The sequence below is a fragment of the Calypte anna genome, chromosome 1 (assembly GCF_003957555.1).
Source record: "Calypte anna isolate BGI_N300 chromosome 1, bCalAnn1_v1.p, whole genome shotgun sequence".
Taxonomy (NCBI): domain Eukaryota; kingdom Metazoa; phylum Chordata; class Aves; order Apodiformes; family Trochilidae; genus Calypte; species Calypte anna.
In genome coordinates this window covers 98,301,528-99,435,411 of record NC_044244.1, presented here as the reverse complement: position 1 = coordinate 99,435,411, position 1,133,884 = coordinate 98,301,528, and the positions used below count along the sequence as shown (strand labels likewise).

Here is a 1,133,884-nt window from a genome sequence, read left to right as displayed (position 1 = left end):
CTGTCAACAGGATAACCTGTCTTTCTGTTGAAAACTGAGGTAAAGAAGGTGTTAAATACCTCAGCCTTTTCCTCATCTTTGATAACTATATTCCCACCCATGTCCAGTACAGAATGAATGTTTTCCTTGCCTCTTCTTTTGCTATTGATGTATCTGTAGAAGCATTTCTTATTGTCCTTCACAGAGGTAGCAAGATTCAGTTCATGTTATGCTTTTGTCTCTCTGATTTTCTTTCTACATGACCTGACTATATTCCTAAATTCCTCTTGAGAAGTTAGCCCTTTTTTCCATAATTGATAGGCCCTCTTCTTAATCCTAATTTCTTTCAGAGTCTCCCAGTTCAGCCAGACTGGTTGCCTTCCCCGCCGGCTCGCCTTCCGGGACTCTGGGACAGCCTGTTCCTGTGCCTTCAGAATATGCTCTTTGAAGTATGTCCATCGCTCCTGGACCCCTGATCAGTAGTGTAAAGTGTGAGAGAGAAATAAAAAAAAAAGTAAATAAAAAACAACTTACAAAGTCTTCCAGAAAGAGAGACAAAATAATGACAAAAAGAAGCTCTTGAGAGTCAAAATGGCAACAGGGAGATAGGTTGAAGACATTGTTACATTCCAGGCTGAGCCAGATGGGGCTCATCCTAGTTCAGATGAGTGGGCTTGAAAGTCAGAGCTGGATCCTGAACTGTCTGTCAGCTGAACAAGTGCTGCCTTCAGAAGTGCTGCTCTCCATCCTGGTACGCTCTTCACTGGGATCCATGCCACCCAAACTTGGCTCAGTGGGCAGCTCCTCCTTCCCCTGCCCACTCAAGCACAGAACAAGAAGTTCTCATCCCCAGAACTGCCTGGGAGTCTGGCAGCTCACCCGTTCTTGCACCTCCCTCCAGAAGAGAATTTTCCTCCCAGCAAATACAACCCACAGGACCACAAATGCTTATTTACAGCTTGGTTCTTAAAGTGGTGCTTTAAGCATGACATGATAAGCTTTGAGCTTAAAAAAAATAGAAGTGTCCATCTCACAAAAACAATTCCAGTGAGCAATAGCATTATTGACATTTTTCAGTGGGCAAAGGCTGGAATGAAAAAAAATGAAGCATTAAAATAGCTACTCCTGAACAGCTTTCAGGTCACTGCTGGAGCAGTGTGAGAGCTTGTGGCAATACTTATTACTCTGTGCCTTCTATGTATATTATGCATAATAATATAGCTCTGCAAGTTTGTTATGTTGCAAGGTACTGTAATTTTTTTGAAATCAGCCTTGAAGCATTCGGCAGAGCCAGGGGAAAGACTCAAATGGGCTTGGATCAGCTGTGACCCAACCCTCTCCAAAAAAACACAAAAAGCCCAAACCAAAGCAAACCAAACCCAAACCAAACCAAACCAAAACTAAACTAAAAAACAAAACAAAACAAAACAAAAAAACACACACACAAAAAACCCCAACCAAAGGAAAAAAAAAAAAAAGAAAAGAAATACTATATCAATGTTGAATGTAAAGCTGATGAAGGAGGAAAAAATCTGTAAACACGAACCTACATCAGGTACAACATTAATGCAACTTTGAAAATGCCATCTATTTAAAAAAATAAACATACCTAGAGCTCTTTCAGTAGTTTTAGCCTATTATCTACAGGGCCATAAACATTGCACTTGTTTTTTGTCTCATGCCAGAATTTGAAGAAGAGATCCTTTGCAGCATACAAATCACTATAAAGAAGAAGAGGGATGGAATAAAGTAAGCTTGAAATTATTCTCTAGATGGAGATGCAGCTTTTTCCTACAGCATTAATATATTACAGTTTGGCATCTCTAAAATATAGCTGTGAAAAATGCTGTGAACCTGCTAATTAATAAGAAGCTTTTCCTCAGACATTTCATTAACCTAAACTTTATAGTTTTCTGTAGATTGAATGCATGAATGCCTGTTTTTAACCTTTATACAATGGCTCCTAATGTAATAATTAATTTATTCCCAGTAGCACAAAGAGAATATTGGCTTATAGAAATAATTCAAAATGAGTCATGCATAATATATACTGATCAATATTGTCAAGTTATTTTATTTTATGTTATGTTATTTTATGTTATGTTATTTTATTTTCTCTGATGGCTTTTCATTTTATAGAAATAATGCATTGTCAAAAATACAGAAATCTAACATTTAATTTATCATTTAGCTTTAAACAATACACAGGCGAAATTTAGAAAGGTCAAGAGGAGATGTGACCATAAAGAGTTAAAAATACCTTGCTTGCCCCAGTAAGATCTCTAATTATCCAGCTATGTTCAGTATCTACTATTAGCAGCCTAGGTAGATGCCTTTTTATCTGTGCAGAATAAAAACTGAGGCTGGGGTTTTCTGCAGAGAGGTCACTTCTGAATCCTTCTGCTGCATGTGTGCCTGGAAGGTGAGAAAAATCAGCTGTGGGTATTATCCAAGAGCTGAAAAAAAGTCACATCATGTGCCTGCTGGGCATGGAGTGATGACTACATGTGGTTCTTTTGACCCCGACACTCCATCACTACCAAAGGCCAGTTTCAGTCCTTCCTTTCCTCACCTAATGGATCAGAAGAGGACATGTTGAGTGACCCACCCTGAGGACTGCTGAACTCTGTGGGAGATCAAAAGGAAGCATGGGGGAAATCTCTCCACACAATACTGGACAGTCAAGTTTCTTTCTTCTATTCTACTTTGATTTTCTCCAGCTGTCTCCATGGTAAAGGAAGATCTAACAGGTTTGGTTCTCTAACAGGTTAGAAACAGGTTGGCAGGAAGAGGGTGGAGGGAATAAAAAAAAATACTTTGTGTGAAGCCGCAGAGTAACAAAAAAGAGTCATTGCCTCTCATTTTTATCCAAGGAGGGACTGAAGAACTGCTACCATGTCACTGGATTGATAAGCATCCTCTGAAATAGGCTGGGGCAGTCATGGGAGCAACAATTTACAGCTGAGAAATGATCCCATATTTAATGAAGCCTGCAGCTTAATTAAACTATGTCCCTTATATCTTGTCCTTCTTCCCTTATTTTCTTCCTTCTTGGTGTAACTGCTGATGCCATCACTTTGCAGAGCTCCAGGAGGGCAATTTGCTAGTTTGTTGGCCACTTGCATTCACAGGCATCCAAAGGTTGTATGTCAGGTTGCAACACTGATGCTAGTTGAAATGGAAGCAGTTTGTTCTGTATTACTGTTCTGTAAATAACTCACCTGTGAAAAGCCATCAGTTAATTCACATGTTTGTCTTCAATGGTTAAGATTTTATTTCCTGTGGCAGATGCAATGCTAAATATAACTAGCCGGGTACTTTTTCAGCACAGATACAAATTGATGTGAATTTTACTACTGCTTTCATTCCTTGTGATACAAATTTTAAGTCCTCAAAAGAATGTAGAACTTTATTTAACAAGGAGGCAAGAGCACTCCATGTCTGAGAAAATAAAAAAATACTTCTGTAGAAGGTAATTGGTTTAGATATGGTAGTAGGGAACTTATTATGTTAATAAAAAGGAATGTGAAGGAAGTGTCTTGATAATGGTCAGAAAGAAGGTGCAATAACTGCTATTGATGTAGGCTGTTTCAAGGTTTTTTATGTCTGATCAGATAAGCCACAGAAAAGACACTCAGAAAACCTCTGCAAGCAGAATAAATGCTATTTTTCTTGTTATGTAGTAGGTTAATGTATTTGTTTTCAAACTTGGCAGTGGGAAAAACTGAATTTCTTATTTTAAGCAATTGATGGTAGGGTTGTTTTTTGTTTGTTTGTTTGTTTTTTAATGTGGCATCTTTTCTGACTGAGTTTAGTATGTAGTGTCTGTGTATTAATGTCATCACAGCTGAAGAATTTTGTAACAAGAATTTTCTTATGGCATCTTTTCCTTTTTTTTTTTTTTGCCCATTTTGGTAATAAATAGTTTTTCCAGGTATTCAGTTATGCACGGTCTGTTCTGAATTAATGCTATTTTTCATTGTGCAGATGGTTTGGTTTTCCTGCTTTAGTATTCATTTTGTTATTCCCCTCGTGATTGTTCTGGCTTAATTGGTGTTTATTATATAGCACTTTCCTAATTATATGCTTCTGTATTGTGAAGTTAGGGGGGAGGGAATGTCTGTTATGTGCCTATTTTGCAGCTCTTCATAAGTTTTTTTTCAATATGCTTTGACACTGTAGTCTTTCTACAGAATATCACTAAAACTGTTTTAAATCTCTTTTTTTGTGTTAAGGATGGCACTTCAAGTTTGTTTTCTTTGTCATTCATATTCCAGCTATTCTTGCCTAGCACTTTGGCAAAGTGAAATGAAAATTGCAGAACAGCAAGAAGACTTAGCAAGACAATCATTACCTACTTTGTATGCTTAAGTTGTGAAATGTCACATCCTCTTTTGAAGATTTATGAATGCCTGCATGTTCAGATGTGTGTAGGGTTACAAAATTTCTTCTCAAAAAATGGTCACGTGCCTGCATCAATCTGCTCAGTTAAGATCTTGCCTCACCTATTTTTATTTGAGTAACTAAAAAGGAAAGAAACTGGAAAACTCCTAAGTGCTTCTCAAACTCTGGTTTCACAACATGGTTAAACTGAGTTGGGATACAGATGAACAGATTGGCTTGAAAACAACCAGCAACAAAACCAAAGAAGAGCTTTTGGAGACCCAGCTTAATTCCCAGATACAGTTTGTAGGGTACCCTCAAAACCAGTCATTCTAACTTAGTTGAGCCCCCCAGCTGCTGTAGCTGCAGTTACCTGCCCCAAAAGCAAGATGGTTTCTTTCAAGGCCACCACAGCTGCTGAATGCACTCTGGGTTTTCTTCTAGTTAAGAATCCCTGCTGTGGTTAGAGCAGTTTGCAATCTTACCAAAGGAGTTGGGATTTCTGTGGATCAGTCTCTTCAGCCCCTCCTTAAGCTTTCTTGTCCAGCTGCTTTTCTTAAATTGAGAAGCTGATCTAAATCATTCCTTTTTTCACCTTTCTTCTTTGAAACACTGCTTTCTAATTTTTTGTCAGCATACTACTGAAAGGCTGATCTGATCAATGGGAGGATGTGTGTGGTAAAAATAACCTAAAAGATATCTCTGAAACATTTTTAACCCATTGAATTACAGAAATCAGTCTAATTGGGCTGACTTCCAACCAGCTGTATGGCATAATTTGGGGAAGGTGAAATGAAGCAGGAGAATAAGGATAGTTTAATTTTACTGCAAGAAAGAAACATGTTTTAAAGCACACCTTTAGTTCATATTTTAGGGGTATTTTTGTGTATGTGTTTTCGTTTAGATCATTACAGATAGATGGAAAATTTTAGGAGTTCTGTGAATCAATACAAAGATGCCTGAGTAGGTGCCTGTTGCAGTGTTTTCATTACAGCAGACACAAGACATATTCCCAAAGAACATAATTGATCTCCCTGTCTTCTGAAGTGTCTATACTGAATATTTTCACATTCATTTTTTCCCCATCTGAAGCTAACATTCTCTCAGAAAGAGAATATGAGTACCAGAATATTTCAGATATTATGATATTCTAGTAGGAGTTACTGTTACTTGCATGTCACATAGCAATAAGAGTATAAAATAAAAGAGAAAAAATTACAAAATTTTAATTTTAGTCTACTATGATATTTTAGCATTTTGTGGAGCATATTAGAAAATTTACCAATAACAAACTTCGATTAAAAAAAAAAACGAAATGACAAAAAAAACCTTTGGGGTTCTTACTAAAGCCAACATAATTGCACATATATATGTGTTTACTTTAGCCAGTTTTTCAGTCAGAGAACTAGGATAGTATAGCTATATGTAGAGGTAAACAAATGCATTCAACAGTGGTCTCAGAATTTTCCTATTCTTCATTTCTCATTGTGCAGGTGTCTATGACCAGCTGTGTATCTATAGGAATGATCTAGTTACCTGTATAATTTATGGTCTCATAACATTTTTCAAAACCCAGGGCATTGCAGTTAGTAGAGATGAGACTATTTGTACTTCTTCTTGAATTTCAGTCTTTCTAGTTGTACTTCTTATTAGGTGATTTAGTCGTTAAATAAATAGCCTCTATTCCCATGTCCATGATTTCCGTATGTGAAATCTTTCAGAATCAAAGCACTCTACCCTTATGCAAATTTCTACTAAAAAGAGTAGGGATTCCCTCTCTAACTGTAAAGAACTGGGAAGGACATTATTTGAATGCTGCATAACAACTTTTCCTATCTTTCAGACTTACCAGATTAAATTGCTCTAAAAGAGTTTTCTTTTTCTAAGTGAAAAATAAGTGCATAATTTTATTTTTTTTAGTTATATGTACTACATTAGGGACCTTTTAGTTTCTGACAGAGGAAGAATGCAACAATATTGTTTTTTTTTCAAGTAGGCTTTCCTTTTGTTTTATCAGAGACATGCAGAATGTTAAAAGGATCTAAAAATATAAAGAAAATTCCAAGAGACTGATCATTATAATCAACTTTTCTGAAGATGAAATGCTAAAACAGTCAATGCAACTGCTGACAAGCCCTGATTACATCTACTAGTATTAATAATTCATAACAAGTATAGGTTTAAAATGAACAGTTTAACTGAAAAAGCTCCCATCAGAAGTAATGTAGTTGATTTCTTAAATGTATATACTTTTGGTTTATCCAGTAGAAAGACTTTTTAAAAAGAAAATATTTTAATTCACAAACAAGGAGAATAGCTAATAAAGAATGCATTAGAACTGGAGAAGAGTTCAGAATTTGGAAGTATGGGAAAAATGTGATCTATGCAGATATACTACAAATATGCACATGTAGAGAACACCATTCAACAGAAAATGTTACAGGAAAAGTCAGTGGAAAAATCAGCAACTTTTCATTGGTGTTATCTTCCTGTATTATTATCTTCTATAGAGGAAAATAATTCTCCTGCATTCTGGAATGAAGTTTTGTGTGTTTGGGACAAGGAAGGAGTTCAGGAGCCCTTGGAGGTCAGACCAAAAAAAAAAATAGGAGCATTTTGGAAACATATTCTGATTCTCCCTACTGCTTGTGCCAAGTGTCTTTTGATACTGGTGGCTTAAGTCAGTAAGGCATGGAAACCATAAGTCGTTAAGGGTTTGTAGCGTTGTCTTTCAGGGTGCTGAATCTGTTGACTCTGTTCCTTCATTGTGGTGACACCTGCTGGCAGCCAACAAATGATGTGATTTAGAGGTGCTGGGACACCTGCAGCAAGAACTGACATCTTATGGGATCAGGATGACTGCATAGAAAAGAGGCATGACACTGAGGATGTTTGCTCATGAGCACATAGTGTATATGTATATAGCTTAATGTAAGAAGCTGTAAGATGTTATTCTCTTTTTGTGAAGGAATTAATCTGCTCACTGGACTGACTAAGTCAAGATCCGGGCCACGTGTCCCTTCAATGGGAAAAGTGCAGTCTCAATGGATATTTTTTCTGTTTGCCTTGCAAAAGGGCTGTTGTGGTTTATAATATTAGTGCCAGAGAGTCTATGTGCCACCTCCCACTACCTTCATATTATCCATTACACATTACAATAGAAGCTACATGCCTTTGGTAAGAGTATGAAATCATCTTGATTCCAGATCCTTGTCCTACTTTCATATAATAGTTTTTATACCACGAGTAGCTTTATTTCATCAAGATAATAATACCCCTAGAAATATCAGATGTATATATAATACCCCTATGTATCAGCAAAAGAGTCTGTAGAAGTACAGTCACCAGCAAAACTAAAATTTATTCTGCAAATGTGTGAATGACAGGCTTCAATGTGTCAGCCTAAGTTAAAGCATAGGACAATCCGTAACTGGTCCAATAAAAATATGGTAGTGGTAGAAAACGTTGCCCAGTATTGGAGTGGTAGCCCAGGAATCCAGAAATGAAGATTCAAAGTTATGACCGTGGACAAAGCATTCGCCTTCCTCAGCCTGAGCTCTACATAAGTAAAATGAAAAACTGTGGTATACCTCTACCTCCCTGGAATCTTATAAATACATTAAGGCTTGGGAAGCGCATGTTATTTAGTAATGGGGAACGCAAAAGTATAGAAGATAGAGTTTCTTGTCAAGAAAGCTTTTTGCTATTAGGGAATTCTCTGTAGCATTTATTTTACTCCTAACAATGTTTTAGCTGACGGTGTTTAAGTAGTAGAGCTTTCAGACACATCTGCATTTTTTTTTTCCAATTACATTTGCTATCAACATTTCCAAGTTAAACCAAGCTGTGCTAGGCTATAAGTCAAATTAAAACTATTAGGTTATAAGATGCCTTTGTGTTATCTGCCTTTCGAAGTGATAAAATTCGTAACTGGACCTACTGTTAACATAGATGACTTGTCCCAATGTGAGGCTTGTGAAGGGAAGGATGTCTTCTTCCCATAAGCTTGCCAGCTTTCTTGTTTGATCATTCACATCTTATGAGGAAATATTTTCTTGGCTTTACTAGGAGGAAGTTAATCAGCACTGGAAATAGGTGAAATGGGGCCTGGTGCCATTGCCACCTCAGAGGAGAGAGTGTCTGGACTCAAACCAGCCCTGAGCTGGCAGGAGAGCTCTGCAGTTCCTTACCTCTTCTGCTAATTGAGTGCTGTGTTGGCAGTGACAGTGTTCTTAAGCTGTCTCGGACAATACAGAACCAAAGTTTTAAAAGCTTCATGAAATATTATATATTAACTGGTTTCACTTGGGCCAAACTGTAGCGGGAGGAGCCATTCTTGCTCCTGAAGCTCGACGAGCTGCTGGTCTCTTCCAGGACTCCAGCCACCACACAGCGCTTCCAGGGTAGAAGTGTAGCGGGAAGAGCCTTTCTTGCTCCAGAGGCTCGACGAGCTGCTGGCCTCTCCATCCCTCGCACCAGAGTGAGCTGAGGTTTTCTCTGTGGGTGTGTGTCCCACCTTTATTGGCCCCCTGGTCTTGCTCATGCCCAATAGGGGCCTGTCCTAATCAGGCACAGGTGGACTCACACCCACTCACTGGCAATTCAAGGCACCTGGTTGACAATGTCTCTCTACATTTCCCCCCTTTTTTTTTTTTTTTTTTTAACACTGATTACAGGATACAAACATTTTACAAACATTTTAACACGATTTAACATGATTTTTACTAACATTTACACTTATACACAGGATTTTTCTTCGGGCCCCACGGGACACTCAGCTAAGAGCATCGAGGGGGCACTGAGGGGCAGTACAGAACACACTTATACAGGATTTAGACATAGACATACAGGATTTTTTTACAAAAATACACTTATAACTTACGGGATTTTAACCCTAGCTTAGGCAACCGAATGTCAGCCCAGGCACTTTTTCACAAAGTCTCTACCTTTTGTTCTTCTCCCTCCTGTTTCTGCTCTTCTCTTGGTTTCCCTCCGCTCACGGGCTTCCAAAGAGAGAATCCTTCTCTTGGCTTTCCTTTGCTCAGGGGTTTCCAAAGAGATTTCTGGTTCCTCATGGGTTTCTGGTTCCTCCGTGGGATTCCATACTTTTACTTTTATTTACTTTCACTTTTTTTTTTTTTTTTTTCTCCGGGGGATTTCATACCATGGGATTCCATCCTCCTGGCTTCCCTCTGCTCAGGGGTTTCCAAAGAGAGAATCCTTATCTTGGCTTCCCTCTGTTCAGGGGTTTCCAATCCAAGAGCTTGCTGGTCATACCTTTCAGGGAGAGTGTTAGCCCAGGCACTTTTTTCAAATCAGGGATAACGTTCCTGTTGCCAGCTCCTCACACTGCTGCTTCTTTAGACATCTGTATGTTGCCCGCATTCTCCACCAAATGTAGCGGGAGGAGCCATTCTTGCTCCAGAGCTGCTGGTCTCTTCCAGGACTCCAGCCACCACACAGCGCTTCCAGAGTAGAAGTGTAGCAGGAGGAGCCTTTCTTGCTCCAGAGGCTCGACGAGCTGCTGGCCTCTCCATGCCTCACACCAGAGTGAGCTGAAGTTTTCTCTGTGGGTGTGTGTCCCACCTTTATTGGCCCCCTGGTCTTGCTCATGCCCAATAGGGGCCTGTCCTAATCAGTGGACTCACACCCACTCACTGGCAATTTGAGGCACCTGGTTGACAATGTCTCTCTACACCAAACACCATTGGGGAGGCCTGGAGTGCCCTGAGGTCTTCTATCAGCCCTGCCCCAGCCTCTCCCTGGGCCTTACCAGTTTGGTAATTTAAGAAGGATATATTAATCCTGCTTGCTTCTTATGTGGCAGTGCCTTGGTTTTGGGCTTGTTTGTTTTTTTTTTTTAATAATGTATTTCCAAACAGAGGGGAGAGACAACTGGCAGCTTCCTCTGCCCCTTGAGCAGCTTCTGCCAGGGAACAGCACAGCTAGCACAGCTCTGGCAGGGCCTTCACAGCTGTGGGGGAGGCCATCTCAGGTACTTGCCATGAGGGCGCTTTGTGGCATGTTCATCTTCCTAATCCTTTTGTGAAGAAATATTCTCCACACAGGTTACGGACTGGAAGTGGGAATGTTTCTGTGCACCCACACAATTGGAGAGATTCTGGAAAGAGGTGTCACGGAAACACCCTTTCTGACCCTTGCAGGATCTGATGGCCTCACAGCCAAAAACTCTGTGAGGAGACATTCTCCATCAGGGACATGGAATAGGTAAATTTGTCAGGGTATAGCCTGGTACCTGTGGGTTTAAAAGTGGAGTAGTACAATCAAATAATGGCTTCTGGCAGGAGAAATTGTTTTGTGAGAGATTGTTTTGGGCTTCGAGCCTCGTTTATTTTTGTCTCATGGTTTACAATTGTTTTGTAAACTGTTTCACACATGCAAGACTTTGTACTGCAACGGGCACTTAGTTCACTGTTTACACGATTAAATAAATAGATCCCGACATTCTGAAATGCTGCTGCAAACAATATGCAGTCCAATACTACCTACGGAAATAAGTAAATGTAAATATATGGAAATCTCTTGACTTTAATGATACAATTGCAAGACTTTCCTAGAGCTGCAAAGCACACGACTAATCTACTGAGTCTTTGAAGTGCAAATTGTACATTTCCCACCAAGCACTTGAAGTAAAAGATGGGAAACATCAATTCACACTACTGACAAAAAAGGCTCCAGTTTTTTATGAGAAGAAAGGTTTTAAGTTTGCAATTTTCATCTACAAGATAAGGTGTTAATTAATTTTATATTTTATCCAGATAGATATGTAAATTTGTTCTGAACTTTGTTACAAGGCATGTATTGTGAAACTAGGGAAAAGGGTGGAGACTGTAGTTAGTTGAAGGGGAGAACATCTAATCCAATGCTGTAATTGAAATCAGTGGAAATTTTTATTTTATTGTATGTATGGATATATTTATTTGAAATAAGTTTAAGGTAAGGCTAGTGTTTGAACAGACAGAAAATCTCATTTTGAGTTTAGACATAGTAGGCAATGTCCAATACTAATACCTGTTTGGTTTTCTTTAGAGAATAAACCATATTCAGTAAATTAAAAGACTTTTTGGGGGAAAGAGGTGGAGGGTTCCATAAAATGACCTTGATCCTGTGATATGGCAGACAGTGAGTGTTCATCTACTTCCTCTGCAGAAGAAAAGTGAGAGCTGTAGATGGATCTATTTTAACAAGAACAAAAAAAATCCCAAACTGTTGAACTATGATGTACAAAAGATTTAGTTATGAGGTCCAACTTAGGTATAAATTGAAAAGCTGCTTTACATCAAGAACAGCAGAGGAATTTGCAGCAATCCAATAGAAATAAACTAACTTTAGTTAGAGGATTCCACTTACTTTTAAGTGGAATATCCTCTATTTCAATTGGTGAGGTCCTACTGTCTCTCTTTTTCATGTCACTGGACACCTGAAAGGAGAGTCTGGCTCTGTGTTCTTTACACTGTGTAATTATGATGGAAGCTTTTTAATTATATTAAAGTAAGGTGTCCCACAGATTTTTTTCTGGTTTTATTCAATTTCCTTCTGCAGCTCTCCCTTAGGTTATAGCTTTTGCTTTGGTGCATGAAGTTGCACTACAGATACAGGAATTATAGTTGAAGCCTTTATTAAAATATGAGGAGTGATCAGCTTTACAGAACTTCCCCTATAGTTAAACCCTAAGAAGTATTTCATATCTGAAATGTGCACACTTTTAAGTCATAGGTGGCTGCACACATCTGGCTCTTCCTAGTAATGCAATCCCTGAAATATTTAAGTTTTTTTGCATTGGAAACACTCCTCAACTATGAATTCTGTCTCCAATTGCTAGGAATTTTTCAACTACAGACCATTTTCTAAGTGCGGAACAGAATCCAACTTAGATCTCACCTATGGAATAAATCACTGGAATGAATTTCATGCTTGGCTACAGCAGTGTAAATGTAAAGTAGATTTATTGAAGTCAACTGGGTAACTGCAGATTTATGCTGCCATTAGAGAGAAGTGATTTGCTAGAAATATTTTCTTTTTCACTCTCTCTTTGCTGCAGCCTCTATACCAGTAAAATTTGTAATAGTTATTCCTGGGTTTCAGTAGTATTCTCATGATTACATAGCAAAGAGGTAAAACTTGCCCAAACCAGGCATAAACAGTAGTTTTAAGTGCTTACTTCTTGTAGGTAGTAGGAAATGCAGGTTTCCTAGAAGGATGTAGGCTATGGTGTCATGCTGTTTCTTTTTCCAACTACTCTTTTGAAATTTAACTCTTCTCTTAATGAAGATCCATTGATCTTAGACAGTAGATTCTGCATTTTGTGACAGTAGGGGCCACAGAAGAGACAGATACAATTTTCTCACCCCGAGGGAAAGATAGGCTGTGGGGTCAAGTGAATCCTTACTAAGTACCAGAAAAGCCATTAGAGAGAAAGATGTCACTGATGCCTCATTCACAGGAAGACTTCTTCCAGAATTCAGATGTAGTTGTTACACATCTGAGAGCTCAAATATGAAATAAGATCAAACAACTCTTGGTTTAGTGAGCTTCACTGTTCTGTAAATCATCAGATGAGTTAATGATATTTTCTTTCTGTACCTGGAGAAAAACAAGAACATATCAGAGAGGCAGAGAATCAATGCTAATTACAAAAGGACTGTTTGGGTAATCCATTCTTGCAAAATTATTCTCTCCATGCTAGTAATATGCACAGACAATAAGTACCCTCCTTGCCTGTAACACCTGATTTGGTGGTCTATTTCAAGATGAGGAAGTGGGAGAAGAAACTTTAGAACCTTCAGCCTTCACCTCTTCTTCAGCCTCACATTTGTGGCAGTGGCCATCAATAACAACGTTCATCAGAATTAAAGGGCAATGGGAAAATATTTTTCAGGCCCACCTGAAATAAGTTAGATTTCTAACTTTGACATGAACATCTCAGGAATGGCCTTGTCCATTAGTATTTATCACTGTAATAGTTATCAAGCCTGGAAATGCTATATTTTTCCCGTGACAGCTGCTATCTCTATGACATCAAATACAATGGATCAACCCCCATGCATTAATTCAGCAGATTGATAGTGTACTTTAGATTATTGCAATCTTACCAGTCTGCAGTGTATATCTGCCCTTGTGACTACCTCCTCTTCTTTGGAAAAACACTTCCAATCTAACAATTTATTGCCCAACACACTTCTTAAAAATGTCACATAAAATTGAATTTTAATAGACCAAGCTGGTAATAACCAACGACCTTTTAAAACATATTGTGCTAATCAGTGATTAGAGGCTATCTTGCCTGAAATACCTGCAAAGATCCTATATTTTTCCAAGTGTTTGAACAATTCTTTCATGAATTAAATGAAAACTTCACAGGCTAGTAGATGGGGTAAGCAGTCTCTCTTGCCTTGTGATTGTGCTACCTGAAAATAAGTGGGTTTTGTCTTGTTTTGGTTATGTTTGGTTTTTTTTTTTTTGGGGGGGGGAAGGGGCTTGCTTGTTTGTTTGTTTTGGTGGTTTCTTTTTCAAACAAAGCAAATATGTAGATTAAACTGCATAGTTTTGTATTGTGGGAGAATGATATACAGAGTCATTACATCTAATTGGTCGTGGCTGCACTGAAATTTTTAATGTGAAATTTCCCATACCTCAACCATTTTGTGGTGGGTTTGTCTGACTACACTGAACAGAGCTACAGGTTTACCTGGCTGAGCACCTCTACTGAGGTCCCAGCTGAGATAATGTATCTAGAGCTTAACTCTCTACTGCTATAGTTATATTGTTAAAAATACCCACATTAACTGGTTACATATGGTGCAATTACTGTTTGTTTTGTGTTTCAGGCAGACACTGAAAGAAGAATTCAGCTATGGGTGTCCCTACTGGAAATTTCAGCTTGTGTAAGTGGAACCAATTATTTGAATTTAGCAGTGGGTGACTGCCTTTCTCAGGGAAACAATTCCATTAGTTTGAAAACTGTTTACTTAAAAGGTGACACTAGGATCAGCTTATATCATAAGCTGCCAGCAGCAAAATTTTAAGCTTCATTAAAAGCTTGGTGTCCTGTGTAACACATTTGACTTTTTGAATTGTTTACTGTGAGACAACTTAGGACAGAATTGTTCTACTTATAAATGTCCTTGAATTTTGTCCCTAAGCAAAGTCCTTGGCTAAGCCTGGGAACAGGTTACTAGTCAGGCAAGAAAGGATACAGGAAAAGATAAGTACATGGAACAATTTAGCAGGTGTCGTGAGTTGACCCTAGCCAGCAGCCAAGCACCTGTATTGCTGCTCACTATTCTTCTTCCCTGTGATGGCATAGAGGAGAGAATGGGAAGAGGAAACAGTGAGAAAACTCATGAGTCAACATAAAGACAATAGGTGAAGGAAAGAGGAGAGGGGAAACAAAGACTCAAAAAGGGGTGACAAAGTAGTCATGAACAATCCTCCTGCTAGCGGACTGATGCCCAGAAAATCTCTGAGCAATGACTACCTTGAAAATATACTCTCCACACCCTTCTCCTCCCTCCCAGCTCTGGCCCCTTCTTCCTGTATGCCATGATGTTCTATGGCATGGAATATCCCTTTGGCCAATTTGGTTCAGTTGTCCCAGCTGTGTTCCCTCTCCTAGCTTGCCCATCTGCAGCTTACTCACTCTGGGTATGGAGCAGGGAAAAAGAGAATCTCTCTTCCACAGAGATTCTGTGGAAGCCCTGGCCAACAATAATCAAAATACTGTATGTTATTAACACAGTTTTAAACACAAGTCCAAAACAGCCTCCATGGCCCCCTGCAGTCTCATGTGAAGGAAGTTCACATCTGGCTCCATTGTAGCCAGACCCAGTACAGAGAGAAAGTATTGTCAGGGGCAAAAGAAAAGATGGGTAAAGTGAGTCTTTAATGTTCCTAAAGCAGGAGAAAATAGGCAATATTTGTCCCTATTGAGTCCTGTATAAATATAAGAGAAGTTCAATGCCCAGATCCTGATCTTTTGTGACTCAAATGTATGAAGCAGACAGAATTTTACTTGTCAAATGAAGTGAAGAAGACTTATTGAAATGCAAGGTGCTTTTGGAAAGAGGTTTCTAATTTTTTAGGTTTTTGTCTGTGGAGATCATGCTTCATGTTCAATATAAAGTAAAATATTAGTTCCAGATGTAAACTGTTAAGTATGGCTTATCCTGCCTATGGGGGTGAAGAGTTTTGGCTTTGAAGGAAACAACCAGAATTATAACAGTGTGCAACTCCAGAAAACCCTGCATAAAATCTTTTGTACATAGGTCATGTAAGTTATCTATTTAGGATTATGCAAAAAAATTCCTCAGTGGGGAGGGTAGTATCTTTTGCTCTTTAGTTATAAAAATGTGTTTATAGTGCTACATCCTCTAATCCACTACTTATGACGGTCTAGCACAAATGATGTTGTTATAATTAATGACTTGCCAAAAGAGAGGGTTTTTTTGTTGTTTTTTTTGTTTGTTTGTTTTTTTTAATTATTCAAGGAGAATTTAAAGCAAGCACTTCCAAAGCTCAATGGAAAGTATTATCTTGAAAGACAGTATTTATCTGCCCCACTGTCTCAAATATAATGGACAAAGTTTCATACGCTGCGGAGAGAGAATTTTTCAATTCTCTCTTTTCAGGAAGTGCAAAACACTAAATGGAAGTATCCAAATGCACTGAACTCAGTAAAATACATTGAAACACCTCATATTTCCAGTAAAATGACAGTAGAAGCAGGGTTTCCTATACAAGCAGCATAGCATTTGTAGGCAATGGAATACAGATTTTCAGTTGAACGTAACCATGAGAGATAACAATCCAAACAAGACTATCTTTTCTAACTATCATAGACAGTTCTGAATAAGGAGGAGTTGTCTAAATGTACTCTAAATGTTTAGCCCTTGCAGACATTTTTATGAATTTGCATCTTGCTGTTGAGTTGAGGTTCATTTATTTATTTATTTGTTTATTTTTAGGATTAAAACCACAGAAGCTTAGGGGCTCTTACAAGTTACATTTGATATAAATGGTAGCCATCTCCTGACAGGAATGGTTTAGTCCTGAAGCCCACTGAGTAAACTGATTTTTCTTAGTTTAATTATGATGACAGATGAAAAAATTAGCAGAACCAATTCTGTCTACCTCTTTGCTTATGTAGATATAAACTTCTATGCCTCTAATTTCTGGACGAATATAATTCCTACAGTGACTGACAACTGGGGAACATCCTTTGTTATTTCATTTTAATTCAGGTTAATCACTGTTTTTCAAGTGGCAGATGAGCTATCAGAAATTATATGTTCTATGACAGCTTTATCTGTGTTATTTTTTTTCTTTGTTTTGGGGTATTTTTTTTTTTGAGTTTTTTGTTTGTTTAACATTCACTGTAACTCTGACCTAAAAGCTTTTCTTAATTCATCCATACCAGCTCTCTATAGCTCTGTTTCCTAATTCAAGGTGTGGATTCCTCATTGTTTGGATGATGATTCTGTGTTTGGAAAGAGCTCGGGCAGTCTGTATCTGAACTTCATGTATATGAAACTGAAATATCAGAGGAACTGAAAGTACTAGACAAGTAGTTGAACATCTCTCTGCGATCTCTGCTATTAAGCTGGGCAGGCGACACTGAGGTGAAAGGCAAAGTGTTGCTAAGAGTGCAAAACTTTACTTGCACAGCTCCTTAGGAAAAGAAGCAAAAGCTGTAACACTATTTGTCAACTATAAATAATAGTAGTAAGTTTCCTTTTCCCAGCATATAGTGAGAGGATAGATAAAAAATAATTAAAAGCAACAGTTACTTCCACCACCACTGCAGGCTTGATTTATTTTTTCATTAATAGATTAATGTGCATGAGCAGTGTGGACACTGCCATAATTACTGAAGTAAGTGATGAGCACTTGCTGAACTGCAATTAACTTGTACCATCTCATTCAGTTGCATTTGCAGCCAAAGCTTTTACCTTGTTTCTCTTACTAGCTCTAGTATAGGGACATGTGTTCCTTGAATGACTTTCACTCTACTTTTTCAAACTAGGCTGATGACTTACAAAAGAATGACTCCTTGTAAATATTTGCCTCTAAAGCCCATATCCTTTTAATTTTTTTGTTTGTTTTTTTTGGTTGTTTTTGGTTTTTTTGTTAAATATAGGCAGTGAGAGTTAGAAACATAATTAGGTGAACCTGAGTTAAAATTGCTTCACAAGAGGCAGAAGTTCATAGAGAGTTCTCTGTCTGTAAAATCCTTGTTTCTACACTAGAAATGTAGCATTATGACAAGCCTTGCATTTAAATGATAGCTTACTTGAAACTGAAAAATTTGTTCCTTCAGTATACTATCTTTAATAATTTCCATAATGTCAATAGTAGTTCTCCTTCTGTAAGGCTGTACCTAGGGTAATGTTGAATTAATAGTGTTTTGGATACAGCCTTTATAAAGGCTTGTGTGTCATACATCTATTTGTGCTACAAAACCAAATGTGTCCCTCTTCAGCTTCTGCTTTGTACTGTTTTCATACTTCCATTTGTATTGGAAATAGCCATGTCCATCCATACACACTTTCTATCACTTCTATTTATACAATGCAATAAGAATTTGGGCATGTTTCTGGACACAAATATCAAAATTACTGTAGCAGCTGTAGGAGTTTCATGAGCCTGTCTAATCTAATTTTAGAGTTCCAGCTGCTCTGAGGTCAAGGATGATGAGTGAGATGGAAACAGCAGTAGATGGAAACAACGACAGAAACAACAGAAAGTAGGAAACCATTAACTAATTGGATGGCAGGGGTGTCCATCCTTTGATCAGAGAGCCCAAAGTTAAATTCAAATATGTCAAGGGTACAGCTGAGAAGCTGTTGAGAAGAGGAAAGTAAAATGTCTTCTCAAACACTGATGTGAAAGGGAAGGTTAGAATAATTGCCTGAGGAAGTACAGAATTATTTTTGATACAAGGGGAAGGTAATATTTTAGGCTTATATAAAACAGGTGAACACTAGCTATGGATACTAATGTTAGTATAGGTGTAGGCCAGTTTTAGAAGATGAAACTGTGAGAGTAGCTTACCTAGTGGACTAGAGGACTGGGGAAATCATATTTGTATTTTCAGTCTGGAAATCTGTGGCTATTTTCACAAGGTTCCCATAAATACTCTTTCAGCTTTAATATTTCATAGGAATATACTCACAAGAAAGAAGGGTAAAGTCTAAAGACCCTATGGTTCTTCTCTTTGATTGCCTGGAACCTTTTCTTCATGAAAAGTGTGTGAAAAACCTCTCAAAAATATGCTGAGTGGATTGTGAGTTACTGAATGGTTCAGACCTAAGTGACTGCTGGGTAGGGGTGAAGATTTCAGCACCAGATAAATGCAGTATATTTGTTCTTTGGTTCATTCTCAGAATTGTTTGAAAATGGGTATGTTTTCCCGTTTCTGAGAGCAAAATTTGAACTTCCAATTCTTTTTCCTTCTAAAAGAGATGGAAGCAAGAAAAAGGCCAGAAAAAGAAAAGGAAAATTCAAGAAGAGGTAAATAAAACTATCATGTGTATAAATCATGTGTCCTTTACACTGGAATTTTTGAAAAAGCGATGTTAGATCCAGAAAATTATAGATATTGCCAAGCATGTGGTTCCATGGTGAATATGGTCTCATTATTCCTTTTTGTGTCTTCCTTGCCCAATGTTATTTAAATGGCTCAAATTACAATGTACAGCCCCTGAAAGCTATGTCAGGCAAGGACTGTTGTACAACAGTTTGTTCTAGACTAAAAGTTTTTAGATGCAACATCAGTACCTGGGGAATGCCCAGTAAATGTTTATATTTGTGGATGTCCGGCTCATCTATCTCTATACAGGGATGGAGGATAAGTGCTATGGACAAAATCCAGCTCAGGACAGTCTTGTTCAGGTCACCTGTCCAGTAGTCTAAGTCACACCTGTCCTGACAGCGGGCTAGTTCAGAGCAAGAGCATAAGTTCTCAAGAGTGCATAAAAGAGGCACCAAAGTAAACTGTACCCATCTGTCTCTTAAGAACAAAGTAAAGCAGAAGGACACACACACACACAAGTAAACCAATAAGACCCCAAACCAAACAAAAAAAGTACCACCCCCCAATGAATCTGACCAGCCCATGCTATCTCATTTCATTCCATTAGAAGAATATGTTCCCTGGAACTCTAATCCATATAAAACTTTTTTACCAACACGTGGAATTTCCTTTTTCATATGAGCTGTATCGTTTGGGAAATGTGAGTCCTATAAAACACAAACGTAATCAGGAACAGGAATAAAATGATGGGAAACTCTTCATTACATAATAGTAATTTGTTCCTGGAGCTCTTTCTCTTAACCTAGAAATGGGAGGTACTCTGCTTGGTCTGTTCTAAGCAGAGGATATGAACTGGTCTCCCTTTAATTCTAAGATCCCTAACCAGTATAGAGATGCTTGGTAGTAGAAATTTCCCTTGGAATTTGAAGAAGTTATAAAGCATTCTGGAAAGCTGCATAAAAAGTTTGAATCATTATTTTCAAGTCAGAAAGTGTGTTTTGGTTGCTTTTGTACCAATTCCATCACAATATGTTTTCAATTATGCATTTCTATGGTAAAATGTAGTTAACAAATATGAATATTATAGTATTTATTGCTGTCTCCCTTAGATTCAGATGGATGCAGGTTTTTAAGTTATGAGCAGTTTGTAGGTAATAAGCTATATTGAATGTCCAGGATAAAGTAAATGCTATTGAAGGTGAACAAATCCTATGTAATTAAGAGAGATGTAACTACTCTGCAGCCAGTTTCTTCCTATCAAGGTTATTACAAAGTGTTATGGGATGTGATGTTATTTTCCATTTCATGATGACTGGTTCCATTGGCTCTGTCTACCATGCACAAAACATTAATCTTTCTGGAGTATATGTTCATCTATTCCTATGGTACCTTCTTCAAAGCTTTCTATTGATTTATGCTTTTCATCTGTCTTTTAAAAGTAACTGTTCCAGGCCTTGTGATTTTTTTAAGCCCTTGATTCCTGTTGCTATTGATTTTTTTTCTACTTCTGTGTGCTGTTTTCTAAAATAAATCCTTTTTGCAGCTTTTCTTTTTCAATATGTATAATAGGAAAACCTTGAACAATCACTTGTCTTTCTAATAAAGGACATGTGGTGCTATATGCCCAACTCTCCATCATTCAGAAAGATATTAATGATTTTTTTAAGACATCTATTACAGAACAGTAGCAAGAGAGATGAAGTTTCTTTGCATATACTAGCTCTTTCTCTTTGTTGCCTTGGCCTAAAAATATAAAAATAATTTAAAATCTAGTTTCATTTTGGGATGGAGAGGGAATTATCCCTCCACAGTTATATCCCCTTTCTCCTATTCATTGTCCTTTAAAATACCTATACCTTATATATTGGTTCTTTTTTAACTTAGTAATCTGAGAAAAAAGAATTATAAGTTTTACTTTCCAATAAAGCTCAGGCGACGCTGAAGTAGGGAACTGCACACTACTCTAAAATACAACTGGAAGTTTGTTCACAGAAAATTAAGAGATATGAGGGTCTTTCATTTTCTTTTGGGCTTTTTTATTTCTGGGGTTGGATGGGAGGGGTAGGAGGGATGTGGGATAATCTGTGAGGCATACAGACCTTCCCTTCCCTTCCCTTCCCTTCCCTTCCCTTCCCTTCCCTTCCCTTCCCTTCCCTTCCCTTCCCTTCCCTTCCCTTCCCTTCCCTTCCCTTCCCTTCCCTTCCCTTCCCTTCCCTTCCCTTCCCTTCCCTTCCCTTCCCTTCCCTTCCCTTCCCTTCCCCTTCCCTTCCTTCCCTTCCCTTCCCTTCCCTTCCCTCCCTTCCCTTCCCTTCCCTTCCCTTCCCTTCCCTTCCCTTCCCTTCCCTTCCCTTCCCTTCCCTTCCCTTCCCTTCCCTTCCCTTCCCTTCCCTTCCCTTCCCTCAAAATGAAATAGCTACCATATAGGTACATGAAATTACTTGCCCTTCTCTGAAAGAAGAAAGTGAACTCCCCCAGCCAAAACTAAACAACCCTCCATCTCCTAGGAATGTACATCCCAGTTGTTATATTTGGGGTGATTTCCACACACACTCCCTGACATCCATTTCAAACTAAGCTACCATATATCCAATGAATAATTACTTTCACTGAGCAATATAGAACAACCCCAATGTAATATAAAAAAATAAAAATGTATATAAAATATATATATTTTTAATGTATAAAACCCCATAGCTTCCTTGCTTTCCTTTTTTGATGCATCTTTGTATTAGCATACTCCATTTCAAGTGTGCGACCATTTTATTAGGAATGATCATCAGTCTTTTCAGTTGTTATTTTCCCACCTGCTCATCTGTTCCATAAATGTGTTTTCCAAGCACAACGTGACCTCAGCCACTGGGATCAGCCCTGAGGTTCTCTGCCTTGCAGGGCAGTGGCCACTTGCATTTGCTGCAACGTTGTGCTCTGTCGTGCCACCTGCAATGGCCAGGCCAGAGTCAGTCATGCTTGAAGAAGGAATGAAGAGGTGTTCTTTTAAAATCAACGAATCAAAGGCTCACTTGCTGCTTTGTGGCTCAATTTTTTTTTTGCCCCTGAGGCAGTAGAGGATGTGTGTGAGATCTGGCAGTGGTTTTTTTTGTTTGTTTATTTGTTTGTTATTTTTACAGAAAAAGTATCCAAATATTCATTTAGTCACTGTGTAATTTTAGGGTCAGATTACTGCCTGATACAAAAGCAGCACTGAGCTGTGATTATTTTCAAAAGGAATTCTGCTACTTAAGAACTGAAAAGATCAACAAAGGGTATCAGTTCTTTTGGCAGAATGCTCAGGGATGCTCAGGCAGAATGCTTTCAGGGAATGGGAAATAAGAAAAGGTTTATTTATGAATGCTACTGGTCAAAAGACATAAAACTAAACCTTTGTTATTAGTAAATTCTAAAAGAATATTTTTCTGATGACTCACTGTTTTTTTTTTTAAGTTATGAACAACATGTTCAGCAGCAACAGAAGACAGGTAGATGCTCTCATATCCCCCTGGAAATAAGATTCCTTCCAGCATCAAAATGCTTTTAATCCCCATCAGTGGGTTAGGGAGTCAGGGAGGTGTTGTGGAAAGTGTTTTATTCATGGGGAAAAAAACACCACCACAGTCTCAACTTCACATTTAGCAGCCTTCTTTTTGGTATGAAAGACATTTGACAAGTGAACCCATTACAGTAATCAGGAGAGCTGCTTTAACAACTGCTGTCAGGCAAAGAGCTTACTGTTCTCTCTCTGTCTCTCTCTCTCTCTGCTCTCTTCCTGCTCCTTTACAGCTAAATTCAGTGTACAGGCTCAAGCTGTAAATAAATAACTTTTAAACAAACTTGGCTTTCAGCTTCTACCCTTTTCTGTCCCTTCTGATATAAAAGAAAAAAATAATTTCCTTTTAGATTCTGATTTTCCATTACAAGATGTAGCTACGGAAATAAAAGAGGCATTACTGCAAAACATAAGTTTACTGCTTTAAAATCCAGCACACAGTAGGGTGGAAAATATTCAATCAATGTGAATGTAGCTCTATCATTCATAGCTTAATCTTACATAGTAATGAAATAACCTGTAAGGTGCTGTGTGTGTGTATTCATTATACCTGTGCAAGAAAAGGAGTATGCTAGTATAACTATTTTGGTAAGAAAACAATGATCTTGACAAAATAGATGGGTAGCTCTAATAAGTCTGTACAGATCCACTTATGTGTTTGAACTCTGTCCATTTACATGGGTTATTCAACATGTGGTTTTTGGTTAAGCACAGATTCCAAAATTGGTATCTGTGAGAGTAATTAAGATCATTGTCTTACTATTGAACATTTTCAAAACAATGTAATTGAGACCAAAATTTGATTTCCCTGTTCCCTGCAGTTTCTTCTGTGGTTTTACTTTCCATTTGGAAGTGGAGCCAAGGTCACAGAATATTTCAATATCCTACAGTCAATGGCTGCTAAATGTCATTCCCTTGAATACAATTACAACTTTTAAAAAAGAGCATTGTCCATTTGCTCTAAAAGCATCTTTGATGGATGCTTCTGTATCTCTGTGATAGATTTTTTTTAAATCCCCTCTCTTATATAATACAATTGGATGAAGTCCTACATTGTTGTAATAATCAATGGTGATATAAAATCAATTAGAAACTGGCCTAGCATTATAAATCTGAGATTCTGGGAAAGGTTCTTGATACAAAGTAATCAAAGTGCTTAACCTTTTACACTGCAAGGGTTTTAGAAGTTAATTTTCACTCAAAAGCATGATTATATTTGTGATTATGCAGTACTGTTAATAATAGTGTAACTGCTTTTTACACAACTCAAATCAAATGATCATTAAAAGTTTCAGTTGATAATCTGAGTAATTGGGAAAAGGTAAATGAGCTCTTAGTTCATTCTGGTATAATCCAGTGCTTTATTTTATGATGTGTCACTGTTATTACTGATATCACAATGAGTGCTTTGCTCTGATTTGCTCTATCAGATGTGTCAGATGCCCTTCAAAATGGGTGTTACCTTTGGACAAGTAGAATGTATATGTAGCTGAGCTGAGGCTAACTGTTGGCAAAGAAAGGAGTTAGTAGGCATGCTTCTGAAAACAAAATGGGAATCACAACACTGATGGTAGTGATTTGCATATATATTTTTATAGGTTTATTTCGTGAGGTTGTAATGAGCCTACTTGCCATTCTCTAACTCTGTTGACCCATCCCTACCTCATGCCTACTAAAAACGGTTTGATAAAATTCTGATCCTGCTGAAATAGCTGCAATTTGTAGCAATTTGATTCAATGTGCCAAATGTTCATATGAGAAGGTTTTATGAAATTTATACAGATAGGTATGGATTAGTTCATTGAGAGGAAAGACACACTTGCTCTATCTAAGCTTCCTATTTTAACTTCAGAAGGTAATTTTCTGCTCTTTTTCTGCCTATCAGTAGTATTAATATCTTAAAAAAACAAACAAACAAAACCCAGAATAGGAAAGGGAAAAAACAAACAAAACATACAACCCCCCAAAAAAAACCCCACAGCAAAATCTCCACAACCTATTCAGAAAGATATGCTTTAAAGCAGAACTAGGATGTCTTTTTCAAGAATGTTCTTAAATAAACTTTATGTGTTTAAAAACCAGACTGCATAGCACACAGTTGGCACATGAAAGTGAACATTTCCTTTGTGCTCTGAGCAGTCAGCTGTCGATACTGATCATGTTTAGACCCTTACCATCTGAGAAGACCTGAGTCTGAGTGGCTGGGCCACAGTGATAGTTATTGCCCGGATTTTATTCTCCTTTCTTTCTTTCATGTATTTCCAATTCTATTTTGTTTCAGCACAGATTGATGGATAAAAAAGAAAAAGGGGAAGAAGGGTATGGGGGGTGGGGAGAGGGAGATGCAAGCTCCATTTACACTGTTTAGGTGAAATAGAAATGTAGATTTTCTGTGTAGTTGGTGAAGTTTTTCCTAGGCAATAATCCAGATGACTCAGTTAGAAGGCATGACTTGGAGGTTTACATTTTCATTAGATAGTTTATACTCCATTACTGCAACACCTAGAAAAGGAAATTCATTATGCCCTACAGTAACTGGTATTTTTGAGCTTGGATTACCACTAAAACATCCCATAATGTTGATGTTGTTTGCAGTATATTTTTAGGAGGGCAGCTGATAAGTTTTCATACACGTACTAATAGCTGCATTGCTTTGGTATATTTCTACCTCCATCTTTTCCTTTGCTTGTGTCATCCACATTAAATCTTTTCTACTTCTTATATCAGTCCAAAGCCAGTTCAAAGCCAAGACTGATTATGAGTTTTATTCTTGGCTGTCCTACCAATCTGTTTAACCATTTATTAAGTGTTTATCACAGCAGTCTCTTTCCTACCCTGTACACATATTAGGAATCATTAGCTTTGTCACTAGAGGATAAGCATCCACAAGGAAAAGCCCCATAATGCACACAAGGTGCAGCCTATTGATGTTACATCATATGCCTTGTTATATTACTAAAACAATTAAGTTATCTGAGTATCAACACTGCATGTACACATCCCACCCCTTTAAGTCAAAGCACTTAGAAACAAAGAAATGAATAATTAAGAATACATAAAACTCATGTTGCCCACACACTGAGTACATTATTATTATCAAGACATTTATCTTACTAGACTATATGCTCTTCAATGAAGGAAGATTTTAGCTGTTGGTGTTCCAGACTTGTCTACTGTCCAATCTAATAGGACTCTGTCTGCTCTAGAGCAAAAGCAGAGGAAACTAAGGAAGATCCTTTGTATAAAAAACAATATGCAAATCATGTAGTAACTTTAATTCTTGTCTAAGATGATAATTATTCAATCTCTTTTAATTTCTGAGTATACTTGCTTAACCATTGTTTGATTTCTATTACTTGAGCAAAAATTTTCTCCTGTGGAAACTGCACTGAGCCCCTATGTGGCAAGAACTAAGTTGCCATATTAGAGCAATCTTACCCCTACTCCCCTGTATTAACCACAGGGATATTTTCAGCTGTCCTGTAAGATAAGCACACCAAAGAGGGCAAGGCCCTAAATAAGCCTCCTGACTGGGAATTAGTGGTTAGCATGGAGGAGCAAAGAAACTCTTCTCTGCCTCAGCAGGATATGTTATACATTGCTTTCTGCAGTCGGTTCCATTCAGTTCATGATTTCTGCCACCAGCATTTTAGCTTTTTCTTCCATGCTTCATCTCTCAGACCATCTGTATAGCAAGGTGACTTACGAGTCTGAAGCCATAGCAGCCTGATTTTGACACGGTTATATCCATAGTCATGTACTAGCACTGGATATGCTCCAAGACACTTTCACTAAAGAGGCCTGTGCCTCCACTGCACAATCTGTGATGAGCCTAATTGGCACACCTGCTTTCAGGCTGTTGTTGGGAAAACTTGCATGACATGATTTTACATGTGTTACTGCTCTGAAAACCTTGTTCTGAGCTTATGTTACTGTTTAGATCTCATATCCTGAGATTTCAAAGTCGATCTTTCCCCTGGTTTTTCTTCATTTTGCAAAATGCTGTAGATGTCTGACATTAGGTTTTGTCACATGTGTGCAAGTATGTGTATATATATGTATATAATTTCCTAGCTAACAAAAAGAAACTCAGTAGAAAAGCAAGACATATTAGAAAACTATTTAAACAGTAGTTGGGAAGGCTGTGAGGAATTACATGCAAAGTAATAAATTTTCATAAAACAATTATAGTTATTATAATGTATTATAATAGCTATTCAATAAAAATGATGTAAAAATCAGGTCAGTCTCTCAGTTCTTTTATAGCCCTTTTAAATTAAGATTAGGCAGAAAGTGCATGAGCTGTCACATTTTAGTAGTTATTTCAAAATCTGAGGGTGTCCTCAGAGGACTTCCAACTGTTAAACCTTCCACAGTCCCCTCCATTTCACAACTGTAATTTGTTTTGTCATATTATACATATATTTAGAAAAGGCATACACATAAATAGATCATATGAACTCTGATGGGCTGAAAAGCCATGCAGTACCTGTTTAAGATTCACCTTACCTACCATTTGTCTGTTTTATCACTGATGAACTTTCCCCAAGACCACCTTCACTTTTTTCCAATCTCAGTTGTTTTTCTCAACAACCAGCAAGAAGTGGGTTCTGTTTTTTTAAGTCTTCATATGAATTATTAGTAAGAAACATTTCCTTTCTCACTATATTATACCAATATTTTTTCCCCAGAACAACATAGCTCTGTTCCTATAGCAATGCTTATTCTACAAGGCTGAAACAAAGCTTGTTTGTTGACTTGGAACACTCACTTAATATCTCATGAACTCTGGAGGTAATAAGATGTATTCAATTTAAAAAAAAAATTGTTTGATGAGGTTTAGAAAGGTGAATTTTCTCCCTCCTGTCTGTGAGATGCTAAAATGGGGATTTTCATCCCACTTTTAAAAAACTCATCTCTGTGGAGCTGAAATGTTGAGTTCCATTCTCATGCTTCTTACAGTCTGTCCTTCACAAAATCACACTTCATTGTTTTGGGGTATTACGTTCACAACAGTGAATGTGGAGGACTTCAAATCACTGGGTGAGGTCTGTAAAAGCTTCTAGAGTTTATGGTGAAGTTACTGCTTGTAGTGCCATTGGGAAACTATGCTTACACCCAAGGAGGAAGGAGGAAGAAAAGAAATGATCTGAGAAGGAATAGGACCCCATAGGTTAGGTACCCTCAGATCTGGAGTCGTAGGTGTTTGACTCTATGTATGTAACCTTGATTATTTCTTAAGCTCTCAGTCCTACTGTCCTCAGAGGCAGAATAAGATCAATCATATTTATCAGCCAGTGGTAGTGAATCAGGAATCAGTCAGAATCTGCACAGTAAAAATTAATTTACATGTATTGGTAGAATATCAGTAATTCTTTGGGCAACCGTGACCTGATGCCTATTTCCAGCTGGTGATGGCAGAAGTCACTCGGCACATTCCCACGCAGCCTTCAGAGGGTGATGTCAATTAACCATTGCAATAGTTAGCCTGGGAACACGGTAGCTTTTCCATCATTCCAACTCTTTCCTTCCATTATCGCGTTTTTGCTGCGTGTTTGCTGGGTTCTCCGAACCCCGAACTCTTCCCCACGCCCCGGGTCTCCCCGCCCCCAAGCCGGGCCGGCTGCCTCTGTCCGTGGTGCTGAACCGCGGTGCGCGCTTGCCCCGCAACTTTCCCGCCGGTGACCGCGTCCCTTCGGGCGCGTTTCCCGGGAGCACGGCCTGTAATTAAACCAGCTCCTCCCTTCAGATCCGATAATTGCTCCACCGGAAAAGCGCGCAGGAGCGGGTGCTTCCCTGCGAGCCCCCTCCATTCCTCCCCCCCCCCCCCCCCATTTTTTTTTTTTTTTTTAATTTACTCTTTCCTAAGTAATCTTGCTCTGTCTGGACTGTGCAAACTACCGGCCGTGCGTTCCGGGGGCATTAATGCCAGCGGGGTTTGCCCGACTCCCTTCCCGGACAAAATTCGGGTATCCCTCCCGCATCTCCTGGGACGGAATTTCAAGGCTCCAGGTGCACCCTTTCCGCCGCCCAGGTAAGAGCCGGGAGTCTGCGGCAGAGAGAAAATATAAATAAATAAACAAACAAATAAATAAAAGGTGCAGTCCCGAGGTCTACCCTCCCCTCGAGGCAGGGGGCCGGAGCATTCCCCGGGAGGCCGGGCTGGGCTGGGCGGGGCGGGGCGGGGCGGGGCGGGGCGGCCGCCTCCTTCCGTGCCGCCTCCCCGCGGTTCCTTCCCGGGCTCGGAGGTGCTGCCGCTCCTAGCGCTTCGCACGGCTACTCCCGGGGTAGGTGCCTCCCGCCAGGTAACTTCCGAAGTTTTGCCGGGGATGGTGGGGGGAGTGGCTGGATGCAGCGCCTGCCTGGGCGGAGGGGGTGGTGCGGAGCCCAGGGGTGAAATACAGCCTGGGGTAGTGAGGGTAAAAACCCGGTGTGAAACCCAGTTAGGCTGTTCTGGGCATCCTTCAAAATGTCAATGCTAAAGCTAAATGAGGAATCGGTAAAAAGCTGGTGGGATGAAAAGGCATAGGAGTTTTGCTAATTTATTCTCTTTTATGTACAGTTTAATTCATGAAAATGCCCAAGCCTTTTATTTCAAAGTATGGATTACAATAGGCAAAAGCATTTTAGATCATAAAAGGCATTAGAGTGTAGTATGAAAACTGGAAACTGAAGACTTCCTTTATTAATTTGGAACTAGCATAATGTATTCCATTTTGCTGATGTTAATAGTAAGACAAAGTTAGGCAACAAAAATAGCTCTAATTAGCTGTAGAAGAAGTAATACAAATGCAAATGAATCTGATGTTACTTCAATTTAGGCAAGATTTTCCAAAAAAACACCCAACAACAAATAATTCCAGCCTTATAAATTTAAGCTGTCTGCAACCAGCACATCAGGAGGCCTCTCTTTTGCAGTTTTTGTAACTTTAGGTAAGAGGAAATATGTCCTTTGCATACATATTTGTATACAGAAAGAATTTACACCTAAGAAGAAATATTACTTAAGATGGCCTTTGGGACTGTAGATCTAGTCTCCAGTTATATTGCAAAACAAACAAACAAACAACAAAACCAACAACAATAAAACCCAAACAAAACCAACTCAAAACTTGGGCCAAAAATAGCCAGGGTACCAGCTGTAAATCAGGAGCAATAGCTATCCTGATTGCCAAAGATATAGCTCATTATTTAAAGTTGATGAGACTGGGTCACTTATTTGAGATTTCACCTACTACTGCATAAACTTAAATACTTGTGGAAAATCAACCCTAATTTTATTCCTAATGCAACAGGAAATTAATAATGGAAACTAATTGTGAAGTTATGTATAGCATTTTAGGCACTTTGCAGATGGCAAGTGTAACGTTATTTCTCTGGCATTTTTTACAGCTGGAGAGAGAAAATGCATAACTGGTTGCTTTAGGTCCCTACACAAAGTGAAAGCCAGGATTCCAATTTTTTTTTTTTTAAGGATCAATTCTTTTACCTCGTGTCTCATGCTGGTCTGTGAGGACTAAATGTCTTCTATTGCATTGCAAATCTGATGCAAGTACAAGCTATTTACTTGCATTTGCCCATTCAAAACTCAGTGAACCAGCAAGTTGGAGAAATTAGAATTATATAAATTATAAAAATATATTAAAAATATAAAAATATATAAAATATATAAAACATATTTTATATAAATAAAATATATTTTGTAAAAACATATAAAAATATAAATTTTATAAGGATATTAATACGACTAACAGTTACAATGTACATTCAGTTGTTTGTCTGACTTGGTAAAGTTAATTACCCCTGTGCAATCAGATTTTGAATTGCTTTTATTATTAAAAGATCCTCAAAGCAACACATTATTTGTTTTCTAGTTCGTATGTAGAAATGGGTGTAAATGTGTGTTTTTCCTCTCTTAAATGACCTTTATCTGTATGCAGAGGACTGGCACCTGATCTACATGTTGCTCAAGTTCATGATAGATTACTTACTATGTCTTGTTTGTCTGAGTAGTTACAATTTTCAGTTGCCTGTTTCTCTCTGACTCCAGGATGAATACAAAATATCTCTGCTGACAGCAGTAGAGCTCTTGAAATCAAAACAGATTTTTTTTTTTATGCTGAAGACTTCTTTATTCCAAAATTCCTAATTGAGCAAGTTACAAATAAGCATCAGAATACATAAGAAAAAAAAAAAAAAGATCAGCAATCCTATATCCAACCATACAAAAATAAAAGGAAAAGATAAAACTTGATGGATAAATCTGATTTCTGAATATGTTTTTAATAAACTACAGTTGGATTAGATTTAGTTTTCTGTTGTCATTTTTTATGTAGGTTCAAGTACTTAGGTGGGTGTTATTACCTTCCTTTGCCCTTCATTTACTACTTCCTTTTTGTTCTTCTAAAATTAAGAGTTTCCCAACTGCCAGAGGTCACCAGGCTTTTCCACAAGTAGTCATTAAAATTGCATAACATGCCTACAAAACTGGAAGAGTCATCTGTTTAAAGAATGTTTTGAACTGGTGTTTCTCTTTGTTGGTTATCTGAGCAGTGGACAAGCAGATTATCTGACATCAATTCCCTTGGAATATGTGTTTTTTTCTGTGAAATAACTGATCTTAATGAACATGGGGAATTGGCATCAGATTAAATCTTTATCTGTAGTTCAGATCATTGAAAAAACTTAGGAGTGCCTTCAGCTCAAGGGCTTTGCCTTTAGACTTTGAACGTGGAGAATCTTTTACAGGGTCAGCTAGAAATGGTAAGGAACAACAAACGACCCTTTATGAAGTCTATACTGATGAAATATTTTGTGAGAAGGAGAAAGCAGGCTGCACCTTTAGGGAGGGGGGGAAAAAAAGCCCTGGAGCCCCAATACCTGTTTATCTGAGTATCACAGTCACGATATTTAATTAGTGTCTGATATCCTACTAATGCACATTTGGCTTCCTATGAGCACAAGAAAAGTCTTTGCAGAAAACAGGGTATTAGAAGCCTTCATAAAAAAGGAGAAACAGGCAACATGGCTCCAATTGGAGCTAAGGCAGAAGTCACCCATACTGGACAACATGGAAAAGTGTAACTTGACATCAGAGGTTAAACTTAGGTGAAAGTGGAAAAAATAATGGTAGTCTTCGTCCAAGAAAACCACCTCGGTCAAGGTGTCAAAATGAGATATTGGTTTTATTACATCGTACTGATGGTCAGGCATTGATTTTTCTTTTATCTGCTGGCTCGCTTCTCAGTCAGCTGAATTTCTTCATCAGCTCTACTTGGCACCTCACAACTTCATGGGGTTTGATTGGGAATTGTGGCTGGGCCTCCGGAAGGCAACATGTTCTTGGCTATGGGAAAAAACAGTATTACAGTCACAGTAGACTATGCTGATTTTTCACAGTGCAATAGTCTCCTTCTTGTACTGTTTTAAAACATCACATGGAAAGTAGCTTTGCTTCCTTTATTAAGACACCTTCTAACTTGGAAAGACTGTAAGCATGCTAAATTTTTTTTATATTTTTTTTTTATACTTACAGCAATAAATCCAAAGAAAGAGTTGCAGAAGAATTTCCTTCCCTATTCATGCCATAAACAAGACATTTCTGTCACAGAAATACACTAGTGGAACATGGAACATAAAATATTAGATGAATGATGGATTTAAGGAGACTTGTTCTTTGGAAGCTTGGTCAGAATAAAGACCTTTTCAGGTGGCATAGAGCAAGTGTCTGCCATCAAAGGTAGCCTTGTTTGATCAGGTCTTTTAGATCTTTTAAATAGGAAAATTATTAAAAGAATTTCTCAAGAATTTTAAAATTTACTAGCTAGCATGCTTTTTATCCTATAGAAGCCAGACAGCTAAACTCTGGAGAAAACCTTTAAAAGAGGTAAAGTGTAATTCAATAAATATTAAAAACTGCCAGACCACTCAGAACACTTTTTGGTAAATTATGCACTCTTTGAATATATGAAGATATGATTTCTGGTAGTGGTGGAACAGTAACTATCTCATTCTCCTGGGTTTTCTGGCTACTTGCATTTTACATACTCAATGTAAAAGGGGAAAAAAAAACTAACCAACTGGTCCTATTTCTTTTGGAACTCCCACTCAGAAAACTATGTGAATTTTTGACCTTCCCAATTCTTCAGAGTTATTCTGCTCTGGTGATTTTCTTCAGTTCCATCAAGACTGTTAGTTTTGGCAGGGGGGATTTACAAGAATAACTATGTCAATATTAATTGATAGTGGTAATAATGTAAAAATGTTATATATAAACAACCCTGTAGTTTAGTAAGTTATTAAATCATAAGCATGTCTCTCTATGTGATGCCTCATTGGAATGTTTTCACTAGATCAACTTCCTGCTAATTCAGTTTTTCTAAACAGTCCTGTACAATATTACTATGTACATTTGTAACCAGACAGAAAAAGGCAAAGCCAGTAGGGACTAAAATTACTCTTAGGCAAATTTGGAAATGCTACCCATATCAAATAGCACTACTGGGATGTATTTATTCATATGTTGGGGGTTAGGAGAGGTGGCAATCTTAGACTTAGTCAGCCTTTACCATGCTGCTTGCGTGCACCTGAGCTGCTCCACAAATCAGACTGCCATCTCCCATCCCTTAGCTGCTCTCCCATTAAGACTTGCAAGTTTGTTGACTGCTGCAAGAGACTGAATAATTAATTCCTTCAGCTGTGCTCCCAGGCTGGGGAAGCTGGAGTGTGGTTTTGCTTCTGCACTCCCAGGAGTGCCTTGGGCCACGCAAGTTCCTGAGCAAGTTACAGCAGTGATTTCCCATTCCCGCTTCTGTATGACACATCCCCACATTTCGGAGTGGTTTCCAGTCATTAAGTATACATTATGATGCTCGGGCAGATAGTTATGCTGGCTCTTCTGATGGAAGGAGTCGGAGCAAAAAGGAGCACTCAGAGAATTCCTGACTTTCCCCTGCTAAATTACACCTCTGAAGAGATAAGTTAGGGTTAGCCATAGCAACTGCCTTCCGTCTCCTAGGCAGCGGGCTAAAACGCTCACACTGAAACATCTTTACACTGAAAGATCTTCCCATTGTTTTTGTCACCTCCAGGGGCTTGGAAGTCCCCACTCCTATTCTCACAAGACCTAAAGGCACCACTGGAGTGTCTTTGTGCTAATTTTGCTTTTTCTCCCCACTAAAATCAAACAGGTGCTTTAGCCAAAATCTTTAAGGACCCAAGGGGTAAGAAACCTAAGTTAAATCAACCTCTGTGTGCTTCTGATTTGTACTAGAGACAAAACAGACCACAGAGGCATGTTCAAGATGTGAGAGGCAGGCAGGTGGCATACCCATTACCTTTTATTCCTTACTTTTACAGAAGTTTAACTGCTTGCATATAGTATTTCCTCTTCTCTTTCAAAGTGTGGCAAAATAAAACACATCTTAAACCTCACCTCTTTCTAATGTAAATGTAGATTGGAAAAGAAAGGAAAAGAAATCTCAAGAGTGGATGCTTCAGAAAGATACTTGTGTTCATAGAATCATAGAATCATAGAACTGGCTGGGTTGGAAGGGACCTCAGAGATCATCGAGTCCAACCCTTGAACCACCGTTGCGGTTGCTAGACCATGGCACTGTGTGCCACATCCAGTCTTTTTTTAAATATCTCCAGGGACGGAGAATCCACCACTTCAGTGGGCAGCCCATTCCAATGACGGATCACTCTTTCCGTAAAGAAATTCTTTCTAATATCCAACCTAAACTTCCCCGGCACAACTTAAGTCCATGCCATGTTCGAGCAGCATAATTTAATTTCTATCCCTTTTTCTCTTTTTTTCTTGTGAACACTTGTCTTAAAAATGAGTATTTCTCACAGGTTTTTTTTTCCAATCTCTCAGTATTCTCTCCATGTGTTTCTGAGATTAAACTTGCCATCATCTGAATTTAGTTTAGTATACCTTTCTCTGTGCAATGGGCTGCTATTTCAGAGGGTACAATGCCACTATTAATCATCATAAAGAAACTGCATGAAAACAGTCCAAAATACATGTCAAGCACTTCAGTGTGATGAATGCACAATAGATGGTACCATTATTATCACTCAGCAACTTGAAAACTTTTGGTCCTCACATTTTCTGCCTTGCAAACATCATTAACTTGTTCATGGGATCCAATACTTGGTGAAAAACATATTACTCTTCTACTTTTTTCCTCATCCCTCATGCTGTATTGACAGAGCCTGTTATCTGAAATTTCTTAATGTGTTGTAAGTTTACTTATTACTGTATGAAATAGCAAAGAAAATCAAAACAAATGGCTTTATGGAGCAAAAGTCGATTCTATTGATTTTGATCTGTTAATGCAAAAGCAGATTGTATGAAAGATTGTAATTATCTAACTTTTGGTTTTTGGTCTCAGTTTTATTTGCTTCTTGGTTTTGTTTTCTTTGGTAAATCAGAAAGATTTAGACTAAAATGCCAAAACATCAACTGATTGTGAATAATCTTCTTTTTCTTCCATGTTTTTTACAATACTGTTGTACTGTCCAGTGCTTAGAGCACTTGGAATAGAATGGACTTGATCTTGTTTGATGGGAGGCATGTTAGAAGTGCTGAAAAATGTTTCTGTACCTGCACAAACTAGATATGCTCAGGTGTAAACTTACAGTATTTCAAGTATCTGCTGGCAAATGGTGTCACCTGATTATGGATGCTGTTCTCTGGTACTAGGTAATCATAGCTGTATTCCTCTTTTAGTAGAGGGCAGCAGGGCTGGATGCAGTTCAGGGCAGAGTGAGGAGGTCTGTGATTTTTGAAGTCCTTCTCTCATGTACCATCCAATATGAACAGTATCAGGTGCTGCTGATGGTTGTAGGAAGGAAGACCTTCTCTTTTTCTAAACAGGGGTATATCTGTCCCTAGGGTAAGTTGTATGAATAATAGGAAATATGTGGAAGGTGTAGCAAGAAGGATGCTTGCTTTCTGCCTCTAGGAAGCCAGATGCAACAGTCTTGTTGGAAGACCTATGAGCTGCCCATTGCTGGAGCCTTTGAAAGATGCAGTGTTGTACTGCTTACCATCATGATACCCCAGCTCCTTCCTGTTCGTGCAACACAGTCCGCACAAGAGCAGCAACTGTCCCTGCCTGGTGTGCAAATCTAGTGAGGCAGACCACTCCAGACTGCACTTGAATATATTCAAGAGATATATTCTAACCATAACTTGCAGGAGACTGTATGTAGGGCTGTGTTTTGAATGTGGAAATTGAGGGCTTTAAGTATATAGGGTTGCAAGAAAGACTTCTGCAAGTTTGTTGTAGTTGGCTATTTCAAATTTATCAAAAGGCTATTGATATTATGAAACATGGAATACAAATATGTTTGAGAGATTATTTTTTTTTTTTGTCTGGGGAAAAAATAAAAGAAGCTAAGTCAGAGGTTCATTTTTCACCATGCTCCATTTAATTTTCTTGTAAGAAAGAACATACCTGATTCAAGAGGTTTCTTTTTGTTTCTTTGAGATCTTTGATACTTTGAATTTTTCTAAAGCCTTGGTTTTTGGACATAAGCCTTGCACAGAAACCTTGGCTTTTGAGATTGAACCCTGAAGGAAGCAACACTAGAAGACAGACAAAAAATTATTTTTCTTTGGTAATTTCTGAAGTAAAACAATATTTGTGAGTGGTGGGTGGCAACAGAACTTCTTTCAATGACTTCTTATTGCAAACCTATCTTCTGGTCTCTATTGTGATACAGCCAATTCCTGTACCAGATCCTAACCTCTGAACAACTATAAGAAAAATCTTAAAAGCTAGTCTTGTGACATTTAAACTTACTATTGTAAAGGAATTTTTAAAATTTTGGAAAAAAAAAAAAAGCCTTTTCAGTCTTAATGAAACTGCCAGAAGATACACAGTATTCTATGAAAGTGACAGAATTAAGTTGCAATATACAAAAGAGCAGAAAAAAACTCTTTCTAAAAGCTGAATGCCTAGGTTAAAATGTATTTGCCTTCATTAAGGTAGCATTAATTCAGTTAGAGTATTCCTGTAGATAATTTTTGTTTTTCTTATCACTGCAAATGTTGTTTTCTTTATAACATCAATCTGATGTTAAAAAAAAGTCAGTCTCAAAAAGCTTGCAACTCTTGCATTTTCCAATTTAAATTTAATCAAAGAGTATGGGAGAATCAATAGTTGCTTAAATTTTGAAAGGTTCTGAAATCAAACTTGGTTGTAAGTTAGTGAATTAATGATTTAGTACATTACTGAATAATCAATAATTACTAGCTGATGTTCTGAATTAGTCTTACTAAAAAGGTTTTGGAAAGTTTTTGATTACATCTTGCAGTTTTTTGGTGAGCGGCTTAACTGAAGAAGTCATTCTGATACAAAGAGCCCCATGTTCTGATGTAATGAGAAGCTGCATTCCAGCAATGGATATCAGAACATGTTCTGGTGGAGAGTTGGAAAGGAAAAGGGTCCATATGAGTGCGAATACACATGTTAGACTATTTAATGCTTCATCCAGGGGAAAGTGCTCTGACCTCCTCCAGTAGCTAGTGGAAGACCCAAGGGCCTACCCTGCAGCTAATATAATCTAATTTTGGTGCTCTCCAGTGCCCTCTCAGAGGGTCCTCTTTCTCTTCACTGGCTAGGGAGGAGGAATAGGAAATCTTGTCTCCTAAATTAAGGGCCTAGTGTTAATGGGAATGTTTGCTCCAGCCTTCCCAGTCCCTTAAGAAGTATTTCTTTGTCTTCATAAACCTATTGTGGTGTTAGGAAGGTGGAGGAACCTCTGGCATTGTCTCTTGTATTCCAAGCCCACTCTGGCAGAAAGAGAGGAAGGTGACTTTCTGTCTTGTAGCACAGTGCAGAAGAAAAGCCTGAAAGTTAGGTGGCTTGTGAACTCTTTGATATCTAACTTGAGCCACATCTATCTCCAGCCTAAGGGGTATATGGGGCTATCTGTTCTATTTTCTTCTACCTGGGCTCTTGGAGTTCACAGGTGAGAGTTCATGACTTCTCATCTTCTGGCTACCAGCTAGAAGTGAGAACCAAGAGTGCTCTGGTCCACTAGACAGTAACACTGAAAACCTGGTGGCATATGGACATTATTATGCTGCTCTTGTATCTCTTCTATGTTTAAATAGGAAAAACCTTATCACTACTGTTCATTACACTGCATAAACAATCCTGATACTGCAGGGAGGTCCTCATCGGATAATATCTGGTTCCACAGATGGCCCTCTAAGGGATCTTGTGTTTATAATGTCTTTGGTAATGCACTAACAGAAATGAGGTTACAAAATACAAGAGGCAAAGTAAGACATCAGTGATAAATTCAATTATTTTAACTGCGTCAGACCAGGTTCTGATTTCAGTGACATGGATATAAACAGGCTTGCTTGTACCACAGGTTTTTGTGTGTGTGTGTGTGTACAATCAGAATCTGGCTTCAGGCTTGTAGATTCTCATTCAGTAAAATGGATAAGGTTTAAACTTTGCAAGATGTAGTAGCAAAAGTTTTAGTCTGTCCTTGGCATTTTCTTAGGCACCAGTGATTCTCAATGATAATAATGTTTAAAATATTTTAAAGGATGTTTTTGGTTTTTTTTGTTTTGTTTTGTTTTTTTCCCCTTGGCTATACAACATACCTGATAAAAAGATACAGCTGATGGGACACACAACCTATCAATTCATTATTACCAATCACTAAGAAAATAGTTTCTGGTGGGGCTTTTTTCATTTTTTTATCTACCTCAAACCTATTTTTGATAGCAGGTTAATTTGATATACCCAGCATATTGTTGAATGTCAAAAGGTTTTTCTTTTTTTAAGCTATATATTTGGAATTACTGTCTCAATTTTATTAGGCACAGTTAGAAATTTCAAATAAATAAGAATTCTTGAAGGAGAGAAGAGTGGGATTACTTTCTGAACCAAAGCATGTGTGAAATTCCAGTAAGGCAAAATACAGGTCTCAACATCGAGCATACATGTGAGTCTTCAGTTTTCAGACTGTGGTCTGGGCTAAGAATGACTATCCCACATAGTGTAGCAATTTTTATCACTTTATCTGATGTAACATTTTTCTGAAGATGATGGCTTGGAGAATGCATTTTTAGCCATCTAAGGTATAGTCTGTAATGTCTGCGTCTTGCTGCTATCAATCTGTGGCTATGATTATTTCAAAATTTTTTTATAAATAAATGGATACCTTTTTAATGCATGGAGGAAAGGTATGTACAGGCAGGCTATGTTAACAATGTCCTGGGAAGCCATTTCTCTTTCCATTGGCCATATAGAGAAGAAAACTGTTTTAAATATAGAGTTAAATGACAAAGTTCTACTTCATCTGCAATGGCAGCTTTCACTTTTATGAGGCAATAGGGACATTCCCATCATTTACCTGAAAGCTGGCATATTTTTTGTCATTTACCATTAACCAAGCCTATGATTGCACAGACTAAGCATTGTAATTAAAAAAATAGAACTTTGTAATGAAATTTATAAACTTACTATACTAAAAAGGGTACTTAAGCCTAGATAGTTGATGTACTTGGTAATTTAGGAAAAAAAAAAAAGCATACAAAATAATACAAGGAGTAATAGGGGAAAACAAACTAGATGTAAGCTACCACCACCCTCAAATCAAATTCTGTAAAGCCTATGGATTTTAATGGATCATCCCACTGAGACAGCAACAAATCTCTGGTAGTGCAACTGAGAGCCTCCTAGCTTTTCATGCCAACACTGCTTCAGCAGAAGTCTCATTTAAAACAAACTTCCAACTTTGTTAGAGTCCTTGATATGACAGCTGTATCCATGTTAGCTGGTTTCCTGCCAACTGACTGCACCTGGTTCACTCTCAATTAGTTAGAGCTAATTGTCAACACATGGGAAGAAGTTCCCCTCGCCATTTTCTCTTCCCTGTGAGGCTGGCAAGTGTTTTTCTTGTATGCGTTGTTATGTGCATAAGTTGAGAGGAGAAAAAAAGGGTAAATAGCAGTGGAGACTGATCTTTTCTCTATGTGCTCAGGTGATGGAAATTTTTTCTGAGCACAGTGGAATTAAGTTATGCTGATGTGCTTGTTAAGTCAGGTGAGCCTGGTTGGAGAAACAAAAAGAGGCATGGCAGGTGCCTTCCTTTTCTCTCTAGTGAAAGGAGAGAAAGGTCTATTCAGTAGAGTAAAGGAAGCTCTATAGGTAAGATTTTATATTTATGTCACTCTGGTAGTTTTGTTTACTTTTGATACTTTTCTTCTAACAGGTTTATGGGGGAAAATGAAAAGAGATTCTCCCCTAAGAGTTAGAATGAAGTTTTTGTCCTTTAGATGCAGTTTTAAAGCCTTGAAACAACAAAAATATTTAAATATGCTTTTAAAATCTGTTTGCTTTCTTTTCTTTTTTTTTTTTTTTTTTTTTAATCTAATTTCTTGTCACCTCTTTCACAAGTTAACCAAAGGAAAAAGTGGAAAAAAAGACTTTCTTTTCCCCTCCTGACCTGTTGTACCTGTTGTTCCTACTGACTAAGCATAATAACAACTTTGTCCTTTCTTTTGGTCATTTTATGCCTGCATTAGAAGGGCTGAAGCAGTGCTGGTGTAAACCCAAGTGATACAAAGGTTGTCCTAAACTTTGCAGCTAAGCTTTTTTACAGCCATGTAGTCTGTCTTAGAACAATTATTCTTTTAAAAAATGTGTTTTCTTGAGACAAACCTGTTTCTCTGCACTTACTTGTTGTGTTGAAAGCAAGGTTCAGGATTCAAAGATTTATGGTTTTGATTCTGAGATTCTGAGTCTATTTTCTGCTCCAATGACAGCCTCCTCATAAATTTTCCTTGACAAATGGAAGCTCTAATTTGAATTTTCTGTTCCATAAGTGGCAGTGGCTTTTCTCTGCTGCTTTTACTTTACAAACTGTGAAGTAGAAGACAAGAAATATCCTGTGTTGTTGTGAAGTGTGCAGCTTCATCCCATCCCTTGGATCTCTGCCTGCCTCACTCTGTCTTTCTCTCATGGATGCTTCAATGTGAAGTATCAGAACCAAAGTGAAAATTCAGTTTTTATTTCTTCTCTTCTTGAATACCAGATATGTTGACCTCTTGGTTTCTTCCTAGAAAGACGACTGTCATCTTCCTCTAGTTATGAACATTTAAGCCAAGACACTTTCTTTAAAGTTAGATCTTTTCTTCTGCGGTTCAGATAAGGCTTGTTAATGCTTTCTTAGTTGTGATATTTATATTACAGCTAGCAGGGATGTAGATACCAATGGCAGATTTTTAATGAATTCCAACTTTCTGAAGACAGAGTGAAAACAAAAATTATATTGGAGGTTTTAATTGATAGTAGTAAAGTAGGTAAATAACTAATTGAAAACCATCTGTTTGCTTACACTGAGGATCAAAAAAGTGTCTATTAGTTTGGGGAAGGAATATTCATGAAACAGAAGATGTCTTTTTTCCAAGGTACTGTTTTTACAAAATTATTTTTTTTGGCCTTGCAGTTGTAATATACATATTTGTAGGGCATTTATTCACATTCATTGTTCTAACCTTTTGCTTTGGAACTACCATTTTCAGTTGTTTGCTTCCCCTTTTCTCTTGGGGTTAAAGAGCTCAAAAAAGGCAAAGCAAAACAAATACAAAAAAAGTGTTGATAGCATCCATCTTTCTCTTCCCTCCATATGCCTGTGTGAGAGGGGTCTGGGAGGAACTGTTGAGTGAACTGTTTTGCTGAAATAACAGCTGCTCTGCTGGAGCTTACAGCAAACTCCAAATGAGAAAATCAAGGTGCATACAACACTGAGGAGGCTTTTCTGTGCAAAAGGGTTAGCTTCCATATACAGTTTTGAAGCAAAAGCCAGTTTTCCTCTGAACTCTGGGAGTTTTCTAGTGGTCCAAACCAGTAGTCGGAGCAATTAATAGCTGCAAAAGTCAAAGATGTCACAGTGAACAGGAGAAATTAACCCTCTCACCTATCCCAACCTACCAAGCAAAAAAAAAAAAATTAAAAAAAATAATTAAAAAAAATGTAATTTCTCTTGCCTTCCATGGTTTCTGCATCGATGGATTTGTATAATTGTTTTTTTGTTTGTTTGTTTTTTAATGACTGTAATAGCAATGTAAAAATTACGCTTAATCAACCAATATGTAAACATTCCCCCCTGATAAGATCTTTCCTGTTTTGTGGTTTGCTTTTTTTAAAAAAGTTGCTTTTTTAAATTCCAATAACATCGTTGAAGACAATGTAATGGTAGTTTCTGATGGAAAAGCACAAGAAGTTTTATTGTTGCAAGATACCTTTTGTAATGATAAACTCTTTCTATCTGTTCATATACCAATTTCTGTGGTATTTGCCTGTGCTTTAGGCTAGAAATTACATCTTGATTTTTTTTTTTTTCATCTAGGGTCCAGCCAGTCCTGTGTAATTACTGCTGTTCTGACAAATCAGTATCTGCTTTAAACAGATTTCTGAAGAAGCAGACTTGAGTCAGAGTACTAAAAATAATGGGGTGGAGATATAATAGTGGAAAGATAGGGTGGAGAATAATGGAAAACAGATAATTGTTGCATATGTCACTAATGAGAAAAGAGTTACAACTTGAAGTTGTACTTGTTCCAGGAAAGTCCACACTGAAATGCAACTAGTAGCAGAGCTCCATGTTGTGAAAAAACCCAAACTTTTAAAAAAATCAAGGTAGTGGCTGACATGGCCTCATAAGAATTTCTGTACTATAAGGCAAAACTGTCAAGTGACTCAATTACGTGTAGTTTGCTCAGAACTCCTGGCTGGACTGGAACCTGTTTTTGTAATGAACTTGCATGAAAAGTCAAGAATTTTCAAAGCAACTTGCTTCTGTTTTGTAGTGGCCTGTGAGATAACAGTCTTGAGCAAACAGAGGGAGCTTCTGAAAGAAAAGACATTTTTACTACTATTTGTTAAAGCAGAGCAATAGATGTGTACTGAGGAAATTTGTTTTCTTCAGCCAAAGGTACATTTTCCAAGAGTTCTGATTGAAGCACTCAATATTTTTTTGTACAGCATTCAATAATGCAATGTCTGGAAGACGAGGAACTGGTGGAGTAACTGGGAGGACGCACTGGATATTATCAATAATTCTGATGCTGTGGAGTCACCAGATCAGTGGCCAAGGACAAGGTAAGTGAAGATCTTTTAGTAAAGTTTTCTGGTTGCTTACTATTGTGTAGCATTGGTTGGAGAAGTAAAGGTGTGTGATGAAGTGCTGAACTTGTGTGAACTGATGGCAGGAACTAAGAATGGCAAAATCTGAAGTACCTGAGTTGATAAGTCAAATGTTGTTTGGAAAATGATGTCTTGATGCCTTATGAAGTTTTCCAGAGGTCTGAATGTTTTTTCATACTCTTTGGGGTCTTTCTTGAAAAAAATCTCCCATTGTCATTTGTTGTTGGCTTTCTAGGTGCGGAGAAGTAATTTTTTTAAGAGAACACAGATATGAACATGTTGCATTACTTAGCTGTGATTCCTGCAATGAACATGGAATGTTCAGAAAGTATTTGGTTGTGGTGCTATAAGCATTTTCCATTTTTGTTTCTGTCTCAGTGCTGGTACATGATAACAGCTAAAAGAATGCAGATGGAGGGATGGGAAGAGAGAAGTGCAGAGTCTTGAATTTTTATCTTTGAAAAATGGGTAATGATAGTTGGTTTCTGTGCTGAAGATTGTCTAGGGGCTGGTAACAAGAGAGATACTAATAGGCAGTTGTTTTAAAGATGCTCACGTGTTGTGTCATATTGAATAGGAAAATTTGTGATAATTTTAAGGCATTAGAATGAAAGGGAGGTGTGGATATAAGGATTCCTTTTTGAGGTAAGTCAGGGCAACTTTAGGAAATACATGTTACAAGTGAGCTGAGAGGTCTACCTCTGTAGTTTGGTTTCTCAAGTGGGGAAAATGCTGTACCTTTTCCAACTCAAGCTGTCTACTCAATACTGCTCTAACCAGTGGCTCCAAGAATGATGCTGCCTAGTGTCTGTAGCCTGTGCTAGGTCCATTCCACTGTGCACTTTGGGATCAAGTAGTGATTCTTGGCTATTGGAATAATAAAGGTGTTTGCAGGTGTAGAAATGGGATGTAAGCTGTGTGCTGCATTTCTGTACAACTTAGTGTTACTTTGGCAGATACTGAAAGCCCATAGAGTGCTTATGTAGGTCATAAACACTTTGCAGCTAATTACCAGACATGCAGAGGAGGTTTTCTGTGATATAAACTGTCTGCAAAAGAAGGTGAGTTGTTTTTTTTAAAGTTTTTCTTTTTTTTTTAATGCTTCTGTTTTGACATTATATTCATTCACTGGGAAAAAACATATGTGAAGGCTTTTTGTAGCATTCTGATAAAATGAATAGGTATGGTAAATTTGTGTTTTATGAAATATTGTATTGGACATAATGGGATACTGAAAGAAACAGCAACTCAGGTTTTTATTCAAGCTGGACAATGTGAGGCCATAACACTTTCCACTGTTCTAAACCTACTTTGATTTTCTGGTTGATGAGGTATTGAAGACTGCAGTCTTCAGCTCTGAGTTGATCTTTTGGTCGTGTTGTTTTATATGTTTTTTTTCCAATTATTACCTAAACATAACTTGGAGAAATGAAACCTTAATAGTGTGAAATTATGTTCTCTTTGAATGTAAAATATCTTCCTAAAATTGGCAATAACTTTTACAGGAAAAAGGATATGAACTTCCTCTCTGTTATATTGCTTTAATTTTAAATACTTTCGCTAGGGTGCTTTGCAGCTTGTGAATATTAAGAAATATATTTAGGAAGGCCTGGTGTAATAAAGCTGGCTGTGGTTTTTGTGTTGATAGTCTGTACTCTGCTGTAATGGAAGTTTAGCACAGTCTTCTGGGAATACATTCTTCTGGCAATTATTGACCTTAAACCTGCTTAAATTGTTACTTGAGAGGCGAATTTTTAATCCTCTGGCAATGAAGTAGTAAATAAAAGCAAGGAACAAATATATATTTTTTTAATATAATTACATTCACAGGGCATTTGGAAAACGAGATCTCTATGTTGACAGCTGTATCCCTATTTTTTTGTGGATTTCTATTTAACGTTTTCTCTTAAAAAACAAAACCTTTTGGACTTGTCTTGCAAGAACCTGTGAAATGTAAAGGAGAAATTGAGTAATTTGACTTATACAATTTGAGTATTCAGGGTCTATAAGGACAGTAAAATGAAGCAATAATTATTCTGTGTCTGGGCATCTAACCAAAAGGGTTTTAAAGCCATATGGCTGCATTTAAGGAAAACAGCTTTTGAGTCACAAAACTTCAGTGTGAGTGGGTTGCTATGGAAGTTAGAAGGAAACCAACATTTGTTTCACTTCCATTTCCAATTTGAATATTAAGGTTGAATTAAAACCCCTTTGTTTTTCAACGGTTATTCCTCTCTCTCTTTGTACATTAACCCAAGTCTTTCTCTGTCTTTTGACCTCCTTGGAGCTCAACTTAGCTTTCTTTGTGTTGCTTGCAATGACTTACTTCAGTTTACTCAGTATGTTGAGGCTGGTGTGTGGAAAAAAACCATCTCATTTTATTCTCATCTCTTGCACATTAGTCTAATATGTAATTTTTAGAGTTTTGCAGCCATTCTGCTATTCTCATTTACCTGCATTACTACAGTTTCACTCCCCTGTCTCCAGAAGCACCCCAGCCTAAATTAATTTTCATAAGTTACTTTTAAAAAATATTGTTTATCTCTTTAACAATGAGCCATGATTGATATGAAGAATGTTTCAAATCAGTTCCGCTTGGTACTCTTGGTACTTGGCCAGCTTAGAGAAATAATACAGTCGAAAGTCTTGGGCTACTTGAACAGTGAGCAGACAATTACTGTTCTATGGTATTCTCAAACAGTATTAACATGGATGTTTAATTTTAGGATGGAAGAGGAATAAGGAGTCCTGGAATCTAGTAGTTTTTAGTAGATGTTTTATACTATGTGGAATTTTATTGCTGTATAGCATAAGCAGGTGCTCTCTTTGAAGCTCTGGAGATGCTGGGTAAAACAGCATCTGTTTTCTGAAGAACGTGGCAGCAATGCTGGCATTCTTGGATGCATGCTTCCTATACAAGAAGATACTTTCAAATCTACTTTTTTTTCCGAGCTGTCAGTTTACAGTGTTGACAGGGTGCTCTCCTTAATGATGAAGCATAAAAAGGCTATGCATTGTGCTACAGCCAAGAGGCTTCAGAGCTCAAGCTGAATGTGCTAGAAAGCCCTGGGTGTTTCTGGCTGGCTCAACTCTGACTGCCCCACCTGCAGGAGCCTTCTCCCCTCAAGAGACCTATTTGGAGAAAATAATATAAACTTTTGAATTGACACAACATTTTAGGTGATACTTTTTGTATTTGGTAACTTTAGCCAATGGTAAAGCAGGCTATGTACAGCCAGAATTACAGCTGACTCGGAATATATGGGAGTATATATATCAATGTACCTTCAGAAAAGGTAAAGGAGTATTTGCTGGGCTTTAGAGACTCTCAAGGTTGATGCTTATAGCTGAACATTCAAATTACCTCACTGCCACTTTTTTATTGTTTGTTTTACTGAGGAAAGTGTTCCAAAACCAATGAATAACAATGTCTTTTCTCAGCCCTGTAATCCTGAGATTGCTGTGGTTTGTTAGCAGTGAAAAGGAAGGCAGATTGAGGAGACCTGAGTTGTTTTTCACAAATCTAACCTTAGCAACTTCTTTTGTCTATGGATAGGATGCTGAAATGTGACAATTCTAACCACTTGGAAATAGGACTAAGCATTGCTATCTTATTTCTAGCCACTGCACATTGCTGTGGGCTAAAGCAGCAGTGTCAAAACTTCCTCTTGCTCAGCTGTTTGCATGTCTGACAAGATAAGGAAAGAAATACATTATTTGGAGTGTGTACATGTATACATGCACTGTTGTATAACACTTGGGCTAAATTGCTAGGGTTTTTTTGTTGAAAAATTAAACATAAGACACCAGAGAAGTCAAATCTCTACATAAAGAGGGAGAATCTAAGCACTGGTTCCAATTTCACACCCCAGCTAATCCTAATGCCTTGCAGTGCAGTGCATTTGCCTCCTGCATGGCCACAGCTGCCAAGTCCCCACGTGTGACTTGGCTTGTGTCTCCTGATGGGAAGATAAGCAGCTCTGTGGTATCAGGGACTAGGACCCAGGTGGCAGTCCTGCCACAGGCCTGGGGGGGGAATGCTGCCCACAGCAGCCTCCTGCTTGGGGACTTCAGCTACCTGAAAAGTCACTCAGCCCCTCTGAAGCCTGTAGCATAACCTACCAGCATTAGCTAGTCTTGCATGTTCAGAGGAAGAAACTTGATCTGTTCCAGGTGCCTGAAGTGAGGTGACTTGCAGGCTTTTGTTTGAATGTTACCTTCTACTATACAAAAATCAGTCTTCTTAAGTCTATCTTGCAAACTAGTCTTCTAAAAATACATACCTACAAAGCCACAGGTAATCTATAGTTGCTTTTTAGAAGTGTTTAATTTACCTATAATGCAGATCTCTAGAAAAGGTCATGGATATCTTGGTGGACAGTCTCAACAGTGACTTGGCATCATGCACAGGAGCTCATGAAAATGAACCACATTGTGTGTGATATTTGCAGAGTACAGTAGGCAGGTTGAGGGTAATGGCTGTGCTCCTATATTTGGCACTTATGGGGCTGCATCAGCTCTGTTGGGGTTTTGGACCCTCAGTGTTAGAGAAGTGTTGGCAAAGTGGGGCAAGCACAGCTGAGGACACTGGGGGCTGGATTACAGATGTGCAGAGAGGTGGAGTGAGACTTTTTCCTCAAAGATTCATAAGAGTAACAAGGTGCAGCAAGGAAAATCCCAGAAACGAGGTGATGATTATTCATTCTGAGTGTGGTCAAGCACACATCTGGGTTACACAAGGGAAGTTCAGGAATCACCATCCTCGAGTTTCAGGATTTGATAGAATACAGCCTTGGACAACCTGATCTAAATTGGAAGTTGGTCTGGCTTTGAGCAGGAGGTTGGATCTCTGTGCCTTCAGTGGTCCCTTCTAACCTGGTCCTTTTCTATGGTTATATGAAAATGTTTATCTACAGAATAATTGCTTTTTTAATAATGAGCAATTATATGCTCCCAAACAAACCAGCAATATAATGCAACTTCTAGCATTACAAAATCTAGCAATTACAAAATAACTAGTATCAGTAAAATCTTATCCCAATAACCGGAAGAAGTTACATTTTCATCTCTGTTTAAGCAGCAACATATTAAGCAACTTTTTTCCAATTTACAAGAGGGTCATAAGATTAGTGAATTTAGAGCATCAAGTGCTAGGTTAGTTTACACTTAACATTGTTCACCATGTTGCTTCAAAAGGATTGTCACATCTTGATTGTTTCTAGCAGACCTTTGATATTTCATGTTTCCTCAGACTGCACCACAGTGTGTATGTCCTGGATGAAATCCCATTCAGAACATGATGGGATTAAAAGTTTGAAATTTTTGCTGTCAGCAGGTGTGAATCAGCAGTAGATTGCACCTGGCACACAGCAGATTTCCTTGGAGGTTGGTCTGCTGATCCCTCCCCGCTAGTGCAGTGAGAAGGCAATGCACCAACTGTGGTTGGGCAAGAGAGGGGAAAGAAAAAAAGCTCTGTAATTCCCCTTGAATCTCTGGATAGCCTCACTTCCTCTCATCAGAAGTAGCATATACAGCATAAACATCTTGATGTAGGCTGAGGTGGAAGGCAAAAAAAGATTTCCTGAACTGGGTCAATTTGAATTACTGTTCCTAGTTAGAGTCTCTCTGTATGCTGCTGCTCTGAAGTGTGAAACTTCTCCTTTTGGTTGACAATATAAATGGATAAAATTGCAATTATTCCTTATAAGTAATACATTTGCTTGCAGACATTTTAGGACGTCTTCTATGCATATGTAATATATATTTTAGAAATTTATTGCATTTTGGGGAATACATGTGCTAGAGTAGGCTTCATGTGATCTGGTATTAATGGGACTATCACAAGAAAGCAAAATTTATGGGGAAAAAAGTGCCCATAAAAGCAACACTAAAGCAGGAGTCCTACCACTATGTTCTGTGTTACTTATACTGGAAAAAAAAATCTGGAAAGCAAACACAAACACTTGGGATAGAACCGGGGAGAGAAGTATTGCCTGCAGGAACTCCTGTACCGACTTCTGAATCACTTTGCAGTCCCAGCTTGCACCCCAAATTCTATTTAAATATACTGTAGAACTTTCATTTAAAGGGAATCATTACCTACTGTATCTCCTTTTAGATAAGTATGTGGTAATGAGATACATATGTACTTCTAATGTCTCTCCAAAGATTATAAAGATGTGTTGCAGAATGTATTAATTTCTTTTAAGGGAATAAGTTCATATCCTTTAAATGAAGCTGAGGGTTGTTCTAGCAAAATAGAACTTATCTGTATGGCTCTCCTGTGAAACATTCTAATGCAGAGAGCAGGTGAGCACTCACTTGGGATTATGCATTGAGTCTCTGATAGACCTGCTCTTTGATCCAAATTAAAACCAGATGATAAGCTTTAAGAATCTTTGTGCACTGCCACCTGTTCTATTTTCAGGTCTTACAGTAAGAATAGCGGGGGTAGGACAAGCAAAGCTCTCCATGTGTGCTGTTCCTTCTTTCTTACTGCTTCCTCACTGTGGAGTACTAGTAGATGTTGAAATTAAATTGTAATGCAGGAACTATGTGATGATGGGGATAGTTCTGTCTTGTGTATCCTCACAGTGGCTGGATACAACCTTTAGAGACTTCTGAGTGATTTCAGTAGAAGCAATCTGAAAACTTTTGTTCCCAAGATCAAGATGCACTATGGTGGAAAGAATTGGAGCCATGTGTGTGAGTGATACACCTGCATGTGCAAATATTAAGTTGCTTCTTATAGAAGGAAGGGAACAGTGGTTCATCTGTATCTTTGTATAAAATTAAAAAAGCCTCAACTGCACAGAGAAGTTATTTCTGGTTCAACAGTCTATATTGGAGAGATGGGGGGACCTAGCTTTAACAAAATAAGCTTTAGACTTAATACAAAGCAGCTGCTGTATGTCTCATAAATTTCTCCAAATACATTTGAAAACACACTATCAGCATGAACCTTTACTCAATCAAAGTACCAGTAGTTTTTAAAGCAATTTAACATGATTCAATACTTAACCTGTATCTCTTGTACATTATGCAGCTTTGTTAATGGATAACAACTCTGTATTTTGATGGGAGGATTTGTTTTGTTTGTGTTTGATGGAATGGTTAATCGTAGCCACTTTAAAATTGGCAAGTAGCCTGTGGAGAGAGAGAGAAAACAAAACACACACACAAAAGACCTTTCATGTTACATTTTTTAAGAGAGGTTTAGTTGTCTTCATTTGTCTAGACAACTCTCTTTGCAGTCATTCTTGATGGAAGAAATAAACAATAGTGTCAATAGAGTTTCTTTAACATAATCTTTTTGTGTGTTCCTGTTACAGGTATTGGTTAATTGAAAAGTGAAATGTTTGCTGCCTGCTCTAATTTATCTAGAGTATTTATTTATTGAAAAGGAGGGGGAGGCAATTGTACAATGCAGTTTGTAATGCAGCTGAACTTTTACATGAGCTGTGGAATGTAAATTTTATCAAAAAGCACGTTTTTCTTTCAATCGTTTTTATTTCTATTTGCCATAAATCCTCCTTGGAGGCACACATCAAAGTTAACGCAATTTACAAATATTGTATTTTTCTTTGGAATTATTCTTCATTGACTTCCACAAAAAATATAGATATTAAACATGCAGACATTTCATCTTGTGGCCAATAATCAGACAATATTTCAAGTTATGCCTGTTTCAGAGAGATTAAAGAGAAGTCAATCATAACACATCATCATTAAAGATTCTACTACAATGTAATTTTCAGAAATCATATAACAGAATATAAGAATACTTTAAGCATTAAGTATAGAAGGACATAAGTTGGGCAGATTCCCTATTTTTATGAGGTTTGTGAAACTAACAGGTGTCAACTAAGCAGCTGAGGACAGAAGAGTTCTTGTTACTGAAATAATAAAAGCATGGTAGCTTTTTTATGAGGTAATAAGAGGACTTAAATTCCCATGAAAACTGTGTGAACCAAGTAAATTTAGGTTTTTCTTATGAGCAATTTTGCTCCTGTGTTTTACAGCCTGAAAAGTATCTGCCTCTCTGTGGACTACATTTCCAGCAGCTCTTTTCCTCAGGATGGCTTTGAGGAGTGAAAAAGCTGCTATTCCTGAAGGGCTTTATGAGAAACAAGAAATGGATTGTTGTTGCATACTGGGCAGCAATATATAGGAAATTAGACCTGATGCATGAAATGAGTCCTTTTTATCTTCAGGTGTTATCTTATGTTACATACACAAAGGGTGCAGGTATTCTGCTTGTATTTGGTTCCCCCAGTTTAGCATACAAAAACCAGATGAAAGATGAGGGAGAGGAGAGCAGGTACTGGGTGTATTTTTACATTTCTAGTATCATGTGTTGCAAATGTAGACATTATATTTTTATTATATGAAAAATTAAGAGAAAGAGACAATCATACTGCTAAACTATTAATTAATGGTCTAATGCAATTCAAGATCTAGGAAATTTAACATGAAGGATACTAGAAGGTTAGTTGCATGCCATAAGTAGCGTTATAGGAAGAATGCTCCTAATAGGAGGTGTGTGGCTTGAGTGGGGTGTTTGGTGGTTCATTTTATATCAAGGTTTTAGTGTTTGCTATCAACAGCAGGCTATATTCTCAAGAGTTGATTTCCAGGAATCTTTGCTTTTTTAATGATGTCAACATTCTAATGAATGTATGTGGAATTAAGAACCTCAGATGTCATCATTTGGAAACAAGCATTGATGATGCATGGAACTTGATGCTCCTCTGGCACCCATTGCTCTAAATGGGTCAGAACTCTCCCCCCTGCCATGTGGGATTTAAAATGATCCTATGATCCTACCACTAAATTCAAACAATTTTTTTTATTCCTTTACAAAAGGTGAATTCAGTTATCAGAAAACAATATAAATAAAACCACCACTTGATACAATTAAAAAAATACTTTCACTTGATACCATTTAAATTAAATCTTTCAGTTTTTGAAAATATGGTGTTCTTGATGTTTTAACAGAATGTATGAGGTTCCGAAAATGTTCTTGGCAGTGACTGGGGTAGTAAGCTTCATAAAAAATAATGAAAATTGGCAGTAAAGAGAATGATACAATGCATGTAGTATAAAGCACTTAATCCTGGAACCTGTACAAGTACTAAGTGTCCTAATGTATATTTATTGAGATGCAGCTTGGAGTTTTATGTTGCATTTTAAATTAAAGTAATTCAGGATTCATCTGTCTGTCCCTTTTGTATACACTTTAGTTTAAAAGTTACCATACCCATAAAGTCTCAGATCTTGGTGAGCTGAAATGAACATCTAAAGGAATTTTCTGGCAAGAACCTCACAGTTCAAACAAGCTTGTTGAATACTTTGGGTAACTGAAATAGGTTTGTTTTTAAGCAAAGTTTTCTTTCCTTTTCAGCTGCTGTTTGGGATTAATTTCTTCCCACATTAAAAACCAACGAATCAACCCAACAGCAAAGTAATTTTAGCATCTTTAAAACAGAAAAAGCTTCATTAGAGTGAAAATACCATGCCTGGGCTTCAGCAACCTTGCTACAAGCTCATTGTTTGCCCAATTAGATTTTTCATTTTTCCTTGTGAAGATCCAAACAAAGGACAGTAACTGGTACTTCTTCTTGAGGAAAGCAGCCTGTAAAAGTTTTAGAATTGTAAACCTTGAGTCCAAAAAACAGCAAAAGTATCTCGAGTTGTCTTGAATAGGGGTAACACCAAATATCAACTTGCAAAAAAAGAAATCTGGGGGAAACTGTCAAAATGTTTTCACAGAACTAATGGTCTGTGAGTTGTGTGAAGATACAGAAGGAGCAGGTAGAGGACGGAGGACTGGCAAATGACATTCTTGAGATACAAAGACTGAATAAAGTTAAAAGGACATCAGTAGCCTCCTAGCTTTGCTTTGAATATAACTGAGAAGAACTGGAGAAAACTTAACTGTAGGCATGTGGTAAGATAAAGGCAGGATGTCCAATGCAGGATCTTGCATGTAAATCAGGTAATTGAAATTTCCACTGCATTCTATTTAGGCTGGTTCAGAGCTTGCTCTGGCTTTGAATTAGTTCTTGAAGGTCTTGAATCCTTCTGTATCTCAATACCAGTTATGGAATCCACCCCATGATGGACAATTAAGAGATTTAGGGTCTTTTTTTTTTTTTAAAGAGTATTATATTACTTGGTTATACTTATTAGGTGACATTTTATTTAAGTGAGGAGCTTCTCATTAACACTCTGTTCAGGGAATGTGGTCTTCAAAGGATTATCTCAAAGATACTAGATGAAAGTGTGCAATGATTTGCAATTTCACTACAGTCTTTCGTTCATAGTTTAAAAATTACCAGCAAATGCACTATTAATTGCGTAACAATTTAACTGACAGCTCATTTCTGGATCAGATAATATGAGTCACAGCTTTCTCATCTTGTTAAATGATGTTTCAGTGCTTTGTGACCATGCTTCATAGATGTAGGGCCATATAATTAAAAATACATGGGAAAGAATGTTGTTTCCATTATCCTAATATGTTGTAAAAAATGCAGATTCTTTCTTGGCTGTTTGAATCTATTACCGTGAAAGTTAATGTTTTCAATTTTCTCTGTCTGCATTAAAGGTAGAGAATAAATAGGATCTTCCAGCTGGCTTCCTTTTTTATTGCTAAAGTTCAGGCAAATAGTATCAGACATGTCTTTCAACTGTATAAAGTAAAAAGAAAAGCTTACTGTGATGAACTGAAATTTTATTTTGCTAAGAAATACTGTATTGATAAAGTCCAAAGCATGCTATCCTCCTTATCTTCTGTCTGCAATCTCTTTTTAAATAACCCTGGCATTGATCACTACCAGGAATGAGCTATATGATGATTCTTTATTTATGGAAAACTAGCCTAGGGGAATTTTATTATGCATATTTTAATAGTGCAGATCCATATGTGTACAGCAGCCAAACGCTTTCCCTTTACTACCTGCTGGTTTGATTTGCTACAACAGTTTATTATTTCTTAATTTGAAATGCATGAATAATCTGGTGTACATGAGATGTCTGTTCTTTAAGTGGGTGTTCGAAATTTAACAGACTCATAAATCCGGTATAAAACTTTTAGAGGTTTTTGCTTTAGAGTTGTTTAAAGTTCCAAAAGAATTTTGTGAGAAATGTGAGGCTTCAGGTTTCACATTGTTTGTACTTTGCACCATCCACTTTAAATTAAAGGTTTATGCATAATTGTGTGAGAGGTATTTCACACTTTTTCCTTAAAATATCAGTTGAAGCTAAATACATAAGATATTTTGTTGCATATAGAAAGGTGTCAGGCATTTTCAGAATGGCTGAGGTGTGTGCCAACCTCCCCATCTTGGAGATGCAGAATTATTATTGCTCTCTAGTCTATCTTAAAAAGATGAGGGAGAGAGCATTTGGAAGTCTACATATAGTTTTGCATATTAATTTATGGACATTTGTGACAGGCAAGTTCAGTCTGCATAAATTGTTTGACTGGGCTGTCTGTCAGCTGAAGGATGAATTTAACAAATATGTTCACTCTTGTACAAATCAGAAAGCAGATGCTGTGCTTAAAGTGTCACTGCACACAACATGAGCTTATACATGTCTGTTAAGAAAAATATACACAAGTGTGACAGGTTTTCATGTGAAACCACTGATTTCATCTGGCAGGTCACATAATCATTATCTCTAACTTGAAATGCAGTGGCAGCCTTGTTGTCTCTCTGCTCCTCCAAATGTTTCTCCTTTTTATAGACCCTCCATGTTGTAGCAGATACTTGTGAGGAATCCTTTGTTTTGGCTTCCAATGTGCTTAAGCATGCTGAATTTTTGTAGCACATAGAGCCTGCCCCTGGTCAGCAAAGCAGGGGAGCTAAGTCCTCTAGCTCTATGCAGATCTATGACAGTTAAGACTTCTGCAATAAGTGTAAGAAAATATTGCTGAATTTTTCATACCTGATGGAGGTTTAGATTTGTCATAAAAGCTCTATAACTGCAGAATGAAAACTGGAAATTGTATGTAAAAAGTCTCTTTTTCGCATGTGGTTTTATGTTGAGTTCCAATTTTTCATGGCACAAGTAGTAAATCCAGCTTCAATAGCAATTAACATTGCCGTGCAGTTGATTGCACCTTCTGTGGAGAACAGAGAAACAAGATATTCTACTTTCGTCTAAACCTTTTTAAATAGCTAATTTCATGATTCTGTGTTTCCAAGTTGAAAAGGAATGACATGCAGAGTAAATACAATGAGGGGTATCATGCACACAGGCCACGTGTTACTAAACACTAAGTTTTAGCCTTTTTGTGAGCTCTCAAGTAACATGGCCAACTTTGTTTTCATTAAAAAAGAAATCATCAAACTAATTCTAAATGTTTAAAAATATAATCCATTAGAGAAACAGTTGACTACCTTTGTCCCTTCTCTGTTATATGCAAGGTTTTTCTTCATGCCAGCTTAGAGTCTACAGAGTGTTGTGATTTATGCTCTCTAACACAGCTGGCTTATAAATCTTACCATTCTTGAATCTTGTCTAATAGATTCTTTGGTCCTTTACAAGGGCAGCCACTGAGAAGGCCTGTGGCTTTCTGACGACAGATTACATCTCTTTCAAGTATTTTTTTTTTTCCTTCAAAAAAGAAACTGCATATTCCTCTGTATTTTCTAGATCTGATAAGTAAAAGGCTGTGTTAATTCTCAGACTTAGAGAATTGACATTAGTAATATTTAGCACATTCTTTCAGGATTATATAAATCCAAAAATGTATGTAACTTTAAGTCTTTTTGGGGTAAGTCAGATACAAATAGTCTAAATACCTTGCTATGGTGACAATGTTATTAAGCAGCTGTAAGAAGAGGTGCTTCTTGCTGAGATGATTCTGGGAAGTAGTGCATTCTAATTTAATGCCACAGAAAAATCCAGAAGGCATTTCTGTGAGCACAATTTACAAGCTAGTTGAAGGCAGCAGTTTCCTTTCACTATAAAAGCATGAAAACAAATAGTTCTAATTTTTCTCATTTTCACAGTAGTAACTGTCATAGGTTAAACCAGACATTTCCATTAGAACCCTTGTATTAGGTTAGTTTAGCTTATTGAGAGGTAATAATCACTTTCTTCCAAGGGTGTGGAGAGAAAATGTTAATATAAAAAGAAGCTGCAAATATTCTGTAAGTAAACAAAACCAAGTTAGACCAGTTGTGTTAGAACTTTGTATATTAAGGGTAGTAGTTTGTTTTTTAAACTTTTTCAGCTTATCAATGCATAGAAGCTTTATTGCGGAAGTGCAAAGTTTCACATCCATAAATTCCTGTGTACAGTTCATATAGAACACATAAAATATATTGAAGTTTAAACTTTTTCCAGTAATCCCTCTGAATTAACACTTCTTTCTAATCTCCAGTTAGTCTTCACAGATGGATTTAAAAAGAACGTAGATCTCTGACAGCATCTTTGTTTTCCAGAGCTGATGTTACTTTTAATTACTATCTAGCATTGTCCTTTTTCAAAGCAGCAGTGAGAAGGCCTTGAAGAGGCCTTTGGGAGGAATGAGGCATGATATGGATTTATTACCCTTCCATCAGTCAGATACAATTCCAGCCTTCCTTTCTGACTTGGTGCCAACACATCCTAGACTTTTTAGCTCTAGGTTCCTATAATGAGTTTTAATGAAATCTACTATGTTACCTACTAACCTGTGTGTCAGTGGATGGATGCAACTCCTGAGTTATGCTAACTGGTGCTATCATCCCTATGTGCTGTATAAGGAACTGCTTGATGGTTTCTTTATATCCCTTAGAGGACAAAAGGGTTCTCTAGATATGATAACAAAGCTGAACACTATCTTTCTGCCTTAGGTGTAGTGTTTGGGTTATAAACTGAAATACGTAGTAGCACTTAGTGTTTGGAGACTGGCTGCAGGCATCTTCAGAGAAACCTTGTGCTGAGAAGTCCCACGCACAATAAAACACTGGTATTTTATTGAATTGCACACATGCTGTAAATGCTATTGATAGATCTAGGCAACAGGAAGAGTTTAATTTACAAATTTATATAAAGGTTATTTAAATAGTTCTACATATCTCAGTCAATGTGTAATGTAGAGGAACATGGTGTGAAGAATTCACCCATCTCCTGAAATAATATGCATGGCATGTTCCCTTTTTTAATGAAGTTAAGGTAATAAGAATACTAGTAATGATCTTGATAGCATTTCTGGGAAGATATTAAATGGCTGAACTGTGTCTTGAAAATGCAGAATCTTGATAAAGACTACAGACATGCCATTGTCTAAGCAAGCATGCGGTGCCTACTGTAACAACTTGCCCATGCTGCGGGTAAGGAACGGCATTTTTATGTCCCTCCAGCTTTGAAACCAAAATAGTCTTAAGTAGTGGCTTCTGGCCTTGGGTGCCTAGGACTAGGTTCAAGGGTTGGACCTGATGATCTCTGAGGTCCCTTCCAACCCATCTGATTCTATGACTGTCTCCTTAAGCAGAAGTGTATTGCTTGCTGTCTTTCCTTGACTGCCATGTCACTGTTGCTCCATACATCCAGCACCTCCATCCATTATGTCTGGCTCCTCTCCTTTCCTGGCAGCATGGGCTTCTTGCTTTTTCATTTTTAGGGAAAACAGGTGTGCAAAGTTATTGAAGTGGGTTTTTGTGTGTGTTTTGTTTTTTGTTTTTTTCTCCCTCAACTTACAGCAGCATTGCTCTGGCAGTACTCTGAAGCTGCCTCTCAAAGCAGCATTGCAGTGGTTTGTCTCCTGCTGCAGCTGCCAGTGCATCCACCCTCCCAACACGAACTTTCATGGCTTTAAAGTAGAAGAGGGTAGTTTTCCATTGTACATAAGGAAGAAATTTTTTACGGTGAGGGTGGTGAAGCTCCAGAACAGGTTGCGCGAAGAAGTGGTAGAAGCCCCATCCCTGGAATCATTCAAGGTCAGTTTGGATAGGGCTCTGAGCAGCCTGATGTCATTGAAAATGTCCCTGCTCACTTCAGAGAAACTGGGCTACATGACCTTTAAAGGTCCCTTCCAACTCGGACTATGTGTACTGGTTTTCCCCTGGGATAGCATGGTGGCTGCCAACACTGTGAGGGTGATGTTATCTGGCATGCATCTGGAACACCCTCAACCCCCCTGGAGCTTCACTAATCTCACTTTTGCTCACGTACAAGTGCCTTGAAAATGTGTCTTGATGTTTAATTCATAACAAGAAACTTGTGATTAGAGAAGAGTAGCTGCCTCAGATTTGGAGCTGGAGGATTGGCTATATCAATTTATATACTTAAGTAAGGCAGAGACTCAACATCAAGCATTTTGGCAGAGGACCAGCAAAGCATTACTGTCACATTTGATTCTTTATTAGGCACTGTGAATGGATATTGGAGTTCAGAGAAAATAAGATCTAGCATAAATGCTGCCTTAATTTGGGTATGTAGAATGGGTTTACACCAAGCTTTAGCTTGTTTACTTTCTATTAGATACATTATAGAAAAAAGATTTATGTGATAATCCATGCAAAAGGACCAGTTACTAATGAAAGACATTGGTAATTCTATGAGTAATTAAATTTCATCTGAGCTAATTACCAAAATATTGTATTTCAAAAGCCTCTAGCCCACGAATATTGAAAATCCTTTTATTTCACTCAGCTTTTACTTAGTTTGTCACACTAGTTGATAATACATGTTAAATTCTAAAGCATTTCTCCAGGGTTGCCTCTTCTTCCCTTCTTGCTGTGGGTGTTTGTCCATAGATACTTGCTTTCTATTCAAAATACAGTAAACTTCCATATATCCAAGCCTGCAACAAAATGAGCCAGAAAGCAGAGGTTGTTTTATCTTTGACCAGTACAAAAACTGGTTTTGAGGACAACTGAATTCACATATTGTGAATTCTGTATTCATTTCCCAGTCACTGTTTACACACATTGTCACATCATACAACATACGTGAAGCTTGTTCCAGTAGCGAAAACATGGTCTTACATGACTGAAGCTGATAGCAGAACCTGATGAGAAAGGAAACTCAACTCATAATCAATTCAGAGTGAACTTAATACATTTTAAATAGCTAAGGACTAGTTCCTACTTGTCTTTGAGCAAAAACTTAGTTTTTATTGATGACAGAATTAACATGATAATTTTTTCCCCATTTTTCCTTTTGCAAATTGAAGCTTTACATACTTATGGGAGCAAAAGGGAGAACATGCCTTTTGTGCTACCTTTCATTCCTAGATAAAGAGCCGTATCCCAGATTCTTTTAACTTCTCTATGGGGGGTTATATTTACACACTAGTATCTGCAACTGTTTTTCTGATTGCTTATTATTAGAATAGTGGTTGTTTTCAATGTTGTTTTCAGTGTTTGATTAAAAATAGCTTGCTATATGTTCTAGAAATGGCAGTATTTTCATACAACACTCACTGGAGAACAGTTGTTTCCATTTTAAAAAAAACCTACAAACCTTCAAATTATTTGTCAGCTGATACAAGTAGTAGGTGTTTAACTTGGCAAGTTAGCTATTTCGGTAGAATATTTAAATACGTATAATTTCACAACTTTATTCTGACAGAGATTTTCTGTGATCAAGGTTTGCCTTGAAAACTGACAGTTGACTCCTGACAGAACTGAAAAGGATTTTTGTAATCTGTTTGCAGAGTAATATTGACCCAAACATATTGTCGTTTAACAATTTACCCTTCCCTTTGTCAGGCACAATTTGCCCTTAGTGAGACCATGTTGGCTGTCACAAATCACCTCCTTATTTTCCCTGTGCCTTAGCAAAGCATTCAGGAAGATCTGCTCCATGACCTTGGTGGGTGAAGTGATACTGACTGGCCTGTAGTTCCCTGGGTCTTCAGATTTTTGCTCCTTTTTGAAAAATGGGGGTTGTGTTTCTCCTTTTGCCGTAAGTGAGAACTTTACCAGGCTGCCATGACTTCTCAAATATGACGGGCAGTGGCTTAGCAACTTCATCTCTCAGTCACCTCAGGTCCCACAGACTTGCACACCATTGTGTTCCTTAGATGGTTTTAACATCATGTACCCCCGCAGTGGGTGTTTTTGTTATTCTTCCAGTCAATGCATTTGCTTTCTGTGACTTGGCAGTGTGGCTTGAGCACTTGCCTGTGAAGACTGAGGTGAAATGGTCATTGAGTACCTCAGCCTTCTTCATATCCCAGGTAACTGGGTCTCTTGTTTAGTTCTGCAGAGGGCCCACATTTTCCCTAATCTTCCTTTTATCATTGATATACCTATAGAAGCCTAGCATCTCTCCTCATTGGCTCCTCTGTCTCTTGGAGAAAGAAGTTATAATCAATGTATTCCAGGAACCTTTTGGCCTGCTTAAGCCCTGCAGTATTGTCCCAGGAACAGAAATCAGGATGGTCGAAATCCCCCATGGGGAGCAGGACTGTGAGGTTTCTCCTATCTGCCTAGAAAGGACCTTGTTACTATCCACCCTGTGGTTGATGTCACTTATTGTTTGGATCCTGCAAGAGCAAAGTCCAGCCACGAAGGGTCAGGTGGAGGGGGTTTGTTCGCAGCCCCAGAGTGTTGACTTGCCTCCATTCACTCATTCAAGATACTGTAGTGGGGGTAGGATACAGGATCCCCTTGATCTTGGTTTGTGGCTGGTGGTTGGTTCTACTTTAGGGAGGCCAGAACATAGCTCTACCCATCTCTCTCTTTCACAGACTCCCTGATGCTCCCTTTTTACTTCCTCTCACAGCTCTGCCACCAGGCTCGGCAGCAATTCCACCCCATACAGCTGTCCCACTGCTGCCATCTGTTACCATTTAAAGGCTGTGAGACTCCCTGCAGCCAGAGACCTGGACAGCTGTGTGTTTTCCTAGGACCTCTGTCTGGGTTGTCATGTTCACCTTGGCAAGGGATCAGAGCTTTCTGCTGAGTGGGTACCACAGCTGAGCTCCTGCATGGAGTGTGGTGCCCACCAGTAAAACTCTCCTCTTGAGCTGGTGTGGTTCATACACCCTGCCTGCCCTTCCAGTCATGACTGCTGGCCCCCACTCTGTTTGTTCACTCTGGCAACACTTCTTGTCATTGCAGCATCCTGGATAGGTTGTTATAGGTGTGGTCATGGGCATCATAGACCTGGCAATGCCCAAGTCTCATCAGTGTCTCCAGCGAGAGCTGCTAGCTCCTGCTCTGGGTCTTTCTGCACCCCTGGTGTTTCTCTGCCTGAGGAAAAACTGTGGTTTGCTGAGATCTGCTGCAGGTCAGACTCACACTGGAGCAGTTTCTTGTGGTGACTGAAAGAAATCTTATCAGTTTAAACTAATACTTTATTTTTAATTGGTTTTGCTACCACATTGGGAAACTGGATATTCAGTCAGCTTGGAAGAGTGGGGACAGATCCTTTACCAGCATGACTCTGGGATATATTGCTGCTGAGGAAGTAGAGTGTATGTCAGGATGTTTGATATTGTTTTGCTGGTATGAGATGATCTTTTATTTTGAATAGTTATATAAGGCTTCCAGGTATTTCAGAAGTATGCCAAAGCTTGGAAATAGGAGATGAAACATTGTTAAACTGAGTAAACAAGATCAGTATTAAAACAGTGAAATAAGAACCTAAGTATGGCAATAAAATTTTTCTTGAAGAAATACTGAGAGCAGTGTTACACAGGATATTATGTTTTAAGCAAAGCCTATGTTCTCCTCAAAATAGTAACAGTAGTGTAGGTAGTACGTTGCTTGAAAATATTTTCCCATAAAGGTGATGCATAAGAAGTAGTACTACTTTGTTATGTGCCAGTCTTCTACCTTGTCAGTCCCAGCTGGAAGGTTATCTGTTTTCAAAAACTATAAATTCTCAAGATCCAATTTTTGAAATCAATTGAAATGATTCCTAGCACTATTGATCAGTAATTCTGGCAGTACAATTGGAGGCCCTGAAAGCTCTGCCAGCAGTTACTGGACCTGATATAATCCCCAGGGATTTCCAAGGTATCCATCTTCCCCAGCAGTCTGATACCTCGTTCCTTCAGCAGCTGTGAAACGGAGGCCTCCTGTTGCCCCTGTTGTGATATTGGGATCTCTCAAGAAATTGTATCCAGCTCTAATGCCAAATGAAAGGATGTGTTTTTAGAGTTCCATACGGTATTTTGTTTGATGTTAGAGCTGTGGGAAATTTATGTGTGGGAAGTTTCTTTGTTGGAAAGGTAGGCTTGAACTTGGATTATGAAAATTGCTGACAACGTTCATGTCACAAGTTAAAAAGAAATTATACTCAACTTGTTTGGTATGCTACTTTTCATTAATAATTCAGAAACTGGAATTTCATCTTTCAGGCTTCTCTAAAACATTTACTGGTTTATTCACCTTTCTTCCCCTTTAAAAATCCAATCAGGTTAAGAGCATTTAAAGCACTTCTAATATGTGCATTACTCTGAATTTTAGATTAAAGTAGAAAATGAGTCCTTGTGACTGTTCTAAGTGGTGTTCAAGGGTTACTTTAGAAATGGTAAAACTTGTTCCACTTAGTGTGCGTTGTGATTGTACCAATTTCTAATTTAAAAATGCATCCTTGGGTGCTAGAAAATTTATATAGTCCTAGCTTCAACCTGCTCTGGAGACACTGAAGTCAAGCTAAATTGTTTTACTACTAGTAATCATGACTACCACAGCTCAGTGCCTTTGAACAGAAGGTTGGTTCATAATAGTTGTGCAGTGAATATGGCTGTGTGATCCCTGTAGTTCTCAGATGTTGTTGATTTATATGGGGCAGGTGCTTAGACACAGAAGTGATGGGCAGCCATGTAAAGGTTTGAAGAGAATTAGTTGCATACATGTGAACGTGCATACTAATTCACTGTAAAATGGCTTCTGCTAGTTTGAATTTGTCCTCCTGCTATCAATAAGTATTTCTTTTCTTGGAGAATGGAAACTAAAATGATCTGTAGCAGCAGATTGATCAATGTTATGGGGCACTGGTTGCTCCTAAAGTTGAAAAAAGGCAGTTTCTTGCTTTCTTTGCAGAAAAAGGGAAAAACAGCTGAGTGTTGGCTGGCCAATTTGTGGTCCAGATAATTTACAAAATGAAAAGTGGCTGTAAATTTGAAAAGGTGATTCATTATTATTTGCTGTGTTTGGATATTGAATTAGATATCGGTTGCTGATAAGAATTAAGCAAGTGCAAGTGGAGTTATAATAAGGAGGATGGAAAAAGGTTTCACTAAGAAAAATTGCCTTAATATTTTGGATTATTAGTTAAATAGCTTCTAAATTCTTTTGAAGTTAGGTCTTCTCTAAGTATCCTGTAACCATGGCTGTTACTAGAAGGTAATACTAGAAGACATATTTGTTTCACTTTATTTTTTATTGTAAGAATTGTATGTGTGCAAGTGCTTGGCAAGTCCAAATAATATTATGGAAATGATCTATAACAAAGTAGTAAAGAATTGGATGTAAACTTCACAAATCTATGTTTTAATGAGAAAATGTTTATCTGTGAGTTTTTCTTCAATTAACTTGATAATTTTTTTTTAATATATAATTCTAAAATGAACTGGAAGTGGCTGGATCATCTTCATTTTAAAGATCTGTTTCCAAAGGGGAAAAATAAGAGGTAAACACTTTAATGGTAAGATCCTAAAAATTGTCTCCCAGTCATAGAGATGACGAAATTAATTAAAAAACCTATGAAATTAGGTAGAGCATTTTTGTTGTCTTCACTGGGACCTTCTCATTTTATATTACCTTACAGTCACTGTTACTATCCTGAAAACTGAAAAGTGAGGCTACCTTTGTGACCCTAGTTTGAATGATTTTTGATTGCCAAAATTACTTCCCTTGCCTCTAGTGTATGTGATCGAACATATTACAGGTTTATCAGCATAAAATACACTCAAGTCACAGACTTATAAATGAAATACAGCAAGTATAGCTTTCTGATCAACTAAGTCAGTGGTACTGAAGCATGTGCCCTTTGATAGCATCAGCATTCCTTATGTGCTGTATCTTTTTAAAGGGTATTTAATTTATATGCTTTGTGGAATTCAAAGCCAGTTACTAGATATATACTTCATACAGGAAAATATTGTTGTGAGAAGTATTTACAGTTGACCTTTGTGCTTTTTGCCCTGAGACACTATGTTAGGAGTAAAAGGAATGTTACGGTGCATCTGTCTTTGTGGAGATGTGGAGCTCTATTGCAGTGCATACTTCAATTTATAGTAAAAAGCAAGCTGTAATTCACTAACTGAAAAAAAAGAACAGCATTCTTCTGTGCTTGTAAGCTTGTCTCCTACATGTTTTTAATATCTTCCCAGCAGCTAGTGACTTGCAATTTTTTTTTTCCTCTCTTCCTCCTAATGCAGAACAGAAGAAATTTCAGCTTTGATTCAAATTACAATTGGGTTAGATATGACTGTACTGCCAGACTGCAGTTGAGTAATTTTCTCATTCTTCTACTTTTTGTCCTAAAATGTCTGCAACATTTCACGAAAGCTTGAGGGTGAGGAAAGGCTTTTTCCCTACTTCATTAGTGAGAACTCTGTTTTTCTCTACTGTAATAAATGCAATATGCATGGGTGACTAGTGTGGGTGAGGTACTAGAAATATTTTAATAGAATTGTCTTAAGTATTGACAAAATACTGCAGAAATTCCCATTTTGGAGTCTAATTTGATTTGAAAATTTAGCTGGTTCTATTTTAATTCTTTCCAATGCACAGGGAATAGAAAATGTCATTGAAAGCAAAGCCTGTTTTCTTGAACTAATATGCATTAACACTAACAGATAGCAAATAAGTATCAGATGAGTTGTAGCAAGCTGAAAACAAAACAATTCAGTAATGTAAGTTAATACACTCCTAAAAACAATAGATCTTGGAACAAACTTGGGTCTCATGTCCCTTCTACTGGGATGGCTGTGAGGAGAAAGGCCTCTCACTGCCTCCTTCAACACTCATTCAGCGCAGAGCTACTAAGATGATTAAGGGAGTGGAACATCTCCCTTATGAGGAAAGGCTGAGGGAGCTGGGTCTCTTTAGTTTGGAGAAAAGGAGACTGGGACCTCATCAATGTTTTCAAATATGTAAGGAGTGAGTGTCAGGGAGATGGAGTTAGGCTTTTCTCAGTGGTGACCAGTGATAGGACAAGGGGTAATGGGTGTAAATTGGAGCATAGGAGGTTCAAGTTGAATATTCGAAAACATTTTTTTACTGTAAGGGTGACAGAGCCCTGGAACAGGCTGCCCAGGGAGGTTGTGGAGTCTCCTTCACTGGAGACATTCAAAACCCGCTTGGACACGTTCCTGCGCGATGTACTCTAGGTGGCCCTGCTCTGGCAGGGGGGGGTTGGACTAGATGATCTTTCGAGGTCCCTTCTAACCCCTAGGATTCTATGATTCTATGACTCATGTCTTTATAATTTAAAACGTAACATTTCAGTCAAACTGAAACTGATATGGTTCACTTTGAATTCTTGAGGTATAAGGAAATGTGAAAATGTGAGGGCTGTGTCATGAGCCATTTCTCTATTTCTTCAGTGAAGAGAGGGGAACACTGGGAGGATTCACCCCATCAATCATCTCAATCATATAGCCCCTACTGGCAAGCGAGAGCCTTTGCTTTCCTTAAATATTTAGCTTTTGCAAATGTACTATGACCACTGTTCAAAGCTCAGAAGAGGCCAAGAAATTAAGGATCCAGCTGCATTTAACCCTTGAGAGCAACGTAATTCCAGTTTATATCTTTTTTTTTTTTTAAAAAAAAGGCTTTATAGATACAATTAATCTGGTTCTGTTGCTTCTATTAAAAATGATTAAAATGTATACGAATACATACCTCCAAAAATCTGCTGGACAGTTGTGTTTGTTTTACATGTATTTCACAACTAGCTGAAAATCCTCTATAAAAGCTGCATTATTAAAATAAGAGCCTTAATACACAAATCCATGGTCTAGTTGAATGGTGGGAAGGTAATAATCACATTAGTCAAGATACTCACGCAACCATAACTTTTTTGGTCTGTTTTATGACATTTTTCTTTGGCTTTCATCACTAATTCCCAAAGATTAGTTGTAACAGACGTAAAGCTGTGAAAACAAAATACTTCCCCCTATATTTTGCATTTATACAAGAAGCTTAAGATACTTACATTGTACATATTATTATACTAGCAGAATCTGTCACAGATCCTTATGGTCTTTGTTTTACTTGGCTCCAATAAGGTGACGAAGTGTAGTGCCAACCTAAGGCAAGTGGTTGATACCCATTATAGCCACACTGTAGGCCTTAACTTGTTCTGCCTTTGAAGGGATGTCTTGAGACTTTTATTAGAGGCTTTCCATTAGGCAATGCATTTTGAGGTTTCCATATACTGTTGAACATTGAAACTGATACTAAGCCAAAAGCTGAGTGTGCATCATGGTCTTTTAGAGAGTCTTTTTTTTTTGTTTGTTTGTTAGTTTTTTGTTTTTGTTTTTTTTTTTTTTAGTCCAAAGCTCCCTCTGTCAATGTCAAGATGGCTATCTTAGAAATGATGGGACTACTTCAAAATTGATTTTACTTTTTACTTTATAATTTAATTGTAATAAGTTTTCTCCTACTGTAGAGTCTGTTGCTTTATGCTATGCATTTGTTTAGTCTCTAAATATAGAACTTGAAATCTTTAAAACTTCTGTTTCTACTTAATTTAGGTACAGTTCTTTTGCTTCAGTTTGCTTCAGTTTGATTCCAGCTTACACAGGTCAAGGGCTATGTTATTGAACAAATGTTTAGGAATATACTGAGAATACATTAAAAAACATTACAGCTGTGCTTTTTTGGGGGGTTTTTTTAGTACATGAGAAGATTCCTAGGTTGCTTGTAAAATGTCTTTTGTACTTGCAACTCTTTTGGCTTGTTTCTTGCCTTCTGTAAAATCCTTTGCTTACCAATGTGGACTGAAGCTGAAGTCTAAAGGTGTTTCTCACATATGTAGTCCCAAGACAGAAAGCATGTGAAGATACTTTTGAATTGGTGGGTTTTGTTTGTTTTTTATAAATATATATATATAAAGGCTTATGTGAAATAGGTAGGCTCTGAGTTAAAATCAATGAAGTCAGGTGTTGACCTTTGGACCTTTTTTGCTGCCAGTTATCTATTTCTTTTTCCCATTCCACTTCAGTGCCATCAATAGCAGGAATGTTCTGTCTTAAGTATGCAGTTTTTCTTGCGTGAAAAAAATATAAGGATTTTTCTCTCCGTGGTGCATGTTAAAAACACTCATAGCTAATAATGTGGTTTGTGCTGAGGACGAGTTCAAACTCATGTAAAAGGAGGAAGTGCAGCTTCCTATGCTGACACTTTTGAAGAAATAAATTTGTATGAAATATCTTAACACCTTTTCTTTAAGGAACAGACACAAGCAAGTTGAGATAGCTATGTTCCTTGCACTTGCCTTTGTATAAGAGGTGAGATTTACTTAAAAAACAGAATAATTTAATTTCTATGTAAAAATGTTTGTTATTTATACGTCGCATAATATGAAGATAAATTAAAATGGGAGTAAATATTTAAAATTCTGTAACCTGCTTTTTGTACTACATAATTTCAATTTTTTTGTACATAATTGCTACTTTTTGTTTAAATTTCAGTGAGTTTACAAAGCATCTACAATGAATCATTCCCTTTTGAATTTCATATGGCATCCAAGCTTGGTAACAGAAGGTACAAGGGATTAATATTTCACTGCAAAACAACAGTTTGAGCAGGTGGTACTTGATGCTATTACACATACAGGTCACTTGGGAGAGTGCTTAATCACTGAACTGAATATTAATTAGTATTAATTAGGACAGCTTTCTCAGTCAATTTTTTTAAAAGGAATACTTCTTAAAGAGGGGGGAAAAATCCATAAAACCTACCAAATTAGTGAGTTGTGAAAATAAACATTGTTATTTTAAAAACTTGCTATACAAGTTGGGATTTTTAATCTTTTTGGTAGATCGATTTTGTGATAAGTAGAAGACACTGTGAACTTCAAGTATAATCTGGGTATGAGCCTAGTCTTTTTTCTTAATTTCTCTTCCTGAACATTTCCCTACTTATCTGACTGGATTTCAGGATACCATGTTGCCTGTTTGGCCAAAAATCCTTTTTGATTTTTGGTTTACACATGTAGAAAATGACTTTTAATGAACCCTTGGGCTTGGAATCCTGAACAGAAACCTGGGATTAGTGTACCTGAGTCGAAAAGCTAAACTGCTGATGGAAGGAGAAGAGAGAAACAGTTGATTTCTGTGAAGTGCAGAATATAAAACCCACTTTCTTTGGCTTGGTTTTCTGCACCAAATCACACTTGAACTTCTGAGTTATTCTGGATCTTGTTTTAAAAGGTGTGAGGTGAGTTTGTAAGATGCTTACATACTCAAGATTGATCTCTTTTGGCCAGGCCTCACATTGCCCTCTGGAATTCAGAAACCCACCAGAGGAGCTGATGGAGTTTCCTGAGCTTAATGCTGGTTATTGCCTCTGCCCTGCCCACAGTTTGGCAGCTGGTTTTGATGTGCTTTATCAGCACATCTCTGCTGCATGGTCTGAAACTCATTGAGGTGCTCTGATTCTTTTTTACCAAGGCTTTCTTGAGGAGCTGCTGATTGTCACAGCTGTGCAATGCTGATGCTCAACAGGATTTTTCCTGTGCCCCAGGCTGTGAGGCAGAGGGAGTGTATGGAGCAGGCACTCTAGAGGCTCTTTCACTTGAGGGAAGAGGCATTTCACTCAGAAAATGGGCTTAGAAATAAAAAGGGAGCAGGAGGAGGAGGGTGGCCCTGGGGAGTGCAGGAGTACCTGCTGTAGAGCTGGGACCTCCTGGGGGGCAGCTGCCCTGCTTCACTTTGCCTCCCAGCACAGGGCAAAAACATCTCCTTTCAGGAGAGGCAATCCACTGCCTTCTGAGTTCAAAGCCCTACTTCTGTATCCCTGCTGGCCCCCAGCAGCTGTTAGCATTGCTCTTTCTATCCTCTCATGAATGGCCCTGGTGCAGTATCTTGCTTCTGTATTTTCAGGCTGCTTCTGGTGTTCAGGCAGTGAGTGAGTGATTTCAGCTGGGGATGGACATTCACATTAACTATCTGGAGATGTCTTTCAGCACGTTGGGCATTCAGTGAAAGTGCCTTTTTGTTTGTTTTTTGGTTTTACAGCATCTTCCTTCCGAGGCCTGGTTTAGCATCATCAAGTAGTGCTGTGAATACAACTGCTTTGACTTATTTCCAGCTGCATTTAGGATAAAGTAAGATCTGATGTTATGGCTATTAGCATGCAAACGGATGCTCAACTTTCTTGGATAGCAGGCCATTCCCCGAGTCTTAGTGTATGCTCATTCAAAGCTATCAGTGAAATTCAGGTTCTATGTGTATTGGTAATATTTGAATATGAACATTTTCATTTTGGAAGCTTATTTTGTATTCTTGGTTATGTTTGGGGAAGGAGAATTTTTTTTCAGTTCAAAGATTAAGTTCAATTGAATTAACTATTGCAGATAAAAATTAGTTAATAGTTGACTTCAATATTTAGCTGGAGGTGGTTTCTCTTTAATTGCTGCTGTAAGATATTCCTAATTGCTGTGTGAGATATCCCTAGCTGAATCCAGACTAGAGGAAACATAGGTGTAGGGGAATGAGTCAAAAAAAACTGGTGTAGAAATGAATTTGAAACTGGCACTAAATTGGCCCCTCCCCTTGCATAAAGGATGTAGGTCGCAGGTAACTGGTATAAGATAATGCAGTGGCACAGATGTTGGGGAAAAAAAGAAATAATGAGTTTCAAGGTAGACCTGGGTAAATGGGAGTCTGAGGCTAGGAGATTCTCAGAGTAAATGCCAAAGTTGGTTAATGCCTAGGAAAAGAGTGTAGGTATCATTGGAGGTTAAAATGATGGATGTAAGGAGGTTTGCCTGGAGAATGCATGACAGAGAGCTTAAATACTAATAGAAGAACTAGCTGACATAGGACCAATATAAGTTTGAGTTATGGGGTAGAAGACAAAGTTTATTGGGGAGAGTTAAATGGTTTGAAAAGTCTGTTGCAAAAAAAAACATGTCCCCTTGCAGAGCCTGGAGTGACAATCTACATTCTTGACTCTCATTGTCAGCAGATACACAAAAACTTTCTGGCCAGTTCAATCCACAAAACCCTGCAGAGTAACAACTGCTACTATTTACTCCCCCAGCTCAAGCGTAAGAGATCTGTTTGTTGTACATGAGTTTCAAACCTTATTAATGAATAAAGGATGTAGGATTTGGTTTGAATTCTAAAGAAGCAGCCAAGAACATTGCAAGCAATAAAAAAAAAACCCCTAAACTGAGACTATAGTCAAATATGGTTAATGACTCTTGCAGTCATTATGTAGTAGTCCTCAAATACATTGTCTCACACTGTTTTTTCCAAAGTATTCTTGCCTTATTTGGTTTGTGAGATGGACAACATTTGCTTAATTAACAGATGTTCACTATTTAGTACAACGTGTGGCCTCAGGCCTTATTTCCTAAGTTTTATTCCAAATCTGATGTCAAAATGATTTTTTTCCACAGAGGCTTTTCACAGTGCTTATCACTGTAATATCTGAATGGCTTCTCCAAAAATAATTAATTTACCTTCAAAACACCCTTGAGGTGTGCAAGTTTTATGTGTCTTTTACAAGAAAGCAATAAAGGCAGAATGAGATAGAGATAAAATGTCTTTATTTTCAGAGTGCTGAATGAGATAACCAAGACACTGTTAAGATGGGCACTTTTTAGGCATAAACCAGCTGCTTTTTAGGCATAAAACATTAAACTTCGGGACTTTGTTTTTAATGCACATCAAGTTGTTTCATGGGACATCAAGCTGGGGAATGTGAAAAAGAACCAGATTTTCTCTCTCAACATTAAGTTTGTGGGATTCGCTTAGCATCCCAAGCATCCTCTCAAAGGGTTGGAATTTGGGTCTTAAAGTTGGATTTATCATGACACAACTTGCTGTTTTTTCCTTCGTTTCACACTGTTAAATGTGCAAGACATTGGACAGGGGTCCCAGAAACGAGTGTTTATCATTAGTCATTCCTTATCAGGAATGACTGTGGGCTGGCTCTGTGCAGCAAAGAAAGCATCTTCTAGGATAGGAATCATAACTAACTACCTCAGTTTTTACACAGAAAGGGAGGATAAACTCCAGGTGTCTTTGGTCCAATATTGTTTGATGTTTTTTTTTTCCTTTTAGCGTTAGTCTGTGAATCTTTAAAGTCTTGCAAAGCTCTCCCTTGTATTGTTTTTTGTAATACATGTACTTCTTTAAAATTGATGAAAACCTTGAAAACTTGCAATTATAAAGGAACAAAGAATGCTCCCCAGTCTCTTAAATGTTATGAATTTGCAAATATTTTTTACATTACAATGAATTCTCATGCAATGCATTGTCAGTTTCTAATAATTTTTGGACTTTCCACTCAAGTTTTGCTATAAAAGAGAAAAATAATTAGTGGAACTTGTAATTTCTCTCTGAAGCAGTTAAATTAACCAATTAAGAATGATATCAAATACCACTATGGACAGAAGCTAACTTTGAATGTCATAGAGCAACTATCCAGAAATGGCTTGACAGAAGGATTTTGTTATTACTCTAAGGAAACAGAGGAGTGAAATTCTGATGCTTGTTACTGAAAGGTTAACTACTCCAATCACTGTATTACAAGAGCATCTTGGAATACCTGCTCTGTCCTTGATAGGATAGCACCTTCCTGTACTGTGTGAAGCTCATTACCTGATAAATTGGAACTTTGTGCCTTAATTACTAACGAATCGATGAAAGTCATATTTGGAGGCCTTTGGGAAGCAATCCTTTTATGCTTCTGTGAAAACATGCAAAGTTACATTTCAAATGAAAGCGTCAACATTTATATATGACATTACAAGTGGTGAAATTTCAAGCTTGGCTGACAGAAGAGGTATTGATCGTCTCAAATTAATGGGAGACCAGAGTTTGCTGCCCCCAGCTTATGTGCACCAAAAATGATACCTCTCATGGGATGTTGTTCCAGGAAGGCTCTGCAACCACCCCATGTGTAGGCCTCTCAAAGCTATTTTACTTCATGTGAAGTAAGGAAAAATATTCATTAACCTGTGAGACTGAGTAAAGAGAAGATACTGTGTAGCTTGGTTCTTTCTGGTAAGGAAATCTCATGTTTTGGTTCCTGTTTCAAGGATCAGTCTGTTCACTTTACTGTATTTCATCCAGTGCTAGTAGTACTCATTAAGTTCACCATCCTCCTCCTCACTCTGCTTATGCTTTTTTTTTTTTTTTTTTTTTAACCTTTTGGAGTAAGTGTTTATACACCTAATTTCAGAGATGGGTCCATAGTTACGGGTTTAAGTTCATTCCTGTAGGACAAAGTTGAAATTTGGTCCTTAATATCTGCGGGGTTAAAAATTGCTTATCTTTTACTATACATTCTTATTAGCTGTATCTGGTAGCATCCTACTCGGGTGGTTCCTGATGGCTTTGTCTCTATTGCTTTTTAACTGTCTCATTCTGGAACTTTGTGCAGGCTGCAAGGTGCCCAGATGCTAAGGCTTGTCAACACGAAGGACTTTAATAATGTGACCTTTATGGATCTAGCTTTAAGGTCTCTGTGAGCCATTCTCCTCTCAGCAGAGATCTTTCTGTTGTGTGTAGCTGAGAGATGGTAGGATGCCCAGATGGTAGTCTGAGGATGTGGAGTCATAAGAAATGCAGAGTGCTTGTGGAGCAACCGTGGTTCTTGCCATTTGCAGAGATACCCTTTATCCCAGAGCTGTGGGGGCCTTGGGGTCAAGAAACAGGTTTGTGTCACAGCCACTCCTCCTACAAGGATGTGCTACTGACAGATAATCTCGGTCCTGAAGGGATCCTCCTTCAATTCTGAAATACAAGATATGTTATTCCCTCTGCTGGTTAGTTGATAGGGCTTTGGAATATAGGTCTTTGTGTAAGTTCAAATCCCAGTTAAGCTGCTCCCCCAGGAGAAGTGAATAGCCAGTAATTCTTTTAATGGCTTTTGTGGGACAGTTTTGTTTCTTCAGCAGTTCAGCCTTTCACCTCCCTGCTGCAAAATCCTACACCGACACACTCCTCCCAGTGGCTGAGCTTGGGAAACCTTACTCGTACCTAAAAAGTAGCACTGAACTCTGTTACGATACCTTTTTTTTTTTTTTTTTTTTTTTTTTCTGTACCTGCTAGTGTAAGATATAGAATTGTGACTAGCCTCTGGGGCAAAGTTTGCAGTTAGTGGCAGACTGGGCTGTTCCTTGGGTTATCTTCTGAAAGAAATAACTGCAGATTTTTTATAAGCCATGGAGAAGCTGTCGCTTGAAAGTTGAGTTGCTGGTATAAAAGCAGCAGTGCTAGCATCATTATACTCCTTGAGAAACTTTGCTTGCTAATTTTTGAATAGGGAAATTTCCTTTAAGGTGTGTGGCAGGGTTTGTAGGGAGAAATAAGTGTGAAGACACTTTCTTCTTAATTCATTCTGTGCTTGCATCTTATGAATTTCAACTTGAAATGGCACAAGAAAAAGGGAGGAGAGGGAGTAAAGATGAATGGCACCATATGGGTTGCTGGAATAGAGAAAAGCAGTCGTGGGTGGAGAGCATTATGTCTATTTAATAACAAAGACACTGTCTGTGCTAGTACATAGGGAACATGAAAATAGCAGTTCATGTTCTGCTTTTTCCCTAACTGAAGGTGTCTTTTGAATGACTGGATTTGACAAGGTCAAGATCTATGTGTCTTGTGAATCTGACTGATCTTAATGACCTGAAACAGGGCAAGCAGAAGCTGTCACTGTCAGAGGAAGGTTATCGAGAACACCAGCAAGAGTTAACAGCATCTAATATTTATGAATGCAGTGGCAAAAGTTGCTGACATGACATAAAAACGTACTGTGCTCTACCTAAGCCTGTAGAAGGTGGCATAGCTGCTGTGGCTTGTCATCCATTCCTCCTCTGCATTTCTAATTTGTGAGCAATGTGGAAAAAAACATTTTTTTTCCTTTCCTGTGACCATTGTCTGTGTATGTGTATGCATTTGAGAATATATATCTCTTTCATTTAACATGCTCAACATGCTACATTGAAATATTTGGGGTTTTTTCCAAGTGCTGAAGGAACTGTGGGTCAGAGTGGTGGTGGTATTTTTCCCCAGCTGTATCTGTGCCACAGAAGTTGTTGTCAGTCATGTGTGACCAATACATCTGGAGTTGACGCTTTGAGCTGAAACATTTGGGGGACATAAACAATGCTGAAAGCTCCTAGGAGAGAGTCTCTTTGTCTGTGCTTCTGTATTTTTTAGCATAGTAAGCTCTGCATTGGATCCTCTGTATGCAGCACAGTAGGAAAGAAAAGACAACTTTTTAAAACTGAATTTGCTTGTAATCTCACACTATTGATGTATTAACTTTTATACTAAATGATTAAGAAATTTCATTTTTATTTGGTCCTATGATTTCAAAATGTTAGCAGCTGGTACATGTGCTTTCAATTATATGTATTGCACAAATAGAGGTGTTATAATTGTGATCTGGCCATACTAATAAATTATTAAGCACTTACCATGTGAATTCAAGCCAGCGACTTCTGCTCTTTCCCATGCTCTTAGGTCTTTTTTACAATTAGTTCAGTGCAAAGATTGGGGTATTTTTTTTTTCTGATCTTAGATCTGCAATGCTTAAGATGACCACTGGATGGAACCATTACATTTCACTTAATTTGGTGTTGCAAGACTTCCTGTATCTGACTGAAATACCTGTTCCTAAGAAAAATGCTTTTATTAAATAACGGTGTTACTATTAATGTCTGACTAAAAAAGTATAAGCAAAAATAAAGGAGATTTCAAGTGGTGCATCTGGAATGATTAAGAGGATATTTTCTCTTTTGCAGTCTGCAGTTATTTTTAATCTCTTAATACAAATAAGTTAAATTACATTTTTAATTCACCTAGTTTATAATTAAGACCCTGTATACACTGTACAGTATACAGTGTACAGTGTACAGTAGTATTAGCCAACAGATTACGCAACCAGAATTTTTTCAAGAAATAACGTTATTTTGCAATGCTTGCAAAAACCTTCCTCTGTGGGAGATGTTAGGAAAGGGGCTTTTAAGAAGTCATGCTTCAGTTATTCTGGTTAATTAAAAAGAAACTCAGTGTGTAATTATGGGAGTAGTTGTTAATTTAAAAAAAAAACACAAAGAAGTTCAAAGTTAATTTATAGCTAAAATTATGGGGTCTATATTCTCTTGCCTTTCAATTTGAGTGGCTGAACATGATGGTTGATGTCATAACACTGTGTGCGACATGTGGGAACTCCAGAGATGAACTGTTGAGTTGAGCAGTTTGAATTTAAAGAACCAGCTCCTATATTTGGAAACTTTTAACAGATTCATGTAATTTCAAATCCAGTCCAACTCTTTTCATGGTGATAAATATATGATAGGAGAAAATGTCAGCTGATTTGCTGACATTTTGGTTTATTATGTACAATAAACTCTGTATAGTGGTGATAAAACAAACCCTTTCTTGCCTCTGTTGAAGATGAAAAAATAATAAAAGCAACTCTTTTTGGTATCATCATCTAGGTAGTGGACAGCAAGCAACTCTCATTTGAATACAAGCTCTATGTACTCACAGTAGAGTCCTGAAATCTTAATCTTGCGTGTATTGGCAGGAGGTTAGGAGGTGTTGTGAATGGAGACTGTGTTCATGGGAGTTTAACAATTGGCATGGGGTAGGATAACAACAGGCAGAAATTTCTTAATCTTTTTCTGTCCTGTGTTGCAATGGTGAGATTAAAAAAAAAAAAAGAGGAACCAAACCTCTGAATGTCTGTAGTATCTTGTAAATATTGTGATAATTAGCTTTTTATTCAAGAAAAGAAACAGACACATTAAATATACAATCTGATTTTACCTTTTTTTTTTTTTCTCCTCCTGAATAGGTTATACCTGTTTAAGGCTATACAGCACTGGCAAAACTGACTCAAAGTTTAATTTCAGTGTGCTCCTATCTTTTCTACCAATACACTAAGGATACACAGAGGTAGTTCCGATAGATGACTGCAGTCCTATTTAATCTGAGAATCCTTTGGGGATGGTGCTGAGGTTTGTTAGTATACTGTTTCTAAGGATCTGCACATCAATTATTGAAATTCTGCTTGTATTGCAAAGTAAGTTACTAAATCTGTAAAATGATACTGAAGTGAGGTTAAAAATTGAGAGAAGAAAACAGCACCTTAGGGGCAGCCTTCATTTGTTAGGAATTTGGAGAAAATCTAGTCCTTGTGGGGAAAAGGAGATGACACATCTAAATTGGAGCATGAAGCAAAGGAATGATAAGTTAGAGAAAACTATTTACTTTTGTGTTTTTCAGCCTTATTTTCCAGCTTGCTAAAACCCAGCAGGCAACAGCTGTGTTTCCCAAGCTAGACTGACTAAACTTGCTGCTTTGTCTCCTTTGCTGTGATTTGTGTGTGAAATGGTGGCAGAGATCTTTTCCTCCACTCTCCCTAGTGGTTATCTGTAAATGAATTTAAAAAACAAAATAGGTTTCACAAACCAAAAAGCACCTTGTTTTTTGAATACTTGACACAAATGACTATTCAAGTCATAAATAAAAATATCTGATTTGTCTGACAATTAGCTTTTCCATGATGTTTGTCACTTGCCTTTATTTAGCCTTACTCTAACTTCTGCTTCAAAAATTGTATACCACCTTAAACAGATCACTATAGATACTTATCATTTGGTGAGATCTTCAGCTTGATAACACTACCTAGTTCTACTTCTGATAGTGAAGAATTTTCTTATGTGACTGGCTTAGCTTGTTTTTGAGATGTCTGCTAGTTTAACAAATATAAAAAATCACGGAACAAAGCTGAGGGGTAAACCTGGGTGGAGCTTTTCTTTAAGGAAAGTGAAAATTAATTCTGTTGTGTTATTATCAATAATAGTGTCAACATCTGTCTTGTTGCATAGCACCTTGCAGATGCCTAAGTTCCAATCTGCTCTGCTTCCTATCTCCTCATCTACTTGGTCCTTGCAACTAGGCTACCCGAGTGTAATTGAGAATTTCAGGCTGCACAAGCATCAGATGATGATGAGATTTTTTTTTTTTGTCTAAGGCCAATTAACTGTTAACTCGTTAATTGGTGATAATTCCTACATCAGAGATCAGAAGTTTGTGCTGTTAATTATCATGATCTGGTATGTGCAACTGGGCTGACACTGGCAATATTGGCAGCCTTGAATAAACAGAAGCAGAGAGAAGCAAAACCAGTGTTCCTATACATAATTTAATGATTTAATGGGATATTTAACTTTTCATCGTTCCCCATTGCCTCAACAAAAAAAGAATACTGTATGAGTTGTATTAGAAGCTTGATTAGTATCTCAGTATATTAATTTGTTGAGGGGTTTTTGTTTGTCTGGTTTTGCTTCAAGCTGGAAACATGTCCTTGTAGGGATAATATTGCTGAGCCTGTTATCTTTGTCTGGTTTGAGTTCCCTTTCTGTTTTGTTCTTCATATTCACCATTACTAATTTTTCTTATTTTGGTGTTTTGCTTGGTAAAGTAGCATCTCCTTTGCATCAAAAATGACAGGAGGGGGGAGTTTGCTGCTGCTGGCACCTGCCCACTTAGTTGGCACAGTGTTGGGGGTCACATTGTGAGCAAAGTGGAAATGTTGCAACAGCACTTTGTAGGACAGGGGGATGCTAGCACCTGAATGGTAGTCATGATCTTTTTGATCTTCTGCTGGGAACATAAAAAATTAAAGCTGAAGTTTGAGAGAGAAAGGTTGGCCGGATGTGTGCAGCACTGGGTTAGATCAAAGGGGATAAAGCAATGTACAGGAGGAAAATGAAAAGTGTTGAGATGAGGTAACAGCTGCCCACAGGTGATGTGAGTCATATAGCAATAAATACAGTATGATAGAAGGAGCAAAAAAAGGCCAGCATGGATGAACAAGAAAGGAAAAAAAGCAGTAGCAGATAAGAGGGGAAAAGAAATTCTGAAAAGTAGAAACCCAAGAAGAGGATGGGGAGAATACAGCAAGATGATGTGGGAATATAAAAGCTGATGAGAAAAGTAAAGGTGAATAATAAAAAGAAGATTGCCCTTATTTAAAAAAGAAGAATTTAAGATAAAATGGCTCTTCTTATACAGATAGGAAAGGTGTGACTCTCACCTGAGAAACCCTTGAAGTAGTAGAAGAGAGTAAGAAAGATGTTTGTGGGGTTTTTTTGTTGTTGTTTTTTGTTTATTTGTTTGGTTTTTTAAAGCAGATCAGCTCAGAAACAGCTTAAAATTTAGTTAAAATTAAGTCAGTCACCATGCCAGCCTGCAGCTGCTATGCAATGCCTGGTAGGTCAGGAGACGGACTGGCTGGCAGAGTGCAGAGCTGGGCAGCCCCCAACCATCACAGCACCCAGGCACAGGGTGCCCACCTGTAGCCAGGAAGAAGCCAGGGAAGAAGCTGGGGGTACCCAGCGAGGACAACCCTGGTTGCTGGGATCCTTGATGTGCAGCCAGGGGTGGAAGCCGTGTTGACAGAGGTAAGAACAACAGGGCCTGTTTTCCAGGCTCACCTTCACCTCTCAGCTCTCAGAGCAGTTATCTGCCCTCACCTTGCAGCTGGCAGTGTCTCAGCAGGGTTTGATTTTAAGTTCACTGCTTTGTCAGGAGCATTGCCAGTCAGGCATTATTTAACCTTACAGGAAAAAGTGGCCACTACTCTTCAAATGATGGCCTCTGATTAAAGAGGATTTTCTGCTTCCTCAGGAGAGAAACACCATGATTTTTCTCCTTTCTTCTGTGGTTCAAATTGTCTTCCTGATTGTAGGTACTAGAGTTCCTTGGATTTGAGACTAGATGAAGTGTACACCTGAGCTCAGTCTTTTACCTTCCCCCAAGTCTCCACTGCTCCTTCAGGTCTGAGCCCTAACCAAGCAGGCCCTCTCAGATCCTCCTAAACCTGTGCTTGTTTTAACATTCAAATCAAACCCTACAAATCAAGAACCTAATTCAAACACACCTAAGCACCACCCCTAGTCCCTTCTCCCCCAGAAACCTCCACAACTGGGTTTTTAAAGCATGATAGAAAATGCAAGGGTTTAATAAGGAGAATTCTTTTGATAAATTACTATTTATCAAAATAGTATACTATTAATATACAAAATATTATATACAGATTAAATACTATATATTTATATATTTATGACTATAAATACTATTTATGACTATTTGTTTGCGAGTTAGGTTTTTTTGCAGAAAACATTGGAGGGGAGAGAAGAGGGGAGAAGAACCATACAGCAGTCAGTAGCTTGACAACTGTGGGACATACTGAGACAGTGATGCTGCAATACCCAATTTGGGCTACAGTTATCTGGTGTGTGGATGTGTTTCTGATTACACAAAAAATCCCAATCAAATGATGTTTCAAGTGACCCTGTATCCATTAAACAGTTCTTGTTATACCTCAAAGTTTATAAAGAATGTATTTGGTATGGATAAATCTTTTTATTTTATGTGTACCCTTTGAAAAGATCTTTAAGACTTGTACTTGTATGTTATTTAAAACTTCCTAGTGGTCCAACAAAAAAACCCATCTAAAATTGATGGGCTGGATCATGACCATGTCATCTCTCACTTGTTCAAGGTTTTTCTCTTGGAGAGAGAGAGAAGTTTATTTTTCAGCATGTGCATTGGTAGCTTTGGCTGCATGCTTTATATCGTGTGGATCCTAGTTCCTGTGTATAGTGAAGTGCCCTCTTCTCAGGCTTTAGGTCTCTAGGTAAATGACTGCCATGGGGTGATGAACAAGGACATTTCAGTAACATCTTCCAAAGTAAAACTGACAGGTTAGAGTCATTCTGTTATTTTACTGTCACAAAACACCCAGAGACCACATAGTCAGGTCAAGCAATAGCTGAAGATGAGCTAATAGAAATGAAAGTCTGTACAAGCTTTACTTCAATTTTTGGAGAATTAGTGGGATTTCTACCAGCATGTCAAGGGGGTGTGCAGCATAAAAATGTAGTGGGCAGTTCTGGAACAGCCTGCCTTAGTTTCCTAAGACATTATGAAAGACATGGAATATAAATATGCATTCTAGAATTTGATTTTAATGTGTTTGTTAAGGGAATCACTACTATAGTGATGGTGGCTTTATTCTGTTGCATCTTGCTCTGTCTCCATGTTTAGCGTGGGGTCCACTTTCTACAGAAAAGGGTTGCTGGGGTGTGGTGCCTGAGACTATCAGAAACTGAAACAGTTAAGTAGGAGGCCCAAAAAATTAACATGAATGTTGCTTTAAGCTTCTCCTGAAGCTTAATGTGTTCCTACCTTTAGCTCAAGGTAAGATGTAATGGTGGCATTGTTTAAACCATCACACTGTCCATGTGACAAAGAGTGTATAAAGCATAGCTACTTGATATTTCATTACAGAAGTTAAATCTTAAAAGCTTCTTGAAAAAGTCAGTAAGCTTTTCTTTAGCAGCATAATGAAATTGCAAGGTAGAATTTATGGAATTACCTGACATATTTTAACTCAGCGAGTGTGTGCAATAGAACAAGCAAAGCAAATTTTCAGTGTTTTAAAAGTATCTTGAGTACTTTATAATAAAGGCAAGACACTAACAACATATGCAGGTTTTAAGTATTTCTATATATTTTGTCAGAAAATAGTAAAACTCTTTCTAATAAATAGAAGCCATAAAACAGTTTACTATAAAAGGGCTACTTATTGTACACTTGGTAATGCAGGATGCAGTAGAGTAACCCTAAATAAAATCTAATGCAGTGAATTTGGCAGGGCACTAACTGTACATTTAGATGGTTGCACTACTAACCTTGTCCATGTATCATGTCTAGTTTGTGGGCTACTTTTTATTACAATGATCAGTAAAAAGGAGTACTGTTAGCATTACAAGATGAATAGCTCCTCCCAAATTCAATTTTTTTCATGCAAAACGTTATGACAATGGCTTAAGTAATTCTCAGGATTAAATTAATTTTGGTTTAAAGGGTCAGCATATGGTTTTTGAGTCTTTCAGCTCCTACTTAGGTCTTTCTTTGACATGTTATTTAATATAGCTTGTGTAACAATTAAGGTCAGGCTTAAATAATTAAAGTATTACAGCTCTTCCCTCTTTGTTTTCTGAAGTGCTGTTCTTTCCTTAAAAGCAGTTGTTCAAAGAACATTATACAGTTTGGTGACCACAAGGCTTCAGCTGCTGCAGCTGGAGGTGCCCATTGCAGTTCTCAACTGCTCTTTCAGATATGTGTATTTAGATTTATGGTCATGTCTTCTGTCATAAAATGTTTGTGCAGTCCAAATAAATTTTTGCAGAATATGGCATAGAACGCACTTTTTTATTCCCCTGTCAATTTCATTAATAAAACTCGGTTTGATTTTAAAGTCTATGGTTAAGTTTAGTTGATCTGGATAGTGGTAGAACACTCAAACCAAAAGCTACAAGTTCTGTGAAAAAAGTATTTTGTAAAAGAGATTTAGGTTTCTCAATGTAAAGCTTCAGCTTAAGCTCAGTTTGTACTGAACCCCACAGAATTTGCCAAGTAAGATTTTATGACTTTACCAGAGCACAGAAAAGTTTTCAATAGTGTACCCTATTTACCAAAAAATCTACTCCTTCACCAAGGTTTCTGCCATTGATGCTAGTGATTATGGAGACAAAAAAAAGTGAAAATAATATGAACAATATGAATAATATGAACAATTTTAAACATGGAAAACTAGGTCATGTTCTCCTGTAAGTTAATGCATGCTTCTCTTTCATGTATAAAATCATGAGTGAAAGTCTTTCATTTCATACTTGTTTTCACTATTTTCCCCCCTTTGATATACTTGGTCCTTCATTTGAACGCATGAAGAGCTTCTTAATCTTGGTTAGATCAAGTTTAGATAGATAATGAATTTCAATTTCTTCTCCCCTCACTCTTTCCCCCACTCCCTCAGGTGTTTCAAGATTGCCTCTGATTCTGTGTTACTAGATCTGTGGTGGTCCAGCCTTTTTGTATGTCTTTTTGTTCAGTTCCATGGCCAATGAAGCAAATCAAATTGACTTTTCTCTGCATTCTGTACAAGAATTGATACCTGTGCAAAGATAAAAGTCCAAAAAGCAGCCATAGTCTGGATTAATTCTTTCAAATGATGCAGGAGGAACGTGTTCCTCTGTAACATTTCTTATTCCTCTTTTCTTGCCCATCGAGCCCTGAAAACTGAAATAAATTGAAAAAATTCTGTGCTTTTGAAGGAAAAGAGTGTGGGCAATAGCATAGATCAAAATCCAAATTCCAAATGCATAACTTAGTCTTAGAAATTCATTTTAGGAAAATATGGTGCAGACTAATCCTAAATTCAGTCATAGGTCGCATGAGACTGTTCTGACATTTAGAATGGTCCTCAGCATGGTAAGCTTTCAGGGTGACATTTAGATGGAACTTTTTAGAAATATATCACGTTCTCAGGAAAGTGCTGTGGAGTAGAGCAGATTTATAGAGCAGGGAGCCTATTATGCAGAACTGTAGATCACTGCTGTCTACCAGTAAAGCTAGCTTTTTTGCTAATATTCACCAAGTGTCCTTTGCCTTTCTCCTCTCCTTGTTGAAGTAACAATTCAATTTGATAGCATTCTTTTAAAATATTTTTGCTGGGAACACTAAAATTCTGTCTCTTGTCTAATCAATCCTCTCAATGCACCATCTGCTTTTCCTTTAACTGTTTCTTCCATTTCACTTTAAGCTGCCCCTCGTTACTCTGAAGTCAGACAGATCAATGCATTGTACATATAATCATACAGCTGGGTTCTGGATAGGACCTCCACTGTGTTCTTGTATACAATTGCAATAAATTAATGAAAAGAAATGGGAATATTACTACATCTTGTATACTGTTTCCCTGAGACAAATGTACTGTTCAGAGAGTAGGAAAAACATTAAAAAAAAGGGGGAAAGGGAACATAAAATGACTGCAGTTACCTTGTGTCAAATTTTGTGAAATTATTATTATAGCACACTTTTGAGTTCTGTAAATGACATGGCATTTTCTATAACCTAGGTAAAAATATTTCCTAGAAATCTATAACCATAGTGCATCAAGCATGTCTATTTTTTTAATAAATCTATGAATACTGAGCACTTCTCTCTCAACACTCTGTCATGCTGCTTAATCTACTGGCACCATAACTGAATTTGGATTATCTGCTTTCGGAGGCCCAAACCTCTGAAGCTTTTACCCATGCATCCTCTTTTTTTTTGTTTGTTTATTCAATTCATTCAGTTACACAGTGGAGGCTTTGCTGGCTGTGAATGTGGATTCAGCAGCCTGTTAACCAGCATTATGTGATAGGTACTCTATATAGAAATAGTGAATGCCTTGTATGAATGAATAGAATGTGCTAAATGAACTGATGCCCCGTGTGAGTTAGAGAACCAGAATGCTTTTTACTGAGGACGTAACAAATGGGAATTTTATAGATGTGATATTGTTACAATGAGAGGGGTTGTTTCTGTGTTTTTTAGGTCAGTTAATTAATAATTAAAGTCCTTTTTTACTAGTCTACTGTCATGTCAGCTTTTTCTCTGTTATCATTTCTATTATTTTTGTGTTTTACTGCTATGGAAGTATATTCTGATTAGCTTTTTCACAACTAGCATAATTGAAGTTATAGCTTGGTAAAACTGAGGGTCAGTGCACCTTCATGATGACTGGGGGATTAGGAAAATATTAAAAAACTTACATCTGGTAAAAATGCATGAGAGGAAAACCAGTCATTAACCTGATTTCAGCTAGAAAGAAATCTGCTTTTGTTTTTGTGATGTTTGTCCTGGTTTGTGACAAGGTTGCTTAATTCTTCTATGTATATCTCCTAAAATTATGTGAACTCCTGATGCTGCAAAAGGTAGAATGCTCAACTCATCTAGCTGTGTAGAGTGAATTAGGTATTCCTGTGTTAAGAAAGGGAAGTCTCTGAAATGTCATTGTTTCATTCAGTGGTCTACATCTTCACAGAGATTTAAAAATTAAATGTAGAAAACTATCATTCATTTAACTCTATAAAACTAGTAGAGATAGAGCTAGCAGAGAATATTTGTGGAGAGTTTCTTTCAAGCTGTATGAGTAATTCACTCTTCAGTTCTGTGAGTAGACTGAAGACTCTAAAAATTATCAGATAAGCCAGACTGGAATTAAATATATTTGTGTACAGTATGTGTATATCAGCTATGCTTTCCAAACTCCCAAAATGCATTGTTCTAAAACTGTTATTCTGTTAATGAAGAATTTTAGAGACTACTAAAGGAAATTAAAGCGTGGATGAAAATTACTTTATTTCAATTTTATTTGGCAAGGGAATAAAGCATTTAGAGAACTGGTGCAGCGACGTGCACTACAGGCTCAGTGATCGCCTTGTCTAAATCTCCCATTCGACAAGTGAATACTCTTATCATTGGTCTGAAAGGTATTTTAGGGTTGCTTCTGTCTGGGGAAACACAGTCCTCCCACTTTAAGAGGAGTGTACTGGCTATCAGTTCACTCATTTAGAAAATGACTAGACATTAAGAATCTTCTAAAAGAGCAAAATAAAGTTATTGAAATGAGTTTTCTGTGTTAGGGAGATCTAGAGGGTAGATAGCATGTTACTGCTTTTATTTGTTCCTGGCAGCTACAAAGCTATTGGAGGGAAATTTATATGTCAGCTTTTGTTATTTATTTTGTTTGTTTGTTTAATCTCCTTCCTGTTGTAAAGTATCTCACAGTAAAACTTGAAAAAGAAAGATTAACTGTAATAACAGTAAATAACTTCATAGGAACTGGTATAAAGATTAATCTTAATTGGGTACATTTTTTTTGTGCCAAAGAAAATAATGCCTAGCCATAGCTCTTAAATGAATACTCCTTCTTCACTAGGTTTTTACAAAATATATAATTAGACTTGGTTAGAAGTTGAGAGTTGTTTCTTTTTAATTTATTTTTGAATTATTGAAGACAAGATTGAATTTGTCAATGTCCTTTGCATATAGAAAGGGAGAGAAGTGTGACCATAGAGAATTCATGTCCCAAAGTATGTATTAGGAATTTTATAGTTTAGAAGACTGGAAGACATTATAGGGTCAAGATCGTTTTTTTGTCATTGGGATACTGGAAGCGAAGTAAAAACCAAAATTATGAATTAGTCTTTACCTATAATGAGGTTGTGGTGATGGCAAAACTGACACAAGTAAAGCAAAGAACTTTATGCTAGGTGTAGTGTTCCTGTGAATAACTGGCCTGTAGGGTCAGATGTTGCTTCAACAAAGATTAAGGAACAGAAGACTCACCTGATGGAAGTAAATTTATAAGATTAATGCAGAACTCTAGAAATTAAATGGCTGTTCTCAAATTGTGGGATTACCCACATAAATTTATCAAACACTTTGTTTTCCAGACACCTAAAATATAAAGGGTTGCTGTTAGAATTGCCAACGTATTTCCCCTAAAATTTTGTGTGGAGAGCACTTTTGTCTTTTCGATGAATGACCACAGGGTGGCAACATAAAAAATGAAATCCCAAAGCATAAACACTAGATAAACAAAATATAGAGATGAGGGGTGGGTCTTGAGTTGGTTTTAGGTTCTGCAGTGAGAAAGCAAGTAAAAGTGGGTCTTGAGGATGTGGCCCAACCTTAAGTTTTCATATCCATTTCTGTAGCTGACTGGTGGTGTGATTCACAAGCATATGCTACACTGTTACGATGATAGAGAAATGGGATGGAAAGCCAACCTGCTGTTAATATTAATACTCTCAGAAATTTTAGTTAGTAAAATTGAGTACACGCAACAAATAAATCATTTTTAGAATTATCAACTGCATATTGAAATGCATATGTCTTGGTTTATTTTCCCTTTCTTGTAGATCTAATTCTTTTTAAATATTTTTTAAAAGCATATTTTGTCTCATGTAGTACCATATCACAACTCATTATGCTTTTTCTGAATGCTTGTTTTTAATTTAGCTAAAGTCCTGGAGACTTCAAGGAGTTATATCTTGAGCTATCTACACCTGTTTGAGTATCGCAGAGTGCTTACAAATACACTTACAACTTTCATTCTAGAAATTGGTTCACAAAGGTATAATAGTTTGCTATTGTTGTATTCTAATGAAGTGAACAAGTGTGAGAAGACCTTTAGATAATCAAGTCCAACTGTTAACACAGAACGTGGCCAAGTCCACCCTAAGCCATGTCCCTAAGTGCCATGTCTGCTTGTCTTTTAAATAGCTCCAGGGACAGGGACTCCAGCACTTCCCTGGGCTGTGTGTTGCAGGGCTTAGCAACCCTTTCAGTGAAGAAATTTTCCCACTCAGCCTCCCCTGGCACACCTTGAGGCTATCTTATCACTTTTTACTTGGGACAAAGACTGATGCCCACCTTGCAACAACTTCCTTTCAGGTAATTGCAGAGAGTAATATGTTCTCCCCTCAGTCTCTTTTTCTTCAGGCTAAACAACCCCAATTTCCTTACCTGATCCTCAGACCTGTTCTATAGACCCTTCACTAGCTCTGCTCCCCTTCAGCCACCAGCATCTCCATGTCCTTCTTGTAGTGAGGGGCCCAAAACTGACCATGGTGTTTGTGGTGTGGCCTCACCAGTGTCAAAACAGGGGGACAATCACTTCCCTAGTCCTGCTTGCCACACTATTTCTGATACAAGCCAGGATGCTGTTGGCTGTCTTGGCCACCTGGGCGTGCTGCTGGCTCATACTCTTCTGGCTGTTGACCAACACCTCCAAGTCCTTTTCCTCTGGACAGCTTTTCAGGCAATCTTCACCAAGCTTCTAGGGATGCATGGGGTTGTTGTGACCCAAGTGCAGGACATGACACTTGGTGTGTTGAACCTCATAGAGTTGTCCTTGGCTCATTGACCCAGCCTGTCCAGGTCTGTCTGCAGAGCCTTCCTACCCTCAGGTAGATCAACACTCTCTCCTAGCCTGGCATTGTCTACAAACGTACTGAGGGTGCTTGATCCCCTTATCCAAATCACTGATAAAGAGAACTTCCCTCAACACTGAGCTCTGGGGAACACTGCTTGTAACTGGCTGCCAGGTGGATTTAACTTCATTCAAAACGAATCTTTCAGCCACTTTTTTATCCAGCGAAGCGTTACGCCGGTCTAAGCCATAAGCTGCCAGTTTCCACCAGAAGAGTGCTGAGGGAAATGTGTCAAAGGCTTTTCTAAAATATAGACTGACAGCATCCATAGCCTTTCCCTCATCCACTAAGCAATTCACCTTGTCATAGAAGGAGATAAGGTTAGTCAAAAAGGGCCTGCTTTTCATGAACCCATGCTGACTGGGTAGCATGTGTCCTGCATGTGTAGCATGATGACACTCAAGATTATCTGCCCCATAAACTTCCCTGGCTTTGAGGTCAGGCTGACAGGTCTGTAGATCCTCCGGATCCTCCCTCCTGCTCTTCCTGTAGATGGGCATTGCTTATGTCAATTTTCACTCAGCTGGGACTTCCCTGGTCAGCCAGGACTGCTGCTAAATGGTGGAAAAGGGCTTGATGAGCACTTCCCTCATTACTCTTGAGTGGTTCCTGTCTAACCCTATAGACTTGTGTGTATCTAAGTGGTACAGAAGAACCCTAACCATTTTCCTTTGGATTATGGGAGCTCCATCCTGCTCCCCATCCCTGTCTTCCAGCTCAGGGGTCTGGGCACCCCAAGAACAACTGGTCTTACTACTAAGACTAAGGCAAAGAAGGCACTAAGTACCTCATCCTTTTTCTTATCCTTTGTTGCTATAGAATAGAATCATAGAATCATAGAATTGGCTGGGTTGGAAGGGACCTCAGAGATCATCAAGTCCAACCCTTGAACCACTGTTGCGGTTGCTAGACCATGGCACTGAGTGCCACATCCAATCTCTTTTTAAATATCTCCAGGGATGGAGAATCCACCACTTCAGTGGGCAGCCCATTCCAATGCCGGATCACTCTCTCCGTAAAGAAATTCTTTCTAATATCAAACCTAAACTTCCCCTGGCACAACTTAAGACTGTGCCCTCTTGTCTTGTTGAAAGTCATTTGGCAAAAGAGCCCAACCCCCACCCGGCTACACCCTCCTTTCAGATAGTTGTAGACAGCGATGAGGTCTCCCCTGAGCCGCCTCTTCTTTAGGCTGAACAACCCCAGCTCCCTCAGCCTCTCCTGAGGGTCTGTGCTCGAGTCCCTTCACCAGCCTGGTTGCCCTCCTCTGGACCTGCTCCAGGACCTTGATATCCTTTCTGAACTGAGGGGCCCAGAACTGGACACAGGACTCAAGCTGTGGCCTCACCAGGGCTGAGTACAGGGGCAGAATCCCTTCCCTGGACCTGCTGGCCACACTGCTCCGGATACAGGCCAGGATGCCATTGGCTTTCTTGGCCACCTGGGCACACTGCTGGCTCATGTTCAGCTTCCTGTCGATCCAGACTCCCAGGTCCCTTTCTGTCTGGCTGCTCTCCAGTCACTCTGTCCCCAGCCTGTAGCGCTATATGGGGTTGTGGCCAAAGTGCAGGACCCGGCACTTGGCTGTGTTAAACCTCATCGTGTTGGAATCAGCCCAACTCTCCAGTCTGTCCAGGTCCCTCTGCAGAACCCTCCTGCCTTCCAGTTGATCGACACTTCCCCCCAGCTTAGTGTCGTCTGCGAATTTGCTGATGATGGACTCAATCCCCTCATCTAAATCATCAATGAAGATATTGAACAGAACCGGGCCCAACACTGATCCCTGGGGGACACCACTAGTGACCGGCTGCCAACTGGATGCAGCCCCGTTCAGCACCACTCTCTGGGCCCGGCCCTCCAGCCAGTTCCTAACCCAGCACAGGGTGCTCCTGTCCAAGCTGTGGGCTGATAGTTTTTTCAGGAGGATGCTGTGGGAGATGGTGTCAAACGCTTTGCTGAAGTCCAGGTAGACTGGTATGTTTCCCCCACAACCAATAAAGGATGGCCATTCTAGTTAGCTTTCCTTTCATTGATAATGTATGTATAGAAACATTTTTTTTATTATGTACTAATTCACCTGGTTTGCTTGCTGCTTCTTTTTTGGATGGCTTGATTTTAATAAGTAGGAAGAGATTCTGTATGAATCACTAGAACTTTTAACACCTCTAGGAGACAATTAGGAGAATGTTTAATTATAATAGATTTAGTACTGAGGCTTGAATAATGGTATGATCTACTAAATCTTCTCTTCCATTTATGAAAGTATTTCTGTAGCTCTGTGAGACACAGTCTACCTTAATGGTCATACAAAACTGAGAGGAAAAAAGTAACCAGCTGCATGTTAGACTTGATGTTAGCTTATTGTTAACCACACCTGCAGCAAGCAATTGTGTTTGCAAGTGCATACATCTCCAAAAAGAGAAGCTAGCCCCATCAGTAGTTCTTAGCATCCATCACACATAGTGATTTCTTTCTAGACTTTTAAGTAAATGCTGTAGCATCCTTTTTAACATGCTTGTTTTGGTTGTTTTCCAGTCTTTTATTTAAATTTATTTAATTTTTTATTATTTTTATTCTTTTTTTATGGGCATGACAAAGATAAGTGACTAGCTTTTCCAGAAGTTGTGTTGATTCTATCTGGCAGGAAAAAAATAAGAAACAATAGTACTAGAAAAATATTTTCCTCAAAAAATGGCTAAATTAAATCTGTAATTTGAAGTCTGTTAAACTAAGAAGGAAATGAAGGCAATAAATCTGTAAATATACCCTACACTGCACAATATTCTTATGTTTGGATTCACAATAGATGGCATCCAGGCAGGACTGGTATGCATTACAAGAGGAAGGACTAATGTGGAGCTACATATTTAGTATTTTCTGTTGTGCTTCTTCTGTCTAGTAGCTGAAAGTCAAGATTTAGGCTATTGCTTGTGCTTAGAGAATGTGCAGACTTTTCCTTTTAAGGTGGTGACAATCACTGCAGATGTCACAATTTATCACTTTGTTTTAGCATAAATGTGATGTGGTCTCAATAAATTTCTGCCACAAGATTTTATTGCTTTAACAATTAGTTGCAATATTTATAGAATACTATGATAAATTGTATTGAATTTATCATATTATCCAATAAATAACATGACAGAACAATAAATCAATCACATTTCACAAAGTGTTAAAATTACATTGTCTGAATTTCTAGATCCAAGCATAAAGAGGGCTCCTCTGAAGATAAAAGGGAACTTTGTTAACTTGAAGTCTTTCATAATAAACTGATTAGTTGGAGTCTTGATCAAAAATAAGTTATTGTGTGGTAGCTGGCAACTTAAATTCTGAAAGCAGAGCAATGTGGCAATGAGTATTACATTCTCCTGGAATACGTACGTAGATTGAATGGAGTGAAGGATAAATGGTCACTTGAGGCTTTCATCTGAAATTGTTCATGTCTAGTGCTTTTAATTAGGTTGAATAGTAGTGACACCATCACTAGAGCTAAAGGAGCAGGGAAGAGCAGGGTAGTCTATAAAGACCCCTTCTTTTTGCTTTAAACACCTGAAGGAAATAGAGTAGTTGATACAGAGTATCTGTGAAGCCCTGAAGAGAGCTGGGCTGCATGAAATACAGGTTTTCCTGGGTACATGTAATTAAACAGCTGCTAAATAATAATAAGGTTAATGCCATATGCAGTGAAGAAAGATGGAATAAAAAGTAAAATTTATGGCAAAAGCAGTCACAGGTTATTATTTAATCCTTCAAATTATTTTTTTTTTACATAAGGTATGCTCTGTATATGTCCTTTCCTCAACCCACACACACCCTATTATTCAATGTAGATTGACACTGTGGTTATTTCTAAAATTTCGGTCACTACTTGTATCACTTTGTAATCCAAAGAATCTAACATAGGGAGCAGGACACCAGCATGATGAGAATGATGTGACTACACAGAGAAATGCTCCAAACATCACCCTGATCCTTGACCTATGTTGTCTGCTAAGTATACAACAGGAATCAGGAAGGAAGCAGACAGATGGAGAAGTACAAAGAAATAATGAAACAGTAATATCTATTTGATCATAGATGTAGCCCATCATCAGCTACATCATATTAAAATATCTTACATGCAGAAGTAGACTTTTAAGAATCAGAAGAATTTGTATTAGGATTCATTTTGTGATTGCATACTGTATGTCATCCAAGCATAATACAATTTATTTGACTTGTTTTCTAATAAAAAAAAAAAAAACACAACACAAAGATGGACCAAAACTGGAGTATTCCTTAAAGAGAGGAGAAATTTAAAAGGCAAAAAAGCAGTAGCTGATATTTCTTTGGCATCGAGGGTATGAAAATCATAGAAATAATAGAAAACAATCCCACCTCTTCCTATTAAAACAAATATTTTTCAACACTTTCATGCAAGTCAAACTTTTTGCATTGAGTGAAACTTTTCATCTTTTGTGTATAGAACTTCAGGGGAAGCATCTTACTGCAGTTAAGTTCTGGTAGAAGGGTGCAGCTTTTTTCCTTTGCACTTCTGTTTTTTTATTTTTGGCAGGTACTCTGTTATTAATACATGCAGGCATGTAACTTCTATGAAGTACTGCTTTATGCAGCTTGAAAAGTCATCAAAGGAAATATAAACCTGAAGCATAGCCTAGACAGAACAGAGATGGGAACTCTTACTGTCCCTTTCTAAAAACAAATTGAACACACCAAAAGATATCAAGTTAACAGGGAGTTTCCAGAAAAATTATATGACTTTTCACTTAGTAGGCTAATATATGAACTGTTCCAATTCAGTTTTGCCCATCTTGAAGGAGAGTTTCTTATTTTTCCTTTCCCAAGTTATAAGTGGAATAATTTTGCCATTTTTGGTTTTACTCTCTATCATTGTTTTCATCTAGGTAGACACTTAGCAGTTTCTTTCAAAGCTTAGTGGTAAGCAGATTGACAGTGCAAGGTCAAACAAGAGAGCTTTAAATAAAACCATTCCAATAGGTGTTACTGGACAATGGGAAGTTTGATCTGAATCCAGAGGAATGACCATAAAGTTTGGTACCCTGTGTCATGTACAGTACAGTAGAGTTGGTCTCTGGTGCAGGCTCAGTTTCCTCCTTCTGTGGACTGTGGAAGTTTTTACATTTCATTTGATACCTGGGACACAGAAGCATTCTTACTTGATCTTATTACATGAAGAGAATTGCTCAAAGCTGTTCTTTTTATTGTATTTGTGCAGCTTTCTCTTAAGTTAACTTGTCACCAGCATGAACAGCTGACTCCCAGAAAAGAGAGAAAACACCCCAGGAAAACAGAAGAACACATGGGGCACAGCTGATTTTCTTATCCATTGACTGTCCTAGAGGAGGCACAAATATTACAAGTAACCAGTTATTGCTGCAAACATCTTTTGACTGAACAGTTTATTGGTGTATTTTGGATGACTGCTTTTAAATTTTCAGGATGTTTCATTTCTTTCAAACTATCCCCTAACCTCAGCAAAACCTCATTATTTTAGACAGCAGCTACTTTCTTGCATTATTGTATCACATGACAGTCTTTATAAACTTATCTTCAAAAGTAGAACAGTGACTTGATTTAGCTAGTTACTAGTGTTTTAGAAATGGTCTTACTTAAGACCATTAAAGCTGTATCAGGATGTTGAATATTCTTACTTGAGGAATTGCCTTATTTCCTATAACAACTCATGGAAGCATCAGTCAAGAAGTTTCTTTCCTATGGTTCATGTTCTACTTTGCTCTGGCTTTTATTTTGTCTGGATTTAAAAAATAAAATAATTGGGTATTTCTAAGAACAAAAGAAAGGAAAATTAAGAGGTCAATAGGGCATCTTTTGAGCCTGACTCAGCACTCAGTGAGGTGTGTGAGTTCAGACAGTTGCTTTCAGCTGGGCTGGTGTGGCACTGACAGTGGTTCAGAGACCCAGCTGCTGAGCCTCTTCCTTGCTGCTCTTCTCAGCCTTTCCCACACAGATGCTTGGGAAGCAAGGAGGAAGATTTGACATGAGGGCTGCTTCAAATGGATGTGATGGAGAAGCAGCAGAGAAAACAAACCTTCAACTTAGTTGACAGTTGAAAGGCTTTGATAATCTTAACTTAACAATTTATCGTTGTATTTTTTTTTTAATTCTATTCTTTTTAATCAATGAAATAAGACAGTATTTTCAGTACTTTCATAAAAATATCTGACAAAATAACGAGTGCTCAATCCTTTCAAAAACTGCAGCAGACTTAAGGGTTTGCTTTGGCTTTGGGTGTTCAAGCTCTGTAGCTGTTATTGTAAGACTGTATCATACTTCTCCAAACTATGGATACATTTCCTCCTTTAGGACATACCCTGTTTCTTTGGGTTGGCCAGAGAAGGTTAATACGCTTGGTGCCCTTTGTTGCTGCTGCTTTTTCTTTCTGAAATTGTTATGCATCTGACCTTAAAAGTACTTACTTAAAAGTAAGGTTTCTTACAGTTGCTAAGAATTTATTTTATTTACTTGGCAGGGTTTTGGTTTCCTTTTACTCCATTTTGAAGATCAAATAGATCATAACTTGGGGATTCCTTCTAATGCAATGGGCAATTGTGATTTGCACCCATTTTCTTAGATTAAATAAGACATGGTAGCACTAATTTTATTAGAGGCATAAGAATTCTTAGTTCTAGGGTTTACCATCAGGAGTGTTTTTTTTCTCTTCCCTCATCCTCCTCCCTTCCCCCCCCCCCCCCCCAAGGCTCTACACTCAGACAGACATTCAGTGCTGCATGATATACATGTACTTTATGTATGTTTTTATATTTTCAGAAAATATTTCAGTTCTACTGGAAATTTGTTTGAACAAATAATATTTATATGCTTAAAATTGTCTTGGGGTTTTCTGAGTGTTTTGGGGTTTTTTGTTTGTTTTGATTGCTTATTTGTGGGTTTTTTCATGTACGATTAAAGTTTAAATTGACTAATGAATTTTGATATTTTGATTTGAGTGTTATGTTTACAAAGTATGAGGGCAGTGGTTCCCAAATGGATCTCGTCTCCCTAAAGGACTTAGCAAGGGAAATAGCTGTGCCAGCTTCCATGCCATACCATTGTAAGCACTACAACCTGGAGTTTGTATGTGCACATTTTAGAAATTATCTGCTTCTGTCTTTCAAGGAGGACCTTTTAGTGGTTGTAAAAGGAACTGCAGTAAGGAAATAAGTTTTCTTGCATTAAACTGATATCTACTTGAAAAGCCATTGAAAATATCTGAATGCTTTGATTTTTAAGAATGGTAAGTTTTACAAATATTTAAATTACCTAAGCACACAGATTTTTGTGTGGTGAGCTTTATTGTTTTTCATAAAGTGATCATTTTAGAGACAAATTATTCTAGAAGACCTTGAAACAAAAAGGTCACTTCATGTAGAATGTGCATCTGCACAATTTATACTCCAATTAATATCCTGAACCATGGCAGGCAACTAAGTTAAAAAATTACTATGGTTTCATGCCAGAAATCCATAACATAACATTCATTTTGCTCTGCATGACATAATTTTATTTGAAGATCATATTTGACTAGATGAAGACCTCAGAGTGTCTTGGTTGAGACTCTGGCAGTAATCCCATATTTGTGCCATCATTACATTATATGTTTGTCACTGTGTCTAGGATTGAAAAAATCCCTTTCTTTTGGAAGGTTTCCTTTGCTTTCTTGTGCCTTCCCTGGTGAGCATTTAATGGTTCAGGAAGGATATAAGTGTAGTTAAGAAAAAAAATACATACACAAGTTTGGAACTGTTCAGGCAGGTTCCTTAAGGATTTAATTTTTTTCCCAGACTGAGGAGCCCTGGGGCTTCACACAATTGGACCTGGGGTACAGTGGACATTGAGTATTAAGGGAAATGATAAAACTCTTTCAAACTTCAGTCTTTAAATTGTTGCTGTACATAACAGCAATAATCAAAGCATTAAACACATTGTATATCAAGGCATATAGCACATTGACTCTTCCCTTTACAGATTATAAGAACATTTTCTTCTAGCCTTAAAAAAAAAAAAGTATATATGTAATATAAAACATGGGACAAAAATTAATCATGCAAATAAGCAGTTTACATGTTTTTAAGAAATAGTAATTTGAATTCCCACACAGTTTAAACAATTTATGTCACTAAATCACCAAAGAATTTCTGAAAATCCTAATCCAAACTGCATAAATTTATCACTATTTTATGCATCTTTTGATCCCTTAAAAAGAAAGCTGCCCAGACTGATCAGTAGTTAATGCATTTACCCTTGGGAATCCTAGAGTATCACTTTAAGTGATAAAGTAATGAGGAAAGAGCTTCATCTCTTGCAGCTTGTCTACATGCAAGGAAGATCAAAGACAGAGTGATCAGGTTTGCCATCTTTGCTCTTTTGAGACTAGGAAATTAAAACTAAACTGAGGTTTGTAGTCCCATCCCGAAAAAGTTCATAAATATTTTGAAGAATATTTGAATATTTCTTCTGTTTGAAGAACAGAAGAATTTTTCAGATTTTGAGAGAAAACTATTCTTCCTTCTTCCTTCTCTATATCAGTTTACAAAAGGTCTATGAGCTCTAGGGTAACACTGGATGGAATTTCTCACCAGGAGTTCTGTTTGAGCACTCATATCTGCTGAAGAGGCGGCATACAGACAGACTCTGCCATGTGCTTCTGTGGCTCTAAGCCCACCTTGTAGCTCTGGGCTCTCCATCTCTGGAAAGTACGTTTGAAAATACCTCTCTTAGATCTGTAGTGGCTACTCAAGGAAACTGATAACCTTGCCATGCTCACTGGTGATGAAAACAGATCTTCTCATAGGTTTTCCAGTTTCCCAAACTTTAGTTCTAGTTCATCTGACTCCTGAAGCAAATTTCATGAAAAGTGAAATGTGAAATTAGTTCAGGCCTGGTGGTAGGTGGGGTCCTCACTGCAGGAGCCACCTGGTCATTTTAATGCTAAATATTACATGCTTTATGCTTTGATTTTTCTTCCATTTGATCTGCAATGCTTTTGCAACCAGCTGTACTGTTTATGGTATCTTTTTATGCACATTAGATAATAGGTCTTGGTTTTCTTTGCTACCCTGGAAAACCAGTTCTGCCCATCAAAAGTAAAACTAATCAGCTGTAGCCAGGACCAGCTGTATATAGTGAAAACAGAGCTCCACACAAGACAAGGCAAATTTAAACAAAGCAAGCTTGGCAAGCCTCTCTCAGGAGCCCTTGGGAGCACCATACGAAGCATGTGGTCTGATACTAGCAGTGGCAGTATTCAGGCAATATCAGGGTTATCTGTGCCAGGATTACACAGCCTAAAGTCCTTCATGGCTTTTTGTAGTACTGCACTGACAGGAAAACCTACTTGGGGAAGTGCTAAAAGGAGTTTAACCTTGCAAGAAAACTTACATCAAGACTCATCATGGTGTCTGTGATTGCCAGTGACATTATGTTGATATCCAAAAGCTCTGTTGTGTTGCTTTGTGCAGGGAGCTTACTACATCTACAAATCTGAGCCATGCTGGTTTGGGAGAATGTGGTGCTAGCTCAGGTGCTCTGTTACCATGTTGTGCTGTGTACACATAGCTGAAAGGGAGGCAGAAAAATATACCGGTGGGGAAGAGCTGGAATAAATTCTCACTTTCTCAGAGGCAGAGCAAGTGACTGTGTCTGGGAACAGAGCATCACGGTCCCAACCCCCCGGGATCTGACCCAGTGCTCCACACAAGAGAATCGAGGCATTGACTGCTGGCCCAACCCAGATGTTCACTGATCCGATACAACCAAACCATCATGAGCTTCTCTGAAGCTATCACCAGGTGGTGCTGGTGTCCACAGCCACTGCTCTTCAGTCTGTCATTTCTGATTCTTGGTGAGGCTTGCTGTAGTAGTGTTATCTTCAGGTGCTGTGTTATTCTGAGTGTAATAAAGGGTAGGATGTGTTGCTTGTGTGAAATACAAAGCAATTTTTCAGAGCATGGGGCTGGCCTTTTTTTCAAACTAGAGACTCCAGGCAGAGCTGGCTGGAGAGAAAGCATTCAGCAAAGGTCCTTTGCAAGTCTCCAGAGGGTATAATTTCTACAGGAATATAGGTGAAATCAAGAAAAATTGCTCTTCAAATATAATTAGATTCATATTCATTGCTTCACCCTCCACTTTGAAGTTGACTTGTAAGGTCTTGGAATGTTTTTGTTAGGAAAAGTGGTGACAATGGCTTCAGAAAAAAGGGTATTTTCAGTTGGGGCAGGCCTCCCCTTTATGCTTGTGGGCATCTGTGGCTCATATACAAATACCATTAACAGGACTGAGACTGTAACTGAGTAACTATATTAACTGAGACAGTTAATATAGAGGTTGTGAACCTCTACTTCAGAAATAATTTCAAATGTCATTGTTTTGGAAAACAGTCAATGTTTATCATAATGTTTTCATAATACTAGCTATTGTAGTCACTAGGAAAAATAAGCCTGCTTGCAAAAAGACATTATATTACAGAATTATTTTGTGGGATTAAACAGGATAAAGGAGCAAAAATAATTTTACAGTAAGCAAGACAGAAATTGGTGTACTGCCTAAAAATAATTTCCATATCTAAGTGTTACTGAACTCAAACTATGCTTACTTTAAGAAAGAACTTTATGGAGAGAAAGCTTGCAGATGATTAACAATGTCCAAAATACATTTTACACTGTAAATCTTGCACCTGTGAAATTCCATTTGATGGATAAATTATTCTGGGCAAGGGACCAAAAGGAAGTAGCCAAATGACAGCGATTTGCTAAGGGAATGAGAATGTGTTGTAGTCAAGAGGATGTGGGTGCAGTTTTTTTAAATCCTTCGAATGAATAACAATTTTGTTAGACTTATTAAATATGATATTTAGAAGCAATTTTTGAAATACATGTTGAGTTTGAAAAAAATAATGAAATCATCTAAGACTGCTATTTTTCAAATAGCTAATAATGTCTGTGCTGGCCATGGCAGCAAAATTTTGATTAGTTTGTAACTTAGTAATTTAGTTAGAATTCACAACCATGACCACAAACTTGTGTATTTGACTTTGGTTTAATTTAAATGATTGAGAAGCCAGCCAAAAGAAGAAGAGCTCAGAAAATGACCCTGATGTATAAAAAAAACCTGGAAGGTGCTATGTATTCCTAATAAAATGGAGCACAAATTTGTATTAGGTCAAAGTAATCAATAATTTGAGATTATGAGAAAAATGCACTGCTTTTACATGACATTTAAGTAATTGTTTTTGAGTTCTAAGAAGAGTAGTATAAATAGTTAAAGGTAGAGGAAAATAAAGCTTGGCCTTATTCTATTTAAAAAATGCAGAGACCCTAACAAACACTTCTGCTCATATGCTGCCTGTTTGAGATATTTCTGTCAGGTATATTTTCTAGAACTGGATTTTTCAGAATTTCCATCCATATGGGTAGATCTTAGAGCACATATATTTCTCACTGTATTCTACTGCTAGTGTCTCATGGATGCAGAGCTAAAATACTCATTATTTCATAGAATCATAGAATCATAGAATTGGCTGGGTTGGAAGGGACCTCAGAGATCATCGAGTCCAACCCTTGAACCACCGTTGCGGTTGCTAGACCATGGCACTGAGTGCCACATCCAGTCTCTTTTTAAATATCTCCAGGGATGGAGAATCCACTACTTCCCTGGGCAGCCCATTCCAATGCCGGATCACTCTCTCCGTAAAGAAATTCTTTCTAATATCTAACCTAAATTTCCCCTGGCACAACTTAAGACCATGCCCTCTTGTCTTGTTGAAAGTTGTCTGGCAAAAGAGCCCAACCCCCACCCGGTTACACCCTCCTTTCAGGTAGTTGTAGACAGCGATGAGGTCTCCCCTGAGCCTCCTCTTCTCCAGGCTGAACAACCCCAGCTCCCTCAGCCTCTCCTCATAGGGTCTGTGCTCGAGTCCCTTCACCAGCCTGGTTGCCCTCCTTTGGACCTGCTCCAGGACCACGATATCCTTCCTAAACTGAGGGGCCCAGAACTGGACACAGTACTCGAGGTGTGGCCTCACCAGGGCTGAGTACAGGGGCAGAATCCCTTCCTTGGACCTGCTGGCCACACTGCTCCTGATACAGGCCAGGATGCCATTGGCTTTCTTGGCCACCTGGGCACACTGCTGGCTCATGTTCAGCTTCCTGTCAATCCAGACTCCCAGGTTTCATTGCTTTTCTGCATGCATACCCAGGTACCAAAACACAGTATATGTGTTGAACATGTCATATGGACTGTTTCTCTCTGCCTTCTTCCTCCATCACATCTACATTACAGCCCAGCAAGGATTTGGAGGTCAGATGCCCAAATGGCTTTGAACTGGACAGTTCTCTTTAACTGGTTTTCAGCTCTTTATTGTTACTATGCTTTCCATTGTGTTAGTATATTGCTGTCTCTGGAGAGAGACCATGACTTTTTTTCCCAAACCAGGACAGGCAAATAGTGCAGAAGCTAGAAACCTTTAATATGATTTGACTCTGTTTGACTTCAAAATGAAGGAATTGCATTACTGGCTATAATGCAAGATGTTGCAGCATTTGCTGCAGCAAAATCACACCTCCTGGATGCTGTAAAAGAAACATTGTTTGCTTTGTTTAAAAGCTAAAGTACACTTAGAAAGCAAGCAATACTATAGAAGATGCTTGCATCAACTTTTCCAGTTGTAGAATATTATCCATTCACTTAGTAAATTGTTAGATTAACTAAGTCTGGGGCCACAAAAAGCAATTATTTGCAAACCTTTCTTTAATAAAAATAATTTCTATTTACAAAGGTATTTTTTATTGGCACAATCCAGTTCAGTTCATTTAAAATGTCAAATTTAATCTCACTTTGAACTATGAAACCCCAGTTAATGTATAGGAATACTGTTTTCATAAATCAGCTGGTCAAACAATATATGTTGAGCTGGAGGCATAAACCAAAATACCCTAGAAAAAGTATGTATGTTGAATTAACCTATAAATCCATAGTAAAAGTTCCAGGACCTACCTTTTTGCTGTTCAATGGCACCTACTGAATTAAAACTTGGTTATTGGTTTTGGAGGGTCAGGAACTGACTTAAAAAAATGTAACAAAAAACAAACGACATCCCCCAAGAAAACAAAGCCATGAAAATTTTAGTCCTGTTTCAAGAAAAATTTTCTTGAGGGAGAACTATTTTTTCTCTCATAAAAAATGCCCCATCCTTTCGTCTATACAATCTTCTGTTGTGAGGCATTTAATAAGGGACTTTGCACCATTTATGAGACTTAATTGTTCCAAGTCCTGTCAACACCAAGCTAAACAATCCAAGGTGTGGAGGATCCTTGAATTTCTGGTTTTGAATGGAATGATGTATTCATTAGTGTTTTGTCTCACATTTCAGAAGAATTTCATAACTATTGGGATAAAACCATCCTCATGTTTTCTTTCATATGCAAACTAAGAAAACACGAGTTTAATAGTCAAAGATGGCTACACTAATAAGAGGGGTGATCTGTCTGAACTTCTGCTATGCTGATGATTTGATACATCAAATACTATTTGCTATTTATAGGAAACAAACCAGGATTTACAAATAACTGCCAAAATATTTTCCACTTTAAAACATTGTATACCAGGCTGTTCAGACAGACTGTGGAGTCTCCATCCTTAAAAATGCCCCCAGCCTAACTGGGCATGTCCCTGAGCAACCAGGTCCACTATCAGATCCAGTTTTCCCAGACTGCACAGCCAGGCAGTTTTCTTTCCTCTGCCTCCTTCCCCTTAGTCTTGCTCAAGAGACTTATGTAGACTTTAACACTGATGGCCACTTACTGTATTACAGTATAACATATATAAGGCATGTCTTAAAGAATTGTAAAGGCATTTCACAGTGTAGGCATTTGTTTTATAGAGGAATACTCCATTTATACATTCAATTGAACAAAATTTAGGAAGTAATTAAAAGTGTTTAACCCACATAAAAATTTTATGTGGGCTATACAATTAATTTTATTACAGAAATTGCATTTAACTTAAGGACTGATGACCTTATCTTAATGCACTAATGTATTTTTCATTAAAATGAAACATCGTGTTAGCCAGGCAATAACCAGCATGAAAGGAGGAGATGGAAAAGGTCCACAATATACCATGTACAACATCTATCTTAAAGAAAAAAATAGCCAGTAATGCAGCATTTTTCAATTTATTACTGTGTCAGACTGGAAAGTTTAAACTGTAATTAAATGGATGGGAACTACTAATACACTGTCATTTTACAACTTGGATGACTTCTACTGCTGAGCTGTCCTACCTCCTTCAGTAAATTACAGCTGTTGCTTGGTCTTTTATCCAGGCTTTTACATGGGGAATAGATTAATCATTAAGGAAGATTATTGAATGCATTTCCAGACATAAGAAAAGCCAGTATTTCTTCTGTCAAATGCAGTTTCACCTGCTTGCTACGATTTAGGGGTGTCTTGTTTTCATGTTATATGCAAATGGAGTATATGCATCTGGCAGATGGAGTTACCTACACGATTTAAGATGATAACTCTGTGGAAGAGTGCATATATGAAAAGCCACTATTTTTACTGTAATGAAATGTAATGTAATGTGTAATGGTTTCTGATATACAGCAAATATAAGTGGTTTTGGGAGGAAATAATACTTTTAGCAACATTATACTACAAATAGGGGAATTTTTTAATATGTAACAAGTGCTATCATATTTAATATATGTTTTGAATAGAACCCTACTCAATCAAGGCTGTGAACTAGGAGTAGACTACAAGCACAGGTTAATGGACTTCAGATTATATTTCATTTTATCTCAAATCAGATTTTAAACTGTTTTTTGATGGGAAGTAAAAGTACTTAATTTTTTTTTTTAAATCACATGTTTAGATGCTGAGTCTTGTAAACAGGTCAGGGTGGGTATAGCTTGTTGTTTAAGAAAGAATTTCCTAAGGTCTGTTCATTCCTTGTACTTGTGGAGAAATACTATTTTGGATCAACTTTTGATTCATAATAGTAACATATTCATGGATCTGATTGCAGTAAACTGAAGAAAAATTGTGCTGCTTCTGTTAAGAAATAGAGAAAATACCCTGTATATCTACAGCTTTTCAAAAAAATATGAACCACAGAAGACTATTCCATGCAAATGATTGTGGGATTAATCATCTTGGTGCAGTAAATTCTTTCAACAAAAAAAAATATTCATGTTTTAGGTAAGAATTCTTGAACCCCACTTTTAGGAAGGCGTTTGCATTTTTTTGTGTGGTGCAGTGTGTGTGCACATGTATTCATTTTCCTTTAGTTGATGAGTATTGTCAGGATGCTAGAAAGAGGGTAAATTGAATTAGCCATTCAGTGTTTGCTTTTTGAGGCAGAAAGGCACCTCTAGAGATCATCCAATCTGACCTCCTGTTCAGAGTCTGTGTCCAGTTGGGTTTTGACTGTTTCCAGGGATGGAAACTCCACAATTTGTGGAGTGTCTGACCACCTTCACAGAAAAAAAGTACTTACGTTTAGGTGGAATTTCCTGTATTTCACCCAGTGCCCATTGCTTCTCATTGTCCTGTCACTGGGCACCACTAACAGAAGCCTGGTTCCCCCTTCTTTAAGGAAGATTATTGAACATACACATGGATCAGATCCCTTGAGCCTTTTCTGCCCTAGGCTGGCCAGTCCCAGGTCTTTCAGCTCTCCTCATATGATAGGTGCTTATCTTTCTGGCCTTACTGTAGTCTTGCTCTGGCATTTCCCTGTTTTATAGTGAGAAGCCTAGCACTGGATTGGACCTCACATTCCCAGGTATCTCTCACCCCTGCTGAGCAGAGGGGAAGGATTAGCCATTTCATCCTGTTGGCTACTGTCTGCCTAATGCTAATAAGAAGGATGTTGGGCTTTTTTGCTCCAGTTCATTGCTTGAGTTGGTTTCCAACTTGATGTTGTGTCTCTTATGGATACAATGCTGAAGATGCTTCAACTGTAAAAGACATTAAGTGGGGAGGAATCTGTCCAGGTGTTTACTGTGAAACAGTGTGTGAAATGGGTTTACTGGCTGAGATGGCAGGTGATAAAGGAGAGTAACAGGTAAAAGCCTTGGTGGTAGAAGGCGGCTTTTTGTGCAGTGGTGAGTAGAACTTGAGGGGCTCTGAGGTGTCACAGAGGGATGCAGAACATAACTGGGCATTTAACAGCCTCGGTACCCAACATAGAATCATAGAATTTTCAGGGTTGGAAGGGACCTTTAAGATCATCCAATTCTAACCCCCCTGCCAAGGGCAGGAATACCTACCACTAGATCAGGTTGCTCAGAGCTCTCTTCAGCCTGGTCTTAAAAACTTCCTCTAGTTTGTATCCATTCCCCCTAGTCCTATCACTACCTGACATCCTAAAAAGTCCCTTCCCAGCTTTCTTGCAGGTCCCTTCAGATATTGGAAGGCTACAATAAGGTCTCCTCAGAGCCTTCTCCTCTCCAGACTGAATAACCCCAACACTCTGTCTGACTTTATAGGAAAGGTGCATGTGGCAGATTTCTTAGAAAGAGGTACTTAGGATAGGGCTGAGGTTATATTGGGAGGTAATCCAGAGATGCCTCCAAAGTTCCACTCCTGCTGCCATCTTGGGAAGGAGAGAGGAGCTTGAGCGATCTCTGTTTCTCCTCTTTGGTGCATCTCCAGTTTAGTTTTTGGCTTCTCACCGAGACACAGTAATTTGGTGGGTGAGTACTTTTAAGACCCTCCAACTAAAAAACTAAGGAAGCTATTTCAAAGGCCTAATCACTTTGTCTTTCCTCTGGAGGGAATTAAAAGCATTCTCACCATGGGCTCTCATCAGGGAGTATGCTGTTACTCACAGATATCAGGAGCTGTTTCTTGCACCTTTTCCTGTCAGCTGTCTCTAACTGAGCAGGTGCTTTCAGATTGCCTTGGAGTGAAGGCAAACAACTTTGCTTGAGCCTGTCAGAAGGGATTTAACCTGTTATATGTGACTTTGCATAAAGTGGACTAGAAGCATTCATGCTGTAGAGGGAAGGTGAAATGTGAATGAGGAAACTTTCTCCACTGTTTCTCACAGTCTTCTGTCCCTCTGTACATTCCTCCCTGCAAGCATAGCGGGGGTGTGCACATGCAAATTCATCACTTCTAGTCCCATGCCTCACATGCTAGTGAAAGAAACCTGAAGTGCAGAGGTGAGGAACATGCATGTGGATGGGAAACTCATCACTCCAGAACATCTTACTCAAAGGCAGGTTATTCTGCAGTTTTTTGAATTTCAGACAGCGTTTTAGAACCTCGGTCACTCTTAGCAGACAAATAGCTTTGTAGCAGAGGAAACACCTGGTTTACAGTCGCCAGATGGTAGTTTTGAGGATCCTGGCCTGGGACAGATTTAGATACAACTGGGGTGATAGACATCCATGTAGAGAAAAAATTCATAAGGGAGGTGCAAATAGTGTCTTATCTACTTTGTGAAAAGACATGCGAAAAATAAACTAAGGGAAAGGGAACAAAAGGTATGTACTGCTTATTAATTAAGGTTTATGATATCAACAAAATATTCATGAGACTATGGTGAAAGAAGAATTAATCTGAAATATTAATGTGAGAAGCAAGACTGGATCAAAGTTACTAAGTATAAATTCTATCTTTGATAACTTTTTGTTGTATACTTTTGATTATTTTTAGCAACTTCACTACCTCTGAAGCAGTAATTGTGGTAAGACCTCAGTAAACAGTAATAGTAACTGGAAGGCAACAGAGAGATTATTCAGGAATGGCTGCTCTTGTTTATTATATCATAAAGCAACAAGAATTTAAATTAAAGCTGTAGTGGTCAGAACAGGCAATGTTGGTTGCTAGACTGCAACTATAGAGGGAGCCTGTACTCCATCAAGGGAAACGTGCCCTGTTGTGCACTGAATTTAGAAGAAATATCTGTACATCCACTAGCATGACAACCTGAACCCCCTGGGTGACATCCAAACTTATGTAATTGCAAGACCTAGATGACATTAATCATTCAACCACAAATTGAGTTTCAGGCTAAAGAAGTATTTGTCTTTCTTTCAGCAAATACACTATTCTTGAACACATAATCATTTCAAATGTTTGCTGGGCTGTGGAAGAAAATAAGAGCACAATATAGAAAAAAGAATATACTGAGAGAAAAATAAAAACCTTCCTAACCGTTTTTTATTTCTGATGTAGAAAATAATTTTATTTTTCCTGTGTGACTGTTTAACTTGAATGATTTTCCTGTTTACAGATGTACAAATCCCAAAATAGATCTTTATATAGTGAAAAGACCCAAATTTTTAATGTTTTACTTGAATTCAAACTTATAAGAAAGTCCATAGCATACCCAGGAAGCTGTATGCAGAAGAAATATAAAACTTTATCCTTGTTCTGTTTAGACTACATGTAAAGGTGTTTCTTTTAAAAAATGAGCAGCAACCTTCTTATACAACTTCTCTGCCTGCCTCAGTCTGGGATCACAGAAATGGAGATAAAGAGAAACAGATTCATGTGTGAAAGAGGACTAAAAGCTTTCAATAAATGCTTATCTTGGAGGATTTATCACTCTGGTAGAAAAAAATTATTGAGAAAAGGTGCTTTGATTTTGAATAATTCCTAATAACATTGTGGTGGAATGGTAACTGGCATGCAAAACTGTTCTGAAAGTGGTGCAAGCTTGCCTGCTCCCCTTGTGAGACAGCAAGCTCCTTTTTTTATCTTACTGATTGCATATCAACATTCATTGTATTTCCTCAGCTCTGCAGTTATATTCAGAAACTTGAAGATAAATCTTCCTCCAGTGTTAGAATACTTGAGAATAATTTTGGTGGTGGAAGTATATTTTAGGGTTTTAGAGCAGCATTTACCTAGTGACATGATTTTGTGAAGCATCGAAGTACTAGCTGTTTTCTCAATATCTCTGTAATCTCTATTTCTTGCATAGAAATTGATACTCTTATTTGCTTCCAAGATGCCAAACTAATAACAGCAGTTCATTAGTAACAAACTAATGAAGCAGGGGGACCTAAACTTCATTGATGCCTGTAAAGTAGCAGCTCTGAGCTTGTGCAGAGTTCTGTGGACTTAGTTGTGAAACTGTTCAAATTGCAATACTACTCAGTAACTGAGATAATAGGTTTTAAATTGGCAACACTCAATCCATTTCTTAGCTTTTGTGTGTCCTCATGTGGCCTTGAAGTGGTATATTTTATTATGTATACCAGCTTGACTTTTAGATTGTAGTTCTGAATAGGCATTGGTATAATCTGGTTATTGTAAATTAGCAGAGGCCAAAGCAAACCACCTAATTTTTATTATTTTTCCAGCCAGCTATTCTTTATTTTCAACTTCCTGAAACAGTTGTTATGAAAAGTGCAACAGCTTGCTTTTATTTTGAAGTTTGTTCTGCTTATTTTTTTACATCATATATTTGCATATATTGCAGACTGTTCAAGATTCCCACACTCTTCTGCCTTTATTTTAAAATTATTTTCCAATTTGAATTCCTCAGCTTTTCATAAAATTCTGGCAAACAGCAGTTTAGTGAGTTTCAGGTCTTTTTACTTTCCAACTAGATCTGGCCTCCTGGTGAAGTTTCATGAAACTGTAGGAATCAGCAAAACTTGGGAGTAAAGATCTTTTGTAGGGCTAATAGAAAGTTTACGTACCAAAGGCATGTGAAGATAAGGCAGAGAGAGGGTTGTTGGCAGATACAGCTAAGGAGCAAGCCATTTAGTTAGATGGAAAATACAGTAGCTAATACAATGTTTTAATCCCCTGATAAAACATTGCTAGCCCCTTGGTAGCCCCTAATTAAACTCTTATCTGGTAGATGCAGAGATTGCAGAAGGGAACAGAAAGAGCTGCATCACCACTGTAAGAGGAGTGCTTTGTGGGAGAGGTGTTGTGAGCATAGACATTTGGAAGACAGTGGAGGATGAACTCTGAAACACATTAATTTAAATGTACTGCTTCTGCTGAAAAGAGGAGTGGGATTGAAATCAGCAAGCCTAATCAACATGCAAAAAAATTAAATTGCAGGTGGTGTTATGTGCCGATTCAGTCCATACATTAAAATAATCTGGGGGAGGAACTGACTCTCTTTGAATGTTCTTTTCAAAAGGGATCCCAACTTCTTGACACTGCTGTAGCTCAGATGGTAATTAAAGTAAGTCTCAAAGCAGGAAGGAGATAAAGCATGCAGTGCATTTCTGTTCTATTTCTGATGCACATATAAATCTCATAGCTTTCTCCAAGTTACTGAATAAAATCTCTCACTAGCAAGATGGAACAAATGTGGTTTTCTAGAGTAACTTGCCAAGCCACAGTGATCTTCCAAAAGATTTATTACAAACAAAGAAAAATATCTAGCTGTGCTATGATGTTGTGGGACTTCATCTAGTAAAAATCACTTTGTGCTTTAAGAGAATCAAGCATAACAGATTTTGCTGTGAAGCTGAATAACAAATGTCAGTTGTGTAGGGCTGCATCACTTTGCTACACAAGTTCTTCACGAGATTCTTGCTGGAGAGAAACAGATTTTCAATGCCTATTTTCATAAAAAATCTATTCATAATGGATTAAATGTTAATCAGTTAGAGGGATCCACTTAGGCCTTCTTGCTATCATTCATTTTGTGGGATGTCACTCAATGTATGAAAAGTTTTTTTTATAGTTCACTCTACAGTGGGGGCGAGGACCCTGGCAAATTCAGATCTAAACTATCCCTGGAAGGTGAAATTACTAAAATATCAGTGCGTTAGTCAGTCCTTGTGTGAGATTTTGAACAGTCTAAGGAGTAGGAAGGCCTTTCTAGAGAGAAAGCAATGAAATAGATATTTTATGTGTGCCACTTCACTGGCTCTTTGTTTAGCTGGAATAAATCTGTATGAAATGGCATCATTTAAAGGACTACATAATCCGTAGGAGTTGATGATGAATTTTTAATTTGAGAAAGACTGGCTTTTTACAAAATAAGCCTTGTGATCTAAGGTGTAATGACTACAAATTGCTGTTTTAAATGCCAAGGCTGTGGCTTCATTAGTTTTTGCACATTAAATAATGATTTTAATAAAAGTCTAGAGTTCATGTTCTCTTCTGAAAGCTATTACCTCTCAGCTACTGGCATATACCTCTTTGTCTAGGGGGCAAAGTGAACAACATCTCATATTTTTCTTAGGCACTATATGAAAACATTAATTTCCTTCTGATGTTTTGATGGAACTCCAGTGCTTTGGTGTAAGTTAATGCAAAATGATCACATTTTCACTCATAATCAATATAGCTGTATGACAGTGGTTACCTATTTTTCATTTCAGCATTCAGTGAAGCTGAATGATGTGTGGATTTTCTACAAAAGGATCTTTTTTGAAAAGCAGGGATGGAGATAGCATTTTTAGCAGGAGGCTCTGTCACCTGGTTATTATTGCGGTTGCCTCCAAGCGAAGAAAGATCTCTGTGTTTCATTACATACACACTCTTTCCCTTATCGTTTACCTGTCACATTTGAATAAATCAGATACTTGCCATTTAACTTAAGAAAATAAAACAACTAGCTATTGATTTCTTGTTGAGTTTTTGGTGGAATTTTTTCCATTGTCATTGCTCCTTCCGATATTTGTCTTCTTACACCAGGGTGATAGAATGAAAAGCTTCTGAAGTCCCACAGAAGCCATGTGCATTATTGAGAGGAGAATGACAGCAGAAAGAAAATTGTGTTTTTAAGAAAAAAAAACCTTGAGTTAAATCTGTTTGTGTGCGTCTAACATTTTAAAGTGACAAGCTGAATATTTGCATATTAATACAGAAAGCAGTTTTTTTACTTACAAGGAAACTTGTAGTAATGTGCTATAACAATTTCTGCTGTTCCACAGGCAAAAAAATATATGGTTAATACTTGCATTATCAAATGCTGTACTTGTGATGAAGAGAAACTAACTTTAATTTAATGTTAATTTGAATACTTCTCCAAAGTTTGAAGAGACACAAAAAACCAAAACAAAACCCAAACCCACACATCAACCTGTGTAGTGTTCTTTTGTGAAATATTTTGAAACAGCTTCTAGGCACAGGAAACTAGAGAAAATCTGTTATGAAAAAGAGCAGCACTGGGGTTGTGTGGCAAGGTTTTTGGTAGCAGGGGGTTACAGGAGTGGCTCCTGTGAGAAGCTGCTGGAAACTTCCTTTGTGACCCGCAGAGTCCATGCCAGCTGGCTCCAAGACAGACCTGCCTCTGGCCAAATTTTCAGCTTACAGTAACTTAACATTAATGGGAGGCTGATTTCCTGGAGGTCTGTATCAAAAATATGTAAATTTCATAATGAAATAGATATTTGGTTTATAAAAACACAAATTATTTTCCCATTTTTTCCCAAGGATATGGAACTTCTGCCTCAGCCTTGATTAAGCTGCATTGATATGACAACTGGACACCAAGAACAGCAGTGAACTGACTGTGGGTTTAAGCTTCTTTTTTAAGGCAGTGATAATTACCCTTTTTTAGCTCTGTCAGGGTAGTCACTTTAAAAAAAAAAAGGAGTACAGTGTTTAACTGTCAAATTATTTTAGTAGAAGATAATTTTTGATTCCATCAGTAAAAGGTTATAAATGGAAAATATAAACCTAACTTTAAGAAGTCAAAAAACAGCAGGTGCCAGAAATCATGTAATTATAATCCTCTGATGAGAACATTGTGAAGTACAGTATGGAAGATTAGCTTAACTTTAAAAGTTCTGTTGCTGGCAAGAAACTGACAGTGCAGAAATTCTCAGGATTCTTGTTTTTTCACACCATTAGTGTATAACGTAATTCTAAATTGCAGTAAGATACAAAGATATATGGGAACGGGGAGCTGAGTGAAAAAGAAGAAAAATAAAAAAACAAAAGCAACAGCTTTCTTCAACTTTGGCTTTCTGGGAAAGCTAGCATGCTCATGTGAAAAAGGAGGTACCAAGAAAGCCCCTTTTTTACTTACTGTGTAACTGGGACCTTGCAACTTCCCTGTTGCACAGCTGCAGCTGTCTGTGAGGTGGCTGCTTCTTTCACTGTCCTGGAGTTCTGGGCAGGTTTTATGGATTGTTCCAAATATTCCTGTCATGGTTTGAGCCCAGACATCAGCAAAGAACCAGATGGCCTTTTGCTCACTCTTACTGTTGGATGGGGAGGAGAAAAATATAAGGAAAAGCTCATGTATTGAGACAAGGACAGGGAGGGAACACACACCAGTTATGGTCACTGGCAAAACACTCAACTCAGGGTGGGGGGGGAAATCAGTTTAATTTGTCACCAATCAAAGTGGGACAATGAGAAACCAGATCTCAAAAACACCTTCCTGACCCCTCTCTTCTTCTCAGGGCCAAATTACTTTGCTCCCTATTTTTCTACCTCCTCCCCCCACAGTGGCACAGGGGACGAGGAAGGGGGCTTATAGTCAATGTGTCACACATCATTTGCTGCTGCTCCTTGCTTCTCAGGAGGAAGACTTCTTGCACTCTTCCCTTACTCTAAGATGGGATCACTCCCGTGAGAGATAGTCCTTCACAAACTCATCTGACATGAGTTCTAGTCCCTCAGGAACAAATTGCTCCAGTGCAGGCTGCCCACAGACCCATGGCCTGCTCTGGGTGCTGTCACCTCCTCTGGTGTGGGATTCTTCATGGGCTGCAGGTCCACATATTCCCCACTGTGCCCCTCCAAGGGCTTCAGAGAACTGCTGCTGTCACACTATGGCTGCAGGGGAGCCTCTGCTTGGGCATCTCCCTGACCTGCCTCACCAACCTTGGTGTTTCTCTTGCACATATTGCTTGCACCCCTCCCTCCTCTCCCCTGCAGGTCTTTTAGCTGCTGCCTTTTTCCCTTCTTAAATACATTTAATCTTGGAGGTACTACCACCCTTGCTGATGTGCTCTGGTACGGACAGAGATGGGTCCAGTTTTGAAGCTGGGGGAACTTCCAGCAGCATCCAAAACCTGCTACCAAAGGTACCTGCTACCAAAACCCCCACTCACAGCCCATGTACAACACCACAGCTGATTACTTTTGAAGCAACACGTGATATTTTTGCCTTGTGAAAGTGCTGTAGAATTTTTTATTTACCTGACTTTGGGCTGCAAGTAAGAGACCAGGAGAACCAAGTCTGATCTGACAGGCCCAGAGATGCATGTTGCTTTACCAATGGACTGGCTGATGCTTTTAGATGAAGAACTGATGTTTGTAAATTCTGCCCCTTCAGAATGCTTCTACCTGCTAAAATAGCATGACCCTCCTGTTATCTGGACTGTGGGTCAGCCAGCTGTCTTCTCTTCTGGCATCTCTTTCTGCAAGAATAACGAGGTGGCTTCTTTTGAAAGAAAAGATCTTAAAAACTCATTCTTGACAGAATATTCATGGTTTTCTAGCCTACATTATAATGTGCTCTTCATTTGTTTGCTTCATTTAACTATTAAAAAAAAGTGATGTGATGAGCTTTCAGCCTCATGAAATACAACAGATTAGGAATCCTCACATTTAAAAATGAATATGTAAATAGATTTAAATAATCTTGACAGCGAGATGTGAAATTCTTTTTTGTTTGGTAAGTTTTTTCCTGTTTTATTTTTATTTTGAGCTATCTCTAGGTCTATTGCTCATATCAAATGCAGATGACCACTGATTCATTGTCCTGGAAGCAGTTATGTATTGTGTGCCATCTGAAAGTATGGCTAAACCTTTGAATGACTGTTAGACACATCTAACTCTTGCTAACTAAATTTTGAAGAATATGAGAACACTTAGGTGTTAAAGGTTGCTTTTCATGTTCTCAATTACATTTATCTTTCTAGTAGATTCACAAATTAAAGAGACAAAATGATTCTTAAATCAGAAGGGAAGGAGCTGAAACATTACATACTGAATTTTTTGGTAATTGTTTTTTTTGCTTGTTTCTGCAAGTAATACTAAGAAATCCTTCAGTGGTATTCTCCAAAATCCACCATGTAACAAAAAAGTTCATCTTTTTTTTTTCTAGAACCTATATGTTGGGAATATGAAATCAGCCAAGTGATGATCACTGGTTACTGTAACTGAGAGAAGACTGGTTGTGAAAACTGTGGAAAGAAGTTAGGGTTGGTGAGAGGCTGATATAAAAAAAAGCATGTTTTGAGTGATCATGTACAGAATGAGCAGTCTGGATGCTAAGGTACATGAAGGCAATGTCATCCATGGGAAATCACTGGGAAACTCCTTTTGCTATGAGCTGGCTGCTGCCTTCATATTTTGAAGGCCTGCACTCGTGTTGAAAGATTTTTTTTTTTTTTTTTTTTTTTCTGGACACCTCTACCTTTGTTCTACAGAGCTCTCAGCCTCCTTGCAGCCAGCGTGAGAGGGAAGCCAGTGGTAGGTGTCTAGGGTGAGGAGAGGTAAAAGGCCTTTGGTCATTATGATAATGTTACTGCTCTTCTAAATATGGTTTACAGCACAAGTAAACGGGTGCATTAATGCTGCCATTGTTTAGTTCAAATTCCTACTGTGAAGAAGCTGCAATCCTACTTCTGGTCCAGCTGGACTACACTGCTACGCTTTTCACATAAGAGGAATTTGCATTAGAGTCTGTTGGCCAATGTTTGTGGAATAATTAGATCTAGATGAATTTTGCATGTCCTTCTGCTTCTGTATGGTGGGTCTCTTTGTATGTAGTCTTGTTCTGCATGCCCAGAATGGGCAGTCCTCTCAAAATGGCCAGAAGGCAGATTAGTAAGAGCCTTATTCTCATGACATGCTCTTTCCTATTATTACTCATCAGTGGCTTAAAGTACTGCTAGTCAGTAGTTGTGCCCACCTGACCACCACAAATTTCCTGCACTAATGTCACTCCTTGTTTCTATTTGCGTGTGCTTTTGGCCTCAGTATGTTGCAGTTAAGAAATGTGTTCTACCTTACAGATGGGTAAATTTGGCAGCTGCTTGTGGCAGTAGACTGCTGAGGATAGGGAAAACATGCTGGATCAGGAAAGAGCCTGGGACTGGTGTTAGCTGTATCTTTTATTCTTTGCTCAGTTATTGAAGAACCAAAACCCAGCTCCCTGGTCCTCTGCAAGGTCCTCTACCAGCAGAGTTTGGTCTCCACTCCAGGCAATGCTATAGCTTCACTCCAGCAGTGCTGATGGGTTTGGCTTGTGTCACTTTCAGCAGTGATGACTAACCCTGCAAGGCATGCTTTGCGTATTGTGAAGAAGTTAAATTTAGCATTTATTTAATTTACCTCTGGATAAAGGATTGTTTTTATTCTTAACCCTGTATTGCCCCTGTTTGGGCTACATGTTGTGCATACCTTGAAGTGCAGGGATCTGTTTCATTGCAGCAATGGCTTAACTGGTTTTCCACTAGATATCAATGTACTTAGGTAGAAAAGATATAGAAGCCAGTTAGGGGCTCATTCTGGTTCTGTTCTTAAACCCCTCAAAAAAAATTGCAGCACTCTGAAGTGAAGTTTCTTTGACTGTTAAATGAGGACAGTATTTATTTCATTTATAGCATAAAATGACAGTTGGAACTGGTTACATTTTATTATTGACATGAATGTTTTTCCTGTAAAAGGACTTTTGAGTTATTGAATGTATAGTAGCTGACAGGATTGCACTGGTATAATGAAGACCATGAAAGCAGATGAAATTGTAACATCATTAATGTGTAGAAAAAGCCTTAAGCATCCTCTGGATTCTGATACTGTTGTTCCCTACAGCAGAATTCATTAATGAACTTGACCTTAAAATCCATTATGTTCTTCCTAGTTCTTAGTTTAACTTCTTGTTCATGCATGTTTGTACACTGGTCATGATTTGAAACAGCTTTTTGGGATTTACGTGAACTTTTATCTTTTGGAGAGCTCACAAAGGTTCTCCTCTGTTCTCCTTTTCAGTCTTTTCTCTCATTCTCTCCCCACATGACTCTTCCTTTTTACAAGTAGTGAAGCACACTGCCCCCAACCCTTTCTCAGTTCCTTAGGACCAGTAAAACCCTCATACCTGGGTCTCGTATCCTATCCATAACCTTGACTTGTGGACATTTCCTGAGAGCTATAAATCACACTTTTAAAGTTTTATCTACCACTACCCACAGATCTCTTCATTCTGCACTGTGTTATTACTGAATCTATAAATAAGGGAGTAAATCATTGGTTTCTGACTTGTGAAGAATGTGCCAAGGCATATGAAAATATATCAAATTTTAATTCATTTCTGAAGGTGACCCAGAAGCAAATGATCATGATGTGAGTAAAAGAGGAATATGCATATAATACAACCCCTGATGATAATTATATTTTAAGTGCATCTTCGGGATTTATGATTTCATATTTATAATTTGCATATGTTCCATATTTGTTTTGAATGTAATATGCTGTAATTTCATAGTCATGCAAATAAATTCAATGGGTACTGCTGCCATCTCCTGGTCAATATCTAAATAAAACACTGATCTCAAAAATTAAACCTAATGTTAAAGTGATTTTTTTTTCAAGTTCTACTTCGCTAAAGCTGAATTTAATTCCCAGATATGTCAGTTTTCAGAACAGAATCCTTAGATGTTGGCCCAACTGGCGTTTCTCATCAGATTCACTTAAATTTAACCTTAAAGACTGGCATTGCTTAATTATTATTCTTTAACTATGACAAACTTCAGTAGTAGAGTTGCTAAGGCACATTTACCTGAAAGTGCACTACTAGATTTTGAAATTAGATTTTTTTATTGTCCTTTGCATTTTTGAAAATTAAGGCCTTGTGGTGCCTGGTGGGACCTTTGCTAAGTGAGTTTATAATCTATAGTTACTTATCTTTTTTCTTCCTTCCCCAACCCTTACTCCCTTTAATTCCTCCTATCTACATTTGCTTAGGAAAAGTCAGCAGGGAAAGATCTATTTAATCACTGAGCTAAAGCTTGAGTATGAGCTGGTTGAACTTCATTGTTAATATGTTCATAGTCATTGTCTTAATGAAGTGAATTTCAGCTTTTCCACCACTCCAAATGAATGTCATAAAAAGCTGTTTCTTAGCTGTGTGCTTCTGAGTGTGCCCAAAAGATGTTAAAGCTCAGGAAACTTGTATGAAAAAGATCATTTGTGCTGGTCTACTCAAAGCCTATAGTGGTACAATATTGTGCAAAACTGAGATACTACCCGTCTCTTTCTCTGTGTCTTTTTATTAGGTTTACTTCATTTTTAATACAGAATGTGAAAAAAACTCATAAAATAATAAAGTGACAGTTTTTATGCTGATTCCACATACACATAACCTTTTTTAGCAGTGTTCTAAGCAGGTAGGTGTGTGCAGGTTCTCAAAACTAGCACTGCTATCAATCTTTCATGTCTTGTTCCTGTGAACTTTAACAAGTTCATTTTTAACACTTATTGTTGCGCTGGTATTTAACATCTTCCTTTGCTACATAGACTGGCTAATTTTTAATGTTAAGTGATTTTTTGACTCATTCATGAAATGAGAAGAAAAGCTCTTTTTTTTTTTGCCTTTGTAGTATCACTTTCAAATTCAGTGGATTCATTGAGCTCTGTTTTGATTGCAATTTTTTGTATGACATTAAATTCTTTCTGGTCACTATGAAATGTCTGAAAGAGGCTTTCTGTACAGGGAGAAGCAACCAAAGGAAATTCAAACTCCTTTATAATTCTTAGTTGCTTCTCTAGGTGCTAGAGCAAAGGCACACATGTAGCCAATGTGATTATATCTCATCCAAAAACTGAACTAGTCAGAAAGCTTTTACCTTCAATAGTTATCTTTTTAAGTTTAGTGATATGACTGGAAAAATAGTGGTAGAAATATATGTATAGGTAATGAATTTTATTAAATGCAGAACTGAACTTAATCTCATTGGTGGCTCATGCTTTGGCTTCATTATAACATACTGCCACAGACAATGAACCACAACATTGTTTTAAAACTCGTACAATTTTGAGTAGTAGGAGCAACAGAGAAGGTTAAGAGATACTTATATAAATGTAGGTGGAAAATACAGCCTTTTTTTCCACTTGCAAGATTCTGCAAGTGCTGTGGAGATCTTTTCAAGCTCTCCATTTCTGCCTTTTTTGTGATGGTGGGCACATAAAATTACCACAGAAATTTCCTCTCCTCAAAGTAACATGCTTTAGAAGAGGTGCTATGCTAATAGAAGAGGTGCACAGAGTGGCAGGTATTCAGACCCACTCAGAACAGCTCTTCATACTCCACATTACCTTAATGTGTACTAGGAGAGAACATTTATGTATCTCTTCAGGCAAAAAAAAAGAAAATAAGTGTGTTTGTAAATATTACCTCTCTGACTCTGAATAAGGTAGACTTCTTGTTTAGCAGAGTCTGGAATGTTTTGGGTGGACCTTGGAAGCTGCTATCAGCAGGACTTCTATCGATCTCCAAGAAATGAATGCATTTACATCTCTAGCTCCTAGTAGCACAGATTATCTTCCTTTGCTGAGATTGTGTGGAGGAGCCAGCTGAGACATTTTGGGTACTGCCAAAATCTGGTGCGTTCACCTAAAATTTGTGGGAAAAGTTCAGTTTCAGGTTGAGGAAATGCAGGGTGTAGTGGCTAGCTGTTGACAAGCTACACATTATTTGTAGCATGTTTATTTCTTACTGGTATCAACTGCATTGAAGTATGGCTTCAACCTTTCATTTTGACAGCCTGCAAGTCTATCCTTTGAAGAGGAGATGGTAGCAAGCCTGTTCCTTAGATGAACCAGGAAGTTTGTAACTAAAAAAACTCATCAGACCCAGTATAAATCTTGATTTTAAAATATTGCTTGCTTGGTTATTAAAGCCATAAAGCATGTTCCTGAAACTACACCTTAAATAAGAAATAGGCATGGATAAATAGGCTTTGAAAATAATGTGGGAAGACTGATTTAAGAGCGGAAGTTGAGCATAAAGCTCTGAAGTCAAGAAGTACTGATGTGGGATGATGATTTATAGTCATACTTCTGGAAGGGTAGGGAAGATGGAAGGAACATGAATTGAGCTTCCCCACTATGCAGTTCCCCATGAAGAGGTCCAGTCCAGCAAAACAGCCTCTTGATGCATTTGTTGGGGATAATTAGATACTTCATTGAAGAATTTAGGGAGAACAGTTTAAGATGTGAGGGGATGAAGGGGGGGAAGGGAGTTAAAAAACAGAGTCTAGAGAATGAGTTAAGCCAGAATGGCCTCATGATGTTTTGAACTTAACCTCATTGAATAACTGAAGATGATTTCCATGAGGACAAGTAATGATTTGAGGAGCAACTGAAGGGAGATTTTTCTCAAACACAGACCTCTATTTCTCTAGACAGCATAAGACACATGAGTATGTTGCTTAATAGAGGCATAATGGCTTTTATTATTAAAGTATTGATGTAAACAGCTAAATGAAAAATATGAAGAATGAGCATTGCCTCATTTAATTAGAATTTAAATTTTCTGAGCCAGTATCTACCTGACTTTGACACATGAGTTGATTGTGTCTGGATTCAGCATCTTTCTCGTGGTACTGCTGTTTTGTTCACTAAAAGACAAAAAAGATTTTACTCCATTTTTGTGAAGATGAGGATGATGGAACAAAGGCCAAATATGAAAAAAAAGAAAAAGAATAATATTAAGAAATTAATGTAGTCTAAATTCTTCAGTCTCATTTAGTTCCTAATCATACTTCACTCTCTACCATCATCTCATTTTGTACGATGCTGTACAGCTTTTGTTTGGTTAGGTTTTTCTGCAGAGGTTGATTGTTTTTCCTAGCTTGTGAGCTTGTCTTTGTATATGAGAGGCTTCATGAAGCTCTCTACATCCTTGCCATTCACATGCTTTTAGGAGAGCCAGACTGTCCTCATGTAAGAGATGCACAAAGTAGGGTGTTGCCCTCTCAGAAGAGGCGCTACGGGGCGTCCTTCCCAGGCTGGCACATATGCAGCTGGATGCAGAAATAAATAAGTTGGCTGCAACAAATTTAGCTTCAGAAGCAGTATAGCTGTATCAGCATGAGGCTGTGCTGGAGCCAAGTCGCCTTGGTTTTGGGCTCTGTTGAAGTATTGCTACACCATGCTGTTACCATCCCACGTAGCTATACCAACCTACTCCAAATCTGACAAACAGTTTCAGCACTTATCAGCATCCCCCAAAATCCCCTCCTTACCTTGTGATGTAATAAAATAAATTACTGACCTCATTTGGCCAATGATATATGGTGCAGTACAGCATTTCTAGTTAATGTAACTATGCAGCAGAAGTCGAAAGTGTCTTTACTTGTGTACATAACTTTCAAATTTAATGCTGTAGTAACCAAACTCCTTATAATTATTTCCTTTAGATAAAGATTTTAATTATACATATCTAAATGTGAGTTCTTAGCTCTACTGGATATCTTAAAGAATCTGTTTTCTGAACCAACTTTCTCCAGATAAATGCTGTTGTACTAAAACGTTCAGCAAGTGAAAGAACAATCATTTAATCAAATAGAGCTAAGGCTTCTGTTGCCCAAACCCCCCAAACAATCTTAAGTTGAGGAGCTAATCATGTTTACAATACAGTCTACAAACAGACTGGATCTGTAAGAAACAAAATGATTAAAAATCTTACAGGTAAGTGGGTAAATTTTGATATCATTCCACCAGAGAACAATCCAATATTCTTAAAGAAATTTCATGTATTTGTAAGAAGTATAACTTTTCCTCATGGTTTTTAATGCTCTTTTCAGTAACACTTGAGGACATCTTATATGATTGTAGTCTTGCATTTGCATGCCCTGTGGTGGTAGGCATAATTGACTAATGATGCCTGTAATTTGCCAATGTGGTTAATTTTTTTCATGCTATAAATATTCTATATCAAATTCTGCAGAAAGTTAGCAAGTTCTTAAACAATTTAATAAAATTTAAAAATGTCTGTTTTTTCATTAAACAAATGAACTAAATTTTCATAGGAAAAAACTTACAGCAACAGCAAATAATATCGGTGCATAGTTTTCCTGTATTATGAGTGGAAGAAGAAGGGAGTTTGGTTTTATTACTGTTTTGGAAAAAGTTATCTTACTAAAATTTTTACAAAATAATCCATTTAGCTTCTGTTGAAGTCTGCTATGAACTGAACAGAGAACAAGAGAGTTGTGGAATTTGTTTTGAAAGTTTTCATTAGTTATGTATGAAACAAGCAAGATACCTTTTGTCTTTTCTTTTACAAGAAATTAAATACTTTCTTCTTCAGAATAAAAAAAAATCTGCAAAATACTAACTAAGTTCTTAGAATTTTTTTCATGAAACAATTTTTTTCATTGTTTATTTAGTTATTTTATTTTTTGTGTGATTTAACTTGAGTTTTCCAAAGCAAATTACTGTCATGTAGTGAGTAAAGTTTAGTTCAATTACTTTATTTTATATATGGTCAATGATTATGGGACAGTTTGATCTAGCAAATCCTATGAGTATTCCAAATCTGAGGGCTAGGAGGAGGGAGAGAAAAAGAAAAATAATTCCTAATACGTTTGTTCGTCAAAGAAATACCGGTTAAGAAAAATCCTCTTGTGACAGCTTTGTACAGATTAATAAACTAGTATCAGGAAGAAAAAGATGGCCTGATTAAATCTTGAGGAATATTTTCCTGCTATTTTCCTGCCCTTCCTCACTAAGTGCTCAGTCACACAGTGTATGGTCCTGGAAATGCATTCAGACAGGGCCATTGATAGTTGTGCTGACTTAGCTCCAGGAAATTTGAAGCTATCTTACTAATACAGCCAAAAGGGAGCAATTCTTTTGTAATTTGTATCATGAGCTTCATTTCCATGCACAGGAACATGCAGACCATGATCAGGAGTCAAGACTGGGCTCTCATGTGTTTCAGTTCCTCTTCAATAACTTTCTGAAGAACTCCATGTTTCCGCGGGAGTGAGATTTTTACACTCAATAAATAGAACCTTATCATTTGTGACCTTGACCATATTTTGATATTTAGTATCTATTGGTTTGGAATTCCTGAAGGACAAAAAATTGTGAAAGCAATAGTAAAGTTGAGAATACAGATGTTTAGAGTGGCAATTCCTAGGTATTTTGTTTGTGTGATGAAAAAGTCATCTTCCAAGGCACAGGGCCTTGGAAGTGTTCTTGTAACCAAACCATAAAACTACTGGTGCTGACTGCCAGCAGTTTATACAGCTGGAGATGTATAAACAGTCTTCACATGAGCCTCACAAAAAACCCCAGGAATAAGCAGATAATTCCAATATCTGAAAGGCAAAGAAGTGAAGAGCAGCAATACAGATGTGAGTTTTTTCCCTTCTGCTTTGGGGAATTCCCTGTATTATGGCTGGGTATTGAAGGATAATTCAGCTGTGGGAGGTTTCTGTCTGTCTACTTAAGTAAGATGCTATATTTGAACATGCAGTTTATGGAAGGATCAGATAATTTTCAGTAAATCTTCAGAAAAGATAATCTTCAAACTGGAACACTGAGCTACTTCAAACCTCATGATGTTTGCCATAAAGCTCTCAGGTTAAGCTCATGTCCTCACTAACATGAATGGCACTATTAGGAGCTGCAAGAGTAGGACATTAGAAAAATTACAGTGCTGGTTGGGAATGCTTTCACAGACCTTAATATTGGTACTTTTAAGTTCTCATTGTTCTCTTACAGTTACAGTACAAATCTCCTGATGAATAGCTTTTTCTACAGATTTGTCAGATTCAGCTTTGACAACTAATTTTATTTAATGGGTGTGTAATTCAGATAGGCTAACTCCAGTATGAAAGAGTCATCCTGAGAGTGTCTGCAGCTGAAAACAAAGGAATACCTTGCATCTTTGACAAAATCAGTCAGAAGAGTGTTCATATCTAAGTATACTTAATCAAGAAAAGCATATGTTAACTGTAGGATTTAGATCATATGTATTGCTCATTAAATATAGGAATAACTTCTTTAAGATACAAGTAGTCATGGTTACACAGTAAATTAAAAAGTACATTGTAGGTATATTAGTCTTAAAAATATTGCATTTCCAAAAACATTGGAAATCCTAGTTTAAATTTTGTTTTGGTAGAGTAGATATTTGATTAACTAGCACATAATTCCTGTTGTATTCCTACTACTATATAACCCAATAGATGATGATGATACTAAATCCACAAATGAGTCTTTTATGCATTTAATGACAATACTGTAGAGTGTGGTTCCAATGTAAACTAAAGCAAACATGATACTCTGAGTGTCAAATCAACCTACAATGGAAAAATCAAATAACCTTTTTTTTTTTTTTTTAATGACAGAGTAGCAATTCGTAAACTAGCTACAGTAACCTTATCCTCTGTCCTAAAATATAGTGTTTCACAGATGTTTAACATCAAATGTGGATATAATACTGCAGTGCATTGGGAAATGAGTGGGAAGATGTTAATGCTGTGAATATTTTACCTGGCACAAAAAAACGTGACAACAGGATGCTGAATCCACCCCCTGCCTGCAGGGGAAAGCATCCTCTCTTTCCAGGCTCATTTCTGAAAGCAGAAATGGGTTCAGCTGCAGTGATATTGTCTTAACAGGTTTAGTTTATTGTCCTCTTTTAATCTTCAGTGATGGAGTACTGGCCTGCTACATGTATTCCCAGACAACTCCAATTACAGGGACATTTACACACATTATTATGTTTCTTCCTATTCCTTCATGCTTTCTTTCTCCTATTCCACTGTCTTTACCCCACTCTTCTCCCAGATAACATATCAATAATTATTTCCCCCTGTTGCTGCCAGTTTTGCTAAATTCACACCCAAACTGGATATTTCTGACATAATTACCTTGGTAATCTTGGTTTTGTGGGATCACTGAAGTGGTGACCTGGGTACTGTTGGTCATTCAGGACAACCTCCAAATGCTCTCCAGTTCTATGATCTTTGTGCAGTTTGACTGTTCCTCGTGTAAGAGCCCCTTTAACATCTGCAAAGGCCAGCAACCCCTCCTGTTGTCTGTAACTTTTGTCAACTCACATCATGATTTGTCACATCTTTGAATTTCTTTTTGCCACGTCCAGCAATATCTCACACCCTGCTTAATAGTCTCATTCATCATCAGCAGAGTCATCTGCACACAGCTCAGACATGATGTGTGACAATACCTATTGCATAACATGGTGGCTTTGATAGGTCATGAAGGATCAACTTAGTTTTATTTCTTTTAAGTTCACTTTGATTTTAGAACTACTTAGTGGATGAGTGTATGATTATTAGATGTAAAATTTATACATATGTACTAGGATTTGCTAGAAAGAGTTTGAGCGAGGCTGAAGCATTTATTTTGCATGGTCAAAGCACTTCATGTGCAATGGGACCAAATCCTGCAGGTGAAGCCAGTGTGTTCTGCAGCACTGATGTCTGCATTTTGCAGCTATTTTCTATACTTTTCTCTCCACTCGTGGGCTCCTCAGTGCAATTTGAGCTTTGGCTCCATCCCAGCCTGGCTCTGTGAGGTGGAGATGTTTATTGAAGGGAGACAGGACCAAGTATCCAAAGGGCAAGTTCTACTTGGACAAAAAGACAGAAAAGCCAAAATGTCAGTAGTCCAGATCAGAGATTTTGTTCTTAAAAGGTGACAAGCTCACCAGCAGTGGAATTTGATTTGTATTTTAGGCAGCTCACTGTATTTATTTCATCTCCAGTGCTAGGAGATGCAGTGCTAGGTTTATGCTAGATTCCAACTTTCCCACTTACATGTGCTTCTGAACTTTACTCCAAAGAGTAAAACTAATAAAGAAATATATACAATATAAGATCTTATGCATGTGATGATTCTGAACTTAAATGCAATGAATTATTAGTGTTAAGTTCAGAATAAAATTAAAGGAATTAATATGTAACCATAGGACTAATCTCATGTACTCTGCATCTCAGAATGAACTAAATGATAGGCTGATATTTTTGGTCTTTTAAGTGTGTGCCTGCTTAGGAATAGCTATTAGATTTTTAAGTTACAGGAGGTTTTAGAAACACTTGAGTTGGATGGAATTTAAATGTTAGTTGATGATCTGAAATTTCTATGCTGTCTTCAAGAGATCTTTTATGAAGCCTGAAAAGGAACAGTGTTTCTGAGAAGTGCTGTAAATTCAGACTCCAGAAGGAATACAGAATTAGGTCATCACTAAAAATTATCATACATCATTAAGAACAGTTTTTTGTAAAAATATGTCTTCAGAGGAACCAAAAAAGTTCTGTGAATTCATACTTGCCTTTACTTTTTTTTATTTCAGAAGGAAAACTTTGAAGATGTTTTATTTTTAAGTGAATGTCCTTTCTGTCATGATTGGACTTTATATAGACCTCTGTATTCATGCATATATATAAATGCAACTTAGTATGTCTGCTAGAAGTATTACTAATGGTAATTAACAATAAAATGTGCTGAATAGGTCAATGTAGGGTCAAAGCAAAGGAAACAATTTATAAGACCAAGCAGATTAGAAAATGCTTGTTCATTTTTTAAAGTGTAGAGAAGTTTCTTCAGGTTCATGCAGAGAGTTTCGTGGTATTGCAATTCTTGGTATTATCTTCATAGGAATTTTTGTTGAGACAATTTTAATATACAATTTAAAAAAAAAAAGTTGATATATCAGCACTATTTTTAAAGAATATTTTCTTGGTCATTTAAAAAATAAACAAAAACTTACACAAGAAAAAAGGAGAAATAAAGAAATAACAAAAAATAACAGCACAAAAACTCACTTATTGGGAAAAATGTAGATATTGTAGATAAATCTTTGATGTTAAATAAAAGTCAATATAGATAATGAGAAGAATGGTTTTTCATTCTACTGAGCAAATTCAGGCTAAACTAGAAATTCTGAGGGACTTAATTTTTTAAGGATGCTGTCTCTATTGCTGTTAAAAACACGTCATCCCCAATGAAAACTCACCAGTTAAAACATCTCTGTGAAAAAAAGACACTGAAACCTAAATGCAAATGTCATAAGGAATTCATTGAATAAAATCTCATCATAGAGAAGTAAGCACCTATTTCATGGTGCCACTTAAGTAACCACTTAAGCTTTGTCTTTTTTAAGCCTTTTTTTTCCAAGAAAACCTGTCCTTTGACTTCAAATACATGAGTGAATTCTTGATTCTCCTATGGAATACATAAGGAGTAATTCCTTTTATTGACACAAAAATAAAAATAACAGTATTTTAGAACTGTGTTGGACTGGCCCATTTCTTTTGTTGATACATCACAGTGTATATGTACATATATATTATATGTACATGTATATGTGTATATGTACAAATATACTTAGTTTCTTGAGAATCTAATTCAGAACTTAAGTGGGGCATATTGGGCTAATTGTTTGTTTTCTGCTTATGATTATATCTCTTAGAAAAAATAAACATGGATTTAAAGAAACAAACTAGCAAAGACTAGGAAATGCATGCACTGGAACGTTATCTGAGAAAAAGGTGACAACAGATTTAAGGACGAGAAAGTCAGTGTAAGAATGTACCCTTAATGTTCTAAGTCATACTAAAGTCTAATATAAGATAATTGAGAATGATGGAAATACAGGAATTTAACTTTACCATTTACTAGTGATGTGTGGTAACCCTACATCTTGATGTCTCTGATTTTAGATCAGACTGTTTTGAGAAAAATGCAACTTGCTTCTCAAAGGATATTCCTTATGATTGGTCTTTTTGTTACATGTATTTTCCTACTGAAATGGCTTATAGGGCTTGAAAAAGTACAAATAATTAATAACTAGCATTACTAAAATATGGCACATTGGAAAGCCTGTCATATAGTTAATTCTGTGCAAACTATAATTACAGGATTTTAACTCTGATTGTAATTACTTGAACATATGGCGTGGAATAGGTAATAAAACTGTTTTTTAATTGTGGTATAATGAGTTTCTGGACGATCTATACTATTTTCATTGGGATACCAGAAATTTGAGAAGTAAGAATAGGACAAAGAAAAACCATATAGAAATCTTCTCTAGTTTGGAGATATTTGTACCATCCAAATGAAAGAAAACAGAATTTGAGAATACTTAATGATTAATTAAATTAAAAAAAATCTTCATATCATCTGTAGTTAGCATTGTTCATGTACAGGTTGAATATGTTTAGCCATTTGTTTATTTTTTCTTTATTTTGTAAGACAAGTTATGGAGTTAGCAGATTTAATTCTGTTTTGAATATATTTAAATACAGGAAGATTTGCCTCTTGTATTTGGCTATGATAATGAATTATGCTACAGATAAGCCTCAGCTGAACCCTTGACTCTTGCTTTAGGTTCTCCTGCAGTTTGTCTAAACCCATAACAGTCCCAGTAAATATTTTTCATAAGGCTGTTAAAGGCTTCTGTGCTCCACGAAGACCTCTCTACTGCCCTGCATCAGTAGCAATTACCCAGTGTTGTTACTGAAGGGCTGTGAGCATATGGGCTTATGGCTGGCTGTTCTTTACAAAGGTGCAACATATAGAACAGAAATAGATGTGCTCCAGCCCTGTCTTTTTTATCTTCTTTTCTTTATTTTGGAAGAAATAAGACATTTTTTTCAGTTTTAGCCAAAATAAGAAGAGACGTAAAGGATACATACACTGATGTATGTTTCTTCCCAAACTCTAAAATTTCCTGGTGCCTTTTATCTGAACTCTGATTTAGAAATGTGTATTTCTAAAACAGAAAAGTAAATGGCTTTTTCTTTTAGTGTGTATCCATAACCAGCTCATTACAGTTCAAAGTGGTTTGTCAACATACCACTGCCATGCTTGTCACAGCCTCTCTAAAGCTGTTAGAGTGAGTCAGAGAGTGATTTTTCTGCCAGAGGAGCCTGGCAGTGATTACAAGCCTAGTGATACTTCTGCTGTGCAGAAAATTATTATTGATGGTGGTAAGGATAAGCCTGATGAGGGAAAAGATGTTGAGCTGAGCAATCATAGGGGGAGGTGAGGGTTTAGAGTTTTGTTATCACTGAACTGACCTGGTCATGTCCAGTAAAAAATAATGGCTTTTTATAGGATACCTGGTGCTAGGATTGACAGTCCTAATGCTATCCTTGCTTTTCCCCTACTGTTTTAAATTATTTTCTGAAGAGCATCTTAATTCAATTAGAGGGTGTTGATAAGATGGTATCAAAAGAGAAACATCACACTGGTTGTAAAGTTTCCCAAGAACCATGATTTAGAGCATTAATCTAATGAGGACAGTCAATACTTATGATTAAAAATTCCTAATATTTTTCCACATGTATGTAGTCTACTAATAATATTTTGTTTGGTTAATTTTTGTAGTGGCTCTACTATAATGTTCATTTTTAAGTTCCCTTTAAATTACAAATAACTCTTGCTTTCTCCTCAACAAAGTTATCTGTAGGGCAACCAGCTCCTGAAGTGTTTTTTTCATATCGATCTCTGTTATCAGCAAAGAAGGCTCTAAAATTTCTGTAGATTTGATCTGTTATACACGTGGTAGTATGAATATGTCCAGTAGGAAATCAAAACCAACAATAATTGTGAAACTCAAATGTGTTGCTTCACAGTATGTACTTGAAAGTAGCTATTGGTTTACTCTTAAATGTTGGCAATAATATTCACTCAGTGAATCTTGGTTCCTGAAATTATTGCTGAGTGCTACAGGAGCTTAGAATGTTTTGATGAGACATTAGTGGTTTTCCACACTTCTTATAAAAGCCTTGGATGTGCTGCATGTAAGAGCATCAGATTCAGTCCCACTGTTTTCCCTTGGTTTTGTGCCAGCTCTCCCTGAATTAATTGGAATGAATTAAGTAAAATATGGAGGGTAATTAACTAGGTACTCCTTAGTTGTATTTAACTTGGATATCTGTAGCTTTTAATGTCAGGCTTTGAAGACAGCAGGAAGCAAAAATAAAAGTTTAGTTTTTAAAAAATAAAAAAAATTGACAAAATGGAGTTTGCTTAGTGTGCAGGCATCAAGGCTGTGTCTTGAACAGCAGACGGAACAGGGTTGAAGTATAATGTGAGCACAGGTGTGTGATTTGCTCATATTGTGAAATTATTAGGATAATCCATGGCATGATTTTGGTCCGGGCCTAGTTATGCTTTTCCAGAGACTGCCCGGGGCATATTTTGGGGGACAGTACAGCCTGGAGCTGCTCCCATGGGCAGTGTGGCTAATGGTCCCATGGGGCCATGGAGAGAGGAGAGGGTCAGGGACCTTTGCACAGTTGACATGAGTGATGCTGGGCTGGTTGACATCAGGGCTAGAGAGCATACCCAAGCCTCTTTATTTATATTAGCATGGGTGTAACCCACATGTATTTAGTTCTGATCCTTTAGTGAAGTGCTGCCCTTTGGGATGCTGTGAAGTAACACTGGATGTCTTCAGACCTTTCGCTGGGGTTATGGAAGAAGTCTGAAGCAGCTCACTTTTATTAGGTTTTCAAAATAATTTTTCATGCAGAAACCTCAAGCAAAAGCATAGCTGAGGAGCAGCAGTGTCAGAGTGCACGATGTCACATCTGCTGTGCCATGGGCTTCTCCCAAGCCATTTCACCTGCAGCCAATTGCACTATCTCAGGATAGACCCATCAACCCACAAATGGCAGAAGCCAGAATAAATGCTGACTTTCAGTGCAACCTGTGCTCCTTGCACTCTGGTCTTGTCTTTTGACCTTGAATATACCATTTCAGTTCACCAAGTGGGCAGAAAGCTCACCTAAACTAATATTTTTGTGTTAGCTGTTTGGCTTATCAAATTGAAAGAGCTTGTCAGAGAAGATGACAAGTAGAAGGGATGGAAAGACAGGACTGTAGCAGTGGCTGTGAACACACCTGCAGCTGCCAAAGAATCACAGCTTGGAAAGAAGCAGTAATGTCTTCCTCTCCCTATCTCTTAGAAAATCTGGGTCTTCACATGGTGTGTGTTTTTTTTTTTTTTAAGTTATTTGTGGTACATTTCTCAGTCCCTCTCTGATATATATACCGTGGAAAAATTTTCACCCCCTACCCCCTTAACTGCATAAAAATGAGGATTTCAGTGACCTGGTTCCTGATCTTGCAGAGCATTTGGCAGTCAGTTTTAAACTTGCTCAGCAAGAACAATACATATTTAGTTGATATATGGGTATAGATGTACTTACTAGACTGTGCTTTCTTGAAAGCATCATCTGTAAGAGACTGAGATCTTATTTTAAAAATTCCTCTGCATCTTTAGACAGTAAGTGGTATAAACTATGCGAATGATGTGAAACAAATAAAGTGCTACTTAGGATTGCATCCATTGGAGATAATAGATAGAACTTGCTCTCAGCCCCATGACATTATTTCAATTTCATAGTAAACATATTTTCAATTTCAAAATGAACTTCAGGGGGATGTCTAGCAAATACAGCTTCTTAGCTGCTTTAAGGATCCAATCAACGAAATAGTATGTCTTAAGAAAAGCTGATTCCCAAATTTACTCTTCCAGGAAGAGAGGGAGAACATTTATAAAGATATGAATGGCAAATATTTATCTGTTTTATTCCATTTTAACATGTCTATGGCATCAGTTTCATTTGTGAACAGTTATGCACCACTAACACACAGCCGTATTTATTTCAGTGGGGTAACCATCGCTGTTCTTTTGATATTGTTTTGGGGAGTGGGGGGCTTTCACAGCTCCTCTAGGAAGAAAGTTATTGAGAAAGCTAATTCCAGAATTTGAGTGACTGAATCCATTTCTTAAGAGTCACTGATAAGTGTGTAGTACATCTTTTTATTGTCACATACATAACTGAAAAGGTATCTTGTAAGTGTTTGTTGGAGTTCCTTTTTTGTGATATGATCTTAGAGGGTGTTCAACTGTGTATTTCATGCAGTGGTTGACTTTGCTCTGGGTTCAGCAAAATCTATTTGTGTGGGAAAGTGACAGAGGTCTTTAATTTAGGTATTTCCGTTTCCCCATTGGTAATGATAGGAGTTTACTTTAGAAACTGACCAAGAAAGTTAAATTTACAAACATTTCTTTTTATCAAGTACAGAGAATCATAGTAGAGAGTATGTGATGTTATAGTGAATATAGAAGAATATAGCAGAGGAAGAGTACTGGATTTTTGAGGACAACAGAAATGAAACTCAGATCTGATTAGCGTTGATTTCATTAGGCTTAATCTGATAGTAAGGAAATACTCCTATATATGCTAATGTATATTAAGAGTTATTACCTTTAAAATCCCTCTATCTTCCTTTTCTGTCAACATGACCTGTTACACAAAAGAAATGTTTACCTGAGGAATATCCACAGAAAAAGAAATTTCTAAATGACTGCTTAATGAAAAAGGTGTGCAGATGGAAGACATCTGAAAACTTGTCTTCTTTTGCCCTTGCAAGTTTTCAGCAGGAAGCTGGCCCATAGGATGAAGTCAGCTCTACCAGCTCTGCTGTCAGATCCAGCTCAGCATCCTGGCTCCAGTTATCTCCCCCCTTCCCCACCTGTTTGTAGAGCTGGCTGTGTGCCTGCACCTCTTCTGCTGCAGTGCAGATTTCTGAGTTTTAAGTTGCTCATGAAAGGCTGTCGGAGCTAACTCCAGGTTTGGCACCCTTGTAGGCAAGGCAAGCAATGTGTTCCCTTCCACTGGCTTACACTGTGGGGGCAGCAACCTGGAGCAGAAGTGGAGGGGGGGAAGACAGCTGAAGGTGATGATGTCTTTCACTAGCACAGCTAAACTTGCAGTGTGTCATCGTTCAGCACCCTCCTTGCCAAAGTACACCGTGCATTTCAGAACTCTGCTGTGAAACAGAAGATTCCTTTTTGTATGAAAAACAGGCTCCGCAGGCTCAGCCAAACAGCAGATATGGTTTGGGGGGATGTTTGAGCTCAGAATTTCATACTTCTAATAGGATAGAGTAGCCTCGTTGCTGCTCCGTGAAATAGTATCTACAAAATATTTCTCCATAGTAGAAAATCAATTCTGACTTGAGCTGAAGAGTATTTTGCTAATTTTTTTTTTAGTTTTCATGCCACACGAGGAAAAATGTAAATTATGCAGAAGCTGAAGTCTGATTTTGATGGCTGTTAGGGTGCCTTGCTTCAGGTAGAGCAAAATTGCTTCTTTTCATTTATGTGCTTGTAGGCTTAGGTTGCTGAGAGTCAGACACATCCAAAAAGATGATATTCTGGGGAATTTTTAAGAGTAATTTCTAAATTGGAATATCAATAATATCTTATCCCTACAGAAAAAAAAACACCCATACTAACCTACATACACTGAAATTACATTAGAGGTCTTAGCCAAATCTAAGTTGAAATTTACAAAGTTGAAATATTTTTATTGGCTAAAAGGGTCTTTGTATATCAGTCTTTCTAAACATAACAATATGTTTGAAGGTAATCCTTTCAAATTTGACAGATTGAGGTGGAATGGTGCATGCTGCTCCATCAGAGTGTGTTGTTTCAACCTCAGTGAAGAAAAAATCAGCTGTCATTTCAAGTGTAAGGTGATTCCCTGCTGAGTCAGAGCAGTTTGGTACATGATTCCTTCCTCTTCAAAAGCCAGTCATGAAAGATATAATTTTTTAAAAAAATTTTTAAGTTTTTTTTTAACTTTGAGGATTTCTAAGGATTTCTCTAGGGGTAAGGCAAACTAATTTTTGAAGTCATGAAAATTTAAATTACATTGTTTGCAGCCCACTTAGCCTTTGGAAACGGTCCAAGTCAATGAGATTATTCCTGATGTTTCTAAATGTTTTAATTTGATTTTGAAAAAGTTTTTTTTTAACAAACACTTTAACAGTAAGAATAATATAACAGTGTAAGACTACTGAGAGAAACCTTGCTGTTAAATGAAGGACATAATTTGATGATTGAAGAGGTCATAAAGCTCCTCAAAGAACACTTTATAGCTCTGATTAATATAATTCATTTAATTAAAAAATATAATAGTAAAGGCTCTGAAAAAATACTTTAAAAAATAAACTGGCTCTGAAAGAGTTCTTCAAAGTGTTAGCAGGAAATATGTCAAGGAATCCAGAGGTGTTTAGCCTGGTAAATGAGAATTACCAGGAGGTCTGTTTAGACTGCAGAAAAAGTTGAAAATAACAGGAAGTATCCTAGTACCGAGCCTGCTTTTCAGAAACAGATTAAAATCATCCAAATTGAGGCCAGGATGCAAGCATTTCTGAGCATGCTGTTTCTGAGATAGCTGCTTCTGAATGTTTCCTTCACTGTTGTTGGAGTTTTATTTTGTTCTGTTTGGTAGGTGGGTGAGGATGGATTCAGAGATCCAGCTTCTGATTAATATCATGACAGGATGGGATGGTACACAAACAACACAAAACCAAACAGAGCCACCACCAACAAATTCCTGCCCCCCCCTCCATCCCCCAAACTGTATTTTGGGTTTTTTTTAATTTATATTTTAGTTAAGCAAGACTGAGTAGGGAAGTGGATGGTTCAAACTATAATTATAAGATGTCTGGGGTTTTAATTAAATGAAATATTCTTGGAAGAATATCAGTTTCAGCCCATTTATTAGAAGAGCAGACTGAGTTCACAAACCTGTTGTGTCACTGCTGTTTTCTGCCATAGTCTGGAAATGAGCATGCTCAGTGAGAATGGGAGAAAGCAAATTCCATCAGCTTCTCTGCTGCTGGGATCCTGCATCCTTCTTGTTTCTAAAGAGCATACTGAAATCATCAGGCTATTTGTTATTCTGATTGCTTGTCATTTCCCTTTGCGTACTAAGTGAATATTATAGCAGTGGCTGGAATCAATTTCTCAGGTGACTATCCTGAAAATGCACTCTGAATAACCAAAATGTTAGGGATTAGGAAATTTTCCAATGTGTGATACCCAAGTTAAAATGCACTTTGCCTTCACTAAAAGCAGGACTGTGAAACGACTTTCAAAGCACTGATTACAGCACTCAGACACAGGATATTTTTCAACACATTGGTGTAAGATTATCTTTGTGAAAAGAGTTTTGTATTTAGGTCTTTAAAGATTCAGATGTAGACAGAGTCCAAGCCTATAATGACACCAGCTCAATTTGAATTGCAGTAACCTGAATTTTCCTTTAAGAGAGCATAGCATAGCATATTTTTTGCCTCGCTCCTCCCTCACGGAATAAAATAATTACTTACCTCAGCTCGTAATATGACTTGCACTGGGAGCATGAAAGCCATCTCACTATTGTTTATCTGGAAGTAGTGTCCTCATTAAAGTATGCTGGCAAGAATTCTCAGACTAATTCTGGTTGTAGCTGTTACTTTTTCTAAAGACCCCAAATGCCAGCTCCTATATGCGCCCGTGTAATTTCATGGTGCAACGAAATCTTTAAACATATTGGCATAAAAATCAGTAAATAAACACAATGTAATATACAGTAAGAGATTATTTTGTAAAAATTCTGGTTATCTAGACTAGCAACTGAAGATCCCTCTTTGTCATTATAGGTACAGGTAGAACCATGGCAAATCTATAGCACTTTGTCCGCTGGGTGGAAACTGGTTTATAAGATGTATTAGCTAAAGATACACTAAAAGTAATTAATTACTTCCTGGTGTCATAGTTGTAGAATTTCTTTTCAGCAGGCAGGAGAAGCTGAAAATTAGAGTCCCATTTCCATCTATGCTGCCTCTTGGTATGATTTAGGAGTTGGCATGGATCCACATGTCGGGAGGCTTGTATTATTTTCAAGTTTAGTACATACATCATTTGGTTGTACTCTGAAGTTCCCAGTGTTCAGTCCATTTACATTGCTAATCTTTCCACTGGCTAGAATTGGCTTAGAAAATTTTTTAATTTGCCTTTATAATTACTGTGTAAGAAACTTGGTGCTTCCTCTGAAGTTGTTTTGATTTTTAAGCCCTTGACTGTAGCAATATTTCCAATTTTATCCACATCAGAGGCCTAAATAGTGCCTTAGAACTTCATAATCTAGGTTGTTGGTGCAAACCTGCACCTGTTTGGGAAAATGATAAGTCCAATAAAAAAAAATAAATTTGCTTCTAAGGGAATCCTCTAATTGATTAATAGCCTTTTCTTGTTACGCCTTGGTAAACAGATTTACTCATTCAGCTGGAATAAGCATCACACATGAACCATGGGAGAATGTTTTGGCAAGAAATGAGGCCTGTCATCTGATCTCCAATAAAGATTTGAGATGAAACATTGTATGATCACTTAATCTTGTTAAACATAGCACAAAACACCGAGTGTATCAGAGCGTGTATTTAAACGATAACAAATCCTGCTGTTAGACCTAAAAGAAACCAGTCCTTTCTCCTCCCAGCTGCTACACTTAGAAGGGATTCCTTTACATACTGGAGCTATTTACTCTGCCCTTTTGTTGTTGGCAAATGTCTTGATGCATACTTTTAATTATTTGCTTTTAAATGTTTGCATTTTTGTCTTGGTTTGACCCCAGCTGGTAAATAAGCGCCCTGTAGCCACTCACACCCTCCCTGATGGTGGAATAGGGGAGAAAACCACAAGGGCAAAAGTGAGAAAACTCATGAGCCGAGATGAACAAAGTTTAATAAGTAAAGAAAAAGCTGAGCAGGCAACCAAAGCAAGATAAGGAATTCCTTCACTGCTTCCCATGGGCAATCACCAGCAATAGCAGGGCTCCAACACCTGTAATGATGACTTTGGAAGAAAAATGCCCTCACTCCAAAAACATCCTCCTTCCTTCTTTTTCCCAAGCTTTATATGCTTAGCATGATGTCATATGGTATGGGATACCCTTTTGGTGAGTTGGGGTCAGCTGTCCTGGCTGTGTCCCCTCCCAGCTTCTTGCACACCTGCAAACTAGCAAAACATAGGAAGCTGGAAAGCTCTTGATTTCTTAGGAGTAATTAAAACATCACTGTATTATCAGTATTCTTCTCTTACCATATCCCGTACTAAAGCCAAAACACAGAACAATTCTAGCTTTTAAGTCCCAGCTGAAACCAGGAAAATTTATTAGAATATATATTTAAAAATATAAATCTTTGTGAAGTAAATACATTACATGATTATGCTATATAATTAATAAAATGTGTATTGTTTTAAAAATGATGTAATAATACAAAATATACAATACACATGTCATTGTGTATTACAGATATATTCAGGATCTGTGTATACAGCTCAGAGGTGATAATAGAAGTGTTAAAATATCCATACCCACTATAGGAAGAATCTCCCACCCCTTTTATTTATTATCTTATTTATTTATTCTTTTACTCATTTGTTCTCGGAACCAGTTTGGGTTTTTTTGGTAAGTGTTTTACAAAGTAAAATCATTTTTGTTAGAAAAGACCTTTAGGACCATCAAGTCCAGCCATTAACCTAGCACTGCCAGCTCCACCACTAAACCATGTCCACTGTGTCTATGGGTTTTTTAGGTACCTCCAAAGATGTGTGATCATGCATGTCAGTGAAAAGGGGTGGTGGAAAGTTAAAAAAAAACAACCAAAAAAACAAACAAAAAAAAGAAAGCAAAAATAAAAACCCAACCCAAAAGTGCTCTGCAATTATGCAGGAATCACAGGTAGTTTCTTAAATAGATATTACTATATTTAAAAAGCAGTGTTTCAGAAATTCTGTGTAAACTTATTGTAATAGCTTATAATAAACTATGCAACTTTATTCTGCAAGCCAAATACATTTGTTGCCTAATGGATGATTTTTCAGATTTTCTTATGATATTGAGGGTCACTGTGTTATATCTACTCCAGCCTTGAAGCTGAAACACTTTTTGTTCCCCTGGCTGTCTGCTCTTACAGGTGTTGGAGCTTTATGTGATGCACTGGAGCAGAACCACAAAGGTTATCCATTTTTATAATTATACTAGTTTTCCACTCTCAGTTACTTGTCTGTTCATTGCTACCTGGCACAAAGAAAAGGTCACAGTTATGCAGGTTGCAATCTGACCTAGGTCTCAGCGACTGGCGGTTTTCAATACATTAGCATCAAAGTTGTTGCCTCATATTGGCCATATACACAATATGTCAGTATTTCAGTGTGGAAATGCAGCAAATGTAAAATGCTTTCCTTGACACAGAGCTGAAATTTCTTCAAGATGTACAGGAGTCTCATGACTACAGACTAAGGAAATCTTGTGCACTGAAAACTCTGTGCGTTTGTCAGACTTTCAGCTTATGAGTATGAACTCCCCCCAATGCTTAAATATTATGGCTTTGTGTTGATACAAGATTTATCACCCAGGTATGAATTAAAGTTGATATCTTCTGACTCAAATAGAGATGTAGCGGCCTGAAATAAAATTAGCCTTCCATAATTCCTGAATATCAGACACATTGAAATTTGACACTGAAATATTAATATATAAAATTGATTCTGTGCTTCTGATTGAGAATTTTGCTTAAAGGTTTCATAGGCTGGCTTTGTGTGTTTACTTCTAATGTTAAGCTGTGACTGTAAAATATACATATATATATTAGTGGATGTGTCTGCACATTCATTTGTCAAGGGTTCATAAAGTACAGAATTACAAAACTATGCACATCCCAGCTGCTGCATATTCTCTGGGTATTATCAGTTGTCCTTGTTCATGTCAAGTAGCTCTGCGTACACGTGTCATCTCTATAATTTTCATCACATTAATGTGATTCATTAGCTGTTTAGGAGGAAGAGACATGTCAGATGTAGAAGTAGATTAACTTTGAAGTTTTATGGAAAATGGAGAATTAGTGTTCTGCAAATTCTCCATGAAGGTGTGCCTAAAATGTGTGTACAAAGTAAATATAAGTGATGGTGACGAATGGCAGAACTGCCATGGCTGGGCACACACTTATCTTTGCCCACTAGCAAAATAAAGTATCTGGCAAATCATTTAAGAATCTGTATCTGTCACATTTGCTGGTATGATCACAACCTGTAAGTCAAAGCACAGTAATGAGGGACAGGCATTACACAGGGCAAATTCATGTCATAGTGAGTTTCTGTTCTGTGGATGTAACCCCAGAAGTGCAGGGAATGTCCTGCTGCCCATACTGCCGTGTTCTGCCTGCCTGCACTCCACCCAGTCCAACCAGTTTCCTCCTCACATGAGCCCAAATGGAACTGCTTGGAGCAGTTTCTGTCCATCAGGATAACCAACTGCTGATACTGTGATAGCTGCAAATATGGAAAAACCCCTATAAAGAAAGTGCTCATATTGGCAAATTGGTCTGTGTGGTGCTGGGAGGGGAGAAAAAAAAGAAAATAGGTTACAGTGTCTAATAATGGAATCACAAAAGGTGATTTGAATTTGATTGTCTGCAAGAAATGCTGATAAGGGTAAGTCTCTGTGCACTTGGAGATCTGAGTGCTGAGGACAGATTAAGTCTCTGCAGATTTAAATGAAAAACCATGACCTCCTTCTCTCTCCCACTAGTCTCCTGCCTTGTAAAAGCAGGACAGAGCTTGGACTGCATTTTATAAATGCAAAAATGACCAAGTACTTTTCAGGTATGGCTGAAAGAAGTTCATTTACTTCTGCTCATCCTTTGTGGGAACAGATTAAAAAAGAAAAAAGCCTAGGGAATCCATTTAATAAAAGCAAGTACAGTGAAGGTAAACACATGCTCCCCATTTAAGCTTTTGTCTCGTATAAACACCATGCCAAGATCTGGTTATGCTTCAGCATCCAAAAGAAGGGAAAAAAAAAGAAAAGTGTTCAAAAGAAGATAAGCTGTTGTCGGTAAAAAAAAAATTCCTTTATATCCTAGCAGTCCAAAAGAAGCTGTAAATTCTGATATTAATTCTTCACTTTATACTTTAATACACTGTGTCAGTGAGAGCAGTTTGTGATGAATTTTGTGGCCACAGAAGAGCCTTGTTTGCTTTTTTTTTTTTTTTTTTTTTCCCCCAGTAACATTTCTGATATGACAGGAACAAGCTTAAGTTGTATAAAAGGAAATCACTTCAAGGTCTTCTATAGAATCACAGGGCACTGGGCATGACATTTGTTTAAAGGCATTGCTCACATGCTCTAGCATTTCAGCCTATGTTGATTTCAGCTTTTTGTGGGGGTTATTACCTAGTACAAGTTATAAGGCAAGTGCTTGGAAAGCTTTCTAATAGACGGTTTGCTCTGCTTTTACATCCCACTCATTCTTTATATTCCATATCTGTCTTTGGCATCTCTAATTCTAGTTTATCTTGATGATAGAAATACCAGGCCAAGTGGCTTAATATCTTCTGAACTCACATGTTCATTTGTCTTTTATTGGAAAGGGAATATACTGGGTTATCTCATTGTATCTGGAAGTGTTTGTGGCTCTCTAGGATCCAAAGGCTGAACGGAAATAAAAGGCACATTGTTTCTTTGGGGAGTGTTTTCAGTCATAGAGTTTATACATAAAATAGGTGAGGGGCCGTAGTAAAAGATACTGGAGAATACACAAAATTTTCTCTGGATCAGCAGTTACTATCTGCTCCTGATAAAAGACCAGACTGATACCTGCTCTGAGCACAAACCTATATAGAAGTAAGATACCTTACGCTATACACAAAGTTGTTGTAGCTCTTGTAGAGGAGAGCTCTCCATTTACTAAGTAGAAAAATAGGATGCTAATGGCTGACTTCTGATTGACTGGCATGAAATTCTCCTGAGAGTTTTTGATATTTAAAAAAAAAGAAAACAAAAACAACAAACAGAAAAATCATTTTTTCTATCTGGCAAAGCAGTTATTTTGTGCAGGAGTTATCCTTTTCTTGAAGAATGCTCCGGTTCCCTGCTTGTTTTAGGTAATTTCCTTCTTGTTGATAAAGGACAAGACCTGAAAAATTTTCATCTACTGTGCTAATGGTGTTAAGCTGCTTTCTATTAAAAATTGTAAGCATTTTTAGGTATATCCTGTAGTAGAACTCATCACTTACTGTAAATAACACTAATGGTCTGGCAGCTTTAACTAGATCATGTAGTTAGTCAGTCTTGATGTCAGAGAGGGCTTATTTAAACTGTTATACTTAAATTTTAAGCAGTGGCACGATCTACACTGTGCTTTTTTATTCCTGACATTGGCAACAGTAATAATCCTCATAAAGAAACAGTTTTCAAGTTGATTTTTTCCGGAAAAAATAACGTGTGCATTAAAAATGGCAGAAAACTTGTCACAACATAACAAAGCATGAGCAAATTTATAGGGTAGAAAAATACAAACAATACTTATAACAGCACTTAAGGACTTGTCAGTTGTTATGAGATGAAATATGGCACAAAGGGAAGAAGATGTGTGTTTTTCAAGTATTTCTTTCTTGTGTACAAGGTACTGGGTAAAGTATAGGTTTTAATAAATACTATCTCCCAAAAATACAGTTTGTAATGCAGACCAGAAGTTAATATCAAATTTTAATAATTCTTTTGGCAATAGCTTGGCACAAGTAAATCGGAAATATTGTGAGATAAGAAAAAGCAACTATTTTAGCAGCATTTTAAAATTGGACAATGTAAAATGTGTCTCAGTTACAAAAAGAGGATGAGCACCACTAAAATAGTTCTTTCAGAAAAAAAAATGTGCTTTTGCCATAGTTACTAAAAATGGAGTTTAAAAATAAAATCTCTAATAGATTTAATTTTCATCTGATTGCCAGTTCATGTCACAGCAAAACTATGAAAAGTGATGGATGTTCTTATGTTATAGGGCCAGCCCCCTATGACATACACATCATTTAACATTACATTTAATGAAAGAGAAGCAGGTGACGTTGACAGATTATTTTTTACTCTTTAACCAACTCCTCAATGAACTGCATTTTTTATTTCTTTTTATCTTTAAACCCTTTATACACTGAACTTTGTGCAAATCTTAATTAAGTGTGAGAAAAGCCTTGCCGTGTATCCTGTGTGGGCATCTTACTGGTGGGGACTACTCCAGCCACTGAAATCACATGGCTGATTTTTTTATGAGGTTCAAATGAGGTTGTTCAGTGGGCAAGAGCATTGGTAGGAAGGTTATGTTCTGTCTTTTTTTTTTTTCCCCCCAATTTGTCAGCTCCTCTGTAATTTTTCATGAGGCAAAGTTTCATAGATCGAATACAATCAGCAAATACATTCTGACTCTGTTTTGATTTCTAGTGGTCAAATTTTCTTTCCAGGAATAGGCTATTTAAAAAAAAAAAAAAAAAAAAAAAAAAAGAGATGAATGGAGAGGATGAGGCTCTGGGGAGACTTTACTTTACCCTTCCCGTACCTGAAGGGGGGACTGCAGGAAGGCTGGAGAGGAGCTTCTTATGAGGACATGTAGAGACAGGAGAGGAGGTAATGGCTTTAAACTTGAAGAGATGGGATTTAGATGAGATCTGAGGAAGAAATTCTTTACTGTGAGGCTGGTGAAACCGTGGAACAGCTTGCCCAGAGGACTTCAGGATGAAAGTGTTTAAGGCCAAGTTGGATGAGGTTTTGAGCAACCTGATCTAGTGGGAAGTGTCCTTACCCATGGCAGGGGAGTTATAAGTAGATGATATTTAAGGTCCTGTCCAACCGAAACTATTCTGTGGTTCTATGAAATCAAATGGCTTATGGTTCATCAAATGGAGTTTAAGCTGGACTGAAGTGCAGTAGCTGTGGGTGTATAAGTTGTTACTCTGTACATCTACTGTGTGCAAACTTGAAGTTGCAATGCTATCATCTAAGTAATGTTCATGAGCAACAAAGTGTAGATTAAATTAGAAATTTTTATACTGTTAGAAAGTTTTTGGGTTTCATTTAAACTTGTAGTGTGATAATTTTCACACGAGTACTCCTCTCCTTAATGCATCTCTTACATTATGATGGGTTATTTTTCAGATTCGTAGGCTAATGCAACAGGGTAACCCTATAGTGAAATACTCTGTACTTCTTATGTTCTGCAGGTAATTAGCTATTGCACTTTAGTTCATTACCTCATAGGTGATAAATTACTTTGGGGAAAAAATGCTTTTAAAGAATTTGACAACTTTAATTAATCTATTAAAACTTTGACTCTTGGATGAATTTACAAGAAACATTCTTCAGTTTCAAGGGCAGCTTAACTACCACCACATCATAATGGCACCAAGTTAAGGAGCACAAACAAGACTAGTGAGATAAAGGAAAAAGGTAGCCCTGTACTTGGACACCTGGAGTACAGACAATTACACATTTCACTGAACATACAGCAGAAGAAAATGCTGGTTCTGTACTGTCCTTGTAAAGTGGTGGCAGGTAATTAGTACCCAAAGCAAAAGAAATTCATGTAGTCAGACTCCATGCCTTTTCTTCTGGGAATACTTTTATTAAATCACAAAACCAAGGGAAAGAATATTAATATTATACTCAGAATGCAAGTTTGACTGCTAAACAGGCAAAGCAAGACTTAAGGCTTATGTTTTGAAATCCATGGGTCTTTTTTCTACTTCATTTAATGTACAAAATCACTTTAAGAAACAGCTATTTTGCATTCTTGGGTTTTTTTACTAGTTCCAAAACTTTTTTTTTTTTTTTCCCTACTCTGCTGTTTAAACGCTCCTCTGAATGTGGAATTCCAAATTTGTTCAGGATTTTTTCTCTGACACTCAGTATTTCACCACTTTAAAAATATTATTTTTTTTACAGCAACTTAAGACAAAGTAGTATCATTATTTGGTTTTTGGTGCCAGTTAAGTGAGGCAGTAAGAGTGAAAGCCACTGTATGTAATTATATGGGCACCCATTTTGAATCCCTGAAAATGTAACCACATCTCAATGTACTCTGCATTGTGAAACACCCGATACGTCAATCAGAACTCAGCTGGCATTAACATAACTTTCTAGTAAGAGCATCTAGCAAGGACATCAAGGTTCTTGCTACAAAGAAAATGAAAAATAGAGACCATTTTTTTTCTGGTTTATTTTACATAGAAACCTCTAAGTAAGACACAATAGACAGAGTTCAAAAGTATCCTTCAACTGTTTTAACTGCAGTAATAATTTTCTTTCTTCCTTCAATTTACAATTTCTCTTTGCTTGTAATCATCATTCTTAAGAGGAATAGCCATCACTCTTAATAGGAAAGAAGGTTATTAGTGATATGGGTTTATTGTTAAACAGCTCTGATTTTTTTCAATTTTATTCTCATTGGAAAATGGGTTGTCAGTTAAAAAATAATTCTGTAATTGCATAGTTAAAGACTGTAGTATCAGAAGCACAGACAAGAGATGAAGCTGCAGAAGAAAGCCTCTTTTATATATTTGACAGCAACTTTTGTCCCACAACAAAAGTGCCTCAATAAGAGCATGTATAAAAATAACCAGAGCTGGAGAGTGGAACGTGTCCATGAATTTAATGTGTGTTTTATCAAGTAGCTTTGTCTGTTTATAGATAAAACAGAATAAGAGCTCAACCAAGACCTAAATTCTCATCTTCTTTTCCTCCTCCTTCTCCCTTCATGGAGCTGGTGTATACTAGTCAAGGTGAAATATCTCTACCCATTCAACCTTATGCATCAATGTACATATTGACAAGAGTGTTGTGACTATATCTAAATGGATTAACAGACATAGAACGTTTCTGGTTATTATATTACTTGAAACAAAATGAATAATGAACCACTTGATAGTTGTGGGGTTCCTAATGCGTCACCTATTCTTGAAACCTTTTCTAGTAGGACACAATAATCTTGGCCTAGTCCTGTAGTGCTAAGTGTGAGAACACAAATGCATGTGTGTGCAGGGGGTTTACTGGTTAGGAAGCTTTTCCATCATGGCACTATAATGCCACGAATGCAGGTCATCAGCAGAGATTTCTGTCCATCCCATGGACATTTGCTGGTTTTGCTCATGAAAAAGCAGGTAGAACAGAAGAGTGCCTAAGAGGATTTGTTCTGTTTGCAGTTCATAAAGGACCATTTGTTCTAATTTGAGAAGTAAAGGAAAGTTAGCAGCAACATTGGGGCCTGCATACACCTCATGGCAAAATGCTTTTTCCCAGCTCTGTGTCCTCACTTTTAATTCTGACTATGAAAAATGTTTACCACTTCTTTTATATTGTGCTTCTGTATTAGCTGTGTTCTGGAAGAAAGAGTAACCCAGGCAACCCGAAAGTCTAGCCCTAAGGCAGCCCACAGGCAGTCAGCCTTTACAGAATAATAATAGGGAAAGACCCCCTGTGGTGCTAGCAGCAAATTCAACAGCACTTTTGAAAGGTGAAAGTCTGTACCTCTAAGGTAAAGCAGAGGGGAAAAATGCATAGCACTGCCAAGTGCTCATTCTGCTAGGCTCATGACGAGTGCCCTTGGAAATTTAGTCAAATAATATTTTAGAACATTTTAGAAACAGACTGAACCACATAAAAATGCTGCTCTGAGATGGAGGGCCAGGGCAAGAACTGCAGGAGAAAAAATTCTGTGTGCTCTGCACAAGCAGGGTGAGTTATTTATATCTTACTCTGCAGCATCAGTAGAGCTGAAGACAGCAGTCCCTTCACCCTGTATGGTCTTACTAAAAGATGGGAGAGGCTGACTTGGTTGTGCATCACCTATTTACAGTCTTCAGCTTGTTCTCACATTCCATCAAAAAGATCACTGCCTGGAGCAGGCTGTGAACTAGATGGATAGCCCTTAATAGGCTCAGGCAGAGAATCTCTCCTCAGCAGGATAACATTACTAATTTTAGCATCAAGACCTTCTTGGATAAATTTAGATTCATGGACTGTGGAACTGAGTGCACCTTAGGAAGTTTGCTGTTGACATCAAGCTGTGTGTATGGTCAACGTGCTGCAGGGAAGGGAAGGCCATCCAGAGGGACCTTTACAGGCTTGAGAGGTGGACCCATTTCAACCTCATGAAGTTCAATTAGGCCAAGTGCAAGGCTTGCACCTGGATCAGGGTAATCCCTATCATGATTACATGCTGGGCAGAGAATGTACTGAGAGCAGCTCTAAAGGGAAAGACTAGGGGGTGCTGGTTTCTGAGAAGCTCAACATGAGATGGCAATGTGTACTTGCAGCCCAGAAAGCCAACCATATCCTGGGCTGCATCAAAAGAAGTGTGGCCAGCAGGTCAAGGGAGGTGATTGTCCCCCTCTACTTCACTTCTGGTGAGCCCCCACCTGGAGTACAGTGCCCAGCTCTGGAGCTCCCAACATGAGAAGGACATGAGCTGTTGAAGTGAGACTAGAGGAGAGCCACAAAGATGATCTGAGGGCTGTAGCACCTCTATGAAGACAGTCTGGGAGAGTTGGAGTTGTTCACCCTCAGGAAGAGAAGGTTCTGGGGATACTAGGGAGCAACCATACAGTACCACAAGGGAGCCCATAGTAAAGCTAGGGAGGGACTTTTTACAAGGGTACATAGCTACAGGACAAGAGGACATGGCTTTAAACTGGAAGAGAGTAGATTTAGGTCAGATATTAGGAAGAAATTCTTTACTGTGGGGGTGGTGAGTGCAGAAAGGTGTGAGGAGCAGACTCTCAGGCCACAGAGGGAGATTGCAAGACATTTGTATAGACCAGAAGTGCCTAGGCAGAGTTTGCTAAAACTCAGAGAAGATTTGTTTAGAAACAAGCACCCTGGTTCTGTGAGTTCTTCTTCATTAAAATGGTAAATATTTTAGTTAAGAGTCCACTAAGCCCCTGTTTGTTCTTTAAATTTAATTTTAAAATCTTTTAGATATGTTTTAGTTAGCTTAGTCTAGGAGAAATGCTAGAGCTTAAAGCTTCAGTCTTCTGGTGATATGGTTTTACCAAACAGCTGCATAATATACGGGGTCTAGAACTGCAGAAACATACTGCAATTAAAGTAAATAATGGTTATAACTTCATTTTGGCTGGCTATACTTCTTTCAGCCTTATACTTCTTTCAGTTCTTTAAATTTAATTTTAAAATCTTTTAGATATGTTTTAGTTAGCTTAGTCTAGGAGAAATGCTAGAGCTTAAAGCTTCAGTCTTCTGGTGATATGGTTTTACCAAACAGCTGCATAATATACGGGGTCTAGAACTGCAGAAACATACTGCAATTAAAGTAAATAATGGTTATAACTTCATTTTGGCTGGCTATACTTCTTTCAGCCTTACCGTGGTGTATAATGTACATGGAAGACTTGAGAACTGCAGTAGAGACCCTGTGATTGTAGGCATACTTCTGTAGAAATGATAATTTTTTTTCAGAGACATGAAGCTTTGCACAATCTTCATAAATATGATCAATTTAGTTTGAGTAGCTGAGGGATTTTGTTAGGAGCTTAGTAATTTGTTTTCACAACTTGTGATTCCCATGTTTAACAGTGTTCACTTCTCCCCTTATAGTTTTCTGATGCCATTCATTATATACAATAAGGTAGTAGAGAAGTAATATAAATTACTATGGACTATTTGAGTAAAAAAAAAATAATATTACTCTAATCAAGTTTTCATCAAGATTTTCTGTTATTTCTTTTGTTATGATGGAAAGGAGAGATGCTTGCTGGGAGATCAAGATAAATTAATGTGTGTATTAGATACTTAAATATAGTTAATGAGTTGCAACTATACCACATCTCAAAGAGAAAAAATTAAAAAGCTTGGTAAAAGTTGTTAATAATTAAACTTACCTTATTGGAGATATGCTGCTATACAATAATGAAATAAAAACTTCTACATTATTGTTGCAATATGGGATCTATTGCAATATGGGGTCTATCTGTTGGGAGAGACCTTATCAAGATGCACCAACATCCGTTTCTCATTATTCAGCTTCTATAGTTGCATTTGGGTTTATTTTTCCCTTTTATTAACAAACCTTACATCCAAGTGGTGATAGTGTATGCATGCTCTTTAGTTAGAATATTACATTTCCATATACTGGAGGAGTGGGGTGAATACAGTGGAATCAAACTGAACTCCCTAGTCCCTACTACATAAAGTCACACATGCTATTTGCTTTTTATATAAACCACTGAATTTTTTTGTCCTTTACTATATGAAAGACATCTTCATCTATATGTCCATATCATCTGCATTTTGTGGCTTCTCCTAGGGGGTTAAATTAAGTTTACATAACTCTGTCTTCAATCTATTAGTAAGAATATTCAAAGTACAGACATGTCAGCGTGAGTATGTATATGGGAGTGTGTGTGCACGTGCATTGCACTCATGTGTAAAAGCGAGGGAAAAGATGGGAAGCTCTTAAGATATAAAAAGAAATCTGAAATTTGCAAGGTATATTATTTTTGATGCATACGTGTAGTAGGTAATATTTTAGGGTAAATATAAGTAAATTATTAGTAGCTAAATATTTTTACATGTAGCAGGGTAATATTTTTTAAAGGCTGCTGTAGTGCACATGAGCGCACAGGGCTCTGTGGGAGCATTTCTTAGGAGACCTTGAAAAATGAAGAAGCCCTTTGGACCCCTATGTGGGTGCATCAACTGTTTATCTTAATCCCTTGGTTTTTCATTGTAATTGAAGTATGTAATAGCTCAAGTGAAGTTAATGAGCTGCATCTGGCACATTGTATTTTTTTTTACAGTATATGTTTTTCTCTGCAAGCATTTTTTTAACTGCTTTAGCTAAATGTGTAGCAAGTGTAAATCTCTCTAGCTGTAATTCAGTAAAATACTTTATATTGGATGATTGTTCTACTGGTGTTTTGTACTGGATACACTAAATAGACAAAACTTGTATGAATCTGTGCTCAGCAATGTTGGTATACTATGGCCTTTGTGAACTGGTATATTATTTTTTTATTATTTTTTGAGAAACTGTGATTTTGAAATAATCAGACTTGTAATTCAAAGAGGAGATCAAATAAAGTGTTAAAATATCTATGAAATCTGAAAGAGACTTGTTGAATGATATGGATTTCATCCCACTTACTCCCTGCTTTAAGCTGATCTACATGCCAAACAAATGTAAATTATTAAAAATCTCTGTGGATGTCAGTTTGTGTCTGCATTTAAAAAAGTAAAGAACTGCAAATTACAGCAGATCATGAAAACAAGAAATTCTTATAGAACCAGGCTCTTGCACTTAGAAAACATTGCCACTATCTAGTCTTCGTGTCTAAAAATATATTTTTTTAATATGATTTCTAAAATAGTGATTTTAATATGCTGGGATATAGAGCTGCATTTAAGCAAAAGAAATGGCTTCTTGATTTTACTAGTAAAGCTGGACTATACTCATTTTCCACCACTAGCTTGTTAGTACTTTGAGATTCTAAATTTCATACGTGATGATTTTTCATGGCTGTATTGTGCATTTTTTTCTATCCTGTAAGTCCTTTAGGATTACTTCTTCCAAAAGTGAACCATATCAAATATTCCCAGAAGTGAAGATCTACTTGTTCTGAGACAAGGGGCATCCATGCAGTCCATGTAGTAAAAGCCTATAAGTGTAGGTAATAGCATTCAGGAGCTCTATAAAGTGCAAACCATAAGACACTGTAACAGGGCGATGAATTGTGCAAGTCAGTCAGTGATTTTGTGGAGTTTAAAATTATATGAATCAAGGAGTTTTAAATGAAATTTATCTAAGGAGTGTGCTACCCTAGCGGCAGAAGAGACAGTTTAATACTAGACTTTAATAAAAATGACCCATAATAAAAATACTTTGAATAGTTCTGTCTTGTCTCTTGGTTGAAATGCTGTTCCAGTTAATCATCAGAATGAGGGAAACTAACCAGAGTCTCCTCAAGAATGGCAGTAATATATCCTATGCCTTCCTGATGTTTGCCACTGAGTGGTTAAACTGAGTGTATATTTTTAAGAGCATTGCTTTTAGTAAATCAGATCTCAATAATTTACTAACGAAAGAAATGGAATCTGAGTGTTAAATGACCTGATTTGATATTCATGAGCCCTGTTCCTTAGCTTGTCACAAAACTAGAAAATCCCTGAGATCTTGATTCTCTTGTCTTTTTCAAGTAAACCAAGGAACCAGAATTCAAGTCAGTTGTTCCTGAGGTCTGCCTGACTGCATTACAAATAAAGTTGGGTTTTTTTTTAGTGTATACCAGTTGACAGTTTTGTTATCTTTACAGACCACAATTTTATGTCAAATAGTACATCATAACTAAGCAATCAACTCTTGGTTTTATTTCAAGCTTCTTTCAAACTGCTTATCTGTGAACATTCCTTTCCTTGCCACTGTTGCTGGGGGGTCTGTTTTCATTTTTGATTAGTTACTCACTTTACTTGTGCAGACACCTGGGTAGAAACCATTACAGCACAATAAGGAGGGGGATAAAACTCCTTCCCAGACCTGATGAAAAGCCAGTGGCTGAAACCACCATTCTTTTATTTTGGATGCTTTCTATTCCTAAGTCAAACCCTGTGAATGGCAGAAGTTACTAAGCCCTTATTAGCCTCCTATCTGGGCATCTTGTCTCTTAGAATAGATACTATGAGTTAAATTTCTTAATTTGAGATTAACACTGTTTGGAGTAACATCATATACAGACCTGCCGTAAAGTGCTGCACCATACATTTACAAATAACCTGAAATAAATTATTCATTATTAGCTATTTATTTAAATTGATAGTTTAGAAATCTAACATATCCTTTCAGAAAAATCAAGAAATAATACCTTGTTGTAGAAGTTACTATGGATGTAATATACATGTGTCTTCATACCAGTGCTGTGATTTTTAACCATGCTGTCCCCTGCATGAATTTATGGTACAAACCCAATCAGACAAGCAGCATCATTGTGTGTGTGCTGGCATGCAAGGATAGGACTGTGTTTCTGTCAAATGCATTGATGTTAAGAGATGCCAAAAAAAAAAAAAAAAAAAGGCATTTGCTTTTTAGGGAGTGTTACTTAATTATCTTGAGAAGTGATTGCAGCTATGGGCACACCTGATAACCTCAAACCCTCTTTTGATAAAGTTTCTATTGATCAGGCATAGCTAAAAGTCTGCAGCATTTTATCGTTTGTAGGTTGCATTGATTTTACACTTGCTGAGAATTTGTCTGTTTTTGATACAAAGAAGGCCCTTGGTGCAGAGCAGAAACAGGGAGAGCATCTGAAGTGAATCTGTATAAAGATGTGCCAAATTATCTGTTGTGGGTACAAAAGGCGGAGGTGAGAGATTAATAGCATGTTGTCTGATCAAAACTTGCTTTCAGTATGTTTTCAGCCAACACCTAGACAAAAGCTAGGTATAGAAGCCTTCCCCCAAGTTAAGTCACTGAGAAGTGTGCACAGTTGTACACAAATTCTTGAATATGTACTAAAAGAAAAAAGATACTTTAAACATAAAAACAGTTGAAATTTCTTTTAGCGAGGTTACGCAAAAACTTAAATAATTTTGTGAGTACATCAGAAAGGTTGTTTTACTGAAGCTAAATATGATTTAAAATTATGAAAGCTCAGGCCTGATACATAGCAACACTCTGAGGTGATTTTGAAAAAGCAGTCAAGACTCTTGGAAAAAAGTCCTAATAAATAAATGAAAGAGACAAATAACATTTAGAGTTTGACAGGTCATTTATGTTACTTCAGAATTCAAATAACAGTACAGTGACTACTAACGAAATGTATTATAAATGGAAAAGTTCACTTCTAGGGCTAGTAAAAATGCGCAGAATAAAATAGCTGAAGAAATGGTGTTAGCTCATATTACAGATCCATTGTGAACATTTTCAGATTGCCAGAATATTATCTAAGAAAAATCAACAAAAAATGGTAATAATTTCCTTCAGTTACCCCAACTTCTTGCCTTCCCTCCTTAGTTTTTTCAATAATGAGAATTAGAAAAACTATATAACATAGATTGCTACAGAAATACTCCAAGCAGCTCATAAGTCCTGAGCTGAAATGATATACACATATAGGTTTTTGCTTTCTTTCCATTGAGTGCTATTAACCACTTTTTTGTCCCCTGGGGATCTAGTCAGGTTTTCATAATACATGACAAAATCTTTTAGATGATAACCTAGAAATGTGTATGACTTTCTTGTGCAGACATTAAATATCCAGAAGTGTTTACTCTAAAAACAAAATCTGTCTTAAATTTCTTATCAAAACAAACTTTGAGTGGGCGACTGACCCATCGAAATCCCCATTTTAGTTGTGTTTTAACTGTTCTTTTGAGTTTTGGACCTCTGCATGCTGTTCCTGATAGGTATCAGCTGGTAGTTGGCTCTATTAATCATCCAACAAGCAGTTGTTTTCATCAAGAATAGCTTGTGCTTGACCTCCAAACTGGCTGCTCCCTTTCATGGAAGGAAATCACATGAGTCTTCATCAGTAGAAATTTAGACCAAAAAATCCTTAAAAATCTGCCTGCCCATGAGGAAAGCAATTTTTGGGGCTTCCTAGCCAACCTGAAATAATTTGTAACTCTAGCAAACAATAAACTTGCAATGAGCCAAATTTATTCAAGGACAAAGCTGTTCTGAAAAAATAAAAAAATATAAAGGTAAGAATTTTTATGAATGCTCTTTAGGACTTATATACTTAATGTGTTGACTTTGCAAGGAAGCTATTTTAAAAGATGCTTCCAACTATGCCCTATGGATTCTTGTTCTCTCCTTTCAATTTCCTCCAAATATTACATTCTGAAATTATAAGTATGAAAAGGTAATTTTTTTTTTTTTTTTTGAGATGGTGTATGAAAGGAGAAGATCACTGTAAACTAATTTAGACTGTGCAGTGATCTGAGGATCAGTATTTCCATGGACCATGCTACTGCCAGTGAACTGGATCATGAGAATGGGTAGGGCAGGGGTTTAAACAGCAGCCTACCCTGCAAATAGGCTTGTTCTCTTTGATGTTAGCATAGCTCCTCTGAGCCATCAGCTCATGCCATGAGCCATTCAGGCACCTCTCATCCTTTAAACAGCTTCTGTCCTTTCAGGTTTAAAGAGAGAAATACTAGTCTTGGGCAAAGATCTCTGTCAAAGGCTTCTCTCAAAAGCTGCAGATGTCTTCTTTAAGGGATTCTTGTGAACTTCCAGCCCAAGTACTCAAAAATACTTATTTCTACCTGAGACCTTAAACGTCTGAGACAGTTTGGTGGCTGCTGCTGCATTAGGATGCCCATAGCCCCAGGTGAGGGCAAACTCTGACTGCAAGTAAACCCATTCAGGCAACATGGACAAGTCAATAACAGAGACTTGTGTCAACTCTGGTGTTACACACTCTGGTGTTTTGTATGGGAAACCTAAATTCCTAGATTTTCCTTAATCAAAAGAAATGGTTTGTGCATACTTTGACAGGGTTATGCTGGAAGTATCTCAGTCATATTGCAAATAAAATAGCAGCTGATTTTTTCACTGGCTGTTAATATAGCCTTTTCACTGGCAAGTCTCATCCTGCCTACTTTCAGCTGAGCAAGTAATTTCCATATTTCTCAGATCCGACACCATACTTTTATCTAGGTAGATTAATTTGATCAGTGCTAGGTTTTTTTAATGTCTTTAGCATGTGATAGTATTTTGATACCTGTCATTGAGTCAGTTGCTTTTATTCAGTAGACTGGTTTCTAATTTTCTTCTCTCTGTTGCCATTCCCCTTTCCCAAATTCTTGGGTGGCTGCAGTGTGTGCCAGTTCATACACCTGAGTCTGGATTCGGGAAAATTAGTATCTAACTGGGTATATGAGACAATCTGGAAAAATACTAATGAAATGCAAATATTTGGTTAAAAAGAGATATGACATAAAAATCTAAACAAATTACATATATACTTAATATACATATATTATCTATATAAATGTCAAGTCACTGTAATCAGAAGAATTGTCAAATAAGAGTTAAAAATAGTGAAGGAAGAATTATCAGCCTTGTGGCACAAAAATCAGCTCGTGATGAACACAGAATTGTGTGACAGGTGAACCTCTATACAGACCAGATAAGGCTTGCTTTGTGATTGTATAACTACTAAAGGCCCTTGGTGAGTGTCTGCAAGAAAGTTTATTACGTGTCTTTTGGAAGCAGAATATATAATTTCCTTTTTTCATTTGCTCATTGACTCCATCAGATTTGCAAAGCATGACTTCCCTTTACAGGAGATACTTAGGCTCTTCGTTAATTATCATATTCATCTGTATTAGTTTATTTAGGGCATTCCTCATTACTGGATCTTCCCTAAAGCCATTAAAAACTGCTACATGTTTGCCATCAAGGTAATATAAGTAGTAGGTTAGAATTAATAGTTTGGATATTTTATCCCTGAGTTCTTTTAAAACTTAGGTAAATAATGGTAATTAGTCACTTTCCAACCTGTCAGTTTGGTCTGTAAGTATTGGTATTTTAATTTCCAACAGTTTCTGCAATATATTCTTAGTTAAAAAAAAAAAAAAAAGCACATTATCAGCCTGTATGGTAAACTCAGATATCAGAAAATCCTGTAGCTTTATTGCTGTGTCCTTTCCTTTTCCCTTTCTCTTTCTTCATTATGTTTGCCCTCTCTAGAAAGGGAAGCTTGTGTTCCTGAGCAAAATGTTTTTTTATTAATTTCCCTGTCTTCTTCAAGTTTGTTTCTGAGTCCCTCTGGGCATGCCTAGTGTTTACAATTAAGCTATCAATATTTATAATCATCTCCATTCCTTGATTTAGGCATAAATTATTCTTCTGCAATATATCCTTCTTACTTCCAAAAGCTTTCTTACCTGGCTTTGGAAAACTTTCTGGACAAGTGAAATCACAGAATGTCAGGGGTTGGAAGTTACCTTTGAAGGTCATCGAGTCTAACCCCACTGGGCCTACAGTAGAGGGTCTATGAAAAGACTGTTTTGTGTCTGGATATATTAATCTTTTATATGGATTTTGGTTTTGGAAGAAAGATGTTACAGTTGTAAGCATCATTAAAGTGTGTTTTCTGTCTTTCTGCTCTTGTAAAACACAGCTTTCTGCTCTTGTGGCTACCGACTGGCTCTGCAGGTATGTTTCAAGCCAGGTCCTGCTCACTGCTTCAGACCAGCACTCAGAGGTGTTTCTCTTCTCATGGTTCCCCAAACTGCTTCCTTTGTGTAATTCTCAACAGCAGCTAGCAATTCAGCCTCAGCATCACAATTGAGTGCAGCAATTGCATAGCCCAGATGGGGGGTAACTGAGGTTTCCTGCTGCTGTTGCATTTCCTGGCTTTGTTAGACCCTGGCTTGATCATTGCCACATTCCTATCTGGCTGTAAGTAAGACTGATGCTTTCTACACTACTAACTAGAGAATATACTCATACCAGTAGTGTATACATATACAGTATGTGTGTCTATCTGTCTCTATAGATTTAAATATACACACAATATCAGACACAGAAGTAAATCTGACACAGGCATATCCTAGAGTTTGCTTAATGAGCATTTCCCTTTCATTTTTGAGAGCAAAACTGCATGTTAGTGCTGAGAAGTATCAGCAGGTCTAAAATTACTATTGCTATAAAAGTCCTTTTCCTGGATTCCTGACTTTGTGAACAGCAGCGTCCTTGCCATACTTTTAAGCAAGTGACCTTTTATGCTTTCAAGAATAAAGAATAGCAAACCTCAAAAAGAAACTATTTTATCTTATCCAATATGCAAAAGAAGTATTTGCTTCTCATATCACTCTCCTGACAAATTTCCTATGCTCTGATCTTAAAGATAATCTCTTAACAGCATTCGTTGAGAAAAATTTTGCTTGTTGGGAATTTGTTCTGTTTTGGTTTAATTTGATATTTAATAATATTTTAACCCCTTTAAAAACAGTTATGTGTATGACTCAGTTCATACTCATATAAATGATTTCTTAACCAGCTAATGATTTCCCTGAATTCAGTTGTTCCTGCCATAATTCTTAGAAGTTTTGCTAGTGTTTGGAAAGATCTTTCACAACAGGGAATGATCAAAACTCAAAGTCACTCTGTAAGAAATAGCACAACAAGTAGAAATGTGCCAAATTACCCAGAAGCAATTTGGATGGCTGGCAAACAGAGTAGCCTGCTGGTTTGTGAACAGTGTAGGTAATTTGCCACTCAACTCTCCTCTGTTTGCTTCAATAAATCGTAGGGTACTTAGCACCCTACTACCCGTTATCTCTCTGTTTCTTTGCACTGTCAGTGTCTGACAGGAATTCTGCTTCATTTTGTCTGTGTCTGTCTTTCACTCTCAGCTTGATGGAAAGACTTTAAAAAGAGAGGTGTATGGTGTTTCGGGGGCTGGGATCCCACAGTTTATACATCAGAGTGCATCTATGTAGTCTAATTTACTCTTGAAAAGGAATAAAAACGATTAGTTTAATGCATCTAAAACATATTTCAGCAACACTATATGAAAATAAATCACCAATAAATTCTCATAATGCAACTACGAAGAGTGCTCAAGTCTATTTTCAACCGAGTCTCATAAACAGGTGTCATAAAATATCAACCACATGTATGTAATACATATTGCTTAAAATAGTCAATCATTTGCCTTAAACCAGAACTGCAGTTCCATTTAAACAGAGGGAAATGGGGATTTTTGGATTTTTTTTTTGGTGTTTGAAAAAGAGAGAATAGAAATTAATAACATAGTGTGTAAGTTGGAGAAAAAAAGGAAAGAGAAATCCTTAGGTTGTTTGTTTATTGATTACTATGTAACTGTGGTGTATTTTGCTATGATTACATTAAAGCTGTTTTTTAAATTGATAAATAATTTATTGACTGCCCATAAAAAGTTGACTGAGTTAACATGACTTCATATTTTACAGTACATTTAGGTTGTTGGGAATATTTCTTTACTGAATTATTAGACTTTGAACAAAAAGGTGTCACTTTATTATTTTTTTCCCTATCCACTTCCCACCTACCTAGTTAATGATTCTGTGTTAAAAACAAGAAATTATTTGTGTGAGAAACTACAAAAAATACTTTAGCGCTTGGCTAGGAATAAGTTGTGCTTCTTGATCTTAATTAAGCAGTCAAGGTGCTGCTACAAAACATTACTAGTAAAATAATAGCAGAAAACTCTAGACAAAAATCTGTATCTGCCTTCTTTCCAGAAAATGAGAAAATACAGAGAGTATAGTTTTATTCAGGTAAAAATAGACAGTAAATACACACATAGGTGTGTTGGAAATGCACCAAAAAATGGCATTACATCAGGAAAATAACTTGTTTGATGTGGACTGTTCATTCCAAGAAAGGTAGCTTAGGCTGTGACAAAACTGTATGTGACAGGAGATGAGCTAATAGAGCATGGTCTGAACAGGGGGTGGGACCAGGTGAGCTCCTGCCAATCCTTCTGTGTGAGTCTGAAAAATATGTTTCATGTGGCTGCATGAGTACTTCTTGGCTGTAAGTTATGAATAATAGTGGCTGTGAGATTTTTCCACCTGATTTGTTCTAGCTGACATGGTAGACACCCAGGAAAATTTAGAAGGGGGGTATTGTTTTGAAGGTGTTATTATGTATGTCAGTAGTTCATAAGTTGTGGTTGGAAGAACAAAGAGAAAGCAGATATGAAAAAGCCTTTCTGGGACCTGGAAAAGCCTTAGGTCTTCAACCAACCTATGCAGTCTGATTTCTTAAACATTGTTTAGGGAAACCTAAATCAGCACTGCTGACACTAAGTGAAGAATGTCATTGCAATGGCAGGGGTGTCTAACTCTTATGTCTGCACATGGGCATGAGGTTAGTTTTTACAGCACTTACAGCTGACAGACCAAAAATACTGTCCAATATCACACTTGGTCAGATGAACAGTGTTAGGTTGGTGCTTGGACTCAGTGGTCTTCTCATGGTAAAAGTCTTTTCCAACCTAAATGATTGTATGATTGCTCGCAAGAATACCTGTGGACTTTGAATTTGTAGCTGGCACTTTGTCTGCCATCACATGAACTCACACGGACAGCAGCAATGGCAAAAGCTGCTGGACCAACACTTAGGAAACATCTTAGTAAACGCTTAGAACAACATCTTAGTAAAAAGAGACAGTAGAAGTGAATGTTCTACTATAAGCAAAAGATTATGATTTATTGATGCAAACATTGCTAAATTAAATAACAAGGATAGGCTCCATGAGCAGATACCCTGGATACTCGCTGTCTGTACCTGTTAGCTGAACTCCCTCATTGATCTCAGAGCAGTCCAATTACCTCTCTCAGAAATGAAACCTTAGAGCAGTTCAAGAGAATGACTGATCAGGGACTTTTCAATTGCCACGTGCATATGACTAATAAGGACCAATATTAATGGCTACAGAGAGCTCCTCTTGCTATTCCAGACGATTTTTGGGAAAGGACAGACTCCAGAGGGACAAACTGAATGTGTACAGGTTGACCCTGCATTGCATAATCTGTGGCTCAAACACATCTGTGACACAGGGAGTTCAGTCTGTGGACACAGAAATATTTATAAGCCTAGAGTGGCTAAATTTCTGGCACCCAGCAGCCAGAAAAGATGAAGAAACTTTGCAGAACACTGTTCCATGCAGGAAGGTGGCAGTGTCCAGTCAGAAGAGAAGCCTGGTACTCTCTTACCAGGCTAAATGGACAGGTCTGTAGATGGGATCTTAAAGGAAGATGTTTGTGTACACAGAGAATAGTGGGTGATTCTCACTGGTAGTGGGCATGAGCATTTCACCTTATCAATTAAATTCAGTTGCTTAAAGCCACGTAACAATCTTTTAAACCCTCTGCCTAGCTTCTGCTTTAGTAAATACACTGATGTCACTAGGAAATCCATATGAGAAACAGAGGTTTCTATTTCCTATACTATCCTCCATTTTAATGAGGTATAAAACTCAAGAAGATACTAGCATAATTTTGTTCATGGGCTCGGTGTTTTGTTTGTTTGTTTTCTTTTTCCGTGGAACAGCAAATCATTAGTGAAAAATACTGTCACAGGATAATTAGAAACCATTTTCTCTTTCAAACAGTGCTTCTGCTTCCCTTCAGTATTTCTGTGAGTAACAGACCATTATCTCAATGCAACATCCCATGTCATTGCTGGGGCTCTCCTAATGAAACTAGAATTTCTGCAGGAATCCAGGATATGACTAACAAGATATTCACTGAGCAATAAGGTTTCCAATTTCTGAGTTCTGGACACCTCTTCAAGGACTCTCTTGACAACTGTAAACGTCTTTTTAATAAATATTGATAGATCAGTTTGAAAAATAATGAAGTCTCTTTTCCTGCAATTTGGAGCAGTAAAAAAAAATGTGTGGGTGGTTTTGAGTTACTTTGATGGCTGGAATTGAAGCTAAAACAATAGCTAGCTTGATTATACAAGAATTCTAAAATGAATTATGTAGCTATTATTGCCATCTTGCAGTCTAGGTGTAGAGTTTTCTAGAGCTGTACATTATATAAAATCAATATGTCGATACTTTGGTATGTTTTTAATATGGGACTAGACCTTTTTTATTGGTCTGGGAGATATAGCTATTTAGAAGATATTTACAGATTATCATAATATTACTAGCATATTTATATTACTGAATATTGTAAATGACAGTGGCCCAGCATTATATCTATTTTTTAAATTTTCTACATGTATACATGCTGCAAACAACTGGAACAGGTTCTGCTGTAGAGTCACATGTAGGCTCCTTTTGGTATACAAAAGCAGGGTTGGAGTCTTTGTAAGAAATTGAATACAAGAATAGCATGGCATGTGTATAAATGCATTTATTTATGGATATTGGATTATTGTTCTCAAAACAGAAGGGTCCTCAAGAAGTTGAATTATTGTTCTCCAAATGTTTTTGAACTGGATTTTCTATTTAAAAGATTGTATTTTTGAAAAATTTAAGTGTATCATCTGAACTACAGATATCTATGTGTTTTAACCTGTTGGTTTAGATTAATTGAAAGCTAAGTTTTGCTCTGAAAAAAATACAACTGAAGAGAAATTCCAGGCAAATCTCATTCTTAGTGTTTCCTCCTACAGCTTTTTATAGCATGTCAGTGCAATGAGGTTACTGGACTTATATTTCAGTTGATAGTTGCAAGAATTGTGCTCTTGTTTTATCAGGGGAGAAAATATTGGAAAACGTGATAATTTTCTACATTGCTTTTCAGTACTAAAGGGATGGACTTGACAATGTTATAATTTAGGAGTATTAATGCCACTCAATGTTGATGACAAATATATTTCCTAACAGCAGTTGCACATATTCTGACTTTATATCTATTCTTGGAATTGCTTTAGAGTGGGAGAGGCTGCTCTCCTACAAGTCTGACAGTAGCGGGCTCTGCTTCCGACAGAGAACACCTCCTCATGATTTCTTCAGATGGTCACTTTTACTTTTAGGGAGGTGTCTCAAATCTATTTTTGTTCTTCCTCAAGTAGAATAAACTTCAGATAAATAGAACTCCCTGTATTGCCTTCTTCTGCACGGTCCTTTATCTTATTGTTATTTAAAGTGATAGAGAAATGCATAGCTGGGAATAATTAATAAATAAGCAAATGGAGTGGTTTTAATTGTGTTTAACCAATAAATCTGAGAACTGTCTTGCTGGTTAGTTCTGAATTTTGGAGGAATCTTTATTTCCTAAATGAACATTCTTCAGTATTTTATCTAGAGAGAGTTTATCCTTAAAACCCAAATGTTCTGACTGCTGTAAAAAAAAAGAATAAAAAATTTAAAAATGGCCAGCAATATATGGGTAGAGAATGCAGAAACATTTCTTTGTTTGTTTTGTTGTTGTTAATAGTAATTGAGAAATTACTTGGCTTTTATATTGGAGCATAAGTTTCTTCTGTTTCTCATTCTCAATTTGGCAAATTTATGCTTGGAGATAGTGGTGGCTTTATTTTTTTTAATTGAAAATAATAATGGAAAATAAGCACGTGTATAATCTGCCATTCTATATTTTTTCTGTTTTAAAAAAGGTGAATTTTTGTATTTCATCAAAGGAATTTTTAAAGTAGTTATTTCTGCTGCATTTCCCTCTATTTCTATATAAGGACCAGAATATTGACAGGAATTTCACAGATGTGTTCACCGCATGTTTAAACTTTTAATATTGCACTACTGTATGTGTAATCATAGCTACATACCTAAAGTTACTAATCTCTCTCTGAAATTTTAAGAGGGCATTTGCCCTAAAGATTGGTGATGTGACCACATTAAATCCCCACTTGTAGTCCACTCATTCAGAGAGCACAATTCTACAAAAGCTCATTAACTTTAGAAGCCAGTATTGGTTTCTAGAGGGAATGAGATGATGTGTGGAGGAGAGGGCCAGGGGCGAGCGTAACTGGGTTGGAAGATGTGTCTCATGAGATTGTCAGCACTTTTTCAATCTTGCAGGCATATACTACATTTTTTTTCTAGCCAACTACATCAAAACTGCTTGATGGCAGAAGTGGGAAGTATGGTTGTAGCAGTAATTTTCTGTAAACAGTGCAAAGGTTTAGGAGAATTTTTTTTTCATAAAAGCAAGGGAGAAGCAGAACTTCAGTGGAGGACTCATAATTCATGTGCTAGTCAAAGCCCAGAGAACAGAAGCAAATGTCCAGAATGAAAAAAAAAAAAAGATAGATTTTCTCTTCACACAATTGGTCTGCTCTTTCTTTCTGTAGTTTTGTTGTTGAAGCACTAGTGCATTACTCCTCATAGTGGTAGGAGATTGGTGTTGGACTCCAGCAGAAGGCACTGTGAGTGCCCACCACCATTCTACCCTACAATAAGAGCAACAGCTTGTCATGTTTACAGACTTCAAATGATGAAAAAAATAAAATTAATGCAAGATTAGACATTTCCAGTTCTAACTGTTCACTTGGTGATATGTGGGAATGAGGGAATGCTGACCTCCCAATAGATTATTGAAAAAATGGACAATTTTATTCTTGAAACTGAGCTCCTGCTCTAAGCATTCACCCAAAATCTGCATTGTAATTATTCTAAAGTTTCAAAATGAAATCACATCAATATTCAGTTCATAACTCTCTTTAAGCATATAGCTTTTTTCATTAAATTGATTTTTTTCTACTAAGGTAAAATACAGTTCATTTCACTTTAGATTTCTTCCAAGTAGAGCTATACAAAATATAGCATGGGATGGTTTTATGAGCTCTACATTGAGAGCAATTAACACTGGAATTGAATCTACATCAAGGTAACAACAGGCTATTATACTATTTAACAACTGTTAAATGGTGTTAATGGCTAACTGTAGACCACAAACCCAACAGATTAGGACACAGTGAAATTCAGCAGACATAAAAAATTAACAAAAATGAAATGGCTAATTTAGAAATATATTCACCACTGAAAAGCTGCAAATTATTTTAGAATGCACTAATTGCCTACATTTTTTTGTAAGTGAAAACACTGATAGGTTACCATAAAGGTCATTTTGCTGCAGGTTTTTTCAGTTGATTAAAGTGAATTTCAGAGTCAATTTCTTGTGCATCATATCCCTATTCTGTTTTATGTTCCAGTTTTCCGGATCAATAGCTTCTCTTTTCATGTATAATACAGAATATGGAGACTCTAGATGGACAAAAGAACCTAGAGAAAAATAGTAGGCTGTCATATGTACCTAAGTGACAATGTAATTCTAGAATAGAAGCAGTCTGGGTTTCCCAGGATTTTGGAAAAAAAACGTTTTAGTTCAGTTCAGCAAACTAGACGTGTTTATTGAAGTCGACCTACCTTAATGGGGTATATTTTATTTCTATTGTGATATAAAAGAATTCAAATCTAAAAATTTGAATTTTTTTCTGTAGGATCTGTTTCACCACTCTAAAAACCACGTGCACAATTTTATGATAGCATTCAAATTTGACATGTTTTCTACTTGTTTTGTCAGTTTTCTTTTCCAGATTTCCATAGACATCCAGACACGGTAAACCAATACATTCCTCAAATCCCTTTCTGAAGGCACACTAAATCACTCAGTGGGAACAGGAAAAATTAAACTGGTTGGTTGAAATTCATCTGGGTGAATGCGGGGAGATAGTCCCAGTCTTTCAGCTGTTACACTGAGGAAAAGTTCATGTGTGGGTCTGGGAGGAATGGCCACGTGCTTCTTGCTACTGACCTGTGCTGTGTGTAGGCTCTTTCTGCTATGGCAGCCTTACACACAGCTCCAGTCCCGAGGATTAAAGCTCTTCCTTTATCATTGAAGACTTTGTGCCATGGAAGCAGTAGTAAATACAGAAGAAAACACTGAAGGCTTTTGTGAGATCTTTGTTTTTATTAAAAACCAACAACAAAAAAAAGATGTTTCCCTTCAGTTTTTCTTATGATGCAGGTAGATCTGAAAATATTTCTTTGGAAGTACAGTTGTAACATACTGACATATTAGGCTATTTAATAATTTTTTTTTGCCCCCACCCCTGATTTTGAACTCTTGCTAAAATCTCTGTGTAATTAGTTTTATAATTTCACCATAGGGAATTAGCTGGAATTAGCTTCAGGCAGCATTCTTGATATTTAAGCATTCGTTTAGTTTGGGCCAAATCTTAAAAGATCTTCAATTGCCTTTGAATGGCAAGTCCCATAAGGAGTAAGTGAATGCTGATGGGTTATCACTCGAGATATATAGGAGCAGAATAATGGAGGATGTGAATGATTCATTAAAAATACCACTTTTTAGGTTAACTTGAAGCATGCAGTAACCTGCTCAGAGTCTAGGTCTTGCTTTCCATCTGTTAATTCCACATTATTAAGATTTTGATTTCTTGAGAAAACAGATGGCTACCAACTTAAACAGTTGCTCATGTTGCACTTTTTAAAGTTTAAATGCTGTACAGGTATAACTTGAAGTTTGCTTTGGTACAAAGGGAATTAGTGCTTTGAAAGATATGTGAGTAGAGAATAATTTGGCGGGAGGAGAGTCAAGTAATTAACTGAAAATAGAGCTACACACACTTACCTATGAACCTTTGCCATTATAGAATGCAAGGAAAGATGACAGCAGAAGATTTAAAGGAACACAGTTCTTTTTTAACCCATGTTCTGTATCTCCTTTTTATTATGGGCACAATGAAAATGTAACCCCAATGCATTATTTTATGTGAAAGGGGGGGGGAGGTAGGAAAGCATTTGCTGTTCAGTGAGTCTTCCAGACCTTTTGGGTAGCTCAGCACATTGTACACATGGTACTAGCAAACATGGAACAGTGGAGTGTTATTTACAATGTACTCTTTCATACAAAACCTTGTGTATAATCTTATGTATCTATTGTACCTTATGTTTGACCATGCATATCTAAGATTAAAGGAATGTTAAGTGTTAATATCTAGTTAAGGCATTGAATATTTGTAGGATTGATCTACTATTAGAACTTCTCCTCTAGGCTTTTAACATCATAAATTTTTACACTTTAATTGGTATACCAGTGAATGAAGATGAGTGTGTCCACATTAGCAGTTTGGTTTGTTGAAGTGTGAAGATTGTATCTAGACTCAAAGCTTTGCATCCCTCAGCTGAACACAATCTGTGTGCACTTAAGGAATGTTTCCTTTCAGCTGGGGAAAGGACGGATGCTGCCTCCAGCAGCTAGCACTCTGTGCATGCTGATGGATACCAAGGCTGATTTGTAGCCTGCAGAGGCTTAATTTGCAATAAAGACAAAAAATGGGCCTGTGGTCTTGGAACAGGGGCACACTGGAGGAAACTGAACAGCTCTTCTTGCTTCTTTACACCAAAATATAGACATTCCCCAGATATGCTGACATAATCTCTTTGTAGACTTGGCTCATTTCTGAGGGAAGGATTCCAAAAGTGTGTGGGGGAAAGAAATATACGACGTGTTTATGTTATATTAAAGCCAAAAGGCTCCTCCCCTCCCCACTCCAAATGCTTCTTTAAAGTATCGAATGAGGTTATAGGAAAAAATATTAGAGCCAAAGACCTGACAAAGACTTCCAAGGCAGCCCTTAGAAAACTCTGTATGAAATTGTATGTATTCCATAGCTTGTATATGAATTTTATATAGATTACAATAGATATAGTTTCTTGTTTGTCATCTTTTGCTTTCAAAAGTGGAATAAATATGAATTTAATATTGTAGATACTGCTATGTAGTAATAAGATAGCACTAAAGAAAAACAGAATTTTTTTTAATTATTATGCTCTACTTATTTTCCAAATGAGTTGTTTTCTTGTGAGATACCTTAATAGTTATATATGAGGGGAAGGGAACATAAAAAATCTATTACCCCTACAGTCAACTGAACAATAGGATCATGTACACAGGAGTAAATGCCCTTCCATTGTTGAGTGATGCAGCGGATGGTTCCTATTAAGAACACAAAAGACTTAGTTTGAGACTCCAATGCACTTTTTTATATGTCAAAGGAACTTTCCGATAGCAGAATCAAGGAAAATATATATTTCAAAAGGACTTAGAGTCATACTAAGAAAAGCATTTCTTGATGTGATTCTGTGACATGAACCAAGAATAACTTGACAGGGAGTGGAATGACTAATTCTGTACAATTCTGAGTCAAATCTCTAGTTGGTATAAAAAAGGCCATCTTCTTTGACACAAAACTTCCCTATTGACCTTCAGTGCTTGAGGAGATGTGGTCTGCTATACTGGAAAGGCCCTCATCTCTTCTGCCATTGGGTGTCTGCTGTGCTAATACAGTGTCAAATGAATGTCAGACAGGCTTTTAATTGGACAGGGTGATGAAGGATGCAAACAAAGATATGAGTATAATCTTTAGTGATAGTCAAACACATGCAGACTGCTTAGTTTTTGATACAGTATTTCTTATTGTTGCACTGATGAGCACTACAGGGTAGGTGTTACTAAGTCTACTGGGATGTTTCAGGGTTGATTGTTTCTTGAATATAATATTCATAAAAACAATACGTAAGATTATATTTAGCACTTATGCTGTTCCACAAGCATCATGCTTTCAACAGCTGCCATTGCACGTTATGCCTGGCACAGAATTACCTAAAACAGGTGAAAAGTTGTGATGTATGCCACCCACTGTGCTTGCTGACTGCTCTTGTTGAGTCTGGGGTGACAAGGAACCCGAGTGGGACAGGGAGTTGGCTGAACAGGCTGCCCTGGCAGGCTGCTGGATCCCAATCTCCTCCGGCACAGCAGGCGTCTGCAACATGACCTCTACAGCTGCTGGCCATGCTGCTCTTTTCTTGCTTTCTCACTTTTCAGGAATTTAAGTATTTATTTCTTCTTCCTATTTATTATTTTTGATCATTATCTTCTGTGCATTACTTTAAAACTTGCTTACTTGTACAGCAAATAAGGCAGAAATAGGTATCGATTTGGTTTTTAGGTATTTGGGTAGTTATTTGGGGTAGTCCTGAAGATAACGCTAGTTAAAAGTTTGAGGGACTTGGGCTATATCAGTCCTTGGCACAATGTTTTCACTCTGCATGCAAACTGAAATGCATTCAGATGACTCAAGGCCACAGTTCTTAAATACAGTGACAAGAAAGTGAGAAGGAGAGATGAAGTTAGGAGAAGCAACAGAAACCAAACCTAAAGGCAATTTAGAGCCCTAAACAACTGCTAGGCTTCACTTGTGCTAATAGAAATATGGTTGAATTTCATACCATATCCCAATTTTGCTGTGGTCTGAAGTATTTTTTACAGTTTAGCTCTTTGATTACCCTTTGATGTTACCAAGCAAAGTGGATACATAAGAAGCGTGGATGAAAAGTCTCTTCTCTAAAAATCAGAGATGGTCTGTCATTACCATAATTTGTTTGACAGCTTCACGGTGTATGCCTGTCTTAAAATATATTGATGATTATTAACTTTTTATGTTTAATTTTCACTTTATTCCACTTACAATATATGCTAAATTGACAGCACTGAAGACGCCTTTACATTAGACATTTTCATATATGTCATGTACTGGTGTAAAAACCCTTGCACTATCAATCCAAAATTGGTTCAGGCATTGTGAGGGGAGCAGTCCACTTATCTTTTTTCTTTTCCTCAGAAAAGGACTGTGTGACACAGAGAAAATTGTATATAGGGATGTGGAATCCAAGCAGTGTAAACACAGAAATGTTCCTGTTAATTTATGTGAGTGGTTTCTCTGAAATAAATACAGTTCACAGGCTTTTTAACATTTGACTACAATTTGTTGGAATAATGCCATATATATTATCAAATGTATTGTTTCTACGGTGAAGTGGCCTTATGAGTCCTTGACTAATGTTCTGCATTTTTTTTTTAATAAAATAAAACAGGGATTTAGTTTTGATGGTAAAGATAATGAACTGCCTTAAATAAATTGCCTTCATGCTAGGGGAAGTAGTGGGTTGGGGCTCCTACTATAAAAATGTAATATAGGTCAATTAAAATGAGATTTTTTCCCCTATTGGACTTATGATTCATTCTAAAAGTAGAGTTTAGGAAGGAAGGAGTGTAATTTTTGTTTCATATGTTCTGCTGCCAGTTAAGTGTAACATGCCAGTTCAGTTTTTTTCTCCTTTAGGAAACTAAATAACATTTTGTGTTCTTACATCTCTAGAGTTAATTAACTTGATACAGCATCATGTGAGAATAGCATAATAAATAGTCAGAAATATGTAGTTATTTATTTTGTAAAATTTCAAGATTTAGTAAGTCTCTAGGTTATGATAAAGTGAAGGACATGGAAATGATACCCAAGGTTCATATAATGAGTCGAAGACTAAGGATAATAGAAAAAAAATTATAAAATCTTGCTGTTGCAGATGTAGCATCTTAAATGTTTATTGGAAGATTCGTGAGGATAAGAGATTTGTCAGCTTTTAAGAGAGGATTTTTAAATGAAGTTTTAAATTTTAAATATCAATTTTATCTATAGCTTATTATGCAGCATTTAAAGATTGCTGGTTTAAAATATATGCATATTCCTAAGCTTTCACAGTACTCTTAGGAAAGCTATACAGATTCAAAGATGACCCAAATCTAAATGTGTAGGTTAATTTTACCAGCTCTATATTTTGATCTGGAAGTGATTCTGAAATGCAGTGCTTGACAGGAGAATCCCATTTTTAACAAAAGCAGTTTCAAGATAACCCTTATAAGTACTAAAAATGAGCATTCTTAAATGGTAGAAGGAAGATGTTACTTCCAATTTTTACAAGTAATGGAGTAGCAAATATTGAATCCTCCAGGCAGATCCATATTTTTATGTGTATGTAGGAAGTCATAAGTTGCTTATTAGCAGCTTCGATTGTCTGAGAAAGTGTGAGGATAACATGGAGTATATAAGCTCTTGCAAAGACATGAACAGGTATTTAATTTCATGCATTGTGACAAGTTCCCTGAAATCCATTAAGATTATTCTATGCTGACATATAAGTATTGATGTAAGTATATAGACATGAAGATGCCTAGCATTGCAAAGTAAATAATATATTATCTCCAAATGTTCTGGGCCCCTCAGTTCAGGAAGGAGATTGAGGTGCTGGAGCAGGTCCAGAGAAGAGCAAGGAGGCTGTGAAGGGATCCAGCACAAGTCCTGTGAGGAAGGGCTGAGGGAGCTGGGGGTGTTCAGTCTGGAGAAGAGGAGGCTCAGGGGAGACCTCATCACTCTCTACAACTACCTGAAAGGAGGACATGGTCTTAAACTCTGTCAGGGGAGGTTTAGGTTGGATATTAAGAAGAAATTCTTTACAGAGAGGGTGATCAGGCATTGGAATGGGCTGCCCAGGGAGGTGGTGGATTCTCCCTCCCTGTGGTTTTTTAAGGAGACTGATGTGGGACTCAGTGCCATGGGCTGGGAATCACAGTGGTAGTGGATTTAAGGGTTGGACTTGATGATCTCAGAGGTCCTTTCCAACCCAGCTGATTCTGTGATTCTATGTTAAGTGTAGGATTCATCAGGTTTTGACACTTTTTTGTTCTCTTTAAATAATCGCTTTAGTTCTGGATTAAATTAATGCCTTCATATCTTTTTTTAAACATAATAGTTTGGTGTCAAACTTTGTCCAAAGGTCTTTCAGGTCATGATGCTTCTGACCAGTATGTTCAGGTCAAAAAAAGACATTCACTCTTACGTTACTTGTTACAAGGTAATTAAATAATTATTTTTTCTCCATACCAGGTTTGCATACATAAGATCAGTCTCTTTACACAAATAGTCCCTTGATTTAATCATAATTACTTAATGAAACAACAAAAACAAGAGACACAGACACATGACTAACCAAAATGTCAGTCACTCTTTTCAATAATTTCCTGAGTGAATAAAATGACTAGCATAGTACTCTGTTACCAAGTGCATATTTTATGAAGATAAAACAAAACAAAGAAGGATATTCCTTGTCTCAACTGTAACACTTAAGAAGGGACAAAAAGATGGCAACACAAGAACTGGTACCTACTCATCATAATTCGTTTCAGCAAACTGACAACAAATGCAAGAAATTATAATAAAGTGTGTATATTTTTCATTCTTTAGACATTAGAATGACTATAAGACAGAATTGCATGGAAAATTTTCATGTTGAGACACTTAATGTACCCATGAGGGTAATCTTAATAAATGCCTATTTTGACCAAGCTGTATAATAGCAAAATGTCATGTAAATTTAACCATCATATCTATAGTACTGATTCTGGTAAGGTAGATTTTTACTCTTAGAATTTGATTCCTAAGGGGTAGTATTAAAAAAATTAACTTATTTTTTCTGAAGATAAGTCTTAAATAAGAAATCTACAACAAGAAATTAATGTGCAATCAAAGTTCCAACCAATTTGTAAGATTTCCAAAAAAAAAAATACACTGAAAATTTTTGGTAAAGGAGGGGAAGAAGCTTTATAGTTTCATATAATGATGTTTACAAATGAGCTTTCCCATATGAAAAATAAATCAAATTATTTTTATTATTATTTAATTTTATGCTTTGTCTATGCTTGTATAGCGGTTATAATCTAAAACATCTGTTTTTCCAAAGCAGTGATTATACTCCTAGTATAATCAAAGCCATCATAATTTCTTTCTTTATTTTTATTAAAAATAAAGTGATGGTTACCTATGCTACACTAAAATTTTGCATTATAGTTACCATTTCAAGATAAAAAGAATTATTAATTTAATTATAAGAATGAACTTCTGAGCATCTTCTTCCTCCTTTTTCTTTCTTCATAAAAATGCCAAGAAAAACCAAAGAACTGATGTGGAAGGAACTCTGATTCATTGCCCTGGCTTCATGAAACTTTTACACTAGACCAATTAGAAAGAAGGAACTATTCTATTATATCATGCTTAACTCTACCATTCAACAATCTACGTTCAAATGTCCACTTTATTAGCCTGGAGTATACATGTCAGGAACATTTGAAATTTTTACCAAAAATTAAATAAAATAAATCACACATTTGCCTGGTTTTTACTGCACTCACACAAAGACAGAAAATCAGAATAGAAATTGTATAGATATATCTATGAACTAAGCACTATTAGAAGAGTTTAGCATTTAGATGAGCAATACTACTAATAAAATAATTTTGCTCCTCTACCTTATGTATGAACTCATGCAACAGAAACCAAATTAAGTATATTATCTTGTAAGTACGAATACAACCAATTATTTGTATTTTAAGTATAATACTATTACTTGTGGTGGGTTAATTAGATATTAACTAGAAACAAATTCTCAGAATCATGTTAAAATTGCATGGGATTTTGTTTTGAAGCTGCCCCACTAATAAAAATGGAAACTAGCAAAAGCTAGTCCTTGCAGATAAAAGTGATTACTGAATTAGTGAACCAAATCTTATCCTTATTTGAATCATCCATTTCAAAGATTCATTTATTTGACTTAGTCTTAAGAGTATTTCCTGTTGTATATGTCTGTGCTTATTAGTGTAGCAGTAATAAAAAAAATAAAATACATATTTGATGATGGTAAGAATAATTCTTTAAAATAATGACTGACTGGGAAACAAATGTCTCAGGGTGCACCAAGAGAGTGAAATGTCTTTAACTTGCCAGTATGGCCACTTTGTGTTTCTTCTTCTGTAAGAGGCAGTGAAAAATATTAGGATATTTTACACATACTTACAGTGATAAATTTTGTGCAGCAATATTCCTTTCAGCCTGCAGCCTTTCTTGCAACCCTTATGCCAGATTCTTTTCTACTGACAAAAATGATGTTTTATGGTATTTTACAACAGTTGCAGAGACCTCATGGGATTGTGGGATTGCTGGTGATTTCCAATATCCATTTGGTTTCCAATATCCATATAGTTTGATGCACAGTGAACTCAAACAATGTGTTTAATGTCCACAGGCGTCCTCTTAAGTTGCAAAAAGTGTAAGAAGTCATTCAAAACCTCTCAAAAATGAACAAAATATCACTGTTAACTTTGTAAGTTGAAATGTAATTGACAGGCCTATATAAAGTGTAACCCTAAATTAAAAAAAAAAATTCACAAATTTTTGACTTCACAAAAAAGTCTGCCAAACATTTATAAAATATTGTACATGGGCAATTTGATATTATTTTTTAATTTAAAGGTGTTCTCATGATTTACTTTCAAAATAGCATAGTTTTATATGTAAAGCTAAATCACAGGAACTAACATGCAATCAATGGGAATACTTAGGAAAAAAAAATCCCCAGTCCTTTAACAGCTGCTCTTAAGGGTTAAGCTACAATGTTTTGCTGCTTTGATATCTTATCAAATTAACTATATCCTGTAAACAATTGTGTAGCCTCATTATTACAATTAATGAATTGATCTTACTGTTAAGTTACTCAATGCAACCTACAAATAACATTGTGAATATTTAATCAACAATTGATCTCAGACAACAGATCCCAACATCAGTCAAGCATAACAGATCAATCTTCATAGTTTCTTTGTATGGTCTCAGCTACTTCTTGAGTTATTTTGCCATTTTAAGAAATCATAGCAACTCTTCTGTAGGAGGAAGAGCTCCCATCTCACCTCTTCGACAACACTGACATCCACATCTGTCTCTTCTTGTTTTAGTTCCTTTCAATATATTTTGCCTTTGAAGAGGAAGGAGCTGGGGGCTCAGTTTTATAGATTTTCAGATTCCTCTATCACAGTGTTACCGCTCCTAACTGCCCCTGTAGCACAGGTCTCTTAGAGGCTTCACTTCAGAATTAGTTCTTCTGACAGTTCAACAGTTTTGCCCATTGCAAAGCAAATGAATTCTGATATTCAGTCCATCAGTCTACTCCACATTTTTCATCTTCCAGTCCAGAGCACATACATTATACTATGGAAGAGATGAGCTTTTTCAACAAACACATTATCTGCTTGCTGCCTGATAGCAATGTTAATGACTGCTGATTCTTTGAATTTGGAGAACTGGAAAGCCAGCATCCCTTCAGATCCAGATATATCAACACAGCTGTTCTGGTCTCTTAAGGACCCATCTTTCTTACCCAATTCATGAATAAGAGATCATAGAAAGACAGACCATGAGAGTCTTGCCCTATTCTGTAACCTAACGTTATTAAATTTTTAACAGAACAACAGAAAACAAAATTCTTTACATGCCAGTATTCCTTGGAAACATCTTTAAAATACCAAGAGGTGCTTGGTCAGGTGCATTATACCTGGTGATTACAATTTACTTACTCATTGCACATAGGGAGAGAAAGACATATTGAAAACTCACTGAATACTAAGTCAGATATGAAGATATTTTATTAAATGCGGCAGTAGGAGTACTTAGGACATTGTATCATAGTGTTATACCAAATATAATGGTGTTTGTTACCACTACACTAACATGAGAGACAGGCAATTTTGTTTTAAGCTGTTACTCTGGTGTAGACTGAAACAGAAATTGATTGACTCTTTACATATTTTTAGCAAGTACCAAAAAGCAATGTCTCAGGATATTGTGAGCCTTTTTCTGAATAGCCTTGTTTAGTAACTAATCATAGAAATTCTTGAACACTGCTGATATTTGCTAATATTTTTCTTTTTCTGCTCATCTGAATCACTTAGCAAATTGACTGTAAATTATACTTCTTCAGGATATCAAACAGTTTTAAAGGGGTGATGAGGAACTTTTGAAAGATCATCTAAATCGTACCCCCTTGCCATGGCCAGGGAGACTTCCCATTAATGTAGTGCTCAAAGCCCCATCCAACCTGGTCTTGAACACTTCCAGGGATGGGGCAAACACAGCTTTGCTGGGCACCCTGTTCCAGTGTCTCATTTGAAGTAAAGAATTTCTTCCTGAAATCTAATCCAATTCTACCCTGCAGCAGCTTAAAGCTGTTCCCCCTCATCCTATTGCTACATATCCTTGGAAAACAACCTTCCCTAGTTTTCCTGTAGGCTCTCTTCAAGTACTGGAAGGCGGCTATAAGGTCTCCATGAAGCCTTCTCCAGACTGAACAAACCCAGAAGGTCCCCATGGAACCTTCTCCAGAGTGAACAACCCCAGCTCTCTCAGCCTGTTTTCATAAGAGATCTGCTCCAGCTGTTTTCTTTACTACTTGACAGTTCTGATAAAACCATTATATATTAAAAAAAATAAAATCTGATAATGATCATCTTTATTGACATATAGATTGAGTATATAATCAGCCTAAATATTTAACATAGGTGCAGATATAAAAGTGTGGCTTAATAAATTAATTAGTTTGTTTTCAATAATATTGAACTAGCCTTAAAAAAAAAAAAAAAAAGCAAGAAAAGATTTGTTTATCCATGAAGTAACTGGATCTATCTTAATTTTATTAGTTTTTAGTTAGGGGGTCTTTAAAATGTAATACTTTTCGTTAAAACATGTTTAAAAGTGGTGAAATACATGTAGTTTTGAGATTTGGGACTTTGATTTATTCTGGGCTTTATGTTATTTACCTTGAACATAGCTTTTGTATTTGGCTTCTCTTCAGAATAAAATTAGTGCTAAATAAGCAGAATGGGCACTGGACAATCATTTATTTTAAGAAAATGGAACTATTTTTCAAGTGATTTCAACACAATTATAGGATAAATATTTTCACAGTCCTCCTTTTGCTGTCATTTCAAACAGTATTTTGAAATGTATTTCTAAGTATTTTCTTCAGGAAGAGTATAGAATTCTACTTTTCTTGCAAAATAGAAGACTGCAATTTGTCTGACCTTCTTTCTGTTTTCCATGTGCATACATTAAATGAATGACTCTCCATTTTGCAGCTGAGGGAAGCACGACTTTGAATGAAAAATGTTGCCATTAGAAAAGAAGTAACAAATTGCATAAATTATAAATGACCTGCAGAAGCTGAAATGTACTACCATGTTATCCTGATTATACATGCATGGGGTTTTTGTCATTAATCCAACAGAATAGCATGGCAACCTATGGAACTTGTGCAGATACAGATCTTCTGGTAAACAATGAGAACTTCAGTGGATTTAAATTTATAGCATTGCATTATGCTTCACAATGAGAAAAGAAAAAAGCTGACTCGGTTCCTGCTAATACTGTTATTGTTATACATTCATATGCTTTTTTTTTGCTTTATACTTTTTTAAAGTTTGGATTTTTTTGAAATATGTAGAAAGCAAGCTATTGATGCTTCTGTTGATCTCTGAGCTAGCGTTTGAGATTGCAATAGAGTATTAAGATTTCTACAGAAAAAAATCTCTTTATTGCAGCCTCAGTGTGTCAAAGATTTGGCTAATCTTAAGCTTGTGAGATTTTAAATGCTGCCTTTCATGCTTAGGCATTTTACAGTTTCACATCACTGAATATTGATGCAACAATAAATCTCATGAATAAATTAACCCATAGTTATTGTTAAGTACATTTCATTTATGAGAATTGTTAGGATTATTATAAGAACACAGAGAATACTAGGTCAGGCCACAGATTCATCTGTCATGTTGTCCTGTTCCTAGTATAGTCTGGTAACAGCGGGTAGAAAAATACCTTTCCAGAATTTTCTCACCCTATCACTTTACAGCTCAGGAATTATATACCTATTTTCTGACGTATTTTTCTTCAAAGAATGTCTTCAGTTACTTTTAAAAATTACACAAAATGCAGTACTACTGCTTAGCTGTACAGGGCACAGCTGAGCTCTCCCATGTGCAAAGAGTTGTATCATTGGATTTAAACTTGTTTTATGGTAGTTTCATCTAATGCCACTTATTCTTTCCCCGTTGAAGAAAGGACTCAGTGAACAGTTGCTGTTCTTTTCCTTGCCATTCATGGATTAAATTGATTGCCATCAACTCTATACCTCATAATCTATTTTCCAACCTAAAGATTCCCAGGATTATTTTTTTCTTTTCATTCTTCACATTGTAGTTGTTTGATCATTAAGGACTGGGTTTCACTTTTTTGTATTACCCTCCCTAAATATCTTTCTTGATGCATGCTCCTAAGATAGAGAGAAACGTGCCCTGCATCCAAGACATGGCTGCATTCTGGCAAACACTGTCATAACAGCAGCTCCTCTGCTGTCCTTTGGGCATTCCTAGCAAATCCTAACATCTGAAATGCTTTCTTTCATCAAAGACTGATGAAATAAAGGAACAAAGTCAGGATCCTCCACTGCTGTTTTCCTTAAATGCCTAAATTTGGGCATTAATCTACAGTGATTATCATCTGCTACATTAATGCTGATTTATATGGCAACTTGGGAACTTTCTGCTATGATTGCCAGGTAGCCCTTGACTGTACTGATACTGAATATAATTAGGTAGCCAAAAGTAACTTCCTAGTCTGACTTTTGCCCTGCTCTTGCAGGTAATATTTGAACATTTTCAACAGCATATTAACAGGCTTGTATGTACAATTCAGTGAATGTTATTGAACGGTAATTCATACTAAAGGAGAGGTTTTTTTCTTTTCACTATGTATTTTAACAGATGAAGCATCTCACATTCTGTAAGAAATAGGCACTTGGTCTTATTTCAGGTCTATCTTTCAACAACAACTTACTCCATCATGGTGCTTTTAACTAGTTGCATTTTTTTGCACTCTTTGTTTTACACACTTTTTACACATTTCTTTTGAGAATATCTCTTTGAACGCTTGACAGTTGGATAAAAGAAAAAATCTCTGTCCTCTTTGCCTGCTAAAATAGCACAGCTGAGACCATTAAACTCAGATATTTTTCACACTGTCCCCAAGCTCTTTATGTCAGACCAAGATTCAAGAGTCCATGAAAATTATGTTTGGTCAGTTGTTTTCTACCAACGTTATGGCTCTCACTGGGCTAAGTGCAGACTCCTTGAGCTACTACTCTAGTGGACTACTAGAACTTCTCCAGTTTTAGTAATACCTCCACCATTTCAAGTTTCACTACTAAGGTATTTCTATTTCACATTAACAGGACAGTAGCTGTCAGCTCATGTGTAACTGGAAGATAGCAAGGTATTTCATAATCATTAGGTGGAAAAAAAAAGTGTGTTTATAGGCCTAGGAAAGGCTTACACTTTAAAGCCTTAAGTTTCTCTTATAACTAAACTGCTTATGTTTATATTACAACTTCAGTAGAATCAGTGCCACATCCTACTCTGATATGTCAGTATAATGGCAAATGGTAACCTCATGGTAGGTGATATAAAGTTAACCTTGGGTTTTTAATATGCCTACATAACAGGAATCCTCATTTGATTTTTTTTTTAAGTCCCTTTGTCATGTTAGAAGAAAATGAAGGTGTCTGGGAAGGGTGAATTATGGAGCATGAAATCTGAGTTACTAATGAAAACTGAAGGATGTGAAATGTACTCCTGTGTTCATGAACAATTTAATATGTTCATAAAAGTGAAATTCATCCAAGTGAAGATGCTTAATTTTTACCTGGTATATGTGTGTGAGTCTTAATTCTCTCTACCCCCACCCTTTCCTGCATATATAAAAGAACCTTTGGAAAAAAAAATAAACAGAATCTGCCCAAACTTGTGGCTGGGAAATAGTTCCTGTTTTTAATTAATGGCATTAATCTTGTATTCGTTGAGTCCAGATATCTCTTGGGAAATAGGAGATGAGAGCTAAAATACTGTGTTCATTCCATAAAAAAAATCCTGAAATTACTTCTCTGCCACTTCAAACTTAATACTGTGTCATTTTTCTTAAGCTTTATAAAGGTAACATTTATAAAATAGCATTATAGCATTTTAAACTTCAAACAGTTTCAAAGATAATGGTGGATTTTAATGAATTTTCTTAATTAAAGGAATGGTTAGTTGTGCCTGTTTTCAGTAAATTAATTAAACTTTTAGTCATTAAGCAAAAAGTTAATTCATAATTGAAGGATATAGTAAATGTACAAAAACCTGGCATTTGAGATGGATACCAGACCTTAATCTATCACTGATATTATGGCATTACATGCTTAAAAATGTTCTCGATAATATAAAATATTATAGAAAGTGCCTACTGACTAAATAGGGGCATTTAAAGCAATTTAGTTTGAATCATCATCTCAGACACCAGAATCTTATAACCGGTATTGGAAAAACGAATTTTCCATGTGATATGTTAGTGGACAACTTCTTAAGAAGAAAAAACGAGTGAAAATCATGTTCTCATTTAGTGTTCACTCATAAACGTTGATAAATTATTTTCCTATGAAGAAGAAAATGTCAAGAGTATTAGCAGTATGTATGTGCCTTTTTTTTAACTGTACAAATGAGTAGTTTCTTTTTTTTTTTTTTTTTTTCCTGCTGGACTTTCTCTGACTCACCCTGCTTTGTCATAAAGTTGCTCTGTTTCTCTTTGTGTAACTCTGTATAAAATACCTTTATCCAGATTTCTAATAATGTAGTGCACAGTGACTCTGCACAAAAGTTCTCTACCAAATGTCCTACTCTAATCTATTATCAGAGGCATGTGAATGTCCCATACTCTGAATATTAGTTTTAATAATCAGTAGAGCAGCTTTAAACCTGGGTTCTTGTTGCACTAAGATTCTTACAGTCAGGTATATATATAAAAAATATTTATTAGGGATACTTCAGAGTAATCATCTGCACTTTCTGCCTTATTTCCCTGCTTTAGAGAGAAACATATATAGAGGCAAACAGTGCAGTTTTATGACACTTTTTCCTTCTTATGTGGAGTATTGCTGTGCCTTGGCTGGATGCTCCTGCATGCAGCTGCCACTCTTGCAGTTCCTCCTGGCCTGGGCTGCTGCAGGTGTTTGGGCAGGGGGAGGCAGGAGGGCTCTGATCCTCCCTGCTGAGAGCTGCTCTGCAGCTGGGCTGTCACAGCTTGGCCATTGCAGGGCGGGTGTGCATCAGGAGAGAAAATTCGGCTGACAGCTTTGTTTACTTGAAGAATACCATTCTTTAGCTTTTGTGCGTTTTCTTTTTTTCTTTTAATGATGATTTCTCTTAGAAAACCCATGCAAATCGGCTTCTGCTCACAGCGTATAATCTGAACCCGTTTTTTTCACTACCCTTTCTTCTATATGCCTAAGATAAGGAGAAAAGGTGTTTTTTCCTTAGCTGCCGGAAAGTGGAATGTGACAGGATTAAAGGACAAAACCTGTCCCATATATCAGTGCTATAACATCAGGCAATCCTAATGTCAAAGAATGCCATGTGCATGTATGAATGTGCACATGCACAGTTACCTTTCCTAATATCTACCCATCATGTTCATTTACCACTTCACTTTGGGTTTGGTCAGGATATGAAAGTCATTATAAAAATCTTTTAATCCATTTTATTGGTGTATTTTGTTTAAAGTGGTTTCATTGGTCAAAATATCACTTTTAAGGAGAGAAGGTTAGGTCTGAAATAAAAATAGGGACTTTTGTAACCATTGCTTTCTGCACTTTGCAATCACAATAAATACTGAGGGATCCTCATCAAAGAGGATCTTAACAAAGTGGATTCTATCATAAAATACAACTCTCCAAACAGACCAGACTCTGAATTACCTGCTAACTTGTTTCTGGTGGCAGCAGATACTTGTAAGATTGGACGTTTACATGATCAGCTGCAATTTTAACCTCTGCATATTTAATTGCATGATTTTACGTGAAGTGACTGCTTTCTGTTCACTGTCAGATTTAAAAATAATGAGGAAAAAAAAATTAAGGTTGCCTGAAACTGATCTTGTAAAATGTAATGGTTTTTCCTTTTATAATATTGTAATATTGGCTGTAGTAGATTAGGATAACTTTGATAGAGAAATTGCACGTAATTAAATTTTCATGTGTGTTTCAAAGTTCAAAAAGATTAGAAGGCTATTGAAAAGGTGCTGGAACTGCCCCACCTTATCAGTAGAGTCTGCAAAATAGTACAGAAGTACTGATTAAGTGCAGCATGTCACATTACTGTAGAAATTATACAAGGAAGATTCCATGGTTGAGTGGATGTTTATGCCCATGAATAATTTTAAAGATATTGCAGAATCCATTTTTTATCTTAAAATGAAAAAATGTATCCAGAATGTGCATTTGAAAATTGTGGTTTAATAATCTCTTTATTCAAATAGGTTACTAAGTAACTTTTGGCTTGGCTTTATTTTCTCTAAGCTTATTAACACCTTTGTTTCATGGACATTTATGAAATATTAGTATACTTTGAGAAGTTTCACATTTTGATGATTTCTGATTTGTTGGCTTGTGGCCATATTTGCCAGTTCAGTGGTGGGAGGCTTGAGCCCATGCAGCTTCAGAAGTGCAGGGTCATTCCTTTTAGTTCCAACCCAGGATCTCCTGACAGTAATTTAACTCACAGAATCACAGGTAGGGCCATATCATGGTAGCTGCTTTTCTGTCATACACTGTCTGTATTTCCCTTGCAGAGATTAGCTGATATTTAAAGATAGAACGTTGGTATGAACCCACTGAAAATTGCTTTATATTTATTTTGGGGGAAAAAAAGGTATTGTCGTTCAGTGTGTTGACTTTTCAAATATGATTTAGTAGTCCTGTTCTATAGAAAGAAAATTCTGACTTAGATCCTATGCAGTATTTTCAGGAATGTATGTAGCACTCAGGAGAATACAAATCAGCATCTAAGAGAATAGAATCAGTGCAAAAAACCCCAAACACAAAACCCCCTGGTTTTCTTTCTGTGAACGATTGGATTGGATCTAAGTGATAGGAAGGCAGAGCATCAAAATATATTCTAGTAATAACCCACGTATGTTGGAATAATCTGCAGCTGTCATAATTTGGCTCTTTCCAAAGGGCACTAGTGAGTTTTGGCTTTCTCTTTCATGCTTGAAATCAGAGGCACACCTTCTAACAGCTGTGAAGCAGCAAATGAAATATTGACCATATTATTGTGTCATTTAATTTGTAATGATCTTGAATACTTTTGAAGTGCTGGACAAGACATGTGGCCAAATCCAATTGTGTCATTTGTTGTAATCTTGGGAAATTAGACAAATAACAATATAATGAGCCTATAAAAGGTTAATGTAGTTTTCCAAAACTAATCAACAAGCACATATTGTGCTATAAGACTCCTGTCTCACAGCCTAGAATTTTATTCTTTTTTTTTAATGTGTAGCTGGGGCTCATATATATGTCCAACATTAAATGATTTATGAGACTTTTATTACATTTTGCCTTTGTAGGATGGATTTAACTTAATTTCAGAAACACATATCAAGTTATAAAAGTTATTAAAAAAATCCCAAACAACTTGCCAGTTGGCTAGGACCCAGATGTTTCTCCAATATGCAAAAATTATGGGTTCAAGGTCACACTTAGGAATTTAATTTCCTTGGTCAGAAATTCAAGTAGAAAGAGTAATCTTGTTGCATTGTTCAGCTTCCACCAAAACCAGTGTGAATTTTGCTACACAACTTTTGGGGAACAGAAGCGGGGAAAGTATCTAAATCAAAGAAGCATAAATAAGAGAGGCACTCACTCATCCATGTACTCAGCCCTGCTCTAAGGAAGGTTTTGCATTTTGCATGAAACAAAGTATTTGCCCATGTTTCACATCTGGAAATGAAGAGCAGAAAAAACAGCAAAAATGAGAGCGTGAGGGAAATACCTTTTACTGTCTCCTCACCTCAAAGGACAGAGAGATCCTGATCTTTATTTATGTATTTTTAATTTTTGCCCTTTTATGTGGCATTTATACTAGAAAACCAGTAAAAGGCAAATCAGATTCTGAAGCTGTAGTATCAAGAGTAGAATCAAAATATGGAAGAGTAAGGAGCAAGGAATTAAATGACAGTTTGGGGATTCAAGAGACTTCTTAAAGTGTCTTTCTTGTCTGTGCCCTAGAAATAAAATAAAAGTTTGTTATGGTTTCACATACTACATAGAAGTGGCATTGAAGTAGTTCCTAAAAAAGTTAAAAGCAGTACAGTAATAACTTATAGGTCCATTTATGTATGTTGTTCAGAAATGTTTTAAATGCAGGGATTCCTACCAATAATACTTTGAGGAAAACCTCATGAATGTAGAGTTGGATTATCATTTACGATAGGTGCAGAAGTTTTAAAATTGTATTAAAATGCACGGAGAAGGTTATAATATTTGAGTTTGATTTTTGCCTCTGTTATAGACTGACTGCCTATGACATAGGGATGACAACCATAGAACTTGTGCTTACCTTTTGGCCTCTATTTTTCATGTGCATCCTCTGAGAAGATGTCCACTTTTGATTTATAATCAATGTCCAAAAGCAGAGACTAGTCTAGTTTAATGTTGGTTCTTTTTATGTGCTGTATTCACAGATAAGGTAGTGTAAGGATGAATGAATGAAGTCGGTAATGAAGCTTGTGATCCTAAGGAAGATGTTATTATGGAGTGCTTACACTGTACAGACAGTTTACCTTGTTTCACAAGGCTGCATAGATTCTGGCAGTAGTTTTCATCTCAGTTATGGATGTCTACAGTGAAGATATCTGTTTGAATTAGTCCATGGGAAGAAATAGGTGCATGCACACCAGCTAAGAGGTAGTTTTTCGAACTGTATGTTGATGTTCCTGTAGGTCTGGGCTTAGTTGCATTAACCCAGCCTCCTCTTCCCTCTCAATACCCCAAATGATGAAGGGTTTATCACTTTACATGATGAATGTATATAAGGTTACCTCCATGAAAACTTACACACTCACAAACACTTTTGTAGCCACAAAAAGTTGGTCTTTCCTGACCCTCTCCAAGCATGTCTAGTTTTTCATGCTCACTTGTGAAATCCAGAAAAATAGAATTCTGTTATTTCTGTATTGGTTTGTTATCTGGCGATTTGGGTTACAAGGTTGTAATTTATATCATGTAGGTTCTGCATGGTGCTTGAAAATATATCTTGTGCATTTGTATATCAATAATGAGAAGAAAAGGCACTCCTGTCCATGCTTCCAGATGCACTTGTAATAAATTGCAAAAGCAAATAATCTTGGCAGCAAACCAGAAGTTGAACCAAAGCTGGTTCATGATTTCCTTTTCTTGAACCCATGCAAAAAAAAAAAAAAAAAAAAAAAAAAAGAAAAGAAAAGAAAATACATTTTACTGGTCTAAAAGCCTGCAAAAGGAGCACTCAACTCCATTCTTCTTCTTCCTCTGTTTTTTTCATGAGATAAATGACTTCTCTTCCTGTTTTTCTTTCCCCTGATAGGAAAAGCTTTTAACAGATCTTATGGGGCAGATGCCTTTTTGCTGCACACTAATCTCCCACTCTGTTTATCAAGTGGGGAGCATTATGTAGAGCCAGGGCTTACCAGCTTCCTTGTTCACCTCAGAGAATGTTGTTTTTTAGGTTGGGATTTTTTTTTTTTTTTACCTGTTAAAGGAAGAATCACAGTTACCTTTCTGCCATCTGAATGATGGCTTAAAGGTCAGACATGGCTTTCCTTCTCCCACTCTCCAGTACCATTTAATTAAAATCTTTTAGTCAAGGAGACTGATGTTTGAATGTTTGTATAAATGTAGTCCTGTTCTTCACTTTGAACTATGCTGCTCAGCAAGGAGCAGGTCACACAGATGTCCTTTTTCTCTTACAGTTACCATAAACTTTCAGTAGTAACAGCTAAACCAAACACCTCTCACTACCAAAAAATGCTGCATCTGACTATAATATGTGGTGCTTAAGAATATGGTTTAGCTCTGGACTTGGTAGAATTAGATTAATGGCTAGACTAAATTATCTTAAAGGTCTTTTCCAACCAGAAGGATTCTGTGATTTTACTCTTCTACTCTGTTTTCAAATATTTTACATTCCTTCATGCAGTAACAGGTGGTGCATTCAGACAGGCTGCTGCTTCTAATGACTTTTGGATAATGATGCCAATTTACTCCAAACTTAGATTTGGCCTACGACTAGCATTTAAAGGCTCTGTGTTATTTTGGTGTTTGGTTTTGTTTGTTTGGGGTTTTTTGTGGTGTTTGTTTTTTATAAATAGTTCAACAGTTCCTTTTTTTTGTTTTGCTATTTGAACCTTTAATACAAGAGTACAGCGAAACCTATGCAGCAAGAAATTCTCTTGTTCCTTGACAGTATGTCCTTGGAACATTGCATTTCCACAGGGAAAATGCTGCAAGGCATTTTCATTGCTTTTTGAAATGACTGGGTACTATGGCAACTAGTCTACCAACTCTGATGATACCCCAATATCCATTACACTATAGGCATGTTTCTGGGTTAATTTTGGGATAGTTAGGTGATACAACAAGAAATCTTTAATCTAGTTCATTCACATTTATCAGGAAATTATTTTCAGCTCAGTCTTGTTTTTATCATAACCCTGCCCGTTTTGAACAGCTCAACTGTATTGCTATAAATCTAAAATAAATCTGAGATTCATATGCTTTTTCCATCCTGGAGCACTTTATGTCATTCTTACATGGATTCATTTAGTGCATTACTGTTGTTGTTACTGCTCTTGTTATATTAGCTGCCAGGTTATTTTTTATATTCCTGCAGGCAGTCAGGCAGCCCTGGAAGGAGCTGTGAGGAGAGCATGTGGCCAGCAGCAGCCAGCCAGCAGTGAGATCCATATTCCCTGAGTAGAGAAAAATAAGGGTAATTTTCTGAGACCACATCTAGGTGAGAAGAAGCCATGAGATAACAAGGCAGTGGGCCAGAACCAGCAGGTTGAAAGCAGGCTACAGAGGGATGATTGATTAGGAGGACGTTGCCAAAAGATGGTTACGCTCACCTCATCACTGCTGCTACAACAACAGTAGCTGTAATATGAAGCACATGTAAAGCAATGATCAGTGGCTGACATTATTACTTGTCAGGGGCAGAGCTGGGGTTCTGCTGGGTGAACAGGCACTCTGCCTTGGCTAACACCAAGTAGGAGGAAAATGGCAGGGCTTGTGTAGAAATGTGTGCACATTGGAGGTGTGTGGAGTTACAAGGATGCTGGAAGGGCAGGTATCACAGGGTGCCTCTAGCACTGGCCATGTTCCCTCCTAAACTTACATCACAGGGTATATTGCCAGATGTCTAAGTGGCAGCAGATATGCCATAATGGACATTACTTCTAATCTCCTTTAACCTGGTCCAGCTTTTCTGACTCAAACAGCTGAAGTTTTGGCTTTCAGAAATTGAACGCTGATCTTTTTCCAAAAATTAATTTTGAAATTGCGGATGCAATATGTATGCTGCTGACCTGAACATATGTTATAACCTGATAATAACAGAATCAACAGAATCATCACTCAGCATCACTTCACAAATGAATGTGCTGCTTAATCTTTCTGAGCCAAATTATGACTTCTTTTGGGCTGCCTTATCACTCTGAGGCATTGCCTCTTCTTCTGTTACCATTAACTGTCCTGGGAGATTGCATTCCCAGAAAAACAGCTACAGATTCACCTAGGTGGGAGGATGAAGCTGGATGTGCAGAAGAGCCACGTGTATTGCCTCTTTTCTAGACTAGATTCTAAGTGAATGTGACACATTCCCTTCCGAGAGTCCTTCATGAAATAGCATACCGATAAGTAAGTAAAAGAATAAAATTAAATCAATCATAATTGTTTCTCCTGTGGATGGGAAATGAAAGAGAGAGGGTGCTTATTAGTATCATTTCAACTGCAAATGCTTCTCAAACGTGGGTATCACTGACCTAAAAGTACAAGTAAAGTGTAATTCAGGCAATTTCAACTGCAGAAACAGCCATCTCATTCTGGGTTTGTGACTTTTTTACCATTTGCTAATGACATTAATAAAAGCTACATGGTAGTAGAACATTTTAATTGGTTGCTCATGCAAAGGATTTGAGTTTTAAGGTAAAATAACTTTACTCCAGTACAAATCACAGTCAGCACATCTGCACAGCCTTGTAAATAGGCACAGCACTTCATCAGCAGAACAGAAAATCTCCCTGTCTTGGGAACTGTGAGTATAGACCATAGCCAGAAGCACAAGCCCTTCCTAGATGCTTCCTCAACTTGTCTGTTGGGTTGATTACTAAAGCCTGATCTGAAGCTTATCTCATTTTGTTGGACTCTTCCCTGGTGCAGAAGCACCAAGTGCTTTGCACAGAAATACTTGTCAGTAGGGTTTAATTTATGTAGTTATAATGGAATCTATCCTATTTGGCTTCTTTTTTTCCAGCAAAGGTTCACTGCCAATATACTGGGGGATCTAACATAGGTTGCTACAGAGTCTAAGTTGTAGTCATGGCAGTGATAATATCCAAAGCTAACTTTAAGTTAGCTAGCTCAAGTATAAGTAGTAGTCTGTGGCAGCAGAGCTCAGGGAAGAACAGTTTCCTTACTTACTGGACAGAAACAAATGCATTTTTCTGAACTGGTAATTATTATCATGCTGAAAATTATTTCTTTCCCTTAACAAAGATGGGAGTTGCCCATTCATTTGCCACAAACTTGCACAGAGCTTTGTACTCTGGCTAAGTACGAACTCAAGATTCATAATTTGTAATGTGGGAGATTATTTCAAGCTAAATTTAGATGTATCTTTAAAGCTTCAATTCAAAAATATACTAATTATACGTGTGGATTTTTATGAGGGAAAAATCCTGGATGTTGACTGATCTGTTTGTGACTTAAATCTCTCAAACCACTAAGCCTCACATAATCTTAAGAGCAATAGCTCTGCATTCAATTTGCTACTTCACAAGTCAGCATCTTCTCTGAGTATTTGAGCAGGAATTATTTTAGTGTCAGCTAACATGGGATTGCTCTGCTTGTAATCCCCAACCAGTAAAAACCACACATCTAAACATGTGCGCAGCTCACATGCATTAGTGACAGATCGTGATGGATATAAAGTTCACTAGATTTTTCAGCCGTATTCTAACAGGTTGTTGTAATCTTTGGATCATCTCATTCTTACAATATCTATTAGTTTGCCTGATGCTCACCTTGTGATGCGCTATTAGTCAAAACATCTCTTTCCTCATATATTCAAATGAGCTGTAGAGGTTATTACCTTGCCCTTGGCAAAAAAGATTTAGTTTTCTAGGGCAAATGCTTTTATAAATTCTGTGTGTGACAGTTTTATTACACATAGTAAATAGAATACCCTGCCAGATTTTTATGACAGCCATCACTAAGTCATTCAGACCTTATTACTTTTCAACCCTCCACATACCTTGAATATTTCTTTTTTTTTTTTTTTTTTTTTTTAATGTTTAATAAGTCTTCTTTGGCCACTGTACACTTCTTACTTCCATGTTATTTACTAACATGACTCCTTAAAATATTTTCCATGCAGGTAAACATTTTCTCTTGCAGAAAATCAAGGCTGTATTTTAATTTGGCTCACACGCATATTAATTTGCACATTCTGCATTTATAGCAGTAGACTCATTTAAGCTTATACAATCCCTGCTAGCAGTTAATATAATAGTTTCTGTGCTCAGCTGCATACCTATCTTGGGTCCCACTATCTCTAACTGAATGATTATTCTGTTAAAGGCCTGCTGCTATTGACTTAATTTTACATTTTGTATTTCAAAACAATGTACGTGTTGTGAAAAGGAAAGAAAAAGCACAGGAACCATGCTAGTGTTAAGACCATACCCAATTATTCCATATTTTATCAAGTCATTTCTCTGGTCCTAAGGATGCTTTCAAAGAATGAGAGTTATTGAGGAGATTTTATTTAGATGTGTAGTTTATTAGCAATGGAAATCTCATGCATGCTGGGCTTTGTGAACACGGGCAATAAAAACAACATTTCCTATTTTAGTTGTTTCCCATTATGATGGCAAACATAGAAGGAGAAGACATAAGACTGACTTTGGTAAAGGTATGGTAAAAGTGAAGAGTAATGATTTTCAAAAGTTCCTAACATTTATAATCCGTTTTGACACTTCTGAAATGTTACCTTCAGTAGTAATTTAAAATATACCAAAGCTCACTTACAAGAGATTCCACTGGCAAGGGGGCTGAGATGCCTGGAAGGGGAGGTTTTGCTGCTGTCAGTGCTGAGGCTGAGTGTGGGAGCCCTTCACTGCCCTCCCTCCTTCCCCCCAGCTGTAGGCACTGGGACAAACCTCTTCTCTCATGCCATGACAAACCAACCCTTAACCCTCCCTGGGGATGTCACACGAGGACAGATTGGAGGTATGGCTCATGCAGTCATTAATTAGGCAAAACTGTGGGCACTTTGATGGAGCTTCCACTTCCTGAAGGTGATAGGAAAGTGGTGCGGTGAGCTGGAAAAGCAGAAAGAATTCAAGTCCTTTCTGTTTTGCTGCTGCTGCTGCCAGGCAGGACACATCTTCTCACAACCTGCAGTTCTGATGAATCAGAAAAAAATTCCTTTAAGAGATAATTTTGAATTGGCTATAATGAGGACTCATTTGGAAATTCACTGCATGTCACTTCTTTCTATGTTTCTGCAAGTATCTGTACTCAGATTCTTAGAAAGGATAGAATAAGGTGATTTGCAGTTTCAAAATTGTATATTTTACTGTCTTGGCAATTTACAGTTGTTAAGTCCCATTCTGCTAACTAACCTATCTATGAGTTAGCTAACAGAGTCCTTTGTTTTAAGCACTATAAATTCTAAAATTAGTGAATGAAACTAGAAGCCCGTTTTCAGATCCATTTAGATGGAAGGTGCTATATAATTTTAAAGCTATTATAAATGATTGAAAGATGTTTTCACAACTGCTGCTGGATTGCATGGGAATGTGGAATAGCATTTCAAAAGATTTCAAAATTAATGTGGTTGTGGGTGCGCTCCAGAGAATTGCTGAACTTTCACTACAGCTTCCTTTCTGCCTGCTGCTGACTATCACAGGTTTTTAGTAATCATACACTCATTTTCAGGCTTACCTCCTTCCCTTTCAGTTCTGAATCTCCTGGCTCTGAAAAAAAGGCATTGCATGTTTTCTTTTTACTGTTTAAGTATATATATATATATAAAATCAATATGCACTTTTTCCCTCTCTTATTTGATAGCAACTGATTCTAAGTCATCTTTATGGTTAAGGGTGGGGATCCAGATGGATTTTTTTAAAAGTGAAAGGTTTCATGGATAATGGGATTTTGAAATTGCTCCTGAAAAAAAAGCAAAATACAACAGACATTAGGATATGCTAGTCATATTGTCATGGTAAAAGTTATGGTGTTCATTGCATTAAAAACAGTGATTCAGTCTCCTCATTTATGCACGAACTACACAGCATGTTCTTCTGATAATGGTGATATTAGATTTTTAAAAAGTTGCTAAGGATGCATTTGCTACTGAATCTCTTAATTATATTGACCTAACATTTACTTTTAAATAACTGCTTTAAGAGATTTTGCCATCTGTCAGATTCTATTTTTTTTTAGTTATTTTTGAAATGTTCTCACTTGTTGAGAGAGATGCAGGTTCTTTAATGTCTCCTCGCAGTTAAAGCTAATGGAAATCCTACATGCATGCTTAATGCAAAGTACTGGCTTTAAATAATTAACTCTCTTTGGATGTTTTGTAGGTGTCTGTCTCTTCTGCCTAGAATGTTCTCTCAAACCTGCTAAAAAACAAACAAACAAAAAAACTCAACAAAAAAAGAAAATTTCAAAAGATATTCTAAGACTAGGGAACAGATTTCAGCAAGAATTCCCCCTCTAGTTACCCAGGTGTCTTATTTGTTTAAGAAACCTTTTTTTTGAAAACAGTAATTAGCAGAAAATTTCTCGAATTAAGAAAAATATCTTGTACTTAGTCCTCCAGTTCTCATCAGCTTTTCTTTCTGGTGTGTTTCTCCTACTCTGTGTCATTCTTATATCAAGGAAAGAATGGAAGAATGAGATCAAAGAATAAGTACCAAGAACTAAATTAATTATATAACCTACTCTTTGAAAGATGGTTAACCAAAAAGGTTTTTTAAAAAGTTTTATTTCATTAACTTTTCCACTGAGCATATTTTTCTTTCCTTTCTGTTTCTAGTATTCTGATACCTCAGGGTGAACTCAATAGAATTGTTACATCATTTAATATAATAGGATGTGACATGATGCAACTTGATACAGTGCCTGAAAATAATAAGGTACAATATATTGCAGAGGGCATTTGAAAATTCTGAGCACTGCAGGTAGAAAATAGCCAATTTGAAACCTGGCATGCACATATCTTAATTTTTTGCTCTCTAATTATGCTGTAAACATCCTTAATTCATTATAGCACTTTGAAGTAGATGACAATATTTTTTTTCAGAATTAAGCATTACCTTAGGCAGCAGGAACTCTTCTCTTCTCTTCTCCATACATCAACATGTTACTGTGTTCATGTCACTATTATTGTACCATTTTGATTGACAATGCTAATTACAATTGTTCTTGAACTTAATGTGATTCTCTGACAGTGACCATTTAATAAATAGGAACATCTTTACTACAAGACCTATAATATTTAAAAGTGAACTTCTCTCCTTTTTCACAAAATCCTCACATTTCTCTGGAAGTAAGTTGTACCTCACTGTACATTTAATGCCATTCTGGAGATATGGTTATCTTTAAATACTCACACTGGTAGACACTTAAAGGCAATCTATTATAACAAAAACATGAAAGAAAGTGGAAAAGCTCATAGATAACATGTATTGTGGATCAGAGTAGAAGGTCTTAAGATTTCTTGAAGACTCACTGACATAGGTATTATGAAATGGTGATTTTTATACAGATTTATGAAAGCACAACTTAACAGCATATGATGGCAAGTTTCACTCTATTACTAAGTGGAAGGGATGTGCAGGGATTGGAATCAGAGTGGAGTGACTTACAACAGAGGATCAGAGAAAATTATTTATTCGAGGATGGGGGAGAGGGCTTCAGGATCAGGTTGGAGTGATTTGCACAGGAATCAGGGAAAAGAATAAAGAAGGACGTCCCATTTAGTCATGAGGTTCAGAACGGGACTCTACTTTCTCAGATCCTTCTCAGAGAATAGTCTGGATGCAGCTGGATGCACTCCTACTCTCAGGGCAATGGTATAGGTAAAGGGATTTCAGTGTGTTGCTTTAACACAATTATGGCTGTGGTGTGATTTGGAATAGTAGCAAATTGAAGTTGATTGACATTATTATAGCAAATCACAAAATTGGATTGATATGATTTTCTAACAACACTTAATCAATAATCAACAACTTGCTATAATCAAATACCGATGTTTGATTAAAGATTTAAAATTATTCTAAACTAAATTGCTCACATACAACTGTACAGATGCAAATGTTTTCCTCTGTTGAAATGTTAATAAAATCTGATACCTAATGACCACCAAACTGTATGAAAAGATGTTGCAAAGAAATATCTCCCTGATGTCTCTGTGAGACAGAGTTATAGTAAATTACTATAATTTGATTTATTTGTTGCAAAATGTGAAGTAGCAGACTACTTTTTCCTACTGAATAGACCCAACTGCCTTCTTGAGGCAAGGGGTAGCAACCTGCTGCTATCCCAGAAAACTCCAAAGGACCTCATTTCAGGACTGATATTTACAGAGTCATAAAATGATAGATTTTGGTCAGTATTTTTCCATTGTAGCCACAATTCAAGTCAGGTGATCTTGGACAATTCAGAGTGGGCTTGTGATCTGAGCAGGAGGGATCCTGGGTCCATTTCCCAAGCAGCAAAGTTCCAGGTCTGGTTAGGGAGTATCTGATCATCCCAACTCAGTATATTCACACTAGAAGGTACCCAGTTGTTTAACTCATTGCTCCAGTAGGCAAGGTCAGAAAGTGCCAGATTGTCTCAGCCCACTGCCGGTGCTATTGAAACAAGAACGGTGTTGGGCCCAATGCCCTCGTAACTAAAGTCAGAACAATGTTGGCTGGTGCTGACTTTGCAATGTGGCTCACTAAGCATGGGTCTGCACCACCGCAACACATCATGACACATATTTAAAACTCTTTCTTTGGAATCTGATGATTTGAATGTAAAATAAATAAATTTTAAAAAAAATATTTCAATTGCAGTAAATGATGTGCTGAAAATTTGTATAATTCATGCATATCTGAATTTTTCTCTTCTACTGAATAAAAGTATTCACCAATTCAAAAGAAAGAAAGAGCAGTTGATAATCCAAACTATCTAGAAGCAAAAATAATGAGCATCTGTGTAAAATCTATGTAGACAAGTAATACCTTTGTAAGAGAAAGATTCAAAATGTGAACTTATTTGCTGTTGCTATTTATGAAGTTAAATCTGTGCTTAGGCCATTGTCGAGAAAGTCATCATTAATGTTTGTATTAATTATTTTGCTATGGCAGATTAAATTATGGCATTTGACCTTTGTGAGGGTAGGAAGGGTCCTCTGGAGTTATGTTGTGCTGCTTGAAATTGGAAAGATACTGCCCTAATTAAACTTTCAGGAAGTATCTTTCCAATCTTATGTAGCATTATTATTTCCATGTTCCCCTTAACCCATAGGATAATTAATTAGCTTTAGAAGCCATATGCTCACATTGTTTGTTCAGCCTCATGAACAACTCCTGTGCTTTATTGTAGGGCTCAGCAGCATTGTACCATATTCAAGTGTCTGGAGAAACCTTTCTGGGCTCCTGCAGACAACCGTGCCACCCCTCCAAAAATCTGTGGGTCCCCAGAGGGATGTGGTGGGGATGCCTGCTGGAGGGATGCTGGGGTAAATAGTTACAATGAGAAATGCAGTTATAACCCCTTGTGGGTAAGAAGACATAGGAAGGCAGACGAAGGAGACACAGGGGAAAAAAAAAAAGCAAGCTTTTTTGGGTGGACAGGAACCACCCATAGAAACCAACCTGGTATGAGCCTGGCATTGGAAAGACAGTGCTGAGCAAGGAGTTTGTCAGAAAACAGAGCTGAAAGGGAGTTTGGAAACATAAGGCAATGGTACTAGAGTAGAGAAGGCAAAAAGTATGCTGTCCTGCTAAAAACAGCTCAGGAGCTGCTACCTTGTGATCAAAGAGATTTGCACGGATCAGTTCAGCCTGCTGGAGATCTGAGCAGTGCCCCAGCAGGGTCCTCCTCTTGTTGATTACAAAAGGAAATGTGGGCTACCAGGGTCCTAATTTAAACCACTCAAATCCGCCAGGGATTTGGGGTAGAGTCTTGTTCTTTCTGGTTTCATTGCTGCTTTGCACAATATAGTCTGGCTATATACAGTCTGGGCTGCTAAACTGTGATTACTGTTGCAAGTGTAAAGATTAATACGAATTATACCTGCTGTTATTTAAAATATATCACAAAGTAAGGGTTCTAGTCTTTTTCTTGATAGGAAAACATGCACATTAAAGTAATACCCTGCGTTGGAACAGAAAGCAAAACAAAAATTGGAAAATAAATTCATCTGCATTTAAAATGATCTAGTCTGTACACCAGCAAGTTTTTGCTAACTACAGAAGCAACTTCTCAGGAGACTTGTGATATAGTTTTAATTTTACTTTATTAGAAATGTTCAGTTTAATAATGAGTATCAGTGCTAAGTAAATGCTGTGTTATTTGGTCTTGGTTATATTTGTTATTAGCTGCATTTATTGCTACTGTTCCTTTCAGATTTGGTTGTGAGTTGGTACCTCCTGGGACAGATGGCTTGGTGTCAGCTAGTGCTGACCCCAGAGGAATTCAGGATTTCCAAATGTCACCCAGTGAAAGCTTTTGCTTTTCTTTGACTTGCTTAAAATTTGTGCTCATATTTATGCCTGGGATTCTTGTAATGGGCAAGTGCTTAGATCAGCAGCCAGAACTTGCCCTCAGCACCTTCTCCTATGGCCCTTTCTCTGTCACATTGGGTTGTTCTCTGTTGCTGCTGCCCACAAGCACAGCCCTGGCAGGGTCAGCCGGGAGCACATCCAAGCCTGGTGTGGCTCATTGCCCTGGGTACTGTTCTGCTGGAAGGGAAGGGATGGAGTGGGACAGCTCTTAGCTTCCTAGCATCACCATATTCAAAGTTTATGAACCCCACTTTCTGTTCTTCCTTTATAACACAGAAGATTAACATTAAATTAGGAAATTAAGGCCTGGTGTTCTTGTGGAACTTTGAGGAATATTCACTTCAAAATGTGTTCATTTTCAGACATACAGTGAAGTCATGTATTAGTGTGTATCACTACACATAAGTACATTTAAAGGGCTCCAGGGAGGTGAAGGAGTTCATGCACTTTATTGTTATTTCCTTAATTTTTTTTCTAGAGGCCTATCAACAGCCTTGTTCTTTTCAGCATTGCTGTCTTGGAGAAGGTGATAGAAAACATTGATGTATTTGGAAGGGGTCATGTAGGGAATCCCACACATGCACAGAGTAATCCATGCCACAGCTGACTCAGTGATGGGTTTACTCTGCCATCATCATAATTTCCTTCTAACTGTAAATTGCTGTCATACCCAATTTCAGACAGCAAAAGGGTGATGTAAACATGATCAGGTAGTACCAAAGTTAAGCTTGTGGATGAAATACAAAAGTAGGACCTACAATATGGCTTTCTACAATCACACTGTGCCGCTCACTCATCTGTACTGTGTGCATATCTGCACTGACTGTGCATATCCTTCCATATTAACAAAACAAAACAAAACAAAAAACCAAAAAAAGAACAAAAAAAAAAAAAAAAAACTTGCACATTACAGTTTTCCCTTTCTAGGTGCTTTACTCCAAGACCCTTACTCCAGCTTTGTCAGACCAAGTGAATGCTTTTTAATCTAAAGAAAAATTTTATTGTGCTCTTTGTTGAGAGGTGGATCTAGACCTAGGAAGATTCAGGTCTTTGTCTGATGGTAGCTGTAAAAGTAGGACAATTCTGAAACTGATAAATGTGATAAAACACATAGGAATAATACATAATAGTAATATTAGGCATTAGTCAGGAATGCTTGTGACATTTTAAACACATACTTTTTAAGCTGGAGTATTTCCTAGATTTAGGTATTGTCTCATGCTCTTTGCTAGAATAATTCTTCAAATTATAATAGGAATTAAGGTAGTATGATTTTAGAAATGGAGATCTAAGATCTTAAATTACTTTTTTTTCCATGAGAAAAGTTTAATTCACAGTTGAAGGGATGGTAAGTTTGGTTCAGCATAAAAGGAACATTATGTTGCCACATGCCATCACAATCTTCCCCAGCTAAATCTTAACCTACTATTTACATAGAGGAGGATTTGCTGCCATTTCTAAAAAGCCTTTCTTATTTCTGGGTTATGATGAACCATAAGGTATTAATTCAAAGGTGACCATTTGAGCAGGGCACCAGCTCTTCTGCCCCATCCCTGCAACTGCCTGGCTGTGGGGTGACGATGGGCTCACCCATCCTTGCTGCCTCCTACTTCCCCTTCTTGCAGGTCTTGAGGGTTTCTGGAGAGAAGCCCTGATGTTGCACAACTAATTGTGGTAGCTTCCTTGTGTGAGAAAGTGCAGATGCAGAAAATAAGAAAATGCATGCTGTGCACTCCTGGTATATCTGTAAACAGAGAAGGTTTTTTCCTGCTAAACCTAACTCCTGTGTGATTTAAATTTTCTAATTTACACAAAAAACAAACCCTAAAATGGAAACTCTATGAACTACCAATAAAAAGAAGTACTTTTATATTATTTTCTTGGAAAATTTGAACCAAGTACCAGTTATTTCTTATGTGTCTGATATTTTAAGTGATCATCTCCTCATGAATAACCACAAGTGCTACAAGGAATTATGATTTGAAAAGTCCTTTTTGCCTTGGAATCTATTCATTGAAATAATCAGTATAGGGGCCCTTATAAGCCTGTAGTATTGATGCAGCAATTTGTATATTTAAAAAATTTTGATAATTTGTGCTGTAGTACGATGATACCAAAGAATTGGCTTCACCCTTTTAAAAGGAGTTGCATGGTTTGAACATTGCAAGCTTCTCTTATGTATTTCTGGAATTAAAGCACCCTACTGTGTGGGACAAGGTGGCAACATCATTATATCCCACGTTTTGGATTGAACTAAAGTGTTTATCCTAACAGGTCACCTCCAACAGTGAAGATAAACTAACTCTTAAATTGTTCAGTATAGATCTGACAGTCTGATTTGTGTGTAACATGTACTTGTTAATCTTTGTCCTTAAATAAAAGCTGTATTTGGCTTTGAGTAAAATGCATTACAGCTAATGAGGGGGATTGATTTCTAAAAATCCTTCTCTAAATCATGTGTTCAGCAACAAACTGCCCAAAGTCCCCAAGCTCAGTTTGTGTCTCTTCTGATTGTTGATGAACTGCCTGTTCTGTCACCTGTTGTGAGAATGAAACCTTAAGAGATTAAAAATTGTGCAGGTACCTTAGTGGTAAAAGCTGTATAAGTATGTAGATAGATTAACATGTAGAGTGAAACAACATCTGTTGTGACAATGATAGGAGTTAACAGCCAAAATCTGACAAGGTTTTTGTACTTATTAAAGTATTTCTACCATTATCTTAATACAAAACCTACAGGAAACATCTGCTTACAGTTTGTGTTTTTATTCAGTCTACATTGGTCTCTGCTTTCTGGAGCAGCCACATGGTAGTGTTGTTTTATTTACATACAGGTTATCAATACTTTGTGTCTGAAATGTGAAAAATAAGAGTTTGTTTGTTATTATCTGGCTGGCATGCTGTCTGCTCTGCAATGATATGTGGGTTTGTTGGGTTTTGTTTTTTCCATGGAAAGAGCAATCACAGTTTAAAAATTCGATCCTGTCATTTTACAGTGCTGTCCATACTTTGATGTATAGTAATAATCTCTTGTAAAGGATTATCACTAATGCTGACAATTTAGCAGAATGCCACATTGTAACTATAAATTCTGGCTGGCTTGGGTATTGATCAAGGTTTCTGCTAATTTAGCTTGTGCTTTTGCATCAAAAATGAGAAGCCTAGGGAAATAGCTAAAATTGCCTGCTTGTGGCCACATACTTGATCAGTAAAATCCTCTTCCTCACAGAAAATACTTTAATGGGTTTTTATAATGCATCACAAAGAGCACAGGAACACAGATGAAAATATCTACAGTCTGTGGGTCTCCCAGTTCAATTAGATGCTTCCAGAGGTGCCACCCATGGACACGTCTGAAACTGTGCCAAGCCATGCATCTGGCTGCTGATGCAAGAGAACACATTCCTTTCTTCTCCTCAGTCTAAGACTGATGCCTGAGTTGACTTCCATGTGCACACCTGAGTTAGAAGGTACTGTGGCAGAAGGAGCTCTCTTACATCTGGACTTCAGATTCTGTGTGCACTCTTCAACGAAGAAGCTTATGATGATGTTAAAAGTATTAGATCAAGAAACCTCCTGGAGATGTGATCTGCTCATGAATAGTCCATGAACCAGATAAAGCCCAGTTCTCCACTGCAATTCATTTTCTGAACTCTATAAATCATAAACTTAATTTCAGTTTATAATTTAACGATCTGATTTGCTCTAGATTATTAGGGTTTGAAGGTCAAGCCAGATGTCATTTGAAAGTAGTTTTCCCTTGATTTGCAATCGGATTTCTAAATTGACCTGCAACCTTACTGACATATAATGTTAATGAACTACACATGGCTTGCATATTGAAAGATGCAAATACAGAAGTTTTTAAAATTTTGCTAGAATCGGTATTTTATCTTTAATTCTTTTTGACATTTAACTTCAATGATTCTTGCATGCATGTACCTGTGGGGGAAATTTTTTCATTTAGACATATCAAATCATGGAAAATCTCTCATTTAGGAAAATGATAAAATAACAGAGGAACAAGTATAGAACTGAAGCAGTCTGAGAAATGTGCTACCTGCATTTTCTTAGAGCTCTGCCAGCTCCTTGAGGTAGATAGCATTGGGTCTCTGCCATTTGATGTTGTTATAGTGGAGGGAGGTATTTTAGTAAAGAAATGCATTGCATGATTAGAAACATCTTCGCACTCTGTCTGCTTATAGAAATGAATTCAGTAAATAGTTGCTTTTTAAAAAACTAAATATCAGTACCACTCATGGGGATCACAGGAGCAGTTATGAAATCACACGTTCATTCAAAGAGGTGTAAAAGGAACAGAAGTTATTAAGAAATGGTACCATAAATCAAACTTATTGCATGTAATCATTATCTATATGTTAATTCTCCAAGTCTGTAAGTGGGTGAGGAATTATTGGCAAAGCTAATAATTGTTTCCTATAGTTTTATACTATACTTTTCTACTTTTAAAAATTAATTAAAGTTGCAGAAGATGTGTTAAAATAAAACCCACCCTCTGCCAGCTGCTCAGAGAGGTCAGAAATAGTATATAATTATTGCTGAGTTAATTGCTGGCTGCTAACATGCATACAGACATACAGTATTCAGCTCAGACATTACCACAATAGTGGACAATTAGGGCAAGTGCAATGACAGAAAAAATGCAAATAGAATTTTTAAGCCTAGTACTCAACTGTTTAATTTTTTAATAAGCTTAGAAAAATTGTCACTTTTATGTTTAGACTTACAAATGTGTTTTAAAAGAGTGGCTAGGTCAGACTAACAGTTGCAAATTAATTTTCAAAGACTATGCTTAAACTCAAAACTATTTATTGTAAAATTAGAGACTGTATTTTTATTCCAGTATTTCTGAAGGTATAAAATGAAAACTTCATCCACAACAAATATACATTTTATAGATAATGCTACCTACATTGCACTTTATTTCTCAGTATCAGCCTAGTTTAGTCCCCACTGAATTTTATTGAATCAGTCCACTGTAGGATTTCTTAAGTGTTCTTAGGTAAATAATTTTTTTGTCCCCTACTGTTTAGGGATTTTTTGCAAAGCACCAAGATGAGCTTAGCAGAAGTTTGTTTTGGAGAATGTGTTCTGCTGTTTATTCCCTGACTTCAAACAATCTTCTTAAAATACCAATTTTGGTAAAACATAGGATCCTTTAATAAAAATTATGTTTTATAGTTTGGGAAAAGAAGTTTTATTTCAGAATTATTTTTTTGTACTCATACCCTAAAAGATGGATAGGAGGCTATATAAGAAGATAACATAATTAGAAGAAATCTATAGCAACAGACTGTGCACTTCATGAAGCTTAAGGAAATGATGTCTCCTCTCAAACTTTACTAATACTGTAGCAACACAACAGTAGTATGAAATGCTGATAGTCTGACTGTACTTTTTATTTGTCAGTGGTAAGGAAATGTCAGCAGGATAGAAAATAATTCACTCTGTTTGTATTTAGATAGGGGTTTCTGGTGGTCTCATGTTCCAAAGGATCTAAAACTGGGAGTCACAGCTTCAGAGTTTTGATGCAGGAGAAACACTGACCATTTACACTTAAGATTAAAGGACATTACTGCTCTCCAGATATATTCCATTTTGGAGATTAGTTATGAATATTGGAGTTTATGTAGAGCTTTAGAAGCTAAAGGAACTCACGGGCAGCTAAAATCACCCTGACTCTTTCCACTGTGTTAAGGAGTTAGAATGTTAAGGAGTAAGAATACGTTTGATTTTCATTTGTAGAGAAGAAACAGAGAAGTCAGAAAAAGTAAAAGCTGAGGTTATATTTAAAAGTTGAAGGAAAGTAAGGACAGACCTTGACGTCTTGTGACACATCTGCATGTGTATTTGAACACAGCAACCCTACTGGGATCGGTTTGAAGAGCCCTGTGATGGCACACCTGGACACCAGCCCCTTTCCAGTACTTCATTTTGCTTTACTTTAGAAATCAGAGACAATACCCCTTAAAAACCTTACAAAGTTCTGGTTATTTTTCAAAGTTTATGATTTATTTTTCACTCAATACCCTGGATGTGATTTATTGCCTGTTTCACAGAGGGAATGAGACTTAAATTGCTAAAGGCAGATATGGGGAAAGCAAGGAGCAAGCATATGACGATTGATTTCAGGGATATCGGGAAGCTTTATGGGGGCCATATGTGATAGGGCTAACTCTACTTGGACAAGAAAAACCTCTTTTTTTCAATATGAGTGTAGATGGATGGACTTTGAATTGTTAAATTAGTAGTGAAAGTGACACTGAGTTTTAAGCTGAAGGTTGTGAGATTGATGTAAATTTCATGGAAGTCAGTGAGCGTATGGCATTTGCTTTCATAGTTTTCTTGTGGTTTTCAAGGCTGTCAGCCAGGACAATGATTTGGGGCTTCTGGCAGAGGGGAGGGAGAGGTTGAAGGAACAGAATCAATAGGTGTAATTTGTCCAGCCTCTCAGAGGGAGAGCAGGGCCTGCCTCTGTTTAAATCTGAGATCAGATTACCTGTAAAGCTGTTCCCATTAAATGCTCACACAGGTATGACCTGATGGTTTTGACTGACTAGAAACTTGAGACAAGTTTTAGCTCAGCAGTTTTTATAGTTTTTATAGTTTTTACCACTGTCTGTAATACAATGTAAAAGGGAGAGGTGTGTTGGCATGGTTTTGTAGGGTCTGGTGCCAAACCAGAGCATTTTTTTCATCCTGTTGCTCAAAGAACAGCTTGTATGGATTTCAGGATTCAGCTCCAATTCCCCTCAATGCATGTGTGATGAGAGGTCTGCTGGTGTCAGCAACCATGTGTTTTTGTGGGTTTTGGTTGGTGGCTGTTGTGATTGGCTTGTACTGCAAAAAGCACACGGCTTGGGTCATAACCTTGGTCTTGTAACTTTGAGAAGCCTCTGTTACTCAGGAATAGGTCTGTAGTGACAGGTCACTCCTCAGGTACAAAAATTATGCTTCTAGTCTCTTGCTCTGCATGTCTTAGGGCAGCGAATCCCTAATCTTGAGGTATTTTCTTCATGTCAGGTATGTCTGTAGTGCCTTATTTGAAGACAGAAAGACCACCTCTGAGTAGGGCAGAATTTTGTGTGTTGAGTGAAAGAGCAGAATTATTACCTGTTAACCATATAGGTGATGAGTTTATTAAAATCAGTGTACCAAGAAAATGGACTGAAGTGCATTGAATTATTCATGCAATTTAGGTTTCTTAAGAAAAATATTTACATGTGTATGGCAATTCCCAGTTGTTTCATTCAATGTCCAGCCAAGGCGTGTTCAGCACACTCTTGGCGCACACTGTTGTACATGTGGAAATGTAGGCACACTTGTTGGAACACCTGGTCCTTGAAGACCTACTTGTTCTGCTTTCTTGGGTGGTGGTCTGCTGCTGGGCCAGCTTGTCTTAGGAAGCTGCCATGTGCTACAGTGCCATGATAAATTATAGCCCTTGCTGATTATCCACTGTCATCTGGGCCCTGGTCACTGGAGTGAAACCAATAAAAGATCACATTTCTTCCTACTGTGTTGCTTTAAGACACCCTTATAATGCTGTAGGCAAAAACCTTATTATAAATTGTTTTCTTCAGCCATCCTTATAAACCACCTCTACTGAGCCCACAGCACAGGATGACCAGGTAGAGAGGAATTTTGGGAGGAATGTTTAGCAACTTGAATTTTGCTCCCCCTATTTGATCCTTTAAGAATAACAACAATGTTTTGCCTCTGTATTTGATTTTTTTGTTGCTCAACAGTTGCTGGGTTTGTGTGACTCATCTGAAAGCCTCTTTCAGTTGAACGTTTGACTAGTTGTTTAGGAATGCTAATTGTTTAAACTGAAAATCATTCTTATGAGCTGAATGAGAGTGGAAGGCAGTTAAATATAATGATAGAAGCCATCATAAGAAGAGATTATGCTCTTTTTACAAAATGATACTTGAAGTGTGGCCCCGGTCCAAAGAGGGATACTCTGACAATGGTGTGGAAGTGTGGGGTTGGACATAAGCTTATCTTGAAAGGACATACATATACATTTTTCTCAATTCATGAATAATAAATTATATTTTCTAACAGAACAGAACATACTGGGGCTAGGATTATAGACTTGCTGAAGTATTTTGCTTTGTCAATCAGCACCATTAATAAAGATTTTTGTAGGTCAAATGATATCTTCCTTTATACCTGTGGAACATCATTGTGTATACTCTCTGGCCTTGATTATAGTCCAGTGGAGTTGGCCCTGGCATTGTAATGTAATTATGAAACAGCACCTGATGTGTGAGCTACATTTGAATGTAGTCTGGTTTGTTTTGTTAGCATGGGCTCTGCATGCTAGCATTTAATCGATGAACATTTGATCCAGTTCTGCTGCCTGGTGCAAAAGCTCCCTGCATGGCAGGCTGTCTCCCAACAAAAGCAAGAATGGACCCGGCATAAAGAGGTATCATGGATTGTCAGTCACTTTTGCTTTGTCTCCTGGTGTTGCACAGCTGGGCAGATGAAGAATATGAATGTGGAAGTGTAAATATTTTGTAACGCTTGAACACTGTGAAAAATGCTTTTCATCCATATTTTAAAGAATAGATATTTTTCTCAGTATCTCTATAAAAAATGGAAAAGAAAGAATGAACACACACTCAAACACACCCTTGCTCAGCAATTGGTTGTGCACTGTTGTAAACAAAAATAGTTGGAAAAGACAAACTGCAATTAAACCCATATGCATTTTAGATGCAACAGCGGATATTTGGTTAGCAGGAGTCTGTAGCGTTTGCCTCAGTATTTCAGACAAACACTGATTACACAATTCTTGCTGTCTCTGCAAGACACTCATAGATTCTTAAGTTAGAGAAATTTTCTGTTTTGGCATTATGTTCAGAAAATTTTACAAAGGATGGAAGCACGTCTGTCACAGTTGCCATTTGCTGCCATGTAGATATTTGTTCTTAACTGGAATGTGGAAAGCAAATACCCCAACCAAGCCACCCAAACCTTCTTCCTTCTTTTACAAATGGATTGCAAATATGGAATGCATTTGAAGAAAAATTATTCTAGCATGAAAAGCTACAGGTTTATGAGCACTGAGGCATTTTGGCATGGCTTTGGTATTGACACATTACACCCTTGCCAGGATACTGTACTTTTGATTTTTATCTGGAATCCCAGCTGACAAGTGACATTCTGCACTTGTTCACTTCAGAAGTCGAAGGAAGAAGTTTAGAGTCACTGCTTTAACTTTTGTCTTGAATGTGTCCTCAGGGAAACTTCAATACTGCATATAAGGGAAAAGCAAGCTAATATTTTTAATAGCTGTAATTATCAGGGTTTCATTGTTTCAAGTCATCTGAAACATGACACATTCAGCAATACTGGTGGTGTCCCAAACATAGTCTATTGGATCAATATTTGTCCAGAGGAAGCAGATTTATCTCTTGTTAGCAGCAGTAATTCTTGAAGAATCTCTGCTATGTCTTGGTCCTCCTTTCTTTCTGATCTGTAACTCCAGATCCTAACTAATTCTGTTTCAAATAAAACTTTTCTTCTCCTGGAGTATTTATTAGATGGAGATACTGAATAGCTTGTGTTTTAATTTGTATTTCCCATGTTTAATTTCTGTAGATTACATCCAGAGATACTTGACTGACTGATGTTAGTCGACTCTTCCTAATGGGGCTACTGGGCATTGCAGTGCCAAAGTGCTTCAAAAATTAATTGGAAGCAGGAGGAGAGGAACAGCTCAGTACTTTGTGGCTTCAAAGTTGTGCATAGTAAAATTTAAAGTGAATTTGTATAAAATAATCACAAAGAAGGCAAAAAAATGAGAAAGGCTTTGAGCTTCTTGCATTTAAAGATCTATTTTAAAGTGAGCCTGACTTATTTTTTCCTGTGAGTGATAAACAGAATTTGGTTTTTGACAAATCAAAGGCTCTAAGTCCTGAGAAGCAGGTTATGATTCCCTTAAGAATGAACTGGTACTTTTCAGTTTTGCTATCTTCTTTTCATAGCTGTTAGAAACAGGCCCTCAAAAAACAAAACAAAACAACCCAGTAGTTTTGGTATGGTAGATCAAGCATTTTCAAAGTATAAATACTGCTCTACTTACACTTTGTGAAAATATATCCTGGTATCTTCTCTAGTTGCAAGTTCTTTTGCCCTCAGTTACTATTTTTTCTTGTTTTCCCTCCTTCTGGAGTGTGTGCCAAGTTTTGTTCCAGATAATTTCATGGTTGTCTTCTGGATATATGTTCTGTTTCTGCATAGGAAACACAACAAAATAGGATACAGTAAGATAACAAATATATCATGATTTTTCCATACTGGAAATATGGCCAAAATTGTTAGCTTTTTTTTCTTCCCCACCTTGTCACAAACACAGAAAAGTTTTTTCACTGTGTAGTACAAAACACAATGTCTCTTTTTGTGCTTTTACCTCCTTTTGTGATTTATGACTTCAGATAGAATTATTCTTATCAAAGCTGCTTGTCGGGAAACAACTCTAGTGTTAGCAGTCCCTAAAGGTCCTTTTGTTATTGTTAAATACATATTTATTACATATTGTTTCAGATAATATGTATCTTAACATCTTAGAGTTTAATTCAAGGTATTGTTTGTTATCTAGAGAGAACAATAAAATTATTAGATAGATGCAATTTAGAAATTACTTTTCAAAGTAAAAGTATAGCATTTCATGCAATGGTTTGGTAGAATGGGAACTTTAAGGGTCATCTACTCCAACCTTCCTTCAGTGGGCAGGGGCATCTTCAACTTGATCAGGTTGCTCAGAGCCTAGTCCAACCTGACCTTCAATGTTGCTTAGGGATGGGACTTGTCCTGGTTTGAGGCAGGACAGAATGAATTTCCAGTTGAGTAATTTTCTTTACAGTTATTTTTCTTCCAAGGAAGAAACTTCTGAAATTAACAGCACTTTTTGAAATTAACAGCATGTTTTTCATATAGTGTCTTCTTCTAGGACTGATAACATTTTTATAGTTACTACAGGTGTAACAGTATGACTGATATGCAGAAGGACTCTTGCTTATACTTATTTTTATAGGAATCATGGCATTGCTTAGTTCTGGTCACCTTCTTATGTGCTGGAAATAAAAGGGAGGAAAAGAGGTCCCCACCCTTCTGTGGGGGAAAGTGGGCCAGCCACATGACCCAAAGCTAAACAAATAAAGTGTTACATCTCATATCTGTCATATTCATTATAAATCTGAGGGATCATGAGGGTCAAGCTCTCTTCATCCACCACCATTATCCTGGGACTACTCTGTTTGCTCTTCTGCCTCTGATCCCGATCCATGCATTCCTTAGTACAAGTTGCAGAATCCAGTCTGGGACTTTCCTAGTGCCTTCTCTGTAGCAAAAGTAGTAGTGTGGTCTTAGTTGTTGAGGTGTGTGTGTGTGAGAGCACCATATTGGGTTTTGTACATATTTGTATATATTTCATTATTTTCCCTATTATTACTGTTACACTTTTTTTGGTTTATTGTTACTGTTTCATTAAAGCTCTTTTGGTTTCTCCCAGTCCATAAGTGTCTCTACCTTTTCTCTCTCTCTTCTCCTCCAAGAAGGGAAAAGTGCTAATGGAGAGCATCTGTCATCCATTTAGTAGCCAGCCCAGCCTTAAACCATGACAGAGCTTCTACCACCTCTCTAGCCAACTTGCTTCAGTGTCTCATCACCCTCACAGTGAGGAATTTCTTCCCAATATCTAACCTAAATTTACCCTTTTGCAGTTTTAAGCCATACCTCCTTGTGACAAGTTCCTCCCCACCTTCTCTCTAGGCCCCCTTCAGATACTGAAGGGCTGTTCCAGGGTCTCCCCAGAGTCTCCTCTTTCCCAGGCTGAACAATCCTAATTCCCTCAGCCTGTCTTCCTAGAGGTGCTACAGCCCTCTGATCACTTTTGTGGCCCTCCTCTGGACTCACTCCAATAGCTTCATCCCCTTTTTTATGTTGGGAGCTCCAGAGCTGGACACAGTCCTCCAGCTGGGGTCTCGTGACAGAGGAGCAGAGGGGAGAAATCACTTTCCTTGACCTGAGGGCCACACTTCTTTTGGTGCAGCCCTGGATTTGGTTGGCTTTCTGGGCTGTTAGAGCACATTGCTGGCTTGCATTCAGGTTTTTACTCACCAGGACCCCAAATCCTTCTCCTCAGGGCTGCTCTCAGTCTCTTCATCCCCCAGCCTATATTGACACTGGGGATTGCCCTGATGCAGGTTGGGGGACCTTAGTGAATCTTATGAAGGTCATATAAGCCCACTTCTTGGGGTTGTCCATGTCCTTCTGAATGGTATCCTGTTCCTTCACCACGTCAACTGCAACACTCAGGCTGGTGTCATCTGCAGATCTTTCCCTCAATCCCACTGTCATTGGGAAGATATTAAACAATAGTGCTAGTACTAACTAAAAGTAAACTAGTCCCAGCACAGAGCCCTGAGGGGACACCACTTGTCACCGATCTCTATCTAGACTTTGAGTAATTTTTCACTATCCTGTGGATGTGACCATCCAACTAATTCCTCATCTACCGAACAGCACACTCATGAGATCGATATCTCTCTGATTTAGAGAGAAAGATGTGGTGGGGGACCATGTCAAAAACCTTAAGAAAGTCTAAACCATATTATTACTGCTAAAATAATTTAGAAGCATTATTTGTGTTGTAGTAGATGAGATTTTTCAAGTTAATTATTTTAATACAAATACCCAAAAAAAGAAAATTTGGTTTTCTCACAGGGTATATCAAATAATTAAGCTGTTTATGGTTGCCTATGAACTCCATCAAGCAAATGCATACTTTTTGAACTGAAACAATATGTGATTAAAGTTTGGAATAGTTGTTATATTGAAAGTGAACTATTGATATTCTTACTGTGTTTAAATGTAACCCTCAGATAAGTCCTGATTGATGAGTGTGAAATACTCATTACTTTCATGCACTTTTTTATTCTACATAATATAATCTTCAGAGTATCAGAAAGACCATAGACTTCTAAGCATGAACAAGAAAAAAAAAAACCACCTTGATATAGAAAGTTGAATCTGGGACTCATTGTCTTTATTTTATTTTTGCTATATATCAAGCTTTCATGTTGTCATAAAAAAAAAAAAAGATCTACTACTTAGTTATGATAAAAAGAGACCCTTTTGAGAGTCTCTATTACTAGTGAAAGCCAAAATGAACATAATATTTGGGGATGGGCATGCAAAGATTGTCAGAACTTCATCTTGTTTGGTTATATTTGTGAAGGGGAAATATAAAGATTGTTTCAGAATACATGGAAGTGCAGATTTCTCACTGGGCGAGCACTGCTCTCTTAATGCTTGGAATTCACACAAACTGGAAGGAGTTTCAAATGGATTTTTGATGCAAGAAGTCTTATGTATTTATTTGGCAACGTGTTGTATTTCAAGTATCAAAAAATGCTGTTCTTTTTGGTGTCTGTGGCTAAGAGAAATCCCCAGGAGTTTCCACAGATATTTAGAATGCCTTAAGCTGAAAGTATTTAAAATCAAAACAGTTTTCATGCCTAAAAAGAACTGAATTAATTATAGCTTACAGCAACTTGGGCTGTAAATGGTGAGGTAGACAGTGGAAAAATATTTTTCATGCCTTCAGTGCATGATGCAAGATTTCCATCTTGTAGTGTTGAGAGCTGATTATATTCCTTTTGCAAAGGAAACTTGTAATACGTTCCAATAGCCATTGCTTTCATTAGTGCTGAAAATAAAAGGTGTCCAGGCTGAAGGAGTTGAATTCCTCTGCAATATAAGAACCAAGGAGGCAGTTTTAGGGATGCCTGTCACCACTGGAAACAGGTTTCCCCATAGCATCTGGCTTCTGCATGGGTAGTGGTAGAAAATAGGGTGGCAAACTTTCAGGGGTTTATAAAATTTGAAAGAAAGACAAAGATGGAAGAAAGGATACAGGTTGCATAAGTGATGCAAGGCTGTACAGCTGCCTAAGAGAATGATTTTTGAAGCTGTGGTTAATATCTTACTTGTATTGGACATTGGAGGTGTTTGCGTTCTGATTCAAAACTCTTAATGTAGTGAATTTGCATATTGTTACCTAGGGATTGTTGTGGTGGTTGTCTTAATGTAAGGTCATTTCATTATCTGGACATAAAATTTCGAAACATAGTAATATAAACTCATAAATTTTTGTTATGCTCCAGCTTGGCCGTATGGTGCTAGTTTCAGAGGAGTGTTATGGAAGCAATCACAATGAACACAAGTGTCTGCATCATTTCAGTAACAGTTGGGAGAGAAAAAGAAGAAATGGTGTTTTAATTATTAGCAATGAGACTGGTGATTAAGAATGGCTTGATGGAGAAGTTTAACATAAGAAGCCACAGCTTAGTGAATCTACATGATAGATGCTGACCTAATTTTTTGCCAACTAAGAGCCATAAACATCAACCTTGATATATCAGACCCAGCATCTGGTAAGCTGTCTTATAACTTTTAAAAATTAATGTGCAGAGGATTGAAAAACTACTGTACATCACCATGCATTTTTCCTTCTAAATGCAAATGTTACATCCTCTAAGCAGCCCATAAATATATTTTAGAACTTAAAAAGCAAAGAACTTCCTTAGTTGATGTGGTGGTGGCAGAGTCCAAATATTTCCTTGTTTGTGATGTTAAATGCTGCTTGGTTAAAAAATCCTTGTACATACATCAGATGTTCATGATGGTCTCCACCAGTTAAAATATCTTTCTTTATTCAGATGAATAAATAAAGTTTCAGATTTATTAATATCATCTTTTAGTGTTGCACTGGAAAGGGCATCGTGTCCCTGGTTGCAAACATGATAACTGCAGGGAATTTGTGACCATTGTTGCTTTGTTGCTCTAAGGACATTGATTTTTTTATTTATGTAAATCTACAGCACAAGGTTTGTGGCTCATTGATTTGAGTACTGAAAGCTTATATGGAAACAACTAAATACCACGCAGTAGATGAATTTCAGCTACTGGGCATACTTAAGTAACCACTGGGCATCTTAAGACTGTTTACTATGAGCAGAATGAATGTCATGAATCTTTCCCTGAGCACTCTTTGTGAAAATCCAAAATTCTGAGCAGAAAGTCTTGCTTTTACTGATAGAGCTTTGGCATTCCTAAATACAGACATTTGGAGATTTTGGGAGCAGTATTATTTTGGTGGCAGTATCAGCAACTATTAAATGAAAAGCTGTGACTCCAATCTATTATTTTGAAAATATCAGTACTGAACATTTCCCTTATCATTCCCTCTCTCTCCACCCCCTATTCCCACCCCTTGGATTTAGGAGAACCTGAGGATAGACTGTGTGAAAATATAAAATGCATAGCTGCTCTGTGCAGTGAAGAGATTACTGCTACTGCTGAGGATTTGTTCTTCCTGTTTGCTACTTAAAAAAAAAAAAAAAAAAGCAAGCAAAAGCATGCAGATTTTTTTCCCATATAGTAATTACTTCAGAAATGCTCTGAGTAATTAGTGTGTCAAAGCTTGAATTTTAGTATAAAGAAGGAAGTAAAGCCTTAATAAAATGCAGTCAAAAGTCCTGAGCAGTTGCACACTATAAAGCAGGAAATCTCCTCCACACAATAGAGATTAAATGCTCCCGGTGCATACTGTATTCTGCTCAGCCCTCTGCATTCAGAGCTGGGACCGTGGCAGTCGTTATCTCTAGCAGGTTCCTTGGTGATTTTCAAGCCCTGCACTACCTACCCAAGTGGCAGTGACACCAGCTTTCACTGAAGCCTTATTACTCTTAAAAGAGCAATTTGGTTGGTTGCACGGCTATTAGGATCAGACAGTCAGGCTTAAAGCTGTCAGTACAACTGCTTCTCATCTTTTTTCACAATCCTGACATCTTTTCTCTTTTCTGCTGGACACAAGCATTACTGTTTTTATCATTTTCAATCAAGCTCACGCTGCAAGCTGAGGAATATATTCCCACAGAAACCAAAGTGAGGAGCAGAAATTATTTTATAGCTACTGTAGTAGCAGCGGTGCTGGCTGCATGTTGTGTGGGAGAAACCGGATCAGTGAGAAATGTGGCTTTCCTCAGGGCTACATCATTGAGATATTACTTCAACATCTCAGCAGAGCAAAGCTACTCCTTCCTCTGATTTTTCAACGATTAATCACTCCTCCTTAAACAAACAGAAGGTGGTGAAGAAGATGTAAGATTTTTTTTTTTCTTTTTTTTAATAACTTGTGGAAATGTTATCATCGGTGAAACGGGGGAAAATCACTATGCTTGAACTTCTTTTCATTTTGATGTTGCTCTTCTCTGGACCAACCCTCAGCAAGCTTAGCAGGACCAAAGGCAAGCACTGGAAGGGGGGTAAGTGGAAAGAAAAAGTTTTGTAATGGATGTTTGGGTAAGATTCTACAAAGCTGTGTTAAGGGTGAGCTAGAGAGAATGCTTATGCTGCTTTGAGTTACCATGTGGTCTTGCAATAGGATGCTGAAAAGAGAGCAAAGAGTTTAATTTGTTTTCTTGTTAGTTTGCTTGACTGGCTCTGTAAGGCATATATTTCTTGCAAGAACTTACTTTGCATTGTGTTATCAGCAGAATAGCATTTAAGGCCTTTATACAAATAAGTGTGTGCCATTTAGACACTACTGCGTTTTTTGTGGTTTTTTGGTTTGGTTTTTTTTTTGAGCTGTGAGAATTCAGATTGTTCCTTTCACTATGGAGACTCTGGGACAGATGCTTGTGGCTTTATTGGAAGAGATGTTGCCCCCATCAGGTGGGGTTATAGTGTTGGAAAACAAGAGGAAGAAAGAAGAGAAAAAGAAAGCAAGCAGCCTGTTTTGAGTGCAGAATTGTTAGTGTATGTGGTAAAAATGACTAGACAGACATTTTCTTAGAGTACATGAATGTTGTGAAATGCACTGCCAGCAGCACTAATTGGCTGACTGGCTGTGTCAGTGTTGATGTGTTAATAAAGATAAATTGCATTAACTTTATCGAAAAAAATGCTGTGCGGAGAAAACATTTATGATTTCTGAAGGCAGCAATCCATTTTCTTCTTCCGTTAAAAACTGCTGAGAAGATTTACCCTATCTGTGCTGTGAACAGTTCACTAAATGTGCCTTTTCATAAAGTTCACTTTGTTTTGCCTCCTTGCATGACATTTGTTTCTGGAAACCATGGGTTATCAAGGTCTCATAATCAAATAGTTCAATGAACATCAATGGTATCTTATAAATATTTGGACTGTGGATTTTAGATAGCTTTATATTTTCTCCCTGGTTGTTTCCTGGTGTTACTAATTGGAGGAACCCCAGGATTTTTTTAAATTTTTTTTCTCCTTACAAGTGTTGCCACAGCATGATGTGTTTATCACAGCTTTAATAGCACTTTCAGTTTTCCTTTGCTGTCGGTATTGTGATCTGAGGTTAAAGAGGAGCATCAACATTAAAAAAGAAGTTTTAATAATTTATCACAACATCTCAGCAGGAGACTCCTCCCTCCACCCTCTGTATTTCCTTTTGTTGCATTTAAAGATCTCACAAATCTTCCAGCTCCAGTACCTTCAAGGGAAAAGTTACAGCACATGTTTAACCTGGACTGTTAATGCAGCACACTATATCTGAAAATTATTTCCTGGTTCTGTAAATCACTTTATCACATGTATCTCACAGTGCTGCTGCTGGGTATCCTCATTGCAAATTACAAGCTGTTATTTACTCTGGGTAGCAAGACCTCTTCTCAGAGGCACGTGTGTTAGGAATATATGTCACTGTCAAGTTCCTGGAATTTAAAAAATGCTGTTAACTTTTTTCCCTTACTCCCGTTTTCAATTAAATCTGGTAAATGAGGGGAGTATTGCTTTGGTCTCTTACCTACTCAGAGGCAGAGCTGAAGAATTTTTATCATGGGTAGAAAATAATCCCTGAATCTAACTGCATAAAAGAGAACCTTAATACAGGGTTTTGCTGTTCTTACAAGCTTTCTTTGCAGATGAAACAAAACACGAGGAAGGCACCTTTTCCAGTGGCACTAAGCAGCAATTTGTCTTGTTTACTCACAGCTCCTATACTAGCCAAAAGTAGACATACGTCCTGTACAGCAGTCTTTTTGTACATGGGTGTCATTGTGAGAGTTGTATAACCTGAAGATGATACATGCTTTCCAGTGAAGGTTTCCAGTTCAGGATCTGTCAGGATTGGTGTGTTGTAGTGTCTTGTTGTCTGAGCATTTTTGTATAAGCACTTCCCTTTCCATTAAACATTAGGGATCAGTTTTTTCTTATATATTAATGATACGAGTTCTTTTTGCTGATGTGCACATGGAAGTCATAATGTCACTGGGTGAAATTTGCAGATGCAAACTTCTCCTCTGGAGCACACTGCAAAACCCATCCCAAAATGGAAACAGAGATTTTATTACTTTTTCTAGGAGCTCTAGAAGGCACCTGCATATAATCTTCCAGCTACGTTGTTCAGAGGGGAAAGGTGATTCTGGATTCATGCATCTGCAAATGCATTGTATGAATCATAGTATAGGTACACTTGAAGTCAGTTTTCATGGTGAGTAGTAAGTGCTGATTCAGACCATCCTCTTAAGATTTTCTGGACCATATTTTGTTTCAAGAGTGCTGTGAAGTATAAATATCTTCGAAAAGTGCTGTTCTTCTCTGTCTGCATAGGCCCTGATCATGATTAGTCCAAGTGTAGGCTAATGAATTTTCTGGTATAATTAAAAAACCTTTTTTTAATTGCAGTGAAAAAATAATTTCTTGTGGTTTTGATGTGCAACTTCTCTATAATATGAACGAGAAACCAGCTCTGTTTACCTCTACTTTGTCCTTTGACTTTATTTCTAAAAAATAACCACTCACATACAAATGAAATAAATAGCATTATGGGTAGAAATCAGCTCCTGCATTACTTTCAGTGTCAGGTGTCAGGGAGTGAAATGAGTCTCATACTTGGAACTGGAGAAATGGAAAGATTACATTAACTTTTCTAGCTGTTTTTAAGTAAGCACTCTAGAAAACCTTTCAAAATAATTCCTTGGGATGCAAGTTCTAAATGTGCCTTAAACTGGGATTTATAAAATAATGATCAAGATGAACTGGAGTTTAAAAGCAGAATCTGAAAGTACAAATAACCTGGATTTTCTTTGTCCCTTTGAGCCAAAATAACACACTGCAGTACAAGTTTTTAAGAAGGATTTATAATATGGAGAACAAAAAACTGGGAAAAGAAGATTAAGTACTCTCTTGAGTTTACCTTAAATCAGAAAGCAGATTTCAAGCATTGCTAATGCCTATCCCCTCCTGAATTTGTTTCCACGGTGTTTTCACTCCCTCACATATTGTGGAGATGGGGAGAAAAATAAGTTTTGAGTGTATCCATCCATACGTATGTGAATGTGCTGTGTTCAGCAGAGAATTTGAAGATTGGGAAGAAAGCTGTCCACTTGTGTCGTGCTTGGGAACTTTCCCAACAACTTTGCTCGTACTAATAATGTGGTAATAGTAATTTCTGAACGAGGAAAATTGTTGTCTGGGATCAGGGAATATGATTGTCTGGGCTGTTGCTGAAGGACCTGTTGCTGCTGGGACCTCAGTCTTGTTCAGGAGCTGGTAAGGACAAGTTACCACCCTCATGCAGCAACCCCCATGTCTCATGGATATAAAATGTGTGGGGAGAAGAAAAAAATGCAAGATGCTTTTCTTCTTTTAGAAATCAGGATATTTTAAAAACTCTATGTGAAGGCTGTGTGACAGAAAGGGTTCAGAGGAGAAGAGGGAGCTCATTAGGACAATCACTGTGCTTGGTGGACAATAACCTTTTACTCATCTTGGAAACAACTCGTGTTCAGTCTGGGGGATAGCTGTGCCCACCCAGACCATCATTAACTTTTGAACTGACCCTTTACACAGTGGACTCTCTAACAGGACCAGGCTCATCACCTGGGCCATCACCCAGGCCAGCCAAGAGGCTGCAGGCTGAGCTGTTGTGGTATGTTCCTCAAGGGTGAGAGGGGTTCCTCAAGGGTGAGAGGGGTTCCTCAAGGGTGAGACTCTGCATATGCTCTAGGATGCCTTGGCGTAAGAATAACAAGAGGTTGACTGTGCTAGCAGCACTTCATAAGGAAAGAAAATGCCTCCAGGGTCAGGAAGTGGAGTCAAAGGAAAAGACTTCAGAGGGAATGACCAGACCAGGGGCTGGGAAATGGGAATTAAGTATGCGTTTTTCCCCAGGAGTTGGTTGTTCAGGTCTCCCTTGTGCTTCACCAGATGAATTTCGGTTTTCAGAACTAAATGTATAATTTGATTTACTTCTGATCAAATTGGAGAAATAAAAATAAAATGCAACCACAGTGCAACACCCTGCAGAACAAGATGAGGACAGTGCCTGCCCTTTCTGCCTACATGGAAGTGAAGCAATAATCTCTTTAATGACTAAATCAAAGTTTATTATGCAAGTGATCCAGCCATCTATTTCAGTTCCAATTTCAGCTGTATGGCAGTTTAATCACTTTTATGGCAAAAGACACCAGCATGAGAAATCTTAAGTGTCACTGGCTAGGCATTACTGGTAAGGGGTTTACAGAGCTGTATGAATGAAATTCTTTCAGTGTTCCTGCAGGCTGATCAGCCCATGTATTAGTTAGCATGCATGTAATCCATCAACTCTAGTTTAAATGTTTTTAAAAGCATAATTCAAATACTAGCTCAGGAGAGAAAATTTCTATAAACTTCCTTCCATTCAGAAAGCAACCATCCCTAAGACTTTCCAATGGTTGAGGTAAAGTGTTAGATTGTAAGAGCAATGGCTTGAATCTTAGAGTTGAAGGTGTGTTACAGGACTTCTTCTAGATGCTTGGTAGCTCTGGATGCTCAGACATCTCAGGTGTGGTCATTTGCATGCAGAACCACAATTTTGCAGTGCATACACACTGAGATTAGTGAAAATAGGGCCTTGAGATTTTCTGCATTTGTAACTCATAGCCTTTGCATGGTGACTGAGTCCCACAAATCAAGAGCACTGTGAATTCTTACAGATGTTTGGATGCCTTCTTGGCAGCCACTCAGCAGTGCTATTCACTACCCTTGTGGGGAAACTCACAAAGCTATTTTCACCAGCAGGAACTCATTTTCATTGGTCTTGTGGCTGTGGGGTGGTGAGGATAATAGCATGGAGACTGGGATCCTTGAAGAAGGGGAAGTAGAGAGGAGGCATTTCCAGGGACAAGGGTAGCCTGGATTTCAAGTTACCATGAGGCACAAGGGCTCTGTATGGTTGGATGGGATGAGTTGACACCTTTGGTATGGTGGCTGAGTTGCAGCACTTGGAAAGCATATTCATTTGTGCTACTTTGATTCACTGTGTTTATGAGATTTGGGGGGTAACACTGTATAGTTTGCCGTTTATCTAATTTAAGTAAATTATTTTATGGAACTTCAAGGATAAAGTACATGAATTATTGTTTAATGAAGTATGGTGTTATGTGATTAACAGTAATTCTTAAATCATGAGATATTAAATATGCTGCTGTGTATTTGTACATTACAAAATGCTCACCAAATATTTCAAACTCAGGTTTCTAAAAATATTTCTGTGCCTTTCACAGGAGCAACCTGATTTTGAGTAGTATTGAAAATTCACATTTTTCATAACTCCAGAGGAACCTCAATGTATTCAAGGAGATGGCTTGCACATAAAGATCTAAAAACCTAATTTTAGAAACTGAGGACTGCAAGTGTGGATCTGCAGTTTTAGTCTGACTGCAAGTATATAAAGTGTGTGACTTCATGTACGGAAGATGTTCTAATAGTTTTGCTTTAAATATACTTAAAGGGGAAAAGAATGTTTATTTGGATACCAAGTAAATGTGAAATTAACTGGATTTATTCATTTTTTTGTGTTCTCTAAAGTCTAGATTTATCCCCTGTCCCACAAAAACAAGCAAATGTTTGCTCTTTCTTTTATACCATCTTCTTCAGAGTGAAATGTGAATTCAAAAGGACTTTGGTAATGTGTGAAGATTACTGTACATATTTTCTTGGAGCATACAGCCTTTGCTTGTCTATTTTTCTTCTCTTGGAAGACACTTGGAATACTATATAGAAGTGTGGTAACCTGTATCTCTCATGTGGGAAAGATGTAACATCTATTTAAGAGCAGACCAGTGCTGGTACAAAACGGAAGAGTAACAAATAAATGTATGTTGAAAGCCTGCAGAGTGATTCCAACCATCACTGAGAAGGGGATGCCATTTTTTGGCAGATGAAGTCATCCTGAACCAGGTTTCCATAGTCTCCTTCAACCTTCCCCATTTCTGGATGCAGGGACTCTCATCTGCTGGCAGCCCTGTTCAGGGAGCTGATACAGCTAGCAATCAGCCTTATAAAAGGGAAGGTGGCATTAATTTATATAATGGGACCCCTTAATTTGGATGCTCTCAAGTCACAGGATAACCTGGTACATATACTAGAGAGCTATAGCCACAAGGGAAGAGAAGAAGTTGCAATATTGGCTAGATTTGGACAGGTTCAAGGTGATACATAACTTCAGCCTGCAGCTTTGGTTCACCCAGAAGAAAAAGAAAAAAATATTTAATAAGGTGGTGCCTTCCTTGGAATCCTATGTCCTCATCCTGTAATTGGAGCCTTGCTTGAAATGTTTGCTAGCATATTAAAAAGTATGTTGATCAGATAGTTATAAAACAGAAGGAATATTTAAATATTGTTCACCCACACACATGCATACACATCTCTGTCCTTCAGTTATTTACATTTGTGTTTTCTTAAAACAGACTTTGAAAACATCTTAAAGCATCAGCAACATTAGAAAACTAGCAAACACAAATAAACCTTCTTGCTTAGGTCCAGTGAAATGAACTCATTCAACTCACTCAAAATGAACTCAAATTACCTTTTAAGTGTTGAAAGAACATATCTCAAAACTATGAACAGGCTTAGACACATACCAGAGTGTCTGAGAAAAACAGTGTTTTGGCTTTCTCTTTCTGGCAATTTTGACAGACAATGACGTTCATCAGTTAAATGCTATTGATTTTTTATTTCAGAGCATGAGCTTAAAGAGTACTTAGACTTTGCTCCTTTCAAGAGCCCTTACTAAATACCTCCAGAAAACTTATTGGTTTATTATGTTAAAAATGGAGGGAGGGCTATATGATGCTTCTATAATTGGCTTTGTTTTGGGGTTTTTTTTCGTAACTGATACTTGAATTGACAGCAAAGGAGAGCTTTTGATGTTTTAGAGCTTCTATTCAGTAATGACAGCACCTCTAATTGAAATTACTTTTTTTATCATTTATAACTGAATCATAAAGTCTTGTTCTTGGGTAAATTGTGTCATGTTAGTTTTCATCCTAGCACTGATTTCATCACACTTATTTTGAAATGTCATCCTCTTGCACTGGGGGACTAGTAAAACAATTCATGGCTGCAGATGTGTGTTGCACAAAGAAGTGAACTGCAATAGTTCAGAAAGATCAAAAATTTTCTCACTTTTCTAAGGTTTACCCTCAAATCCTTTCTTTTCATTACTTTGTTTCATAGAATCATAGAATCATAGAATAGGCTGGGTTGGAAGGGACCTCAGAGATCATCGAGTCCAACCCTTGATCAGCTACCGCCACAGTCACTAGACCATGGCACTGAGTGCCATATCGAGTCGCTAATGTTTCCTTGCATAAAGAAATTTAAATTAGATAATGGGGAGCAAAGAGGAGACAAAATCAAGTTCTGTTTCCAGAGATGGTGACCACTCAGCTGAAGCTGCCAGGGTTCTCAGCCTTGACAAAAATCTAAGTTTTGATATTAGTCTGTAGCTCTTTCCTCCCCCTATGTTCTCTGAAAACCAAATCTCTTTGCAGCCTCTTTCTTTCCTTTCAGGTGTGGGCAGTTTCTGTGCTGGTGTAATTTGCAAGGAAACTTCACCAATACAATTCCAGAGCACCAGCATGGCTCCAGTGGTGCAGAGGAGCATTAAAATCTCACTCTTTACTCTCTTTCCCATGCAGAATGATGGATAACGATAAATTACAGTGCTGGAGCTAGCACATCATATAATTTTAGCTTAAGATGAACTTACTTGGCAGCTGTTTGGGTTTTTTTGTTTCTTGTGTTTTCTTGTTCTGCTTTATTTTTTGTTTTTGCTTTGTTTTTTGGTGTACTTTATAAATTTATTTGGTCAGTTTTGAAAGTGGAGAGAGAGATCTTACGTTTTCCACATTGCTGAAGGTTTTTGCCTCAATAATTTAACTTAGCTGTAGGTCCATTGTACTGAGAGTGGAAAACAGACAAAAGGGATCCTTAGCTCTGTAAAGAGGAGTGAAGGAGCAAATGGCTCTTTCCCTTCATACTGCCTTATTAAGAGAAGAAATGGAAGAATCCATAATACTTAATATAGAAAAATTGTAGAAAATAACAAAAAAGCCACAAAATTATTCTGAAAACTGAAGAAAATATTTTTGAGAGCCATAGAAGAAATTTAGTCTGCTAAATTACAGACAATTTGAGAGACAGCTTTCATGCAATTTCAGTGTGTCACCAAATTTCTTCTCCCACAAAAGTAAAAGTATTTGACAGTAGAATTGCAGGAATGGATTAGTGAAAGCCCATATCAGAAACATCATAATAAAGACAATTAACAAGTTCTAGATTGAGCATTTCAAACAGCATTCTTCAATTATATTTTAAAATCTTACTGACCTTTTGGAAATTTGCTTGCCATTGCTATACTTTGTGCTTGCTTTCAGAAACCACAGATTCTGTTCTGAGTCTCTTTTATACCTTGAGAAGGGAGAGTCTGCTCTTCAGTCATTACATGCAACATTCCTTCTGAAAAGTTGTATACCAAACCTGCCAGTTCTGATTTTAAAATTAACATTTTATACAGAAGACCTTAGGGAATGCCCCTGCTTAACTGACTTCTTCAAATGTAAAAATGTGTCTTATTTCTTGTACTTGCTTCAGCAGAACTGCTGTATTGTGCCATGTATTGGGATGTGCCTGGTAGACTGAAACATACTCATCATCTCTCTGGTACTTGTTATAAGCAGGAGTAACTTCACGGAAATTTATGCAGTTATGTCATTTTAAATGAGAAGGCAATCCACTTTTGAGTCTTAGCTGTAGTATCATATATTTGATAATTAATCATGGCAGTTCTCAGCAGGTAATGCTTGTCTAATAAGAGATCTAGGCAGCTGGGGAAAGGCTGATCTGAAGATACGAGCAAGGAAAAGTCCTGAGGCTGATGAAGACAGAGAAAAAATTGTGACACTGATGCAGTTCCCACTGCTGTAGGGTAGTTCCCATTAGATAAGGTGGTTTCATACTGCTTGTGATTCTGATAAAGCTTGAGAATTTGTCTACAGTCCTTATTTGCTATCCATCATTCTGTGATGGGTCTATATGAGCTATTGTTATCCTTCCATTTGGTTATCGATGGAATTTTTATTGGTTCATACACCAGGAAAGAACATACTTTAATGAATTACTGTTCTGATGTCAAGAATTGCTTAATTCAATAGTGTTCAATTTATGTGTAGACTCACTTCAAAGATACCATAAGACTCAGATTTTTAATGCAAGTTTAATTAAAAAAGAATGAATGCATTCTTAAATAATTTAAAGTTACAGAGCTTGATGAAGGTTAAAAAGTTCATTAAAAACCTGTAAAAAAGTAAGTTTTTTAATTTTTCATTTTTATTTTCTCTACTGCTAGACTCTTTGGCTCCTGCTATCAAAAGATGACAGTCTTGAACTGTGAGTAATGTTCTTGCTCTTGTTAGTCACAGGGGAAGAAAATGAAGAATTACTCTGTGCTTTGCAGAAGTTTTATAGTTTTTGTTTGTTTGGTTGGTTGTTTTTTTAAGTTAGAACTTAAGTTGGAAGCTTCTTTAACATCTGATTGTTGAGCAGCAGAAAGGAAATAGGAAGAGAAACAAATCAACCTTGCTCAATTAATTCCATGATGCTACTGAATTTTGTATTTTGAAGGAAAAATGCCTTTTTAAAGAGAAGAGTTGTGGGAGTTAAGAACAGAGTTGCAGTAGAGTTACAAAGGTAGTGGGTCTGAAGTTCCTGGGGGAGCCTGCTGGGGCAGTGTCTGAAGACAGAGACACTGCAAAGACAGCCTTTTGTACTCTGAGGAAAAAATTTAGATAATATTTTAATAGAACTTAATTTTAATCTCTTCTTGTTTTAGGTAGCTCCCTACTTTCATTTTTTTAAAATATGATGAGTTGCATAGATTTTATTATTATGAGGAGGAGAAATTCTGTTTAACGTGGCATCAAGTTACACTTTCTACAGCAACCTGGCATAGGTTATATTTCAAAATCCAGATTAATAGAATCTCCCTGTTTGAGCTGTTTTAAAAGACTAATCTGCATTGCAGCTCCTGGGCACCTGTGACTGTCATTTTCAAATCTGTATCTTGGTTATGCTGTCTCTTATCTTTCATCTTCAGGTTCAGTGCATAGTTTCTTCCATTTGTGATTGCTCTTCTTTTTTTTTTAAAAGGCCTTTTACAAATGGCAAACTACAGAGAATATTTATCAGAGAGTTCTTAACTTTTCTTCAATCAGCTTTAATAGCTTTTTCACTGTATTTAAATAGAAAAATGTTACTATTAAGAAATGTTACCCTAAATTATTCCTGTAAAGATACAGTATTGAAGACTACGAGGATCACATAGACACATTTTTTTCCTGGTAACATGCTTTTTAAAATTTATATTCTCTGGAAAATATAGCTCAGCATCTTGACTAGTTTCCCTTCTGGTGCCCTTTGATGGAAAATTATTGCTCTCTAATCAGAAGGGAACACAGTTATTGGTTTCATAACATTCAAATTCCAAAAGATGCATGGTCTTTTAGGTATTTTCTGGTGCTCATGGCTACTTCATAAACTTGATTAAAGCCTAGTTTAAACAAAAGCTATGTTAGAAAACTTTTATGTTCTCTGAAAAACTGCAGCTCATGTAGAGGAAGTGGCATATGTTGAGAACACAGGGAAATATAATGTATTATGCATGGAAATTTACTTGATCTGTATTGGTCTTTTCAATTCCCTTTCCAAACAATGAACAAGGTAATTTCATTTTACAGATAATGTAGTTTGAGGCCCTAAATCAGTTTAGCAGTACACATTTTTGATTCATGGCAAGAGCAGTTGCTAGCTCTAAATGTATTTGTTCATAATCTCTTCAGCAGAAATACAACAATAACTGATAGGTTTCATGACACATATGTTGTCTTAGCACATTGAGGAAGATCACGAGATAATCTATATGATTCATCAATCATCAGAAATGCTGTAGATAGTCACTACAGGGTGAAATTTTGCTGTGCATTTATACAGAAAAAAAATTGAAGAATACTTAACTGAGATTTGATGACCACTATTTTCCACAGATGTTGTGATTTGGGGTTACATTCTTCTATTATCTCTATATTATTTTTATGTGGATATGTGCGCTTATATATTGCTATGTTGAGTTCCAATTTTACATTAGGGTATAAACAATGCCTGGAAGCAAAAATCTTCCTATGAACATTCCTGATTTATTCCCATTCCCCTGTACATATAAGGTGTGCATAGACTGATGACAAACTTGGAGATTGGTCCTTTTTGCTGCTTCATCTGCAGGATGAATTTACAGCAATCCACACAACTGCTAATAAGCAGCCTGTCATCCTTTAGCAAATTATTCTGTTAGTTTTCAAAAAACCCTGTAGATAGAGGCTTTTATAACAGTGTGAAAAGGTGCAGCAAGAACAGTCAGCTAACCTGCTCAAAATGCAAAGGAGATACCATTTGTATTGATTACTATGGATTTTTGTCTTGTCTAATGGGATTTATATTTTTTCTATGAACTTGTATTGAGAAAAGTGAAAACAAATAATGGCTAGACAGAGCTAAGACATTCTGAGTTCAAAAGCAACTCAAACTTCAAATTTCTCATGCATAACATTGCATCCCTGGTTTCTAAGGCATCCAATCATGTCTGTCTTTTTTTTGCCGAGACAGGGACACTAAAATGGGCTGAAAACAGCACCCTTTCCCTTTGCATTAAAGCACACCAACCAGCACTCAGCTTTTTGTGTTTTGAACTTACTGCAATAAAAGTTTTAAGAGATAAGAAGCTTTTTCTATTTCAGGGTTGCCATTAGCCTGAATAATGCATAAACATGGGAAAAGGTCTGAAGTCCTTTTGAGGATCACAGTATAGCTTCAATTAAATTATACATCATTATCACAGCTGGCAAGCCTGGTGTGGGATTTTAGCCCCCCTATCTCACTAAATGTTCTATGTAGCTGTCTTGTCCAATTCTTTCTTCTTTTTTTTTTTTTTTTTTTTTTTTTTTTCTCTAAGCAACAGTAGCACTCATTGAAAAACCTAGTTTAAGGAACATATTGGAGGAAGAGGTTTGGTTAATCAAGGAAGAACATTGAGATGTCAACAGTCAAGCACCAAGGGAGGAGGGAGGTCAACTCTCTAGCCTCAGAAAACACTAGGGAGAAATCAAACACTATTAAGTCATGGCATATTAAGTTCCTTTTGAACCAGGCCTCTGTGCACTCCCTCTGTCTGCTGAGTGGTTTGCAGTGTAGCTCTGAGTTGATCATGAAACCCTTTGTTAGAGCAGAATTTCTAGGGCTAGTCACTGGGGATGCTTTCAGTAAACATCCACATGGCTGGCAGTGACTTTGAAATGCAATCTGGGCAGACAGATTCTTTGCCTGTTTGTCTATCTGTGGTTCTTTCAGGCTTTATGGCCCAAAATTTTCATGATAGCTTTTAGTATTGTAGATGAGTGTTTTCTTGGATCTCAGTATGATGTAGAATTATTCAGTCATCATAATAGATGTCAGCTAGTTATTACTTCGGAGGTGCCTTTGGCATAAATCTAGGATATACAGAACTATTACAGTATACTTAGGAGAATCATAATGGCTTGTCTTTTTTATTTATTCCTATAATATCCTCTAAAAATGTTAGAAGTATTTTGATTAATTAATTACACTGTTCACACTCCCTATGCCACTGCACTTTCCATTAATTTTATCAGTTTGCTTGTCTTCTTTGTACTGGTATTTCATTAATAAATATTCTGTCTTGAGTAGCCACATATGAAAGACTGAAATCAAGATGCAGTGCAAAGAATACTTATTTAGGATTACAAACTACCAAAGATTTTTGCACTGAACATGTTCATTTCAACAGAGACTTAAAGTCCAGATCAGTGACACATAGTGCTTAAATGGTGACATCTAATATTTCAAACTGAATAGTCCAGGGGTATCACTGAATTTGGACTCTGCAAGACTGAAAAAATCTCATAAAAATCCAAACTTTCTTAAAATTTCAGACAATTGCACGATGCTGTTCAGGAGAAACAGCTGTCAATCATTGTATGAGAAATTATGTTAAAAATGCAAAATGAGAATTGGTAAGCAAGCATCTGGCTTGAAAGGTGGTTTTAATATTTATTAGTTGCACAGTAGCCCCAGGACTGACTTTGCAAACCTTTGTGTGTTGACTCACAGTGTTCCACAGCTTGTGCCAGTGCCTTACTCTAGCACAGCTTTCTGTCAACATGCATCACCCATAGATGTTTTTTGGCTTTGAAATGTTCTGTGTCCGAGTGCTTTCCTGGTACAGTAACAGGTTGCAGAGTGGCAATAGAACGTTTACTTTATACTGGAGAGAAATTAGGCCATATAACTCATTATCCAAGCATCCTGAGTTTACAGAATGTAGTTGGAAATCCCTTAAGACAGTTTATATTAAATTTTACATGAACCATGTACTTTCTGGTCCTGCTTTTTTGAGGTGCAAGGAGAGATGTTTCACTAGGAAATGGATTATAGATAATTGCAATGAGACTTCATTTGCTGAATCCCCCACCCAGCCCAATTTTGTTCTCAACTGGACTGTATTTGCAGCTTTCAGAAATTTTTCTTAAGCCCTTTTTGTGATTTCTACCTCATTTTATTGCTAGAAGCACATCTAGTTGGAGGATGAAGTGTCCATTCTGGTGTTTGGTGCAGTGTTTGATTAAACCTCAGACTATTTTTTTAATATCAGCTCTGTTTTGGTACAGATTTTAAAGAGAAATGCAGACCCTCTAAGGCTGTGCAGGCTATCAGACCAAATATATGGAGTTAATATTTTCTGTACTGTTGCAGAACTATTTTATAAGCATTTCTGCTGATATTGAAAGAGAAGAAGTACCTTCCTCAATCACTTTAAAATGACTTGGAAAATCTGTTCTCCAGCATGTAACATATGCCCTTTAAAGCTGTTACTGTGCTGCTGCCTTCTCTTATCAGTGTGGGCCATAAATTTTGCATGAGTATAGAACTGCAGCTTGAGTACTTGAAAGAGTTAGCAAGATGCTGCTAAAGTATATGGACAGAGTATATTGGCAAATGGGTCTTTGTAGACAGGCATCATTACCAAGATCCATGTGTGGTGAGTTGTGTAAGCCTGAGGAGCACTGAGGGCAGCACTTGCAGGAACCTAATTTTGGGTGAATAGAGCCCTTAGATTCAGTGTGATACCACACATAAATGAAAATACCAAATGTCATTGACTTGTCAGTGAAAAAGTAGCCTAGGCTTTGTAACAAATGGATCAGCAATGTATATTTGGAAGCTCCATGACATATTAAAGTAGTTTATGAGGCACAATTTGTTTTGGTGGTCTGCTCTGATTGATGGTGTGCTATCTGCCACCGCTTCAGCTTTTGTAGTATGTTTGTAATAAATGTTCATTGTGAGACAGTGCTAAATGTGTTCTATCTAAATCGTTCGTTACTTATAACAAGTTTCAGTGTATATGAATCAAAGGTTGTTTATTCTTTCCTTCAAAGGAATTTATCGTGCTGAAGCAGCTCTATTACCTCACATGGGGCAACTGCATGCCTAAGTGCTCAGCCCCTTTCAGCAGTGCCCATTGGAAACAGTACAGAAAGTTAGGCAGCAAGCAGAGTTACATCAAACAGTACTTTGAGAAGTACCTTATCTTTTCCAGTCTGGCACTTCTATTTGTTTGGTTTTTTTTTTTCCCTCTTTTTGGTTTTGTAAACAGACTAACAAAAAATATCAGAAAAAAAGCACTGAGGGGGAGGAAGGTGATGTCTGTGGGACATGTCAGAGGAAGTACATCAGTGGGTGGGAATTTTGCTGATGTTTTATACTCATGTATCACTAGTTCATCAGAAAACAATAAAAAATGTATGCTCTACTCCCAGGGGATTTTCTCTTTCTTGAAAATGCTGGATACACTGTCCTTAAGCAAACAACGTACTTTGTTTCCTCTTGATTGGTAGGAGGTGGGATACTTTTTCCCTGTAGGCCTCATCTGTGTCCTTCCTTCAAAATTCAAGTGAAAGAGGAGAAACCCTAAGGAATAGCCTTTCAAGGCGATGTGTGTAGAAATACTACTTCACTTTTTATTGTATAAACACTGATTTCCAGTTCTGGGTGGCATCTGAAAGGAAGAGAGATTATTTTTTCTCTTTCAATAGCCAGTAGGAAGTAAGAAGTATAGAACACTGTAGCAAAAGTGACACAGAGGTATTTAAAGTAATCTTGAATTCTTAACAGAACAAAAAATTTGAATATTAAAAATTTTAACCAGAACAAAAATTTGGGTACCTATTCATTCAAAATTTGTGAGCTCTTGAATTTTGACTATTCTTTAAAGAGAATTTTTTCACATATTTTAGCAATGTACACTAGAATGTAGGTTGAGAGAATAGGACGTGGCTTTTTAAATAATTTTATTTATTAGCAGTTGTATTTGAATCATAAAAAATGTGTGAATCTCTAAATGAGGTAATTTCTCTAATACCGTTGGTCCCTTATAACATTAAAAGAACAAGACTTTGGTAACAAAAATAGAGAAACTTGTAAAATAGAGAAACAAGTTTGACAAAGGTTGGAAATGGGAAAAAGAGTAAAATAACTTGCCCAAGCAGTCAAATTCTGATGCAAGGAAAATAGCTCTAACTCCTGATTGTCAATATTTTATTCTTTTTTGATTTTTTAATACATGCAAATTATATGCTGGCATTTGGAAAAAAGCACCTGGGTATTTTTTTCATATTTTCAGAAAGAAACAAGCATGTTATTAGAGAATGAAGGTTGTTGTAACTGTGAGCAGAGGCTGTACAGATGCAGCAACATCAAACAGTGGAAGGCAACTGCATAGTATAAGGTATTCTCTTTGTTACCCAAGCAGTTCATAATTTATTGGGTTTTTTGCTCATGTTTTGAGGTTTGTTTGTTTGTTTGAACATAACATGGTTTTAGCTATGGATTAATCCTATTTCTTTATTTCTGTTATTGCTTTCCTTCCAGAAGTTGTTTAAGTGTTACTAATCTCTTGTAAGTACAGCGTTCAGGAGTGTTTGTCAAAATCTGAAAAGTTTTATAACTAGTCTCTGAGGAAAAAAAAAAGATCAGATACAGGAAACCATATAGAAATTTGTGGCATCAGCAACTCATAAGATAAATCTACTAAAAATTCATTGTTTCCTAAAGTTAATGAACAAATATGTAGCAATAGATGGAAATTAGATCTTCACTTTGTTTAGGCTCTGTCTTATTTACCTCTAACCACTCTTCTACCTTTTTAATTGCAAATCTTTTCATCTGCATATATTCACATCTTCTCCTTCATGGGTATCTTTGTCACTTCATAAGCAACTGATTGTTGAACTCTATGAAGTCTCGTACACAGGCTTGATGGAAAACATGGCATTCTTGGGTATGTTTCTTTATAAAACTGATTATCCTATCAGTTCATAGGAACTAAACCTATCCAGGGGCAAAACGTGGCTTTTACAGATTGCCTACTTGTCTCACTTTGATATGTTAAGAGATAGTCTATACTTATGTATGACATATATGCAGTGTATTCATATGCCATACGTATACATACATCTCAAGATGTGAGGTTCTAAATGTTTTGTATATATATATGTCTTATAACTGAAAAAATTACACATGCTTACCTTAAAACAGCAAACAACAAAACAAACCGGAGGGAGGTACTTGCATCATTTGATTAAATCATTGCTCAGACTTCAGCAGTGTTAACTACTGTTCCTGGCTGTGAAAACTGGTGGTGAGAAGCTTCAATTTCCCCTTTCTTGCTTTCAGAAAGTAGTAAAGATCTAAGAGGAAGACAAGATGCAAACACCAAGTTCTCTTTGTGATTTTTGGTTTTGCTCTTTACCTTTTGATTAAAATGAGAAGAGAGAAAGAAAAAGGAAAAAAGGAGGCAATGGGGATTGCTTTGATACATCAGAGGCTGGTAGCTCCAGCAGTTATTTTGCTTCGTCATCCTGCTTCTTCCTTACCTACTGTTTCCACTATTCCACAGTTACAAAAAGTGAAGTACAGCTGCTACCTCCTGTGTCAAAGCCAGTTCATTTTCAAGATTGCTGACAATAGCTGTTGTTGCTGTGTAACCAGACATTGTTTATATAGCAACTTTCCACACAAGTTTTTCACCCAAGAACTTTATGAGCACAGTAGAGACACAGGGGATTTATACTATGAAGCCAAGGTCTTTTATTCAGGTTTTTTTGACAACTAACTATGCATAATGCTCTCTGTCTGGGAGGAAGCAACACCTTTGTCTTTTTATCCAGTTCAATAACCCCTACTGCCTGTGCTTGCTACTACAGAGGGAAGACTAAGCTGGGGATCAAGGCTTTAATTTTAACTCCGACTTCCTTGTGGAATCTGTTCAACCATGCCTTTTATAAATTTAGCTTTGTAAAAAGGCACCAAAAACCACCAATCTTGCAAACTTTTCTACCAGCTTTGAAGGACCCCTCTGTCCAGACTCATCTGTGATATTTTTCACTTGTCCTACTTCCAAGGGGGTCTGCCCTTCTCAGCAGCTATCAGTATAATCTCTTTTTTTTCCCTCCTCTACAAAAGTAAGTTCAAATTTACAGCTCTCTTGCCAGGGTTGAGTTTTATCTAGTAACCACATAGAGATCTGAGAAATACAAGTATTAAATGACCTGCCAAATTGCACTGCCTTCATCTGTTTCAGCACAATAATAATAATATCTTTTCTATAATGGATCTTCATTGACAATTCCATAGTTGTTCTTCACCGAAGTAGATCATAAACCTCTGGAAATAGACTACAAGGGGGGAAAATTAATTTCCCACCCAAGCTGTGCTCTCATTTTGCATTCTGAGGTTTTGATATTTGCATCATTGTGTTCCTCCCCATGATAATTTCTTAAATTTTCTCTGTCTTCCTTGATACTTCCTTGATACTTTCCTTGATACTTCTGTCATTATCTGTTTGTTGTTGATGAGCAGGTTAAAAATGGTGAAGGAGTTGTTTGCAGGTGGTCTGCAGTGTCAGCTCCAGGTTCCAATGCCCTCTTTTAAAATGACAGGTCTCCCTTCTCAGCTTACTTTAGAGGGCTTAATTTGCTTGCATAATATAGATTTTTATTATCATTGTGCTTTAATTCAGAGATAAAGGATAAAATAATGAGCTGAGCTTGTAAATGCTTAGGGACTGCTGAAAATAGGCTGTAATGCTACTGTCCTTAATGGTTTATTAGGGAAAAGACACAGTTTGCCAATATTTTCTTTAAATTTATGTGAACTCAATCATTCAGAAGTTGTAAAAATCAATTTTACTAGTAATTAGAATTATAGAATTTTCTGCCAGTAAATATGCTAAATATAAGTAGGGATTGGACTCCGCAAGATCAATATGTTTGCCTTCAAAATTTCTCCTAATATCTGCTAATGTAATCCACCAATTAAAAAGTCTATAAATAATTATTTACTCAATAGATTATAATGTCTCCAAAGGGAGCAATTAGGCTTTTAAGGAGAACTCTTAAACATACCCATGAAGGTTTTAGTATTTTCTTTAATGCATTGTCTTACACAAATACACATTTCAGAAATCATGTAATCATGTAGTTCAGAAAACTAGTAATTCATGGTAAACTTGTACTTTGTGCTCTGTTGATAAATGGCCCTCAAATGAGTGTTGAAAATGTAAGTGTAATAATATTTATTTCAGTATGTAAATTACAAAAATTAGGAGTCCGGTTTTCTTTCCTGCTCTGTTTTTGTATATTGCATACTGCAACCTTTGGTGTAATTAGCCATCAAATAGGAACAGCTTTTGTTCCATAAAACCCTTTTAATGTATTTTATATACTGGAGATAAAGGGATTTAAAATACCGAGGCAAAATCTTAACTTGACGTAAATATCAGTGAGCTGGGCTGATTTAAATTAGCTGAGCATCTGGCCCATTCTCTTTGAAAACAGATAATCTACTTCAGTAATTGACTGAGATTTGTGGGTTTCATTTCTTTCATTTTATATTTAATTGTATAAAATAGTGGCATGCAAATGTAGCCAAGGCTATTAAAATTATTGATCACTTATGCTATCCAATCAGCTGCAAACTATGCACAGTTATAAGCCATTAGTTTTAGGTTATATTAGAAATTCATCCAATTAGAAAAAATAATAATAATTAAAAAGATCAGGGATGTGTGTCAAAATATAATTGCACATTCCAGAGCTAGAAAATTGTAATAGTAGGACTGGCAGTCATTCTTATAAAAGGAGGGCAAGGGCAAATGGTGAAAAATTCAAATATGAGTGAAATGCCAGTAAATGTCATACTAATAACAGTATACATTAAAACCTGCTGTGATTTTTCTGTCCCCTGGGCCATATCTTTTTCCTTTTTTCTTCCAAGGTACCACGACCATGGAACAAAGCTCTTTCTCTAATCCTTGCCTCTGTATTTTTTCTTTTTAGTAATTGATCAAATTCATAGTTTCTATAATTAATCTAGAGGTTTCTGTGAGACCTATGAGTCACAGACATGCAAAAATAAAATAAATCCACTTGCTTTTACATCACATTATGTGTTACATAATGCCCTTTAGAAAGCATGAGGAAGAAGAGAAAACATAGGGAACAAGCAGATCAAGATTCACTATGTTTTCTCTGCTGACTATGAAAATGACACTGTACATGTACATTTATATCAGTATAGCAGACTGTAGATTGTACTTAATTACATTTTAAGCACTGGTAAAGCTGACAAAAAGTGGCTTGCATCAGTGGTTATAAACAAAACCCCAAGCTGATTAACAAAGTGATTTCCTCAAAGTGTATCTGACAGTATCATCCCTAAGATGCCACTTAGAATTGCAACTTGTAGCAGCCTCAACTTGTTTTTTTGTCAGGAACTTCTCATTCCCTCAATGAGATTTTTTTTCTTATTCCTGGAAGTTGTCAAAATTTTGGCTAATTTTGAAGGAACATCTCAGATTCTCAGCAGTATGGGGAGTCCTCTTCATGCTTAGGCACTGCTTCACATTCACCTGCTCTCTTCCTAAAAACGTTTTGCTATTGTGTGGTTGCTACACTGAGAAGTGTCTGAATAATTTGGGATTGATAGAAAATAAGATGCTACATGAGAGTTGTTAAATAAATAAAAATAAAGAGACTTTTGGTGGGTGTTTTAAATACAAAAGTAAGAAGGGGTCAGAAAACTGCTGTCCTAAGATTACTGAGCTGCAACCCCTGTTTCTTCTCTAGGCAAGGACCACATTCACAACCAAAACCATTAGCAGAGCATTTGGAAGAATTATAACAGCCAAAGAACGCCTTTTAGTGCTGAGTACTTTCAGTGACTGAACTTACTGGAAAGGGTCCATTTCCCTTAAGTTATTTAAGTGCCCAAAGTGGCAAATAGGTGCAATTTTCAGAAATATATAGATGAATAATTCTCATTGATCCGAATCACAAAGGAATGACCAGGTTCACCTATGAAATCCCACTTTGCACTCATCTGCATCTCTAGGCATCTGCATAATGCTAATATTTCCTTTGGGCATGAAATCAAGAAATCATCTTTGTTTATTTAAGCTCCTGCTTTACTGTGAGTACATGCTTAAAATTAAGCATATTCTTGTGTGCATTTCTCAGTACACATAGCTCAAACGTGAGAGTCCTCTTGATCCAAAATACATGACAGGGGTAGAGGTGATTGCTAACTAAGCAATTGCATTGCATCCTCCTAACTTCAGCAGTTGTAAAACATGAACATTGTGAATTGAGATGTACTGTCTTTTTGTCTTGAACCCAAAGGGAATAAAAGAATCTAATCTGTTAATATGGAATATAAAATAGATGTGGTAGAGGCCGAGGGTGCTCACTGAAAGAAGAAAATGAAGACTTAGAAAAATAATCCTCATTTAAATCCCTTAGGCAGCATTTTGAAAATCTCTGCCTCGAGTATCAACTGTGCTGGGAACTGATACCAAACAATGGGAGGGAAAAAGTACTGTTGATAATCAGAAAGTATTTGGTTCTTAAGTAAATAAAAAGGTCCACAGATTGCTGCCTTAGTAGCTGTGCATAGTTATTTATTTTTAAAAAGATCTATTCATTGAAAACAAAGATAAAAGATGGCATACCCTCAAAGGCTTTCAGTGACTATTTACATTACTGAAGCCTTAATTCATGTAAATAAAGAAGAATAAGAAATATATAACTCACAGTCTTTCGAAATAATTAAAGAAAAACACGTAGATGGATTATTATCCTGTCTGTCATTTTTTTATAGCAAGGCTCTCCAGTCTTAGTTAAGAAAATAAAAATTCCAATTTATGATCTATACATTGTGAAAATACATAAGTACATAAGAGGGCAGAATAAATTAGTAAACATAATGCTTACTTGAGTTGCACGTTTTTCTTCTGTGGGAGGGGGCAGGCTGAAATTGGTATTTTTGCACCATCCTAGTTGGTTTGGAATTATAAATTTCCTAGTTTATGTTGGTCACGAGAGAAACAGCAAATTGATTTACAGGCTCTAAAGACTGGAGAAAGCAGGAGTAGCATCCAGATACTGCCTTGTTTCATTTCTACTCTTCTCTCAAGCTGGATCCCAATGGTACTGCCCACTGGGCTAGTGGATTTGATGTTAGGGTGGTCCATATCAGGAATATTTTATAACAATATTTTTGAGGGCAGGGAGGTGATGCAGACTGAGATTTCATCCTGACTGGACTTTAAGGAGGCAAGGAGAAGGGGGCTGTAAAAAAGAGGGGCACAGGTAAGAGAGAAGAGCTGCTCTTGGGCAGGTTTTCTTGGACAATTATCTGTGGTTTCTCATTGCCCAATATAGAATCATAGAATTGGCTGGGTTGGAAGGGATCTCAGAGATCATCAAGTCCAACCCTTGAACCACTACCACTGTGGTTCCCAGATCATGGCACTGAGTGCCACATCCAGTTTCTTTTTAAATAGCTCCAGGGACACAGAATCCACCACTTCAGTGGGCAGCCCATTCCAAAGCTTGATCACCTTCTCTGTAAAGAAATTCTTTCTAATATCCAACCTAAACCTCCCCTGGCAAAACTTGAGATCGTGCCCTCTTGTCTTGCTGAGAGTTGCCTGGGAAAAGAGACCAACCCCCACCCGGCTACACCTTCCTTTCAGGGAGTTGTAGAGAGTGATGAGGTCTCCCCTGAGCCTCCTCTTCAGGCTGAACAGCCCCAGCTCCCTCAGCCCTTTCTCACAGGACCTGTGCTGGATCCCTTCACAGCCTCCTTGCTCTTCTCTGGACCTGCTCCAGGACCTCAATCTCCTTCCTGAACTGAGGGGCCCAGAACTGGACACAGTACTCGAGGTGTGGCCTCACCAGCGCTGAGTACAGGGGCAGAATCCCTTCGCTGGACCTGCTGGCCACGCTGTTCCTGATAGAGGCCAGGATGCCATTGGCCTTCTTGGCCACCTAGGCACACTGCTGGCTCATGTTCAGCTTCCTGTAGATCCAGACTCCCAGGTCCCTTTCTGCCTGGCTGCTCTCCAGCCACTCTGTGCCCAGCCTGGAGCTCCCCATGGGGTTGTTGTGGCCAAAGTGCAGGACCCGACACTTGGCCGTGTTGAACCTCATCCCATTGGAATCAGCCCAACTCTCCAGTCTGTCCAGGTCCCTCTGCAGAACCCTCCTGCCTTCCAGCTGATCCACACTCCCCCCAGCTTAGTGTCATCTGCAAATTTGCAAATGGTGGACTCAATTCCCTTATCTAAATCATTGATAAAGATATTAAACAGAACTGGGCCCAACACTGATCCCTGGAGGACACCACTGGTGACCTGCCACCAAATGGATCAGCACCGTTCAGCACCACTCTCTGGGGGCCTCCAGCAGTTCCTAACCCAGCACAAAGTGCTTCTGTCTGAGCTGTGGGCTGCCAGCTTTTTCAGGAGGATGCTGTGGGAGACGGTGTCAAAGGCCTTGCTGAAGTCCGGGTAGACTCCATCCACAGCCTTCCCCTCATCCACCAGTCGGAGATGATCTCTTACCTGATGATAAAAGGAGATCAGGTTGGTCAGATAGGACCTGCCCTTCCAAAACCCGTGCCTCTAACTTAGCCCCATATCCAAGAGGGGATGGTGGGGGGGGTGCTTCAGGGGAGTGCTTCTATTTTTCTTGGAAGTCTTGCCCATAGGAGAGAGAAAATACAGCAGAAATAAGCTCTGGAGAACAGGCTGCCTTCCAGTGAGCAGGTGGAGGAGGATGGAGACCCAAGGTCCTTGCAGGCTGAGGTATCCTGTGGCCTTCTTTCCCATGGCAGGCAGTATCTGTCATATTCAGACAGGAGCCCAGCCTTTAGGTCAAATACTCTTTAATTTGAAATAATCATTGTGAGCGGGGAGGCTACTAGCTTGCATGTGGTTCAAATTGGGTGTCTGCTAACTAGACAAAGGAGACCCACTGTGGATTTTAAATCCCTCTCCACATCTTCCTTTGGCCCACGTGTCCTAACCCACAGCCTTTTGCTTTTTTACTGGTAATTATTGTACGACATTTTAAAGTACTCCAGCAAAGCATCAAGACTGAAGGAGTCCAGAAGCTCATGTTTTGGCATGGTTTCTGAAGAGATAATAGGTCTTAATATACTTTTACGCTGTAAAAGAATGTTTATACACAGCAGTTACCTCTTACAGCAAGTGAGGAAATATAATTAGTGGAAATTGAATCTGTAGAATAAACTGAATGTGTTTCAGATGAAAGAAAAAATAAGATTGGGCTTTTACTATAGAGTGGGTTACTTTATACTGAAGTACATTATTGCTGGCTTCACTTACTGAAGTAGAAAATCCCCTGCCTGAAAGGCAGCTACAGCATCACCTCTTTATTTCTTTGTTACTTTAGGAAAACAATAAATTGTATAAAACCACACCACCATTTCAACATAATTTTTTGTGAAATGTTTGCCACTGATTTCAAAGTACATATCATTATTTTGTGAAATGCCAGGTACTTCAGTCTATGTTTAAAGTTATGACAGTATTTAGTAACAATTTTTTAAAAATATCTCAATGCACTTATGCTGCTAGATTAATTTATATGTGGATATTTCCTATAGTTTATTGAAGGCTCATGTAATTTCTTAACTTTCAAAAGTGCAACTATACTCATATTAATAGGAGAGTAAAAAATTCAATATATTCAATGTATTATCTGGAATTGATCCAACTTACCTAACTCATGCTAAGGTTTATCGATCCAAATTAGCTAGCCATGTTGCAGTTTCTGTAAAGCATATGTTATATTTTTTGCATGTATACCATCTATTTTAAAGAACTTGATCCTAGTAGCCTCATATTTTCCAACTTTTCTCAAGCTAGTTAAACACAAAGGTTAGTGAGTCAAGTAATGATGCCTATTTTAAGCTGAACTTCAATTGAACATCATTTACATGTGTTAAACTTTAAATAATAATAAAAACCTTCCTTGCTCCGTATTTACTCCTCTAAAAAGAGGTGACAGCTTGACTTTTTTTACTGTGTTACCTATACATCCCTGAACTGGAGATATTACCTCAACTTAAGCATGAGGTTTTAGAGCAAGAAACCAACCTTCAGTTAATCAGTCTGAAAAACTGGGATACAAACTGGGATACAATTTGTCCTCTCTAAGTGGCGTAGCTTGCTTTTACATTGCTTTTCTATGGGATCACATGTTTCTTCACAATGTGTCTTATGTGTATATATTATATACCTTACTTGGTTCCATTGCACACACTACAGTCAAGGACATAACCCAGATCTGGAACAAACCCCAAAAGATTTCCATCCCTAAAATAACAAGATTTTGTCAGACTGTTCCATAGATAATCTTGCTTCCTTAAATTAAGAAGTATTCAACAGGAAACTTTCCAGATTTCTACACCATTCTTAACTTTAAAAGGGCATGTATCAGTCCGAGTAAGTATGGAAATTTAAGATACCTTTTCAATTTACTAGTCTGCCTGATTATTTTCAATCTGCATGTTATTGTTGCTAATATCAGGTGATTTTTTTTCACAGCTGATATTTGGCTTTCAGTAAAGGAAAAGCAATCCATCAAAGCATTTTGCTTAAAAGTCTCACCAAATAAATGGCGAGTCTATTATAAATTCCATCATCTGAAACAAGGTTGTAAATATATGATATCTCTGGGTCTCTCGGTGTAAGTTTTTCCTGCAGGGTGATTGACTTAGTCCATAGTGGAAGGATTTTTTACTAGTAAATCGATGCAGTTATTCTCCTGCTCTGCAAATAGATGTTGCTTACTGTGTTCTGTCTTGCTGCTGCAAGATTAGAAGGCTGGCATCAAAGAGGATGAAGGGAGAGCTTTATTTATTGGTTTTAGCTTGAGTTTTCAAAAACATAGTAGTAATGGGAAGCATAAGATGCTCATGAAAAACGGTGGTGCTGAAAATAATATGAAACCTGACAGGAATAAAATGAAAAAATAGCAAAGAAAAGGTTGCAGTTATCAGTTATCAGCCCTTTTTCAAGTGTATATATTTCTGAGGTAGGAGCATTAGATGAACAAATTGTAAAATCTCAGTGGTGTTGTGTACAAACCTTGCCTTCTCTGAAGCTCCAGGAGGCAGGAATTAACTGCTGACTCTGTGTGCACAGGGGATGCAGCCTCCCTTTGTTCACAAGAGCAGGTAAATAGTGTAGATGCTGGTACTTGTGATTCTGTCTGCCTTTCAGGATGTGCATGTACGGGGCAGAGGTGACACTTCTTCCTGGAAGAGTGCAGAATTCATGCAGGTTGGAAAAAGGGTTTTTTCCTTTCTGCACATTTAATGAGTTTTAAATAATGTATATCAGAAATATGTTTGGTTTGAGATGGAAGCTCCTTGAGTGAAAGGTTAAAATATCAACAGCCTTACAACCTTTCTGATCTGTGCCTACTATTTGTACCCTTATAATAAAGAAGCCATAGAATCCTACCTCCAAAATTCTGAGTGACAACAAAGCAAATACAGTTTCCTGAGACCGTACAGGGGACTGCTCTTGGGTCTTTCATTTCCAGTTTTGGTGTAGTATTGCCCCTGGACCTTTGCTTGATTAATTTCTCTTAACTTGTGTTTCCCACTCACCTGAGTTCTTCAGTTTCCCATAAAGGATTGTTGATAGTAAGGGTCGTTGCCCTGTGGGTTAAACTCCTAAGGAGAACAATAGACTTTCTGTCACCTAGACAGAGCAAAAAATTAAAAATTGGTACACACACCATGGATGATCAGGTCATATTTTGCAATCTTTTGTTTTTGTGAAGGAGTCCTTGTAATAAGGAAATCAATTTCTTCTGAGTAAGATGAAATAATAGAACAAACTGTTTCCTGTTTTGTCTGACTCATGTACAGAAATTATTTAGTAGATCTAGTGCTGCATGATTAATGATGATGATGTGTTTTAAATTACTGGATCCATTTTTAAGTTTGTGGCTTGTCTAAAATAAGATTAACTCTTTCAACATACTGTATGAATAATAAGAACAAAGTGAATTATTCCTGTCCACAGCATCTTGAAATATTCAGGTGCACACAGTTTAAGTCTCTTTCAAATACACTTTTTTAGAGAATCAAGACTTTATTACTTTTTATGTCATTTTAATTGGAAATAAAGTCACCTGGAGACATTGATAGCACTTATTTACTACATAAAGGGAGTTAATACTTTGGTTGATGTTCGTTTATTTTTAGAAACTTATTGTATGCAATAGACTGAAGAGATTTATATACACACGTGACTTACATATTCCATAGAATGATTTGCATTTTAAGTACATTGATGGTGAGATAATTAATAGGGGTGGAAAATCTGTACACAATTTTAAAAGAATAATTGTAAATTTTAACCTAAATAGTAGTGTTTCAGTTTCCTTGTGCTAGTCTTTGTGTAGGTGAAAACAAGATGAAAAAGCTGGGAAGGTTATCCTGCAGCATCTTTCTGCAGATTTCAGAAACCTGTTCACATGATCTCAGTTTGGCAGGCTGTCATTGATATATGTGAGGTGGTTTCTGTAGAGCTAGGCTGGTTTTTTCAGGTGGATGAGCAATGCATTCCTGCTTTCTGCTGCTTTTTTCCCTCACCTGGCTCATCTAGAGCCTAATTGCAAGTTGCTGCAAAGCAAAGTGCAAAAATAGCACATAGCTGAAGCTATGACAATGCAGAAAATTGAAAGGAGGGATTATCCCATGTAATTATCTGTGTAAAACTCTCAGCTTTTCTACTGGCAGACCAAGAGCAGTTCTGTGATGAAAGCCCAGGTGAACTAAAGCAAGAATGAGAATTTAAGCATTGGCTTAGGTGGGGCAGGTGTGGGTCTCTGGCCCATATTTCAATGAAAAGTACCTCAGATGAACAGTAACCAGTGGTAAAAAATGTAAAGGTAAGATATAAAATTATGATTTGTAAGTTCTGGTAAAATTAATTAGGTGCATATTTCTTCTTTTTATAAAGAACATACTTTTGTTATACCTTAGATACACATGTGATCTAAATGTTGTATCTCAGGTATATATCTCGGGTATATCACTTCTGTCTTTGGGGTTTAGCTCCCTTAATACCTTGTTAGTCACTGGATCAGATTCTGATTCCCTTCTCCACATTAAACATGGTTGGGAATCCCACTGTACTTCCTTCATTATTGTGCTACTCAACATAAAAGGTAGTAATGGAATCTTGTCCTTCACAAGTTAAGATTTTCCAGCTTGATATTGCAACAACAACGATTTATTTTACAGTGCACTGAGGTGTCCTCTGCAATCTTTATAGTCTATTTTACAAAACTCTGTAGCAGTTTTTGGTCAGTACTATTTACTTTTGATGAAGATTGGACAGAAGGAGTACTTACATAGTGGAAAAAGCATGAAGTGACTTGAGAAATATGTTTCACTGTAAATAAAACAACTTTTGTATATCTAGTTTAGAATCTACAGAAGGCTTTTCTGTGAAAGATGGTGCCAGATATTCTCATGTGAAGAACAGCACATGAAGTTGAATTAATTTTCAAAAATTTTTTTATAACTTCATTTCTCCTCTTAACAACTTGTATTTCTCTCCTTTTGTATTTCTTGTATTTCTTCCTTTTTCTATCTTGTAAGGTTTACTTTACAGCTATATTTTTTTAATATATATATATATACCTCCCTATCAACAGTACATTTTTAGCATTTTCTCTCACCACATTCTTTTCCTTTTTATTAATTCCAGGAATGTATTTATAAACATAATTTATGGTGACATTTCTCTTCAGTTCAGTCTTCTGCATTGTTGTTTAATATTGTGTTTGATTCTAGTATAGATTGTTTAAATGTCTTGCAGTAGATATGGTACAACAGAAACTGAGAAAACAAGTTGAAAACAATCAGTGCTGTTCAGAAAGAAAGAACACACCAAAACAGAGAGTCTGTTCACTTGAATGTGAATTTTTCTTCTTGTTCCTACATTTCATGATAGCGGTTCATAACACGGAATTCTGATTCTTCTTAAGGACCTTGCATCACCCTACCCTTTCCCAAACTAAAAACTCCACTTAAAGGAAAAAAAAATATAAAAAAGGTTGCCTGGAGGAAAGTGATGTCAATACATATCTCATAAGCCATATATTTGCAATTTTTGTAGAATTTTCATGTTAATAGGTTGTGCTTTCATAGGGGATTTCAAAAAGTGAATAGGCAGACCACTGACCTAATTTTTTTCAGGTTTTCATGCTAAGGTACAAGAACCTAGATTTAAGTTGTACCTCACAAATCAGTTTGCTCTGATTATTCTGGTATAAAGGCATCTATTTTGCAGGCAGTTTTATAACTTGCCCCAAGTTGCAAGTAGTTTGCTCTTATGAGTGTTGTCTGCAAGAGCAGCTCCAGAGACAGGAACTTCCAAGCTTATAGATCAAATTAATTCCCTAATTTCAATGAAGAGAAAGGTTTTTTGTTAAGGATGAACTTAAGACAGTGAGTATATGACATATTTCTACAGCAATGTTCTTCAAGAAACACATAAAAGTCCAAACAAGGCCATTTCAAAAGGCATTGAAAGAGGAAACTCTATATAAGTGAGTCTTGTAAGCTTCAACATTTGGCAAAAATGACACTTGCCAGCATGGTCTATCATTATCTTCTAAATTTCTGCTATTGCTTTCTCATTTAAAAACTATTAAACTAATTTAAGAAGTATTATTCTAAACCATCTGTAGACAGTGATTTTATAAAATTCATTAAATTATTAATTTTTGTCTACACAAAGCCATGAGTGGCTTTTTTTTAAACATGAGTGTATTTAATATTTGATTGGGATAGCCACTTCAAGATCCCTGAAACCTTTGAGAGATATTTTGTTCCAGGTTTAATAATTTTAGAGTGTGCCATATAGGTTAATTGAGAAAATCCTTCTTCTGTGGCCAAATATGACAATTACTTCCATCTGCATGGAATTTCCAGCTGTACTATTTTCTGGTATAAACATTATCAATTAGCTGAAAATATTGGTGACATAAAAGTGTGGGGTTTATTTCATGTTTATTGAGAGGATTACAAATGTTGAATGCAATATAGAAATGTTAATAAATGGCATAATCTCTTCTGTCTTCTGTAATAGAGGAAAATTCTATAGCTTTTAGTAAAGGGCACATCACTTAACCTGTTTCATACTGCAATCCATCCTCTTTATTCTATTTGTAAATACAGATTGAAACACCTGACATGTGGGATTTCTGCCTTTGGTATCCACAGCTGAGATGCCCACATCTGAACTCATAGCTCTGGATTCCCTTTTGAGCCACGGGGAAGCACTGGGCATTTTTTAACACATTTGACAGAACAGGTGGATGAATTGCACCTTAGATAGGCCTGTTCCCCTCTGATGACCATAGTCTAAAGTTAGGTAAGATAAATCTGTATTGAAATTTTTTAAATCCATAAAATGCTCTTTAATATGGGCCAATATTTCCTTTGCTTGAAATCTACCCAAGGCTAAGCATGAGACTCAGAATGAGAATTTGCAGATTTCGACATTGTACTTCAGGAGCAACATTTAACAAAGTGAAAGAGAATAAATTTCTTCTTGATTTTTTCTCCCCCCAATATTTTGTGGTGGTTGGTTTGTTCATTCATGTCTTGGGTCTGGGACGCCCTTGCAGTCCCAGACTGCTAATTTTATTTTTAGCCATCTAATACTTTAAAGACCTTTTATTTTAGATGAAAAAGTTCCCCTTTTTTTCCTTGTGGTGATGCTTACATAAGTGTTTGGGATACATAAGGGACCTTTTTGTGAGCAGATGATTCCAGCATTGATAATGAATGCTTTCTCTTAAAAAACCTTGAATGTAAGCAGATGCTCATATCACAGGTCTCCCTTTGTCTTAGTGGAATTTCATCTCACCCCAAAATGGATGAATTTTACTGATTCTGTTTGAGTTTTGCACTAACCAGTCTGATGAACTCAGTGGCCACTGCCTAATGCTGTCTGCCACTTTCCACAAGCTGTAGGTGGCAGGAAAAAAGCCCAAACAAGGCAGCACGAGGGGTTGTTTTGGGTCCTCCTATTGCTCTGGGGAGTGGAGAGGCCCCTCCTCCTGAAGCAAACACTCAGGCAGTGCCCATCCATCCTTTCCAAGGGATTAACATATGTATTTACAAAGCTATGCACATCTGGAAACAGTACCAGTGAGGTACCAGTACACCCACTGGCATGTGCAGCAGTCAGAGTTATTACTAGACGGCCTTAAAATGACTCTCATCTTTGAAATTCATGGACTGTAGAAAGCACTACTAAGCAGTATGAAAATTATCTTTTATCTTTTCTCTCCTTTCTTTCTCTTTTGGTATGCAATCTTCTCTTTATGGATTTTTGAAAAGGAAATCCTGGATCTGTTCTTTAACATATAATTTTGGTATCTAAAAACAGCAGTTGAGATTAGCAGGCTTGTCAGAAAAACAAGAATTTAGATGTTCAAAAAACTCAACAATCCACCCCCAGCTTTTCAACTATGTCAGGCATTATTTGGCTGTACACAGCTGCTGTACGATGAAGAAAGAGATAATAGAATGAAAGAAAAAGGTGTTATTTTAAGGACATGATCTGAAAATAATGGAATCTGCTTCATATAAAGTAGTTTACATGCTCAACAAAGAGATGAAAATGGACACTGATCGCACATTTGGGCACATGTTAATTGCACGCTCACAGGAAGATCAAGTCTCTTTGAACTTCTGTGTTTTATTTTTCTCTAGAAAAACAAAGAAACTATGACTTGTACTCATCATATTCTCCTCTCCTCTCCTTTCCTCTCCTCTCACACATACTAGACTGCTTTGTAAATCTGGAATGAAATGAATTACAGCCCTTTGACACCAATAAATTATTTCATGAAGGCATGAGCACTGTTATCATTGTTCCTGACAACAGATACAAAGTTTTCTTCTCCCAGTTCCATTCTTCCAGAAGTATTCCTGTCTGCCCATACTTACTAGTCTTGTCAGATGTAGCTCTTGGGTCAGATTTTTTTGCTATTCTCCCCTGTTATTTGGTGTTCAAACTCTGGTAACTTTTTTCTCCTATGGAACTACAAAACCAGATTTTTATAACTTGACATACTTTATTATCATGTCATGCAGATTTACTCCAAGTGCTTTCTTTATGAGCATACAAACACCCTTTAATAATGCTGGCAAGTTATTAAATAGCTGCTGATCATCAATGCTTCATTTTAAAACAGCTCAAGAGAAATAACATACATAATAAAAAATTGCAAAACTGACCTCTAGTTCTAGTACTTTAGTTTTCCAAGCAAAATTTCCTTGTTGACCTACTTCTTCTCATAGTTCTGTACTTGCCCTTCTAGTTTTATCCGTAGAAGAGTTTTCCTTGTCTTCCATTGAGCTCTCTTCCACAGAAGAGCATCATTGGTCTTCTTCAGCCACAGTCATCTTGGATGTGCTCACCTTCTAGTTCAGGTTCAACTGTCAGCCATAGGATACTCCCTAATCCTAGAGTCTCCTGGAATCTCCTTAATGACAAACTATCTTAATTTTCATGTAGACATCAGCCAAGACTCTAGATAAATGACTCTCTTATACCTCCCAAACTCTCTTCTTGTTTCCTCTGTGGAAACTACTTTATCTGTTACTTTGATGTACAATACTACAGTACTGATTTTTCCATCCTTCATTTCTAGATGTACAGCTAAACTGGATATGAATGCACATAAATAAACACAAGCATTAAATAGAGGGTTGGGGAGGCTTATGGGAATAGAAAACTAAGGAACATTAGTCTCTGAAAGATATTTAACTTTCAAAATCAAACACTGAGGAGCTGAGTTGGAATTAAGTGCTTATACATATGTCATCATGCAAACTTGTATATTTCCACACTGCACGTGGGTTTCATTGCATTTGCAACATGAGACTTGCTCAGAAAATCAATGCAGGGTTCATCCTTTCTTCTCTTTTCCCCAAAGAAATAATATTGTAAATCTCTGTTATCACTCCACTCAAAACTTTCCAGCATTTCATAAATAAAAGCAAAATACTTTGCTGGAGGAGTGTCAAGCTTTCAAATACGCATGCTCACCAAGCACCTAAAGCAGTTTTTCAGAGAATCTGTCCCTCCTTCTTGTACATGTGATGACTGACCACATCATTCTATTCTTCATCAGAACTCACCCTATTCAGTGAATGGTTCAGTTAATGAATGATAGATTACAGGAAGAGTAGAGAATATTGTCTTGAGCATTGGAATAGAGAAGAAGGTGGAGATTTCTACTGGAGGCACGTACTGTGTGAGGTTATCCTAAAATGAGCATATTAAATCTCTAGGCCACACTAATTATATCATCCTCTGTGTTTCTCTGGAACCCCCTCTGTTTCTGTTGCTGTGCACATGATGTGTATCAAAGGAGAATTCCACAAGGACACCTTGTGTCTTTGGGAGATACCACACCTTGCTGCAGGTAAGCAGCAGTGCCTCTCATCTCTTTGCTAGCATACTCCACAAGACAGTTGAAGAAATACATGGGAATATGTGGCTTACTGAGGAGGACACTGGCAATCCTCCAAGGAAAAATGTGCTTGTGAAATGGGCTCCTTGTGCTTTGGTGGCAAATGAGGAGAGGCTGGGGAGGAGACAGGAGTCTTCCAAGTCCACACACTTCAGCCTTCTAGGCATTCCCACCACTGAGTCAGTTTGGAGTACATTTTTAATTTTACTTTTGTCATGTTGAGTAATATAATCCAGTCTTGAGGTGTCTGAAGTGAAATAGATTGGTGATAACTTGACAACTTTTTCTTCTTCTGAATGGAGCCCATAATTCTAGGTGTAATACCTAAGTTAAATACTTATACAGAATCTGCACCTGATATAAAATAATTGTTTAAATAAATAAAACAATTCTAATGCATATACAGTAGCAAAATGTAATGTTTGAATCTCAAAATTTCAAATTTGTCATGAAAATTCACAATAGGATTAAATTGGGAAAAAATGCTGACATTTTTTCTTTAGTATTTTACATACAAATGTCCTTTTCATGACAACAATCCTTTTCCTCAGATACTTTGCTAATTACTGTTCAGTGAGTTTCATGTGCTGTAACAACTCTGTGATACTGAAGTTGTTCAAATATCGTTCAGTAACAGAGCAGAATTATTTTATTCTACAAGAAAAGAACTGGTGTAACAGTATTTAAAACACAAAATAATTCACTCTAAAATTGAAAATTCCTTCCATTCACTTTCCAAATGGCAGAAACAAAGGGATATTTGCAGTGTTTTGCTCATGAAAATGAGAAATATGCAACATAATGAAGCAACAAAATTAAATCATGTGGTTTGATGTATTTGCATTTCATTTTTCTGTGTGAAAATGCAAAATGAATGCTACATCTGCCTTAACCACTTACAGATGATCTCTTTCATTTGTTGCAAAACTTGTCAAATAGAGAAAAGTACCCAGGCTTCTGATGATGCTCATGTTTTGATTAGTTTTTGACCTTTTAGAATTCATGCCTGTCTAATCTTCTAAGAGTACCATAGTCAGGTCAAATACTGCCTCACAATGTTAGATATTTCAGAACTGCATTTATGTAGGAAGTAGTAGCTGGTAAATTGCTGGCATTTCTACTGCTTGGAAACATCATGGGGTTTGCTCCCCTGAATATTAAAGCCTTTCCTTGTATCTGCAGCTTTGTGGAGCCAAGTGTGTGCCATAAGAACACCATGTTAGGTGGCTGAGATACATTTCTATAAACTGCAGCAATGCAGAAAAACAGATGCACTGCAGAAACCCATCACATATACATTTGCAGTATAAGCAGGGGTGAAGACAGAAGTCTCATAAAATTTATAATTTAAAAAAAACATGAGTTTGTATTGTGTCTTTGGAGATTATCATACTGTGCTCTTTAATTTCTGGAAAGTGAAAAACTGGAACATCCAACTATTAACTTTGCATTTTGATATCAAAGTTTGGAGTTACATTTGTGGGCAAAACTAACTAATGGCATAGAGTAACATGAAAGCAAAAAAGCAACATAAGTCATGATAAAGAAGGTTTTTAGAAACAGAAGAACTTAGTAAGTCATGATAAAGGATTTTTTTTTTTTTAAAGGAAGGAAGTTTATGGCCTTGGAAATGGAGAGATTCTGTATATACTTATTTCTCTTTCTTATCAGAGAAAGTGTGCACTTTATTATGCTTTAACATGTTGGGTATGATGGGTATGTTGTAGCTGTGGTCTGACAGGTTTGTTCATCATAGTTCATTTCACAGCTTAAGAGCACCATTTGTTTTTCTTTCTCTCCTTAGATGAAGTTGTTGAGATACAGGGCAGGTATTATTTTAAGACAACAGCAGCTGAAACCATCGCATTATCTATTGCTAATAACTAGTGCTAAACCAAATTTGTGACCTGCTTGCTTTTAAGTGGATTTAGTTTATTTGAAAGCTGCCAAGGCTGGTGCAAGTTTGCTCACAGAAAGCTTAAGAATCCAAGGCAAGATAAAGAAATGCTGAGGGTTGCTGGTACTGCCAGTGCTAGCAAGGCAGCAGCAGCGGATGGCACAGGCTGCCCCAGCAGGAGCTGTGCTGCCCCCAGTCCACCCTCACTTTATTATGGACCAGCTCTCACCTGGGGAGTGTTTGGTAGGAAAATCTCATTTCCAGTCCTGAATTTTATTAATTAATATGTGCTGTAGGCCTTACAGGAACTCAGCGATATGGAAAAGACTGTATGTGACTCTAGGCTTGTTCTGACTCTGAAAAGATTTTTTACATCTTGGACATATATGGTCTTAGGATTTTTCCAAATTTTTTTCTAGCTGTTCCAAATCCCATCAGATTTGAAAGTAATAGGTGTATTTTTTCCTTTCTATTTTCAACCTTTTCTTTATTTTCCTTTGTAACATTTCAGTCCACAAACTACAATGTGTGGAACAATATGAGAGGTGATTTGTTATCTCTATGAATATATAAATCCCAATTGCAGGCAAAGCTGCAAAAGAAGGCAGGAAATCCAAGCGATAAAAATTAAATAATTTCAAGAAGAATGGTTCGTATTTGGGTGATTAGAGATAATGTACTACCCATAAAGAAAAGAAAGGAATATATAACAATTGGTTTTGAAGTTATTTAAATTTAGTTTAAATTCTACTGCAGTTCTGCTCTCAGAACAGTTGTATTTCCTAAAATACAGTATGTCTTATGACTATTTTTGATTGTAGCACTGCAGATAAAGGAATCTGTTCTTGAATAAAAAGTACTACAGGGATTTTTTGAGTGTTGACATGTGTTTATGTACTTTAAAATTGGGAATTATTGTGAAAAGTCTTTGTGAGCTCTCTAGAGCTGTTTCCTGAGTCCATGTTTGCTGTAGCAAGTGTGGCATGGCATAAAATGGGTAACCCAAGGCACAGTGATTTCTACTGGGACTTCCAACATTAAGTCAACTGTGTAGTTGTGAACACCAAGTTGCTGTCCTTCCATTTCTTGCAAGACATCAGGCAATGCTTATCACTGTTGAAAAGCTTCTCTGTAGCAGAGTAAAATCTTAAAGGCCTGTTGCTATGCATTTCTTTATTTCAAGAAATCTCCTTGAAACAGATAAGAAACGTACACAAGGGAATCTGTTCAGAGAGATCTTCAATAACTTCCTGTTGTTAATCAAACAGCCACATGAGTGGTTTCAAGTGCATAAGTTTCCTTCCCTGAAGTATTTTTTCCTTTTACTATTAATACTGGTGCTGTGACAATTGAGGTTTTTTTAAGACAAGTATCACTTTCAGAGCTGGAGTGGTGCAGACATAAGGAGAGCATAAAGCATCAAATGTATCAAATGACTATTGAGTGCTATCTTGGGAAATTTAGCACAGTCTAAGAGGGATAATGAACTGAAGGAATTTTAACACAAGTCATTTTTGTTCATAATCCCCACTCTTCTTGTCCTGTTGCTTCCCTGGCACTTAAGTTCTTTTTATTTTGTTTTCACTGTGAAGTTTGTTCTTCTGGACCACAGCAGGGAACAGATAAGCTAAGTCAAATGTTGCTGTTGATTTTACTGGGATATAGGTCAGGATCTACATTTATTGTTGTTAAAGAACCCCAACAGGAAGCAGAAATGTCTGTCAAAGCAAACATGCTGAAACTCCCTGTATCTCTAATTTACCAGAATATCAACTTTAAGGGTGGTTGTGCACGTGCACATGTTTCTGAAGATGTTTAAATGTACTGATATGCCACTAGTAATTGTTGGCTGCATGCAGTTTAGGATCTGCCAGCTGATGTGTTTCTGCAAGCCCCCATGTCTGAATTGAGTAGATATTAATTTGAAGTTGCATTTGATTTTATTTTTGTTACAGCTAGAAAAAAAAAATCAGAGTTGCAACTACAAGCCTGGCATAAATGTCACTAACAAATGAGAGAGGAACCAAAATCATAATGGAAGATGGAAGCAAGATGTGGTAGAGACATAGATATAAATTTAATTTCCCATATGGATAGCTTAATATGTCTACTTGATTTCTTATTTAAATTAATTCAGAGTTGCAACTGTAAGAAAACAATATTGATTGGCCGTGCTGAGAAATTACTTGCATATAAGCTTGATTTAAAGATAGTTGAGACCCCAGGCTTCAAAGTAGCAAATCTCTGATTGTGGGAGCCGCAGAGTCACTGGTGAGAGAGTCTCTTGGTGAGCACCGGGCTGCAGTGTGGGTTCTAGAGAATGGTCCTTAGTGCAGTTTAGTTTGTGTATCCTTCTCTTTTGTCTTGCAGTGTTGCATTTTGCAAGGGGGTCACATGTTAAAAATTTCTGGACTGTCAAATGGTTTTCTAATGCAATCTTATGAAAATTGCAAACAGAAGGTATTTGTTTAATTATAAAAGAAAATGGGTGAGGTGTTAGGTGTAAGGAGACACATTACCCACATGTAATTCACTGTTCCAAACAAAAGAAAAAACATTGGACTGATATTTGCATCTGCAACAGAGAACCGAGCACTTAAATTATATCTTGTAATTACTATCTTTTCCTTTTCAGAGGTTTTGCCTATGCTTTAGCATTTTGCAAAATAGGAAAATTTTGATTTAATATTCCACTTCACATTTTAAGGGTTTTTTCAATTAGGCCAATATCTGAGAAACACAGATCCTTCTAGAACTCAAGAAAGTATGTACTGCTAAGTGAGAGTTACGTCTTATGAGGCCTGTATTAAAAATGACTTGAATGAAAAATAAATGCTACAAAATGTTTTTAGAAAATAAGATCCATATGAAAAAAATCATTATATGAAGTTATGAAATTCTGATTTCTGCGGTACTGAAAACTGCTTTAACTATAACAAGTCAGAAGGTTTCAGTTTCATTGAAGAGACTTAAATTTTTTCATAGAAAATGTAGTGAATATGAATAGGATTTAATAAATTATACTATTGAATTAATTCAGAATTTTTGGAAAATCCTGATTTTTCATTGAATATGTTCTCATAATGAACATAATGAACATGTTCTCATAATGAACATGTTCATGTTCTCATAATTATTTTTTAAAAACAGTGCTGCATGTCATTGACTGACATATTTTCTGTTTTAACTGTGATTGTAGAATATTTTATGAGACATAAATATAACTATTTGTAGATCTATAGTGCGTTATGCACCACACTAAAAGTTTCCAAAATAGAATTGGTTTACCTTATTCATGACTTGTACTGTTGGTTACTGCTCTTTAAAAGACTAAATTTTTAAAGCTGGAAACAGTTCATTAGTGACTCTCAGAAGAATCGTGTCTAAAAGCTCTGTTTATACAAGAAATTTACTCATGTTTATTTTGGCATTTTTCATTAGAGATGAATAAGTAGTATACTTGTATGTCTCCAGTAATCCTACATTAATAGCCCATGGGGAGCTGAGTAACATTCCTGCCTTTATTTGAGTTGGGCTAATTTTCTCAGGCTTATCAGTGTTGTACAGCACCATATAACTTCAAATCTCAGTGTTTTCTTTTTCACTTTTAAACTGTCAGATATTATCTTTTTACTTCATTTCAACCTACTGTTCCCAGCAGAAGAATCTACTACTGATTTTAATTTTATAAACTTATTAGCTTGCTGAGTGCCTTTTATCAGTTATCCAAATGTTCCTTTACCCAGTAAAGTTAAAGCAAAGGACTGGTGCAGAACAGTACGTAGAAGACTTTGAGCACAGAAATACCTGTGCTTAGCCAACGTTTCTGTTGGGAGCTTCATTTTGATCAGGGAATGATTCTTCTAGGTGAGCCCTCAGTGCTTGCTGTCTGTATGTGTCTTCATATTTACCTCTGTTCTTTTTGGTTTATTTCCTTTCAATTTTTAGGTGAACAATTCAAATTTTTCAGTATTTGAGGTTAGACATTTAAATACTTGCTCAGGCATATATGAGTGCATTACATTTCTAAGCAGTTTCAGGTGCTGTGGTTGCTAACTATGGTTGAAAGTGATTTTTTAGTCCCTAAATCAGCTCATTTCTATTCTGAAGGCTAAAAGTTTAGGCAGTTGAGTCTCCAGATGGAAATTTTTGGCTGAGAGAAATTATCTTATGATATATATAAAGCTCAAAGTTTTCTGTAGCATTCATTTGCCTTATGCACATAATGACAGTGATATTTATCCTTGCAATAAAGCCTGTGCATATTGTTCCTTGCTGAACCAAACTGAGTTCCTGGGATCTGGTCCTGCACCCTCAAAATTCATAAGGAAGTCTTTCCTCATGACTGCAGGAGTAGATCATGGCATCACCAACCCCTCAAAAAAGTGTTTTTGTCATTTGCTCTGAGAAACTTGTTCAGCACCAGATACAAATTTATCAGTAACAGCAATAACATGATGTGCTTAGCATCAGGATCACTGTGCCTTGATTCAACAGCATTTCATATTGAGGTCTGAAGGTATATGTATATTTTAAGCATACAAAGACCTCAGGATGTGTTTGTATTTTACTTGGAACTGGGAATATCTTCTTACAACTCATATTATCATAGAGCCAGAGCATCATGCAATAAAATTAAGCCCCAGGTCTTCTTTCTCTGCAACCAAGGTGACAATAGCATAAATGCACCCAAACTGGATTCCGTTTGGATGAAAATAAGCAGGAATATTTGTTATAGAATATTTGTGTATATATTTGCAATCTCTTTCAGCCACTGATGATCATTCAGTCCACGGAACCAGACTAGAGCTATTTGGATTAAACACCCCAAAATGGTTATAATGTAAACACAGGAGCCTGAACATGAATGCTGTTCATTTGCAAGTCAGCTCCTACTGAAATTCATGATTTACTGGTACAGTTGTAACCTCAGAACTGTTTCACAGGAGCTGAGGCAGAAAAGGCTATAAGTCAAATTAAATTTTTACAGGCCTCTCTCTCTTCCCTTACTAGCAAAAAGCTAATTAATTTTTATAATTTGCCTCTAAATGATTTAGTCCAAGCTACATGGGAATTTGATGTTCAGTGTCCAAATCCATGCTGGACTCATCTTCTTTCTCTCAAAACTGCAATAAGTGAACCAGCACTTCCCCCCACTTGCGTCCGAACTCTAAAATGATTAGTTCAGATGTGATTAATCATCACAAATAATCCCTTTGTGTCTGGGACCTACAGCTCACTCATCCTATGTACTTCCACAACAATAATATATACCATAGTGTTAAAATCTGGTGCTTTTAGTAGCTAATTTATTTTGGTTGACCTGAGCAGAGATGGTTTACGTAACCTCAGCCCCACTCCTGCTCTGCAGAAGCAGCTGATGGATGTACTGAAGTGATGTTCCAAACATCTTCCTTTGAATTCCAATCTTCCTTTGAATTCCAGATAGAAGACACTCAGTGGTGGAGAAATTGCTCAGTAAATCCTCCATTCTCTGTGCTGGGGTTCAAACTCCCATGTTCTGCAGCTTGTCATGGTTAAGGAAGGCATAAGAAAATTAGTTTTGCAGTTCTGTTGCTTTTCTTTTTTTTTTTTTTTTTTTTTTTTTTTTTTTTTTTTTTTTGGTTTTCCTGTAGGTCCAGGTATTTGCTGAATGAAGGATGGCTAGGTCATTTGCCAGTATGTTCACTCCAGAAAAGAATAGTTGCTCAAATCTGGTTTGTTGGTATAGGAGTGGGAATTAACTGAATTAGCTGTGTTAGCTGAAAATGTGGTTTATAGGACAGACATCACCTAGAAAGCAAGCTACCCAAGTTATAGAAATTTTACTACAATAAAAACATTATCTATGCTGTAAATAAGAAAAAATTACTCCCATGTTGTGCTTCACATACTCTCTGTATGTATTTTCACTAGAGAATATGAGTTGTAAGATCCTGAGATTTTTCAGGGCTATTCTCAGAAGGGGCAGGGATTTAAACTTAGAATTGATGTTTCTATTAACCATAGCAGACTGGGCAGATCCAGACATTTGGTGAACCAGGCCAAGGTGAAATGCAGTTTTAAGACATGGAACAACATTTATTTATCGACAAACTGGTTAGAAACAAGTGTCATTAATCTAATCCATGTACATACATTTTCTATTTAGTGCCTTATATTCACTTGCACTCAAGAGGAATCCATTTAAAGTAAAAAACGCTGAACTTTCCTGATCAAGATTGTTAGAGTCTAATGAAATACAGTACAAAGTTTTTTTTAAAAAAGGGGCAAAATAATTACCCAGAAGGCTTCCTGATCTCTGCAAAATGCCTTTTTTGCTACTCAGGAAAATCGTATCTGCTCATTGGTTTACAGGGTGTATGTTAGACTATGCTCAGCCCAGGAAAATCATGTGTACAAGTCCTCAGGGAGAATGATGGCAGAACATACTGGCTAAAAATGCAAGCAAATATGAAGTGTATGATATATAATAGGTGAAGAATAAATCTCTAAAGTACAGTACAGTTACAGTAGAAAAAGAACTGTTTCATTCAATCGTAATATAGTTGAGATTGTGCAGGCATTGAAATTAAAGATCTGTTCCACAGACAAATACTTGTTCATGACTCTAAGGTAGTAAGCAAAAATGTTCATTTTTGCCTAAAATCAAGAAATTGACTTAATCTCACAATTGTTTCAAAATAAAAGATTACACCAGATTTCTTGCTCAGGTATCTTCACCTTTTGAAAGGGAAGCAAGCCTCTAAAAGATTAGGGACAATTGTTCCAAATTTAAATAGATTATATCAGTCACTTGGAAAATCTTAGAAGAAAGGAAGTTTACAAGATACAGAGCAGAGAAAGATGTTAGTTTCAAAATTGAGCAAAGCTTTTAAACTTTAGCAACACAAAGGAGAGTAACTGTTATTCCCAGAGGTATTCTGGAATTTGTTAGGAGAAGGATGTGATGAAAATTGCAATGTACCACTGTCCCTCTTGGATCCATAAATCCTTGTGTCTAGCAGACTTATGGATTTGCAAACTTTCCTATGGGACCAGAGTTTAAAGGTCAGAAAATGCTTTTTCCAAGATTGTATTGCCTTGAATAGGTGTGGGATTAAACCATGGATGTATTGTGCCAGATGTCCAAATGGCTCTAGGTGCCTGTGCTTAGCCAACTGAATTCCACTTTAGTTCATTTGAGTATAGAGAGGTGAGGGTTTTTTTATCTATTTATTTCATCTGTAAACAACCTTTGAAGCTCCATGGTGCTCTTGCAACCCAGCAGTGCACCTGTGCAGCATCCCAGCTTTCTGCAGGTCAGCATGGTGAGAAGGGCAGAAAGAGGAATTCAACAAGAGAGTTGAAAAAGAGAACAGTGAGGTTTTCTCTTTCTTACTATGGTCCAGTCTCCTGCAACTTGGGAAGTTGTTGGAAGGCTGGGCTGTTTCTTGTTAAATGTGATCTTTCCAGAGAGGCTGTCTGCTTAGTGACTTTCGGCATAGCTTTCACTTTGTGGTATATGGCCAGTGAAAGCCTTGTTTTTCTATTGTGCTGCGTTTGTTCAAGACACTGAAGTTGTTCTGCTTAAGATGAAACTATTTCTTCCATGGCAGGTCCTCACTAGACAAACATTGTCTTCACACTTCACTTTCAGGTGAAGAAGGTGCTCAACTCAACTTCTAAAATTAAAGGCAGTAGTATCCTAGGCTGTTTCATACTACAAACTCCTCATGGAATAAGTTGCTGAAGGTAGATGTGTTGCATAATAGTGCTCAGTAATGTGCAAGTTTTGTGATGAACATGGGGATTGAATGATCTGATATGAATGCAGTGCCTTTCCAATGACAATTTAGTGAAGGATAATGGTTACATTTGGAGGGAAAGACGTGTGGAATTCCCAATATTTAACCTAAAAAAACCCCGTAATATCTGTGTATGTCAGCACTGTGTGGGTCTGGGGTGGAGTTTCTTCTTATTTCTTCTCTAATTTACCTTACTGAAATGCTGACACATTGCAGGGTTAACTTGGTACACACACCTGTTCCAGTGATATGGAAAAGCACTGTTTAATTGAAGTGCTAAGTATGCTTCTCTGTCAAATTGATTACCAAAACAATTATTGCCAATCAGTATTTAGATGCAAATTTTCTTGTTGGAAGAAGGTCTATGTAAAAACAAAAGCTTGTCTGTTTTTTCACACTGAAGCATGAAACATCTTATTCCACCAGACATAATATGATATTTTATGTAATAAAACTCATTACTTCTTTCTATAAACTGCTAGACTTTTTTTTCTTCTTTTTAACATCAAATCAAAAAGGCCTTTACCTCTGCAAAAACACCAAAGTGAGTGTGTGAAGTCAATTAATGCAATCTGAGTATCACTGTAGATGGTAAGTACACGTGGCCACAAAGGCTTTTTCATTACCATTGCAGGGAAACATCCCTGGCAACAGCCAAGGCTGGAATTTCCAAGTTAAGGATCAGGATCACTTAGCTGTGTTGGTGACAGGGACTTTTGCTGTCTTTTGTAGAAAGAAGAAGCAGTGAGAGCTGAGATATACTCTTTAATAAAGTATGCAAATGCCTTCTAGCATTGAGATAAAGATGTTTGTTCTGCAAAAGGTTGCTTTTTCAAGCATGGTATTTCCAATATCTTTTTCCAAGTTTTGTTCAGCTAGCAAACACAATCATTAACTGGGCATGAATCAAATGTTGCAGCTTTCCAGTGACATTTTCTTCCAACGGTGATAAAATGGGATTCTTTTTTGTGCTTAGAAGTGGATATTAATATAACTGGAGAAAGATTGTATCATGGAGAATACTTATTCTTTAAGATTATTGTTTTTTACTGTGATGTTTCTTACTATCTGTTCCATAAATCCAGTGTAGTTGCTTTTGAATCTTCATTTTATGTTGCTGTAGATAAAATTTAAACCAATATCACTTTGTTTTTCTTTATATTCATCCTATTTACCAAAGTAATAAATTTTTTTTTAAGTCAGGGGTACTTTTGGTTTTGAAGTCTCTGAAGGCATGAACAAATAGAAATGTTAGAGTATTCTTTCACAGAGAAGCCTGGTCATTAATCTCTTTTTCCTTTAATCTCTGTCACTAGATATTTGTATTAAAATAGATGTACTTAGACGGTATCAGGAGAATAAGAAACTGTGTGCAAGATCTACTTTCATTTTGCAATGGTTTAAGTTTAAAAGAAAATGTCCCCTGTGCTTCAAAACATTCTTTGTCTTTTCAGGACACTTGCAGAGGACTGAGTTTTTGTGAAACTTCTTTTAGTTTGTAGAAAATATTTTATTGCATGAGTAGCTGTTACCTGGAAATATCACCTGCTTAATTTGAATCCTTTCACCACAGGACAAAGTTTGCCTCTCTAGGGGAAGGACTGACTGAAGTGTGCTGGACCACTCTGCAAAATAACCATCTCTTGTTCCTCTTTATGGCTCTGAGTGTCTTTGATGTTATTCTGTATTGTGGCACAATGTTAGGAAGGGTGAGTAGTGACTTTGCAGTGCTGCCCAGAGCCTGAGTAATGCCTCACCAGACTGCAAAATTGGTTTTGAGCCTGCTGAGGAGAATAGGAACCTGTTTCTCTTGACTTCTTCTGTAGCCTCTAGTGATAAGCATGAAGATAATGAAGGAACTAAATATTATAACATTATAGATACCTACTTCAATGGCTTGGTGCTTCAGTCTAGAAGGAGGCCAAAATGGGCCACCATATTCTTTTTGAGTACCAAAGAAAGAAATTATGCCTACATATCTGTATGTGGGTATAGCTCATCTAAACATATAGTTTATCTATATATACATGATTGTGTAAGATGCCTTGTGATTCTTCTCTCACGGTTTGTAACCAGTAAAGTAGCCCTGATCTTTAGACAGGCAAAGAACAGCCTGCGTTCTTTAAACAGGCTTTTTCTGTAGGGTTTTATTCTACAATAGAATGAAAATATGTAATAAACTTTAAACCCCTTTTATGTTGAAACAATTAACCACAACCTTACCCTATGCTTACTTTCTCTCTTACTTAGTTTTGGGGGATGGAACATATGAGATGCTTTGTTAAATTCTGCATTCATTTAACCTTTGGACAGCGAATTTCTCATTGTTTGTGTGCCTGTGCACGTCCCTTGAAAAACTTAAGAGATATGGTAAATCAGAAGTGGGGGGAATATCTGCAATTTCCAAGCATACAAAGGCTTTTTCCAAAACCAAGGGTAAAGTTTCGTTTGCTTCAGCTTCTTTCATTACCACTGAAAGAGTGGTACAGTGTAGATTTAAAAGCTTGGGTTTGAATTCAGCATTTTGGTGTCTGGCTTAAGAAGGTCAACGGGACCAAATGCTGGAGTGAGTCAAAGGTGGGTAAACTATTTGCTTGCATTCAGCCTCAACTGGGAATGACATTAACCAGCCTTAATTTGCCTAGACCAACAATGTGGTGAAGCAAATTATGTTCCAGAAGAGATTTCAACACACTTTATTTTTTAATGGACTAGATTGTTACCTAGTTTGAAAGGCATGCTGTGTTGAGCATAGGGTGGAAGTTAAGCATAGCAGTCTGCAGCAGCTGCATTCAGAAACCATCAGCTTATAAGTGCTAATGATTAAAATTGGCTGTCTGAGATAGTTAGCTCAGCATTCCTCTTATCTATAGTTGTATTAGAAAGACTTAGAAATGACAGCATTGTCATTAAATGTTGTTGGCTTAAAAAGAAAATTGCATATATTTAGACAGAATTTGCAAGAATATCCATTGAATTAATAATGCAAATCTTAATTACTTGTTAGAAAATTGATGTTACCCCTCCGAGCTACATTATTGCACAAGCTTTCTCCTGAGTAGGAATATTTGGATAACAGTCTCCTGAGGTTCTCAGGTTTTGTGTCTTGTCAAATTTTTTGCAGTTATGTGGCTTACAAACTCATTTTCTCTGCACAGCAAGGGTGAATAATAGTCTTGACTGGTTTATTAGTAATCTTGTTTAGACACCTGTACAAATCTTATTGTTTGAAGTAGTGATTGGGCTTCTGTGTATTAATAAGTTTGAAAATAAATTTCTCAACTATTATACATTGACAAATGGTTCAGTCTCCCTCTCCATTTCTCATTAAATGTATAAAAACTTGTCTACCTATAAATTAACTGAGCATAAGAACAATGAAAACTTTTTTGTCATTTTTAGAGTTTTGTACTCTGAATTTTCTCATGGCATTCTCAAAGCATAAAAAAGTTTTGTAAAAAAGTATTCTCAAGTATAAAAATCTGTGGGAAAACTTAGAATTAAACTATATTGTGACATTATGAATGGCTATTTTTAAGGCATCTAACGCAGTAGTATCTTGGAACTTCTGTTACTTGTCTGAAAATACTTCATAGTAAAAGTGCAAGGATAAAGCTTCTTGAAAACAAATCTTGTACAAGTTATTGAGTCACAGGGCCTGCCAATCCTCAATCTTTTTGTTTTTAAAGGCAGATGTGTTCTACAAGTTTATTTAGTCCTCAGTGGATGTGACACTATAAAGTGATATTAGATGTTTGACACCACCAGCAATATTAGTTCTGTTTGGGATATCTTTATAATTGATGCCCTTTAGGAGAATTTCTTGGTTGGCAAAGTGGCATTTAGTGATGTCATGAGTATACAGTTGGAAATATGACTTCAGACTGGAAATGGACCTGCTTGGCTTCTGAGTGTATGTCAGTCAGCTCATTAAAAAATTTCTGATTAACTTTGAAAAATTATTACTGTCAGGAAATACCCTACTGTATCCCCAAAGACTGGAATGACAGCAGACTAGGACTGGTTGAATTCCCTGCAGAACACATTTCTGTGAGGTCCCATGGGAGTACTTTTCAGTAGTTGACTGCATAGTTCATGATCTTCCTTTCAAGTTCACTCCAGCCTCTTCTGTTTAAAAAAAACAAACCCAAAAAACCAACAACCTAAAGCCAGCTTAAGATTTATCTCATTCATGATTGAAATGTCATGCCAAAAATAGTTGTAAATAAAAACTTAATCATAATATATTTGTACAGCCCAATTATTCATGATTTTGAGTTTACATTTTAGAATATCATTAATTTCTGATGTAATGTAGGGTATTCATTATGTTCTGATTAAATGTAAATTAATCTCAGAATGTTGTTGGAATCAACATTGAAACAGATCTTTTTTAAGTTTATAATTTATTTTCTTTTAATATCTGGAAATTCATGAAATGTTAATTTTCATGTGAACACACTCACTAAATGCATTTTCCGATGATCATTGTTCGGTTTTTATTTCAAAAAATAACACTAAAGGAGTACATAGATGTTCACAGAATCATACAATTCTTATCATAAGATATATCTTGTCATATAACATGTTATCTGTTCATTATGAGAATCCAGAAGAATACAGCAATTTGCTGTACTTTTAGAAGTGGTGTGCAGTGTGGTGTTCCAGTAGCTTTTTATGTTATTCATCGTATTTATATATGTTCAGAGGAACCACAGCTAGCTTCATCTAAACTTATTGTGCCTTTTATGCACTCGCTTTCTTTATCCTCACAGTAACTCTTCCAAGTTGTCATGGGTCACCATGTTTTGATGCACTGGGACAGGGAGGCAGGACAATCAGATATGGGACAGATATCCACTTCATTCTTCCACCCTCTCAGCTGCCATGGCCACCACTGCAACAGCTCTTGGGATTACCATGACAAACACTTGCTCAGAGGAAAGCAAGGCCACTGGTGCCAACACTTTCCTGGGCCTGGGAATGTTGGAGCTTAAAGAGAACATGGTTTCAGTGCACTGATCTATATCTCTGATAGAAAAAACAAGGGTAGGTGATGAGCCTTAGGTGGCAGAATGAGCTTTTGCTGACAATTCAAAGCAGGCTTTTGAAGAAAGATCTCTCTGCTCGCCTTCAAATTTCACTTCACTGGCAACACAATGATTAGAGTACTAAAATGGGTCAAAAATTCAGTGCAAATGCAAAAAAAAAAATATGGTAATGATGTATGAATAAGTGAAAATAAAGTAGAACCAAATAATCTGTGTTTGAGAAATAACATTTTAAAGAAGCTGTAAACATTTGCAGTTTATTTTTGGAGTGGTGGGAAATTCGCTTTCTTTTGTTTCATCTTTAAAGTGCCAGACGTATAACGTTGTGGTGAGGTAATATGAGATAATAATGATTTTCCTACTAGAAATTTAATGAAATTTTGCTGGCAAAATGTCAAATCTCCATTTAACATGAACTACTGAAATATGTAAAGCTTAGAAATTTAGAACTACAAGGATTTCTTATTAGCAGGATATTGATTTAGCTTAATTCAGTTTAATTAATTTGTAATATTTTAAAACTTTAAAGGGATGAGTTTAGAAGAGTACAAAGTATTATTCAGCAGTAAAAATACAACTTTTTTTAAAGTAGACCTATTAATGTCACTCACTATTCATGACCTTAAGCTTTGGCTTCACTGTGCTGTGTTTATAGGCCTTTTATTTTTTCTTTTAGTGCTATGGATTTTTGGAGAACAAGAGTATATAACGAATGACTTTATTTTTATCAAGGAAATAAAATAATGTGGTAAAAAGCTGTTTAATGCTGTTAAAGTCAGGGAACTAATAGTAAGAGAAATTATGTGCCTAAATGATTAAACTGTTCTAAATAAAACTAAGCACCAACTTGTATGCAGACAATATGGAAATATACAGCTTTTGAAGGCTTAAATTTAGACTTGTACAAGCATGGTCTGTTTCAATCTACTTGGCTGATTTTTCTGAGTTTTAGTGAGTGTGATAACTCATAACTCGTCTTTGGCTTACATACAGGAAGGGTGTTTACTTACAAAGGCCAGAAATTAATACATTAATAAATAAGTGCTGGCAAATATGCTTTATTCCTTCAGTAGCTGATTAGAAATGGGGGAGGGCAAAGTCAAATGTTTTGTTTGCACATCCTAAACTTTGTTGTGTTTGATTTATTAACCATGGAAATGCACATTTAGATGAGCAGATGGGATTGCAAAAGTATCCTGGGCTGGCAAAAGTATCTTCATAGCAACAGGAAACACTATGTCTTGGAGTATCTATTCTTTTTACTGATCAAACCTATATCATTCAAATTTCAAGATTTTGTAGTTTTTGAATTTTCTACTCTAGAAAATAAACAAGATGGTTTAGGTTAAAAGATGTGATGGTGACCTGGAAATCACTACATAAATAGGCAGAGCAAGTAGTTTTAGAGCAGGGAATTGTCTTCAACCTTCAATTTTTGGTATTTAGGATATTTTTGTATGTTACGATTATTGTGCATAGAAAGAGAAGTGCCAAATTATGGCAATTTTCTTGCAGATCTATTAGATGACTTAGGAAGATCTTGACTACCAAGTGAGAAAGTATGAAATGAAATCTGGCTTTATAGAAGTGCTAAGAACTTTGATAAAATTTCTTCGGTGTCTGTCTGAGTAGAGTCCCAAAACTGGCTCTACCAGGGGTGCCAGCTGCCTAGCAATACTCTTCATCTCAAACTCTCCCATTCATCCCCTGCAGGGACTGCAGAACAAAGAGCCAGCCTGTCTCAAACACATTACCCAAATAAGCTCAGCAACCTGTGGTGCTGAGCTAGATTCAAAAATTTGCTTAAGAAAAGTCTAGGGAGATTTTTGCTTTTGTGGAGAGATCTCTGTAGCAGATGGGTCAGGGCCTCAGAAGCTCAGAACTGCCATTTTCAGTTTGACAGAGCGTGTTTTCAGCTGAGACTCACTTAATGGAGGACTTTGGTTTAAATTGGTGCCTTTAGATCATCTGGAAGAAAATGACAATTTTCTACTTTTCTTCTTTTTCTTCTTCTTTTAGGAAAATAGATTTTATCCAAACACAATAATTCAACTTCTACATAGATGAATCTCCCTCTCTGGAGAAGACCTGCAGGCAAAGAATTACCTACAGAAATCACTTTGAGGTCAAAGTCCTGGAACTACAGTTACCTTTTCTATAATATGTGAAAATATATAATGTCCCACTGGGCATTCTTTTAGCCTGAGGAGGTACAGATAAATTAATTTCTCAATAGCACAGAGCTTCCCTCCTTGTATTATGCCTCTGGTAGTCATATGCACCTACATTTGCAATTTGGGAGAACACTGAAGAGCCAGAGTTTGAATTTTTTAAAGTTCCTGCCAGGTGACCATGCTAGTGACAGCTTTTTCTTGTTATGTAGGCCAACAGCCACTTACTTCAATAGCTACCCTTTCAACATAGCCCTGCATCAGATCATGTTCTTTCATTTAGGTATAGATAGATAAAATAGTGTGTGATTGTTCCTTTAGAGCTACTTCTCACTTGCAGGCTGATCTCGGCTACCAGAAGAATAATTTCGGACAGTAGTTTGGGGTAGAGGCAAGAATGAATATGAAACAATATCTGTACATCAAGTCTTCCACAATGTCTGTGCAGCTATAACTGCATCAGTACATTCGTGCTGCTAGAAATTTAAGGATGGCATCATTCATATATAAAGCTTTGTCAGTATATGTGCAAGTTAGTAGATAAAATTGCATTAAAAGTGGATTCATCCTGAAAGGTATTACAGTCCTTTACTTACAGTAACATAACATGTATTCCATGTAGAAAATGTGAAGATTCTTCAAAAAAATGCCCCAAACCAAGCTTATTGCATCAAGCTAAACCTTAAATATCAAAATAATTAAAATGTTGGCAGCAAGTAAATGTACTGTTGCCAATAAAAGTTTCTATATATAACCCTCACTTGGAAGTGGTGAGTTTTCTCCGATACATTAAGAATCCTGTGGTTAATTTATTACATTTTCTTCTCCATGGACTTAAACTATCAATAGCCCAGTGATTTCAATTAGCTTTTTACCTTCCTTTTGCAAAGCCAAATTGGGCCAGAGTCTGACCTGCCATTTTATTCGTTCATCGTGCAGTAAATAGCTGTGTTCCAAGATAAAAAAAAAAAAAAAAAAAAAAAAAAAAAATTGTACTTCTTTTTATCTTTGAAACAGGGAACAACTGAGGAAGCTGACAAAGCAATAGAGTTATTGTGATAATGGGCTTCCAGACTGGAGGTTTCTGCACTCTGTTTGGAACACTGCAAGTAGGGGAGACCAGAGAGCAATTGATGCAGTGCTTTGGAGAAAACCAAACCCACCCAAACCCCTTTCTTACAATTTCAGTGATTGTCAGGTGATTGTCTTAAACTGCTGAGTCACTCACTGATGCTGTGCTACACAGGGTGTGCTGCCTTGCATCTAAATGTTTTGCTCTCATCTAGCAGCAGTCTTATCTGGAAGACACTTGAAGAAATTCTCTTCCTTATCCCCAGTGATTATCTTCTGATAATGCACAAGGCTTTGGTTTTCTTTCTTGTGTATCACAGTTGTATTTACGCTGATGCTGTTGCAGAGGGTTTCTTTCTTAAATCCTTTATGCAAAAGGTTTTGTGTGCTTGAGAAAGAAGATTAGTTTGATATAAAAAAAAAATGCTTGCCTGGACAATTATTTTAGTAGGTCACAGCCTTTCAGGAGATGAATTCACAGGAGATAGTCTGGTTTTCTTCTTTTTCAGGAGACCTGCTTTACAATCCTATTGAGTTGTAAGGTAATAGATACAGTTTGTTTTCCTCCCGTTAGGGAAAAAGAAAACAAACCACAGTGATGGGAAGATGGGATGAAATGTCATAATGTGAACTTGTATACCTCCTCTCCCAATTTGATTTCAAATAGAAACACTTGCTGAGAGCTCAGATTGTGTCCTAAATCATGTTGCTTTTGGTACATAAAAATTGAAAGGATTAACATATTAATTCTTGTGTAGTCTTAAAGAAGTTTGATTAGTGAGAACTGTTTCTCAGATTTTGAAAAAGATGTGTTTATAACCGAGAATGTGTTTGGATGTGTAAGCTGAGTCAGCTGGCTTTCAGGACTAGAGGATGGTTGATACCAGCCCAAAATTAACATTGTGTCATTGGTTTAGGTTGGCTTATTTTTTTGTTTTCATTTGGTTGGTTGTTTTTGTTTTACTATTGAGATTTTTTAATTTTAAAATATATTTCATTGCTTTTTGAGAATCCTGTAAAGCTGAGAGCCTCAGATTCAGTGTACTTTTTTCTCTTTTTTTTTTTAGAAAGATGAAGGATAAAAAATATAGTTCTGTGTGCTATATACAGTTGACAATGATAGATTGTAGTGTGGCACATTGAAGGAATATCTTATTGGAAAGCTTTATGAATCACTCTGACTGCATCTGTGGTGAGTGACTGGCACCAGGCTGATTCCCCAGAGGAAAGGGATTGAGGTACTCTCAGCACTCATCTTATTTTGGACAGTTGGCATGAAGTAATGTAGCCACTGCTAATGTAAACTTCATCAACTATGTTAGGTCTTGGGTTGACCATTTGGGTTTGTCACACATTATAATAAGCATTCTACATAAAAGTGCAGTGCAACAGCACTATTCAGTGAGGTGTATGGCACACAGCATACTCACATATGTTTTATGATATGTGTAAATTTCCCTTCAGGGTGGTGGAAGAAGAAGGGTGATCTTTGTTAAAAAAAAAAAAAAGTTCCTTGCTTTCACATTTTCCTGCTAAAAGTGAAGAATGTAGAAAGCAGTGTAGCTGCCAGTGCTCAAAATTTAGGAGGAAAATTAAATTCTTCTATACCTGGCACAAAGTCTCTTTGTGAAACAATTCCTATCTGGGAAAGCTGACATGAAAATTGCAGTACTGAGATCGCAGTAGGCAAATCCTGCATGGCATCTGCTATGAAATATATTTAACACCAGGCCCCTATCAGTTGAAGTACTTTATATTCACTCTGTCCTTCCTAGCTCATAAGATTTTTCTATGGTTTTCATCTCCTTTTTTGTTTTCCTGGCTAATATGGGAATATGTATTGAGAAACAATTTGAGGGCCATAAAACACAGTGTGCAGGGGCTTTGATGATGGAGGTGAAGAAGTGCAAGTGTCACTTCCTTTCTTCCTGACAATATTAGCTGTTGTGTCAGCTGTTCCTGTGTTGCTGTGGCATAGCCACATATTACTACAGCTTATTACTTATTACTACAGCCACACATTACTGCCAATGTGTTCTGGCAGGCGTCACTATAGCTGTGGTCTTTTCTTGTGGACATTTATTTCAGGCTGCTTTTCCAAAAAGGGATATTAGGCTATGTGGGTCTTTGTTTTGGACTGCTACGTCCTATTTTTATATGTTATACTATTATAACTTTCTTGGTAGAAAGGGACTGGGAGTGTTGGTCAACATCTGGCTAAATGGGAGCCAGAATGTGCCCAGGTGGTCAAGAAGGCCAAGAGCATCCTGGCTTGTGTCAGAAAGCATGGCCAGCAGGACTAGGGAAGTGATTGTTCCCCTGTAGGCCACACTGGTGAGATCATACCTCAAATTCTGTGCTCAGTTTTGGGCTCCTCACTCCAAGAAGGACATGGAGTTGCTGAAACAAGTTCAGAGAAGAACATTGAAATTGCAGAGAGTCAGGAGAGCAGGTCTAACATAGACTGTCTGATGGAACGGTGGGGTTTTTGTCTGGAGAAAAGGAGGCTGAGGGGAAACCACATAGCTCTCTACAGCTGTCTGGGATTGTTACAAGGTGGCCAGTCTCTTTTCCTGAGTAATAAGCAATAGGATAAGAGGAAAGTTATGCCAGGGGAGGTTTGGATTGGGAAAATCGCTTCACTGAAAGTTTTTAAGCCTTGGAACAGTCCAGGGAAATGGTGGAATCACTCTCTGTGGTGGTATTTAAAAGACCTGTAGATGTACTACTAAGGGACACAGTTTAGTGGTGGTCTTGGCTGGGTTAATGGTTGGACTTGATGATCTTAAAGGTCTTTTCCAACCAAAAAAATAGATTCCATATTTTATTTTTATGGTATTTAGGAACAATTCTTGATAGGGGAGAGGGAGCAGGATGGGCTGAATCTTTTACTGAGATGACATAATTTTGGAAATATAAGAATTTACCTTATTTTTAGATACAAGATTAAGGTATCACAACTCTTACTGTTTGTTGTTCCTGGGTAAGGAGAAAGGATGACAAGCTCTGGCTCAATTCTGGCTTTCATGTTGGCTAAATAACCAAAGGGCTTGCAAAGCTGTCTGACCCCTGGAAGGACTTGATGTGTCTCTCAAGTCTCTGGGTCATAATCAGGGTACAAAAAGAAGAGTGCTACAGGCCTTGGAGATAAGGCAGAGATACTCTGCCTTAGACATTTCTATGTCAAAGGAGGAGAAGGCAGGACAACAGAAGAGGGCAAGGCCTTAATTAGAGTTATTCTCAGAGACACTTCAGCCTATTCCTTCTCTAGAGACATTTAAAAGCTGCCTGGATGCATTCCTGTGTGGCCTGCCCTAGGTTATCCTGCTTTGGCAGGGTGGTTGGACTAGATGTTCTCTAGAGGTCCCTTCCAAGCCCCTACATTCTGTGATTCTATGATTTGTTCATTTTCTGCTCTGACAATTGCTGTACTGTGGTGATTTAGACACAGGTATGGTAGTGCGTCCCTGCAAGGCAGTGTATCTTCAACAGAGGCTTTCTTTAGCCTGCAGGATTCTACTGAGTGCTAGATAGTTGTCTTCCAAAGGGAAATATATTATAGAATTGTAAAAATTTCTGTTTCAGTGATGTAACTGAAATGTGGCAGTATTTTTGTCCTTTAGTCCTTCTCCATTGTACATATTTACTATTAAATGAAATAGAGGAATAAATAAGAAATTATTTTTATATCACGAATCAGTGAAGTAAGGAAATAAAATGGATACAAGTATATAATCTAATGATTTCTTGGTCATTACTGGGATAATTTGTCTTCTCTCACAATTGAATTCAGGAATATTTTTTGACAAAGATATGCTTAATTTCTCTGAAAAAGTATGTATCTGTGTTTGTGCTATTAGTGTGTATAGTGGTAGGAATTACAGCAGTATAATTAAAAGGCTCCAATGGGGGGCTTTTTTGCATAATTTGGCAATGTGTAAACTACTGCAATCCTGGGCAGCAGAGGCTTAATATGCATCATTATACATCATTATTTTTCTCGGTAGAAAGTGAAAAGGTTAAAATATAATATTACTAAATCTTCACTGATACAACTTCCTATTGTTTTCCTCGAGGTTTTGCTTACTGTTTTAATGAGAATTTTAAAAATGTTATATATATATATATATATATATAGTGGTGTACAATTGCATTGTTACCAAACAATGTCAGTATAAGAACAGACAAGAAAGAGTTTCTTAAAATAGATATGAATATTTTTACTTGGAGCAACACAAGCATCAATTTTATCTAACCTGGGGAAGTGGTGTATCTTTGCAAAGAACTCCACTGGTATGTCATGTAACACTTTTTCAGAGAGAGACTTGTATACCTAAGGTACTTGTGGAAACAGTTTGATGCTGAGCTCACTGTATTTTTACTCAGTGCAGGATTTTATTTCAAATATGTTTAAGTGGCATGTTGATACCAAACTAATGTGTATACAAAGATTCAAAAACAGGCAATGAGGCTAATGTAAGGCTCCCTCTCATAGAACTACTCTTTAACCTCTTTCGTTTGGTGAAGGGGTCAGAGTGATTTGAATATAGATATCATCAAAAGTGTATTTACTTTGTATTTTGCTTTATAACCACAAGTCTGACACTACAGTTAGGCAAATACTTGCTGTTTTCATTAAAGCACGAAGCTAGTGTGTTTTGCCTCTGTGTGATCTGAGCATCTGAGAATGATGACCATCCCCTCATGGAGTCTGAAGCCTCACTGTTACCAGAAACAGGGACAAACCTTGGAAACATCTCTTGAAAATAACCAGGGTGTGCTGATATTTTACTTTGGCAAGTCATTTAGCCTACTCCCGTTTTCCTATCTATAGCACATATTTTATATCCATATGTTGTTCTTCTTTTTAATACAAGCAGCTAGTGAAAGCTCAGGGTCTGCAAAGTTATTTCTGTTAGGAGAGAAGATGTGACAAGTTGGATGTGTTTGATGCCAGCATGCTTTTTTTTTTTTTTTTTTTTTTTTTTAAGAAATTACAAACTTGTGAGGAATCTGTGTTTCAATGGAGAAGAGACCGCCTTGAGGGGCAGCTTTCTGGCTCATAGCCCTCTTAGTTTTGAAACAAAACTTGCTCAAAGTACTTTTCTCCTCCATGATCACTTTTCAGTGGCTTTTTTTAGTTCAGACTGAAGCCTGGCCAGCTACCTGGCTGTGGTGCCAGCTCCAGTGGCAGGGCTTCTCACTGGCACAGGTAACCTCTCTCCCCATCCTGTCAGACCTTCTCAGTGACCTTGCAGACACTTCTGTTTGAAATCGTTCACTAATTTCATTCATGCATTAATTTTGGTTAACTGGCAGCTTTTTGATTAAATTTGCCCCAACTAACTTGTATAAATGTTTTAACACTGTGCATTTCTTAAGCTTGCTTGGTTTATTTCCAGGGGCAGAGGGGCATGTTATACCATTTGTCTACAAATTACAGGGATCGAGTTAGGGTTGAACATCTCGGTTGTATTAAACAGCCCACGTTAAAATTTCCTACAAAAGAAGACAGTACTTTTTAAGTGTCTCAAATTCAGATCAGTAATCTGGGTTCTTTCTTCAACATTTATTATTTAATGTCTTTTTATTATGCCTCTGCACATTAAATATAACTAATATCTAAACAAAAGTATCCCAGATTTGTCTTTTATTCCTTGTAGGAGAGTTCATGCATGCCCTGGACTATTCCTGCTGCCTCCTCTCAGCCATTCTCTACCTGAGCCAGGCATGGTGGGGGTCACACTTTGCTCCAGTTGGGCTTCAGCAGCTGATAGCAGCTTGCAGTGCTATCTCTGGTATTCACCACAGGGACATTGATGCAAGTTTTTTCCAACTTCATAGTTAGTAGACCTTATCCTTGAGTTCACCAGAGCAGAAATACTTCACTTTTCTTCCCAGGAAAGTTGAACTCTTTCAAGGTTTTTGGTTTTTGAAAGTAGAACCTTCAGGCTTCTACCTCAGCTTTTAGTCTCCATAAATATTTCCACTGTTCATCACCATTTCATATTAGATTATGTTTTGTTGATTTATATTTGTGGCCAGATGACATAATTACCATATCTAACATAGTAAGAAGAGACTTCAGCAACCTGCAACTTTTCTCAAAATATGAAGGAAGAAGTCTAAGAGAAAAGTTTCCACATGACTCAGATCTTTCTTTTTTAATTGTCATTAAAGTGGATAGAAATTACCATGAAGTCATAGTGAATGAAGATGTTCTTCCAACCTTAGATAAATAAATTTAAAAAATCCTAAATTAGAGTAGTAGTTGATATTTTCCATATTGGTTTTTGTGGGTTGTTTATAACAAAATGCTAGCAAACATTAACTAAAAAACTACCTGAAACTTTGCAACATATACTGATATACTTATCTGGTAAAAACAAAAAATATCTTTAAATAATTAGAGCAAAATGCATTTACTTTAAATAGTAGAATTAAAGTATGGTATATATATATATATATATAGTAAAAAATGGTATTTTCTCTTAAAGGCTATGTTTTTCTTCCTGTTTGTGAAGCAGTTTTAGATAATTTCAAATAATTAGTTCTGTTCTCCAGCAGCTTATGTTTTCAGGGACTCTGTCAAATGGATTTGGAAGTCCAAATAAATTATGTCAAATAGTTCTCTTTTATCCATTTTACCCATTACCATGTTCATGCAGTATGACCCACTTTGAGAAGGGTATCAGATGAGAAGGAGCTACATAAAGTGCTATAATACAGACCAAACCACTGTCAAAATGTATCTTCAAGCACCATAACTGAAAGTGGGACTTTTCAGATCACTTTAAATTAAATTGATTAATAATACATCATGTTAAAATGAATTTTTCATGGTTTGGGAGCTAATGTTCTCAATTATTCAGCAATGCAAAATGTAGGAAACCTACATATAAACAGCATGCAAGAGCTGATCCATGAAACCTCTATTTAAAAAAGATGTATTTATTTTTTTAATATGCTAGAACATTTTTTCCTAAAAATATTGTTTACATTTGGTGGCAAAAATAAAGTCTGAAATTAAATTTGCCATATACATAAAGCATAACTATCCTCTATATTACAGCAACTGCACACACTTCAAATTCATCATTCTATATACAAAATTTTCCTATATTTTACCTCTTCAGTGCCATGAAATAAAACTCTTGTTTCATAGCTAATGTAATAGTTTCTGGAAGGTATTCACTGAGCTGAAACAGGTAGTTGTATTGCCTTTCAAAAAGCTAAAGGGATTTTTGGAGTGTTCCATTTATTGATGTTACACTCCTTGCATCTTTCTTGGACCATGAATCCAAGTGATAATCCTGTGTACTTAAACCTTGCAATGTTTTAGAAATTGTAAATCCTTGAAAATATGTCCAAAAAGGATATTTTGTGTTTAAGAGGGATATTTGATCAGTTGACTTTAGCACCTAGCTACAATTAGAATTAAATTTTTTCACAGATATTCTAAATATGATGAACTGTAGTACCGCACCATAAAGTATTAGCAGTATAGTCTTTTACATTGTAATTTTTGAGATCATTTATTTTCCCTCCTTGTTGATGGACACAGGTACAGACACTAATAATGCTGAGCACCCATAATGCCCCAGGATATTCAGTATTTCTCAGGATTTGTCTTGTAGAAATGAGAGATGGGGAACACTTTTGTGATTGTCTAAATCATCTTAGGCAGTTTCCAAGGGTGAATTTTTTTAAGAACAGATGCCATGATCACCTCCTGTGTGGAATATCCTTTAACCCTGGGGGGGGGAGGTGTAAAAATGTAGAGTGATTGTATTATTCAACCTGTACTGTGTCTGTACTGTGTCTAGTGTCATGTTAAATGACACAAGATTAGGGCTTCCATATACAATAGTAATGTTGAGTAATTTTTCTAAATTATTCTTTATTCATACTTTGCCCAAATTGGGGGCCTTGATCCTTCTTTTCCAGATTGATAGCTAAATTGTGCAGTGTAGTAAGTTATCACTCAATATCCTTAGCCCTAAAATCATATTTTCCAAGTTGATATCTTTGCACCAGAAGAAAGCTTCATTAAATCTGTAAATATGCCCATGGGCAGAGAGGTGAACTCACGCATAATATGTTAAAAAAAGTGCAAGAAATAAAGGAATTGAAGCAGACGTGCTCCTACAAGAGCACTTCTCAACATAAACAAAGCTAATTCTCCATTTTTCCTTCTCCCTTAAAATTGCTGCTTTTGACCTCATTAAGATATTTGCTGTGAACCTCTGAGACCTTTTTCAGTCAGAAATTATGATGTTCCAGACACACAACACTGTAATTGTCTAGAGTTTTTTGGCCCGGTTGGTAGTTTTTTCACCTCTGGGAATCCTAAAATGGTGAAGAGCAACTGGAGAAACATCTAGTAGAATTCTAGGAATCATGCTTATATTTTTCAGCACATTATAGTAGAGACAGAAGAAATGGGTTTGGGAAAAAAGTGTCTTTTTCTGAGATGAGGAAAGGGAACTTATCCTGCATGACCCTTACTCAGCACCAAAGGTTGATGAAAAAATAACTGCTGATGGCATAATATCTACTTTAGTCAATTAGTTAATTTGCATCAAAAGAGTTTTGTTGCACATAACTAACAATCACCATGTTCCTGAGCACAGGATGATTACAAGCAGCATTACTGGGTTTGCCATATGCTTCTTGCATGGTTGGAAGGAATCACAATAGCTTTCAGTGTTTCTATTTTCCTCTTTACAAGAATGATCACCAGGGTCTTGGGAAGAAAAAAAAGAAAAAGTCATGTTTCCCATGAACATGAGTGAGATGTTTTCTGGAGAAACAAGAGGCATCCATTTTTTTAATGATAATTTCCTGTGAGCCAGGGTAAGCAGGGGAGACCTAGTACCTCCCCTGACTTAGCCTGTTGGGATCTCTGTTAGTGGACATTCTGAACTAGAAAATATTTTTAGTGAGTAATGAGATATTAAAAAATATAATTTAGAAATGTAGGAATTTTGTTTATCACAAAATGATGAAAACTATTTCCCTTTTCTGATGTACCTATTTCACAAACAAATTGTGGATGCATAGATAGACAGAGACCCATGTTTCTGGGCTGCAGGAGCCCACCCCATTCCAAAGAGGAGAATATGTTCAGAAATGGCATTGAACCCACAACTCTTAGCCCTCAAATCCAGACACCAAGTCATTCTTGACTTTGTTATCATCAATCCTTCTATCATGCTTCACTATCAAATCCCTTTTCTCTTGATATATTCCATTGCAAAACTCTTCCTAGGGCTGATCCTCAAGCATAAATTTAAAATTGAGATGGCGTGAGAACCAGCCAGAGTATCCACTGGTACCTATTTATCTTGGGCAAGATCTGTTAGCTTTGTAAGATTTGTCAAAGCTCTGTTGGCGAGGTAATCTAGAGCAATCATTTTTCTTTGTCACTGCAAATTCTGTCTGGGTAACTGCAACCCTAAAGCAGCCTTCTTGGAGAGCTGTGCAAGGGTGAAAACTGAAAGACTGGGAACTGCTGAATGTTCAGCAAAGATTACACAGTCGTTTCTCATGTGGCTTTGACAGGCTTGCCACTCACACAGGAGCCAGGGGTGAGGGAGAAATGCAGAAAGGGGATCCAAAGATGGGGAGAACAAGGGAATGCACCATCAATCAGGGGCGTGCTGGCAGCACGTAAGAAAGCTCCATGTTTCAAAATGGGGTTGACCTTTAGGAAATATCTAAGTTAAGCAACATAAGCAATGTAATTAATGTTCTATGTTCATAGCTTCATCAGTTGAATTACTTATTGCAAATAAATAAAAAACAAAGTTAAAAGGAGCAGTGTTTTAAAGGCGTAATTGGAGTGGTTCTGTCCACCTGCTATTTCTTAGATTTCAGACTGCGAATGGCCACCTCACAGAATTTCAGAGTAAACTTTTTGATAATGCTGATAGGCACTGTGTACACAGCAAGATTGTATGAAATTGCTCAAAAAGAGGGTGATACATGTTATTGCCCTATTGATTCATGAGATGTTTTATAGTATAAACTGTAAAGTCACTGAACCTCAGGTTAAGTATTAAGTGTGATTTGGGGTGTTTTAGTAATGGAAATACTATTAGGAAAGAAAAAGATCGTACAGCTAAGCCCCTGTAAATGGTACTGAACAGTTACCTCTAGTGTTCTGTAATGTTTTTAATAATGGAGAAGTCATTTGATATTCATTGTTGAGCCATTGATCATAATGGATTAATTCATTATTAATGTGGCTATAGCATGGTGTTGAAAACCCTGTTGCAAAGTGAGCAGGAAGATTACTTTGACAGAGGAAGTCTTGAGGTAGCTTGAGATCAACACTTACCTGCAGCACCAGCAGTGTTGCTAGAGAGGAAGTTCATGGGTATCAGTGGTTAACACTTAATTATACTCACAGAAAAAGAAAAATGAAATAGCTAGAATAAGATAATGGAGCTGAATCAGGAACCTGAATTCTCAAATATTAAATTGACACAGATTACTACCCATCATCATCACTGGTTGGTTACAGGAGGAGGCAGCTAGATACCAAAGAGACCCTTTCTGTCTTTTGAGACAGAAAGTTACCCTTGGGTCAAGTAACATTCCTTTTAACTCAAAGGGACATTACTAATTGAAAGCTGTAACTACCTATTCCAGATGATTTTCCTGTATACCAGTTACAATTATTCAGTTTCAAGCATTTGCACTCTACTTGGCTTTCTAATTATTCTTACTTGGCTGTATCATCTTCAATTGGCATGAAGAAATACTGAAATGTACTACTTCCTAGAGTGACTCTGTAACTTGAAGTGTCTTCAAAATAGCTGTAAAATGCAGTAAGTCAGTATTCCCTTTCTAGTTATCCTCCCTCCCCTCTCCCCCCCCCCCTTTTTTTTTTTTTTTTGGCATACCTGGATTTACTCCTCGAGCAGGTGAACTAGGATGAAAATAGATTTGGGTTTGAAAGTGGCACATGGGTGGCATTTTACCATATCATCCTCAGAGAGAAAATGTGGTGGTTTTTTAATTTTTTTTTTTTTTTCTTAACAGAAGAAAGCAGTGTTCCTTTCTTCACTATTTCTTCTCTTGAATACTAATCAGTCAGGATTTGCTGGTTACCTCCAGTTTTCAAGACTACTGAACTACATTTTCTCAGCACGGAGCTCCAACCTTTGTATTTCTGCCTGTATTTCTGTAGGATCACATTACCTTCAAATGCATACTGTTCATCCTAATGCTAAGCTTCTGTGATTTGTGTAGCTTAAGAATGTAAAATATTATTAAGGCAAAGAAATACCGTCAGTCTTCATGGGCAGTCAATGTAGATCTTCAGTAAATTAAGCAAAGTTCATAGGAAATGGTGCCTTTTCAGCTGAACTCAAACACACCTTGCTGTTGAGATGCTGTAAGTGTTCTTTAGAGGAAATGTGCATAAGTATTTTTATAACTCTTTCTTCTCTGAATATGCTCCTGATTTTTTGGCACTTGGGTCTTACTTATGATGCATCAAGTATTATTCCTTTCAGCAGCTTCTCCTTTTCTGATCAAAGAAAGTAATTAAATCATCCTTGATATGGTCAGAAAACATGTTCCAAGCTCATTTCAGAGAAACTTGGGTGTTTTCCCCCTCTATGAGCAGAGATAGTTGTGAAAAAAAGAGCAATAAAGCATCTGTCTAGCAAGCAGGATTTTAAGACTGCAGATCAGCAAAGCTGAAGAGGATTGCCAAAGGCAATTCCTACCTTAAATATTAAAACAAATGAAAATTTTCTTCATATTGTGATAAATGGTTAACTGATAGAGTGGCTTAATCTTAATGCAGAAGTACTGGGTGGGAGACAGTAAAGCCATCTCTTGATTTATTCCCTTCTTTGTTTCAGGAGTATACAGCAACATTTTATAGCCCAGCCTAACTAGACAAAATATACTGTTTTAAAAATATGTTCACCTCTGAAATGCCATAGAAATAAGTGAAAATTAATTGATTCTCATTTAAAGCATTCCAATATACAGGTAGAAACCTAGTGAGTGGTGTTTAAACATAAATACCTGAAAATAATAAAGAGCAAATATAATAATAGACTGCCAAAATACAACTTTTCTTTAACTCAAATTAATATTGGTCTGTGACATCTCTAGGTGACTGTCTAAATGTCTAAAAACAAAAATGTCTTTCAAGAAATAAAATCCGTACATATTTTAAGCAAGCTTACAGCTAGTCTCACAATGAGAGTTCTGTAAGCTTAGGAGCTGATACATTTCTCCAAAAGCTGCTGTTTCAACATTCCTGGACAGAAAATATACCCATGCATCAATTCACAAACTTGTTCTCTTGCATGCCTGCACTTCTGCCATCTGTTAGGGTGGCATTTTGCCCATTCTAGGAAGTATTCTTTCATTTTCTACTGTTTACAAATATCAACCTGCTTTCTAGAGAAATCCTGAAAAAATACAGCCAATATTTCTGGTTTTTTCTTCTCACATATTTCCTCTTTTCAAGCACTATTGCTGTCTAAGTCTTTTTCCCATTTATCAAAACCTCTTCTGAGCATCCACTTTTCAGCTGCCTCTGGATCAGCAAGAATTTCACAAGTTCAACGGTACAAACTGTTCAGCTAGTATTTTCAGAGAAAAAACAAAGCTTGGCTTGTGCTTTACCTGGCCATAGAATTATGAGAAGCAACCACTGTCCCTGTCCTTCCTGAAAGTCATCTTAAAACCTGTCCATTGTAATGTGCCCATCAATGTATCCAAAACACAACAGTGCATGAACTTTCTCTTGTACAAGCTCCCAGACAGGTCTTGTAATCTTTGGGATGACAATGAGGAATATTCATGCTATTTTGCTGCTTAACCTTGTAATTCAACTTCCCAAGGCTGTAATGCCTGTGAAACATGAATGCTCTGTTTTGCTCTCAACTCAAAACATATTCCTGCATTCTTCAAGTGACTGGTTCCACATTCAGTAGCAAATTGCATCATTTCACATCAAATAATTTTCAGGCTTCTACTATTAAGTTTAAAAAGGTGGCAGCTAAACAGGTAACATGCATATGGCTCACATGAGGTCTCTTCACCACAGTGCTGAACTTGGATTTACATAAAGAAATGCCAAGAGGGACAGTAACACCCCCTGTAGAAAAGCAACATGTACAGGAATAATTGCGGGATGTGTACAGTGCATGCTAAATGTGGGCAGTAAAATGGAGGTTTCACAAGTGCCTGAGTGATGTCTGAGTGCCAGAGGAACTGAGAGGCTCCAGCACAAATGGGCTCACAGGGAAATGTCAGTCAGCTAAAGAGCAGCTTTTGTTGTTAATTTCAAGTCTCAGTGGCGTATTGTGCTTGTTTATATTAGAGGATCAAATTTGATGACTTATGGAGGTTTCCTTGGGGTGACCCTTGAGATCACTGACAAGTATTTTTAATTAGCCAAAGATGCCCTGGAAGCCTAGTTAGGAGCTGTGATTCCCTTTGTTTCAGTGGAATTCCTGTGTTTATACCAGTTGCATTGCACAAAGGGATTGTGAGGGGAATTTTATTAGAGAAAACTCCTAGCTGTGTTGGAAGCCTCTTAGTTTTTATGTCCGTTCCCATGTAAATGTTACCAAGGAGTGTCAAACAACAAGGACTGAAAAAATAGACTTAATTGAAACAAAACAGAAAAAATATGGGGGTTACTGCAGACTAAGGAGTGGTTCGTGCACATACATACATGCATACATACTGGACTAGGAAAAATCATAGAAACAATCATTCAGGTTGGAAAAAAACTGTAAGATCATCCATTCCAACCTTTAACCTAACTCGGCTAACCCTGCTCTACCAGCCCACTGCTAAACCATGTTCCTAAACATAGTATCTATGTGATTTTTAAATGCATTCAGGGGTGGTGCTTCCCTGGGCAACTTGTTACAGTGCTTGATAACCCTTTCCATAAAGAAGTTTTTCATTGCATCCAGCCTAAACTTCCCCTGGAGCAACTTGAAGCCATTTCCTCATGTCCTATTGCTAGTGAGTGAGAAGAGACCTATTTTCCCTTCCCTAAAACCTCCTTTCAGGTAGTTCTGGAAAGCAATAAGGTCTCTCCCCAATCTTCTCTTTTTCAGAGTACACAACCCCAGATCCCTCAGCCTCTCCTCCTAAGACTTTCTCCAGACCCTTCACCAGCTTCATTGCTCTTCTCTGAACTCACTCCAGCAACTCCATGTCCTTCTTGTAGTGAGGACCCCAAAACTGAACACAGTATGTAAGGTGTGTGGCCTCACCAGTGTGAACTACAGGGGGACAATCACTTTCCTAGTCCTGCTGGCCACACTTTCTGATACAAGCCAGGAAGCTCTTGGCTACCTGTGCACGCTTCTGGCTCATACTTAGCTGACTGTCTATCCATATGCCCAGATTCCTTTCCTGTGGGCAGCTTTCCATCCACTCTTCCCCAAGCTTGTAGCAATGCATGGGGTTGTTGTGGCTCAAGTGAAGGACCCAACATTTGCTCTTGTTGAACCTCATACAGCTGACCCCAGCCCATGGGTTTTTTTTGGTACTGCATGGAATAAAAGTTTATGCAGGTGAAAAGGAGTCTGCTAACCTGAGTAGCCAAGAGAAGTATCCCTAGGAGAAGGACCTCCTTTGCAGGGTCTTCTCTCCCCTGAAGATCCTAACACTTCTTTCCCACATTAAAGCTGCATGTCCACTCCACCTGCCATCAGTCATTCTGCTATACTTGCTTGTTTTTGCTTTTTCCAGATCCAGACTCATTCTGTCTGTCATTCCCATACTAATTAACCAGAGGTATAGCATCTGCACAGAGGGATTCTTATTGGCAGTTACTAATACAAAATGCAAAAAAAGAAGTTGGTTCGATAATATATAACAGAAAAGCCCTTTAAAATTGGCTGGTTGCTGTAGCTATTTACAGGAGACTTTGCACTAACTGTGGGAAAGTTCAATATTTAATTTATACCTGGTAAGAAGTTTGGCAGACAAGTGCGGTAACTATATTTCTTGTAAATGTAACTGAGAAATGTTTGGCAACAGCACAGTATTGTGCAGGGAGTTGGACTTCATGATATTTATGGTTCCCTTCCAACTTGAGATATTCTGTGATTTAACGTCATATTGCATATATCTATATACACATATATGCACTGTATCTAAACACATGCATGAAAATCATCTTGTGTTTCCTAGAGGTACACAAACAATCTACAGAGTATAAGTCAGTTGATGCCGCATTATGACCTCTTAAAATAACTGTAATTGCACTTGGAGCGGGTTATGGAAGGAGATTTCACATAGGATACAATGTAAATATTTTCTGTTCCTTAAACAGAAATATTTGGTATGTATTCTTATGTTTATGCATATGTAGACACGTGTGCATGTATATATTTATATCATTAATTACACGTACTCTTCCAAAGAACCAGGCTCTAAAATCCCTGTCAGTTTCCTTTTGCCATTTGGCAGGAGCACACATTCATCCATGACCACTGTATACATAAAGGCAGGAAATAATGCTTATGACAATGGCAGGAAATAATTGTACTCCAGTGTGCAAGGACAGACTCTTTATTTTGGAAAACAGGTACCATAGGTAAATTTTCAACGATAATTTTTGTGGAGGTGACTCAAAGTAGACATTTCAAAGTTCTAGCCCCCTGGTTTCATGTAGTGCACAGCAGGAACAGGAGTTTGACTGAGCAATGAACAGGTCTTTTCAAATACATCTGTTGTCCCAAACACATCCAAGTGTTTTTCTTGTGCTTACACAGCATGAAGTTGCAGTCATGAAGTAATGCCAACAATTTGTTTTTCCCCTTCCAACTACACTTCATTTATAGATACCCGTAAAAAATCCTGCAAAAAAATACTGAGACTAGCGAACATAGCTTCCTGAGATCCACTCTTTTCTCTTGTTTTGTTTCTGTTCTGTCCACTGGGACTGTCAGTGTTGAAAATGAAATCCTTACTTACATGTCAATGAAATGTCACACTAGTGACTGTTTTGCAAGCAACAGTAATGGTAATAAAGTGATAAAGTTCATGAACTGAGAAGACCATGAATTGAAAACTGACAACTTGAGAGGGAACAACTAGATAAAAGAGAAACATGAGATGTATTGTGATCAGACTATCAGTCTGTCATTGGTGTAGCTAATGAAGTGGAGGACCAGGTTCAGGAAGAGGGTAGAAAACTATAGATGTAGCCAAATGAATGCCTTGAACAGTGGCTGTATGAAGAAAAGGAATTTCCTAACTGGACTGCAATGAAGCTAGAAAATAATTTTCAGTTTGGATGACAATAGCTCTCAATATAGTTTATTTTAATGGTTCATCATTGGTCCCAATGTAGATTTTTTTTGAGACAAGTTTTTACTATTTTGAGGTACAAAGCAAATAGAAAGTTGTCTTCATCCAAGTGACTGAATATATACTTTCATTTTGCTGTCTTGGCAACAGTGAAAGCTACTAACCTATGAGAGCTATGTCTGTTTCTGCTGAAAAGATTTTCATACTTTAATAATAGAAATAATAAATAGTTTTTATAGAAGTGTCCTAGGAATGTTGGCCCTTTCCGGCATATCAAAACAAAAAATTAACAGTTACTATAGAAAATTATAATTGTACCATGTAAACTGTTAGAGGATGATTTCACATTAAATTTTCTTATGCTTTAAATCACATGGCCTTCGATGTTCTGCTTTGAGTTGAAATGGTGATATTGTATTAATATAACTCTGCTAACCAAGAGAAAAGAACACCTAACAATATTTACCGAGGTATTACTGAGTAAATTCTTTAAGTAGCTTTTCTGACACAATTTTTAAAAATAAATTCAGATTACATTAAAGTACTAGGCTTTCTCTGAGAAATAGCTTGTTTGGTTGCACTGACATATTTTCAGTCTATGGACAGGTTATGGAGATGTAAAAATCAGGGGATTATGACATAGATTTACAAAGGATTTCTTTTGGGAGGGAACTTACACTGCTGTTACTTGCTAAATGTGGTTTTGCAAAGTCAAGACAAGTACTGAATATCTTCCAGCATGGTCGTTTTGAAATAAGTGCATATATAGTGAATTTAAATCATTTGGATACATAGTCTTTGTAAAGTCCAAAGGAATAATAAACAAGAGTGTGTTAATGGTGTGCACTGTATGGTAGGGCCTGATAATCTTTAGAGTGAGCACAAAAATTTTCATGATGAAATACTCAAGCATACTGCCCAATGTGCTCATTAAAATAGCTCATGGTCCTCCTTAACTCACAATTTTGTTTAGACCTTATAAACTGGAAATATTTCTGAATATATTAGTCTACGAATTAATCACTATGTCTTTAAACACAAGTATTTCCAGGGTTGATATTGACGGTATCATTGCCAGACTCAGGGGTGCTTACATAGAAATTAAAAAAAAAAAAATATCTGAATCTGTATGTGCTAGGCTAATATATATGTAGAATAACAACTTTAAAGTTATATCACCTTAACTTGACAAACCAGAATTAACCTCATAGGATTTTTTCTATAAAATGCTGCTAAATCTTTTTTACTGGGGGAGTAAGAACATGAGGATAAAGGAAAACGAAACCAAACAAAAGAAGATTGGCTGGCTTTCACCAGCAACAATTTATTTCTTGTGTAAAAAACAGGAAATATTTTGAAAGTTCCACTGTTCCAGGTTTCAGAGCCACCAAGTAACACAGAGGTTTAATTTTGACCTCAAATATTGTAAATCTTTTGCCATTAGGATATCATGTGTTCAAGCCTAGATGGCTGGGTAGAGACTCTATCAAGGGTTAGATAAATATCTGAGCATTCTAAAGGTTGCTGTATCCATACTGAATCCCAATGCATTTTTGTTCCTGGACAATATTAGTAGCACATTATTATAAAAGAAGCTTCATATAGAATACTTTTTCAAACCACATAAGGCATATTGAACATGGCAAAAATTTTTGCAGTTTTCACTCAACACAATTGCATGGGATCAAACCTATGAGCAAGAGTGGAGATGAAGACTGCAAACATTTTGACTCTAATGTACTCCTTTATCACCAGTATACTGGAACAAAACTAAGTCTGACACTGTTGTATGGTAATTGCTAGAAAATGATTGAGCTCTTGTAACATTATAAAATAGCTCTTGTTCACATTTTTACTGCAGGCTTTTCTTTATAATTTTTTAGACAATGTAGATGTGAAATTGACAGTAGCTATAGAGCAGTAGTTTGCATACCTTGGTATGCTTTAAGACATGAACCTGAGTGTTCCCTGGGGCTTAGGGGAGGACAGGATTATCCTTTCACTTGATATTTGTTGGCTTTATTTTCACAAGTACAGCACAGTTTTATTGCTCATTTTTCATTTTGTTTTCAATCTTATCTGAAAGGCAGTATTTCAAGATGCCAGATGTCAGTATACACAGTGGCAATTATCTAGAAAAACAATGTCTTCTGTTCGGCCTTTCACATACCTGAACTGGATGACCCAGAAAAAAAATTGGTATAGATTGAATTATATTGACATCTATTTCAGCTGAAATTCTGAAATCACAATTTTTCCAGAAAATTGGTATTGATTAAATTTATGTGACTGTAAATGTAATTATATTGAGAGTTTATATAATTTAAAATCATAACCAAGGCAATAATCTGTAATTAAGCTCTCAATAATAGCATGCTGAGAATGTACATAAGGTAATCTTGACACTGCATAACTGATTTTATGGAGTTCATATATATTACACTTTAAGCACTCATTGTGTACCCTAACTCAAATATTTTTATTATTTTTATGTATTGAGAGAGCCACTGTACATTTTTCCCCTGTCTTCTTTATTTTCCTAATAAAATGTTACTTTTGTTCTGTTCCAATGGAAATTTTGAGGTTTAATACCCTTGTATATAGCTATATATAAATACTTTCCTTGTAAAGGAAAGGAGTACTTTGATGATGTGCAATGTTATCTGTAGACTAAAAAGGCAAACTGAAAGTAGCATGAAGGGAAGGGCTGGTACAAGTCAGCACAGTGCAAGCAAAGGTTGCAGCTCTCTAAGAAATTTATCATGACAGCCAGGTTGAATCCAAACACTGCAGAATTCATACCCTGGATCTGATTCTCAAAGCTCTGAGTCAAGGCAGTGTTTTAAGGAATTTTAATATTCATTATAAAGTACAAATGTAAGCATTGTACTACAAACATCCACAACAGATAAATTAGACATAAACTAGTGATGCTACTGAGATTTAATAGTCCAGGTGCTGTAATCACACGTAAGCTTTTTGATTTTTTTCCCAGAAAAACCACCCACTGTGAATTACTTAAGAGACTGCCCTGCCTTGAAAGATAATGACTTATATCCATTTCCACACTTTCATTACAGAGCTGAACTATTGCAATGTTCAGCTGCATAGAAAACTTATTATTAAAACTTGGGAAAATCGCACATTTCAGTTGAGTACAGAACATTGTAGCATATTATTTCAACTTCACGATTCTTCTATGTAGACTTTGCACTGAATATCAAATCAGGGCATAGCATTCAATGTGCTTTTCTTAGAAATACCTTTTTCAGAACAAATTTTCAGAATATTCTTCAGTGAACATGTGTTTCACACAGTGTGTACACGGGTTGGGTGTGTGCATATAAAGTCTACTTGTACTGTTGTATCATTATCGGTGTCCTTAGCTGTAGGATCAGAACCTCTAGGAATTTGCTAAACACATACAAATATCATACACTATATGTACTTGCAAATTCTTTTACCAATAGCCACTCTTATCCACATGGATATTATTTCTCCAGCTTCAAAGTCCTGTAAGTTTCATTTTTTTAGCAGCCCAGGTGGTAGCTCCAAATTGCACATGCAACATTTCAGTCTCTGTGTTCAAATTAAAATGGGTACACTCCTGATCTCTTTTCTCTAGATCAAACTTCAAAAACATGTAAATATTTCAGACCAAATATTTTAATTTCTTTCTTTAAATAAAAACCACTATGTCTCTGTCAGAAACTTGTGGCTAGTTTGACTAATCCTGAATAGTAGCACACATACACTCTTTAATTAGGAACTTTTGCATTTTGGTGTGAATATGCAAATGATTGTATGTAATTTCCCATGACATGTGCAGTTATTTTTTAATAATACTGAGTTCAGTTGGAAATCAAATGAAATAACTGACAAGGCCAAAGGTTGCAGTTGTGCCATTTTCCTTTTGCACAGGTCCAGTTTCCTTTCTATTCCTATTTTTTGCTTCAGCAAAACATACATAATTTAGCTTGCTAAAATCTTTGAGGCACACTGTGAAACTACTTACTCATGAGGGAAAAGATTCTTCTAATGGAAAGCAAAAGCTCGCAGCTCGAGCATGATACGGCTCTGCCTCTTGAGTCATAAAAAGCAAGAAACAGTAAATGATGCATAACTTTTTAATGAGGAAATCCTAAGAACAATCTCTCATATTTGACAAAGAAGGACAAATTTTGCTTTAAATCATTTATGCTCTTTATTCTATAGTAGTGATTTTCAGTATAGCAATTAAAGATTTTAAAATTTGCAAAATGCAATTTTATGAATTTAATTGTGTACGTAGACCATTCTAATGTTATGTAAAACAAAACATCAAACAACATCTCCCCTCAAAAATTTTGTCCACATGAAGGATTTTTATTTTAGTAGTGTTTCCAATGAGATGTAACAGATAGAGCTCGCAAACTTAAAACTAGAGTTCTCAACCAGGTTATTTTCCCTATTTAGTACTATGTGTAATACATTCTTTTCAGCCACCATCTTAAATGCAGCTGAATTCACCAAAGAAAGTCAGATGCTACATCTAAGAAGGATATGTTTTGAAATTATAAAAAATATTTCTCTCATGTAAAACATTCGGGCCTTCCATACAATTTTTAATATAAAAGATTAATACTATAATCACAGCTTTGAGAAATTGTATTCCTGGTATCTGTTCTATTGCTCAGCAATAATTATTGAAAATATTATATGCTTCTGAAGAAGCTCATTCGAACACTTAAAAGTAGTATGCATTACCCAAGATGATATGTCCACATAATTTTAGATAAAAGGCTATTGTATTAGTATATATGAAGTAGCTTTTGTATTTCAGAAAAAGTTTGGGAAAAAGTAAAAACATTCAATGAACATAAAAACATTTTGCATACTTGCTACACTGTCTTGGAAGGATATTATCTTTTTTAATATTTGAAAAGCTGGAACAAAGATGACAAAAGATAATTTTTAAAATTAACTGGATATATTTAACTTGATGTGCTTACTAAACTGCTTTAGTCAACAAGTAATGGGTTGACTTAAGTGATCTTCAGGTATTCAAGAGACTGGAGTCCAAAGTTCCTTTTCCACCAATATACTGGGAAATACTATTTGAGGTGCTTTATGCTGGTAGAATTTTGCAGCTCATGCATCATCCTTTGCAAAGGAAACATGGATATATCTGTGTCAATTAACCAAGTGGACTCCTCAAGGCATCATTAATTCCTCAAGCCTGGAGGAGAGCAAGGAATTTGTGAAAGAGTTGGAATCAAGTTTCTGAAGGAATGTATATGCTTTCTATTTTACTGCATGGATAGATTGGAGCTAACTCTCTGAAATTTATTTAAATTGTGTCCTCTTTTAAATAAAATAAATTATTCTGATAAATGAAAAATTATCTGTTCTCACTTATACAGAGATGTTGCTAAAAATTAACAAAGTATTTCTTCAGGTGAAACATCTCTTATGTAATTGAAAAGCAGAAAGTTAACTGGCTGGGATAAAAGCGTTTGAATGTATTCACAGATTCAAAAATTTTTTGGCTACTTTAAGTGGGAATTTTAATATAATAATCTGGACTAGTTTTCAGTTAATTATCTTAAGTAGTACTAGGAACTGAAGGAAGATTTATGATGTGTGTAGCAGATGACATCAGTTTCCTTTGCTTATGTGCAGGCAGCTGTAGTTGCATTTCTTTAAGGGTGGCAGGTTGCGGAGCCAGGAGGTAAGCAGGTTGTTCTCCTGGTCCTGGCTGATTTGTGCTACATCAGGTGAATTCATACACAGGGAAAGAGATTTTTCACCTCTCCTGGGAGAGCACAGAGAGTGCTCCAGAGAGCAAGACAGCAAAGGGTGTGGGAACTCCCCAAGCAGCACCAAAACCTCTGCTCCTCAGAAGCTACAGGGCAAAGAATTCTAGATGAGCATTTGCAAATTAGACATTTGTTGACTTGTGGACTAAGATGAAAGCCCATCTTAAACAATCTCTCCTGCATGGCTGTGGTGGGTAGGGAATATTCATATATAATTAAAAATTCTGTTATTTCTCTTCCTAATCTGTATTTTATCTGTTTTAGAAAGTTCCCTGTTGCAGTTTAATTTCAAGTAAATCCTTGCCTTTGCTCTTGAAGCCTTTGAGTGTATTCTGTTGAACACTCAAAGCCCCAGTCAAATTGTGTCACATCCTGGGTGGCCTTTCAGAGCACCTGTTTTGCTCACTGTTCAAATGGGAGATGAGGTTCCTGGGAGGTTGAGAGGTAAGGAGACAAATCTCTAAAAAGCAGATCAGCAATACTGATCACACTTTCTACTTAAGTAATGCGTATTTCTGCTATCATGGTCTTTTCCAAACAGTTGTGCTCAAGATGTGTGGTAGAGAAACAAACTGTTTCCAGATAAAGAGAACTGGTACCTACAGACCAAAAGCAATACCATACCATTTGCTGTTGGAGTGGGAAGCTGATGCATCACAGCAACCCCTTGCTTAAATACACTGGGATGTGCCATTTGGGCCATACAAGCATACCCATCACTTCCTGCTTTGTGATTAGCACAACCCCTCTGTGTGCTGATATTCAGAGCTGCTGGTTTCCAAACTGACAGCTACAGATGATTGGAAGAAAGGTAACTGTACCTTAGAATTCTCTAACCTTCTCTTGTCTTTCCAACTTCTAGAATCTTCTTTTTTTTTTCTTAAAGATTCTGTGTAAGAAATAATGAAAAATGAAAAATGAAAAAGATGTTTTTGTTGCAAGACTGAAATTATGATTATAAAGCAAAACTAAACAAAAAAGACAAATCCCCCCAACAAAAAAAAAAAAAAAAACAACAAACAACAAAGCTAAGTAGTAACAAAAAAAAATCATGTTTTATACTTGACTGCTATATACCAGCTAGCTTGAGGGATTTCAGTACTGCATTGCTCCATTATGTAGCTGGGTTGTTAAATGTGCCTTATTAAAACAATAAATAAAGGGTTGAAATAACATCCAGTATTATATTAACATGCACCATTACATACTGCTAGTTGACTTAAAAACATAAATTAGGTTTAAAAAATAAAAACTTTAAAAAAACACCTATATTTTTTGGGCAAAAAATTCCAAGTGGCTCTGAAATATTGGCTCTTATGCGAGAAGACATTTCTTAGTCCTTGACGTGTCTTTCATGTTCTCATCAATACGTTTCTTAAATAGATATCACAGCATCCTTCCCCTATAATGAATGATATTAGCTATTTGGACTGTAGGAAACAATCCCCCAGCATCCTGCAGGCTTTCCCTGTATTGAAATGTTTTGTGCAACAACCAGGTTCAAATACCTTGTTACTAAAGCTTGTTATCAAAAAGATATTGACAAACTGAAAGATCACAGCAGTGTGACCGATGACAGAACTAATGGGATTCACATTTTGGACAAGAGGTGACAAAGCTTGATAACAGCATACACCTGCCTGACGTGTGCTAACATGAGAGGAAATTTCATGTCATAGTGACTAGTTAATAGTAATAATGACATGCAATACTGCCTGCATCATAGGAAGTACCTTTAAATAACTAGATTTAGTGCCTTGTGTAGCTCCTTCTGAAGGGGAGTGTGGGTGGTGCTGCAAGGCTGACATCTGGTATCGTGTGGTGCTGGGGGATGGCAGTGGTAGAAGCTCATTGCTGGAAGGGAGGTGGACAGGACGTCCCATTTTCCCCCCTCCAGCTCCAGCCCTGGGGAGTCTGTGCTTCTGAAGCATTCATCATAGTTAGATCAGGAACAACTTCAGCCTATGGAGTTTATTAAAAAATGCACTGAAAATAACCACGGATGTTGTACGTGAGGAAGATGAAGACGGAGGATACTTCAAAGGGCAGCTGTGTGGTTTTGCTCAAAAAGTCATTGAGAAGTATTTGTGTTTCTGTTTGTTTAATATAGCAGATTTGTAAAGTACATTGCATGCTATGCTGATGGTTATGTGGGCTGATGGATGACTGACATTATTCATTATGCACATAATGGATGAGATTGCTAGACAGACTTTATTAATACAACAAATTTTACAAAGACTTTCTGAGAATGATCATGGTACAAGTTTTGTAAATCTGTTTATGTTACTAGCCACAGACAGCTACAACTACAAAAAAAATACAAAAAAATATTACTGGCTTCTCATATTTCACCATTAAATTTCACAAGTTTTTTGGAAGTTTTTAATTTCTTATCTGCAGAGCTTTTGCTGTCGTTTCTATTAGGTTTTTCTAGGTTGGTGGTGAAGGTGGAGTTTATTAGATCTATTGAAAAGCCCAGTCCATGCAGTGCATACAGGTTTTACTGGAAGATCACAGAATTTGCACAATTGGAAAAGACCTCCACATTCAACTGTCAACATCCCCCATAATAAAACAAGCAAATTATATTAATCAATGTCTGTATCACCATGCCCACTAGAACATGTCCTAAAGTGCCTCATCTACAAGGTTTTTAAATCTTTTCAGGGATAGTGATTCCACCACCTCCCTGAGTATTCTGTTCCAATGCCCAACTACTCTCTCATTAAAGAAATTCTTCCTAATATCTAGTCTAAATCTTCCCTGGTTCAACTTCAGGTCATTTCCTCTAGTCCTGTCATTATTCACTTGAGAGAAGGGGCCAGCACCCATCTCCCTACAACCTCCTTCCAGGTAGCTGTAGGAAGCTATAATGTCCCCCCTCAGCCTCCTCTTCTCCAAAGTGAACATTCCCAATCCCCTCTCCTCACAGGACTTGTTCTCCAGACCCTTCAACAGCTTGGTTGCTCTTCTTTGAACTCACTCCAGCACCTCAGTGTCCTTCAACAGGGCTGGGATCTGGGGCCCAGAACCAAACACAGTACTTGAGGTGGGGCCTCACCAATGCTGAGTACAGGGGCACCATCACTTCCCTTCTCCAGCTGGCCACACTGTTCCTGACACAGCCCAGGATGCTGTTGGCCGCCTTGGCCACTTGCACACACTGCTGGCTCACATTCACCTGGCTGTCACCCAGCACCCCCAGGTCCTCTTCTGCCTGGCAGCTTTCCAGCCACTCATCCCCACTCCTGTAGCATTGCATGGGGTTGTTGTGACCAAAGTGCAAGACTTGGCACTTGGCATTGTTAAACCTCATATTACTGACCTTAGCACACTGATTCAACCTGTCCAGGTTCCTCTGCAGAGTGCTCCTATGCTTGAACACTCCTACCCAACTCGGTGTTGTCTGCAAACTTACCAAGAAAGCACTCAATCCCAGCATGTAGATCATTGATGAAGATAATGAACAGGACTGGCCCCAAAATGGAGCCCTGGGGAACACCACTGGTGACCAGAAGCCAACTGGATTTAAATAGATTGACTGCAACTCTCTTGGCTGGTCATGCAGCCAGTTTTTAACCCAATGAATAGTATGCCTTTCTTTGCCATGAGCTTCAAGTTTCTGGAGGAGAATTCTCTGGGAGATGGTGTCAAAGGCTTAACTAAAGTCCATATTTGCTTCACTTCAAGCAAAATCAGACCCTCATGTTAGTAACTCACAGAAGCCCAGAAGAGCTGTTAGCTCCTTGCTCCATGATGCTGACCCTGGGGAATGCACAGGTGATGGAAAGGAGAGCAGAGGGGTACTAGAGGCTTGACATTTTACACTAGTTGGAATTAGGGTACGTGTGGACCCACAGTATTTTTATTTCATTCAGGTGTCTCAGTATCTTATATTTTCTGGTTTCACCAGTTGCTTCTGTTGTGGATTTTTTTGAAGGGGCATGGGGCTTTTTCATGGAAGGTTTTGACTGCATTTAATTTTTTATATCAGCAGTGAAGTGTATGTCCATGAGACTCAAATGAGAAAATAGCATCAGAAAGTAAAATTTAATTTGAATCTTAAATGTTAAAGGTGACAGTAGATTTTTTCCTAATTATGGGTTGGATTGGGAGTCATCTTTCTAATGAAGAGATGTTAAGTGCCCATATATTAAAATGCATTTCCATAGATTATAAACCTGATTTTTCCTGAACAAAGCCATGTTATTCAGTTTCTTTTGCCCACATACTGAAGAGGAAAATATCCTTCTTACTATGTACTATCTCATGACAATTTTAATTTACTTAGGAACAGGTGCATAAACTTTCTGAGGTAAACATTTTTCAGAAATTAGGGTAAGGTTGCTATTCATTTCTGTCCAAACTAGGAAAGTTGAATGTATCTTCTCAGAAGTACAGTTTATTCTGATAAATTAATAAGTTTACCAAAAAAAATTACTCTAGCCGAGGATGCAGAATAACTACATTTTTTTTGGTCTATCAAAGATCGGGTCAAAAATAAGCAACTGAAATTAAAAAGAAAAAATAGAAAACTGCCATAGAGCTATGAATGCTTACACATGGCTTAATATTTTGTTAGAGGACATATGGTATTATATAACCTGGAGATTTGAAATAGGATATGTGTTTGAGAGGTCCAAGAAACCTTGTTTCTGAAGGATCTCAGGTACAATGTTACTACCCCTACAGTGTCAATAAAAGAGCAAAATTAGATCTGAATGATTTACTTGACCTTAAGTGTGACACTACCAGTGAGGAGCTTAAAAAAGCACACTACAAACACAGCTTCAGTTCAGTTGTATCCTCAGTGACTGCCAGAATTCCTTTTGATTTTGTTTTGTTTTATTTTAATCTGCTGTGAAGATGTGGAAGGGTACATTCTAGGCAGCAATAGTCAGAAATAAACTGAGCATGCATGAGAGCTACTGTTTCTCTGTGATCTTATTATAGGTGATGGGCAGGAATCTGCTGCTTCAGGAGGCAGCAGTCCACAGCTCTTGGCCTCTCCCTGAAGCTCATTGTGACAGAGCCCAAGTGAGCAAAGTACCTGCTGCTGAGGAGGTGTGCTAAATGGCATAAGAGATGAGAGCTTGGTGTGGAGCTCTGCTACATAGAAGTAGGCTTGGTTGAAGAACAGTGAGGTTTTAGAACAAGCTGGAAAAGTGGCTGTCAAGCAAATGAAGAGTCAGGTGTATGGCCTTGCAGAGAGCATCTTGGGTCATTGGCAAATTGTACAGACTCCACATTTTTCCTGTTCAAATTGCTTTTTCTACCCAGTGTCTGGTGTTTTGAACTACAGCAGGTCAAAATGAAATTAAATGATAAATTCCGGCAAGTCAAGCTATTTCATCAGTAAACTCAAAATAGGTTACCTTGTCACTGATACAGATTTGCAATGTATTGCATAGATTGTATTAAACATAATTATATAAAACTGTTTCAAAATAGAAGCGATTGCTTCTGTTCATGCAATTCAACAACTACCTTTCCAATGAAAAATTTTAATTTTTAAGGTCTTCAAGTAGTGCTAACTGAACTGAAGAGAGAGAAGTCAGAACTAAGATAAAACTGGGAGATTTCTGATATTTTGCAGTTGTCCACCTACAGTGTTTTGTTTACTGTTCCAGTGAATACAAGGGCATGTCAAATCATATGAACAGATAAGAGAAGGCAAAGATGACTAGAGGTGATTCCTCCTTTCAACCAGTGCAGGAAAATCCAGGTACCAGTTTAATGATGCCATAAGGATGGTATAAAAAATTCAATTACACAAGGAAAAGGCAATATTCACAAAGGGGAACATTCAATAATCACATAAGTGGGTATCATGGATTATAATTTTTGTTAACCCTTGGTGGCAGATTTCTATATAAGGAAATATAAGGTAGTAAAGAACATAACAGTAATAAGTCTCCTGTAATTGGTTTATGTAATATTCTCTCTTACAAATTGACTTGTCTGTCTGTCTAATCTGTGTTACAATGGCTGCTGGTTGTGGTCTGTAAGTTTGTGGTTTGCCAGACACTGGAAGGAACAAAGATGTTACTTAGCCTCTTTGATCTGTTTCTTCAGATCAGTGGAAAGTTATTGTGCTTGAAAGTTTGTCTATTTACACCAGATAAGGAAACCTCAGAGGTCAGCCATTTATCTAGTTTATCAATTCAACTTTATCTGGCATCGCATTTCCTATCTCAGCTGCTGTATCCCACAAATTAGATTGTCCCTTTACAAGCATTGTACTTAGTGAAGAAAACAAGTTTGACTCATATGCTTCTCATTTATTCTATAGCCTGTTTGAATTCAATGTGATTTCTATTTTAGATTTCTATTACAAGTTTTTTTTAAGTGCTTTTTCTGTGGCAGACTTGTGGGCTAGTACAGCTGTTGAAACTTTGTGATTCACTAAATGGAGCATGGCAAGAGATTGGTCTCGTTTGTCACTTCACCTCATTTTGAAAGCCTAAAATGAATTATTTAAGTGATGAGCTACGGCAGACTTTGCAGCAGTGCTGATTAACGCCCATTCTGGATGTTTGCCTTGTTTTTTCCATCACATGTGAATGGTGCATTAATCAGAACTAATGCACAGGCTAATGTTTTTTATTAAGATTTCACATTATTCTTTCTCTTGATAAAAATAGAATTTAAGGGCATTTTTGATTGGTGAGAGAAATGCTATATTTCCAAGATGTGCAATGATAAAAACACATTCAAAACCAAATGTTATTCAGTGGGTTGTTTGTTTTTTGTTGTTGTTTTTTTTGTTTTTGTTTTTTTTAAGGAAGTCCCTCTCTTATCTTACTAATTAGAGATCTAAAGCACTTTCCTGGAATTCACATTGGCAGTTCAAATTGTCTTTTTCTTTTTTTTTTTCACTGACAGATTCATGCAGATTTTCACTGAGGCATAGCTAACATGAATATTTTTCTGGGACATCAGGTCCTGCTGCAACCCAGCAGAAATTCCTGCTAGAAGAGTTCTTTCTAGGCTGCACTGATGTGTGAAGCATCTCAGTTTGGAGCAGGAGTTTGCTTTGAGTTGTTTTGGGTTTTTTTTCTGGGATCTGATAGGAGCCTACAGAAAAGCTGAGGAGGGACTTTTTGCAAAGTCATGTAGTGACTGGAGAAGGAGGAGAGGTTTCAAACTGGAAGAGGGTAGATTTTGTTTAAATACTGGGAAGAAATTCTTTAATGTGAGGATGGTGAGAGATTAGAACAGGTTGCTTAGAGAAGTTTTGGATGCCCCTTCCCGGCTACTGTTCAAGGCCAGGCTGGATGGGGCTTTGAGCAACCTTGTCTGATGAGAGGTATCTCTGCCCATGGCACAGGGTGGAACTAAATGATCTTTAAGATCTCTTCCAACCAAAACTGTTCTCTGATTCTCTCTGACTTCCCAGTTATTGCTTTGCATTATACAGTTGTCTTTAAGGCAGGTAAACTAGATTCCTTTTGGATGAAAAGGAACCAGATAATGCACTTCTGGGGCACACCTGAATTTGGTCCAGTGACAAGGTAGCACTTATTTTGTGTGATTACTAGAGGTAGTCTTGCCATGCCCTACTCCCGGTCCTTCTCTGCAAATCTGCTTCTATTACTTCGCATCACTTGATAATGTTAACATAGCCTGTGCTGCTCTGACAAGGCTTAAGGTGGATCCACCTGTATTTTTTTTCCCTAACAAAACCATTCTTAAAACACTAAAAGATCTTTAAAATTCTGTGTTAAGATTAATTTAAAGAGCTTTTAAATTCTGTGTTAAGACTTTCTTTAAACACAAACCTGTGAATTTTTGCAGACAGGGAAATCCAGATCTGCATGAAACAGAATAAATTCAAATCAAAGTTATCAGCAAACAGATCTGCTCTGGCTTGCTTACTCTTTTCAGGGGAAATCCTTTCCTTCAGCTTTAGTTTCTGTTCTGTAACTTTTAGTATATTTTTGGACTGCAAAAACCTGTTTGGCCTGTTCTGCATCCCTCAAAGCAGTCTTTCATTGTCTCTGCACCATGTCTTTCCATTCTCCTGGATACATATGATCACTAACATCTAGGAAGGAGGAATTTTCTTTGGCAGCATGTAAAGGGGGACGCATGGGACGATATGTTAGAACGGGAAAATAAAAAGATAGTGTTGTCTGTCTCTCACTAAGACAATGCATGCACAATAAAATGTGGATATATAGACCACATAAGTTATGCAAATAACCATGCTTGGGGAAAAATAATTTATTAAATTTAGTTTATTTCATACAATAAAAAAAAAGAATTATAAAAAAGAAAAATGTGCTTCAATTTGTAGTAGCTCAGAACTGGCTTTGGGTTTTTTGCTTCTCTATTTACTCCTAGTGATGGTCAGAGAGAAGGGAAAGGGTCATCTGAATGGGTTTAGAGCTGGGGGCACAGTGTGCACTTTTTCTGTACCACTCATGTTGTGCTGTACTTCCCAGTGTAAAACCTTGTTATTTCTAAACACCCCAAGCACCTTCTGATCTGATGTTTGGGGACATCAGATCTTTTATGCAGTGGCCTTTGGGCTTGCTTAATGGAGTGCTTTAGAAAGGCTTTATGTTATCATCATCAAATAGGGGCTAAACCACAGTAAATGTTAGAATTTACTTGCTGGGAGGAAAGGAAACAAAGCTTGATATACATTGGCCTAGGAACACTAATCTGTGAGTGATCAAGCCCTGGGGTGTCAATACACAAATGATCAATTCCTTTTCACTTTCTGTTCCTTCTGGTCTCTGAAAATTAGCTATGGATATTTTGTGGCTCCTTTTTTGTGTGTGTGCTGAAAGATGCCCATTTTTTTTTTTAAGTATAACTTTCTAATTTCTAAGTGTAAAATCAATAATGAAATAAAATTAAGCAGTCTGATGACTATTGCTCACTAGTAGCTTCAGCTAAAAATGTAGGTTTTTTGCTTGCTTTATCACAACCTCCTGTCATTTTTCCACTCTTGTCTGCAAATACTCATTCTTTTATATCTTTGCTGCTGAAATCTCAGCATTTTTTACAGTAGATTTTCATTTCATCTTTAAACATTCTCCCTTCCTGCACATCCAAAATGTTGGCATCATTATAATTTGCATTGCTCTAATCACATTTCCCTCCTTTCTAAGTTATTGAGAGGGTTTTTCTCTTTCACATACAGTTCAAGTTTCTACTTATACTTCATGTATTTAGTCTAAACTGTTATCTGGCTAATCCACTCTGTGCTGATGCTCCCTTCTCTCCCCTCCTCCTTTCCCCTCTAGTGCTTGGAATATGTTGGAGTCTACAACATTGCTAAGCACATCCGTCCTCCACTTTGGAAACACTTTTAATAATCTATGTTTGCAAAGCCTGTAAGCATAGGCACCCCTTGGAGAGACCATTTCCAATGTACAATGGAGGTCTTACTCTGCTTCCCTTCAGCACCTGATAACAAAAGCTGAGGCTGGGAAAAAAAAAAAAAAAAAAAAAAAAGCTGCTTCTACCTAGCTGTTAATCCTGCTTTTACAACATATAGGCTACCTTCTTTTGTGAAACACCATGTAAAGTTCCTAGGTTTGTGTTACAGCTTTGAAGGTGCTCTTTTTTTATTGCATTTCATTTTAAGATCTAAAATTCATCTCTGTGTTTCTGTGTTTCCTCAGTTGATTTCTTATCCAACACTGGAACCAAACTCTGCTTTGGGCCATTTCCAGATAATTATAATGCAAATGTCCCAGGCACTGTTGGATTAGAATAGTAGCACCCTGCATGTCTGGTTGGAAGTGGCTCCTGCTACTGTGTCCAGCAGCAGCACTGTTTTCCAGCTGCCCACAAATATCCATGCTTAAAAATATTTTCTTGTGCAGTAGAATACTTTTGAGAGCTATTTTGAATAACATGGGCTTCTCTCCTCTTAAAACCATCAGCTAATGCATTTCTTTGGAAATAAAGAAAATTGTTTGGCATTTTGTTGATAGCCAGGGTTTTGATTTTTTTAGTAGAAAATTTTTGTCTACTTTTTGATTTATACATTCACATTTGGACCTCCACCTCATTTTCTACAATGTGAGCAGCAGCGTCTTTAGATATTTAGTATAAGAATTTATCAGTCAACAGGTATAATGGTGTTTTATTGTAAAAATTACAAAAAATGAGCGAGCCTCTCCATTGAGAGAGCATAATTTCATTTTTACTTATTTTGGAAGATGCAGCTACTGTAACTATGCAGTAACAGGAGGACAAAGTAGCAGCTATGTCCTTTCTCAGTTACATATATGGAGAGCTGTAATGAAAGTGAAGATGCATTGGAATAAACAAAATCACAAAGTAAAGTTTTCTCTCAACAGTGCAACGCTAAGGCTTCTTGAAGCTCCTGAAAAAAACTTGGACTTTTTAGATAGTTGTAGAGAAACAAGATAAACCAGGTGCCTCGAGTTGCTAAAGAGTGGGTGTGAGTCCACCTGTGCCTGATTAGGGTAGGCCCCCTATTACCAGGGGGCCAATAAAGATGGGACACACACCCACAAGGAGGAAGCTCACTCTTGTGTGAGACAATGGAGAGGCCAGCAGCTCGTCGAGCTTCAGGAGCAAGAAAGGCTCTTGCCGCTACAGATAGTAGAAAAGGTATTCGTAGAGGAGCAAAATATACTTTTTAGAATGGCTAATTGATCTTAAAATATCTCTGATTCCATTAAGTACAGAAAAATTGTGCAAAGTTGGGATCTCAGTGAAGACTATCTTGCAGTAATATTATTTAATTTAAGTATAAGTTTCATTTGCTAATAGCATTTTTTAAAGGATTATGACATTACAGGGCAACTTATTTCTTTAAAATTCAAGCTTGAACAACTGCATCATTCTTGATGCAAGAATTCAAATTTTTCTTACTCTGGGTTCTTATCTTAACAGATCCTACAGCTAAGCTATAGTCAAGTTCACAAACAGAAAAATCTATATCTAAGAGTGTGTGTAGAGGAATATAGCAGTTATTGAGACAATGTATAGATAGATATTTCTAATTGTAATGGTGCCCGTGAGCAAGTAACATTTCCACTGTCCATCAGATTGAAGGGCCATCATTTTAATATAGTCTTCTGTATGCTATCACATTCTTTCCAATCCATTTCACAGGGAAATCGTTCATTGTTAGAAAGATATTGTTTGCATGGTTTGGTACATCTCTGTCACGCTATTAACCTTCAAATATTATGCACACAATTGACATATACTAAAAGAAGCAAATCAAGATATTTCCACTTATTTTTGCTGTCTAGTGGATGTGCATTAAATAATGTGCTCTAAATTTGACTGACAACAAACCATGAACATGATAGTTTTATATTACAGAAATAAATTCTAAAAAGAACTTCGAAGATGTCATTGTTAGAAGTGTGGGTTTTTTCCTCTTTAAGGACCATAACAAATGAATGGCCAGACCTGAGCACTGACCAGGATGCCAGCCAGACTTCTATGGGGAGAAAAAATATATTTAGGTGTCCTGACTGAAGTACATATTCATGTCCAAGAAGATAATTATTTGCCTTGATAAATTCTGTAGGCTTCGTTATTTCCCTGACATACTATTATAATCTAAGTTAAGTAAAAATTAAAGCACTAAATACATATTCAGCACTGGAAATATGTTTGATACATTGAAATTATTGACTACTATTGTCAAGCTCATCAAACTTTTAAAGTATATATATATATTCTTTGCCTTACATAGAAGCTGTATGAGTCTGGTCTCCTAAAAGAACTGAGTGACTTGTTTTGCATTAATTTAGATATATGTAATTTTTAGAGAAGAAATTCCATATTATTGAAACTAAAACATGCATAAGAACCAAATATTTTCTTCACAGATGATTTACAAAAATTTAATGTCATTTGAAGTGAAAGATGACTTTACCTTTTAGTTTCCCAGTTATTTCACAGATTACTCTTAGAGGGCTAAATCTGTAACAGTCTTTGTGCTCCCATAAGAGTCTTATTCCTTATTCTTCTGCACTGATGTCACAAATTAATTTCTTCTATTTTAAACTACTTCTCTGTCTTTTCACCCCAAACAAAATGGCCTTCCTACAAATACCCATCTCCCCTGGACTTCCACAGGTGTTCTGAGGTCTGCTCTTGAAGTGGGAGGGATTCTGCTACTCTTCCAAATTTGTGGCAGCAAAAAATAGTTTCTCTGCCCCTTTAATATTACTCGTTAACTGTGTTAGCTCACTGTGAAAATCCAGGTTCTTCTTTTGTGCTGTGCCAGTTTGGATGTAGATAAGGAAGGGCAAGGGAAGAAGAAATGGAAAGAAACCAGATCTGAAATGATTCACTCTCGCCAGGAGTGGGTCTGGAGTGCTTATTCTACACATTTACTCCCAACCCATAAATCGCCTTCTCAAGCCATTCTCAACAGTGCTTCCCAAAGGAGTCCCAAATATAAGTATTTATTTTCCAAATGGTTGAAAAAAACCTGCTGGTTTTCTTTTCACAAACTGAGTATGATTTCCAACTGGAAGTCACATCACATATTAGATAAAGCAGTTTCCTAGATGTGTGTAAGTGATACTAAATGTCAATATGTTGTTTGGTGAGAAAAATACCTCGTATGAAGGTATATGGTGCTCATATGAGGTACGTAGAGCAATTGTTTTCCTCTAAAAGGTTTTCAATTTTATATGTACTGCTGGTCAGTGTGTGGCTAATAGGGCTGATAATGTTCTCACTGCAAAGCATTTTTAATTATTTTCATTATTTTTAAAAAATGTAAGGACATACTGTAGATTAGGTTTCTGTTGTGCTCAAGTACCAAACTTCTACTAAAATCTGAGATTATTCCACTGAGCTAATAGCCTCACCTTATTCCAATTAGTTTCCTATTTAGTACTTAGAGAAAATGAGTGGTTTTGCTTTCTGGGTTTTTTTAAGACTAGCAGCGGGGAAAGTCTTTCCTTTGTTTCAGAAATTCATAACATCTGTTTGCCAATATTTTGCACGAGGAACAGAGAAAGACATAAAATATTAAAGGTGTGCCAAATCTCATCCTTTCTGCAAGCATGCCTTTGATTTCAGCAGTTCTGTTTAGTCTGGGTTATTTATACTTTTCCAATGAGGACTAATTTAAACATTCATATTCCTAGATCTCAGTTAAATATTTATCTAAGTTTGTAAAGCTGCTTCTGCTGATTAGTGAGCTACCTGTTATGGAAGAACAAAGAAACTCAGAAGGCAGCAAATTAAGGTCACAGGTCAGTGTTCAGGCAAAATAGAGCTGGGCTACCAAATGATTTCCTGTTATTAAGCCAATAAATCAGGCAGATGTTGATAGATGCAAGCACTGGGGCAGTGTGTCAGGCTCATGAAAAAATTGTTTAACAGATTCAGGTGATCAATGCTGTCAGAATCTTGCATGTGAAAAATAAGATGACAAATTAAGCTCTAAGTCTCTGACAGCAGGGATTATTATGTGGCCCTTCACCCCACTACCGCCACCATCATTTTACATCTAGTCTAAAAGCAAAAGCACAGCAACTAAATAAATAAATAAATGAAATTAGGTGTCTATCCATTTGTGTCCCTTGGAAGCTCACAAGTCAGGTGGAAGGCTAATGGATTTTCAAAGCAAATGCAACCTGCTGCATAAGCCCTGATTGAAGAGCTCTGAAAGGGAAGAAAATAGATAAAGGGGTTATTGAATTATGAATAAGCTCTATGATAGTGGTCTAATTAGAGCTAAAGAGGTATCACTTTTTACTAATGGTACAATGAAAACAAAAATAACTATCAAAAGTCATCACAAGAGAAATTATGCTAAAAATTAATACCTTTTCATAGCAAAAAGCACTGTATTGTATCTACCTCTAGGAATTTCCAGGGTTTGTATATCATGAAACATGTAGCAGGGAAGTCTGCCATTCATTTTCTCTGAATGACACCAGCACAGTAATCCAGTAATTTGCTGTTGAAGTCTTGGCTCTTCTTGTTTCCTCAGTTTTAAGGCATTTGAAACTGAAAAAAATGAGTTGTATCTTTTAAAAAGGAACACCTTTTCAGATATTGTGTCTGTGCTATTTTTTGTTGTTTGTTGGGAGGTTTTTGGTTTTGGTTGGTTTTGTTTTGTTTTTTTGTAAAAATAGAGATGTTCAATTAGATGTTCTTCTTGGAAACTAGGGCCCAAGAGATCCTTAATTTGGCTTTCCTCAGAAGGTCACTCTTGGGAGATAATGCCCCCCATCTGGGGACATTACTAAGTACCAGAGATCAAAACTGTTGGCCACAGTGAAGTGGAAAGGACTCAGCAAAGTATTATATGAGTGAGGGACTTAGATACTTTCCTCCTGAGCCAAACACAAGTTCTTTCCTGATTTCCCTGGTGTGATGTGTGAGACAGGCCATTGCCTCCAACAAGTGCTGAGAAAGCACTTATGCAACATGAAATACAAATTCTCAAACATTGAACTAATTTGCAAACTTAAATATTATAAGGCCACAAGAAAGATGACTTTATGAGAAAAGCTAAAAGAGAAAGACGGGAAAAAATATTCATGCCTACCTTAGGAGATACCTGGAACTGTCTTCAGGTCATAGAAGATTTTTTCAACAGTTACTGTCAGAGATATCAGATTACTGCTGTTACCTGTCTCATAGATGGACAGGAAAGTGCTGTGCTTGGAATTTTTTTGCAGACAAACTCGCCCAGAGAAAAAGAAATTATTCTTTGAATGACACCAATTCCTTGTTTGTTTCTCTGTCTCTGATTTTTATTTTTTCTAATGGTATGGCCTATGCCCTGGCCTCAGCACACTTTGATGGTGGCTGGAGTCTCTCAGTAGAAGCCTGGAAACAACATTCTTTCTCAGAGAGAAATAAGTTGTTGGATGGAAAATATATATGCCAAAAGATATTTTTTTTTATAAATCCCCCTTAGATCTTTGATTCATTCAGTTCATAATGACAGGGTCATGGTAAATGATAATCCAAAGGAAGCGAATAAGTAGAAAGATCCAAGTTCAATTCAGATTTTTTAGCAGGAAAGAATAAACAAGCAAAGTAAACCAATAGAATTGAAGAGGTTTGCTGAATTAGATTGATTCTGACAATTTGTGAGAAACTGAGTTGAAGACAAAATTTTGCAAGGCTTATACTGGTTTTCAGCCCAAGGCCTAAGTGGTGCAGATACTGAGATTCAAGGGAGGTGTTGTCAACCTGGCAAATAAAATCCCTGAGCCAGTGAGATCCACAGCAAGGCCATGTCCATTTAGAGGAGGCTCTGGGTGTGTACTGCTTGGGGTGGTACACACAACAGCTGCTGAGATGGTCCTTGTCCCTGCTACCAAACACATCCTGCCCTCCTGGCTCAGGGGTTTTTACTGATTTTTAGTTCAGTTTATTTTGACTTTTACAGTATTACTTGTATTCAGAAGTTTGAACTATTGGTAATAGGCAAGCCTGGATCACTTTAACTGACCCAGGCTGGAAGTAAACTCTGCAAGTTGATGTTCTGCTTCTGTGAAGGGATCATCACTTCCATTTCAGGGCTAGAGAGATTTCATCTTGTTCAGTTGCACTAAGTTCAAGACAGACAAATGCAGCCCAGTAGTGTCAAATATACGTGAGACAGTTGAAACTCACTGAAGAGTGCCTTTTTATCTCTTCTGTATCCAATTATTTTTAAGAGTCTAAGTAATGCATACCTTCCTGAAAAGTGTCCAGGGTGAGAAATAAGGGAGTACTGACAAACAGAAACAAAAAAGCTCTGCTTGTCACCCATGTGCACAATCACCCAGAACATTCTGCTGTCACCAAAGTAGGTCTGCCATACATGAGTGTCTGGGTGACACATCTGGCTTGGGGTACACTGTTTGCTACAGCTTATGACAAATGTGTTGTCCCCAAATATCACCTTTTTATTTCTCACATAGGCCACAAATAGAACATATGCAAGCATTATTCACGTAAGAAATGTTGCTGAGGTTGTGGCAGTGTCAACAGAACACTTCTGGCCCATGATGTACAAGTTGCTCCATCATATGGCTGTCACAAAGCTGTCTCTTGTATTTTCTGGGTGATGCTTTTGGGTTATTTCAGGCAGTTCTATTTCTTCTTGTCTTGTGTAGGGAAAAAAACCCAAAACAACAACAACAAAAAAATAAGATGGAAGAGAAAGCAACGATTTATTAATATCATACAGACTCATAAAATATTGCTTTCTTTGCAATGTACGAGCAACATAGATCAGTTTGTGAAGGTAATTTCTTTCAAGAAATTCGTTGTGTTGCAGGAAACTGCATAAATACTCCATAGTGCTGCCATTTGCTACAGTGAAGCAATAACCATTTATTTTTCTGAGTTCCAGAGTTATTGTGTGACAGTCTTATATTAACCCCAGTGGTCTCTGGGTTGCTTTCATCTTTGTGGAAATGTGCAAAACTTGCTTTACCAACTTTTAATTTTTATACATTGAGAGAATTGAAATGAGCCTGGTGGGTACCCTAGTGACCAAGGTGTTGCATGTGATGTATATTGTCCTTTCAATGAAGACACATCAACAGTTTCTGAATACACATATGCATATTAATGCAGGACATTAAAAATTGCCTTGAAATTTGGGTTAGAAAAGAAAAATGTAAGTCCTTCATTTATCAAGTGTATAACAAAGTTTCAGAAGAAAATATGTGGTTATATAATTAAAGCCCACTGTTCATCACTATGTAACAGTGCTGTTGATGAGTTAACTCTATTGAGGGTCTTCTCAGATATAACTTAGGGTGCTCTATGCAATAATTTTTAAATAGCGTGAGTGCAATGGCAATTTATTACAATACTGTTAACTCTCTCAATACAACCATGAGGCTAATTAAATAAAACAAGTTTGCTTCTGGGACTGGCTGCAGAGTCTGCAGGCTGTTCCTTCTCTAGATCCTTTGGGGTTTCCCATCTGTGTGGGAGACCAAGAGCAGCCCCATGCCACTCAATTTTCAGCACTTGGAAAGGTTTGTAATTCCCTGTCAGAGAGGTGAAAATTACATTAAGGTCTTGATTGCCTCCAAGATTTAGAGGCAAAAACTTGATCTAAAAGTTTTTCTTAATGCTGTAAAAGTTCTTACCTCTTAATATTAGGGCTGTGTTTATACTTCAAAGTTAAACTTCAAAGTTGAGAAACATAACCCTCCCTGGTTTAACTCTCTTTAGCTGCAAGAGGCTGGCTGCATGCAAACTCTCTGTTGAGCTCTGCATGTCCCCTGTTAACTCCTGACTTGTATACAAGAGCTGTCTGGAGAGTATTGGTTGTACTGGGCCAAAAGCACACCAGAGGTGCTCTAATAATGAAGGGCTATAAACAGTCTTGTCTCAGATCCTGAAAATTTCTCAATGTACTTTTAAATTTCCTGGTAACCTGCGAGTGCTGTCACAGTGAAAAAATACTCAGTTAACATAATCAGATCATTACCAAAGTGGTTTATTGATTTATTCATGACACATAATTAACCAGTAATGAGGAAACTATAAGTATCAACATCCCCAATGTAACCAATGAACCACAATTTTCATTCACACAATATTAATTAACACCTACAAATTTCTGGGCATCCCTTCTATGTAGCAAATCTCTGGAAGCTCTCATCACATTTGCACTAAGTTAGGATCACTGCACATGCTTGTGGGAACTGTGTTGTTCCAGCTTTGTGTGCACTTGTGCTGCTTTCCACAACCCGGTAAGTCACAGCCTGTTGAGAAAGAACCCCAAGGGTTTTTATGTCCACAGCCAAGCAGTGGGTCAGGCTGGTGTCCCAGGATGCTCAGTGCCCCAACTTCAGTGCAAAGGCTCCTTCCTGTATTCAGAACCTAATAGGGAGCCTATAAAGTCTGGCCAAGGCAGAAGCCCCCATGTCATGGGGGTGATCAGGAGTATTGGCAGTATCAAACCCAAGCTTAATGCTGCTCTCTCTGCTCCCAGGTCTCTACCAAACAGATTTTCATGCCTTCTTTGTACTTGTTTCAGGCTGATTCCTGTGTTTCAGGATTCTCTTTGTAGTTCCTCAGTTACTGCTCATGCCAGCTGATTGTTGGCTTTTCCTGTAGTGTTATCTTCAGACACCCTTTTAGGCAGTTCTAGGTAATCACTTCTGTTATGCCACTTACACTATCATGCCTTTCTTAGCAGCAGTTGTACAATCCATTTTGGCAAGGGTGAGCTGTGGGATACAGCCCCAAATTGTAATTTCCATCTTCTGCAGACAGGTGATTGTATGTTCAACTGGGCTACAAACCATCAAATCTGCAAAAATCTAACTTTTCTTTAAAAAAAAATCAATTAATAATAACTCCAATATGATGGACTCGTATTTTAAATGTTTTTATTGCTAAGTAACAATAAAACTTTGAAAGGCTCTATAATAAATCCCTCTTTATCAAGAAGCTTGATAGCCTTTCTTTCAACTAATTGTACAGGAACTGAAGTACATCACGAAATGAAGTGAATACAGGCCATGAACACTCCTGGGACTGGATTTACACAAATGAGATTGTGGTCAGATAAAAATGTATTGATTTTATTTGCATATGTATTTTTGTATTTTCTGTACACTCCACTGACTTCTTTGAATTAGCATGTTGTTTCCATCAAAGCTATTGGAATTTTTTTTTTTTCTTTTTTTTTTTTTTTTTTTTCAAGATCAAAGGCTGGAAATAATAAGTAGAGATAGTGGTAAGGTGCACTTCCTGAACTAGAAAATTTTAAAAGGCCAGCTGAAAGTCCAATTTTTAAAATAGGAGTTGTCAGGATTATTTTTACAATAGAAGTGGCGTACTTGATCTAACACTTTTACAGGTAAGAGAAAAAGATTTGGATCCGAGACTTCGGAAAAACTATTATCTCTTGGACCATTTTTTTCTTCTATTTCCCTTTATTACTAAGCAGTAATAAAGGTGTGTCACACATTTATGAATATTTTGACCTTTGATCAAGGCATAGGTATAACAAATAGCCAGTAAGTAGAGCACACTAGAATAAATTGTGTGACTTCCTTTCAGATTACCCCATAATCTCCAGGCAGTGTTTCTTACTTTTAGTACTAATTATCCTGCAACTTAACTCAGCCATGAATTACCCATAATTATCTATTTTCATGGTAAAACAAAACCATGTAATTATGCTCTCTTCATCATCTTGAATTAATACATGGATTGAACAGAATTTAGGTCAATGTGTACTGGGCTAACAGCAAGAGTGGGTTTATCCTTTTAGTCCCGAATTTCTTCATAGTAATATAATTTGATTTCAAGAGGGTCAGAGATGTCACCCAGAGACGAGAAAACCTATGTGGGGACATGAATTGTGAGGGTGGAGTCTTAAATATCTCTTTAATTGTCCTGATCACTGCAGATTAAGCTAGGATTTGGGTTAAGGTGTGTGGAGATTCATGGTCGTAGTGCATTAAAGTAGTACAGCTGTTGGAGATGTGAAATGCTTTGGCACTTCATTTGTTTACAGCAGGCAGACAGGGCTCTGAACAGCTCCAAGACGAAGTGACCTTTGAAGGTGCTTAAACTTATCCATCTCTGTCTGAATTGCAGTAATTGAGTCTCAAGCCCAGCTTTGCCTGAATTAAATCATTAGGTAACGAAAAACAAACCTCAGAGTTTATTCCCTGGAGTAGAGTAGATACAAATCTTTAGAATAATACAGTCCTAAACTTTATATCCTGAGATTTGGCATCTCATTTTACAAAAGCCAATAGATGACATGCTCTAATACAAATACAATGCAGGTGAGTCAAATACCAGATAAAAGGTATTGAATCATGTCATTCTTTGGTGTGTATCTCTGTTATGTGTCCCATGATGGAGCACCTGCACCAAGGCTTTCTAGAAATGACATATCACAAAAAGGTCAGATATCATGCAATTCCTCTGCTGAGGCATCTGTCAGGTCATGTTTGCCATCAAAACAAGGTAATGTCCTGAAAGCAAGCAGCATGTTTTGCAACAATCTGCAGCATATGGCACTGGAACTGCATGTCAGTAAAGTAAAAGTCATGCCACATACCTGCTTTTCCACTATAACATGTTATTTGTCATAAAGAGCTGCAGTTGTTTAATTTTTTATAGACAGTGTCTGTTTTTTTCACATATTGCTGCACGTACCAGATTAAAAACAAAGAGCACAAAGCCTCTTTGTTCAGTATAGAAGACTGAAATGTCAGAATATAATGTGTAATAAATACATCATTAGAAAAAATATGAGGCTGATTCTGATTTACTCAAAGGCCCGCTTACACTGCTTAAGCAGTGCAAAGTCATGGGAGTTGAAATCACTCATTTGAAGTGAAATTGAGAATTGGGCTCAAATACGCGATTTTAAATCCAATTAACTATGACTCTTCTTTTGAAAATCCTTTGCAAAAATCTCAAACAGTTACAGTTGCTGCTAAGGAGAAAGAGAGTAAGGTTATATCTAGGACTAAATTGTTCAGCCATCGTTTGAAAGCAATGCAATGTCGTTGAATGCTAATATTTGCAGTGGGGAATGTACATGATGCAATGTGTTTTAAAATATGCATGTATACCACAGTGATAGTAGCACAAGAAATATATATGTTGAATAAAAGATGAAAGGCTTGACTTCCTTTTTAGTGGCTCCACACAAAAAAAGGTTGCAGCGTTACAGTTAAAGGCTGAAGCACCTTCATTCTTTACCAGTTTTAAATAGCTGCCAGACAGAAGGAATTTAACTTAATTTCTTATTTTATCTCATTGCAGCAGAGAAGTTATGTGGATTGTTTTATAGGTCAGTGCAAGCAAAACTTGCCTTTATGTATGACTTTTTTCACTGAGGCCACCTCTAATATGTTCCTCAGCCTTGCTCCTAAGAGCCAGAGAGAAAGATTTAAGTCAAGGTCAAAACTTATGTATGAGAAAGCCCTAGATGCTCCTCACTTCTCTAAGAAAATCTACACTTGCTTAGGCCTTGGGATAAGCTCTTAAAAGGTAACAAGCAGGTGCAATTTCTACTGAGCATGTCCTTTAAACATTGACTGCTTTGATTTGGGAAGATATTTCCCATCATTTTCCCCTATCATTGAAGTGTACACACTTCAATGCCTCCCGTGGCTACTGCTTTATAAAAGAACTTGCACTAGATGGACCATTAGTTCCTGTCACTTCATGCCTTTTTCCCTGTTTGGGAAACAAGTAATTTGATTGCTGCATAAAAAATGAAGTCGTAAAGCCCCAGTGTCAGCAAATTTCTCTTCTTGCCTTTTACCAGTTCATTGCTATTCAAGAGTAGATTCTTAGTACAGCAGTGTATTACAGCCTGTGAAGGAAGAGATCTCTGGTAGAAATCAGAACAGCCTAGCTTTGGTATTACAGTCATCTTTTTAACCAAAGTACATTTACATGCATTATTGTGAATATATGCATTAGAAAATATGCAGTGGGATAAGGGTTACTCAGTACCTTATGAAAGCAGAAACTGGAGGAACTCTGTCCCTGTGTGGGTCCAAGGCTAGCGTAACCCCTGAAAATAATCACGGTAAATGTTGAACCCACAAAGTTTGTGAAATGTGCAGCCTTTTTTTGTGCAAGTGCCAGAAATATAATTTCTTTTGCAAAGTACACCAGTATATCGATTTTGTGAACTTGGCAAATCTTTTCTGTAGTAAGATCTGCTAAAAAAATTAGCAAACTTCCCAACCCCAAGGTTCTAGACATAAATTGAGAAAGCTTGTTGTAGAATGTTATAGTTAATACAGGGGAAAAGATCGTTTCACTCAACAGTTTTAGAAACTATATTAAGCAGCAGTTGTCTTCTTATTTAAGATGATTTTTTTTGGTCCTTCAAAGTTATCAAGAACATTTAAAATGAACTGCTGAAAATGTTAAAATCCCAATGAATTATGAATATAGTGAGAAATCTATAAAGCTATTTACTTGGATAAATCTAGACAGAATATTTAGTTTTGAGTCCTCACTTCTTTAGCATTATGGTGAAAATACTTTTCACCAAACTTTGCTTTGGTTCAAGTTTCTTTTGGAGAACAGAAACAGGCTTGCAGTTTGCTCAGCTGCTTGGCTTTCTGCCTTTCATGTATAAGCACAGCTCTTCTTACAGCTGATTTCTTTAAAGTTTACATTCTCAATCCATGAATTCTCCATCATTTGGATTGATTTTTCTATCATTTCCCAGACTTCATAGTCTTTTAAGCTTTTAAGACTTTCCTATCTGTAACCACTTGATTCAAGAGTATTTTAAGTATACTTAATCATAGGAAATACAAGGCGATGGTAAATCTGCTATGCTCTTCAAAAGATATAATGTATTACATTGTGAGAAATCTTTCCAGACTCTACATCTGACAGTGTGTAAAATATAGATCGATACACAGAACGAGCATGTCTGATATATATCACTCATATATGCTATGTGTTCAGATCCAGCACAGAAGAACTTCTATCTTTGAAGAATTCAGCTTGGAATTCGTTATGGATTTGAGCAGTTTTTGCTCAAACTGATATCTATGTGAGAGTCACTCTCCCGACCCTGCTATGCTTTCCCTGCCCTTCCTTGGGCACGTAGTGCTGTCTCAGTACATGGTCTTTCTTCTCTTGTGCTATTGATTCCCCCAGTGACAGATGCCAGTGCTGCCAAACACAGATCCACAATCAATCAGTGTCTGGCATGAAGACCAATAGACTGAGGCACCTTCAGGCTATGGCAGTGCTTCAGCCAGGATATGCTTCATCCAGGGTTTCTGTTGGAATACTGTTGGAAAAAATAACTCCAGGCAGAGAAACACAGCCATCCTTTTAACATGAAGGGAACAGGTATCACCAGGCACTGTGGCAGATGACCTGATGTCTTGCTTGTTGACCACGAGGCAGTGAAGAGTTCTGTGAGAAAGTTGGATGCTAGCTATCAGCATGAATACATCACAGAAAACAAGTTTGTGTATTTCTCATCAGTGTTATCCGTGGAACTGATGAAAGCCTTCTAGGGTTAGTCCTCATTCATCAGCCTTTAAAATGATAAAGTAGAAATCCTTGTTTTCTCCTAGGAATGTCTGCACTTCCTATCTGGAGGAGGGAGCTGGAAGTGGTCCTCTCTCTGACCTTGCTGTTTCCTATGTTGTTCATTCCTCTGTGTCACGGTTTAACACTGGCCCAGCAATTAAACCGAATAACAGACACTCCCTATTAGTCTCTCTCTCCTCCTTTCTTTATCAAGGAGGAGAGAGACATTAACAGAGAGCGTCTGTTATTCGGTTTAATTGCCGGGCCAGTGTTAAACCGTGACAGATTTATTGGCGCCCAACGTGGGGCCTGAGCTAATTGGCTCGTGTCCAGTTCAAATTTTGACCAATTTGCCTGAATAGTTTGAATTCCAACTCCAGTGGAAGAATGGCTTCGCTGAGTGGGAATCAGACTTTTTCCTTTGGAAATTTCACAGGGTTGGAGATTAAACCAATCACCTTTATCCTGGCCCAAACCAGGACACTGTCAATTTTCTGTCCTTCCTTACCCAGGTTTTCCCCAGGTGCCACCATGGTGTCTGTGGGACTCAGCTGAGGGTTGATTGGAAGTGGCTGGAACTGGCTGTGTCTGGCACAGGGCAGCTCCAGACTCTTCTTGCAGGAGCCCTGCAGCTCCTGACAGCACCGAGGCACCTGCACCCCATACAGACACATAATGACATGGATAGGAAATGGAGAACTGTCTCACTCTCAGCACAGTTTTCTCCCAGGTAACTGTACAGAACTGTAACCATGTGCCCCACTGAAGCCCCTTGACTCTTTTACTGATGGAAATGCAGCTACTGTTATCAAAGTCTCCATATACTACTTTGTTTCATTGGAGTTCACTATAAGTTTCCTTGTTTTCCTTCATAATTTCTCCAAGATGGGTAGAGTGAACATGTCTTTGCATAATTATAGAGAAATGAAGTGATAAAAAATAGCCTTGCCCTCTCATTTACTGATATTTTGAAATACTTAATCTGAGATATGTTATGTCCATTTCATTCACAAATATTTCTTCCTCTCCAAAGCTGCATTTTGAGTTTAAGATGAAAACGAGATTTCCTCATCGTCAAAGAGCTGTTCATGAGTTTAGAACTCCCTGAATTGTTTATAAATCTTTTTGTATTTAATACTCATATCTTTCAAAATTACCTGATCCACAAGGATATTAAAAAAGTATATTGAAAAGCATTTTTTCTTCAGTTTTTGATCTTGAGAATGTTTGCAGATGCCAAAAATAGACCTGTTACACTGTCTAACAATTCAAAAATATGGTCTACATCAGAACAAATGCAACATAAGGACAGTATGGATATTAACCTCAGCTAAATGGCCAGTCACAAGAAGCTACTAGGTACATACCAAAATCTTTATTTGAATGTGAGCGCTCAGATACAGCGAAAAAATTATGGGCAACCCAAAAGGAATGGGCTTGATGTTGTCTCCCAAGGCTTCCTGCCCTGTCCTCTCCAAATGATTGGCAGCCATCAAGCTGGTTTTGTCAGCAGCTGGGTTTTGTCACTCCTCCAGAATTGCTCAGCCACACTGCCATACCAGTGGATGTGTATTTTTCTAGGGAGAAAGTAGTCTTGGCAAATTGAATGAATTGACAGCATCACCGAGATCATGCAGAACTGTTTAATACTGAGGAATTGATCACAATGGCAAGGAATTTAGGAAAACCCTGGAAATGGAAGGATTGGACATACTGTCTGTTGATAGGGCATCAGGAGATGACTTCCTGAAGTTAAATATGTTAAATAGGCACAGAACAGTGAATTTAAATGCAGATATTTTCAAAACACAAGATTTGAAATTACAATGTATTTTTACGTTGCATCCTTTCATGTCTATATCTTAACTAGTTTTATGCCGTGTATCTGTTTAACTGTAGGATCCCTATTAATAATTTTTTGTTTTGAAAAAAACCAACAACATAGGAATCAGGTCAACCAGTGAAAATAAAATCTGGCTACATGTGAAAAACCACTAGGTGGGTTAAACTTTTTTAACTTCTAATTTATTTTCTGCATGAATACAGCAAGATACTAATTAAGACATTCAGCTTAGCGTTTTTTAAAGTGATTAGGTAAATATTTTTTTTTCTCAGCATTTCTCTACAAATGAGCTCCTTGCTTTGTCCCACAGGACAGAAGTCTTTCTGATAGTGAAGATGTGTAGCCTTAACTATAGCCTTCTTGGGGCATGGAGCTTGTCTTATGTTAACCCATAAAGTTTATTGATTTTAATAAATACTGATTCAGTAATGCTAAGAATTATCTTTTGAAACTAAATACTTAGTACAAAATATTTCAAAATTAATGAATGGGATTTTTTAAGCAGAAAGAGTAAGTTAAAAACACGTCTTAAATATGTACGGAGATAAATTATGTTGTATTTTATGCATTGAAGAGAAACATAGGATGTAAGTTGCACGTGCTGGAAGCAATGAGATTTTCTGTAGCCAATATAAATGTGATTAACAGCTTTATATTTTACTACACATGAAAATGGAAATATTTTCCCAGCAAAGAGTACCTATCTTATTATTAACTTGCTTATATGATTTCCTGCTGTTCTCCCAAGTGTTTCATGGATTTCTCATTATTCTGCAGTGCACACAATAGGCTAAATTCAGCCCTTAAATCTTTTCTGTGGTCACTAAACTCATCTTTCTTGCTTTTTGCCAGGACAAGGGTGATCCATGTGATCTCTGGAGAGTTCTCTGGTAGCCTGTGAATTTTCCTGGTGATACAATTCGCTTCTTTAATTCTCTTCTTTAAATTTGATTAAAAAGAAACTTAAAGTAGTTTGAATACTTTCTCTTTTCTGTTTTCCAGATAATGAATTGCTGTGGTTAGTCCTGTTATCAGTCACTAATGGGAAGAGAGGTGATCTGTGCAGAAAAGTACTTTGTTTCACACAACAGTGTCTGAAAATGGTGGTTCACACTCTTGAGTCTACTTTTGGCTGGTCTAGGCAGTTGCTTTTCCTGAGACCTGGCATAATAATCTTTTTGCATTTTTGAGTTGCTCAGGATCCAGGAAAACCTTAGAATTGGTGGTAAAAAATACTTAAGTTAACGTGTTTCACGTATTTTTCAGTTGTTGTGTAGATCATGGCATATAATTCTTTTATTCTATATAGTGCTGTTGTAGCTACTAAGTCGCAAGACCTCATGTTATGGATAAAATATGAAGGCATTCATCTCTTGAATGCCCCTTTCTTAATACATTTAGAGGAAGAGGAGTGCCATTATCTCTTTTTTTACGTCTGCTTTTTCACAATTTGCTCTGAAATCCTGTTCCGTGTGGCATAGTGTGGAACAATCTTTGATAAATTCGTCTTGTTTATTTTAGTCAGGAGCTAGCAGTCTGAGAGGGATGGGGATGCCTTTCTAAGGCATACTAAGGAACTGTGCAAAATATTTTGGGTAGGTATTATGTACTAATGCATTTTAGGTCCTTGTACTTTGTATATTCTAATACTATGGGAGAAAGGAAATGATATAATCATCATGAAGGCTTTTGATAGTTTAGTCAGTGGAAGAAAAATATCTGTAAACATGCTATCAAATTTACAGTTCATTGAAAGTGGCAGAGAGATAAAAGAGTGGCTAAAATGATCTAATAGAATATGGAACCTTACATGAATGTATAGCATTTAATCTTGTATACACAGCTGCGTGTAACATTTCTGCACAGTTAATGATCCAGTGCTTAAGCTTGAGTGATAATGTGGCATTGTTAGGCACATCTATGAATGCAGAAGATAGCATTGCCTAATTAGTTTTGCAGTGTTTTGATTTTTTTTGTTGAAATCAGTGATGGAAATGTTTTCTACCTCTTACTCTTTTTTTTAAAAAATGTGGTTTTCATGAAATGACATGCATCTAATTTTTTTTGCTATTACAGAAAACATTCTGCTTATTGCTCCTTTTATCTAGTTTCATAAATATAGTGGGTATTTCTCTTCCTTTATTCCTTTTATCCCTCCTCCTTCCCCCTGGAAAAAAGAAGGAGGTAGGAGCTGAAAGTATTGTGAAATTGACTTGAAAGTTAAAATCTTTCAAATAACTGGTGCTGTCATTGACAAATCTTTTTCTTTGACTCTGATGTGTTTCGTGGTAATTTAGAACAAGTTCCAGAAATTTTGCAATAATAAATATAGTTCTGCTAAAAGCATACATTATACAAGCAATAATTTAAATCTGCTCATGACATCAATTATATTTTGTCATGGTGAAATATAGAACACATTAGATTTTATCATCACAATGAAGAGATACATTCCAGAATCATAAAGGTGGAAATCAAAATGGTTTTTCCTTTGCCTAATGGCTTTAATTGCAGGATACGATAGAACAAGGTGGCTCCTTTATTTAAAATTTCATTTTATCAACTGCCTATAACCTGTCACAGTATGCCCAGTGCATGACGATTATACCATTCCATTCAGTTCCACCTCAACAGACTTGTGACAATATGCCAGCTGATTGTTCTCTTCTCTCTCTGCAGAAATGTGCAGGTTCTGCATACTGCAGATTTATTAAAATGCTGTCTAAGCTCCATCATGGGTGACTGTTATCCATTATCTGTCCATCTGTAGACTCATCATCCATCCATCCATCCATCTTCCACCATAACCATTTGGAATCACTTAGCAGAGTTCATAAAGTAAACAAAACTTTTGAAACGTAAGCATTATGACAGTGCTTTTTGCATGGTCTGGCAGATACAGTGTGTGTTTTTGTCTCCATTCTGTGCCCATATAGATAAGTTTTGTAGTGGTTATTTTGAAAAGAATGCCTTTGGCAAAGCTTTGGCATAGACTTAAGACAGTTCTTCTGTATAAACATATGCAATTGCTTTTGTAGTCATGTCAGATGCATATAAATAAAGTATATATAAAAATCTAAGTAAATTCAATAGTGGGCCAAATTACTCAATAGCCATACTGCCCAGAGGTGACATGGAATGGAAAGCAAATGTTCCCCCTGCACCTGCATGCAATTAAAAATAAAGAGAAGGTTGCATTCACTGTATGAAAATCAAGGTACCAGTGTGCAAATCATAAAAAAGCTGCAGGGTTCCCATTCCCTTTTCAAATGTTTCTTAATCAAAACCAAATCCCACTATATTTTTGAAGTGAGGGAGTACTGAGGACCTTAAGCACATCAACATTGTTATGGACTGACCTTTGGGGGTTTGGAAGGGTTGTCCCAGAACAGAGACTGGTAGGAGAAACTATATCCTTCTAGTGCCTTCAGAGCTCCCATATGCTGCCCTGTGGTAATACAACCTCCTCATTTTAGCTCACTCTGCTTCGGTGGGCATGAGACTGTTAAAACTATAAAACAAACAAATGTCTTTGTTCAATATCCTTCCTATCACACAAATGTCTTGAATCTATTTAATTCACCAGTGTGGCTATTTCAGCATAGCCTTAGAAAAAAACCCAGCACTTTAAAGAGGTTTTTTTCATGGCAATATAAAAAAAAGGGGGGGGAATAAAAGGGATTTTAAAATATAGAAAAGGGAACATATAGGTGTGTTTCAGTAAGGAAGCAGGTATCAAAAAAACCTCCAATGCTTACTTTAGCTTTCCTCTGAAGAGTATTTTTATTTAATGATATTTATGAACACCAAACTAAGGTAAATATAATTTCTTCCAAGTGTTCCCCATATCCAAGATTCAGAGTAGCCTGTTCTTGACGTATAGCTACTTATCAGCTTTAACCTTGTGGCTCTCAATGTCTCCATCACTTTCAGCACAAGGCAGCATCAGAATTTCCAATGAGACATAACACCGTAGGGTATACTGAAACAGAAAAAACCAAAACAAACATAGAGCAAGCAGTAAATAATTACCTACCATGGAAAAAAACAACCAGTTCCCTTGTGGGACACATGATGGAACTAGAAAAAGGAGGAAAATCATTGGCTATATAACTACTAAAGAATAAAAATATAACAGTACAAACTTAGAATCTGTGGTCTTTACTATAAGAGAGATATCATAGAATCATAGAATTAGCCGGGTTGGAAGGGACCTTAGAGATCGTCTAGTCCAACCCTTGACCCAGCGCAGCAGTTGCTAGACCATGGCACTGAGTGCCACATCCAGTCTTTTTTTAAATGTCTCCAGGGACGGAGAATCTACCACCTCACCGGGCAGTCCATTCCATAGCCTAATCACCCTCTCCGTGAAGAAATTCTTTCTAATATCTAACCTAAACCTCCCCTGGCACAACTTAAGACTGTGTCCTCTTGTCTTGTTGAAGGTCGTCTGTGAAAAGAGTCCAGTTCCCACCTCGCTACAGCCTCCTTTCAGGTAGTTGTAGACAGCAATGAGGTCTCCCCTGAGCCTCCTCTTCTTCAGGCTGAACAGCCCCAGCTCTCTCAGCCTCTCCTCATAGGGCATGTGCTCGAGTCCCTTCACCAGCCTGATTGCCCTCCTTTGGACCTGTTCCAGGACCTCTACATCCTTCTTAAACTGAGGGGCCCAGAACTGGACACAGTACTCGAGGTGTGGCCTCACCAGCGCTGAGTACAGGGGAAGAATCACCTCCCTGGACCTGCTGGTGACGCTGTTTCTGATACAGGCCAGGATGCCATTGGCCTTCTTGGCCACCTGGGCACACTGCTGGCTCATGTTCAGTTTCTTGTCGATGCAGACTCCCAGGTCCCTTTCTGCCTGGCTGCTCTCCAGCCACTCTGTCCCCAGCCTGTAGCGCTGCATGGGGTTGTTGTGGCCAAAGTGCAGGACCCGGCACTTGGCCTTGTTGAACCTCATCCCGTTGGAATCGGCCCAGCTCTCTAGTCTGTCCAGGTCCCTCTGCAGAGCCCTCCTGCCTTCGAGTTGGTCCACACTTCCTCCCAGCTTGGTGTCATCTGCGAATTTGCTGATGATGGACTCAATCCCTTCGTCTAAGTCGTCGATAAAGATATTAAACAGAACTGGGCCCAATACTGATCCCTGGGGGACACCGCTAGTGACCGGCCGCCAACTGGATGCAGCCCCGTTCACCACCACTCTCTGGGCCCGGCCCTCCAGCCAGTTCCTAACCCAGCACAGGGTGCTCCTGTCCAAGCTGTGGGCTGACAGCTTTTTCAGGAGAATGCTATGGGGGACGGTGTCAAAGGCTTTGCTAAAGTCCAGGTAGACCACATCCACAGCCTTCCCCTCATCCACCAGACGGGTCACCTGATCATAAAAGGAGATCAGGTTGGTCAGACAGGACCTGCCCTTTCTAAACTCGTGCTGGCTGGGTCTGATCCCTTGCCCATCCTGCAGGTGCTGTGTGATTGCACTGAGGATGATCTGCTTAAGAGAGTTAAAACAGTGACTGAAAAAATCTTTGAAAGGTACTTTGCTCTTTGGACACAGTGGTGTATCATAACATGTTGTGCAAATGAAATATAAACTAAAGCCAACAAATAAAAATGCAAACAGCTTAGCTGGAACAAAAATAATGCAAGATGAGAGCTCTGGCAAGTATAGGCCTTTGATCTCTCTAAGCAACAAAGATGTCTGCATTCCACTTTTAAAACTGTAAAAATAGGGAAAAAAGCCATAGCACCTTCCTTTTGTATTACTGGAAATAACAATTCATTACCAGGTTTTGGCATTACCTTTTTGAGTGAAAAAGAGCAGGTTCAACCAGTTAGTAAAAACTGACTTTATATAGCTTCATCCTAGTAAATAACTTTGGTCAATCAGTCCATTCTATGTAATCCAGGTTGAAATTTCAATAGTCAAGAATATTATATATGTATATAAATAAATATATATGTAATATATTATATATATTATATACTCGGAAATGCCAAAAGTGCTGCACTAATTACTTGTAAACACAAAAGAACAATATTGTAAGGAAGCCTACTGACTAGAAGACAGTATGGACTTGGCACTTTTGTCTTTGCACCATGTTCCAGAACAAAAGACTCTGAGATTGTTTTTTGATAGCTATAGTAATCAACAGTATTCTAGAATACAAACAAGGCTTTTAAAATGCATTTTAAGATTACTCCTTCAGAGGAGGATTTTTTATTATTAATAAAATTATATTTTTCATACAATATTTAATTTTTAGTTGCTATTGTCTTTTATAATAACCAAATTATAGCTTGGGGATATAACATACTATTTTCTTTTTTCATGGCTTGTGAAAAATTGGTTACATCACTATCTCTGAGATAATATGGATTAACATGATGCCCAGTGTTGACTTTACTGTTCAGCACTGCAAATGGTTAGACACAACTGAAAAGATAATGAATTAAAACCCTAGGCTGAGAATGACACAAGAAGGCTGGAATCAACATGGATAGCAGCAGCCTTTTAATTTGAGATTGCCCCCAGAAACAGATGGTGTATGTTTACCCTCACACATCCACAAGTGTGCCCAATAAACTTCTGACCCTGCAGCTCTGTGGGTTTAACTTAAGTCTCATTCTGTGACGTGTTTGTGTGGGAAGGGCCTTTAAAGCTCATCTTTTCCACTACATCTTCTGCTACACCAGGTTTCTCAAAGCTGTGTACAACCTGACCTTGAACACTTCTAGGCATAGGGCTACCACAGCTTCCCTGGGCAACAGCTTCTAGTGTCTCACCACCTTCATCATAAAACATTTCCTCCTGCTATCTAAAACCTCTGATGAAACTCCATAGTCTTGTCTATTACCTTGGTTTTCCAGTATTGTTTGCACCTATCAGTGCCTGTGTAGAACAGCCTAGTGGGCAGGGTCCAGTAAGCCCAGTGCCAATCTCCCCCCGGAGCCCTGTTGAGCTGTGGGCAGGTGGAGGCTGTGACTGCCCCTGATCCCTTGGCACCTTTGACTTCATTAGGATAAATTCTGTCTCTTATGAATGAAACAATTTGTATCATTTGCAATACAGATCAGCTGGTACTGTCACTTATGGGCAGCACTTGAGTGACATGAGAATGCAGTTTACTTGGAGTAATGCCCAGGTAGGCAGATATTATAGAAAGGTCTGTGAGTTCCTGCAGCTAATTTGCTGGCTCTCGCATTCCTGAATCATTGTCAAATCCAAATTCTGCATCACTTCTTCTGAAATATGATGATGCAGTAATGAGTTTTAATATAAATAGAGGAGCAAAATGGCGGTAGTTTTATATGCTAATTACTCTGAATCCTGTGCATTCTGCAGCAGACTCACTGAATATAATCCACAAAGAAAATTGATGATGATAATTCTATTTAAATATTATGGATCGTCAATGTCAATTTAGGGAATGGGCCTATATCTCCATATTTATAAGAGTTACTTAAGCATGACAAAATAGATATTGACAGTCTTACAGAAATAGTACCAAGGAAAGTACTAGACCAGTAACAAATGCTGTGTCAAAAATGTTTTGCAAAAATAGTTCTAGACAGATTACAAATTATGAAGATGATTTCTGACATCAAGGCAGTGTGGAATACCAAATTGCAGTGGTTAAAACATTTGCACCTTTTTCTGTTCTCAAGCACAAAAAGAAAATCTGTTACTATATGAAGAGAAAGAAAATGTATTTTAAAAATAGATTTATAAGGATGGAAAAGTAAGAATGGCTTTTACCATTTTGCAGTTAATAAAATATTCATTTTGAGTTGCTAAGGATTCTTCAAAGAACACCTTATTTGAATACACAGGGTGTGTAAATCTGTAAGATGCTAAACATGCATTGTTTCTCAGTGTTAAATCAAGGCTGATTCAATACAACCTATGCAAGAACATTTTTATTATTATTTGGAATAATAACATGCTTTAGCACTTTCTGTCTTCAAAAGGCTTTGCATTCAAACTGTTCTGAAAACTTTAATTAATACTTGTAACACATTCTCTGTAAGACTTTCTGTGCTTTATCCAAGAGACCATTCATCATGATTGTCAAGACTGAGAGTAAAAAATATGCATCCATCTTTATTGTGACTTTTTCTTCCTCAGGAAAACTAGTTGTATGTTATTATATGGCTGGAGCCTGGCAGTACTGAACATCTCAGGTGTTACCTCAGTGTATGACCATCATTCTTTCAGGCCCCACCTCTTTTTTTCTTGAAAAGCACAATGCTGCAGACATTCATTTACCTCTGTCTGAAGTGGCAGAGTGGGAACAGTAGGATAATTTAAAAAACTGTACAGAACAGGAAGTCAGAATCTGTTTCCAAAGTCATTTGATACCAGCAGTTGCAGACACATTTTCTTTGCCTTTTTTTTTTTTTTTTTTTTTTTTTTAAAGCATGTATATCTGAAGTTTATTGCATTAGTTTTCATTTAAGCGATGCTGACGTGTAATTCTTCAGTAATTTACCTTTAAATTGCACTGGTGAACTTACAGATAAAACATTTAGCTGTATCCAAGAAAACCTGACTGACCCAGCTTCAAGAAACACAGTTGCTTTCAGAAGGTTATGTTTTTCTCTCTTCATTTTGGAGAGAAATTTCCAGTTCATCTGGATAACTGGCCTTCTGATAACTTCAGGGAACCTTTGTGAGACTAACAGGGACTGTTATCCTGAATGTAACACTTGAAGGGTTGAGTATGGACATAGTGAATGAGATTAAATTGTTACCAAAAGTTTGAAATTAAATTGAGCTTGCAGACTATATATTTGAATGATAAAGAGAGGGACAGGTTGGGATCCAGTGAGTACTTCAGCAGTATGATGAAGTTTCTTGTCACTTCCTCTCACAGTTAATTTGCAAACTGAAAAAAACAGCTGAAGGTTCAGAGTACTTGAGGAATAGGAGGTTTCTAGGGTTGTATTCTTTCCTGTATCAGCTCAGTTCTCAACTCAAGTGGCTGGGAATAAGTACATTGAAAAAGTGAGCCATCAGACTATCATGCGGAAGGAAAAAAAAATACATTTTGAACCATTCTGTTATTGAACATGTTCCATTTCCGTGCTTTTCAGTTATTTCTCTTTGATGTTCACAACCTTCTCAAAGAGGGTTTCATTATAATTTTCTTTATGCATCTGTAGCATTTGTTTGTGTATCCCTGCATAGCCACTGGCTTGGTGAAGATGGATGGTTTTTTACCTAGTTCTGCAAATAATTGTATTTATTTCTTGCAGGGGATGAAAATTACATCATCTAGAATTGTTAGCACAGTATGTAATGATAATTAAGTTGGCCTCAGTTATTCTTTTATATTTGCTGTCATTACTGCCTGCAGGAATTGAACTGGTTAGTACTCCGTTGTCATAAGTTCTAGGCCAGGGACAAACACCTAACAGGAATTTAGGTAGTGTCACACTTCCTGAAATTATACTGACTGTAACGATGCCAGACAACCACTTTACAGTCATGCTTTTCTTCTGCTGTAATTCTGACAGCAAGCAAAGATCATGCACTTGAGAATTTTGCCTTCTCCTCTCTACCTTGTGTAGTCAAAGGTGGCTGTCATTCTTTGTGGATGCAGACTTCTAGGACTGGCTGTGTACCAGCCTGGAGCAAAGCTGTTGACTGCACTGGGGTGTAAACTGCTGGGGAGAAGATCTGTAAAGAAGTACAAAGCATCTAAACAGGGCTCTTCATACAAATGATCTTTACTTTTAGGTACCTTTAAAAATCAAGTAGGTGATATCCATTAAGACAGACAGACAGAGGCTAGTGCTAGCACACAGACATTTTAACTTGACCCACATTAAGACTAGAGCCTGAGTCTGAAATATTTGTGGACCTTATCTGAATTGATTTTACTTGCATTTTTCAATACATTTTCTTATTTCTTCTCCCTCTCTGCCCTCTTGAAATGCTTCTAAAAGGTCAAAATATGCAGTTCTTCAGTTGTATAAATTGGTGGGAAGTTCTCTATGCTTAAAAATTCAGCTAAGATGTGAGCACTATTTATTGCTAGCAGTTAGTCCAAATTAATCCCTTGCCTACTTTTAGGTATTTTATTGAGTTGCCTAAAGTGGAGCACAGTCACCTTAAATCTGTTCTGTAGTCTATGGAGATCAACAGGCATGGATAGCTGTTACAGGAAAATCTGTGTCACCCCTGGAAATCTAATGGGTATAAAAACAGCCCAGCAGTTTCCATCTGAACTCACACACCAGAGGTAAACTCACAGAGTTAGTCAAGGTGAATCTAGACTTTCCTTCTCATCCTGCCCTTCATCCCTGTATTCTTAAACTCTCCAGCCTGCTCTTTCAGATTAATGTCTGGGTGTCGATTCATGTTTATACAGAGCCCAGCTGGCTTTGACAGGGTAGAGATTAGCCCTGTACAGGGCTGATTACAGGGACTGGATATATATATACAGGTATCTGCTTCTGCATATCAGAACTCATGCAAGTAGCTGCTCATATAAATGGTGTAAATAGGGATCAAGTTCTATGTTAGAAGGTGCTTCCAGTGTTTTTCCAGCCAATTTGTCCTTCCTGTCTCTGCTATTTTAAGAACTTGCTGTAGAAGGAGCACTTGATTTCTCTTATCTCTTCCATACAGGCTATAATTAGGATTAGCAGAAGTGTTTTACTTAATGTTGCAGTAGTTCTTGTGTACAGCACTCATATCTTAAGTATAATTAACACTGTATAGCTCCCATTAGTGTTTTTAAGCGCTTAAAAGGTACCATAATGGCCAAAGCTAAAGTTGTCATTAAAGGGCCATTGCTATTTATTATGCTCATAAAGTAGACACTTTGCTACAGAAAAATATATCGTTGCATTCCATTTAGAAAGCAGTAACAGACAGCAGCGTTAGTGATGGCACCCTTGGGATTAAAGGACTGCTTTAAATTGATCCCATTCTTATTCCACGCAGGAGTCAATAGGGAAATCTAAAAGCAGGTGACAAATCATTGTAGTGCACAGCATAACTCTGATTAGTTGAGTTATGCTGGGAGCAGGTTTGTTGTTTTTTACGAACATTCCTTTCAGTAAATGTTTGATTTTCTTTTTTTTTTTTTTTTTTTTTTTGGTAGTCAGTATTTTCCGTGTAATTGCATGTATATTTCATAATTCAGTTTTATCACGTTCCAGTTTATATGCTACATTGCTTCAAGCATTTTATACCCTCTTCATCATATTTTGGGAAAGGAGCCAGCTACATTATTAACACAAGGATCCTGAAAATTTTTTCCCTATCACTTGATCACATGCACACTGTGAACACGTAAGGTTTCTTATTGCCACTACTTCACTTGGTCCACTTGATGATGCAGTTACACAGTTTTTATAAGTAATATTTTCTCATACTCACTAATAAGATGATCCTCTACTTTCATAGCTTCTTCTCTCTGAAGAAGTTAATCTTCATTGACAACACTGCTCTGAGGATACATTTTAGTCACAGTCCAACTGTTGGAACAAAACATGAACCATTTATAGCAGTAAACAATTATCACTGAAATGAGATAACAATTTAATGGTCTTGCATGATTAATGTCCTACATAAATTCTTTATGACATAGAATTGAAAGATGGTGTTATGAATGTATAATAGAAAGTCAACAGAACATGTCACCTTTTTGATTGGTTTCTAAGGAAACAGGCCATGCAGTCAGTGTTTTCATAATAATCAGAGGTTCAGAACAAAACCATCATATATTGTCCTTACTAAATTAAATTTCCAAAGGTACAGTTGTTGACATTTTTGGCCTTAGTGCCAATTATGTGCACAAGAGGTCAATTCAGTTAATGGCATCCCTAGAGTCTTTTTCATGCTTGTGATCCAGGGCCAACCTTTTCAAATGTTGGTACCTACATTAAATTTAAATTGCCATCTATTGCTAGGCATATAAATATGTGGTCTTTTCTTCATAAATGCTTATTATTCATAGCTGATTCTGACTTTGCCCTTTGCATCCAAGATGAATAAACATGTGTTTAGTATCTTTGCTTAACAGAACAACAGACTTTAGAAGTTCACATAGGTTTTTGATGCAAAGTTTTTTCAAAATAAGAAGTCTAATACGTTATATTAATGTAACTTAAAGAATGTCTAAAATATGGAAAAAATAATTACATTTAATAGTAGTAAAAGCTGTGAAGCACTTAGCATGTTTTAAATCAAAGCTTTTTTTTTTCATCTTAATGCATTTCTGAGATTCAGTTTAAACTTAAATTAATGCAAAATCAAGTCTGATATCAGAAGCATCATAAATCATTGTCTGTGCTTCACAATTCTTAGTATTTCTCTTCTTCTTTCCTTTCTTACATACACAAACACACACACACACACATAAAATAAACTGTTACTACAGTAAAAATTTGGAAGTGTTACTGTGACCACTTTCCATCTGTCATCTACTGAGGCAGTAGAGAGCCCTCTGCTGACTTTACTGGAGGCCTTCCACTGTCATGTATGAAAGGAGCTAATAAGTCTTTCATTTCACTGAAAATTCTTCCTCCGTGCAATGGTTGCTCATATTTAGGAAAAACTGTCTGCTTTTCCTTCCAAAATGTTGCCATTGGAAAGTGAGGGTAAAAAGTATGATTTCCTCTCCTGACTCTTTTTAACCACGGTACCTACTAAGCATTTGAAAATTCTGTCAGTTTTACATGTATTTATCTATAAAACTCCCATTCCTACTGTTTCATCAAACCTGTAGCATCTTAAGATAATAAAGATTGATTTAAACCACCTGAGGATTCCTTAATCCTTAGGTAGGTCCTTGAGTGAAAGGACAAGAGGAGGCAAAACCAGAGTGCTATTTCATTACAGATATTCCTAAGATGTCTAATGGACATTTAGGGCCATAGCAAGAAGATAAATATGGAGTTAGTGCTCTGAAGTTAAGGAAGATGAAAAACACAGTATACTATGAAAGAGAAAATGGTATAATTTTATTAGGAGGCTAGGTAATAGGCACATAGAGCTACAGCAAAACGAAAATAGAAAAAATTAATACATACTCAATTTGTTCCCAGACCTTGAGTGAGTCTGTCAGCTAAAACATATTCCATAATTTTCAACTGGAGTTAGTCCAGCAAAGAATGTTCACTGAGTTAATGTCTTTTGATAGATAGATCAAGGATTGTTTTCCTTTGGTATGTACAGAGTTCAGGTCTTAAATTTACTAAACAAATCACTATGATTAGTTTGATACTTTAATACATATCCAGCCCTAAAGAGATTTTCAATTAATGTGTTACAAATCTGAAAACAGCTGCAATAGTAGTGAAGGGAGCTATTTATTTTTTTATGTCTCTGCTTCGGTATTTTCCAGTGATTCCTCAGATTTCAGTTAGCAAGCAGTGAACAAAACAAGTAACCATGTGAAGCTATTCTTCCTCAAAAAAGAGGAGAGTTAGAGATATTTACTGTATTTGTAGTATGTCACTAAGATATAAAAATCACCAATAAACTTTGTTATATTGTCCCATTAGAAACTGTGACAGTATAAAATGGTCAGTAGCATACCTCTCTGCTAGGATGCTGGTATACATCTGTGATGAAGGAATAGTGAGGCATATTCATTTACAGATTATTTATATCGTTAGTAAAGCTAACCAGGACTTGTGTTTTTCTTCTATGCATATGTCATTTCTTTTTTAAGTTGACACTTTCTATGGAAAAATGTCAATTTTGACCGTTTTGTTTTCTTTTGTGTGAAGTTAAAGTTCTGCGTGAGTCAGTTTTGCTTGCTATTTCAACTTTAAGCTGCCAGAATGTCTCCAGTGAGCTGTGATTTAGGAGCCTCATGTCCAGATGATTCTCCATAAGGTTTCTGACTATGCTACATCTGTCCTCTGGCTGAGGGAAATTAATCTGCCATTAGATGTTGCAGCCTAGGAGATGTTATTTGATCAAAGAGCCTAACATATGAAGAAACATATGAGCACCAAACTCTTGGTATTCAATAAGTGGTATTAAACTGTTTCAGAACTAAGTGTTGTAATACACAAGTTATCTGAATTTTTTTTTTTTTTAAAGCCTTTCTATTGGGACTTTTTACCCCAAATTGGGAGTATAAGGGAGAAATACTTGACTTTGGTCAGTTGGTCTTTAAGAGAAATATAGAATCGTCCAGTTATCTCTGAGACAGAGGATGAAAGTGATAATGTTCGGTTAGCCAGGGTTTTGGTTTTAGTTACTTTTGGCAAATGGGAAGATGATACCTCAGTAGTGCATAAAAAGTTTACACAGTGTTGCACTAGGGATCTGTGCAAGCAAGTTCCTAGTGCATTTAGAATGCTCTTAAGTTCCAGATGGGTCAAATTGCAGATATGTATTATGTAAAAATTACTTAGTCTAACTCAACCCATTTTGTTTGGGAAAGGTTATTGGACTCTGAAATGAGGTTAAGATACTAGGAGGTGCATGGGTTTGTTGATTATGTTGCATATTTTAAAAAATGTGATGATAATGGTTAATTAACAGAAAATTTGTTTACTGCATACTATCAGCCACTATAAGGCTTCATGTATAGGCTTTCCGTCATTCAGTCTTCTCCTTACATCTCTGTTACAGATGTGGAGGGTACCTACCTAATCACTATACAGCCTGTCAGCAAAGGAGTGAGCAGGCCCAGCTTTGCTGCAGTATGAGTGCTGTCTTCCTTTGGGAACTGGCAGTTTCTAGAAGCTTTCACAGTTTTTAGATGCCCCTTACACCCTTATAAAACTTATTTTTATCAATCCTGTATTATGCTGATAGAAAACCTACTTTATGCACACAGTTCTCTTTTCAGTGACAGATTATCACAGCATTAACAACTTTCTGATAAAGTGATAACATCACCTCACACTCACTATTCCTGCCCAAAGATCTCTCCAGGGCTACTACATTTCTGGGTTTCCTAGAGATCAACAGCCTGTGTTAGTGGGGTTGTCTGTAAGTCCTGGCCTGCTGGAATCCCTCCTTTGCCAGCTACCCCTGGGAACCAGCTCCTTGGCAAGTGGTTCCATCATACCTGAACCTGGGTGACTTGGAAAATCAGAGGCTGACTCTCTGTGGGGTAGACAAATTTCTTCCCCTAGGGAGCATCTTACCTTCAAGGAAAATCTATAAATTTAAATGTGGAGTAGGATGTTTTTTTCTCCAGGCTTAGATTCCTTTTTTCCAAAAGTGTGTTTTCCAGGTAGTCCCATGTATAATCCTCATTTTCAGCAATGCCTTCTGCTCTGTTGCTTAGTTGTATTATCAGTCCTTTACTGGCAGTGTTCAGCAAAAGTTTTTTCAGTCAAACAGCCAATAGTGAAATATTCCTGAAGTGGTCCTCATTATTCTCATCACATCCCATGTTGTAACAGTTTTGTTCAGACAGCCTGAGCCTATCTGCAATCCCTGTCTGCTGAAAGACTAGAATTAACCTGCAGTCCCTGTCTGTTGAGAGACCAGAATTAAAACAGTCTGTGAATCAACCATTCAAATGTTTCTCCTCAAATATTGTTTTTCCCAAGCAAAAAAACCAAAAACTCAAAAAAAAAAGAAAAAAAGACACAAAAACCAGAAACCAATAAAAAAATGAAGTTGGAAAAAAGGTAACACATCTATTTTTTTAAATAACTTGATTCAGTAACATATCCAGTTTCCAATACTTTTTGCCCTTATTTTATCAGTCTCTCTGAAAAAAAAAAAAAAAGCAGTGAGTAAGCAGAATTCCAGTTTTCTTGTATTTGTCTCATTATTTCCCTTGACATAAATGGACTATGGTAGAGTCCATTTTATCTCTGCTGAAGGCAGTAACAAAGTTCCCACAGCATTATGTATGGCAGGGGTTTCATCCCCTGTCTGTTCCCATGAGAAGGTAGAAAAAAGTCATGTAAATTGCATATTTTTAAAAGATTTGGTCTAACTTCTTCTGAAGTGATTTATTCTGATAGGCCACTGCTGAATCTTTTTAAAATGCCATCCAAATAATATATTACTTATTTATTGTTTTTCTATTATTATATGAAATAGGATTCTAATGAGAACTGTGTTTTCTATTATGTCAAGTGTTCATACAGTGGCAGAATATCAATATTGCTGAAAAACTAAAAATCTGATTCCTCCCATTCAATGGATGAATTCTTTTCATTAATTCAGAGATCCTGAAGAGGCCGAAAAACATGTTGATCCTTTCTTTTTATCTTTCATATCTATATATGTATATCTCATAAGTGCTATTTAGCGGAAGCCCTGAGATTCTTATGCTGTACTGTGTCTTCTCTGTCAATAATCTCAAAAAAAAAAAAAAATGGGAAAGAATTCACAGATGATTCTTCAGTTGGGAAACCCTTCAAAAAATTCTCAGAGTTAGAAGGAAAATGTGTTTATAAATGTACATAGATCTAAGTTACTATCAGCGAACACATTACCAGTAGGTACTCAAAAGCAAGTAAGGGATGTGTGACAAGATTTTCATATGTCTTAATTGATTACATTGGAAAACTTGTTCTATTCTTGAGATAATTGGTGATTTTTAATTTAAGACACAGAAAATGTTTTAGGGGCTTTCATTATAAAATAGGCAATTTTTTTCAGTGAATAAGAGTTTAAAAATAAAATTTTATTCTTGTCCTACAAATGTCCTATAAATTGCTGAACCACCTCATATGGCATTTATTTTGTCCACATTGGCACATCAAAGGAAGATAATTCAAGCATTTTGGAGACCTAGTTACTTGTTTCTTTGATGATCCTGTCATCTGCCCTCCTGGTTGATTTTCTTTAAGAAAGAAAGTTAACCTTAGAAATTGAGATTCTCTTTTGATCACTGCATGTGTGAAAAAGTGAGACTAAAGAAACATATGTGCTGGGTGTCCCATTAGGGATAAAATTAACATTTTGGCATGTACTTAGTAGCTGCTGTCGTTTGCTGATGGTGGAAGAGGCTGGAGAGCATAAGGATCTTGTATGGTGGTCCTCTTCTAACAGCAAGTCAAACATCTGCAGAAAGGATGAACTAGAAAAGAGAATTAAAAAATGGAGTAAATAATAATGAAATCATGCATATGGTGTGAAGGTGACACAGACAAATGTATTTCCAGCTCCAGTGCTACTATTTCTGACCCATCCTTTTGCTTACTAATTCAAGTGACAAGATACTGAACAAGAGCATATGTGATTATTATGCACCATGTAGAGTTCAGAACAAAGCATAAATAATTGCCTTGCAATATCAGGGGGTTTTTGATCTAGGAATAAAATCAGCAGATTTTTCTAATGCCTGAGTGTAACTTTGAACAGCTTTGTTAGTACAAACTAAGTAAAAAAAGCCTCATCTGTCCAAAAGGTTAGCCCTGGGTGGTGCAAAGCTGAAGCAGTGAAGGTTACTTACTGCAGGATGCAGCAGCATATAGAAATAAGTGATTTGGCTAGTATTTGTAAGGATAGACTAAAAGTGCAGCTGAAGTTATTCCTTTATGTTTCATCTCTCTTTCTGTAATGATGTGAAACTTCTATTCTCTCAGTATGAATTAGCTCCATTTGAGGAACCTGTTCAATTCAAACTTGAATTGAAATTGGACTTAAATTGAAATTATTCCCCATATGTAGAAGCTTCAGATATTTTATCATCTGCTCTATGTATTTATTGAAAATTGAACTAGCTGTCTTGAAAAAATTATCAACTTTGTTTGCTGGGTTCTCTTGACAGGCTTTTAACCCATCCATTTCATCTGTATGAATGAAATTTCTTAGAAATAAAACACTTAACAGTTTACCAGCTTGTGTTAGTTTGGCAGTAAGAAAAACAGAAGATAAACATGAAAAGTAATATGACTGGTTAATTTTTATCATCAGTTATATTATTGCAGAGGTGTTTTCTATGGTTTCTTGTCCCATTTTTTCACCTACATTTACTCCTGTCCTACTTTTTCACCTACATTTACTTTGCTTTCACTCTACTGCTAGGGTAAAGTGATGTGTTCTCTTACAGACCATCTACTGCAAACACTAATGCTACTTGAGTATTGACCTGTCAGCACTTCACTGATCAACCAACAAAAAACCAGTTACAGTGTCGTGCTCATTCAGGACATACACACAGATTAGAGATGGCTTTTCCAAAATTTCTTCTGATTTCTTTTTATTTATGAATTTTTATTTATGCTGCTTGTCAGCAGCATTTGTTTGGGGCACAAGCATATTTTCTGGGACAGAATAGTCTCAGGAATGACTTGATAATAAAAACTACACTGAAAATACTGAGCACTGCTCCATATAGCATTCAGTTGAAATGCAAGAGTCTGCCTGAAGCCAAAGTAGACATGCATTCATGTTCTTCTCACAAAATTTATTTATTCTGTCAGTCATGGTGAATCTCTCATTCCTGTCAAATTAGACAGTCCCTCTGGCAGGTCACAATAGCCATGGCAGCATTATCAATATTTTTTAAAGGTCATCTATCAGAGAATGTGTGTTGTAGGTAATGAAGAGGGAGAAAAGACAACCGCTTTGTATTCCCGGACAAGTAAAAATGCTACATAGAGACAGTATACTTCAAGAACAAGAATTTGATTTATTTGTATTTTACAAAACATATCAACCTCTTCACAATTCTAATCTTGCCAAACAGGACAGGTATTCTCTGTCTTATTTAGATCGAGGACCCTTTCAGAGTTACAGGACTTCTGTGGGGCATGAACTAGTCCCCACATGCAGGGAGAGGGAGTATCCAAAGCATTTGTTTAAACAAACAGACAAGCAAAATCCTTTTTGGTATTTAAAAGCTTTTTATTCAAATGTATCTGTTTTGTTATGAGAGCATGAACTTTGTTATCTGGAAGCCATTCAGTTATTCTAACTTGCATTTATCTTAAGCTGATAAAGGGAAAAATAAACATTCTAGTAAGTTCTCCAAAAGATCCCATTGCTACTTTGGTGTATATAGAATGTTGGAAATATGTCTGGTGCTTTACAGATAAAGGTGATAATTTCTTGGATTGAAGGAGATTATACTTCAAATCTTGGAATTTGGCTTTTTGTATGATCTTTTATTTGTATGTATTAAGAATCAAAACTGAAATTTTGAAATGTTCCTCTTAAACTGAATAACTCTTCTAGCAGATATAAATGTTTTGCCTTTTTTGTTGTTTTGTTTGGATTTTTCTCGCCTTAGGAAATGGAAAAATAAGACAGACAAAGCCCAAAGTTTGGGTTGGGTTTTTGGGGGTTTTTTTTGCTTGTTTGTTTCATTTTTCATACCCAGGAAATGGAATCTAAGTTAAACACTGTGATTTTTTTTTTTTTTTTCGATACATGAAAGCATAGATTAAGGTATTGCCCTTTTCACTGAAAATTTCACATTTAGCATCAACAGTTGCTACCTGTTCTGTGTGTGACCATTGTGAAGATGTGTAGGGCGTTCCATGATGTTGTGAAGCAAATGTGGTAAATTTCTGTACGATGATGCAAAATCTCACCATACGACCACTTTGATAAAAAAAAGACTCCTGTCTAAAATACATATGAATTAATAACCCCCTGGTTGCTCTGTTGAGGCTCCTTGCACGACCCAAAAAGACAGGACCCAGAAAAATGTGAAATTTCAAATGTGGCCTGGCTCTGTGGCATGGCAGCATAGGCTCCAATAGTTTCAATAGTCACTTGGCACAGCAGGAGGAAAGCACCACGGGGGACTTTGGCTGGTGGCTCAGGTTCACTCAGGCAGTAGTTCCAGGGCATTGCTGCTGATTGTGTAATTTCACTACAGAAGTTTGTGTTTTAAGCTACAGAGATGGTTCGTTAGCAACACACATAACTCCAGCTCACAGTGTGCTTCTTGCTTTCTCAATAGAAAGAAAATCAGAAGACTTTGACACTGCTTTCTTTTTTTTACACTGAGATTCCCTGCTGACAGGCAAAATGCTGCTGTCCCTGTTTTCTGGTCACTGGTGCATATTTAGGTCTTGACTTAATGTCTGCTAAAGTTTATGGAGAGGCTTCGCAGCATTCGCTGGGCTTTACATTAGAGAAAAGAGCCAACACTGGATCTTCATGAACTAACAGAAAATCAATTTTAATTCCACAGGATGAAATTATTGGGGTAGAAATAGAAGTCATTAAATAGCCTTGCTTGCTCTAAGGCTAGCAGTATGGAAGAACCAGAAAGAAAAATTTAAACTTTGGATTGTGGTAATTGCTATACTCACCTACTTTATGTTGGATTCCCTTGTTAACTTAATAGCCAGCTGGCATTTGTAAGTATCTATATTTTCTCATGAAAGGAATGTGGCTATTATTCTGTAGATAAATGATTCTGCTACTCTCCTTCTCTAATTAAAATTAGTTGACATAAAAGAAGGCAATAAGATACCACAGCACTGTCTTTTAAAATCTGCTGTGAAATACAAGCTTGTAAACTTTATGTAACAACAATAAATGCATGTGAAATAAACACTAAAGTACAACTATAAGGTAGGAAAGAAAAAACAGGGTAAGCTAACCTAGAGTCTGGGCTGGGATTGGGGATGGGGCCCAGCTTGGCTATGGCTGAGGCCCTGACATCCTCCCTGGGCCATGGTCACCAAAGCTATGGTTTTGTAGCAGGGCTGCCCAGGGGTGCCACATGAACCCCTTCCATCTCTTTCTCCAGGGGCTCCAAGGCTGGCTGAGGTGCCTCCAATGGTCTTTTCACAAGCACCAGTACCCTCACCAGCTGTTGTGCTGCAGTACCTGACAGCAACAAAATGCTAGATTTAATGTAAGGCAATTATAGGACACATGAACAAATTTCATTCAAGATAGTTTATTACTTTGCACCTGTCTATGTATCTTGTACTTCAGTATTTGAAACTTTGAATTTGGGCTCCAGAGGTCTTTCTTGTATTTCTGCTATCGATACCCTTGCCATTTATGTCTAGCATCTTCTAGCAAAGGACTTCTCTAACTTCTCATACAAAGTTAGATCCATTCATACAAAGATTTCTCATTATAAAATTTTCAGTGGTGCTCAAAAGTGTCTAACTCAAGGTGTAACAAACACCTTATACAACATTTATACATGGCTCTTCTAAACTAACTTCTCACTGCAGAAGTTTAGCTCAAAATCTGAGGACTCCTTGAGCTAGACTAAAGTCATGCATGATTGTTCCTTAGCCTTTTTAATGCACATATTTACCAAAGGAAACTAGTGAACACCTCTGATCTTCTTTTACTATGGTTTAAAGAGAGGTGAACTATTAAAACATAAAGTAAATTTCTAGATACCATGTCAGTTTCATACCTCTTACATTGTTCAGTTTGTGTACACTCTCTGTATTAACCACAGTGGGTTATGAAAGGACCAGTTATCAATAAGACAGCTCATTATTACTTATAATTATACTGATGCTAGTGCTAATGCCTCGGTTTAACCAAAGCATATTAAAAAAAATGTCCTAACAGGACATCTCATTATCACCTTTATTTTTGCTGTGGAGTTTATTAGAAAATCATGCTACTCATCTCAACTGCCACAACAACAGCATTATCCCTAGGGCGTTTTTTCATATCAAGGTTAATTTAAAGTGATTAGCATAAGCGCTACAGATGTTGCTATGGGGATAGGAACCTCACATATATTGTGATGGACATCACATGATTACTGTTACAGCTCCAGTATGATTGGATTATTTGTTTTAATGTCATGCGAAATAAGTCACATGATGAAGATCAGAATCTCTTTAATAGCATTTCATATTCTAGAAATCAATCACCTTTTCTCCATTTCTCAAAGTGCCTGAAGAGCACATAAAACAGATGTCTTTGAGTTTTGCCACTTGTATCTGACTGTTTCTCTGTAAAACCTACCAGTAGTGACCAAAATACACACCTATTTGAAAACAGAAAAAAAAAATTATATTTTACCATAATCACAACATTTTTTATAAACTGGAATAACACCCTAGCATTAACTCATTTAAATCACATTTTGTTACATGGAATGCATGCAAAGTCATGTATTAATGGACATTTCTAATGCCAATAAAGTCATTGAGAAGCACCTTAGTTGCCTCATTAGGCATTCTGAGTTCTCCTCTCAGAGGAGAGGAGAGTATCTTAGTAGACTTAGTATACAGTATTGCACTAGAGGAAAAGAGCAAAACATATCCTAGGGGCTCAAGAAGGATAACAGTAAACATCTGGAAAGGTGGCATATTTAAAATATGAATTTTAATATTTTTCCTAATAGCCCCTTATTCTCATAACTGGGGACAAAAAGCTATGATTAATGGAGTCTTTAGAAATATCACTTTGTCATCCACAGGATACTTTAGAGTCTTCCAGGTGCCTCTTGGAGACACCTTTCTCTCATCAGTGACTGTACAGGAAATGAAAGCTCCTAAATTTGGTCTTCTAAATTACATGTAAGCACACTCTAAAGTAATTTCACATACAGCATATTATCTTTTCATCCACTTTTGTCTCTTTTAATTGTTGCTATAGCCGATGTTTGGATTTTATATCTAGAATTTTCTTGTTTCCAATAAAATAGAAGTAGTTTATTGGGAAAGTACTCTGAATGATGGATTTAGTTTCTAGGTAATTTTATGTCTTTGTTACATAATTTGGTTTGAAGCATGCTAACGTTACCCTATACAAAATGATGACGAACTGAAACTCAGTAGGAAAAAGGAACGAGTAAAGAGGATTTTTTAATATAGTGAGAATTACAAAGAATAACCTAAACTCATACATCGTTTGCTTGAACACAGACTTACAGAATTCTCACTTTTGCTTTTAAGGCGAAATAAATTTGTAGTTTAGATAGCACCTTGTGTCAGAAAGTAATTAGAGATTGATACTACACTGATGATGGGTAATGGTAACCATGACATTAGCTGTTCTTTGAGCTGATACTAACAATGGCACTGGCTTGTGTAATAGTATTTGTTTGTCATGTCTGCTGAAATACTGTGGTATTACTGACCTTTATTCACAACAGATATTCTGATCTTGAATTGTCACTTGGGAGCAGCAAGGATTCAATTTTGTGATCACTGGGAGGGCAGAAACATCACTGGCTCAGTACTCGGAACCACCCCCTGCAGTCAAATAAGCAATGGATTTCAAAGCTCATATCACAGCAAAAGTTTAGCAGTTCAGTTCCTTGTTGTACAACATTTGGCTACACATTGAGTAAATGCACAATAAACAGAATTATAGACAAATTTAACAGTTCCTCCACAGTTCTGTCCCTTTCCATTCACTCAAGTCTATGCAAGGAGACTTAATACTCAGTTCTTCCCTCTTATTGATATTACTGTTAGTTTTTAAAGTGTAAATGAATACACCATGCAGTGATCTTCTTAAGAGAAGGGAAACCTGTGGCTATAACTGTAGTGAAGTAAAAGAATTATTCTTGACTGGAGTCTGAAACAATTTCTCTCACTGCAAAATGGAGAATGACTTTAGGCTACTTGATCCACATATCCACATACAATCCCACTCTTCTGCATATAAGTGGCAAGGATGTGTGTCCAAGCTTTTCTCCATTAGTAAACATTTCTGTAGTATCTGAAGTTGCTGGAAACAATCTAGAAGTGCTGATGTGGGAAATCCATTTTATTTTGCTGAACGCTACGTCTAAGATGTAAATCAACTTCCCCTCCTTATTTCTCCTCAAACCTTTGATAAGTCCTTGATATGTAGGACTCTTCAGCATTATAGTTCGTATGAGTTGGTAGGTATTAGGTCATTAATTTCACTACACTAGAAATAAATAATGCAGAAGTAATACAGGGGCTTGTTTTCATTCCTTTATTTCCAAGTTGTTCATTCATTCTTCCCCAGGGCTCAGTACTGGAGCCAGTTCTGTTTATCATCTTTATCAGTGACCTGGATGACGGGTTCAAGTGCACCCTCAGTAAGTTTGCAGATGACAACAAATGGTGTCATAGTGAGGGAGTGTTGATCTGCCAGAGGCTAGGGAGGCTCTGCAGAGGAACCTGGACAGGAGGGATTGAAGGGCCCAGGACAGTTACACGAGGCCAAGTTCCAAGGCCAGGTCCTACATCTGGGTCACAAAAACCCCGTGCAATCTACAGGCTTGGGTAAGAGTGGCTGGAAAAGTAGGGTCAGCCTGGGGGAAAATGGGTGCCCAGAGGAAAGGGATGGAGGCATGCTGGTTGATAGCTATATGACTGTGAGCAAGCAGTGGCCGAGAAGGCCAACAATGTCCTGGCCCGTGTCAGAAAAGCTGTGTCCAGGAAGACCAGGGAAGAGGTTCAAGCCTGGTACTCGGCATTGGTGAGCTTGCACCTTGAATACTGTGTTCAGTTTTGGACCTCTCACCAAGGTCAGGAAGGACATTAAGGTGATGGAATGTGTCCTGAGAAGAGTAACAAAGCTGGAGAAGGGTCTGGAGAACAGGTCTTGTGAGGAACAGCTGAGGGAACTGGAATTGTTTAATATGAAGAAGAGGAGGCTCAGGAGAGACCTTACCTCTATCTACCACTACCTGAAAGGAGGTTGTAGTAGGGTGAGTGTTGGTCTCTTCCCCCTAGTGACAAGCAGCAGGACAAGAGGAAATGGTTTCAAGTTGTGCCAGAATGGCTTTCTGTGGTTACTAAAATGATAGATCACACCCAAAGTATTTCTGATTAAAAATTAGTAATTCTTTTAAAAATATAATCTCATCCCTTCAGGCAAAGCTAGACACTTAAGATGCTAATTTTCATTTAGAGCAAAGGCATTTCAGAACAATTCTAAACAAGAAATTTGAAGATATTCAAAGACATTCATTATTCAAAGGCATTAAGTTTTATCATTAAAATGTTTAATGAATAAAAACATGAGCTCAATTTTTTAAATATTAAAATATTTTTTTTCTAATTTGAATGTTTTTATACTTACAGCCACATAGAGAGAATACATGTGTTATAAAAATTAATGGTTAGGAAGACTGCTCCTGAATCATTTCACACTCTACAGATTAACAGAAGCAAAAATAGTATGATTTCAGCCTCTTGAGCAAAGAAACAACTTTGGGAAGTGTTACAACCTTTGACTAAGCTTTTAGATTTATTTTATATTCTCACCAAGTTTCCAGAAATTCACCTGTCAGTACTTAAAGCTGCACTATATGTTGACAACAATAGCCCTTAAAATCACTTTCACTCTCCTGCAGCTCAATTTCCTATGCTCCACTTTGCTGCCCTACATACATTTTGTGTCCATGAACGAGTGCTTTTTTTTCAGTATAGATATGTAAGCACGGGATTTTTGCCTCAGACTTTCTAAGGAAATACTTTGACTTTTTGTTATAATTATTTAACAGTCGACTAAGCTAGGACTGGTTATCTTCCTGTGTTAACAAGAGCAACATGTTTAATACATGGATTAAAACAAAGCAGAACAATTTCCACTGAACGTGACAGTCCCCTAAAACTGGGCAGCTTATTGCAAATTATATCTGCTGTTCCTTGTAATTGTGTAGTTGCACCCTAGTTCCATTAAGAAGCATCCTTGAATAATATTGTAATACAGAACTTTTATATTTAGGTACATTTTAAAGCATTTTTACAGGATTGTGAACTTGCAACTGTAAGGTCAGTACTTCTCCAGAATACCCATGTGGTCCCACTTCAATTTTAGCACTGCCAGTGAGATGCAGTTGTCGTTACCAGAGATCTCCCTGTGTAACTCTTAAACCAGAAAATGCCAGCATCCCAGCTGCTGTGAATCAGCATAGCTCTGACAAGGTCAGAATTTAAAATATATGCTAGGAAGGGCTAGGAACTGGTATTTGACATTCGTTTAGCATCATCCTTCTCAAATGAGAAAACTTCAGTTGATTTTAGTGTAGCTAAGTTTTCATCCATGACATGATTGTACTCTGATAGAATGCAGCTTCATGAAATTATTCTGTTCAAGCATACAGAATTAATTTGTGAATATTATTTGTAAAAATCCTCAGTGCTGGACTGTGTTGAAACTAAAGAAATGGGAACCAGAGTGTTAATGTCAGTAGACTTAGGGCTCTGCTCACACCCACTCTAAACACATAAGTGCCAGTCAATAAGCTTGCAATTTATGAAGTCCAACACCTCTTTGCAGGAAGTCTATTTTCTTATGCATCATCTGTTTTTGTGATGTGCATCAACTGCTCAAGAGTTAGGAGTTCAAACTGGAATAATAAAAAAATTGTAAGGATACAAGCCTCTGCTTCTATCCTTAAACATATTGAGGAGTAGAGGTTATGGAAATGATAGCAAATATTGTGTGTCATGGGATATGTATGTTTTCAAAGGTGAAGGAAGGAAAGGAACAGTTTATAGGTTTTCTGCTTTATTTTTTCAAATGCATGGTCAGGCACAATTCTTCTGTTATATTCTGTATATATACAGAATTTTTCTGTATATATAAGGATCCTGCCTTTCTTGCCCATAGGCCTGATTCTCAAAGATTAACTCCACAGCTGTCCTCATTAAGTGTTGTCCATGCTCGTGACAAAAAAATTCTTTCCACTCTACAGTCAGCATGAGAAGAGAGGGCAAGGAGTTCAGACTCTCTTTTTATTCATCATCTGTACCAGATTTTTAGCCATAATAAGAGCTTCTACATGAAAAGAGGAGCAGTTTACTTTTTCAAAGAGAGGGAGAGAACGATGGAGCAGATATACTCCTCTACCTATGAGTGGTCAACCTTTTTCAGGACTCACAAGAGTAAAGGCACTAGGATTTAAGGTCAGTTCTGCTTATTAATATTAACCTCTAAAATGAAGCTCTTAATGGCCTATTTCATCCCACTTGTGAAAGAGATGAGATTAACAGCTCCCTCTCTCTAAATTTCCCATTACTAAATTAAGCATGGAAGTGCGGTTTTCTTTTTCCTCAGATACCATTTGTTTCCCAAAAGTAATTACAATATCAGCTTGATAAACGCTGCTAGTAATTTTGTTAAGAAATTTTCTGAAAAGGAGCAGGGAAACTTAACAACCTAAGAGAATTGCCTGTGGAATGGGGTGGGCTCCGGAGGCCTCCCTCGTACCCATTAGGAATTCTAACCACTGTAATTAGCAGCAAATTTCCCTATCTCTGTATGTTAAACAGGGAATTCATCTTCAGTTTGTTACTGCCTGGGGCAGAGAGAGGCTGAAGGAAGGGAAATGTAGGCTTGTGCCTGCTTGGTAAGCAGCATTAGCTGCAATGCAAGGAAACAAATCCACAAATTACACTGGCCTCTGATTTATAACCTGTGCAGTTCTGGTAAAGTCAGGGGTCTGACTTCAGTTATAATCCAGTGAAAACTGCAAATGCACAGGTCGATAGGAAACATCCAGGTAGAGGGTTATATATGTGGTTGTTTAAAAAGTAATGAATAAAAGATGAATATTCCCATTGTGGAGTTACCATGCTGAGAAAACAAGTAACTTTTTGTGAGCTCTTTTACTGCCTATGCAGTTATCACACCTTATCTGAGTAAATATTTTCTGTACCAGAACAGTGAGAAATAGGGAAGATGATTACTATGTAACAACAAGATTGATAATGTCTTATATTTGTCATCCATCCTTTATGACCCTTGTGCAGTTTTTTGTTGCTAAATGGTAATCCTACATGGATAAGAGGGCTGAAAAAATAAAAGACAAATGCATTGGTATAATGAATAACAAAGCTAAAGGAAAAAAAAGGTTACCTTGCCTTGTAGATTATATTTATTTGTTTGTATATCCACTTTATGACTGTTCACATAGTCACTAGTTGAGATGCTACCTTTGAGCATCCCTCACAAATAGCACTTAAGCAAATGGCTGCTAATCTGTGTTCATAATACTCCTAAAGTCTGCACAAAAGTCAGTAGAAAGACTTCCTAACGTTCTAAGGATCTCACAGTATTTTATGTTATTATTTCTGTTTGATTTAGAATGTAGATGACAAATCTAGTTGCTTTGTTTGAAAACATTTTAGCTTTTCTAATAAATATTTACAGAAACTGATTTATGTATACTTTAAAATTGTCCTGGATCTCAATTTTATCATTTAATTCTATTTCTCTGGTTGTCATAAACTAATTGTGTGCTCTGAGTTTTCATTTAGGCAAAAAGAACTGATGACAACCTTTGCCATTTAGATGCTTTTTTACTTTTCTGGTTCAGTCAGTGCTAAAGATAAAAAATGATCTAAATTGCATTTTGACTAATCAAAAATATTATTATTTTAAAACTTACACTCTTTAATGTTTAATGCTATCAGGAATGACAGAATAGAGAAAGAAAAGTGATCAGTGAATTACATAGAATATTGTCATATGTACCTGGGGCAAACAAAAGACTATTAGGTCTGGTTTTGCACTTTCACATTTAAAGAACAAAAAACAAAAGCAGAAAAAAAAGCAGCATTTAATTACTTTGGTGTCAAAAGCTTTGCTAATACAAAACTAATTTGCACATTTTTTGTTGTTCACCTAAGATAATTTTGTTCTGTGTTAAAACACTTATCTAAAAAAAACCCCTTGACTGTCTTTAGAGAAGAACAGGTTAGAAAAACAATCAGCCCTATTTCTTGCATTCAGAAGAGGAAAACTGAAAATATCTGATCTTCAGTAAAGTGTTCTTCAGATTCCAGTTTACCAGATGACCTTTTTTCTCCCCGCACTATTTATGCTGCTCATACATTTTAAAACTAAACTTCAGCCCAGCCTGGGGATGGAGCAGGTCCAGAGGAGGGCTATGAAAATGATCAGGGGACTGGAACAGCTCCCCCTGTGAACACAGACTGAAGGAGCTGGGGTTGTTCAGCCTGGAGAAGAATTGGGGGAGACCCAACAGTGACCTTTGGGTGTCTGAAGGGGCTACAGGAAAGCTGGAGAGGGACTGCTTGCAAGGACCTGTAGTGATAGGATGAGGGGCAATGGCTTTAAGTTAGAGAAGAGTAGATTTAGATTGGATTTTAGGAAAAAGTTGTTTACCATGAGGGTAGTGGAAAAATGGAACAGGTTGCCCAGGGAGGTAGTTGAGGCCTCATCTAGTTGAGGATGTCCCTGCTTACTGCACGATAATTGGACTAGATGACCTTTAGAGGTCCCTTCCAACCCAAATCATTCTATGATTCTATGATAAGCAACTGTTAATTCAGAGAAACAACAACTGGTAAGAAAAAAAACGCTGAAGAATACGGAAATTTTGAAAAATAACATGATAAGAAATAATGTAATTCTTATAATGAGACTTAAAAATTCTTTTCTTACCTTTCTTATGTCATATTTATGATATAAGATGATAATGTTATACTTATGACAATGTCATGTTTCATATTATCTTAAGTATTCTTCCAATGCAAGTATTGTCACAAATTCTAAATTTCTGACTGGGGCCTATGTGTTTCATCAGTGGAAAAGGCTGAGGATACAGAGAGGTCGGATGGAGTTTGCTGCATGAGGTTGTTATTGCCTTGTTAGAAAATGGTGAAAATCAGACTATTTTGGAGGAAAAATCTGCAGTGTACTTTGTGTACCATTAATAGGTTGTGTTAATTACACCTCTAGAAGCCAGAAAGTTTTTTCTTTTCCTTTATTTTATGATGAATAGTGGAGGGAAAAATCAAACAGGTAGAGGTGAAGAATTGGAACATCAGAGATGCAGTTGGAGTTGGAGACAACATATATTGCCCTTCAAAATTCTTTATTTTTTTTAGACAGTGAGTGTTAAATGCAAGGATAGCAAATGATGCTACTCTGCCTTAATTTGTGTGTAATGATATTTATCCTCTGCTTATGTTAACAGTTTTCTTCCTGTACACAAATACTGTAGAATTTTAAAGCCACCACAGTCCACGCCAGATATCCCACAAGAGCCTGGACCTCCTCTTGCTGGGAGAGAGAGGGCCTGCCTGTCAGAGAGATCCCATTGTGGGAGTGTTCAGGGATGTCCTGAGTGAAGATGGTAGCAATGATGGGCCAAATATGTGCCCTTGAAAAACTAAAGGAAACTAAAATCATTGATAGTACAGCCTGGGTGTTACATTTCTTATACAACTTCAGAGCAATATATTGGTCATGACACAGAAGGTAGGTCAAGTGTGACAGATGGGTAGAAAAATCTGGAGTATCTGGAGTGCACTTTTCAACTTTATGCCTTTTTGCTACAGGCAGCAGAGAGATGTGTCAGGAGATTGCTAGTGGGGAAGAGAAATCACATTCAGGAAAAAAATATCTTCTGTTTCTTGGAAAGAAACTGATATAACTGTGAAGGCATTGTGCCCTGTTAAATGCCCTGGCAAGGGATATCTTTTTCCTATAGAATTTAAAGCAAAGAGAGAATAATTTATATGTTTGCACACACTTCTAGAATTACCCATTTGATATAAATAAGCATTGCTGTAATAAAACTATTGCTTCCAGAGAGCTGACTACACTTAGAATCATCCCATAGTGTTTTCATGCTTATATATGAATAATATTTATCACTATCTGGTCTTGAGTATTTAATAATGATTTTCCATTTCTATACTGTTACATTCATTATTTACCAAAAAAAGTGGTATTGACAAAAATATCACAACTGAACTCTGATGAAACACTTTATGTTGGTAGACCTTGTACATCATACTACATCCCAATTATTTCATGGCTCAGATTTCTAGCTATTCATCATTCAATTGCAGATATATATAAGTGTCTTAAATTTGATTGTTGAAGAAAATCTGAATAACTTGATAATTCTGAATGCAAAGCCATGTATGATTAAACTTTTCTCTGTTTTTTTCTCAGGAAAAAAAAACACTCTAGGAGTTTTCTATAGGGGTTTTGGTTTATAGCTTTCTCTGATATTTTACAGTATATTACAATACTGAAAAAAACCAATGTCAGTACTAAAATAGGTATATTTTTTCCCTTTTTTCTCTTCTTTTTCTTTGGTTGGTTACAGTTCTTCATGGACCCTTGTGTTACAGTTTTCAATTTTTAAATGCTGGTGGAGCATAGATGCAGACTGCCAACATCAGTTAGTTCATCACTAGAGTATGTTGTCTGTAGATCAGCTTGAGCATAAATATTATATATCTAAGCCCCCATACTATTTGTTTTTCCACATGAATGGCTTTATTTTCACCGCAGAAAGAACAGTAATGAGGCCATTAAGTGACACAGAACATGCTTCTGTTTAACCAAAAGGAAGCTTACAACTAACTCTATGGTACCTCAGTGTGTTTCACACTGAATGCACTCAAATCTGTGAACTTCAGACAAAAACATTCAAGACCATACTTTTTTCTCTTTCTCTGCTTTTGTTGCAATATTTAAAAACACTTCTCCTGTGCCACCTTATAACAGTCATTAATTTCTGTGTAGAATACTTGTGGCACCCTTGCTTCTCTCTCAAGGACAAACACCCATGAAAGCTAGTTGTTCATAGAGACATTAAAGTCAAGAAGCTATGATTATTTATCCCAGATGGGCATTCAGCTTCTTGTATCTGTTTTGTTTATAGCACTGTTGTTGTTGAAAACATTGTTTTCTGTGAGTTTTCTAAGTATGGATTGAGCATCTGCCACATGAAGCTGTTTGACTAAGAAAGCTTTCAGACCTGAATTGCTTGCTTTTCTTTGACCATGTAAATCCCCATTGAAATAGAACCTAGATTTCTATATACTTCTTTGTGTCAAGCTTTTATTGATCTAGATGCACATAACATTCCTATAGGTAAAAACAGCAAAAACCTTTACAAAAATTATGACCAGATATAGATTTTCCGATGTGAAAAGCTTTCTTTCTGAGAGAATTACTGTATTTCCCAGATGAAATTTATTTCTAAGCTCTGAACAACTTAGAATCAAAGCAATCAAACCAGCAAGGCAACATTGTTTCCTCAGATTTTCAAGAAATAAATCCTTAGTGTGCTAAATGTATATCTTCAGGGCAGCAATATGGGAAGAAAAAATTTATTCCAGCACTTTTAAAAATATTTTACTAAAGTACTTGGCGTCTTCCACAGCAGGTAGAAAATCATGAAACATTGAAACCCAGCTATCTTAATAGCAATTTGTTAAACCAGTTGTATCTTCATATATACTGAAGGGAAAATTAAATCAAATACCTTTTTAAAATGTATTAAACTAATTTATTTTACTGCTCCTCAGCAGGAGGAAAAAAAATAAGCTGAGGACAAATCTGCCACCAATAATGAATAAAAACAGTCCACAGCAGGAAAGAAAAGAAACAGAAGGATGAAAGAATAAAACCTAAGATGGAAGGCAGTTCATCATAAAGAGTACCATGTTGAACATGACAGCTGTTGTCAAAATAGGTGCACCTTTGTAACTGCATGCTGCTATTCATCCAGATATGACAATCTCGTTTCCTTACTAGCATTATCTTGCAAAATTTCTCTTTTTGTACATTAAAAGAAGCTAAAAAGTCAGCCTACCATGACAGCTTATGGAAGTTAAAAATTATTTTAAAAACCCATACTAAATATCACCCTAAATTCTGCTCGGTGTAACACTGTTATTTCCATCAGGGTGGAAGACAGGGAAAATACAGCCATATTGGGAATACCATCCTTCAGGACTCAGAGGGTCCTTTTGTCTCTGTTTGGGCTATATCCCCACTGTTTTCAGAAAGAGGTTTGCATTTCTGTACTGGAAGTTCAAACCTGTGAAGCAGCTGCTAGAGCATTCCCAAAGGGTGAGGTCAGTCAATGACCATTCGTCAGAGGGTGCTTACGGGTGTGCTTACACAGCAACCCACCAGTTTCTTGTTTCTGGAAAATCTTTCTCTTTGAGAGATAAGAAAGAAAGGGAATGTCGGAAATGTACAACTATTAACAGAGTATTCTTTAAAATATTGAAAATATGTGTGACTGTATGTGAGCAGAGATCTTTAACTGCAGTAAAGAAGATACAGAAAGGTAAAATGTGTATTTCACAGTTTTTTTTCTGTAGACATACTAATTTCATTCATTTCTAGTTAATTCAGGTATCTCTGTTGTGTGTAGAAGTACATATTTACCGATTTACTAACTTAATCACAGCAACTCTTGCTCAAATGTTGTCAGCTGTCACACGTTACTGTAGTGTTAAAGTTGTAACATGGACAACATATGTGCACATGTACCACACAGCCACGGAAGTGCATATTCCTTCTCCACAGGAAGGGTGCTAGCACTTTTATGGTAGTACCAGTGGTGAAGAGCAAGCATCTGGATAGGAGTGGTGACATTGACATAGACAGCCAGTAGCACATCTGGCCTTGTTTTGGGAAGATCCTTGAAGAACTTAGAGAACTAAGCCTGCATGGAAGCTTCACTGAGGTGGCCTTTTTTAACATTACTTGTGCCAAAAGGGCTAACACAATGAAGTCAAGATACAAAAGCAAGTTGTGTCTGGGTGAGCATCACTTGGTGTCCAGGGAAGAGCACTTGGGTATTTTGTTACGGGAGTTTTAAATGTGGAATGACCAGTCAGTTTTATGTCATCCAGTGTCAAGATTACCTGTTGATTGTTACAAATACTCTACCTTTTCCAGCTCTGTTATCTTTCCTCCTGTCCTGGAACCTAGCATGGGACTTGGTCCAGTTTTCCAGCCTCTTCTTGTCTTCAGGACTGTTCAAACACTGCTTTCATTGCTAGCAGTCAAATATACAGAACAGCATAAATTTGAGGGAGTTAAGGGAGTTTGCTAATATAAAATTTAAGAGAGACCTCTATGTCATCTTCTAACATACTAACCTTAGAAATGTCCATTTGCTGTAAGTGGAGGAAGAGGGAGCTGATGACAAAGCCTTAAGGCTACCCAAGGGAGGTGCAATGATAAAACTGTATGAAATCCATTCTGTTTCAAAATAAATTCTGGCAAAATTAAGATTTTTTTAAAGAAGACTGAAGTTATTTTTCCTTGATGTGTAATTTTGTATTGGCTTCTTTACATCAAGTGGCTATAATATTTTTGATGCACCTCTGAAAACTATCTCATGGCAAAATGGGGAAAGAGCAACATCAAACCTTCTTATTGGAAGGTCAACACACAAGAACAGTGGGCAAAGTTGCAGGTTGCCGTTAATTAATTTCCAAAGAATTGTTCTCACACATAGCTGTAGTTCTAAAAGAAGCCAATACAAATTGCCTCAATGTGACAGAATACTTGTATCCACATACAGTCCTACTGACTTCAGAATATTTCCATGCAGTCATAAAGATTATGGAATTAGAGCTAAATGCTACCAGGAAAATAAATAAATAAATACAGACAGACAGACAGACAGACAGACATGTGTAGGCCCTTCCTTCTTATTGCCACAAACATTTTTCAGTAAGGGAATTCCCTAGTAAGAGGTTGAGGATGCATGTAACGAACAATTTACTGGAGATAATTCTGGAGAAGAGGTGTGACTAAAAATAAGTCAATTGGCAGTTTTACTTGGTTCAGTGTCCAAAAAAAAAGAGATTAAAATTGTTTATGATGAAAACATATAAAAGTGGAGACTATCAGTCTTCCCACCCAAAAAAAGCTATTTTTAATATCCACTGTATTTCAGAGTTTGCAGGTGACAATATTTATGTCTTCCCAAGGAATCCTCAGTGTTAGCAGAGATGTTTGGAAACCATTTTAGGATTAAACAGAAAATCAAGGTCCGTGGTAAAAATGGAAGCAGAATGTTAAGAATAATGAAGTATTCTCAAATAAGAAAAATATGAGTAGCCAAACTGCAAGGATTAGTTTTAGGTCCACTCTCATTTCTTAGCAATGACTCGTTAGATGTGATGGAGAGTAGAATATAAATTTGCTTATGTTATAAAATGAATTCAAGATCAGACAATTCAAATTACATTGGTAGAATTCAATAGGATTTGTACAGATTAGAGTGTAGGGACATTAGGGGGAGAGAGAAAAAAAATGTTACTCAATAGAAATTTAGATTATTAGAATGTGGACTTTATTAAATGCATTGCAGTTACAGAACTGCAGCATCTTATCCCATGTCCTTCTTAATGTGTGCAAACAGGAATCTGCTTCTCAAAAGCTGTCTCCTGTTAATGTACTTCTGCAGAGAATGAAAAATTAAAGAGATCTCAAGACCCATCTTGATGTGAGCCCAGTCAGCCATGGTGAGGGACATGAAATAATGCTGGGGAGGACCAGTTATTTCTGGTTTTGGATCTGAAATGCAGGCTTGTGCTTTCTTTTCCTTTATGTAGATGTTATTAAAGTCTTCAGAGAGCATATGCTGGCATTTGCTGATCAAGATATGAGAAAGAACATACTTCTTTAAACATATTGAAGATCTTTCTTGTCTCCATTTTCAAGGAAGCCTCTCTCTTTCTTTAATGTTCACCTTCTTTCTTGAACTTCCAAAGATAAGAGGGGACACATGCTTTCAAGATCTTCCTTTTACTAAAGGCTGTAATTTTTTTCCTTCTACCCCACCTCATTTTGGTGACTTCCTCACTTGTTTTTTCCTAGATCACTGATGTGACTGTGGGGATGAAACAGCTAATGATGCACAGGCAAAACTAATATGGAGCCCCTTGTAAGCTTAAAAAACTTGATTTTCAGGCTTTCCTCAATCCAGGAAAAAACTGTAAATGGGGATTATTGGATGATGGCAACCTAGTTGTGGTCCTGATGATAGAGAATTGGTGTGTGTACTGTTTTTCCTAGTGTATGCAGATATATTTTGAAAAGATGGAGTAACTCTGAGCCAGTCACTGTGAAAAACGTGATCCAGTAGATAAAAGCTCAGTTATCTTTGGTTGTAAGTGCAGGGGCAGTAACACTTTGAAGAAAAAAAAATTATGTGACATATTTGATGTGAATGAACACTTAAACTGTTCTGAAAATCTTTCTCTCTAATACAGAGCAAGTAGGCAATGTGGTGCCTGCAATTATCTTCAAGAGCTTTGCTCTGAGTAAAAGGAGCAGTGAGTCTATCTTGAGACTATCTGCCAATTTGTAGTTTATAGCACTCCCACTCCCTTTGTGCTTTCTGGGTATTTCTAGGTTGTGAAGTTGCATACAGGATCTGATATAAAGTCTTCTGAGCCTTTCTTAATCCTATAACACTTTGGTAGTTGGTTATTATATTCCACTTTTGTTTCCTTGCTATTCATGAACTTTCTATTCTGTGGACTAACATTTGATGCTTGTAGTCCCTTTTGCCCCCACTTCTCTACTGATGCTCTTCATGTCAGCCTTTCTTAAGTCTATATTATTCCCATAGAGCAGCTGCAGAAAGAGGGATGAAGCCTCTAGATCTGTTCAAAATCTGTTTGCTTCATTCCTGCAGGCTCTGCATGTGGCAGCCAGACAGCTCATGAGCTGCAAGAGGGTGAGAAGGAAGCATGGAGCCACTCTGAATGTTTTGGTCTTATGTTGGGGGGGAAGGCAAATGTGTGCACTCAGAGTCTGTTTAGTTCTGCATAAATGATCTGCTATTTCTAGTCTTTTTTATTATTATTATTATTTTTATTTGGAGCAGAAAAGCTGGGCATACTGGATGAAGGTGCTGGTGCCCTGTGGCCAAGATAAGGACCATAGATGTAGCCGGCAAAGCAATTGTGTATGTTATTGTGAGTGAACTCAAAATGAGAACCAAATATAACCTCTCATATCAGGAGGAATACAGATCCATCAGAATTGTATATAGAGGGTAGGAAGATACATGTCCATCAGTTATTTTGCGCTGCTACTGACATAACAAAATACTTGTTCTTCTCTTACAAGTACAAGTACTGTACAAAAGTACAGTGATCATGCTTCACATTTAATGTACACAAAATGGTATTTGAGTGAAAGAAAAATGTATCATTGTTATAAGTCTGCTAATGCAAGATAAATGCAAAGAGATTAAAAAATGTGATCAGATATACACTTGAAATGTAATTGAAATATTATTTTTAATCTTATTTTAGTGGCTATCTGAAGCATCTCTGCATATTGCTTCAGAAAGCATGCACTATCAATATGGGAATGTGCTGAAGTTTTATTAGAATGCATTTTCATATGTAGTCATGAAAGAAGAGGCCAAGATGAATCAGTTTAACTATGGTACCATGTGATGCTCTGCCATGAGTCTCATAAAACCCTTAAGCGGTTTTATGTTGTTCAGGATTTTACTAAAGATTAGAAGGAGAGAGGGGGATCTATCATTAAGAGAAAAGTGATGAGTTTTATTCATGTCTGGTTTTCTTATTGAGATAGATGTTGCATTGGATTTTTCCTTTATGTGTTGTATTTGATCTGCAAAACAAATTAGGCCCGTTCCATCTGAGTGGAAAAATATGTGGATTGATTTAAAGCTCAAAAACAATATACTTTACAAATAACTAGAAGCAAGAAAAACAAATAATACTTTTTGCAGTTAGAGGTAAGCTATGTGATTCGTAACAAGTTTCCTAATGTATTGTAAATTTACTGTGGCATTACATCTGTACTTAATAATGAAAAGTAGCATTCTAATATTTCTGGGGAAATATTCAACTTCTATGCATTTAAGAGGAAAGTCTAGTACAAGGAGGGCAAAGAAACCTGTCCAGACATAAAATCTCAAAATGCAGCAAGTATCACTACACCGTATCCTTGTTCTGGAGAGCAGAGCTGGTCAGGAAGCAGCAGCTTAATGCTCAGCTGGCAAAAGGACCCATGAAGATAGGCTGGTAAACACCTACTTGTCACGGTCCCATCTGTGCCTTACTTGCAGTAAACCGAAGGCTATTTTTTAGGGGCTGGAGTCATGGTTACTTTATGGGCTGAAAGTTCTCCAATGTGTCCTAAAATATGTGAGAACTAGTTTCTCAGTAACAGAAGAATGATTCTGACAATATTCAATGTTAATTATTGGTTGTAGGACTTCTAGAATGAAAATTATTGAGTTTCCCAGATGCACCTTTGTTTTTAATTTATTTCAGTGCTACATATAACTACATAAGGGTGTATATTTGTTTTAAAACTTAGCTGAGAATTTAATATTAATTGTTTGGGAAAGCTGCTTTTGACTAGTAGTCAGCTGAAGTTTAAACTTGTTTTGAAACTTGTTGGAAATGTGAAATTAAGTCTTGAAGATGAGGGAGATCTGATCTGAGAAAAGTTACTCTTCACTTAGTTTATACAACTGAAAGACTGAAAGTCTCCTCCTCTGATAAAAACATTTTTTTAAAGCAATCCAAATTCTTAATGCTTAAAATTTTGAAATGTCTGAGCTGTTCAGAAAACTGGAAAACCATCAGTGCCTCTGAGAGAGAATTATATGTTATAGGAGGGTAACATTGTATAACTATACACATTAGACACTGTAGTCAATAACCAGAACATTGTTTTTCAGGGGTCTGGACAAACACAGATCAAAAGGTGGCATGCATTCTTAGCAGGGTTGAAAGGAAAGGTAGGACAACACATAAAGGAAGTAATCAGAGGGAACCAAGGGAAACAATGGGATAATATTAGTCAGGATGATAGGCAGTTGCAACAGTGGTCATGATGTATTCAAGGCAAGGCACAATTATAAGGGAGAATTTTAATGAAGCAATTAAAAAGTTTGTGGAGTGCTTCCCTTATAGACAATGAAACAGCCCCTGAAAGTGGACCTCAAAAAATTATTACCTTAATCTTTTTTTATTCCATTTTTCTTTGTTCTTATTTTACAGTTTCAGTTAATCTGCAGAGTATGCATACAGCCACAGCAGGCTGTATTTTAAACCAGACATCTTATACTAGCATTTGGCTTGGTCTGTGGAGTTCTTCTCATCATGTTAAAAAAATAATAATTCAAAAAGCAAAAAAACATCTTCCTTGTTTTTCTGGCACCATTGTGTAATACTACAATGGTTCAACTCTTATCTGCTCTGGAAAGCAGCTGATAAAGATTACTGATGGAACAATTTTTCCTGCCAATGCTAACACTACCTGGAATGATAAACTCTGACTAGTGGATAACTAAGTGAGTAACTTCAATGGATTCACTGTTACATTACTGTACAGAACATTGGAAAATGCAGTGAGATAAATGATCTAATAAATATTTTCCATCTGTAATTTCTTGCATTTCTCTTTCCAAGCTTTTCCTTTCTTTCCAGCTGTGTTTTGGTTTTCCTAAAATTAAACCAGCAGTAAATCTTGTTTTCCTGAAGATGAAAGACTTTTTCTTGCATGAAGTAAATCTCAACTGCAGTTTTTCCTGGGAGGCTTTTTTCTGAGAGAAAGCTCTTACATGCTTGCTATAGCAACTGGATGGATGGGAGGAAAGGAATTGGCAATGCTGATGAGAGCCCTGCAGGAATGTTTTCTGTTTTTCAGGATAAAAACATTTATAGCAGGTTTTGTATTGCCTGGGATTCAATTTCTTTTCTAAATCAAGTAGACTGTTCTAAAACAGTTTAGAGTCAGTTTAAAAGTGTTCTCTCAGGTCAATTATGGTCCCAATAGAAGAATTCTAACAAGTGTTTCTATTAGTCTTTTCTGTTGTTGAGGACATTTTCTCTTCTGAGTCTGTCCTTTGGTGAGCTTCCCCTCCACCCCTTCCCTTCTGATCTTGACATGCAAACACTATTTGAGTAGTGATTTACAGCTAAAATCATAGGGAGAAAATTGAACTACTTTGCATTAAGTTAAAAAAAAGGGTATATTTTCTTACATTTTCACTAGTTCTATGCAAAAGATAACAAAGGACCTGAACAAAAAAATAATAAATCTACAGAGGGCACCTGATGAATCTGTAGTAGAACCTTTCCATGGCCTTGCCATGGAAAACATACTTCGCAGCTGCAAAAGGAATTCCTTTTAATACTGTTCCCAAGACTGGAAGATAGCTGAGGTCACTGGTGCTGTTTTGTTGCTGCTCCTAATATATTTTTTCTCCTGAGTATGTACAAGAAAACATGTTTTGTTAGTATAAAGTAAATTGAGTATGTAAATATCCCCGTCAGAAGTGTTTAAAAATGCTTTTGGGAACAATATTCAGTAAAATAGATAAACAAAAACATGGTAAATCTAGTCCAGTCCATTTATTGACAAGTGTAGTTAGTCTTTCACATTTCTGTGGAGAGAGAACTGTCAACATAAAAGTCATTTGAGATATGCTGGCAGGCAAATAGCATTGTGGTTGTAAAAATGAAAGAAACCGATACAAAAACACAAGTCAGACACAGATCCATTAAGACTGTCTTTCTGCTTCACACTCAAGGCTGCCTCCTGCATGTGTATGTTTATGCATAGTTATGTGTGTACATATGTATAAGCACAAGACCATGTGCATACTTTTTCCCCCTGGGAAGATGATGCACTCTCCCTCCTTCTTGATAAATTCAGATCTGAGAGCAGAACCTGAAAATTGGTAGCTGTGGAACCTCTGGCTATGGGATACAGCTTTAACCCTTAACTGCAGCTGCACAGAGTTTGTCCACTTTAAGACTATTGAATAGGCTTTTTTTTGTTTTCTTTTGGTTTGTTTTTTTCCTCCCCACTATCACTACTTGGTTCTGGTGTGTAATTAGACATTTTGTCTTTTGATATACAACTACTCTTCCAACCTTGTTTATCTTCCTCTCCTGCAGTCGAGGTTTTTGTCTCAAAACACCTGTGCAATCTGATTTAACTGTTGGGTTTTTTTCTGTATCTAGGAACTAAAAGGTAAAACCAGGGGCATAACAGTTAATGTACAGCTAAACAAAAGCCTACAGCCTGTAGGGGTTATGAACAGGGGACAAAGTAAAGTCAAACATTCATGTGTAGTCAGGCAAGAACTTATGTCAATATGGCTACAATCTCTTGTTTCAAAATGATAAGTGTGAAGCAGGAAGATCACTTTGGCATCATGATGGCTGCTGCAATGATTCATTCACCTGTGTATGGTATGCTCATGCAGTACTTCCCAGATTATCAGGAAGAATATAGAATCAAGTTAAGGGCTAGAAAGAACCTCAAAACTATAGTCCAACCCCCTGCCAGAGCAGGGTTACCTACAGGAGGTCACACAGGAACACATCCAGGTGGGCTTTGAATGTCTCCAGGGAAGGAGACTCCACACCCTCCCTGGGCAGCTGTTCCAGTGCCCTGTCACCCTCACAGGGAAAAAATTCTTCCTAAAATTTATACGGAACCGCCTGTGCTCCAGTTTATACTCATTGCTCATTGTCCTATTGTTATTCACCTCTGAGAGAAGCTTGACTCCATCCTCCTGGCACTCACTCCTTACATATTTATAAACATTGATGAGATCAGCCCTCATTCTCCTCTTCTTCAAGCTGAAGAGCCCCAGCTCCCTCAGCCTTTCCTCATAAGAGAGATGTTCCACTCCCTTCATCATAGCAGGTATCAATACCACATGCTTCTTCAAGGGCAATAGAAGACCACATTTAGGACTACAAGAAATCAAGCACTTTTAGAAATGCCTTCTAGATGGATGGGAAATTAACTCAGGCAGACGGTAATGTGTTTGAAGGTTTTACCCTAAAAGACAGCATGGCAAGGCTATGCAAAGAGCTAACTGGTTTATAGGCCCTGGAGGGGTAATGCTGGTAACATAAAACAAATGTAATGAAATACCGAAAGCACAAATTGTGAGCCAGCCTCATGTGAAAGGAGTGGCATGGCTGATAGTCAGGTTGCCTGCTGCAGAAAATTGCTAATTTGTTAATTATCTGTGCTCTGTGTTAACCTGGGGTTAATCCTGCACTTGCTTAGGATTTGGTATGGGGTTTAAATTGAATAAGTCTTGGATGCAAATCAAAGAGAAGTGATGGAGTGGCTGTGTGTCAACAAAAAGAAGATGAGAGGGTTATCATGTTGGTGTCCTGCAGCAATGACTACATGTGTCCATTGAATCTTATTTAATAATTCTGGTCTTTATTCTTTTTTTTTTACTAGGTCAACTCAGTCATTCACAGGTGATTTATAACATGGTTTATATGCTGGTTTTTGTGGCTCTTTGTGGAATTTGTGAGAAGCTTTCTGTGTTTTTACTGTTTTGGTTTTGATCACTCCTCTGATTTTAGCTGAGAAATAATTCAAATGGATCCTAAATAAATCTCTTGGAATAGAATGCTTCCTAAGGTAGAACAATTCCAGTTCAAATCTATCCCTCAAAGTCAAAATACTTCTTATCCAGACCCAAAGATAGTGCTTATTCTGAAAAGTTTTCCAATTTGTTGAAGTTCAGGTCATACAAATGTCTCAGGACTACCTCTAGTATAGACCTAGGTGCTGAGCCAATTTCAAAAGTTTTCGTTCTTTCATCACCCAGATATTTTGAATTAGTCCCTATTTCTTCTAGAAACAAAATCTTAGATCTTCAGTGAAAGTACTTTTATTCCCTTCTGGAGCACTTGCATCATTAGATAGGTTACTTGGGCAGTACATTCTATTTCTGTTTCTCTTAGGCCTAGTTTCTCTCTCTCGTACTGTTCTTTCAGTCTACATAAAGATAGTTGATTAATTGATGGTAAGACAGGAGACCAATTAGAATTTTCTTCCCTTGCCCACCTGCTCATTAGAAGACAAAATTCAAGAAGCAGGGGCAAATGTAGAACTGATTTTCAGAGTGGCCTTGTGAATGGGAATCAGCTGACTTAGTTTGAATTAGGCTCTGACTCATGATTTATAAGGAATAGTGAAACATTGCCAGAGGTATAAAAATATCATTTTTACTCTGCTGGATTTTAATTTAGGACAAAAATGAAGAAGTGCTTCTCATCAATAATGTAGATTCCAATTTGCTTTCACAAATGAAGTGGAACTCGAATACGAAGTTTTCTTTAGGACTTCATATTCCTGAGAGCTATGAGACAAGGGAAACCCCAAATCAAGTGAAGTATGAATATTTTTAATACAGTGTTCCAATCTCTATTTATTGCTTATCCAGGGCAACAGGTGACTGATCCTTTTGGATGACACTCTGACTGTGTGTGGTACCTCCCTGAAATGACCTCTTGCAATATTTGAGAATGCTTAACATCACAATACCAAGCAATTTTTATAGCTTTAAGTTTGGGGGTTTTTTACTGTCTTAAATGTTTGCAGATACTACTTTCCCTGTCAGTGTTTCCCTTTGTTTTTACCAAGTCATAACCTTTTCTACAGTTTCTCCTTTCCGAACGGGCTTTTTGATGCCCTCTTTTCTTTTTGTTCACATACCTCCCATACTTCTCTAACTGATAACTGAGAATAATAGTCAGTTTCTGCTCTTTCCATACCAACTTCTACCAATTTCTGATTATAAAGTAATCAGAAATTAAAACCTAATTAATTTAAACATTAATTTTGTCTGCTGGGTAGAGTTTGAGTTTAGCTTCTGTATGTGCACACACTGATTTTTATTTATCTAAAGAAATGTGATTTACTTAACAAAAACTATTTCCCTTCATTCTCTACATACATATAGAATGTAGAGAATACCTACACATATTTTAATGTATACATAAACATTTAATCAAAATGTTCTGTAATTGTATAAGCACTTATATGTGTGATATGTGATATGCACAAGTTGCAGGCTCTGTTTTGTCTCTATGGAATGGGAGGGGGTTCCATCTCCTACTGCAGCACCAGTCTGGGAACACAATGTGTGGCTTTCTGCAGCTCTCCTTTGTGTCCCACCAGTGCTGCTTGGAGCCCTCAAGGTACAGGGGCTGCATAGCCCTATTTCTGGCAATGCTAAAAGCCCATAGAGAACCACTATATTATAAATCGTTGCAGGATTACGGATCCCTGAAAAACTAGGAACATAGAGTTATTATTAAGTGCCCTCCCAAACTGCTGACTTAGGGTTGTATTTCTTGTAGGTTTTATCTTGAAGGGTTGAAATAGTCCAGCAGACTTCAAGAGTCAGTAGAGGTTCATTCCAGAATGTCCATTGCACAAGAGAAAGCAAGAGCAATGGTGAGAGTCACTGAAGATGGAGCATTTAAAAAAAAAAAACAGTCCTGGAATTTTTTCATCTTGACTAGCTTCAATGATCACCCTTTGGTGGGTCATTTTTGTGAGGCTTTAAACAGAGCACCCTGAAAAACTGACACTGACTCATCTGTGTATGCATGAGTAAATTCTTTCTTCCAAGTTTCCAGTTTCAAAAAAGGACTTTGCTAATGACCAATAGTTACAAAAAAATGTAAAATGATAACCCAACATTGCAAACCAGTGAGGAACAAATATGGAAAAAAGTTCTACCCTGCCCTTTCTGCTTGGTCTCATCCTCACCCCTCAAGCTGATTGTATAGTACAGTAAATATTTTGCAACACTCTGATGAATCTTCTCTGGTTTATTTGCTGCAGCCTTGGCTGGCTCTGTCTTAATACAAAAGTGGTTATGCTTATGAGAAGGAGAGTTTGCAGGCAGGCACTTAAATGTGGAATTATTTTACTGCCTTTAAAAAAAAAGCATTTAGAAATCTTCCTGCTGTGAAGGGACAGAGTAAGCAGTGACCCACAATCATGCTAGTAATTATATACTATGGAGGTGAGGAGCAGTCTGTCAGTTGTATGTATTTGGCTTTTACTTCTGACTCTCTCTTCATGGTGGCAAGGTTGCTGAGAAGTAAATTAGGCATACAAGTAAGTAGTATGATTGTTATTCCTACCCAGGGGAGAAGTCTTATCCAAAGCTATGGAAACTGACTGGAATTACGTTCCTATTGTACAGTGTGAAGTAAGACTGTTACTGTGATCTGATTGTGCTACCGGTGACTACAGCAGAAATCAAGTAAAAATTTTATACAGCTAGAAAACAGTAGGCAAATATTAACAGTCAGTATTCCCTGGCTTTCAACAGTGGTTGGACAAGCTGCAATCTGACTAGTTGCTTGACTCTTGTGTGATTTACAGAAAGCCTGGGTATGATTCTTCGCTTCCTGGCATTTTACACAGTGGTTTGTGTCTCTGTGGCTGAGAAGCCTGATGAGTCTGTAAAGAATCAAGAACCCTTTTAAGTCATGTTTTAGGCCTGGTTTCAAGTTTGGCAGTTTTAAATAACATCTGAATGATAAAATCAGCAACAGAAATGTTGCTTAGCTGCAGCAATACATTTAAAGCTTTAATTGTTAATACAGTGGTTGAGGGTATCCTTGGGCAGTATAGAGAGGGAATAGCTTTATGAGAATGACTCTGATAGACTGTTTCCAGCCTGATGTTTAGATACATTGCAAAAGCATCCTTTAGATGCAGGAACTTTACCTGAAATCACTGTCCTAAAAATCTTTCAGGTGTCTCTGGATGTGTAAGCCATCTTGGTGAGAACACGTGGCAGGACATGCAGGCTAAAAGCTAAAAAGCAGGACCAGATCTGGAGCTGGTGTCACTGAATGTTGTTGTAATGGCTGTAGGGTTAGCTGATTTAGTTCAGCTGTGTATTGTGTATGTGTGGTACAAGAGCATGAAGGGGACTGGGGTAACAGTTACGCCTGTTTGCTATCAGGTGACAATATCTGGTAATGTTTTTTTTTAGTTCATTAAGGTATCCCATCTGACCAAGCTAACCAAAGAATTAGTAAGATAATGACAAAAAAAAAAAAAAAAAAAAAAAAAAAAAAATGGTTACAAAACAATGTGGGCGGGATATTATATTGCCTGCATATGCAGCAGGAGAAGGATCACATACAAGTCATTTGAGAAGATTTCTTCTTTCCAGACTTTCCCAATCATGGCTTAGCTAAAGAACAATTTAGGAAACTGTAAGGCAGAGGACTTCTGTCAAGAAGAAAAAGGAAGTGAGCCTGTTTACTCGACTACCATGCTTTCCCCTCAGGGTTACACTTAGTAAGCAGTCCCCTCTGGTTTTCTAAAAGGGTCTTTTATAAAATGAAGAGGCCAAAAGGAAAGGTTCCTGTGCTTCCCTGGTACTTTCATACTAGAGCAAGTGTTGCTGTCTCACTGTAAGTTATGAAGAATTTCTTCCTACTTGATTGCTGTTTTGTAGCACAGCATATGTGGCCATTATATTTTGGAACTTTACCTTCTCTTGACAGGTTACATTGTGCATTGCTTTCCATACTATGTGTGTTCCTTCTTTTTCCATGCTTAAAAATTTATATTCATTACTTTGAATTAGTCTTGAAATGAATAAAGATGAAACTAAGGCATTGGTCGCAATCACAAAAATTAAGGTCGAAACAATGTTGCATTTGTAGTGAATAATGTAAGAAGTTGTTTTAATGGAATTCTAAAGGTTATTGTAAGGCAAAATCAGAATGCTATCTGGACACAAATGTTTTACCTAAATATACGATATGTGGAAAATCCCTCAAGCATCATGACTGCAGATGATATATATTTTTAACTCTAAGATTAATATCCACGATAATGCTGACATTAAATCTATTTTGTACCATTATTTCCAGTGGTCAGGCTGATTCACTCAGAGTGAAAAATTAATTACTTATTCTCTCCATGCCTGAGTTGTTAAGTTTTGAAATTAAAACACTAAGTTGGTAAGCCTGCTGCTTCTACCACTTTTGTTGCAACCTGCTGCTTTTCAAAATAGATGTCCAGTGATTTAGCAGCAATATTTGTGAGACATTCATTTGGCAGTTTCTGACAAATATTGAATATATGTGCATAGGATGACTATTTTGTCTGTGAAGCACTTAAGTAATTGATGAAAACAAAAATGTTGGCAGATGTTAGTGCAATCCTTTGTCTGACTTGTCTATTTAAACTAGTTTTCCATAGCTGTGGCTTATTATGTTTGCATAACATATAGCACACTGGGGTCTTTAGACAGCACTGAGGTAAAGCTGGTAAAGAGTGATATGGTGGAGGTTTTTTTCCCTAGATTCAAATCCACTTCATTTTGTGAGAGAAGAAGTACCCAAAAGAAAGTTGCAATAAAACAGATAAAATGGTTCTTCAGGTTCTTTGATGACTGTAGTCTAAATGCCACTGGTGCCACATTTACTAGAAGTAATTATTTGTTCAGTTGCTACCTTCTTGCCTCTAAAAATATAGCATGGGTCTGGACAGATCAGCCAACATCAAAGCTTTTCTGAATCTCCAGCATGATGTCTGGTTACAGATTGTAGATATTAGCTGTGTAGAAATGATAGCTGGAACCTTTCCAGCCACCAACCTCATGCAAAATCCCGAACCTTCCGAATCCTTAGTGGATATTATATACTGACATTCTATCCAGGTACTGAGTTTGACAGAGCTAATAATACTATTTATATGTATAATTATTGAAATTACCCATACTCTTTTGGTTTAATAGTGTTCAGTAAATTGGCATGCATAATTTATATATCATTGCTGTCAACAATCAATCCAACTGTGAGACAGCAACATATAAACTGAATGACAGAATAAAGTGTTTATGAGTTTATTCAGGACCAGATCACCATAACTATGAGACTGGAAATTCTCATATCATTTTTTCAGTATTTGTGTGAAATAGGATGCCGTCTATGGTATTTCATTTGTTGCATTAGTATAAAACCTCTTCAGTAAACAATTTAGGAGACAACTACAGCACTCTGCAAAAAGACCCTGGAGACAGGATTTATTCTGAAAGTAAATGTTACCATTTCTATTTCAATTTTTGCTATGGCTTAATTTCAACCTCTTATTGAAATGTCAGTCATTTAATAATGAAATAGAATCCTAAAAATTTACAAATGGGTACACCTTTGAGGCTCAGTCAAGAGATACACTAAGCTAACCAAATTCAACTATTGTGATGCTAATTTAGACTAATAATTAAGACATTCCAACTATAAATTTGAAAAAGAAATGCTTAAAATAACCCTTGTCTTCACACATGTGAATAGGCATCTATGTGCATGTATTGCCATAGCTTGAAATCATTTTAACAATCATGATAGCAATCAAAATGACAGAGTACATTACAGATTATTCATGTGCACCAGTCTCATTACACAGAACTTGCTACACAGTGATATTAGTGTAATGTTTTAATTTTTATTTTGAGGATGCAGTAAAAAAACTAATAATTTGAGATGTTCTAAATTTCTTTTGCAAGGTGCAGTGCTGAAAGTGATTAACATGAAATGAGGAAGTCTATGAATAGAAGCGAAAGAGAAAATGCTGAGGCTTTTTGGCACCCTCTAATGAATAAATGGATTGTTTTCAATGTTCTGTCAATGATTGCAAGACTGTGAGTTGAAGCATACTGCCTCACTTTGAGTAGTTTTGAACGAAGTTTATTAGAAGAAATATCAACCACGAATTTTCTAAAGACTTAATATTTAATGCTCTTATTACCATAGATGCTAAAATTCACACTTCTCATAGAAATCAAGGCTCTAGTTGCACTTACTCATTTAAACAGATTTTCATTTAAATATGTTTTGATCTCATATGTGAATTTCTGTGACTGAACACCAGGTCATAGCTACTGGGTACTTATCAAGTTCAACATTAGCAGAATTTTTCCATTACTTTAAAATAGCTCTTTGGCCACAAGTTATGCTAGAGAAATAGCTTTCCTTTCATGACATTTGATTTAAATAATTGAGAGAACCCCCCAGAATGGTTACTAACCTGGGGAAGAACACTCAAAGGATGTCTAAAAAGTAAAGACATTGGTCAAATATGAAAGTAGTCATGGTACTAATGCATTTAGGGTCAAGGCTGTGACAGCATATCCAGTAAATATGGTGTCAATAATGTTTACCTAATAATTCTACCTGGATTAAACATTTCATTTCATGTCATTGCCAGCATCTCACTTTGAACAGGAGTTTGGACTACAAGACTTCCCGAAGTTGCTTTCACTCTGAGTTATCCTGTCATCCTAACCTTGAAAAATATAAATGCTGTTAATGGATTAAAAGTGACAATACTAATGACTACATTATGAATGCTTTTCAGAAACTTACTATGTCTAGTTTCTTAAGTAATTCCATTCTTACTTGATAAAATTTAATGTACTGGGCCACATCAGATGTAAAAAAAAAAAGAGGATTGTACTTAAATGATGCTTAATCATCTAAAGATTATGATATCATGCTCAGTCATGACTGAAAAAAACCCAACAGATAAAAAATATGAAAGTAATTAAAAACTATAACTTGCAACTTTTATCTTTATACATAATCCTGACTGAACTTTGTTATGAACCCTAGTTATAAATTCCTAGTACAATACTTTGTACTGACCATCCTCTGCTGCTTTTCTAGTCAGGAGAGGGTAAAAGTCACTTTCATTTCATGGAATATCTGACCACTTGCTGATATAGGTCCTCTTCTCTGGGAACAGGCACTTCAGACATGCCTGTTTCTCTCCACTGAATCTGAAGTAGGTTTAGATGACCATCTTGTGTGCTGAGTCCCACAATATGGACCCTTTGGGCCACTCTTAGCCTGGAACACCAGGCACAAAACATCACACACAAAAGCATGACGTCTCTGGGAAAAGAAACCAGTGATATCAAAAGAATATTTTAGCATCACCTTCTAACCTTTTATTGTGTCTCTAAGGTATTTCATACAGTTCGTGTGAGTGACAGGGAAAGGGACAGATTTGTGTGCTAATTAGCTACTAGTAAGAGAAAGGCCATAGTTTTATCTGGATCCTAATGAAACTCATATTTAAATGTACCACAGTGTCCATCTATGTCATGTATGAGTAAAACTCTGAGACAAAGGCCATGAAATCCAAATATGTCAACCAGATTCTACATGTGATGACCCTTCAGATGAACCCATTACAAAAATAGGATTTAAAGTGTGTCTGATGTCAGCAGACAACAACATGAGGACAAAGCAAAAACTTTGTGACATTGACATATTATATCTAAAGATGCACTTAAAACACTTTTGAGAGTAACTTAAACAGGACATAAAACCTTATTCAGAGACATTAAATGAGAAAGACTGTTGGTCAGATGAGCTTTCTGATAAGCTTTTTGGCACTCCTTTGTGTTTAATTTTTAAAAAATAAATCTGATCATGGCTGAAAAAATTTTATATTGGAGGGTAAAATACATAAAAATGGGAACACAGTCTTTCACCGGATATATTCTTAGAGTTTCTTCCACTTCTTTTCCCCCACTGTTGCCCTCCATAGTGCTCTGAGGCAGGCTTTAGGAAAGATGTACATTTCTGCTGAAAAACAGCTGTAAATGTGGGCAGTGTTGATTCTCCAAGGTACGCTGAAACCTCCAGCAGAATCTTTGCTGGGTTTTAATGTCTGCATAAAAATGAGACTAAACTAGAGTAGGAGGATAATACATTTCATTTTTAATGACTACTTTCCTCTGCTCTTTCTGTTGCTCATATTCTCCTTTCAGCAGCCACTGGAGTGTCAATGTCAAAGCCACGCTGACAAGACCTCTGGTCCCTGTTGCCCTTCAGAAGGCAAAGGGTTCACCCAGTGTGTGGCACTTGGTATGCTGGATCCCTCCCTTATATTAGAAAAGCAAGAAATTTTCTTGTCCTTTTAAATTTCTTTTGTTACTTCCACCTTTTACCTCTCTCGGGGAATGGAAGCATCACGCCCTTGTAGAATCTCTCTTAAATAAGCAAAGGGAGCACTGCCCTCTAAAGGTTGAAGGTGAGATAGAAGCCAGCTTTTTGTATACCATAAGAGGTCTTTGCAGAGTTATCCTTGTAAAGGTGTTCTGTGTCATAGCCCACACTTAATAACTTCTGTCAGCATGGTGAAAAGCAGTGGTGTAGTCTTCCCAGGTTTACCATCAGATTAAGTAATAATAGTACAAAAAACCACACAAATTAAGTAGTGTTAAAAACCTGACATAGTTTTAGGCATATAATCTATAGGCACATTGAAGTGCATAGAAAAAATAAAATAAAATACTCGAGAGATATTATCCATTGATGATACACCATTGGGTGTTGTTGTTTTTTTTTAATTAATGCCAATCTGCAATTTTAGATCTTAAAAAAAACAAACACCAGGTTACAACAAGCAAATGAAAGGAGAAGTGAAAATAGATTGGTAAGACACTTAAAGGTTAACACATGACATTGAGGTAAAAACAATCTACGAGACCCTAAAATGCAAACCACTACATTTTTAATGTTTTAATAGCAATTTATAGTATGACAGGTAGGCCTGCAAGGCTTTCCTACACCGATGTAATATATTATGCACTGGAAAGCCTTATTCTATATAGAATATAATATTCTATATAATAAAACAGATTTTTGTTATTTTACCTGCAAAGTCAGAAATAAAATTGCTCTGAGTTCAAATCACCTGCCCAAAAGATAAACCCACATTTTCTAGGAAAACATTTTTCTTCTTAAACTATGGATATAGTCTTGAATGTGAACCAAGTCATCTGAACAAAAGAAAATAGATAGAATCTCAAATTGCTTTGGAATGATGGGCTCAGCAAAGTATAAATATAATAAAGAAAAAAAATTAGTCTACCAAGACTTGAAGACAACTGGTAACACTTCCATACCTACAATAAAATACAGCAAAGCAGATTTCTCATGTGACAAAAATAAGAGCTATGTGGCTTATTTGCTGAGTTAAATTCAAATTCCATGAGGCATAACTGGGGAATTTAAAAAACAAAGTTAAAAAATATCTTGCTTGCACCATTCTAAAGCCACCAAAATGAACTTTAGCATTAAAGCTGCACTAATTTTCACACTTCTCCAACATGTCTTTCTCTCAACATATTTTCCTGCTACTTCTAATCCAGAATAGAAAAATCTTGCAGCAGCTACTAACCCTCAGGAAGGTCGTATGTATTCAAGCCTCTGGTCCTGACACCATGCTGGGAGTGAGAAGGGGCAGGGAGAGGAGCACATCTCCTTCTACCATGGAGATAACACTGCACAAAATGCAGTGGGGAGGGCATATTTGGCAGGGATAGAGAAGTAGGAGAGAAAGATGGTTTGGTCTGCAGAGAGGCCAGGACCAGCAGCAAATGGGACCGGTGTCACCAATGTAGGACATCAGTCTCCACTGGTGTTCTATCAGGTGGTACTGGTGTGATTTAAAAATTTAGAAATCAGTGTGATTTAAAAATAATATTATAACCACAGTGTTGGTATGCTGAATATGACTAGGAGAGTAGCTCAGATTCATCTGAGGATTTCTCTGAGGAAGAAGTTCCCACAGGAAGTCAAAAAGTATTTAGAGAAAATGTGCTGATAGAATTAGATAAAATCATCTCAGTAGGATCTAGTAGAAGGATCCAGTCCAAAGAATCATATTCTCCTCAGGTTCTGCCTTTTGGAAGCATCAACAAATGCCACTTGGGTCAATGGGTTAATAAACAAGGAGGAATAGTTTTTCTTAGGAGAAAAATAAGCTCATAGTAGCCAAGGTCTTTTCAAAGTTAGATTCATCTACAGTGGAATTTTCATATCCCCTTCAATAGTAGTAAATCTAATATTTTTCTCCCAGTCTGATCACGGTTTTTGAGGACGTCAGAGGTTTTCACACCTGCCATCATTATTACAGCATATGAAACTATCAGGCCCCATTTTTTTGCCCATAAAAGAAGTATTTAAAATCACATTTGAAATGAAGCCATGCACGGTTTATTAATGTTCTACCAGACAGCCCTGTGCAATTCTTTAGTTACAAGTGCTGTGTATATGGAAGAGGAAAAATTACATTTGTATTTTAATTTGATTTGAAAAAGTCTGTGTATGCTGTCTGAAGAAGATTCTGGAATGAGAAAAAGAGGAATTTTTAGGGAAATTACAATAGCTGTGCCACAGGTTACATATGGCTACTACCAGAAAATATGAATATCTGTTTTGTTTTTCACCAATTTACTACTACCAACATTTTCTATTATTAATTATTTTCTATTATTTTCAAATTATTTTGTATTAGTAAATATTGATGACCTTTGTGTTGCCTTTTTTTGAGCTCTAGGCTTTTTTCTTTTTTTCCAATTACTAAGTCAAACAAATATATATTCTGCCTTATTGTGCAGAGAATATGTATCTTCACGTAAAATTAACTTGAGTTGAGACAGTAAAAGAGTCAAATTAAGCTCCTGAATTATTAACTGTACTCCTGGTATATTGTGTTACTAGAACCTCCCTTATATTTTTCAACTTCTGTGAAACAATTAAAAAAAAAAAAAGAAACCCATACAAGCATGGTACAATTGGTGGAAATTTTGGAGTATTTTTTCACAAAACTTTCTTTTTTTTTTTTTTTAAAGTATTAAACCTGTGAGGAGGGCTAGAAATAATTCCTACTTTTCTTTCTGTTCTATGTGATATTTACATTCTCAAAGAGTGTACATTGTCTGCTGAACTGCCCATAGGTTTCTAAAAAACTAAAAACGTCTGTCTCTATAGTAGTGTTCTGCATTGCATTAGATTTAATAAATAAGGATAGAATGGCACAGATTTCCTGGCAGCTATATGCAAGAAAACAGGGATTTGAGATAATCCCTGAGAAATACCTAACACAGAAATCCAATTCTCGCTTGAGGAATAGTGATAGTAGGGCAGGGCTTTCTGTCATCTTGGTTTGTGTAAAGAATATTTCTTTCAGTAACCTTCATCCATTTTCATTTGACTTGCATATTAATAATATATTCATAACCTCAAACATTTGCTCACATCTTCCTGGAAAGGAAAGCTCATCATTGTGGCAAAGATCTCCAAATGGTGCAAGTTCACATAGCTTCACTAAAATCAATAAATTACACTGTCAATAGAGCTACCCTTTTTCAAATTTTCAGAATAGTATTTAGTTTTCTTTAGTGGTCTTGGGAATACCTATTTGACTGTAGGACCTTGCTCTGCCCAAGTGATTTACAGGGATTTTCCTATAGTAAGCAATGCTTCTTAGGAGCCTGCCTCCAGCTAATTTTAACGAGAACTGTGACTAAATCAATGTGCTCTGTTTCAAACGTGCCTGTCCATTGAGTCTTTCAATGTGTTCTGGATTTTTTTGATATGGCTTTCTAACAGTATGAAACGTGTGTCTTCACTAACTATCCCTCAATTATGTTTAAAGCAGGATAAATGCCAGGAAATCAAAGGTTAGTTCTCTTTTCAGTCTAAGAACCAATTACTTAATCTAAAGACCAGCACAATAAGCAGTCTCCCAGGTAATCTTATGTAGCCCAGATGTTGTTCTGGAATTTGAGATACTGGACCAGAAATTCTTATATGTCTTCCTTAGCTTATATCCAAGCATGTTTACTGTACACTGCTATAGCCTTTAAGCCATTTCAAAGGCTTACAGAAATCTGCACATGAAGAAGGGCTAGTTTATTTGCTTTTTCAGTAAATGCTTTTTCAGATGAAAAAGCTAAAAGAAGAAATTTAAAATACAGTTGTGGAAATACCTCTAAAAATTTAAGCCAACATGCTTTCAGTCCTGTTGCAATATTGGATCACATTCTGCTAGTCAGCAGTTTGACAGCTGTCTTAGAAATAGTCGCAGAATTATAGTTCCTACTGTTAAAGCTTTGCATATTTAACTGACTGTACTGCTGTACTGCCTCAGATTGTGCTTGGTATATTTGTTTTTTTAAAGGAACCATACTTAGAACACATCTGGCAATGGAAAATTCCTTTTTCTTCTGTAGTAAAACTCATTTCTTGTTCATTCATACTCGTATTATTTCTCAACTAAAAAATTGAACTGGGTAAACCTGCTATATAACTCAATACTTTTATTGAGTAGAATAACTGGGTACTATTTCTATAACTACTGTGTCTTCAAAAAAAACCAATTTGTTCCTGGCTCAGAGACTGTCCAATTTCCCAATGGAAGTACGTTTTTTTTTGGTTTTTAATAGAGTTAATATATTTAATAATCATGGTAGCAAATAGTTTACATGCAATAAACTCCCAGTGTACATTCCTCAGCTTATGCCTGCTGTTACCCATTTCATTTTTGTTATTTTTTTATTCTTCAACTTTATATCCTTTGTAAGCTTAATGTGCTATGAGAGATTCCTACTCATTGTCCCAGAGTGACAAGAAAATACACCCAAAATTTTGAGAGCAGGGTATTAATTTTGAAGACCTCTTTTAATTTTTTTTAAATGCCCATAATACCACCAATTCCTTATCTGGACCCACCTGAACAAGCAGTTTTGTGTCTCTTTTGCGCAATTCTACAGCTTCACATGAAACATAATGGGTAGCCAGACCTAGGACATCAGGTAGCCTTGTGGATTAGGGTCAAAAGCAATGGATGTGGAACTTAATCTCTTCAGGATGATAAAAGCAAACAGACTGGAAAACCATGTTTCCTGAGCAGCTGTGGCAAGCCCAGGGCTGTCAGACAACCCTGGGTAGCATCACCATGTCCAGGAAGCAGGAGCTTCCATTATGTTCAGCGCTCCATGTTTCAGCCTCTTTCTCCTCCACCTGCCCTTTAAAAAAAATTCTTTTGTAAAGAATCTGCCGACCTGACTTTGCACTTGTAGCTTTTTCTCTGGTTGTAAAAGCCAAAATAACATGTTTACCACAGCACCTAGCTTGTAAGAAGGTAAGTTTGCTGGCATTGAATACACAGTAATTTGCCTCTCCTCAAACTCCTGTTTCAGAGGCTTAATGCTGATCTCTCCCTGAAAAGTCATGAGGTCACTGACTGTCTTCATTCTGTCTGAATCCTGTGGGCATAAATAATTTTCAGCATTTTGCAGGTCTCTCTTCTTAATGAGTGGGCATTTACAGAGACAGAGTTCACTCCAGCTGAAAACAGTGGCAAAATTCAAGTCATATAATGGTGCAGAATGAAACCAAAGGAGATACTCCATTCTCTATTCATGAATTTCAGCACTCTAATTGCTGCAGAGGTCATTTTGCTTGTTACTACATTCTTTTTCCCATTGTAAGACAGATGCCACAGCAGCTAATGTGGTCTTTGGTTTATTAGCTCTCCTGAGACTTTTTTTTCTTTACACTTTTAGTTATATCTCATTGTTTACTTCAAGAAAGAATTAGCAAGGAGACAACATCCCAGTAATTTTTTTTACATGCTTTCCCACCTTCTTTATGCAAAAGGTTTTTCAAAGACATTTATTAGATATCCTAAATAGCAATCTAAGGAAGCATTTGGATGATTTCAGTAAGTAATGTTTATTTTGATAAGCCATAGTTTAATTTGACACTTTGCATAATGTCTGCAATAAGGATGCCATATCTGATGGATAAATATCTACAAAAAATATATTGCCTAATAAATAATGTTGGATTTAGATAACCCACCTATTTAAAGCAAACTTGCCACAGTTTATTACCTGTACTAACTAGTGGCCTGTTTATATCTGCATATAAATAACATGAATCTTTCTTGAAGTATGTCCCTTTAATACTACACAATATTACCCCTTTTTTGTCACAGATTTTTAATGTCCCCCTCTGGCAAATTGTGAGCGAAGCCTAAACATGTATTAAAACACATTCATAGACTGAACCTTTGCCTTGTCTCTTGGGATGAAAATTATTGAGACTGAGTTAGTCCTGTGTAGTAATTAGTAGAGCAGAATATTTGTAAAAAAAGCAATTTTGAATTTTTGTAGACAGCACTCCTGCTCTCAGGGTTATCCATGGAGCAATGACTTTGAACTTGCTTGTGTCTCTGGATTGCCTCCCTCACTCTGCAGAGCACCCAGCATGGTATCACAAGATCTGTTCTTCCACACAGTTTCTGTGGATGGTTGCTAATCAGGACTGCATCAGCAGGCTTAATTATATTTAACACCTGCCTTATTCTTCCCTCTGTGACCAGCAGTTGATACCTTACTTTACCACAGGTTACTTGGGCACTACGCTATTTATTTAGACAAAGCATGCTTTTAATAACATGTGTTTAAAACAGACTTTACAGCTGGGATATTCATAGTGGTGAAGCACATATAGATTTATTTTATTCCCACCTCTCAGAAGCTTTTAACATTTGCAGGACACAGTTCATTAAAATTTCCAGCTATCCCTGCCTCAGGTAGAATATCTTTTAAAGGGTTTTTCCCTCTGCACTCCTCCCCACTGCTTTTATATCTCAGTTGCTTTCAGACTAAACTCATCTGTAGGGTCTGCAATAAACTGTTGAAGTTTAGTGGACAATTTTTTACCTAGGTTAAATGTGATACTCCACTGTTTCATTTTCTAGTGCTGTCTTTCAAATCTAGTTTTATTAGGCCATCCTTAGGAAAACAGATCAGTATAACCGGGCTGTGACTTATCCTTAATGAAAACATGCTTCTTAATAAAGGTGTGTTCTTAATTATGTCTTTGTTACTTTATATCTAAGAATTTCAGATTGCATATATACAATTTAGCAAAAGCTTTTTAGTATTCATTGTTTGGGTTTACAACCTTCGCTATGTTAAATTCAGCATTTCCCTCTTTCAGATTCTTTCATTTGCTCTCTCTTTTCCTCTACATACCGTTTCTCATTCACTTCAGACAGTTCTCATATTTCTGTCCTCCTTTCTTTGAATCTTCCTTTTAGCTTCAAACTGGCTCTTTTTTGTGTTCACTCTGCAGCCTGTTAACATTGCTACCTGGTTAAGGTATTCTATCCAAATGAGACTACCATAATACCTCCTACACTGCTTCCTTCCCCCTCTCTGCTTTCAACACCAATCCCTATACAAAGGCCACTGGCCTTAACATAATGATGATTATAGAGCAACACGGCTAGACTGGCATATTATGTAGCTCTGCTCAATGATCCACTTTGATAGCTTTTTGTTGCAATGATATAGTGGGAATGAGTAGAGGATGGCAAAGGAAAGGGAATGTGGATTTTAAAGAGTTCTGATTTATAGAAGGGTATGTGTCTCCTCTACCTGAAACCTTCTCAGTGGGGAAAAATTCAGCCATGCTGAGTTTTGGGACTCTGCTAGTGTGGAAAGAGACATTATGGTCTGCAGCAGACAGGATAGCTGGGAAAAAGTTTGTTTCACGTCCTCAATTCCACAGTTTGAACCACGAGTGCAAAGGTGTAGTCATTATCACTCACTCTCTGACTGTGTCATCACTGCCCCCCAGGCTACGCCAAAAATACAAATTCCTGCATTCACAGGGACAGTATATAGAAAAAAGGTCAACATGTGTTCCCTTTTCCTCTGGTCTACAACCCATGCTAGGGCTCACTTGTTTTGTATTGATGCTGTTAATTAATAATTAACACTAGGTTAATTATTTCCCACTCTTGGTAACTCCTTCAGATTATATCTTTGTGCAGCATTGTCTATTTACACCCTCGTTATGATTTTAATAATGCATTTCATTACAGTTGGCAATTGATGGTTTTCATTACTGAAAAAACTGTTAATTTACTTCTAATGCTATTTTAATTGTTGATTTAGCTTGACTTCCTGGGTCTAACTCTTTTCATCTGCAAGAGAAACAGACTTAATCTCTATTTGTGGAAATGCAAAATTTAGCTTAAATTGTAAATTGTTGTCGGGAGGCTTTTAAGAAAATGATTGGTAATTTTCTTAGTAAAAGTTTCTGACCTGCTTTTTTTTAGCATATGTTTGTCAAAAAAATCTTATGGCTCACTGAAGACCTCAGGAAAGGGCAATAGTTCTGGTAACACTGTGAGCATAAACATAGGGTTTCAAGCATTACTCCTACCCTGTGTACAAGTCTAACTTGAAGATACTGAATATGATACTTATGTATTATATACTGCAGAGTTCATCTTTCTGGAAAGGTTAAAGTTCATAGAGACTACATAGCATTTACCATGGAATATGGCTCCAGTAATTATTAATTTTTTTAGTTGTCAATAGCAATGTCTTTTTTCAGTCCTGTCTTCCATGGTTTTTATTGAAGGGGAACTGGAAGACAGAATATTAATTTAGAACATCTTTCAGATGGCTGCCAGAGTTTTAAGATGTGATTCCAGAGGATGCAATCAGTTGTTCTACATGTGATGTTAAGTGGCTGTAAAAAGATTAATTCAAACTTTGCCCTTCCTAAACCCTGAAAGGCTGCAATATTCAGATGTAGTTGTTGCTGTTGATTTAGTTTTCAACCTGCTTCTAGTCTATCATATGATAACTCACGCTTGTTCATGGCTTTTGATTTTCCATTGCTCCATGCCAATTTTATGTCAGTGTATTAGTCTTTATTTCTGGCAACTTGCGTATGTTTTATTCCTCTCAGTAAATCACATGTGTAGAGGTAAAAAAGGGAGGTGCTCTTTGAGACTTGAGAATAAATTATCTATTTTGGAAAAATCTGTGGACCAAAGCCTTGATCTAAATCATGCAGGTGCTTATCAGCCCCAGAATCTAGTCCATGATGCTGTAACGACTCTACCATGTGAAAGTATTTTTCTGTGAGTTGTATTTATTACATCAAAATACAAACCAATACACAAAAATATGGAGGGGAAAAAAAACAAACAAAAACCAGAAGTGCCATTCCTTACTCAAAAATTGTAAAAGCATTATACCTGTTTCAATGGATAGAAACGAATGCACAATACAGAAATGTCCTTACATAAATATGCTCAAAACATAGCTTAGTTCTAATGTGAATAGGTTGTAAGTGTGCTAACCCAATCAGACATGTTCTAGCATCCCTGGTGGCTTGTAAAAATAAAAAATCAGAACTGTAATATAGGTTTATGTGCTGCCAAACAGCTAACTTTGCCCTTCTTATTCAGTCCCACTGTGTCTAAGCTGCCTAAGCTGTCCCAGCTTCTGTCTTACTTTTCTGGCTGCAGAAGTTCATTTATGCCAAAGTATCAGGAGGGTGGAGCAGTGTTTTACTCTTGGAGTTCTTCTGACTGGCAGGATGAAATATGAGAGCTAAGTTATTCACAGGCTAGGAGGAGGAATTAGGTGTGTCCTGAAACTAAAAGGCTCTTTCTTCCCTGTCTTTCCTTGATGTGATTATGTTCCTTCCATGGAAATTATGGAAGTGCTCTGCCACCTTAACTGGTTGGCTGCTCACCTCCAGGGTTGGGGAGCATCAGGTAGTGAAGTTCATGTGCCCAGTAGACTCCTACAGAAGAGGTGAAAGCAGGAGGGAAAAGAACATCTTTGACTTACTAACTAAAGTTGCCCTGGCCAACTGCTCTTTCTGTAGAAGTGGTCAAGAAAGGAGGTTGGGTGGCCAGAGGTTTACCTCACGTTTTCCATGAGCATTAAAAATACGCACCTCTCAGTGGCTCAGTTTGCTTGCTAGAAAAGCTAATTGCCATCACCCTGGAGAAGGCATCCTTTCAGTCATCATTTTTGCACTAAGGCTAATGACTGCTATCACTCCTGTATGAATGTCCATCTAATCTTACAATTCTGTGAAAAGTCATTGTGCCCTTCAAGTACATATTGACTCTGAACTGATGGAGAAAAAGACTGAACGTCAGTTCTGCTCAAGAAAAACTGAAAGTGCATTGAGACAGTGACTATATTTCAGAGAGCATCAGAACAACACTGAAATTTTGCAAAACAGATCTTCTTCTGGTGATGTGCATTAAAACAGGTAGTGGGAGGAAACAAGATAAGATATGAAATTCTTTACCAATCTCTAATTTAGAAGGTACTTGCTTTCATTAATGAAAGCTTATATGCAAGGAGTGTGATATAGTTTGTACAGGACTGCTTATAATGTCTTAAAATCTCCAGAACCTGTCAAAATTAATTTGCATTCAGTCTCAGCAGTGATAGTTCTTCAGAATTAATATGAAGTGTTTAAACCATGTATCTCATCCACTGATTATTGCATTTTGATAAATTTTATAAAATCAGCTATTTAGATACTGAAATCCCCTTTAAAGTGATTTTCCTAAGTAGTTTAGAGTAAATAGTGGAGAATATTTCTGATGAAATGATGTGGTTATACAAAAGGTAGACCAAAATCAGGAGAAAAAAATAGTTGAGGTAGATTTTATTTGCTTCTTGCTTCTGTGGGTTTCTAAATTAATTTTGACATTACTGAACTTCTGGAAAAAATAATGCTATTATATGCCATTATATTTCATTGGAATCACCTGTGCAAAACGGTGCCATTCTTGGCATCATAATTTAAATCGTGTTATTAAATTCTGAAGAGTTAATATATAGAAATTGAATCATATGCAGCTATTATATAACAGTAATTCCTGATAAACTATGCTCAGTTTGCAAGTAATACTACTGTTTTTCTAACCTTCAGCCTTGAGGCAGTCTTAAGGTTATATCTAGCTCAGACTTCATTCTCAAGTCTATTTGGAAGTTTTAGAGGAGGCTGCATGAAGAGTACTACAGTACACAGAACTTTTGAACCTCTTACTTGATTTCATGTATTTGCAGGAAAGAAAATGAAATTTAAAGTGAATTTCTTGTCGGTAAAAGGGATTCACTTTAAAAAGAACGAAAATCTTTTTTTTTTTGTTGGGTAGGGTTTCACGTGGATTTTTTTCTGACTTTTACTATACTTAAGTAGTTAGTTTATGATATGGACTATGTTTAAATCAGAAAGATTAAAAAGATAAAAAGAAGAATAAATAAAAGTAAGGATGGAATTGACATTGATGAATATACATTGACGATGCTGTATATATACATATGCATGAATCTTTCTTCTGTAGACTATCTTCTCCATCACCTTGGAAGGCTTATGCCCTCTCACTTTAATTTTATTTTTCTGTTTGAAGACTCTTTCTGCCTTTTGATGAATACCTACAGACTAAAGGGCTGCTAACAGAGGTCATGGACAAGAGTTGTAATGTTTTGAGTATAGCCTCCTCAGTGGGGTTGTGATATTAAAGTTATAGTCTATCTCCAAGAAGACCATTATCATTATAAAGTAACACACATCATTAAAGAGAAGCTCCATGAAGACCATTATCATTAAGTGGTAACACATCATTAGTCAGTATCTTTAGCTGTGCAGCCCATTGAGGATGTACAGTCATAACATGACGGCTCTCTAGAGTGACATAAGTCAGTCTGGTCATTCATTTCAGCAAGGGTTATTTATGTCTCAGTGATTCCTCTTGGCATCCTTTGTCAGCTACCAGTTGTTAATTAGAAACAGTTGCTCTAGGAGAAACCCCAGGGCTCTTTGAAAAAGAAAATTCCCTCTGGAGTCTGAGTACTTCTTTCAGTGGAATCCATACTCAGTTGCAAAGGGTTCAGACCTGTTGTCTCTGCAAAAGTGACCAGTCAGAAAGGGGAATACTTTCACAAGGGGCATGGACTGTGATGGAAACCAGGTAGGCACTGAACGTGTGAACCTATAGCTTAAAAGCAAAGCTACTACTCAGTGCAGTAGATACACTTGGCTGCCTTTTTTATGCCATCAGGTAATCAACAATTATCCAAACTTACACTAGTCTGGGGGGAAAATTAGACAAATGCTACCTGTACAAGTTGTATAGTCATGCTGAAATAGGAAAGTGTAGAAACTTCACACTAACACTTCAGGAATCAAATTTAGATGCTCCAACGCATCTACTTTTATCTTTTGACAATGTAATCCTCTTCTCTCTTTAGGTTCTTCTTTAGATAAGGTTTTATCTGTCAGATACAAATAGCATTGCTCTTGTCAATCTATATTCGTGACCATTTTCATCTTGTATCTATAATAAGTTATTTTTTATGTATTATTTTATTGCAATATGCTGTTCTCCATTAAAGAGATGTACATTAATGTATGCTATATTCTTAAATATATTCTTCTGGGTTTTGCCCTTTAAGAAATTCTAATATGTAAAACCTTGTTAACTACTTCTTTAAAAGAAAATATTTTTATAAGTGAAGTCATTAATTCTCTGCCTCCTTTCTGGATAAGGAATTAAAAGACTGATAATGAAATGCACATGTTTTCAGAAAAGAAAATTTAGAAGGGTCCCAAATACATGTTCCGTGACATGTTTTTAGAGCCAGTAGAGGGTGCATTTTCCACAGTGTTTTTCCACAGTACAGTTTAATTGAAATTCTAATTAAGTGTGCTGTAGAACTAGTTTGTAGTGAATATATTTCTTTGGATTTAAGTTTCAGGAAAGCAAACCAATGTCTGTTGATCAGGCCATCCCTGTTGATAAGGTGATTAGGCCATCCCTTTTTAATCATTTGGTAATAATTTTCAATAATAAGATGACATTTGAGATATTTTCTGTTCTTCTTTATTCTTCTTGCAGCCAATGGCTTAAGATGTCTTTCACAATGTAACCTAAATACTCAAGCACAATATTTTTAATATCATTAATTTATCAACTATGCCCTATATGTGAATATTGAAGGGGACAGAATAAAAGCCTTCCTTATTTAGCAAGAATGACTCGGTAACAAGTGGTGTGCAGGTTAAAACACAAACGTCTTACCTTTAAATATAATGTGACAATTTTCTCCCCTTTAGAATGTCAAAATTGAGAAGCAATTCATAGTCAAGTCGTGATAGTTATGCTAGAACATATATTGGGGTATGGAAGAGTGTGTGAAAAATACAAGTTGCATGGTCTTCATACCAACCCAGATACCACAGTGTATGTAGAACCTGTAATGGCAAGCCTAGTGAGGAACAAATTTCTGACTACTGTTACACTTCATGGGAGTCGTATGGTCTATGGAGCTACTGTTCAGTTCCAAAATATATCAAACAAACATATTTCATCTTTAAATTTCAGAATTCTTTTCCATTTTTTTACTGTCTGCATAACTATAGGAAGTATTTAGTACTCTTACTTCACTATGTCTTCAAAGACAGTGGCATACTTCAGGAGTTGGTATACATATTCCTCTTTCATAGCAGATTAAAATAAGGTCATAATAGCTGTACAACATAATGTGTCACTGCAAATCCTGTGGTCTGGAAACACAAGCATCTTTAAATGAGACAGTGCTGAAACAGCTCACTTTTCTTTTCTCAAAAGATACCTAGCAGAATAACTCTGCTGCATGAATCACTGCTGCTAAGGAGCCCCTGAGAAGGTCAGTGAAAAGTTGGTGCAGTTGATAAGGATGTCTTTACAGAAGCCATTCCTACATCCATGCAGTAAAAGAGAGGTCCTTGATTCACTTATCAAAGATGAGGCAGGTTTACTTTGCATGGGAGATCTTCTCACCTCTGAAGCTATAAATAGGGGTGTAATATTAACAGATAATATGCACCTGTCTCACTGTATTTATGTTTTCCTATGATGGTTCCATTTACTAGATGACATTTACATAACAGTTTTGAGTAGAAAACATGCTCCAGAGGTCATTCAGAAAGTTACTTTCAGAAACTGTCACCATTAATATGTTTTCTTCTGAAGATTTGCTTCTACCATATCTGAGTTTTCTATTTCTTCTTATTAATTTGAGAGATTTTAAGAGCATCATCTTTTGGTATTACTGTTTTTCTCAACATAGAAATATAGTGTTCAGGACTCACGATGTCATTTAACACAATTTGTAATATAATTAATTCTCACTGGTAAATCCCAATGGCACTTTCTACATGATAGTTCTTTTAATCTCCGATTAAACCGATAATTTCTGGTGAATTTTTGAAGATTTAGCATTACTACCAAATTCTATGATATTGATAAGAGCTTTAATTTAAGGAATGAGAGGAGAAACTCAGCAGTGATGGCATGATCTCTGCATCTAGTTTAGGATACAAAATGGAAAAATGGGTGTAAGATAGATAAATTAAAGAAGTAAATGCTATGTTGACTAGCTCTGTAGCTGGATAAATAAAATTGAGAATTGAAGTGCTCTATTTTCTCTAAAAAAGCTGGGTCAGAAAAAATTATTAGAAATATGTTCTGATCAAAGCCTGAAAAACAAAAGACCAAAACTGGAACTTCAGAGCACAGAATCATAGAATAGAAAGGACCTTTAGAATCATTGAGTCCAACTGTCACTTCTACACTACTTTAACCACTACATCATCTTCCAAAGCACATAATCTAGCCATTTTTTTTAATTCCTCCAGGGATGGCAACTCTACCACCTCCCTGGGCAACCTGTTCCAATGCTTCACCACTCTTTCAGTGAAGAAATTTTTCCTAGTGTCTGATAGAACCTCCTCTGGACAACTTGAACTAATTACATCTTGTCCTATCACTAGTCACTCAGGAGAATGCAGATGCAGGATTTCAGATGGGATCAGAAGGATGAGGTCAATTTTGTGTTGGAGGACTGTTATGTCCATACACTGAGAGAACTAATGCTTTGAAAGCAGTGGGTATGTGGCTAAGTTTTGCTAATTTATCTCTGCCTTTCTGGGATCACTACTTTTTTAGTTGGTTTCTGGTCCTTAGGAGGTAGGCAGTAAGTGAAGGGCGGCAAAATAAAAGACAAAAATCCTTAAGTAATGGGGCTTCATTAATTCAGCTTCCCAGGGGGCAATTTTATTTTTCCTTGGTAAAAAAAGCCAAGGGGTTGTCATCTGGCTGAGTTGTGTTTATAAGTGACTCAAGAAGAGGTTTTATCTCTGAAACCTAGGAAACATCATATTTGCCTCAGTTGTTTTGTGTGGTAGTAGTATGTTTAGGGAAAATAAAGAAACGGTTCATGATGTGCTGTTAAGGAAGATAGTATAAAAAAATGTGTTGGAGTAAAAATTTAGATTATTACTGATCATGAAATAGTGGGAAGGATTAATAAAAAAATCTCTTTAACATTGAGATTGCTCTGAGGAAGCATAGTGGGAGGAAAGCTGTTTCTCACAGGACAGATCTGAATAGACATGAATCATCAGTAGTGTTATTAATAATAAAAAAATAATTGTGAACTGTTTAATTCCAATATATCAGCGGAAGATCTTTACTTTCCTGAAATATATTGTATACTACTGCTGTTAAAAGTAATGATAACCAGTTATGCTTGCAAATGACAGCCAACAGATTTCTTCACAAAATTATTAATCCGTTCCATAGGTTTTTAAATATATTCCATATTTTTAAAATATTTTTTCTATGAATGTTTCCATGATAGTGTCTAATTGAGCAGTTGTTAATTCATTCATCCAAAATTAAATGGAAGGATAAATATTTTCAGAGACACAAATTTGAAAAATGAAAGAAATTCACTTCTGCAAGCACATGAGCCATTAAGAACCAAGACCTCAATACGAGAGACATGAAAGTAAACAGGTCTGCTGATTACATCTCAACACTCTTACAGTTCTAGAACAAATATAGATTAAAAAATGTGAAACAGAAAACACCAGGGGGAAATTATGATAAAAGTTATGTGGAGTTATTGCACATAATGATTTTATAAATGGAGTTCTATTGCATGCTTGCATCCGTTATTTGGATACACTGAATTATTTGATAAAATGTAATTAAGGAAGCTAGAAAAGACAGGGATTTAGTAGAGCAATTGAGAAGCAGTTGGAAACTGAATGAAAAGCAAATATTAATGGATAAATTAGAAGTATCATATGTTCATTAGTGGGTTTCTTCAGGAATTAGGATCATCATTAGTTCAAATTCTAATATTTTCAGTATTAAAAATGGGAATATACTGTCAAAAGTTGCTCTTGACAGAGGTATTACATGGGAAGACCTGTATGATGTAAGAAAATAGATGAGGAAGAGAAGTCTCTGGTTTCTCCGAGCAACGCCAGGATGTCTGTGCTACCCATAATGATGTAGACCTTAGAACTGAAACTGTGATTTTCGAATATGGCCAGTTATTATATTAGTAGAGGGCTATTTCTGCAATTGTACAGGGCACTGGTAGTCTCTCACTGGAACACAACATAATGTCTTCTTCATCCAGTTTCAAAAAAAGGAGAAAACCCAGAGTAGGCAAGTATGCAGAGTAAGTTGCTTAGAGTGACTAGAGACAGAAAATATAGAGAGGAAAATTATGAATATGGTCTAGAATAAAAGGGAAAAAATCTGAGGCCTAGTATTGATGCCTGTAACTGCCACAGCAGGGAGAACAAAATGGGAAAAGAGCTAAGGGAAAATATCGCTAGGGAAGTTGTTTGGTATAAAATGGCTGCAAATAAAAGTATTTGCAAATAAAGACGTGTTTAAACTGGCAGTCAAGAGATGCTGAAATACAGAGTGTCCCATATGGGAGTCACAGGGCAAATAGTTAATTAGTTTTAATATGGACATTAAGCCTATTTTTGAACATATTCCATGATATGGCCACCTGAAATGAGTAGGAATTGGGCTTTGTTCTACAAGTTTCCTTTACAAGCCAGGCTCCAGCAGTTCACTCACATGTCTTGAAGAACCTGGTATTTTCCTCAAATCTTGAAGGGCCTGTAGCAAAGTGAAAATCTATTCTTTCAGTAACTACCTACTTCTAATGATTACAGTGAACTTGAAAATGTGAACTTCAAGGGTGCTGTAGCTATGAAGAAAATAAGGCCACATTTACATATATTTTAATACTTGCAAGATTTATTGCACTAATATCTAGGAGCTGGAGACAGTGAATTGCAGAATCTGATTGCTAATCCTTTATTGACTATCAAAGACTGTCTATGACATCTTATGTCAATTCCTATATATACTTCAGGCTAGGTATTTCATAGCTTGACCTTCATTAGCCCTCTTCTAATTTTTATGTAGACTCAGCTTATCCTTAACCTTAAACTCCTGCCAAAAAGGAAACGTATCCTTCTGCTAACTATTTACAACTTGATCTTGCTCCTGCAAAAACCTACATGGGTCATGCCTGGTTTGTGCCAGTGAAAAATCTGTCCATGAACAATCAATTATTTCAGTAGGGTTGCTGAAAGAAAAATTAGCATTTTTGAATGTGTACACAGAATTATGACCCTGATTTGGAAGCTTGTGTGACCTCTAGGTGATGTGCAGGCTCAGGGAAGAACCTTTCATGAAGGATAGAACCATTCCAAGGAGACGGCTGTGAATCAGATCAATGATCCTCTTTCTCCCAGCTGAAAAAATGTAGTTGCATATGCAATGAAATACCTTTTTACAGTCTGTGTGATACATTCTTGGCTTGCTACATGGGAAATGCTGTGCTCCAGTGCATTTCAAGCCTCCTAGGTGTTCTGCAATAGTACCATATGGAAATGCCTCTTTAAAATCAAATCAAATTAATTGATTTTTCATAGTCAGGGCTCAGATTGTCATCAGGTTATGTTCCTCACAAATCCCTCAGAAATTTAGCCTGCCAATAAAATATACAGAATGATTATATAGCCACTATCAGTTTTTGTTGTGATGTTTGCTCTTGCCATTTTATGTTATAATGTTTTATTTTCTTCCGAGAATATTATTTTATTCAGCCCTCTAGCCCCCCCCCAAAACACATGGATATAATTCCAGGCTTTAGTGAATACCTTTTTCTAACTATGAATCATTTACGAATATTGATAAAACATTAAGATGTATTTCTGGGCAAAGATATTATAATAGAAAATTTATTCTAACAGACCATGTATTGTTACGCAAATCCAGCCTTATCATAAACTTCAAAACCAGCATTTATATTTTTAAAGATAAGCAGATTTAAGGTAAAGTAGTAATTGTTCTTTCAGTTGCTTGAGCAGCATGTCTTTGATTTGGATTTTGTTGTGGGTTTTTAAAAATATTTCAGCTTTAAAAGACAGAAAGGCAGATGAATAACAGAAGTTTTGTGTATACTAAGGAATGGATACACAGCATATGAAAATTATTGTAGCTCTACTGAAACAAAGGGGACGTTTCAAGCTCCAAAAATCAGACAGAACAAAAATTTGATCTATTTATTTTTATGGTTTTTTAAAATGGGCTTTCACAGACTGCTCAATTTTCCCTTTTTTTTTTTTTTTCTTTTTTTTTTAATAGCCCCCATCAACTCACAGATGGTTGGCAGACATGATAGATAATAAAAGAAGTTTATTTTTTATAAGTGAGTGTGGCCATAATAATGGTATTCACTGTGATTTTAACATTGAAAACCTAAGTCTTACAGTCTGAACTAACCAGCAATGAACATCCTTATGTGTCACTTTGCTCAGAACCTTCCTGATTTTGTGGTTCTCAAAACAGACACACAAGATTCTGTTGTGTGGACTAAGTTGCAAGATTAATGCCAAATATGAAAGCGCATTATAAAAATGATTAAATACTGTTTTCTGAATACAGAGCATCTGCACTTCGTTGTTCATTTAATATCAAAATCTGCTTTTTTTATATTCATGTGAAATATCCTTATCTATAGAAGGTATTAGAAGTGTGATCAGCGTGCCTGTATGCTTTGTGGTGTGAGTGGATGAATGCCAATGCAACATTATATTACATGTGGATTTTTATAAATTTAAAACAGAAAAATGAGAGTTCAGTCCCATAACATGGAATCACAGAACTTTTCTGGTTGGAAAGGACCTATAAGACCACTAGGACCAACAATTAACCTAACTCTACCAGGTCCAGTGCTAAACCATGTCCCTAAGCACCACATCTATGTGTCTTTTAAACACACTTGAAGGATGGTGATTCAACCACTTCCCTGGGCAATCTGTTCCAGTGCCTGCAAACCTTTCAGTTTCAGTGAAAGAAACCTTTCTTTCAGTGAAGAAATTTTCCTAATATCCAATATAGGCCTCCCTGGTGCAACTTGAGGCAATTTCCTCTTGTTCTGTCTCTTGTTATGAGTAAGAAGAACCTTCCACCCACCTCCCTGCAGCCTCCTCTCAGGTAGTTGTAAGGAGAAATAAGGTCTCCTCTCAGCCTCCTTTTCTCCAGACTAAACAGTCCTAGTTCTCTCACACACTCCTCACAGGACTTTTTCTCCAGATACTTCACCATCTTGGTTGCTCTTCTCTGGACACACTTCACCACCTCAATGTCCTGCTTGTAGTGAGGGTCCAAAAACTGAACACAGTATTCAAGGTGCAGCCTCCCCAGTGCTGAGTACAGGGGCACCATCACTTCCCTTCTCCCAATGGCTGCACTATTTCTAATACAAGCCAGGGTGCTGCTGGCCTTCTTGGCCACCTGGACACACTGCTGGCTCCTATTCAGCATTCCATTGATCTACACTTTTTCCTCTGTGCAAATTATTTTTCTTAATTATCATTTATAGGTGCTTTGGTACATGAGAAGTATTTTAGGAATTTTTGAGTAATTGATAAGTTTGAATACTTATTCTTTGTTCCCTTCAAAGAAAAAAAATAAAAAAGAAACCCCACCAAAATACAAAGGAAGACTAATTGAATTATTTAAAACAGTGAAAGAGGTTTATATTAGCTGCAAAATCACCTGAAAAATATGGTGACATATGTAAGCTCGAGCCATTGATAATCCGTATTTGTTTTAAAATCAGATGAAGTTAAAAAGAGTACAGACTCAGATATAATTCTGGATGCAGTGAGACCAGCACAGTCACAGGCATGAGAATGTGGTTGCAAAATCTGAGTAAGAACACAAAAATAAACATAAGGGATAGACATTTGAAATATTTTTCATCTTAAATGCTGGATATGCTTTTTTTTATCACACAAAGCAGAGGTTACCATTAGATTTAAAAAAAAATGAAAACAAAGAAACAAAAACCAAAAAAAGAAAAAGTTTTTAAAGCTAGTATCAAATCCTGCGTTTAATGACAGGGTTAGTACCCAAGAATTTAGGTGTGCCCCTCTTTGAGCTGTGTCCCATGTGGCTAACCCCTATCCACTCTTTCACCTTCTTTCTGCCACAACTGTTTTGGTTTGTGTTCTAAGATGCTCTGAAAGCTGAAGAACAAAAGCAGAATTTGAGTCTAGGAAGGATACTGTGCTTTGTAAGATTTTAATCATCCATCTCACTGGCATGTGTTCCAGTGAAAGAACATACAAATGAAGCTTGCTGAATAATGTCTAGGATCAGCTGCCCTTTTCCATTAGGAATTGACTTAGAATGTAGACATTCACATGTAGACATTCATGCATTTTTGACATAAAGTTTATATTCACGATGACAATGTCATTGTCATTTTGCTTCATTCTTTTGTCTCATCTTATTTCTAGTTGATAATAACACAAGAGAGGGTAAGGAATTTGCTGAAGAATTACAGTTAAAAAAAATAAAATAAATTGAATCGAGTTACAAAAGGATTGTGTGTCCCATGAGACAGTCCTTCTCCTGCCTGGTTCTATTAATTACTTCCTCTGTAAGAAATGCCAAACCATTACCATAAAAACACAATCAGTCCCTCTATTTTGATTGGGATATAGCAATTTCAGGAGGAAGTTTTCATACCTATTTTTTATTTGTAAAAGCTGGCAGTCATTCCAGGCATTGCCAGTACAGTACACAAACACTTGCAAGAATCACTGGTAGATATTATCTGTGTGTATTGAATGCTTCATTGCATATGCTTGAGAGTCTCATGAGAAAAATCTCAGTGTATGCACAGAAATGACATGTGTTGCCACCACAGCTGCTAGAGTATTTTCACACTTTAGCATGCTGTCTCATGGCAATCAGGAAACTATTATTTAGTACAAGAAATAAAGAAAACTTGAAATGGTGGGTTTTGTTAGCCCTCTGCACTTTGTAAAGAAAAAAAAAAAAAAAAAAAAAAAAGAAAAGAGAAAAATGAACCCAATGCTCTAAACCCTGCAGTCTAACTCCAAAAAAATCAGCAGCTATGCATTCTCTGCCGTCTGTCTCCCAACATATCATTCCTTCTCACTTGAAAATAACAGTGCCTTTAGCTTTTTGTAAGAGCAGGGTGTAAGATGTTGTGAAATCTGGGATCCAAACGATAGAGAACCAGATTTGTCAGCCCACTGCCAAGTTATTGCATTTAACAAACATGCTTAGAATATGTTTTCACAAATAAACTTAGAGAAATTCCCAAGCAAAAGGTGCTTTAGTTGTTTCTCAGTTGCAGCTAAGGTGGCCTGAAACCACAAAGACTGATATAATGAAATTGCTAAGATTCTTTTACCAACCCCTAAATACATTACAAGGTACATTTGCATATTTTAGTTTCATAACAGTAAGTGTCATGAATGCATATACCAAACAGCCCAAAACTCAGATGCTACAGTAAGAATAGAAACTGAGCCAATAAGCTTGAGGCACAGCATCCTCTCCATACAGGAGTGACAAAATTTCACTCTGTTACTTCTTTTCAGCCTTGTGGAATCATAGCTGTTAATCTTTACATGGCAACTTCCCAAGTAGGAAGCTAAATTAATCTATGTTAGTACTGCTCTTGCTCTTAGAAGCTGGTTTTCCTTCAGCCTCCAAGAGCACCCAGAAGGAGTTTGGGAATTTACTTGTTGTTACAAGCTATGAATTTTCTGTTTGAATCTTGAAAAAGTCTGCCTAGTATTCTGCTGCACACAGCACCAGTAAACTTTGCTTCAATCAGTTCTGCAGCTCCTCACTATGGTGCAGCTACCAGTGTGACCTAGAAAGGCTATGAAGCTTGCTATGTAAGAGTTAAAAAGGAGTGGAAAACCATCACTGCCTCTGGGCAGACAGAAGTAAAGTTACAAACAACATATTTTTACCCAGAAGAAAGTAGCAGATGTTCCTGAGATGGCACAGAGAGTGTCTGGAGTGCCTGTAGTGATAGTAGCATAGTACTGCATTTCTGACTTTATCTTAGGTGATTTAGTGTAAGGAGTTAAAATCTTGGCATGACTTTCATCAGTGAGAAGACATAAAGTCGTATTTTTAACAAGCTATCTTTAAACAAAAGATTGCCAAGTTTAAGGTTTTTGTCTTGGTTGATGTTTGGAACATGTTGGTTTTCCTCTCTGAACCCTCCGATCTATAACAACAGATGACTCCATTACCAAAATGGAAATACTAATGCCCAGAGGGTTTATGTTTTTCAGATTTTGTGTGAAAATATGTGCCCACAGTCACCTAAAAGTTTATTGGGACCATTCGTTATTTCTTTTCCTTTATTGTTTATAGACACAAAGCTTGATCTTACCACTGCAATGTTTTAGTCCTTTGTGTCATGACTCCACTGAAATAAAAAGGATGACACCTGGGTTATGGCAAGCACGAATCAGCCCCCTGCACCTGAAGTGGTCATTGCTTTGCCCCCAGGGCCAGACCTGCCAAGTGACAAACATCAAGAGAGACAGTGCGACTAAGAACCAGTGAAACCAGCAAGGGAAGGAGGCAGCCAGGGGCTGATTTCCACCCTACCAATCTCTTAAGAAAGAAAAGTGCCACTGCTGGCAGGAGCAGAAGGGTGTGCTGAGCCTGGCTGACTGCTGCCAGCCCCAGAGTGCAGCTCCAGGGAGAGGTTTCCTTCCAGTAACACTGTGTGGTCCTTTTGTCTTGGGAAAGGGCTCAATCTGCCTTCTGCTCCAGTGGGGATGAGGTGACGCATCAGCCTCAGGCAGATGATCCGGAGCCACGGAAGGGCAGGCAGATACACTGTCATGGTTAATTACCCTGTAGAACCAGCAAAATGTACACGATTAAGAAATATATACTTCTCCCCATAACTATGGGAAACTCCTAGTGTCTGAGTGTGAACAAAGAAATGATTGCCAAGAAATGGGGAAGCAGAGCAGTACAGGATATTCCACATATCCCACTAGTATTGCCCAGTCCTTCTTAAAATTTACAGGTTGGAGTAGTGTAGTAAACACTATTGTTTCAGCGTTTAGACAAAATGAGATAGCAGCCCAACTTTTTCACAGAGATAGCTCTTACTGTAGTGTTAAAATTATGCAGCTATGCATGCTGTATAGGCTATTAGGAAAGCAGAACCACAAATGATACCATGATAGTAGTATATAAATGTCAATGAAAAAAAAAAACATTAGAAAAGGCAAAGTCCGAATAATAGGATGTTGAGAGTAGTCTTTGGGAGTAGTTTGGATCTTCAACAGATACTTATTCCAGAAACTCTGAGGAAACATAGATGCTAGATTTCTGCAAGATAAAACCATCTTTGTTTAGCACACACAAGCCAATCAAATCCCATTGAGGATTTTTTAGCTAATTTTCCAGAAATTTCTGTCTTCTGTTGATCTGCTCTGTCACTGTGAAGGCCTCAGGTTTTTTTTTACAATAATTTCTAAAATTAATGCATTTAATTTGCAGACAAATCACCTTCTCTCATTCAACTGACAGTTCTTACACTATGACAGGAAAGAGAACTTAAGTATTTTTGACAGGTGTACTTGAATCTGGAAAGAGATCCAACAATACTTTGCTGGTTTTCAGCTGGTTCTGCTCATTCCAGGGGCTCATAAGATGGAGTTTTTGTAAAAAGTCTCAACCACCCTGTCTGTTAAGACTTCTACAGGTGCAAACTTCTTTTCATGGCATATTCTGCAAAAAATTTGGAGTAACTTTAAGATATTGACAACATAAGTGGAGGTGGAGGGTGTGGGAGGCTCAGATAGATGGATGTAGGTGAGGTCTGAGGGGGCTGTATTGCAGCATTTGAGTTCCCATAGACTTACACTGATGTCCTTTGTCTTCATCTATCCTGTACAGCATTATATCTGTGATGCTGTGTGATTAAACCAACAGAAACTTTAATTAAACAATATGAAACCCACGGATCATTTCAGTGATACGAGATTTATTAGGTATAAGCATGTTATTACTGCTGCTGCTTCTTCCTCTCAGTATTTTTCCTACAAATATTTTCAGGAAAAAAATTATTTTCCATCCACATTGCACTGTGACAGTTTTTTGTTTGGTAAATTCTCATCCATAGTGGCTACCTATTGACTTAGTAACCAATTATGTGAAATCATGTAAAAGCACTGAACCACTGACAACACTCAACCAACTGCTTTTAAGTTTTGATATTTCTATTCCACTATCTTGTAAACATACAGTAGAATTGCTTATTGTAGCAGAGGATCAAGGAGAAGGTTATTATTAGTCCTGTCAAGATGCCAGTTGCATTAATTATCCATTGGTTTTGTTGATCGTTTCATTTTTTCATATGAATAATTTAAAACTTTAATACATACAGTAATTTTCATGAAAGACCTTCATATTGGTCAGCTTGTCAACTGCACATAGAAGACTAAAATCCCAAATTAAGTATGAAGTGTCCTTTGTAATCTTCAGGAAGTTAATTGAAACACTGTTGCTTTCACCATTTCTAATTTGGCCATAATGGTCTAAAATAAATTAACTTAATAAAATGTCTTATCATAAGCAAAATTTTAATTGGTTTTTTATTTTATTTCATTGCTACTAAATTTTTGTGACACAAATAATGTTTCCTTCCATATGCTATTTCCCATTTATTCCTTATGGCAAAGAAACTTTGAGAACTAAGAGCAAAGCACTAAGGGACAAGTGACAAATGAGATTAATAAAGCGTTATCTGTTCGGAAGTAGATTTATATTCCCAGTCCTTAAAAGAAACAGAAACAAGTCCAATATAATTTTATTAGTATGTCTATGATATGGAATTTCTGAGGATCAATTTTAAATGAGATATCAAACGTGAGCTATAGTTTTGAGTTACTGCCTTTGAACAGCGTAAATATGTATCTGTTGCTTTTATTTTGGAATCATGGAAAGCAGATCTTGCTTGACAAACCTGATCTGGTTCTATGACAAGGTGACCTACTTAGTGGAGGAGAGGAAGGCTGTTGATGTATCTACCTGGACTTCAGTAAGGCCTCTGACACTTTGTCCCCCATAACATCCTCCTGGAAAAGCTGGCTGCCCATGGCTTGGATGGGCCTATACTCTGCTGAGTTAAACACTGGCTGGATGAAGCCACCAGGACATTTAAATACATCTCCATCTTTCCAGTACTTGTCTTTGAAGTATATTCTGTTTCGTTGTTTGGTTTTTTTTTTTGGTGAGGGCTAGTACATCCCAACTCAAAGACACAATACTGAGTAAAAAAAAAATCTGTCATACTAAATTTGCAGTGTATTTATGATAACAGATTGTTTTCAAAAGCTGATAGAAAGAAACTGAATTCTCCAAATATGCCTCCTAGACAAATTAAGCATAATAAACATGTATCTAAGGAAATAATGAAATGCACTGGTATTATGAGATGGTCCATTCAAAATGTAAATGAATATTCATATACTAAGCATGCAAACTGGATGTTTTCCACAAAAGTAATTCCTTAACTGGGTATAGATGTGATAAATTAAATAGAATATTTGATCTCCAGTTGATCGGCTGCTTTATGTTAAAGTCCTGCATTATTACTCTGTGGGCGAGCAGGAAGCCAGGGTTTATGACAAGTATCTTTTAACTAGCAAGAGAAAGTACTTTTTTGCAGGGCTGCTTCCTAACACCTTATCCCCCAGCCTGTACCAATAGGGCAGATCATTCCACATTGTAAACTCAGATTTTCTGTTTCAGAGAATTACATCTCTTTAGAGAGAGAATATTTTAAGGGACAACCCACAGACACACATATAGCTGAGATGTTTATTCTAGTTGTTCTTCAAGTAACCCTTTTCTTCACAGATCATGTATACTGTTAGGAGAGGTTGTATACTACTCAGGTGTGAGTGAACCTTCATGTAATGAAGCTATTGGCCCACCCTGTTGAATCACAGCCTGTGATTTTCATAGAATCATAGGATGTATGTTTAGGCCTTTGTGCTTTGGGTTGTTATGTGTGTCAGTGGAATTGGATCTTTTGACAGGCTCAATTCACCTCCAGAAGTAAATAAGTACAAAGCTCTACTAGCTCAATGTGCTCAACTCAGTAAATATTTTTAGTGTTGAGAATATTGATTGACTGGTGAAGCTTATATGGTTGGATCAATTTCTTCCCTGGGAAAGAGGCTGCAGAATTTGAATTTTCCTTTTCAGTTCCTATTTAATATTTTGCCCTTTTTCTTTTTGTTCTTTTTCTTACAAAATCTGTGCTTCCAGAGTCACTTACCATTTTATTCTCTCTGATAACAAGACTTATGCGACTTGTACGGGAGGTGCATGGAAAAACATGCCTACTGGACTTTCCTTTTCCTTCCTTTTACTCTTAGCCTAACAAAAAACTTTGCCTTTAGTAATACCATTTACTATTCAGTTAAGCAATCTGATGACAATCATTATCCTTCCTTTTACTTGATCAACCACTAACACTTAGATGTCAGGAAATCTACTGCTGTCCCTCTTAAAGAATGCAGTGCAGCTGTGCCACTGTTCTAGGGTGGGAATTCATCATTAGTTATCCAGGTGCTAATTAATTTAACTTTTAATCTCATAGTGCATATGCAGGAGAGTGTTAGGCTGCTTGTTGATAATTACTTTGAGCAAGATAAGGTGCAAAAGGAAATGTCTTCTACTAGTGTGAAATACGTTATTGAAGCATATCCAGTTATATACATAATACAATACACGTGTAGGGATGTTACAAATGTGATGTGTGACTTCATACAATATGGTTCTCAGTATGAGATTCAAAATAATCCATTCCAAAGCTACAGCAAATCCAAACTTTAGATTTTCAGGTCTTAGACCTCAGTGAACTTTAACTTCTTGATAACGTACACATCTTACATCGTTTTCGAGGTTGGAGAGGAAGCAAAACTATACTGATCTTAGCATATCATGCATATAGAACAATTTGATTCCAAGTAAAAGTAGCTTTTCTACATCTTCCAGGTTAATGGAAAAAAATTAGAACTTTCCAGTTGTGGATATCAGCTACAGTTTCAATGGCTCATACTGCCTTTGTCTGTGGTTTCTTTTTGTTTTTCTTATTAAATTATAGAGATGCAGCCAGATACTAGGAACTATGCAGTTGAGCTGATCAAGATTAGGTAATGAATAAAAGAAGAAATAATCAAAGCAAATTGTTTATAAACAAATGAAAAACAATGATTATGAAAAGTAAAATGTACACTGAGCAAAGTAGACATATCACTGCAGTAAGCTCCTTTATTCGGTTATTTAAAACATAAGCTGAAAAAAAGAATCCAAGAAAAAAGTGAAAAAAAGTATTACCCAATTAAAATTAGGTAAAAAGGCTAATAAAAAATGCTAGACCTAAGCATTCTGAAAATATTTTTTAGTATTAAAAAAATAAAATTCTATGAGTCTGAAGTGTTGCTATTCCAAAATAAAAAGGTTTTAATTAAACAAACAAAAAAATGATCATCCTAAGTATATGTAATCAACTAAAAAAAGGAAAAATATATTTATCAACTTTTTTTTCATTTCATCTTTTAAATACTGTAACAACAGCCAAAAAAGCAAAATCACCACAAGCCTGAGGACAATTATTCCATTCCATGGTATTTCACACCTCCTTTCTAGTTCCCAGCACAGGAAGTCTGGATAAAATAGGATAAAGCAGTGATCCTGACAAGAAGCAGGCATTGCTGAGTAGCATTTCTGTGCCTGGTTCAACCAATTAGGCCTGCAGTAAACTTCAGCCAAATTAATATCCTTATCAAGGCAGCAGCAACCCCAGGTGCAGTACTTCAAAGTCCTCACAGTACTAAGGTAGCACTCCAGTTCAACTACTTTAAGGCTGTGATATGCTGTCCTGGAAAAGGAACTTAATAATTTGAAATGCTGATATCTTTGTGGAATAATTCAGAATAGGGAGGAAAAAAATTATAATTTTCAGAAGAGCATTACCAGTAAATGTCAGATTTGAAATTTGTGCAAGAAGGGATAATGAATGCTGTATTTTTCTCTTCTAGTATTCAGAACGTGGCTTGTTTTGATGGATGGGTGTATTGATGTATAGGAATGTGTATATATAGATGCATATATGTAATATATATGTATAGGTACATATATATGTATTTATATATATAATTTCTAGCATGAATAGCTTCTTCAGAAAACTCCAGGACAGGAGAGCTTTGTTCTTCAAGTTGTTTTAACTTGGGCACACTCAAATTCCTCAAACTCCCATTAAAATAATGCTTAACACCAAACAGCATTCTGCAGTCCCAGGCAGCCAAAGAAAAGATGTAAAATGATGAAAAGCTAATTGCTTGAGTTTGCAATGGGAGAATGAACTCCTGAGACCAAGTCCTACATAACAAGAACCTTTGAAAGGAAAAAAAAAAAGGGCAACAAACCACTGTGACAAACAGCCATTAAAGCAAAAAAGCTATCAGAATGACATAAAAATTTCAGTACATTAGGCAGCCTTAAAGTGTATGATAAATACATTTAGCATAAATAGTAGAGTGGACAGCTGTAAGAAAGTGGTCATTTTTTAAAACATTTGTTTAAGGAACAAATTTCCTGAAAACACCAGAATGTAAATTGTCTGTATCCAAGTTTACAGATGGCCTGCAAGTAGGGCTACCTAGAAAAATCACGCCTCAGTATTAAACCTATCATTTTGCTGAATGGAATTAGGACTTTTTTTGCAAAACATGAAAATTCTGTGGCCTTGAGTCATGCCATATGGGCTGGAGTTGCAAAATGTCAAAAAAAGTATGACAGACCAGTAGATATGAACACCAGATACATGGAATCATGGGGAGAGTTTGAGTGGTTGGGGAAGAGGCATTTTTTTACATAATATTCATAAATTAATTGTATGACCCACAGAAAGTGATCCTGGGAAACTGCTAATTGCCAGCCTTTCCTCACATCCGTCATCACCCATTTCTTTTCACATGTTCCATTCACTCATTTGCACCTACTCCTCATTTCTTAATGCAGGTCTTAGAATTTCACTGCACTCCCTGGTACTTCTCTGTTACCATGTTCCTGGTGGCCCACTTTTGATCTGCTTTGCTCACATCCTCATTCTCTTTTTTTTCTCAAAATTTTGGTACACCAGAGGGCTGACTCCCCCAACACTTCTTTTACCCCAATGGTTCCTAAAGGAAAAAAAGGCAGTCCTTTACTGTATATCATTGCCATGTTTCTTCCTTCCTGTTATTGATTCTTAAGTGCCTAAATTTGAGTATGAATCCTGAAAATACTTATCCTCTTGCCTGGCTACTCACCTCAGTGATGATGTTGAATCTAACAGGAGTTCCATGTGATTAGGGATAGTGAAAGCTAGATAGTCCTTCAAGTTGTAGAGAACACTTTCAAAATAAAAGTGTTGAGGAGGAAAAATATCTAGCAGCAACCATTTTTGATCTGCTGATTTTAAAAAATAAATGAAATTTATTCCCATCTAGGCCTGATTAAACTTCAATTTGAACTTGTCCTGACCAGAAAATAAATGGCCTATGGAATCTGGATTTTTGCCTACTTGAAAAAGCTTGTGTGTGTGTGAATATGTGTGTGTGTGTAGAAATATGATTTATGATAGTATTGATTTTTTTGTTAAATAATGAATTAGATGTCCTACCATAATATTATTTATCAAACTTTTTTGTCATATAATTAAATTGTCACATAATGGATTGCAGCCATACAGATTCATTAAATATTAAAGCCTACATATGACAAAGTTCACTTTTGATAACAACACATTTCCCCCGTTCTTTTCCATTAAGGTCAACAGTAGCTGTTTTTCAGCCTTACCATAGAAGTTGCAGTGTCTGTTTTCTAAGCTTATTAAATAAATTGCAGTCAAAGCTGTGAGACTTTTGAGTTCACTTACTTTCAGTTTGGAAGGTAATACTTCTTGGTGATCCTAAGTCTGCTCAGTAAACTTTAATTGTAATAGCTAATGGAGGTTTTTGCCATGGAAACATCCCACCAGTTTTCTCCAGGTGTGAAATGAGCAAGTCTGCACAACTACAATAGTAATAGTCAAATCTGAGTTCTTATTTTGGAAAGAAATGTTGACTGAAGTATGGGTGTGACTAAATTCTCAGCCTGTAAGCAGGGAGGAGGAAAAGAACTCAGGAAAAATATTATCTCACAGTATAGTATTTAAATTGGAAGCTCATGGCATAGATAGGTAAACTCATTGATGGGTAAAAAACTGGCTGCATGGCCAAGCACAATGACTTGTGTGAATGGGGTTAAATCCACTTGGCAGCTGGTGACTCCTAGGACCCAGTTTTGGGGCTGGTCCTGTCCCATATCTTTATCAATGATCTAAGTGATGGGAATGAGTGGTTCCTCAGTAAGTTTGCAGATGACACTAAGTTGGGTGGGAGTGTTGATCTGCTCAAAGATAGGAAGGCTCTGCAGGGGGACCCGGACATGTTGGATCAGTGGGCAGAGGCCAATTGTTTGAGATTCAATATGGCCAAGTGCTGGGTCCTGCACTTTGATCACAACAACCCCAGGCAATGCTAGAGGGTTGGGGAGGAAGGGTAGCTGGAAAGCTGCCAGGCAGAATAGGACCTGGAGGTATTGGTCACCACCCAGATGAATATGAGCCAGCAGTGTGCCCAGGTGGCCAAGAAGGCCAACAGCATCCTGGCTTGTGTCAGAAATAACGTGGCCAACAGGACTAGAGAAGTGACTATTGGTACTCAGCACTGGTGGGGCCACACTTTGAGTACTGTGTTCAGTTCTGGGATGCTCACTGCAAGAACACTGAGGTGCTGGAGTGTGTCCAGAGAAGAGCAACAAGGTTAGGGTATAGAGAACAAGTTCTATGAGGAGTGTGTGAGGAAACTGTCATCTTTTAGTCTGGAGAAAAGGAGTCTGAGAGGAGACCTCATTGCTCCCTACACTTACTCCAAAGACGTATTTAGGGAGGTTCATGTTGGACTCTTCTGCCAGGTCAATATTGATAGGACTAAAGGAAAAGGCCTAAAGTTGCACCAGGGGAGATATGGACTACATATTAGGAAGAATTTCTTTACTGAAAGAGTAGACACTGAAACAGGCTGTCCAGGGAAGTAGTTAAGTCACCATCCCTGGAGGTATTAAAAAAATGTGTAGACATGGCACTTCAGGACATGCTCTAGTGAGCATGGTCATTTTTTTTTTCTGGGCTTAGTGATCTTAGATGTCTTTTCCAGCAGTAACAATTCTGTGATTCTGTGAATAATACAAGGTGAAGAGGAAAAAAAAACAACAGTGCAAATGGATCTCTTAATGTAGTTAAAATATCTTGAAAATCAAAGTGTTTTAATAAAAAAAAAATCAAAGTGTGTTAATACATACTAGAAGTATGTAGATAAACTTTAAAGTAGCAGTAACCAGAAACTGTGTTTGAGAAAGAGGAAGTTGATCTCAAATCAGATTTAATATCATCAAATGAAAGGCAATAACACCCTTTTCAAGAATGAGTTCTAATTAAAAGAAGAAATCAAGATGCTTTAACTGAAGAGAAAGTTTTGAGAATATGTTCTTTGCAGATATAAAGTACAATGCATTACTTCAGTTGAGTGCACAATTATTTTCAACTAAAGATAACCCTAGTGACCTCCCATCTGGCAATATTGCTGACTCCCCAATAGTGCTTCTGAGCGATCACTAAAAGAAAACAAGCAAACAAAGAAATAAAACAAAACCCAAAACAGAAAAAAAAAGAAACCCCACTCTAGACATTTTCCAACTTTTTTTTTTTTAACTTCTTCCCTGGATACTTTGTAACAATAAAAAATTATCTGTGCACTGCACTGTGCAGGTATACTTACTATGTTCAGTTCACATACCTGTGTGATTTCTTGTTCAGTGTTGCATGATGTAAGAATTAAAAACACAGCTTTCTTCTTTCTCTCTCTCCCCACATTAGTTGCAATATTTCTAATTTTTTTTAACCCTTGATACCACAATGTGGCCTTTCCTTTTCCATGTCACAGATTTTATAAGCAGTCTGATTATTGCATTCTCAATATTGCTTAATTTTCTTCTGCCCTCAAAGTTCATTATCATTTATGAGATTGTAATGTGAACTTTAATTACTTGTAACTGGAGTCTCACTAGGGATTTAAAACAAACTAATTTTGCTCTCTACCTTTAGGGAAAGGAGCATGACCAAACTTTAATATATACACTGTGGAGTAGGAAACGTATATGTTAAAGCCAACTATATCTGTCTTGGGTGAGATTCCTCTTGCCTACTTTTACAAGTCTATTTCTGATCTAGTTACCTGAAGCTGACTGCTATTCAACAGGGATAAGTAGGCATTTCTAGAGGCATGAGATGAGTTTAGTTGTCCCCTCTTAAATGCCTCCCTCGATTTTAAAAGGAATCTAGACTACTATGTACCCAGAAGTATTTTGTAGTTATGGGTAACATTTTCCTCTGTATCATCCATATCATTTGCTGTGGAAGACAATATAGTGCTCTGACCCAATGGTCAAGTTATAGACAAGTCTGAAGATTGCTTACTAAATGCTGGGCAGTGCAACATACACAAATACTTCCTTTTTTATGCTTAACAAACTAATTATATAGAGAAGATCCTTTACTTGACATACATGCAAGTATAAGCATGGATGTCCTGATACACTCAGTGAAGAATGAGATCACAACATTTGCCTAAACCTAAAATTAAAAAAAACTAAAATAAAAAAAATTTAAAAAGCACATGTTTTATCATATCTGCCATCTTAGCCAAAGTAAAATAATAGGAAACAGAAGCAGATATGACGAACCAGGCTTGGATACAGTGTCTCTCTGACTAGTTTAGTGACAAATCTACCAGTTTCATAAATAAAGATTTTTAGTCGTCAGACTTAAAATATGGATGATTACTAGATTATGTAAATATTGGTTTTGGTTTTAGTTTTGTTTTGCTTTTTCTTTCTGAAAATCTAGGACAGTTTTTTTCATTACTTCAATGATTCTTCAAAATGCATCATTAAAATAGTTATTGCCTCCAGAACAGAAATCATGGGATTTTGTAGGTGTGTGGATTTTGAATGTCTATGGCTTAGCTCACAGAAAGGCCATCATCTTGGGGCCAGAGTTAGAGTTCACAAGGTTTTTCTTAGTTGTAAGAGTCAAGTCTTTATAATTTTATTTTGTTGAGGGTGTTTTATTGTCTTCTATAAAGAAGTGACTATTATAACTAAGCCAGTTTCAGAATTTAAGATTAAAACTAACTGTAACCTTGTGATGCACAATATATAAAAAAGCCTAAATTTTCTGATACCTCAAATCTGCACTTCATATGTTTTCCTCAGCAAACTATCAGTCTCCCTTGTGCCTTTTTTGTAATGCTGTTTAAATGCTTTTATCCTACATAACATATTCTCAGTGAGCTTTTGCAAAATCTTGAATCTAGTCTTCAAGTCTGACAGTTTTCCAGTTAATGGCTATTCAGATGAGATGACATATAATCAATCTTTAACATAAAGAGCTAACAGTTTTCAGAAAGAATTCATAGAATTCCATTCCTCTTTCTTTTCAGTCACCAATTTTGAGGATTTTGCTGATGCCCATCATGGTGTCACTACAAAAGTCTTATGTATATTTTATTTTCTGTCTCTTTTTTTTTTTTCCTCAGCTGCTATATATAAACCTTTTTGCCTGTATCTTTTGCCTGTACCTTGCTCTTCCCATGGTAAAGAAGTGAAGAGGAATGGACAAGCTGCTGGAAGAAAAATTCTCCTGAATCATCGTTCTTACATTATACAATCTTTATTTTTTTTTTTTTCCCCCAACTATTTCCACTTCTAGTCTTCTAAAAGTGATTCTTTCTCACTTCAAGTCCCTCTAACTTCTGACCTGGTCTATACCACCCTCAAAACACTGCCAGATATTTTTTTCTAATTTTGCAGTGACTCCCATTTTTACAAAAGGCTTTCTAGCACCTGTAGCAACTTTTCTCCTCTGAAATGTAAAACTGTGTAGAGTATGAAGGGTGTGCTGCCTTATACATACCAACACAGGTGAAATTTTAATTTTTTGGGGTGAATGCCCTACAGAATGAAGTCATCGAAAGAGGTACTGTTCAATAAACTTAACTAAGGCAGGGTGGGAGAGGTTTAAGGAATTAAAATATATATTTAAAGGTCACCTGCCCTTCATCTTGGTGCCACAGCTCTGGGGAGAGAAGTGCCAGTCCTGCTGCAGGCATGGAAGGGGAAAAGGAGAAGGCTGAGGGCATGGGGTTGGGGCAGGTGGAGCACAGGTTTCCTCCAACCCACTGGGAGAGCCAGGGCAGAGCCTCAAGCTGCTCTCCAATGGGTTTCCTTGCAGCACCCCTGAAAACCAGTGCTCATGGCAAATCAGCCAAGCTGCTGAACTGGGAACTGTAATTAGTAAATGTTCTTCCAGGCAACCAGCATGAGAAGTGGGGTTAAAAAAACCTTATAATCTGTTGTGGTACCTCTAAAGAGTAAATGAGTTTTCCCAGTTAATACACAAGCTATTGATGTGTGGTCCATGTTCTCACTTTTTAATTTAATCTTTAATTTTAATCTTATTTACTTCTGTTCTCTTGAAATACACAACCCAAAAATGCAATTTGTTTTGAGTAGATTTTTCATGACATTGTACTGCTAGCTTTTTCTCCAGTAAATAGATCTTAGAACTAACTTTTTGATATGTTTACTGCTAAATCATTAAAGATCACACCATACCTATTAGATACCTGGCAAGCATGGCGTTAGTTACATGTAAGTAGAAAAGACTATTTTTCATAATAAATAAAAGTAAAGTAAAAGTAAAGTGTAAAGTGTAAAACCAGCCTGTATCTATTGCTTCACAGAAGCTGCTGTAGTAGGTGATGAGGTAGATACTTTTATCCTTATTTTCTGTTGGATTTTTCATCCAGTCACTTTCAATTGATGCCATGTATTGTGAAGTACATAACCATCAATTCTTAAGATATCAGAAAGAATCCAAAGTTTAAATTGCACATGGAGCAAAATAAGTAACTTTCTTGCATATTTTGCTACAATTTATAAATGCATTTAAAATACTACCAAATGCTGATTTGAGATGGTTTTGGAGATATCATTTGCATGTTGTTTATTATCTACTGATATTAAATGATGTGGAAAAATCATTTGATGGATTATACACATGTAAGAATTACTAGAGATGGTTTACTAGACTAGAGCTTGTTTGCCCTTGGCTTATTGTTTCAGAGATGATGGGAAAACATATGGACATGTATCAGTATGTGCATGGGTAATTTCAAGTGTTGCTTCACACTGGAAGTGTGAGTCAATCTATTATGCAAAAAAAAATTACACTTCTGATGAGGCTAGAAATGCCAGTGGGAGAATAGTGATATTTTATTAATAATTCTTTTTTTAATTATTCTTTTAATAAACAAAATCAGGAGAACATAATCTTATCCAGAAAAACTTGGGTGCATAAGATTAAGATTCATTTATGATTTTTAATTTTAAAAGAGTTTCAAAAGTAATGTGAAAAACCCAAGAGCTTGAGTACTTAAATACCCTTTAAATGCCATCAACATCATGTATACATAATTTCAGCACACACTTACCCCCCCACACATATGCCTATAGTATCTCTTTCATTTAACTGAAACTGGTAAAAGAACCTGCACTGCATTCAAATAAAGATAACAGGCAAACTTCTGTTTTGGTCAGAAGATAAAGTTTTGTTTATGAGCACTATTTCATAAAGGTATTTAAGCCACACTTTGAGAGTTCATTTCTACTTTTGTGCTTCAGGTATTAGATTCCAAGCTTCAGATACCACAAGGATGATTTCCAGATGTCTCAAAAAGCATTAGAAACTTCAAACAGAGGGATGTAGGACTGCATTCTAATTACTACAGATTTCTGTGCTATTTCTCAAGTTGTTCTCCATTTCTTGCATTTTAAGTTTAATTTTGAAACCCTTTTGCTTATAAATTTATTTGATCCCATAATGATTTTGATTTCTGATATGATAACCAACAGCAGACCACTTCAAACTTCCAAAGTGATTCGAAATTTACTTCACCATAAATGACTAGCTCTTGCATTTTGATGAGGTGGTATTAGAAGGCATTAATGCAAAGTCATACAGATGGAAAATACTTTAAAAGCTGTAATATTTAAGTTTGGTAGAAGTATTACTTGTAGTTTTATTATCAATATACATTCTCAAGCTGTACCTTAAATAGGTTCGAATTCACAGTACACAGAAATAGAAGCTGTTGCAGAACTCAGTGTTGAAATTTATACTTTTAAACATTGACTACTGAATCATTAAAAACCTACTAAAGGTATTCAGGAATCTAAGTTGGAATTACTTCATTATCTAAGCTGTTCTCAATATTGAAAATTGGATTCCTAAACCATATCATGTGGTTTCTGTTGAAAATTTTGCCCAGAGTCCTTCCACAGTCAAAGTGATAAGGGGAAAGTTAGATGGGGAGATATCTAATTTCCTCTACCTTTAAGATGGTTTTGGTAGCAATCTACCTTTTTCATGACCACTCTGTTGCATTCTGAGGGGAGGAGAACCAGTTTTTGACTGCATTTTGGAGAGGAACAGAATATTTATCTTTCATGACAAGCAAGCTTTTGGCTCTTTTGCCATACTGCAGGCCTTTACTTTCTTTAGTCCATCAGGATATAAACACATTAATTTCATAGTTGGTATTTAAAGTGTGCATATAAATTTTCATGCAGCTGCTCTATGATTCTGGAATGATGATAGAATCTCATTTGTATATGCTGGTGACTTCTTCAAGAAATAATATTTTTATTAGAGAGACACAAATGCTATTTTTAAAAATATGTTTACATATACAAGGAGTGGAGGGCTGGCTGCTTGCTCTTTGTTGTTTTCTGTGTTTGGAATAATGAGGTCAAAATAGCTGAGATTATTAAGAGTTCGCTAAAATTACTTCTTTTCTAACCTAATCAATTCAAACAATAGTACGAGTAAAAAAATTATATTGCTTGTTTGGTGAAGTGACTAAAGCAATTTCTCTGTTATTCCAAGGCAGCTCTAGAATGACACTTCTTCTAATTATTAGTGGCATAGAGGAAGAGAATACACATCTGCAATTTTCTTCTTGAATTGTGTGGGTTTTCAACACATCACAAAGATGATCGGTGAAAATGCTGGTGTGCAGTAATTATATTCAATACTTCCAGGAGTTTGCACAGATATGTTAATAATCCTATTAATCTTCTTCCTTTATATGTAAATCTGCAGCCCAAATGTTGCATCATTTGCAAACCTTGCAATTAAAACATTTTATAACTTACAGTTATGCAGAGGGGCAGTAGACTGGAAAATGGGCAAAATTGCTTGGCTAGGACATTACCATGGTAACCACTGACCTCCGTTCAATTAGTTGCAACTGAAGATCCAGCTATTAATTATAATGGTCAGAAAAGGATATAATCTGAATCTCCTTTTACCTTTTTAATGTGGACATTTCTTACCTGCCATAAATCTCTGACTTTAAGAGACAAAGCTCCAGACCTGATGCATTAAAAATGTTAGCTCTTAAATACTGATGGAAAGTGGAGGACAGTAAAGGAATCTCATTTATCAGCTATATTCAAGGTACTTCTTTAACTTTTTATAGTCTAAGCACTCTGTCAGGCAAGCTTCAAAGTGAATATTCGTTATTGCTCATTTTAGCTATTGAAATCTGCATTATGTGTGCCAGCAATTATCTCTCACTTTAGAAAGCTACTGTTAATTAGGGCCAAACTAATCACCATGGGACTTGTGGAAACAGATAGATGTCTCCCTTTGACAGAGTTTTACATTTAACTGTAGCAAAGTTATTTTTTTTTTTTGGCATGTTATCAAAGAAAAGTTATCTGTTAATTAAAGAAGACACTCCACTTTCTGATACTGGAACAGTCCCCCCATTCATACAGCAACATTCTGGCTGGACAGTAAATACTCTGGTGTAGCATCGGGTTTTGGGAGGCTGTGCAAGGTGCACTGCGTCACCCCATCCCTTCCCATTCACTCAGGAAAAAGTGCACATCTTGAGCATGTAATGTATTGAAATACTCAGGGCTGTAGTGTCCTTATTAAGTTATTTATGCTGTGGTTATCTTCACATTACAATAATCAGTAGACAGAAGAAGGCCAGCCACTTAGCTTAGTGACTTGTTTTACCTTCCCCCTTGAAGTGCAATATGTTCAATATTAATGCAATCAATGCTGTATTTATACTCTCTAGTTTATTCTTAGGATGTAGGTTGTCGTGGGGGTTTTCTGGTGGTGATGCCTGGTGGAATTGTTGAGGTTTTGTATTTGTAGAGAGCTTTTTTTCTTAATTTGTTTTAAACACTTTGGCCTTATAATTACTGGTGAGTGAGCAGAATGACCTGTCTGGGAACAGAGTCCCAAAATCACTGGACTGGGCAAAAGTTTAAGTAAATGTAAGGGCTTGGCAAAATACACCATTTCTCTTTAACTGACTTCCTGCAGTTTTGGAATAAACCCATATAGATTAATGTGTGCGTTTAAATATGTATCTCTTATGTAATAATCACCAAGAAATCTCACCCCAGAAGGTGCTTATACATTTTTTATGATAGTCATACCCTGCACAGATGGCAAGTGTATAAATCGTATCCTGTTTTTGCAGCCCTATGCAGGACTCTGGTAGGAAACAGAAAGCACAGAGCAGTGTGATACCAAATACTCAATGAAATTATTTTGAGGTGATCTTTATGCAAGATGCAAATTTGCACCACTTAGACACAAAAAAATGCCAGTGAAATTGTCATCTTAATGATGGACAATTACATCAAGTTCAAAACTCCTTGGAGCACATAGAGTACATAGCTGCAGCTGTACTGTTGTGATTCTTGACCCCTGTGCCTCTCAGGCTCTTTTCTTCAAGCCTGCAAAGAATTTACTAGTGCAAGCAAGCTCATTGCCTTAGTTCATTTTGCTGTTACTTAAGGAAATGCAATAAACCTGTAGCTTGAAGACAGAGCCTGATAAATTACCATGTTTATTGCAGGAGTTCCCCTCTGCATATGACAGCCCATGGTAGTTGTGTCGTGGATGGTTCAAAGCTGCAAATCCAGCATACTTAATTTCTAAACAATCTTCAGGGTATTTGTGGTCTGGGATTGAATACAGAAAATGTAAATTTTAAAATATGTTTTTTCCCAAGGAGATTTTGTTGTGGTTTTTTTGTTGTTGTTGGTTTTAACTCCCTGTTCTGCAGCAAGAGTTGGTGTACACCCTATATCAGTCAGGGTATCTGAGGAAAACTCTCTCTTTGAGCTTCTTAGAATTCTTTTGGTAACATGCTCTTTCTTATTTTATTTTTTTTAGATGAGATAAATAGTAAACAAAGAAATAGTAATTCAAGTAAGAATTTGCAGTTTCTCTGGGAGAAAGACACATAGATATTTCATACTCCAAGTTAACCAGATAATTGAGACATTCACACAGAACAAGAGATTCACAGAGTCCAAGGGGGGACAAAAAAGGTTGAGAACAGGAAGAACATAATTGTAAAAAAAAAAAAATTTCAACTACAGAACTGCCCATTTCTCTCTGCTTTCCAGCATAAACCTCAGATTTTCTTTGCAAATGTACATTTGTACAATTTTCTTTCCACTGTCCAGACTTCTTTCTATTGCCATTTGACTGCACATACAAAAGAATTTGTATTCTGTCTCAGAGCAATAGATTTCAGAGGGTGGTGTCTGGCAGTAGTCAAATTTACTATTATTAAATTCCACCAAATCAGCAAATTTCCCATAACATGTAAGATATTTCTGCCTACTTCTATGGGAACTGAGTTTAATGTTTCTCATTCTTTCCATCAGATATATATTCTGATTGAATTTATTTTCCCTACGTTCCCTAAAAAAATCAGTCTGGGCTATTCAAACATTTTAAAAAATATATACATTTTACATTTAATCAATAACCTTTTGAGCATTTAAATGTTTTCATGATGTCCCTTTTAGCCCTCTGTTCAAAGTCAATAAACCAACTCAACTGTTTCTTATCAGATGGATCATTTTGTAAGCCTCGCCTTATAGCTGCCAAAACATGTGAGGTTCAGAACTGGATCATCAAAATAAGGTACATTTGGCATCCAGGAGCAAAATAATTACTAGATGCTATAACTTTCTCACATATCTGGTTCTTATTTCTTTCCTTTGGCATAGCTATATGAGTACTCATTTGATGAATTGTTTCAAATAATGTATTTTTGAGGAAGCAGATTGTTGTACTGCTGAATCTTCATATTCTTCATACTTTGACTTAAGTGGTTTGTCAGAGTCAGGAAAGTAGACCTCAGAGGCTATTGCCTATTCTAGGAAATAGATGAAGAAAATCCTGCCATCTGGCCCTGTAGATAAAAGGCATAGCACAGCTTTTTCAATGTGGTTGATTTCCCTCCTTTTTCCTCTTGTCCCCTTCCTCCCAAAACAAAGTGGCTTGGTCTCTTCTGCCTGCTGAGAGTGGTTTTTGATCTGTGATAGTCCCTCGGAGTATCCCTGAGTATTTTCTGGATGAAACTAGTTGATACAGGCCAAACGTACATCAAGAGAGTGCCAACAATGTGCATAACCACGTCCTCGTGCTGGCCTTTTTGGTTTTCTGTCGTGGGTGTAGCTAAACAGTTTTATGGTCTGTATCCATATGGGAGACTGCAAGGATTCACAGCCTCAGCTCTAGCCACAGATGGAGTGTCAGGACACAATAAAAGCTGTGTGGCAATCCTGGTGCAGTCAAAATTCCTATATTGTGAATATCCCAAAGGCTTGTTATTTCAGACTCAGGACGGCACTTAAATTTTCACAGGACTTCTGGTTTCAAGTTGGCTCATGTTCTATTAGCTGAGGAGGCATAGCTCTCTTGCATCTGCCTGGAGAATACCATCTGCTTATATCTTTTCATTAGAGATCTACTAACAGTAGCCATGTGTGCTTTTGCACAGAGTAAAATCCTTGCCCCCACTTTTTTGAGTGCCTGATCAATTTGATGCCAGCATAGGTGAATGAGCCTCAGAGACTGAGTGCCATTGGTCAGTGAAAACATGTCATAAAATAATAAAGTGGGGTTTCTTTATTTTTTATCACAGGTTTATAGTAAGAAAAAATGTCTGCATGCAGCAACTACACATACATATGTATACATGCACACATGACTACAAACGTGTATAAATGTTAGATATGCATATTGTAGATCATATATATTTTGTAAGTCCAAACTGTACCATTTTCAGAAAAGCTGGTTTCTTAGGAGAGTGGTGAAACCACTTTTTCCCGAACAGAAGGTTTTTGAAAGAACAAATTCCTTGTGGCTTATGGTGGGTGAGCATTGTAATATATACAAGGATAATATAGATTGTCCCATGACTAACCATAATTAGAGTGTGGGAAATATTCAGCGTTGATCCATTTCTCAGAAATATATCAGAACAATTTTTGCTTTCAAGGCAATAGGAGCAAGAACATTAGTTTCCATTTTAACAAGCCCTTGGACCATCTATACAGAGATTAGGGGATTTTCTTAAAAGGCTGTCTTATATTGCTCTCTTATGGACTCTGTAAGTCTTCAGTTTCAGGTGGTATCTATAGTTAAGCAGTACACTGAACATATGCAAGTAGAATCAGACATACATAGAGAGGGGAAAAAAGCATTATTAAATTATACAGTATTTAATGCTATACCATATGGAGGCACTCAATGGTTTTGGCTTTTTTTTTTTTCCTCCCTCAAACAAATTGAATTTATGATCTAAAACTTATGTTATGACAATGCTAAAATCAGATGAAAGAAGTCCAACTTTGTCAGGAAGGGTTGGCACAGTGTGACCCAAATGTCTGACCCAATATTACTCTTCTTTCTAGTAATCACCCTACAGGCATTATCAAAGTGATTTAAACTACTGTGCATTTAATTCACAGTGACATAACTAGAACATCAGTAAACTTGGCCATTGCAAGTCACCAGGTGCATATGTGATGAAGTTATAGCAGTATGAAGTGTCTGCCATTTTAAGGAGTGACAAGTTACAAGTTAGTTTTTTAGTACACAGAAACATAGAAAAAAAATCCCTTCTCTCTTCTTTTGTTTTCAAAGGCATATTGCAGACATCCCTACAGTGTGATCCCATGTTTGCTGAAGCTTTGACATTGAAACATTGTAAAGCAAACCAAGAAGACAGAGAAGAGAGTTGTGTTTGGCATACAAAACAGCCCTCTTGCTAGATCAAACTACCACACATCTTCCCCTGAACACGAGTAGACATAGCTTAGTCCCATCAATAGTTTACTGACCTGTGCTGTGATAACATTTCCATCTCTGGAGTGTGCAGTATGTCACACTTTGCAAGTCCATTTAATGGGGAATGGGGGAAGGGGAGACGATGCTCATCCTCCTTGTTGGTTCATACTGGATGGGGCTGGGGGTATTGATTGTACAGAAAACTCTCCTCTGCTGACTGCCATCCCTTGCATGTGTATGGTCTTTGAACTTTGTTATGTCTGGATGAAAGAAGCCCCTGGCAATGCCTCAGTGAGGTAGGTTGCCACAGACAGGCTAAATTCTGTAGCAGGCTACTTAACTAAGAATGTAGATGACTGAGACAATAAAAATTTTAAGATCTTGTCATACACTTACTTCCAGAATGAGTGTCCTTCCTGCTAGCCTCAGGTCAGCACTAGAAGTGAAAGGTCAGAATACCAATTAACTTATGTGCCCAACAAAGACTGCACAGTTCAGGGATATTATTTAGCTCAATATTTTATTAATGTAGGATGGCTTTGATCTACGTTTACTTTATGAACTGACACCATTTAAAAAAAATTGATCTATCAATTATTCATATAATTGAAAATCAATTTTAAGCTTGCATAAAATTTTTAATTTTTTTTTGCCACATCTTCATTTTTGTGTAAAAGATGAGCCAAAACAACATGAACTGTTAGCCATTAAAGTCAGTCTGCTTTTTTTAAGTTTCTATCTAGTAACTGAAAAAATATTATATTGTATACTAACAATTTTTTTAAGCTAAATATTATGCATATTAAATATTACACATATTTAAATAAATATATAGTGACATGTTCTGAGAGTAACTTTTCTAATTAATAATTAATATACAAGTTTCCTAAAAAGTCCGCAGGAAGACTAAGAGCTAGAGTTGTGCAAAAACAGTTTGACTAAAGCAGTAAAGAATTTGAATTTTCTCTGCTCCTCATCTGGAAGTTTTCCAGATGGTCCTAAAAGAAACTTGCACATAATATAAAAAATTATTCTGCTGTGATTTTCCTCAGTGTACACCTCTTCCTGTATTTTTTATGTCTTCTACAGACATCCAAGGCCTGCTGTAGGTCCCCGCTGTAGTCTATGAATTTAGTAATTCACTTGCATTCTTAAGCCATATACATTCTTGGACATATTCCTGATCTGGAGAATTGTGTGTGTGTGTGTGTGCTTATTGGCTAATGTTTTTAGGATTAAGAAATGTATTAACCACAACCACTTCGTGTTTTACAAGGAAAATACTGCTGTCAGAAAAGATTTTTCCTGGTTCTCTTCCATGCAACACAGGATACCCACACCCATCTTTCTGCAAACCTACAACTTTGCCAGTAGGGAAGTGCTTTCTTCCTTCTCTGGCAGAAAGTAGTGCCTGGATATAGAATCACAGAATTGCTTTTGTTGGAAAAAACCTTTAAGATCATCAAGTCCAACTGTTAACCTAGTAATGTACAGACAACCACCACTTCCTAAAAAACATTATCCAGTACTCCATTCAGCATGGTAGACTTAGAGTCTTAATTTCTTTCCTCAAATAGTTTTTTCTTCTGTATGGGTTTTGCCGTTCATGTGAATAAACTAACAGGCGAGGTGCAGCTGAAGCTGATGGCTCTAGGATGCTCTGCATTGGTTTGTCAGGCATAGACATTCAGCTGGGTGTAAGGCCTCAAGTATAAAATCTTAAAATGTCTTTAATATCAAGTGCAGTATCTTAACCACAGAAGAAAAAAAAGAAAAAGACTAAAATTCTAGAATTATGTTGTTCTTTGTTCACTTCATCTGACATCTACCCCTCCCCAGAAGACACAAGTACAAGGGGAAGTTTCTGTCTTGCACATGATCTATTTGGCAATGTTTTGTGGGTACGTGTATGCAAAAACTCTCCACTCAGTTCCTTATGGCCACATACTCATTGAAGCTTGTCCATATTTTGCCACGGCTGACCTCTTCTTATGCAGTTTCTCAGCTACAAGCTGTTTCTTGGCCTTCCAAAAAGATGACTTAACTGTGTGACCTCTTTTGGACCTTAAACTGTTTTGATGAGAATGCTAAAACTTTTGAGGAAGGACTTTAAATACTGTCTCAGAAATGACTCTTACACAAACAAGCTGCATCCAGGTAAATATTTGAACTAAGATACGAAGGCTGAAATGGCTGAGCTGGAACAGGAAATCCAAGATTGCCTCCCCAAAGAGGCCACTCTGTATCATTTGAAGTAGAATTTTGTTTCCCCAGTCCCACTCATTTGAATGTCTCCACTGCTAAAACATTGCTACAAAGAAATGAAATTCTATTTTTCTCTGCTTAGAGGACCCTTGAACTACCTAAGACATTTAACCTGATGTTTAAGAGTTTGGGACTGTGTTGGAATATCAAATGAAGTTCCACTCCATTTACAGAAACATTAATGTTTAATTAAAATTCATAGATAGCCAGAAACATGCAAATATTAACTATCCACAGCGCTCAAAGTGTTAGGGATTTAAGGCTGTGTTTAATCCTGTTTGAACCTCCCGCAGTCTTCTTTCTCTGCAAAATAATTAATGCTATCCTTTTTGTTTGTTCATTCTCTAGGAAGTATCTTAGTACATCTAGTGTTATATCATGTTTTATCAAAACTGATTTTGTAACATCATACACTGATGTAGATAAAGTTGGTTTGTGAGAGTTTATATAATCCAAACAGACAAGAACAAAGGCGAAGTATTTTGTCTCACCAGTGAAATATAATGTGCTCTTTGCCCTTCTAGTGGAACCAGTTACTGTTATATATCATGCAAGTTTCCTCCTTTTATTTTATTTTTTTCATCAAACTGACATTTATTAACAAAGCTTCATCTCTCTGCAGCTTGCTTTCTAGGGAATTCACACTATTTTTTATACTCAGTTTTCAAGAAGACATAAAATATGCATACAATCCCTGGCAAAGCAGTGCTCAATTGCTAAAGCTTTCTTAGTAACCAAGTGATGGATTAGTTCCATGAATAACCATATCAGATAAAATGACAAGAATTCATGCAAATTTCTTAAAAATAAAGAGGCTTTTTCTGAAATAATAATAAAACCTTTATCTGAAAATATAATGTGCCCTTAGGACTTGATAGTGGAGATGTTACATGAATTAACTTTTTGAATGACAGGATAATTAATATAATAATTCCTTCCTCATAAACAGCTCCAAAGGTATGAGGAGGTGTTTGTGTGAAAAATGTATTTCCATCAACTTTTAGTCCTGTAGGGCAAAACCAGGATTAATATATTTAGGAAGACTATGTTTTTTTGCTGCCACCAGAAGGGTAGCACACTAATTACTAGCATTTCCTTGTTACTTGTAATGAGAACTATACCTGTTGGTACAGTCGGACAGTGTTAGGAGAAAAAAAAATAAAGCTGAAACTTGTTTTAGTGTTCTGTCTCACTTCTGTTTAATTATGATCTATCCTAGACACCAAGTCATCACTGAGGACCCCATGTTGTTGTACTTAGTGCTCTGAAATAGCTACAGCAACAACTGTTGGCTTAAGCAAGCACCCTCCACCACTGGGGCAGGGGAAAGTAATTCATTTACTAAACAGGAAATAGTTTCTTGTTTGGAAAAGGGAAAAACCTGTCTTCCAGCTCTGGCTACATTCATTGGGTACATTATGTAGCCAGCAGATGTAATAGGTTAGAAAAAAACATGCGACACATTTAATTTCACTTTTCCTTAGATAAAATTGCTCAAGGACTTGTGCTTATTTGCTTGTTACGTATTCTGGTCTTGAAAATGATCAAAATACAATCTCCCAGCCTTCAAATGAGGGCAGTGGGAAAGGAGGAAATCCAGATATGTTTGCATCATTTGCCTTTGAAATGAACTCGCAAGGGCTGTACTGATAGGAGTAGTGTATATTCCCAAGTTCAAGCAGAAGTAAGCAGATTTTGAGTTGTGGGTGTGAGTTCTAGTTCTTTGGGTTTGAGTTTTTAGGGTTTTCTTTGTTGTTTTTATTGTGGGGTTTTGTTTGGTTGGTTTTGTTTGGTTTTGTTTCGGTTTTTTTATTTTTAATTGCCTTCGGGATTTCAAAACACTATCCCAATATAAACTTCTTAGCAAGGCCAAAACAGGAAGATGGAAGCTCCTATTCCCACATGGCTGTCTGCAGCTGCCACTGCTTACCTTCCTCCTGCCTGCCTCAGAGCAAACTTGTTTTAAGGTTTTTAAGGACTCCACACCTGCGATTGCAGAGATGCAGTACCAGCAATGCACACTAGTGGTAGCAGAGGTGTGACTGATTCCTCTGAGCAGGGAAGGCAGAGCCTGCTGGACAGGACATTCCCATAGATTCTCTGCCATATCATACACTTGCTGTACATCTGCCAACGCACTGGAGCCCCTCAGAATCTGGCAACCCAGATATGAGCAAAAAAGTATATTTCTTTATGCCTTTTGGAGAGGAAAGAGGAATTTCAAATTCCAGCTAGAGCTTTTGGGATGGCTGACTGCCTAGAAAATACTCTAAATCAGTGCATATGTTGTGTGCTTTGGCCTGGTCTTCTCTCTGGATGCCCCTCAAAGCTCTTGTGGGTCCAGAGTGGATGTGACAGATGGTTTAAACTGTGGTACCCAGCTCACTCCAGGCAAACCTTTTTTGCCAAGGACCAGTAGGCTCAGTTCTCCAGGTAGACACTGTCTGTCTTTGGAAACATGTAAGGAATTCATAAATTAGGAAACTGAATATTATACCCGCATCTGCCTTGCAAAAATTTTCTGGTTTTTATTTTAATTTATAGATTGTGCCAATACGCATCAAATAAAATATTGCGATTTATACAAGACATTAATTCTGCTCTCTTAAGATGATATTTGTTCAAGGAAGCTCAGATTGGATGCATCAGCATCTGTTTTTCAGTTCTTCTTTCATCTAATTTTACAGCTGGATTGTCTGAGCCACAAGAAGGTCAAATGATTTGCCCTGACTGCCTATGAATTTATGGCATATGTTTGACTATCAGACCCCATATGTTTGCCAGAAGTGTGTTACACATTTTAAATGTTTAGTTTAAAATAAAACCTTTTTTTACTAGGGAAAAGTATTGCTAGTAAAGCTTGGACTTGGGTTTTTGTGTGTGTGCTAAATTAACAAGAATAAATTAATAAAACTAATTTGTCGCTAGACTTTTACTGACAGTAAATATTTTCCTGATTTGTTTTTATTTCCTCCTGGAATATAAGGAAAAAAATCAATTATAATTTGTGGCAAATGGCAAATTTTACAGGACAGCACACATACAAAAAATCAATTTACTTCATTTTTAACTGTTGCATTTTGAATCCAAACCCAAATTTTTCAACATGGACAAAACAACTGTGAAATATTTTATGTTTCACAGCATTGCTCTTTGGGAACCTTCTTAGCCACATAAAGTTTTCAAGATGGCCAAATGTTTTATTAACAATTTCATTTGTTTTTTTTTTTCCTTCCCAGTGGACTAGGAAAGTGATAAAAAGTGTTTCAAGATGTCAAAATTGAGATCTGAGAATTAGCTGTGACAGTCCTGGTGCTAAGCTTTACCTTCTCATAGATATCACTGGCTCATAATTTTACGCTTTATACTCAATTATGTATACACAGGCATATCCAAATATAAGGAGTCATAGAATCATAGAAAGTTAGGGGTTGGAAGGGACCTCAAAAGATCATGTAGTCCAACCCCCCCTGCCACAGCAGGGTCACCTACAGGAGGTCACACAGGAACACATCCAGGAGGGCTTTGAATGTCTCCAGGGAAGGAGACTCCACAACCTCCCTGGGCAGCTGTTCCAGTGCTCTGTCACCCTCACAGGGAAAAAATTCTTCCTAATATTTATACAGAACTGGCTATGTTCTAGTTTATACCCATTGCCCCTTGTCCTATTGTTATTCACCCCTGAGAAAAGCTTGACTCCACCCTCCTGGCACTCACCCCTTACATATTTATAAACATTGATGAGGTCACCCCTCATTCTCCTTTTCTCCAAGCTGAAAAGCCCCAGCTCCCTCAGCCTTTCCTCAGAAGGGAGGTGTTCCAATCCCTTCATCATCTTGGTTGCTCTGTGCTGGACTCTCTCAAGCAGTTCCCAGTCCTTCTGCAACTGAGGGGCCCAGAACTGGACAAAATATTCCAGATGTGGCCTCACCAGGGTAGAGTAGAGGGGGGAGGAGAATCTCTCTGGACCTACTAACCACCCCCCTTCTAATGCACCCCAGGATGCTTCTTGGCCACAGGGGCACATTGCTGGCTCAGGGTCATCCTTCCATCCACCAGTACCCCCAGGTCCTTTTCCCCTGCGCTGCTCTCCAACAGCTCAGTCCCCAACCTATACTGGTACCTGGGATTGTTCTTTCTCAGATGCAAGACTAAACTTGCCCTTGTTGTAATACATTAAGTTTTCCCTGCCCCACTCTCCAGTCCGTCTAGGTCCCTCTGAATGGCTTTCAACTTACTGCAGATCTGTACCATTGATTGCTCTTAAGATTTTTTCCATCTTATTAAAAAAAAAAATCTAAAACCAGATGAACATTTTAACTTTTGAAACAACTTGTTTTGCAGCAAGTACAATGTGACAAATTCACCAGAGTTCAGTAGATGTCAGTTCTAGCCATGCTTTCCATTTCCCATGAACCTGAAGAGCAATGGCTTTGAGAGGGTATTTTGAAATGCTCTCAACATGTTCAGTACCACTGAGAAGTGCTTCACTGTATCCATATTCAGGTAGACACACTGGTCAATGGGGCGTAATGTAAAGCTTTCACTTAAAAAACAAGACAAAACAAAACCACACATAAAAAAACCCACTACAAACAAACAAGAAAACCCCAAACAAATAAAACAAAAAAATCAACAAAACAAAACCCACAACAAAAAATCCCAAGCAGAAAACCCCAGCTAAGTCCCCCTGTCTACATCATTATATAGAGGAATATCTCCTGTCCCTCAAAGGTTTACTTTTTAAGGGCCTACTGCCATCATCCCTACATATTAAATTATATGCTGCTGTGTTGGTTTTTAACACCTATGCCAACATTAAAGGGATAGTCTATCACAGTTAATCTTCCTCTGCTCTGTACTTTCTATCTGACTGCAAATGGATGTGCAAGGTGGCTTGACTCCAATATCATCTGTTTAGCTTGTTGTCTTATTTGTGTCTTTGTAGAGCTGATTGGTATTGCTGGCACACTGTAATTTTAAATTTATCTCAGTACATAGAAATACATTCTAAGCAGCTCCCAAAGAGGCAACAATCTGACAGTAGAGCTGTAAAGGACAATGAGCAGTAGTTATCCAAAGGTGTGAGTGGACTGGAGCTCCTCTTGATGGAGTTCTTTAGGAGAGCCTTTGCTGAAACAGGTTTAGCATGCCTCACTGAAAAACACAAATCTGTAAGCTTCTAATCAGATGTATAAACCCAAGATTTTCTTTGTGGCAGGACCATCAAATGGTGATTTTTAAATTTTTATTTTCAATACGAGTTGAGACTTTTAACTTCTGCCCTTTTCTAGAAAAAAGAACTATTTTTCAACAAAAAAGGACACATTTTTTTCAACAGCATTCTAAATAAATGATAAGGTTACATGTATTTTCTTCATGGTGTATACTTCAGAGACCCTCAAGTTTTCTTAGAGTAATAGATACTTAGTTTGATACTTTGGCTTTTAATGGACGAAGTGTGATACTTTCTCCTTAATCAGTAAGAACACAGAATATTTCACTTGGCTCAGTTATCATGCAATCCATTCCCATTTCAGTGGTGATTAAAAAAAACAAAACAAAACAAAACAAAACAAAACAACCTACCTGTAGAGAACTTTCTTGGTTTGTTTTCAAAGATCTTAGCATGCTTGGTAATCTTAAAATCTCTATTTTTTTTTTAACTAAAGGTTTTTCAGTAAAAACAATGAAGTAAAATCCTGTTATATGTAGGACTAGCCATATGCTATTGAACTATACTAAATGTAAATGTAATTGCAAACCCTTTGAAGAGAAATGCTGTACATAGACTCGTCTTTCAAAGGAAGCTGTTGAAGTTGCTGAGAGCATACTTTTAAAGGCTCCCCAGGAAGAGCATTTTATGGCAAGCTTACAAAAAAAATTTTTTTTGAAAGTGATTTTGGGCCACTTGGTGAGACTGGAGCTATTTTCAGGTATTTGGCTTTTAACCTGCTTGACATAAAGATGTGGAGTGTGGCATTGCTTTGATAACAGGGCAGAAGAATATCTCCATAATACCTGCTGATTTCTCACTGTTCCCCTCAGCTATCTTGATGTATTTAAAATAGTGTTATTCAAAGAGCAGGATTTATTTCTTAGTAACATTTACCCTATGATTTTAAAAACAGTTATACTACACAACAGATCTAACATTTTTTTATGCACATCCTCACAGACTGTTCAAATTACAAGGCCAATACTGAATCTTTCAAGCAGTTTAGGGAAAAAAATTACTAATGTGTTGAATGCTTCTTTTCAGATCTCATTATAAAATAAAGGGCTGTGTTATTGTTTTAAAATTATAATTTTAAATGTTATAAACTTAAGTATATTAAGCAAATTAAATGGTTTCGATTTTGAGGTGAGGGAATAGTTTATCATATATGCTGCAATTCTTTAATTCCGAAAACCAGAGCAATTAAGATACGGTCTCCATTTAATCAAGAGTTATGAGGGATAAAATTAGAAGAATGAAGGGATTTCATTTTCACTTATCCCCTTCTGATAATACATATGTTGACAGCAAAATGTAAAAAAAAATGTAGTAAATTTTAAAAAAATTAGTAAATTTAGTAAAATTTAAGTAAATATCTTAAATAGTTAATATCCCATGTAAATTCCATCTTATTTATGTGGTCTTTTCCTGCTGCATTGAGGACCCTCTGAAATGTCTTGTAGAACAAGGATAAATGCTTGATTTAATCAAGATCAAAATGGAAAATTCATTTTAATACTCTTGTAAGAAGATCTATAACAATATTCTTCCCCATCAGACCCCATGAGCTTTCCTTTAAACTGCTGTCCTCCCAATTTGTCAAATATTTTCTCTGAAAGACCCAAAGTGCTAGTCTCAAACTAGAGATCTCCCACCTTACTTACTAGAGATCTCCTCATATGAAGGAAAGCTATGCAGGAATTCTTATGGTGGAATTTAATTTTTCCTGGAAACGTAATTTCTGATTTATTTTCTAAAATATACCCTGTGGATTTAGAAAGTGCCTGAGCACTGTCAAAACCTGCCAATATCTTACCAGTAGCACCTCAGCAAATGCTCCTTACAACAGAGCAGTCAGTATCTGTGGGCATAATATAAGAAACAACTCCTAATCCAGTAGATAATATTCCTGTGTAACTACATGCTGGACACAAAGACAACTTGTGTGCCAGGAGCTCCACAGGAATCTCAGATGCATGCAAGTGCTTAGCTTCCAATAGTGAACATCTGTGAAATCAGCTTTTATCTCCGATATATGATCCTAAAGGGAAATGTGAAAAACTTCTTACTTGGAAGTTTACCCCACAACATCAAAAAAAATCATGGATTCAATGATAGAGCTTTCATGTGGGGCTTTGAGGGGGAGTTATGTTTTTGGGATTTTTGGTTTGGTTTGGTTGTTTTGGGGTTTTTTGTTGGTTTTGGTTTGGTTGTGTTTGTTGGGAGTTGGGGTTTTTTTTTGGTTGTTTGAGGGTTTTTTACTGGATATTTAAAGGTTTTACTTGTTCCCTCCCAAAATTTTGTATCTGTTTTTTTATTCTTTACTTTCCCTTATATTCTCCTTGCCCATTTCTTGACAAATCCCTTTCATAAAACACCTATTCTTCCATCAGACCTTTTCTGTTCAAGGATAGGATAACCAGTCTATATTTAACTAAATCCTAAGCAGTTCCTGTCAGAGAGCAAAGCTTTCTCTTAAGGACAGAGCAAAAATGAAGGACAGAAAAATCTGCTGTTGGATGCTACTCTAGCCATGAAGAATATTTCTAGCACATGGAGCATTGCACAGATTACACAGAGTTCTTTTTAAAAATCCAGATTATCGGTCTGATTTAAGAGGATGACATGATGAACATGTGCATTCAATGTGATTTTACTGCTGGCAAACTCTTTAACTCTTTAAATAGAGTGGGAATGTATATCTAGAATACATGCATTGGAGGGACATCTGTCCTGTCACAGAAATCCATTGTGGAACAACTTTCAGGCTAAGAGAAACTACCTAAAAATACACAAACCAAAACATATTCCTGGTGATGTGAATTATCCCCTTTCAGCCTAATACTTGGACTCACTGCTTTTACACCACAGTTACTTGAGTTCTGGTGGTGTTACCATGTAACTTCTTCATAGAAAACATAAGAATGGGCCTGTTTTCTCAGGGAGAAGGCCACAAAACGTATTCCAGGGCTCTCCAAGGAGTCTCTGTGACTTATTTGCAGAACACTTAAGTACTTCTGCCTTGACAGTCTCTGAAAATGAGTGGTAATTAGCCTTCTGGGTAGGCAGGAAATTGCCATATTGATCATCTCTGCAAACATTGTGTACAGAAATAAAGACAAATCCATAGAAATAAATGGTCACTTAGGTTGTTTGTGTTTGAGGGGGTTAGTTTCTGGTTCTTATCTTAAAGAATTGCTAATACTGGGGCAAACACAGAAGAACAAAAAATATTGCCACTGATTTAGATATTTAGAAATAGTTTTCTCTACCACTACTCAAATCCAATGAAATCACCTTAAATAAGATAAGATTGCTTTTAAGTAAGACCACTTAAGATTGGTTGTTAAAAAATATTGCTCTTTTAAAATGTTAAACAAACCCTCCTAACAGGATTTTTCAAGCTAAGCTATCTATAAGTAAAATATGATGAGATATTTAAAGAGTTCCTGAGTTCACACTAAGGGCGTAATTCAGGACAGAATATTGAAAAAGGAGTAAAAATATAGAAGGCTTTAACACTGCATCTATGCAATTTTATATGGTTTGTCTGGAAGGTTTAATCAGCACCGAGGAGCTGAAATGTAACTGGCAAAATAGTTTGGATTATACTGATTGTAAGGTCTTTAAAAATTGCCATCTTTTCAGAAACGCTTCCAGTATATAACAGACCCTATTTCAGGATTTTCTACCTTGTGATATCTATGAAAGATTATAGCAGTGTGAGCTAAGGCAGCTGATACTTTGCAATGGCCATTCTTGGTGTTACTGCATAATTCCATAAGCCTGACTTACTGTTAACTTTTAAAAATCAAATAACCGTGGAAGACATCCTAGACATCTTCCAGGCTTATGTTGCATATATACCCATATCAGTCTCTGAAATGCAAGCATATATTGAGGAACACCTTGTAAAAACCCTGGCTATGTGATTAATGGTGAGATGTATCTAGATGTTTGAGACCAGAGCTGGGCCCATCATTCCTAATGCTTCAGACTGTGAGAGAATGAATGCTGTTCACATTTATCACCTCTTACTTGAATGCAGAACTCTCATAATGAGGAAGATGAAAATTCTCTTACCTTGAAAAAGAGCAGGAAAGAATAATTAAAAAACATAATTAATTAGTGTTTTTGTTACCTAAGGTTGCTTTTCTAAGCACTTCAGTATTTCACCATCTTGTAGTAGGGGGAGCCTTCAAGCAATATGTTCTTTTTTAGGGTATGAGATATGTAATATACAAATATCTTAAAGGAATATTTTTTGCTTCTACAGAACTGCAATAAGCACAATTTGTGTTGCATTCTTGTGGCTGTGGAAATTCTCAGAATCTCATCAAGGACACTAACCATTAGGACTGTAGTTCAGTAAATTTGCTTGGATACGATTTGCTAGAAAATTACCATCTCTGTAGACAGAATGCATACCAATGAGCATCTAGCACTTGTATTTTATGCTGACTAGGTTGTGCTCCTACTCTTCCTCTTTTACTGCTTGCATGAAGCTACATCTGTCACCATACCTACTGCTGTCCTGCAGTTTTTATGTTGTTACTGGATCTGTTCCATCCAGTATTGAGGCAAGCTAAGCAAAAACAAAGTATCAATGAAATTAAAATGAAGACATTTCCAAGATACTGGTAAGAAATGTGTTAATTTCAAAAAACTGAAACACAACTGCACTGACACCAATATTTTTAGCCAATATTTTCTTCTTCTATTTGAATGCATATTTAAAAATATAATCATCAAAGTATTATGTTGCTTTTTACTGTCAATAATATTTCAGTTATCAATGGACGGAGGTTATTAGATAGAAGTGTAGTGATTTGCGATGTCCATGGAAAGGATAGGCACTACAGTCTAAATGGTATATAGGAGATGCTTTTTTCTGAGAAATCATGAAACTTTAATACAAATGATGCATTATACTGATGTATTATAAAACCCACTTTAATAAAAGAGGGAGATGGGAGGTCATTATCTGTTATGAATGTAGTAAAATTGCTTGTTTATGGAAAATTAATGAGACCCCCTGTAGCCAAAGAATTGGGACTTAGTATAGTTTAACCTTCCTTTCAGCTTCTACACAGATAAATAATTCTCTGAGTTGTGTAGTTCTAAATTAATGTTACTTTTCAGCATATGCTTTAGTCTTTATCTGAGTTATTTTAATATTTTATAATAGAACTGTATAAATGCAGCCAAGCATTATGTAATTTGCATTAAAGATACCTCTTTACTTAGCCTTTGAAATCTTGAACAAAAATGTGGGTGGGAAAGGGCAAACCACGAGATTGTCTTCCTATGAGAACAGCAGTGGCTTACAAGGGAGAGAAATCTGACTTTGAAGACTGACCTTGAGGGGGGGGAGGTGATGTGGACTGCACCTTTTTTAAAAACAGTACATGAATTAATGATTAAGGTTCTTGAGGAATTAAATTGATGCCAGTTTTTCTATACCTGGACTCTCCCCATCCTAGACATACTATAGTAAGTTTTTCCTTAAGCTTTTGGAGCCTGAGTTGGCATTTATTTTAGTCCTGTTGCTCTTGGAAATCTTCTAGAGTTCTATTAGTTTCACACAATGAAACAGTATATAGGAGCTTATTTAAATTACCTATTCCTAATATCTGTTCTTTTTGGTAGAAAGATGGAACTCGCTCAACAGCACATTTTGCAAGGTTCTCTTTTAGAAAATTGTAAACTGTCTAACAACTGTTGTTCTGTTCTGGAAGAAAAAACTTGCAAAAAGCAGTGGCAGAGATGTTGAACAGATTTTTCAGAGGATGTAAAGGCTTAGGAAATTGAAATTTATGGTACATTTACAGATGTGCATATTATGCCACGTGTAGATTACTGATTTTTCCTCCGTCCGACTTTGAGATTGAAACTGCCTGTGTAATAGCACATTCCAAAGCTTCTGTGGAATCCAGTGCTAAAGACAGCCTTAAATTTGGAAAGAATTAGCTTTTGTTGCTATGGGAACATATACTTTATTTAGTCCTGAAAGAAAAAGAATATACAAATTCATGATAAAAAATAACACTATTAGTCCACTTGGTGGGGCAGGAGGCACTAGAAATAACCATGTAATCTGGGCATATAATATTTCCCTTTTATATACAGCATGATTACACTGAAAAAAATCTCCTAGTTAGTTTACTGCTCCGTCATGATCTTTTTTTCCCCTCTAAGTTCACATTTGTTTGCATTGTAAGATCACCAACTGAACATAAATAAGTGGTTTAGTCATCATTTTGCTTTGTAATGTATTCACTGGGGACTTCTGTTAATTCTCAGATTATTCTTTTTTTTTTTTTTTTGCCTTTCATAAAGTTTTGTATGAAGCCTACATCTCAGCATGTTTTTATTCAGCTATCAAGGAATAAAGGAGAGAAATTTGATGTTGCAATTGAATTTATTCCTAGATACAATTAATATGAATATGAAAGTGAGTTCTGCTGCTGACTCCTGGGTTTACATCTTTGCTTAAGAGGCAAGTTTTGCTGACTGTGATGGAAGTGGTGGCAAATGTGTCACAATTAGACTTTCTTTCCTTAGAGTGATAGATCTTACATCTCCATTTTTTGTGGATAGCCTCAGCTTGCAAATTTATCTGTGGATCATTATCAAAAAAATGCTTTTTTAAATCCAGAAAAGTTCTAAAATGAAATGAAGTGCATTTTTTATATGAAAGCTCTGATATAGTTTTTTCTTATTTTTGGGGTGCTATGACCACAATCCTATAGCGGGAGGAGCCCTTCTTGCTCCTAGGGCTGATCCTGAGGCCTCGGGGCTTAGCCCATTCCTGGACGATGTCCTAGGGCTGTTCCTGGGGCTCCAGGATCTACCCCTTCTTGCCTGCTCCTGGGGCTCCTTGAGCTGTGGGCTTCTCCATCCTTACTGAAGAGTGAGAGCTCTCTCTGTGGGTGTCAGCTGTTCTCTTATTGGCCCCGTGCTCCTGCACATGCTCAGGAGGGAGGCCAGACACAGGTGAACCCACACCCACTCATCAATAACTCAGGGCACCTGGTCCTGTCTCACTACACAATCCTGCCGTCTGTGTGGTAAAACTCACATGAATTTGTTTGCAAATGCAAGTAATGCAAATTTATGCTACCTTTCATGTGCAGTATTTGTGCAGTTAGATGCAGATATTTATTTTTCTGTTTCTCTGAAACTTGATTTGATCTTCAGGTTCAAAGGGACATGCAAATGTAAAGTGAAATGCAAGAGAAGCTACAACTATCTCCCAGTGAAATCCTCTGAGGGTGCAATTTTTTCCAATGAATTGATGTAAAAATGCTCTTTAACATTGTGTTGGCTCTGTTGGGCATGCTGTTATTAATACTGTGAACATCTACTTTTTAACAAGTCCCCAGTAACATCTGCCCTTTCGAAGAGATGCATCTAAAAGGAGACAGAAAGAAACAACAAAATCAATAAGAGGTAAGGACAAAATTTAGCATGAAAGAGGAAAGACACAGAGGCTAAGTGATCTCTCACTTCATCTCTGTGATGAAGTATAAGCAAAATGCTTTTCAACTTTTGGGAATCCCTTACATGATCCAGCATGCTCTCCACTTTTCTCACATGACTTCTGATTTTGCAGTAAGTTGTGAATGTTGCTTTTGTTGAAGTCCTGCCATTATCATTTAATCATCAATTCTGTGATATGTTGTGCCCACTCACTGCATGGATTGTTCCTTGGCCTAGTGAAAAAAACATTTAATTTGTGGTTACATTTCATTCTTTCAAATAAAATTCTTTTCTAAGAAATGAACTGGTGAAATGTTTCACTTAGGAAAAAAAGTCTCGTGGCATTTTATTTTGTCTCTCTGAAAGCTCATCTACTGAACCACTGTGCTCAGGTTGCAGTCAGCTCTTCACCCAAGGAAAACGCAATAGTTTAGTATTGTAGAGTGAGATATGTCTAAGTTGCATTTTGTTAGCACTACATCAACTAAATATGCATGATTGAAATTGAAAGAATGTGGCAGTGGTTGTCTGAAAAACCTATAAAAAACCTCCATCATCACTGTGCAAAAGAGATGAACATCTGCTATTTCTGATCCATGTAGCACTCCAGAACACAGAGCAATGTGTCTACAGTAATATTTTAGTTCCCAGCAGTGTCTTCCTCTTGGGGAAAAAAAAAAATCTCCCTATTTTCTCACTTACTGTCTTTCATCTTGCTTTGCAAAGCAGTGTTGGAGCACATGAGCTGAGCTCCTTCCAGGAGTCCCAAAAGGTCCAGAGGACCATACAAGAAGGCACCTTAGTAAAATGCCCTGTAATGCTTGTGGTGTGTTTTTTGGGGCCTCAGGTAAAATCTGCTGGCTGCACGAATCCTTTCCCTGCTAACCACCTTGCTTGCTGTTGCAGGAATCCCTTATGTCAGCTGGGGTCTACTGTACCTTTAATCTCTCCATTTGATCTTTATACCTTTTATAACTAATTTACAGTTATTAGATTCACCTCCTTTTTGTTAGGTTATTCCATATCTACTTGTAGTGCATCTGTGTGTGCATAAGTGGATACAAGAACCTGTGGATACATGGACAACCTTGTTAGTGGCCCATCATGCACAGACATTGCCTTTTGCAGTTCATGGATGCAATGTGCTCTTTCCATTGGCATTATACAGAATCCTAGTGCATGTTTGCAGTTCCTAAAGGGGGACAGCTGGACAAGGGCAGCAGATATGTCTCCTCATTTCTGAGGAAAAGCTTGATCCCTGACAGTTCTTACCAATCTGTATTAAAGAATAAATCTCTCACCATTTGATGATCCTGCTTGTATTATATGCCTTATTTTAGCTCTTGGATAGAAAGCTCTTGCCTCTGCCAAAATATAGAGTGCAGAATAAAGGAGATATTACAGTTGGCAATAGGAGAGACTAAAATGATAAATATGATTAGTTTCTGGTGCTTTTCTATCAAATAAGTGTGTTTTTAGCAAAACGTTCAGAGCTATTTGCCCTGGCAATTTGTAGGCATATTTAAAGGAAATCATTGCCCTTTTCATAACTAAAGTGGGGTTTTGCCTACACTTAAGTTTCTTTTTCAATTCAAAAGCTCCTTTTTTTGTCTGTCCTTTTTTTTCAATTGATTGTTTTAGTAAACTTTATTATATTCAGCTCAACAAGAAAAATTTCGTGTTTATGCCGCAGGGTGTGTGAGATTATCCATAGGCTCTTGCAAACAGAAGGAAGCCTAGCATTTTTGAAAAGTACATGTGTAGGTTCTATTTTTTAAAAAAAAAAATGTAGTAGGGATGGAGAACTTTCCAATTAAACAATGAAATGCTTTGTAAAATCTGTCCTGATTTTAATGGTGAAAATACTGCTTCTTACAAAGTCAGACATTTAAAAATTACACTATTTTATAATAGTGCTTTTTAAAAAATCAATATCTTGTGTTCATATGTGTAAAAATTGAAAATCCACTTGTGTGGTAATGTTTTCTCTGTGGTCCCCAACATTTTGATCAGAATGTCCATGTTCATTTGTATTATTCATGGGCCATTGAGTCAACACTGTTGCCAGCCTTGCTTTCTGGATGCTCATAAAACACAAAGGAAGCTTCACTTCAAACCACTTCACAGTCACCTTTAAGGAGCAGGAATAAATCTTTTTATCTCTATTAGGTAACGAATTGGCTGTTTGCAAACTCTTTTCATGTATTCAGAAACATCAGAAATTATCTCCAGGTAAAAGTGGTGCTTCATCAGAATGAACAAGTAACACCAAAATTGTATTGTATGGAGATACCTCCATACCTCCTGCTCTCATATGCTTCCTAGTGTCCTCAGAAGTACTGAAAACTGTGCCAAACATCCCTTCCCTCAGAAATGGTGATTTGCTTCCATTGCAATTCATTCTATATAGACCGTGTTGTACTTTTTCTCAAGTCAAAGTGGAATAAACTTACTGACCCTAGCTCTGTGGCAGAGAGACACACTGTAAATAAAATGGGAGGGCGGGGAGTGTTAAACTTTGGCTTCCTATATTTGTGGCTCATCAAGCAAGTATTTTAAATTATTTTACTCATAGTTTTCCACCCGTATTGAACAGTTCTGGAACTGGGGAATGGAAGGGAAGAAGGAACAGTAGTGGCAGAATTTTTTTTTTTTATTCTGTAGTCTATCTTAGACAAAAAAAATCCTACCTAGTAAACTGGAACTTTCTGAAAAAAGTAATGACGTATCAGATTAAGTGAAATAATTCTGAATGTTTCACTTAGGAGTCTCTGACCTTTTCAGAGTAACTGCAGATGAAGCATGTACTTGTATATGCATCTGAACATTCACTTACACACATTTACAATAAATAATAATGTAGGGGAAAAATTTTTGGGTCCCTTTCTTATATGTATGCTACGAAATAATAAAGAAGAAAACTCGAATTTCAGCTTTGTAAAATATTTTCCTCTATCAAATAGATTAAAAGTACCAGGATGGATCAGCATTCCTAAAATGCTTTTCAGCACTCTCATTCACTTTATTTTCCTGGAAAAAAAATTTTTTTTTTTCCTTTTTTAACTTGATCTTTATTCTGAAAAAAAATATTGAACACATATATGGTCAAAGCACTCAGGGTTTCAGTAGGAAGAATAAAGAACCAAAGAGTACCTTGATGTCCTTTGCTGACGTACTCCTCTTTGCTGAGCTGAGCAAAAATTTGTCTTTATTAACAATTAGAACTCCTATTGGTTTGATTTGTTTTGATGTTTTCTTTGTCTTTGCTGTAAGTCCATTTTTACTGGCTGCTATCTGGAGTCCAGACAGCTGTGTAGGCTCAGGAATTTCTGATCTATACAACATATTTCTAGGACTCAGTGAAGTTAATTATCAAGGGAATTAGAGAAATCTTAATTATGAAGGCATCAGCTAATATATTATTGAAATTAATTGAGCAAGGATTTTGCTTTGTTTATAAAGGAAGAGAGTATGTTTGATAAACAGCAATGCAAGTAAAACCATGGGTGTAGGTTATATAAATCAATCAGCTTCTTTCTTCAGAGGTCATAAAATCAGGAAGTTTTTTTCATGCTTGAAAATGTTCAGCTTCAGTTTTCTTCATGTACCCAACAACATTTCCAACCAAGCTTCTAAAGATAAAATATCCTACATTTTATGTATGCTTTTGTTTGCAGTAACAAATAATCTCTTCACAATACTGAGCCAGAATTTCAGATGGTTTAAATCAACACAGACTTCAATAAAACTGTGTTGATTTACTTTTTTACTATTAGATGTTTATGTAGTGGAAGCCAAGGAAAATTACTGGCCTACAGAAATTTAACTCATTACGAAGTTACCAATATGTTAGAGTGTTTCTTTGGAGCAGATCTGTCTGAGCAGCGATGGGATCTAATTAATTTTGTAGTTTCATTTTGTGGTAAATAAAGAGAAAATGACCACTTAGTGTAACATTTCTCAAAACTTTTTTGTGTGACTGACATATTTAAAAGAAATCATGCAATGACGAGATTTTTACTCAAATCCTGATGTATTTATATAAAGGATATGCCGATGCAATCTAAGTTTTTGTTTATTTCTACTTTAGGTTTATAGTCTCACTCGCCTGAGATTAGTCAATTGTTATTGTGCTCTGCCTCTTCATATCATGCATGTTTTTTTACAATCACTAAATGTGAAACTTTCTTAGTAAAGGGTGGGTTTGTTTCTCTGAGAAAAGGAGATAATCACCATCTTAGAAATATATAAACAGTGTCAAAATGGATGGGACCTTAATGTTCTCAACTTGTTTCATAGGAAGAAAAATATAAGCATTTGAATTCTCTCACTGAGTTCTTTGGGTGCATGAGATCACATGTACATGCTCCAAGTTTAGCTACTAAAAGCAGTTCAGTAGGTATAGAACCTTTCATGCTGCTGTAAATGATTGACTTAATTCACAGTTTATTTGTACTTACTGCTCTGCCATTCTTTGGAGATCTCAATTTTATTTATGCTTTTTTTTTTTCTTTTTGAGCTTAAAATTTGTCTTGCTTAGGAATTGAAGTATTAGCAGGGCTGTCATGGTTGATACTGCTTTTTCAATCATTCTGCATGGGCATTCAGGAGACCTGTGCTATTTTCTGCCTTTTGCCACAACCATCCTGGGTAGCTCTAAGGAGGTCTTTCAATCATCTTGCTTTGGTGATGAATATGTCTGTCTCCATCTCTGCTCCTTAGAGCTTACAGTCTTTCATCATATGCATGTATAATGTGGCTATGAAACAAGTTGTTCCCTAAATGCTATTTAATTTACATAAAAATATATCTTATACACCTAAACAATTGCATTAATGATTTCCTATTTCATCCATTTCTTTAATGAATCAGGTTGTCTTTTTTTTCAGTTCTGGACAGAGAAGCAGTGTTTTGTAAGAAAGACAGACAAAATACTAGTTAGATCTGGCATTCTTCATTTGTGGATATGAATATAGGTGAAATCTGATTTTTAAATTTCTCTGCTGTTTTACTTTCCCAAGTTGTTTCACAACCAGTGTTCAGACTTCTGCACATAAAATTATTTTCTTGTCTTTTCACTGCATAAATGCTGTTCCATGTCATGTAGGAGTGTTCAGGTATTTAGTGAGGCAGGTTATCTGTCCCACCAACCTGCTGCCTCCCCAGACCAATTAGGTTTAGGGAAAATGAAGTACATTGAGAGACCTGTAATTACAGAAGCTGGAATCTGGCCAGGTCACTCAAATTAACGTGCCAAAATGTCCTCAGTGATCATAAGTGGCCATTAGTTTAGTATTTCTTCTTATCTGAAAGGCATAGCCTCCTGTAGCACAGTGCCCTCTGCTATCAAACTCAATGTTTAGTCTAAATTTTGTCCTATCTCTTTGTGGTCTAAATAGAAGTTTGTTTTATGAAGCAGTTTTGAATTATTTATCTTGCAGTGGCACTAATTACATAACTATTACTAATGTTTTCTCATATGGAAGATGAAGTCTAATGAAGTCTATAGAAAAGAATGTTGGCAAATTTCAGATATTTCCTGTTTAAGAAGCTCTGTGCAAAAGAGCTCATTCAGTTTTCATTCCCTCTTCCTAGGATTATATTAAACAGGCAATGAAATTGTTTTTAGAATTGACTTCAAGACTAATTCAAATAGTAATAATTATAGGTTTCATTTAGCTGTGTAGTGTCATCTAGTTGAGATCAAATGTTTTCTGTTAACTGCAAACTGACAAATACAGTATCTCTCTGAAACTAAGCTGGAGAGGTTTTTTCTGCTTCCTTTCATTTTCCTAATGACTGGGATGTGGAGTGAGTTCATGTCACTTCATTTTTCCTACTGCTGTAACTTTGCCATCCTAAATGAAGAACTCTACATCTTCCACTTCCATGTGGTTTGTGAAGGGACTGTAAATATGCTGGACTCTGCTGACCTTTTCAATACACCAGGAGTTGATTGGGTAGCCGTCCCACCTCTCGCCTACAGGTTAATGAAGCTATAAAAAGGAAGAACTGAAATGGCAAGCCAATCAAAAATGTCAAAGTAGTATAGCACACCACTACAACTGACAAAATAAATGAGGCATTAAAAATTGGCTACCTCATTCTTAGTGACAAAGATCGTAATGCAAGTAGAAGGGAAAGCTCCATGAATCCCATCGCGTCATACAGAATGTAATGGGGATGGGAAGCGATGCAAGCTTGCATCCAAGATTAAGATCCAAGATTAAGGTTTTATATCTTGTGATATAATTCAGGGACACTATTATAGCAAAGTTAAAAAATATGTTCCCTAATGTAGGAATATACTCTTCAATGTTCTTGTTATGACATTCACAAAATCTACAAATGCACCCTTTCATTTTAACATTATTTTACAAAGGAGAATGTAGCATGATGGGTGTGAAGGAGAAAAAGGGACTAGAAAGCTGCTTAGGGTTTATTAGAAAGAATATATGACTCTGAGAGTGTCAAAGTGGACTGTCACATGAAATAAGTAAATAAGCTCCTTCTTACTATGTTGATACAGTGATCATACTGCTCCAGTAACATTCGTAGCTATTTCAAATGAGAAAAAATCTTGTAAAATGCACAAGGATACAGCAGCTAACCACTGTTTAGCTGAAGGGCTTGCTTTAGTAAAATTTAAACCATTATTTAAAATATACTCAAATTTTGTCCCTGTGAGGTAGCACCCAGCAAAGAAGTCAGCAAAGAGATCATGGTTGAAAATTTTATTTCCTTTAATCGCCAAAGTACAAACTAAACATTGCTGTTATTTACCCATATCTGAAGTAGACATTTCATGTTGGTGTGTTACCCACCTACTGTATGTTCTGAAACATTTCCCTATAACTTTGGCTACCCATGTTGCTTCAGGAGCATTGGACTACTAAGTGTATTTCCCAGGTAGTTTAAAGGAAATCTATACAAAATACATGCTCTGAGTGAAGCTGGTGAAAGTCCTACTTAAAAAAGTATGAACTGCAACTTTGTGGATTGTAAAACAGCTTTTGGTTTGTGAAAATTTCTCTTTTCTGCAAAGAGTGACAGAGAATTTGTCCAGGGGGGAGTAACACACAGTAGCTTAACCTGGTGCTGGTATGTTAGATGTATTATGTTGTGCTTGCAGTATAAGCATGTGGAGTTATGTGCAGCTTTGACAAATGGCACAGCTTCTCTGGACTCAGGAGGAGCTTCCAGCCCCAGCCTGGCGGACACCACTCCTCCACTGGATTTCCAGGCTGGAGGGATGAGTTACAGGGGCCCGTGCCAAGAGGTGCCTTCTGCTGCACTTTATCACTGACTCTAATCCAGCTGTCTGAAACGGTGCCAAGCTAATTAGCTAGTTCAGCTCCTGTTATATCAAGAGCCCAAATAAACCCAAAGAGGTCATGTTTTGAACAGAAAAGAAGCCTTTTCATTTGTGTATGGTTTCTGCAGGCCCAGGTCAATTCCCATATGGAACAAATCCCAATTAATGCCTTCTTGTCCTGATGTATTTTAGAATGTTCACCAATTAACAGTAGCATGAAGTTATCAGCTACTTTAGGTGAGGGTGCTAGGGGGGATAAAGAGCCCTTGTTTTTGTGAAGAACATCTAATCTTATCTTGACTTGGTTAATACAGGAAAACCAAAGAAAAGATCTACATCACAGCGTTATTAATCTGTAGGACCTGTTATTGCCCAGACTCACTGGATATAAACACAGTCACCATCCTAAGGGTTCCCCTATTTTCTAATCCCAAGTTCACCAAGTGAGTCAAAGCAGGCAGAAAAGACAGATGATATTATGGTGATAAATAAAAGGAAAAAGAACAGTGAAAATAAGTATTATTATATGTGAATAGCTGCTTCCTCAGTTTTGTAAGCTTAACCTTAACAGCAAGGTGCCTGTCTCACACACATGAGACTGCAGACAATGAAATTACAATGTCTGTCAAGATTTCCATAATAACTGTCTTAAATGACTGCAAGAATGAAAACCACAGCATGATATTTTTAGTGCTCTAATTTCATGAACTTAGATCTTTACTTGACTATGAAAGCCAAGTTCATTTCTTCAGTTTCTTCAAATTAGTTTTATGCTGCCAGTATACTTAGTGTAATTCAACTCTTTTGTGAAACTACCAAGGAAGAGCAGTCAGGCAGATCTTGGATCTTGGTGTTGTCAGTGAAGCAAAGAAAGCTCAGAGAATAATGATATTCACAGAAGCATGCATCACCAGCCATCCCATTTAATGAATTATACACTTTCAGGAGTATGCTACTGAAGAATGAGCACAAAAGCAAACCAGGACACTTTCTGTTTCTTTGGGGTATAGGCCTTTTAACCACACACTGCCATTTTTATCAGCACACTGTATTATTAGTTGTCTCTTAGAATGACAATATAAGTGGTCATTTTAACATTGGCTATTTTCACTCTGATGCCTTCAAAAAATCTCTGTAACAATGGACCACACCATTGGAGCAATACTTGGTGGGTCATCAGACAGGTGTGATAATTAAAGCAATTCAGAATATTGACTGAAAGAATTTAAAATGTACATATTTGAGAGGTTTTTCTCTTTTTGTTGAGAATTCCATGGGTCTTTTGGATTAACAGTTTTACCAGGGTAAGCCAGTTTTTGTCAAGACATGCTTATTTCAGAATACAGATAGGTGAAAAGTTTTGGTGAGAACAAGCAACTGGCGCTGGCACTTCCTAACGCTTTCTTTGTGAGAGGGAAATAAAAGAAGTTATTGGAGGCACAACTAAATAATAGGAAAGAAAACCGAAAAAAATTTCTGATTCATAAGTATTTCAAAATCCTGCTCTTCCTTTTTTTTTCTTTTTTAATCTTTTTTTTTCTTTTGTTTTTTTTGTTTTTTCAGTAAATACTCATGTATGTGTGGTTTTGATTACCAGCTCTTCTTTTTGAAATCTTAAAACTTGAAATGCAGCCACTGTGATTCGTTTGGTACCAATATTCTAGTTTATGGTTTTTGTAATTGCTTTCAATATCCTTGTATTTTAGCTAAAGTATTAGTTTGGATACCTTGCATCAATTTCTGAATACTCAGGAGGCTTAGCAGGAATCCAGGTGGAACAAAGCAGCCTATTCTTGACTACTTAGAGCAAAAATCATGATAGGAGACATTTGGAAGGCAGCATTTTCAGTTAATGAAATTGGTTTTAGTGAGTAAAGTACTGAATTGAGAACTAAGAGGATGAAGACAGGAATGTAGGATTCTCAGTTCTGCCACTAGCTGTTTCTGAAAAAGTCACTTGAAGCATCTTGCATGACAAGACATGCATTACTTTCTTTATATGCCAATTGGGGTAATGATACTGTGAAAAACTGTGTTTATCACCCATAAGTTATGTAAGCCATCATATACAGGAACCAAGGCAAAATAATAGTATAATAGGTTATGAAAAGTCTGTCCAGGTCTGTGAAGATGTGAAGCCAGCCTGATGTGGGTTTTTTTCTTGGCAAAGTATGCATTATGGTCTGTTATTGATACTGGATAGCTGAAAGAGCTGCTTTGGATGCTCTGAAAGAGGGAATCAGAAATTTTGATCTAGGAGTTGTGTTTGCTGTGCCAGCAGCTGTTGGTGTGCTCTGCCCTTCCTGCTCCTCTCTCTTAGGAGCTCCAATTTCTTGCTTCCTCTCTGTGAACTTGACTGGCATTAGGAGTGTGTCATCTAAGGATGAACTTATCTGCATCCTTTTCCAAGCCTTGAGTGAGCCCAAGGTCTCTTATTTAACATTGGAAATAAATATCTTTCAAAACTCTATGCCCATAATTAATGAGTCTTATGGGGAGAGGAAAGACCTATAGATCTCTATACCTGAATGCTACTATGAGTTTAATATCATTCTTTATGATGATATGCAATATGACGCCTTGTTCCCAGCTCAGAACAACTTTTGGGGGCCTAAGATAAATGTTGTAACTGAATGTCACTAGTTTCACCTGTATGACAAAACTGATGAACTAAATACAAAACTTGTCAATTAGCAAAATAATAAGTAGGTGCTTTAAAAGAATCAGTTGTCATACGTAAGTTTGAAAATTCAGTAGAAGAAATTATTAGATATCACAACTCAGATGGAAAAAAATTATCCCATCCTTGGAGAGGTTTTACTGCTTCAGTCAGGTGTAATATTACAGAATGTTACCAGCACAGCAAGTCAGACTGCACTGAGTCAGCAACACAGAAAAAAAAATGGTAAATCAGAGCACTGTGGGCATTGCTGAAGCCAGGTAAGCACAAACACGGTTTGGACCACAACCACAGAAAAACATTATTATTGCAAATATGAGGCCAGGAAGTCAGACTGAAACTCTGCCATCAGACATGATGCAAATAACTGCAGACTTCACTGAGATTTTGCAAGCAAGCTAACAGGAAAATGAACCTTTTCCCCAGGGCTTTAGCAACATTCCGTGAAAACAGTTAGAACCAGAAGTTACTTTCACAGAGCAGCTCATTTTGCCTGTGGATAAGAATGCAATGAGCTTGCTAAAATGTATCCTATTTCTGTTTCTGATACACCAGCAGAACAGCCAAATACTGTTATACCAACATACCTCTATATTACCTGTATCTGTTCTTTTAAATTTTTGAGATTTTTTTTGCTGAGCCCAAGTTACATCTGGTGAGCTAGTTAGAGGGAGCATTTGTATTTGGCATTGCCTATATGCAAGCACCAATATGATTATTGTGCGTATGTGTTGAGATCTGTATTGTGAATATTACTACTTCTGCAGGCATCGATATCAGTCTGCTGCAATAAGAGTTCATACACTTAAAGGGTGCACTACTTCAGTGCCATGAGTGGTTACTAAAAGCCAACCCTTCATTTGGGTTTTTGCAAGAACTGCAATCAAGGGAGTCCATGATTCAGTAAAAAGATTTGACCATAAAATTTAAATTTTATTTTGTACAACAGAAATTACTTCACTCACTTTCATTGTGAAATGATTTAAAACTCAAGCTTAGAGAAGTACTTCATAATTAAATTAGGGAAGATGCTGAATGATTTTGTGGCTCTAATGCAAATAATGACATTACTGATGACTATTTTTCAGCTGAATTTAACAGACAGCTGAACTTAACAGAGCAAAAGAGCATCATGGCATTTATAAACTATCCGCTCAAGTGTCTAAATATTTGTAGGAGTTTATGGTAAAAAAGCATATTAAATTAAAAGTTACAATAATAAAGGACACAGAAGCGCAAGTTAATGATAATGATAAGCTCTTACACTTGAAGTTTTGCTATAGAGAATCACTCTCACCTACTGTTTTGGGAGAACAGGGTTCATAGTTCTTCAGTAACCAGAGGTTATCCAAATAGTGGTGCTCTGTTTTAGGTAGCTCACCAGATACATCTGATATTGCCAGTGGAAAGCAGGAAATAAGTTATTGTCTCATTAGATGAGCTTTATAGCATGTTTAAGATCAGATCCACCAGGTCAATTCAGTTACCAAAGATCTTTCTCAAGGAGTTGTTCATAGAATCATAGAATTGGCTGGGTTGGAAGGGACCTCAGAGATCATCAAGTCCAACCCTGAACCACTACCACTGTGGTTCCCAGATCATGGCACTGAGTGCCACATCCAGTCTCTGTTTAAATATCTCCAGTAATGGAGAATCCACTACTTTCCTGGGCAGCCCATGCCAATGCCTGATCACTCTCTCCATAAAGAAATTCTTTCTAATGTCCAACCTAAACTTCCCCCGGCACAACTTGAGACCATGCCCTCTTGTCTTGCTGAGAGTTGCCTGGAAAAAGAGACCAACCCCCACCTGGCTACACCCTCCTTTCAGGGAGTTGTAGAGAGTGATGAGGTCTCCCCTGAGCCTCCTCTTTCCAGGCTGAACACCCCCAGCTCCCTCAGCTTCTCCTCATAGGACTTGTACTTGTTCAAATTATGCAGGAATTTTTTCTCATCATGGTGCAAATAATATTTTCCTAGCTAAGTACAATCTTTGTAGCTTATGGATTGAATTGCTTCGTCCATGAGGAGAATGAGACCCCAGATGCTGCTAATTTGGAAGCTGATTAATGCTTTCTCATATACTCATGGACCCTGTATTACCAGTGGCTGTTATTGATAGCTCATGTTTGGAGTTCTAGCACCCCAAGTCTTTGGAGAACCAATTTGCATAAAATTGGCATCAGCACACTTACTGAAAGTAAGAGAAAAAGAAATATTTGCTTCTGTACAAAGTGCAAGCATAATGGAGTACTTTCTGGTGCAACTTTATGTATGTTTCACCAGCATTTGATAACACTATTACGGAAGGACTTGGTCTAGCGGAAATTAAAATACCTAATGCTTTACAGGATAATTTTCTTTTATATATGAAAAGGAGTACAAACTGCACCCTGAAAGCGTAATAGTCGACAAGGTGATAATGTCACTAGCAATTCACATGGAGGCAGCTGAACAGGTCACAAGTGCACTGCTGAGCTTTACATGTGACAAATGCGAGGCTGCTTGCTTCTATGTCTTTTTAAAAAATAAATAAATAAATCACTTGGCTTTCTGACAGACTAAAAACCCCAAACACTGTGTTCAGTCAGCTAATGTCAGACTTTCAGGCTTATGTCATATATCATTAACTGTACTCAGCAATCTATTATTACAGAGGAAACACGAATTAAAAACAAGTTCCTGGCTCACAGTAAACATCAAGGACATCCTGGTAGTGGCCAATACTGAACATTAAATCTTTGGGTGCTCCGTATTTTTGTACAGCTTCCCAGGTTTGCAGTACAGCAGCATTGTCCCATAAATTGCAATACAGACTGTTAATTTACTGGATGCAGCATGAGATAAGCTCAGTATTGACAGTCTTGTCTACTTGTTCTGGACTGTTATTGTGCTTAGTGAGCTGACACCTTCCTTCTTTTATCATATGGGTAGAAATAGCATTTAGGAAATTTTTGAAATTCTTCAAAAGTCAATTTTCTGATGAAGAGAAAATGTGTGTGTGTAAGTTCATCAGTATGTTACCCACAAGCTTACATAGCAAGCAGTAAAAGAAATAGCAAAAATATTAAATACGTGCAGTTTATGAAGATCTTATCTCTGAATGTGACTCACCTGTAAGGAGAAAACAAAACCTGTGATTTTTCAAAAAGGAGAATCAAGTCCCTATTTTCTTCTGCAACTGTACATGTAAGGTCCTTTTGCTGTCTTGTGGACTATTAGAAGATGCTACCTATTTTGAACCTGCTTACTAAGGGCAATATGAGCTTTCTTACAGATTAATAAGCCCTGGTAGCATAGTAATGTTTTGTCCTCACAGTCAACATATGGACTGAGAATAGAGCATGACATTGCTGAATTCATTATATTCCTAGATCCAGCTGTTATAAAAGTACTGAATTAAACTTGTGTTATTTAATTATACTCAACTATTAGTTTATTTTCTACCTTTTTACTCATTATGTAAATTAAGTACCTGCAAACCACCCTTTACTGCTGTGCCCCGTAACCACGTTATATGTTTGTTTGTTTGCTTGTTTAAGGGTGAGGGGCAATGCAGAATCTGTGTTGGGTGGGAGTTCTGGTGTTCATGTTCTGAGTCAAACAGGGAAGAAGCGAAGACCCTCCTGACGAGATGTTCTTCTTTTGGTTTTGCTGTGCTGTTTTTCTGTGCCAGAGCCAAGCTGATCTTTTATGCTTAAAGAATACACTTCTCAAAGCTTGTACTTGTGAAAAGTAGCACTAGCTTCATCACTAGCACTAGCTGAAGCTGGAAGGGGATCTGTATGATTTCAAATATTCCTATGAGACACCCTTTTCCTCTACCCTTTTCCTCTGAGCTTCCTGATGCTGATCTCCAGGATGTTCCTATGCTCACACTGTATAAAGCTGACCATCTGCTAGGAGAGGCATAAAAAAGCTGCTAAAAGCAATAAAAATATAATCAAACAGAACTCAAATCACTGCAGAAGAATCTTTGGATTTATCAGTCTGTCTTGAATTTTCCTCTAGGTGTGTTTGTTGATAAATAGCCACATAACCTTTACTCCCTTGTCACTTTTTCTCCACACTTTCTGGCCACACCAACAGCTGACTTGATGTGCTCAAAGGAAGTTGAAAGGAAATGTGATGGAGAGACCAGGAGGCAGGACTTGAGGGCAAGTTTTAGTATGGGTTTAAACTGACCTTGAACTGGCTTAGCTGACCTTGAAACTACCCTCAATCTTTTCTGAGAAAATTTTGCGAGGAATATCTCAAAGGACATCTTTATTATTCTCTTATGAGTGATAGATTTCAGAGGCTCACAGGCTGGTTAGTGCTATATATGTTGTGTGCATATGAATGTGTGTCTGTTGAGCAGATTATCTTTCTAGTTATGGGAGAGAAAGGATTGCCAATCAACATGTCTGCTAAAAGATATGGAGTTGTATCTTCTAAAGCCTCATGTCTACAAAACTAAGATAAATGCAGCTCAGTCAATTAACAATTCAAAGTGAAACATACATGTTTTGCACTCTCTCTGCATGGTGTGGGTTGAGGCTTTTTCTTCTTTTTAGTAATATTATTTAAGTTCTGTAGAAGCCTGACTCTACTGAGTCAACAGCACACTAATTTGGTTATTAGCATGTGCATGAAGCGATCCCACTCCACTCATTCAGAAAATAGGAATTAAGGTGACTTGACAGCCCTCCAATTTTGCTTTCAATACTATCGATTCCTTTCATCAAGGCTGTGCTGCTCTGTGCTTGATCTTGCAAAAGGGACTGATGGCACACTTGCTCTAATCACATTTCATTGTATATTCACTGCATATAATAATAAATTTGGCTATCCAGACCAATGTGGGCCCTATTTCCTCTCGCACAATGCTATTCAATGATTGTTTTTTTTAATTTTTTCTTTAAGGACCATAGTCTGATCAATATAGGGTTCTTTTTTTTTTAATCCCCAAAATATTAGCAGTAGTATTCCACACTTATGTTTACAATCACTTTGGTAAAAGGCCTACGCTTGATTTTACTAGGTCTGAAGTTATATAATGAGAGATTTTCAGAATGGCTTCCAAAGCACTCAGTATGTTCATAGAGCCTTTCTGAGTGAACTGTTTGAATACAAATACCTCCATAAGTATATTGTTCAATGTAACTCAGAAAAGCAAAGACCTTATTGCATAATTTTGCAAGCAATATTGCATTATATCTCAATATTTTCTGTAATGATCTTATAACAGGATCATTATTTGACAGAGAACATTGTAGATGAGGTTAATGTACTTTTGTATTTTTTCCCATGGAAATTAGAAATGAAAAAGATCTCATAGGTCAACTAATTCATTCTCTGGCAGTAATTTTATTATGTCTGGTCATCAGTTTGAAAAGCCACTTTACTGTTGCAAATCTGTACTAGGGAAAAGGCAATACTGGACTGGCCTATAAGCAGATTTTGCTGGTGAAATTGAAATGAGCAATAAAGTTTTCTATAAAAGCAAAACAAATAAAGCATCTGAAGTCCCTTGGAAGTGAGGAAGGTGAAGAATTAAAGGAAACGACTGCTAGGTATGTATTGTGATCCTAACAGAAAATAATGTGAATAACACCTCTGTGGAGCTGGTAGAGTTTATCTTGGATTAAAGATCTGAGGTTTGCAATTAAGCTTCATTTAGCATCTCATGAAATGGCAGTTACCTGACTGACAAATGTTTAGCAGATAAGTCCCTTATTACAGTTGTTAAGTGAAATCCAGTTAAGCATATGGATTGTAAATACATGAGTATAGAAAAGGAATCTCTTAAGGCATCTGTTCTCAGTGCACCATATTACATCTAAAGCCCAGTTAACTATGATTAGGAAAATATGATTGAAAATGTGCACACTGGGATGCACAAAGGTTTATGTGAGCAGAACCTGTGGTCTTCCTTATCCTCATCATTATGATACAATCAGAGAAAAAATAGAGAAAAGCAGAAAACGTGCTTCCTTACTTCCAACTGGCCTGAATAAAGTTAAGTCAAAATAGATCTGTCCAGCATGACACAAAATCTTTCATAAAGACATCTTGAAGCCTTTGAGGGGTTATGTTGTCTTCTGTAGAATCAGAACTGAAAGTTTTTAAGACAGTTCTCATAAAAAGTGTAATAGGCAGAGATTAAAGGTTTTCTTTTTTTAATGTCAAATTTTAATAATATGTTAAAAAAGAATAAAAAGTTAATTTTTAAATACAGTGTAAAAGTCTATCAGGGTTTCTGTTTTAATTTTCCTTCTTTCTCTATAATAAAGTATTTGATAAGCATTCCTATTAATTTTTACCTTTTTTATTTCAACCAATTACTTTTTTTTTTTCTAATTATGTTATAAACTTGATTTGGTCTTTTGGCTTGAAATAGAGCTAGCTGACTAATAAAATACGTATTAAGTAAATAGATAGGAAGCTAAAATAATACATTTTAAATGAACAGATACAAAAAATTACATTATATCTTTAAAAAAGTCTTCTAACTTTGATTTTCATTTTGATTTTTCTTATCAAAGAAATTAAGACACTATAATTATTAAATAATTAAATATTATTTAATAAAAAATTAAATAATTATTTGTTCTAGAAATTCAAGAAGTTATCATTTTGGATGCAGGAAGACCTTCCAGGACATATGTCCACAGTAATGAGTATGAATTAACATTCTATGAGGTAACATTACCAGAAACATAGGAACTTGTAAGACCCATAATTTTGTGCCCTCAAAACAAATGAAAAAGGTGTTGCTGAATAAATGATACATCTTAAGGAATAATATGTTTTAAGAATCACCTCCTTAAGAAATAATGAAAATTATGACTGGACAGAAAAGATAGAGATTAAAAATACTCCTTGATGTTTTGGATTAGAAAATACATTCTAAGAAAACTTGGATATTTTTTTATAGTACCTTTATTTTTTACACAAAAAACCCCCCCAAAAAACCAAGTTCAAGTATGAGCAGTGTAAGCATAGGGTGTTGCAGAGCTACTTGTCTGGAAAAGTAAGTTTATTTTGACAAGAGACTTAACAGCATTCACTAAACTATAATGAAAGCTATAAGCTATAATGAAACAGGCTTGGCAAGTCTATCTGAGGATGAGCTTCCTTCTCTGGGCTTAGCTCTATTTCAGTGTTCCTATTTATCTCTCCAGAGAATGCATACCCCCCTCATGGTCTGACAGATACTCTGTCCTTGCCAGGTAGCTGCTGCTTTTAGGCGTTAGCTGCCAAAACAGTTCAGATATTAATGGGAAAATATCCATAAATTATAGTACAACCTCTCCAGTTTCACAGAAAATGTAAGATCTTTGGGATGTTTAAATGCTGTAAAATGTCTTAATCTGTTCAGACACTTGCACAGTTATTAGTACAGACAGATGCGGAGTGCACAGACAACAAGAATCTAAATTAGCTTTGAGGGGAATTAATACAAGAAGCTAGAAAAATACTTCCAGAGAATAAATTAGTGTGACATATTATTATTATTTCAACACAAGATTACCAAGTGCGTATCTTAAACACTAGTCTCAAAGACCTGCCAACGAAAGCTAGTATCAAATAATGCAGCAAGGGAAAGTGGAACAGAAAGCTGACACCTATTAGACTCATAGACATTCCCAAGGTAAGACAACACTTGTCACCCTGAATAAACCATAAAAGGCATTGTTTTTTTCAAATCTTTAATTACAGCTGGCATTTCCAAGTCTAGCGCTGGAGGCAGACATCATGTTGAAGAACAATAACCTTTGTGACACTGATGTAGGAGAAAACAGTAGCAGAGACCATACCAAGTTTCCAAAGGGCTTCTAAAACACGTTAGTAGAAAAAAACCCAACTTTTTAATGTTTCCTGATTTACACATCAAGGTCCAGCCTCAGCTGAACATGATGCTCTGTGGGCTTTTAACAACCCTCCAGAGCCAGAGCATTTGTGGGATTCAGTCTTTGCTCCTGTCACCAGCACCTCATCGCACAACAGACCTCTGCAAAACTGACTCTGTAGGGCTCAAATGGAAATTTCCTAATAATGTCATAACCTGTAGCTTCTTAGCTACAAAGGGATTATAATAACAGTTGTCCAAACAGTAACATCTGATGACTCTAGTACAGACAATCACAGAAGCTAATGATGTCCTGTCAAATTCCAAGATGTCATTGCAGTCACCTAGGCTTGATTTCAGAGCTTGCTGCTGCTAATAAGAAAAGTTCTGGTTTCTCCATTATATCTGTCTCTCCAGCTCTTCCTTCATCATGTGTTTGGATTTCCCTGTATTTCTTCTACCCCTGCACCCACAACTCCCATAACCTTTGCTGCTGGCTTTTGGCAGGCACTTGAGTTACTTTATCTCAACAAGCAGGAGAAAACCAGGATGCTGTAACACACTTCTGGCAGCAATTTATGATGAAATATACAAGGTCTTATTTGAATTTTTGTGGTTAAGCCTCTTCTCTAGTTGAACTTTGTCACAGTACCCTTCAAAGACTGAATTAGCTTACGCTCAAGCACATTAATGCACCAAGTGACTTATTCACCTCCTTGCCTGCACTCAGACCACATCTGCCAGCCATGTGACTGTGTAACATCTGTAATTTGTATATGCTTAGGTACAAGATCATAGCTGTGATGTGAAAAAGCCTGTTTTGGAAACAATGGTGCTGTATTGCCTCTTTAGCTGGTCCCTTAGCCTCAGGAGAGACAAACTCATTCCAGCCTGGCCAAGCCCAGTTTTGCATCCAGTTCCTTTTTCTTGGGCTGGTGGTCATCCTTGCTTTTCCAAAAAAAAACAAAAACTAGCCACTAGTGAGGTGAGAGAACTGATCAGATCTCTTCCTGAATGTTAAAGGAGACAGATCAGGAAATACGGGAATAGCAGAGCAGGGATGCAAGGAGATTTGGACCTGAGAGGAAACCATGGGGAATCCCAAGAAGGAAGGGTGTAAAAAAGCTGCCATAACAGCATTTGTAGAAAATGTTACCCTCTGTGAGTTCATCTTGTGGAAAAGATATGCTGTGAGGATGAGTCCCATACTGAGTGGATTAAATAAGTGACATAGATGAGACATTCTGGGGTTTGAGATGGGATAAAACATGGTTTTCTTCCTTTTGTCATCTCTGTCTGGAAAGACACCAAAAGACATTATAATTGGATAGTTTATGTTTTATTTTGTTGAAAAGAAAATGATAATACTTTATTTTTGTTTATGTCTTCAATCTAGTTTATGCTAAGCATAAAGTGTTTTTGGACTAAGCAAGGGATGTGGGCATGGTGAGCCTTAGAAGGGCATTTAGGTGAACTTTTGAATGATGCCCAACATCCTGATACCTTTCTTCAGAATATCCTGAAGCAAATGGAATACTTCTGCTGAGTTTTATAGTCCAGTTTTGAAAGTGAAAAGAACAGCATGCATAAGTTACATCTGCTCAGTATCAGTAGGTTTTTTGAGTTAGTTCCTGCCAAGATGCTTCTGGGAGTGTTGCATTCCTGCTGACAGTCCACTGACCCAGGCTAAGGTTACTGCATGAAGTGACAGTGGGATATGGCTTGTGCTTGTAGCAGCCAAGCTAAAATCTGGTACAGATAGCTGGTCCTTAGGGTGCAGCTCTCCTTCACGCAGCCTGGAACATGGCATCGAAACCCTTCCCTAGCACTGACAACAGCATCTCTTTTCATGGTGATGACTTTGAAATACCATTTAGCTGTGTAGTTCTCAACTTTATTGAGAAAAGTGGGTTGAGTTTCCCAAAACCTAGAGTGCTTCCAGACCAAAAGAGAGAAAAAAAATAATTGTGTAATTAATTACCTTGTTGAGTACTCCAGCATGATCTGTAGGAGAAATACCTTTTGAAGGCAGTTTCATATACAGCAGGGCAAAAAAAGGCCAGAGTTGTAGGGGTTTTAATATCCAGACTTCCACCTCCAGTTCCTTTTAAATGAGATATGTTTCACTGAATATTGTAGCTTTATTTTCTCAAATAGTATCTTAGCACAATTAATTGATATGGTTCATGTTGGTGAGATTCTTAATCAATAAGGATGTCTGTTCTTGCTCTTGCTCAATTTTTTTTTATTTTTTTTATGGCATACTTAATTTTAGATCCATGACCTATGATCTTTGATAGATTTTCTGACAATAATGATTAGGATAGTGGATGTGCAGTATCAAATTATCAATAAACTCCTTCTGTGAGATAGCATTAACAAATCATCATCCAATAGCGATATTCTGCTTAAAGCATTGATCATGAACTGATTCACATTTTACACAGTAAAACCCACTTTTACCTTTCTGCCATCATTCTTAGAAATATTTTGAAATATGTATTGTTGATTGCTTTTTAGCTCGGGGGCAAGACAGGGTTTCATGCAGTTCTGTTTTCTCCTTTTTCTGAAAGCTACAACTGAAAATCAGATGGCCTCTACAGTCCCTTATTTCTTGTACACAGTTTTTTGGAACCAAAGTTTTCATATGAAATATTTAAAATGTAGCCTAGGTAAGCAATAAATGAAACCCTCATAATGAACTCTGCCTGAAAATGCATGAGATTTGTACAATTCTCATTATATTCTGAAAATAAATGGACCTTAAGATCACATTCAAAACCTTAATTTAAAAAAATCTGACTTAGATAGTCTTTTTAAGGATTATTGACATTTAATTTAGTATTTGGTATTAATTATCTAAACCCACAACAGGAGAAACCAAATATTGCTTTATTCTCAGTAGCTGTCAGAGAAAGAGGAGATTTCACAGTTGAAACTTTTGTCATTCAGAACATCTCAATTAGCATATCTTGACAGTCTTTTATGCCTTGAAACATAATCAAATTGTACTAAAATATTCTGCTTTGAGTGCTGAGTAAAATACAGGCAAACCCATTTTAATTTTGTTGTCTTTGCCACTGTCAGAGATTTGAGAAAATCTCATTTTAAATAAGTGTATTCTATGTTTCAAACCTGCACAGTATGCATATTAGGGATACTAAGTTTCTCAAAAGAAAAAAACCAAAACAAGATAAGCACATTCCCTGCTGGCATTTACTTAAACCTTTCATTTGTTGGAGCAAGATACTGTCAGTAGAACTTCTGTTCTTGCAGATTCAGGGAAAAAAAGCTTTGCCTGCAAATCATAGAAGAGTTTACTCGGCCAGACTCACTCCCTTTTGGCTGCATATTTCTTTGCGCATGTTTTTCGGGACTGTGCATCCACATAGTTCCTTTGAAACCATCTAAAAGCCACTTCCTTTATGGCTAAGAATTTGATGAGTACCACAAAACAATTACTGTCAGTTGCCACCCATTTGTGTTTCCCATTGAAGAAATGTTTTTAAAATATGTCATGTGGTGAGCCTGGAGTCAAGCAGAACAAAGGAAGAGAGCGGATGTACTTGTGGCCACTTCTGCTGCCAGTGATTCCCTGTCATAAAAACTTTATAAACCCTACCAAAACTGTGGGATGGTATTATCACAAGGAAAGAAATTATCAATAATCTTGCTTGCCTGATGCTCTTGCCCTGTCTCCCAGGAAGAAAGCTTCATGAAGCTCTCAATCAAGCAACATTTTTTCTTCCAGGAGACTGTGAGCAAAGGCTCCATTGGTTAGCTCACCTACTAAATCTTCCCCTAATAAATGCATTTGTTTCTGTTAGCTACTAATGAGAAAGATCCACAGAGCCCTAGTGAAACTCATGCTCAGTGCAAAACATGTACCTTCAGGTTTAAAAAGTAAATGTCTTTAGGTCTGTATTGGAAAAAGTTAACTACATGGGACTTTTAGAAACAAATCTTCCTTTCTTAGGCTGTGTTCAGCATCATTTTGATGCTGTCCTCAGCACTGCAAGGGTGGATGTTGCATCAGAAAATGAGAGCCTTTACATAAATCAGGTTTAAAAAAAACCAAAAAACAAACCCCCAAACTTCTCTAGAAACTACAACTCTGAAACAAGATATTCGCAAGTGGCATATTGGGAAGTACAAATATAACAGTTTTTTCTCCAAGCCATATGGAAGGATTTTCAATCCATGTACACAGCTGAGGATGGGAAATCACATAGAACACTCCAACAGGCTAAGTAAAGCAAAGTAAATCCCTTGCATTGAAACACTATTAGCAAACACTTGATGCTAGATCACCAGTTTGAGGTGTAAAGGTGGACTACGTGCTGGCATAGGTGATAAATGACATAAAGCATTTTAAGAGTGATGAGATTAATAATATAATAGCTGAATTCAGAAAGCTTATCAGCTTTACCTGAGGGGATACTTGTCCCAGATATCGAACCAAGTCAACATAGTGACTCCATTATTTTTATCATTATTTATACTATTGAAAGAAGCTTTTGTTAAAACAAATCTATATTTACAGAAGAGAGATTGGTTTTAACTAGAAAGGTACTTACATTTTCTCCTAAGTTTATCCCAGCATGTGAGAGGGTAAGACCTGTGGGCTTGATTATGCACTCTGAAAGGGAGGAAGCCATCTTCAGCATATTGGTTCTGTATAAATACCATTCTGCCCAATTTGTGTGTCCTGCTGTCCTGCCCCAGAAAAAAAAAAAAAAAAAAAAAAAAAAAAAAAAAAAAAAAAAAAAAAGAGAAGAAAGCAGAAAGAAAGTAATAAAAATTAGTATAGTTTGCTGCATTTCCTTTATATTGCTTACAACTAAACCATACATGCAGTAAAACCATTTTTATTCTGTTGTTTCCAGTCTCAAAGTGCAATACTGTATAACTGAACAAATAGGAGGAAAGAGTTTTACTCCTCCTTTTGGAACCTTCCCTTTGACCAAGACACTTCCAAGAAATATTTAGCCTCAAGAATGCAAGCTGAAACTATCAACCACAGTAGATATCAAACTCCACTCTAGTTCTAGCCTTAAATGGGATCCCTTTTAAGCTAGTGGTTTTCAGCAAGTCACTGTTCTTGTGAAGAAAGCGTAAAAGATGTATAGAAAATGAATTTCAATTATAAAATAAGATTTTTTTATGGTTTTAGGCAAATACTTAATTTCAGGTTAAATAGAATTGCAATTTACTCAAATAGTAAAAGAAAAAATGTCATGAAGACAGAATGAAAAATTCCCAAAAGATCACTTAATAATAACACTTCACTTTTTATAGCAGACCTATATCCTAAGTAGAATTTTAAATAAGTGGATTTCATTGTAACTGAAAAATGAAAAAGCCAAGCTACATAGCCATTGTTAGACCCATACAATATTCCTGAGAGACGTGTATATGTGTGCACAGCTGCAGAGACACGGATACCATATGCCTGTGTATAAACAGCAGATATCTGTACATGTGTGTATGCTCATGTCAATATTTTATAACCATATTGGCAGGTATGCAGGAAAACCTGAATATAAATTAGACTTTTTCCTTTATACTGGCTGAAGAGCTTTGTGGTTTGGATTACAAATGAAATAAGGCAGCTTGGGCCTCTTAGAGACAAGTGGATTAAAGCTGAGTCTTAAACTAAAGTAGGTTCAGAGCAGCTTTTTTTCCAAACTGCAGTCTCTGCCTATGAGACAGATTGCTACTGAGCATGCCAAGCTGACCTCATTCCCTACTATGCTTTTCAAACTTTAAATATTCTGACTTTATAGCAGAAGTCCTTAGATGAAGTATTACAAGTTTCCAGGACATCAACTATGTACAACTCAAGATGCTTTGGTATTTTTCTCTATCATTCTACAAAACAGTTGAAAAATCTATTAAAAGTTGTCCTGCCCTTCTTTCCCTTCCATTACCTATTGCGATTCACTTCTGCTTCTTTTTGTAGATTTAGAAATGTTGCTTGTTGAAGGGACATTGTTCTCCCAGCTATATTCTTTGCTACACTCATTTCTACATCATCCATTTCTGTTGCTAACTTAAGTCATCCATGTGGTTCTTTACTAAAGCTTTTTAATTCAGACCCCAGGGAGCTACAGACAGCTCTCAGGCAGGACAGTAACTGTGAATATTTGAGCAGCATGATACAATAGGAGATAGCTCCCAGTCTGGGGAGTGGAATACATGTTCTTTCCAGGTCCCTTCCAACTCCTAACTTTCTATGATTCTATGATTACAGGATGTCTACAGGCAACAGGCATGTAGAGAATTCCTGGGCAAAACATTGGCTCCCTGAATCCAGGAGTAAGGGCAACCATCTGAGCCACCTGAATAGTTTAGGAAGTTGAGTTATTGATTTGCTTTTTTTTCCAAGTGTCCATGTTATTTTATTTGTATTGTAGAAATGTAGAGAGGTCCTAATGAGAGACTTAGTCCTACTTGAACCCTTCATTCAAGCAAAAGCATTAAAAAAAAAGTAATCCTTGCGATTCAAACCCCTTAAATTCAAATTCTCAGTTTCCTGTTTTTTAATGGCAATGCCCTTCTTCAAATCAGTATGAAAAACGTTTGGATTAAACACAAAGCACTTGTCCTCCCTTTGTCATCTGTGGTTCCTATTCAAGGTTGTCCAGAAAGTGCCTGTGGATCTCAGGTCTCTCCTGGTGTGGGCAGCTTCTGCTGCTCATGGCAAGAGCATGGCTGGCAAGGAGCAAACCAGCTCCAGCCTCTGCCCCTGATGAGATATTCCTGAAGCTGAATGGATGTGCAGCAAAGAGGATGGGAGGCTGGTGGAATGTTAACTACCAGTTCATTAGGCTGTGGTTTGAACAGCCAGTTTGACCAATGTAAATTGTATGTACTCCAGCAGAGTGCTCAATTAAGTTCTGAAAATGTCAACCTAAGTATCAGAGTACCTTTTGTTAGAAGTTGAATTTATTATGAACTTGAAAATGTGAGAGACTTTCTTCTAAGCTGATGCTTATCTCAATTAAATCAGAAGCTTCAGGAAAATGTGTGAAAGACTATCAGATTATGAACCTTTAGTGTTATGCTTTAGAAATCCATGAATTTAACTGCATATAAGACTTCAGGAAATATTTGATAATTTATTTTAGTTATAACTTGTTGTTTCATGGTAATTATTTTTTTTAATTATTCCTTCTTTGTTCTTCAAGTGCCTATAACTTTATTGGACTGAAAAGAAAGGTATCCATCTCTTTCAAAACATAATTAGGACAAATAAAGGAGAATAGATTTAATTAAACCACATCTAATATGTGCTAAACCACACCATCTTCATAAGAACTTTGACGATATACATTAGTCACTTTAACAAGACAAGATGAAAATTTGTTTTCCAGCTGTATCTCAGAAGTGGACCTGTTTAATTCACCAATCTTGAAGCCATAAGGCTGGTTTCTAGGCTATCATTTAAATCTAGGATTATAATCTCAAATTAATCAACCCTTTGTTTTTTTTCTCTGATAAATGAGATTTAAAGTTTGTAGTGCAACTGTTGTCTTTGAAAGTAAGCATTTGCTAAGGTGTTTCTGTGGGTTAGACTAATGTCCCTTGTGTTCAGCTGAGGTTTTCAATAATATATGTTCCATTACATGAAAATTCAGATCCCTTTCTATAGCATTTGTTTCTATAGCATTTATGGTAACTAATTACTGCTCTTCTGCTTAGTGAGGAGTTACATTTGTTATCTTATCCATGTTTTTCTTGTGGCTACTATTTTAGTGATCATCCATGTTATAGGCCGTGTGTCTCAGTCTCCCTATACATTTTGCTGGTGCTTGGAAACAGCTCCCACCTTCTCCTCCAAACACAGCCATAGAACCTGATCACCTTCTGGAAAGAAGGCAAAATGCAATACCCCAGCCACTTTAGTCAGACCCAAAGCTGCAGTCATCCTTGACAACAGGCAGAATTTTTTTTTTCTGTGCAATGAGGATTTTTTTTATATTCCTCCAGTATGCCCCCTCTGACACCAGCGTGAACCACTGGATACCTAAAATATGCAAACAAGGACACCTGTACTCCAAATAAGCTCTGGGTGAGCAGCTGCTGGTTTGTTTCCAAAGCAGGCTGGCAGGTTGATTGAGCTAGGGTGAATTAGGAGGACAGTATTTTACAGAAAGTGGACACTGTATAATTAAGAAACATTTTTTTCTCCATGCTATCTCTTCTTTTACATTTAATTCTGCATTTCGCTTTAATTTTCTATGTCTGCTTTGAATGAGAAATGTTCAGTCCACCTGGTGCCATCAGTTGCAAATAATGTCTGTTTACTACATACATTAAATTATGCAATTAACTATTTGAATGTATTTGTACAGATAGCCAAGAAAAATTTTATTATAATACCTGGCTGACTCTAAAAGGGCTTGATTTACTTGGATTAAAGTTTCTCTGCTTCTATATAATTATTATCCTACATTTGCTGATATGGAAATCTCTTGGAAAAAAACCAGAACAACTTGTTGTGGATTGGTGAGCTATAAAGGGAATGTTTATGGGAAATCATAAAGCAAAGCTCCTGGAAACCCTCTTAAGTGCTTGCCTCTAATGTTTCTGGCTTTGGTCCTTTTAGATTGAGAATTGCTCAAATTCAACTGCAGGCAGCCCTAACAAACTGAAACCTCATGTAATGTAAATCTGCAAACATTTAAGAACAGGTGCTAAGGCTCAAGTCAGGTTAGGCTGATTGTGTTAATAATTTCTAACTTAAAAGTTGCTTGTTACACTTAGCCAGTGCCAGAGCTAGAGAGACACATGATGTGGAGGAGGATGAAACCTCAAGAAACACTCTGGGCCAGATTTGCTGCTGTCACAAGTGGCAGATTTCCCTTAGTCTCATCTCCCTTTGAAAATGGGGGGAGTGGGAAAGAGTGTGTTTCAAGACACTTCACAAGACTGTGTAAAATCTGCCATGACACAAGGTTCATTGATTTTATAGCACAATAATCAAAGCTATTCTATTTATATCACCCAAATAACTTAAAATATATGCCTCTTTAAAGTGCTTTGCAGAGGAAGATTTAAACACAGAAGTGCAATATTTTTAATTCTCCCCTGGAAGTTGGAAAGATAGCTCTCTAATAATTAAGCATCTTCAGAAATTAACTAGTAATATAAATTTAATATGGTTAATTTTTAAATAAAGCAGATGTGTTCTGACATTCACTGGAACCATTGTACTTTTGCAGAGCATTTATTAACAGCATTTTACTTATGATTAATACACACATGTGCCAACAACATTTTTATGTTTCTAAAGAAAGAAAATCACACCTGAATCCCAGCACATGCTTCATATTTTTCTGGGTTTTTTCCTTTTCTTCTATTCTGGGCTTTATTATTTTTAGTTAACTGTTTCCAGGAGGCCTTTAAATATTTCAGCCATTTTAATGAATATCCCCCAGAAAAGCAAAATCTGGAGGAGGAAGGTGGGTTTGCCAGAATCAGACCCTTGTGAACAAGCCACTTCCTCATCCAAGTTCACAGCCAATTATTTCACATTATGAGGCCTGAATTTTGGTCTTGCCTGCAGCTGTATGCAGTGCAGTGGAATAGCTTGGTGTCTGTGCTGGCTAACAAAGCTCAGGGTGGGATGCTGAAGAAGCAGCCCCATCCTCTCCAAACAATGCAGATTTGGCAGCCAACATTCCTCTTATTCCTCCACACTGATTCCTCTTATTCAAGTTGTCCTTTCCAACCCTTCAGCAAAAAAACCTAATACTGGTGCAAATAAATACAGCTATCCATTAGAGAATCAAAGGAAAGAAACGCTAGATATTCAGCAATCAGTAATGCAATGCTCTGTGAGGCCAGTCAGGAGCCGTGCTCATATCTTCTCTCATAGGTTGATATGACACTGACCTTTGCTCCTAAAGTCTTCAAAGATTCTTACACCTTTCTTTGGCATCCGTTTCCTGGAGATACAGCTAAGCAATATTCTTACTTTTAGTGTAGATCAAGCCAATTGTTTCATGTCTTGCTCCTTGTGAATATGGAAAATTATTTTGGTTGTTTCAGGACTGCTATGTTTTCTCTCTAAATATACTGCTTCCTAGACTAAACAAGCCCATCTTTCAGCTTTTTTGTGTGTCATGTTTTCTAAACATTTTATCATTTTTATTGCTGTTCTCTGGACTAGCTCCAGTTTGCCTTGGGTAATGCTGGAAGCTAAACACTCTTCTCCTGCTGGGGTCTCACCAGTGGAATCACTCCCTCTGCCTCTTCAGAAAAGCACTTCTGTCAATAGGTTCTAATATAAAATCTACTTTTTTTTTTTTTTTTTTTTTTTTTCTTCCCCAAAACATTACATTGTGGGTTCCTAATGGATCTGCCATTTCTTCAGATTTTTTTCTGCAACAGTGCTCCATGCTTCCATTCAACTCCTTTTGTATTTGTGCATTTAATACACTCGATGCATTTGCTATTACTGAATTCCACCTTATTGATTTTGGTTTTCCAGAATGCTTGCAACCTAGGGATATCCACAGATATCCCAATTGTAGAGGAAAATATAGAATAGAGCTGCATTTAGGACAGATGTCTGTAGAATCCCCATTGAATTTCCTTTCAGTTTTCCAGTAAAATAATGAAAAATCTTCTCAAAACATGATTTTGGTTCTAAGTTCATATATTTTTGTAAACTAAGTTCATATATTTTTTCTAATACTGTTCTCCTCAAAAATGAAAAACAGGGAACTTAGTAACATTATTTTTCATAGAAATTGCATGGTTGATATCTCAGCTGTGTTCAGTTAGAGTAAAATTATTGTTGCATTTTTTAAGTTAAAATTCCTTGACTTTTTGAGTGTTGCTTTCCCAGATAAGATTCAGAATATTTGAGCAGGTTTTAAAAGTTCATATACCACTGCCTCTAGTGCCTACAGGATTTCAGGATTAATAAAAGTAGACGTGGTTAGTAATGCAGGACAATTTCTTGGCTTGGAAAACATTATAGACTGTAATCTGAGCTGGTTTGATGATTATTTTCACTGCTGTATCAAACAGATTGAGCTCTTAGGCTGCATAGCCTGTGCAATGTCTGTCTTTTCACTTTTAGATTGGAAAATTCAGATCTTGCCGAAATTTGTTGTAACAAGAACTTGACTTCACCAAAGCTGTAAAAGAAATTGATTTTCTTCTCATGAACTTAGGCATTCTTAAACTGGCTTTAGAAGCACTTTTCCATACAGTCCTCTGAAAGTTTAGGATTTCTCCTTCAGCTGACAAGTGTAGCTGGTCCAAGCCATCCCTTTACTTTTTCTCTTTCTTTCATTCTAGAAAATTTCATTTGATTATGCTATGTGGAACACAGCAAGCTGAGTGTTAAGGGATAGGCGTTTGTACTTTTGCTTTCTCAAATAAAAGAACAGGGCAAATTAAAGGATTAGGTTGCAGGATGTAGTTCTATTGGGACATTAGACCCCAAAATGTCAATTTACAAAAGGGTATTCAAACACATGTCAGTCGGGCCACTATTGACTTTTCCCTTGGTTGCAGCCATTTTTGGTTTGTTTGTTGTCTGCAATGAGGTCAGAAATTCCAGAAAACATTTAAGTAGATCATAATGTTTTTCTGTATTGTTTGATTTGTTATAATGAATAAGATATTTTCAAAATGGCTTTTGTAACCCCTCTTGTTGTAATTGAACAAAGCACTACTTTTAAGAAATGGATGGGGTTTGGGTTGGGAATGGATGGCAGGGTTTCCACTTGACACTACAAGAAGAAGATTTGAAGCTTTTCGCCAGGATACTGCCTGCTTTGAGAGTTTGTAGACTCTGGAAAAAAATCTGAAAAACCCAGCCCCTAACTAAGCTAAAATCAGCTATGATTACTTTGATTGCTCTGTTCATCTCACACCAGTGATTTTTTCCTTCTTACATACTCCATTCTAAAACTTACAGACTTTCAAGTTAGGTTTGAAGTTACTGATATGTTGGATTTTTTCCCCATATTTACCAGCTTTTGAAGGTGGCTGTGGTTTAAACAAGGCTTGCTCCTCATCTTCCTGTTTATCTCTGCTTGAATTCCACTTTACAGTTTTGAAGTGCTGAATCTGCAGCAGTCATTTTACTGGCCAGATAGATGTCAGGAACACAGGAGTTTAGCTTTTATGCAGGATGAAGCCAAATTAAATGCTTGACTGTAATGAAAAAGCCATATTATTCAAACATAACCGCTTGCAATGACAGCAAAAGGATAAAGCAAGCTAGCTGGGATTTCCATTTGGAGTAGTATAAGAGGATTGTTGAAATTAATGACACTGAATTAATAGGTTACAGAAAAGACTTCTTGTAACTTTGCAAAACTCTCTTACATTTCTGCTTTCTCCTCCCATAAAGCTAAGCTGTTAAAGCAGTTAAGGTGCCCTGTTACAAGTGCAATTTAACTACACTTGGGGAAATGTTGAGTCAACCAGCTGATATTTTGGGTTGTAACACTGGTATATCCCGCAGTGGTTTTCTCCAGGTAGTTGCCAAGTACCCACACAACCAGACACTCCTAGTGGGACATGGGAGAAAATAGGAGGAATGAGAGCCAGAAAACTCATGGTTTGAAAGAAAGACTGGGAAATCACCAGTGAAGTGCTGCAGCAGGCAAAACAGACTTAACTTGGGGGATTTAACTTTTTTTTTTTTTTTTTTTTTTTTTCTGATTAGCATCAGTATTTAACTACTGATTTGGGTACTGGGAAATAAAGAAATAAAGAAGACAAACCTATAAACACCTTCCTCCCACTTTCCACTTTCACACCCTCAACTTCAGTCCAGATTCCTTTCTTCTTCCATTCCAGCCTCTACTTCACTAAAGTCCTATCACCTCTCCTTTCCCCTTGTTAAGGTCACAGATTGCTCCCAGTCCCTTCAGTGAGCCTACAAGCAGTCCCAACAGATCTGGGTCAGTGTATGGTGGTTTCTATTTACTGCTTCTCATTTCTGACTCTTTTCATGAGAGTTGGTATGGGTCCTCCACATTGTGGACTGTACCTGCTCCAGCATAGTCCCATCCACCAGCCACAGTCCCTGCAGGGACTTCTTCATCATGGCATCTTGATGAGCTGCCTTCACCTCATTATTCCCTCATTTCACTTGCGAATCCCTCTGCTCCCTTCTCTATTCTCTCTGTCCTTAAATACTTTTTCTTGGAGGTGGCCCCACCACTGCCAATGGTGTCAGAGGTGTCCTGTGGATCTGTTGTGAGTCTGTGGTGGAGCTGACTGGAATCAGCTGTGTCAGGCATGGGACAGCCCCTCATCTCTTCCCATAGAGGTCATCCCTGCATCCTCCCTGCTGCCAAAAGCTCGGCAGGTACACCCCATAGAATCATAGAATCATAGAAAGTTAGGGGTTGGAAGGGACCTCTAAAGATCATGGAGTCCAACCCAGCCTGCCAGAGCAGGGTCACCTACAGGATGTCACACAGGAACACATCCAGGTGGGCTTTGAATGTCTTCAGAGAAGGAGACTCCACACCCTCCCTGGGCAGCTGTGCCAGTGCTCTGTCACCCTCACTCTAGAAAAATTCTTCCTAATATTTATACAGAACTATGCATATGCCTATGCTCCAGTTTATAACCATTGCCACCACCTGGGGTTATTCTTTCCCAGATGTAAGACTTAACACTTGCCCTTGTTGTAATACATTAAATTTCTCCCTGCCCAACTCTCCATCCTGTCCAGGTCCCTCTTAACGTCATCAAGGCATTCTGGGGTGTCAGTCACCTTGCCCAGTTTTGTGTCATCAGCAAACTTGCTGATAGTGCACTCTACTCCCTCATGCAGATCATCAATAAATATATTGAGTAGTACTGGTACCATATTTTCCCCTTGTGAGAAGCTGCTACTGAATTTTGTATTCCTCATCCTTCCTTGTCTTATGTGCCCGTGAGGCTTTCAACCTATCTCTGATCTTATGTTCAACCTTCCACTGATAACATATTGAAGTTATTCATACATTTTCAGACCAATGTTGAGAAAGAAAATTACATGATGGAATTTTAACTGGTGAAAAGTCATGGATACAAATATTTGCCTTTGGTTTTGCTTCACAGGGAACATTTCAAACATAGTTCTTTTGCTAGTAATTTTATATTTTGAAGGAAAAGCCCAAATGTCTGTAGTGCTGTAGTTGACACATGAAATGCTACATCCTAGAGACATTCTCTTGTACTACAAAGCAGTCATTAGTGCCTGGTGTGACATTCCCACTGCAGTGAGCAGAAGGGACTCAAGCTGTTTTTGTCTACTGAGAATGTAAGAACTGGGATTTTTTTTTCTATTTCCAGAACAGTTTTCTTCATACTTCCTTTTGAGACTTCTCGTTCAACATCTTTTTTATTTAACTACTACTCTGCTGGACTGAAAAATTTATAGGTGAGGAGGGTAGGGGTAAGTGTGGAAAGAGATGTGGAAATCTGTTTCTGCATTTGTCCTTTTACATTTATGCTCAAGTTTTATGAAAGAGGGGGAACTGAAGTACAACATCTAAATCTTTGTGGCTTTGTAGAAATCTCCTGATCAGCAATTGCAACCCCCTGTTTCTGGCCAGGATGTTTTTGTCATCAGAAGCCATGGTATGTTTTTGGAACAACTTTTTCTTCTGTACTTGTGCTCATGTATTGTTTCTAAGATATTTCTCTTGTGTGGGAAAAGTCATAGTAGTTCATTCACTTTTATCCCAAGTTCCTATGCTTTGGGCCTCATTAAAGGCAACTTGTTCTCTGTCAAGTAATACTATGTCTCCTGTTCTCCTCTTATAGACATGCTTATATTTTAGGATTAGAAATACATGGTTTGTGCATTATTTAGGGAAACTTTGAGGCTTGACTCATCCTGCAGCCAAATACTAACTTTCGGACTCGTGTGACATACTAAGAAATTCCTAATGAAAGACATTGAGCTACGGTAAAAATTAGAAGCACTATCTCCTGTTTTAAAAAGGATTTTGTTTTTATTCAGCTTTTCTTGGCCTTCTATAACTTCTGAGACTAGTATTCATTATATAAATTCTATATAATTTGCTCGCCCACCAAGACCTAGGCACTTGCCATGGCTTTATTGACAGCATGAAGAGCACTTCCTTTCCCTACACAGCCATTCATCTTCTAGCCAAAGGAACCTAAGGAGTCTAAAAGATAACTGGAGAAGCAAGATCAGCCTATTAAATCATCCCATTGGGATTTTCTTGAATCTTTGGCCATCTCCTCTTCATTTTTAAGAAAGGAGCCTGCCATCCAGCTGGTACCCCAGCTTTGTTATAGTCAAACAAGAAAAAGATAGGGGGAGAGGAAGAGAGGAAAGTAAAGTAAAATAAAAGTTGATCCTATTATTATCATAAAATTCAAAGAATTGTTCATGTGCAAACAGCAGGAGGTGGACAGATTAAGGTTTTAGAGCTGTAACAACATCTTTTTTTGTGCTGTCTAGTTCAGTAAAGTGAACCGGGGAACATTTGACATCCATCACAACATTTCCTGCAGTTACCAGTCTCTTCCTTAGACCGAATTCCTGATTCTGGCTCGCAGACTATAATTTGGAGGCTTTAAGTGAATATAATGTGGAAAGTATCTGATGATGTATTGTGCTTTTGAATAATAAAACTACTAAAACTGCAGCTTGGAGAACAAAATCAAATATATAATTATCTGTTTGTAGGATTTCCTCTAAGACTGTTATGTTGTTTAAGCCATGCTTCTTTCTCTTCTGTTAATACTCCGTGTTCTTAGAAAGAGGATCATGTTTTTAAAGATGTTCTTGGCAATTAGCCCTACTTCCACCTCTTTTCCTTCCTTCTTGCTGACCCATTACAAATCTGGCTTTGATTTCACTTCACATGCAAAAGCAATGACACAGGCCTTAATGAAAAAAACTTAATCCAAGTGCTCCATTTTATTAGCTGCAATTTTCACTCTTGGAGAGTGTCTCAGTGCCAAAATTCTTTCCTTTTCTTTTTTTTTCCTTAGTCTTTATTTTTAGATGAGTGCTATCTGGTATTAGGAATAAGCATAGTGACTGAATGTTCAGAAGCTTGTGACTTTATTAGTGAGCTTGCCAACATACAGTAGTATTTTTTCCTTAATAGCAGAAGTATTTTGCACGTTTGGAATCACTGTAGTTATTTTCTACTCTACAGACATTTTATCCCTCCTTTTCATTACCTTCAGCTCACTGTCATACTCTATTTGTTGCTTCCCTAGAACATTCCAAAAAGCATTTCTTCAGTATTGCAAATAATTCTCCCTTCTTTCCCTTAGTTATGGTTGACCACCCTGCCTGCTCTCTCTCCAGGCAAGGGACCCTTGAGACCAGTGATGAATGAACCTTGAAAGCCTGAAAGCTTGTAAATACCTGAGGTCATCAGTCAGCACTGTTTTCTGAATTTACTGATTCTGTAAAATTGTCCTGGAAATCTCAGGAAGTGACATTTAAGTAGGAGTGTGCTACGTGTGCTTCTCCTAGCCCCATCTGGGAATGAAGAGATCTTGCACTCTGTTGCCCAAACCTTGATGACTACCCTAAAGTTTGAATGAACAGTGTAGGGCCAGGAGATATGAATAAAGTGAGGAATTATTTGAATGAGGTGAATGATGGTATTTTATCCATCCTAACTTACATGTAGTCAGGATAAAAATTGAAGCCATGTGATTAAATTAACACAACCAATTAGTGTCTGCACTGTGCAAAACTGATCTAACATTAATTCATGTTTTACCAGAAGCTACAAGTGCTATATTCTTTAGTAACTGGAGTGTTTTTTAATTTTCAGGGAAAAAAAAAAAAAGCAAAAAGGCATGTAGGTTTTTGGGTTTCTTTTATATTCTACAGAAAGTATTATTAACTCAGTAAGAATGTATAAGTCCCTATATCAATGTTGTTTAAAAAAAAAGAAAAACAAAAAAAAGGAAACAAAAAGAAAACCAACAAAAAACAAACAACACAGCAACTAAGTAAAGTCTATATTGTTCACCATCAGAAATGGAAATACTTCTGCCCACCCTGGATTGGGTCATAGCATTGCTAGCTTTTCTGTAAGGTAGTAGGAGTATTCCATATCTCTTAGGTAGAGGAGAGGAAGCTGGATCAACATGCTATAAGAGAGACTATTTTGGGAAACATCAGATGGAAAGAAAATTTAGGTTGACAAGTATAGCAGCAAAGCCACAAAATTCATACTGTATAGTTCAGCTTTATCTAAGAGCTAAAAGAGACTGCCTTGTGCATCATCCTATCATCAGACTGCATCCACAACAATCTATTTTTATATTATACTAAGTAGAAAATTTGACTTAACTTCAAAGGACTCAGGCAAGCATGATCAGATTCCTGAAACATGATGAAATAATTCTGCAACCATTAGTTGAAATATTTCTGTTATCACAGTAAGGATTAAGACAACAAGTAGTTGACATTTTTAATTGTCTTTTTCATTATTTAACATTTTTTACATGAGGTATCAAGACAAGTCCATATGAGGTGGTGGTAATAGTGGATTTGTCCCTTGATCCTAACCAGAATGAATTTAAGAAAAAGCAAGGAATAGCTCATTCCAGACAAAGCTTCCTATAGCCTTAGAAGGAAAAACTGAAAAGCTTAACATAGAGAAAACTGTAGATATCATACAAATTTCACTTTTGTTCAGCGACAAACAAGTATTACAGTGATGAACAGTTGTCTGTGTTAAGTTTTTTATAGTTTATATTTTATTTCCAAATACCCAGTATGAATTTTAACAGAGAATCCTTGACAATTCTGAACAAATGTGCATTAAAGTGCATTCAGCCTTTTCCACTGCCATAAAATGATATTATAGGGCTACATTGGAGTGTTTGAGTACTACAGATTAAATCACGGGTGTGTGGGGAGTGTTACACAGCTCTCAAAAATATTTCTATTCTTGCCCTTTGGCTGGTCTATCCTTTCTCCGAGAAAGAGGAAGAACAGTAACAGCCATTTCTATTTTGTAACTGGGAAGCAATCCTGCAGCTAGAGGCAATGGTTTAGCAGTTGGCTCTCAGCTTCTGGGAAATGTGTGCCAATATATGGTTCCCCAGCCTGAAAGCCTTTTTTTCTACATGGAAACATAGCAGTTGTTCTAAGTTTGTTCCTTAAAAGACATGAAGGAGGAATAATGGCTGCTATGCACTGCAATTTTTCTAGTCCTGTTACTTAGCTTTGGCTTTAATATTTAAAAAAATAATAATTGATTTAACAGAGGTTATCCAAGTTCAATTTACAGTATTTCCTACTACTACTCCTTGCACTGGGAGGTTTATTTCAACAAGTAGATTCTAGATGTTGAAGTATCTCAGGTTCCTCAAGACTTAACATCTGGTAGAGACCTCTGTGAAAAAAATGCCATTGAAATATAAGACTCTTTCTCTTTTATGTGCTTGTAGATAATGTGCCTGATACAAAAGTGTCTCAATCACAAAAAAATCCACCCTCTGATTTGGTTCAGGGAAGTGGAGGAGTCATCATCCCTGGAGATATTAAAAAAACATGCAGATGTGGCACTTAGGACAGGCTCTAGTAGGCATGGTGTTTTTTTCTATGTTGATGGTTGGATTTGGTAATCTTAGAGGTCTTTTGCAACAGTGACAGTTCTGTGGTTCTGTAAACCTCTCTGTCCTGTAGACCAGTGACTGAGGCTCTTAGAGATCTTAGTCAGTCAGTGCAATTTTTGATTATTAGTTAAATTTCAGGCCAAAGTCATATATCAGTTTGTAGCCAAATCCATGTGCCATTTTGTTGATAAGATCTAGCCTATTGAACTAAACCTGATAAATAGGTATTTTCAGGATCAGATGAAAATAAATACAAAAGATTGGTTCAGCTGAGAGTGTCTGAGTTTGAAGCTTGCTAATGAATTCTCTTTAAACCATGCTGGTAGCACAAAGAGGCTGAGGATACAGGTTTATAATGGTAAATGAGAGGCTGGGTCCTTAAGTGTTCAGGGGCAGCTTGTAACCCTTGCTGGCAGTAAAATCTTGGAAATGCATATGTAGTAAGAGAACTCAGAATGAGTAAAAAGGAATCTAGCCTGAAATTTTCATCATGCATAATTGCATCCTTTCTCATTAAAATCCCACTCTGATTCTAATTAAATTCATAATTGTTCTGCATTTGATGCTATAAACTCTTGTGTAGTGTTGCTGGGTGCTATTTAACAGATGTCATACTCCCCCAAAGCGGCAATGATATTTCATTGTGGTGTGAATTGATCCTTCAATGTGATATCTGAACAGGTCCCTAGATAGTCAAGCAGGAAGGGGGACGTGAACTAGCAAGAATGAATAAATGAGGTAACTGAAGAGTGTCTCAGAATGTATGAGACATAATTCCATGTATTTTTAAAAGCTAAATCAAATTTTCTCCTTATTTCTTCTGTTCTAATGAGGTTACAAATCAATAATGATACTTTAACATGGAAGTCTCAAGCTCAGTCTTACAGACACAGACCAATTTTTAGACATTTGCATTAATTTTCAGGACATGTCTTCATAATAACTACTAGTCTGATTCATGTACACACATACACAGTGCTGAGAAACTAAAGCCATGGCTTTTTTCAGAACATCATTTTTTTTTTCATTCACCGCCACTTCCCCACCGTCTCTGGCAGATACACATATGTTCTTACTGCACTTCATCCAGTTTGTTTCAAAACTGTTTGGCTGTTTTGGAATTTATTCTACCAGGATTTCCTGCCATCATGCTCAATGTCTACCTGGGGGCTCACCCATGTCCTTCTCTTTTTAGTTACTTCCCTTTTAGTTACTTCTAGTACAAATTCCCATTTTGGCAAATCCCGCAGAAGCCTATTGATTAGCAATAGGATCAGAATTACTAATTTTCCAATTCATATACCTCAGACTCAGTATTATCATCACTTTAATATCCCATTAATAGGCAAACTCAAGAATCCGAATAAGAGAATAAGGTTGTGAATGTTCTCCTTAGATATTAAACTTGTTCCCTATCCCTTGTTCGCATTAGTCAAAACCAGATCTGCACAAGAAAATCTTTCCAAATGGTACATAGAATTGACTCAAAAAATTCAGATAACATTCTTAGCCTTAGGTTGCTTATCATGAGTTGTGGATATTAGGGGTTACTAATATTATTCAGAATCCTCATCTTATTTGAATTACAAATACTGCCCTACTGTTTATGACTGCTGCTGTTATGGTCTGAGGTAACATTAAAATTTATTTTTGCTTTGGATCTGCGAAACCCAGTCCAACTGTAGAAGGGTTGAGTGCAAGCAGATTTTATTTGACAATTGACACAGGCAAAATGATAGAGCCAGGCAAAAAAAGGAGAGAGGAAAAGAAGATATAAGAGAGAAAGAGAGAAGTGAGAGAAAAGGGTAAGAAAGTGGGAAGAAAGAATGGGAAAGAGGGAGAGAGAGTCACCACCAGGGGCCCAGCTGCCCAGCAAGTTTCTTCAATATGGCGCTGATCCTGGACAGCGCCTGATGCAAGATGGCAGTGGGTCAAGAGATGACAAAACAGCCACAGCATAGACAGCCATATATACCCCCGAATTCCTTTTGTTCTGAAGGGGCAGCTGTCAGTCAGCTGCCACAGCAGCCAGGGCCATTGGCATCAGAGCCATTGCAGACAGGCTGCCTGGAGGGGGGGGAGCGTCAGCAGAAGGGTGCAGTCCCCCACCCACTCATCAGTTCTTATCTCCTTACAGGCGTCACCCCTGTTCTGCTTCAGCCAGGTCAGGTTCATTAGCATCAGAGCTATTGCAGACAGGCTGCCTGGTGGGGGAGCTTCCAGCACACAGCTCTTATCTCTTTCCAGGCACCACTCCCCGCTCCGTTCCAGCCCCCTCAGCCAGGTACATCAACATCAGTACAATCCAGGTGGCTTCCTCCACCCTGGCCGGGGTAATCGTGCCTGGAGTGACGTCCCAGCATTGCAGGCCCTCAGAAAAAGGGAGCAGTCTCCACCCAGCTGTTCTTAGTTCTTACCTCTTTCTGGGTGTCACCCCCTGCTCAGCTCTGGCCAGTTCAGGTGGGTTACTCACTTTAAAATTGTTCTTTTGAGACAATTTCAAATCGATGAGATCAGACTCTCACAGCTGCCATGGTTATTGTTTCTTTAATATGAAATGCATTTTTTAAAAACAAAGGGAATATGTGAGGCCTGAGGTCTCCTTGCCTTTCTCTGATAGGACATCTAACCATCTCCTAATTTTGATGTCTGTCTCTTGAAATTTCTATTCTTCTCTCAATTTAATTTGGCTAAGATTCAGACAGAGGTAATTTTGAGATGCAGTGGAGATAGATGTGTCTTGTTCACTTAGAAGACCAGGCAAAATGCACACTGAGGAATAAAAGTTCAGTGATGGTTTGCTTTACTTAGCCTGACAAGGACAAAGGTGTTCAGTGGACCACTAACTCATTATTTACTGTCATTTTTTGGGTAACTAGCCATGATAGCTGCTCCAAGGCCTGTTTCTGTTGGCAACTAGAGGAAATGGAAATAACCACAGGGACATTTCTGTGTCATTTCTTCAACACATGCAGAGTCAGGCTAGCAGGCTCTTCTAAAGTAAAGGCTTGTCCTAGTTATAGCTTGATACAAAACAGGAATTTACAGACTTCCCGTAGAGGTGCCAGGAATAAGAGTTTCTCACACAGCAATCCATTTCTTCTAGGATTTATTGAGCTCACTGCCTTACCTCCTAACCATGAATTGATAGATTAACTACTACAAATTGGTGTAATTCAGATACAGTAATGGTCTGTGTTGATTTGTGTCTGTGCCTGTTATGGAGTTCTGTTCTTCTGAATGGTATTTTTTTTTCTCTTTAAGGGCATAGAAGTTATTTTTTTGTATTCAGATTTGACGACTAGCTTTCTTTGATGTCACATTTTAGTCAGTGAGATATTCTTGGCAAATTTTCCTTAAACTCTAAAAGAAACTATTGTATCATTGTGGAATTGTATGAAACAGGAATGATAAATAGGAACAAAACTAGTTTGTTTACACCAAAAGTTTCCCTGTTTACCCTACCCCCATGTAAATATCCATGTAAGTGAGTAGCAGAAATATACATGCCACAGTAAGTTGACAGGGGAATATAAGATTCAAATAATCAATAAATAAATATCCATCCTGCTTTGAAAAGATCTTATAATTATACAAGACATGTATGACAGTAACATTAAAATAGCTTGTCAAACATTAAAATTCAGACAGTTCTGATTCACAGAAACAATTATCTATTTCGCATCAGATAAACAATTTTAAAAGAAAGCCCAGTTACACACAGTGAGGAACATAGCATGAGAGACTATTGTCCTGTGATAACTTAGTCTAGTTGAAACTCTTTGCATGGCTGAAATGACCACCTGGGGGATCAATGTGCATTCAGGAACTTATCATCAAAAGAACTGGTGTCATTACTCTAAAAAAAAAAAAAAAAAAACAAACAGAAAAGAAAAAAAGAAAAAGAAAAAAAAAAAAAAGAGACAAAGGAAAAAAAAAGGAAAACATAAAAGCCCCATAACACTAAGAAGACAAGATTATCTAAACTATGATTAGATATACTAAAAAAGTATTTCATGTGGTTTTAAGGTAGTCCCCATATCTAGAAGGAAAAAAAAATACTGCCAGGTAGAACTCTTGCAAAACAGTGTAATCCAAATTTAATTTCATGATCCAGAAACAGCAGAATACGCCAGCTTGAGTGCTTAAATTGAAGTTTAGAAAATAAATGTTGCTTTGTTCTTGTCCACTTGGTGTATTTCAGACATACGTTCTAAACTTGTATTTTCTATGCCTAAAATAGTTTGAGAATCACAGAACAAATGAGAGTAGAGAGGACTTGCGGGAGGTCTTCTGGTGCAAACCCCACTGAAGGCCAGTTTGCTCAAGGCCTTGTCCAGTGATTTAATGAGTGAATGGACACTCTGCAGCTGCTCTGGACAGTAGTCCCAGTGCCTTCTACCCTTATTGTTAGAATTTTTTTTCTACAATATCTCATTAAAAATTTGCTTGATTCAACATGAGTCCACTGCCTCTTATCCTGTCACTTTTCACAGTGGCTCCAAGTGGATAGTTACCTGATGGCAGGGAGAAGACAGAGTCAGACTCTAGACAGTAGTGCCCCATGACAGGAAAAGAGGTTGTGAATGCAAACTGAGATGCAAGAAGTTCCACTAAAATTTAAGAAAATACTTTTCTTACTGTATGACTTAATACTTAAATATGCAGTCCTCAGAGGCTGTGGAGTCTCCATCCTTAAGGATATTCGAAGTCCAACTAGAGATGGCCCTGAGCAACCTGCTGTAGGTGATCCCAAAGGGTGCCTTCTGCCCAAGCCATTCTGTGTGTGCCAGTGGATTTAAAATCAGTCTTTTACAGTATAAACAAATTTGACAGTTACTGGAATGTGATAGTGATTATCAGCTGGGGTGGGAGGCTCAAGTTTTCTTCTTTGTGTTCGTGATGTGCAACATCACTAATAGAGACATTCTCTCCATCTGTTTTTTTTTTGGTTTTTTTAATTGAGTTTGCATATGTAAGGCTCAAATGCCCAGACTAAGCTTTCCTAAAGTATCTGCCTCAGGCAATTTGTTTAGTGGAATACAAGAAACCTTACTTAAATAATTAGAAAACTGAAATTTCACAAATGTTATGCAATTACACAACTGTGATACATGCTGTGAAACAAGTGGCTGAAGTCTAGTTAAGGGTTGGCTCTGATTGCAAATATATCACTGTTGTGTTAACCTGGTTTTTGCCATGGGGAAAATAACAACTGCCTTTGACAAGCTAAAGCTTGAAAAATATTGATTTGGATATGCTCAACAGAAACTCATTGAGAACTAAAGTTTAGCAGATGTGCTATAAAGGTACTTGTATTTAATACAGGTGTCTTTTCTGCTGAGTGTGCTCTGGATCAAAGATTTGGGGAGGTTATGAGGAGCACTCTTTGAAACTGGTGCTGCAGACTGAAGTGGCAGATGCCCAAATAAACTTAGTGGGGAGAATATTTCTTCTGTCTCTTCCATACCTGCATTCAGAAAATCTGGAGGAGTAGGAAGCCACAGGCTGAGAGAGATGACCTTATTCCTTCTGCCTTGTTAAGATGACTGTTCTTGTAGTTTTCAGTGTTTCTGTGTGATTTGTCATTATGTCACAATAAGAAATGCTCTCATGAGGTAAACATCGTTCCCTATTATGTCTTCAGCCTTGTTTCCTATAATTATTATCTCAATTTTGTCAATCCAATTTTTATTTGAAATGCCTTCCGAAAAAATTTTGGTTATTCTCTTTATTTCTTACAGGTTTTTCTAGGTCATTTTTAAAGTTGTAACTTCTCTTCATCCCGATGGGATGAAACCACAGCAGGAGCCCCTGTCTGATCGTCTTCTTTTATCAAAACTGATGCCCAAACCTCCTTTAGCAAAGTTAAAGGCTTTATCCCCGCACACTGCAAATATTCTATATCCCTTTATTTTTCATCAGAAACCCTGTGGTTGAACTCAGAGTTCACATCCAAACATGGTGAATACCTGGGTGTATTTCTCTGGCCCTTGGACACTCTTCTATGAGGCTATAAAGGAGTCTAACAATCGTTGGAGTCAGGAAATGGATCTCTTTTCTCTACAAAATTTCTGATGGAAAAAATACTCAAGCTGGCTGCTAAAAATTCCTTTATTCACCCATTCTCTTCCTTCCTCATGCATTCACTTGTGCAGGAATAGAGTACTGAGGAAAATCTGAGAGCAGTAGCTTTCTTCTTAAAATTTTGATGTTACATATTGGTCATCATACACACCAAAAAAAAGCACTACTGTGACCCCAGTTACTTTTTGAAATTTCAAATTTCAGCTTTTAAATTTTTTTTTGTAACTCTGTGTTTTTTGCCCCAGAGTATGAGGTGGCCTAAATCTTATCTATTTTCTGTATAAATATGTATATATATATATATAAATATATATATTTATGCTCAGGACATCCATCATATCCAATGACAAGAAGATGCAGTACTTGATTGTAAAATAATATCTACATATATACTGAGAAGATATATTAAAACTGAAACATTTCTGGAATTCAGAGAAACTGTCTTTGTTTCAATTAATGTATGAATGCAGAAATAAAGATAGGGTATACCAATATAAACATAAAATTCTGAGGTTGACACTTCCAGCTCTGGAGTGTGTGACTTGGTTTCTTGCATCTGCATGAAGTGTTTTGATTGCAGTACCATTTTTTGTGACCACATAAGTCCACAGACTTTGTGGTTTGTAAAACTAGGGGCTTATTTTCTATTTTCAAGGTGTGCATTACTTTCCACTGTTGTGTCTTTTTTATGAGATGCAGAACAAGGAGCACATGCATTTCCACCACAGCACTGAAGTTTAATTTTCAGAATTAATTGTATGTTTTTGCAGTATAGGATCCTGGTTCATTTCTTCATTTTTGACCTGGCATTCTCCTAATGACTGAAGTGTTTTGTCAAAAGAAAGTTTTCTTTAAATTCCACAAGATATTTCCTCATAATTTTCTCCTTTGACCCTTTTTCAGCACTTTCTCATTCCTAATATTCCTTAAAGTGCCTAGACAGAACAAAAAACTCATCAAATCATTTCAAGTTATCTTTCACCTTAGTGCTCATCATTCATCTTAAATTGTGCATGCAGGTAAATCTTGGTTTCCTTGGTCTTCAATATTCCTTATATTTTATGATACACAGAACTGTGTGATAGCAGCTCGAGAATGTAATCAAAATAATATATTCATGTGCATTGAGCTGTCTTTGCTGCCTATTAATCTTTTAAATGCTCACTCTTCCTACAGCTGATTAGATCCCTTTTTCATTATTTTATGTCCATTATTTAATGTTAAATATCCTTTTCACTTGATTAGCATAGTACTTGCTGTTTTGCTGTCTTTTCTTTTTTCAAGCAGATCTCTGAGGGTACTTTGACTATCATACTGTAAGTTATGAGGGTTAATTTCAGACAGGAAATCTTGTTTTCAAAAACTTTAGCTAAAGTTTATCATGCACAACTGTTTGGCTTTTTTCATTAGGTTGGGTTTTCCTTTACTGTCTGCTTGCATTTATGAACATGATTGATGGGTCTAAGAATAAAACATGGGTGCTGATATTAATTTCCATCTTGCAGAAACTCAGCAAGATCTGTCTTTTATCTTGCTAAGGATATTTATTCGTAACAGGCATTTTTGAGTGTACGTTTGAAGGTGCTTTATGCAAAAAATGTGCTGTACTGTTTTGTCTTTAAAGAAAAAAAAAAAAGCTAAGCAGCAGAGTTATGTTTTCATCAAGCAATCCCTAGAAACAGCAGTTTTTAGTTTGTGCAGAAATTTGGTCCAAGTATCAATGCTGTCTCCATATTTAAGCAACCAATAACAAGAAGATGCTATTATTTCTTGTACTTATGCCAGCTGAAGTAAAATACTGAAATTACTATTCAAGGAAGCTATGGCTTTTTACACTGCAGGTAAATTGAGCATATATAAGACTAATAATACCTACCAAAAATTAAGACTTAATCAGAAGTAAAAACAAGGGATTATGAGGTAAGCTAAGCAAAGCCTTTCTCTAGTGAGCAAAAGGCTTACTGTCTGAGACATTTCAAACAAGATTGTAAGGACAGGCTTTGGTTTAGAAGCCCTGGTTTGGGAGACCACCTCTGGTATGGCCAGCAAAGTAGGGGCCAGCCAGGCAGCAGCTGCTGCACCTTTCCTTGACACTGCCGCCCAGTGAGAAGCCACACTGGAGGAGATAGAACCCATCCTCACACTCCAAACAGCAGCAAATCCTCAAAGGAGCCTGGGAGCTTGCATGGGATTGAGAAAATAGGATCTACTAGCAGATGGATGAAAGCCAGGGCAGTAATGTTATAACTTCAGTAGCTGTCTTGGAAATATAATATAACTGTAGCTTGCGTCTTAAGAGCAGTGACCATGCTGCCCTTTTGCCAGAACCTTTTGTTCTTCTTCCCACACTTATATTTAAATCCTGAAAGTCAGATCCCTAAAAAATAAAATAGGCTTCCAAGACCTGGTATCGAGTTAAGTTTTAACTTTTCCTGTTTGAATCAGTGAGCTTATCACACTAGAATTTAAATTATAAACCACTGGGATCCTTGAAGTTGGATAATCATTATTGCAGACTCCCAACGACTTTGGATTATCTGTAACACAGCTGATGCTTAGCATGGGGATAGATTGAAATGCATTAGAATTAAATAGTCATTGAATCCAGGTGACAGATATGAATTAAAATCTGGTATTCCATAATGTTTCAGGAACTCCGAGCTGCTCTGCTGACTCTATTCATACATATATGTCCACATCTCCATTTAGAAATGTTCAAATGCTGGACAGGCATTGAAATATTTGTTATGCCAGATAAACTCCTAGATACAATTTTTTTCTTATGGGACGTATTCTCAGCTGATGTAAGCAGATCTTTTGGTTCCACATCATCAAATAATGAAAAAACAGAGCAGAAACATTCCGTTTTCTAGCTCTCTTGAATAATCTACAATTATTTCTTTCAAAGTTAATTTCAAAAAGAAGAAATGTGCAGAAAAAAAGAACCATAAAATCAGACTATCCATCTGGATGATTTTTCACACTGTTTATATTTTAAATAAATTTTTTGATGTCTTTTTCCATATTTTCGGCTATTCACGCTGCTTCATTATAGTAGTTTGTTGGTTTTTTTTAATATATTGACTATTTCATGAGACTCATAAATTATTTTGTACACAAGACTAGACAAGTATTTTTTCTTAGTCACCCTGCTCTAATTAGCGAAATGATGTTGTCAGGGTTGTGAACATTGTAACATAGGAAAAAATGGCTACTGACACAATGCCTAGATGCATATATTCAAATGCTCTTGTGTTGCTGTCCTCTAATTAAATACAGTCCTCGGGTCAGAACATGATTAGTTGTCAAGTGACAATTTGAGAGGTTAGAAGTACATGTTTGTGCTGAAACTAGACCAGGACTTCTTTAGCATTACTTGTAGTGCATGAGCAGTGCTTTTGATGACTTTTTGACAAGACTTTTGCTGCAATTCAACAGCTCCATTGGTGAATATAACAACAGAAATTTCATACTGCAGACTTCGCATGTTATAAATTTGGTTTTAGTTTATTGAAGCAGAAATGGATGTACACATTGCCTAATTACCCACAGACAAACAAGTAAGGATAGTAAAAAGATAAGTAAAATTACCAGGAGGTATGTAGTTTTGCCTTGCTTGCATATGATAGAGCTTGATGAAAAGAGGAAAAAACCCAAACCATTTTGTTCTTTTGCTGTTGTGTGTGTTTTAAAAATATGATAAATTTGTGTCTTCTATAAAAAATTAGTACATTTTGTGTTTGTTTTCTCCTTTAAAAAGTGCTTTCATTAGCAAGAAGACTTATAACACTAATTTTAAGGGAAACAAACATAGTGACCTTCTCACTTCTAGGAATCCATTGTTTTACTTCTGCATAATCCAGGCTTTACCAGGCTGAAATTTAGACTGTGATGTTAAAGCAGGTTATATTATATAGATATGTGAAAGAAAAAGAGAAACTCCAGTCTCTCAGCATAGATTTTGTATGATTATACAGTATCTGACATTGTCAGGACTACAGAGTTTCACATAGGAAAATTTGCTGCTGGATTTTTGGTTTGGTCAATATGTTTTGTACTAACTATGTACTTAGGGGGGTATTGATTGGTTGTTTTTTGTTTAGGTTTTTTTTGTTTGTTTGTTGTTTGGTTGGGGGTTTTTTTGGGGGGGGTGGGGAAGAGTGAAGATAATTGACAAGGTGTATGAATTATATTTCTTTTTTACTTTGTTTCCTGAAATGCTTTATGACTGTCACAGAATTAATCAATACCAATGACTAGATAAAGAATGTTTTCTTCTAACCTGCAAGAATATATGCTTTACTGGTTTGTTTTCTGCAAAACATGAGAGATTTCCTTTGCACCAGTTTTAAAACCCCACTACACAAATCTTTGAAACAATAAGGTGGTTTTTTAAATCAATCACTGGAAAGAAAAAAAGAACTTTACATTTCAAAGACTCTTGCGTGATTACATCCTGAAATTAAAAAGACTATGACTTCCCAAAACCAGATGCATCTGTTCCAATTTATAGATTACAATAATTATAAGGTAAAGCTTCAATTTGCATAGACATACTATGCAAAAAAAAAAAAAAAAAAAAAAAGCTCCAACATGGCCATTTTATGTGTATATACTCAAGGATTCTGATCTCAAGTTTATTTACATTGTCAGAACCATGAAAACAATGGCAATGGGCAAAAACAGTTGAAGTGTTCCTAACAGGATACAAAAATGGGTTTTAATTCTAACCTTTGTGGACAAGTTTGTAAGGTATCAGTGGAGAGGTTGTGAATGACATTGTCCCAAAGACCCCACATCTCTGCCATGCTTCCCTCATCCAGGGTGTGAAACTTTGTCCTCAGGACTGGAGCAAAAGATACACAAGAATCATAGAATCATAGAATCGACTGGGTTGGAAGGGACCTCAGAGATCATCAAGTCCAACCCTTGATCCACTACCGCCGCGGTTACCAGACCATGGCACTGAGTGCCACATCCAGTCTCTTTTTGAATATCTCCAGGGACGGAGAATCCACTACTTCCCTGGGCACTACTTCCCTTCCACTACTTCCCTGGGCAGCCTATTCCAATGTGTACTCCAATGCTGGAGTACACCTTCTGCCTCTTTGCCCCCTTAGCACTCCTGAACCCCCACAGGGACCCTGACACAGGCACAGGGAGGAAGCAGCTCTGCTTTGTTGAGACACACACTCAAGAGGGCAGAGCTGAATGGCAGGATATGGGTCCACTTTCAAATTCTCCCTCTGCTCCCTTTGCTCAGAGAAGCCTTACTCTTTTCTGAAGAGAAGGCAAAGCATTTGGGTGGCAGGGACACACAGTCTGAGCAGTTCAGGAGGTTATGGGATGCAGATGAGAATACCCAAGAGGCATGAGCACCCACTTTTTTGTTAGACTGTTATGGTTACATTAATTTAAAGTTAAAATTCCCTCATTATCCTGGAATTTTGCTTGCTAATAGTCTACAGTAAATTTAAAATGAAGCTAAAATCTAGAAAAATTTCTTTATATTTTTCCTTAGCACTCTATGCACAAGAAAAAATAAAGCTACCGTGCAGGAGTCAATGGATTTATACTTGCTCTGGGTACTCATGACAGAACCTTTTACAGTTCTGATAAACAGTTTAAGCTAGACATGAAAATATTTTTATTCTGAGGTTGTTATAAATTTAGGCTTTTTCTTAAAGTACAAAGTTCCTTTTCTGTGAGGGAATAAAAATCAGTATGTTAGTACCCAGTAGCTGCTATTTAGATATGTTCATTTCTTAGTTTCCCTTTTTCAAAATTAGTTTGTTCTCTCTATTATCTGTGCAATCTTTTGGATAGAATTTAATTGAACTTAATGTGCTTCCATACGCCGAGAGCTGTTTAGCAGATTCAACAATAACAGTTGAGTAACCTTCTCACTTTACTGGGGACAAGATGATACATGCTGGTTTTCCCCAAGGATATTCACTGATCTCTGGCCTGACTCCCTATCTAAAAGGTGAGACAGCAGAGAAAGGGCCCTCAGGCTCTGAGGAGAAGTTATTCCCAAAGTGATGCTAATGCCTAACTCTGACTATATTGTCACCACCATAGGGTTAGGTGAGGAGAGCTCCTTCAAATTGGAGTTGAGAAGTATGGTGAAAGGGTGTTTTAGAAGCTGGTGTTATTTTATAGGATCTGGGTGTGTGTCCTATATTCATAGAAGGTTAATTTGCAAAACCCAGCTGAGGTTCCAGTTTTCCTAAACCTCAGGGCTTGGGCTGTGTCTAGGAAAGTTAGTGGCCAATCAATCAGAAAAACAGAGGGTTTTCTTTTATTTTTTTTATTTTTTTTATTTTCTTCCATAGCTGTAGAAATTAGCTGTGCCAGAGGAACTCTTGTGTTCACAGGTCCTGAAAGTCATAGAGAAATTTTTATTCATTCCATGTTATACCGATTGCATCTGCAACTAATATATGAAACTGGATATATATTTTTGTATATATATGCAAGCAGAGATAAAGTAATATCGGAAAAATTAAAGAGCAAAGGAAAGCAGAGATGAGATAATGTATTGTTTACTATATAGGACAAATTTGTAGAATAAGAATTCAGTCCTTAGTACTTCATAGTGGCGTATTATTCAACAGTGCTTCTAGACATTAAAGGCTAATCTAAAATCTGTGAGACAGAAACAAGAAGTAATATTTCACAGTTACAGCCCACTCCATCCTTGCTTTATGTGCCTTTATAGACTTGCATGTACCAACTTTCGTAATACAAGTGGGATTCTGAATTTTTGCTGAGGAATAACAGGTCAATGATTTATCTGAAAAAATGGGAAGAATTCAAGTTTTCATACAGTCCTAATTAAAACAACCTTTTATTTTTTATATATGGAATATATGTAACCAAATTTTATAAACTGAATTGGGGTAATACATCAAAGAAAAGGTTTTTCATGTCTAAGGAGCACCATTTGAATTGTTGTACAACTATTTTCTTATTTCATAATAACAGATATGCCTGACTGTCTCATCATCTGAAATAGTGCTCTACCTTCACTTCAGGCAACTAAGCTGTGCTATTTTTGAATCAGGGAGTATCTGGCCCAGAATACAGTCTTTCTTTTCCTGTAAGTTATAAAGAGAATGAAGCTTCTAATCCACCATTCAGCATGGAGAAGAGAAAAATGGAATATAGTATTGCCTTGACCTTTATAGCACTCTGGTAATATAATTTCCTGAGCACTTACCGTCTTTCAGGAACTCAGCAACCTGCCTGATAGCAAAAAAACCAGAGTGTGTTCAAAGAATACAGCATACACAACATCACCTAGTGTATTTCATAGCCACTTCTGGATTTAAAGCTTGTGAGTTTGCATTACCCTCATAGCCATAACAGATACAGGGTACAGTACCACATTAATCCATTCCCATGGACCTAAAAAGAATTGGAAACAGTAAAACTTAAACCCTGTTATTGGTTTTCACTGAGACTTGACCCCAAACACAGAAAAATTGCTGGTTTTTTTCAGCAGAGCAATACCTGCTTGTACACTCAGTTGAAACACTGTTTCTTGTAAGATGTATGAATTTTTCAGAGGAGCTCAGTATTTTAATTTTTTTAGTGCTGTCTACCACATCAAGGGGTTCAGATATGTTTTTCAAAAGGTCGGTGTGATTTATTTTCAAAATGTTGCTTACATATCAAAGTTGAGTAATTACTGTGCTGACTGTAAGAAAGACCTAGGACCTTGAATTGAGGATATTAAATATAAGATTACAGGACACATCTGAACTCCAAATGCTTTTCCTCTTGTTTATTCCTGAACTTGGAAAGGATTCACCATAGTATAACTGATTTGGTCACTCAAAAGTAAAAAACAATAGGACATAGATATAAGTAAAGAATAATTTTAGGGTACTAATATTCTGGTGAGGAAAATTTTAGTACAAAACTACTTGTCTATGTTGTTTATGTAAAATAAGATACACTATTTCTCAGCCCATTTTAGATGCTTTACCTCGTAAGAAAGAAGTCTAGATAGCCTTAACTGATCATTAATATTGCAAAATGGAAGATGGTGGTGAAGGTTCTTCTTGTGAATCAAGTTGTCATCCTTCTTGGGAGGCTGATATATGTTGCCATAGCTCTGCTGAAGTCAATCTGTGCCCTGAATTTGCTACTTAATGATGCACAGGCTATGCCTTGAAGCACCTGAATGGAAGAGTGATGAGTGACTCATTCAAAGTTGATTTCTTTACCTGAAATACAAATTTAAAAGCTTACTTCCCCTTGGAGTTTACTGAGGAATTATTTAATCATAGAACAACAGGGAGAACAAAAGCCAGTTAAGATGCCTGACATCTATTTCATAAAATATTTAGGCAAAGTACATTAAGGAACAGATGACTTTGAAATGAATTGGACCAGTGCACTAATGCAGCTGACTGCCTTTAGCACAGTTTGCTCACTGAGGATATTCTAAGAAGAAATTGCAGTGCAGTGGAGTTCTGTTACATATAGAATGTAACATAGTTTTCTGCAGACAAAGGAACAGCATCTAATTTTAATGTTAGGGTGTTTAAATGCTGGTAATGAACTACACAGTATTCCATGTTGCATATCCTGAGTTGAAAATTTCAAGTCAATAAGCAGAAAAATGCTTAACAGCTTTTGCATAAAGTGAATGGCATTTAGTTTTTAAAAAATACAAGCCTACAGAAGATGTAAAAAATACATCCTGTATAGGATTTTGACAAATTATTACATCTCATTATTTCACCTGAATTCCCTGAGTTGGTAACTGAGCTTGACTTATCTAGAAAGATTAACTAAAGGAAAAGAAAACCCAGAAGCTCAGAGAAATCCCAATTAGCTAATGCTACAACATACATTAAAAAGAAAATAAAGATTTTAAAACAAAACCAGAATTTAAAGATTTAAGAACAAAAGGTGGTGTGGGATCCTACCTATATCATAAGAGTGGTAATTTAATTATACTACTTTATACTTATCTACTTGTTGACCTTAGCTGGAGTTTTACACTGCAGATTGCTTAACTTCTTAAACATAGACTTGGTTCACATTTTGGTTCTCTTTTGGTTTTTTTCACTTTTGAGTTTGATTTGAATCCAGGGCAAGAAGGATTGTAGTAATCAGAGCTGTCTAACATTGTTGCTAATAGGAACAGACACTTTTATAAAAAATAAACAAACAAACAAAGTAGAAATGGGGAATGCCAGCATGCATATTGAGAATGCCAGTAAATGTGTTTAACAAGGTTAAAAGATTTAAAAAAATATATTTAATAAATTAAATTAGACTGAGGAAAACACCAGCTTTTTACAGATTCAGTCTGACCCTGACTGGAAGAGAAATGAGAGGAAAAACACTGTCATGACCCAAAGAAAAATGTGAGAGTTCAGCATGTATTTTAAATGTCCAAAGATCTAATACTGCAGTAGTACTTTTTCTTGCAGTAGTATTCTATGATTAAGAAGGAGAATTTAGTTCTGTTGACTGTTTCAGATGCAGGACTGAAGTCCTGTCCATAGTCACCTTTGTTGTTTTATCTTGTGATGCACATTTAGAAGATATCATCCATGTATTATGGAGGGATTTTTAGTTTGTTCCCTTTTTTAAATTTTAACTTGGCTGCTTGTTCTCTACCTTTGAAATTTTATTAGTTTTTTAAAGAGTGTCTCGATATTTCTATCTCAAATCAGATTGCATTGAATTTCTTCAAAACTTAGTAATTTATAAAAATACCTGAAGGTTTAGTGCAAAGAGAAGAGGTCCAGCTCTTTTCAGTGATGCCCAGTGACAGGACCAGAGGCAGTGAGCACAAAACGAAGCACAGGAGGGTCTCTCTGAACATCAAGGAATGTTTTCTTACTATGAGGGTGTGTATTTGGTTTGTGTGGCAAGGTTTTGGTAGCAGGGGGGGGCTACAGAAGTGGCTTCTGTGAGAAGCTACTAGAAGCTTCCCCAGCTAGTGTCATAGAAACAGTTGGAATATCATCAAGCTCATTGACATGAGTTAAGGATTCTGACTGGGCTTTCTTCTTTTCTGGGTTTGCCTCTCTTCTTTCCAACCATCTTACATGATACTCATAACAAGTATAGGATATGGACTTTTCTTTTTCCCTACAGAGAGTTTGCTGAAACCAAAATATTATTATCCTTCAGCCTTTGTCCTGTTTAAAACAGGGGAGAGGACTCAGATATTTCAGAACTGAGTGCCTCTACGTATATGTGTGTCTGGTAAGGGGCAGTCTCTTCTTATTTGTACCCTATCTGCCTTCTTCCATGTGGAAAGAGAGTGACATGCTCATCCAAAGGCCATGTTACTATAGCTGATGATTAATTTTCCCTTTCTACAATTGAGGATTGTGTCAACTACTTTTCCAGACAGTAACTGATGCCTGAGTACAGTTTTCAGGTTTAAAAGTCTCATTTGGTTTGAGCTGTAGGAATAATGGAATTTTACAGAATACAAACCTCTCTGAAGAGGGAGTCAAACTCATACATTGATCTAATTTGTAGGTCGGGCAGTTTAGGACATCAGTGCCCTAAGCAGTGTTTTCCAGCTTTATGTGCAAAACAAGCAATTCAGAAATGCTGAGAATACACAATGCTTATTTCAGCCCCATCAGACAGGGACTTTCAGTCCCTTTGAAATTCCCTGGAAACCTGAGAGCAAACTTGAACATATTGCCTCCAAATGTTTTCCTCACTAGACTACAGGGTTAAAAAAGCTCCTTGTTCTTAATGTTTGCCATATATTGCAATGCAGTGGGTTTTTTTACTATGTCAGAAGTTTTAAAAAGCCCTCACTTTTAAAATTTGATGACTCCCCAACTTTTTCTCCCTTCTTTCTCTTCCCCACCATGACCTCTCACTACCATTTTATTTTTTCCTTTCATGCCTAATTAGAATTTGTGAATTTGATGGTCAGCTGACAAGGTTTTTGAAAAAGATTACCTGCTCAGCTGTCAGGAGGATCATGTTTTTGCACAAATCAGTGTCTCAGCATACTCTTATACTCCCGTCCTTCTAATGAGGCACATTCTTCTGAGCTGGCAAGTTGCAATTCCACCATCCAGAGCCTCAGTCTGAGGTATTTTTATAATGTCACAGTTTTTTTTATAATCCTTGCTAGTTGGTACCGTTTGGCGCATGCTTCCCTGCAGGCTATTTCTAATCCCATTACTGTGGAAGTGACTCAGTTTGTAGCTTTTTTAACACATTTGAGGGAACATCTGAGAAACACTTTGGTCTCCATCAGAAATGTCTGTGTTTATCTAGAGTTTCCAGCTGTGTTTAGCTGAAATCCAGTGAGAAAATGCTGCTTTAAAGGTAAAGAGTAGATAAAGCAAATTTAAAGTGTTCACCTTGATAATTAAGAATGCAATGATGGATGGAAAGCTGCCAGAAGAGTTTCATAGTTTTCAAATAGATGTATAGATCAATATTACTCAATTGTTTGGCTTTTTAAATTCCCACTGGTTCTTCAGAAAAAAAAAAAAAAAAAGGACTGCAATTTACATCTTACATCCCCTGCTGCTACTAATTGAAGGTTTTGATTTCTTTAGAAATAAATAAAGTGTGCTTGTTACCACTGAATTGCTATTATTCTTTATTCTCTGCAGTCTTCAAGCTAATTCATAATGAACCATTATGAGAACTTTGGAATTGGGATGTTACAGGATTTTGAACTTTAGGAAAATGGTTCATTCCTAGTTTTAAAGAATATGAGAACAGTGCTTCAGTTAGACTGGCCTGTTTTACGTGTGGCCATTAGCAGATGGTTAGGGGGAAAGTATAAAACCATAATACTTCCTGTGGTATAATCTTCTTATTTTCATATTTACAGTCTTTGTGAAGCGAAAGTTCACATTTAAAGTGGAGATATCCATATTTGTGCCTTATACTGTTCACAAACCTTTATTTGAATTCCTTTAACTGCTTTTGAACATGTAAAGTTTCTGAAAGCCAGACAGACAGTTTGTTATCCAAGGAGTGGTCCATCCATCGAATCTGTATTGTTCCAGTTTAGAGATCAGAATGTCATGTGGGACAGTGTCAAATGCTTTGCACAGTTCCAGGTAGATGACATCTGTTGCTCTGCCTTTGTCCACTGAGGCTGTGACTCCATTATAAAAGGCCACCAAATTAGTCAGGCATCTCCTTATCCACTCTCCCTTCCAGATTGTTTATGGACATGCTGAACATTAAGATGCCTTTATACAAGAGCCCAGAGAGGCTCTTCCAATAGCAAACTTCTTTTTGAAGTAAATATTGGCTATTTAGTTTCTTGTGCTTAAACCTCTATTAATTCATGACCTGGCCATTACTCTTGTCTCTTCTGTCAGCTTATTTTCTAGAGGAATTTTTAGTGAGGGACTTTGTCAAAGGTGATGTGGAAATCCATGTGCTCTATATAGCCCTCACAACACTCATCTATCCACAGTTACTTCCCCAAAAAAATTCTAGTAGGTTTTCAAAGATTTATTTCTTTCCATAAAAGCTGGTGGTTATTGCTTCCCTAATATATTAATCTTTTCATTCAGTAAGTCTAATGTTTTGTAATGCTTTTTATTGATTTGTCTGGTAGAGAAATAGGACATGTACTTCCACAAATGTTGCTGAATCCCTCCTCAACATCTGCTCTCGCATCCCCATTCTTCTTCACTCTTGCACAGGGGCTAAGCAGAGAGGCTGTGAAATGAAGATGATAAGGAGACAGACTGAGTTTTCTCTGAGACTGATAGAAGGTTCTCAGAAGCCTCAGTCCCTGGGTCTACCCAAGAGGGAGCAGGCAAGATTTGTACTTAGGGCACCACCTAATGGGCATCTGATCCTGACAGCAGGGATTTGGCTTTAGGACCCTCTTTCAGGCTCAAGGACTAGGAACCACTGACATGGATTCATAGAGAGGAAATCGTGCCTCACCAACCTTAGACCTTTCTACGGTGAGGTAACTGAGTTGGTGGATGAGAGTGGCAGAGAAATCAATGTTGTTTATCTTGACTTTACTACAGCTTTTGACACAGTCTCTGGTAACATCCTCATACACAAACTGATGGCCTAAATAAATAGCCAGTGAAGTGGACTGAAAACTGTCTGAACTATCATGCTCAAAGGATTGTGATCAGGAGCACAAAGTCTTTGTGGACACTGGTACCTAATGGTGCACCTAGGGGATTGAGCTAGAGCCAATACTGTTTAACTTCACCCTCAGTAATTTCACAGTTGTTACAGCTGGGAGGAGCTGTTGATAGACCAGAGGGTTGTGCTGTGCTTCAGAGGAACATTAACAGGCTAGAGGACTTAATGTAGTTCAACAAAGAAAGAGCAAACTACTGCACCTGAAGAGAAATAACCCCCAACACCTGTACAGGCTGGGCGCCTACCAGCTAGAAATCAGCTCTACAGAGAAGGAGATGTCCTTATTGACACTGAGTTGAACATGAGCCAGCAATATCCCCTGGTAGCAAAGAAGACCAACAGCATCCTGTGCTGCATTTGGAAGAGCACTACCATCAGGCTGAGGGAGGTGATCTTTCCCTTCTGCTCCACATTGGTAAGACAAATCTAGAGTGCTGGGATCAGGGCTAGAGTCCCCAGTACAAGAGAACGAGAACATACTGGAGTAATTCCAGGCAAAGGCCACAGAGATGATTAAAGAGCTGTGAGGTTGAGAGAGCTGGGATCGTTCAGTGTGGACCAGGAGAAGGCTCAGGGTTATATGATTCATGTGCACAAGCAGCTCATGGGGGGAGTAACGTAGATTTAAGCAGTATCTTCTCCACAGGGCAAGAGGCAATGGGTACAACCTGAAATACAGGAAATTCCATTTAAACATAAGGAAACACTTCTGTACTGTGTGGGTGGTTGAACACTGGAACTGGTTGCCCAAGGCAGTCGTGGAGTCTCTATTCTGGAAATAATCAAAAACCAACTAGACATGTCCCTGAGCAAGCTGCTCTGGCTGACCTTGCTCTGAGCAGGGCGATGGACTAAATAATCGTGAGGGGGGACTTCCTCATTTATCTATTATATGTGATTCTGTGATTTAAAAATAGATTAAATCCAGCACATGGAAGTATTAAAATCCTATTTTAAAGTTCCCTCAGAAATGACCAGTACTGCTGAATCTGTAATAACTGGAAGTTTTGTTCATTTCATCTAAAACAACTTCTGTATTGCCTTCAGTTCAAAGGCATTTCTTCAATTCTTCCTATAAAAAGAAAGTCGTAATTGGGCAAATCTCTCTGTTTTTCTGTGGTCATGACCACAAAGAGGTTATTTAACTTCTCTCAACCTTACAGATAGTTGCCTGATTCCTGCTTCTAACATATGAGAACATGGCTGGGTTTACTGACATATTTTATGAGCTAAGCAAATTGTTTCTCAAAACCTTTTTGTTCTTCCCAGTAGTTTAAATCTAACTTGCCACTATGCATTCTATTGCATTCATACTATTGCATGCATACTATGCATTCATTGTTTCCTTGCTTTTGACAATCACCAGTTTCTGTGGGGTGATTTTTCTCAATATTGCCATGAGACTGAGGCACAGTTGTACACATGGTCCCACATGTGTCAGTAGAAGCAGGGTCAGAGAATGCCATCATGTATGTCCAAACAGCTACCATCTTACTTAACAGCTCAGATGCTGCCTTTCTGTAAAACTAATGCAAATTTTAAAGCCTGATAAAAGATATCTTTTCACCTTAAAATTATGGAGAATGTACTTATTTTTAATGAGCTCCATTTTACACCAGATTGTGGATTATCCCTTTAATTCTGCTATCACATTACTTGAGCAGGGACAAGTGCCACTTTGAAGTGTCACTGTGCTGTGGAAAATCTGACATTCAGATCTGAATGCAAGATGTAGCGCTAAGAAAGTAGAAGATGTAGATTCCCAGACAAGGATGTTCCTCTGAATTTTAATACACACCTGTATGTATTCTTCCAGTCCCTCTGAATCACAAACATCACAGTATCTGTTTTGCATCAGATAAATTAAGTCTTCTTCCAATTATAAGTTATACAGGAAAAGTCAAATGTAGGTTAGAAGAGAGCATAATGTTGTGTTGGTTTTCCTCCCATAAAAATGGGATGAAACAACCACCTATTATGATCAATATGGTGCTGTTCCCTTTTGTGCTAAAAGCTGTTGCATTGTGTCAACTCCAAGCACAGGCTGTTTGGTTACTTTAAAAACCAAAAATTCAATTACTGGATGGAAGCCCTGAGAAGTTACTGTGACATGCATTGCTTGAGACTTGTTTAAGGATGGAAGAAGTGAAAATTGTGGTTTTAAAGAAAGAATAAGAATAAACAGACTTCTAGGTCATGCATGGGCCATGATACACTAATTCTCAATTGTATACTAATAAATAATGCAGAGACATCAAATAAATGGAGCAGAAGTGGCCTTCTTTTGCACAGACTAGTAAATGACCTTAAAGGAATAATTTTTTTAAAAATGCCATTGCAATGGAAAAGTTCCTGCTGCATAGGAAAATTTCTGTGTAACTAATACATACTGAAGGGGACATTGTTGAAAACTAATTAAACCTAATTGTTAAAACTCTGGAGTCTAGCAACTGAGGTTTATAGTGTTAGTATGATTTATAGAGCCTTTTAATTATAGTAAGTGAAAGAATTGCACACTGTTGCAAAAGTTTTCAAGAGGAGTGAAACAGTACAGTTTTGCAGTAGCATTTTCCTGGTGTGGTTGTTTGCAGCATTTTGGCATGAATCAGAATGAGAGGTTCAGAATTGCAAACTGAGATTACTGATCAGTGCATACCTTGTTCTCACAGGGCCATTAATAAAAACTTCCAAATTTTCTGTTTAAGCTTGAGCAATCTGAGTGATATCAAAGAGAATAAAGAATGCTTGCAGGAAGTGTGAGATTTATCCGTTCCCTTAGAGATTATCCAGTTCTGCACTAGCTTCAGTTGTAGTCTCCTCTTAAGTGTTCTCTTAATAGATATATCATAGTTTTTAAAATACATTTTAATATAGTTATCACTTTAAATTACCAAGACAGGCAGTATGATAATTTACAGCTACAGGATCACTCCACCCTCAGCTGTCATTTTTTCAAGATAAAATAAAAGCCAACATCATACCACACCATGAGTCAGAAAATGGAGAACGTAACATTAATTTTCATTCATTCTGGTAATTTATGTAGACAGCATGGAAAGGTCTGTTCACTGACTACAGACCTGGTCTTTCACTGGTATTAATTATTCCACTTATGTCGTTATCATTTATGAATCTAAACTTGATATCTAATGGCACATATCATCATTTCTTGCTGTCTAAATTTGATACTTAATGGCAGCAAGACCCAAATTTGGGGGATTTAATTCCAGCTCCTAATTCATAAACTTGGCAGTTGTCACTATGATTTGTTGCACTTGGTGATGCCAATTATGGAGACCTAAAGCTCCCTTCTCCCTCTGGAAATTCATGCACGAATACTCTAGCCATTCTTTCGTGTTTGTAAGCAACAACTGAAACTGCCTTCACAGGACTCTTTTATTGACACAGGGGGCATTAGATTAATTCCCCCTTCTATTTTCTTAAATCCTTATCTGTGTTTGTGTGCATTATTTTGGGGAATATTAAATTATTGACATAAGGAGTAATGTGCATTACTATAGTTTACCTAATGACTACAGTTAACTGCCATGAGGCAAGAACCCATTTACTTAATGGTGCTTTGTTTGTATTTTTATTTTAGTATTGTTGTCTAGAAAATAGCTTTTTAAATTATTATCCTGAAGTGCTTAACATGCATGGAGACTGCAGTGTATAAACATTCTTTGAAGAAACCCATTGGTAATTAATACACTTCATAGCTTAGAATTTTCCTTTCCAAGATACTTAGCCTAATGACTATAGAGATCAGGCAAAAAACTATACTGTAATTTTTCACTGTCTTCTGTTTTGTGTTTTAAATTGTTTACCTGTACTGTATATAGGGAGATGAGGTGACATTGTGTTCGAGGTGCGTATAAGTGTGTGACAATGTATATTTTTTTAAGGTTATCAGTGTCTTTTTTCAGTCTCATCTACAGGAAATAGAATGAATTTTGTTCAGCAAACAATGTTTCTGGCTTTCAAATGGGTTTCCTGTATGAGTGATGGGGCCAGGTCTCTTACCTGTAAAATAAAAATAAAAGATTAAAAAATTACCCTCCTTTTCTAGAAGTCATGGCTTCAAATACACCATTGTCCTTCAGATGCATTTGTATTCAGCAACCATTCTCTTCGTATTTCCAGCAGAAAAAATATCAAATTGACAATCTATTTTAATAGGAAGTATTTTAATAATCATAGAATCCTAGAATGTGTTGGAATGGGCTGGGAAGGATGTTTAAAGTTCATCTAGTCCAACCCTGCATGTTCAGAAAATCATACATTCATAGTTTTATCCAATGTATTTGACTATTTTAAATTATATTGAAAGTGGCAGACCTGATACGCTACCATACTTCGTTCATCATTAGATAAAAGCTTGAGTAACAAAAGTTAACTAGAAAATAACTCTCAATCTCTACATACGAAATACTTCAGGAGGCTCTTATTTCAGTATTGCCCAGGCTTCAGTTCAGGGGTCTACCTGTGTTGTGAACAAGAATCTAAGCAGAAATATTCATGCTACCTTGGTTACGAAAGCTGGTTAATGGTTGCAGTTTATCTGGCTCAGTGTTATTTTTCACTACATTAATTTCAGATTTATAAATGCTAAATCCTGCTTGCTTTAAAAATTTATTTTGTGATATTTTCAGAAAAGGGATGGGCCTCTGCATGATATTTAAATTTGGGAAATATGACTGACATTTCTACTTTATCAGGAAATTATTTTTTCCAAGTCCTGTGAAAGAGAGGGTTAGCGGAAAAGGTGCAAAATGAATTTCAGCTGTGAATATGCTGATGAATGTTGTTTACAGGTTTACAAGCTTATCACAAGTACATGCAGAGATAACTTGAATTTAATAAGAACTGTTGAAAGCATGCATGCCCTAGTTCCCATTAATGTAAGCAGGAAGATATATTCAGATTTTCTGCTTGTAGGAAATTATTGCAAGAAGTATGGACTTCACTCTTCCATTTTGGATATGAGTATGAGAAAACTTGCCAATCAATATTACACCCAACTCAGACACCGATAAAACTCCTACAAAGGTTATAATTCTGCTTCATAGGTTTCTACCAAATGATACTCACTTTGTTTACTTTAACCATTTAAAATTTGTAAACAAGTCTGTTTTCCTTTGCCCTCCAACATTGGTTTATGTGATTACTGTTGCAGGAGGGAAGAAGGGATTAGAAAAAAGATACATTATTAAGGGGCATGATTCCTCTTGTTCCAAGAGAGTTCTAAGAGTGAGACTGTAGAAAACAATGAGTTAAGAATCCTGTGTGTGACTAATTTTTATTTAAAACATCCATTCCCAGTGCATATACATGATGTTGGTATGTAGTTTACTATAAAATCTAAACAAAGCTGTGTGCAAAATGCAGTTCACATATGTTTTTCTCAAGAAAAACAATAGAGGTAAAAAAGTGTATTTTATACTATATGTAGGCTATTAATTATTAACGTGACCTGAATATATAATATGTTAATTTGATATAAAGACAGATCACATTAGTATTTTTGCCTAAAGTCTCATGCTATGTAGATGCAAGAAAGGTTTTCAAGATGCTTGTTCTTTAATGTTTACCTGGGGAAGACTGAGGCTGTTGGTACCAAGTGATTTGTTACTGCAGAAGAAAGGGAACCAAACTCTCTGAGTAAGTCATAGCAGGTTTTTGGAATCCAGGTTTTCAGGAATCAGAAGGAACTATTTCACCATCAACTTAAAGATGTGTGAGGAAATATTCTGAAATATTATTTTGTGTACAATAGAGGAACAGACTCTGCACTATACTATTCATAGAGGAGAGCAAGGAAATGTAAACAGTTAAATAGGAAACATGAGCTGGGGATATGACATCTGAAGTGAAAAATATGGTCAAAAACCCTGCTCAGATGTTCCAATTAAATGTTTAGAGTTGTTTAATCTTACTAAGAATCTCTCTTTTAAGTTTTTTTAAACTCCTTTTCAGTTAATAAATTAAATCTTTTGTGGCAGGCTTAAAAATGACCCAGTCTCTTCCTGCAAAACTAAGTTAGAAACTGCACATATTTGTACTTAAACACTCATCAGATATGTAAGCTTTGAACATTTCTGTAACATGTCAGGTGAAAATGGCTTCTTAGAAAATGCCTATAAAATATTTTTCTTTGGTAAATTGGTGGTACTTTGTTTTAAAATTATGTTCAAATGTTTTTCAAGTCAAGCCACTCTTAACAGTCCTTAAGTTCTGTATTGGTAGCTTAATTGTTTGGCTGCCTTACTAGGAAGTGGAACACAGAGGTTGAATTTTTCTTTCAGTTAAAACTTGTCTACAGCTTCTGCAAATGTGCTCTGGCCAGAGAAATAGGGTTTAAGCAGGATGCTCTCCAAAATAAGAGAAAAAAGGGCTCTCAGGAGTCACATGCCTTGAAGGAAATCAGGTGAAAAAGAGGTGATTCTTTAGCTTACCAGATATTTCATGTTCATGATAGGTTATATATTTCAGTTCTGGGGTTTGAGATTTCTTCCATTTTCATCAGTTTAAAATGTATAGCAGTCCAGAATGCCTTAAAGGCAAGTGTCTCCTCTTGTATATATTTCATGTAGCCAACAGGTAAATAATGTCTCTTCCTGTCTTACAGAGCATCTTCCATTCCCTAGCCTTCTCCAAAGGGAAGTCTGACTTTGCTTTAGAAAGTCCAAAACACTCATGTTCTGGGGAACAAAGAGAGAGAATTACCACAAAGGACAGAGTTGCTGAACTTTGGGGAAGGATGAGATTCCTTTGGGGAAGGATGAGAGTGCTAGACAGTAGCGCTCCATTTCTTCTGCTAGGTCTTTGGTTCTTACCCCTGAGGTGTCACCTCCCCAGAGTGTCCATGGTGGGATGGAGGAAGCCAGTCACAATGGGGAGAAGTGGAAGTACTCAGCAGTTACAAGCTGTAGGACAGAGAAATATATGCCCATGCAATGAATCAAATTTACAGGGTTTTCACAGCCTCCCACATTTTCCTTGTGAACCTGTGCCCCATAAGCAGTGGCTGGGTGTCTGAGATTTGACTTTATATTGAGTAGCAGGCACTTAAAGTTTTGGTTGTTGCAGCAACCTAAATCTTGATTTTCTGAAGAGAAGTCTTTAGTACTATACAGAGCTACAACTACAACCTTCTGAGACCTAGCGAGGTGTTCTGGCAAGTAGGTTACCCCATTTACTGTGACTGTGTTATTCTTTAGAGGCTGTATTTCCATTTCTGTGTGACTACATCTTGACTTTGTACTGAAGGTATGTCTTAAATTTTTCATAGACTAGATGGATTCACTTCTCTTTGATGAGTATTTAAAGAATACAGCTGTCCTAGATATGTCTTAAGTAAGAGAATGGTTCAGAGGAAATACAATACAGCCACTGCCAGTAGGAGAGATCTTAATGTCAGGCATGAACCAGTTAATGTGGACTTAAATATATCTGAAAGCAAATACACTTAATGATGATGACAAGTACTTATGCAAATGAACTGCTAATACTCATTCAGCCAGAGGTGATTAAGTCTTTTAGGCCAACTGGAGATTTCACCCAGCAGGGACTTATTTAGAAGCTGGTAGAAGACAAAGACTTAAATAACTTCAGGGGTTACAGCTCTGTGCTTCACTTAAGCCACATTTCTCTGAATTATCTTTTCTTTCATGCCCCTTCCCTTCACCTAAGAAAGAGGTCGAAACTTCAGTTACCTTGTAAATCTTTTAACCTATACATTTTAAGGCCTATAAGAGCACAGTAACCTATCCCAGAGTGATATGCTGCTATTAAATAGACTGGAATAATGAGCAGACCTAAGGGATTGTCTAGTCTGATACTTAATTATGTAGACTAGGATCAAGGGAGAAAATGGAGGAATTACATCTGTCTCTGACTCCTATAGCGTATGTATACAGAAAACAGATATTGATAAATTTTTATTAAAAGCCTTGCTTTGATGAAAGAAGGCAATATGGACATCAGTGAAATGGAAGGTCTACTTAAAATGGCAAAAAGAGATCTCTAAGCAAAACGGGCTACTCAATCTGAAACAGAGAAAAGAGAAATATTTGCCATTGGAATGGCATTGTAATAGTTCCTTTTTTATTCCCCAATAGTGCAGTTAGTGCATAATTTTTATGCACTGTTATATCATTTGATACTTTTGGAAATCTGAATTGCAGTTCTCCCTTTGTATTGTAGTTGACTGATGAAACAAGCTATGCTTTCATGAGGAGAAAGGCACAAAAAGGCATCTGTAAAGCAAAAAAATAAACAAAGAAGTAAGCAGATGAGGTTGGTCTAAGAAAAGAGGATGGCTCTTTTTGCAGCTGTGGAAGACACAAAAGGTTTGTAACATCCATGCATAGTCTTCAGATGTACGTACACACACATATATATGTATTTTAGAACAAATCATGCAACTTGTAATTGGCATATTAAAGGTTGTCTTACTAAACACATTTTCCAGTCAAGCAGAAGATGGACTGTTTGATACATACAGTTGAGTAAAAGGAAATTTGTTACTGAGAATTATTAGTATCTGTTTTGTCCTGTTGTGTCTAGTATTCCAGAAAAAAACAGTTGTACAGGCTTATGACTCAACAGCTTCAGGAAGAAGCCAGTACTTAACAGGTGTTACCAATCACTCTTCAATCTGGTCTTCATAGCTGGGAGAAGAGGATCCAGCTGTCTGAGGTTTTCTGATTAAAAATTCCTTCTTAATAATCTCCCAGTCTTTTGTTTGTGCCCACACATGTTTTATACTTTTCTGTGGGCTTGGGGAAATGGATGGATTAGTAGTATCATGCCTCCGAGTCAGTAAGTTAATTAAAGGCTGCATGTATAAAACGAAAGAATGAATTATTTAGTGGATAATAAACATGATCTAAAATTCTATTTGCTCACATTTCAAACCAATTTTTCGTTTCAGAATTCATATATCAAAATCTAATATTTCTTTGCATATTGCCAGAAGCAAATGCTTACAAATAACATGTTTGCTAATGTTTCAAGTGGAATTCTTTTGAGTGCTTTGTGACTTTACACTTGGGACATTTGGTTTCCTTAATATTCTCTGTCCCCAGTGAAATTTCACACAGTGGTGGGATGGTACAGAATTGTTTGTCTGAAAGTCAGCACTGAATATAATGGGCAGTGTAGATTTGGAACCAAATTCCATATCCTTTCTTGTTTGGAGAATCTCTGCTCAGATTTGGCTATGACTTTATAATGATCCATCTGAAACTTCAGAGATCAAAAACTTCCAAATTAAGATCTGAGTATTACAACACAAAATGCATAAACACTCGCTCACCACATCCATGTGCTTGTTTTTCATATGTCTAATTAAGGAAAACTGTTGTTTAATTTGTTTTATGTTTTGTTTTGTTGGGTTTTCTTTTTCTTCCTGTGCAGAGCAAATATTTCTGTTGATTTCATTAGGAAGTGAATGGCTAGACAGAATATTTTTCTTAAAAACAGCCTTATTTCTTGCCATTTAAAAAGCTCTTGTTACTGTCTTTACTGTGACAGAGACTTTTCCGCATCTTTATCATCACTCTCAGCATGGAAGGCCCTGTAAATCTGCAAGGCTGACTGTCAACAGTGCATTTAACTTATGGTGTTCTAATTAGAAACAACTCCAGGACATTTCTTTTATTCAAAGCCAAAAGAGGCCGTTGATCTATTGTTCATAATGACTGACATCCATTTGGCATAGGAAAATGAAATATCCTTCTGAATCTGTTTTATGCGATGCACTATTTATTTTAATAACTGAAATCAGTGGTAAATATTTATAAAGTATCTCACTGATATAAGCATTAAACTACGACAGATTTTCAGCAAGAGCTGGAACTGAGCCCCCTTTGACTGAAGAGAGGACCACGTATTCCTGCTGCACTGCAGATGCTTTCACCACCAGAGGCCTTGGGTCCAAACAGGCTTAGATAGTCCTTGTGTGAGAATAAAGACTGATAAGTCCTGCTCCTTTTTAAAATTATTAAAAATTAAAATTAAAATTTAAAAAAAGGTAAAATAAACTCATCCATCAGCACTTTGTAAGAACATACAGACTTCTGCTAAGTTATTGGAAAGGGAATAGTTGAGGAACTCTGTCCTCAGATGGAAACTAGCAAGCATGATGAGTTCAGGCATCTCTGAGGCAGTGTCACAGAGAGATATTCTGAAGTTAAGTATTTCTTTGCTCATCACAATCACATTCTCATTCTGATCTCAGTGTAACAATGTTTAGGAAATGTGCTCAGACATACATATTCCACATGTAATTTGGGAGCCCATATTTACATTCAACTATTTTCCAAAAATCTTGAATTACAAAGACTGGAGAGGCCAAAATGATTTCTTTTTTCTTGTTGACCACAGTTCTTCCTAAGAATTGAAAAAGATTTGCCAGGGTTTCTAAATAGAAGCTTTATTTCTTCAAGAAATTTGAAGTTCTGTTCTCACTTCTGAAAACCAAGAATGGCCAAGAGACTGTAGAGCTCTCTGAGGCCATCCCCAGCATGCTTGATTTTGAAAAGAGACTGGGAGGCAGAGTTACATCTTGAAAGGAGCTTTTAGCTTTGTAAGGAGTCACTGAAGGATTTTGCACAACTTGCAGCATAATTTTCTGTTATGATGTGAGAGGTAATCCATTATAAGTCTGGGACACCAACATATAAAAGGTACTTCTAGACTTCATAGTTCTTCCACCTGAATGAAACACACAATCCTCTTATTCTTAAATAATTGAATGCATTAGATCCTTTTCAGTATATGCCTTCCAATGTTGCCTTCTGATCATGATGCTCATTAGTTGTTAGAAAACAACTGAACAGGGAGTTAATTTCATTTTTTCTGCTTGCATCTAAGAAATTTTTAAAAATAGAATAGAAACATGCATAAAGTGCACATTCCATAGCTACACAATTCTTTGCCTAAAGAAGGCAAAGAGAAAAAAAATCATTTTGTAAGAGGGGGGTAACTACACTATTAATCAACAGTAGTATGACTGTGACATAGGTACTTCCAATGTTATAAAATACTTTATTTAATGGTAGAACCTTTCAGCAGAGTATCTTTGTGGCCATGCTAAATAAAGTTCACAATTCTTAACCATCAGTATTTTTGCAGAGGAAGCATTTCACCCAAAAGTGTGTATCTGTAAGATATTAAAAGTTTCCTCCCCTCCACCTTCAACCCTTTTTTGCTGTGAGACTTGACACTGTATTGGACTGGTAGTATTAGCTATACAATTTTATATGAGTACACATGTACTGTCTTTGCTTGGGCATGCATATACACCATATGTATGGGTCCAAAGCCAAACCTAAAATTTGAGGTTGTTTACATTGCTATTATAACCTTACTATAAGGAAGCTAGTAAAATTTGATTCAGAATTCAGTTGCTAACCCCAATTGAGAATGCTATGCAAATTAATGTGCATCTTCCTAATTTTTCTCTCCTATTAATGATACATCAGCCTTGGACAGAAAATGACAGAATTTGACATCTCTGTCATTTGACACTGAAGGAGGAGCAAGATATAAAATATTCTTACAAGTGTAGTGGTATCTTCTTTCCTTCCAGTGTTTCCCCTACTAAACAGCTGCAGAAATGGGTAATTTTTGCCTAAACAGATAATTACCTACATTTTGTGTTTTATTGCTAATGATCCACCATTGACTCATTTAACTATCATATTATGAAAACAATTCAGAACCTTAGAAATAGTGGTAGTAAGCATGAAAATCCCTTATTCTTTTAAATTAAAAATGTTTCTGTAAATTTTTTCAAGCCTCTGTAATAAGAGACTAGTTCATAGGCAATAAACATGTGAATCTCAAACCATTTAAAAAAAAAAAAAAAAAGAATTTATAAGCCTTATCCAGCAGGAAAAATAAGTGTAGGCTGAAACGAAGTTTCATAAGAAGGTGGAGTTTTTGCCAGCTTTTATTCCTCCAGAGGAAGTATCTGGGGAAAATGGATAATTACAGTGCCAATTTTTATTATCAAAATAATGTGCAAAATTTATGACCTGATAAATCTGTCCTTGGATGGAGATTCTCATTTTGATAATCCCCCTAAAATGAGTAATAAAGCACCTCTGATAGTAATAAACCATTTTTCTTTGACATTTCATGATAAGTGTAACAACAAATAAAGAAGGAACTTCAAAGAGTGCTTACTTCAAAAGCTCTATAAAGTCCATTTGAATAAAATCCACAACTTTCATAAAACTGGTGTTGAAAATGTCATGAATTAAATTAATGGTCTACATCTCTTTGCTTCATATTGTCTGTATTTTAATCATAATTTATTCTTCAGCACATCTTGCATGTTGTTGATTGAAGGAAATATTAAATCCAGCTGAGCTTTAAGCAATTTTAAAAGGAATGAATGAATATAATTATGCATGTTAATAGTCCTGAATCTGCTTTTTTTATTTGTTGCTGCCTGTCATATAACAGATCAGTAAGCTTTGCTTTTTATAACTATCATTAATCTTTTGCAAAGATTGAAAACAATATCCTTTCTATAGTTACATTCTTTTAGTTTTCTTGCTATAACCTTGTTTTTATGCTGCTGTAGTGCTGGGAAAGTGAAACACTGATTATTTGATCAACTTCTGGGAAAAAAAGGAATCAACTTTTCCTAATAAAAATGTAAAGCTTTAAATGCCCCAGTTACAAAGAAAATGTGATCTGAGAACAGGTAGAAGTGACCCAACAATAGTATTGGTATTGATAGTTTTGAAGAATTAAGACAATATAGACTTCAGGATTCAGATAATTAGTGTTATTTTATACCAAATCATTCATGATGGGACTTTGTTATGATCAGAGGAAATATAGGGTAGCCCGAGTTCTATCCTCATTCTGACTCTGGTCAATGGTAACTTCAAAAGGATATGCTAACTTCTTTAGCATAGTTTGTATACACTGCCTTTTAGCATAGAGGAACAAATAATTCTGTCATTGGTGCCAAATAAGAACCAGAATAACTGAAACAGTTAATACTTCATAAGAACTGCACAACTGAAGAATACCTCTTGAGTGCTTCTTTAATGTTGTACAAAAAGTATAGATCTTCTCTACAATTTATATGGTTATAATGATGTATATGGTTATATTATCATTTTATTTTCTCTGAAAAAAATATGTTGTTCAGTGGAATATACTCTAAAAGTTTGCTGCTTACATGAAGAACCAAGTTCATGAGCACACTGACTGGATTTGTGTATTTTTTTCAACTGTCATGTTTACGGCTAGGAACCAAATAGGAAGTATCCTTTTCCTTAATATTTAGCATTGCAAATACAGAGCATAGGTAACAGCAGTCAGAGGATTAGACTCTCAGATCTGTATATCATATTTCTCCACCTTTGATTGTTTCAAGACTAGTGGAGCTCATCTTCTGTGAATAGAAACTCTCTGTAGGAGTAAACCCTTGCTCTGAGGAGCAAAAGATTGTGTGGTTTATAAAGAAGGTGTGCAAAGTTCCTCAGCTCTGCCAGCCAAGTTCGTATTTTTGGGTTTTGTGAAGTTTGAAATTTCAGTCAAATTTGATAGGGAGAAAGATCTTCAAGAAATATGTTTTGAAATTCAGTGTGTTCACACATGTCAGTGTGGTTAAAACCATATCTAAATAAAGAAATGAACTTCTGAAAGAAAGCATCAGAGCAAAGGACAGGCCCCAGTGAAGAGAGACAATAGTGGGAGCACTTGTTTGTTGTTCACCTGGGGGAAAAAAGGATGAAATGTACCTTGCCTGCGATGGGAGACCCTTCCCTTGGGGTACTTGCTCTGTCATACACTGGAGAATCTCATTATGAACTGTGAATACCACAGAATCAATCTTCTCTAGTCATAAAACTTCCAGTTCTAGCCTTGTCATTCATTTTTTTCTCTTCCTTTCTATGAAAGTAATGGCTAGAGGCACAAAGGATCTGAGAGATACCAGGGAGCTCCACCAGGACATAGGAGCAAATAATGGTAGGACCAACAAAAGGGTGAAGGGGCCACCCCTCAGGTTATGTTTTGTAGCACCTTTGGAAGAGAACCACCAGGACTGACTCACTGAATTACAAGGATTGCTGGTTTACTGCTGCTAATGAAAGGCAAATTTGCTGATGCTGGTGCTACATGACTTCCTGAAGCTGGTGTGAATGGTACTCCAGTATATATCTACTATAATAAAAAGGCAAACCCTTTCTTTTTTTTTTTTTTTTTTTTTTTTTTTCTTTATTAGTGTAGGATATGCAAGCCTAAGCAGAATTCAGGATCTGTTCCTGTATATGTCACTATTAGTCATAATCTTCCACCGTCCAAAACTGTCCTATTTTTTTCATGTATTTTTTCTCTTGTATGTCATTGCTGGTAGTTTTTCTTTTCTGATATTTTTCTTTTCAAGTCTTAATTTTATCTGATAAAAATGGAAAGAAAACCTCAATTACATAAGAATGCTGGGTCACACTGCATCAAATCTAGGTCTGTGGGGTTTTTTTCAATTGCAGATACATTTTCTTACTAAGACTGGTCTTGTCACTTATCCACTGGGGAGCTAGATAATACAACTGCACCCTTTGAGATTATAATTATTACTGAAGTAATGTTAGACAGATATTTATCTGTGAACATTTATGTTAAGTAGCTTGATATTATCAGCCTTTCCCAGAAGGAATCAATATTTTAATAAAGTATTCCCAGGCTATATTTCAATTAACGAAATAAGTTTACACAAATTTCTGCAGAAGATGAATTCAGCAACAAAAGTTCCCTTAAGAAATCTAAACTGTATAAATGTGGAAACTGAATCCTTGCGTATTTGAGCTATGGAATAGTAATATAACAATACCTGGATATTTCTTTGAGATCACGTTTGTTTCCTCTTGGGATAGCTGAAAAAGGTCAAGAAGCATAAAGTCAAAAAGGGAATAACAATTAAGGAAGCTAATCCTGCATGTTATATGCTAATCCTGCATATAACCTTTTCTATTTGTATGTAACTCCTTTAAATTTACACAGTCAGATGTGAACATAAAAATGCCCATGCATTTCTATTAAGGCTGACAATTTAGAGTAAGGTTTGTAACACTGTAGGTACCCTTTTTGTCTGTGAACTCTGTAAGTACTAAATATTGCTTTGGCTGCTAGGCAAAAACCCTGTCAGCCTTTTTGTTTAGCTCAAGGTGTATTCCAAACATATTGGGGATGTGATAGAGGAGGGAAGAATAGAGTGAAGGATGTTGATTTCCAGCATACACAAGGATGCATACACAAGAAGGAAGTTTCAGGTTTCTGAGGCAGTTCTTGGCAAATATCTCAACCTTTGTCTCTCACAAAACCTTAAAAACATGATAATCTAAAGAAAATATTTCAGTTTATAAAATAACAATGCTAAATAACTGTACATATTGTTGTTTCGGTTTGGGTTTTGGTTTGTTGTTGTTTTAAAATACGATATTTCAGTTATGAGTTCTTTAATTTTTTGTATATACAGTTTGTCTCCATTAATTTTATTTGTTTTTATTTTGCACAAACCACGTAGGTATAAATGGGAATGGGAAACACAGACTCTAGGGTGAAAAAGGTAATTGTAAAGTAATTCCTAAGTTATTTTTTGTGGTTTTCCTTTTACATTTATATTTGTGTTTTGTAGATGCAAGGAACATTTATGCAAAAAGTAAGGTATTTAGTATAGGCAGGTGTTTCAAGTTAATGATGTCTCCAGTTGATGTAATGTAAGCTTCCTACTTCATACTATCCTACCACCATCATTTTTTATTTGATGGTCCTTTAAAATCACTTAAAGAAACACTGAAATCAGCTAATGAAGAGTGTACTTTAAAATGCCAAGGGTATCTTTTTGATAAGTAGCTGTGTTATACAAGGTACTGACTGACTTTTTATAAAGCAGAAAGGAATTACTAAATAGTTCATTTCTTTTTATACTTTATTGTTAAAAATAAGGTGTATTTTAGATAACTGATGTTGATTTTTCAAGTTGGAACCTTCGGCTTACGTTTGCTTCTTATGAGCTCTTATGGAGAGAAAGTGAGAAGAAACAAAAAAGAAAAAAATTCAGGGGAAAAGATATAGGTTTTGCTATATGGAAAACAAAGAATCCACAAAATGTTGCAAGAGAAGAGTATTCTCATATCATTGCAGCCAGGCAAGCCATGATTTTGATGTTGCATTGACATGTACTGGGAGGTTTACAATCACTTAAATGTGAGTGTATTTCTGTGCAAAGACAGCGTGAGGACTGAATTTTTCACAGGAATAAGCTGCCTGGTTGGTTACTTAAATAAGGGAGAAATGTAGATACTACTCTTGAAAATAACCTTGCATATAGGCAAAATGTAATTTTGGTATAGCTCTGCTACAGTCTTCCTTAAAGAAAAATTCCAGTTGCTTGTTTATTTGGTTTTTTGGGTTGGATGGGGCTTTTGGCATATGCTAACCATATCTAACAACAAAAAGCCATTGGTTTTCACTCAGGAGAAAGTAGGCCTACAGATGACTGTGAACCAAAAAGTCAATGACCATTTTAGATTTCTTTTTCTTTGTGATAATCACTGCATGGTTTTAGGTTGAACTTTTTCTTTAATGTATTGTTTAATATTGGCCAGATGCTAAAGTTTCTTTCTTTTTTTTTCACAGTTTTAAATCCTGCATAATTACATTTACTCAGCTTTGCAATTTAATTCTCCACAACCCCAAGAAAATCATAAGCATGTTAGATCTGTGACAGATCTGTTAGATCTCTTTGTTGTCACTTAAGTAGATTTTTACCTTGTGGAGTTAAGCATAAAGTTTAGGTCCTTAGAGTTGTGCTCTGATGGTAGCTTTGTCTTCCCACTGCCTACATCAAGATATTGTACTCCTAGCCACATGCTTGGAATTGCATTTCTAGCAAATGTAAAGTAATTTTAAATCTTTGACAATCTAATGTACTTAGGTCTAATTGCAAGATCAGTGTGTCCAGTACTCCTTCAGGTATGTTTTTGTTGGTTTTTTTTTAATTGAGTGAATTCAGGTTTACACCTACTGAGATGTGATCTGTAAGTACTCGTGGGTGAAAGGAGGGCAAAGGGTTTCAGTTCTCAGAAGAGGCCATAAGAGCAGGACTCTGTGAGGCGTCTTGATACCCAGGCAAGCAGATTTTATGCATGTGCATCCTGTTAACTGATGCTTCATGATAAATAAATTAAAAAAAAATAATTATTTTCAAATTCATGGGCCTGTGGCATCCCCTTTCTGCTAACAGAACAACTATGGTTGGGGAGTGGTCCCTTTCTGCTGTGTCTTATTTGACACAGAACCTTCTCTCCCAAAACCACTGTTAGAAACCACTGTTTCCCTGTTAGAAATACAAAAGATCTGCTTTCTTTTGCAAAATGACATAACTAATCAGATTCTGAGGGGAAAAAATAGAGACAGCTAACACACATTCATTACCGTGAGTGTTGTGCAGGCTGCTTTTTTTCCTCACAAGATTGATTAATTAAATATTTATGAAAGAGAAACACCTGGCACACTTCCACAAACAAATAGGTCTCCTGTGGGTTTGCAACAGCTGAGGAGAGTTTTGAGGGACCACAGGGATCTCAGGGTAAAGACTTCCTCACAGCTTGAGTTCTTACACGTTGCTGTTTCTCATAAATATGCACCAACAGACAAATGATTTTTATTTTGGAGACAGAAAGTGCAATATCAACAGATGAGTTAAGCAAAAGACAGCCAAAGAGAAAGGTAAAGATTATGAAGAACAGATATACTATATGTGGGTATAAATGGCCCAGTTTCATTTCTCTGAGTCTAATGCTAAGGAGGCTCAAACAACTGAGGCTCTTCTTTTCAAGGTATTTGTCTAGGGCTGCTAGTTAAATTGTGAAAGCCATGGACTGAAGAGATCTGTTGAAATCTAAGGGCATGGGTTACAAAATTATGCAAGACACCTAAATGTGGGAAATTCATTCTGTTCACTATTTCAGCTGCTCTTCCAGATGGATCCACTTTATAGACATATCCCTGACGCTTCATCTTCAGTGAAATGTTTTCACTGGCATGTCACTGCTTTAAAAATAAAAATAATTGTGCCACTGGCTTCAGCTACAATTTAGGTGGCATGATTGCTTTTATCGATCACTGCTTTACTGTGGCCAGTTTCCTACAACTGATTGTTTTAGTTCTTGGGAGTGGAAGTAATGTAGCTGTTAGTGTCAAATTCTTGTGCAATATCTTTTTACACACACTAACATGCCACGTGGGTTCTGTGTGTTGTATTACACTTCATCATACTCCTATAGTTTGTTCTTTTTTTTTAGTTGGGCAATATTAGAAAGCAGAAAACTGTGCTAAGGTTTCGAGCTTGGGAAATAATCAAGACATACAAACTGTCTTGTGTTTCTAAGGCCAAATTCTGAAATCAAGTATTCTGACGAGAGTTTCTGAAACTGGTCAGATGTTAACTTGTTTCTCAAGTTCAGACACAGCAAACTAGATAGGTACACAAATTTTTTTAAATCAGTTTTTTAAAAAAACATTTGAATACTGTTTTATTCTTCAGCAAAGCTGGGAAAACATTAGGAAAAAGATCCTTTGCCATTTGGCATTTTTAAATTCTGAAACAGGAAAAGGTGTTTTTGGAAGATCCAGGGCTTAATCATTAAAGTAATAATGATCAAACTTTGGTTGTTTTTTTGCTTGTTTGTTTTTCTTTGGTCAAGGTTTTGGGTTTTTTTCTGATTTGTATATGGTGTTTGAATGAAGTATTTCTGAGCTGTGAACCATTTTAAGCATTAAAATTTAGAGGATCATAACCATACCAGTATATCTTAAAAAAAACAAGTGAAGTATCTGTGATGAAATTCTGGAGAAACAACTGGTTCATAGTGATAAAGTCAAGTGATATGTATAATAACAATAATGTGGTCATAAAGCTGCATTCTGTTTAGTACTAAGAGCAGGTAGTGCTTTTTCTTCTACCTAACCTCTGTAAGGTGAAATAGAATTGTTAATTGTATGAAATTTGATCAGAGCACTAATGAAATAAACAGATGCTTTTTCATGACCTACAATATATCAGAGATGAGGTTTAGCATGCTTTTATTGTGCATACTTTCACTGTGTGAAGCTTTGGGGAAGACTTACACAGAATGCTGAATCAGTTTTTACATGCCCCTACTTTTTCCATTTTATTTTTTTTTAATGAGTTTTGCATGTTTTTCCATAACATATATATGAAGTATATCTCAATGTAATACATTTTCAAAAGGTGGCTGCAAAGACATATTTAATCTAGATCAGAATTCTTATGTGCCAACAGCTTCCTTTGACTTTACCTGGTTATCTAAAATACATTCCATGTTTAACCTGTGTCTTTAATAAAGAAAAAAATCTGTAAAAACCTATAATCACTCTGAAAATAATGTGAATGCTAGATGTTGAAGGATTGGACCATTCAACACCAAACCATTAAAGATGTATTGTGGATGTCCTGAATGTCCTGGCTACGAAGAATATTAATTCTGAATGGTAGCAGATAGATCTTGATTTAATAAATGCCTTTATTTCCTGCTAACTGAAAATGATCACAAGATTGTTTAAAAAGGATGAACCATTGAAATCGCCTTGTTAGATATAAATACTTAATAGCATCCATTATAATGAGATAAAAGTGATGGTTGTAAGGTCAAGTGTGAGGAGAGAGTTCAAAGACAATGTACACCCTTCAACATAATATAACCTAGCTTTAAAAGGGAGAGTGGGAATGAATTGCTTGATGAGAAGAAAAGCCTCACGTAAGCTTGATAAATATTCAGGGTTTGTGTGTAATGAGAAATGGAATCTGATGAATGAAATGTCACAGTAAAATCATTTTAATCAATAATGGAATGTGACATTATTCACACTACAGTAATATATCTTCCCCTTTTTATTATTTTCCTGTGGTCTGCTTTCTTTCCATTCTCTTTTTTTGTTTTTTAAGTAATTTGGGGGGTGGGTGGTTTTTATTTTGTTTGGGTGGTTTTTGTTAACTTGAGATTGGTTATGCTAAGGTAGTGTTTTTGCAACTTTTCTTCTGCAGCTAAAAGATTGAATGTGTAATGTCACAATTCTAGAGCTAGGAAAGCAGATGTAGTAAATGAAAGCACAGCATTTTCAAGGAATATTTATGCATTCAAATATCATTTTCCTTTTGCCCTCCCCCCCTAAATTGATAATTTTAAATATGAAATTGGACCTGGATTACAATATGTGTCATGTGTATAGGGAGTGCTTGTTCAGACTCCTGAGTAATGTAACAATGGCCCCAGTGCAAATAACTAAATAAATCATGTACTATTGCATGCTAGCCATCATTTATTTTGTTACAATGTTTACTTTAGCATAATAAAATGAGATCTTTATTTTTCATAGAAGTCTTGCATTACAGAAGGAAAAAAAATTATAGAATAATTTTTATAAGTCCTTTTGTAGATAATGATTTGTCATCCATATGGGTCCTTTTATGCAAAAAATTCTGAAGTTCATTTGGAATAGTAAGGAGATAGTCTGTCAGTTTACCTTCATAATTTCATGGAGAGATTAATTGAGAGACATCATTGTAACTTAAGGTGTGTTTCTAATAAAATTAGCACTAAGTTCTCTTGACTCCTACTTTTGGTCCCAAGACAATCTTACTGTGGATCTTTGTGAACATCCCAGCTCAGATTTTGGAGCGTGCAAGAGAAAAGATCTGCATATCACGTTCCTCTTAAACTATTTGTAACCTTTCTTGAAGACTTGGTGATGTGCAATAGCAGCTAACCAGGAAGCACTGCAAAGTGAATGAGCCTACTGGGAAAAAAAAACATGTTAATTTTGAAATCTTACCATGCCTCTAGAATACCTTGTATTTTGATTTTAGAAAACTACAGTAAGACAAAATCTTTCAATAAATTTAACTGTTGTAATATTACAAGAGTCTGACCCTGAAACTAATGTGGGTGAAATGATACACAGAAATTCTAGAGCAGAACAGGGAAAATCTTATAAGCCTTGTTACTGTGTTGGGTTCCTAAAACTTTATCTTCCATTAATTTTCTATGAACTACATATTTCTACATGCTTCTTAAATTTTGAAAAAAATAGATATGATATTTCTGCATGGTATTTCAACAAAGCAAACCATTGATAGAGGACATTTTACACATATGTATTTATCTTTCCTTCTTTGATTGTTAGAAGCTTATTATTTGGCAATGCTTGAATTGAGTTTTTTCCTTTACTATAGCAACAGCACAGACTGAATATAGTCCATATATTAATATAAGGTGTTTATTTTTGTTTCATCAATTTGGCCTAATGTCCTTCATATCATTAACATTTTGCAGGACTAATATTGATGGAACTAATTGATGCCTCTTGCAGAAGCCATTGCATCTATTGTGCTGAAGCCTTACAATTGTTTGATCCTACATTAGGCACTAGGATTGCTTGATACAGTTATAGGGTCAACATAGCCAAATCCAAGTAATCATTGATTGATACACTGGAGAATAAAATCCACACCCAGGAATGCCTTTTTAAAGACCAGGCTTCAGTAAGCAGTCTGCTGACGTCCTCAGACATTGTGCTTCTTTTCTACATTGATTTTGCTGTAGAGGGCACAAAATGATAATGTTAGCCCAGCTCCACATTGGGAGCTATTTTGGTAGCTAAGGTTTTTACCTTTGTACAAACCCTTCTCTCTTCCTGGGCTTTTAGAAATGGCAGCAAAGGAAGCATGGTTCTCCTGCATCTCCTCTTTCTGCCCTTGCCAGTGTAAAATAATTCCCTACTCTGCAGTGTCAGGAAAGAGGAGCAGCAATGGTAGAGTGTTCCAGCAGGAGGAAGAGAGATGAACAAGATGACACAGCCTCCCCTCCCTGGTGCTGCCCAGGGGTCTGGGGGAGCAGGAGCACCTTTCCCTTAGCTACCTCCTCTCCTGTCCCTTAGGCTCTGGGTGCCAGGTATAAAGGAAGGGCAACCCAGAGCTGACTTCTTTCCTGCCCTGCAATCCTTTTGGATTGCAAATCTCCTTTCCCCTCCCACTCAATAAAAGTTCTCTTTCTGCCCTCCTTGCTGTTAATGAGTTAGAAGCAGGAGAGCTGCATTTGTGTGTGTCCATGTTTTAAATGTTGTCTGAATACATCATTTTATGTAAACACTAGCACAGCAAAAGTAAAATACCACTTTTAGAGAGGTATACAACACTGCATAGGGCCCCAAAGGGATATAATAATATTGTTAGCTGACTAACACAGAAATCACAGTGTCCATGCGGTGGCAAATTCACGTTATTCATGCCTTAAGGATCCTAGAAATCTCACTAAAATTTTTCTTTGTATTTTCCTATCTTGGCCAAATATCTTAAGGATATTTATAATTGCATGCATTTGATAGATTAATACTGTAATGAAGTTTTTAAGGTTGGATATTGACATCCACATAGCTTGAAGATTCCTGTCACATCCGATTAATTTGTTAAACTTAGAAATGCTTTTCATATTATTCATGCTTTTCCTTTTTCAGATATCACAGTTTTAGTGAGCACTGCAAATAAATGATAAATTACAGGCTAGGATTTCCATCTAAAGTCTGCATGAGACCTAGGAGGTATTTGAGAAGAGGAGATGTACAGTATAAATACAGCTTCTAAATACTTGTTTCTGTAGGCATTGACAAGTGCTATTTTTTCCTTTTGTTTTTTTTTTTTAATTTGAAGTCAAAACTCTTACATGGGTTCCTGCAGAAATATAAGTAAGTACATGTTTTAAAGAGAAGGAAAAAATATATTAAATGTTTCTCTATGTACTTCAATGTCAGAATGTTAGGTTTGTAGCATGATTAATTGTAGAGTTCATGTCTATTTTCTAACCAAACAAATCCTTTCTTAAAGCTGTGGATGAGTTTAGATAGACAGTATGTTCATGACTGATAATCAACCATCAGCTGCTAAAGATTACAGAAGCGTTTAATTTGAAAATTTGCTTGCCTTGGTCAAGTTGCATCAGTCCCTCAGGTTCTTTTGTTGTAATAAAGCATTTTCTAGCCTTACAAAAAATCCTTTAACTGGAAAGTTGTATTGTAACTGTATTCTTTTTTGAAGTAAACACAAAGTAAGTTAGTATGGCATTGGGACTTCTAATGGAAATTGATGGCAGTTTTAGCATAACAAAACTCTGTTGGCTGAGCAATGTGAAAAGAATTCTAATGTGTGCTTAACTGTTGGATGTTAGTTTCCATGAGTATGAAATAACCCTTCATAAAGGACATAATAGTTATATACAGGAATGGGAAAGTGTTCCAATTCACCGTCTGATATCAAAAGCCTACTGATTTAGGGGATCTTATGGAGCACAGTAATTGCTAACCAAGGGTATTAGATATATTTTTGAGATAAGTAATAACTCTAACCCCTAATCCTTGTGTGAACAGCATTAATTTTAAAATACTTGTCTGCATGTAGGTACTTCTTGATTAAGCTATCAGAAATAACATTTCCAATTTTGAAGCTGAAAATGAACCTGAACATGACTTCACATACTTTTTAGTACACCATGGACAAAGCTGTTATCTAAATTTCAAACACATTTGAGTGTGAGGATGTGTATCATGTGTAACATTGCTGTTAAAAAAAATCAGAGTTGAAATCTGTCACCACAACTTCCTTGACATCAAGAATGTCCCAATAGATATCCCAAATAGCTAACATCTATTCAAGCAAGCTAGGCTGGATTAGTCCTAGGAAGAGCCCCTAGTTTTCCATGTTGATGACAGTTGTGTCGTGCAAATTTCTCTCTCTACTTACTTCAGATATTAAGGAACGACATCAAGGCAGAAATGTTTGATTCAATTTCCCTTTCGTACAGTAGATTTTGAGATGAAGAAGTGGCTTGAGAAATGTAAATGTGCTTAAGTTTTTGAGGATTAACTGGAGTTGTATGACAGGTTCTTATGAAATAAATTAATTTTTTATTATAATGACTTTGGTGTTAAAATTAGGGTGTTCTGTTCTTAGTTCTTCGAAACACGAAAATTTCATACGACGTGGTGTGATAACATCACCTAGTTATACTCCTGAAAAAGAAACCTTCAGCTGGCTTCACAGGACTGTGACAAAACTGCCTTTCACCTAAAGAGACCAACTTTTAATCAGTTGTTCTCAGTGACAATCTCATAATAAAAGAGCTCATTTTAGTTTCTTTAATTTTCAAGTATGTTCATGTTGAGATTAAAATATTGAAGATCAGCCAACAAGTGTCAGTGTCTAAGGTACTAAAAGCAGTGCTAAAACATGATGGGTATCTAGTAATGTAACTGCTGTCTATTAGCTGCCCCTGGTTAGATGAATGATTTATTCTTGGCTTCAAAACAAATAATGCAGAGGATTCAAAGAGGCCATCTCACAGTTCCTGAATTCAACTTGAAACTGTGATGAACATAGATATAACTCGTTGTTGTTCTTTTTTAAGCAACAAAGAATAGGGCAGTAGTAGAATTTGGTGACTCTTTTTGTTGAAAGTTTTTTGGGGGAATAAAAATTAGTTCCTCACTTAGAAGAGCCTAATTAAAGTGTGTTTTCAGGCTAGTATTATGGTATGTGTTGAAAATCAAATTAACTCCTTCTTCCAAGGCTTTCTATTATTTTTTATAACAAACAATAAATAAATTGCTTTGAGCAGAATATAGTTTCTTTTCATGTGACTATTGAAAATCAGTTATTTGCACTGTTTTATATGATCCTTCTTTTTTCTCTCTCATATTCCTGAATATCTCTTTTGACTTATACCCTTAGTTAGCACTGGCAATATGACAGAAACTTTCAGAGGAGGTTTACTATTTTGTCAGTCTACAAATTGATGACATATGATATGCAGGTGTATTAACGACTACCTATATGATAGCTTTTTGATTAAAGAGTGGGACTTGCAAATAATATAGGCTGCTAGTTAAAGATTAACCAAACTCTGTATAGAAAATGAAGTTGCTTGTCTTAGTTTCACCTGACCTTCAGTATCTGCTTACAGATAGGAAAGAAATCACAGTATCATAGGTTATGGAAAGAACATCAAAACAAAAAACTTTCTATAGTACTTTCTTCTCCCAGCCCTACCCCTGTATTTCTCTGTGGTTTTTGCCCAATAAATTTCTCCACAAAATATTTGCCTTTTTTTGATGGGGGGTTTTAAGGCATAAGAGGGCAATTTGCCTTAAAGAGTAGCAAAATACTTTATCCAGTAATTTCCAGAGACAATTTATGGTGTTAAGCAATTTTAAATATGTATCACTCATTTTGATTATGAATGTGTATCTTTTAAAAGGGCCAAATATTCAATATCATCCCTTTGCATCTTAATGACACTCCAAATTACCCTTCAGAAGTAAGAAAGGAGGTCCAGCTTAGCTAAAACTATATGCTTAACCTAAATAAAAGCTGTTCAAGATTAGTAAGTCAATGCCTTTTACAAGCTAGAACCAAGTGGTTGTTAATGTACAAAATGTAAAATAAATAAATGAATTCTGTTACACCTAGCACAAATAGTGAATGGCAGTTCCAGCCTTAGGAGTTCTTCTTGGATTTTAGTAAGTGGTAGCATGCTCTCCCTAGAACTGAATGGAACTGGAAGACCTCTTTATATACAGGATGTATATAGACACTGCTTGCTTTTTTCTGTTCTGTTTCTTTAGTGTATGTAATACAGATACTGTAATTAGTTCACTATGGGTCTGATAAAACTAGATCAATGTGAGAGCTCATTTGCTGTTTTTCTGAAGAAAATCTCAAATTTGGGAAACTTCAGAGAGAGTTTAGGGTGGAGAGGAGAACATGGGCCAGGGGCAACCTGTATTTCAAAGTAACTCTACAAATAGGAATGAATACAACTCATGATTAATAGGAGGGTAAGGGAGATAATGTATCATACAGTTCTGAGAATCTTGCAGCAGTCTCTGGAAAATGTTACTTTTCTTAGCAAATTTTTGAAAAGTTAATGCCCTAAAACCTTTCAGCCACTTTTAGTATGAACCATATGTGCTCCTTTTGTGTTCACTTTGAAAAATGAATTTGAAGCTGGATCCACTAAGCTTATGTGGACTCGCACACATGTGGAGCTGTTGAAATGAAACATCACTTTCTGAATGAGACTGCCACATTCTGAAATAATTTGTATTGTGGAAGAGAGTCAGAAACTGGCAGTAGTTTTAGGGGAATTAAATAAAGGTTGTAGAAATAATAATAAAAAAAATATCACATATATAGGTTTGGATATAGCTTGAGTTTAAGTGCACAGAGGACAGGCAAAGGCACTTTGTTAAGCTCTCCCACACCCCAAGCATAGAAGTAGTACTGATGTGTTACCACCACCTTCCTACAGCCTTACCTGTGTTATTTATTTTAATATGTAGGAGTGAAGATTCTTGGTTCATGACACCTGATTCCTTGTCAGTGTGTTTTTTAGACTCAATTTCCATTTTCAGAAAAAAAATTGAAAGCTGTTCATCCTCCTTTAGTCTCAGAAAACCTTCTTAATTAATGGTATTTAAATCCTGTCTTTTCAGAGGTCACATATATGTACAGAAAATAATGTCCTGAAGAGGGATTAAAAAAAAAAAAAAGATAAAAGAAAAAAGAAAAAATTGTTAGAAGTAGAAATGCAAAGTACATCATTCTCATTGCTCAATTTCTTCTCACTTTTTCTCTCAACTGGTGGAGCTTCCAAATGCAGGATAATTCTTGTAACAAATATTTTACAAATGTGTGTTATTAACTTTACATTTTAAAAAAAAGGAAGTAATAGCACTGTGGAATCAGTTTTCTCTCTCTTTCTGCCCAGCAGAAATTTGGTAGATTTAATTTTCATGTTTGCAGTCTGTTTCCTTTCTCAACAAATTTTACAGAAGTTTCTTATGGGAATAATTGACTAAAATAAAATTATTTTTACTGGAGCTCCCAAGACTCATTATGATTTTTGCTTTAATTCAATGGAATAGTGGACGCCCATGCATTTCTTTGTCATGGGTTAGGGTAAGGGAAGAGTTGTGGCTGGCCCCACCTCTGATACACCATAATGCTTATGTAGAGTCCTTATCTCAAAATGATGTCAATAGCAGGGATAACATTCTGTGTTCTGAGGAAATAGATTGTGCAATCTGTCTGTTGGCTGATTTCCTTGCTTACAGCACAACTTTCTACATGGCACTGAAAAGTCTTGTTTTTGTGATAGCAGAACTTTTAAATGAAGTATTTTACACCACAGCACAAAGTAAGGGAAAGTCTGTTCCTCATAAAATTCAGAAAAACATACGCAATTCAGCTGAACTGTTTCTGTAGAATCATAGATTTATTATTCATGTCAGAGTGAGCAATTTGATAATGTTGACAACTTCCTGCAATGCAGAGGCTATATAATTTCACAGCGGAATTTTTTCATCAGGCCAATAACTTCCTGTGTAGTCCAAGTATATCTACAAGAAGATAATGACTCTGGGGATTTCAGTTTCTGTCATGCCCCTAGAAAATTGTTTACTGTGATTTTAACTGTTTTAGAAACTGAGCTTATCTAATTTTTCAGCTTGCAGCTGTTGGATCTCTGCTAACTTTATAGCTTAGTTTGAAAACCTTTGTGCTATCAGGATGACTTTATTCTCTCTCCCCACCAGTGATAACAGGGAAAGAATGAGTCTGGATTTAGGGATTTAATCTCTGCCACTAGTGTAAACATGGGAGGTCATGAAGGACTGCTCAGTAAGGCTGAGTGGTTTGTTGACCTTGCATACCTTTGGTATAAGTTTGATTCTCTGTCAGGGAATGGGTGATATGCAATTTGCTGGCATGCTTATGAAAGATTTTCAAAGATATGCTGAACAGATGCTCTTTGTTAACATTCAAAGAAGGTAGGTAGAAGGTATAAGAAGGGTTTTTCGTGTGTGTTATTGACTTAAAATTCATTATCACTTTCTCACATACACAAGGTGATAGAGAATTTTTCTGCCTGAAAATTAGAACAAATTTTGGCTGATGTTCTGATGTAACGGTAAACAGTAATGATGGAAGAATTACTGGTGTTTATATCTTCTCTGAAGGTAAACCAAGTATTTTTCCCCAAAATCATATCACATTAATAATGAAAATAGAGAACTTGTGCTGCAGCCATTATTATAATAACATCCATCTGTAAAGCTTCTTCTCTGTTGTTATAACATTATCTTGATTCAGAAGACTGCAAAATATCACACACTCAAAGTAAGTAATAAGGTTATCAGAAGATGGGAAGAGATGCTTCTTGTAAGGAAACACTTAGAGGAGCTAACCCAATGCCAATGCATCTGTTCAAAATGTTTTTAATTTTAGATAAACACTTATAGGAAAGCAAGGAAAATAATTTCAGCAGGTGGTATAGGTTTTTGGGTTTTTTGAGCACTTTTTCTCACAACTTTGTTAAATTGTATTATTTAGGGAAGCACTTCCTTAAAATTATTGTTCTGAGGCTTTGCCTCTTCCATATATGTTCCCAAATAAGAAAAAGTAAAATTAATATAATTTGCAGTTAGCATTTCAGCAAGGGACAAAAATGCATGCGTCCATGTTTTATTTTGGAAACTGCCCAGTTTTATTCCTGTGTTCTTGGCAATATCTGCAGAAACTAATCAGCAATTTCTCATCTATGGGCAAAGTGGATCTGTAAGCTTTGCAGCAGGCAACCACTCCTCTGCTTCTCTTACAAGCTGCATTTTAGCACTGAGCTGCACAGATTAACATTCAAGTTGGATGTCTTCCCAGACTGGTGCAGTAAGCTTTTTAAAGGAAAACCTTGTTGCAGTATTCACAGGAGTACTTGTATGAAAGAGCTTGAATGTATGCATGAGCACATGGTTTTGGAAGCTTGCATGGGCTGCAAAGAAGCAAGTGCTTTTTTCTCATTTTTACAGGTGAGGAATTAGTGAGTCTACTACACAGAAGTTTTGAGAGAGTATCAATATTTTATAATAGAATAGGCTCAAGATAGCTTAACTTCTTTATTATTAGTGTCTCGCAGATATCTGTCAAGTCAAACTTTCCAGGAAGCCCAGGAGTGGAGTTTGGCTTTTAATAGCAGCTACTACTCTGATTTCTTAGCATTGGCTTTAATCATTTTTTAAGACCTGTACAGCAATCTGAAATGTCATCCTAATGCAATATTTTCATATAACTGGCCTATATGTTAACTCCTAGTTGCAGACAAGAACTGACCTTAAAAAAAGCCTCGAACAAAACCCAGAAAATGACAACAAAAAAACCCCAAACACAGAACAGTGAGGAAATAATAAAAAACATTAGCATCTGTTCTTGTAGCACTTTCAGCTTTGTTTCAAGGATGCTTTCTGTTTATTTCTCTCTTGTTGAGGTTTCTAGAAATAAATGATGCATGTATTTGAGTCTTGAGAATAAAGTAAAGTGGTTTTCATAGTTTCCCATAAGCATTTAACATCTCTGCAAAACATGTTTTAGTAATGGAGAATTATTAATGTAATGTAAAAGGCCTGAAGGCTGAATGCATGTGCATCTTTATTTACTATAGTTTCATGTACCCTGACTCCAAACACTTGGATTGTGCCTTTGAACCTATTTCTAATTTGAAATTACAAAAAAATTTAACATAAATAATAATCTTGAATAACCTTTCCATATAAGATGACCATTACTACTTGTAAAATGATGTATACAGTTATTCCCTATGAAAAAGCCAGATACAAATGAAAAAAACATACATTCATTCTTGCATGGAGTGATGAGTGTAACTTAATGAGCATCTTGCATTTATTCTGCAATATGTTTGGTCACTGAATATGCTGTGAATATGTACATTCATATATTGCAAGAACTTCTATCAGTGTGATGGATGTGTAAGCATATACAAGTGAGTGAAAGTGAAATGCATTGCAAAATACATTTTTGGGGGGGAGGAGGGTGATGTGGTTAGGCCAATAAAAACAGTATTTTCAAGTCATCTAGCTCATTTCTCCAGTGAAGATGAGGGAGATGCCTTTTAGCTGCTACGAAAACTGATTTCTACTCTTGGTTCTCTTCACCACAGGCTTCTGCTGAAAATTAGTTCTTACATGTAATGTTTTCAACCCCAGCTGTGTTCACCCTTGAAATCAGCCTACTATATACAAGGATTTTGGATTGAAATACATACATTTCTTCTCTCAATTTTAATGAAACATTTCAGCCCTCTTGGTTTATTGATAGGCCACCATGTGGGCTACATAGCTGTGGTCATTGATAAGAATACCTAGTGATAAATTTTTTTAACTTCCCACTTTGAATTCCTATTAAATAATTAAAACAGTTAGATTACAACATTTATTAAAACTGTGTATTTTAAACTTTTCTCTTAGTTCCTGCTGATGCTGATTTCATTGCTGTTTTTATTGATTGTTGTATGTGTAGCATTTTGTCCAAGTCTGCTGAGACAGACCACTACTTGGATCCTGACCAGCAAATCTTCTACAGACAGTCTCATACTAGCTGTCAGTTTTGTTTGTAGTCTTTTGATGATGTAATTAATTTAGACTTCAGTATTTCAGGAAAGCTTAGAATGTGTTCACATCTCAATCAGCGTTATTTTCTATGAATATCTCAATTCAGGCCAAATATTTTCTCTCCACTCCACAGCCACAATAGCAACAGCATCACAGTCTTGGTCATTCATAAACATGAAATTGATCTGGGTAAGGCAACAGTGTTTAGATTCAAGTTAATATATGGACTTGTCTGGAAGGTTTCTGCATTTATATATTTCCATTTCTCAAACTTGTATTAATGTTAGGCTACATTGCCAAGAATATACACCTTAGGATTGCTCTCTCCTCCTGTGGAGAACAATAACTAAACACACACGTAGGCAGCTTTTGGGTCTGAAGGAGCTAGACATGAAAGGCCTTCCCCTTTTCTTGAAAATTCATCAAATCTGGGCTTCAGCCTGTTCAGACCTTTCTCTAGCAGTTAGAGAAATAGGAAAATTTACTCTTATCTCCTTAGACTAAAATTCACAAGGAATTTAAATTGTTCTTCAAAGTCTTTATAAAACTTTGTCATTATTATTTAGAACAACTGCTCTATTACAGGAGAAACATATACTAGTACCAAGTCAAAAAGAGTGAATGACACCTGTTTATCACTTGGTCTCTACTTACTAGATATATAACAATATGAACCTACTAAAAACATCCTTATTATTTGGTCTCTTTTATGTAAAATTCTAATCTCGGTTGCATTATGTATGAAAGATGTCTGGTCTAATCACAGCATATTTTTCTTAAAATGGATTCCTTGAAACACATCCTCTGATGTAGTATTGCTTTCAAAGGTGAGGGAGAGAATCTTCAAATAAACAACTGCTAAAATATAGTGGAATACGTGAGATTAAACTATTGTGGAACACGAGATGTCTAGTGTTATTTAGAAAACAATGACATGAATATTAAGTGATGCATAATATTGTATAGAGAACTTGGCAATGTTGTATGTTCCCAGACTTTTCCTTAAAATAATCTTCATCTTTGATTAGGCTTTTCAAAGGCTTGGATATAAAAATCTTTAATCACTAAGCTCTTATATGGAGTCTGAGGGTCATGAATTCCGATATATAGGTGTGTTGGATAGAATATATTTAGAATACTTTTGTTAAAACATCCTTGATATCTCCTTGCTCTGCCTTAGTTTATTTTTTTTCCTTTGGAAGCTAGCTATCATAGTTCAAACTAGTCTCACTTTCAGTTTCTTTTTCAGAAATTAAATCAGTCTTTCAAATTTAATATGGCAAACAGGGTCTGGGGAAAAAAGATCCATCTCATCAATGTACCTGTACACATATACGCAAAATGTCTGGAGATGTACAGCAGGAAACAATTTTTTCCCAACTGTGCTTAAAATGAAATATTGCTCTTAGGCTCAGGTTCAGTTTGCTAACTTCTAACCTAGACCTCATTTCATTTTTTTTTAGCTTATAAACCTGTGAAATCAGGGACTGGGAATGAAAATGATAAGTTACTTCACTGTAGCAGCACAACCAGACACCACTGTAATATTTTATTATGATAACCCATGAAGAAATTTCACTGTTAACTTGGGACCATACCTAATAAAATACAAACACAGATAATGGCTTTAACTCCTTTGCTTTATAGGGTGGAGAATATAGCAGCAAAGAAAGGTCAGACTGGACTGATTTTCAAAAAAATGTTCTTTCCAAATCACCTGGTGACCCATCAATTTAATTTTATTTTGTTTAAATTATATGTATTGAGATTCCAGCCATGAAATTGATTGCCTAATGGCACTCCCCCTGAACCCATGGGAGTCCTACTGAAGCAGGGATGCTGGATTATGCCCAGGCTTTTGTGGGTGTGGAACCATAAATACCAGCAGAGCTCACAGCAGTCCCTGCTGCCAAGGAATTTCTGCATCTTGTTCCTACATCTCAGGTTATTTATTGATATTTTATTTCTGGGGATTGCTTCTTAGGAAGCATGAATCTTAGTCAAAGATGATCTTTAAGGTAGAATAGGCCAGCTTCAGTGAGCCTTTATTGATTTAGTGGTTATTGGGGAGGCAATATAGCGCATGGTGTCATCAGGTGATGAAATAGAAAGGCTGTGTGCTTCTAAGTAATGAGCTGTAACGAACTAGAGCTCTTTCTAAGTCTCCTTTTGTCTTCTCATGTGTTATAATTCAGTACTTAAGTACAGAGAAGATAAGTACATGGATTAGATTGACTAGATCTACAGTGATTAAAGAAGTATATATTCCCTGGGCCAATAGCAGGTGGAAGAACAAAACATGATAGGTATGAGGTATTTAGTGCTGTGCATCTTAAAAAATCCCCTTAGCTGGGTCTATATTTCATCACCTTTTAGGTTCAAAAGTAATGCATTTTCCCATTTGCTAAGAAAGCTGAAAGATTTAAACCAAGATATACTGCTTATATCTGACCTGGGAGGGAAAGCAGAATCCAGTATATGAAATCACTGATCTGTCTCCCTTAGAAAGGAGTGCTGGAGGAGGAATATTATTTCTTTTCATGAAAATTTGTGGTTAATCTGACTTTTCTTCTCTGTAATCTTTTGTTTCGCATGTTTTGGTTATGAAAAACTGTGTCACTCTCCAGGTGAATCAGCAAAGTCTATCTGAAGAGACAGAAATTGGTACTTTTTTACCATTCATTGCATTATATATTTTCCAACCACATGTTTAAGAGAGTAAATATATTTCATAAGTCAGCATAGGAGACTAGGAGCAGTTTCAGAAATTTCTTCACAGAAAAACTACAAATTCAGATTAACAACAACACTGATGTCCTTTAAATACAAACATACAGTGTATTTTTTGAAACTTGCAGATAAAACTTGATGCTTTCCAGCTGTCCAGGAAGAATTTCAGACAAGAGGGCAAGAAGCTGATTCTCAAAGAGCCTGCTGAAACTCGGTGGCTCAAGTGTTTAGTAAGATTTATCTAGGTCATTAGTTCAAATCCGATTCATGTTGTCCTCTTAAAGCTCTTTCTGGCTGTGTTATATTAAATGAAGTATTGTCCTATGTAGTTCCTACTGGAAAAAACCTATTCATATCACCAAAAGAACCAACCCAACCCAAAACAACAAAAAAATCAAATCCCAAAAAACACCAAGCCATTTGATGTTGTCTGCTGGGGAAATTCAATGCACTTTTAAACTCAGATTTTAATTTTCCTTCTCACCCACTTCCTCTTCATTGCTGTTTGAGTCATTTTTCTGGTATTCTCTCTGTCTTCCTGAATGATAAAAAAAAAACCCGTGGTGTTGAAATGCTTTATGGTACTGTACTCTTTTACCTGCCAGTAAAGCCTTGGCAAGGCCATAAAATAAAATCTGATAAAAAAACAAAACAAAACAAAAAACCACATACATACACAATTGAAAGGGTTTAAGATTATCAAAAATTATCATTCTCATTGTAAGGGTGAAATTATTGAGAATCAGGTGAAGAATAGGCAGTTTAGTTTTTCAGTTTGAGTTTGGGATTTTTACTGTTTAGTATATCTACACTATGCAATGTAGCAAGTGGGTGTTACTTCCACCATCCCAACTGGTAAAGAAAATACCCTCTATCTGCTTGAGAATTAGTGTCACACATGGTTGCTTGTACCCATCAATTCAAGGGTGAGCAAAATTCTGTAGAAGAATGAAGTTATCTGAGATGAGTACTGAGGAATCTAAGCCCTATTGCTTTGTGCCACTTTCTGTGGTGTATTGTTACAACTTTGAGCCAGAATCAGACAGAACAATTTTCTTTCAGTGTCAGAGGTCTACCTTGATGAGGTTTCTTCTGCAACAGCCACTTCCCCTTCCTTATAACTTCTGTATCAGTTTCTTTGTTTTCCATTAATTTAGTCTGGTGAATCAGAACTTCTGTGAAGGATTTTAGCAATGCAGTTGTTGAGGTACTCAGTCTAGCTTTTTGCATCTATTGAAATAAATAAAAAAACAACTCTTCTAACTTGACACAGTACAAATACACAGACCATATGGGATCTTGTTGAAGTAACTAGATTTATTTGATTTTGCAAATGCTAACTTGAATATTAAATGCCAGCACTTTTTCTTGATGCAACTGTACTTTGGTGATGAGGAAAAAAAAATAAAAATTCTCCTTCTGCATTATAAGCTTCCTTTTGATCTCTAGTGGGGTTGGCAAATGGATAAGTCTTTGCTCAGTTTGTCCCATACTGGGGAACAGATTTATCTGTCTTTCCCTTCTATTTTCCCCTTCGAAAGAACTTCAGATTTCCTGGAAAATTTTATACATAGTGTGATTTTTCTATTTGATTTGGACTGGTATCAATTTTAACTCCTATTTTACATTTAAATAAGAAAAAAAATAAAGAAATCCTGATTTTAAGCAAACTTGTAAGTGAAAATTGCATATGAAGCAGTCACAGTGGATCTTCTCATACATATGGTTGATCACCTGACTTTTATACCATCCTTTTTTTTCCTGTTCCTGGATAGCCTAAAGTATCAGAGGCTGTACTTGCCAGTCAGCTACACAGTTATTATCATACCCAGCGCCACAGTTATCAAGGTATTCCTTGTGAATAATAGAAAAAACTACTGTGTGGAATAATTCTGCAGAGAATTATTTAAGCACCATGTGACTACAAGTATATGTACTAATTTTTCCTTCCAGTAGTACTCTTGAGCAACTGTTTCTCATGTTTAAAAGTGTAGATGTAGATTCTTAGACATAAGGATACAGTTTGGTGCTTAAGGTGTTGTAGATAACTCATTTGACAATCCATAAAGCAAATAAGGAAATTTTCTTATTATTAGTCTAGTTTCTATTTTGATTTCACTAATTTCTCAAATATTAGCAATCACCTGCGTAAGAAATCTGAGGAACAAGTTGAACCAGAGGCACCCAACTTTGACAAGCAAGTGAATGCTGTTGGCTTTTTGCAGAGATTCAGTTAGGGCTGAAACTTTGAAAAGGCCAGATTAAAAATAAACGTCAAGGTAATATTGACAACTGACCTCCCAATACTAAATTAGTTTGAATCCTAAAGCTCACTTTTAGATGACCAAGAATTCCTATGAAAAAGATATCAATTTTCTCTCGAACATATCCGTTTCAAAAACCATTGTAATGAGATGCTGGTGAGAAGGAAGAGCTTCTCTTGTTCTTGATTTTTCTGTGTATCAAGATGATTATAATCTTGTAGGGCCTTTTTCAATGACAAAGCTTCAAAGACAGTATCCACAGCTTTCTATTATGCATGCAAGCTTGTGAGTCCTGACCATCTTATCCCAAGTTGCCTATTTACAGTCTTGAAACACTGATTAGCTCTGATTAGCTAATGGATCTCTGATTAAAACGTCTAATTAAGAAAGTAAGTTATTTTATTCATGCAGTCAAATTAACTTCCTCCCACAAAACCAACATGAAATTGTTGTTCATGCTGTGTAAATACTTGATTCTGGATTGTGCACAGGGTTTCCCAAGCAGTGAGAATTTAGAGTATCTAAGTTCATTTTATTAGGTATTGCAAGTTCTGCAAGCTTATGCCACTTCAATGAAAAGTATTTCTGCAAGTGTTTTCTCAAAAACATGGGTTTATTTTATAATATCTTGTTACTGAAGTTTAATTGCGTATAGATTTAACCAAATTTAAAATATATATCATAAAACCATTAGGGTTGTATAAGACCTCTAAGATCACCAAGTCCATCCATCCACTCACGACCATACCAACTAAACAATGTCTTAAAGTGCCACAGCTGCGTGTTTTTTTGAACACCACCAGGGATGGTAACTCTACCACTTCCCTGGGAAGCCTGAAAACCCATTTTTTTTCTTAATGTCCAGTTTATATGTCCTCTGGCACAACATGAGGCCAGTTCCTCTTGTCCTGTCACTGGATACCAGGGAGAAAAGGCTGACTCCCACCTCACTTCAAGTATCTTTCAGCTAGTTGTAGAGAGTGATAAGACCTTCCCTGAACCCCCTCCTCTTCAGACTAAGCAATCCCATTTCACACAGCCATTCCTCATAACACTTGTGCTCAAGACCCTTCACAAGCATATCATTGGGTATTAATCTTCTGAAGTAGATTTACTTCAGAATTTTTATTACCAAAGCAGAAACTTAGAAATATTTCTCATATGATTATTCAGTAACTTTTAGAAATAATGATTTTTAATAGTCTGCTTACCTTTAGTGATGATATTGTGTGATGAATGGAAATGCGGTTTTCCAAAGTTTTAATAACTTTTCTTATTAATTTATTTTGACTGCCCAGCAGTAATATTGAACAAAGTGGACTGGTTATGCTAAAATATAGTTGAAGCAAATTAATCTAGTGCAAGATTTAATAAATCACTGGGACAAGTCTGCCCACAAACTGATGCGTCAAACATCTGGGTCAGTATTTTATAAAGCTTGCTATGTATCAGCTCAGCCAAACTAGAATCTGTATACAGATACTGATTTTTTTTAAAATTGATCCTCACTAATCATACACATTGAGTGCAAAAGTTGTAAACGGATTCAAGTTCCCAACAACTGAGTGTGCTTTTAAACAAATTTCAAGAGTTGTATCCTCATTTCCACAAGGACGATGGGAAATAATGGGTTCTGTGGGAGATGGAAACAAATCAAGTACTTTTCTTAAGAAATGCACAGTTAATTGCACTGAAGAAATGGACTGTGCAAATTTAATGAAGGCTTTAAGGATGTGGATTTACTGTGCAAGTGTGGCAGCCAAATTATCTACCCATGGATTTAGGAGTCCCTTAATACTCATAGAAGCGATAGGCCATAATGGCTCTGAGGAACTATTAAATCCATCAGGTCAAAAGCAACTTCTCATGACAACTTTTACACCTAGATTAAAAACTGTCAGACATCCTCCCAACATCCCAGCTGCTAGAACAGTTGCTTTTGTTCCTAGTCAAACTGCAATGTTCACAAAGTATGCTCTTGCTCATTTTTTGACATATGCTTCATCATCTGAATTTAAGTTCAATAAAAATATCTTCTGATATGATGACAAAAAGAATTCATTGGGAGTTCTCTAAGCCACTGAAAACTTTGATTTGACTTTGTAAAAGAGAAAATAAAATGGAGGAAAAAATATAGGGCCATTAGGAGTCAAGTTCTCTGAAAAGATATTGGAGCCTAAGGAAAATTAAACCTGATAACCATGGCACAATAAATTTCCAATCTCTAAAATTTCTTCTGGAAATGAAGAGAAAGAAATGAAAATTCCTGTTGCGATACCATATTCACTTTTTTTCTATTATGTACCTACTATATATCACTCCTTAGAGACCCATCTACTGCTACTTCATCTGTCTTTCTAGTAACCCTTGTGCAGAGTAATGTCACAGAAAGAAATAAAGGGGCAAAGTGGAACACCGCTGATAGTGCTGCCCAGGGGTAATTTAGTGGGCCGTGACAATATTCTTAAAAGAAATATATGGATGTCTATTGTGGAGAGGGTATAAAGAGAAACAAATCACTTCTACATGAGCTGTTGGTGTGGGAAGTTTCCAATTCTCCCTCATTACAGATGTTATTAGAAAGCTGAGGCAGGATCAGAATGATCATGAGCCTTGTTTGGGGTGCTAGTCAAATCATTTAACCTTGTCACCTCCCCTTGACCTTCTATCTCAACTCAAGAGCATTGACAACATCAAGGAACATAAAACACTTCATATCCTCTTGATGGTGGAGGGTGATACAGCAGCAAGAGAATAGTGTTTGCTATAATTCCGTTCTTTTGTTTCAACTGGGTGCAATATAATTAGCAACCTGTAGGGTTTGTTTTAAAAAGCCCACAGTAAATTAAAACTGCTCTAAGATTTTGAAGCAAGGAAGGATATGTACCCATGTGTGGGAATAGCTGCTATTGGAAGAATGAGAAATATCTACCACGCTGGAAAAGCAGAACTAAACAAGCATGGTACATTGCTAAAAGAAGTCTGTGAAGAAGGAGATTCCAGAAAAACAAAAGAAAATAAAAAAACAATTTCTAAGAAAAAGCAATGCCATATTAAAGAAGAGAGAAAGAGAGTACTTACAAATAATTGTATGATTTAAGAAAAAAACAGGTTGACAAACATAGCCTTTGCTGGACTGAGAGTACTAAGTGTGAGAGGAAGTACTTATTGTCTCTGTTAAGTGTCCATAAGACTCATCCAAATCACACAGGGAAAAGAGGCTTGAAAACAAGTCATGAAGGACTTGTTTTGAGGAGACTCACATCTTAATGCTGCAAATCTATCAGGCGCTCTTGTGTCAGAAAAAAAATACTGTATTAGAATTGACTTTGTCCAGCAGTTGGAAGTGCCTGCTCAAACAAATCACTGGTTCTTGTATAATTTCTTATGCGAGATAAGGTTTCATCTTTATTCCACAAACCAATCCTAGCTGCTTCCAAAAAAACCACAAAAATGAGGCGGACAATTATGGTTCTTACTAAGCAGTAGTTCTTGCTGTGCTGAGGAGTTCTTTCAAATTGTACAGTACATTTTACACTCTTTAAGTGTACTGGCAAGAATGATAGAAGTATATCTGTCAGAAGATGAGTGGGGATTTTGGCTTTTTTTTTTTTTTTTTTTGTCTGATTCACAGCTTTTAAAAACTTACGAATACACAGCAACAGTTCAAAAAGAAGGCTGATCATATATAAAAAGGGCTTATTAATTTTTCAGTGTTACCACTCCAAGGTTCTGGTTTAACACTAAAAAAAAATAATCATTTTTTCTCTACTGTGACATTTCTACCTCTATTCAAAAATGTATTTTTCAGAGCAGTATATTTTATCTTGAGAACTGCAGCATGACCAGGACTGCATTCCCTCAGCTCTGGCAGCTGCTGCAAGGTACATGGAACACTCTCACATTGCTTCTCAGCAGTGTTGTGTCTCAGAATGCAGGTGTGCTCAGTGTGTCCACTAAAAGTCATATTATGAATGATAAGGCACTCCAAGGAGCTGCTGTAGAAGCAGCTATTGAGGTTTTGGGTTTTTGCTGTTGAAGGTAGCATGAGGCAAAGGACACTCAGACCCAAAGGCACTTTCTCACTTTCTCCTAGATTTTTCGGGAAGGCTCATTCACCTCTGCTGTCAGTTTGCTTGTTGAATAGAATAGGAAATAATAGATAGATTATTTTTATTTTAAATAGTTTGAATTTCTATGCTTTGTCCCTTTCATAACCATGTCTGCTTTAGCAATGTGCATCCTTAACTACTGTTAAGTAGTACTGTAGTTTGATTTTTATAAGACTTCAATTAAATCAGTAACTATATAGAGTGAGAGATCTACCAGTATCAGCAATGTCTCTTTTTTTTATCTTTTCCTCCTTCATATCCAGAATTTTATTTTCTCCTTTGCTGTCAAAATAATCTACCACTCCTCTTGCAGAAGAATTTCATGATCTGTTGAGCAAAACCAAAAGAGAAAGAAATTATGCTCCGTGGGTAATAAACATGTTTTCCTGGAGGATTTATAAGATACTGTGTTGCAGAACTGTGTCTGGGAAAGATCTGTAAGTGGTGCTTCAACTGTGTTGTATTGCAAGCCAAAAAAACAATCTGCATCAGCCTTTTCCATTTTGCATTAGAAGTGCAAAGAAGTCAATATTTAAAAGCTAAATACCACCGCAGGCTTCATATCTCTTTTTGTAATCACTTAACCACACAAGTAATGACCCATAAGAAAAAAATCTATCATGATATTTACCACTTCAGCTGGGTACAATTAAATTATATAAGTTAATGAGTTTTCTTAGTGACTGTGACTGCAAAAAGAATTCCTGTTTTCTTTTGTTTTCTTGAGCTTCCCCTCTGTATCTGCCCTCCCTCACCATCACCACCACCCCCCAGTTTGATGGCTCTCTGTACAATCACTGTTCTGAAAATATCAGCTTTGATTCAAAAAGAATACAGATGTTAAGACTCCTTTCCTCAATGGAAGTATACATGCAGTTTTTTACCACTGTAGAATAAAGGTAGAGATCTCTGTTCCCATCTAGTGATATTTTGTGATGCTAGTATCTCCTCGAGATCCTCTGTAATGGTGAGATGATATCCAGCCCGACTTACAGGGCCAAAATAAGCAAGGTTTACTTAAAACAAATCAAATTATTTTCAGTTCAGTATGTCTCATAATTTGAGAGAAACAGAGACCCATTAAGGAGCTGACACCTATTCAAATACAGCTATGACAGCTTTCAGTAAGCCCTGGTGCTTTGCTGTGTTCTGGTGTAAACTGCTCCCTTTTTCTTCTTCCTCAATGCCTGCCTCAGGGCCTTCCCTTTGCCCTCACAGAGCTTTCCTGGAAGCAAGATTACCTGAGCCAATCCCTAGGGTCTGCCTGCTTCACAAATATAGATATATACTATCCTTTACAAAATGGATTTGTGCTGCAGACAGACAATTGTCTTTTCATGACAGTGAAGTATGGGTAAAGGGCTGATATTTAATAATAAAGATACACGGTATATGAAAACAGTAATTTTTTAATTTCTTTGAATAAAAGTCTTTCTCAAACTGAAAAAAAGCAGGATCTTGGAACACATCAGTCAATTAAATCAACAAATCCAAGGAAATTGTGTCTGGAAAAAAAAGTCCTGGGGAGCTTGCAAGGCAAAAAAAAACCTCTTTAGTAAAATCTCAACAATCTGCTGTTCCCTCTGCTATCACACAAGCAGGGATGAAACACTTCTGCTTTTTAAGTGCATTGCTGTGATGTTGTGTGGTATATCATCTGCCTGCAGGAGCCTGGGCTTCTGGCCTTGGGTTTTCAATTGCCAAACCCTGCATTCTGTCTATGTGCTCCCTCTCTCTCTCCCCTTTTAAGGTGAAGATGGGCCTCAATGAAATAAATAACAATAAATAAATATACTGAGAGAGCTTCTGTTTCTCTATGTGTTATATTTGTGTTTATGTGTAATTATGGAAAGTCGAAAGCCTTCTGGGCAGGTACAGAACCTCCAAAACCATTTTTATTTTTTTTTAACTGAGTAACATTCTTCTCCAAAAGTGATATGGATGAGATTGGACTATCATAAAATGTTAAAGGATGAAGGATACTTTATAACATCAGTGCATTTTCTAAGAAATCAGCAGTAATGCATCTGAACTGTACTATATTTCACCAGGTTTGTTCAACTGCATTTAAGCAACAGAAAAAAAAAAGAATATTCTACCTGGAAAATATATAGAGAGGGGAAGGCAACCTCTAGTGCTTGGAGACTGCCATATACTGAACTGGGACTATGCCCTGAAGAGTTCTTAAAGAGTTGGTTATTCCATGACTTTTGTCTCAGGGGACTTTTGTTGAATTAGAAGCTTCTTGAGGAGATCTGCAACAGAGAAATGTGTCTTATGGTCTGCTTTTTAATAGAAATATCTTGGTAAAATACTGTAAATTATTAGCTTCAGATTTGTTTCTGGAGATTATCAAACTGCTTGTAGAGGTTTATCCTGGCTTCACTGTAAAGAAAAGAAGGAAGTAATAGCAGCAGTGTGGTATTAATGGTTAGCTTACAAAAACTGAAGGGCAGTGAGATCTGAGGCTTTAAACTTGGCTCCACAAATGACACAGCAAACTAAGTACACATATCTTACAGTTTGGGATGTTGTAGGATGGATAAAATACTTTCTGTGGAAACCCACAAGTTCTGGACTCATAGCTGAAATAGTTAGATGTCTTTATAAATTTATAGAGGCATTCAACTTTTCTATTCCACCAGCCTTCCAGCATGGAAACATGTTGCAACACTTACTCAGGGTTTTGTTTAGTTCAGTATTAGTTTCAGTTGTCAGATGAATTTTGTCTTTTGGCTTTACTTGAGGCCAGTTTTCCACCTGGTTCATTTAATACCTTTATTTCTTCCCCCAGAACCTCACTTTTCTTCCTCTCATCTTGTACTTTCTCCAAAACTTATCAAAAACAATCAGGGCTTTTTTTTTTTTTTTTTTTTTTTTTTAATGCCTGTTGTTAAATGAATTCATTTGGAAGAGAACTGAAAAAAGTATAAAACTGTCACAACATTAGAAGAGCTTTATGTATTTATGAAGGGACAATAAACTTGGTATGCATGATAGCTGGCATTCAGTGGAGATCTGTATTGTAAATGAATTCGGCTACGGTTTATTAGCACTGAACAGTCACTACTGGTCTTTACTCTGTCTTTGGGGATAGCAAGCAATGTTCAGTATTAGTATTCTTGCTCTCCAGCTTGATTCTTTGCATGTATTATTATCCCTTCTGGAGTTATTTAATTGGATCTTCTATGATTGTGAACTTGACTAGTGTTGTAGAGGTTAAACAAAAGTAGAACTTATATTTCAGGATGGTAACAGTTGTGTGATACCTGTTTTAACCTGGTGGGGTTTTTATTGATGAAATTTTCCTGTGCAAAGCGTGCTACATTTCATAAACTTTAGCACTTTGACACACACAACAAATCTCTTGACAATAAGTAACAGAAACATATATAGCAAATGAAGAGTGTGAAAGATTAACCCTTTTCTATAAGCTAAATACTGTGAAGCTAATAGATGAAAATTACATTTTTCCACATGTACAAAGACCATTTTTCCTATTTGTGCAGGGTGGGAAAAGATTTGATAGATGTTCAGCAGGAGGTAGGAAATCTCCCTTGAGCTTTTGGTATCACCTCTGGGTGAACCAAAGAGCTCCCGTTTCAGCCACCCTCTCAGTGCTTCACCACCAAGTCTCTCACATCTGTAACCTATCTTATTCAAATTGCACCAGCATCAAAATATTGCAGTTGAGCCTATTGACTTGACCTGAAGTCAAGTGGGGTTACGTATCTGTGGTTTTGCCTTGCAGGAGTTCATGCTAATTCCTTAAGTACTTTGGATGTAAGCACATTTGTAACAGCTAAACTTCACCTGAAGACTTGAGTCAACAGTGCACACTGAGCTGAGAACTTTCCTCTCATCTGCAGTAAATTCTGAATCTAGAAGTTCTCAACAAGCACTTGTTTGAAAATGAGAATAGGCTCCATTTGTCCATGAGGTTTCTCAGCAAGATTAGATTCCCTATTCAAAACGGAGTTTTTCATGGATTTTAATTTTAATGTACAAGTTTGTACATCAATTTTTCTGTGCTCAGAATGACTGACTGCAGTGCAGGATTTCAAGTTATTTTAAGAAGTAAAACATGAGTTATTTCTTTCAGATTTCATAATAATTGGATAGGAGCAACAGAAGCAGCAGCATATTTCCCTCCTCCTCCCCCACTTCTAATCTTACCCCTATTAATTAAATTATTCCATAGCTAATTTTGCTAGGGAATAGTTACATTTCTGTCCATAGAAAAAAAACAAAACAAAACAAAAAAAACCTTTACTATGATGTGGCTCTAGACTTATTGCCATGTAGGAATTTGCATTTATGTGTTAAAAATCCTGTTATTTAATCTCTTCATAATCGTGGCCACAGATGTGTATTTGCAGATCTCTATTAGAACACTTTGCATAGATACAGGTGACTCTCTCTATATATATTTTCTATCCTTTTAAGACCTTATTAGTTTTATAATAGTCTTAGATACAGCCTTCTGCTATTACTTTTATAATTTACTTTTCCAGTTAATTCAGAGACCATGAAGTATGTATTTTTCTTGGCCATGCACTTAATTGTTTGGTAGCGATAATTAATTCACAAACAAGATTTGCCTGTGTATTGAGAAATGACATCAGTCTGACATTTTCTGAGTGATTTAAATCATCGTTCAGGAGTTTACTAACCTCAGCCTAAGGTCAAGAGGAAAATGCAGTTCTATACTTCCACACATGGTGTTATTCACTGTGCAACTTGCAAAGATCTGGTCCAGGCTGACACCATCTCACTGCATCTAAAATTAATTTAAACTCAGCCAATCCTCTAGTTCAGCATATGTATCTGTAACTAATACCTTCTCTTCATGCTTGTACATGTATGTACAGATTCTGTGAGCATGAAGGAGTGAAACAGATGGCTTTCACAGCAAGATTTTCCACTGACTTCTATTAAATGAAATGTTTTCACAGGAAAATAATCCCTCACATGATTTATGAGGTATTTCTTGAACAGGAAACATATTAAGTATCCAAGTCATCTTCATTTCTTCCCCAAATATGTGCTATATCATCCAAATACAACACTTCATAATGATCTGAGGAAATAACTTTTTTTGTAGTTGTTGCCTTAATAAGCGTATTGCTTTTACTCTTTAGCTACTTCATTGGGAGCTTACATAGGCATGTAATACAGAAATTTCTTTGTGTATTGTCACCAGACTTGCACAGAACAGTGATCTAGTCTAACCAAGAAGAGTTTGCCTACAGCAGTTTCAAAGGAGCAGTGTTCATTGAGGATGATCCCACTCTTATGTCCTTTTCTCTTCTTCCTCATATAGTTGTGTTTGAGTGAAGGAATGACTGAGCACACATGATTTATAACACTGGTTTTATTAAGAAGCATGGAATAGGCACTGCTAACTCCTGCTAATGATTTCTAAAGCTGGAGTAATTCTGGAGTAATTCTGGAGTAAAAGTAATTCTGGAGTGTGCGCCCATTGATTTAAGACAGTAATTCTTATTGATTTAAGACAGTATTCTTATCTTTGCTTTTCTGGGTGGTGGAAGAAGCCAATCTTCCACATTAAAAGAGAAACATCAGCCCCGTAGAAACTCCTTTCCCAGAGGACTGAAGAAGCCTGGCACACACAGCTGATGGAAGCAGCTCTAGCGATTAGCACAAGTGTTACTTCAAAAAATCACATTTCTGTCATGTTTCTGTAGTCTACCTGGGGAAGTGTTCAACCACAGTTAATTCCTTCCCCAATAACCATTGAACATCTAAAGATGTAGTAGATATTTACTATCAGTAGAGTGGTTACTCCAGTCCATAGAGAAAGAGGCATGACATATCATATATGAGAACCTCAGCAGTTCAAAGACTTTCAAGGTGATGTTATCCTTGATACAAACACTTCCTTTCATTTCCAACAGCAGCAGGAAGAATCACAACTTAATTTGTATGAGTGTGATAAAGCATTTTAATAGTAAAGGCTAAAAGAAAACTGTTTAAAGGGCAAAGTTCCACCAGGGTAACTCATTTGGAATAGTCCAGTTCATACCAGCAGTATCACTGTTGGGAATAATATACATATAAGAGATGAACAGCTAAATATTAGGCTACTTTTTTAGGCTGACAGGACATTGCTGAGGAATTTTTGTAGGGACCTGTGATCTTTAGCATTTGATTTTTTTCTTTGTTTTGTTTTGTTATCTCATGTGAATTGAAATAAGAACCTAGAATAAGCACTGTTTAATTTTAATGACATAGTTAAACAAATGCATTTTATCATTTCATTGGGCTTATGGATTTTTTTCACCATTATTGAGCTGTAAAATACAAATATTGGTTTTACAGATAAGGAATTCAGTTAGCATTTCAAAGGGGTCAAATTCACTCTCTCTCATTGCAAGTTCTTATTAGCTTATTTGGGATAACTGGGAACCTTTATGAATTAGAGAGCCCAACAAAATTGAGGGGCATACAGAAGAAAAGGGAAGCTAATGTTTTATTTTGATATAATAGAAAAAGCCTTCCTAAAAATAATTCCAGAGTCTTCTGAAAATTTGGAGAGAGCATTCATAAGAATCAATAGTGATACCTTACCTAGTGGAGGTAAGCAAATGCATTGATATATATAATTTTCAGATTTATGGACAAGTTTAGAACTGGAAAACTATATGTGTATGCTTTAACTTTTAGGCTGCTAATTCAAAGTAGAATTTTATTTGCAATGCATTTGTTTCCTGCAGGAGAGACGAGTTTGAAAAAATGGAGCTTATTCTCTTTCAAATACAGAATGTTTAAAGATGTCTGAGTTTTGTTTAGCCATGATTATTCCAGACCATATTTTTAAAGCAGTAAGAAGATGCAGGACAAATGGCATTACGAGAGTTTACTTTGAAGAACTACCATGTTTTCCAGAGGCAAAGGATCAGTGTTCTTCTGCTGTTTAGCCCTACTCTGCCAATGTGGGAGCACCAAGGGAGTGTGCTGATCAAGAATAAAACAGGGTGCTGCTGTAGTTATCTGTCCCAAGGCTGAGATGCAGATATATCTGTAGCTGAATCTCACCTAGCACAGCCTGACAGGAATTGCATAACTTCCACTGTGCTCATCTGCCTTCTAGCTCCCAGCTGAGAATACATCTCCAGAGCACTGAGCATCTGGCCCTCCTCCTTCTGTAGTGAAACACAGGCTTGAAATTGCCAGCACTGGGATTTCTAGGTGTTGCAGTAGAACAAGCTTCCATTTTTATCTACTCTCTCAGAAAGATAAAGGGGACCCAAAATTGCCATTTTAAAGCTGTCAAAGCTGTGCTTTAAGAAGTTAATCCATCCTCACAGGCAAGGCAAATACAGATTTTTTTCTTTTATTTAGATCTTCTGGTTTTTTGTTTAAAGCTGCTTTTTATAATAAGGAGGATAGGGAGGGGAGCAGTTTCTACAGAGTTTTCTGAAAACATGAATATATAAAAAAAATGAGTGATAGTGCTGCTCAGAGTAGCATAAAATAATATAGGAGGCAGTAACTGCAATGGCTGGAGAGCAAACTCAGGCACTTTTGACAATTTATGCCTGTATAGGTGGAGATTAGAAACTGTGGCAGCACAGACAGTTCTCCCAGTCCTCTTTCCCAATTTATCTTCTCATTTTCTAAATGTATATTTTTAATATAGTTAATAGATGCCTGACTTCCTCCCCATCCATACCCAGTAATATAAATTGATACTCTGTGAAACATCTCGCAGAGCTCTGATGTCTGTGTCAAAGATTTCTTTTGGTTGCTGCTCAGTATTATCTGCTAAATGAGAACCTTCTTATGAAAAAAAACCAAATAATGTGTAGTTTAAACCTTTCTTATACTTAATGACTTTCAGGGATTTTGACTTTGCTTAAAATTTGTGCAAAATATGCAGAAATGCATGGCACAAAGATGTAACTATTACCTTTGCATGCGTGAGGTTTTGCTTCATTTGGTATTTGCCTTGGTGCTGACCTATCTTTCTGGCCTTGCATTTTGTTAGTACCAGCATGATAACCCTGTTTAAAAGCAAAATATTGCAGCCTGTCTTTGATGCTGACTACAGATTTTATTCAACTGCTGTGTAGGAAGATCCAACTCTTACAGACTACAAAGTGTAGTCCTACTGGTTCTTGACTGCTCTATAATAGGAGAAATGCCCCAAGTTTGCTTCAGAAGTTCTGCCTTGAAGACAGCAGATGTGTTGCTAAAGCCATCTGGCTCTTTTTTGAATATAATTTGTATGCCTATAAATAATCACCATGCATATGGGCTGCATTTCCACCGTGTGTTCTTCAAACTAAGCAAGTTAAAATAATTTATTTCTTCTAGTCTTACAAAAAGTTTTTGCCATACATTCCTGTCCTCCTGTTAATATTCTTGCAAACTATCAGAGTAAAAAAATAACTTACATCTGCTAAGGAGCCAGAAAAGTTGATTAGACCAGGAAAACTAAAATACCCCTTCAGGCTTAAGCAATCACTGACTTTTTTTGGTATTTCCCAGCATTTAAAGTAGCAATTTAGAGTCCCAGAGCTGATTCCAATCTCAAGTCTGCACATGTGTGGCATTAAAAAGAAAAGTGTTAGAGAAGAGATGCAAACAACCTCAGTCAGAGATATTATGCTTTTGAAATTACTTCTGCATAGTGTGCAAAAATCTGATGTGTGAACTCTTGCTCACCTCTCCTTTTGGGATCCTCTAACTGATCAGCTGAACGGTTATGACTAAAATGCATAGATAATTTCCTAAGCCAGCATTAAATTTAGTTTTGCTCTGAATGAAAAAAATTTAAAAAACTTGTAACATAAATATGTAAATCACTCCCCATTACTTGTGGTCTTCTTTATTACCTAGTGTAACTTAACTATAGAACTTTCCAGTCTATATTCTTTAGCAACAACAATCAAAAAAAGGCAATTTAAATATCATTTGTTCATATACAGGGTTGCCTTTCTGAGTATTATGAACAAGGAAGTAAAAAAAAAGAATGTCATTCCATCTGAAGTGAAATAAACTCAGTTTTATACTTGGTAGCATCTGCAGAATAAGGAATTCACACAACCTTTTTAGAAGATGGTTTGAAAATGCTTGCTATTTATTGGAAATAGCAGAAGGCATTGTGGCATGACTACTTCTGAATGCACAAATGACTTTTTATATTGCTTAGGTCCCTATAATCAACAGCTAATTGTTTTTTTTTTTTAATTGGTGAAAGATATATCTGGCATTGTAGTCCTGCTCAGGTTCTCTGTGAGGAAGGATAGAAGATTCTTATTTTAGAAAGCATCTTCAGTTCTGTTTGAGTGCTCCAACTGAACATCAATTTATGTGGATTCTTAGATGAAGCATGTGAGCAGTCTTTTGATTTCAAAAAAATGTATATTTAAACCAATAGTATCACTTACGCCTAAATAAATTGTGGAATTGGAAGTGGAAATAGTATTTTAGAGATGGTTTAGATGTTTAGCTCAAGAACTTCAAACACATTATTTCAGTTTGCTTGATACAGTAACTAACACCTTCTTATAAGTGAAGTCAGAAAGTCAAAGAAAAAGGTTTTTTTCAATAGAAGTGCTATGTAAATATGCACTGAAGGCTCATACATGTAATGCAAAATAAAGTAATAGTTCACGTTATGTTTATTTTTTCTCATAGAATACTAATTTTGATCAATTAAGGCTGCTCAAAAGCATTCAGATCAAATGCTTACAAACTGAAATACGTTGATTAAATGGAAGGGAAACATTTTTGCGTGTGTGCAGGTATAAATTTCTTTCTCTGTGTAAGGCTTTTGAAAATAAAAGATTCTGAAAGGTACAAAGGGATGATAACTCCGGATAACCACTTAAACGTTCTTCTGGTTATGAGCTTTGTTTTCCCACAGTGGTGCTGGGGCTGCTGGACTTCTGGCCACCCTAGAGTGCTTATGCTGTCAAAGAAACATTTATTTTAATGTCCCTATGGTACTTTCACAGTCAGTCACCTAAAGACTCACGCTTGCTGCTCTTTTTAGACCTACAATCATGCAAATAATTGGGTGGGATACTATCCCTGCAAATGCAGTGTTAGGCCATGAGTCAGTCTTATACCTTCTTAAGCTTGCATATCATCTTGATCCCTCTGACTGAAACTGAGGATGACTGAAGACTAGAAGATGCTAAATAAGATTTTTCATACATTTTGTATAGTCAACTCTATTTTGCAGTTCCTGTCAGTAACTGGCATGAGTATGCATCAATTGTCGTGGAAGATATTTAAAAGAAAGTGGTTTGGGTTGATGTGGGGAAATAAGCCAAAACCTCCAGAATTTTGTGAAAAAATATTAGTTTTTACTCTGTTAGAAAAGTATTATTTGGAGATTTATTTAATCTCAAAAATCTGATATGCACTCTGGTTTCAAATTTGATCCAAACTAACATGTTTTCTATAGCTTTGTTGCCTTTAGAGCCTAAGGTTCAGAAGCCATTCTGAAAAATAAAGTTTGAAGTAATGTCCAAATCACAGTAACTTGTCTTTAACCTTAACTTATGCTCAAGAGATATTTAAAACATTTGGCTTTTTTAAGGTTTCTGAAATTCTACTTGAGCCAAATGAAATTTCTGATGAGTTATGGAGACTGTCATTTACAAGCTTGCTGTGTTGCCATCTTTGCTAGCTTCCCATGATATATAGATGAGCAGGGAAGCCATGGAAAACTGTCCTAGCATCCTCCACAGTTTGAATGGGACTCTCAGAGGCTGAGATGGGAAGTTGTTCAGTTCTACTGCAGGGAATGTGACCACTCAAAGAGCAAAGGGCACTTGTGGGACAGTGCCTGACAGAAGTGCAAGTTACTGCTGCAGCTAAGGATTGGAGTCTCTTAATACAATGGTCTTTCCTTTTGGCCACTGAAACTTTCCTCAGCTTATTTTAGGGTAACAATGCTGTAAAGAAAAAGGTCTGGGAAATTGTGTATACAATTATACATAAATTATTTTTAAAATGCCATTTCCAAGAATTTTTACCTGTGATTAAAATACCAGAAAGAGCCATACTCTGCTGTATGATGCTGTTAAAAGTCTGAGAGAATGCTGGAATTGCTTGGTTAAGGCTTGCACCTTTAGCTAGGATGTTGAATTCTGATAGAGGGGTAGTATTCAAGTGTCACATATTCATTCACAAGATCCATCTGGTTTCCTCTGTAGCTTGTTTTCTATATTCCTACAAAAACTGGTGCCCGCATCCTATAAGGCATGAGAATGATATGGGCCAGAATATATACATTGCTCAAAAAGGTAAAGGTAGAAGAAAGATAGGGTGTGAATCTACTCTTCCAGTGACCTGTGTTACATGTTGATATGTCAGTTTAAAAATAAAAAAAAGTCATAAATGCATGGTAGAACCTGGAACTAATACTTTCATCCTTAACATGAAATGCATGTGAACAAACCTTTGTAAAAGTACAGTCCTTCCAATCAAAGTTATATACAGGAACTTTTGAAACTTTTTCTGTAATCTGTGTTTTCTTGATACTAACTTCATGATCAAAGCAAGAATTGCCATCTCCTTCTACTTTCTTCCCATGACTATAAACTGCCTGAATATGTTTGTTTGATTAGACTTTGTGGTTTCATTTACTAAGCATCTGTACAACACTTGTGTCTAAAATGCTTTGAAACCTTCTTGCATCCCTCTCAAATTTCTGTCTTGCTTGAATTGCCTTGATTTTGTTCTGTTGTTGATTTTTGTTTGGAGCAAATAGCAATAAGGTTTTTGAAAACCATAAAATGGTGGGTAGGAGTGTGACCATATATTTAGCTACATCTCTCATCCTCCATTTCTCTTACTCAGGATGCAAATGTGGTGAAACCTGACTATCAATATCATATGGTGTGGTACTGTAAAACATCACTCAGACAATAGCTAGTGATGCTACCAAGGAGAATGAGCATAAATACCAGAAAACAAGGAGTGACTCCAACAAAAGTGTATCTTATGTGGCTCTAGTATTACCTTACTCTAGCTCTGAGTATTTTTTGCTAAGGCCCCTCCATATTGTAATCACTGAGCTTCCGCTCCAGGGAGAATACAAAGCTGACTGTGTGGATTATGGAAGTATTCTTCAAGCTCAATAGATTATTAGTTATCAATAAATTTCCTTATAGGACTCAAAATATTAATCTATACAGAAGCAGCATTTCTAAGTTCAATTAAGGAGCAGCATAACTAAGCTATGCCCTTCCTCTGGTTTTCACTTCACTGTTACTGTCTAAAATACCTCAGTACACTAATTAGCTATGAAATAAACAGCATATTTAGTAGAGCCTTGTGATCTTTCTAAGGACTTAACAGCACAGAAAATGTATATATGGTGTTTGTTGTGACTTGCAGCAGCTAGTGCTAGGTAAATGGTAGAGACATATCACATCACCTTGAACCTTGGAGGTTGCTCCATTAATCTCTAGGGCTGTGCTTGCCCAGTCGCTTCACCTCTCACCTGTGAGATGCAGTTCCTGTGATGGGAAGAGTGGTGATGTTGTTTCAGAGCATATAAATTCACAGAAGCCATTAGGACTTTGGCCAGTTTGTGGTTTACCTCCTGATGTTTTAAATCACTGGAATGGCCATGCCATAACCTTCATTTCATTCTGCAATTGAAAGAACTCTGTTACTTTCCTATTTTTATCACTTGTTCTCTTGGTTTTGATTCAGCCCTTCTTATTCCTGTCACTTCCCAGTTCAATGAACACTTAATAGACCACTTTTCTTACTGAAGAAGCACATACAAAGCTCTTCCCATGTGGCACAATCTTATTTTTTCAAACTGTAAGACAGTATCTTTTGCTTTCTTAAGTTGCATGAAAAAGTCAAGCTTCAGAAAGTTATGGCAAGGAATTAACATTATGTGCCTTTGTAGTGCACTGAGTTCAGTAACTGATCTTTTTGTCTTCACAAATTGAGGAGCTTAGTAACACATTTTAATAATCATAAGAGATCTATAAGCCAGCTTGTGAAGTGACATTAGCACAAAGACCATATGGATGATTGTGAAATATCTTGTTGAATTTTTAGGAGTGTGAATTTGTCTAGAGTCATGTCTCCCTGAATACAAAAATAATTCCTCTTCTGTTCATTGTGAAGTCTTAGTTTCTAGCAACACAAAGCTTTGCAAACTCTGTTTTGTAGATTTTTAATTCTCTCAAGATCAACTTTAATTATGACTGTGGATTTTTCTGAATACCCATAGTAATCTAAATGCTGAATGTTTTATTGTTGTGTGAAAAAAAAGCAAAAAATTGGCCAGAATATAAAGTCTTTGCAATAGAAAAAGTATTGAAGAGCAACTCCTTCAGATGCTGTTTCTAAAGTTATTTTATCTGCAGTCCAGCTATCTACCTCTCAGACTTTCTTTACAAGCATACAAATTTCCACTTTTATGTACACATGCCCTTTTCACTATGTGCCACTTTCAGCTCTTGATGAATTATTGATTTCTGCTGTCACAATTCTCTTGAGTTATAGTACTCATGTTGAAAAAGGAACAAGGTTCATTATTTTATTTTTTGAAATGTGTTCCACTCTCTTTAAATTTTCTTATTTTTTCTGTAAGGCTATATGGAAAAGGTGTTGAAATGACCACAAGGATAGGACATCAACCTGCACTCAAATGCACTGGCACTTTGGAAATATCAAATAGATTGATGAAGATGGCAACAGAATTTAGAAGCAAATGTTTTATTAGAAGCCAGTTCTCATTGTCACTGAGGGAGTAATCAGAAACTAAATGTGCACTAAGAAGATAATTTTTCTGGTTATGCTATGAGTTTTCAGTCAACCTTTTGAAGCATAATCATGTTTTATAAACCTGCTGTGAGCTAATTCAGTGTGTTTAACTTTCTTTTACAGATATTATACCTTTAATTCAAGCTGAGTGAGGCTAAGAATATAAACCAAAAATTTAAAAAAAACCAAACCAACAAAAAAAACTCCAAACAAATAAACAAAACCAAGCTAGTGATTTCAACTCTCATTATTAAATATAGGTGGTTTTATTTAGACTTCCAAGACCAAGAATTTTGCCTGAAGGAACTTCTTCTTTTGCTGTTGTGGGTTCATTCATCATACAAAATCATTGCCTGCTCTGGGACCAGTGCTTCTGCTCAGAAGCTCCAGCAATGGCCAAGCCAATGGTGGCTGCGTGGCTGCAATGGGAGCACTTGGCCAGCTCTGCATCCCACTCTTTCTGGCATCCTGACTTTGACCAGAGTAGTAGTAGACTAGTCAGAGAAACATGGGAGACCGTACCAGGATGCAGGTGTGAGATGCACATGGTCTTTTTCTGTATCTGTTGAAAGCTGGCTTAAGGCCCAGAGCATGTAATTTGATTTAAGCTCTGTATTTGTAGTACCAGTACAATAGATACGACACTTGGTATCCAAATACTAAGTTTTTAAAATATTTACATCTTGCTTCTAATACTCTGCATCATGGAGTTCCATGGTCTATTTGCAGGCTGTGGAAAAACACAGATTTGTTTTTTCTATTAGTTCTGTTACTTTAAATGGAGTTGAATGTTCACTGGTCCCTTTGGCTGTGAAGGTTTGATAGAAGTGCTATTTTTTAAGACTTCCATGAATTGCTTTAAGCCTATGTTAATTCATATCAAAGCTAGACAAAGTAAATACACTTTTCCTAAAAGGAGTAATATAATGCAAACAATTGTAATGCATGTACTGATAAGTGGGTTGAATGATGGATACATTAGAAAACAAAAGAATGAATTGATTATTATATGTGAATCAAATGCTGAACTTTCAACCCAGAAATTTTTTCTGACAAAATTTTAAAGATCCTGTTTCCAGAGAATAGTAGATGCCATGCAATATCTGTGAGGAGAATATGATTTTCCTCCATAAATATCTTGCCAGAGAAGTAAATTGTTTGACAGTCAAATGCAGAATGTGTAGGAGACTTTATTCCAAGTTTATTGTTTATGCAATTTGCAAATCAAATGATTCCTGGCATATTAGGGGAAGAAATTTCAATTAAAAACACAGTTATGAGTAGATGACATATGTTTGTGTTAGTAATCATGCATTCTTGCAGATTATCTTCTAAATAATTCATTTTTCTAATCAGAAACAATGGAATAAAATATAGTGGCATTCTTCTTTCCCTCTTCTCTGAATCAAACACAAATTTATCATGATTTAGAGAGTATTCTCATTTCTTGTTCTTAGACCATTTCTATCACTGTATTGCAAAGCCTATTTTGAAACAGATTTTTATATATTTTAGGATACATAGAAAGTAGGACCTCAAGAGAAAGGAAACTACTAGTCCTTCCCTTGTCCCAAAATAGTCATGACTGTTAAACCCATTCTTTAAAACTTTTCCAGAAAATTCTGTTCCAGTGCTTAACTGTTCTCTCAACCAGACAGGTTTTCCTAACTTCAATGTTTTTCTAACCTTAAATTTACCACATTTCAGTTAAACTCTATTGATTCTTTTATTGTCTGCTATAAATCTTTAAAAGCAGCATATAAACATCCTCTTCAATATTAAGCCTGTTTTTTAAAAAGCTTATTAACCCCTTGCAGCCTGATGTAAATTTAAAGTCTGTTTTCCCTTCTGTGAAGAAGCAAGCAGTGAGAGATTGGGGTGGAGTACATCTTGATTCTGTTTCTTTCTCATTTAAAGTGAAATCTTGAGAATTACTCACTTGAATAGATCTTTTTCTGTAGACTTACTATGTTGTGCAACTTTTTCCTAGTGGTTTCATGTAGACCAAGTTTTGTAGCTTGTTTACAGAAAGAGGCATGTGAGATACCGCTTTACTATACTCAAGGCATATGGTGTTTACTGCTTCTTCCCCAAGGAAATCATATTTTTGTGTTGTAAAAGGAAAAGGGATTGTCTCTGACAAAACTCATTCTTGACAAATACCTGTTGCCATTGCTCACTTATTTTCTTAATTTGTAGATCATCTTTTTATTAGTACAGCCAATTTATTTCTAATGTTATGTGACTAGGTATAACTAATATTTTATATATCTGTTTCAAAGACGTTTTCTTGTCCAGATGCAGGAAAGACTAATACAACATATTTGCTTTGTTCCCAAAGTTTTAGGCAAACTCAATATGTGGTTTGTAAAGGATAGCTGACACTGACATTCAGCCCTCTTCACTAAATGAGCCAGATGTTGTGTGTTTGGAGTGAAAAGTTCCATCCTAGGTACGCTGAGTTCAGGCAGCAGGGTGTTTATATTGGCCATCTCCTGGAATCGTTTTAAACACAGTCTTTGTTTAATTTAAGTCCACCCGGAATTTGCCCCTCTTTAGTTATTTATTTTCTCCTCTGTGCAAGGCTTTCTAGAATCCATAATTCTGCACTGAGTTGGTCAGATTCCCTGGCCTACTTTCGTAGAAGCAGATTAATTTTTCTCTGCTGATTATTTCTAGAAATATCATCTGAATTTGACAGGTTGCAAACAATGAACAAGGATGAACAGAAACCACAAACACATGGCTTCTGTGGGAGATAGTCCTTTTTAATGATTTTTTCTTTTTCTTTTTTTGGAGGAGATTTTTATAGTAATTTTAAAATTGAAGACCTGTCCTGTTTTGAGTAAAGTCTTTTTGATAAGAATGGAAGTTATATCCACAAATATTCCTTATCTAGCCCTAAATAGAAGGGGAGCAAGTATCTCAGGCCTCTTTCTTTGTTTGGGCAACAGCTCCTTTATCTCTTTTTCCTTCTCATAGCTTTGAAAAGGAATATGATACAAGCAAACGGAACGTCAGCATCATGATGAAGAGCTTGTAAGCTGCAGAAATGTTTGGGGGTTTTAAAACAGGAGTGTTTGGAATATTTGATTTGGATAGCATGATTTATTGCAGTAGCACCTTTTCTGGAGAATTCCTTTGTAAAGTTTTAGATAAAATTCATAAAATTTTATGGCTCTAGCCATAAGAAGTGGATCCGTATCTAAATCAAGAAACATAGCAAAATCAACTGAGGTCTGAATCTATTATATTATTTATGTATTGAAACAAAAGTGGCACAGTACACTTGGTAAGTTCAGCATGAACAATGGGGAGGAAATCCCAGCTCTTTCATTAGTATGTGCAACTAGTGCAGTCGTTTCACTCTTTCACTTGCCTCCATCCTTCAGTGTTGTTCTACTGGTCTTGTACTTGATATTATACAAAAAACCTTTTCACCTTTGAATGATCAATTTTGCCCTGGGCAAATAAATAATTTATTTTGCTATTGGTAAAACTGAGCAACAGGGAAATCCAACAGCAATCTTCTCTATTCTACAAGCAAATGGCATGATAAAACTAAAAATGTTTTGTTATACAGTAACTGAGATTCTTTGTCTACGAATGTCCAAGAGCCAGGTTTTCTGTTGCTGTATATTATCATAACAGCTTTTCCCTTCCTTCTCCTTTCTCCAGCTATACTACTTGAATTTTGAGGCTTTGTTCACTTAATCACAAGGGAACCTTTTCCTTCCCTTTCCCCACTTATAATTATTATTTTTGTCTGTGTTGATGTTTGAGTCTCGTTACAACTGCACACAGGACCTGTGACAGCTGTGGCAGGTGCTTCTTTGAAGCCTGGGAAGCAAATAGTCCTAATAAAAGGGCTTAGTTACTCTCTGTAAATGTGTTTCTGGATCAATTCTAACAATTTCATATCTCTCCCATCCCTGCACTACCCAGTTTTTCTCTTAAGCTTAATTTGCCTTAGTTGCTGTACTTCCTTTCCTGAAGAGATCCTGGCTCATGCAGAGGTCAAAGTCATCCTTTATGAGGGGAATGTTTCAGACCTGCCATGCCTGTTATTCAGTTTTTGACAGACTTCAAATGCAACCTCTCTGGAACAATTCTCGCTTTCTGGAAATGTCCTGGCATCAGAGCTTTCTCAGGTAATGAGAACAATAGAAATTGCCTGTTGGTTTGCCAAGCTAAATTACAATTTTTTTTTTCCCTCCGCCTTGATTTATGGAATCTCAAATTCTTTTGGCAAGTGAGGTACATATTTTAAGGGTCTAGAAAAACTGTGAAAGGCTTGAATCCACCATTGATGGTGCCTTGTTTATTAGCAGGATTTCTTAAATATTTCTATATAGTTCTTATAATTGCATAATCAGTCTTTGTCAAAGTGAAGAGCACTCTGCTCCTCCCACATGTCTCAGTCCTTTTTACTCTATTCATTGCTTTCTGCTGCTGGTTCAGGCTGATGGCACCTGAAGCTGAAAGAAGCCTTGAACCCATTAGTTTTGTTCCTTTCAAGGCCTGCATAGGTTCAATTATCTCTTCCCAGCTAACAGCAGCAGCTCAACTGATAATTATTTATGGATCTTGTCTCTTCTTGGTAGTTGGGAATTATTATACCCATTTGGGAAATTAAAATTGTGTTAAGCATTTGGGCAAGTCAAGAGAGCAGCCAAAGAGAAAGTACACTTTGATTATTTTTTATTTTGGACTGTTTATAAACTACTGCTACATCCTGTCTGCCATGCCTGAACAAGGAGTTTTGTATGTGTTGATGGTTTTTATTTGGATACTTGTGTGTGAGGAAAATGACACTTAAAATTGCATCTATTCTTCATTCTCTTGCTGTCTGTCTTGTATAATGAGGCATAAAAGTCATTAAGCATCTTTCTTGTTTAATAGTTAAATTATTATTACTCATTGCAAGCGTGCTATGTCTTCCCCCCTCTTAGATTGTTTTATGCGTGGTTTTGCATTCTAGAGAATTCTGAAATGTTTTAAAATCAGTATCCCTATGAATATCTGAGACTACAGAGCTTACCCTCAAAATTACTGTGCAATGCTTTTTCTTTATGTGTAGTGTATGTATGTTTTTGTGCGTATGTATATTAAGTAAAAACATTTTCATGTTCACGTTCAGAGAATTAACTGCCACCCCCAGAGAGGGGAGTATTTTAAGATTAGCATCTGTTGGCTTTCATTCCTGGTTTGGTCTTAAAATTCTAATAAAATATACAACCACAGTGTTTTTACTACTCTATACTCTACAGCAGTGTTGTTGCATGAACAAACTTTATTGAAGATGTCACTTTCCACCCATGGAAACAGCTCCAATAGCAGCATGCCAGCACAAGCTCAGTGGAGAGGGCATTTTATCCCAAAGTACACTTTTTTGTTGCATATTGTTGCAGTTGTTTTTATCAGTTAGTAATACACCAGATAATTCCAAGCTACATACTTTCATTTCCTCTTTTTTAACATTAATTTGTTATGATTTTTGCTAATCACTAAGACTCACTCAATTTCTTATATTTATTGAAAACTGCATACCTACAAATGGTAAATAGAGGATGGAATGCAAAATGGAAGAGAAACTAAAAGAACAGGTTGCAATGTATAATGAAGTGTATAAAGCCGTTTCCCAGGAAGCAAACAAGGGTTTTTAAAAAAACTTTAATGCTAACACCTCTTTACCAAAATAATAAACTTGATACAACCCAAGGAAATGCATTCTTACTGGAATAGATTTAGTCATCTTATGAAAGCAGGAGAAACCTATGGCAGATGAAGCAGTGACAAAGACTGTGCCTTAGCTTCTCAATTGGGTAAATATCATAAATCATTTCCTAGCAGAGTGAAATAGGCACATGACCTGTCAATGAACATTTTTTTTTTCCCACAAGCTAGATTGCTTTGCTCAGTAAGATCTTATTCAAGCTTGAAAGCAGGTGAAAATGACTTCTGGTGAAACTGGCAAATTCTTTCATATTATGAAGTTTGCTTCAGCCTTTTCAAGAACTCAGGAGAAAAATGTAACTTGTCAAATTTAATCTACCACTGCAGAACCCAGGTTCATCAGTTCCCTGAGCCTCAAATCCAATGGAAACAGCAAAATAATTTAGGTTACAGTTACTGCTCAGTTCAAATACCATTAAAGAAAGCCCTTATTGAAGAAGATGTAGTCTGGTCTGAAGTAAAGCTGTCTTGAAAAGTATCAGTTGATTTGTATCAAAACCTTGATATAAGCTTGCAGTGATTGAAACTGAATCTAGAAGTTCATAAAAGGATATAGATGTAATTAACCCTATTAATTCTAGAATGTGAAGAGTTCAATAAATATGTTTAATCAAAAGTGATGAATTCATTTGTATGTAATCAGTTTGCTGGCACTAAGTGAAACCTGTGGGTAACAATTGTATGGCTCCCACATTAATTCAACAAAAAAGCTTTACTCTTTTGAGTTGGGTTTATGTTTCATGCATAGAGATATAGGATGAGGAAATCTTGTTCTACAGAATACACAAATCTTCTGTATATTCTTACTATTTTATTTATTTTTAGCCTGGGATGCCAGCCAACATACACTGTGGAGAAAATATGCTATTTTTAAAAGCTTTAATAACTATAAAAATCTATATATCTGGTCTTTTAAAATATTTTCAGGTTCTTTTATAGGTAGATGCATGCTTGAGGTGATCAAAATACTTAAGTTGTGAAGTGTATGACATGCAACACCATATAGTGTGGTAGTGAAATGCAGTATGCATATTGTAGTAGTGTAGCCTTGGATGATGCACACAATAAAATTTACTCTGCATGTTTACAGACTTAAATTCTGAAAATTCACAGAACAGGATTTTCACATCTATCCCTTTTTTTCACAGATAGTTGCAAATTATTATCTGTATCTGTAAAATAGTTGCAAAGTAGGGTAAGAGTTAGAAAGGTAGAAAGGGAGTTCTACCACCCCAAAATATTGGTTTCTCTTTGGTTACAGAATGCACACATTCGTAATCTGTGTGTTCAATTAATTTGCCTTTCATAAATTTTACATTCCTATACATTAAAAATTTGCAGCATTATGGGCCTTAGGATTTACCTTGCCTTTATTTTTTAAGGGAGATTATCGTATGTCCAGATAGCCATTTTTCTTCTCTGAACCTTCAATGTGAAATCTGTATTCATGGTGAAAAGCAGTGAGAGAGTTTTCAGTCACAAAGTTACTTGGAAAAAATCCAACAAAACACATTAAAAAAGATTTTTGATCACTTCCCTGTTGAAGGCAAATAGTACTTAAACCTGAATAACAACTGAAGTAGTAACAACTGAAGATTAACACCTGGCAATGCCAGTTTGATCTACTCTCTTCAGAAGCATTGCATTTAAACCAGGGTTGACTGATGAAAGAAATGCATAAAGCTACTATTCCTGCTTCAAAATATGGTCCAACAGGAACAAACCAGATAGAATTATTGGGACAAATAATTCTATTTTGAGCCCAAAATACACTTTTCAGTTTCATTTGTGATACACAGAATGTGAGAAATCTGGATTTCACCCAAGAGAGAAAAATGGAGACACCACTTAAATTGCAACAATTTTTTACTTTATCTCTTTCCATGGAATAATTTTAAGGGTCTTGTGCTTATACACCAGCAAACTTTGGCCACTTAATAGGAGTAACTTTGCTCTAGACTGAGAGACTCGTTTCAAGACTACAAAGGAAGAAAAGGAAGTGTTTAGATTATAATGATCAGACTGAAAATTCTAGTGTAGTTTAGATGTAGCTGGTGTATTTCAAGTGAGTGAGGTTAATTGGAAAGTTCCACAAATGCTTCTTGAGTCTTCATGTTAGTGCAAGTATAAATTCCAAAAATTTCCTTGTTCAAAAATCCTTTTTTTTTCCTCAGTTTTGCCTCTGTCAGAAGGTTTAACAGGGCCTCTGAAAGACTTTTGTTCAGCAGCCAAAAACTGAATCTGCTCTTAAGACAATTAATCTTTTCCCTTGCATGGCACAGGCAATACGATTTTATTTGCTCTAGTACTACTTTTTTAATTTATAAAATTATTATTATTTCTTTTTATGATTCCATTTTAGAAGCTACACCTTTACCCCTTAGAAGATTTAGAAGTATGTATGAGAAGGATATACTTTACTTATATAGGGCATATATCCTTTGGACTATATTTAGAAAAACACATCTTGTCCTGGATCTCCAAGACACTGTGCTGTATTTAGATTGGATTTCTTAGTAACTGTAATAAAATTTTTCAGTCATCTAATCAAACTGATAACTCACCTGAAATGAAAATGACTGGACTTGAGAATGAGACGGATGGTTTTCATATATTAGCATAAAACTCGAAGCATAATACAGAAATGTAAACAGAAGTTTGGATTATTACTTGGAAGCTCCATCCAAGGAACAGAGGCAGAATTTATGCACCTGGTAGCCTATTTATACATTTGACATACAACAAAATAAATTTAGGAAAGGATGAACTGCATTTTCAACCTAAAATAAGAAATAACTATTTTGTTTCATCCACACTCAGACTGAATTTCCAGTGCCTAAGAGTACATTTTTTTAAGTGTTCAGGCAAAACTTTTCATCCAGGTGTTACCTATTTTTATAATGCCTTGAGCTCAGAAAAAGATGTTGTCATTGTACCAACAGAAATAATTTTTTTAATATAACTACTGTATAAGGTATGACTGACATGTCAGAGTCCTGAATAGTTTTAAATTCATTTCTTTCTCCATTAAAAATGAGAATTTTCTCCATTAAGAATGTTCATTAAATGTTATTGGCAATATTTTCTCTCTCCTCTGGAAAACTTACATGAACCATACCATGAGTTTTCACTGCATCTGCCTCTTTGCCTCTTACTTTAGTGTCACTGTTGTAAAGCAGCTCCAGTCATTAAAAGGTCAATGTAATCTTTAGCAGCCCTGATCATATGATGACCAGATTCTGAAATAAATTTGTAGTGAAGTGCTACTAAATGACATTTTCATTAAAAAATTGCATATTTAGAAAGAGCAGATAACAACGAATTGTAGTAAATATCCATTTCTAATAGTTCTTTTTTTGTTTCTTCAAAAATAGTTATATTTTTGTTTGTACACATTTAGTGCTTTTTACTAGATGTGAAAAGGCTATAGCAATGTAACAGTACAAAATTCATATTCTATGGAAGATAATCAACATTTTGTGCCTCTATCTTCACATAAATAAAAAGGATGTGGCAAGGCTGATTCATGGAGTTATCACAGAGGAGGAAGAAAAAAAAAATATTGAGCCTTTTTGGCCCACTGACATCTGCACAGCTCAAAGGTATACAACTCCAACATCTGATATAAAAGACTGAGGACTGGTAAGAAGATCAAAACCTGCACATCAAAGAACATCCAAAGCTGGAGCAGCTAATTGCTGCATATGCCATACACATTGCAATTAGCTGCAGTATCAGTATCAGGAGCAGTGGCTCTCTCTACCAGTCTCCAGCCTCATCAGAGTTGGTTGATGCAACCCATCACACAGCCAAGGTCGAGCTGGAGAGAGGAAGGTACTGGACAATGCCCTTGCAGGGAACTGTGGTTCTTAGTGGATTATTTGGACTTCCTAAATAATTCTAGTTCATCCACTGTAGGGTTTAAATGGTAAATGCAAATCTGTCTACAGCTGCTGCTTTTATTTTGCAAGCTTCAGCGTGACATAGTTGCAGTTTAAAATGGCATTTATTAAGATATTTCTGACACAAACTTTACCTTTTGCAATGCTAAATATTGGTCTTTACCTCTCAGGGAAAAATGTGTTTTTAGAGATTAGTGTGAATATTTATTTATGTCATTAAGATTGAACCTAGTGGGAGTCTTCTGGAAACAATCATTGTTTCCAAGGCTGATTTTTTACTTTAACCACTACAAGGAGCAAGCAATGATAGCAACATTTGCCATCACAACTGCTGAGAAAGGGTGTCTATAAGTTTCACTTGCACACCATTTGCAATGCACCCAAGGAGAGCTTTCCAGGAGACCTCCCCAGTCATCCTTTTCAGGAGCAGACAGGCCCTTTGTGTGTATTGGGTGGGCAAGGGCTGGTGCTGGTGGATGACTGTGGGGCGGGGGCAGGCAGGATGTCCCTATAGGGGTGGTGACAAGGAGTGTGAAGGTTCATTCCCTCTTCTGAACATAGCCAGGACAGAGTGGCCAACAACTTCTCCTGTCCTGCACTATTCAGAGATTTGAATAATTCACAAGAAAAATACATTAACAGTGCTTAATCTGGATGTGAGGATGCAGGTGAAGTTCTAGGGCCCTGCTATGCATGACTTAGATCACCCCCAGGGTGTGAGGATGAGCCAAGAACTACATGTAAATTCAAGGAGCCATTTGCAGAGTAGGGATGATCTCCTTGCGTTTGAATTGCCTTGGTACAACACTGTAGAGTCCTAACCACCTAACCATTGGTGCTGTAGGTATGGAAATTCATTTCTTTTATAGAGGCCTTCAAAATAAATGGGCAGACTATGCTGCTGAGAAATTATTCTTTAGGAAAAGGCATCCTTAGGTTTTCAAGTGGACTGTGGGCACATGCTTAGCTCTAGTCAGTGGTAATAATTCTTAAAAACAGTGTGAATAGCTCCAACCTACTGCACCTCTGGCCACCTCCAGCCAATTCTTTGAACAAATGCAGAAAAAGCCTTGCCCCTCTCATCGACATCTTAACACTTTTGTCCCTCCTGTCTCCATTGTGTTTCTGCAGTTCTTGGTAGCAGCAGTTGGGATCCATTTTTTAGGAAGGAAACAGTCTCACAATTATTGTTCATGTAACTCATGCCTCTAGCTTGAGGATTACTGCAATACATGTTAAAGACAGGATCAGACTCAAGTAAACTTGATGTGCATATGTTGGAATTTACAGGCCTTTTCCTGATAGTAAGCTTCATCCACTTAGTCAGGCAAAATCACCTATATTCTGTCATGTCATCTGCACTACATGGAACATAGCCAATGCATATCAGAAATTTAAATAACTGATACAGACAGAACACTATTTGACAAACAAAAATGACTTTTTGTTGAGAAATGGGAAGCTGCGTATTTGCCGTGTTTAGATAACAAAGCAGCAGTTCAAATCTATCACCCTTATAGCAACATTCTCCCTTTGGCAGAAAGCTCGGTTACATGGCAAGTATTTATGTGTATTTTAATGTTATTCTTGGACTACAGCTATCAGTTCTGCTCCTGTAGGTGGATAATCTCTTGAATCCTCAAAATTAATCCTATGGCAACAACTGAGAGAACCATAGTGCATCAAGATTGCTACCACTGAGCAGCTTATTTGTGTGGCCCTTGACTTTTCCAAATATGTCATTGCTATGGCTAGCCAGATCACTCTCAAACATTATAGAGTCTTTGCAGAATCTATACCTTTTATGACTAGCTAATCACATCAATCCCGTAGCTCTTCAGAGCAGCTGTCAAGTATTTCTTTCTGTTGCTCTAATGACCATTTTCTAATCTGTTGTTATTGCTATTAGCATTTAATTTCTTTTATTTCTTCATAACTGGGAGCAAGATATGCATATGTGTTAAGACATACAATGATTTCACACTTAAGTAACATAGTTATTTGGAATACATGCTGTTATAACAACTTTAAATGTTTTGTAAACATATTCTAGTACACTAGAATATCTTTGCTGATGCAAAAAACAGGCTAGTAACCTCCTTAGAAGAACATGCTAAAATGTATTTTAGCTTAATAGTTAGTAGTTGAAGGGCAATGGAAAAGTGGTGTTCTTAAAATATATTTCTGTTGTGTTATAGGAAGTCATGGTGCCCCAGTACTCAGCACTGGTGAGGCCATACCTCAAGTACTGTGTTCAGTTCTGGGCCCCTCACTACAAGAAGGACATTGAAGTGCTGGAGTGAGTTCATAGAAGAGCAACCAAACTGGTGAATGGTCTGGAGAACCCTATGAGGAGATTGGGAATTGGGAATGTTTACTTTGGAGAAGAGGAGGCTCAGAGGGGTCGTTATTGCCCTCTACAACTACCTGAGAGGAGGTTGTATGGAGCTGGGTTCTGGCCTCTTTCCTCTCAAGTGAGCAATGACGGGATGAGAGGAAATGACCTGAAGTTGCACCAGGGGAAGTTTAGACTAGATCTGAGGAAGAATTTCTTTACCAAGAAAGTAGTTAGTTGTTGAAACAGACTGCCCAGGGAGGTGATGGAGCTGCCATCCCTGGAAGTATTTAAAAATCACATAAATGAGGCACTTAAGGACATGCCCTATTGGGTGATACAGCTATTAATAAATATATATGTTACTAGGGGGAGGGGGTATGTTGACTGTTGAACAGGGTGAACTGAGAGGTTTTTTCCAACTGAGACAATTCTGTAATTCTATGAGTCCATGATTGTCTTTTTGTTGTTTAACAGCAAGAGAGATCTTAAATGTGTGTCTCAGTGCAATGTATTTGAATTTCAAAAGTAATGGGACTAATACTCCAAACAGATGTAAGCAGTGCTCTGCTAGACCTTCCTGAAATATGGGATTTCCTCACTATTCTTCATTTCACAGAATAGAAGTGCAAAGGCACAAGCAGATTGTATCAAAGAGCTAAACCCTGGCACTTTTCAGTGTCAATGATGTACTTTATTTACAAGACTATCCTGCTTCAATAACAGTATGTTTGTTATAATCATCTCTGCGAGTGTTCACAACTACTTGGGTACTTATCATGCATTTTTCTTGAGTCAATACACAATTTCTCTTGTGTGCTCCTTAAATCGTAGTGAAATATTGCAGTGGGGTATTTATAACAAGTCATTGGTCATTTACTTAACAGATAAATATTTGGACGGACTACAGTCTAGAAAAGAGTTATACTGAAAGTGTATAAAGACTTCATTTGGCTATGTGATTACGATTTTTTTACTTCTAAGATGGAGGTTATATACAGTGAAGTATCTATGAAGAAAATGGAAAAACATATTTAAAAAATAATACTACTAACAAGTATTTATTTTATTCCCCTCCCATTATATAATTGACTATTCACCCAAAATAGACTAGAAATAAGTATATGTTCTCAGTGAAAAATAAAAACCATTTATATTAGACTTATTCAGATGAATTCTGGAGGAGACAGAGAAGTACAGTTTCCTCTTGTCTGTAGCTGTCTTGGGGTTTTCTAGGCATACATAGCATCATAGTCAGACATTTTCACTACCCCTGGGTGTATGAGAATAATGTTCTCTGCTGCTTATAATATTTATTGTTCACTGATTAGCTGCTATAGAAATAACAGTGATACTGAACATGTTCCTTTAGAAAAATTTCCCTGGAGCCTATTGCTCTATGCTTTATATTCCCCAACTTTACCTCCATCTGCAAATGCTTTCCTTGATGACCAACATATCTCTGCATGCATTCCTGCCTTGAGTCTCCTTTTCTGTAATGAAATGTCATCATTCAGCACAAATAACTATTCCTTTTCCCTATCTTGATTACTTTCAAGCTTCTTCGAACCTGCAACTAAATTCCTGCTTTCTAAAAAAATTCAGTTAAAAATGTAGATTGCTTATTTGGATGAAAAAAAATAAAAATCACTGGGGTTTGGTTTTTTATGTATATAGTAAGTAAATTTTTTTAAAGACAAGATACTAAGACAATGTTTTTGCAAACATAAATTTGGGGAGGAAGAAGGATAAATTTTCTTTTGCTTTTAGAAAATATGAAGACAAGTTTCCATCTATGTTACTTAAGGACACAAAGCCAATTGGAATAAGCTACTATAGCTGGATAGAAAAAATGTAGTCTGTTCTCATTATTCAGTTACTGTCTTGCTTTTCTGTTTTTCTTTAACCATACTATAGTCTGTGAGCAAGTGGTTCTTTAATACACTTGTTTTACTGAGCTAAGATATGAGTTTATTCATTTTTCATCTATTGGTGTGACATCATTTCATAATGTTAATATCCTAAAGTAGATTTGATATAAATTTGATTGTGTATGTACAGGTTGATTCTATTGCTAAGAAAATACATTGCAAACTTTCTGCAAGCTATAAAACCATAGAAACTTGTAAGAATGTCATGTGCTTTGCCTTTTTAAAGTGAACTTGTAGAAAGTGTGGGTGGTGTTAGAGCTTTCTAGCAACCTTTTTTCCATGAGGGCATGCCAGATACACACTGACACATTATGTAAATTTGTCATTGTGATTTATACTCCTTAATGACCTCAAGATGTTCCGGACTTAGTTTTAGATGAACACAGACAATAAATGAAGAACAGTAAGATGGATGAAATTGGGCCAAAAAGTCAAGATATGTCAAAGCAATGTGAGTGGCAAACATGAAACAGTCAGGCAACATCATTCTTCCTGGATGTCCAGCTATGCTGAACCAATATAAATATTTGATGTGATAGAAAAAAGAAATGCCCATCAGCAGCAAAATTTTCCTTAGGGAGGTAATGTCCAGCTGTTGTTTCCTCCTGTCTCTCAAGCATAGTGTGCAATAGATTGGTGGGGTCAGGATGAAAGAAAGCATAGAAATATCCACACTTCAGAGGAAAGAAGGAAGAAGTTTCAACTCATTAAAATAGGAGTTTTTATAGGAGTTATTATTTTTACCCTCTGATCAGAATAACTTGCTGTTTCAGATTTAAATAGATTTATTCTACCTGTAATGACTAGTCACTGAGGTGGTCATAAGGTAGGAGACAACTTATAAACCTTATAGATATCAAATAATTGTCTGACTATCATGCTTTTACCAATGTTATGATTTAAATGCTTAAAAATGGGTATTCTGGGATAAAAACCTCCATAACCATATTTGGAGAGGTTAACAAAATGATGGAGAAGGTTCTATATACCTCTGTTACTTATTTCATAGAATCATTAAATGATTTGGGTTTGAAGAGCCCTTAAAGATCACCTCTTTCTGTCCCCTATGACATGAATAGAGACATCTTCCACTAGATCAGGTTGTTTAAAACCCTATCTGACCTGGCCTTGAACACTTCTATTGGAGGAGCATCCACAAGTTCTCTGAGCCACCTATTCCAATGTCCCTTGAAGTCATGGGCTACTTTTCAGGTCAAATCTTTTGAAGCAGAATATAGTTCCCCATTCATTTACATCTTCTTTTTGTTAAATTGGGCAATTCAGACAGAAACTACTGCTGTAGTAGAAAGCCCTGCAACCTGGATCATTCTCAGGTCCTGTTGAGGTGAACTGGAGCTGGCCCATAACATAGAGGAGGGACAGTGAGAGAAAGAGAAAGTACCCTCAGCTCAAGAGGCTTTCATATTTACCTGAGCAGAAATATTCAGTTTCCAAGTAGCCATTGTAGAAACAAAAGCTCAAACGAGAAGGTGAGGACTGTAAATGACTGTAAAAATTGATCTTTGCTTTCCTGTAATTGTTCCTCTATATTAGATTTGACTTATAAGTAGAGCAGTGTGAGGAAGTTACTATTCATATAGCATCTGTTTTCTGGCTAGAAGACATCAGTTTTCGCAGTTAACCATCAAGATCCTTTTGACAGCTCTAGATTCACTTGGTATTCCCCATTAAGCCTCAATTTAATTACAAAGCTTCCCTGATATCCTGTGACCCTAGGACTGTCCTTATACAAATAACTCAACTAAGACTGAGTTTCAAGATATGAAGCAGGAGCTGACAAGGTAGCTCCTGGTTTTCCTTCTATGCTATACATGTGGGCATTAACCAAAACTTCTCTATGAAAAACTGTTGCTACCTTTTCCTCTAATGGGGCTGTGAAAATACAATTACATCATTTGATTTCTACTCAGAGGTCCTCAAAATAGGACCTCTGACGCCTTATCTGAATAGCCTTAGACTTGACCTCCCATTTTAGAGCTGATTTCCCTTGGTCAGGCCAAGAAAAAAATTTTAATTTTTCCTTTGATCTTTCCATCCATATGAATTTGTGTCATAGAGGAACTGAGAACATTTAAGACAAAACTGTAACTGTTAATAGAAGGATGAGGGGCAAATTTGTCCAGACTTTTTATGGTGGAACTACTAGTATATAGTTTGAGAAATAATTTTTCAGACATGATTCAGTGAAAATTATCTTACTCATTTTCCACATCACTTTAAACAGCTTCTGTCAACATTAATTTTCCTATACAAAGACCAATTCAAAATTTTATTTGTTTGCTGGAATATTTAGTGAGCTTTCATCCAAAACCATTACCTTCTGTCTTTTTAGCAATAGCTTCTCCAAAGCAAAATATTGAAAGCTGGGTAAAAGTTTCCATCCTCTTTCTGGGGAAAGTACGCTTATGAAAAAAGAGCAGCATGCCCACCCACTGCCTCTCAACACGGGAATAGGATTTACTTTTTGAGTCACATATGCTGGGCTTGAATGCAGACCATGCACACTTTATAGACTCTGTACTTCAATCCCTACCTTTATGTGTGTGCGTGTGTCAAAGGAGTCAGACTGACTGTACCAGGAATACTTTTTATCATGTATCATGATGAAGATGATGAGTGAACAACAGTCATGAAAAGAAGATATATGGATCATGGCTTATTGAAATATCAAAACACTTCCTTTGGGGAACCATTGTAGAAAATGGTGAGAACATTACCTTTGAAATTCCTGAGTTGTTACATCCATCATAACAGCACATTTCTAAGAAATAGAAATTAAAACAATTTTGTTTGTTTGTTTGTAATGCTGTTCAGCATTACACAACTAACTTATTTAGGAGAGGTGAGTGATTTATCGTATCTTGAAATAGCAGCATCTTTTCAAGTCTATTTTTAAAATTTGCATACCCATCTATAACATAATGCATCTGAAAATCATCAAGACTATGAATGGTATGGAAATAGACCTTTAATGAGATGTGTCAGAGCTGTTGTCATGTAGCTTGATTAGAAAATGATCACATTCAGCATACATACAATTACACACCATATTGTTCTGCAGTAATGCTTTATCCATGTGTCTCTGCATGATAGGGTTTTTCAGCTCTGGAAAAAAAGTTTCAGGAATGGTATCCTGTTTCTTTTTTAAAACTGTCAAGTGCACATTTGGTGTATTTTAGAAAATGACAAGAGAGCCTAAAAAAATAATAAAAAAGGTCTCCATAGATTTTTTGAAGTAACTTAATTTAGCTGTATTAAACAAAAAAGCCAAAACATGTACAAACTTCTATGCTATGACTTAACCAGAACACATTTCGTGCTAAAAGCTATTGGCTATTTTAATAAACCTGCTCTTTTAATAAATGTAATATACTGAGAGAGAAATTATTCTGCAGACCATTACATGAGTTTTTATTTAATTATTTTTATCAGAAAGCTTTGGGGATAGGCTGGAATATGCAAGAACTGAGTTTAATTTCTGGCTTTTTGACAGTCTTGAATAATAATGGGAAGAATAATTAGAATAAGAACCTAAAGTGAATGAAAATATTGTCAGTGATTACAATAGGACCAAAAACGGTCTGTTTCCCTTTCACAAAATGAAGATATAATAGTGCTTACCCACCTCACATAGGATTCCTAAGAATGAAAATATTACTATAAAAATAAGGTGGGTCAAGTTCTTACTACAGAAAAATGTAATAATTAACTAGTTATGAAGGATGGGAATTCAGTGGTCCGATCAGGTTACCAAAATCTTTCATCTGTGAGAAAAATGGTGGAAAGATCTGGGCTTCTACCTCAAAATATTATGTAAAGATTGCATAAAGTGAGTGCTCACTAAGGGTCAAAATACAGTCACAAAAGAAACTTTTTACAGAAACTACTGCAAAATTAGAGCATGCGGTACAGGCTCTAGCATAAAAATTTAGGTCATGTAAGGCATGTAAAATTATTTTTTTTTCCTTCCTCAGATTTGATATTCCTTTGGCATTTTCAAGCAATAGTAATTTATCTTTTTTCTATACACATTACTTAAAACTCCTGTAATGAAGAAACTAAGAAAACGTTACCCTGCTACAATGGCTTCCCGATTAAAACTCCAAACACAAAAACTGAGATAATGACCGAGATTAAAAAGAATCCCTCTGCTCTCCTTCAAATAAATGTGAAAGGAGAAAGAAGACATCAGCACTGTTAATTTGGAGAAATGAAATATGAACATGAATGCTTTTACCAGAACTGCCATTTGTTGAGGGGCAGGGGGAAGTTACAGTATCTGGGACTCAGTGTTTTAACTTAATAACTCTTTTAACTGAAACACTTTTCTTTTAAATTTACTATGCGTTCCCTTATATTTTTTCAAATAATTAATTTTTGTTATAATTAATTCCTAATTACAGAGGAAGCAACTATTCTAATTTCTGTAACTCCTTTGAAAAAGCCTATGTATTTATTGCCTGAAGGAAACAAGCATGGAGTCTATGGATAAAGTAGAATTCCAACACAGCAAGTTGTTAATATGTCTACAGAAATTTTTTTTTAAAAAAAATCAACCATATTTCCCTCTCTCAATTAATATCTGCTTAAGGGAATAGGTTTTACTATCTGTTTAGTTTCATTGTGGTTTTTCCTTGCAAATGCAAGTTCAGCAAATTTCTCACAAGAGGGATATAAGATTTTTTAAATATTTGCACAAAATTAAGACGTAACAAATTCGAGTTCTTCAGTATCTTCTAGTTCTGTAGATGATATCTATAATTGCAGGCTTTACTTTTGGCTTTCTCAGAATGAAATACTTAGTTTTTCAAGAATGTCTGTATTTCCTGTATTTTACAAAGTTTACATTTTGTGAACTACTGAATGTTACTGGATTGTTGAGATCATACTCTGGCTTTAGTGGGAACCCACCTGGGAGTAAAGTGGGTTCTTAGAAAACAGCTTGAAAGGTTAGTAGGGAAAAGGTACATAATAATTAGTTAATCTTGCTATAACATCGTGAAGACACCTAGTAAAATTACCAAGGAGCATGTTTAAAACAGACGGAAATTATTTTCTTACTTTTTAATTTAAATTATGTAAATTATTGCTTCAGGATGTTGTTGACAGCAAATGCATAAATGGGATCAAAAAGAGATTAGGAAAAAATCTGTCATGGAAGGTAGCACCTTAGGATACAGCTCAAATTTCTGTTTGCCAAAAAAAAAAAAATGCAAAGACTACTTTAAGATCACACCACATTTGGCTTGTATGAACACTATGCAAGATCACACAGAGTTTCCACAGTCTACAAGCTGGTCAGCTCATTTTGGTCCCTTTTTAGTCCCTCTGACTAAATCTTTCCAGAAAACGTCTTGTTTTCCCCCCAGTGAGGATTTAGATTATTTAGGGGAAGAGGAAGTGTACTTCACCCTAATTTCTCTGTTAGCCAGGTATGTTAACTTGAGTCTCTCTTAGCTTTTTTGTGATGCTTTGTTTAGCATGCCTTATTAAAATGAGCTTCTTCAAGACAGTGTGGTCTTTCATGCACAGATATAGATAAATGTTTGAAGCAAGAAAAAAAAAATCTGAAAAACTTTTCCCTGGAAAGACCAAAGCTTCCTTTGTGAAACTTCCATGTTTTCAAACCTACTCCACTCTTTGGATTTGGTCCCTGTTTTATAGCACTTTGTAAATTGTTTTTATTTATTTTTCTTTTTCCTTTCTCAAATACAATTCTTGTTATGATGCCCACTTGAACTTCCTTTTTACCTAAACTAATTAATTTGTTATAATTACATTTATTTCTATTCCTGGGTTATTCCCCATTCTGTACTCCTCTCAAACCAGGACATGTAGCTTCCCCTTTGTTATTTCATTAAAAACTGTTGTTATGGTCCGTTATCTCATTTAATGTGTTTACTTCTGATTTTATCTTTATGAAGCTATGTCACACAGTACCACACAAATCCCAACAAAGTCTTCTGTGATACAAAGTACTTTTCTTACATACTTTTTAACAAGCTTTAGATCATGACGCTTCCTCAGCATAAATCATTAAAATAGTGCTTTAACTCACTGACATTGTTTAATCCATCAATAAAATATTGAATTAGTTTATTTGCCTCTAACCTGTATGCTATGTTTTGCTTTTAAATTGAACTAATCAGTTATCCTTTGTATTCATCATTTTCCCCGTCTGTAAAGTGGGACTAATGCTTTCCTCTTAAAAATCCTGAGACTTAATATATTAAAAGCAATTTCAGATCCTCAGGCTGAAAGCACTCTAGCAGTGCTACGCATTTTTATTATTAGAATATTTATAATCAAAACCGTTATCCTGGGTGAAAAAATGCTCTTCTGTTAATGGAGATTTCCTCTTTTGTTAAAACAGTTTAGGAAAATAGCAGTCAGCATAGCAGTCAAAATTCTCAAAGAATTACCATTACATGTATTTCTGCCACAAGGTGGTGATTAGATAGCTGTGCACATCGTTTCACATAAACCAGGACTACTCTTTGGTGAACATTGTCTGATGATAGAGTTAAATGCTAAGACCTTGACAATCTGCATATATAAACCAAATGTTTTCATAATATGAAAAATAAAACCATTCTTTCCTTGCAAGATTGCATAATTCCAAGATAATCATCCATCTGTGTACATCTTTTTTTTTCTTCTTGCTTACTTTAATAGCTTTATTTTGCAACTTAATGTTTTTCCACCAGCAGGTGAAAGCATTCATAAATCTGTCACGAACAGTTGCCAATGAATATTCATTTCTGAACTGTCTGATTGCAGCACTTTGACATTTTTATTTGATTTTAGCAGGAGAGCAAACTTAGACATGCTTCTTATTTCCTAATGTATTCTAATTGATACCTCAGCATTGTACTGCTGAGTAACTTAATGTAATTGGTGACATCAAACTGCTAATTTGGAATATAAGCATTCATGAAACAGACAGTTTAAAAATAAAATAAGATGCCTGACTACATGATAAAGGTGCAATACAAACTTTTACTCTCACTATTTCTGTAGTTGGCAAATAACTAAGACCTTTTAAAGCCAAAAGCTCCTACTACTAGTAGGAAATAAAAAAAGCTAACCCAAATATTTGCCGGTTTATCTGTAACATAAAGGGTGTTCAGTTTGTATTATTTGTCATGCCAGTATTTTTTTACTCTCCACTGGCTTTGTCATTTAGTCATCAGGAGTTAAATGAGGGTTTGTAGTAGTTCCTTCTAAACTACTATTTTGGCTTCTGTGTTTACAAGGTACCACTTCTGTACTTAAAATTTCTTGTGCCAGTGACCTAATATGTTGGTTTTGCTTTTTATAGCTAATGTTCTTCTATGAGCTCAGTGACAAGAAAGGACTGTGGATTTTTTTTTTCCTTATTTTTCTCCCCAGCAACAATTTTTCAACTGTGCTAACTTAGAGGGCATAAAAAATCTTAATTTTTCAGACTTTCCTCTCGGTTAGTTTACACACTAATGCCATTTCCACTGTTTTTTTCTGATCAAACCTTAGGCAAAGAGTCAAGGGAGAATATATCAGAAAATTTTCATACATAAATACTATAGAAATCAATGAAATTTGAACACCTACCTTCTAAGAAGGTATCTTTGGGAATTGAAGCTTCCATATTTTCTCTTAATTCAGAAGAAAACCAAAGTTACAGTAAAGGCAGGCAAGGAAGGTATTCTAGTGCTGTTTTTCATCAAGCAGTCATGAAAAAGAGCCATTAAAATGCATAGTGCCATTAATCTATGGAGAGATAAGATCAAAATGATTGCTCTGACCCACATGAGTGAAAGACAAGGTTTGTAAGCGGTTCAGTGTGTTTGACTGTGGTCTGAGTTCCTCACAGAGAAAACACTCTACAGCAACAGCCACAGGATTTACATCAGTGATGAAAACAAAGGGTTCAGATTAGTCTTTTAATAAGAATAGTACCTTTCACAGTAAAAATGGTTGGCAGCCTATCAAGATCATCAGTTGTGAGTTATTGCTACAAAACCATGAAATACTGAAGTTGATGCAATCCAAGTAACAGTTGTATCTTTCAGGGAAGCCTTTAATCAATCACAGGATGTGCTAGCCCTACTTAAAGAGCTATGACATGACTTACACCTTGAATATTCAAGTATCACTTGCCAAATGTCAGAATTTAGCAGTCACGGGCAATTTAGAGACTATGAATCATTTATTGGCTTTACACATTATGAGTAATATAAAACAACACTTAGATTTAAGTAAGTTTGAAATTATTTTTTTAAAAGTTTTCTTTCTGGATCACTGGCAGCTCCTCATCCACTTGAAGAATCTGTCAGCTGCTGAATGAATGAAACTAATGTTATTTATTACCTGTTTGGAAGGCTAAATCAGTTTTAAAAACAGGATTAGAGCTACTGAGTCACTTAAGCATTGCTGAATGCTTAGATCACAGATTAGATCTGAGAAATCAAAACTATATTCTTGAAGGAAAAAAATGGGATTCAAAAGCTTCCAGCACCATAAAGAAGCAAACTGATTCAGCTGATATTATATATACTCAGTTTTGAGTGACCGTGAAGACATCTATGTGTATGCATTTTATTTCAGGTTTCAATTATCAAGAATAACGATGTGTTTTCTAAGAAAAAAGGTTTATGAGTCACTGCAAAATTTTCAGTTCTGCTTATCCATAGCTTGGGGAATATTTAGCTTACACAGAACTGGAAGCATAAGGTTAGTGAAAAAGAACACCAGCATCTATTTTGATGAATCTTTTTTGAAAAGAAAGGTATCTAGTGCTGATACTTATATACAAGTGCCCAGAATCATAGGAAAAGTCAAGATGATTAGGAGAAGTTTATCTGAATAACAGAGATTTTAGGGTTCTAAGATACATTTATAAATAAATGTAATTTGATCCCAACTGAGCACTGTATGTGATGAAGTTATTCTCTGCAAATAATTTTTGCTGAGGTGTGTGAATGGAATGGATTATGGTGGAAGATGATATTTTAGGAGGGATGAAATCTTTGCTTATTTCTACATAGGTTTGATAGGCAGTTGGAAGTGTGTGTTGTCTTAGTGAAGAAATACAGGTTTTTGTTTAAAAATCCAATTTCTACAATCAACAGGATGGAGATATATATATATTTTTTTAATAGTCACAAACTGAATGAGTGCCAGTTTTGCTCCAGAAAAGTTTTGGGTCAAAGAAGGTGTGTTGGCAATTAATTCTGGTTTTCCTACAAGAATCTCAGATATTTTTCTTTGTGTCCTTGTTCTCTCTAGGAGATTCGGTTAGAAGTTATTTCCTGGATTCATGGAAAACCCTTTCAGCTGTTAGATTTTCTATAGAATTAAAGCATATTTCATTGACTCTCAGGTTAACTGTGAAAGTAAAGCTGTATTGATTATTTGCTGATTCATAAATTTTTTCAGGAGTAATGGACCAAATTTATGCTTTCTATATCACAATGTTGACTTGAGGCCATTTTCTCCTTTATGAAATACACTTCTTAGCATGAAAAAATACTTTTGCTGTTATCAGTTTTCCCTGCACACCGTACTCATCTGCTGTTTATTTGTACTCATGTCTACAGCCAGAAAGCAGGAGCTGCAACACTTGAGGTGTACTGACTCATAACAGACACACAAGTTGTCCTACTGTAGAGTAGCAGTGGGCTGTACATTTAAAGAGGCATAGGCCAAGAAAGACAGTGTTACCTACATATAGCTGTGTATGATTCCTTAGAACTATTCAAATTATAACGTATAGAGCAAAAAAAAAAAAAAAAAATATCTACAGGAAAGCAGGGAAAAGCACTGTGATTTCCAATACAAACTTCTACAGTGTGCCAAATTCCAGTGAATTCCTGTGCAGCTCTTTTGTCCTGTGTCTAATTCTTATGTGGAAAGTTGGGATCCTACACTTGATTGAGTAATTGCTAGTCATATATTAAGCCCATTTTTCTGTAACAAAATAATCAGAGCATAGCAAACACAGAGTACAGTGAGGAATATTTGTATAAATACATTTCTAAGGTTTTTCTCTTGTGTAGCTATTTGGAACTCTGCCATTTCATTCAATAAAATGTTTGCAAATCCTAGACATTTACTGAATGATTATCCATGTAGAGCAGCAAAATTCTAGCAAATTAAAGATGAGACAAAAAAGAAATTAGAGGAGAGATACCAGCTATGAAAATGCTTATTTTATAATGAATACATACATAGAAGCCAGAACTTTTTTATGAACCAAAACAAAGTATAGATTTAACTTGTAATTCCATTCTGAAAAACAGTATATACAGATCTACTCCTTTTAAAAACAAACAAAAACCAAGAAACCCAAACATTTTGAGTCTAATCCAAGGTAGTGTTATGCACAATGAAAGGCTAGCTCTAATCCCAGAATAGTTTCATAGGCAGATGTATGTCTCTTGAACCTTACCAGTAGAGCTTGTATTTTTTCAGTAAAAAACATTTGAATTAATGGGACAAATCTACTTGAATTTCAGTTTTATTAATGTTTTCTCTTCTATGTGGTTTGCAAAATACACAGTAACTTTTTAGCAGATCCATTCTGTTCAGCTTCACCAAGTAAATTGTACTGTAATAGCCTCTATTTGATCTTTCAGTACCTAAAAACTGCCTAGAGGTTACATGTTTCACTTCATTTCATTGGATCAAAGAGAGGGAAGTCTAGGGTTTTCAAAGCACATCCAAACGCCAAGTGGTGAAAAGCTTTCTTTTGATTTCAACCATCCAGAACAAGCAGCACAGATTTATTTTGAACCCCATTAGTCACTGCACTCTCTTCCATTTAATAATGAAGGATTTCTTCCAAAGTAGCATGACTATAACTTTGTCACAGACAGTTCACTGTTAAATTCTGTAGATGTTTAACAACATTCATACAAATAAAGATTCAAGCATATTTGATTTGAATAACATCCTGGGTTTATGCACAAATTTTTCCTAATGAACAAACGGACCTCAGCGAGTAGAAGACCTATTCATGACTGACTCTCTTCCTAATGCTGTTAATCTGAGAAACTCACCTGTGATTTTTCAATCTAGTAAAAGTCCAACTTGAATATTATCATGGAATGGTTTTGTAATAGTGGTAAAAGTAGTAGTGACTACCATCTGTCCTCTAGTGTCTCTGCATATTTTTAGAAACTATGCTCGCATGACTGGGAGAAGCCCATCAACTGTGGTGATTCTAGGAACAGTCATATTTGAATCTGAACCTGAAAGAAAAGAAATCTTTTTAACCCAATACCACTTTTTGGAGTGAGAAGGATTAAGATACATAGAAGGAGGATGTAATAAAAAAGAACATAGAAAATGGGCTCTCCTCTGTTTTACTATAACCTTCTAAGAAGTTTTTTAAATATAGAAGAGGTGGCTTTTCAGTGGTAAGAAGCTATGGTGATTTTCAAGCTGTAAAATATTTTGAATTTTATCTGCTGGAAAGATCTGTCAGTAGTACTGGTTTTAGATTCTAGGATAAAATTTGTGTTCAGATACCTTTCGTTCTGAGTCCTTTAAGAAACTGAACAGACCATGAGAAATTAAATTTCAGGAAACAACTCTGCTTTGTCAAAAAGGGGATCTGGATGACCTAGTGACACTCATTCCAGCACAATTATGTCTGCTACTGTTCATCTCTGAGTACATTTGGTTGGCCTTTATGGTTACTGTATCACGCATTACTTTTTAGCTGCTTAAACTGCATGATATTTAAAAAAACTATCAAGAGCTTTTAGGAAAATAAGTATCTGATTTTTATGAGAGAGGTCAAAAAATATTAATACAATGTTGTAAATATCAACAAGCTTTCATTCAAATTGATTTGAAATAACTACTCTTTTTTTTGTCTTTTTTTTTTTTTTTTGCTTTGAGTGTTTGCTGAAGTGCATCTGTGGCACAATTATTTTGAGCTGTATGCTGGATTTCCTTTATAGGTTTAATCTATTTCTATTCAACAAGTATTTGGGCCACACATCCAATATATCCCTTACAACAATTTACTTTGAAAAATTATTTATGTATAAGAAAAGTAATAGAATTTTGCATATGTAATTATATTGAATTAAATAGCTGCCAGAAGTGGATAATTTCCAGAACTGAATAGTAGCACCTGCACATCTGAATGACTACTCTTCATCCTGTGAATTTCTCAAGAGTCTGATCTAGTTCAGTCATTTAGCAAATGAGTTAATCACTCAGCCATTCCTACTGGTTTTACAAGAGAGGGTGACTTAAATGACCTCAGTTATGTAGCTAGAGCAACATCTCATTAACAACTTGTTTCATTGTGAACTGTGTTCCCTTTGCTTCCTTTTAATCTGTCAGTCCAATGCTCTGAATTCTCTAGGAATTAAAAACTGATGATGCAAAATCATTAAAAAATACGTTTGAATATAATTATTTCTCTAAAACAAAACACAAAACCCCCAAACAAATAAACAAAAAGAAGACACAAACCAAAACACCTGTGCTTCACTATCTCACACTTCATCTTAGCAGTTTCTCCCTGAAATGCAGCTATGGTACCATGCAATGTATAAACACAAGTTGGTCTCCAATCCAGGCATGGAATTCTGATAAAATCTTCCCCTGTGTCTTTCTAGTTTTATGTATGCTCAGCTCTCTTCCTCTTGAGACAGGGCATATCTGTTTACCTATCTGAACACAGTGTTATGTATTTGTTAGACATTTATATATGATAAACAGCTCCCATAAGGTATGTAAGCAGATGTTAAGGCTTTAAGTCCAAATGTTGAGGTATAAATAGTTCATGGATGTCCCCATCAGACCAATTTTTTTCCCAGATGCTTGTAGTGGCTTATTTTGAGGTGTTAAAAATCTGAGATGTAATGAGTTGAACTTCAGTATTTATTCTTTGCAGACTGCCTGGCTTAACCTAAAATGCCACTGGAATTTTTTCTTGGAATAATAGACTAAGTAAACTTCTCCCCTCTACTCTACTCAACGTATCAATACTGAAATAAAAATAATGTTGATTTTTTTTTTTTTTGGTTGGTTGTATCCAGGACACCTTTTTTGACCTCTGTTTTTTAATAGCTTTGTCCACTGGATATATGTTACAAAAGCCTGCCTTTACTATAATAACCATATACAAAAAGGTTTGAAGGTTGAAAGAACCACAAAAATAATTATATACAATATTAGGTTTCAAGAAAAAGTGTGACAGGTAGTATCTCTGTCTTTATCACACTGCAGTCTCACGTTAAACGAAAGCAGATGTACTCTCATAGTCCAAATTAAAGATCAGTAAGGTCAGCAGGGCATTTTAGGTAGTTTCTGCAAATTTTTGTTCATATTCTCACAATGAAACAATCTCTAATGGGCTAAGGCTAGGGACCTGGAAAACATTTTGGACTAGAGAATTAGAAAATATATTTTATACCTGAAATTATAAACAAATTGTGAAATCATTTGACTACTCGACCCTACAGTTGTGTAGTAACTTAAGCAAGTATTCTTACCATCACTATGACACTTCATCAGCAACTACTAAGGTTGCTGTTCCTTCCAGTCCTAGATTCCAACATCTCCTTCAGACATTCTGGCCTACGCTAATAATAAATTTATATCCAAAAAGCTTATATTGTAATTAGAGTTAGGGTCTGTGACAGGTGGGTGTTCCACAAGCTGATATGATGCACTGTTTTATCAAACAGCACACTTTCTGATAATCATAACTTTGAACTCTTAGGCCAAGGCAGATAAAAATAGAAACCAATATTAGAAAACAAAATAGATGGATGCAGGTCCAGAGGAATGGACATACCATGTGGCCCTGGATCGTAACTGGAGACAGGATCAGAAAAGGCAAATAGTATAGTCAAAATTGCAGCTGACAGAAAGTATTTCCAACACTGAAAATATGAAAGACGAGGCGAAACGGTGCAGTATGAACTTGTGACAGATAATTTAGTATTATAATCTTAGTATTAGTCACACATTGCAGAATCACAGAATCATCCAGGTTGGAAAGGACCTTTGAGACCATCAAGTCCAACCCTTAATCCACCCCCACTGTGGTTCCCAGATCATGGCACTGAGTGCCACATCAGTCTCTTCTTAAAAACCTCCAGGGACAGAGAATCCACCACCTCCTTGGTCAGCCCATTCCAATGCCTGATCACCCTCTCTGTAAAGAATTCTTCCTAATATCCAACCTAAACCTGCCCTGGCAGAGCTTAAGTCCATGCCCTCTTGTCTTACTGATGGCTGCTTGGGAGAAGAGACCGACCCCCCCCTGGCGACACCCTCCTTTCAGGTAGTTGTAGAGAATGATGAGGTCTCCCCTGAGCCTCCTCTTCTCCAGACTGAACACCCCGAGCTCCCTCAGCCCTTCCTCACAGGAAGGATCCCTTCACAGCCTCCTTGTTCTTCTCTGGATCTGCTCCAGCACCTCAATCTCCTTCCTGAGCTGAGGGGCCCAGAACTGGACACAGGACTCAAGCTGTGGCCTCACCAGGGCTGAGTACAGGGGCAGAATCCCTTCCCTGGACCTGCTGGCCACGCTGTTCCTGATACATGCCAGGATGCCATTGGCCTTCTTGGCCACCTGGGCACACTGCTAGCTCATGTTCAGCTTCCTGTCAATCCAGACTCCCAGGTCCCTTTCTGCCTGGCTGCTCTCAGCCACTCTGTCCCCAGCCTGGAGCTCCCCATGGGGTTGTTGTGACCAAAGTGCAGGACCCGGCACTTGGCCGTGTTGAACCTCATCCCATTGATATCAGCCCAACTCCCCAGGCTGTCCAGGTCCCTCTGCAGAGCCCTCCTGCCTTCCAGCTGATCCAAAGTGTCTCAACTTAGTTTTGTCTGAGAATTTGCTAATGGTGGACTCAGTCCCCTTACCTAAATCACCAATGAAGATATTAAACAGAACTGGGCTCAGCACTGATCCTTGGGGACACCACAGGTGAACGGCTGCCAATTGGATCAGCACCGTTCAGCACCACTCTCTGGGGGCCTCCAGCCAGTTCCTAATCCAGCACGGAGTGCTCCTGTCTGAGCCCTGGGCTGGCAGCTTTTCCAGGAGAATGCTGTGGGAGAGGGTGTCAAAGGTCTTGCTGAAGTTCAGGTAGACCACATCCACAGCCTTTTCCTCATCCACCAGTCGGGTCACCTGAGCATAAAAGGAGATCAGGTTGGTCAGACAGGACCTACCCTTCCTACCGCGTGCTGGCTGGGTCTGATCCCTTGCCCATCCTGTAGGTGCTGTGTGATTGCCCCCAGAATGATCTGCTCCAGAACCCTGCCAGGCACTGAGGTCAGGCTGACAAGCCTGGAGTTTCCTGGGTCCTAGAAGCATCCCAGACATCTAGAAAATGCTTATGAGAGTGCAGTATTAAACAAAGATACCTTGTGGTTCACATTAAATGTTACAAAAGTTAATTAATATCCATTAGTGCTGATTGACTTAATAATTTGTTAAGCCTTTGCTGAGTCTAAGGTTGTGCCTCCCAGGACAATGAAAACCACTTTATAAATATTTCACTTTTTTCAAATCTTGCCCCAAGCTACAGAATGTTTAGGTTTCAATCAAAAGAAAGCACTTGATCTTTGAGACACATTTAGGTATTTTTACTTTACTAAACCTTGCTATAGTTGAAAGAGAAAACGTGTGATAAAGTTTACTTCATAATTTGGATGCATTTTCTGGGGACCTATGAAAAAGATAGAGTTTATCCAAACAGATATTTGTACAAGTTATCTTGTTTGCCAACATCAGTTTCTAAAGCTCTATAAACTTTAATTGTTAAAGGTCTAACCCCATATATTGTTGTTAGGAATAAGTATTCTTTTAAGTTTATAAGTCTGATTTATAATGTTTTTACAGATTGCACATTCTTGGCACAAAAAGGCTACAATTATTAGCTGGCAATTTAACAATATAATATAATGTTATGATCACCTTCCTGATTTCTTATTTTTGTTTGTTGAAGTTGGGTTTGATGTGGGACAGCAAAACAAACCCATGTTAAAATACTAAGGCAGTTTTCTGTATATCCTTTGTAGAGGGTAAGAGAGAGTTTACTTACTATTTCCTCTGTTAATATGCATAGTACGTTAGTAGAAAAATGTTAGGATACAGCCAGAGGAAAATGGCACATAAAATACTGTTAGACAGGTATCGTCTTTTCCCAATACTTGTTTAATTATGTTTTGGTTAGTTGTGTATAGCTCTCAAAATAGTTTCTCACAGATTGTGACTGATATTATTGCCTCTTCTAAAGCTCACCTAGTGGATTATGTCCTATTTGTTTGACTGCCTTGTCAGAAGGCTTGTAACAGACAGGTAGATTCTTCCTAGATTTTTTATTGCCTTTCACAGGGCGTAGGCTCTGAGTTCTTTATGGTTCAGACTAAATGAGTGGTCACCAGCAAAGTAATCTCAGAGACATTTGTTTAATATAAATGATAGCAGTGGTAATGACAGAATTCCTGAAAAAGCAGACATCTTTACAGTCGCTCGGATCCCCTGTTACTTCACCTTTCTTAAACTATATACTGTATGAAACAATAATTCCATTGGCAACATAAAAACAAGCAAATCAGAGAAGAGTATCTTGTGGAGCATAAGATATTCCCAATCAAATTAGATTAAAAACTTCCTACGGGTTTTCTCTAAGGAAAGGTTTCAGATGTCTCTTACATTTTTAATGTTTCTTCTTTACATTTATCCCCAATTTAGAGAAAAATCCTAGCAATTCTGTGCTGCCTTGGGCTGAGGACTAATACCACATTCAAGTCTTGCTACTTTTGTGTGGTCCTGGATAAACCAGTAATTCTCCCTTTCACCTATAACTCAGTTTCTCATGAGGTTAGGATTGGAAGGGACTTGGGAACAAAGAACTTAGGTGCTAAAGTTTTCAGGAAAGTAAACATATAAAAGTGCTTTCTGGAAAACATCCACAGTTCCACAATGCACAGAGCAATTTGTACCACGTATCCACATTGTATTTTTAAACAAAGCCAAATGACAGAGTTCCACTAAGACTGGAAATATCTCTACTGCGGACTGTAACCATCCGTCATCCTGAGGGAAGTAGGAGACCAAATCCCACCCCCACGAATCTCACTACATCATATCCTCTCCTTCAAACCTCCAGCAAGGTGGGGAGCATGTGAAATCACTTACACAGGCCGCTGGCTTCAGTTAACTTGCTCCAGCCTCGTAACCCTAATACAAGTCAGATTTTTGGGTTCAAGAGATCATTATTCCTCCCTTTTGTTTCATATCGTTCGTCCCGTTTTACTAGGTAGTTATATATCTGTAGTGTTTTACTTTCTCAGTACTCAGTGTTTTACTTTCTCTCATCTACATTTCAGGGGAAATTACATTTACCCTTATAAATCCTAAAATCTTAAAATCTTATAGACTATGTAACAATAGATTACTTCTTTTGCAATTGCTTTTCTCTCTGCTCAACACCTACGAGGAGGTGCTGGGGCTCTTCTGCTGTTCTACTTTAATTCAGATAGTACATAATTGTAAACAAGAATGCTATGGCTTACTAACAAGCACTGTAAAGAAATTTGTGGAGATAAATTATTTTGTCAATACAGACAGACCTTAGCAGCCATTTCTGTATACATCTCATATGTATCTCTGTGAATTCATATGTCCTTTTTCTCTTTGTTTATAACTTAGTTTTAAATGCAAAATGCTTACACTAAGGGATATTTATATATAAATTATATTGCTTATATTTTGGCTTTCACTCTGGAATACACAATGAAGATACATTGCACACACGAATGTTGCTTATTAAATTAACATTAAAGGCAATTATCTCTGGTATTTCTCTGAAGACTTTGGAACACAATGTAATAGCTTATTTTCTGTTAAATTCACTGTGGAACACTTAATACGACAATGTAAAGAGCAAAAATGAGCAAGTTATGTGAAAAAGATGACTCAGCCCTCTCAAAGAGACCTTTCAGCCAGGTTGTGAGTGCATTTGGGCATGTCACTATGCTGGAAATTGTAGGTAAAATTATCTGGAAATTTAGTGCAAGAAAATTGGATAGGTTTACTGTCAGCTAATATGATTAAATTGAAAGCTGAAAGCAAGTCTCCTTCCTTCTTTCTGGTATTTTAGAATGTTTCTAATTAGATTAATTGAAAACTTATTCAAGAAAATACGCATTGAGCTGGGAGAATGCAGATTGGTGTGGTATATTTTGTAAGAAGCAAGAAGAATATATATGGCAAAAATGGCTTTGCAGTTGAGGGAGACATGCCTACCAGGGCTTCTTACTACTTTGGAGAAGTGTATTCTTTGCGTAGACATCTGCTCTGATACTTTATTCTGACTTATTTTGCATCTGAAATAGAGGCCAGCATGTGGGCAGGGTAGCTGGCATGCCTGAGTTAGTAGCCCTAAGGCTGCATGGGACAAGGATAAGATGAGGAGATTTCCTCACCCTTTTTCACTAAGAAGGGGGTGGAGGGAAGTGCCTCATGTTGGTAGGATTCAGTGGTTGCATTATGGTTTGGTTTGTTTGGGGCCTCTTTTTTATTTATATTTTTTGTTTGGTTTGGTTTGGGTTTTGAGTCTTAATGTGTTTTGCTCATTAATTCAGACTCTTTTCAGCCCCAAATATGTATGCACTCTATAAAGCCTTCTTCTGACCAGAAAACTGAAGAAGCATTAGATAAATTGGATACCTGTTTTCAGGTCAAAATCAGGTGAAGAATAGGAATACGAGGGAAGATTGAAGTTATTTATTCATTAGAAGTCAAGGAAAAGTAGCAGGAAACGTTTTTAAACTGAATTTTTAAGGCCACACTTTGTATATTTCCCAGGGACCCTTAAGCCTATAAATAATTCATGCCCTTCTCTTTCTATAATGTTGTTGATTTCTTTCTCTGAACATGTTTTTTATGACCAGGTCACATGGGCAGAGTTATCATTTAATGTCCTTTAATGTATTTTTTCACTTTATCATTTTTCCATTTTGCTGAGGAATACATTAGCCTTTGCTACTTAGCCTTGAAACATCTACTTTAACAGCAGGTTTGAAGAGAAAATGGATAGTGAAACATCAGTTGTATCATATATAGTTGAGGGAGAAATTTTACCTGAAAGACTGAACATGTCCAGGCAAAAAATTATCTCTTCTGGCTTGCATGTAATACCTTCATATGACAACTATTTTAACTTTATATATAAAAATAAAAATTCAGGCTTCTTCTAAAAATTCTAGTATCAGCTCTTTCTTTCTTTCAAGAATGAGTGTTTAAGCTGTTAAAAAGGAATTGTAGGTTTCAGAATATATCAGGACAGCTGAGTATTAGAGTGGCCACCAAACAGGACTCTTCAATCTCCTTCCTCTTCTTCTGTAAAGCCTAACCAGCACTTAAGCCGTCCAGTAAGCAATGCATCTCAGATCATTCATATTTCTGCAGGTTAAGACTTGTAAAATTTTTCTTCAATAGTCTCTCCCATGTCTGAACTTTGACATATTTCTTACACTATTTAAAATGGCATAAAAATCCCTCTGACATTGATTTGAAGTTTCCAAAGCAAAGCTTCAAAGTCATAAAATTATAGAATCATAGAAGGGTTAGGAATGAAAGGGACCTTAAACATCATCAAGATCCAACCCCCCTGCATGGGCAGGGACAACTCCCACTAGACTAAGTTTCACAAGGCTTCATCCAACCTGGCCTTAAACACTTCCAGGGAAGAGTCATCAACAACATCTCTAGGCAACTTATACCAGTATCTTACTAACTTCATGGTGAAGAATTTTTTACTAATATCTAACCTTAATCTACCCTCTTTCAGTTTAAAACCACTGCCCCTTGTCCTGTTATTGTCTTCTCTGGTAAAAAGCCCTACCCCACCTTTCTTGTAAGCCAATGTTTTCTTTAAACAGCATCATGCAGTACGTGAAATATGTTCCTGTACTCTGGGCAGGCACAGCATCCCAGAAGGTCACTCAGCCTGTAGATGTACACGTGCCTCCATAGCCAGCTGTTGTGATAGAAAGTGAGAGATTGGTCATTGCTTCTCTTTCCTATACAAAATCCGCTAATGAATTTTGTAAATGACCAGTCTGTACAGCCTGGAGAAAGTCAGATGTTTTCTTTAGGAAGCAGCTCTGATCTTTATTTGACAATTGGTCTGAAAAGCAGGTGTGCATACCATGTCAGTACTGATGCTTTGTGACGGAAGATGCGAAGGCACAAACCCCAATTGCTGTGCACGATCAGAATCGTTTATTGTGTGATTTGTTACACTTATATAGTATCCTGATATCTATTGATTGATCTACAGTTTGCACCTCAGAGTGTTCTTTCTACTAACTTAAAACCTTATCTATCCATTCCCACCAGAGGCACCTGGTACCAAGACATAACATTGTCCGGATGGCAAATTCCTTAAGTTATTTACAGCTCTTTGTTCTTCTTCTGGGTCATTGAGTGCCAGGGAATCTGCAGCACTCCTCTATCCTATGCAGGCCTGCTCCTCTGCTGGTCTCCTACAGCTTTGCACTAGAACATAGTTACCTGCCTTTCTCAGTGGCATATAAAATTAAAAGATGAAATTTTGAAGCAAGCTTCCAAGTCAGGGGTCCATAACCAAACCTTCAGAAACCAAATATCAACCCATCTCAAATACGTACCCAAATCAAGCATTAACCTTTTCAGGCTACTAAATTTTTGAAAATGAATCAATATCTTTATTCCAGCTCTTTTTCTAGGACAAGACTCCTATTGACATGGAAGGATGCCTCAATGGTGACTTTGTTGGTCACTCTATTGAGCTGGAGTATTTAGAGGAATTGGAAGTATTTCTTTTTATGTATGCATACATACACATTTATTTATATATTTAAACATTGCTGCCTTTCCAACCTCAGGAGAGTTTTCCTATATTAATTGCCTCTGTGCTTAGATGCCTCCAATTATTAACCTGCAGGTGTCTCTAATCACTGCATATTCCCTTTGGGCTTGGGTTGAGGGCTATTAGCTATGGTGGTTAAATACAACACGCATTATGTGGTTTTTGTTTACTGTTTTATCCCTGAATTTGGCCTCAAAGACTTCAGAAAACAGTCATCAGCAATCACTTCTTTTCATTAACTGTAGAGTCTTGGATCACATTTTCCCCCTTCCCTTTTTTCTCTAGGGAAATCTTTAAAGACAGTGTACAGGCTAAAGATAGAGGAGTTTTTCAAACACTATACAGTTTAGCAATCCAACACTTCTGCTGTCCAAAGCCATAAAAATCCCATCTGGGAAATATACATACTTTTGCTAAAACTACCAAGCTGGGATATTTGAAAATATAAGGAAAGAGTGGACTCTGTCTTCATTTGTATGGGGTTATCATGGCTTACTCAACAGTAAAATTGTATCTAATTATGTTGGTACTAGACTGAATCTCTTTTAATTGATTAATTATTATTCACGTGTAGATTAACAGCTTTTAAAGGTCAAAACCTTTCCAATTGCACAGAGTACTTGTTTATCTCTCCCTGTGCTGTGTAAACCTGGTACTCTGTTACGGTCTGAAAGCGACACCGTAATTACGGATTTAGAGGATGACTAAAATTGATTAGCAACCAATGCTGGTTAGGAACAAAGGAACTGGGTCTGGTTATTCCTCTGTCCTCCCTCCTTAAAAGCATGAGCCTTGATAATATTTTTGAGCATGAGATTTTGACAGCCTATGATGTGAGCACTGTTGAAATAAAAGGTATTAGTGATTATGAATCAGGCACATTACCATCAGCCACATAGTCTTCTTTTAAATTCTGAATAGCATAGAATCCTGGTATTGTTATTATTTAAACAAGAATCATATTTATGCAAAATTAGTTAAACAGTCTTTAATACTCCATCATACTTCGTTCTTCTCCCTCAGGTATTAACACAGAACACTGCTTTGTATGAATGTCACCCCAAGGGCCTCAATGTGGCTGAACAGAACATGTTATTTTCACCTGCTGGAAATATCTCCAGTGTTTTCTGTACTCTACAAGCAGCATATGATTGTTATCACAATTTTTAAAATGCTCTAACTGACAGCCACAAATGAAAAATATCAAAGTTTTCTTTTGAGGTGGAAATGAAAATACATTTTTCACAACATGAAATTTGCCCTTACTTCTGAGGAGGACTACTTATACCTTAAAGGTTCCTTCCATGCTACTTCCCTTTTTTAAACTGAACATTACTGAAAAAAGTTTATAAGGCTGTTCTAGTTTGGAAATATGACCATGGAACACCTTAAATATAGATTTATATGTGTTTCTGTTTACACACTCTGTAAATCAAGCAAAATATTTAAGGACAGGAGATAAAAAGTTATCAAGATTTCTCTCTTAACTCAGATTCAAATGCTAAAAAGCACTTTCTGATTAAATCTTAGCCTCACTGAGCCTGATGCCAGTTTTTCTGAGAAGTGGATTTTGTCCTTTTTAAAAAAATCAGGAGCAATATTACTTAGAGGGAAGGTGGACCAGAAAGTATGCATACATCTCACAAGAGCAAGGATTAGGAGAGTCTAGGCAAGAACACAAGAGCTGTGAAGCTAGTAAAAGCTATTGTGAGACTAATCTCTCAGAAATTGAGAGAAGATAGAATATTAAAACCAGAGGAAGTAATATCAAAGTGAATTTTTGCACGGTTAGTAGATTTAACAAAGTCAGAAGGGTGTTATTTGGAAAGTATTTGAAACAGTAGAAAAAATAAACTTCACTTCTTAGCATTCACTCCACAGGGAGAGCAAAAGACAGGTATGAACCATGAGTCACAAGATTTTATTCCATTTGTTCTGTGTGTTAATAGAGCAGTCAGCAGTGCATTGTTGGCCCACATTCTGGAGGGAGAATGAAGAGCCAAATCACAAAAAAAACACACCAGTAACAAACATAGAAAGAGGCTGATGTGTCTAGCAAAGAGAAAACTCCTGGCCTGCCCATGACCCTCTCTTGGGCAGCGGTGCCAAGGCAGATCCTGTGGGACCAGCTCTCTCTGCAAGCCCCATGGATGCTCCCTTGCAGTTTCAAGGTCTTTTCCGTGATGCTTCCCCTCTGTGAGCAAAACAAAAAATTGATGCCAGTACTCCATAAAGATGGAATTTTTACAAGCATTTCAGACCCATTTCCATCACCCAGTGCTAAACACTGCATTGCTTTCTGAATGGACTGAATTCAATTTCCATCCTGCCTGGAAATATAGTAAATTGAGACATGGAACACACTGTATACTGAGGGAAAGGAGACACCATTATTTCTGATAGTGGTGCTGATTATATAGTAAGTAAATCCAGTTTTCATTCATCTGACTGTTGTAACAATGAAATCAAAAGTCACAATTGTCAGCAACTTGGCAGAAGAACAGTAAACAATCTAACAAGGATTGGCAAGGGAACTTTGAGATAGTAAGAAAATGTGCATTTAAACATTAATCCTCACTTTCTTTATAAGCCCTTCCTTTTCTAGGATCCTTGGAATTTAATTTGGCTCTGGCTCAAAGGAGTTATGGATGGAAGTAATTTAAAGATGGATGGCTGTTAATTTAAAGATGCCGTCATTTTCTGATAGAGCCGGGTTCTAAAGTGTAAGAAAATGTATATAGAAGATAGTGTATAATCAGAAAATGCCAGTCAGGCAACAATTTGATAAGCTGATGAGAAAGACACATGATGTTTCTAATAGCCTTTAGTCTACCAAATACAACACATTTGATGACTTAATTTCTGCAATGGTACACAAAGCAGGTTGCCTGAATTGTATTGCACAATTGTGTATGTTTATATTACAAATGGAGGGTTTTTTAAAATAAGAGTAATATCAAAATTACTTCCACCAAGCACTAATGTAAATTGTTTAATATATAAACATTAGCATGAATTGGAAAATTAATTAAAAGAACAAGTCACTATAATTATGATAAATAAAGCTTATCTTTATTGCTAGCATGCTTCTCCAAGCAATCTGTCTAAATGAGAGGAAATTATATACCATCAACTTTCCCAAGAGCTGAAGTCTCATTTTAAGAATTAGCTATGCTGCACTGAAATGAGAAAAATATCTGCTTACTCAATATTGTGTAGATGGAGAGGCTGAACCTGTTTTGCCACCTGTTCTGCACATGCAGGATACAATTCTTGTCCCATATAAGTTAGTGGGTTTTGTCACTGAATTTCACTTATTTGTGGATAATTTAGGCAGATTTCTCTGCCAGGAAAGCTACTCATTATACTCTAATGATAATCTACATGTACAGGATTCATCCAATACATTAAATATGCAACACCTTTCCAATTGGGCTATTTGAATTTGTTTGCTGCTGAGGCATTTTTTTAACTTACACATTCTCAAATAATATCTAGTTTAAATTCATGTTCACCAGACTAGTCACAACTTTAAGAGAAAAAAACAAGTCAACAGAATGTTCTTACAGCTTTGCTATTAGAGCTATTAGAAAATCTGGCACCTATCTGACCTCCCATTTCTGGGGCAATGAAATATTTCATTGTTCATATTATCACTGAACAAAGAAACATTGTGTATGCTGTATATTGAGTTCTTCATTTTTGCTTTAACCCAACAACTCTTTCATTATTTCTGAAGAAAACCATCTCCTGAGTTCAGGTGTAGAGAAAAAGCATATAATTCAGATGTTCGGAGCTATGTGGAACAAGAAGAAAGGAAATAGATGTAAGCAAACCCAGTTTCTGGCCTCTTTTTGGTACTGCCTTGGGCAACTCCTCCTCCTCCTGAACCTGGCACTAAACCAGCCTGGATTGTGCTTGGTCAAGATAGCAATTTGTTCTTTTGGTCTAACATCATGGTACACAAATACTGCTGCTGGGGGAATTAGGAATATATGCAAATGAGATTCAAATCGTTACTTCCTATGTCATCTCAGTTGCATAGTCATATAGTAAAGTCACGTGTCGTGTTGAACCAGAACATGTGCTTGCAGTTATCATTCCATACCAGAAGAGTTGCGTTAGCTGGGTTACAGTTGAGTTTTCCAAATGACATCATGTTCTTTATAGTTTATAAATCACCATCTGGAAGCACCCTCTAGAAAAATGGTTTTATCTCATGTTGCTGGGAAAAACTTGGCTTCAAATTTTAGTCGCTGCCATAAATAGAGGAGGATGCTGGTGTAGATGTTGTCTGCTAATTGTCTGGTGTAGATGTTCACACATGCACATGTGGCATGTTCAAAATCTTGCCAGTGCTGTCCTTTGGAAGCCTTCAAGCTGATTTTTTCCAATGTTTATCTTCTCACATACTAAAAAAAATCACATTAATTGGAAGATATATTCCCAACCAGCTTCAACAGGAAAAGTGTGAACTTCCTCCTGAAACCACTTGCAGACCATACAGTACAAAATTGTGTACATTTTACTTCTTGCTTCATTTCATTATGCAACCAACATACTGAACATCTATAAAATTCTTATATTAGTGCCTGCATAGATTTCTTTTACAGAGATTGAACTACTGGTTTCAAGACAATGTCTCTTTCTTAGTCTTCTTTACAGCAGCACTGAAGTTGGTTAGCCAAGATTTGCAAATTATCTGTGTAAAACCTACCATGCTTAAATAGATGAGGTGCCATAGTGTAAAGGAGCACTGTGTCTGAGAGAATTTTTACCACGTAATGGATTTATGCTGACTTCTGCTAACTGTTGTATTCTCACTAAAAAAATAGTGGGGGGACACAGCATCTCTCTCTACAAAAAACTTTTACTATAAATAAATTCTAATCAGTAAGCAAAGTTTTTACACAGAATGCTTACTGTACTCAAAGTATTTCTTCACCCTATTCCTTCTGAAGATTTTTATGATTTTAAGTATATTTTAAGTTCTGGAGGAGAATTTTTAAAAAAACAGATTATTTTTAACTTTCCTAAAAAAATTAATAAACCTCTCTGAGATTCATAGATATGTTTGTCTTGATTGGATCTTGCAATGAATTCCCAGTAAAACATTCAGGAACAAATTTTGTTTACCACCAATTTCTACATAAGTCTTTTGATTCTGTTAAGTTAATGAAATAAAACCCAAAGGCCAAATTCCCACCTGAACTAATAAGGAATCAGCCTCTTACCATATTTTTCCACAGGGGAACGAATCATTTAAAAGGGAGGTGTAATCTGAGGTCCTCATAAAATTTGTGGTCATTTAAAATTCCTCCATGTGCCAAGTTATAGGTGTTAGCCTTAGCATCTTGGTGAAATTCCAAATTAAATATTTGTGTTCTGTGTACCTGAGATCTCTATTTAACTTCATTTAAATATTCTTTCTCTCCCGATGGCACCCATCCAGTATAGTTGCTGTATATCCCTGGTGCTTTTATGCTTCCTGATGCCAGTCTAAATATTGTGAACATACAGAATATGTAAGCACAGCGCATTTAAAGGAAATAAGAAATTTCTGTCTCCTTTGGCAAGTTCTTTGCATCTAGTTAAACTGTTAAATAAAGGAACAAAGACAAGTCAGAAAGGAGATAAGAATGGTATTTCACAGAGAAATTAGTATCTTGCCTCCCTTCAAGTACTGCCACCAGCACAGGCAGTGGCAGCAAGCCATTCATTAAGATTTCTTGGGAAAAAATCCTAAGACTGGGGCTACATCCCAGCAAGCTGACGGGAACTAATGGCACTGTGAAATGTGAGGGTTTTTTGCTACATCCTGCCAGACAAGTGGGGAGGGTGCCCAGTGGCAGCTTTTGCCTGTCACAAGGACTGTACAGGTTGGGAGGTACAGGAGAAAACACAGTGTGTTACATTTCCACTGACATAGGACATGGTAGGTTTTGTCATATTCCCCTGGAGACCAGCGTTCAGTTTAAGCTCTGGTGGATGAACATTTCCACTATCCTAATATGTTTTTAGACTCCCAGATCATACACTGGAAACCTGCAGCTGTACTGCAGGGTTGGGAAAGAGCATTTTCACATCCTGATCCCAGCTCCAGCAGTATCTTGGCAATGTCATCAGATGGGTTATTTAGGTACTTACCTTTGGGTTTTACCACCTTTAAAAGAAAAGTAATAATACCTTCCTTCATGAAGAACACTATAAAGTCTACTACTAACTGCCCGTGGCATTGCGGATATACCTGATGCTGATTTACTGAAATAAAACTATTTTCATCTCATTTTAAACTTCCAAATGACTCAGATATAGAACTCTACTATAAAAAACAATACATCCAAGTCTTTTGGTGTCCAAGAATAATGATTTTCACTTGTGGTTGCAGTTGGAATTTTCTGAGCAATGGTAGTAAAATATATATGTATGGATCATTTATGAATCATTCCTCTAGGCTAAACATGGCAAATAACAAGATATTTTATCTTTTAGAAATACATACCTAAAGAACCTGGATCTATTCTTTCTGGCCTTATGTGGAGAACCATTATAAGTCTCTCTCTGGCTTTCCTGTAGGCCTCCTTCAACTACAGGAGGGCTTCTAAGAGATCTCCCAAGAGCATTCTCTTCTCCAGGATGAACAACACCAACTCCTGTAGGAGAGGTGGTTCAGCTCTCTGATCACCGTCATGGTCCTCCTCTGGACTTGCTCCAACAGCTCCATGTCCTTCTTGTGTTGGGAGCTCCAGACCTGTACACAAGTACTCCAGATGAGGTCTCCCAAGAGCAGAGTAGAGAGAGAGAATCACCTCCCTTGACTCGGTGGCCACACTTCTTTAGATGCAGCCCAGGATTTGGTTGGCTTTCTAGCTGGTTTTTTTGGGTTTTTTTGTTTGTTTGTTTGTTTTCTTTTCTTTTCTTTTCTTTTTATTATTTTATTTTATTTCTTGCTCAAGTTGAGCTTCTCATCAACCAATACCCCCAAGTCCTTTTTCTCAGGACTGCTCACAATACATTCTCCACACAGCTGTATTTGTGTTGGGATTGCCCTGACCCAGGTGCAGGAGCTTGCACTACTTGGCCTAATTGAACTTCACTAGGTTGGCACTGGCCAACCTCTCCAGCCTGTCAAGGTCCCTCTGTATGGTCTCTCTTCCCTCCAGTGTGTCAGCTGCACCACCCAGCTTGGGGTCATCAGCAAACTTGCTGAGGGTGCACTCAATTCCACCATCTGTATATGTTTCTTCTACAAAGCTCAAAATAGTTTTCAGCATCCCTAGTTTTTCTACAGTTCACATGGAAGCAGTCAGTAAAAAGCTAATAATGAGTCACCTCCTTGTTTTCCTTATACACTGAATAAAATCTGCTATAATTCTGACAGTGGAGTCAATGTCTTAAGTATAGATTTGTATCAGTTTATCTATAGGGGAAGTTTTTATGCTGCTGAGACTATTCAGTCAGATGAGCAAGAAGGCAAATAATAGGCATGTACTTTATAAAAATAATTTATCTGTTTTTCTAATGAGAAGCTCATTGGGAGGAATGTTTGCAACACACTGCTGGCTTGTTATGGTTCAATCCAAAACAGATGACAATGAGACAGATAAAAATAATCATTAGACTGAAAAGCCAGTTTCTAATTGTGCAGTAATTGTTTGGAATATGGAGTTTTACTATTTTTTAATTATATTTAGTAATATGAATATACATGACTGTCAATAGCTACGGAAATTCATTTCTATAAATAAATAATTTTGAATGATAGGAGACTTCAAAAATCGTTTAGATTCAAATATGCAGAAGTACATTCAGGAATCATTTTTAATCAACATATAACAATTTTTTACTTTACTGTATTTTAGATGTAATTTTCAAATTATCTAGCACAGTAAAAGAATCTCTAAAATATTCACAGGCTGTTGTGTAAATTGTCCTACAAATATGGACACAAGAGTAGGAAAGACAAAGACCTCATTGCTTCCTGTTCTCTCCTCTGACTTCCTTATGCTGATGTGGCTCATCTGCCTCTCACAGCAATGTGGTATTAGTGGTTTATAAACAGCCCAAATAATTACTTTCTTGCCACATTACTGTTTTTTTTTTCTCTGCACTGACCATTTTATACAGTGTTTATAAGGTATACAGCTGGAATGTGATGCCAGCCCCACTATACTTTAGGTGGCAAAAGATTCTTCAGGAGAGTGCTATTGCATGTAATCTGTGGGTTTGTGCCAGAAACTCTGGAAACTTTAAAACAGAGCTTTTTGCCTTCATGTGTTATTTCCACTGCCTAGAAGAACACAACTCATAGTAATTCTAAAAAGGGCAACAGGGATAATTGGGTTCCTGCTGCTACACATGTTCATAAGTACACTACTGCCAGATGTAGGACATATGCTACAAAATGGTCTTCCTATTCCCAAAAGGAAAAAAAAAAACCACCCAAACCAAAACCCCTCAGCTTTCCCCACCTCCTTACAGACATACCAGTATAGCACTGGGACTAAAGCCAGCAAGTTTGGTTTTTTTAGCTTTGATACCCAGACCTCTTAGATTAATGCTTTCATTCAAATGATAGTTGCAGATGAGGGATTGTTTTAATTTTGAACATGGAAGAAAAAGTCATAGCTTTGAATGAGAAATTTAGAAACTCAGTGTTGTGTTTAGATTTGTACACAAAAGTTTATGCAGCTCATGCTTTGTATGTGGCTAATGCAGACTGGATTACAGCTCAAAGATCAGAATTAGATATTTTTACATTTGGAGGTGTTCTTTCACTGGAGGCTTTTGCTCAACATGCAAAAAACAAAGCTTAATTTTGACTTGGGTCAAAATGGAAATAGCTGAAGAGAGAAAAAATCATGTTTAATTCCAAATTATATTAGTTGAGAGTTTCATTGGAATCAGGTGAAAAAGAAAAAAACAAACAAAACAGAAAAAAACCCACTAATTTCAGTAAACTTTAAATTTAACTTTTAAATTATTAAAAATTAGTGAAATGCTTCAATTCCTTTTAAAAAATTACATTTAGGAATCATTATCTGTAAGTAAGTCACTGAGGTAGAACCCAGAATCTCTGCCAATCCAACTACATTTTAATATTATTGTGCAACTCTATCAAAGTAATTTAATCTTAGCATGTACCTTCCTTCTTCATTTGAAGAAGCAAAAATCCTCTTTTGCAGTGAAGTAGTCCAACATTATTTCAAGACTTTCAAAACAGATACAAAACACAAGATAGGAAAAAGGAAATTTACAGCTTGGTGTGTGCGGATAGCATGAGCCCTGCTTGATATTCTCCCTGGTAACAGAATGTAGACTACTCAACTACTATCTGAAAAAAAGCAGTTGATAATAATACTTTGTTTAGTATACACCTCTTGTACCAGTTGAAGGCCAGGAGAATGTGGGAGATAGACTCTTCATTGCTCCAGGGCCGTAGGATAATGCAAAAATATTGTTTCATTTTTTGTTTCATTGTTATTTCACTTTAGATGATGTTATGGGTAGATGGTTGGTTACTCAAGTGCACTGAGATACTTTTTGTTAACACAAATGATAGGCAAAATAATGCTTTGAAAATGTCAAACCAATTTAGAATGGTACACACTGTAGGGACAAAATTTCTCTCTCAAAATGCATGCAATTTATAAATATGGATCTGATTCATATCTATATCAAGAGGTCCACAAATCTATCTTTAAAGACCAAAGAAAGCTTATTTATATTTTATTCAGTGCAATATCTGTTCAATAACTGACATATATTTACATTTAATATTTTAGAATTCTGTTTTTAAAACAATGTAAAGATTTTCTTATCTAATTAAAGAATAACATGTACATTCACCACTCTGATATCAATGTCAGCAAGAGGAACAGAAATATTTATCAAATGAAAATGAGGATAGTTTAACAAAGAAAGTTGAAAACCCCAAAATAAATGTTTTCTCCCAAAAGCCTATTTAGCTGATGGTTGCATATCAATTCTTTTTACATCAGAAAGAGTCTTGGGAGAGTGCTTTTTAAAGCTTTGAAGTCATAGAATTAATCTGGCTAAAAGGGAAAATAATGTTACTGTAAGGGATGTTCCCCTTTAATTTTCCTGCTGCCAAGACTTATGACCAGAGCTATGTGGAGACCTTGTCAACAGCTTGAACTGTGTCCAGAAGTGACTCGGAAGTCAGTGTTCCTGGAAAAACGATATATCCTGCAGGTAACATCACTCTCCAAGCAGAAAAAAGTGTACCTGGCACAAAGTAATAGCTTCTTTTCTTTTGGGCAAACAAAGTGAGTCAATACATATCCTGGGTTGTTGTTATTTCAGCATGAAGCAGTTGATTGGAAATCAAGAGTGAGGCAGGTTGATGCTTCAGAAAACCCATCCTTCTAGGTCTTAAATAAAACATGGCATAAATAAAACATGATACGAAGTCATATCACTATAGCTGTGAGATAAAATGTTGAAGATATTTTACAAATCTATAATTAGTTCAGAAAAAGTTATTGGCCATGCTTTGTCATTATTGTGCATGGGTAGCAGATCTTATGTTATTCCCAAGATTCTTCTTAACCTTTTTATCTTGTCTTTATGCTGTCCGAATTACTGACATTCAGGGTGTTATGTTGTGTATGTTGGGCTGTTTCCCTGGTGCCCCTCTCAGGAATATGTATTCTTTTAAACACAGGTCTCATTATTTCTGTAAGGGGAAAAAAAATGCAGCTGAGGCACAGAAGCTGAGACCTGTATGTAATCTGCATCTAAGATGAAAAAAAAAAAAACCTTGAACCTTGGATTTAAGTCTGTTGTTTTGAGATCAATGAGGCCAACCTCACTGCTTCTTTGGGAAGATTAGATAAGACTCCCTCAAAAGAAAAGGCACTCTATGGGTCTGGTGAAGTGAGACAAGGCCAAATGCTCCCTGTATAGGTAGCAGTGCCTTTTTGTTCTATTCAAAATCACTACTAGTGGGAGAGGATATAGGTTACTAGCAGTGATAAAAATTCTTTGAAGAAGGAGCATGTCTCTTTGCACAAACACCCCAAAGGTTCAGTGTGGAGAACGTTCAGATTATTTGAACAGATTATTTGAACATAATTTGATTATTTAATTCTTGGAAACTTTGCATCATGAAGCTTAGAAAAGGAACTGATGAGGTCAACAACCCTAAATATAAAGATTGGCTTGTTTTCACCAAGAATTCTGCATTTCACTATACACTTTAGTTTCAAGGTCTTTCTACTGGCTGGAACTAGAACTTGCAATTACTTTTCTCATCTGCATATTTAGTATGGCAAGAGTATTTTGGTATTTATTATCTATACAAAAAATTGTCACCATCTTTACATAAAGAAGCAAATGGTATTTTTGAAAGAAAAAAGTTCTGTTGAGTTTAAACAATTTTTTTTAAAAAGGCTGTAAGGCGAAAATTCTGTTTGAAGTTATTTGTATTTTGAGAACAGTATATACAACTTAAGACCAAGAAATACTGTGCAGATTTTTTCCTTGGCACATCACAATTTCCATCTCCATAGTTTGACCCTGCTTCTAAAAGAAATGGCTAGTAAATACATTCACTATTCTACATGTGAGTTAATTCTAGAGCAGTGCTTTGATTTTTAATCCATAATGCTCTATTGATAATATCTTTTTCAACTGCCCAAGAAGGACCACCCTGCCTAAAATGCAAGACAGTTGCTGGAATCCACATTTGTTACCTCCCCTTGCTCCCACTGAGCAGAAATTGCCAGCTGAGCAGGACTGTAATGAATTCTTATGTGTTTTGTAGTGTGAACTGCCATCAATTAGGAACTAAGCTGAGACAATCAAACTCATTTTAATTAGAACCTCTGATTGGATTTATGCCAAGACCCCAAAAGTGAAAAACTAGTTCAGAGGATTACCATCTTTTCCAAATGAGAATTTTAATTCTAGACAGCTCTCCTCCCTCAGTATTGCATTTCCTTTCTCAGTGTGAGCGTGTGCATGTGTATGAGGTTAAACTTTATTTTCCTAAGTTGGCAGCAGAGATGCTCATACACAGACTATTGGGTTGAAGACATCCCATTATTCCGTCCCTGTCAAACACCATTCCATTTATACTGGCAGGCAGAAAAGCAATTTTATCGCTCACATTCTCATTCTATATATTTAATTTCTAATGAGATTCAGGGATGCTCCATTCCCAAGGCACATTATCTTCTATTATTACCACAATACAATATAATGTATAAAATAATAAGAGAGAACAATAAGTAATGTGTAATCATCGAGTTCATTGCCTCTTGCAGTTGTTGTTATGAAGTATGAAAATTGTATACTAGTAACAGGAAGATTAACCTCTGCTTTGTTCAGCTTTGAAAGATATTATTATTATTATCATCATTATTATTGCTGTTGTTGTTGTTGATATATTTAAACTTGAAATTAATTCTTAGAGTTCAGCAAGCTATAACCAGTTTTCTAAAATGCAAAATGGTTTCCCATATGGCTGAACAAAAACACAAATATGCTTTTCCTGATGCTAAAGATGTCTGTGCTTTACGTGCATTTGTATGCATTGAAAATTCCACCCATAATGCTCTCCAGCATAGCCTTCATGTTGAATAGCTTTCAGATCACTGAACCTTACAAACAGAATGATAGCTGAGGGAGAGTTTTATACTTCACACACACAAAAATCTATAGGATCCTATGTAAATAGCTGGAGGCTAGAGGAATTAGACAGAGAAAAATTATGTCTGCTCAGGGAGTAGACAATTCAGACTGTGTTGTTGACCCATTAAGTCACCAATAGTAGTTCTGAGACAGAAGCCAGGGGACATTAGTTCAATCCTCAATTAGGTCATCCAATCAAAACTTATTTAGGAATATATCTAACCAGACAAGTTGCAGGATGTCTCAACTCTTGCGCTTTCTGTATTCCATGTCTAAATTTCAGTCATCTATATCAGACACAGTATAAACATAAGACCACTGTTATATCAACAGCTTATGGTTGCAGTAGAAAGATCTTATATACTTACATACTATACTTAAGTATAACTATATATTCATATTGATGTCATTTTTCAGGAGCCTTTGTTGAGGTCTAGATGTATTTACAACTCAAGGAGTATGAAAAGTTATTGAAGCGATCCATTTCTCTATGGTTTATATCTTTTTTATTATTATTTTTAGGCCAGGCCCTGATTTAAAAAAAAAAAAAATGGAGGAGGTTCCAAAGTTAAACATCATGACTGGAGCAAGACGCATCCTGATAAACAAAAATTAATAATTCTCAAAGACATTTCAAGGAGATTCAATGGGCGTTGTGACATTGAAAACATTTCAAGATAACTAACCATCTTTATACAGTTCAGAAACACTTTAAAAATCTTAATTAAGCTATGTCTCTGAGAAATACAACATATAAACAAATAATTTTTAGCTATTAGATGTATAATCTGCTAGTTTTGGAAGTCCAGGTTCTTGGAAAAGCAAATTACTTTATATGTACAAAATATCCAGTGCAAAATGAGGAGGACAGAGCTTGGATTTCAGAACTCTCTTTCAGCCTTATATTTAGAAAAAAATAAAAATTAAAAAAAATTAAAAGATATCTTTTTCCAGTTATTGCCATCATGATCCCTATATATATATATATATATATATATATGAGTCCCTTTTATAGTGAAGAGTACCATACAACTTCGTTGTCTGACTACTTATGTTGAAGTATGTTGTAATAGCTGCTTAGGAAAGTAATAAACCTGCAGTTACTATATTTTAAAATAATGCTTATTGAGAGTCTAGTTTCCGTGTGTTTTCCTTTCTATTATGATCATAATTTCGGTCATCAGGTGAAACCTATAACACTTCAAATGGCCACTGAGAAATCAGAGATAAAAAGTTAATAACTTGTATTTTTAAGTTTCTAAAATAACAGAGTATTCTTCCCAAATAATACTGTGTCTGTGTCTACTGTCTATTTTTTTTTTTAAATATATGCGTAGTTATCTGGTAGGATGTAAATTAGACAGCAGACTATAAGCACTGTGGCTCTCACCCAGGATTTGATATCTCTTATATACCAAATTTGCAAAGAGAAAGAACCATTAATTGGAAGCCCTAACATCCAGCTTCTATCTATACTGTTCCTTTTAGACAAAATTTTAGAACAATGCAGCATAAAATGCTTTTGGGCAAAGCAACACTCCTCTGAAGTGCTCAGTAGCAACCCTCTTGCTGTTGCAGCCTATATCCAGAGGAAGGATTTCTTTGCTCCAGCTTGTGGATCGTCAGCTGAGTTAAGGAAATAATATGATATTCAGCAGACTCCAGTCAACTAAGATTACATTCTTTGTACCACGAGAGTAAGGGAAAAAAACACATTTGTTAAGACCAAAGGGCACACAGAGGCAGCCCCTGAGTAATTCAAACATAAACAGGAAAGAAACTCGATAGAAAAGCCTGGCACTGCTCCATGTCAAGGCTAATTACTGCCACTTTTCATGCAAAGTTCTGAATTAATAAGGAAGAAATAAGGACTGGAGAGTGTGTGCTTTTCTTCAAGGGCACAGCTTCACCTCTAAAATCCTTTGCTTGCTCTTGAATTTAGAAGGATCTGTAAAAATGGTTCACAAAATGTGTTGGTTGAAACCCTGTCAAAAAAAAGACAATTATGATTTTATTGACATTAGTATAAAAGTGTTGTTAGGTATGATTTCATGGGTTTTGTGGCTTTACATTTCCTCAGTTAGAAACACTGGCAGATTGGTTTGCAGCAGGTCAGTCTTCATTGTCCAGTATTATGCATCTAAGCAATTTAATTTTTCCTATAAATATCAAGTGCATTTTATTTATTTAGCATTAAGACATGGTGAATGTAATAATTACTGAACTAAAATGTCAGCTGTAGAATGCATTTAAATGTAAAAGGCAAAAGATTTTATGTTGTTTAGGATAATCATTAATATAAAACAATCTTCTTCAGAAGTTTTGGCATGACCCCAATAAGCCTGTTGCAAAGTACACATTCCTAACCTTGTAAACAGTCCAGCTAGAGGCACTGGACCAGTGACTTGGGTGACGGATTCTAAGAGGGAAGAGAGGGAAAAAGGAGAAAAGAAGTTAAATAAATTAAAAATTAATAATAATTAAAAAACAATCAAACATGCATAACTGGTTTAGTAAACTAAAATTCCCAAAGTGCAATGAGTGGCAGAATGCCACTAATTTATAAGAAGATGAAAAGAAAGACTTCCAACTGTTGCAGTTTTTTCTGGGTTTTTTTGTTTTTGGGTTTTTTTTAGTTTGTCCTCCATTTCCATTTGACATGTTAGAGGATATTGTCACTGTATTGAAAGACAATGAAGTGGGCAAAAGAAGAAAAAATTATTGTTCCATAAAAAGCAACTTTCTCATGAATGGGGTCCAAAATAAGCTGTTTCTAATAACTATTCCTGTAGTACTCTAAAATGGATGTGTGGATTTGTATGTGCATTCACACACACACACTAACTCTGAGATATAAAAAAAAAAGTCTTGGGACGAAGGCCATTGATAACAATTATCTGTTCAATGTGTCCTTGAACCTAATGCCAAACAAGAAAAGGTTCATGTTTTCCAAATACTGCTTTGATGTTTTATTGATTGCTTTTCTCAAAGTGAAGTGTTTGGAAACAAAAAAGTTCCAATAACTTTGCATAATGTGTGCAATTCCACTTTCTACTGCTAGTAGTCAAAGAAATGCACTGTTTACTAATAGCTTGAGATATCTATAAGCTGGTTTTATGTGTGCAGCCCTGCTCACCCTACATATCTGTGGTTGGTGCCAAGCATTAAGTATTCTCAGAGTTAAAAAATATCTGTAGCTTGGATGTGTTGCTCAAGTGACATCATTGAAGCAATTTTAGCCCATTTTATGGAGGCAATACGAATACCACATTTTAAATTTGCCCAGACTTTCTTGCCATTTTTATGTCAAGAGCTGGAAAATACTTGAAATTAAATCCTTTAGTTTCAGTCCTGCTTACTCTTCTGCATGCATGGAAAAATGTGGTTATTCTACGAACTGCACTTTTTAGTGTGTGCACAAGTTCGTGTTCTCAAGGCCAAGAGCATTTGATACTTCCAGGCAGATTAAGAGCAATTCTAACAGTATAAATGCAGGACACAGTATGAAGGAAAAGACAAATCTACTGTTTCGCTGAAGGCCATTAAAAACTGTGATTTTTGGCAAACCTATCCTTTACTGTGTTAAACTATAACAGAGATACGTTCAGAGGGGAAACACTATCCCCTTTGTTGAGCCAAAAAAACCCCAAAAACCAAGCCATTTCCAAGCTGCCCTTATAAATTCTTACTGAACCCTTTCAAGTAGCTTGCCAAAACATTAGGCAGTTTTAGGAGAACACTGGGGTGCAGATTAATTCTTAATAAATTGATTGATAACCCTACAAGCAAGCAAGCAAGCTGTGTGCTTAAATGCCATTTAGGCCCTCTGTATCTGACAGTTTCTTCTATAAATTATAGTTTAATTCTTTAAAAGACTAGTGTGTCATCTGTATTAAAAATCTTCAAGTGCTTACAGTTGTTTCACATTATAGCTTATTGTATTACAGTTCTGGTATATTCTTTCTATAAGTAATCTTGTGGGAGCCAAGGAAATAGGAGCCTTTAAGAGTGCAAGAGCAATGACTTTTCCATGTTTCCGTTCTGCACAGTTGTAATGGGGGAGCAATTTGAAGAAACTAAAGGAAGCTTCTGAAGCATCTAGGTTTCTTAAAATTTGATTAAATTTTCAATAGTTTTTGATTTTTTTGTTTTAAAAAGGGATCTGGGGAATGCTGGTGACTCCTCATAGGCAGTAAATATTCACTCTGTGTTGAGCTGATAGAGACTGAAGGAGTCTTTAGTACAGCAAGCTGTCAGAGAAACCAGAGGAGTATAGCACATAGGTTTCCTTGCACTACCTGGACCAACTGTAATAGTTGATAATGGATATATTTTGGACAAGTGGCAACAGAGCTGCTTTATTTTCACTCCCCTCCATGTTCATGTGAACATTAAAAGGTGTGAGTGCACTGCCCAGACTCCTCTTCAAGTGGTCATAACCAGCATAAAGCAGGCACCTGGTTTGTTCTGCTCATCTGTCATGTTCCCTGTGTAATGCTAATTGCTCCCAAAATCAATCAGGGCTTCAGTCTTGGTGTCTCCTATGGGTGATGTAACTTTAGAGTCCCATCCCAACAGGCACCACTGTTCTGCACTTGAGGATGTTCCAGTGTCCTGTGGTCTTACTCCTCTCTCCATCTGCTCTTGTGGAGATATTTTATCCCCTTCTTAAATACCACCATCATTGATGGATTCAGTCTTGGCTAGTGGTGAATCCATCTGGGAATCATATGGCATTGGCTTTGATGTATATGAGACAAGCTTCTAGAAGCTTCTCACAGAACCCTCCCCTACAGCATCTTCCTCTATCAAAATCTGACCATGCAAACCTATGAACAGACCTTAGGTATTTTATTTTTTTAAAACCTTCTGTCCTTTAATTTTTTGTGTGTAAATAGTTCATATAAAAAAGTTCGTAGTCATTTTTCATCATTTCATATTACTTTTTTTGAGGCACTGGAGGCACCTGTAATTACCAGTTTCTGAGGAAATACCAATTGCTTAGGTTAACAGGTACTTGTCTTGTGAAAATGAGATTTCTGGAGAACATTTCCTCATTATTTGGGATGAGAGATTATAAATTGTTCTACATTGGCTAAGTATATACATCTCAGACTAAATTAGACAAACCCAGAATTGTCCCATTTAACCTTCTCTGGTAATTTTCCTTCTAAGGCAAATCTCAAACCTGTATGTAATAAAGAAAGAGTAAACTGCCCAGGAATGCTAGTAATTAGCACCCACATATGAGTGACTAAATTCACACCTGAGTTTTATTTTGCTTATCTGGTCAAAAAGGAGTTAGAATGACGGGAAAGTCAAAGTAGAAGCATTACATCCCAGCTTCATCTGAGTTTTTAGCAATGAGTTTCTGGAAACCTGAGAAAATATCTGATATCTTAATGTAGCCTAGCATTTTAAATAAGCTCCTTGTTCCTTTGGAGAGGAGAATTGAGCTTTTGGAAAACAGAATACTCAAGTCTTGAAAATAAATTACATGGGTGGGCAGAGAAGGGCTGTTACTGAACAGAAAGTCATTAAGCATTTCTGTTATTAAAACAAATCTAAAAATTTCTTATGAATAATACTGTGAAGAAAAGGCATCAATGCTGATATAATATGCTAAGACTCCACTGGATGTGTTCAATTATTTCTCATTAATCCATACTATTAGAACTGCTTGTTTTACTCTCTGGTATTCTGGTTATCCATTTTACTTAGCAGGTAACACTTGTGTGTGCACACTTTTTCTATTGCCTTTGGTTATTTAATGTTTCTGCAGGTAAAAAAAAAATCTAAAACTATTTTGTGGCACCCATAGAATTAGACCTCATGTATTCTCATACACAACGCATATGCACTGTGAGAACACTGGTCTATTGTCTAGCCAACTCAAACCCACGAGGATTGTGGCACCATATTGATCTTTCCTAGCCTGATAAAATGTAGTAGCCTGTTGAGATATCTTTTTTTTTTTATCTATAGAGTCCAAATAGTTTATACTTGAATTTTTTTTTCCACTTTCTCAATAGAAACACAATGGGATACCATTTGGTCTTTTTTTGCTAGAATGCATTACATTGATCACAACTTCTAATTCATTTTTATGGCACATTAACAGTATCATGACATCAGGAAACATAACTTTCAGCTTAAGGCACCTTTTCCCAAACCAGCTACATCCATGAATACACTAAAAACCTGTAATAGCAGGCTGTTGCATATGAACTAATAGATGCCATTTTCAATCTTAACGTGTTTGCTCAAATCTGTCTTTGCTCAGACCTGTGAGGACATTTAAAGGTTTAGAAATACCGGAGATTTTAAGTTTTATGTTACCCCCCTTAGCTTAAAAAACATGTTTTGGTTTGGGTTGGAGTGTTTTTGTGTTTTGTTTGGGGGTTTTTTTATTTTATTTTATTTTTATTTTGGTGGTATTTACTGGGTAATTTAATCAGATATTGATGAAAGGAATATACATTCTGAAGTATGTTTCCTAACACTTGTTGACATTTGTTATCACTGTGTAGCACAAAATTAAGAAAGAAATGGATGGTTTGGCCTTCCTGTATTTCAAAACATGTCTCATTCTCTTAATTGGACCATTGTTAAGGAAAAAAAGTATTGAACTTTATATGTTTTGAGTGCATCAGGAATACTCAGTAGCAAACATCACTTCTCCAGCAGGACAGTTGAGCATTTGATTCTGCCATCAGACTTGCAGCATGCTTCATATTGGGAAATGTTTTCTGTTTAGCATGTGCACAGGTATCTACCTTTCAAAGAATGAACCTTGCTGTGTTTATCTTTTCTTTTTCCTTTATTCCTATAATTCCTTCCAATATTTGTTAATAGTGACAGTCTCCCTCTACTTCAGAAATCAAAACAGTAAGTACTAAAACAGCAAACATCTGCAGCTTTCATTATTGCCTCCAGCTTCCTTTGATGTACAGCCTCTGTTTCAACACTAGCAAATGAATGTGAAATTGGTTGGGATGAGAAAGATTTAAGGAAATGATCTGAATGTAGCTTTAGCATATTCTCTTATGCTGTATTAAATCAGAGCTGATACCATGTTTGTAAAAGCAAAATTAATCCTAACAGTTCTGGGCCAGGGAACCTAATTCAAATCTTTTTCTAAGAAAAACATCAGGTGTCTGCTCAGAAAGAACATAGTGTCTGCAAATACCCAAATTTATCTTCTACTTCCAACAGAGTTTATAATCAAAAACTTACCCCATCCTCTTATCTAACAGAAATACTTGTGCAAGCATGGTAGTTGTTATTAACTATCAAAGTTTATATGAACCAATGCCATTAACTAATGCCTGAGTATCTTCCACTTTTAAGTTAAGTTTTTTCTAGGAAAATATTTCCAACTTATTTTCTCAGACCCATGGTTCTCCATATCTCTTCACATGTGTTTAATGGGGAAGTGTAGTGATCATTTCATTGAGTAGAGACTCAAAGACTAACTTACCAGTGATAAATTATGATGTGATAACTTAGGTGAAAAGAGTATGATCAGAAGTTAGTAATCCATTAGGTATAATATTTTCAATTCCTTGTTTTTCAATTTCTTTCTGTTCATCCCTTTTCTGAAAACAAACAATCACAAGTATTAAGGTAGCACTCAAAGACATGAAGACTATAGACACGCTGATATATGAAGGCAAGTATGTAAGCTATCTATATGACTCATTGCCTTAATATCTTACCCAGAGGTATATACAATAGCCAAGCATAATTTTACTAAGACAAACACAAAGGATATATATTTTGGCAACAGACTTTTGACACAGTTTTTAAAAGGAATTCACAGTAATGTCTGGGGTTCAAAGAAAAACATACATTCACAGTGGTAGAGCATTGATAACAGCTTTACTCAAGTCTTCATCTAGCGTGGTTGTCAAACACTGAAAAAATAAAATATATACTATCTGCTTAAAAGAGTAAGGGACATTCTGGTCCCATCACATGAACAGCCTCCCCTCTCCTCTCTTTTAGCAGCTTCTACATGCAAAAAGAATTCTGTGATGTAAACCTTTTCAGAGGGCTGGGTTTCTCTTTGTACCTGTCAGAGTGAAGTGATTGGCACTTAGTCATTCCTGAAGATATTGTCCCCAAAGGGACACTCCTCTTGTACTAGCAGGAAATGGTTTCTTTTCTTCTGTCTGCATCCCCCTCTTCAGTAACTTGCACAGCTCATGCACAGCTCAGAGATTTGGCGAGGAAAGCACAGTTCTGTTTCTCTGTTTCATGTGTTAAGTGTTGCATAGATAGTTCTGATTGCTCATCTGCACATTCAATCTGGAATTGAACAGAAATCTGACCAAGAGCTTAGCTTAGGGAGCTTAGGCAAAACTGCATATCATTTTTTCAAGGGTGCCTGACCGAAGTCTCTGAAAATAAAAAATTCTGTGTTCCCATTGGACCCTGAGTCTCCCTCAAGGACTGACATTTCTGTGTTGTTTGTGTGTTACTTTGATGTTAACCATCCATCTGCTGGGAATATAACTGAAGCAGGCATTTGGTTTCCTGTCAGCTACAAGATTTAATCAGATAGCAATCAAATGTTGTTGCCATCTGAGCCACCCTCTTGGTACAGATTAACACTGAGCCCTCTGCACAGTGTTACTCGGTCTTCTCCACAGTCCTCAGTTTCTTTATGGAAACTTTTTTGCCAAGTACAGCCTTGAGACCTCACACAGGACTTGTGTCCTGAAATAAATCATCACCTTATAGTTACTTAATTTCTTTATCAGACCTATGTCCAGAGGCATATATTCTGCAGTGGGATCTCATTGTAATAGATGCTGTCTGCATATTTAGCTACATGATTGAATGGAATTTCCTCTCCAGGAAAGCAAGAATTTTAAGAGTTCAGCATTGCACTCATTGTAATGAAAACTTTATGGGCAGCAATGAGTGAGAAAACTTATCCCTTGATTTTGAAAGTTTTGGGTTTTTTTAAAGTGTGCATTGATATTTTTAGAATTCATGACAAAGCCACAACATAGCCCTCATCATCCAAGGCATTATGTATGGAGCAAAGTAATTGATTGCTGGTTAGCTGTGGCTGTGACTTGGGTTTCGATTAGAATAATAACTTAAAAACTCTAGCAGAAAGCAGCTATTTTACACATTGCTAAAAAGCATTTGTGTAAGTTTGGTGTATTTTATTCATACATAATGTATGCTCCTTAATGACCTGCATAGCCAAAGGATGGCACTTTAAATTGATGAGTGTGATATATTCATATGTAGAACAAATTACTCTAAGGACAGATGAAGAATAGATGTGCAGTCTAGCTAGCATGAACTGTTACAATTATAGAGATTATTACAACCACACTATAATGCCTTCCAGACATCAGAAATCATTGTCAGTTACTTAGATCTACAAGCTAGTTTTATCACAAAAAATATTATTGTATTACAGTGGTTTCAATTGTTCCACTATCTTTGAAATTAGAATGCTACTTATACTGAAAATATTTATTTTTACAGGTTTTTAACAACCTTAGAAACATACTCAAGAAACACCATGACAAAAAAGATCCCCGAGTGAAAAGGAGAAGAGTACAGGGTGGTAGATTTTGTTCTGGAACATTTTGTTTCCAATACAGAAAAGAAAGCATTGTTTTAAGTCAGTGGAAGTCAAAGTGAAAATGTTGATCTGAGAAAAGTCTGCCCTTCAGACAAGTATGGGAATGAAAAGAGCTCATTTGCTTGAGGCCAACTTTGAAAATAAGTTATTTGGTCATATCTATTAAAACAATCTGTAAAATATTGTAATATGTACACCCACTTCAGGCTACACTTACCTCTAAAAGTGAGTTTGAACCAGACCAATAAATCCTAATATCCATGAGTATACTTTGAGTTTAAAATGCTTAACTTTTATGACTTGGATATCTTCCAAAATGTACACAGAAAAAAATAATTGGAAAGCAAAATTGATTAGATGTGACCTTTTTCCTGTTGCAAACATTGTGAAAGAATGACATGCCTACCTTATGGGATTTTTTGCTACTCTTAATCGTTCAATTTGCAGTTCCATTGGTGAGAATTTCTTCACTCTCGAGAACTTTGCTTTTTACCTCCCATAGGTAAAAAAGGCATGTTTATATGGTGCCCCAGAGTGTCAAGCTAACAGTCAGGAAATGGGAGTAACTGGAATATTTACATATATATATATATATATATATCATAAATTAAAGAGAAGTGGTGTTTGAAAATTAGTATTTCTTCTTTATAAAAAGAGTTCTATTGAAATATAATTTCCTACATATGCCCAGACACTGCAAAAAGAAAGTATGTATCCTTCATTCAAGTTATATTTACTCTTTTACTGACACACTGACGAAATTCTATGCACAAACTCATATGCAGAAGCATGGTGTGGGTACTGATGGTTAAATTTCCCTGTTATTGCTAAGGTCTGGTATTTATATTATGAGGCCTTTGGAAAATAATAGAAATGCCATTCGCTCAGTGAGGAAGTGGTAAGGCTGTCCAGCTGTTAGGGCACTGACCTGCCTCGTGGGGCTGTTGTGGCAATAAATACATCAAAGATGTTAAGAGTCAGATGTAAGAATTACTTAGCTACCCAATATTTAAGCCCTATGATACTCAAATGTAGGTACCTGCCCTCAGAAGCACCAAGGGTGCTTACAGAAATGTGGTCTGGTTTGTCTTCAAGTGTGCCTTCTGCTTAGTGTTAATTCAGTCCCTGAACACTTTAAAAATTATTCTTAGTGTAAGCAGACAGACAGCCCCTTATTATCTCCAAATCATAGAATGGTTTGAGTTGGAAAGGACCTTAAATATCTTCTAAACTACCTTCAATGGGCACCTTCCACCAGATGAATTTACCCAAAGCCCCATCCAGACTGGCTTTGGACACTTCCAGCATCCTCAGCGAGTTGGCTTGAGGCAACATGGTGAGAAACACTGAACCTAAAAGGCAGAATTCTAGCACCAATTCATCTGCTGCCTTTGCCAGAGCTGGAAGAAAGGCTGCACGAGTGATGCAGTCTCAAACTTTCTCCATACTACTGCATCCCTTTATTCTTAATGTTAAATACTGACAGGCACAGAAATACTCATGCATGCAAGCAAGGAATAGAAAGAAGTTTCAGAAAATTAAACAATTCCTAGCTCTTGTTTGCTGTGATAAAACTTGACTCATCATCAGATTCTCAGAAAAGAAGAAATCTCCCTCCTCCATCCCTCACCAATCATTTACACATGATCCTTTATTAAGACATAAGAACTGAAATTCTTTTCAAGAGAAATAAGTAAGTTAATTTGGTGGGTTTTTTCAGCAAGCCAACCCTTGATATGTTCACGTGTCACCAAAATGGTATGAAATTTCACTGTAGAAGTTTCTTTGTTATAGTGAGGTTTATATCTGCATTTTATGGTCAGCTGCCGCATCTGGATTAGACCGCATATGGAATGCAAAATATGAAACTAGAAGCAAAGAGAATATAATTTTGAGGTTAAGTTGACAAGGAGATGGTATTTTATATATATATGCATCCAAATTCTAAATTTTGGAAAAAAAAATTACCTAGGAAGTTAGGCTGTATCTGCTGTTTGACTGCAACAAAGAATAGGCCTTCAAACTCTTCTGAAAATCTGGCTGCTAAATTTGTTTATTCATACTAACCATCAAACATTACACAGTAATAAATCACATAAATATTCCAAAGAGAGCGATAACAAGAAAAAACTACCTAGGATGAAAATTATGCAATTCAAGTTCAGGTGATGAGGCAAATGAAAGAACAAGGGGAAAAAATCATGTTTTTTCTGGTCCTACAAATTTTCAGACAAATCTTATAAAATTTCTGCTTATACCAAGGTATATTATTACTCAAACCATTATCAACAAGGCCATACTGTTAATAAATTAATAGGTGCAAAATGAGAAGCTCTATAATTTAGATGAGTTGATGCCTATAGCAAATGAGAGTACAGGGGTGTTGCTGTTTTGTTTTGTGGGGTTTATTTTTGTTGGGTTTGTTTGTTTATTTGTTTGTGTTCTTTTGTTTTGTTTTTTAAAAAAGGACTTTTATTGTAAGGAAAACATTTAGAATGAAACCATGAGTAATCCTGAATGAAGACTGATTTAAAACTTTTTTATATAATTGCACAGTCCACTTGTGTAAGTCTAGTGTATAATCTCTATCTTTATACACATATTGCTGAAATTATCCCCAAAAATACAAAAATTTTGTCTAAAAGGGGAGATAGTAATTTACATGATAAAGAACCATGATAAGATTACAACTTTAATACTATACAGTATTTATTTTTGGGGAAATTTTTGCAGCCTATGCCGCTTACTAAGGTCTTTACCCGTGTCATACTTACAATTAATTTTTCTTTCTGCAGGAAGTTATGATTCGCCTTCAGCCATATAATTCTTTCAATCTAGGGAGCAATTCGTTATCCCAAATGTGTTATACAGCTACAATCAGGTACTTTAAGAAGTAATATTGATGGTGTGACCCATGCTGTGCACACATTGAGCACTCTGCAAAGTAGATTCCACAGTGGTGGCCGTGGCCAGTCTTAGATTCCTTGGTCCTCGATACAAAAGACTTAATCATGTGCAGGTGCTGCTCATCCATTCAGGCCCTCATGATCAATTCACTGGAGTATATGAAGGAGGGAATCTCCAGATGTGAGCTGATCTTAGCAGGGGTCACATCTAAGGGGTCCTTTTAGCATAGGGCCCTAGCGGAGGTTGTGCCTTCCTCCCCCTTATTACTGTGCCTTTTAATGACAAGAAGAGATGGTGATTTGGTTTCGCCATATCAGGTTATGGAATAGGAATAAAATGCAGCAGTGCATTAAAATAAAAATAAAAGCCACAAACAGTATGAAAGGAGAGCAAAAATAAGTTTGAAAACTTCTGGGTGAACTGAGTCTTTACAGTGTTCATTAAACAAAATTCAGTGCACCAGAATCACTACAGAAGTTCATGTTCTTGTTCCTTAGAGGAGTTCTGCAGCCTGTAGCCAGCTTCATGCTGCTACAGTTTTGTTGCTAACAGTAGCTTTCAATAGCTATGGTTATACTAATGCACAAAAGGAACCAGAGTAGTTGTGTCCCAAGTATGTATTGACTGGTGCACAAAAAGGATGGAAAATAGCAATTTCTCCCATAGATGAAGTTCGTTCTAGTGTTTTGATAAGACTACAGATTTGGAAGAAACTTTTTTTTTTTTTTTTAACCTGACTGGACAAAGATCAGAAGACCAGAGTAATAAGCAGCTTTTTCCACTGCTACTCTACACTAAAGAGCAAACCCTTTATCCAAACATTCTCCAAAAGAGGCAGAAATTAAAATGTAAGCTGTAAGCCTAGGTTTAGGCTTGCTTGGTTTTTTTTTCCCCACACATTCTGTCAATAACTTTGTAATGATATTCCCAGCTATTTGGTCAGAAATTCCCCAGGAATCCAGCAAGGTCTGTACTGCTAAGTGCTGCTTTGGTGTTATGGGATCCACATTCAGGGGATCCCTATGCACAGTGTTGTAACCTTATCTTAAGTTGATATTGCACACCACTCCTTACTATCTGAGGCAGAAGTTTTATCAGCATCTCCAGCAAGAAACACCACTCTCTAGTTGGAAAAAAAAGATCTGTGTTTAGTTATATTTGTCATTCATTTTATCTTGGTTTCTCACTATTACTCATTGCCTTGCCTGTCAAAGAACAGCGAGCTTCCTGGCTTTAGCAAAAAACTTACATACTCTAAAAAAAGAGCAAGGAACAGCCTTTTACACTGCAGAAGGTATGGGGTTTTTTTAATAAAAATAATTTAAAATTCATGAAAGGAATTTACCATGCTGTGATTTTGGGGAGTTTGTTTGTTTGTTTATTGTTTTGGTTTGTTTGTTTGTTTGTTCTGGTTCAAGTTCCTCATTGTTTCAGAGAATCTTAGGTAGGATATTGTAATAAACTATGCTAGTAGTTTTGAGATATTTGGCCTAGTGTTTGACTGGGGATTTGAACACACTTATATAGTTATGATATACAAGTCAAATCATTCATACCTTTGCAATGCCCATCAACAGCCCATGTACATTCCTTGTACATGCTAAAATATCATGTAAGTTTAATCCACCAGCTAAATTTCTGGGTCATCCACATTTTCAATCTGATGTGTAGTTCTTGGTCTATGTTTAAGTTCCACACAAATCATGGTCAAATAATTCATTCAAGTTCAAACAGGGCAGGATCTGATTTCACTGGCAGGAAAAGCCATTACAGGAAACTTAAGGAAACCACAGAATCTTTTTGCACGAGGTGGGTTGCTCACTGACATAACTGCAAAGCAGCCTTAAAAAGGCAGAGAATCTGGTTGTGCAGCTTCAGAAAGCTACTTATTTTCTCCTTTGGTCATTTGTAAGCTCTCAAAGAAAGCAGAAAGTCTGTGCTCATATGCCTGGCTAATCCAATATCTCTTATTCCTCTGGGTCAAGGTCACTCAGTTCTGTCAGGTGGGATATAAGTTTTCTGTAAGGAATGACATCTGGGGGCTAAAAGGTCAAATATGGGATTGCTGCTTTGTTGCGGTCATTTTGTTCTGTATAAAGTATGTAATGTGACATCTTAAAGAACTCATTTGTACTGACATTCAGCTGATATCCAAGTCATGCTTGCAAACTTTGCCCTCACTTTACAGCCACTAGTGATATATATATCATATATCATGTACCATGTATCATACACCTCGGGTACTGATGCTTTTTCTGTACAAAACAGGTTTTATTTCTCTGCTGAGTTTTTCAACAAATACAATTCAGTATTCTACTGGGTTGTCACTCGCTATTTTAATTCGTGTGGTGGCAGATTGTTTTCCTCCTACAGTTTTTACAAATTTTACAGGTCATTACTAGTTGACTAAAATTGGTGCAATTTGCCTCTGCCAGCTGATGTTTAATAATAACTGTCATTCCTGCCAAGGCTGTGCATCAGTAATTTCTGACAGTATTCAACACATAGCACACATGTGGATTGACTATGTTACATTCTTCTGACAAGCCATTTAATTGACTGATAAAAATGAAAGCATGAGTGGATGAACCTTGAGAGGAAGCTAATTTGTGTGTTTATTGGGAATTTGATACTACGCTGGCCTCTTATAATCAAAGTTTTGTGCTTCACAGAGGTTGTTTCAAAGGTAACACTAGGAAATGTGTTAACTTTACCCCTTGCACTGGTTTTATAATGCCAAAAATGCTCACTGAATGCCAAACCTTAGAAAAAGTGCTATGTGGTGGAGCCTTCCTGACCGTGAAACTGAGAAAGATGCTTTATTTTCAAGTTCTTTAAATCTGCTTGCATGCAAAATATACATGAGGAACTGTCAAGATTTATGGCTCCCCATGGGGCCCTAAGTGCTGCACATAGTGAAAAAGTTGGCGTGAAAACATGTCTTTTACTTCCCCTGGAGAACAACTATTGTATGGAGGTAGGTCAGTCAGAGAGACATGTCTGGCTCATTGCTGACTTAATATGTGACCTGGACAATTTATATATGCCCATTGTATCTGCTTTCTCAAGTGTAAAATAGGTAAAATATTTCAGAGGCTACTCCTGTACTTTAATTGGTGGACTGTTTCCTACACACTGGATAAAAGGAAAGTACTGTATATTTACCTCATTACATTTCCCTTTTGTATTGTGTTGCAACCAACACAAGATTTTCTCCTTCTTCCTCTTACATTTAGCTGGCTTGTATGCCTGAAAGTTCTTGTTTTAATTCCATTCCTCTTATTTTTTTCTCTGTGCCTTTACTCTCCTTTTCTTGCCTGTTTTATTCTGCTTTTCTGTCTTCCTGCTCTATTTCACCATGCTCATGACATCAATCATTTTTGTCCAGCGGGTATTTGATATGCTGAGGCACATTTTTGCTGCTTGCTGTGTACAGACTCCATGGAGCATCAGTCCCTGTAATATGCATGGGTAAATGCTTCTTATTCTCAAGTATTTCTGCCTCCTGAGTGCAAGTGGTCCAGGGTCTGCTGAAGTCAAACCCACCCTCAGATGGGTTTTTGTAACCCAGTTTAGGTTTACGAAAGGGACAGCTGCCAGCTCCACTTTGCCTATGATTCTTGTCTGGAGTCTCCCAAGGAACTGTCCTTTCCCAAATCAGAGCCATTGCTGAGTCACAGCCACTGACTTGAAGGGGCCTGAGAAGCAAGCAGATCTTTGACCCAACTATTGAATGAAGTGTCATGTTGTCACAGACATTGAATTCCCAGAGGCACTGGAAGGAAAAGAGGAAGAAAGTGAGTTTCTAGAGCAGACAGGTGAGGAGTAGGCTTGAGAGGCTAAACCTTCTTAAGTTTAGTTCCCTAAGAAGGGCCCTGTGCCAAAGGGACAAAACGTAACAGACTCATTCAATCTGAATGCTTATATCATTACTGTAGAAAATACTTTAAAGTAGTAAAGCTTCGTTGTATGGCAGTGAACATACGTCCTCAGTGTGAGCAACGCAAAGTAATGCATAGACATCCCAGCACAATTGTCTAAAGCACCATGGTCATACATTTGCATCTTCCACAATACAGGAAATAACAAGAATTTATACAGGGCAGTGAAGGTGGTAATTTTGAAACAGGTCATTATTGTGTTTTTTAACTATCTACTCTCTTTAATTTTATCCTTTACTCGTAGCTGTCAAAACACTTGCTTCTACTCAGAACTGACTGCTGTCCTTGGACATGACAAAACCAGATAGGTTTAGGGTATTGGCTTACAGAAGGTCCTCACTATCACTGCCCTCCATAAGCCCCAGAGCTTTATTGTAGTGTCATGGTCATGCATTGTTTTGGGCATTTTTTCCTCTGAGGGTCTATTAAAGCCATAACTGACACTTCTATAAAAGGTATACTTGATGTCCTGAACGGGAACTGAAGGATGTCAAAAGAAATACTAAGGAGAGTTTGCCATAGAACGAAATCTGAAAAGGGTGCCATGCTTCTTTTCAGTTGCATTTTCACCCAAAGAACAACACCTAAAGGAAGCACCTATTGCATGCTGGCATATTCACACCTTCACAAATAAAGCTGTCTACTGGGACTATAATGGTAGGTTGCTATCACTTGAATTTCTTGCAATTTATCTGTTGAATTGTATTCTGGAAGTTTTAGTCTCTTGCTAGGTACACTCACATGGGTTGTCTTACCCCTACATTCTCAGAACTCAGGTGCAGAAAAAAAGGGATGATTATTTGGTGCAGGTGTAAAGACTGTACAAGGTATCTTTACTAAGAGGTGGGAGAGGTGAAGAGGAGGGGGATCAGAATGAGAGATCAAGAAGAGCAAGGCAACTGGTTTTGAACATCTATTGAGTGGGTTTGCCTTTTTTCTAGCAGGGACTGCTTGAATATATATATTCCAGGGTGTTGGTTTTATTTTGCTCTTCTTTTAAATACTAGAATGTTTTAAAATAATACAGTCAAAACAGAATATTCTTGGGTAGTTCTTCCTCATTATGATGGTAAAATCAAATAGTATTGCCTTGTATTTCCAGCAGATTCTTTACATTTCTCTAGCTTTCCCATTGAGAAAATGAAAAACACATTTATTAAATGACCTTTAGGTTTTGCTGTCTAGTCAAGCATTCTTTGCACTGGCACAGTAATACCATTATCTTGACCTTTGTCTCCCTCATACAGTTTCTCTTCATGCCTGTCACTAGCACTGGCTCAGCTAGTAAGAAGGAGAATAAAATGATGAAAAGTAAAAACCACAATCTGATTCAAATTGTTAGGCAATGTAAACCTCCGGACATATTTGTTCCAGCTATGCTTGCCTTCATTCTGTTTATTTTTACCTCTTCAGCTGGTGTTTTCCATTTCTTTCCAAGATTCTTTTATTCTTTAGCCTTAGTCTCTTTAACCAGGTATACATGTGTGGAGAAACAAAGTTTAGGACATGTTTAATGTGAGATTTTTTTGGTCTGAGTCATAGTTGTGGTTTGCCTTGATGCAAAGTGTTCCACAATAGCATACTGTTGTACTTTCACGTGCAAACCAGTTGTATTTCTTTGAAGTCAGAATAAAAGGACTTCACTGTTTTCTCTGACTTCAACATAATCAAGCCACAAGCATCTTTGCCTAAATCCTACATTTAACTTTCAATCTGACCTTGGATTAATCCCTTTAACTCACCATGCCTCTGTTTCCTTTCCTGCCCCAGATCAGCATGCAGGCAGTGAAGTGAGAGTTGGGGAGCTGAGTCTTAATTCTTTAATACAGCTGGAAAAAATCCCTCAAGACATAAGCTAACAGATTTCAAGCCATGCTTGTTGGCTACTTTCCAGTCAAGAGTGAAGTGCAGAGCTACAGGACAACTAATGCAGCTTAAAAATATCACTTGAAAGCCTTTATCACAATGTGTTTTGATTAATGCATAGCTTTCCGAAAGACAAGTTTCTATCTGAAAACAAGAAATTTACAGTGTGCCAGTTCTTTCTGTAATTTTCTCCTATGTTGTTTGATTTGTTTCCTAACACATTGCACAGTGTTGTAGCACATAAATTTAATAAGAAATTTAATCTACACTGTTTCCTTCTTTTCCTGATTTATAGGAGAGAGCTATAGAGAATATACATTTAAGGACAAATGACAGGCCTTAACTGTTTTTCAGTGACAAGGACTTCTGAAACAGGGGTGATGTGCATACAGATAGATGATTTCCCATTGTTTGTTTCTAATCTAATCAAGCTGATTGCTATGAACAATAATGATGTCTTTAGCACATACCAGAAATGTTCTTTGCTTGTCAGCTGGAAACCATTTGGAGTTTACAGTGGCAATAGTAGTTGACTTAAGATGGGATATTTGATCATTACCCTCATAATGGGAGTCACTGTTTTTTCACATATTTGGCTGCTTACAAGCTTAGAAAATAACAGCAAGCTCCATCCATTGATCTGAAAAAGCTCTTTGTAAAAAGGGTCAGCGCTGTTATTCCCATCGAACAAATGATGAAATGGATGAGCAGACAGAGAGAAAAAGTAGCTCAAGGTGATGAGCAGACTGCCGGCAGAGGTGGCAGAGGACTCGGGTCCTTCCATGGTTCAAGCTCCAAAGACCCTGTGACTCCCCAGTTGAAAAGCCTGAGCCACTTTACAGCTGCTACGCTTACCAGAAATTCAGAATTGTGGTGATCCCAAGAATACTGTTCCTCCAATAATCCACAGCTAGACTTACATGGCAGTCTATTTCTGTTCCAGTCCACGGAGTGTGTTAGGGCTTGATAGTTCAATAGCCTACAGTTATTTTTATGTGCTTTCATGGTCAACCTCAGTCTTCATTCAAACCCAAAATAAAAAAAACATTAGCCATAAAAACACATAGAAATACAAATACATGAGCAATTCTTGGGTTGGCATGCTTTTTATGTATGTGCTCTGTGGAAAAGTATTCTAATATTGGACAGTACTGACATCTACCTGCATGTAGGCAGGATGCTAGTTGTCCACAAAGCTGAGAATGCATTCCACATAAAAATGAAAAGAAGTGCTAATTACAGTATATCATGTGGTATCCAAGATTCGTATATAATTTTTTAATTTCCTATTACCTTTTTGTTATCTTCCTGTTCACTGACTTAATTGATACACTACCCACACTCTTTTGTGCCAAATACATTTGTTTTCTTCCTTCTAGGTCACAGGTTTACAATTATCACCATAGCAACATTCCAGCTATAATAAGAAGATACATCTTCTGAATGTCTGGTGATACAACATTAACTGTTAGAACATAACATTTTTCATGTTGGAAACATCTGGAGTTCACAACCAGCAAAGATCTGTAAAAATGTCTGCAGCTCTTTAATAATCACCCAAGGCTACACTTGCAAGCTTTATTAGGATGCATTTACAAACACTCCTTAGTCACCAAGCACAGAATGTGATAAAAATAAGCTCTACTCCAACACAAAAGATTTAAATATAAAGTTCATTTTACAAGTCGTTTGGCTTGAAAGCAAAAAGAAAGCATTTGATTTGGCCTTTATGTCAAGGCCTTTATTTTAGAGTTGGGCCATAGTCCATTCCTCTGCTGTTCCCAGACTATTACCTACAGCACTAATATTGCTATTTACTGGCTGATTATATCCTCTGGCAAGATTCGGACTGTGTCTACTTCCCTGCTGCAAACTAATCAGTTTTCAAAATTAGTTATTGATCTCAGGCTCATTGTGGAGGACAAATTTAGTGGCTGGTTCATTGAGTATCAACAGTGCCACTCTTTGTGTGAGCTGCATAGAAGTGAAAACAAACAAGGTATTCAGTCCCACGTACATATATAGTCATCTAATGTAAGGAGATACGAGACAAGTACAAATGCACACTGACAAAAAATAGCACTTTATGAGAAAGATGACCTAAAAGAATCCAAGACTCTTCCTCAGTTAAGGATCACATATAAATTCTATCTACTGTGGAAAGTTTATCTGAGAGAGGAAGTGTATCAGCACAATTACTGGAAAATATTACTGTTACTTATTCCAAAGTGCTTTGGGCTTTGTTTTCCTGTATTTGCTTCGTTTTGTTTTTTGGGTTTTGGGGGATTTTTCTGGGTTGATTTTCTTTTCTGGTAGGAAATAAGCTTATTTTTTTAAGATAGACCAATTCTGAGGTTTTAAGTTGCGAATGTATTAGATGAAATCAGACCGATTTTCAAACAAGAAGTATTTGATGTTGGGATTTATGTTTTAGTGACTAACAATGTGCTGCAACTATCCACTACCTAGCTCTATCAAGCTGCATTAAATTATTTCAGTGATCATAATGTCACTTTTTTGTTTGTAATGGGAACTTATCAGATGCAAGAGATTTTAACTAGGAAATTTTCCCAGTGAAACTTGAGACAGAAGGTACAGTCAATGACCCAACATTTTCCTGGAAATGAAAGGCCAGTGCCTAAGTTGTTTCTCTACCTGAATGAAACTCCATGAACTCTATGTTGCATATTTCTAAATTTCTCTAGGTAGACTTAAAAACACTTTTAAAACGAATTATTTTGCTGAGAAAAGCTATTCCCATATAGGCTTGGCTGCAAGAATACATTTCCCAGTCCCTTTAGGAAAAGTCATAGTCCATAGAAGCATATTTAAAATATTGAAAGTGTCTAAAATATTTAAGATAATAGTCTATTTTCTCTCTTCTGCAATAACTTAATTATTTATGAAAAAAAAAGTCTAAAAATATTCATTTGTTTGCGTGTTTGTTTCTAAAACATTATTCTCAGTCTTTGTACCTGAAGAAAAAAAATAGAATCTTTGCAAGTTTTTGCTTTCAAAATAGCAGAGTATCTGCCAAGTGTGTGTGCACATAAATGTAAATTCAAAAATCATTTTAAGATGCTCAATAATTCTTTTCTTTCATTATGATCTCATTGAATTTTATTTCAAGGTTATAATTTTGAAAATGTCCAAAAATGAGAATGTCAAAACCATTATCTCCACAGAACTTTCATTAAAAACTATAATTTTCCAAGTTGGCCCAAATTTCCATTAAGTTTTATGAACCTGGACTCTATGTCTGATTTATAAGCAAACCACAATCCAGGTCCTTGGCTTTGCTTGAGTTTTGGGGCTTTCGTGGTGTGGTTTATTTTTGATGTACAGAAAAGCTGGAACCTTGATGAATAGTTGGTGGTCTGTGACTGTGTTCATTATTTCAATGTTATTTCACACACACAGATATCCAGAACAAACGTTTTTCATTTGTATTGATGCAAATTAAAAATTGCTAAGTTTTACTGCAAGGTTCATTTTAAGTTGAAAGTTTGACCCTACATTCATGTGTGCTTAAGATTTCCATAAAATTCAATAAGAGCTAAAGTATTCAAACAGTACCAAGCCTAAGTATTATGGGAACAAAATCTTGGAGAAGAAATAATGAGACTGTAGACTTATATGAGTTGAAATATGCTACTTGTTTTCCACAGCTCTTGAATGAAGCCAGTGTGTTAAAAAACCCTTCTCACTCTTACTTCTGCAACTTATTAAGATATAGTTAATATATCCTCAATTTAATTTTTTTTTCACCTGTTATGGTGTAAATAAGGTAATAAGGGAGCATTTCTTTTTTATTTTTTTCTTTTTTTTTTTTTTGTTAGAATTATGCTCTGACATAATACTATGGAATTGGGGCCATTATTTTACTTTCAACAGAAATCTGTAAAAAGACAGTCAGTATATAACTTTTTCTTTCATTTAAGTATATGCTTTTAGTAGATCTCCCTAGTGACTGCTTATGCATAAGCAACTTCTGTTAAGTTTCTCTTTAGGTCTGCTACATTTTTTAAATGCAACTGCATCTAAAAAGGGAAAAAAAACCCTATTTTATAACATATGAATCAATTAATATGTAACCAATTTAATTTTAAGATGGGCACAAAAAAAACCCCGAAACATTAACTTGTTTCAGTGAAGCAGTCAGTGGACAAAGAACTTTGTACACAGTTGATCTATAAATATAAGTAAATCAATAAAATATTTTAGACCCTATTTCTTAGTCTGTCTAGGTCATTGAAATGCTCTATCCTCAAGGGAAATAATGAAATTAAAAACTGTATTACTTTTTTTATTTGGGCATCTTCTGTCTGCCTGCAATCTCTCTGCTTTCAGATCTAGAGTGAATGTTTTCACTAGTATCCATGTAGTATTCCACTACATTGACAGAGGTAACACAACCATCTTCTATCCCAGACTTTTATTAGATTAAAACTGCACTGAAGAGCGAAATGATTAAAAATATTTTGCTATAATGAAAGATAGGAGCTACTAAAAAAAAAATTACAAAAGGAAAATCCAAAGATTTGTAAGTAAGATACATTTTTCAAGTAATCTGTCATAGAATTTAAGCTATATTTTCATGAGCTTTAATTAAGAAAATGGTGAGGAAATTGAAGCTCTGAAAAACTCAGTTACCAGCATAATGGGCACCAGTACTGAAGTATAAGAAAATTTTTAAAACATAGATAAAAAACAATTACTTCTGTCACTGAGCTGTTGTTATACTAAACAACTGCACACTGAAATGGAGTAAGCTTTTAGATTTGTATTTAGTTCTGATTATTTTTGGAATCGGTTTTCTTGAAAGACCTTTTTAGCAGCTTCATGTGGATTTATGCCAACTGAAAAATGTTTTAGTATCTTTAAATTAATTTTCCTTCTTATGAAAATCATGATAATTGTATGGGGTTTTATGTTTTCATAGTAGAAGGTTTGTTTACTATTTTGTTTTTCTCATATGCCAACCGTCTGGATAAACAAGACCTGGAATAAGAGATTCCTGTCTCTGGTGTTTATGATTTTTGAACCTGGAGTACTTTTTTGAAATATTTTAACAGCTTCTTTTTCCATACCATGCATGTATAATAGATTTGCAAAATATTTTATTCAGGTTGAATGCTTTCGAGGTTGGAGCTTAGTTGTTTGGGAATTATTTCTTCATACTGAGTAAGATAATGACAAAGAAGTACAGCAAATCTTGCTTCCATAGACAGTTAATCAAAGGACCTTTATGATGGTGTGGCTCAACTGGAAGCTTTTGTCATTTTTCACAACTTTTTTTTCTTGAATAATTCCAGCTAACCAGAAACTTAAAAGTAGATCTGTACCTCAGCTCCTTAGATATTATCAGAGTATGAAATAAATGGAGGACTTTCTCTCCTTACTCAAGATGAGAACCTAAGTTGTATTTTTGAAGTAGGAGGAACCAAGCTTAAATATGTTGAATATGTGGAGATTTCCAAAGCAAAACTAGAGCACTGCATACCAAAATCTCCCTGGACTTCAGCCCAGCTCTCTTCCTACCTGATCAAGAAAAAAGAATCTCCATAGTGGGCACAACAGGAGTTGTCATACTGCTGACAGCTGATGCAAACACATTTTGGGATAGCAGAGTTCTTATTATATGAGTACATATAGAATTCCAGTAATGTTTGTCCTACTAAATTCATGCCTGCCTCATAACCAAGAGTAACACAACTAAAAGTGATCTGCTGAGAGGTTTTGAGCATTCACAGATTAACATGATCTTTAAAGAAGTAAATACAGTTATTCCATCTGCATTCTCCCTCTGAGTTCATTTAGTGAAGAAGCCACTACCTGTGACTGCAGCTGCATCACTTGTATTAGAGAGCTTGAAAAAGAAAGAAAAGAAAGGGAAAGGGAAGGGGAATGGGAAAGGGACAGGGAAAGGGAAGGAAAGAGGAAAGAGGAAAGAGGAAAGAGGAAAGAGGAAAGGAAAGGAAAGGAAAGGAAAGGAAAGGAAAGGAAAGGAAAGGAAAGGAAAGGAAAGGAAAGGAAAGGAAAGGAAAGGAAAGGAAAGGAAAGGAAAGGAAAGGAAAGGAAAGGAAAGGAAAGGAAAGGAAAGGAAAGGAAAGGAAAGGAAAGGAAAGGAAAGGAAAGGAAAGGAAAGGAAAGGAAAGGAAAGAGGAAAGAGGAAAGGGGAAAGGGAAAAGGTTTAATATAATTTCCATCTCTCTTTGGTGCCACAAATTAGAGTAAACTGAATGTAATTACTTATATGAAAGTAATACAAAACATGATATCTCCATTCCCACACTGAGTACATTTGCTATGGTTTTCAGTTATTTGAATCATTAATGTTTGTTTTTTGTTTTGTTCTGTTCTGTTCTTATTCTAAACCAATAGTTGCTAACAAGGCTAACCAAATTGCTACACATTTAACATATAATAGAAATTAGTTTGTCATTTGTGGAATGCAAGCCGACAGATTTTGGATTCCATGTAAAGATGTTCAGCAATGAACAAGTTATCCCTCAGCAGGACTGGTAATGGCAGTAACTACAAATAGGAGGTTTGTATTTTAAATTTGTGATGTGGCTTTTCAGTCCAGAAGGAACTGGATTTTTTTAGATTTGATCCAAGTATGATTGCTTTGAAGTTTTATAGCTGCTCAGGGTAGAAACACTGTTACATTTTTGGTGTAGCACTATTTTATTTTTTTTTAGTGTAGATTTTCTTCCAGTAGAAAGTCTTAAAATGTGCAAGCCAGTTTAAGTCAATCCCTAGAATTACTGAAATAAAGAAATCCAAAGAGTGTTAAGCAGCTTGATATCATGCAGCACATTACTATATTCCTCCTATTTAAAATATTCAGCTTTGATTGTACACTGCCAGTGAAGTTCAAAGCACAGTATTTGGTTCATTTAACAACTGCAGACACTCCATTAGCCTTTCTCACTACCAGCTTTGCATCCCATATGCCTGTCTGATCCATCTGTCACGTTTTGTCAAATGTAAGAGCTCTCAGGGAGCAGCCATGATTTTACAGTGCAAGATGGGACTCCAACCTGAATAACCACCCAACCACAGACTAGATTTTTAATAATAGATAAGCAAATGGGAACCTCTGCAAGATTGAGGACCATCAGCAAGGAGGAATGGTTTCATTTATGTAGATACGTGTTGGGCAACAAGATATGTAAATCTTCACTGAATGGATAGCATAAGGACAGTAATATCAGGTTAGATTATACAGACAGTATTTTGCCTTTGAAAGTAGACAATAAAAGATGCTGGGAGGAAAGTTTAATAGACCAAGTACCCAGAGTTCTTTCCTTGTGCTTACCTCCTTGGGTCAAACCAGAAAGAGCACACAAAAAGATACAGATTCAGGTTTTTAGAGTAGAATTGGATGATATGGAATTAATTGCAATCTATGTATGTATACCTCAACAATCTGACCACCAACATTTCCACATTTCAATTAATATGCAGTATGATTCCTGTGATGATACAGTGCTAAAAAATATCCAAACAGTCATAGTAGTAGTAGTTGTAGAAGTTTAAGTATGTTATTGTCAAGACTTACGTATATATATATATATATATACATATAAATCCCTCTGTCACTGTACATGCACTCATCCTTACACAGACTTATGCAAATATATGAATATATATAGCAGAAACCTATTACAATAACTTAATGCCATTCAGACAGAAATTAAAACTGAGTGTAGAATATCTAATTTTATAACAGCTGTATCATTGTCCAAATAACTTCTTCCTTGTGTGTAAAAACAAACTTTTAAAAAAATATTCTTATATGTATATTGCAAGGTAATATCCTTGAAAAGAAGTTACAAGCCTCTCTTATCTGTAAAATAGTAAAATCAATATCATTAAAGTACTAAAATGTTAGCAGGTAGAAGCCACTTGAGTTTTTTAGACTTTACGCATATCCAGCTAGTGCATAATGATATAAGAACAGCAGCACTAGTTAAGTTATATAGTCACTGGCCTCCTTGGAGAGAAATCAGTAAAAGTTCTTTTGTCTATGGTGCATTTTCTTAGTATATTCTCTCATTTTCAGACAATCTGTGACATCAAGTTTTCCTGAGCCAGAGGCTGCATGGACATCTTTGTGCTTAATGGTCCTTAATGGATTTTTTTTTCTAATAATTTGACTAATTATTTTTTTAACTCATTTATCCTTTTGGCCTTCGCAGCATCCTGTGGCCATGAGTTTCACAATTTAATTATGTGCTATGTGAATAAGTACTTCCTTTTGACCCTGGATGCATTAAGAATACTTTATCCATATTTCTTCCTTTTTTTTTTTTTTTTTTTTTTTCAGATGCTTATGCCACAGGAGTTAACAGCTTAGATACTTTGCACTTTAGACTTTAACTTCAGTGTTCTTTGAATGTGAAATGGACCTTTTGATATTGGCATGAGTAAGCATATGGACTATAAGCTGTATGTAAATGCTGGCTAAATCCTGAAATATACATGGAAAATGTTTCTCTATGAGATCTTTTTAGTTTACCAGAATGTTCTCTTCACTTTAGTTTTAGAGACTATGGGTCTTTGATAAAATTCTGTGGTCTTATCTTTTACAAATCAAGCCTCTAAAGGTATGAAGAATGAAGGAATTAAAAAAAAAGAAACAAAAAGCAACAAACAAAGCAAACAAACAAAACAAAGAAACAAGTGCTAACACAAAAAGCAAAAACCAGAAGACATTTAAGATTATAAGATTGAGCTAAAAACCTACAACAGACTAGTTTTGGCCTGAACCTTACATGAAAGAAAGGTTACTCTTCATTTTTCCTAAGTTAGATAAATTCACTGTGGCCACTGGCAGATCCATCTTTATTCTGTAAATTATGGGAAATGCTCTTGCATCTGTCATTGGTGATTTTGGCCCAAAGAAATGAGGCATAATTGAATATCGAGACCTGAGCATTAAAAATAAGGAAATAAACTTCTTTAATAGAAGAAGTGGAAGCAAGGAGTTTAGAATGAGTGTAACACCATTCACAATAACATGTTTTTCACTAAATAACTAAATGAGGAATTACGGCCATACCTGAGGTGTTGTGGTCTAAAATGTCAGCTTTACACCTTTTGATTTAGTCTGACAGAGGAAGAAATAATAAAGAGAAGAATAAATCTCTGGAGCTGAGGCTTTATTTTAGGCTGAAAGAATCACTTCTGTGGAGAATGTACTTCTTTTTAATCTGACTGCTAGCTTTCTTGTGCCAGTTTTCTTTCAAATTTTTTCTTCATACCTCTCAGCCAAATGTTCTTCCAGTGGCCTTGAGTATGCTACTGCTGACCAGAAGACAATAAAGAATAATACATATTGTGGATTAGATCCTTTCTAGAGAGATTATCACAAAATATTTTTTACCCTGTTGAGCATATCATTACTCCTGGTGTGATATTTGGCTGTTCACTGCCCTGCAAATGCACGGCTTGCTTGTTCCCTATACCCTGCAATTTCTGACTTTATCGTATATATTATCTCTCCTCTTGTTTTGCCATCAACTTAGATGTAAAACTATACTTGTCGTACTGAAGGTACTATTTCAGAACTCTTAGCAAGAACAGTCTTCACGTAAACTATTTAATACATTTTCCTGTAAATTCTTGAATCAGATCTTTGCTATGCAACTACATTTAATTTCAATATTTTTATATGACAGCAACTGAAAATATAAGATAAGCTTTAACAGAAAAGGTACTATATCTTTATTATCTGATACAGATATGAGGTTGTTATAAGCCTAGCTAGGCCTGGTCATAAAATATATCTTCCTTTTTAGCCAAAGAAATACATAATAAGGTAAGAGAATATGTATCCTATAGATGCCTCTCATGGTAAATGGTGACAATCAGTGCAATTCGAATCTTGCCCTCTTATCACCAGCACGTTTTGAAAGGACACCTGAAGCAACTGGCAAGTCTGATGACCCTTCAAAGGGAAAAAAATTGAGCATATCATTATGAAAATCAATATAGTACCTGATTTTATATCACTAGTAGGCCAGCAACAATAAAGATCTGTTTCCTGGATATAAATGCTCTCTGGACTCGTAAGAGTCCACAGAAGAAGGGAAAGGGAAGGTGGAGGCATCTGCCTGCTTGCTTCCTCTTGCATTACCAAAGTTTCACATCTCAGTCCTCCTTTTTCTGGACATTTTATGCCTTATTTTTAGTGTTATGGAGCATTGGCATGCACAAGGAATTCAGCATTAAAACCAAATCAGCCTCAAGACACAGCTCAGTGAAATGTTTATATGCCTCACAATGCATCCTGTTGTCATAGCCAAACGTCAAGGAACAGATGATTTCTGCTTGAAAAAAACCTACACTATAAAAATCTGGAAGGGGCTTACTGCTATGAGTTATTCAGACTTTTAAAGTTACATTTTTTAGCCTAAGATGTGAGAATACTGATCATATTCTAGAAAATAACAGCTTGTTACAGGATGGTTCAAACATGACAAAAATTGTAACAAATTTTCCATTAAAAGTCTCAATATAGTAGACCTTTCAGGTTCCTACAGGGAAAAAAAGAGTTGAACAATATTGTCTTGCTTAGCTTTTAACATTTTAGATTGTGACATGTTTCAAATACCTGTCAAATACAAAACAATTTAGATCTAAATATTTTATTCAACTAAGCATATTTCAGGTTTATCTCTAAGAGTTCAAAAATTTTGTAGAGCTTTTCTTTGTAGAGCTTTGTAGCTTTTTTTATACCTTCTCTTTTCAACCACAACACTGTACTGAACAATGTATACATCTGTGCTTTGAGGGAGGCCAGGCTTCCACCAAAGGAGCCTTTTGTCTAGGGCTTGTTAAAAAGTGGAATACTAATCTGTACTGTTTTGTACTATTTGTACAAGTAGCAGTAGTTGTCACTACAGTATGTCAGAAAAAGAGAAAAAAATACCAATGGAGAGTATCAGAAAGAGAGGTCTCCCTCACAGGGGGCTTCCAGCTTCCAGAGAGCTCTGCCAGCACACTAGTTCTGTAACTTTTAGGGAAGGCAAACTGTCAGTACCTGCAGTGTTTGAGTCCTAGCTTTCCCTTGGGATTAAAAAAAAAAAAAAGCTAAACATTTATATATATGTGTGTGCACATACATACATATATATGTATACGACAATATACATGTATGTGGTATGTATTATATATGTGAGAATATATATATATGTACTTATGGATGGGAAACTGCCACCCTATAAGCTAAATGGAAAATAAATGTTTTTCTTAGCATCTGGAAAGAACTTGATTTCTGGTCTCACCTTGTTATTCTTCCTCATGATTTCTGTTCTCACTTTTCTTCTCAATTCATCTTCTTCTTCTAGTTCAGTCCTACTATCTCAATCTTTTGGCATCTGTTAATAGTCTGACGTGTCTTAAACCATATAGAACTGACAAAGAAGATGTGGTAGATTGATTAGCATGGAAGCATTAGTTAAGAGTTCTACAGAGAATCTACCCCTACTATCACACAGGGTATAATTACAATTTTTTATTTTATTAAATACAATTATAAAATCAATTGCTCTCCCAAAAAAACTACTAAAGCCTAAGTTGAATATTGTTGCCAGAGTTTGAATACTTCATTGCTTCCTTTTCTTAGAACTGAAAAGCCACAAGGTTTACTTAATGAGTACTTTTAAGGGATTTTACTAATGGTCAATGTTTGCGTTTTGAAAATACATACTTTATGTTGGTTGGACAAGCATTGCTTGGCAAACAATTAAAAGCATTCTGCCCGTATCTAGAAATAGTCCAGCAATACTTCAGTATCAGAAATATTATGACCAGAAGGACCAGGGAAGTGACTGTCGCCCCACACTTGGTTCTGGTGAGGCCATACCTCTAATATTGTGTTCAGTTTTGGGCCCCTCACTACAAGAAGGACATTGAGGTGCTGGAGGTTGTTCAAAGAAGAGTAATGAATGTTACCATGGTATTAGCATATGTAAACCATGTCCCTAAGCACCACACCTACACATCTTTTAAATACCTCCAGGGACTTTCATGGGCAGTCTGTTCCAGTGCCTGACAACCTTTTCAGTCAAGAAATTTTTCCTGATATCAAATCTAAAACTCCCTTGGCACAACTTGAGGACATTTCCTCTTGTTCTATTCCTTGTTACTTGGGAGAAGGGATTGATCCCAACCTTGCTACAGCCTCCTTTCAGATAGTAGTGAGTGAAAAGCTCCTCCATCCCCCACCCCACCACCCCAAGCCTCCTCTTCTCCAGACTCAGCAACTCCAGTTCCTTCAGAATCAACTTGTAAGAATTGTACTGTAGACCATCTGTGTTACTTCTCTTTGGGCATATCACTTTGTTTCTCTGTGAAAATAGAGATTCTTAAAAAAAAATCCTAGATTTGATGGTATTTTCCTTTTGGATTGGTAGGTAGCATTTACATAATATCTTTTTCAAATATATTTTTCAAACTTTGGGTCTGGCAGTCTTGGGAATTTGCCATATTCTCTGTCATCAGTAGGTGCACGAGAGTAAATTAAAAAATTCCAAGTGATTTGCATTGGTGGTATATGATGCTGGAAGAAATCATAGCACTCACTGCCCTGCCCCCATGTTTGCTCACTTGACATCTTAAGAACTGGAGGAAATTCACATTAGAAGGTTTATTGATACACTACAAAGAACTGAAAGCTAGATCGTAACATTTGCTAGATGCAAATTTCAGGAAAAGTAGCTACAACCAGCTCTTTCCTATTCTTTTTCAAAATATGATGAGGATTAAGCTGTGTGGGATAGTTCAGTTGCCACTTCAGCTCACTTAAATCCACTTGATCAGACTAGGAGAACTAAATGAAAACTGGCAATCACTTTTCCTTCTAGGAATTAAGATTATATTTGGTCCATGTGCATCAGATGTGTAGCTAATGCAATAAATATGGTTCTTAAATTTTCTCTATACAAAAATGAGAACTGTACATTTATTTTATTTTTTCTTTGCTAAGAAGGTTTATTCCTGTATTCCACTGTAAGTGCTTCTGAATATTTTGGACAGTTGTTTATCAGCATGAAAGATTAAAGCTTTTTGTATAAATATGAACATTTGGCAATTCAGAAAAATGTAGCCTTCTGACTTCAGAAATCCTCGTGGGGTAGCTTCTGGAATGAGTATATGAATAATATATACATTTAAAGTATTCAGCAGACTTACAAATACCATTAAGAATAATGATCAGCAAACTTTTGTGATTTCATTTAAATCAAGTCCACTAGGATTCCTCTCACTTTGTAAAGTCAATCTTTTTTTTCCTACGTTGTTTTAGGGAGTGTCTACTCGATTTCTCCAGGGCTTTTTTTTATCATCCTCCTCCACTGCTTAGATGCAACAAAGAAAAGGCAACAGAGACTGAGGAATGCAGAATCCAAGACTACTGTAGCAGTTCCCCTCAAAACTTTTGTAGTAGAATGGAATATCTTGTTCCCCATAAAATGCATTGCTCAGCACTTGTGTAAACTAACCTTCTACCCCTTACTTCAAGTTTATCCAGACATTGGTCATACCTCAGCTTAATTAGGGTGAGGGTTTCTATGTAATGTGATGCGATATAATATTAGGTGCACACAAACATTTGGCTAGACAAACATCTGCATTTTCACTTCTGAAATCAATCCAGTCTGAATATTACTGAGATGAATGAACCAATGTATATAAGCAAAGTTTCTAAAGTCATTTCATGAACAGTGCCTCCTTTGTTTAGTGCAGACTGAATATTGACTCAGAAAAGTAAAAGCTCAGGCTAAAGGATATCTAATCCTCTCATTTTTTTCTGTTATTTACCATTTGGTAGAGTGACACTTTTCTCAGCAGACATTCCTTGTGAAAGAGGACAAATTTGTCTGTGTTAGAAAATAATTAATTACTTGAGAGCATTAGGAAAAATCTGAATTATCAGTGAAAAGTTGCTCTGTAAGTTCTAAAAGCAGGTGGAGAAGCAGGGGAAAGCACAGGCAAAATAATTACCAAACAGCTGGGTTGGTTTTGCCTGAAGGATTTTATTTCCTCTTCCTTTCTCTCCTTTTGTATGAAAAGTTTTTTTTGTAGTAGGTGTGATATGACAGCACCTACCTAGGAAAACAGTCAGCAGAACTAATGTTCACAGGTTCCTTCCCATGCTAATGTTCTCTTGCCATGCTGAATTGGTATCTTTATTGGAGATTACATAATTAAGCCAAGCACTGACAGCTCTAATGTACTCAGGTTCTTTTTGCCTGTGCCCTTTTTATTTGGGTTAGCTCACTACTGTACATTCTTTATTATGTTAGGAAACTGATATTCAGAGAGCTTTCCTTCTTCTCTTGTAAGGCATTTTAGGATTTTCTCTCTCAAAAGGGTGACTCTGATTAGCTCAATAGATGTGGAATAAGACTGTTTTGCTGTTTTCTCTAAATGTTGTCACTGCAAACCCAGCTGAAGTGAAAGCACTTGTCAGCTTGGCACACTGCATGTATTTTGCAGCTAACAGAAACAGTATAGCTTTTTTGTCCTCTTTTGAAAATCCAAGAGACCTTGATTCTGCACATAAAAGCTCTGGCAACACGCCCACAGATCTCTCTTCTAAGTGCATGCCAAAAGTGTGAGCTAAAAATTTAAACAGAAAATATTTGGGGCAATATGGATAAAAATTCTGTCATCTCTCTTCACCAACTTTAAAAATTCTTTCCCTTCATTATATTGTAATCTCTAAAATATATGCAATATTCTTCAAAGCTCGCCTTCGCTTTAGCAGCTGCTCCTGGGAAGAAAACAAAGAAAGATAAAAGAGCTCTTTGGAAAAGCCTTCTCTCTTCACAAAAAATGAATGTTTCCCTGCTTCCCTTTAAAGCCCATGTGTTCGATATCTAATTCTGTTTACACGGGTCACTGACCATTGGGGTTTTGTGCTGTATGTCCAGTTCCTGCGGTAGGTCTTGAAGCAGGAGGTCGGCATTGCAGGGAGGCGGCGTGGCACTTGCCTGGCAGCGTTCCCCTTTGTTTCAGGAACAGCAACACTCACAGTGCTGCATCAGCAGGCATCACCCAGAAACCACCCCTTCCATTCTTATGCTCACTAATAGTTGCAACTCCCTCACTAAGGTTATAATTAAAGAGATGATGGGACTGGCCACTTCGAATGTGGCCAGTGGGTAATTTGAAGGATTACAAAGAGATGTTGACTGTTTAAAGACAGGGGATAAAAAGAGTTAATAACTGGATACCCTATAGATAAGCTCTACAGGGTAAAAGTTCAGCACATCTTCCTCAGAAACTAAATTATTGGAAAGAAAATACAGTTTTCTCTGTATAATTTTCTCATTTAAATGTCAGTTTCTTCAGTCTTGCTTTTCATTTTTATAAATGCCTTAATTAAACAAGCAGGGATATTTCTTCTCCTTGCTGTATTTGAATATATAGGCATGCTCATAGCTGAAAATTTTCTTCTTAGTTATAATTAGTGTACCATATTATTTCCCAGGTGGATGGTAGAGAGCTGTTCATCTGCTCTTAGGAAGAATAATGTGTGTGGCATCACATGAAAACACACACATTTTTTTGTTGTTTTATGTGGAGGTGTAGTACTCAATATTATTAATGGGGTATTTGGGTCTAATAGACAATGCTGCTATGTTTTAACACTTTGATATTGTCAAAAGTGGATTCTGGGAAAAAATCGTTTACTTAAATAGCTTACATGGCAGGCAAGTATATGAGAGTCAATGGAAATCAATACAAAAAGAGACATTTCTACTACCAGGCTTTTGGAAGAGATGTATAGACAAGGTTGTTAATTAGTTTTCAACCGAATAATTTTCGGTGGAGTTCATAATTATGCAGTTACATGTGTTCTCAGTCCACTGTAACTTCCTTCTAACTTCCAAACTGACCAGTTTCTATGAAGCATTTCTGACAGAATAACATTATTTTCTGGCATTTCATGTTCTATGGGTTTGATTTCTCTAGTATCAAATGGCTTTGTGTTTTTAGTGTCACTTTGAATTTTCCTGTTTTTCCAAGCAATATCTTGAAAACAATTGTAAAGAAATAGTTGCTAATTTCTATTCCCCAGCTCAAAATATTTTAATGGTCTTAATTTTTCAAGCTAACTCTCAATATGCTGTCTCCAAAGTTTTTGCCAGCTTCCTTTTCAAAAACCCCATGGGATATGTGTGTCTCCCTTTGTGCCTCTTCCTCTCCAATCACAGTTAATTATAATTAAACACTCACTATAAAAAGGAAAAGTCATATGTCCAAGGACATCAACACGACTTTCTGAAGTTTGGTCAACCAATGCTGTACACAGAACTCACTAGCTGGATTTGGTAATGTTCTGCTTAGACAGGGAACTAAATTACCATGGAATATAACACACTTGTATTATGCTACAAGGGTTATGCCTGCTTTGAACACAGTTTAAATTAAGTGGCAGAACAGTGTAGGGATGCCTGAAATATATCTGCCAACGCTAGGCATGTCAGTTCAAACTCCATTACCCTGACAACCTTATGCATGCTAAATATAACTACAGTGTGGGACAGCAAGTCCTGCCACAGGGGAAAGATTCTCACTGGAAACAATTCTGTGAAAGCTTCTAGGAAGAAGAGCTGGGAACAAACCTAGATTTTATTCAGCAAGGCTGAATAAAAACCAAGTTAGAAGTCAGAAAAGATATCCAAACTTAGAATGCTTTGTCGCTCGAATAATGTGGTGTGAAGACCTTGTAGACTTCAGATGACAGAATAATTTTAGTCTATGAATAAATGACCCTACCTCAAGTTTGGGTGCATACAAGTTTTTAGATGCTATCTTGAAGTATATCCAGCCTGTTTACAAACAGGTGAAATAAATATATTTTGTAACAATACATAAGGGCAATAAGGTAAATAATAATTAAAACACTATCATAATACTTATTTCAACTGTGGTCATATGTTGAATATTAAGAAAACAGGAGTGAGTCAGCAGACTCATTCAGCCCACTGAACTGTCTCTGATGGCAACTGATCAAGGTACTTCCAAAACCAGTTTAAAAGAAAGTAATACTTAGAACTTTTACAAGCATACTCTTCCAACAATCAGCAGTATCAAAACTTCCTACACTGGACCATGCTCTGGATCACCATATCTATCTGCCGTCACTTTATCTATGCTTTATGAAATTATTGTAGTGTGTTGTGGTTTTTTGCATTTTGAACGTTTTATGGCCATTATTTTCACATTGCTGTTTTTATTCACTTTTAAAACAATTATCTCAGTTTTAAATTAGGCCTCAATTTTTGCATTATGTCTAATGGTTCTTGATGGATCTCCTTCACACCATTTATAATTTCCTTTTTCTTAATTTCAAGTACCCTTCTAGTTGCCTCTCTGCTAACTAGAGACTATGTAATCTCTTTTCTTTGCGGAACTTATTCTGCACCCCCTGCTCACACTTGCCAGCCTTCTTTGCTTTTATTACTTGTACCATATAATTTTTTCAGGCAGCATAACCAGACCTGCAAACATCAATTACAATGTTGGCACAACAAATACCTATAAGTAGATTAATATATGCCTATACCCAGATTTCTTTCCCAATAACTCCAAACAGTCCGTTTGCCATCCTGAGTGTTATTGGTAACAGCTATATCAAACCCAGCATTGTGTATGTTTGGGGTTTTCTTATTACCCTGAATTCACATTTATTGATAGCGAATTGTAATGGCTATGTCAGCTATCATTGGCTCAATCCACTTGATCTTTTCCAACTCTTCTTCAGTTTTTCATACTTTGACCATGATGAATAATTTTGTATCATCTGCATATTTTGGCATCTCCCTGCTAGCTATTTTCTCATGGCACATGAATGGAAAGGAGTGAAGCATATGGCATGACATGAATGAGACAGATAATCACAACAAGGAGAAGGTGATTGCTATTAGACATGAACAATTTTTTTCTGAGGCAGTCATGTTAAATTACCACTTGCAAAGCTGATTAGCACACCACATTTTCTTCTCCATGTTTTAGAGAAGTGTAGTTCTGAGGAATTACTTATCATGGGAATAGGGGCTTCACAGAATAGATTCTAAGCTTTTTTTTTTTTTTTTTTTCAGCTTGAAAACATGGCATAAAAGACACTGCCACCTAGAAAAACAGAGAGTCAAGCCTATAATGAATGACCTTAAAATAGTTGCACATCATACAATCACTCAGGATTGCTGTTTATGTTATGTTGCTCCCAGGGATTATTTTGGTTTATGATCATCCCTTTGTTATCCCACAAAGGTATGTGATTATACCTGAACCTGGTCATAAATATTTGAGGCTGTGCTAGAAAATGTATGGTGATGTATGCTGAAGTACAGTGGTAGTGATATTTAAACTCTATCTTTTTCCTTGTATCAGAAATATTAACAACCCATTTTTTTTTTTAATTACTCAGGCTTGCACTTCTCTCCTTTGCTTCTTTCTCATTTTTATTTGCTTATTTAAAGAATTTTAAAACTGTGAGAAGCAATGATGCTTGCTGGCCAGGACTGGTATACTTACAAAGCAAAATTTAATGTGTTTAATTATTTGGAAGTTTCTGTGGAAAGTTTTATATATTTCTCAATCTTTGGCTAGCATAAACTAGGGCATTTCTATACTGTGCTGAAGCGAAAGAAAAGAAAACCTGGAATAGATGAGGTTTTATTTTCAGGTATGATAGATCAAATTTCTTCTTCTTATCAATTATCATTAAAAGAAGTTTGTGTAATTAAAATTATGACCTTTCCTAGTGATATTCTTATAGATTTATCCTCAAAGATAGATTTATTTGCTTCTGTAAATGGGACTCCTGCATTCTGTAATTATTTTAGGAATGTAAATTCTTTCCAGGAATCACATCTCTCCCAAAAAAGTGTGGTTGTGTTCTCTCAGGGCGTGTGTTAAGAAGTGATAACTTTACTGCCTCATGTAGTTCTTTACAAGAATATAGGAATAATAACACTCTCAGACTCAAGTTTCTTCTCTTGCAATATCCTATGTAAAACACTTTTCAGAAAGATTATAATAACCTAACAGATGGCTTGTGTAGGATAATCTGACACTGACTGCTTATGCTTAAAGGTTATTTTAAACCAAGAATTGTAATTCATTCCCATTTTTTTTATTATTTATCAAAACCAAATATTATTTCTATATAGACGTCTGAATATCTCTGATGTATACAGAAGCCTGTTCTTTGGTCAGATAATATGTCTTTACAAAGGGTGTTCTGTTTGCTTATTTTTAAATTTTATTTTCATGCTACCATGTGAGAAACTTTGAGTCATTATTTTATACACTGTTACTGTGACAGCTGTTATTCCCCTTTTCTCAACAGTAAACAATCTCACACCTTTTCAATCATAACATATCTTCCAGATTCATGATAATTCTTACATTTTTTCTCTGATTTCACGATCTGTCTCAAGGTACCTGATTTCAAAAAGTTTCCAGATTAATTTAAACAGTTAAACACAATATCTCTCTTCCATTCTCCGTATTTTTATCTTCCTGGCACACTTCTAAGTTATTTTGAATGAAGCTTAATGAGTGAGAAAATAATAGCTCTCCTATATCCCTACCTGCAAAATGGGGCTAATAGTAGTTGAATATAGGCACAAGAACTTAAATGACCTAAACAACTATGGAAATGTTCTCAAATATAAAAGGCTACAGAAATGCAGGTTATCTGTATGCAGGCAGACTAGTGGCTTGAATCTAATTGTTACCTGAGAAAACACAAAATATAATAGATTTTTGACTTTCAAAAATTCAAAGTATGTGACTGCATTCCCTTCATTACAGGCATAAACCAGAAATACCCCTTTGATGTAAATAGGAGAAATAATAATTCCACATGACAAGAATAGCTGCAGCAGTAAGACTATGACAGGAAAATGAGCTTAACAATAAAATACTATACTGCTCTCTTTCTCACCTCATATTCTTCAAAAGGAAGTCAAAGATAATGAAGTTATAAACAGGAGGTTTTGCTGTGAAGAGCTTTTGGTTTTAGAAGCAAAAAACCCACAAAGAACCCCCTATTCATTGTTCAAATAATCCCTAGAGGATGCTGTTAATTCTTAATTCTTAAATTCTTAATGCTACTTTTTTTCAGAAACATCAGCAAAGTTTTCACAATGCCAGTGCCTTTATCCAGTGCTTTCTGCTTGGCTCTTTCCTTTATAATAACTGAGTCTGTAACACTTGGTCAAAGTTGGCCTGCCTGCAGCAAGAAAATACACTTTTGACTAGATGTACACAGTAGAGGAACACAGCCTGTAGACATTAGAAATGGTAGTTTGGATATGTCTTTGTGATGCCCATGAATTGTCCTTATATTTGCAGTCTGGTTGGTTAGATTTGCTGTTTTGCCTTTTGTTTTTGCATTAAACCTTCACAGGCATTCCTGCACTGAACAAATTAATTAAGTTCAGTCTTTGTTTTCAACTTAATGGCTGTGGTGATCACTAAAAATGCATTCTAGAAGGTAGTTTTTCACATTTCATCAATGCAGAACTCCTACTAGTCATAGGTAAACTTGAAAGACCAATGTTTGAAAGTTACAAGCAGCTGAAAGAAAAGGGCCTTTTTATTAGAATTATTTATCCTAGTTTAACTATCGCTTGCATTGTGTGATTCAGCTATAATTCTGTTAGCAATAAGACACTACAGGGAGTATATTTCCATGCAATTATTATACTTGGGTGATTAATGTAATTCCAGATATGACCTTGCCCCTTATAACACTGCCATAGGCATGTTATAATCTCGTATCAGTGTACTGCTTGTCTCGTCTCATTGCCGAATTTTAAAATGTACACACTAAATATTCTCTAGATAGGGAATGAAGACATGTGGAACTGATAATAAAAAACCCAGGAGTATTAAATTATAAAATAAAGTCTAAAGTATGACTCCTTTTTCTGCCACCCTCAATTCTGTAACAAAATAAGCAAATAAGCAATTACAATCATAGATCTACTTATTTGGGAGTTACACAAGATGGAAAGATCATGATATCACATAAAAATATACCTATTCTCACTTTTTCTTACTTTTTTCCTGTGTTACTAAGCTTTTCATATTAACATAAAGGACTTCAATCAATAACTCTCAGTCTTTCTCAAAGATTTCTTTTCCTTATAGCAAAACTTAGATCTGATTCAGAACAGATACATTAAATTCACCTCTATTTCCTTCTACACTTTTTTATGATATGCACAAAACTGAGATTCAAAGTAATTCTCTTAAAGAAAAAATTAAAAGATTTATGTAGCCATGGGTAGGATAGTTTTGTTGCTGGGATTTTTTCATCCTGAGGATAAGAATGTTATCAGAATTCAGTGCTGGGGAATAAAAGAACAAGAACTGAAACCTGAAGGAAGTGCATGTACTGATAATCTCTTTTACCTTTGTGGAAAAAACATGTGAAAGAAATTTAGATAGAATACTAAAATCTATACTCAGAAAACTATTTACTGCACCTGATCAAAAAGATGACTGGAATAAACAGAGCTACAATGAGTTAGTTCAGTTCAAATGTAAAATACTGTGAGTTTATTTAGCAATATAAAAATATAAATTGCCACCAGTTTTTTAATGTGGCATTTTACATTATTTTGAATCTATACTTCTATTTCCTCAAAAATTGTTCAATAAGGCAAGAATTTTCCTACACAGAATTTAGAAATTAATAATTGATGTATAGGGCATTTTCTAAGGATTAATAATCAGCTGGGAGAGCTGATGGCCTGAGGCAAAGCCAAGGGCCACTACCCTCTGGCTGGTTATTAAATCCCCAGGAAATTCCCAATGCCAAGATTGCTGTTGAAATCTTTTTTTTCAGAAGTAAAAAAAAAAACCCCAGAAAACCTTGCTTCATCTTATTTGATCCTTTTCAATAATTTATTTTAAAATACTGCATGTAAAGTGAATTAAAGGACATTGCTGTTTGGACATTGGTAGGGACCTAACACAAGCTCTTTGATGATGTCAGATGACAGAAAATTTCCTTTTTTTTTTTTTTTTTTGTGATAGTCTGTGAATCAGGCTCTACCTACCTGTTTACAAGCAGCAATCAAAATGCCTTTTTAATATCTAGTACATTGTCAAGGTTAATTCATACTAAAGAAACAAAAAACTTCAGTTTTAACTTAGGTAGGAAGAAAAATGGCAGACTGCAATATTTGCTGGAAAAATGGTAGATAAGTAAGAAGTGTTAAATTGTATCATTAATATTGTAAAATGATAGACAATATGTCATATTCAAATGTCTTTTCAGAGCATTACTGTACCTTGTGTGCACAATGACATATTTAATTGTGATCTCCAGTACAGCTCACAGCAATAAAGTACAAGAGAGGCAGAAAGAGAATGCAATCAGTATCCAATATGCAAATGCCAGAATGCTATTAAGAAAATCAGCTACTTGGTAAAACAAGTCTGGCATCAGAGAAGGAAGGGGGGAAAGAGTCATATTTTATTGTCAATAGAAGTCGTAAAAGCATGCATATTAGATTAGAACTGAGCTAATTGGGGATATGGGTGGTTTGCAATACAGTAAAGGGGAACAGGCGTTAATTTGTGTCATGCTACGCCATGTCACTATCACTTGAAATTCCATTGGGCAATATTAATTCAAACAGAGGTCTAGGCTGCTAATAAATTAGGTAAATTGAGTCAATTACTAATTTCATGCTTTTCTGATTTTTGGTTTGGATAGATAATATCCACAATTTAATGCACTGTCCTCTAGAGATCTTTGCCACTTATGAAGAACATGTGTTCATAGAATTATTTATACTATTCATTTTGATAAACATTGCTCCTGTACCCTGAGCAACAGGACAAAGGATAGGAAAGGAGCCATGTTTTGTCTGTCTTTTCCTCTTGATTGAAATCTTTCATTCCTTGTGATATGGCTTTCTTGCCTTCGGGCAGATCTTTACTTTCTCCTTGTCACTTTTCTCCTTATCATTCAGCAGTACAACAAAGACTTCATTCATGGGACTGCAATGACACTTCCCTATCAATATCTTATCACCCCTTTAAGCTGCTGGCAAGAATATTTTGTACCAGTGAAGGCAGAGAGGGGCAGCTTTTACGGTCTTCTCTTGCAGAACAGACCTCAAGGCTGGTCCCAAATCCCGTCATCAAATGTACATTTTCTTGATTGCTCCCTTTTTTTTTTTTTTTTTTTTTTTTGAGACACAGCTCTTAATAAAGCACTGGCTTTACCACTAAGCTCTTGCTCCACTCCAAACTCTGGCTGATAAGGCAGGAACCATATTATCAATTCTAGGAGCTCCACTTCTACACAGTCCAGGGAGCACTCTGCTCCACTGACTCATTTTCAAGTGCTGGATGCATTCCTGGAAAAACCCACTTTCCTACTATATCACAGTAATATAAAACTTGATACGTCTGTTTAGGAAAGACAAAGGAAAATAAGCATGATGGAGGGGTTTTGATTTCTGGCAGAATTCTCTGTTTGCCTTGCTCTATCTTCTTACTGAAATGGCTTATTATTTATTCTTATTAACTGAACTCACCACCTTTTAGCTCAAGATGTATATCACCTACTGTAATTTATTTCCCTTTCTCATAAATACATGTCAATCACTTACAGAAGTTAAAATAAATGACAAGAACATAAAGAAACACTCCTCTCTCCCCAACCCCACCTCCTACCTACCCCCACCACAAAAAAAAAAAAAAGAACCCAAAAAACCCAACCAACCCTAACATAAACTATTTAGTGAAAAATAACAGTATAGAAAATACCTGTATGAAGACAATCTTCCTTCTTTCTTCCATGGAGCATTAGTCCTTCCTTTTTACCTTTCTAATTTTTAATTTAATTTTAGATCTATACTTATTAGGTGACTTAAAAAATATTACTGTACAGCTTGATCTTTGCCTATTGTTACATTGCCCTCAGTAGATATGCTCTAGTCTGGTTTTATTGCATACAGAAGTTCACTATCTTTCTAAACCTTTGATGTCTGAAGCACAGAATGAATTGTGAGGGATAATGAGGGTAAATTAAACTGAAGGCACCTTCTATACATACACAAATATTGTGGTAATCAGGCTAATGGAAAAGGAAATGCAGAAAAATGCACAGGCAGCTAGATGACAGTTTAGTGATCTGAAGCCAGTCTCATGTTTTATGGTTCAGTACAGGTCATTGGATTAATTTTTTTTTTTTTTTCACTAGCCTTTGTCTGGATTTGTAAAATGAGTATTCATGACTACATCTTGAGGAGAGTTTTAAGTTCCTACATCTTAAGGATGCAAATATAGCAATCAAAGCTATATACCTATTCCTTTCAACCAGAACGTATGTTTATTTAATATTGCCCTTTCATGACTTCAGACTTATTCTGCTAGAGATTTTCCTGTTTATTTTTCAGTAACACAATCATTAAAGGATCCTGCCTATACTACTGGCTTATTCTGAATATAGCACACAAGTGCATAGGCTAGTAAGTTGCAGTCTGGTATTCTGTTTCACTTTCAGTAGTGTCTTTTTCCCTAAAACTGCTTCCACAGAATTAAAACACATAATTTCAAATCACCATCTCTTAGTTTCTTTAGAACTATCATTTGCTTTATGAGTTATTAAAGTACACTGTATAAAACCATACATTTACAGCAGGGCACAAAAATACTTTATTTTTTCCAATACATTTTTTCAATACATTAATTGAAAGCAAGGAAGGAAGAAAGTCACTTGACTTTTCAGTCTTCAAATCCAGATAAAAATGAACAGGGCAACTTATTAATATTAATACGAACCTATTAGTATGTATAACATGAATATCTCAACAACTACTCATTCTCTAAGTTGATAAACCAACAATGAATGTATCATTCTGCAAAACACTGCTAGCCTTTAAGTGCAGGAGAGAGACACTGGAACTGAATTAAGAAACAGATTGGTTTTCTGTTAGATTTGTACTTTGCATGTTTGTGAGGATATTAACCTCAGGATGGGAGTCGTGTGCCCCCTAATTACACACTCAGGTTATTTTGAAAAGCTTTTAATCGGACTTTCACATAACAGTGAATATGAAAAACATAGAGATAAAAAGGGCCCCTGCCTTTGAATTTACATCAGCAAATAGTACTTTTAAGCCTTCAGCAGTAATTTTTTCTGTTGACATTGTAGATGTGAGGTTTATGCCATGTGGGTCAATAACCTCCTTGTTTCAAGAAAAATGGCTTCTTTTTCTGGAATGTTTAACAGACAGTGGAGGAGATTAAACAGAAGCCCTTAGATAATCTTTTCATTTCTCTGTTAAGAAGAGGTGGACAGGATGCATATAGAATGGTATTTGTGGAATTTTTATCAAGCTATCATTTCAATAGAAATCTGAAAATAAATCACCTTTCCATTACCATAATTCACAATATGTTTTTCCAGTTTAGCAGGGTAAAGTGTTGGCTTAAGCCTTTTCAGTGAACTAAAAGCATTAAGGAAGAGATAAATACAATGGGTGCAAATTAATTTTACTGCTGAAATTATTGTCTTAGTAGCTCAGGAGGAACTACTTTCCTGCCATGGCTGCTGGACTCTTGAGAACAAATTCTGGTTCCACTGAAATGAAAAGTTTCATTTGATGTCAGTGGGAAAAGGATTGGAGCCTGGTGTTTTCCACCATGGATGCCAATTTTAACCCTCAGGAGAAATGTATTTGCCAGCGTCCTCAAAAGATCTTTGCAATATTTGTTACACGCTGTTGGCTCTCCAAGATACTACTACTTTTTTCTGCTAATTCTGCCTGCAAATAAATAAAATTTAGGAGAGGAATCATAAAGCCTGTTATTTTTGTCTTCTCTTTAGTACAAGATTAATTTTGTTAAGGGGACTGGTTTCGTGAGACATTAAGCATTTTTATAAAATAAGAGTCACAATATGATAATTATTGAAAGTCCAAGGAAGTTTATCACCTATTCAAGAAAACCAAAAAGGGCATGACCACAAAATACATGTAATTTTTAATTTAGTGTTTTGGGGTTTTTAATTTTATTTAGAAGTGTTAGACTTATAAGCAACAATATGCTGGTTTGAAGTGCAAATGTAGCTTTAGTTTCACATCTTAAAAGGCAGAAATTTAGAAGTTTAACTCTTGGTAGATCTAAATAGTATCTAGTGCATGGTCATTTTCTGCAGTGTTAAGTAAGGCTTTTCTCTCTAGAATGAGAGATACTGAAACTCTAGCAATGCTAAATCAACAACTGTTGCTCTAAGGGTCGTAGTGGAGTTTTCAAAAAGGAGTACAACTGCAATGTCTACTGACTTGAAAATCTACCTATTTAACTTCTTTAAGCTGCAAGCCACTGTAAGCAGAAGACTCTCTTAAATTAAATACCAATATGTGAAATATGTTCTGTCCATCTTCAGTTTTTCTTTTCTTGTAGAGGAAATCTCTTAAGCCTGGAATACTGTTCTGCCCAGCTAAAGTATTAGAGACTGAACTTTTAAAGTGTAATAGAATCATAGAATGGTTTGGGTTGGAATACTTTTTCAGAGATCATTTAGTCTAGCAGCTCTGCCATGGACAAGGATATCTTTCACTAGGTTAGGTAGTTTATGTTGACTTGTACTTGATATGGAGATGTTGGTTAATGTAACATTAAAGTCAGTGTACAGATGCCCTTCTCTGAGCAGAGTAAGCATAAAAAAAGCTGTCTGAAATAATAAATAAAATATTAGCAGTATCCACTACTCCTCTAGTTTTAGCCTGTAGATTCATCATCAACAGTCTGTAAATTTTACCAAAGATCTTGGAGGTGAAGAGAAAGCTTTCTTATCTCTAACAACTAAGACAATCAAGTTCTCCAGTTGATTTAATGATAAAAGTTGTAACTTTAATTCAGGCAGTTTTGTAGACAGCCTGGTAATTCAGATGGACCTGGCATATGATAGCAAAAGTGATTGAAATAATTTTTCGTTGAATCATAGCATCCCCAGCTGTAGCCATTTAATTGTTCATTTTATATAAAAGCAAATAGCAGCAGCAAAAAATTGAACTACTGGCATGATTATTTTGTGAGGTGGTGCTTGATTATCAGCTGCAGGCTGTTTCTACAGTTAAGTTCTGTCCCAGAAGGCCACATACTCTTTCACCACTTCATTTGATATATTTCTCTGAGTTTTGGTGTCTTTTGTTTTGTATAATTGTCTTCTAGTTATCTGACCCAAAGCCAATAAAATGTCTAAACTTCCTGCTTCATAGTGAAACAATGTTTATTTTATTTAATCTAGGCCTCTGTGCTTACCTAAAATGTCAGGTCTAAATAATTTTGCAACATTCTCCACCCAATACATTTAGGCACATTTGAAAATTTCTATTTCTCTACAAGCAGGGGGTTGTACTATAAATCAGAAGAAAAAATATTAGTAATATCTTATTACCATAGCAAAGGTGCAGTAATTAGGTTTCTTTGTGAAGAACAGATAAGCCTTCATGTTTTGTACTATGAACTGAAATCTTCCCTTTTCCAGAAAAAATGTGGTTGTATGCTTATCATCCATACAAGTGCTTTTTCACTTGGAGTAGAACATTCTTTTAAGACTGAAAAAAGGTCATATTTTCCTGTGTGTTTGTACCATGCATATTCTACATATTATTGATTTAATCCAGCTACACTATAATCCATACCTCTGTATTTAGCGACGTAAAAAAGGCGTTTGCTTAACTGTAAATCGCACACCTGGACAATAAAGAATATCATAGAATCATAGAATCATAGAATAGGCTGGGTTGGAAGGGACCTCAGAGATCATCGAGTCCAACCCTTGATCAACTACCGCCCCAGTCACTAGACTATGGCACTGAGTGCCATATCAAGTCGCTTTTTAAATGTCTCCAGGGACGAAGAGTCCACCACCTCCCCAGGCAGCCCGTTCCAATGTCTGATCACCCTTTCTGTGAAAAAATTCTTTCTAATATCCAATCTGAACTTCCCCCGGCACAATTTAAGACCATGCCCTCTTGTCTTACTGAGAGCTGCCTGGGAAAAGAGACCAACCCCTGCCTGGCTCCATCCTCCTTTAAGGTAGTTGTAGAGAGCAATGAGGTCTCCCCTGAGCCTCCTCTTCTTCAGGCTGAACAGCCCCAGCTCCCTCAGCCTCTCCTCATAAGGTCTGTGTTCGAGTCCCTTCACCAGCTTGGTTGCCCTCCTTTGGACCTGTTCGAGGACCTCGATATCCTTCTTGAACTGAGGGGCCCAGAACTGAACACAGTACTCGAGGTGTGGCCTTACCAGGGCTGAGTATAGGGGCAGAATCACCTCCTTGGACCTGCTGGTGACGCTGTTTCTGATACATGCCAGGAAGCCATTGGCCTTCTTGGCCACCTGGGCACACTGCTGGCTCATGTTCAGCTTCCTGTCAATCCAGACTCCCAGGTCCCTTTCTGCCTGGCTGCTCTCCAGCCACTCTGTCCCCAGCCTGTAGCACTGCATGGGGTTGTTGTGGCCAAAGTGCAGGACCCGGCACTTGGCCGTGTTGAACCTCATCCCATTGGAATCAGCCCATCTCTCCAGTCTGTCCAGGTCCCTCTGCAGAATCCTCCTGCCTTCCAGCTGATCAACACTTCTCCCCAGCTTGGTGTCATCAGCAAACTTGCTGATGATGGACTCAATCCCCTCATCCAAGTCATCAATGAAGATATTGAACAGGACTGGGCCCAGCACTGATCCCTGGGGGACACCGCTGGTGACCGGCCGCCAACTGGAAGCAGCCCCATTCAGTACCACTCTCTGGGCCCGGCCCTCTAGCCAATTCTTAACCCAGTTGCTGACTAGCATGCATGTGTAGCAAACATAAAAGTATATGATCCAGTTAGTCAGAAACGTATTGGAAATATCTTTGCTACTAGTGGATTTAAATGACAATGAAAAAATTATCTTCTTGGTCAAGCATCTTAGCTTAATAACAAAAGTTGCAAAGGGACAGTATTAAATGGTCTGACCACCATGCCTATTCAAGCTGGTAGTGCTAGAATACTGCTTTTTATGCATTTTAAAAATGCATTGGTTGGGCTGCAGGAAAGTGAGGTCTGAGGGAAACAGAGCACAAGGAAATGCAAGTAAAAATGAAATGAAGTGGTATATTAGTTTTTACATTTGACTTTACATGTGCTGCAATAAGGAATAGAGAGCCGTACTGATAATAGAGTTCAGATAGCCTTTAACTGGTTGAATTTTAGAAACAGAATTAAAGTCTATTGTTCTGTTTATAGCAATAATAGGACAGCATTACAAAAAGGATTACTATATCAGCAGTTTGGTTTTGCCATTTCATATTTCCTCTCTTAGTTCTGTCATAAAATTTGGTCAGTTTTCAGGTATCTTTATTTCCAGGTTTTCATGGGCCACTAGCTGTGCTCATCTCATGATACCTTAAAGGATCATACCTTCAGCTGAGGAGATAGAAATTTGGTTGTGATGGTGTTCATAAACTTCAGTGCTTTAAATTATCATGAATCTGTCTATCAAAAAAGGAGAAGGAGGGCAACATACCTTTCAGGGTATATAGTCACATCAAAAATGCTAACACTACAGAGGATGGGGGAAAAGGACAGGTAAGCAAAGAATTCAGAGTTCAGTGATGGAAGAAATTGCTAAATCAAGCTGAACTGAGTTTTGTAAAGAATGCAAAAACAAGCACAAAATTACTTCACTTACATATAGAAAAGGAGACATTGAAAAGGTCCCTGTGCACTGGTGGTTCACTACACCTCAGAACTAAATAACTACTTTCCTTCAGTTTTTAAACAAGAAAATGACTTTGACCCTGGGAGTCATAGCAGAGTGGAGTATGATGGCATTAGAAATTTCTATAGTGGAAATGGAAACCAATTTAGAAGTACTGATTGCTCTTTACCAAGTGACTATGAGAGTCTTCATTTCAGAATTATTACAAACCTGAGCTGCAGGTCACATTACAAGTGCTTTCCACAAATACATCTATTAAGATTTCACTGTATCATTTGAGAAATGCCTGGGTACTTTTTATATTTAAGGAAAAGAATGGAAGTAGCATATAACTGTAGACCTAGCAATCTAACTGCAGCAGTATGCAAAATTCTGAACATGGTAGTACAAGTAATCTATATAAAGTATAAAGAACAGACAAATATTTCAGACCTTAGGTATGCCATGGTAAAACACTCTAATACATGGAGAAGTATTATTTACAATGGAGAAGGTCAGAGCTAGAAGAAAAAAAAAAAGTGTGAATAAATAAAGAACTGGATGAACAACAAACAGCAGTGAGAAATACCAAGAAACTAAGTATGGGAGCTTTATTATTCATGTCCAACATGATTAGTGTTGGGACTGTTAAAAAGGGCACCACTTTAACAAAATATGCCAATGGCTAGACAGTATTATTACTACAGGATAGACACTGTATAGAAAGATCTGGACAGAACAGAATTTATACTTAATTTAGTAATACAAAAGCAAGAGTTACTTTCTGTCTGGAACAAGATAAGCTGTGCTGTGTGGTCAGCACACTGGGGGGAAGGGATGCCATCAAGAGGGCCTCAGCAGGCTTAAGAGGTGGGCTCATACTGACTTCATGAAGTTCATTAAGGCTGAATGCAAGTTCCTGCACCTGGGTTGAGTCAATCCCAAGCACAAATACAGGTTGGGTAGAAAATGGATTGTAAGCAGTCCTGAAGAAAAGGACTTGGAAGTGTTGGTTGATGAGAAGATCAACATGAGATGACAATTCCTCCCTTCTCTGCTCTTGTGAGACCCTACCTGGAGTGCTATGTACAATTCTGGACCCCCAAGCACAAGAAGGAAATGGAGCTGTTGGAGAGAGAGAGGGGGACCACAAAGATGATCAGAGGGTTGGAGTACCTCTGCTATGAAGACAGGCTGAGAGAGCTGGGGTTGTTCAGCCTGGTGAAAAGAAGGCTCCAGAGAGACTTTATAACAGCATTCCAGCACCTGAAGGAGGCCTACAAGAAAACTGGTGATGTACTTTTTACAGGGGCATGTGGCATAGGATGAGGAGACATGGCTTTAAAACTGGAAGAGGGTGGATTAAGATCAGACATTAGGATGAAATTCTTCAAGTTGGGGATGGTGAGACACTGGAATAGGTTGTCCGGGGAAATCATGGATTCTGCCTCCCTGGAAGTGTTTGTTCAAGGCCAGGTTGGATGGGGCTTTGAGCAGCTTGGTCTAGTGGGAGGAACTAGATGATCTTTAAGGTCCCTTCCAACCCAAACCATTCTATGATTCTGTGATTCTATGATTCTATGATTCTATGCAGAGCTTGTTCAGCCTACCAATGCACAGGCTGAGAGGAATTATAATCTTTATCTGTAGATACCTTAGGGGATAAAACTTCAAAAGAGTAAAGAGCTGCTTAAGCTCTTTAAACGTCTACTGAATACATGGATAAAAATATGGATGGGAATAAGTTTGGAACATCTCTAAATGTTAGAGCTCAGGGAGTGTCTTTCAGTCCAACTACATTTAAAATACAGCTTATGTGATGTGATTGCACTGATAAATCAATGACGCTGAAGAGACCTATATGCTAATAACTTCCTGCCCTGACAACAGTGAGACACATAATTTGTAATTCTCATTAAATAGCTTATTTCTTCTTAAGACACAAGACCTAAATGTGAAGAAAAATGAGAAAAGAAATTTAAAATTTTGAATAGAAGTTCTTTCTCCTTAAGAAATCCCAATTGGAATGTTGGACAATGCCAGTAGTAACAGTTCTGGCCGCAAAACATTTCAATTTATTGACTCATTAACAGTTCATAAAATTTAGTGCATTCCTCTGTTTTTTGTCACTGGTAAACATATGTTCTGAATTCACAGTGGGAACTGCAGTACCATTCCATAAATATTAAAAATAGTTTTGTGATCATTACAATGAATGTGTTTCAAACCACACTGGAATTCTGATCTTAAATAAAGAATTGCAAATTGTGTCAGACGGGTTCATATGACTCTTTACCTATTGAACTCACTGAAACAATTCAGCATGCAACTCACGACAAGCCTACAAGAAGATTATTTTCTTCTAGAATATAAAAGCAATTTTTGATAATAATAAACATAATTTTAGAGGTATGGATTAAACATAAGTTTTTGATAAGCACATATTAAAAAAGGAACTAATTCATGAACTGAACTCATAGATTTTATGTATCTGTTCTTTATATATATGTATGTATAAGCCTAACAATTAACACAAGAAGAACTTGGTGATGGGAGCTTGTACTTTCTTTTTTCTGGTACAGAAATTGTTGAGCACAGAAAAAGAGAACCTCCCTTTTTCTGCATTTCTTGTGAACCTGTCTTGTTCAACTGTATGACTCCCTTTTGCAACACTGTCTGGTACGGTCTTCAGCACTTTTTAGAATAGTATCAAATGCAGCTAACAGTAGGCTCCTACATATAGAAAATGTGTTATTTCATCAGTTCAAAATATTTAATTTCGCCTTCCAGTTTAAATTTTATTTGACTCGATGAAGTTAAAAAGGTAGAAAAATTCATACCTTTTATATGCAGACATGATTGTAAATTCTCAAACCAATTCTCCTGCAGTACTAATGAATATACGTTATCATAGAAACAAAGCAGAATTTTCCCCTGGAGGACATGACATGGATTATTTTTTTATGCATAAAAATGGATTGCTCAGTTGATAATTAACTACAAATAAATGCATCTGTAGAACACCGTGCATGTGAGATGGTGAATGAGATCCTACCTCACTGACTGCACATTGTATGAGGTACTATAATTTTTCCTGCTGTTCAGTAGTAACCAATTCTACGATTCTATGAAAAGAACAGACAATCATAGAATAGTTCGGGTTGAAAGGAACCTTTAAAGGTCATCTATTCCAATTACCCTGCAATGAGCAGGGACATCTTTAACCAGATCAGGTTGCTCAGAGCCCCCTTGCAAGATGACCTTGAATGTTTCCAGAGTCAGGGAATCTACAACTTCCCTAGGAAATCTGTTGCAGTTTCACAATCCTCAGTGTGAAAAATTTCTTCCTTCTCTCTCATATAAATCTTCACTATTTATTTCTACTTTTAAAACTCCACCTAAGACATAAAAGTAACAAAACTATCACCAAAAAGGCTACAAAAATAGAACATGATTTTTTCAGCCTGGAATAAAGTAGGAGCTGGCTGTGTAAATGTGTATCTTCCATCTTGACCTTATGCATCTCCATTCAGCTAGCTATTCTACAGGCTTTGAATAACTGAAAGTATATGCAGGAAATGAAAGAGGCAAGATTTCACTGCAACTGAAATTTGTTCCATAGCACACTTGCTGCTTTTGATCAGTTTTCGTGAGATACAGCATCCTAATATTAGATTGCACATATTTGCAATCAAGATAAATGCATTCTAAGCAGCTGATGTATCTAATTAACACTCCCTGCATGAAATGTAATAACACAGTCCAAATTCCCTTTTCAACTAACAAGAAAATTCCATAAACTCAAAGAACTGAAGCCCAGATGACATTGCCTATTCTGACCTTCTGTAATGAACAAGATCCAATAATCCTGCAACCACTTTATATGATTTTTTTAAATTTTTTTTTTTTTTTGATCTGATGACATGTCCCACAGAGGAACATTCAAACCCAGTTCTAAATAATTAATAACACACATTGCTGAGTGTTTGATACTGACTTTTTAACAAATGTCATAGAAGCACATCACAACTTTTCTTCAGTTCCAGTGTGCAAAAATTTACACTGACCTTCACATATTTTTTTTTCACATCTTTATACTGAAGTTTTCAAAATTATTCCCTGAAGACATGTTATCTTGACTTCAAAATATCTGGCAAGTCTCTGAATCCCTCCTAACTAGGAGCGCAGAAACTAAAACTTGATACAGTACTCTGCTGTCTGATATGAGATGAAACAGTGCTCTCATTCCTTGATTCTGTATCTTTACAGGACACTGATCTTTATGAGTGATCATGCAACTCATGTGTGATTCCTAGACCACATGCAAAAAACCCTCAACATCTGTAATTTCCTGCCTCTTCAGTGCTTTGATTTGCCACTTCAACTGGTTGCTTATGTGTAAAAATTGATCACATGGACAACTAAGATACTGCAAATGTGGGTATTATGGTATTACGTGGTACATAATTAAGTCTTGTATTACTAGATAATTAAAATGAGAATGTTCTAACACATAATTAGATGGGTAAAAACATTTTTAATTATTTAGTTTATAGTGTTTAGATCTGTTTGATTACACTGTAGTAATACTGAGAATACAGCTTTGAGTGAGACCTGAAATGATCAAAGCTATTAGCATATCTGACAGCATCCTGATGGTGAAATGAATCTTATTAAAATCTAATAATTGGCATTGATCCCAGCAAGTTTAGCAAAAGGGAGGGTGTTCAAAAGCACAGCTGCAGAGGAAGCCTTGGCAATGTTATTGGTACTGGTCAACAACATGCAGTCTTACACACTTCGTATATAATAGTGCCTAACAAATTAAATTTAAGTCCTTCAGATGTATTGCCACATATTAGTGATCATTCCTCTTCTAAAAGTGTTTTACAAAGAACAGATTGTAAAAACTATTGCATGAATCCTTGCCTTGGTATCATATAACAAATAATAACTGCATGTATGGCAGCACTGTTATTTTCATTCAAACATAATGCTTGAAAAGCTACTGAGCATGTAGCTGACATCTTACTCGTTTTCTTCCCACTTTACTTTCACATCTCATCTTGCAGCTTCCAGCCTTACATAGGCACTGTCTGGTGTCAACCATATGTAGTGTTATTGCTCAAAAACTACAGCTCTTATATTTCAAAAAGCTGTACTGACTATTGAGATAAAACAAAAACTCTTTCAGAAACCAGAAACCAACTTAATTAAATCAGTCTTTTACTTTTGCCTACTTTTTTTTTTAATATCATGAAAAAAAAAGAAACATATCCTTTCTGTGTTTTAGAAAGGGCCTATACAAAGCTGGTGCAGGGCTTTGTACAAGGGTGTGTAGTGAGAGGACAAGGGCAAATGGTTTAAAACTTGAAGAGGGGACACTTAGGTTACACTTTAGGAAGAAAACCTTTAATTTGAGGATGGTGAGACAGTGGAGCAGGTTGCCCAAGGATAATCTGTCTGCCCCCTCTCTGGAAGTGTTCAAGGCCAGGTTGGATGGGGCCATGAGTAACCTGGTCAGGTGGGAGGTGTCCCTGCCCATGCAGGGGGGTTGGAACTGGGTGATCGCCAAGCTGCCTTCCAACCCTAGCAATTCTATGATTCTACCTAGTACAGGTTCCTAAATAAATAAGTAAATATCTTATTATGCATCAGATGTGAACATTTTTTTTCACTTTTCATGCTTCATTTATCAGCTTTATATTATACAATAGTGTCATTTATAGCAGCAATGCTAAAGAGTCAGCCTTTATTGAAATAGATCTATAAACACAGAGCTGAAAAATAACAATAGAAAAGGTTGATATAATCATATATTTTAAATTAGAGTGTTACTGTAGTTCCTGTTCTCTCTGCAGACATCTAGGACTAACTTCCTTAAAGTTCTCTTTTTCACTTTTAGGTCAACCTAGAGCTAAGACTAGAGCACTGGGACATAACAATAGTACACAGGACAGGTTCTACCAAACAGATAGAACACAATCAATGAATCAATGAGAGTTCAAGTTGTCTACCTCCTACATATTTACATCAGCTCTACACTCAGCAGACCACAGAGCTTGGTGAAGTTAATTCCTTCTTCAAAATGGGCTTTTTCAAAACTAATCCATTCTTGAAATCATTTATAGGAAATAAAAGATGTTTGATCTTCTCCAGCACACATAGTTTTGGGTGGGGGTTTTTTCAGGTTTTTTTGTGATTTTATATTTTTAAGACAAAGTTTGAGGATAAGATTATCGTGTTAACGTATGCAATTTTATTTTATTTTTAAAACTAGTTTTTCCTCATCCTGTTATTGACTTCTACGCTAAACCTAACAGAATGGTTTAACTTATAAATCCCACACAGTATATTTAATTTTAATAATTTTTATTTTTTGCTGTTACTGTGACTTTCTCAAACTTTTAAAGTTTGGAAAAGTGTCAGTTATAAAATTAGAAGACAATTTAATAAAAATTGTTTCATACTTCCAAACCTGGGAGAGTTTTGAAAAGGCATAATACATCAAGAAGAGACATTCACAAAACTCTTAATGTTACTACGGGAGAGAAAGTGTGGACATTATTCCCCTTCACTGAACTTCCTGAAGAAGATGAGAGTCATATGGAAAGAAAGTTTTCTGAAGAAAAAAAAAAGTTCTGCCTTAAAATACAGAAAAATACAGTTTTTAAAAAAAAGCTTATCCAGGTTAAACCAAGGGGGAAAAAAAGAGTAAAACCAAAAACCAAGGGAGAAAAAATTGCTTAATCAGTTTTTCATGGTGTAGAGACCCAAACACACCAGTGAAAGGGGAGAGAAGGATCAAGATGGAGCAAAGGTGAAATTGCTTTTTCAGAAGGCTTTACCAGCTTATAGAATCATAGAATTACAGAATTGTCATGGTTGGAAAAGATCTGTAAGATCACCCAGTCAACTCCTAGCCTAGAAAAAAACTACCATGCACCAAAACATAGGTGGTTTGAGGTGTCTGTGAGGGACAGTTTACAGAGAAGCTTTGGCTAGCAACCACCTTCCTTTCTTTCCCCTTTCCCTTTCCTTTTGCCTTTCCCTTTCCCTTTCCCTTTCCCTTTCCCTTTCCCTTTCCCTTTCCCTTTCCCTTTCCCTTTCCCTTTCTCTTTCCTGCTGTTTCCCTTGGCCCTCTATAATCCTGCTTCAGTCACTAAAATCACAGAAAATTACTCAGCCACAAAGAAACAAAGGTTGCTTTTTCTTCTCTGATTTTAATGAGTTAGATTTTTTCAGTGAAGGGAAGGAAGCAAGCTAGAAGTTACAGGATTAAGTGCTAAAATGGGGAAAGGAAGGTTGCTAACCTTCTCTCTATAGCACCAAGATGTTTTATGAGCTCTGCATCATGTGAATGATAGGATCCAGGCGTGTAGGGTGATGTGACTTTAGCTGATGTACAGGCATCCCATAACTGAGAAGAAATAAGCTTTCCATGCTCACATGATCCCTTGCTCTCCCTTCTCCTGTTTTGCTTTTGGCACTCACTGGACTTGTGCAGAAATGCTTCATATTGCTAAACTGGCAAAAATATAAACCAGAATAAAAATACCTGCCTTTGACATATGTAAGGAAAGCTGGGGACTGCATGATTAGGATTGTGTTCAGGGAAGACAAAAGGACTGGGAAAGAGGAGAGAGATCCTTCACTTGAGGTATATCTTGGCAGATGAGTTCAATCAGAATGTGTAACATCACACTCAAAGTGACAAATGAATTCTAAATATAGACAACAACAGATTTTAGTTTAATAGCTCTGAGCATGTGACCATTGCATTATGCATTAATGCATGTATTCTCTTATTTAAATTTTTTAAAAACAGTTATTCATATAGCATGAACAGTTAACTGTTCTTCTGAAGATGTAAACCAGGAAACTTTAATGAAAAACCTTTTTAGACATTTCAGAGATATGCAAAAGGATATTAAAAATACTTTAAGTGGCTATTTATGAGAGCCCTAGCTGTCTGTAACTGAACAAATAAAGGACAGCTTATGCATATTCCTTAAAATGCAGAATTTTTTTCTCCCAGCATTTTAGTCTATTAAAAGAGTTTACCATGAAGCATGGGATAAATGTCATTAGCACTCACTTTCAGCACAGAAGTGACTTAGTTGTTGTCTACATTCTTTTAATTTATCACTCCGAGCAGAGACTGCACCACAGTGATTCCTAGTAGACACAGAGCAATTCCTACATAAGGAAGCGTTTTGCCCTGAAGAAATTATGTGATGTTATTTAAAAAAAAAAAAAAAAAGAAAAGAAAAAAAAAGAAAAAAAAAGTTTTAATGTTGATCTTCAGAACAGCAATCTTCAAACTCCTTCTTTGGTGACACAGTGACATAGTAACTACTTGCTGTAAAGAATGCTTCTTTACAGACTCCTAACTCCATGAAACAGGAACTAATTATTCCACAGATCTGAAAAAATAAAAAAAAAATTATAAAGTACCTGAGATAAAGACAGAATTCGACTATATTATGTTGCAGCAACAATAATATGTTGCAGCAACCATAATTAGGAACAACATCTGTGAGCTCTTACATATTTGTTCTACACTAGAACTTATTTTTTTAGATCATACGGAATACTTCTTTTCAGAGTTCTGAAAAAACACGAAAAGAACAAGCAATAGAAAAAAAGTATTAGATGCTCTTCTAATGAAATCTACAAGTATCACCATACCTTTGTTAAAAATATAATTTTCAATTCAAATTCACTTTCAGTCTGTATGAGCTACACGTCAGAAATTCTAGGACAGCTAACGACAGAGAGAAGAGCTTTGGCGTAGCTGAAAATATGCCAATAAAACATTACTTTTGCTTTCAATGGGAATTGGGTATTTTAACTGTAGTGCATTTTTAGCAAGTTCAATTTTTAAAAATTTGGTCTTAAGAGTATAAAAGCTAAATGAATGAGTTTAAATATACCACAGAAAAGATTAGCCAAGGCATGCAACTTTTTTCTTCCAGTTCAGCTGACCATGAAGGTTCTGAGGAAATAGCTTCTAAAATAAAAGAACCAGGAAATTAAAAATCAACTTGGAAGGTGGGGCAACTATTTTACCATTGCCATGTGTTTTTTAGTTTAACCATGGTTAATTCTATTTAGGTGAGTTTTAAAATATATACATGCATACAAACATAACACATAGAGAGTGAGGAATAACAACACCATTAAGAGTGTAACTAATTTATAATGTAGGGACTTTTGTATGTTTTTCTCAAGTTTGTGAGATGCATACTCAGAAGGTTATTATGTATTAAAGATTATACCTCTCCATTGCCTATGAGTGATACATTAACAGTACAGTCAATTTTCAGAATCAAAACCAAACAATGCAAATTTTGGGTTTTGGGTCAATTGCAGTCAGATGATAATATATTTATGAGATGTGAAATGTACTTTTAGCCAGATATTAATTATTTAAGTAGAGAACAAAGCACACATAAATTAGATAGCAGATTTCAAACCCTTGAATCCCAATCTCAGATCGCAATTTTCCCCTAATTTTTCTTCTTGCTAAGTAGACTAATTCACAGACTTACCCCACAGGCCAGCCTAAGCTGGAAATTTTCAATCAGATTTTAATTTTTCTTTGAGGTGGTTTAGTTTCAGTTCAATTACACTTTTGGTCAAGGAAGTAAAATAATTTATGTTAAAAACTTACCCTTGGCCATGATTTTAATACACTTTGATTCATATAATCAATATTTGGACTTTACTACTTCTTTCAGTGAGACATAACCCAAGGATTAACAAAGCTATATTCTGCTCATATTTGAAATGAGATTTACCACAGTTTTAAGACATACTTCAGGGCAAGTTTTCAAGTATAATCTTGTATCAGTAACGCTATCTGAGGATTGATTTTATATTTTAAAGTATTTCTTTAACATGTAGTGAGTGATTTGCTTTATACAGACTATCCAAGCCAAGAATCATTTGTTTAATTCTCTCGAGGTAGTTGCTTCATGTTCAGAACAAGTTGAGTCATACTGGTGGAACTGGATTTTGTATCTCTTAAAACAAAATGGTTTACTTCTTCTAGTCACTTGATCAAACTACATAGACCTTCATTTAAATCATTGAAGTTCACCTTGAGCAGATCAAGAAAGAAATTTAGAAATGGATTTAGCAATCATGTAGCTGCCCCTCTTCGAAATAAATTGGAAATTTACCTCCTAGTATGTAGACCCTCCCTTCGATTCTTGCTTTATTTCATTATTCTTTCAGAAGACGTATCCTTTCTGGATACTAAAGGGGAAAGAGTTAAATGAAAGCTGAAAGGACCTTATATGAAAAACAAGAGATTACTCTATTGTAGTGGAATTAACCAAACATGGTGATAAGATAGACATATCTAACTTTTGAAGCTACAGAAAGTATATCTTATCACAATTGTTTCAGTGACCTCACTTTTTAACTTTCAGAGGAAATGCCTTCAGTGTACAACCTTGCACTGAGGTAAAGAGCCAAAATAAGTAGAGAGAACAATATAATTGAGATTGCCAGTGGGGTTTTTTAGCAGATTTTTTTTTTTTACAGTCTCTGCCTCTTATAGAAACAAAATCAAAACAGTTTGGATCCCAGTTAGAGGAATTCTACATTATATTAGTTGCAAAAAGGGCTGTATGGACCTACATAAATCATGTATGGCTATAAGTCTCAGCTCAGAAACCTCTTCATAAGAGAAATGGAACTGTCGTGTCCCAACTCCATAATTACACAAGAATGCAAACATACCATTGTACATGCTTGTATAAAAATATATGCCATATAAATGGCATCATTACCCTTTTTATATGCAATATTCAACAAATCAAGTTTTGACAAGAATAGAATAACATTAGGATGTTTTATCTTGAATTCCCTTAGTAGTCTCAACTAGCCATATGGTCAGCCTCCAAAGCAGTACAGTGATTCAGGTGAACTCTGCTATTCAGCTGGATCTCAACAGAGAAAAAAAGGAAGGAAGGAAGAAAGGAAAAACAGCTCAGTTGTTGTAGGAACAACAACACATTGTTGTGGCAGTGGGATTTAATGTGGCAGGGAGATTTAATTACTATTTATATTCCATTTTCAACTTCTGTATAATTAGGGGGGAAAAAAGGTAATGGTAATGATCTACAGACTCTCTGAAAAGACTGTAGAATCATACTGAGGAAACAACAGAAAAACTAGAATGCTTTTATCAGCTGATGCTGTAATCTAGGACTAGATTTAGTCTAGGACTTAGATTTAGTGTAGAGATCTGACATTCTGATAAAATTTGCTGAAATGGCTGTTCTTTTATTATGCTATTGCAAATAGATAAGAACATATCCTGGCTTCTTTAAAGATTATGTGTGATTTCCTTTTTTTTTTTTTTTTCTTGTGGAAATAACAAAAAATAGCTTTAGGAATAAATTTTTTTTTTTTTTTTTTTTCTCAGATATCTGCTCACCTAAGTTTGTGTTCCTACTTTTCCCCTGGAAATGCCCTTCTGCTCCTGTTTATGGCAGTTTTAAATAATAACAATTTTATTCACTATCTTCTGGCCTTTGTCTTGTCTTTCTCCATCAGTAATTATCTCAGAGCACATAATGTAGATTCTAATCAAGCCTAGACATTCTGCTTGATGAATCCTGTGGCAATTCCTATTAATACCAGGTCTCTTACTACTGAAAGAGTTATAATTGCACTTTTGTTTGGTCTGAAAAAAAAAAAAACCAAAAAAAACTTAGCACTTCAAACTCCCTTTAAAAGTCTTTAATTTATTATCTAGATCTTTAGATCAAAGACTGCATGAGGGAAGTTTTCATACACTGCCAGAATAAAAATACTTAGATAGATAGATACCTGCTAAGAACCTTCAAAAGAAATTAATTGCTAGAAACTTAACTTGCACTAACTTGCAACGCTAGTGAGGCTTCCACATAGATGCTATCAGCACTGTGAAGCACCTCTAAATTATTTTGTTAAACCTGGCCTTGGAGAAATAGTTTTCTTCCAAATTGTTTTGCTCTTAACATTGAATAAAATTTGGTAGTGATTTTTTTCATGTACATTAATATTTACCAAATGAGAGTCAGTCACCTGCAACTACTTTAGATGATTCTTTAGTATTGGTATGAAAAAAATAGAAAATATGAATTTATTAAAAATGGGTAACTACTATACATATGTTACACACAGCACTCTACTGGTTTGCTTAAAGAGGTTAAAATATAAAGAGAAAACAAAATGTCATCTGAGCTGAGATGTCAAACATAGTAATGCCTCTCAAAGAAAAGAAGTATAGTTACAGTTTTAATGATAAAGATTTATCTTAAATGTTTGGAATTAAAAATAGAACATTTTCTACTTTAAGTGCCTGAAGCGTATATGACAGCAATCCCACTGTTCAGTTAATGAGCCTGTCAGTTAGAATATTAAGCAGCTTGATTTAAGCATCTTAAAGATGATGTAGATATAAAATGTTAATGGTAAGCAACAGTTTGAAGAATGTAATAAACTACACTTTTCCTATGTATAAAAATCTTCCATCTATCATCTGCTATTTGTCTAGATTATGAAAGGAGGTTATTATTATTATTATTATTATTATTATTATTATTATTATAGCTTTGATTTCTACATACTAAAAGAATTTAAATCCCCAAATCCCATTATATTTTAAGATCTTTCAAGATGTCCTTCTAAGAATCTAGATGTTCTTCACATTCATTTACTCATTTCCTTTTTTTTGCTCATCTTAACAGTCTCTTGAGCAATACTTTCCTCAATTGTTTGATCCATTTTTGTGATTTGACTTAGCCTTCTGATTAAGTCACTGCTTAGAACTCCAGGATTTAGCAGTTCAGATGCCCTAACTTTCCTCTGCCACTCTTGCATCTCTAATCTTATTTCTGGCACATGTCTGCATGTATCTGACATTTACTTCCAGAGTAACTGCTTCCTTCTTCTTGTCATTTCGGTGTTCAGAAGGATGTATCAGTGTTTTTACATACTGTTTGTCACGGACATTACTTAAGCAACTGTAAGCTTGTATAAAGAACCAAAAAAGCACTTTTCTGCAAATACGCTGATCATTGATACATTCAGGCATCCACAAGATTTTTAAAATATAATCCTTGGTATTTTTATGTTAAGTAGTTCAAGGGTAGACATTGTGAATTATCCATAGATAAAAAGCAAGCTCCTTCTTAACTCAGAAAATGCTGTGCATTTCATTGGAGCAATGCAGGTTTATGGCCACTCAAAAATTAACTGATTCAAACTTGTTCTAATTGAGCATATGTTGAATCACTAAGCAACTTCCAGGTCATGTGATAGGGAAATTTAGTGGATTTATAGGGATGGAAAAAGAAGAAAAAAAAAATGTACTCAGAATTCTGTGTCAGGATTAGTATAATTAAATGACCAGCATTATTGTATGTCCCTACAAACCCACTAAAGGATAACAGTTGATATTAAAGTACAGCAGAACTTAACCCCACTTTCTTCAAAATGTAGATCTCTTAAAAGGATCTCTATGAGTCCCAGAGGAAAAATTTTCCAGGTGACCTGAGGCATTATTTCAGTGATTTGAATCAGCTATGCTATTTCTTTCAAAGGACACTGGAAAAGATTTCTAATGTCTTTTTCTTATGTGAGGATTCAAGTCCTGTAAACACTTACAGAAATGTACCAAGTGAAATTTAGATGAGAATATCTCTTTATTTCTGTTCTTCAGAATGAACTGCTGTTTCTTTTTAAATATTAAAAAAATAATAAACCCAGCACACATCTTCACTATTTCATGCCACCTACCTATTTATAGGCATTACTACAGTATTTTGAATTTCATACCATTTACCCATTTTTACTTAAAAATTATCTTGTGGCTTTACTCAATATATTGGCTCCCATACCTGAAATCTGACATTTTAATAGGCATGTCACTTACAGATTAAAGAGCTTGTATATAATGTTTTCTCTCTTGGGAAATGATGAAAAACTGTTTATTTATGTAACTTTTTTTTTTTTTTCCCCGAATCATGGAAGGCACATTTCCTTTAGAAAATCTTTCAGCAAGTAATGTGGCAGTGGGATCCAATTACCATTTATATTACAGAAGTCCATAGATACACAGTTCTGGTTACAGCAGCTCATTGTGGTAGATGCTGTTGAAACCCAATTCTTTCTGGGCCAGGGCAGTGCAAAATGCCCTGTTCTTCTCAAGGTTGTCCTAGAAGGCTGAACTATTGCTGATTGTCTGGCTAAGATAAGCTTACAATGTGTTTCTCTAGTCAACAAAAAGCTGACTCTAAAATAATTTAAACTGAGAATCAAGTCATAACTTTTGGTCACCATCAACAGAGGTAAGATTTGAGCTGATGACTTAGATTGAAACGTGCTAAATTCCACTATCAGCCACAGTATTGTAAGTTGTACAACACAAAGGGAAAAAAAAACAACCCAAGGTTTTCTGTTGTGTGGGTAGTGTGCTTTGGATGTGAGTCTTCATAGTTGTGGCAGTGAGCAGCTTTGAGGTAATTGCTATTTTGTGTTTCAGTTCAGAGACAGACATTAAAATGAGTCACTGGCTTCTGTTTCTGTTTTCTGAGCTGGGCCCTTGGCATGTGCAGTTTTATTAGTTTTAAAGGGACTGTGTACTGGCACAGCTGCTCCCACTATAATAGCTTATGCGACACAGAGGACAAACATTCCCACATATTTTCCAAGTAAAGTTTGGGGCTTTTATATACAATTCAAGCAATTAAGTCCTATAATAGCTTTAACTGGAAAATAAACATAATACAATAGTTCTTCTGGTGATTATACAGGATACTTGGTGTTTACATTTCTACTTATTTATTTGTCATTTTGATTAAATGCATACTTTTTAAGAAGTTTTGCTTTGAGGTTTCAGCTTTTTCCAATTTTATGTTTCTTTTCAATTTATTCTTGAAATTTATGCCAGTCTTGACCACTCTTTTAGTCTGCCATGCATGGGAGAAGTATAAGCCCAAATTCTGCAGTGGAAACTCTCTGTGCTGCCTTTAATGGGATCACACTTTTTAAAAATAAGTCATATACTCATATAAAAATTTTAATAGAAAACTAAATTACATCAGCAGTGAAAAATCATATGACTGAAACATCAATTCTAATTTAAAAGCATTTCTTGAGACAATGCAAAATGTAATTCTATTGCTGAAGTGAGACAAGGCTGTTCTGGGACAAAACTAATATAGAAGTCTGACAAATATTGTTAATAATCCACTGATACGTATAACTGATGAGAACAGTGTTGACAGCAACATATTGCAAAAAAGAATCATAGCCTGATGGGAGCACTACAACCCACTGGTAGAAACATGCAAGAGCCTTTAATGCTGTTAGGGTTGCCACCATAGTGATGGACCAGATTCTCAGGAGCTGACATGTTCATAAATCAGAAGCTCTGTGCTACCACAACAGGTCCTTGGTTTGACTAATATATGATTACAATTGAAGACTGTAGTACAGCTGAAATCATGCTCAGCAATAACCTATCCATGCCAAAGTTGACACTTTGGAGGCCAGAGACAACAAAGGAACCCACTAAGGCTGGCTTGTACAAAATACTAACTAAAATCCAATGAAATTAAAAAGCCATTTAAGAGCAAAAACCACTACTGTATGTGTCCATGAGAATTTTCAAGAGAACTGACTTGTTAATGATGTAATAAATATTGTTTACTCATTGTTTAATTAAACACTTCTACTGTAAAGAATAATATTTGGTCACCTCCAAATGGATGTCTACATAATGGACATTTACATATGGAATTCCTTGCATGAATTTCAGCCTCATTAAGGACTTATATATATATATATATAGCGACATATTTCCATTTATAAAGCTGTAATTAAAGTGTAAATATTGTTGGCTAATGTAGTTGGCTGTCAATATGCACTTTTTATGGAAAATGAGACATATGTCATTTAATAAGAAAGCGTAATTTTATTTATAATATAATTATGTAGGAATATGATGTTCAGCTTAAGACTTATTTGTGTATCAATGTGTACAGTTATAAATGTGTTGCTGTGTAGCTTAATGTTCTTTTCCTTGGAAATCAGGGTATAGTAGCTACACTTATCTTCATATGAATCACTATGATTGTGCTGTGATGAAATACATTTTTCTAGTGAGAATTCCATCTTTGCATCACTCACGTAGATGGGAAACAATTTTTTAGTTCTGCGTTTTAAAAGCTCATTCCTTTTTTCACTGATGCAATGAACACCTTATGCTCTCTGGAAACCTAAACCGTCTTTTGAAATTAAGTTTGTCACTTAAGGAATGGCTTTATTTTTTGTATGTAAATTAAGGCAGAGTAAATTTTTGTTATTTTTTATAAAAATGAATGTCTGGACTACATTATCAAAGGAATAAATGAAGAGTCTTGTTTTATATGTAGTTGAAGGAATACATCTTTGATGCCTTTGTTTACGTAGATTAACACTTTATTCCATAATTGGTGCTTTCATCTGATTAAGTAATTGACTTTTCTTTCATTAGACAAAGAGATGTATAACTTGCAAGGAGTCCTGGATGTAAGAGAGGGAATAGAAGTTTCTGATGTAGCAGACAGGAACACTCAAAAACCTTACAAGTGGGAGACATACAGAAATACCCCTGCAATGAAAATATTAGTGTGAAAGAGGAAATTCTTGAGGTAGAGAAGGCTAGCTAGATGCTGACTGTAGAAAGACTGGAGGTGATGCAGTGTGTCCTGTTGCAAACAGTGAACTCATGCTACAGTTCACAATGTGGAAACAGCCACAAGCTTGATGTGCAACTTACAGCAGTTCTTAGAAAGGCAAATTATTTTAGATACTGCAGTTAGAAAGGGAAATGTTTCCAATCACAAGGGAGAAAGGAATGATCTTCTATTCCTGTGATATTCTCTGTTCAGTCTACATAGTAGTTACTCAACAAAGGCTGCTAGTGTTGCAACAGGAATGGGTTACATTGGAGGACAATCAAGCAATGCTTTTATTTATATCTTCTGTACACATTTTTGTGTAATTTTATAACAGAATGGAGTACTACTGAAAACTCTAGTGCATTAGTCTCTAATAAGAAACCTTGTTCAGTGTCAATGTACATTTACATGCTCAGAAATTTGTCAGTATTGCCAGTCACAGACTCATGAAACTTCAGGAAAACTTGTCACAAGAGTCCTCCAGAGTCCGCCTAGTCCAACTCAAAGCAGGTTCACCTTAAATGTCTAGGACATTGTCCAATTAAGTTATTAATATCTCCAGCAACAGTGATTCCACAGACCCCTTGGGTACCTGTTTGACTGCCAAAAAAGATTCCTAACATCTAACTGGAACCATCCCATTGCAAATGGTATCTGTTGCCTCTTGTCCTGTGGGTCCCCCTGTGCACCTCTGAAGAGCCCACTTGCACCTGCTCTATGCAAGCCTACACAAGTCTAGACCAAGACCTGAATATTTTTAAAAAATTAGTGCTTGTGGTTGTGACAGGCACTATACTCTTCACACTACAGATTTTGAGTTTCAGCCACTACTACAGTCCGTCACAGACATATTTCTAATATGCACTATTCTTATCCTTTAGTATAAAGACTTGAGTTTTACAATGCCAGCTCCAGGTAGCTCAAAGGATGGCATGTTGCCATCGTTTACTCAGAAGGAAAACACAGGCCAGTCTTTCATACAGCAGTAAACTTACTAATTCCTTTGTGAATGCCACAACTAGAAGCTTCCTTTCATCTCCCCTGTCTTCCCCCAGGAAGGAGAAATAGTATCCTGTTTTTTCCATAGAGTCCTTTTAAAAGTTCTTTTTTTAAAAAAACCTAAGAATTATTTCTGGGGTTTCTTGAGTTTTGACCAAGCTACAAAACGTGAAAGGCACTATATAATTTTTTTTTTAATGAGTAGTAAAAGTATATTCATAGAACAAATGGAAAGTAGGAAAGTAGGATCTACAAAATCTTTACATGGTAACATTATATCTGTAATATAAATATCCATGCTTATTTGCTACTATGAATCCCAGTTAAAAAAAAAAAAAAAAAAAAAAAAAAGAAAAAAGAATCAAGTACAGCTTATTTTAGGTGAGGCTGTTTTAAAAATTATCAAGAAACTACCATCTTTCTGTTGCCAGTTTTTTGCATGTTTAATGAGCTGTGGATGAAAAATGTAAAGAGCATATGATGTATAAAAAAAATTGCAAGAACTTAATTTACCAAATATTTATCTTACCTAGAGTATAGATCATTCTTACAATTATGGTAAGCACTGTAGCTGTACTTCTAATTAAAAATAGTGCAGACATACTAACACAGTCTAGCAATGTAAGGATGTTTAAAAGTAGGGTTCTTAGTGTTGCTTGATTGATCTTTCCATGAGAACACTCTGAAGTCAAGGCCCCAACTCAGGAATTCCTAATGTTGAAGCAGAAGGTGACATACAGTGATGCAAGTAAGAGACCTGTGAGACAGAGAAGGGAACACATGCTTCTAGCAGCCATCTTTTTTTCTGTTTTCTTTTTTCTCTTTTGTTTACTCAACAAGAGTGGTTCTAGGAAAGTAGATTAGTCAAAACTACAGGGGTACAGGAGAAAAAACAGTTTTTAGGGGACTTCATGGGAGAGACAGCCCCAGAGTAGCTCTAGTATATGGAATAAATTCTACAAGATCCACTTCAACTCAGCCTCTCCTCTTGAAGAAGTCAACAAGAGGTGTTTTTATGGCAACAAGGAAATAGAGTATAGTATATAAATTTGTAACAGCATAAATGATTGTGTTGGTTTAGAAGAAAAACGTTTTGAATGGTAGAGCTCAGCTGAAAAGAGGGTTACTCTTAGAACACTCATAGTCCACTTAAAATTGGATCTGACCTTTCAGATAGTAAATATGCATTTTAATGCAGATATGTAAGTCTAGGAATCAAAGATATGAAATATCAGATTGGGGAAGCAATGAAACCTTTACTTGTACCACTGACACAAGCCTCATCTTACTGCTGTTTTACCAAATTATTAAAGTCCCACCTCAAGAATACTCTTTGAACTGAAGCTTTATGTGCACCAATACTGACATGATTTTTCCTCATCTTGCTCACATAAGTGTTTCATCAGGTGGCATATTGCTCCTAGCCAAACAAATAGCTGGCACACTCAGTTCCTGTGTATACACTTTGCTGCTCAAACAAAGAACATCCGTCTTGTCGGCCATGTTCACGGGGGGTTACTGAAAGACTGGAGAGGCAAGTATGCAGTTTTTTATTCTTGCAATGAAAGCAAACACTGTTCCAAGCAAACTGCTCAAAGATTGAGTCACTGCAAATGATTTGACATGTCTGATGCTTTTAAGCCATAACACATGAGCCTCTACTGTAATGCTCTTGCAGATCTCTTGATGGCTTTTTATTTTTTTCAATTTTTTTGACCTCTTTTTCTTATACCAACCAAACTTTAAGGTTAAGTTTTCTCATTTTGAGCAAACAGCACCAATTTAAACACATTTCCCAATGCTCTCAGATTCTGCTAGCCATTTTGGAGGACTGCTACCTCTTCTCAAAGAAAAAAAAAATCACTGAAATACATGTGGGCAAAAGTAGTGCTTGAACTACAATACTGCATCCAGTTCCAGGCTCTCCAGTTCAAGAGAGACTGGAAAGAGTCCCGCAGAGGGTAACAAAGATGACTGGGGGACTGGAGCATCTCTCTTGTGAGGAAAGGCTGAGAGAGCTGGGACTCTTTAGCCTGGAGAAGGGAAGGCTGAGGGGAGACCTTATCAATGCCTGCAAATATCTACAGGTTGGGTGCAAAGAATATGGGGCTGGACTCTTCTCAGTAGTTCCCAGAGGGAGAGCTGGACTCCATGATCTCTAGAGGTGCCTTCCAACTCTGAAGATTTGGTGATTAAATTTGGCTGAAACTCTTCTAAGTTTTGCAAAATTTTTAATAGTTGAAAAGCAGTATTTTGGGGAAGTGAAGGAAGAAAACAGGATCAACTGTTATGAATAATGCACCGATTTTGCTGATTATGTGAGTAATTATAACCTTTTACAGGTACCTCTGTACCTACGTGTACAGACTGTATATTTACACCATGTTCTGATCTATATCAGCTATTATTAAATTTATCTTAAAATTATTTGAGAAACAGAAAAGGAACGGCATAGTATATGGCTATTTCCAATTTAAAACGTAATAAACAAGACAGCTTTTCCACTGACACTGTGCCCTTGAAATGTCTACTACAAAGGGAAATATTCTTTAATATTTCATGTCCTGTTACACATACTGCCATCAGGTAGGTGATTCTTGGTTTTCTAGTTTTGCCAATCCAAAAGAACACTGACAAAGAATCCCATTTTGATCACCTTACCCTAATTAGCTTTAATTATAACCTTCTTCACAAAGTGGTCTTTAAGATGTATTAATACATATTTATCTATGGGGCATATTGTGAGTAAAGGAGGACATCATTCCAGGATTTGCATAAAGAGGCTTTGGCATTGTCATCTGGCTTTGTACGGGATAGTGACAATGTTCTCAGACACTTAAAATAACTATGAAGACCTTGCAGAGTCAAGTTAGGAGGTGGTAAAAGATTTGATGCTATTTACACACAAGAATTGAGTAAGAAATAACTCGCAGACCAATTTTTGAGTGTGTGTGGGCAGTACCTTTTGCTGAAATATGGTTCAGATCCCTTATGTATAGAAGGTATTAAAAGAATAACTCTAATATATGCAAAATAAAAGCAAGACTTGATAAGAGAAAAATATTTTGGCTGAGTTGGTTAGCACATAAGGGGTGCTGCTCAAACAGCTCTGCTCATCCATCCTAGCTCAGCAAGGCGTGACTCCCGTGCCTTTACTCACCGGTTAATCTTTACCCAGCAGCATTGTGTTAAAACAACCCTCAACATTCCTTTAGAAACTAAAAATACAAGCTACAGCTTGTATAAGCTACCAGGATTTATTTTATTTAATTTTTTACTTATTATATTAATTTTTTGTTTATTTTATTTTACTTTATTTTATTTTACTTTATTTATTTTATTTTTTATTTTAAGTTTATTTTATTTTTATTATTTTCTTTTATTTTATTTTTATTTTTTATTTTTTTTTTATTTTCTTTTATTTAATTTTATTATTAATTTATTTTATTTTTTATTTTATTATTATTTTATTTTATTTTTAATGTACAATACTACGACTCACTTGGGTTTCCCCGATGGAGAACGGACCCGCCGTTCTACCGGAACTACTCCGTTCCCTTCGCTGACTCCCGTCTCTCCTTCCCCCGCTCTCTCCGCACACACCGGGGACCGCCCCCGCCGCCCTCCCTTTCCTTTCCCCCCGCCGCCCCGCACGGGCCCCGCCGTAACAAAAGGCAGCTCCGGGCGGGAGGTGGCGGCCGCTGCTCCCGCCTGCCGGTAAGGGGCGCTCGAGCTTCACCGTGCGGCGCTCCCGCTGCCCCGCGGCCCGGCCGGCACCTCGGGGCCGCCGCTGGGCTGCCGCCGGCCGCTCCGGTGTGTGGCTGCGTGGTGGCCGGACACTGCCCCCTGTTCTGATACCCGCTACTTTTTTTGTTAAAGTTCCGGTTAGCGTTGCTCATTCCTTCGAGCTCCTGGCTCGTGTTTTCTCTTTTTTTTTAATTTTTTTTTATTGGTGGTGGTTTGGAGTTTCTGCTGCTGTGTGACAGCCTCTGCCATGCGTGTAGTCCCTTGTTCCTCGGGGGGGTGACTCGGCCCCTTCTCTCTCGTCTCCCTTCCTCACCAGCCCCCTCCCCGCCGCCAGCCTCTGGGGATGGCGGTCGGTTCCGTCAAACTTTCCCGCTGACAGGAGTTGCAGCGCAGCTGAGGGGCCAGGGGGAAGGCAGGGACGGGCGCGGGAGACGCGGGGTGGATGGTTGTTCGGTAGTGGGGTTTTGGCAGAGCAAGCCTGCTAATCCTACAGACTTCGTAGACCACGCATAATGCATTTTATTTTTGTGATTTTTTAAATTATTATTTATTTGCCACCTTCCCTTTCCACAGAGCGGGTCCGCAGAGAAATCTCTGGGGAAGATCCTTTCAAGGGTCTTACTCCCAAGTGTCTTGTGTATATGCGAGAGAGGGAATGAATAATTAAGAGAGCAGTTCCATGAAATCACTTACCGAAAAATTAGCTGCCCATTAAATGGGAAGTGGTGAGAGGAGCAATCATGTAAATTCTACCTACATACCCAACTGTAGAGGAGAGGCGGGAGGGGGGGGCACTGCCCACAGCAAGCCTGACTCCCAGCCTGGTGGCTCTCCTCTGATATCGCCGTCCCCATCTCCCTACCCCGGGAGGAGAGGGACGCGTGGGTGTGGAGCTCAGTGGTTTAGTCCACACCCCGCAGCCTCCCTTCCCCAGGCAGCCTCGGGAGCTACGCTCATTCTCCTCCCTCTCCTTGCCAGCCGGTGTGTCCGCGGCGGCAGGAGGCGGAGGCGAAGGGAAGGGAGGGGAGAGAAGGAGAGCGGAGCGGAGCGGCGGACGCCGGGGCTGCCGCGGCCGCCCGTGAGAGCTGCGGCGGCGGGAGGCCGCCCGCATCCCTGCCCGCACCCACCCCCCGTCGCCGCCGCTACTGCACGGCAGCAGCCAGCCGCCGCTCCCGCCTGCAGAGGCACCGTGCTGGAGTTACTGCCCGCACGCAGTTTCCGCTCGTTTTTTTTCAGTGAGAAAGGAGGAGTAGGGGACCAGGGCTTTATTTTGAGGGGATGCTGAGATCCCCTCCTGTAGCACATTGCCTGGGCGTTCCTATTATGGAAGTTAAGTGAGAAACTGCAGCTTGAACTGATCTGGTAGAGAAAGAGAGAGAAAGGGGCAGGGGGAGGGCGAGAGGAAAGCAAAATAGCCAAACCAAGCCAATGATTTTCTTGCAAAGTGCCGGGAAGTTTGTGGAGCACTTTCTAGGAATCAGGTCCTTTCTCCGAGTCTCTCCTTGTCCTCCGAAGAAAGAGCTTGCTCTTGGATTGCCATGGATCCTAAATAGTCTTAGCCACGCTTGAATAATTCCTCTGCTTGGGCTGGATTGGTGGGAATTTAGGAAGGAGCGTGTGTGCAAAGCAGACTTCGGAGCTCGCTCGCTGCTCTAATCTGTATGGATCTAAAAGTGTCACATTCAGGACCTTTCCATCTTCTGCTTTTGATTTCAAGCTTTCCCTTCCCATTTTAAGCAGCTGCTGGGAAACTGAAAACTTTTGGACCTACCTCTAACAGGCTTTGGATACTTTTTTTGGATCTCTGTGGAATTGGTCTCGCAAGCGATCGGGATTGCTTTTAATATGTCAAAATGGGTCTGCTGACGCCACTCCTGCTCTTTGGATTTGCATTTTTTCAAGTCTATGGTAAGTTCGCTTATTTTAGATATTCCATTTCTCTGCAGATTCCACTTCATCTGAATCTGATTTAGGACATAGCACATGGTCGGAATTATAAGCTTTAGCATTACACAGCCTTAAGTTTGTTTCTGGTATAAAAATGGTATTTCGAGGGCGGGGGAAGGGGGGAGAAAAAGGGGGAGAATATATGTTTCCAATAAGCAGTCCTTCCCGTCTGCTAACTTCATGGAAAAGCGGCTTATGAATGGACTAATGGGGCGGTTTGAGGTAGCGAGGAAAGAGTAAAAACTATCGTGCTAATTTTTTTTTTTCTTTCTTTTTTTTTTTTTGGGGGGGGGGGGGGGCTGAGAGGGGAGCTGGAGGAGGGAGAGGTCGAGAGAAGCGGGACGGGGATAGGAAAGGCAGATAGCTGTTGTAGCTCTTGCTGGCTATTACTCCTATTGTTAAACTTTCCACCGTAAGAGCCAGCTGATGAAATAAATAGGTTAGCTCTGCTTCGGCTCCAGGTGAGGCGAATTGGCGGATTTCCAGAGTCCCTAAATGCCTCCTTTGGCGCTGGTGAGCGGCCGGCGGAGTGGCGGGCAGAGCAGCGCAGCCCCTCCCTCCCTTCCTCCACAACCTCGCTTCACCTCCGCCCTTCCCCCAGTGGGGCCGGGCAGGTGAGCTGCGGCCGGACCGTGTGGGGTTCCGATGGAGGGTGGGACGGGACGGGACGGGAGGTTCTTCCTGTCCTACTCCCCCCTCAGCCTCTCATGACGGGCTTTCCGGAGGGAGTGTTGTCATGGAGCTTAGCAAGGTTTGGGGGAAAGAGTGCATCCCCACCCCGCACTCCTCCCTCCTCTGGGTCTGCTTTACAGCGCTTCTCGCGGTTGAACTGGTGGATGGGGAGCTATAAATTCAGGTCTCCGGGAAGCACGCTTTAGTAGGTCGGAAACTTCGCTGCAAGGGTGAAATTTTCTTTCAATAGCAGGGGGTTGGCGCTGTGCTGCAGTGTAGGCGCTGGGTGCATTACAGGAGATCGAGCACACAACTAGGAAGCGAGCATCTGTAGCAGCCTACGGTTCTGCATGAGGGTGTGCTGTGCCCAAATGCTCCGTAGTCCTCCTGGTATTATTTGCATCTCTAAAGCGTCTTTCTGACTTGAAGTGAATTTAATGTCTGGGACGCTGGCTGGTTTTGCCTGTCTGCTAGAGAAAACTTTGTTCTAAGAAGCTACTGGTTTACAGCATTTACTGTATCAGTCCTGAAGCAAGGGCTCTAGGTTTATTGTTTGCAGTCATTGGCTCCTTTGGGTGTTTCTCCCCTTCCTCTCATCTTCCCCCACCTCTTAGCAAGAAAGGAGGTGAAGTAGACAAGACAGACACATTCACATACGGTTTTACTGTGGTTGTGTAATATGCTGTGCTGTTTAATGGTCAGCTTGATCTACTTATAAGACAATTTCTCTGTAATGCGTGTACAGGCAAAACAGTAGGAAGTTTTTACTGTGAAACGATTTAGTGGAACATTTGTCTATCAGCATGGCCTTAGTTTTGTGGGGATTGTGTTTTATGTTTGCTCTATTTTTCCTACAGTAATGGATTTTGAGTCTTAACTTTAAGACCACTGTATTAGAGATATCTTTGTATACAAACTAAAAATACCAGTCTGTAGAAATGTAATTATTAGGAAGTGTTTAAAATCATATGTAGCTAGAAGGAATACAATTAAAGTGCTCAGTGGAAGTGACAGAGTGAATCAGAGGAGCTTGGTGTTACAGAATGTAATTAATGTACCAGGCTGTTTGGAGATATATGAAACAAATGCAATTAACCAGCTTGCTGGAACGACAGGAGCAAGACATAATTTATTCTGGTTTTGTCATGGGGACCACAAGTAGAACCTTTGTTCTGGTTTAGCCTTATAAAACAAGGGTGAGGGGTGCAGGTGAAGAACGTGGCTTATTTAAAGCTGGACCGTTTGTAAAAAATTACAAGGAACTCCCCAGAATAGATGTGGTGCTCCTCTTTTGTGGGAAGATACTGCAGAGGTTGTCAAGTTTGCCTACATTAGCAATTCAAATAAATAAAAGCCTTATGGATAGAATATCATACCCAAGTAGAGAAAAGTGGTTACTGTCTAAACGACTAAAAAGTAGCTTTGAACAAACACTGGTGTGCAAGCTTGGCATATAGTATTCTGTCTCTTTAGGAGTACAGGAATTACAAGTACACCTTAGGGTGACATATACCACCAGTTGCTTTGGAAAGATTTGTGTCAAAATTAGCACTGTTTTTAATGCTTTAATTTTTAGGAAAAAGGCAAACCCCAAGAGACCCCTTGTTTAATGAAACCTTGATTTGTTTTCTATGTTTGCAACTTACCTCTGCATTTCTGGCTTTGAGCTTATTGTGGGTTTATTGTTTCTATTATTTTTTTTCTTCTTGGCATCAAGTCCAGACACAGACACTTCAGGATTTGAAACGTATTAGCCATCCTTTTCCCTCTGACATTAGTTTTCTTTAGTGATTCACAAGGGTTATTACACTGTGCATAGTGGTGTAGATCAAAATGATAATCTTTTTTTTCTAAAGGTATTGTTTCTCTCCTTGCTTTTATGACACCTTAAAATTGCAGAGCTCAATGAAAAGGGCAGAAAGCATGTATGTATATATATTATCTATATATTTAAATGTATTTTTAATTTTTAAATGTAGCCCTCTGTTTAAGGGATAACTGTAATTCTCTTCTTCTTTAGCTATCAATCCTGGTTACTCTTCTTGAAACACACAAACAACCTCCCCCCCCCCAAAAAAATGCAGTAAATAAAAATCAAACTATCAAAACCAAACAAAAACCTGAAACTCACAAACAAACAAAAAAACTAAACAAAGCCCCCTCTCCCCTAGATAAGAGTCTGTACCGTAAAGTAAACCACTGGCTATTGGAGTTGAAACAGCTGATCACGTGTTTTCTTCAGGGTTCAATTGATCTTTTTCTTTCATTTTATGTCTTTTTTATCTCTTCCAATTACTAGTAAAGCTTGAAAGAAAGAATATTAACAGGAAAGTTCACAACAGCTGTGAACACAGGTGTGTGGATGTTACTACAGGCTAGTTTTGGTGGGGCAGACTCTGTTCTGGTAGAACTGGTAGAGCTTTCAGTTCAAATGGCAACCTTTTGTGTTTAGGTGGCTTTTTGCCATTGTACCTTGAAAGTACAAGTGCTCTTCCACGTGTGGTGCTGTTAAAGATATGCGAAGAGTAATTATGTAAAAGCAGCATTTTATTTCTGTATTAGGATATTTTCTTAATGAAAAGTATGCATCTGAAAAGGTGGGGTAGTTCAAGCATTTAGTCTTTTTGTTTGGTTTTTTGGTTGTTTTTTTTGTTGTTGTTGTTGGTTTTGTATGTGTGTGGCTTTGGGTATTTTTGTTTTTGTTTTGTTTGGTTGTGGGTTTTTGGTTGGTTTTTTTAAAGTCACTTATTTCTTCACACTACTGAGCTACACATCTGTGGCCTTATGCAGGTCTCAGATGCCTATCAGAGAACATGGCTTACATATAAAGCTAGCATATATTCTTCCAGGGAGTATTTGAGCTGACAGGGTCTTGATCTCTCATGTGAGTTTTGCAGTTGATGGATAACCTTTGCTTCTGTGGAATGTGTGCATTTTTATGCATTAAGAGCAAAATTCTGAAGTGGAGAGTTTGTGTTCTGGTTTCCTTTTGCTTATTCTTCCATAGGGCCTCATTCTGCAGACCATTAAGAGTGTGCTTCCACCACTTACCCAGAATTTCACTGAAGTTAATAAGAATTTAAACATGTTTCAAGTTAATTGTACGCTGTAAAACTTTGCTGAGAGGCACAAGTTCATGCATATGATGAAACATTTTGCTGAATTAGTCGTAAGATTTTGCTTTCTTTACTTTCTATCTGGCAAGTCACTGTTGCAATAGACTATATATCTGTGCAAAAGATAGACAATGAGGAAGTCCTGTCATTGAAAGATTAATATGTTTGAAAAGTATTGTGATAATCCAAATAACCTTGTTCCTTGTTTTACTAATGTGGTATACTGTAAAAAGTGTGATACCCTACCTTTCAGAAAAGGTAGAATAGGAGGTTTTAAACTTTTCCATGAGTTGCACTTAGAACAGGAATCCTTCAGCTGGGAACTACCTGTAATGATGAGAGTGATGTTTAAGGAAAGTAGATTTTAACACTGCATGTAACCTTAAAAGTAGACAGGGTTGTAAGTAGATTTTTAAGGGTGCATAAAAACATCAAGGAGATGTGCCAAAAAATTCAGTGAGAGGAAACGGAGGCTTTGGCTAGCTTGTCCAGTCAACTCTGTCTCCAGGAGTTGCTTTTTTTATGGCAGTGCTATGTAGGCTCATAGCACTAACTTCAAGATACTCTCTCTACCGTGCCGAACCATTTAGTGGAAATTACTAAAGAGTATGCAATGGCTTTTTAGCCATTTGCTACCCTTGAATTGCTATTCAAATATTGATCTCGGCTAAATAGATTGCTAACAGGTTCTGTGCATTCTGTTTCAGCCACCTAAGAGGAACACTGCTGTCAGGTTTTATCTGTTATCTCAGCTGGCATGGCAGAGGTTGCTCTTCCCGTGGCTGCCATCTGGCTTACCACCTCTCACACCAACCTTGTGGAGGATACTTAGTAATCATATTTATGCTGTTCCTTGCCAAGAGGCTGGATTGCTGATGCTCTTTTCTGGGTTTCTGTAGAAAAATCTTTATTTTTGCATGCAGAACAAAATAAGTATTTATTTGTGCCAGTTAAATAAGCGTGTTGGGTTTTTATGGTTCTGACTGAACAGACATTTCTTACATGTAACTTATGATTTTTTACAGAACTTTTATTGTTATCCAAGATTTCTTGCACTTGAATTTTATAACACATGGGCCTTATATTCTAAAAATCCCTTTAAATTTTGATATGTAGAAGTATACAGAATCTGATCTTAAATCACAATTTCAGAGTGTTGAGGATACTTTGTATGCAGGGCTGGTCATGTGGGCTGGTCATATTAGTTCTGAAAATCCTTGAATGCAAAATAATTGCACAAAAGTGAATGTTTTGTGGTTATCTTACAATCTTTGCTCTCACACCTGGCTTCTACTATACAGTGCAAACAGTGGACTCAGCCCTTGAAGTTGTGTATCCAGAAATAAGACTGAATTGTCAATTTTGTCCTCACTTCAGGCCCTTTTCTTAACAAAATAAATTTTAATTGCTTGTGGTTAACACTGTTTATTGTTATAGTGGATAATTAAACAAGTCCTCGTTAATTTAGGATGTGATTCTGCACCACTGTGAAATCTGTAACAATGTTGCTATTGAGTCCTTTGTGTGAAAGACCTTGAAAGCTGGCGATGATATCTTGATTTACTGTAAGTTTCATCTTAACTCATGTAATGTAATCTTGTTACAAGATGAAGTTGTCGTGTTGCGATGTGCTTCCATAGGGATAGCTTCCAAATACTAGAGGATACAAGTGCATGCTGCTGCTTCAGTCTGGCTTATTCCTTATTTGTTCCTATAGCTCTCTCTTTACTAGTGCAGAGTATCCCTTTGTAATCAGAAAGCTTCATGTAGTGGGTTGTGGCTGTAATGATATGCATCCTTAATATTTTTTCAAGTCAAAAGTTCATGAAATAATAGATGGCTTTTTAATTTCATCACTGCAGCTTATCTTGGCTTTTCTGCCATGGAAGAGATCCAAGATGTGCACTTAATATTATTAAAATAATAACCTTCATCAATAAATACATGAACAACAATAGACAAACTAACCAGTAGTACCCATGTAATAACCTGTTGGTACATATATTGAGTTGCTGTGCTCTAGTGGCCACGCCTATAATTGAGATTCATCTTTGTATTATGGACAAAGGTGATGTGAAAATACTAATTTAAACAATGCTCTGGGCAGAAGCAGCTTGTGCAGAGTGTGTATGACAGTGCTTTTCCACCAGCTCTTTCCTAGATGCTTCTACACCAGGGACTGTCTGGCATGACAACTCTACGGACATTAGCAGATGGCACTCAACTCTGTGCTGGGCCTCCTTGCCGTGCCATGGTGCTGCTTCTCCCTGCCACGCAGCACCATACTGCTGATGTTCCCTGCCACCTGGTGTGTCACCTGTCCTCCTTGCCACCTGGTGTGTCACCCCTCCTCCCTGCCACACAGCAGAGGATTGTCTCTCATGGGAAGTGCAGGGTGGACCACCAGTGAGCTAGTTCCTGTCCTGTCTGTAGGACACATTGCGTTTTGGGGAGAAGGAGGAGGCACACAAGCTTGCCTTGGTGAGTGGCTGGGAAGCAGAAGGGGAAGTCAGACACTGCTGTCAGGACAGCCTGCCATTTTTTCATACAATCCCTGCTGTTTTGAAAATCAAAAATTAAGATTTTGCTCAGTGTGAATATAGGCAGCTAATGCCCAGGTAGGACAGAAGGCAGGTGACAATTACAGGAGGGTTTTGCTGAGGAAGATGGGGAGCAGGTGGCTGCCCTGCTATAGGGAGGATGAGCACAGTGTTGGGTGCCATTGGCAGATCCACAGAGTTGTTCTGGGGTGGAGTTGGTTGCAGTGGTGGTGAAGGACACTTGTCCCCTTCTGTGTACATGTATGTTGAACTTGCAGACTTTACCATATTGCCTTGGCTATTTTTTTGGCTAAGCATATTGTAAACTCATGAAATAATGGTTTTATGTGCAGATCTCTGTGAATTAACATATCTGTTTAACTGGGTTTTGAGCTTACTTTCTAGATAATTTGCAAACGTCCTTCTCTTTGCTTAATTTCTCTTTGAGTTTAGTTACGCTAACATAATGATAAAATCATTTGTTCATCTTGATATTTCTACTAGGAAAAATATATTTTTTGTTTGCTTGAAAACTGAAGGCTGCCAATTTAGATGGTGTGCATCCAGGTTCTGTTGCAAACTTTTTGTGCTACTTAACTCTCCTGGTTGTGGGGATACTCTTCAGCTCTGCCTGCCTATGTGAATGATGACTGGAAGAACAAAAAGCATTTTCAAATTAATTCCCCATTATTTTCACGTGCTTATTGTGTAAGAAGCCATTCCAAGCAACATCATAATGTTGCCCTTCTTGTCTGTGAGTCTACTTTTTACTTCCTCAGCTCCAGAAGAATTCTTCAGAAAATGGTCTGCTGTTGTACTCTTTTATGCTTTGCTATAATTTACTTTTACTTTTGCTCATCATTTTCAGATTAACTGGGAAAACTGTTTATTTGGTCTCTTATATGGAAATGTACTGATAGGATGAGTGAGGATGCCAGGAGTTGAAGGATGACCTAACTCATTAGAGTTATTATGAACCTAGATTATTATGACACAATGTCTGCTACATCATATGGTCTTTTAGTTTGTATTTATGCATTGTCTGTATGGTGTCAGTGTACTGTGCCAAGGCAAGAAGAGTCTCTGTAATATACTTGTCAAAAATGCAGATTGGATAAACAGATAAAGAATAAATGGCTAGTAGCAGTTGTAAAATACAATGAACTATATAGTTCACTTCTGTTAATCACTTGCCATTGACTAGGAGAGAAACTGAGTGGAAAAAACGTAACCTTTTAAAACTAAATATGTTAGGTGACTAGACTAGGATCAGTCAACAGGTTTCTCATTCATATTGAATGGAGGAGCTGTTCATGCAAGGGTACCAGAGGTACTTTTTAACTGCTGTGAAAATGTGAAGAGTTGAGGAGCAGTTATATGAAGTATTTTAATGCTGCATGAGCTCTATAATCAGGATTTTTCAAGCTGTCATGCAGAGCAGTTTTCAAAGTCTTCATGTCCTGTAGCCCAGATGACTTAATCCTGGCAAACTCTTAAAAAATTTTAACAGTTTATATTGTATCCTAAAGAGAACTCTGTAACTGAGGGATGGGTGATAGTTTCTTCTGTAGCACTACTGTAAAAAATTCAAATGGCATATAGCATTGCTGTTGGACTAGGACCTACCACTACACAAACAGGGCAACCCAGGGATATCCATTTTGGGCTCCCTTGCTTTCTAAACTCCTTCTCAGAGAGGAGTCTCCATGTGGTGTCACCAATCTTGGTGTCAGTCCTGGCCCTCCCAGGGAGAGTGCTTAAACTATTACTGTCTGAGGAAATACCCAGCTATCAGATACCCTGTGATGTAGATTAAGATGAAACCACACTCAACCTAAGATGAACATTAGGTTAATTAGAACTATAGAAGGAATACTGATCTTTTTTTATGCTTAGGCCGTGAGATCACCATTCAGGCATGTCACAGTACATCCGTGTTCAAGCTGCACGACCTAGGGAAAATTGTGGTAGGCCTTGTATTAATGAATGATTTTAGGAAGGAGAAAGAACAGAAGAAAAGTTAGAAAGGTAGGTAGCAGAAAATCATCAGTCCTGGATCCAGCATTGGTTGGGCCAACAGAGGAGGTTTGGTGTCACTGAAACTTCCAAAGCCCACTGTCACAGCTTCTTTTTATAGGCCTGTTTTGCTTAAGGAATTGTTTTGCAATGATAAGCAGCCATAGGTGTCAGGCAGTCTTTTTGTTTTGTTCAAGGGCTTACAATTCCCTTGAATACTTCCTACAATAGGTCCTGAGGGTTGGTTCCTCATGGGAACTCATTGGAAAAGGTGTGTTTTCTTCACCTGTATTTGTTTTCCCTAGTCAGCTTGATCTTCTGATTGGGATTCTCACTCCATAGTGGAGACTGCAAAAAAAAATCTGTGAGCAAATCCTCATTCTCACTTTCCAGAGATTAAACACTGTGCTCAAGGTATAAGGTCATCTTCAAGACCTGGGGTTGCTTATTGGTCCTGTATGTACAGGCACACTTAATGCTGCCCTGCTTTGACAGTTTTCTGGGGAGAGAAGTGACACTAAGCTGGGAGAAGGAAGAGAAAGTAGCCTGATTCCAGGTCTGTGGTTTGACAGATTACAGGTCTACCCTATTTTGAAATGGGAGCAAGAGAAGCAGGGCTACAGAGCAGGTGGCAGAGTCAACATAGAGAGTGACAAGGGGAGCAAAACACTGCTATCATTCTTAACATGATAGTGCTGATGCTGAATAACTAAGTTTGTTTTATGAACAGTGTATTTAGTCCTTTATCATTGCTCTGCCATTTGTACATCTTATCTATAAAGTGACTGAACCTCTCTGTTAAATTGTTTGAGTCTAAACTTCTTTGGAGTGGCTGCAAGAAAATGGTAAATTGTGATTTGGTGCAGTGAACAAGGTCTTTGCTGGCATTAACTTGATGTACTGCAGAAGTGCTCTGATAGAGTGGCTGGATTTTTGTATATTTACTTTTATTGATATGTAAGAGAAATCCAGTGGGCTAACTAAAGTAGTTGGTTTACATGAAGCCAACAGCTATTAAACAAAAGACTCTCAGTGGAAAAAAAAATTAATGATCAGAAATGCTTCAGGCTGCATTTTAACCTTGATCTGTTACATCTGTTCTGTTAGTGGACTGCATTTTAAGCTATAATGCTTTGATTTTAAGCTAGTCAGTGTGATGTACCTATGCAGATATATACCTGAATCATGAATTTTTGTGGTGTTTTTTTTCTGCATAAATTTGATTCGTTGTCTTACACTGTGCAATGTGATGTTTACCTAATGAGATCAGACAGCTTGTTCTGTAGGATCAAGTCTCAGGGGGTAAAATCTCAACATTTGGAACAGAGGAATCCTGTCATAGAATTGTCCTTTAGAACTGTTGTCTTTAAACCTCTAAGAATAGTTCTCTGTGTGTATACATCTAGATTTTTAAAAAGTTTTTGTCTCAGTAGAGGTATAATTAAATCTCTACACACCTTTGGTGAAAGAAAATGACTTTACAAACTGTAAGAAGCAGAATTCATTGTCCCTGAAGCTTACAGTACTAGGAACTGTTAGAACACTGGTGTGAAAGAAAATTAAATTTGTAACAAGTAGGTGAACAAATATTTAATTAAATATGAATTGTTGTAAATCAGAACTGTTTCATATTATTTACTGGATCTTTTTTGACAACTGCTTAGATTAGGATAAAATGCAAAAGAACATATGTCTAGCTTTGTATGACCCTAAATTTCTCTATTTGCCCCTTCAGCTGACAACATGCCTTTTTTTCCTAAGTGATTTTGGTTTTTCTTTTTTGGTTTTTTTTTTTTTTTTTGGTTGCTAGGAGAAGTATAGTAGTCTGCCCTGCTCTTACCCAGCAGTAAAACCCAAGAGTGTATTGAGGTAAAGAGAGGGGCAAAAGCACAGTATAGGCCATGAATCACAAGTTGTCTTTAATGTGTCTACTTTGTTCCCACTTTTTCTTTGAAAACTTTTGTTTTTACTAATGGTGTTCCTTTTCAGCTGATCTCTCAAAGCCATTCAGAGAGTGGAAAAAATTGTGCTGTTAAAGAGTACACTCAGAGGAACAAAAAAGGAGGGAGAGACTTTGAGACTTATTCATGGGGCCACAGTGGTAGCAATGCACAACTCAATGAATAGCTTCAGTCAGCTGCTGTTAAAACTAAATGATTGATACCTTCTGTTTTTAGCAGAAAGGACTAGGAAGTACACAGAAAGTCTTCATAGTGGTCCTACCAGATACTGAAGTTGTTTACAGGCTATCTTCAAACTTAAGTGTATGCAGTATTCCTAAAGCATATTGGGAGAATTCAAATAGTAATGTTGCATGCATTTGTTAAAATTAGAGGGAATTGCTAATAATCATGCTACTCATGCTCTAGTTTGTGAAACCCTTTATTCAGTCTCTAAATTGTTTTTTTAATTAACTCTGTACTCTGTCAAGAATCACTTGACCGTCACCTCCTATAATAATCTGAAAGTGTGCTTAACCAAATGTCATTGGCTACTTTTGAACCTCTGCAGTTAAAAATGGTTTTATGTAGCTAGATATTGTAACAGGTATAAGTGGTCAGAAAATATTGTCTATATTATAGACTACTGAAATCATGAGAGTTATGGCAGATTTCCACTTGAAATTGATTGCAGGATGAATGTATGGACCATGTATTCTTTCCTTAAGTGCTTAATGAAACCTAGCCTAAGAGCAGTCTGAAAACAATTATATCTCTCAAGAAAGATTGCTGAAGAGGTCATGTGTGAATCCCATCGATGATGAACTAGAATATGTGACTGCAGAGAACTGAGATTTTTCCTCTACAAACAGATGCCTGTGAACAGAGCAGGCCACTGTATCATTCCTTAACAGGAGTAAGTGGTGAATGGCCAAGGGTCTTATTACCAATTTGGAATATCTTGACTCAATTTAGCAACATGCAGATAGCAGAGAAATTCAGTGATGATGTAATTGGAAAAATAGTGCAACAACTTGTACCAATTTGTTATTCCTATTTGAACAAAATAGCATTCACCCATTTCTGAGGGTATTGGGTGACCTGGCAGTACTGGATTCAGTCCCGTTGTAATTTAATGGAATTTGTGTCTGCTTAGGTCAGGGATGAATTTGCCCCCAGGGAAGGATGAAGATGGAAGAGTTGTAAGTTAAATTACAGGGAGCTGCCTCTAACAGTCTGCTGATGGGGAAGGGAGTGTGTGTCTCTTTTGTGTGGTGGTGGTTTTAAATTTCCCTTCCTGAGACACACAGACTTTTGGAGTAGTTTAAATACCATCTACAGTACCAACTATGACTGAGTTTTCAGTTACTTCTGTGAAAACTGCAAGAGCTGAGACTGGAGATTTTCCCTCAGAAATTACAGTAGATGTTGCCTTAGTCATTTTTCAGTGTTAGCCCAAAAGTGCTATTGTCCTTCCTGCTGAGAACTTAGTGGAAAAAACAGACACTTTTTTTGTCACTGCATGTGGTTATTCATTAGCAAAATCAGATTAACTGTTAATATGTTAAAATAAAGGATGTGCCCAGTACCACTCAGGAACTCCATAGCAGAAGGCAGAATGACATCTTCTCTCTAAGAACACAAGATGGTGGGAAGCCAGTGGTGAAGGAAGGAGGATTAACTTGAGCTGATGTTGTGTCTACATCTCTTTGCCTGACATTTAAAGCAGGCTGACTTTTGAGGTCCAGGAGGATGTGAATGCTTGTGAATCTGTCCTGTAGTAACAATTTTCCTTCCCGTTTTTTGGTAATCATGCTTACACTGCTTAGAAAAAAGGTAGAAGGTGATCTAGCACTGCTGGGTTTGGTAGAGTAGCTAAGGAAGTGCATGTCCTTCCTGATGTTTTTACTCAGTTTTCAGCTATGTGTTTCTGGGAGTCTAAATACGCTAATGAACTATTCAGGAAAGAAGTAGTAGCTCCAAACCTGGAGCAGTCTGAAATGGAAAGAAGCCCATTGTTGCATGGTGTCATGCAGCTCATTGACCTTCCTGTTCTTGCATTTCCCTCTTCATTCAATTTAACACGGCAAAGGAAGCTTTTTTTTTTTTTTTTGAGACTCATCTGTTCCTCAGACCCCAATACATTTGTACAGAAAACTTCTTTCAATTAAGTAGTATATGTCTATTTAAGGATCAGCAATAGCTACCATATTGAAGTGGAATGAAGGCAGGCTCATGTACACCTTTCGTGTTTATATGATATGGAACAAATCTATGAGCATTTCTTATTCTGTCTTTCCTCCCCTCTTTAAGGCTGTTGTGAGTACATAATCTATACATGACATACATATCCAAAATACATAATATAATTCATACTATTCAATACATCTTGTAAGAGAAATAACTGACTAGGTAAGCTGGATGAAATACTTCCTAAGTGAAATCTTAAGTTGTTTGGTTGGGGGTTTTTTCCCTAATTCAGACTTGATCTTGGTTCTGTTGGTATTTTTTGTAGTGGATATGACTTGTAATATATATGAAATCTCTCTATATGTGAAATCCTGACTCAGCAAAAGGTGCTGGCAATTAGTGGAGCCACAGTTTCATTTTGGGAGCATTTGTCAATGTGGGAGTCTAATGCAGAGAGGGAAATTTTGTTGATTTTGGGTTTGTCTATTTTGTTTGTTTTTTGCTTTTCAATAATTACACAGAGCTTAAGTGATTGACTTTAAACTCTAATTAGGTTAACAGGTGCAATAAGCTTCACCTGTGCTCTGTTAGGCTGCTAGTGGGAAGCCAAGATAATGATGCACAACACATGCAATGGTAAGCAGTGGAGTCAGCACTTGAGAATGAGGTCTTTAACCCCATGAAAACTACATTATTTCATCTTTAAATGAAGCATGGTTGTTGGCTTATGGAGAGCACCTTCAGTTGTATCCATCCTGAAGACTGCAGCTTTCACTAGTGGGTAAGCCAGAAATCTCTTTTTAAATCAATTTGTAATGAATTTGCAAAGTAGAAAGGCAGATACATTATTTGGCAACGAATTTCTTCCATATTTACCAGCACTTGTGACTGGGTATCTTAACAGGACACTGGGTATTTCCAGAACAGTGCTGAGGAAGAAATAAATTCTGGCACTCTTGGAATGAAGAATGATACAGAAGTTATCGATCATTTGAAGGGGATGAAGAGTAACTGTATGCCAGGCTTGGTTTTCTTGCTATCTGCTATAGTACTTTTGGCATCTTTTGAGATGGTTTTGGAATATATTTTGGAAGCCTAAGTTTGTATTTCATCATATATAATATCATCAAAGTCTAGGGCAGGATTTGTTAAAAGCTACATCACATTAATCCCATGGTATTCCTGTTAATGTAGTGTGCAGGTATTTTTGTGTATGGGAAATCACCAAGAAAGCTTCATGAGAATGGGGCAGTGCCTTCTAACTGGAGTAAAAGCATAGTTTCTGACCACCTGATCTGTTTATATACCATGCCCAGGTAAGCATATAGAGGGAGAAGAGAGGGGCATGAAATAACAGAACTGGAGCCATGGCTCAGCATGCTGCTTGTGTATTACTTGCACTGTGGAATTTGAGCTGTTGCAGAGACTGCAAATATGTAGAATCATAGAATTTTCAGGGTTGGAAGGGACCTTTAAGATCATCTAGTCCTGCCATGGGCAGGGACACCTCCCAGTAGATCAGGTTGCTCATAGTGCTGTCCAGCCTGGCCTTAAAAAATTCCAGGGATGGAGCTTCCAACACCTGTCTGGGCAACCTGTTCCAGTGTCTCACCACCCTCATCTTCCTAACATCTAATCTAAATCTGCCCTCCTCTAATTTGAATCTATTGTCCCTAGTCCTATCACTACCTGACATCCTAAAAAGTCCCTCCCCAGCTTTCTTGTAGGCCCCCTTTAGATACAGGGAGGCTACAATAAGGTCTCCTCAGAGCCTTCCCCTCTCCAGACTGAATAACCCCAACCCTGTCTGTCTTCATAGGAGAGGTGCTCCAGCCCTCTGATCATCCTTATGACCCTTCTCTGCACACATTCCAGCACGTCCATGTCCTTCCTTTAAAAGAGGCTCCAGAACTCGACACAATACTTCAGGTGAGGTCTCATGAGATCAGAAACCACACTTCTCTTGATGCAGCCAAGGATCCTGCTGCCATTCTGGGCTGCAAGTGTACACAGATGGCTCATGTTGAACTTCTCACCCACCAGCAGTCTCAAGTCCTTTTCCTCAGGTCTCCTCTTATCCAGTCCCTGCACAGCCTGTACCAGTGCTTGGGATTGACCCGACCCAAATGCAGGACCTTGCACTTGATCTTGTAGAACTTCCTGAGGTTGGCACAGGCCCATCCCTCCAGCCTGTCAGGGTCCCTCTGGATGGCATCCCTTCCCTCCAGTGTACCAGCTGCACCACACAGCCTGGGGTCATCAGTGAACTTGCTGAGGGTGCACTCTGTGCCACTGTCCATGTTGCTGACAAAGATGTTAAACAGGACTGGGCCCAATAGTGATCCTTGAAGGACTCCACTTGTCACTGACCTCCACTTGGGCGTGGACCCACAGGGCCACTCTTTGGGTGTGGCCATCAGGCCAGTTCTTTATCCACTGAGCGTTCCATCCATCAAACCTATGTTTTACCAGCTTGGAGGCCAGGATGTGATGCAGGACAGTGTTGAAGGCTTTACTCAGGTCCAGGTAAATGATGTCAGTTCTCTTCCCTCGTCTATTGATGTTGTGACCTTTTCATAGAAGGCCACGAGGTTTTTCCGGCACGATTTGCCCTTGGTGAAGCCGTGTTGATTATACCAAATCACCTCTTCATTATTCTTCTACTCCAGCAGTGCCTCCAGGAGGATTTGCTCCATGATCTTACCAGGCACAGAGGTGAGACTGAGCAGCCTAGAGTTCCCTGGATCTTCCTTCTTTCCTGTTTTGAAAATGGGGGCTATGTTTCCCCTTTTCCAGTCAGTGGGGACTTAACCACACTGCCATGACTTTTGAAATATAATAGGAAATATTTAAGCAACATCTGGAATAAAGCACAGTTTTTTTCTTGGGTGCTCAGAGTACCCTTATGCCAGTTGCGGATTTAGGGTGCTGGTAGAAAGAATTCTGAGGTAATTTTTAGAGGAAAGTAAATTCAAAGAGTTTGAAGACAGATATCCATCCACGCAGTAATAGATGCAATATATCTTAGTCCCCTACCCCCTTTTATTTGCCTTTCAAAATTGGTTTCCTAGTGGTTCAGAGTTTTATTTAATGCTTTGAACAAACAGGCAGCATTTTCACATCTACCAAGTAGGATATATGAAGTGACATGCTACCTAATGAATCCCTAATTCCACACCTGCAGTGTTGTGCTAGTGCTCTCCTGTCCAAATATAATTGTTTTCTAATGCCCTTCACTTACAAGCCACACAGTCATAATTCTTACATCTGCTTTAGAATGAAGGTGATACAAAAGTTGGGCTAGCTGAGAAGGAGCATTTTGAAAAAGTTTTTTTGGAAGTGAGACTTCAAAGGAGAAATTGAAATGGAGAATAGGATAGTGCTATGCAGAAGCAAAAATGTTCAGCCTGTACACTGAATACCTGGAGAAGAAATAGATTCTTTAATATTCTGTGCTTAATGTTCAGAAGGCTTTTCAGACTGTAGTTTGTTTGCATATATTAAAGGTTTTGTATAACTTGTTGCATATGCATGTAATATAAATAAAACCTAACTGGATGTTGTAAGCCAAAGAAATAAATCAGCCAATGATTCTGTTGCATATATTCTTGGAGAAACATAAATAGATATAGCTTTTGCTTGCATTTTCCTTTCTTTAAATGGCAAATAAAAGCATTGTTAACAGAACTTAAAATCACTTGGAGAATATTTACTTAGATTGTTTTGAGGAAAAGAATTAATGTCCTGGTTAAAATATTTGCTAATAGAATCAGAGTGTTGGGACAAGTAGTTAAATTGTCGGTACAAAGAGTTTTTATTTCATGTATTCAAGAAAGAAATTATGGAGTTGTGGGCTCATAAACATTTTCTCAAGTGCTTATACTATGAGCTTTTTCTGGAAAAGGCAAAAGCAAAGAAGAAAAGAAAAGAAAAATCAGAGTAGCAGTTTTGGTAAGTATTGATTTATCTAAAACAACTTAAAGAAGTAAAAGAAACATCTAGGAAAATAAATACCCATCTCACAGGCGTATCATTACGTTACTTTGTTCCTACACAAATATGGCAAAAATAATGCTGTAGTTCTGCTAATACCTTCTTTAAAGGTACATCTTGCTGGCTTTGTTTTTCTCTTCCAGTAATGGAAGAGCTTTAGCTTTGTAAGGATTTTTGGAGGCTTTGCTCACTGCCGGTAAATGGTAAAAATGGGATAGGAGATCCGCCCACTGAAGTGGATGGCATATATACCTAATATAATGTAAATGTCACTGGTCATTTTTCCCCCTTCCCTCTTATGGGGGAAAATCAATAAATGTGCCTCAGAAAATTTCCCTTAACAAAACGAGACAGACAATGTTGATATGTCTGGCAGCATGTCTGTCTCTTTGTTAAACCAAGTGTTTGGAACTTTTAGAGAAATGTTATTAAAACATAATATTCCTGCCATCTGGCACTTCTTGCTCACTTCCATTAGATGCTAGGGAGGTAGGTGAGAAATGGTTGTTAAGAAGTTTAGTATGACAGAACTGAGAATATTGAGACCTGGTGAGAATCCTTTATTACATAAACAGTTAAAAATGGTAAGGGGGAGTTGAAAAGTTGCTGACTAAACTAAAGAGCTTTAAATTTTGGTTGCATAAGTGAAGATATTCATGGTATACCTTATAATCTCTGATTATTTGATGTCTTTCAAGTGGTCTGAGCAGTTGGATTACTCTTGCAATAGAAGCTACAGAATAGCAGTGAACTAGATAGTAGAAAGAATTAATAAAATCATTCTGCTAAGTTTAATTTTATCTCAGCTTAAGTATAACTAGGTGTGTAAAGCACCTCCTTTCAAGCAAAGAAGTTATTTCAGATTTTATAGTTTTAAGATTGTTTCATATTTATATATCCAAATAAGATTACAAGCAACTTAAGTAAACCTCCTCAGACAGAGAATAGATTTCAAAGTCCCTTTAAAAAATATTGTGACTATTCCATGTTTGTAAGTAATGGGTCTTTGATGCTGCTGAAAATGAATAGTGAATGGAATGGAGTTTATATATAAAAGTCTTAATTGCAATTCTGAAAGCTGTTGCATAACCAAGACAAAGAATGTTTTGGGTCCCAGATAACCTAGGCACTTCAAAAATGCAAAAATGAGTTGATGTTTTGTCGCAAAACTGGACTCATGTCCCTAAACACATTAATGCAGACTTAATTTGCTTGACGCTTACATATAGTAATGTTAAAAACCAAAGTGCTAGAAAAGAATTGGTGGTGTATCTCAAAACCAGCACTGAAAATACCAAGTAATAGAAGATAAATCTTGACTCTGCTTGTGTTCCTTGCTTAGCCTGAGTATAAAGGTATGGGTGACTATTAGATGACACCTGTATTCTGAATGAACTGCTGGCTCCTCAGTTATCTTAAAATACTGATAAGTCTAATTATATTGGTTTATTATGGCCCATAGATTGATGACATACCATGTTATTGAATAAGCTAATACTACTCTAGATGTGTCTTGACACATGAACTTGCTTTGTGCAAAGATTGATAGACAGTGAAATACACCAGCTTTTGTATCATGAGAGGATGCCAGACAAGAAGAAAGCAATTGTCCACTTCTGTGCTGAAGTGGCTTTATCGTGGCTGCAGGACATGTCAGACTTTGATCCCTTTTGAGTTCTTCATTGCAACTCTTGCTCAAAACACGAGGAGTATTGTGGGCTCTAAACTGACAGGCTGGTGTGATGTTCTTGCACAGTGTTTGTCTGAATGATGTGTTAGTGGGATTGAGACAGCCCAAATGCTGGTTTCAGAAGTTTGGGTGGATTTTGGAACCTTCTTTGGAGAGAACTTGTGTCTGCTGGAATAGTCTTTTTAATTATTTTAATTCTTTCATTCACTACTCTGTTTCTTCATTTCTTATTTTATTCTAATGTATGTGTTTCAAAATGCATTTCAATTCAAGTAGCGCTTAAGCCAGTGAAAATCTGATGGTTCTTACTGTTATATTTCTAAACTAGAAGTGTTCTCCTAATTTTAGGAATATCAATCCATTATCATCATGCCTTGTGTTGATTAGGTTTTGTTATTTCAGGCCAACAGGACATTTTCCAGACTATGAGTAGAACTGTTGAAACTTAACTGCTGATAAAATGATACTAATCCTTTTTTTCTATTAATACATTACATAGAAGGCATGCAGTTTGGGGGGCAAAAGTATAGTCTGAAATATACCATTTTAAACATGAAAGAGGGAGGTTTATATTTATTGTAAACAAGAGGTATGGGTGGATTGTTGCATGAAGTGGTGGCCTTTCACCTATAAGGCAATCATTTAAATTAATCCCTAGATCCTATGTTAATTGAGATAAATGGCTTTAGCTTTGTCCCTGGAGTAAAGTTGTCCATATTACAAAATCGCCATACATCTGTTTTTGCAAACTTGGCACAATTGGCATTCTCATAGGACTGAATTGGCATAGAAAGTAAAGAGTTTCTTATTGCTTAGAAGGGTGTTCCCTCTAGGTCAGACAAAATGTCATTGTCAGGTCTATGAAGGAAATCTGTTCCTGCCTCTGGTAATAATCTATAGCAGAAAAGGTTTGTAAAAAATGTTCTAAGTGCTATAGCTGTTCTTTAGAAATAAATAAATAAAAAACTCTACAACAATTTTGGAGTAAAACCAGTAAATCAGCATGAGACAGAGTCCTCATTTTCTTACATCCATTAGGAATTCAAATTCTCAGACACATTAAAATTGCTTAACTTACCACTTCCTCATAGTCAGAGTGAAGGAGAGCATGTAGCTTTCCTTCCCCACTTTCCCTGGAGGATCTCTAGGAATCACGAGTATCACAAGTTGTTGTTGGCTTTTTTGGGGTGTTTTTTTTTTTTGTTTGTTTGTTGTTTTTGTTTTTTGTTTTTGTTTTCTGTGGGGGGTGTGTGTTGGTTTTTTTGTGAGGATGGTGAGACACTGGAAAAGGATACCCAAAGAAACTGGATGCCCCATCCCTGAAGTGTTCAAGGCCACACTGGAAGAGTCTTTGAGCATCCTGGGTTTAGTGCAAGGAAGCTATCTCTGTTAGTGGCAGCAGGGTTAGTTTGTTTGCTTGTTTTTGTGCTCTTGCTCTTATGTCTGCCAGTCTGAAGCTTTGGAACTAGAGTCCTGTAACTTGCTTTTTTAGCTGGCAGAAGATATGGAGGAGTGAAGGACTGGATATGCATGCCTCAGAGTCATTTTTTTTAGTTAATTTTTATAAAATATACAGACATGCATTTTATAACATGTTAACATAGATAACCTGATTCTGACTAAAGTTTGAGCTTCAAGTTAGGTTGAATTTGATGATATGTTTGAAAGTGTGCACCTTTTGTTTTAAGAAGAGGTGCTGGGTAATGGGAGGTAAGCAGAGAGGAGGAAAATTAAGAAAAAAACAAAACCCTTTTCTCCAATTGTCATACTGTCCAAAAAAAACCCCCAGAATGAACTCTCTTATGATTCATGCTAGCTAATTACTGTCATTTTTAATGATGGTAGATGGATCAAATTTTGTGGTAAATTTTCTTAGATAATCAGTATTAATAAAACACTCATCTCATGCAGTCTTTTGCTGTATCATGTGTAGAACTTATTGGCAGGAATGGCAGATGTGAGCTGTTCTAAGCCTTAAGTAGCTAAAAAGGATTAACTTTACACAGAGGATTTGCTAATGAAGACATCATACTTAGACACACAGAAGGAAAGTGATTTGTTGGTCAAGAAATCATTCTATGTAAATGCTTTCCTTTTTTTTTTTTCCCTTTTTTTCCTTTCCCCCCCTTTTTTTTCCTTTTAAAAAGCAAACAAAAAAATCAAAGTCTAAATAAGAAAGAAGTAGCTTCTCCCTTGAAATGCAGAAATACCTAGTGATAACTGGCTTCTCAGTCAGTCAGTCCCTGCTGACTTGTGTGATTATTAGTTGAGAAGGGCAGGAGGAGGTGCATGGCTGGGTAACCTCCTTTATTAAAATGTTCTCTTCCTGAAAGATTTGTGATCTCATCAGAACACATTAAATTTGTAGGCAGAGATCAAGCACATATCAAAAAGTTAAGAAGAATGCCCGTTGCCTCTGATTCCTTTCCTTGCTTTCTTATCGTATCAACTGCAGGTTCTGTATTGAGACAGACCACCTTGATCTGCATTTCAAATGCATCTTTGATGAAAGGGTTTAAGCAGATTTTTAAGGTATTTTAGCTTTACACCCTAAGTGGAGCAGTCCAGATTTTGGCTAATAGATCATGAGGTAGCTTTTAGCTACTTTTTAAAATACGCTGTTGTTGATGCTTGTTTAAATATATGTTTATAGATATGCACATCCACATATGTAATTGTAATTACTAATCAAGGTGTTCTATTTTACTTGTAGAAAAATATAAAGATGTTATTTTAACAAAGAATATTGTTTTTATGGGGTCCAATATAAAAGTCAACAGTCATTTAAGAGGCAGTTTTCAAAGGAGGAATGGTAAAGCCATTCATCTAACAACCAAAGTATGGTCTTTGAAGCTGTCTAAGCTACTAAGAACTAGTGAGAGTGTATGACATTCAAAAGGAAGTTTATTCTAGTTTTCCCTATGGGGTGACTTTGGTCTTACAGATTATTAAGGCTGGTTTTATACAGTGTATGTAGAAAAGTACATATGATAAGCACTTCTTTACAGATTATTGCTACAGATTTCTCTTATGCATTATTGTTATTACTCAAAATTAATAAAAATTCTTAGATATTACTGATAAAAAATTGAAAAAAAAAATCATTAAAGTGTAGCTGGGTCACACCAAGCTATCCCTTTTGCTTTTGTCTCATGGCAGATTAACAATGCATTTTGGAAATGAAAAAATGTGCCAACCGCTTTGTGAGACATGCCCAGCTTCTAAGTGTTTGTGGCTTATTGCCTTCCTGAGGAGCAGTCTTTGTGGTTAATTTATTTTTTTCATTGTTTGGGTTTTTTTGTTTGTTTGTTTGTTTGAATGCAACACTTATTTGGTCTTTACTTTTCGAGATCTTTTATTAGCAGAAGTAACAAAATCATCCCAGAAAGCTATTTCCTGTAGTACAAGCTGGTATCTAGCTATAATCAGTTCTCTTGCCCAGCATTACTAGATATCAAAACTGAAGGAATTGCTATAAACGTGTTTTTTTTTTCTTGCTACAGTCAACTGCAAGAAAATTAAGTAACAAACATAAGCTTGGTACCTGTTGAGCTGAGCACCAAAGGAAATTTTAAACCGCTGGCAATTCTGACATTTTTTGGCACCACTGTAGTGATTTTAGCTGCAAGGCTGTTGATATAGTCGTTAGAGGTTGTTGCATTTGATATTGATGTTAACCTTTAGGGTAGCTGATGAACTGACTTTCTTCTGGCAGGCATCATTAATAGAAGACTCTGTGCTGTCTTGAATAATTTCCCTCACAATTAACAGCATTGATCTTTCAGGTACAGAAGCAGCTGAAGTTCCTTGGGGCGATCAGAGAACGAAACTGGTTGAAACTCACAGTGAACTGCGAGCTGACTGTTCCCATTTGACCATTACAGCAATCAGGATTTTTTTAGTCCTTGTTTGTTGAGTCTTGAAAGACATTTATTTGTCATGCTTAGATATATTTCTTACTTAGACTTTCAAGGCAAGAAGTGAAAGCTTGGAGTTACCAATCTGTTCTCTATAGGATCAGTTCTACTCAGTAATTCATACTGACATGAAGATAATCTGTAAATTACTTTTATACTGAGATGCATTGTCCCGATACCTGAAATTTAATAAAAGCAGGGGGTTTTTCTTGGTGTGAGGGGAGGGGTATGGCAAAGAGGTATAAAAAATGTCTAGTTGTAAAGCCACCTTTATCCAATTATAAATTAATATTGATTAATACTAATGGATTGCGCTACAGGAGAGGCTTTGCATCTCTTCTACCTACTAATAATGTCTCATCTGAGATGCACAAAACCTCTTAAGGAAATGGGTAATTTCTGTGGAAGTTAGAAAAATCACCTTGTGCTTTTGCAGTAAGCACAAGTGGCCTATCAAGCAGGCTTTATAAGAAAGCCTTGGAAATAGCCTGGGAGCTGTAATACTGCTGAAGAACATAGAAGGACTGTAGGGCCAGGAAGATGGTGGGCAGGGAGAGAGAGTATCTTGGAATGTATGCAGATCTTGATCTGACTGTGGGTGTGAGCCTTCCTTCATTAATTTTTATTACCTAGTCTACATTACTACTTTCTGTTTGAGAAATAGGATGCAGACAGTAAAGCAACATTTGACCTTTTCTAAAAAGGTAACACCATGTGTAGTCCTATGACTAAATATAAATTGCAGAGTTTCCATAAATACTTTATTATTGATAATGGTATTGCTCTTTATAGTATTTCCTATATTCTGAGATGTTCTGGTGGGAGACACTGATTTTTTTTTTTTTCTTCACAACACACAGCAAAGGCCTTGTCTGAAGTTAAGCCTTCTCTGACAAAGTGTGTAGATTTAGATCTCATATGGGCTTTTTACATCTCCAAAGATACAAATCAGTTAAGGTATTGTTGTAATAAAAACTACTAGTCTAGGAATTCCCAATGATGTATGAAAAATCAGCTACCTGGAAAATTTATGGAGAGGTTCATCTGGAGTGTGCTCACATGGCAAGTGCAGGACAGCCAGGGGATTAGGCATGGGATCAGGACAGGCAGATCCTGCTTGATCAGGTGACCTGCCTAGTGGTTGAGGGAAAGACTGTGGACTTTGTCTACCTGGAATTTAGTAAAGTCTTTAACACTGTCTTCCACAGCATTTTCCTGGAGAAGCTGGCAGTTCATGGCATAAATATATGTAGTCTTTGTTGGGGTAAAAACTGGCTGCATGACCGGGCCCAGAGAGTTGTAGTCAACAGAGTTAAATACAGTGGATGGATGCAGTGGTGGTCCCCATGGCTCAGTATTGGGGCTGGTCGTGTTCAATATCTTTATCAATGATCTTGATGAGGGTATTGAGTGCTTCCTCAGTAAGTTAACAAGTTAAGTGGAAGTGTCAATCTGCTCGAGGCTAGGAATGTTCTGCAAAGGGACCTGGACAGGCTGGACTAGTGGGCTAAGGCCAATAATATGAGGTTTAACAATTCCAAGTGCCAGGTCCTGCACTTTGGTCACAACAACCCCATGCAGTGCTACAGGAGTGGGGATGAGTGACTGGAAAGCTGCCAGGCAGAAGAGGACCTGGGGGTGCTGGTTGACAGCCAGCTGAATATGAGCCAGCAGTGTGCCCAGGTGGCCAAGAAGGCCAACAGCGTCCTGGCTTGTATCAAATATAGTGTGGCCAGCTGGAGAATGGAAGTGATTGTACCCCTGTACTCAGCATTGGTGAGGCCACACCTCAAGTACTGTGTTCAGTTTTGGGCCCCTGACTATAAGAAGGACATTGACTGACTGGAGTGAGTTCAGAGAAGAGCAACCAAGCTGTTGAAGGGTCTGGAGAACAAGTCCTGTGAGAAGTATGTGAGGGAATTGGGAATGTTTATTTCAAAGAAAAGGAAGCTGAGAGGAGAACTAATTGCTCTCTACAGCTACCTGAAAGGAGGTTGTAGAGAGGTGGGTGCTGGCCTCTTCTCTCACAAGAATAATGACTAGAGGAAATGAAGTCTTGAAGTTGCTTGAAGGGAAATTTAGACTAGATATTATGAGGAACTTCTTTATTGAGAGACTAGTTAGATGTTGGAACAGATTCCCAGGGAAGTGATGGATTCACCATCCCTGGAAGTATTTAAAAACCATGTAAGGACATGTGGGCATGGTGATGGAGACAATGATAAATGTATTTTAATTGGGGGGGGGGGGGATTTTGATGGCTGGATGCAGTCATCTTTCCCATCTGTGACAATTCTGTGCAAAAACAAAATTGCCTTTCAATGGCTCTAGAAACCTGGAGCCTTTAGGCATTCCAAGAAGACAGAAGGTAAAGCTCAAATAGCAGATCAAGAACTTGCAGGTAAATCTTGCCTATGACTGTGCAGTGGCAGGAGAGGCCACATGATAATTGTAAGCCATCTGTGCATGCAGGATAGGTCAGGATGACACTAGTAAGCTGACCATACCATTTGTTAATGGAGTTTTCTCCAGTGGAGCTCTATACCTTTCACAAAGGAGTTGTGCCAACATATGCATTTTAGAAATAGAAAAATTCAAGTAAAATGCGAGTGAAATATGTGTCATGTCACAGAACAATGGAGTCTGGAGCTGAACTTGTATGTCGTGTTCAGGAGCTCATGTGACTGAAGATAGGTGCTGGAGTGGCATATGTATCATGGCAAAATTAATTTGTCTTGGAAAAAATCTGATCAGTGTAGAATCCAAGTGAATAAATAAATCTGTTGCCATCCACAGGGAGAACAAAGGGGTGACAGAAATAGGAAACACTGTTTTGTAGCTCCAACAGTGTTTAGCTGTCCTTCTATATGATATCCTTCCTTGAAGTGACAGAATTTCATGATACTTTGATCCATACAAACAAAATTTGGTAGTATTCTATTTTGACACTTTCTTTGAGGAAATGTCCGGCTTATTTGAATGAAAATAAGATATATGAAAGCAGTATCTAATGCCAGTTTAAGTTTGAAAATACTTCCTAAGTGACAACTTGAAAGCAAAATAAAATGTATGATGTTCAAGGGAGTTATGCTTTTTAGAACAGCAGGAAAATGAAGATCCAATTTATATGCCTTAGTAACAGCTATTTTCTTGTTGGGTTTCAGTTGTTTGGTTTTGGTTTTTTGCTTAGGGAAAAAAAATTACACCTGCAATTTTAGGGCACAGTTTTGCCTGTTTTCTTACATTTGAATGTAGCCTTTGAAAATTATCAGAGTTCTCAGTTTTGCTTTGAAAGAACATATTGGCAGTCTGTGATAAAATCTCATCTTTTAGGTAACAGCACCAGAAAGAAGCAAAAACTAATTTTAGATGTGAGTTCAATGTGGGTGAAAATATTCTTGTTAAAGGTGATCTTAAGTGGGGAATTTTACAGTAAAATAGAAAAGAAATAATTTAGGTTTTCAGATCTGAACTGAGTGCTTACAGTTACTAAAATAAAGGGGCCTCAGAAAGTTTGTAATACGGGTAAGGAAGAAAACAGGTTGAAATCTGGAAGAGTTAAATAATCAAGATACATACATCTAGGAATAAGATACTTGTTAGAGACTTTTGAAAGGCAATTTTATATTCCCCTTTAGTACAGTGTACCTTAGGGATGTGTGTGTTAAGTGATCAAGTGCAAGACAGAGGATAGTCAACATGAGAGATCAGTGGTGTGGCTTAGTAGAGCATTGCAGGAGCAGTTTAGTAATAACAAGCTGTTACCTCAGCTTTGCAAAAGAATGGAGTGAAGCTGGAACGTCAACTTAATCTAAATATCTATGCCAGCTTTCTGCAGATGGGGGAATTAAGCTTTATATCAAGAATTATTCTAGCTCTTGTGATTTAAAACTATGCTAGCAAACTAGTGAAAACTCAGAGGTGATGACAAGAGAACATGGAAGAAGTTTTATGAGCAGCTGGAAGAGATTATGCCAGTGGAGATATTAAAAAAAAAAAAAATTGGGCTGACTGTTACTGTGATGAGGAAGCAACCATATACAGCTCACATTTTACATGTTTCTTCATCTCATAAGACCAAATAGTTAAGATGAGGGTTGGAATTTAAAGTATGACTGTATCTTGCAAAAAACATAATGTAGTGTAGCAACTAATTTACTCAACCTCCAAATTTAAAATTTGAGTTCCTAATGAAATTGAAACATAGAAAGGCATGGAAATGCATGCTTAAATGTTAAAATTATGATCTATAATGATGACAAGTCTTTTAGAAGTAACAGAATGTGGCTTAACTGGATGTAACTCACTGGCATGGACATGCTATGGTACTGTTCTGTTAAGTGTGGGAACCCTCTGATAAGAGGGTACCTGCCATTTAAGTAATTTTAAAGTGGACTGAAAAAAGTTAGAGTCACTCTGTAGCTGATGAATGAAAATGCTTAATAGATAATAAAAGAAAGCATGCTGATTTCTGTAATCACCCTCAACTGGTTATGGGCAGACAAATCCACTATGTCCTAAAACGTTCTTCTATGCATGATGTTTGAGGCACTTAGTGTAGAGAAATATGTCATATTGTCATGATTGTTAGGCTGATAGGCTCTGAGGAAGATGCAGATCATGGAAAGGACTGCTGAAGGCATGAGAAAAAAAATTGTGATGTATCAGTTAGGATTGTTCTAGAGATTTTGAGAGAAGGAAGATAGTGGGTTCCTTTTACCCTCTCTGCCCAGTAAAACTGGATGATTTTCTAACCATGAAGACCATCTGTAGCTACACAAATAAAATGTGGAATGCTTAATCAAAGTGTGTACTTTTAGGTGAAGCCTGATCACTTGCAACTGTTTTTGCTGTCCTGAAATTCTGTACAACTGCAGTCAGTTGTTTTCTGCTCTCTTTAAGCATGATCGTAAAGTAGATGGTGTATTTAGGGTCTGATGGGGGGAATTTTCCAGAGCTTATTTTTTATAAATTATCTGATTCCATTAAGTAGTTATATATTCTGTACTAATTGTTGTGTCACTATGTGGAAAACTTTTAATACAGTTTGGCTTATATCTGAAATTGAAAGGTAAATCTTGTATTTTATAGCATATGAGGCTTGGAAGACATCACAGAAAGGCAAGAGTTGGGGGGAAATACTGTAAGGATTGTTACAAGAAATTGGACGTGATTCTAAACCATCACAACAGTGAATTGTGGTTTTCCTTTATAATAATAATTATGAAATCCGTATATAGTCATTGTTTCAATTAATTTTACACCTTTTTTCTCTATGTTAGATCACTGAAGTGGTGATTTTTTTAACCATTCATTTCTGTAAAGTCAGAAATGGCTTGAAATGAACATAAACGCTACACAATTTCGGAGATAATAGTGCACCTTGGTACTGCGACACTGTGAGGTGAAAATACTAGGTGATGCTATTCTAGTAGAGACAATTTTTCCTTAATAGATTTGAAAACTAATTAAACAGATTTCTTTATCCCACATGAATTAAAAATAATAATAATAATTTTTAAAAAAGAGAGCTTCAGACACACATTCAGGCAATGAAAGATCAAGGGAGCTGCATGATTAATCTGAAGTAAAGTCTTTCATTATTCATCCATTAATGACAGTTAGGAGCAAGCTGCAATGTTTCGATAAATGAGAGATGTAAAATGCAAGTGTGAAACAGCCATCTTCTTCTCAAAGTAGAACACAAGACTCGGCCAAGCTCCTCAATGAAAATGCTAATTCCAGATGATTAATCCTTTCTTCTTTTCTGTCAATATGAATATTAAGTAACTTCCTTTCCGGGGGTCACTGGTAACTTGTAACTCTTTACCTCCCCTGCCCCAAAACGTAGGGCGTGACCTTAGCACTTAAAATGACCCTTATTGTTTGTTTCTGCCCCTCTGAACTTTAGCTATTATTCTTATCATTCTGGAGGAGGGAGGCAAATGGCTGAACGAGCATGCAGTGACAATTACAGATATACCAGGAGAAGAATTTTGTAAACTGCTTTGCAAGTATCAAAGAGGCTAGACTTGAGAACTGTTGCCAATGATCTCACCTTCATTTAAGGCATTAGCTTCAGTGAAGTTGATGGTGTTAAGGCACAATTGGCTTTTTTTTTTTCTGATTGCGTACTAGAGTGTCTGTATTTAATTTGTTATGTTGGTGTTACTTACAGCAAATAATTATCTTTGAAAACTTCTTCAGAGGTCTGATACACTAAAATAGTGTACCGTCAAGTGCATTGCAACCATACTTTCACATGGATGTTGTCTCTCATTGATGATGTTTCAGTGACAAACATTTCCCCAGTGAAATGAAGCTAATGAAGCAAGGCTAATGAAGCACTTAGAATATGTCCTGTCTTTTCTCTGTACCCTGTGTAAGGGAAGGGTACAGGACCTGGTTTCACAGCTCAGTCTTTGATGTAGCTCTTCCTGGTGTGTTGAGTAGCAGAAAGACCTTATCAAATCAATACAAGCATGGCTATTATATAAACCGATTTAAAATATGGCTATGCCCTGTGGATGCATTCTGGATAGTAACTTGACCCCCTCTTTCCTTTATACTATCCCTCAGTGACCTCTGCCACCTGCATACACTTTTTTTTCTTTTTTTTTTTTTTTTTTTTTTTTTTTTGCATTCCTCTTGGCTCTTAATCGTACATTAACACCAACCGTTTCTTTGGTGTGGAGGAACAAGCAGCTGTGGCATTGATGCTTCCCTCAGTGTTTTGACTTCTGTTAATGACTGTAAACACTGCCCCTCTTCTTGCTGTGAGTATTTGCAATATCCCCAGATTGAACATGTTTAGCCAATGTGTAGTGATGTCTGATCTAAAGAGTGGAAGTCTCTTGTGGTCACCACATAGGTCACCAGTCTGGTTTTTTTCATTTTTATTGTAAAACACAAATTATTTAAAAATACAACTTTCACTCAGTGGAAGTTAGGTGTGCATGTTTCAGTTTTCAAATAGTTCTTGCACACCTACATTCTGAAAATAAGTGACAATTTGCATTGTTCAAGTAATATGAAAGAGAAAAAAAATTCTGTTCCTACCTCACTGATTGCAGAGTGACATAAATGTCCGTGAGACAGGCCATGTAATATTAAATGTCTGATGTAAGGCTGTATGTTCCTTCTGTAGGCATTGTAGAGGCTTGTGCTTATGGTTCTTCTTATTCCTACTGATCTTAAAAGCTATATTAGGATGGTATGAGTCGCTGGAGCTGAATTCTTTGTCCATTTCTATCAAGAAAGCTTATTCATGTTTGTTAGACAGCTGAACTGAGAACTTTAAGATAAAAGGGTTGTTGAGAAAGAGCTGTTCAGGAGGAGAAAAAAATAAATTTCAGAAAATACTTCTACCAAACCTTTAGTCATGTTGCAATTAAACTCATTCTTGTGTTTACTTATTCAATGATAATGCAGATTTTGAGTGTAAGTATGGGGTCTTGTGCTTTCTGAGTGAGTAAAGGAAAAAATCCATGATTTTGTTTAATGCAGACTTCATAGATGCCATTTATTATGAAACTGAGCTTAGTTTTATAAAATCTGAATGAAATGTTTACAGTTATAAAAATAAGCAACGGTATGTAGTGTAGATGTAACCACGAACAGACTTGCTTGAGAATTATTAGTGTGTAAAAATTACTGTTTCCATTATTTTTCTAAATGTGCTGACAGTGCTTTGTATGCTCCCCTCCTCTATGTTTTGACTTACTACTATTTTGATTAAAAAATGTCTTTCACATAAATTATGTTCTCCATCTGTTTGTAAAAGCACATATTATGAAGGCATGCTATTGGAATCTTATGTTTAAGACCAACTGAGAAATGGAAGAGCCACTGGGCAGTAAAAGGAAGCTGCATACTTCTGCCTAAGATCTGAGTCTCAATTTTACTTGGGTGTAAACTGAATGTATAGACTGAAGTTAATTTTAGTCTCCACTTAGACAATTTGTAACCTGTCAGAATATCAAGTTGATTAAAGGGAGAAATCTGATGTGCTTTTTTAATTATTTCCTTCACTTTTGTTGTGGTATTACCTGGGAAGATCAGGATGTCTTGTTTTGTGCTGTGTACTACAGAGCAGCCAGAGTGGAAGGTGTAGAGCTGTCCTGTTTGTTATTTGAAATAATTATAGGGAGATTCTAAAGTGTTAATTAGTTTCATTGGAACTGCTCTGAGGTAAATTTTTGTGACTAGTCAGAAGTTTTCTAAAGAAGGACTAGAAGAAAAATACCACAAAGATAAACCCAGAAAAAGCTTTTTTCACATGGTTGTGTGTGACCACAATTTTGGGGAGGATTTGCACCTGAACATTCAAATGTTAACTTGTTTCTTATATTATGGTACCTTTGCAAACAGAAGACTATTCTTAACATGCTGGGTTACAAGCTGCATTTGTTTTATATATAAAGATGTGTGTATGTATCTGTGTTTGTATTACATATATAGATACATATATTTATATCTGTGTGGAAATATAGTGATAAATCCTGTAAAGTTTTCTCAAATTGTAAGTCTTCTCTGTGTGGAGGCTTCTCTTATGGCATTCTTGTTTGTCTTTTCCCAAAGTGTGATAGGCTTTATTGATGAAACTCCATTAAGTTTATTTTAATTTCACACCGTAAATATCAATATACAGGCAGTGCATTGTAGTTTGGTTTATCTGATGAATAAAACTGTAATCTCCTTATTGAAGCTACTGACTCAGCAGTGATCCTGCATTACTTTTAATGAATAAAAATTAAGAATTTTTTCCCCTATGTATTCCTTGCATGGTTCTCACTTCTGCTAGTTTCTCATTTCCAACACAATTTATGAAATTAAGTATATTATATCTATTCCAATCTAATGATTCTGTCTCTCTCTGCAAGTTTTGTACAGATTGGTTTTAGGTTGTGACACTAGAAGAAATCCTAAGTGGTGTGGGTTTTTTCCTGTCCAGCATTTAGCAATGATTCTGTGTATGTTGCTCAGGAAAGGCAGATGAAATAGAAGCAAGAGGCTAGATATTTTATTGTGATGAAACAACATATGCAGTAGATGAGAACCAGGATTTCGGAGATGGATACAAGTTAAGTGTGATTGTACTGTATGCAGTATACCACAATCCTGTAGCTGGAAAAAAAAATGTCGAATTTGCTCGGATATCCATACTAGGTGAACCTTTGGTTTACATCTGCAAATAAAGGGTTACAATTGATAGCAAGAAATGGATTTAAAGACAGGCATCAATTGGTTTGCCACCAGGATTTTCTTATTTGGGTTGTGTCTTGTTTAACATCTTCGTTAATAATCTGAATAAGTGGGTAAACTGCATGCTAATTAAATTCACAGATGATACTAAGCGGGGAGGTGTTGCAAACATAGGGTGGCCAGATTTTCTAAGTGAAAATCCGGACCACCTGTCATGGCAAGCACAGAGAGGAAGGTTTTTAGCAGGGATGAGGGAGGGGTGGTGCACAGAAGGACTTGACAGCTTGTGGGAGGGGAAGAAAGGCTGCCCACTCCACCCCCTCCTTAACCAAGCGCACCCTCCCTTTCCTTCTCCAGAATCCTCTGGCTTGGATCTGTTGTATTTATAGCGTTTGCTATCCTTAGGTCGTGAAAATTTTACTAGGCACGTATTAGCTGAGTAGGAAAACCTCTTGTATGTGAAAGATGGAGGGGATGGGAGGAAGCCGTAGCAAACTGCAGGCAAATCATCCCAGTAAGGTCATCTTCCAACTACTGAAAATTTGGATTACTGAAGTTTTTAGGTTTTCTAGAAGGAAGATTGGAAGCTGACCCTTTCCTGTTAGTCTGATTTATATTGTTCTGACAAGTGTGAAGCTATATATTTATATAGAAGCTATAGTTGTAAAAGAGCACTATGCCTCCCTCTGAATCTGTGAGCTTGTTTAATACCTGATATTACTCAAGTGGTTGTGGCCAGTGAGAATGTAGTTCATGATGCTAAGTGGGAGTTTTCTTTCCTCCTCTCTTTCCTGCAAACATGTGATAGGGAGGTTATTCTTGCATGTCCTCAACTGGCCTAGCCTGTTCCTTCCTACACTTTCCTCATTATTTAGTAAATACCTGTTGTCTTTTTATAGTTCCTTTTCACTTAACATTGCTTAGGAAACATGTGGCACATGCAATATTTTCATATCTACCTTCCCAGTACTCGAAATAACAGCTTTTGAAAAAATGTTGTTAGTCTATGATCATGTGAACACTTATATAAAGGTGAATGCTTTTTGCTGAATCTACCTTCAGTTATTCGAGAGAGAGAGGGGTTGAAGTTTTGGGCTCTGTCAAAACCATGTGCTTTCTAATATCCTCATGCATTTTTATTAGAATTTTGTTTGGACAGCCCCCTTGCTCTCTGCAAGTTCAATGGCAGCAGTGCCAAAAATCACACAATCCAATATTGCATGTAGATATTTGTCATGTATTTAGCTGTAATCCAGTTCTGTATTTGTTACGTTAAACAATAGATAGTTCAAAGTGTAATGGCCATATGACAGATGACGAGCATGTTATGCTGCCTTCTTGAAGCTTTTTACTCTTGGCTTTTGTTTTCTAGGCCTCTTTCCCTGGCAGTGTTATGCAAATTAACCAATTAATGACAGACAAAATGGCCTTCCTCCATTGCCATGTTTGTAATGAGAAGGGCAATGCTGTAAGTCACGTAGCCATTCAGCGGGCTCCGTAGGCCTCTGTGAGGGCATGATTAGCCTGACTCTGGAAGACAATTGCAGAGGCATCTGCTCGGTTAATTTTGAGAGAAAATTTACCAGATGGAGGCTGAAGATTTAAGTGATTAGAAGGTAGTAGATTGGAATACAAATTGGATTAAAAGAAATTAGATTGATATAAATCGAATTGAGTCACAACAGTTTGTGTTGTTTGTACCAAGGGGCAATGGATTATGGGAGAAGCAGATGCTCCAATGAGATAGGAATTAATGTGGCTTTGACAGTCCATCTGGGAAGGCCTGAATATCGAGTACATCCCTAATCTCTCTCTCCATTTATCAATGCCATAATGTTAATTAGTACTTCATTCATTAAGTTACTTACAGAGGAAAAGAATCTCACCCCTAGCCCCTCTCTACTTGAGGATTTGCTGCTCTGCCAAGAAACGGAAATCTCTCTTTAGCTGAGCTAGTTTGCACTTGACTGTTATGCTAGACCTGTGTCATTTTCCTTAATGAAAAACTACTTTGGGTGTAAATGAAATCTATTTTGCTTTGTTTTGCATTACATTTCTCTTCGTAAGTCCAGTAGCATAGTTTTTTAAAGTCCTGTTTTGATCCTTGTAGCACACCAATTCAGTTGCTATCAGTTGTAAGCCTCCTTCTCTCAGCTTTAATAAGATTCTATCTATTTTCTGTAGTTGCATTGGGTTTATGACCAAGATGTAGTTATGATAATAATAGTGAGAGACAGGTCTCTGGGCAAAAATGAAGACCATTTGCAAGTATGTGTGCAGATATAAGTTTCTGTTAGAAAAAGTTGTCTGGAAGAAAAGTGCTGTACATGAAACACCTGGCATAGGGCTTGTCCTCAGGTCTGCAAAACTGGCTGATGGTGGAACTGTTGGCTTCGAAACGTAGCAAGGAAGCTTTGATTCTGCTTCACACAGAGAGCCAACTGCAGCTGCAGCTTAATGAGAAAAGTATTAGGTGTAAAAACATGTTGCTACTCTGCTGATGAAACCTAAAATGCCAAAGACATCTACAAGAATGTTTCACATTATACCCATCTGTTTTGGAGAAAGTAGGTTAACCACAAAATATTTTTGAAGAAAAAAAATCTTTTAGTTTTTTAGATTTATTGGGGCATGAGTGGGCAAAAAGTTGGGAGGGAACATAGCTGGGACAGCTGACTCAAGTTGATCAAAGGAATATTCCATGCCATATGACACTATGCTCAGCACTAAAAACTCACGGAAATAAATACAAAGGAGGCACATTCGTGGTTATGGCAATTGTGTCTTCAAGCAACAGTTATGGATGTTGAGGCCCTCCTTGCCAGTAAGTGGCTGGACAACTGTTTGCTGATGCGGAATAGTGAATGAATTCTTCTTTTTTTGCTTTGCTTGTATGCACATCTTTTTCTTGCTCTTTTAGCTACTGGTATTTCAATCCATGTGTGTCTTGCCTACCTTTTGCTTTCTCCCCATTCTGTGGGAGAGGGTGGTGAACAAGCAGCTGGGTGAGTGGCTGTTGATTGGGGTCAATCTGTTTTGAAGATGGAAATTTGTCTCATTAGTTTTTCTAGACAACATTCATTATATTTACTGAGGATAGTGATTTAAAAGTCAAAGGTTGTGACCTGAGATGATGGAATCTACTTCCTCTATTTTCCATTTACTTCCGTTACTGCTATTTTCGTTAGTATACTTCTCTACAGTAAACAATTTGTAATCTTCTAGGAATTGTTTGCAGGGTGGTTTTTTTGTTGTTGTTTTGTTTTGTTTTTTTATTAACCTACCGTGGTGCCAGGCTTTGTTATTCCTTAGCCTTTGTGTAGTGCACTTTGCTGTAGAGCAACACAGATTAAATAATTACACACCGAAAAGAAGCTTTTAGAAGGCTTTGTCACAGCAGTACCCTAGCCATTCCACAGCTCTGAGAGATGATTGCTTAGAAGTAGTATGTGTTGCATTAGTAGAATTATAAAGTTGCTATAAAGTTAGGGTAGACATCCCTATAAAGTTAGGGTAGACAACAGAGATTTCTGGGTCCTGGCTTCAACATTATTGTTTCAGAAAATATTCTTTTTTCAACATATAAAGAGTAACATAATGCTGCAGGAAGATACTGTAATTCTTGCTTTCTGAGACTTCCACTAGCAAAATCAGAGTTACAAATGTATAGCTGGGCCAGAAATAGGTCCCAGAAAGCCATTCACAGGACTGGTGCTTTCTATCTAAAGTGCTAATAGCTCTAGGTGTAACTGCGTGGAACAGAAAAGGAAAAAAAGAAAAGAAAATTAAACAGGGGAACTCAAAATATTCTCCTATTGAAAGATGCTTCGTCAGGTGATATATATGTATGCATATGAATATATATATTTATTAAAAAATGTGCCGTAAATGCAGCACAAGAAGCTAGAGTTAAGATAATAAGATATTTGTACACAAATTTAAATGTCTCACCCTATTATTAGGGGTGAGAACTTCCTTATAGTTACAAATTGAGTTGATACTATGGCCACTGATAACGCAGTTATCAGTGTGATAACTGTTCAAAAATGTGGCGTTTTGGTGGTCTGATCGTTTAAAGCACGTAAGAAATGCATTATTGCAGTAAAATATTTATTTTTAAAAAACTTCAAGAAAACCTCAAATGCTGAAGAGACAAATGCTTGCCATAAAGCACTAGTATAAAATTGTGATCTTTTATGTTGGGGATATAAGGTGTTTTATAAACATGACATATAGGTAGAAGTGAATTTTCTTAAAAACTTTATTTTGAAATATTGGGTGTCTGAATAAGCCTTTAAAATGCAAGCTAACAAAAGGTAAAATGAAGAGGCATCTGCAAATGTCCCCCTAAGCCTTGTATTGCCTGTACTTATTTCCCTGATTCTTGTAAATTGACATTTTACAAGACTGCAGAGACGTAGTTGAAATGAAGCTTATAGTGAGTCTAGAAGTCTGCTGCTTCTGGGCAAATAAAGGTGAACTTGCCCAATAAGGGGTTAGAAGAAGTAAGATTATAAACTTGCTTTTTAGAGCTTTATCTATGCTTTCACCCTTGGATTTTGGAAACACTTCTATAATTAGTTGAAGTTTCCAAAGATAAACTGTTTGACAAATGGACAAGGTGTAATCTGTAGATTTTTAAACTAGAGATTACAATGAGCTTTTGATATCTGTCATGTTACTTTCAGCTTTAGTTTGAGCATTACTGCTGAGTTAATTGGCTGATAGTTACTTAGACCTTTACAAAAGCTTATTTTAGGGTGTTTGGGTCAAGTTTTAAATGAAGTATTGATGCTGTCTACTTGGAATTCCCTAGTCATTCCCACCTGGTGTGTTGCAGAGGAATGGGGTGGGAGCCTTGGGGCTGCAGGGTGTGATTTAGAACTCAAAGTTAAATGTCTGCTCTGTGTACAGTAGGAATCCTTTTGCAAAATATTATTTCAAGACTGCTTTGGATATGTCAAATGATACTGATTTCTATCACTGTTGCCTGATGTTCTTTTTTCAATATTTGGAATCACAGACCTGATTTCCATTGCCAGAATTGTTTACATTTGCTTGAGTAGGAGTTTTCGAGGCTGCACTATGTGAGAATAGCTGTGTTGAAATATGAGTGGACCAACCTGTAGTGCTCCTGATTTCAAAAGTGGTATTACTTAAGGTATGTCTGTCTACATGCAGCTTCAGAGTTTGTCTAGCTGTGAGGTATCAGACTTTTTATTTTCAGGTTTTAGGGTATTAGATTGTTAATAATACCAGAGAGATTTCCATCAATATAAAGACAAAGGAAGCGGTAAGAAAGTAAGTTTCCTTGAATGAGGTCTTTGTATAGTCTTCTGTAAAAGCTGGTGTCAGAACTGTGGAGCTTACTGAAAATATTGCCAAGATTGATATTACAGTTGAGTTGTGGAGTAAAGGTATTTTATTAATTATCATTAAAATACAGACAAGATTCATAATTGTTTCTAATGAAGCAATACTGTGGAATTTTTAACTTGTATATAAGAATATTTATATGAAAGTTAGAAGTCAGACAATTAAGATTTTTGAAGACAAGTTGAAAGTTTTTAATTTCTACACCACCACCTTTGATTTTGTGGAGTTTGTATTTTCTTTACAAAGTAGTCTAATGCCACAGATTTTGGCAATTGAATTCTAATCTGATAGCTATTTGATTCATGATTCTTGAAGGGATCTGGACCAGATTGTAATTTGAAAGCTTTTTCTGCAGATGTTATTTCAGTTTAATACTGGTAAAATAGATATATTTTCATGTTTACAAATTTTTAAAGGTTTTAAATAATTTATTTTTAAAGCATATCCTGGATGGTCATTATCATCTATCATTAGAAAGTTTTAGACTTTGGAGAGCCTGTGCTTATCAACTCTTCTGTGTCAAAAGTATAACATTTACTTTCTCCTAATTCACTATTGGTTTTTACAGTGGTATGTGGTGAGATAAAAAAACTTGCCTTTGACTGGCTGTTAAGTAGCCATTTTTAGTTCCCCAGTGCTATGATGATAATATACTAATTGTATAATGACCTATAAACAAAGTCTGTTGTTTTTTGTTCCATCCTTGACCTGAAGAAGGGCTAGATGTTTGATCAAGTCAGGCATCCACTTACACTTTGCATTGCTAAATTCTAGAGTGGTTTTGAAAGGGTCCCAAGGGAAGAGCTGTTGTACTTAAGCTCTACTGGATGAAAAGAAGAAAAAACCCTTCTTACTCTCTTTTTGATGCTTTGTTCCATGCTGTGTGTGTATTGTATAACAATATGGATTAGAAAGCTCCTCTGGAGGTCATCTGGCACATATGTGTGTGTGTGTGTATATTTTATATAAATAAACATAGACATGGTATATGTCTACACACAGCGTGTAAATACAAAGACATATATACACTTAAGCCTTTTCATTTGTTCTGCTTTTTGTAGCTGGAATCGTTCTTCATCTCCTCCTATCATTTTCATTTTTAAGTGATTTTTGTCATCTCACTATGCAGTGAACATTAATGAAGCCCTACAGCTGATGTGAAACAGCTATTTCAATCTCAGAAGCCAGTGTTTTTTTTGGGGGGGAAAGAAAAGTGTTAGTAAGGGCGGTTTGAATTTATTGATTTTTAGTGGGAGCTTTTTTTTTATTGTGTGTGTGAGGTCTCGGGGTTTCTTTTGTTTTATTAAGTAACAGTGTGCTATTAAGTAAGTAGCTGTCTGTGTTTCCGGGGAGCATGGCAGATGCTTTACTTCTTGACTGAACTCTAAAACATACTGTGTTGCAACAAACAAATCAATGTAACTTTCTAATTGAAGCAGTGACTTGTACTTAAAACATCACTTTTCACTTGGGGGAAAAAAATGGCCCACTTGTGGGTGAATGTATATACCAGTTTTCAGGGATAAATGCTGCTACTCACTCCTTTCATAATTAGAACCTTAATGTGTAGCAAGACGAACCTCTCTTAGGGAACAGCACTTCAAGGTCCAACGAGGTGTTCCAGCAGAGACTCACGAGCAATGCTCTAAGCCTATGGCTCTCAGAGCTGACTAGCCCAGATCGGTGCTGTTGCTGCAAGAGTAACTGGCCTCTCTGCTGGCTTGCTCAGGAGTGAGCCCCAGCTGTGTCTTAGGCCTCACCTTTTATTGGCCCCCTGGTCCTACTCATGCGCAGTGGGGGCCCGCCCTAATTAGGCACAGGTGGGCTTGACACAAGCTCATGCTCACTCCCTGGCAATTAGTGGCACCTGGTTGCCTCGTTACACTACATTAATGTGCTGTGTTCCACAACAAGCAGTGTGCTGGAATGCAGCAGGTTTTGAAAGGGGTAGAACACTGCAAAAAAAAAAAATTACAAAGCAAAGAGAGCATAAGCATTGAGATGTAAGGTGAAGTAATGTATCTAACCTATTTGTAGTGTGAGTGTACCTCTGCAAAGTACCATATGAGAAGGGAGGTATAGGTTTTGTTGTTTTATATTATGTGAGAAATGATCCTATAGCAAACTTCTTACTCAAGATGCAATTTACACTATTAAAAACCACACAGAACTTTTCTGCTCTGCTGGCCATTCTGATTTTTGGCCTGTAAATTTTTTTTTTTTTTTTTTAATTATCATTTCACGCCTCCCACCCAAAATTAAATTGTGTTACTTGTATTTTGGTGTGTGAGGAGAAAGAACAGAAATTTATTTTAGTTTACTGTTCCTCTTTGTTTTTTAAGTCCTCATGGCAGTTTTGGAGTGCTTCCTCTGAAATAATTTCATAGAAGAAATATACTGTGGCACTGGATTATTTTCCACGTTAAACCTCCTATTACCATACTGTTTATCTCCATTAACATTTTTTTTAAGCAATTAAAGTTGATTACACCTTACTTTGCAAAGTCACAATTTCATAAAAGAGAAGCTTAGTAGAATCAGTTTCCCAGTAACATTTGATGCAATGTTATAATGACAGTTATTGATCTCTCTTGTCAACATTGTCTACTATGCTTTCTTGGCAGATGTGCCCTGTAGGAAAGGTGGCTTATTTGCAGATACACATCCCAAGGAAGTTAGGATGTGTTGTTTAATGATTTGGCTCAAGAAAGAGTTTTCTGAGAACCATGTCATACCTGATGCAGCCTTGAACAAGAACCTTACCTTGAACAGCTGTATCCCTGAAGTCTGTTTTCATCTGCCAAATCTCAGAGAAGGAAAGATTGTAAAGTACAAATTTTTGGAATGTACTCTTTCCCATGTCACTTTGCCTAGAGAAATGCATCTAGGATAATCAGCCTGATGACAATACATCAGCCTGTACTCCAGTTGAGTTTTCTCATTATTTTGAATTTTTTTACAGTATCCTTTGTTCAGACTAGGATGTGACTGACTCTATCTCTTTTTGAGATCTCTGCTTTCAGTCAATTCTGTGGTTAAAAGGGTAATGAAAGCAGCACAGAATTATTCATTATATCTAACAGATATGTGTAGTAAGTGTTTCTCACAAGTACTTCCTAAGTGGAACAAGGCATATGAAGAAGCAGAAAAATGAACAGTAACACTGACTTTCTGTAGATTTAACTGAGTAGCTGCAGGAATGTATTATTTTCAAGCTTAATGTTAGCTCAATCAGAAGTGTTAGAATCTGTATAAGGATAAAAGAACCCAAGCCAGACCATGTGACAGAGCACAGAAATACAGAATTACCAGCGTTGGAAGGGACCTCTAGAGATCATGTAGTCCAACTCTCGCACTAAAGCAGGATCACGTAGGGCGCTTTACACAGGGCTGCCTCCAGGTGGGTTTTGCATATCTCCAGAGAAGGGGACACCACAACCTCCCTGGGCAGCATGTTCCACTGCCTTGTCACCCTCCTAGTAAAAAAGTTTTTTCTTGTGTTAAAATGGAACTTTCTATGTTCCAGCTTGTGCCTGTTGCCCCTCGTCCTGTCTGGGGACTACTGAGAAGAGTCTGGCTCCATATTCTTTGCACCTAGCCTTTAGATACTTGCAGACATTGATAAGGTCTCCCCTCAGCCTTCTCTTCTCCAGGCTAACGAGTCCCAGCTCTCTCACCCTTTCCTCATGAGAGATGCTCCAATCCCCCAGTCATCTTTGTTGTCCTCTGCTGGACTCTCTCCCCTAGTTCCCTGTCTCTCTTCATCTACAGAGCCCAGAACTGGATGCAATATTCCAGCTGTGGCCTCACCAGGGCAGAGTAGAGGGCGGAGAATGACCACTGCTGCCACTCTTCCTTATGCAACCTAGGACTCCGTTGGTCTTCCTGACATGGGCACGCTGCTGGCTCATGGGTAATTTAGTGTCAGGACCCCCACATCCTTTGTCTCCAACGTGCTTTTCAGCAGGTCCATTCCTATTGATGATTGGAGTTCTTCCCCAGGTGCAGGACCCTACTCTTGCTCTTGTTGAACTTCATTAGGTTCTTCTCTGCCCAGCTCTTCAGCCTGTCCAGGTTATGCTGGGTGGCAGCTGAGCCCTCCACAGTGTTAGCCACCCACCCCCAGTTCCTACATAACCAAAAAAATACTGTGCAGAGACTGTTGTACTTATACATGCTGTCCTTAAAACCCATTATTTTTAAAATTGAATTTCTAATACCTTAATTTCAGAGAGATTTTTCTTTTTCTGTGCAGTGAAAATAACCCAAGACTTAGCATAAAGAAAGTTTGGCATTGAAATATATCTTTAGTACTCTCCTCTAAGTAAAATCAAATATATTCAGGTCCTTCCTACATCTATTACTACCTGTTGCGGGAGATAATTTTTTCCTATTGCTTTTTTTTTGCTTTGTTTCTTTTCCTAATAAGCAGGCCTTTTGCTCTGTCTGAGGGAGAAAAAGTGTTGGTGGCAAAACTCTTACAAGAAAAATTCTAAATGCTAACAGAACAAGCTAATAATCTCTCAGACACAATATTGATTGCTATCACTTGTAGCAGACATGAGCTTTGAAATGTCAGGATAACTGGTTACGGTTGTTTTTTTATTCTACTCCTGTTTTATAGTACAGTATATGGTATGAACTTGTCTTTCAAGTTCTATTGTTTTGCAGGCATTCCTTTTTTTCTGAATTAAATATATAATACACCTGTTAAGTATGACCTGTCAAAACTATTGAACTGAAAAACTTTCAAATGTATGAATACATTGCATCATATTTTAAACTTTCCTTTGAATATCAATAACTTGAGAACAGAAAGGAGGATAGACTAGTAGGTGGCAGCTCTGTAGTAGGAATGATGTCTGGTATGTGTAGTGTTAGTCCTATTGCTGAAAATCTATCCCTGGCTTTCTTTTTTTGTCCTAGACTATGTCTTTGAAATGTTAAAAAAAAAAAAGTGAACTTCCAGAAAGGGTATAAAAGGAGTAGTAGCCTTAGACACCAACTTAGGAAAAACTTTTTTATTTGCATAAAGTCAGATAGGAAAAAGCTGGGAAAGCAGGCTTCTGAGTCTCAAACCCGTGGCCTTGGCATTGCTTGGGTTTGCCTGTTCCTGTGTGCTAGCCGGCTGTGCCACTCAAGCCTCACCCTGATGGCGATGAGCTCTACTGGAGCAATGAAGGTAGTGCAGTGCTGAAAGCAGCAGTTAAAGCCAAGCATTGCGAGGTTGTGAGTTCCAGTGTGAGCTGAGCTTGTGAGTTTGAGCCTCACCTTTTATTGTCTCCTTAATCCTGCTCATGCACAGTTAGGGCCTGCCTTAATCAGGCACAGGTGGGCTTGACACTTAGCAAACAATTTCATACAGGATTTCATTATCATTAATTTTATTCAGTTTTAATTAACTGTAGAGTGTAAATTATACTTTACTGTAGGAATTTCAGGCACAAGCTTTATGAAATACAGAAAAACTCTGCATTTAAGTTGAAAGACTTGTACCTACCAGTAGAAGCAAAAATGAAATAATATAAAATCCAGACTTATATGATGTAATATTTTACTATTTATTTACTGCAAGCAGTGACTGGAACATTTTGTGGAGCTTTTCACTAAAATAACTGTGATGTAATAAGCAAAAACATGAGCCCAAGACTTTCTCTGTTAGTTGATGAGGCATATATGAAACTAATATCCTCAAGATCACACATCTGCAATAGCTATTGGAACCATAATGTACAGTAAGCAAGTATGTATTCAAGTAAGTGTTAATGCTCTCCTTTTCGTAGTTGCAGCTTCATGGCAGCTTTCAATTAGTCAAGAGACCCTACAATTTTTTCCAAAGGTGGTTTTTTTGCCCAACATCATCTAAGAGCTAATTTGAAGACCTTGCAGTTCATCATAGTAATGACTGCTTAGGGACTCTTAAACACAGGGGTTATTCACGTTCTCTATGCATGCATGAAATACTCCTGTATTAGAGATCCTTGAGTGAAGAATGGAGAAGGAGGCTGCATTGGTAGTTCAGCTGTTTAGGGTCTTGAGTAGATCACGGTTCCATCCCATCCTCCAGTAAAAGAAAAGGTAAAATCTTCAGCCCAGATAGCTCAGAGAGGGTAATAATTTTTCTGTTCCTTCTGTATTGGGTTCTATTTCTAAGAATGCTGGGAGATGAGGTGGAGGGAAGCCTTGGTCAAAGAAACAAAATTCAGCTAGGAAAACACCATTTAGAGCTGTCACTTTCTGGCATGTAACTAGAAGAGAGGCAGTGGAGTCAAGTTTTGGATTTTGCTTGTTCTTTCTGAACTGGAGTATCCTTCTGGAACTCCTATATGTGGTCAGCTCAGTTTTGAAGGAGGGATTCTGCTGTGCTCTGTGATTGATTTCTTATGTGTGTTTTTCTTTCCCCCTCTTAAGTGCACACTGAAGCAAATAACTTGCAACCCGAGCTAGCTGAAGGTACAGCCAGCCATCACAGGAATGCCTGGTATGAGCCCCCCTCAGAACACAGCCTGAGCCTTTCTCCTCCTGATTGGCACCATCCCACTGCCCACACCTCAACCCTTTCTTGACCACAAATTGCTTAATTAGGATAGAGGGAGGTAAGCATTAGTTTTGTGATAAACATCAGGACAGAAGAGGAAGAATTAGTCCTATTATGACCTGAGGAGGGGTTTTGAATTGGGCTCAGTATGGTGGAAGGTTTAACTCTTTATGGGAGAAGGATTTTGCAGGATTTAACATGATCTGTCCTTTAAATGTACTGCTTTGAGTTTGAACATTACCAACAAACATTTGTATATAAGAAAACTAATATTTTGGATTTGTATTTTATATCTTACTGCTAATTTTGTTACTGTGCTAACGGTTTATCAAAATATAATTGTATCCATCTACTTCTGTTTTGTTTTTTTTTTTTTATACTGTTAGTAGGAATTCTTTACCACTAGCGGGGTTTTGTTTCTTTTGAGAATAAACACTGAAATAAGTTGGTAGACTTAAGAATATTATACATGTCTCTAGCCAACATAGGAAGTTTTGCTTTTTTTGGTACTGTGAAATATTTCATCTTTTGTTTTAAAGGTGTTTTCAGTCTTTTTCAATGTTTTGTATAGGGGTCATGATCTAGAGATACTTTATAACTGCAAATTCTGTTAGATTTTAAAGAAAATAAATTGTGTGTTTTCTTGCACTGGCAGTACAGAGTATGGATACCTCTGCTCTAATGGAAACAGAATCTGGTAGCCACTGAAAGAGTCCATTTGTGCAGCAGTGGTATATTCCCTTTTTTTCCTTGGCAAGTCTGTAGTTTAATAACCTGACTGTTAGTAAAACAAACTGTTAGTCCAAATGTGATTTCACTCCCCAGAATGGATGCCTATTCACTTTCTCATAAATTTTTAAGTAACTGAAGCATTGACAATAATTTAAAATAGGTAATGCCTTGAATATAATTAAGATACTGGTGTAAAATTGATTATCTAAAACTCAGACTGATGATCAGAAAACTGAGACTAATGTTTAACTAACCTGCAGAAGCTGATACACCTTGTGTTTAAGAAGTTCAGTCCATTCTAGTATCATGGCAGATTCATCCAAAGGATTCTCAGGATCTATGCTAGAAAGGATGATCTGTACTAGCAATTAAGAGGAGCATAAAAGAAAGATGGGGCCAAATATTTAGCAGAGCCTGTTGCCATAGGACAAGAGGTAATGGTTTCAAGTAAAAGGGTAGGTGAAGACTAAATATAAGGAGAAAATTTTTTTACAGTGATAGTGGTACACTGGAACACTTGCACAGAGACGTATTTGAGGTCAGGTTGGACAGGGCTCTGAGCAAACTGATCTAGTTGAAGATGCGTCTGCTAATTGAAGGGGGGTTGAACTAAATGACCTTTAAAGGTCACTTCCACCCTAAGCTATTCTAAGAATTAGGAGAACCAACTTTATTTTTTTGAGAAGTGATGTGGGGTTTTTTTGCAGGAAAACTGCTAATCAGGCTAGTATAGTCTAATTAAATATGTAGCATTTAACTATATCTTAATGACTGATGCTGAGGTTAGGAGTGCTGGACTTTGGTTTTCTGTTAGGTGACACTGTTTTTGCAGGACTTCTTGGGGTCCTGGTTGATGGATGACTGATTATGAGCTAGCAGTGTGCCCTGGGAGGCAGGAGGACCAACCATGTCCTGAGATGCATCAAGCACAGTGTTGCCAGCTGCTCAAGTGAGGTGGTTGTCCCACTCCACTCTGAACTGGTACGGCCTCACCTTGAGTACTGGGTGCAGTTTTGGGCACCACAACATAAAAAAGACATCAAGCTCTTGGAGAGAATCCAAAGGAGAGCCAGGAGGGTCAGGAAGGGATGACTTATGAGAAGCAGCTGAGGTTACTTAGGTTGTTCAGCTTGAAGAAAAGCAGGCTCAGGGGTGACCCCACTGCAGTCTGCAGCTTCCTCACAAGGGGAAGAGGGTAGGGCAAGTGCTGATTTCTTCATTCCTGTGACCAAAGACAGGACTTGGGGAAATAGTAGAAAGCTGAATCAGGGAAGGTTTGGAAAATATCAGGAGAAGGTTTTTCACCCAGTGGGCAGTTGAGCAGTGGAACAAGCTCCTTAGGGAAGTGGTCAGAGAACCAAGCCTGCCTGAGTCCAAGAAGCTTTTGGATGACACTTAGAGGCACATGATGTGATTCTTGGGCTGTCCTACACAGGGACTTGATGATCCTGATGGGTCTCTTCCAACTCAGCAAAAAGAAAGAAATGAGTAATTTTTCCTTTCTTTTTCTACAATTTGTCTGTTAATAGCTGTAATAAAGTGCATAACAATTGTGAGTGGATTATTATCTTTTTTCAGAAAAAGGCTACTGCAAAATTTGGCTTGTGTTGTGATACTACTGAATTTTTTTGAGTTCGGTGGAGATTTGGGATGCCATGACTTGTGCTAGTAAAATTATACTAGATGGTAAGGGCTGTAATGGAAGGTTGTCACTTGGAGTTTTTTACAGGGCCTTCTCCTTCATTGGAGAAGGTGGAAGACTGTTCTCAGTTTCTGCTGCTTCCCTGCCCCAGGCAGGAGGAAGGCAATTGAGTGTGAAGGAAATAAAGAAGGGCTGAATAACAGTGTGTTGAAGCAGCTGTGCAGAAGAGTCCAGGACAAGGCACAATGTTGCTATTGTAGAGACAACAAAATCAGTGTTTTAGAAATTTCAGTATTATTGGTACTTAATAGACTTGATAGTTGTGAAGGCTGGAAAAAAGTTTAAAAAGTATAACCAAATTCTTACCAAGGTATGTTGTGTGTGAACTGAGCCCCTGAAGTGCACTCAGGGGATAATCCAGGGTTTGAGATCCCTGGTTAGATACACTGTGTAGAAATGCTGGAAGTGTTCAACTCTCAGTAACCACACCCAGGATTTTAATGCAGCGTTGGTTGGGATCAAGGGATACTGCAAATGTGTTGGAAAGTGCATTTGCAGATAAGAAGATGGACATGGAAAAGTAAAGTGAAGAAAAGGATGAGAGCAGAGATAAGAAAAGGAAATGGACCTCTGATGATTTCTCTGACACTAATGTTTGCAGTACACTTCTGGATTTGTTGATCTTAGTCTTCCAATGCGGAAAATGCTATGATTCGATGATTGTCTGCCTATTTGTATGTGTGTGTATATGCATGCAAAAATTTTCAAAGTGCAGCTGACATTTGAGAGAGCCAAATAAAAATAGATCTCATGAGTAACTTCAGACACTTAAGGTTGCAAACTATTGTACTGAAATTTATGAAGGAGGGAGTACTTTGCAGGCTTCAGTTGCAGGTGCATGTTTGGTTTGGATTTTTTTTTTTTTTTTTTTCCGTACTGTTTCTATACCTGGGCTGTTTGTGGAAAAGGGATACAAAGCATGCATACCAAACTGCAAAGAACTGTTAAACAATGGATTAAATTAAACAATGCTCTTGGCTGTCCCTCCATTGAGTCTGGCAGATGAAAGGATGGGAGATGCTAGTTGTGGATCTAGAGTCAAATGTAAATGGCAAGATTATTGGAACAAGAAAAAGGTTTTCATGTAAGAGCCCACTCCTATAAGCCAAGTCCTGCATTTGCTATGGATTTGATAATGCCTTAGATGTGTATATCTGTAGTCCAGCTAAATGTTTTTGCTTTGAGGGTCTTTGATATCAGACAAACAATATCAAATGTGTTCAGGTTTTTGGTTTTTTTGGTTTTTATCTTTGAATTTTTTTTGTAGAGTTAGAACAGTAACTTGTGAAAACTCATTTGTGAAGCTTAAATCATTCTTTCCTCCCTCCTTTTCTTTTTCTCTAGGATCCCGTCTCCGCCAGGAGGACTTTCCACCCCGGATTGTTGAGCATCCTTCAGATGTGATAGTCTCGAAAGGAGAGCCAACAACTCTGAACTGTAAAGCTGAAGGACGACCAACTCCTACTATTGAGTGGTACAAAGATGGAGAGAGGGTGGAAACAGATAAAGATGATCCGCGCTCCCACCGCATGCTGCTGCCCAGCGGATCTTTGTTTTTCCTACGTATCGTGCACGGACGCAGGAGTAAACCCGATGAAGGAAGTTATGTTTGTGTAGCAAGGAACTATCTTGGAGAAGCTGTGAGTCGCAATGCATCTCTGGAAGTGGCATGTGAGTAGTTTCATGCGATTAGCACTGGATAAAACTTTATAGTTACTTTTATGCCATCATCCAGCACTTGCACACAGCCAGCAGTCTGGGAGATAAGTGTAGATAAGCATGGCATTTTGACATTAGCTATAGCTCTTAGGCAGAGCTATAAACACATGCTATTTCTACATGTGTTTATACAGCAGCAGTGACTGTACAGAATACATGACTTATACTGAAGCAAGATTCTAGTCAATATATAATCATGACTGGCACAAACATGGGCAAAGGCTAATCTTCCTCTGAAGAATAATCTAATTTTTAAATTATGACTGAAGTTTGTTATACTGAAACTAATGGGGAAAAAATACCTATCATTTAATATAAGGTGCACTGCCTGTTTCTTTTTATCTAGTCATCTGTTAGCAGAAGCAGACAGCTTCTTGGTGACTCATGTTCTGTACTGCTGGAAACCTCGGTATATGCTCCTCTATCATAAACCTAATACAGGTCTCATTCATTATGTGAATGGCAAGTGAAATTGTTGGCCATTTCTCATATCATCCAGAGCAGTCTTATTTTTTATTGATTATCTTAAAAGACAAGTCATCATGGCTCTTTCATAGAATACCTGGCATGCATGATCTGCTTTCAGTAGTTAGCAGAGACTTTAATTATGTTCACAAAGCAAACAAGCTCATCATACATAAAATACAGTATGTTGCATATAAATTTTTGCTGCTAAGTTATTCATAATATCAACAAATGGTAGCTGTGTATCTTCACATAAAGCTGTATTTTAGTAGATTTATCATTGCTCTTCTGTTGCTGGATTTCACTTTTTTCCATTCCAGTTCTTCATATGGCAGTGGTTTCACTAAAATACATTTGACTGAAGTAGGGCTTTAGCATAAACTTCTGTTGCTTAGTTGATAAGGAATGGGTTTAACACTATTAGGTATATTTCTTCAAGGGAGGGGTGGGGAAAAAAAAACACAGAAAAGAAAAATTTATTCCCAATGCAGTCTTCAGACTTTTACATCTAAATTTATGTGATCTTGAGACTTTGATCTCAGAAATTGCACAACATGCCATTTAAAAAATATTTAGATGATGGTATAGGTCAAATAGACCAGACTTGTTCACTTCCTTCCACTTGTCATAACCTAGATTCAGAACTGTTTCAAACAGAAAACAGTTTTGACTCACATTCAAGGCATGAATAAATGTGTATCTGCTAGTGAAGGCATCAAAGAATGTTATCAATTTTGGTAGGTATTTAGGAATTGGTAAGGAGCAATTTCAGGAAGGCTGAAACCTGGGTGAGTATGACTCTAGGAAAATGTATTGGTTTATTTCTTTCTTTATCCAAGGGGTTCTTAAACTGTTGCGAAAACCTGTAGGAGGCATAAACACTTACTGCAATCCTGTTGAGATTCAGACATGCCCTGTTGAAATTCAAAAGATTGTTCAAGTTATAAAAGGAATCATCAAATTAAAGTGACTGATTGTTTTGAAATCTAAAGGTCTTCTACATTTTGTCAGTTTTCACTGGTAGCTGCTTCAGTGACTGCTGAGAGACTCTTTTTTACAATGTGCCCAGACTCTGGAGCAATTATTTTAACTACTGTAACTGGTAGCAGGTCATGCATGAACCACATGTGAGAGAGTAGAAGACTTGAAAAATAAGAAAACTGTGTTTCATTGTCAAAGGTATTTTTTAGCAGGATCATAGAACCTGAAATCCAAGATCTGAAACTATAGCCAAATTTTTTGCAATCGCAACGTGCACCTGACACCAGATTATTTTACTGTTTTCATAGCTTTGACATTTAACTGACTGAATTCCCCAATGAAATACTTCAGCAGTCTAAAGCAGGCACTTCTGTTCCACTTTAGCACTGCTATGTCTTTCTTTGAGCCATGCTGTGCCTGTGATTGCAGAAAGATCTTCATCAAAGAAAAAAGTTTATATAATTGCTCATTTATTTAATTTTAGCATTTTTGCTGAGTTTATGTTCACTGGTTTTAACAGCAAATGGCAATGCTCAATGTGCGTGCATCACAGGCCTCATCTGGAGGATGATAGCAGACCTACTCTATTTACCTTACTTTTGAGACCCTTTTTGGTTCTAAAGCCTCCAAATGTCTTTCAGGGAACAGTTATTTTAAGGCTTTTAACTGTTCTTCTAATGTCAGCATTTCTGGACTGAAGAGGATGGGCAGCTCAGTAGCAGTCCATTTGCTCACTAGGGAAATGAGTTGTTGCTGACAGCCTTTTGTCAGCAGTGACTCCTCATCCACCTGTTCTCAACTGCTGCTGAAAACTGTGGAGCTGCTTGGATACTGCAGCCCTGTCCACAGGAGCCAGGACAGCCACATGCTATCAGTTCTTACTTGTGCTATCTGTAATGGTGTTGAAAACCACTCTTTCGACACTAAGCCGAAACAAGCTCTTTTCATCACCAGAAAAAGGATGGTTGTCCTTTGCTGACAACAGGGTTTTGGATTATTACGTGACTGTAGGTGGCCTCAAATTGTGCCATTAGAGAGAAAGTGCAGCTTTTTAGAGATTTAAAGTGCTTGAGTCTGCTGTTTTAGTGAAAGAATTTGCTTATAGGATTGTTGGTCACCGATAATGTGCACTTGCAACTTCTGACTTATGAAGGAATACTTATTAGTTTTATGTTATCTGTTACATGCTTGTGAATTCAGATATTAAACAGTATTAACTGTGATTCAGACTCTCCTATTTCCTTTTTTTTTTTTTTTCCCCCCTTCTCTGGGCACATGCCACAAAATCAGTAGCTTTGAAAATCTTCTGATGTATTCATATTTGTAAAAATACAGAAGAAAAACACAATGTATAATTTAGCCCATCTTGAATATAGTAATTTTGTTGGGGTTTGTTCGTTTGAGTTTTTTGGTTTGGTTTCTGTTGAGGTTTTTTTGTTTTGTTTTGTTTTTGTTTTTTGAGTGCTTTTTTTGCAAGTTGCAGAAGTAAGTTCCTAAGCTCTTTTTGATCAAGTAACAGGTAACATCTTTCCAAAACATGATGAATTTAGATACCAGCCCATCCAAAGCATTCAGACATTAAAAGCCATGCCTATTCAGAGCATGTGTGCACAATCAAAAGGCAGATATTTTTGTGCTGAGGTGGGTTGTCATAAAAATTTCTCTGTACCAGTGAATTGGTGAAGAACTGTGACTTGGGAAGCTATTAAAACATTATTAACATAGAGAATATACTTCCAGAATATTTTGGCCTTTAATTTAGAAAGTCTTTTTTCCAGGAGACATTTAGGAAGAAATAGGAGTTTATAAATATAAATATATATATATATGTTTTCTTTTATTGCATTAGTCCAGAGTGTGCATTGTGGGGATTACTCTTCCTTCTAAGGAAGCTCCTATTGAAAAAAAAAAAAATTCTAGTGCTAGCAGCAAGACTATTCTCCCACTGCATGTGGCAAATTCTTATGTAGTATTGGTATGTTCTAGGGTTTCATCATGAAAAATAAATGTTCTAGTAATAAAACAACTACAAAGAATTGTATTCAAAAGAGTAAAACCTATTTCTTTTGGTTTTATTAATTAGAAGGTTTTTATTGAAATTCAACAAGGGTCAGGTCTTCTTGGGAGGACTTTAGAAAGGGGAGTAGGCTTGAAAGAGTTATATCTTTTGTGAAACTGCTTTTGCATTGGAAAGCCAGAAGTTTTTAAAAACAAGAGCAGGGTATTTTACGATGTATGAACTGTGACACACTTGAAGCTGTATGGTGTAGCTTTCCAGTGGGGATATCAGAAGACACATTTGCAAGAGAGGCTGTATCTAGGATTTCAGTTGCGAGTGCTGGGGCGCCAGATGTAAGCACGAGAGAGAGCGTCAGGGCCCTTGCGCTGACTGAGGCTGCCTCTGATCCAGCCCCAGTCAGTGGCAGCCCCCAGAGATAGCAGCTGTAGCCCCAGGTGTTAAATATGTGACAGCAGCTTGATCTATCGACCACTGTAAGAGGGGGCTTTGGCCTAAATGAAAATTCATGAAAAATTGATGAAGTCCCCAGATTATTTTTTTCCCTTTTCCTTCTCCAGCGCTGTGCCAATACAGCGAGAAGAAATTAAATGAGGTGTTGAACGCTTTAGTGGCAAGGAGGTTGTGGTTCAAAGGTCAGGGGTCAAGGGAAGGGAAAAAAGACCAATTTTCTGCCTTACTTAAAAGAAAACACAATGCTTTTCAGATTAGCTGGGATTTGCTGCCATTTTAATACAGTAATAATATTCACAAATAAGATTCCTTTCTGCATGAATTGGCAAAAGGTAGGAATGTGTGGGTTGGTGCTAATAGAAAACAGTGGAATTCTCTGAGTCGTTATTCAACTGAAGAACCAGAAATAGATTGAGTCTTGTAAAGGCAGTATAAATTAGGGCTTCCATCTTTCTGAGTCTGTGCTTGAACTGTCATTTGGAGAAGGAAGAGGTCTTGCATTATTTATACGTCCCAGATTGCTTGAATAGCAGGCTTTGGAACACTCTCCAAACATAATGGTCCTGTTTATGTGGGGACCAAAAATGAATTATGTTTTTATCTGTAACAAGAGATTATGCTTGTACACTGAGTTTAGTGTGAAGAGTCACAGGTGTATTCCAAAGCAAGCATAAGGCAGCTCTTCAACATGAAAGACAGTAATTTCATGTTTTAATATTGAGTGAATGAAGTCTGAGAGGTATAAACAAATGCCACACAATAATCTCTGTAGCATAATGCCCATGCACAGTATTAATAATACTGGAGTTATAATTTCATTTGAAATATTCAGCGTAAAGACCACCTGTAAAACAGGATAAAATGGGTGGATATCTTTCTAGTTTTTGTTCAACATGTGTCTTAAACATAAATGTTTTTAATTCTGTTACTGGTAATTTCAAAGTCTGATTTTCTTTAGGGTTACTTTAACATGCGGAGAGTACATCATATTAATTTACTTATACCCTTCTCACCCTCATTCTTCTCAGTAGAGCTTACAGAACTTTCTGTCTGAACTGGCAGTCTTTCACTGTCATGAAGAATTATTGTAAAAATTGAAGTGCTGGAGACAGTGGTCCTGTGGATGAGTCGTATCAGGATCCTGAAAAGCATCATGCTTTTTCTTACTCTATGTTCTTCTAAGAAATATAACAAACCATAGCTATTATCGCAGCAAAATTAATGAAAAAAAAATCCACTCATAGAAGAAAATAAATGTATATCTGATTAGATAATCAGAGAAAAGGCAGATTTCATAAGATAGAACATTTCAAACCTCTGTACTTCTGAAGCTTTAAATAAGCAATTTCTCTCAATTAGAATGAAGTAATGAGGAATACTATTGCTAGAAACTTCAATAATACAGCATTAATGTATAGGACATAATTTCCTACAGTGACTATTAGACATTAAAGAGGTTTATAAATAATAATGAGTGAAGCCATATCATATAAATCAAGACCTGACTGATGCCTCAGCACAAAGTTTTCTTTTGATCAAAAAAAAGTGGTTCTGATTATATATTTTATTTGTTTACCTTTTAGCTAAGTTTTTTTTTCTACTGCTTCTGAATTAACCAGGGATAAGAAACTTAGATATTTGATAGGGTGTGATTTTTGTACCAGTAGCCAGAGTGAACTAGAATTTTTATTACATTGGTGCTCTTCATCAAGATAAACTAAGCTGTATCTCCTGTCACTATTGCATTTTTCAGAAACTGTTTAAGATTGTGCTTCAGCATTGAGGCCTTAATGTAGACTAAAACAGTACTTCCCATCATCATCCACTAGGATTTAGACAGGTGACTGAATCATTATGTCTTCATTTCTTATCCTTTGAGCTCCCATAGGATATGCAGACTTAAGTGTTTAGTTCAAGGCTCACATTTAAGAGCTATCACACTGATGTTAGATCCAAAGATATTTAATGTTATTTCAGTCGTAATAAGAAGCTGTTGTACTTGTAGGTTTATCCAGACTTTGTTCTCCATTTGCTTGTTTTTTGCTCTTCTCATACTGTGGTCCTCTTGCAATAGATTTTTTTTTTTTAGTAGGTTTTCACAGCACAGTGAGCTCTAAACAAAGACTTTCAAGTTCACACAATACAATCAGGCTTGGGTATCAGAACAGTGTTTTTTACTGTGAGCACTTAAGCTCAGCTGATTGTATGTTCCAGGAAGGTGCACCAGCCCAGTGAAAAGTTTCCATAACAATTGCAGGTTCATTCTACTATAAGAATTAGTTCCTTCGGAATTCCTGATTAGAATGTCTTCGTATTGTGCTCTCTTGCACTCTGTAGTCATAGAACACAGAATAGTAGGTGTTGGAATGGACCTCTGGAGATCATTCTGGTCCAACCCACCTGTAAAGGAGGTTAACTTAGAGCAGACAGCAGAGGATTGTGTCCAGGTGGGTTTTTAGTATCTTCAGCAAAGGAGATCTCCTCCACAGCTTCTCTGGGCAGCCTGTTCAAGTACTCTGTCACTGTCAAAGTAGTTTTTCAGATGGAATTTCCTGTACTTTCAGTTTGTGTTTGTGCCCTCTTGTTGCTGGATACCACTGAAGAGAGTCTGGCACCATTGTCTTGATGCCTGCTCTTTAGATATTTACAAGCATTGATAAGATCCCCTCTCAGTATTCTCCTCTTCAGACTAAATAGATGCAGGTCTCTCAGCCTTTCCTTCTAAGAGAAGGAAATTGTCTCTATAGCCTTACACTGGACTCTTTCCAGTAGTTTCTTGTCTGCCTTGTACTGGCAGGCCCAGAACTGGACACATTATTCCAGATGTGGCCTCACTAGGACAGAGCAGATAGGGATGATAACCTCCCTTGACCTGCTTGCCACACTCATCTTGATGCAAACAATGCCATTTGTCATCTTGGCCACGAGATCACATTCCTGGCTCATGGTTACCACCAGGACTCCCAGGTCCTTTTCTTCAGAGCTTCTTTCCAGCAAGTCAACCCTGAACCTGTGCATGGAGTTATTCCTCCCCAGGTGTAGGACCTTATACTTGCCTTTGTTGAACCTTACCAGGTTCCTCCCTGCCCAGGTCTCACTGAATGGCAGCACCTTCTGGTGTATCAGCCACTCCTCCCAGTTTTATAGCATCAGAAATATTGCTGAGAGTATGCTCTATCCCTTCATCTAGGTCATTGATGAATTTGTTGAACAAGCCTGGACCTAGCGAGCACTGACCCCTAGGGAACACCACTAGCTACAGACCTCCAGTCTTACAGTCCAGTATCATACCCAGAATTCCTGTAGTAAAAATAGTTTCCAACATCTAGAAGTGGCTAGACAAGCTTTCTGTACAATCTCTAATTTATTGCTTGAATTCTTCTCCACAGGATCTACCCTTTTTTCCCCACCTAAAAGAGAACTTTCAATATTACATTTTAGAAGCTATTTGCCGTGTGCTTAATCTGATTCTGCTTCTAATAATTTTTGCACATTGCCTCATTTGATTTTTATCAGCTTCCTTCTTCTTCTTGCCTTTGATTTTATTTTAAATCAAATCCTGCTGTTTCTGTATCTTGGAATGTTCTACCTGATAAAATGTTTAAAGCTAAGAAACTACTGATGATTTTACATAAACCTTGAAAGAGATCAGCTATTGGCTGATCTGTTACTGTGCACATCATTGGGTTTGGTTTTTTTTTTGGGTTTTTTTTTTTTTTGGTTTTTTTTGACGTTTCTCTGATTTTTAGTTCATCTGGGAAATAAAGGAGAACAAGATAGCATTTTTACAACTGTTTCCTTTTCTCAGAAGACTGTAAGCACCATTTGAATGTTAATAGAATTTTAGCTATTGTTGGCATATGATTCAGACGTGGTACTATTCTGTGATGTCTCGCTTAAAAAAGTACTCATTTGAAGTGATACTTCAGACCATTCCTTTGCAAATGTTGCATAGTATCAATTATAGCAAAATTCATTCCTATGGTAATTAACAATAATGATTAGGATAAGACTGGTGGATATTTTATGTATACATGTATATTTATGTATATATTTGTATAAATATAGGTTTTTTATTGTGATAAAACCCTATCCTTCATTCTTTTCTGTCTTTTCTAAGATATATTCTTACTACTGTTCCAGTTCTTAGAGGACTAAAATTTAATCCAGGCTTTGGTGATACCTCCACTTCAAACGCTTCCATAGATTTTTACACTTTGAATAAGTTTCTAATATTTGGAAATATCTTTTGCTCAAAGTGGCAGGTATGTGAAGGTATACTGATACTTTGAAAATTGGTTTATCATACCAGAGAAAGGAAATTTACACAGTCACTTTCTGCTGTAATAGAATCGTAGAATCATTAAGGTTGGAAAAGACCTCCAAGATCACCAAGTCCAACCATCAACCCAACACCAACATGACAGTTCTGAAGTACCATCGCTACATGTTTTTGTTTGGTTGGTTTTTTTTAAGACCTCTGTCTCCTCCAGGGCTGGTGACTCCACCACTTCCCTGGGCAGCTTGTGGGGCCCAAAACTGAACACACTACTCAAGGTGCAGCTTCACCAGTGTGGACTACAGGGGCACAGTCACTTCCCTAGTCCTGCTGGCCACACTGTTTCTGATGCAGCCCAGGATGCTCTTGGCCTTCATGTCCACCTAGGCACACTGCTGGCTCACATTTAGCCAGCTGCCAGCAAGCACCCTCAGGTTCTTTTCTGATGGTCAGCTTTCCAGCCACTCTTCCCCACACCTGTAGTGTTGCATGGGGTTCTTGTGACCCAAGTACAGGACCTCTCACTTGGAATTGTTAAACTTCGTAGACTTGGCCTCAGCCCATCAATCCAGCCTGTCCAGGTCCCACTTTAGAGAATTTCTGCCCTCAGAGCAGAGCAAACTTAGTGTCATCTGCAAACTTTCTGAGGGTGTTCTTGTTCCTCCCATTCAGATGATCAATGAAGATAATAAGACTGGCCTCAAAACTAAGCCCTGGGGAACACTGCTTGTGAATAGCCACCAACTGAGTTTAGTAATTTTATAATCTGTCTTCTACTGTACAAAGTGATGTAGAGATGTTAAGACCTTGGAGCCCTGGATCACTGTGTCCCCTGAATTCTACAGAGCTGTATGTATTAATTCCATTCAGAAATGTTTCAAGCTGCACTTCGAAAAGCAGTTTGATTGGAGTGAGTTTAGGGATGAAAGGGAGAGCATTCATTGTTTCTGTTGGAAGCATGTCTTGGAACTGAAGTCTTCCAGTGGTGAGAAAAGGAGTTTTAATGTTTCCAATGTAACCATAAACATGCTTAATTTGTGCTTGTTCTTGTGAATTATTTTCCTTTAGTTTAGTTGTTTTCCTTCCTTTTAATTTATAGACCACAGTGATGTCGCTTCCGATCTGTGCTCTTGCTAAGTTAAACAAGTAAAGCTCATGTCTGTTCTTGGAAAATATTTGCTTGGTCCTAGTAGTCATTTTTCACCTATTCTGCATCCATTTTCTGAGACATGGGTGGGTAGACTGCATATAATATTTCAAGACTTGCATGTGATCCATTGCAAACTAGTGTTAACAACTACCTTCCCGGTTCTCTATCCATCACCCCTGTGATGATGTTGAACTTCTTTAAGCATTTGGAAGCTCATAGTCATTCAATAGGAATCTGATGCAGATTTTTCTCTTCCACTATAATTTGTAAAAGGTGAGTTTCTACTTAACAGTAAACTTCCCTGTGATCAGCTTGAAAGCACTGACCTTGCACTTTCTATTATGGCACCTAATCTAGCTTCTTTTACATTAGTCTTCAATATCATCCAGTTCTTCCTGTTTAATGAGATCCTCCCATTGAGTCCTGCTGAGCTTGTTGCCTGATCTTGTATGCCAAAGTAGAAGATGGCTTTGGCATTTGAAATTGGCAATTTCTTAATCCACCTGCATCTTGTTGAAGGACTTGGCTTCTACTAATTGGAATGGAACCTGCCCCTTGCCCCACCCCTTATGAAAAATCATTTAATGAAATAAATGGAAAAGAAAAAAAGTTCCAGTCTGTGAAGAGAATGCCAAACCAGCAAGGTTGAGCCTCATGAACACTGCTTGTGGAAAAGAAATAGTTTCACTGACTTTCACTTTGCTTCTGTTAGGATCTCAAAACACCAATCCATATGTAAGAATCTTAAGAAAAATATCCCCAGTTTAGGTAGGTAAGGTGAACAGTGTAGTAATCTTGAGAAAAAATTTACATTGGTTAATATTTTGAATTAATTTTTGGATCATAATGAATACAAAACGTTTTCCATCTGCTCTGTAAGTGCACACACATACAAATATAATTTAGAAGAATGTAGGTTTGGAAAAAGAACAAAATAATTTCAACTCTCTGACTTTTGAGATTTGAAATTAATTTGAAATTTGAATTTCAAATTTGAAAATAATTATTTGAAATTAATTTGAATTAATTTGACATTTGAAATTAATTATTCAGTTCTATATGCAGTGCACTTGATGACTCATACTATTATATATCCCTAAAGATGACAAATAATAGGGTGTTCATTTGGTATTTTAGCAGAGACAGATATTAAATGGAACTTTAGGTATCCTTAAAATGGAAGAATTCCTGGGTTTTGGCCAGAATAGCATAGATGAGGTAAGTACATCAAGTTTCTTATTTTTTATTTTATGTGGAAGAAAGAAATTAGTGATAGTGAAAGAAATGAAATTACTTAGTGTCCTCAGAACAGCTTTCCATTTCTTTCCATGATAGATGCAAACTATTCAAGTTTTACATGCATATATAGCCTTTGGAATATGCAGATTAGCTGTTAGTATGGAGAGGCATTTTAGTTCCAATATGGTCACACAGTAGTTTTGAGAATGATATATTTTTGGATTTTGGTTTTGAAAACTAGGACTGTAATCTCAGTTTTCAGGGACTTTTCCTCTTTTACCTTGGAGGCAGTGGCGTAATACCCTTCTGGGTCACACCAGTTGGTCAGTCTAGTCCAATAGTCTGTCTTGGATGATGACAAGCAAAGACACTGAATAGGAGAACACATGAGTTTAAACACTTTAAGTGACTTCCCACATCAACAAGACAAGAGGACACAGTCTTAAGTTGTGCCAGGGGAGGTTTAGGTTAGATATTAGAAAGAATTTCTTCACGGAGCAGGTGATCAGGCTATGGAATGGACTGCCCGGTGAGGTGGTAGATTCTCCGTCCCTGGAGACATTTAAAAAAAGACTGGATGTGGCACTCAGTGCCATGGTCTAGCAACTGCTCCGGTGGGTCAAGGGTTGGACTAGATGATCTCTGAGGTCCCTGCCAACCCGGCTAATTCTATGATTCTATGATTCTATGATTCTATGATTCTATGATTCTATGATTCTATGATTCTATGATTCTATGAATCAGAAAATAGCACACCCAGTATAAAACATGTAGTAGATGTATAAAACATCTTATATGGGATATTTCCTACATTTCCTTCAAGATTGCCTTTACAAAACAGATGTCTACATCCAGATAGGAGTTTCTTTTCTTTCTCTGCACTTCTTTTTTTTCTCTGAAAGTATAGGATATTTGGAATAGTTCTAAATTTAAGTGAGAGCACAGTTTGGGCATAAAATAGATGTTATTGAAGCGAACCGGAAAGTTAAATGAACTTTTTCAAGGTTTATCAGAGTGGCTTTTTCTTCTAGTCAGGCATCTTGGTTACTAAAAAGCAAATAGCAGAAACATTTAATTTTTGGATAGCATTTGATTTTGTGCCCCATCTTTTCTGCTTCTAACTCTACCTTTCATTTTTATTTATTTTTTCAAATTTAGGCTTACTAGATAGAAATAATATCTTCCTCTGGTTCTTGAGGCAATTAAATTATGTATGCTCTGGATTGTTGGAGGGGGAGATAAATAGCCTGCAATGTGGACACTTGCCTGGGAAATGTAAGTAGAGCCGCACTAGGGGCTCAGGATACATACATTAGAGACCCTATTAATTCAATTGACATATATACAGTTTTTATTCTACTGTAGAAGCAACTTAATTACCTGATTCAAGCCTGATTCAAATTGGGCATTCCTATAGATGCATGCCTAAAAGTCAGTGGTGGAAATACTGAACATCAATCATGTTTTCTTTCGAGATACAGAGCCATCTGCTCAAGGTCATGTATTGTGTTCATTGCAGAACCATGAACAAAAGCCAAATCTTTTGGTAGTATAACATCTTTAGAATAGGAGGGTTATTCTTGATTTTATTTGCCTCCCTCTACATACTATATATATAAAAAAACCAAACCAAACAACAGATTACTTTCTTTGTTTTTGTTCAGAAAATATTCCCAGTTGAGCAGCATCTGATCATCTGATTTTGAATGTGTTAATTCCTATACATTTTGGCCTTGTAATAGAACTTAGTTCTTATGGAAACTTTGATTTTGTCAATCTTACTGAAATATGTGTAAAACACCCCACTCCCTGGGAGCACTTAAGATAAATGGACTTTACCTCTACTGAGGCCTATGCTTTTGCAATTGTTGGGAAATGGGGAGTTTGGGACAGAGTCCTGGATTTTTTTAAAGCTGTATTTTCTTATCTAATTGGTCACATGGTAGGGACTTGTTTTCTTCCTGGCAGCTGCTGGGTGTCCCGAAAAGTCTCAGGTTAGTATGACTGTAGGCAATTTTTGTCCTGGTCCTTTCAAACCAGGAGAGTTCAGTAAAAGAAATGGATGTAAGAAGTAGAAGTTAAGAGCTGTGAGAAAGGAACAGTTTTGTGTGAGCTGGTCATCAAGCTACTAACAGTAACATACAGAGCAATGTTATACTAAACAATCAGGATATAGTTTGCAATTTATTTATTGATAACTTACTTATTTGCTAAAGTTATGAGAATATGAACTCTGATATGAGTATTGCCAATATTGTTTAGGACTGGAACCATATGTAGCTATTTAACTATCACATATTTCTCATATAGTTTTTATATATAAATATATGCTTATATATGTGTGAAAGACATACGCTTTAAACATAAATCTTTTTAAAAGTCATCTCTAACATTGATGTATGTTAAAATTTCTAAGTAATGGACTGTGGGCAATTTAATGTCCTCTGCTACTTTCTGTGTTTCAAAGAAGCTTCTTTATGATACAGTGTGCACAATACAACTGCAGTACAAAATGCATCTGTTTTTATTCACTTTCACTGTGTACCAGAGCCACTCTATGGCATTTTGTACTTCCTTTCCCCTATTACAGTATGTAAGAAAATAGTTACAGAAGAAATGCTAGTAATTTCTCATTTCTGGTGGTCCTCTCTTCGACCTTCATGCTTCTGCTGTGATACCTATCAGGTATTTGTTACAATTTTTTTTTTTCTAATCAACTAGACTAAAAGCAACCCCAGGAACTCAAGGGACAGTGGATCTGCATTGTTCCCATGTGTAGCATTATCTGGAGGAAATATGTATACGCTTGTGCCAGCCATTTTTCCATTGCCTATCTCAGACTCTGCAGTTGAGGTGACCTCTGAAGTACTTGGTACAGTGAGTGATGGAGTTAATGAGATCCAGCGACACCATGACCCTGTCCCTCTTGTGGCCCTGGTTTCACTCATCCATCTTCCTAGCCCCACAGGCCGTGATGTGCTGTGTGGAGACAGGATTAAACAAGTGTGAATAAACAAGTTCAAAGCTTGCTTTCAGGGCTGCCAACACAGAACATCAGGAAAATGAGACATTAATAACCCCGTGCTGGGAGGAGGCTTGTTATTTTGCCATAGAAACACCTGGGGAAAGTAGTACTTTCTATTCAGTCAGGCTTTTTTGCATGCCAGAAGTTTGCTTAAGACTTCTGTGAAGAGTGAAAGAGTGGCCTGCTATTCTTCTTAGTCATGAAGCTGGCAGCAGTCAGACCAGAGGCAGAATACTTCTCCCAGCAAGGTGCTGAAAAACCTGCTTTGAATGGAGCATGCTTTGCTTGTTTCGTGTTATTTGGGCTCTGATTCACCAGAAGTGATTGGAGGGTGGGGGGTTTTAACCTAATCTATTTACAAGAAAAAACTGAGGTGTATTGTCAAGATTATTCTCCAAAGCAAAGTCTTACAGGAAGAGGTTTTTTTCTGTTAAACAAAATTTTTTGTTATAACATGATTTCAGTTTGAATCTAGATACATGGGTAAAATTCTGAGGTAAGATAGACTTTTCTGATTGTGACAGTGGTTTACTGTGTCTGTCTTCTTTTTGTCAAGACAGTCTCTATACCTTGTGGCACTTTCTGATCAGTTCAGTAGTTGGTGATTAAATGCATTCATTTAGTTCAATGGGTCAGAGTTGTTATGGTCAGTAGAAGATTACTGATGGATTATCAGTTTCATCACCTTTGACATCTGGCCTTAGCACAGTTCATAATCTGAAAATTCATAACAAGTTTGCCTGAGCAATAACATGCTCAGCTACCTGTGTGATCATGGATCCAGGTACTGGGAATGTTGTGCTCAGGATTAATTGGACAAGTGTCACAGAAATTAGAAGGGCATAATCTTTTTTCATGAAAGAAACACCCAAAACACCCATTAGTACCAACTACTGAAGAGTGCTAGGGTCAGTTGCAAGCTTAGTAAGTTACAAAGCTGTAATTCACTGATCTGTCTTTTCATAGTGTTTCAAGAAATCAATCAGAACTGGGGGAGATTTTGCTTTAGAATAACTGGACACTTATGAGGCAGAAAATATGTAATGATTTTCGAAGTCTAAATCTAGCAAATTCATACTGGAAAAGGCATCTGTTTAGAACCCAATCCTGAAAGTGCTGTAAGCCCAATTGGAAGTAGCACACTACTGTACTTCTATGTTACAAAAAACAGAGACCTCTTACACTGATATTTGTGATAAAACAGAAGAATGTCCAAGAGATCCAGTGACTGTTTTAGTCCTGAGCATCATCATGGTTAGCAAATTAACAGTGGCTGTCTTGAGGGGGAAATTATTCCTCAAAATATTCCTCTAGTATATGAGAACCATCTCTTAACTGTTTCTGTTGTTGTAATTCTTGTAGTTTTGTTTATTTTATTGAACTAATCGGGTTTCCATTTTTCATCTTGTAGGAGTGTTATTCTGCTGGTTTGTGTACTTGGTCACTGAACAGATATAGCTCAGATATATCAGACTTCACAGAGAATCAGGGAGCACTTGTGCCTTCTGTATTCTGAACTTTAAAATATCAGTCACTATTTTTTCTACTTGTATCTCCATGGTTTCTTGCAGCATTATCTATCCCCATAGCATCTTCCCACCATATTCCTACAAATCCTTTAACACCAACAGGGTGTTAAACATAAAGCTAGTTTGAGATTGCATACATATTGAAATGCCAGATGTCCAACAGTCCTTTTATCCTGTTATTCTTCCACAGAAAAATTTTTCTGAAATGAGAATGTTTAGTCAAGCATACTCCTGCACTTTAGCCTGGGAGTAAATCTTGTGTTTCTATTTGAACTTATGCACTTCACAAAGGGAGCTGATTTTTCTTCTCACTATACTACCTGTTGTGTAGGTAGGTGTGTACTTTAGGGATAGTGAAGAGGAAGAGAGAAAGAATGGAATGAAAAAGAGAGGACAAAGATTTGCTAATAAAATTACTTCAGTTCTTAAGCGTTTAAGGCTTAAAAGTAAGATTTTTTTCTGGCTTTATTGAAGCATCTAACAGTTATTTTTATTTTTTCATTTCAGAGAGAAAAGCAACTAAAGTTGTAATTTCCTCCTTGTGGCATGTCCTTATTTTGAGTAAGCACTGAAAATATAAAATGAGATTAAAGGCCTTATGTGGCAGGGAGACACCCTCCCCTATTATTGAAATAACTTGATGTGTGGAGCTGTGTTGGAAGGCAGCAGTTATACAACTTCTGCTATATTCTTGCTCATTATATGTCATAGTTCACTAGAGAGACATTTGCAATGTAGTTGCATTTATTTATCTTAATGTTACTGTCCTGTAACTATGAGTTTACTAGCTTTTCCTAATAATGTACATATCTTGACCATTAGGCAGTACTTAAATGTCACTTTATAGGGTGTGAGTAGTTATATTTTCCTTAAGGCATGTCTTATAGTCTTGGTAACAAAAGGAGGAGAGCTGGATTTTTTCAGAGTGTCTTGTGATTTGCAGCAGTCTTGTGTAGTAGAACTTGACATCAAGTCCAGTTAAAGTTACAGCTTCTGAAGTGGAACCATGTGACAAAGTAGGTATTTAGCAGCTGCAGAAAAAGGTGCAATATCCGTGTGCCGTCCTACTGCTGCCATCTCAAATACTGTATTTTCTTTGGGGAAATACTTCAAAATGGTATATTGAACATTCCATATTACTTGCAGAGAAATGGTATTTAAACAGCTGAAAAATTGGTATCGTACCTAAAGTCCACTTATTTTTTAGATTGTAGAGCTGTTGGTGCTGTCCTAAGGTCTGTAATTTCACAGATCTTCCAGCAGATTAAAAGCAGGTGAAAACATGCAAATTATTTGAATCCAATTTTCATGAAAACTTTAATAAAGGAAATAAAACCATTCTTTATCAATGATAGAAATGGCACTAGCTACTTAGCCCAAATATCAGATAAGTATCATGTATTATAACAGAATTATGAAGGGAATAATGGACGTGATTGCTTCCAAAGCAAGTCAAGGAAAAGTCCAGTTCCAAATGTATATTGAGGAAAAATTGTGTATATTGAGGAAAATTGTGAAAATTAGCAAGAAAAAAGTATCAAATATGGTGTTTTGGTTGTGGGTTTTTGTTTTTTTTTTTTTTTACATGGCATTCCTGTGTTTCCCATGTTGTGAGCGACTTGTGAAGCAAATTTATCTGATATTCTTTTGGGATGTTGAACTCGCAAGATACAATTCAGCATAATTATATACATAGTAGTGAAGTGACATTTAACTTAAGTGAAGACATTCCAAGTTTGTTTATTGCCATTATTCTTTGTCTTGCAAAGTGGTCCAGAAAGTATAGCTAGAATAAGATTTCATTGTTTTTGCTTTGAGCAAATACAGCTTTTAATCTACAACTCACTAGGCTTCATAAAAAAATAAAAGAGAGTTTCTACGGAGTTTTTAGAGAAATGTTACCATCATCATATAAAGTGCAATAAAGCTTTTATGTTGGCATGATACTAGCTGTTAAAAATGTCTTTATAGAAGCAAAACTGTTTTACTTCTGCATTGGGCTAATTGACAAGTGTAAGGTTAAAGGAGTCACAAGCTTTAATTTTTACAGTTCTTAATCTGGTGAGTTTTGCTTCTGGGAGGCTTAAGAGTCTATTTCTTTAATTCCTATCCTTTTTTTAAAATCATAAACAACTTTAGGATCCATTTAATATAGCAGTTCCATTGAGACATATTTTAATTCCAAATAATTTACCACGGTGACATTTGAAACCCTTAATGTCATGTGCAGCCAAAGGGGAAAGATGCTTTGAGAGGAGGTAAAATGACTGATTTTCATCTTTTTTTTTTTTTTTTTTTTTTTTTTTTTTTTTTTTTTTTTTTTTTTTTTTTTCCCTCCGCCCCAGGGGATTAAACTGTAGTTTTATTACTAGTGCTAAAATAAAAGTTTGGGTCTAACTTTCCAGTCATTGCTTGTATCAGTTAACTGATTAATGGATCTTGTTAAAGCTTTTTTGTTCTTTAATGGATTAAAAATGCCATTACCATGAAAATAATGCTGACTTTAATTTTTGCAGAAATAGATTGCAGAAACAGTTTTTCTTTTAAGTTGTCTGTAATGTCCTTTGTGTGAGGTGTTTGCTATTCTAGGTTTTGATTTTCTCCTTTTAGTTAATATTCCTTCCAGGTTTTGATTAGAATGCCAAGAAAGTGCTATGTTTCAATTCGTTCTTCTGCTACTAGACTTCTAGGAATTGCCACTCCTGTTTTACAAAGTATTAGCCAATACTTCTTTGTCTCAAAGGACTTTGTGAGGAAAAGTGTACTGCTAATGTGAAATGCTAAAATAATTCTAGTATGTTAAGTACCTGGGAGACTCTCTGCTCATATCGATACAAGGAAACTGTTTATCGCTTGGGTCTGATCAGTGTTTACCTGTGTGCACAACTTCATACACAAGTTGGGTTTTTTTGCCTAGAGAGTCTTGAGAGACTATCATGGCTCCTTATTTTCTTATATGTCTGCAATGCTTTTTTGGCTACCCACTTGGTTTTTCTTTTCAAAAGTCTTTTGAATACACTGAGAAAGATAAAATGATAAGAAGGTATTAAGCTGCAGGGGATTATCCCAATGTGTGGAAGAAAATGCATACTACTTTAAATGACTTTTAACCTAAGTTTGACATTTGACTTGCTTTAGCATTGATAATATCCCTTTGAGATCTCTGACTTACAAGAATTAATGAGGTTTGATTTTGACCTCTCGTTTCTTTTTATTGACACATTAGATGTATTATTTTAGAAAATGAATTCCAATTCTTTGTCACAATTCTGAGTTATAAAAAAGAGGTAAGGTTTAACTACACGTACACTTATAATATGACAATAGTTCTGCTCTTTCACTGGGGGAAGCATGCAGGAATTATCAAGTTAGACCCTAGAATTTGCATCAATTGTTGTGATGTCAAAGCTGCCATATTAATATTCTTAGTTTTCCATTTCACTGGTTAAGTACAATACAGATCAATCTAATGAGGTTTTAGGTACTTTTAAGTACTTCTTGCTTTTGCAGCTCCATGGTCTTGAGTTAAAAATAAGTTTTTTAAAACATATAGTCATAAATCATAAAAGCTCCTAGCTTTAAATAAAAGAGGAATTTAATCAGGAAGGAAATGAAGTACGCAACTTTAGTCTTATTATCTTAAAACTGAACATGCTATCTTTGTATTAAGAAATAGCCTTTTAATCTTTATAGTTTTGTTTATTTTTAGGTTTTTTTGACCAAGTTTTAAGGTGGCCCTTGGTGGGTCTAAGAATGAAAACTGTTGTTATGAAAAAGAACTATTTTTAACACTTATTGATGTAGATGATGCTTATTGCTCTAATAGCTATGTATATTTATATATTTTCTCAACTGAATACTGAGAAGAAAAATAAGAAAGCTTCCTAAAAATTAATGCACTGCTTAGGCTGTTTGATTCAGAGATACAAAAACAAAGCCTTCTCAAATTATTTCCAGAAGTGTGACAGTTTTTTCATATCATACTCTAACCCAAGGCTTTGTTCGTCATACTATGTTTTACTAACATTACAAACAGTGAAATATATTAAATAATTTTTGTGATTTCTCATTCTTAGAGCACAACAGAAATGACATGAAATTGTATGGGTGACCTGAATTTCTTTTTTCTTAACTCTTCTCTACCTTACTGGTCCTCAGGCTGGGATAAGCCTGCGTTGCTTGCATTGTATATGTGCAATATAGGCAAATGTGGACACTTTTGTGGTGTTTGCCAGCCAGGAGCCATGGGAAATTGTGTATTCAGAAATGACAGGGTTGTATTCATATAATTGAATCTAAAGGGGAATTGGCAAGACAATCATAACCTAACTGCTAAACTTAAATTATAAGCAGTTTGTAATTTACTAGTTTTTAAGAAATTTACCCACTGTATTTCTTTATAAACTCCTATGGAGACACTTTTGAACAGGAGAAATTTGAGTCTTTTGAGTCTCTTTGAGGTTGTATTTTTTTTCCTGTTTTCTTTAGAGATTTATCATGGTTCAAGTGTATGCTGCTATACTTTTTTTTTAAGGGAATAAGATACTATTAATTTATTTTAAGCTGTTTTCATTTTTTGAGAGTTTTCTGTAGACTTCATTTCAGTAAGAGGCAGGTGTGTGAAGATAAACTAGGAGAAGTTATTTTGGCTCCTTACGGCATGTATGTTTGGAAACTCATACTGTGTAATTTCTAACAACTGACACTTCTTTCCCTAGCATCTTTGAACGGAACTAGCCTGAAACAAATTTACTTCTGTGTGAAGGTTCAGTTAAATAAAACACAGAAGTGCATGGAAGCAGGGTGGTTCATGCTTTTGTTTTTCTATTTCAGGGTGTTTCTGTCTTCTGGCTGGCATGCTTGTTTGAGAGGCATTCATGGCTCCTGTCAGAGATTATGCTGGATCCATGTTGCTTATAGAAATACCAAGTTCCGACTTGTTTACTGGGGTGCTTAAGTATGCTTGGGTGTAAAATATGAATTTGCAAGCCACCATTAGAATAGTACATTTTTGCAGAAACAAAAGCAGAACAGCTCTGTTTGTGTTGTAAGTGTAGGTCTGTTCTTAATCTGGGTGTGTCAGAGGCTTATTTGCCTGTGTACAATGTAAAGTGAACTGTTTAGTTATGTTTGGGGTGTGTTTTTTATAGATATATAAATCTCCTTATGATAGTGATGTGTAATTACATGACCACATCCATCATTTTCTGATGGATGACAGTCTGAGTCAGTGCCCCAGATGGATGGTTCTTAGTTATTTTTTCATACCTTGCTTGTTCAAGATTTTGCCTGTACTTAATTGTGTATTGCTGAAGTCTTCAATTAAGTGGGGAGGTATTTTTTTCCTCTTTAAAGTTTTTACTGTTTATCTTTAGTACAAAAAGCAACATTGGAAAAATTTTGCAGGTACAGACTAAAGACAGGGCCAGATGGTGACTTAAGCAGAACTGGCCAATTATGCCATGGCAAATGTAGAGCTTGGTTCTCTGAAACCAACATTTTTCATCCTTCTGTGACTCTCACATGACTTCTGGCTTGTCCAGGGAATGGAAGGAGTCTGACTTGATGTTATGGTAATTTAATGTGTCAAGCAAAGACTGAAGTGGAACAGTGAAATTTGGACATCTTACTAATTCTGTCACTGCTATGACTTTTTCTGTCAAATTCTCAGACTAGCAGTCTGGGCCAGAAGACAGTTCACTAAATTATCATTCATTTGACAGAGGCTTTGCAGCAGTTTCTAGAAGACCAAAGGTCCTCCAGGAAATAAGTAGATGGTCACCACTTGATGAGACTGTATCATAACAGAATTATACAAAGAAATAATACAAGCAATAATAAACAAGATTTTTCTATAACAATTTACTTATTATAGGTTTCTTTTTCTTTTTGAGCAAGACTTCCTCTGTTTGTTAGAAAGAAATAGGTTCTAAACTGATAATAGATTTCGGGGGGGGGGGTTTCTGTATCATTTTAAATATGAGCTGAAGTACTTTGTTTAGACCATGGTCTCCCTATACATGCACCTTTCACCTACCTGTCAATACAAACAGTAGTGAATTACCTGGTATTTTTATCTGCATTTGCACTTATGCATGTGGAGCCAGTGAGCTCTGGTAAGTTCTTCATAGATCACATCAGAGAATCTAATGCATCTAAACAGTCTAGCAGAACTTAGCAAACTCCCTTTTAATAATAAGCAAAACACAAAAGAATGCCTAGGGTTTGACTAGATGATCTCTAAAGGTCCCATTCCAACCCAAACTATTCTATGATTTGATGATATTTCTGAGCCTTCAACTTAAGAAAGTTCCTATTTTGACTTCTAATCTTGTTCAGTCATCAGGTAGGGTAATGCTTTTCATCTTTCTTTAAGTAGCTGTTTTTGTTGATTTATAGCTTTAACTTTTTTTTTCCCCCACAAATTTCACATTTTATCCATTGATATCTAACATTTGTAAAAGTCAGTACCTTAAAATAAAAATGCAAATTGAACTGTAGCTCGATTCTGAGAGTTTAAGTGTATGTGTGCCTGTGTATTTAACATGGATGCATTTGTGTTTGTATAGCAACATATTTAATTTTTAATAACAAATATTAATCTAAATCTGGTACTTAGGTTATTTTTCTTAACCATAATATTTGGTGTTTGAAATCTATATATTTCAGCAAAGAAAATGCTGAAATTTCTTACCTAATAATGAAACAAGCATTAATTTTTTATTAAACTAATGGCGTTCAATTTTTTTCCTTATTTAATGATGAAGATAAAGATGTATGAAGCCACTTTTATTAAAGCACTGAATATAACTTGAAAGTCATTGCCTGTGTAGAGATTTGAACCTTTGCATGGATCTCAGAAACTCTAAAAAAAAAAAAAAAAAGCATAAAACCCTTAAAAAACTTGGTGAATAACTTCGATGAAGCCTTATCAGGGCCATAGAAGTACCGGTATGACTCGTGTGTCATGAAAAAACTTAGTCACATTTAGCCAAGTGGCATACTATCCTTCAATCCCGGCATACAAAGTATTCCTGTAAAAATTTAGCTGTAATTTCTGCAGAAATTCTTCTGAAGACCACTGTGAAGCTGCAGTAAGTCTTCCCACTGTGTGTGCAGCTTCCAGCCATTCTACACATTTGACCCCCAAATGACAAAATAAATGAAAGCTGCTCTTCAAAGTAATGCAATCAGTTCAAAAATATTGTGCTAATAAAGTTATAAATTCTAATTGAAAGATTTATGGCAATGCATTTAGTTGTTACTAGGTTATTTGTGACAGACAGATGCAGAGTAACCTGATTAGAGTCAGCATTGTGATGACTTGTAACTGCAGAGGGGAATGAAGCTTTAAACCTTTGTCATAGCCCATTCTCTGAGATGCGTTTGGAAGCTGATTTAAAAGAAAATATACGACTGCTAAATGTAGGCTTGCAGCTGCCTCAGATGGGCTGGCCCAAAGCAAGTGTTAAAATGACTGACAGGTCTTTCTTTATCTAAGTTTTGATTTGTAATTCAATTTTGCAGATTGATTTAGGAGACATTTTATTGAAATACTCTTTTCAATATTAGGTGAATTTTCCCATTTATTTTGTTTTTAATACCTCCTGTTAGGAAAAATACTCTTAATTCAGTTAATAACCAAAATTCTATTAAGGAGTAAATTCTTTCTGATTTTATGAGCAAACTTTATGAAAATATGCTACCTATATGGACATAGCCTTCAAAAACAGAAAAAGCAGCAGTGTTTTTATTCACATGTATCAGTATAGTTCTAACTGGAGAAGCTTAACTTTATTGGAACACAGTAATAGTTTCATGGATGCTTCAAAGAGCTGCTGTTTGGTACATGTTCCTACATTTAATACCTAAAAAATGGGCATTTGTTTTCATGTTTTCCTTAAGATATGTATTCTTTTAGTTAAACAATTCATATAATTCTACAAGTGAGAATTAATTCAAATTTTTATTTGATTTCTTTGACCTCTTTGTCAGAAGCAGTATTAATTGGTGACAGGATACAGTTCTTACGAGGAATAAATTGTAACAAGTGGTAATGTGTATTGCAAAGCTGTTTCTGCTCCTAGCCTCAGTGGACTTGAATGCTTTGATGCTCTAAGCAATAAAATTGTCCAAGTTCAGGCTTATTGGCAAGTGCTCATCTTAGCCTTTCTGATTAAAACAGAGCTTTTCCAGTAATATGTCAATTTATGTTATATTCAAAGTTATAATCAAAATAGTTCTAGAAGTTACAGCTGTCAAAGGGGACTATTTTGGTAGAACTGCTTTTATATTGAGAGTGAAATGGTTCTTACAGCTCTAAGATGATAGAATAGCATGCTTTACTTGCTGGTATTCATTTAAGAAACTCTTTGTTTAATGATATAGGAGTAAATACTGATTTACCAGAACATCTGAAAACAGAGGGTGAACTTTAAATCTGATCAATGAATGGATTTTTGAATTTTGTGTTTATGTAGAGTAGGGGAGAGTTCTTTGGCAAGTTGCAACACTGATTATTTCCTCTTAGTATTGACTAGTAGGTGTATTAAAGTAGTAGGAAATACCAAACAGGAAAAATGTGAAGTGTATATGTGTGTTTGTATGAATATGTGTATCTATGTGTATGGTACAAATGTATTTATTATATTCCAGATTATTTGTGTCATTTTAAGATTATCTACTCTTTTTCTATTATAAGACTGCTTTTTGTTGTCTACAACCTTACCAGGTCATGATCACTTCATTTGAAGAGGCCATGTTTGACTCTGTCTTCAGGGTGAATTCTCATGAGAGTAGTGATGGGGAAAACAAAGGGAATAAACAGGGTAGAACTTTGCCACTCTCTTAATGTCAGAGAAGATACCTCAATACCTCCTGCCAATGTCCTTCCTAAATTATGGAAGGACTTTTGGAATAGGTTAGGTCCAGAGGCCTGTATATCAGAAACTTCCCTTTCACCTTGCTATCAGAATCCATTCAAGAAAGCACTGTTTACAGGTGTGAATTACCAGATTCTGAGATTTTAGCAGTTAGGTACCCTGAATATTTCATCAGTTTTATCTGAGTTCAACTCTGGGTGAATAACACATTCCCAGCAACTGTAATTATTGTAACTTATTTCTAATGCTGTGCTAGAAACTCAGGCTCCTGGAATGGTTGAATAATTCCAGAAGTGATGGATTGTCGTGCAGAGATCAGTTGAAGTGGTCAGAAGTGCATGATAAATGTAATTCATCTCATGGATATTACAGCTGTATCTCTGGGGCTTCTAAGGGACTAGCTTAAGCACATTTTGAAACTGTCAGAAGTTCTGTTTTTAATCTGTAAGTCCCTATCTTTAATTTTTCGTTCACCATAAGTAGCAAAACAATTGTGGTGAAAGCCATCAGGGCAGCTTCATGTAAAATATTAGAACCGATTTTCTGCCATCTAGGAATACTTATGTTAGCCACATATTATTGTAGTATGGGAGCAAAAGGAGACCCAGAGCATGTAATCTCTTTTCAGCTTTTATTCAGCTTGAATTTGACCCTTTCACAAAACTTAGAGCTCCAAGAAGACCATATTAGAACTGAAATAATGAAATTTCATATTTTCCAAGGCTTCTTTACTTAAGAATTTCTAGTGAAAAGAATTGTGGTAATAGGGGCTACATACTAAAATGCTATAAAATTGTTTGTTCTTAGTGTATTAAAAGAGTTGCTGAAAAAGTTTAGGGAAAGATCTTTAGCTGATGTGCACAGATTTTGTGTCATTTAATTCATTTAAATTTTACCCAGTGCATATATATATGGTGACCTGGCCTAGGGCTGCTAATAAAAGATGTGGAGCAACTATCCTGAAAGGTGTTTCTTTTAATTCCAGTGATTCTAACTTTGAAATGTCACCAACCATCTTTTCTAAGTATATGTTTGCCCATTTTAGCCACGCAAACCCGCAGTTTCAGGCTCCCTGTTAGGGTTGAATAAATCCTGATTCTGAATCATTGAAATCCAATGTTATATTAAAAAATGCAGGATAACCATGTGCTATTTTAACTGGAAGGAGAAACTCTTTTTTGCCTGTTCTCATCTTAAATGTTTATTTTCCATCTCTATCTTCTTTTCTTCATAATCATTTAGGTAGTGTTAAGTCTTATGTTCGATTCACCGATAACTGATGCTTCTAAGATGTAGAAAACATTTATTAAAGGAAGAAAGATTTGTTGCAGTCTGGTTTTGGATCAGTTGCAATTTTCATTTACATCATATCACAATTGAAATCATTCCCTGTCAATCCACAAAGTGGTGGATTGCAGTCCTGCTGAAAATAGTTATTCTGGAAAGTTTTAAGCGTTTCTCTCAGGTATGTGCCATTGCTGTGCTGCTTCAATCAAGAATCACAAATGCTGCAGTTTGTGTGTTCACATGCCTGTCAACACTTCAGGAACTTTTTTGGTATCTTTTTTTCCTATTGTTTTCCCTTATCAAAGCATGACCTGCTTACTAAGATTCTCATAAGATAATCGTCTAGTAGTAACTCTGAGCCAGAAGACAAAAGGAAAGATAGTTCAAGAGCTCATTGTTAATTTCTCTCTCAGCATAATCAAATCAGTACAGCTCTCCAGTCAGGACTTATAACCCTTAATAAGTCACTTTATTCGATTAAGAGGAATTGATTTTCTTCTACTGTGGATCATAGTGATTATGATAAATATGGCATCTGATGCTTGCTTCCCTATCTTCCCTGCTACTGTCCATTTGTTTGTAGGGTGGGCAGGTAAACGAGCCAGAGAGATGATGCGGCGTCATTAACTGCAGTTGGTGTCAGCACTCTGACAGCTGGGGAATTGAGTGGTTCCATAGATCAGAGCAGAAGCCAGTGGTGAGGGTCTCACACAGCAATTACCTATTTCTGACAACTCTACTGACAGCCGTAAATGTGGGAAATGATGCTGGAGTAATTTGTAATCCCAACCAGGAGAGCAACTTGCTGTCGGTGGTGGTATGGTGGCAGCATACAGGCTGTAGTTTAAAGGTTGGACAACATTAAAGCAGGTGGGAGAAGGGGAAAGGAGACCTGTCACACCACCATGTTTTGAAACTAAAGCGGTGTTGACCTTCTCTTTAATCAGAGATTACCAGTGGAAACATTTCTTGACAAGGTTACCTATTTGTTTGGTTTTCCCTAAGCTTTTTGGCAGTAGAAAGTTCAATGGACATGAATTAAGTTTTGGGGAAGCAGGGCAGACAGAGTGGTGACAGTGATGATTTAGATAAATGTCAGTGCTGTTCAAGAGTGTTTTGGGAATGGTCACATAAAGACACAAAAATGTTGATTTGTACATCTTTAATTCTTTGGCCTATCCTGAGCGGAGTCAAACAGCAAAAGAAAACATTGTATCTGTCTGGGAATTTTTCTTTCCCCATCATAGTAACAGCAGCCTATGCCTGGACAGATTTTCTTCTTGATACCCTCAAGCTTGTAGACAACATAGCAGGTTCAGGTGAACTTTGGGAAGATGTTATCCAGGCAGAAGGTTCAGCTTTTCCTGTTTGCCTGTTAAAATTACAGTAAAAAGTAAATAAAATCTTAGCAGATTTTTTTTTTCCAGAAGTATGATCTAACCTATATCTCAGCATTTAAGAAGCTTTACTTTCAAAACTACTTAATTATCTTCTTGCTGAGCAAGGGAAATTTCAGTGTTTCAGTGTTGAATTAATCTAATCTGAGTAAATTCAGACAAAGATTTCAAAGTCTATGTGATCTTGTAGTTTGATATCCTGCATATAACCCAAGCCACAAATTCTGAAGTAACATCAAAATTTGCGGCTGGAAAGATTAACTATCTAGTTTTAGGATCAGACTTTGGTCCGTGTTATTCTTAATAAATACTGAATTCTAGTGTAGAGTTAAAAAGATTTCAAGTAAGAGAAAGCCACATCCCCTGTAAACTGTTTTAATACAGGGATGATACAAAGATAAAAGTATTACTTCATAAATTTTAGTTTTATGTTCTGGTTAGGCTACGGTTCACATTTGTACTTAATTTTATACAAACTCAGTATTCTGCAAAGGCAAAAGTTTTGATGTCCACACCATGTGGCATTTCTGAGACATCATATGTCTTCTAAATATTGCATCTGTTTCATGTGGTTCACAGGTACTTTCCCTGCATAGCTATGTGGAATGGTGGTAAAATAGGATTCAAATCACCAGGTGCTATCTCATACTGTATAACTACAGCTTTCAAGCACTGATTAGGTGGCAGACTGATGGTTTTGAAATGTCTGAAATAGCCTTTGAAACCAGAGACAGTTCTGAGGGAAGCAAGATAGAGATAAGGAATTTTCAGGTTTCAGAATATTTTGACAATCTTTATTAACACACACACAAATCCAGTTTACTCCTGTTTCAGTAACTTATGTCCTTTGTTAGCTTTATTTGTAATTTCAGTTTTCACATTCACCCGTGAAGTATTGAAATCTTGTAGTGGGAATGTCACCTTAAGTAAAAAGCCTTGAAAAATTGCAACTTACATAAATATTTGCTACCTTTGCCTTCTCTTAGATAGGTCTAGCACCTTGAATTTTTTAAGTATCACATTCTCAATTGTGATTCTCATCCCTCAAAGTATTCTTACATCCCTTTTGTGAAAACTGTTGGGTTTTTGAGTTTACTGAAGAGTGGACAATAATACTGGGCAAAGTATCATACAAAAAAAGCCTAATCGTTGGCAGTTTCATACAGTGAGTAAAATTTTTGCTGTTGTTCTCTTAGATCTAGAGTGAATTTTAGTAATTTTAGCAGCACTGTTAATTCAGGAATTCGTGTTCCTTTGGCTATTTCCTTTTTCATATAGGATATAATCTGCCAGTCTGTCATTGAGGGCTTTTTTGTTTATTTTGAAATATGATCTTACTCTAAATCTTAAACTGAGCCCAGTTTACCAAGCAATGCTTATTTCGATAGATTGCTTATCACTTAATTATTCAGTGATGTGTTTTGCCTGAAAATTGGATTAGTAATGACTTTATATTTTCTTGATCACTGACAGATATTGAATTGTTTTCAGGTTGTGAACCCATGTCAGCATGACTCCACTAGGCACTTGCTTTTTCACTGGTGATTCCTCACTGATATTTATTTTTCTGAATTTTTAAATGACCAATGCCAAATCCACTTAGTATGTGCCAGGTTTAATTTGTGTGGTGCTAATTTTGTAAAGCATATATCATGTGGTCAGATGCTTCACTGACTATATAACCTCTTTTCTATGGAAATGTATTGATCATAATACAGTGAGATATGATATAGTCATCAGCCCCTTTATGAATAGCTGGCTCAAAGCTTTTTTTTTCTGAATTATTTAATCACTTCGTTTCTTTGTTTTGTATTGTTTTGCTCTTTAAAAGCAGTCTTACTTGTGGAGTGCAGCTATGGCTTGGTGGGTGTTCCCTGTTGATCTTGCTTTGAGTTTGCAGTGCTGCTTATGCTGTGAGAATAGCAAGAGAGTCTAAGTATAGCAGTGTCATTTACATTATGAGACTGACTGAGAGGTGTATAAAGTTGGTAAGAAAAAGAATAAAAACTAGAAATGGAATAATCATCTATGACAATAAAATGTTTTTCACTTAAAAATCTTCAGCAGCTTCATATTTTATGACTTTATCTGACTGTGTTTATTTGTGTTATTTTTTGTAGCAGTGGTTGCTGAAAATAAAGATTTGGTATTTAAATTACTGTTTTGACCCTAGGATTTTCTACTTAAATAAAATATTCTTATGGACATTTTTATTTTTAAGGCCTATAAAATTACGTTGTTCAGATCCATTGTAAATTACTTTGGATCATCTAATTTGGAGATGCTGGAATGTAGTTAGGACCATTGGCAACCTAAAGTTTTAGAGTATTATAGAGAAGTCTCTTGATTTGTAACTTCCAGGGGATTCCAGGGTAACTCCATCTTACTGAATAGTACTTAGAGGTTATAGAATGTCTTTGGTCCAAACTATTTTCTATCTAGGAAATCTGTTAATGACAGTGTATGATCTCAATTGTCAACTGTATTACAGACTTCATGCTCAGTATATTGCTCTTCTCATCATCACTTTAACCTTAAAGTTTTCTGATATAAAGAGATAAGCATATGCTTTCCTTGCTAGAATTTCTGTAATAATGAGTGGCTGAGAACACTTGATAGTATAGAGACAGTTACATTCCTAATTACTTACCTAAATACTCTTTTTTTTTTTTTTTTTTTTTTTTTATCAGAAAATGTTAGCTAAAACATAAGCTTCACCTCTGAGTGAAAATTCCAATGTGTTCTGATAGAACTGTTCTTCAGTTGTTCTCCTAATGCGTAGTGCTGGTTTTGTATTGTAGGTCTTATAGTATCTAGTAGTTCACTGATAATTGCGATGATTGTATGCCTCCCTCCCCTCCTTTTGCTCAGAAATCCAGTAGCCAAGTAGAATGTGTATCCACAGTTAATTCCTCCCCTTGGAATTTCCAGTAGGAAGACAATGACAGTGTCAGCATCATAGGAGACATAGCTAAATTTTCTTTTTGAGAGAGAATATCCTAGTGTAGGGGAACAACATAAGGAGTCTGCTAATCACCAAGGAGTGGGTGTGAGCCACTACACCTGTGCCCAGTTGAGGCAGGGCCCCACGGAGCATGCGCGAGGCCGTGGACCAATAAATAGTGAGTCTCACATCCACCAGGTAGCTCACTCCAGAGCTAGCTTCGAGCGTGGCTGGTTGCGTCCTCAGCAGCAGGCTAATCTCGCAGCAACTCTACGTTAGGCTACATCGCTCAGCTATCCTGCCCGGCGACGCCAACCTCGCTCTCCTCCCGCTACATCCTAGTTCCCTAGAGTTCCAGTTTATGCTAAAGAACAGTGAATGCCCATGCTATATTTTTGTTATTTTTGTGCCCATGCTATATTTATGTTGGAAAACACTTTCATACATATTAATAGTAAATATTCTAGATTACAAAAAGCAGTGGCTTTAGCATATCCTTGACTTTAAGGGGTTCTTTTGTTTATTTTATGTTTGTTTGGGTTTTTTCTTCTTGAATCTAATATGAATCAAGTTTGAAAATTTCTTCCTTACTGATGGCCTAAGCAGAATACTATGGGTGCATTAAAACCCCTTGAACAATGAGTTCAAAGGGGTATTGCACTCGTCAGCCTAATGTAAAAAAACATTGCTCTTAAAATAAATCATGTACTTGACAGAGTGACAAAGGAGCTGAAAAAATGGTTGAAGAACATAAGTAGGTGGTGAAAATCAACAACAACCCTTTTGGACTGTTGTGTTTGCTCTCTTCTTTCTATGAGCTCATCTGATACTGTAAGTGGAGCACAGACATCTCAGTGGACATTTGATGATTGCTGATGATACTTCATGATTAGAATTTTGAATAAAAACATTTGAGGATATAATTAATCAGTTTATTTTAGCAAAGTGCTCTGTAAATACTAGCTTATAAAATAAAATGACAATATATTCTGGAAAAATTGTACAAGCATTCTCATTATGGTAAATCATTGTTTCCTAACAGAGTTCTGCCTATTACCAAGGAGAATTTGTAACTGGTGAAGGGTTCAAAAGTGACTTGGAGCCTTGAGTTCCTAATTTATCACAGGAGCAGGACATAGCTGACAAAAAAATAAATGCTGAGGTACTTCTAGTGCACCCTAACCTTGACCTAGAAGAGACATCTCTGGGTATGATTGGGTAATTCTTGCTCCATGCACCACAATTTGTGACCTTTCTGTTACGATTACCAATAAGTATATCCATTACTCTCTGCTGAAAGTTGCACTGTATTAGTATTACCTATAATTTATATTGCACTAAGGTCTAGAGAAATGGGTCTCTGTTCCAACGTTGTAAACAATGTAAAGGCACAACAAAACGACCATTTCTGCCCCAGAGAAATTAGATTTGGACTCTGGCACTTTTGCACGTGACTGTCAGACTTTGTGAGGCACTCACATAACACTTGGTTTCTATCATTGGTATGGTTTCTATGATTTTTTTTTCTTTTTTTTAAAGCAGGATTTACTAATTTCAGTTTAAATTATTACTTTATATATATATATATATATATATATATATAGCAAATCACTCATATAATGTAAATACAAAACCTGGTAGCTGGTAGTTTCCATGTGCAATTACAGGGCAAAACTTTCTTAGGTATTCCTTTGTTGGTTTTAAAAATCTTTGCAGTTGTCTTACTTTATCATAAAGGCTGATAGCAGCAGCAGCCATTCTCAACTCACTTTTCTGTGCCTCTTTTTTTTTTTTTATGTAATTATGAACAAAGGTCAGTAACTTTCCAATCAAAGCAGATTCTGGAAGCCTCTTTTGTGGTTGACTAAAGCTGCAGTTGATATGCTTGTCAACATTTTAAAAAAATAAAAATCCAAAGTGCATCTTCATTTCTGTATGACCAGATGGAAGTCCGAATGAAACAGTAAAAAGTGGGGAAAAGAAGATTGGTTCAAATATGTTGGCTTTGTCAGGAACATATATTTTCGGCTGTGAAATATTTTGCAGTATATGTTGCAGGGATGAACAGTAGTATCCAGGTTATTAAATGTGTACTTTTTCTACCTTTTGCATTCCGGAAGAGTGCAAATGCCCCAGTTAAAACAAGGCTTTGTAGAGGTCTTTGGATGCTGTTTGCTAAAATTCAGTTTTAAAAACCCAGTTCAGTTTTAAAAAGTAGGAAAAATATGGAAGACATAGGCAAAATCACTAAAAATAGTCTTTTGCTTCTTAGTTTACATGGTAAGTGAATAGTCAGTGCCATTTATTGTTTGTAAATATAATATCAGACCTCAAAACATGCAGTGTTTATTGCTAGAAAAGGTAGGAGGCTAAGTTTTCATGTAAAATGTGATGTTTTGCTGTTAAGTACCATGTCTGTTTTTCTTTACAAGTTACTAAGATTCAGCTTGAGCTAACAATAAAACCAAATCTAAGAGGTCTCTCAAGTGATGCACCATTGTGCAAAAATATCCATGTTTTCTACTAAATGGATTTGCTTGCTCAATAACTGCATGTGATATGTGTTCAATAGTGAATAAATAGGATTAACTGGGGTAGGTGTGAGAAGTCAGTTATGATTGTTACTAATTTGGAAATAAAGAATGTTGTCATATTAGAAAAGCAGTTTGTTTGGATGGATTGAGTGGGCCAGTGAATCTCTAACCTTACTTTGGAGGCATATCTCCAGAGTCACTAATTTAGGAACCTTCTTTACTTTCATTGATATATTGATTGTGAACATCTGGAATCCTGAATAGTTGCAGAGTAATTTAGGAAAAAACATCTCACTCAAATGAAGGAGAGAAGGAACCAATTGATGGGTAGAAAAAAGAAAAAAAAACCGACAAATAAAACCCAGAAAAAGCTGAAGTGATAGTAAACTTAAGTGTTCAGTTATGGTTAGATGTTGAAGCTCTAATAGAGATATTCTGAAAGGGGCTAAAGCAGTAAGACTTTGCATGGATTTGTGGAGACTTGAGACTTAGCTCCATGTTTCACTTTCCCTACTCAGACCTCTCCTGAACCAACCAATGTAGCTGGCAGTACACTGGAAGAAAAAGTGAAGTTCTTACAGGAATTCTTAAACCTACTTGGTTCTTTGATCTGCTTATCCTCTTGGGAGTGTTGCTTTGTGATCCTATATCTAAATGAGTGTAGGCAACAAAAACAGCTGTTGAGGGACTTAAAGTTTCCAGGTGATTAATAGAATTTAGCAACAAAGATTTGCTGCTTTCTGAATCTATGATGGACAACACTGAAAAAGCACTTTTATAAAATTGAGTGAAATCTTGGAAACACATGTGAAGTAGGAATGCAGTGTTTTAATGCCTTTCAGTCTTAAAGCTCATAGGCATTAATTACTAAATCTTTACTTTTTCAGCTGGATCATACACTCATTATTAGAAATGTATGAATATGTTTATAGGTTGTATTTCTGGATTGTTGTACTTGAATTAGAAGACTGAAAGCAAATTCATCTTACAAGTTCTGAGCTTGATTAAATTAATTGATAAAAAACTACATTTGTAATTTTTAATAACTTTCAAAGGCACTGAAATAGAAGACAAGGCTTTAGATGGTATATTAATGATAGCAATCCTCTCTAATCATCTTGAAAATACATGTTTGGAGACTAAGGAAAAAAAGCAGGGAAGCCTCTGTAGAATTGCATACAATATTAGGTTTTGTACAAAATAAATGCTATTGGATTCAGTGGTCTTCTGTTTCTGTAATTCCATAATTATAAATAACCCTTTCAGTCATTCACCTGCTACTGTATACAGAGAAATACAGACAAACACTTCCCTGGCAGTGCACAGGTATGTTTTGATACTTCTTTCTGTGTGAGTTATTCATTATGGTAATAGTACTTTGTGATGTGCAATTTCTGGATTTATGACCCATTCTTGATAAGCGTGAATCCAGCCTGCATGTGCATCTTTGATAAGGTTCTAATTGGATAGCAGTGACCTTTCTGAGTGTAATTCTAGGAGGAAGATTAAAAAGCAGTCCCGAAAGTGACAGGTTTGGGACAATAACATATGAATTTAGCTCTGCTGGCAGGCATGAGATGTAAGCCATGATAAATTAGAGGCAGGCCAAGCAGGCTTGCTGGATGATTGCTCATTTCTGCTGCATCCTTGGGTAAAATCCCATGAGTAGTGCCAGTGGCACCATGTTTTCTCTGTACTCCAAATTCAGTGTTTACTGATTACACATGCTACAGAATTATACCTCTAGTAAAGTTTCAGAAGATACTGAGGGAGAAGCCTGCTGAACATGACACTCCTGAATGATACCGTCCAGTCATGTGCTGGGAGAGACATATATTTGTTGTCCTCATTCCAACTACTTGCTAAAAGCCTGCTTCTGCCTCTCATGGCTCTCTGCTCTAATTAAACTGCTTTTTTTTAAAGCAATTGGCTTCATCCAGTGTCTGATTCAATAGCTTACAAAAATGAAACTTGGTTAATTGGCTTGACTCTTCGTGCATCCAATTTTTTTTCCCTTTGAAAATAAGACATGGGTGAAGTTGAGTTACAGAGCTTATTGTACATGTGTGCTTAGAGGCCTAAACTAATGTATGAAGGCACTAGTAATGAAACCAGAAATTAAAAAAAGTTGCAAATGGATGTCATAAGCTCACATCACTAAAAATTCGTTAGTTTACTTAATTTGGCAATTATGCAGAAGAGTAACCAGATGCATCTTGTATTGCAAGACACCTTAGATTTCTGGATGAAATTTTGGGGAATATTTTAAATGACTTTGCATATCTGCATTCATATTTCTACGCTGTATTTTTTAGAAGTAAACTTGACAGTATAAGGCAGTGGAAGAAAGTAACAGAAGCCTGTTCATCAAGGTCTGTGTTGATTTTTCATATTTTATACATACACAGTACACATTAAGCACTGTTTTTACTGTTCTTCTTAGCACCAGTCTTTGCATTGTGACCAAACCATGGAATCCAAAGGCACTTTTTATATTATGGGAAATCTTGCTCTGCTGTATGAAATCTGAGATCACCAAACTGAAGAGAATAGTATTTGTCACTACAGTAAAGCTAACTATGATTAACCTGGTTTTAAAGCTATGTAGGCCTCAGAATGCACAATGGAGAATTAAAATGGATGTTAGCTTTAGCTTTTGAAGTAAAATGGAGATAAAGGGAAAGAGAACCTATGTATGTCAGTAGGGTTCCAGGTAGTTGTGAAAATCATAGAGGTAACTGGTGCTGTAAACAGGGTTACGTAGTTTTATTTAAGTTTACAAATTTAGCCATATGGGACATAAAAACTGTTTTTTGTTAATTTTATGACAAATATTTAAATCAGATTTACCAATACTAGTAATATTTGTGAGAGAGGGATGTAATTATGTATTAATACCTTGGCTTATTGGAGCATGCAAATAAAATCGAGCGGTCCATTAGCTGTCTCATAGCTTGTTTTGGTTTACCTTAATCTGTCTTGAAATTACTAGGGGTCATAGTAAGAAAATGTCAGAGGTTATAGTGCATAGTTGTGATTTAAATTGAAGCAGTCTGCCTAATTATGATACTTAGAGCAGATAGAAAACGAAATATTTTTTGCTTTAATAATTTGACAGCTGAAATTTGGAACAAGTTTTTGAAGTGAAACACTACATTCGCTTAACCTGGTAGAAATGTTTCACAGAAAGGTTGAAAAGTAGGTTCTACTCTTTGTGAACCTTGTCAGCACAAATGTCCATGAATCAGTCAGAATTTGACTGCTTGCCCTTAGGAGTTCCACTGAGAGAGAGAGAGGCAAACTGTGTGTGAGAGACATGGGGCTAATGCATTCCTAGAATCATCAGCAACCCCACTGGGCGTGAATTTTAATAGTGTTTCCATGCTGGTTTAGGCCATGTGGCAGGTAATTTAGGGCTCATGTTACTGGTGAGGTGAGAATTGTTCAAAACATGAAGTGTTATGCTTTCTAAAGGCAGAGTTGCCAAACTGCTTGCTTAAAGTTAAAGAAGGTTCAGCAGTTAAATGTCAAGATCCTACCTACCCCATTTTCAGAAATTCTTTCCGCTGCTAAATTCACCGTCCATTTCTGGGCATGGGGCAATCTGGATGCTTTTGCATCATGAAGTGTACCAAATAGTTGGGAGTTTTGTGTCATATGAATTGCATGTGATGCAGGGAAACATTTTTTTAATTTAAAGTTTTGAATATCTTAATTAAGTGGTTCCGGTTTTTACTATTTCAGAGAATGGACAGTTTGAATCAAACTAAGTGCATGCAGTGGTCATAGAATCACAGAATGGTTTGAGTTGGAAAGGCCCTTTAGAGGTCTTCCAGTCCAACTCTCCTGTAATGAGTAGGGACATCTTCAACTATACCAGGTTGCTCAGAGCCCTGCTCAACCTGACCTTGGATGTTTTCAAGGATGGGACATCTACCACTTTTCTGGGCCACCTCCCTCATTGTAAAAAGAAAAAAAAATTCTTTCATATATCTAGTCTACATTTATCTTTTTGGTTTAGAAGCATTACCTCTTTTCATGTGGCAACAGACCTTGCTAAAAAGCCTGTCCCCATCTTACTTATAGGTCTACTCTAAGTATTGAAAGGCCACATTAAGGTCTCCCAGGAGCCTTCTCTCCAAGGAATGTTGTTCTTTATCTGGGTAGTTCAACTCTACTGCTCTTTAATTGCTATTTTCAAACTGAACTGTAGGAAGTGGTATGATATCATGTAAAGCTTGGTTACTGATTTAGAGTAATTCAGAGCCATGAGTTAAAAGCAGCTGCTAAGAAAAAGAGATCAGCTTAAAAACAAGTAGGCGTGTCAAAAAAGTTGATGCTATTGCACTGAACCTGATGAGCTTCATGTAGTCTCTGTAGTGGCTTCAGGCATTTCTGCTGATTTTCCTTGTTATCCCACCACACAATTTTTTTTGCTTGGTTGGTTTGTTTGGTTTTTCGTTTGGAGTTTGGTTTTTTTTTAATTGTTTGTTTTGGTTTTGTTTTTAAAATCTGAACGAAATCACCCACCTACTACATAAAAACTCTGAAGATGGGCATGTGCTTTGAGATGGAGATAATGCTGGCTCACTAAGCAGCATCTAAACATAATCAAGACTTCCAAGGCAGCAGGACCGTGAGTGTTTGTTGAAGTGTTTTGAAATGTATTAACATTAGGTCTAGTAGAGAGAAAAAGCAAAAAGAAAACACTTTTAAAAAGGAGTAACACCCTGTGGTGATAAGGTAAGATTGTAGTTGAAATCTGTTTCTGATGGAAAAATGTCCACTTACATATAGCTTGTTACAGGGGGATCTCATTTTATATGGAATACTTGTATTGCACAGAGCTGTTTGTTTTACGAAGTTTTTGCAGTGAGACACCTCTTCACAAGCAGACAAACAAGGCTTGTGGGTGAATACATCCTGATTTGCATTAGCAGGTTTTGTCTGATAAGAAACGGGGTCGGTGTTCCAGATGCTTGTTGGCTTTCTAGCCCCAGTGCTTTGCCCCTGTAGGCAAACTCCCAAGCTGCTGTTCAGTAGAGAGACAGGAAAATCAAAGAGCCACCTACTGACCCTACCTATTGTCTGGCCTTGTCGCCTTCTATCAGTAGCATGCCACAATCAGCAAGCTACATGTGTACCTCGTGCTTGCTTGGGGTTTGGCAGACCCTGTCCCTTGCACCTGTTTGCTTATGCATGAGCTGTGCATGCTTGAATCCAAATAACTGACAGAGAAGGAAGGCGAAGGGGGAGGGAGGAAAGGAGAGAGGGAAATCACCGTCAGATGCTTTTCATTAGTCTGCTTGGAGGAGACAGGGCACAAGGATGCTGTGGAGGCAAAGAAAGCATTGGTAGGGTTCACTAGTGTGCTATAAAATCGGGGATTTTAATAGATGGGGACAGTTGATCGTGGCACATGAGTAAATAAACTGTCTGAAGGAAGACATCTGATTTTTCTATTTATTTTAATTCTCAACTTGGATCTCTAATGGGAAGAGATTGTCATTTTCAGATGATGGAAGAATCTACTTTTCCTGAATAAAAACTTACCTTATTAAAAGAGCTCAAAATTGGCATTCAGCATGAATAAGGATCACAGAACCTAGCCTGTAAACCTGCTAACCAATCTAATCTATCCAGTTTGCTGGGTCTCACTGGCATATGTTTAAAATACAGAGGAAGTCTTCTTGATTTTTTTTTCTTTTTTTTACTACTGTGAGTAGGAGTCGCATTTAACTTCATTCACCAAATGCTTTTTAATGTTTCTGTTAGATATTTCTCATACAGAATCTCCTATATGAGTTTGTGGGAGCACAAGCACAAGAAAACAGATTCCACATGCTACTATGTGTTTCTTTTCAGTGTTGTGAGAAAAATACATGAAAAGCTTGGTCCAATTCAACTCAAAGTGTGTGCAGGGCCATGTTCTTGCTTTCTAATTCTCTGCTTGCACAGAGAAATGGTTTGTATTCCTCTAAGCACAGAGTGATATTAAATACCTTCTTTCTGGTCCAACCTTTTTTTGTGCTTCCTCCATGAATTTCTTTCTTTATTGCTTCAGGCTATACTTAAAAAGCATGATTTGTTTCAAAACACTGTCTGTATATAAGGTTTAATTTGCTTACTGCTATGAAATAGCTTAATAGAGGTGGGGTTAATTCTCTGCAAGTGATATGAAAATGTGCTGTGGAATAAGGCACTTTCTAGATATTAGTACTTAGCCTTGTACAGTGGATGTGTCAAATAATCTTTGCCATAATTCAGAAATTACCTGAATAATTTTGGTTTCCAGTTCATGCATTTCTCCTGTATATATATAGTCTTTCTTCGTGCCAACTGGACTTAAATTGCTAAACCTTAAGTCTTTTAGGTATAGCAACATACAAAGTACCTTTGGGGATCCAAGGATATTTCTACAGTGTTGCTCTTACTCAAAGCACCCATGGATACATAGAACTACAGAAAAATAGATGAAATTGAAAGTTGTCAAATTCCTTTAACTTAGAGCTATTAGAAATCTAACTTGCCTTTTCAGTGAAATTTTCTACCAAATATGTATCTAATTGCAAGCATTATACTGACCATTCCTTTTTTTTTTTTTTTTTGAGCAGTTTTTTCATGTCTTGATAGAGGCTAATACAAACATAAGATGAAATTTTTTATTCATGTGAAGTAGGCATGTTTATTTCTTTTATATAAAGGAAGTCTTAAATGTGATTTCCAAAATTAACTCATTATTGAATTCTTATTGTTTCCTCAAGTATTCCTGTAAAGGTTTTTCATAAGGTAATTTTTTCATGGCATAAGATGTAATTTCAGTAAGTACATCAGGATATTAAAGTGGATTTATTTAATATAATTCATTATTGCAACAGAGAAGTTCCTTTGCTTTTTTGCTAGTGAGAATTGAGCCAGTGCTTCTACTAAGCTTCTTCCAGTGTGTTTCACCTCTAGTCTTTTGTGTCATCACAGCTGTTATCTGAAAAAAAAAAAAAAAATAAAGACCAGTGTGCATTCCTGTGGTCTATTTTGCACATTCAGCTATGGTAGAAAAAATACGGTCAGTCCTTCAGTGAGTAGAGTAGCATTTGCAATTGAATATGTGTAATGAATTCTGGGAAGATTTCTACTTGTGTTGCCCAACAAAGTCTTAGAGCTGTTGTCTTTTTGCTCTCCACAGAGTCTGAACACATGAACACTTTGAAACTCTGCATAGTTTCAGTGCTTGGGCAGAAGGTAGTACATCTGCAGGCCCTTGCATGACTACTTTCATATCACCAACAGATTTTACTCCCGTTTAAATAAGAATTTATAATAATAGCTGTAAAGTTGCCAGATGGTTAGATTGGTAACTTTTAGGGCCTCTACGCTTAAAAATATTAAGTGTTTGTTGATTGGTTGTTTTATTTATTTATTTATTTTTCATTTGCCTGTCTTTCTTGAGCACAAATACATTTAGATTTTTTTTCAGTATTTACCTCATTTATTTTTTATTGGTTCCTCATGTTAAGCTACTTACTGTAATACAGTTTCCTTTCTGTAGATTTTTTCTTTCTTTTTTTCTTTAACTGCTAATTTGATCTGATTGACTGTATCTCTGAGAAGTAGTAACAAAATAACTCAGTGACATGGGTGTAGAACTCCCTTTGAATTTAATGGTAATAATGGGAATTCATCTATATTGTGACTCCTTCCCAGTGGAATAACTACAGACAAAGCCAGTGGATTTCTTCTTGGAATTCTTGCAGTATTTAAATCCTCACAAGCTGAAAATGTCTAGAGATAACTTTCGCCACCTTTGCAGCCTTTATGAATTTACACAATATACCTCAGAGGGCCATGTACTCTGTGGTACCATTAACAGGTTTGCTCAGACTGAGTCAGCTGTTGCAGATAGTTAAGCTACAGAGATATCCACAGCTTCCAGTAGAATTGGAGAAGAATCCCTGTATTTATTATAGATTAGTTATAGTATCTTCGTGGATTAGTCTTCCTGTTAACTTCTGTAGTATTTATATCAGAATACCTAGGAATGCCTTGATGAGCTCCAATGTAAGAAAATATATTTATTAAATAGAGTTCAGTTATGGTCATAGAATATATATAGTCGCATGGGTCAATGTTGCTTTATACATTTTTCAATAGATTTAGGTCCTTTACTAGCATTACTCAGCCTCTAACATCCCTTCCATCCAATTCACAGCTTGAACTTCCTCACCTACCAATATATGTGCTTGCTGCCAAGAAAGCAAACTGTTGAAAGAGTACTTTAAAAAGGATAGATTATTGGCTAGGTTACATTCAGTTTTGTCACAGACATGATCTGTGTAAAATATTTTGGTGAGAGAATCTTTCATTTCCAGTTTAACTCTTCCCTCCTCTTGCTGTTTTGACTCTCAATTAGTGTTCTCTATTCTTATTTATTCTTTACATTCTTCATATTTTCTTTTTAGATTAATTCCATCTGACTATGGGTATAGATAATTTGTGAAATAACAGGAAACAACATAAAAAGCATGAAAGCAAGAGGAAAATGCTTTTCTAGTAAAATCTCAAAATTGGTTAACTCCTTTTATCTCTCATCTGTCTGCATTTGTTTTTCCTGCCCCCTTCACTGCATGTATAATTACCTCATTGTTTCAGTAATGTGAAACAAAAATTACATGCAAGTGAAAAAATCTAAATAGAAGGACTCTAAACGCTTTTTCAAAATGAAGAATTTAACTAAACCACTCTAAAGTCCCCTGCTGGGTTCAGGCAAGCTGAAATTAATTCAAGAAGGCAGATAAAAATTTTAACCAGCCTGAGTGGAGATGACGGATGTGACAGCTCTCAGTTAAAATGTCTTTTAGTGGCAAATGCATGCATATTAGTCAAGTGATGTGACATAACTGTCCTGGGTGAGAGGAGATGAACCAATGACCATTTGCATTAAGAACAAAAGAAAATTTAGAAGACTACAATATAGAAAATAAGAAACAGAAAAAGTTAACTTCCTCTTTCTATATGTAAATCTGTTCATATGTGCAGCTTAACAGATCTTGTGGGTGATGGGGAGTATTTTATTATGGAGATTTAAAAGTTTTCCTCTTACAGAAGAATTAAAAACCAGCTATAGAATTGTTTGGAGGGGAACCAGGAAAGCAAGTGTTTTGTTCCTTTTTTTCTGTGCATAATTGCAAATTAAAGAAAGCTGAGCAGGATGTTATCAAGGTTCTGAAATATGTTTGTGGCTCCAGTGTGTTCTTAGACTGAGCAGTTGTACAGATTTAGTGCAAGTGGAATTTATTCAAGGATCATCCAAGGATACAGTCCATTTTGAAGTAATACAACACAAATAAAAAGCAACAGGAATGGACCTTTGAGGTAGGAGATTACCTGAAAGAAAGCAATTCAAGAAATCTTGGTCAGTTTGCCACATGATTTTTTTTTTTTTATTATTTTTTTTTTTTTTTTTGAGTTATGTATGACTTAGGAGCATATGCTTCTTCACAGAAGCTCCCAGTTAGAGCTGTCCATGTAATTGAGTTTCAGTATTATTCTTATTTTTCCTCACTCTAATATAATTTTATCATAATAATTTTTTTATTCAGATTTACTTCTTGCTTTACTTTACTTGTACCTCAATAATGTTCAAACCTGCTCCTGGAACATACTGTTCTTAAATGCTGCAGGAGTGTAGGAGTAGGGACACTAGAGTATCTTTCTAATAACAATTGATTACAAAATAAGATATACTACCAACTCTGTTATAGAGAGAATTCTACCAAAAGGTTAATGGCTAAAGTCTTAGAAAACTGGGTATTTAGTATGGCTACTTTTGCTGTCTTTCTATCTGCAAATGTGCATAAAGTAATCCTCCACATCTTGCATTGAATACTCTGTCTAAAGAAAGTTTGCTTTGTTTCCAGATGTGACATTTAAAAATATGCCCTGTGTAGCATGCTCCATTATAATATTTCACTTAAAAGAAGCAGTCTTCATTAAAAGACTTTCAACTCTTGAATGAAGTACCATAAAACAGGGTCAGAGGAATAAGAACTGAAAAATGCTGACCCTTTCAGAAAGAAACTGCAATTCAGCAAGCTTATGGTAAGATACTCATTAACATTTTAACAAGGGTAGCTAATAGCACAACAACCTTATTACAGCAATGTGTCTGTATGTGTTTACTCTAAAGATTTTTTTTCTTTATATACATCTTCTTCATGGTTTCTTTGACAAAAATGCTTGCAATGTTTAAAACATTGATCCAAGCTATTATAAGCTATTTTCTAGAGAGACTTAGTCAAATAAAGGATTATTTGCATCATTTATTTTAATTAAAAACAAGCAAACAAACATGTTACGGGTATTGCTTTTTCTTCATTCTGATATACAGTGCAGGCATGTACCTTGAGAAGATCAGAAATTAACTCCTTTAGTAAAGATAAAAATTTTGAGGTTTTCTCAGTGTCTTCACAAAGGTCTCTCTTATCACAGTCTGGCTAACTAGTAGTTTTCAAATGGACATAATTGAAGTTCCCTGCTCTGTCAGCTATCCCCCTGACCTTGAGCAAGGCTTCTGTACCCTTTTTGTGCTTCAATAACCAATCTGTAAGATCAAGACTTTAACTTTTCCCAGCATCACATGGACACTAAATATTAACTGCTTTTCTAAGTTACAATGTGAATGTAGTTAATGTACACCTTTATGGACAGTATACAGCCTTTTTGGGGGGAAGCGACCAAGAAAATTTCTATAGGCTGGTGCTGAGAGCTCAGTTTTCTGTTGTGTAACCGAGGATAACTGGGGTCTTGAACCTTGGAAAGATGTCTGCAAGAATCTCACAGTTTAGTGCTTCTATCTTGTTCAGTAAACTAAATAGTGAATGAGGAGCATTAAATAATGCACATGAGTCAGTTACACCAGAATAAATCCTATATCTCTAAAATATCTCTACTTAAGAGTTTGACTGCTTCATTAAGTAAAGCCACTCTTAATGTGCTTATGTTACTTACCAGGATATTGCCTGCTTATACTTTCATATTTCAGAAGAAGGGGTGGTGCCCACAGAGATTCCTGTCTGCTTAGTTTTCCAAATTATGTCTAGTTGAGGAGTATCTATTTATTTCTCTATCCCCAGCACAGAATTCTTCCAACTCTTGAAAGTTGTTTTGTATGATTATTTTGTACGTTTAAAATCTGAATGACACTCTCAAGTGACCAACTCTTTATTAAAGTTAAAAATACAATTTTAAGATCTTTAAGATATACTTACATGTTGAAGATGACAATGATGCTTCAGCTGTTACATGCAGTTGGTGATTCTGCTTTGAAAAAAATGCAGCAGATGTTGCTGAGTTATCTACTGGAAATTAAAAAAAAAAAAAGGCAGAGCAACAAGACAACACAACTCTTCTAAAAAGGAGTACAGGATGCTTGTTGTGACTTCTGGCTTCAGGAATGCTGAGTTTGCTGGAATATAGTTTCCTTGCTGGTTAGCAACAGATGACTTTATTCTTAAAGCTAAATACTTCCCACTTTTTCTAGTGGGACTCTTAGTTCAGTCTGAACAACCTGTCATGTGCTTGTCAAATATGATGGACTTGGGTAACCAGAACCAGTGAAAATCACTGATATTGGCAGTCATACTGAGAACAAGAACTTCACTGCAAGCAATAGTTTGAAGCCTATTGTGTAAATTCTTTCATGACTTTTAAAATTATTTCTGGTTTCTGTCAGTGCCAGTTTGGTGAATTAGGGTGAGGTTCTGTTTTTCTCTTAACAATACTAATATTATAGTGTAGGGTTTGAATATGTCACATTTATATGACTGAGAGGTCTGGTCTCAGTAGCTTTGTTCTTGGAAAGTATGCTTATATACAAGGTTAACTTGTATATAAAAGTATTTAGAAGTAAACTTTCTTGGCCTTGGTTCTAACAAAGTGATCATTTAAAAAAAATTCTAAGCTAGGTTGACTTGGAATGGGGGATGGGACAGGGGAGGGAAGGGTGGGGGGGCAGAAAGAAGTTGGTTTTAACCATTCATATAGCTTTATTCCCTGTAAGCAGAACTCCTTTTATATGTTAGTGCTTAGTAATGAAGATCATTACTTTGAAATACAAAAGTTGATGTAAAATGGTTTAAAATGGTTTAAAATCCTATTTGGTCTAAGTAAAACCTCACTCTCCTGAAGTCCCAATTAGGGTTTTGTAGCAAGTTCTACCTTAATATATACTTTGTATTGCTTCATTATATCTAGGTCTAACAAATTTATGATGTTACAGCATTGAAAAAGTAAGAAAACTTCCACTGTTTTTAGGATCTCTGTAGCACATATGAACCCATGTAGGTCAACAGGTGTGATGGCTGTTTTCAGAAACAACAACCTACTGAAAAAGAGAACAGCTCGTGGCTGTCAGAAGATACCAGTATGTAAAGATATTCTAGCTTCTGAAGAAACGAGTATGAAAACAGTGCCAATGCTGTATCAGGCTGAATTAGGATTTTTCACTATTCTGTTGTCAGTTAGGTAGTCAGACAGGACTGGTTGAAGTCTAAACCAGCTAAAACAAAATGGGCATTTGATCTGTTTTTGTCTGCCCTTGTAGCTTGATCACCCAAGTGACTTAGCTTTAGGCGGTCAGATCTGGGGTGGTGTAGAGATCTATTTACTTTTCACACATGCCCTCAAATCTACTTGTAAAATACATACCATGATAATGTAAGAAAAACTGTATAGTTAAATACAGTGCAAGATCTTCTGGAAAGGGAAGGTGGTATTTAGTTACTGAATGTTTAAGCAAGTCGTCTATATGCACTCATACTCAAATAAACCAAGATATTTGTGTCTACGTAGTCTGATCATGGTCAGTTGTGTGTGACACACAACACAAGGGAAGCCAGTTCCTTTTGACTGATAACAACAAACTGGGCTTTAGACAGATCTTTGGTCTTAACATAAATACCACATTCTCCAACCTTCTTCCTGGGAGCAGTGTCCTGGGAATAAAATCCTTCACTATCGATATAATCCTTTCTTTTAAATCTTTGTTCTTATTTTTTTCTGGTTCTAATATATGAAGATTTCCATTTATAATTTATTCATACCAGTCTTGGAACAAATTTGTAGAATAACATGTAAGAAAAGGCACATATTATTCTCTTAATAATAATTAATAACAACTCTAATTTTAACTCACTGCAGACCATGGCAAACATCATCTTCTGTAATGTTAGGCTACATACAAATCTCAGCTAGAAATGTGTTGTAGTTATGGTGATAAATAGATATTCAGATGAAACCATGAAGTGCCTGTATTTCAGTGTTCTTGTATCAGAGAGAAGTATTTCAGATATGAAGAATTTCTCAGAATTTTAACAATTAACTTGAGGATGTACTTCCTATTTGAGTTGGTAGTAATAACAGACAAATTATTAAAGATTCTTCTGTTCCTAATGCTTCTGGTTCTAATTTTTGTTTGTTTCCCAGTTGCTATAAATCGCTTTGTTAAAAGTGTCATGCTGCTATTGTCTCCTTTTTCACTGTAATCATCTTTCAAAATAATCTTAAAAGGCCTGGTAGATGTTGTAGATCACTCTTCTAATCTGTTTGCTCTGTTTTAGACCCTACTGAATCTCTTAATTAAGCTAATGAGCATTTCTTTTCATCCCAATGACAGCAGACTAATCTTTAATTATTTAGCAATTTTGTTTTGCAACATAGGATATTTTGAAGTTACAATCTGTATTAATATGGACATCCAAGCCTTTTAAACCCAGATACTCATCCATCCCATGTGACCATGTGACATTGAATTGGGGCTGGTGTTGAAAGACTTAATGGGAAGAAGGTGATTCAGTGATGGCTGCCCTGCAAAAAAGTCTTGTGCTTATGAGAATAATATTTACACATATGAAACTACTTAACTAACAACAGATGAAAAATTCATTGTCCAAGTTACCTTTTATGTGTATATATATATATATATTTTTAAGAGATGCATAAGATGGACTCTTCTGGTTCTGGGGTGCATCACCTTTGATCTCAGTTGAGGTAACCCAAATGATTGTCATGTCACACAGAGAGAACCTGTGAAGGTCTTAGTGTCATTTTTGGCAAAATCTAGAGTGACATTTCCATTTATCATCTTCAGTTACATTTGTCAGAAGCATTACTTGTGAACATATTTGTGACAGATTGCAAATAAAATTCTGTGTATTATTGAACATTATTCAAGCGAGTAATCTCATGAATGGAATACTTACAAAGTTTATTCTAGTTTGATTTTTGGAAAATAAAATATTTTAATTGCAATACAGAGACACAGATGGCATCACAGTCTTTGAATGAGTTGTCAGGTATTCTTTTTTCCTTATAGAAGTTTTAAAATTGTGATTATATCTTTGTCATACTCCATTATTTCACTAGTCTAGTATTTATGGTGGAAATGAATTTGCAAAGTAAATATTGGGTTTATGTTTCTTGGTTTTGGGGCAGATCAAAATGATAGATGACAGTTGCAAAGTGTACTGAGCCTTCAACTGCTATCCTTATAACTTTTAACTAAAAATAGACATAAAATAGAAGGACAAAAAGCAAGTTCAAAAGTTACATGTGACATAACATATAAAGCTATAATTTTGTCAAATATTGTTATTATACTGATATTATTATAATCATGGGAGGGGATACATCAGATTCACTCTCATTATTTCCTCTTTACAGCTCCTGTTGAGTGGAACATTCGCATAAGCTTATTTTATAATATTTGTTAATTTTCTAGTCACCTGAGTGCACCTTGCAGTTCTGCTTAGTTTTATTAATAGGGAGATGAAGTACAGGGACTTAATCGTCATCCAGCTGCTTACAACATAAGAATAGAGGCAAAAATAATGTGTGGCACAGCATGAAAGATGGAACAGATGGTTTTAAAAATTGTATCTCTTATGCCTTTTGAATTCTGACATTCAGCAGTTTTTGTAACTTAGACCATTTGCTGGCTTGATCATATCATAAGCTTCATGTTCTTCATGCCTTAAACCTCACTCACCATCTTGAATTGAATCTTAACTTCACAATGTGGGAAACAATCAGGTTCTCAAACTCTAGCATTATTTCACTGATATCTTCTTAACTGAGGTGCAGCCCGACAGTTAGGAAGAGATTTAGGGAGATGCTGTAAGTTTTTACAGCTGATTATTGGATTATTAAAAATAGAAATAAAATTTTGAAGTACTGGTATGGTTTGGATCTTGAGGTATTGCACTCATTAGGGAAGCTGGTGCTTGCATTTAGTGCTCTGAGTTTTTGTGCTCCATCGCAATTTCTCTATTTTGTTACTGACTTCTGAATACATCAGGTGATACCTTCTGACATCATTAAGGCACTGACTGCTTATTGATCAGCGTCAGGACAATGTCAGTTTAAGACAGTAAAATAAATGGAAAAGAAAGAAGTTTTTGTTTCAGAGTTTTTTGACATAGATAAAACATGTACCTGTGTGGTTTTTGCTTGTCTCATTATTCATGAAACCCACTAAACAATCTTTTACTCTTTTTGAACATCTTACTTGGCACAAATGTGACTGGTGGCTATTTTTCCTTCCTAAGTGAAATCTTTGACATTCTGGTCCATGGGGACTAAACTTCAATTTTGTAGGTGGTTAGGAAGTTAAATTATCAAAATTTATTATCAAAAGTTATTTGGGGAAAAATGTCCCCTGTGGTAACTGTACAAATTATTGGTAGTATTGGCATATGCTGGAAAAATGTTTGTGGAAGATCAATTAGATAACATAGGAGTACCAGTGTTAAATATTTGACTGGCATGTCTACGAACAAAGGAAGATGTGCACAGGAGTGTGCTATATTTATTAATATACTGCTAGGAAAAAAAATGAAAATAGCAGAAGTTTGAAGTGGTTCAAATGTATTTAATAATAGGTTTACTGTATTTATTTAACAATATTTAACAATAAATAGGTTTATTGTATTTGTTAACTGATTGCAGAAGATATTCTGACCCCTTAATATCAGTACTCCAACAATCTAGTTTTATTCCTAATTCTGTTAGTTTTAATAAAAACATAATTTATAGAAATATGTGGGTTTGCCTTTAATTTTTTATGACTGAATATGAAGTTACTGAGTGATATGTACAGAGATGAGCCCACAGTGATTTGCTGAAATGGAATTCTCTCCCATGGTCCTCTTAATTTTCTCCTTATGATGATGGCCTATTAACACTGAAAGAAAAGCAATATGCTGTTTTATTTAAACACTCTTACAGAAAAGCTCAGTCTTATTCCTGTAGGTGTTTGCAGAAGATCACTTCTATTTTTCCACAAGTGTTCAGTGGAATATTTCGTAAATCTTGAAGCAAAGTGGGAAGAGAAAAAATCTTCCTGGACAATGGATTATATCACAGTGACTAAGAACATTTTAAAACATGCATTATTAATTGAAAATGTTATTTAACAATTTTGAATTGTGGAATATTGATCCAATAGATTGTGTTCTCTTCACAGTCTTTCTGTTAGCTTCAGATAATCTCTCGTACCATAGGTTGAAAATTATTGATTCAGTATCACAAGCTACTGACTGGCGATCATTCATCTGTTTCAATAAATTCATTTGTAAAATGTAACTGAAGAAGTAATGACAATTAATTCCTCCTATAGAAGTTCATAATCTGTGTTTTATTGTTACAGAATGTGTATGTTTTAATAATATGTTGCTGTTGGTTATTTAGATATCTTTAAGAACCACTGTGGTGGGTTAATCTTGGCTAAAGGGCCAGATGCCCACACAACCCCTGCCTTGATCACTCTCCTCAATGCTCTCCAGGACAGGAGGAGAAAAATAGTATGGAAAAGCTCATGGGCTGCAACAAAGACATGGAGAGCATTTACCTATTACCATCATGGGCAAACCAGACCCAGCTTGGGGAAAATTAATATAACAAGCCAATTAAAACAGATTCAGGCAGTGACAAAAAAAAAAAAAAAAAGAAATATAACATCAAAATTACATCTTCAATCTACCTTCCTTCAACATTGTTCCATTCCCTACTCCCCAACCTTCTCCATTTTTCAGTTCAGGAGATACAGGGCACGTGGTGTTGTGATCCATAAGGGCTCCTCTTTGCTCCTCCTCATGGTTTTTCTTCTGCTCCAGTATGGGTTATGCCCATGGGCTGCAGTCCTTCAGGATAAACCTGCTCTTGCATGGCCTCTCCACCAACTGCAGGTTCTTCCAGCCACATCCACCCACTTTACCATGGTCCCCTCCATGGACTGTAGCTGAATATCTGCTTTGGTGCCAGGTTCCCCTTCTTCTTGCCCTAACCTTAATGCTCACAGGGCTGTCTCACACACTTTGCTCCTTGACAGTTTTTTCTGCCCTTTCTTACACACACAGTCCCCTCCAGTTTTGTTACCAACCTCTGTCAGATGTATGTGTAATTTACCAATCTACATCTAGTAGAACAGCATGATTTTTCAAATTGGTCAAGATGTACTCTGTTAGGAAAATTGTTATTTATAGTTATTTGCTCTTGTTTTTATTAATTCTGTCACTAGTTACTGCTTTCTCAAGAAGTAAATGCTGGTGCCTTGATTACAAATTCCATGTTTTAAAAGGCTTGAAGGAGCTAGGCACGGAGTTTGTACCCCATGGGTCTCAGTAGAGTCTCTAATAATATAACACTAATTTGTGGACCTTGTATCTGCCTTCATTGAACCCAGATAGGCACTTGGCATAATTGCCATGTATTTTTTCTTCTTCCACAATCTGTTCTTCCTTCTCTCACTGTAACTTTGGCACTGCACTACACTAAGAGATTCCACACTGCAGAATGTGTGAAGGGAGAAGGTTTTCCACCTCATACATGGAAAATTCTCCCAGGCCTTTGAAGTATTTTCTGGAAGGATGATATGCTAAGTGTCTTATTCCTCTGTGTTTGTAGATGAAATGCCTCAAGGCTATGGGTTTGCATTTATTATTACTGGGTCTGTATGCAGAGTATAACATGAGAGCTCTGTGCTATTTAGGGAGAGGCAGATGGTATCAATTTGATAAGTTGTTGCCAATTCAGCACTAATGTTCTGTAGCTGTTATCTGTGTCTTGCTTCATGATTCTATGCTCTTGCACCAAATGCAAGACATGACAGGAAATGAGGAGGGGACAAGATGACAGATGAGACATCCTTGGCTGTTTAGGCTGGTTTACAGATAATGAGCAAAATAAGTACACCTAAGTAGTTCAGGAGATATAAAATGTTACATACCAGTGAAAGTTTCTAAATTAGCACAGTTAACACCAGTGTCGTCCCTCGCAGTGACTGCAAGATTTTAATTTTCACCTTTCTCCTACCTTCCACAAATCCTCCCTGTGGGAGCCAATCTCGCTTGTTATTATAAACTTAATCAATATGTTAGGATACTTTAGGCAAATTCCAGAAGCTCTTTTTCTTTTAAGCTATCAAGCAACATTCTAAAGGATATGTTGCTGGTAGTCAGCTCTGAAAATGGAAGTTCCATTTCTGTGAAAAATCATTTAGAACCCATCTGTTTATATTTCACAGAAGCGACGAGCTCAGGACGTGTAAGTGATTGAAGATTGTGTGACTTGCAAAGGGCAAAAGTGGGAATGAGACTGTCTGGTTTCCTTCTTTTGGAAAGAGTTGCATGTAAGCCTATCCCTAACGCTGCTTCGTCTGCTGCCAAAAAATTAATTAGAATTAGCTCACACACACGTTCGCCTAGGTTGAATTTTTTGAGTAAGGTAGGGAAAACTGGAAGTCGTCATTCCAAAATAGAAATTGAATGCTAAGGCATTTGAGGTCTTAAAAGTATTTAGTTTTAAAATCAGGAGGCTGAGGAATGTTGTTTTCATAGTGTGCCTCGTATGGCAAGAAGGAGAAGGCAGAAAGAAAAGGTGCTCTGTAATCCACTGTTCAGTGGATTAGCCCACCAAAGGACCTATGCCAGAAACAAGAATGTATCTTTAAAACTTCCCTTTCATACCTGTTCATCAGCAGAAAAAGGGCTGCATATGGTCTATTTCTTAGCCACACAGGTTGTATTTAAATTATCTCTTGTTGCTGTGTTAAGTGCTTGCTGGGTTGTTATAGCAAGTGCCTATAGGAATTCAGCTAGTTAAATAAGCAAATAAATCACAGGGTGTATTTGGTTTGAGTGGCAACATTTTGGTAGTAAGGGAGCTACAGGGGTGCCTTCTCTGAGAAATGAAATTACTTTTTATGCATCTGCAGAATCATTTTTAAAAAAAACCCCTTGCAAACTGAACAGACTTGATACTACTACTAAAGCTTATACACTCTACTGCATCAACTCAAATTCTGATGGTTTTATAGACTCATTTTTCTCTATTTTAGTCAGGAGAATTGTAACTATCCCCAAAAAAACTCAGAAAAAAATCCCAATAAAATCACCTTAAAATTGCATATCATTCATGAAAAGACTTTGTGAATTCCCATTAAGCTGCCTGCTGTCTTTTTTTTTATTATTATTATTTATTAATTGTTGTTTAGATACCTTAGCAGAAACATACTTTAAAAGTCACCTTTCTAATACGGACTGGTAAAGTAAGATGCCATTGCTACAACCTATCTACACTTATAAATGTTCCAGTTCATTGCTGGCAATGAAAAGGGGATTCTGGCCCCAATATCATTGTCGCCTGTCTTGGCTAAGAACTAATTAGGGAGCATTAATGTCTTCTGTGTGAAAATTTAACTTTTGAAAAAGTTTTTCATAGTTTAAAGGTCATGCGAACTTAAAGGCCAAGGTTTTAGAAGAGTTCATGGACATGTTGAGAGTATTGTTAAAAGAACAGATGGTAGAAACAGATGCTATGTGTTTGTGTGTTGAGCAACACCTCATTTTGAGCTGTGGTTCTCTACAGTGTTGTTTTAGAAATAATGTATTGACTCACTCTTAATCCTTTTGCTGTTTCAATGCAAGCCAGGCTGTATTAGAGTCCTGGATACAGCATCATCATATCCAAGGGCTGAGCTGGTTAAAGTGGAGACACTTGCATATCCATTGAGAGTTTCTAAAATTTCACCATTTCATGGCACTGCTGCAGGTTTACTTTTGAAAGACTGTAGTTGGAGGGAGAAGGTGGATTTTTATTTCTTGACTCACTCTTACCTCAACCTCTTCAAAGGGAGCATTACAGTGGCCTAATACAAAAGTAGCTTTCTTGATGGGTGTTTAGTGGAGCTGACTGGGTGAAAGGAGTGAAATTCCAAGCAAATTTGCAGGAGTTCCAATAAGGACAATTTTCAGCTTTTTATTTCAGTTTAATAGTAAATATAAAATAATTAAGAAGGATAGATTTGTTTATAAACAGTTTCAGTTAATTCAACTAGAGAACGGACATAAGCTTTTTAAGGATTAACTAACACCGGTAGAATATTAAACTCAAAGTGTCAAAGAAGTTGACTTTTTAGATCTTGATTCTTTTCTATTATGTCTTTTCCTTGGCCTCTTTTTCCAGGTGTTGATTTATATGCTCTCATACAGACCTTAAAAATATAGCAAAATTTTATTCATTTTAACTCGAAATAGTATAAAAATTAACTTAAGCTAAACAGGTACTCATGTTTAGATTTAAGAACATTTTATTTGGTTTACTTTGCCTGCTAGACTGAAAACAATCACAATAAGCTAATTCAATGAATGCATTTATTTTTGAGCCATTATGTACATGGATACACTCAAAGTAGTAAGCTGAATCTATAATCAGAGCAGCATATTTGGACTTACACCTGATAAGTCTTTAGTTAAGATTCTCTAGATTGGAAGCACCTGTATTTCAAGCTGGTTTTATTTGCTGGTATATCTCACTGATTAAAAGGTATTTGATACAACGTCATTGTTTTGAGATCTCTTGACATGGTATGTGATACATGTCATAAAATCAAGGCTCTGGGACTGTGTGATGTGTAAATCTGTATGTGAGTAGCTCTTAAGTGGAAGGATACCCAATTTTTTAGATTAATAATACATTTTACATGAAGTTTTAAAGAATTCTTCAAATTATGAGCAAGCTTACTGTTTTATATTTGTTTTGTATTTTGTTTATATTTGTTGTCACCTGAATTCAACACACCTGAAATACTGTGTTCATTTCTGGTAATTGTTATTCAAAAAAAGATGCAGAGAAGGTCCAGAGAAGGGGTACAGAGATGATCAAAGGACTGGGAAGGCTGCTATATGAAGGAAGGCTGAGAGAACTGAGCTTGTTTCAGCCCTGAGAAAAGAAGGCTTAGGGGAGAAGAGAAGAAGATGGAGACTCCCTTTTTACAAGCAGGCATATGGAAAAGATGAGAGGTTGTGGGTACAAGTTAATGCTGGGGAGATACCTATGGGACATCAGAGTAAATTTTTCACTATGAGAACAGTTGGACATGAGAATTATCTGCCCAGGGGATTCCCCAACATTGGACACTTTTAGGACTCAGCCTGACAAGGTTCTGGGCTGCCTCATCTGAGCCATGTCCTACTTAGAAAGGTTGGATCAAATGATCCTTGAGGTCTCTTCCAAACTGGCATTTTGGGATTCTGTGATGATTGATGTACAACAGTGATTCTCAGAGTGGAAGATAACAAATTTTTATAAGCTTTTTTTTCCTATTGCTAAGTATTACCTCTTAACAAGGTGCAATCAAGTGAAGTTCACTCTAACCAGTGCTTGAATGAACACCCCAGAGATAGAGTTTTGTTATGTTAAAATATTTATTTTAATTCTCCCAACAGGAAATTCAGGATGTTTCATACTCCATCCATCTTCTGCCTAAGTAGCCCATATGGTTGCTACTCTGTAAGACCAGCCATGATTTGACCTCAGTATTTATATGCATGCAATGTCAGTACATATAAATAATAATGTGAATAATGTGATGAATTTACTTGCTGTTATTTATGGATCTTTAACACACATTCTAACTTTTATAAATGTATAGAAACAACAGTCTGTTGATATTAGGGACTAAAGATGCTAAATACTCAAAACACCCATAGGAAAAATGTTCTCTGTACATCTAAATACTCTTAGTTTAGAATTCAATTTTTCAGCCAATATTTTTTGAAAGCTGCGTAGCATAGGGATCTCACCTGCAGTGGCAAATAGTAAACATGTGTCCATTAGAAGATTGGAAGTGCTGCATAGTGGAAGAGTGAAGCCAAAGAGCAGAGTCAAAGTCAATAGCTGTGAAACTATCAGTAAAGCCGTATGGTAAACTTGAGGAGTGGTCAACAGATTGTGTATGGGTTACCTCTCAAAATGATGAAGGTAGCAAAGCCAGTCAGGAGCAAGATAAAGATAGTTTCCAGAGTGTTCATCTTTGAGCCACCTTATTTGCATGGAAATACAGTTAACAGCAGACATCATATGGCCATAATGAGAGCAGGTGTGTTTCCTCATGGATCCAAGCCAGTTGTGGGGGGTAATGAAACCAGTCTGCAAATGAGATTTTAAAGGGTGCAATACTTCATCACTGCACTGTTGTCACCATACAGACGGCCCTTCCCTCTATTTTGAGTGGAATGCGATTAGTTGCAGATTAAGAGTGATGAGAGAATAGAGTTCAAAGCACACCCTCTATAGCATCAACAGGCCTTAATGATAACATAGTGCTGCACCTCCTAAAGAGTTTCATGTCTTATTCAATGTAAATGCTAAAAATGTGGCATTTTAGAACCAATAATATGTTTTCCTATTGATGCTGTCATCGTACACAGCTGCTGAAAAAGGAGCTTTTTTGTCAGATCTCATTTTCCCCAGTGATTCATCAAACAGTGGCAGTTCCTGCATGCAGTAACAGAATGGAAATAAAGAACTTGCAGCAATGTGTTGAACAGTGTGAGAGCTTGTTAATGTCCCACATACTCTCATGCCACTGAAGGTGTCTGAGATTTTGGGTGGATTCACCCAAGTATGTCTTTAATATTTTGCAAGTTGCTATTTTGCAGAATATGTACTTATGAAATAGAAATATTAGTGAGTCAATGGATGAGAAAAGCAAAAGTATGCATTCCTCTTCTTCCTGCTGTAGAAATTTTACACCCCCAGAAGTGTCATCAATGCAGCCTTTTCTCTTACTTTTAAATTCTGTATTTTTAAATGAGGGTAAAAATAATTTTAGTAACTCTTTGGTAACTCAAAATTAAAAAAATAATTGAAATCTAATCTACTTGTATCACCTATCATCTATAGCATGGAAATGTGTGTTGTGATATGATGGTAATAAGATAGGTGTTTCTGGTTCAGAAGGGTATTGGCACTAATAAAATGTGTAGTCAAGAAGTTCTATGCATTTCTAGCTGCTACAGTATGACCTGGATGAAAATCCTGATCTTGCATATGCTTCAGCTGCCATCTTTGGAGAGCAGTGTGTAGCTTTAAGTTTGAAAATATCAGAGAAAGATTAGTTTTATATAGTGTGTATCTTTGAATGTTTAGGATTTTATGTGAAATTATTAGAAAATGGAAGACAAGACTAAGGAAAGCCAAGTAAAAAGACTGACACATAGATTTCTCTTGTGAAAAGTAGATGATGACCCATAGATGGTGTGGGAGTTAGGAAGATTTTCTAATGCAAAATATTGTGAAGATTTCATACAGTTTGACTTGGGGTGTCTGAATTTATAGGTTATACCCAGTGACTATATAATTAATCTTAAGTTCCCCTTGAGTATGTCTGCCGAGAGAAAGAACAGCAATATTGTAGGTTATGTGCAAATTGTACACACCAGCTTTGTGTATGAGTTTTGAATGAAAGAAAATATCAATCTGTAGCTTGCTGCTTGGGGTGAAATTTGATTTTTCATTAAAATCCTGCTTCATACTCTGAGTTCAAGAGCTTCTGGCAAGTTCTTCAGCGTGAAATATATTCTCTAGGAACCAGTGGAAGGATAGATAAAAAAAGAATTTCTTTTATTTTGAATCCCTCTTTGTTCCCAGTCGCTAGCAGTCATAGAAGTTATTCTAGGGAACAGTTATTACATGGTCTTAAAGGATAAAAAGCTTCTCAAGTACAGTTTAATAGGAATTTAATTGGCATGATGATTATAGTTTACAGTAGATATTGTGTGATTGTTTTGTTGCTTCATATTCCAATCTTTCAGCCTGCCTGACCAGAAGATCTGTTGAATGACAAGGTTTTCCACAGTGTCCTGCTACTTTCTTCATCTTAAGCATGAGAGAAACACACACAAAAATATGCTCAGGGTAGTCTGGAGGACACAGTGGGTGAACTTTCCTCTAACAGATGATAGTATCAAAGATGAAAGCAGGACTCTTTCTTTCTCTCTAGAGATGTATAAATTAGAATATGACTATAACTGACATAAGGCCATAATTAATTAGTATTAAATACAATTATAAAAACATAATTTACATGCATATGTCGTATTTTTATGTACCAACACATGTACGCTGCCACACAGAGTATATGTCATTCATATATTGTCACAGCAGGGTAAGTAATTTTTCTTATGTTTGGTTAAGTGTGGTCAGGATTTTTTCCATTCTTTTTCACCTAAAAGCTGATTGCACATCACTTGGAGAAGCACTGGGAACTGGGATGCTCCTCAATGTGGTGTTGGAAACTGCTTTCATGAAAAGCTTGTTGGTAGTTTTCTGTTATATTTTGTCATGTTTTGATCATAATCCTTAGCAGTGTTCTGCTCTGGAACATCCTACTGTAAGTAGTGGGCCAGAAAATGTCACTACATTTAAGATAATGATTTATCAGTTCATGAACAAAATTAATGGATGTTTCTGTGAGCGTGAGAAACCAAACTCCAGTATGCTTAAACTCATACTGCTGGTCTCATTATGCATCTTTATCATTGCCTTTAGTAGAAAAAGGGTCACAGTAAATGCATCAGCGATTTATCCAATACTGAGAGAATTAGGCAATACCAAAGATGTTTGAGGCTGCTAGGTAGGCGATCATGGGATGCAGAGGAAGTAAATTTCTGGTTAGAGAGTAGCAGATGTGTGTTGAAAACGAAACATGGGATTCTTTGTCTTCTGAACCATAGCTCTGGTTTGTAGATATATCTGGTGAGTACTCTATCAGCAACAATTAATGAGAATTTCCATGGAAGACTCCTCCCAAAGGAAATCTTCCAGTTTTAAGGGAAGGGCATCAAGGACGTAAGTTCTAAGAGATTAATGTATAGAGAATACATTTTCAGAAATGTGAAATAAACACTCTGTAGCTATTTATCATGTTGTTGCAAGCTTTAGTTAGCAAGGGGGCTAACTAAAAAGTGCAAGGTAGACATAACTGTCCTCTGGCCTGAAATCATTACAGTATATACTTTTTTTTCCCAGCTGATGACAAAATAGGGTTTCTAGTTTCTTAAAAACTTACGGACATGTAAAATATTGTTAAAGCATCTGGTTAACTGATTAGACAAGTAAAAGAAAGAGTACTCTGGACTGGGGGAGACTGATAATTTCAAGTGTACAACCCATAGCATTGTGCCATGTGGTCTTTGAAAGAGGTTGGCTTCAGAAAGCCAGGGAAGCGTGACTGTGTAGGGCATGCAGGTCCTGGAGGCTTTCAGCTGTTTATTTAGAATTTGAGGGGAAAAAAATACAACACATGATGGCTATAATAATAATTATATATTTTGAATTGAATTGGATTTAATTTCAATTGGATTTTTGTATCAATATCACAGGGTTATTCCATGCATGAAAATGCAAACCCAGCAGTATTTTATAATGCTTCATTTACTAAAGGAGCAGTGTTAACCAAGTTAAATATAGACACACAATGGACAAGGAACACTATTACAGTTAATTTACCAAAGACATTATGCTTATGAATGCAGCCTTATATAGAAAACTCATAGTTTGCCTCCACCTGATACCATTTAACAAGTAACAAGTACCTGATGATTTCAAGAACTTTCAAGAGTCAGTGTTTTTCTCTTTTCTCCACAGTAAGCTCAGTGCAAGAAAATGCCAGGATTAGTGTTCACTTTTGGCCTTGAACTCTGTTTTGAAGGCTCAAAAGGGCCAGAAAAAATGCCCATGTGTTTTGCTATGTGAGTCAAATTATACACTGTGTACTGGGCAGCAAAATGAGGATCATGTACTTTGCTTTGTTGGAACCACTTTTTGAGTAGATTGTGTTACCGTGGATTTTTCCTTCTTAATTTTCTAGTTTAACTGATAATTAACACAGAGATTTAGTACTAAAGGCTTTGGTCTTTCCATGGGAAACTGAGAGCAATAGTGTAAAAAGTCCATGTAGATTTCAGAAAGTGATAATTGAAAAGGAATATTGTTTCTTTTATGTGGTAGTTTGTTTTTTAAAAAAAAAAAAAACCAACAGCACAAAACCTTCAGAATAAATAAATATTCCATTTTTTTCTGAAAATCTTGAAGGCATCCTTATACAATAATTTGCTAATAATTTTGTTGTAGATTTTTTCAAATGGATTCCAGATAGAAAATACAGCAGACATCCTTGGTCACCTCCTATAGTTCTGAGGCTTGAGTATTTTCTAAATCCCGTTGAAAAAAATGTTTGACATAATTTATCATGAAGGATTTTCAGTTATTTCATTTGGTCAAACAAATTCTTCATATGATGGTTTACCTGTAAATATTTACATTAGTTGGTTTACCTGTAAATATTTACATTAGTAATTGTATTAATTTAGACTTTGCTTAGTGAAGGTGATATTTTTTGTCTATCTTTAAAGGAAAAAAAGAGAAGGAGTTGCAAAAGCAGAGTGGAAATATTACTTCTACATCATGCTATTTATAATTTTGATGCAACTGTATGCCTGGTATTTTTTATTCTTCCATTTGAAAGGAAAGCATCTCGCTTAAGCAGTCCTCCTTAAATTCACATGCATAATTATATTTGAGTAAGAAAATAGTGAAAAATGTTGTAGGTAAGTGACTACTCAAACTAATAGTAAGTATCCTTTCAATCCTTGGCCTCCCCATTCCCTTTACTTGTGTTATACATTGCTTCATCTTGTTTAAAGGCATCCAGTCATTTTTTCTATCTTCAAACCAACTCTGGGAATGAAGCACCTGCACAAAAGCCTGAAAATGTAACTTGCCATTAAAAATCAAATGCCCATGAATATTATATGAGTGAGAATTGACTATTCCCACTAGTCAGAAAATATAATAAAACTGGCTGATGTCTTGGACAGAAGATTTTCATCCGTGATTAATCCACCAACTTTAAACAGACAGAAATGTAACAGCTGAATGACTTAAATTGCGGTGTAACGCCCTAGGCTCTGCATTTTCAAATGCCATATATTTAAAAAAAATCCATAATCAATTAATGAAGGTAATTTATTCCTACTGAAATTCTGATTCTGAACAGTATGTATGCAGTCCCATTCACATTAATTTCCACTGACATTTGTCTCTCCCTCTGTCTCTCCCTCTACGTTTCCATACATCTGTGTTAAGGGAGCCAAAGTTTATTAGTCACAATAGGAGATGATCTTAAATACCTCTTGCTTTGAATTTAAATGGGGCAGTCTAGCTACTTTGAAATTAAAATTAAATTCAAAATTAGTACCCTTGATTATGAAAGAGAGCATGAGCGAGCAGTCAAGTGTGATTCTTCTGAACAAATTAACCTTCTTTGATAATGTTATATACAGTATTTTGTAGTTACTCAGGCTGGACTAAGTTTTGACCTTTTATGTTTGGCCATATATGAACAGGACCTGTTTCCTATCAGCCCTCAACACAGGCAGCCTGAAAGTCACAGTGCTTAACCTCAGGAGCAGACTTTAGCAGATTTTCCACCAATTTTTGGGAAAGTAGTTTTACACATTTTTTTTGATGTATGAGACACCAAAAAGAAGAGCTATGAATTTAATAGAAAGAGGATCCCTCATACTGGTTCAAAAACTCTGGTGCCACATGGCAGAAAAGTGGGGATGAGGTATAAATGCATGCTGCTAATTCAGATGTATCCACAGATTTTTGATAGGTGAGCATGACAACAGCAGGCATTATGCCATCTTGTCAGTCTTTCTCAGCCCATGGCCAGCACAGTCTTCATATTGTGTCCTTTAGTGGAGTTAGCATCAATCTTTATGTATGTGTCCTCTGCTGATCTGGAGGCAAATGTATACTGTGAGCAGAAATGTGGATCTGCCATTAGTAATTATTCAATTGTAGCCTCAGTGTCTGTATTGAAAGAGTGAGAAAATTGCTGAGGTATCTGGGAAGAGATTTTTGCAGCTGCCATTTGTTTAGTGTAATTGAACATCCTCTTGTTATGGCATGGCCTTGAAGAGGAATGTGTATGCTTACTGAAATGAGGAATGAATTTTGGAACAATATTTGTTCCAAAACTTTGTTACCTCCAAGTTAAATGCCTGGGTATCAATTCTGTCATTATTTCTATTTCACCAACAAGCTCTGAGATTTTAATATCAATTCTTATTTCATAGCTCTTCTATTCATAAATTTTTTTATGCGTGGAGTTTGCTCTGGCTTATTTGTTTAATACGTGAATTCAAGGTTAAAACCACCTAGGTTTGGATATTTTGGTTTTTGGTTCTTTACTCAAATATGCTAACAAATTCTCAAAATACTGCTTTAAACTTTTTTGGAAGAGGTGTGTTGTGCCTTAGTACATAAGTCTGTATTTTATCTGAACTTAGAGAGTTTTGATAGGATACAGTTTTCTTCCAAAGCTTTATTAACTCTCATAAGTACAATATCATAAAATTAGAGAAGTGTTTCATTTAAACTTTAAACCTTTCTACAAGATTTTAATTAGCAATTTAATGATGAATGTGAAGGAGAGCTGGGGATGTGTTTGCTCATTAAATGAACTGAAATTAAATAACACATTTTGCTTTTGTATGGTGTGCTCTTGTTGTGACAAGCATGAATATGTTTCTAAGACGGTTGATTAGCCTTTTAGCCCCTCTGCATAATATTTTTAGTTGTTCCTCTACGGAAGCTCCTGTGTGCCTCCCATCAGGATTATTGGAATTTAGAACCTTATCTATAATTGTCTACCAATAGGGGTGACATGATGTCTCTCCGCTGCATTAACTTTATCGTTCCCTGTAAAGCATTAACACAGCAAAAATCTGAGCTTGTAAATGAGAGCCGTGTCTTCATCTTGATCAGAGAAATGAAATTTGTAATTCAAATGAGAAAAGTTAATGAACTTAATGCACAGGCTGGAAAAAGTGTTGTAATGTGCCAATTTGGTCTGCCTATGGATGCTTCCAAACATTCCCATTAAGGTATTGATTGTGTCCATTTAGCAAAGTGAAAGGAACAGTGAACTCCCTCATGGTTTACACGTTACACCAGTAGTGTCTAGACTTCCAAACAAAGAAAACCTGTAATGATAAACCTTAAATTTCCTTAAAAAATGAATTTAAGAGAGTTGCTATTAATGCTAATATGCTTCCTTAGAAGACCAAAGCCTGTTGCAGAGAGAATAAGCAGCCTTTTCTGTTTATTGCTATCTAAGCAGAATTTAACATTCCCAATTTCAAATAATTGTGGTGGGCCTTAGTGCTACAAGAATAATGAAGATCTTCCATTGCATGAATGATTTTTCTTCCTTTATAATAGTGCTTTATCTGGACACAAGGTGTTGTGATCGTTAATATAGTCTGGAAATTCAAATTCTGCTCCATGTACATTCAAAATTTATTTTTTTTCTGCGTGAGGTACCAACAGTTGTCATTTTATCCTTTGTCAGTTGTTGCTGGTGGTGGTGCACAAAGGATGTTCATGCATGCTTATGTGCAGAAAGCTTTAATAGAGAGGTCTGTAGCTGACAGGATATACCAGCTTCAAAGTTGAGGAATCTTCAAATCTTAGGGAAAAAACCCAAACCAAACAAAACCCACCAAATGAAAGAGAATAAAAGAGAGCCATAGAGTGAGATGACTGCTTCCTAGGGGCTGCCTGGGAAGAGATGTAAAGTGTGTCCTTGGACATGCCCCCTGTAATGCAGTAGGTAGTTTCCCTAAGCACTTTTCTCACAGTAAGTTTATGGACTCCCACTCAAGCTCCCAAGAGGCTTTTCCTGCTTGCGGTACTTACAGCAGTGGTGAGAGCATATGTGATCAGGGGCAGGTCTTGCATGTTGGTTGGTAGGCTGAGCTTTGTGTGTCTGAACAGGATAGGAACCTGCCCACTGGATTTGTGGGCATCTGTGGACATCTCTGCTACACTTTCTGCAGTGTGCTGCAGCTTGAAGCTAAAAGATGGGAACAGTGAAGACACCTTCACTTGGACTTGCAGGCTAAAAGCCAGAAGGCAGAGAGTGATTCGGGCATCTGTGCCAGTCACAAGAAACCACCATGACAGTGGTCAGAATCTGCTGGGGCAAGTCTGTGAGAAGAGTACATGTGATAGATAGTAGAAAAAGCAGTGCCACAGTAGCCTTGGGAAGTGTGCAGATGAAACATCACAAGATTACATGTGAGAGTTGAGCTACACAGTCAGAAGTAGAGAGCCTCTGGCTTTATGAATGTCAAGGCATTGGGCTGCATAGTCACACCCCCTGAGGTGCATGCAAGAGATTTGGTACTGTAAGAGCCCCACCTGATTTCTAGCTGACTTGCACATAGAGAAATGTTTATGAATGAGACAGTAACAGCTGCTGACGTAGTATCTCATGTAAATAGAGTGAATAATTTTCAACTGCACTTGCATATCTGCAGTCTTTTTGCAAGTTGTAAAGTGATCCTACCAACCATTGTTTTCTTCCTCTTGGGTTCAGGAATCTTATCTCAAGATTTATATCCCAGGAGTTGTGAATAACTGGTTTTCTTACCTTGAAAGATTGTATATGCTAGCTTGTGGTTGTTTTACTGTTTTATCAGGCTCAATTTCTACAGTTTTAGTTTACTGGACAATGTATAAATGATTACTGACTTCGTATTTAACAGACTGTTCTGATTGCCAGACAGCATTTTCTATATGTAAATAAATTGTACTTCATTTTAAATAAGGCCAGTTTTGACACAATATACATAAATTATCTCTCAAGCATAACTATATGTAAATGCAAGTCTACAAGGTGTAAGTAGTAAAAAGATGTAGTGTTTTCACATACAGCGACTTAATTTCACTGTTAAAGAAAATAACTTTTAATCAAGAAGATAAATCTGGTAAACCTCCTGTGTACTGAAGTAAATATGCCAAATTGATGGAAGAAAGATATTTGGCATTATAATAGAGGACTTCACAGAGGTCCCAAAAGCTGCATCTCTATGTTTAAGTTTGAAAGGCCTGGAAAGTGTTTAAAAAGTTGCCTGGGCTAAATGCAGACCTTGAGAAGTGGCATGTTTGAACCTAGAACAAGTCAGCATACTATTGATTGGAATACAGTGGGATAAATGTGTGGCTTCTGCCCTTAATGGAAGCTGATTGTTCAGGGATGTGCAGGCAAGGCTGGTCGATTCTTTAGCTGTTGTTTACTGGGGAGGATGATATCAATTTTCCAGGGGGATGATTGGTGGGATGTCAAGGCTGTCACCCTTTTCTTCTCATCACTTGACAGACAGCTGAGTGACAATTACAGTGACGGGACATTGTCTGCATTGGCATATACACCAGAGGATAACTGGCAAACAAAAAAAGTCAGCAGCCCTTTAAAAAAGATATAATCAGCAGTTGTCAGGACTAGTTACATATATGATGTCTGAATAACAAGGCCAGAGTGTCCTGCCTCAGACACAGACATACACTGTACTGTGTATTCCTCAATCCACACAGGAATTAGCCCTGGGAAAGTTCCTCACCATTGCTAGAAGTCACTGTTAATCTCATTGGGAATTAAGCTTCAAGGGACTGCATTTTAATGTGGCTCTCCTTGAAAAAATGAGTGCTTTTCTGCAGAACCTAGAAAGGGTGGAGCTACATACCAAATTTGTAGGCTAAAAAATCTGTTGAAGTGTTTGTCTATCTCCTAGGTGTCCTGTCTTGGAATTTCTTCTGAATACTACTCTGACAGGCAACCAAACAGCAGACTACGCGCGTGTACTTTGTGTTTATGTCAGGTGTTTGAGCTGCCAGTCCAAAACACAGGAGTCTAAGCTAGACTTCAGATGTTGAAAACCTTATTTTACACCATATAGTTGTATACAAAGTGTACATATGTACTTCTAATGATTTAAAATCTTGTCATAGTTGCAGCTTGTTATGCAAAAAAGTGTGTCATGCTCCTATGAAATCACAGACAAAACTTGATTCCAGTGGTGCATGCCAAGGACCAAGAAATCTCTTTATGCACTACATTAACAGCTTTCACTTCCTCTTGCTTCTGGAAGCTGAGATGACAGTCAGGCTATAGAAAAAAACATGAGCCCCAAGGAATGACTTAGAAATAGAAGTGTTAGATTTAAGGTGTCAGGCACATCTGGCTTATCTCCAGTCAATATTATTCTCCTTTTTATGGCTTTTTTTGCCATTCCTCCCAGAAGCTCTAGATTGAGGGGACCTTTTTAAAGGGTGTTTTAGATGTACCCTCTTCAAACTTCAATTACTGTTTTGACAGAACACTACATTTATTTCAAACTTTTATCTGGAATATGCATCCTGCTGAGACTTTGCTCTGTTTCTCAAGATCTCCTGCATCAAGTGCACTCAGCTGCCTGCATGCCACTTACTCTGAAACAAGGAGAGATAATAAAGGCAGTGGGTTTAGGAATGGTCATGTTCTTTTCCACAGACCTGTATCTCTGGTCCCGCTCATAGTGAATTAAGAAAAAAATGTAGAGTGTTCAGGGATTCAACAAAATTGCTCCTGTCCAAAGACAAATGTATGAATACACTAATAGAAAGTGAATGTTGCCTCTCAGACATACATATTTTCAGGGGAAAATTGGTACAGGGAGTCTTTGAGTCTTTTATAAGAGTCTATTGAAATTCTAAGTGCTGCTTATCCTCTGAACCTTATATTGTCTGAACAAGTATATTCTTGTACAGTGGTACGTCAGTGATAAGAGGGAGACAAGGGAAAGTGTGGGAACTCCAGAGGAACCTGGTGAGCTGGTCGTCCAAGATATGGAGAAGGATGAAGTACTCAATGACTACTTAGTCTCAGTCTTCACTGGCCTAAGAGAAAGCTGGGGTAGGACTTCTTGCATGGGTGTGTAGCAGAAGACAAGGAGCAATGGTTTAAAATTTGAAGAGGGGAGATTTAGATTAGATATTAGAACAAAATTCTTCATTATGAATGTGGTAAGACACATTGCCTGGTAAAATTGTAGTTGCCCCCTCCCTGAAAGTGTTCAAGGCCAGGTTGGATGGGGCCTCAAGCAACCTGGTCTACTGGGAGTTGTCCCTAACCATTGCAGGGAGGTTGGAACTAGGTTATTTTTGACGTCCCTTCCAACACAAACCATTCTATGATACTATGATAATATACATTTATACAGTTGTAGACAGTATATAGTATGAAGGCCACAGATATGTTCATTTTACTCAGTTTAGGTCTGTTTTCTCCTTTTTTTCACCTTTTAATCTCTTTTTCATATGGTAACTAATTTGCTCGGATATATTCATTCCCTTCTCTCTTTTAGTCTTCCACATTTGCCATTTCCATTTTTTTCATACACATTTTATATACATGCACATTTTTTCTTGTCCTGGTTTGTAGCCAATTTTCTTTCTAGTAATTTAACTTTTCAGTTTAGCCTCTTCTAAGCAACTGCACTTTCTGAAATTAACAGCATGTTTTCCTGGCCAGCTTGTTTTCCAAGGCCACTGCTTGCTTCTGCTAAACTTCTTGTGCTCTGGAAATAAAAGGTTGGAAAAGGCATCACACCTCCAACCTTCCCAGGGAGAGGAGCAGGCTGGACAGGTGACCAATGATGACCAAATGTAGCATTTCATCCTGAATGCATCATACTTGATATAAATCTGAGGGATCATGAGGGTCTGTCTCTTTTCATCCATGGTTTGTGTCCTTGAGGGACTCTGTCTATTCTTCTGCCTTTGATCCTCATCTGTGTGTTCCTTTATCCAGTTCCTATCTGCTGCCTCCAGGAGCCCAGCCCAGGACTTTTCAGGGCCTAGTGTGCAATCTTGGTAGTGATGTGATAATTACTGGGGCATTAAGGAGCACGATAATTGTTTTGTGTATATTTTTTATATATTTCATTATTTTGTTTTTCATCCTTACTGTTTCATTAAAACTGTACGGTTTGGCTTCCACCATGTAAGTCTTTCTCCCTTATTCTCTTTCCTTTCCCTTTCTGGGAAAAGAGAGAGAGCATCTGTCAGTTGTTGAATTGAGATCCCAGCATTAAACCATGACATTTCTAGTATTCACTGTATAGTGAAAATTAGAGATTTTATGTCTGCTTCTGATTCTCTTATACAATTAGATCTCTCCAGACCTCAGCAAAATTATTTTGCTCATCATTTCAGGCATGTTTCACCCCTAGAATTCTAAGCCTCTGATGGCAGCAGGCCAAGTAGGAGTTGGGAGATGCTGATACGGAGCACTGCTTTCAGTGTTGTACATTCGGGATCTCAGTGGAGCAATTCCCAACAAAGGAGTTTGTTTCTGCAGCTGACACCTCATGATGAAGATTGTTGAGCCACTGGGACTCTTACTGTAAGATTTTAAAGCTGCCCTTGGCTGATTGCACCCAGGTATATTGTCAACATTATCTGTAAGGGCAAATAATAAATCCAGTGTTTCTTCTGTCATGCATATTAAAAGAAGCATAGATTTAGTCTTTGTGATACAATAAATCTGTATTAAATTTAAATTATTTTGCTTGCTAACTGCAGTTTTCTTGCCTACTGTCAATACTTCAGTATTATTTAATGACACTACATATTTTGTCTTCTTAAATTCTGAGTATCTAGTGTTCTTCCCCACCAATATGTGGTTGTATTTGTGACTTAGAAGAATCTTCACAAGTGGACTGAGACCTATTAGTTTCCACGTACAAGGAAAATTTCATAACAAATTGCACTTCAGAAAGAATTGCTTGATGCAGTAGAGTTATAACATGACATATGGAGTTGGCTGTCTCCCATCTGAATGTCATTAGAGATTTACATCAGACACTTATCTTCTCTTTTTTATTCTTTCTAGAACTGTATTTTCCTTGAGTGCTTTTTTTTTTACTATGCTATAGCATTTTTCAGGTTAGCAGTGTGAAAGGCTATGATATCGCGATATAGAGAATTTTTAATTCTTTTTCTATAAAGAAACTGTTCTTCAGCCTGCAGAAACATAGCAATGCATGTGATTCATGTGGAAGGTTATTTTTGATGGGTTTCATGAAAACACAAAATAAATGCAATTATTAATTTCTTTCTCTAAGCCACCAGCTAATTGATTTTGCACTGTGCTCATTAAAAATAGATCCTTTGCCTTTCAGAGGACTGTCTGGGAAACGTAAGGCAGGGTATGACTCCTCTGGGACACCATCAGCTGACCATTCCATCAGACAGGGAGAGAGTGGTCATGGTGCTTGTCAGAGCTGAAGTATATTTACTTCATCTCCCTGCAGATAAACATTTGCAAGGCAAATAATAAATTAGCCATTAATCAGAAGAGTGACTGTGTGTGATGAACCCTGAATAGAGTGGAGATGTCAGGTAACCAGACAGAGTAAACTGACATTGTCGACTGAGCTGTGTGGAACTGGCTGTTACCAGTTTTGAAAGGTTTTGTGCTGCATTTTCAAGAGACTTTCAAGGTTTACAGTTAAAAAAAAAAAAAAAAAAAAAAAGAAAAGGCCAAAGATACGAGGCAACCAGCAGTTAGGAGTTTGCAAAATGATAGTATTATACAGTCTTTCTCTTCAATTATAGCTGTGGCACTATTCCATATGTCATTGCATGGCTATATGTGATAAAAAAGAAAGGTGATTTTACAGAAACAGTACAGAATGCCCTATTATTACCAGGGCATACATTTGTTCAGACTTAATGATCTCAATACATCTTCAGGTGAAAGTTCAGATTTCTGATTGACTGTGTTTCTTAATTATCAGTTTCTATTATATTAAGTAGGGTTTTTTTACAGCATTTAGAGTGTAAATAATTGTTTTTCTCAAAATATATCGGGAAAATGGTGGAGACAATTTACTGCTATTATCCAGGCATTTTTATTAAAGATTGTTTGTGCTTTAATGGCCATACTTGTAAACAGAACTGAAAATAATGGCAGAGTTTGGTCATTGCCGTTTGTGAGTGCTTAATTTGAGCGTCATTCTAAAATGGATAAATATTTTAGGGAAACCTTAATTGGTCAACCTATTGAAAATTGGAAAATTGTTGTATCGCCAGGATTAGTCCAAAGGAGTTTTTCTTCTTATAGTGTAAGTGGAGCTTATAGATAATTTGAAAAGTAGAGTATGCAGTTCTTTTGAAAGACTTTGGAAACTGAAATGAGGTTTGTAATTTGTATTTTTTTAACTGACAGGGAGAATTGGTATCCTTACAAATTGCTCATAAATTGTTTAGTCACACAGTATGATCTCTGCATTAGACATGCTCTTAGCCATAAGGTGTCATAAAAAGCAGTCAGTTTGAAACAAAGATTTACACCTTTTTCCTGAATGCATTCTTTTCTAAAATAGATTACAAATACAGTTTTTAAAGTATTTAGAACATCTAAGGTCTTTCATTTTAATCTCCACTCATTCAGCATAGGATAGTTCCTAGAACTGATTTTCCAGGCTCTCAAAGGAAAGTCTCCGGTTTACAAGATCAGATGTGTTATTGTTAATCCCAGTGCTTACCTTAGCTCTTGAAATCCTTTTACATCATTAATTTTGGAATAACACTTGTTCAGTTCATTAGCAGGGCTTCAGGCAAACACTTTAAGAAAAAAAATACAAGCTATTGTATGTGACTAGCTGTTTTCTCACCAGAGGAATAGATTTGAAAGTAAAAGATTACTGATTACTTGTTTGTTGCTTGTTCATTATGCATGCAGATTACCTGATGAGACTTAGTTAAGAAGCATGCATACCTTCCTGTCATTATTCCTTTTTGAAACAGGAATTTGTTTTCTTAGCAGCCAGGAAGCTGACTTCAGAAAGATCTGCATTACTTTATTTGGTTTGGAAAGTAGTGAGATACCTTTCTACAGGGTTGTTCTTTTCTTAAGTATCCTTTTCAATTGTGTTAACAGCCTGTCTCTGTCTCTAAAAGGCTTAACCTTTCCTAGGTATTAGGAAAAATCATTTTACTGCTGCTGGTAATGCTGCTGCAGGTGAATGCCTCAGCAGGAGAAAGGTTTTCTTTGTCCAATATGTATTCTCCTGAAAATTGAAAATAGAGACTTTATGAGAAAAATTTTTGAGCAAGAAAGGTTGCTAACCTGTGCATGTGCAGTAAAAGTAAATTTCAAGGTTTTAGCTATCAGAAAAATGGGGGAACGAAACTGCAAGAAAAATGTATCTGGGATAGCTGCTGAAGGTAAAAAAAGATTAAAATTAAGTGTTATTTAATAATATATTTTCCTTGAGTTCTCTTGTAAGTTTTTGTAGGTCACAGAAGATCTTTTTCTTTTTTAATCTGTCTGTATATAGAAAAGAAAGCCCACAGAGAGAGAAAGTGAGAGGAATTGTTCTCAAATGTAGATATTTTCTCTTATCTCTGGTGATCACAGCAAATCTCAACAGTCATTTTTAATATATTAAGATACTGTTCATTTTTAGTCAGCAGTATGATTCCAGAATTAAAGGTGACCCTTCTGATTTTAATTTTCTGTAGTTTAGCCAGAGTCTTACCCAAGCCTCAGAATGCTAGCACTTAGTGCCTGGTTTCAAATACAGGATACTAGTTAGTAAAAGAAATGTGTATAATTAATAATGGAAGCATGGCTTTGGAGTGAAATGGTGCCTCCACTATATTTCATAACTCTGTTTTGATATCAAGGAAATTTTTTCCACTCTGTTGTAACTAAAAAAATCTGTGAGTTGGGCAGGGATAGTTGAGCCCCAGAATGTGTATAGGAAGCTTCTCATCTGAAAACTGACCTTGAAAAGACAATGCTGTAGATGAGTGGATAGAAGTTTCATGACTGTGGTGTTTCGGGCTCTCTGGTGCTTTGTTTTTGGGAAGTATTTGCATTCTAAGACATCCAGACAGGGAGATTAAACACTATATATTGTAAAACCAGGTTATTATATATTGATACGAAACAAGTGATGCAGATTGTATAATGTTTTATCAGAAAATGCCACAGTTGAATTCCCCTTAGTGGATGGAGTGCAAGACCTAAGGCATAGGCTTTGCATTGCCCTTTGGCTGACTTCAGGCATCTACAGAATTGTGTTGCATTCTGCAGCTGATTGTCTTGGTCCCTATCTGTCTTTATGCTGTAAAAAGAGAAAAATCAAGATTTGTTATACTTAAAAAGCAGGACAAAAATTGTATGTACAACTTGCAGCAAGTAGGTTTAGCCTTAACTTGCGTGTTTGCACTAGAAATCTGTCGAAGGAAGTGATTTGCTTCAAGAGAGACTAACAATTGGGCTGAATTTTGGTTCTGCCTCTTGCTTCACACTTTTTGGTGATTCTTAGGCTTTGACTTTGCCACTTCTTTATTCTTATTCCATAAAGGTAAAATGACAATTATAATTTTTCCCTATCTGCTGAGTGTAGGAAAGTGATTATATTCGTCTGCATGATGCTTTGATATAAAGTGAGAAAGAGGAATGCTTCTCTTTCGTTTCATCTTCTCTCAGCAACTTTGCTGGAAAGTAGGAGAGAATTATTATAATGAAAAATATACTTTTATTTAATCTTTGTTATCCGAATAGCAGGGGGACTGGGCTGATGCTAATCTCGTGTGGAGTCCTAGCCATTAAAGTAGAAAGCAATAGTATGAAAAAAAAATGTAGACAGGTAAGTATCACAAAAATATTAATACCATGCTATACATTCATAGTGCCTTCATTCCCATAGAGATCTCAGTGTCTGACTGAGCACATCATGGAGTCTGTTCAGCCAAGCTGTGGATGTTTTGCAGGTGTGGAAGCTTGAGCTCTCTACCTGCCCTTGCTGTCTGTGAGACTTACCTTTCCTCTTTTCTTTGCTCTGATCCTTTGTAAATAAATATCCTAGTGAGTTGGAAGTCTGTTAAGTTTGTTTTCTTCCTTGTTTCTTATTCATGTAGCAAGTATAGTGACACAGACTGCACCTTAGGGGAATATTACATTACCTAAACCACTAACCTGACACTGCACAAATAACGGAGAAAGGCAAGGAGTTTAGGCTGGTGTGCTTTCTGAATTAGCAACTGAAGGTCTCTCCTCTTCTGCCTGTTTTTTATTTCTGGTCAGCTTTTGAGAATAGAGGCTACCACATCTTTGGCCTGAACTTGTTGAAATCATAATTCAGCAAATGAACTTCACTTCCCAGATACATTGATTTTGTTAGGAAAACTCCACAACCATTTATGCATTATTAGTTTGTTAAAAATGCTTATAATATTCAGGCAGTCATTTCTAGTTTGCCTTTTTATTAACTAATCTGTAAGTTTTAGTAATGTTTAAAAAGGCATACCAAATATAGTATGGAATTTTTTATATTAATTCAGATAATTTTTTTTTTAATTATTTGTTTATTATTTTTCTGATTAGCCAGCAACATGGTATAATAAAACAAATTTCTAACAAAAGCTCTTCTTGGCAAACTCAGTAGAATGTAAGCTTGTCTTGATGATTCACCAGTTTCACTTTCCCAGCAGAGTTTTCATAAGCCTCCATATGTATCAATTGGAAGAAATTCATCATACTCTTTCTTCTCTTGTTTCAACCCTGCTGTATCTGCTTTTTCACTTACATGCTTTAATACAAGCACTTTCCTTTGTACCTGTCACCATTACATGTAGGAAAAGGTCTGTGAAGCTTGTTAGTTGCTGAATTACATTTTCATTCTCAAAGTCATTTGATTGCACATTTGAGTTAAAACTGTCCAGCTACCCTTAGCACTTTCAAATTTTTTTAGCCTTTTAATCACCCTCTGCCTTTCCTATGGAAAAATTCTTAGCTTCATCACTAGGTTTTGACCTTTTCCCTTTACATTCAGGACTCCTGAATCATCATAGAATTACAGAATGCCAGGGTGGAAGGGGACCTCAAGGATCATTTGATCCAATCTTTCTAATTAGGAACATGTTTAGATGAGACAGCCCAGAACCTTGTCAGGCTGAGTCCTAAAAGTGTCCAGTGTTGGGGAACCCACCACTTCCCTGGGGAGATAATTCCAATATCCAACTGTTCTCATAGTGAAAAACTTACTTCTGATGTCCCATAGGTATCTCCCCAGCAGTAACTTGTGCCCACAACCCCTTATCTTTTCCATGTGCCTCCTTGTAAAAAGGGAGTCTCCATCTTCTTCTCTCAAGGCTGAAACAAGCTCGGTTCTCTCAGCCTTTCTTCATACAGCAGCCTTCCCAGTCTTTTTTATCATCTTTTTGGCCCTGCTTTGGATCCTCTCCACATCTTTTTTTTTGTTATAGTGGTGACCAGCAATATTCCAGGTGTGGCCTGACAAGCTCTGAGTAGAGTGGGATGATAACTTCTTTGTCTCTGCTGGTGATGCCTTTGTTGGTGCAGCCCAGCATCCCATTGGCTTTCCTTGCTTCTGCAGCACACTGATGACACATATTGAGACTGTTGTCCACCAGGACCCCCAGGTCCCTTTCTACAGAGCTACTTTCCAGCGAGGTGGATCACAGTCTGAACTGCACTCCTGGGTTGTGTTTTCCCAAGTGCTGACACTGGTCCATGCTGAATTTCGTAAGGTTCTTTTTATCCCACTCTCCTAGCCTGTCCAGGTCTTCCTTGGAGGGTGGCTCTCCCTTCTGGAGTGTCTACTTCCCTAATAATCCTGGTGTCATCTGCAAACTTCATCAAAGCGCACTTGATCCCAACATCCAGTCAACAGTCACCCAAAGACTGTGACGTGTTGAGGGGAAAAATAAGGAACTAGATTAAAATAATCTCCTCTTTCTAGGTGAGGGTCTGACCTAACTGTGGGGAGAGGGGCAAGTTCTTACATACCTACTGCAGCTCACTTGTAGGTTTGAAATGTTTCCTTGGGGACAACGCAAATAATCATCCCATCTCCCATGTGGAATCTCCAAACATTGAGCTCTTTCAGCTTAAGCTAGGTTGAGTTGCTCATTTCAGGTTTGTACAGACATTTACTCCTATGATTTTTTACTGGCATTTTGAAAGGAAGTTGCAGCTCCTGTTATATGTTGAAAGACAAGACTGAAGTGCTATCTTCCTAAGGGAGTTCCATGAGGTACCTTCTGACTGGAGGGAAGTGGGTCCCAGTAGTGGTAAAACAAACAAACAAAAATTATGTGGCAAGTGGATGAAAAATTGTTTTAAACAGCTCTGTGCTTACAGAGGTGTTCTCCCATTCACTCTCTTTTAATTCCCTTAGTCTGAAAGCAGGCTTTCCCCTAAAGAAGGGCATTATCTTCTACCTGGAGGATCAGGTGTTCAAGTGTCAATCAACGAAATGCTCAACAGTATGATACATTTTTCCACCTTGTAATCTCAAGTTTATTTGAATACAGGTTTAGGTTATACAATTTGAGACATGCTTCTGTTGCTGGGAGGCAGCTAAAACTACAGCATTTTATATTGGATGGCTCTGCCTGCTGGCTTTGCCCATGCCATAGTGCAGGTATAAAGTAGACCAAAATGTATATACCTCACCAGTTTGCCCTGTTTCAGCTTCTGTAAACTGGATCAGTGTCTCTTTCACTTATAATTTGTATGAACTATCCATATGTGGCATGTTTCTTGAGGTTCTGAAACTGTTATTTTCCCTTGCTGTTATTATAGTGGTGGTTTTAAGTTACTGTGTAATTTGCACAAAATTAGAGATTTCCAAAAGAGTAGTAGAAAGGATTTTTTAGAAGGAGCAGCTGCAGAACAGCAATAGATGTGGGTCAATCTGTGCTAAAAGTTGTAGCCAAGGTGGACTGGGCTAAGGAGATAGAGTTGCTCTAACTGCAGTCCATTTGTAATTAGATAAGGAATACTGACAGGAACAGTGAGTTAGTGGCTCCCCTCCAACAAGAGCTATTGACTGAACATTAGGTTTTGCATGAGATGGTGATGCAGTCGATAAAAGCATCAAGCCTTGTTTGGAGTAACACTGCCGATTACTCTCTAATTTGCCGCCTGGAAGTGAGCCACAGACATTTCAGCCTTGTGTTTAGTGTTGATGAGATCTACAGCGAACATTTAATCTTATGTTTACTAGCAAACCACTTGTAACGAGGATGCGGCACCACAAAAGGGGAACTCCCTGATGGTTTTCCAGCAGTCAAGCTTTGTTTTAGCCGTAACCCAGTTCAAAACTACAACTTGATAAGCCTTTTTCAATTTGTAAGCTGTAACTCAAGGCAATCTGTTAAGTATTTGGTGGGTAATTTTATTCTTTTTTTAGAGGCATTTATGATTACCTTTTGAGTAAAACACAGTATTCATTTTCCAAATTACAGCATAGTCTCAGTTCTTCAACGTATTCTTGTGGAAATGGACACCTATTTACTGAATAATCTCTTTGCAGGGGGTCCACATGGCTACTAGATTTGTCTGCTGATGGCAAGCAGCTTGCAGGACTAGAGCTCTTCTGCCATTCTCCTCCTCTTTGCTTTGACAGATTTCTTATCTATAGTGCTTAACCAATGCTGTTAGCTCTTTAGATTCACTCATGAAGTGACTTAATTTGAAGAAATGTTGGGGTTTTTTTTTAGTTTAGAAATGTATTTAGAATGTATATACATGATTTGTGTTATATCAGGACTACAGGCTAACAGCATTTAGCTGAAATATAGCCTCAAGTGTTAGCCAACAAATGTGAAAAAAAAATACAGGAGAGGAGGGAGAGCTGTAATTCTGAAGAGATTTTTAAGAAAACCTCTCAGGAGCACATTTGTGTGACTTAACTGTGATTCTGTTTCCAGGAAATTGGTTGGTTCAAGTGCCTAAAAGTTTCTCATCCTATTCTATGGCCAATGGAACTAAATGCATAGAAGAGATGTGGCACAAAACTATTAGGAGATCGAGAATATACTGTTTGGCTTTTCATGCATTCACACTAACACTTTCTTAACTACTGAGTGGTGATTTGGATTTGTGCAATGAAATATGCAAACTATAAGTTATTACAGTAGAAAGAATGATACCCCAGACAAAGAAAAAAGAGTTCCCAAAATCATCACGAACTTTGAGATCAAGTGGCTTCCAATCAGGAACTTTACTCGTTTCATTACAGTTGACTGATCTCCCTAATGATGTCTTTCCTTAGTATTAGGCATGTGAAGAGATGCTTTCCCCTATATTGCAGTTCTTGTTGCATGAGAATGAATTGAATTTCTACTCTTGTTCCATAGGAAAGTTGAGCAATCTGTGTACAAGTTATGAATTCTGATTAACTTTACAGCTTCATTAGTGTAAGGGATTTATTAAGGCTTCTTGGTGAGTGCATATCTAGCACTACTGACAATAGTGGCAGAGCCATACACTTATCAGGTGTTTCACTGGTGTACTGTAGTGAATACATCCTGGGGCAATCAACTGGATGATGTTCAACGTATGCAGTAAGAAGATTTGGCACAATAAAAAGTTTTTACCTACAGGCTAGGCTGTTAGAAAAGAACTTCTGGAGTTTTATTGGGGGTCTGAAGTTTGGACATTCTCTATAGGCTTGTTGCCTTTCAAAAGAGCTGACAAAAATGATAACAAAAATAGCTCTTGCTTGCGTCTTGTATTATTTACATCCAAAACATTCCATGAATATTTTTTTTTTAAGTTTTGGGTACATTTGAATGCAAGATCCAAATTCAGGGCACAGAGTCTTGAACATTATGAGCACCTATCTCATGTGTTAAAGTTCAGTAACATTCTGGTACCTCGGTGGATGGGTTGTGTGAGCATATTTCTGTTGATGGCTGGCTTGAAGAGAAGCATCATGCACAGAGAGCAGGGAGGCTTTATACAGCAGAGAAGCCATGGACTGAAATAGAATTGCTGTCTTTGGGGGAAGCTTGAAGTATGCTGGGCCTGCTGGGCCAGATACCAACAGAGAGGTTTTGTGAGCACAGGGAGGTGGAGCTTAAGGAGGCTGATGGTGTTTAAAGCCTGAAAACTGTCTGAAAACCCTCAAAGCATTAAAGCCAGAGCTCACTAGAGTAAGCTGGGAGAACAAAAAGCATTGATTTTATCAGACTCCAAACTTACTGAAATGGTGGACATTTATAAAATTGTAGCAGATTATTTTCCTTCACAGTAAACTGTCCAGACAATTTTGGATTACTCTGTTTTGTTTTTAGTTTGGCCCTCAGTATGTTTCCCAGAATGTTAAAAAAGTTATTAAAAAGCAACCAAAAAGACTGCACATGAACAAAAAAAAGGTGTTTTCTACAACCTGTTTTCCACTAAGGTTAAGGAAACTTCTGGTTATGGCTACTAGTAAAGTAATTTTATGAAAACTGTTAATGAACAGATCAGTTGCATTTCTTGTGTCATCTCTAAGGTCATGAGAAGGTACAGAGGCGTAAAGAAAGATCTTAGGTGTAAATAGTGCCCACTTAAGAGAAGAACCTTTTGCAGACAAAATTAGGTTTTGATAGAGAAACGAGTAGGTTGACAGTTGGAGCTATGAAAGGACTAAATTAGAGATGGACTAATTTGGAGATTTAAAGGCTGGAGAAGTCGTGTGGCTGCTGAGATTAACAGAGATACTGTTCTACATTTTGCTGGAGGGTAATGTTTTTCTCAGAACAGAATATCCCTAAGCTAGTATGGGGGATATTAAACTCATGCAGATTTATTCAGACTCTTAGAGCTGCTCAGTGTAATGATTTAATTAAATTAATTAAGCCAGAAAAGTACTTGAGCACTGAATAATTTATCAAAATAGATTTAAGGGAAGAATCAAAACAGTATGTCTCCCCAGATTTTGTCTTGCATGCAGGGAATTTCTTCATCCTGCTGTGATCATCCTCTGTAAAAACCTGGGCACTGTACAAAAGACCTGGAAGCAGTTGAGGTGGACTTACCTGAAATCTCTGCTGGGTGCATGTAACATGGTCCTGAATTTAAAAAGGCTTGTAGGCCAAGACTGCTGTAATGATGATATAAGAATAAGAATGTATGTGAAAGACAGATGACACCACACTGGGGATGGATAACCTGCTCAGTCTGAGTTTTCCTGAGAGTAAGCAATATATAAAGTTGTATTCAAAAGTCTGTGGTCTTAGGGAAAGTAAGGGAAGATTACTCTAGTAGTTCAGAGAAGATTGGCAAAATCACCTGATAAAATGCCACTGCGGGTGGGCAGGGATGGCTGATTCTTTGTTAACCTTTACAGACCACTGCTGACGTGAGTGATGTGTGATGGGCCATTGACTTTCTTGATGCTCAAAAGTCACAGACTAAAACATGAGTTTAGATGAAGATGCTTCTTATAGCTTCCTGTACTTCACTAGTATAAGATTTTTTGTTTTATCAAATGGGTCATTTTTGCGTACTTAACAGCAGTTGATGCTTGTAATAAGACTTAATTGAATGGCTAATCATTAATTACATGCACAGCTGATCAACTGCATCTAAGTAGGGCCTGTCGGAAAAAGGTGGAGTTTAGATTTTTATCATAATTGATTGCTGCTCAGTTCTTGTCACAAACACTTAAAATGTAATGTCCTTATGTGCTTCTGACACTTTCTGCTTTTCCAGTTCTGTGTTTCTGTATTTTTCATGATTTTCCTGGGAGACTGGAAAAAATTGTCTGTGTTTTGGGATTAATAGATGGTATCTTAGCCACGTTGCCATAGTGTGCTCTGGTTAGTGTCTTGCTTTTTTTTTTTGAAAGAAACTTCAACTGTCTTTCATTTAGGTACATCTGCTTATATATATATATATATGCGTGTATATATATATACACACACACACTTATCAAATATGTACTTATCAAGAGATATGCACACTAAATGAAATCTGCAAGTTCAGCTGAACATCTAGTCAGTAAATAATGATGTATAAGAAGCAAAAAATATATATAACTAGTTTTATTAGTGCATCATTTTCTTTTTTCACATTTGCTTTATTAAATACTCTTATTAGCCACAGAGCTGCTTTCAAAGTGCAAGGTGACTCTGTAATACCACCTGTATGGGAAGCAGATACATGGACTTACATTGAACCTATAGGAGATTATTTAGGTAGGCAGAATATAATTTGGTAAACTGGAACTTTGTCTGGATCCTAAGAATAAATTCTATGAGATATTAAAAAACAAGAGGACTTAGTTAAAACAAAACAACAAAAAAACCCCAACCAAACAAGCAGTGCTGCTCCATTCCAACCCTGAGGTGGACCACATTGTGTCTGATTTGTCTATTGAAGTTCATGAGGGAAAAAAAATCCTCTGCTTTTAACAGGTTTTGGACCTGTCCTGGAGAGGAATTGTGTAAGCTCTGAATCATCCAACTGTTTCCTCCTGCACCTGTGTTTTCCTTGGAGAAGTCCCATTAGGAGGAGGCCAAACCTGTGAGATCTGAGAAGATGAAAGCCCGGGGCAGGGCGGCTGCAGTGGCAGGAGCTGAACAGAACCAGGCACAGTCTGAGTGGCTATGCAGAGGGATTTCCTGTGGGAAAACTTGTCAGTCCTCCCGAGGTGATGGCCATAAGGAAACCTCAGCTGAGGAAAGAACTGAAATACTGGGCTGTCTGCTGCTGCTGTGCTGCAGTTAGGGGAAAGGGTGCACAGCTGTGTTGGTGCCCCTTGGGTTGGGTTGCAAAACTAGAAGCTTGCAGAGTGGGCTCGATTGACAGGGGTTAGCAGAAAGTGCAGCCTTCACACTTTCCTTCCTTTTCCCTCTGCCCTGTAAATCAGTACCTTTGAGGCACTGAGAGAGTTTGATGTGGTGGATTGCATAAAGAGGGACCAAGAGGGTTAGTTAGTTTCTGCAAGTAATGGTAGAGCAAGAAATCTTGCTAAAAGATTTATTTAAAACACCTTTAAATCTTATCATTGTAAAGATGGCTACTCAGAATCAATTTGTAGGAAAGGTACTGTCAGTTTTCTTTTGATCCTGTATGACTGTGGTTTTTCTCATGATATAAGGATAGCTGTGGTGCTTTCACAGGGCTACTTTCTGAAACCTTGTGAACTGTATTAAATCTTTTTAAACAACCCTGTGCCCAGAATGCCTATAGTTAATTAGAATCCTGCTTGTTAAGATTGGTAGAAAGAATAATTACTCTAGAGGCATCCAAATTACTGGACAACACACCTGTATCTCAAGAGACAATGGCATTAATTGTAAAGTGTGTATTTTTTTCTCCCTACACTGCTTACATCAGCCTGTTTTGCAAAATCTAAAATCAGCAAGCAATTTAGCTTTCTTTCATTGCTTTGTAGACTGTATACTGTGAGGATTTTCATTTCCTTAAAGAGGTAAAAGAAACAAAAAAAGCAGCCAGCCATCAATGTGCACACTAGAACTAGTTAAGTGTAGAAGAAGCATTTTCACTGGAGGTACTAGTTTGTTCTTGTCATGTATCCATCCTAGAGTGTATTTTTGGTGATGAGTTTGCATAATTTATACCAACTGGCATATTTGTTACAATATCCATCGGATTTTATAGTGTGTTAATTCAAAATACCATGTCAATAAACACTTACTATTATAAACACTTACAATGAAGCCTTTTGATACCAAGAGAGAAAAATGAACTGTGTTACCATTATCCCCAGTATGAGTGTATTCTGGGAGTTTTAGTGTGAAAGAGTATAAATGTGCTATCGGAGATGCCTTTAGTGTTGGTTACAGTACTAAATTATACACCTGGAGATGGATGGGTGGATAATATTTCTTCTTTTTTCCTAATTCCTCCAGGGCCCAGCTTTAATAAGGAGGTTCATATAATTTGTTTAGTTCACAATGCACAGAAGTATTATTACATATTATTCTGATGAGCACAAAGTCAGGAACACATTAACTGTTCAAAATTTGTTTAAGAATTTGGTACAAATGAAGACTTTTACAATGTGCTTCTTGTACTGAGAGTGTCACCTATACAGTCCACCTGGAAAAAGTGCACCTAGAAGTCTCTATTTTGCAACCACTTATTGTTATTAACTGTGAAGATGAAGAGAGTTTGTGTTTACAACTTTAATAGTGTTTTCTATAATTAACTATTTAAGTTCATAGTTCAAATAGCAAAGCCTCTGACATGTCAATTGTTTCTATCTGTAATGAGTACACAAAGGACTACAACTGAAACTGTATTATGTTGTAACTGTATTTTTTCATACTTTACTGGGAAGACCAAAAGACATCTAAAGATTAATCATCAAAACTGCTCCAGTTTTTATTCCCCCCTTGATGTTGACTATGGGATTACTAGTATGCAGGTAGAGTGAATGGTATTGGAATAATTCTCACTTCCGTTGATCATTAAGGTGTGATATATAAAAAAAAAAGCTACTCCATGGCATAGTAGTACTTTGTTGCAGAATGAATTCTTACATGAGTCTGTAAGATTTCATTAAATAAAAAATTTGTAGAATTTACTGTAATAACAGAGGCCTTTAATAAAAAACAATGAATAATTATATTGTAGATTGTCAATGGCCTTAATGTGGTCAAAATGAAGACAGTAGCATATTTATAATACAAGGGTTTTAGCTAGTAAAATTGTGAGTTAAATTGCTTGTCATAAGCTACAGTAAGACATTGTAGATATTTTAAAGCCTTTCAGTATAGATAGCAGATTATGTAAAGTTAATTTTATTTAACTGTTGCAAACATTTGAAATCAAAGTTAACGGTTTAGGGACATCTGCTAAAGCAGTATAACATGTAGCTCTAAAAATTCCCATGTGTCCAAGCCATATATGCATGTCTTCTTCTGTGAAGTCCATATAAATTTTGTTCCAAGTGATTTAGTTCATCCACACAAGCTTTTTAACTCAAAACAATGACTGATTATCATACCTTTGGACACTTTAGCTGAAAAGGGAAAGAAAAAAAGAAAAAAAAGATAATTAGTATTTATTATTGTTAATAATACTTTCATTGTGATTATTACTTTTATTATAATTAATTTTGGTCTTTAAGCAAAATCTTGGATCTACTTAAATAGGTAGGCTTTCTTTACAGTGATTTAATCTGAGCTTTGCTTTCACATATAGTTGTGTTGGGTCCCTTGCACCTGATGTGATTTAAATCTTCCTCCTTTGGTGAAAAAGATCTTTCATGCTTTCCTATCCCGGGCACTTGGCCTTCTCAAAAGCCAGCTTAGCTACAAGTGCCCTTACCTTTATTTTCCCCAGCCCGGAGCTGTGCAGATGGAAGCAACTGACTGAAAATAACACAGCTGGCAGAAACTGCATCTCCAACATTGAGCTTCCAGGACACTGATCTTGCCAATGCTACCCCCCTCTCAGGCACTCAAGCGTGTAGCCTGCCCTCACAGAGTGTGACCTTGTGCACAAATTCCTTGTGCCCTCCCTCTGTGGGAGCTTCTGGTTGGAGCAATCAATCCGATGACACTTTGGCCACTATCCACGTTAAAATCTAAAGCTTTCCCAAGAAAGCTGTGACAAGTAGGTTGAATTTTAATAGCTGACGAGTGAGCATCATGGAGAAGGGTTCCTTGTTTGCTTTTTTCTGGCTGCTTTCTTGATACAGGACTGTTTCTCCTTCCCAAAAACATGCTGCAGGAGGTCTGAGGGGTAGGGGGCAGAGAATGTTCAGTGTTTGATGGGCAGCAGAAAGGCAGTGATCAAAAGGTTAGAACCTAAGGCTGGGAACTGCTGTAAGGCCAGACCTTGGAGGTCATGGACACCAAAAGTTTTTCTAAAAAGGGTGTGCCCTAGTGGTAGGTGTGGAGTTTACTGCAACTGACGCAGCCATTGAGCTGTTGATGCAGAGAAACCTAAAGAAAATAACCCTCTCTTAAAGACACCATTGATGGAGAATGCTGTTTGAAAGCTCCTTTTATGTCTAGCCTGATAACTTACTCATAAAGTTTTTGCTGGTTTTAAAAGATCACCTGTTCTGGTATCAAATCTGATGAAATTTGGACTTCGGTTTTATAAGCTGCCTTGGTGTTTTCATGGAGCTTTCTGAAAGAAAGAGAGATGGGAGGGAGGGAGGGAGGGAGGGACTTCTTCCTAGCAGAAACAGGATCCCATTAGAAGGCAGCTTCTCACATAATTGATGTTATCAACAGTATATTGAAAAAATAATAAAATAACTCTGCCCACATAATTCATGTTACTAGCTTTTTAAGGAGTCATGAAAAGTGAGGTGTGGCTGTATTGCTAGCCTTGGGCTTTGCATCTTGCACTTTTTGTATTTTTAGAAACCTGTCCTAGCTATAGGCATTTTCTCCAGTTTGTTACTCTCTTTCCTGTAACAAAATATTTTTTGTTTTTTTAGATCCCATAGACCAGCAGCCAAAAGAGGTACCTGTATTATTGTTGCTGCAAGTAATTCCATGATCTTTTCTATTAGATCAGCAAGTTATTCACAGAAAAGATTGCTCAAAGGCTGTTTCCTTCTCTTACAACAAGGCTTCAGGGCTGTTTGTCACTAGTATTTCTTTCTTGTTGTGAAAATTATTTCAGAAAGCAAAAAACTGTCATAAGAAAATGCAAGATTATTCTGTGCTGTGTGAATTTTTCAGGATTTCGCTTCTCCATTTCTTGATGTACTTATCTGCTTGTAATAAAATAGCTAAAATAAATAGTTCAAATATATTTTCCAAGTAAGAATGACATGTTTTCAAGCACTCCCAGTGTCTGAATATAATATGGGCTTGATGTTGTTTGTTTGTCCATTTTACTAGCTGTTCCTCACCTAAACAGCTTTGTAAGAAAACCAGACTGTGTAATCAAAACTTGCATAAAGGAGCTCTAAACTGTTATATCTCATTTCTATTATAGAAAGCATGTCACGTTTAGAAGCAGTATAAATGCAGAAGTTTAATAATGTAACATGGATGCACTTTTATTATAACCTTAAAATGGAGTGAAGCATACTAGAAACTGGAGAGATCTGTCATTGCACAGCTCCTGAAAGCTACTTTATATTTCATTTGTAGCAGGTGAAGTTACATGTTAAGGAGCGTGCCTACCCAGCCATACAATGCTTCCTTTAAAGAGCTGTGATTTGTGGTTTATTCAACCAGAAATTTCTTAAGACAAGGACAATCATTCTAAAAGCGAAGTACACAAAACCTGACCTACTAACCTCTTTTTTATCTTTAAGCTTTTATCTCATGATTCATCTGTGGGTGGGAAGAATTCTATCTGCTTCTCAGACAGGCTCTCATAATTTCTACTCGGAGTGCAGCAGGTAATACACTGCTACATTTGCTATAGCACACAAGGGGCACAAATCTGAATAGAAAGAAAGAGCAGTATTGCCAGGCATGCTTTGGTGTTTGACCGCCTGCCTGAAGCTTATTGGAAGGAATAATTTCAAGGAAAGACAGAGAAGACAGTGCCTGTTTTTCCCCTGAAGTGGTCGTGTCAGTTTCCAGCAGTTATGCAGATACTCTGCTGCAGAGGTGGAGTTGAAGAGGGATAAGAGAGAAATCGAAACAAGCAGATAATTTTACTTTGCCATGATTTCTGGAATATCTATTTGGCAAAGTATCCAAAAGCAGTAACATGGTTCTGCCTAGAATTATATAGTGTTTATTGTTATAAAAGTAGTGCTTCATTCATCATACATACAGGTGTGCTGGAAAAGATGGCTCTTGTTGTGAATGAGGAGGGCTCTTTGCTTACTCCAGGGTAAAGTTAAGTACAGAAATGTTTCAGTCCCTTTGTGAAGAGCAGGAAAAAGAAGTGGAACTCTGCATAAAGATCCCATTTTTAGTTGGAAACTAAAGATGTACCAGCAGTACATGGAAAATTCAAAGAAGAGTCCCAGAAAATAAGAGGATTTGCAATGCAACTTTAACATGTCTATTTCTGGATAAGAAATAAGTTTGTACTATAATTTCACATTTGGAAGATGCTTTTGTGGAGGATTTTTGTGTTTTGCTTATTTCCTTAAATAAATAAATGTAATAAGCATTAAAAAAATCTATACAATGAAAAAGCACAAACTACTGAAAATTGTTCAGCACATGCACCTTAAACCTGACTTGAAAACTACTGGGGCTCAGTCTTGGGTCTCAACTCTGACGGAAATTGCTAATTGTATAGTTGGTTCATGATGTGGCTAAATGTCCACCAGGGATTAAGGCAAGATCACAAATCTCTTAACTCATGACCTCGGACAGACATGAACGTTGGCCTCAAGAGACAAAAGGCTGATGCACAGCCCCGCTGCTGCCATCTTCCTGTTGTGATCTTGTCCTGGGTAAAATCAAGGATTATTAGTCATTTGTGGGTTTTCAGTATTAGAGATGTGTGAATGCTGAGTAACTAACTCCAAGGCAAAGACAAATAAGAAAATTTGGACCAAAAAACCTGAAATAAGTGATAAGGAAAATTTATAAAGTTTGGTTATAGAAGCACATGACTTTTGCATGTTTCAGACAATTCCTTGTGTGCAGATAATCTCAGGCCGTCCAGTCAATAAACAGTTCATTTTACAGTTAACAGACAAAAAGAAAGCTGTTGAGCAAATCCCAAAAATGTGTCTCTGGGACTTTAATACTGAGCTTTTGAAGCAACCAGAAAATGTGTTTTTTATGAATCTTCATTCCTGATAATAGGAATGACAGTGAATCTTTAAATTTCTTGCAATGTGGTATCAGTAGAAGAGACTGGTAAAATGCGATAAAAAGAGACAGTAAAAGTTATAGATTACATTTCTTTTTTTGAAAGATGATGACCTGGTGAACAACCAAGGAAATTACTTAAGATCTTTGCTTAAATGGTAATGATGCTAGTGACCTTTAGCAAGAAGTTGAATAAAAATATTGGGAGTTTTCAGAGAGTATATATATTTCGCAGTTAGCAAAGTATATAATGTAAGATTTAGTTGAGAACAAATTTTATAGTAAGAATGAACACCACATTCAATTAAAAAATTGAAAAATTAGAGAAAATTTTACATAGCCTTTTCAATTTTTCAGCAAATTTATAGTTTCTCTTTTCATGAAATAATATTTATGAACTTATAATGATTGTATTTTAATATATAGACTCTACCTAAGTGTTTCTAGGCAGAATGTATTTTCTGTGATGCTGAGGTGATGCTGAGAGCCTTCTTGTATTTGCATATCAATGTGCAGCTGTCCTGAAAGGGGAGGCCAAGAGAAAGGAATTATTGAAAAGAGCTTGGTCTGAGCACAGGTGTGATCCCATTGCAGTGTGGGCGGATGTTACTCCTTGTTTGGCATGAAGTAAGACTGCAATTTAAGTAGTAGAGGAGGTTTAAGGTAGCTATTAAAGTTGTTAGGTGGAACAAGCTCTTTATAAATTAATAATATTACTTATCTTTCTAGTCACTTTTTTTTTAAACACACATGATTAGGAATTTGAAGCTTAATTTTTGATATAGGAATTTACTTAATCTCTCGTAGTAGAGGAAATAACTTCATTAAACATGAAGAGATCTTAAGATGTTCAAAACCAAATCACTGTGTTCCTAGGTTTTTTGGACATTTACCAAACCAAAGCACTTCAACAGATCTGATTGCCATGGAAAGCAAGATCACAGACATTTCCTATTTAATGTGCAGGCTTTTGTATCCTTTTTTAATATACCTTTTCTGTTAAAATCTGATGGACATAAGAATTTGTTTACCTATCAAGCACTGAAACCCATCTGAATGGATGGTAGATTCCTTACAAGGAAACCCTGTTTTTTTGTTTTTTTTTTTTCTGAGACTGTGTTCCCTCAAAGTTGTGAATTTTCAAAGAAGTCTCATATGGTTGCACTTACATTTTCTTAATGGAGGACAGAATCATACTTTACTGGTAGAAATGGGATTCGCCTTGAGCAAGCTTGTTAGTTGTGCTAACAAGACCATTTTATTAATTCTTCTTCTTTTGACAGAACGTTCTCTGAAGATTTTGAAAATAAATCGATGCAGAATGGATAGAGCAGTATCAGGCCTTGACAGGAAAGTGTTTAACCACACGATTAAGTCTGTTTCTACACATTAGAACATTTCCCATCTACCTCCTGCTTAATTTCAGGTCTATGATTTAATTTTTTAAAGTTCAGCATATGTTTATTCTTCCTAATTGGGTCTCTAGCTGAAGCTTCTGATGTATATATTTTGGCAGTGTTTCATTTCCCTGTGATGCTGTATTTCTGAAAATGTGCATGTTTTGCCAGCACCTCTACGGTTTGTGCCTACCATGTTCATAAATCTCACTGCCCTTTGTATGACAACTGAAAGGATAACTTTTGAGGCAGTGTTCACGTGGTGATTGGGGGTTCAGTGTGCATCTCTATGTTAATTTGAGTTATTCTATTGCCTGCCATAGACAGGTCCTTGTAATATCAGAAGTTGGGAGAAAGATGTTTATAAGGTATGATGCAGATGTTGTTATTTTAATGAGATACTACTCCTCTGGTATGTAAAGTTGACATGAATATTTATAAACTAGACACAAAATCTACTTGGCCACCTTTCATTATGTTGATGAGGCTGTAATGAGATTTCACTTGCCTGTCAAAAAGTTGCTTCCCTTGGATGAATTGCAAAGAGAAATTTTGCAGCCCAGTTTTGCACACACCTTATTGTCTGGGTTTTCTATCCGACTGAGAAACTGCCTGCTTCTCAACTGGGCCTTTACATAGGAATATGTTGTAGCTGGAAAAATTCACCGGGCTGCTGTACACGGTCTGCGAGGTAGCTGATAAAAAGAACAAACCATTTCAGTCTGCGTTTAACTGCAGAGTACGAATGCTGTAATCACGTTGTGCTCTGGCCTCTTCTCTCACCAGAGGCTGCTTAAGCCGGGATCCCTGTGCTACTGCCCGCTCTTTAAGGCGAGAGTGGGTGTTGTCCTGATGAGTCAGGAGGCAGCCCACCACTTGGCAGACCCAGTGGGTGATGAATGTCCAAAGCTCTCCAGGCTGACTACACATTTTTCATCATTAATCCGGCCTATTGTGAGTTGGTCACTCACATTGATTCCAACTAGAGGGCATCATCTGCCGTTAAGAGGGTGATGACTCGCTAAAAATGAAGGCCTGAAACTAATCAAATATAGTTAGAGCCTTTGCTGGCAGCTTGCTTGGATAGCTCTAGGGCACTAATAGGAAAGCAGCAGACATGGGCAGATCCTTCAGGCACTGGGTGGCTTTGTATAGGAATGCAATGGTTTCCTTTGACAGCATCTTGTGTTTTTAGAGCTATTATTGAGTCAAAAGCTTTTAAGAGAAATTCTTCTGTCTCTCTTTGCGTTTTTTCTCTATGTTTTGCAACTAAAAAAAAAAATGCAAAAAAGAGGGGTGAATGTGGAACTGTAACATAACACTTGTCCTGTGAAGTCAAAATCATCTAAATGATCGTGCTAAAAAGAAAAAATATTCCCTCTGCAGAGATCTTTGCTTTTTAAAGTCATCTCCCTGTCTTTCTTTCTTTCTATTTAGCTATTTGTTTATCTATTTATCTAAAGGCTTTGGGTTTTTTTGTTGAACAGCAACACATACCTGGCTTGATGCCTTATTCAGTGTGTTTTAGAATAGTTAGAATTTGTTCGTATGGAATAAGTTCAGATGAAAGTAAAGGGTGATGATCTCTGTAAATCATAGCCTCAAATGAAATTACAGATTTTACAGGAATTACACAGTTACTGTGTTTGTAAGCAACTTGTCCCTATGGCAAATTGGTGAGGTTTGGGATCCCATGTAGTTTTCCTTCTTGTCTCACTGAGCAAGAGAATCTTTCTCTTCTAAAAGTTCACATCACTAGAGGTTCTCCTTGGAGGAATTTAACACTTTCCAACAGTCATCACTACTGGCAGGGTTGGTGGGGGTGTGGGGTGGGAGGGTTTACCTCTCCTGGGATTGTTTTCTGTGGTTCTCTTATTGAAAGTTCATGTTGGACTGAAGTCAGCATGTTTAATGGCTAGCTTATACAGCTTTCTTGTTGTTAAATGCTTTGCTCACAATAAAAGGTTCGTAAATACACCCTTCAGTGTTCTACTGTGTTTTTATTACAAGATGTGTAAATGATGCTGAGTAACAACTTTTCAGAATGTGAAGCTGATGCTCATTTTGAGCATTGATTTAGCCCTCCCGTAAGCAAGTTCAGCTTCCAGGTCGTGTTTTCTTAGAGCTGTTTATGCTATGGGAGTAACTGCTTTATGTTAGGAAGAATTGCTGAGAGTGCTGCTCTTGGCCATTCATTTAGGCATAATGCATCGATGAAGTGTTCTACTGACAAAAAAACCCCAAACAACAAAAAGCCCCCAGAAAAAAACACCAACACAAAACAAAACCCAAGGCTGGTTTCCTCAATAACTGGGACAGCTGTTGATTGGAAAAGAGGGCTAAGAGGAAATTCCCTGCTGCAGACTTTCTTAGCCTCAAACAATCCCATTGAAAGCAAGCTAACTGAGGAGCACTAAGCCTTCTTTGTGACTGGAATCAGTGCATGCTGGGGAGGAGCGGTCAGGGAATTTGCTTCAACAAATGCACTACTGCTCTAAATATTTAGCTGCAGCCCAGGGGTCAGATTTTTGAAAGCTTAAGGTGGACTTGGATAACCAGCTCCCAATGAACTCATCGAGGCTGCAGAACCCAGAAGTTTCTGTGCCTTTACCTGTGCTGCTGCTGTGGGGATGATCTTCACAGATCTAACATGGTATAGGATGAAAATGCCCTCCATGAGCACTTTACTGCAATTATGGATTTTACCCAAGAAAAAATAATGTAATTCAATTGCTTATGGGACTATTTTCATTTTTAAAAGTAAAGGCATATTATTCTGTACTTCTTTGGATTGTTTTGTTTTGTGTCATGGCCATTCCAGGAACCTAACCTTGAATAAAAAAAGCTAAGACTATGTGGTTTCTAGATACTGTTTGCAATAATACTTTTCTTTTTAGAATCCCTGACATAACTGTTATGGAAATACTCGTTTTCATAACAGGTCCTGGTAAACTATACTAAGAGTTTTCCAATTTTTCCAGAATTTTATTTCACTTTCCTTTTTCAAATCCAGACATTGTTAGTCCAGAAAAAAGAATGTTCACGTTCTACACCACTGGGTTTCTAAAACAACTCTCTTAAGTTTTGCTTCTTGCTTATATTGTTCTAGGACTGTATGTGGTTGAGTACTTTTTAAAATAGCTTATGACATCTTGGTAATTTAATTCAGATAATGTGATATGTATTTCTTTTTTATTCAGCATCATCAGTAAAGTGAACTATTTTAATTTCTCCTACCCAGAAGTAAATGAATGAAATATTACTTTGCTCATACATTCATAGGCCCAGGAAAGATGTTACAAGTAGTATCAAAGAGAAAAGTCATCCAACTGTGAAATTACTGATCATCTGGATTTTCCCTCTAGTTTTGACTTCATACAGTGTACTGGAATGAATGCATTTGCTGCAGTATACAGCACTTCTACCTGAGAGTAGTTTATACCAATTTGTTTTCGTTGTTTAGATGTCTGTCTCACTAGAGCAGAAGTGGTGTACTAGATGGTTTGTAGTGTATTTTCTAGTGAACCTTCAGGAGAGGTTATATGGGCCAGAAGAGAGAAGAAGTCTTTTTAATATGTATTTGCCCTTAGTGTCATTAAGAAAAATACACTTGAAGAAAAAATTCTCTACTAAAAATGGAAATAGACTTTCTTAGTCATGCTTTAATAAAACAGACACTGCAAAATGACTGGTGCATAATTTACAGTAGTGTATAATGAAACAAAACAATCTTTTTTTTAAGTGTTCAGGAGTACACTGCATGCCTTAACTTCAGCTGCTGGTTGGGAAGGCATGAGCTCAGTCATATAATGAAGTCAGCAGTCCTGCTTGTCTATCAGATAAGCAGAGCTAAGCCATTCTTCAGAGCTGGGCTTGAGGAAGGTATAAATAAGAGAGCCTCAAGACTGATCTGTTATCATGCTTGTGGCAGTTTTTGGCTGCCCTGGATTACATATGCAGGGAGTGATTGACTGTGTTTCTGATGAAAGGGGAGTTTATCAAAATGACTGTATGACAACAAATATTTCAAGGCTAATTTTAGATTAGGTGGTATGCTTACAATATAATGGGTGAGGTGCTGTGCTGTAGTCTTAATAAGGTTCTTAATAAACTTCCTTTAAGAGGAGGATAGCATTTTTTTAAGATGAACCTGCATTCATGATAGATAGAGACTGCACTGTTGCCTTACTGGTAAAGGTGCATTAAAAAGCCTTTGAAATTGATGGCTAAAAGATCCAGTAGGCATGGGGGTTATTGGTTTGATTACTTGCTTTTTTCTGGGTTATTTTAGCAGTTCAGAGCACAGCTTCCTCATGTGCCAAACAGTTCCACTTACAAAACTCAGGGAGCCAGGAAATGGCAGCAGGACATTGCTAGGAGAAGCTGTAGTGAAAAGCTTGGAATCTGGCGATGCAGGCAGAGAAAATACTTACACTCTGATAAGCTTGAATTTAAGTATGTGCTCAAATATTCCTCTATTCTGGACCCTGTTATTGAGTTGCTTTGTATGTGTTGGTGCTTTAAACGATAAAGAGCTGATGACTCTGGTGCCACAGCTCTTTAGTTTGTAATGCTTTGTTTTTTTGGAGCATGCTTAGATTAAATATTTAGGTTCAGTTGGGTGGAATGTTGCCTGACTTGATGTAGCAAGCCCTAGCTGCCTGTGCCTCCTTTTCAGTTCTGTGACCCAGCAGGTTCTCCTAGGCCCTCTGCAGTATTCTGCAGTCCTTATTGGTTTTGCATGGATAAAGATAGGCTGAACAAAGTGAGTATACTCTTCCCTGCTCATATAAAGCCATCGTGTCTGTTTCTGTGATGCTAGTGGACCGTTCTTGAAGAGTGAGGTGTGATTTTGCAGCACCCCAGTAACCCTTGGGGGCTGTGGCATGCTCAGGGGGTTTCACCAACCCATACCATTTCCTATTGTAGTGCCCACAGCAGATTGCCCCAGCTGCTCCATGGTATCTCATGGGAAGGTCTCCATTAAATTGTATATTCTGGTAGGGCTGATTCTATGACCACATGCTAGCCTGTCTGAGGCAAAATGAGATGCCAGAGCTTGAACAGTATAGGTCTTTTCCAGGCTAACAGTTAAGTTGACTAAAATGGCTTGGGGAACAGTGGCACAGTCTGACCACCAGAATCAGAAAACTGTAGATGTGTAGTAATGGGGTGCCAGATGGCCACAATTGCATCTTTTGGGCCCCACAGAGACTTGGGCAGGAAAGAATACAAGAACAGCCCTTGTAGTTGTCCTTAAGTTCTGTTCAGTGCATCAGAAACTCTGGACTGAGAGAACCCCTTTTGCATTACATCTTCCAAAACATAGGTATTTTCTGGTGCAGGTAGGCTGGTTTTTTGCCTGCTGAAACCACAGCTGTCATTCCCTTGCATAAGAAGGACTTTAGCCCAATTGTGAGTGCTTCAAAGTATTAAGAACAGATCAGCCACAGCAAAGTATTAAGAACACATCCCCCTGAAGCTATTTTTTCCAGAAGAGAAAGTGTAACATATAGGTAGCCTAATTAGTCAGATCAATGGGCTTGAATGTGGGATGTGCCAGAGCCTCTTGCCAGCATTTGTTGCCTTCTGTGGTTATAAACCAGCTTCATAATCTGCCTGATTAGAGGAAGCATGTTTCCTGTGTGTGGGATGTAGCCAGAGAGATGCTCTGTGGCTATATTAGTGAGAGTGACTCTAGAGAAACTGGCAGTTTTTCTTCTGGCTGTACATCTACATCATGTTATATTTGGAACGATTAGATTTCCTCAGAAAGTTTCTTTTTAGGGACATAGGCAATTTGGCACCAAAGAAACAGAAGAAAAAAATTGCTTTTTGTCCCCCTGTATCATACTGATGCTTGGATTTTGAAAGGTCTCATTTGTGCATAACACATTAATATATCATATAAATTTGTTGTGTTTAAATCTGTTCTGGTGTGTTTGCAGTAAACCAACAAAAGCTGGTAGTGGAATGTAGTGATTCCTAGAACAGTGAGTGATAGGATATAATAATTTTCCACTGTGTCAGCAAACATTGTGTAATAACAGATGTTTTCATTATTTTTTTGGATGTTCATTAGGTAGATGTTGGTAATGTTAGAAGTGTTGTCTTTCAATCTGTTTCCTTATATGACCATAACACTCAGTATCTGGATGTGTGTCTGAAGTCTACATCTTGTAAAATTTATTTGTGTTTTGGCACAGATGTGAAGAATGAAAAGTCAATATGTACTTGCAGCTTTTTGGTACACTTATAGTGTGCTTGCTGTAGGCAAAATTTTGGGTGTTCTATAAGAAATTTAGTCAAGGAAGCCACACTGAGAAAAAAAAAAATCTTGGTGGGAGTGGTATATTCAGGCTGTGTGGTGAACTGTGAATTTTGCAGGGATCTTGCCATCTTCGGCACACTAAACCCTTAGGTAGAAGGGCAATACAGTTTCCCACCAGTTTAGAAGACTTCCCCATGCTGTCTGTTCAGTTTTGATATTGATCAGAAACACACTAGGACTGTGTAAAGTTGTGTGCTGAACAAACTGTCTTTTTTGATTGATTGTTCTTACATAGCAGTTTTGATTAATGACCATGTTTACTTGGAAGGTCTAAGGAAATGGTGAGCCTCGGCATCTTGAGAGATCAAAAACAAAGATGTTGAAGTAAAACTAGGAAGGCAAAGTTTTTAGAGTTATCTAATCTTTTGAAGGAACCTCAGTTTTTGCATGTCTGAATTGGGCATCTCTGAAGTTATTTGGTTTGCAAAAGAGAAATGATCAATATTTATGGAAAGCTATACCCCTTGAGAAAAAGAGGAGAATAACAGGTGGTGGTTTCTTAAGTAAAAACAGTCAAAAGCACTGGTAAATTAAAGATTAAAAAATGTTTTCAATACAAGTCATACTCTTATAGATAAAATCGTTCCCTCTGTCAAGGGCCCACCCTTGGCCTCTGCCATACTTTCCTTCCACTTACACTATTTTGAGATTTCAAGTGGAACTGAAGTGATAGAGATAAGTTGGGCAGTCCTTCTGCACAGTTTTGAGTTTAATAGAAGCAGCAGGAAGAGTTTCATAACATAGCACAAGAACAGAAATTTAGTCCATGGAAGGAACCTGTGTTGTCTTATGTGAGCAATACAACTAAAGAAAGGAATATAAATGTAGCATGCTTTAACAAATACTGTTATGTTCAGACACATACAAATGCCCTGTCATGAAAATGATTAGATGAGATGTTTAAATTCTCTCTGCTTATGAGAGGAAAACAGCAATAAAATTATTTTTAATGCACACCAGTATTATTGCACACTTGTATCAACATATTTGTTTAGAAAGTCCACATACTCTTTCTACGACTGCCCTTTAAATTTGCAGTGAAAGAAGTCTGTTTCCTATTGATCTGAATGTGTTACCATCCAATTAGAAAAAAAATTGAACTTGATCTTTGTGCAATAAGTGTTCTTCTTAATTGGATACATGTCCATGTTACAATCTGTACTGCCCAGGGAATGTCTGGTGTGCTAACAGATGACAGGTCAAGCACTAAGTGGGTCCATGTGAGGAGTGAGCTATGAGTGTCCTTTCTTCCTGTGAGGGGGCTCTTAGGACCAGCTGGAAAAGGCCTGCCCATGCTCCCTGGCTCCTCCTACCCCAGTGCCCCCAGCCCGACACTCTCACATGCACTGAAACTGGTCTCTGGCTGGAATGTGAAGTATTTTCATTAAAATTAATTTTATTTGAAAATAAGATCTTATGGTTACACGTATTATCTGAGTAGTCAAATAGTCTTACCAAATTTTACCAATCTGGCATTGAGTGAGGTACATGGTTACAATGGTAGAGACATGAGCTGTGTGCAAGCTTAGATTGTTTACCACCTTTTCATTGCCTCTCATCTGCTAAACAGTCCACTCCTGAGAACCTATTAGTCTTGACCTAATTAATATTAATGGACTGAAGCTACTTATAATTTGGGTTTAAATGGGCAATCAATCTTACATTTGCTTGTGAATGGTGTAGGGCTCACTGTTTTGTGCCCTGCCCTATGTCAGTATCTTCAGTCATCTGGAATTATTGTATTTCAAAAGAAACGCTTGCCATGTTTGCCAGTACATAATTTTATCACTATATAAAAGTTTGTAACAACATTGAAAAGAAATACCAGCTATATCTGTAAAGGAGAGTGAAAAGGAAAATCAATTTTTCGAAATCTGACATATCTAAATTTCGATAGCGATGTCTTCATGATGTAATGATTTGAGCTAGTGATGTCATCTTGTGGCAGCTGACTTCATCTTTTGGTTTGGCACAGTCATTTGAGTCTTCCTCTTCAGACTTGAATGTTTGTGGTTAGTGCCTTGTACAGTAGATAAATTATCAAATATTTAGTTTTAAATGAGGACACAAGAACTGAGAAGCCATGCAGCAGCAAGTCAAGAAAAGTAATTATGCTATTTTGTCATTGTGGTCAATGTTGCACAGCCAGATCCTAACTGATAACAATTATGTGAGCAATCTTTGGTGTGTGCCCCATAGACATTTAATAGATATTTTTGCATTTCACACGAGGAACAGAAGTTAGTCTTATACATTTTGTTAGAAGAAAAGAATGAGTATTATTTAGTGGCCATGAAGAGCTAAGTTTTGGTTAATGAAGACGTCTTTAATTTTGCATTCTTTTATCATATATAAAAATGGAAAAAAAAATGCTCAGATCTGATTAGGGTGCTTGATTATAGGGTGTCTTCAAATATTTCAAAGTTTTGCACAGTTTTATTTCAGGAAATGTTTTCTAGTTCAAAAAGGGACTAAAATTTTCATTTCTCCAAAACAATAACATTTGAATTAGTAAGTAGTAATAAAATGATAGTTTAGAGGTATTTTTACCTTAACAAATACTTTTACATGGGATATTATTTTAACTTACTGTAAACAATAACTCTATGGAAGTTTTGTTTTTATTTAAATATATTATGTTTCAAAAGCATCTCATTCCATCATCATGACCTTTTAAATATAATTTAGTTTTAATACAGTGTATTTTATTGTTTAAATAGCAGCATTTTTATTTTAAATGGCCGAGGGGCATAATCCAGCTGAAGTATAAATAAGTTTGCACCTTAAGTTATGAGGAAGTTCTTAACATATTTCAATTAATAAATGTCTCAAGTCACATTCAGAGCAATAGCCTGCCTATGCTTCTGGCTTGCCAGAAAGGGGAGCAAATACAAATACTTTATGCTTTGTGGAGTTGCACTCACTTCTCATGATTTTTATCTGTTTTTATATCTACTTCTGTGCTGCCATTCTGAAATGTTGAATTGCTATAACCCAAATGAAAGTTGTGTTTATTAAAGGTTTCTTTGCTCTGAACTGCTGGATTTTTTGCTATCTCTGGCCTCTAAGTAGCAGCCCTTCTGTCATCATTTTGCTACCAGGGATATTGTTAAGGGGTTGCATTTTGGTGACGTGTTCATGTATCTTCAAGATGTCGTAGCTGAATAAATGTAAAGAGACTGGAGCCAGAGTGAACTTTATGTTTTATGCATGTATGTACTCTCTTGCACGAGGGATCTTGATCTTTGATGGATGCCTTCAAGCTGTTGCCACAGCAGTAGTAAGTTGTTCCTGCAGATTCTCTGGAAACATTCACTGAATTTCTCTGTGAGCTGGGAAGAGTGATCAGGGCCTGCCTGGATCTGCTTCTCTCTCCTAACATTCTCAGTGACAAGGTGGATGAAGGGATTACACAGGATATTGGATTACATGTGGAGGGATTCATGTGATTTGGCTTATATAGCTGGTATTTGTAGTTTACACCTTTTGTTGAGATCCTTTGTCTTGGGCTTTTCTCTTTCTGCACACCAATTGTATGTGGCTCAGGGTGTGATTGTGTGGCTTGGAGAAGTTTTATTACAGAAATATCTAACATGGATTGTTCATCTATTTCTGTAGTGTAGTTCATCAGCGTAATTTTGCTATAGATTTTCCTTTTTTTTTTCTTTTTTTTTTTTTTTTTTTTTTTATTTTTCTTTTAATTATTTACCTAGGTCAGACATACTATAATCAAAGCTTAATCTGTTTTAGAATTGGCATCTGATTTGGCACTGATTTGACACTGATAGACACTGAAACAGGTTGTCCAAGGAAGGTGTGGATTCTCCCTCCTTGGAAGTGTTCAAGAACAGGTTGGATGAGGCCTTGAAAAACCTGGTCTAGTGAGAGGTGTCCCTGCCTATGGCAGGAGGGTGGAACTGGTTGATCTTTAAGGTCCTTTCTGACCCAAACTATTCTATGATTTTATGGTTCAATCTCATCAGTAAGTCAGAAAGTCCCAGTAAATTTTCTTTTTCTGAACATTAAAAATATGCAGTCCACTGCATTGCAGACATCTGGTGATATGGGCACTTAAAGCTGCAGATCCGAAACAGCTCTGTTATTTCATTTAAATATGCATGTTGTTCAGGTAATCCACCCTGTCAAAATAGCATCAAATGTAATATATCACTGGCCTTCTTTTCTGTGTATTGCAGAGAAATGGAGAAGTCTACTTATATTTACAACTACGTTGAACACATTGCACTTTTTATATGTTCAAATCTTTGGAGATTTGAAGATTATAGAGCATGTAGCATTTGTAATAGGTAGCTTCACTTATACATCTTATTTAGGTGGCCCTAAACAGGATATGACATTATTTAAAAAGAGACTGGATGTGGCACTTAGTGCCATAGTCTAGCAACTGCAATGGTGGATCAAGGGTTGGACTCAATGATCTCTGAGGTCCCTTCCAACCCAGCCAATTCTATGATTCTGTGGTCTGAGGGATAAGAGAGTGTAATGACTTGGCAAGCTACAAGCCCTTACTCTGCATCTTGTGCAAAACACACCAGGACAGAAGTACCTGGAGTACTTCAGTCTCGAGGGCTGTAACACCCTGAAGTCAGGAGGTGTAGTCTGACTTCTGGTATTGGAGGAAACAGGTTTAGCATCACCATGCCTTCAGTGGCCCTGGAGATAATTTTGACAGTGATAGAGCAGAGCTTCACTCACCTACTTTCTCCTTAGCCAAGAGGGACTGCAAGCATGTGGCAAGTCACTAGTGCCACTAGCTGTGCCATGCTCTGGGATAATACTCAGACTGGTGATTGAATGGATGCTGGGCTCCCACAAAACAGAAGCCTCTTGGGATGGCATTGCATGCAATTTGTGTTTCATGCAAAAAAGGCTCTGGGTTTACAGTCAAGCTGTGGCAGTTTACCCCTATGTTAACATACCCCTTTCAAAGGAAATTGCACCCTGTGTCAAATAAGATGAATAGTTCCTTTTGATTTGATACTCGTTTGTTTGTTTTGTTTTGTTTTTTCTTTTGGAAAAGCTAAAGTAGAAAGTGATTTCTAAAGGGTCTTCTGAAATCACTCATTTGCCATGTCTGCAAGTTTTTTGAGTTAGCAGAATCGGTCTTGCCTGGTTTTGATGTGTTTATGGATTAGATTGTGTGTAAGCTCTGCAATTTAGTTTCCTAAGGATGAAATAAGATTGACTATACCCTTTCTGGGCTTTCTTTTCTTGTTTGTTCTTTACAATGGGAAGTATTGCTATAATGACAGGTGTAATTTAAATGTTCAGGTTTGTCTTCCTGCTGATAAATGTGTATTTTTTTAATAGGTACTTAATACTTGTGAAAGGTTCTGGATTCTAACAGCACTTGAAGATGAATTAATGTATTTTTCCCCAGAAGTTGTACAGCATGAGACAATAGCAGGGCATACTTCACTGACAAGTGTGTCTAAACCCTGACCTAGATAGATCATGCTTAGGTGTGAGTCTCTGCCCATTCAATCCTTGACCCCCTTGCTGAGCCTTGTATCAAGATTGCCAATTTATGATGTGGACTTTGGGCTTGTGAGCACTGGCTCGTTTCAAGTTGACTACCAAGCCAGTTGTGAATAATGGCAACTTGATAATGACCTGGAGGTGGTTTCAAGCCAGTGGTCACTGGAAAAAGGCTTGCCTCCTATTATAGACCATTCGAGCTACCTAGCTTGCAGAGCAGGTGCTCTTCATTGTCAAAATGTACTTCTTTTTGTCCATATTCTTTGTTTATTTTCATAAGGTCTTAAATGCATTGTTTTCACATATCTGTGATTGGTTTTACATCAAGAGTTTGCAAATCTAGTGTTCATGCCCCCGAATCACAAGAAGATAATTGTATTAAGCTCTGGCAGATTCACCAGCCTGATTTTTTTTTTTTTTCTTTGCTGAACCTTGTCATGAGCAATGAACTTCTATGAGCACATTTTGTCCTGTCCTTGTGGATGTGGTTTATGATGGCAGTAGCAGCTCCCCCCTTTCAGCAGCAGGTGATGCTCAAACTGAATGATGCTCAAACAAATGAACCCCATCCCCTCTAAGGAAAAGATTGCAGATCTTTTACTTAAAAAAAAACACCAAAATAACCCTGGGGAAAATAGTATTAGTCAATATGCATCTATATGTATGTGTGTATGCATGTGTACTATAACTATGCAAACATCTTTAGACAACCTGAGTTAAAATATTCTGCAAATAATTTATGAAATACTCATTACAGATTGTTAGTCCCTGTTCTGAATCTTTGTTAGGCTTTATCCTGCATTTACTAGGTAACAGAAAGACTTTCATTGTACAATTAATGGTATTAATTCCATCCCTTGTCCTCATTAATATTTTCAATGAATTTCTTAAGCACATAGAAAAACATTGGAGTGATTATTTAGCCTTTCTTCTTTTTTTATTATTTTCCTCCTTTACATTAGGAGGAATAAGAGCCAAGTAATGGTTTTAGTGAGATTTTTTCTTTCCCTTATCTTTCCTTTAATATTTAATTCAAACCCAGGCTTTCTGGTTTGTTTTTTTTTTTTCCTGCAAACTGTAATGGTGTCAGACCCCTTTTCCTCTTTCCCATTCTGAAGCATTTGAATAACATTGCTCATTTGGAACCTGTCTTAACCTCACCAATAAGCTTAGCTTGTTTGAATTCTTGTTCTCTTTTTCGTCTTTGTTATTCACTGTACAATTTGTTTAATGCTGCTGTAGCCATGCATTACCAGCCAACCTTATATATAAATTCCATAATAAATTAAATAAAGCTCTGTATGGGTCAACTTAGACTAGCCTGATTAAAAAATGATTTACTAAAGAGATAGAGGTAGGAGGATGGTAGAACGTGCTTCTAAATCAATTATGAGTCCATTCACTGTCGGCCTATTCTGTGTAATAGTGTATTAAAATGCATTCTATATTGTTTAAAAAAAAAATCTACTCTTTCATCGAAACTGAATTAACATTTGCAAGCGTGTAATAGTGTTTGGAAAGCTATAAACATTTAAATTCAATCCCTCATTCCAGTCTAAGTGTATAGAGCTAGAATTGCAATATCCAGATAAGTCTTTATGTTATGCTCATTTCATTATTATAGCAAGATGTTCACCATACTAAAGGTAAGATTCAGTCAACACTTGCATTTATAAGACTGTAATTACAAGGAAAAGGCAGTAGCACTGGGCTGTAGAGGAGAAAGTAATTTTGAAGTGAAAATTAGTGTTTGCACATACATATGTTTGTGGGGGTATACCCACATTTGGATAAAACAACCATATAATATTCATTGCTACTTTTTTTTTTTTTAATCTGCATATAGAAAGTGTTTCAGTCTGAGTGCGTTCATTGGCTGGTCCTATAAAAGAACATCTGCTAGCCCTTGTGGAAGGAGACCCTCATCCTCAAATTCAAAATCTTCCTGTGTGCCTGCTCTATGCTGAGATTGTAGTGGGGAGCATCTTGAGTTGTGTGTGTGTTCCTGCCCTCCTCCCCTTCCCCCCAAAAAGCCTCCTCCTCCTTTCTTCCTCACTAAGGAGGAGAGGCAGGATGCAGTCACACAGGATGGCTATGTGCACCCATGCAACATCCAGCTTTGCACAGGCCCTGTCATTTGAGAGCTGCTTCCTTCCTATTCCCCCAGATATTGCAGCTCTTAGTTCTTACTGGGGAGTGCCTGCAAAGAACTGACATGGCATTAGGTGACCTGGATGCCTCTGTGTACTGAGTTCATGTGCAGCTGCCTTGCATCCCTGCACCCCTGTGCCAGTACTGAGACGGGCAAGGGTTGCTGTGGAGTTCTCTTCCTCTAGAGCATTCCTCTACTGGGACTAATACTGCCTGTAGTGGGATTTGCTTACTTCAGACTCAGCTAATTAATTTTTATGTAATAAATTCAAAAGTAACTGAAACTTCATCTTTAAGTTTTACTTACATGTATACTTGCTTCTGTGTTTCCAATACACGAAAATTAAATGAGAAGTTTTACAGGAAACTTAGCAAGCAATGTCCTCTGCAGAGTTTGAGAGTTTTAAAGAAGGTAACTTGGGTTTTCTTTCATAGAGTATAAATGCTAGGGCTAGTGTTTAGTCATTATGTCATTTTCATAAGTTCAGTGTCCAGCTGGAGACCAGTGACAAATTGAGTTCCTGTTTAACATTTTTGTCAGCAACATGGAGAATGGTATTGAGCGTACCCTCAGTAAGTCTGCTGACGACACCAAGCTGTGTGCTGCTGTGGATTCACTTGAGGGAAGGGTTGCCATCCAGAGGAACCTTAACAGGCTTGAGAAATAGGCCAGTGTCAACTGTAGGAGGTTTGGCAAGACCAAGGGCAAGGTCCTGCATGTAGGATGAACAAGCCCCAGGCACAATTACAAGATGGGTACCGAATGGGTTGAGAGTAGCCCTGAAGAGAAGGACTTGGAGGGGGCTGGTTGATGAGAAGTGCAGCATGAGCTGGCAGTGTGTTCTTGCAGCTCAGAAGGCCAACCATATCCTGGGATGCATCAAGAAGAGCGTGGCAAACAGATCAAGAGAGGTGATTCTCCCCCTCTGCTCTGTTCTTGTGAGACCCCACCTTGAATACTGTATACAGTTCTGGTGTCCCCATCATAAGAAGGACATAGATCTGTTGGAACAAGTCCAGAGAAGGGCCACATAGATGATCCAGGGGCTATAGCATCTCTGCTATGAGGAGAGGCTGAAGGAGCTGGGATTGTTCAGCCTGGAGAAGAAAAGGCTCTGGGGGAACCTTATAGCTGCCTTCAAATAACTGAAGGTAACTTACAGAAACGCTGGAGAGCCTCTATGAATATAGCCTAAGGGCTATATTCATAAGAGTATCCAGCGATAGGAGAAGGGGAAATGGTTTTAAACTGAAGAAGAATAGATTTAGACTGGATCTTAGGAAGAAGTTCTTTACTGTGAGGGTTATGAGACTCTGGAATGAATTGCCCCTCCAACAGAGAAGTTGTTGGTAGCCCCTCCCTGGAGGCATTGAAGGCCAGGTTGGATGAGGCCTGTTAAAACAGTGTAAAAACGTTGTTAAAACAATGGTGCTTTTTTTTTTTTTTTTTTTTTTAATTCCCTACAGTGATCTGTGGCAGCTCCTAGTGCCAGAACTGAGCTTATATGTTTATGAAGTTTTACGAGAAGCTGCATAAGGCCCTTCAGTTCTCTGAAATGATCAGCTGAGTCATAAATTTGCTAGTGTTTATTTCTGAACCAAAGAACAACATATATGGCTTTAGATGTGTTTTTCAAGAAAAATGCAGTTCTACAAGTACCATTATGGCTGACCCTCCATTTGAAATAAAGATAAACTCTGGCTGTAATGCTAGAGGCTAATTTTCTGTCATTTTATGGTAAGCTGATGTGGTTTAATATTTTTATAAATTTAAAGGATTGTTTTTTAAACAAATACATTGTGTGTGCTATAAATTTATACATTTTTTTTCCTATAAGAAAATAAAGTTATGACAGATTTTGTGTAAATGTTTAATCTAACTTGAATCATTAGGTTCATAGTGTGATGTGGGGGCTATCCAAATGAAATAATTGCTTTGTCTGGCAAATAGATTGTCTCATAAGAGGACTGAACTGTATTAAGTGATTTTCCCCTAGTGATTGGAAGTACCTCTCTCCACTGGTTCAGGTAATTCTGAGGTTGTGCTTTCACTCTTTCATGCTAGACTGCTTTTCCAATAAAATAAAAAATGTAGAACCCTCTACACAAATGTACTGTTAACCTAGATTTCTCTGAGGACAAAGGTGAATGCTACAGGGCTTGCTGAAGGCAGAGAGGGAAATTATATTAAAAGGATATTAGAGATAGAATTGGATGCATATTGAAAGGTGCATATTGGGGTGTATGAATGTTGTATTAGTTTATATTTATGTGAGCCTCCTAGAGGAAAATCCTGACAGACTTTTAAAATACTTGAATACCACTTTCTTTTCCCTACCAGATATAAATTCGAGCTAATGTGTTTCTGGGGTAGAAAAACAGAGTCATAGGTAAAAGAGGAAAAACTAATAATGGAAAAAGAAAAGCATAAAGACTGTCAGAGAGCAGGCATGTACATTTCTATGCATTGTTATAGGTTAATACTTGAAGAGGTCTGTGACTGCCTAAACTATACTTGTCCAGTGAACAAATGGAAAAAATCAAGAGTTTTGGTGCAATGAGAAATTAATTTTCTAGTTTAAATCCTAAAGCGACCTGTCAGCCCCTGCAGTTTTTTATGTGGAATAACCAGGAATGTCCAAAGGCACAGCTGGATTTTTCTGTATTACTGTACATATGTTGCAATTAATTATGTAAATGTTGAAATGCACTTCATGCCATTCATGCCATTGTATTCAGCAGAGAAGCTGCTTTCATTGGAGCTAAATGGGGTGCAATCTGGTTGTGTATTTTCTGCTGTAGTGGAATAAATGTACACATCTGGAGTCATGTTAGGATAGAGTACTGGTGGGAAGAAGGGAGAGCATCAGTATCCATTTTCTGAACAGCGCATTCATGCATGATGATGCAACTTGTGAGTGGCTGCATTGCAGTTTGCATGAGATCTGTTACTGGTGAGTATTTGGTGCTTCATTTTACTACAGGGGCTTTCTGTGCCATAGAACTGTGGGGTCCCTGTTACACAATGTTGCACAAAAATCTGTACTGCATTATGTTGTGCACAAGTACATTAAAAAAAAAGTTCATCAAAAGACTTCTGAATAGAAAATATCATTAGAAGTGTGTACTTTGAAACAGTCATGCAAAATATTTGAAAGAGGGAGGGTGAAAAAAATATTGCTGAAGTATACAATGTAAAATAGATATTCCATGTTAATTTGGTGTTATATTTGAACTCAAGGGTAATAGAGAGAAATTTAACACTGAAAAAGATTTGGGCCCCCTGTATTCAGAACTTGGAAGAGAAAACCCAATTTGTATTGTTCTAAATAAGAAAATATTCATACAATAATGTGACTGTGGGAGCTAGTAAAACTTCTTTAGACTTAATGATTGAAAGTCAGAGGTGAGCAAAGACAAAAGGGCCATTCAGATGGTAGCACTGCTTTACAAATGACAAAGCCAGATTTAGCAATGGTAGTTGGGATTAGGCTTTTGGGGAATGACTAGGCTTTGGGGAAACAATTTTTGCCTTGATGGTTTCTCTGTGTCAGAATAGCTGACCTGGCTGCTCTGCCCATCAACTGGTGACCCCTACGGCAGGTCCAATCTGGAGAAAAGCTAGATCTCTCCCACTCAGATGTGCATCCATGCAGTTAGGGAAAAGGAGCCTGACTATTCCGAGCTCCCTTTCTCAAGCACTGATCTCAGCACATGAAAGAAGCCGTGGCAACTCACCACCCATGTGACACCAAACATGTAAGTCCTTCTTGGCCCCAGTTAATGTTGCTGTCAAGAAATTTTGGAGGTGTGTTGCGGATAGTAGGTAAACATCCTGAAATAATAATTTCTGAAACCCGAGAATGGAGAACAACTATCCCAAGGTAAACATCAAGGAAATTACAGAACAATTTCCAGGATTATCACATATTTCAACTTTTTCAGTCAGCTCTTAGCTAGTGCCATGGCACTTGCACACACAGTGACTCTGAACAGTGGTGGGAGAAACCTGAAGCAAAAAAATAAATTGCCAAAATTCTTTTCCTTTATTGCCACATGCCTTTTTATTTGGCTGAAGACCTTAAGGATAGCTACTGCATCTGATAAAACAGTCATCAGTTTAAGAGCATGCTAGTTACGATGTGTTCCTGTGGTTAGCTGGTAAATCAGTTACTTTCAGAAAGTGGATCATCCTATTAGCAGTGCAGTCCCTTTCCACTCTACTAGGCAGCTCTTGTCCAGTGATGTTTTAAAACAAATGCCAGTAAATTCCAGCAGTTCCCAAAATGCAGCCCTTCCCTGTAGTTCCAGTGGCCTGGTGAGCATGGCAAATACACAGGTCATCAGCCCATGAAGTTCCTACAGAATGTGGGGGTCTCATCTCAATGTCGTGTCTTTGGGCCTGCTAAGGAGGAGAATTGGTGGGCTTTGGAGAAATACCTGTCTGGATTTTGACAGTAAGGAATGTTATCATAGGACAGAACCTGTAAGGAAGAAATGGAGAGAGAGACAGAAAGGGATTTTCAACTCATCTTCTTAAGGCTTACGAGAAATGCAAACAGATTTCCTCACTCTCAGCAGCTGCATGTCCTTTTTTGTGTATCTTCCAAAGGGTCTGCAGTCATCTTTATATTTATGCTTCAGTATTTTTTTCTTCTGATGCAAATGATGATCAAGCATTGTTTTTAGGGTCCAGCTGTAACACTGTCTTTGTTGTTACAAGAATACACAGAAGCGCTGTTCTAGCTATGATGGTATAGAAGAAAGTTTTATGAAGTGGCAATAGATTTTAGTAGTCTACCTAATATTACTGAGATAAACATGCAAGCTTTATAGGCATAATAATAAGCAAATAATATCATCTTTATGCACCAGGAACTTAAGCATTTTCTCATTCCCTCTAAACAAGTTCCAGTATTTTAGTGCACAGAAAGTTGTTTATTGAAAGCTTCTATTTATCCACCTTCTGTGGGAGGGAAAGCTTCATGGCTTACAGGCTGCTGTTCAGTATCACAGATGATTTTGTTGCTCAGCAGTCATCAATATAGCTTTACCTATAATTAGGGAAGTTCTTACACCTTTCTGACCATATGAAAACTGATAAGTTAGCTCCTGTCGTAACAGGAAATAATTATTGAATAAAGTATAAATACCAAAACATGATAAATAACGGTTACTTCAGCAATCCACAGTTGTATAAAGGTAGCATCTGCCTTGACTTTCTTAATAAGATGTGATTTATCTGGAGACAGTGAGGCACTTTCTCAGCTGTGCTGTCTCTGCTGGGCAAGCCTGGCCAGGCAGTCAGTCTCATGAAGGTGGCCAAGGCAAGGAGAGTCTGAAGACTTCTCTTACCTTCAGCCCTGTGGTAGCACTTCTAAATCAAAATTTTCAACCAGATGTTTTTAAAGAAAAGGTAGGAAATAGGTGTATGAGTGAGGTGAAAATATAACATTGGCTGGAACTAATTAATTTTTTTTTTGTTATAAGTGCATCTAAACAAACTTCTATTTTTCACAGACTTTCTACCATCCTTCTTCTAGGAATGTTTATGCTGGCCCTTTTGCATCGCAGAGCTTGCCTCCCATTTGCTGTCAGGTCACCCACATAGATACTTTGAACCTCTCATTTAATTCAGAGATGTGACCTGAAAAAACTGTTCAAATCTAAGTCAAAATTCCAAAGCTGATGGGGGTGTTAGGTGCTGTGCACAGCAAATCACAAGTTTCTGCTGAATTAAACCCCTGATGGATGATGTCATTGATGCAACGCTAGAAATGCTCCAAAGCATCAATCTTTATGGCTACTTAGTTCATAACAAAAAGGAGAAAATAAAGTTCTTTGTGTATCTGTATTAAATGGGAGCTAAACAGGGGAACTGCTGAAGGAATATTCACTGATAAAGCTTTAGAACCGAAGCTGTCTTTTCATTATTCCTGTGGAGGCTTTTGAATGCAACTAATTGGCTTTCCCTGGTCTTCTTAAAATCATGAAGTATATGTAAAAGCTTTACTTCAATTTGAAACGAAAGGCAATGGCATAATGCTCCAGCATATGCTGAAGTTACTCTTGTAAGCTTAGTACTATCTGTTAGTCCACTCTGAACTGAGGGACTGATGGAAGACTGTGGATGGCAGTGGAAAATTAGGACTCATTTTCATACTAGTTAATTTCATATAAGTGCAAATATCTGTACCTGGATAGGATTTCTTAGTAAAGTATCTTTTTTTTTTCTCCTCTAAGAAAAGCTTTGACTTTGCCATGGATTCTGCACGCGTATTTACTACTTAAAATCAGCTTATCTAGCTGGAGGTCCATTAGCTTCCACAGAGCTCTGGGACTTCATCCTTTGCCTCTGGAAATTAAATATTTAATATTGCTTTTTCTGTGCTTACTTTGGGAAGCATTCATCCTTCATTTGAGTACCATGTCAGAATTCATTGGAAAGCAAGAGCTAATGTTGCCAGCTGGAATCAAACCTGACCCTCTTGTTCCTTTTCTGCCCTCAGGGAGTTCATTGGAGTTACCATCTCAGGAACCCCTGGGGTTGCTCATGATAAAATGAAGTAAAACTAGGACTCTGGTAAAAAGCAGTCTGATATCCTAAGTAGTAATGTAGAAAATGACCCCTTATATTAATTTGCTGTCTTTGAGATCCTTCTTGCTCTAACAGTTACTGCAGGATAAGTTAATGTGTATATATGAGTAAAAGCTGAGTCAAATGGCCTAAGTAGGAAACATTTTCTTCTTTGTTCTTAAGAGTTTTGCTTGGAAGAAACAATACACATACATAGTGTATGTATCTTCCAAGAAGAATATGAGACAACGTGACATGGAAGCGACTGAATATATGTGGTTTAAATATTTTAATTTGGATTTTTTTGTATATTTTTATCTTTCTGTCTCTCTAGTTTTTATGGCAACTTACCTGAGTGCTTTGCTCTTGTAGTATCCTTCTTGGGAATAAATGTAATGAATTTATTTCAAAAGGTGCACAGTCAGTGGATAACTTGCATGTAATATGGTAAAGATTCAATTTGTATTAACACTGAGCATACCATGTAAATCATAGGGCTTTTAAATTAAGAATGGTTTAAACAGGCTATCCAACTGTTTAGGTATGTGATATCAGCATTAGTATAACACAGTCATCCTAGTTTTTAGCTTTTTTATCTTGGTAAAGTCTTGCTTGATGTACAGCTTACATGCCTTTAATGACAGATGCTTAAATTTTATGAGACCATGTTGCAAATTATTAAATAAAATACAGATTATTTTTTTCTCAGCTTGGCAGTTGAAAACTGCAATTTTATCCATTCAGAATGTTTGTGTTTGAGTTAGAATCAAAGAAAAAAGCAGCAACAAAGCAAAACACTCCTTGCAGATTTTTCTTTAAGAATTATGTTATTGATTACTTAATTGATGAAACTACTATTAGTGAAGATATCAGATTCTGTATTTCATAAAACAAATATTAAAAAGCTTTTTTTTTCCTGTATATCTCAAATAAGTACATACAGATATAATGCTGGTATTTTCTGGTACTTATAATGAGGGTTTAGCAAGTATTACACATGCTGTAAGGCACTTATGGGGTACAGAGATAATGCTGTGTAATTACAGGTGGACACTGTACACTTCTGTGGTTCAGTTTAGTTCAGGTGCCCCTGAGTTACTGTGTGATGAGTGCTTATGTCATTAAAGAACATGGGAATATTTTAGAACTGTCAGATTGTTTCTTTGGTTTTATTTAAAAATTAATTTATTATACACATCTACAGAGTGAGACACATTTTTTATGCATTTGCTTTTCTACTTCACCAAGACACATGTTTCATGTAAAATTATGTTGGTATATAACAGTGGAAGGTTAAGATTTCTTTTATCCTTTTTGGAAGGATAAGTTTGGGGGTTTTTCCTACTCTTTACTAGAGGGGAAAAAAAAAAAAGGAAGGAAGGGCTAGAGAAGAGAATTTCCTTATGGTGGAAACCGTTGCTGAAAAGTGGAAGATTTTCTTCCCCTTATATTTCAGTACAATGGAAGACTTTGCCTGAGGACAGAAGTGCCACAAAGACTGAGAGCTTCTTGTGCCCTCTAGGGATGACCAGAGTGCAGCTGAAGGCCCTACTCATTTCTGTGTTCCCCAGAAAAAAAACTGGAGAGTAGAAGTACAGGCTACAACTTTTAATAGTCTCACCAGTTCTTCAGGTTGTATCCCTGCAGCATAATGGCTCTGTGGGTGTTCACTTGTGTGTGTCATTTATCTACTCATATTGTCCTGTACTCTCTGTCTCAGCAAGGTGTAATGAAGGTTTGAAGGTTTAAACTTCTTAGATATTACATTTTTTTCCCATGGTTTCCATTTTTCCCATGGTTCCCATTTTTTCCTCTTTGGCATGATGCTTCTTGAACAAGAAAAATCTAATTGATTCAGAAAGACCTACAGAAGTCACACAAGGGTGAAATCTTTGTTTTGTCCTCCAGTGAAAATGAAAGTTATGGTGTGCTAAAATTTAGCATTGCTGATGCAAGATACTTAGGTACCAGATTCCTGCTCTGGAAAGATAATCTTTGTGATAAGTTTAATATAGCTGCTACTTTAATATAGTCTTTTATAATCATAGTGACTTAAGTAAATGGTGATAAGCACTGGTGTGTTGATACAGTGATACATTGAGCAGAAACCTGTCCCAAGGTCCAAGATCACTTGGCTGAAAACTGTTCTGTAAGAGCACAACCTTTTCTCAGGAACTCAGAGATCTGTGTAGCTGATAAAGGGAGGATGAAAGGGATAATCCCCATGATGCTATGAATTTGCTACAGCATGGTTTTTTGGAGGTCAGGGCAAATCTCACCTTTATTCCTGGAAACTCTGTGGGCTCAGGATTCAGTCTTACCAGCTGCTGGCCTTTTACTAAGCAGCTATCAAACATCAGCTTGCTTTTCCAAATGGTGGTTGCTCCCAATTATGCTCTTCTGCTTCATTTGTCTTTACATATTCATATTCTGTTTTGATGTGCAATTGAAATACCAGTCCCCTGTTCTTCAACAAGCTTGTAGTTCCCTACATGTTACCCTTGTCAGTTTTGAAACTGAACTGCAATATTAACCCATGGTGGCATTTTTAGATTATAAATTGCAATAACAAAAAAGAATGGTAATTGTACTTTTGGGGAAAGGTTGTTTAACTCATGATTTTGGTCAGGTGACTTATTGTACTAAATTCCACTCAAGTATGAAAAAAAAAAAACAATTATCAAAATCATTAAGTGAAGAAGGATATCCTATTTCCTTCTCAAAAAGTGCTTCAAAAATTTAGGGAAAATGAGATCGTGACTTTAAGCGGTGTAATGTTCTTGGTTTATTAATATGCCAAGTAACAAGTAAAAACAAGGAAAAAAAGCAATTTTCCACTTTCTTCCTAGAAAAAACAAAATACAGTGCTCCATACAATGCAGTTGGAATTTTAATTTGATCTTGTTCCTCTAGATTGAAGTCACCCATCAAGTTTACAAGTTAATTTAATGCCCTATAAATGTGATTGATTGCTGATGTGCTAATCCAGTTAGCTGTTGGAATGTTTAATAGGTGAAGAATCCATTTAGAGAAGAATAAGGATCTTGAGGTTATGATACTGGAGTATTTCCAAGAAATCTAATTTGAATTCTTAGCTTTCACATGAATTTGAGATTTGTCTCTCTTCATGAAACAGGGATTTCTGTCTCCTTCTCTACTTGGTGCTCATGAACAAAGGTATGAATTATATGGTCCCATCAACACAGATGTAAGACATCAGGTTCTACAATAAGCTCTTCCTTGTATTTTAGAAAGATCAAGTTGGCAATTTTTCCATGCACTTTATGTGTTATTTTAAAATCTTTTAGCCTATTGAGGAGAAAAAATGAGAAACTCTTCCCAGCTTGATCTCTCAGCTCACACATCTGTCTGTTCAGGATGATGATAATTGTAGTTTTGAGTCAAGTCAGAGGCTTATCAGCTTTTGGTACTGATAGTTTTACACCTAAGTTACAGCATCTCATTGGTATTTCACTCCCTCAGTAACAACATATCTTTATACTTAAAATGTTCTTTTGCTTGTACTCATATACACAGGAAACTAGCAATTTTAGCTTTTGCCCTTTTTCCTCTGAGAAGGGTGAATGTCAAGTGATTTCTGTGACAATTTGTCAGACTTCTGCCTTTTTTATTTTCTATTAAACAAATCCATCCAACTTAGCATTATCTATGTTAAGAAAACAACAATGCACCCAAAACGCTAACCTTATCTTTAGTGTGACGTGAGTGCATAAAAGCATTTGAAGAACATACAAAGAAAATGCTGGTGTGACAGCATTAAGCCAGGTATTTTAATGCTGAGAAATAAAAATCTTGAAAGTTACTGAAAACCAAAGTGTTATGAAGGCAAAACAGAATTGCACAGGGCTTGTTCAAGGGACAGATCAAAAAAAAGATTTATGGAGTACAACAGAATACAAATAATTTCCTGGAGGAATGCTGTATTATTATGGCTCCCAAATGGCAAGTGGTTACCTTGGTACTGGGAGACTTGCTGTCATTTCAAAGCAACTCTAGCTGACTTTTTAGCTTCCAGTATTGGATTCCAACAAAACAGAGCGCTTTAGATCAGTCAGATCCTCCAAAATCATTACAGGTGATCCTTCAATCTAATCAGTTGGGTAAATTCTTCAAATTACTGTTTGGCTTCATCTGTGGTATTATTCATATTTGCATATGGAGAAAATGAATCTAATTTTTATGTAAAGATTATTTTTACCCAAATACAAGTATTAATAGCCTAGCAAAAGCATTGTTGGGAAGAAACGGTACATTCATACTGCTTATTTGCACAGATCTGAAAACAGGTTTTAAAGTACAGATGTATTAATCTAAAGCCTTCCCATATCAGTAAGCTACCTTCCTGTACAACCAGGAGATCTTAAGATAAAACCAGATATTTTATAAAATCTGTTATGTCCTTAAGTAACTTTTAGAGTGGTTTTATTTAAAATTTGAAATATAAGCCTTTTCATTTAAGTTCTTCTTTGATCCTCTCAACACTTTTGCTTTATGAGTGTGTGAGATAATTATTGCCCACTGCTTCTCCCCCTTGAGAGGAAAAGAGGGGAAACCTATTTATTGTCTTTGACTGCTTGGTTGATGACTGCAGAGAAGACAGTCCTGCTGTCCTTTGAGCTATGCAGCAAAAGGCTGGAGGCGATGGCCACAGGTTGCAGCAAGGAATGTTTCAGCTAGATTAGGGAAAAAAATCCTTCACAATGAGAATAGTGATTTGTGGCATGGGCACAGATGCCCAGAGGCATGGTGGAATAGGGTAGTCAAAACCCATCTGGAAAAGATCATGAGCAAAATGACTCCTACTTTGAAGTTATCCCTGCTTTCAGAAGAGGGTCTCACCAGGTCACTTCCAGAAGCCTTGTAGCAGAAATTTTCCTGTGATTCTGTGAGATGTGTGTGTATAAATATATATATGTATATCAGTGATGAAATGTGTATTGCATTATATTTTGCTGTTGGCACAGCCTCTCAGGGTGTTAAACATAGACAGGATAAGTAGAATTTGGAAGAAGTGGCATTTGCTTCAGGGAAAAAATAAAAGTAACATCATACGAGGAACTAAAGAAATGCTTTGAAGTGGCAGCAGCATGTCATGTGTTCAGCAGTTAGAGATAACAACACTTAGGCCTTGTGGGAATAGATTCCCTCTCCCCCTCCTCCTGCTCTGTTTTGCTTCTAGAACATGCTTTTGGCAATAGAAAATGTCATCCTATGCATCATGTAACACTTAGGTTACAGTTCCTAAAATAGGGTTCAGATGATGGTACAGTCAGCATTTGAAACCAACTTCTTGCAGGGAGAGCAGACATAAAAGATTTGCACTAAAAAAGATGAACCCAATGCTGTTTCATTTTCAGAGCATGTTGGCAAGAGTTGCAATCGCTGACATTTTGGGGGCAGTTCCTGGGAACTGCAGAACTCAGTTGTCTTGCTCTGTTATTGCCACATCAACATTGACACAGTTTGTTTGTGCAAATGTGTTGTCAAAATGAAAGCATTTGTTTTAAATCAGTCCCATTTTATTTCAAAAGTGGAAGAAGATTTTGGCATGTGTTTTGCAAAGCCATAGGCATTCATGGCTAGGAGGCAAAGCAGTAGGGAAAGGGGGGTTATAGAGTGTTGTAGACATGAAGAAGCTGTTTGTACAATACATAGAAAAGCCTGGGAATGAATAAAGTATCTTCTTAATAAGTTCATAACCATCTAAACCTCAGTTTACTTCAAATTTCAAGCATGGCATGAGTTTGAGCAAAAATTGCGTTCACTACAAGCATCAATTTGTCTAAATACGTGAAGCAGGGAGGAAGATGTGACTTTTGCATGAATATTGTGCCTTTTTTTGTGTTTGAAGGACACAAAATATTGAGATAAAGAAAATAATGGTGTGGGAGGTTTAGTTAGGTATGTATGAGCTTTCTCTGAATATTTGCAGGGGAATGTAGTAACATGTAGGAAAAAAAATCTCCCAAGTGAGAATGGTCCAGCTATATACAGCTTCAGCCTGAATCCTACAAACATTTGTGGTGGAATTGTACCATCGCTCATATGTTACGAGCATTCAGGCAGTGAGTGTATCTTTTACCTGAGATAGCAGGAGCAGTCCTTATAGTCTTATAATCTAAGAAAGATATATAAGAAAAATGCTGATTTTGTTGACCTTGGAGGCAAAATCTGATTGATTTTACAGCATCTAGGAGTCTACCTTATGTTAAGGAAATTCAAAGCAAGCAATGTGATTTACAGGTCTGAATTTTAGTGAGGCTTAGCGGAAGCTGCCTTAATATGCTTTGATAATCCTAACCCATTTCCAAATTTGTCTATATTATCAGGTGGAGTTAAATTTAGAGGAAATTTAAGTGCTCTCTTTGCCTGTGAGAGCTTTAACTGTGCTTTCTCAGCATTCAACTTGGAAGACTTGAAAATGAGATTAGCTGCTTTTTTCTGTTCCATATAGTTGGACAGCATGGTATACATAGATAGACCAGTCCCCGTGCTTGTTCAAAAGTCTTTCTGATCTAGTGATTATCTTCTACAACAGGAGAGTTAGCTTCCATGTCTTCTGTGCAGACTTGGATCAATAATAGTGCAACACAAGCACTACACAAACAATAGTGAGTAGAAATCCCAGCTCTCATTTTCAGATACACACAATATCTGTGCAACACCTATAAAGACTTAACAACTTTGAAATATAACTCATGACATGTTGTTTTAGTTTATATACAACAAACACCTCATTTCTAGAGTTTCTATTTGGGTTTTTTAGAAGATGAAACTGATGATAGTTAAAATGAAATGAAGTAAGTTTTATGCATGTTGCATTTTAACAAGTCTGCTGTCTCATTGGAATGCATGGCCTTCTTGTGCTACATTTTATTTTTGGAATTTAATAAGGCGCCTGTCATATCTGCCTCAAGGCTAAAGAATATCATGAGGGAGAAATCCAAAGTACTGTCATGTTTGACTGACAGGGGGGCAATTTTAATTTTTTTATGGGAGGTGGCTGATATTAACAGGCTGTAGTGCTGAAGATGTATTGCTCTACCATCTGCTTTAAGCACCCCGTGTTGATGAGCCAGTAATGACGTCGCTCAGTGACATTTATCAGGTGAATTTGGCTCTGACACTCAGTAAAGGATTTTCATTAAAAAATTAATTCTCTGCGTTTTACAGCGAAATCCATTGTGATGATAGATTCTGGTAGAATGCCATGGATCTGCAGAAGCTTCTCTAATTACCTGAGAAACTTGGGAAAGCAATAAACTACTACCTTCCATTTCTTGTGTGTACTCCCTTAGCATATAATTAACACACTGACTCAGTTAGCTGAAATCTCTGAAGATGTATGTCTGTGTGATGATTACTAGATCTTCAAAGTAATAAGCAAATGCACCTCAGTGGCTCAGCTGTTGGATGGCAGTGGGATTGGCAGCCTTTGTGAGGTGTAGGCTGATGGTGGTATTCCCTAAATGTTCACAAGAAAAGTGAGGAATGTACAGTAATAGTGGATATGCTACAATTTAGGCACTTTTTTTTTTCTTTTAAAAATGCCTCCTAAATTGAAATTTAACCAAATATTCCACCAAGCTCTCCAAAGGGAGAAAAAAGGGTTTATGTTCACCAAGTCAGGATCCTTAGGTCTGGCCAGTGCCCAAAATGGAGATTGTGGGTGCTTGATACTTACATTAATCAGAAGTCTTCTTTTTCAATATATCATAACATTCATCTTGGTTAACTTTCTTTCTCATTAGCTTACCATTAGGAAAAAAACCTTTCCTAAGAAATTAATGCAAAGTTCTTAATTATCAGAATTGTTTAATTAAGTTAATGCATTTATCTAGCATCTTTTCCTGCTCTTAGATGTGTTAGATCTTCATACATGCTTCTCCACTTCAGAATGACTTTCAGATGACCTGGAAGGAACAAGTAGTCTTGCTTTTAGCTTTTCAAGCCCCTGCAGCTGGCAGGCAGTGGCACTTCAGCTGACGGTTTAGGTAGAAAGGGGCTTAATAAAGGCTTAATAAAACATAGTAGAGTGGGGTTATGGTTCAGTGTTCATTAATACTCATCTCTGTTAAGCTAGACGATTTTGCAATGCCTATATGATTTGAATCAAGGCTGAGCATAAATTCTACTGAATTTATCATACAAGGGGTTTGCATCAAGTTTATGCAGCTGACTGAAAGAGATGATGCTCCCTACAGCCTACAGAAAAAGCAATGTGTACAGAGCATTGCAGGTACAGCATGAAGCCTCCTAATGCCAGATTTAATATATCATGAAATATGATATCACCTCAAATGACTGGGGATATGATACCTAAGTGAAGCAGCTAAAAGAACACTTGCACTTTTTTGTGGACTGAGAAAACACATCAGGCAGACAGCATACTGTTATGCTGCTGGTTGTCAAAATATTTAAGACTTAAGTTTGATGTGAGCCAGGTGAGTTACCAGTTATTGTCTCTGGAGATTATTTGATTAGCCTTTTAATCTAATCTACTTCTGGAGGAAAAATATTTTTATTTAAAGTATTATGACCATTTTTTTTTAATTGTCTCTTGGGTTTTATTGTGGTCAGAGAGTTTTAATATTTCAAACATACTATAAATTTTCTCATAGCAGGTTTCTCAGAAAGCTTAAAACCAATTTTCAGACAGCTTTGTTGGCCTTTTGGGGGGAAGTGGATTAATTCTCTGACGTTCTGTCGTGTTTCTCATTCCTTTTGTGAAACAGGAATATTTCTTCATTGTCTGGTTTAATACTGTGAATAGTTACAAGTGTATTTGGCTCAGCAAGTTATTTGCTGTAGAACTGACAATAGCTGACACCTGGCTTGGGATTGCATATGGTAGTAAAAGATGGAAAAAAACCAATACTCACTTTGTGGGAGCCATGGAAGAAGTAGGTGACCTTTGGAGAAAGGTCTGTTCTGGGGGCATTTTCATCACAGGGAAGTACTATGTGCATTCATTACCTTAACGTGTACCTGCCCGCTGACTTATCCTACAGAGGCCATCTGGGTCAGGTCTTCCAACAGCTGTTCCAACTGGAGGACCCAGGAAGCATCCACTTGATCTGTCCCTGGCTGCTGCACAATCTCCCTTTTCCTTCTGTGCCACAGCTCCCTCCCTTTCTGAGGCAACTGCTTTCTGAGGCCAAAGGAAAAAATGCTGTGTAGCTGGGAGGTGAGGTAAAGCAGAAGTGGCTTGCTCAAATATAGTCTCCTCTTTCCGAGATCTTTAGTTTCTAAACCTTCCTTCTTCTACCCTTCTCAAATGCAAAGTTTTCCAGCTGACTGCCTTGTCCAGGTGTTAGTCCTCCTGGTACCTTTGAACCTTTGTAGCATGGCAGACCTCCTGCTGGTGGTCAAGGCAGAGTTAAATAACCGTATGGCTGCCTGCTGCTGAGCTCAGTCAGCTTGTCAGTCACAACCTGAGCAGATGGTTGTGCTGCCCAGCCCTAAGAGACTGTCTCTGTCTCTTCTAAGAGCAAATTAGCCCATGGCTGGAGACTCATGGAAGTGTTTTTCTCGCTTGATTTTTGCTTCCTGCTTTTTTGTTTCTTGTTTTCCTACATCAGGAAAAATCTGTGAGGCCTGAACATGAGTCTTGCAGATGTATCATGAAAAAGAGCAATAGATGACCGTCACAACAGCAACATTTTAGATATTATTATAAAGCTTAGGGGAACAGGAGATTTAATTTTATTTTTCAATATAAATGTTAGTTTTCACCTATTTCATGTTCATTTACTTGTGCACCTCTCAAAGCTCTGTGTAAATGTTTCATGTTTGCAGCATGTTGGGGCGAATGTCATCTTCTTTACAGGGAAGCAGATTTAAAGCCATAAGGTTTTTTTAATCACCAGCTGCTGGCCATGAGTGACAAAGCATGACACAAAATATGTCTTGTTTGCCTGGGCCTTTCATTTAAAGGGAAGAAAAATACCCACTTCTGCTGATGGAATGATTTCTGTCCTTTTTTCTCCTTCCTTGTGAAAGAAGTAGTTGGTTCTAGACATACTGAGCCTTTTTGACAAACTGGTAATGCATCACTGTTCATTTCAACCACACTTCTGTAATCATTTCACACTTTCAGCAACAGAAACATAGATTAGGTGCATTCATATTGTTCTGCAATTGGAATTAGGAGCAAAAGGAAAATTACTTTCCTAAAGGGAAAAAGTGTAAAGAGGATGTATTCCTCTTCCTCTCCAGTAGTCCCTCTTTTTTCCTCTCCCTCCTTATTTTCTTGATGAGTATATACCACCAGCTGAGGCAGATCTTCAAAATTTCAAAAGAGCAGAGATGCTGAGAAGGAAAGACCAGAGAAATGGAAGAGGAAATACATTTTTGTTTGATCAGAAGAGAGCATGTCTGCTTCCTTCCCCTTCCAGCTGTGTTTCTTTTATGAACCTCTAAAGAAATCTGGAAAGAAACTTAAAACCTAGAGTTTGTACAACACTGAATCAACAGAGCTCTGCTGCTCAAGTTTTGTGTCACTTACTTGGTAGGTCATTATAATGGTATCAAAGGGTAGAAACAGATACAAAGAGAAGCAGAAAAGAGTCCTGCTTTACTCCCAAAGCAAGCATGTCACTGTAATGGGATTACAGGAGAAGAAGAGTGCCCTTAAATGCTTGTGTAGTAGCAGGTTCCAGAAAACTTCACTAAGATGTCTGCTTCAGAGTGGAAATGACTTTCATGAAGCAGACGAGTTGCACAAGAAGGAAGATTTTATTAGCATGGAAAGGAAATTATGTAGGCTTTAAAGCTTGGCATGGTCACTCCTACAATTTGTGGGGTGAAACAGCCAGAGCATTTGGACTTGAAAGCATCTACATAAACGTTAGTTCATGTTCAAACACTGCCAAAAAAACTGTCTTGTGTGGGTTAGGTTATTCAAAAAGCAGCAGTGTTTGGCTTCAAAGAGGAAGTACTTTATGATTCCCTTCTTTTGCCCCATAGGATGCAAAAGGATAGGATTATTCACAGAATAATCAAATCATCTAATCATAGAATGGTTTAGGTTGGAAGGAACATCAAACATCACCTAATTCCAGCCCTGTGCATGGGCAGGGATACCTCTCTCTAGACCAGATTGCTCAAAGCCCCATCCAAGCTGTCCTTGAACTCTTCCAGAGAGGGGGTGTCCACCCCCCTCCTGGGCAACCTGTACCAGTGTCTCACCACCCTCACAGTAAAGAATTTCTTACTAACATCCAACCTCAACTTACTGTCTTCTAGTTTAAAGCCATTCCCCTGTGCATGCCCCACTACATGCCCTTGCAAACAGACCCTCTCCAGCTTTCTTGTAGGTTCCCTTCAGGTACTAGAAGCCCACTAAAAGGTCTCTCCAGAACCTTCTCTTCCCCAGAGATTACTAAACTCCATATTGAATCTTCAGTAGTACTGCAAAGAGCATACTGAATAAATTAAGACTAGCTTAGATGCTAAAAAAGCTGTGTAAAAAATTGTTACGTTTTTATTCAAATGAGGTTTTTCTCTGGCTGAAGCAGCATGGACATAACACACTTATCAGGCACTGCTGTCCAACAATACCCTTTTCTTTTCTTCAATTGCTAAGAGTTTTAATTCCTTAGGGATAACTATTCTAGTGACATGCATGTTTTTCTCCTTTTCTCCTTTTTCTTTCCTTTTTGTTTTCACCACAGTTCCATTTACTGCTTTTGTTTCTTAATTCCATTTGTGTAACTTTATTGATCTACAAATCAAACTAAAATCTTTGTCTTTCCAGAAAAGAATAGAAAATAAAAGGAGAGGGTCTGAACAGAAGAATATATGACATGGTAAACAAATTAGTTTTTAGCATGAAAGAAGTTGTTAGGTTATAGCCCTCTTCTACTAACATGAACATATAATAGGTTGATATAACGAACATCTTGTGGCATTTGCAGCAGAGAATCTAAAGGTACTTTGGTGCCTCAACATTCACTTTGCTGCACAGATAATCTTTTCAAATTAGACTCTGAACCAAGGATTCTGACTGATAGAAGAGATAGCATCTCTAATGTGTTCATTTTTTTTTTTTTTTTTTTGGCATGAACTAGTGTCCATCTAACAACTTTTGGAAGTGTCTTCTACATTAGAACTGTACTTAGGTAAGAAAAAAAAAATCATAGATTTTCATAACACCCTAAAATATTAATTTCTTCACTGCTGTTTCCCATTAAATTCCTAATGCTGTCAGGAACAAGGGTAGTGCTACTATTTTAGTTATGCTGGCTTGGTGTTATAACCTTAGAAATGCATCAGGATGAACAACCCATAGGTATGGGACATGTATATTCAATTTAGTAAAAGTCTTACTGTCTCTTTTATATTATACACCATATGAAATCACTGTCCTGGTAGAAGTTCTGTCACTTGATTATGATTCTTATGTTTCTATGTAGAATTCAAAATTACTCTGCCTTTTAAAAAGTACTATTTTTAGCAACTTATAATGAAGAACTGTTCCTAGCTTAAGCCCATTTTCAACTGTTTTTCTGGCATGACAATGATTTAAATATGTCAATTAAAAAAACCCTCTAAAAGTTTATATGTGAGGACACTTACGTAATAATATCCTGATGTTGGAGAGTCTTAAGCCCCAAAGGAAATAAACTTTCCTGAGTTTTTAAAAAACTGAGAATTTTAGAGACTAAAAGGGGTAATGAGTTACATGAAATAAAGAGGTTTTCTCGTCTTATGAATAAAAAGTCTTACTTGCCTCTCTAATTTCTCCAGTTTTAGAACCCAAACCTTCCTTGAGTTTCCTAGTCTTCTCCTTAAATGTCACACTGAATTTTCAACAGATGAAATTTATCCCATAATTGCTCAGAGCTGAAGAGTTTACATTGCAAGATGTACATACTGCAAGAAGGAATAATTGTAGTCAACTGAGAAGATAGGATACACTGGAGTATTTGTCCAGTTTCCTGAATGTTGTAGAAGTGATTGTACAGGAATGAGAGGATCTGCTGGAAGCGGCAGATATTTCAGTCTGCACAACAGGATACCAGCCTTTTGAAGTCTATCATCTGACTAGAGTTGATATGGTCCTCAAATTTCTTTTTCAGTTTGATTTTTAGATGGAATGTAGTTTCAGTAGACAGCTTCAGTCACAGAAAAAATGTAGTATCATAGTGTGAATAGACTGAAATCTCCAGCACTCTGCTTTCCCATCCACAGCTGTGGCCTCTGATGAATTTTTAATTTCTATTGTGTTATTTCTGTATTTATTTTTGAGGTAAAATTCCTCAAAAATAACATGATAATAATGCAAATTTTCAAACTGAAGTATAATTAAATTTACAGTCATTTACTTCCACAGTACTAGCATAACTTCAGATATGGAACATGATCTCATGATTGAATCAGCATGTTTCTGGTTTTCTATAAAGAATTTTGACAGAGTTATTTGTAATATCTATACAATTATGAACATCTGTGTAATTTCTTTCTGTTTTCTGTTACCTCAGTTCGTCCATTTTTTTGTACATAAGGAAAGATGCCAGTAGGTAACTAGGAGGAAAATTTGAGATGGTGAGGTAAACCTGAAAATATTCTTAATGCTGTCAATGTTGAAGGTGTCTCAGTTTTTCCCTTCTTTCAAAAGAATTAGCCTGATTTACTACTTTAAGGTCTGTAAATATTTTGATAAATTTTCTTCTATGTTTTATCTGACTATAGGAGGTAGAAATGTACACCTAGATATCCAGGTTGTGCATGTGTTTTTAGAGTAAAAAAAAAAAATAAATTAAGTTTTATCATGCCAAAAAGACTAATTCTTTGGTTTACTCCTCTTTGGCTTTGCCTACCACAGTTCTGCTATTAAGTAGCACTCTGGTGTGGCCTGTCACCTGTTTGGTCATGTCAGGTGTGATTTTTTTTGTCTCTTCCCTGCATTTTCCTTTCTTACTTAGATTAAAGTCACAAACTTTAAGAAGGTGTATTTTTCAGATAAAGAGGAATCACAAGCCTACTTTCTTGCAGATGCATATGCCTGAGTATTAGCAGACAAAATCAATATTATATTGTATTATATTGTAACTTATTTATGAAGCTACAGGATATAATCTCCTCCTTTAAAATCACATACAAAACTTCAGTGTAATTTGGTTTGGGCTTTCTATTTTTAATGTTACTCACTCTTGGAAATGAAGAGTCGTACACTGCAAAAGTAGGATCTTGGGTTTGCAAGTGAGCAGGTAAATGAATATCTTGAATGTTAATAAATGGGACAGCAGTCTCTTCATGGAAATCTGTTACTCCATGCTTAACTTTGACATCAGTCTTTTGAGTGGCAGACGGACTTCTGTTTGACCCCTGCCCCTGACAGTTCCAGAGCCAGCACTTACAGCTATGTGTGGAAGTGGAATGGCAGCTGGTGGCTATGAAATCCAGGTGCTGGTCTAGTAAGTGTATTTTTACAGCTGTGCCATCTGGGTCTTTGGACATTTTCTTTTATTGTGTCTTAGTTATCTTCACTTCTGGCTTTGTTGGACAGCAGAGCAAAGCAGCCTGTGGGATATTTGCCGAGTCAAACTGTTTATGACAGTCCCTTGACATCTTTGATGCCATTTGCTTTGAATCACTCTTAAGTGAGAGCGATTTAACTCCATTTATGCATCATTTGAAAGAAACAGAACAGTTGGTCCTGAAATTTGGGAAGGCCACTGGGTGTGTTAAATATTGCATAAGCATGATCTGCTGTGGATTTTTTGCTCTGAAGATCATTTATAGGTCAGAAGTAAAATCACCATCCTCTTATCTCGAAGCACTTCACATAATTGTATTGTTTTATCTCTTTATGGTTTGGTAGTACTTCTGAAGCTTTTCCCAGAGCAGGTGGGAGTGTTTCCTTAGCAGGAAACTGTTTGATCAAAAGAATAAATGTATACTGTATTATTAATTTAGAGTAGTGTTTAATAATATGCTGAAAAGAAATCTTCATCAGTTTGTTCATGGATAAAGTTCTACCAAAAATATCCAAAAATTTACAAAAGAGGTAAATTATGTTTTTTCTGTGGTTCTAATTGCTTTCTGCTTTGCCCCACTGTAGTTGTAATGTAAATACATTGCTTCAAATTAAACAGGCTTCTATGAAATGGAATTGTAAAATGTCCAAAAATTTAGTGTTATAACCCAAGTGTTCTTGGTTTAGGATATACATAATTGGGAGAGTCGGGCCAATTTGACAACTAAAATGGACTGAGAACTTTTCTCTTTTAAAGTACTGGAAATATGCCTGTACAATGTAAAGTACTACAAATTTACTTGTTGGTGAGCTATCGGGATCAAAGCCCTTTTATAAACTTTATGCTTCACTCTAAAAAAAAAAATGCCAAAGCTGTCAGTGAGTAGCAGCGTGGATCATGCTCAGCCCCTGCACTGAATCCCAGTGACAGGAAAGCCAAAGCATCTTTTGCAGCCACAGGGACCAAGGCAACAGTGCAACTGTGGAAGGCAACTAATGACAGAAAGAGCAGCTGAGCAAGCCTCTCCACACCCTGCTTCCACCCTGACCTGCAGGACACTTCCTTGGGGTGAAAGAGAGGTCAGTTCTTTTTGCAAGCTCAACAAGCCATTCAATCCACAACTTGTGTGCTGGGACTGCAGAGGGTGCCAATTAGTGGCAGCTGTATTGGTGGGGTTTGGGATGTGGACAGCTGGCTGCTAGGAGCTGAATCCAGACAGCTCTCTCCTTCCACAGGGAAACTAAAAAATAAAAAGAGACAGCAACATACTTTTTTTTTTTCTTTCTGTGTTGTTACTTTATTTAAATTTTCTCTATCATTTTTTTTTGTTTGCTTTTTCTTTTTCGTTAATTGGCATTATATCTATATAGATATGGGCATATTTATATATATTCTTCAGTGTATCAGTGTTGGTTGTGATATATAGATATACTTCAGCACAGTATCCAGGATCTTCTTGTCTAGGCAGGGCATGCTCATTATCTAAGATGATGTGAAAATAGGGTAGATTAAAGAAGAAACTGGTAATTCTGTGACACCTCCAGGAAAGCAGGAGGAAAAACCTTTCAGTAAAAACTTTTGAACACATTTTTGAAGCATAAACTGGGCTAATAATTCAGTTCAGATACTACTGACAGGCTGAAAGCACAACTAAAATATCTGAAGCTATCTTCACAGTCAGAAGAGAGGGCAAAGGCTTTAACATTAAATACCCTTCTGTCCTTAGACAAAGTCTATCAGGGTCATGTTTAGGAGGCTGTGGAAGGGCTTCTTCTAGTGTCTCTCATCTCTAAGCTGCTATTAGTTTATCATTTCCTATGTGAATAAATGGAAAGTCTGATATATAAAAAGGCACCCAAGTGCTAATGACAAAGACTTTTCTTGAAAACTTTGCATTTCAGATTTCAGGAGGTTTTTTTTAGATCTCTGAAACACTCTGAAGGTGTTCTTTTTTTCAAAAGCATCCTTGACAGAAGAAAGAAGTACACCAACACAAAGCTGTCTCTTTTCTCAAATCATAAGGGAACTAGACCATCAGACTTGGTTTAGCCTCTACAGCAATATAGCTTAAGTAAAAACTGTGAAAATACTTCTTTTTTGGAACTTGGCAACCACACAGAAAAAAAAAAAAAGCAATAAGTAAAAGTACATATTACCTCATCTGTAGAAAACCCTATAAACTATAACAGTTCCTTTAGGTTGTTCTGATGCCAAAGAACACATTTCAGACTTCATCTTGTAAATGAGTAAGATTTGCTACGAGTTTACTGTTATTCAGTAAAATAAGATTTCTCTGACTGGCTTCCACTCAGCCCTACTGAAATACAATGCCTTGAGGCTGCCTATGTGGTAATTTTCACTGCTTCAATTTTGTACAGTCTGTCTTTAGCTGGAAAAATATATATCTTGAAAAACTATCATGGTTACATTCACTAGCTTTTGTAATGTATACAGCAGCTCTGCCATGGAAACAAATCTTGCATCAGCAAGAGTGACCAGTGAACAGATGACCTTTTTACAGCTGCTTCAGCTTTCCACAGGGTTTGTGTTCAGGACTCAAGGGTAGATTCATGTGGAGGATGTAATATCATCCAGAAAGCCTTCTCTTTGTATGTGCACATATATGTCTGTGCACATAGATAGGAGATTTAAGAAATTAGGATTTAGATCATAATCCTAACGAAAAGAGAGTTACAAATCTGGATGCTTCGATTGGTCAGAGTGTGACTGGCTCCCACACAATCTGCTGGTACTCACTGGGATACACAGTGGTTCCCTGCACTGTTCTTCTTCAATATCAATATCAACAATGCTCTTCTTCATGTCCAGGTCTGCATCATCCTGCCCTTTACTCATCTCCTCACTTCTCTCTTATATCGTCTTCTCCAAACTGGTGGTTATTTGAAGTAATTGGCCCAAATTCTCTATGATTGGACCTTGCAAGATCTTTTCAACACAGTGAGTCTTCCACTAAGAAACATAAGCTTGTCATCTGGGTGGTTAGAGACTCTTGACATCTTGGGGGCTTGTAGGTCTACTTTCTGGTTCATCGTCCCTTCACTGATAGAGCTGAAGTTCATCCCTGTTTTGGAAGTCTTGCCAGAAAATCTAAATATTTTGCAGTGAAAAAAAGTATACTTGAATTGTTAGTAGAATTTGATTCTCTATGTTTCATATATATGTATCTGCCAATTCACATACACATAATTTGTGCTTTAAGTAGGAAGGGTTAAATAAATACCTTCCATTATTTAATTGTATGGGACATTGTAACATTTCTGTAGTTAAAATCAACAATGGAATTATTTTGAAGATTGTATATAGCGTAGCAGCACTATTTAACCAGTGTTCACATGGCTATTTTAAGGAAACTTAAGAAAGTTAAATTTGTTGTCTATAGGTGTATCTTTGTGAAGGAGGGATCTGCAGATCCATTTCAGAGGGAAAAGTCAGATATCAGTGAATCAAAGAATGCTGAAAACCACCATGTTAGGATAGTACACCTACTTTTCCATTGTCTCCTGCATTCAGGACAGGTATTTGAGCAAAGGAAGGGCAGAAAAAATGCTTGCAGCAAGAGGACTTTCCAAAGTGCATCCTTTGAGTAGGATGTATATATGTATATCTGTAGTATTATAAAGTATTGTATTTTCTGCTTTAGTTAATGGTTGAAGTCATTTATTTTTCTTTTGGTTAAGGATTTACAGTAGGAAAGTTAAGTATTTTGCTTATTCTTAATGATGGTTTAATATAGTCTCAAACCACACACCTAAGTTATTTTCTGGGTTCATTCAGTCTTTACCATTCTTCTTGGTATACAGAGTGGGGATTAATATTAGGTATCACTGTGGAAGTGTTTTCCTGTTGAAAGCTAATTACTAAGAATCTGGCTGAAAATAGTGATTTATTTCATATAGTTTGCCAAGCAGGAGTTAGTCAAGGCTTTGTTTATATAATGTGCTAGATAAAAAGATGTTAAAATTTAATATCTATGTGTTCAGTGCTACAATCCATCTCTGTAATAATAGGAAATCAGATTATCTGAAAAAATAAAAATGCAAATGCATGCTAAATTTTTATGCAATATGACTCATAAAAGTTGAAACAAAACAGTAAATGTGAAGAGGTCCATCATGTATTTTAAGCATTATTTACAGTCTGGCTTAAGAGTAATAGGTACACTACGCTTTATAGTTTTAATTATCTTCTACATCTAGATAGTAGAGAACGTGGCATAACAGCATCAAAGGGGTAATTCTGATGAATAAAAATGAGTTCTTCTGTATGGTTGATCACCCCCAAAAGTCTGCTCTTCTATATATTGTCATCTAACATACAAAGCTGAGCTGTAATGTAAATGGAAGTGTGAAAGTTAGAATTGTCAAGATTTGCTCTTCAGCAAAACGTCCCTTCTCTCAGCAGTTGTTGCAACACTGTTAGCTGACAGTATAGGATTGTGGACTGGGCATGTGTCAAATGCATAAACAAAAAAATGTAATGCTATTACAGCCTACTTCTGAAATTCACATATTTGCAACTTCGATACATCTTATCCATGTACCTGGTAAAAAGTTGTATTTGCTTAGGAGGGAAATAACTCAGGCAGAACAAACTGAGGTGTGGTTTTTTAGTACATCTGTCTGCCCCAAAATGCCATTGTGGAAAAAGACTGGTGTGTGTGGAAGTACATAATAATGATAATAATAATGATAATAGTAATAATAATAATAATGATGTTTTCTTTCTAAGTGGGGTGGTCCCTTCAGCTCATGCATTAGTGCCTGCACTACAGAAGACTGTAATTTATTGATGCAGATGGCTATGTAAAGTGCATGCAATTTGTGAGGGGGCTTGACCCTTGACTGATGGGCCATATGTTGCAAAGCCCCAGAGGCATCATTTGACTTGAGTTCTCTTCCTCTCTCTGTCTCTGCACCTATGGTCCTTGTTCAGTCACCACGTACTGAACTATAGACTTACTAACTCCCTCAATAAATCTCCAACTAATGGCTCACAAAGCCTATAACTTAACCCCTTATATACAAAAGAGTACATAATTTTACATTGAATTTTGCACACACATTGAAATAAATGTTACATGATCTAGCTAGTTATCAGGGATAAGATGTCATAAAATACGACCACCTGCAGGCTTGTCATTGTCTGCATAAACCAAATTCACTTGGAGCAGTCTCAAACTTTAATGTGCCTGTGATGTTATCGAGAGCTTCAATTGTACATCACTGTTGAGTTGCATTTCTAAATACCATTAGTGAAACACAGTGGAGTTCCTAATGTTTCTAATTTACTGTCTTACTTTTTCTGCTACTCTTTTTATATTCTAATAGGGTTAATAGTAAGTTCTTCATGACCTAAGAATGTCTTCTGTTGCAAAGGGATTTGATAGACAGCTATCCCAGTAGACAGTCTTTCCAGAACGTATTAAAAGGTATCAACATTTTTCTCTAATACAAACCCCTTTCTTAAGAACAGTTAATGTAGTCATGTGCAATAAAATTATAGCTTCCATTTTTTTTATATATTATCCTTAAACTGCATGATGCTGCAAGTCACTCCTCAGCTGAACTGGCAAGTGGGGTTCTGTATTGCTGTCTGCAGTAGGAGCTGTAGGCTGCTTAATAGCCCTGTAAGAAAGTTGCTCATTGCCATTAGCTATTTTTATATAAGTAGCCAAATAAGCAACACACAGCAGAATGCAGTGGTAATGTCTGTATAAAATTAGTACTGATATAGCTGTTTTAAATTACTAAGAAGCAACCCCATACACCGAGATAATGAAGTTACAGGGATTCAGCTTTAAAATGCAGGCTTGAAACTAGACAGGCAGAAAAGAAAAGCAGAAAGCAGAGAAAGAAAACTGATCCAGGTAGATAATGACTATTCTCCTTTCACTGCAAAGTAGTGTGAGGTTACAATTTAGCTGGATGGAAGTCAGTGGGAGTATTAACTTGGACTCCAAAGTCATGACTACCTAGAGAGAGCTGAGGCATGTGTGGGTAAAGGGTCATTATTTTTTTACAGTGGTCAAGCCTTGTGCAGTATTTTCATGTGACAAGCTCTTTCTTACTCTCCTAAGTTAATTTTGTCAACATTCTGATTAATTAAGGGGATTTCTGTGAATATGCACTGTGGCTGCTTAACCAGTACTCAGAGAAGGTATCAAAACTTTAATTCACCCAGGCAGTCATGGTACTGTAGTTTAGTCTGTATGCAGGTGAATGCTTTTTCAGGCATGGTTCTTTGGAGGTAGAAAATGGAAAAAAATCAGAGCAATTCAGAGTTCTTCTGTGAATATGAACTAATTATCATGGTATGAAAAATAGTCAGCTCATGGCAAACTGATGTAAATGAACAAATTCATAACTTCCTCTCTTAAAACTGCTTCATTAGCAGTTCGTGATGTAGTCAGAAAACGAGGTTATTTCAGCACAAATCACATGTATTAATCATGCACATTTTTGTTTTCAGTCATCGGAATTAAGGGCTGTAAGTTTGACAGTTTTATTCATATGCATTATTTTTCTGTACTGTAAGCTCTGCACTATTTTTTATTACAAGTCTTTAGGCTTGAAGTATTCCATGTAACCAGAAGCCACTGATAAGCATTCCCTCCTGAGGTTATTATTTCACAATTAAAGTGATGATATTGAAAATGTTGATGGCAGTGGGATTTACAAGGGCAAAGGTCTTTACCATCATCTAGAATACCAGAAGCAGTTGAAAATGTCAGTTTTCAAATTTCCTACATATATTAGTCCCTATGGAAGATCTACATAATTTTCAGTATATGTACTGTATCAATTGGGCTACACTATAATTTGTTTTGCATTTTATATAGCTTTGGTCAGAATTTGATCTTCATTTCAGCTCAGGGGCAATTGTGTGCTGCACCCGGTTATGTTTCTGTAGTGACCACCTATATTCAGATTGAGTAGACTTTGTTTCTGTAGAGTAGCCACTCAAATCATTCAGACTCCTCAGAGTCCCATTCAAAATACACAAGCAGGATAGAATAATGTAAGGAGGGAACAGCAGAAGAGCAATGTAAGGGCTCTACTACAAGCAATAAGCAATGTAGTGTTTTCCAGATGAAAGAAAACTGGACAAAAATGTAGGAGAGTGTTCTGGAGTTCTGCAGATAGAGCATCTGTCACATTATATAATTCTGAAAAATGTCAGTGTTAACAAAAAGTCTGGAACTGGATGATGTGTAATATTGGAAGGCAAAGAAAGGCATTTCTTTCTGCTGATCATAAAAGAAGTTTTAGAATGCTGTCCAGTAGAAATGGTATTAGTGAGTGGGCACACTGATGAAACTCATTACCCTCTCAAGTTCCAGGTGCCAGTTTCTATATTACTACTACCCTACTACATGTAGTGAAATGTGATGTCATTGTTGAGTTTGGGGGTTTTGACAGTCAAAACCAGATTATCTTTTCTATCAGTCATGTTTCTATCAATTGTTGTTTCGTTTTCTGAGCCTTCCCTTTTCTGAGGGTTGGGCATTAGAAATACTAGTTGAAAATTAGTGTAGTTTTATTAGGTTTTTTTTTAATTTTGGAAGTTGTATTTAGAATAGGCATTTTTATTACATGCTCTTCCCAGGTGAATGGAAAGTAAGAGAATGAAAAAATGAGATTAATTCTGGCTGAAGGCAGTGCAGTTTTCAGTAGCTACTGCCCAGCTTTACAAGCTGAGGTGTTGTGCACAGTATTTGCATTCTTACAAACCAATGGTTTTTGAGCACTTGTCAGACATTGTGCCACTTGTACTGATCTGAGGGAGATTAAAAAAGAAAAAATTGAAGTCTGCAAGAAAGTGGGCACCAGGAATTCCGAACTCTCTTCCTACTACTTATGCCACGGAATGCTATGTAGTCCTGAGCAAGTTACTGCTTTTGGGGATGCCTGAGTTTTTCATCTGAAATAGTTTAATAGTTTGACTGTCTTGGTTTGTTACAGTCTATTATCTGCTTCTTACCTTGTAACCAGACATATAAGCTAACAAAAAAAAATAATATTTATATATATTCCCTTCATGATTCCAACATAGTAAAGTGTAGGTCAAGAAATTAAGTTTATTTCTAGGAACATTTTGAAACGTTGTAGGTCTGGTAGATGTAAATATATATTGTAACCTGGTAGAAAAAAGCTCCACAGAGTTTTGTGTTGTGGGGTTTTTTTGTCCTTGCAAAAGGTAAGGAGGATAGGTAAAGCTTCTGCTCTGCAGTTTCAGCCACCTTTATGACCAGGTCAGTTGAAAAAATTAAAAAATAATTAAAAAAAAATCCTCCACCCAAATAAAAGAAGCGTCAGTTATGCCACTTTACATTTAGAACAATTTCACTGATGCCATTGCAGTCATACTGTCTAAACCCTGCAGCAACCAGCTATCATCAAATTTTATGAGTTTTAAGGGAAAAGATCTTAGGAACAAATTTTGGAGCTGCCAAAACCAGATCATAAAATCAAAGCCTGAAAGAGATCCTTTTGTTTAAGGGAATTTTTCAGTCAGAGTAGAATTTTTTGTGTCTGTGATAATGGTTCTTAGTGTGAGGTACACCAAGAAAGATCTTATTCTTACAAAACTATGATTTATTTTTGTTCTTCTTTGTTTCCCATTATAGTTTGTTCACAGCAAGCTTTTACCCTGAAGAAACAGTAATTGAATTGGTGTTGAATAGAAAGTTGACATACATAAATAATAAAAAGAACAGCTTATGTCTCTATGTATTTCAGATGCATTTTTATTGTGACCAAGGGCTCTAAAGACACAAATAGTAAATTTCAGCTACTTCCTTCAAGATTAATTTATTATACCATAATCTTTGTTTATGATATAGGCAGAATAGCGAAGTAATAGCAGATAAATCAGTCTCTTGCCATTATAACCTGAAGCACTTTGTAATATTTTCTTTTCTCTCCCTGCCATGAAATTTTAGACACACAATTTAGTACAATTGTGATGTAGCTAATGAAAATAAGACTTCTGTATTGCTAATGAGAGCTACGAAAACCAAGTGTTTACTTCATATACTGAAAAGATGATGAGGATTACTTGGCATTATTCTGACTACAGCAATGGTACCACATGATTTATTTATGAAAAAGTCATCTTTACATATTTAGATAAATTACTGGTGCCATCATGTGTGTTTTGTGTTTGCTGACTCACGAGATATTAAATGCACTTAATGGGGTGGGTATCAGGAAGACAGCAATATGACCACTGCCAGGGCATTAACTGTGGATTATTTTTGTTTGTTTGTTAATCCTTTTGTGTATAGATTTTATTCTAATTCAGTACACACAGCCTTATCCTGCTTGCCATTTATTTCAAGAGAAAAATGACTGAGGCCCATCATCAACTCTTTCTCTGATTTCAGAGTTCCCTTTTTGATGATTAATGCAGAGATTTTAATCTGCAATTTTATTTACAACAGTAAGAGCAGTCTCAGTGGAATAACAGAAGCCAGGGGGACTGAGTAGATTCTGCAGAGTTGCTATTTGGTGCTGCATATACTTAGCCTGTACAACAGCTAGCTTTCTGGTTAAAATACTGAAAGTACATAAACCACCTACTGCTATCCTCAATAATACTGTGATGCTTCTCACAGTATAGATGAGTAGTTTGTTTTCCTTCAGGATGAAGTCAGATCCCAGTGTATTTTTCTAGGGTGAAATAAAAAAGAAAGGTGATATGTATATTTGTTTGTGTGCCTGTTTCAAAACAGAGCCTTATCCCTAGGTAGAAATTAATGTGTCAGGCATTACCCAGAAGAGTATTTATAAGAAGCAGCTGAAGAATTAAGAGAAAAGCAGAGCTGTACAAAGCAAACAAAGGTACACTGGATGATTAAATCACTGCTGGATGTGCTATTCTTAGACAGTTTGTTTGCCACAGAAATACACCCATTATCTTCTTATTTTTTATGTTGGTCTGATTCTAGTGTTCCTGTGAAAAGCTGATGACTTTAATAAATAGTAGAAAGCTACACAATAGGAAGGCAGAATAGAGAATTCATTATCTATATGTCAACAGCTATTTTATGGATGTGGGTGGTTTCTATATCAAGTAGTGGAAGCTCAGGAATATAGAATAATGTCAGAGAAAAAATGTTGTGTTTTTTTTTTCCTCATTACTTTACCAGTACAATTTCTCATTGTTTCTTCATAGAATGAATATATTCATGCAACCTCTACCCAGATTTGGGGGGAGGGGGTGCCTTTTTTGCCTTCTGAATGCCTTTATTAGGTAACATAATGCAGTGCCACAGTATTATTTTCTATGACCTTTCTTAGTCCGAGCACTGGGCTTTAGTTCTTTTTTTTTTTCTCTTGTGTAGTGAACTCATACATTTTCCTGCCAGTAGCTTGAGGGAGCATTTAATTGTAAGCATTTATATTGTTAATTATATGACCAATATAGGAGGAGGAGCAAGTGACTATGATTTTACTTTGAGTTAAAATGTTCCATTTCTGCAAACTGTTAGGAATTATGAAGTTATGTTGTTATCTAAATACTTTTAAATAACTTTTTAGGATGGGGGGATGAAAGGAAAGACAATTTTTGTTAAAAAATACTTTTCCCTTCTCCAGAATATTGCCAGTTTTTCTTCAGAGGAACAAAGTGTTATGATAAGAAAGATCAGGATGCATTGTCTTTTTTAATGTGAGGAAGCAATGGCAGGAAAACCAATTACTGTTTCTGTTGGTTTGGTATCTTGGTTGGGAGAAACTTTATCTGAGCTTTGGGAAAAGACGTGAAGGTTTCAGTTGTGGTTCTGCAATTATTTTTCTTTTGCTATGCTTTCAAGACCTCGAAATAGTGACCTGTAAAACCATTTGAAAGTCATAGCTAGAGGCAACATAGAACTTCAAGATAAACTATGGAGGAGCATTCCCTTGCCTGTGTTGTTTGCCTGATGGCCTGGCTGATATGAGGCCATTCTGGCTCTCACACTTCAAGTGTGAGAGGAATTTATGGAAGCTATGCATAAGGTGCTGAAATTATGTTGGATTTGTGTGTGTTCTCTTTTGAAATGAACAGAGGACTACATTTCTCTATTTGTTATAAATTTCCTTTCTAAATATTGGTACACTGAGGCACAGATAAATTTTCCCGCCTGTTTTTCAAGGGGAATTAAAAGCCTCAAAGAAGAAATAAGAATAGAGAATCTTGTTCCTCTTCCTTCTCTATGTAGGCAGTAGGTAGGCCACATTTAATGAAAGAGTAAAGCTTACTTAATCCATGAGTTAAGAATGGCCATGCAGTTTCTGCATAGTTAAGTGATTCAGATAAGTTATTTCACTGGTGACAGTTTGCACTTAAAACAATTCTTTTTAGCTTGCCAAAAGGACAAAAGTTCCAAGATACTAATTCATCAGTTTCCAAGTCTGTTTGCTTACCTAAGCACATATCCAAAACCATTTAGTTTTGAGATTAAGTTGGAAATCTCAGAAGAATTAAATTCTCTGTGGGCATTTCTGATTTCATTTACATTCAAAATGAGCTGACTATCGTGCTGTGTAGAATCACTCTTTTCTTTCTGTGTCTCAACTGGATATTATGCAGGAGCTGCTGAGAAATTAAAGCAGAATTTTGTAATTACAACGTTAGCAAAGCTTTTATTTTAGCCGAAGACATTTATTTCTAACCAGGCTCTGAAAAGGTTATTCTGTCTTATTTTTGTGGTGCTGCAAAAAATTATTATTTGCACTTAGGATAATCTATAGGGAACAATATGGTTTTTTTCTTAATTGATATCAATGCAGCACTAATGGCTTTACTAACAACAGGATTACCAGTGAAAGCAAAAAATTTGCTTTCCTTGCACACACACAAAAAAGTACTTTGCAAAGAGTACTCGGCCAGAAAATAACCTCTGCCAAATTGTCTCTCAAAATTGAGCAGCTTAGTCTCATGTCTCATTTGGAGCTCAGGAGGTGCTCCGTCAATGTTAGGCTCAAGTGTGTGTGTGCCACTGATGTTGTAAGCACCTGACTGCTCCTGACGTTTAAGACATTATACTTAAAAATTACCAAAAGTGTAAATTATGTAAATGGTTCATTCTTGGAAGTCCATTATTCTTGTAACTCGGCCATCTAATTTATCTTGGGTGAACAAAGAAGACAATGGGACTATGAAATTGTACTGAACTCGTGGAAATGAGATACACTTTAGCATCTCGTAAGGAACAGCTGGACAGAGGAACAAGATGGTGAAAAGCTTCAGATGGTGTTTCAGCTGAGAAAGCAGAATCAGAAAATGGCAATTGATTCACTAACTGTCACAGCATCAGTCCATTCAAGAGGTTTGTGAAGATCCCATTGCAGGTTTGGATCAAAGGAGCTAAATTAAAGCAGGCTTCCTGGTAAGAAGTGAAAGAGAAAAGTAGCATTAGGGCAAGTAGGAGAGCATCTGAGTCCATGGAGAGCATTGGTTCTGAATTTTTCATCAGTCATGTGAATTTAAAATCAAATTAGATACCTGTTGTGGCATTGTAATTCTGCATAGTCCTTTATGACTCTCTTTCCAAATTACAACAGTCGCTTGCTGGATGTGCTGTTTAGTAAGTTTCCCAATGCTATGCACACAATTTATCATTTCATCTCTCAAAATTGCAAGTAATTCCTTATCCTACGTAAAGCAGTTTGCAGTGGTTGCTCTTCAGTAAGAATACTGCCCGATTGCATTAAATATATCATCTGCTATCCTAAGAAAAGAGAAATATCACGGTATCATGAATACCAATTACGTTGTTACACTTGGTAAATGGCAAATTTTTAATGGGAGCCACATTATGCCTTAATGTGAGCCAGTTTTACAGTGCATATAACTGTAAAATCTTTTCCCTCTTTTCAAATAAATTGTCTCTTCTGTTTCATGAATACCAGTGTGATAACAGCTCTTGCAATGAAGATGGCAAAAGTGCAATTTCATGTAGAATAGATGTATGTTATAGGATTCTTTGAGAAGATACATTTTAATTTTTTCCCTGATATTTTTTGTTGTTTTTTTGATTTTTCTTTTTCCAGAGGAATATCTTATTTGGAAGAAGTTACTTTCAAAGGATCTATGTTTTCTCAGACTATAGAATAAGCATATTAAAATAATTTATAATTAAAATATAAAAATGTTTTTATGCTAGGCTGTGCAAACTCTACGAACTGTTGAACATGATCTGTATGGTCATTGTATGGATAATGTAAGCTTACTAAAGCTACATAATTGCTTTTCTCTCCTTCTTGGTAAAACTGATTGATTTTTTTGTTTGGAAAGATTACGAGTTTTAACATTCAGTCCAAATCTTGTTCTTAAATTTCCCAGTCATTAAATATTTAAATTTAAAGTGTTTAGAAACCCCAAATAAGTAAAACCCTGCAATGTTGGTCAAAATGTGTCAAAAATTATTGCAGCACATTTCTAGGTATTCTGTGATCTATTTATTTGGTATAGCCTTTTTTATCCATTCTTGTTTCTGGTAGTGTGTATTCTCATAGAATAACTTTTGTAATTACTCAGTGAAGAAAAACATGGGGGGCTGAATAAACTGAAATGCCCAATAAAGCCCTGCAGTTGAAAAAAATGAGATAAAGTTTGATGAAAAAAACCCAAACCCAGCTATACAGACAGATAAAAATGAAGTTAGATCCTTTGGGACTACTTGGAGAGCTACCAAGAGGCTTCAGAGTAGCTGATTTTGAGTTGGACTCTGATGGAAATACACAGAAGTGGTGTCTCTTGAGTTATGTGATGAGTTAACAGAAGTAGTTTCTGTGTCTGGATGTGTTATAGCATAATTTTTTTGCAGTAGTACCCATCAGCAATGTCACTCCATGTATTATATACTATTCCTGATTTGAAAACTTGGTCTGTGATACTGAGCCTGCCTGGAATCAAAGGGGTAGGGGTATTGCTATGGGAGAAACTTCAAAGAGAGATCAGGAATCTGAAGGAGTTGGGGTACGTGGAGTGTAAAAATCTCAAACTCCTGAAAGGCAAAGGAATAAACCTGTTTTGGTAGAGTAGGATTTTATTCCTGAGCTGTAAAACTAACCAAAAAATAAAATAGGAAGTTTATTATACAGTAATATTGAATTGGGAAAGGAGATTATGCTAAATCAAAATCAGCATATTTGCCATTTGGTATGTGCTAAACAGACTTAAGCTTTTCATGTTTTGGACAGGCAACACACAGTATTGGCTTCTGTTAAAAATATCTTCTTTGAGAAGATAATATTCAGTCTTAAAGGAAATAATTTTTTGAAAGACACAAACCAAAACAAAACCAACCAAATGGTTGGATAAGTCAAATAAAGAACATTCAAAAGATTAACTACCTCTGAAAACAAAATTGGTTATTATTGCTAGCAGTTTAATGAGTCATCTGAAATGGTTATGCCTGGACAGTTTGTCTCCTGTTTTTTCTTTTTTTTTTTTTCCTTTTTTGCTTCCTCCTTGTTTTCCTAGTGAGAGATTATCATCACACTGGTGGCTTTGTAAGGGCTTGTTTTCTTTGCCTTCCTTTCAAATTTTTCTTCATTGTCATCTTGCCCTCCTAAAAAAACTTGAGTCTAAACAGTGTATGTGTGATTAAGTTTAAGTTTATAAAGCAAATATGCACAATCAGTATATATAACCAGAATTCAATACACCATACACATACTATCACAAGTCATAGATCTATAGCAATGTTAGCACTTGGCTCTGTTTTCTGGTTAAAACATACCATATATGCCACTATTTCTTGTAAGCTAAGATGCATCATGATTAAATTGACTCAATCCAGTAACTCAAACACTCAGATACGGGCAAAACTGGTACTTAATTCTTGCCTAAGTTGTAAATCAGTTTGAACATAGCACAAGAACAGATTGCACAAACCAAGGAGCCTTGAGAGTCCAAGAAGAGTGAATGGAGTGAAGTGTCACTGTTTGAATGGTCACCCTGAGGGCAGGAGTCCTGAAGCTTGCTGCACTTAATGAGGGATGCGGCAGCCCTAGGCTCAATCTAGCCAAGAGTTTCCTGGCAAGGTAAACTGTAGATAATAGGTTGTCTGTCTTTTGGTTTAATCCAGTGTATGAAGCCAGTGAAGCAACAGACATTGCTGGAGTACAGGGGAAAAAAAATCCAGATGTGAAAAAGAACCACAAAGTCAACTTCTGATATACCTGGGCAATAGAAAGCAGAGTAACAGGTTCTGCTGAGGGTTTCTCACATGCGGGGTAGGTTGATGTGGATGTCGAGACATGACTGCCAGTCATCTTCTCTTGGTGTGTTGAAATTAAATCTGGGACAGAAAGATCATGGCCACTTTCAAGTTAGCTTGTAGAGTCATTTCATAGCACTTAGTAAAATGCCTGGATGAATGTGTAGCAGAGGATGACAGAATATTCACGGTCTTCTCGAAGAATAAATAATACCACATTTAAGAATAACTTATTTCAGTGTTCTTTATTTGTCAGTTATATTATACCAATTTGGACTGAGGATGTATTCAGGCAGTGTACTTCTGTGCATAGAAGTACTAACAGTCATAGTTGAAGAAAACAGTACAGGTTAAGGAAAACACAAGAACCAAAAGATTAAAGCGGTGAAAGAAAAATTTAAATCTTTAATTTGCTGGCATTATGAGACAACCATGTACAGCATATTTATTCTTTATAATTTGGAGACTTAAAGTCCATCTGTCTAGAGTTTGGTTTGCACAACTGTCATCCTAAAGAACATGTTCCCTTTTACTTGCCTTCCACAAGACCACCCAGGGATTTTCAGTTATTTTTATAGAGAACTTACTGTGGAATTGACAATAGGAAGAATGCAGGGATGCTATTCTTTTCACCCCCTTCACCCTTCCCCTCTCCACCACCAATCAAAGACAATAGTTTCACTGTGGACTACTCACTGAATTGTCTTAAATCTGCTCAGAGTATAAATGCAGGCATTCAGAAGATTCTAAAGCCTTTCAGTTTTTCTTGGCCTCTCCTTTGAATTATTAAATTTACTTTTGATTTACTTTTATGCTTCAGTATATATTTTAAAATAATAAACCTGCTGATCAAATGCTGTTAGGATGAATGTATAGAGTTTCTCATGGAATATATGCACAGCCACAATAATTTCACAGTTTTGGGGATGCTGTCTTCTAGGACCATCACTATATAAGAGAGATTTCTGAACATGCTGTTTACAAAACATCTGTCATTTGAGTTGTTGGAGAATCCTTATTCATTGCATAAAACCTGCAAGAAGGAGGTAGACAGGTCTAATTCCAGCTGAGAGAGAAGTCAAGCACATATCCAATATCTAGCTTATTACATAACAGTGTTAAACATAGGGCTTATTTCAGGAACTTACACTTACTGAGTTTTTTAGTTTTTGTACTACCATATATGGGGTCTTGGTTTTTCCCTTATTCATTTAGTAAATCTGTTGGTTGTTTTTTTTTTATTTATTTTTTTTTAATTGTCATCATTAGAATTCTAAGATGTAGTTGGATTACATTCAGTAATTCTATATTAAAACATGTAATGCAAGTACGTATTGAAAGAAATGTGAAAATGTGTAAAAATACCCGATTGTGTTAACTGTTTGGATGGAAAATTAAAGATGATAACCCCTTTTCACCATTCAACAGAGCATGAAAGAGTAAGAGAGATTCAAAAACTTCATTAATTGCTGTAACATGACGTTACAAGCCACCTGCACTTCAAAGAATTTACAGTGAATTAGATGGATTGATGAATATGCCATCAAAGATTTTGAGGTTGTTTGTTTTAAAAATAAACTGCTTTCTAAGTCCTTGATAAAGCATACAACTTACAAAAATGTCACTGCTCTTTTCTTTCTTGTATCCCATATACTTTTAAAAACATATCCTTGTCTTTGGCAGTGGGTATAGGAGACGTTTTCATAAGCAGCGATTGTAGTAGATTTTAAACATCCTTCATTGTTTTGGATAGACTTTCAGTATAAATGTCACTTTCATCATTTTCATTTCCTATAATCATTACAAGCAGAAAAACTCTGCTCATTTTAAAATCTATTTAAACACTATGTTATAATGCCAGCTAGATGATTTCTTCTAAGAGAGGAACTGAGATGCACATACTTACTTTCAAAAAATAATTTCTAATTCTGCAGCTTGATTAGATGTTGATTGCTTCATAAAGTCCTTTCCTTCTAGAGAGAGAGTGAATATCTCAACTTCCATTAAAATAAAGCAGAAGTAAGCTTATTTCTTTGTTGTGCAAAATATCAGAATGTGAAAAATAGAATTATCTGAGTCTACTAGAAAGAAAAACAATAAAAGAAAATTAGGGAAAACCCTAATTATGGTCATTCTTATTTAAACACTATCTGTGCAGATACTTGGAACATTTGAAAATGGAAATAAAAGGGAAGGAAAACAGTGGAGAATGGACACCAAAAATAAGCACTTAAATATAAATTTTTATTAAAATTTAGTGTGAGATGCATTAAGAACATCAATCAGTCTTTTTTTGCAGTCAGGTAGTGGTATTCATGTCTAGATCTTCACTTCAGTAAAGAACTTTCAGATGTACCAAGATTGACATGTCTGTGCATGCCAGGGCAATTTAGTCTACAGACTGAGTCACTTTCTCACATTAGGAAGGAAGAGAAAAATGAAACACAAAGATTCAAAGGTGAGGAAAGTGGAATTACAGCCGTGTTTTCTCAGAGCTGAGTTCCCCAAAGTTTAAAATATATAATCTCACTCGGGCTTTCCAAGTGTTTTCAATTGACCTCCGCATGTGGAACTTGAAGCATAATAGACTAAATATTTACTGAAGGCTTCAGTGATGAGTGTTTGAAAAATGCTGGGTATTTTTCTTGCAATAGGGAAGAATAGGAATACTAAAGAAACGGTGTGCTGAATACTGGCAGAGTATATCAAATATTTAATCCTGTAAGAAGTGTTAGAGAAAATGTTCATTTTGTTTGTTTGTTTGTTACTTTCTTTGTTACTTTCTTTGTTTGTTTTTTTCCATTGTTTTAAATTTTATTACTCAGGCTGGAAGGGGAGTGAAGAAAAGTAAATAGGGAAGAGAAAAATTTATAGCTTAAAGAGATCTTCGGATGCAGGAAAAAAGCAAGCTAATTTCATTAAGTCAACATCTTCTAAGCAGGGATTTGCACCTTCAGTGCAAAAGAAAATAAAAGCATCTACAAATCAAAATGAAAGATTTGAAAACCATTCCTTTCATTAAACATAGAATAGTTTATAAGACATTACTGCCTCATTGTCCTTGAGAGACTGTTGGAGATTGCCAAACTGTATACACAACAAAGTGTTTGTAACTCGTACTTAGCCACACCATGGCATGTCAGCCTGTGACATAACTGTACTCTCAGAAGTGATTAATTTTTTCTACTCATACCTTCTAGGATAGTAGGTGGAGACCCATTTTACCATTCACAACCCTACTCTAGAAGCTATGATCTCTCTTACCATTTTTCCTCCTTCTCCTAGGGGCAAGAAGATAAGATAAAATAAACATTAGTTAACTGTTCCTGCCTTTACATCTTCCTTTATATGAAAAGTGATTGAGATGTTATCACTGGGTAGTTGGTAGTTTTTATAATGGGTAAAATCTATCATTTGCATTCAGCTAGATTTCATTTGTATTATTCAGAGTGTGCCAAAGTAGATGATGAGGTGATACATGTCTTCTAAATTCACAGAATTTGATGAAGTAATCACCTCTTAATAGGAGAGCACTTCTGTTTTCCCTTGATTCTTAGTATCTGAAATAATAATATGAATTAAAATATGCCTCTGTGCTGTTGGAGCAAATCTGAGACTCTAAACAACAACAAAATCCCTCTGTGATGCAGACGTGATTGGAGAGGCTGGAAGGCATAAAGTGTGGGGAAACTGTTATTTTACTCTTGAGAAAGGGATTTGCAGTCTCCGGGTAGCAACTTGGCCAGATTTCACTATCCTATCAGTGCTTTAGAGTGTCACTCTAAAATATGACTGCAGTTCAGATGTGGTAACTAAGCCTTTTGATGTCTCTGTTCATATTTTACAGATTATAATACATTTTTCTCCTTAGATCACCTCAGAATGTGATGTTAATCAGCAGAATTTATATTCACTGTTTAGAAGAGAGTTTGGGTGGCATTATAGATGTAATGGAATCTGCTTAAGTAATGTGTGATGTTTTTATTTTGCATTTATTTCAAAGGTTTGCTTGCAATAGGGGTAAGTATTGTCATTTCAACAGTTTATCAGAATGACATTATAAATACTATGAATATTTTGGGTCTTGGTGGCTACATTTTGTGTCAAACCATTAGCTTCAGTCAAATTCAGTTGTGATTTAGTGCATAAAAAAACCTTTTAGTTTGTTTTTTCCTGCTGATTTCTTTTCTTATAGTATTGAGATCAAATACAGGACTGAAAAAACTGGTCAAGCATGAAATTGTTTCTCACTACTGTGGGGAGATGGTTCAAATGGCAGCAAAATCAGAAGCACTGTTTTAATTTTTTAATTTAAGTGATGCTCAGAAACATAAGAGCTCCAAATCATAAAGATAACACATACAGACGTGTGTGATGCTTGCTTGATAAACTGTTAATATTAATAAACTATTAACTGAGGCCTGTGTTTAGCTTTGGCAATACCTGTAGCCATAGCCACAGGTGTAAGAACTGGTGTAGAGCTTAAGCCTTATGGCAACTGCCACTGACAAGCAATTAGAGTTCATTATGACTGTATTTATGGTATACTAATTAACATTCCTGTTGTGCTGTTTTCCTTGTTTGACCATGTGACAGCCACAGGCCTGATGGCCTCTGTGAGTAATCAGCAGAGGAATTGCTAGCTGGGGTAGAATTTGTACAAAATGTATTAAAACACAGATATGATCCTCTCTTCTTGCACACTGCATAAGCAAGACTGAAATTCCATAAGAGTTTCAGTGGAAGAACATTAGGAAATGCATACAGGGGATAAAAGAGAATAATCTTGAATTTGTTTGTGCCCATAATAATTTGGTGCATTTCTGTCTACGAAGAGGGATTGGACTGTCAGCCAGGGTATGATTGGATAGAGGAGTTGTTTACAGCTGGGTGTGCTGAGCAAGCTTTCCAAGTTGCAGACTCTCTGGTCTCCCCTTCAGACTAGAGAAAAGTGCTGTTAAACCCAGTATTTTGTCCCAAGCCAAAAAGAAACCATCTTTCCTGTTTTGGCACTTGTTGTTTCCAGTTTGGAATGGAAAACCTGCAAATCATAAAACTGTCATGAGCACTTTGGCTATGGTCAAACTGTGCCTCAGCTCTTCTCTAACAAATCCCTGGCAGCAGAACACTCACACATTGTGTAAAGGACTGGAACAAGACATTGTACAGAGCTTGAGAGATGCAAGTGAGATGAATGAACAGAGCAGGTAGATACACAAAGTTTAAGTAATTTCTTCTCAAGTGGTATGTCTTTATAAATGTAATGAAATTGAACTGTAAATATTGTGTATATTTTATAAGTTGGGGTTTTTTTCCAACCAAAAGTTTGTTGGAATGCAGTGGTTGCTGGTGGCCAGAGACCAAGTAAGGGACAGGTGTCACGACCCAGTCAGGATGTAGTCAGATGGTGGACAATTACTTCACTGTACTCATGCCCAGGGGCAGAAGCTCTTCAGTGTGTGAGACATTTCAAGGGAAGGGTAATGCACTGCCTGATGGGCATGACAGATAATTTGGCAGTTTTATGGCCAGTATCAAATTGAATGCATTAGGTCTTGAAAACACATTTTCATTTGAGTTCCTGCAAAGGCAAAAGATACTGAATGGTTCTGACAGAGAACAGAAGACCCGTTATATTTGGATCTTTTTGCCTTTCTTCATTTTTCATGTTTACATTGGAGATAAGTATGTCAAGGTGGAAGTTACCTATCTTTATTTTATTTTTTGTTCAGTTGTTAAGTGCCAGATCTCTGGCAAAGGACAGTGTTATGAATAATGTATGAGAAACAACCTGAGCATGAGGATGTTGTCCTTTGAAACAATTGTAGTGGGAAGAATCACGGATCATTCAGAGTGCAGTATTTTAGGCATACAAAACCTCAGGTAGTTTATTGCATGTCATTAGGGATTGGAAGGAATTCTTCAATACATCTGCTATCCTGGCAAAGTAATGAAGAAAGCAGGAACTATATAAAATGCAGGTGATGACACTTTCTTCTGCCACCTTCTCTCTGACTTTTTAACTTAAATTGAAAGTAGAGTTAGTTGGGAATACTCTGGCAGAACAATCTTTTTTCAGGGCATACAGCAGCACTTTGATTTCAAGAAACTTTCACTGCAACACAAGTGAGATTCTGGCCTAGTTTTCTGCCATTTTTCCTGAGGGCTGCTGAAAAATCCAAATCACTGTATCCATGGCCCTGAGATATCTCTGCTGTACTGCCAGCTTGTGTATTGACAAGTAAGCAACTTCTATGGCTGAAAAAAAAGTAAGAGTCTAGAAGCCTTGAGGACCTTATGACAGGCACTGTCAAAGCTGCAGTTTGCAGCAGAGAGCTTACATGTTCCAAAATCCAAACTCAAAGTGGGGAAGTCTGTGTTTCTTGAGTGATATTAAGTGCTTTGCATGAAAAATGGTGAACATCAGATAATTTGGAATTACATAGATCTGCAGAGTAAATGAGATGTAAGAAATGGAAAAAATACTGAGTGTTTGATGTTAAAAACACAAGTGACAGCAGAGAGATTTAAAATAAGAAGGATGGAAAGCTACAGAGGTGCAGAGAATTCAAGAATAGCCTGTGCACAGGAGACAGGAAAGGAAGGAGAGAGTAAACAGAGAGGTAAAGGAGACAGCAAGGTAGAAGGTAGAGGTTAAGTAAAGGATAAGCAGACAAAAGTAAGAGAGCTATAAAAACAAGTAAGGGCACTAGATAGCTAAATGTAGTGCAAGAGGAAATATAAAGGAGAAAACTAAGCAAAAAGTCCAGTGGGTAGTATTAAGAAGTCAAATAACAAGCATAGTACAAAGAAGCCTATTCTTTCTGTTTTCAGTGAGTACTTAAAACTTTTTTGAGTTGTTTTTTTTTTTAATCTGTAACTGCAAAGAGGGGAGATTTTCACAGCTTTTGATGAAGCAGAAGGCAGAGTCAGGAAGTTCAAGAGCTCTGGGAGGAGAGGGCTCACCAGAGCTCTTGGTAGGCTACTAAGGATTTTGCTGCCTAAAGAACAGTAGGAACTGATTCACCATATGAATTTTTAATTTTTAAAGAGCAATCCAGTGCAATCCAATCTGTGATTGCACAGGGTTTGGGATCCTGTTGGAGTTCCCCAGGTGTTTGTGCAGAGGACACAGAGCAGAGGAATGCTGCTTCGTAGTAGAGTGTATTCTTAAGCAATGCTGTCATTACAATTGGGAAGATTAATTTTATGGTATCCATGACCTAAAAGTGACAAAATGGGGTGGATCTAGGGGGACCTGAATGGAAGGACAGAAGTTAGTATTACTGCAGCAAGAAATACTCTTAATGTTAAAAATTCATCAGCTTATTAGAACTGAAAGATGGTCTCTAGGTTTGTTGGAGACCTAGTGTGGATGTTGCCATATCCAACTCTCACAGAAGACTGGAGCAAGATCTCAGCATGGGGCAGCTGCAAACACTTAAAAATTGAAACTCATTTCTGTTTTATGATGTAAGCAATAAATTACGTTTGCTGGAGATAAGAGCACTTGCTGGTACTAAGGTATGTGTGTTTTGATACTGTATTTTATGCTGCTTAAAAAGAAGGAGCTTCAGAAATGTCATTTTAGCTCTAAAAGTGTATTCAGATTTTGGGAATGTGTGGATCATCGGAAATCTTCATGCAGGCTTTTAACTCAAACATCTGTAAAGTGTAAGATTATGACTACAGCAACTGTTGTGATAACAATTTAATATAGAAAGTAGACTTTTACCATTTAAGTTAGATACATATTGGTACATAGAAAAAGCAAAAATGTATATTCTGAAAGAAATTTCTTTTAGATCTCAGAAGACACACGGTAATATTTCTTTTAGACCTCACAAGGATCACACACAATATCTGCCGAATATGAGTCAAACAGAGGCATATGTATTTATGTCCTAACTGATAGACTTTTACCCCAAGTTAAAAAAAAAATTATTTTCATTGAATCCAATTGAATTGCATTGAATTGAACTGAATTGAAGTCACTGTCTTGGTAGGCAGTAATATCTATCCATCAATATATCATAACTTTTACAGTAGTATATCCTACAGATTTGTTGTGATGCCACTCAATGTGGGAAAGTTTTTATATCTTTTAGACTTCAAGCTTAACATTTAAAGGAGAAAACACCTCCATAGTTTACAGCACAGAAAAATTAGCAAATGCAAGAAATGGTCATCTATTTAAGGCAGATCTCTGGGTCACCATCAAGGAGACATTTCAATAAATCTACTTTAATCTCCTTAGAAAATTCAGATATAGATGCATGAATTAAATGAGGATTTGTGATAGAGTATTTATCCAGGTGAATGACTGCTGAAAGAGAGAAAAATATGAAGTTCATTTTTTATGTCCTCACCCTTCTTCCTTGTGGAGGTTTAAATAGTGTTTGTCTAGTATACCTATAAATTGTGTACCTCATTAAGCATAGGAACCAGCAATGCACATATGCCACTAGTGTCCACTTTCCTTCAGAGATTTAGGGTGATGAGAAGATAAAAGGTCTGTCTACCAGATGGAGCTTGTCAGATTAGCAACTGGAACAGTGTAAAGAGCACGCTGTCGTATTGGGGTTTTGTTTTTTGTTTTTTTTTTTCCTTTTTGTCTTTTTCCTTTCGCTTTATTTTTGTTTTGTGTTGAGGTTTTTTGTTTTGTTTTGTTTTGCTTTTTTAAGATACAAAGCAATCCCTTTATAACATATATGCATATTTTATGGGTTTTTTTAGGAAGAAGAGGAGAAAAAAAAGGCCTCAGCAGAAGGTTACTGGTGGTTGTACCACTCGCTGAGTAGCCATTGCCTTCAGGCACTTTCCTGCTTTCTTTGTAATAAGGAACATTAGCAACCAGTGGCTTAGGAAAGGCAGAGTCAAATAAGTCTCTTGGGGACAAGTAGGCCACATGAAGTGAGAGCCATTAGACAAAGCAATGAGATTACTGCTCCAGAAAGGGTTTACCACATATATTACCACATAGATTTTACAGGGCTGCCAGCTCACTCAACTTACAAGTGTCAAACATGATTTAAAAGGTTATTATACTATCAAGAGAGAAAGAAGATGATTTTCTATCACTGAAGTTTCTGTTTCTTTCTGTTGCACCTACTGCATCTCACAGAGTCCAGTATAGCCAAAGAACCTGCTTTTATCTTTAATAAGTGTTTTATGGCCCTCAAATTGGAAAAAAACATTTTCACTTTATTTGTATTAGAAAAATTATCTCCTCTCATCACATAATGGTGTGGTAAATATTGCATGTAAGTCAGGTATCGAGCATTTGAAGACTTGTCTTTTGGACTGAGTATATTTGCATGCTGTATGTTGAAAATGGCACATAACCTTAATTACTGTGAAATTGGAGTTATGCTGGGTTTTTTAAGTGTACTTTCCCAATACGCTGTGAAGCAGTAGGGCTTTTTAAAGAGATTCAGAATCTTAGATACACTTATCTCTAGTTTAGCAAATTATATGAAGGTTTTAGCATAACTGATCTTGAAAGCAAACCTGAAAAATAATATTTTTTTTTTTTAATGTTATACACATGGGTATTTTTTTCTAGCCTAACAAGGACCTCTGTTGGGGTGTGTATTTAATTGTATTTAATAGGCTGCAATCAATTTTAAGCAGTTGCTGCAGTATTAGCTACCCTGGTATAGTTTTTTAGTTCCCAATCAGAATTAACTTATTAACTACTGGCTGTTTTGCACCCAGTTACTTTAAGGCTTCCAGCAGGGTTGCTAAATTACACAATACAAAGCACCCTTACTTTAATTTTTTACCCACCTAGAATCCATTGCAATATGGAGTAAAAGCTGATTTGTGTGATCTGAATATTTAAAAGGAAACATTTTCTTTTTCTTCTTTCTCCTTCTGAGGCATCTTATTTCAGCTTCTCTAAAATCATAATGATTTTTTCAGCCTTGCTTTCCACATGTACAAAGCACCCCTGCTCCCACAGAGAGTGGGAATTTGTATTGATTTGTATAACTCTGAAAAATGTAATATTGCTAACTTCTAATTTTTGATTTATTCCCAGTACAGCAGTACACTGGAGCCTGTAAAGAATGATGGCATTTGATGGAGTTTGGGTAGTAGTTTTTAGTGTCTGATATTCAGATAATTTTGTTATTATTTTTCCTTTTGTCTTAGTCCTAAAGGATTAAATTTAATATTCTAAATTCACAGAGGTACATATTTATCAAGATTAAATTAAAGCACTTGGAAGAAGCTTACTGCTGAATCTCAATATGAAAAACCATGCTGAATTTTTACAGAATTGGAACATCAGTTATCTTCGTCTGTCACTGAAAGTTTGAGGGACTTCATATTTCATTGGGCAGAGTGCCTACATTAGAAAGACAGCAGTCTTTAAAAAATAAGAAAAATCAATAAATTATCCATAGAAGTAGCTTAAGAAAAAGTAATGATTGATTTTTCCCATCTCTGTTTTTCTACAAAAGTTATTAAAAACATGTTTCAGGTCTTTAAAATATTATTCCAGACCTTTGAAGAGAAGTATGCTTTTTATGAACTAAACGTTTTACATTATACAGACTGTCAGTAAATTGGAAAAAAACCCATGTACTCCCCATGTTCTTGTTAGAACTTGATATGAAAACAAAAATCATGAAGATGAAAATAAATTAGAACTGCAGAAATGAGCTAAGTGCTCCATTTTTTTCCTGCTCCATTGTAGCTGAATTCAAGTAGCATAAACATGGAACCTTTTTAAAAGATTCCTTGCAAGATATAAATTGCCTGCTTCATTTTGCTTGGGTATGGAGGACATAACGACTTGAATATTAATGATATTTTGCACTTTTTGTCTGACTGTTTCAAAGAGCACTATAAACATTGTCACATGGACTTTGTCAGTTTTTCAATAAGATCTCAGCTTTCCAAACTGCAGTAGTAAGACAAAGGAGGAAACTGCCAGTTGTGTTTTGTGTCACAGTTATTGATAGAAAAAAGAAGGAATTAAGGGAAACGGTATTAAAAAAGCCAGACATAATATTTTGCACTTGGTTTGCATTTCCAAATAAACTTGGGAGAAACACCAAATCATTCTCACAAACTGAGGGAGAGCAGCAGGGTTGGCTGGGTGGTTACGCAGAGACTGTGCAGAGACTCCCGGGGCCCTCTTGGGATCACCCTTGTGTGCAGTTCTACTGGAAGGAGAATAATAAAATTAAGAGTATGCTAATGGCATGATGGGCCTTGTTGCATTTTAGGTAGTTTAACTGAATGGCAGCTGTCTTTCAGTTTTCTTCTATGTATTTGGTTTTTGAGAGGAAAAGGGAACATTTTAAATTTTCCTGTGAGGTGGTGGTAATAATATAAAGAAAAGTAGGGCAGTAGTGAGATGTGAGTAGTGAGTAATGTGGTTCAAGTGCTTGGATGTGGGCAAAGATGGAACAGGCACAGAAAATTTATTATATTTTTTGAAAATGTATTATTTTCTGTAGTTTGTCCTTTTATAGGAACGTTTGATCTGACTTCACTGTAGCAGTTTTTTGCATGGTGCTGAAGTCCGATCTCGGTTGAAATGCTTGGGTACTGCTGCAACAGAAACAATAATGAGGAATTTGTTTGTCAGGTTTCCCTTTGTTTTTAATTGGATTTGTCAACCCCATTTAGCTGGAATACACTTCAGAAATGGTGTAGATAGGGGACTCTGTATGGTCAATACCTTCAAGAGAGAGATTCTTCTATGAAGACTAGTAACATTAATTACTTGGCACTCTTTCTTAACATACACTTCAGCATATAACACCAAACTTTACTGTTTGTGTTGTTCTTTTGTGTGTTTGTTGTTTGGTGTTTTTTTTCTGGTGTTTTTTGTGTTTGGTTTTTTTGGGTTTTTTTTGTTTGTTTGTTTGTTTTTGTGTTTGTTTGTTTTTTGTTTTTTTTTTTGTTTGTTTGGTTTGGTTTTTTGTTGTTGTTGTTGTTGTAGCAATTTGTTTCTATAAAGTCAAAGAATAACATTATTATGGTATCTGTGTATGCTGTTCACTACTTTCCAGATATTTCCAACTTCATTTCTCCAAATCTGTTTGCCATCAGGAATTTCTTTTGAAAGGGGGAAAAGATTGGGAGGTGGAAAGTATTGGAGAGATCATAAGTTATAGTAGGGGAATATCCTTCTTTGCAGGGCTGCTGTTACTTAAAAACCAGCAATTACTGCAATCAGTTTCTATTAATTTTACAGTCCTCTTTCCTGCATGCTTTTATTTATTGGTCTCTACTGATTTGCTGTGATTATTTATTTATTTTTGCATCAGTAACATGCTTCTGTCATGGACATTTTTAAAAAAACTGTGATCAGGCTCTGATTTCACTGAAATATATCATAGAACTCCAACCAGCTTAGTCTGAACTTAACATTTTAACTCCTTTTCTGGAATCCCCAGTATTCCAGCTTCTGTGGTGAAGATGATTCTGTGACCTCTTGCCCCATCAGCTCAGGTCCCTGGTTTCTGTAGTACCATGACATTTGTTTAATTGTCAGTGCAGTAAAACAGTTCATCAAAATGCTTTCCTTAGTAAGTTGCTTTAAAAAAAAAACAAACCACAATTGTTGTGCCCCAAGAATCCCTATAGGCAGTAAGACAGATAAGAGAAGGTAAGATTTTTTTTGAGTTTTAGTTGCCTGCAATTTTTTGATTTAAGCATGATTAGGCATCAAGGTGGGAGATTAGTGTGTAATGGGTTTTGTGGATACGTCCATATTTTCCTGCTGTAGCGCTGCATTAAGCCTTAGTGGATTTCTCCATCTCTAAAAAGACACATAACATGAGATTCAGTTACCTAAATGTGGACATCTGCTTTGGGACCTTTGAGATGTCCCAGTATGTTGATCTCCAGATACTGCAGTGCAAGTGTCTTTTACAGACTCTCTATTTTTCAGCCAGCCCTCTCTTCTAGAATGCCTCAGATAACCAGGGAACTGAGTCCCACCACTGATTTAAGATGAAATGCTAGGTTTTGGATCTGTACATTTAGATCTCTAACAGTAGGTGAGAATGGGTAAGCTAGATGTCTAAGGGCCCATTTTAAGCAATGAAAACCTGGTCAACACAGCTAATGGACTCAGAAAACTACTAGGTCTGTTCTGTCATTCTCCTGATGACACAGATTTTATTGACCGCCTCTTCACTGCCTTGTAATTTGAGTTTAGGCACCTGCCTCCTGTGTTGCTATCTGCATTTAGACACCTATATTTAGGTATCCATAATGGAAAGCTGAATGCCATTAATTATTTTATTGCAGTCCCTTTGGGCAGAATGGAAGTCATGCAGTTGTACCAGGGAATCTTAACTTTCTAGGTTTCTAGAAACCTCTTGTCATGAATGGTGATATAAGAAAAGGAGTAATAGAAGGATGACTTTCAGATCTCAAATGGAATTTGAAGAAATATTCATCAGCAGTCAATTTATTGTCTTCTGATCTGAGACTATCATAAAGTAGAGAGGTAAATATCAGGATGGAACTTCTGTTGGTATTTTTGTATGCAACTTTTAGTTCAGCTCAGGTTTTAGGTTGTCTAAAGTTGTAAACCTAGAAAAGGACTGCAGAATACACATATTAACATTAGTGTAGAAGCCTGAATGTTTGTTTATAGATGTGCAGGAAACATTTCACAATAGCTTGCAGAAAATATTTCAGCTTTAGAGACACTATTGGTGGAAAACTTAGTTTAATTCCAGAAAGTGACTGACTTATTGGAGAGAGTTCAGATAAAAATAGCAGAGATTAAAGGACTAAAGCGTCTGATTTTCTAAGAAGATTATTTTAAATATGTAAAGTTTTATGAAGTGATAACTAAGAGGGTTCTGGTAACTGTAACTATTAACAGTGTGTGATGCCAAAACAGAGAGTAATTAGCCTCGAGGAACTGGAAGTAAAATATAACAAGTAGGAATAAAAGGGCAAATTAAGTCATACACTTCTCAAGTCCTGATTGCTTTAATGTTCTCTCCCCTGCTTAAAGCTCATATTTTTACTTCCAGAGCATCAGAAAAGATCACTGCTATGTTATCATGTTAGCCTTCTTCTCCAGCACAGTCACTGACTTTCTGTCAGTCCTAATATGAAACATTTCAATCTTCCTATTTCTGCTTTCAGTGCCAGTGAGCTGTGCATCCCTAGTCTAGATCCAGACCTTGAACATCTGCTTACTAGTACTTAGGTTCGTAAAGGCCTTTTAGTAGGCAGAAAGAGGTGCTAAAGTAACTTAGAAAATGATACCTTTAGCTTTTATACCCCTTCTTACTAACTTTTTTCTACAACTTGATATACTTCAATGCCTCATTTGTTGCTTTTTCCTTTTCCTGCCTCTGTCAGTTCTTTCCTTACTGCTTTTTATCTATCTGTATCAAACTAGAACTTGCAAAAAAAGCTTAGAAGGCTTGAAGAAGTGAGAAGGTAGAATGTTTTCTATTGCATACGTGTCAGAATGACAGGGGACACAGTTTAAATCTGTCAGCAGATCAGCAGTAATTTCTTAAATTGCTGTGATTCAGCTGTTACCTGCACTCAGCATTTCTCCCTAAATGCCTAACTCCAGCATGCAGGGCTTTACAAAGAAAATACATTTAGAGGAATGCAGGAGTGACAGTTCTTCATTAGGAGGTAGAAAGTGTGAAACACACCAAAATATAAAAAATTATCAAATGATTTTTTTTTTTTTGGTTACTCAAAGTATAAGTTCCTAAGAACAGTTAAATTTTTCTGCATAGTGCTCATCTGTGTAACCAAGCAAATAACAGAACAATCTGAGTTTCACAGCTGCTAAGCCCATCATATTTCAGTTGCCTTACATAGCTTCCCATGTGGTCTCTTTTGCTGCCCTAGATGTGCTGAGCCTTTGCAGGGGGTTTCAAATCTTTTTGCAGTCTTGGCCTAGTTACTTTTCAAAAGTTCCCATAAGTTCTCATAATTGCCTCATTTGCTGTTTGTAGTCAATGTATTGATATTATCACTTTCTAGCTAACGAAAATAGGTCTCATTATGCAAACTAGTGGCATTCATAAGTCTTCAATATATTTTAATACACCAGTACCTAAACCAGTAAAAATATAAAAATATACTCTAATTCGAAAACCATTCATGTGTTCTTTTGAAAAATGTTAACCTCTTACAAATAGTTCTTTGAACTCTTTTCTCATGTCAAGAGTAGTGCAAGATAGCAAAAAACCTAATTTGTCTATCATAGGTCCAGGGAAACATTTCTATAACGTGCAGTATGTGCTTGAATTGGTGAAGAAAATGAAAGAAAAAATGCAGCTTTTGGCACAGTCAAGTGACGGGTTCTGTTTCAGGGTTCTCTTCCTTCCATTATATGCAACAAGGGGGTTTAAAATAGGCCTTACTAGCAAAGAGGAACAGCAGGGTGAAGGAAAACTATTAAAAACTCTGGCTTCTTTTCTCTGAAAAAAAGATAAATTTAATAAAAAGCTGAGCTATAATACTTGACCACCTAAACTATATATGGAAAATGAGCATATTCTGTCACTGTATGTGTGGGGGTGGTGTGGTGGGGTTGGATGTATTATAAGGGCAGAAATAGGAATTCTTACCGGTTAAACTCTTTTAGATGAAAATTCAGCTTTGGTAAAAAATAAAACAGATGCCTTCTTTGATTTTAAAAGCTTAATTTGGATTTGAATTTTCAAACTATGCCTTTAAGCTATATGCAGCAAGAGATAAAGTCAACCAAGCTTTAGCTCCTGAAACGTCATTAACAGGTTCTAAATCATATCAGATGAAGGGTAAAGAGGACAGGTAGACAACAAGACAACAAGACTATAGTTCTGCAGCACTGCAGGCTGCTCTCTCTTTCCTCCCTGCTTTTCTGCTCACTGGATAGGAAAGCAGTAGTGAAATACTTCCCTGTTTATGATGATGAAGTGCTTGCCCATATCTCAGCAGGTTGCCATTAAAAAAAAAGCAGCAGCACAGGCTAGCTTGATAGGAGAGCTCATCCAAGCATTCTCAGACAGAAATTTGGAAGTTATGATATAGGTGACATCTCTGTGGTGGTGTTGATAGATGTGTTGTAAAGGAAAAAGTTAAACTGGTCATTAAGGTGCTATGTAATGCAGGTGGATGTAACCCAGATCCAGCAGGAGTTGAAAAAGGAGCCTCTTTTCTAAATAAATCCCTGTGTTTAGTTTAGATACCATATAGTCTCTCATGGTTATTCCTTGAGTAAGCAATTACTGCTAGGAAAGCATAGTGGAAAGACATGCAGATCTTAATGCAATAGTATGAATCAAAGAGTAATACCCAGATTTTTATTTTTTTTTTTTTTATGAAGTAATGATTTCCATTGATAGAAACCAGTGCACTCTTTTCCTTTTTTGAACATCAGCTATTCTAGGTGAGTAAGACTTATTACAGATGCAGAATAAATCATTGTTTATGCATGGTTTTCATGGATTTTGACAAAGGAGAACAGAGAGGCAGGATTAATTGATTCCCTGATCAGTGCGTCACAGTTCGTTGTGGACAGGGTTGAGAACTAATGTAAAGTGAATGAACTTGATGTGAGGAAGGATTGTGAGGATAACACCCATGCTTAGTTTATGCATAACACAAGTCTGTGTTGAAAGAGACTTATTATGAATGAGTCAGCCAGTATGGAAACTTTTTCCTTGAACAGAAGGAATGTAAAATTCTGCCCCTGACAAAGGTGTTTGTTTGTGAATGATGGTTTAGACACTTCCTGAAACTTGCTGTAATATTTCTTCACAGGCAGCAGCATCCTTTGCCCATCAAACCAAAATGAAAGAAAGAACATTTCTTCTGTTTGGGTGATAATACCATTTATTGACACAGAGAAAGGCCACGGAAAATGTTTTGAGTTGAAAAAGTGACTACTGTAGTTTTATAATACCTGAAGTCCACAACTGCTTATTACTGGACAAAAGCAGAGTTTAAATAATTGCCTGCAATTTGTATATATTGAGTTTCAGTGGAGGAATATGAGGTTTCCTTCAAGGTTACTGTGAATTTTATATGTCTTAGCTGGCCAAAATGCTTGTTAAAGTTCAAGAACAAGGTAGTGTCAAGGAAGCAACTGTTATGTATGTTATGTCACTTCTAAAGGGATCTTATTCTAAATCAGAGAAGGACAGCAGAACTGCCACATGTACCTTGTCTCTTTTGTGGACAAAGAATTTACTTCTAAGCAGTATTTCTGTTCAGATTATTTTTATATGCTTAATTAGATCTTAATTGATTAAATAATAGTATCTTATTATTATTATAAATTACATGGTAGAAAGTACCATCTTAAACAAGTAATTTAAAATTTTCAGTCATGTGCAAGTGTAGCGTAGGTGTTGCTTCTGCTGGCATACCTTTGAAACATAGCATCATGGTAGAAGTCTAAGATGACCCATTTTATTTGGCCAATTTTGCTACCAAGACATACCAACATACCAGTTGATCTCTTGGTACTGAAGAGGCCAGGAATCATGAGCTGAATCATTACAGAATTGCAAAAGTAAGTGTTCATGTAAAGAAATTGCAGGTGTTTTTATAGTAAATGGCCCCATGATAAGTTACCCTATTTATTGACTTTGTTCCCTGGGGTACATTCACTTAGTTGCCAAGAAATCTTTTGAGTGAAATGAACGAACTTTTATTGGACAACATGCAGGTATGAATGAATCTACTGGCATGCTTATTTTATGTATTGTATTTTGGAAAAAACATTGTCTAAAAAGGGATGTATACATTTGTATTTATGTCTTTGACAGGAGTTAAGGCATGAGTTTGTCTCCCATTGCATGTATGCATTTGTAGCTATGTTAGAACTTAATTCTGATTTTAATGTTTATCTGAGGTCTCTAAAAACTGTGAACCTGTCACAGGATATGTAGTATTTGATCTCACAATAGTCATTAAGGTTATGACATTTAAGCAATAAGCATTTGGAGATAGAAAACTGGAACAGAAGGAAGAAGCTACTCTGTGTCTGAGAAAGCTATAAGAAGCTGCTTATAGCACAATATCCTATGTTTTTTTGGTATAAAATCTCAGTTTCTTCTTCAGGCATTAAAATTCACTTTTAAAAATGTAAGGTATAGAAATAGAGTGGTGCTTTGAATTGATGTGTTATGAAATACTTCTCTTCATCTAACCAAAGGAGATGTTACAGATTACTTAGATAAAAGGGTTATTAGACTTTACTGATCATCCAGTTCCAGCCCAGTCTCTGAATGGACAGAGAAACCTCTCACTAGACCAGGTTGCTCAAAGCCTCATCCAACATGACTTTAAACACTTCCAGGGAGGGGCCATCCATAACTTCCCTGGGCAACCTGTTCCAGTGTATCACCACTCTCACTGTAAAGAATTTCTTCCTAATATCTAATCTAAATCTACCTTCTTTCAGTTTAAAGACATTCCCTGTCCCTATCTCTACGTGCCCTTGTAAAGTCCCTCCCAGATTTTCTCTAGGCCCCCTTAGGGTACTGAAAGGCAACTAAGAGGTCTCTGTGAGCCTTCTCTTCTCCAGGTTGAACAAACCTAATTTTCTCAGCCTGTCTTCATAGGAGAGGTGCTCCAGTCCCCAGGTCATATTTGTGGTCCTCCTCTGAACTGTCTCAAACAGCTCCATGTCCTTCTTGTGTTGGGGACTGCAGAACTGGACTCACTAGTCCAGTTGGTGTCTTATTAGAACAGAGGGGGAAAAGCAGTTCCTTTGACCTGCTGGTTACACTTCTTTTGATGCTGCTCAGGGTTCAGGACACAGTTGGCTTTTTGGGCTGAAAGCACACATTGCTGGCTTGTGTTGAGCATCTCATCAACCAGCATCCCCAAGTCCTTTTCCTCAGGGCTGTTCTCACACCACTCTCCATCTTATCTGTAACTGTGCTCGGGATTGCTCCAACCATTTTGGCCCCATCTCCCAAACCTGTCAAGGTCTCTCTGGATGGCCTTCAACAGGAATTTAAAATTCAACTATTCCTTTTTCCATTCAGTTTATTTTAAGTCTTCAATTTTCTGCTGACAGTGGTCCACCACAATAGTATCTCAATGACTTACTAGTGTACGAGTCTCAAGGCATCTGCTTGTGTCCAAAAATGTGCTCTCAACAGAGTTCAGAGCTTTTCTTGGATGATGATATTTTGGTTTTAGGCAGTTTCGGCTTCCTGCTTGGGGCTTTGTTGGCTCTGAGTCACAGCAGTATTTTGAAATCCTCTAGTAGGATGGTTTGAACAAAATAAAATCATTTTCTCAGGAGTCTGTTGGAATAATCTGATTTCTATTTGATCTAAAATATGATCACCATTTTAGGATTCAAACACCACATTCTGTTTTGATTATGATGCTTATTTTCATTGTCTTTTGATGGTGATCCTAAAAACAGCATTTCTTTATTTTCTTAGCAAAGCAGCTACCTGATATTTTTCCGTTTTAAGCAGGAAAAGAAGAAATTTGTGAGACTGTGTTGAAGTCAGAAATACTGAAATATCCACTAAAAAAATCTGACTGGGTAATGATTGCAGACACAGACGCGTCTGGTTTCTGTTGCTGGGCTATGTTTATTTTGTTCAGCATCTTTGGTTATAGCACATTTCACTCAGCTGAACCCAAAATAAAGTGAAAAATAAAAAAAAGAAGTAGTAAAACCAATCAAACCCCAGCAAGATGGCCTTTCTCCTTAAGTACATTTGCATCTCTTAACAGTTTAGCATTAGCTCCCAACAAGCTACCGCTGGGACCAATAGTGTGGGACCTTTGTCCTGCTGTATTGAGAGCTTATTAAGAGCTTTGCCCATTTTATTTGGCTTCTTGATGTTTATATGTAGCTTGATTCAGGATTCCACCTTTCTCCAGTGCTCATTAGTTGTAGTGGCCTTTCTAAACCAGGTCTTTTGGGAATGGCATCAATTGTGACAGATGGTAGAGGAGCAGAATTGCTCTGGGACGCTGCTTTTCACTCCATCTCTCTCTTGCCTTCTTTTCTCTTATTTCAGTGCTGATGTTGGATTCCCATGCATTTGCCCCTGGAGAGACACAAATTACAGTAGTTACTTTTGCAGCACTTCACAGAGCACTTGTAAGAATAAACTCTTATGCTTCTCTTTGTCAGATAGAAATCAATTATATTTCTTTTTTTTTAAAACTTGTTTTCTCTCTTTCCATCTTGTAAAAGGTAAGGCACTGGAGCCTAAAGACACATCTTTAGAAAAAACACTTCACAATTGAACCAAAGCATTCTTCAGCTGCTTTTATGAAGTAATTTGTAATTAGATGTGCTCTGATGAAGAAACGTAGTATTTTAATTCTAAAGAACCAAGAGTATTTATGGCAATATTCCCTCAATTTGTATGATCATTATATCTTCGATATTTGTCCAATACAAATGGGAAAATTGTGTCACTCTGGTCTAAACTACAGAAAAATGGTGTTCTGCCTTCAAGAAGCAGAGCAAAACTCAGAGAAATTTTCAACAGCAGAAAAAGGAAAGAAGCGAGAGCAAAAAAAAATATTCAAGATGGTAGGAAGCAAGAAAGAAACAGAAGGGACATTAAGCTTTATTCATTATGTCCTGTTTCTGTCTCCTGCTCAGTAAGGTAAAACATCTTTTTCAGTCAGTCATAATGTGGGATATTTTCTCAGTACGTTCCAAAGAGCTCAAAATCACAAGCATGACAATGACATGTTTTTGTAAATTCAAATACATGTTGGAAAATACATTTGGACATATCAGGAATATAATGCAGAAACACTTAAAATGACACAGTTTAAAGTTAATTTTGAACTTAAATGCATTTCTTCCTCTCTAGCCTGTCTAGTACCGAAGTCTAGGTTTCCTTTTCTTTATTTAAAATAAAAATGTAATGCAGAGAGCACCATTTTGTCTCCAGTCTTGCTGAGCTGACAGTCATCTTCCTCCTCATATTTGTGTCTTTGCAAAGATTAATTGCCTCTTCAAACCCATGTGTATTTTGCCTTCAAAGCATTCTCCCTTTAATCCATCTCCTCCTTAGCTGCCCACCAGTGCTGGTTTCATACAAGGGGAAGCCTCAACTGGATTTGCTCGTGTATTTGTGTAATTCCCTGTGTGAAAGGGTACAGCCTGCACATTCTCCATTGCTCATGGCATATTATTGGATTAACTCTAATCATAAGCTGCAGTGTATCCTGGAGGGGACCTTGGAAAAACGGGAATAGTTCTGTAGTTTCAGGGTCAGTGGTCCACCTGTCTTAGTGTTTTCTTAGTTGGGAAAAAAAGCCTGATTTTGTGATCTCTTTCACTTTTAAGAGGCCATTTCCTAAATCAAAACTATTTTAATCAGTATGAAGTACTACGGTGGATAATCACAAACTCATTATAATGAATATTACATGTAAATAAACAATGTGAAAAAAGTAAATTAATTACAAATACTTAATTGTATGTATTTCCTACTAGAAGATAAACTGTTCTCTATTTGGTTTTTTCTTGCTTTGTATAATATTGGGATTTGATCTTAAAGCATTACTGAATTCATTTAAAATAATATTGCAATATGTATTTTCATATACTTAACTGTAGGGACAGTCTTTTCTGCTGCTTCACATAGAACCCCTTTTTCAAAGTAAATTAGAAAAAATCCATTCTAATTCTTAGGGCCTTACAGTTTTGCTTTATGTACTAAAAATAGTGGAAAATGAAATTTTAGTGTAGTATCACCCAACTCAAATCTGCCTCCTTTTTTTTTTTTTATGTGGCAGATTTTCTGATTTGTTTCGTGTTGCAAGATGTTTCCAAAGTTATTCGAGTGGAAGCAGGCATGTGCTCTGTACGCCACAGCATACAATTTTAATTTCATGGGGGGCAATGGTTTTTTTGTTCTTTGCCAGGCCTTTTATCAACATGCTGCTAGATCCCCTGTCTAATAGCACCTGCTGTGCTAGTGATGGGGATGTGTATAATGGCATGTCTACGTTGGGAGATTATGGGTATGGTGAGGGCAGGGGACCAACAGGGAGGCCAATGTGTGTGTATACTTTCCAAATTGCTAGCTACGCCCCTGGCAAGATTGCACCATTAGAATTAGCATGCTGTTAACACTGGAATATAGAAAGTGAGGATTAAAAAATAACATACCCTTGCATGTTAATGACTGTATTCTCTGGGCTTCCTTGGAACAGCAGCAGAAGAGTAATAACCTTCTAAGGGAAAGCTATAGAGCCCAGTCCTTCAGACTGGCAACCATTCCTTAAACTTGGAGAGCAATGTTATTTATTCTAGCCTCTGTCACCTTAGGTTTCAAGAATACAATGGTAGCTTTATGAATTTCACCTTATAGGGGACTAGTTATAAGGGCATATGCAACCAGGGAGTTGACAACCTCCTACACATATTGACTGGACTGACATTTGCTTAGCGGTAACAAGCTGCCATAGGATGGTACCATGGGGGCCCTTGGGCTTGATTTAAGAGTGCTGACACCAACTGCTTGTTATTTCATATTTTAGAGCTGTCAGGGAGGCAACCGATGTCAGCATAAAATTATTTGATAGCTCTAAATCATGAGTAAAGTATGAATCTATTGACAGCAATAAACGAGAAATCAAATTGTTGAACCCCTCAATAGGGAGAAAATTGACAAGTGAATGGTGTGCATGCACACACGTGCTGTGGGTGGAGTATGTCACTAGAGCCCATCCTCTGCATTCACTCTGAAATCCACCTATATGATTCTGTCTTTTAATATCCTAGTATAACTGCTGCTGTTATTGCCCAGCAGGTTTTCTAGGAAAATGCAGCACTGCAGTTTCCATTTGGCAAATTTGGCGCTGGTAACATCCTCATATTGTACATATAATCATAATTATATCTGTCTTCACTAATGGCCTTTTTGAAAATTTTGTGTTAAGAAGAGGCTTTTGAAGTAGGAAGATAATAGTGGGCTGTTAGACTCTCTGTGAATATTTATGAAGCATACTGCATTCCAACCCCCGAAGCTTATCAGTTGCTTTACCTCTGTCCCACTTCATTTTCTTATATTTACTCTGGTGTGACAGTGACTCAGACTTGCAAGCTTGAATTGTAAAGCATAAAAAAAATGTGTTGGGCTTTTTTTTTTTACCTCTACAATGTTTCTTTTTTCTTTTCTTTCTCCCCCACCCTAAGCCCATCACATGGATTTTGGAAGCTTCTGATTCTCTAATTCTGTCCCAGTATATACCAATTGAAAGCATTTAGTTGTGATTAAAGCAGATTGAATGAGATAATCCCTTTGAGTGAGCAGCTTCAAAAAGCTCAAACACAGCTCTTTGGGGACATGAACCAACCCAACACAAGCTAATTCCTACGGCATCTCCCATGTGATGCATTAGGCACACTCTTCACTTGTTTTGTTTACCAGATCCTATTAGAATTTTTTTTTTGTTTAAGAAATGAATTTTTAAGTAAGTTTCAACACTCATACATCAGACAAGCATATAGTGTAGAATTCTTAGAACAGTGCAATGAAATTAATATTTCTATGTTAGAAATCAGACCAGAAATCTTTCCAATGGAAGCAGTGATGCATTGAGTGATGACCTGAAGAGGAAGGGTAATAATATGCAGAGCACAAGAAATAGGATTGCTTCACCTTCAGCAATATAATACTTTAGTCTCACTCTTTCCAGGCCCCACTGCCTGGCCTCATACTTAATGCTTTGCACTTTTTTTCCAAGTAACACTACAAATCTAGCCAAGATTTTGAATCTGAGGCCTTGTAAACACAGCTGGAGTTAAGAATATTTTAATGTTGACTGCTTTTTCCAGTAAAGTATTTTCACTTGAGATTATAGCTGTTATTGTTTGTTTATATTTAAATTCCTTTCTTCATATGTGTTATAAGCATTATTTAAGAGGAGCTAAGTCTTAAATTCTACAACCTTTGCAGATAGTAAGCTATCTGAAATTTTTCATTTCATCCTTTAATTATTGAAAGTGACTTTTTTTTTTTTTTTTTGCCACTGCTCTCCAGGATCTCAAGTGATCTGATGACACTGGTCATGTGTTAGCCATAAGGTATTGTAGAAAGTGATGTGATTGCAGTCCTCCACTGTGGAGGATATATTCAGAATTAAAATGTTTGGGAATATGAGATTCCTTACTACAGATATGTGAACCAAATTCAGTCTTTGCAGAATTGTGTGGTCAACGGAGCTCAGTCCTGAAAAAGCAATGAAATGGTTGCTTCCTTCTGGTCTTCCCAAAATTTCTTACAGGATCATTATTTTTATTTTGAATGAGTAAATCTCCCACCTTTTTAAAAGACCTTTTTACACCGATCTGTTTTCTTTTGCATTCATCTGAATGCACTTCCTATGTAAAAGCTCCTGGAAACAAGGTAGGTGGTATTCAGAAATCTTCCTTGATTGATTCTATTCTGAGTCAGGTGCAGAAAGTTAGTCTGTCATCTGAGGCAAAAAGCTTAGGAAGAATGAAAGGGTGTCTGAGCATTTTAGTGTAGATCAAGAGTGTGCTGTTCATTAAAAGTGAATCTTGTGATTATCCCATGTTACTGCCATTTGGCTCCTTTTACTGAAGGATATTGGGCCATGGAAGCTATGCTACTTTCAGAGGGGAATTAAATAAAAATGTGGGTTTCAGGAGAAACCCTAATGTGTTCCAGTAGCCTTATGGACATTCAAAGTATGGGAGCACATTAGGTCTAGTTTAAAATTACCAGTCGTGTACTGTAAATATTTGGGTTTTGGAGACAAGCTTTTTATTCTACAGCTTTGCTCTTGTTATACTGCAGTTCATATTAACAGGGACATGACATAGACTAAGGTAAAATGTAACTGTGAAAGAGAAAACTTTTTTCAGCACATCCTGATTTTTGAGTCTGAATAAAACCACAACTGTTGTGATTATTATATATATATATATATTATTTTTTTTAACTTGATTATGCTGTTGCAAAAAGATTTGTTATTGAAGTCTGAAACTTCATCTCTACATAGTATCGAAAAACAATTACTTTACCATGCCAAATTTAGACTGGGAAGAAATTACAATCTAGAGTTTGAAGCAATTGGAAAGACCCTTGGCATGTGCCCAGTTGGAGAGTGTTCATACATTGTGTCAGTTCAGCTCAGTCCTCAGCCTTGCAGCAGAGAGGTGGTTCCTGAGTCTGGGACAACTTGTTCATGTGGAAGATTGTAAATATCTTGGCCAAGTGCCACCTACCTAAATCTCTTTACAGAAGAAAAACATTAGTGATGAGGCAAATTCTGCTTCATTTTGATGTTGCTCACCACCAAAGGAAAAAGAAGGGATTAGCTTTAAAAATTGTGTAACTGAAAGTGAATACTTTGATGTGCCTGAGTAAAAGCAATCTTATGTACTAATCAGAGAGGTTCCAGTCATGTGTTAAGTGCACTGCTTGTCCAAAATATAACTTGACTATTCATACCATCTGCAATTGTAGCTAAATATGTTACTGACACTCAATTCTGAATCTGGACCTGTTTTTTTGGAAAGCATACCCTAGAGCAGAGATTGCTCTAAATCTTATGCCACCTATGGAAAATGAAATTTTGCAAAGCAAGGAAGGAATTATTGAGACTTAACTGATACCAAGCTCCCTCTGCAACAAGAGAAGGGAAGAATCAGAACTGGGGCCAGACTTCTTTCTTCCTATGAAATGGGAAGCTAGAAGAAGCAGAGCAGTTGAAGCCACTTCAACAAACCTCACTTTTCAAGGCATAAGAAATATTATTCCTGAAAGTTTTATCTGAACTTGAAGTCAGCTCTGACTCTGTATAGATCTCTATATTTCACGTTTTTTTAAAGAAATGTAGGAGGTAGGAATAAAAAATAAGAGAGAGAAAAGGGTCATTTGAAAGGGGAAACTACCTTTGATATAGCACTTATCTTCTAACCTTAAGCTAACACACATTGGAGTTTGTCAGCAAGATTATCACAGGTCAGATGAATAGATGTATGAAGCAGGAGAGAAAATCCTGGTGGGACTGAGGGGAATAGGCAGGGAAAAGAGAAGGACAGAACTTTTCTGGACATAAGCAGTTATCCATGTAACTGTGTATGAGAGTTTCATTTTTACCCATGGGCATCTAAAAATGGTTTTTTATTTGTTTGTTTGTTTTAATACCAAAAAACTAATTTACTTGGGTTTTTTTGTAATGATCAGTTACCAGACCACCTAGATATTATCTATCCTTGGTATAGCCATGCTCATTTCAGTGCCTGTTTGAATGGGCAAGGAATTAATCCCATAGCACTAGACCATTCATCTTAATCAAGGAAGAACACTCCTGAAGTCTAAGGGAAAACAAGATTTCCTTAAAAAAGTTTCTTTTTCTTGCCAATATTTTACCTCTTTCTGTAGTCCAGATATTCTAGAAAGGTAGAAAAAACGGAATACTGATTTTATTATTTATTTATTTAAGAGACAGAATAGTTTTACATTTGTCTCAGCTTGAGGATTGAAGTTATAAATCTCCTATCTGATTATTTTTATCATTTTAGAAATACAGGAAGATGACACAGAGATCAGAAGCCACTAATTTCCACATAGTAAAACTAGGAAAATGACACAGTGGTGTCTCCAAGCTGAGAGCCCTTCAGTTTGTAGGAGGAATCTACTATTGTTCTTGTTCCCATGGCATACGTGAACAAAGTCAGTTTTATTGGGACTGTGGGCAGAGTGGTTTAGTTTCTTTTCTTCTTCAGAGTTTTAAGTTGTCTGGTGAAGAAACATACATTGAACTAAGCCAGCTTTAGGCCTTTAACATGATTTTCCAGAACACTGTAGAACACAGAGGATGGGCTGCTGCTCTGAACCAGCTTCTCACAGCACTTTTCCCACTGGTTATAACAGGACTTCTGGAAGATATTTTCCTTTGGTGTCTGTGCTGAGGTGTGGTTGTATCACCTCTTTAGTTTTCCTAGTTGGCATTTTGTTTTGACTGACATACTTATGAACAGAAAGGAAGGAACTTTTCCATTGCCGCAGTTCTTTTATTATGATATATGAAAAGAGCATTACAGTTGTGGGAGTTTAATTAGTTGAATCTATTGAATAGGAACAGGTCATTGAATTTTTACCAATAAGTGGACTGTCATATAACATGCATTTACCTCTAACATCTATCCTTGTAAACCTGAACTTCTTTATTATAATTTTTATTGTGTCAAGCTTCGTATCTGACAGATCGTGATAAGGGCTCTACATGCATTGTTTAGGGAAAGGTTCTGTTTGGGGCTCCATTAATAATGGATATCATCCATCTGTCTCTCAAAAATGAATTTTCATGATCTCATTGTTTTGAACATTATGGCTAAAGCTCAGACTTGTCATATGCAGGAAGAAGAATTTGCCTTAGTAGATTAGACCATTGGTCCATGAAATCAGGAATCTTGCCTGCACTGGCAACCAATTCCTTACTCTACATAATAAGGATACTATTCTGATCAGTCAGTATACAGAATTTTCTCAAATTTAAAGGAAAGAAACAGTCTTTCATTTCCCTCCAGGATATTAGGGCACATTCATAGAAAGAAGTCAGGGACAATACCACATGCTGTGTAGGAAGGGAAAGGAGAAATCTGTAGAAGAGGGAGTGGTGAACAGTACAGACTGCCATGTACTGATATTTTTCTTCATATTTCTTTGAACTCTTTTAATAACTGTGTAAGTAGTTAAGCCCTTGGGCAGCTTTGTTTCAGCAGTTCAGCAGTAGAATAGTCTGCATTAGTGACCTTGGCAAGAGTACACAAACCATATTTTCACCTGCATAAAATGTTCTTCAACAGTTTCTCTTTTGCTTTAGGCACTAATAGTGTTTTCTGCAATGTCACTTTGGCATGCTAGATTTTGCTTTCTGTGATGCTGATCATGAGAAAACTTCTTTGTTCTCTGTACTTGCTAGGCATGTCATGCTCTGTTTTTTGTACTATTGTAGGCCTGACATAGGATGCCTGGCACTGTTATGTCCCTTCTCTCATTTTGGATGATGTCACTTGGAAGGTTTTGCAGAGGTGACTTATATTCTCAAACCTTATGTCCACTGAAATCAATAAAATCTTTCTAATTTGCTTTTGCAGGACTAAGTTAGGAAACTGGGAATTTTATTCCCTCAAGTAGGTTTTTGTTGGTGGTTTTACTCATGAATCACCCTCCCACAAAACAGGACCTGACACATCTCTCAAGAATTTCTAAACCTAAGCTTTCTCCAGAAGCTGCAGATACCTTCCTGTTTCTGTTTGATGGCTGGGATTATAGGTGTCTCTGTGGGCGGTTTGTGAGGTGACTGTTTGACAGAAGCCTTGTACTTCTCTCAACTTGCATGAAATAATAAAAAAAATTAAGTAAAAAATATCAATGGAAAGAAAAGAATGTTGAAAACATTCATGCAAATGTATATTTACATAGCTGTTCCTAAAGAAAACATTCATATGAGAAACCTTTTGAATTTGAAAGCCCTCAAGCAGGGGTCCTGAAGATACTGTGTGACTTGTATAAATACATACCACAAGCAGTGAATTATAAATGTCAAAAAAACCTGCCAGAGAACCATTCAAATTGAAAATTCTGTGTAACATACTCATGTACACATATGCATGACCTAAACATTAATTTCAAATAAATTATGACAGAGGAAAGATGATCCATGGGTTAACTGAGAGCGTGGGCACTTTATTCTTTTTGCTTCCCAGCCTAGTAAATGTCAATAAGTATCTTTTTTAGATCAGACAAATAATCTGTAAATAGCTGTAGTGGAACAAAGCAATCAGACACCTCTGATTACCGAGAAGTGGGTGTGAGCCGGTATCAAATCCACCTGTGCCCAATCAGGGCAGGCCCCCTATTGAGCATGTGCAAGACCAGGGGGCCAATAAAAGGTGAAACTTACAGCCACAGACTAGCTCACTCCCAAGCACTGTATTACCTTTATTGCGCCACTAGCGCTCATTGCCTCCAAGGTGAGGCTCTCTGTGGAGTCTCGAACCCGGGGCTTTCGGCATTGCAGTACTGGGTCTTAACCAGCTGCGCCACGAGAGCCTCACCTTGGAGGCGATGCTCAATAGGGGGCCTGCCCTAATTGGGCACAGGTGGATTTGATACCGGCTCACACCCACTTGTCGGTAATCAGAGGCGTCTGATTGCTTTGTTCCACTACAAATAGCGATTATGAAGTTGTCCAGGGCTCAGGTCAGAGTGCCTGTATATATACTCTGTGTAATGCTCTCCTTTTGGAATGTTTGTTGGGTTTTTTGGGTTTTTTTTGCTGCTGCTGTTGTTGGCTATCACAATCAATTTATCTACTTTGCTTCAAAAATATTTTTCAGCACAACCAGAACTCTGTAATACTTTTACCTTCTGATAGATTTAATAGTTTAATAACATTTTTGTTATAATTTAGAACCTGTACCTGGTAACTTCTTAGAAGATGTTAGACAGAAAGAAAAGAGAAAAACACTGCTTTTGTAAGGAGTTAGTTAAAGAGAGTCTTCCTTTCCTTTTATTTTCTTAATTGGACTCCAAGAGTAAGTTTCTTGTATTAGGACATCAACTGATGTATTTTCTCAGGTTTATTTGCACTGGCAGCAGAAAAGATAATTTACTGTGGCTAACGATCATCTTGCTGAAATCTTTTCAGACATTACCTTCCAAGTGTCATCCTTGTATCATTTGATCTATAACTAATCCACATTTCTGCATATTTGTCCAAGTTGTAGTAGAATAGTTAAACACATACATTAAGTGGACTAGTTAAGCATATACATGAAAACACAATGAAAGGCATTATGTACTAAGATGTGCTGGTGCAAACATCAAAATAATTTTCAACATCACAGTTCACAACATGTGATAACTTGGTCCAAAGATTCAGAAAAAGAAACAGCAATGTAATAGAACTGCAATTACAACATGACTGGTGTTTCATCAAGGAACATCAAATCTCAAATGGCTGGAGTATCCAGTAGCAAGTACATCCTCTTGTGAAACATTTGTATCAAAATGAGAGATAGTTCTTGTTTCAGATCAGAGATTATGTGGAGTCCTGAGACTGCAATGGTTATTATATATGTGGTTGTGTTAACAAATGACAGTGTGATATTCCCAAACCTAAAACTCTAGCTTGTTGTCTTGGAGCAGCAAATTGGCTTAACAGAGAAAACGACATCTACTCCATAATCATTTGGCAATTCACTGGGTAACCTGAAGTTCCTATTTGCAGCTAGTTTTATGTGGTTTTTGAGATACAAACATATTCTAAAAAATAAAAACAATGGAGCTGTAAGATGCTTTTTAAATGAGAATTTTAAGTAAAAATCAGACTTCTAGTGCTATAGTTTCCTTTCAAGAATTATGTTTTCTTCTCAACATGGTTTTTGCAGCCCTCTGTTGCTCTTGTTTTGGATGGATCTTATTCCAGTTTACTCAAGAGTTAGTGTGAACAGATTTCTGGTTATTGTTTAGAAACTGTCTTTTGTTTGCCTAGTGTTTTTTGGTTAGGTAATGATTTTGTTTTCTTAATTGCTTGGCACAGCACAGAGGTCACTGATTTTAACCAGTCCCTAGCACGCAATCTCTTTGAAAGAAAGGAGAAATGACCAAGTCAGGTACGTGCTGAGCCTGGGTCACTGTCATTCATTGTCAAAAGCAAGCTCCATGGGCCATCACCCTGGTTCCTGGTGGCAGAAGTGACAGGTGAACAGCCCCAGGGGCTTTGGGGGGAGCAGCCCGCCAATCATACTTCAAGAGGGCTCACTCAGTGCTGGAGAAGCTAACCAAGTGATTAAATAAACATAATTTTCCTCCATTGCTCTCAACTGTCTGATAATGAAATACACTTGTAGTGGATGGAAATATATATTTAATGAAGAAGCTGTGAAGGTACCATACCTAGGTGGGCCAAATGTGTAAAGAAGGTAGTAGGCAATTTCAGGTTTTGCTTGCTTGCCTTAGGGAGTGTCTTTTAATGACTTGATGTGATGCCTTTTACAGTTTATCGCTGATGACATTTTGAGGACACACACAGTTCATAAAACAAAGAACAATAAAACTAGGGTATTTTCCTGAATGTGGTTTATATGCCCTCCAAGTTGTAAGTCTGTTCTAGCAAACAGAAGTGAAGGGCTACTATATATTATTCTCCCTCAAGGTAAGACAAAAAAATGCCCTTCTTAAGGAGAATGCTGTGTGGTAATAAACTGGTAGTAACCTAACACAGGAAGTTAATGTTAGCACATAAAATATTATTTATTTTAATTTTTTACTTAATTATTTGATTTTACCCCTATTTATATCCCTTGGTTTATTTTTTCCCTATCTCTAAGATATCTTAATGTTTCCAAATTACCTACATAACATTTACGTAACAATGTATATGTTTACATGTGTATTAGAAAATGGCACTGTGTCACATGTGCAGTACTTTCAACTTGGATCTCAAAGTAATCCTGGATGCATTCAGTCCTCAGGTTAGTGAGTGCCTGGAGAGTACAGACAAAGAGCTTGAACTGGACTTGTTTGCTTATTTCAGAAATGAGAAACCCAGCTGCTTTGGAGGGGTTCTCCCCTATTCTCAGCTACTCTGGATTTCATCTGGACTTGGTTCTCAGTTTATTGAATATGAATTGGGAATGTTTAGCTTGGAGGAGTCTGAGAGGAGACTTTATTGCTCTCTACAACTACGTGGAAGGAGGTTGTAGGGAACTGGGTGCTGGCCTCTTCCGTCAAGTAAATCACAATAGGATTAGAGAAAATGATCTGAATTTTGCACCATAGGAGGCTTAGACTAGATATTAGGAAGAATTTCTTTACTGAAAAAGTAGTTAGGTGTTGGAATGGATTGCCCAGGGAGGTGGTGGAATTGCTATCCCTGGAAAGTATCTGAACATCATGTAGATGGGGCACTTCAGGACATGCTCTACTGGGCATGGTTATACAGATACTGTTAAATATGTTTTACTTATTTCATTGAGGGGGTAGGATGTTGCTAGTTTTATGTGGTGATCTTAGAGGTCTTTTCCTACTGTGACAATTCTGTGATTTAGTATGTCTTAGTCTTTGAAAAGGAAAGGTTTTTTGTCTCTGTAAAGAAGAAAAGGGAATAGAGCTGCATACAGCTGGAATATATGTGCAAGTGTGTGTGTATACAAACAATTCTCTATGCATGAATCTTCCCAGGATAATATATTTATATTAAATTATCTGTAGATAGAGCTTTTACAGAAATTCAACAAAGATTCTGGGAGATATGACGTAAAAGAACTCTGCAATCACATTTCAGTCATATCACACTCGCAAGTGTGTGTATCATTACTTAGCAAGTAGGACATACTGGCCACATTTCCAATCTGAGAGTTTCTATCTTTTGTTAAATCTGGTATTTTGGAAACAGCTCTGTTGCTGACCAGCAACCTGGTAGTGAGGTGGGATTTCAAATTGATACAGAATGTAAAAGCATGTAATAAATGTGTGGTATGACGAGATGGTTATGAAGCATGCTAGCATAGCCTCCATATCATAACTGAACATAGGGTGACACATTTAAAAGAGATAGGTAGATATATTAATTTGCCTTTGAAAGCATAAGTGTATATGAAAGGAAGGAAGGAAAGAACTGAAATGTTTATTTTGCTCTTTATGCTGCAGTGGGGTGCAATATAATTTATCTGATACTAACGTTAAGTGGAACCTGCCAATGAAGATTAATAGCATCTTCATACAAACTAGGCAGCCAAAAAAAAGCAGCAGTCATAAACTCCACGTATTGCATCAGATGCATTTCTAGATCTCCGTGTTCTTTAAAAGACTAATGAACTTTCTCACTGGAAAGTGGGGTACTGCATCTATCCCCTTTCAGTGTAAATCAAAGATGTTAATTTGGTGTGATTTCTTATAACTTATTTCTGCACTTTTGTTTAAGATGTCAGAAACATAGTGCCTTGAAGTGATAATTGCAGCAAGTTTTGCTGGTTCCTTCCACAAGCCAAATTGCTGATCTTTCTGGTCCCACAACATCATATTCTAGAGGTTTCTGCAGCTTCTGTGTTTGTACACTTTTTCACCTTTTGTCACTGCATGATAATTTTTTGGGTTGGTTGGTTTGTTTATTTATACCCAGGTCCAAATTTGTTCTCTTTGTGTAATTCCTTTTGTTCCTTTTTTTCCCAAACATTACTGAATCTGATTAGGTCAGACAGGAGCAGGGAATTTTAATCTTTCCTGGTGGAAATCTCAAGAGCTGATTCTGCTCTGTTGCTCTGGCAGTGAAATAACTTGAGCCAGAATGGTACTGCATGGAAAATATATAGGTAGACATGTTACCATTGTCCTACCTCGAAATATTAATTAAATGGAATAGAAAAGCTGACCAGTGATGGGCTAACAAAAGGAATGTTCCAAAAATTAAAGGCTAAAGCACTTAAGGGACAGAAAGTGATTCAGTCACTTTGAGAATCATAGAATGCTTTGGGCTGGAAGGGACCTTAATCCCAAAGAATAATGCAGTGAGTTTGGAACCTCAATTGCTCCTTTCTTCCATGTATCCCTATGCCTGACATCACGTGGAGCACCACAACTATCAGTTCCCATTACAGATTTATCACTTGTGTGCCTGATAATGTTGACCCCACCACCAAAACATTTCTTGTGTGTAATACAAAAGCAATGATCAAATGTGATGCACCTTTTGATAAGCTGTCATTCTCTGTAGAGCTTTTAATTTGCTTAACAAATAACATTCCTTCCACTGCAAAGTTGAGGGGGAGGTTGCAAAGGGATAAGAGGAGTAACTTATAGCTGCTCATGGCTAAGTGAAGATTTTTTCCTTCTCTTGTAGTGCAAATCAAGGTAAATTAGTCAGGTGGCTGTTTCCATGCCAGCAAAGGCTGGCTGAACCCTAGCCTTGGGGTGTGCATCCCAACAAATCAAATGTCTTGCATTATGCAATAAATCTGTAGGTATTTGCTGAAGTCTAATTCCACTGTCCTTGAAATGCTCCATTGAACTTTTAAGATTTTAATAACCTCTCATTATTAGGAATATTAATGTCTCAGATGGTGGACTGTGGAGGGTTAATTTCTATTGAGGTCAAAGATCAAGGGTTCAGTCAACTGTCATGAGAATATGAAAGAGAACATTAGAGACCTCTGAATGACCCCCTTTAAAACAGATAAACTTACAAAAATGTTTAAGGCAGTAATTTTCTGTCCAAATATAAAAAAGATAATGTAATTTCTGCCTGCAAAAAAAATGACAGCACCATTGGTTTCTCTGTGCTACTTCTCCCTGCTACTTAATCCTCAATGAGTTATGGTACAGGTTATCATAGAAACGGATGTACAAATACAATGTTCTTTGGAAATGAATGCTCTAGGTTGTACTTTAAATGTGCACACAATGGCCAGCAAGCTGGCAGTTTCATATATCTTTGAGTCCTCAGGAAAGCACCCACAGTTTTCTGAATATCTGAGCTGTGATAGGCAGAATAATTTCCATAACAAACAATTCCAGTGTCATGTACATGACTCAAGGGAGGCTGAAGCCTCACCACTGACTTCAGCTGAGCTTTGTCTTTTTACACAAATAGAGGAACTGGCCTGTGACTGCCAAGAAAATCAAAGGTCTATGAAATATGGTGCTTTTTTAGCTTTCTGTGAACATTGTGGGGAGAGAGAAATAAAAATACTGCCAAAGTATTCTAGGGAAGAGGGTTTTTTGATGTGTTTTTTGAGGGTTTTTTGAGTAGCATAGGACATCATAGATACAATAAACAGAAATATCACTTAAACCATTGGAGATAGGGAGCAGTAAATGTAAGACTTTTTGTGGGAGATGAGCCTTATTAAACTGTAGTGCTTTTTTGTTTTGGTTTGTTTTTTTATGTAATGACTGTTTTACTGTTTATGTCATTGTAAACAGAATTTGTCTTTTTTTTGTTTTTCCAAGAAGTGACAAAAAACAAGAGGTTATGAAAGCATACTTTATTGGCTTGCTTATTTTCTTTTTTGAAAAAGCAAGTTCATTAAAACTGTTGCTTGAATGAGCATCCGCATGTTATCATAGCTTTTCTTCCCTTTTTGTAAAGCATCTGAGTGCATTGCTGAATTGTGGCATGGATGGCTTAGAATAAGATAGAAAAGTCCACAATCAAGAAAACAAATTAAATATAACATTTCCCCGTCTTTATTTCAGCGTTATCCCCAAACTGTGAGATTAGTGAAGGAATTTTTCTTTTCTTGACCCTTCCAGATAAGGCTGGCCCCTCAGCTTCAAGGTTGTGTGCTCATATTTGGCACATTTAACTTAATAAGAGTAAAGTGTATTTCACTGAATAATGCCTTCTCTTTGTATTGCCCATGTTAGTAAAGACTGAACACAAACAATGCAACAACAGGAATACAAGGGCTCTCCCTCGATTTTCCCAATTAAATGAATTGAAGCAGCCTCTATCTGTGTGACAGATCTAAAGAGATTACCATGCATCTGGGTTTAGAGGCCTCTGGGTACACCAAGTGTTTGAAATCCAAAAGATGCAAAAGAACTAAACCACTGTCATTTAGAAGGAGTCTTTGAGAAGTAAATTCTTATCACAGGTGCTGTTTTATGGTCTATATTTACATGCAGAATAAACTGATAGTCTGTTCTTCTCACTTTCCTGTAGTGGACTATTTATATTGTTCTATTTTGACTTTTACAAATGAATTGTAAAGGTTTACTTAAGGGTGACCTCACTATCTCTTAAGAATTTCCTACTACAGGGATAATGGCTTAACGAAGAAGTGCTTTCTATTTCATATACAGTGTTGGCATGACTCTGGAAAAGTCACCTATTTTATATATGCCAAGTCTCATTCAAGATTTGGGGTTTCTAATGACATCTCCACTGTAAAAAACAACTTTTTAGCATGTTTACCTATGAGATAAAATCTAATATGAAAAATGTACAGAGCAGACCACATCTTGGAAGAGATCAGAATCTAAGTATGGCAACAGGTTTAGTCACCTTTATAGAGACCCAAAAAATGATCTTAGAAAATCTTCTGAAGGGGTTCTCTTTCCAAATCTGTGTCCTTCCCAGGTTCAATGCAGAACTAAAATATTTATGTAGATATGGGTAAGGGTAACTTATAGATAAGGTTTCTTACTTGGGGTCATTATACCATATCTAAGAGATGGTGTTAAACGTGTGCCAGCAGAATTTCTTGTTGATTTGATTTCACCTGAGTATACAAGACCTAATGGGAGCATCTTTTATGGCATTGTCTCCTGTTATTTCTCCTATTGAGAAACCATTTCTTTCAGCTTATACTATTGTGGCTACACTTCGTAGCAGAGAACAGCTTTCTTTTTGTAGATGCACATCATGAATAACAGCTATATTTGGTGCCAAATGAGATGCCCTGATTTGTGAGCTTTCCATAAACATATCTGAATTGTTCAATTTCCTCTTCATTGCATAATTTCCATCTTGGCCTTCTGCCTGCTGATATTCAGCTAAGAATGCATTCAAATAATTTACAAAAATGCTGTGAAACTGTTTGAATGTAGCCTGCTATCAAATATAACAGGATTGTTTGATTTTTATTTGTGTGAGATGTAAATACTATACACCATTTTCTTGCAGCAGCTACTTTAACAACTGCCTTGCTGTAATGAATGGTAATAGAAAATGAAAGAGCATTACAAGTTACCTGCTCAAACAAATATATTCTATGTTCATGGCAGAATGTAACATTGATTTTTATTTGTAGCTTTGTTTTAATTTCATTTGAGGAAAGAAGCAAGACAGTTTACTGGGTTTTTTTCTTTTCCTTTTCTTTCATGTCCTTTGAATGCGGTGGTGGATTCCTAACCTGGGTATCTGAACTGTTGTACAAATGGCTTGACTTTAATATAACTTCAATAGGTAAGTGAATAATGCTAATTACTACAGTTTAGTGCAATATATTTATTTAAAATATGAATGTAAAAGAATTAAAATTAATTTCTAGAACAGCAGTGAAAATATGTTTCATATTGAGTCCAAAAAACAGTAGACAGGGCTGTACCAGCCCAGCTCTTCCTTTTCACAAGGAAAATATATCCCACTGTATTTTGGGCTCAGTGCCAGGATATATTTAGCACCTGCTCACCTAATTGCATTGTGCCAGTTATTTAATCTTCATGGTTAAACCTGAAGAAAGAGTTATAATGGAAAAGGAATTATTTGTCTTTGAGAGTATAAGATACTCAGGGAATGGGAAGAAATAGGATAAGAAAAGAAACCCTCTCTTCAGCCACTAAATTACTGAAATTTTGTGTTATCAGTGGTGTTTATATATATTTTGAGCTAGGAAGGTCTTGATGAAGATGACTGAGAAATGGCAGCAAGTAAGTAATACGAATTTGAAAAATTGTGTTCTGAAATCACTCTATCCAGTAAGTGTCCACTGAAAAACATAGTAACAGTGACTATTGACTATTACATTAAAGCAGTAAACATGACAATATTTACTAGCAAAATAAACATGACAATATAGGTAACAGCAAAAAGTCTTTCTGAGGGCATGGACACTTGCTAAGTTTATCTCATGTTCAAGGCAATTCTTGACGTAGTCTTTCCTCATGTATAACAAAATAAAGATAATATGTGTTGTTTTTTTTAAAAAAGCTGTACTTCATACCACAGCCAACCAATTGAAGACCTAAAATCATGTTATTTAGTATCACTTATTAATCTGGTAAAGCTTTTTGTTGGTTTTGTTTTGTTTTTCTAAAAGGTGACATTTTTGTGTTCATGCAGTTTTATTTTGGCTCTTGTAGGAGCAGGGAAGGAGTGTGGGGGCTGTGTGTAAATTTAATTGGGTGTTTTAACCTTAATTTTTACTGACACCCTTAACCTCAAGGCCAGCCTGTGACTTAGCCTTGTCATGTAGGACCTGACTGTTCCCCTGAAAGAAGGGAAAGGACCCAAGCAGGAACTGGAAAGGTGTCCTGAAAGAAGAGCAGATGGATGCTTAGTTACAGCTGAGTTTAACTGGTAGTTAAAACTGTGTTTCTTTAACATTGCTTTGCTGTTGCAGCCAGTTCATAGCTATGGTGAAGCATTGCAATTCAAATACAGGAGCAATAGCTCTGGAGGTTCCCTCATTTGTATGCTCTCCAAACATGAAATGTTGATGTGTCCCCATGATGGCAGTCAGAGCAACAGGATCTGGGCAATCTCTGCAGCTGCACACAACCAGCTGCAATATAATGCTGTGCAATACTTATATTGTAATAATCTCTTGAATCTTTTAGTCTATGGCAAGGAGAAAGATGGGAAAACCACGCAATCCTACTGTTGAGTTCATGGTAACAAAAATATCAGCTTTTGTTGGTTTTGCCAACAGCTAAATTTGGCCTGTGATGTTGCTAGGGTCTCTCAGTTATCACACTTAATGCATAATTTGTTTTGCCTCCTTTTACTAGGTAGCAAGCTTTTGGCTGAACAAATATGTTGTTTTACATTATTATAATGGACATTTATGAGAAATGCTAGGAAGCAAAGGATATACTTTAAAAGAAAGCTAAGAATCTATGTAAAACGTGCTAGCTGTTAAGCAAATAGATTATTTTGCTAGTTTGTACCAGCCAGATTTACAACTTCTTTCTGCATATGTGATACATATGAAGACAAGAAGAAAGAAAAAAGTCAAGTGTATCGTAGTTGTCCATATACAGTACAATTCCTTATAATTTTTTCCTTGAAAAACCTGACACTACTGTACTTCAGACTGGAGTTTCAGAGTTCACCAGGGAAAGAACAGCTGGCTTCTTTGTTAGATTTTATGCCATACATAAGGAGGCCATGTTTCCCATTGTCAGAGTGTAAAAGAAAATGAAAGCTCTGGGTATCATTAAAATCTTGGAAGTGTAGGATGTGTCAGTTCCATTCCCACAACACCTGGATCAAAAGCTTAGTATGAGGCAACTTAGCAAACAAAACCAGACTATTTTCCAAACTTGATATTTTTTGCATTAAGTTTCCAGTAATGTTCTATTTAAGCTGTGTTTGGCAATATTGTCTTGGATATTGATCTTGGGGAGAGTACTGAAAAGGGAAAGTAGGCAACTATAGAAACAATTTTTTTAATGTAATTTTTAATATCTTTTCATCTATACATTGTGAATTAATACAGTGAAAATTTGAATAAGAAGAATATGTGCTTTGGTCCAAAGAGCCAATAGAGATGTCTCTGGGTTTGTTATTTTGCATTTTTGCTTTTTCACATCTTCTAGAATGTAATGAATATTGCAGATCTTGAGTTGTACAGTTCCATCCTCATCATGAGGTTTGCTAAACTAGGTGGGTTAATCGAAAGAGAGAGAGAACTGATGTGTCTTCTTCTGAGTCTAGAAGAAAACATCATAGAGTAGAAAGGAGTCAGACTAACTTATAACAGGTTTTGTGCATCAGTTGCACAAATTTTTGTGCACACATTGTTATGCCAAGTTTGAAAACAGATATTTGGTCATGTGAGTATTTCAGGAGAAATCAATGACTTCCATCAATATTGAAAATACCAAGTGAGTCTATATTAAATACTTCCAAAGTTGTCCACATTTCCTATTCACACAAAAATTAGCCACATAACTAGAGAAACTGTTAGCGAGAACAGGAAAGTGTTGTTATCTTTCTACATCTTGGAATCACATTGAAGATCTGGGGTGCTTTTTGCAGAAAATGTAGGATGTAAAGAATGGTAAGGCAAAGAAAAATGAGGCTTGTACTTCAGAAATGTGCATAAACCAGTGTTGAATTAAGCAATTTGTTCAAAAAGGAAGCTGCAGTGGAACAGGCACTTGCAAAAAGAACCATTATTGGTTCATCACGGAAATCAGAGGCATCATTCTGAGAAAAGAAACAGGAAAGAACAGAAAAATAGGAAAAAAATGTAGCATTCATAAATTAGGCATAGTCTGAGCAGATTATTTATCCCTCCAACGTCACAAGAGGACTGCTTCTCTTTGTCTTGGAAAAGTGGTTGAAGAATCAGAGACATCAAGTCAGGCATGATGTTAGAACTGATCATGTTTGGAGACTATTTGTGGAGCTAGTTGAAGCTTGCTTGACATAAGTTGGGGAACTGTTAAAAGTGTTAGATGGTAATTGACATTAATATTTTCAAGCAAACATTTTTAACTTCTGTATTCCTTCTAATGGTTTCCTTCTACTCAGTATATAGCCCAAAATAAAGGATTTATTATTATAATTATTACTAGTACTACTACTTTGAGCATAAGCAGTATTTTCACCTTTCTCCTCAAGAGTGCATTTTATGTCATGATATGATATCCCAGCAGTTCAAACCAGTAACAACTTTGTAGCTAGAGTAGGATGTATGACCCAATAGTATTCTATTCATGTGCATTTTTATTCCTGGGTCATTAAACATCATATGAGATACCATTTCTTCCTGGTTATACCGCTTATGTGGGTTGAAGTTCTAATGAATGCTATCTTAGCCATGGAAATAACTGTAATTCACTACTTTTTTATATGTATGTGCATATATGTATAGATGTATGTGTGTGCACATATATGAATTTGCTTTAGTTGCAAAGAGTATTATACTTTATGTCAGAAATATGTTGTGGAGAGACACTGAAATATGAATAATAATATAGCATTAGAGACCACGAGATCACCTGTTTATTTTACCTTACATCTAAGTCACCACTTTCTTTTCCTTTCTGCACACTTAATTTAATTTTGTCTTCCAAATAGCATTTTACACATGTTAGTACCTCATATATTGTCTGCTTGGTAACTGTAGTCTTAATAAATAAACTATGAAATGCCAAGTTAGTTATCAGTAAGAGAATTGGCTTCTTGCAATAGTCTTAAATATTTCTATCCAGACCCAGTCATGATTAACACCATGAAAATTTAGGGAGAAACATGTAATAATCCCTTCAAATGATAAGAATCAGATTTTCAGAAGTTTGAGCAGTGTTTTTTGCCTTGTGAAGATAATAAAGACCATTTCCTATCCTCAGGTGAGAAGCCATTATACTGAGATTTTGTTTAATATGAGGTATGGTTTTCATCTGGATTGGCACTTCATTTACATCAGTTTTACCTGAAAAGTTAGAATAGTAGAAGCAGAAAATAATGGGTTAGTCTCCAGGTTTCAATACATGCCTGCATCTGCATAAGGATTCTTTCCAACCAGTTTTGTCTGACCATCTCTGTATGCACGTTTGTGGTCTTTGGAGGAACAAGCTACCAAAAGTCTTGTAAAGACTTTTTTTTCTAACTAAGGAAATACTGGTTTGCTGTGAGCCAAACTGGCAATTGTAACATTCCAACTAATCCACAGGAGCCATGTGAACCACAGGAACCAATGACCATGTCATTTTGAACATGACATATGGGATGGGGAAGCTTGCTTGATTTCACCAGCCTGCAGTCATGAAGTCAATGTGGAGTCACTTGTGTGTTGTGAATTTACAGACAAGTCATCTGTGCTCATAACATCTTCATTCAGAAAAGCCCTGTATCAGAAATGGGGAAGCTTTAGGGATCATTTTGATGAATCTCTCCTATCAGGATTTTCTCTGGTCCATTTCTCATAAATGTTCTATTAAAACTTATATCAGCATAGGAGATCTCTGTGAACACCCACTATCTGCCATTATTTGTCATATATTTTATTGACATCTATATTTAAACACTTAATGCTCTTCATTATTCTCTCAGGATCAGCAACAGCAGGCCACCAACATAAAGCAGCTCAGTGCCATTAAAACTAAGCTACTAACTTATGTTGATCTAAAATAGATTTGAAGATGCAGATGTTGCTGTTGTTTTGCCCTCCCTGTATTGTTTTTCATTCAGTTTCTTTCAAACACTGCATGTTTTTAAAAGCACATGAATTAAAGCTCAGACACTTGATAAAATATAAGCTTCTATAGTGGGCTTAAAAGTCTGGTTTAAATTTGCCATATGGAAAGATCTCTTTTCTGAAACATTTTCTTTAAAATGAAATCAGATTATTTCCTTGATATTAGATGAGACAAAATTTGAGAAAATATTGAAGCATTTAGATAGTAAAACAATATTAAATGACAAGCAACAGTAGACTGTCTCAATATAATACATAATCTAAATTTGTTGTGTGTTTGAAACTTCCATTTTCTTTAAAGAAAACAAACAGGAAACAACAAAAAATGTAAATTTTTTAATAAATCAGAATGTGAATTTGAAAGAAAAAATGCATTTGTATGCCACCTTTTTGAGAACTATTATATTGTGGTCAAAGTAGGGCATAGAGAGATTTAAAGGCCAAAGGCTGTTTCAGAGAGCCAGAAAAAAAAATAGGAAATTAATTTCTGCTTGCCTCCTAGTAAAAGATACATATTTTTTAAACAAACCATTAGAAGTACTTTTGACATGTACAGTATAACAATTGCAGCATATATAGTGTACTGGTGTTAAGATAACCTTTCCCTAAAATAGTTTTTCCAATGTATAAAATAGGCATGTAACCATCAAATTACTTTATGCACTTGCCTTAAAACCAGCAGTAACCTCTCAATACTGGGTTTATCCACACTTTGTAGGCAACTGAAGAGTAAGCCATTGGATTTCTTTGGTGAAGGTGAGGTTGGTCTCACTTTGAAAAGACTGGTTACATGCAGCATGCAGAGGCATGCCAAGATAATAGATGTAGACTTGGAAAACTCAAACCTGACCACCCTTGTTTCAGCTCTGGGATGTTCTTCTGTGTTTAAATAGTAAGGAGAGAGCTGCTAATATGTTGAGGTATGTTCTCTGTTAAAGTTCTAGGCATAATGGTGCTCAACAATAGAGGCTGTAGCATGAGACAACAACTAGTGCTGCCCTGTTTGTGTCTGCTATGTGTCATCTTGCGGATAAATTAATTATTTTTCTTACCCTGCCCCGAACTGTTTAAAATGTGGGAAAATCTGAGCTTCTGAACTTCCTGATGTAGAACAAGGGGCCTGGTAGTCCCAGCACTATGGAGGACTTCTATGAGATATATTATTCCACAAAATAATATATTTTTTAGTTATTATTTTTTCTGTAAATAAAACAATTAACTTTTAGATTGTTTTCCATTCTGTGAGAACTGAACAGTTACATTAACAACACCCTTTCACTTTACCTCAATATTTTTCCCATTAAAATTTCTTAGCTTCTGCCATCTATAGAAGCTACCGAGGATGTAATCAGTGATTAAAATGCATGTTTTCATCTCATTGATTTTTTTAGAAGGGGAACTTGACATTTACATTTAATTTGATCACACCAAATTAGGTGCATATATAACCTCTTGGCATGAACCTCTTTCAGCTCCTTCTCCAAAGCTTTTTTTTTAAAAAAGAGTGATGGGCTTATATATATAGCAGCGTGTAAAGCAAATAGTTGGAGAATAGAAGCACCATATTTTAAAAGAAGTAATAAACTGGTATGGACTAATGGGTAATAACTGAGACACTGGCACCTTTCTTAGATGGGCAATAAAAAGAACATTCCACATGAAAAATTAAAGGTGTTATGGAGATGTTGAAAGTGATTTTCTATTTCTTACTGAGAGATTATGAGAGAGATGAAGGATTCCAGTCTTTGAGAACCAGAGATAGTAATTTCTCTAGCTCTATGGGACATGCTATACTTAGGAATGAAACTGTGTCTAATAAAATCTGAGGCTGAAATATTACCTCTGGCTTCCAGAACTTTATTCCTTTTATCCTCTCAAAGGAATGCTACATTCCAGTTAACCATCCAAGTACCAGGGTTCACCAGTGCTTGACAGTTGTTTGTGATACATCGTATGTGTATTTCTGTGTATGGATGTATCTCTACAGGATTTGTCTGAGAGCAGGGATGGAGAGGGAGAAATGTTTCTTACCTGCACAGATGAATGATAATCCAGTGAACGACTTGCAACATAAAAAGGCCTTGGAGTTTGTTTCAGCTATAATATTTCCTCTCCAGCATTTTGGTAATGAGACTGCTAAATCATCAGTGAGGAATAGTATAGTATTTGAATGTGTACATGTTAAAGGGTCATATGAATATCAGATGATAATACTCCAGTGATACTTTTTTGCATACTCAAACTGTTTCTAACAGATCCACACAAATTTTAAATTCCCGCGTTGACAGGAAAGCAGGAATCATCGGCAGGAGACATAGGAACATAGAAAGGAAACTGAGGCTGCATTCTATTTACTAGGTATATGTTCTTCTTAGCTATGCCTGCTTTGTGTAAAATGTCTTGCAAAGGACATATTCCAGTACTGAGTTATCTAAAATGTGAAAATAGTTGTTTAATTTTGAGACAGTACAATACATTTACCCTCAAATCATGCTACTTTGTGTCCCCCAGTCTTTTCCCTTTCTTATATAAATTTCCTTTCTAGTTTTTACTTTTCTGAAATTTGGTTTTACTTATATGAGTTTTTAATGTGCATTTTTAAGATGAGGTTGCTGGGAGAAGATCTTACATCTGGAGTACCTTCCTCTGTAAATCTTTTAGAAGGTGTATTGGCTGTGGAATTACTGACAAGTATTACTGCTATCTCTCAAGGATTGCAAATACATCACAATTACGCTCCTTAATTTTGGAGTCTTATCTAAATCTCATTAAACTCAACTAAAATGTATGCTTGTAGGTCAGTTTCCCTGAGGCTAGTTGCTTAAGGCAGTCTTAGCTAAGGATGCACTTGTGAGAATTAAGTGCTTCTGATTCTGTTGTCACTTCACTGAAGGATTTTTACTTAAATCGGTTAACAGTAAGTTGAGAATACTGTCTTGGGTTAGTGCAGTGACATTTTGTAAGCTGGAGGGGCAGCTTATGGAGGTGGGAGTAGCAGAGGAGTGACTCCCGTGAGAAGCTGCTGGAAGCACCCTTGGTTCCATTGCTGGCTCTCCTCTGGCCAAGGCTGAGCAGATTTGGGAAGCTGGATGTGCCTCTGGGAGTAACATATTCAAGAAAGGAGAGATGAAACTGCAAAAATAAAAAAGAGGAGAGGAGAGGAGAGGAGAGGAGAGGAGAGGAGAGGACAGGACAGGACAGGACAGGACAGGACAGGACAGGAGAGGACAGGAGAGGACAGGAGAGGACAGGAGAGGACAGGAGAGGACAGGAGAGGACAGGAGAGGAAGAGGGATGCCATAGTAAAGACACCAAGGTCAGTGAAGAAGGAGAAGTAGAAGGTGTCTGAGCAGAGATTTCCCTGAAGCATGGGATGAAATGGCGGCTATACCTCTGAAGCCCATTGAGCATGGTGGAGCAGTCCCTGATGGACTATGGTGAAGCAGAAGGGGATTTGCAATCCCTGAAGCATCACTGTGGGCAGACATGGAGATAGTGCCAGGGAGTATGACAGACACTGATCTGCAGCCTGTGCTGGATCACTGAGAGGGGCAGGTGTAGATCTGCAGCCAATGAGGACCTTGTACCAGGAGAGGTGACTATTCCCAAAGCAGGCTATAACTTTGTGGGCATTTTTGTTTGTTTGTTTGTTTTTGGGGGGGGCCTTTTTTGTTTGGGTTTTTTTGTGTTTGTTTTTAAATGCACAAAATACCAACTTATTTCCTTAACTCATTTACATTTTTATATTCTAGAAATAGCTTCTCTTGTACCAGAAATTATAATCATGTTGCACATCATCTTTATGGAACTTTGTAATTCAGCCACAGAATTCTTGATTTCAGCTGTTTTCTAATAGATAGTAAACAGCAACCATCACTTTATTGACAGCTTTAAGAGCAAAATTGCAGAGAAGTATAAAGGGTTTTTTGCAAATTAATTACATCCTTAATGTTCAACTATACCTGGAGAAAGGGAGTGTCTGAGAGATGTATATTTTGATGGAGGAAGCAACAGAAACTGTAAATTTGAGCAGTGTTATAGTAGGGGAAAAATGACAATCAGGGAGGAAGCAAAGGTGCCCTAATTCACCTCTGGCCAGCAGGACTCCCTGAGGGCATTATCCAGATGATGTCTCCAGAAGGGGTCAGTGGTTACCTGAGTCTCCCCTGTCAGAGCTGGAAGCAAAGAGAGCTCCAGAGCAGCCAAGTGTATTGCCATCTGCAGTACCTTCTGCCTTTGTAGTTATGTTACTTCAGTCAATTCCACAATAAGGAAGGAAAGTATATATTTAATCAATTTGAAGGCTGGATTATGGCTGTCTGATGCCCATGCATGGGCTCTTTGCAGAGACAGTTTGGAGAGGCCCAGATTAAGATAAGCTATCTTTCTAAATTCCCTTTTCAGTCAATAAAGTCAATGGAGCCAAGAAAAATCTGAAAGTGGTATTTCCTAGCTGGCTAATTGAATCTTTCTAGACCCCTTGGACTGTGCTGACTGGATATTGGTTGACTACCATGGAAGCTTAGACACTGATCTCACACAGTCACCTCAACTTCTAGCTGTCTCCATTGTGTGCTGAATCCTATCAGCTGACCCTAACAACAGGATGCAGTTGCCTCAGTATAGGCTATCAGTTAGTAGTAGTAACATTTTAGAAGCCATTGCATATTCACCTCCTCCATGATTTCCACTGACCCAGGAGTGAATTACCCTTAAATCTGCCAGCCATGCACAGATGTCTTACATACCCCCAGGCACATTAAGTGGTACTAGTACACAGATTTTAGGGAACAGTATGCTGATCTTACTCTTGTACCAGTAGTTTCAAAGAAGTAGTAAGCAAAGTAAAATCTAATTTGTCATTTCCATTTTTATAATTTATAAATGCAAGTCCATTACTGTTCTTTCACTGAAGATACTGGCTCTTATGTGTAAGACAGTGGTGATCAGTGATGCTGAATCCAGCTGGAGACCTGTGACTAGTGGATTCCCCAAGGATCAGTCCTGGGTTCAGTCCTGTTAACATCTTAATCAGTCCCCTTGATGATGGGACACTGTATCTTCTCAGCAAGTTTGCTGATGACACAAAGCTGGGGGGACTGGATGAAACCCCAGAACACTATTGTTATCCTTTTTATTTGTCCTTTTTGTTTTCCCTTTTTCTGTTCTGTGTCCTTCATATTGTTCTTCATCAATTCACCTGAACAGCCCTGGCCCTGATTTTACCTCAGCTTCTGAAATTTGCTTCAGTTCATGCCAGGATTGATTCTAGTGAAGAAGGAGAGATTTTTTTTTCCCTCCTTTGGTAGTCTTGTGAATAACAGTTACTGCTTGAACAGTATTAAGTGCAAAAGGACCTTATCATGCTATTATTTGTCCTTTTCCAGAGGGTGTTACTCAACAGTAAAGTTTCTCACCTCACAGAATCTGACTGCTACTCAGCAGATATCTAGAAGCTCAGCAATTGGAGAGCTGTTGGAGAGCAGTGAAGGGGAAAGGGACCTGGGGGTGCTGGTGGATGGAAGGATGACCATGAGCCAACAATGTGCCCTTGTGGCCATGAAGGCCAATGGCATCCTAGGGTGCACTAGAAGTGGAGTGGTTAGTAGGTCAAGAGAGGTTCGCCTCCACCTCTGCTCTGATGAGGCCACATCTGGAATATTGTGCCCAGTTCTGGGCCTCTGAGTTCCCGAAGGACAGAGAACTGCTTGAAAGAGTCCATCACAGAGCCTCCAAGATGATTGAGGGAGTGGAAAATCTCTCTTACGAGGAAAAGCTTAGGGAGCTGGGTCCCTTCAGTCTGGAGAAGAGGAGAATGAGGGGCAATCTTATCAATGTTTATAAACATGTAAAGGGAGAGAGCCAGGAGGATGGTGCCAGGGTCTTCTCAGTTATGCTCAATGATAGAACAAGAGGAAGTGGATATAAGCTTGAGCACAGGAGATTCCATATAAATACAAGGAGAAATTTTTTCACTGTGAGGGTGACAGAGCCCTGGCACAGCTGCCCAGGGAGGGTGTGGAATCTCCCTCCCTGGAGACATTCAAAGCCCACCTGGATGTGTTCCTGTGTGACCTCCTGTAGGTGACCCTGCTCTGGCAGGGGGGGTTGGACTCCATGATCTTTTGAGGTCACTTCCAACCCCTAACTTTCTGTGATTTCTGTGATTCTGTGACAGATAACTTGAATTGTAGGAATATGAATTTGAAGGAAGACTGATGTATCATTACAGAAATAGTCAATATAAATGAAGACATATTATAAAGATATCATAGGAAATATTAATTCTTTTAACTAGAGGTGCTTTAACACAACTATTCTTTATCTACCAAGTTGAGGAATAAATAGATGAGAAACTAGACCAGCATTGCTTACCTCGATTGTCCTCCAGCATATTTAATCATCAAATAAGCAGATAATAATAGTAATTTCTCCTAAACAAAGACTAGTGGCATCCTAAGTTAAATCATAAAATTATAGTAGTTTTCTCTGTCCAACTGGTGGCTGTCCCAGGTAGTATGCAGAGCCTGCTTTTGTCTTCATGTGAATAGTTCCATAATTCAAAGTAGAGGCGATGTGGTTCTGCTTCAAAATGGCCATCAGGCAGCACATCATTATTACATGCAGCATACTGGTGAGTGCGTACAGGCACTTCTGAACAACTTGTAGCTATAGAGAAGTACAAATCAAGCAAATGTTTGCAGGAGAAATATGGAACTGTGAATTGTTCTATGTATGCAAGGACTTAGCTCTGCAGGAAGGATGAAGCTTTAAGCTCACAGTATGTTTGAATAGGATGAGGCTACAGATGTATTTATTCACAGTGAATGGATAGGTAAAAAGGAATCTTAAAGTAATTTATTTCAGCTCTGTTGGAGCGAAACAAGAATGAGGAAGTATATGAGCACTAAATTGGTTACACAAAGACCTTTTTTCCCCCTCTTCAAAGGGTACTACAGATTGGGAAATCAGATTATGGTAGCACTCAGGAAGAGACTAATGCCAACTGTTTGGACTCCTGTAACAACTTGGTAGAGATAGATGTCTAAATATTCTTCTTATAGTTTACTTGCATTGAGTCATGTTGATTGCAAACTACAATATGACTGTTTTGCTTATTTTTTATTTAAGGCACAATTGTAGCACCTCTGACTTTTCACCTTTTTCTAGAACACCATGCAAGGACTCATTTTGCATTGATGCCACCGTTGGAAAATTACTGAATTTACACAGGTTTTGGCATTTCTGTATAGTTTTACGGTGTTTTTTAATGCAGTACAATTCATAAAGAACCTTTTGTTTCCCTGAAGATATTTTCAAAAGCCACCTTCTCAGCTTTAATATGACTGTTGCAGAAATGGAGAGAGCTTTGAATAGTCATTCCGAGGCTGAATTTAACATGTTGCAGCTGATCCTGATGGAGTGCTGTGTACAACTTAAGTATCAACACTGGGGTTTCAACAGAGCTGAGAGTTGCTGCAAATTTCAGTTCTTGGCAAGAATGTCAATTTTCTATGTGCCAAGTGTCTGTTATTTAACCAAGCAGAGGATATTGAGTTACTGTAGCAGAAGCAAGATGTATGATTCATGTTTGCATATCCTTCTTCAAAACAGAAACAAAGAGATTTCACTTTAACACATCTTGCTTCTGTCAGTAGCCTTTTCCCATTCACATTGCCCCAGTTTGGGGAAAAGAATACAAGCATGAAGGAGTTATTCACTTATTTGATGAGGCAAGTAACAGATCATGCTGTCGGGTAGTAAACCAAACTTAAGTAGGACCAAAAATTTCAGCAGCATAGCATATATTTTAAAGCTATAGAGAGACACTGTGTTGTTAAAAGTCTGCCACTTTCAAATACTGTTTATTTTTAAGAAGAGTTTTTTAAAAATCATATTTACAAAGCAATAGTTTTAAAATCAATGGTTTTATTTTAAGCACTTATGCTAGTTTTGGTGATCATGAGTTCTGATTAGTTTAGGGCTGGGGGTTTTTAGGTTAATTCTCCTGATTCTTTTGAAAAGGGCAATTTGGATTTGATGCTGTTCCTTTAATGCTTTTCTTAAGACTGCAGTCACTGTCAAAATAGATCAGATCAGGACCCTGTTTAACCCAGTTTTGTCAGTGTGCCACTGACCACCACTGACTGCAGCCGTACAGAGGGCAGCGTGTGCTCCCATCTGTACCAGCTCCCTGTGAGGTAGGCAACACTTCACCTGGATGCTGCTGCCTGCCAGCTCTGCTTGCTCCTGACTGTTGGTCAGATGATATTAACAAGCTTTGCAAGCCCTGATGAAGTTTTCTACAGAAATGCTAACTAGATTTTCCTGCCTCAGCTACCCTAGCTGTGGGTGGTTGTGAATGCCGTTCAGCATATAATGAAGTGGGTATAGAGATAATTAACTTCAGGGTGAAGATGATTTTTCTATAAGAAAATTCAGATGAAAATAAACTTCCTTGAGTGTGTTTCATTTTTGGTTGCAGATGCATTTTCAGATGCAATTGACATGAATTCCACATGAGTAACTCTGGATGAAAGTATGGACTGTAATAGCATGACCTGTCCTATGTGCTCTATGGCCTTCCCCCACTTGGGGATATGCATGCAGAAATAACTGTGTGACCCTGGCCTTGAATCTCTGGTAGCTTTATGTGATCAGAGAACCCTGCAGCTGTCTGCTCTACCTTAGTAGATGCCAGTACATGTTGTACATGAACAGGTCCTAGACAGGTCACCTGTGGATAAATGGCACTGCCATGGACCACAGAAGAATATAAAAAAGCAATGTGTACAGTCTCTTCTGTTCATTTGTAGCTATACATACATTTTTACTACTTCAAATTAAGAAGCAGCTGTTGGCTTCTTCTCCCAAGTAATTGGTGACAGGACAAGAATTGGCCTCAAGTTGCACCAGGGCAGTGTTAGATTGGGTATTGGAAAAATTTCTTTACAGAAAAAGTGGTCAAACATTGGAACAGGCTGCCCAGGGGAGTGATTGAATTACCATCCCTGGAGGTGTTAAAAAACCATGTATCTGTGAAACTTCAGGACATGTTTTATTTGGCATGATGGTGCTGGGTCAACAGCTTGACTTGATGATTTTAGATTCCAACCTTAATGATTCTGTTATCCCCAAGAAATTTGAAGGGTTATTAGTGGTTCAGCAAGGTGAAAAGTGTGACTATCTTAACGTCTCTATGATAGCATTTCTAGTACTTTGTCTAACATATTAAAAAAACAAAAAAACCAAAAAACCAAGCAATTCTAAATAATTTGAAACTCTTGGAGAATTGTAAAGGCAATTTGACTTAAAATCAATATAACACTTGACACCAAATAATGGCACTTATTTTGCATTACATTAGAACTTTCCAGAATTTACTATAGAAATCTATAGTTCACCTTAACTTTCTGGTTAACAGCAGGCTTTCATTTAAAAAATGTTTGCTGCTGACCTTTGGGTCTAGAAAATAGGACAGGTAATGTAATGAAAACCAGTTGGACACAGCTTTCGTGTTCTACTTCAGGTGGGATCTAATAGTCACAAGCTGGGGGAGGGCCATTGATAATGAGAAGTTACATTTTATCAACCATACTGTGTGCTGCTTATGGGAGTAAGGTGTAAGCAGTTTGGATAAAAATGGGCAGCATTTTGCTTTCTGTATACAATTTCCAAAAAAGGATGTCATGAGTTTGCACAAAAGTTTCCTACTAGCTCTTCCGTACCCAAAGCTTAAGGCTAAAATAATCTATTCATTGATGTTACTCTTACAAAGTGAAGCAACCATACTGGTTTAATGCTTTCTGAAGCAACTGAGAGGCAGCACTGTGTATTTTAAAACTAGAAAAGGCATATTCATAGGTAGAACAACTGAGGGCATTCATTTTTCATGAAGCTTCCCAGTCATCTTTTTCAAATTCACTGTAATGTTTTGTTGACAATTTTTGTTAAAATCAAATTTTATTCTTAACTTCTTGATACTATTTGAAGTAAAACATGGTATCTGTGCTTATCTTCTGAGATTGTGGACTGCAATTACAAATGGATAATGCAGAAAAGAAGGTTCTGGCTTATTATGCACATTGAAGTAAACTGAGTGGGTCATGACAGGGTCAAAATGAATAAGAAAATTTGCATTCTGCTAATGCCAAATAAAGTTATTACAATATTTGTTGCCTAACTAAGATAAAATACATATATTCTCTTTTTTTCATTCCTCTTGTGAAAAGTTTTCTTACCAAGCTTGGTCTTCTGGTTTTGCTTGGGTTTTTCTTATTTCCCTTTCAGAGATCTTTTACAGGTTCTGTACAATTTTATCATAATATTCAGGCGCTTGAAATAATTTCTGAGGTTATATTTTCAGTGGGCACAGACTAGCAAAGTCCTGATTCAAATCTTTCCTTGAATCTGTTATAAAATAGAAGCTGCAAGACATAATAGTATTTTTTCTTGAATATTTCATTCTAGTTAAAAAATAATAAAAAATAATTATATAATACATAGTACCAAGATGTTTGGATTTGGATTCTTTTAGAGGAGGAAGAGTAATGGAAAATGGTTTCAGCAATGCATAAAACTGAGGAACTGAAAAATAAAGAAACACAAAGGAGACAAGAGTTGAAAGTAAAAAAAAAAAATAGTAATGCAAACCAGCAGATGGAGATTTTTAGGAAACCAAAGAAGTAACAGAAATAACCGTGCTTTGTTTTCATGTGCTGTTTGGCCTTAAAACTGTGTTAGACTAAAGTGTTCTTTTTATCAGAGCACTGGGTGTTGCAGAGATTATTTCAGTGGCGAGCCTCAGCAAAGATGAATGTGCTTCTGTTTCCCTCTGCTGATTAGCATGGTCCCAAATGGCAAGTGTGATAAACCCTGGTCTTTTCATGCTCCTTTTTTCCCTTCAACTCAAAGCCTGTGAGATCACAGGGTAATTTTTTCTCCCTAACAAGACACTGGTGTTTTCTCCTGCATTCTTCATAAATCAGACATTTAAAATACTTAAGACGGTGTCTTTACATTTCCTGTTTCCATGGAATCTATAGGAGGTTTAAAGTATTCCAGGATGCCCTGCCAGCCCTTAAAGCCATTATCAGATTTTCAGTCTCTTGTGTCTCACTTAGATCTTCTGAGCTATATTGCATAGCTGTTCTCAGCTGAGCAACTCTGCATGAGGAGCTCTTAAATGATGCCTTCTAAACTTCCTATATTCTTTTGATTTCACACTGAGTCTATTTTTTGCATCTTACTCCCATTTGTCATTCCCTGGAGGCAAGCGCTACAGCATATACAACACCCACAGCTAGATAATCACAAGTTTGGACCTGTGACTACTAAAAGCAAAGTCTTCTTAAAGAAAAAATTGAAAAAAGTGTTCTTGTAGTTAGTGCATTGAGATAGCATCAGAGCAAAGGCAGCTGTACAACTGCTTTACAAAATACCATCTTTCTGAGATTCCTGTTTCCCTGATAGTTTCTTTTAAATGCACCTGTCCTAACCTGTTTCTCGACTTGCTTAGAATTGCTGCAGTGCAGTATGCAGACTAACAGGACCACTGATTAAAATACCTGACAGCTCTGCTTTCTTGCCATGCACAGAGATAAAACACCGTTGCATTTAAGGCAGGGCATATGCCATTTTCTTATGTGGAACCAGGCTTTGGACCTGAGGGCAGACAAGTGAGAAATTAGAGCTGACCATTTTGGCATAACAAAGCAGGACATCTCCATAGGATAAACCCCCTGGCCAAGGAGGATACAGGAAACTTAAAAATGGTACTGTAGTGCTGATGCTTTTTTTTATTAATATTATTCTTTCACTTGTCACCTTTGAATGTAATCACTGAAACATTTTTGTTTTGAAGAATCCTTTTCTGCAGCATGAATTTAAAGGGTTCCCTTGTGAGCTGTAGGTTGAGCAAGCAGTGCATTGCTTGATTGCTATGGTGTGCTAAACCATGAAATAGTGTCTGCACGCTGACATAATTATTCTGTTCCTTTTATTTAAACTGTGAATTAAGAATTTAAAAGGGGGATAAAATGTAGCAAATAAAAAACTGCATGAGCATAAGATGGGATTATTAGAGTCTCTAACTGTATGACTAGAGAATGAAGATTTGAATTCTGGAAGAGCAGGCAAATAGCATTTTGGGGCAATGGAACTAGAGAAAGAGCTATGACAAAGGTGGTTTGTCATGAAATACAGAAAAGCTATGCTTAACAGCCTGTAGTTACGAGCTAGTTTCTATGTTTGGCAGCAGTACCCTCTGAAAATATTGCTGCATCCACTGCTCCATGCCAGGCTATGGCAGAGCGGCTCCTTCAGGTGTGCTGGCAGACATGTTCATGGCCCCATGCTTGAACTGCATGGGTTCAGTTCCACCAAGCACTCACTCAGCATATTTTTTAGGAAGGACACAAGAGGAGATTTGGTAGATTAGGCTGCCTGAGCTGCAGCACAGTGTGGTCCCACAAACTCATGTGCTGGCATGGCTGTGATAGCAAAACAAGGGCAGGAGTGGGGGGAAAGCAGCTGTTGTTGCACAAGCTCTGTAGCTCTTGAACTGAAGTGGGTATTTTGTACTTTAGTGTCAGGATGGCTTTAAGTGGTCAGAATTGCATATTTTAGACTATTATTTCCAGAGTCTTCCTAAGTTTTAGACACCGGGGATTTCCAGGTTTACTGTTCACTGCCTTTTGGCACGAAGTCTTCTTGTATGAGCAAGCACAGATTTGAAAAGAGAAAAAACAAGGTTCCCAGTTCTTCCATTTTCTGCTCCCACCCACTCACCCCTTTCCTTCTACCATGCCAGGGCCTGCTTTCAGGTCTGGGACATGCAGGCAGCAGGGTTGGGTTGGTGGCAGCATTACAGGGACTGGCACCTGCAGCCCTGGCCTGCCTGCTGGGAGTGAGGAGAGGAGGGGCAAGCGGGGGAGCCCAGACAGCTTCTTCTCAGTGTGTTTTGGATGCTTCACTTGCTGCCTTTGTAGCATGCTGTGTCCATATGTTATGTATAAGTGATCTAGGATCTAATTGTATATCTATATATCAAGTTTTTTTTTCCTGCTCTGCTCCTTTTCTATAAGAGATTTTTAGGACCATGTAGTTAAGTTTCCTAAACATGCCCTGAACTGATTCCCATCGTTTATAAGAAAGATTAGTTTCTTGTTCATGTGAGTCTCATTGCTGATGCATCACTGGAATAACACTTGCTGTAGAAAAAAAAAAAAAAAAAAAAAAAAAAAAAAGGCATAGAGGCATTGAATATGACCCAACATTCAGCAGGAAATCTCTGAAAAGTATGCAGGAGTTTGCTGCTGAGCTTCTAGAAATCTGCTGAGTAGCAGTCACAGATTTTGTGAGGTGAGAAATTTTGCTGCTGAGTTACACCCTCTGGAAAAGGACAAATAATGGCATGATAAGGTCCTTTTGCACTTAATACTGTTCAAGCAGTAACTGTTATTCACAAGACTACCAAAGGAGGAAAAAAAAAAAATCTCTCCTTCTTCACTAGAATCAATCCTGGCATGAATTGAAACAAATCACAAAAGCTGAGGTAAAATCAGGGCCAGGGCTGTTCAGGTAAATCAATAAACTTAAAGAACAATATGAAGGACACAGAACAGAAAAAAGATAACAATAATTAAATAGTTCTAAAACATTTTAAATATTTGTGTTCTCTTTGTTTTCAGCTAGGCTTTCCAGATAGGTAGAGCCCTTCTAAGCACTGAAAATTAAAGGAATAAGAAATACTGTTCACTGACTGTGGATGAAATCCAAACCTGTTGGTTTGAGTCAGTGAAAATTCAGTTATTTAATTCAGTAAGGCCAGCTTTCTACTGTTTATAATGACCTACTGTATTTTTGGACACCCTTTCTGTACAGAAATTAGCTTCCACTACTTAAATATTTTTAATGCTTGTGGATATCTATTGTAATCATTCTGCAGCTTTTCAGATGTTATTTTCTTGTAGCCAGCTAGTGAAGACAGTAATAGGATAAATTTGGTCAAAGCAGTAATGTAACTGTTTTCAGCACAGTTTTTCCCTGTGTTTTATCTCTTTTAAGAAATAGGGCTATTTTGAAAAAATGCAAGAAGACAGCTGGGTTTCTTTCAGTTTTGTGAAAGATACTTGTTTATGGGATACTCTTTCTTACGGTGTTGAGCATAAATGCCAAATTCCAGTTTGAGCTGGAATGTTATCATAGCTCTTCAGTTTATGTCCTTTTACAGACAGCCTTTTACAGCAAATTGACTGAGAATCAGAAAAAAACTCCCTCAGTATACCAAATGGAAGCTGTAAAAATCTCTGCAAAGTTGTAAAATTCCTGAAAAGTACCTCTTAAGTGGAAGGGGGATTTAACAGTTTTAGGTCAGCATTAAAACAATGGAATTGTGTGTTGATTGGTACTGTCATGTTTAGAGAGCTGTTGAAGAATTAGCTATTGGCAGAATTATGCCTTGTAGGATTTAAAGTCCACTACCAGATTATCTCATCTGCATTTGTCATTAACTTAGGTTTTCTCACTGTCAAATCCCTCAGTGATACATTTCATTTCCTTCATACTAATTTTCCAATTTTTTTTTTTTTTTATCAAGTGAGCAGTTCTACACCATCTTAAATGTAATTTCTACATGTATTCTGTGAATTGCCAACTTTAATTTCACTTGACTGGCTCTTTGATAGAATTTTCCCTACACCACAATTGTTTTTATAATTCCAGATGGGTAATTATGGGCTAGATGGTAATGCCTTTGGGGAGGCAGAAGAAGTGGGTAGTATGCATAGTGAGAAGAGATTTGAAAAAAGCTATTGGCATTGGCAGGGGAATGCAGAAAGTCAGAATCTTGTGGGAAGAAGTTGCTATGCCTTTTATTTTAGCTTCAATTCAAATACATGCATCCCTATATTTTGGCTTTTAAATGTTGTATCATACAGCTAAAAATACCCCAGTGATGCCTACAAGAGGAAGAAGAAAGGACCTAGCTTTTCCTGAGGGATATAAAGACTCTTAAGGCTTCCCTTTTTCCTGGATTCTTGTCATCTGTGCACTCCAAATTAAATTGGAATAATAAATAAAAAATCCACTGTATAGCAGGGCAAAGGTTTCTTCTGTAGATCTGTCTTGTTAGCAAGTGTTACACTTCTCTGTGGAGATGCTTACTGATTCCTGCTGATTCATTATGGCAGGAGTGGCTCGTTAACTCTTGCCAGAAAGAGGAGTGACAAGTGGTGCTTCCTGGTGAAAAAGAGCAGAAGGGCTAAACCTGACCTCAATGCAGCAAGTGTAGCTTTTGTTCAGAGCAATATGGGTTGCTGACACAGGATGTAGATTTGGATTTTAGCAAGCCAAAATTGTGTTTCCAAAAACTTTTCAAGCAGCTGCTCGAACATCTTGATCTAATGAGAGACAGGCAGACAAAATGCTAGCACAGGGAAAGGGCTTGAGTGCACACATTGGAACAGCGCTTCCTGCTCTGTCAAACATTTGTCCTCCTTTTGTCAGATTGCTTGATGGGTTTGTTCAACTTCATGTATTGTGGTGATTGATATGGGCTAGATCTATGGCACAAAGCTAGACTGGATAGAAACTTTGTGAGAGAGCAGTTTTATTTTACAGAGCAGCTGTACAGTTTGCAAGGTAAATTGTAATAACAGTTTAAGCTTTTTCAGGTCTTCGATTTACTTATATAAATGTGTGTGTATGTATATATATATATGTAGTACTCATATATATTATAGTGTAGACATAAATATCATGGAATCATAGAATTATTTGGGTTGGAAGTGACCTCTAAGGGTCATCTAGTCCAATTCTCTTGCAGTAAGCAGGGACATCCTCAACTAGATCAGATTGCTCAACAAACCTCACCTTAAATATCTCCAGGGATGAGGCCTCCACCACCTCCCTGGGCAGCCTGCTCCATTTTTCAACCACCCTCATCGTAAATAATTTTTTCCTAATATCTCAACTAAATCTACTTTTATTTAAAACCATTGTTCCTTGTCCTATCACTACAAGTCCTTGCAAATAGTCCCTCTCCAACCTTCCTGTCAACCCCTTTCAGGTACTGCGAGGTCACTATTAGGTCTCCTGGGGCCTTCTTTTATCCAGGCTGAACAGCCCCAGCTCCCTCAGCCTGTCTTCATAGTGGAGGTGTTCCAGCCCCCTGATCATTTTTGTAGCTCTCCTCTGGACCTGCTCCAACAGATGCATGTCTTTCCTGTGTGGAGGGCTCCAGAGCTGGATACTGTACTCCAGGATACTGTACTCCTCTTAACAGAGGAGAATGGCAGAATCACCTCTCTCTATCTGCTGGCCATGCTTCTTTTGATGCAGCCCAGGATGGGATTGGCCTTCTGTGGTGCAGGTGTGCACTGTTGGCTCATATCCAGCTTTTCATACTGATAAGGTGGATTGTTCTAACCCAGGTGTAGGACCCTGCACTTGGTTTTTACCTGGGCCCATCTCTCCAGTTTGTCCAGGTCCTTCTGTATAACATTCCATCCCTCTGGCTTATTGACAGCACCATTCAGCTTGGTGTCATCTGCAAATGCTGATGGCGCACTCTATCCTGCTGTCTATATCGTTGATACAAATATTTAAACAGTGCAGGTTCCAGCATGGAACACTGAGGGACACCACTTGTCACTGGTTTCCATCTAGACTTCAAGCCATTGACTACCACCCTCTGGATACAAACATCCAGCCAATTCCTTATCCACTGAGCACCCATCAAATCCATATCTCTCCAACTTGGTGAGTAGGATATTGTGGGGAACCATGTCAAAGGACTTGCAGAAGTCCAGATAGATGGCATCCACTTCTTTTACCCTGTCAACTGATGCAGTCATTTTATTGTAGAAATCAAACCAGGATACTTGAACTTTCAAAGCTGTAGTTCCATAGCTTGCTTATTGAGGCAGCAAGTAGGGCAGCTATTTATTTGATAAAATTAAATTGCTTTCTTAAAGTTTCATCATAGCTTTCAGATGTCTTGGCACATCCAGCTATGTTCTACCAGCTATAGGCAAGATATTTACAGTGCAAAAGCATTGACTGTTGCTGCTCCTGTGCACACCAGGAAGAGTACAGTAGTTGTTTCAACACTTACCTGGTGGCTACTACTATTATAAGATTTCTGTTAGTCCAGAAAATTGTAATTTCCATCTCTTATGCTTTCCTCAGCCTACTTAATGGTAGAGCAAGATATCAACACATAGGCTGTTGAGAGAAATTCAGCTTTCAATTACCCTGTATGTTGTAACATCACCTAGGAATTAGTTTCTGTTAAAGTTCACGTCATGTATTTGTTTAGCTGTATGTAAATACGTGATTAGCACTATGCTAAACAGTTTATTTCTCTTCTAACTACTACAGTATACCCTGCAAATTACTTTGTCTTTAGTGTGTTGCTTTTTTCAGAGCAGCTTTTACATGTTTTTTCCAGCTACAGTAATTCATACATTTTGTACACAGTTTTAATCACATGAAAGTATGAATTAGACTTTTAATTATTAATAAGATGAAATCCATTGATTTTTTCCAGTTGTTCAAACATGAGTCTGGCCTAATCCTGCCTCAGGCTTGAGGGGCACTGAGATGAGCAGCAAATCCTTGAGCTAAACATTCATTTCATGGATTTAAAGGGAGATAGAGGGGGAGGAGGCATCTCTCCTTTTCTTTTCTATTAGTTTTTTCCCTTTCCTCATATGCTAACATGTATTTGAAAGCTATAATTGCATCATGACAAAAATAATTGAAAACAGAACAGTTTGAATTTGAAAAAATTGTTCAAAAGCAAAATTGTGCCTTACTTAAGCAAGCAGCTTATGTGACTGCTTGCACAACTGATGAAAGGATACCTGTGGTGCTGAAAGCTTTACTACTGAGGCTCAGAAGTCATATAGCTAATAAGTGAACTTGTGAGTATTCTCACACATGAAAGTGCATAAGGTAATGCAGGACCTGTGTGCATTGTCTTAATGCACATGAGTAGGTGATGTTTATCCTATGATTAGCATCAGATTTTCCCTTTTGTGTGAAAGACTCTTTCCAAAGCCTTTGGCTCAGCTGCACATTGGTGGTTTGATGCAATTTTGTCACAGTTAATTCTTTAATTGATCAGTAAATTTCTTTAATTGATCTGATCCTTTTTGTTCTTTACATATGACCCTAACTATTAAAGCCTGGCATCCATCCATCCTACAGGAGTCAAATAATTTATTCCTTTGTCTTTTATAAGTTTAGTTGTTGTTTAACCATAAGAATCATTTTTTTTTACCATAAGAAATCTTTTCTGTGAGATCTGAATCCAGGCTAAAGCAGCTTCAAAAGAAGAGGGGGCTGGGCAGGGAATAAAATTCAGCAAACACAGAATGGGGTTAAAACCCCCCGCAATTTGTTAATTAAAAATTATGTAATTTGAAGCTGTCCTCTATGCTTTTCTGGAAATCAGGGCCAATATTTTGAGCTTTATTCTGTTGTCTTTGGAATTTTTAGCCGCTTTACAGCTGTCTAGAATCCCTGGTCTTGGGGACTTAATTCCCCAAATGATACAAACATTTCAGAAGGCATCCATGACTATAACAAGTTCAAAGTGGCAAGTATCAGTACCTCAGTTGTGCACAGGAAGAGGGTATCCATCTTCTCTGAAGAGAAATAGTGTTTTTCACTGTTGCCACTAAAGGGAAGCCTCCTTTGGGACCTTGTTAGATGCTTTCATGTGAGGACCATTTGACCCACTTCTGACTAGCAAGCAGGCTTAGAAGGCAGCAGTAGTTGGCAGTGTGCCTTTGGCTGATCTCCTCCCCCTCCTTGCAGGGAGAGAAAACCCTCGGAGGAATATATTAAGGATAATAACGGGGTAAAAATGTCAGTTAAAGAAGGGTGACGGATGGAGGTCCTAGCCAAAAATAATAATAATAATAAACAAAACTCTTCAAAAGGTGTCTCTTTAGCACAAAGACAACATTGGGGTGATGTCAGATGTCCTTTTTTTCAAAACAAATGAAAAAAGAGTACTTGTTTAACTATTTTTTTTAATAACAAATAGTTACTGAATATCACTTATAATGATACTGGAACATACATCATTTGGAGGAAAAATCTATTGGTTTTTGACTGCCTGTTACCAACAAAGAAAGGAGGGTTGTTTATGAAGAGTGTATGTTTAAACTGAGAACAAGGGGGTATTAAAAGCATTTTTACCGTAGAGAAGCCATCAGCAGGATAATTCAGAATGCCTACCTGTAATAGATCCTTTTTATCTGATATCCAAGACAAAATTTTTTAAAAACCCACACTTTTGGCTATTAGTTTTGCAAATGCAGTAATTTTAGTGTTTTTTCATTAGGATAAATTCATTGTAAGGCAGCTGGTGTGAAACAGGTAATGTGTGTTTTCTTTAGGGTATTGAAGCCTTTTTAGTTTTTTGCATGCTACAGCAGACCAATTTGCAGGTACCAATTTCTTCTGGTTTATGAGATTATTTTATTTGTGTCCCTGGAAGAGCTAGTTTTGATGTATGGTTTTGTTCCCAATCTCCTCTAAATATGCAAGACTGGACCTACAGCAGTGCATATGGAAGAAATCAGAAATAAGTAACTTTTGTAAAAATTACTTATGTTAAGCCATGTTTAACTACATGAAATATGAAATATTCTCCCTTCATGCCACTGGGGCTGTTCATAAATAATCTGTCTGACTCTGTACGGAACAAAGTAATAACTGTACCAAGAGAGAAGCCAAGGAAACAAATTAAATTGTTGTGGTAAGTGGAAAACAAAAAAGAAAGTGCAGTCTCTATAAACCAGAAAATTTCTACTATTGCTTTGTAATTGGACATCAACTTAAACATTGGATGTATAGATCATTTTCCAAGGTTTTGTTTGTATTGTTGGAAAGAGAGTGGAAGTGAAATAGATGAATTTCCATAAGAAAAATTCTTCCCAAGCATTTTTTGAATGCTTGTCACTACCTTTCAAAAAAAGGGCGTGACTGAAAAACCAAGCCAAAGGGATAAAACCAGAATGCAGATACAATGTTAGGCCTGAGGAATCCAACAGGATGTAAGATGAAGACATCTGTAGCTGAATAAAGACGCCGCCTTTAGGAGATTATCCTGAAAATAATTGCAGCTGCCACCAGAGAGCAGAAGCGCCAGATGCTGCCGGAGCCCCCGGGGAACCGGCTGTGTGTGATGAGTTGTTGGAGACAGGAGGGTTGGAGGAACAGGCATCCTTCTCTGGATCTTACAATAAGAAATCAGACTGTGACAGCCCTACCCTTAGCTTTTGTCACCAGTAAGGGAAAATTTGCTACAGGCCTCTTGCCATCAGTTATCCTCTTTTTGGCGTTTGACGTGCAACTTGTGTGGGAAATAACATCGATGGTACTTTGGATGGATGGCAAAAGCTCTTTGCATAGACTTTGAACTGAAAATGTGTGTTGGTTCATAAGGTGCTAGGATTTTAATTTGTTAATTATAGGTTTTATACCTTTACAATATAGTAGCAACATTTTTATAATAGAGGTGGTAGATAATGGCAGAAAAAAATATTTTCATTTTATTAAGTATAGTCACTTTGTATACAGGAAGCAAGCACGAAGCTGTGTCTCCTTTGTGTAACGTGAGAAGTAAGATCAGGGAAAGCTGAAGAAGCACTTCAGCAGCTGGCAAAACTGAGAAGCTAAAGATAGCTTCTACATGTAGGAAAAATCTGCTGAGAGAAGTTACTGCAATACTGGGTTTGTTCTAAGTTTTGTTCAAGTTTTCAACTGAGATTTTCCTGCATCTGCAGAAATCTCACACTTATCCTTTAATTTTTAATGCAACAAATAGCATGGTGGCAAATATGCCCATTATCCATTATAAGTTCATTAACAATGTTCCAGAAACAATCTGAAAATAAATGATGAAGGAACAGGTTATTTTTCTAATTCCTCAAATCCTTTAAGAAAATATATTTATGATAGCCTTTCCCCTTATCTATCTTTTTCCTCTTCTTAGTAGCTAGCTCTAATAAACTGTAGGTTTATATTTGACTGTTAGGGTAGGTACTAGAGTAATGATTTTAGTGCATTTAATGCAGTTTGGATACCTTCCATTTTTTAATGCTAAGTTTTAAAAAACAAAGTAACAAATATCCGAACACTCCTAACTGAAGAAAAGCTTGAAAATGTAGACTTGGAGGTATAGAAAATACAATAGCTTATTAATTCTCATCTGTGTCCTTTCTCCCTCTCTCTCTCTATATGTATAGTCTTATATCTAATGTCGAATTTCACAACTGTCAAGCAAATTCTCTGATTTTAAAATGAGTTTCATGATTTTGGAATGCTTACATTGAGAGTGAAATGCTGGTTAGTAAGAAGAGTTTTCTTGCCTAACTCAAATAACCAGAATGTCCAAAATGAAATTAGTAATAGTTCTTAAATCTAAATTTCCACTGCAGTTACTCTAAATCATTCTTCTCTCCAATAAGGTACTACTAAAAGCCTTAGCATCTTAGTTTTAGCTCAGTGATTTACTTAATTTAAGGAATCTTTCACACAAAGTGACAAAACATGCTCTCTTCCTATATATGTATTTATTTTTCCTCTCTGTGCAGTTGTAGATAGTTGCATATGTTTCCTCTTTACTGTGTAGTTATGTTCCCATGTGAATGGCTTCTAATATGATTCAAGCTTTCTTAAATTCTTTTGACACCACTGTACCTTTTCTCTGCTGTGCATAACTGGGGAGCTTAGAACCAACAAGTGTGAATTAGTGTTTTCAGACTGATACCAGAAATTGTTTAATTGTAGTGCAACTGAACAAATTTTTAGGTTAAGTTTACATATACATAAAAATGCTGTTAATTTTTTCCCCTCTATATTTATATTAGCATCAAACTTTGATTCTAATGTTACTAATTCCCTATTACCGTGTTCACATCAATAATTTTACCACACAGGCACTTAATTATGCTATAAGTAACTCTTTACTTGCTTGTTAAACCCACTCAGCATGTTGAGCTCCTGATTTTAATGTCTGTCTCAGAGTTCACCACATGTCGTATGTCTTATAGACAGAGTTTATAGAAGATAACACATATATCAGATAATAACATCACCATCCTCTCCTGTTGACCTCACCCTTTGACCTCCCAATGGATAGATTGCTATCTTGCACAGTCAGAGTTGTTAAAGTGTTCTGTCCACCACCAATTAGGATGGATGTCCTGAATTTTCCAACAGATACAAAATACTTTAGCCAATCAGCAGTAGCCTGTTGTACCATTTGTCTTCATCTCGCCAACCTCATTTCACGTTCTGAGGCAACAAAGGGAAATGGAGGCACTCTTCTGGTCAAGGGCTTGTTATAATGCTGTAGGAGCTAAAAGATGAAGATTTTTCTTCTCTGTTCTGTGAGTAGCAATTAATTCAACAGAATGGTGGCAGATCTCAATCATCAGACTTTAAAGTGAGAAAAGTGAGAAAACAAGCTTATGTGTCAGTCATTTCCACCTAAATGCAGTCTAGAAATTGTGAAAGATCAACTCAATGTTAGTTGCTTAGAGTTTGAGAAAGTTTCCATGTTTTTTGTCTGTTATATTTTTTTTATAACCTGATGTTAATCACATAGATTGTATTCTCTCTAGTAACACATGGATCATATTCTGTTTGGCAATACAGAAATCTGGACCCATTTCTAGGCTGATAGATATCTAGCTGTAGATATCTAAGAAAAAAATATTTGTATATACTTTCTGCAGGTTGATTTTATTAGACATTTTAGAAGAAGAAATAATGTGTTTAACTCCTCATATAAAAGATTTGTCTAGTTCCCAAGTGAAAATATCTGTGGAAACATTCTATAAACGATGCTGGCCCTAAATTATTTTATAATTATCCTGGCATCCATCCCAGAAGCGAACGAGATGATAATGCAGTTCACCTGTAGATATAATGGGTCCTTGCTGGTTTTGTAGCAGGTTTTGTCCACAGCCTTGTTCATGATTTGTAGCTTATGAATGAATTTTAAGAGCAATTTTGAAAAGACTGTGCAGCAGTAGAGAGTATTTGAGCTGACAGAAATCTGAATTTGCCTTGATTAGACTCTGTCAGAGAAGAAAAGCTACAGTTGCAAGGAAGAAAAAGTAGACAGAATTTTAAACTACAGCAAGCTTAAGTTTCCTGCTGCCACTATGAAACATCTGTTTTCTCTTATCTGGGCCTGAAATTTGTCACATTCACTTGTGTTTCTTAGCTAATTACTGGCAAAGTTTGCCAATACCCTCTTGATGCAATTCTGGACTCTGGAGTTACATTTCTATGTAGCGTGAAGTCTTTGATTTGCCACCTACTATGGCTTTATGGGACTGTCTCTATCAGAGCTGCCAAAAAGGAATGTAAGCTTGTTATCTGTAAGTTTAATGTGTTGTTAATCTAAACTCTTCTCAGCCTTATCTGTCTCTTTTAAGCCTTGGTAGGTCTGTTGGGATGCTGTATCAGGGGGCCCTCTGAGAGTCTTGGCTGTTTCACAGCTGAATCTCCCTGTTCTCCCTATCGTGAATCAGCAATAGCTCATGAGTATTTGCATCAGAAACTGATAGCTCTCATGAACTCCTGGGCATCTGACCTATATTGATCTTTAGAAAGAGATAACTAACCAAAGAGAAAAATGTCTCTGTGGAGAGATGTGAAAGTGAAATCTTGCCACAGAGGCAAAACGCAGCTAGTCCTCATGTAGATGAGCATTTCTATGTAAAGGTAGTAATTTTGGTATCTCCCCCCACCTCTTTCCAGCATTCGTAACTAAGCAATGATTTAGATCAATTTCTGGGGACAACACTAAGTGGTATGGAATCAATGGTAGGAAGTACCGGCAGAATAAAAAACCTCTGTTGGTTTTCTCCCCATCTCATTACCTGTGAAGGATTGTTCCCTATTGTATATTTTCTAGTGATTTGTCTGTTCTGCTCTTAAAAGTTGCAGGGCCTGGGTTTCTACTACATCCCTTGAGAGACTGGCATAATGTATCTTCCTGTCAGGAATTTTGATCATTCTTCCTTAGGGCTTTTTTTATTCTTCTCTTTTGTTTCCCGGTTAACCTTACTTATCTTTTAGGAAATCTAATTATTATTTGAACATGTTTTATAATGATAGAATTATAGAATCACAGAATGGTTTGGGTTGGAACGGACTTTAAAAATCCCCTTATTCTAACCCCTCCTGTCGTGGGCACAGACACCTCCCACTAGACCAAGTTGCACAAAGCCCCGTCCAGCCTGGTCTTGGACACTTCCAGGGAAGGGACATACAAAGCTTCTCTGAGCAACCTGTTCCAGTGTCGTGTCACTACCAAGTGAAGAATTTCTACCTAATATCTAATCTAAATCTACTCCCAGTTTAAAGCTGTTGCACCTCATCCTGTCACTACATTCCCTTGCAAAAAGTCCCTTCCCAGCATTCCTCTAGCTCTCCTTCAGGTACTGGAAGGCTACTCTAGGGTCTCCAGGATGTCCTGTTCCAGGCTAAATAACCCCAACTGTCTCATAGAAGCCTGTCTTCACAGGAGAGGTACTCCAGCCCTTTGACCATTTTCATGGCTATCCTCTGGTCTCCAACATCTCTACGTCCGTCTTATGTTGGGGACTCCATAACTGGACAAAGTACTCCAGGTGGGGGTCTCAGAAGAGCAGAATAGAGGGGGAGAATCCACTCTCTTGATCTGCTGACCATGCTTCTTTTGATGCAGCCCAGGATATGGTTGGCTTTCTGGTTTGTAAGAACACATTGCTGGCTCATGCTGAGCATCTCATCAACCAACACTTTTCCTTGGGGTTGTTCTCAATCTATTATCCACCCAAAATGCATGGGATTGCCCCAACCCATGTGCCTTACTGAACTTCATGAGGTTAGCATCAGCCCACCTCTGAAGCCTGTCAAGGTCCCTTTGCATTTGCGTGGCCTCCCTTCCCTCCATTGTTTCAACCTCATGACAAAGCTTGGTGTCATCAGCAAACCTGCTGAAGGTGCACTCAATTCCACTGTCTCTCTCACCAACAAATATGTTAAACAGCACTGGTCCCAGTGCCAGCTCTTTAGGAATACTACTTCTCACTGGTCTCCAATTGGACATTGAGCCATTGACCACATCTCTTTCAGTGTGACCATCCAGCCAGTTCGTTATCCACTGAGTGGTCCATTTGTCAGATCCATATATTTCCAGTTTAGATGCCAGGAACTGGAAGAGGGTAGATATAGGTTAGACATTAGGAAGAAATTTTTTAGTGTGAGGGTAGTAGAACAGGTAGTCCAGAGAAGTTATGGATGCTCCCCCGTTGGAAGTGTTCAAGGCCACGTTGGATGAGGTTTTGAGCAGCCTGGTCTAATGGGAAGTGTCCCTGCCAATGACAAGGGGGCTGGAACTTGATCTTTAATGTCCCTTCTAACACAAACCATCCTATGATTCCATGATTCTAGGTCATGCAGGGTGGTGTCAAATGCTCTGCATGAGAACTTTTCATTTATACCATATACTTAGAGTTTTATTTGTATTTGCAGCTTCTGTCAGAATTTTAAAAAAATACTTTTTAAACACTTTTATAGGCCTCAAATAATCTTTGTCTTATTTATCAAATTGATCAATACTGTTTTTTCCTAAAAACTGTTGAGAAAATAAAGTAGATTTGCTAGTTGTTCCCCAACATGATAGAGGATTTATAATCATCTGACTTTGCCACTTGGCAAATCTTACTATAACAAAATCTATGTTAGATTTCCTGTAAACATTTCTTCCAATGGGTATCCAAATTTTTGTGTATGGATGTGGTTTAGATGCTTTTTTATCCCCTTACTCTTACCTTTATTAGATTATTTCCTCTGCACTGGTGTTGCTTGGTGTTAAAGCTGAATACCTCTTCCTTGCATTTCAGCAGTTTGTACTCTCTCTTCTATCCTAAGTGGCCAATACAAATTTTCGAAGTGCTTATGATGTCTGCGGCTTCATTTTTAATTTACTGTTAAAGGAATTAGTAAACATAAAAATCTTATTGTTGAATAAGTAAAGCTTTTAATGAAGAGACATTTAAAATTACTCATGTAATGATGCAGGCAGAAGAAAGAGTGTTTTGCAAAGTACTTATAGCAATTAAAGTAACAGCAAAGTGGTTGAATTAATTCTTAACTCAGTCACCAAACTGAAGTGATAAATAAGCAAACCCTTCAGTTTACCAATATAAAAAATTGGTTTTTTACTCTTTTTTGTTCTTTATAAATTTATGGTATGGTTTACCTGTTCTACAAGTTTTGTGTTCTGTGGTTTAAAATTGATCAACAGAATTTGATTTTCTTAATTTCTCTTGCTTCATCCAACTGAACATGTGTAGTGGTAGTAATATTGCTCTGTCAGTAGTATTAGGGGATTTCTACTTCAGAAACCAATTTGAAGTCATATATCTACATTTCTCCATATTTATTTCTCCATATCTGAAATACATAACATCGAAATTTGAATATTGGCTGGATATTTCATGCTCTAAATCTTATCCAGTTTCCAAAATTCTATTATTGCATACACATTTAAGTTGTTGATAATCTCAGCACTCCAGGTTTTGCATCAATTAACAGCCATGAAAACATAATTTCAATAAACCCTTGTGGAGATGAACTATACTTAATTACTACATCTGTGCACAGAAATGGAAATCTAAGATCTGGCTTTCCTAAACTGAATTGCATGTAAAGAAGAATGAACTGGCCAATAATTGAGTCTGGTAATATTACTCACCTTTTCTCACCATCTAACTATTTCTTTGGACCTCCTTATGCTTCTGCTCTAGCTTTTATTTTAAGAAAAGCAGAACCCTGTAGACCTGCCTATGGCCAATGAGGTGATGAAAAGTCCATGCTCAGATGCCTTGGACCGCTCACTCTCACAGACAAAATGTATTTACAGTGTCGCATCGTGTAAATGTGATGGAGGAACAAGCCTAATTATGCATAGAGTAGTAATTTGTGTTTTGAACTGAGATACAAATTCTGTTTTCTTTATGAGCCAAGGCATTGGCAAAGTAAGAACATCTGCAAAGATGAAACACAAAGTAACAAAATGCAGAGTGTTTGTCCAATCTTGACAGGGTTAATTTCATTCAGGTTCTCCAGAAAATGTTATCTGTACAAAAACTGCACATTTAAACAGAGCTCCAGTACAGTACCTGGAGAAAAACCAGTGACTTATCGCTGTTTCAACTATCTTTTGTTTATTTTCTCATAATATTTTGTCACTGACTAGCAAAGTGGCACTATTCCAAGTGCAACTAGAATACCAAAATCTGAAAGACGCAATAAAGGTTCTGTGTAGAGTTCTGCCATTGACTTTAGTAGGCGTGAAAAGGACCATAAAACCTTAATTTGAATTCACTAGAGACTTATAAAAACCTTTGAGAGTTTAAAAGACTTGATTGAATTTGCTAGTGCAATTTGGTATTTTGGTTCTGACCAGTTTTTCATGTGTATCCTGCCAAAAGTCAGGTGTTATTTCTTGGGGTCTATTAATGTACTCATCTGTGTCACTGACTGTACAGTGTAGAGAATCAAATTCATCGTTCCAAAGGCACAGTGTTTGATACTTAAAGGTGAATTTCTATCCTTTGGTTAATGAAAAGCACTTTTTTTCCTTTGTGAATTTCCTTATTTTGTTTTTAACTCTGAGTTGATCCTTTCCAAATGTCATTGTGCTATGTGAAGATCCTGGATTCATTAAAAACGTTCCGTTGAGAACTGGTAGATATTTTACAAATGTTCTGCTTCTTTCCAGGTGACCAAGAAACCTAGGCAGGCAGCTTATCAGTTAGCTTTTTGTAAAACAGTTTTTAGTAAAACAGCATTTTAAAATAGTTGTGGAGGGTTTTTTATCTTCCCCTTTGTTAAAGCATTTGCTTTTAAATAGTAAAGCAGTGTTTTGGGGAAAAGAGGGAAAAATAACAATAAACAAATCCCATGGTCTGTCTGAAAATACAATTGCATTTCTAGATGTGCTCTTTGACTTGGTATATGCATAGACTGAATTGTCAAGTGTTTTATTTTCTTACAAATATCACCTTTTGCAAATAGTAGTTGACCCACAAAATATGCAGCTCTGCTTGTCTTAGGAAAGATTAGAACTGCAGAGATTTCTGCCAAAGCACTTAGCTTAAATCTCTGCAAGGACACAAAAAATGAAAGGACATTCAATTTAGGAAATACTTAATTTCTCCAAATCCATATAGTGAGGTCATTAGTTTGTCTTTCATTTGTACAAACGACCCTCCAGTGGCATATGGGCATCATTGTGGGGCACTGGGTCAGCATTACTGCCAAGGGAAAATAGCGACTAAACCACCACCTTCCATAGCTGTGGTGCCCTGAGGGTGCTTTGAGAGATTTCATATTGAAATATTTTCTTAGCCCCTCCCTGCTGAGTGTGTGAGAGCTGATGAGATCACAGCTTGATATCAGATAACTGCAGGCCAAATATTCTCTAAGAAGATAAATAACCCAGCTATATAGGTCTCTGGAAGAAAGCCCAACTTCTCTAAATCCAATGAAGGCAAAATTTTACCTTATAGGTATGTAAGTAATCAATTCCTTGTCATGATCTATTTTCAAAACAAGGTTGATTTATTTGAAAATGTGCTTACTTTTCCCTACTTGCTGATGAAACTTTGCTTTAACATTTTCAAACAAGATTTTAATGTGTTAAAATAATGCAGGATTATAATTAAGCTCAGTAATTGGTCTAGTAATAAATATTCAAAGAGCTACAGTATTAAGTATTAATCATAAAGGCCTGGATGCATAAATATATATAATAAAACTACAGCCCTTCTGCACTTTTATACAAAATAGAATGCCTGCATTCAGATAAACAGAATGCTTTGCTTTTGTTAACACATGAACAAACCAACCAAATCACCTAGAAAACATGCAGTATTTTATAGAGATATGTATGGAACTTTTAACATATAGATTGAAAATGTACTGAGAATGGTATTTGGGGAAAACAACATCTTCCACTGTGATAATTTACAATAAAAATACAGCTTCTTTCCAATCACTTCATGTCTTGCAATATTAATTTTTTTAAGGCTCTGACTTCTTAATGGTTTGATTACAAAATCAATTAAAGTAGGGCACCCTATGGGTATAGATTCAACTTTTTAAAAAAAAATGTATTTATTTTTCCATGCACTTTTGTCTCTTACCAGCAAACACAAAGGTTTCCAGAGTCTTGAAAGTCCATCAGATCAGTTACAGCTTAAGCATGTTTGTAATGCAAACAAGTAAAAGCAACCATTTGCAGCTTTTATCTCAGCATTAGCCTTTTTCAAGGTGAAAGGTTTTTTCAAACAGCCTTTGACAAACTTCCTCTATATATTCAATTTTTTATTTAAATGCTTTCCAAAACCTTATCAGTCAAGTAAGCATATATAAATTTTTATTCAGACACCAGAAGTGAAATGAAGCAGTGATCTGGAATAGGCACCACTCACCAGTGAAATTATTCTGTCCTGCCCTGAATAGCAGTTTTTCATCTGTGCAAAGAAAGTGAGATCCCAGGGAAAGTTCTCAGTTCTTCAGTCACCTCCAGTGAGTAGCTAGTGTGCATTTTCTTGCCATTGTAACCTTTAAGTGAAGAAGCGATTTAAAAATATTTATTAGGAACTTAGGAAAACTCTCTGGGATGTCTCTTAAGGTAGGGCAGCATGGATACTAGATAAGAATGCAAATACTGAAAAATGCTATCTAGAAAAAAGGCCATGACACAAGTAGTTCCACAGAAACTTTTATTTTTACTATGAACCCTTCTTTCCTGAATGTTGCAGTAAAACTCTTACAGTAACAACTTTATTTCAAAAATTTAATTGATGCTTGTAGTACAGATAAAATCTCAGGTCTTGAACTTTAAAGTGGAGTGAAGACCTTAGTGGGTGCATTTGATTTAAGATTCCAGGGCTCTAACATAAATATTTCCAAATTCTATATGCTGCACTATATTTTATAGCCAAGTTTTTTTTTGATCAGTTTATGTGTTACATGATATCAAGGTTACCTTCCTAAGGAAATACATTCCTCATTTTTCCAATGTGTTTCAGGTCAGAGGAGCTTCGAAAGCTCCTATTTTGTTTGCCTTTTGTTAATAAAATGCAGAACAACTGGAAAGGCACATTTTTAATTGGTTTCTCTGCCAGCAGACAGAGTTGTAGCACATGGCAGAGAACTTTTTTCCTTGGTTTGATTATTATAATTTATACAGATTCTGTAATCAACTTGTGCTTAGATTTGTAAAGAAATCTGACAATCCGGTAAACTTCAAGGCCTGCCAAGAGCAGATGAGAACTGATAAAACAGAAAAAGAAAGCAAAGTCTGAATAATGAAGAGTGTATGGAACAAGAAACAAGACAACCTTGTGATCTATTTTTAAAATATATATTAAATTCTGTCTGCTTTATTGCTGCTCCCCCCTCTGCTCCCAATTTGCTTGTGCACTGAGCAGGGATGCATGCAGGAGGGGATTAGCTCTCACAATGGAGGAGCACAATGGTGTCTACTAGAAAAGAGTGAAGATCCTTTTCTGTCTTTTTCTCCATGCATTTATGTTACCAAAGGCTGGGTTTTGTTTTTGTTTTTTTTTTCTTCTTCTTGATTGATGTTGTCATAACTGAAGTTAAATGTTGATCCTTTGACAATTGGCTCATAAAGGATGTGCCTCTAAAACTGTGAAGACTCCATGTGAGGAGCACACATGGAAATTATGTAGTATCTAGTTAGCATTGCTAATCAATATGTAATGCATATCCTTCAGCTAATCTTTTTGAGCAATTAAAGCAAATTCAAAAGAGAGATTATCATGTGTAAACAATGATGGCTTAGATATCTTGCCTACTGGCCTAAGGTCTTGCCACAGATCCTGCAGAGTTTACCTTCTGTATCAGTAGTTAATTAAGGTGAAACATGAGGTAATTAGGGCTAATCCCAGTGCTATCCTGCTGGCCTATTGCCTCTCAGGCCATGCCCTAAACCAAAGCATTTTCACAGCTTGTGAAATGTTGCCATTTTCCGAGCAGATTTTAAAAATTGATGCCCATGTTTATTACAGACAGTGTTCCTAATCCTTTAAGGGAGGCACAGTGAATACAGTCCAAGTGGAAAGAGAAAAGGGATGGCTTCATTTATTTTTCTATGGATCTGAAAACTGCACTGTTGATTCAACTTTACGCTAGGACATGCCTTGTAATTGACAAGGGATTAGGGGGATTAAATTTTTACTCTACACTTGTTTCCAACTGCTTGTGCGAAGCTTTTTTTTTTTTTTTTTTTTTTAATGCTTTCTATTTGTCAACACAGGAGAGGGATGCACACTCTTATAAGAGAAGGTCATGCACAGATGTGCTTGTGTAATATAAATTAAAAGATGTATGTTACTGTCTGGATGAGCTGCCACAGAACAATGTAGGGGTGTTTTTCCACAGGAATAGTTTGGCCTTCATGAAGTGGTAGAGAGACCCTGCTGGGTTATGTCTGATCTCTGTCCTTCAGGATACGTATTCCTTTTGCATGAGGAATATTTCAGATGCTAGGAACAGTTTAATTATTGAAATAATGGATTTAACTGCTCACTAGATATGTCTGACTACATATCTACCTCACCTTTTTAATAGAAAATACAAAAAGATTTATTTAAAACTAATAATAAAGTAAATATTCTTCTCAAAAGGCATTTTATTAGGCTTTTAAATTTTTAGCCGAGCTGTATGGTCTTGGGTCATGTGTCAGATGAAAGTACTTCGTTTCCAAATTAACTGCAACTTAGTATGGATACACTGTCAACCAATGCCCCTTGTTTCTTTTGTACTCACCAATGTTTCTGAATTGCACATTATACCAGGGAAGAATTTAGGTCCCTGTACTCTTATAATGGACTCACCTTCAATAGGTTTGGCTCCATGCAATTCACAAAAAAAAAAAAAAAAAAAAAAAAAAAGTGAAGAGGTAGTAAAAATGCAACATTCAAAATTTATGGAAGGGTATTTTTACTCTCAGTTGGCCTGTATTTGTCTACTCTAGTTCTAAAACTGACATGGATGCTGATGATTACACTTTGGACATTCAACCCTGCTTCTTCAAGAGCAGCATTTTGCTCAGCTCAGCCATACAGTTTCAAGTCTGGCAGTGCCTTTAAAAAATTGAAGAGCTACCCCTCTTTGACTTGGCATTAACAATTTGTTTGGTTGGTTCTTCAGTACTATCTTCCTCAGTTTTTAGGAGCCAGAAAAACTGAGATTCTCATTCTTAAGTTCTGTATCACTTCCCTGGCTATTTTTATTTTTAAGTGTGAGAGCAGATGGATAAATTTCTTGCCATTCATTTTGTTTTTCTTGTTGGAATCTTTATCTTTTTAAGTGTCATAATTCTTACAGTTTGGAAGAATAGGTATTAAAGTCACAAGCCTACAAATAAAAGGTTCTCTTTAGATTTATTGTTTTTTAGACATTTAATACACTTTTACTTGATTCAGCTTCTAAAACTGGAAGAAGGTCTTTTCCTTCTGCATAAATGCAAAGAGGATTTGCAGCATGACATTTAGAAGTATATTGTATGAGGTTTGCTATTGATCCCTCTGGTGGGGATGAGTGCTCAGAGGGAATAAATGGGCTGCTTTTATGAGGCTCCCTGTCATCATGGATTTAGCTGTTTCATTTGCAGATTCCTGTAAATGTTTGCCTGATTTATGACCAGTAATTTTCATTGGAGAAGGAATCGACATATCGTCAGCAAATGACCACGTGTCATTAATACTTTCAAGTGGCATCTGAAAATGTTCATGCTCTTGCATTGATCCAGACTGCTTCCCACTTTACAGCTCCAAATGTTTTAGTGTTTTGTTACTATTGCATACAGGAGGCTGGGGACATGTTTCATTAGTAGGGTGTGGGAAAGTGTTAGAAGAGTAAATCATAATTCAGATTCTTTGCATTGAGCAAAGTTTAAACAAAAGAAAAGAAACAGTATGTAGCAGTACATACATACCTGATATGTAGCAGTTCTACCTGGTAGAGCTGGTAGAACTGGTACCTGTAGTATCAGATAGGTACTACAAAGGTAAGTATTTTAGTAATTTTGTAGTGTTTTACTGACACAGACAGTTGCTGGAGGTGCTTTCCTGGTTAAAGGTAAGACAGTAACCCAAGTCATAAAGACTCAGTAAAACTTCTCTAAATTTAAGCATTTTCAACTTCTGTTCTTGGTCAGCTTAAAATCCACTTCATTATATTCTAATTCTGTTCTGACAGTCTTTCGTTCTTTGCATCCTGTTATTATTGGAAGTTAATCAGCTGAAGCATCTCATAACTAAGGATAGTGCTTCGATGCAGGAATTCACACAACTATAGTAATTGGGATTTTAAATTACAATACCATTATAAAAATTAGTGAGTTTTAAAACTGAGAGTAAGAAAACGTGAAGCACAAAAGTGTATTTGTTTTTACTTTGAGTCCTGTGCGTGTGACAGCTAAATGTGAAAATACTTTCTTTGAGTCTTTACAGTTACAGTGACATTTCTCCTTCAGGGAGGTATTCATATTAGCATGATAGCATTGTGTTGTTCTTGTAGTGCATCCAGAAGAAAAGACAGCATCTAAATTCACGTTCTTTTTTGCCATTATTATTGAATATGCATGGAGTAAGACAGAAATTTATAGCCATGAGAACAAATGTTAGAGAAGGATACTTCAGGTGAATCATTGCTTTTTCTTAAGAAGGGTTGATCCCTCAAGCTTAACTGTACTATTTGTGATAAAAAAGTATTTGTGATATCAGAACCAAGATACAGAGAAATCAGGTTACTCCAGTAGTCTTTCATTTCCAAATTAGCTGTTTAAATCCAGTTCAGCATCAAGGTCATCGTAAAATGAAGCCTTTAACAAGGATGTTCTTTCTTGTTCTGGGAACACAAGGATGCACAGTCTTCTGAAGACACTGAGGTAGTCACCACTTTTATGATGACTTTGGGAGATTCTGTAGTATGAGTAAGAAGAGACAGATAGGTAGGCTCTCTTTTCTAGAATTAATCACCCAAGCTCAGAGCCTATTTGTTATTTTTGGATTGGTCATGTTATCTGAGTGACTTCTAGATGTTGTTACGATCTGATCTAACTTATAATTCGGCTCCTGCTTGAACAAAGTCCAGCCACAAAGGGTCAGGGGCAAGCAGAAAGTTTTATCTGACAAATGACACAGTCAAAGTGATAAAACCCAGTGAAGATACAGCAAATATGTTGAGAGGCAAAAGGAGAGAGAGGAGGGAGAGAGAGAGGGATATCACCATCGGTATCTGGCAATCTTTCTTCTTTGGGATGGCAGTCCTATTCCAGATGGGTCAAAGATTCGGTGCAGGGCGTCAGGCCCGTGGTAAGCAGAAATGAAGGAATGCATCATTCTTTATATGCCCTGGAATTTCCCACTACTCAGGTGGCTGATTCAGACTCCAGGATTCTCACTCCACATGGAAAGGAGCAGGGCTATTGAACGCCCTAGCCCTCAGTCATTAGCAGCCAGTTTGCCGAGGGGCATCGGCTCACCACAGCTCCAGTTGGTTCCCCACCCGACTTTTTTCAGGCAATGTGAGGCTACGCCTCAGCCAAATTGTCATTTGCCAAATTGTCATTTGTCATCTGCCAAATTGTCATTTGAGGCAGAGAAAATTCCACTGAATGGAACCTCACAGGTGATAACATTAATCCTGCCAATGTTTTTTTCTGAACAGATAGCAGGCTTCTTTATTGTGGCCAAGCCAGGTTTTTGTTTTATTTTGTTTTGTTTTGTTTTATTTTCTTATGACCACTTCCTTTTGCCCTTTATTTAGTCTAAGAAATAACTGTTTCATGTAGAACATGGGTAAATGAAATTATTTCCAGCAACTAAATGGTACTTGAGAGGTATTTTTATTATTGTAAATTTGGAGGACACTGTATGTTGTTTATTCTTCTTTTCAAGTATTCCTCTTGTATAGACAATGTTCCTGTGGAGATACTACTTAATTAGTCAGAAATTTGCTGTGTGTTGCCTTTATTATTCCATGCCATAACTGCTCCACCTCTTTCTCACCACTGGCCTTCAGCAAAACAAAACCCCTGAAAAGATGAGCTGCAGGCAGCAAAGGAGAGGATTATTCATTATTAGCAAGTGTTATAAAGAGAAAATGTGATCTCATTAGGAATTATTTCTAATTATTATTTCTAAGAGTATCTTAATCTTTATGAAAATAAGCAAGAATTTTTCCTAATATCCACTCTGAATCTCCCCTGGAGAAGCTTGAAGCCATTTCCTCTCATCCTCTTCCCAGTTGCTTGGGAGAAATGTCCAACACCCACCTCTCAACAGCCTCCTTTCTGGTACTTGTGGCGAGTGATGGTCTCCCCTGAGCTTCCTCTTCATCAGACTAAAAAAATCCTGATTCCCTCAGCCACTTTTCATAAGACCTGTGCTCCTTTACCAGCTTTGTTACCCTTCTCTGGACTCTCTCCAACATCTCAATGTCCTTCTTGTAGTGACAGGGCCCAAAACTGAGCACAGTATTCAAGGTACAACCTCACCAGTGCCAAGTACAGGGGAACAAACCCTTCCCTAGTCCTGCCAGCCACACTATTTCTGACACAGGCCAGGATGCTTTTGGCCATCTTGGCTGCTTGGGCACACTGCTGGCTTACATTCATCTGGCTGTCCACTGGCACCCTCAGGTCCTTTTCCTCTGTGCAGCCACTCTTGCCCAAGCTTTCCCTGCTTTTCTATCCACTCTTCCCCAAGTCTGTAACCTTCCATGGGGTTATTGTGACCCAAGGGCAAGTCCCAGCACTTGGTTCTGTTAAACCTCATACAGTTGACCTTGGCCATTCAATCCAGCCTGTCCAAATCCCTCTGCTGAGCCTTCCTACTCTCAAGAATAGGGTATGGTATGCACATGAAATTATGACCAAAGACTTTGTGTTTCTCTAGCAAGGTGTTCCTTCCATTTGTATTATGAAATCCTGTATAAGAATATGTGTATTTCCAAATAGTGACTCTCCAAACTCTCCAAGAAGTTAGTGTCTTCTTTCTGTTTTAGCAATAGGAAGCCCTGAAGCATCAGTAAATCTTTCCATTGCCCACAGTAGGTGAACTGGCAGAAACAAGCTAACATCCACACCTCCTCTTTCACACTCTACCTATTTTTTCTTGTAATGAACAAAAAGATATTAGTAATATCTTATACTTTACCAGGTATTGGAGGATTTCAAAGCTCTTTGATATTGTTAATGAAAGATTTACTGACAGTGCTCCTGAAAAAATGCCCATGCCAGTATGTAAAACTGGGTAGACTGTGAAATTGTTTTCCCAGATGCGTCCAGTTTCAGTATTTCCTTCATGTATATTAGCAAACTAAATGAAACAATGAGTCTATCTGAAGTAGCCTATCTTCTTGTTGCATTTCCAACATCTTTTACAATCTTCAGTATCTTAAGATACATCTGTAATTTTTAGTACCAGTACTATACTGGTATCTGTACTATGACAGAGCTTTGATTAATGCCTGATGAAAATATAAAAAGGAGAGTAATTAAGCTATGCTATATTATTGATGGCATCAGAATCTTATGTTCATATTCTTTCTAATTAAGATTTTGACTTTGCTGTCACTCGTAATTCCTGCTAATGTATGAAATAAATCATGTGCTACTTAACCTTAAAAATGGTGGTGCTATAAAAAAGAATCGGTGTGAATGACTATGAGTGTACCAGAATCATGAATTTGAGAGGAAAAGTTAATGAATGCATGGATGTAGAGGTTTTTTTAATATTAGGGTTTTTTGATAAAATTTCAGATTGGAGCAAGCCTGTTCCATTTTCTTAAAATAAAAATCCAGATGTCTTAGACTTCTAACTGAGCTAGTATAAATAGTGGGGAGCAGAAGTTTGTGAATCATTCTAAAAATGTGGCAGAATAGAGTGTTGGTTTTCAGAACTCAGGAATATTGCTTGGCTCGGGTTAATATAGTAGCAGAGGCAGAATTTGTCAGTGTCACTGTGCTGGAGAAGGATTGCTTTGGGGATTATACAGCTAAAACAAGCCCAGAGTGTTCTTGAATGCTGGAGCAAAGTTCACCACTGCCTACAGTACAATAACCCATGTAAAATGCAGTAGGGGTGAAATGATTAGGCTGTACTGATGACATACATATATGGAGGTAATGCAGCCTGTTCAAATACTACCTGTCCTGTCGATAGCAATCATCATGGGTAAAGACTGAAACAGGTTAATATTTCAACCAACATGTCTCAGTTATTTTACAGAAAGGTTATGGTTTTGTAATACCTATAGTTAAGTCCTTTTTAGTCAGTAAGTAGCTAATATTTTTGGCAGCAATTTATGATGGTTAATATTTTAATATTAGTTTTGGATTGTCTCTTTGGGATCTCCTCTCATCCACAATAGCCACTTTCAAACACAAGAATTCCTTTTAGGGGAGAAGGTGTTTTTGGAAACACAACATAATTCTGAGCAAAGTTGTTAGAAACTTGAGTTGAAATCTAAGCCTGGAAATAACTCCAAGGTCTTTAGGCTTTAACCCAAAACTACTGAGATTAGGTTTTGGAGAGAGGATTTTTGGATTACTCTAAATCTTCAACTCAAGCTTCTGCTGTTCTTCTCATTTTCTGCTTGTTTGTGCCAATTTCAGCACCTCCTATAGGCTGATTAATGAAACCCCATTGCTGGCAGTCATGAAATATGTTGCATGTAGCATCCTCCCAGCAGGAGGAAATGTTGCTTGTTGATGGTTGGCTGCACATGAGGGAAAGCAGCTACCCAAGGCTAAAACTGTGGACATTTCCTGCAGATAAAAGCTGGATGGTAAGAACTAGTGAAAAAGAATAGACAAAAAAGCACAGCAGGTTTTTTGGATCCATAAAACATTTGCTCCTCAACTGTCATTCTTGCAGTTTCTTCATCTGGCGTTCTGTTGACTCTTTTCACTTGACTCAACCAGCCAACTTGTATCTGATTAAGTTTTCAGTTTTAACACATAACATGAAATACTCTTCCTGAATAGTGAACCATTTTAAGCAGGAAAAGAAACAATTTTGCTTTCTCTATATAATACATCTAAATACATGAATTCCAGATTTTATTTGTTTGTGATCAGCATTTACTTTTTGGCAGACAACAAGACTTTTTAGCACCTTTATCTTCTTTTGGTATTGTTCAAAAAAAGAAAAAGAAATATGAGTTGCTTAAATTATTATTTGTGCTGCTTTTGCCTTTTATTTCTCAAGAATGATTTTTATGCATGGTTGCACTGACAAGTTCCATAACATTGGGACATTCTTACAGTCTTCTTTTGTAACAGACTAAAACATAAAGGGAGGAAAATCTAATCTGAAATCTTTAAGAAAGAAACATTTCTTGGCTTTCTCTTTTAATTTTATTTAAAATCTCTTTTTACATTTTCTTTTAGTGGGCAGAGGCTTGAATCTTTTAAGAGTCTGGTAATACTACAGGTCACTCCAGTGGGAATAAACATAACAAAAGGAGGTCTGATGAAGACAAAATTGTATGCATGCATGTGCTCAGTTACTCATGTCCTTTACTGAACTAAGGACAATGACTATATGCTCATCCCTGCTAAGGAAGAAAAGATGCAGAATCTGCCCTCAAATACTCCATAAGCCAAATTGGATTATTGTGCTCTGCCATTTTATTGCCTGTGGCTGTCCAAAACCACTTTGTGATTACTTAGGTAGCTCTGTACCACAACTGCAACCAACTCCTCTGGACTAAATGGCATTAAATACAAAGGAACAAATACAGAGGGAATGCAGAGAGGAGGGAGGGTGGAAAGAGCATGTTAGTCCCTCAGCCAGGTACCCCCCTGCACATTAGCCACCAAATACTCTCATGAGGCAGGGAAGATTGGGTGGAGCTGCCCTTGGCTCAGACTGTGTTCCTCATGGAGCTTCTTGCTCTATGCAGAGCATGGGCATTGCTTGGTCCCTACTACATGAAACAGGGTTGAGATAAAGGCAGAGAAGGATGAAATCAGTATTAGAGAACCGCAGGCACTGACAGGGGCTTGGCTTTGTATTTTGCTAAAAATACATGGTGCATTTGACTGGATTAGGTTTAATAACGCTTCACAGGAGAACAAAGTGTGCTGTGGAAGTGCATATATGTAGTGCATAAAGTAGCATATGCAGTTCAGATTTTCCTTCTCTGTAGCTTAATGCTTTGCAGCTTATGTTGTAGTCCTGCATGTTGACAAGTTAAGCTGCAAGTTGATTAGATGCAGAGAGAGGAGGAGAAATAGGGGATTGTACAGTAGACAAACATTCTTACATTCACAGAGTCATACTTTTTGGATTTAGAATGGAATGGAAGAATTGCTGTATTGTGTTTCCTGTCTTTCTGTAAATCTAGGGTTTCACATGTACCTGTGAGTATGCACTCCTGCATACACTGTCATTTTCACAGGGGAGAATTAAAAGCAAACCACTTCCAAAGGCATCTAGTTCCCTGTCTTTCAAGTGCTCTGGCAGCATGAAAAGTAGTACTCAATTAGGATTAAATAGAACCAAGAGTATTTCACACACATGGCATGTTTAAGGATCTTTTTAAATGTCTTTTGTTTCCAAATCTAAATTGAAGTGAAAAACGTAATATAATATTTTGCAATTTCTGACAGAAAGTCATTTGAAGAAAAGGAAAATGTGTTTCAGAGTATTGTGCAAAGAGATCAGATATCTTCTGGATAGATATACAAAATAATTTCTTGAGGTACAGGCACATTTTTTCTTGCATAGATGCATACAGTTTTAGTATCTTATGTCTTTTATTTTTATTTTTTTTCCTTCTGAAACAAAACATTAGAAATAAAATTAATGAGGTAATTTCCACTGATGCACTGAACTTTTAAAGCACAACACTGGATGGTAACAAGCAGGTTGTCTACGTTTCATCTCTTGTTGCAATGCATGGACTGTCTGTAACAAAAAGAAGTAGGAAGTGTAACCAGAAGTGTGTATTTTTTTGGTAATGCTGTGAAAAATAAGAATTTGCAAAACCCATATTTTTTCATACATCAAAGTGTGTAAAGGTACTAGCAACCTTATAAGATTCCTGAGTGGAAAACTCTAAACAGGATACTCACAATTTTCAGCTTGTTTTTTTTAGAAAAATGTTCTCAACTAAAATAACTTCAATTGGCTCAGCTGACCTTTTTCTCACTTTCCCTTACTTTCTTACTTTCCCTTCCATCTTGCTTTCACACTCTCCCCCTGGAGCTTGTACAGATAACATTATTTGAAATTACAAATGTGTCAGCATGCTCTTGTCCCCTACAAACTCTCACAGAAAAGAGCAACCCAAACCCCAAATCTTGCAGCTCCTTACAGAGTAATGGAGCGTGAGAGTTCTTCCACCCCAAGGCATGACGTCTCCAAAGACCTTAATGAAAGAGCATTGAGAGGTCTGAGCAAAACCCAATCTAGATAAAGAAACATAGGTGGATTTGAACATGTTACTTTAAATTTCAGAATTGGCATAGAGAGTGGTAAGAGGGATGGTAAGAGGGATGTCCTGACTCCTTGGGCTGATCACCTGCATCTCAGGGCCAATGTAGTTGGGCTGTTTCTGGTATTGAAGGTAACTTCTGCAAATGTCCAGCTAAAACCCTGTCTCAGGCCCCAAGGTTCTGTGGAGGGACAGTGATTTGCAGCTCTGCTGCTCCCGAGGCTGCTGGCCCTCACCATCTGGGCCTCAGAGCAGCAAATGCTGTTCTGAGGACCTGCAGCCATGCTGCTGCTGCCTGCTCTCCTTCAGAGAGCTGTTACTTCCGACCTGGGAATCAGATATTCTTCTTTCCCTGGGAACAGCTTTGCCACAAAGCTAGTTTCCCTAAAAGCTAAAAAGGCATACTCCTGAAGTAATATGTTTTTCACTCTGAGTTTGTCTAATTGACTCTTGACAAAAAAAAAATCAGTGCACAGCTACCTCTCTTAGGTATACCCTTTAGCTGATGGAAAGAGGCAACTTTATTGTTGTTGTTGCAGCTTTTCTCCTGAATTTTTAATGTTTTATTAAGAGGAAAAAAATTAGAGTGGAGTTGCTGTTCTTACCTATTTTTATTTTTTTCTCCAGGACTTATATCTTCTTTATTCAGGTTGTCTTCAGACTCAAGCAGGCACCTCTTTTTAATAACACAGAGCTTATGTTTTTCTTCTGTCCTCAACAGTTATTAAAGAGTTACGCTTTTCAGTGTGAGCAGAGTCTGATGTAATTACATGACTCACAGATTAGCATTTTACTCTATTCCCTATGCCTCTTATGCAGCCTTTTCTAGACTTGAGTAAACATTGTGGGCTTGGGACCTGAATTAATGTGATACCTAAAAGATGAGTTCATAATGATGGGTGGTAGGAAAGGACAAAGGCAATTCGTTTAAGAAATCTCTTGGGTCAGCCATGCAGTCACGCTAAAATAGAATATATATAAGTTGGCTTGTGTATGTCAGGAATGAGAGGTGCTGGGGCACATTTCTTCTGCTGGCTGAATGTGCTGTGTTTGAGTGTGTCTTTCCCTGTGGAGCTGCTGAGCCTGGCCTCTCCATAAAGTATCTCAGATCAGGCTCCTCAAACCAGTAGTGGAAACTACTGGAAAGGAAACCTCCGGAAAGAGGGAGGGCCACCAGCTTATGAGAAGAAACCTGGAAAGCAACAACAAGAAGGAATAACATAATTTTGGGTAAGGAAATCAGAGGTTTCGGGTGATGTTTCAAGGGTGCTCTCAGGTAAATATAGGACCAAAACATTGGGGAAGAAGACAGCAGGATAGGTTTGACCAAGTGAGCAAGAGAAATATAAAAAATGAGAAGCCATGGTAGGAAAGAGGAAGCAGCAGAGAATAATGCCAGTGCCCAACCAGAAGGCTGACTTGTTGAACTCAAAGCAGGTTTTGCCTGAATAAAAATGGTGTAAAAGTGATCTTCATCAACCCACAACAGCCTAAAGATTTTAGACACAATGCTTTTGTGGACACAGTGTTGCTTTTCTGTTGTTATTTTTCTAAAACACGCAAATACTACTACTTCAGCAGCTTCTCTGCCCATGACCTTCATGTCCATGCTGATAGATCTTAACAGATCTGCTTTGCTGTAGATGATGACAGCAGTAGACCATCTTAATTGTATTTTTTACTAATTTACATTTAGGGTATTGCAATTAAAATTTTGCACTGGATAGTATCAAACACTTCTGACTGATAATTGCTAAGTGGTGATGTCTTCTCAAAATTAAGAATTATTATATGATGTCAACCATATGTGTAATCTTAGCATAAATTCAAGTTTAAAATTACTTTCTTAATCTAAATTGAGGGAGAGGAGGGTTTTAACTGTAGTCTCTGGTGATATTCAGGTTTGATGCTTTGATTTTCTTACATCTTGAATCACTCCGTCCTTTCATTATCAATACAAAGCAAAACTTTGTATGTAACCATGGGAGGCATGATTTTTTTTAATGGCATCTATTGTCCCTTTATTTTATTTTAATGTAGCCGCCCACTCAAAATTGAAGAGAGTTTGAAACCTTCTGTTTAACTGGAAAAATCTGCATAACATTTTAGCAGCTTGTTAACAGGCCTGCAGACAGGTACTAATTACACCCATCAGTTTAGCACTATTTATCTGTTAAAAAAAAATAAAAGTAAACTGAGCAAAAGCCAGTCTTGTTGCTGAAGGAGTGATGTATTGATTCCATCTGACAGTGCTTTGTCTACAGATCAATGTAGATGGGCAGTATAGACCAGAAGAATGAGACGGGGTCACCATAGGTCAGTAAAAGAACAGGGTGTCCAAGATTATTTGAGACAATGAAATGAACATATCATAAAGTAGACCTGATTGTTATTTGTAAAGGAATCCACCAGTAACAGGTTTTATCATATAAGATAGGAGTAATATATTCTTTTTCAGAATTAGCTTTAGATGGTATCCATTTAAAAGAGTTAAGAAGAATTCAGTGTCTACTCAGTAATTCGCTGACTGCGAGGAGTCTTACAAAACTAAAATAATAATTTTAAGAACTGCTTACAGCTCTTCATGTTTGTAAGCATGGAAGCTACAGTTCTGAGAGATGTTAGTCTTCCTCCGACATAATAGCTCATCTTAAGATTCAAGTATTCAGAAGTGCTTAATCCCTTAAAAACATCAGCTCCTCATTTTAGTGGTTATAAATGACGGTTTTGCAGCACATGAGGATTCTAGTTCTATTACATTTCAGCTCTCCATGTTGAAAAAGTAAGTAGGTATGTGCTGGTTTAATTTGACAACAGCACTGAAGTGTACTTGTGCCATGATGTGTTATTCATTCACATATTTCTTGTGTCCTTGGTGTCCTCTGAGACAGAGGGCTTTATATTTTAACTAAGGAGAAACACTACTATAATATGATTAATCCCTTACAGCTTTCATGCCTTCTAAATCCTTCCTCATTCTGCTTTAGAAATTTAACTTCTACGATGAGGGGCATGTCTGTTCCACACAAGTATTATAATTTAGGGCTTAATCCCCAAAATTAATGTTTAATCTTCACTCCTGTTTTATTTTAAGAGCTGCTGAATAGGTGTTATTAAAAAAAATTGCTACCAGAGCTTTCTAATCCACATTTTTACTCCAATGCTGTGATTTCCTTAGGTTCTACTGTATTTTATAGCTAAATGTCTAACAGTGGTTGATGAAAGGTTGACGGTACATATTAGAAGAATATAATCACAGAGGAACAATTCACCACACTGCCACTTTACCCTCCCCTCTAAGGAATCAGATTTAACACAGGTTAGAGTTATAGATGCATAGTCACTGTATCACTTCGAAGCATATAAGCTGGTTTGCTTCAGAGTGGTTTTGTAACAAGGGCAACAATATCTGCACCTTTTATCTCAATTCCCCTTTTTTGCCTCCTGGGAAAAGATACATTTTATGGTAGATGTGCTACATCAGCATTTATTATATCTACTTTTAAGAATAAAATTGGTTATAATATGAATTATTGACAATAGAATACTTTGGGGGCTTCAGGTCTCTAAGACGGTCAGATGAGAACTGTCAAGACAATGTAAAGGGAATTTTAAAGTTTTAACATAAGATGCTTTCTGGGACAGTGTTAGATACAAAAAGTAACTATCTAGCTGAATTAAAAATTACTTACTATAATGCAAATATTTATGTCAAAAATTATTTTTCCTAGAATGTGTCCTATCTCTGCCTCATAGAAATGGATTAAGAAACAATAGGTGAATTGTTTAAAGAGATGTTAGGGGTTTTTTTGTGGTTTTCTGCCCAGTCACAATTGGAAAATCAGTTCTCATTCTTTAAAATCCTGCATAAGTTTTTTAAAAGTAGAGGTAAAGATGGCAAAGTCACAATTGACTGTTCTTCAGTTTTGAACTTCTTTGACTGCACAAAGTCAGGCTTAATGCCTGTTCTTTGTTTTACTGATGGTCTCTCCTTGCCTTCGGAATAAACAGTGAATTTCAGTTTTGTGGTAGGATTAATCCTTTGCTATTTGCATGCACAATGCTCATCATGATTTGTCCAAGCATATATGGTAGGCCAGAAATATCCATTTGTCTCTTTTTTGAACATTACCTTATTAACCACGTTATTTCCCAGATAACACATTCATTAGAGGTACACACTGTCTGAAACAATTATTTCAAAATCTGTCTCCTCAGGGGGTTGGATTTATACATACTGAGTTAAATGATTAATGAAACTGTGGCACATTAAGTGTTCAGTATTTCAGATTACTGGGAAGTGTTCATCAATGTTAAGAAGATTCCGATTTAAAACATCACAGTCAAAATTTCTGTGTTCTCATTTGTAATTTCCTCTTTCATTTTGCTGCAGTCATGAACAGCAATATTAACTAAATTCCATGCTGACCCTACTAAAAATCACCACCTTTCTTAGGAGTTGATAGTTCTGGAGTGCATTTCAAAATCTTGTTTCTGATGAAGGACTCAAGAAACCCGATCTTGCCTGTATATAATAAGAGATGCTTATTTTAAAATAAGATTTGTATCTATTCCTATAAGGTGAAAGCAATCATTCTCCAGTTTTTGCCTTTAAAATTCAAAGCATATTTCCAAGCTTGTTAGAAAAGGAAAGAACAGGGGCTTGGTTTCATTGTGAATGTCTACTGGAGGTGCATATGTAAAGTGAGTTAGGATCAGAGCCAACTCTTGCTGAATTCAGGAAACAGATCATCTTTCCAAATAATTTCATAGTTACTGCTGAGAGCATTTGCTTATTGAGAAATATTATCATTATAGATATATTCAGCTTGACACTCTTCAGAATTATTAAACATGACCCTTTGTACCTAAAATGATGTAATGATCTTACGGAAGTCAGTGTCTTTTGCATATGCAGTACCTTTTCATGGCAGGTCACAGTATTAAAAAACCAAAACAAATAAACAAAAAATCCCTCCTTTTTTGCTCCTTATTTCTTATGGAAACAAGGATCGCATGATTAGTATTAGCCACTCTGTATGTGTTTGCCTACTGGCATTTTTGCTCTTTTATCTTCATCTCAGTTAAATTTGACAAAGAGACAGAAAAATTTTCATAGCTTTGTTTATGTTTGACAGTAGTATCCAGACTGAGAAGATACAGTCTACTTTAAAGATGGAGGGAAGGAACCCAGTCTCTGTATAGAAATCTGTGGGATTAATTTCTGTTTCTAAAGGATTTTTTTTTTTTTTTTGGCTGTACAAATTGTGCAACTTCAGTGGGAGCAATTGCTGCAATGTATTTATCCACTATAGTGTATTCCCTGACAGAGAGGATAGCTATGCTTTATATTCCACTTTGTATCAGTATAAGAAGTATCTGCAGCAGACAAGCTACTAATATAGGATGACATTTTTACATACAGGCCTATATATGTCTTGTATAAGAGAAAATAGCATTATTAAGAAAAGATTTTCAAAACTTGTTACAGAAAAGTAAGCTCCTACATTTTTTTTTTTAGTTGTGGTGAGTTTAAGAAAATGCTGATCAACACTTCAAAGGATCCAAACATTTATTTAGACATGTTGAGTATGGATTTAGTTGATTACTTCTAGACTCTTACTATCTGAACTCTGGAACTGTATAATCAAATCAAAAATTTAAATCAAAATCAAAAAACTTAGCCTCTGTGGAAAGTTACCTTTACAAAAAACTGCTATTTTAATTTAATTACTGAGTAAAATGAATGTGTGTGTGATGCAAAATTTGTTTAAAGAGTTGTACGTGTCTCTATTTACTTAGTTACTTAAAGAAAAAGTTCTTTAAAATGGCAGAAGGCATATGTGAATCTTGTCCAAAATTACATTTTCCAAGGTAGAGTTGACATAGTTCTCCTTTCTGGAAACAAAGAGGCAGCTAATCTTATTTCTGCATGGAGGAATACTATACGCTGTGGCTTGTAGTAAAATGTTTGTTTTGTTACAACTTTTTTAATTAGGTTGCCCTTCCTAGGAGAGACTCCCACTACAATATTAAGAAAACATTATCAGTCTTGGCATAATTTCTAACTTCTGCCACAGTCTTGGGATTCAAAATCCCTACAATGCAAATTAAATTAGGAACGCCTCTCCCAGAGAACATTCCTAACCTTTCCAAAGTGTGAGACAGAAAAATACACAACATTGTTCTCTGCTTTATCTTATCGGGGTGGCCTAATCCAGGCAAGGTCCAAGGAGTTAAGCCTCTCCTGTGCCTAACAACCACCTCGGAACAATTTCTCTGAGGAAAATAAATGGGTTTCTTGTCAAGGCCATTGTAACAGAAGAGCTAGGGGCATTGATACTGAAGGGGTAATTTTTTTTCCTGTTGTACACTAATTTGAGAGTGACATGTTGTAAATGTTGCAGTTTCATAAGTTGCATGAGACATCACTTTGTCTTTTCCCTTCCAGATATTTTCTAAATATGTCATCATCAGTCATGTATAAAGCACATAATCTTTTATCATCACTATGCACATTTTGACACTGTGGTGATTTAGTCTTAATACCATCCCTATTACTTGGTAAATGAAAATCCCATATTCTATTAGACACAGTAACTTGTTTTCCTGCCTAATTGTTTCCACTCTTTCTCTTCTCCATCATCTAGTGTGGCTTGCTTCTGTGTATTAAGGCTTGCTGGTAAGACATTTTCAAGGAGTAATTCAGGATGTTGATTTAACTGAAATCAACATTACATCAGTGAAAGCATTACTGGCAAAAGAAAAAAGTAGACTAGTGGTTTTCCCACAGAACAGTTGTGACTGGTAACTGATCTCCAGGGAAGTCACTGAGAACTAGTGAAACCATTGGACAGAGCCAGATCCTCAGGGTATTACTTAAGCATAGTAACAACTGAAATATCAGGCCCCAAGGCTGAAGTCATGTGTGTATGCAGCTTTATGCACTGTGAGTATTCCTATTGCCTTCAGTGGGATTACTGACAATGAGTATAGTTAAAAGTCTGCATAAATCTTTGCGGCATACAGGTCTTGAGAGTTTTCCCTGTTTATGGCTGAGTACTTCAAGGTTTATTTTGTAAAAGCTCAGGAGGAGCTCATTTATCCTCATTGTTTGAGGCTTCTGGACAAAGCAGGAGCACCATGGTATGTGATTCCTATTTCAAGTTGAAGAGTTTTTTCAAGTAGTTAAGAAAATATTTATTTTGCAAATGTAACCGTAACAACTAACGTGATTTTAACTTTCAATGCAACATAGGCAGATCCTGATCACTCACCTGGCATTTTGAGAGAAAAAAAATAATGCCATGTAATTACTGGATTTGTTTTTAAAAACCTACGCATATACCCAGGTATAAGTATATATTCACATGCAGACATGCATGCACATACATGCAATTTATATAATTTCCTTGAAGAGATGGGAGGTTTTCTTAACATTAATTTTTACCTTTTCCCACATTTACTAAATGGATTAAGTAAATAGAAGTAAAATGTCACTTACTGATTTTTCTGTGATCTTTTAAAACTTTGGATGAAGCAAGGTCACTGCACAGTCATTTGTAGGCAGAAGAGGTTTTTGAGAATACAAATGTGAATTACCATAAAAGTGGTTTTGCCTAAATACTTAAGGTGACTTTTAACTGAAAAACTATAAAGTACTTCGCTTCAATACTAAAGATAGCTTTTAATTGAAAAGTGTAAGTGAACCTAAAAAGCAAGGTTAATGCTTACTGATATAATTTTATACATGCACTTTGGCAGTCACAATGGCTTTGATTCAACCTTGACTTCCTACAAGATCATAAAAAGGCATAGAATAATTTGTTATAAAAGAAATGAGAAGCAGAGTACAAACATGAGTTGCATAACAAATTCTGAAGATGAAATGGGGGCGTTCAAAGGAAATGTAGCATTTTATGCCAGTAACATAATTCCCAGACAATGTTACAGAGAAAGAAGTATGACCTGCAATTCAACCTTCCTCCTCCTCCCCACTGCAGCTCCATAATGACGTTCAGAACTTCAGAGCTAGGTTAAAAAAGGTTTTATGGAAACACAGTGTCCTGTGCCCTTCTGCAGGATACTGAATTCATAGTCGCCTTAAATGCTCTGTCCTGTGCCCTTCTGCAGGATACTGAATTCATAGTCACCTTAAATGCTCTGTGAATAATCGTGCCTGCTTCTTGCCAAGTGACACTGGTAAGCAATTGGTACTTTGCTCTGAGTTGATGCAGTGCTGGTTTTGGTAGTAGGGAAGGAATCTCCCAGGGTGGTGGCTCATGTTAGTAGCTTCTGAATAGCTCTCCCCACTCCAGAATACCTGGCCTCGCCTCAGGCCATCAGTGAACAAAAACGTGTTTGCCTCTGCAATTAACATTCAAAAAGGGGAAAGACCTGGTGATTAAGAGCAGCGCAGAGGAGAGGTGGTGGGAGAATGCAACATGTGGAGAGAGAGAACACCATACGGAAAGAGAACCAGAGAGCAATACCACAGCAGAGAGACCAAGGTTGGCAAAGAAGGCAATGGAGAAGGTGCCTGAAGAGATTTTTCTCTACATCCTTTGGTGACGCGGCAGCCTGTCCCCTGCAGCCCGTGGAGAATCCCACTGGAGCAGACTCTGAAGGACCCAGGAGGAGCAGGTGCTGTGGACCCTGTGGCCCGTGAGGAATCCCTCTGGAGCGCTTGTGGAACTGCAGCCTGGGGAAGATCCCGGTGGAGCAGATGTCATGGACCTGCAGGCATGGAGGGGACTGTTCCCCAGGCAGTCCGTGGCTCTGTGGGCTGCCTGTGCTGGAGCAGTTTGCTCCCGAGGGGCTTTGCTTGGCCGGAGGGACTCATGTTGGAGGGGTTTGTGAAGGATTTTCTCCGTGGGAGGAACCCCAGGTTGGAGTAGATAAAAGATAAAGACTATGTGGAATCCTTCTCCCTGATGAGGAAGGAGCAGCAGAGAAAAACCTGGGATGTCCGGTTTTAAACCCCACTCCCTGTCCCTCCATGATGCTGGGGGAAGGAGGTAGCGATATTGAGAACAAATTTGGAGCTTGGGAAGAAAGAAGGAGTGGGGGAGAGTATTTAGTTCTGGTTTATGTTTTCTTTTTGCCTTGTTTCAGATTGACTGATAAATTTAATTGATTTTTCTTTTCCCCAAGTTGAGTCTGTTTTGCCCGTGACCGTAATTGGCGAGTGAAAACCTCACAGCCTGTGTCTTGACCCACAGGTTTCTACGATTTCCTCCTTGCCGTCTCATAAAGGAGGAGGCGCAGAGAGCAGCCACGTGGTCCTTTGTTATCAGACACGATAAATTTTTATCTGAATATTTCTTGAGTATTCTTACATGCTAAGCAGCTTGAGATAGTTGGCCACACCTAGTCTTGCCCCTTTTAGTGTCTGCATGCAGTCACTAAAAGACTGGAAAGATTGAGTTAGTACAAGAGGCAATGCTCCAGTGAACAGAACAGATACTATTGCTCCAATTAATGACTTGCTGAAGGCCAGAGACTGGGCTTCTCCCTTTTGTTCGTGAGCTGAAGTAACCAGGCACTGCTGTTTTATTCTCGTTTGATATTACACTGCCAAGAAATAAATAAAATCTACACATTTGAGACATTTTTTGGAAAAAAAAAATTGGGTATGTCATCCAAAGTGGATGCCATCTGAAGTGTATAACATCTATGTAGGTTGTAGAATTCTACTGAGTAAAATTTAATCAGATCTGTAACTCAGGTACCCCAAGGTTTTGTCTTTCTTTTGGAGATGTCTTGCTTCATCAATTTGATGAAATATGGCTTTTATTAAAGTAGATCTAAGGGTTCTTTTACTTGAACTGAAAGATATCGTAGCTATTCTTTCAGAAGACCAAGAATAGATGACTGAATTATTTGTTAATTGCAAGGAAAAAATATTGATTTGTGAGTATGTCTAGCAGTAGGCCACTAGCTATTTCTGTGTAGCATACAGTGCTGCGGAGTCTCTTGGGAAGACAAATAGAAGTAGGAGTTAAAGCCAAGAAAAGAAAAAAAACCAAAACATTAGCTGGTAACACACAACTGGCAGACGGCATGTTTTGATGTCTTTAAGTTTTCAGGGAGGAAGTAATACATTACTAGCTTACAGTAATAGTCCAAACTGAAGGCAAATTAATCTCTTGCATGCACTCCCTTTTCTTGAATCACTTATCATTATTTTTATCCTGATACCAAAAGAAAATTTTAGCTTATGGTCTAGAAATGTAGCCAAATTTTATGTTTCTCTAGAAAAAATGCAAGTGTTAGTCTCTTAAGACTATGTGATGCACACAGACCATTTCTGTAGCAGTGGGATACATTATTTACTAATGCATTTAAGAATTTGTCCCTAAAATGCCATATTAGTTTCAACTTTTAAAAAGTTTCAACTTTTTGTTAGTTACAGTAATGACTTCTATTTTTATCTGAGCTTTTCTTAATGTTGTTTCACATGGAAAATCATAAGTACGTGTGTATGTGTATGAGTGTTAGTTTTGGGGAGTTTTGTCTGTTTTGCTTTGAAAATGAAAGTGGTTCCTGTTGAAAAATGGTTCTCTATGACCAGAGTTGTGATGCTTGTAAAGTTGTGGTGGATTCATGCTCTTAATCTGACTGGTACCACAACGATGATGAGTTTTCAGAAAACAGTACTTGAGCAGCAGTGCATTAGTGTACAACAATGACTCAATAATTCTGAGAAAATTTAGGGGGACATAAATATGGGAAAGAATGGAGACAGATCCTGCTGAATGACTGCTATGAACTTTTTATACAGGGAAAGAAACTATTCCCTCATGTCCCCAAATAGGCATTAAAACCAATGTACCACTTCTTTGACATCTGTTGGAACAGAATGAGCCCATCTGAAATCCCCCAAACACTCACATAGTGACAAAGTGTAGTAAATGAAGCGAAATGGTTTGGGGAAATGAGGATGTGTAAACAAGCCAGTCAAATGTCATTTACTTTCTTGGATCACTTTGGTATTTTTTTGCAGGTCTGGCTGTATTAAGTCTTTGTACATAAAGCTCTAATGACTACACTGAACATACACTGAACTTGTCCTTAAAGGACAAGCCTGTTTAAATCACAGCTCTTTTGGAGCTGATTGTCACAGTTGTGTTTGATTTGCAATAGGTGATGCACCCATTTAACAAAATCTAGTGTATGAAGTTCTTTACTGTTGTCACTAGTGACCAGGCTATTAGTGGTAGCCTCCTTACACTCTAAAAGTGTTTGTTGCTCTCTCCTAGCACACACCGGTTCTCTGCGTGTACATCAGGAACTCATGACATAAATTTTTCCTTTGGATGTTTAGTAATGATGTTTGTATCAACTTTTTTTCATATGCCTTTTGATTGAAGTGTAGCTGCAGGTGCCAGAAAAATTCCAGTAAAAACATATATAATATTGTTTTGTAAATATTGTTTTCTGAACTCTTGATGTTTGCAATGGAGGCCTTCCTTTATAGTTAGGGTATTGATTTCTTATGCAGTAGCACTCCCCTCTGTTTTGAAGTAGATATTGGGGAAGCAGCTTTTGAGCAACTATTGCTCAATAGTTGATCTATTTTTATCTCTTTACAGCACGTTCTTGCCCATGTTGTAGTTTATATTTTGGAGGACATTTGTTAGAAAATGGATCGGATATTGTGACATCTACAAACTAGTTTGTCCCTAAAATGTATTAAACTGTCACTCAGCAGAACTGGTGACTGGCGTGTTTGTGAGTATTCTCAGCTCACGGCAGAGTTTTGGGGTCAATCAGTATAACATGATTTACCTCTGGTTTAAGTGAAGAGCAGAGCCACATCAAATTTTGAACATTTTTCTTTCCTGATCTCTTCCCTCTCAACAGCTGAGCACAAGATAAATTAGAGAGCATTAAGGGAGGAAACAGCGTTTGTACACATAACTCTTTCCCCAGATTGTATCTAATACTTTTTGGTTTTAAGGAGAGTGCCTTCATAGTGGTGATTTCACATATATTTCCAGTTGTCATCAGTGTTTTCAGCATGTATTGAACTTTTCTGACAGTACACATTTTTAAATGCATAGACACTTCTGAGAAGTTCTAGATGTGTTTTTTTCATTTCTCCTGGAGAGCTGACGCTTTTTTAACAGCAAAGCAGGTAGCAGCACTCAAATCCCATTCCTTCTGATACCATTGTTGTCTACATTATCTGCATCTAGCTACTTCAACTGCTACCTTTTTTTCTGTAGTCTTTATTAATGAACACTGTATGTGCATCTGAACTTCAGATCTTAAAAAAAAAAACAAACCCAAGCACAGAAATAATGTCTTATGTTTTCTCCCATCATTCACATTTTAAGCTTTTTTTTTTTTTAACCTGTTACCCAGTAATTCCTCAGTAAAGAAAGTTTTAACTATTCCCTCTCTTTAGTATTCTTGACTTTTATTTGAACTTATGTCTTGCGAGAACCATGATCATGTTAAATTGTCTTTTACTCATCATTTCCATTGACATCATGGTACTGCTTGCAAGGAATGTATTTCTGAACATGACTGAAAGCTAAGAATTCTGTCTGGTACATTTAAAGCATATTAGAGGAAAACAGAGTTGGTAGAATGAGAAGGTAGGTTTAAGCTCTAAGGATGGATCTGCTACTCATACTGTGCAACCCTTGGCAGGTGATTTAATCTTTTAGTGGGTCAACTTTTCTTCTACAGAAATGCAGTAAGAGTGCACACAGAGAAGAGCTGTGAAATGGTTTACTGGGACTTCTCTGTGAAAAGGACAATAATAATCATACCAGCATTAATGTGGCTTGCTAACTTTATTAGCCAACAGCAATAGCAACCAGTTTTACGAATCATCTTCCAGAAATGGACTGCACTTTGCTGTAATCAGTTTACTTGGAAATATTGCTTAAGGGTGAATCTAACAATCCAATATGAAATGTTTCATCACGTAAGTGATTTGCTTTGTACAGACCTGTACTAATTTCAATAGAAGATGTATGATCAGACTACTGCTAAGGTGGTTCTCGTGGCTTCAGATCAAAATATGATGATTTAATATCCTGTTCACATTAAATGTCCTGAGAGTTGGTAGCTGTGGAGTTTCAAATATTTCAAAACATAATTCTTACTTTTCAATGATTCTTAAAAGCACAGTAACTTTGTCAAACAAGCATTTGATTCTAAAGCATGGAACACTGGGAAACTGAAATCCACAAATAATTCAACCTTTAAGAATGTTGTAATTAATAAAAATGTACTTTAGCAAGTCAGGTATCATAAGAAGTATTCAAATGTTATAATTACTAAAATACATATAAGGAAAATAATGTATTGAGTAGGAAGTTTCTCTATGTAGGCTCAGGGTATGGTATGCAAGTGGGTTTATAAAAGGTATTTTTATTTCCCAGCTGGGAACGGAACTTTCCATAGTTCTTATGTGAGAGGGAAATTGGGTATTTTATCCATCTGGCAAAGATACATTGAACATCATAAAATATGTGTGGGGCATTTTTTTGTTTTGTTTTTGTTTTTTTAAATTTTTTTCTTTAAGATAAGTCTGTGTCTTTTATTAAAATTGTAGTTTAATCACGTGTCTACAACAGCTCAGTGAGAAGCCTCATAAAACCACCTTCCTGGTAACTTTTGACACTTAACAGTTTTGCAGGTGTTTTCTTGTATTATATTTCATATGCTTATACCCTATGATTGCAAGTGTTTTATAGAGCATCCATGTGCTTAGCTTGCAACATTTAAATTTATTTAATTTATATAAAGTTACTACTGTGAAAAAAATAGTGAATATTTACAGTCCCTGGACTAGCTAGACTCTAAGACTGGAAAAGAAAGACTACTGGTAACCAAACCATCTCTTTTAATGGTAAAAAGATGCTGTCAGGTTCCTTGAGACAAAGGCAACATTAAATTTAATTAAAGATACTTTATTTTGTTTACTCTGACAGCTTCAGTCTTACATTGAAAATTATTTTAGGAAAATAAAGTTGAAACCCACATTCTGGATCAATGAATCTACTCTCCAGCTATTCTGGACATGGTATTGTATAATCTCTTTCACAAAGTTATTGAGCAAGCTCCATCTGAAAATCTGTTTTATTCCTTCACTCTGCTAGAAAGTAATTTCAGGATCTGATAGCCCTAATAGTTAGGGCCTTTCTTATCTGCATCATAAACTTACTTATGGCCAACCTATTTTTTTTTGCTATTATAGGTTCTATTTTAAATAGATTTTTTTCCTCCCTATTTTTTATTAAAAGCAGAGATACAGATTTTATAACATATGCAACATTTCAAATTATGTGTTGAAGTTCAACTCAAATAATAAAGCAAGAACTATAGTTATTTTAAATCCCAGATAAAACTGTCCTCAGACTTCACATACTCCATTACATTTATGAAGAATTGAAAAAAGAAATCTAGATTATCCCAGTTGCATCTTGCTGAAAGTCCTGTTGCACAGCACAGCATTGCTGCAGGCAGCTGTGCAAAACTGAGCTTGAATCTGCTTCTGGAAAACTTCATCTAGTTTCAGTGTGACAGTATCAAACCTCATGTTATTAGATAAGCCTATAATGATAAGAGAAGCCAATATTTTGGCTAGGTATTGTGGCTCATGCGGTGATAGAGGTGACAAATATATGCCTTGGATGGTGACCCTGCATTTAGCACAGAAGGGACAAACTCATCGAAACAGGTGGTGGTGTATATATTTTCTGCATTTATAGCTGTTACAGAGGGTCAGAAAGCTGTTAGAGGAGAAAATGGAGAGAAGTACCATGAGATTGAGACATACAAAAGACTTAAGTGCCACTCAATTGCCTTAAGGCGTCCCCATTAAACATAATTACCCTACTTACTAAGCACCAATCATAGCTATTAAGTATCATCGGGTTTAAATTAGTTCCCTGGGAGACATCCCTTTTAAGCGGATTTCCCAGTTAAGCACAGGAAACTTCTTTTTGATCAGTGCTTCCTCTTCTCCTCCTCCTCATTTTACCTGCTGTAGAGTTGGCTGTTTCATAACTATTCAAACAAAAGAATTTTTGAGGTGTTAGTTAGGTGTTGTAAGGCAAGGGGAATGTAGAGCTTGATTTACACCTCCAAAGTGAAAAGCAGAAGGAACAATTCCTTCTATGTTCAGTGAGGACACTGCTGTATAAATGACCAGAAGTGTTTAGGCTGGTCTTGCTCTTCTATGTCTGTTTTTCCTATGTTTGTTCTCATTTTAAACATTCTATGACATGTTAATGTTTATGTGAAATCCTTATTCCTTTGAAGTATCCATGGATTATTATTACATATTTTCTCCCAGAAGTTAATCAAATATGATCATTCTGATTTGTCTTTCCCCATGTAAGTCAGTTCTACCAACAGAGAATCACAGCATAACTGAGGCTGGAGGGGACCTTCAGAGCTCCATAGCTGAGCCCTTGACTCAAAGCAGGTCTAAATAGGTGAAGTTGATTGGGAATACGTCTAGCTGAATCTTGGAAATCTTCCAAGGATGGAGATTGCACAGACTCTCTGAGCAATTCATAGAATCATAGAATTGGCTGGGTTGGAAGGGACCTCAGAGATCATCAAGTCCAACCCTTGAACCACCATTGCGGTTGCTAACTATGGCACTGAGAGCCACATCCAGTTGCGTTAGACCATCCTCATCAGCAGAATTTTTTCCTTATAATTTATCATAATCTCTCACATTCCAACTTGCTTCTGTTGCCTCTTGCCCTGTTGCCATACACATCCTAGAGAAGTCTGGCTCTGCCTTCTCTAGCCTCTGATCATGGGTTATCATGAGCAGCAAGGCCTCCTCTGAGCTTTCTCTTCTCCAGGCTGAAGTGGCCCAGCTCCCTCATCCTCTCCTCCAATCTCCTGTACCCTGGGCTCTGTCCTCTCACCAGGTCTGTGGCCTTTGCTGAACTCATTCCAATACATCCCTGTCTGTGCATATACTGGGGAACTCAGAGTACTATTCCAGCTGCAGCTTCACCAGCATCCAATAGAGAGGAAGAATCACTTTCCTGGAGCACTCCAGCTGGCAGGGTGGGATTTGGTGGGGCAAGAGAAAGCACTTCTGCCTCACATTGCTTGTGTGAGGCTGTGCTCAGGTTGTTCTTTTGTCTGCCACCCCTGAATATGTGTATGTAGACACAAAGATGAAAGGAAAAAGTTTTGTTGAATATGAGCTGATTGAGTGAGTGATCTATGACTGTATTTTATGAATTTCTTCATGCTTTAGAATGAAGGAGGCATAGCAGCACACACTAACAGGTGATGTTAATGATTCCAGTAGCTGAATCTTTGCCTTCAGTAGTCAAGATGAGGATGACTTAGACCATAAACTTCTAAAAAATGTAAGGCACTTAGTTAACTTGAAGTAAGGGGCAACATTTCTAACAACCTAAGCTTAAACAGCCATTTGTGAAATTAATTCCAGTTGGAGAGCCTGGAAAGAGTTTTACTTCTTGTTTTTAAACTGTATATATTTTAACAATGAATACTTTGTAATTCACCTTGAAAATAACAGAACAAATGAAATACCTACATGCTTCTTATACCTTACTGTCTTATATATGAAACAATTTTCCTAAAATCAGTCTTCCTCTCCTATTGACTTACATAAAGATTACTTTGACTGTTCAGTCTTCTTGTTTCTGTTCTGATCAGGTTTTTTGAAACCACTACATTTCATTTTCTTGGATGTTTTTTGCTGCTGGAATTGTGGTTTTTTAATTTTCTAACTGATGAAAGTTAATCCAATATTTTCTATATTATTACTAAGCTTTCTTATGCTCTTTTGGGTTTATTCTTCTTCAACATCACACTATAGAAGACTGCTTTGTAATGATAGCTGCTACAGTGTCTACCAAATCTGTGGTTTAGACCAACAAAAAATCTGGAGGGACTTGTCTGCTGACTTGTCTAGTGCACTGACTAGATAGTAGTTTGCTGCAATTCTAAATTTCCTTTTTCAGATCTTCCTTGTGGATGTGCAACAGATAGTTTAAACAGCAAGTCTCCAAGGAGTATTTTAATTTGAAGAGCTTATCTTTGCTGGAAACTATATTATGTGCCATTTTTTTCCCTCTGTATAAATGAAAATGAAGCAAAAAACATGGTTAATATATGCCTGCCACATTGGATGTATTACTGATTCAGCTATGGGTTATAAACCCTTATCTGTTTAGTACCTGTATGACTTAAGTATAAGGTAGTAGTTGACTAGTATGACTCTCATTAAAGTTATTAGAAGATAACTCCTATCTAATTATGTGATTAGACTTTCTGAATTAGTCACCAGGCACACATGTGCCAGAACTTCCAGTTAAAATCCAGGAATAGATTCCAGGTGCAAGGTACAAGTGGGATATTAAGGTGAAAGTTGAGCAAAAAAAAGACTGGATTTCAGAACTTGAAAAGCAGACAACCTCTCTGAAACTGTGCCATGCCCTGGGATATCTGGGGTACATTTTGTCAGGCCTCTGCAGCACCTTAGAACAACTGGTATTGTGTTTATAACAAAATGTGAGAGACTCTTGACTATCAGTATTACTCTTATTGGAAAAATCTTGGGGATCAATGGTCCTTAACTCAATACTCACAAATAAAATAGTAGCTAAAAGATAACATATTTCACCAGCAAGTGTGTATAAATGACAGATGGCCATGACTTCTTTTGAGGAAAACCACTACATCTTTAATACACTATTGAGTGGCATGGCAAAATTTAAAAACCATTTTGTGGTAAGCTTTTAAAACACGCATATGATCTTGGGGTGAAAGACAAAATACTGTCCTGGAGTACTAACTAGGAAAAAGAACTGAATCTAAAATTAGAAATAAAGAATTCTTTTTCAACACAGTGCCAAGACTAAAAAAGTAATTGCCTTGAGTTGCATACTAGTTCCAGCAATGTTTAGCATATATATTAAACAACTGGGAAGGAGAATTGAAATGAGAGAAAAATAATAATCTTGCAAAAGATTTAAGTATTTGAAAGGTGAAAAAGAGTGATTAACTTTAGGAAAACATAACTAGATGAAAGGTAGTTATTCAATATTGAAAGGATCTTGGAAGTGTTTCCAAACTTCTTTTTTTTTATTTGTTTCAAGTCTTTGTGAATTTTCCAGCGTAAAACCCTATACATGTCAAATTTAGTTCACTGAGCCGTGCTAGTTAGTACTCAAAAAGCACAAACTTAAGATCCTGTAAATGAACTGTAATGTACTACTTAGGGGGGGAAAAAAAGAACGATACAGCTCTCTTGTTAGCAAGATAATGCCTTTAGTTATAGGTAATATAATTTTTGTGGGTAAGAAGTATGGTCTCTGGCCTAGCAGTTGTAGAGTTTCTGGTAAATATTTGATATGATTTTTATCCCACATCAAATAATTACAGGTAGTTTGCCTTTTCTACAAACGCAGCCTTATTATTTAAATAGAATCAATCTAACGTATGGGCCTTGTACTTGTTTAGATGCTGGACTTACCTGCTCTTCTTTCAGCTTTCACCTTTCTCACTCCCACTTAGGATCATTTTCTGTTTCTGCATTGTCTTGCTCTTGTGTTGTCTAAATCACAAGGGAGTACAATAGTCATCAAAGCAGGTAGCTGAACACCCCTAGCAGAGTGTTTCTTGCCCAGATTATGTGTCTCCAGATCCAGCCAGCTATCTCCAAGTTAGAAGATGAAGTGAGGAAACAACAAGAGCACAGTAGCAGTTTGTGCAGTTCTCCACTTTACCCAGGATCTGTAGGGTGAACTGAATGCCAAGGAAAAGGAAGAAAGAAGGAAAAATAATAACAAAAAAGGAAATAAAACTCTCTGTAGAATAAGTAATCTTCTCAACTTTCAAGAGGCTAGTAGGTCTGAATATAAGATGCACATACACCTACAGGCTCAGCATATCAGGATTTACAATATGGGTGCAAGGGAGCATCTTTTATATAGATGGAGAAAACTTGAGCATCTCAGATCCCTCAGTGGGGTGGCAGTTGGCCAAGAATACATTTTTAATTTTTCTCTGGATGTGTTCAGTCAACCAGTAATGTGTGGGTTTTTTCCTTCACCTTAGTATAGTCTCTGATGTTCTATTTTCAGGTGCACTGATCACTAGAGATGACAGGGTTTCAAGTTATCTTATGCAATGGGGATTACACATTTTTTTTTCCTTGAACAACGAAACTTCATTTCATGTGTGGCCTAATATGCAGAACATTCCTCTCTTGAGTTGTACTGCATAACAGGACAAAGCACGCACGCAAAGCTCTTGAGCCCTGTTCTGCTTTTTACTTGTATCCACTTTACAAAGGGTTGCTCCTCTGATTTCAGTACAATACTATCATGGTTTACTTTAATAAGAGGGAAATTTTGTCTCTTTTCCAGTAAACTAGTTGTTGTTAGTCTACTATATATCATCTTCATTATCTGGATGACCCCTTCCATGATACATATGAACACATGAGTGTGTTTGCTTGGTTCAACCCAGCTAGGTTTTAGCTCAGCCCTGCTGTTCATTCCTGCAAAATGAGCCCAAAAGTGAATAAGTCCAATATACTTCCAGTATCCAATATACTTCCTTGTATCTGTATGTGCTAAAAAGCTTTTCTATACAAAAGCATCTATTTAACAATTTTGTAATTATTAGGAAGAAAATGGTAATTAAACCATTGTTTCCCTGGCCATGGGGAAACACCCCCAGTTAAACAGTGCTTTGGATGATAACAGATGTTTTATCTCTTGGCCTCTGACTTCAAAGGAAAACAGTTATCTAAGAGGTGGGGGGAAAAAAGGCAGTAATCAATTGTACTGTCATATTTTGTGAGCATGGCAATTGCTGACTCAGCTGCTTAATACAAAGCATCTGAGGCTACCTGTTTGGGCAGGCTTAATATTTCAAGTAATGGCAAGATGCTTGGAATGAAACGCTAAAATTAATCAGTTTGGAGGGTTTTTTTTTTCATTTCGCAAATTCTTTTCTGCTGCTTATGACTTCTAAAATTAGAGACCGGATGCCTCTCACAGTCAATTTTAGAGTACTGGCATATCATACAAAAAACTATTTGTTTCCAGCAGAGAGTGTTTAATTAAATGGGTTGTAAAAGGTGGATAAAAAAATGAAAATGTTGATGTAAAGCAGAGTTGAGGTTTTTTTCTTCCTTGTTTCAAGTTTTGGTATATTTCAAGTTTTGGTCAAATCATATCTTTCCTAACCCAAAAACCTACAGTAGCAACTTTTTAACCTTTCATTTACTGTTACTCCTCTTTTCCCTGAAGTTTTCTGCCAGGACAAAGGTATTATGATATTTGAATGCATATACTAAATATGGAGAAAGAATGTTATTTTTACATACTACAAGAGACAGTCTGTAGTCTATGGTCAATTGGCTTTGTGAAATAAGATACAAAATGGCAAGGGCTTAGTCTTGGACACTTGTAATTTTTCCATGGCAAATACAGATTATTGGTTTCTAAATACTCAGTTAAAGTAGAGTGTGCTTCTCTTTTATATTTTTCCACGGAAAGAAAGCAAGCAACTCAATTATATGTCTCTTTAAAGTGACTAGGGAGAGTATACAATTAAAAAAATTATATCCACAGACCCATTCATTCAATTGATACAGTTAAATAGTAGAAAGACAAAATATTCATTTCAAGCTCCATTGGTGGCCAGAAAACAGCATTTGCTAAATCATACCAGGAAAAAATTGTATTAATGTTTTTAAGACATTAGGAAAAAAATTCTAAGAAATTGATTTGTTTAGAAAATTAAAAGCATTCTGTAAAAACACACATGCTGATATTTCATTCTTGTGTAACTGAGTTACCCCAGTGCTGAATAAACTTCTGTTCTCACTGTGTTTAGGTGTGAACCTAGGCAAAAAAAGGATTGGTTTTCTCTGCTTTCACATAGTCAGTTGCTCATTAAATCAGCTGTTTCAAAAAAGGCTTGAAGAACATACCCTGTTGAGGAGCCTATTGTTTTTCCCTTTGCTTTTCTTCTCATCCCATCCTCTCTCTGCTTTGTTTTCCCTTTCTTACCTACTTCTTTATGGTACCACTATGAACAATATAGAATCCCCATTGAGCCCTTGGGGATGCAGTACAAGAATCAGGTAAGCCCAAACCCTGCTCTCTACCATGTGGCTGCCTCTTCTTCAGCATTCCAACCCTGGAGCTGACAGCACTTCCAGAGGGCAACCACAGTCTGACCTCCTGGGGAAAGCTGATGACTTTGCTGCAGGCTAGCAGGTACTGGCCTGGAGTGCAGGTTGATGAGTGAGGCTGAGGGCTGTTTTTCTAGAATTTGGGATGTTCAGTTTTTATAGAGGAAAGGAGTTGTAAGGTTGGACTTCAATTCAGGTTGGAGCATAGGGTTACTTCATCAGGCATCCATGCAAATGGGCAAGTGGGAAGGGAGAATGTTCATGAGCACTATGATATCAGATAATACCAGAGGAATTTAGGGTTGCTTAAATGGATGGAGAATTGAAGAATGGTTATTTTCATTGAAACATATTGTAGCTGTGTGTCTTAATTTCTGGAGGGGAATTTTGGAAATAACTAAAAAAAAGTTTTTTGCACATGGTTTAGACTGTGTCCTACTTTAGTGCTCCATGTGGAGGGGGCAGCTGGAAGATGCTGGCAGTCTTGCTTTAGAAAGAGCTCAGCTTTTATTTTACATAATTTCCTTGGGCCCTCTAGGCAAGCATTTTTCTTTCCATCTTGTGTTACTATGACTGATAAGTGCACCCAACCTAACTCCACCCCCTTCTCAAACTTTCCAAATGCTTATTTTAGATTACTGGATGGGTAAGTCTATTGTCAGATTACTTGCATGACTATAAAAAGGTGCAGTGGAGAAAATTTTTATATATTGTGGTTTAAAGAGTAGTAGTACCATATTTTTTCATGTCTTATTTTTTAATGTGGAGACAGTAATCATGGAATCCTGGAATGCCAGCTTGGAAGGGACCTTGAGGATCATCTGCTCCAACCTTTATACATAGGAGCACAGCTTATGCAAGAGGTGTATTTTGGAAGAATGGTAGATAAAAATATGATCAGTTTAAGCACTAGTCATCACTCCAAGTAGCCATTAAGTGGAAATGCTCATCAAACAAGTTATTAACATTGGTAGTTAGATGTGTTTTGTGCATTTGGTACTGTAACTTCATTAGTGACTACACTAATTCTCAATCAGCCTCAGTCCAGCTGTCCTCTTTGAGTATGAATGCACAACAAAAGCTTTAGCTTATGGTAGCAACATGATATAAACTCTCCTAGGACTCTTGGAAAATACTCCAGAGTTGCTACTGAGTAATAAAACTTGTGCCACTCATCTTGACTGTAGAGCTGACTGGACCAGCTAGATGAGACTAATGTAAATACATCAGGATGCATTATGCTTAGTTCTTAATGCATCTCTCTAGCTGTGCCCTGTAATTACAGCTGGGATATGATAGATTCTTTGTACTGTGCTTTATTCTTTTTGTATTTGAATTCAAGGCAGGAGGCAAAAGTACATTTTTTTGGAATCGAATATGAAAAGCACTTCTAACAGATGCTGATAATTGTATGGTACTTTTGGCACTGCTTGAGGAAAGGATGAACACAGCTGGTTGAACTGTATTTACCAAAAATGCTGAGAAAAATTCTGCTTATTTTAGTGTAGTGATTATGCTAGGATAATGACAAGTAGTTGAATGAAAAAAACAATTCAAAGTTTGGGTGTCAATTGTAAAATACTATTTTGGAGTTAAGAAATAATCTAAATTGACTGCAAGTCATATTGCTATACTTCTAGAACCTTTATGCTTTTATGTTCCTTTTTCACTCCTTTATATCCAGTTAGACTGCTATTCCAGAACAATTTGAAGCACGGAGATAACCTTGAATAATCCTCTGAAATGTTTATACCTTCATCTTTATATAAAATTAAATGCTATCTGCTATTTCAGTATCACTATGCCAATTTGAATGGATCCTTATGGCAGATCACAGCCATATTTATCTTTTGGAAAACAGTTTTGTGTTGTTCACTGATTTTCCTTTACTTTCAGCGTATTTCAGCTTTGAACCCATTAATATCTGTATTGAACACCTGTCCTGTTTCAGATCCCAGAGGTACCCAACTCTTAACTTCTCTCTACTTGGAGGAGCAGCTATTAATTACTGCTCTTTGTTTCCTATCACTTAGCTAGTTTTCAATCCACAACAAGAATTTACCTCTTACCCTATGGTTATTTATTCTCCTTAATAGTTGCTTGTCAAGGATCTTATCACAGGCTTTTGTCAAACCAAGTAAGTTATAGCTACCAAATCTCCCTGCTTCATTAACAATGTCGAACAATTCAAATAAGGCAGAGGCAGTATTTTCCATTATGGATGTCCAGCTATATCAGTGTGCATTCTGTAAATGCCTGGTTGTTCTGATCTTAATCATATGCTATCGGATACTCTACAGCTAAAGGGAGACATCATGCCCACAATGGTTTTGTTCGTTTTGGGTTTTTTTCTTTTTTTTTTTCTCTTTGTCTAAAGGGGTAGGTAGGTAGGTAGGTAGGTAGCAAGGAGGTAGGGTAGTAGATGATAATCTACGATAGTACCTCTCCCACCTTTTTATTTCACTCTTCAACACTTCATAGAGGGGCAGTCAAGTTAAAATCACAGCTGATTTTCTGCTTTTCCTAGTCTTTCATAAATAATTTTTAAATGTTCTGTTTAATTATTGAACATATTTTAAGAATACTCATAGGATAAAAATATGCCTGTCACTTTCCATAGTGTAACCTAATGTAAAAATTTTTCTCTTCTCTTCAGTCAAGATACTTCCTCTGATCAGCATTGTTGCGTTGTTCAGAGACCATAAGGACTCATCCTGTCCCCTTAATTCTGCTGCCATTAATGCGTTGTTGCTATAGGTACAGTATGGTAGGACAGGTAGAATTTAACCCAAGCAAGAAAGAGTGGAGAACATAGAGCCTGGCTGCTTTCTAGCATTCCTCAGGGCTACTTGCAGGCTTTGTGTTGACACTTCATGCATCTTCATGGTTGCCCTTCCAAGTGGTAGCTGCATGGGCCTCTGCCAACTTGATCTTTATTTCCCCAAAGGACCTTAAATTATGCAGTAGTTTTTTTGCATTAACCATACAACTTATTGTACATCACTGCATTTCTTATTTTAGACTCTTAGGCAATATTTCTGTGTGCCTTTAAACACAGTTTAAACCTTTTCATTTTAGGGAGTAGTGAAGCAATGCTTGGATATTTCTTCTTTCTTCCTAGGAGTCAATGAGGCTTGTTCAGAGTTTTTGAAGTGTTTCAGAGTCTTAAGTATGGGAGCATTTTAGATTCTCAAAGTTCAGTCTACCATTGCTAGTAAGTTAGCAAAAAATACAATTGTGTTTAGGTTTCTTACCGAAGCTATTGGAGAAAAGCTGATAAAAAAGAAATCTTAAAAGCTACCTCTCTATATAACCCCCATTGTATCTCTCTCTGTGAAGTATTCAATCACAGAGGAAAATTAGAGGCCCACAATCCAGCTTGCCAGACTTACTCCTTTAATTATTGAACGTCACACTCTTTGAAATACCATTCTGTTGTGACAGAAGTTCCATAATTGCAAAGTTAGGAGACTCCATGGTTGAGCACCATCTTTATCTTCATTTTCCACCTCTCTTTCATCTGAGGAAGAACACTTTCTAATTACTTGTTGTTTTCCAGATCACTCCTGGTCTTTGCTCCCATGCTGAGTGGAGATTATGCTCTCCTATTAGCCTTTTTAAAGTCCAAGGAGTGCCAGCCATGCCATGTGTGAGCAATCTGTAGGCACCATTAGCAATGCTTGAGTAGCTCTTGATAACACTCACTATGAAGTCAATTATAGACGTCAGGGGGTAGGCTGGACTACTTTTTACTAACAATTCTCATTAGGGCTGAAGGAGGGCGAGCTTGAACAGGTGATTTTCAATATTTTAAATAAAAAACAGTAGAAATACCCACACTGCTTTTCTCCTTTGGCATTCATTCCTTTCTCTTTCCATCCCTTCCCTATTTCTGACAAATTTCTGGCAGATTTGCCATTTTACAAAGTCTGAAAGAAGCAATAACTATAAATCTCAACAAAAGAAATCTAGACAGGCAGTAAAGACAACAGAAATCAGATTAGTGTTTCATAAGTGACAGGAAATCTTGGGCAGTCATTTTTTGAGCATACTCTGATCATGGACAGTCCCTCTTGTCATGATATGAGCTGAGGACACACACCCTTTTATAGAAACTTCTAGTACTGTGTAGCTTGGGATACTTGAGAGTTTATAAATATTTGGCAATATTAAAAAAGTTTAAAAATGAGCCAAATATGATTTAATTGTCCCTGTGTGTGTACATATATATAAGCTTCCATATACTGTTTCTCTGAAACAGTATATTGGTTGGGAGGACACCAATGAAGCTGGTGTGTGGCCTTGAGTGTATTTGGTTTTAGTGGTGATGATAAATTACTCTGGCCATTAGCACCAAAGGTCTAAGAACAGGTGTTTCATAAAAGAAATGTAAAATAAAGAATAAGGTACATATTAGCTGTAATAATTAAGAACTTCAAAAGACAGTTCATATTTCTGTGTCTTGTAATCTGAGAAATAAAAAACTGAGGAAAAGTGTTACTCACCAATGAATGTTGTTTTTCAACTATTGCAAAAAATATTAGTAAAAGAGAAATGTAAAAATACTTTTTGCTTTATTCTTTCTGCTGTTGTGGTTTACACAGGGCTGTGTTTGATTTTTATTTTTTTTCTGATGAATGTGAGGTGCTTGCATTCTTATTTAACAGATTTTTCCAATGGAATATGGAAGCATATAGTTCAGCTTTTGTCTTCCAATGTTTTGATTTGAGTAAAGACAGTGAAAGTCTGAGTCTTACGTTGAGTCAGGATATATATTTCTGCTCTAGGAACCATCAAAGAGTAATAAAATGGTTTGGGTTGGAAGGGATCTTAAAGATATCTAGTTGCAATGCCTCTACCATGGGCACAGACACCTCTTACTAAATCAGGTTGCTCAAAGCCCCATCCAGCCTGGCCTTGGACACTTCCAGGGAGTGGGCAGCCACAATTTCTCTGGGCAACCTGTTTCAGCATCTCGCCACCCTCACAGGAAAAAATTTCTTCCTTAATTAGATATTAATCTAATCTAAATCTACCCTCTTCAATTTTAAAGCCTCATTCAATCACTATACGCCCTTGTAAAAAGTTCCTCCCCAGCTTTCCTCTGGGCCCCTTTCAGGTACTGAAAGGCTGCTAAGAGGTCTCCCTGGAGCCTTTTCTTCTCCAGACTGAACAACCCCAAGTCTTTCAGCCTGTCTTCATAGGAGAGGTGCTCCAGCCCTCTGATCATCTTTGTGGCCCTACTCTGGACTGGACTGTCCTTCTTGTGTTGGGAGCTCCAGAGATGGACACAGTTCTTCAGTTGGGTCTCACAAGAGCAGAGTAGAGGAGGAGAATCACCTCCCTTGACCTGCTGGCAACCCTTGTTTTGATGCATATCAGGACACATTTGGCTTTCTGGGCTACCAGCACACATTGCTGTCTCATGTTGAGCTTCTCATCAACCTGCACCATAAATCCTTCTCCTCAGGGCTGTTCTCATTCGCTCAGCCTTTACTTGTGCTTGGCATTGCCCCAACCCATATGCAGGACCTTGCACTTGGCCTTGTTGAACTTGAGATAAAGTCCAGGCAGGTAATGGAAGGACTGCCAATATTATTGAATAAATGTTCTTCCCTGGCATGGATTATATCACTCAAGTGTCTTTAATCTCCACAGGGTGTAAAAATTAAAACAAAACGCCAAAAACCCTATTCAAGTATTCCATTTTCCTTACATGACCCACAAGGGCTAATTCATTAGACTAAAAACTATCACAAATTTGGAATCAGCAACTTGAGGTATAATAACCTCAGCTGTGAGAGACTATGTAAGAATGCATTATACAGTGTTTTAACAGAGATTTGATATATTTTATTATGATCATTGTATCATACTGCAAGAGAATACAGAACACAGCATGTATCTGGCAGTTATTTTGCTAAAAATAATCTGGAATGGTTAGTTTAAATTCTTTGAGTGTTTTCAGTTCACAGCAGTACATCACTTGGGTTAAAGCCCCCATTCTGTCCTGCTGGTGAGTGTATCTCATCTCACTACAGTTTCTCTCTCTCTGCAGCAGCAGGGGGATGCAGTGAACAGAATTACTCAGGCAGCAAGAAAGCACCATTCCTGTTTCTCATTTTAAAATTATTGTATCAGCTCTGAATTAAAATGGTATCAGTTTTGCTTGCTTATGTGTTCATAACATTACCAATGAGAATGGTAATGAGAAGAGTTTCTGCTTTTAAGATTTGGATATGCACAGTCATGATTTTCCAGGTCTTCCAGTAACATCAGTCGGTGCTTATTTCTGTTAAATATTGGATTTAATAGACTAGTCATCCTTCCTTTTTTTTTTTTTTTTAAAGTCAGATAGTGGATGTTCAATTTACACAGTGCTTATGTAGGAAAAACTAGTAAATTTAATAGGTAATTACTTTTTTTCCCCCTCAATGTACCATCTATCTTCAACTTTATGATATCTCATTTATTTTTACTTAGTCAATACAAGAAAATACAGTGGAAAAGGTTTTCAACATTAATACTTATTATGCCAGTTACTTACTTTTGGAATTATTTATTTCCAGCCATCTTGCTGAGAGTTTGAGAGAAATTACTTAACTTATCTGCTAGTGTGTGCAATAAAGATAAAATGAGTGATTGCTTATTTGGCTGAGAAGACACATTATTTGTTTTCTTTTGAAATGGCTAAAAACGTTATATGTAAATTAGTGTAGAGATAGCAATGTGTGTCTCCATTAGGACTTGATGTGTTAAAGGAGTATTAAAAGCAAATTAAGAAGTATAACATGAATTATTTTATTAAACAAAACTTTTCAGCCTACGTACTGATGTCTCACATAGCAGCGGTCCCGAATTTCATAATTTTTATTAAGATGTACATTATAAGAATTGTTATTTTGATCAGTGTACCGGGAACTGTACAAAGTACATGGCAGAGATTGTAAAAATGGATGAGACTGATTCATTTAAATAATGAAAAAAGTGAGCAACAGAAGTCTGATCATTCTTTAAATCTGGGACCTGAGATCAGTTAATTGTCCAGGCTCACCAAGGAGACCTGTGGAAAACCTGGTAACTTGATTTTATCTTATACCAGCCTGGTACCATGAGAATGCTGTCCTATTATGTATAACTGCATTTTTTCTGCTTGTTTGGGAAGGCAACAACTGTTTATTTTCTCACAGCTGAAAATGTTAAATCTGATTAGTACTTTTTTTCTTTACTATATTTTTGTTGTAGTCTCTTATTCCCTACTAATGGTATAGAGGTTGAAAGACCACAGACCATTTCTCTCTCTTGTTCCCCGTATCTTGACATGTCTCATCTGGTGCATCCATATTTAAGTTTGTTTCTTTGGCATGCAAGTCAACTTTCACCACAAGTTGGCAAATTCCATGTTGAGTGCATTGTGATGCATGTATGTTAAAAAAAAAAAAAAAGTATCTGTTTTGTAGAAGTGGAAATAGTGTTTGAAAGCCACAGAGCAGTGATTGGTATTAAATCGATACTTCAAGGAATCTTCAATGCTATCACATTAGACAGTTCCTTGAATGACTCAAGGCTTCAAAGCTACATTTTTTCCATCCAAGACCTGAGTCTGCATGCCCTGGCAAGGTATGTTATTTTTTCTAGTAACCCTTTTTTGGCAGTTAAAATGAAAGTTCGACTGTATCTTCCACAATAATGTCATACAATGGACACTAGCTATTCAGTGCTGAAGTTACTTGAGAAGTTACTAGCTTTTGGCTATTTTGTTAATACATTTTTATTTGCTATTGTGAAGAGAGACACTGAAAAAAACCCCTGGTCCGTTAACTTTCACATTTAATTTCTCTAAACCAGCACAGCAGTTTATTCCAACAGAAACTGTTAAACTAGATGTGATCAGGCTCATATGCTGAGTACAAATCTGTTAAGCAAATACCTAATCATAGTAACATCCACCTTGTTTGGATCCATTATAGTGGGTGCACATGCTTGGCTAGAACTTTATTATTGGGAGTCTCAACCTTGTGCTGCCAGGGAGATGCAAGAAGATGGTATGCAGACCTGTGCATAGGAAGTCCTTTTGCCTTAGAGTTCCTACAGCCCCTGTCAAGAGGGAAAGCAGAAAAGCGGGGGTGAAGCTACAACACTGCCATAAAATCAGTACCCCAGCTTGAGGGCTTCTGCCTTGGAACATGAATTAAGGCAGATTCATGGTTCATCTGACATCTTCTAAAGCCACATCTTGGTCCCAGCTGACCTCTGCTCAGGTATTCTGTCATGTGCAAGTGTATAGTAACACTAAATGATGAAAATTATAGTACAACTTTGCACTTGAAAGGCCCCTGCGTAATTCCTGGTTGTCCCTGGTGCTGAAAAAAAGACTGGGGGGAAATTATATGACTCTGTTAGAAAGCAAAATATATTGGTGACTATACTAAATTTTCTAAGGGCTTACAGTGCTATACCTTTCAATGCAGGTATCAGTGTTGTTTGATTCTGTAAACTATATCAACGTGAACACTTCCTCCAATTGAAAAAAAAACCAACAGGGAGTAAGCAGGAACATAAAATTATTTTTAGAAAATGCATTTTTAATTACTGAACTGCGTAATTATTGAGTACTACTGAAAATATCCTGTGAACCTCATAACTATGCAAATGTATTCAGTTTTGGAAACAATTAAGTGATAATAAAGCATTCTTTTTTCTTTTACAACATATTACTGTAATGAAGATGTTACCTCTCAGTGTGCATTTTAATGAGTTTTAAGTAACATTTTAATGAGCTCAACATTACCATAAACCCAAGGATTAGACAAAATTGAATTTACTGGAGAAAGGGAAGGGTTCATTAAGAGTTAATTATGTATTTTAAGAAGAAATATAATTCATTTATGACATCCCATCAAACAAGAATGCAGCAGTTGATCTAAACTTGTTAATAGGTGTAGAAATGCCATTATTATATTGGCATAAACTATGGGTTTGCACACCACTGTTCAGGTTTCCAGTGAAAGTTTCTGTATTGAAATCCCTGGGTCAACTTTGCTCTTATCCAGCTCATTATTACATCTGAGGAGAAAAAATACCAGGAGTTGTATTACTGGATTGTAATCTCACTTGCAATTTTTATAAACATCATGAGCAGTGAAAGCAAAGTTTAATGGATTTACCATTGCCAGTCAGATCTGAAGGCAGGTTATGAATAAATGTCTTGGATTTATTTTTTCAAAAAGGACTGGTAGAGATTGAAGTCCAGACTGCCAGCACTACTGACATGCCCACTGTAACAGTGATGTATTGAACGTCTGCAGTTCAGGCACCCAGATGTCCAGAAATCACAGGTAAATTCCCACACTCTGTGGGCACAGCAGCTCTAAATCAGCTGCACTGTCCATTCAGATGCACTTGCAGGTGCTCAGGCCTTGCACAATGCAGAGTTGAAGTTGTTACACACTGGATTTTCTGCCTTGTGTCTGCCAGAGTTAACATTTCTGTTCAACCATTTGAAAAAGTGTGTGTGTAGACACACGTCTGGTTAGAAAAGAACAAGAGACAGATTTAAAAATCTTAAACAAATTGCTAGTTGTTCTAAATGAGAATAGTGTATTTTTTTTCATATGATAGCCCTATGACTTGCTTTTTTTTTTTTTTTTTTTTTTTTAATATGCTTTTTGTTAATGTCACAGCTTTATAGTGGGGTGAGGGAAGTCTAAGGGGTAATTAAAGATTTCATGGCGTTCAGTAAAAATGGATCTGATCTTTTGTATTCTGCTGTTGAGGGGGAAAAAGCATTCTAGCAAATATCTTGACATCTTTTTGAGAGAGGAAAATAATGAGCTGTGGTCAGCAATTAGACCTGCTGGAGTTCCATCACTCCTGCATGTGCCAGACCCAAGGGTGTACCCTGAGAGTGGCAATTCTGATTGCTGAGCTTCAAAATGCTAACGTGAACGTGCAGAACTACACTGGAAGGATGATACCTTACGAAAGAGTCAGGATACTGGTGGCATTCCAAAAGGAAGTCCTATTAGTACCTTGTATTGAACAGGTGCTCAAAAGAAAGTGCAAAGAAGAGCTATTAAGCAGGTAATAAATTCTGGATATGACAGGAAAAAAGCAAAGTGCCACTGAATGTGTAATTATGGGCCACATTGTACTCAACTTCCATTTGTTCTGCAGCATAAGTGTTTCCATCTCTTCTGAGTTGTTTCCAGCTGATCCATCTGTTGCTAAGTAAGGAAGGAAGCCCTGATGAACAAAATTAACTTGTGAAAATTCAAACATGTACCAATACTGGCTGATCATTGTTTAGAGCCCCTTGACTTCTCCCAAAGAAGCTCACCTCTTTCAATGAATGTGGCAGTGCAGCCAGGCATGTGGAAGTCTTCAGAGAAAAATGGAAAATATTCCACACCTACATCTGGAATTGTTCAGAAAAGGAGGAGCAGAGCTACAGAGGTCCTCCTCAAGGGAGAGTTTAATTCAATTTGCCTTAATTGAAGCTGCACAAGCAAACTACAGAATGTTTCCAGTTCTCCTGGTCTCAGAGAAATCCCGCAGCATGCACGGGGTACATGAGCTATTGTTTTTCAAATATTCCTAATTCTAAATGTAAGGAAGTATAATGCATAGTTTAACAATACATTTTCCTTGGTGGAAAATCTGGTTTAAATAGTGCTGTTCTCTCATGGCCACTTACTTCCTCTATTTGTAATAGCTCATCATTTGCTTAGTTGCTTATGGATACATCCTGTGAACTGGGTCTGTGCAGTGACCTGGGTTAAAAATCCTCAAAATAGAAGATTTTTCTTTTTATTATTTTATTTCTCTAGGTGGCATAAAATAATATGTTTGTACTTCTCAGCCTAAAATCTGTCTCAGGTGAATACTGTGGTAGGATAAATATTCTTCATCCAATCCTGCCTAGGCTAATAATCTAATCTGCCTATTTCAGTGTTAGGCTTTGTCTATCATATTAGTGCTTGAATATTTTGTCCTGTTACTATAGCCTCTTATTTTTAATGAAACTGAAGTATGACAGTAACTATATAAATGTACAAAAATTATATCTTTCGTGGGAGCTTCAAAGATACTATGCATCCAGATAAACTCCGTGCTGAAGAGTGTAATGAGTAACTTAAATGTGCCAGGGAGGTTTCTGTTTAAAATAATACCTATTTCAATATTTAGTTGTTAAATGGGATGGAAATTCTGAAAAATGTGAGAGCATTTTAGTCCTTTGGAAGGCTAACAATTAAAGGTGGCACACTCAGGTCATGTCCTGCCGGAAATGGCACCATGGAGCCTTCTTGAAATGATGTGCCTGGTATGGGACAGAGGACATGAGGACAGCCAGGCCTATAGAGCAGGCCTGTTTAAGTGGCATCTGGCAAGCACCCCAAAATGGCCTAATGACATGAGGACAGTTTGTAGGATGGGAAGGGAGGTATTCCAGAATGAGCAGATGAGTCCCACTGGTTCTGTGCACCACTTGTGGTTGAATCTTATGCTCCATATGTGATGAAGTGTGGCTGAACTTGCAAGGGAGTTATGAAAGCCTATCAAGAAGTATGTGCCTTGCTATGTCTGCTTAAGTATTTAATTTTCAATCCTGACTTCTGATGGGAACAAGACAGAAGCCCTGACCAAAAAAAAAAAAAAAAAAAAAAAAATCCTCATAATAACTGAATAGATGGTTTTTAGCTTGCACTTAACAGATAAATTCTAATAGAAACCAGGTTTATTGGGGAAATGAAAGGAGGAGAATTCCTATGTTAGGCAACAGCCTATTTTGTTTGATGCTCTGCCTAATGTGGCTAAAGCATAGCAGTAATGTGGCAGTGACCCCCTGCCAAGATGGGAAAGCATCCCAGCTGTTGTGTGTGTGTTGTGCATGTGTACACAAGAAGTTTATTAGAGGCTATTCACACTTCAGTGGAGCTTGGAGCTTGCAGTCTGTATTATATTGGTTAAATGAAGCATATAACGTTATATATTTCTCATACAATAAATAGTCATCCATTTGTATTCATTCTCATGATTCTCATCTGTTCTTATTCCTTCGATTTACTGAGGGGACATTTACATTTTAGGTGTTTTGGCTGGGCTTGAACTGTAAGCCCAGGGAACTGAAGCAGCTAAAGTGATTGCAGGAGATCCAACTTCAGTCTGGAAACAGAAAAAACACAATTGCTCAATGCTGTGTCACACTCTAGGTGGCATTCATTAGGTTGAACGTGGTGCTGCAGGTATCTGGCATCTACTTTTGTACTCTGTCACGGCTTAGGAGTTTGGGCAGACCAAAAACCAGAGGATAGAATTATTCTCTATTACCCCTCCTTTTCACCCTCCTGAGGGAAGATAAAAGGGGAATAATGAGAGATTTGAATTTGGAAATTAAAACTAAACCAGATTTACTAGAACCGGGGAAAAGCAGTAACACATGGCATAAGGAGCAAACATATAAATATATATATACAACCCAATGCTGATGGCAGGGATAGGTGCCTGAGGGGCCCTTGCAGGGGGGGCCGACTCAGGAGGGGGATCCATGGCTCTTCCCAGCACCTGATGGATGCAGATCCTCCTCATGGATGTGGATCCTGGAGAGTGCATGGTGAGCTGGGGATAAAGGAGCACAGGGGAACAGCAGCGAAGAAAGGAGCAGGAGAAAGAGCGGAGGGGTGAGGGCTGCCTAAGCTGTATAGGTTATGGGCAGGGAATGGGAGGGAATGGACCCCTCTGTGTGCTGCCCCTCCCAGATCCTGAAAACCTTCCTTCTTATTTCCTCATACTCAAACTATAACCTCCTCACAACCTGCATGATCTTATTATACCAATGGACTCTGGAGGACTGGTGCTTTTACAATGCACGATCCTCCCTGCTGCATTGCTGGAGAGAAGCATAGTTGGTGTGATATGAAGATTCTTCTGATGCTTTTGGTAAGAATAGTCCCATATTCTTGCTGCAAATAAGACATGCTGGCATACAAGTGACACTGTGAGTACAGAACTTCAGTTGTGATGTGTTTCTTGAAGCTGTGCTTGGTTCCACATCTGATATTCACATTAGTTGGGAAAAAAAATCAATTACTTGCTCGTGATTTTGTGAATATGTAGTCCATTAAATTGTGAAGAGCACGTAAAAGCTAACGTCAGACGTGAGTTCCCAAGGTCATTAAATAACTATTCAAGTGAGCTGCAAAATGTCTGATCCTTGTTAAACCTTAAGAATTGCAACAGACCATCCACGTTTTTCAAAGTTTACGTCTGCCGTTGTTGTACCAGTTCTCTGAACATTTAAGCAAGTAATAAGGGTTTTAATTTAAATTAAATAAACCTCTCAATACAATGTATCTTTTTAGCGCTAGCAATCTGTGCAGTACATTCATCACGAGTGATTATGCATTAAGAGTAAGTAAAAAAAAAATCTGCTCTATATCGTAGAGAAAGTTTTTCAATATGTTATGTTGCTTAGATTTAGACTTCTGAAATCACTTAAATGTGGTCCTTAGGATATTTGCATTCATAAAGAATTCTTGGCTATGCTTATTGCTTCCCTTTGCCTTTCTTGACTGTCAAAACATAGTGATGCTTTTGAAGATTTATGGCAGATGGATAATGAGATTGCTGACTGTTAACTGCAGTGTTCAGAATTGTTGGTGGAAGGAAGCAGGAGTTTAAGAAAGAGAGAAGGTTATTGGGGTTTCATTGCAATGAAGACAGGTGATAGAAGTTTGTTTTCAATCAGGAAACCTAAACATAAATATGTTATGTTCCAAATTAGAAAAATCTTCCCTCTTCATGCTATCTAGTAGTCAAATAAAATCTTTGAGGAAAAAATTATAGAGATGTCAGATTGCATTCAAGTGAGCATAATGAAACACAAGAAAGTTGAGGGCATTATACAATTTTTCAGTGTAAGTGTAAGTATACTTAGGCTGTATTGCACATGCTTAATTCAGCACAAATCATAGCCTTTAAAAAATCAGAAACAACTCATTAGTTAATGTCTGCAATAACTATCCCTTTATACCTGTGTAATTGTGTAAGAGGGAAAATAGGTCAGCAGTGCCCTTAATTGAGTTAACTGTTGAAATAATTTCAAAGTCTGACTCTTGCAGAGTGCACTCCAAATAACAAAGAAAAAGCCTATCTTCTTTCCTGACCTTTGTGCAGTCAGCTAATTGGGGTACACCTCCAAATGAAATTTAGAAGAGTGAAAAAAAAAACAACAAATGGCTATCTCCAACTTAATCAATTTGGAATCTCTCTACTTACTTGTCAGTGTTGATTCAGGCACCTGATTTCTAACACTGCGATTCTCTGTTCACTGGGCTTAATAGATTCTGTGTTTAGAAGCAAGGGTGTCCAATTTCATGTTTAGACATTAATGCTCATCACAAAAGTCCAAATGCTATACATGTCTGTATGTATATGTATAAGCTGTTAGAAGTTTCAGAGGATGTGTCAGAATGGAGTGGTTTTTTCCACATTTTGGCCCTTGCTGATGCCAGAGAATAGAAATCAAGCTACCTTTAACTGGAAGTACTGAGTAGGTTATTGAGTTCAGCAGCAAACAAAATACTGAGTGAGAAAAGGGATGAAGCTGAAGAAAGTTGTTGAATCTGCATAGAGGAAGATTCCCTTTCTTTTGTTTCTTGATGGTGGTATCTCCCTGCTACTCTCTTTCTTACTTTGATTTCCCTACTAATCAACCATTGTTTGAGCTACTAGACTCTTCGAAAATCCCTAACAACTCCACAAATTAATGTCACAGGCTTGGGATGTCATTTTGAAGTAAATTCTGAGCATTCAGAGTTATGGTAAATTAGCCAGCATTCATGTCTTCTAGGCAGTATCTGTTTCAGGAGGTAGGTGAAGGATGGGAAGGAAAATAGGAGGAAAAAAAATGTATAGTTTCTTGTCATCTTTTCCCAGTATGTGAACATGCAGAGGGAGCTCAGGAACTTCCTGAGAGTCTTGTGTGGGATGATTATCTCATTATGTTATGTTTTTTTTGAAATTTCCCTTAGAAAATATGGTGACAGAGGCAGTTGCTGAAACAAAGAGGTAAGGCAGCAGCCTCCCCAGAGTGTACTATTATTCTTCATGAGGAAGGTTTTCTCTGACCCTTGGGTTTTTGTTTTGTTTTGTTTTGTTGTCTTCCATCTCTTCATTTCAGCAGGTAGCATTTCAGCTTGCTCAGGGACTATTTCAGTAGATCATACACATTAGCCAAGTCCTAAAATACCCCCCCTGCACCATATGTTACCTAAACTATAATAAGCCTTTAATCTGTCTGCTGCATGACATCTGGGCAGTTATTTGACATAATAGTTCATGTTGATTGTGAGTATCAGTATGTATCAGAGAAGTGCCAAAGCAGTGGTAGAGAGATGACGATTCAGAATAATGCCTGTGAGGCAGTGCCTTGGGTCAGAGGAGACTTAGCTACATGTGGCAGGTGATCAGCCAACAGGGCTGTGTAAAATCTTCATATGAGAATAATATTATCTTGAGAAAAGCACAAAACAGAATAGGAGGGGAAAGATAAACTGTCAGGACCCAAGTTACAGAAGCACATTAATATTTACTCGGTATCTCTTCATACCCTCTAGTCAGCATGACAGATGTATCTGTGTTTTAAAACATTACCATTCATTGAAAGAGTGAAAAAAAAGACAGTCTTTCTGTCAGTCCCATCCACGGTAATCTCAGATGTTTGCTGTGTGCACTGGGAGGAGGAGATGGAGAGCTGAGCACTGGTGGGAGAAGAATGCAATTATCCCAAGGCCTCCTGACAGGCATCCACTTCTTCCTTCCAGCTTAGCTGCTCTGACCACGGGCTAGGGGCTCGGGGGACATGGACCAGATTGAAAAAGTGGAAGCAGACAGATGGTTATTTGTAATCATCATGTAAATGTAAATCCTGTAAAAATGTTTTCTTTCTAAGGACTTGAAAGCTGTTGTAGTAGGAAGCAGGATTAAGGCATGGATATCTACCCTGGAATAATTCTGACCCCGTCACCTTCCCTTCAGCCCATAAACGTTGTGGCTTTATCTCCATTTCCTTTAAACAAACTGCTGGAGCCTCAGTTGTGGAAATTAATTCAGTTTCTATGCAATGCCCTGAGTTTACGAGCATCAGTTTGACCGAGGCCTGGATTTGGGCCTAAGCTGGCAGGTGCTGGTAAGCAGTTGCCTTGGTAGCAGGGACTTCTTTTTTTTCCTCTTTCTGCCTCAGCCTGGCAGGTGCATGGCCTGCAAGTGTTTATCTGGGTGCTGCCGTGGTTAGATGTGCTTGCTTTCCATGATTGTGCTCCTGGGTACCTGTTAAAGGCCATACGGGACTTTGCATGCCTTAAAGACTGACGTGACAGCTCGCAGACATCTATCTTGTTTGAGCAGCAGCAGCTTGTTCAAGCTACAAAGAGACCTATCAAACTTTAATTAACTTTTGTCCCCAGCACCATTCTACGCTGTGTGTATGGTATAGCTGTCCTTACCAGCTCTCCTTTCCCTGGAACCTTTTCAGACAGTGAGGCGCAGCCACACAGAAGCTTTTGCCCCTCCTAGGCTTTGTCTTTTGAAACGTGAGGCTGTTTGTGCTGCCATCAGGCTGGCAGAGGAGAGCAGGTCACAGAATCATAGAATCATCGAACCATAGCATCAGCCAGGTTGGAAAGGACCTCTAAGATTATCAAGTCCAACCCTTGATCCACTACCACCAGTCCCTCCTGCCTCCCCATCGCTGTGCAGCAGCTTCTCCCCAGCTCCTTCTCCCTGAGGAGGTGGCTGAGCTGAAGTCCCAGGCTGAGCCAATGGGGTGGGATGCTGGAGATCTTTCTCGTGGGCAACCCTTGCTAAATGTGGGGTAACACCCATGCAAGTGCAAAGGGAGCTGCATAACATGTTAAAATTGGAGTAAAGGAAGATAAGAACATGGGATGAAAAAGAGGAGTCTGATGACAACCTTTTGTCACTTGTGTGGAAATTTTAAAATGCTACTATTAATGCCTGGCCAAGAAAGCCCTGAGGGGAGAGCTGGTTTCATGAGTGAACAAAAGGCTTGTCCTTGTGTGGAGAGAGTGATCTCCTCAGGCACACTTATAGTTTTTTGGAAGTACTCATCAATTGCCAATAATTGGCTGAGGAATATTCTTGCAGCTTTCAACCATTCTTCTGTTTTCACAGATGATTGTGCCCTTAGATACGGTGGATGCACTGAACGGTGGTGCAGCTTTTCTATTTACCGTGCTAATAAGTGTGAACTCAACTTAGAGCTGATGCTCCTTTATTCTGTAGCTTTCTAGAGTGGGACAGCCACTGGAGTGGGACAGCAGTTATCTCTAGTTTGTGCCCTGGTCTCTTCCTGAAAGCATCCCTGCTTCCTCTCCCTTGAGGTGTTGTTTAGATGTTCTGGGATGGCTGTGCTGATCAGATTAACGTCTATGCTTTGTATTGTAATTGTTATATTGCATTAAAAGCACTGAATCACATAAAGCAGCCTGTACTCTCTGCTCTTTACCTTGTCTTTCTCTCTGCTTTTATTCTTTCTCTTTTCCTTCCTGACTTTTTGTTTTCACTTTCCCTATACTTAGTATTCCTTCTCTTCCTCTGAGCTGTTTTGCCCATTAATTACATTCCACACATTTTTATCTTATCTTTATTCTTCTGTCCCTGCTTTATTTTTTTTCCCTATTTCATTTTTCTCCAACCATTTTTTGTTCTTCTCCAAAACACAGGATGCTTTTGATGGAAATAGTGAGGTATATCTATTCAAGATTTGCATATGTGCTGTGGTACAGAGCAAGATTAAGTAAACCCCATAGCATCAATTTTGTCTTCCATTCAAGTCACATTTTCAGTAAGACTTGGGTAAAGCAATGTGATAAAATCAAATCACCTCTTAGCCTTATATTCTGAGGCTGATTGGAATGTTATACAGTTGCTGGGATGTTTCAGAGAAAGTTAATCTAATTTGCCATGTATCACCCCCAGAAACAGTATTTGTCAGCCTCATATAGAAGTGTAAAGTGTTCAAGGAAAACACTTTCCTTAATATTGCTTCCAGGAGTTAGGAGTCAGGACTGTGAAGTCATTACGCTGTGGGATCTGATGATTTTCTAGGGATTTTCCACCGATGGGCTTGCACTGAAGTTCTGTCATCTTGTGAAGAATTAAGCCAAATAAAAAGGATATTTTTTTGGTATAATAATAATGGAAGAGATTAATGTTTATCTATTTGCGAGTTGTATGAAAGAGAGCATAACACTGCCTAATATTTTTTTCTTCCTGCAAATCATAGCGATCTCAAAAACACATGACGGCGCTTCCTAAAATAGATGGGTTTGCTTGACTTTTTTTTTCCTGGTTCTTTCCCTGAAGTTACTGTGTTGTTAGTTACTGTGCCTTCCTGACTTCGCAAAATTTTGTAATGCCAGATAGTCAATGGGCCATGATCCTCAACGTACTCTTCCTGTGTTGTGCATTGCATAAGCTATTTCTTCCATTTGATCTCGAAACTTTATATATTCTATTTCTGTTAGTTTGATTTTTGTGAATCAGAAGTGTATAAGTGATTTTTATTAATCAGAAATATTTTGAGGTTAGATTCTTTCATTATATGTTGGAAAAAGGTAACCTAAGTCACCTAAGTCACCTAAGATGACTACAGGTTCTTACCAGAGCTGCATTTGTTGCCAGCTCTGTCCTGTCACTTGTTTCCAAGAGCAAGACCTAAATAGTAACTCATTTTTGTGTTAGGAATTCCAATTTCCTCTGTTTTCTGCCTGTGTATCCCAAAATGGGAAACAATGGAACTTACTTCATAAATCATTTTGAGTGCCACAAATATGCAGTGCACTCACCTCAGCCCATTCAGAGACCATTTCTTGTGTGTATTAATTGTATTTTCTTCTGGCTTATTACAGAACAGAGAAGTATTCAGTTCCAAATGTTAAAATGGGGCATGTTTTATTAACATTGAAAGCAGTAAATTATCTCTGCTTATGAAATGAGACTGAGCAATTTCTGCTGAACTCTCCCTGACTTGCCCCTTCATGAGGAGACAATGTTTTCTAATTTCTCAGAGGGCCCTGGTTCCATTAAGGGCGAGAACTGTTTTAAAGCTCTAATGAAAGCCACACGTAGCTGAAATTCAAGGAGGGGAAATGCCCTAAATTCTATTTCAGTAGCTCATCTACAGCTATTTTCAGTTTTATGTTTATAGGAATGTCAATTAACCTAGAGATTAGGACACACATGGAAGAATAACGATGAAGTGGATGTCATTTTAGCACTCTGAAGCCAGCAAGTTGGACCTAATCCTTCTATAAAGAAGCTTGATTTACATAAGAAGCTGGCCTGTGTTGCCTAATTTAGTTTTTCAAACAGCTTGGTGATTTAAATGCTCTTTAATTTCAATGTCATGGATCAGCACAGTTCAAAGTTGCAGAACCAGTAAAACAAAACAAAACCAAACCAACCAACCAACCAACCAAACAAACAAAAAAAAAATGCTGGAATCGTACTGCCATCAGCTTGATTTCTTTCACTCCTTTCAGAACTGATGATTACTTCAGTGTATATTTGGTGATAATAATAATAATAATACACCTTGCAGGCGTAACTGCAATTCAGTAATGACATCTTCATGTAACTTAAGTTGAGATCCAGGCAAGCCAGATATTAAATGTGTTGTATTCTGTTATGAAAAAGAACTCCACATCAGACCTGCAGTGATACTTTTGCAAGAATGGAAGTGACCCTATCAAGGTTAAAAAGAGTAATGGGTGCTACAGATACTTCTAATTTAAATGAAGAGCAGTATTTTTATCTGGAAATAAAAAAAATTCAATGGATAAAAGGTTATGCCTCACCAACTTCTTTTATGAGGTTTTTTCCAGGAAATATAAGATACAAAAGTCATTACCTAATAATAGTTGAGACTTTCTGTTTGTTTGCTTAATATACGATATATATGCTTTTATTTTCTTTCCCCATTACAATGTCATCACTTCTAGTAATTTTTTATATTCTTCTTTCCCTCATTAGTGCTACGGGATGACTTCCGCCAAAACCCAACAGATGTGGTGGTGGCAGCTGGAGAGCCTGCCATATTGGAGTGCCAACCCCCTCGTGGGCACCCTGAGCCCACCATCTACTGGAAGAAAGATAAAGTCCGTATCGACGACAGGGAAGAGCGGATCAGTGTGAGTACAAATCAGTTGGTTGACTATAAACACCAGGCCCACACTAAAGCCTTACAGCTGAGTGCAGAAGAACTCAACAGCTTTACGGCCTTTCCTGTAGAGATTTGGTGTTAGTCTTGGCAGTTTGCCTCTCTGAGCTTTCCCAAATGGGATGGGAATTTCTTCGTTTCTTCTGGTTTTGGTCTCCAACTCGATCTTCTTGAGGCTTGGTTGGCATAACTGGTGTACCGCAGATCCATTAGAGCATCAGATTTAGTCATGTAAGGTGCTCTGTCAGATGGGGGACTCAGTGGATGTCTTTGAATGATTTGGCCTTTTCAAGTTCTCAGTTCAGTGAAATGAGATTATCAGACCTTATATCAGAGAGGTGTTTTAAAGATTAAATCCATCATACCTATGAGATACACAAATACTCTGTAGGAAAAAACTAGCAGCTTGGGATGACATTAGTAATGTTGTGTTTAGTTTAGTAATTGGGATATATAATCTAAATAAAGGCTGAACTTATACTCTAAAGAATGGTATCTCCTGAACAGAAATACATAACGGGTAAATGAGTAATCCTGGTAGAATTTTGTGGCAGTTCATTCCGTGTACCAAAAGAAAATGGATCCAGCAGAAATACCTACATTATCAAGTAACCAGTAATTGTATTATAGTATGTGCAAGCAAATAGGATAAAAGAAGTGTCCTGGAACATATTTACTTCTTGATTTCTAAATGCTTAGCTTTTTAGTATTTATATTCCTTCAGTAAAGTTTTATACTTTAAAGTAATGGAATGTAACTCGTTTAGTGCTGACTGCATTTTACGAGGTGGTGCAGTGATAGGACAAGAGGTAATGATTTTAAGCTGGAAGGGGGTAGATTTAATTTAGACATTAGGAGGAAATTCTTCAGTGTGAGGGTGTTGAAACACTGGCACAAGTTGCCCAGGGTGGTTCTGGATGCCTCATCCTAGGAAGCATTCAAGGCCAGGTTGGATCGGGCTTTGAGCAACTTGGTCTAGTGGGAGTTGTCCCACTAGACATGGCAGGGAGGTTGGAACTGGCTGATCTTCAGGGTCTCTTCCTGCTGAACCCAATCCATGACTCTGTGATTCTATTAGGAAGCTTGTTTGTTTCTTTGAATATCCAAGGCAGTTATTTCAGGCTAAACAATATAAGTGATTGCTATTTGTGGGCCAGGCTGTCTGATAGAAGGAAAAGTGGCATGGAACTGGTTATCATTCCCTGACTCAAGTTTCTTTTTCAATATTCCTAGCTTATTCTGAAGTACCTCATTGTGTAACTTTTTACACTGTTTGTAACTTTAAAAGCTGCAAATTGCTTACTTTATTTCTTTCACCTACTTTCCCCTTACACTCTGTAAGAACTCTTTATAGCTAGGAAAGTGTTATGTCTTATGGGAATCAGGTGAATTCTCAGCTTGGGCTAGATTCAGTCTATTTGCTTCAAGGAAAAGGATAAATCTGTTGTAATCAGTGAACAAGGAAACTGTTCAGAAAGCAGAAAAATTAACTAATAAAACTAAGTAAAATTGCATCTTTCTTAAGAGGGATGTCACGGGTGTTTTATATTATCATGTAAGAAACACAAGCAGTCTTCATTGCCAAAGAGACAACAAGAAATGTAATTTTGAAATGGAAAGCACCTAATGATAATTGAAAAAAATTACATATGCTTAAAGTCAGTAAAGTAAAATGTGTACTAGAGCATCTTGAAGATATTTAGGTATATAGGACTACAATTTTTAAACAATACATATATTAACAAACAAAACTTTTAAATGTCTTAGTGGTGCAACCTGTTGCCTAAATGGTAGCTTTTATTATCATCTTTTGTTTATCTGAAGTTAAAAATATATTCCTTGTTTTGAAATAGATACGTGGTGGGAAGCTGATGATCTCCAACACAAGAAAAAGTGATGCTGGGATGTACACTTGTGTTGGAACCAACATGGTGGGGGAGCGAGACAGTGATCCAGCAGAGCTGACTGTCTTTGGTAAGGCAGATCAAGTTTTTGTTTTCTTTTCTTCTCTTTTAACTTCAAATGTCATATACTGAATTGACCTGGATGAATCATCAAAGTATGAGACAAAGCAAGGTTATCAAAACACAATAGTACTGCTTAATGGTACTGCTTAAGCTACATTTCACAGATTCTGAAGAAGACCAAGTTGCAAAGGCAACTGTGATTTATAATTATGCATCTGTGATGGCTCAACATTTTCCTTCTAGGAGTATAGTTTCTATCTAATTGGAGGTCCTTAGTGATATGCATACACTCAGAGGCTGTAATGCACGACATAATTCTCTCCCTCACAAAACTGCCAAATGTAATTAAGCCACTTCTAATACAGTTGACAATGCCTGCTTAACAGAGATTTGGACCAGCATTGCCTATTTAACTAATTCCTTATTCCTGTGGGTCTGTGAAATCAAACCTTTGTAGGAGGGCACAGAAGAACTCAATTGATCAGTAAGAAGTCATTGGAGAAAATCCAAAATCAACTTTTTCAATACAAAGAGATTCTTTTGTCATTTGTTTTTTAAAGGGCATGAAACAGCTTTTCATCCTGTAAGACAGTGCATCATTTAGGTTCTTTGGTTACTGAATCAATAAAAAAATTGATAGGCTTCCTGTGTGAAATTGCTTCCAGACCTGATGGGTGAGGCAAGCAGTTGCTGGGAGCATCTGCCCTATGCTTGGAATCTAGATTAAGAATAGAGTAATACTGAATTAAGAGCTGGATCCATCCTGCTAATAACTGGATAAATAGCTGCAAAATCCTGTTGTGGTGCACCCCACAGTCATGGCATTTGTATTCAGCATTAGCAGTTGTTTTGTAGTAATTGGTCAAGAGGTTTTGAGCAAATGAAAGAATATCAAAAGGGGAAAAGCCCCTCACTGCTAAAGAAAACTTACATACACAAAAGAGAAAGATAAATAGTGTTAATTTTCCCTCCTGATGGATCTCCTTGATATTCTTGAAACAGTACCAAAATTCCAAAGACAAGTGCTTATAATTCCACTATGAGTTTCTGTAGAAATCCTAAGGTCCTTCCTGAAGCAGATGCTCCTTATTTTTCTCACCTTGTGCCTCATACAGTGCACTGGAAAACCCAGTCACATGTATTACCATCTGTGTTTGCAGGTATGTGCAATTGAACATGTGTTTGTCAACTTTAGGAAAGCATTAGGGGATTCAGAAAAGACACAGAAAAGTTTCTGCTAGACAAGATCCTTGAGCTACTGAGGATTTACTGCTTTCCAGCATTACAAGACTGTAAAGGCATTCACTCCACTTAAGTTTCTTGTGGATTCATGAAAGCATATGACTTTTGAAGAACTAGTATACCTTCCAAAAAACCCATAAAAAGAATCCCTATCAAATTATTATGTCCTTTGCAGTCAATCTCTTGAAGTTGTGCCTTTATGCACATGTAAAAGAGACAAGACATATCTTCTTCATCAGTTTAAGTACTGATAATCTCTGGTAATACTCCCTGTGGATGGCAAGCAGATTGCAGTCCTAAACTACAAATCTTTAAGAAATCCTTAAGAAAATAATATGTTAAAAAGCATTAAGCTGTAGGAATTAAAATGAAAACATGCATGTAATTTCAGATCCTGCAGAGCTACAATAAGTATTAGGTTTGTCTTGTTATGTAAAATGTTACATAGCCAATTAGAATATTCTGATTTTTTTTACCGGATTTAATCATAGCAATCAACCGTAAAATACAATCAAGGCCTGTTTTATGAATACTGGACAAAATCATCAATACATGAAATTAGATGTTTTAATTCTTCATAATTGCATTAAACTAGCTAAAGAAAATTGTATTTAAACTTCTTTTTCTATCTGTGTATCCTTCTATCTAGGTTTCCCCTTCTATAAAGGTATTCTCTTCTCATCTTCCTTTTTGCTCTACAAGAATGGCATGCAGAGAGCAGCCACTCAGGTTATGATCTGCAGTTTGACAAGATTGTTCAACTATCTTGTGCCCATTTTCTGGCTGCCACCTGTCCCTGAAGCTCTATGATGCTGGTACAGATGTGTCCATGTTAGTCCCAATCCACGCTACAAAATTAGGTGGCTTGTCTTGTCTTTGGCTTCCTCCAGCAGAATAGTTGCATTCTGTTCCTGGACTCTGGCACAGCTTGTCTGTGTGTGTGTGCACAATCCACTGGAGATCATTATCCATGATATTTCCAGGAAATAATGTATCTACTGGACAGTCCAATCAGTCTGAGCATGCACAATAAATCCAACAAATCCAGCAACTCTGGGAAACATCAGATTGGCTGTGCGTGTTCGTATTGACTTTACTGAGCACAGGCAAAACCATGGATCATCTGTTAAGTCCACAGCCTTCCTCTAATATGACTCACAGGTTTGATGACCATGGCAATAGTTCAGCTGTTGAGAAAAATATGCTAAAAATATCATAATACTTATATGTTATTAATTTGCCCAAGTTTAGCTGTTTTGAAAATATTTTAAAATGAGCTTTATAGTTGAAATAAAGATATCTTAGCTAATGGCTTAGAGAATTTAATAAAGTCGTTGTCAAGTCTGCTCTGGTGCTGATTCTGGAGAGTAATTTGTATGAATTAGCTGAATTTGTATGAATTAGTATTAATATCTCTTCCTTTTCCATATAACAAACCCCTGAACCCTTTCCATCATGTGAAGGGAGCCTTAGTTAAAATGCTACTCTATAGGAAAATGAAATGTTTTATAATAGATCTCAAACCTTTCCAGAAGTCTGCTGCTTGCTACTTTTGGCTTTGCAAGTTTCTTCTGTAATACCTGAAATTAATTTCTGCATGTGACTTCTGACAGATCTCTTGCTTCCTGTACAGTAAATTTAGATTGAGGCATTGCCTCTGGGAAAAATGAGTCATTGTGGTGGTAACTGATAGCCTGAGGAAACAGCATGGAAACCTAGAAGATTACACCTTTCCTGAGTTAAAATAATAAATAAAATAAAATGGGCAATAAGAACGTTGGAAAGAGTAGTAGGAGAAAATGAAAGTTTCCCCTGTGCTGGATGCATCTACTCAGCTGGGTACCCATTTAATAGCCTTTGCTGGGAGATGTGGATAATACATGTAGAACTTCCACAAAACAAGTAATTTTTCTTTTCAGCCCCATCTGCATAGGAAACATAGCCTTTAGGCACAACTATAGCATACTGTTAGTGTCTATGCAGGTTGCATTTTTTTTTCCCTGATCGTGATAGTTCTGCCAGTGGAAAGTTGCCAAACTTTAATAGTAAAATTTCATAAAGCAAACTAATTATATTAGCAGTACTTCCAAAATTATTCCTGTGTTTAGAGTAGTGACAATGATGCATTACATTTTCTCAGTCTTCTTTTTCAAGCACTCCTGCTAGTTTTTGCCTTTGTGAGATGCCAAGGTGTAACCTTGGGAGTACAGCAAGAAGACAGAAGTGTAAGTGATATAAATTAGGTTTATTAGCTTGTGCTTGGGGTCATAACCTTTGGCTTAAAAGAATTAAACTAAACAAACAATGTCATTCCAATTTATAAGGAAGCTTTGTTTGTAAAAATATAATACGGAGCCCAAAATTAAATGAAGTAAGAATGACTCCTTAAATTAACCGTTTTAAGTTTCGTGATGCTACTGCACAGTTCTCAGATAAGTTTTCAAGTCGTTTTAACTATTGCAGACTCATTTTTATTCCTTTGGACTGAAAATGGTGTTTGAAGAGAATGTACAAAGGTGTATCTTGTATATTGATTCTGAAGCTCAGGGAAATCAATGAAGGCCTTAATATATCAACTTCAAGAGGCTGGCATGAAGCAGTGGAAAAAGATATATTTAGAAGACCCTTAAAAGAATACAAACCGTAACTAAGAAGAGTACAAAAATGTCTTAAAAGAGGTATTAAAGATTGTTTTGGATTATTCTTTGATTTTATCTTTAATACCAGAGCCTTTTTTCAGCTAACAAGGTCCTGTGGGATGAAGAAGTATTTTGGTGTGATGCTTGAAGAAGTATTTGTGTTTGGTGTTCTATAGACATTGTAAGGCTGAAAGGGATACCTTAGTTATAGAAGCAGTATACTATGATGACATGATGTTAGAGGAAAAAATCAGAAAATGCCTTGGTGAAGGCACTGAGCCCTATTTTACTTTCCTGAGCTCTGCCTATTTGGAAGGCCTTATGTCTTGTCCTATTATATCTTGGAAATTAGTTCCATAAGCTTTCCCAGCCTCATGGAAAATCTAGAAAACTGGATATTTATTCACAGTTCAAGACAAAAAAATTGGTAGTGTGTGTTTTGCCCTTCAGAGCAAAAGTCTTTCTATTTTTCTTGAAATCCTTGTATTTCCAACTTGTAGTGTACTTGTGGCAGTTATTTGTTGACAGAATCTTTGATCCACAGATACTTGACAAGTTGTAACAGGATAATGATATGGCTGTTAAAAAAGGATGTGATTTGATCTCTAAAGTCCATACCTAATGCTAATTACCTTATTCAGTAAAAATTGAAATTAACATAGTTGGAGAACTGTATAAAAGGGAAAAAAGAGTTAACAATTGATAAAAAACTATTTTTATTTTATTATCATGTTCATCTTCTCTGTGCTTTGTGCTGTTACTGTGCAAACTCATTGCATATTGGTTACTGCTTAGGGTGCACAAGTGCAATGTCTACACAAGTGTTTTTTTCTCAAATGAAAAATGGAACTACTCTGTAAAAAGCGGCAGTAGAAGAATGTTTTTAAATATCAAGTCATCTGCTTTTGCCATTGCATTTTCAGTTATTGGGCCAACATAGGTAAATTTAGTGTGATCCTGTTATCCTGTTCTCTTCTTCATCTTCATTTTTGACAGAGAGCTTTACTTATTCAGATCATGTTTCAGTTAATGAAGTATCTGTGCTATTGACAGCATTCTGACGTGGAACTTACAGCTATCGATTTTTTTTCCTTTATATCAGAATTCTAAAGTGAAAAAAAACTTTAATTTTTAAGTATTTGCTGTAAAATCCCTCCCCAAAGCCACTTAGTTTGTGTTTAGTACTGCTTGCTAGAAAACAAAAACATTTTTTTTTCCCATGCTGTCTTTTCAGCAAAGACAAAGAAACCAGTTCTAAATCAGATTGAGCCTCTACATTATGGGCACCATCAAATCCTTCACTCTAGCAGTTGCCTCAGCAGAGAAAATATATTAAGGTAGTTAGGATCATTTTAATTAGATTGAGGTCCTGTATATGGCTGTCTAACTTTCTGAGGAACAGAGAAAGGGCAATAATACATGTGAAGGTCATCTCAGCCTCTCTAACAAACTGGGATACTCAGACTAATTGTTGAGCAGAGGAAGAAATGAGCTCTAGGGTGAACTTCTGTCAGCACCCAAAGCAAGAAAAGAATTTTCCTCCGTTGCTGCTTGTGACCCAGTCCTGTGGTCATTCTGGCAGCACATATCTCAAGCAGTGCAACAGATTGTAGGTGTGTGTCCAGATTGCATTAACAATTCCCTTTTATTACTGCTAGTGAAGTTTATTCTGAAGTTATAAAGGTCACTCTTGTAATAGCACAACTGGTTGACATGATATATAACCATGACCTATTTTATAGTTCTCTTCAGAGGTTTTTAATATTCATCAAAGAAAGTCTAGGAAGTGAGTATTTTATTTATTCAGTGAAAGCTTATAAAATAGCTACATTAAAATTAATATATACATCCATGATTCTAATTTCATTTTCTTGTTTTTTTTTCAAATATATGGCACTCTGGATGCTGATGACAGGGTTTAATTGTATTATGTTTAATTATGTGTCAAGACCCAATTTATAGGCAAACCATTTCAAAAGAAAAAAATAATATTTTTTTTTCAAGTTAAAGTCTCTAAATTTGACCTGACTGTGTGAAGAAATCATCTTTATTTAGCATGCTTGGGCAAGCAGCACTCTGTCTCTTGAGAGCTTAACATTGTAAGCAAGTTATGCAGGTGACTCAAATCCGGTTAATCTCACATAAAGAATGTTAATTGCATTGGCAATGGCATTCACTCTGATCACTTTATAGCTGTATAATTAGCTATTGGATGTATTTGAAGGATATTCTGAATGATACAAACACAGGAAACAACATGAGAGATAACTTGTTCTTTCTCGACTGTAAAAAATAGAGATGGTGGAAAAATGGAAGTAGCAATTACTGGTATTTGTATGGGGCTGTGAACTGGGTTCTGTACATACAAAGCTTTCTGCAGTTTGGAGCTGGAAGGAGTGGTTGGAGGGAAGTGGGGAATTTCAACAAGAGGAATGGAGGAAGCTTCTTGTCCTGAGAAATGCAGGGCTCTCATATTGAACAATGGGGACCTAAAATTTGATAGGAAGTAGATGCAATATGCCAGATATCTAAATTTTTGCTTGTCCAAACATTTTTCACTAAATTTAGCCAATTATGCACCTTTCTAAAAAGAAAAATTGAAAAATTAAAGTAATCGATTCATATGCCAAAGACATCAGTCAAAATGAAGGTTTGAACAATATTTTCCTGCAACTACACTGCACTTATGCTGTTGTCACTCTCTTGGGATGATGCTTGGTTACTTCAACTGAGTTTTCTTTTATTAATGTTGTGGATGATCTGTATCTGGGTGGCACAGAGAAAAGAAACTCCAATTCAAATGTAGTTCAGACACATAGTGGAGAGATATTATGCTGTGAACTATGAAGAAGTGAGAGGCATGAATAGTGGGAAGGGAGACTGTACTTGTGATCTTTCTGGGTTCCAGCTGTGAAAAGAAATATTCTGAGCTAGGAAGAGAGAAATTGGCTAAGGAAGCAGTTGGCAACTGGAAATAGCTGGATATACCCAGTGGCTGGAACAAAGAAGGACATGAAGAACTGTCACAGGCTGACCAGGACACATAGGTGAAGTGTCCTGGTTTGAGCCAGGATAGACCTAATTTTCCCTCTTATAATTTCACTTTCGGCTAAGTCTCTTCTAAGTAGCTGTTCTTGCTGAAATTAACAGCAAGTTTCTCAGTCAGTGCCTGCTTCTAGGACTGAAAATGCTCAATGTTTATAGTTATGGCTGGAGAATGCAATGCAAAACCAAGGACACTGCTCAGTTCTGAGTGAAAAATCTCTGCCTGTTTATTATCTATTAAATGCTATTAATATAGCATTTTTTATTATCTCTAAAAAGAGATCTGGAAAACCTGGAGAAGTGATACAGATTCTTGAGCATGTCTGTTCTTCTACTGACAAAATAAGTTTTTCCTTGCCAGTAGTTCCCCCTGATAGTATCATGGAATTCCTATATGATGCAGTCACTCATTTACATAATTATTAACAGGTGGTTTGGTGTTCCTTATTTTCTGACTTAAAATTTTGATAGTAAATATGATGAACATTTTATCAGCTGCAACTGAATCCAATGGCAGATGAGCTTTGAGCACAGCAAATAAATGTTTTGTTTTAAAAAAATAAACTGGCAGTTTTGTGTCTCAGGTTGAACATTAATATTTCATGGATATGTTTTACCATGCTTTCTTAGATCTCCATCACACTTCAGAGAGAAGCCATGAAAATAAGTGAATGTTTTATGAAGCATTAAGATAGGTGTAATGGAGGTCATGAGGAAATTAATAATTCTGTCTTTGAAGTGAAGTTTGAGTAGTATGACAGGAGACCACCCACTAAATGGTACAACTAAAGCAAAATATTAAACACCTACTCATTATGAACATCAACAATCTGGAGATGTTTGGACAAAAAATAGGTGATCATCTAACTGCAACCAGCCCCATAAAACATAAACAGAAAGCAGGTGGTTAAAGGGCATGCAGACAGCCTCAGCTCTGGTGCTTCTGGCACTGAGGTACTTCATACTTGGTTATATAACCTCATTAATGTTATTTGAATTTATTTTTTTTATTATTTGGATAAAATGAATATGGGTAGTCAGCCTATAAACTCAGCTCAATAGTTACCAAGACAAACTGCCTCTGTCACAATCAGGTATTGCTTACATTTGTGTGAATTTTGAATTATTTGTGAAGTGACATCATACCCTTCAACTTGCTGCGAATGTAATGTTAAATGTAGTGTGGAACCAGTTTTAAATGTCTTTATAATAAATCCCTGTCTTGAGTGGAGATACTGCTTCATATAAACCCAGTCTTATAATGGTTTGACTAGCATAAATAATTTATCACAATAAAATGTGGTATGGCTAGGAGAGGACAGAGTAAAATTTATGCAGTCTAAAGGCAACTTGGAAACTAACCCCAGTGACATCCTTTAAAATTAAATTACTGGTACTTTGAGTTTGTACCAGTGAAACTGAGATCAGATTGTGACTCTGCATCTGCTTTTTAAGCAGGCCTGTACAACATTATGATGATTAATAATATTTGTAGCTGTGCAAGCTAACATAACAAGAGTAAACAGAATTTATTATTTTAACCTTAATTTAGTTTTCCATGTTGAAGTTAGCAGTGGGGATTAGGGAAGCTCTGACATCTCTACGGTGGTCCACAGTTGCCTAAGATCCATTTTCATGTTCCTCCAAAGCATCAAGATACAGGTTATTGCCAAAGAGAGGCTATCTCCTTTGGCAGCTCTTGTATCACTGGAGCAGGAAGAAGCTTTTTGATCATGCTTTGTGTATGCAGAGGCACAGAGCCAAAGTTTTCTCAAGCAAGGGCCTTGGAGCCTCGTCTGCTGCTGTGGCAGGTGGGCAGTCAGTGCTATCAGAGGCTTCCTCCTGGGGGCACTCAGTCCTTGCATGAGGGCCAGATGTGACAACAACCTCCTCTCCAGCCTGGCAGTCATCTTCTGGGCTCTTTATGCACATCATCAGTTCCACTTGTCTGAATTTGTGGAGATCAGCCTCCTTTTCTTTCATTTTGTCAATTGGTAGAAAAAGAAAAGAAAGATGCTTAAAAGTCTAAAGTGTTCATTTCAACTTGCTGACTCACTAAGGAATTTTAATGTCTCTTTCAAGAACGGCCCACGTTTCTCAGGCGACCGATTAACCAAGTGGTGCTGGAGGAAGAGGCCGTGGATTTCCGGTGCCAGGTGCAGGGGGATCCCACACCCACAGTCCGATGGAAGAAAGATGATGCTGACTTACCAAGAGGAAGGTAAGAGCAACATTCCTGTTCCTCATACTTTCAAATTTCAGTTGTTGAGTAATTCTGGAATCACTCCTTACAACTTATTGTTTGTTATTTAACATTATTGCAAAGATTTCTTTCCCATATCGCTGGTCTTTGATACTACAAAACCTCTTCCAGTGCCAGGTGAGCAGGGAAACTCAGTCTGGGTTGAATTTTCCAGGTAATGGACTCTTGTGGAAGGAAGAAATGTGATGCATAGGTATTGTGAGGATGTGGGTATTCAATAAATTGGCTGGAGAAGTAAAGATATACTAGTGATAGTATCTTTCATAATAAAGTGCTTATATCTAAAGGGAGAAATCTTGGCTGGAGAGTTGTAAAAGCTGCTCTGTTGCACCAGGAGAACAAATTAGAAGCAGAGCATGTTGGGCTTTGCTGCCCCTTCAGCTCATGCCTGCTAAGTCCTGGAGAGAAATCTTTCTCTGGAGGAAACAAACAAAAAAAACCCTAACAAAAACTAGCAGCTGAAATACAGAACAGGCTGTTTGTGTTCAGGAAAGATGCTTTTAGTCTGGAACAAACATGAAGAAAATTCAAAACGAGCAGGGGTGACAGTCTGTCCTATATAAGAACACTATTTTAGCTCGGCTTCTTTCAGCTAACAGCAGAGTTTGGTCCTTGCTTTCTGTAACTCCTTCTAGTTTTGATGCTGAATCATTATTAGAGTAAAAAATCCTAACACAGAAATAGTTCTCATAACAGGACTGAGAATCTAAGTCTCCATAAAGCACCCAACACTTCTAGCTCTGTGAGTCTTTAGTCATTTTTGCACAATGCTTTTAATTTCAACAGCAGACATGAGTAGTGCCTATTTTTTAGTCCCCAGCACATTTGGTTGTTCTTTTCCATCAGTGTTGCTTATTCCTGGAATGTTGCTGATAGAATGTGAAGTGAGGAAAAAAAAAATCTAACTTTTTGGTTCTTCAGATTGGACAGCTTTAAACATTGGACTTTTCTAGGCTGTCCGCCAGTGTTGTTTCTGCTACTCCAATCATGATCTTAAAAAAACTAGTAACTGTAGTGGTATTGATGGCTAATTTGTATCAATGTACATTGAGACTGCTGTGAGCATACTACTAGACTGGGCCTGACTAAAACAAGTTAGACAGTGCTGTCTGCTTTTTTTTAATCCTAGCATGCTTTACATCTTCAGCCCAAGAAGATTAAAGATGTGGTAAGGCTGTTACCTGGCAGTTTTCATCTACTTGCTAAATATCATATCTAGTGTAGCATATACTTTCATGAAAACCGATGGCAAAATTCCTCAGTCATACATAACTTGGTCATGTTTGCTTCTTGGGTTAATAGCTTTTGTTTCTCCATATCCAAATCTTTAATAAAACATCAAAACTCAATTTGAACAATACTTGTTTTAGGTTCCAAATCCTCAGCTTTGTAAGATGTCCTACATGAGCATGCAGTTCGTCAGTTGAATATATTAATGTAATAATACATAATCTGGAAAAAAAAAATCTATGTAAGTAGAGATATGTATGTATATATACTATATTTTTTAAATAATTTTGTTACAAGTTAAGGCAAATTTCACATAGCTATGTGAATTTAAAGCAAAAATCACATATGTAATACATAAAATATTATTTTGAGGAGCAGACATTTGAATTGCAGGATGATTTTTTCTCTTTGCTATTTAACTACACGTTGGAAAGTAGTTTACAGTAAAAACATTGTGACTTGTCTGCTTCTAAGTCTCATAAGGAGAAGTAATTGATGATAAACCAACAGTGCCATTGATTAGGTTGCTTCGTTAGGATTTTTTAAATTACTGTGTTCCTTTTTTATGTATATAACTGAGAAAAACATAGTACTGTGTGCTTCAAGGTAACTTTTTCTGTTCATTCATTATATATTTATAAGGAAGCAGAAACATAACAGGAAGCATAGGAAGGGTTTTCACTGGAGTTTTGATAAACTTGGAACATAGAAAAGGAAAGCTATTTTTTTCCTCTGGATTTTTTAGTGCAAGCAATAAAATTTGCCCAGGTATAGGGTGTATGAATGGATGGATGAGAAAATTTTAATATAGCAATATTGCAAATTAAGAAGAGAATTGTAAGTTTTCCCTCCTTAATGAAGTAAGACATTTTCTTTCTTTTTTTTTTTTTTTGAGATAAAACTGAAATTAGTTTTCAGCTTCTGAGCTCCTGTATTTTAAGCTTTTTAACATGTACAGGGGAAAATTAAACCCTCAAGGAATTCCCTTTGTTATTCTTCCTACTTGCATAAATCCTTCTTCTGAACAGATCTGTGCAGCTATTTGTCTTATAGCTTTCAGTATCAATTTCCTGTTTCTACAGCTAAAGTTATTCTTTACACATCTGTCTGGGTTTTTTCCTTCAATAATTTCCTTTTGGCTTCATCCCTGGATTACAAGATGGTTATAGTAGATTACCTGTTTCAACAATTACTGCAAATTTTTAAATGTGCTATTAGGTAGTTCAGCTTTCACAAGTGTCTCATTCAATGATAGCAAAGTGGGCTGAACTGAATTTTTGCATGCATTTTGTTTCTGTAGTTTGCTCCTGGTGAATGCCAGAATCTGTGGTACTGGACCATGGGTCTTTCAGAAATCCTTCTCTGTTTTTCCATCTTATTTCCTTTTAGCTTTTTTTTAGTGACACGTGTCACAAAATAACAGTAATTTCTCACAATAATAACAGTAATTTCTTGTGTCAAATGCAAACAGTATTGCTGCACCAATTGGTGTGTTGGGTAATAATTGGGAAATAATTTCAGACTGTTAGAGTTTTAATTATAAAGGTCCCTGGTGAACTGTCAGCATCTTCAGCTGCAATCTGATTGAATGAGAAAAAAAATAAAGCAACTTCTAAAGAAATTATGTTTGAAAATATGCCTACCTAAAAAGATTTATTTGTCCATTTTGATGGATTCTCTATGAAACTAATGAAAAATTTATGACTAACTATGCATTAAACTAAAAACAAATGGGTATAAGTTTGTTCTCAATCCAAACTTTTATCATTTTTTAATTGATGGTCTAAACCAACTATAATAGTCTGTATTTTGCATTTAAAACTTGAAAGTGATTCTCATAGTGAAATTTTTCAAAATGCCTAGGAGAAATCGGTCTCCCTGGCAGCCAAAGGAATTAGCTTGTACGATATCCTGTAGACCTGACATAAGATTTAAAAGACTCTGGCATACATCATGGAGCTCTTCTGTGTATGGTTGGGCAGCAATTAAGAGAGTGATAAGAAGAAGTAGGTGGAAACTTATGTCTTAAGTCTCACGACTTATGTATGCTAACTGTTTTCCTAGTTAGCTTACAGTGTTGTGTTAATGAGTAAATTAAACTATACATACTTGAAAAATCTTTTCAGACCCTAAATCAATCCCAGAAAATTAATCAGTTGCTATTAAAAATGTTGGTAGTACACCAACAGGAAGAAACTAGAGTGCAATGTGAAGCCAGGGTTGTGTAAAGCTTTTTTCCAGAAGCTGTCCATTTCAAGTCAGTGACCTGTGACTGAAATGCATTGTGAATCAAGGGTAGAGGCGCATGGTGTATATTTTATTTTAATTGCTCTAAAAATTCAACCTCACATCATAGCTTCCACAGTACACAAAGGCTAGGGAATAGTTAATCAAGTATGGCTCATGTCAAACTACTGGAGGGGAACAGGATATTTTAGGGTCATCAATTCTGTGGCTTTGGCTGAAATATTAAGTTCACTATTTTATGAATAGGTTCTTTTTTCATTTTAACTGACACAAGGAAATGGCAAAAAAATTGTACTAAAGCAACTCAGACAATTGTGGGCGTGCATAATGACCAGGACCTATTGAAAATTCAATTAAAATTGTCTTTATACACAGAAGTCTGTTCCCAGCCACATATTGAGGTAGCTTTCCCTTGTTTGCTTTGAAGAAATAAGAATATATTTTCCCAATAAGGAACTGGTGGTCTCCTATGTGGTGAAGAGCTCAGTATGGCCTGGATCAACTTTTGATTCATCTGCTTTTTAGTGCTGGTAACAGGAAGAAAGCAATACTATTCGAGAGCCTCCAATCTGAGAGTGGCATATCTATGACTAGCAACTTAATAAAATTTGAATAAGGTTTGTTCAGTGTTTCATGTCTTCAAATTTTCTACCAAAGCCGAAGAGAGCAGCTGTGTAGTCTGTAATTACATAGCAAGTCATAAGGATTTTTTTTTATTTTTTTTTTTTAGGAAGTGAAGAGATTTTCAATTACAAGTTAAAATTTATGACACACTATAATAACTGCTTAAACCTTTTACTCAGAAGGAGTAGCAGTGCCAGCTCTTTGGGAGAGTAAGGTTAGCTCAGCAAATGTATTTTTCAGTTGCCTTAAATGACTGAGTAGCAATCACATGGGCCCTTTTTTTTTTTTTTTTTTTACATTTCAACCCAGAACAGCTGGTTTAGCTCAGTAAATACATCTTTAATGAAATTACAACCTGCTCTTGTAAGTTGCATTTACAGGCACTGTCTGATTAGATGAATATTGTACTAGAGATGAAAAGTGGCAACTGCACCAGCACGAAGAGGTGTTTGTTTTACAAGCCACCCACACAATGGGAGTGTAGGCAGAAAACCCAAGAGTGATGGTTCAGAATGAAAACGGTGTGTAGTTTACACAAAGTGTATTGCTAACTGTTGAGAGATTGTAGGTTGTTAAATGAAACAGAGCAGTGACACACAGCAGTGAAAATCAAAAACACTACAGTAAGCTTTCTCTTTTCTGAAGATTAGAAATACTCACTAAAACTTATTTGGGAAAATGCATTCCTAGTTAACAGACTTAACTTATGCTAAGATGCATTAGCTCCAACAACAAAAGTCTGTAAAAGTGTTAGTCTTGCAATCTTTTAAAACTGGACTCTGTGCTGGAAAAGTAATTTCATACACATAGCCTGAGCAGAAGTACTGTCTGCCACTCTTCTGATAGGTGTGCATTTTCCATACGTACTGTAATTTCTTTGCTTTCCTTTATGGCTTCTTGTGAGCTCAAAATTAAGGGTAAATGATGTTTTAAGAATATCTTAATGTCTTCTAGATATAAATCTTTGAAATGGATTTAAATGCAACTGACAGCAAACCCTTAGACCAATAAACTCAGCAAAATTAATTTTTTTAAGAGGAGATTCAGAAAGGCCCTGATTACCAGATAAGATACCCTGAAGGCATTTAAAAGACAAGTAGTGCTAAGGGACCTGGTTTAGTGATGGACTTGGCAGTGCTAGGTTAACAATTGCACTTGATGATCTTAGAGGTCTTCTCCAGCCAAAGCAATTCTTTGATTCTGTGTTATGAGAGTGCATTTCTCCACAATCACAGGATAAGGCCCTGTAAACCAGAGAGACAGTAATTGAAAGAATAAACACAGTGCTACAGAATTATATTTATATTCTGTGGATGGGAAAGTGAGGTATTTAACTACAGCCTCCTCTAGATACAACCAAGGGGAGAATGACCTTTCAGTGAAATATGAGTTAATAACACTACAGCTCTGTGTGCTTTGGTCGAGTTAAAGTATGTGCAGATTGTAACAAAATGCTGTCTAATGTGTATTGAAAATTAATTAGAGTAAAGAGTGTTTTTAGTAGTGTAATGGATATAATCTTTTGTTACATCAGCGAATTTCTGTTGCAATTAATAACAATTAATGGTTTTAAATAAAGGGTAGGAGAAAAAGAATGGTTTTCATACTAGTTGTATCACATGTACTATTCATCACCTCCGGTTAGATCCAGTATGATTTGCATGCCCATCTTTTGTTTTCTACTCTAAAGTATCCAGGAGAGATTAAGTCCCTTTATGAGGAGCATAGGGGAGAAGATTGGATGTTCTTAACAGGCTGTCAAAAGGAGATAGCAAAAGAAAGAGGTTTAATATGTTATTTGTATTCTTACATCTGGAGAGAGTGGAGATGTTTAGCAGAGGACGTTTTCTTGGGTTTAGTGGAGCACATGGCTGGCTCAGGGCAAGACGCAGTGCAGCTTGCAGAGATTCCACACAGCCTAATTCAACACAGGAAGATTCCAGTGGAGTGCAGTCTAAGCATTTTTTTAGCTGTTGTGTTGGATGATTTTAGGAAACCCAGATAGATAATTTAGAGATAGACAAGTAATGAGGGACAAAGTGTTTTGATTATTTTTGTAGATAGTGTCAAGATGATACACCCCAGTGATGGTGAGGTGACCCCTCCTATTATTCTTTTAGTAGAATATCCCTCTTCTCTGACTGGTATTTTGCCTCTCAGTGGTCCCTTCCTGTTCTGTAAGTGGCAACCTATACTCCTTACAGTTTTCTGAGGAATACATAGCCAAGTGAAAAGCATAAATTAGAGTTTTTGACTTTTTAAATCCCTCAAGGCATGGCATTCAGTAACGTCCTGTAAGTGCATCATCTGCAGTTATGCCAGAGGTCTATAGTTTAGCCAGTAGTTATCTGCCATTCAATTTGAGTGAAATATTAAATGCTGTGAGCAAAAGTGTTAGATGTGTGTCTCTGCTAGGCTGATCAGAAGAGAGACAGTTAATAACATTGACATTTAAATTGGCTTCATGTTAAGTGTCAGTTCTCACCACAGAGCTGAAGAAGAGCTATTGTTTCAGGCAGTCTGTTTGCAGATGCATGAAAACAGTCTCCAGTTGCTTACATAAGGGTCAAGGTTGGGAAAGTAGCTTTATAACTCTGTGGACAGCAACCATAAAGGAATAGTGTCAACTAGCAGTCTTACCTACATGTTTTCTCTTTATGTTTTGTGAACCAGTGGTGATCTATGAAGTGATCACTGGTAGTGCACTTGAAAATAGCTTTGTCACAAGATAAATTTTCATTATTTATTCTCCTATTTAACATCTTTAAATTTCTAATTTTCAGAGAGTTAATGAAGTCACTAGTAGAGTTCTTAAAAAACGTTTAATACAAGTAGTAGTAACCAAAACCATGAGTTTCTTGCATTTTTGTACTCGTAGAAGGCTGTAGTAAATAGATGGTCTTGCAGGAAGGAGACCCAGGAAAACATAATGTAGAATTTCACTCAGAATACTCATTCTAGTCCTTGAACCCTTTTATGGTATCAGAAAAGCAGAGGACACTAAGTAAAAGCTTAGCAATCCCATAGTTCATATATTGTATTTACAAATTTAAAAATACTGACGTAGCCTTCTTCCTTGACTAGTATATCAAACAGTTTAAGCTCACTATTTTCAGTTGATTGACTATTAACATTATAGAATGGAAAAATAAAGATAGCTAACTATGCAGTTTTTATGTAAAATCCTCAAGAGTGAAGGAAGAGGGAAGCTGGTAGCTATGTTCAAGCAGTAATAGGATTCAAGAGCTCCAACCCCAGCTTCATTGATGCTGCTGAAATGTCTGGCCTGAAGGGATTTCCTCTGCTTTAACACATAGGATATGGAAGCTGGAGTTAAAAAAAAAAACAACAAAAACAACAACAATCAGACAAAATCTGTCAATGAAAACACTTCAAGTTTTAACCCTAAGAACTCTCTTCAGTTCCTTTTGGTAAGGCCTGTGTTGAGAATTACTTAATGTTAGCAAAATACACTTGTTAATCATATGACTTCTGGCTTAACTGTAATGTTGAAGGCAGTTTCATTAAAACATTAACATGACTTCATCTTTAATTATCACTTCAAAGTTTGTAACTGATTTGAAATACAGATTAGAAAATATTTCAGTTAGTTCTCTGACAAACTTATCATAATCATTCATCATGCTTAAGGCAAATAATAGTAGACAGGCCAACACAAATTCTGTTTATTTCAAACTACTCATAATCTGTGTGTTCATGTTAAAAAAAAATCTATCAAGCCATATTTAGCGAGTGCAAGATGCCAGTCTGGGCTCAGATGTTCTTGACTGTTTTCCAAAACTTGCAGCATCATTTCAGTTTTTTAAAAAACATAAATGGAAAAAACCCTAGTATTTTGCTTTGCCTTAAAATAAATTTAAGTGGCTTGTGCTGAGCGGATAACCTTGAGAATCAAGGATGCTTTTCTGATGAATCAGTTTATGACATAGGCTTTAATAATACAAATCTCCCCAACTGCCTGACAAATGTGCCTCATCTATGAGGGAAGGGACTACTTCTGGTGATAGGAGGATAGGTCTCCATGCCAAGTCATTACATGGTCTCTTAGCTCATACTTCCACCAACATGGCAGTTTTTAAAATGTGAAGCTGTGTCTGGAACTAAAATCAAATCAGAAGCCCATTTTGTGTAATTATCATGTGGTAATTCCATATGAGTACTTATCTGTGCATAGAGAGATGCTGAGGTAAAAGATGGAGCCTGAATCAGTTTAGAATTTACCAAGTCACTGATTCCCAATCATATATTTTCTTCTTAAGTTCTGTTTGCTTCCAAATTATTTCAAAAAGGTTTACCAAACGTTGTGAGGTACTAGTTATGTGCAGTCAGAAGTTTGTATTTGCATGTGAGAGTCATACTGCGTAGTGTTGTGCATCCAGGAAGCCAGTTAACACCATTTCCTTGGGCACAGGAAAGTTTTCACAGTGTTGGTCCAATGAGAGTAACTGCTGTATACATCTTTTGTAAGATTTAGGCCATTTTTTTTTTAATGCCTTGGCTTAAGGCATAGTGCAATGTCAGTGTGTGTTTTATATTGTTTCAATTGAGAGTGTCCACCATAAGAAATTACAAATAATTGGCTGATCACAAGCCATAAAACATTTTTGACTAAAGCAGAACCTGCTGCCACCATATTTCAAGAAAACCAAAACAGTGAATAGTAGCCTATATTGCTTAGTTCTTTTTTTTTGGCTTGTTATAATAAGGCCAGTGAACCAGTTTGTATGACTGCTTTCATATATGCCTCACGCCAAGAAATTCAAGGTAATGTCACATTGCCTTATACCTTGCTATGGCATGAGTGGGGTAGCCAAAGAATAAATGGGAATCTGGACATGGAAATGTGAGTGGCAGCCATCATGTCAGCGCCTTGGGGATAGCTCCCTGATTGATAGCTTAATTTATCATAGCTGTAAGCAGTGTCTTAGAGCCAGCTAGCAACAAGCAGCCTTGATTTTGGGGAGAAAACAGAGTAATTTGATACCAGTACCCACAAATATATATAGCAATGCTCTCTCTGTTTCTGATTCAGGTTTTTACTCGTAAAAGAAAACCAGAGGCTCCTTTATCTTTCCCTCAGAAATCTGTCTCTCACAAAGCTTTCTACTTCTGCTGCTTATCAATGCATGAGACAGAAGTGAAAAAAACTCCAACATTTCTTGTAAAAAAGCTGGCCCTGGGAGTGGCTGCATCAGTAACGGGAATGGAAGCTCTTCATTCTGCTCCTGGAGCAGGTAAAGAGGTAATGCTTCTATCTCACTGCAGCTTCTCTCTGGCTCCCTCCATCTGGCCCAGAGGGTCTGGGAGCCAGGGAAAAGCTGTTGCACTATGCTGGGAGCTGGAGTGCCAGCACCACAAAAGAGAAGCATAGACAGGAGCTTCAGCTTTCTTAACTACCTCCTGTTTACTCTGGTTTTGGCCAGTTGCATCTCTCTGTTTGGACTCCCTAATGATTGATGTTGAGAGTTATCTTGAAGCTTTGTGCGTGTTTTGCAAAATAGCCTGGCACACAGGTGAAAGAAAATGGAGCAAAGTAATTTTTGTGCCATCTCTAAAAAAAAGAAAAAGAAAGCCTACAAACCCTACATACAAAGATTATTTTTATTTATTTCTAAATTTTTAAAATTTACAGTAATGTTTTAAAATAAAATAGGTGACTTGTGTAAATTGATCTAATTTATTTTTAGGCCAGTGGCATCAGTTAAGATGTGAATTTTTCTCTTGCAAACTCCCTTAAGGAAGAAATATGACTTTTTGAATTGGATTTATTGAATTCAATAATGCATTCTCACAGTTTTAAAATGCACTGCTGAAGCAAGTGCATCCTTGTATTACCAGTCAGGCATCCTTGGATATCTTTTAAATGTAATGACTTCACCTGCAAACAGAGTTTTGCTACCTAGAAATGTGAAGACAAAGAAGTACGTATATTTTTATGCATTACTCCATGCACAGTTTTTAAAATTTGGAAAATAAGTGTTCTTTGGAGCCATCCCTAAAATGTGTATCAAATTCAGTAAAGCATATTGTTAAATCTCTCTAAGTTCAGTAAATTCTCTCTTTTTAATTTTTTTTTTTTATTTAATGACCATGGACAGATACACTTTCGAATATGGGGGAAAAAATCATAACTGTGATGAAACTAGTTAAATTCAAGAGTATTCTTATTATTTGAGACAGTGCATAAATCCAAGATCAGTACATTAATTTGTGATACTTAAAAACATTTAATGTGTTTTGTTTTGTTTGTTAGTTGGTTGAGCAGATGGTAACGGTTTTGACACAGTTCAGTTTTTTATTTTTCTTTTTTTCTTTTCTTGAAAAAAACAGGGCTCTTTTTCCCACTTTGTCACAGCTGGTTACCAATCAATCTCAATTCACGGTACAGTGATGATAGCACATGTTGTTCAGGGGCCAAATCTGATTGGGTTGCATTTTCAGCAGTGTTTCATATAAAAAAAAAAAAATGTGTCTGTATGGCAGTGACTGTCAGCACACTATTGTACAACTGTCATTAATCAAAACTAGCAACAATGAATGCATTCATATGCGCCAGAGACTGCCAGATTTCACTCAAAATCACCCAATTTCTATTAGAATTTCCTCACCAGCAGTGTTTTCTCATCTGCTTGCTGTTTCTCTGTTTCTTTCTGCCTTTCCAATCCCTTGCCCCCTCCTTCACTCCCCCTTTCCTCTCAGTTAATTAAAGGCAGACCTGCTCTGACTATTACTTGTAAAACAGAAATTATGTAATGTGGTGCCCAAAAGTGGCTGGTTTATATCTAGGCACAGGCTGACTTGCTGTTAAAAAAACCCTTTCCCAGTTCAATTGGATGGCTGAAGTCTAAGCTGAACTGCAAGGTTAAGCACCTCTGAATGTTTAACAAAAAGAAGCACTTAAAATCAATTACCTGACCATAAACATGTGAAACTGATGTCTGATGCTCTATGTTTTTAGCTGAATGTTGGCATTAATTGGCTCGGAGTCAGCAAGATTTGGGCAATGTGTCAGAAGGTGTTTCTTGACACTGCACATATTTTGAAGGCATTGCTTTCTTAGTGCACTGGCGGTGTTGAGGAACAACTTAAGCAGTATGCTCTGGTTTTCCACCATTCCATCATCAATGCATGAGTCTGGTAAGCTCTCTCTGTGGTTAGTATTAGCAGGCAGAGTGGCCCTGATCCTGATTCCCAGGTGTTCAGTAGCTCTAATCCAGATGAGAGTGCACTCCTCTGGAAACTCAGGTGGAAACATCTAGCTATGGGAATATTAGTCTCTGGGATGGAGAGGTGTCAAGACACTATTCAAGACTGTTTAGGTGGACTCTGCAGAAACTGAAAACAAAACCAGGCTTCTCTCCTTGTTACTTCATGGTCCCTTTCTCACACAAGTTCCTTGTTCTGTAGATCAGGCTAAAAGCCAGTTTTCTTCCTTTCTCCTTCCTGCCTGCTTCATCTGTCAGAGCTCCTCAGTGAACCATGGTGACTTCTGGGGACAGTGTGGGTGGAACAGATGACTGAAGGGCAGCGTATTAATACTTCAGGACAGCAGATGGTTGTACTGCCCCACGGGTCCATGTGTGTATGAATCTAATTGCTAGATGGCACATTTGTCAAGGTGGTCCAAAAAGCTACTATGGCTTTGTTGGAGCAACAGAATGGGATAGCTGGACCTTTCCTTGAAGCAACTGATAACTGGGCCACAATAGTGAAATATTACACCACCCTCCCTGGAGGGTGGCTTCAGGAGAGAGGTGGTGGCTGTCCCCTCACTCTGAGTCCTGGCATGCCATGTAGCTGGCTCGCCCCCCCCAGCAGCCTTTGCACAGTTTTGCATGATTGGCAGGTGCAAACACGAAGCCTGCTGAAGGCTCCAAGGCTGCTGGCTGCTGTGCCAGCACCAGCACATCAGTGAGATGAAGAAGAGTGAGTCAGCTGCAGCCCACAGCAGACTGGAGGGCCCTGTCCCAGGCTGCCTGCATCCAAGTTTAAGCAACCACTTAGATACAGTCCTGCTGCCTGTTCTCTATCTCAGCAGTTGTGGGGTGTACCACAAGCCTGTTATTTGTCCTAAAAATAAATAAATAAAGAAAAAAAAGTAAAAAGTAGTGAAATAAATGGCTAAGTGTTGCCCAGGTTTTATAAGTGTGATTCCTATATCCATCTTACATGGCTATTAAAAATGATCTTTTTTTTCTCATCTTGCAGGAGCAGAATACAACTTTATATTTTTAGTTTTCTAGGGCTGGCCTCATGTCAAGAAAATAAGCATTTTCTCTTGTCTGCAGTTCTATGGTTGCTGAAGACAAATAACTTCTCTGTCATTGTGAGTTAATTCCTGAGATTTTTAAGGAAGACAGTTTGCCTTTTCTCCCACATGAAAATGGTGATTTCTGTTTGCTTTGTAGCAGTACAGCATAGCATGGAAAATCACATAATTTGTGAGCAGTTGGGAAGAAATGTTCCTCAACTGTTGCATGTGGATCTGTACTGCTCTAGAAACTGCATATTAAGTTCCCTTAGGTCATAACTTCCCCACTCCACCTCACTTAAAGTTTTCAAAGTTTATCATGGCATCTATTATTCTTCCCCTTGGCGTATCTCTTATTTGTTAGTTAAACCTCTGAGATACCATGTATACATTTAATTAAATGTAATCCTAAAAGAATGAGTATTCATTGTATTTATTTTCTATCTGACAGAATGGTTAACCTCAGTTTGCTCTTTTTCAATTTATTTTCTGCTAATGAATTGAATGGGCTTGCTGGATATAGAATGAAGCTGTACTGTATTATGGTGGGTGTGAAAAGATGTCTTGACTACTTTTTATGCTTGGAATTGCTAGTAATGCTCAATTGATGTTGTGAGCTGTAGTTCGAACAGAACTTGAAGAGTTTTAACATACAGGATCTTTTGAGTTAGGGTGCTTTAAAGTCTGTTTGGACACAGTACTCTCTCTACAAATCTGAAGTAAAGGAGCCAATAATAATGGATATTATCTATGTAGAATTTAATGCTTCAGATTCTGAAAGCATTAAAAAATATTCATAGAGCCTCACAACATTCCTGTAACTAATTATGTTACATTCTTATTCACCAAAACATTTAAGGATACCCTCCCATAGGATTTGAGCGTTTGCTGAACAAACCACATCTCCCAATATCTTCATCTTTATTTAGTTATGTGTTCCTTTTTCACTACGTGATATAGGAGAATCTGAAGCTGCCTCTAAATTTAAGGTGATTTAAGGTATCATGGGCTTATTTGGTCTAGAATAAATGTTGTTGAAAATAATTTTACAACAGGGTATTTCAAGAGTAAAATGTTCATGCTAAAAACCGGGGTTTTCCTGTTTGGGAGCCAAAGAAATTTCATATGAGCTAAAGACTCCTCTTGACTTTAATGAGCTTTGGATCAGAGCCTAAATAGTTTGTTAAGCATGACTTCTGTAGGATAATAACAATTAAACTGAAAAGACTTTCCAGGCATAAGCACTCTAAATGCCTAGAGAATGAATGCTCATTGCAACCTGAAGTACTTTGCGTTGTTTCCAATTTTGTACATTCTTTTAGTTTTAGATTTATTGCAACAGTAAAAACAAAGAAATGGACAAAGCAGAACTGAATTGTTTCTAATTTCTTTTAAGAAAGCGAAAATGTTATTGTCCACCCTTAATGAATAATTTTGTAGTATTTCTGTGAAATTGATAAATCTCGTTTAACCTACCTCTTCAATAAATGTCACCTTCCAGAGCTTAAATATATTTTTTATTGTTTGTAATTGTGTAGTGTCAGATCCCTACCAACATGCTCTCAGGTTCCCTAAGGAGTTGCTGCTCTAAAGAAAAACTGTGTGTAAAGGGAAATTTCCTTATCAGCAAAAGGTAAAATGCGTAGTTCACATAGTTAAAGGCATGATAAACCTGAGCTGTCATGTATTGGTAACTGATGTCTGATAGCTTAATTTTATCTTATTGCTCTGGATCAAGGACAAAGTGAATGATATTATTAATAAAGCCCTAATACCGAGTGAACATCGCAATACTAATTTTATGTAAAGTTTCTAACTAATGCAGAGTGCAATAAAAATGTCACGAAGATTAATGCTTTGTGGAATTATCTAATGCTAGATAATAATTTATTTTCCAAAGTTGGCTTCAAGCTTCAGACTGGCATATTCCAGGTGAGAGTTTTCATTCTTTTCTGTTGTCTGCAGAAGGAGTTTTCACTCTTTTTCTGTAATGCAGGTATGACATCAAGGATGACTACACTTTGCGCATTAAGAAGGCCATGAGCACAGATGAAGGAACCTACACGTGCATTGCTGAGAATCGAGTTGGAAAAGTGGAAGCCTCTGCTACCCTCACTGTGCGAGGTGAGTCTTCCTGTGGAGGGAGGGCCGGAGTCCTAGATGGATAAATTTCTTTCTGATGGAATGGGCCACAGCCTTACCCAGCATTGTTTGGGTTTACGTACCCTTGTAATTCCGGGTACAGCTTTACGACAGGAGCAAAACCCTGGTCCTGTTGATATGTCAGGCAAAATTTTAATTTACTTCAATAGGATAGTTTCTCTCTACAGTTAAAGAGCTTTTCTAATGTTCTTTTGTTGTTTTTTTTTTTTTATTATTGAAGAGCAGATGCATCTGTATGTATAAGCAGACACTACATAACCCTGAGCACAGACTTTAATATGTGAACCATCAGTTTAGGCTGTTATTCTCATTCCTTTCTCTAATAATTATAAGGGGTATAGTAAGTTACTGTATTTATTAATGCCAAACATAATGCAGATAGTATTATTATGTGATTAGCTCTGCCATAATTAAACTCTACCATTACTCTTTATTTGAAAGTTTAACCTTAGTCAACGGAAGAGAAAAATCCTAATAATTTTTTTTAAGTCTTACAGGGTGAAGACTAACATATTCTCTCCTAAAATATTTTTGGTCCCTAGTATCTACTCTGTTTATATGCTGCTGTTTGATGTGGTCAGGAGGTTTTAAGACCAATAGAATAATGAGTTGCCGAAATGGCTTTGATGACAGCAGATATAGACATGCCAAAGATTATAGGGAGAGAGAAAGTTTGTAGGCTCATACGTCCATGTGAGTAAATAGAATATAATAGTTATTACTTCATTCCAAAAGATAAGCAGCAATTTGGCACAATGGATACCATGCAGACACTATTTCACAGTTTAGTGGTGCATGCTGACGGTTTTCAGTAGAGCCGTGAAAGGTTAATAAAAACATTTTTAGCTTTATCTGTTCTCCTCTTTTCATACACATTAAATCAAATGTTCAAAGTCTCAATGGATTGCTTTATTAGAACTGGGGTCAACTGACCCAAGAGGCCAGCTTCCATTTCCATCCATTTAATGCATGGACACAGTTCAGTTTAATTTGCTGAATTCAAAGTGGAAGAAAAAAAGCACCAAGTGGCTTTGTAGGGGGGGATATGTTAGTATATAACAAAGAAAAGAGAGTATTGTGATAATCTGTCAGCTAAAATACTGCCTCAGTGTTCACTTTAGACAAGAAGTGATAATGCAGCTCTTCCCTGTTTAACTGAATAGGGTAACTTGCTACATGCTTGTGTAAGAGATTGTTCTTCCATTTTGTAATTTGAGAAAAATAGTCACTACAATGAACTCCCAGAAATACTCTCACTCTGTTCTTTTGTCCCATGCACAATTATGGTATCCAGTAAATCTGGCAAGTAATTTGATAGCCTTTACACAGGTCTACAACTCTATCCACTGTATATATTACTGGAGCAAACCTTTTAGATTTGCTACCCAGGCTTGTGATATAATAGATAACTAGAACCAAGCAAAAAATCCTTTTAAATCAGTGAATCAAATGAAATTAAGATGAAAACAAAAAACAACTGAGAAAATATATAATTTAATTTATTTTCCTTCAGCAAAAGAAGGTTTTCATTATCTTAGGTATTTTTCCCTCCTGGGTTTGTCATTTACAGTCAAATACATGATCCTTATCCAACACAAGGGAAGCCACAGTATCATAAGCATACCAAAATTCAGGATATGACAGAAAATGAGAAAAGCCAGGAAATTTCATAGAGAAGCCTATAGCTCTGAATTTTCTGAAAACAAAGGAATGGGCAAGCTCCTATTGACTTTAAGGTGACCACAAACAAAGGTATTTTAATTTTAGGAAGCCTTAATTCTGAATTCTTAAACTTCTGCCAGTTTTGCCTGAAACTGCTTTTACCATTACCACTTCTCGTGTAGAGGAGCACAGCCACATACCATTTAAAAATTCACTTTGAGGGTTCCTTGGTCCTTACAGGTGTCATGTAATTACAGCTGCAGACCTAGCAACCATACCATAGCTCTTAGCTCCTTCATTCATGGCTCCATCTTCTCAAAGCAGAGGATGAGGATGCAGTCAGGGAGTTTGCATTATATTGCCACAAACAGCAACAGAATTTGAATTCTGTGAGTCAGGAGTCTTCTGCTTGTACACATGCATATCACTCTTATTCATCATCTCTGCAAAAGAAAGAATATGTTCAGAATACTGGAAGCCAGAAGTCTTCAAAGAGATGATTGATGAGAAAGGGCACCAGTCCTGAAATAGTTTAATTAAGTTGCTATGCCAAAGTAAGGCTGAAGCCATAGGAATGTTGAGAATTAAGAAGGTCCTTGTATGCTGTTTCACCTCTGCATCTGTACATTTTACATATGACCCTAGCCTGCACATAAGTATATAGAGCTGGTTAAATTCTTAAAAAGAAAAAAAGAAATAAGTCCTGCTGCTGCTAAAATAATTGAGGTTTTACCTAGACAGTTGCAACCTAGAGTCTATTTGATGTCCAAGTTTTCAGCTTTTCTGAAAGGAGATGTCTTTTCTTTTTATGAACAGAGGGACTGAGAGCCCTTTTTCCTAGCACAGGTATAATGAAGGGCTGTTTTTATAATCAAGAAATCACTTGTTGCAGCAGCAGCTTTCACTCTTAATACCAACCTGAAACAGTATTAACCTGTCGATCATTTAGCAGCAGTTTTTTTAGGAAGTAAAGTTATCTAAGCAGTAATTTGGGAGTTTCTGGGTTGAAATCCCTGTGGCCGTTTCAGTCTGTTATATTTTCATCAGCACTGTCAGTGAGGAAAAAGCAGTAAGCTTTCATGCCTCTTATTGAATGAGAAAAACTGTTCTGGGCTTTCCAGAGCCTTTACTGCTGTACTGACTGGTCATGCTTAAAATTCAATTGGTATTTGACTCAGACACCAAACGCCTTGTGTCTACTGGCCTGACATTTGGCAGTCTACTGCTGAAATTAATGTGTTCATCAGGATCTAAAAGTTTGTGCTAATGCAATGCAATTTTTCTTTTATCAGGCACTAGCAATGATACTTGATGATGGCATTCAAAGATAATAAAAATGTTTCACAGAGAATGGTTCCAGTCAGCTTGTTCAGATTCTATGGTCAAGTAAATGTGGTGATAGTGGCACATAACTAAACAGTAACAATAGCAAACATTTTACTTAGGCTGTCATTTGAGGGCTTAGCAATCATGGTAGTATCCATAGTGGAAGGTAACATTACACATCATGCATTCTGACAGATATTCTTTTCTTTTTTTAATTTCTTTTTTATGTTCTCACTACACCATTGTAATGTCAACAGCTCGCCCCGTTGGTAAGTAACCATCCTTCTATCCATTTTAGCATGGCTTCATGCAGTGCTTCATCTTTCATTTGCAACAGCATTTACCTGGCTGAAACTAGCAGCCAGTGCTTTACAGCTGTAACTGTCTAACAGCAGGCAAGTGATTTTGACTGACAAAGTGCTATTTCTGAACTTTGTGTTTTCTGCTGTGTCGTGTACAACAACGTTTGCCAAAATCGCCAACAAATACAAATCAGTGAAAGAGAGTGGGTGTGGTGATACTGAGCCAAAATCACTCATTCAGATATTTTTAACAGTCTATTTATGGGCCTGGTACAAAAGCCATTGAAATCAACAGAACATCTTGGATTGACTTCGGTGAGCTTCTACCAGGCCCTAAATGATCAGCTCATTATGCTTTTATTGCATAGCAGTAAAAGCACAGGCTTTGCATGTCCTGTCTTGTATCTTTCAAAGAGTTTTCAAATGAACTAGTCCTGAAATTGAAGTGGGGATGGAGTAGATTTCCGTGCTTGTTAAGAAAGTTCATAATTGATTTTTGCCCTTGGGTCATCTTGGAGCACATTTTGGAATCCACTGTATAGGATACAGACTGTTTTGAATAACAAGTCCAAGGGAAGACAACCTGGATTTTTAATTCCCACACTGAAAATTTGAAATTTGATTTTTTTCCTAAGCCTTTCAAATTGCTTCTGAAAAAATATTAAAATCTAAATGAGCATAGTGGAAAATTTGCAAGTCAGTAGCTGAAATTCGCTTATGATATTCTGAATATCCTGAATATGTTATTTAATTTTCTTTCACGGATTTTTACTCTGTACCTATATGGATTTTCTAAATAAGTTAACCAGTTGCACTGCTCCTCTGATTTTCTGGTTTATGTCTAGATGTTTGTTCTGATTTTTTTTTTGGATTAGTGTGGAAAGTTGTTTCTGGTGTTTATGGAGATTGCTGAGAGGTTTGCTCTTTTATTTAGTCAAAACTTTTGTTAGACGTGTGTTTTGCTGAAGTTTGTGAGTTTGAACTTGGCTCAGCTCTGCACCGTTACAAGTTTGGAGGAAGGAAGCTTGAAATAATATGAAGATAAAATCCAAGTTAGGTCTCTGTTTCCAGAACTAAGGTAATCCCATGCTTATTAGCTTGTTTAAACTAGTAAATGCAGAGCCAAGCCAAGTACCTCCAGAATTATGGCATAGTTTATCCACACCTGGATAATTCCTTGTACAAAATGGAAATTCACTGTTCTCCATTTGGGATTTTGATAGCAGGCTTTAAACCACAGTCACTACTGTATTACTTTGGCATTATGCTAGTTCTGAAGACATTAATTCCCAGGAGTTCTAAGAATGTAAAACTGGAGTAACCTTGTAAGAAAATTTTCCTTTGCTTAGGAAATACTTTGAGTTTAGTATGCTTCTAATGTAAATCTCTGATGTTAGAGAGAGGAAGGGTTTCTGGCTGATTCTTCATTCACTGACAAAATGCTACAAGATTAAAAGTATTTTACTTCTAGAAATTCTTCTTACTTTGTTCTTGTTAAAAGAAAAGCAAGGGAAAAAATCACAAAGTAGAGATTATTTCAGGCTCTGTCAAAGCCATGTAAAATAGATGACTGGAGATTCACAAGAAAATGGTAGGTTTAGCAGTTTTGATCATTTCTCAGAACACTGATTATTTTTAAGACTGTTCAGACCATTGATTCATCCATGATTCCATCTCTAAGTATTATTCAGAAGCTCTTGTCACTTTAAGTCCAAGTTACTTTATGGTCCCTTGTGTGACCGTGCTGTTCTCAATTTGGCATTTTCCTTGCCCACTATTTTATTTTGTTGCAAGTGAATATCTGGTTCAAACAAAACTCTTCTCTTACATTATTTATTCCGGAGACTTTAATTAGAATTATTGACCTTAAAATATTTATTATATGGGTATACAGTCTTAATCAAATTATTTATTTTAATGATTATCTTTGTGAACTGTGAAAAGACTGTTAAGAAAGTAAGTCCAGTCCCACAGATATTTAACATATAGAGCTCCCAGAAAAAATGTGTATGAAGTGATTACTGTGTATAAGCATAACAGTTTCTTTAAATCTGATCCTAGGCCTATAGAAAAGGCAGTACTTTCCTCATGATAGTGTGTAACTTCATTGGGTTTTGCCCAAGGACCTGAAATTTGGTTGGACTCGATGATCTCTGAGGTCCCTTCCAACCCAGCCAATTCTATGATTCTATGATTCTATGATTACAGATTTCTACTGTTCATATCTCTGTTTCGTTCAAGAGGTACCTGTCCTGTTGGTTTTTTAAATTTAAATCCCAGTAACACAAAACACCACCAGTTCCCCACCCAAAAGCCCAAGTGATCTTCTGTTAAAATTGTTATTTGACATGAATGGTGAGTCTAATCCTGTAACATTATGTTGTTATTGTTCAGGAAGTTAACTGGAATGCAGAGCAAAAATCCCTCTCCTTAGATAAAGGAAGCTAAAGCAAACACTACTTAATGATACTGAGATCACAGGTCTCCGGGAGAGTGACATTTCAACAGAAGTATATTTATATATTTATGTATATGTTAAACTGCAGGGGAGCACTTTAAAAGTTTATATTCTTTTGGGACATCTGATAATTATCTAGCTACCTCTACCTTTCATCAGTACCTCCAATTCAAAGCAGACATGTTTTGTCTTTATTGTATTTTAAACAAGACCATACCATTTTCTTTCAGTGCCTTTTAAAATTATGACATGTATTTTTTACATGTTCCAGGACTGCAATTCTTACAAACTGAATAATTTTAAGTTTCTATTCAATTTTGTCCTGCTTCAATTATTTATATTCAGTTAGTTGTGATTTTTTTATTTAAATTTCCACTTGAGTGGAAAATTCAGAAGTGATTACCAATGGCCCTGTTTGTTTCAAGCAGTTAGTAACATACAGTATATTCTACATAGGCAAAATGAGGTATGGTTCTGCCTGAGGTGGACAGCAGCTGGTGAATTTAACAGCTCTATGCCAGATTACTCATATTTGGATTTGCTGCTAGGAATAAATGTGTGGCTCATTTCTAAAATAGATGTTCTCTTATTTATATCCCTTTGAAAAGATTTCCAGAAAGATTAACAACAGATGGCTTTAGGAAACAAGATATTTATCCCTATTTAGACCATTTCTATTTGTATTTCACTCATTAGATGGATTTTCCAGATGAGCAAATCAGTGTTTTCTCACTTTCACATTTCACTTTGTTTCTTATGGCAGCTGGGCAGGAGAACAGCTGCTAAAAGAAACACAAAAGTTGGGAGGAGCCCAGAAGTTTCATACAGTCCCACTGAAAATAAAACACTAACCATCTTTTGAAAAGCAGTTGCCATACTGCTTTGAGACAGGGAACCTGAAATACAGAAACTTCAAACAGAAGTTCTATGAAGATTTTTCTGATGTTTCAGTTGCTGTTTTACTCATCAACCAAAAAGTCATTCAGATGACAGGGTACTCCGTTTTCAAATTAACTTCTACTCTATTCAAGTGAAACTACAGTTCTTTACATTTTGGTGGGTTTGCAGAAAGTCAGTTTTACTTAATTTGTTGTCGCATACTCTCACTCCTATTCCCAGAAAGAGGAGACATGAAACAAGTAGCTGGATACTTTCCTCACCTGAATCAAAAATCAGTATTCGGAATAAGTTAAGGAAGTAAAGAGAGAGCAACCAGGTTACAAATCTTCCCTACCATGTTGGAAAAGAGAGAAACAGATAGGGCATCTTCCATGAATTTTCCAAATTTCATATTAATTATATACAGTCTATTCACATTTAAATGCAATATGACTGTATGATGTGTTTCACTCTACTCTGGGAAGACATAACATATACTTATAACATAAATAATCCTGGTGTGACTTAATGGTCCATTAGGAGTGGTGCCGAATGAAACATGAAGTACTAAGGGCTGTATTTTAAACAAAGTTGTGTTAGGTTTTGTGACTAGAAATGATATTGTTCAGATGGTTCAGATTGGTAGCTAAGATCTCTCTCTATTTTTCTTCATCTTGACTCCTACAGAGAAAGTCTATGTAGGATGAATGCTTTTGTTTTTATCATATTAATGAATATAGCACCTCCATTTGAGACACTGAGGATTCATAAAATATCATTAATGGTGATAGCTGCATGACAGAAGAGATGAGATCATGCTTGGCACTACAGTGGCATCTTTCAGTGGCAGAAGTTTTAAATCTGTATCAAAGTGTGGTATGTTGCCTGTCTGCCTGCAGTCACTACCTACAGAAATATTCAGAGGAGAATAAGGACACCAGTGAACACCAGGCTTTTTGGGTTTGTTTCTTTCTTAAGTGAAAGAATGATGTATCATTTTTGTTTTAAAATAGCCAAGTTCTTCAGATGAAATATAAAAGTTTATGAATGAAACTTATATTTCTTTCTGTATCACAGATTAAAATTTGGAGTTGCTTTATTCTGACATTTCCTGGCCTTTTCAAGACCGTTCTCTAAATCCTGAAGTCCTTAACATTTCTATTTTGGCAAAAGCCCACTAACTGAACCTAACTTGAATCCGATTATTACTTCAGATATCATAGAAATACAATGCTTGAAATACATGGACCAAAATAGCTCTGCAAGTGGACACTAAGCACATCAACCACTAAGGATTTAAGTGCTGGTCCACAAAACTCAAGCTTCATTTCCAGTTTCTCCAAATCTTCTTAGGCTTTACAGATAGCAGTGAGAGGAGTCATACAGAATTTCTCATAGAGGATAAATTTTCAGTGATAAGTGTGAAAGATAGTAGTGTATGCACCTGAAGTTTTAGCTGGTGATAATGTGATCTCCTTGTTCATTCCACTATGGAACCATGTATGTGTCAGTACTCATACTGTTTATATTAGAGAAAACCCTGCTACAGCAAGTGCAGGAAGTGATTAAGGGCCTCATTTTTTTTTATAAACAGAGGTGAGCATTGCTTGATAAAGTTTTAAGAAGTTCAAGTAAATCTTTTTCCACTTCTGCTTAGCCCACACGAATCTGTGGGAATTAGATTCTGAGTCTCTCCATAAGTCTTTGAGGATTAGTCTACAAAAAAAGTCTTCTGATGTGCTGGTTGCCCCAAATTTTCCTTTTTCTAAAAGGACAAATTGCTTACTTCATGAGGAATGTGGAAATCAATACATTAATCCATTCACTTTTCCATTTACCTTCTTTGCTCAATTTCTGCTAGCTATTATGGTTTGGATATGATCAGTATTATTCCACAGCAAAACTACTGTGTGGCTCATTCCTTGTATGCTATCATTGTCAGTCAGCATAAAAAATATTTTTTAATTCTTTACTACATTGCTTCTCTTCACTTAACAGTGGCCCAAATTGAGCAGAATATCTTCTCTTTTGTATATCAAGGGTAAACAAACAATGAACTTGTCATCTCTCTCACTACAGATGTAGCCTATTAGCCCATTTAGGCTCTCTACTCATACCATCTCCTTAAGTCTTCTCTTCAGCTTGTGAATTCATGTTTTCTGGGGGGAGATAACCAGATTAAACTCATTATTTTGATGAAATCTTATGGTATCAGCAAGGGGTATGCTTCTCTTTTTTAAATGCATTACCAGCAAACCTTCCTGCTATCTCCCATGACAAAAGGAATCATAGCAGATTACATGTATTTTCTTGGCAAAATTTGTTTTGTTTGCTAAGCTCATGGAAGATACAGCATCACAGGCCATCCTAATGGTACAGTTTACATTAGAAAACAGGCTGAAGTGTTAAGATTTTAGGAAAGCATATCTTTTCTGTCTTATCTGAGCAAAAGATATATTCTGAATCTCAACAACTGACAAAAAAGAAAAAACCAAAAAATCATTATCTAGAGCAGAGAAAGTCCTAAGTAATGGAAGTTACTGTGCAGGCAGAATTAGTGCTACATCTCTTTATATACATTAAAGCTAAGTGAATTACTTTCTTGAAGGGATTTTCCACGAGTATTTGTAAGGTGAAGGACTTCTGAAGTGAGATGATTAGACAAGATGGAGTAAAATAGAGATGTATCATTAAATGAGAGGAGGCTGCAGTGTTAGCACTGAGATGAAATTCAGACCAGATATTTAAACTTAATATATAAGAGGAGGGGTCAGATAAAGTAGTGCTGTTGAACTCAGAGCACTGGAAATGAGGGCAGAGGGTGAAGAGTAGATGCCTTTCTTTTCCTCTATGTAGGAGACAGAGTTGGATTTTTTTATAATAATTTTCACAGTTTTGTTTTATTGACATTAGTCCTAGGGAATAAAGAAGAATAAATCCTGGGTAGTGTTGTGTGTGTGTGCTTCCACTTTTGTTATAAAAATTATAAATGCAGATTTGGCAGTTTTGTTAATTGAAATTGGCAGAGAAACTTTGAATATAAACCAAATGTGTTTTTTCGTTATTGTTTATGTCACATCTCTTTTTTCTATCATGCAAATTTATCCCACTTGTTTAGTTTAGGGCATCCAGGGATAAAAGAAAGATTTTATGTGTCAAAACATATAGGACAGCTAATGGGGTTTTATTTATTGATTCTTTAGACTTCTTTCACCTCTCGCAAGGAAGAAAAAAATGCTAATGTTTCCAACTGTTTCAGGGGTTATCTGTTCCAGTGAACAATAGAAGGATAAATATTCTGTTGTATGTGAAATTTAGAAACTGAAATTAAATTGAAGATTAAAACAATTAGTCAAGGTATAAAGGAAGGTTTAGCCTTCTCAAATGATTGAAGCACAATCTTTTCACACTGATGTGTTTTTACATGGCCTATCTGAAAAGAATAAATAAAACAAAAGAAATTTCTCACTTTCCATGAGACAGAGCAGCATAAAAGACACTCTCAGTAGAAGTAGTCTTGGTAATAAACTTGCTGAGACCTCATTTCCCTGTGCTTTCCTCCTCTGCTCCATTGTAGCCTGATTCCTCTGTGCCTGTGCTTCTTTTCATTCAGCCTGCTGAAAGTTATCCCCCTTGGCTCCCTGTGCTTCAAACTGTGTGTATTTTATCTATTGGTGCAGGACATACAAGAACTTATTTTGAAGCAGTGTCAGTGTTAAAGATAGTATCTGATTACCAGTACTCCCCAGAGTTACAGGAAGCTGCTTTTCAGAAGAACTCAAACCATGTTCCAGCTTTGCCACCCACGTCATTTAAGAATAATATTATGGGTCTACTGAATGGCTTCATGTATCACTTGTTCTGCCCACAACCTACCCATTTCTCATTTTTATTGGCAGAATCATTCACCTGAAGAAGAGCTCATGGAAGAGAAAGAGGAGTCTAAATGAGCAAGAAAGAGAACACAGTGAAAGAAAAAACAAAACAACAAACCAAAATAGCCACAAAATGAGATCTATGTACTTTTCGCAAAGTTGAACTGCACTCATACACAGTATGGAATACTTAAGGATTCCTATGCTAACATGATACTCATGGCTTAGAGAAAAAAAGGAAACTCATTTCACAGGCAACTTATCATAGCTAGCCTGCTAAAAAGTTAATTCCTTCTCTGTCTGTGATCACACCTCATCATTGGAGCACACCATAAGATTGAGAAGTTGCTTTACTTTAAAGAAAATGACCATCCTCAACTTCCATTAGTTTATCCCTAATAAAAAATATCCAAATTAGTAACAGGCCTAAGCTGTCATCCTCTCAGGCTTCTGTAATGGCGCCTGTGTCAAAGGCTACACCCATGATTCATCGTTAGTCATAGCTAATAGTGCACTAATAACTTTGCTTCCTAAGAACCATACATCATTTTTGGAACCCATTAAGATCTCATCCTTTCAGGAAAGAACTCCTGACTCAGGCTAGGTTTCTGGTGTTTGAAACTGGACATTTTTCTCTGTTTTCTTCTGTTCAGTTCATCAGAAGTAGTATCCTTGCAAAACATCTTTCAAATCTCATAGATTTTGATACCTGCAGTTTCAGTAACTCATGCCACAAAAACACCAAACATTGTTACATCAAGGTATATGTATAGAGTCTTACAGTTTTCTTTTACATTTGTATGAAAAAAGCATTGAAAAATCATCTACCAGGCCTTCTCGTCAAATTCAACCAAGGACACACAAAGATGAGAGATCATTATTTTCTTTCAAGATTTTCTATATTGCCTTCAATTTTCATCTGAGCCAGTATGTGGACCAGCAGTAGTAGTAGTTCCACTCTATGGATGATACCAGGAGTTACCTCCCTTTTCAATCTACTTAATCTGGAGCTCTGGGGCCTTCTGCTGTCTGCTGTGTAAACGTCTCAGAGGAAAGTCTTTATCTGTATTTGATAAGACTGCAACTGAGTTAGGTCTCTTAAAATATCAACTTGTATCAAAGACCAACTGAAAGGGCCACATGAAGATTGTCACTGTAGGAAGGGTGTGAGGGAGTGTTGAGATACTTAGTTTCAAGTCTTTGAAGGATTTATGAAAGAAGACATTGATGTTGATGGGTTTCCAGAAGTCAAAAGACAATTTGAGGAAGGAGCCATTATCTTATTACGCTGACTCTCTTGCTTCAAGCAGGGATACTGAATAATGTACCAGGTCTAACTTTGATTGTTCAAAGGATTATTATGAAGTTAATTTATTGCTGCAAAGGTACAGTGCTGAAGAAATGCTGTAAGTAGGAATATTAGGTTAGTTTGCTTTGTCTTCACTGCTGGAAGCAGAACTGAGTCTTACAGAATCTTGATTCTTTACCAGCCAGTGTATTTCTACTTAGAATCATAGAATCATAGAATTGGCTGGGTTGGAAGGGACCTCAGAGATCATCGATTCCAACCCTTGATCCACCGTTACGGTTGCTAGACTATGGCACTGAGTGCCACATCCAGTCTCTTTTTAAATATCTCCAGGGACGGAGAATCCACTACTTCCCTGGGCAGCCCATTCCAATGCTTGATCACTCTCTCCGTAAAGAAATTCTTTCTAATATCCAACCTAAACCTCCCCTGGCACAACTTAAGACCATGCCCTCTTGTCTTGTTGAAAGTCGTCTGGCAAAAGAGACCAACGTCCAACCGGTTACACCCTCCTTTCAGGTAGTTGTAGACAGCGATGAGGTCTCCCCTGAGCCTCCTCTTCTCCAGGCTGAACAGCCCCAGCTCTCTCAGCCTCTCCTCATAGGGTCTGTGCTCGAGTCCCTCCACCAGCCTGGTTGCCCTCCTTTGGACCTGCTCCAGGACCTCAATATCCTTCCTGAACTGGGGGGCCCAGAACTGGACACAGTACTCGAGGTGTGGCCTCACCAGCGCTGAGTACAGGGGCAGAATCCCTTCCCTGGACCTGCTGGCCACGCTGTTCCTAATACATGCCAGGATGCCATTGGCCTTCTTGGCCACCTGGGCACACTGCTGGCTCATGTTCAGCTTCCTGTCAATCCAGACTCCCAGGTCCCTTTCTGCCTGGCTGCTCTCAGCCACTCTGTGCCCAGCCTGTAGCGCTGCATGGGGTTGTTGTGGCCAAAGTGCAGGACCCGGCACTTGGCCGTGTTAAACCTCATCCCATTACTTGATCCTCAAAGCTTTTTTCCTCTGTCAGTGAAGATTACATGACTTTTGCTTAGAACATTTACAAGACAGAATCTTTCCCCCCACCCCCTTTTGAATGGCTCAAAGAAACATGCTTGTGGATAATAAAAAAATCCAGTTTATAATGAAGCACTTATCTTTATCACTTTAGCTTGCCTAAGCAGTCTTCAAAATTAGTTTCATTTGCAGTTCACCATCAACTGACGTTAGTTGCAAGATTGTCAAATTTCTGATTTAAGGGTTTTAAAAATTGTTGCTCCACCGTTTTCCTGAAATTTATATATATATATCTTCATTTTTTTTTCCCAATGAGTTCAATCTAAAGAGCACGTAAGCCAATAAGAGAATGTCTGCACTTCAATGAGCTTTGAATAGTATATGAGGACATTTTGTCTGAGTACATGTAATTAAAACATTAATACATTTTCATATTCAAAAATTGTTTGGAGTTATGTAAAATGAATTTGACCTCATAGTGTCTGCCTTTGATAACTGTGTATGTTTAGCAATAGCCAAACAACAGCAAAAGTACCACCGATGTTAGTGGCTATAGTTACAATTCCATTTATGCTTGCAGTAGCAATACTGGATTAAAACTTGCTACAATATCTACTTTTAATTTAAATTGCAGCAATATAACATATAAACCCCATGACACTTAGGCTTGGGGAGGTGCTGTCAGAAAGTAATGCTCACAAAACTCCCTCAGGAATTCAGTGTGAACCAAAAATCACAAGGTCATCTTAGGAAACTCTTTCACTGGAAGATGATGTTCCTAGCACTTCGTATAGGATGAAGTGTACTTTTTGCTATAAATTCACATTTTTATTGGTAATTTTCTCCTCTTTTGAGCCTTCTGCCAAAGTTCTTATCAAGTGACCAGAGTTCACCTAGGAGGGATGAACTCACTGTCTCATTCAAGCTCCTTGTGACTCAGTTTAACCTTCAGTATTCAGTACCACAGGGAAAGAAATTAATTCAATCCATCCCATCAGATCAGAGATTCTGCTCACTATCGAGATTGGAGAAGAGTTAAAACATCCTTTTGAAATTACTTGCAGTGTTTGATTCTTCTTCTTTTTTTTTTTTTTTTTCCCTTAAAGCTCTTTAACACTTGTGCAGAGGTTACCCTCATATGCATTTATTAATAGAATAAAAGGTCCATTCAGTCATGCATGAAAAAAAATCTAGAAAGGGTGCAACAGGACACACTCTTCCCGTTTTGAACAACATAACTAATGCTCACTACTCTTTGTGCTTTCTATCTCCATTTTAATTCTTGCAGTAGAATACTGTTCTGTGCTGTAAAACCAGTCTTGAACATGATGTGATTAACCTTGGCATCCCCCCGCCCCCTCATCCCAAAGCCCCCTCGTACGTGGCCTAGGATTTCTATTCATGTTCAACCATCTGATTTGCATATCATCCCACTCAGCCTCACATGCAGCCATTAGCATAACACAGATTTAGTCTGACATTGATTGAAGCCAGCGCTTGCTGAATGTAGTATCAAAGCATAATTTGCCAGATATCAAATCTAATTTACTGTGTACTATGAAAACTTCTAAAAAAAAAAACAAAAAAGGAAAAAAAAATTAATTAAAAAAAAGAAGCTTCAGTAGATGAATGCTAGGTCTGTATTCTTAATTGTTCTTTTTTTCATATTTTTGGCTAGACTCCTAGAATGCAAGCAATACATTTCCTACTACAGCTTTTGTCTTTGACTTTCAAATGTCAATTAAGTAAGAGTTTTTCCACTCTGTTTATTCCAATCCAGTCACTGTTACATCTGAAACAGTAAAGGGTAATAATCTGACAGGCACAACGTTTGGTTTGCTGCTCCATAACAGCTTTGTCAACAGGTTCTCCTAAAGACCTTAATTCTTAGCTTGAATGAAGTGTTTAAGTACCACAGAACTTTAACGGCTGAAGCATATCAAGCCTGCTGTTATTTCTCTAACTGTACCTCTTCAGAACATCTTTAAAAAATCACCTACGTTGGGAGAAGAAATAATACCTTCAGTTAGCTTTTGTCCAGCGTTCCACTGAAGCTGAGCTTTGAGAAAGTCATGATCTCTCTGCAAAATGGGAGGAAAAATATTTATCTGTCTTTATAAACAGCATGTAGATATGAAGATAATGAGCTCCTTTTCTTGGAAAATGGAAGAGCACAAGTGCTTATTCTGTCAAAGACACCTTGCTGTCTCTGAGCAAGGTTGCACTGAATTCTCAGGGGATAATGGCAGTCTTACTGTTTTTGTAGTTAAATGTGACCAAGAATTACTCCTGCAATTATTAACTGTCATTAGCACTTTTTAGTATGCATTATTTGACTAGACATTGATAGCAAAATTTGATATGGTAAAACACTGTTTAAATGCTGTAAAGAGTGCTGGTTTTATCAGAAGTTACCTATAAACAGAGCTATAGGTGACTCTGACAACAAACTGGAACAAAATGGGAGTTTCCGTCATTATAGAACCTTGTCTTTTAATGAAGTTAAAAGAAAACCAAGCCAAAACAAAACCAAAACAGAAAGACGCCAGATTTTTTTCTTCCAAAATTACATGTTTTCATTATCTTTAAAATTGTGGTATTGAATAGTTCATCTGAAGGAACTAGTTTAGTGCTATGGTTAACACAGTAGCCAATAAAACTCATGTCCCTGTGAGATCATCATTTTAATAAAAGCTCTGATTTATTTAATTATTTACTTTTGTAGTGAACCTCTAGCAATTATGGATGTAGATATACGTTAGGAAATGCAACCTTTTATAGCTGTACATCATTAGTTACTGGAGTCTTCAACAAGTCTAAAATAGTAGTCCTGAGGCCATGGATTTTGTTTGCCTGGTATGGCAAAAGCCAGAGAGGACTTGGTACATGGCAGGGAGAGCATAGAGAAATAGGGTCAATCCATTACATTTAGATTATCTGGGCTGAGCTACAGCCTTTTTTGCTGCCTAGGAGTACATCAAAAAAACTAGAAACTAGGTAGAAACTAGGATGTTTATCTTCCATTCCTTGACTACCAACTTACCTTTCCTGGTCCTGGACATGGGACAGTCTGCTCCAGCAACAAGTTCAGTTCTATTACATCTTTGGAGCTTTGGAAATTGGCTGTAGAGTCAACTTGTGTGTGTTGAGAATGTTTCAGATAAAACCTTAAACTTACCAACTTTGCAGTTATTTGGTTACATGATTTGAAAGATAGGCATGCCCTTCTTTCTGTGTTGTCGGCCTAACATACCCCCAGTTCACCAAGCATGCCTCAAGTGATCATATTGAAGTATCATCTATGAGCAGGTGTCGTGACAGCAGGTTTTTTCATCACAATAGAAAGATTGTGGTCTTGAGGCCACTCACAACATAGACGTAGGACTTATGCGTAATTCCTGTCAAATGCAGATATAACACCTGAAGAGGTTAGAGGTGTCTGATCTCTACTCTGCCTGAGGTTGCTATTGATTATTAATATCCTGGGCAATGAACTTCTATTGCTGAGCAGCAAACACTGAATTATTTCAGAGGCCTTTACTAAGTGGGTGGTCAGAACTGTAGAGATACCTTAGTGTAAGATATGCCTGCAGGAATGGAAGTTTCTAATGCACAACGTAATGGTCCTTTCTTCCCTTCCCATATGACTGAATGAACAAACATATGCTCATTACCATACATTACTGTTTTCTGACACTGGAAGGGATTTCATGAAGATATGCTAAGTAAAACAAGGTGAGCAAAAAACAAAGTCCAGCACTTTAGGAATAATACAAGATGAGTTTGGATATTAGAGTAAGTGTTGCAACACTTATTTTCTTATAGAAACCTCAAAACATGGGTATAAAAGGGCAGCATCAGGACACCTAGCCCTTCATCCTTGCTCTTTCAGATGACTGATACCTGCTGAGGCATAGAGAAGATACATCTCTCTCCAGAGAAGCAAAAACCTGTGTTTAGGTGTGTGAGGCTGATTGAGGACTCCATGTTTTGACCTCACCGTCTGCCTTCCAAATCAATGATGATTCATGTTTATCAAGTGCTTCACAGTTCTTGTTTTAAGAGTGCATTATACCACCACTGTTCAACTGGTGCTCTTTACCCTCATACTGATCTGTAAAGCCTTGGCATGTACCTCATGAGATAACTACAAAGTGCATTTTAAGAAAAAAAATCAGATCTGCATACATTTCTATGCAGTTAGCAGATTTGCTGTTGGTGCTGTCAGCAGGTGTAATCGGAAGCTGGGTCTTAATTGCTCTTCATGCCTAATTAAACAGTTTGTAATTATAATGGTGAAAATATAGTTTTGTAAAACACTTAAATTCTGTTTACCTAAAAGCTTAGTGTTCCTAAACCATCCCTCTACACAATCACCAAACCAATACTGGAATAGATTAAAATTAACGTAGGCCTCTTTTTTTTTTACTATTTTGTCCTTCTTCAGCCTGCCTCAGAAGTTAAGTAGTCTTTTGAATACTTGAAGATACTGCTTACATTTTTAAGGTGTGCCGAATAGTTTGAATCCATCTCCAGTGAATTCCAACACTGAACCAAGACCAGAGGGTTTGCCATAGAGAAGTCATTTAAATCATGCTCAACATAGTCAGTGATGTAATGTTTTTTTTCTCACAAATTCTCTCTCAAATTCTCCAACACTGCTTCTTCCCAACTTTCCTTCTGTACATTTACACTTTTTATCTCCCTTCTCTTCTTCCCTCTAAGCACTGACTGTTCTCCATCAGTACCCACAGACAAAACTCTCTTTTGAGAAACTACACCTCTCTTTTGAAATAGTTCACTTCTGACTGTGCTTCTGGTCCCCTGTGACTGAACAATGTTGGTGCCATCTTCTTGAAAACATAGCAGTCCCAGTTCTTCTTTCTTGTTTTAACTCCATTTTCTCCTTTTTTCTTTTCCTTATCTCTTCCTAATCTCCTGCAATATCTATCCTTCTTACTCACTGCTGCCCACTAACTCTTCAACTCTTCCTTTTTTCTTTTCTGCCAACAAGCTAAAAATCTGGATCTCCTAACTTTGTGTTGTTTCATTCATTCTTGACCACGCTACCCTAAAGAGAGGAAGAGAAGTGAGGAAGCTCTTTGGCTTCTCTGCTTCTGATGTCATCCAGACCTTCATCTCCTTTCTCATTCAATTTTTAGAAGTTTAGAGGTGCAGACTGAAAAAGACAGTCTATGTATTTGAGTACATACCTTGAAATACACGATGCACATGATAGCTCCATCACAACAAACTCTGTGGAGCATAGAAGGCATGAGAGTGCTAATGTCTTTCTGGATGAAAGACAGGATATGTCCCAAACAGGCATCATAAACACCTATTTGCTGCTCCTGAGCATTTACTGTCATCAGAATTTACTCCAGCATGTATGGTTGTAATGTTTCTGGCTTGTTTTTTTGTTTGTTTTTGTTTTTTTATGTAACCGGGGTTATCACACACTGATATTGCTCCTCTTTTTGTTGCTGTTGTTGTTTTTATTCATGTATTATTAAATCTATCTATGCTAATTAATGTTTCTGGTGTTATGTCCTCTGGCATAAACCAAATGTCCATAGTATTGTCTCTTTCCTTCAATATTTTCCGTCTCCTCCTTGCAAAATACCATCAATTTACACCATATTTTTTCTTACCTTTTAGCTCCTCCACAGTTTGTGGTGAGACCACGTGACCAGATTGTGGCCCAGGGTCGAACAGTGACTTTTCCATGTGAAACTAAAGGAAATCCCCAGCCAGCTGTTTTCTGGCAAAAAGAAGGAAGCCAGGTAAGTTATAAGCACACTATAAGTCAGTCAAAGCTTTCTAAATGGTAATATTGTTAAATGTTTAATAATATTATTTATATTATCTTACACAGATGATTTTTATTTTTCACAGGAATTTGTCTTTTGAACTATCAGTGTTCTCTACCAACATTTTCATTTATTTTTTTTTTTTTAATATTAATATTGTGAAAAATTCTAAGACCATTTAAGCTGATGAAACTTGTGCTAGGTGCTGTATCAAATGGATAGAAAGCAAGGTATGTATCTTAAAGACTTTTCATTCTGAGGCCCCAACAAATAGGAGGGTGAGACAAACATAGTACATAAAAAGGCATGACTGAATTTTTAACTAATCAGAGTCAGTAATTACAGTTTACAACCTGTCTAGACATGATCAAGCAGATAAATATCTAGCACACTGATTTGCATTGGCATATTCTCATAGTGCATACAGATACAGGTTTTGAACATGCAGATGTAAAATTGTCAGTAAAATTGTCACAGGAAGTTTCTGAATATTGTTTTGGAAATATTTCCTTGATCCTTACTGTAATTTTTTGAGAGCAAAATTTCTGATGTAGTAGTCAATATTTGAATGTCATGCCATAACATGTTTTACTTCTTTTGCTGTATTGGCACAATGTTACAACAGAAGTCAGTCCTTTTTCAACATGCAGTTCATGTTAGTATTTGACATTTGAACACTGTAAAATATGTTCCATATTCTCTTTTGCACATGAGAAAAGATGAAAAGGGCAAATGGGTGCCCAAGGAATGTGCCTTTGGTGCTTCCTGATGAAGCCTCTCATGGTTGCATCTGTTTAAGCATCTGTACTGTGTACTCTTCACCACTGGGCTAAATTGGTCTTCTCATAGCCCCGTGCTATTTTTTTCATACAATGATATGTGAGTTTGCTCAGGTATCCACACTGTGCTGTGCAGTGCAAATGTGCTTTCTGTCTAATCTGGTGACATCGGTAGTACCAGCTCAATTAAAACATGAGATAAGAACTGAACTATGGATCTCCTGGTCTGCCCCACCTGCTTTTGCTTCCCGTTCTCAAGAGGTCAGATAATTGGTCCAGAAGGACAGGACCAAGGCTGACAGTATTTTGTTGCATTTGTGGCTTACAAAGATACACTATTATTTTAATAGTTTAAGCTTTTATAAATGCAAGATTAATCAGTGTGTTTCCTTCAGTGTATTGTTTGGAGAACTTTAGATCTAACCTCCATGGATAATGTCCTGGAAAAACACAGTATAGTGAGTCTCTCCAAGGAGAAAATTGTTCCAAGGGGAAGCTAGAATAGCATACTGAAATTAAACTAGGAAGTACTGATGTGCTAGCAAACATTTCAAAACCCTTCCTTGTAGAGCATTTTAATAACATGGTAATGTTTATGTAAAGTGAGCTTATAGTTTCACACTTGAATCTAATAAAGTGGACATCCATCATGCTGTAATAAAGATAAGAGCTTCTAATTAAAGTAGGACATCATTTGCAGGATTAAAGTCATTTAGTGTAATTGAAAAGTGTTAATACTCTATTTTATCCTCTTCCATTGGTATCACTTCAAGGGTAAAAACATTTTAAGGTGAAAATGCATCTTGTGTCTTTAATTGAATGTTATTACCTACTGATTGTAACGTGTTGAAGCTGTTTAATTACAAACCTGGAAATTTAATTACCATGTTGAGAACCAGATCCCTGAGGGTTAGCATGGTCTTTTTTGGCAAATAAATGCAACATAAAAACTGATACCTGCATGGTTTATAATCAAACTTTGAAATGTATCTCAATGTGATTCACTACACCCTCATGTTAATCTGAACTGAGCATCAGTTAAGTAACACAGGTTAGTGTTACCATCTCAATATACAATTTACCAGATTTTTCATTGAGAGTACTGTAGAGTAGGTGAGTTGCCTCCACTGACAAACATGACTTTTCATCTTTGTGTGTCTGGCTATAAGTTGCTGCTTGACTTTACAAATCTTGCTTCTGCTCTTACTCAAGGAGCTCTTTGCAGAGCAACTGTGAGTGTTCAAGGTAATGTTATATAGTCATGTTAGCCCATTCCATTAATTGTAGGGCATTTTTCATTGTGCATTCACGTCTCAATCCTGTTTTTTCCGAGCACAACCAGCTGGAAGGGAAGGGATCTCTTCCCTCCTGAGTAATTTTTTGTGCCAACTTGTTCATAAACAGCTGGTCCTTCTCTGTAGCCTTTTCCCTAGAGCCACCCACCAATGAAATCCACCAGGACAGAGCATGTGTAACTTTAGAGTGTAGACCTTTAGTTGAGATTAAATTCCTCCTTGGGATAAATTCAGTGGTATTACATCAGGGATTACTCTGGTCACCCTGTGTGAAACCCAGCATACCACCGTTGTGAAACTCGACAGCTAATTAACACCAATGAAATTGTAAATTCATTTTAAAAGGGGTTGTACTGTAGTTTAGGACAAGTTATAATAATTCATAGTTATCTGGTCTTTGAAGAGAGGAGTCATGAAACTGATGAGGTCCTCCAGAAGTGTAGAATAGTCACTGGGATGTGGTACTTCTCAAGAACAGATGTGCCCACACTGCAGATAAAAAGAATAGCCTCCCCTTTCTAATGCAGTGGCGAAGAGGATTCTATATCTTTCTTTCCTCTTAAGAGTTAGTAGCTTGATCCTTGCACTGTCTTCTCTGTTGTTTCTTTTTACACTTCACTTAATGAGTGATAAATGTAGTCAAACTCAGACATATCAAAATTCTCTGCTTTCTAATACAGTTTAGTGAAGTTTTTATGTAATAACTTTCATTCAGCATGTTATTGTGCCAGGCAGATGTTATGCTGAAACTTTCAAGGCAATTCAGAAAACAGGGCAATTTTCTGAGACCTGCTTAGCCCTGTAGCCTGAAATTGTTTGAGAATTTTTATTTTTTTTTTTATTATTATTGGATCTGACATGTTTATTGGGTGCATATTGATTTTTGAGGAAAATGTTGCTGTGAAAAATATCTTGGCCATTGATATTGAAAGGCAGTAAAGGGAAAGACTGGCCCTAGGGTTACAAAGTAGCCTCATAGGTTGATGCAGCTGTAAGGATGTTCAGAGTGTCGGATCTTATTTAAAGCATAGCTCTCGCCTTATATTCCCAAAAGCAGGGAGAGTGTGAGTTTCACTTCAAAGCAGAACAATTTAAAATTCAAATTTGTTGCTTGTCAGGTCTAAATAATTTTTTGTAAACCATTCAGGTCCACTGCAGAAGAAGCAGGTCCACAGAAAATTCAATTAATACCCCATTCTATACTTTCAGATTTTCTTTTTCAGCCCATATAGACAAACATAAATGTTAGTAGGGAGTCATCATTAGAAAGCACAGCAGAGCTATACAGAGCTGCAATAATGACTGAAAGCTTATCACAGCATGGTAACAGTGTATTGGGATATTCCTGATTCAAACAATTGTATTTTTCAGAGATGTTTGTTGAGTTGACATAAAAGCTAGGCTGGAACTGATACTGTTTAATTATTGTTTAATATATTCCCCTTTCTGTTTCATTTGGCAGTGTTATTGACCTTTCTGTTCACTTTGCCTCCCATTTCCTGTTATTTTTTATTCTCATCAAGAGCTGTTGCCAGACAGTAGAACTTTTTCCTTCAACTCACAGCCCTCACCACTTAAAAGCTTTTCCGCCCTTTTCTGTAATATTGATTCATTCAGTCCTTCATCATATACAATGACTGCTACATCCATTCCAGTTATTCTTATTGACATCTCTCTTTTCTCCAGTCCAGCCCAAAGGCAAAAGCTTATCTCCCTCTTTTGTGTCTTATTGTACGTGAAATTCTTTTTTCTCTCTGATGACTTCCACATCATATTTATACCCTTTTTCTTTTCACCCTCAAGGCTCCATACTGCTTTTTGTCTTTGGTGTCTCTCGGTTTTAATTTTCTTTTAATTTTCTCCTTTAAGATCTCATGTTCTGCCAGCTTTTTCTGCTTTATGACCCATTTGTATCTTCCTCTCAGCTTTCCTTCTGTGTAACGCTCTTGCTTTCCCCTTTGCCCAGAATGTAATCACAGCCAAACAATAGCACTATGCTCCCTCAAGTCTCCAGGATTCAATTCTTGCTGCTAGGTTTCTAATGCTTACTGTAGTACTATGTCCTTCTGGTTTAACAGCCAACTGAGTATATTATCACAATTAAGTTCAGAACAAAGATGAATGTCTCACAAATACAAATCACTCAATTGGGATTGTTGGAAAATTTCCTGTCACCTAGACCCACAGCTAGCAAGCACCACTGTGTGCTGTCAAAGAGCTGTTTCTAATTTAAACTGCAAGTTGCCCAAGGCAGGGAAAGCCAGCTCTCTGTGTTCATAAAACCATAACCACACTCACTTTTTCTTCTGTTTTATATATAGTACTTTTCAGGAATAATCATTGTCTCCCTAGCTGAGGGAAGACTGGTGCTTTTGTGTTCTGAATTGATGTGAGATGAATTGTCTTTGCAGAATCTACTCTTCCCAAACCAGCCTCTCCAACCCAACAGCAGGTATTCAGTGTCACCAACTGGAGACCTCACTATTACAAACATTCAGCGGTCTGATGCAGGCTACTACATTTGCCAAGCACTGACGGTTGCTGGAAGCATTTTAGCAAAGGCTCAGCTGGAGGTTACTGATGGTGAGTTAAAGACATTCCTGTTGTTCTTTTTTCTGTCAAAAGTATTTTAAAATTATTGTAATAAAGGCACATGAGATCACATAACTCATTAAAGTAAACAGACATGTTTCTGCAGAAGGAAAAATGAAAAAAGGGTCTCTGCAATTCTCTATGGTGTCACAAAGGCACTGAAGCCTAGGTTGCCTTTTGCTTGCTTTTTGGAGGTTCCATACTAATACATTCAAGGTACAAACCAGTTTAGTATAGTGTTGCTGAGGAAGCAAGTATCTTGATTCACTAGAGCTAAGATAGAACTGCAAAAAAATTTTGTGAAGAATGAACAGATTTTTAACTAAAGCAGTGAACTGTGTGCAGAAAAATCAGGCTCAATTCCAGTCTTCAGAATTATTTTAGGCAGCTAGTTTGGGGATGTGTCCTTAGCTCAATTGAATGAACACAGTTGCCTTGAACTAACTGGAGTAGTATTGATTTAGAACAGCAACAATGTGTAGCTCTTCATTCCCTGTGGTAATAAACCCCTGGGATAGTTCTTTACCTGAGCTGTGTTCTAAGGATTTCTCAGTATGGTTAGATTTGAAAAGAGACATGTAAATACATAGGTGAGGTTTCAGGAACGGAAAAGAAAATTACTACATGATCTATCTGGATGCTTTTCGTTTCAAAATTTTGGGTTTGAAAGCTTTCCTGCCTTGAAGTTTACCTTACTCCATCAACTAGCATGAATCCTTTTCATGTGTCAGGAATCCTGTTGATATCCATCTTCCTGCTCTCATGGATAGAAGGCAGTTTACATCCTTTAATGTTAGTCAAGGAAACAACAGAATTCCTCCTGTACTAAGAGACTGCTGAATTCCCCTGCATCATTATTCCTTATCGTAACTGACTCATTAAATATCTCCTGACAGACTTTGATGAATTTTTGCCATTAAAACTGTTGTTATATGCAGAGGTCTACTTTTACTGTTCCCTTAGAGACCTGCCTGCACCATGAAAGTTTGAAAAGATGTCTGATTCTGAATAATCTGGCTTTTCATAAGAGCATATTCATCACAAATGACAGTTAGAGAGGTTCAGGCTCATGTTACAGAGGTTTGAGCATTAATTTGATGCCTTTTCTTTGTTTTCCAAAAGCTGTCTAGATTTTTATGACAAGGGGAGATAATTTCTGCCTTATCCTTGCATCTTTACAAGCTCATTGCTTTTCTATAAAGTAGTTTCTGGAGACTAAAGTTTAACCTTCACTCTGCAGTCTTTAAATCCTTTCGTAGTCTTTGACAAAATGATGCATTTTCATTCAATTCAAATTTAAATGTAGATTAAAAGGTCATTTAAAATTAATGGAAAGGCAGTGTTTTTAAATATGTGTCCATAGTGCTGTTTGATTCAGTGCCATGCCTGTGATTGGAATAAATAGAACACACAAACATTGGCTAAGAGGACGCTGAGCTGTTAATGGTTGCACCTGCTGATGCTATTACAGATTTACTGCAATGGGGGCTGAGAGGATCAAATCAGGTTCAAGGATATTAGTGATGAGAAATTCTTCCTTTTGACAAAAAAGACCTGCAGTCCCTCTTTATCTTTTTCTTGTGTGGATGGAAAAAAAAATTATCCTGGTGACCTTTTTGGAATTTTGTTTAGTTTATTTCATGAGTCAAAAGACTTACCAAAAGGCTCACCAAGGTGTCCCTGCTAAAATGTAAATCCAACTGCAAGTAATTTTGGTTTGAGGCAGTGTGCATTCCACATTGCTAAAGAAAGCATTAGCTGGTGGCTCCGCTGCTCAAGGAATGCAAGGCCTGCATCTTCAGTTGCTTCCCAGAACCCACTGTCAGCATGATCATCGTGAAATAATTCAAGGTTGCTTTTTAGAAATACCATTTAACCAAAGGGTAGGTGAGGTCAGGAGAAAAGTGCCAGAACAATACCGAGGAACTGAGATTATATAAATAAATGTACCATTAGATCCCAGATATTCTTTTAATAGTTTTAAGTCAGGAAGTTAACCATAAATGTCTAAATAATCTGTTCTGGTTGATTCTGAGCACAAGTTATGGAAGCTAATGGTTTTTATCGTTAGGGAAATCTGATTTAATTGTTTTAAAAATATAATAAAATACAAGTTTTGCATGCTAGCTATATACTTAAGCACTAATGTTCTGGTTTTTGGCTGGTGATTTCAGTTTTACTTCATAGCCCAGAATTTTTCAGTTTGGTTAATGATTTAATAATAGTGGGGAGCCATCTTTTTCATTTTGAACGCATTTTTGTTTGATCCAGAGTAATTTAGATCCAATTGAAGTTCCAATACAGAATGAAAACATATGTCATGTGCAGAAAGACAAGTGCTTAATTATACCATATATAGCAGTGTTTCAGTTGTTATATTTTTTGCACTTACAAGTCTTTACTGGAAATATTTTTAACTCAAGTGTTCACAGGAGAAAAGATTAGTAGATGTGATGAAATGTGCTGAGTTGAGTGATAATTTTGCTGATTATGGACTGCTCTGAGAGCCTTTAGTGTATTTGAAATTCAAATCTTGTATTTTCTTGAAAGGCTATCACATAATCCACTGTCTAAAGCACATCTGGAAGAGCAAAATAATTTTTAAAATTGAGATCATCTCAGAAATTCTTTAAAACTCAAGAAGTGAATATGCAGCTTACAGTCTTGAAATGACAGCTCATGCAAATAAACCATCTTACTATGTCTATGCTCAAGATTAAACGAATAGTTTACAATATGTAATTTGTAATTTATTCCATAAATTTATCAATCATGCACAGAGTATTTTGGAGAAGATGCTTCTCTTAATCTAGTCATTATTTATATTTTTTAATAACAATTTCAACCACTGCATTCTCAGGCATAGGATCAGCCCCCAGTGCTAGTTTATCCAGCACTTCTGGTTTAGGATGGGTATTGGAATGGAGGAACAAGCTGAATCTCCCCAAGTTGTAGCCAACATGAGAATGAAAGGGGTTTTTAGGGTATTCAGTTCACTAAAAAGAAAACATTTCTGGCCTTGTGAATGAAAGTGAAAGGCTGGACCTAGTAGCATAATTCAGAACAGATGTCAAAAAAAAAAAAAAAAAAAAAAAAAAGATTGAGTTGGCAGCATAACTTAAAAGCTCCCTCTCCACTGATTTGAAGTACTCTTAAATCCTCTTTTAAACTATCGGTCTATTGAATATTCTGGAATATCTCTCTCTCAAATCCCCCTGGAAGAATTGAATATCACTCATGGTTTACTCATGTGCAAATCTGTCCACCATGATTCCTGTCTCTGATCTAATCTAATGTTTATTAAATGGTTTATAGCAGGTGTAGCAGTTTCAAACAGGAGAGTTTCAGACCAACTTCACAGCCTTGTGTGAAGCTCCCCCACAAACAATACAGGAGATGTGATGGCTGCTTTTCCATCTTTCTGGAGAGCACCCTGCCCCATCATGCTAGTGTTTGTCTTGTGCATTTCATAGCTTGTGTCTGATTTTCCCTATGAATTCACAAGGAAATCTTATGAATCTTTTGTCACTCTCTACAACTCCCTGAGAGGAGGATGTAGCCGGGTGGGGGTTGGTCTCTTTTCCCAGGCAACTCTCAGCAAGACAAGAGGGCATGGTCTCAAGTTGTGCCAGGGAAGGTTTAGGTTGGACATTAGGAAGAATTCTTTACAGAGAGGGTGATCAAACACTGGAATGGGCTGCCCCGGGAAGTAGTGGATTCTCCATCCCTGGAGGTTTTTAAGAGACTGGATGTGGCACTCAGTGCCATGGTCTGGTAACCGCAGCAATAGTGGAACAAGGGTTGGACTTGATGATCTCTGAGGTCCCTTCCAACCCAGCCAATTCTATGATTCTATGAAATGCTGATTTTTGAAAGTGATGAAGTAAAGACTTAATTATGTCAGTCTCTTATTTCAATTTCCTGTTGTCATCTGACCAAATTTCACATAACTTTAAACATGGTTTCAGTTGATCCAAATTGCATTTGTAGTGAATAAGTTGTTCATTAACAAATACTTGTTCTTTTCTAATACTCTACTCAAAATTTAAGCTGCGTTTTATCACAACAGGAATTTTTTTTTCCGTTACCAGAACATGTGAACATATGGTTGCTGACAAATAGTTTTAAAAAGCATTTTTAAAAATTGTTTTTAAAATTAACTTATTGTGCAGATGTATATTAGCCGTACAAACTATTTCTTTAGAATGGGTATAAAAGTTTCCTGGTAGTAGGAAACAACATAAAATTTAAATAAAATGTTAAAATGTTGTAAAGGAAACTAACAAACCCCTGAACTTTTTTGTGAATATTTTTTGTTATCCCTCTGTTCTTCAGAGCGCGTATCTTTTTAAACCTCTAAGTTCTGAATCCTTGTACAGGAGACCTCTGTGATAGGAATACAAGCATATAAATACGTTTTAGAGATGATTTACAAGTCATAGTTGTGAAGACAATACAGTCGTTCACAGATCAGTGGAAACCCTAAGTGTTCATTTAACCTTTAGCCTTAGTGTCATGGAAACCTGTAGTGGTCTTTCACCCATAACACCCTTGAAAATGAAGATTCCTTCTGGCCAGGAGCCTTTCAATTACACTATTGATCAGAGCTATTTAAGGGATTATGAGCTCCTCATTTGAGCTGTAAAAAAAATAATTACATGCCAAAGAACAATATCTGTAAAGCAGTAGGTTTTGAAAATACCTACATTGCTACACATATGAAAACCAATTAGATGCAGCAAATAACAGCAACAAAATAGTTAGCAACCTAAGTAATTATTTTTCCATAATTTTTAGCCACCTAGAAAACTAAGATTTACTGGTTTACATCCAACCTAAATGAAAACTTGCACAGCTAAGTTTTCACTTGAATATACTGGTGCTGCAAGTATGCTGGTAGTACACATGACCTGAAATAAATTTTTATTTCACCAAATGGCTGAGCTGTGTAGTCATAAGGAACCTTAATAAGATAAAAAAATTTGTATCAAGTTGAAAATGCATTACATTTTCTCTCGTCTTGTAATAGTGTTTCCTATCCTCTCTGCATTCAGTATGTGACATTTCAGTATTTCCAAAATAACTTTCACATTCTGGTGTTAGTAAATAATTTGGACTAGCTTTATATTTTCATTTTCAATTTCAATAAATGTGATGAACACACACAAAGGTGCTACTAATACTAATGATTCCATCCTTTGTGTATCTTGGTAACAAAAGAACATAGTACCTTTGCATTATTAAAATATCAGAAACAATTATTTCAGGTACAAAATGTACCACTAACATCTCCCTAATATTTTTATTTGTTAAATTATATAATGAAAATACTTTCTGTCTGTTGAGGGTTCCAGAGGTTTGCATATCAAACAGATCAAATACAACAGAAACTGTATTGCTTCACAATAATTAATTTCCACTTCTTTGTTAGAATCAGGTGTTGTGTATAGACTATAATGAACTGAATTCTCAGCTGGAATAAATGATTCAACTTCAATTGTCATCAGTGGAGGCAGGTCAACTTACTCTGGTTTAGGAGCTAATCCTGCCTGTTACAATATTTAATACCAATCATACCATTTTTCAGTTGTTCAAAGATTTAAAGCAGATAAATATCTGAAAAATAAATTCGTGGTTCTGTTATTCTGATTATATTCAGGAGTCATAGCCTTTTTTGGATTCAAATATTTTACATTCATTTTGTAAAAACACATTCTTCAGAAACAAAGAGTTATATATTTTGCTGCTTAACAGGTGGCTCAGACATTAGGTTTAACATTAGAATTATTTATAAAAACTGGCCTTTCAAGAAAACCAAACATGAGCTTTTTACCTCAACTTCAAGTTATCAAACTGGTGACAAAGTGAGGTTTAAATGCAGTCATTCACTCATTCACTGGTTATGAACTCCTTTAAGTAGTATTTCAGTCATGCAAATTGAAATTATTAGGGGGGAAAAACATTAAGAGAGTTCATGGCTTTAAAAGGTGATAAGATTATTTAATAATTAAATTGTTAAATGGCTTGATTGAGTTTGAATTTTTCTCCACTGGGAAAGAGTGGTACAGGCATTTTAATCACTCAGGCTATGATTTTGTATAATTGTTAGATGGTTTTTCTAATGAAAACTTGCATGTTATGCTTGAATGGGGAATGTTGTTGGTACCCATGCTAGAGTGGATGTCATGCTTCACCTTGAACGTCAACAGATTTTCTCTTTTAAAACTAAAGTCAAGTAAGCAATTAAGCACATTTTGATCTGACATTCAACACGTGCTTTGAATGCTTTCCTAAATTGGAAGAAATACCATTGGAGATGTACCTCAGTTCTTTTCTGGATCAAGGTCTTAATTTTCATCCTGTCTTAATCAAATGAGTCTTATGATCTTTGCTAACAGAGGCTTACATATCTAGGTGTTATCTCACAGTGATGAAATAAAATTCTTATAAGAACACTTTTCAAATATACCAGCTAATTGTCATCGTGTAGCTGTGGGTCTTCCAAAATGAATGTTTTTAGCCTTTTAGAAGCCAACTTAGACCAGGCTGCTAAAGTTGGAAAGGGTTAACTGCAGCAGAGCATTGTTAAAGCTGTGGATGCCAATGCCTGTGTCACTGTTTAGTCTTGACAGATAGGCCTCCACCCATCATCCTCCAGGGGCCAGTCAATCAGACACTGGCAGTGGATGGGACAGCTCTGCTGAAGTGCAAGGCAACGGGCGACCCCCTTCCCATCATCAGCTGGTTAAAAGAAGGATTCACTTTCCTGGGCAGAGATCCTCGAACATCCATACAGGATCAGGGGACACTTCAGATTAAAAGTCTGCGGGTGAGTAATGATAACAAAACAAGCCCTACAAGTGCCCATGGCTAGTCTTGAGATGTTGGAGTATGTCTCAAGCAGTTCTGGTGCCTTCTGTCTGTTATCTTCAAAATTAACTTGTCTGGTTTACTACGAAGTTCTCACCAAATCCACATTCTAGTTCATCCTTTGAAATAGATATAGGGAAGGGAAAAAAAACCCAAACAAAAAGAAAAAAAAAACCAAGCCAAATTGCTATCAGATATTTCTACTAGAATTCCTTGAAATTCTAATAGAAATAGAATTCCCTGAAAATAGAATTTTTATTTAAAATATTATGCATGCTGCAATAAAACACATGAGTTGTGGGGATAGATGCACATGTAAAAAGGACAAACCCTCCTTATTTTTTCTGTCTTGCCATGAAGCCATTGGCCTGTTGTCTCTGTTAAAATTTAGAGCAGTTTATTTTCAATGCCTGATCATCGTTTTCCAGGGACCTATTGTGCTAGGAAGTGATACTGGAGTTCATCAGTGTTTGGCCAAGCACTTTCTCCACTAGTAAGCCTTGGCAGTCTCCTACTATCTGATTTATTCCAGTGTTGTGCTTGCTGGAGATGTTCCATAAAGCTGCAGATGGGAGAAGACAACAAATACTGTAACATACATGCAGTCATATGCAGAGGGATTTCTATCAAAAACAAATGCCAATCACAATATTTACATTTAGATGCGTGTGATAATACAATACCTTAAAAGTACTTAGAAATCTTATGGTATTCCAAATAATATAATGTCAGAATTTGTTGGGAAAGATTGCATTACTAAGTTTTGTTTTGTCTTTTATTTTTGTCCCTATTCAATGATAAAAATACATGGCTGTTTTTGTATATGTGGACTAGCATATATACAGACAAGCAGGAAGGTAAATGTAATTATTTGTCAAGAGCTTTCAGAGCTTTTTCAATAATTTCAGAAATTATTTCATTTCATTGGCAGTGATTTCTACATTTATCTTTGCCATCCAAAAAAATGTCAATAAACACAGCTACCAAGGACAAGAGATAAACTGCAGTTTTGTTTTCTGATATCATCGCATCAGTGATTGTAGATGAATTGTTAACTTCCTTGGAACAAAATGGAATTTATTAAAAAATTTATGCTAGCTTTCCTTGAGTAAACAATTTATCCTTCCTGCCTGGGCTGAAGGCAGGTTTAGGCCATGAAGGTTAATGCATTTTTCCTGTAGAGCTGGATTAAAGAGTGCGCTTGAATAGTCAAGATTCCCCAGTAGTGTTAGAAGGCAGCAATTAAAGTTGGAAGCTTAGTGATTTCAAACAAACTTTCCGGCATCAATGATGGGCTTCCGTGGAGTGTCCATGAGGCAGAAGCTCCTGGGATACCTGTCTGCATGCAGCTATGCAAACAATGAAATTGGTTCTGAATCGTGCCAGCGCATTAATCTTGCTGTTAAAAGCACCAGGTTTGTAAATGGAAGGAAAGAAAAAAATTGCTTGCAAGAGGAGAAGAAAACAGTATTAGTAGTGAGTGTGGTTTTGAAAGATGTGGAGCTTTTATTGATCCTTAAGTGGCTCATTCACTAGTAACCAATTTTCCTTAAAGGCCGAGGAAGACATTTTTTATAAGCCCATTGATTGCAGTAATGTGCACTGTTTGCCTCAGATTTAAGAACAAAAAACACACACGGCCATAAAAAACAGATTTCTCCTGTACCTTGCAATTTTTATGGATTAAATGTTGTTTTAATTCTGAAATGTTTAAGTTTTCTCTCAAATCCATGAGCAAGGACTAGCAACACTTCCTAAGCAAAAAATGGCCACAATATGTGTCCAAGTTATGCTTACATACTCAAGTTCAAACAAATTAATATTTATCACCCACATGTCTTCAGCCTTCTGCATCATAAATAAGAATCGTAAAAGATTTCAAGGATGTTAATTGCCAGCCCAGTGTTAAACCGTTACAGATGGGTAAAATAAGCCACTACTATTTAAGCCTTTGAGAACATCTTCTGCTATGTAACTTCCTGTGTGTAAATCAAATTGTTCAGAAGTCTGAAGTAGCCACAGTTAACCATGGGGTATAGTCATAAACATAAACCTGGAGATTTCCTGATGAACCAGTCTTCCCAGTTGCTCTGAGGAGGAAAACTAAAAAAGCATGTACGTCACTCACTCAGTAACCTTTCAGACAGGTCACCTCTGACAGAAAAATCTCTTTTACTCCACAGAGAAGTGTACCACATCAGATTCAGACACCTTCATTAACTTATGAAGCAAACTGTTTATTTTACTGACTAGCAAAGATTTTCCATTCACCTCCCCTGTTGTTTTTTCCATAGTACAAAAGAAATACAAGTAACTGAATTATTGATACACTATGTCTGTATCTAATCCATCCAAAGTCTGGAAGTTAGATAATTCACCATAACTTGCAAGAGTCAGTGTATCTCCAGCTCACTTTATAGTTGAGTTTGCCTTCTGCAAGTTACTCTGTTGTGGATACCACATACTTCATTGAGTATGCCATACACCATCTGTCACGGTAGTACACAAATGAAGCTGAGAACCATAGCCTTGAGAAATATTCTCCATTATCACATAATGAAGAATTATATATTTAATAACAGCTCGGAAGAAGCAGAATAAACCACTGCTTTAGAAAGCAATAAGGCACTCTCCTCTGGAACATCTGTCTCCTTTCAAGAGTCTTTCTCATTTCATTAGCAATACCTCTATATTTTGTGTCTCTGAGGCATTGTCAGAGGGGTTTAATTGTTTCTTGTATTTCACAGCAAAAGAATCTCCTAAAATGCAAGTCATGCGCATTCAAGCTACTGAACTGCAATTAATCAGTTGCTTCCTGCCCCTAAGAACAGTGCACTGCAGTCTCAGCATATGTGAAGAAAATACCAATGAAATTCAAACTTGAGAAAGTTAAATGAGTATCAGTAAAATTATGTATCAACAAGTAATCTAAAGAGCATTTCACTTATTTGTCTTGACATCCTTCTTGAAGAGTTATGTATAAGCACTTTTGCTCTACTGCCTGTCTGCATTTAGCAGAACACCCATTTACAGTTCCTTAAAGTCCAGTAAAGCTTCTTGGATCTACTCCTATTTCCATTAATTCGTCTGGTGTTGAATATAATTCTTCTCTCTTATCACTAGAGTCAGCACTCTCCCTCTTCTACTTCTGTCTCCAGATTACCAAAGTTTATATATAGTGGTATATGTATATGTTGTGCTTTGTAAAGTTGCTGTTTTCTGCCTGTCTTTGTAGTATTCACTTGTTTCCTTCTCAGAAATCATTATTTTAAATTTAAGTAAGGAGTAGCAAAACACTTCACAAATTTTCTAGTAGAACAATTTATACAGCAATAGATTAATACTGACAGTATAATTCAAAATAGTTTCTACAAGTAAATTTGAACTATATGAACGGACAAGGGAATCACAACAGGCTTATGCAAATACATTATTTTTTGCTACCACAGTGCCTTGCAAGCCTGAAACAATATACCATATGAAACAGAAGTGTGTAAGATCTGATTAAATTTTGCCATTCAAAAATGGCTTGGAAGACAGTCTGTGTAAAAAGAACAATTGTTAAGCCTCAGCAACAGTATTTGTATGTATATGCCTGTATAGAGAATCTTCCATCTGTCATCGGAGTCTTAAGTGTATCATGGGACAATGGATGGAGAGGTTTTATTCTCAAAGACATTAATTGTTATATTACCTGATTTCACCCACATTTTTCATAACCAGTGTAAAGACTGACACTGTCTAAAACATCTGTTCTGTTGAACTTACATACTATACTGGTACCATTAACGATATGAAAATTAGAATTAGAAAAGTATTAGAAGCGAGTAATCTTATTATAGTTCTCTAAAAGTAAGCCACCATTAAATGATTATTTGAAAATGTCTGCTGCCTTCTCGTCTGGTGTAAAATGTAGGCTAAGTCCTTCTTACCAAAAAAACATTTAGAAAAAAAAAAGGAGTAAAGTCTGTCAGCTGATTCCAGAAGGTTGTTTAAACTATACTTAACTCTTTTCATGTCTAGCTTTCTGATACTGGGACTTACACTTGCGTTGCTACAAGTTCCAGTGGGGAGACATCTTGGAGTGCTGTACTGGAGGTGACAGGTAAGAGGTGTCCAAGGGCTGGTTTTAAGTTGGCACAAAAATTGTGCATTATACTACAGCCTGAGTCAAATAAGTTATTCTAGAACTTACAGGACTGAGATGGAGAAGTTTTAGCTGCTAAGGCTGGGTGCTTTCACACATCTTGCATTTCTTTGCTATCATCTTTAAACGCCCATTGATATTGCAGCATATCAATTACATTGTGCATTGCAACAATTTGTATTTGTCTCCAGTGACAGTAGTATCCAGTAACTCTTCCAAAGAGGAGGATTTGTGGGTTTGTCTAGTAATTTGCTTGGGCAAGAAAACTATTGTGCCTACACATAGTCCTATGAAAGTCCAGTGCATTCTGAAATTCATCCACACATAGGAGCTTTAGTAACTGAGGTTTTAATATTTTATGTAAATTTTGGCAAAGCTTGTTTTTTTCGTTATTCTTTCATTTCTTTTTTTTTTTTTTTTTTTTTATATTTATACATAACCTTTTGAGTTTTGTGGGTTGCTTTCCTTTCAGTATGTGCCTAAAGAATGATAGCTCTCAATCAAAAGAAGTATACATTGAAATAAAACTGTTGACTTAGTTCTTCATAGATTAAGAACATTGGTCATGCTGATTTTGTGAATGCTTGTCATGCTTTTCCTTTTAATCTTCTACTTTGATCAAATCTACAAATTCAAGGATGAAAAGTAATCTGTTTGTATTTGCCCCTTACAGAATCTGGTGGAGCAACAGTCAGTAAAAATTACGATGTAAATGACCTCCCTGGGCCACCATCCAAACCTCAGGTCACTGATGTTACTAAGAACAGTGTCACCCTGTCCTGGCAACCAGGGACCCCCGGAAGCCTCCCTGCTAGTGCATATATCATTGAGGCTTTTAGGTATGTGAAATATTCCACTTTTAATCTTCCTTTCTAATTTTGCTTAAATGCAGGTACCAGCTGCTCTCCTGGTATTGTGGTGGGTTTTTTGGATTCTGCACATCTCATTAGAAGTTCATTAAAAGACTAGACTCCTATGGCAGACATTGATTCTTATTTTTTTAATTGATTTTTTTTTCTTTTTTCAATTAATCACTTTGTTCCAAGTGATCAATTAGAGGAGCAGGTCAACAAGAATATAACAGGACAATGAAGTCATTATTTGTTACTTGTCCCTTAGCACTGATGACCAATGAGTGTCCTGTGGGAACGCTCCAGGTCAAAACATTTGGGCCAGTGTTATCTTGACTATCTTAGCACAAGTAATCTGAAATTAAATGGATAAACCTGAAACCTCTCTATATATCTTAATCCCTTTTCTTGTTAAAGCAGCACCTGATTTTTACTGTTTTAGATAGATTAACATTTTAACTTAAAAGTCTAATGTTGATAATTTGGGATTTCATTCTGCAGCCTGAGGTTGAAGAGAATCCAGCTGCTCCTTTCCACACAGAAGCGCTTAAAATGGAGTAGGAAAGAACTCCTGGGCCCTGTTTCAGCAAGTTTCTTTAAGCATGGGCCATGCCTCTGACATGTGTCAGTAGTACACACTTCCACTTAAAACTGTGCACGTTCTTAAATGCTTTCCTTAATCAAGATGTGCAATAAATGAAAAATACTTTAGTTCATATTTTACTTAAAATTCGTGCAAGAATTTATCAAAATCATATGCATGCATATTTAAGAAGTTATAGTGATAATGCTTCATCTTACTTTGTTAGTTAGAAGATTAATGTATGTGCAAACTATTGGTTTTGTTCTGGAACTTGTACCATCCATTACACATTACATGAATTAAAGAACTGAAACAACATGAAATGCATAGCTTTCAATTTTATTTTTCATTTTAATATATCTTTTTTTATTCTATATAACAAAACACCATAAAATAATAGTTTCTTTTCAAAATTTTGTGATATTGCACCCTAAATAAGCTTTAATGGCATCCCATCAATAACTTCAACCAAAACTAGGCGTTTTCATTAAAAGCTGTTTTACAAGCATACGTCAAATCTCCTCATACAGCGGATTCTAATTTAATTATAATAATGTCCAGTGGAAAATGCAGTTACAGAGAAAATATTCCTGTACTTTTTTTCATTTACAAGCATGTTTGCAGATTTTTCTTTGCTAATTTTGAGAACTAATTTAGTTTAAGGAAGATACTTTTCTTCCAATGAACAGTTAATTGAAATAATTTATACAGCATTATGGAATTATTTTTTTTTAGCAGTATAGAAATGTATTCTTTAGCAGTATAGAAAAATAATTCCTTTAGCAGTATTTTGTTTTCCTAAGGTTTACATTCAAGAGCAGCCTGTTTATCATTCAATTTTACTTCACAGCTCTCCACACTTTCATTTTGCGGGTATTTATTTTGGGGAAATAACAAAAGCTTTTTGCTTCTGTTGAAAGGAGAAATACATCTGATAGCTGTGAGTTTTTTTTCATACCATATTGAGTCAGCTGGAACAACTTTACCCTGTTTTTAATATTTCTTCTGTACTTAGACTTAATCTGAGGTTACAAAAGTCGGTCTACTTTAAATACTTTATTTTTCTCTTGTGTTAGTCTATAAAGCCTCAATCCTCCTCTCGTTGCAGTCAATCTGTGAGCAATAGTTGGCAAACAGTGGCAAACCACGTGAAGACCACTCTCTACACTGTGAGAGGACTGCGTCCCAACACAATCTACCTGTTTATGGTGAGAGCTATCAATTCCCAAGGTCTGAGTGATCCCAGCCCTATGTCAGATCCTGTCCGAACACAAGGTAACAGTAATTATGAACACCTATCTAACTGAGCTAAAATAGAAAGAAGGAACTAAGAGTTGACCAGTAGGTCAGTCTGGCTGTTTGACTGTAGCTCTCTGGCTTGAAAGAAAAATTATTTGAGATTAGCCAATAAAGATAAAAAATAGTCCAATGTTTGTTCTATCAATTTGAAGCTTAGAAGACCTCTCTAAGTCAGCTCTCTAAGTCTTGGTACATTTGTAAACCTTTTGGGTTGAAGTTCACTTAGAGCTGGTGGGCTCCTTAATGCCTGGTGTCTGTTGACAGTGATGTGAGTTACCCAAGCTTTTCTGGAAAGTGCTCTGAATACCATGCTCCCCTCAGTATCTTTTCCTTCCTTCATTCCTTCTTCTCCATTACTAGATTCTGGTTACCTGACATTAATCCACTGCCTAAACCAAGAGAAAAGGAGTGAAATCTCTCATTTATAGGGTGGTGATATAATTGATAGCTGTGATGCTCCATTGCTACTGAATTGACTGTTGAATTCTGGTCCCACTAGATCAAGTTCTAGCAGTGTTGAACTAAAGTAAATAGTTCAAAGTAAATAGCTTCTCTCACAGTTCATTTAGAATCAGATCCACTGTCTCTGTTTATGGAAGTTGTAAAAGTGTTTGTCAAGAGTGCATCCTGTGTCAGCCTCTAGCATATGTCAGTGGTTTGGGTCCTTTGCTGGTCCTCTCCTGGAAGAGAGAAAGGAGTAGGGTGATATTTCTTTATCACATCATCATCACACCCAGGCTCTCTCATCCCAGTCTATGCCTGAATATATCTGCCCTTAATAATTATCCCCTCAAAATGCTACTCAGTGCTGTAAGAGGAGAAACAAAGCTGCTTTCTGAAAAGCTGAAGGAGTGGAGTAGGGATTTCATGGCATGACAATCTACAGAGAATCACAAGTTTCCTTCTCTTTCTCACTCTCCCATTATTATAGGGTGACTCGTGCTGTTCATTGCACCAGCCTTTTTGTCTGCATAACTTATCACCTAGTTAAAAAAAACAACTTTGTTTGTCATTTGAGTGTCAAGTATAGACCTTTTATCTGACATACTGACAAGCAATTTGATTTCAGTACAAACATGTCTTTTAATTAGCTACAGCATGTGTTGCAGATTCCATTTCCAGAGCTGTTTAGCAGTCAAGCACACTGAGACATGTACAGGATTTATAGCTTCTTTGCAAGCCTGCAGTTTAATAGAATTAAATCATAAAATCAATTGAAAATTAACATAATGTTTTGATGTGATTTCTAATTATGCCTGAATTCAATTCAGGCTCACAGAAGAAGCTGACACACAGTAGAAAAACCTATTCACAGTGGTCATGAAGGAAGAAAAAAAATCAGCTATAATAGTTCTATAGAATATTAATTTTCAACAGGTGTCTGTGGTAACTTTTAATAGCTCAGCATTTAATTTCCTGGTACAGCAAATACAAGTAGTAGGGAGTAGGGTACTTATGCATATTTTTTCCAGTGGACTATAAGTAGACTATCAGGCACTTCCAAAAGGTTTATCCTCTATTATTTATATCAAATATGAACAGAGAAATCAGTAATTAGAAAACACTTGGTTTGGATTATTAACAGACCACACCATGTATTGAAAAACCTTTTAAAGAAACTGTGTATAATCCTATCACTGGAATTGAAATTGCTATCAACTAATAGTATGTTCAGTGAAAGCCATTAAAAAGAGAGGTTAGAGAAAATTTATAACCAATTTAATTTTAGAGACCTCTTAACTGTGATCAGAATATAGCTTCTTCAGCCAGTTTTTCTTGAGTCATAATTTTATTCCAGTATTTGACAATATCCTTATCAACCTTTTCTCCACCAGGAGTCTCCTAGTAATGTGAAAATGACATTACAAGACATTACCCTGTGAGCCTCACATATGCATATGTTTCCAAGTGTATGTACCAGAAAACAGGATGCCACATGTACATTTTGATACTAATTTCTTACTGTTATTAACCCATATTATTCCTTTACTTCTGGACACATGTCCCATTAAAATGATGAAATGCAGTTCAAACAGACACACGGTGTAGAACTGCATTTTCTCCTGAGGGAATACGTGTGCTTTGTTAGCTGAATACCACAGGATAACTTAACCAAAAATGTAGCTGTAGGTATTTTGTACCAAGGACCATAGCTTTTTGTGGATAGCAGAATAAATTGTCAACCTGTAAACCAATCTTGAGTTGCTGTCTTACAGATCTATTTTGTTAAAACTCGGTTTCCTGGTCACTTTGAGTAGTAATAATTTGCTAGACAAGCTCCTTCACTGGCATTCGTATTTGGAATATATTCCCTTTGGAGATCCATGGATACACTTTCATTTGAGTATCAGTGGAAGTCTGTGGCAATATGTTTATGGGTGGCTCAGAACCCATAACAATCCAGAATTATGGAGCTGAAATATCAAAGATCAAACCGACTTTCTCTCAAAATCTGGAGGAATGTGATTAAAACTCACTTGTTATATTTAAATATCTCATTTTGAAGAGCAGCATTATTTTTCTTAATAATATTGAGATTATAAAAATAAATAGCCTGCTGCATATTCCTGTATCTAAGACCATCAGAGATACATATAATCTTTGTGTTTATTTTCTTTACAAGGACATGGTATTGATCCAAAAAGAGGGATAATACCTTTGCTTAGTGAATTCCATGGGAAAACCAAGCAGAATTCACAGGTGCTTAGACAAACATGACCATAGATTATCAGGCCTTCTTGAATATAATCTGTGCTTGTGTTCCAAATCCCCCCTTCTGTAAAAATTGCAAGCAAAGTCCAGCAGAAATAATCTATTTATGGATTTTGAACAGGCATTATGCAGTCCTCATAGACAGTTGACACAGTAAGGGCATCTGTAAGGGTTGACCAAGAATAAGGTGGTAAAATCCTTGAAGGATCCATTGAAGGGATCCAGGCGGACACTGGCTCCTAGAAAATACCTTTATGTCCATCTCAGTTGGAGGGAAGAGACTTGCTAAGGTGATATATTAGCTACGTGATAGCTGTGGCCCAACATTCTTCTTTTGGCACAATGTAACAGAAAATGATGATTTCCAGGCACTTTCACCAAAAAGACACATTGCATATCTCCTTCTTCCTTTTCTGACACCTATATTGTATTTTCAGGTCCTATTTAGCAAATGTAATAGAGCTTCATTCAGTTTAACATCATGGCATAACCCAAATTCAGTCCCTAAGGACTAGGTACTAGGGCCACAGGTGATGCTAGAGTTTTCCAGTTTTCCATAGATTCACAGTAAGTGATCCAATTCATTCAGATTTAAACTAGGAGAAATACTTGCCCCCTGCACCTTATGTAATCTTAAAGATAAATTTTTCATGGTTTTGTTGGCCTTTTATTAGATCAGCATCACTATGGCTTAATAAATTAATTCTTTTTTTCATATTTGCAATAGATTTCATTATCTGTATCTCTAAAGGAAAAATTTGCTCTGCAGAGTAAAATGGTATTTTTAGTGTTTGGTTTCTTGTGTGTATGGTGTGTGGGAAGTGTAAGCTCAGTGAAAGTTGGAAACACATATTGACAATGTTGTGGATGCTCAAAGAAAACAAAAAGGACCTCTTCATTGTCTTCAATTATACTAACCAATTTGGTTTCAAACATCTGAGGAACATAATTATAATCCGAGTATTTTGAAACTGGTGAATATTGCATCTCTCAGCACTTAAGAAATCTGAGAAAAGTTAGCCATCAAGTCTGAATACTCATTTAAACCTTGTTATGTTTCATTATTTCCTAAGCAGCTTAAGGGGAATGATTTGTTTGCATTACTTGGTGTGCTTTGGAGTTCATTTTTAAACCTTAGTACTGTACTGTTTTAAAAAAGTTACTACTAAGGGTGTTTAAATGAGGTCATTAAGCTAGTCAGGATTTCTCACTGATTCCATATATACCTCTTCTCATTAAAATAATACTGTCTTGTGTGTGCCTGGCCTGGCAGATATCAGCCCACCAGCACAAGGTGTGGATCACAGGCAAGTGCAGAAAGAACTGGGAGACGTCATTGTACGGCTGCATAATCCTGTTGTGTTGACACCCACAACAGTTCAAGTCACCTGGACGGTAAGAATTCTGTTATTATTACCTTAATATAACTGTAATTTTGCCTATTTATTCTTGCATTTTTTCACTATCCTGAAAAGCTCCAGTCTTGACTCCAAACATAATACAGATGTATATGTGGAAATGAAGTGGTCTTTTTTTATTTTCTCTTTCAAGTCAGGCAGGTTCAAAGTCTTCAGTGTTCAGCTCAAAGCAAGATAGCTCTTTGGCAAGAAATATATTATAAAAACAAATATGCTTAACATCATAATCTGAAGGATAATTGTTCTGTGGACTCCTTGCTGTACATGTCAAAAAGTAATCAAAATTAAATATCAACATGAAATTGCTGCAATGAAAAAGTACTTTCTACTTCAAGGCATAGGGACCTCTCACAATACCCTATTGTGAGTGACTCTAATTTGGTGACCCTGAAATGCAAATATAGCTTTGCTATAGGACACTTGCAGTGAAGCTAGAAGCATGTGGTGCTGATACCTGATCCACTGTTTAGCATCTTGTTTTCTAGCATAATCCCTACCTGCACTCAGTGGATATCCATTATAGAAGACAAGGTTCTTATTTGCAATACTTAAGAACTTTCTCTTTGAAGGATCAAACTACTGGGTAGAAGTTCTGTTATAGTATTTGGCTTTCAAAGTGCTCTTTCCCTTCCTGAGACTTGAAGGAAAGAATTTGTAACTGTAGAAGGGGAGTTCCTAGGATGCTTCACACCAGAATAGAATGCTTTGCTCTTGGGGCATCTGGATTGGAAGGAGAGTCATGGGGAAAAGTGTGGTACAAATAGTACTGCACTGTGCATCACTGAAATTACTGTGTTGTATAGGATGAATTCTGGTAAAGGGGTATTCACAAAACTCACATTTTTTTCTTTTACATGTAATATTGCTAAAAAGTTAATGTGTAGAGGTAATTATGCACCAGGAGATAAGAAATGTAGTGATAGACTGTGCATTATAGGGATTACTGTTGGTTTTGCCCAATTTACCTATATTTATGGGGACTTACGAGCCATCTTTGTTTTGAGATATTTCCGTGGTTGGAGGGCAGATTAGCATAAATAGAGAAACCCACACATTTTTCTTACTTGAAAGATTATTTAGAAAATGTATCATTGCATTTGGCCATTGATGATGTCAGCAGTTGGCTTCCTTTTCTAAAAATACTGCTTGTTTCAGCTACATAACTCCAAGACAGGCTGAATCTCAGGCCTCTCTGAGGCACATTTCCAGCAAGCCCTTTTGACCAAGCAGATGGCTCAGTAGTTTAAAAACTTTGGATGTTAGTGGCCAGTAATTTTAAACATTGAACATGTTTGTGTAAGTAAGTCGTTTATTGGTTGTGACAGCTATCAGAAACGCAGTTTTGTAAGCTTGCCCTTGCTTTAGCACATACTTCAAAAGGAAACCTCAGTATGACCATGATTCAAATAAACTTGTGTATATAGATGTGTGTATGTGTATATGTGCATATAAATATAAATAGTCTCTCAGTGCCTTTACTGAGCAAGTAGTGAATGAAAAAATATGGTAGGATAAAGGTAAATTGCTAGGGATGGCATGGATATAATCCCTCAAAGCAGTGACCCTATGCCACTTGATAAGCATACAGACCTCTGTAGAGACATTTCAGAATTGCCCAAAGGAAGAAAGACACAAAAAAGATCTCTGGAACAGCTAATTAGAAGCTTTCCAGCAACCAGAACAAAACCAATTAACCATAGTCTCAGGGAAAAAATCCACTTGATCCAGAGACTAAAGTCCACACTATTAATAAAAAATGGTTAGATAGTGCAGTTATCATACAGAAGGACAGAAGTGCTGTGAGAGTCAGAAGACTCTTCATGTCAGCTTTCTGAAATCCAAAGAGTGAATGTCAAGGTATGCCCTTGTTACTGAGTTGTTGGCATCCTGACTTTCAGGAAATTAACACCAATTTCTCCCTTCTTTCTGAGATTGTTGTGGGTTTGTTTTTTCCTTTTTTTTTTTTTTTAATTTAAGCTTAAAATTTCAGAAACACTGCAGCGTTGCAATTTATATACATATATACACATGCTTTGTCTGTTTTGAAAGAAGGTCTTACTTTAAAGTAATTATAAAAAAAAAAAAGAAGAGGTATGGCACAAGTTAGGCTCTCTCTGTCACTTAAATTCATCCCTCTTGTGCATAAGTATTAAAGAATAGCTGCAATTATCTGGTCAGATACAGGATTTGTTCTTCCTGGAGCTATTCAGTGTTTCTTTTTATCTTCTTTATTCACTGTGTGGTGCCAGGTCTTATTAATTCATACCATTGAAACCTTGCATTGAGTAAAAAATTATTAGTTTGTCTCACATGCTTGCTTATCTGTCACACTCTCAACCATAACATTTGGGTGCTTCACAAACATTACTAAATTTAACATCACAATGAAAAAGATGTGTCATTATCCTGACTTTACACATAGAGGGTTGAGATACAGAGATAGTTACTGCTGATGGGACTTACGGAATCAGATATGCCCAATGTTATCAAAAGGCTAATTTTAAACCTTGGGCTTTATTTACTTTTACTTTTATCAAAGCATTTTGCATTGCAGCAGCACATTTTGTACTCTAAGCAATTTTTTTAGCTGACCTCAACTGTAGTTCAGCACTTCTTGCTTCACTGTGTATTAAACAGATAGTTTTATTAATGGCCAAATATGAAAAGTTTCCTAGTGCTTCAAAGGAGCCCTGTGACACATACAGGAATAAAAATCAGTTCTTTTATGTGACAAAATAACTGTTACCTTGAAATCCTCACTGTCTTGTCGGATACTACCAAGAAGAAGGATAATTTCTTTCCCTATGTCTTTTAATTTGACATTAATTTTAAATTAATGTACTTCACTGGAAGCTTCAGAAGTCAAGTCCTTTAGACCATCTTTCACTGTATCGTCATTCTTTGTCTTGTTCCTGTATTAGGATATTTTGGGGTAGAAATTAACATATGAAAGAGCATATTCCAATATATCTTCAGGGTACAGATTTGCCTGAAAGGAGCATTTATTTGCTGTTTCTTGCCATCTTTGTATCAACTTAACAGCCTAACTGAATGATCCCATAGCCGTTGAACCTGTCTTGTGTTCCGCTGGGGTATGTGTGGATTTGAAAGTGCAAGGAAAGTGAGGTTCCTGTTCTGCAGAAATGGAGAGCTTTCCTCAGCTTTGTAGGCTATGTATTCACTGTAAAAGAGTGTGATGTGGAGGATGCAGGACAACTTATGCATGTAGGTCAGCTTCAAACATTAGGTCTGTGCTGAGTAGAACCTACCCATAAGCTGCTTTTCTTCTGCTTTCTAAAGGTACATCTGCATTGTCTGTCAGCTTTTTTTTTTTTTTTTGAGGGAGAAAGTATATCTTTAGATCAGAGACTGCTGCAGCTCTTTTGAGTGGATGTCACTGCTGCACATACAGCCTCAAAAGTAGCTGAGAGCATCAGCAGGCGACTAGAAATATTCTCTGACCCAGTATTGCAGAGCATTCCTATGATCTCTGCAAGGAAATGGCAACCATTTATGAAAAAATAAAGAAAAAAAAAGAGAGAATATCTAGAAAGTATTATATTTATTATATATATTATTATATTTATTATAATTATTAAATTTTTCCATCAAATCATGGCATGTGTTTCTGCAGCTCTGACTGTGTGTGAACCTATGGAGTTGTTTGATGCTTAGCACAGCTGAATGCAGTTATTTAATCCTAAGTATATTTTTAGTGGCTTCCTATTGGCATGACACCTAATTACCACATAACAAATGGAGGAAATAATGAAGTCATAGACTTTGTGTTGTATGAGACTATGTATGCATGTATGTATAGACATAGACCCAAACGTATGTGTGTGTGTATAGGTACATACACATGTATATACACAAATATGTATATGTGAAATATAATTATCCTACACCTCACAAATATCCCTGGTTGCTCCATGTAATTATCCAAAATTAATTTTTTAATAATCAGAAAACTAAAAAAACCCACCCCCAAAATTCATATTTCTCAATAAATGAAGTGTCCTCTAAGCAGTTTCCCAACATTTTGCCCATAAGGCCCAGAAAGGCCTTATTCATTCAGTCTAGCTTTAAGTAAGTGTGAGAGATACTTCATATCCTCTTCTTGATAATAAATGGAACTGGATGTTTATAGAAAATATTAGAAATGCATAGGATTGTCTTTCATAAATACTCAGACTCTGAATAATCTGAAAACTGGGTGGATCAATATAGTCAAACTTCTAAGTGAACATTCTGTGAAGCCTGTGTGAGTCCCAAATCTCACTAGTTTATAGCACCCATGTACATGACATCCATGTTCTATTCCTGTGTTCTGTTTTCATATTCCTTGTATTATTTGTTTAACCTTTTAGGTTAGGAACTTAAAAGTCTAGGAGGAAAAGAGGGATATTAATAATTTGTATAATACCTGTATGTCAGTGCTTACAAAAGCTTGATAGACTCAGAATTAGTGTCTCATGGGAATACTGAATTCTTCTCAATGAGTTGTCAGGTGTGTTTGTGTTTGACCATGCCATACAAAGAAGTTCTGTAGCAGCACACCATTGCAGTTCAGCCTAGTCAGTTCTGAATTTTCAGATGTTCTCCACTAGGCAGCAGTCACTAGAGCTTAAAAGCAAAGCAAAGACAAAATGGAAAGTTCTAACAAAGTTGTGACATTTTTGAACATACCCTGTAATTCAGAAGTTAGGTACAATCAAACTCAGCATTTGATTATTAAACATCATATCCTTATATTGCAATTTAGGTGTAGCATCTATATTGGAAAGCACATGAAAGCATTATTCTTGCTGAATTTTGTAGTAAACATGAAGTTCACTTCATGTAAAACATTAAATTAATGAAAGTCAAACAAGAATAAAAACAATTTACTCTGATTTACAGACTCCCTTCATCTTGAAACAGCTGCTTAATGTTCTTCTTAAAAACACAGCTTGATTCTTTCAATATTAACAAGCTATTATTGTGAGTTATATCCCTCTTTCAGTGCATAAATTCACTTAAAGTGAATGTAGAGAAGTTTATAAAATGCAAGCTTAATGTTGTTGTAACATATGTTGCAAGGTTTTTAACACTGACAGTTTTGATGAAAGACATTTCTGTTTTGCACTCATAAATAAAAGTGTCCTTCTTGCTTGCCGTGCTTTTTAATGTCCTAGGAATCTGTGTCCCCTCTGAATGCCTCAATAAAGTGTAAAAAGATTATAGGAGAAGCATAATAGACCCTGGTTTGTGTTTTCAGCCTTAAATTAATTTATTCTTAAGATTTAAGTCAAATTGTCTCCAACTCTTGAAGATATTTGAGCTAATGAATTGTTAAGAACAGAAAATTCCTACTTGTTGAATCTTAGTTGTAACCAAGAATATTCTAAACAGCTCATCTTCTTATTTGTCCTGCACTTTCCTTGGCACATTATTTGATGGCTACAGAAGCAGCTGGGTTTGGTTTGGTTTTATCCATCATATTGTTTTGACTGTTGTTTTTCAAAATTCATGTAAATGTCATAAAAACTTGAATCATTAAGTGCCTTTTTTTTCTTCCCCAAGAGAAAAAAATGCATGCAACCTCTCCAAGATAAAACAAATTATGAGCTTTTCTTTCAAATAAAATTCTTACTTATATCTATGATGGGTTAGAATTGTTAAACATCTATGCGTGGTCCAATCTTGAATTGTGCTTGCCTAGCAACATGTAAAATATAAGCCTAAAATAACATTCCATCTCCATCTGATGGCCTGAGAGCATCACAACCCCAGGATGCAAAGAGGCTGCTTAGACTGTGAATGCAAGAAACAGCACATGTCCTTGGAAGTAGTTTTCTTTGCATCTGTGTTATGTTTATTTTACTTTCCGGAGCATCTCATGAAAAGATGAGCTGTGAGCCAAGTAATGGACTAACTGAAAGTATGTAGAGTATCTTCAAAGACTTGTCCTCTGAAAAGAATTTGTTTTTCTTTTCTTCTCCTATTTCAGCACATCAGTAGCCAAGATGTGCTTAGCTAGTTTACATGCAGTAAGCATTATGCCAAAGTTCTCTACTCATGATTTGTTGCAGGGGTGGGGCCTTGTTTTATGATTTAAGGTGGTATTTGTCATGATATATAGAGCTGCATAGAGGTAAGTAGAAAAAATGTTCTATAACAAGTTAATACAAGAAAAATGCTTATGGCAGACGGTCAACAGTGACTTAGAAGATGGCAGTACGATTTTTTAATTTAGGAGCTCAAACAACTGTTTATTTTGTCTTTTTGAGAGAGGACAAAAGTATTCTAGGCAAATAGCTTGGTTTTTTTTTTCCTTTTTTTATACAGTTGCATTAATTTAATATGTTTACTGATGTATTATTTAATAACGTTTCTAGGTTGACCGCCAATCCCAGTTCATTCAGGGCTACCGAGTAATGTATCGCCAAACATCTGGCCTGCCTTCTCCAGCTGTGTGGCAGAATCTGGAGGTCAAAGTACCAACCGAGCGCAGTGCTGTCCTGGTCAGCTTGAAAAAGGGGGTCACTTATGAAATTAAAGTTCGACCTTATTTCAACGAATTCCAAGGGATGGACAGTGAATCCAAGTCTGCTCGTACCACAGAGGAAGGTTAGTACAATGATCAGAAAACTGGGCTTCTATACCTAGTGCTGAAGGAAAAATCAAGAGTGACTGTTCTTCTTATTGTGTGTGTGCATACTTTCAGCTCTTTTTCACATGATTTCTGATTGCTAGATATAGGGTTGGCATTAGAATATGATATAATAATCAGTTTGGGGCTTTAAGTATTCCATGAGAAAGCACTGGGCCAGCCCTATATTCTTCTGGCTGGTATGTCCTTCTAATGTACAGGCTGTTTTGGATCATCCAGAAAGTGTACACTGAAGGTGTTCTTTTATAAGCAGTGTTGTTGCAATAAAACTCTTTTGTCTGCACTTTGAAAATAAAACTTACGATGCAAACCTTTTGCAGGTGAGCATTTGATACTAAACACATCTTTCTGAATGAGTAATAATGCAGGTGAACAGTTTGGTCAGGAGATGGGAACTGGTGAAGGACAGATATTTAATTAATCTGAAGGAACTCCAGTCTCAAGGGCATGCTACTTTATTGTTTCTGTTAGCACACCATTCATGAAACTGCTTTGTTTAGTCCATTGGCAAGTTTTCTTAAGTAACTTTCAAGGCTCTGTGAAACATGCAGGGTAATAAACAGCTTACACTACTGAAATGCAGAAGTATTTATATCTCTAGCATGTAATGTTTTGCTAAACTGTATGCTCCCTAGGACTGCTTCTTATCGGAAAGTAGAGGGAATGACATGAGACATAATTAATTTTTCTCTTAGCAAAGCCCAAGAAACCTGTCTTTCTATCTATCTAGTGCACTATTTGCCTGGAAAATCTCTCCTGTAAATTTAGATGGATGATCATAACTATGTTTCTCTGTTTCACTGATCTCTTTCAAAGCAAGGGAAAAAAATACTGGTGAGATTCCAAAATGCTCACATGGTTTTGGTGTGTGTTGAGTGCACTCTTTCCTTTCTGTAGTGAAATGAGGCAACCAGGTGCCACTAATTGCCAGGTAGTGGGCGTGAGTTTGTGTTAAGCCCACCTGTGCCTGGTTAGGGTGGGCCCCCACTGCACATGAGCAGGACCAGGGGGCCAATAAAAGGGGAGTCTTGAAGCACAGGCTCAGCTCAGTCTTGAGCATGCTTTGCAGAGAGGTCAATTGCTCTTGGAGCACTGCACTACCTTCATTGCGCCACTAGCGCTCATCGCCGTCAGGGTGTGGCTTTGAGAAGTCTCGAACCCGCGGCCCTCAGCATTGCTCGGGGTGTGTCGTTCCGTGCTTAGCCGGCTGCGGCACTTAAGCCTCACCCTGGCGGCAATGAGCGCTAGTGGCGCAATGAAGGTAGTGCAGTGCTCCAAGAGCGACTGACCTCTCTGCAGGCATGCTCAGGACTGAGCTGAGCCTGTGCTTCAAGACTCCCCTTTTATTGGCCCCCTGGTCCTGCTCATGTGCAGTGGGGGCCCACCCTAACCAGGCACAGGTGGGCTTAACACAAACTCACGCCCACTACCTGGCAATTAGTGGCACCTGGCTGCCTCATTTCACTACACCTTTCCAATAAAGATGCATCTTAATACTTTTCAAGAGACTCCTAAGTTTAACTTGGTGCTGACTGTCACATCCTTTTTATTTTAAAACAGACTCACTACTCTTTTCTCTTTGATTAGTTATGATTATTGGCCAACAAGTAAGTTATCCTGAAGATTTGATAGATGAGGAAATTTGTTGTCCTGCAACATGTAGAAGACTGTGTAGGATGATATGGTTCAAGTCTGATTTAAAATTTGGGACTTTATTTCTTGGATCAGACTATATCATAAATCAGTTGGTGAAGACTATCTTTGCAACACTTTGAACAAAGCTAAAAAAACTTAAAAATTGAAAAAGCTCTCTAGATGTGCAATTTCTTTTCTAGAGTCAAAATGTGGGATTTTGTCCCCCTATGAGCAGATTCTTTTCTTCAATTTCAATTGCCTTTTGTTGTTTATTTAATTTGTCTAATGGTCTTTTGCTAAAGGTAAATTAAGAATTACTGAAAAAGATAATATTTTGTACTTCCTGTTTATGTATATAAAGTCCTTGATGAATTTTACTTTCTTTTATAAACCTCATCTGTCAGCAGAATCTGACAGGTAATTTCCTACTTAAAGGCCACTTTGTTCATATGGAATATTTTTTCACATTGTGAAGATTTAAAAAAACTGTCCTTGTCCACAGATACATATAACCTGCACCTTAGGATCTGCTTTTTAGATTAATATAACCTTCAAGGAGTCTGTTTACAAGTATCTCTCTCAAAAAAACTCATTAGCCTATATCACGTAGCCTTATCACCAGACAAATGTCAGCCCCTGTAAATAATTCTTTCTCTTGCTTGGGTGATAAAGTTAACTACTTCCATTAGAAAATTAAAGCACCCAGGAGATGCAGTTCTACAGATATTTCCTCTAATTCCTCACATTAGCTTTATAATTAGATTGGTGTTCATATATTTCAAAAATAACATGAGCTAAATGTTTAATGACAGTAGCTTACTTCTTATCCAATGAAAAAAGATGGCAGTCTATTTAAAGGTATCCCACTTGCTGTGTCACCTCTATTTCCATTTTGAAAAAGTGAGCTTTTTTATGCTTGACTTTTAAAAAATGTCAGGTGTACTATTTTTAGCAAATAGTTTGGAAGAGTGATACACACATTAGGAGGTTTTTGTGACACCAAAACGAATAGCCCTGAGAAAGGCAAAGTGCAACCAAAAGGTAGCGGCAGCTTTCTCCTGGATTGAATTTTACATACAGTGTTACTTCTGAGGCCTACCTCCCAAAATCAATTTTACTGCAGTTAGGCTTTTCCTCTAGATCAGACATTTGTCACAGTTCAGTATCCATCCATCTCCTGCCTCTTTGGCCTCGTGAAGGTTACAAATGGAATTCTGTTTGGCTGCATCTGGAAAAGATGAGCGGCGATTTGGGTTCTTTCATATCTGTAAGAAGAAGCTGAGTGCTGGAATAATTGACCTGTCAAGAATCAGGTTAGGTGTTCTCCAGCAGCAAGGGAAATGAGAAAACGGGTTTAAAAATGTTATTTTTCAATGTGGTCTATTTAATAGCTGCTGCAGTGTCAGAGAAGTGGCTTAATTTATATCATGGTGCCAGCTTACAGAGTGATATTACCAGCAAGAGAAAGCGGAACTGTTATATACATATATGTGGATGCATATAGATAAAGGAACTTAATAAAATATTTATCTTAAAATTTTCACTATTTCTTTCATGCTTCCTCTAAAGATAGATTTTTTTTTTTTTCAGTTACATTCACTGCTTTAAATCTCTTTTGGAATAGCTTTGTGGGGCAATGTTTGTTTGTCACTACAAACATGACACTCAGTAATGGAAGTCTCTTCAGTTTTTATTTGCTGTCTGTCAGTTCCTTTTTGCCCTTAAATGATTAAAATTATACTTCTAGTTGCATTCATCAGCTGCAATTTTAATTTTGCTTAAAACTTACCATCCATCTGAAAAAAAAAGTAAAAAAAAAAACCAAAAACCAGAAAAAAGTCACACACTGGTAGAATATTAAGTAGAATTTTCATGCAGTTTAAATGCAAGCACAAATGAATGCCACATGTTTTTTTTTAAATGTTAGAGCATTATATTTGTTTTACATTTCTTTAGCATTTGCTCTCTCTCCTCTGTCTCTGTCTGTGTTTCCAGGTATGTGCATATAAGAATTTCTATTTCTGAATGCCTAGTGTGTAAGGATGAAAGTAAATACTTTTCAACAGGTTGTTCCATTGTACTTGAAATTAAAATGAGTTATAAATAAGAATACCTTTGCTATTATTATTATTATTGGTTTTGTATAACATTTTCATCTAATTAATTTTACATATGTTCATTTATTCATGGTTTTTCTGTTATTGAATAACTTCAGACTTTAAAAATGCTAATTTTTTTACTAGGTTACAAATTATTTCACTTGCTATAAAATACACAACGCAACTATTAACTTCACCAATTTTATGCTTTGCATGACTTCAAGGAGTAGCCCAAGGGCACTTCTCTGTGCTTCACTTGAGCTGACTGAGCCAAACTGTCCACAATATAGGTCCATTTCTTCCCTCCAGTCCAGTTTCTTTTGCGTCATTCAAGGTCACAAGGTCACCTAGCACTGTTTGCTTTGCAACTGATCCAGCATTTGAAAATATAGTTGTCAAAATGTGCAGCCCTAAAGTAAAGTAATACGTGTGTCATTTTTCATCTAAAATATTTTTTTTTATTACATAATCTTACATGGTCCCTTGTCCCCACTTCTGATACTCTAGTTTTAAGTGGTGTGATACCTATCGGCTACTTCAGGTCTTCAGGTTTATCAGGGTAAAACTTTGAGCTCAGCTCCTTCATCCTGTGCCAGTGTTGCAGACGCTACAGGAAACAATAAGGAAATCTAGATTGACTCAGGAAACTCAGATATTCCTGATATCTCTGGCTGTGTTTAGTTGTGTTAAACTTGCCAGACTTTAAAGCAAAGGTGCCTCTCACTTCCCCAAGAAGTGTAGTCCAAGAACACTCATGCAGTCAGGAATATCTGTTAAATAGAAGTCTAGAGACCTGTCACCATAGAACTTAGCAGTAAAGGAATCCTCTCTGGATAGAAATACTCAAGAGCAGGGGACTGGAGTCAGGAGGACATGGCACACAATGTGAGATGCCCAAAACCAGAGGACTATCTAGATTTCAAATTGGAGCAGGGGCAAGCATTGAATATTTTAGGTTCTGGTACAATACCTACTATAAGTCTTCAAAATAAACTTCCATATTTCATATTAAATGTTCTAAGATCATATTAAAGGTGTTGGCAAATACATGGAAGAAAAATTCCATAAGGAGGTATTAAACACAAAGACATTGCCCTGGAACAGAAAGTATCTCAGCAACAGGCTTCTGTGGATTGGAAGATTGACCTGGAGAGGTATCAGTAATATGCTCACTCTATTCATTCACTCTTTCCTGGCTTCTTTCAGTTGTTTTTTCTGAAGACTGGAGGGGTGAACTGGAATGAGTGAAATAGATGGATCTTAGGACGAGTTCAGTGCAGCTATTATCAATAATTTATGTATCATACACATATAATTTATTAATTAATAATCAATGTTTTTAAAAATTATTAATTAATAAATGAAATATGTATAATACACTCAACTTTGGAGACTTAGCTTGCTGCTGTGATGGAGTTTCAACCCCTGCATAGAACTAAGGGTGGGAAGAAAGAGGGCCACAAAAAGTTTGAAGTGGTTGAGGAAGACTGTACACCATTGCCCTCTGCTATTGCCAGGATTGTGGAGGACCCCCTGTACAGAGATACAGCGGATGCTCACAGAGGGGACTTGTCCATAGTGGAGCTGCTGCACTGCTTCCCAAACATGCCCTGACCAAGCAACAGCACCCTGCTGCTGGTGTAGCTGCAAGAGGGGCTTTACCAGCATATCTCTGATCACTAACAGCTGTAATGATTTTTTTTTTCCACACTTCTAGCAAACACAGCAGGGCTGGAAAGGAATTGTCTTGTAGATACGGTCAGAATGCACAGTGACCACTCAAACAGCTGTGAATGGTTGAACTGAGCAGGACTCTGAAGAGACAGAAATTTGCCTAGGGAAAAGAAGACATAAATATGTATCTGACCTAACTTAGCAACTCCCCCATTCACTGACATTTGATGTAAAGTCCTGAACACTTTAACCCCTTTCCACCTTAGAGTTGCAAGGCTTTGTGTTGCAACCTGTTAAGTCAATATCTTCCTGGAGAGCAAATAGGAAGCAAAGATCTCTAAACTTTTGCTGCATATATTATTATTAAAATGTGGGCAAAGAAGAATCAAAATACTTTTCAGACCAAGTAAAACAGCCTCACATTGTGACTTCATTGATATATCCATAGCTATCCATGCATATTATGGAAAACAAATGCAAGCGTGAGAATAATTCCAATGCAAACTTAAGAATCATGAATATAAACAAATTAGGAGTGATTCTCTATTGTCATAAGTTCCACATTGTCATTCAGCACTGTGCTTCTCTTCAGAAAGGCATTTTTCAAAATTGTCAGGGCTTGAAAAAACGTACATTCCTTGGCGTGCAGGGAGGGTCAGCTTTGTATATTCTCTGCACGGCCTTACATTGTTTCAGCAAAATTTGTGCTCTAGCAAATGGATTGATGTTTTGCTTCTGTTTGTTCCCTCTTCTTGGTGTAGCTCCAAGTGCCCCTCCTCAGTCTGTTACTGTCCTGACAGTTGGAAACCACAACAGCACAAGCATCAGCATCTCTTGGGATCCTCCCCCTCCAGATCACCAAAATGGAGTAATCCAGGAATATAAGGTAGAAATGATGTGTAATGGGAGGGTTGTGTGTTAAAGCAAACAGCTTTTTTGAATTACAGAACAATAGCTCTGTTTATGGATTTACATTCTGACAGTTTTTATAGCCGCCCATGTAATTATATGAAGAAAGAGGACTGACTGATTATAGATTTTTTTTTTTTTTGAGCAGTACTACTTCTACACTAAAAGCAAAAATACTATGAGCTATATCAAGAAGAGACGTGTAATTGGCAGCTATTTTATAGTGCTTTTCCTTCTTTTCCTTGCTGTGGAAAGATAGTTTTATTTATTAAGGGCTCTGTACTGTCAAGACAGGTGGTGATGTCCCTGTCTGAAAGGGTCTACAATCTGGCATAAAAGCTGGTAAGAAAATAACTCTTTTCTCTCTGCAAAATGCTAGTCTTATACTTAAAGATCAAAGACAAGGACTGTGGCTCTGGGAGAATACATGACTTCTGGGTATTATCTCTATTAACTTTCACAACTTAAAGTGCTAGTTGGTTTGCTCTGAGGAAAAGCTTGAACACCACTACCACATCCACAGTTTGTCATTTAAGAGTTGCCTACACTGGTTGGATTTTCTCCTTCTTTGTTGCTATGATGACTCAAAGTATCCACTCCTTATATATCATCTTAAATTTTGTTGTTGTCTGTAATTCCCCAGTAAGCTACTTTGAAAAAGTATATTTGCACAACACAGAAAAAGTGCAGCATGTTATTGGTTTGGAGGGCTCTGGAGAAAATTACTGGGCAAGGTTCAGCATTGTCACAGGCTTGTGACTATGGAACAGATTGTTAAATAAATTTGCTGTGGCTGGCTTGTATACCTACTGTGAAGTTTTAGTTGAAAGAGAGCCAAGCAGATTTCTTGACAGTTCCATAAAAGGTAGAAGTGGTGGACGCAGCTTATTTTACACAAAAATGTGTAATTTTTTCCCCTGCTGTATCTTGAGGCGACATGGCATTAAGAAGGGAGGAAGTAGCTAAATCTACCAATGGTTCGTGTCTTCCATCTCATTGCTTGGTGAGAGGGATGTAGTAAATGCTCACAATATTTATGTTTAGCATAGAACTTATTTTGTTTTGCTTGTCATCAATATCAAGATTTATTCATCCCAGTATTTTATTGATTTTTCATATCAATTAGCAATTATCTTTTGGCTTAATTAATCTTGATACTGACTCCAGTATAAGTCAATATCATCAAGGACGTATAAGCAAATAAGCAAATCACTCTTCTAAACCTCAGAATGTGTAGATATGAAACAAAGTAGGCTGCTGATTAATTAATTCCATGTTCCAGGTGAATGCGTGGACCTCTAGGCTGTTTAAAAAACCAGCTGGAGTCACTACATATTACATCTCTTCTGCATTAGATTAGGTGGCTGCCTGATTAGTGGGCTGGCTACAGTGAATGCAGTGCAAAGGCTAATACTTCTTGAGTATAAAATGACTGTTGAGGTTTCACAGTAAATTTTCTAACAAATTGAATGTAGATCAGTTGATTCAACTTCAGGCATCAGAGAGCCTGTAGATTCCCTTATGAATTAAGTGCCTTTAATTAGGAGTATCTCATGGCTGCTGTAACCTAAGATGAGGAGAGACAAGGAGTGAAAGAATTCATGCAGTAGTTTTTCACCCTAATGCATTCTGGCCTGCAAATAGAATCTATTTGATCTTAGGAGAACAAGGGTTTCTTTTGCCTTCCTGCCTCAGTGTTTCACAGGAAAAAGATAAGGTGTGACAAACACTTAGCAGGGTCAAAAGTAAGGGTAAGGAGATCATGGCTGTTGCTTAGACACATTAGTTTGTAGCTGATAGTGGTTCCACCAATGAGCCTTTCTTCTGCTGATATAATTGTTTAGCACATATGTGATATTTTTATGCATTGATTTTCTTGAGTGGGAGTAAACCCATTCTTTAATATCACAGAAGCAGTATATGCAGATAACTAACTGAGGAAAAATCTCTACAATTTTTAGTTTTGAAACTTCTTAGGAAAAGCCTATGTAAAAATGCAACTTTAGAAATAACACTCTGAAATCACAGACCGTTTTCATCACAAAATACCAGTTGAGATTAGAGTGTTTTTAATTAGAGAATAATTGAGTGAGAAACTAATATCTGAATTCCTGAACTATGTAAGTAATCGCAAAAGCAGCAGTAAAAAGTGAGTTCCTACTTATTTCATTTCAGAAATTTCACATATCCCTGTTGTGCAGTGAAAGGAAATTGAAAAGTTTTTGAAAATTGTTTTTTCTTTAGTACTTTCAGAAGTGTTTCAACCTGTGCTTGTATTAGTTGGTGTCCTCTTGCTATTTGGTGGGAAATTAAGAAAGAAACAAATATGTGGTGGGTTTTTTTAGGTGAGGTTTGATAGTAATTGTATCACTAAACAAGATTTCAGTCAATGTATAATGCCTATTTCTCATCTGAATTATTCTGGTCTGTGCTTCTAAGAAGCATAACCACAGAATTTGCATCCCACAGAGACCCAGAGTTCAGACAAGTACTTGCAAGCAGTCTTTGCAGCTGGCTTGGTCCTATGCTAGTCTGGGGAAACCTACTAAAATAAATCATCCCAATTCCCCTTACTCCTGGATATTAACGTTGTTAAGAAATCCAAATTAATCCATTGTCAGTCAGTACCTTGATATGTCATATCTATTTGCATTTATTTATGAGTATGAAGAATTTTGCATTTTTTAACCTGTCACTTCTTGTCCCAGATCTGGTGCCTAGGTAATGAGACTCGCTTTCATATCAACAAAACAGTAGATGCAGCCATTCGATCTGTAGTAATAGGTGGCCTATATCCAGGTATTCAGTACCGTGTGGAAGTTGCCGCAAGCACCAGTGCAGGTGTGGGAGTAAAAAGTGAGCCCCAGCCCATAATAATTGGTAAGTGATTGTTTTGTTGTTTTGTTTTGCCTGTTTCAACTTTCAGAAATGCTTTCATTAATCAGTTCTGGGAGCATAAGAGTCCATGGAGCAAAAGATGAGATTTGAATGGAGCTGGTTAGTTAGCTTTTAACATCCCACTGCCTGCTGACATTACATCTTCTCTTTGTGCAGAGATCTCATAGCCAACGGAGGGAATTATGTTCTCAAGACATATGAGAAAACACAGATTATCTAGTGAAACTGATTCAATATTTTTCCTAAATAAATTTACCACTTCTGCGAGTTGGTGGATTTATGGAACTAACAGCTAAAGCTCCCTTTTCCTTCTGTTCAGATGACTGTAATATTGCCTTACTTGTACCATTGGTGCCTAAGGCACTCCTTACAGTTGGTTTTCTGAACGTTGGAAGTCACTGTTTCTCAGGTATCCCAAGCAGACAAGCTTCCTCTGTCAAAGAATAAGTGGCTTCTAATCCAAATAGAGAGCAAAGGCAGTGTCATTCCTACCTTTGAAATTAATATTTCTTAGTAGTGGTTTCCATGCTGAATTAATTTCTTGACCTGAGTGAAACACAGATTCTGATTCTTTCCAAGTGTAAAATATAAAGGTAGGAACAATATAGGAAGGGTAAGAACAGGAGAAATAACCATATTCAATAAAACCGAATTGAGCTGAGCAGAGCAGCTTGTGAGTGCATAATACAGGAATTTTGTTGTTTTTATCTCTATGACCTAATTTTGATATTGCTTAAATGAATTTTTGTTTTTTGTTTTTTTTTTTTTTTGTGGGTCCCTCTTTGTTTTTAAGTATTTCCATTCTAGAAATTTTGTCAACAGGATGTCCCAAATGTGGACTAATCTGCTATGTGTAGACCTTGAGAAAAGGCCATCCACTAAGCAATGCTTTCATCTTTAATGATATTAAGATTCCCTGTGCTTCAAAACAGAAATTGTCTCTGCAGAAGTCAATATAAGAGTGGAGTTGAAGATAGCACTGGGGTTAGAAAAAGGCAGCCACAGAAGCACCAAAGAGAAGAGGGGAAAAAAGTTTTCTAGAACTGAAAGTAAAAAATTGATTTTTGAAAATATAAGAAAACTGTCATCTGATAGAACTGGATTTCTGAAGACTGTGTAAAATAACTGATGTTGTGAAACTAATCTGTCATTGCATTTGCTTTCAGAAAGACTTTTTTTTTTCTTATTTTCTTAGGGAGTCCATGGTCCATAGTTAGGCATGGCACACCCTGGGCTTGTTCCAGAAAGACACTTAAGTGTGCTGCATTTTAAGCACTTGAGTAGTCTTGTGTCACTTAATATATTTTAAGTTAAACTTGCACCAAAGTGTTTTGCTGGATGATTCCCAGAACTCTTAGCCCCACATCTGGGTACAGCCCTACACCCTGACTTGTTTGTTACAGAAAATTACTATTATGATCAAGGGTTAAATGTGGGAAGAGCTGTATTGTTGCAGCAGGGAGGAGAGAAAAGTTAGAAAGGAAGTTATTTGGCATTTACGGGGTTAATTTTTTATCATTAAATTTACGGTAATATTTATCTGTACCTTAAATGATCTCGGAATTTCTGCTTCAAAAAGTCTGTCTGGTGGCATCTTTGGACATTTAAGAGTCCTTTGCATGAAAAGTAAAGGAGTCTCTTTTCTGTTTATGTTGTGCTTCTGTTCTCATTTCTGTTTTCCCTTTTGAGAGGCCACAGTTGAATGTGGTTACTGATTATATGGTCTGTATCTCTTTTTGCTTTAGGTCCCATTTTTCTATTGCTTATGAATTGCTGGTAGTTATTTCTCAGACTATAAATTCACTTGATTAAGGTCACAATGTTTAAGTGATAATTTTTCTGGAAAATTTAAGTTGGTACCACTTGATATTTGGCTGAGAATCAAGAACATAAAATAAGAAAAGTAATTTTTAGGTGAGTTTAAAAATAAATAATTATGTGGATTAAGATGAGTTAATGAATAAACCTGAAAATATCATCATGAATGGAAAAGCATTAATGATTGTATTATAATGGAGTCTTATATGGCCTGGTGCTTAGCTGTAATATTTAACATCCTGCACACAGAAGGAAACAACTGCAGAAATCCTGACTGTGGACAGAGCAGGTCAGTGATGCAAAAAAGTTAAGCTTTGTTGCTAAACAAAGTGATTTTCATTGTCATCAAATATAGAGTCCAGTATTCTTAAGTATAGAATATGTTCTCAGGAGAAGTTAGGTTGTTTTGTGTTTGTTTTTGTGAAAATAATTCCTTTTCATGGGGGATAATCAACTAGTGACTTCACAGGCCAGTTCTAGATAACAAACCCATGACAATCCAGAAAGTAAACCAAGGAGAATATGCAGCAGTTGGAAGTATATTATTTCTTTAGATAGAAGTTGTGTCAGTGTTACAGAAATCCTGAACTTTTACTTCAAGCAGTACCTTGAAAAAAATTATGGAAGACTCAAAGAGAATCAAGAATAAAATTTTTATGCTCATTATTGATATGCTAAAAAATTCAATTGTAAAACCAGAAATAAAACTGGGGTAGCAGCATCATTGGTTAATGGTATATCCATTGCTTTTCTTCATCAATTTGCCTGTTCACTCTCACATTCTATCACTGCCATAATAATATGAGGAACAGCTGCAAACTTTCACAGTAATAGGTACAATCGAATCTGATGTGTCTAATTAATTTTTGGTCCAACAAATTAGTTTTGTTCTTCATTACTCTCCAATGGGAGGAAGACATTATATTTCATTATGTTTTTGTCTTCAGGAACAATGGACCGTTACAGGTCACACACTTCCCTTGTCTATGTTCTAATTAGTTGAACTGACAGCGTTGTTACAGAAACACCTGCAGTATATGAAATAGTACACTGGTACCGTGGATGACATATTTATTACTTCTGCTTAAATGCTATATAAAGAAACACAAAATTAATTCTGGTTGTTTCTCCAACCCCCAACAATTATATTAATTCTGTCGCACTTCTGTGGGTGACCTTCATCATGATCCACTTTAATTTTCAGTCACCAAATTCACAAAGCATATGTTATTTTGACATTTAAATGAGTTATTACTTTTGCAGTTGTAATTGCTAGGCACTGAAGGGTAAGAGTAAACAGCTAGACTGCCAGCTTCAGAAAATAATTTGGAGACAGATTGCATCTTTCCCTAGAAGAGAAATGGAGAATGTTAAGTCTACTACAAGCTTCCCTCAGGCTCTCTGCAGTTTGCTCTCACATCTTCCATTCTCAGAAGACTGGTTTCTGACCTTGGAGAAGAAAAACAGATCTTCAGTCTTTTTGGAGGCTTTAGCAGAAAGCATCTGGGGTTTTTTTTGTGTCCAGGACTGTCCGGTCCTGAAGCTGATGTCTTTGAAGTGCTTCCTTACCTTCTCTTCTCCATGGCAGTGTGGCTGCCTCTGAAGCAGTGCCGATATTACCTGCTTTTTTCACAGTGCTGCTGCTTTTACCTCACCTCCAAAGGGCACAGAAATTAACTGAAAGCTAATGGCAATTAAAGCAACATCAAATCCCATGCTGATTTCTACTTGAAAATCAATTGTGTGCTTGGAAGAACACGCATTAGAGTGCCTCTTTCTATTAGTTTTACTCTTAGCACTTCCTCTTTCAGCAATGGGGTGCACCTATGGATTGGCTCCATGTTCAGAAAAAAAAAAAAAAGGAGAAAATCTGATAAGGGAGCCAATGCTGCCTTCCTTCTTTTCCTTGTCACAGGTGTTCATTTGAGTTTTCTTTTCACTTACTGCAAGCAGGACTGGAAGCCATCAGGCCTTTGGCAGTGGCAAGGCAAAATAAGGAAGTATGGAAAAAGCTGCAGCCACCAGGCCCTGGTGATGCTGGTAAAGCTTCCCAGATGGCCAGTATAGACTGGTACATGATACCACTACTCTGTACTGCCTTTTTATTCATTAGGAGGTGTAGTCTGTCAGCAGCCTTCTCTGCAACCTACTTTGTTTGTGGAAAGCTGGTTTTGTCTCTTGCACAGAACTCCTGAAAGCAAGCCAGCCTCTAACAGAGTTTCAACAGTCTGTTTGCAAAAGCCAGAGGGTCATCGTTACTAAATATTGACATGGTGCTGAAAGAGAGAAAGCTTAATAAAATCACCGAGATCATTAACAGTGTGATAGCAGTTCAGTGCAGCGCATCCCATCTCTTCCTGAGAAACTTGGTCCAGTTCTGAACACAACAAAGGTCCTGAGGCTGCATTGCTGCTGGGGCAGAGCTGGGCCCTGCAGAAGGCTGCCCCTCTGGAGGGATCCTAATTTGCAGCTTGACTGGTGCAAACTGTGGGTCTTCTGCTAAAAGGTGGCCATGGAAATAAATCTGGCAGTGTCAGGCTTCTTCCATCTGCTTCAGCCGATGACCTTGTTTGCTTGCTTTATGCTGAAGCCAGTGTGCTGGCACAGGGGCTGTTCTGAGCAAAGAAGTGAGTGGTAAATTTATCAGTTGCTGAATTGTAGAAGAGGAATGCTTACATTTTCACAGCAAGCCATAACGCTATAATAATTTTCATAATTTCCTCTGAATGACCATTTCAGTGTTTTATTGCCATATTCTGGTATTTTTAACATGTGTGCAATAGACTCTCATAATTGAGAATCATAGTATTTGCATCTTTTTTGTCTCAGTAGAGTAGCTATCATTGCAGCTCTTCAGCGTGCATACAAGCATCTGATAACACTGCATAAATATTTTGAGGACTGAGCTATATAAAGGTTTTTCCCAGAAATAATGGATAATTCTTTCACCAAATTCAGAACTGCAGATGTGGATGGCTTATATCAAATGTGCATTTAATCGATATTCATATTTTTTGCAAAAGAGTATGTTATGCATTTACTAATTTTAAAACTAATCTTTTTCGGTAAGGGAAGGCTTGAAGTAGAAATGTGGTTGGCCCTAGAATTATACCCTTTATTATTTGCAGAATTTCCATTGACATTTTTGTGAGCATTTGTTTTTGAGCCAGACACCAAGTTTTTCCTTTTAGAAAAGTTCCCTTTTAGAGGAATTTTCCCTTTTTTTTATTATTGGTTTCCTATGATCCATTTCCTCATCGTTGTGTTCTGTCTATAACTGTGTAAAAAAAAACCAAAACAACAAACATGTATATTGTAAAATAAAGGCACTAAGATGTCACCTGTTAGATGATTTGGGTGAGCGCAGTAGAGCTATCTTTTCAAATTTGTGTTTGCAAAATTGCAGCAGATTATGGATTTCCTTTCTAGAAATATTGTTTTTCAGGTGTGTATTATATTAATTAAAGCTCAGCTACACCAGATAATTCTTTCGAGGTTCATTACTTGGTTTTTAATTGAATCCATAATAACATTTTTCTGTGGTTCTGTCAAATTTCTTTTGTGCAGGAGGTCGTAACGAAGTTGTCATCACTGAAAATAACAACAGCATAACTGAACAAATCACTGATGTTGTCAAACAGCCTGCCTTTATAGCTGGCATCGGTGGTGCCTGTTGGGTAATTCTGATGGGTTTCAGCATCTGGCTGTACTGGCGCCGAAAGAAGAGGAAGGGGCTCAGCAATTATGCTGGTAAGAAGAGTAACTATTTATTACCATCTCATCAGGTTCTGTCATGAAAAGAACAGGTGGTGTTAAGCCTGCTTAAAAAAAGATGTTGAACTTTCAATGGAAGTGGCCTGGGTGAATTTTGTATTCTTGCTTAAATGTATGCTATGAAAATGCTGGTTGTATGAGAAGCTTTAAATGCATTGCTCGGTACCACATCTCATCATTATCATAAGACAGTCTTTATTTTTACATCTCCAGCACATCTAGCATAAAAAAGTACAAAGAGGACTAACTGTACCTCTTGCTTCTTGCTGAGAAGGCACTCTGTTAGCAGTCTGGCTCCATATATGTATTCAAACGTGAATTAGACTAGAACCACATAAGGAAGGTTAGAAAGAATATTTGGTCTTTGTCTTCTTTCCCATGCATTTGCATGTCTTTGAAGTAATGTACATGGGAAATGAATGGAGGTACTTAATCAGTGACTGTACCTGTAGCTGGAGAAGAAAGTGATGCATTAGTGAGAAATGTGTTCAAAATTTTCCTATGGTAAAAGCAATTAAAAGTCTTGGCTTGGAGCTTGAACACCTTGAAATGTCCTCACAATGTGATCCCATTCCTCTTGCACCAAGTGCATTGCTCAAGTTACAAATTAGATTTTGAACACTACATTTGGAAAAATAAATGCATTTGCCAAGTGAAAATGTTTTCTTTCTCTTCCAACCTGTTTTTTCTGTGTATTATTTTGTGCTTCAAGATTGTTACAGATTTTTAGGAAGTCTGGTGAATTGCCATAAAATGGGTCACTCTAAATCCTAATTAAATGCAAAAAAGTTGTTCTTCAAATATTAGGGTAGGTTGTTTTATAGTGCTTATTAAAATCTAAAAAGAGAAAATGTTACCTTTTTGAGCAAGGTCTGCACAGCAGAGAACACAACAGATTTAATATTGACATTTTATCACACTAATGTTACACTAGTACTCTTTTTATTTGCAAGTTATAGCATGCAAACCCAAGGACATGGGTTCCCTAAGTCTCTGAGCATCTCTAAAAACTTGCAAAAACCCAATGTCTGTTCCCTGCTCTCAGCCAAAAAGTCCTAGGCCTCCTCACCTTGATATCAGGCATCATCAGGCTCCTCAATGTCCTGACTGGGCTCACTAAACCAGAAGGAAATTATTCTGTGCTGGTTTTCAGTCCTTCCTGATGGATTAGTTTTCCCCTGGCTTAGTGAAAGGAGCCAGCCCAAGAAGAAATGAGATGAGGAGTGAAATCAGAGGGAGGAGAGACACTTTCAATGGCTCTAAAACTGTCTTGGTTTCTGTGGAACCTCACCTTGAATCACCACGTGACCTCATTCATAGGTCATGCTTTTTGCTGAAGTTTTTCTTTCTTTAACAGCAATGACTTTTACTCTTTGAGAGGTGGAGTGGTGTTAATTGAGAAATTCATATATATATATATATATATATACACACACACACACACATATATATATATATACACACATCACAAACACCTACACATGTGTTTGTATGAAATACCAGTCTAGATCCCAAGATTTTTTACGTGCTGTTACTCCTCTTTGGAAACAGTCCAAACTTGAGATACACACTAAGACTATTACTGATTTTAAAAAGCCGAATTATTAGCCCTGTATCTGAGCTGGCATGGTGAGGAGGTGGGGGAGAGATTGAGAGCAAAGTCTTTTGTAATTTAAAATGCATAGCTGTAAATAATTGTAATAGTCATTATAAACAGTGTGTCTCCTGCAAACTCATCCCTTCTCATGTTTTTTTGCTGCATCTAAGTGTGATGTAAACATCGCATCATGGCTCAGAAGTCCCATTATCAGAATTATTAAATAGTGTGTGCATTCAGCAAGTGAAGTTCATAACAGATCATACTTCAAAATTCATCCTCACATTTGCAGTTTGGAGAACAGCATGTCCACGCAGAAAGTTTTTAAATGTGAATGGCAAAATTCACTGCTCACCTTTCCAACTATCATTTCTCATTGGCTGCTGGCTGGTTAGTGCTTTAAGCTCAACTGTTATGTCCTGTTTATGAAATTCAAGCACAACTGAATAAATTCCAGAGGGAACTCCTGCCCTGCACTTAGCGCTTGTTATCAGGGTGTGTAACTCACAATGTGTTTGCTTTCTTGTTTTGCAGTTCAGTCCTTCACCTTCACCCCTGCAGGTACTGTCCATTAGTCTGTCTCTTACCTCATCAACACATCATTGCAAGCATTAGCTAAGTGTTTATAAATGTGTGAGGTATGCAGAATTAAAACTAAATGCAAGGAGAAGTACTTCTGCTGCCTACCTGTGATAAAATTTTAGCATTCATTCTCCTAGTGATTCCAGTGGAACATAAAAATCTACCACCATTAAGGTCTCTGTCATTGTAATTCTGCATACTTACTCATCTAACTCCTTGAAATAATGCAGTTTAAAAGTACTTTGCAGGGTAAGATGCTTGAACTAATTGAACATAAACAAGCATTAGTCTTATATTACTCAATTTTGATTTTAAAGCTCATAAAATTGTGTCTCAAACATTCTGAAGATCTAACTGGAGAAAGGGAACTTCCTTTCACTTCAGCTGCTAGTTGCCTTCAACAACTGCCTTAACCTCAAGGTGCTGAGTTCTGCAAGCAATTTAGTGGTTAACCTATGCATGTACTGCCTTCACAGTGTTTTTGAAATGGAAGCATTTGCTTTGTTTCTGCTTAACCATTTCAAAACTGATATCAAAATTTTAATAGACAAAGCTTACAGTACACCTTTATCATAAGCATGACCAAAAATATGTGAAGAATAAACAAAGTGCAGCTGAAAGGGAAGGCTGCAAACATCTTAGTCAACACATAGATAGCCAGGATATACAGAGTATACAATTTATAGTAATAATTGATACAAATATTTGGCTTCTGGGCTTGTAACTAAGCTCAAGACTAAAAAAACTCATGAGTATTTATGCTGATAAATATCAGCATTTTCCAGCATAAGTCTGTAAAGTTTTTGCATGTAGCTCAGTCCCTCAGTTGCACTTACCAAAGCTGTCTCTTCTTCTGTCCCCTCTGCTATTCATGTGACAGAGACCACTCTTCCTACTGCACTGCTGAACCAGTCCTTATGCTCAGGTAGCTGCTTTCTTGCTCTTGTTTCTTGCCACAGTTTGAGTGCTCAGCATAGCAGCAAGGAGCAGATGAATGTTAAGACATATGAGAGAAGGTGCTGTTGTCTGTCACAGGGGTCTGTGACACTGTGAGGGAGAAGTATCCTTGTGGAGAAGCTCTAGGGGCTTAGGAATTGCTCCTCTGGCTTTCAGGCAAGAGTGTTCAAGTTCCTTTAAGGTCGTGACACAACACATCCTACTATAAAGGCTTTATTTGCTTTTCTTTGAGACACAACGTATGATTTTTTCCAAAAATGAAATAATGCATCTTTGCATTTGGTTCCTATGATTATGCCACTGTCAGCTGTTTGTAACTGTGCTGAATTTTTTCCATAGCCTTTAGAACTTACATTGATATGAGACAGGGTTGTCCTGGAGCCCCCCCTGACTGTGCATATTTCAGTGCACTTGGGCCACGTGCTGCTCAAATAGTGTCAAAGGCACTGCTAAAAACTTGCTTTTTTAAAAAAATAGCTTTTACATCTCATGGACTTCATAGAACTGTAACAGCACATTGTTCTGTTTGCTGACATAATCATTTCTGGAGGCAGTGAAGGCCTACAGTAGTCAGAAAAAAAAAAAAAGTACCAGTAGTTAAAAAAAGAAAAAGCTCTTATGAAAGAACATAGCCCATGGTTTCATATATTTATACCGAGAATTCCCTAGTTTAGAATTTTAGTTCTCTAATATTTGTATTTGTCATTGGTAGTATCATTTAGATAAACATATTTTTGCTTATGGAGGTTTGATGACACTCAAAACTTTGTTGTTCCCTTCAAAGTTATGATTCATAAGCAGTCTGGTTTCAGATCTAAATATTTAGGCAGTGGTATGTAGCTTTCAGAATCTCACTAGAGACAGCTATCAATGAAGTTTTACTAAATATGAATGTATCCTAATATATTCATATTTTATAAGGTGCATACTTTTTGTTTAGACACCTGCTTTAAATTTTCCCTTCAGAAAGTTGCAGAACATGCAGATTTGACTATAAGAAAGAGAACTGAATGTATTAATGGAACATTCATATACTTACTCTATCTCAGACACAAAACAAAACCCTATTTTTTCAGTGATTTCTGATTAAAATATTTCTCTTTTGTTTTTCTTGAGTTGTATTTGCATGTGTGTGGAACTTAAAGCTCTAAAAATAGTTGTTTAGAAGTCTGCATTCTGCAGCTGTATAGTTACTTGCTAAAAATGTTCTTTTGGGTAATTTTCAGATTGTTGATTATTGACTGGGGCTATTTGTTATTAGTAGTCTGTTATTAGCCTCTTAACAGGTGTAATTTCTACTGTGTGACTAAACTACTGTAACACTGAGTAGGAGAAGAGCAAACAGCAAATGTCACGTAACTGGTTAAGATTTACATCAGAGAACAATAATTGATTTAGTTAAATTCATTAAGCTTTCCGTCTTTGTGAATATTTTCTTGAGCACTAATTGATGGCTCCAATGGTCACAAATAAAGTGACGTTGAAAATCATAGCTAAATATTTTTACTTATTTTCAGAAAAACTGCTTCCAGTGGTTACTGAGCCACAATTCTCTACATCACTATTCCTCCCCTTCCCTGTCCCCCGTCATGACTCACCAGGCCTTGATTCTTGGTAATGTCAGTGCTATAAAACATATGATGTTCAAGTGTGTTTGTTAGATTACTACTGATAAGTAGTAGTGTCATCATCTGTAGCTGTACAAGTATATGCTTTTGGGGCCATAACATAGTATCAGCAAAACCAAACTGGTACAGAAACACTAAATGCAAATATTACCTCTTTTCAGTGACTTATTCAGTGATATAAAAGATGGATTTTTCCTACTGTTGTGAATATCTGTAAAAGCACTAAGTACTGCTGAACTGGGCTTTTTTGTATTTTTATCTTTATTATTTACTCAGATTGCCTGGATATAAAAATGTGGTTTGGGTTTCCACATGATACGAGATAGATTTCACACAAGAGATATCTGACTAGTTCTTGTAAATTAGAATTGTTTCATTTTCAAATTACAATGACAGAACAGAATTTGTTTTATTTGATGGAAATTGCAAATCTCTCTTCACATTTTGGTATAACGACTTACATAACAAAGGCATGGGATCCATTTTTAGAAATAGGAGAAATTGGATTTGTTTGCTTATCTTCCCTGTTCTCTCAAACTCATTGTTGTGCCAGTACCCACTCACTTGAATACTTAGGTATTTTCAAGTGTCTAGGCCATCAGTCATGCAAAGAAAGTAAATATGTAGTTTCACTTATGAGTAGGTAAGCTTATTTAGTGACTAGTGGTCCTTGGGATTAAAGATTTCATGAAACTGAGTAAACAAAACCAAATTAAAAAATGGAGAATTGTGGAATGCTACACATTTTATGTGCAACTCCTGAAACTGTTAAATGAGGATAAATTATTTGACAGAATCATCCAGAGGTAGACAGAAGATTTGATGGAATTTTTCTATGCTGATTATCTGTTCTGAGTTAATACTATTAAAAGAGGATTAATCTACATTCATATTTGAGGAACAGCTTATCAGAAAAAGGAATGAGACTTGGCTAGCAACATTAAAGTTTTCATTTGCAGTAGGAAAATGTGGCCTACTAGAGATAGGCATACAGAAAGCTTTCTAAAGCTGTCTTGCCTCAGAATGTCAACTTACTATACATTCATATTTTTCCAATTCTAGCAGGCATGAAGATTAAGTTTAACCTTGTCAGATAATATTAGTAAATGGTTTGGGTGCCTCCTTATATATTTAACAAAAAGTATGTGAAAAGCTCCTTAACATATGCTGTTCTTCATACAAATATATGCAATATAAGTTCCTTAAATATTTATGCATTTTAAATGCATTTTGGATTATATTTCTGCATTTTTACAGTCCTTGAAGTATAAGCTGGTTGGGATTCCTTCAAAGTCTCTCTATGCAGAGGTTATTTTTTCATCTTTTGAAAAACCAATCTCATCCCTGCAGGTCTTCAGCCTTTCTAAGAACATATATCAGGTGCAAAGAGTGCTGAAAGGGCTTTTTTGCTTCCTCAGTGATAAAAAGCGAGGGAGATGGGTGGGTCAGTGATAGGGACATACTTTGCTTCCTCCTCTTACATTGCCCCTTGAAACTGCTTTGCTTCTTTTTGAAGTGGAGACAGGATGAATAAAGCCAGCTGTCTCTGTGTTTTCTCTTTGCAGTGACATCTACAAGCCTGCATTGCATTAAGTATGCTCCTATTCAGGCATTTAGACTTGTTTTGTAATTGCAGAAATCAAACTGCAGGCAAAATTGCTGACAAAACACACGTGTGCTTGTGTTGGCAGCCTGACCATATCTTCTCTTGTTAGCTGTCTTTCCTTTCAACAATACTGATGCTAAAAGGAAGGTGCCTTCACTATCCAGTCTCTGGTAGCCCAGTTATGGATGGCATCAGGAATCTGATTTTTTCCAGACAATGCGTTAACACTTCAAAAGGAATTTTGACTTTCTTAGTTGATATTCCAGATCCTGTTCCACCAAGAATATTAATTAAAGCACTTTCTTGTTTATTTCCTTGTGAAGGTTATAACCATCCATTCATTGGCAGAGAGGGTGAAGGGTAAATGAAAGAGCCTGTGTTCCATCCCAGTTTCATACACGTCACATAAACCAAGCACATCTTCCTCAGGAGAAACAATGTCACTGCAAGACAAGTTCTATTTTTAATAAACTAAACTGAACTTTGCTTCTAAAAACAGTGTTTTTATTGGGAGGGTATAAGATAAGGAAACAGTTACTACCATCAGGATACACAGATAGGAAAAGAAAAAAAGAGTAAATTGTTTGATAACTGTCTCTTCTCAATAAGCTCATAAGCTTCTTGATATGTCTCTCACAGCATGCCTTGAAGGTTTTTCCATACCTCACTACATGGAAAATAGAATGTGTCTGGAAAACATTTCTGCACTCTCCTACTAGCTCCCCATTTTAGCTTTGCTTTATGAAGATACACAATGGATATTATAGTAGTATTTTGAAGACCACAAGTATTGAATTTTATTTTATTCCATATGACATGTATCGTTAAATTCTCAGAGTATATGTTGGCACTTTAATACTTTAAAATTATTTGTGGTAGACAATAGTCTAAACAAGACTACTAATCCTAAGAAGTTTTCAGGAAATGTGTTTTACTAGAATTACCTTAAATCTGTAAACTTTATTTATAAGGGTTCTTACTGAACATGCCTTTGTTTCTCATTTTCCATATGTCCAGTCCCTCTCACAAATGCAGAAATTTGGAGAAATGGCTCATTTAATTTGAAGTGGATGAAAGGAAACAGCATCTAATGTACTTTTGACCAACATACTTTGAAACACAGCCAGGCAGTACCCATTTCTTTTCATATTTACACATGATACCCACAGCACTTCAGATTACTCACTTTTAAGTAATGAGTGATGCATTCGTTTGACAGCCTGTTAGAAATAACGTGAATTAAAGTAGCATTGGTTCTAAAATTAATTAGCTGCAATGCTTTACCATGTCTTGTTTTTCAAAGCAGACTTCAATACTTCTCGTACTTGCTTTTTGATTTTCTTTTCATTAATTGGTTTGATTACATCCTTTCGAAATTCAGCTATTAACCATTTTGATGTGACATATGACTGTAGTGATTTTCTGATATTGATATTAGTCTGTTCTGCAGTGAAGGGTAATTAATCACCCTACCCAAGCACTCTTCCCGCAGGGCTTCCAGAGGGGCCAGTTTTGTCCCTTTTGCTGAATGTAGACAGTGAAATTATCCTAGGAGTTAATAAAGTGACAAGGATTCTGTATAGTATCAGAAGTATTTTCCCAGGGGTTTTATGTCATTGCAGTTTTTTTAATGTTCACAGCATTTCTCCTCAGTGTAGTAATTTTGTCTGATTAGAACAGTATATAATAGAAAGCCTAATCTTGAATAAGTGTAGTTTGGATTAATATCTGGAAAATCTTTCAAATACTCTAGGAGCTACAATTTAAGGATAGGAATATATATCTTACCAAGGTAAATAGTGTTTCCAAACCAAGACCTATTTTAAGATAAATTGGCCACAGACTCTTCAATTCCTCTCCAAAATTCAAACCCTCATCTTGTCAGGGACTTGTAAAGATGCAGGTGTCCAGGACATTGATATAGGTTGATCATCTGCCTTATCTATGCCTGAAAGGAAATAATGTTATATTGCCACTGAGAAGCAGGATAGTCTGTTGGTCTTGATTCAAACTATTCGCCAGTGCTTGTAAAAGGAGCATCAAATATTATCAATTAGTATCCCCCCAGGAATGTGAGTTTACCTGTATTACCCTGCAATGTAATCCTGTTCATAAAATAGATAAGGTATAGGCTCGTTTTTGTCAAACAGCCTTGAATGCAATTGTCTCCCTCTGAATGTATCCTTGGCATACCCTGTGGCAAGACTGGAAACACTTTTTCTTCCCACTGATATTGGCACGTATGCATTTTTGTCTGGTTCCTGGTTCTTATACCATACTTTTAATGGAAACAGTGCTGCTGTAGGTTTTTTTTCATCCCTTCAGCTCTAATAGAGCTGCCACCTCTTTGTATTTGTCCTGGGAAATGGCATATTTGTGTGGTGACATTATATTACTGCATTACGACATGATGTTATTAACTCACTGGTGCAATGTCATTATGTACTGAAGCAGAAGCATGCCAAGAAAACAATTCATCACATGGCACTGTCTTATGATGCAAAGTCATATGAAGGGGCCTGTGGTAAATTCAGGGCATTTCCCCAGGTGGTTGGTTTGCCTTGCAAGCTACAAAGTGATGCTAATCAATGAGGTGTAGTAAAATCCTAAACAAGCTGTAAACCTGATGGTTTTGATTTTTTTCTCATATTATCTGTACTTTATTATGCAATGATTGGAGGTCTCCGATCTCAGAGACTGAGCAGTTTGAATTGTTACTTCTAATTATTACTAACTGATTTTCCCCTGTCTTATTTGTGTGTGTGTATGTTTGTTTGTTTTGTTATTCCAACCAAAATACAGTCACTTTCCAAAGAGGGGATGGAGGACTAATGAGCAATGGAAGGTATGTTTCTTTGTATAAAGGTCTTTCCATCCTGCTTATTTTTAAAATGAGGGATCTGAAAAATGCTGTAGGTGATACATGTTGGTAATAACTGATCACGTGGAAGACTGAAAATGCTAGGAGGAATTAAGTAGCTTACCACAAGGTTTAATGACTGATCTGTTGAGCACTTTGGAGGAATCAAGCCCAGATGTTTCATATCTCCCAGATGCCCTGGCAGAAATGAGTAGTAAATATCAAAAGGAATGTGTTCATTTGTTACTGAGATGTTTATTGCATTAATTAGACATTAGCAAATGAAGTTGCTGTTGTTTAAGACTCCTTATTGGCTCCCTTTAAATTGCTGTGAGTGAACAATTACACTTAATCGATCACAAAATAAATGATTCATGGAAGATGAATAGGCTGTAGATTGGTAGGACTGGATTCCACAACTTTGGCTACTCAATTGAAATTGATAAAAGCTGATAACGGGCCCATATATCCTCATCTGTTTTCCCTTTGCCAATATGGAGATTGTAATTAGGCCCTGGTAATAACTTCCAATCTCCCATTTAATCAATATTTTAGCAAAAAGAGATTAGGCCTAATGAGAGCTAGTAGATGTGGCAAGAAAGCTGCTGGGTCTTCTTATTGCCGTTTCCATAGAAACTGATGTTTCTCTTAGGGATTGTGCCAGTCAGGGGTCTATAGCATACAATGATCGGAGATGTTGCTCCAACTTCATGAGTGCATTAGTAACCTAGAAAAAGTGCAGAACTAGGGTGGGTTTTCTGTTTTCATTTTGGGCAAGGGGTGTCTGCAGGAAATTATTTCTTTTCCCTCTTAAATACAAATACAAACAATCAAGCTGCCTTGCAAAATTTCTGGATGTTTGTCCTGGGGTGAGAGAGACACGGTGCCTTATGGCCTGAGTGTACCTTCTTGCTGTTTAATACTGCTCTCAAAGCTGGGAATTACAGGGATACAAAAGCCATGCAGTAGTGGCAGATAAAGATAGCTGCAGACTTTCCATTAATCCTACTCAAACCTGTTTGCCTCGAAACCATCCAAGAGTGCTCAAAGAAAGAGTTACTAGCCTGTAGATGACAGGCGTGCATTTGGAATGCAAGAGAAAGAAGAAATAGTAGCCCAAAGTCCTGGAAATGGCTGATACGGAGCAATCAGTTTGAGTGATGGCTCCCTTGAGGTGGTAATTTATCATGCAGCCCTGGTGTAGGTTCCCGTGATGGTGCTGCCTAACCCCTGTTTCACACAGACAACGGAGTTAATTTGGATTCTGGCAGAATCACGACGGGTGCCTAGTCCCTCTTCTACTGACAAAGTTGATTTGTATATATCCTTAATTAACTGCTCAAGGTCTTTAAATCATCAAAGGCTGCAGAATTTTAATTCAAAATAAATTAAATTCTCTTAAACTGTTTGTTACCTTCAGTGTTAGGAGAACAGTGATATGGTCTCTTCAATTGCTAGTTTTCTTGCAGATATTTTAATTTTTTTAAAATACATATCTATATATTTGTATGTATATCTTTTTCTCTTATTCTGCTTCAGTCGACCAGGTCTGTTGAATGCAAGTGATCCCAGTTATCCTTGGCTTGCAGACTCTTGGCCTGCCACAAGTCTGCCGGTAAACAACAGCACTAGTGGACCCAATGATCTTGGCAATTTTGGTCGTGGAGGTAGGTTTCATTTTAGGAAGTCACTGTATAGTGTACAATAGGCTTCTGTTAGTCAACATATATGATAAACACTGTGAAATATTTTTATTGTTGCAATTCTTTCTATGTTTGACTCAAGATTTGATTTAATATTGACTTTAAAATGTCCATTTTGCTTTGTCTTCCTGCTTCTTTAAAACGTAGGTCTAGTTTGTAATCTAACCCACAGTGACAGAGTCAGCTTATCATCTCAATAGAAATGTGCTTGTTGCTCAAACTCATTCCCTCTTGTATGGACAGGATCAATCTGCTCTGTAGGGCAATGTAGCCAGGGATAGAGGATGTCCATAAGACCAGAGAAAAATTTGACAGAAGACAGAAGAATGTTTTTGCTGTCACCTTTCCCATCCCCTTCCTGCTGAGGGACTGCTCTGAGTCTCAACCGTAATCCTGAGGAAGGCCTCAAAGATCTTCAGAAATTTTCCTCCTTGCTGGAGAAAAGAATACATAAAAGAGAACTATTTAGTATTTGGGGGTTTATTTCCATTTTGAATTGAGGTAGGCCCTTTGGGGAGATGAGGTAATGATGTATAATTATGGTGATGAATCTTCAGAGGGGTTATTTTCTTTCAAACACTTTACTCAAAGGAGAATTTCAAGATGCATGACTGGGATTTTTAAAAGTCATAGCAATGTTGACATCTCTCTGTTACTTCTTTGTTTTCTGTGATGTCATAACTGAGCTCGTTCTACATAGTAGTGTTCCGAACAAGACTCCCTAACATAAATGACTATATAACTATTGTTAAGACATAAGCATACAAAAGTCAAGAAAACTTTATATATTAAAAATACACTCAAATGCAAAAAAAATCTAAGGCCATCAAACTGATAAATGTGAAAAGAATTAAGTTTTGAAGTGTACCAGGATCTTCTACTATGACTTCAAATTACAAAAAAACAATCTCAATTTGTTTTCCATGTAAAAATGTTGTAAAGCTGTTATGAAAATAGTATTATAATGTAAGCAAAACTTTTGATAGTATTTAGAAGTCAACTAAATATCTGCCAGCTTCTTTGTTATGAATGTATTGAAAATTAAACACTTCAGTACTTTTCTATCTTTCCATAAGCTTATATAATGAAGAAGAATTACCATTTTCTTTTAGCATTTGGATCTGCAGCTGAAACTGGAAGCATGTTTTAAAGCTTTGGGCATCAATATGGTTGAGGCATAGGTCCACATTTGTCCAAGAGATGCATCAGTTGTCTTTGGAATTTCAGTAGCTTAATTCCATCCATGATCTTTACAGTCAAGGTCACACTTGTATTCTGGCTGTTCTGGGACTGCATATCCCTAAGTGATCCAGCAGTTGAGTTTGGATCCTTCTGCATTAGAGATGGATCAGAAGTCAGATGTCTTTTAAGATGAATTAACTGTATAGATAGAACTTGGGCCTCTTTTCCTGGTTCAAAGGTCTGTGATAGTACAAAAGGCATGTGAAAATTTTGAAAACAGTAAGGTTGCAATCAATCAATCTGGAAATTGTCTTTAGGAATTTTATCCATGTTGTGTCCTAGAGAGACATTTGAGAGCAAGGCTGTGAGTGGGAAGCACAGGTTAGGTTTGGAAATGGTACTGGGTCTCCAGAGGCAGCAAGAAAGAGCTTCCCTCATTAAGTACTTCTCCACTATTTCATTTTATCTCCAGAGTTACAAAACAAGTTGAATTTTGAGGAGTTTGTGGGAAAGCATCCACTGAGAAATGTGTATTCATCTTTGGCTGGAAATCTACAGCTTGTTTTTTTTGCTATGGCAAGTTGGTGGGAAAATCACACTTGATTTTCACTAGATTACTGTGGCACTTTTGTAAAGTGGCACTTCAATAGTTCTTTGAGTGTTTTATGTATACCTCTTGTTGAGGTCAAAATAGTACTCTGTGGTTGTACTGAGAATTCCCAGAATATCTGATGTACCTCAGCTTATTAGTAAGAATGACTGAAAATTCATGACTAGTGGGAAGCTACATAACTTTACTTTCAAGTGTGTGGAAATGTATAGTTCTACATTTTAAAATTACTGTTGGGAGATAATACTTCTTCAGTTGCCAGAAACATGCTCTGAAATACAGATGTATGCCTTACTGCTGAAGACATGAGCATTTTGCTAGTTCTTCCTTCTGTGAATCTGCAAATCCAGCACCAGCAAATTGAGCTGGATTTACTTCACAATATACATCAAAACCAGAATATATTTGCTAATCCTCAGCCCATTGTATTTTGATTAAACCAATTGTGAAAAGGAAAAAGAAAAATGCAAGTAAGATAGGACTCTGCTTGTCTCACATCACACAGTGTGTGTGCACATAGATGCATTTATGATTGTGTGCTGCCCCTAGAAAGCACTTTGGATATGTGCAGATAAATAAAATTAACCTGATTTTGAAATATGACCGGCAGTTTACGCTAATTGTAGTTTTTTTGCACTTACAATTTAGCTGCAGATACAAGTTAATATGATTAAGGCATTTTTAACTAGTTGATTGTACCCATTTCCCTGATGTTCTTGTCTGCAGAAACAGATCATAATGAAAGACCCAAATTTAATCTGTTTCTGCAGTCTCTCTACTGACTACTTGTTATTGCCATATTTATCATTAATATCAAGTTGTTGCTCTGACACTGCAGATGTTATTAGGGTCCATATTAAAGTGTTACTCTTTCACACATGAATGCACTAGAGGATAGTTCTTGTGGTCTACATTTTCATCCCAGGGAAAAAAAAACAGTCAAAAATGAAAACAAAAAATAATAACCCAAAACAGCCCCACCAACAACAACAACAAAAAAAAGCCAAACAAAATGAAACACCAGAAAGAGTCCATGGTATCATATTCATTGCTGGAAAAGTCTTGAGACAGTGAGAAACAGTCAATCTGTGTCACAGTTCAGGCCCAGCTGGTATCAACCATGCCTCTGCTCACTCACCTCCCACCTGCACTGCAGGACAAGGAGGAAAAAGTCCACCCAAAGGCTCATGAATCAAGGCAGGGATAGGGTGATATGCATTCCCCAACTACAGTAATGGGCAAAAACCAGACAGGTTCAACTTGGGAAAGAAAAAGACCTAATTTAATCTACAAGGAGAAAAAAAACATCTCTTAAAACCAGATCTTAATACCTTCCCCCCCATCACTTCTCCCTTCTTATCAGGCCTGAATTGTTTCACTGCTGCTCAGTGGCCCAGGGGGATGGGGAGTGAGGGTTCAGGGTCAGTTCCCCACACGGAGTTTCTGCCGCTCCTTCCTCCTCGGGGGGAAGACTCCTCACGTTCTTCCCCTGCTCCAACGCGGGGTCCCTCTCCCGGGAGAGTCCTTCAGGAACCCCTGGGACACGAGTCCCTCCCACAGGTGCAGTCCCTCAGGCACAGACTGCTCCCGCCTGGGCTGCACACAGAGTCACGGCTCCTGTGAGAGCAGTTACCTCCTCTGACACGGGGTCCTCCCTGGCTGCAGATCCACATCTGACCCTCTCTGTGATCCTGCACAGGCTGCGACCTGTGACATTTCAGGGCTGCGAATCCACATTTACTCCACTGTGGTTCTTCAAAGACTGCCCCGCCATGCTTCTCCATGGGCTGCAGGGGCAGAGTTGCCATCTCACCACAGGCTGGGAGAAAATCTCTGCTTGGGCACCTTTCCCTCTTCTTCTTCATTGACCTTGGTGTCTTTTCCCTGGCATGACTTTCTACTCTCCTCTGCTCTGCATGTCTTTTTTTATATTTTTGCAGTTTCATTTCCTCTTTCTTGAATATGTTACTCTCAGAGGTGCATCCACCTTCCCATATCTTCTTGGCTTTGGCCAGAGGCAGGGCTAGAATTGGAAGCAGAGGAGCTTCCAGCAGCTTCTCACAGGAGCCACCCCTGCGGCCTTCCTGCTTCCAAATTGCCACTGCACTAACCCAAGACAAGGTGCAATAATCACCCTTTCTCTTTGGAGCTCAAGGCCTGTAAAAATGTCTGTTACGATCCGAGTTATTATTTATATTTTGATTGCGAGGAAAATTCAGCCACTGACTCAGAGACGACGCTTGAATTTTGACAAATAACCCGACTGCTGGATTTAAAATTAGTTACAAAGTTTATTTCTAAACAGGGAAAGCCGGTTAGATTAGCAATAAGACCTTTTGTATAAAGTAACCACCTTAATCGAGGGTCGTTAAGAGTAACAAAGGGAGAAACAAAAGAGAGAAAATATCACCATCCCCGCAGGACCAGGCCTCGGGCTGGAGGGTTGCTCCTGGTTCTTCGGGCTGAGGCTGCTTCTGGTTTTCGCTGTTGCGTCGCTGCGATGCCTTTTCGTAACTGGAAATCGGGGTGAGGAGCCGAGGAGACGTCAAGCCGAGAGAAGCGCTCACTTCCCGTTTTTTCCTAGGGTTATTTATCCCCCAAAAAGAAAGGGAGGTCCCTTCATTCAAGATGGCCCTGATACATACAAATCTCCAGGCTTCCTGGGATGAGTCATTTCTTATCTTTGTGTCCTGGAACCCTGCTAGGTTTGGGCGATCAGGTGTCTGTCAGGCATTCCTTGAGATAAACATATGGTAATTTACCAGCTGAAGGAAAAAAAACTGGTCCGAGAGACATATTTTATATTTTCAGTTCCACATGTATACCACAATGTCTGTAATACATAGCATGGGATCTGAACATCCTCGCCATAGGAGTGTGCATTATCTCAAGCAGTTTAACAGTTGAAATCCATATGTGCCATCCTGCTACATAAAGCAAAAGACATATAGATTATGCAGTTTTCTAACAAGTAAATCCCAGAGTGGATTCAACTTTTCAGAGTCTAAAAAGTTGTAAAAATAGTACTATTTGATATGATGACCTCTGAGAGAGAAAGAAAAGGGTTATCTGCTCATTTGTGGTTCTCTTTGGGACATCATGCCAGTCATCATTAGATTCTTCACACTTCAGTAGTCTCAGCAACTAAATCTAGTATTCTACCAGCAAAGGTAGCTGAAATGTTTAGCAAGGAGAGAAATTGCCAATCTAACTGATTAAAGTTACAAATTGCAGTATGTGATAGGATTAAAAAGATGTAGAAGAGTCAACACGTATTTAGTTAAATATGCTACACTGTTTTTCAGGTAAATGTGCTGGCATATTTGAACAAGTTGTTCTCCATTATCAACACTGTTTTGCCATTTTAAGAGACTGATCACTTAAACGCCTTCAGAATAACAGATTTTGCCAGGTTTTTCTTTTGTTGAAAAGGAGAAGTGTGCTAGTTAATGTCAGAAAGAAAATTAGATAAGCTGATGCATAAAAACTTCAGGGAAATCAAGGTGAAGCCCTTAAAAAATTACTTTGATAGCTCTAGCAGGAAAGTTTTGCTACATATTTTCTGGGAAATTTTCTTCTATGATTTGTAGATTTACTCTTTTCATCATTTCCCTGAAGCCCAGACAGTTTCATTGGTTCTGACATAATGTGTACAACTGAGAACATTCTTCAGTAGAGAAATATTCCAAACTTCACTTTCACAGTTGAAGGTATGGGAAAAAAAGAGATGGTTTTAGGCACTGAGACGTGAAGGACAAGTGGTGGGCCTGTCACAGATGCTGATAGCTTGGTGATGGTTGTACATCATCTTCCCTTCGTTGGCTCATGGACCTGCCTCAGCTGAAATGCAAAAGTGCAAAATGACACATTTATTTTTCATCTTTTAAACCCTGATACTTTCCAACTTCCTGTGCATCAATGATTTGTTTCATTCCCCTATGTTCATCACAGATGTGCTGCCACCAGTGCCAGGGCAAGGAGATAAAACAGCTACCATGCTTTCTGATGGAGCCATTTACAGCAGCATTGACTTCACCACCAAAACTACTTACAACAGTTCCAGCCAAATAACTCAAGCTACGCCATATGCCACCACCCAGATACTGCATTCCAACAGCATCCATGAGTTGGCTGTCGACTTACCTGATCCTCAGTGGAAAAGCTCAATTCAGCAAAAAAATGACCTGATGGGCTTCGGTTACTCTCTCCCAGACCAAGGCAAAGGCAACAATGGTAATTTCAGCTCTCATTTTCCAGAGCCTGTGGCTTTGTACTCTGTAATCTATGCATGAATTAGAGAAACCTTTCTCGTATGTGAGAAACTGTTCACATTTACTGTAACTAATGCCTACATACCTTGCATGCAGACTGAACATCACACAATCACACAAACAATATGTTGTTCTGTGCTTTTAATCTTGTTTCTCCTGCATTCATCACTAAGCCATCTGCCTTCCATTAGGCTAGGATAGGTATACATTTTACAAAAAATAACTAAAGCTTCCTGCCCCACTGCATCTGCCTTTGACTTGCTAACTGCATGTGTTGCATGTGCTTGTGCTGTCAACTAATCACACGATGCCACTGTGACCTTTGCCCTTTAACCCTTAGCCTTGCTTTACATCCCTGACTACCGGGTGGCTGAGGGATTGGCTAATAGATTGCCACACAACCAGTCCCAGGATTTCAGCACTACCAGCTCCCACAACAGCTCTGAAAGGAGTGGCAGCCTCTCAGGTTGGTTCCACCACTGTGGGTGGGTGAGGGACGGAGGGTCTGTCGGTCAGCAGCTCACCAGGAAGGTGAGACACCTCCTAGCTGCAGTTTTTGCATAGGTACGGGGGTGTCTTCCCACTGGAGCATCAACAAACAGCATTGTGTTGGCCTCTGCTGAAAAGAAAAAGAAGCCTTTTGCAAAACCTCAAGGTAGAGAGTTGGAGAATCCTCCCAACTGGTGCTTGTCGGTGCAGTTGCCCACCTTGCTTTGTCATGTCCTTTTCCCAACAGCAAAGCTGTGTTGTAAAACAAATATATTTCCACATCAATCTTCAGTGTGTAGGTTTCCCCACAGTGAACTTCTTGAGAAGATTAATTCTTTTGTTGAGCTAACAGTTTCCCCATTCCCACATGCCATTTCAAAACACTGTTTTTCAGTGAAGTAGCTCAGAAATAGAGGTAGGTCTCTGCAAGATGACTAGGGTTTCAAAAATTGGGCCAAATCTGCATACAACCAGAATGTAAATTTTATGTGTGTACTGCATGTTATATTGGAAACATGATGCATTTTCATTGGAAGAAAATATTTCTGGTACATGTGGTCTTGGCTTACTTGTTGCTTATGCTATGTGTAACCGTAACATTTTTTTTCAAGACAAAAACTGAAGTCCCAGTGATTAAAATCAAAGTCTGATATTTCACTTAACTGAAGCACGAGGGAGAATTTTCAAATTCATAGCTGTTTGAATTTCCGCTATAAACTGGAGGAATCATAACAGTAACAGATCAACCCCAACTTCTTTCTGTCAGTTTAAATGACAGTTCAAATTGAATGTTGAGATGAGAAGCCTCTAATCATCGGCCTGTAACTCCAGCAGCCAAATGTGTTTGGAGGTCTTGTGTTCATGTGTGTTCATGGGCAATATTAGTTTTTTTGAATGAGATACAGAAATAGGCTTATGGCGTTGACAGAGAAGTATCATGGAAGCCAAATTCATACAGTATTTCAAGAAAGGCTCTTTTTTCTTGTATGTGAGATGTATTGGCAAGTATCTTAGGAAGTCAGCTTGCTTTTCTGACTGAAAATGCAGAAATTGATATGCTGAGGTATGTATGTGCCAGTTATTAGAGGGCAGTATCACACTTTAGATGTGTTGACAGCTACAGCTGCCTGAGAACTTTCCATTGCAAAATGCCAGTTGATCAAAAGCTGAACTTCGAACGGATTTTTCAAGTAAAGCATATTTTGTGTGGTGTTTCTCACTCTGAAGGAAAAACTCTTGACAACACACAGTAACCAGGTTACCCAGTCTTTCTATGGCCAGGGCATGCCTGTTGTGATCAAAGCAGCTCACACACGCCCCAATGCTCAGATGAGTGTCAGACTACTGGACTTCACACTCAGTATTGTGCTTTCCATTTTCCACTAATTATGTCTTTAATGCAGGGTAATTATGTCTGTAATACATAAGAAACTGGGGGAAACCTTCAAATAGTCCAATAATGAGAGCATCACTGGAGTCAGGGACCAGCTTTGATTACTTAGTTCCTATCAGGGTGAGCAGGGACTTGTTCTCTCACTTCCTGGGTTGGTACTTTAAGTACTACTGACTATTCTGACTAAGTTTCTATCTCTCTCAAATGAGTATAATGAGAAATCCTATCCCACTGTGGAATGGAAAATAGCTAAAAACTTAACTGCTTTGTGAGGCAGGGAAATTTTGTGGCTGTACTTTGCACAGCTCCAAGCTTATGTCAGTGCTATGATCATCAGCCTGACTGGCAAATTTTTTCCAGGATCTGATTCATCTAGGGATTTAAACAATATAATTGAATTTCAGTGTGAGGAGACACTGAAACATTAAGCATTGTTGCCATGAGGAAACAAGGCTTCTGTGCAACAGTTTTCAAGCACACACCAGGCATTAGGCATTTGTCAGTTCCACTAGTTCGACAGTGGAGTAACTTTGCCCATGGAGGCAGAAATCTGCCCAACTATGTTCTGTAGGTTGCTTTCCCTACCAGTCATGACCTCGGAGGTCCTTTCTTTTATTTCTTCATCTGAACAGTTCCTCAGCTCTTTGCTTCCCTCTTTTTAATACCTGTTTTCTTTGACCTTTCTCTCCAATATGCCCAAATCCAATTGAATCCATACTACCATCCCACACATCCAACCTCCATTTTAATGTTCTCTTGAGATTACCAAAATTCTGCACAAAATCTCCCTCTCCACCTCAACTAATCTCCATGCTGAAGTTCTCTGTATTTCTCTTCTCTGAGTACTCCTTGTTTAAATTCCCCTGCAACATACACAGAGAGGCACACACATTCTTATGCATGTGCTTTCCTTGCAAACCATTCCCTCCTGCCTTAGCTCTTGTTGGTTGCTATTTCTGCTGACTTTTCAAAAATCCCTCATGTCCCACAAATTATAATTAACATACTTCCTTTGAACTGTTCTGTGACCCTATATTTAACTCTGCTTTCTGCTATACCTGTGCTTTGAAAGAGTCCTTTTCTCTCCAGAACTTACATGTATTTGTTCTTCCACTGCCAGCATCACAGGGGTGACTTTTCTTTTGATCAAAATTTTCTTTCCCTTTTCAAGAATGCTTCCCTTTTTGCACAGCTACAGAAGGAGGGAAGAAAGAGCCTGTCTTGCATCCTAATAAATAGAATATCAGCTCGGTTTGCACGTAGTGAATGACAGGATACTGGCTGGACTTACCAGAAACATTCCAAGACAAGGAAGGAAGAACTCTGGTTTGGAATTGAGTAGTGGAAAACAAAATCTTGTTTGCAATATGATTCCAGACAGGCTGATTAGTTGCTGGACTTGTTGCCTGTCTCTAGCTGCCACAACAGAAGGTGAAAAGAGAAGTCTTGGCTGCTTCAGAATCACAGAATCACCTTGCTTTTTCACTCTCTTTGTGTTCCTGTTTTGGTGCAGCTGACATTTGGAGATAACTGAAGGCAGCCACTGTCTCTCAGACAGAAAGTCCCATATAAGACACTTGTCTCTTTTGCTGGGATTGCAGCTTCTTCTAAAGGTCTCTACACATAAAGCTAGAGCCCTGACAAAGAGTGTGGTGCCTGTCAGTGCACGCCATGCCACTATGCCTTACAAGTAATTTTTTGGATATTTTTAATTTATTCCTATTAAAACATCTCAATATGTTTTGTTGGGTTTTTTTCTTGCCTGATCCTTATAAATCAGCAAGAGATGTAAGTGGTTAAGATGGATTAGACTGTGCTTTATGCAACAGGCAAGGGACGAATGATTGCTGTGTGGGTAATCCACTAAAAAACCTTGTGGCCAACTTGACTCCAGCAAGGCTTTTGATACTGTCTCCCATAACATCCTCATTAGGAAACTCAGGAAGTGTAGGCTAGGTGAGTGGATAGTGAGGTGGATTGAGAGCTGCTGGGTGGAGGGTGGTGATAGTGACCTGGACGAGGGGACAGAGTGTATCCTCAGTGTGTTTGCTGATGATCCAAAATGAGGAGGTGTGGCTGACACTGTGGAGGGCTGCACTGCCATCCAGCATGACCTGGACAGGCAGGAGAGCTGGGCAGAGAAGAACCTAATGAGGTTCAACAAGAGCAAGTGTAGGGTCCTGAACCTGGGGAGGAAGAACCCCAAGCACCAATATAGGTTAGGGATGGACCTGCTGGAAAGCAGTGCTGAGGAAAAGGATCTGGAAGTCCTGCTAGGTAGCAAATTATCCATGAGCCAGCAGTGTGCCCTTATTGACAAGAAGGCCAATGGAATCCTGGGTTGCATGAAGAAGAGTGTGGCCAGTAGGTTGAGGGAGGTCATTCTCTCCCTCTATTCTGCCCTGGTGAGACCACAGCTGGAATATTGCCTTTCAATACTACTGTTCAAGAGAGACAGGGAACTACTAGAAAGAGTCCAGCAGAGGGCCACAAAGATGATTGGGGGATTGGAGCATCTCTCTTGTGAGGAAAAGCTGAGAGAGCTGGGACTTGTTAGCCTAGAGAAGGGAAGGCTGAGAGGAGACTTTATCAATGTCTACAAGTATCTAAAGGGTGGGGGCAAGGAAGAAAGAGCCAGACTTGCTCACTGCTTTTCTGCTCCATTAGAGCTGCACATCAAAACCAGAACCTCTTCTTCACAGTGGAACAACATACTTGAATCCTGTGAAACAGGGAATCCTGAAGCATTACAGGTTACCTCCTGATGTTTTTAAAAAATGGTACTTAATAAATTCCTATCAACAAAATCCTTTTTGTTTTGACAACTTACACTCATCATTCTGGATGAAGGATATTGAGTGTAATGACAAATTTAACCTTAACCTCTGTTTTTCACAGAAAGAGATTATGCAAAACATAATCACATTGGATAAGCACATTGGATTCTGACATTTAAAATAATTTGCTATGGTCTATCATATTTTTATCTAACAGTGAATTCAAGAAGTCATAAAGTAGACATGAATAAATAAATATATATCTTATGCAGCAAAACGTCATTCTCTGGTTGTGCACTACTGTAGTACAAATATATGGAGTTTTTAAAAGAAGTGATTTTCAGCAATTATTCAGAATATTTTTCCATTCCATTCTATTATTATTTGTAACCTTGTAACAGCATTAGCACGTTGATGCTGATTCTGATGAGATATATTTATATCTTTTAGGGGGGGACATGCCATCTGGAACCAGAATTATTTCAAAGAAATGTAAATAGTTAGCTTCCCCCCCCTTTGTATCTAACATTTTTTTTTGCATTTGCATTTGCAGGTGGAAAAGGAGGGAAAAAGAAGAAAAACAAAAATACTGCCAAGCCCCAGAAAAATAATGGTTCAAACTGGGCCAGTGTTCCCCTCCCACCCCCTCCTGTGCAGCCACTTCCAGGCACAGAGCTGGAACACTATGGAGTAGATCAGCAAGAAGCTGGGTAATTTTTTTCTTTTGTAGAAAAATCTGTGGTTTGCAGAAATTAGGCTTTTTTATTATTATTATTATGCTAAGTGACAATATTATTCTGTTTTGTTTGGAAAAAAAAATGAGAGCACCTTATTCTATAGGCTTATTCAAGGCTATGCAGGAGGAATGTTTGAATACCTTTTCTTAATAGTGACTGAAGATGAAAATAAAAGTGACCTTGCTTCATCATCCTGTAGGTTTTCTCTGCTTATTCATGCTGAGAGGTATCTTGTTTCACATGTAGCTTAATTGAATTCTGTTGGGACAGCTTGCAGATGGTGGGACTCAGAGTGAGTAACAGTGACATAATCTGACTCCTTGTATTTTTTCACTGATTTGTTGTTTAAAAATATTAAAGAAAACAGAATAAAGAAACCCACGCTGAATTGGATTAATTTTACAAGATCAGACAGGGATAACAATCTTCTCATCAGCTTTTGGAAGACATTTCACAGTTGTGGGAGGCAGCTATTTGCAGGCATTTTTCAAAATTATTTAGTAAACTCGTGGTTTTCTGGAACTTTACACTTACTTTTTGATATCTTAAACTTGTTTTCAAGGACACAAAATCATGGACAAGAATTTGTTAAATGAGAGGAAAGAGTCATTTCCTACACGGAGAACACTTGTGGAAAGTTTTTTTATGAAGTGAAATTATACAAAATACAAAGTTATCAAACTCTGGAAGAAAATCAGAGTATATAGAAAAATATTTTACTGTGGTCAGCTCTATTGAAGCTTTTGAGAAACATTCTGTCAGGGACAAATTTCTACCTGTTTAAAACATGGTTTAATTAATATTTTCTAATTACAAAACATATGTTTTACAGGTGATTGTAATAGCCTTACTAAATAAAAATATTTCAGGTCTCATTTGTTTTAAGAAAAAATAGAAAATTAGATGAATTAAATATTAATATTTGAGTTTATACCAACTCCTTGAACTCTTAAAATGAGCAATGGCTGTGTAAGTCAGTAGAGTTCCTATTAAAATGAAGCTCCATTAAGGCTATATTAGTGTTAGAATTTCAAAACAATGTAAGGGAAAATGTTTAATCCAACTGATCTTTAAATCTTAAGGCAAATATGCACATAAATATTATGTTCTTTATTCTGTTATAATAAGCTAAAATCAATTTAGGATGGTTTCATCATATAGTATTTGTCTTATCAGTTTATATCTTTAAGACACCCAGGTGGCCATTTCACTAAAATAATTACATGCAGAAGGAAAGCAACTTGCATTTTCTTTTAGGACAATGAAATAGCATAAAAAGTAAATGGAAATACCTTCTAAAGAAATCCCTTATGACACAGACCTTGACTCCTCAGTTGCATAAAGTATTTGTTATTTAACTGGAAGGAGCGATGTTGGTCACCAAGACAACACTAGTTATTTAAGGATAAAATAATCAGCAGCCTTCCAGGTTCCAAACAATTTAGACTTAGTTTTTCCTTTGATTATATTTTGAATTACTTTTCTCTGATTTTGTAACATCACATTAGTAGTGGTGGTAACAAAACATTCTAATGTGCATTTTGCCAAATAAATAAATAAAAATTAGACTTACATATCAGTCTTGCATTACAGTAATTTGCCACCAACTTTGCTGCACCCAAAGAATCTGCAATGCCTACACTTTGTGAAGATGTATGCAATAGTAATAGCAGTTCTCTATTCAGGAATTGACCTTGTTTCTGTGGTTTTCAGCGTGCTAAAATAGAATAAATCATAGACTGCATTCTTTCTTTTGTCTTTAATTTGACATATTGGGTAAAAAGACCCAAGCCAAAAACAAACAAAGAAAACCAAGCAAATTTTTAAGACTATTTTGGTTTTGATTATTTGCTTTGATGGATACTATGTATGACAATTTCAATGTGTTTTAATTTTAGAATGGAGATGTGATTATATTGTAAATTAAAATTGGAAAATTAACTCTAAGTCAGAAAAACTGAAGGCTTTATTAAAGTTCTCCCTATGTGATATGAAAGGTGAATGTTTAGAGCAATAAAACAAGGAAGCTGGCATCTAAATGCACTTATTTTTCTGTGCTTCTCTTCCTATAACTTTTGAATTCAAGTGTGTATTTGGGATGCATATCCCAGATAAGCTAAGCTAAGCAACTTTGACACCTTATTTTGCTTACAAAAAATTAACACCAGTGGCCTATTGGTTTAGAAATCATAAAAGAAAATCCTCAATAGAAACAAGTGAAAAAAAGGTCACCTATTGTAATCATAGGTAAGGTAGAAAAAAATACTTTCTTAGTTCTCTCTACTGTCATTCCCACAAGAACTGAGATTTGCATTCACCTCCGTATTTTCATGAACCACAATGCATATAAGGAAACCTAATCTCCTTTTTGACCTGCTTATTGGATGAGGGAGTTTGTTGATAGTGTCTATCTTGATTTTAGTGAGGTATTTGGCACAGTTTCCCACAGCATTCTAGAGAAGCTGGCTGCTGACTTGGATGGGCATATGCTTTGTTGGGTTAAAAACGGCTTGTATGTCCAGGCCTAAAGATCTGTGGTCAATGGAGTTCAATCCAGTTGATGTCCAGTCATGAGCTGTGTTCCCCAGGGCTCAGTACTGGCACCACTCCTGTTTAACATCTTTATCAGTGACCTAGATGAGGGGATAGTGTGCACCCTTAGTAAATTTGCAGGTGAAACTAAGCTGGGTAGAAGTGTCGATCCCTCTGAGGGCAGATAGTCCTACATGGGGTTCTCGATCAATGGGCCAAAGCCAATTGCATGAGTTTCAATAAGGCCAAACGTCAGGTCCTGCACTTCAGCTGAAACAACCCCCACCAGCGCTACAGGCTTGGGGAGAAGTAGCTTTAAAGATGCCCAGCAGAGAGGGACCTTGACGTGTTGATTGACAGCTGGCTGAACATGAGCCAGCAGTGTGCCCAGGTGGCGAAGAGGGCCAATATCATCCGGGCCTGTGTAAGGAACAGTGTGGTCAGCAGGACCAGGGAGCTGATCTTACCCCTGTACTTGGCACTGGTGAGGCCTCATCTTGAGTACTGTGTGGAGTTTTGGGCCTCTCACTACAAGAAGGACATTGAGTCACTAGAGTGTGTCCAAAGAAGGGCAACAAAGCTGATGAAGAGTATGGAGCATAGGTCTGTCTTACCAGGAGTGGCTGAGTGAGCTGGGGCTGTTTAGGCTTGTGAAAATGAGGCTGGGGGTGGTGGTGGTGGTAAATCTCTCTCTCTACAACTACTTTAAAGGAGGTTGTAAAGAGGTAGGGAATGGTCTGTTCAAAAAATGATAATGGCCTCAAGTGGATGTTAGGAAGAATTTCTTCACAGACAGGGTTATCAGGCATTGGAGTAGTCTGCCCAGGGCAGTGGTGAAGTCATCATCCCTGGAGGTATTTAAAAGACATGTAGATGTGGTGCTTAGGGACATGGTTTAATGGTAGACTTAGAAGTGTTTGGTTAATGTTTGGACTTGATTATCTTGAACCTTTCCAACCAAGGTAATTCTGTGAATCCATGCAGCTATTTTATATGATATGCTAGCTTTTTGGTTGTCTTAAATTCCTATTTTATCTGTCCTGAAAGTCTGTTTATACTGGTATTTCCTTAGCAAGCCTTTCATGTGAAACTTTCCTTTTTTTTGTGGTTTTCTACAAACTCTATGCTTGTTCCTTTTTGCCTCCCTTAATTTTCTCTCTCACACACACACACACACATATAAATATATATATATACCGCATTTGACATTTCTCTTTTCCTGTAGTAGCTCCAAATCAAGCATGTTCCCTTCCCCACCATTTTCACAGAAGATTCTTTCGCTTGGTTTTATCTAATAAATTTGTCAGTAAGGAAATACTTTCTACTTATTCATTATCAATTGCTTATAGCTTTTTTCACCAAGAATATGCATTATCTTGATCCATCCCCAGTAAGGACAGTCTTCACTTTGTTATGACTGGTTATTTTTATTTCTTATTATTTTTGTGCCTTAAAATGGAATATTAGCTGCTGGATGTCAATATATTTGACAGTCATTTTCTGCTTTTATAAAAAGTAAAGAAGATAACATATATACATTAAAAAATCCACTCTGGCAAGGCCTAGAGAGGGGAGGTTGCTTTGTTGCAACAATGTGTTTAATGAAATAGAATTGCTATCTGTCCCTTATTTGTGCCCTTTATTTTTTATACTGAAGAAAATGTAATGAACCAAACTGTTAAATACCAGAACACTATAAAGTAAAAGTTCTGAGAACAGAATAAGCATTATTACAAACATAGAGAGCCATGTTGGTTGACCAGAATGTATGTAGGGACTTAATTACAAGGAAATTGCAATCAGAGGTCCTTAGTGAAATTAAGGTACTTAGATTGCATGCATTTTGCCCAAAATGTATTTACCTAGAAAACTAAAAAGAACATGGATGTGATTAATATTTTCTGTGCTGGTTGGTAGCAGTAGCTTCAGTATTTCTGTTATATTTATATGTACTTACTATGTAGTCTGTTAGGTTTGCTAGCCTTTTCTCACAGATTTTATTTTGTAAAACACATATCAGAACTGGTGGCTTTTCAGACATCTTACATTATGGAAATAAAAGTTCTTTTACCAGAAATCTTGAATCTCAATGTTCTGAACTTCAGGCTTAGGCTTCTTTTCATTTCAAACAAAGTCTAGGTAACGATATGGTACTTGTGAAGAATTTTTTTACTATGAATTCTTTTCACTATCAAGCTGAACATATGTGGGTTTGAAGCAAGTAGGGTCAAAGGTGAGCACATCCAAAGCTTATTTATGCATTACTGGAAAGTCACTAAGGAGTGTCACTCTGCCCTGTCCCTTAAAGAAGAAACCAATATACCAAAGCATGAAGTTGAGAGTGTAAAAGTGACAGAGCTATTGCACTGTACATTTTTAGCAATATGAGTTAGGATGATCCCCTCGAATCTGGGTGGCAATGTCATGAGTGAATATTGCAAGGAAAGACAGATCAGAGCTAGTCATATCTTAATTCTCTCCTAAGAAATTGAATATGTATCATATAATATTTTCTTAAATCTCTGTTACAAAAATGGTAATGGTCATTCACTCAAAAGCTCTTAAATGCCAATTGTTATCATACAGCATTTTTGTGCACATCTGTACATGAACAAATCTTTGTGTATCAATATATGGTTATATTGAGATGTAGTTTTAAAGTGATACTGTCCTAATTACGTCTTCCATAGACTTTTGGATTGTTAGGCCAGGTTGTTTTAGCTATCCAGAATCTGTATTTTTTAATACAGACTACAGACTTTTGAGTAAAGAAAAAGTACTTTAGTTCATTGTAGAAATCTTTGGTACTTACTTAAAGTTAATGTTCTGTTGATAATACAGATTTTTAAATTTATTTGTCTCAATGTTTCCATCCCTTTTATAACCCCAGCTCCACACTTGAGAACATTGGCAGTGGTTAATTTTTCTCTGGGAAACTAGTAACTCCTTCCTTCCAAATCAGGAGCCCTAAAGGAGTGGTTTTAAAATGGCTTGAGAAATTACTTGTATAACACAGTGCATCGCCTTCCTACATTGCAGAAAAAAAGAGGACTGTACCTCGTCAGCAGTCCTTGAAGGTGAAAATAAGATAAAATGTCTTAGATGATGCTTGGGGAATGGCCCTTGGAGTTTAAGATAGTTTTACAGTGAAGGGGTAGTGAGAGCATTTCGTTGTTTGGTTGCTTTTTAAAGAGAGCTTGCATGTCCTGAGGTATTTTGGAATACACTAACAGTTAAGAAGAAACATGTGCAGATCCTCAAGGGACTGCAGACCCACTGGGTGTTTTGAAAATGGGAAGAGCTGACGGTGCTGAGATTTTAGTGATCATAAGCTGAGCACATCTGAAGTTGTGTTCACATTAGGGAATTTCTCTGGGGAGGTAATGCATGGGGAATGACAAAAGCCACAAGGCCTTCATGTCCTGATTAATGTTGGTGTCTCTAAAGGACAGGCTCCTTAGATGATACTGTATTATAACATTGAATTGAATAGTCCAGTAATGAGGACAGGGACAGAAAAGGATTGTATTACTGGCAAAGCTTACATTAGAAATGGTAGTTGAATATTAAGGTTCTGTTTCTAGCCCTGATCAGCTGTAGCATTGCCTGTTACACCTTTAAAACAAGACTAAATATTGAACTGCAAAAACCTATTGGAACTTCTGTTACATGTGAAGAGAGAAGAATCTGATTTTGAACGATATTGGTAGATATTAATCTTTTCATTTACTTGAGGCAGGTGTGTTGAAAATGTTCAGAAATTTAGCACTTCCCAGCTAAGTTCCAGTAGATATTAGTTTAAAGGTGGGGTGCTGGCAGAGCTGTCAACATATGTGCTAATGTATTTTATCTGCTCGTGCTGTGACATAGCATATGCTTAGGGTCAGTGCTGCTGTGACATAAATGAATTGCACATCATAATAGATACCTATATGCAGTGTGGTAAAATCAGAATTTAAGTGTTGCTTTTTATTTAACTACAAAATAAAAACAAATGGTAAATTTATAGACAAATAAAGGAGAGGATGAGAGTAAGAAAGCGCGTAAGTGCAACTATGTAAAGCTCACTCTGCCTTTTAAGGATGTTGCAGTTTTCATATCTAGGTCAATCTTCAACACATTCTCCTAGGTTAATGATCCAGGAAGCGAATTAGCTCATTTTGTTGTTGATTGTGGTGTAATACTACATAATCACCATAAACAAATGTTATCATGGATCAGTAATTTTTTTTGTTGCAAGTCTTGTTCAAGTTGCTTAGCAGTTGTGGGGAAAATTAAACTCAGTAAGGAGAATTTGAGCAATTATGACCCTATTTTCATTAAATGTTACAGCTCACACTGTGTGGGAGGGTTCAAACTGTGGCATAAACCCTATATACACTCTATTTCACATCAGAGATGAGATTTGAGATATACTAAGTTCACTTGTTGTTTTATTTTAGATATGACAGTGATGGTTGGTGCCCACCTTTGCCAGTTCAAACCTACCTACATCAGGGCATGGAGGATGAGCTTGAAGAAGATGATGACCGTGTTCCCACACCTCCTGTCCGAGGAGTAGCTTCATCACCTGCAATCTCTTTTGGGCAACAGTCAACTGCAACCCTCACACCCTCTCCACGAGAGGAGATGCAGCCAATGCTTCAAGCCCACCTTGATGAATTAACTAGGGCTTACCAGTTTGATATAGCAAAGCAGACATGGTAAATGTTTGAAGGGGACACCTAAGGTCTGGGAAATGAGAACATAATAATAATTGATGACATAAAAACCAACTTTTTTCAACAACATTTCAGTAATGTTCCAAAGAAGTAGAGTGGAAGAAGAAATAGCAAAATCGTATGAAAAGTGTGAAGGCCTTAAACATTAGTAGGTGCTTTTTAAACCATACAGGTTGGTAAGTCTAGATTATATACGTCTGGAGTAGGTCATTTATACTCATCTACTCACGACTTTTATGCAGTTCAGAGGACTTTCTTTTCAGGATAGCAAAAGATGTTAATTTTTCTAGCATTTTAAAAACCATCGAGGTTCTAAATTCCTGCTGAAAAATAACGCTACTCACCTGTAATAGCAATGTAGCTGGTTTTAGCCTGTGTCACAAGAGAATGAAGCATTTGCATCTCTGTCTGTAGTTTGAAATGCCATGAAAATTTCTGATTCTCAGGGAAAACACTAGAAATAGCAGGAAGGAAGTTGTTAGAACTTGCAAAATGGAGCTAGTGTTGTAGTGTACTTTATGCCTATTGAGAGGAAGTGCGAGCAAATGCCACTGTAACATTTCCCCCGCAAAACAAACAGAAGCAATCTCTTTAGGGACTGAAAAAGAACTTGTCAACTGCACCAGACTGGGGATATGGTGAAGGTCAGTTGCTTTCTGGATGTTCCCTAAGCAGCAGTTGTCCTTTTACAACTTTTCTATCCAGACAAAGCCTGCGAATCTCGGAGGAGAAGGGCAGAGCTAGTTACTGAATGGCAGGCTGCCAGCAGAGAAGCAGCCTTTCTTCACTGGTAAATAGAGCCACAAAGTTATTCAGCTTGAGGTACCATAAATAGATCAGGCAGGTAGGCAGACGGTGCCAAATCAAAGCCAGCTGTTTTCCCTGGGCACCATCGAAGCCTCAAGGCTTGTCTGCAATCTGCACTCACTCAACAGTGTGCTTTGGTCCTGCTGCAGTGCCACGCTGCCAAGCACAGCCCCTGGCCTGCCTGTGGGACAGACCCAAATCCCAGGCAGCAGCTAGACCTGGCCTATTGAAGGTAGCTGACTTCTGAGCCAGCACACAGATGCACACCCTGTCTGCGCAGTCAGCTGATGCTGCGTTTTGCAGCTGTTACCCTTTCTATGCCCTGCAAACTGTGGGTGCCAGTCAAGAAGGACTCTGTAGCAAAGCCTCTCGCAGCTGACAGGAAAGGTCTTGCTTCCTTTTTTTGGAGGCATACAGGTTGATATAGAACTTTCCCAATGTCCTTAGCAGTACACGGATTTTAATGTCACTATTGTGGAAGGTCACAGTAATTAAACCTGGAGCTCTGAATAAAATATAGAGGAGAGAATCTGTATTTTCATGCTAGGACCTTGTAGCAGATGCTAGGGTAAATATTGAGAGCTGCAAATACAAATGGTTTTTGCTGTAGTTGTGACATGGGATTGTTTAATGGTTGGATATTGTTTAGCTGCACAGATTTACTGTTTGGCAAATACTGTTCAAAGTCAGTGGAAAGTTCTCCATTGTCTGAAGTGGGAGGGAAGATTTCTTTATTTTCAGAAAGTTAACGTCCAGTGTAGAGAGAGGGAAGCAAAAGAACAAGATGAGACATGTCAGATAGGTTACTGCACTAAGAGAAATATAGGGACTAGCCAATTAGAAATTTGAGAAAGAGCACATTAGAAATTACTGGAAAAATACATAATCATTATGGCCTTGATCCAGCAAATCATTTAAGTGTATGTTTAACTGCAAGAACATGAGAAATTGATTTCAATTGTTCTATCACAACCTTAATATTAAGCATATACTTAAGTATTTTGCTTGACTGGGAGCTAATCACTCTGTTTACTGGGGGTTAGTTAGGTGGTAGTGCCCATCAGCATGGTGTTTTGAGCACTGCACAGCTAAGAACATGGTGTCCAGGCAGAAAAGCATTCAAGGACTGCCAGTCAGAAGGAAGTTGTATATCAAAAGGGAAGCATTGGTTCTGCAAATAAGCTTCAGAATAAGCAATAATTTTAAACCTGCAGCAAGATGGAGAGAGGTTGCAGTGGTACATAACATTTACCATGACATTCTCAGCTCCCACAGATTTACATTAGGAAAAGAAAAAAGAAAAAAAAACAGGACTGTTTGAATAAAGAAAATTACCTCAGCTATTAAGTGCAGACAATGGCACCACACAAAGTTTTCATGAAAAATATATCACAGCTACCTGAGCAAGCAGGTGACAGTTGTCATTTTTTCTGTTATGCTGATGTCCAAGCAAGAGACCAGCAGAATCCTGGATCTCATCCAGAGTGCTGCCAATTTGAATCAGGTCATGGCACCTCATGAACAGCCACCCGAAGATTCCCATGTGCCTAAGTTTGCAGTTTCAAGCATTCTACATGCTCTTATGCCAAGACCAGTCATGCCTGGATCCCCTGGCATAGCTTGCTGTTTACATGTACTTCTGCATTTAAAGCTGTTGGTTTTTCTTTTCCTTTCTAGCCTTTCAGACACCGCACAAATGAAACTCCAAGTCCCTTTGCCCATTTAGCTATCCTCCAGGTCTTTTTGTATCTTTGTGTTTCTTTTTTTTAATTGTGATTCCTGCATGCAGTAATTTCACACATGCATTCCCTAATACTGCTGCAATTAAATCAATTCAACTACTTGAGATAAAGCAAAATAAAAAGGCCTCACTGATAATGAGTTCATTGGAGTTGAAAATGTTTTCTACTGGTCATTTCCTCTTTAGGGTGAGCTCTAGCTGTTTAAGCAGAAAGATGAAAAATAATTTTGGCTCGATGTGTGATTTGCAATGTGTAATATGGAATGAGACAATGAATGCTATTCAGAATATTTAGTTGCGATTCAGAATTTCACATTTATGTGAAATACCTGATTTATGTAGCCTCTCTGTAAATTGTTTCTCATCTGTAAAAGGTCAATCTTGTCCTTCCCCATCTTACAGGAAGAGGAGTGTATTTAAGACTGGAAAGTGTGCATATACTCTGGTAGTAGAAGCTATTAGAATAACTGAACTGACTTTTCTTGACTTTGACCTAAAAAGAACATTTTGTAATTCTACTTCAGGACTTGTTGAAAGGTTTTTTTTCTATTCACCATGGGATACCAATTGTCATCCATTCTGATGATGTTTTCCTGTTCATTTCTGTAGGCACATCCAAAGCAATACTCAACCTCCTCAGGCTCCAGTTCCACCCCTAGGATATGTGTCTGGAAACCTTATTTCTGATTTGGAAACAGATGTTCCAGATGATGATGATGACGAGGATGATATTGAAGAAGAAGCTGTAGAAATCACTAGGCCACTAAGAGGTCTAGAGCATACGCCAGGCTCCAGTATGGACAATCTAGACAGCTCTGTGACAGGTAACCAAACACAGTTAACAGGGACACCATCTTGTTCCTAACAGTAAAATACATCATCAGTCAAACACTTTCTAAGTGAAAATTTATTCCACTCTATTTCTGTAACATTTTAAATGTGTTAATATTAAACACTAAAGTTAAAAGAAGATTTGAAAATTCTTTGCTTTACTGCAAAATGATAAGAAACTTCATGAATTTTAAAAAGCTTTAAAGACTTGAAAGAAAACTCAATTATATCCTGGCTTTCATGAATAGTTCACTCTACTGGAGAAGCAAGCTAGTTGCATAAAAAGGAGAGGGATGACCTCGGCTTAGGAATATATATTTCATATATCAGAAAAAGCATAAAAATGTTATTATAAAGCTGTTTTAGATATTTTGCTGGGTAAATGCTTTAATAGATGAACCCAGTGAAGTTAAAAGACTTTAGAATAAGTGTAGTTAGATGAGCACGTTTATTTGTAAATTAAATGCAACATTTAGATAGGAAAATGTGTATTTTAAATCTAGTTTTTATTCCTGAATTCAGTATTTGTTCCCTTTCAGAGAAAATACTTAATTAATCTGATACTATTTCTTTCACTGCTTCTCACCCTTTGTGTGCCTTGGAAAGTCATCATCAAAAAGACCTACAAAGTCTTGCTAAACTAGTGCTTGGAATCTGAATGAATAAAATTGCTGTTGATGAAATGCAGGCTGTGAAAAATATCTTTTAAAAAATACAGATTCTATATGGGCATAATGTACATTTTGTAAGCATCAGTGTATTTACCTTTAGGTTGAACTTTGCCTTTTATATGATATACTGTGCCATAAACATACGGCTACTCTGAATACTCAGATATAAGGTTCAGAGTTCACAAAAGCTGGTGAGTGCTTCTTCAGACTTTGATCTCAGCAGGAGAACACTGATTGCTAGTTGTACCCTAAGGAAGACTTGCTCAGTACAACTTACTGCCATAGCACCACTGAATTTCATCTCTTTTTCCGGACTTTTGAAATTCCAAGGATTTTGCACTCTTACTTAAACATGGCTATTCTGAAAACACAGCAGGAATATGACAGTGATGGAGCATCAGTAGCCATAATGTTCTTCCTTTATACTTGTTGAATCAGTGCATAGCTTAATACCACTTCCCAGGTTTTCCCTCACCCTAAGGCCAGACTACTTGCCAATCTAATTAAGAATTAAGAATCCGTTGCTGCGATTTGAAATCCAGATTCGACTGAAGGCCGTAGAGTTAAAGTTTAAATCACTGAGTTGAGAAGGTTAACTTATTAGTGCATGAGTATGTTAAGTCACTTCCCTTGAATTTCTAGTGTAATCTCCTTCAGGCTATAATTCTGCATCTTTTTGCATATCTCACTAATGGCGCAGAAAACCTTTCCGTTAGGAATACAGGAAGGGTTTTGCACTGGTGATACAGAAGTAAATAAATAAATAAACCAACTTGCTATGTATTTTCAATTTGGTATGTATTAATATGCCAATGTTGATATATCTGTAAATCAGAAAATTAATCTTACTCACATTTGCATTTTCACCCAATATTTTGGACCACCTTATTTAGTGCAAAGTGAGAAATAGCTGCATGTCTGCTCCAATTTGCAGGCTTCTGTGCTTATTTCAGTTTAGCCTTGTATGAATAACAGTCTTGTTATAATGGTTATAAATTTTGCTTAATTATTGGAGTGTTAAGTGTTTAGTTATTGGAATGCTAAAGGCTTCCTGTTGTTTGTTGTGTTTGGGGTTTTTTTGCAAGAAAGTGGACAGAACTTTGTAATGTAGACTGTGAATGTACTTAAGGCGATATAATGTACTTAAGGTGATATACTTAAGGTATATAAGGTGATATATGGCCACACCCAGCTGAACATTAAGATTTTTCTTTTGCTTTTGCTTTTTCTTGTTTAATTGCTATCTGGATCCATTCCTTGAGTTGGTTCACCACATGGCAAGCTGTTTGCCAGAAATGCAAAGGGGGAATGTGCAGCTGGAAGGGAAGCAAAATAGGGACAGACTGCCCAACACTTAATTGACTTTAACCAATTAGGAAACTACAGCTTTACAAAAAACAGACAGAGAATGTAAGTCTAAATTATCTGCAAAATGGCAAACTCCCCAAAATAAAAAACTACTTCTGTTTTCCTTGGTTACTATGCAGGTAAAATCCTCCATTTTATGAGGGATTGATTTGGGCAAGTTTTTTTCTGCAGGTGGAAGGAAATTGCTTATTATGCTTGAGGGAATTGTTTCAAAGGAGAATTTTAGTATTTTTTTTTTCTGTTAACTCTTCCAGGCTGTGTTTACAGGTGTTAAAGAGGGTATAGAACAAATTGCATTCATTGTTTCTAAGCTGTTTGTCATTCTTTTGTTTGTTGGCTTTTAGAATACTGTAGAACAGCTAAATTGTTCTTTCTTGGTTGTCTTTTTTTGTAGGGTTTTTAGTGACTTAGACCAGCATTTTCCTAGGAATTTATATTCCGAGTCTTCACTTATTTTAACCATTATATTTAAAAAATGGGGGCAAATGAGAACAGCTTACCTGGATGAAGTGATATTTCTGAAATTTTCTGAGAAATTTAAATTGACATCCCACAGTTCCTTTGAGCAGAGCTGCTCTACAGTGAGCAGGGTGAGTTCCCTCACCCTGTACTGTTAGCATGCCTTAGTGATGACTTAAAGATGTCGTCACTGTCAGGTGAAATGGTATTTTGTTCTTTATGGCTGAGCTGAGACCTAGGTTTTCATCCAGTACCAAAAGTGGGATTCTCCAAGGGGTAACACTGGCACTATGTGACCCAGGCTCAAACTACTAAATTCTTCTGAAACCACAGTGTTTCTCCTTTAAACTGTTTAAAAGTCAGGTTGTCATCCTGGCCCTTTTAGTTACAGCTAACTGAAGACTCAGACAAGGATTTAATCTGTGCTATTAAGCTTTTCTTTTTGCTGGCGGCAGAGACATAATGTTGACGTGTATAATACAGTGGAAAGAAAAGAAATGAGGAGTGCACAGTAACTATATGTTAATATTTTTAAGATATTGCAAAGAAGATTTAAGGAGGGAGGTTTATATTTGAATGTTTGTAGGATGAAATATGAAATCAAACCAAAAGTTTTACTTTGTTCCCAGCATGGTTAGGATACTGAGTTACAGATTCTGATTTAAAAAAAAAAAAAAAAAAAAACACAACAAAAAAACCCAACCAACCAATCAAAAAACCTAAAAAACAGCTGTAAAACTTCTGCTCACTTGGTGTTTTATTCACTGTTATATAGGGTTATGTTTGCTTTCAGAGATATGTTGTAATATAGTTTTTCTTTTGCTTATGTTTAATGTTTGCCTTTATGATGAATTGCTGTGCAGAGGTATGGCCTGAATGCTTACAAAGAGTTTGTTATATTATTCTGCTTTAATTTATTGCAGATGATGACTTTAAAAGAAATTAACTTGTTTCTCACTGAAATCACCAAGAACATCACTGAGATTTGTCAGATTAAAGTATTATGATTTGGGGGGTTTCTTTATCTTCTTTTCTTCTCTTTCCCCAGCACCACCAGTGAAGCTGGTAGTAAGAAATGTTGTATCTTCTATCCTTGTGCTTTTTGACTGAGAGGACAGAAATATACCCCTTAACTAGAACAAGTCCTTTTCTACCTAACTGATACAAACTGATATAAGCAGAGATACTTTCTTGTCCACAGTATCACTGCAAATGGGTAACAAGTTTTGCATTTTTTAAATAGAATTATATAGATTTACATAATGATAAAGCTATCCATAACTTCTATAGCTCAGCAGGGAAAAAAATAATCCTTTGTTTCACATGTTTTCATCTTGGTTAAAAGAATCACTGGTTGCTCTTTGTATGGTAAAAGTTCTTCATTGAGTCTGAGCACAAGTGGAATAATTCTTGAAAATTACCAAAATTCATTTTCATGAACCATATTTTGCTATGGCAGAATTCAATATTTATATCTTTTTTTGCTCAGGGATACCTACTGCAAAAGATTCTGTGTTATAAGCTGTTAGACAGACTGCATTTCATAGGAAGAATGTGTTTCAGGGATTAAATATGTGGCCAGAAAATAGGAAACTGCTCCTTTTTGTACCTCATAAAAATGGTAATGCAACAATTAGCAGGGTCATATTATAAAGCACAGACTTTACTCTAGCTTAATGGATCTAGGGATATGCATTCATCAGCATGGATGGATTTAGCATAAAACGACATGTAAATGAATTGATGACTGATCATAAATTAATTTTAGTGCTGAAGAAGTAATAGACACAGCAAGATGCCACTTTATCATAGTATTTTACTGCTCAGCAGCATTTGAGCAACTACTTAACGTTCTGTGTGCATTTCTTTTTAACAGCTTGAATAAATTTGAGAAATTTTTGTGCCTTTCAGCAATATGGAAACAAAAAAAATTAGAAAGATTGAAAATGCAAACACAAATAAATTCAGCTAAGTGACATAAATTCATTTTTCATTGAATTTTTATGAAGGGCATTAATTATGGTTGGACCACTGAAGTGCCACATATATATGTATGATTTTTACTTCCTTTAATTTAGTGTTTCCTGCCCCAAAATAAAAATTTTAAACTTTAAGAGCTTATTTCAGGTGTATACATTTAAATAGTTGGGCATTTATAGTAAAGTGCAACATAAAGCATTAGACCATGTTTAATTTTTGTAATATCATATTTATGTTCTGCATTCAGGCCTTTCTATTATTCTTTCTTATTTTAATTGTACAAGGACTGTGGGCCCTTTTATTCCATCCTTTCCACCAAAATCTGTGGACGTTCTTTCTTTCTAATCTTGTCAGTAGTCAGAAATATCAGATATGTCCAAAAGAGCATAATGCCTTTCTCCAGTAGATAGGCTAAAGGGATATCAGCTGACGTAGCATCAGGCTCCAAGGACTTCATCCATACTTTAAGCAGTCTAAACCCGTTCCATCAAAAACCTTCAGAGGAGCAGGGGCTCAATATTCACATGTGCTTAGTGTTCTTCTGAAGGAAAGCACATAAGCCTACACATGCAAGTCCCAGTGACATAATTTGTTACCTTTAAGCATGTCCATAGTCTGGTGCATAGGGAAAAGTGTCTAATGGGGTTTTCAAAAGTGTTAATTAAAGGCAGCTTTTACTTCAAGTAATTTAGATTGGGTTGCTTGTTTTTGTGGTTGTGCTTTTGTGGATTGTTTTTTTTTTCCTGAAGTAGAACAAGAGTACACTTTACAAAGAAAAATAGCATTTTTATTGCCTGCAAAATGTCACTAAAAGCAGTGGCATGCAGCCTACAAGAATCTAGCACCACTATTCCCCTCACCTTTTGCTGAGAGCAAAGAAGCTTTCTGTTTGCATTAGCACCAAGAGATATTTTATGGAGCAAGAAAACAGAGTTCAACTTTTCACAGAGTTGATTTTGCTCTGCATAAAGCATTTACTGCTGCTGTCAGCAAGAGTAAAATTTACAGTTGCCAGAAAGCGTAAAAACTGCAATGTGCTCTTGAAAAACACATAGTGAGCTGCATGTAAAGGAGACACTAAAAGCCTGTTTCATTCAATTTCAAAATGCACAGCTGATCTGAAAGGGACGTCAGCATCTCTTATTCTGCCTTTATTCAGAGAGAAATAAATGTGCATCTGATTTGGAAACCGAGAGGCCAATGGATGCCTTTAAATAAGCATTCACCATGTGTGCAGCATTAACGTGGCTGTGTGGTGACCTGAGATGCCCGGGCTGGGCTCCAGCACTCCCATGCCTTCTGGGCAATAGATGCACCTCTGGAGGGCAAAGCAAACTGGGTTTTTAGTGCTGCGAGTTGTGGTGAGAAAAAGTTGCTTATGCAGGGAAACTGAATAGCTCAGGAACCTGCAGAAACAATGTAGAGATTTTTACCACTGGTTACCTGGTCACTTATGGCTGTGTGTGCTGTATGTGTCTCATGGTAGCTTGCTGACTTAAGCAGTTATGAATCATGGAATGATGGAATGGTTTGAGTCAGAAGAGACCCTTAAAGATAGTTTAATCCAACCACACTGCCCTGTGCAGGAACATCTGCCCCTAGATCTGGTTACTCAAGCCTGGTCCAGCCTCAGTTTGAACACTTTCAGTGATGGCACAGCTTCTTTGGGCAACCTGTTCCAGTGTCTGACCATGCTCATCATATATTTTTTCCTTAAATTCAGTCTAAATCTACTCCCAGTTTCAACTAGCTGCCCTTTTTTTTCTGTTGCTACAGACCGTGGTAAATTCATCCCTTTTACAAGCTCCCTTTATATATTGAAAGAACTCTTCTCCAGGCTGCACACCAATTCTCTCTTTTCCTCACAGAAGAGATGTCCTGTGATAACTTTTGTGGCCTTCCTCTGGACCTGTTCTAACAGATTCATGTCTGTCTTGTACTGGAGACCCCAGGACTGAATGCAGTGCTCTAAGTGGGGTCACAACTTTGCTTTAGTTGTCAACTGTGTTGATGTCCTCACTGAGAAAAGCTCATTTCCCTTCCAAGAGCTGAGCAATACTTCTGGCCTGACAGGCAGTCCCTCCTAACACAGCTGCTGGGAAAGAGGGAAAGGAGAAGCTATTCATGGGGAGAGTGTGCTGTTCCTGGCCTTGCTGCTGCATGCTGTCCATAGGAATGCAGAGGAATTCAGGAAAAGAGCTTTCTAATAGGGCTTGCCTGAAAAATTGCCACACTAAAATTTAGTTCTTGTTAAGAAAACCTGGTATGTCTGCAAGTGTGTTGAATGATAGGTAGGTACATGCACACAATTTGGAGAGAGCATTATAGACTTTAGAGAGAGCATTAAGGGCTTTTGCAGATTTTGACTGTATACCATAGTGAGGATGTGGATTGTTGTTTTTTTTTTTTGACTGGATAAACTTCAGTCCAACCTTTAAAGCAGCAGATGAAAAATATCAACTTCCTAGACAGCCTGAAAGCATCCCATCCCAATTATGTGTACTATATGTCCTGTAACAGCTGAATGACTGGTTAGCAAAGGGACAGAGCCATGTGAGCAAATGTGAATTCAAACTTAAGTTCCTTTAAAATGTCCACAGTCTTGTGCCTATGATACTGAAAACCATATAAATGATTTTATATGTATCTACCTAGAAAATAGAACATATCATTCAAAACCCTTGGTCCCCAAAACTAACAAGATACATGATAAATTTTCAGGAACAGAGTTTCTTCCTTTGATATCTGTAGGTCTAGTCATATTTTTATGTTTCAGCTTGTGCTTACCTATTTTGCAGAATATGTTGATAAGCAGTTGTTTTGAAAATGTCTTCAGCTATAGCATTTAATTTTCTTATATCTTCATGAAGTGTTTTTATCTCTGTTATCTCTTTTCATACTTCATCAATAGCTGTTGCTAAGCTTTTTTACTCTCCATTCTCTATGACGTCCTATCACACTTTGATTGTTAGTTCAGAAACTCTTTTAGAGGAAATTCAGTTTTAGCCTTCCCTTGCTGTTATCTGGGCATCCTTACAGCTGTCTGCATCCAGTCAAGTGTTTTTGGAAAATAACAATTTTACATGTGCTCTTGGCAGGCAGAATCAAACTCTGTCACTCTTTGTTGCGCTTAACACACTTTCTGCCTGTCAGACCTCCATGGAACTCTTCAGTTTCTTTTAATGTATCTTAGGAGTCCATGGGCTTTTGTTATTATAGTCTGCCACATTGCTGACATAAAAGGTTTGGTCACTGCAGCATCACAAAATCATCCCTTGTTCTTGTGCTTTGTGGTGAAGCGTGCTACTTCCTAACCTCCAGTATTAATTTGTTGTACTCAAGATTTATTTCTGCAGAATATTTTCTGTGATATTTTCTATAATTCTATGATTTTAATCAACCTGTCAAATTGGTACTAATAAGCAGGTTATTATTGATTTACTAGTTAACAGCTTTGAACACAGTAAAACTTTCTTCAACATGTATTGAAAAAAGGCTTTCAGGAACACGACTTACACAGCTACACATCTCATGTACATTTACATAAATTCACCTGTGCTAACTGAATAGTAAAGTCAGGACCATGATGTGTATTTCCACATGTGTCTTCATATCTTTGAAAAGCAGGTCTCTGCAGATTCTCATGAGGTTACTAGAATGTTTTTTCACCATACACAGGCCACTGTTTTTAAAAAGTGTATTTCAGAATTTCAGTAATTTGCAAAAAAATCTGAACTGAGTGATAGCGTTTGAAAATATTTTGTACTTTCATGTTGGATAGCTGATCAATGCTTCGTGCATTGAGAAACCAAAATAAAATATAAATGAATAGCAAATAAGGTGCATATTTCCTTCACTCTTTTGCTCTTTATATTTTACTTCTGACAAGATTTTAGTATTTCTTTCATGTCCTTTTTCTGGTATCTGTTTTTCTGACTATATTTTTATGATATTATTATCACTTTCCCCTCTTGCAGTGGTGGTAATTGGTAGCTAGAAGGTACTATGAGGCCAGCATTGTCTTAGTGATTTATTCAGTATTAAATCTGAGAATATATTTGCTCTGCTCTTGAATGTTAATTATTTCTAACCTTTTTAAAAAGTAACTGCAATCCTCTAAAACAAACTTCTTCAGGTCAGCTTCCTTCAGTCCATTGAAATCACTCGTCTCTTTTAAGGTTTTGATTGAGAAAATGACATAGTGCTAATCTTGTTTAAGACTTCATTTTGCAAATATCAAACTAGATACTGATTTATAGTAAGTCAAGTAAAAACCTTTAACATTCATTTCAATTCCAGGGAAAATGCATTAACTTTTGAGAGTTTATTATGGAGCCTTTGCATTTGTAGAGAACAGATACCATTTTGTTTACAGGATCAAAGCAACATGGAGCAAGCTGTGAATGTGATCCCACTTAGTTTTGATATTAATCTTTTATCACATAAACTTTGGGTTTCTCGTTTTGAAAGGCTATATTCAGCAGGACTTTAAGTTTTAGATGAATATTTTAGATGAGTACTGCTCTTTTATATCAAACTCTGTCAAATGAATTTTGGGTTTCCTGTTGAGAAAGGACATATTAAGTGGGTCTTTAAGCTTGAGATGATCAAAAATATCAATTGTGCACAACTCACTAGACCCCTACATTTGTTTTTAGGTTCAATGGTAAATGGATGGGGTTCTGCGTCTGATGAGGACCGTAACTTTTCTAGTCATAGATCTAGTGTAGGTAGCTCCTCAGATGACTCGATCTTTACCAGCGGCAGTTTTGCACAAGCACTGGTTGCAGCAGCAGATAAAGCTGGGTTTAGGCTGGATGGAACCAGCCTGACAAGAACAGGTTTGTAGACTCAAAGTTGATGCTTTCTGCATGAAGGATGTCTCTGCCTATTCTTCTCCCCCTCTCGGTGAACCTGCATCTCACACTTGTCTAACATGCATGGAATAAGGAGGATGGAGATATTTTTATCAGTATATTTTAAATGAAACCTTGTGTTGCATTTAATTTTTAGTGATCTGAAGTAGTAATTAACACAAGCTTTTTATCTGCACCTTCAATCTGCTGCAGTTTCTCTCTGTGCTGACTCTGCTGTAGATTTACTGACATATGCTGTTTAATATTTCAGTGACGAGATCACTAATTTTGCTGTGCAGTCTTTGAAGAATGAATTTTTTGCAAAATCTTCTGATGATCATTCACATTTCCAGTGATGAATACAATGTTCAAACTATTATCTCCATCCCTGCTCTTCTGTTGCATCTCTTCTTGCAAAAGTGTATTTTTCTGTGAAGTTTTTCTAAGCATGGGGTGAATTGGTGGGCTTTTATTGTTAACAATAAAAACTGTAAAAAGCCTTAGTAATAGCTGACTTTAAATATACTTAATGCAATAAGTTAATATGTTTTGACAAAATCTAATTTTAATCTGCCAACTGAATCTGCCAAGTTAAATGTAACAAAGGTAAAGTGACTGTTGCTTTTAATAACAGCCAAACTGGGTCATATTTAAAACTTTATATATTTTAATTCTAGATAGAGGGTTTTCTTTTTTTTTTCCTGTTTTTTTTCTTGTTTTTCTTTTCTTCTTGGACTCATTAAAAGCTAATGCAAAAATTTCACCTGAAGTTAATATCACTTGTACCAGTCTATTGAGAGTTCAATTTCCACCACGAACAGGCACATAACAAAAGTAAATGGCTGCACAAACACATAGACCCTTTGAAATAAATATAATTTCTTATTGTAGCTGTGTAAGTGGAAAGTGCAAGGAAAGATGAGTACTCTCTTATCAGTTATATTTTCCCAGTTTAATTGGGTCACAAATGCACTTAAACTGGGTACAGACAGACTGTTAAGAGTTTAGGGTACAACAAGGTATTCAATGCCTGTGGTAGAGACTTTGTGATTATTACCTTCTTACTGTTTTAATGATCCAGCGGGCCAAACAGAAACAAAATAAAGCCCACATGTAAACCAGCAGCTCTCCCCTCTTTTCCTCACAAAAACCTCAGCAAATGAAATAACTCCCCAATGGGGTAATGATACCTCCCAAGATAGCATGGATAATCAGACCTGCTTATTACTGACCGGCTGTACCACAGCAAGCCCCCCATCGTGAAAAATTTTGTCTAGTAGCAGAGAAGCAGCAGTATTATTTCTGTTTGTGTCTCTGGAGGGAGTCTGAAGGTCCTGACTCTTAACTCCTTTGCAGTCTGGACAGTTATTTTCACCCCATCAGAACAGCTGTGAAATATTCTCACTGTGATATGAAAGGAGAAGCCCAACTCCATGGCCTCTTGTGGGTGTGCTTGATTGCCATGCATAAGAGGCACTGGTAAATAAAGGCACAAAGTGTCTTTCCTGCCAGACACTTTGCTTCCAGTTTCCAGACGCCATCATGTGATTTGCTGCGAAGTTCAGACAGTTTTCTTTTTAAAACTCTTGGGAAATTAAATGAAGAATTAGTGGTTTCATCCTTGTCTCCATTTACACTAAATCTACTACAGAGTTTGACGCTGCTTAGCACTGCTTACTGGAAGGGCTACCGACAAGCACAAGATGCTGTAATCAGTTATTAGGTGCCTTGGAAAATGTATTTTAGGAGCATTCACATCATTTGTGTTTGCCCTATGTCTGATTTAAGTCAGTGCTATTTATTTTCCCTCATTTTCATGGAGAGAGAAAAGAGAGAATGTTTGGTGTCTATTTTGTTTTCAAACCAACATTCTGAATGAACAATCACATTTCTTTAGTCAAGAGAATAATATGGAGAATCTAATTCTTCACTCACTAGTTGCACTTGCATGTTGCAAGTTTATTTTTGCAAAACATCTGTGCAATGTGCTGTGAGCTAGAATGGAATTTCAGGCTCATATCTGCAATTCTTTGAATTAGTGGTATTTTTTATTTTTAAATGAAATTTTAATATTTTATCTGTGTTTGTCTGTTGGTTTATACTTATTTATGAAGTAAGGGCTTGATCACATCTTTGTCTGGCTGCAGCTGTGCCAGCTATAGAGGTTAATGTTTCCATCTTTCCCCCAAATGCTTATTACTGCTCTTTCTCAGCTACAGAATTAGCTGCTTGAATGAGCGTTCGGTAACACATTTCAGTTAAAATAATCCAGGTTAGCAAAGCCATACCTCTCATACTGTTTAAGTTCAATTGGGCTTGTTTTAAAAGAGGAGAGTTAGGGAATGTCCGTGTGAAGTGCTCAAACGTGGTAACCTCCGATAGCTGGCAGTGTCATGCAACTGGGAGAGAAGCCTGCCTAAGAGCAGCGTCCTCCTCAGGGGGCATAGCAGTCAGAAGATAAAAAATCAAGCCTGAGACAGTCAGGGAATCTCTGAAGTCAAATACCGAGATGTTATTCTAACATATATGTATTAAAGTGAAATGCCATGTTAGAGAGATTATGGCTATTTTTCTTACTTCACCCTCCTTGCTCTGAGAATATTTCAAGTAGCGTAGCAGGTGGCATATTAGTCCTGATAAGGCTTTTATGGATCAGGTTGTATGGGATGGCATGTTTAAAGTAAATCTATCTAATAAAATATTTTACTAGAAAACATAATTCACAGCAGATGAAACTGGTCTAAGTTAACCAGAAGATAAAAAAGCTCCTTGCTATTTGTGGTCAGTTGACCAGAAAAATTACAAACCATGATTTTACCACTTTCCATCAGATCTTACACCATTGGGCCTGAAGTAGCACTAAAAGAGCATAGGTTTTTACTGGTTTATACATTTTCCACTGCAGATAGGATTAAAACAAGTAGGAATTCAAATGTTAACTTCCCCGAGACACTTGACAAGAATGACATACAGATGACAAAAAGAAAGTAAAAGATTGTGCTCTTTAGTTTTCATCAGTTATTATTAAACCAAAAGCCTGATTAACCGATTAAAAATATCAAAGAGGAAGTGAATGCAGTTAATGAACTGTGTTCCTGTTGTGATGCTTTTAATGATCTTTTTCCATAGAACAGCATCAAGGAATTTTTTTAAGGGAAATCATGTATCTTGATTAGTCTCTCCACATATAAAAAAATCTGAGGCATAAATTCAGTCAGATACATTATTTTTTTCACATACAAAAATACTGAAAAATAACAAGAAATTTTTTGCATTTAAATATATTTCCATTTTTATTTCTTGAGAAATGAGAGCCTTTATGAATTCAAACCTACACTGCTACATAGCTTGCAAAATCAGTTATGTTTATTTCACTGGAGCTACTCCAGAGATACAGTGCATATGGGAGCCCCTAAAATGAGAATCTGGCTCTGCAAACATGAAGGTGGAAGGCAGGAGGAGATAAATTTGATATGACTGCAGAACTGTTTTCCTTCCCTGCTGAAGGCTGAGGAATTATTATGACACATCTGTTCAGCACACAGAGCAGGTAGGAGTTACATGGCATACAGTAGTTTTATCACAACAGATGGAATGATTTTAATTATAAAAGTTAAAGACAAAAGAATGCCAAGTTTCTCACTTTGCTTGTTGTGGTGTGTCTTAAAGCAGTTGTCATCAGTGGGTACCTCAAGGGGACATTTGCTTGCCTCTGAGAATTAGACCTGATTTAATGCTTTGGAACAGACATTAATAGAACAGCACATTTCAAGGCAATAACACTTTGTCATCTGTTTTGTCTTTTTTTTTAGGCAAAGCATACCCTTCCTCTCAGAGACCTCGACCAAGCAGCCCTTTTTCTACTGACAGCAACACCAGTGCAGCTGTCAATCAGAGTCAGAGGCCAAGGCCCACTAAAAAACATAAGGGAGGAAGGTTGGACCAACCTCCCTTACCTCATCGTAGAGAGGGAATAACAGATGGTAAGTGTTTTGGTGTGAAGTCCATGACCATGATCTGCAACAAGCAGGTGGGCAGAATGGGGGAACATAAAGTAATCTTTTTTAAGAAATATGCATTACAGTGAATTATTTTTTTGGTGAAATGTAGTCCCCAGGTTGCCAGGTGAGCAATATTGCAACACTAGCAGTGTGATGCTTGGTTAAGTGAGCTTTCAAGGAGCTTTTCTTTATTTCAGCTCTGAACACATTAGCATCTCTTAGGTTTTCTCAGATCTTGATATAAATCTTACCCAAAAATGGCTGTGTTGCAGGTGGGTTGACATTATAAAAAGGGCCTGTGGGTAATTTTGCATACAATGGAAGTAGCCACCAGCAGCAGTAGCTGCATTTTATGAATTCCTAAGGAGAAGCGTAGACCCAGTCCTACAATGCCCTCTTTGTTTTGTGCTGCTTCTGACAGCCACACAACTGCTATATCAATGTGTCAGGCGTTTCTCATGATTCTGCCTCATGTCGTGTCTGTGGTGCTTCATTCCTGACATGCACCAACCTCAATGACTTTGTTCCCCTCCTTGATATCTCCACTTCGCTCTGACCACCGCTTGCCATCTGGAAATTTCAAGCGTGTATGTTCTGCTCTTCTTATGATTAAGCTCAGTCTTCCAGTATCTTTATCTACCCCCCTCTCAAGTTTGGCAAAAGATGCAATTGCTGCCTGTTACTCTTTGAAGAGGACTAGATATGAAGGTGGCCAGCTGGCTGCCTCTTCTGGTCTTTGGCCTGGCCTCTGTAGGGGCTGAAATTATCAGACAGGAGAAACAGGAAAATGGAAAAACGGCATTAAAGAAATGACAGAAGATATCTGTAGTGTCTTGCAGACAGAGATATGATTCCTTTCCTCATGCTGACCTCTCTTAACAGTGTTAAAAGCAGGGAAATTCTAAGAGCTAGACTGTCCTACCTGTCTCAGTGGCCCTCATAAAACAATCTGGACCACAGGAGGAGGTGTGATGCTAATGAGTCTAGCTCCCAATCTTAAGTATATCTTGACAATTCCTCCACTGTATGGGGAAAGTGTAAGACTAAAAATCTAGACACAACAAACTTTATATTTTAGCATAAACATCCCACTTTTTCCAGTAGAAATTATTTGAGAATCAGAGAATCATAGACTATATCAAGCTGAGAGGGTCCAACTTTCTTCATTATTGTCTTTGGACAAGTAGCATAATAAATAATTTTGATAGAGAGTATGTTTGGTTTATTTGTGTTGTGCTATATATTATTTTATGTATAAATATGTTAACAGCAAGGTGGACTGTGGCCACTAAAAGTGCCAAAGCTCTCCTCCCAGTCATATTACCAGGTGAACAGACACAGTTTTGCAGTATGCTGGGATAGTTTCCTTGATTGTGGAGAACAGATTCCAGAAGTGAAAGCATTCACTGAAGAGGTTCTCATTATATCTTACTTGGCAAAACAGCTTAAAGTAACTTAGACTTCACTCATATGGATCTGAATCAGTTTGAACGTTAATGCCTTCATCTCTTGGATATATTCCAGAGCTTTTCATACACAGATCCATTAAATAGATGTCTATGTGAATAGTAAATGGGAATTGTGGGTCACTTCCAGTGCTGTCAATACTCCTTTTGTGCATACATCAAGTGAACCCCTTTACTTGACATATCCTGCCACCTTAAATTATGAGCATTTTGGACCACAAATTCTGTGTACATGTGAGTTTGTACTACACGCTCTATGGGACATTAATTCTTTTGCTTTTTAGAACTATTGCTATAGAAATGTTGAACAATAGTACAGATACCAGAAAATTAAAGAGAAACCAGTTCAGGTTGTGAAACTGATGGAAGAGTGACTCCATAGTAAAATGTGGCATTATTTTGAATTAATGAAAGAAATCAGAATTTAACATCTATTAAAAAAAAAAAAAAAGGAATTTGCTATCACCTTGTCTCTATTCTTTATAAAACACCAATATTATTTAGTTTCCTTTATATATATTTGAGTCAGACCGTTTGCTTGAACAGTCCACTTCTCAGACACAGGTAGTAACTGCAACAGTTTTTGGACTGTATTAGCTTGACATTAGTCTGTTTTAAACCTAGTTAAAGTGCTTACTATATGTTCTGAAACATTATAATGCCATGGAGTAATAGAAGATTCTTTCTCATTCTCTCTTACCACAGGAACAAACAATTACAAATTGTACAGTATTTCCACTTCCACTCTTACTAAATATGAGTCATTAAAGTGTAACGGCAAGTCTGAGTCATGGCTAAATTTGCAAAAGAACATTTGTCAATTAAGGAAGCTAAAGATTGCTGCTGCCACCTGTGTGTATGAAAACAAAATGAATTCAGGAACCTGTGGGATACAGAAATTCAAAATGTTAACTGGATGCTTTGCATGGAATATTGCAATGAACTTTACAAAGAGAGACCCACTGTGCTTAAGCTATGGCTGGGAAAAGAAAGAAGGAAACCAGGAGTAGATCCAGTAGTTCTGAGCCCTAATCCAGGCCAGTCACTTCAGCCCTGGACCAGCCTGATATCAGTGGGAAGCATCGCTATGTATTTTTCTCCTTGTTTTGATACATCTGCAATACATACTCTGAATACTGGTTCCTCTTGGATTTGTCATATAAAAACATACTTAGTTTGTCAAAGATATTCAGGTTTCCAAGCCAGATGAGTCCTAGCATCCTGTTTTTAAGTCTCATCACATACTGGATATCTGTTATTTTAAATACCTTTCTCTGCCCTTTCCAGTATGCTTCCTGAGAACTTATCCTTTGTTAGCTCTGCCTGTGTGAGATGGTACAAAACACCAAAGAAATATTCGTATTTCACATGTAGCACACTGATCCCCAACTATATGAACATATGAGGGTACAACTTCATGCTTACTTTTAACAGAAATCCTCACAAATCCTCTAAAAGCCTGTTTCTTCATTTTCTTCAGTCACAGGTCACAATCCTCTAGTGACTGACTCTGAATTGAATCTTCATGTTTGTCTTGCTGAACAACTTGGTTTTTAATTTCCCTATCCTAAAAGGCCACAGAGACAACAGCAAATCCACAGATGAAGAACACCTTATGAATCTCTAAAATGATGAAAAACTCCGATTCCGAGCTCACAGTCTACCATAACAAAAAATAGGAGTTTTTTAGTTCTAGGGCTCAAGGAATAGTCTGTTTCCTTGTAAACAACGTATTAATAAGTTCCAAAAAAGTGGAATGTTACTTATATGGTAGCATTGTAACTACATGATTGAATTGAACACTCTTCCTTAGCTTTATTTCAAAAGCCCAAATAGGAAGCAGAAGGGAAATATAGTGAGGGGTTAAAAAGGAGAATTGGAACTTAGGATTTCTATTAGCTTTGCTACTGACTTCCTATTGTGCTTTACAAATCAGTCTTTGCTGAGGTAGATCACTGTAGAGAACATGCTTATTTCTGATGCTAGAAAGTGATTCAGAAGCTTACTAAAATTCAGAGTAATTATCACCTCTAGGAAAACAAATCACTGGCACAGGTAGAAAGGGATGTCCTTGTACTTGCTGGTTCTGTAACTTGCTGCTTTTCCAGTTAATAATGAGAGGCTGTGCCAAAGCTTGTCTAGTGCCTGAATAATTTCGCCAGTGCTCTGCCTTCTAAGCGAGGGCTGGAGTAATCCCAAAATACCATCTACCAAATATCCATCTACCTCTTATCAGGCACTCTGATGTCCTACAGCTTCTCAATCACAATCCCTCCATTAGTAAATCAATAAGACCATCACCTCCCCACCAATGCACTTATAAATTTCCTTGCAAGTTTGATAATTCTGCCATTAGAGGCTGCAAGTTGCAGTTTGGATGACATCCCAGTGGCCCAGTAAGTTAGTAGCTCAATGTAGGTGTTTTACCTGGCACCTGGAAGATAAATGTCATTTAGATGGAAGTGCAGTGATAAGCAGTGATACTACTCTGGCTATGCTCACTGAAAATCCTGCTGATGTCCCTAAATTTTTAGATTAAAAACTTCTCTGAAGTGATTGACATGATGGAATGAGTTGGTTTGCCTCTATATGGTAATAACTCTGCCTGATAGATTGAGACTATAAACTTCTTTTGATCTCTGTTTACCAGCAGCCAAAATGCCACCCATTAACCATCATGTATATGCATACTCACAAGAGTGTGTGGAGAGGTGTTCACAGTCACGGATACACTGGTCTGGGAAATGAGAGGGTAGGCAAGATAGTTCTCTGTGGCACTGGAGGAGGATACTTGTGACTAGAAATACATGCCTTGGCAAGATAGCAGAACATATTTAGTAATTTAATTAAGGCAGATGATATGCTCCACAGAGTTGAAGTTGCAGAGCAAATAAAAAGCCACATGTCCTAATGAAGTGCTCTCCCGGCTTCTCTTATAAAAAAGGAAAGATAGGTGTTACTGTGACAATCAACCTGAATAAGAAAGGTGGAAAAACAAACAGTTTGGTCAGGTGATGACTGGCTAGAATTAGTAAACATTCTTACAGACCTTCTCAGACATGTTTGATACAGTTCAGTAAGTCTGTGCTTGGGCTGAAGCCAGGTTGCATTACTTCTGTAGTACCTACAGTTCTTCTAGAATTGTGTGAAGCTTCAGTAGAAGCTGAATTTTATTTTTCATTTCAACACGTCCACAGGTCTAAAACACCCAAACGGCTTTACAAACATGTTTTCTCATTTCACTTCTACGCATCAGGCAATCATTATGCCAAATCTATGGATGGAGTAAAGCAAGAGTTAACAGCAATGGTTAACAGTGGATCAGCAGCATAGGTCTACAGGAATTCCAGGAATTTCATCTAGTTCTAGAACATGCAGTACAATTTAAGTACAATCCTTATTTCATTCTCAGTATCTAATCATTATGTATTACGTGGCAGTGTCTAAAGAAGTTTACTGTATGTTAAGAAGTCTGATACTGCTTATGGCACTACTTATGATAAATATTTCATGTTGGAAAATTGTGTTGTCAGATGTCATGTTATGACTGTGTTTAGTGGATTCAGTGCATCTCCATAAAGTGCTTATAAATCACAACTTCAGTAATCTCTATTTCAAATTGCATAAGCAGAGGCCAGTGTTGTGGTTCTATACATTAGCTGGTTATGATTGCAATAAAATCAATTATAAGAAATGCCTTTTTGGAAGCCAACACTATAAAGCAATTTTAACATTGGCAAGCTCCCATACCCTCCCACTTCCACCTACAGTAACTCAAATATAGTCATTGTCATGAAAGGTCACATCTATATTCATAACTAAAAATTTCTCAAATAAATTAGTGCTGAACATAAAGCATACACCAAGCTTGCTGACAGATTATTATAAGGCTGTTCAAGGCAGAAGATAGATATCTTAATCAGGGGGATAGCACTTCAGCTGTGAACAAAGGTACAGGGGCAACATCAGATGCAACTTCTCTCCCTCATAGACACAAATAACCTGCACGTCCTCATTTATCTGTAAGAGACAATGTTGACTGGAATGGCATCTCAGGAACATTGGAAGCATTTCTGCCCCATGCATGAGATAAAGGTATAACCTCTGGCAGCAAGGACATGAAAAAAAGTCTGTGTAGCATTATTTAAAGCTGGACTACAGCCTTTGAAATAAATTCACTCCGAAGGCCTCCTCACCACTTTATAAAATTAATTTCAGTTTCACTATAGTTATAAACAACACACTTTCTGGCAGACAAAGAGAAGGTTTGCTTTTCCGTGCCTTTTACTGAGCCAGTTCAATTCCTTGACAAACCTTGGCAACACAAGGTACAAAAGGCTAGAAAGCAGGAAAGACCTGTAGCTCATGTAAACTAACAGAGATTTGGGAAAGTTGGTCCTACTACACAAGTTTATTTAGGCATATATTGCTGAAAAATGGAATTATCAGCAAGTGTTCTTCATATAAAACACATATCCTACACGAGAGAGCTTTCATTACCATACCAAAGGCTTTATCTTTTTTGATTTTTTTTTTTTTTTTTAAATTATATGAGGCTTTTCTGCACTACTGTAGGTCTCTCATATACCTTAAAGGAAAATCTTATGTTTAGAATTATATGCATCCATATTCTATAATCGTGTCAAGGAGCAATAAGCAGAATGTACTTTTGTCTCCACAAATACGATTAGAAGCTCAGTCTTCAATTTTACAAGCATCTTAGTAGTCCAAGTCATAAATTTGAAAAGAACAAGAGTTCTTAGAGACCAGGCAAGTGTCTTCCAGTGTTCAGATGAAATTGTGTTTTGACTGCTTATTTTTGCAAGGCAGCTAAGCTTAGGAGTGGCTGTCCTTGTCTATGAAGATTCTAGTTCTAGGCTGAACATTCAAATACAATTGAGTAAAATTTTCACCTGTTGTTTAGTGGTTCCATTTAAACATGCATTTTCCACACGTGTGTTGATGCTTTTTCAATGATAGTAGATTCCATGAATATTTTTTTTCCCACATTTTGTGGAATTTTTTGCATTTTGATGAAGTGTTACATTTCAATTTTGAGTTTAAGCCTCAAGCTTAAAGCCCAGAAATAGGCATGATGAAGCAAGACCCAATATGATAGGGGGGAAAATCACTCTGGCATCTGGTACGGATCAGTTTTTCCCAGCCTTCCGTAATTGTTTGCTGATACTGAAAGAGCCAAATGTAGTATAGCCCACAGAAAATAAATCCCATGCTTAGAAATGTAAGTCAGCTTCAAGCCTAATGATTTTTATGGAAGTTAAAAAGAGCTCACAACACAATAACCTGAGTGAAAAACTAGTGGCCTGTAAAAAACCCATTTCTGATTAGCGTGGAATTTCCTCCTTTTAAAAATCAGCAGCTGGAGTGATTCATGCCGTTTGCAAGGGACGTTTCTGCATCAAGTAGACCTTGTGTTTCAATGAAAACACTAGTTCATCTAAATCTTATTCACGTTTTTTAGATCTTCCACCACCACCTGACCCACCCCCTGGTCAGGGTTTAAGGCAGCAAGTAGTCCCCAGCCAGCAGCGCGGAGGCTCGGCAGAGAGGAAAGGAAGCTCTCTTGAGAGGCAGCATGCACCGAACGTAGATGACACAAAGAGCTCCCTGGACCGGCAAGCTAGGACGTCACTAGAGTGGCAGCGGCAAACCCAGGAGTGGATAAGCTCTACAGACCGCCAAGAGGATTTCAGGAAAGCCCAACATAAACAAGCCTTCGGATCAGGTGTGTGTCTGCTGCACCAGCCGAGGCAACTCAGACGGCTTCTTGATGCTTCTCTGTGTCTGCCGGTAGTCCAGGGCTGCCCAATGCCCCTCTCTGCCGGGCTCAGGATGGAATGTAAGAGCAGGCAAAGAGAAGTGAGAGCTTGTGCTCCAAGCTTTTGCCCTCCTGCAGCAAGGGAGTCTCATTAGCACCCAAATTGGTGCATTCCTTACAGCAGTTAATAATGTTGTCAAGTGTAGCAGTAGAAAGAAGAGGAAGAGTTTCAGGCAGGCAGGGAAGAAGAGACAGATTTTAACAGTACTTTCTGTTAGACGTATTTATTTATATATACAGGGACATATTTTCTTGTTCTTTCGACTTGCTTCTAAATTGGCAGCAGTTAGTTTTGCATGTCAGCAAGAGGGCTGTTCCTTCTGAGCTGCTAACTTTCTTTCCAGCTGTATTGAAAACACTGTCATCTCCTTTTTCAAGGATTTGATGATGTAATATTCATCTCTTAGGCCCTGCAAGATGACAGCACAGGTTTTCACCTTTACATAGGACCTGCTCATTGCTGAGTGCTGGCTTTATCTCCTAAATGGAAATTTCAGGTCTACAAAAATGGATGTATCAGGGGATATTGAGATTAAGTCATATTTCTACATTATTCACAGATTTCTTCTCTCAGCCTGACCTCAAGGAAAAGCTTCTGTTTCAGGTCCCTTTACTAGGGTATATTCTTCAACCCACTAATCACATGTTATCCCAGTGCTGATTAGAGTGATGCAAGAGGACAGTTAAGAGGGTTAAATAAAAAACAAAATCAAAAGCAAACTGGTACTGATCGTGGAGCTTTCTGCAGGGCTACACTGTTTTTTGAGGTGTTAATGTAGCTTCCACAGCAACACTAGAGACACTCATCAGATTTTTTTTTTTATTATTTTTTATTCTACTATTAATGCCCCTTATTAATCTATCACACTAATACTAAAGACAGCCAAAAAAAAAATAGTAGTATGCTGGCAAACCTGCCATTGGGGCAGGATTTACTGAATAAAGTAATCCAAGGAAATATCACTTCCCATATTTAAAATGTAAATATTTTAAAATACAATCCATATTTTAAAGTATACAATAGTGGTACAGATAAAACCCCTTGATCTTTCAGCTGCATAAACAAGTAAGTGATTTTTCATGTTGTGAAATGATGATGTGAAATCACACTTTAAAAATAGTGTGTGAAATTCATGCTACTTGGCGAAACAGCAATTTTAATTACAATGTGCAAGACTTACAAAGACATAGAAAATAGCCCAAATATTCTTTATGCATCTCGTTTCTTTGTAAGTTATTATTAAGGATGCTTCTCTGACCTGGTTAGCAAGAACTCCCCTCCTTTTCAAAATTCATCTGTCCTAAAATAAAATGAGCTTGATATTGAAATTTCCAGTGCCCTACACAGGCACTGATTTTAAGGCTAGACTGAATAGAGGTATTTTGTTCTTGTCAAGTTCAGGATGACTAGAGCAATAAAATAATGTCTATGCATGAGAAAGCATTCCTGTAGGAGATATTAGCCTGGTGGGAGGGGTTTACAAAGTTTGTGCAGACAGTGGGCCAGAGCTTCATATATATTTATCTGTCTTATTCCAGCTTCTACCTTCCACTCGACCAGGTTGCTCAAGGCCCCATCCAGCCTGGCTTGAACTCTTCCAGGGAGGGAGCATCCACAACTTCCTTAGGCAACCTGTTCCACTGTCTCACCACCCTCTAATTAAAGAATTTTTTCCTAATGTCTAACTTAAATCTCTCCTCTTCAAGTTTGAAACCATTACCCCTTGTCATCTTACTGCATACCCATGTAGAAAGCCTTACCTCAGCTTTCTTATAGGCCTCCTTCAGATATTGGAAGGTTGCTATAAGGTCACCTCAGAGCCTCCTTTTCTCCAGGCAGAAAAACCCCAACTTCTTCAGCCTGGCTTCACAGGGGAGGTGCTCCAGCCCTCTGATCATTTTAGTGTCTCTCCTCTGGACATGTTCCAGGAGCTATATATCCTTCTTATGCTGGGGACTCCAGAACTGGACACAATACTCCAGGTGGGGTCTCACAAGAACACAGTAGAGGGGCAGAATCACTTCCTTCAACTGGCTCTCTATTTCTTTTGATACAGCCCAGGACCCAGTTGGCTTTCTGAGCTGCAAGTACACATTGATAGCCCATGTGAAGCTTCTGGTCATGGTTGTTTTTAATCAATATTTCATTGAGCCCTAAGGAGGCCTTATCCTGAGTCCACAAATGAGAAAAATCAATTGACCATATATGTCATCTTCAAACTCTTTTGCAGTGCTAGTGACTTTTCTTTCCATCCTTTAAAATGTATCCAGCTTTCTGCTAAACTGATTTATGCTGCTTGCTTTATTGCTGTCATAATGAAAGCTGCTCCATATTTTAGCCAGCCTCTGGAAACCAGGTTTGAATCTGATTCTATTGTTAAGCCTTGATATATAAAGAACAGGTAACATAATTTAGGAAGCTATGGCTGTTAAATGCCATTTTACTATGCCTTTTAAGCATGTCTTTATATCCCAGCAAGGACAGCACACAATCATAGCACAAAACATAGATAATGCCCTTACTTCTTGCAGCACAAATTTTCGGGTCCCTTAGGCAGGGCCACAGGGAGATACTTTGGCAGAGAAAGCAGTGAGCTGCTTGCCCACTTCTGCAACAGTTTTACCTTAGGGATGGGTTTTCTTCAACAGCAGATCACCTGGGGAATTCCCTTGTCCTACTCACTTGTGGCAGTAGGCACAACGAATGAAATCCTGGGTTTCTTCTATGAATTCATTCTCATTTAGCATTTCTTTCAGTTAATTGTCTCTCTGCTGCAGACTTTGCAAAGGCTTTAAGACTGAATAAAAACATTTTTATCTCCTCTTTCTTTCTAACCATCCCTATCTACTTTTCCTTCTGTGTTCCTGCCCTCTGTCAAAGAAAGTCTCATCAGATTCTTCTTCTCATCAGATTGCTTAAGAGTGAAGACAACGGGAAAAGCAAAATTAAAAAAAATCCCTTTCAGCCCAGGTTCACTTCAAAAATGTAAGATTCAAACATAAGATATCTCACTAATTTGAGAAGCGGCACTTCCTATGTAAGGTTAAGCACAAATATTCTTTCTTGAATCATACTATATTTAGCAAGGTATCAGTGCTGCTGTTTTGCTTCTTAGGTTAGGATTATTGCAGTATCTCCTGGAAACTCTAATCCTATGTGATGTCTTGTTTTACTTCATGTTACATGAAGACATGCTGTCCTATGCTTTATTGATATTAATCCTACTCTGGCAAACAGTTTATTATTACAGGTCTTCACAAAGGAAGAGGCCATGTGAGCAAAAGTAAGCCTTTTGCTCATAATGAAACATGAAACAAGCTGCAGGAAGATCTTCTCACCCCAAATATTGCAGCTACTAATATTATGCATATATAAGGTTTTCCGATGTGATTCACAACCAGTGGAAAAAATCTTCAGTGTATTTTGTTAGAAGTTACTTAGCTGCTGGAAGATAATTAAATTAGCTGGTATTGTAGTTCTTTATCTAAATTGATTGAAGTAATGCTACCATAATTTAAGCGAAAGAAGAGGAAAACACAGATTCATGTGGGCTTGAAGGAATAATCTAATCATAGCTGCATTGTTTTGGAAATTGTATTTTTATTAAAGTATCTATGATTCATGATCTACTACCTCATAATGAATCTAGACTTTTTATAATTAATACAAAGTAATTTATGAGTTTACATCAAAGCAAGATTAAATTCATGCTGGTTTCTTTGTGGGATACAGCAATGTAGGTAAAATTGCCTCACTATGAGTCAAGACAAAAGACATATCTGATAGCAGGGATGAATCTCACAGCCATATAAGAATATCATTCCTATATGTAGGAATTTATTTGGTATTTTTGTTGTTTTGTTTTGCTTTTCTAGAAGAGGCACTCGTACCATATAGTAAACCCAACTTCCCATCCCCTGGTGGCCACAGCTCTTCAGGAACAGCTTCTTCTAAAGGATCCACTGGACCTAGAAAAGGTGAAGTCTTGCGAGGAGGTCACCAACACAATGCCAGTGACCTTCTCGATATAGGCTATGTGGGATCAAACAGTCAAGGACAGTTTACTGGTGAATTATGTAAGTTTTTCTCTAGCTACAGTTCGAACTCTCACATAGACAAAAAGAGAAAAATTATAAATCTCTGGTGAAGAGAGAAGGAAGTTGAGCGTGAAAATCAGATGCAAACCATTTCTTCTGTTCTTTGGTTTGGACCAGTTTAAGTCTATGTAAACCATACCAACATTACCTCAACAGTACATCTTTCAGTGTGCGATGGTAGTGAAACACTGGGAAAATTGAAAAGAAATTCTAGTAATTTAGAATTTTCTTGGAAGTGTAGTGTGCTTGTTTTGGAAATGCCGTTGGCAGTTTTTCTTAGAGAAGTGAGTGCATTCTTTGGGCAGAGTGGCAGGTCTGTCATGCCTTCTTTACTTTCTGTTCCTTGAGAAGCAGTAGTCTGCTCTTTTTGACCTTAGATAGAGGTCCTGTTTTTCAACTGTGTAGCCAAGTTTTTCAGTTGTATATCCCAGCTCTTCCCTGAGCTTCCCAGGCCAGGGGAATTGCTTTCCAAACTTTTTTCTATTATAACTCAATATCTGTTAAACCTATAAAACCACATTAATGCTGTGTAGGTTTACTAGTAAAAGCAATGTAGCTGTTGGTGTGTCTGCCTCCTCTCTGCTGCAGCCAAACCCTCAGTACTAATCAGTAGCTTGTACGAGAACTAATAGTGATCTACAGTCCCTGAAACGTGCTATCTCAGATATGGTGTTGGTAAGTGCTGAACTTTAGCATCCATCACTTTTTAGCTTAGAAGCAATTAGCCCTCTTGTCCCAGCCTGTTGAATATTCATACTTTGCTGCAGTAATGTTGCCATAGGCTTTGGTTTGTGTTTTGGGTTGTTTTTTTTTTTAATACAACATCTTTCTCTCTCTTTGTTTCTCTCTATAGAGTAGTTGAGAAGACACATTGCAAGCTGCTCTGATGGACCATCAGGTCTGAACTCATGGAAGTGATGACACTAAACAGTGCAATGAACATTTTCTTTATTTATGTACTATTAAAAGAACTGTAAATGCAATGTAAAGACACACAGCCACACATATCCCACAGATACTTTACTTGTGTTCTTCTCTTTAATACACCATCCACCTTAAGCTATTCCTTGTCAGGAGTATATAAAAAAGAAAGAAAAAAAAAATCACTCTCCAGGATGGAAAGGATTTCCTTCTGTATATAATTTCTTTTGTTGCATTGCTATGCAAGCTCACCTTCTTTTTAGCTATGTTCATATTCATGTCTGTTTTTATTGGTCTGTTGTACTATATGTGAATTAATAGGCTGTGGTGCCATATATTAACTTTTAATTGTGTAACTTTTATGTTTAAAGTTTGCACTGCAATTTTATTTGGTGATAAGCACAAAACTCTACTCCTCATGACATGAAGAAAAAAAAGAGACTGAATGTGTGAAGATTTACGTACTGTAAGCTACTTTGGATAATGCTGGATGTAAGGGAGTATGTTAGGTGGTTTTCCATTGGGGTGTAGCAATGAGAAAGTGACAGGCAAAACTGGTGTCAGTGAATACATAAGAGACTGATTTAAATCTTTTAAAAGCAAGCAGTGTAGTTGCTCTTCCTATTTAAAAAGGGGTCAGAAGTTTGAAGTGGGAGGTTAAAGAGCAAATATGAAAATAAAGGTAGCATGAGATGGCCTAAACCTTTCACTAGAATGATGCCCTTAATATCTCTTTTTAGCCATCCCATGCCTCTAAGTAAAGGGGGAGAAAAACAAATCTTGCTACAAACACAAGAACTTAAGGTGTTTCACTAAAGCTGTTTTTATATTGCAGTTTTAAAAGAATTATTACCATTAATTTCTCCAACCCAAAACATGAGAGAGATTTTCCAGGAGAAACAAACCATATCACTCAAGGAACCAACTAGTAAGTAGTTAAGGATGCAATTTATTATTCAGACATATTCAGGCTGCTTCCAAAAAAATTGAAATGTCACACTATCGTATTTCATCTTTCCAATACATGTACAGTACCATAGAGGATAGAGCTGCACCACTGAAATTCATGACATTAATTGTTTTGATGCAGTCTAAACAAATCTTTGTGTTCTGTTACCTGAAGTCTGTGAGAGCTGGATTCACTAAATTTATAGTAAAATGTTTAGTGCTTGGATGGAAAGCGACGATCAAATTATTTTTGGCTTGCATTACGTTCATTTCTGGCAATAGAATACATCCAAAAAGTTGGTTATAAGCAAAGAAAATATTTGACCTGTGTTGTAGTGAGTGGCTTCAAATCCTACAATGATGAGGAAATAACGCATGTTTATACACTTTTTGAATAAACCAAATTCTGTAAGTGGACATTAATGACAGCATCCTGTCTCTTCATTAGTTTTCATTACTTTGTCCAAATCTTCTGTACCTCTCAAATCTCAGTAAGTTTTCAAACTTTTCTTAGAATACTGTATGTGGATAGCCCACTCATGTGATGTTTAAGTATTGCATCCTACAGCTTATTTTTGTTAGTTATCTGACCATGAACACAAGTTTCCATTTGAATACTTTTTTTCATATAACCAGTCTATGTTGTTTTATATATTGCCTTGGAACTCACCAGTAATAAGAACACTTATAGTAATGGCAGAATTTTAGAGAAGTAAATTACAATGCTAAATATGTGTTGCTTTTCATTTCATTAACTTGTTCCATGATAAGATAAAACACTACAGCCATCAACTATAACTCAGCACTACTGAATATTAAAAAAAAATGGTAGTTAACTTCCTTGAGGTCAAGACTGTTACTTAGCAGGTTACAAACCAAAAAAAGTTCAGAAAAAAATGTATGCATTTATTTACATATGTGACCAATGAATATATGTAATTTTCTTGCTTGTTAAACTATTATAGTTAAACCCATTACTTAAAAACATGAAAAAAATGTTGAAGCAAGATAAAGACAGCATCATAATTACAGATGTGTGGTTTTTATTTTGGAGTTTTCATATGAAAAGAATATTCAGGGTAAAATTCAAATTTAATTCTTGAGAAAATGTTTAACACAGTCACCAGCTTGTGGGGTTTTTTTCTTTTAATTTGAAAGCTTGTGCTGAGCTTTGGTGGAACACCTTACTCACTATATTCTATTAAAAATTCAGCATCATTAGACATTGATTAAGCCATTCTGATTACCTTGAAATATGTGTTTTATCTCTTCCACTGGAAAGTAAATGTGTGTCAGTATTAAAGCTGTGCAGTACCATGATATTCACTAACTTGTCCATCTGCTTCTGTACATTTCTGTTCATTAATAATTTGCTTACAATATTACATAAGATGTTGTTGTGTATCGCAAAATGTCTCCATTATCTTACAGGTGATGTCTCTTCTTTTTTTTTCCTCTCTCTCTTTTCTATACAGTGTACTTCCAATGAACCACAGTACATATTTTTTAAAATGCATTTTAATTTACATTTTTAAAAGAAGTAATCTTCTTTAAAAAAAAAAAAAAAAGAAAAAATTTATTGTGAATAATGTGTTTAAAGAAAAGGGATGTTGTGGCAGCACTTAGAATTGGTTTTAATTTGTTTTTTTTTTTAAAAAAAGACTGTTTATTGGCTACAGTTTGTTCACGGAAAAGTATGACTTATTAATGTGTTTCATTGGTATTGTTAGTGCAGCAAAGTTTAATTGGCATAAAAAGTTGGTTAATAGTACTGTTGAAGTGTGTATTGTATATTTACTGGGGAAAAAAATAAACCGTATTCACATTTCAAATCTATGTCAAAAGATCTTGAGTAAGGAGTCAATATGTGAAAACCCGAACTGGGAAAATCAGGCAATAATAACATAGACTGAGCTATAATCATCACTGTCCACTTACAGTAACAAGGAACATTTTCTATGCTGATTTTTGCTTTAAGCTCACAGCTGTCTTGTAAGCAGGCCAGTGGGAAGCATTGCCTGTCATAGGGATTTCTGTGTAAGGTCCTGCCTGGATTAGGAATAGTTGCACCAATGTAGTTACACTGATGCAACTATTGCTGTCTCAGTATGCAGTAAGAACTGCAAGTGCACAGATAATTTGCATGAAGCAAATAAAGTAGTGGACATGTAAAAGCTGTCTTCAGTGGGTCTGAACCCTTGGGGTTTTGTACTGGTGGAGCTACTGCCAATCCAGTACAGAATATCACCAGAATGTATAGATAAATCCTAAATCAATTTCTCTCGATCTTTGCATTGACATGTGCTCAATTCTAAATACAGGAGAGACAAAGGACCAAATAATAAATTGTTGCATGTACTTCAGTGGTGTATTGCTGTATGGGCAGCCATTTTGGTGATGGAAACAACAGAAATCTTTTTTTGTTGTTTATTATTTCTGAAGTCTTTATCCAAGTCAGTAAAACTTTTTAATAACTTTTGCTTGTCACCTGAAACACCAATCCTTGGGAAAGGCACGAAAGAAAAGGAGCCTGGAGTGTTTTAAGTATGTTTATTTAACTCTACACCAATGCAAAAGGATGACATGACTGTTTGAAATAATAATAAGGTGGCTTATGCTTGCCTCAGCCTGTATATTGCCAGCAAGGAGAAAAGGTGTGTACTGAAGGTGAGAAAGAGTCCTCACAACTGTTAGAGGAATGGTAATGGGTTTGGGGGAGATTCCGGCAGGAACCTTTTCTTTTTTAAAAAAAAAAATATATATATAGGTAGTTCTTTTGGCTTTTCTACAGTTTATGCAGTTTGGGTTTTTTACAATTAATGACCTTGTGGAAATTTAGCAGGATAACTAGAAGGAAAAATTTGGCCTTCTTTTATAAAGATTGAAGGGAACTTGTTTTATGAGGGAAGGATTTTTTAATTTGTTTTTAATTTTTTTTTATCACATTTTGTTTCATCTATCAGGAGCACATTAGTTAAAAATAAATTATATTTGAAAACCACGTGGGCAATGGACAATTCATTTAGAAAGTGCATTCAAAGAACAGGAAAGATGGCAAAGACTTAAAAAAAGAAACACATAAATCACTGTTGATCAGAAGTATAAGATGCATTGATTTTGGCCACCTTTCCCCAGTCCCTGTCTCAGTGCTGTCCTGCCATGGGCTGTGCTCGGAGCTGCTGCAGTCCTGCAGACCTGGCATGCCTGGCATGGGGGTGAAAGAGAAGAAGAGGTGCAGGGGAGTATGTAGTGCTCTGCATGCATTGAGTGACTGTATATGTGCTGTATTAGTTAAGGGGGTACCAGGGCAGACAGTAGACCAGTGGTTCCAGGCATCTGCTCTGGTGTCTCTTGCTCATTCCCTGCTTCTCTTTCAGACTTACCTCTTGCCCTGCCCAAAACGAGGTTTGGGTGTTCCTCTACCCAAAACTATGTGTTACAACTTAGGGACATGTCATGGGACCCAGAGGAGATGTAGAGCCTTGCCTATGTGCTGCAGATGTGGACTAAGGATTTGGGGAGAACTAGCTCTCAGCTTCAGGGTTGGCATGATGCTAGATTTCTCTCTAGCCTGCTTTTGTTTTACTGTTCAGCTCTATCCAGGGAGACCCCAGCAGAAACGAGTTTCTAGAGCACACCTCACAATTGCAGCAACTCTTCTGGCGTGGGACCCCTTATTCACTCTTGTCTTAGGCCATCCTGGGTTTGCTGCTGGCTTCTCATGCATCATGGGGACTGGAATGGCTTACATTGCCATTTAGGCAAGTGAAGGTGTTAGTCTGTCTGCAGCATAATGGAAGAAACCAGCAAACAAATAAACAAATGTACAAACAAAAATCCAAACCAAAAAATTCCAACCGAAAATCTAAACCTGTCACTTGAACGTGAACCTTTTAAAACAATCCTCAAATACCCTAGAAATTAATGCATTTCAAATTTACGTATTTGAAGATTTTTTTTTTTCTTTTTCTTGGTGCTTTGTCCTAGCTACCACTGAAATTATCTATTTACTTGTTCAGAGCTCCTACACTCTCTCTCCCCCATTCCATTCTCCAGTAGTTATATTTCAGCTGTAAAGAAGTACTGGTAGAGAATAATTACATTTTTGTACTTTCAATGTTTTAACGTTCAACTAGGTGCACAGTTGCATTCTGCTCAACTGATCAAAGACAGATGGGGATAAGATGTTTATGTTGGGTTTTTTTTCTTTTCTACAAATGGCCTGCTACTGTTTGTGCTGATATTTGTTCCCCATTTATGCTGATGAGTGCATCTTTTGCCTTCAAGGATGCCATTAGTAATTCTCATTTGTGTTCAAAAGCAGGAATCCATTGTGCAGCACTTGGAGAGCCACTTGGATGCAGGTAAAGAATATAACAGCTTGAGCAAGTGCTAATTAGAACCAATTAAACTTAAGTGACCTCCTTTGGCAGTAAAATGCATAATAGAACTTGCTCTGTCCTTGCAAAATGGAGATCTTGCCTCTAAGCATAAGAGTGAAGCATGGTTTCATGTATCAGCCTGCAGTAATTACGTGGGTATAACAACCAGCAAGCAGGTTGCTTCAATTTGTTCTAATAACTGAGCTCTGCTCTGTCAGGGCAGTGCAATAGAAGTGAGATTTCTAGTTGAGTCTATTTAAAAACCTAATTTTTACAGAGCAAATTAGCATCCCAAGATACCAGTACTAATCTCTAGGAGTGAGTTGGCAGAAAAATGCAGTCCCTTTCATAGATAAGTGATGATGTGAGCATTAAAAAAAAAAAAAAAAAAAAAAAAAAAAAAAGAGGTAGTTGGACACCTTTGAGTTGGAAATGGCTCTGATGCTCAGTGGCTGTGTCTACTCTGAGTAGTGGGCATAAACTCTGGTGTGCCTGGACTGGTGCCTTGTCTAAGTGGCAAGGCCACAGTTCAGCACAGATCTGCTGCACCTTGCAATGAGGTTGCTTTCTGTAAACTTCTGCCTGAGAAAGGGCTCTGGCCTGAGGCTTGCCATGCCATGGGACTGGGGCACAGGGAGGGGGTGAGCACCTCTAATTTGAGGCACCAGTATGGACATAGAGGTATCCAAATAAAAATAGAGAGAGGAAGAGCAAGGGGGAGAATGAAGGGGAAGAAATGTAAAATTGTATGAATTCAAAAGCATCAGTGGTGAGTGCTAAACTATACATCCCTGTGAAAAGCTAAAAAGCCATTCTTATTACTAAAATAGAATCGATCCACTTTCAATGACCATGCTTTGCTGATTTTTTCATTACCAGGAACAGAATGCGACTGATTTTGCTGCTAACTTGGCCTTACTATTAACAGCAATAAAGGTGTTAGTCAGGTGGGGACTTTGATGTGACCAATAACATCACTCTCCCTTCAGGAAATGTTCATGTGCTGGCTTGTTAATGAATTTCTTTCCTAATGAGTATCATTAAAAACCCTTTGATTAGCTATTTGTGTCAATGCCCTTCCTTTTTCCTCTAAGCTGCTACTTTTGCAGTAGTGGTAGCAGGATTTTGCCCTAGGGCAGAAAGCATGTGCAGTTCTATTCCTTACCACATGAATGCAAGTCTGAGGCAAACCACAATAGAAAGGAGAGTGAAAAAAAGAAAAGAAAAAAAGGCCTCCCAGATGAGTCGAGGTTGTTTTCTACACCTGTGCATCCTGGCCTGGCCACCAGCATTCAGATAAGAATGTCATTAGGGGAAATGAAGAGCAATAGGTAGTGATGGTGAAGCATGCAACAATAATTTACATACATCTCGAGTGCCAACAGGCAGAGAAACCAATAAAGCTATAACCTGAGGAAAGGAAATGCCAGAGAATAAATGGACCGCAACAAGCAAACAAAAAAATGCCGTGTCATAAAATGTAGCAAAAAGCCTGGAAAGCAAAATTAAAGACAAAACAAGGCATTTTACATTCCAGGGCCCTTAATGAGATATTGATGGCACAGAAATTACCTACTCCTGTGTAAGACAAAAGGAAGACTGAGAAACACAAAAACAATTAGGAAACTGATTTGGCTATCTAAGGTTTAATAGAAAGAGATGTGGCATAGCAGAGCACAATTAATCAATGACTGCCTGAAACACTCTTCTCCTGAGCTACTGCAGACCTGTTCCCCATCTTAAAATGACAGGCACCCCATCCCATTTGTATTCAAGATAAATCTCTCTCTGACTTTCCTTCCCAGTCCCCCAAATCTCCCAGTGATTTGCAAATTCTGATTAAAAAAAAAACAACACCTTTTGCATTTACTCTGATGTCCCAGACTTCAAATTAGCTTCAGACTATCCACCCCCATCTTCCTTCTTTTCATTTTCCCATCATGCTTAAGCTTCAATTACATATTTCCTATCTTGTTGTTAGGCATATAATGAGGTTTTTCCATTTTTGGCCTACTTTGCCCAGAAAGCTGTCTTAGACGAGTCGCACTTAGAATTACACAAGTTCAATTTTTTTTGTGTTTGATCTATGTGGAATATGAGGTTTTAAGTTTAAACTAGGTCACTGGGTGCCTTTAGAGCATTTCTAAGTATGAGAGAGCCATTGATGAGTCTCGATCTGAGTGTTTCAGCCCTGTACTCAGACCCTGAGAGACTCGGGGAGGATGATCGCAGTTGCCGGAGGATTGCGGCTCTGTGCCTCAACCCGCCTCGACTGCACCAGACCAGGGTCTCTGCAGCAGCACAGGAATGTGCCTTAAAACACCTGAAACAGTAACTCTGAATAGTGACAACCTGCAAGTAAATCTTGTCTCTGGTGAAATCTCTTGGTAAAATTTTAGGGTTTTCTTTAGTCAAGATGAAGTACTAGTTTCCAGGGTAATCTCTCCAGTGTAGCAGAAGATTTTTTTTTTGCCCATCAGAAGAGTGGCTTGCTATTCTGTGTACCTACCTTGCATCCCTGAGACATTCACGCATATTCTGATTTTCCTTTTTTTACTAGACCTCTGAGATCACGCAAGTATCCTTGTACTTTGGTTGAGAGTAAATCTTTCAGTACTTGTGCAGCTACCCTTTCTTTAACTAATTGGATAATAGAATGATAGCATTTTGTATTAATCCCTGTAGAGCTGTCTGGGTGGAGAAAATTCACATAGAGACAGTTGTTTAGATCAAAACCTCCTATTTCAACCAATGCACAGACTTCTGTGGGATAAGTAAATCTTACATGCCTTACATGAACTAGTAGAAGCAGCACTTCTGGGGAAAAAAAAAAGAGTTTGTGAAAGCCAGGTAAATTCCGCATGTTTTAGTGAGTACTTGAGGTTATCCCTACTTTGCTCTCTGGTGTAAGCCAAGAAGTATTTGGTGCAGGGATGTCTTTATGGCTGCTGACATGCCTGTCACCTCTTACCTCATCAGTTACATTCAGAACTTCTGCAGCCACCAGAGCAGAGGGCAAGGAGAAGAAAAAGAGGGAAGAATTAGAAGACACACAGTATTCCAATGACAGTTTTCAAGACAAAAAAACAATTATTCCTTTTTTTTTTTTTTTTTAATTTTCCCTGCCAGTTCTGTAGCACATTGTGGATCTGGTACACAGAAATACTACTTTTGCCCACTGTACATTTTGTTGCTTTAAATTTGGGTGAATGTAAATACCCATCTCAGAAAAGACAATTTCAGAAAAAACCCCCACCATGTTAACTGCCAGAACAATGTGAAGCTGTCCTCAGTGCACAGCTCTGACAATCAGTATCAGGATGTGTCAGCAAATTGATAATTGTTCATACAATTTATTTTTATTATTATGGTGAACAGTGCATTTTTTTTTTTTTTTTGTCAAGCACTCAAGATTATCATGGTAGTATTGAGGGTGCTCAGACCCACCTTCTGCTTTCCTAAATCCATTTATGATACTGAATGTTGCTGAGCACAAGACTGACACTTGGTGATTCTCACGCAGTTTCTAATAGCTGCAGGGTGCTCATTTTTGGAAGCAGTTTTACGATACTACAAAATGTCTTCTCTGCTTTTGCTGGCACATATCATAGCATATAGCTGAAGCAGACAGCATGTCTTTATTTAGCAAACCATTATTTGTCATCTAACTGATATTCCTGGAGTTTTTTCAGCTAAAGCGTTGTTGCCAATGGTTAAAATTTCAAAGCTTCATAAATGACTGTGCACCAGGAGATTAATCCAGCTGGCAAACACTCTAATTTTAAGATTTTTGTAGAAGTCATTAACAGGGGTGCCAATAATTTTCACTCTCTGATGAAGTCTTCATTATGGAGCATCTGAAACCCTGTTATAATGTGAATGACTTTGACATTGTATCTGAAGTTATGTGCTTGCCCTTCTAATAGCAGTCATACAATGGGAACTGAGCACCAGGAAGAGCCTCTGGAAGTAGAGCAACTAAATTTTCCTCTGCATTCATACAGTGTACATGGTTAGTAAGGGTGTCTCACATTACAATGTCTTTGTCAGATTCTTCTTATTTTAATTCCCTGGAATTAAACCTGTCAAATGTCAGCACTTGTAGCTATCAGCTTTCAATAAACAAAATATACAAGGATGTGAGTCATGTAGGACACAAAAAGTGTAGGTCACACCATAATGAGCAACTGTGAAGGGAGGACAAGTTAGCTCAAAACATTTTCTGTGTTTGTCAGATTTAATCTGAGATTTTAACTGTACACAGATGCAGGAACACTTGTCACACATAGCCAGGACATGCTACGAAGAACTGCAGTGAATAATAAGGCTGTTGTGCTATAATGATATCGTAACACCTGAAGCAGCCTTGGTAGTTGTTGTTTCATTATTCTTCAGCATTGATTTTATTACTCGGAAATGAAATTATTACAACTTTGACCTGTTAGTGCATTCTGTGATATTGAGGAAATGCTAATAACAATTTTTTTGGTTTCTGTTCCTCTTCCTTTTTTTTGCCTTCCACCCTCCTACCCCCCTCCCTGCTTATCACAATAGACTCAGATTCATTTCATGTGAGGTGTAGCCAATTATCAGCATAACCAAAAAAATAAAACAGACAAAAAAACCCACCAACAACAAAAATTGGCCAAAGGTTTATTTCCTTTTTTATTTCTAGCATTTTTGTCAATCTTCACATCTATTCAGAAAGAAATTTCTTATTCAGGAAAACAAATCAAGGTTTCCCTCAGAGAAGCAGTTTGATAGAGGCATTAATTCACTGCCAGACAGGATCTGATCCTTATCCTTTCATACACATTAAGCACCATCTTACCTACAGCAGTCACAAACAACAAGTGGTGTTACTCAGAGTACTATGTCTATCCCGTGCTGCTCATACAAGCCACTCTGACCTTTATTTGGATGTAATTAATTTTTCACACCACTGCTCTTAAATTTCTCACTCCCTACACTCTGGACTCTAACATTTGTAATGTATTTTTATTTTAGTACTAGCCTCACAATTCCTAATTTTCTTATCCTCAGTTCAAATTCTTTTTTTTCCTGAAAGACATGATTTTGTTCCTTGAGTCCCTTTTACAAATTGTACATGACTTCATGGCAGTTTGGATAAGGGAAATCAGAGACTGTGTGGGTAGAATAATTTACAGGTTGCCACACTTCTGTACGTATTAAGAGAGCTGTTGCCATACAGACATATCTTGACTATGTGTTCGGATGTACTTTCCTTTGGTCCCTTGTTTGACATGAAAAAAAATCTGACCAAATAAAATTCTAGCTTTGGGAAGGTTTTTCACATCTCCTAGGGTAGGCTACCTCCCTTTATGACACGTTATATTTGCTAAAGTGCAATGCAGCCTTGGGCAGTTTTGTATTTTCTCTTCCAAAAATTTCCTTCAAACAAAATTTATTGATGCTGATTATACCTGGAAATCTACTAAAAAACTTCAGCCTCCCTCTGAGTGGGCTTTCATGTAGCCAGCTAGTGATTTGCACTGGCTTCAGTTCAGCACAGCTAGTTAGGGTAAGACAGAACATAGCCAGCATCCTCACTTAGCTATAGTTATAAATCATCATACAACTTGGCATTGACAAATTGGTCTTGGCCTGGAGCATCAGGGAGAAACCTGGCCAGGGCAGGGCTAAAACATTAACAACAGGCATCCTGGGATATGGTTTCAAACTTCTGGATGGAGGTGGATATGTAAACAATATGTTGTGTGGGCAAATTTCCAGGAAAATCTATTGAAATTTTTAATTTGTCTTCTATTACTTTTTCTGGAATTTTCTTTCAGTGCAGTTGCTATCTTTGTTGTCCAAATGAGCATCTGCAAGGTGGATCTAGGATGATAATCGGGCTCATCTGTCAGCAGTGATATGAGAAAAATAGCAGGCCCCTTGCAATTTAGTGCACAAAACATCCCTGTTAGAGGGTAACCAGTTCATCAAACTTTGCTGAAAATGATAAGGCTTTTGGTGTTAATTTTTAGACTAGTAGTTGGAAAGCAGCTGTAATCGGACTCCAAGGCTGTCACATGTGGTAAAACTCCACAGAGAATGAAAATAAGCTGAGAATTAATGAGCTTCTAATTTCAAGATTGATGTCTCTTGAATATGTCTCCTTTTTTCTCAGAGATTTCCCTTTATCCCTTCTCCCCCTCCTCCCCAGTCTTATCCTTTCCTTTATAAAAATTCCTTATCTCATAAGCACTTTTCTGTGCATGTGCCTATGTATGTATAATAGAGCTTAAACTGAATAGTTTAAACAGGCATTTCAGTATCTTAATCTACCAGGAAGTGATTGGCACAATTAGAAGAGGGGTAGGACAATGGTGCCAGTAAATTATTCTGTGAAAAAAACAGCACCAACTTTGTACACAATAACACATTTCTTATTAATTAATGGCAATGAAATGCTGCTATCTGAACATTTTAATGTTTCTATTAACTGCTAATCTTTGCTTTTCACTTTAGCTTTTCCTTGCATTCTTCACTCTGCCCTCCAGTCTTTTCTTCTAATGCAGCTTTACCTTCTTCTATATTATGTCTTTCTGATTTTTCCATTCTGCCTCCTCCCTAATACCCTTTTTCTCTGCTTTGTCCAGGATTTCCAGCTCTCATGCTACTCTTCAGCACCAGTCTTCCCACTGTCTAATTTTCTGAGATCATTCACTCCTCCATCTGCATTGCTAATGTGAAATTCACTACTTTTAATGTGTCATTCTAATACATGAATAGCTAAATCTCTGAGCATGCACATGGCAAACTAGATGCCTCCAGAAAAATGAAGAGAATCAAATTTGCTCGACTGCTAAAGTGACTGATAGCCCTGTTTTATCATCTACCTGATTTCTGCTTGTTACAAAACATTAAAAAATTTTCTTTACCTCTATGTAGGTGTATTACCATCAGTCAGGAATTAACAATTGGCTACAAATAAACTAGCTCTTTATGAAGGTCTTACAGGAAAACATCAATCCTTTTGAGGGGTGGGGGGCAGAGGAAGCTGGCAGTGCCTTTTTCTTTTTTATAATCTCCATGGTGCTATAACAGAAAGATTTAGAACTGCTTACAGGCCTATTGGCTGGGTAGTGTAAGATGTGAGTACAGTAAAATATCATTCTTTTTCCTCATTAAAATGTTATGAGTCCACTTTGACATAAAATCCATAAAACATACGGATTTGAGGAACTCTGGATCATTAATAACACAATGGCTTGTTTATTGAATAAATACAAGAGAAAGATGAAGTGGAAATTAAATGTAATTGAAAAGGAAGTGAATTTTTGCAAAGATAATATACCTTACCGGTATGGTTTAGTCTACTGCCTTAAATGTAAAGGAGAGCAAATTAGGACCACATTTTAATCCCCTTGATTTCAAGTGCAGCTGAAAATGCTGTTCTCATCTTCTAATAATTTTTTTGAGAATCTGCAAGCAGATCATCCTCATTTTAGGGCACAGCTTTTATTTTGGCTGGTGACCACTGAACAGCCAGATTCATGAGATTACCCTGACCATGAGCAGGGCCAAGTGATCAGCAGAGGTAGGCATGGGGACAACCGTGTAGGAAGTCAGTCTGTGTCCTGTGCAACAGCAAATGCCAGGTTTTAGTTTGGCTCTGCTTTAATCCTACACCCTGCTGGGAATCTGGAGAGTTGCTGGGGTTTGCACAGGAAGAAGCAACTTTTGCAGGTCCCAGTCAACTTCTCTGGTGTCTTTGGTCTCCACCTGTAAAGCTGGATATGGTGGAGGTGCCTCAAAGCAGCTATTCTCTTCCCTCTTGTTTCTTACAGAGAAGAAGCTAAGTTAAACCTGGAGAAAGAGAAAAGAAGGTACTGTCTTCTGGGGGGATCTGGGAGGCAGTCAGTGGCTTGAAAACAAAGAAACTGTCTCTTTTTGTCCCATGTGCCAGATCTTTCTCCTTTACCCCAACCTTCCCTTTCTGATTCTGTGGTGTTTGTATCAATTTTTCATCTTTTGATTTTCACTGGTTGGATGCTGAAAGGTAAGCCTCCTTGTTGGTACAAAGATTAACAAACTAAATCTCAGTACAGAGCAGCCATTTTCTCATTTTCCTTTTTCTTGTGTGAGGCTATGGTTTCCACACAGACTGTCAGCACAATTTTGTGCTGACAGCCTCTAGAGTACTCATCCTCCAGCACTGTTAGGAATGCAGAAATTTCATAAGGAAACCTCCATTTCCATGAAGTATTTCAATAATCTGCTAAAACTGTATAAATATAGGTGGAGGGATTTTTTTTTTTTTGGCTGTGTGTTTTCTAGAGGGCTGCACTAGCTGAACTTAAAGACTGGATGGATTTGTTGCTGACTTCAGTTATGACAGCAATTCTCTTGTTCCAGCCCTTCTGAAAAGCCCAAACAGTTCTTCATATGTATATATTGCAAACTATTTGGCAAGGTTCTATTGACACTAAATTGGTCAAGTGACAGGTAAATTATTTCTTGAATATATATGGCAGCCTTACACAAAAGGATAGCAAAATTATGGAAGTAGCCAGTTCATATTCACGGCATCTCTTAGCAGTAATTGAAAATTAACCACCAAATTGGAGGAGTCAGTTTTTTCCATTATGTTTAAAAGGACATCCAGCCCCCAGGTTTGGTTTGTTTTGAGCATCTCATGACAAAACACAGACAATTATACCAAATTATACTGTTTGGTGTTAAGAATAGAAGTTACACTGGATCTCTCAAACTGATTTCTATCAAGATTATAGTAGGAATTTATACCAAAACATGAAGGTGAATCAAGGTGTGACATTAATTTAAGAAAAAAAGGTGTTGCTTATTAAAATAAATGTCATTCTGTCTTATACCTATCAAATCTGGATAATACAATATATGAATGCACCAGTGTTTTAAAAAGATTCACAGAAAGATGGATAAAGTAAGCAATAAATACAGTTCCTCTCTGTTACTGTGCTGTCAAGGCTATAACTAACAAAGGAGTTAAAAGAGTCCTCGCAACCTAAGATTTATATTTTGTTAAAGGAATGGTCACAGAAGCAGGTTTCATGAACCAGGTTTCATGAACCAATAAAACAATTCCATGGGTGTGTAAATTATAGAATTACTATTAAATGAAAAAATAAATGCCAGAGCTTTGGGGGACATTGTATTTGGTGTCATCATCTGATAAATTTGTTTTAAAATGTAAAAGGATTAAAAGTGATCATTACTTAGGCTAGGATTAATAATAAATAAGCAAAAGCTTTCTTGCTAAAGCCCTAGGTGAACAAAGGCACTTGAAAATGAAACACTGGCAAAATGCCCATCTCCTCTGGGAAAAACCCAAAAAGCCAGCAGTTCCTCTTTGTAAGCAAACAGCCTACAGAATGCAAGCATCTTCCCCATGCATTAAGAGCATCTCAACAGGGCACACTTTTTGTGTGTTTTTGTGATTATTTGTTTAATCACAAGTAATGATTTAATTCACAGCGGTAAATACAGGGAAGGTACATTTTCTCGCTCTGCTCTTTGCGGGTCATATGTTTACATCTAAACTCATTTTTCCCTCGTGTGTGTGTGTGTGATTTTGTTTTTTTAATTTCCTCTCAAAATGTATGTCACAAGAATGAAAAGGGCAGAATGTGACCACAGACATGAAGAACTGATTTTTCCTCACACATGTTTTTAATTTTTTTAATATATACCTTACTGGAAGCAGACATATTCCAGCATGTGTGCACACAGCAGAATTTCCTGACTGCAGTAGTTCTGGCACAAGATACTTACACAGTTCCTCATAATGATTTACCTGTGTGAATAGGGTAGGGAAGCTTCAAACAACAAAATAAATGCAATGCCAAATTCAGCACTTCACTTATGAAACAGGAAAAAGTTGATCATTCCATGTTGTTTGGCAACACATAACCTGGACTGTGACTTTCACTCAAAATTCATGCTTAGGTTTTTGTTCACAGGTGAGTTTTATAAAATCATGTCTTTAATTCTTTATGAAAATGGCTATATGACTGTATATGTCACTTGCATTTAAAATATGTACTTAAAGTCATCATTCGCACCCATCCTCTGTTATTTATCCCTGGATTTGATACTGTTAAAAAGCCAACAATACATTGGCGAGTTGAAGAAATAGGCCCAGAATGCCTCTGGGAGCTGGAGATCAGAGAAAGAAGCCACCTTACTCAATAGTTCCTATTGCCCACTCCAGGCTGCAGCACCCAGGTTGCTTTTGCACACTTTTTGGTGTGTGTCCAGGGTTGCTGACTGCACACCCTACTTGTTAGCCATGAGCCCCATGCTACACTAGACCACTGGGCAAGACCAAATTATAAGCATCAGCAGGAGGAGATGTCTTAGCATTGCCTTTCTGAGTCTGGGAGAGTCTGGGGTGCTGGGGGGAGAAAGATCCCCACAACCACAGCAGAACAAGGTGGGGCTGCCACACAGGCTGCATTGGCAAAAACCTCCAGTTCTTTGCAGAACAGGCAGTGGGATATGGAGGTGAGCTGTCTGCTCTGTTATGCAGAACTGTCAGCCAGACTTTTCAAACTTGTTTAGCCTTTCCAAAAAAAAAAAAAAAAAAAAAAAAAGGCTTTGTTTCCACCTCCTGGGGGATGCTAACGCTGCACAATAATCTATGAACATAATCTAAGAGGTCTTGCTCTAATGTTTAGGATCTGGTTTGGATAAAAGCTGCATTTATGTCTGAAAAGAAAAAAAAAAAAGCTCTCGGTAGTTCCACACTTGTGAATTGCATACAAAAGAAGGGACATACTACCATGGTGTAAAAAGTATGCCAGGGGTTTTTAGTAGGATGTGGATTGGGTTCCTCAGCTCTGGAACTCAATCCAGGGCCAGTAATTCCCTGTCTTTTGGGGTCAAGCAATGTAGAGTGGTTGTGTCTGCGCTGCTGTGCACAGGCCTCCTACAGAGGTTGCTGGCTGCTCCACTTGTCTTTCCATAGCACTCCCACAGTGCTGGAAACTAATTATTTTCTGCAGGTTTCTTGAGTTTAAAATGTCTAAAATAAGGCAAGGTCCATGCTGTGCCATGAAGGTCTTTACAGCATGAAACTGAGGTACATCGTGGGAGCTGTGGGGTGGATGAGGGAAGAGAAGCACTCGGGACAGTGAGGAGGATGTGTGCTTGTTTCAGGGGGAATTTTGTTTGCACTGCTTGACCTTGAAAAGGACATAATAGCAATATATTTAGATTATCCCTACAGCAAAAATAACAATTTTAAACCTACCAAAATATGTATTTTTCTAAACTTGTCTTGGCAGACAGGAGGTCAAATTAACCTTCTGCCTGTGAGCTGCCCTCAGAGGGATGTCCAGCAGCTGCGTACTAATAGTCCAGTTGCAACAGTGCTTTCCCTTTGTGAAATTGCTCCATTTTTAAGCCATCAATTTACAGACTTAAAACATGCTGACTTTGTAACGGATGCAGATGCTCCTCAAGCAGATAATGCTTTCAGATAGGAGAGCTCATCCAGTTTCTGAGCCCTATACACCTGGATAACAGCAAGCGGCCACCACATACCAACAGATTTTGGATTAGTTGTAAATCTGGGGTTTAACCAGGAATAGCTTCTGTTTAGTTATGTGCTTAACCTAAACCAGACTGAGGAACAAGCACAATTCTTTTTTCTTTTCAGGAAAATGGGTGTATCTTTGTTTTTGTGACAGATTTGTAGTATCTAAGGAGCAGCTCAGTGGGACGCAGACATTACACTCAAGTTTTCCACATGCCTCTGGCTCTATGGATTAAGAGAAGATTTTAACATCCTGCCTATTGTTTCTGTTCAGTAAAATCAGTTGGCTTTTGGTAGTTGTTTTGCTGGGGATTTTAGGTTTGTTTAATTGTTTGTTTGTTTAATAGAACTGAGCAATTTCTATGTTTACATTTTATATTTTATATCTAATGATTCTGGTGTTAAGTATGCATTCTGTGTGTGTCTTACAATGCCTGCCCCCAACAAGCACACTCCACATATGTTTCCTCTCTCAATTTGAATGGAAATCTAACACTGCAAGTGAAGAATGCCAAACTAATGTTTCACAAGCTGTCATTTAAGTGATAGATGGTAAATTGGAATTTTGCCATGTAAATTAGTTAATGCTCAGATGAAGACAGCCTTTAACTATTCAAATAAGATCTGATTCTTGATCATCTGTTTCAGCTTATATCTCCAGTGAAGCAGACAACTAGCTTGCAACTGGAGCAGACAACTAGAACTCCAGAAAATCATCAACTGTATTCACTTAGTACCATCTCAGTAGATCAAATGATGTGCAGACAGCACTGATCTGTAGCTATCAGCTGGAAACAGCCATGGATGCTGATCCTTCAGGCAAAAAAAAAAAAAAAAAAAAAAAAAAAATTGTGATAGTTGGTAGATTTCTTTTAAATAATTTATATCTATGGAATCCACTGCATCCAGAAATGTAAAAAATCCAATAAACTCAGTGTTACCTTCTCTTAACAAAAGCATATGTAAAATTCACACATAAAGAATAAGATATTTAGCATCTTAGCAGGAACCAGGAGTCACTCCTATAGCTAGGCTCTCTAAGCCTATATTTTAAATTTGTATAATCTTTATTTAAGCAGCTTGCTACTGCTTTTGTTCACAGGAGACCATTGAAATCTGGGAAGAAGCAAGCCCCTTGGCTATACAAAATGCCCTGTATTTACCTGATAAAACTCCATGCTGTTATATATTTACAGCACTTCATTTCAACTTATTTTGCTTGGATTCCATAGGGAAATTTCAGCAACCTCTCAAATAACTGCTCCCTCACCAGAAGACCTGCAGCAGCCTTGCTTATCCACGGGAGGTACCAAAGTCATGGTAGCAGCAGCAGGGAAGGAGAGAAACCACCCCACCACAGAGCTTCCCTATGGCCCTTTGTTGGAGTCTCCTGGAAAGAAGTGGTGCAACAATATTTTGGAGGTGAGGAATAACTATAGCTGAATTTTACTACCTTTGCATCCTCATAGGTATTCTCAACAGTTCATGTATGCCTTTCTTATGGGCCAGAGTGACTGCTGCTTTTCAGTTCAGGCACTTGATCCTGCAGCACATGTGCTAATAACCTGTTCTGTGAGTTCATAGTACAATGCAAGTGACAATTGATGATTGGGGAGTGTAGCAAAACTGTTAGGCTATTTCAAGAAAGGAGGGGACAGAAAAAGGGTTTACTCTCCCTTTTAAAAAATTAAATATGGCCACCTATGCCTTCAACAGTGTGAGGAACCTCATCCATTTGATAGGAAGGTTGACATTTTGTCATCAGTGCTGCTTTTTTCAGCATGCTCAAAAGCCATCAGAATTTTCTCTTGAGAGTTTTATCTGCATATGTATTCTAATAGTTTTAAAATATGGCCTACAGTAAAGACTCCTTATCTTCTCTTATATCCTTAAAGAGATGATCATAAACACTGTTCCTAGATAGATATTGCCTGCCACAGTGGCAGAAGGACCAGCCTCACCCATTTGGTCTTCTTTGGATGATGGAGTGTGCTGGCTTTCTCAGCTAGTGCTGGGATGAACAAGCTCAAGAAGTTTCTGAAGAAGTACAGAGTGCTGAATTTTCCAAAAGAAAGAAACAATGGGAGGACCAAGGAAGAGGCAAGGAATTTTGGGGCTGAGATGTCCATGACTGGCCAAAGAGTTGGAAGGAGGAAGGCAGAGTGCAGGGAAAGTACCAGAACAAAGAACTTACAGAAACTCTGGTTAGGTAATTAAATGCTGGAATCAGGTCCAAATTTTTGAAGCTACCAAGAAGTGGGGGGAGGGAGGGGGAGAGAAAGCTGGTGATGCATTGGAGATGTTTGGAAGGGGACATAGAAATCAATTTAAAGAAGAAGCATGTTTAGTTTAGTGGTAGTTAACAATGCTAGCGATGTCCTTTGAATAATCTTTTTCTGTAGTTTTATGTGCATAAGTATAGAGTGAGCCATTTTCCTGTTTACTATTATGTATTCTAATCATGTTCCATTCTTCTTATCCATCTTAGTAGTTTCTATACTGCTAAGACATCTGCTGGAAGTGATGTAAGTAATCAAATATGGGCTAGCGTGGTGTTTCTCCCAGTGTTCTCCTCAAAGCTGAAATGTGTTGCAATCTTTTGCAAGATACTCACAAAGCAACTCTTTACAAAAGGAGATTATACAGTGTGCCACCATTTCAAATCTCTTTACAGTGTTTTTCCATTAAAACAACAAACCTTGGCAGCTACCATCATCTGTTTTCTGATTTCCAGCCAGCCAGTTATATCACTTAGAATGCACTTGATTAGCAAGGACACAAGTTCAAGGCACAGTCATTTGCCTTTGTGTAGTATTAATTGTGGCTTAGGAGGCATTTACTTTTGTCTTCCCCTCTGTATGTTTATCTACTTCACTGGTTTTGTTACTTCCCTCTATATGCAGTAATTCCCTTGCAAACATTATTTTAGCAGTGATCTCACTGTGTTCTGAGTGCCTTCTGAAATGTCAGATATTAAAAGAATCCAGTTGCCTCAGTCTTTTAGTGTGACCTTCAGTCATGAGAATAGATACGACTGTTTCAGTGGGGAGATGTGCAAGAGGGAAAATTGCTCTACTGAATCAGGGCTTGGAAAACCATATTCTATTTTTGTGGCTTACCAGATGGAAGAGTCACTGCAAGGTCTATAATCAGAAGGGCAGGCGTGCTAGCTATAATGGAGATGAAAACAATAGGATGGCCTTCAGCATGGGCAAACCATCCAAGCACGACCAAATGGCCCTGCTGAACGTTTACAATGCATACGGAAACCCATAGAAGCAACTTGGCTTCTTTTGCTCCAAAACCATAATTGCCCTATCTGATGTGGTATGTCACCCTGTAGTTTGACACGTACACGTGGCTCAGTAAAGAGGAGGCTCAGTGTGATTTAGGTGGCTATGCCACACCAATGCACACAATGTATATACCACACGCACACGCACGTGTGAAGAGTGGTCCATGGTTGCCACTATTGCTTCTTGTGAAAAATTTCCAAATCATAGCATGTTAGAAATTATGCCTGACCTAGTTAGTGATAATGTTTATGGAAATTAGGCTTCAGTTCATAATTGTGATAGAGACTTTGCAGTTTCAGAGCATCTCTAGATGACAGACTTCCCATTAGAGTATTTTCTCTCTTCGTGAAATCATAATAATGATAAATTTCTTAAGACAGAGACATTTTTAATCTTAACAGAGTGCCACAAAGCACCAGATTGAATCTTCATTTTCTTGTAATCTCAGTAAAAGAGAGACTTTAGACTGTGAAGAACAAAGCACATATATGTGTATTGAATGTAAACAACATTCAGGAAAGAGTTGCAATTTATATATATGTATATATATATATGTATATATATATACTGCTTCAAGGGGCCTAAGACTCTAAGAGTGTATAGAATCATAAAATGTTAGGTTGGAAGGGACATCAAGGATCTAATTCTAATATTTTTCATATGATGTGTCTTGGAACCCCATTGAGCTGACACTTTAAGCTTTCCAAAGTGGGGCAATCCACCACTTCCCCTGGGAGACCATTCCAATTTCTGACTGTCCTCAGAGTGAAAATTTTTCCTCTTGCATTTGAATGGAATCTCCCTGGGAACAACTTGTCCCCGTTGCTCCTTGTCTTGTCCATGTGACTCCTTGTAAATAGGGAGTCTCCATCTTCTTTGTAACCCTTCTTTAAGTACTGGAACAGTGTAATAAAGATCTCCTCTAAGCCTCCTCATCTCAAGGCTGAACAGACCCAGTTTTCTCATTATCTCCTCATATGGCACGTGCTCCAGTCCTCTGATCATCCTTGTGGCTCTTCTCTGGACCTTCTCCAGCATGTCCAAATACTTTCTGTACAGCAGGGATCAAAACTGGATGCAATACTCCAGGTGTGGTCTGACAAGCGCTAAGTAGAGCAGGATGATGACTTCTTTGTCTCTGCTTGTGATGCCTTTGTTGATGCAGCCCAGCATCTTGTTGGCTTTCTTTGCAGCTGCTGCACACTGTTTGTTCATGTTTAGTCTGTTGTCCACCAAGACCCCCAGGTCCCTTTCCACAAGGCTCCTGTCTCTAGACACGTGGATCCCGGTCTGAACTGCGCTCTTGGGTTATGTGTTCCCAGGTGCAAGACCTTACATTTTTCCATATTGAATTTCATGAAGTTCCTGCTAGTCCACTTATCCAGTCTGTTTAAGTCATTCTGAAGAGTGGCTCTCCCTTATGGAGCAACAACCTCTCCACTCATCTTCACCATCAGCGAACTTCATCAGGGTGCTCTTAATCGCAACACCCAGGATTTAAGAGTCCTACAGGTAAAACAAATCATCACAGGTCTTCAGCTTTCTTCTCTGTATAATCTAGTTCATGAAAAGAATTTTCACAAAATGTGTGTTTTCCTGTTCTGCTGTCTTGTGTTGTGATATTCATGGACAGTAAGATTTCAGTTTTGCAGTGTGAACTCTCTGTTTTTAACTTTGATTGTGTGCAAGATTTCCTGGTTGAAACCTATCTCTCCTGCATCTAAATAAGATTTAAGAATTAAATTGTCTTAATCAAAACTATATTTTCAACAGAAGGTCCCTGGCCAACTTTTCTTTTGTGTCTATTCAGATTGTAGAAGAGTGGGCCCAGGCCCTGATGGGTAACTGCCATGGGGAAATGGAATAACAATAATAAATATCACTTATTAATTTAATTCCCTGTGAAACCATTCATTATTTTCTGTCCCTGCTGTAGCACTGCAATGGGAATGCAAGAGCTAGGGCTGCTAGGAGGAGTGGAAACTAAAGTCTTTGCAGTAGGCAGGGAAGTGCAGAGACATTGTGGGCTGTAGCTGGGGTGAGGGATACAGGTGGCTTGCAATGGTTCTGTCTCTGTGGGGTTTGGCTACTGCTGAGGTTTGGTTTTCAGCCACTCCTAACTGGAGGCATATTTCTAACACACTGTCTCACCCACATGTTTTGGTCTTCTTTCCTCCTGCCCTGCAAATGGTTTTGACAAAATGGCCTAGTTGAGATTTAGCCATAGTTGACAGCTTATGTCAAAGATCTCTGCCTACCTTTTTGTCTGCCTACAGTCCTGTCCTATCCTACCCTACCCTTAAATTGATGCAGTTTACATGGCATAGACTTAAAGCATGAACCTGGACAATTTGTAGAAGTGACCTCATTAAGCAAAGGAGAAAGTACTGTTGTTTGGCATCAAACAGAAAATTGTCTCTATACAATTTTTCTTCAGGAATTAGTGGAAGCCCAGAGCAGTTCAGTTCTCCTTCCGTTTGTGCTGATCATCCTACTCAGTCTCTGAGCTGTAGGAAAGACAGGTGTAAGTCTGGAATTTTTTTTACAAGAATCACATCAACTACACTATTAAAAACACTATGGGGCTTTCAGATTTAAAAATGTATGCTTCATGAAAAGTATATGCAGAAAAAAATTCATTTGCTGATTCCTTTCTTTATCCATGACACATTTCTTTTGTCTTGAGCAGTGGAGTGCTGACTTTTTCCTTTGTTTGTAGCTGCCTTCTGCACTGTTTTTTTTTATGTTGGGATATTCAAGCAGAACAAATCTGTTTGCAGGCAGAGGGGAATAAATTGCATGTTTTGTTTTTTAAGCTAAATATTTTCAGAAAGCCAAAGTATCATAAACAATCCAATTTTAGGATCAAATCTAAACTGGATTTTTCCCATTAACAGGGTTACCCAGTTTATATAGGGAAATGCTGCTGTACTTGCTTTCAGAGGTATTTTACTCCTAGTAGACACAATGCTCTTTATTTTATTTAGTGTTTCTCATGAAGACTGTGGTAGTATGATCAATTATCACTAGAAATAACTTTGAAGTTTCTCATTACTGCAAGACATTAAGTTGCCAGGCTGTGATTTACTTTAGCAAGTGCCTTTTATGTAATCTATCTTTCAGAAATTCTGTGACTTGTTTAAATTTCCATTTCCTTGGAAATGTTTCTGTGTGTATGGTGAAACAAAGCCTTGCCTAACACTGAAAGCATTAAGCATGTGAAGCTGCCCTGTTAGATAAATACAACAGCAGCACGCTGCACCACATGAAACTGAAGCAACCACCTGGAAGAGAAGGAGAGAAGAGCTTAGGCTATTAGCACAGACTTTGAAACCATTTTCTCAAAAAAATACACTTCTTTAGTTTGACTGCAGAGACAAGGAATGACATGAAAATGAAAAAAATTAGAATATGTAACCATCTTAAAAATCTGAATACATGCAGTGTATTTCTTCTAGTCTTTTGCATCTGACCTAGCTTCTGTTGACTTACTAGAAACTGGGTTTGCTGCTTGATTAATATAAGTGAAGTGAATGGCTAATGCAAGAGCCCAACCATAGCCATGATTGAGCGTGTGCCATGTGTTCCTTGCCAGTGGCTGCACTGCAGATTCCTTGTGCTGCTATCTGCTGGAAGAGGGCACTTGGACATAGAATCATAGAATCAGATGGGTTGGAAAGGACCTCTGAGATCATCAAGTTCAACACTTGGTCCACTACCACCAGGGTTACCAGACCATAGCAGTGAGTGCCACGTTCAGTCTCTTCTTAAAAACCTCCAGGGACAGAGAATCCACCACCTCCCTGGGCAGCCTATTCCAGTGCCTGATCACCCTCTCTAAAGAATTTTTTCCTAATATCCAACCTAAACCTCCCCTGGCAGAGCTTAAGCCCAAAACTAAGACCATGTCTTCCTTTCAGGGAGTTGTAGAGAGTGATGAGGTGTCCCCTGAGCCTCCTCCTCTCCAGACTGAACACCCCCAGCTCCCTCAGCCTTTCCTTACAGGACTTGTGCTGGATCCCTTCACAGCCTCCTTGCTCTTCTCTGGACCTGCTCCAGCACCTCAATCTCCTTCCTGAACTGAGGGGCCCAGAACTGGACACAGGACTCAAGCTGTGGCCTGACCAGGGCTGTGTACAGGGGCAGAATCACTTCCCTGGACCTGCTGGCCACGCTGTTCCTGATACAGGCCAGGATGCCATTGGCCTTCTTGGCCACCTGGGCACACTGCTGGCTCATGTTCAGCTTCCTGTCAATCCAGACTCCCAGGTCCCTTTCTGCCTGGCTGCTCTCAGCCACTCTGTGCCCAGCCTGGAGCTCCCTATGAGGTTGTTGTGGCCAAAGTGCAGGACCCGGCGCTTGGCCGTGTTGAACCTCATCCCATTGGAATCAGCCCAACTCTCCAGTCTGTCCAGGTCCCTCTGCAGAGCCCTCCTGCCTTCCAGCTGATCCACACTCCCCCCAGCTTAGTGTTGTCTGCAAATTTGCTAATGGTGGACTCAATCCCCTCATCTAAATCGTCAGTGAAGATATTGGCCCCAGCACTGATCCCTGGGGGACACCACTAGTGACAACATGGAGCTGGTGGCAACTGGTGTGTCTGCCACATCAGGTGCATGATATTTAACACCCGATATTCACACAAGGGTAAACTGAAGTGCTTTAGTAAGAGGCAGATGAGATAAGTGTTATTCATACCAACAAAGGACTCTCAGAAAACAAAAAGTTGAGTGAGCAAGCTATTGTAGTAATCTCAGACCTGCATATCTGCTGAAAAGATATTTCCTCTGCAAAACCAGTTGATTGTCATGCCAAGTATACACTGTTACTAGACAGTCAGGTATGTTTCCTTGCGCATCTTCTTGAGCATCACAGCAATCAGGTAGGCCTGCTAGGCTGCCTAGAGGAGGCATCCCTCCAAGCTGAGCCCATGTGAAGCACTTCTCTGCAGGTGGCAATGCTTGTTGTCCCTGCTGGAGGGAGACATGGTGATTTCTATCACTGGGCAAGAGAGAGGCAGTTGTAGAAGTATCTTAAGAAAGCAGTGTCCTTCCTGGGACCCAAAGATATTTTCACAGGAGGTTCACATTTAAGAAATGGAAATAAGCAGGGACAGCCTGGTGGTAGCTGAGGCACAACATCACATAGAGTGCCTCACAAGGGCATAAGCATTTGCCATCCTGCTGAGAGGTCCTGGCCAAGAGCATGTCCCAGAGATGAGGCAGAGCCAGACCTTCTGCTTGTGTGTGATGGGATACAGTGCCCGTCTGAAACTCCGGTAAGTGGACTAAAAGATTTTCTGTTCAGTCACTTTTCTGAAAGAAGAATGCAAATGCCATCACGTTTTTGTGACTAATTAGAAATTAACTCAGTAATGAATTTTCCTATCTACCTCTGCAATACTTGTACATCTTTATTTTACCAGCCAAAGAGGTTAAGCCCAAAACGAAAGGCAGCATCCTTTATCACCTGAGCAAGGCACAATTTAAAAACACTTAACAGTTCTTTTGTGAGTACTGTAAAAATAGTCTTGCTGCATTTAGGTTTAATAGGCAGGCAAACTGTCACCAACATATAGAGCAATTGTCATTCTACAGAAACCTCCTGGAACACTTTCTTAACAACCTGTTCCCATTGTACCCTTAATTGGATTTCAGGTATACCTCAAAGGCTAATGAGTTGTTTTGGGTGCACAGCAACAGTTTCCTCTATAGCTAGGAGAGAAAATGGCTTTTCTGTAACTAGTCATCATTTTTGTGGGGCTGGACAGCTACTTGTCCAAATAGACTTAACAAACCTTGGCAAAATTAGTACCTGAATGATGAAAGGATACTCATTGGTGCTGTGTATCCAGAAGAGCGAGTAGGTCTGGTCTGTGTGTTAATCCTGGCTCTCTAATAAACTGGCAATGTCACCTATTGCAACAAACGTTTCCTTTTGAAACAAATCAGAACATGAAAGGGGAAGTTACACTCTCAGATGTCTGCCTGACATGCAGCCAGAACCTGGCCACCACATTCTCATGCAGGAGCAAGGACTGCAGGGTTTACACTTACAGCACAGTGTGGGCAGAATACATTTGTGCTTTACGTGGAGATGCAAAAATTGATGTGCCAAAGGGACACGTGGGATAGTATCTTAGTATGATTCACTTGTTGAATGTATCTGCTTTTTATTATCTTTCTGACAATTAACATAAACACCATTTAGAAAATAAAAGCTCCTTCCATACATAATAGTTTTTGTTTTAATATGTCCCATAACGATTATTTTGTAATGTGCAGTTGACAATATTTAAACAGACTGAAACACTGTGATATTTTGATAACACTCTGGAGATATTTAACTTGCCTGATATATGGCCAAAGGAACAATTTAGAAATATTTTGGGAAAAATTCAGCTATACAAAGAAGATTACAGTGTCATCACAGTTACATATGGAAAAGTCATACAGAATATCAAAATATATATTGTCATAAGGAGCTTTGGGTGCTATAAAAATTCAGGACCTCTGGAAGTTAATACGAAATACTGGTCTTGGACAGGACATAATAAAACACAGCCTTTACTCCCCCTTCATGCCCCTGAAACATCCCTTAGAGACTGGGTGAAAGTTTCTTCTTTCTAAAACTAGTGAGGGATTAGGACTATATTGTGAATCACTGTAATAGGTGCTCTTTTCGTGCATTCACTGGCTGATAAGGACACTCAGGATGCTGTTCAGGTTCCTGTGTCTGAGAAGATTTGAACCCAAACCTCCCAGGAGAGTGCCCTGATTAGCACTCTGCAGGGCAGCCAGTCTAGGCTGAGGTTTTGTACACTCATTACTTTTTGTTGGAGCTGCTCTGACGCATGTCACATTTTATGTGTGCAGAATTTATGTTTGAGCATGTGCACAGGTCCTGACTCTCAGGCCAAATGGTTGAGGAAGCAAAATTCTGTTTCATGTTGAGGCACTTAGAGGATTCTTCTGCTGGGAAGTTTGAGTTGTATGGTTTTGCAGTGCTAATAGGGCTAGGTGTGGGTTTTGAGCATCTAAATTAGGAGTCTAATTGATTATTTACGTGCTTAATTCTCTTTTAATTCCCCACGAGACTCAGTCTTTAGTACATATTCTTGAGCTTTTCCCAAGAAAGACTTTTTTTTAGCTGAGGAAGAAAATTATGCAGAGAAACATTACCTTCAGGCTTATTATAAAATCCTGACTGTGCAGTAAAGATGCAGCTGCTTGCAATTCATCACCTAACTTTCCTCAAGTTTATTGGTGGGTGGCTTTAATAACCACATTTCTGCCAGCAGATGTAACACTGCTTGCATTTATATGCAGCATTTAAAAATATATATAAAATTGCATGGAAGCATGCAGGTTTTTTGTCTGATGTGTTTTGTTATATAAAAGCTGGGTAAAACAGCACCTTTTTGTCTACCTACTGAAAGGAGCTCTAATTCTGCAGTCTTTTCATAGAAAACCTCATTGATATCAGTGAGATTTCATGCTTACTGAGGCCTGACTGTGCAGCTCAAACACCGTGATTCAGTAAGGCCATTTAAGTGAATGCTTAAGTCCATCTCCTCTCACAAATATATTTATGCATGAGGGATGTTCTGTTGATTCTAGTTGAATTGAGCAAAGCCTTCAAATCAGTCACATGCTGAAAAGCTTTGTTGATGAGAGTGGACTAAATCAGATGATAGAAATTGAATCTACTGACTCACCCTTATAAATCAATGCCTGTTTTCCCAGCATAGATTTTGAAATCTTAAAAATAGAAATTAGTAATTATTCCATTATTTTAGTAATAATTTGCTAGGATCTTTGCAGCATAATGGTAACAGTTAAAAAAGACAGAACAGAATAAGTCTTTCTACCTTTGCCTCTGTGGCTTACATTATTTGTGAAAACTCCCATCCTATGTATCAAAATTATGGATGCCGTGAACCAAGAAATTCTGCTTTTCAGTCAGTTGGGAGCAATGTGGAAAAAACCTCATTCTTTTCCTTACAGTAAGTCTGAATCTCTGGCTATAGTAGTAGGTTCTACAAATTATGATCTTCATCCTTATTTTTGTTGATTATGAAAAAGGAGGTGATGTGGATGCAATATTGGATATGTTTTGCTTTAAGCAGTAAGGTATGTTCATCTTGCAGTCCTTGCTCATGTAGATATAAAATATAGCCAAAATGCTCTTGGGAGGGTAATGAGGAAGGAATACACTTACATGTGCAATCTTCCTCTTTCCTTTTAGTGCTATGCACAGTGTGCAGACAGATGCAGACTGGAGCTTCAGAGAGCTTGACTGATTAAGGCCTTCATCTTGACCAGAAAATAACTATTTTGTAATGAAGCTAGAGAATATTCCTATTGTTCACGGTAATTCAGTTTCTCACCTCATCCAAAAAACAACAACAAAAAAAAACCCAAAACAAAACAAAATTATCCAATTATCTTTGGATGAAGAATTTTCAGAATAAATTATTGAAAATCAACCCCAAACTTAATTTATCTGATTAATCCTTTGTGGATTTTATTTTGTTTTTCAATATAACAGAATAATGATTATTAATACTACCTGGGAGAAGATTATGTGACACTGGAGCTACATGATATCCATACACTACATGTGTCCCTTCTCCATGCAGCTGTCTGAAAAAAGAAAAAACCACCTGAAATTCAGAAACAGGGCATATGTGTATGTATGTGGAACAGACGAGGGGAATAATGATAACTATTTGAACAAGAAATAACAAACTTTTTGACATCTATATCTGCTTCTCCTAGGTCAGTAACTACAGTGCAGCCAGATGTGATGAGTGGTTTCTTGGTATGGAGCATTTGCACTCTTTAGCTCTCTGCAACATTTGTTTTTACACTGAGAGTATAACAAGTCTCTTACCCCATACTTTTTGTACAAAATAAAAACGCAACTCAGCCACAACATCTACAGTAGAGACTTACAATAAGCAATAAGCATTGTGTAGCATTTCTATTGTGTGAAAAAACAATTATTGTCATGCAGCCTTAGTTTTAAAATCTCAGAACAGATGGCCATACTTTGAAATCCTGAGTACTCTCCACAGACAAAAGGCTTTTGTCCAAATGGATCTGATTGCAGAATCAGGGCCTATATATATGGAAATACAAACTTCTACAATATGACACAACAGGGTCTGTTGATACACAGGGAGTGTAGGAACAGAGTGCAGTTCCCACAGTCTAGGTGATCCTATGAATGCCTTGAAGACTGTGCAAAGCTTGCTTTTGTCCCAATAAAAACTCTTCAACCAGGGCAGTTTTAATGTGAGCTAAATATTAGGGAAGAAGTCTTGCTGAGGATTTTTCTCCTCTCCAAGTGAGCTCAATTATGTCATAATTTGACTTACAAAATTAATGCTATAACAATTATGAGGAATATAGAGTTATCTTGAGATTAAAAATATGAGGGATTTCTTCAAAAATTAATACCAATGTTTCTCAAACTCATGCATTCTGAACTTCAGTCTCTTGAGTGGAAACGATACAGAGCCATGTAATTTTTTTGCTACCACCTTTACATTTTGATCAAAGAAGCTATTATTCATTGAGAAAATCAGGTTTCCTCAGCTTTATCAGGAAATTAAAAATGAAATAGATTTTTAAATGTATATGGAAGACCATACGGTTGCTGGTAGAATTTTAGTCGTTGTTTTGGTTTTTAGGTGGGTTTTTTTTTGTTTTGTTTGTTTGTTTGTTAGTTGTTGTTTTCCTTCTGTAAAATAGGGATCAAGAAATGAATATGATTATTAATTTGGAGAGTAGGGGCAATAGTAACTGTTGAGTAACAGAGGTGGAAAACCAAGCTGCTCAAGTGGGGACTCACTAGCTGTGGCAACCGCACAGCTATCATCACTGTTCCAGGTGTACTCCTTTTTTTTTCTCTCTTTCTCTTAGGCATACCATAAATCAGTGAAATTTTGGGAGAACTGTTCTTATATTTTCTCAGAAGTGACTATAATAATAAGACAATGATTCTGATTTAAAACTTCTGAGTTAAAGCACATAAGAAACTACTTGATTATGGTTTCTGTTAAGGTAGAAAGCAACATCAAAATGAAAGTGAGAAAGTGAGAATAAAAAATGGTAGAAAGTATAATAGTGAAAACTCCTTCATATAGATGAAAAAAATAAATTAGTTCTTTTGTCAGGACTTTAAATTGTAGAACTGGAAGAAACAGAATGACATGCCAGCTTAAAGATTTAGAAATCTACCATTTCCAAACAGTAGATTACATGCTCATGTCCACCGTTATTCAGAAAAGCACATAAATACTTAATAATATTTTATGTTCATAATGCTGGGAACCCCATATACTTCAAATACCTTTAGTGATATGAGAATTTAAGATGAATCTGGGTCTCAGCTGAAGAAAAAAGATGAGCCATGAACCACAGCTCACTTATCTTTTTTGTTATTCTTCAGCATAGACTGTCTGCACCAGTTTCCCACATTTCACCTCCAGTGTCCTACAGCCTTTGCAGTCAGAGTTGCTCAAAATTGTGACTATTTCCAAATGACAGGGTAGAGCTTAGAAACATATTGCAAAAAAAATAAATTGTAGGAACAAAAATACAGTGAATATTTACAAATGTTTTTTCAGCACAGAGAACATTTTCCATACTTTTGGGAAAAGACTGGCAGAATCTGTTACAACATTTCACTAGGAGAGCATTTTATAGACCTAATACTTCATAGAAATTATTGAAATCTTTTCTTGCCCAGTGAAAAATATCTGAGAATTCCCTACTTTTTAGCAGTGAAAATCTAAATGGGATTTGATAGCCTTATTTTAGGACAACAGACCTTAACATGTTGATGCACCAGATGTCCTTCTGAAAAAAAATTAATAAAAATGAGCATGGGATCTGAACTACTGGATATTAAGAATCAGGCAGTTAATTTGATTGAAAGCTATTAATATTATCTCATTAGAAACATATAGAAAAAACAACTCCCATTATTAGATATCTAGTTTTTCAAAGTAATATGGTTAGGTAAGAGGCTCTCTTTTCCACTCCTGCATTTATTAAAATCTTCACTGAATACTTATTTCTATATTTAGGTGACAGTATCACAGCTCATTACCAGTGAACAAATTAGTTTGAATCATAATCCAATCTACCTGGTGTTCAAGGGAATAAGGCTACATGGGAAGTGTTCTGGGTGCTGTTCTATAAGAGTGCCACCTGCCCTCTTTACTCACTAGAACAAGTCAGTAAAGAACAGGAGAGTGCAGATGTACTATTTTGTCTACTGACCTGCAGTGTGCAAAGTTTGGAGAGGTGCTGCTGTTTTTTTTCTCATCAGTGTGCACTCCTTCTCTTCCAGCTCTCTTCCTTAACATTTTCTCAGTCAAGAAATCCCTTTCAGTATTTATTATTGTGCAAACATTTTGGTCCTATTTGGGGAGTCTTTAGTTAATGTTAACCAGCAGAGGTAAAGAGAGACAGATATAGGCACTGGGACAAAGTTGTATAAAACTTTGCCTAGAGCTGGGGTAGTTAAGTAGAATGGAACCCAAGATCATGGACTCTGGGCATTCCAGCATCTCCATCACTAGAATCACTCACCATTGCTGAGTTATTTTCATTCCTTTGGGCCTCAGTAAATATGTTGTTACTTCACACCATGCAGGACAGTCGTAGCAGGGGATACTGGGAGAGACCATGAAGCCTGGCTGGTGGCTTGGGCCTACCAGGATCAACAGATATGGGTCCAAGCAGAATTGCACAATGAACTTGGGTCCCTTCCCCTTCCTCTGTGGTTGTCCAGTCACAGTACTACCAAAAAGGTGAATCCCAGGCCTTCTAGTTTTTTAAAGAGAATTTTTGTGTTTGTGTGTGTGTACATGTGTGTGTGTACGAAACCCAGTAGAAGCCTTTTGATGGATTTGACCCAGTTTTGCGACTATTTTTCAGGTCAGCTGAACCTGTTCTTTTTTGATGAATAAATCATTTGTCTGTATTTTTCTGCTTCGCTCTAATGGGGTGAACAATTGATGGTGGTGAGGTGATGTATAACATTCATCCATCTTACTAGATGGTCAGAATAACTGAGCTAAAGAGTTAATTAAGGTAGGTGTATCCCGGCAGTGCATCTACTGCAACCACTACAGCTTCACCTCTGAGGAAGTGGAAATGAAAGAATAGTGAAGGGCTGCCGAATGTTTTGGAGCCTTTCAGGATTACTACTGTCAAAACTGCATGAGCATGAACCAACATTTTTTCAGTCTGAACCAACTGTCAAATACTATACCATACAAAAAAATTAGAGACCAAACTTTTCCTGAGCAATTCATTATTGGTATAAGGGATCAAAGGAAAGTGGATTTCTCTTTTCTCTTAATTGAGGAGAAAAAAGTAATTCAATTTTAAATCATTCTGTTTTTCAGATGCACACCTGTGCATTGAAAGATCATCTCAACTGAGCAACTGATTTCCTCTTTTGAGTTTTTACATTTCTTTGACCCTTTAATTTTGGGATATCAAAAGTCCTGCAAGAAAAAATGCAGAAAATATGGAATTTTTCCCCTAGGTCCAATTAACTGTCCTGGAATAGAGACTTGGCCAAAACTTGTGGGAAAAAAAAAAAACAAAACAGAAAAATTGGAAAGCAGACATGATCAACATTTGTTGTTTTTCTAACATGGGTGGTTATTTAAACTGAATGTGTAATGTAATTGACAATCACATCTTACATACTCACAAACACTTAACTGTTATGAAGACACTTAGGTCTTATCACACCTTAATTTTCCTTTTTATAGTTACAATGTAATGATGCATACAATGCAGTGATGTACAATGCAGATGGATTAGTCATAAAATGGATGGGGTAGTACTATGATAACACAGTAGTTTTTATGCCAAGCAAGGTATGAGACTATCATGTTAAAGATGATTTATAATTTTTTTTTTTTTTTGCAAGTGCTGCCTGTCAGGTAATGTCTTGTCAAAATATGCTTGTAGAAAAGAAAAATAACAGCAATCTGGGTAATAAGAATTCTTTTAGAAAGCCAAAAGTATTTTGATAACTATACCAAGTTAATTATCCATATTGTATTTCATTGCCTATTAGCTTTTTACATGTGGAGGGGTTTATGCCCAAATCTTAATGTAGGACGAACTCATGCCATGAAGAAGGAGAGAACTATGAGAAACTGTGAGAACACCATCATAAATGTTTTCTCATTATCTTTTGTATTTGTATGTGAATAGAGTCCAGGGATCTAATTTAAGGACAGCACTGTGGAAAGCACTGTATGGGCACATTGCATAAGACAGACCCTGTCCAAAAGGAACTTATGCTCTAACCAGAAATATCTGTAAAGCAGTGAATTCAGTAACCATTGGCCAACCACCCTTTTTGTTTTCCCATTTCTGTTTTGTGACTCACATCACCCTTTGCAGCTCACAGCTCATATCTGTTCTGGCTGGTTTCACCTGGGGAGGCTGCAGTAGCAAATTTATCTGTACATTACACAAGTGATTCAACCTTGGTGAATTTATCTGATTTTCTTCAAAATAATTTTCATGTGATTCCCCAAGCATGTAAAATAGTCAATAAGCAGAATGTCAAAAATGGAGTTTCTGATAAAAGATTAATTTGTTCCAGTGATTATGATTAAACTTAGGTACTAAATTAAGATTATTTAGGTTTGTCTCAAGAATGGAGCCAAAATAAAACAATTAGCAACATTCCAGATAATGCAGAATTTGGAACATTTGAAGAATAGGAATTAGTTGTTGATATTCCAGGAACAATTGCTCCCAAGGACCTCATATCTCTTAAATCATCTAGAAGACCATCTGCTCCAAAGGATCTATCAATTACTGTCCTCCTGCTTAAAGGAGTTTTAGGTATTCAGTTATACTTCCTTCAGCCTCCTTTTTGATAAGTCTATCGTTCCATGAAGATGCAGCTGAAAAGAAATGTGGCTTTCTATATGTGTCATTAATAAACCCAAATGCAGACTCCGTTTATAAAGATTCCAAAATCTGTTCTGTCTTAAATTTAAAATATAAAAAGCAAAAACTCTAGTGAACTAAAAAATGGCCACATACCTTTTGCTTTTTATCTTGAGCAAGTCAGTTTATCAAAGAAAACAGTGCCACCTCCTTGAGTGGACATCTATCTGGCTTACAATTCTTGAATACAAAAGGAAGTCTATGTTTCAACCATCTGCTATTATAATAATCTCAGAAAGTTTATTCAAAACTTCTCCTGCCCAAAATTATTTCAGATCACAATTATAAGGTTCTACATTCTTAGAAACTTCCTTAATCTGGATCCCTGACCTCTTGTCAGTATTGAATATTACAGGTCATATAACTAGTTTATAAAGATCATCTTTTTGTATTACCATGAGAGCTCAAGGGAACTAGAGGTATAGGTCAATGATGAAAGCACAGCCTTAAAAATATTTACTAACTAACCATGTATTTTATATATAAATATGTAGTTTCTGCATGGAATTTTTACATTAAAATCTTTGCTATAAACACTTCACCAGAGTTTTTGTACTTGATTAGGCTCCTATGTTGTTTTTAGCACAACAGAGAGGGTATGTATCCCTCCACATTTCTCAGAGCTGGGTTCACTGTGGCAGATCATTGTAGCTCTGGACTCTACCAGGAAATCCAGACCTATCTTTGCAGTTGGATGATATAATCCTAACCCATGTTGTTGGTTGTTTTCTGCTAAAAAACATTTCTATTTGTTAGGAAACACATGTTAGACAGTTTGACAGAATTTGGCACATGTCTTTGGCTTTACTTGGCCAAAGTGATTTATAGCTGTTTGCTCATGACCAGCATCCATTAATGGAAAATGCTATCCAAGTGAAATCCCAAGAGAGAGGAGCACAGTGGGGGATTGTAAGGAGTTCTCTGCAGAGCCAGTGCCCCAGCTACCACTGAGTGCTGGGACAATTACCTGATGGCTTTCTTCTGGCCATGCAACCATGCAGATAGGGACCTTTTAAATTATGTTCCTATTCTTATTTTGTCTTCTTGAATTTTCAGAGATGGATAGAACTCTGTCACCAGTACTGAATAGCTGCTCTGCGGAAGGAGGGAGCCAAATTATGGACTGCAATCCAATCTGATGCTGTTCCAATGATTAGCACCTGATCCTCACATAGTTCTATTAAAACTTCCTAATGCAGTAAGCATGACTAAGCATATCATTATCTGATCTTGGTTAAGCATGAAGCCTTCACATCCGATGGCATCTCTCATTTAGTGGAAATGAATTCTTTGTTCTTTACACTAAATATTAGATGAGTGAATGAGGGAAAAGGGCAGTTAATGGTCTTCCCAGCACAAGCTGAAAGAATTATTGGATCATAGCCTCTTTATCCTATGGCAAATCACTTTGTAAGAAACATAGAAGCTAAATTGTGTGATGAAACATGGAGAGTTAAAAATTAAAATGGACCATCTGAATAGATGTACATTACAGTAAGCACTTACTGCTAACTTTGAGACAAGCCAGGCAGGTGATTTCTCCTTTTTATTTCTCCTGTTTCATGAATACTATCAAAATTTCAGAAACATAGGAATTCATTCAATGGATTACAATGGAATTTTCTGCTGCAGAAGTGTTAAGCCAAGTAGACTGATGCCTTCTCTACCTCACTGGGACAGTCTGTGATTTGACCAGACACTTTGCATCAAGGCTTATGAACTTGTTACGATAGCTACCTTGTCTTAGCAATAGGCTCAAGGTGAACATTAGCATCAATATTGCCAGTTCTATGTCAAGTTATTGCTCTGAAAGTATGGTTAGTAAGAAACAGCTCTGAAAAATCTGGTAATTTATGAGGTCTGTTGGTTTGGTTTTCTTGTTTGTTTATTTGTTTGTTTGGGTTTTTGTTTTGGTTTGGTTTTCTGGTTTTTTTATTGATTGTGGTTTTTTACTTGTTTGAGGATTTCTTAGCAAAAAAAAGGTTTGATCCCAACCACTTTGAGCCTGTTCAGCTGCTCTGTTAATCAATACCAACCTGGTTTCCAATTAACTTTGTGAAGCTATTTGACAACCATGGTAGCCTGGGTTTTACCCAAGACAGGAAATTTAAAACCATACTTGAAAGTTTTAACAAAAACAATGTATCAAGAAAGAAGCAAAACCTCAAGCCTGTTATTGCCTTTCTCTCCTGGACATACCTTTTATGCCTTAACACTGTCTGACTTTCCTTCTATTTATATATTTCTATTAGTATCAAAACATATCTGTGTATAATAATTTTAACACAGAAAAATTTAATAAAGAAAACTACATAGAAATGTAGTAAAACCAATGACTTCATTATCTAATCTTTTTTCTGCAGTTTAGGAAAGCTTCTTATACTAGAAAAATCTTCTCTTATAAGGAAGTTTTAGTATCTCTAATGCTTCAGTTCCAGGAAGCAGACACATGTATTTATATATTTACTCTTAACTCTAGGCACTGCCCTAACTGACAGACTGTCTGTCACCAGTGTTGTAACACATTAAGAAAAGAGTAATTATAAATACTAAAAAAATAATAATTTTTTCCTATGCTGTGGTATATAAAGTGTTCTGTATAACATAATATGCATAATAAGCATCTGGTTTTAACACCTGAAAATGCAATAGCCTGTCTGCAATGTCTTTCTTACCCTACTCTGTCTTCAAGCATGAAAATAAGCATTGACAACAATTCATCTTGATATTAATCTTAAAAAGCAACTGGTTTTTTTTTTGCTTCATAGAGCAAAGTTTCACTAAAAGGAGAAAAAAAACCCCAGTTTTGATATACAGTCAGTATTCACTGCACACAGTAAATACTTTTCATGTGTGCATGAAAAAGGGAGAGAACAACTGGAATGGTTTCAAAAGGCCACCACATGAATAAAGGTGTCATCAAGAAACAGCAAATCACTTTGACTACATTATGGGAATACTTCACATTTCTCAGAAACACTAAGCACAGACCACTTTCAAGAACCTCACCAGATCTTGTTGTTAATCTTAATTATATGCCTTAACCTACATGCTAGGAAGATGGATTCTTTAGAAATGTTTACAACTGATGCATCACCAAACATTAATACTTTGTACATGAATGGTTCAAAGCCTTTCAGTGTGACAGGCCCTCATACTTTCAGTGGAAGATTAGTCTTTATTTTCAAATAATCTCAAGAAAACTGTTATTGTTATTACATACTAGTACTTGGTGGCTATGTAACAGTATAAAATTTGCCTTGGAGTTTTATGGCACGTTGTGGCAGAAAGCATAATTCTAGGCACAATGGATAAATGGTGCATACATCCTATTACTCTGGTATGCAATTAATAGAAAACCTTGCATTGTGTGTTTGATTTAGTTGCAATGCTTTATAGTAGATAACTGGCTAGCAAAGCCTTCCCCATGAAGTCCTGCTAGGAATAGGTGGCTGGGGTAAATCTCACTTTCATCAATGAAACCTATTTAGGAGGGAAGATTTATGTCACACTGTTTTGTGCTTGTAGCTCCCCTCCAAACTATAACCAGGTTTCTTTTCACTACCTACTTTTCACATTAGAGTAGCTGTTGCTATCATAACCCCACATCCCTGCCCCCTTCCCCTTCCCTGTCTATCGTCTGTTTTCACACTCCTCCTTGCTTTATAATCGCTCACTCACAGTCATTTATCACTGGCTTACTCTGTCCTGCCTACACTATCTCTCATTTTTGTCATGGTGCACTGGTACATTACAAATACAATTAAACCTTTTACGATACCGCAGCTTTTGGCTAATGCATCCCAGCTTCAAGGTTGAAAGATTTCTGATATTACCACTGATATCAGTTCTTTCCCATTTATCGGCAGTGTCCGGACTAATGCAGAAGTGTTGCATTAATTAAAGGAAGCATCCAGTAATGCTGCTGTTTTTGCCAGTCTGACACTGAATTGGAGCTTGATGCCTGCTCATGTTTTAAGAGCCATTCATCACACATGTCATCCCAAAGCAGCCAGCTGTCTGAGAAAAGCCTCATTTGCATTTCATCAGCCACACTCTCTCTCTTCTCACTACCTTTTGTATGGAGCTTTGGCTTTTTTTAAAAGAGCATAGTCTTCAAAAGCAGCTTAGCTAAAATTAGTATTCCATTAAGAAACATGATTTTCTTTAGTTCAGAGGTCTTAGAATTGATCTGAGAGGAAAAAAGTGTCACACAAACATAGCCATGCAATCTGTCTGTATAAAGAAATTAATGCATTATAGGAGAAGGAAAAGATTTTTATGACGGATCGACTACACCTCTATTAGTTCTGTACATTAAGCTGTTACAATTAATAAAACATTTCATTTATTTTGAAAGTTCCTTAAAGGGCATGGGATTTTAAAATCCCAGCAGCTCTGAATGATTCTGCATTATAGGTTTTGATTTCCTTTATTGTTAGACTGAAATTGTCTGTGTCAGGTTATATTGAAGCCATTTTAGGAGGCCAAAGAACATGGGAAACTATCTCACTGTGCTGAAACCACCTGGAAAAAAGAGAAAAAAATGAAATTATAAACTTGCTCTTTCATTCAGTAACTGACTAGATGAACTAATTTTTTCTTTTATTGCTTCACTGAATAGTGCAGAATCTGTAAGCAAAAATATCTGCCATATAGCAAAGTAACTGAAATGCAAATATATCTGACTGTGTCTTTATATATTCAATATGGAATGTTGCAGATGTTTATGCATGGTTATCTGTCTTAAATCAAACATGTGCATGGTGTCAGGACTTGTTTTGCAAAAAAACCCAGTCCAAATTTGGCTGCTATGTCCTTTAAACAGCAATAACACAGAGACGTTGTAGTTCAACATGATGTAGTTTCCAATATTAAAATAGGAGTGTACCTGTATCTGAATTGTGTAGGATTTTAAAATATTTTATTCCTTAAACCAGAACTAAAAACCTATACCCCTACACAATGAATGAGAGACATTGTACACAACCATCATGACTGAAGTTGTTATCTGTCACCGAGGGAGAGAGAGAGACAGACAGGGGTATCTATATACAATAGGTGTCTACAGCCGAATCTAATTTGAGGGGCAGATGCTCCAGTGTGTGCTGGGCTATAAGATGTTCCTGGCAGTTTTGGTCTCCTGACTGCAGGATGTGCCTCCTGCTCTCTTTGAGGTGCATAACCAACCTCCAGTCAAAAAGAGAAGGCAGAGGGGTCCTGATGTGCACGTGGATCTTACTCTGAACATCTCTGGAAGCTGCTGGGTGTGTGCATCTGGGAAGATCCCACAGCTTCAAGATAAATGAAGTAACACAGATGAGATGGTTAATTATTAGAGAACTCAAGATTCCTTTTTGTGTTCTGTATATTAAATGCTGAACTACTGGGCAAAACCTAGTGCGTATCTGAACCTAGGGAAATATTAGCCAGCAAAGACCTAACTTTAGGCATATGTACTTAAACCCTGTTCATTTCAACAAGGCTTA

At 37.0% G+C, this 1,133,884-nt stretch overlaps 1 protein-coding gene across 1 annotated transcript; it reads left to right on the top strand.

The window, feature by feature from the left end:
- The first annotated feature begins 205,612 nt into the window (after positions 1-205,612).
- Positions 205,613-1,094,190, top strand: ROBO2 (roundabout guidance receptor 2). Its single transcript, XM_030448588.1, has 31 exons — positions 205,613-205,736; positions 686,343-686,669; positions 947,029-947,186; positions 949,069-949,189; positions 958,191-958,329; positions 972,741-972,868; positions 976,153-976,164; positions 991,382-991,506; positions 996,019-996,190; positions 1,002,823-1,003,028; positions 1,007,093-1,007,174; positions 1,007,890-1,008,055; positions 1,009,759-1,009,925; positions 1,013,935-1,014,056; positions 1,020,460-1,020,691; positions 1,026,904-1,027,028; positions 1,029,760-1,029,931; positions 1,035,335-1,035,517; positions 1,037,673-1,037,699; positions 1,044,714-1,044,756; positions 1,046,311-1,046,438; positions 1,052,218-1,052,499; positions 1,052,878-1,053,003; positions 1,057,750-1,057,906; positions 1,064,908-1,065,168; positions 1,068,344-1,068,558; positions 1,077,702-1,077,884; positions 1,081,712-1,081,882; positions 1,088,849-1,089,112; positions 1,093,082-1,093,183; positions 1,094,157-1,094,190. Exons 1-31 carry the CDS (start codon positions 205,613-205,615, stop codon positions 1,094,159-1,094,161), a joined length of 4,725 nt encoding a protein of 1,574 aa, XP_030304448.1. The 3' UTR covers positions 1,094,162-1,094,190.
- The last annotated feature ends 39,694 nt before the right edge of the window (positions 1,094,191-1,133,884 follow it).

Excerpts from the sequence above, each read along its gene's own strand:
- ROBO2 (XM_030448588.1), top strand. The coding sequence starts at position 205,613 with ATGTTATCATCGGTGAAACGGGGGAAAATCACTATGCTTGAACTTCTT. Across the intron at positions 1,037,700-1,044,713 it reads CTTCACCTTCACCCCTGCAG|TCACTTTCCAAAGAGGGGAT; the intron begins GTACTGTCCATT and ends ACCAAAATACAG. Across the intron at positions 1,081,883-1,088,848 it reads TAGAGAGGGAATAACAGATG|ATCTTCCACCACCACCTGAC; the intron begins GTAAGTGTTTTG and ends CACGTTTTTTAG.